The 1003889-nt window shown below is 40.3% G+C and overlaps 2 protein-coding genes and 1 long non-coding RNA gene across 18 annotated transcripts in view; all 3 read right to left on the minus strand.

Moving 5' to 3' along the window:
• USH2A (usherin) overlaps positions 1 to 63024 on the minus strand; it is a 681041-nt gene extending 618017 nt beyond the window's left edge. Inside the window, exons 1-3 of the mRNA XM_032319004.1 lie at positions 62543 to 63024; positions 58776 to 58941; positions 22600 to 22732 (exon numbers count right to left, since the gene is read on the minus strand). Coding sequence (XP_032174895.1) covers positions 22600 to 22732; positions 58776 to 58941; positions 62543 to 63024 — 781 coding nt within the window. The remainder of the gene's footprint in view (positions 1 to 22599; positions 22733 to 58775; positions 58942 to 62542) is intronic.
• Positions 63025 to 146389: 83365 nt separating this feature from the next.
• On the minus strand, positions 146390 to 770438 carry ESRRG (estrogen related receptor gamma). Of its 16 annotated transcripts, none has more exons than XM_032317731.1 (8): positions 770271 to 770438; positions 588831 to 588922; positions 333337 to 333752; positions 305600 to 305716; positions 212237 to 212347; positions 208441 to 208602; positions 162675 to 162944; positions 146390 to 150272 (listed from the first exon to the last, which is right to left on the minus strand). In XM_032317731.1, exons 3-8 carry the CDS (start codon positions 333737 to 333739, stop codon positions 150028 to 150030), a joined length of 1308 nt encoding a protein of 435 aa, XP_032173622.1. In that variant the 5' UTR covers positions 333740 to 333752; positions 588831 to 588922; positions 770271 to 770438; the 3' UTR covers positions 146390 to 150027. The 16 variants fall into 16 exon arrangements, with proteins under 16 accessions (XP_032173622.1, XP_032173625.1, XP_032173621.1 ...); XM_032317734.1 differs by lacking the exon at positions 770271 to 770438 and adding an exon at positions 725507 to 725598; XM_032317730.1 differs by lacking the exon at positions 770271 to 770438 and adding an exon at positions 724849 to 725544.
• A 3959-nt stretch (positions 770439 to 774397) lies between these two features.
• LOC116576022 lies at positions 774398 to 801928 on the minus strand. The gene is made up of 5 exons (XR_004280027.1): positions 801593 to 801928; positions 795132 to 795229; positions 777125 to 777198; positions 775516 to 775584; positions 774398 to 774834 (listed from the first exon to the last, which is right to left on the minus strand). It is a non-coding gene; the product is annotated as an uncharacterized LOC116576022 (long non-coding RNA).
• Positions 801929 to 1003889: the final 201961 nt, after the last annotated feature.

Raw genomic sequence — 1003889 nt, forward strand, 5'->3', positions numbered from 1 at the left:
TGTATAATTTAATATGTATAATTAAAAGAAATAAGAAATTGTGATAAAATATCCATTGGCGAATTGGCCATCTAGAAACCTTGATAAATTGACCTGGATCCACAATCTAAAGCTGAGCAAAGCAGGGAATGGCCTAAGGCAGGATAGGCCTTTCTTGGAGAAGGGGGGAAGATGGGAAGAACAGGTCTGAATACAGTTAAGTCATTGTGTGCTGTGCATTTTTTCTGGGGAATAGGGAGGACAAAGGAAATTACTCCAGTATGAATTTTCTTTCTGAGGTAATTTCTTTCTGCCATGTTGTCTTCCTAAATGAAGGAAGCCGGATTTACCTCTTATTTCTTTACCTTCACCTGTTAAATATTTTATCTCAAATAACCCAGAAAATACAGATAAATAAAAATAATTATTTGTAATTTTGAAAGGTCTAATACAACTGAAAGCAAAAATGATGAATGCTTTGATTTTGTCAAAGCCAGTATCATGACTAAATTTTCAAGGTGGTTATATTCTTTTATACATTAATCCATTCAACAAGTATTTATTGAGAACTTATTAAGTGCCACGCACTTTCATGGATTCCAAAGATATAGTAGTTAATGAAATAGGCACAAAACAAACAAAAAACTTCTTTTCATGGAGCTTGCATTCAAGCAGCTAGATGAACATAGTAAATGAGGAATTAATATAGTATCCTAGAACATGACAAATGCTATGAAAATTGGGAAAATTAGACCAGTTTGGAAATCATAGACTGGACTTTTAATTTGGATGTTATGTTCAAGAGAGGTTTCATTGAGTGTATTGATTCAATGTGGTATTGACAGGGGAATGGGAATAAATCATGCATATAACTAGGGGCAAAATATTCCAGACAGAAGTCAATGAGTGCACAGATCCCTAAGGCAATATGCTTGGCAAGTGAGAAGAACTGCAAGGAGCTAGCTTCCTGGAGCAGAATAATAGAGGGGAGGCTATTGGAAGATAAGGTCAGACAAGTAAATGCTGGGATAATGGGATTCCAATCATTTAAAGCCTTTCAAACATATTGTAAAGACTTTGATTTTTATTCTAAATGAAATAGGAAGTCACTCGAGGGTTTACAGTAGAGGAGTGACATGATCTCAGGTTTATTCAAAAGTGTTGAGAATAGAAGTAGTGAGAAGTAAAAGTAGTGAGACAAGTTAAGCTATTATAGTAATCCAAGTAAAAAATAATTGTACTCAGGCCAAGGTGTAGAAGTGGAGGTATACATTTCAATGTTGATAACTTAGAATTCACTTCCTATATTTTAATAATAGTTAAAGGGAAGCTCTGTTGCAGAGGAATAATGAAATATATTTTATCATCTATAAAATATAGGGACTTGTTTTATTATCTTTAAAAATCATTTTAGTTTTAAGTTTCGGAGTCTGAACATAGAACAATCACATCCTCTATTGCAGAAATTCATACTTGAAGAAATTTTCATAACAAGAAAGTTCGAAAAAGTTCTCTAAAGACCTAGCACTAATGTAAATCATCCATTCCATATAAGAGACTAATGATTTTGATTTATGGGGAATATATCATAAAATGTTTTAAGGATGCAGTCATAAAAATGGATTTTACTCATTTTTTGCTAGTTGTTAATTTGTTAACAATATACAATCATTGGAATAATTATTATATAAAAAGATTCTTCTTTGAAAAAATATTCATATGCAAAAATAGGTCTAAGTAATATAAATAAACCAAGGAAATAGATATGACTCATGCCAGAAATTTCTCATAGTTGTCTATTCAGAAAACAGATAATGACTGGAAAAAAGTCATATATCCCCATTACAACAGGTAGCACAGCAAAATTAGTTAAATGAGAAAACTGTGAGTAAATAATCTAATATATAAATCTGGGTAAACACAGGTTTTCAAAAAGCCTAAAATAAATGTCAAACAAATGGGAAAGGAAGAAATAAAACTGCCTCTATTCATGAACAACATGAGTGTCTACTTGGAGGATCCCAGTGAATCTACATAAAAGCTACAAGAAGTAATAAGAGAATTTAACAATTGTACATGACACAAGTTAAATATATGAAAATCAATTCAATTCTTATATATTAGTGATGAAACACTGAAAATACATTTTTTAAAGTACCTTTTATATTAGCCACAAAACATGAAGTTATAAATTAAAACATGGCAGTGTATACAGGAAAAAATATAAGACAATGATGAAAGAAATCACAGAATGTCATTAGGCAGAGTAAGAATAACTGACAATTCTCTCTGGCATAAAATCAATGAAAACACTACCAAAGAGTGCCAGATAAACGTCCCTGGAAATACATTAACCAAAGTTTTGGACAAAGCTGGGAGACTTTTTTTTTTTTTTTAATGTCTGATTATCACTAAGAATAACATGCTTCAGTGGCATTTTTACTTTCTCTATACCCATCCTCCTCTCTGCCATTCAGTGGTAACCTTGAAAATAAACATTCATACTAACAGTGAAAAGCAACAGCTTCACAGCTATAGGAGAAATCAGAATGAGACTAGAGTTCTTACAAAACCTCAAACTCAGGAAACTCACTAATTAATCTGTCTAGCTATATCTTAGAAAACCCCATGAGCAAGACCTGACATAATCAGAGCTTATCCAGTGGAAAGTGTTTTCTTTAGGGATGTTTGTGGAAAACAATCAGTGGCAACTGTTTAACATTGCAGTTGCCTGAGGCAGGGATAATAGATGGGGAAACAATGAACAAATCAAAAAGGTTAAATAGAAGAGCTGAAGTATGGAATGCTCATAGGGGGCTTTACAAAGCTCTTAAATATTACTGGAAATCTAGAAGCCCATGGACATACAAAGGGCTATATGCATGTCCAAGAGAGACCTGAAAAGGATCTAAACACTCACCTCTGCTTGACCTTCCAGTTCTGCACAAGCAGAGAATGTTACCTAAAGAAGACAGCTTACCCACTTATATGTTGGAGTCACACCACAACACAAATATAGAGCTTTCAGCAAAGAATGAAAAACTTACTTATTCTAGAAATTTAAGAAATTCTCTCTTCAATTACTTAGTTGAGCACTAAGTTAATTGTACAGAGATTTCAGTACCACATGTGACAACAATACAGACTTTATATAATTCACTCAGGAAAGTCACTATAATATTAGAATAATTGGATCCCAGAAGAAAAAGAAGGCGGGGGGGTGCAAAAAGCATAGTGGAGTAAATTACAGTGGAGAGCTTCCCTACTTTGGGGAAGAAAACAGGCATCAAAATCCCAAAAAGCACAGAGAACCTCCCTCAAAACCAACAAAAATAGGTCAACACTGTCATCTAATATTAAAACTTACAAGTCTCAGAGACAGAGAGAAAATCCTGAAAGCAGCTCAGGACAAGAGGTCTGTAACATATAATGGCAGAAATATTAGATTGGTAACAGACCTATCCACAGAGTCCTAACAGGCCAGAAAGGACTGGCGTGATATATTCAGAGCACTGAGCAAGAAAAAATATGCAGCCAAGAATACTATATCCATCTAGGCTATCACTGAAAATGAATGAGAAATAAAAAGTTTCAAGGACACACAAAAACTAAAAGAATTTGCAAACACCAAACCAGCATTACAGGAAATATTCAAAGGGGTACTCTAAACAAAGAAAGGGCCTAGAAGTAACAGACCAGAAAGAACAGGGACAGTCACCTCACAGGCAATTCAATGGCACTAAATTCATATCTTTTGATAATTACCCTTTCAATAGTTACCCTAAATGTAAATGGGCTAAATGCCCCAATCAAAAGACATAGGGTGCCATATTGGATTAAAAACAAACAAACAAACAGACAAACACAAAACACACAGGACTCTTTGATATGCTGTCTGCAAGAGACTCATTTTAGACCCAAAGTCACCTCCAGATTGAAAGTGAGAGTGTAGAAAACCACCTACCATGTTAATGGACATCAAAAGAAATCGGGGGTGGCAATCCTTATATCAGATAAATTATATTTTAAGTCTACGACTATAATAAGAGATGAGGAAGGACACTATATCATATTTAAAGGGTCTGTCCAACAAGAAGATCTAGCAATTTTAAATATCTATACCCCTAACATGGATGCAGCCAACTCTATAAATGAATTAATAACAAAGTCAAAGAAACACATCAATAATAATAAGATAATAGGAGGAGATTTTAACACCACCCTCACTGAAATGGACAGGTCATCTAAGCAAAAGATCAACAAGGAAATAAAGGCTTTAAATGAGACACTGGACCAGATGAACATCACAGATATATTCAAAACATTCCATCCAAAAGCAACAGAATACACATTCTTCTCTAGTGCACATGAAATAGTCTCCAGAATAGATCACATCCTGGGTCACAAATTTAGTCTCAACTGGTACCACAAGATTGGGATCATTCCCTGCATATTTTCAGACCACAATGCTCTGAAGCTAGAATTCAATTACAAGAGGAAATTTGGGAAAGAACCCAAATACAAGGAGGCTAAAGAGTACCCTACTAAAGAATAAATGGGTCAGCCAGGAAATTAAAGAAGAATTGAAAAAAATTCATGGAAACAAATGATAATGAAAACACAACTATTCAAAATCTTTGGAACACAGCAAAGATGGTCCTGAGAAAAAAGTATATAGCAAGAAACAATTGTATTCTCAAGAAACAAGAATGTCTCCAATACACAACCTGACACTATTCCAGAAGGAGCTGGAGAAAGAATAACAAAGAAAGCCTAACCCCAGCAAGAGAAGAGAAATAATCAAGATCAGAGTAGAAATCAATGAAATAGAAACCAAAAGAACAATAGAACAGATCAAGGACACTGGGAGATTGTTCTTTGAAAGAATTAATAAGATTGATAAACCTCTGGCCAGAGCTATCAAAAAGAAAAGAGGAAGGACCCAAATTAATAAAATCATGAATGAAAGAGGAGAGATCACAACCAACACCAAAGAAATACAAACAATTATAAGAACATATATTGAGCAATTATACGCCAGCAAATTAGATAATCTGGAAGAAATGGATACATTCCTGGAGACATATAAACTACCAAAATGGAACTAGGAAGAAATAGAAAACCTGAACAAATCCATAACCAGTAAGAAAATTGAAGCTGTCATCAAAATAAACAAGATCCCAGGGCCAGATGGCTTCTTAGAGGAATTCTACCAAACATTTAAAGAAGAATTAATACTTATTCCCCTGAAACTGTTCCAAAAAATAGAAAGAAAAACTTCCAAACTTATTTGATGAGGCCAGCATTACCTTGATCCCAAAACCAGACAAAGACCCCATCACAAAGGAGAATTACAGAACAATACCCCTGATGAACATAGGTACAAAAATATTCAGCAAAATACTAGCCCATAGGACTCAACAGTACATTAAAAAGATTATTCACCCCAACCAAGTGGGGTTTATTCCTGGGATTCAAGTTTGGTTCAACAACTGCAAATAAATGTGATACAATACATTGATAAAAGAAAGAATAAGAACCATAGGATACTTTCAATAGATGCAGAAAAACTAAATGACAGGGACCCCTGGGTGGCTCGGTTGGTTGGATGACTGCCTTCGGCTCAGGTCATGATCCCGGAGTCCCGGGATCGAGTCCCGCATTGGGCTCCCAGCTCCACGGGGAGTCTGCTTCTCCCTCTGACTTTCTCCTTGCTCATGTTCTCTCTCACTGTCTCTCTCTCAAATAAATAAATAAAATCTTTTAAAAAAAAAAGAAAAAGAAAAACTAAATGACAAAATACAGCATCCTTTCTTGAGCAGAACTCTTCCCAGTGTAGGGATAGAGGATACATACCTCAATACCATAAAACCCATCTATGAGAAGCTTGCAGCAAATATCATTCTGAATGGAGAAAAATTGAGAGCTTTTTTCCTCAGATCCGGAACATGGTTGGGATGTCCACTATCATCACTGATATTCAACATAGTAGGAGTCCTAGCCTCAGCAATCAGACAACAAAAAGAAATGAAAGACATCTGAATCAGCAAAGAAGAAGTCAAACTCTCACTCTTTGCAGATGATATGATACTTTATGTGGAAAACCCAAAAGACTCCACTCCAAAATTGCTAGAATTCATATAGGAATTTAGTAAAGTGTCAGGATATAAAATCAATGCATAGAAAGCAGTTGCATTTCTATACAACAACAACAAGACAGAAGAAAGAGAAATTAAGAAGTTGATCCCATTTACAAATGTACCAAAACCCATAAGATACCTAGAAATAAATCTAACCAAAGAGGCAAAGAATCTGTATTCAGGAAACTATAGAATACTCCTATTTCTTTGTGGAGTATGGAAATGGAAATGGAAAAGTGGAAAAATGGAAATGGAAAAGAGAAATGGAAAAATGTTCCATGCTCATAGATTGGAAGAACAAATATTGTGAAAGTGTCTATGCCACTTAGAACAATCTACACATTCAAAGCAATCCCCATCAAAATACCATCAACTTTTATAAAAGAAATGGAACAAATAATCCTAAAATTTATATGGAACCAGAAAAGACCCCGAATATCCAAGGAATGTTGAAAAAGAAAACCAAAGCTACAAGAGGATGACAATTCCAGACTTCAAGCTCATTACGAAGCTGTGATCATCAAGACAGTATGGTACTGGCACAATAGATGAATGGAACAGAATAGAGAGCCCAGAAATGGACCCTCAACTCTATGGTCAACTAATCTTTGACAAAGCAGGAAAGAATGTCCAGTGGAATAAAGTCAGCCTCTTCAACAAATGGTGTTGGGAAAATTGGACCGCCACATGCAGAAGAATGAAAGAATGAAACTAGACCATTTCCTTATACCACACACAAAATTAGACTCCAAATGGATGAAAGACTTCAATGTGAGACAGGAATCCTTCAAAATCCATGAGGACAACACAGATAGCAACCTCTTCGACCTCAGCTGCAGCACCTTCTTCCTGGAAACATAGCCAAAGTCAAAGTGACATTTCAACTACCATTACAATACTTACCTTAAATGTAAATGGTGTAGATATCTCCCAAAAAAGTAGATATTGGGAGAATGAGAGCAAAAAAACACAATTATGATCCAACTATGTGCTTTCTTTGAGGGATAAACTCAAAGAAACAAAAAGGTTGAAAGTTAAAAGGTAGAAGAGAGATATGCCACATAAACCATAACCAAATACATTCTCAATAACCACTGGGTCAGGAAAAGAATCACACACAAAAAAACTAGAAAATAATTTAAGACAAATGAAAATAAGCACACAACATATCATACTTCATGAGTTTCAGGTAAAGTGATGCTTAAAGAGAAATATAGCTGGAAATATCTATATTAAAGAAGAAAGAAATCAAATCAGTGACCTAATATTCTACCTTAAAAAACTGGGCGGGGACGTGGGGGGAGAGGAAACTCCACTCAAAGTAAGTAGAAAGAAGGAAATTATAAAGACTAAAGTAGACATAAATGAAATAGAAAATAGAAAAACGATAGGGAGAGCCAACAAATTAAAAGTTTATTCTATAAAATGCTTAACAAATCTGACAAACATTTAGCTAGATTGACCAAGAAAAAAAGGAGAGGAAGAGTCAAATTACTAAAATGAGAAATGAAAAAAGGAACATTACAACTGAGCTCACAGACATGAAAAGATTATAAGGTAATCCTATAAACAACTATCCTAACAATTAGATAACCTAGATAAAATGAACAAATTCCTACAAAGGTACAAACTATGGAAACTGACTCAAGAAGAAATAGCAATCTGAATAGAGTTTTAATAAGCAAAGGGAATAAATTAGTAATAAAAAAAATTACACACAAAGAAAATCCAAGATCAGATGCCTTAACTGTGAATTCTTCGAAACATTTAAAGGAGAAATAACACCTGTGGGAAGCCATGCAGAAGCTTGAGATATGAGCCAAACCAGGCCCTGACTTGTGCCTCCCTGACATTAAGGAATTAAGCAACCTCAGCAATGGAAAGGTTGAGTAGCGCTGAGAAAGGGTCTGTGCTAAGTATAATAATTACGATAGATGGCTTTAAATAGAGATATCTATCCACAGGTTAAAAGAATTAAAGATAACTACTGCATTCTTTTTTAGAAATAATATCTAGTATGATATAAAACTAAGAATCTTCATCTTTGAAAATAACAAATCTTAAAGACTGAACATTTAACAACATTATTAATAGATTTGCATATGTAAAAAACAAATTCTCAGTGTAGTAGGAAAAAAAAAGTCTGTGTCCTTTCAGCAAATGCTTAGGTAATGGCCTTTCATCATTCATATCAAGAATTCAGATAAAAAATAAAGGTATGCATGAAGGGATCAGGTTAATTATCTGATTTCTATTTACTTCAGTGTGACGCTGAGAAAAACATTATATTCAAAAACAAATTTAAAAAGAAACCATAAAAATCTAGAACTTCAAAATATGATGAATCTAGAACAGAGTATCGAAACAGCTTACTCATTTACTTTTTTTTTTTTTTTTATTTCCAGCATAACAGTATTCATTATTTTTGCACCACACCCCGTGCTCCATGCAATCCGTGCCCTCTATAATACCCACCACCTGGTACCCCAACCTCCCACCCCCCGTCCCTTCAAAACCCTCAGATTGTTTTTCAGAGTCCATAGTCTCTCATGGTTCACCTCCCCTTCCAATTTCCCCCAACTCCCTTCTCCACTCTAAGTCCCCATGTCCTCCATGCTATTTGTTATGCTCCACAAATAAGTGAAACCATATGATAATTGACTCTCTCTGCTTGACTTATTTCACTCAGCATAATCTCTTCCAGTCCCGTCCATGTTGCTACAAAAGTTGGGTATTCATCCTTTCTGATGGAGGCATAATACTCTATCCCCAGGGGTACAGGTCTGTGAATCGCCAGGTTTACACACTTCACAGCACTCACCAAAGCACATACCCTCCCCAATGTCCATAATCCCACCCCCTTCTCCCAAACCCCTTCCCCCCAGCAACCCTCAGTTTGTTTTGTGAGATTAAAAGTCACTTATGGTTTGTCTCCCTCCCAATCCCATCTTGTTTCATTTATTCTTCTCCTACCCACTTAAGCCCCCATGTTGCATCACCACTTCCTCATATCAGGGAGATCATATGATAGTTGTCTTTCTCTGCTTGACTTATTTCGCTAAGCATGATACGCTCTAGTTCCATCCATGTTGTCGCAAATGGCAAGATTTCATTTCTTTTGATGGCTGCATAGTATTCCATTGTGTATATATACCACATCTTCTTGATCCATTCATCTGTTGATGGACATCTAGGTTCTTTCCATAGTTTGGCTATTGTGGACATTGCTGCTATAAACATTTGGGTGCATGTGCCCCTTTGGATCACTACGTTTGTATCCTTAGGGTAAATACCCAATAGTGCAATTGCTGGGTCATAGGGCAGTTCTATTTTCAACATTTTGAGGAACCTCCATGCTGTTTTCCAGAGTGGCTGCACCAGCTTGCATTCCCACCAACAGTGTAGGAGTCAAGATCAAAAGCTTTTGCACAGCAAAGGAAACAGTTAACAAAATCAAAAGACAACTGACAGAATGGGAGAAGATATTTGCAAACGACATATCAGATAAAGGACTAGTGTCCAGAATCTATAAAGAACTTAGCAAACTCAACACCCAAAGAACAAATAATCCAATCAAGAAATGGGCAGAGGACATGAACAGACATTTCTGCAAAGAAGACATCCAGATGGCCAACAGACACATGAAAAAGTGCTCCATATCACTCGGCATCAGGGAAATACAAATCAAAACCACAATGAGATATCACCTCACACCAGTCAGAATGGCTAAAATCAACAAGTCAGGAAATGACAGATGCTGGCGAGGATGCGGAGAAAGGGGAACCCTCATTTACTTTTTTTATTGCTCAAAGTGGTAAGGGCTTTATGCAAAAAAACCCAAAAAACCAAAAAACAACAATAAAAAAAAAACCCTGAAATGTTGTTTTTCCAGTTTTGTTGCTACTGTTAATGTTGAGGCACCAACAGCAAAGGATAAGAATATGCACCAATAGCAAAGGATAAGAATATACTCCCATTGTTATGGAACAAATAAGGAAATACATCTCCAAATGAAACCATCACTGCAGACAATAACAAAAAACAAGCATTCAATGTACAGTCACATACAATTAATACAGGTATTATTATACAAATTCATTATACATACACTATTATAAAATTTCTTGAATTAAGAAAGTTTAATGGGGCGCCTGGGTGACTCAGTGGGTCAAAACCTCTGCCTTAGGCACAGGTCATGATCCCTGGGTCCTGGGATTGAGCCCCACATCGGGCTCTCTGCTCAGCGGGGAGCCAGCTTCCCTCACCTTTCTGCCTGCCTCTCTGCCAACTTGTCAACTCTCTCTGTCAAATAAATAAATAAAATCTTTTAAAAACAAAGAAAGTTTGAAAATTCACCTCCAGAACCATTATTTAAATCAGTAAAAAGAAAGTTGTCAGCCTGAAGAATCAACAGATGGCCATAAAATATTCAAAGGTGGTAAACAACCACCAGAAAATAGAAACTAATGTTATGCTCACTTCAATCAATTCCGTTCCTTCTCTTCAGAACCAGCTTTCTCCAATATCTATGCTCAAAACCTCCTTTTCTGTATTGTTCAGTCTCATTGTAAATGATCTACATGCCTCTTCTCTATCGCTAGACTGCAAGTACACTCTTGATGGCCACCCTAGGTGTTATTTTCAGTTTTATAACTTCTTCTTAATATTCTGCTGCTTGATATTATTGAAGAACATCTTGAAATGTTCTTCACTTGCCCTCTAATATCACAACCTTTCTAGACCACATCTGTATCTCCTCAGTTGCCTCTCCGCTTTATCACCATCCCCCGACTTTCTATCTGTAGCCCTTTTTTCTACATTTCTCTCCTTCAAGAATTCTGTCTGCTGCTAGAACTTCAAAAATAACCTCTATAAGGAATATTCTTACTTCTGTATCATTAACCCTAAATCAATCCTCAAATCCAGCCACCTGTTTCAAATGACCTTTTGTCACTTCTACTAGGATATTCCTTTTCTGTCTCAAATAATCAATGCTCATGCCCCTAAGCTTACTCACTATGCTTTCCCTTCCCTCATCTCCTCTCCTCCATTAACCCTTCCCTCTTTTTTTCTTCTCCCTTCCTCTTCCCCACCACACATGTGTACCCATGTACATACAAAACTCCAACATCCCAATTTCCTTTTAAGATACATCTTTGACTCCTTCTTCTCCTTTAATCACAGTGTCTGCTCAACTACTGCTTTGCAACATTTTATGTTCTAATGAACAAAATAAGTCCATTACATATCACTTCTGGAGCATTATCAGAGAGGTAAGGCTGACAAACTAACTTAAGCTGTACCCATAAGCTCTACCCTTTAGATCCTCCTACTCCATTTACTGAGCAAACAGCAAATATTTACTGAATGCTACCATGGGACAGGAGATCTTCCAGGCTTTCAGGATACATCAGTGAACAATATAAACAAAAAGTCCCCATCTTCACAGAATTTACATTCTAGAGGTTAAAACATGCATATACAACAAAAATGATAAGTAACTCATATAATATGTTAAAATGGTAAGTGCATGGGAGGAAAAAAAAAAGAGCATAATGAGGACCAAAAATGGTTAACTGGTATTTGCAGTTTTAAACAAGGTGGTAGGGAAGATTTCATTAAGAAAGTGATATTTGAGCAGACTCAAATAAGAGAGGGAGCCAATCCTGTGGATATCAGGAGATAAAGACTTTCAGACTAAAGGAATAGTGAATACTGCAAAGACTCTAACACAGAAGTGTGCTTCACATATTCAAGAAATAGCAACAACACCAGTTTTCATGAGACAAATTGAACACAAAATATGATAGTAATAGTAAAGCCAGAAAAGTAACTGCATTCAGATCATGTAGGTCTTATAGGCCATCTTAAAAATGTTGGCCTTCACTCTGGTGAAGTAGGAAAATTATAGAGCATTTCGAACAGAGAAGTAACGTGGTCTGACTCATGTTTAATAGAACAACCCTGGCTACTGTGTTGCGAATAAAGTGGAGGGCCAAAGTGGAGGCATTTAAAAGACTTTGCAGTAATCCAGGCAAAAGCAGCAACCATGCCCTGGACTTTGATGATTCTAGTAGAGGTGATGAGAAGGAATCAAGATCTAGATATATTTTGAAAGTAACATAAACAGGACTCTTCTGGCACATAACATATCACATGTGAGAAGAACTGAAAGGATGACTCCAATTTTTTGTTCTGAATTAGTGGAAAAATAAAATTGCCCTTACCTGAGAAAGGAGGATTATGGAAGTGTTTGGGTCAAAGTGAGAATTCTAAAAAATCAGAAGTCCAGTTTGTGAAAAAATAAGTTTGACATATAAATTAAGCATCCAAATGGACATTTGAGATGGCCTGATGCATCAGTTGGGAACTTAAGGAAGAGGCTGGGGGAAGAAGGAAGGAAGGTAGATTTTAATTTAAAACTCAAGCCATTTAGATGATATTTAAAACTGTTAATCTGGAGGTGATGTTTAAGTAAATGCATGTATATAGACTTGGGAAGAGAGCCAAGGTGTGAGGACTGGAATACCAATATTAAGAAGTTAAATGGATAAAGAGGAAGCAGGAAATCCAATTGAGAAGTAGCAAGTAGAAACTCAGAGGCAAGCCACGAGATAATGCGGTCTTAGATGCCAAGTGAAGAAAGTATACCAAGGAAGGAGTGATCTCAACTCATTAAATGATGTTGATGGGTCAAATAGGATAAAGATGTGAAATTAACTATTAGTTTATGATGTCAAGGTCAACAGAGATTTGGCAAGTATAGTTTATAGTGGTGAGCTAAAGCTTGACTGCAGACAGTAGAATTGGGAAAGAAGAATTAAAGACAGCTATCATTGACAAAACTTTGAGGGAGTTTTGCATTAAAAGAGGAGCAAAGAAACAAAACATTGTCCGGCGGAAAGTGGGAGTCAGTCAAGAAAAAAAATTGATGGAAAAATAACAACATATCCATTTTATTTGAAATGTTCCATTAATACTAGAAAAGTTCCATTAGATGTTACAATAGTGTCTGGACTTCAACTTGAGATTAAGATATAGAAATTTGTGGGATGCCTGGGTGTCTCAATCACTTAAACATCTGTCCTCTGCTCAGGTCATAATCCTAGGGTTCTGGGATAGAGCTGTGCATTAGGCTCCCCACTCAGCAGGGAGCCTGCTTCTCCCTCACCTCCCTACTCTTGCTCTCTCTCACTCCAGTCTCTCTCTCTCTCTCTCAAATAAATAAAAACTTTTTTTTTAACTTTTTATTTTTTATAAACATATATTTTTATCCCTAGGGGTACAGGTCTGTGAATCGCCAGGTTTACACACTTCACAACACTCACCAAAGCACATACCCTCCCCAATGTCCATAACCTCACTCCCCTTCTCCCAACCCCCCTCCCCCCAGCAACCCTCAGTTTGTTTTGTGAGATTAAGAGTCACTTATGGTTTGTCTCCCTCCCAATCCCATCTTGTTTCATTTATTCTTCTCCTACCCACTTAAGCCCCCATGTTGCGTCACCACTTCCTCATATCAGGGAGATCATATGATAGTTGTCTTTCTCTGCTTGACTTATTTCGCTAAGCATGATACACTCTAGTTCCATCCATGTTGTCGCAAATGGCAAGATTTCATTTCTTTTGATGGCTGCATAGTATTAGCCAAACTATGGAAAGAACCTAGATGTCCATCAACAGATGAATGGATAAATAAAAACTTTAAAAAAAAATAGAAATAAGCAACAATCAAAATATGTCACATAAGCTATACAATTATTTTTAAAAGATTTTATTTATTTATTTATTTGACAAAGAGAGCGAGAGAGCAGAGAGGGAGAGAGAGAAGCAGACTCCCAGCTGAGCAGGGAGCCCAGTGTGGGACTGGATCCCAGGACCCTGATCATGACCTGAGCCAAAGGCAGATGCTTAACCAACTGAGCCATCTGGGTGCCCCTATAAAATTATTTTTTAACCCATTAGAAAGTAAAGCACAATGTAAATGAATTAAAGTCTACAAAGTAACAAGACTTTCACAGAAGAGTTGGGACACCAGGATTGCTTGACTCCATAAGAGAAAGCAAGAGGTGGGACAGTCCACCATACTAATCTGGATAGAGAGTATAGAATTCTAAAGAGCCCAACCACACAGTGAATCTGCACCCATGCAGACTCTTATTTTCAAACATCTGAAACCAGTGGTGAATGACATAATAATGAAACTGTAATAAAGCCCACATGCAGATCAACTTCAAATCAGTTTGATGCTGTTCTTCTCCTACTCATTTCCCCCCAACATTCTCTCTCTCTCTTTCTCTCTTTAGAAGCCTGACAAAACCAGCAGTAACATTTTCTTGAGTAAATATTACCCACTGTGTTTCTAGTCCTATATACAAAATATCTAGCACAAAAGTATTTTCAGACACATGAAGAAAATGTGGCCCATTGTTAAGAGAGGAAGCCATTGATAGACAGTGATGCAGACATGGCCCAGACATTGAAATTATCAAATAAGGACTTGAACATGCCTAAGATAAAAATACCAAAAGATCTAGTGGAAGTGGAGAAAGACTAGAATGTGTGAGTAGATGGGGAAATTTGGATAGAGAGATAGAATTTACAAAAGAAGGGAACCAAATGGGAATGCTGGAAATGAAAAGTATGATATTAAAAATGAATGAATGAAAAGATGAAAAGAATTTTCTACATAGGCTTAACAGTAACCTAGATAAAAAAGAGAAAAATGATCAGTGCATTTCAGGACAGGGCAAAACAAAATATGCAAAGAGAAACACCAAGACAAGAGCAGGGAAGACAAAAACAAGTAAACAAACAAAAATGCTCTGGACCTGTGGGATGATATCCAGTGCTCTAAAATAAATTTAACTGAAGTTCAAAAGGAAAAGGAGAGAGAAAATGGAATAAAGGAAAGAAAAGTTTAAAGAGGTAATTACCAAGAACCTTCAAATCTAATGAAAACATCAGCTTACACATCTAAGACTCTGATCAGACCTCAACTAGGGTAATATAATAAAAACTACACATAGGCTCAACTTAGTCAAACTGTTAACATCAAAGAGGAAATCTTGAAAGCCTTAGCAAGAGAAAAACAACATACCACATACAAGAGAACACTGATAGGAATCATAATCAGAATAAGAACAAGAATAATCTTAATAATCATAATCAGAATCAGAAGTCAGCTGATTTCCCACCAGAAACATGAAGGCTAGAGGGCAATAAATCAAAATACCTTAAGGTGTTGAAAAAAATAACAATTATCAATTTTATACCTGGTGAAAGTATCCTTCAAAAACAGAGATAAACTAATGACATTTTCACAAAACTTGAGTTTGTTTCCCCCTGACTAAATTATAAAAAAGTGGAAAAGGAAGCTCTTCAGGTTAAAGAGAAATAACAGCAGGAGGAATATAGGGTTTGCAGGAAACAATGAAGCATATCAGAGATGTCAAATCTTTACAGAAAAAAAAAGAAATTATTTCATGGGGTTTCCTACACAAATTACTGTACTTTCAAACACCTAGCACATCATTACTCTAAATTTAATATCTTATCCCTCTGCACTCAGGAAAATTTTGACTTTGAGCCAAAAAATGAAACACTGTTAATGATCATTATTTAAAAATGCTTAAATTTCCCAAAATCAATATACTTAATATCTAAACTAACAATATTAACATTAATATTTATGACAGCAACATTTTATTAAGTACCTAACATGAACCAAGTAACTATTATTTATAAGTTTTACATGTACTTTGAAAACTATGTATACACATGACAAATTAGAAAATTTAGGAAGACAAACCAGGAAATTGGATTGAGAAGTGAAATTCCTTGCCAAAGTCACTTGGCTTTTAAGAAGCAGAGCTGGGATTCAAACCCCTATCTGTTTAATTCTAAATCTCATGCCTTGCTTCTTAGACAATAATTATTACAGCAATAATAATTTGTATGTACAATAACTTAAATGTCCAGTGTAGATTTATGTTTTGTCAACCCATGCACAATTTAGAGTATATTATATTATGTGCTTGCTTTTTCGTGTAATAACACACTATGAACCTGTAGCCATGTCTCTACAAATAGACATATTTCCTTTCTCTTAGTTGTACATACTTTTTCCACTAGGTATAATTTGAAATTTGTTCAATCAACTCCTTTTTGAATTTTTAAATTGGTTCCAGTTATTTGCTATTTTAATTCTACAATGAACACTTTTGAGTATATATATATATTTAAGACCTTCTCTACTTATATTCTTGAGATATACCCCGGAAGTAAAAATCTTGGATGAAGTAGTGTTCACATTTTTACTTTTTATAGTTTGCCAGATTATTCTAAACTTTTCCTACACTAATATCATCTCTTTTTTATTCCTTGCCAAACTAAGTACAAAATGTTGTGTTGTTTGAGTTTTAAATTCTCAGTTTGTTAGTCCGATGTTTTTAATATTTTCCTTCAGTATTTCTGGCCACAGTATCATGTTAATAAATGTCTTCAATACGCCAGGATTGTAGAAACACTTGCTCCCATTTTCCTCCACTATTTCATGATTATGTTCTTTACATTTAAATTTTAACTCATCTGCCTTTTTTTTTTAAGTATGGTTGGAAGACATGCACTTTTCTTTTTTTTAATTTTTGTAACATTGTTAGCCAATTGTCCTGATTTATTGTTAGATGTCTTCTTCTCTAGGACAATCTGAAACACCACCTCAATCTTTCATTAAACTCATCTTCAGTTATATATGCCATGTTTCTGTAGTATTCTTCTATTCCATTAGCCTGCCTTAATCAACCAATTTATATATTTTTAATTTCTTCTTTAATCTATTTCCAAAAGAATTCTCTCAGAAAAATTTTATCATAATTTGAACTGCAAGGAAAAATGCCAGATGCTTCGATATTTTCCTCTCCTGTCTTCTATACCTAGCTGAACTTACACTTGTTAACCTATGGAATGCCAGCAGAAGTTAAAAGTAGTATTTCAACTAACAAACAAAAACAAGCAGATGAATTAATACACAACACACGGCAGAAAACATGGAAGGGAAAAGAAGTTGGTGTTAGCTTTAAGATGATTATTCTTTTATTTCCTATGTGTTCACTTTCTCAGATAAACAACAAATCTTTGTTGATTCTTTAATGTCCAATTGCTTTCCTAAGAAAGTGCTTCACACCTTTAAATACAAAACATAGGGAAATTAGAACTCAGTTGATGAATGAGTTCAGAAGAAGCCCTAAAAAGGTTTGATTCATATAATTTTATATTTTTAAACCCAAAATTTGGGCAGCTGTTATAGTTTATACCACAGTGAAATTAGAGATTATAATTACATGTTTATTGCCTCTAGGATTTATGCCCAACTGGAGGCATTTAAATTAACCTGCCCTGAAAGAAAGTGCTCTAAGAAAGAACTGACACATACCAGTTGATAGAGATGGTCTAAGGTGTTTCTATTTGTATATTAAAAAATCAGCCCAACCAAATTAAACAGCATTTCTCTGGTCATTGATTAATATCCTACAGGAGGCAAAGACAGCGCCTGCAGCAAGACAAATGTGTCATTGGAAACATATTTTTTTAGAAAGTTATGATAGTTAGAGATGAGAAGCTCCCCCCAGCCCACACACACACAAAGCTCTGTAGCAAGCCAACACACATGTGAAAAGTCGTCTCTTCCTGGGTACAGAAGCAGGGAAACAACTTAAACCCAAGCGGAGAAAGGAGAGGAAAGACATCTTGATCTCGTATAGGCCTTCATTTGCTATGCCTGGGTTTGAGGCAGAGTCTATTCCGAAGCAGAGACAGCCGGCCTGGCCCTGCATGAGAGCACCCTTAATTCAGCTCGCAGTAATCTCCTGCACAATTACCTCTCCTGAATGAAACCATCTTGGATATGGACAAAAGTATGGAGGACAGTGACTTAATTTTTTGATTAAAAAAAAGGGAGCAAGCGCGAGAAAGAAAATGATTTATAATAAGTCCACGGGAACATTCTGTACCTATCTCTTTTCTGATTAGAGAGGTGGCATGGAGCCTGGCTCATTAGGCAGAAGTAATGAGCCAGTCTATATGCCATCTCTAATTAGAGAAAAGATACAGTAGGTACAACTGTACCTATAAATTGATAGAATAAAGACAAAAATTATTTTAAAATACCCTTTCCCTTGTAGCACTCTGATGCCCCAATCTTAAGGAGAAAACTGTCATAAAAACGAAGCAACATTTGAAATAAACCCTTTTCTAATGATGTGCTTTCTAGTCAGAAGTTACATTTATTTTTACACAGTTTAAAAACAAATATCATATTCAGTCCACACTGTCCTTTTGCAGCACTCATTCAACATTTAGTGTACTGAAGAAGAATAGAATCAAGTCATTTCAACCCCACAGTGCATAGCGGACTAATTTATAGCACTTTCAGATACTTTGAGCAACATTTGGTGCAATAAAACACTTTTAGATGTACTAATGGGGATTAAATATTGAAATAAGTCTCACAAGATTTAATGTTTTATTAAGAGATTCTGTATGCAGAGTACTTTATAAAATTCTCCAATACACTAATTACTCAAACCCAGTTTCTAAATATATAGTTTCCTTCAATTACTTCTTCACATAAGTTTAGTTTGATCGAAGAACATATACAAATTAAAATAGAGTTATGTCTAGGCATTTGTCTTCAGATATCTCAACAATCCTGTAGAAAGATATCATTATCCCTACTTATAAGAAGATAGGTGTTCAAAGAGGTTAATAATAGCTGCCACCCACTGAACATTTACTATAAGATAAGCAACATATTCTACCCACACATGATCTCAGATAATTCTTGCTATAGTCCTATCAACTATTTATTAAAACATCATTTTGTAGATCAGAAACCTGAGATTTACAAAGGATACATATTTTCATCAAAGGCACACAATGGGATTGGATTTAATTCTAAGTTTTTTGACACCAAAGATAGGAAATTCAACCACAGAGTTTTAGAATTTATTTTGAATATCAAAAATACACACCTTTTTTTTTTAATAAACTAGATCACAATTAGACAACTCAGGCCATAAGGGAATACAAATTGAAATTTTACATTACTTCAAAATTAATAACATCTATAAATATCCACATGATAACTCCAAAGCCATGATCATTTATGCATTTATTGAAAGTATCTGAAAAAAAATTGAATGTCTGCTATATACAACTGATAGGGCTATGTAACTATTAGAATTAAAATTTAATGAGGTCAGTATAAAAATTGATGATATTTTTATATAATAGAAAATGAAGTTCAAAAACAATACTCCATATAATTGCATGAAAAAAGAACGAACATACATAGAAGTAAGTCTTACTAATGAGTGAGAGTTCTAGCCAAAAATTAACAATGTTGGAAGAAATTAAGAAATGCATTATATTCATGGATTGGAAGATCTGATATCATATAGATGCCCATTTTCCCAAAATTGAGTTAATGATTCAAATCTCAGCAGAATTTTTGTGAAAATTGTAAAACCACTTCTAAAATTCATATAATAGCCAAGAAAATACTAAAAGGAAAAACAATTCAAAAATTAAATACTTTCATATTTTAAGACTTCTATAAAATTACAGCTATGAAAACTAACTATTTTGACTCAAGTGTGGGCAAAAAAAATCATTGGAACAAAATAGCTCAGGAACAAACCCATCTCTACATACATGGTATATGGTCTGTTGCAGTTACCATGTACTGCAGGGTAGTGAAGAAATTATCTGTTTAATGAAATGTTCTGGGTCAGTTAAAAATTCAGGTGAGAAATAATAAATTAATCTTGACCCCTACATTGTACCACACCCAAAAATAAATTCAGATAGAAAACAGACCTAAATTTGAGAGGTTAAATTATGGCATTTCTAATTAAATTGTAGAAAGAATATCTCCATGAGATCAGGGTTTGCAAAGATATCCTAAACAGGACATAAAAAATACTAAGTATAAAAGAAAAATTAGTAAATTAGGAACTTCTGTTGATCAAAGAATATCATTAAGTTTTCAGCAAACACAGTTGCCAGATTCTGGAAAATCAGTAATGCTTTTTAATGTATGTACTTAATACATAGCCTCATTTGATCCTCACAATGGAACTGTAATGTCATCATTATCATTTTAAATTTGGGGAAACTAAAAGAATACAAGAACTCCAATTCAAAGGATACATGCAAGGGATGCCTGGGTAGCTCAGTGGGTTAAAGCCTCTGCCTTCAGCTCAGGTCATGATCTCAGGGTCCTGGGATCGAGTCCCACATTGGGCTCTCTGCTGGGCAGGGAGCCTGCTTCCTCCTCCCTCTCTCTCTCTCTCTCTCTCTCTGCTTGCCTCTCTGCCTACTTGTGATCTCTCTCTGTCAAATAAATAAAATCTTTAAAAAAAAAAAAAAAGGATACAAGAACCCTATGTTTATAGCAGCATTGTTTACAAAAGCCAAGACATGGAAACAGCCAAAGTGTCCACTGATTGATGAATGGAAAAATTCAGCATGTGTGCACACACACATACACACACACCCACAGAGTGGAATACCATTCAGCCATAAAAAGAATGAAATCTTGCCATTTGCAACGACATGGATGAACTAGAGAGCATAATGCTGAGTGAAATATGTCAGCCAGAGGAAGACAAATACCAGGTGATTTCACTCATATGTGGAATTTAAGAAACACAACAAATGAGCAAATGTAAAAAAAAAAAAAAGAAAAAGAAGATAGAGAGGCAAATCAAGAAACAGACTCTTAATTACAGAAAACAAAATGATGGTTACCAGAAGGTAGGGGGTAAGGGGATGAATTACACAGATGATGGGGATCAAGGAGGGCACTTGTGGTGGTAAGCACGGGGTGATTCATGAAAATGTTAAATCACTATATTATACACCTGAAACGAACATAACAGTGTATGTTAATTAAGTAGAATTAAGATAAAAACTTAAAATACACACAAATTAAATTTGTGGCTACTACATTTTAGTTATTGAAAAGTTGTTCCAAATCATATGGCTACTGAGTAGAGAGATGGGATTTGAATTCAGGCAGACCAAAGTTTAAGGTGTTAAGGAACTGTGCAGACAATTGCTCAAATGCATAGGTAGGTATATATGTGTGTATGCATGTAGTAGACAGATATAGACACAGGGCTATAGAAACATAGACATATATAATTATTTCTGGCAAATAACTGCTAATAATATTGAAATATAAAGAATAATCTAAATGAATAGGATCTTGTTTTAAAGCTCTTATTACAGCTACAGAATTGTGCACAATGCAGCCATTTTAAACGAGGAGGCATATTAACATGGAATATTGTCCATAACATTTGGAGGGGAAGTATTTATTTTTAGAGGGCTCAGAGAAAGCATATGTATTATAATTTCATTTTTGGAAAATTATATTTATAACCATATCTCCAGAGATATGTACTAAAATTCTGGAAGGGTATAAAAAATAAACTGTATCTACAAAGGTAGAAAAATGTAAAATATTCTCTATTTCACAGAGTTCTATATTGGTTGAATTTTCTTATAATGAGTATTTATTATTTAATACCATAAAATAACAATTCCATTTTTAAAGTATAGGCAATATATAGACAATTGTGCTAATTATTTCAAGATAATTCTAAATTCAGTTTCTGTTTTTATTCAGGATGTAGTATATAATATCTTTTAAACCTATATGGTCTGCTTTTATGGTGGGAAGATATGAGCACCATAAATCCAGGTTATTATTGTTGAATATTATTTTTCAGTCTCTACTTCTCTAAATCCTACTTTAAAATTCAAACCAAAAAATTGAGAAAATATAGTTTATCATGTATTGTTCTTACTTAAAAATTGATCTTAATAGGTTACAGTTTGATTTTAAAGTTTCCCTCATATAGCGGGTTGAATAGTGACCTCCAAAATATATGTCCACCTGGAACCTGGGACTGTGACCATATTGGAAATAGGGTCTTTGCATATGTAATGAAGGATTTGGAAAGGAAAGCATATAGGATTGGGAGGGGGAGGGGGATGCTGAATTTAACCACAAGTCCTCCTGAAGAGAAGAAAAGGGAAGAGGAGAGAAGAGAACTCAGAGGAGAAGGTCAGGTGAACCTAGAGGCAAGGATCAGGTCTGTGCAGCTACAAGCCAAGGCGCACCATGAATTTCCAGAAGCCATCCAAAGGGGAGGCCCAAAAAGGGAGGTTCTGGAGGAACCTTCAGGAAAAAACAATACTGCAAACGCTTAATTTCAGATTCATAGGCTCCAGAACTGCAGGAAGAGGACAAATTTCTGCTTTAATAAGCTTCCACCCAGTTACTGCCAACTTGTGGCAGCAACCCCAGAAAACAAATAAACCTAGATATTTTAAAATATTATTTTTGACACTTTCTTTAGGAATACTGTAATTGGATAAAATAAATAATTTTCTGAAGTCAGAAACTTACCATTTGAACTCTGTCCTATTTGCGTAGTACCAGAGGCAAAATCTATAATTGAACCACTTAGAGTTCTTGCATCAAATGCTGTATTATCCTCCTCCAAACCATTGATGAAGAAACCGATCTTTGTCTGATGCACCTGTAAGAAATTATCACCATTATTATTTTTAGTGTGTAACCTTGTATTTCATAATAACTACATTTCAGCAGTCTTTCTCGAGTTAATTTCCTACTTCACTACTTTCTTCAGTTGGAAAAGAATGAAAACAAATTATTTTAATGGCTCGATGATATATCTCTGTATTTATATATCTAGATATGAACCTACATATTTTAGTTCCATGCTGTGATATCTACCAGGGAATTCACAGGTATATATAATTATTTGTCCCATATATTTAAACAGCTCTGGCTGCCATGACTTCATAAGTTTTTGAGAATATGCTGTTCCTTTAGATACTGGTTAAATTTGTTATAACCATATTTGGAAATAAACAGAAATGAATACAAAAGGCAGAAATATTCAAATCTAGATATACCAAAAATGTATAACATATGGATATAATTCAGTTTAAGTTGCTAATATAAAATGAATCTTATAAATATTTCTTCTATTAGTGTTGGTACCATAGTTGGTGATATTCATTGGTACTTCTCCAATACAGAATATAAAAATTTAACAATAATATTCTAGGCTAATTAATCAGACAACTAACAACTCCACATCAAAGATCAACAAACTTTTTCTGTAAACAGGTAGAGAATAAACATTGTTTATCTGCAAGCCAAGCGATTTTATTTTGTGGTCCAAATGGTCCAGGTCACAACTGCTCAACTCTGCTACTGTAGTAGGAAAGCAGAGAACAAGCACGGATGTGTTCCAGGGAAATTTTACTAAACCATTTGACAGGGTAGCCTGGGTGGCTCAGTCAGTTAAACACCTGCCTTTGGCTCAGGTCATGATTCTGGGGTCATGGGATGGAACCCCATAATGTGCTCCTTGCTCAGAAGGGAGCCTGCATCTCCATCTCCCTACCTGCCACCCCTCGTTCATGTTCTACTTCTCTCTCTTTCAAATAAATAAAACCTTTAAAAACATGAAAAATAAAATAATAAAACATTCAACCAACCAGATTTGTTCCATGAGTTGTGGCTAGATGACCCCTCAATTACACTCTAATTGTAAAATTATGAAGTTACAAAATTGTATTGGTGTGCAGTGACACCTGAATAGCCAGTTCAAATGGTTATGCAGACTACTTAATAGAAGATCTTCAATGATTGAATATATTTCTGAGTAAACTGATGGGCTGTTTGATACTAACTTTAATCTTGACAAAGTCCTGTTCAAGTGCTTTTAACGTGAACGTACAAGGAATTGGTGCTGTAGCAAAGAGGCTGAAATGGCAAACAAAACAGGAGGGTTGGAGTAGGGATGGGGAAAGAAGGAATTACAATGTCTTGCAATCGAAAATTTCGATGCTAACACTTTAATTAAAAACACATCAAATCATAGCATTCAAAATGCTGTTCTATTAAAACTTCCTCATGGTAATTGATGAAACTAAACCATTCTCCAACATCTTTAGATCATATGTGAGTAAGCAAATGTCTTTAGAACACTTTTCAACAGCCCTCTCTCTCCAAACCAACCAACTAACCAATCAACCAATCCTGGAAGTTAACAACATAATTACTTGGGAGTAGTAATTCTTCAAGAAGTTATTCCATATAACTTTTCTCCATAGTATCTAATCTGCTTTTATTAAAACCATGTACTTCTCTAAGTCTACTGACCCCATGTTACATTTTACTTAATTATAAAACAAAGCCTTGACATAAACACCTAAAATCACATACCAGGTCCTTGCGGGCCTGCATATATACCTCTCAGCTGGGTCGTAGGACTGCATTTTTTTTTGCATCCCATTTTTTACAGCCTGTTACTGTCATTTGGTGTTTGACTGTTATCATTATAAAAGATACAGGCTTTTCTACTTTGTTATTTGTAGCATTATCTCATGTTTTACAACATCTTTGTGCAACATGCAGGCACATGAAATATAACTAGTGAAAAGTTCTCGATGGTATTAATGCATAAAAAAGAATGTGGTTCCATCTCTACTGTCTTTACCCAGCCAAAAGCTGATGAACAGCCAATTTTCCTTTATCACATTAGCACAGCCATGAGGGAAACACATTTGTTCTAGTCAGCTACACTAAAGATACTATTACCAATCTAACATATACATGTTTTATATCAGCAGTATTCTCAGAGCATGAGAGAGCCAACAATATATTAACACTAGCATGACAGTTTATTTAAGAAAAGAAAATTGTCTCTGTAGAGGGACAGAAGTTAGAAATGTATGGCTAAAGCTCAGTGTCACTGGTCTAATAAAGGTAATAATTCTTAGGCTTTCTTTATAGCAGGTAACACTCCTGTGACAGTTCTGTCATATCATTCAAATAAAAATGTTGTCTTTTACAAGTTTAAGTGCACCTTTATTTTGAGTCAGATAGAAAGCATGTTTTTGATTTTCTATATTCACTGTATTATATCTGTAGTCAAGAGTTCAGGACCTTCCTTTTTCTTTCTTTCTTTCTTTTTTCTTTTCTTTCTTCTTTCTTTCTTTCTTTTTTTTTTTTTTTATCAACTCATCACATATTTGCTTAGTCGAAGGATTCAGTGTCACTTGCAGTGAATTCCAGAAGAATGTTTTCACTTGGTTGGTACTTACAAAATGATTAATGATGATCTCAAGCCACTCTCTTCTGCTGTCCCCTTCCCTCCCAACCACCTTTCTATAAATAAGATTAAATCTTCTTTGGTGTTCTGTACCATGTTTTATATTCCAAGATTCTCTTAACTGCTTTGCAATTCTGGCCTGGGGCCCCAGCACACTGGAACCGTGAAGACGAAGGTAGCTCTTGGCAATAGCTCATTCTGATGATCCCCTTGCCAGTTATCTAGAGGAATAGAACACATGTGGTGGAATTTCTGATCTGCTCAAGTAAACTTCATACCTATCTCATTCTCTGCCCCTGGAGGATTAGAGGAGTTTGTCCATGTTTATTGGTGGGGCTTGAAGAAATGAATTGCCAAAGCCAGTAGCAGCTGTAGAGAAGTCTTAAATCCCATCACAGGAGATTCAAAGGACACATTGGCAGAAATATAGAGGGAAGGAGGTCATTTTCGACACTCCATCCTCTTGGGGTTTTATAGTTCATTTCAATGATATTTGGGGGGGCGTCAAATTTGTGTTCCTGTTGTGGTCTGTATGCATTCCTTTGAGTCCAATAGTTTATTAGTTGTTTTTTGTTGTTATTTTAAGTAGAATCCCTGACCCTTCTCCATGCCTGATTAGATGGGGGTCTAATTCAAAATTCCAGAAAGTCGTATAATAGCTGAGAAGCTACCAAGAAAAAAAATACAATGAAGCCCACCTAGACTAGACTATCGTAACTGTCAAGCATCTGTTCCACTAAAACACCAAATCTTTGTTGCTTTTCTGCTTCTGCTGTCCACCAACCACCAAAGAAAGTGCTGACTGAAGCTAGTCACTATGCAGAATGCCTGGGCTAACTTCCTCACCAGAGAAAATCCTTTTCTTGTTGCCTATATTCGTCTAATTTCAATTTAATTCCATATAGCAGGAAGCCAGTACTTACACTGCCCCCACAAATTACAAATAAAGAAAATAGAGCCATGATCCTTTCTCCCAAGGCACTTGTAGGTATGAATAATTTTATAGACTAGTGTTTGCATCACCATAAATGATGACAGTTGTTTTTGACTTACGTACTGATTCAGTGTGCAGTTAATAAATTGCTGTCTTTTTCACAGAGTTGCTTTGAGAAGTTGTGCCTTAATCCATGCATGTATGGTATATAATATAATTTTGGACTTTTCCTGTAAGACTTGTCTTTTCAGAACCAACTTACAAGCCTCCCAGAAATACCAGTTTCATTCATTTAATGGGTCTCATTTTAAAGCAAAGCCTTTTTAAGAATTTTGAAAAATACCCTTTTTATAGATTTAATATAAAGTGATTTGGCAACATATCTTGAATTCAAATTCACTCCCAAAAGATGATGATGGATGACACAAATATAAAGACCATCATTTTGAATACTAAGAAATTAAAAAAAATAAGAAGAAATAAAACTACTGTGATACAAATCTGAAGGGAAAACTTTGTGGAGGAAACATGTCTTGGACTTTCTGAAATAGAAATCGCCCTAAAATAGAATTTCTATTTCTAGGTTAACGAAGCCTGTAGCAAAAATGCATCCATAATTATTTTTAAGCATAAGGAAGGCAATTTATTCTGAAAACTCCAAAGATTATTTTAAAATATCATATGTATGTTTTGTTCCCTTACCTGAGCACATGAGGAATGTCCCTCTTACTGCTTACTATCCTAAACCAAAGGTCTTCTGAGGTTTTTCCTTACTCATCCCATCCAATTTGATTTCTAACTAATCACCCAGAGCCAATTTCATCTAATTGGAGAAGTCTCCGCCCTGTCTGATGATCACACAGTGCTTAATTCCATCTCCATATTCTGTCCAAACTATTTCTATGGGAATAACCTTGCTACTGTCTTTTACTTTACTAAATTTTTAGTACTTTTTAAGACATATCTCAAGTCCTGCATCTTTCAATAATCCTTTCCTAGCTGCTTCAGCATTATAAAAGAGTTCACATTTATAGAAAAATCAGCATATTGGCATTAAAACTTTTATGTGTATTTACTCTTTTTATCCTTACAACAATCCAAGGAAGGTTTGTTATATCTCTATTTTAAAGGTAATGAAACAATCACAGAAAGCTGAAAACAAGAAGGTTATATTATTCAAGGTCACATGGAAAGGTTGACTGGTTCCAGAGGCTGTTCAAACCGATTTTTATTAGTCAGTTACACCCAGTTAGCATTTCGAAATAACAGCCAACTCATGTGTCAGACCCATCCGTGAGTCTCCACTAGAACTCCACACAGTGATGATTCCAACGTCACATCAAACACCTCCCACAACGAGAAGGGTAACAACCCCGATGAACTACATAATCACTTGTCATATTCCTGACACTGTGCTGAATGCTCTACTTACGTTACCTCATTGAATTTGCAGATTGTCCTTCTACAGTGCTATTACCTCCAAAATAAGGACACTGAGTTTTAAGTACTCCAGTGTCCCCCTTCTGCAGACGTGGGGAACCTTTCATCTTTGAACAGCTTTTACTATTATAAATGATTAAGCTGAAAAATATCTCCTTATAGCGCCAGTTCATAGGTCCCAGCTCTAACTACTGAAACCACACCAAACAAACCCAGTCCCTTTCCCATGTGCAAGCTCACGGATACAAAGAAAGATGTCATTTCCTCCTAAGTCTTCTTCAGGATAAATGCGCTTCTTTTCCGTGGTATTCTAAATAGAACATAGTTTGGGTCTCTCTTCTTAAAATGTGGCTCCAGAAATACTACAATCTCTACATGTGATTTGACTTGCCAAACTGAAAACAGGATTATCACCTTAATATAATCCAAAATTGCAAGCTAGATTGTTGGCGATGACATCACAGAGCTCAAACTGATAAATTAAGTTGAGCTGACTACTCACTAAAATACTGTCTTTTCTTTCTTACATCACTGCTTAAAGCACATCCGTCCCATCTTGTATCTCTGCAGTTAGTTTCATGGACCCAAGGACAGAAATTTCTATTTATCCACGTTACATTTCATCTTGTTAGATTCAGCCCAGTGCCCCAGGCTGTCAAAATCTTTTTGGACGCTATGTCTGTCATCAATGTATTTACCATCCTCCAAGATTTGTGTCATTTGCAAATTTGATGAGCGTGCCTTAAGTGCTGGGCAGGAGCTCAATAAATATTAATTGATTGATTGACTAACTGATACTCCAAAAATAAAACTACCAACACAATCTACACTGTTACAATTCTAAGCAATAAAGGCACCGTTGTCTAACAGACAAGTATGTCATGCAGGGATTCATCACCTTTGCAGAGTGACCTTGTTTACTAACATGAATTTTTATATAATTATAAATACTCTAGTCTATTAAATATTCCCTATTGAGCCACATTTATACAAACAATGTGAATAAAAGAGTTGAGGCAATTATACAGGGAAGGTTGATTTGGCAGAAATTAATCACTTGGGCTGCCCTCAAATATTTGGAATGTATATGTATTCCCATAACTAGTTTGATTCACTGAATAACTGCTTATATTTTCATTCCCTTTAACCATATGAAAGATCCTACAGGGAAATGATTTTATACACAGATAAGGTCCTCAAAGATCTTTGTTTGTTTCTACTTTTCATTTTCCACGAGCTCATACATTTTATTGTAACACTTATTCCTCTCTTCTCCTCCGATCTTCCCATTCCCTCCCATCTCATCCCTGTGCCCTACACACACACACACACACACACACACACACTCTTTGGTTTTCTTTCCTCTCTGAGTAACTCAGACAAGCTAGGCCCTTGAAGTGGTCTATGCCTCAACATATTACATTTTCACTCTAGGTATGATGCTTTGGATTTGCTAGTCTCTCCTTCGTATCTGTTAAAGCTCTCTGTTTATTACAACCTCATAAAAACATGCCTCTAACTGAATCCATCTCTAAAAATTTAACATAGGAACATAAGTGATTTTCTTCATCCTATCTTGACTAGATGGGAAACTCTCATGGCCACGGTCTCCCAAACGATTAAAGTACTCTTTCTCTCTTAAAAAAACAAACAAACAAACAAACAAAAAACCAAAACTATTAGCTTATACAGATACGTGACAGAAAATCAGCAAGTGGTTTGATTTATTGTTGATTTCCTACGGCATAGGGATAGAGCCAGCCCATTCTCTGTAGATACCGGCTAGGAACATTTCATGTACAATTCCACATTTAAGAATGCTTTTGCTTCACCGATGATCACTCTATTCTACACTCTTAATTATCCCACTATCCCATTGGTTCCCTTTTCTATTTTATCTTTAAAAAACAGACAACTTCCCCAAAGTAACTAGAATTGGTTGTAAAATACCCTAGTAACTGTTCAGTATTTTATACCCTAAAACCTAGAAATTATTTGTTATAATTTCTTCTCCTTAAAAGTAAGTCAACTCACTTTGTTTTCCATGTTTAGGTAGGAAACTCATCATCGTATCTTTCATTAAAAGCCATAGCTTTAAAAAGCAAACATAGCTTTTTTGAGAATGGTTCTACAGTTTGAATATTTAGTGAGCACATTACGATATGCTAAGTGGTATGCAACACATAAGAGGTATATGAAACACAGGTCTTTTCTATAAGGAATTTACAATCTGTAATGGAAATGGGACTGTAAAAATATTCCAATAAATAAAATAAATATGAATAAAATGTTTAGAGACAAAGATGAGGAACAGGAATAATCTTAGAATTCTGCTTCTCTATTTCTCTTGTTCCCGCAACAGTGGTACTTCCCAAATGAGTTGTCTATATGAGCTTTGCCCTGTGTCTCTTTTCTCATTCTTATTCTCTCTGTAATATGATTCAATTAGTAGGTTTTATTTTTTTGTGTTTTGTTTTGTTTTTTTACTACTTAAAAAAACTGTCTCAAAATGACAGGTAAGTTGTAAAAACAGTGTATCTTTTTCTTCTGAAACATTTGAGACTGAATTTCTGACATATCTCTTATCCCTGAATACTATAGTGTATTTGGTCTTAAAAAAGACATTCTTCTACATAACCACAATACAATCATCAAAATCAGAAAACTAAAATTGACACAGCCTTACTATCTTATCTTCAGACACCAATCAAGTTTTGCCAATTGTTCCAAAAATGTCCTTTACAGATTAAACAAAAAAATCTAGTCCAGAATCACATGTTACATATATTATCATGATTCTTAAGTCTTTGTTCTGGAACAATTCTTCTATCTTTCCTTGACTTTCATAATCTTAACACTTTTGAAGACTATAGTTATTTTGTAGATCACCTATCAATTTGGCTGTGTCTGTTTCCTCATGATTAGATACAGGAGATTCAGTGATCATTAGATTTTATCATGTATTATATAATTTCTATTTGTTCCATTAGTGATAACTTTAATCATATGAATAAACTGGTTTCTGTCAGGCTCCCGCACTGTAAAAATACACAGTTTCCCTTTGTAATTAATAAACATTTTGTGAGCAGATATTTAAAGACTGTATACATATCCTGTTTCTTTTTTTTTTTTAATTTATTTATTCGACAAACAGAGATCACAAGTAGGCAGAGAGACAGGCAGAGAGAGAGAGGAAGCAGGCTCCCCACCGAGCAGAGAGCCTGACACACAGCTCAATCCCACGACCCTGGGATCATGACCTGAGCTGAAGGGAGAGGCTTTAACCCACTAAGTCACCCAAGTGCCCCAATATCCTGTTTCTAATTAAGCTTTCATTGTTTACATTTATTTCTGTACAGACTCATGAATTTGTATGTTATTCAGTGGGATATAATACTCCTAATATGTATTTTAATGCTCAAGTTGTTCCACACTGAGGCAGTGGAAGACTCGTGACAATGGATTCTGTGTCATACTGACACATCCTCATAATTTTTTAAGCATCTTCTTGCTTTCTGACACAAAATATTCCAGGCTCACTTTTACTTCCCTGCCCTGGCATTAGCCATTTCTCCAAAAAAATTCTGGTCTCTTTTTTTTTTTTTTTTTTAAGATTTTATTTATTTATTTGAGAGAGAGAGAAAGTACAAGAGAGCATGAGCTGGGGTGGGGGAATCAGAAGAGAGAGACTCCCCGCTGAGCAGGGAGCCCAACTCAGGGCTCAATCCCAGGACCATGGGATCATGACCTGAGCCAAAGGCAGATGTTTAACTGACTGAACCACCCACCCACCCGAAAATTCTGGTTTTTTGAGTGATGAGTGACACTGAGAAACAAAGATAATTGCTAAGTATACACATACTGTTTGGTTGTTATTCTCCCAGACCCTCCCTCTCCCCAGTGGATAGAAGTAGGGAATATGAAGATGATAGATAGACGATAGATGGTAAAGATATTAGATACATATACGTCTACTATATTGTTTCTATATCTATGTATATATGCTTGCACACACACACACGGAGTGAGATTACACTAATAAATTCGATTCTAACTTAACACCCTTCATCCTATGTTTCTCTCTTTTTTATATTTATAACTCTTTCTTTGAAAGAAAGAAACCTGGGGGCGCCTGGGTGGCTCAGTGGGTTAAAGCCTCTGCCTTCGGCTCAGGTCATGATCCCAGGGTCCTGGGATCGAGCCCCGCATCGGGCTCTCTGCTCCTCAGGGATCCTGCTTCCTCACCTCTCTCTCTGCCTGCCTCTCTACCTGCTTGTGATCTCTGTCTGTCAAATAAATAAATAAAATCTTTAAATAAATAAATAAATAAAAAGAAAGAAAGAAACCTGCCTCCCCTTATCCTCAATAGGTATACTTATTTGATGAATTCTCCTGTACATCACTAATATCCATATGTCATGGCAACCCTGCCTCCAAAGATAGTTCTTTATCACACTTGGGTCCTGCCATCTGTTCCAAGTTACTCCATTAAAGCATTCCTCCAACTACTCAAGCTCTAACATTCCAATATTGTTATGCCTGCCACATTATAACAACTCCCTTATCATGGTCGCCAATGATTTCCATGAGACTAAAAGTAAATAGTAAATTCCCAGTTGTCATCTTATTTGGACCATCAGCAGCATTTGACAGAGTTCAACATTCCCTCCTTCTTGAAACACACATGTCGCATGGCTCTAAGTATATCAAACGCTCTTAATTTCCTCTTATCCCTCAGGCTGATCTTCTCAGTATCCTTTGTTAGGATCCTCTTCTTGGACCTACAAATACAGAAGTGTCCCAAGACTCATCCTTACACCTCTCCTTCCTGTATATATAAGTAGTTCTTCAACAATATCGTCTTATCTCAGTGCTTTAAGTAACCATTGGGTTGATTACTTCTAAGTGATTATCTCTTAGACTTCTAAACTAGATCATTACATGTATCTTTCTATTCAACATCTCCTCTTGGAAGCCTATTAGGCATCTCAAACAGAAACGTTTCAAAATAGAGCTCTGCTCTTATGTCCCATGCTGCTTCTTCCACAGCTCTCCTCACCTTGGACCATGTGCAACTCTTTTCTCTTCTAGTTGTTTGGCCCCCAAAACTAGAATCCTCCCGACTCCTCTCTTTCCCTCATGCCTCTCAACTATTCCTTCCAATCCAGCAAATCCAGAAGTTCTACTTCCAAAATGGATCCATAACCCACTCATGGCTCATCAGTCCTCTTGCTGCAACTCTGGCCCAAGTTGCCACCACCGTCCCTCCCCAAGATTTTTGCAGTGGCCTCCCTGATTTAGTACAGGTTACCCTTTGGTATATTCTCAAGACAGCAACCCAAGGACTCTTGCTAAAACAAAATCAGATCGTGCCACTCCTCCGCAAAAATACGTTTAATGAGTTTTACGTTGTGTAAGTTAAAGTTCTGCAAAGCCCTACCAAATCTGGCCCCTTGTTATCCCTAGCTTATTTACTTTTAGTATGTTCCTGTACTTTCTGTTGCAGCTACATTGACCTCTTCAAATACTCCAAGCACTTACTTTCCTCAGTCTTTGCATTTTCATTTCCCTCTACTTAACGTTATTCCTACAGACACATGCTGGCTTATTTGCTCATCTCTTTCAGATAGTTCCTTAAATGTTAGCAAACCTTTCCTAGCTACCCTACCTAAAACTATAGCCTAGTCCTTCCAACCCCCTTCCTATATGATTATTTTCTCTATCCACACTTAAGTTGCATTTTTTTTTAACTTTTCTTTTTAGCATTAGTCTCCTCTCTAACTTTATATCCATAAACTCCACAAGAGGAGGGGTTTTTTTTTCATTTATTTTTTGTTTTTGTTTTTTTTTCCTCTTTTATTCATTGTTGTTCCCTCATTCCCCAGAACGGTAACTAGCAACGACTCGGTACACTTTAAATTTCCATTACATGAATGAAACATCCTCTAAAGCAGCTCCTGAAGGATTAATAGGAATTAGCAAAGTACACAGTGGTAAAGAATAGGAAAGAAATAAGTTTTAGGAACTAGAAAAACACAAGAAACAAGGAAATGGAGTCTTAGAAGTTACCCCAAGCCTTTCATTTATGCTGATCAAACTCCATTCTTTACATTTTTCTTCCTTTTAATGTGTTGAATCTAAAAATCACCTATCTCACTTTTCCTCAAGTATGTTCCAGTTTTTAAAATCTCTTTAAGTTGTAATGTTAAGGTTACATACATACTAAGTCAAATTATGCCTGAAAGAGGATAATAAAAATAGTGAACATTAGATTTCTGCTTATACTTTCAGGGAATACGCCAAAGCCCTGCCGAGGGATGTGAACTCAGTCTTGACCCAACGTCAGGAGGCCCATCAATCAAACCCTCAACATGCGGACAGATATGTAGGAAATCATTTCTGTGTACAGTCCAAAATTAAACTTCATGCCAGTACTCAATTGACATCTTAAAGATCCTGAGCAGTAATTTGTAACTTGAAATGGAGTCCCACCATATGAACAAAGTAGAGGTAATAATGCCTACTTATACTACACATAAGTAATCCCTACTAAAATTTTCAATGGGGATAGAATCATCTATGAAACAATGAATGGATTTTTAATTTTACATTCTTGAAACACATGTTTTTTCATAAGTGCCACTCATCTTCTAGACTTGTGTTCTCTTATTTTGTTGTTGTTCTCTTAGTTTTTTTTTTTTAGCAGCTCCAATGATACTAAGCAAAATTTATTAAAAATCAGTCTCATAAACTAAGTGAAGATGAGCCTTTTTTGGACAAAGGAAAAATACGAATCTCTTTAACCTCCTTTAAATACTGTATCATGAAATCTGATGTGAATTGTTTTGTCTTTAAAAACATTCTAGAATTGATGCAAAAACAATGAATACTGTTATGCTGAAAATAAATTTTAAAAAAACCACTAGCAAATAGGCATTCTTTTATATCAGCCCTAAAAACAAAAATAGCTATTTATGGGTCAAATACAAAACATTCAGCAGTTTATTTTACCCACCTTGACATTAAAAAGAAAAGAGAGATGATATCCATTTCGGCAAAATAAATGTATATTTTTATTATCATCTGAAGAACCTTGTGCTACGGGATTACCAAATACAAGTAACACTCTTGAAAATAATATTCATTTTTGTCTTTTTATAATTCATATTTATTCAGTTAAATTCTTACATATTTCTTCCCAAGGCCTTTCTCCCAAAGAAAGCAGCAGCTGTCAACAAAAATCTATAAATTTGGTGGGGCTATGTATTTAGAATAGTTCATCTCTTTTTAAAAAGCCTGGATTAGCCTTCTCCAAAGACTGGCAGACCACAGAAGCATGAGGTCCAAAATAAAGATACTGCATGGGGGGAAATATTTGCACGTTGATTTTACTTGTTAAAAAGAAAAATGAGGTTATAATTGCTTTCAGTGTATCTTTTAAAAGGGTGAATCAAGAATGAAAGTGGTGAAAAAATTAAAAGGTTAGGGTGAGAATTACGAAGCTTCTAATATCTACCATAGAAAAACTCAACTGAGTATCTGATGTCTCTCACATAACACTAGTGTCCAGAATATTTCTCTGAAGTTTTGAATCTCCTAATACCTGTAACATTTGTAGATTAAGGTAACTTCCTACCCTGCTAAGTATGAATTAGGTAGTAGTTTACCTCTACTTTCTGTAAATTTGCCTTTATGTTATAATGTTCAAATACCCAAGTTAAGATGAGATTTTAGGACTCGAGACTTTTTTCTAGCACAGGTTGTAGGGATGAGGGGGTGCAGGATTAGCTGGGTCTTTATTTTCACTGAGATCTCAGTTCAAATATTGTCACCTTGGAAAGACCTTTAATGCCCAAGCCGGCCCAAATAATCACCAAATAACTTGCTATCCTGTTACTCCCTTGTCATTCTTTGGATACTACTTTTCTATTAATGCACTTCTTGTTTATTTTTTTCACCCTCACCCATCCCTCAACAAATGCCTGTGTGTGTATGCACACTCACACACACATAACAACAGCTCTGACCATTTCACTGCCCTCATCCTAGCTCGAGACCCTTTTGACTCAAAGACATTTCCTTTCATGAACGTAACTTTTCCTATCCATGATTTTCCCCCATCCATGCTCTGTTTTCATCTCGGATACTCCTGTCGGGGGAGGGGGTTATAGGATCTGTCTGTGGACATGATCCTCTTCACTCTAGACTGGATCCAGTAACTTGAAGCAAGAGAAGGTATGCTGTACAACTCCTTTTCTTGGCACAGGGACTCCCTTTCATCCTGGTGGCATCAGCCTGCCTCCTTATGGTCTACGACCCACATCCTATGCTCCAAGCTGAGGTCACATGTCTCTACTCCCTGATGCCTGATGATGGGGAAGAGTGTAGGAAGCTAACCCAAGCTGTCAGTCCGAGTGCTGTTTGCCAAGTCATGTCCCTGGCAGTCTGTCAGATGTGCTTACTTACACTACCCATGACACGGTGCTCTCCTTGGCCACACACACTTGGCCTGTGTGTATTTTGGGCTGTGCTTTCTTCTGCCAGTGTAATCTCATCTGCTCTCTATTTTCATAGATTCCTAAAACAAATTTCATAATAATCATTGTCTTTTCCATACCCACAGTAGTAACATTTTGATCAGCTGCTGTTACAGTAGAGTGAGTGAAAACTGTAAATTCACTTCTCTAGCAAACAACAACAACAACTACAAACCAGCAAGGACCTGATCAACTAACTGCAAGAAATGAATATAGGTCCTGCCTAAGTACCTTATTCATAATGCACTCGAGATCTTCTCAAAATTTCACTTCACCATTAGGCTTTCACACTACTCGGAATCAGTGTCTAAGTCATTTATACCATTAGACCAGCTAGATGACAGCAAGTTGTCAACAGATTTCTCAAGGATTTCTCTGAGGAACTAGAGACTTACAAGGGGGAGAAAGTGTCATTCCATCTGAATCCAACCATTACACCAATTGACCTGAAAGCTAGAAAGGTTCTATTTCTCTAAGGAAAATAAAACAATTGGAAAGCTTGAGTATCCAATCAAACAAATTACATTTGCCTCCCTGGAGGACTACACCACTTCTGCTCTAACCAGAATTTAGAAGGAATATATATTTTAATGGACGCGCTTAGCACAGGATATTGCAAAGGAACAGAAAACAGAATTAATAGAACATTATAGATCAATAGATAGATACAGATATAGATATATCTATACCATGAAACCATATAGACATTAAAAACTCAGTGTTATTTGAAATAACATTTTATATGAACTTAAATCCAAGCACTGTCATTTAAAAATAGATATTTATGAAATTAAGGGGGAAATTGGTAAGAATTCCAGTTTTATTTTAGATTTTCATTACTGATCTGCAAGAAGAGTTAGTCTGTTAATGAAACCCGGAGTTGGCACTAAATTGACAGGTGTCACAAAAAGTCACTGAGAAACAACACAAAAGAAAATGTAAGAGGTCAGATATTAAGCAAGATCTGAGTATGAAATTCACTCTATTTAAATGGAAGGTCATTCCGAACACACATTTTGAGTAACATCTCTTTCCAAGTAGCTGAAAATGTGTATGTGTTACTATCACTACTTTGTGTTTACTGGGAAGCAACACTGTCCCAGACACCAGGGAGAATACAGAGTCAGAATCATAAAAAAAAAAAAATCAGAGGTCAGAAATGTCAAATGGAGAAGAAAAAAAGTTCTGGGGAATGTGAGAGAAAGCAGTGTTTGCGTCGTTTTTCCTTGATATAAAAAGTTAAGAAAATGTGTTAGTTTGAAGGAAATTCCAGTTATCCTTTGTGCTTTAACAGTTAGAAAGGGCAGCATACGAACACATTAGTGGAAAGAACAGGATAGCACTGAATTCATCAAGAGATAAAATAGGACAGAAAAAAGTAAAATCACTAATTCAGTCACAGTAGTTTAACTGACGGAAGAGAGTACTAAGCCATGCAATCGTCATTGTTGGAAAACTACAAAGTGATCGCCATCATGAGAAAAAGAATCTTGTATAGGATAAAGAAAGAGGGTTATACATAAGTTACCAAAATTATAAATGTTTATTCATCATTTTTAAATTATCTTGGGCTTTTCTTTCCATGATATTTTCCTCAATGACATCAGTCTTTACCAAACTCACCTCATTTGCTTTGTTTATATATTTATTTGTAGTAAACCTCAACCATGCAATGGATATTTTGCTGTTCTTGACACATACAAATGAATAAGGTATTTGTCATTGAAGACTCAAACTCTACCTAATGCCAAACTTACCTGTAAACACCTAATAAAATCTACCTATATGAAAAATATCATACAACCAATACATTTTTTTAAAAACAATGGTATAGGGGCGCCTGGGTGGCTCAGTGGGTTAAAGCCTCTGCCTTCGGCTCAGGTCATGATCCCAGGGTCCTGGGATCGAGCCCCACATTAGGCTCTCTGCTCAGCGGGGAGCCTGCTTCCTCCTCTCTCTCTCTGCCTGTCTCTCTGCCTACTTGTGATCTCTCTCTCTGTGAAATGGGTAAAATCTTTAAAAAAAAAAAAAAAGAATGGTATAAGCACAGGAGATAGAAGAAAAGGAGACGGAGCATTTGAGTGTTTTCTTTAATTTTTTTTTTTGAATAAAGGAGGTTGGATTTGTGCTGGTCACTAAAATATGTTTACAAAAGATCTGTGGGTTAAGAGGGTGAGAAGAGGTATAAAGCAGAAGAAAGTGAGTGAAGGTAGGATGAAAAACTTGGATGAAGACCATGAAGTACATGGTATTCAGAGACTCAGAAAATAGCATGTTTAAAGCTCAAGGTACACAAAAGGACAACGAGGCTACGAGCACACAGCCTAGCCAATTCTGAAGATTCTTGAAAGCTTTGCTAAGAAAAGGACAGTTCATCCTCTGGAGTATAAGCAACAGTGAGCGCACAGTTTATTTAAACAAAGGAGGTATGTCACCACATTTGTATTTTAGAAAGAAAACAATTTTCACTCTCGAGGTTGTTTTGGAGACAGAAGTAACTGAAAATACTGGAGGTGGGGAAGTGGGAAGGGGGCAGTTATAAATGGATTAAAATATACAAAGCAGAAGTTAATGAAAGCTCTTTTCCTCCTTCTAGCTCTGACTTGCAAGCCATGTTGTAAAGAATGCGGCTCAAAACTTGACTGCTTTTTATCTTTACTGCTCTTCTAATCTCCAGTTTACCAAAGAAATCCTCTCAGTTTCCTATTAACTTTGTTTTTCCTTTCGTTTTCTCCTGCTACATATTCAACTAATTAATACCTCTCATCTGTATTATTGTCCTGTCCTGTCCACTACTGGATGATACCATTCATTTACTCACTCATTCATTCAAAAAATATTTATTGGGAATTGACCACACTCAGACATGATGCCAAGTCCTGAAGGGGAAAAAAACAGCAAATACAGTAGAGTCCTTGACCTAAAGTTCTATTGTCTAGTGGAGGACATATTACAAATACTGAGTTACTTTGTACAAAGGAGCGAACAATACACAGTTGAGAGGGTCCAGAAGCTATACAATTTTTATGTCTATCAATGTAATAGGATACAGTTCAGAAAAAACAAAAATAAAAAATATAAATATCAGAAACACTTGTAACACTAATATCAACTTGATAAAGAACTTGCTTATAAGGAAAATGGTTAAAGACTTATCATTTGTAATACCTAAAAATGTGGTTTTCCCAAGCTATAAAGTAAGAGACTAGAGTAATGACATTACCATTTTGTCAGTCAAAACAGACTTCGGAATCCATTTTTAACAATTTAGTTTCTAGTTCCCATTTCACAATTTAGTATTATAGAGCTGACCAGATGGAAAAAATCCTCAACAGAGACCAAATTTTTCCACATGGAATATTCATGCAAAGTAAACTATCCAAGGCCAAAATTGTGGGATTTAGACCATTTTCTTCAGATGTTGAACGTTTTATAATTATTAGACAGGAAGATTTGGGGTATAGAAGTTGTTTTAATATAATACATAGTCTCCAGGTGGGCCAAAATGCTTTACAAATTAATGAGGTAGATATTGGCTGTGTAGTGACTTTAGTAGGCAAACACAGAATCTATTAAGTACTCAATAATACCCTTTACAGATCCTCAAACGTTGAAATCTATTTTAAAGCAACACTTCCAAAATGTGTCACAGGGTCTTTAATGCCCTGTGCCACCAGAGACAGAAATAAAGGACCTTATTTTAACATTTAACCTGAAAGGACATTTTAACCCACCCGCCCTTTTTCTTCCCTTCCCCCATTATTATACCTTCTGAATTAGGTATGAGGCAAAATTCTGGTATGGGAATTCGACTCAAATATCTCATTGAATAGCATCAGGCTCTCTTGACCCTCTAACCTCCTCTTTTGTCTGAATCTCTTGAGAATCAAGCATGTCACACAGTAACTAGCTTCCCCTTGAATAGCATTATTGGAAAGGGGGGAAGAGCCTGGACTGGCGACATCCTGCCATGAGCCAGTTACCCAGCTATTAAAGTGTAAAACAACTAGCTTCTGTAAATTTAACTCAGTGAATTTAAGTATAACCATTACTCTCTCAGAAAACACATGTGCACGCGCACATGCACTCACATACACACACACACCCCCAAACGAAATCAAAACAAAACAAAAAACCCCTAGCTTTCATGTAAGGCAAGGATGTCCAAAAGGGGTCTCCAACTGGAGAAGTCCATGAAACAACTGCAGGGCAAGGAATGATACTTTTTCTACAAATGGGATTGTTTACATATTTTCCCTTCCTGGGAGCTCACTTTAAGGCAAACGCAAGGACCTCCTCCATAAGCATCTTATCGTTCACGGAAAACCCACTAATTTCGTGTGTTTGGCTTATGCTGCTTTTCAGTCGTTGCTGCCAGTAACCAAATAACTTTGTTTCTGTAGTTTTTCAAAAATTCATTTCCATTCTTTGTATTTTAATATTTTGACTTAAAATGGAAATTGCAAACACACAAAGGAATTAGGACTCAGAAGATGAATTTTTATTGTGAACATAGTGAACAAGAAAACATATCACTTTTAACATAAAAGCAGCTTTCTACACATGTCATGAGGTATTTGCACAGGTCCTTGTTCTCAGTCAGACCCAAATGCAAATGCCATGTTAACAGAGAGAGAAATCAAAGAATGACATTGGAGGACAAGCCAGAGCTACAATTTATCTGCATAACACGCGACAGTCCAATGGCAACTTCTAAGCTGCTGACACCACTCCTGCCAAGGAAACTCCTGCTGCTTTTTCTGTGAGGAAATTCCTGCCTTTTGTAACTTATTATGCAAGTCTTTCCCTGCCTCCCAATAGATATTCTTCAAACAATAAAAGGGATATGGAAACTACTGTATTTAAAGGCAAATCAATTTTAATTTTAGATGGCAAATTTTCACAAACCTATGCATAATTGCAGGACCAGGATAAGCATGTGAGAATTAACCACAGAAGCAGAATAAGACAATGACCAGGAGCTAAGGGCCTCTTTCTTGAGCATCTAGTGGAAGCGAAAAGAGAGGTTCTGGGATGAAACAGACCAGCTCGAAATTGAGTGCTTTCATAGAGAGTCTAGATACACCAAGTCTTCCTAGTCTACCAATGCCCGCATACATAACATTGGGACCAAATGAATAAATAAATAAAATCTTGTGAATACCCCCCAGGTGGTAAATAAATGAACATAATCCTTTACTTACCTCCTTGTGTTTTGAATCCTAGCTATTACGTACAATACAGAGGAAAGACAAATGACTTTTTAAAGGAAGTAAGCAATTAATGTGCCTATGATAAAAGTCTTGGTTCAAGTTAACCTAAGGTGCTTCTACCAACAGATCATAATTCTTCACATCCAAGTACTTACATAGCATTTCTTCAAGGAGTAAATTTATGAACCAGGATATTTCTAATTGTAATAAAACAACTTTTGATCTTGAATCTTGTATGTAAGCAGGAGTAAAATCTTAATCTGATTTTAAGTTTTTAACCTGCTTTCTCTTCTCCACTACACACTCTCCATTAGCTTCTAAAAGAGATTTACATGCTGACGAGATTTATAGCTAATGGGACACAAAGTAAATGCACACCTTAAATAATTGGCCTATTTTCTTCAATACAAATACTAGTCACACTCTAATGTGGAAAGTATGATATTTCTAGATGCACTGCGGTCTTGCCTGAAACACCATTTTATTTACCAGAGAAGAGTTTTTCTATACATCCTCCCTCCAGAACCGTTGGGAATGATTAAGTTTTTATTTTAAAATATAGCCAAGTATTTCTACTAATGCTCAGGTATTGGGTGGACAAAATAATAGTGACTTTCATTTACATCTTGCTTCTCAACTGTCAGTACACTTACTAGCTGTCAGTAACAGAGAAAAATAAAAAACTGACTGTCAGTTTTTAAAGAGAGGAAAAAGAAGAAAGTATACCAGGAAATGTGGAGGAAGTAATTTTGAAAAATATTTTACCTACTTCAGCACGAGTTTTTCTCCTGTGTGAAATGTATAACTACATAATTTGAATTGTCTGATGTGCTAAAATCGCAGATTCTAGAAAAGATGTAAATGCATGAGTGAAACATGTTTGCTTTGCAATCACTGTTCCCAAGCTAGGTTGAGGCTGATGCAAACACAGCTGCCATTCACCTCGTTAAATAAAGGGATTCCAGAGCTTTGCTGTGTTATTTGTATAGAATGGGAGACTTAGGCTCAGATTATTAGATCTATGTGGCCCTTAAATTTTCCAATCGGAATCTTAATGAATTTAGTTGAAAAGTGGAGAATGGAATAACACAATGAAGAATGAATTCACACCATAATTATAGATTTTCCCAAACAAAACCCCCCAAGTTTTAATTATTTTCCCAACATAAACATTCGTAAAAGGCAGCAAACTTCTTACTTTGTACTACATTGGATTATATGTATTTTATATTTCAGTGGAAATATTATAGATATGTTACTTAAATTATACGTGCCTTTTAAAGAGCTAAATATTCCCAACATGGACACTTCTGTACTAAGCTTTGAAGAGAACTCACAGCCCTAACTAACAGAAAAATAAAGGAATAATGATATGGCAAATTAGTGTGGAGATGTTCGAGGTATCCATAATCACACACCAAATGTCCAAGATTTGAAGTTTATTAAAGATGCTAGAATTCTCCCATCATGTGGGAATTGTCCGGCTATCGTGTGGCCATTGCTCATCAAGGAGACCCTTTGCAATTTATCATTACTCATCTGATTTAATGAAATTAAAACTGGATGCGTGTGAGTTATTTTTATTAAAATAATGAAATGGAATCATTACAGTGTTCTGTCCAAAGATAACAAGTGGACGGACAAGAACATCAGCTGTGAATATATTTAAATATAGATTTACACATGCAGTATTAGGGAAGGTAAAAACAGGATATGAAATAAACATTAGGCATCAACTCTAAGCTCACTGTCAAGAGTACGCCCAGGCTTCTAACCACAGAGTTCAGCTGAAGGTAACTATCTGTCAAATGTAATCTGTGCAAGTGAATATGCTTAAGCTGGTGCTATGAATCAACCAAAATTGCTTTGGTCTTATTGACATTCAATTGCAAGAAGTTGCAGCTCATCCAGTCCAATAGACAGTCTGACAACACCAAGAGTGCTTCCAGTGACAGAAAGCTTTAAATATAGATGCAACTATCATCAAAATACACATGGAACTAAACTTTATGATCCTTCATAGCATCTTTTGAAATTGGTCAGTCAGTCATCAACTGGTCACAGATGCCCCCAAGATCTCATCTCATTGCTCTAACAGCTGCCAGTTTGCTCAGTTAACAAACCATTATTAATCTTTAAAAAAAAATTAATGAATATAGATTTGATTGACAGGTGAAGTCCTCCTGGATTAGTATAAGAGTTTCTGTTGCATTGTGCTTAACCCCACCTCTTCACTTCGCAGATCTGCCTTTTATCTCTTCTACCATTTGAGACTTGCCCCCAATACATCTTAATAAATAATAACCAGGCATGCATGAAGAAATCCAGAGGGTCAATTTTAGACAATGCCTTGCAGATCTTTTTTGACATGTATTGAGTTTGCATAAGCACTGCATTATACCAACAAGAGAACTAAGGTGAGGGAGGTTAACTGGCTTGCGTAGAGTTGTTTCCCCCCTGGGCACCGTGACCTCTCAAGCAGATTCTGTGGTGCCCATCTGCTTTTGCTCCAGGTCTTCATCCTACACTGAACAAACTTTCTATCTTCTTTTTCTGTCTGTGCGTATTGTCAACCAAGAAAAATGTGTTGAGCTTCAAACTGCTTGTGACACTCTACTCACCTCTATTAAATATCCTCAATCATTCTGTGCCTCAGTTGCCTTATCTGTACCTTCTTCATTGAGTAGTTCATACAAAGATACATTAAAACCTTTGACTTAGCAAGAACCAATGGCCATAGATGGGTGGATTGGAACATTTCAATTTTTTAAATGTTATTTAATTACTGTTCTGTCCCTCAAAGAGCTTATAGTCTAAGAGAAAATGCACTGATAAGGACACGTCTTTGTGAGATATAAGGACAAGTGTATAACTTTCAACATTGTGTGTGTGTGTGTGTGTGTGTGTGTGTGTGTGTGTAATCTGTATAATCTATCTATCCATATAAATCTATCCAGAATGTAACAGCTTCCTGAACTCTCATGCTAGCTATTTTCTCTAGCAACCTGCTTCTTCTCTTGGGGAATCTCTACAACTTCCCTCAAGACCTGCCTTGAACTATGAAGTTACATGAAAATAAGTTGTGATACAATGTTCACTTAAAAGAAAAAAAGGAAAAAAAAGTTAGAGAAAATTAGTATTATAGCAAAATTATTGGAGGGCATTGGTTGGGTTTGTCTTTTTTCTTACTTACTTTCTAAGTATTCTAAAAATGTGAGTTGTGTAACTTTTATGATTTTTCAAATCTCATTTTATTCAAAAATGATCTTCTGAAAATGTTGACCCCACCTCACAATTTCTATTCTCCTTCTTTAGGATAGATGGCATGAAATCACTGTCTTTAGTAACATCAGGACCTCTTAAAAAGTATTGTGTACATAGTAGACATTTAGGTTCTTTTATACTCATGAAGGTAAAATGCTTTAAGCAAGAGGATTTGACTGTTTACCAGTCAGATGGCCATAGGGGTTCTTTGCAACCTATTACATACAGTAACAGAAGACATATTTGCCAATCCTGACTTCAACACATGGTCTTTCATAAAACATCCTGTGGACTTGCTCTAAGTAAGACTACTGTGTCACCAAAGAATATTGTGTCACAAAAAACTCTCCTGCATATGGTAAAAAACAAACTTCCCTGACAACCTTATTTTCATAATTAAAAAAAAAAATCTTCCAGAAAATATTTACTTGATAATCAATTTATAAAAATACTAAAATGAATATATAAAACAAAGGTAAGAATTTAATAAGAATTCAGTAAGGTTCATAAGCCAAACAACCTTCATTCTATGGGCTGACAGAACACACTAAATGGGATTTAACATCTAAAAGTTTATTTTTTTCTAGGTGTTTTAAAACACTGGTTATTTCTCACATGGCTTTTTGTTTATTTTTGGTCAAAAAACTTATCAACTTTGATGTTTTTATTTTCTTACATGGAACATGGCAGTCAGACATGTTATTCATAGATTAATGTTTATAAAACATTGAAAATTAAAAAGGCATAATGCAGGTCTTCTGGTTCTGACAAAGATGGAATAAGCCAACTTCAGTCTATCTCTTCCTGCCAATGATAGCTACAAACTCTGAATAAAATTAAAAAAAAAAAAACTACCTGAGTGTTCCGGAAAAATGAACCAAAGCAAACAGATTGTTCAAGGAAGTCAAAACCCGGATAATTAAAAACTTCTGATCTGTAAAAGATCTTGTTGAAAGAATGAGAAGACAAGCTACAGACTGGAGGAATATTTGCAAAACAAATAACTAAAAAAGGGTTTGCATGCAGAATACATAAAAGGCCACTGGAGCCAGTATTTTTAAATGGAAAGATTTGAACAAATACTTCACCATAGAGATACATGGAAGACAAATACATGCAGGAGAACTTCAGTGTTATCGATAATCAGGAAAATGCAAATCAAAGCATCAGTAAGATAACAATAAGTATCTATCAGAAAAATGGCTAAGATAAATGGATGGATAGATAAGATAAAGAAAGGAAAGAAAAAGAGAGAGAGAGAGGTCTTGCAGATCATGAATGAAAATCTGAAACAAACTGGAATTCTTACCAATTCCTTCCTTCCTTCCTTCCTCATATCAAGTAAGTGCTGGCTAGGCTGCAAAGCAACTGTAATCTTACATTTTGCTGGTGGGAAAGCAAAATGATACAAAAATTTTGGAGAAAAATTTGGCAATTTCTGATAAATCTAAACATTCACACACTACACAAGCCAGTGATTTTGCTCCTAGATCCTTACTCAGAAAACAAATCAGCGGTTGACAGTGCAGGGGAGTGGGAGAGGGTCAGTGACTGTAAAAGAATAACACAAAGGAGCATTTCAAGGTTGCAGAACTCTGTTATCCACTGACCGCATGTATCTAGTATGGAGACGCCAGGGATGCTGCTAAACATCCTACAATGCCCAGAAACCCCCTACAAGAGAGAACTGTCCAAAATGTCAGTAGTGCTGATTGAGAAATCCTTCCCCAAAGCAACTAACCTCTTCAAGAATGTGACATATAGGGGTGCCTGGTTGGCTGAGTCCGTTAAGCATCTACCTTTGGCTCAGGTCATGATCCCTGGACCGAGACCTGTGTTGGGAGGGAGGCTGCTTCTCCCTCTCCCTGCTGCTCCCCCTGCATGTGCTCTCTCTAGTAAATAAAATCTTCAGGAAAAAAAAAAAGTAACATATACTAATAAAAATATGAATACAAACAAAATCCAAACTTGGGGCAATTTCTAGGTAATTTTCACTTCTTCAGTTTTCAACCCCTTCACAGCTATATACATGTATGCTAGTGGATATTTCAGTATCAAGCGGCAGTAACTTTATTTTCACTGGCACTTGTTATACAAACACATAAGATTGAATCAGTTTAAGAAATATATCAAAAGTGTGCAATGCAAAGACATGTGATGTGACTCAGGGAAACAGAAAGCCATACAGAACTGAGAGTGCAGGCAAACGTTGAATCAAAACCTTCCTGTATAGGGACACAGTTCTGGCTTTTAGTATTGGGCTCAATAAGCAAACCTAATTCTTTTTGTTTATGCTAAATCCAAAATTCCACATGAATTTTCTACAATCCTATATGAAATAACCCCCAAAATGTGTATTTCACTGTATACATTTTCCATGGAAGCATCCACTGTACATTCATAAAATAAGTCACCTATCATTAATGCTCATTTACGCAAGTGTCAATGATTTAGGACAGTATATCTAATAGGCTGCAACAAAAATTAACAACAACTCATAATTATAGATGCTAATTTGGATAAGCTCTCACTAATTAATAGAAGAGTTTATCCTTGGTATTTATTTTAACCATGATCAAGCATTGCTTATTATTTTAATCACTACATGAACCAGTTACACATGGTACAAATGAACATCAAACTACTTATAATAACACAAGAAACTCCTGGTCATGAGATCTGCAAATAATGATAATCATTTTGCATCCTAATGACTACTTTCCCCTATTCACAAATCAAATAGACACCAAGGTGATGGCAATTATAACACAGAAAGAGAAGTCTTGAGGGCTTGTAAGCAGCTTTTCCACATCTAAAGTTGATTCAAAAAGACATACCTGGGCCAAAATTAATTGAAATAAAGTAGAAAAGAAGTACAAATTGTGTTACTTCCCCCTAGCTCCATCTCCTGTTTCCTACAAAACTTTAGCAATTTCTCGTCCCCCTGAAATATTCGGTCAGGTAAATTAGCTGAAATGTTGATGCGTTGAAGCCAAGTTAAATGTTGCCCTTGCATCACGCCTATATTTCTAATTGAGAATTAATCTTCTACTTGCCCACATGAAAGGGATGGCTCTCTGCCAGCAGCTGGAGTCACAGTAATCACAGGCAATAAAGGACACACCTTGTTGGCCTAAGTGGTTATTTTACATATATCCAGTCCGATATTTGGTTCAGAAGCAATTTCAACTCTATCTTTTAATGGCAGTTTTGACCCAAATAGTTGCCGAAAAATTTTACAAGAATCTGCGACATTCATTTACAGGTTTCTCATCAGCACTTAACAATTAGCCAGCTCATCTGAACACTGCTGCAATTTATGTCAGATTTTTGCTTGTAAACACAACCATGTCTAGCTTTGTCAGAACTGACTCGGCAATATCTGGCCAGCATATCTTCTCCCTCTTTTTCTTTCCTGTATCCAATTCATTTTACAAAAGTTTCTTCCTTATTTCTCATCATTTTAGCCGGTGTGTTTTAAATATAATGAAGTTTATAACCACAGGCTTTAAAAAATGGTGGGGAAGGTCCTACTGAAAACACTGTGACTTCTGATTCTGACAGAGATGGAGTTGCCCTATCCCACCCAGGCGCTCTCTCTATAATTAAAAAACCGTGGGCATAACACAACAAACGAGTAGAAGACAACTCTTCAAGGTGGGAAGAAGGTGGAAACACCTTAGGGACCTCAGGATTCAACAACATGACAGTAAATCCTCAAGGTTTTCTTATTACTAGCCATCTATCTTAGGCAGAACATTTGAGAAGCATCTATCCTAGAACCCTCAACAGGCACCGAAAAACCAAGTTCCAAGAAAAATCTGCTTCTCCAAGATAAAGGGCCAGGAAAACGTTGGAATGAAAAAGCGAGCCCTTTCTGGCAATATCTGCCCTACTGTAGCCAAACACCAAGGAAAAGCTTTTCCTCCTCCTCCCCTCTCTCCCTTCCCTACTCCCTCGCCCCTCCCCTTCCCTCAGGCTTCCCCCAGAGCCCCTCAGGGGGCTAACCTTTCATCCCACCCTCCCACTCAGCAGAAGTGAGCCGCTATACTCTGATTCCCCCACACAGCGGGAATCTTCCAGTCCTCCTGGCAAAATTGGGCAATCTTCCAACTCCTGGGCATGGTGGTGCTGGCAAACCAAACAAGGAGCTGATCTTTCACTCTCCACTTGGTAGAAGCAGGGACCTCTCCAGTTTAACTGTCAGGGTCATTTTAATGGAACTGAGTAAAGAGCTTGTTTCCTATCCCCTGCTCCATGGGGGGAGGTAGTATTCTGACTCTACATCCATAGTAGTATTGTCAGGGTGAGCAGAGCTGATCTGCCATTCCCATCTGGCTAAAGGAGGCTGTACCCCAACTCTTCACCGGCCCCGCAGGATGCTGATCCTCCCCCTGCACCCCCAATGTGATGGCAACAAGACAGGAGGTGGTTCAGGACAGGGCCAATCAGCACTCCACTTCCTCCCACTTTTGACAGGACTCATCAAGAGCTGGACCTTCATGCTTGCCCAGCATCAATAAGACTGAACAAGGATGTGCCTCGGGGCTGTTCAGGACTTTATTTTCCCCATTCGTTGGTGTCAGAGGCGTCTGGTTGAGAGTTGAACCTCTGACCCACTTCACAGAAAAGAGAATGAATGTGGCGTTCTGTATCAGGGCTGGTGTACACTCTGGTCCCCACCCACCTCCATCAAGGAAGCAGGAACTGGTGCGGAGCTGAGCCTCTGCCCCCACTGGTATTAGTGAGGTTGAAGTATGTGCTAGGAGGTAGGGTTATTTCACTTCCTTGTGAATTGGACCCTGTGGGAAGCTGAGCCTCCATTTACATCCACTGAACATCCACTCCTCTTCCTTCCTTGGTGTCAACAGGGACCAGCAGGAAGCTCAGCGTCCACTCCCACCCCACCCCAAAGTGGTGTGAGTCAGTGATGTGCTTCCCCCTCCCTGGGGGAAATGGGGCTCAGTGGGCATTTCAGAATACATCACCACTCAGAAGCCACAGTGTGGTCCCCATAGGAGGCTCACGTTCCCTGGGAAGGTATTTTAGGGGAAGCTAAAAATTCAACCCCACTCATCAGCAACCACCCAATGTGAGACAATGCTCCATATGTTTAGGGTGGTGATGGCAAGAACAAAGGGAAGCAAGTACATCCACATAGTTATTAGAAAGGAAGCCAACTCCTCTCTCTAAATTCCTTAGTGCCAACACCCCCAAAATGGCTACATGTGGCAGATGTGGTCCAATTAGAATAATAAAAGGGATTTGCATCCCAGAAAGCAATGGACTTAAAGTTACCTACTATGTCCAAATCTAAACTTTCTTGGTCAGGCTCTAACACAGTGAAATTGACATAGGCTCAGTTTCCTCCCCAGGCCCCTGGGCTCTCTCCCATCCCCAACCTTCCCACTGCAACACAAATGCCTTCTTTCACTTACCCTTATTTTTTTTTTTTTCATTCTTTCTGCCCTCCCCAGATTAAGAAGCATGAACACTAAGCATAAACAAAATGGATCCAACTATTTTTCTACCTCTAGAATATGCAACTCAATTTACTTAGGGGTTATTTCACATAATTTTTGGAAAGCCGAATGAGATCACTTTTTCTGATGTAAGCACTTATAATATACAACTATATAATATAATGTGGGTGATTATATAAATAATTTATAAATATCAGTATTTTTTTCACTGCTGTAGTTAATTAGAAGATTTAAAAACCTATTAAAGCCTTTCCATTCTTGGAAAAGTTCTCTTAATTTGTTTTAATTTTAACTATTCTTTTTTTGGCTTACAGATATCTAAACTGGTATCTTGAACATATGCCTTTATAATGTATCCAGAGCAATGCAGCTGCTTGGAACACTTGAATGTTATATCTGAGAGAGAAATACGAAGGGAAACAGTATGGGAAAATAAAACTATTAAAGTCCATGTTTAAATAAAGTCATATTCTCCATTCCATTACCAAGTGATACATACCATAGGCCAAATTCTGCCCTAGGTTATATGCACACTGTTCTTTCTGACTTTAGTGGTAATTGTTCATGTATAACTGAAGGCATCAGTTAGCCCTGTGGGCACAAGAATGCCTGTCCTCAAAAAAAAAAAAAAAAAGAAAAAAGAAAAAGAAAAAGCCAAATTATCCATCTTATTATATTTGGCTTTTAGATGAAAGTGATATAATATAAATGACAATTCCATTAAATAATATAGGTTTTAAAAAGCACTACCGTCAAATTTTGACTGCTGCAAATTTTACAGAATTACCATAGTGGTATTTTCAAGACTAGAGATTGTCGAATACAAATAAGTAGACACTGAAAAAGACTCTTCTTTTTATAGCACTTTTCAGTTTTAGTAACATGTGTAATAAATGTGTACTATAATATTTGTATATATTTTCCTTTTGTATTTTATAGCTATTGGCTATATATTTATGGCTGTTGATGGTACTGGCTGAGAATCAACCATTTTCAAGCAATTTTCAAGCAAGAAAAATGGGTACCTTCTTCAAATACCATTTTCTAAGTTTAAACATTTATTTCCTCATGGCTTGCTTTAGAACTTGATTGGAGGTCTTTCCATAGGAAAGGTCTTACTGAACTTAAATTTTTGCTGTGAAATATTAGATTGATAACATTCAGATTTATACAAGGTAAACATTATAATATGTTATGTGATGATTTTCTGCTTATATTAGCTAAACTTTTTGTGTATGTGTGTGTATATATATGCATTGCTTATATACTAATGGCTTATAGCCAGTATCAAATAGACTGGATTAGGAACAGGTGGGGAAAAAAATGGGTTGCTTGTCAGGAGGAAAAAAAAACCAAACTCCATATCTCTATGTAAACCTCTAAGCTATTTTTTTTTTCCAGCCTTTTGTATTTAAGACATGATGTATTTCTTTCTAAGAAACTCAGACCCCCACTCTTACTGAAACCTTTTGCTATTTTCACCTTCCAGGCCTTGTTCCCATTTTGATCTACCCAATTTTTCCTCTTCTTGCCCACCTACTTAAATCCTATCTAGCGTCAAGAATTAATTCACATCTTAACCTTCTTTTTCATATTTCCTGACATACCTGAATAGAAGATGATCCTTTCCTGTCTGGAATTCAGATTATCTTACTTTGTTACCCACGTTAACCCATAGAGGAAAGAAGAGAAGAGGTAGTGGTTGGCCTTCATGCAGACCAATCATTGATTGTAGGCATCAGAATATTTTTTCAAGTCTCCATGACATTAATGATTTCTACAGTTGAGAATTATTGCCCTGAGCCGAATTCTAGTTCATATGTGCTAAGTATCAAAAATCTGATTCTCAGGCGCCTGGGTGGCTCAGATGGTTAGGCATCATGATCTCCAGGTCCTGGATCTAGCCCCACATCAGGCTCCTAGCCAGCTCAGCGGGGAGTCTGCTTCTCCCTCTCCCTCTGACTCCCCCCAGCTTATGTGCTCTGTCAAATGAATAAATAAAATATTTTTTTAAATCTGATTCTCTTACTAGTGTTTATATTTAAGCAAATGAAACTTACCCATACACTTGTCCAAGCCAGGAACATGGGATTTATCACAACTCTCTTCCCTTAACCTCCAATTTCTTTCATTGGCAAGTCCTTTGTTTTAAATTCCCAAAGAACTCTCAAACCTGACCACTTCTCTACATATCTTCTATCATCTCTATAGCTCAAAGTATACTTGTATATATCACTGGGGAACATGAGCTCAGCCTAACAACCCTGTAATCTTGTCCTCATGCAAACCATTCTCCTTTACTGAACCAAAGGGGTTTTTATGAAAAGATCATCTGCTTAGGTCAAATATTTTTCCCTGCTTCTCCTTCTTTCCCCATTACCTGTACCCTACCTAAAACATTTCAGTAGAGTCCCACTGAAAACATTTTAACATGATCAACAATGTTCTTTAAAATATAGCCTCTTCCAACCCCTCTGGCTTATTGCACATGCTGTTCCCGTTTGCTGCCCTCTACCCACACTGGTCTTTTAATTTCTCCCATGCAACATACTCTCTTTTACAAAAGGATGTTTGTGCTACTTACTATGCATGTATAGAATGTCCTTCTCCCCTCTCTTTGCCTAGTTGAATTCTATGCATTCTACTGTACACATTTTGTTATCAACCAAATTGTGTTGCCCACAATCTTAATCCCCAGCGCTTACAAATAGGACCTCAACTGGAAATAGGGTTTTCCCAGATGCAATCAGTTAAAATGAAGTCATACTGAATTAGGGTGGGTCCTAATCCAATATAACCATGTCTTTATAGGGCGAGAAGACAGTGACACACAAGGGCAGAAGAGAGCCATGTGACAGTGGAGGCAGAGGAAACAAGGAAGGCTACTCCTCTACAGTTTTCAGAGGGAGAGAGAGCATGGTCTTGTGGACACTGTGATTTCACATTTCTAGCTTCAAGAACTGTGTAAGAATAAATTTCTGTTGTTTTAAGCTACCCAGTTGGTGACTTTTTTTTAGGGCAGGCCTGGAAAACTAATACACATGTCTAATGTAATTTCTTTAAGTAAGCCTTCCTTGACTTCAGTGATTTGATCAAATTGTCCTTCATATGATCCCACAGCACATATCACAGTTATAATTTTGCTTTCATTGGTGAGATTCTTTGTCTTTTTCTCCTAATAGACTGTAAGCTCCATCATAACAGATTATAAAGTGGTTTATCAGACATTATTGTCTTTACACATCACATTTATGGTGTAAACCAAATAGGCTGGGTTTATCTTTGTTCCATATTTGTCATTGGTATCCAACATTTCAAGGAATTACATGATTTTCCTGAAGGTTGCACAATTTAAGTAAAATGTCAAAATTTAAAGCCACACCTTCCTACCAAATATTGGAAGTCACATGCAAAAACACACAGAGAATAATTTTTACTTGGGTGGTTTTACCTCTCTCCATCATCAAGTGGGAAGAATCCTCCTCTGTTTTTACTGTATCATAACATGCCTTGGTTCTCTATGTCATGGATCCAGTGATCAGGATGGGGTAAATAGGATATTCTTTCTTTAACCCACTATAGTTGTTCCGTTCCTGACTGCCGTGAACCAGAGATATACTGAGCAGAACTTTATATAAAATTCCACACTGTTGTGCACTTAAACCATTTGTCTCAATGAGAAGATAATTGTAAAATACACTGATTTTAATTATTTGTACAAATCATGCCAATATGGGAAGCATTACAAATACATTAAAAAATTTACAAACAGAAAAATATTTACTTTATAGCTATGTCTTCAGTTCTTGTTTTTTGGGGTAAGTGGATTCAAATAACTTTATTCCTCAAATCATCATAGTGACCTAGGTCCATGGCAATTTTTATTTTTATTATTATTATTATTATTATTTGCTAAAGGTCAGAAAAACTGGAGACTATAAATCTAGGCTGTAAATCTGACCTAACCTACCTAAGGTTCATTTTCCTCATCTGTGAAATGGAGATAAGCCGATGACACAGAATTATTATAAGCATTTGAAATTTAAACATATACCATGTTTAATACAGTCTGCATAATCAGAGCTCAGTAATGGCAGCTACTATTAACAGCATTTTAAACTAATTCTGAAATATAATTTGATAAATTCTATTGTTATTAGTTTTTGATGACTAAACCTAGTCAACTAATTCAGGAGACATTCAGCAGCTGGAGACAAACAGAAGGCTTTGCACAAATAGCAATGTTTGACCCTCGCACCCACACATATCAATAGTTACAGTTTAAAGCAATGGGAATTATTAAACAATATGGATTGGGATTCTCCTGGAGTGAGGGTTGAGGTAGTGTCCCCGTGAAAATCCCAGCACACAGAGCTTTTTGGACAGAAGGAGGAAGCTTCCATCAGCTTGCATGGACATTCTATATTCCTTCAGTCAACAGAGATACGGAATACTTTTATAAAGTACGCACACGGGCACATACCCCAGAGATTAATTGAGAGCCTTGGTTTATCTATTCCAGCAAGAGTTGGCTAAATTGCATTTTCTTTTGCTCCAGAACTATCAATAGTTTCCCTTTTTCAGATTGAATACATAAATCAAAAGAACATATTTCATGAACAAACTGTGATTATAAAACCCCTATTCTTCACCTATTGATTCCTAAAACTTGATTTACCATGCATTCTCTCCTTCATTGCATTAGATTAGAACTGCTCTTTTTTTACCTCAACGTGGCTAGAACCATCTTTGGCTCTTGAACTGTCAGTGTATTCAGGAGCCTTTGAAAGATCATAGAAAATGCATGCAAGCCCACTGCTGAACCATGTCTTGCTTGCATGTTTGTTACTACTTCATCAGTTGCAAATTATAAATTGTTTTACCATACTTTAACATAATTACTACAAGGGTTACTATACTAATGATTCTTACCAGCTCTTGGTCCTATAAAATGTGTACAACTCCTTAAAGGAAGCCAGTTATTCCATAAGAAAGTCTGAACTTTGACTTGTAAATGATAGGCAGTTAAATGTGAAAAAGCTTCCTTGTCATTCTACCTCCCAACCCATTACAAACTGCTAAAGTAAAACTCTTTTATGTATTTCAAACTCTTTTTAAGAAAAAAAAAATCAAAAGAGATCTCTTAAAACAACCAAAAACCACGTGCTGATTTGATATGAAAACCAAGCTTTAAAAAATCTGCTAATGTTATCAGTGTTCCCCATTTGATAATAAAAAGTCTGAATTGATTTTTTCCAGTTTTAGTATAAAAAATATGACATAACGAATTTCAGCTTGATGTAATTTGAAATAGCCAATATATTAAACCCCAAAGTGAAATTTAAATTGGCAATAGTGTCAGATTCAAGTCCCTGAATGAATATTAATTTAAAAACTAATCATTTTCCAACAGGTTGAAGCTTCAAAATGCTAGTTCTTGAATAAAAGCTGTTAGATCCATTACTATAACATCGGGCATCTATTGTTTAAGAAACTAGACCTTCAGTGTTCCGTATGTCTGACTCTTCTTGGCATCATTTTTGCTTAGGGATTTAATTATTTGAAACTCATTTCTTTTTTTGGAATTTGGGAAATGAAAATTCTGATTTTACTGATGGAAAGCTGGTATGGAGTGAACTGTCTGAGGTAAGGGGTAAGGTCAGATCTGTTAATTAATTTTATGTTACTGGCCCTTTGTAAGTTAAATTCTGGTTTCTGAGCCAATTTTATGAGTAAAAGTGTATGTTTTATTTTTATGCATATATGCATACACACACACACATGCACACTCCATATAAATTCATTCATTTGTGGTCATATTAGAAGATGAGTAAAAATATGCATACATTTTAATTAGGCTTGCAATTTGAAATGAGACTAAACCAGATTATCAGTTATGTGTTCTATCCCATGCCCAGCATGATGGAAGTCTCTAATCCCCAAGTCAAACAAAATTTGGATGTATGATATAATAATGCAACAGTAAGTTGCCTTTAATATAAAAATATACTCTTTGCAGTTATACTGTGAAAGAATTACAAGTTGCACTTGTCCCCATCCTGGCTATGAAAATCTGCCAAAAAAATGTTTCTCTATGAACACCAGACAGCATGGGGAAGGAGGAAAATGCACAAGCCTAATGGTCAGGTCACAGAGCTGGCTCCATCACTTACATCTAGACAACCCTACAAAACTCAAGTGACTTCTAAACTTCAACTGTGCCTCCCCTCCACACTCCACTTACTTTTTTATGTGAATTCAGAAGGAATTCAAGGAGGCTTCCTTTTGTCACCTAGTCCAAACCTCTTTTTACATAAGGAAGAAAACACACAAGTCAAATGGTTTTGCTAAGACTACAGAGAAGAATTACCTGAATAAATTATCCCTACATCTGATCTCTTGTTCTCCCCACTACTTTACAGCAACCTTTAAAGAAAGAGCACATTCCTTTTAAAACATTTATAAAATGTATTATTATAAATTTCATAGTATCTTCAATGAGTTCAGACTGGTGTCCAATTTAAAGGAACCCTAGGCAGATCTCCAATCGAGAATAAATAATCACTAATTTTCCTTTGAATGAATCCAGATTCTCATAACGCTGGGCTGTCCCCAAATGCACCAAAAAATGCCAGGCGAACAAATGACGGATCTATAGGGTAGTCCTAATGTTTTAGGACTGTTCTGTCGTTTTAACTTACAATGTGGAACGGGGGGAAACTTATGTAAAAATAAATTTTAAAAAGTAGTACACAGATTGGAAAGGACAAGTTTTCTCTTGATAGTCCAACAGATATGAAATAAAGCAGCCTCATTAAATCATAAGTACTTTAACCTTTTCTTGAAAGAAGGGAAAGATTTAAAGATTTATAAAGAAATTTTTGCCTAAACTAGGAAATGACTCATATTTGACATGTATTGAAATGATAATGCTGATTTCAATAGGCACTCTAAGAGCACTTTACTCCCAGGAGAGTAATTCAGTCATGGTTACCTTTTCACATTTGGATTTTAAACTTTCTTTTGTAAAGCTTTTAATGTACTACTGCCTGCCAAAACATGGCACAGTTTCACAGATAAGGCAAAATAAAGAGAAGTAAAAAATATTTTTTATCATTGCTGATGCAAAAATATGCAACAAACATTATCTATATGATATCTTCTGCTGATTCCTTTTCCTCAACGGTTTCTATTTCCATATTTTTTAACATTATAACCTAACTGGGCCCCACTGGTCAGCGGGTGGGATCGACAATGTCAAGATACAGAACATAGGAGTCCCCTATCTCTAACTCCTGGGAAATGAGAGGTAAGCACAACCAGATGGAATCCATCGTGTGCTAAACATGGCCTTAACACCAGGCATGACTTAACCTCCTTTTGAACCTAGTGCTATGGAAATACCACTTACTGTCAATTGCATTTGATAAACTCAAATCCTAAGTAAAAGCTGAGTAGATAAGGCAAAACACACTGATCAGATATTCCTCTGTCAATACCTTCCTATAGAAATCAAGCATTGTTACCTCTCTGCATTCATATTTCAAATTTTCTCCCTAAGGCTTTAAATGTACTACTACGCCAAGATGCGGTGGAATTTCAGTTACAATCAGGCAAAACAAGGATATGTACGAAGTGTATTGAAATCCTCAAGAATGATATCTGTGCTAAAATAAACTTTAAAACCTAGATAACAATTCTCAAGGCCCTGAAGGAAGTCTACTTCTAACCTGCTTTAGGTTGCAAGAACAATGTGAGACATCAAAGATTACTGCCATAATAAGAAAGAGGGCACAACAGTCCTTTAGTATGAAGGGGGTTTGCATGAACCACTCTTCAGCCACCCCTCTGAGCCCATGGGGTGGGGACTGCTGTACACTGGACTTCTGCTGTGAAAGCCACGTGTGGGGATTTTTGTTGCATTGGGCCATTTATAGGACCCTGAAAAAAAAAAAAAAGGATAAACTCCATCTCCATTCCTAGGAACTGTAAAATACCAGATTCTCACAGTTATATTAGCCTTTAACAGCTTCTTAGGCTAAAACAAACTGTGGCTGACAACTAAAGTAATCATATAACACTTTTGAGCATCTGAAGTGTAAAGTTCATTAGTTCTAAGGTCAGCATTTTAATGCAACAGCCAAATTTTATTCACATCATCAGTCGCAATCTGCAAGAGACAGCTGTAAAAACCAGGCGGGGGCTTTAATGCTGCCATAACTAGTAAAATCAGTACCAGTCCCTGAAAGAGCCCGCCACATTTTTTAACATAATATCCTAACCAAATTAAGCAAAAATTTCCTAAGGATCTTATTATCCCCAAAGAGCATTGTCCCAAGTTCTGGTGGGAGTTTTCACAGCAACTTTGAGGGGAGAATGCCGGAATATCAAGAGCTACATCACCAGGTCATTTAAATGTTATTTTTCTTTAGTTGTCATTTACACATAAATGAAATAGGAAAGAACAGCTCCAGACCTCGTGGAAAGATGCCATTTAAAGGAAAGAAAGGAAGACAGATCCTTGTGTTTAACCAAATGTTAAATATTTTTTATTTTACTCACCTGCACACTAAGATGAATCCATTTCTTCACAAGAATTCTCCCCAGTGTCATTACTTTTATTGGAGGCTGCAAACCATTTACTGTGCGATAATAAAACGTGGTCTCTTTCTCGGATATTGTAAGTTTGAACACAATCTGCCCATCCGCTGTCTTTTCTATAACACACCTTAGGAAGCAACCAAGAGAGAGAAAAGATCAGCATCCAACCAAAAGACAGGCTAAGGCATGGTGCAGTTACAGTGGTGTGAAAATCACCCCAAACTCCCCTCAAAGGGGCACCCAGTGAATGAGTGCCTGAATGCCATTATATTCAGAGCAAGTTATACTCATTATACTCCAATTATTTTTTTTTATTTTAAAAAAATAGGAATTTTTATTTACAATATACTCACCAGAACCTCAACACCTTTTATGAGATTCATGATGAAAACGAAAGTGCTTGAATCATCAGGCAAAACCAACATTTAGCCTGTTGGCTCATTAGTCTTCTGCTATTTCCTTTACAGGAAGAGGTACAAGACATGAAGTCCTGCTTGGGGATTGAGTCATCCATGCAAAAAGAATTTTTTTTTTTAATGTAAAGAGAATTTAGTGTCCATAGAAGACTCGAAGTGCTAGCCCTGAAGTCAGAATTGCTCTATTGAATTCCCATGATGAAATGGAGAATGGACAACTGCACGCAGACTCTACTTACTTCCTCATCAACTGGCCAGAAGCCAAAGCCAGTGTCTGTAAGAGCTCTCCATGGCCACACAGCCCAAATGAGGCACTGACAGGACATTAATGATCTTGGATGAAAGGTCATACAATCTTCTAAGGACCACAGTGAAATAATATTTTGATAAAACAGAAGAACGTTCAGAAATTTTCTAGGTCTTATATCAGGCCAATTACCCAGTTATTTTTTTAAAAATCAATTTTATCCTCATCATAGTGGCACACTTTTCCCATCGCTGTAAATAGACAAATGGTGTTTTTATAAATGTTTATTTTCTACATTAATTTATGTTTCATATAAATTATCTTATGTTGAGTGTATGATTGCATGTTTCGGACCACTCTGTACTCCCTGAGCAGAAACAGCTATGAAGCGAAGCCTCATTCCTCTCTCTTACATTTCAATCTAGAGGGTCAACTTCTTAGCAGAAGAGAGAACATGATGAATGCTTGCTAGTAGCCTCCTGAGTGGATTACTCCAAAAGATCTGCTATTTAAAGACAAGTATCACTGACATTAGCTATTAACATCTCCCCAAATAACTAGCTCTTAAAGATGCCCATCAACCTGCATGTCACAGACAAGAACTCAGCAGAGGGGAGAACTTCACCAGGTCATGGAGGGGTCTGGGTCCTTTTCTTCACCAGCTGCCTGCTACTCAGCTCAGGCATATCCAGGGCCATGCCTGGTCCTGGAACCCTTTTCTCTGGTTCAGGGTAGCTTAAGCGGCCTTCGTTGGTGTTCAGTTAATGGTAATGGTACCAATCGATCTGTCTTTCCCCATTAGCTCCTGAGTTTTCTGAGCACAGCAGAACCAGATATACAGCAGACCCAAAAACTAAGGAGTCGAAGACCAAATCGAGAAGAGGAAGCATCAAAGAAACAAAGGTAAGATAGGGCCAACCAAAAACTATTGCTAAGGAGGTTTTAAAACTTTCCTTAAAGGTCACATTTTCCACAATTTATTCCTTCTCACTTGCATGTATTCTTTCCTGGAGTTGAGAGGTGAAAATAAGATTGGAGGCCACTTAATAGTTACTATTTCACTGTTTTCCTATATTTTATATATTTTTTGGTGATAAAGTCGTGAGAACAAGGATATTTTTAACACAGGCAAACAGGTTCAACTTTATAGAAATTCTACTGTGATTTCTTTTTCTTTTAACCCTCTGGTGGGTTGATCTTTCTAAATCCCTGGGATGAAACTGCTCTCTCTTGACCCCCTGCCTCCAGATGTCCGGGTCTCAAACAACCTAAGAAGAGTTTGCCTCTACTCATTTTTCTTGAGTTTTAAATCAACAAGTTAAAATTTGACCATTACTCAAGAATGTATTTGCCAAATGCAGGCTTATTTTCCCAAGCTTACTGAAAATGCATTTCTTAATATGTTATTGATTATCTTCCTTGCTATTTTGTTTGCTTGTAAACATACTAGCTTTGGTAGATAATGAATGTGAGAGGAAGGCAGGTAGCAAAATATTTAGGAACTGGATTTATTCTGCTCCTGGATAAACAATAATTGGATAATCCATGCTTTGTTTGTTTTACTTATCTAGTGCAAACACCCCGAAATTCCCCCAATTCCCATAGTTATTTTAGTTTTGAGAATGGAAACGACCTTGATGCATGGAACTCTCTAGACCGTAAACCATGTGCCACTGCCTCCATCAATACCCCTGTCTTGTTTATACAAAATGAAACCAACAGAAGAAGAATTTGGTAGAGACACATCCCATGGAAAAAAAAAAACTTGGGGAAAAATAATTTTCCCTAGCCATATTTGTCAACAGACAATTTTTAAGTCTCTTTGGACCCTTTACATAAACTGAGTGGGTTGGATTTATTGACATTTCAAACAATAAAAAAACAAAACAAATAAACAAAAAACCTAAGGTTTGCTTTTACAGGAGATACAGAAATAGAGATAATGGTTTGTGATCATTTTAACTCCAAATGAAAAAAAAAATGTCAACTTTCACTTGGCAAATTAAAACTAAACAAGAAAGACATTTAAGTCATATTTGCTTATGAGATTATAAGACTTTTCTGGTTTGTTTCACAAGTTTTTAGATATTTGGCCAACACTCTCAAACAAAGAAACTGTCAGAGGGGAAGAGCCAAAAACCCTACAGGAAGACAAAAGATAAGCAAAAAACAAACAAACAAAAAAAAAAAGTCTCAAAATTTCCTTACTTATTCAAATCTCCAGATTGGCTCTAAACAGGGAAAACACATGAGAGATCAGTTTTAGAGGCTATTACAGAATGAAACACAGGTGGTTATACAGACTAACAAAAAATAATATGAAGGAGGCCCCCAGTCCACTCACCAGAAGCATTTCTACTATGATCGATGGCATAAAAGCTTTGGGGACTCTCTTATGCATATATATATATATATATATATATATATATATATGTATATATATATCAGAAAACACCACAAGGTAAAGGGTCAAAAGCTGTTATGTTCTCAGAGTTAGAGGATTAGTCATGTATTCAACTCATATGATTGGGTTATCTTCCATGAGTCAAACAAACATCTCTTCTTGGGAAAATCAGGATGAATAAAACACAGTCCTAAGCCCTCGGAAAGCTCTCTGCCTGATGAATATTTTACAGTCTGGCAGGAGTGGGCTGCTTATAAAAACCTAGATCAGAACTTAGAAAACAGCAATCATTTGTACCACTAGCCCCTACACATTAAAACTCTCACTAAGGCTGAGCCTCTGAAGGCCAAGACCAAAGTATTGGCTCAGTGGCTGGGAGATAAATGAGACGGGGAAACAGATCTGCCTGCAATGAAACTGTCTTAACATATTCTTTTTTGAGGGCTCACTTCACCCATGAAAAAGAGGAACAGAATCTAAATTTAGGGGGGAACGTTGGGAAAGGAAACCTGAAGAGGAAGACTAGCAAAGGAGTTGACCTTCAATCGCGCGAATTCCAGGGTTAGCCTTCATGTCTAGTTTAGAATCCATGTGGCCATCACTGTCACTAGTACGGATGGTCCAGGACCCTAGGAAAACTTACACTCACTCTACTACTTACATTACACCCTCTCGCTCAGGTTTCAGCCACACGGCTAAAGTAAATGACGCCGCCAGCCTCGGAGAAGGAGGAGAAGCAAAGCAATTCTTGTGACTTCCAAAAATAAAACTTGTGGAATTGCTCTGGCAGTTGGGACACAGATCACGCTCGTCTGCTGTGATGCAGCTCCTGAGGCCTTTGGAAAAGAGGGCCGTGTAGACGGGAGTTGAAGATCTATAGGGGCAATCCTGAATGCAAAGCCGCTGGGTACAGAACCCGAGACCCGCAGCAGCAGAGCTGTGACAGAAAGTGCTTCGGTCTGGGAGTCCACACGTCGCTTGGGTTGGCACAAGTGACACGTTCTTGAAAGCTCCCACATTCTCCAGCCTTGGGAAGAGACCCCGCGAGTCAGCCAAGGAGATGGCGGTGAAATACATAAAGATCAAGGTTTTGGTGACATGGGTCAAGAAGCAGAAGCCCAGGGAAAGAGCCCAGCCATTCATGTTTACCAAAAAGCATGCTTCTCCTAGCAAAGCATTCCTAAGTAAAAAACAAGACCAATGCCACTCGCCAGCCACACTTTGAAGCAGGGTGCTCTAAGTGATGTTGAGAGACTCCATTTTCAGGAAACCGCATACACGTTTTCACACCGAGGTAACACCAGAGACGTTCTGGGCCATGGCAAAGGCATGAGTAGCAGCTGGTGTCTGGGAAGCAAAAACAAAGTGTCAAGGAAAAGCTGCTATATCGTTAAAATTTAAGTTCATCCCAGGCTCGAGGACTTTGAGCCCCCGACAGAAAACATCGTTGAAATTCTCAAAGAAAAAACACTTGCAAGTACATTGTCTAGAGGAAAAGACTCCTTCCTTTGGTAACTGTCTTCATTTGGGGGAGAAATCAGATACCGGAATAGTCCACATGACAACCAGTCTTATAAGTACAGCTATACACGGATACATATATATTTTGGTGCCTATATTTCACCAGCAGCCATTTCGGATTACCACGCTACCCCCAGGGAATTAGCGCTATCTACTTAACAAGGGAAAGAATTGCATAGATTTTCTTTCCACACACACCTTATGTTGTAGCCCACAGCTAACTTACAGCTGTCCGAAATAAAGCTGGCAAAGCACTTTGGGCCCCCTCCCCCCCCATCCCAGCATGTGCAACAACTTTAAGCTCACAGTAAAGCTGATTAGAAACCCAACACCATCTGTCTGTCCTATGCCTTAGTATTTAGCAAACGCTCGTGTTCGTGTTTCCTCATATGACTATGTATTTGTAGGTTAAATATGGACCCCTAATACTGCGTAAGTAATTGTCCTGATAAATAAGCTGAATTACCGTTTCTTTATTGCATTTCAACCAGTCCCCTCAGTGTGACAAATGACTCTTCAGAGGACCGCTGTCCCTCGTTGCCTGGCAACGCTGCGGTAACCCCTGGGTTACTCTCAGCAAATAGGCCACAGCGGCAGGAATGCAGCAAGGAAGACCTGGGTGCCCGAGGAGAGCATTCTGCACGGTAAACACTTGGTTACCTGAAACTCAGAGCCTCAGAGCGCAGTCTGCTTGGTGGCCCGCCCGGAACTGAGCTTCCCAAGCTTTCAGCAGGTGCTTCAAGCAGTGGGAGGGACCTGGATGGGGCCAGGCCTGCATAATTTTAAAGTAGCAGTACACCTGATCCTATAATCCCCTTCGTGCCCCTCCCCTTGCCTGCTTTCAGGCACCTCCATCCATTTAATCTTGGAATCAAAATGATCTGCCACTATGAGCAACACAAGGAGTCATTTCTAGGGTTCCCTCTCTTTTCTGGGGAACAAAATGGAATTCTAAACCTTAATATACTGACACACTAGAAGCTTGGTTCATGGATATAAGTTTCTCTTACAAGCTGCCTTTTTCGCCTCTGGAGACCCTGTTCTAGATACATTTCTCTACATCGTGAGGAGCATCTGATGGCATTTCTATATGTTGCATCTGGAAATGGGAGATTTTAATTCAACTACAGAAGCAATAGGACTATTGACTTTTTAGCTGCCTAACTGGATATGAATATGTATATATTTATGAGTGCATGTTTGACATCAATTCTATCTAGGATTCTCTCTTTTCTACTTTCTGGGATATCTCATCCTAGATGAGAAATATCCTGAAGCAACCGATACTTCTATTGCTCCGATCTTATAGACGGAAATTTGTCTGGGAAACAACCAGTCCTTTGTGGTTCTGTTTTCTATAAGTTATCTTATTTAGAGACATGTTTAGAAATGAGAGAAATGTTTTATGGTGTTTTTTTATTAGTAAGGCAGCCAGAGACAAGCCCCAAATGTCATCTCTTTACCTTCCTCTACTTTCTCTTCAATGAGAGATCTGGAAACCACATCCTTTTATATATAACCTGATCAGAACTAGTTGCTTCTAGAGGAACCTTTCATCTTTTGTCAAAATATCCTATTTTCTACTTGTTGATTATTACAATCTTGCAAGGGCAAATTTCATTAAAAACAAGACCAGCTAATATGCAGGGCCTTGAGAATTTGGGGGAAATTGAAAATAGATACATAGGAGGCAGTGAATTAGACAAATGCATTATTCAGACCCGTTACAAAACACTCACGTTTGTCTTTTAAAAAGGTATTCAATCAATGGCTTCCCCTTATGCCTTGTGAATCCAAGGCCTAACTTTTTAAATTTTGTAACTACAGTGTATCTTTTGGGTCACCATTCTGGGGATAAGAATTCTTCTACCACATAACTGCTGCTTTGTAGTAGGAAGTCATGACTCAAAATAGACAATCTAAGATTAGCAATTCTGCTCCACGTTCAGAAATTCTGCCTGTAACTTGCTAAGGCAGACAACAGATTGACACATCTCTCAACTTTTGCAGTTCGGTCCTATCAATCCCGAGGACACGTCAGTTAAATGAATTGGGCACCAACAGTTCCACCACCCCTAGAACTGCCTGAGAAATAAGGAGAGAAAAAGTGTACAGGAGGGAAGTTCAGCTAAACATGTAGCTATAAGCTTTTTTTCTTCTTCTTCTTCTTCTTCTTTATTTATTTATGTATTTTTTTCATCTATTTCTGTGGCTTCACTGGGTAGTTTGGTTTAGGTTGGCTGCAGTCAGATGGTCTGATCTGGCCTCACTGTTTCAACTAGCAGTTGTCTTGACCGTCTTGGGAGTCTAATCCCAGGCTCATTCTGATAGTAGCAGAAAAACTCCCAGCCATGTAAGATGGGAGGCCACCACGTGCAAGGACACTTCATGCCTCTGCTGGCATCACATTTGTTGATGTTCCACTGGCAAGAGCAAGTCACATGACCAAGCCCAGACTCAAGGTTATCAAATAGACTCCACACTTTGAAGAAGGAATGGCGAAGTCACACTGCAAAGAGACACACACACACAATGGAAAGAATTTCTGACCGTTTTGCAATCTATCACAGAACTGCTAACAATTTCTTTTTCTAATTGTAAAGACGTCATGTCACATTGAATCCTTAATTCCTTGTTCCGAATAAGTCAAGAAAATGGGGTTTTAATTAGACAATTCTAAGCAAGTTCATGCTCATTCTGGAAAAACTTACTGTAATAAGCTTAGTTTTTCAAGCACTTGAGAGTAAGTTTTAATGGGCAAAATCAAGTTGTATTTCCTATTCCTATAGGTTTTTAGCACCCAGGGAATTGTTGTTAAAATTGTTAAACTTCTAGCATAACCGATCAAGGAAAAATAACAGAGGTATTATAATAATGGGTATGTAAATACAGGTAGAAACTAGGTATAACCTGATTATAAGTATAAAAAATATTGTAGATACTTTTATGAGAATTGTACTTGAATTCTTAGGCAAATTAGACTAATTTCTAAAAACATTTCCAACCTAAGCTAATTTGAGAAGACAACTAGAAACAACCCAAATTACTTAAACTAATTCTAATTTTTATACCTTCCAAATGGAATAAAAGAAAATATTTCCCAATTTACTTTATGAGGCTAGTATAACTTTGATACACATATTAAAGAAAAAAACAGAAGAAAATAAAAAAGAAAAATTATAGGTAATTCTAAAGTAAATAAACTCAAAAAAGAATTCTGAATAAAACATAAGCAAATGGAGTCCATAAGTATATGAAAAGATTAAAAGATTAAATCTCCTGACAAAGTTGGGCTCATTCAGAATTACAAAATTTATTTGAACTTAAATGCATATTAATATAATTCACCATAAAAATATATTAAAGAAAAAAGTTCTTGTGATTTGTTTGGGACCAAAATCCTTAAGAAAAGATGATTAATTTAGAACCAAAACCTACTTATTTAGAATGAAAGCCTTCAACAAACTAAAAACATCACTTGACATAGATTTGGCACTTTTGTAAAATCAGGAGTAGAACAAGGACACAAACCATCACTGCCTCTATTCAGTATTTCACTAGCCAGAGCATTGAAATAAGGAAAATGAATATGGAGGTTAGTACTGAAGTGATTATCAAATGTGATCTCTCTATCTAGATCACACCATCTGAAGACAAGTATTTGACCTAAGTTCTGGAGAGAAGATACACGTATGACCCATGCTGTTCCTCAGTTTCTGGGGCTCTCTCTTTTTTTTTTTAGGCACATACTACTTGACCCCTTGTCAAGTTAGAGGTGGTCACGTGACATGCTTTAGCTAATGAAATATGAGCAATGACATGTGCCATTACCAGGGCGAAGCGACGAGTACCAGTGTGCAATTTACTATGTTTGCTCACTCTCTCTTTCACTCTGCCACGTCCAGATGGTGCTGCTCTGTCGGCCTCTTTCCCTGGCTGGGAAGACATAGATCAGAGTCCCCCCTGCCGACCCTGTTGGACATGTAGCATGTGTGAGAAATAAACTTTTATTGTTTAAAGGAACTTTTTTGAAATTTTGGTCTTCTTTATTACTGCAGAATAATTTAACCCAATCTGATATACAGATCGATGGGCAAAAATCAATTGCACTTCTCTATGCCAGTTAAAGAATGAACTAAGCAAACTAGAAAATGTAACTAACCAAATGATGCTGTTTATAAGGTACTTAGGAAGAAATCTAAAAAGTGCATTACTACTATTAAAAAAAAAACTAAGCTTTATTGATTAACATTTAAGAGACCCAAAACAAAGGGAGAGATAGATTATGTCCTTGGATTAAATGACTATCATAAGGATTATGTTTTTATATGGTAATCTAGTAATCCAATGCAATTCCTATAAAAATCTATTAATCCATGCAATTCCTATAAAAAAAGAATTTTCCTATAAAAATTCCTATATTTATGGAACTTGACAAACTTACTCTAGAGCATAAAAGAAGAACAAAGACCTACCAGTATCCAAGGCATTGCTAAAGTAAAACAAGGCAACAAGAATCTGTCTTTGCTAACAGATTTCAAGAGATATATTAAAGTCATATAAATTAGGAGAGTGTAACATTAAAGCAGAGACAGGGGAAAAAAAAAAACAATAGAAACATAAAGAACCACAAGAAAATATTCACATCCCTATAGAGATTTATATTTATTTCTGCATATCATTACAAAAAAGACTAAATCAATAACAGTTTCAAGGAAAATTAATTACCCTTACTAGAAAATAAAAGGAAACTGAATCCCAATCTCTCACCAAATATAAAAATTACCACATACAGGTAGATTGAAACTTAAGTGAAAGCAGCAAAACTTTAAACTCTTTTGAAATTAAAGAAGACATTTTAATGCCTTTGAGACCGGAATGTATTTCTTAAAAGAGCACAAAACATAAAAGATAAATAAATGTGACTACTTTAAAACTAAGAATTTCTGCCCAAACGTCCTCATAAAGCGATAACATAAGCCATGTAGGGGACATGTCACACATAACAGAAAGAAAGATTACTATACATAATATTTACACAGTTCCTACAAATCAAAAGATAAATACTGAATTTTTTTAAAGATGTGATAGGAACAAGCATTTCACAGAAGAATAAACACAAGGGTCCAATAAACTTATAGGAAGTGTTCAACCTTATCAGTAATCAGAGAAAAGCAAATTAAAGGCCCAATGAGATTTTATTTAGATAGTACAGATTTTAAATCAGGAAAATGCCAGTTTTAATGGACAGTAGGTAGTAACAGGAACCCTAAATATTTCTGGCGGAAGAGTAAATTGACATAAATGCTTCAAAGAGCAATTTGGTATATTTAGAAAATTTAAAGCTACATATATCCTAAGAAACACAAGTTTCCACTTACATATCTGCATTAGAAAACCAGGGGGTATAGTCCGCGTGCACACAGTTGCTGGTTTCGGTAATGCCAGGAAGTTGGAAAGCACTCGATGTCTGTGACAAATATCAATAAGCTGTTATCCTATTACAATGAATTCTGCTGCTTATCTCATTCTATACATTTTTTTCTTATTCATTCTACTTTTCTCCTGGGTTTTGTGGGTGTCTGTGATAGAAGATGGCTGTTGAAACAGTTCTCCAATCAATTAGGGCGCGTTTCTTCTGACACAGGTGAAAATGGGTAAACACAATTAAAGCACATTTAAAAAGAGGAAGAAAAACAACTTCTTCCCTCCTCCACCCCATCCATTTTCTTTTTCTTTTAAAATTACATTAGAACCATATGAGCACCGTAGAAAAGATTTTTAAAGCAATGTGGGGAGAAAAAATAAAAGACTTTGGCCACATCCCACAATCATCTACTCATTACGCCTCTGCTGTTAGAATCTTTACCTTTTTCTGCAAACACGAAGCATGAATTTTCTACACAAAACAGAGTCAACATTCTGAAAAACTTTAGGAAAATGTTTCCTATTTTTGAAATATCTCTTCCATTTCCTTTTGCAGCTTTCTGAACCAATACAACTCCTTGCAATGCTTAACATTCAGAGAGTAAATGAAATCACTTTTTTTTTTTTTTCCTGGTGAATAGCAATAATTCACCTATCACTTGGTTTCCAAACTCTTACTAAGGCTGCTAAAACAAGGTACCTGGGAATAAATCTAAGAAACAGCATATATGAGTAAAAGTGACATTATCACCCACAAGAGAAAGTTTAAAAGAAGCCAAGGCCAAGTGGCCCCCTCCCCTTATGTGCTAATTTTAATCAAGAAAGGAGCCCCCAGCATTTTGCAGGTTTCCAAATGACTACAACACCTAGAAAACCCTGATTACCTGCAATGTACAGGTAACATGACGGACATGTAACAAAAGCAAGAAATAAACCCATATGGTTTGAAGCCTTTGAGTTGTTAGGATCGTTTGTTATGAGAGTAGACACTACCTCATGTGGTACACAGGGCCTGCTGCATTTCCCAATACTCCCACACAGGTACTAGGGTAATTGCCAACACTCCTATCACATGTTCTAGAACAAGACTGGTACACTGCATGGACAGCCAATGACATAATCTGCATCCACAGCAATGCATTTTCTCCCGTCTGCTGGCAGGCCTTACCCCACAGCAGGGAAGCGTCTACTACAGTGCCTAGAAGGCAGTTATAGCATCTTTAATTTTCTAGGTAAATCTGAGAAAGCAGCAGCTAGTTGGCCCCCAGAGCCAACGAAGAACAAAACAGAAAACAAAAAGCTGACCACATTCTTCTCACGTGGGTCTTGCTTGGAAAAGGAGATCATTTATTCTGGCAAGAAAACCTCCCTTAGAGAGAAATCTCCCCAATAAGGGCCTGTGGGAAGAAGAGGATGGGCAAAGGGAGGGCTGGACCAGAGCGATGAGATGGTATGTAAGGTGGAAGCAAGTTAAGTCAGAGAAAATAACCAGAGTTGATGGGGACATAGTGTGGGGAACCGTCTCAAGACTGGTCACCCACCCCAGATGGCAGGCCAACTAGGAAGTTGCCCTTTTTTCCACATTCATTCCTGAAGTGTCAGGCAGGAGCTGCACCTTAATTCTCCAGAAAACTCCACTGTGCTATAGAAGGGAAGCCCCCTTTCTTGGAAGGGGTTAGCAACTTTCCCAGGGGCTCCCTGGAAGCTGACTTCTCCCCATTGTTTGATTCTCCAAGCCAGGTCTAGAACCTTGATAACAGAGCATTTGCCTCCTTGAAAATATCAGAAACTTCAGAATATCTCACAGCCAAAGATAAACAAGCCAAGAAAATGAAAAGCCCCAGGACAGCGTTCCCTGACAGAGCCAGAGACATGGCCACAGAGATGTGACCCTCGAAGGCTGAGTTGGCCACAATCCAATCTGAAGACAGTCACTGAAAAGACAAGCAAAGCTTCATGCCTGGCTGCATCTCCCATAAGATGTGGAGAAGCTGGTGGGGGAAGTATGCTATTTTAGGAAATTGCTCCTCCTCCCCCCACCAAAATAATTAAATGTTAGATGAATGAACCATACCCCCCCTCCCCGCCATCAGCCAGAGCATCAGGACAGGAGGTTAACACTTAGTGGTTAAAATGCAAGCTCCCCAGACAGTCTGGGTTAAAAGCCTGACTCCCCTGCCTATTGCCTATGCATTGTTGGTGGGTTACTTTCTTGCTTTGGCTTTCTCATCTACAAAATGAAAATATGACCTATCTCTTGGGGTTGTTGGGGGATTAAATGTAGAGAACAAAAGAAATGACTGGGTTTTCACAGTTAGCATTTGTTATATTTTTTTTACTATTTATACTTAATGAGATAGTTTGTATATCCAAAGTCAAAAAGAATAAATACATTTGGAGGAAGTGCCACCATAATATTTCTCTGTCATTAAAAAGTTTACCAAACACTTTCATAGATAACTTCATTTGATCTTTATGACAAGTCTACAAACTGGATAAAGACCACATCACTCCAAAAATACACATGAAGAAAATGAGAATCAGGACTTAAAAGCACCTTACTCAAAGTCACTTGACTGGTAAGTGGCAAAGCTTGGACAGAGCCCAGATTATCTGCATTGAGCCTCATGCCTGTCATTTTATACCAAATATATGCAGAGAAATACAATTCAACCCTCTAACATTGAATTTATCAGATTTCCAGATTTTTCTGAAAATGTTCAAAGTTTTCACAAGGGTATTATAAAGGTACTATAGGTATTATACTATACCTAGTTATAATAAGGCAACATTGAGAAGGGTATTATAAAGCAACTTTAAAGAGCCTCAGTTTTATATTCAATATCTAGGTCTTATCAGTTATTATTCTCTTGCCTTGACCAAAATTGTTGAACACATGTTCATATACTTCTTAAATTATGCAAACTCTCCAATGATCCAAGAATTGTATTTGTTTGAGGCATAAAAGCTTCACCTCGATATTTCAGGTTACACTGGGACAGGAGGAGAACTTGATACCGCTGATAGCATGTGGCAGGCCATCTAATTCCTGTCCATTCTTTCTTCTCAGCCTGGGTAAGGGCTCAGACTGAGCCTGGCAGGTGAATTCGAGAGTGGCTCTCTAGGTCTGTGCCTGGCAGCGACGTAACAGCTGGGAAGCAGAATGGGACAGGTAGCGGCAGGCAAGTTAATGGCTGGCGAGCAGGACAAACAGGTGGGTGTGGGTCTGAAAATGAAAATGACACGATGTGGAGAAGGACATCAGGGAAGCAGAGCACAGAACTGAGCTCAAGCCAAACAGACAATCAGCAATAATTAAGGGTCAAGTTTCTACAGAGAGCTGTGCCTCTCGGAATGACATGACACCTCTTTCAAAAGGTGGGAAAGCTCTGGATTGCCTGAAACCCATGAGTGTGTGGTTTCATAACATTTTTGAAAAAGTGCCATTATCTTGAAGGGAGAATCATGAAGACAGAGCATGACACACCACACAGGGCGCTAAACAGGGAGGGTGGTATATTTGGTCTTCGACACTCAATACGATTGAATTATACCTAAAACAAAGTAAGTGAAGGTTAAGGTATGCTATATTTAGAAGAAGTGGAGGACACAAAAGTAATGATGGGAACAAAAATTGCTTTGCTTAGGAGAAAAAAAATGTGTTTGAGAGATGTTTTTGTTTTGTTCTGTTTTGTTTTGTTTTGATTGCGGGGAAATAACATGGAATGTACTATACTAGCAAAGGCTCCTAAAGGGGTCTTTGTATCTCTCCGCTGTAACCTACTTATTTGGCTTATTCATATTATTTTTAGGTTCAGAGGACAAATGCTTCAAGAAGAGGAGAACAAGAAATAGGGAAATGATTAGGACAGTAAAATTGGAACAAAATAGATCTGCAGGACGTTTCGAAGACATACACTATCACATTTTTAGTATAAATAACATGGATAGTTTGAGAAATAAGAGGTTTTACTTAGAAATCACATGTACGAGAAGTGACAAGATGCTCAGTCCCAATGGGACTAAATACTGTTTCTATTTGAACCAACCCAGGTTTCCTGATGCCCAAGCCAACATGATTCCTACCTCACTCCATACCCACGAACATATTTGATTACTATGTAAAATCAAAATGTGCATGAATAGAGCAGTGACAGAACATAAGCTATGAGCAATTTTTTGAAATAGTAACAGTACTACTAATAATGCTGTGTGTATAGTAGGTATCAAACACCATGTGGGAAATAATAACCTCATCTAACCTCAAACAATCGTTAACACTGCCCCTATTTTAGATATCATGATGTTGAATCTTGGATATTAAATAATTTATTAAAGTCTGACAATTAATATTTAGGAGGATAAACAAGATTCAAATCAAGCTCCATTTAAATCTTCACTACAATGCCAGGTTGTTCTTAAAAATGTTAATCTCAGAGAATATTCCAGTAGTAGACATTTTTTTTCTAAATATATCCCTTAAAATAATTAAGGTGATAATAAGCATCTACAGTCTACCAGGCACTGGGCTATACTAATTGATGAATGGATACAAATCCTAAGAAAGCTCTTGAAATTGAGGATTGGCCCTTTGCTTTAAGAAAAAAAAAAATTATTTCAGGAGAGAATAGAAAGCCTCTAGTTTAATTGTGATGCCCAGAAAGCAGCCCCTTTTGGCTGTAGTGTGTTCAGATGTCTCCAGTTCTGTTGTTCTAAAATAACATTAATAGAGCAGGTTTAGAAGGATTAACAGAGAGAAAGCCATGAATATGGGAAAAAATTTGGAGTAAAACACAGTTTTGAATGAGTACTTGATAAGATTGAAGTTATTGGCAATAAGGGAATCACTTTATGTAGGGGCAAATGAATCGGCTATAATTTTAACCTAAAGTACCACTATAGGGGTTGTAAAATTCTTTCTACTTGGATAAATACTCTCTATTTCAATTGCAGTTTGCATTGAGAATGCAGTAACCTAACTTAACGAGATACTATGACCACAAAAAAAGGAACTCTTTGTTAAAGAGTTGCAACACTGACCACCAGAATTGAAATAGAATTAGAACACAGTCTTCAAATAACTCATCTAAAGCAGAGTAGAGTTCAAAAGAAATTTGTATGGGTAAGGCTCTGATGAGACATATGATAGCTGAGAAGTGGGCTACAGGAAAGAATTACTTGAAGATTGATCACGGGACATACTATATCCTCAGAACCTCTATGAGGAAGGGTCACTGGGCATGACTGTATCATATCCAGTTGAATATCAACACACATCTAGTAATTAATGATTTGTTGAATGAATGGAGGAGTGAAAAAATGATCCGAATCTAGAATCAACTCATGGTTGGAGAGCCAACCCATACGCTTGGACTGTCATGCTCTATGTTCCAGTTTTGGCTTCAGGGGGCATATAAAACCCAGAACTATAGCAAGATACACTAGTTTTGAGAGTTCCTAAAAATACCAACATAAGGTAAATAAAGATGTGGAAAACTGGCAGACAGAGGGAAAGAGAGAAACCAAAAGAATCAGAGAGTAAAAAATAAAAGAAAAAGAATTTTAGACCAAGGTGGCTGAGGGGTAGGATAACTAAATTTCTTCTGGTCCTAGGAATTCAGCTAGATAGTAATCAAACCATTCTAAACACCTACACACTCAACCAGAAGATCGAAGAGAAGAATAGCAGCAATTCTAGGAACAGAAGTGACCACTTTTTGGGAGAAAAGTGAATCTGAGGTGATATACAGGAAGATAGATTGTGAGGGGAGGGGCCAGCTCTTGGCAAGTGGTAGAGCAATGGAGCACAAAGTTGGAACTTTTAGAAGTCTGCTTCACTGTGAGATGTCACTCCAGAGGCTAATCAGGGGGTGGAGCCCTCACAGGGAGAGTGTGGTCTCAGGACCCACAGGGTCACAGAAAGACCAGAGGTGTCTGAGTGCAGCAGAGCTCCCAGGTATCAGAGCAGGGAAGCCAGCTGCAGAGATGGAGCAGAGAAGGGGGGCTCTCAGCTCGGGGTTATCTTAAACCATGATCCGAGGCATTCAGGCCACTATTCTTCAAGCAGGGACCCCACAATCGGCAGATCCAGGGAGATCCACACTTCCTACATTGGGAGGAGTGGTGCGAGACTCCAAACAGGGCCATAGCCAGAGATAGAAATGCTCAGTCACAGGCTGGGTGACCACAGAGTGCAGCTGGAGATGAGGTAGACAGGAGGGATTGACTGCTTTTCTCTGAGGGCGCATTGAGGCCCCAAGCTCTCGGCTATTCCAAGGCTGGAGATTGGGAGGCCACCAACTGCATTCTCCTCCTCCAAAGCTATATGGAAAGAGTTCAGGGAAAAAGAGCTACCAAGCAAAAATCCGGGCAGATTGTTAGCAAGGGCAGAGCAATTCCACCTCGGACAAAGACATATGAGAATCATTGCAAAAGTCTCCTCCCCCAGAAGATCAGCAAGATCATCCAACCAAGACCAAGTTTACTGATTGATGAGAACTGCAAAGCACCAGTGTTAGGGAAAAACAACACTTAGAATTCATGGCTTTTTCCCATGATTCTTTAGTCTTTCAAAGTTAAAATTTTTAATTTTCATTGTTTTTTTTCTATTTTTCTTTTTCTTTTTCTGAAATTTTCTTCTTTGCTATTTTAACCCATTTTAACTACTTTATCATATCAATACCTTTTTAAAATCTTTTTTAATTTTCATTTTTATAGTCATATTCTATCCCTTCATTATATTTAACCTTTTTTAAAAATATACATATAAGTTTTCTTTCTTTAAAATTCCGGGATAATTTTTTCTAACAGACCAAAATACACCCTAAATCTAGCATATGGCTTTGTTCTAGTCTCCAGCCTGAACACATTCTCTCCTTTTTTTTCTTTTTTTCTTTTTTCAACAACTTGTCAATTCAATTTTTTAAAATCTTTTTAAATTTTCATCTTTACAGTCATATTACATCCTTTCATCATGTTTACCATGTATGTTTTTCTTTCTTTAAAATTTTGGTAGGCAGTTTCTCCTAACTGACCAAATTACACCCAAAATCAAGTGTGAGGTTCTGTTCTATTCACCAGCCTAATTATATTTCTATTTTTCCATTCTTTTCCCCTCAGTTTCAGGTCTCTTCTTATTTGGTTAGTGTATATTTTTCTAGGGTTGTGGTCACCCTTTCAGCATTTTATTATCTCATTCTTCTATTCTTCTCTGGACAAAATGACAAGCTGGAAAAACACACCCAAAAAAAGAACAAGAGGAGGTACTAATGGCAGGGGACCTAATCAATATGGATATTAGTAAGATGTCAGAACTAGAGTTCAGAATGATAATTATAAAGATGCTAACAGGGCTTGAAAAAAGCATGGAAGATACTAGAGAACCCTCCCTGGAGATCTAACCAAGTTGAAATGAAAAACAGTTATTAATGAGGTCCAATAAAAAATGGAGGCTCTTACTGCTAGGATAAATGATGCAGAATAGAGAATTAGTGATATAGAAGACAAATGCTGGGGAATAAAGAAGCTGAGAAAAAGAGACATAAACAACTACTGGATCATGAGAGGAGAATCTGAGAGACAAGTTATACCATAAGACAAAACAATATTAGAATAATTGGGATCCAAGAAGAAGAAGAGAGAGAGAGAGGGGGGCACAAGATATATTGGAGGAAATTATAGCAGGGAGCTTCCCTAATTTGGAGAAGGAAACAGGCATCAAAACCCCAAAAGGCATAGAGAGCCCCCCTCAAAATCAATAAAAATAGGTCAACATCCTGTCATCTAATATTAAAACTTGCAAGTCTCAGAGACAAAGAAGTCGTCCTGAAAGCAGCTTAGGACAAGTCTGTAACATACAATGGTAGCAATATTAGATTGGCAGCAGACTTATCCACAGACACATGGCAGGCCAGAAAGAACTGGCATGATATATTCACAGCATTAAATGAGAAATGTATGCAGCTAAGAATACGATATCCAACTAGGCCACCATTGAAAACAAAGGAGAAATAAAAAGCTTCCAGGACAAACCAAAGCTAAAAGAATTTGCAAACACCAAACCAGCCTTACAGGAAATATTCAAAGGGGTACTCCAAGCAAAGAGAGAGCCTAAAAGTAACAGACCAGAAAGGAACAGGGACAATATACAGTAACAGTCGCCTTACACAGAATACAATGGCATTAAATTCATATCTTTCAGTAGTTACCCTGAATGTAAATGGCCTAAATGCCTCAATCAAAAGACACGGGGTATCAGAATGGATTAAAAAAAACAAGACCCATCGATATGCTCTCTCCAAGAAACTCATTTTAGACCTAAAGACACCTCCAGATTTAAAGTGAGGAGGTGGAAAATAATTTACCATGCTAATGGACATCAAAAATAAGCTAGGTTGACAATCCATATATCAGACAAATTAGATTTTATAGCCAAAGATTATAATAAGAGATGAGGAAGGACACTATATCGTACTCAAAGGGTCTGTCCAACAAGATGATCTAACAATTTTAAATATCTATGCCCCTAACATGGGAACAGCCAACTGTATAAACCAATTAATAACAAAATCAAAGAAACACATTGACAATAATACAATAATAATAGGGGACATTAACATCCCCCTCACTGAAATGAACAGATCATCTAAATAAAAGGTCAACAAGGAAATAAAGGCCTTAAATGACACACTGGACCAGATGGACATCACAGGTATATATAGAACATTCCATCCCAAAACAACAGAATATACATTCTTCTCTAGTATACATGAAACATTCTCCAGAATAGATCATATCCTGGGTCACAAATCAGGTTTCAACCAGTACCAAAAGACCGGTATATTTTCAGACCACAATGCTTTGAAACTAGAACTGAACAACAAGAGGAAAGTTGGAAAGAACTCAAATACATGGAGGCTAAAGAGCATCCTACTAAAGAATGAATGTGTCAACCAGGAAATTAAAGAAAAATTTAAAAACTTCATGGAAACAAATGATAATGAAAACACAACTGTTCAAAATTTTTGGAACACAACAAAGGTAGTCCTGAGAGGAAAGTATATAGCAATACAAGCCTTTCTCAAACAAGAAAGTTCTCCAATACACAACCTAACCCTACACTTAAAGGAGTTGGAGAAAGAACAGCAAGAAACCTTAAACCCAGCAGAAGAGAAATCATAAAGATCAGAGCAGAAATTAATGAAATAGAAACCAAAAAAAACAGTAGAACAAAACAACAAAACTAGGAGATGGTTCTTTGAAACAATTAATAAGATTGATAAACCCCTGGCCAGACCTATCAGAAAGAAAAGCGAAAGGACCCAAATAAATAAAATCATGAATAAAAGAGGAGAAATCACAACCAACAACAAAGAAATACAAACAGTTATAAGAACATATTATGAGCAACTATATGCCAGTAAATTTGACAATCTGGAAGAAATGGATGCATTCCTAGAGACATATAAACTACCACAACTGAACCAGGAAGAAATAGAATACCTGAACAGACCCATAACCAGTAGGGAGACTGAAACAATCATCAAAAACCTCCCAACAAACAAGAGCCCAGGGCCAGACGGCTTCCCAGGGCACTTCTACCAAATATTTAAAAAAGAATTAATACCAATTATCCTGAAACTGTCCCAAAAAATCAAAATGAAAGGAAAACTTCCAAACTCATTTTTTGAGGTCAGCATTACCATGATCCCAAAACAAAAGATCCCATCAAAAAGAAGAATTACAGACCAATATCCTCAATGAACATGGATGTAAAAATTCTCACCAAAATACTAGCCAATAGGATCCAGCAATACATTAAAAGGATTATTCACCACGACCAAGTGGGATTTATTCCTGGACTTCAAAGTTGGTTCAACAACTGAAAATCAATCAATGTGATACAATACATTGATAAAAGAAAGAATAAGAACCATAGGATACTCTCAATAGATGCATAAAAAGCATTTAACAAAATATAGCATCCTTTCTTGAGCAAAACTCTTCACAGTGTAGGGATAAGGGGTATATACCTCAATATCATAAAAGCCACCTATGGAAAAACCCACAGCAAATATCATTCTCAGTGGGGAAAAACTGAGAACTTTTCCACTAAGATCAGGAACACAGCAGGAATGTCCACTATCACCACTGCTATTCAACATAGTACTAGAGGTCCTAGCACCAGCAATCAGACAACAAAAAGAAATAAAAGGCATCTGAATCAGCAAAGTCTAACTCTCACTCTTTCCATACTTTATGTGGAAAACCCCAAAGACTCCACTCCAAGACTGCTAGGACTCATACAGGAATTTAGTTAAGTGTCCGGATATAAAATCAATGCACAGAAAGCAGTTGCAGGGGTGCCTGGGTGGCTCAGTGGTTTAAGCCTCTGCCTTCAGCTCAGGTCATGATCTCAGGGTCCTGGGATCGAGCCCCACATCGAGCTCTCTGCTCAGCGGGGAGCCTGCTTCCCCCTCTCTCTCTGCCTGCCTCTCTGCCTACTTGTGATCTCTCTCTATCAAATAAATAAGTAAAAATCTAAAAAAAAAAAAAAAGAAAGCAGTTGCATTTTTATACACCAACAAGACAGAAGAAGGAGAAATTAAGGAGTTGATCCCATTTACAACTACGCCCAAAACCATAAGATACCTAGGAATAAATCTAACCAAATAAGCAAAGAATCTGTACTCAGAAAACTATAAAGTACTCATGAAAGAAATTGAGGAAGACACAATGAAGCTGTAAAACATTCCATGTTCATGGATTGTAAAAAAAAAAAAAAAAAAATGTGGAACTGTCTATTCCACCTAAAGCAATTTACATATTTAATGCCATCCCTACCAAAATACCATCAACTTTTGTCAAAAAAATGGAACAAATAATTCTAAAATTTATATGGAACCAGAAAAGACCCCCAAAAGCCAGAGGAATGTTGAAAAAGAAAACCAAAGCTAGTGGCATCACAATTCCAAGCTTCAAGCTCTATTACAAAGCTGTCATCATCAAGACAATATGGTATTGGCACAAAAACAGACACATAAATCAATGGAACAGAATAAAGAGCCCAGAAATGGACCCTCAACTCTATGGTCAACTAATCTTCGACAAAGCAAGAAAGAATGTCCAGTAGAAAAAAGAAAGTCTCTTCAACAAATGGTGTTGGAAAAATGGGATAGCCACATGCAGAAGAATGAAACTAGACAGTTTCCTTACACTATACACAAAAATAGACTCAAAATGGGTGAAAGGCCTCAATGTGAGACAGGAATCCATCAAAATCCTTGAGGAGAACACAGGCAGCAACCTCTTTAACCTCAGCCACAGCACCTTCTTCCTAGAAACATCACCAAAGACAAGAAGCAAGGGCAAAAATCGACTATTGGGACTTCATCAAGATAAAAGCCTTTTGCACAGCAAAGGAAACAGTTAACAAAACCAAAAGACAACCAACAGAATGGGAGAAGATATTTGCAAATGACATATCAGATGATATCCAAAATCTCAACACTCCAAGAACAAAGAACAAAGAACAAACAGTCTAATCAAGAAATGGGCAGAAGGCATGAACAGACATTTGTGCAAAGAAGACATCAGGATGGCCAACAGACACATGAAAAATTGCTCAGCATCAGGGAAATACAAATCAAAACACAGTAGATACCTCCTCACACCAGTCAGAATGGCTAAAATTAACAAGTCAGGAAATGACAGATGTTGGCGAGGATGTGGAGAAAGGTGAACCCTCCTACACTGTTGGTGGGAATGCAAGCTGGTGAGGCCACTCTGGAAAACAGTATGGAGGTTCTTCAAAAAGTTGAAAATAGAGACCCTATGACCCAGCAATCGCACTACCGGGTATTTATCCTAAAGATATAAATGTAGTGATCCAAAGATGCACATGCACCCAATGTTTAGAGCAGCAATGTTCAGAATAGTCCAACTATGGAAAGAGCCTAGATGTCCATCAACAGATAAATGGATAAAGAAGATGTGGTGTATATATACATTGGAAAATATTATGCAGCCATCAAAAAACAAAATCTTGCATTTGAAATGACATGGATGGAACTAGCGGGTATTATACTGAGCAAAATAAGTCAATCAGAGAAAGACAATTATAATCTCATTCATATGAGGAATTTAAGTAACAAGACAGGCTTATAGGGGAAGGGAGGGTAAAATTAAACATGATGACAACAGAGATGGAGACAAACCTTAAGAGACTCTTAATCTCAAGAAACAAACTGAGGTTTGCTGGAGGGGAGGGGTTTAGAAGGATGGGGTGGTTGGACATGGGGGAGGGTGTGTGCTATGGTGGGTGCTGTGAATTGTTTAAGACTGATGAATCACAGACCTGTACCCCTGAAACAAATAATACATGTTAATTTTTTAAATATATAAATAAAGAAAGAAAAAAAACTGAAATTACAGAGTTTCTAGAACATACTTATAATGGAAATACTATGTATCTAATTCTATGATATAATAAAAGCAGTGATTTGAAGAAGAAAAAATTTTAAATAGGGTCAGAAGGTCCAAATGGACTTTTTAAAAAGTCAACATTGTGTCTCTATGAATTTGGCTATTATAATTACTTCATATAATTATCATATATGGATATGATATATGGAGTCATATAATATTTGCCCTTTTGTGTCTTATTTCACTTAGCATAATTTTTTAAAGATTTTATTTATTTGACAGAGACAGAGAGAGCAAACACAAGCAGGGGGAGCAGCAGAGGAGAGGGAGAAGCAGGCTCCCACTGAGTAGGGCGCCTGATGTGGGACTCAGTCCTAGGACCCTGGGCTCTTGACCTGAGCTGAAGGCAGATGTTTAGCCGACTGAGACACCCATGTGTCACATCACTTAGCATAATGTTATCAAGTTCCATTCATTTTGTAGCACAGGTCTGGGGCACCTGGGTGGCTCAGTGGGTTAAGTCTCTGCCTTTGGCTCAGGTCATGATCTCAGGATCCTGGGATCAAGCCCCGCATCAGGCTCTCTGCTCAGCAGGGGGCTTGCATCACCCCCCTCCCCCCACCCCCGCCTGCCTCTCTGCCTACTTGTGATCTCTGTCTCTCTCTCTCTGTCAAATAAATAAAATCATCAACAAAAAAAAAATTTTGTAGCACAGGTCAGAATTTCCTTCCTTTTTTAAGGCTGAATAATTTTCCTTTTTAAATATTTATCACATTTTCCTTATCCCTTCCTCTCTCGATGAGCACTAGAACTGCTTCCATATTTTGGCTACTGAAAATAATGATGCTACGAACAGTGATGTACAAACATCTGTTCAAGTCCCTGCTTTCAATTCTTTTGGGTATGTACCCAGAAGTAGAATTGATGGATCACATACTAATTTTATGTTTAATGTTTTAAGAATCCACCATAGTATTTTTCACAGTGGCACTACCATTTAAATTTTTACCATAAATTTGTAAATAATAGAATTTCTCCATAACCTCACCCACATTTATTACCTCCTGGTTTGGTTTTGTTTTCTTTTCATTAATAGCCATCTTATTGAGTATGAAGGAATACCTCATTGTGGTTTTGATTTGCATTTCCCAATTACTAGTGATGTTAAATATTTTTTCATGAGTTCACTGGCCCTGTATGGGCTTTGACATAAATTTAAACCTAAACATAAAAATCGCAAGTTTTTTCTTTGTGATTACCTTATTTCTTTATGACATAATTTTATACCTAAACATATAAAAATCACAAATTTTTTATTTGTGATTACCTTATTTCTTTATGCTTAAAACTGTGTAAACTTCCTGTGATCTGCAAGAAACTCATTTGTGGTATAATTTTTAATTCAAGTATTGTTTTTAAAGTTAACTATTAGCAGAGCACCATTTGTTAATGTAATCTACATTTCTAAATATAAATAAATATGACAGAGACACTTTAATCATATAAAAATTATATATAAGATTTGTTTCTGAGCTGTCTTATCTGTTATATAATTCTGTTGGATCTTTTACCTTGACTTCATGAAATATTAAAGAATCACATTATGTCTTAATAATAAGTAAAATAAGTAACCCCCATATTTCCCCATTCTTTGAAAAAGTTATTTGTGCTTCTTATAATTTTTCTTTTTTAAAAAATTTATTTATTTGGGGGAGAGAAAGAGAGATAGAGAAAGACCAGGAGGAGGGCAGGGGCAAAGGAAGAGAGGGAGAGAGAATCTCTAGGAGACTCCCCGCTGAGTGGGGAACCTGACATGGGCTTGATCTCACAACCCTGAAATCATGGCCTGATCAAAAATCAAGAGTAAGATGGTCAACCAACTGAGCCACCCAGGTGTCCTACAATTATTCTTTCAGACTCTTGAATTGTATTTCTCAAAATTGAATAAAGAAATCTTGTCAGCGTATGTGAGATGATGCCAAACATCTAAGATAATTTAAAAAGAATTAACATAGTTTGAAGTTTTATCCTTTCCTTCCAGGAATATGGTACATCTTTATATTTATTTAAGACTTCTTTTAAATTCCCAGGTAAATCTTTCTTAATTATAATTATTCATAAATTTCTCAAATATTTATTTTATTATTCTAATGTAATTTATATTTTTTCAACTTGTCCTGTATGACAAATTTATTTTTATTAAAATGTTAAAATGATCATTGTTATATATGAAAAAGGTATTTATTTTTTATACATATATGCATTGTGTTACCTTATTGAAATATATTTCAAGTTTCCAGGTAACTTGGGTCTGAATTTCAGAATAGCAATTACAGAGTTGATGATGATATTACCTACTATTTTCTTTCTTTTTTTAAAATTTTTTCAGCATAACAGTATTCATTATTTTTGTACCACCACCTACTATTTTCTTTTTTTTCTTTTTTTTTTTTTTAAGATTTTATTTATCTATTTGACAGACAGAGATCACAAGTAGGCAGAGAGGCAGAGAGAGAGAGAGGAGGAAGCAGGCTCCCTGCTGAGCAGAGAGCCCAATGCGGGACTCGATCCTGGGACCCCGAGATCACGACCAGAGCCAAAGGCAGCGGCTTAACCTACTGAGCCACCCAGGCGCCCCCACCACCTACTATTTTCTAATAGCTATTTCTTTAATTTTTATTTTATATAATATCACATTTACTGAAACATTCAGAACAAAATTTAGTAACGAGGGTAAGTAACAACAGGCACTATAAATGATTCTTACACTGTTGGAAAGCTATAAGACCAAAATTGCAAATATCACATACTCTGTTAAAAAGTCAACTGTGGGCTTTCTGGGTGACTCAGCTGGTTAAGATTCTGCTTCCAGCTCAGGTCATGATCCCAGGGTCCTGGGATTGAGACCCATATCCGGCTCCCTGCTTAGTACGGAGCCTGCTTCTCCCTCTCTCTCTGCCCCTCCACTCCTGCTCTCTCCTGCACTCATTCTCTCTCAAATAAATAAATAAAATCTTTTTTTAAAAAATGTCAACAATGTGTTTTGTATTTATAGGTGTTATTCATATTGCTTCTACAAATTTTAATTCACATTTCAAAAAAGATTTTTTTTTTCATTTTGGTATAACAATGTAACATTTTATTGATAGTTTATTATATGACAGCTACCTCTACATTTTTGGAGGCAAATACACTCAGTTGTGATGGTTTATTCTTTTGATATATAAGTGAATTAGACATTGTGGTATTTTATTTAGGAATTTACATTAATATTCATGGATTAGAGGATAATTTTTATATTTTCATATTTGGTTTTGTTACCTTACTGGAATAATCTGGCAAGTTTTTGATCATTGACTGTGTTCTGGAAAAATATTTATAAAATAGGAATTAAATGTTCTTTGGAAGTTTTGGAAGAATTCAGAAAAAAAAAAAACTGATTGACCCTGGAGCTTTTGTTTGGGAAGAAGGTATAATTATTGAATAATTTTAAAATCTCCCCTCCCCCAAAAAATCCTCAGAAGAATGAAGTCAGTAAGATGGCACAGTAAGAAATCCAGAACACTTCCAATCCCAAAAAAAGCACCAATTCAACAACAAATGATGGTCAAATTCCTTCTATGAGAAATAAAAACTAATTGAAAGGTTCCTGCACCCCAGGTGAACAAAATACCAAAATCACCAAAGCCAGAGATTCAAGACATCTTATCACCAGAAACTCTTACCTCTGGCACAACCCCATGCAAATATAAAGAGATACACCACCCCTTGGATTTCCTTAGGAGAGGGAGAGAATTCATTTAGGCACCCAGCAACTCAACTTTTCAAAGGGGAATCCCCAAATAACTAGCTTCAGTCTTGCCAGTCTTAGAGCTTTGAGGGGTTTGGAACAGTTTACTGGCATGGGAGATGATGAAGACAATGACTTAACTAGTAGATATCAAGGCTCTCCCTCCCCCATCACCTAGCTCAGCACAGAGAAAAAAAAAAAAATCCCAGCTCTCAGTTTGGCTCTGGGGTAAGAAAAGTTGATCCATGAGCCCAATGCCCCACCTCTCCAGAAATACCCAGAGAATAAGCAACTGTCTTTTCAGTCTTAGACTTTTGATGAGTCAGAAAAGGTCTAGCTATCTGGGGGCAATTAAGAACAGAGACAGAGATTCTGGCTAGAAGTTGCTGTAGTCCCATCTCCCTGTTGAGCACAGAGTGAAGCTCCCAGCTTCTCCCTGGAGAAGGAAGGAGTTTGACTCAGTCTCCAGTGATTCAACTCTTCTGGGAGTGGCCAAAGGAAGGGGAATCAGTTTCCCTTGTCCCAGTGCATTTGCAGGACACTAGATGTCTGGAGACAGCAAAAAAGAAAAAGAAACGGAAAGAGGTGAGGAGAAGAGAAGAGAAGAGAGACAGAGAAATAAAGGAAGGAAGGGAAGAAAAAAGGAAGAAAGGAAGGAAGAGTTAGACTACCAGTAAAATTTGAGAGGCCCACCAGAATCTCTGGCTGGGCTTACTGGTAGGTGTCTTCTCCTGCACAAGATGAATCTGTTAAGAATAAAGAGGTGGCCACTTTGTCTAATGTGAAAACACCAGAAGAGTGTCAAAGAAAATGAAAAATTAGGCCAAGATTTTCCAAATAAAGGAACAAGATAAATCTCTAGAAACTGAACCTAATGAAATGGAGCTATATAATTTATCTGAGATGGAATTCAAAATAATGGTTATAAAGATGCTTACTGAGTTCAGGAGAGCAATGTATCAACAAAACAAGAATTTCAGCAGTGAGAAAATATTAAAAAGAAATCACAGCACCAGAGAACATAATAATGGAACTGAAAAAAGAAAGTCAGTAGAGGGATTCAGCAGTACACTAGGTCAACCAGAAGAAAAATAATTAGTGAACTCAAGGACAGGTCAGTGAAAAAGCTCAATTAGAAGAACAAAAAAAAAAAATAAGATTGAAAAGGAATGAAGAAAGCTTAAGAGACTAATGGGACACTACAGAGCAGAGTAATAAACACATTAAGGGGGTCTCATAAGATTATCAGATTTTTCAACACAAAGCTTTTGTGTCAAAAGTGAGTAGGATGATATATTCAAAGCGCAAAATGAAAAAACAACAACAACAAACCCCCTGCCATCCAAGAATACTATACTAGGCAAAATTCTCCTTCAAAAATAAAGGAAAGATAAAGATTTTCCCAAACGAAAATTGAGGAAGTTCATCACCACTTAACCTGCCCTACAAAATGTTAAAAGCAGTTTTCTCAGTTGAAATGAAAATTTGGTTAACTAACAACACAATAGCATAAGTAAATATGAAACACCTCACACCTGTCAGAATGGCTAACATCAAAACACAAAAAACAAGTGTTGGTGAAGATGTGGATAAAAAGGAACCTTCATGCACTGTTGGTGGGGATACCAATGGTGCAGCCACTGTGGAAAATAGTATGGAGAGTCCTCAAAAAATTGAAAATAGAACTACCCTATGATCTGGTAATTACACTACTGGGTGTTCAACCCCAAAATACAAAGGTCTCATTAAAAGGGATACAAGCAACCCTATGTTTGTTGCAGAATGACTTGCAATAGCAAAACTACAGAAGAAGCCCAAGTGCCCACTGATAGATGAATGAATGAAAATGTGGGATGTATATACCATTATATACATATGTACTATTACTCATTCATAAAAAAAAGAATGAACTTCTGCCATTTGCAACAACATGGATGAAGCTAGAGAGTATAATGATAAGTGAAATATGTCAGAGAAAGACAATTATCAAATGATTTCACTCATATGTGGAACTAAAGAAACAAATGAACAAAGGACAAAAAAAAGAGACAAACCAGAAAACAGACTCAACGCTGGAAAACAAACAGATGGTTACCAGAGGGGAGGGGGTAAGAAATGAGGGAATAGGTAAAGGGGTTTAGGAATACACTTACCATGATGAGCACTGAGTAATGTATGGAATTGTTGAACCACCATACTATACACCTGAAACTAATATAACACTGTAAATTAAATATACCAGAACTTTAAAAAAGAAGCAAAAGAAAATACAAATAGAGAATTCTGTATTCCTATAACGGTGGTGAGTAAATAACTTTTAAACTTATATAAACATTAAAGGCAAAAGTATTAAAAATAACCATAACAAAGAAATGGTAAGACATACACAGTAAATATATATATATATATATATATATATATATATATATATATATATATATATATATAAATTGTGACAACTAGAACATAAAGTGCGGGAAAAGGATTTAAGTGTACAGTTTTTGTATGCAGTTGAACTAAACACATTATCAGCTCAACACAGACTGTATATTTAAATAGACTATATATAGATGAGAATTTAAAATAGTTATAATCATCAGGTATTTTATATAAGCCACAAAGACACACACACTCACAAACACACACACACACACACACACACACACACACACTAGAAGCTGCACAAAAGGGAAAGCAATCAAAGCATAACAAAACAAAATAAAACAAAAACAGAGGGAAAGGGGTGCCTGGGTGGCTCAGGTGCTTGTTAAGCGTCTGCCTTTGGCTCAGGTCTTGATCCCAGGGTCCTGGAATAAAGCCCTGCACTAGGCTCTCCGCCTGGTGGGGGTGGTAGGGGTGGGGAGCCTCCTTCTCCCTCTCCCACTCCCCCTGCTTGTAAGTGTTCCCTCCCTCTGTCTTGTGTCTCTTGTGTCTGTCAAATAAATAAATAAAATCTTAAAAAAAAAGAGGAAAAGACAGACAAAAGGAATAAAAGACTAACAGAAATTTAATGAAATGGCAGTATTAAATCTTTATCAATAACTTCAATATAAATGGATTAAATTCTCTAATCAAAAAAGAGTAATATAATGGATTAAAAAAATAAGACCCAAGGATATGCTTCAAGAGACTCACTTCAGCTTTAAAAACACACATATGCTGAAAACAAAGGGATAGATAGATATATTCCATGCAAATGGTAACCAAAAAGAGCAGAGCTGATATGCTTACATCAGACAAAATAGACTAAGGAAAAAACAGTCACAAGAGATAAGAAAGGATGTTATATAATGATAAAAGGGTCAATTCACCAGAAAGACATAAGAATCATAAATATATATGCACCCAATATCAGAGATCCAAAGTACATAAAGTAAATATTGACAGAACCAAAGGAAGAAATACACAGCAATACAGTAATAGTAGGAGACTTCAGTACAATATCCTACTTGCAATAATGTATATAACATTCAAGCAGAAGATCAATAAAGAAACACAGGACTTGACTATTACAAACCAAATGGACCTAGAATATACATACAGACATTCCACCCAACAGCATCAATGTATACAATCTTCTCATTGACCCACAAATCTTTCTCCAGAATAGATCAAAAGTTAGGTCTCAAAACAATTCTTAACACATTTAAGCAGACAGAAATCTTACCAAGTATCTTTTCTGGACAAAATAGAATAAAACTAGAAACCAATAGAAAGAAATGTAGAAATTTCACAAGTATGTTAAAATTAAACAACATACATTCAACAGCCATTGGATCAAAGAAGAAATCAAACAGGAAATTAGAAAATACTTTGAGAAAAATGAAAATTAACACAACCTATGAAAACTTATGGGATATAGCAAGAGCAGGACTAAGAAGAAAGTTTGTTGTGATATAGGCTTATGTTAAAAAAGAAGAAAGGCTGAAAATAAACAACTTAACTTTGTACCTCAGGGATCTAGAAAAGTGGAGCAAACTAAGCCCAAAGTTTGTGGGAAAAAAGGAAATACAAAACAGAAATAAACAAAATAGAGAATACAAAATCAAAAGTGTTGGGGAAACCAAGTTTTCTGAAAAGGTAAGTAGTCGACAAATGTTTAGCTAGACTAGGAAAGAGAGAGAGAAGATTTAAATAAAACAAACCATATTGACAGATGAGACATTACAACTGATGCTATAGAAAGAACAAACAAAACAAACTCTAAGACCTGATATATAAATTCAGAAAAGCAACCGGATACAAAATTAGTAATAGAAACAGTACTGATTTTTGTATGCTAACAACAAACTATCTGAAAAGGAAATTAGGAAAGAAATACCATTTACAGTAGCACCAAAAGAAGAAAATAATTAGGGATAAACTAAACTGGTAAAAACTTGTATGCCAAAAACTACAAAACATTAACAAAAAATTAATCAAGACAGAAAAAAAAAAGAAATTAAACAAGACAAATAGAATGAAAGTCATCCTGCATGCATGAATTGAAAGACTGGATATTGATAAGATGCCCAAAGTCCCCAAAACCATCTATAGATCTAATCCCATCCTTATCAAAATCCCAATGACATTTTTTGCAGAAATAGGAAAAAAAATCTTAAAATTCATATAAACCACAAAAGACTAGGAAAAACCATGTAATAAAATTTTGCTATCCATTCTTCATAGAAAAAAAAACCTCTTAGCTAGAAATAGAAGGGAATTTTCCCATCCATTAGAATACCAACCAAAGGGTGCCTGGGTGGCTCAGTGGGTTAAGACTCTGCCTTTGGCTCAGGTCATGATCTCAGGATCCTGGGATCAAGTCCTTCATGGGGCTATCCGCTCAGCGGAGAGCCTGATTCCCCCTCTCTCTCTGCCTGTCTCTCTGCCTTCTCGTCATTTCTGTGTGTGTCAAATAAATAAAGAAAATCTTAAAAAAAAAATAGAATACCAACCAAAAACTGTTGATGGGAACATAAATTAGTACAGCTACTACAGAAAAACAATATGGAGTTTCCTCAAAAAATTAAAAATAGAAATAGCATATGATCTAATAATTCCACTATTGGGTGTTTATTAAAAAAATGACAACACTAATTTAAAATGATATATGTACTCCTATGTTTATTGAAAAAATATTTACAATAGCCAAGCTATGGAAGCAACTCAAGTGTCCCTCAATGGATAAAGAGGTGATAAATATACATGCAAGGAAATAGTATACAGCCATAAAAAGGATAAGATCTTGCCGTTTATGACAACATGGATGGGCCTGGAAGGGATTATGCTAAGTGAAATAAGTCAGACTAAGACAAATACCATATGATTCACTTATATGTGGAATCTAAAAAAAAAAGGAAAGAATAAACAAAAACAGAATCAGATCTATAAATACACAGAACTTGCCAGAAGAAAGGGGGCATGGGAGAGGAGAGAGGGAAGAAAGGGAGAATGGGAAAAAAACAGGTGAATGGAATGGGAAATACAGGCTCACAGTTATGGAAGAAGAGGTATTCATAGGGAATAGAGTCAATGGTATTGTAATAGCAGATGGTAGCTACCGTTGTGGTGAGCATAGCATAACATATAGAGATGTTGGATGACTAGGTTGCACACCTAAAATTAATGCAACATTTTGCATCAACTAGACTCAAAAAAATTAAGAACACCACCACCAACAAAAAAGGACTATAGCAGATACACTTAATGGTGAATAGAGGTCCATTGTCACCATTTCTATTCATCATTAAACTCTGGGCTAATGCAATGACGTGAAATAAATGTTATAAATCGGGGAAAGAAAGAAAGCATTCACACACACAACGATAAGGAGTATGCAGAAAGTGCAAAAACACCTACACACTACTAAAATGAAGGAATAAATTTAGCAAAGGAGGAGAAGATCAAAACATAAACATCAATTGTGTTTTTAACCTAATAGCACAATTAAAAATTAAGAGTTATCATTAGAGTAGCATAATCAAAACAATAAATAAAAGACAAATGCACAAAATTTTACTTTCAGAACTCAGTCACATTGAGAGCTAGATCAAGCCCATGGCTTGAAAGACTCAATATTATAAAGATATCAATTCTCCATTACTAAGCAACAAATTCAATGTAATGTCAGTCAAAATCCTTTTTAGCTGGGTTGATTATAAGGAAACTAAATTACAAAATTTATATGAAACTAAAGACATATAGTAGTCATGACAATCATAAAGAGGAAAAACAATGTTAGAGAGATAAAAAGAAGCTGGAAAAGGACACTAGCAGACACCAAAGAGTAATAAAGGTACAATAAAACAGTGTAGTAAGGGTGAAAATAGATACCAGAGCAAAAGAACAGAGAGCCCCAAAACATATCATACCTATGTAGACACTTCACTTATGAAAACACTGCACTTCAGAGAAGTGGCTAAGGTTTGTTGTTTGGGTTTGGCTTTTTTTTTTTTCCATAATATGAAAGAAAAAACTCAAACACCTTAAAATTGGAAATTTCTGATTATATAAAACATCAGTAAAACAGTAAAAGGGCAAGTCAAAGACAGGGATAAAACGTTTGGAATATCTGATAAACAATCATTATCCAGAGTATATAAAGAGCACCCACATATAAAGAACACCTACAAGTCAATGAGAGAGAAACCATATGGAAAAGTGGGCAAAATATGTAAATAAACTTTTCACAAGAGGTCAATAAACATAAGAATACATGCCGACTTCCTCCACAATCAGAGAATTTAAAATAACAGCAATAGCTAAAATGATATTTAATCAAAATAGATAAAATTAAAAAGATAAGAGATATCATGTAGGGGCAAAGATGCAGTATAACTGGAGATCTTATACACTGCAATTCCATTCCTAAGTTTAAACTCAACCAAAGTGTGTACGTACATGTTCACTAAATGACATATATTTACATGTATTAGAATATTCATAGCAGGGGCGCCTGGGTGGCTCAGTGGGTTAAGGGGCTGCCTTTGGCTCAGATCATGATCTCGGGGTCTTGGGATCAAGCCCCACATCAGGCTCTCTGCTCTGCAGGGAGCCCGCTTCCTCCTCTTTCTCTGCCTGCCTCTCTGCCTGCTTGTGATCTCTCTCTGTCAAATAAATAAATTAAAAAAAATAAAAAGAATGTTCATAGCAGTGCTATTCATAATGGCTGAAATTCAAAATTCAAATACAAATGTCCATCAACAATGGGATGGATAAATAGTTTTTGAATATTCACACCATGAAATTCCATGCAGACTTGAAAATGAACAGCTGATAACTATATGCAATGACATGTTTGAATCTCACAAATGTAAAGTTGAGTGACAGAGTCACCCTGAAAGAATACATAACATATTGTATTTACATAAAATACAAAACAGGGAAGAATAATGACAGAAGTCAATATGGTTAATATAGTTTCCCTAAAAGAGGTAATGCCTGAATGGAAAGAGAGTTAAAGAAGTAGGTGGGGGCATGGAAGAGGCAGGGAAGAGGGAATGTTTTAGAAGATCCGGAAATGCTCCATTTCTTGATTTGGATGCTGGCTACTTGATATGTGCAACTTGTGAAAACATGTCTGATGTGTATAAAATGCACTTATAATTGGTAAACTTTGTATATATGTTAGAATTCAACAAAAACTTAGGGGAAAATGCCAATCAGTGTCTGTATTTTAATAGGTGAGCTTGGTTCATGGATTAAATGTTATTATTTCTGACATTTTAGGGCTTACTTATTTATGCTACTATTTATCCCGGTTTCTGCCTTTAAATGGGTTGAACAGTTTTCCTGATCCTTTTTATTTACTCACTGAAGAAAAAAATCACGCATTTAATTCCCTCTTAAAAAATCATAATTTGTATTCATATATGATTACCTTTCAAGTTTTCACCTCCCTATGATTTTCTTTAAAATACATAGAGTTCATCAGAATCACTCCTTTACCCAAAAGCAAGAATTTTAGCATAGTTTTACTTGTTCCCACCTTTATCATCTCCCTTCTAAAGTGCATGTCATTTTGAATGAGTTTCACATTGTATTTTAAGCTACTGGTCAACACTGACATGGACATATCCCTGATTTTACTAGAGCAACTCAATATTCCTTCTTCCATTCCATTTACCAAACCCCCCCTCCCCAACACATTTATGCTCTTGCCGAAGCAGTATTTTTTCCCCCCACAGGATGTCCACGAATGGTCAAATTTCTGAGTTCCTATATAGTTGAAAATGTCTTTAACTCATTCCCATATTTCAGTGATATTTTTATTTGGTATAGATTCTGGGTTAAAGTTTTTTGTCCCAAGATCTTCGATGTTCCATGACCTTCTGCATTCGGTTTTGCTGATAAGAACCCAAATATCCAATTGGTTATTTGTAGTTAATCAGGTTTCCCCCTCCCCCATCTTCAGAGTATTACAATTTTTTTTCTTCCTGCAGTTTCCCATTGTGGAGCCTGGAATATGGAGTCATTGTTACAATTTTTGCTGCTAGGCATAGTTAACCCTTTCAGTTTGGAGATTCTTACTGTGCTGTCATCCTGGGACATTATCATCAGCCTGTAGCTTGGATGGTTTCTCAATTCTATAATCTCTACCTTTTTCCTCTGGACATTAGTCAAATTATTAAAAATAATGTATTTATTCTACATATCTCAAACTTATTTCTCTTCATATATTTGTACTACACTTGGGATAATTCTTTGCTCATATTCTAGTTTACAAATGGCACTTTTGGCTGCATCCACTGGGCTAATCCAGCCAGCTCTTTGTTTCAATGGTAAAATTTAATTTTGCTTCCATCTTTCTTGATAGTTCAATTGTCCTGTGTTTTGCTCTGTGGATATTAATCCTTCCATGGATACTTATGGTTTTTCTAAAGTCATGTATATGGTAAAAACTCTGTTAGAAACATTCTCTATTTTGAATCTCTCCTCTCTCAAGTGGTTAGCTTTCCTCTAAGATTTGATGAGTTCTGAATGCAGGCTTTTATAGAAATTGTTAATTAGTCTGCAATTTCTTTGTGGGCAACCTGATTGAAAAGACAGGACACTGAAGGTTAGTTTGTGTTTCTGCATATCTGGAGTGAAAAAGTCAAAGAGATGTTTTAGTTACTGGTTCTGCAGGTGCCAATGTTTCACGTTCTTCCCAGTCTGACCAGACTTTAGTCTGTTTGCCTCAAACTCCCATACCTAAACCTCTGTCTCTGTCATTTTCCCCTGTCCTAAGGAAAAGGAAAGAGGATGCTGCCCGGATCAATCAGGTAGTGCAGCTAGAACTCATCAGCCCATGCATCGCCTCTGCCCCACCCTGCTCTGGGTGCTACTTCTCCCTTTGTTGGCATTAAGGTTCCATTCAGCTTTCCACTTGATTTATTCCTTCAATCTGGAACAAACCTCTTACCATCTATAATTTTCCCTCCTTGCTTTTGGCATGAAGGCTCCCCCTTTGTGTTTCAGCATGGTTATGGTGTTGATTTTTGGTCATCTTACCAACATTTTTCAAGTAAGCTCTACACCCAAAGTAGGGCTCAAACTCACAACCCTGAGATCAAGAGTCACATGCTCTATGCCCTATCCATCCAGGCACCCCCCAAATCTTTAATATTAGGGGGCACTCTGTGAGCTTAGTCACTCATTTTGAATAATGTAAGTCTTGACACATTCTTTAACATTGTTTTCTAAATTGTCTAAGTTAGGAGCAAAACTAAAGGCCTTTTGGATCCACCATCAGTAGGTGGTGAATTAATTACATCTTCTTTCATCTCTACTTTTGTCTCTTCCTGATCTTAACAAGCTACTTTTGAAAATATTTAAGACCACTGTTATTTCTGTTGTTAACATTGCAAATCTTTTTTCAGATGGGTTTTACTGTTTCATACTCAAATTTAGAACAATGTGATTTTGATCCTTATTTAGATTTCAATATACTTGTTCTGATTTTTTTAGACCACAATTTCCTTATCCTTAATTTCTTGGTGTTGCTTCTTCTCTCATATACCAGGAGTCTAGAACTGTGCCTGAAGGGTCCCCTTTTGAAAGAATATAATGAGAAACATGCCCCCATGGTTTGATACAATGCTTTAGCCCTAGCAACTATATTTTGCATAAAGAACACAGGAATACTATTTTTCACTTCTGAGATTTGTTAATGTAGAAAAGAAGTCTGCAGTCAAATATACAGTTTGGTTACATTTCGTATCATTAATTAATCTAAAATGTGTTTTGAACATTGAAAGAATTTTAACAAGTTTGATCTTAAGGACTCTAGGTTTGAATTTTAAAACCATTTATGACAATTGCATCCCATGAAGCTTTTGAACAAGGAAGAAACATCTAATTTCAAGTAAATAATGAAGTTGGTTTTTTTAAAATGGGCAATGGGCCTATCTATGAGACAAGTATCCATATAATACATGTATCCTTTCATTTTGTATTATACAATCTCTCCAAAAAGCATATTGTTGTACTATACATTCTCTCCAAAAGCATATTCACTAACCAACAGTCTGTAGAAATTTTGGATTCTATGTAGGAACTAAGCAAAATCAGCTACGCTGTAGGCTGATTCCAGCAATTTCTCTCTCATTTTCTCTTTGGAGTCCCAGCCCCTCGACTCCCAGAGCCACAATATGGTACACTGACCCACTTGGTCCAGAATTTCATCACTATCTTTCAGGACTAGCTTGGATAAGAGATTTGAGAGTATACTATTTTCAGAAAGACGGTTAATAAGTCATATATATGTATATACATATGGGGGAGCCTTCCACCATATTGATTACTTTTCCACAAAATTTACTTTCCCTTCACAGTCCCTCCTTCCCAAGTAGCCAAGCTGTTTGCTTATTGTCTTAAAGAAAGGATTAGAGAGGGCAGAAATAGAAGTAAAATAAAAAATTCACTTGGGGATAGCTTTTGTCTCTGTTTTTATAAATGAGAAAGTTGAGAATCACAGAAATAATCTGCCCAACACTTACCTGGTGGCAAAGGATAAGAGTTAGGATTCCAACCCAGATGGTTTCTCTTCAGAGGCTACAGACCTGAACTACACCCCAGAGTTTATAAAATTCATCACTCCAATCTCACAGCCCAAATCACTATGCCAGTTCAAGAAGAACCCATGCATCTGGTCTCCCTCCCTCTCTCTCTCATCCCAGTGCATCATTATTGTGCTACAATTAGCATCTCATCATCTTTACTAAACCAAGGGTATTGTGGTCACCCACACCTTCCCCACTCTGAAATCTTACACCAAGAAATCCCACTTACTGCTTACAACCTTTATTCTTCCCAACTCTTTCTCATGCCCTCACTTTCAGTAAAGCCCCAGCAAGACCTCACGAAAAACCATGAATTTTTGCAGCATCATTCTTTATTATTCTAGCTACCCACTTCACTCCACGCTCTTACCCACACCACAAAGTCATGATATGAATCCTCCTGCTCTAACAGTCTCACCACTTCTGTTCTTGCATTTCTACCCCTGCCAGTCCCAACCCAGATACAGCCTTATATTCCCCCTGTATGAACTGCCAAGTGTTGTTGGAAAGACTCACTAGGCTATCAGGTTTGCTGCCACTATAGATCAAGGACTTCATATCCTCGTGAGATCTGTGGACACCATCCAGTAGTTTTTATACTGGTCACTAGTCCATTTCCTCCAGAATTCCCTGTGCAAACAATTAGCATTCCCTCAACCCCTGCAGCATCCTCCAATCCTGTCTTTCACAGCAGACAATGGTAAATACGGTCCCACCCCTGCCAATTACTCCTTCCCTCATCCTTACCTCTGGTTATCAAGGAAAGAAGCATGTCTTTCCTCTTTATATCCAAAACTCTAAATTTCTCTTCTTACAATTGCTTCTTGAAATAGACTTTTTAAGATTTTCTTTTTAGGGGCATCTAGGTGGCTCAGTTTGTTAAGCATCTGCCTCTGTCGGAACGAAGGTCTTGGGATCCAGTTCCCAGCAGGCTCCCTTCTCAAATAAATAAATTAATTTAAAAAAAAAGATTATCTTTCCTCTGTTACCTTCTTTTCTGGCTACAAATATTCTAAATATTTTAATTCATTCATACAGAGAGAGAAAAAGAAAAGGGAAAGAGCACACTCACCTTGCTCTTACTGTAAGCTGTGTTCCAGCTCTCTCCAAATTTTGTGAAAGTAGGCTGTGCTCTTTATCTCCGCGTTCTCAAGCCTTTCTCTCATCCTTCCTCTCTTTCTTTCTTTCTTGAGAGAGAGCATGAGCAAGGGGAGGGACAACCTCCCCTGCTTAGCAGGGAGCCGGACATTGAGCTCAATCCCAGGACAGACCTGAGTCAAAGGCAGACACTAAAGCAACTTAACCACCCAGGTGCCTCCTTTCTATCCTTTCTAGCTCTATCCCACTCCATTGACGATACCCTCCCTAAATCATCACTGGTCTCCTATTGGTCAAATCCACCTGTGCATTTTCAGCTCTGGTGCTCTTCCGCCAGCGTCTCTATCGAATGTAGTAATGTTACCTATTCTTACTTAAAAAATAAACAACAACCAAACAAACAAAAAACAACCTTTGCACAGTTAAGGCCCAGATAGTGTCCAGATTTCTGATTTTTTATGAATCCTTTCTCTAGTCTTCAGATCTTCTGCCTTCTGGAGTATTCTTCTTGTCTCCTTGTACTTCCTGTCTACAGATTAGAATCACTTGAGGTTCTTTTTCAGCAAGTTGAAGCTGTGGCCCCATCCCAGACCATTTAAATCAGAATCTCTTGAAGTGGAGTCCAGGCATCAGTATTTTAGTATTTTTTAAAGTTCCCAAGATGATTCTAATCAACAGCCAAAACTGGAGGCTTATCCAGAAAAAAAATCATTCTTATACACATGAGCATCACCTAGGAAGAGTCCTTAAGATGCAACCCTTCACAGACTGTTTGCCTGGTATTTTGACTCAGTAGGATTTGAGTGGGATCTAAGATTTGCATTTTCAATAAGAGCACATCTGATTCCCATCAAGCATTGTCTGGAGGGGACCCCTTTAAGAAACATTACTCTAAGATGTTTCATCCATTCCCTTTCTTTTAGAATGCCTTCTAAACTGACTTCTAAGCTTCCTCACCTGGATGTCACAGTCTCCTTAAACTTACCATGACTGCAATCAAATGTATTTCCCTGTCCCCTGCCCTACTTCTCTAGAACCCCGTCACTTGCATTGTATTCCCACTCACTGCTAACGGCATCACTATTTACTCTGCATCAAGGAAGAAATCTCTGAGCCAACATCTTTTATTCTTTCCTAATTCTTCACATCACATTGATCGATACAACCCTTTGATTCCATTCAAGAAATGTCTCCCCAAAAACTCCTCTCCCTTCTCACTACATTGTTCAGATTTTTGTTTAAATGAATGCTACTACCTTCTGTTTTCTCTGCTTCGGTATTTGCACACTGTTGCCAGAATGAACTTTCTATTAATGAAATGTGCAGCAGATTATAAGGACTAGTGTTAAGTACCTCATAGATGCCAGACATTGTTCTAAAAATAACACCTGTTGAATTCATTTACTCCTCCGCCCCCCCACCCCCCAGCGCTTTGCCCACATTTACCTACCTAATAAGCACCCATGCCAGGGTTTGGGTCCAGGAACCTGTCTTCTTAACCACTCCATTGTACTGCTGTCTGATCACATCGTTTTCCATTTTCAGTTCTTGGTTTGCTCTGTATTGCTTACAGAATAAAACAAGACTCTTCAGCACAGCCCACAAGGCCATTCAGATGATTTCCACCTCCCACCCTCTCCAACCTTATTTCTTACCTGACCTCTTACTGGCTCTGGCCTCACTGAGATTCACACTCTCCCTCCCCACCAGGTTCTTTTACGGTTCCACAACTTTACTACGTGGGCTGTATCTCGCCTGATTCTTCCTCCCCACCTCCCACAGCTGACTGGGCCATGCCTAGCCATCGTTTTAAAAAAAAAAAAAAATGCTCAGTCATTACTAACCCTATAAAGACATTGCAGGTGCATTCAACAAACAGCAGCCTGTTTATCTTGTAACATCACTCTTCTAACCTCTTAAAGACGAGTACTACATATTCTTCATTTTAGTAGCCAGTCTCGGGGAAGAGTGTATCAGTTTCCTAGAGGGACTACACATTTAACACAAACTTGGTGGCTGAAAAAACAAAAATTTCTTTTCTTGGTTTGGAAAGCCAAAATTCTGAAATTAAGATGTCAACAGGGTCATACACGTGCTGAAGGCTCTGGGAAGACTCTTGTTTCTTCCAGTTTCTGGTAGTTCCTGATGTTTTTGGCTTCTGGCAACATAATGCCAATATCTGCCTTTGTTTTCATGTGATTGTCTTTCTGTTTCTTTCTGTGCACGTGCCTCTTTTATCAAGACACTAGTCATTGCATTTACGTCCCACCTTATACTAAAGATGATTTCCTCTTGGGATCCTTAATGAATTACATCTGCAAAGACCTTATTTCCAAAAGAATGTCACATTCTGAGGCGCAAGGGGGACAAGAATTTGGGAGGACACTATTAGACCTACTAAAGTGTCTAATAAGGTATAGTCCATAACTGCTAATAGATTAGTCGGTAGGAGGTAGGCAAATGAACCCATGACAGATAAATCAAAGGACTTATATGTAGAATCTATAAAGAATTCCTTCAATCAATAAGACAATCTGATTTTTTTAACTTTCTATTTTTCCTGTACTTTTTAAAAAACTTTATTTTTTAAGAAAAGTTTTTGGTTTACATCAACACTGGGAAGGAGGTACAGACATTTCCTCTCTGCTCTCCTTGCCCGCACGCTCCCTCATCACTGTCATTTACCTGAATGGCACCTAAGCCCACCCTGACACGTCATAATCAACCAGTGTCCATAGTTTACATAAAGTTCCCTCTTGGTACTGCACAGTCTATGGGTTTAGTCAAATACATCCCATATCTCTCATTATAATATCTTCCAGGGCCTTTTCACCACCCTGAAAATTCTCCATACTCTGCCTACTCATCTCTTCCACTCAACCCAGAGAGTATCTTTAAAGTCTTAAAATGTTCACCATGGTGGAAATTTTACCGACCACTTCCCCTAAGAATGCCCTGCTTTACACCTTCTTGCCAACCCTCCTCCTCCCCTCTATCCTTAATATTCTCACCCATGTTTTCTATCCACCAATTTGCTTATCAACAGGAATTCTAACTCTGATAAAGTAACATTTTTTCACTTCTTTACAAATGTAAGTGATTAACACCTACTTGTGAGATTGACCGGGTTCCCTCAACTCTAGCTTCATCTCATGATGATGCATTTGCTTGTTTGAGTCATGAAATAATTATCTTACTCATTTTTTATTAAAATCATTTATGCCATTATTTCAAGAAGTTTTGGGGGGGTACAATTAATTTTTCCATTTTACCACGGGAATAAGAATGAGTAATACCTGCTGCTAATTCATGAAAATAGACTAGAAAACCCCAATCTGGGGAAGGGGGGGATGCTTTGGTTACTCCCAACATTAACTGTTTTCTCGTTAGATTAAAGCCTAATATTATAGTCTGAATGGATTTCCTTAATACCAAAGAGCGGTCATTTTCCTTTGCCAGCTTTAAAACACAACCATCCTATTGAACATAAATCCCTGCTTAACTCATAATGTCAATTTTCACTGTTTTTATTCAATGATCCTAAAGTAAAATCCCTTTTTCCACAAAGATAAACAGATAATTAAATAAATCCTACCTCTTGCAGTCAATACTTGTATAACCTTAAGCAAAGTCACCAAGCCTTTGTTTGTGCGTAAATGTGGAATAATAATAGTAATAGTCATAGAAGTAGTAGTAGTGGTAGCAGTCATCATATCATTTACCTCATAGAGTTTGTTGGGATGACAAGGTGAGATAAACACATAAAAGTGTTTAGCACTGTGTATGGCACACAGTAGGTGCTTGTTAGAATTAGCTATTATTATTATTACTTAGACCAAAGTATAATAAAGTTTAAAATCAGACAGAAGAAAAGAGAAGGAGCTAAAGAAGGTGAAAAAGAAAAATAAGAGCTTCTACTCTGAGCGACACAGGTCATCGGGGGTCATCGGGGGTCTAACATAGTAGGTGCGCCTCTTGCCCTCCTCTTTCTCCATCCGCAAGAAAGCAAAACTCTTCTCAGTAACACACTAACTAACTGTTGGAAACTGATCTTCTACCAACTCTGTGACATAAACATTGCTTCCTCTGAGGCTGTTTCTTGACCTTGTAGCCATCTTGACTGGCCATCTCATCTCTTCTAGCTGAAGCCCCTGCTGTTATTCAATTAAGCCTGGATACCAGACCAGAAGCTCCTGGACAGACAGTCCCCAGCCCAGATCTCCTGTGGGGACAGCACCGCGCTCACGCAGGCAGAGCAGAGTGACTAACAGTTGGATTTAGAGCTTTCTGGTTCACCCTGCACCGCAGGCAAAAAGCAATGTTCCTTTGGGTTTGCACGGTGTCTGGGTGGAGTGAGTCATTTAATCCCATAAGGTAAATAACATCACATTTTAAATGGAACTCATTAAATACATTCATAAAAGCAATTAAGATATTTCAGTAACACTACAAAGCAGTGATGCAACTCATAAAAAATACTGCTTTCCTGATTACCAGCCTTCAAACACAGCTCTGAAATAGCACATTTATCTTTAGCCTATTGATTAAGGAAATATGACATGTTGCAGCCAAAATTGGGCTGTTTCTAAACATTTCATGAGCGTTGTCGATTATTTTTTAACATGAGATCTGCAAGCCAATATCAGGAATCAACAGTATATCTTCTAGAATCGTTAGAAGATTTAGAAAGGAAAAAAATGTTATGTATGGTGGTTGTATATCTAGAAGAAAACAACCAGGAAGGAATCGAGTAATTGTAAAAACTATTTCCTAAAAACAGACAAATTATTTAAAAGTACGAACTGGCCAATGTTTCTATAAATTTACTGCTTCTGCTCACATATACAGGTAGAAATATTTCCTCCTCGATGTTTCCATGGCATTTTGAAAATGCCTCTGAGATAGGACCTTAGAGTGACTTGGAGCACAGTTTCCCCTGTGGGTCATGTGGGACAATAAGCTTTAGAGGAGAAGGCAGTACAGCAGGTCACATGGAGGTCAGGCCAGGGGAAAGGACAGTAGGTCAGGTGGCCCAGGGGTCTACTTTTGTAAAAGAGTGTGTGCATGTGCAGTACAGCAAATATTGTGTGGAATGGAGGTGTACAAGAATGGAAGTGAATAAATAAAAATTTTTTTAAATTCTATCTGGTATAAATAAAGAATTGTGGTTACCTAATTATATCATAGTTGCCTTGTGTTGTCTCCATGGTGGACTGTGAACTCCAAACTCTTCAAGCAATATGTCTTTCTCACTATTCTATTCAATGGTTGTTAAATAAAAGTCTATTTCTTACTGTATTACTGTATTACGGATTCTTTTGCTCTTTTAAAAAAGATTTTACTTATTTAGAGAGAGTGTGTGCATGAGCAGGGGAAGGGGCAGAGGAAGAGGGAGAATCTCAGGTATACTTAGCGTTTGACACAGAGCCCAAAGCAGGACTCGATCTCAAGACCCTGAGATCATGACCTGAGCTGAAACCAAGAGTCGGCCACTCAGTGGACTGAGCCACCCAAGCACCCCACGGGTTCTTTCGCTTTGACCAGTAAGGAATCTGCTCCGTTTTTCAGAACCAGAGGGGAATAAAAAAATCTTATGAGTTCTAATTAAAAACTATGAATGTAGGTTACCTTTACATTAACGGTAATTCAGAGTTAAGTAAACCAGATGGTCTTAGGATCCCATGGGAACCCAAGCCAGGATTACAACCCCATGCCTTGGGCATCCACTGATTTTTCCTTCCATACTTCCTTCCATATCTCAATTCTGTGTTTATGAATAGGGTAATACATATTCTGATTTTCAAGATAATAGGAAAGTCAACTTGTTATCAGCTTTAGAAAGTAAATTGTGAATAAAAATAGATGGGGAACAGTTACATAGGACGAACTTGGACATTCAGTCCTCATTTCATAAACAAGCTCAGAATTCAACTAATGCTTTTAATAGACTCTACATAGCTATTATTTGTTTCAGAAAGAGATAATAAATTAATGGTGTTAGCAGCAACCAGATTTATATATACATTAATGTTCTAATTTATGAAAACCAATTTGTGTGGTAGGGAAAAAAGGGCAATGCGTTTCTCAATTTGCTCCCATGATCTCATTTACCTTATTACTATTTGTTATTATTTGTACAATTAATTGATTTCCTTTTTGCTCCACACTTTTCTCCGATTTTCTAGAAGGGGCAACAGCTGCTTTCTCAGTTCTGAAAGGCACAGGGAGCCTAGTGGTGACTGAGATGCTGACTAATGGCTTAGTGCCCGTAAATGCTGCGATTTCCCCTCAAAGCTCTGTCAAATGAACTGGAGAACGGCTAAGAAGCAGGCCCTGCTATTCTCAGCCCAGACTGACAATTTGCGTTAAATTGCATCGAATTTGGGGATCCAGGCAAATGTCCACTCGGGACTAAGCTTAACTCACCTGGTTTTTCTGAGCAACCGAGAAATCCAATAGAGGAAAACAGTTTTCAAATAAAGAAAAGGAAACTTGAGATTTTTTTAATCTCTCTGTATTTGTGTGGATGCTTCTGTAACTTCTGCTCCTCCTTCCTCTGCTTTTGGGAAAATAATCTTAATGCTCTAACCTAATTTTGTTCACGTTTTTCCAGGTTTGTACCTGATTTTAACAGAATACATATGCCAGTATTACTTCGAAAGTTATAACATGGGCCAAAGTATTCTCTTCGTATGAATAGGTAAAAAGTAAAGATAATCCTCATATCAGATACTAACGAAGCAGCTTTCTGGAAAATATCACAAAGCCCTATTATAGCTTAAATACTCATTTAGCCGACTTAAATGGCACAATCGCATTAAATCAACTACCAATAATTGAGTGTTTGGACATTAGGATAAGTGAAAATTCCAAACTGAAAAAAAAATTTACATTCAGCAACTCTAACACACGATACTCCAAGTGTTCCAAGGAACACTAAAACTAGCTCGTCCCACTTTCTGCCTGTCCTCTCTTACCACACTGTTGTTTTGTGTCTCTTGACTTTCAGTGTGATTTTTAGCTCCTTTTTGGACCTTTCTGTATCCTTAGTGATCCTTAAAATCCCACCCTCACATTTTTTGTGTTCTCAGATATCCCCTGTAGTCTAATGACTCCCTCTGCTGAACCTTTCCTTTCACAGATGTGTTTCATACCTGTGTCTCTAACAACCTCCAGGACGTCTCCATCTCCCTACCTGGGAGTCTAACAACCCATGGGACATTTTTATCCAAGCCTGAGCCACTGGTCTGTGTGAAGTGCTCAGCCAGTCACCCTGGACTCTCCACCCATGGGCCGAGGGTCAATAGTATCTACGAATTCTGCTTTATACTTAGCTCTTCCTCTCAGAATTTAAACAAAAATCTCCCTCAAATCTTTGTGGCAGTCAGGTGATCTCTCTCTGAGAGAGAGAACTGAGCCTCCCTGTTCTCCAGCCCACAAAACTTTCCATCGGATGTCAGCCTTCTGCTTAAACGTTTTCAAGGACCTCTCCCTGTCTAGAAGAGAAGACGAACGGCCTCATCCCAATATTCATTCCATCTGTCTACTCCTTCATCTCTCTAGTTGTTTACTCAGCAACTACTCATTCAACCCTTCCTAAAAACCAAGAACTGTGTGAAGTGAACATGCAACAGGGTGTAAAATACAAGACCACGCCTTCTCTGAACCCTGACCCTTAGTGCAGCGCCATCCAGCCTCATCTCCATCTGCTCTCCCTACTCAACCCTACACTCCATTCACACTAAATTTTTCAGAGTTTCCTAAATATGCTCTATACATTCTACCTCCCTGCCTTTCACACATCCTAGGCTCTCCTCTAAAATTCCCCCAACCCGGAATTGTGAATTCCTAATCATACTTATAGACTAAAGTCTAGTGTCACCTCCTCTGAGAAATATTCCCAGGCTGTCCCAGAGAGGATTGATTATTGATTGATTGACTGTTCATTTCAAGCTATCAGTAGGGTTTTATTCCTATGATAGACATCCTTCTTAAACACATCTAAAGGGTAGCCAATGGCTAAGTGCTATGTCATTGACTGTCATTTTCTATTTATTAATTCTTTTGTTTTTAATTTGCAATGCCTCAAATATACCCTTCAAACATGTGTATGGTGGCTAAAATTTTCTTTTTCTTGTTCCACTTCATTAATGTAAAAAGCAAACTAGTTTGGTAAAATGAATTGTCTAATTCTAGTGGTGGAGGAAAAACCAATGCATTTAAAATAAACCCTACTCCCAATTTCTCTGGAGGAAAGGAAAAAAAAATTGGTTTTCTGACAATTTTAACTATCGTGATTATTTTTATGACCTAGTTGGAAGGTAAATGAATGACCTAAATGAAAAAGCTGATGTAGATGACCGTATTGATGAGTTTCAGAACTTGAAGACAAGGTATTTTTCTCACACATGCAGCTTTGAGAAGTTCTAGGAAAATCGTGTGCTTGCACATCATTTACTCCCAAAAGTTAAGGATTTTGTGAGCACCTCTCTAATTACACTTTAAGATTACACTGCAAGATGACCTCCTTTGACCATATCAGCAGTAGCTGTCTTATTCCCAACCTGCCAGTTCTTGAAGGAATATTAGTTTTTACCAATGGCTAGTATTCACATAGTTTAGAATAAATGTCTTCATGGTCCCTCGGTGTCACTCAGGAAACTGACAGGGTATAGCATATTCTGCCACCCAATCTCTCCTTCACTCCCCACCTCCACCCCAAACCCTTTCCAAGGCACCAATGTAAAAACTAACTGATAACATTCTATATTCTCCGGTCTATTATGATCTAAAACTGGGCTGCTTCTTGCTGCTGGGTGGAAATCCCATGAGCACACATTGCTACCTCATTCAAAGACCAGCAGCCAGGGATTCTGAAACAGAGGAGTAGAAGAGCAGGAAGAAGCTCTCATGGGGCATTTGTTTCTTGCAGACCCATAAAGCCAAAGTCTTCCTGGCTGCTTTTCATACATGGGTTCATTCTTTGTTCAAAAGATATGGCATAAGGCTTAGCGGATATACAAGAACTCAAGCTGTTGGATTATATAGAAAGGGGGAAGGTATTTTGTCAGCTTTTGAGATTTCTTTTTAAAATGTGACCAGACATTCATAGATCCATACAGACTTCCATTTTAATCAGCAACATGCAAATTGCATATTCATCCGGCTAGACATAGGGCAGGCACTGTTCGTAGAGATAGGGCTATGCATTATAGGCACAATTCTAGTGAAAAGAAATCTTTGTTTAAAAAAAAGTACTGGAGGTAAAAAGAAACAAGTGCTATAAAAGCAAACGCAGTTTGGGACCAGGACTCCTGAGATGTGGTTCTTATTTCTGGTGGCCTAGTACAAAGCCAGTCAAATTTCCCATGATTGTTTTAAAAACATCAATACAAACTCCACCATAAGATACAACTATTTGATTCCCAAATGTTTCTGTTTGCTGCACTGGTGCAGTTTTCCTAACAAAAACCTTTTGGTTGATTATGAGTGACTCATATTTCCATGCCGGCTTATTTTTAACAACAAATTCCAATGTACTCAGGGCAATTTTTGTGGCTGAATATGCTGAATGTCATTCCAGACTTTTTTTGTCAAACTTATCATATCATGCTATATACCTAAGTTTATTGTTGAAATAAAATAATAAGTAAATTGATTTATATACATTTTATATTTATTATAGGATAAAAGAGACTATTTTCACCATATGCTTTTATTTAGTCAGTGATTATCTCTTTCGTATCCTGGAGAGCATCAAACTTATACTTAACTGTAATACTCTACAGCAACGGTGAATCTGCCTTAACATTTTCACCCCCGTACCTACTTCTGAGTCACAGGGAAGAGTCATGGAATGATTCAACTGCAGTTTGATCCCAGGTACATAAGATGACTCTCTTTTCTTCTATTTCTGTAACAGATGGAAATTTTGGAAAACTATGGCCAATCTCTGCTTCTCCCTTCACTGCACTGACCATCCTTTATTGTTAGTACCTAATAATCACCTTCCAAGAGAGGCTACAAACTACATAAAAGAGAAGGTTGTCATCTGCTTTGTTCATTGCTACATCTCCATTGTCTGGAACAAGGATTGTACAAAGAATTACATGGATACATCAATGTTTGAATGATAAGCTCAAAAGAAACAATAAGTAAATTGCCTAGATATCTATATCTTCATTTATGTACTGTTATTTGTTAAAATTTGAATAGTTAAATAAATTTTGGAATTAAACATCAAATTGATAGCAAAATAGGTGTACATATTTGAACAAAAATTGAAATAGAAGAGCAGAATACAGTCTAGAGTTCACAGAGAGACAGAGAGAGCAAGAGAGAGAGATGTAGTATACTGCAACATACAGTCAAATAATGTAAAGGAAGGACTTCTATGGGTCAGGAAATCAGAGCTGTGGCATTCCTTCTTCAACAAAGCTGTACCATACTTCCCTCACATTCATCTTTAAAAGAAAAAAGGGGAAAAATTGGAGAGAAAGTGGACAAATTATCCTCTATCTATTGCACTGACTTAGATTTGGGAAGTATAATTAAATATATGCATAAGATGACACTAACAGGATACACACCCTCTGCCTAGTCCTATACTTGGTCTACCTCAACCTTTTCCATTTGAGGAGCTCCCACTGCTAAGGAAATGTGTACACTGGGACCACTGAACAAAGCCATCATCATCTTGATTTTCACTTCAAAGTGTTTATTCAATATCTTTCCTACAAGGAAAGATATGTGAAAATGTGGAATCCTACAGAAACAATTTTGTACAGTTCCCTCCATCTCCAAGCCCCCTGTCTCACTCCAACCTGGCAAAAGAGGGAGCAGAGTTGAATAGGGCAAAAGAATGCCTCAGTTAAGTTTGATTACATAAGTGTGGGAAGGTCTTGTAGTCACTTAGGTGGAGCCCAATGAAGTAAATAAGATCCTTTGCCAGAAAGCAAAAGCAGCAGTATAAGTCAGAAGCAGTAAGTGGGGACAGGTTCAGTAGAGAAGACAGAACATAATACTCCTTTCAACCCCCCTAGATCTACCCCCATAAATCTTCAGATGCACAGAGAACAGAAGAAAAATTCCCCAAATTTCCCATGCCCCCAAAAGATTTGTGTAGGTGTTGAGATGTGCTCAATACAAGGAAAGAAGATCTTTCATTCAGGACAAAGAAGTTCCTGAGTTCCTTACTAAAGACTTGAGATGGCACGTAATGGTGGCTGTTTTAGCCAATGGCATCATGGCCAGAGACTTCTCCATGACGCCATGATGCTATGGGAGTCCCAGGAATTAAATGGTAATCGTGGGGGTAGAATAAAGAAGGGGAAAGTTTTAATTAGCTGAGTTAAAATGCCTGAAAAAACCCAGAAGTGGGTAAAACATGTTCAGCCATTGGAATGAGGATCCGAGAAAGAGACATACAGAGTGATGGACAAAGTTCCACAGTACAACTAGGAAGCATTCACATCGGTTAGCATATACTGTGACTCCATTTGGCAAACTACATGCTGAGGATGACAAGCATAAGTGTAACTAAACAATCTTTAAAGTGTCATGAATACCTGAGAAGAGATAAATACAAGTTTAATGCATTTTATCTAAATTGAAGACAGCTAAAATAAAGGAGGCGGCAAAATACACTGTAGACACAGATGTGACCAATAATTTCCTTGAAAATATAGTTTAAAATCATTATTAATATTTTATATCAAATGAAAATATTATATTACTATTTAAATTTCACTGTTCCTAACAACACTGTCACCAGGAAGGAAAATGAGATGTTGACCTACTGTATTAGGACATGTATTTTAAATTTCTGCACACTGAGTCATTCCCTTACTTTACCAGAAATATTTGCTCAGGAGCTGGGTCAATGATTAAGGAGTACAGGATGATTAGGAAAAAACTGTAACTTTCTGAACTATAAAATATATACATATACATGATTTTGACATTATTGTTATCATCATTATTTTCATTATTTTATTGTTACTCAAGAAGCAACATAGTATATGCTTATGACCATGGACTCCGGAGTCAAATTTCAGCTCATTCACTTACCAGCTCTGAAACTCTGCAGCAAGTTGCTTAGCCTCTCATTTTATCCATCTGTGAAATGGAGATATTCACCATACCCACTTCTGGGCAATGTTAAGACAACTGAAAGAGATATAACATAATAAAGCACTTGGAACAGGGTCTGACACATGGTAGATGTTACTAAAGTATTTATATTTACATATATTACTCCTTGTAGTAAGTTTGATGGCATCTAAATAATAGGGTATTTTATGATTTAAAAACTACATCTATACCCACTTATCTATTTTAGTCTTCATAAGACCTGTTGAGAAGTATGTGACATTGACCTCCACTATTAAGGAAGAGTACTGAGGTTTGGAGAGATTAACCAACATCTCTAGTGAATGAAAGAGAGTGGGATTGGCACTCCAGGCTCCTGACTTCAATTTCAGGGCTGTCGCCACAATATTTGCATTCTCAGCTACACTTGACATGAATCATTCTCCTTTTATATCTTCCTTTTATGGAAACATAGATAAAGGCAAGTAGAGCTAATACTACTTTATCCAGAGATATCCTGTATGAGACACAATGAAAGAGACCAGTCTGGAGGACTGAAATCCATCCAACCAACATAGCCATCTAAGGAAACCTCACTGTGCAGGAGGTACGTTGTATACAAAGCAACCCCACTTCTGGGGATTAAAAGGCTGAACAAAGAGATACCTTGGTAGTCTTGCCTCGGAAGATCTTCTCTTTAATCATTGTAAGTAAAGTTGGATAAAATTTATCATGACTTTATGCGTGATTATTGGGACCTCAACAGATACCTCACCAAAGACAATATATAGGTGGTAAATATAAAGTATTAGACAGCATATAGGTAGCATATAAAAAGGTGCCCCCCATCATCAGGGAAATGTACCTTACAACGACAATGAGATACCATTACACAACTATTAGAATGCCCAAAGTCCTAAACACTGACAACACCAAATGCTCACAAGGCTGTGAAACAACAGGAATTGCTGTTGAGAATACGTTGCTGGTGAGAATGCAAAATGGTTCAGCCACCTTGGAAGGTAAGTGGTTTCCAAGAAAACTAAAATGTGCTTACCATATGACTCACCAGTGTTGCTCCCAGGTATTTACCCAAATAAATTAAAAACGTATGTCCATACAAAAAACTGCACATAGTGGTAACCGCAGCTTTATTCATAGTTGCCGAACTTGGAAGCAACCAAGACGTTCTTTAGTGGGTGAATGGGTAAGTACATTGTGGTCCACCCAAACTGTGGGATATTATTCAGTACTAGAAAGGAATGAGCTACTAAGCCATGAAGAGACATGGAGGAATGTTAAGTGCATATTATGAAGTGAAAGCAGCCCATCTGAAAGGCTGCATAATGCACCATGTTTTGGAAAAGACAAAGCTATAGAGACAACAAAAAGATCAATGGTGGTCAGTGTTGGTGGGGATGAAGGAAGGAGACACGAATAAGCAGAACAGAGAGGATTTCCAGGGCAGTGAAAGTATTGCTTACTATTATAGTAAGATGCATTATATCTTACTTACTTACTTACTATATAGTAAGATGCATTGTCTACTATTATAGACAGATGCATGTCACTAAACTTTTGTCTACATCCATAGAAGGTACAACAGCAAAAGGGAACCATCATATAAACATATGAACTCTGCTTATCATATAAATATAAGATACACATATGAACTTTGTCTTCTGATGTGTCGATATTGGATTATCATTGGTAAAACAAAACGAAACAAAAGGTATCATTCTGCTAAGCGATGCAGGTAATGAGGAGGTTATGCATGTGTAGGACTAGAGAGCCTATGGGAAATCCCTGTTTTCCTCTCAATTTTGATGGAAACCCTGAAACTGCTCTTAAAAAAATCAAGTCATTTAAAAAACTATATAAGTAAGAGTAAATAACAGTGCTTTGAATCCTATCCTGACACCTGTCCAAGGTTAAAAATCTGTCAGTTCAAAGAAATATGGAGGCCAATATTTGCAAAGATTATGTTAGAAGGTAATGGAAATAACCCTTACAATTAGATAATAGACCCTTTCCCTATTAACGTAAATGGTATTTAAAAATTGAAATATTAAGCCATAGTAAGCATAAGCTCTAATATTAATGGGACACATAAACAGAAAAAATGGTTTTGAGCTATTTAATCTCAAAAATGGTTTAATGACCCTTATCTGATTATGAAAACAGCACAAGCAACTGTATTAGATAAATAGGACATTAAAAATACTGCTAACTGGTAAGCAGCTTGAAAATATCCAAATGAATGTATTTTTAAATCAAATTTAATAGTCACTGAAGGAATATTAAAGAGATGTCCCGGGTATGGCTATGACATTGGCAAACATAAACCCATATAAAGAAAGTTAAAGAAAAGCATAGAAACTAGCCAGGAAAACAAATCATAGAGTGAAAGTTAAGAATTTGGTTAATTTCGTGGAGTCTTGGTTTCTGCTGCCTCAGATACATCAATCCTCAGACCAATAAAAATATTGAAGAGTATGCTTTTAATGTGTAATTACATTCTAATACTAAAAACACGGTCAAATACTTTCCTCTGGAATTAAGTTTACTTTACCTTAAGAGTCAGCTCTTCCAGTAGACAGGAGGGAGCTTAAGGAAACGTTTATAACACACCCTCTTTTCTACCACTTCACAGTGAGTATCAAGTGAGTATCAAGATGACTATTGAATGAGCATTGTTTGTCCCGCAGTATTCCATCATCAGTGGGTGTGGTTTGGGGCAATCCTGGCTACCCTTCTGATGTGCTCATTCATCTCTTCTTCTCCCTTCTTAAGGTATTAGTATAATGGAGAAGCACTTCACCCTGGAAGCAGACGATGAGGTGTGGTGTCTTGCTAAACCTCAATGCCCTAACTTGTACACTAGACCTAATAATAATGCTTCATGGGTGGTTGCGTAAAAGAGATAATTGTGTGCCTAGTAGAACCCACCAGATCAATAAACGTTACTTGCTGTTCTACACGTCACACTAGACTTTCAGTTCTCAAACATTGCTAACGGACTCCAAACCCATGGTTCAATCTCCTACTAAAGGCCATCTGGGAATCTCCTAATATGGGCCACGGTTCTTTAAATTGCTTTCCTGGTACTATAACAGTGCATTTGAAAATGTATGTTAGATTAATTGTAGTTAAAAATACAAAAGAACTATGTCATAGCTAGTCCCAAAGAACTGAGCAATTATCCCAAACCATTTGTTTCCATCCCAAGAGCAAAATTAGATTCACCAGATAATCTCAGCACCATACCACTGATAACCTAGAACCAGAAGGGTAGTCTGACTGATGTTAGTTTGCTGGACCCTGTCCCACCTGAACTGGCCACCGCATTGTTATGTTCGTACATTTGGTTCAGCCACTCGAAAGGTGGATACCACTCGAAAATGATGACTAGGATTGGAAAGGGATCTAGAATCAGGAAGGTCAAAACTTTCTATCATTCTAGGACATGATTCTTAGCTACATCTTCCCTTTGACACTTACCTCACAAAAGCTCAACAGTCTTTTCTCTCCTTATTTATCACAGTCTCTAACCTTTCGAACTGTAATTTGGAGGAACAGACTAAAAAGAACCTCTGTTAATAAAACCTTGTTGACTTGTTTTCTTCTGTTTTCTCTGGGGAGCTGAAGGTTTTCTTACATGTTCCCAAATGAGATAGCTGTCTTTATGAATTCATTGTCCAGTTGGAAACTAGACCCGAAATCTAGAAGAACGAGAGAGGCAGTGAGATAATCTAAAATGTAATCCGGCAGCTAACAGCTAGGTTTGCCACCACTTGTCTGAGTTCTGGAAACTTCTCCAGCCTTTCCTGTAAGGACTCTGGTCCTTCTCTCAGCTGGACCCAGAAAAGCCAGCCACAGCTTATCTAATTTCTCTTCCTTTCCCTTAGGAATCCCTTAATACCTTATCATCCAATGACTGTCAGTTCCCAAATATGTTATTGAACACTAACTATCTTGCAGGTGCAGTCCTGAAACAAAGTGTATGGCTCTGAAAGAAGAATGCTGTGGGAGACCAGCTAATAAATTCTACCACCTGCGTATTTCCATAACTATCCCATGAAATTATATACAATAAACAATTTCCAACTGTGAACTCAGTGTTTATTTTTTTAATCTGTCTCTGGAACTACTTCTTAATTGGAATATATCTGTTTCTTTCATTTTTATCCAAATTCTTGTTGGAACCCAGCAGATTACAAAGAAAAAATTATTTTTCTAACCAATATTATTCCCTATTACACCCTTAGCCAAAGGAGAAAGGTATCAGATTGTTAAACAAATAATAGTAGGGCGTGACTTTCAAAAAGATAAGAATGTTATCATTTACAGACAGGGCAATGGAAGCTTTCTCTCTTAATTGACAATTACAGATACAATGCATCAAGTGGGCATGTGATAAATATCAGTGCTTGCTTGACCTACCAAATATATTTGTTTGGGAAAATATAAATGACAAATTGACCTTCAGATTAATAGCTACCATATTGGTAAAGTACAAATCACTTTTAACAGCCACATTACTTTAGTAAAGAGAAGCTTGCTAACTGTTCTTTAATTAAGTACACTAATGACCTTAAGGGGATTAGTAGTCTTGTCTGATAATCAATAAGCATGGCAAGATTGCTGCCTCATAAATTGGGTTGGGAGAACCAAATTAATGTGCAAAGATTAGTTCTCCCTACTTTCTTCCTTATAGTTTGATTCTATCCAATCCTTAGGAAATCATAATCTCAGCCAAAAAGATCATACCAATAATCCATTTGTTTTGAAGATGTATATTTATTCTAGCAAACATGGTTTAAAAATAGTGCCAAAAATCCAAGTGAAGGATAATAGGTCTTTGCCTGCAAATCGTTGCTTGAATAATGCGCCAACAAAATTCTCTATTGCCCTATTTAATGATTGACTAATGGATTATAACTAACTGCCAAAATGAAGTTTAGTTTCTTCATTTGTAAAATGAAAATGGAGGCTTTAGGGCACTTGGGTGGCTCAACTAGTTAAGCGTCAGCCTTTGGTTCAGGCCATGATCCTGGGGTCCTGGGATCCAGTCAGTCCTGCACTGGGCTCCTTGCTCAGCAGGGAACCTGTTTCCCCCTCGCCGGTGGCTCCCCCTGTTTGTGCTCTCTTCCTCCTTCTCTCTTTTTCTCTCTCAAACAAATAAATAAAATCTGTTAAAAAAAGAAGAAAAGAAGGTGGAGGCCTCTAAGGTCCTTTCCAGTTTCTACATTACATTTTGAATGGATAATAATGGATGTAGTTGTGAATTATCCATTTTTTAGTAGCCAGTCAAACTTGAGCAATCGGACTTTAAAGTTCTGGGTTCTCATCTTTTGTGCCCGCACACTCAGAAAAAGCAAGCATCATGGACAAGAAAGAATATTTACACTGCATTATCAAGGTAAAACAAAACAAACGACAATTTGTGCAGTGTTTGAGGCAATATGGCGCAGGGGAGAATGGAGGAGGTGGAATTTGGGCGTAAGAGCTGGGGGGTCACAACTCTTTAGTTCAATATTTGACTCCGCGACTTTTAAGATGCATGCCCCTAGACAAATTGTTCTTTTCTTCTCAACCTCAGTATCTGTGGATGAGAGGATTAGGGTGTAGATCATCGGAATTAGTGAGTAAATGCCCTACATACGTATTATAATATGTTCCATAACACATGCTTAGTACACGGCAGCTGCCTTTCCCATCTGGGTCACAGATAGATCTCACATGCAAGCTGACATAGCTATGTACAATTCTAGGCTGTCTATATGCAATATAAATAATGATGATATATAAATTCTACTCTTGTATCTGAATACCCATCAAACCCTTTGAAAATAGGACCACTCCTTTTTATCCATCATTTTCAGTCTCAGTGTAGCAAACACGCATGTCAATCAAACTATTAAGTACACTTTATAGTGGTTTTTTGGGAGCGTTTTATTTACTTATTTGAAACCTTTAAAGTTGTGTTGAGGCCACCAGCACAATAAGCCGGCTGGCTAAAACTAACACGTAGGATATGATTTTTCTTTAATTATGTCCGTATTACCAGGGCGCCTGGGTGGCTCAGTAAGTTAAACCCTCTGCCTTCAGCTCAGGTCATGATTCCAGGGTCCTGCTTCCCTTCCTCTCTCTCTGCCTGCCTCTCAGCCTGCCTGTGATCTCTGTCAAATAAATAAATAAAATCTTTATAAAAAAATTATGTCAGTATTACCAGTTTTATTTCCATTAGTTCACATATACAACAATTAAGCCAATATCCCAGGGATTTTGTGGAGTAGTTTTAACTATGAAATGGCAAATTTAAAGATTTTATTTATTTATCGAACAGAGATCACAAGTAGGCAGAGAGGCAGGCAGAGAGAGAGAGAGAGGGAGAGAGAGGAGGAAGCAGGCTCCCCGCCGAGCAGAGAGCCAGATGTGGGGCTCGATCCCAGGACCCTGGGGCCATGACCTGAACCGAAGGCAGAGGCCTTAACCCACTGAGCCATCCAGGTGCCCCTGAAATGGCAAATTTAAGCACAAAAACATTATATAGTTATTTAACATGTGCATTCATATTAGATTAGACTTTTTCCTAAGGTCTTTTCATAGCCACGTTTAACTCAATTATTATTGTAAATGTATGTCAGTTATTATGCAAGAAATACTAGTGACTCCGTGACCATGGCCATAAAGGTAAGGAAAAGCCAGCTTGCCAGCATGAGATAACCCCCTACTTACTAGGAACATGAAGATAATGTAACAAGAGCCACATTTGCAGGATAATTTCGGAAACTTCAAAAGCAAAACAACAGAAACATAGCACTGAACTTCTACTGATGTTCCTAATATTTCAGAAACCCTTTATTAGGAATTGGTTATTTAACTTCTTCAGTAAGACTTCTAGGAGAGGAAAACAGAAAAGGTCTTTAGAACAAAATCTCCGAGCAAGGGATAGAATCCTCCTTGTCTGGGTGTAAAAACTTAACACTGCCCATGTTCTAAGAGTGAGAAATCCATACAGTTTGTGGTAATGAAGCCCATTCTGAAATTCTTTTAGGAGACATCTGCTTTCTTCCAAACGCTATTGTCCATATTTTTAGATCCCATCACAATCCGTATTTTTTCCATTTGCGGAAAAGCGGATAGAAAGGTCAGCTGGCCTCCAGCACTGGCATAGCCTGTAAATGCTTAAATACTGTTGTATTTCTCTCCCAACAGCTTGTGTCTGAGCAAAAATTTCTGATGCCCAAAGTTTCTGAGCTTGCTCACCCTTAGGGGGGATTAGGACTCACGCCCTCTTTCCTTAAGGGCACTTGGCGGCAGTCCCTCCTCTGACCCCTGAGCAGACGCCACACTAAGTCCCCATTGTTGGGGACAAGTTGATGCTTGTCAACTGACTGGGTGTTGCTCTTGGTAATCTGACCTGCCAACTGATCTTGAAAAACTGCTGAAATATGTATGTTTCCAGGGTCACTCAAGAGGTCCAATCATCAGAACCATGAGCCACCACTATCCTTAAAGTCATCAGTTTAACCTAGAGTCTCATTATAAATTGAAAAATACTTTGTTCAACTTTCCACATGGATGTGCTAACCTCAATATCAATACACTGTACTAGGTCATGAGATTTTCTTAATCCCTCTCTTCCTGATCAGCCATCGCCATTAAAACAAACAAATGCCAACCATTCACACTCATAAATATTTCCTCAAAAGTCCCTAGCTAGCAATGAGATAAAATAATAACAATTATAAAATTATCCTAAATTCCTCTGTGACTTTCAGTGACGCTCTACAAGTCCAAGACGTCCAGGTTACGGTGTTACCACTTCTCCTACGAACAGCTAAGAAAAATAAACCTTCCTGGAATGAATACCTCATTCTTGATTTAGCCGAAACAGTACTATAAAGTGTTTCAGAACTGAAAGAGAGAATAATAGAGTATTATTATTATTATTAGGCTATTAGAATATTTATAGGCAGCAAGAAAATGAATAAGAAGGATAGAACATTCCAGAATTGGGGGTGTCTGTAAGGATCAGTCGGTTAAGCATGGGACTTTTGGTTTTGGCTTAGGCCTTGATCTCATGGATGGCAAGATCAAGCCCCGCCCCCCCAAACTCCATGCTCAGTGGGGGGTCTGCTTGAAGATTCTCTCCCTCTGCCGTCCCCACACTCTCTCTCTAAAATAAATAAATTTTAAAAAAGAATATTCCAGAATTGATTCAGTTGAGGATTGATGGATCGGCTAAGCACCCCTTCTCCATTCTCACTCTTACACATGGGTCCTTCTGAAGACTGAGAAGCCTGTGATTTTAATGGCATCTCCAGGGGCATAACTAAAACATCACAAGTGGAAGGGCCGAACGGTGAGGAAACCATGGGTGCTGCTAGCACATCTTTCACATGATCTCCATGGGACTTGGACAAAACCTTTCACTTCGCTAGGTCCCCATTCCTCTTCCATAAATATCCATCTTGCAGGACTCTTGAAGGTTCAAAGCCCATTTATATGAAGCACGTAGCATGATGCTTAGGTTCAGAACAATGGTTTTTAAGTTAGGTGTTTTATATTTCAAAAATTAAAAAGGCAAACAATTCAGTGGTGCTGATGCCTATGCATCCAGATTAATTCATTAGCAGCATGTAAGCCCAAAGAGAGCTAAATGGAGAGCAGAGAGGGTTCAGAGAATGCACCTGTCCCCTGACATGGGAGTGGGACCTTACAGAGGTCAGGGGAGAAGGAGGCTACAGAAGGGTAAGCAAAGAGGATGGTCAGAAGCAGTTTTCTGCAGCTTCAAACATAGTTTCTTTAACACTCTGCTTGGGATTAGCACTGAGTCTAGACAAGGATATTTGATCAGAGAACAGTATCATTAACGTGCATTTATAAATTTTATCCTGGAATAGTCATTTTCATTTCTGTTTCTTTCTTGCAGGAAACATTTTTCTCAACAGTCTCTCAAACTGGCACTTTTTTCCCCCTCTCAATGGTGTTGGAGGTTCCAGTGATGGCAGACTTGACCAGAGGCAGGAAGCCCATCGGGGACCCCGGGGTCTATGTTTCGGCGGGATATATTGATAAACCATTCCAGAATCAGGTGGCAGATGTCTTCTACCACAGATTATGAACTGGGGCCAGGCTTGTGAAACTCTCAGCAAAGAGCATTCTTTTTACGTTTTTATTACCTACAAAATGCCAGGAGAGTTTCCAAGTAAGAGCAATCACTGTTAAAGAAAATAGGACATAAAATAAACTGTTACTACCTACAAAACAGCTGTATTTCCTTTTCTTCCCACAGATGCACATAAACTCTCTGTATACTTTGACATGAGCAAATGTAATAGAACTTTTATTTCTGTAAACACTAGATATTTGTTCTTTGATAAGTAACATCTGAACAAAAAAGTTGTACCTAAAATTTTATCAGCTGTCCCACGATCACAAAATTAAAGAAGAGATCTCACAAATTGATCTGGTCCATTCTTGGTCGAAGAGAGGGGATTGTCAAGGTTAAGAGCAAGTTCTTTGCAGTAGGACAGACTGAGATCCAATCCTAGTTCTGCCGCTTAGGACGTATGTGACCTGAAGAAAGACAGTTCACCTCTGCAGGCTTCCGTCTCATTGTCAAGTGAGCAATAATATTAGCACCTGCCTCACAGACCTTAGATATTAAATCAAATGGAATATGTAAAGCATTAAATGTAGCATTTTGCCTCATTGGAAGCCCCAAATAAATGACAGCTATTACACCAAACTGTCCTTAATAAAGGGTTGTCTGTCATCATTTTATAATATTGAAGGCAGGACCTAATGTATACGTTAAGGAAATGAGACTATTTTAATTGCACACTTTCTTTTCCTTTTTTTTAAACCCATTGCTTTTCCCGATTGTCTTCTTCAAATGCTCTGCATGGTTTCCCAGCACCTGTCTTATAGACATATTCTTCACATACCTAGAATCATGATTTTACAGCTGGGCGAGACCTCATCTATAATTTAATGCAAGTCCCTTGTTTTCTGGATGATGGAAGTGAGCATTAAAAGATGACATGACTTGTGCAATGTTGTGGGTTTATCCATCAACAAGACCCCAGATATGCTGGGCCTCCATCAGTGTTCCTTTCAGGTAATGTGTTTGCTCGATAGCTTGCTCTCTCTTTTTTTCCGAACAGATCCTGCCTCAGGTTTATTTGCACAAACAGGCTGGGAGGACACCGGCCCCTGTGACAGAAGCCTGGAGGTCACTCCAGTCTTTCTGTCCTCACATCAGCCGACAGAGGTCTCTACATGGAAGCCTTTGTAGAAGCCTGGGCACCTTTGGGAGCTGGAGCCACAGATGCTTCCTGGGCCTTGCTTTGAGCCTTGGCCTTGGCCTTTGGCCGACACACCTGAGAGTTGTGGTGCTATCAGCAGGCATATTTCTTGAGGTTGGGGTGAGCAATGTAGGCAAGTCAGCGGAGCTTGCAATTGCTACCCTTTGGGACCTTGGGCTCGACTTCTGTGGGCTTTACCTGGGCCTTGCTAGCCTCAGCAGGTGCACTCATGGCCTTGGCATTGTTCTGCAATGTTCTTCTTCAGGTCCTTCTTACTGTGCTTTCTGGCAAAGCACATGTTCCTTGGGAATTTGGGATCATTTCACTTAAGAGAATAGTATCTTTGTTTTGGGAGCATTTTGATGCTGTTTCTGTGCCATTTTCGGACGGTGTGGTCTTGAACGTGGCCATGTCTGCACCAAAACCATGGCTCCCCAAATGTCTGGGACTGTCGGGTAAAACTCATTGGACTGGAAGCTAACTCACCCTCTCCTTGCCTTGTCTGCTGTTATGAGTTCTTCCAATTGTTCCTTTTGTTTGTTCTATCCTTTTTATGACACATAATCAGCATTTCCCAGGTTCTCTGGCGTTTTTTAGAATTTGAAGACTCCAGACTGGATGTATTCTTATCGGTGTCTAACTATAGGCACAGTTTCCTGAAGGACGGTTACCTGCTCCTTGATTTTCTGTACTGCCATGTCAGCTCAAAGGACCTTCTCTGACACCTTTCCAGAGCAGCCCTGGTACAGATACGTTCTCTTTTGACTCCTCATAGTTCCAGCATGTGGATCCGATCCTCTTTCCTGGGTTCTAAGCCCCTGGACAGAGGGATCCTAGCTTCCTGCCTCCCTCTGCAGGGGAATGCAGGAGAGAGCTGCACACTCACCCATCCCCCAACAGATCTCTGTGGAAAAGTCCCAGGACAGCCGAGCCCTGCCCAGGGCCAGATCAAGACACACCAGAGCCTGCTTCTGATTTCTGAAAAGGAAAGTAAAAGGCGGGAAAACTTAAGTTTTGGTTCTTTCTCTGATTTAACCCCTAACTGGCTCTAAATGAACATATGACACTGTCCTGTTGGTCTCCTTTTTTGTCACTGTCAGCTTTTCTCAGTAGAAGTGTCCTCACAGCTCAGGGTGCAAATATTCAGGCACATTATTTGTTTTAAAGAAGAGTCTGTCAGAACCCTAATTGAGTTTTTTTAAAGTAAATTTTAAAAAGCTTCTCCTATCTAGCAATGATAGACTCTGAAATCAAGTACCGGTTTCAAAATCAAGCAAGCACAGAACAAGGTAGTTAATTACCTGCAATTGTTGAATGAAAGCTTCGTATGAAAGAAAGAAACCATTTCCTCCTCTTCTTTCTAATTTCTGTTATTTTCATCTTGCTTTATGCATAGATTTATTTGTTCTTGGAGGCCACATGGCAGGATGGGTAAGATAGACACTTGAGAGACACACAGACCCGGATTCAAGTCTCATTCTCTCCTCCTTATTTTCTGAGTGATCTTTCTCTCTTTCTGTGTTTTCTAACCTAAAAACTGGTGATGCTAACATAGATCCCTCCTCTCCCCTCCGTGACCAGAGTCCTGGAAACATAATCTGAAATAATGACTTCCTTTTCCCCTTTAAAAAACTTTCTTTTCTGATAGGCCACAGGTCTTTCCTTGTGATTAACTTTTACCCTACTTCCTTTTGATGAAGGCCAAAGAGTATGGATTTTATGTGTGAAATTTTATACACCACTTATATCAGTTTGAAAACAAATATGTTAAAATTTGAAAGCTGCTTCCTATATAACTTTATTAAAATTGGTCTGAGGGGCACCTGGGTGGCTCAGTGGTTTAAAGGCTCTGCCTTCAGCTCAGGTCATGATCCCAGGGTCCTGAGATCAAGCCCCACATTGGGTTCTCTGCTCAGTAGGGAGCCTGCTTTCTCTTCTCTCTCTCTCTGCCTGCCTCTCTGCCTACTTGAGATCTCTGTCTATCAAATAAATAAATAAAATCTTTAAAAAAAAAAAAATTGGTCTGAGATAGTAATCGCTGCCCGGTTTCCCTGAGGGATGAAGTGGGGGTTGCAGGGTATATACAGAAAGTTAAGATGATGACAGAATTACTTTCAAGAAAGATACCTCTACTTTTAAATCTAAGCAAAATGAATAGAAACCCTAAACTGAAGGGAAGGGAGGGGCCAAAAGGATAAGAACACATTTCTCATCCATAAAAGCATCTGGCACAGGGAGGACCTGTCGAAAAGGAAAACATTATCAAATCCAGATGGTACTCAGCTCTGACACAAGCCAGGGAAGCCTCTATGGACAGAAGTACCTTATAGGGACACCTGGGTGGCTCAGTTGGCTAAGCGTCTGTCTTTGTCTCAGGTCACAATCCCGGGGTCCTGGAATTGAACCCCGTGTCAGGCTCCCTGCTCAGTGGAGCGTCTCTCTCTCTCCCTTTGCTGTTCCATCTGATTCTGCTCTCTCTCAAATAAATAAATAAAAATCTTTAAAAAATAAAATTTTAAATATTTTAAATAAAATTTTTAAATAAGGGCGCCTGGGTGGCTCAGTGGGTTAAGCCGCTGCCTTCGGCTCAGGTCATGATCTCAGGGTCCTGGGATCGAGTCCCACATCGGGCTCTCTGCTCAGCAGGGAGCCTGCTTCCCTTCCTCTCTCTCTGCCTGCCTCTCTGCCTACTTGTGATCTCTCTCTCTCTCTCTCTGTCAAATAAATAAATAAATCTTTAAAAAAAATTTTTAAATAAAAAATATTTTAAATATTTTAAAAATTTTAAAAAGGAATGCCCTATAGATTGCAGGTGAGGAAGCACAAAATACAGTCTTTAAAAATTACAAAAAGAAATGTGTGGCTGGGGAGAGAAAGAGAATTAGAATTGAGTCAATATTCTAATAATGATCGCTTTCAAAGACCTGTAACGTTCATGTATGTCCCTGCTTTCCTGTGAGATGTATTGTGAGATTCACAGCAGTTTGAAGCTGGGCAATCCTCTTGGGAGTGTGTCAGCGGTGCAGGGGGTTGAAAGAGCCAACCGGAAAGGCAAACCTCCCCAACTGGTCTGCACGCTCTGAAATGTAGTTTAAGGTACAAATGGGATGTCGACATTAGGCCCCTAATTGTTATCATTCGGCATGCATTTAGTGCCTGGCTTTGTTCGAGATCCCCTGAACCAATTTACTCCCTTCTCTTCCCCTCTGTCTCCCCAGGGGAGCCAACAGCTAGTTATTCTCAGTTCAAATATTTCTAATTCAGGGAGAGTTTCTTCAGCCCAGAGAGGCTGGATTAGGGCTCTCACTTCACAAGCCTTAGAAGCCAGTAATTCCTTTCTGTAAGGACTCACTACAGTTTCAATGATCTGTTCAAAGGCTGTCCTCTCTCTCACCCCAAACTGTGTGAATGCAGGGAAGCGGCCACTTTCGCGCATCCTTCCCAGGTGCTACAGGGCGCAGGGCTCGACGGGCTTTCGGGCTCCAGAGCGGCCTTGCTCTCTGCACCTGTCACACAGCGATGAGCAGACGGACCCCAGCCATGCTTCCCGGGGCCTCTTCAGGTCCTTCCTGTGAGGGGAGACGGGCGCTAAGCAAATAAGCAAAGCCTTCTCTCAACAAATGTTTGACAGTGATGATGGCTCCAGAGAAAATGGAAGAAGGAAAAGGGGATGATGAGGCCGGAAAGGGGTTCTGTTTTGAGGGACGAGAAAAATGTCACGGAGTCTTTGGACAATGACCTAAAGAAGGCGAGGGACCAAGGATGTCTGTCAGAATGGAGTTTATTGGTTGAATGAATTATACATGAGAGGAAGACAGACAGAACACAGTTGCTGTTCTAGGGCCTCCGTCATGGGTCCAGGTTCCAACCTACGTACCTGGGAGCGCTATGGCTGGTTGGGAGAAATGATCCACGTAAAAATCAGAGTCAGGAGTTCCTTGTTCTCCAGTTTGAGCTACTTGCCTGAAAATAGAAACTAGATCATGGGGTACAGATCCACGAGAAATCCAGGAAAGGAAGGAGGAACAGCAGCCGGGGCCACGTTCTTGGAGGAGAGCAGGGAGGGGCAGGGCACCAGCTGGAGCCAGGGCGGGAGGGGAGAACCAAAGAGGAGACCCAGGGGAGAAGTCCGTCTCTGGGACATCTGGAGATGAAGCTGGCTGGCAACGGTGGGTCGGAGAGAGAGAGGGTTTAATGCCAGAAAAAAAAGAAATTTTGTGCCTGATGTGACAGACATTTGTATTAACTAGCAGATTTTATGATGATTAATCTGAGACCCAAGATAGACGGAAAAGGAGGAGACAGGAAAAGCAAGTCAATTCGTGTAAGACAGTGACTTTTGAAGCATGGGATGATGAGGGCATGGCACCAAACAGGGAGAGAGGAAAACGCAAGGAAGTTAACTATAGGACTCTGGGCAAACCCCAAACCTTCTCAGTCCATTTTATTTTTTTGCCGGTACCATAAATGAGTTGAGTCGGATACCACGTGCAGTGAGTTCCAGCTCCAATATGCTATGACTTTGTTTATACTATAAAAGGACCATATAAAGAAAGGGAACTGTGTTTTATATTAACTGAGCTACAATAGTGCCTCTTTCTGTGGTCCTACTCTTGGCTATTGTGGGGATACCTAGACCAGTATGCTGAAATAGTCACAGGAAGCTTCACTTAGAAAGTCTCCAAGATTCTTCTGAAATTCACATTCAAATCACTTTTGAAAAATACAAAACTTCCCATGTGTGAAACAGTGAGAGTTTTCAGAAATCGTTTATTTTACTCTGTGGCCACTGTGAGAAAATATCCAAGGCAAATAAGGAAAAAAAGAGAGAGAGCTATCACTATTGAGAAATCTACAAGTCTAACACTGAACCACAGATGAAACCCCCAAATGAAGCAGATATTAACTGGAAGAACCATTGTTCATTTAAAAAATAGTAGAACATTGGCAACACCATCTCTGGGAGTCTAGAGTTCCTGTTTTCCTTTCTCTCAGGCACATTTGCTGTCGCCTAATTCATGTTTGGCAAGACTTGCGAGACTTTGGCCAGCTATCTGACCAACATATCTGTGGTGTGAGGAAATTTCAGGCCAAAGTTCTATATGGGCAAGTAAACTAAAAGTTCACTGAGATTTTAATTTGGGAGGTCTACCTTTAACTTAGTTTGACTACCTGTAGATTGTTAATTTGGATTCATATGCTAAAACTAATAATTTCATCCTATTTTGGTGTTCTCACATTGTAGGGTAAAAGAAGTCTTCCTGAGAAATTTTAAAATTGGGGCACCTGGGTGGCTCAGTGGGTTAAGCCTCTGCCTTCAGCTCAGGTCATGATCTCAGGGTCCTCGGACCGAGTCCCACGTTGGGCTGTCTGCTCAGCAGGGAGCCTGCTTCCCCTCTCCCTCTGCCTGCCTCTCTGCCCATTTGTGATCTCTCTCTCCCTGTCAAATAAATAAAGTAAACCTCTAAAAAAATAAATTTTAAAATTAAATTTGTCCAAACATATTTGTAATTAAGCCTGCTTAAGGACATCCAGTTGTCCACTGTGTACCACCATGACTCTGGTGTCCACCTGTGGGTGTATTCACAATTACTTTAGCATCAAGTTTTTGCAGAACCATGACCAAAGTACAGAGGTATATTTACTATATAATGTGGTCTGTACACCAACTGTCCTCCGAAGGTTTACACAATCTGCCTTAGAACAGAGGGTTCAGAATAGTTCCTACAGAGAAAAGTGATCATCTCAAATTTGCAAATGGGGCTGACTCTTAATTTGCAGGAACTAGGGTGATATGAAAATATACGGTCCCTGGTTCAAAACAAAGCAGAGGGAAAATGCATTTCTGTTTCCTTCATGGATTCCCTCCTGCCTCATTATGGCCATTTCATCAGCTATTTAATATCCCAGCCCCTTAAGGGCAGGGATACTCCCCAGGCTAAGGCAGATCCTCCCAGATACACATGACTTGGCTCATGGGATCCCCATCCAACCACAGCCTTCCGCATGCCTGCATTCAAAATAGCATGTAATGGCCAAATGCAATAGGACCTGGGCTTTAGTGGTTGGCAGCATGCTGAAATGGTACTAAAAATCTGGTCTGAAGCACACAGCACCATCGATCACTTAACTTATCCATTTGTTCTGTAGAATCATTTTGTTATATAATTGCATTAGAAGGGCATGTAATTTTGCATCTGTAATTATTTAAGTAACCATATTATTTAAAAAAAAATAAGTAAATCTTGGAGATCTAGGCCTTTTTCTTTTTTCTTTAAAAGCATCAGGATTATTTTCTAGCATGAACTGCTTATAACAGCCCCTCCACTCCACACTGAAGATGAGATGGATTTATGAAGTGTTACCAAAACAACCACCTGTGAGAAATGGCTGGGGAAGTATGTGGGAAGAAAACCACACCAAGAGGGTGAAAAGGAGGAAACAAAATGTAGGAGAAGGTAGAAAAGGGGGGAGGGTTTCTTTCTCCCCTGCCTACCCATTTGTCGCTGTGGAGCAGGGAAAGTGAGTGGAGCCAAAAAAGGAGGGGAAACATGTATTATGAAAAAACAAATAACACTGGTAGAACTAGGAGGAAAAACCAGACTTTAAGAATGGACCCTAGAGCTAAAGAAGGAAAGCTCATAAAGGTAAAGGTGTCATTTTCCAAAACTATATAAGAAGTTTAAATTTATATTGCCACAAAACTAAAAGGAATGGATAAATCTACAATGGGAAATAAATAAATATGCAATCATACCGGGATAGTTAAATATACCTCACTTAGGAACTGGTAGAATAAGCAGGTAAAATATCAGTAGAATTTTGGAGTATTAAAAATTGTAGATGATTTGATCAGTAAAATTTACCTAATGGAACTATATATAATGCTGGACCTAACAGTTGAAGAGCTGAAGAATTCACATTCTTTTTAGGTAAATATGAATGTTGATAAATATTGGCCATATAATAAGTTACAAAGTTAAGTCTCCACAAATTTCAAAGGACTGAATTTGTAAAGAGCATGTTGTCTGACCATAGAGCAACTAAGATAGAAACTAATAACTGAAAGAAATCTAGAAATATGCTTCTTAATAAACTACAATCAAGAAGAAATAGATTAGAATATTAGAAATCTTTTTGAACTTAAAGTTGACAGAACAGTTAATATTAAAGTTTGTAGTTGAGCAAAAACTGTTAAAGAAAAATTTCATAACATATTAGAAATGAAGGAAAGACAAAGACTAAGTTAGCAAGCATCTATTTCAAGAACTTAAAAAATATAAAGCAAATGATCTAAAGAACAAATAATGAAGGAAAGATTTGAGAATAGAAATTAACATATCGGCAATCTTCTATTAGAAGGGGAAAAAAAATCCAAGTTTGTTCTTTGGAAAAACTTTTAAAATTCATAAACTTTGGAAAGACTGATTAAAAAAATAAGAGTATACAAGTACCCAACATAAAAGGAATTTCTAGTGGAAAAGAAAATGCCACCATAGCAGGCTAAGTAATACTCCCTGAAGATAGCAGGTCTTAATCCCTGGAACTTGTAAATGTTACCTTATTTGGAAAAAGGGTTTGTACAGATGTGATTAAGTTAAGGATCTTGAGATGGGGAGATTATACTAGGTTATCCTGGTGGGTCCTAAATGCCATCAGAAATATCTTCATAAGAGAGAGGTAGAGGGAGATAACATACAAAGAGAGAAGGCCAAGTGAAGATGGAGCATGAAGAGATTTGAAGATTGGAATAATATGGCCGCCAGGCAAGGAGTGCGCGCTGCCCTCTATAATTGGAAGAGGCAAAGAGTGGGTGATCCTCTAGAGCCTCCGGAAGGAGTGAAACCTTGCTAACACCCTGAGTTTGGACCAGAGAATTATTTCATACTTCTGGCCTCAGAATACATGTCTGTTGTAAAGCCAGGAAGTTTGTAATAATTTGCTACAGTAGCCACAGGAAATTAATACAACCACTCTTCTATAGACTTCGAAGTCAATAAAAAATGAATAAGGGAAAACTGTGTCAACTTGAGGCCACTAAATTGAAAACACAGATGAAATGCACAAATTCCTATGAAAATCCAAACTGAGAAGTGAAATACAGAAGAGATTTAAAAATCTGAAATGTGCTATAATTGTTTTAAAATATAATCCTAAGTAAATAACTTTATCTGGCGAAAATATCAGGCCCTTGTGATTTCCCCAGCAAATTCTTCCAAGTATTTTCCAAGGGAATAACACAATAATTGAGACCAATTTTCATGCAAATTCTCCCATAGAAGATAAAGAAATTACCGTTTTTCCAGTCTATTTTATGATAGCCTTTTTATCATAACCTGAGAATTACATTATGAAAAAAGAAAATTACAAAATTTTCTTGCTCATAAACAGAGATGGAAGAATTCTTAAACATAATATAAGCAAACCAAATTCAGCAATATATAAACAGATTAATACACCATGATCAAGTTAAGTTTATTTTAGGAATGCAAAATTAGTTTTACAATAAAATAGCAATCAAAATATGTTGCCACATTACCAGAAAAAAGGAGAAAAATCATAGAATACCTCAGTAGATGCAAGAATAGGTATTAGATGAAATTCAAAGTCCATGTATTATAAAAATTCTTAGCAATAAATAGAAGAGAAGGAAACATCCTTAGTCTATTAACAGCTGTTTATAAGAAACTTACATCAAAATTAAGGGTGAAAGTTGAACCATTTTTCTTAGACATAGGCAGGAAGGCAAAGGTTCTTGCTCTCAGTAGTTTTATTCAACACGGAGTGAAGGGCTTTACTAGTGTAATGAGACAAAGATAAGAAGTAAAAGATATAAGGACTGAGAAGAAAGAAATAAAATGGTAATTATGTATGAAAGATATATTTGGGTATGTAAAAGCTATAAATCATTACATAACAATTTATCTAATATTTATCTAACAGATAATTATTAGAATTAATAGGTAATTTTATCCAGGTTGGCAGTTGCAAAACAAATATGCAAAATCAATTTTAATTTTATGTATTAACAAAAAACAACATGAAAATTTAAAAAGCTAATTATAGACATATATCCTTTATAAAAGTAGCAAAATATTTCATGTATTTATAATGTACATGCTACCAGAACTGCTTTAAAACTGTGTTTTTTTTGTTTTTTGGTTTTTTTTTTAATATTTTATTTATTTATTTGACAGAGAGAGAGAGATCACAAGTAGGCAGAGAGGCAGGCAGAGAGAGAGAGGGGGAAGCAGGCTCCCCGCTGAGCAGAGAGCCCAATGCGGGGCTCGATCCCAGGACCCTGGGATCACGACCTGAGCCGAAGGCAGAGACTTAACCCACTGAGCCACCCAGGTGCCCCTAAAACTGTGTTTTATTAAAAGCATAAAAAAAGACAACTTTCTGAGGGGGAGGAAGCAAGATGGTGGAGGAGTAGCAGACTGAAACAGACATCAGGTCCCAGAAGTTCAGCTAAATAGTTATCAAATCATTCCTAACACATACAAAACCAATAGGAGATAGAAGAGAAGAGCAGCAACTCTAGGACAGAAATCGACCACTTTCTGGAAGGTAGGACACGCGGAGAAGTGAATCTGAAGCAATGGAAAGATAAACCGTCGGGGGAGGGGCCAGCTCCGGGCAAGTGGCAGAGCAGCAGAACACAAAATCAGAACTTTTAGGAGTCTGCTCCATTGAGGATGTTGCTCTAGAGGCTAAGCAGGGGTGGAGCCCTCACGGGGACAGTGCGGTCTCAGGACATGTGGGGTCACTGAATGATTGGGGGTGTCTAAGTGTGGCAGAGCTCCCAGGTATTAGAGCAGGGAAGCCGGCTGTGGAGACAGAGCCGAGGAGTGAGCTCTCAGCTCAGGGTTACCTTCAATCATGATCTAAGACAGAGTCTGGCCACTACTCTTTGAGCAGGGACCCCACAAGTAGCAGATCCGGGAGACTCACCTTTCTGCTCTAGGAGGAACAGTGGGGCAGGAATCTGCTGGGTTTGGAAACTCCAAACAAGGCTATGTGCCAGAGATACACTTGATCACAGGGCAGGTGAGCACGGAGTGCGGTTGGAGACCATGAAGATGGGAGTGATGGAGCGCTTTTCTCTGAGGGCACACTGAGGAGTGGGGCTCCAAGCTCTTGGCTCTTCAGGGCCAGAGACTGGGAAGTCGCCATCTTCATTTCTGTCCTCCAACATGGTATGGAAAGTGTTCAGGAAGCAAAAGCTCCAAGAGTGAACCCAAGCAGATTACTTAGTCTGGGCCCTGGCAAGGCTGGTGTAATTCCACCTCGGGCAAAGACATTTGAGAATCACTGCAACAGGTCCCACCCCCAGAAGATCAGCAAGAACATCCGGCCAAGACCAAGTTCAATAATCAATGAGAACTGCAAACTCCAGAGACAGAGGAAAGCAATGCATAGAATTCATGGCATTTCCCCCATGATCCTTTAGTCTTGCAAATGTGAATTTTTTTTATAAAAAATTTGAATTTTTTTAAATTTTATTTTTCTCTTATTCTATTTTTTTAACTTTTCCTCTTCCCTCTTTTAATGTTTTTTTAACTATTTTATCTTAACAATATTAAAAAAAAACTTTTTAAATTGTCATTGTTATAGTCATATTTTATCCCTTCATTGTATATAACCTTATTTTTTGTATATATATAGGTTTTTCTTTACAATTTTGGGATACAATTTCTCCTAATAGATCAAAATATACCCTAAATCTAGCATATGGCTTTGTTCTAGTCTCCAGTCTGATCACATTCTTTCCTCTTTTTCTCTTCTTTTCTCAACCAATTTATCAATTCCTTTTTTAGAATTTTTTTTTTAAATTTTCATCTTTACAGTCATATTCCATCACTTCATCATGTTTACCCTTCTTTTTGTATATATATAAAAGATAAGTTTTTGTATATATATAAAAGATAAGTTTGTCTTTAAAATTTAGGATGGTAGGGGCACCTGGGTGGCTCAGTGGGTTAAAGCCTCTGCCTTTGCCTCAGATCATGACTCCAGGGTCCTGGGATGGAGCCCCGTATGGGGCTCTCTGCTCAGCAGGGAGCCTGCTTACTCCTCTCTCTCTGCCTGCCTCTCTGACTACTTGTAATCTCTATCAAATAAATAAATAAAATCTTAAAAAAAAATTCAGGATGGTAGTTTCTTCTAAGAGACCAGAATATACCTAAAATCAAATGGGGGCTCTGTATTATTCAGCAGTCTAAATATATAGATATAGATATAGATATAGATTGATATATATTTATCTATGATATTTATTATATTATACATAATAAATTATATTTATATAATTATATTATAATAATTTTATTATATTATATTTATATATTATATTATTAATATTTATATATAATATTTATATATGTAATATATAAGTATATATATTCCCCCCCTTTCTACCCCCCTGGTTTTGGGTTTGGTTTGTGTATATTTTTGGGGGGATTTGCCACCCTCTTAGTGTTTTATTTTCTCATTCATATATTCCTATCTGAATAAAATGACAAGGTAGAAAACCTCACCACAAAAACAAAGAATAAGAGGTAATAGTGATGGCTATGGACCTAATCAATATGAACATTGGAATGTGTCAGAACTAGAGTTCAGACTCATGATTATCAAAGTGCTAGCCGGGCTCAAAAAGGCATGGAAGATATTAAAGAATCCCTTTCTGGAGAAATAAAATCCCTTTCTGGAAGAAAAAAAAAATACTAAAATCTAACCAAGTTGAAATCAAAAAAGCTATTAATGAGGTGCAATAAAAAATGGAGCTCTTACTGCTAGGATAAAGGATGCAGAAAAAAGAATTAGTAATATAGAAGACCAAATGATGGAGAATAAAGAAGATGAGCAAAAGAGAGACAAACAACTACTGGACCATGAGGGGAGAATTCAGGATATAAGTGATGCCATAAGATGAAACAATATTAGAATAATTGGGATCCCAGAAGAAGAAGAAAGAGAGAGAGGGGCACAAGGTATATTGGATAAATTGTAGTAGAGAATTTCCCTAAAATGAAAAAGGGAACAAGCATTAAAATCCAGGAGGCACAGAGAACCTCCCTCAAAATCAATAAAAATAGGTCCACACCCCATCATTTAATAGTAAAACTTAGAAGTCCTAGTGACAAAAAGAAAAGCCTGAAAGCAGCTCAGGACAAGTCTGTAACATACAATGGTAAAAATATTAGATTGGCAGCAGGCTTAACCACAGACACCTGGCAAGCCAAAAAGAACTGGCATGATATATTCAGAGCACTAAATAAGAAAAATATGCAGCCAAGAATACTATATCCAGCTAGTCTGTCATTGGAAATAGAAGGAGAGATAAAAAGCTTCCAGAACAAACAAAAATTAAAAGAATTTGCAAATACCAAACCAGCTCTACAGGAAATATTGAAAGGGGTCCTCTAAGCAAAGAGAGAGGCTAAAAGTAGTAGACCAGAAAAGAAAAGAGACAATGAACAGTAACAGTCACCTTACAGGCAATACAATGACACTAAATTTATATCTTTCAATAGCTACCCTAAATGTAAATGGCTGTAATGTCCCAATCAAAAGACACAGGGTGTCAAAATGGATAAAAAAAAACAAGACCCATTGATATGCTGTCTATAAGAAACTCATTTTAGACCCAAAGACACCTCAGGATTTAAAGTGCAGGTGGAAAACCATTTACGATGCTAATGGACATCAAAAGAAAGCTGGGGTGGTAATACTTAGATGAGATAAATTCGATTTTAAGCCAAAACTATAATAAGAGATGACAAAGGACACTTTATCATACTCAAAGGGTCTGTCCAACAAGAAGATCTAACAATTTTAAATATCTGTGCCCCTAACATGGGAGCAGCCAATTATATAAACCAATTAATAACAAAATCAAAGAAACACATCAACAATAATACAATAATAGTAGGGGACTTTAACACTCCCCTCACTGAAATAGACAGATCATCCAAGCAAAAGATCAACAAGGAAATAAAGGCCTTAAATGACACACTGGACCAAATGGACATCACAGATATATTTAGAACCTTCCATCCCAGGGCAACAGAGTACACATTCTTCTTCAGTGCACATGGAACATTCTCCAGAATAAATCACATCCTGGGTCACAAACTGAGTATTAACTGGTACCAAAAGACTGCAATCATTCCCTGCATATTTTCAGACCATAATACTCTGAAGCTAGAATTCAGTCACAAGAGGAAATTGGGAAAGAACTCAAATACATGGAGGCTAAAGAGCATCCTACTTAAGAATGAATGGGTCAACCAGGAAATTAAAGAAGAATTGAAAAAATTCATGGAAACAAATGATAATGAAAACACAACACTTCAAAATCTGTGGGACACAGCAAAGGCAATCCTAAGAGGAAAATATATAGCGATACAAGACTTTCTCTAGAAATAAGAAAGGTCTCAAATACACAATCTAACCCTACGCCTAAATGATCTGGAGAAAGAATAACAAAGAAAGTCTAAACCCAGCAGGAGAAGAGAAATCATAAAGATCAGAGCAGAAATCAATGAAATAGAAACCAAAAAAACAGTAGAACAAAACAACAAAACTAGGAGATGGTTCTTTGAAACAATTAATAAGATTGATAAACCCCTGGCCAGACTTACCAAAAAGAAAAGCAAAAGGACCCAAATAAATAAAATCATGAATAAAAGAGGAGAAATCACAACCAACACCAAAGGAATACAAACAATTACAAGAACATATTATGAGCAACTATATGCCAGTAAATTTTACAATCTGGAAGAAATGGATGCATTTCTAGAGACATATAAACTACCAAAACTGAACCAGGAAGAAATAGAAAACCTGAACAGATCCATAACCAGTAAGAAGATTGAAGCAGTCTTCAAAAATCTCCCAACAAACAAAAGCCCCGGGCCACATGGCTTTCCATGGGAATTCTACCACACATTTAAAGAAGAATTAATTCCTATTCTCCTGAAACTGTTCCAAAAAATAGAAATGGAAGGAAAACTTCCAAACTCATTTTTTGAGGTCAGCATTACCTTGATTCCAAAACCAAAGATTCCATCAAAAAAGAGAATTACAGACCAATATCCTTGATGAACAGAAATGCAAAAATTCTCAGCAAAATACTAGCCAATATCATCCAACAGTACATTAAAAGGATTATTCACCATGACCAGGTGGGATTTATTCCAGGGCTGCAAGTTTGGTTCAACATTCACAAATCAATCAATGTGATATAATACACTAATAAAAGAAAGAATAAGAACCATATGATACTCTCAATAGATGCTGAAGAAGCATTTGACAAAGTACAGCATCCTTTCTTGATCAAAACTCTTCAGAATGTAGGGATAGAGGGTACATACCTCAGTATCATCAAAGCAATCTATGAAAACCCACAGTGAATATCATTCTCATTGGAGAAAAACCGAGAGCTTTTCTGCTAAGGTCAGGAACAAGGCAGGGATATCCATTATCACCCCTGCTATTCAATGCAGTACTAGAAGTCCTAGCCTCAGCAATCAGACAAGGAAAAAGAAATTAAAGGCATCCAAATCAGCAAAGAAGAAGTCAAACTATCACTCTTTGCAGATGATATGATACTTTATGTGGCAAACCTAAAAGACTCCACTCCAAATCTGCTAGAACTTGCACAGGAATTCAGTAAAGTGTCAGGATATAAAATCAATGCACAAAAATCAGTTACATTTCTACACACCAACAAGACAGAAGAGAAATTAAGGAGTCAATCCCATTTACAACTGCACCCAAAACCATAAGATACCTAGGAATAAACCTAACCAAAGAGGCAAAGAATCTATACTCAGAAAACTATAAAGTACTCATGAAAGAAACTGAGGAGGACACAAAGAAATGGAAAAATGTTCCATGCTCATAGATTGGAAGAACAAATATTGTGAAAATATCTATGCTACCTAAGGCAATCTACACGTTTAATGCAATCCCTATCAAAATCCCATCCATTTTTTTTTTCAAAGAAATGGAACAAATAATCCTAAAACTTACATGGAACAAGAAAAGACCCAAATAGCCAGAGGAATGTTGAAAAAAACAAAAACCAAAAAACAAACAAACAAACAAAAAAGAACATAGTTGGTGGCATCACAACTCCAGACTTCAAGCTCTATTACAAAGCTATCATCAACAAAACAGTATGGTACTGGCACAAAAACAGACACATAGATCAATGGAACAGAATAGAGAGCCCAGAAATAGACCTTCAACTCTATGGTCAGCAAATCTTCGACAAAGCAGGAAAGAATGTCCAATGGAATAAAGACAGTCTCTTCAACAAATGGTGTTGGGAAAATTGGACAGCCACATGCAGAAGAATGAAACTAGACCATTTCCTTATGCCACACACAAAAATAGACTCCAAATGGATGAAAGACCTCAATGTGAGACAGGAAGCCATCAAAATCCTTGAGGAGAACACAGGCAGCCATCTCTTGAACCTCAGTCACAACAGCTTCTTTCTAGAAACATCATTGAAGGCAAGAAAAGCAAGGGTAAAAATGACCTATTGGGACCTCATCAAGATCAAAAGCTTTTGGACAGCAAAGGAAACAGTCAACAAAACCAGAAGACAACTGACAGAATGGGAGAAAATATTCACAAATGACATATCAAATAAGGCTATTATCCAAAATCTATAAAAAATTTATTAAACTCAGGGCGCCTGGGTGGCTCAGTGTGTTACAGCCTCTGCCTTTGGCTCAGGTCATGATCCCAGGGTGCTAGGATCGAGCCCCACCTTGGGCTCTCTGCTTTGCTTCCCCTCTCCCCCTCTCTGCCTGCCTCTCTACCTACTTGTGATCTCTGTCTGTCAAATAAATAAACAAAATCTTAAAAAAAAAAAAAAAGAACTTATCAAACTCAACACCCAAAGAACAAATAATCCAATCAAGAAATGGGGAGAGGACATGAACAGATATTTCTCTAAAGAAGACATCCAGATGGCCAACAGACACAGGAAAAAGTGTTTTGTATCACTCGGCATCAAGGAAATACAAATCAAAACCACAATGAGATACCACCTCACACCAGTCAGAATAGCTAAAATTAACAAGTCAGGAAATAACAGATGCTGGCAAGGATGCAGAGAAAGGGGAACCCTCCTACATTGTTGGTGGGAATGCAGGCTGGTGAGGCCACTCTGGAAAACAACATGGAGTTTCCTTAAAATGTTGAAAATAGACCCAGCAATTGCACTACTGGGTATTTACCCTAAAGACAAATGTAGTTATCCGAAGGGGCACGTGCACCCGAATGTTTATAGCAGCAATGTCCACAATAGCCAAACTATGGAAAGAACCAAGATGTCTATCAACAGATGAATGTATAAAGAAGACATGGTGTGTGTGTATATATATATATATATATATATATATATATATATATATATGCAATGGAATACTATGCAGCCATCAAAAATGAAATCTTGCCATTTGCAATGACGTGGATGGAACTAGAGGGTATTAGGCTGAACGAAATAAGTCAATCAGAGAAAGACAATTATCATATGCCCTCTCTTATATGAGGAATTTTAGAGGCAGGAAGGGGGTTAGGGGGCTAGGGAAGGAAAAATGAAACAAGATGGGATTGGGAGGGAGACATACCATAAGAGACTCTTAATCTCATAAAACAAACTGAGGGTTGCTGAGGATGGTGTGTGGAGAGGGTGGTTGGGCTATGGACATTGGGGACAGTATGTGCTATGGTGAGTCCTGTGAAGTGTGTAAGCCTGATGATTCACAGACCTGTAGCCCTGGGGCAAATAATACATTATATGTTAATAAAAATAATTTTAAAAAATAAAAGCATAAAAATGTTCAAGAAAAGTATAAATGAGTGTTATACTTATGATTGAAGTCAATATAACATGGCTATAAATTTTCTAAAAATTGATCTATAGAATCAATGCCCTCTCAATGAAAATATTAACAGGTGTGTGTATGTGTAACTTAGCAAGATGATATTATATTTTATACAAAAAGGCTAAATCCAGGGTACTTAAGAAACACACAAAAGTGAAGTGGAACTGCTCTGTCAGATATCAAGCCTTATTTTAAGTATTACAAGAAGTAGTTAAGAATGTACAGGATTGACATGAAGATTGACAAATGAGTGACTAGAAGAGGGGACCCAGAAACAGACTGGCACGTATCAAAGGTGACACTGTAGAGCTGTAGACAAGGGTCAGTCTTCTTCATAAAGGGTGTTTATACAATCAAATGTTTGTATAGATAAAGAGAAAGATAGAAAACTTGACCTCCACTTTATGTCAGACACACAGATCAATTCCAGATAATTGGAAGAACTAAAAGAGAAAAGTAAAACAATACAAATTTTAAAGACAATGTTTGGAGGCATTTTCATAACCTCAATGAAGGAAACATTTTAAAAAGCAGGGCATGAAAGCATAAACTATAGAAAAATATTGAAAATTTGGATCATATTAAAACTACGAATGTCTTCATCCAAAAACATCATTCATAGGGTCAAGATGCAAGCCACAGAGTTGGGGAAGTTATTTACTATACCTATAACTCACAAATGCTTCATGAGTACAAAATATTAAAAACACATACAAATCAATAAGCATAGACCATCAGAAATGTGGATGAGGCAATTGGAACAGAAACTTCATAATAAGCTCTTCAAAGGGCTAATAAAAAGTTTTTAAAAATTGCTTGATATTATTAATCATCTGGGAAATGAAAATGAAAACCATTAGAAAATACTACTACATAGTCATGAAAATGACAAACTTTAAAAGTATGCAGTAACATTCAGACCTTTAGGATTTTCTCCCATACTGTTCATGGGAAAGTATATTAGTATAACCGTTTTAGAAAATAGTTCAGGATTAACTAGGGTTGAATGCATGCAGGCTCTATGGTACAGCAGTGCTACCCTTTGGAGCATAGTAACAAAGGCATATACATCTAAGCCAGGTGGTGTAGCAAACAAGTTTCCAGAAGCATTGTTTGTACCAGAAAAGATTACATACAACTCAAATATCCATCGTTTGGAAAAATAAACAGCAGTGTATAGCACCGAAGATACACAAACTATCGTTAATCACAACATGGGTGAGTTTCTCAAGAGTAAGGTTTATGGAAAGAAGCCAGTCACAAAATGCTATATAGTGTATAATCCGATTTAAATACATGTCAAAAGAAGACAAACTTCTACTATGTTGTTTAGAAATGTACAATTAGAAGAAAAAGTAGATCATGATCATATTTGTTTTTAAGGAAGGGGCATAGAGGTGATGTTTTTGAAATTCTCAATGTTTTAATTCTTGACTCGGTTGTTACTTTTTTTTTTTTTTTTAAAGATTTTATTTATTTATTTGACAGAGAGAAATCGCAAGTAGATGGAGAGGCAGGCAGAGAGAGAGAGAGGGAAGCAGGCTCTCTGCTGAGCAGGGAGCCCGATGTGGGACTCGATCCCAGGACTCTGAGATCATGACCTGAGCCGAAGGCAGCGGCTTAACCCACTGAGCCACCCAGGCCCCCTCGGTTGTTACTTTTATGGGAATTAACTTCATGAAGATTCTTTAAGGAATATCTATGTCTTGTGCCCTTTCTATGTTAAAAAATATTTTAATAGAAACATTATTTACTATTACAGAAAATGATTGATTAAAATGTCATGAAGATAATAAACATATATGTAATTGATGATATAGACTCGATATGTATAAAGCCTTAACTGAGAAAGATGCAAATAAATCAATTATAGCTGGTGAATTTAACACACTCCTCTAAGAAACTCTAATTTCAGGCAGACTAAAACAAACAGTGATTAAATATTAAATAACATCAATAATGTGCTAAAATGAAGATTTCACCCACCATTCAAAGTATTCACATTCTTTTTGAGCATAAGTGAACTTCCTCAAAACTGGATCCTAACTTAGCCACAGAGCAAGCTTTATTAAATTCCATGTTTCAACTTCATGCAGACTATGTTCTCTGACAGTAACAAAATATAATTAGGTATCAGTAAGAGCACATGTTTAAAACAAATATTTAAAGCCATACACCTGCAAATAGATACACATACATAGCATGCCAGGGGAAAGACTTTAATGGGAAAGAAAATCATTTTAAAAAATGTAGAATACTTAGGATTGAATGCTAGCAAAAATGCTGCATGTTAAATTTTGTGGAATACTACTAAAGAAAATCTGTAGCTTTGGATATGGCCATTAAAGAATTAAAAATTGAAAAGAAATTATCAAAGTATTTATGGTATGTTAAGTTGTGGTTTATATTTCTTTACTCCTCTGTATGTCTACACCACTTGCCATGTAAATTTGAAGTTTCTTCCACAAATTGCACAGTGTATTGCTCTGTCCTTTGACTTTGGACCTGGCTACATCATTTGCTTGGGCCAATAGGAGGGGAATAGACAAGAGAAAAGTAAGAGCTTGAAATATGCTGGTACCTTGGGGTTTGCTTTCTTGTGCCCTCTGCTGCCATCATGGTAAGAACATCTTCTGAAGTAGCTACTGGCCCTTCATCCCAGCCCCCAGAGTGGGACTGGACAGGCTGACCTGAGCCAGCCAGAACCACAGCCTGAAGTAGATCTCCTCAACCAAGCCCTATTTAGACACCCCAGCCAACTCCAAGAACTAAGTACCTATCTTATTCTACAGTGAGTTTTTGTGGTTATTACACAACAAAAACTCACTGATAGGAAACTCAGTACCTAGAAATAGAGTTGCTGCCATAATGAAAACCTAAAATATGTGGAAGTAGCTTTGGGACAAAGGCAGTGGGAAACTTCTAAAGAAAGCTGAAAGATGTTATTGAAGGCTGACCAATGGCTGTTCCTGTTATGTCCTGGCAACCCACTTATAAGAGTTTTTGCCTTCAGTAACTTGGAAGAAAGAAAGTGAGGCTAACAAGTGTATGGGTTTGGGAAAGATGGTTTATAGTCAGAACGCCAACAGCTTGAGTTGACGGCTCTGAACTGCCAGTAATAAGGCACAATGGGAAAGAGATGGATCCAGAAATAAGCCAATCAGTCTGCCTTCTAAATTCAGAGGGGCTATAGATCATTTCCGTTGAGAATTCAGGTCTGATTACAACTAATAAGGACATTCAGCAAATTCCCAAGTATAAGACCAATATGCAAAATGCAGTAGCATTCTTTTATTCAAAAACGAACAACTCACAAATATAACAGAAAATGAGTGGTATTTGGCAGTAGTTACAAATCTATAAAGTACCCAGATTTGACTTAAAAAAAAAAGCCTTAAAATATAAGCCTTTATGTAGATAATTAAAAAAAACTCTACTAAAGAAATAAAATATGAAAATGGAGAAAGATAATAGGTTCATTGAATTTGATTTATAGAAATGTTAATTATTTCCAATTTAATTTATACATTAAAAAAATCTAATAAGATATAGAGGGATCATTGTGAAAACCTGAAAAGCATTTTGAAATTTATGAGAATGAATGCAATTTTCCAAAAAACTCAGAATTTCAAAAATAAGACAGAGTATATGTGGGTGAGTGAAAGATGCATTCTCTCAGAAAGTAAGGCAAATTATAAAATTATAGTAATAAAATAATAAAATATAGTATTAAAATATACCAATAAAATATAGTAATAGTCTAATAAAATAAACCATTGTGTCAATAACATATTGTCCAAAGAGCAGAATAAAAAAGAATCAAGAAATAGACTTTTATATGGTAGTTTGGTATAATATAGATGTGACATCACACATTGCTAGGGAACAAGGAAGTTGAGAAACAAAGTTTCTTATATCATATTAAAGATATCCAAATTGGATTATAAAAGACCTACATGTGAAATTTATACTATAGAAATAATTGCAAAATAATTAGAAACACATTTTTAACTCTGAAAGCATGAGAATGAAACTGATGAATATGACTTTATCAAAATTAATAATTTCTAGTGAACAAAGGTCAAAGTTACTAGACAGATGACCAACCAGAAGATATTTGCAAAACCTGAAACTGTCAGAGGTCAATATCTAGAATATGCAAAGAACTCCCACAAATGAAAAAGAAATGATAAGAACCCGACAGAAAAAAGAGTTTGCTCTTCATAAACAAGTTATAAATAGACAGTTCAGAGAAAAGAGAGGCTGATCTGGTATAAGAATAAGATGTTCAGAGAAGTTTCAGTCAAAATAATAATATATTAATTTTAGGATAATCAAATTAGTAAAAATGTTAAGTGCAAATAGTATCATATGCTGCTGTAGGAAAATAAAACCTAAACAGACTGCTGCTGAGAGTTCAAACTGTACTAATTCTGTAGAATAATTTCTGTTGTGAAAATAAACATACAAATGGTCAATAACTCAATAACCCCCTCTAGGGCATATAACTTAGAAAAATAATTACATTGGTCCATAAGGAAAAACACCCCCAAGATGTTCATTGCATTATTGATTGTATTAAGGAATTGAAAGCAACCTTATCATTCATCACAATGGAACAGATAAGATGTGATATGTGCCTTCAGTGGTTTACTATGCAGCAAATTTTCTTCTAAAACATGGATAAGTCTTAAAAACCTGGTGCAGAGTAAAAAAAAAAAAAAATAAGAAACAGAACACAGCACAATATCTGTATATAAAAATTCTTAGGCACACAAACCAACATTATGTATTTTCCAAAGATTCACAGTGAGATTTACGGTGGGGGAAAGGAATGAATTTGTTGCCAGGGTATGAGGACCGTATTCCTTGATCAAAGCAATAGGATTAACCCAGTCTTGTGTCCCATATGTCCAAATAAGAAAAAAAAAAGATGTATTATCCACTATCCAATTTTGAGAAACAGTTAAGTACAGAGCTAATGGTTTAAGATATTAATGCCAGGAGTTAGACAAATTGGATTCCAAAATTTAGTCAGACTGTGTACTAACTAGATGGTTTTTGGACAAGCCATTTAACTTCTTGGAGCCTCCTTTTCTTCATCAGTGAGTTGGAGATGTTAGTATTACTTACCCCCATAAAGCTGCTGGGAATATTTAACTTTATAATGTGTTCAAAGAACTCGTATAGTGCCCAGCACATATGTATGTCCATGACTGCTTTCTAGACAGATCTGCAGTGTGCATAGGCACACAAGACTGACTTTGTACTAATTAAGTGCTGCCCACTCAAGAGAAGCTCCCCAAAGCAGCAAGTATGTGTCTGGATTCAAAATACCTACATTTTGTCCCTGCCCTAATGACTCTTCCGTCTCAATTAGATTATCCTGGAATCTTAGCCAGCCTCTTTCAAGGGAAGGGAAAAAAAAATCTTCAGCATAATGAATATAAGATATTTTCTTATATTACCTAGATTCTAATAATAATCCCTTGAGAGTACATCTAGTCCCCATTTACTGAAGTTGAATAAACTTTAGTAACGAGGTCCCATAGCTGTTTAGTGGCAGAGCTGGGATTTGAACCCACGTACAATGGACTCAAAGTCCACGCACAAAACTAGTAAGGCAAACTGCATCCTTTCATTGTTATCCCCAGTCTACTTCAGCACAACCAAATCTTATTAAACCAGAACAGCAAGAAGTCATGTGGTATAGAATTCTTTCCATGTAAAAACATCATCATGTCCAAACATCATTTTACATCTTTTCTAGCCTGGAAATTATTCTCACCTTTATAGTTATTTCTGTGGAGGAAGGGATTTTTGCCATGCATACCCTTAGAAATATAGTCTACATATCTGTTTGGATTTGAAAGCATGGAGTTGACACTTTAAGGCTAGTCAATTTATTTTGTTCATGAAAGGAAGAAGACCAGGGAAAACACAAGTCTAGTGGAGATTAACAAATCTCAGAAACACAAAAGGATCTGCAGGGTTTTTTTTTTTTTAAACCATGAATATTTAGTTTTTTTCATTTGCAATGATATGAAAACACATATTTAAAAGGAAAAAAACCCAACCCTTGTATTAGCTCTAGACCTTGTTTTAGAAACTGCTCTTCTGACATTAGTTTTTTGTTCTGTTACTTTTTTAACAGCGGACGGTTCCTCACTTCCCAACAAAACTGTGAAATTCGACTGAGCATGGAGGATGGCATTGGAGTGTGAATGGTGTGATTTAATGCTCCTGCTAGTCTGAAATGTTTTCCTGTTAGGTCCTTAGTTACCCCTCCCACCAGCTTGTTTGCATCTCCCAAAACCAGCTCTTCAAAGTTCAGTCCCTCATGGAACACACGGGCCTCTGTGATTTTTCATGAAGGTAACAGGCATTTTGGGTAGGGTGAGGCCCCATGCTAAGATGACTGCATGGAACTTTCATATTAACTGAGCGGCTCCGTTGCGGGATCCTTTGCCAAAGCTGCATTGGAGGGCCTTTGGCAAAAATGATCCCAGGAATTCTGTGTATTCTGGGACATTTAATTCTTTTTTAAAAATACTATTGGAAAAAGTATATATTATGCTCAAAGTGCATTTTAATTCATGCTTTGGGCTTCTGTGCTATTTTATACTATGTTGCTGTTTAAAAATGTTTTTACATACACACACACACACATTTGATTTATGAGCTTAAGTTTAAAACACTTCTTCCTTAGGGCAAAATTTCTTATAGCCTAAGTTCTGTGGCATGCTATGGCCATGCAGTACTATATTGGGACATCTTCTCTTTTTTAAGATTGTACAACTGACAGCAGAGTCCATCATTAATCTGGCTGGCATCTGTAATGAAAAAGGGAGTTTTTTGGGTTTTGTTTTGTTTGTTTGTTTTAGGATACAGACTTAGTCTGCAAATCTCTCGAGAGGCTACAACGCTAATATTCCTGCAGCCATGGTGTCAACCTATTGTAATTTTTCTGCTAATAAACAAATTTGAACTAGCCAGGAATCCTAAATTTTGAGACTAGTTGTTTATCTCAAATATACTCCAGAGAAATAGTAATGCAGTTCTGCTTTGAATTTAATTTAAACAGGAACAGGCAAAACAAATCTCTATGGAGGACATTTGACAATAATAAAATATTTCTCCCAGCGGGTGAGCTGGTAGCAATTGTATTGTTGCAATCCAAGCTCACGTTTCAGTAGGTCATTACCATCATAACAAGCCCTTGGACCAACTGGCATGGACATGCAACATTGAGCCCCTGATGGGCACATTATTTCAGACCTTTAACTTCATGGAGAACAAGACAAATACTCCTGGGAAAGGGGGATTATATTTTGAAATTCTTTTCTTTTCTGTTTTGTTTCATAATAAGATGAGGGGGGCATTCAATCTGCTGCTACTTGTTTCATTGTGGGTTTTTTTTTTTCCATCCTACCAAGGGGCCCAAGGAGCTAGACTTCCAGATTCGAAATGGCCCAAAACACTGACTGAAGCACTTTGCTATCTACAGGACGGCGGAAATAGCCACTCAGTATGTAAACCATCGCGGATGAAACAACAAATGGAAACAGATCTCTCTGCTTTTCCAGGCTAATCACAAATTAAATTTCACAACCAGCAAAGTGTACCTAAAGTTTTTGCAGAGGCCCAAGAGTGAGACATCCTATCTCCATTCTCATTTCTACCTCTTACTTATTTAAATCTGCAACTTGGAAAATGTAGGGAAGAGAGGTCATTCTGAGAAATAAATTTTGTTTGAATTTTGTTCCTGTTTTTTTGTGGGTTATTTTTGTTTGTTTGTTTTTGTGTGTGTGTGTTTTGGAACAGGTAATTGAGCCACACCTAAATTCATTTTAAAGCACATGCAAAGGTCACATTTTAAAGCACATGGAAGGTTTTTTTTTAAAGGGGATCATGAGATATTCTGCACAAGCTTTTGAGCAGGTCTCTCTCTGCTTTCAGATGGGGCATAACCAGAAGGTGTGCCTTCGGAGTCAACGAACAGAACGTGTCCCCCACTTGACTGGGGAAGGATGGGTGAGGAGAGAGGACCAGGCTTCTGGAGGTGGGGGGAGGGAGGGCGGGGCTGGGAGACGTGGTGCTCAGAACATTCCAGGTGCATTTTATTGGCCTTGTGATTCACTACAAGGCTGAATCCTTTTATCATGATGTAAAAAAAATAGTCTAAAACTCTCACAAAAATTCAGAGCCAATGTATGAAAAGTTTTTAATTTTTTAGGATACTCCTGGCCTATTTGGGTAACATATAAAAACGTAAAACATCATTTCTCACGTTGTCTTTACATTATAATCACCTGGAGAGGATACATATCTTTTAAGTAGGCTCCATGCCCAGCGGGGAGGCCAGCACAGGGCTTGAACCCACAACCCTGAGCTCAATATCTGAGCGGAGCTCAAGTCGGATGCCCAACTGACTGAGCCACGCAGGAGCCCCAGGAAATGATTTTTTGAACTGTTCAAAAGCCCAGGCCACAACTAAACCCCGATCTTCTGTGTGTGGGATACAATAGTCAGGAACCGTGAACCCTCTTCAGGTGATTCTAATCTGTGGCCTAGTTTGGGAACCACTAGCTTAAAGCAAAAAGTCCTTTATAAACATCAGGTGAAAATAAAAGCAATCCCTTGACACAAACACATAACCTATCCGTCGGGAGCTATTCCTTGTTTCTGTATCAAGAAATAAACATGTTAAAATGTCAAAATCCTGTTTTCATTTCCTTTACACCTGAGGCATCTCTAAGAAACACGTCAATACCGGCAAACTTACTGTGTCATAATTTGGAATTATAAAAACCAGCGGGAGAGATCTGGCATTTAAATTCATAAAAGCGTTTGCGTGTCACTTACGTATTTTTTTAAACGAGGACCTCACTGAAAGACGACGGACAGGCCTTCTCCTGTGAGGTCTGTCCCCTGCATGTGTCGGCTCCGCCCGAGGACTTTGAAAACAGGGAAGGTAAAGCCCCTCGGATCCTACGCTGAGCTACGGCCACTCGAAGGACATGAAGGCAGGAAAAGACGACCGTGTGATGCTGCGAGCTATAGGGCAGTTTGGTGATTTAGGCAATGTCACACCCCGAAATCGGATTGCTTTTAGTGGCCTCTGTGTCACCAGCTTGCGCTAGAGAAGCAGCCACCTCGGAGAGGTGAGAACCACGATGGGCAAACACAAGGACAGGACACTCTCAAGATTGGCCGAGAAGCCAGGAAAGCACCTATTAGCACCTCGGTGATGGTTCCAGGAGGGTCCAGTGGAAGCGCAGCTTGACCCGGAGCAACAAGGGCCATGACCTCCCCGAGCGGGCAGAGCGAGGGCAGGCCATCTGCTGTCAGCAGCGCTGCTTAACCCTCGTGGATTCGAAGACAGCTCCCCCTGCTCACGCACACGGGTCTAGGAGCGCCGCTGTTGATTTCTCATTCAGGAAATCTGGCCGGCAACTCCGCAAAGCCTGCAGCTCCCTGACGAGCTCCGTGCAAGCCCATGATTTAATTGTGGATGGAGGGAAATAATAGGTATCTCTAGCAGGTTTTAATATGATCTTAAAATAGGGGGAAAGTTTTCTGTTATGACATTGACATCGAGGCGATGATTTTGAGTAATGCAGGATGATGTGGAGATGCTTTCAGATTAAATAAGAGCTATATAAAGGCTTGTCAGAATGAATTCTAATGTGCCACGAGACACTTTGCATACTCTTAAATATGCAAAATGTCTCTTGGCACCCTAGAATTCATTCTGACAAGCCTTTATATAGCTCTTATTTAAACTCCTACTTTATTTTTAGGGAATAGGTACACTCTTTGAATGGAAGCAACAAAGGGCACTGTTTATTGATTTGGTTCTCTCGTGGGGGGAACAAAAAGAAACACGATCCGAACGCGCAATCAAAAGTGGAAGCTTGTTTAATATTGCTCTACCATCATCCTGAAAGGCATAATAATTTGAGTTACACATCTGAACTGATTGGAGTTACAGAATCATATCTCCTTTTTGCATTTAACAATATATACAATATAAAATAAATACATTTACACAAATGGACATTTGCTGGAGCACACAGTATGGTACACATCACAAAAATATACAATTGATTGCTTTACAGATGTGAAGCCCATCTACAGCTATAGACATGGTTTTATTATTATTATTATTCTTTTTACTACTGGCTATAATGCAACTCCTGGATTATGATAAGCAGTTTAAATTTTTTGTCCTTTTACGATCTTTGCACATAAGACTGCCATAAAATGTTTTCCTAGGCAGGTAAACAGAGACGCTTAAATAATTAAAATACAATCACCAACACCCATTTTCTCTTCTATAAGAAAAATAGCAGTTTTAAATATTTCATATCTTTTATGTTATCATTTAAATGCAAAATAGTGGAATAAATACAACAATCTGATCTGATTGAAACACAAGTGTAACTACAGGTAGTCACACAATCCTATTGCTTTAAATAAGAACAAATCTAAAAGAAGCAAAATAAAAATTTAAATCATATGGCAAAAACATACACTTTTATAACTTTCCAAAACTTCACATTAAGTAAATGGTCTTGCTTGAAACTTGAAAAAACTTACCTCGAGCGAGGTTTAAGATGAGCATTTTGCCCTAAAGCCCGTGCAGTTCTTTTAGATCTACGTTTTAAGTCGTGTTTCCTATGTGTGAGATTCGTGTACTCGGTAACGCCGAGAGTCACTTAAACTGAAAACTAAAATTTGTACTAGATTTTTTTCTCACATCTCCATCTCGTGTTTTCAGTTGGTTGGCTCTGAGTTCTGAAGCCCAAGTACTTTAATGTGATACAGTGAAAACAACGGATATATTGTTATATATTTTTACTTATATATAGTGTGGTTGAATAGTAGCAACTTAAACCTTGCGCAAACTTTCTGGAAAATAATCTTTTTAAATACTTACATATATAAATAATCTTATAGAATCAGCACCTTTTGTTCCCAGGAGTTGTATTTTCTGTTGTTATTTTTTTTTAAGGGATGTGCCAATTTCTGAACTCCTATCACAGCTATAAATTTCAAGTTATTGACCATCTGAATGAATTGCTAATGATGATTTATCTAGAATCACACTACAGCCACTTCTCTACTGAGAAACCACAATCTACGATATAGTCCCATATAGCTAATGATAGATACACAGTATTCCTAGCACGAGGCTGATGAAACATCAACCCAAGGTATTTTGTTTAAAGCACACAAAGTAGCAATAGTTTTGGAAACGTGTCCGCACCAAAAAGTTTTGCAACAACACAGAGCTAGTTAATAACAACATCTGAGAGATGATTGAGTGAAAGCCATATATACAGCATTTAAAAATTAGACTTATCTATATTCTTGAAATATTCAAAGTTTTATTTCTAAGCTATACATTGGTATTCTATAATAAACCATTAGAGAAATTATTCCTTGTTTTGAAAATATTATTATGATTTTGATGTGTTTCTGTTCATAATGAGTACTTGTTTGGAGTTTCAATCTCTTAATTATTATTAGGAAGAACCTTATTACTGGTAAGGAATAGAATATACTACTGTAGTCTCCTGAGGAATTGTACATCCAATATTGTCTCTAATTCTACCCTGTGTCTAAAAGCACACACCACAAGAATCCAAACACCACAAGAAGAACAAGACAACAGTCTTTGAATGCAACATAAAATTCAGAAAAGCACAGCAAACATGAAACATTGAAAAGCTGAACTACATCTCTTTTGTTTGTTAGGATTACAATTTTAATTACATCTGTGTACATAGAATAAGACTGTTCACATAGTACAGGGAGCAGCTACTAACACTGGTCCATTGGTATAGCATTTGATGGAGGTTACTGTTTATTGGTTATTCAGCGACTGTAGATTTCGGGGGCATCTAATTGATTTCTTCATTAGATTACACCTCTTAACAGTCTGGAACCTGACTGACTTTCTTGCTGTGACAATACTGGTTGAAAAAGCACACATATTGGCTTAGCTCTTGGTAAAAACTGCAGATTAATTTAAACAAACAGTCCTAAATGAATCAACTCATAAAGATTACATTTTAAAATTTGGTCAGGCGTCTGCTGTCTTTGATGGTTTTGGGTTTTGTTTTTTGTTTTTTGTTTTTTTTTCCCCCAAATTCTGGCATTTGCCTTATTGCCTCTTAAATGAATACTGGCTCACAGCTCCTTCCGAGACAAGGTCTGTAACTCTGCAAACAGGCAGTATCTCGTTCCTAACCACCACGGCAGCTAGAAATCCTATGGCAACTGGACCTCCCAGGTAGAGAGGAGCACTCCTGATCATTCTACGGATCTGTACTCCGTGTGCGGTGCTTTCTACACGTGACCACCGGAGTCACGGCAGGTGTAATCTAATCCTTTGTGTCAGTGAACATTTAAGGAAACTGGAGCTCGTGTAAGAAACTGATGCTTGGGACCAGACTGGCACACAACATAAATTGCATCCGTGATAATATGCACCTTCCCTTCAACTATTGCTTGAGTAAGTTAAATTCCCATATTAATAAATGGCTGAAAAGTGGTAAAGCTGGTACAAAAAAATCTCCATTTGTAAGAAGAAACAAAACATTTTTAAAAATCTTCCTTCAGGATTCATTTGTCCTTCATTATTGTTCATAATTGTTCAAAGCCAGCACAAAATTGCAGTATTCTTATTTCTCTTTAGTATTGCATGAATGAATAAAGCTTAAACTATTCCCTGAAAAAGTTACATAGTAGCTAAACTAACAAATACCTGGAAGACTTGAAAAAACAATTAAGGAATCAAATGGCTGTAACTGATCTAGATGGAAAAGCAATGATAAGCAGCAGCCGATGCCACGTTGCTTAAGTTGTCTAATTAGAGGCTGCTCCCGTGAAACCTAATACTGCACTCAGTCAATGTGTCTGTGTTGCACTGTACTTTTAGGTACGATGGTTCTCTCTCTTTGATTCCTTAGTCATTGGGGACGTTATGGTTCACAACAAGCTCACTGGTATCCATATTATGGATCTCCATCCTTTGGCAGGGCTGGCTTTTATCTCTCTTCAGTTAGAGACCTCTTGTAAAAGTTCAGCAGCAGAAGGAAGGGAGGGAGAGGGGGAGGAAGGGAGAAGGTCAAGTTCCTTACAACGACAGATGTTCTCAATTTAGGAGAGAAGGGCAGGACGGGGAAAAGAGAAGGAGATGACGAGGAGGAGGGGCCAAGACAGAAGGAAGGAAGGAAATGAAGGAGAAAGGGAACCGGGAATGAAGGAAGCTGAGAAAGTATGGAGACGACAAATAAGGGACATTAAAAAAAAAAAAAATTAGGAAGGAAGGAAGGGAAAAGGAAGGTGAGAAACTCATCAGGAAGATGTGGAGGAATCTGCAAGCTGCTTCATAGTCTTGCTGCTACATGATCAGTGCAGTCCGTTGATTTTGGATGTTGGTAACTAAACTCTATGTTTCTTCGACATCACTCTGGGGTTGATTTTCCCTTTTTCGGCGTGCAGGACAGGAAGGCCCAGGGAGCTTTTAGTCAGACCTTGGCCTCTAGCATTTCCAAAAAAAGTTTGTGCATGGGGACTTTGCCTTCCAGTTTGATGTTGTAGAAGTGCTGCACGGCCTTGGTGGAGGTCTGCCTCAGCAGCGGCAGCGTCATCAGCATCTTGCCCGCCCGGCGCGGGTCTTCCATGTGCTGGCCGGCCTCGTAATCCTGCAGCGCCTCGTGTAAGACGTCCTGAAGTTTCTGGACGGCCTCCCCATCTTCTATGTGCATGGAGTCTGGGCGACAAAGCAAAACACAGAATCAGGTCACTAATAACCAAAACCGATTTGGAGGAAGTTAACATACTGTACATGAATTTCCCGAGGCTCTAAGCTGTGATTTGCTCATTTCCGAAAATCTCTACTTTTATTTTTATTTTTTTCTAAATTTCCCTACAGGAGATGATTTCTAATATGGATTTAAAACACAGAAATTATTACCAAAAAATGCATTATTTTAAAGTGCAGGTTTTCTTTCCTCCTAAGATGGAGTGATCAGAGAAGAGTTGCTTTTAACAGATGGCAGTCTTGGTTACTTTATTCATTATCTCATTCATATATTTTTTCAACCATTCAACAATTATCAAAGGTCATCTATTAAAAGTATTATTATAAGTGCTATGGAGGAAAAACATTGTCTAAAATTATGATCTTTCCCTCAAAAAGCCTGTATTTCCCAAAAGGAGAAAAAAAAAAAGGAAACGACCGAGGTTTTAAGAACTCAGTATAGGGCGCCTGGGTGGCTCAGTGGGTTAAGCCGCTGCCTTTGGCTCAGGTCATGATCTCAGGGTCCTGGGATCGAGTCCTGCATCGGGCTCTTTGCTCAGCAGGGAGCCTGCTTCCCTCTCTCTCTCTCTGCCTGCCTCTCCATCTACTTGTGATTTCTCTCTGTCAAATAAATAAATAAAATCTTAAAAAAAAAAAAAGAACTCAGTATAAATACATGGAATTTAACACTACGTTCAGGTGTAGACTACAGAAATCACAACAAACTGCTTATCCTTTCAAGATTTTCAGTGTACTGGTAACAGTTCATTAAAGCATCCTTACACAGTCTGCTGCTACTGAAAAACAAATGAAGTCTTTAGATTAATGAGTTCTGAAATATCTTTCACATTTGTGAAGGTGAACTTTGCCCTTAAGTGACTCATTTAAAAATCTAATTCAATCAAGAAAGGAGAGGGTTAACAGGGTTGCCACAATTATTCTTTTGAGAAATGTGAGATGTGGGGGAAAAAGAAAAGTTACTGCTCTAGCTCTAAAACAGACACTTAATTATATACAAGTTTGAATCATTTAGCACGTTTTATTGATTCTGATGACAGTTTATCTGTTAATTACACATAATGGAGTCTTTGGGGGGATTCCTCATGTTTAATAATTCTTGTTCTCTGAGAATGCAGAGCTCTAAGATATATGTAGTTAGCCTAATGTTTCATATAATTCACATATCAGGTCACATGTACAAAAAGAGAAAGGAAATGTAATTAAAAATCAAGTGACTAAACATATGATAAAAAAAAAAATCATGGCGACGTAATAAAAAGGCTATCAGCTATAATCAGGACCATATTTAAAAACTTGTTTGCATTTTGTTGTTTTTTTTCTCTTACATTGTCATTTTGAAATCGTTTCACCACATTGTTAATAAACTGACCACTGTTTACAGGACGGGGTTAATGACACGTTTCTTGAAAAGAGAAATACAGTGGCTTGGGAGCTTTTACCACTCAAGACTCAACTCCTGCTAGCTGAACCGAGAGGAGGAGTTCTTCCAGGTTGTTAAGGTTGATAGTGTGGTTGATAAAGTCCCTGGTGTGGAACTCAGAACATTTCCCAACACACAAGCTAGCCTGTCCCTATGGATTGATCCTACCCAGGCTTCTCTCCACTCTGGCCCCATCAGCATGACAACCCCATCCACTCCCTATGTGCCTTCTCACAGCAACAAGCACGCATCATTTCCAAAGACGTCTATCTGCGGGCAATGTGAGTGAGGGAAAAACTGTCATGGAAATCACAATGTGCACTGAATTTTTTTTTTTTTTTTCTATTTTTCTTCTGAGATGCTATCTGAAGGGAAAATGGTGGGCCTGGACTCACACAAATGGTGAGTGTCCCAGGACACAAAAAACTGACTTTGCACATGAGGCTTCCCTCATAAGATAAGGTGGACTCACCCGATTTGACCTGGGACTCAAAGCACTCAAAGTGAAAATGGGAACAAATGGATGGCGAGAAGAGAATTGCATCTTTACAAACAATATTACAACAAAATAACTATCTTCCCACCAGACCCCCCCACCAAAAGCAGCAAAATAAATATAATAAATAAACCACATATTAAGTACCTGTTTGGGGTGAGGCTTCTACTTCTTTGTGATAAGCACTTTCTGAACACTGTCTCCTCTCTCTTCTCCCAGCTGCTGTAAGTCATGTGGCACCGGGAGGGTCAGAGTTGGGCCTAACTCGGGTTACTTTGTATGAAAATATGCTGCTAGAATGCGTACCACTGCATATGGCATTCCCCTTGCTTACCCCCCCCAAAAAGTTAAAATGATCTTCTGAGTCCACCTTATTCAACCTTCCATCTTCCTCAAGGATCTGCTCTACATTTCTGGGGCTTTTGGGTGGCTCAGTGGGTTACACCTCTGCCTTCATCTCAGGTCATGATCTCAGGGTCCTGGGATCGAGCCCCGCATCGGGCTCTCTGCTCAGCAGGGAGCCTGCTTCCCTCTCTCTCTCTGCCTGCCTCTCTGCCTACCTGTGATCTCTCTCTCAAATAAATACATACAAATAAAATCTTAAAAAAAAAACTTCTCTACGTTCCTAAGGAAGACATTTCCAGATGTATGTAGAACATTCTATTTCACAAAGGACAGAACTAATCCTTACAAATGTCTTCTTCAGATTTTTTCCAAATCTGTCTACAACCCCTGTCCTTTGGTCCTGGTTCTAAACACTGGAATGATACAGAATAAATGTCCCTCCTCTCTATGTGAATCTTTAAACGCTTGAAGTGAGCTGCCGAGTCACCTCAGCCCCAACTCCAAGCCTTGCCTTCCCCACTACTCTGGCCCGGCAGGAGATATATTATAGGATGTCACAGGAAATGAGGCGAGAACAAATAGCAGAGAGATACGCTCACAAACAGCAATTAAGACTTCAAACTATTCTTTAAAGGCTGTGATTTAGCTTGAGAGATTTAAAAATGATTTAATCAAATTACTATGATAATTTAACTTCCCATTTACAGAAAAGATTCTAACTCATTTTAGCTTTACCCATTCTCGGATCTGCTAATACTTTAAATGCAAACTCACTAAATCTGAACTATTTAATTAGACCATGATTCAGCTGGCAGACTGCTGAAGAAAATATTAATCTCCATTAGGGATCCTAGTTCAAGTTCTGGCTCTGTGGCTTTAATTGCTGTTTGGTCTTTGGTCTATATGTATACATTTATGCTAGGCTCACTAGAATTGGCATTAATTTATGTAATTATTTAGCTTTGGTTGTTGTAGCTGGTTTCTTTTTAACTTTGTGTTTTAAACGAAATGGTCCCAGTATTTGTGCTAATGAAAACCAGTGAAACTTAATCATGTGACTCAGGCTTATGAACTAAGGAGACACAGTAAGCCTATACATTAAAAACACTGGGTGAATGGTTAAAAACAAATATGTTTGGGCCCAAGCCCAGACCTATCAATCAGAAAATTTTAGCTAGATCCTAAACATCATCCATATTTAAAAAAAAATCTAGGTGCTTCTACAGTCAAACCAGGGTTGTGAACTAAAAACCAGACTGCTATTCTAAAAGAATTCAGATTTCAAAAGATAACCAGTGTTCACAGGAAGCATGCATTGTCACCCACATATTACATTTCCACACTTAATAAAATAGAACCCCTTCATTAAATTCCAATATTTTATTCTGTGAAGTGGGATCCTAAAGGAACATGTCTAGTTAAGATCATTTACTTTGGGAAGAGGGCTAAATATCCTCATACCTACAGTTGCAAATTTGGTGAGACTCAGAATTTTTGTAGTTTACCTGAAAAAAAAAATGCCCTTCTCCATGGTAACAATTTTTAACTATTGTGGGCATGGATGGGCACAGCTACTCCAGAACACCCAAACTGTATTTGGGAACTGTCGTTAGGACTTGCAGCTCATTCTTGGCAATACTTTATCAATGGTGCCACATCTGATTTTGAGGGTGGAACTGAATATTAAAAATAGACAAAGCATATTCAGAGTCAAGTCTAGTATATAATATAAACCAATGCTCAGAGGAACCCAAGTGTTGATTTCTTTAGTGTTTGTAAATTGCCTACATGAACAGGGATAATAAGGGGTGAGCTGATGGGACTCTCAGATCACTGAGGAAGGAAGCACAACATGATGGGAAATACAGAGAAGTGAGCAAAAGTCTATTGCCTAAAAGATAATTTGATCTCAAAATTTCTATATGCAATATATAAGAAGTCTAACCGAGCGATTCTCCTGGTTCCAATTGGCTGGGTGCTGAGGAATGTGGTTGACTGTAATGCAAACTAGCTCTTGATGGACATCAATCGCTGACCCTAAATATCAAAAAATGGTGCCAATCATAAACTTTCTTAGAAGATGGCAATGGAGGTGGCAAGATATTTTAATCTTTCCTAATCTGCACATAAAAAAACCAGAACAACTAGATGGCCAAACTAAAAACCTATAGACAACACTCACAAACAAAACTAAGTGACAAGGTATCCCCAAGACACACACAGAGAAAGAGAGAGAGAGAGAGAGAGAATCACGATTGTGGGTGTTCCTAGCTCTGTCCACTGAGAAAGCCTAGGAAGGAAGGCCAAGCTAGGAATGCAATCCTGAGCAATGAGAAACCTAGCACCAGCTTATCATTAGATTCCAGGCTTCGGCCAGGAAATATTTAAGGTAAGTATGGAACATCTTATACTACATAGAAAGGACACTATGTACAACTACTAATTAGAAAAATTCCAGAAAGATTCCAGAAGCCAAACTAAAGAGACTCCCAAAGACCCAAAATGGAACAATTCTAGCTTCCTAAAGGATTATACTGCAATTGATTGAAATCCACTGAATAGGGATGCTTGGGTGGTTCTGTTGGTTAAGCATCTGACTCTTGATTTCAGCTTAGGTCATGATATCAGGGTTGAGATCAAGACCCGTATCAGGCTCTGCGCTGGGCATGGAGCCTGCTTTAAGATTCTCTCTCTCTCTCTCCATCACCTCCTGTACCCTCCGCTTGAGCTCTTTCTCTCTAAGAAGAAAGAAAGAAAGAGAGAAAGAAAGAAAGAAACCCACCAGATATGTTTAAATACATTTGATTATAATGACATTTTTAAAAGATAGACATCAATTCTTTATTTTGAAAACTGGTGAATGAACGGAAAGAATCAAGCTCCTATATAAACTCCATCATCAGTCATCAATAAGAGATGAGAGAAAGCATCACTTTATGTAAGTATTCCAATGACTGAATGTAAAAAAGAGATGACAAAAATCACAGATCATCATTTTGCGACCCCCAGCGATGAGTGGATTTAGGTAATGAGCGTCAACAGCTGCTCACAGGACACAGAGACAACCGGACACCGTGAGCCTCCCCATGAACAGCACACCACCTACAGGTGTCACAGGCATTGAACCGGGGTCTGATGAAGTCTCTGCATCCAGCTGTCAATTCGCACGAGATGCAAAGGGCAGAGAGACGTGATGAACCGCTCCGAGCGTTCGCAGTCTGTAACGTCCAGAGTGGGGGGAACTCTGCAGGTCAAATGCCCTGGCCTCTTCAACAGTGAGATTGTAAGAAAATGAAAGTGAAAGATCAACTTTTAGATTAAAGGAGAGTTAAAAACTCCATTGATTTTTTTGGGGGGGGGATGGGCAAGACTAAACTCTCATGTCTGAGGATACGCATTGGGTGATAAAGCCGTAACAAACATAAGGAAGGGATAAAAACCACAACAGGCTAGTGGTTACTTTGGGGGGCAAAGGAGGGCGGTGAGATTGGGACAAGACACACGGAGGGGTTTCTACGATATCTCACAAATTTTTATTTCCCATCTTTGCTCATATGGCCATTGTGGCAGATGGCAAAAATGGCTCCGAATGTTACTCCTATGGCAAAGCACACTTCGCAAGTGTGAGTAAGGATCTGCTATGCGAGATTATCCTACATTATCTGGGAGGGTCTTCAATGAAGTCAGCAGTGTCTTTGAAAGAGAGGCAAAGAAGAAGGCAATCCATGGTGCTACGCTGCTGCCTCGGAAGATGGAGGACATACTACAGCTCAAGCAATGCAAGGAACGTCGCTCTAGAAGCTGGGAAAGGCAAGGACACATGTCCTCTAGAGCCTCCAGAAGGACTGCTGCCCAGTCTCTATCTTGTCTTCAGCCTTGTAAAAAATGCTTACGGACTTCTGACCTCCAGAATAAGTACGTATTGTTTCAAGTCACCAAGTTGTGGCAATTGGTAAGAGCAGCCACAGAAAACTAATACACTTATTAAGTTATACATTTGGGGGAGGTTTGTGTGGGTCTTTCTCTTAAATATATGTTTTATTTTATATTAAAATGGTGAGAGGCAGAGACAGAGAGAGGAGTAGTAAGAAACTTCCGATGGAACGGTCCCTTCTAGAAAGCACTGAGTTAGGCAGAATTCTGAGCAAGGTGGTAGAAATACTTGGCAAAGTGCCATGGAAGGTCTTCACATACCAACTAAGAGGTTAGATCAAAAGAACTTTTAGGTCTTTCCTAATGCAGAAAAGTTATACTTCTAATGTTGGAAACAGTGATAACAACTCTTATTATGTGCTTAACCACGGCGAGAACAGAATGATTTTACAGGTACCCATGAGATACACTATCTTCTTCGTTTCTAGCTCTGGCTATGAAGCCAGATCTCGAAGTTTATACCAGACCCACAAATCGTTCCCTTACTGTATTTATATTGGGTGTTGAGCCACAGATCCGTAGCCCATAGTGTCTTTCCTCCTGGGTTCCCTCTCCTAAATCCCAAGTTATTGTTACCATTATTCTTTCCCCTTGCAGAATCGGAAGTCCCTGCTAAGAGACTCTTTTTTATTTCTCTACAAGTACTCAAGGCTTCTCTCTCCCTCCAATATCTAACACTTACCCAGGAGCTTTCTAACTCCTTCTACTCGAAGTGATAAAGACAATTATACTCAATAAGTGAATGCTGGGGGGAACCGAGGTGGCTCGGTCGGTTGAGCACCCAGCTCTTGATTTTGGCTCAGGTCATGATCTCAGGGTCCTGAAATCAAGCCCCACCCCTACCCCATCAGGTTTCCTGCTCAGCAGGGAGTCTGCTTCCTCCTTCTCCTCAGTTTCTGCCCACCCCCAATTGCCGCTCATGGGTGCACACACACACACACTCTCTCTCTCTCTCAAATAAAAGAATAAATAAATCTTAAAAAAAAAAAAAGTGAATGTTGATAGCAACTTGGGTGTAAATATTTCAATCTTCCACAATATCATAAATTATCTGTACCATGCTAATGACCTTTTCATAAGGGATTAGTCATTATCTATAAATGGAAATATTGTTATATTATGTCATTCCCTAGAAGTAAACCAATTGCAGAGTATTTATGTGCTTATTACCAAGCTGAAAGCAGAGACACTTGGGGCAAATATTTCTTACACTATGTCAAGGCATAGCAATCATTGAATGTGATAAGAAACACTTGAAAACCTACCTTTACTTTTTACATAAAAATCTGAGATATCATCACATTTACAAAATTCAAGAGTTAGATTAAATAAAACCACCACCCATTTCAACTCAATTATATCATCTTAAGCGAAATTAAAATAATCCAAACACTGATGGCAGATTTGAGCAAAAACCAAAGAAAAGTAGACTAGGAGTTGGAAAAATTATAATTTTGATTTCCCAGAGAGTATTAATTATGGTTTGGTCTGGGTAAAAGTTAAATATATAAATATTTACCTGCTGCAAAAGACCTGTCCATACTTATTTCTTATTAAATCCTACCAAGGTAGTAAACATTTGGTCTCCAGATCTTTTTTTGCCACTTTTAAGAGTAGTTTTATACTACTGGAATCCAAGAAGACAGCAAGATAAAGTGAGTGCAAAATTCTAAACTAAATTAAGAGTACTAATTTTGGTTGGCAGATGTAAAATTGCCAATCTACTTATTTGTGGAACAGGAACAGCTTACTGGTAGTGAGGAAGAGAGGGTCTAACCCTCTGCCTCACAGCGGCCACACATCTTCATCAGCTTGCTTCGGCTACCTGCAAAAATGCTATTGGCCATGTCCATCTCACAGGCATGTTGTGGAAATCAAATGAGATTCCCTAGCAAAAGCTAAAAAAAAAAAAAAAGAAAAGAAAAGAAAAGAAAAGAAAAGAAACATCTACAGAAAGATTCTTAAAAAGGGATAATTGCTTGATCAGTATCTTAAACTCCGTCTAGAGTATCAAAATTAGCAAATTTAGTGAAGATTTCAATAAAATTGTGTTTGACGGCTCAAGCAATATTAAGGAACTAAAGAGGTTTTTCACTTTTATACTAATTATTCAGATCCATGAGGATGTTAATATTTCTATATTATAAATTTAGCATTAACACAAACATAACCACATACAAAATGTACAACCAAACTCACTGCCCTCACTTAAAAGTCACTGACATAAAAATTTTACGCCACGTAGTAATATGAGACATTATATAATTCACCTGCCTCGTGTTACAGACGAGAAAACAGTTATGTGATTAAAACATACATTCTCGAAGTGGAATTCGGAATTGGAAAGTAGGGGCAGATCTCTCTTTTTAGGTAAAATGTGTATCTGTACAGTACACAAACAGATTCATAACATTTTCATGATATTAAGATTTCATTAGGGGCTTATTAAGAAAAAAATATCTAAAAAGGCTACCCCAAGGGAGAGATAATGAAAAAAGGCTGAAAAACACGAGGCCAAACTTACAGGACTAAAGATGGCCCTCAGCCCAGTCTCCTACAGTAATCAGAAGCTTTCTCTCCCTTGAAATTATATCATGATTCTACACATCAAACGTTTGTTCTCAAGAATAAAATACTGTCAGGATGTGGTTCTAATTACTTACGATTTGAAACTGAGGAGCAAAATATCACTCGCAGCTTCCTACCAACAGACACTATTATTCTACAAGCATGGTGTAGAAATAAAAGAGAAAAGTCAGCTTTAAGCTGTAGTTTCTGTTTAGTCCTGAATGAGCTGGGCTCACAGGGCTCCAGGGTGGGGGCAGGGCTGGTGATACCACTTGGGAGGAGTGGCAGCTGTGAAGCTGGAGGGCCTTGTGAGCCAAAGAAAATGACCAGACTAAAAGCAATTCTCACTCTTAAACTGCTTTAGTCTTCCATATATAAAAACAAGTCTACTTCCTTGGGGCCAGAATAATAACTTCAAACAAATTCTTAAGCGTAGGAGTCAATAGAACCAAACTGAGAGAAGAGAATCCCATGAAATAATCTTACCCAAAACGCATGTAGTAATATTTCACTAAATTTTCCAATAAAGACATAAAATTAATTACAGAATCATAAAACTCCCCAAATGGGAAGAATTCTGGAGAGGAGTCTAACTTCTTGGTGTTTGATGAGATAAAGGGGCGTAACAATTACAAAGTTAACATTGTGATGTAGATTTTCCTTTTTAAATTCAGTGGCAGAGAGAGATCAGGGAGGCAACAATTGCCGAGGAGATAGTTGGTGTGCAAAATTAAGAAAGTATATAGTTTAAGTGAGCCTGTGAGTTTCTTATCTTTAAAAATAATTGGGACAAAAAAACAATGTGAATGTGAGAATAACAGTATTAGTTCAAAATATATTGGGTTTGTTGTTGTTGTTTTTCCCTATATGCTTCAAGACAGGGAAAGTATTTCCAGTGGTGTTCCTGCTGTTGTAAGTAAGTGAGTTCACATATATGTAAGTGAGTTCACATATACCACAAACAGAGGTACAAAAATATATGACAGCTATTACTGAGAAGACGATTCCTGGTTTCCTGAGCATAAGCATAATATTAATAATTATTGAATAAAGACAGATGTTTAAAACAAGCTGAAATTTAGATTAATGAGACATTGCTTCTTAACACCTACAGCCATACAGGGAATGCTAAGATATCTACAAAAATAACACTAAAATAGATTTTTTTTCCCCCCATAAATTCTGTATCTCTAAATACTGAAAGAAAAACCACGAGCTTTTTAGGGTATCTTTGAAAACATTTTTCATACTCATGTATTTTTGAGCAGTTTAAGAGTCCCTGGAACTAAGCAAAAATGAATCTACAACTTTATTGCTATCATCCAAGTAATGGTAAAAAAATGGAATAAAATAGCATCATATTGACAGCATGAGAAAAAAAAAATAAGATTTTCTGAGTGGTTTATCCCATGCTAACATGGTGGGGTTTGGGGTTGGAAGCATGAGAAAGGGTCATATTTATACAGCCACGAGAGAACTGGCACAGTGTAGACATCAATACAATCCTTAATCTTTTCTCCGTTATTATGGACTCTGATTCAGTTAAGTTTTCTTGGTTTTTGAGAAGCTAAAAAAAGTTGCAAGCACTTGCAGAGTAACTTTGTGACACGGAGAAATTTCCTGAAAGAAATTAAAGTTACTCAATACCAGTATAAGAGAAAAAAGAGAGGGTCAGTTAACTAGATCTCACTTTAAACCAGAAAAGCAAACTAACTAGTTCTTTAAAGACTTTCTAATCACCAGTCATTGCTCTAAAGTAGGTCACTTCCTCCTTCCAACAGCGGAGTCTGTGGGATTCAAATATTTACATATCAAAACACTAATGATTATACTTCTACACAACAGACAGAAATGCTGCTGCTAATTAATTCAGGTACTCTAAATTACAATAGCCATAAAGTATATATCTAATACCTAAAATGATAAGATTTTAGCAATCTCGATCAAGTTTTAGCGCTGCTCAGCACTCACAGTTAATAATTTTAAAAAGCATTATGTAATATAAAAGATAGAAAACATGCTTGCTGGGTTTTAAATATAACTGGCCAAGTACATGGTTTCAATTAGAATCACTATACAACTACCAAACAGAAATTCTTCCCCAAACCACTGCTACAGAATTTTTCATCTGATGATGAGAGATGATATAATGTGAAGTCCTGCAAACTAACAAATTCTTGGGAAATTTCTCTCCCATCTCCCACTTTGGTCTTCTGGAGAGCCAGAGAAGGGCTATGTGAGATGTCTGCATCAATAGTGGCACTTGTCATAAGGAATCCTAGATTACAGTTTCACAGGGGAGGAGGACAAGCGGGTGAACGGTGTGGTCAGCAATTAAAAGTATGCAATGCTAAACTCCATTATGAAGACAAATAGGAAAGTACAACTTCATTGTTGAAAACAATTTCCCTCCTATCAGTCCAAGGATGCATGCATCAATATTGTAGATGAACTGTTAATTACAAAATCAATTAAAAATTATTTCTAAAAACAGTCACGCGTCCCCGGCTCTCATGGGGGCAATTTGGGCAGAAGGGTCTCATCTCACTAGGACCGCGCCAAATCACAAAGTCGTCATCCACAAGTAAGCAAAAGCAATCTGGTTTTTCATTTTTCAGCGCGGCTGAGCCCAGCCTGAGATTGATCGTCACATATGGCCCCAGAAAACAAACTGTCAATACCTTGAATGCTGCAGAATTTGAACAAATAGCCGTCCGCCCATTCAAGCCACTCATTGCATCCCATTTAACAGATTTTATTGACAGTTTCCTTCTTGTAATTAAAGGGAAAACTACTGGCCAGCAACCAAGATAAAGTTCAAAGATAGGGTCAAAACAAAAGCAGATGGAGGGGCACGGTGTGACTGTCAATGGTACACAGCATCAGAGTGCGTTATTGACACGCAGGTATCTAAAGATCGGCACGTCATTAAGGAGGGATCTATCCGGAACTATATGCAAATGCCAAAAGCGACTTAAGACCACAATAAAGCGGTAGTAGAGGCACAAAGGGAAAAACAACAAAGCAGCAACGATTTTTACTTATCAGAAGTTGCTATTTTAGTACATTTCCATTCAAATGTAAAGACTGTTTATTCCCATAATTCTGCACCCTCGCTGCATAGGTGGTACCTTTCAGAGAAATATTCCAGTAGAAGTTGCCTTCTACAGAATTCCAGAATACAAGAAAACTAGACTATTCGATAACCAAAATAAAAACAACACTATGTATGTTTTTCCAATTGCAAAATGTTCATTTATGAAGGGGAAAATGCTTTCCACGTACCCACGGTGCACCCTTATTTTCACCTGTGCCTACAAGACAATGGAGGTAACGCTGTCGGGAGAGCTTCCATTTACCCTACACATTAGGCTGCCAAAAGTTTCACCGCTTTCAATAAACAAATGTAATAAAAATAATGCAAGTGGACTTTTCTTATTTCTAACTTTTCACTAGAAAGCCGTAATGACTATAATTTTGCTGTCTCATACAAAACTTAAAACCGGGTTTAGCAAATTTCTGAAGAAGTCGAGGGAGGGTAAAACTGGAATATTAAAAAATGCAACAACGACCATGTTAGCATGCCAACCTGAATTAGCAAGAGCTATGGCTTTGAGGGTGACAAATTCTTCTTTCTCCAGCTTCATGCTCTTGTATTTCTTTACCAGCTGCAGGATAGCATTATTGAGGTCAAGAAGGCCTGCTAACTTGGACTGGTCTTCATCCATTATATAATCATCTGCATAGACAAGTTCATCCTCAAATGAGAGAGATCGGTATACGACACCAAGGATCAAAATTTCCATCCAAGCACTCTGCAGAAGGCTCATCTGGTCCGCCAGGGACAGCGTGGAGAAGCCTGCATGGGAAGATGGGCAGATCAAGTTACTTTAAAGCCATAATTTCATAATGCAACATTAGTTTCATATGGTAGTCAGCTTCTGCATCGGTGCTCAAAATTATGCTGAGCTTTGATGAGATGCTCTTAAATTTTCCCCTGATCATTGTGCGAACGGCAAAGTGAAAGTCACAAACCAGTTTGACTTGCTGGTGTCTTTTTTTCACTAGGTTTTATAGGCACAGTTGAGGTAGACAGAACGGAAAAGTAGGTTTGTTTCTTTCATTTCAGAAGAAAAGAGTATGTAGTCTTTAGACATAATTGATGTCTGGCTATAGTTTTTATAAATGTCTTTCAGGAAGTCAGGTTTTCATCCATTTCATCTCTAAAAACTACTATTGATAAACAACAGGAAAATTTAAATAAAAAAAAAGAGCTCCCCAAATAACAGAAAACAAACAGTGTAGCCTTACCCTGTAGAGTGCAATTAGCAAACATTTCTCTGTAACAGTCAGACGCTCAGTGAAGGATGAGTATTCATACACCCAAAAGAGCCTTCTTAGTTGGATATTTTGTACTCACTGATATATAACATGAATTCCTCTCCAAATGGTGTTCATTGGTGTAAAAGAGAAAAGAATACTGAGTGGCCTGGCCTCTTCACCAAATCAAAAAGCCACAGTTTGTTCTTCTGATTAACATCCAGTTATTTAAAAAGAGTTAAATATGGTGGCAATGCAGTTCCGTGGGTAGGATATAGGCAGATCCAGATCCTCAGATTAAATATTGGCCCCACTGAGCTGCTGGCTCTTTCACTGGGGGAAAGACAATTTACTCGCACCTCAGTTTTTGTTTGGGGGGCACACAAAGTAACACCCAGCAAAATACCAATGCTATGCATTCAATAAACCTCACTATATTAAATATTATTTTTATCTGAAATATCCAGATGACTCCTGTAATTCTTCACTAACAATCTGGTCTGAATTCACATGTAACACATATAAAGAAATTCCTTTCCGAGAAAACATGCAAAAAAAAAAAAAAAAAAAAAGAAAAAAAAAAAAGGAAGTGCTATTCAATAGGGAAAGAGGAAGTAGTATAATCAAACCTAGTTAGGAGTAAAAATATTTATTTATACCTCAGAGGGATGAGATCTAGATTCTAAATGGAAGTCTTAGTGAAGATACCTAATGATCAGCCACATACTTTCCCCAAGAGTCCTAAAAAATGAATGTTTCTTAAATCTTCACTTTCATTTCAAAGGTAATGCCCAGGGACTCCAAGGGGTGAGCAAACAGCCCTACAGTTATTGAGGACAACAATACCATGATTTAAGATCCTGCCACCAATAATTCCATAGAAGGAGAAAATTTTAATAATGCAACGTATAAAATCTATTTTTACTCCTTCTCCAGATCCTACTACCCAAATCATAACTATCCACTGCTGCCCAGTCTTCTTGGGCTCCTGCTTATGGTCACTGCTTTTGTCTCATTTTGATTCCTATCCAATTGTTCACATCGCATCTGATATTAGAAACTACTTCACAATGAGGACAAGGAAACGATTTCCTGCCCTGTTGGTGAAAACTAGTGGTTTGCCACTTGGCACCATTAACTGAAGTGTTTAATAAAATCATCAAGAGGGATTAGTCTGGCTTTTATTAAAGGCGGGTCTTCACACACGTGTAAAAAGCATCTCTTTCATTGTTTATCAAGCCATTTACACATTACATGACAGATCTTCTTCGGAATTGGCGGTGTCAATCTTTCTTTCCTTTTTTTCCCACTCCTTTTCTCTTTCTGGTCATCCCATTGTGGGGTTACATAAGTTTCCTATTAGAATTAGAGATAAAACATGTGGTCACATTTTCAACAGAGAGTCCAAAGAGAAAAATAACGACCTGGTCTGACTGGGTTAGGCTCCATTTGCTTTCGGTCTTGAGCCTGTTACACTCCCAGCAAACAAACCAGTACTGCTCCTTTTTCTATCCTATCCCCTGGCCACCCACGCCCCACCCAATCCCGAGATAAATGATGCGACACACATCCAAATACACCTAACGCAAGCAAAGGGAAGGGTCGGGGTTTGTTTTGCAAATGAAATAGATGAAGAAATAAATGATCATCTTGGAAAGTTACGAGCCAGAAGGGAGGAGTATTTTCCCCTTTGCCTTCGTGCGCTTGTTCCTCTTCATGCTTCCGAGCAGCCGTTCTCTCTGCCGCAGCAGATGGACAGAGCGCGGAGCCCGCAGCCCCTTCCTGTGACAGCCCTATTCCCCCTCCCAGACACCGCTGTTAGTAAATAGATTTACACATTCTCCAATCTCCACACATCTTTCTGCCGAATAATTAAAAGCAGGATGATTAGTTTATTGAGTGGAAGGAGGAACTTTTTTATTGAGGTCCGTCCACGATTTTATCAGGCCCAGCACTTTTACGGTTGTCAAGAGGACGCAGGCATCCAATTTTTCTTATCTGCCTGATTAATACAAACGCTGTTTCAGGACGCATTAATTAACAGATACAAATCTACGTTCTCATGGAAGGATCAATACGGAGAAGAAAAGAGGCATCAATGTGAATTTAGTGCTGATGATGGAGAAGGCACGCTATCGACAGTTACGTGCACGGAAACTTTAAAGTTGCACAGGGGCCCTTTTGTCCCTGTGATTTACAAATTCGCAATTTTCAGCCATAACAAGGTTTCACACATTTCTTTGGGGTTTAATTAAGCAAAAACAATAAAATTTCATTTTTTTTTTTTTAGGTTGGTCCTGCAATTTGTCTGCTCTCTGCTGATGGCTGTGTGTGTGTGTGTGTGTGTGTGTGAATCCTTCCTATAAACCTAACTTTTTTTCTTTCACTTCTTAAGGAAATAAAAGGAAAAAGGTTAAAAAATAAAAAATACACTCTCTCTTTTTTTTTTTTTTTGGTCAGCGAGGATGGGGAGATGGGCACAGCACAAAAGGTTTGACAAGTTTGCTTTGCTTGATAGCTTCACATCTCTTTCAGTTGATTAAAGGAAGTGTAATTTTGCAAAATGATAGGAAAAGGGACCATCCATGCTTTCCAGAATGTAAATAAAAGTCTGGACTTTTATCTCTTCATGCTCTTGAAAAAGCTGACCTGCAACACTTTTAACCCTTTCCTACCACACCTCGGCAGTCTGCAAGCTGGCACAAAGAGAGCCTGCCCAGATGCCTGGGTGACAGGGACAGAGCCTCATGAGGAGACTGTTCTGCTCCCCTGGCGACAAAGGAGGCAGGATGCATAACAGAGCTTACACTGGAATACCACAAACTTCTTCTGCCTGCCCTTTAGGACTGTTCCCATATAGAACGACATGGAGATGATAATATTTTGATCAGGGGACCTGAGCAAAGTATAAAAACCTAAATGGCCAAGATCTAAATAAACCAAGTTTAAGGAATTCTCTAAAAATGTGATGGCTCTCTTGGTGCACACATGCTTGTATCCAAATGAGGATTACTTGTGTGCACTGTGCCCGGCACTGAATGGGGTTTTATGGCTACGGGGCTATGAACGAGAGGCCCTCATCCCCGAACCCATCTTGCTACCTTTGCAGAGAGAAACCTTTCCCCCCAGTGAAATAAAATACGCGTCGCCGCTGTGTCGTTCGAACGTCATGTTTTGTACATCCCGGGATCTTAATCTTTGGTGTTTGACAGGTTATAGTTTTAAATGTTCAGCCGTATTACAGCTTTTTTAAAATACACTGATACCACGGCCCATTTTTTTTTTTCCTTCCCCAACCATGGCCCATTCCATGCCTGTCGCTGACAACTCTGATCTCTCTCCATCTCCGTCCTGGAGTCAGCGCCAGTTACTGTATCTCGGGCGTTTTGCGAGCAGAATGACTCTCTCCCTTGACCCGCAGTTAAATAGTGTGTTTATCTGCGATCCTGTGTGCTCCAAATAAACCAGACGACAGTAGGAAATAACATCATTTGGAAGGATTGAAAAGCTTCTCAAGAGGCAGGTACCCCTGAAGTAACAGGCTTGAAGAAAGTATGCTTTGTGCCAACGCTCTTGCCTCCGTCCACTAGAAACTTTGGAGGATGACATTGGTGCCATGGGCACTTGTCAAGCACTTTTTTTTTTTTTTTTTTAGCCTGGCAAACTGATGCACTTTGCAGTCAACTTACAGAAAAGGCTAAGCATTTGAAAGTGTGAAGGGCAAAAAATATCTGACGGCTAGTCTTCAAAAATACACTTTCATTTCAGAAAGCATAAATGTTTATTTCCTGAACGGAGTGTTGACAGAAATAGGCTGCCGTGCAGGCACCGGGGTTTAACCCCTGCTAGGCATTTTCTTCCTGGCTGCTTCCTGGAAATGGAGAGCAAACATTTTGAAATCTTCAGGGTGTCTGTTAATATCGGTTAATCATGGCACTGATTGGCTCCGCTCACTGTTTTTGAACTGTAGTTTCTCTCTTCCACCAAAAATTGAAGGTTCTCAGCAAATAGCGTATCATGTTAGAACTGTAATTACGCCATAACGACTCACCGAGATGGTAAACAAAATGCACTGAGAGAAGCTGACTGAGCACTGTGGCATGAGTGAGATCCTTTCTCTGCCGTACAAATAAACCCAGTGCTTACAGGAACTAGGAGAGGAAAGAATCACAATGGCGCTAAGGTCTGGTCTTCGCTACCAACAGATACACAGATGCATAACCCTTGTTATTAATATATAGTATATTATAATGTTTATACAATATATAAAGACCTTTTCTCTATTCTGCTTTTTAGAGAGATGCCCTTTACGGACTGGCCCTTAGTAGGGGCTGGAGTTAAGTAAGTACAGACGGTCAAGTTCTAAAGTTAAAGCTGGAATCTTTACTTGGTGCCGTCAGAAGCATTTCCCTGAAAACTTTTCTTTATAGTGGATGACAAATATTACCTATTATATTAGCACATAAGCATTAGACATTATACCTCCACTATTATTTTTTTTTAAAGATTTTATTTATTTATTTGACAGACAGAGATCACAAGTAGGCAGAGAGGCAGGCAGAGAGAGAGGAGGAAGCAGGCTCCCTGCTGAGCAGAGAGCCAGATGCGGGACTCGATCCCAGGACCCCGAGATCATGACCTGAGCCGAAGGCAGCGGCTTAACCCACTGAGCCACCCAGGCGCCCACCACTATTATTTTTTGAATCTTTATTCTTCTTGTCTGACTATAAACCAGATTTCAAAAGTTCAGACTCCATTTTGCTTAGTTTGGGTCAAATATAAGAAAAATTGCAAAAATGGGATAGCTCCTCTTCTTAGAATGTGATCCTGTTTCAACATCTGTTGATTCCATGATTTCCTTACTTCCGTTCATATACTTCCAGTAGGATTCACAGAGATTTTATGAGACCATTGTTTTAGAATAGTGGTATCATAGGACAAATGTGAAAATCTGAAAGAACTCTAATTCAAAAAATTCTATCTACGTGACAAACTTGAACACCATCCATAAAACTTAGCAAATGGTCTAAGCAGTGGTGACAAACTAAAAGGGGGATAGAATAGAATCCTAAAGGCAATACCTACCAGTCCAGGATCTAAGAATTATCACTATTAACTGAGATTACAGGTGCAACTGGCCACCTATGCTGATCATGGGAACAGCCAAAGAAGTTTCAATTAGCCCACTCAGGGGCACAGAAATCGAAGACATGCCCCCGTGGCACTGGCGAAATTCTATCTTTAGTAATTGTCCCTTGTTTCCAAGGGCAGCTTGCTCGAAAAATTAAAAGTAGAATAGCAGCTAAAGAAAGGTATTCCCAGATGGCTACTCAAAGAAGCATCAAAATGATGACCAGAGGGGGGTTTTTTGGCTTGTTTCTGTGAGTGTGGGAGGGGGACAACTGCCAACCCACTTTGAAAAAAGGACCTGATCTAAGGCAGGTGAATGTAAAGTAAGAATCCAGAGAGTTCTAGATGGAGGGTATGCTTCCTCTTTGGAAATCCCACTTACCCTCCTACTGCTGAATGACTACAGAGGACCTGAAAACATTCTTTAAGCTTTCCCCAAACTCCCTGTTACTTGACCTCAACTTTATGTCTCCCAACCTCTCATCTAAGCCAAGAAGAAAGATAAATGACTGGAGGGCATGAGAAAGGTATTGGCTGAGTTGCTTTAAAGGAGGGATACGTAATGGCTTTCTTTTCCTACAATTTTTATTTTGTACTAGTTGAAAACAAGAGAGCTCTGCCTGGAAAGTGTCATTTTTGATGTGACTCAAGTTTGTTTGACCATCAAGAAAAAAGGAAGGCAGGGCCATATAATGTAGGAATCAAAAAAAAAAAAAAATTATAGAAGGGCATTTTCAGTCTCACTTTGGGATTAGATGGACACAGAGCAGGAAAAGCTCATTTTGAAGCCATATTCCTGGTTTGAAAGAAGAAGATCCTGTGCTTGAATTGGACTGGCTCTGCCCAGTCACTGCTGGGACCAGTCAGGAAATACCACAGGAAGTTACAGGGCCCTGACCGGTAGTCCAAGGAAGATGGATCCAGCCAGGGCATCAGATATGCAGGCACTGTCTTCAGGAAATTTTGAGCCCTCATTAAATTTGGTCTAATATTTGATTAAAAAAAATCAAGCCTCCAGGGATGCCTGAGTGCCTCAGTTGGTTAAGTGTCTACCTTCGGCTCAGGTCATGATCCCAGGGTCCTGGGGTTCCTTGCTCAGCAGGAAGCCGTTTCTCCTTCTGCCTGCCACTCCCTTTTGAGCCCTCATTAAATTTGGTCTAATATTTGATTTAAAAAAATCAAGCCTCCAGGGATGCCTGAGTGCCTCAGTTGGTTAAGTGTCTACCTTTGGCTCAGGTCATGATCCCAGGGTCCTGGGGTTCCTTGCTCAGCAGGAAGCCATTTCTCCTTCTGCCTGCCACTCCCCCTGCTTGTGTGCTCTCTCTGACAAATAAATAAATATACTCTTTTAAAAAATAAAATAAAAAAATAAAAATCACGCCTCTAAAATAAATGCATGCTGACTCTTTCTAAACTTTAAGGATCTGTAGCCTGACAGACATTTCCACAGACTTTTAAATAATCTATGGGAAACAACTAATGTCAGATACCCCAAAGCTAAGGAGTTCCTGCCACCTGAGTGATATGGGAGGGAAGAGGCCAGGGTGGGGAGCAGCAACGTTGAGGTCTGCAAATCTGGGTTCTAGACTGGGTTCTAACACTACAACCACTAGTGTTAACTTGACTTCTGCTATGGGTTGAATTGTGTCCTTCCGAAAGATGGTATAATCCTAACTCCCAGTACCCGTGAATGTGACTTTATTTGGAAATAGGGTCTTTACAGATGGTCAAGTTAAGATGAGGTCATTACGGTGGCTCCTAATCTGACTGTAGCTTCATTAAAAAGGGGGGATGTGTGCAGAGACAGACACAAACAGAAGGCAAATGAGGTGAAGATACACAGAAAATGCTATTGACAAGCCAGTGGATGCTCGGGGCTACCAGAAGCTGACAGAGATTCTTCCTCACAGCCCTTAGAAGTAACCAACCCTCCCAACACTTCGAGCTGAGACTTCTAGCCTTCAGAGCTGTGAGACAATACACTTCTGTTGTCAGCCGTCTAGTGTGTGGTTCTCTGTTACAGTAGCCCCAGCAAACTAATACAAACCCATGGCTGACTCCTCATTTGTCATATGTGAAATGGAGATTATCCATCTCTGAAGAAGCTTCCAGTTGCAATGCTGTGTGATTTGGAGTACCACAGTGAGCAGTACCGATAGGCAGCACAAGGCTGTGTGGCTAACGGTGAGCACCTCAGACAAAGACCACTGGACTGGGAGTTGGTAGACCTAGCACTGGGGGCCACCTCTCCCGCCAAGGACCTGTGTAACTCTGAGCAATGAGTCAACTTCTCTGGCTCCTGCTCTTTCATCTGTAAAATGAGAAAGTAGAAAACTATGTTTCCAAGGGTTTGGTTCAGCCCTACTCAGTTCCCCGTGGTTCCACTATCACAGAATTTAAATCAATTGCTATTCAGTGCATCTATGGTAAGGGAAGCACCATGCCCGGACCTACCAGGACATACAAAACGAGCGTAATATAATCCATACCCCTGCGATGTTACGGCACAGTAGGAAGAAATGAGATCACGATGAGGAAAAGAAGGTCGGTACCACTAGGAATGCTCAAAGGGTACGTATATGTGAGGGAGGAAAGATGGGTGTGTGGTTGTACACAGTCTCCCAAAGTTTCCATCACTTCTCTCCTCCGTGCCTCCCCCCAGTTTTGGTCCAGACGTCTTTCATCTCTTCCGGGATACAGGGCTATTGGTATTTCCTTCTTCCATCCTAACCATGGCTACTCAAGCATTCTTCTAAATAGGAACTCTAGGGGCGCCTGGGTGGCTCAGTGGGTTAAGCCTCTGCCTTTGGCTCAGGTCATGATCCTGGGGTCCTGGGATTGAGCCCCGCGTCCGGCTCTCTGCTCAGCAGGGACCTGCTTCCCTTCCTCTCTCTCTGCCTGCCTCTCTGCCTACTTGTGCTCTCTCTCTGTCAAATAAATAAATAAAAATCGTTATTAAATAAATAAATAAATAAATATGAACTCTACGCATGCCACCCGCTGACCAAAAGGCATTCTTGGCTTCCGTGTCTCAGAAGAACCAAACACAAACCCTCTGGCACAGGATGGCATTTCTCTCCCTATTGGGCCCGTTTCTTCCTTTCCTGCCCCATTTCCTGAAAAATCCTCTTCTGGTAACTCCTCAGCAGACGGCCTCACAGGCTGAGCCGGAAACTGCTTCCCGGATTAACGGCGTCGTCATCCACCCGCCGCCTCCCGCCCAGCTCTCGGGGATCTATCACCAAGTCTCCCTCTTCCTGTTCCCAAGTCAGGCATATACACTCCTTCCATTCCATCGCCGTCATCACTGTTCCTGTGTAACATCCACAGGCACAGCTGCAAGTTATAAAACAGGGCAAGACAGGGGCGCCTGGGTGGCTCAGTGGGTTAAGCCGCTGCCTTCGGCTCAGGTCATGATCCTGGGGTCCTGGGATCGAGTCCCGGATCGGGCTCCTTGCTCAGCGGGGAGCCTGCTTCTCTCTCTGCCTCTGCCTGCCACTCTGCCTGCTTGTGCGCGCTCTCTATCTCTGACAAATAAACAAACAAATAAATAAATAAAATAGGGAAAGACAGAAGTAAATAATGGAGTGAAGGTGACCATGTCCCACCCAGCAGACAGCTCGGTCCCCGTGCGCTGCCCTGTTCTCCGAGCTCGTATAGTGGAGGCCCCTGTTCCGCGTTCCTTGCGGTAATCCCAGCACCAGCACCAGTGCCCACCACATAGCAGGGGCTCAATAAATATGTGCCAAATCAATTAATGAATAATTCCTTAACAATTTATTGACTGGCTTTCGAAAAGAACGGGACATGGGGACTCAAGACAGCATTCTAGATATCAGTCCCCTCCCCTGGAAAGAAAAATCCGAATATGCAACAAAAAAGTTACCTCATTTATTTTTTCATAATTCAATGAGTGTTTATCAAAGCACCGATTATACGTAAAGCTCTTCGCTTATACGTACCTGTCTAGTATGTAGGATTTTCTTTGGAGCCACTTCAACTCCGGTAAAGTTCTCTCTCAACCTCAGCTGGTTCCTTTTTAATTTACAATTAAACTTGACCTTTTAATCATATGGCCTACTTTCTTGTATATTTACAAATTACCGTTCACAACAGAGTCTGTGATAATGTCACAATGACTTTTATTATTTACAAGTATCTATAATTAATTTCTCTTTTTCCTACTAGTATAACTATTTTGACAATGTGTGAACTTATCTTCTGTAGCTAGAGCTTTAAACCTCTGAAATCCGAGCCTAGCCAGGGATGAAAACAAATGCTCTTTGATTCTTTTTACTTGAAGGAATTAAAAAAAAAATCTGTATTCTACTTCTTTAACATAGAGTCTTTAGAAATTACACATCTAGTTTTTGTAAAACCCAAATAACTAGTAAAAGCACGTTCTACTTTTGGGTGGGGGGGGGGGAGCAAATTGAGAAATCTTGGGTTTCCTTTCCCTGAATCAAAAGCTGCAAGGAGAAGACAAAGCAGTAAAAATGTGTTCATAGGGCCTTTCCCTCTCACTTCATTTTAGGACAATGGATTCTCACTAAGTAAATACTCACTTGTCAGAAGTATTTGCAACACAACAGCCATTGAGTAGCACCAAGGGAGTAAGGTGACTTCCCATTTTAAAGCAGCAAATTAGACATTTACAAACAGCGGAAGATGGTACTTGTCGGTTATGACCTTTCACAGAGTCTGTGCAAGTAGGTGTTAATGTAATTTAAATGCCATTTAGACATGTTTCAGGTTTATCAACCTGGTTTGTATATCCATGCCTATGTAATAATTTTGAAGGGGAACCATTTGCACCTGCGGTAGGAACAAGCATAGCTGGAGATAGTCCTACGGAAATAGTCTGAGCCAGTAAAAGAGGATCCATTGAAGTCTGTAAGAAGTCAGGTTGGACCTTCAGGAAATCAAGCAGGGGGCCAAAAATATTTTTAGTAACACAGTTTTTGTATGCACTCCCCCCTCTATTTTTCATACATACTTAGCTGAGAGTTTGGACTTAGGGGCAAACAAGTTATCTCTGTTAGGGATGATAGTTTTTTAAATTAAAATACAGATATGGGGAGAAACAAAAGAAGATGAATTTTGCTAACATAGGTTCTAGGACCAAATATATGTTTTTGCACCATCCAACATTTTACTAAACTAGCCAATAATCATTTGTCAGACTTCAGCAAGAGATAAATGTACCTCAAATATTCTTTAGAACTGTTGCAGAAACAACCATAACTGTAACTTTTGGTTAATATTTAAATAAAACAAACAACAAATTCTTTTTACTTTCCTCCATAGATTCTAGTATTGGATTTATTTTATTTTATTTATTTATTTTTTTACTTTTTCGACCTAAAACAGATTTTAAATTAAAAATGAATTTTTGTGGTGGTGCCTGGGTGGCCCAGTGGGTTAAGCCTCTGCCTTCTGCTCAAGTCAGGATCTCAGGGTCCCGGGATCGGAGGCATCCGGCTCTCTGCTCAGCAGGGAGCCTGCTTCCCCCTCTCTCTCTGCCTGCCTCTCTGCTTACTTGTGATCTCTGTCTGTCAAATAAATCAATAAAATCTTTTAAAAAAATAAATTTTTGTATATTTTTCTTTTGCCCATGCATAAAGTTTTATAACTTTTTTTTTTTTAAGATGAACTGCTTCTCTTGGGAACACTGAACCATTAAAGGAAATCTATAAACAGCAAGTTAGCCATGGTTGTTTTGTTTCTGTTATGTGTGACCCAACATAATATTCGGATATTAGAGAATTTAAAAAGCACAGTCCACACATTGGATAAATTAGATAAATACACACACACACACACACACATATGTACACATACACACATATATATGTACATACACACATATATATAATTTTACTGAGATAGCACAAAAATTAGATATATATTTATAGATTATATAAATATTTTTTATATATTAAAAATATATACTTTTTTTTTTTTTTTTACTGAGATAGTACAAAAGATAAAATTAGAAGGAAATGAGAAATGCTTGCTCTAGTGCAGTCTGATTTTGGAGCGAATACTGCCTGCCTAGCTACAGACAGTGAGAGTTCAGAGTTTCTCTAGCACATCTGCTTGCATTAAATGAAGACAGAGTTGCAGACTTTAAAGCTCAGGTTATCTTTTCCTTTTCGTTATTTTCCCATTCGTGAAGGCCACACTCAATGCGTGGTAAGTTACAGAATGATGTTTGCATCATGGAAACCTGGGTGATTTCATGAGCTCGCCTAAAAATGTGAAAATGTCATGTCAGCCACCAATTACAAAAAAACAGATTTTGTGATCACCTTGTGTGCTTTCACTGAGATGACCAATCGCTGATTCTACATGAGAGCTCTAGGAGAAAATCACTTATAATTTCTACATTAATTTTAAATAACATGACTTCAAATCTTTTCAGATTTACCTAATTGGTCCCTTGGTATAGAAACACAAATTCTAACAAGAGCACTAATTGTTAAAGAAAGGGTATTTGTGGAGTTAATGTTAACATCTCCCCTTCCCTCACTTTATTACTAGTTATGAGCAAAGCAGAAAAAAATAATCCTTCAGGTGTGCTTTTCTTGATTTTCCCCAAATAGTAAGACACTGTAACTCAGTGTCTCCAGCATATGTCCTAGAAAGAGGAGAGGCAAGGGAAAAAAAAAAAAAATCAGGAGGTCTTCTGCATAAACACACGTTAAAGGATTTACAACACAGGCCATTAAAAACAAAGTGTCATATGTATTCATGAAAGCACGTAGGAGAAATATGTTATCCATGAGATGCATGTCACAGATATGAAATTACAGCTTGCTGACCCTGAAATTCCACATTCAAATAATATTAGAAATCCTCACACTCTATGCTTAAAGACCTGGGCATAATTTGTGCTCTGGACAGCATGGAAAAACAGCTTCTTTGAATTGCTAGCCCCGAGAGTTCGGTTTAAAGTCAGGCTCCCACACTATTTTTCTCGGTGGCTAATGAAGATCTGTTTACGAATATTTACTCCCAAGTTCACGGCTGGTGTTTGCTGGCTCAAGCAGAGCTAAGTCATTACGGCTTGGCATACTTTCCACTGGGGAGGCTACAGTTATCTTCTCATTGACAATAGAGGCAACCCCTTCGATTTCTCTCTGCCTTTCCTTCTTCCTCTCTTCCCTGCCCCCCATTTGAATAACTGGCCAAGTAACACAAAACAAAAACAAAAACATGAAACAACACAGCTCTTGGAATTCCCCAACCACATGAATGCAGAGTCGTTATCAGTAGTAAAAGGCTGCCTGTCGTATTTACCACGGATGCATAATATACAAACCAAACCCGTGCCTCTCATAATAACTCTTTCGGAGACCGTGCTCCATTCCAAAGTAGAATGGAGGAGGGACATGTAGCTGCGGTAAAAAAAACTCTGGCGCTCTAATTCCTCTCCTTCCTAAATGAGCACGGGCACTCGGAGCACTGCTCCCGAGTCTCCCTGCTTTGATCTGTTGGAAACTAAATTTATCTTTGTACCCCTCCTCTCCTCTATGCTGTGACCAGTCCCTTTCGTGTCACTGAGATCCTGCAAATAGATCCGGGAAATCCTGGAAATTCCTAGGTGAGGTTGATTCAGGGAAAGGAGCACAGGAAAAGGCAAAGATTCCTGCCCATGGCTGACATTCGTTAGGAAGTTGCACTGTTTCCTAACTCGTTCGGAGGAGCAGGAACAGTACCTCTGCAGGCAGACACTCCTGTGTCTGCAACAGTCCAAAATGAAAGGGGGGGCGGTGGAGGAGGGGGGAAAAAAAGCTGCCTGATTCTAATACACCTAATTAGCCATCGGCAGACTCTTAATTGCATACATTAGGATGATTCCATAGTGGAGATTAATTCTAAATATACCCAAGCAGCTGGTTAAGATGCCATGGATTACAGTGTGGACTGTACTTTTCCACTTAATTAGATATCAAAATTAAGCAGCAACAAGCATTTTGACATAACGGGGATCAAGCCGCTGCTTGGTATCCCAGAGCTCCACTAAAGTGACCGCTAAACAGAGCCGCACAGATGGAGAGATATTAAATGCCGCACTGGAAAGTAATTTCAAATAATAAAATATCAATATTTACATTTTAATTACCCCTACTGAGAGCCGCTCTGTCATTTTCACTATTGCCGACGCAGCAAGGGGTGGTGGAATGACATTGTGGCTCTGGCTGCAATGACTATTTTGTTTCCATTAAAGAATGACAAGTGTTTTATAAAGAGGCAGTGACACTCGGTGTGTGAACAAGAATGACAGCAGATCAGAAAATTCCTATTAAGGGACTAAATGCCTCAACAAGAGAATTTACTCTGAGCAGTAGCTCCTCCTTGAAGCAAATAATCCTTCCCAAATTTTCTGCTGAAAGTTTATTATTGGAGATGCCCAAGGGAAAGTTCTAGTCTCCCATGAAATATTTAGATCGGCAAAACGTTATATGATGATTGTCAATTGAAAAACAATAATACTTGATGTGTACAAATATCCGGGAGTTAGTTGTAAATTGCAACCATGTTTGGGGTTTCTTTTTTTTTTAATTTTCTTTCAGGTACGTCGACGGAGCCATTGATCATGGTTCCTTAAACATATCTGTTTCCTATCGGGTTCATGCATGAAAGCTGGGGGTGTGACTTAGAATCATCATCATAAGAATGCTGGGCTTGCTTTTACCATCTCATCATTAGTACTTAAGAGTACACAACCGTCTCAATCATAACTTCCCTGGCATGGAAAACAAAGTCAAGAACGGGGCATAATTTGTATGTGCAAATGCACACACACGTGTATGTCTACTGTACACTTTTCTCCAGCTTCTGTTATTATTTAAAAATAGCTCATTCCTACCAGCTCCTCTAGGCCCCCACAACATTTAATTACTCTTTATAGGGTGTGAAGATGAGATAATGGAAAAAAAAAAAAAAAGGGTATATATGAGATGCGACATGCTGGATTCACGGGATAATAAATGAAAACAGTAAAGTCTTCCTTTGGGGATGACTGTCAAACCTGTAGAGATCTTGAAAGAATTTTAACGCCTCCAGATATGAGAGCGTGCATAAGAGAAACTCCTTGGTCAGGATCCTCGAGAAGGCCGTTAAGTGACCCCCTATCTTGGAGCCCGCATTTATTTCATGTGTAGAGATGAACAACCATAAACGTGATAAATGGCTACAACGGGAGGCTGAATAGGATTTTTCAAAGAAGAGAAAAGGGAAGTTGGGTAGTTATATAGACCCTTAGCACGCTCACTCCCGTGCCTTTTAAAGCAGCAGTTTTGAAGTCGGAATCAAAACTTGCTAATAGCCGCGGTCTATTCACGCTTCTTCTCTAACTGGAAGATGTCCCTCTTCACCAGAAAAATAAATAAATAAATAAAAGTGCCCGGGAAAGTTATTTCTTCAGCATCCCTAATGCTTTTAGGACAAGACAGATCCCCATTTCTCTGCTCCTAGCACCTTTTAATTTCTGAAAGAGCCACGGTTGAAAATCTTAATTAATTGTTCCATACTGCTTCAGGATCATTATGCAATGTAATAAAGGCCGTGTAATTATGAAATTTTATAGCCATTACCAAGGCTGATGGCTCGTATTTCATCCTCAGCTGGACCCGATGGCTTTTAGGCACTCGGCTCCCCTTTGATGAACTACAGACAGATCTATCAGGCCCAAACAATATCCAGGCGAGGCAGCTATAATAGCTACCTACAGATGAAGCCATTGATAAAGATAAACTATAAATCTACACACACAAATGCGGGCACATCGCCTGGGGATGACAGAGAGAGGATGAGGCACTGGGGAGAGGCAGTTGCTCCCACGAAGGCGGCCTCCTGAGTCTCTTGCTCATTCACTCCAGAATGGGTTGGATTTCATAAAAGACAGCGAAACCCAAGTGAACGTCTCATTTCTTCTCTGTATCTCGAAATCAAATGAGAGAAGGAAGGGGTGTGAGTGTGGCCATGAGCATTGTATTTAGTGCATTATTTAAAGGGCAGAAACTACTCAGATATCCTAACATCTATTTCAGTGGTGGAAAAAAAAAAAAGGCTAGATATCTGGGATTTTTTTTTCCCCCTACACAGAACTCTAATACAGCAATTCAAAGTAAGTACTCTGAAACAAAGTAGATTATTGCTCAGGAGTATCTTTTTCATAGATACTAACATTAAAGAATATAATTTAAGAACAGAAACCCAAGCCAAAATGTAGACAGGGACAATAAAGTCCCATTCGTATAGCACGAAAACATTTGTAGCTCAAGCCAATTTTCATTTTGGAATGTAAGAATTCACATAGCCTATGAATTGGTAGAACTATTGTTTGCTTAACATGTTTCCAACAATACTATTTTTTTAAAAAATTAAGCATTGATGTAGATCCTTTTAAATACCAAGTTCAATGGAAAAGGGCCATCTAGGATGTTCATTGGACAACCATAAGTGCCACACTCCAGGGAGCATCTAGTTCAACTCTGCCTTTGGGATATCACAGCCACTTCACGGAGCTAATGCCCTCAGTCCTTATGATGGCATCAGCCTCATGCTGGCTCATTTCATGAATATGACCAGACATCCAGTCTGCAACATGGCTTCTCCAGGAGAAAAAGCCAGTCTGAGCGTCGGTCCAATTCAGACTGCAAGCTGGGACAGTGGATCATGCAGGGCAAGAAAGAAAAGTAGCAGGACCCATGGGGGCTGATTTTGAGACTGAAGACTGGCAAGGAGGGGGGTGTATGTGTGCATAACGGGGGGGGGACGCCTATAAAAAAAAGATATATTACTGGCTTAAGTGGCATTACGTCTTTGGAAAGCACAGCATGAAACACTTCACTGAGAGTACAAATTAAGAGTGAGAAAACCTGGTTTCAGTACAATGCTGGCTACTCACCTTGTGCTAGTTACGGAATTGCTCCATTTCCTTATCTACCAAACAAGGTTGCTCGACTGGACACATGAGTCCACAGCACACGCCAGACTGAACATTCTCTTATCTTTGGTGTTCTTTGTTTCGGGCAGGAGAAAGTGCGGATCTGAAACATACCTTTCCTGCACGAATGGACGGTCTCTCTGCCCGAATCCTTCTCTAGGCTCGACTGTATTTTATTCTGCCCATGTGATCTCACCTCCCATTTTTTTGAGAAATGAAGAATAATAGATATAAATGCCCTTGACCTGCTTCTCCTTTTCATCTATAACGGGACCAATTCCTAACGCCTTTCCACTTGTCTCTAAAGAAAAGGGATTGTTCTTTCTTCCCAAGGAAAGTCTTTACTATGTTCTCAATCCCATCTGTTCTGGCCACCTTGAAGATTTTTACCATTAATTTTCTGCTCAGCTGCTCTTCCTTTCTTGTGTTTACTAAGCTCTCCTTCTCCTGAGTTCCTATTCCTTCATCCTTCTATTCTCATAAAATTTCCTCTCCTCACTGGTTCCTCAATAGCTAGCTTTCTATCTGTCTGTCTGTCTGCTGGTGTCTCTCCACTTCCACCACCATCTCCCTGCTGGGGTTCACAACACAACAGTGCCCTCTCATTGCTCTGACCATTCATTTGCAGTCCACTGAGGTCTGGATCATGTCTCAGCCCCACCCCCACAACTACGGTCACCAACAATCACCTCATCACCCAACCCAATGACCTGTCCTTCAAATCCTACGGGTTCTTCTGCCTTCGCTCTTCTCTGAAACACCTGTGCCCTGCCCACTCGCTGGGATCATACCACATAGTTCTCCTGGCTTCCCTGCTTTTGTGCCAATCCTTTCCGGGCAATACCTTCAAGAATTCTGCCTTGGTTTCTTCTCTTCTTCTGCTACTGCTCTCCCCACGTCTAGGGATATAAGAATCCTGGTTACAAGTACGCACTTATTTCCAGCTTCCTGAAAGCCTCAGAGAACTTATCTCAAAATATGTAAACCTGAACTCATTCTGTAACCCCCCAAAAAACATATTCCAATGCATTCCTCAGAGCATCGTCAAATACTCAACAAGACAGAATCAGAATTTTTGTTACTTCCTTTGACTCTTCTCCAATGTCCCATTGCTTCTATGAAATATCCCTTAGTTGCACTTCATATTTCCAGTCCCACTGCCTACCTCAGCCCTCCATGATCTTCTACCTGAACCCAACTCATGGTCGTCCCGACTTGGATCGGACCCCTCCTGGATCTAGATTACAGATCACCTCTACTAGGCTCCTCTGGATTTCTCTTTGTGAGGTGTACTGAATCCTACTGAAAATGGGTCCATTTTCCTTTCTCTATTTCTTGTTCGGAATGATGGGGCTGGTAAACATTTATACAACTCGTTCAGGGCTTACACTGTGCCAGGCAGCACGCTAAGCTCTTCCACGTACCATGTATCCATCATGCACCAGGCATGAGAGATACCCACGGGACAAAGCACTGGCAGGGGGAGAAAACAAATGAATAAAAATATAAAAGTAAAATTACAGTAGTGTTGTGGAAAAAGTCTCCACAAAATAGGGCAGAAAACAGGCACCAGGAAGGTGCTGGAATTTTCAGCAGGGCCATCCAGGAAAATTGCCCTAAGGCTGGATCCTGGGACCCAGAGGTCTGAAGGAGGTGGGAGGGCGAGCCTGGCATCTCTGTGTGGAAAGGCACACAGGCAGAGGGAATGGCAAAGATCCACCTCCTGAAAGGCGCCTTCTTTTCGAGGTTCTGAGAATGGCGAAGAGGCCAGCGTGGTGGGAGGGACAGAAGGAGATGGGGCTGGCCGCATCTTGTGGCGTGGACACGGCACAGAGGTTCATGAGTTTTTGCAAACTTTTGCAGCTTTTACTCTGAGAGAGATGCAAAGCCACTGGGGGTTTGAGCAAAGAGGAAACAGAATCTGACTTGCATTTTAAAAAGATGGCCAGGTGGAAGAGAGCTTCGAGGCAGCTATAAGCATTTAATTCTCACTAAATCCTTACGTAGCATGTAGTCGTCTCTTTGCCATTTTACACAGAAGAAACTGAGGTGCAAACCCGCTCAAGGTCACATGGCTAGAAGTCCCAGCAGCATGATTTATACCCACGCCATCTGAGTCCAGAGCCTGTCATTTGACCACCGTGACACACGGTTCTCTTCCTATGTCCCAACCATGAACCATTCCTTCCCCAAACAGGCCACATGAGAGTGTACTTCTGAGCTTTTGAATTTCTTCAACTCTGCTTGGGATGCCTTTTCCCTTCCTCTCCACAGGACTAGTGAAAACTATCCGTCTATATTTGAAATATTTTTCTATAAGCATTTCTTTAATGAACCCTAGGGAGAGGGACACTCCTTCTCACCTGCTTTCTCCCCCACAACACTGCCCTATTTCCATGATGACGTTGCCTTGGCATAGCTGAAGTCACTGCCTCTTCTATGATATCAAACCACTCATGCATCTTTGCATCCCCAGTGAGAGATAAACAGCAATTTTTAGCGGAGCTATTTTGTACGTGTATGCCCCGTACGTGCAAGGTGTCAAGGACCTAACTGGTCTTAATCCATGTTTAGGAAATCTAAAAAATAAGGAAATAAATAACTGACTGGTGGGAAGGGAAAGTGCTCAGAGCTTGCAGTGAGGTTGTGGCTGCTAACCCTCCTGCCCCTCATGGGTCCCACTCTCTGCTCTAAAGGCTGGAAATCAGAACACAGGGAAGATTTCCAAATGCTGCCGCCCAGTTAGAGGTGATGCCGGCAGCTGAATAATTCCTCAAGAGGAACAGAGGATAAAGCCTGAGAAGCTGGATGAGTTTGAGAGTGAAAAAGGAGCAAATGCAGCCCCAAGTCCAAAAGGAACACACTAGAACCTTTGAAAAGGGCCCTCTCATCCTGTTGCCCAGTTTAACACCAAGCTACTGCTCCACATTCTTGGGTTTAATTCTCCAGCACGCCAGGCACCCAATTAACAGCAAAACCGTTTCAAGGTAACTTTGGAAAGCTAAATGCCATAGTGTGATCCTGTTACCAGGTGTTTAGTTAATGAGGTCCGTAAGAGCATAGGCTACAAGCCCAGGAAGCAGTTTTAAAAATTATCTTATTCGCAAGGCCCACTTAAAAGATGAGAAAGCTGACAGCCCTTAGGAAAACAAATTCCCCCATTGTGTTAGACGTTTCACATCAGTGAGCAATCACTCTAATCGATAACGGTGGGACTTAAACATTTGTTGTTACGATATATGTTCAAAGTGGATTTTGGTAAGTTTACTCACTTCCCACAATATATGTTCAACATTCCAAATATAGTATAGGAAACCATAGGATAACCATTCTAATTGCAGAAATAAAGTCTAACCTCAAATCTTTGGAGGGATTGCTCCTCAGATATAAGAAAGGATAGAGTCAGGGGAGGCTGGGTGGCTCAGTCGGTTAAGCAACCGACTCAGTTTCAGCTCAGATTGTGACCTCAGGGTCGTGAGATCAACCCCACCGTGAGCTCCAAGTTAAGCAGGTCGTCTGCCTGAGATTCTCTCCCTCTCTCTTTCTGCCCCTCCTCCTGTGCATGTACTCTCTCTCTCTCTCAAATAAATAAATAACTCTTTTTAAAAAGGTGGGGGAGGCAACTGGGTGGCTCAGTGGGGTAAGCTTCGGCCTTCAGCTCAGGTCATGATCTCAGGGTCCTGGGACTGAGCCCTGCATCGGGCTCTCTGCTCAGCAGGGAGCCTTCCCCCTCTCTCTCTGTCTGCCTCTCTGCTTACTTGTGGTCTCTCTCTCTGTCAAATAAATAAATAAAATCTTAAAAAAAAAGGGGGGGGGAGAAAAGATATAGTCAACAGGGACATTTTTGGTCATGCCATATGAGATAATGGCTAAAATATGTTTGTTGACAATTTATTGAATGAATTTGTTTCACATATTTTACGTAAGCCTTTAAAAAAGAGAGTATATCCCTAATTTCATTTGAAAGTACAAAATTCCAATATGGTTGATCATTGACAATATTAATGCATAGGTGATTAAACAAAATGATACATCTGAGGGGCACCTGGGTGGCTCAGTGAGGTAAGCATCTGATTTTGGCTCAGGTCACAATCTCAGGGTTGTGGGATGGAGCCCTAGGATGGGCTGTGCTCAGAGGGGAGTCTGCTTAAGATCCTCTCTCTCCATCTCCCCCTCACCTCCCTCCCTTAAAAAAAAAAACATAAATAAAGATACATTTGAAACTCTCGGACAGTCAGTGGCCCTCTTCTTTCCCACCCTGCCCTGTCCCCAGGGCATTCTATTCCAACCAGTTGAGCATCCTTACTATTCCTGGCATATTCAAGCACACTCTTGCCTCAGGACATTTGCACATTCAGTCTCTCCTATGCATATTTTCTGTCTCCTCTACTAGAGTTTGAACTCCACAAGGGTAGGGATTTTTTTTTGGGGGGGGTCACTTTTGATCACTGCTACATCACCAGTGTTTAGCAGAGCCTCACACAGAATATGTGTTTTATAAAATACTTGAATATATGAATTTAGGGAAGAACATCAATATGCTTAGCACAAATTCATATGGCAAATTGTACATACAGGTTTTTAATGGAACGTGTTCAAAATGCATTAGTTTCTATTCCCATTTCAGGGCAAAGGAAGACCAATTAACTCAATTTGAGATTTGAGAAATACATACCAAATTTTTATTTCCAAAATATTTCTTCAATCTGCCCTCTAAAGAGCAGTTTAAAAATGTTATTTTAAGTTTTAATTAGGTTGGAAGAATACATAAAGTAAAATTAGAAACAGGAAAAAAATACCATAATTTAATAAAGAAATTCAAAATAGAATGCATTTTCCCTTCTCTAAGCATTTCAGGATATATTATCTGGCCACACTGCATGTAGAATTGATGTACTTTCCTATTTTCACCTTATCATAGAGCTAAAAAAGAGGCAGCCTTATAAGCCTTCTCTCTTATTAACACAACCCACAGAATACTGTGGGGTGCCTGGGTGGCTCAGTGGGTTAAGCCTTTGCCTTTGACTCAGGTCATGATCTCAGGGTCCTGGAATCAAGCCCCGCATCGGGCTCTCTGCTCAGCGGGGAGCCTGCTTCCCCCTCTGTCTGCCTGCCTCTCTGCCTACTTGTGATCTCTCTCTTTGTCAAATAAATAAATAAAATCTTAAAAAAAAAAAGAATTCAGATACTCCAATTCTCATGTTCTCAAGAATCTCAGCAAAGCCAGTGGATGCAATGATTCATATCTAATGAAGTGGGGACCAACTTCCCTATTCTATGCAGAGAAAAATTTTATAGATGATATATTACACATATTTTTCCTTTATTACATATTTTTAATTAGAACAAAAAGGTGTGATATCAGACTCATAAGTGAAGCCTGCAACTGAAGCTGACACAAGGCCATAGGGAAAGGACTTTATTTCTCGAATGGTGTATTTTTTTTACCACGAAGTAGGCACTCCAATAAATATTCATTAAATGTATAAGCTCACAAGAGCACGTTGCCTATATCAGTCAATATCCTGTTTGAAATAATAGTGTGTTTTCAAACTTTCCATTTGTGAGTTCAATTTTAATAAAAATAAAACAGTCACAGGTAACTTGGCACTTACAAGTTAACAGGAAAATGCAGATCCAATGGCGCTACACGCTAACCTCAGTTTCAGTTTTCTAGGATCAAGGCCTACAAGGTGCTTGAGCAACTGAACTACAGGACAAACAATAGCTAGAAATAAAGACTAATTCAAAGCCAATTATATCTCAATATGAACCTTTCTTTTTCTGGAGCTTTGACTAAGGTATGTTCCTTAGAGTAAGGTCTGTTGTGCTTGATTAGGATTTTTTGCTACTTAAAATTCAATGGTTGAATTATTTCTTAAAAAAAGAAAGAAAGAAAGAAAGAAAGAAAAAAGCCATCAAAGAATTTGCGTTTTCATTCCTATTGAAAACCGGCAGTTTTTCGAGAGGTTCCTTTATAACCCAGGAAGATGACATTTACTAATGTGGTGAGGAGACAGGGATTCTCTTTTGAGGCAGGCAGCACTAATAAGAAAGATATGGTTCAATGTCCTAGGTATTCTTCCAAGTTTTATTAATTAGGTGGCAAGCCTACTTTCCCACTGGAATAGAGCAAGGTATTTATTAACACTTCAGCCCACAAATAGAACAAATGTACAGCAAAGGAGGTAATTATTAAATACACCGATCCCTTTATCAACTTGGCAGGGACAACCCAAAAGACGGTTTCTGATTATGATCTTTTTCATGATATTTTAATTGTGCTTCTTAACCTGCTAAATTAAAAACTACAGGGCAATCTCACTTAGATCATAGACAAAGGAGATCATATCAATTTGCAACAAAATGTAGGAATGCTCCTATCTGCTTTAATTACACCAAGAGTTTAACAGGCAAATTCAATAGGACCACAGAAGGATTGAAAGCTAAATGTTATCTCTTAGCCAACGGCATTATCATCTCCCGTATGTTGTTACACATTATGGAGTGTGAACTTCTGTTTAATAATGTTTGGGAAATAATGATATTTAAGTGAAGGAGACTTGTTGTGAGTCTGCTGGGTTATTTCTGTGATCAGCTACCTTATATTCCCTGGCCGTAAGTTTAAGTTCTGGGACTGGAAGATAAGCTCTGAGTTCTCCTGTCTCTCAAGCCAAGTCAAAATATGGATTTCAAATATGCTTTTTTAAAAATTTTACTTTATTCTATGTCCGTAATCCATTTTAGACCAAAATCCTGCCAGAATCTCTTAGCCAAACCTGTAGCTTTTCTCAAGCAGTCCATTTACCTTTACCCTAAAAACCCATCATACCAAACCTTCTCGGGATTTCTGAGCATCATTACAGACCAGGCTCCTGGGAGTGTCAACAACCAAGTTTGGGTTTTATTAATTTTATTAATTTTTTTCCTTTCCATCCATAGCTTTGGGAGCTGGATATACTCTATGTTGTATGATTTTACTATGTGTGTTTTGTTGGAGGTGGGGAGCCGGGAGTTTTCTGATTCTACTACTAATCCTGGTTGGTCGATTCCTAGTTTTTCTATGCTACTTGCAAAGGAAATCCCTTCTCATGCTCACATCCCGCTGATGTTCATTTTCCTTCCTCTTTCTGGTCCTATTTCTTATCTCCGCCCCAGAAGTGAGACTTCTTATTTAATCACCTCCGCAAGATTCAAGCTCTTTACTCAAGGAATGAAATGATGGACTTCTTTTTGATTCCTTATGAAGTAGTCCTTAGCACAAACATCTGGGATATTTCTTTGAGAACTCTACTAATCCCCAGAAGCTCTAAAAGAGTCAACAAATAACTTTCTTGAGCCTCAAGGCTGCAAAACCATCCTGGCAATCCCGGTTTATAGCACATGAGCATTCCAGCAAGCTTCTAATTTTGTTCTATTATTTCAATACTACAGTCTAATTGTAGCTTGTTGGAGACTTACTGCTAAAATTCTGGGTTGGAGATGCATGTACTTCAATATGTATTACTACCATTATATCATTTGTGTCCATTGCCTATCAAAACTATGATTACTTAGTGGCTATGATTACTGGGTGGCTCAGGTGGTTAAGCAACTGTCTTTGGCTCAGGTCATGATCCTGGAGGCCCAGGACCGAGTCTGGCATAGGGCCCCTTGCTTGGCGGGCAGTCTCCTCCAACTTACCCTCCCCTGCCTCATGCTCTCTCTCTCACTCTTTCTTTCTCAAATAAATAAATAAAATTAAAAAAAAACAAACAAACTATGATTACATTTGCAGTATTTTCTCTCAGTTCATGAACAAAAATATAGTGCTCACCGTCCGTTGAACGGTATTTTTACACCATTCCAAAATTTGTAGCATTCCATTCACACTTAACATCATAGTGACAAGTGAAGTCACTTGTGTATCTTTTTAAGAGATAGAGCCATTTAGGGGCGCCTGGGTGGCTCAGTGGGTTAAGCCTCTGCCTTCCGCTCAGGTCATGATCTCAGGGTCCTGGGATCGAGCCCTGCATCGGGCTCTCTGCTCAGCAGGGAGCCTGCTTCCTCCTCTCTCTCTGCCTGCTTCTCTGCCTACTTGTGATCCCTGTCTGTCAAATAAATAAATAAAATCTTAAAAAAAAAAAGAGAGAGAGAGAGACAGAGAGCCATTTAAATCCAACTCTTGATTTTGGTTCAAGTCATGATCTTGGGGTCCTGGGATTGAGCCCTGCATTGGGTTCTGTGCTCAGCCAGGAATCTGCTTGAGAATTCTCTCACTCTTCCTCCTTCTGCCCCCTTTCACTCTCTCTCTAAAATAAATAATTAAAAAAAAATTAGAGCACAGAAGTTGTCATTTTTGTGTTTATGTTCAGTATATGTGAAGATGAATAAAATCTTGAAAAATTGTTTCAAATTTCAAAATAACAGAAACTTGATAATTTGAATTTACATATCTTGTAAAATGTGAACAGCAATTACCCAAGCAATACCATTCAGGAGATAGATATGCATACAGGGTCAACTGTGAATTTGGAGAAAATCACTTCATCTTTGGGTCTTGGTTCCCTGATCTGAACAAAATGAGAGGGTGAGTATAACAACCTCATAGGGATGTTGTAGGTGTCAAATGCAAGTAAGGATCAAATTTATTGGGAATCCTGTTGTAACCTGAGCATCCCTAGGCAAATGACAGTCATTGTCATTATTATCATCTCATTGATAGTCATACTGATTCAGACTTGGAAAGGATGGTGGCATCTCACGTAGGCAAATTTCATTCTCTAAAACTCCAAAATATTTCTAAAGATTTCAGCTATTTTTGATGGAGTCCTTTAAAATGATTACGTATTTCTCAGTCCTCTTAAACTATGTCTATTAAATACATATTTAATTTTCCTGATGACTCAGGACTGTTGGATCATCCAAATTGCACTGAGCTGCCCTGAGAGGGGCTTGAGGAAGTGGGGCTGCCCAAACCCACATTACACAGCCTCCCATTCTAGGCTTCCAGGAACCCGACCTGCATTTCACAGTTTCGCATGCAGACTCTTACTTTCTGCCGCTGTCCTCCCTGGGAGTCCCCTGGGCATCAGTCTCTCCTCAGAGTTGTTGTGCACTAGAAGAATAAGCTAGCTGGAATGGTTCAAAGGAGTGTAAGTAGCCCTATGGCTGAGGGACTTCACAATTATGGTAAGTTTGGAGGCTACCCAGAATTATTTTTTCTGTTTTCTTTTTCACTTATGCTCTAGGGTGCTCGAAAGTTGACATATTATCCCTAAAGTGAAGAGAAACTGAGTTGAAAGATAGTGACATAAAATGTATTGATATGGAAGTTCTGTGTAAAAATCTGGTTATTATGCTTTATTGGGTTTTCCTCTTAAATGATTGGAGTTTAAGAATTAGAAAATGCCAAAAGCATTGAATTATCTAGCCTCATACAGGTTTATGCATAATTACCAAAGTATTTATGCAATGTAGCAATGTTTTTCACATACAATGACTTTATATAAACTTTATACAACTCATTGACTAACTTATGACATATCCATCGCAGCTCACCAATTCTAAGCATGTCCAGACTAATATTAACATCTTTAGAATTATTCTAACGCTATCTGTATAATCTCATATAAAAGATCTCTGTCAAAAATTCAAATGTCTTTAAATATACATAGCATCTACCTGAGTGCTTAGAACATTTATCAGTTAATGTTTATAAATTTTTATAAACATTATTTACATCCAAATAACTAAGAAAATGTTTCTGTTTGATGAATAAATACATATTTATATATCTGTTAAAATGCATATTGCTTACTCGATGTGCTACAACGGCTCCTTTCTCTCCATTATATGTGAATATGTAATTAGTCCCATAATAAATATCTCCTATGAAATTTCCAAGAAAGCTCTTAATTCAAATGTGCCACAGTCACTTTTCAGAGTTCACTAACCTTCCTTCCGTTTTATTTTTAAATACCAAAGATAAAACTTACAGCTTGGCCACAAAGTGCTGGAGCAAATGCACCTTGGCTGCCCAATAAATATTTATTGATCTGGTTGATGAAGGTGGCTCCTTGTGAAGAAGGCCTTCTCTTCAGTATTAAAGCTACCATATTTATTTATGTATGCATTTATAAGATTTGCAAAACTGAATACTAAACTCACAAACCTTACGAAGATGAGAGTTTATGACAGGTTTCTCAGCACTGCTGACATTTTAGGCTGAATAAGTCTTTGTTGGGGAGCAGGGGAGGGGGTCTTGCACTGTGAGGCACAGAATGACGGAATAATGCAGCCTCCCAGGCCTGCCAGGCCTCCACCCACCAGATGCTGCTCCTTCCCTGCTGCCTTCCTGACTACAACCACCAAAATGTCTCCAGCCATCACCAAATGTTCCCTGTGAGGCAAAATGACCCCTGGGTGAGAAACACCACTTAGGGGCAAAGAAAGACATTTTTTCTTCCTAAATGAATGACTAGTTGTTGAGAATGATGGTATCGAAAATAGCTAGTCTTGGGGCGCCTGGGTGGCTCAGTGGGTTAGGGCCTCTGCCTTCGGCTCGGGTCATGATCCCGGCATCCTGGGATGGAGCCCCGCATCGGGCTCTCTGCTCAGTGGGGAGCCTGCTTTCTCTTCTCTCTCTGCCTGCCTCTCTGCCTACTTGTGATCTCTGTCTGTCAAATGAATGAATAGAATCTTTGGAAAAAAAAAAAAGAAAGAAAGAAAATAGCTAGTCTTGGTCTCTGTAGCATCTTCCCTCACCTAATCACACACGGACTTGGAGAAACATTCCTCGATTTGTGAAACTTGTCCCCACGCAAAATTTCCATCTGTCATGGCAATACCAGGCCCACTTCTTCGGAATGTGACCCACCCAGGGAGCTAGACTTGGTTTAATACTCTGTTGTTGCCATCCTGAAATTCTTAATAATTTTTTACCAGTGGATTCTGCGTTTTCATTTTGCACTGGACCCCACCAATTATGTAGCCAGTCCTGCAACGACCACCATATCAATGTGATTGGGATACACCAATGAATTCTAAGTTCTGCCATGCCAGCAAAAGGTTTTAAGACCCCCTTGTGCTCAACAAAAAATCAAGTTGGAACTTTAAAACAAAAAGAACTAGTCCATATCAGGAATTTGTGTTAGCACTGTAAATAAAAATCAAGGTTTGGAATCCAATACATCTGAATTTAAATCTCATCTCCTCTGCTGTACTAGCTTTGGGAGCTTGGGCAAGTTGTTTGATTCCTCTGAGATCTAATTTTCTCAGTTATAAAGTGATGTCAGAGGCAACTCACAGTCGTAGGGCTGATCCGAAGAATAAATGAGATGAGGTACATAAAACAGTGAGCACTGGACTTGGCACCCAGCCAGTGCTCAACGAACACAGCTCCATAACGATGATGCAGCTGCCCAAATCCATCCTGGATTGGGATGAGAGAATCAAACTCAACCTCGAGAGCACCATCGGACAGTTTTGGAAGGAAGATTTACAGAGTTCAAAGGATTAGTCCCCTACGTTGACTCATACTTACCCAATATTTTCCAATCACCAAAAGGGATCAGCTCTAAGATCTAAAAAGATGCTCTCAGGTGCTCGAAACCTGGCCCTGAATGTACATGCCCAGGTCCGAACGTCCAGAGGAACACAGCCGAAGGGGATGGCATGGGCTCGCCCGCTGAGCTCCGCCCGAAGTCGATGGTGCAAGCGTGTGTGTTAATCCATTTCATACATTAAAGATGTAAATTTTATTCTTCGAGCTGAAAGCCAGGTGATTAATTCTCATAGCATAGTGATCAATTGGTGCAGATGCTCCACCTGTATTAATGTTTGTTTTTGTGCGCATTAGTCGCAGGAGCACACCAATAACACAGGTGTCTGACACAGAGCTGCGCGACATTCCCTCTAGCCGGCAAACATCGAGAGCCGTAGTTAGGTTGCACGTAGCACTGCCAATTTTTTCAATTAGACCCATTATTGATTTGATGAAAAAGCAAATTAAACATACCATGGTGGTATGTAAATCGGTTAGAGAGAGCAGAAGGTTCTGGTACAAAGCTTCAAAGGCGTGAGCTGTATGGCTTTCATCAGCTGCAGCTCAAAGGGGTTCCTGGCAAGTGCTGCCGTGGATGGGGTTCCTTGAGCTACACGGGCTGGCTGGCGCAACCACCACCTGGAAAGACCGGAGCCGCATTTAAAAAACCCACCGCAGCTTTACAGAAAGGAGCGGAAGGCTGGGAATCTATGAACTGTGAGAGGACAGGGTGACGGAGGTGCAGAAGCATCATAACATTGTTTTCATAAGGTGACAGTGCATTGTGCCTGCCCACGTGCCCGGCCAGCAGGCACACATGCGACGTGTTGAAGAGGCTGAGTGTGCCGATGGGAAGCTCTTCTGACCGCCACCTCAAGCGATTGGGTGTTTCCAGAGTCTAACTTTGAAGCCCCTGGCCTTTTTTTTTTTTTTACCCAAATCTAAGCCAACCCCTGTATTACAATTTCTTAAAATCTGAAAGAATGTTCTTCATTTTTCAATGAATGATGTTCCCCCGGACTGCTAACAAATGGGGCAGAGGTATTGAACACAGGGCTGTTTAACCTACACTATTGGTTTCACCAGCAGAAGGAAGCTACGGCTTAACTAAAACATCTAAACACCACTAATCTAAATCTGTCTTCCCCGGATTTCTACACAGAAGGCCTTCGAGGCTTTAGGAAACCTGTGATTCCTCAAGTTGGAGTGGAGTAACTGCTTGTTTGTTTGTTTTTATTCCCCAATAGATTGTGACTATACCTATATGGTTTACTTTAATATCCCTCCCCCTAGCAGAGTGATTAGGTTAGGGTAAAGTACCCAACACTTTTAAAACAAATAAGTAATGTTGTCAAAAATTTGACTTTAGGGCGCCTCGGTGGTTCAGCTGGTTAAGCATCCGCCTTGGGCTCAGGTCATGATCCCAGGGTCTTGGGACCCCAATGGGTCCCTGCTCAGTGGGGGGCTTGCTTCTCCCTCTGCCCTTGCTCCTTCCCTCTGCTCATGCTCTCACTTTCTCTGTCAAATAAATGAATAAAATCTTTAAAAAAAATGTAATTTTATCAATTTTAAATAATGGATTTTATTAAATAATACTCCGGAGTTTGCTTTTCTCACTGCAAATAAGAGACTCTAGCGAGCCAGAGGGTTGGCTTTGCCAAATCTTGAGCTCTAAGCTTTAACTATAAAGAGTATGATAAATCTGTCAAGACAAACTGGAATCAGTCAATGATGATGACTGCAAGTGCTACCGAAATAAAGCGGCAGGTGCACTGAGGTCATGTAAATACGTTCTTCACGTCCTACTTAGCAACTTACACTGGAGAAGGCAAGGAACCTTTGCCGAGAAGAAAGCAAAAGAACAGAAGTGATGTCAGTCACTAGGTGAGGCTAAGGTAAAAAACAAAAATCAAAGGAAGAAGTATTGCAAATTTTAAATATCAAATCAATGATTTAAAAGGGCTCTTTGTACTCGAATTCAGAAAATAAGAAACAGACAAGAGGTGTTAGAAAAGGATAGAAAAGCACGAATATTGACGGTACTGAGATAAACGGAGCCAAGAGAGGTGGGGAGGATCCTGCACGTGTGAGAAGTCAGTGCCTGTGAATGAATGAATGGGTGAGTGAATGAATGAATGAACAGGCCGTCATCACCGTTCATTGGAAGATACTGAGTTGCCAAGCGTAATTTGGGAAAAGGCATTCAGATCAGTGACTCGAGCCAAACAATTTCATTTCTCATCTTCTGAATTATAACATTTTTTTTTTTATATCTGTCAACATCGCAGCATTGTGCCAAAAATTAACACTCACTCTCTTCCCTGGCCGAATCAGGGCGCTGCGAACGTGCACAACCTCACAGAGGATGGCTTAAGCGAAAAGAATATATTGCCCAAACAGAGAAGCTCTAAAAGCATAAAACTCAAAAAAGGGAAAACTTTTTGCTCCGTTCCCACCCCGAGAGAGACTTTTCTGTCAAAATAGATGAAGATGGGATAGAGCCTTGGAAGAGTTCTTGGGTGTGTTTGTTTTCCTTTATTTTTACGTTTGTGAGTTCATTTTCTTTTCAATAGAAAATCCAGGAGATTGGAGCTGGCACTGCCAGGGGTTTCTGATGGGAGAGACATATGTCTCCTGTCCTCTTGGCATCTGACTGCAACAGCCGCGTGGAAGTCAGTTCAAGTCCTTACATCAAAGTTTGCTTGCCATTGTAGGGACGTTGTTAGAAGTTGAAAAAAAGCGATGTCCATTTGAAGCTCGTCTGTGAACTTTGCATGAACTGCTAGGAATAATGTAGTGTGATGACAAGCCAGTTATACCTTCCACTAAATTTGCTGTCTGGAATGAACTGAAATAGTGTTTGGTTTGTGTAATTACGTCCATCTATCTTTATATTCCAGCGGCATATCGCAAATTGAAAATACTAAAAATTGACTGTTGGTTCTGATATTTAATGATTGCCAAAGACAAGACGATGATTTATTGGTTACTTACCGATGTGACACATTTGCATCTTATTAGACGGAGATTACTATTCCTTAAAATGCGGACGAGGCCTGATCATGTCTGATGGATTGATTTGATTTGCAAATGTAATCAAACTAATAAGAGGGAAAAAATGAGCAATAATGCCTTGTTTTTCAACTGGCAATCACTCCCCTGCCAACAAGGCTGATATCCCTGACTAAGCAGCCTTTACACAGTCTTCCTGTCGCCTCAAATAAACAAAGGGATGCGAAGAGCTTGATAAGAGGATAACAAGCCAAGTGTGGATGCAACATGGAGCCCACACCTCCGCATCGTGCTGCCGCAGACGAGAACAAAAGCTAACGGCAGGAGATGCAACACGACCTTAATCATCCTGAGCGGAGCTCCGGCCCCAAATCAGCTCCATATTCCCAGATGATGTCAAGGGAGATGAAGAACCCTTTCTCAAAGCAAAAACATGGCCACCCTCCCTAATGCAGCAGGCAGGACTCTTTCCATAAAGACACTCCACTCCTGAGGTAGTTTGGCCATTTAAAATCTAAATGCGTTCAGAACAACGCCACCTATATAGTTGGAAAACGGTAGAAGAATCCTTTCAGGGAGCTGCTGGCCCTCAGTGTCATCCACAGGGTACCACCGATGCAGTACCCAGGGACAGAGAGCTGTGGAGGGGAAGACACTCAAATACAGGGCCAGGAGGCATGGCTGCCATCTGGCTTAGCTCATTCTCAAAACATTTCTTCAGGACTCTTGAGCATGTGTGACAGAAAAATGAAAACCATGATCCTGAATGAGTTGCAAAGCAACACTCTTGAAAGAAAAATCCAAAAGGAAAAAAAAAAATTCAAAAGAGGTTTTGATAGGAGATCAACTCTGCCTCATAGTCATACGAGAATGACAAAGACAGACTCCCAAGACTCCCAACTATGGTATCAGGCCAATCAGCTAGCAAGGAGGCCTCCAACATAGATGGTTTTGTTCAGTGCACATGTGAATAAGTATTAGTCTGTTATAAAAATATATTACACACACTATTTTTGTTGGGCAACTGAATATTACAAGGAGTTCAGGGAAAAGTTGAACTGAAATTACAGAGCTTATTACCACATTCAGATATCCCAAATATTATCAGAGTTGATATTCTGAAGATAACATATCACCCATTCTCAGCCCATATAAAATTTGTTCAACCATACATTCACATTATGGTCAGATTCAAATTAAATAATAATTCTACTCTAAATAAATCCAAGTACCTTGGAAGTTCGTGTTAAAGTTTTACGGCGATTACAGAGATGCTCAAACCTGAAACCCTCACTGAGTGTAACAGGTCAGATAACTACCCACGTCAATGAGCCCCTGTGGATTATCCACAAGTGAATTTTAACCCAACGTTATATACTGACCTGTCAAAGATGTTGTTTTCAAAGATAGCATCAGTATTTATAGAGAAGTATATTCAAAGATGCTTTATAAAGAAGGCCCACCTACGTATTCATGGTATTTTATCCTTATGCTCTTAAGATACTCCACTGAGCAACCTTGAGCCACTCTGGCCTGTGGGACATGTTTTCCCTCCTCCAGCTTCAGTTAGGGATTTTTCTCTACTGTATCCCCCTGGTGCTATAGAAGTATTACCAGCCATACCTATATATTAATAATCCTTCAGAAAGGCGTTTGCTCTGATATACTCAAGATATTACACCCAGGTTTTATCAAAGAATAACAAAAGATAGGTGTATTGCTTCTAATTTGGAGTATGCACTTTAAAAAAATATATCACAAGAACTCTTCCGTAACATTTTCACAGCTAATCTATCTTCGAGAAATGTATGTCCAAATAAATACACGTAAATGTATTACATTATGTAATATAATGTGGTATAATGTATAAGAGACATAAAGTCAAGATGATAACTGCTAATACTTAATATGCTGTATAAAGATGCATATTTTTTTCTAAAAACTGGTAGTGACAGTGACAGATATCAGTAATGCCCAACTGGGAACTAAAAGACTTGAGTTTTAGTCCCAACTCTGTCACTGACTAGCTTTGTTACTCTGGGTAACTCATTCAGTTTTCCTGGTCATAAGTGTCTTTATCCAAGAGTGAATTTGTATGTAAAGGCATTTAACACTCACTGAACACTTACAATTAAAAGCAAGGGATAGGATTAGGCACTTTACAAATATTAACCCACAGAATCGTCCTAGCAACCTATAAAGTTGGCCTTATTACTCCATCCTATGCATAAACACCCAGAGTTCATGGTATGCAGCAAAATCAGAATTTGAACCATGGTCTCCAATCCCAAAGAGGGCACACCGCCCACTACAGTCTAGTAAATGAAATGCAATTAAAATGCAAAGTTTGACCAAATGATCTCTAAGGTCCACTGTGGTACTGTCATCCCATAATTAATTTTGGGGGGAAAGAGGTCCCTCTCCAATATTATTCAGTATTCTGATTTTTTTTTTTAAAGTGTGTCACAAAGATTCCTCCTGGCATGTTCCTGAATAAACAAGCGTATTTTTAAAACCCTGGGTAAAGTCTATCATGAAACCATTTACGGCAAAAAAACAGCCACTCACAGAAATAAATCTGGAGTGTTACCAACAATTACTCTGTGTTTTTCCACAAAAGGCTAATCTGAGTAACACACGAAGGTCAAAGAACCTTCGGGAATGTACTCCTCTCTCAGGTGTGTGGATCTGTGTTGAAGATACCCTGCCACTGGGCTCTGCCGCGACAAAGAAAATCACAAGAATAAGTACAGATGGACCTTTTTTTTTTTTCTTCTTTTTTCCATAAAGTGCTGACCACATCGGGAGGAGCCAGTCTTTCCATGATCTCCCAGCTGCTCCGTCTCCGGTCTCCCTCCTCAGCCGAGGCCACCATGTGCCCGAGCACAAACGTGCTGACTGGCTGAGGGGCCCCGCACTTCAGGTAATTAATCCTTTCCTAATGTAGGTTAAGCAGGTGTGAAGCCTCCTTCACACAGAGAGGAGGGAGCCGCTCTTCGGAGACACCCCTGGAGTGATAGTATTTATTAATTGGGCTCCGATGACTCTGAAACCAGACGTGCTAGGGTGCTGACCTGGACATCCAGTCACCCTCTCGCTTCGTCTGAATCCAGCTGAAGAAACCGGTCCTTTCCCCTTCTTGAGCTAATATAAACAATTTGCAGTCAGGGCTTAATGCCCATTTCTGGCAACGGAAATATGATTTCTGTACTGGAAGCAAAATTTTGTGGTTCGTAGAGACTGGCAAAATTTGGGGATTAATTAAGTTGACTACGACTCTCAGAATTACCGATGGGTGATATTTATCCACTAGATCCTCCTCTTTAACTAAATAACATGTACTAGCACTTTTTAATTCATATACTAATACTGCCCTGCACCATAAGACATCCACATATGAAATGTAAGCTAACATTCCTTTAATGTGGACTTTGTGTATTTTGTACATCATTCCTGACTCTCGCTGGAGGGAAGAAATAACATGGCAAAAATAAATAAAAAATAAAAGTTGTGGATTGCTGCAGAGAAAAAAAAAGTAGTGTTTTTTTTCCTGGGAAAAAGAAAACTTTTCTTAAGAAAAATATCAGGGTATTTAGAAACAAATGGAGGTGGTTTCTGTTGATCATACAGCATAAACTTCTTAGCAATTTTGGTCAGTTAAAGTGATTTTGGCAGGTTAGATAGGTTCTTCTAATTGGATTCTTCTAATTATGTAAGAGTCATTTATGATGTTTGGAAGTGGGCTGAACTGGGGAGGAAGCAACTTGATTTTAGGGAAACCACATGCCTACGGTCACATCAGCGACACTGTTAAGGCATCTGATGTGTAAAATGCCACTGATATGAAGAGCTGGGGTCACTCTGGTTTTATTTAAAATAAATTAAACCTCGGGGTGCCTGGATGGCTCAGTCAGTTAAGCGTCTGACTCTTAATTTCGGTTCAGGTCATGATCTCAGTGTTCTGGGATGGGGCCCCGAACGCTGGGCGCTCTGGTCTGCGGGGAGTCTGCTGGTCTCCTTCTCTCGGCCCCCCACCCCACTTCTCCCTCTCTTTCTCAAATAAACATTTAAAAAAATAAATTGGACTTAATGAAAATGAAAGGAAAGAGAATAATAATAGAGAGCTGAAGGGAGAGCCCCTTGCCTACGCGGACCCCAACTTCAGTTAATAATAGTCCCAATGAACAGGAAAGAGGTCAGCGAGCACTGGATTCCAGCCACAGAGTTCATTCTCCCCTTCTCCTTTCTCTGCTCTGATGATCCCTCCACAGAATGGAGGCAACAGTCTATTAGATCGCCGTATCAAACAAATATTTCCTGAAATGCCTCATATCTTCCATTCCTCCCCAAGTGCTCCTGGTACGCTCAGCCCAACTTCCCTTCCTTTGCTTCAACCAGCTCTGCTTCCTTTTACCCATCAAAACCACCCTTGGTATCTTGAACCTGATGGTTCCTTACTCACTGAACCTTGGTCTGACAAGGCAGGAGGTTGGCTTAGTCACATAAAAGAACACAGCCAAAGCTGACGTTCTTGGGAAAAAGGCATACAGAAGTGCAAAGCTGCATGGCTTTTCTCTACTGAGACTGCGATCCAAAATTTTTTCAAATTCTCCTTATGGTGACGAAGTATTTCTTTTACAAAACACACACACACACACACACACACACACACACACACACACACACAAAACTACAAAGTACTAGCACTTTCGAGTTTACTATTCTATTTTGTATTGGATTATTCTTGAATATTTCTTTTCCAAGGTAATTAGGTTACCTCCCCACGTTCATAAACTAATTTTGATACAAACGATCCTGGATTACATAGCTATTTTTATCTACAAAATATAATGTCTTGTACCAGAAACTCTCGAGTTCAGCTGAGTAATACTTACACCCTCTTTCAAAAAGAAAACTCAGCAGTTAAATTTTTTGAAGACATCACTTCTCTCCGTGTTTAAAAAGTGCTTTTAAATTACTCTGCATTCTATAGAAAACTGTTTCTCTGATGCTTGAAGTCTCCAGCTGCCACACAATTTATATCTCTTTCTTCTGCTCTTTGTTTTTCAGCCATTTTCCCTGAATGTCAAAGTCAATTTAGTGCATTTCACTTTGCTGAATAAATCAGAGGCGAAATCCTTGCTAAAAGTGAAAATTTGATTTGCTAAAAGGAGCTTAGGGCAACTATTAATCAATATATCCAGAGTGTCAAAGCCAAGGCCAGGATAGACATGCATTCATTTGGAGATTGGCTGAGGCAGATAAAGGGGGACGCAGGGGAAAATGTGCAACCGGCCCCCAGAAGGCAGGCGGGGTTAGGGTTGGAGGGAGGGTCAAAAGGGGGGAAGAGAGAAACAAAACATACTGGCGTCACGTTCTGATCTTCTCCCTCAAATTCTTGTTGTAAAGGTAGAAAAAGATATTTTGATGAAGCATTTAAGCACATATGAATTATACTAATTATAGAAGCTCTCATATAACAATTTCCTCCCAATACACAAAAGTCTTTCTTAACTCATCAAGTAGCCTCGAGAAGAATCTACAAGTCAGAAGTAACAGCTCCATGATCAGAATTCCAGAACGGAAAGAGTTGGGCCAAGTCTACAGGATGTCAATATTTTCATAATCTTCAGAGAGATTACAAGTTATTTCAGGTTTCTGAAAGATCGTGACATATAGTTAACCAAATGACTGGACTCAACCTATCACCTCATCGCTCAAAAGAGTTTGACAATTACCGAGAACTTGCCTGCAAGTGGGGTCCTATTTTAGGACATAGTTCATACAGAAATCTTTAACGCTCAGAAATTTAACACTGCTGTTTTCAAAAGTACACAGAGTAATCTTTCTCTATGGAAGTTCATTCAAGGTTCTGATTTTAGTCTTTTCAAAATGCAGTTTTAATGACGTCACTGAGTTTAAAATGTTAATTGCTTCCATTGCCTTCAGTATAAAATGCTATTTCCTTTGCAAGAAACTCAAGGTTTTTCATGATGGGATCCTCGGCCACGGACCTCCTCCCATGCCGCTCTGTCCACGCTTCCATGTGACTGTGGGTGAGAGCACCATCACAGCCCCCATCATGGAGTCCGAGCTGTCCGTTCATCTCACCGAATCACCCACGACACTGGGAGGGTCGACAAAGCAGATGCTGTGCTGTATTCATACTCCTGTGAGTATCCTTTGTGCACAATGCCTGGCACAGAGCTGACTAAATGCCAGAAGGAAGGAAGGAAGGCAGGCAGGCGGGCAGGCAAGTGGGAAAGAAGGGGGGAGGGAGGGAGGAAGAAATGGATTCAAGGTCAAGTGGCAGAGCTAACACTTTGATATCTGGTGTGGTTCAAAGTCACTTGATGCACTTCTGCTCTGGTTTACCTGTAACTCTCAATCAAATTCAATGGCCAGTGATTCCAAACACAGGAAGGGACGGGGGAGCATCCGATTTTAGCAATTAATCATTTAGGGAATTTTCCCACTACTCCAGTGAGTAGTTAAAGGGTCATTGCCTTGTTTCATTAAAATTTGTAACCAGCCATATGTAGGGTACATTATCGGTCAAACACGTTGATTTTCTTGGACTAAAAAAAAAGTGTCACAAGTTTCCATTTTTATTCATCCTCCTTTCCTTGAATCTTGCGTTTTGTAAATGTATAGACAAGATTGAAAGGCCAAATATGTTCCATTCTCCTAACCTCGTGATGAGAGGTAGGTAGGTAATCTGGAACAAACGACACAGAGCATGGCGGAAGGAGAGGAGCACAGGGAAGAAAGACATAATAAAGCTACTGCCAAAGAGCCACTTAAGTTAACCATTCTGGGGGTCCGAGAAACATGAGTACTGACAAACATGAGAGTCAAACTTCCTGACTCTCCAGCTTGCTCATATATAAAGTGGGGATAATAAGAATAAAACCTGGGACGCCTGGGTGGCTCAGTGTGTTAAGCCGCTGCCTTCGGCTCAGGTCATGATCTCAGGGTCCGGGGATCGAGTCCCGCATCGGGCTCTCTGCTCAGCGGGGAGCCTGCTTCCTCCTCTCTCTCTCTGCCTGCCTCTCTGCCTACTTGTGATCTCTGTCAAATAAATTAAAAAAAAAAAAAAAAAAAGAATAAAACCTATCCAGAGAGTAGCAACACAATTGTTGTGGGCATCCAATAAATGGTTGAGAAAGTCTTTGTAAACAATAAGTAACCATAGAGATGTTAGTTCTTTTTGTATTGAAGGTTTAGTCTCATCAAAATGAGATGATCACATATATATGCACACACACATGCATATGTATTTATTTGGACAGAGATATGTCATTCAGGGTAGAGCTCATGCCATGTTTGTATCTTTCAGGGTAGAGCTCATGCCATGTTTGTATCTTTAATATTTCCCATGGCAGCAACGTAGAGTTGGGTACATGACACCTACTGGAACATGTAAACCAGATTCGATGATCACTATGAAATTATGATTCCTTTGTGATTAGAGGTATACAACAGCATGGCTCTGTATGGGGGGACATCTAGTCCTGGAGCCCAAGGCATGCCGGAATAGAGAGGATGTGAGCAGGGAATCCAGCATGGTCCCAGATCAGGCATTAGGTCACAAATCATGGAGCTCAGTGGTGACAATCAATCTCCAGAAGCATCTTTAACAAGATTGGGATTGTCTCTTGAACCAGATCTCTGTCTAGGAAAACTGGCAACGTTTTGCCAATTCATATATGGGTTTTTTGGTTTTTTTTTTTACTTCTAGCTGCAGAAAATGAAGGACCTCTGGTGAGCTTTCAGAAGGATGAACTAGCTTATTTAGGTGCTAATGATCCTGCCCACCTAAGACAAATGATGACCATATCCATACACAGATCCTTTTGACCCCCTGAGCCACCCAGGTGCCCCCATACACAGATCCTTTTGAGTAAATAAACTTCCCTTCTACCTTTGTATTATAACCAATGTTTACGGTGAATATTTTTTGAAATGGATTTTATTAGCACTGACTTTTTGGATCACTTGGTTTTAACTGCAATAAAATGACAATGTGTAGTATCTTAGGAACTAGGATGAACACTGATATTTTACATTTAGATCATACTTTATAATTTGCAAATTAATTATACATATGTGTTTAATTTGCATGTGTATTCTCTCCCTCATTTGATTTTCACAATATAACTAATGGCTAGAGCAATTAAGTAACTTAAAAAAATTATCCCACCACAGCTTAGGCTGTCTGATTTTACTTTCAGGTTCATTCCACCCTTGGAAACCACAACGATAGGTGCACAGGTCTACACCTACCAGGTACAAGAAATAGAACTTCCAAATATTTGGTAACTGAATAGAATTATAATTTAAATAGTATTATTAAGTGCCAAGGCTTTGCATCTAAAATTTATATTTTCTCCACTTAACTAAAAGACTCAACCTTTTCATAGTTCCAAAATCATTAAGTCACATACACAAAAGAAAAATTAGTCCTGATAAAAGAGGCTGTAATCACTTCAATTCATTCACGGGAAAGTAGAAATTACAACTACATGTAAATTCAGTTCTGAGGGGTGCCTGGGTGGCTCAGTTGGTTAAGCATCTGCCTTCGGCTCAGGTCATGATCTCAGGGTCCTGTCGAGTCCCGCATTGGACTCCCTGCTAAGCAGGGAACCTACTTCTCCCTCTGCCTCTGCCTGCTGCTCCCCCTGCTTGTGCTCTCTAGCTCTCTATCAAATAAACAAATAAAATCTTTAAAAAGTAAATAAAAATAAATAAATTCAGTTCTGGGACAGGATAGAGAGTGGAGCCTCAGGACCAATTAGTAGTTTGGGTTATGCATATTTTAAGTCAACTAATCAATAAAATATTTACCAAGTACCAGTGACAGAAAGCCCAAAATGAGCCTTAGGTGCTACTTATATAACTCTCCCCTAGTCAACTATGCCCTTGATCCACACATCAAACCATAATCACACACATATACACATGGAAACATACTTTTATGTTATAAATGGAAACATCTTATGGTAATTATTTCGAGCACATTTGTTTGTGTGACTTTTTGCACGTATCGTCAGCACCATTAAGTGATGGTTTAAGATAAGGAATGGGCATTTTAAAAACCTCCACAGCTTTGGTTGGGGATGATATAATCTTAAAAATTGGTCTCTATATAAAGTGCATCAGAACAAAAGAACAATCGATAAACAGCATAATTAGCAACAGATGTTCAAAATACCCTTGGGTATTCACCCACAAAATTTATATTCTAATGCAGAAAGAGTTTATATGTGTTCTTTAAAGATTTCTGTCACTTCTTGAAAAGTCCCAATACTTCTGTTGAGAAAAACTAAAAAAATCCAACTCAAAGAGCAATTTTTGATACGTTCTTCTGACTGCACGTTTTTACCAAAAAATGCTTCAGTGTAAATGAAAAATACTGGTTTCTATACTTAGATTTCTGTTTCCCACATGAATAAACTACACATAAAGACGCTTCTATCACATTATCTTTCTAGTGTGGTTTTCCTTTAGAGCTTAATTGTTCCTGCCTACACTGATAAAAATTGTAAGGTTGTGTTTGTTTCTTTTTTTTTTCTGTTTTGATATCATTCCAGAAGATGGCCATTTTATAAATGTGACTAAGGGGGCCCGAACTGACACAGAGTCCTCTGCTTTAGCAGCAAGGGTTTAATTTGTCGTGTTAAAAAGAAACAAGCCTGCCTGAAAATTGGCCATCTCTGATAAAGGAAAAAAAATTTTTCTAAAATACATTCATTCATTCATTCACTTAATTGTTCAAATACCCTTCTATTCTTTTAAAAGTAAACTGTCGGATGAGACCCATTATCTATTTAAGCCACTTATATAGGTCAGCTAATATGGGCGATGCTTTTTTAAGCACCGTCTGACTCAGCACATTTCTGCATTTTGCTAACAAAGTAACAGTACATAATAATATTTTAATCAACTCCGAAGAACAATAATAGATCTGACTGTGGGGCTGATAATCGTCTTATCACACCCCGTGAAACCTAGCTCTAATATTTGACGGAGCCTCCATTACTGGGCAGTCCATTCTGAAAAAGGCCAACAATGGGAGAGAATGAAGTGGAGTGTGCGGTAACTCCGTATCTACATAAAAGAGATTAGAGGCGACAGCGTTCCATTTTACAGCTCAATCATATTGTGTTAGCATGCGCTTATCCGAGCGCGGACGAAATTGAAAGAGAAATAAAAAAGAGTCAGGCAGATAGGAACCAGAAAAGCGAGGCATGAGCAATTTCCAAGGATATAAAAGGATGCTAATGGCGGGGCCCTGTCATTCTTAAAAAGGGCTATTAGGGCACCATCATCTGTTCTTGTGCCCTTATGCTCTGCCAACTAAAGTCAAGCATTTTCTAAAGCCCTTGTGATCTTTTTTCTTCCATAGATAAAGTATGGTCATGTTTCCTAAGAACACACTTTTCCATTTATGTGATTTATTAAAGTAAGTCAACTAATTCGATTTACTGATAAAAAAAAAAAACACGCCGTATGTATTTTCCTTCAATATTTTCTTTTGTTGAATTCTGCACTTTCTTATGTAGCAAAAGCAAGGATAGAAGAATCCATTCCTAGCAGTGCAGAGAGGCTACGGTCCTTGTCTGAGATGTTAAACTTAATTTTTGAACTGTGTGTGTGTGTGTGTCTGTGTGTGTGATGACACAAACTGAGAGCAGCATAGAGAGAGCAAAGGCTTTACATTTTAGTACTAAAGAAAGATTTCACTTTAATTTTAACAGAAGCTTTACACAAAGAGTTTTAAAGTTAAGACAAAGACGGGTGAAATTTCAGTTCTGACTTGACTTTAATTCAGGCTCTGACCCCAGTTACGAGCACTGGGTCATGTTATCAAGAACATGATTTTACTTCTATCAAGGCAGAAATGTGACCTTAATCTTTATATTCTCTTTGTCTCCGGCCCCCCCCCCCAGTCCCCCAACCTATGCTCCAAATCGCTGCTGCGTCCAACCCCCGGGAAGCCGGGGGATACCAGCACTCTTGACATCAGAGCACCCTCTTCTTCTACCTCCAAACAGGGTATGGCACGCATATTATTTAACAATTTAAAAGAATTCCAGCTAATTCTTGTTTGGCTAATCCTTTTCTGAAAAGCCAAGCCACTCCTTGTAATCATTTAAACACCCTCAGGGTATCAGGAACACCAGAGCTGTGAATCATCACTCCACAGTGACCTCCTCTGGCATCTGCTGTGGAGAAAGAATCACGTCAGTCTCCACCAATTCTAAGCCTCAGCTTAAGACTGAACACATAATAGTATAGTAATTGTTTCCACCACTGGAAATGCTGTTACTCATAGTTATTTAAAGTTACTGTCTTCACAAAAGTCACCAGAGCCCCTTTACTGTGACAGGTTCCTTTGTGAGCTGACATTTCTACTTAGACGCACAACTGGACCCACAAATTTATCACGGATGTTTCCTTACCAGAGAGCATGGTAAGCAGTTGCTGACTATCATTGGTCATTATTAGGGGATGTCTGAGCAAAATTAAAATACTGGCTTAACAGGTCTCTTAATTCAGGGAGAACTTGCGCAGAGCTCCCTAAAATAATGGGTGATTTCAAGTCCTAGCGACACAGTGTCTCATGCTGTTGTTTCAGTAACACCAACACTACCATCACTTTTACTTGAGCTTCTCTCAAATGCTCCTGATTCTACTCTAGGAAGCAGTGCGGCTTTGAAGGCATCAGACACATTGGTGAATTTGTGTAAGGGTCCGGTCTTTACCTCTTATGCCTCAAATGTCCCTGTCTTTGAATTAAAGATAATAGGACTGGATTCCCGGATTAAAACAAGAGTTCTCAGTCGGGGAAGATGGGCACAGTTCTGCCCACCAGAGGACACATGTCCATGTCTAAAGACATTTTTGTTTGTCACAACTCAAGGGTGCTGGTGATAGAAACCCAGGATGCTGCTTGCTGAACATCCTACCAGGAACAGGACAGTCCCCACAACATAGGATGAATGGACCTGGTATCAATAGTGTCAAGGCTGAGAAACCCTGAGTTAGAATAAGGATATATTTTTTTTTTTTTAAGATTTTTATTTATTTATTTGATAGACAGAAATCACAAGTAGGCAGAGAGGCAGGCAGAGAGAGAGGGGGAAGCAGGCTCCCCGCTGAGCAGAGAGCCCGATGTGGGGCTCGATCCCAGGACCCTGAGATCATGACCTGAGCCGAAGGCAGAGGCCTAAACCACTGAGCCACCCAGGCGCCCAGAATAAGGATATTTTTTGTCCTTTTCCTTTTTTTTTTAAGAAAAGGAGGGAGGGAAAGAAAGAGGAGAGCAAGAGAGAGGGGGAGAGAGAATCTTAGGAACACTCCACACCCAGCAGAGAGCCCAATGCAAGGCTCATTCTCATAACCCCGACATCATGACCTGAGCCAAAATCAGGACCTGGATGCTTAACCAACCAACTGAACCACCCAGGCACCCCAGAATAATGACATTTTAAATATGCGAGTATAGAGGTGCCTGGCTGGCTCAGTCAGCAGAGGGAACAACTCTTGATCTCAGGGTTCTTGGTTTGAGCCCCACACTAGGTGTAAATATTACCTACAAATAAAATCTTTTTTTTAAATTTTTTTTATTTATTTATTTTACAGATAGAGATCACAAGTAGGTAGAGAGGCAGGCAGAGAGAGAGAGAGAGAGAGAGAGAGAGAGGAGGAAGCAGGCTCCCTGCAGAGCAGAGAGCCCGACGTGGGGCTCGATCTCAGGACCCTGAGATCACGACCTGAGCCGAAGGTCAGAGGCTTTAACCCACTGAGCCACCCAGGCGACCCCAAATAAAATCTTTTTTAAAAATTTTTAAAAAATAAAATATGTGAGTATGTACGTGCATGTGTGTACATGTCTCTATACATAAAGTAATGAAATATATAAATACAAATGATACATATTGACTGTCTAAAGAAGTGTGGCTACTTCAACAAATACTAATTTTCTTCTGCTCTAAAACCTTCAGGCAACTCTTCATCTAGGTAAGTTTTCATACGTTATTTAAGCAAATTCGACAGTTCCCACTGCCACAATTCCCAAATGTCTTGACATCTTTTAGCATATCCTTTCTTCTTTCCTTTTTTTGAAGTCCCATAGATGTGATTACAATCGAAATGTGATATCAACCATCCACACGATCAAATTCGCATCCTTCTCGTACATGTAGTAACCCTCGTTAAGTATCTTCTAAAGAACACACTCAAGCTCACCTCTTTAACTAGTTTTGACTTAATTTGGGGTGCTTTATTAGCAAACAGTGTAAGACAAAGTAGCTGGTATAATACAGAGTGATGTTTAAATTAGTTTACAATTTGCTTGGCCTCATCTAGAACTGTGCCGAACAAAGCCATTCAGAAATGTCAGCTGTGTTCCTAACCACTGTAACAAATTGTCGCCTGAACGCGGCACACCTAATGACTTCAAATTAGCTTCACTGCGATATCGCCTGACAGTTCGTTACGACTGTTAGCAACATAGCTGGCGTATCATGACCAAGAAATTGGTTTCAGTGTGGGCTGGGAAAGGGACTTCCATCAATTTGATTAAAGAAATTACTGTAGCATTCAAAGCATAAAGACAAACTAGTTTAAGGAGACAGAGGTAAGTTAACCGTACCAGAAAAACACCGCTCATTGTTCAAAAACTTGTTTACCAACTACTTGAAGATCGAAGTTCAAACAAACACAAATAATTCAGGCAGACCGCCAAAATTCTCAACCCTTGAGACCAGGTATGTTTACTGAGGTTATTGGCCGAGAAAGGAAAGTAATAGGGTACTTTAAAATACTACGTTTAAGTTACCGTATGAGAAAGTTTATGATGTCCATTTAAGATTGATTTTTACAACCTGTGTATCAATTCATGGTAAATCTCTAACTGTGAACCAAAGCCGTGCCGGCAAATACAAGGAGCAAGTCAGTGTGAACCACCACCCTGAAAACACGTGACGGAGTCTTAAAAGGAAAAAAAAGGCATGTTAGATGTGTGCTGACAAAGACATTTTTTAAAGTGAAAAGAAAAAAGAGAAGTGTCTCCTTAGGAGAAAGCTCAGAATTTTAAGAGGGAGAAAGACACATTTTTTTTTAAAAAGTTATATTCTCTTTACCTTATGTTGGCAATAGTACCACTGCCTATGAAAAACAAAAAACAGAAAAGCAGAGTTCAAGGTGGCACAGACAGAGAAAGGCTTATGGTTCCGGAAGGTTAAGCAAAGCTCAAAATGAAGCATGATTAAAAACACATGTGAAGCTTAAAAAAAAAATACTAATGACCAATTTTTAGATTTGCTTCAATATACATATTAGGGAATTATTGCAACCTTTTCTGTTTCATTTTTATTTATTTATTTTTCTTTTCAGAAAACGTACCTGGAATGTGCTTCGCCCATCCAATGATAACCACCAACTCCCGGTCGGCCAAGTCGCACAGGGTGGTGAGAGCTTTGATGTCACTGTCAGGGACAGTAGGGTCAGGCATGGCGTAGATCTTCTCCGGTTCCGCCACCAACAAATGTGAGACAATCTTGTTATCTGCAGGATCAGACCAGAGCACTACAAGATCACTAGTAGCACTATCCCGCTTTCCCAAACCCTAAAGTCTGCTGCGTTTTGACAAATAATTCCAACTGCCTACAACAAACCCCAGATACTCTGTTTCTGGTTCAATATATGCAGAGTAAACAGTGTTCAGGCAAACTCAGAGGAAGAAAGAAGCCACCGTAGTTGTAGGAGAAGGCATTCTTTTCTTCTTCTCTGCTCTACCTGCCTTTCCTGGAATGAAGCATCTGTCCTGTAATGAAATTTTTTATAGCAAACAGAGAAGAGAAGTTAGATGCTTTCTGGGTTTGCTCTTTGATTCTTAAGTGGGATTTGGGGAAGCAGACTCAATAGTATACAACATCTTTCAACTAAAAATCCACAGTCAACCACTGAAATACAGAATATAATACGGAAGGCAAAGAACTAGCAGCGCCCAGAGTCATAATGGGCACGAAGTCATTAATTGTCTTAATTCCTTCAAAGAAGAGCAAAGGTCAGAGCCCTTCTGCCTGGGTGAATTACTGACTATATAACTCTATCTCTGTGGGATGCATTAAATAGGAATGTCTCTCCTTTCTCTCCCTCCCCTTACGCTCAGCCAATCCTTCAAATATAGCCAATATGTTTCCAGGAAAACACTCCTACCTAAATGTTACCATATTTTCTCTTTGGAGTGTCTAATTCTTTACTCCTTTATTTTCATCTGTTGTCTTTAGCTCATTCTCTGGTTCCGATTTATCTGTCTGAAATTTGTGATATATGTTTTTAAAATCCTTCATAAAATAAACGCTAGAGACAAATGGAAAGCATCACATCAAATGTGTTTTATTGCTTAGGGGCATGTGAGAGTTTATGGAAGGGTTGTAAAGCCTTGCTAACGGAATGATTTTTCTTGTTGGCCCTATTCTCAATTTCTATGTGTAGCTTTAGATTTTATACTTTCTTCTAAGTGAAGAGATAAAAATGGGTAAGGATAAACCCAAGTATTTCAACGTTCTGTGTACTATTACTCTAGCAAACCAGGGCATTAGATGGGACTTTTGTGAGCAAAGCCAGTTCTCTTTGCATTTACTAGATAATTTTCCTTTCATTCTAAGTTTTTAACTTCTTCAACCCCAAATGAAAAGACCGCACATACCCTAGAACTGAAAACATAGCATTCCTTTTAGTCTTCTTTAACAAAATGACTAGGAGATTATCCAAGCTCTAATTAGCCATTTTTCTAATATTTTAACACTTTATTACTATGGCTGCTCTCTGAATTACATTTATTGCAAATAATCAACAGATAACCATTCACTGGCTTTAATATTCAATTATCACCAAATTGAAAATGCAGATTTGGGAGGAAATACTCCCAAACATCATATTTTGTAGGGAAAAAAATAAAATTAAATACAGATTCTTTCTTTTTTTTCCTTTAATTTGTAGGATCTGTGAAGAATGGCATTTGTTTCTTATATATGCTATGGAATCAACACCCTGTATTTTTAGTTACGCTTGGAAAAGTTTCAACTTTCATTGCTCTGACAATGCAACAAAACCTGTCAGCACCCGCGAGTGTGTCAGGATTAGACGAAAATGCAGTATTTAATAAAGGGCACACAAATGTGCCCAAAGGAAATCCTGAATCTGGATCCTTTTGTCCTGGGAAGATGGTTACCTGTTTGACCCAAATCAATGGATACTTGACCGGAAGGGTTGGAGACATTTGGTGGAAGCTAAGAAATTCCCATCATTCAGAAAACAGAATAGCCGACAGGACCGTTTCTAGGTAAATCTTATTTAATGTTTCCCTAATTAGAATCAATAGAACCCAATTTCCATTCTTGGGCTTTTGTAGTACACAAGCAATCGGTCAGGGCCCAGAAATCTCCCTCAGCCACTTTCTCAGCAAAGCCTAGCAAAGTCTCTTGACACTTATCTGACAGGATCTGAAAATTAAGTTTTATAAATGTTTGTTACAAAAACACACTAATTGGATGGACTAAGGAAAATTAACACAGAGGCCTTGAGATAATGAGTAATGATTTATTAGGAGGCCTCTTTATCTCAGACAAATGGAGCTCACTGAAATTGCTATAATCTTCTGGAAGGTACTTGACGAGCCACTTCCCAATTTCTCAGGTTTACGCCGAAAACCATAGATGTCCCTCCATCAAATGGACGCGCAAACTGGGCCAGGGCTCGTTTTTCTCTCAGGAGAGGAAATTATCAATGGTTTCAGTCGATGCTCATGTAAAATGAATGAGATATGGGCAGTGTGTATGATACTGAGTCTAGGAAAACTAACCTCTAATGAAATTAAGCATTAGTGTTTATTGCGTTTTATTGTATTATCAGAAAGTTTCTTATTATAATGTGCAAAATCTGCTTAATGCAGTCCTAGATTGTATTTGCAGAATGCCAAACAGCGTATGCAGGCTGAGGAGAAGATGCCAGATTGGACAATTGAAGGTATAATCAACATAATGTTTTTTGGAAAGGCAAAAGGAAACTATGCCATATGTTCACTTAAGCTTTAATTTTATGTAAAACTGGTTGTTTTTCCTTTGACATAGCTAAAATGTCCTTTCATTTACAGTTCAGGGTCTGTTTTATTTATTTAACAGATCCCCATATGCTCACATGTATGATGCACAGCAGCGACCCCTCCTGGAGAGTCGGAATTAGAAGCGGATGCTTTCTCTTCCCTTGAAAGCAGATCCAACATTGCCCGTGTGTCTTCCACAACCACTAGAATGCACCCTCCTCTGGTAGGTGCTGGTTGTGTCTTCTGAGACAGTGGAGCTAAATGCAGGAACTGATTCCATCAAGCACTTCTCAGTGCCTCGTACAAACTCTGTGCATAAATATCCTGAAAGGCTAGTTCTGTTGCAGTAGAACTATGAACTGACTTTTCAGAAAATGCGATGCAGTTATTGCCTCAATCTACATTCCAACTCTTTCATGACAAAGAGAATAGGGCTTGAGTTTTAGCAATGTAGCCATCATCCTTTCCAACTGCAATCTGGCATTATAAAACCATGGACTTTTTAAAAACAATTCATGATGCCCATAAGGGCATCTGAGATTGAACCATCAACCTGTGCTTGTTACCAGCAGGGCCTCTTCTTGTTTTAATCTATTGCTACCTAGTGTGTTAACCTTCTTTAGCGTCAAATTAATGAGGCTCCTAATGTATTTTCTTTGGGAGGTTGAGCAGTCAAACTCATTTAGTTACTGAAAACTACAAAAATCACTTTCTTGTGAAATCTGAAACTAACAGCTCCAATGAACTAATGATTACAGTATGATCCATTTTATGTACCTCTGAAAATAAAGATAACCAGCAAATGTAAAATTCGCATTATATAAGCTGTGCCCTCATAGGCTTGTGCTTCTACAAAATGACTTGGTGGCAAAGGGTAAGGGAGAGAAACCCACAGGGGAAAAAAAAAAAAAAAGATAATTAGCCGAGTAGCTGTTGCTCCTCAAAGGCAATCCTTGGGAACACAGCCCTGGCCCCCCAACAAAGACAAGTCTCCTTGGAGTCAGTAGGGATGGGCGTGCCAAGACCGACGCACATAGAGCCAACGGAGAGGATTCTGTGTGTTGGAAAGCCAGACATGTCTGCTGTACTTACATGGCTTTTTGGCTGGCTGAACCAGCTGAGGGTTCAGGTAGGGGCTGTTCTCCGCATCTATTCTGCGCTTGTACTTCTGCCGACCTCCACGTACTCTGTCAAGACGCACCCCTGTGGGCAAAAACAGGCACTGGCTTACTGCTGAGGTAGCCATCTTTGAAACCAGTATACATACAGTATCACCCATTGGTGCTATGGAGACAGACATTAGAACACAGAATGGTCCAGAGGTATTGGAGGAATGTTTAAAAAAAAAAAAAAAAAAAAAAAAAGATGGCTAAAACAAAATGGCCAGGGGTTGGCAAGCACATCTGTAGAGCATGACAAACCTGAAACACATTTCATGCAAGGCCGTCAAAATCACATTTACACACCAAAGGAAAGGCACATTTCCATGGGACTTAACACAAAGAAATTGTTCCTTGATACTAGGCTCGTTTCTCAAATTAAAGGCAATGGCTATCCGTATCCTCTTTCCCAGTCACCCATGAAAGCTCACCGCAGACAAGTCATCCGACCCTCCCCGGTCTACCACAGGGTTCGCTATGGAACTGAATTGAACTGAAAGCACCTTCGTGCTGTGGAAAGCCGGAATTACACTCCGCAAGATGAGAGGTAAGGACTGTTCCCTAATGTCATGTCAACATGTCTCAGAGGAGGATGTTATTTACATTTTGGTGCACATGTGTATCTATTCCAAATGACAGAAAATGGGGAGTAAGTTTGGGCTGGACACCGGACAGAAAGAGGAGCTCCCTGAAAGATTCAGAAGGCTCAGCATGTCGAAGGCGGGCTGTGTCCGGGAGGCAGAGCTAAGGCTGAAGCCAGAAAAGGAGGTAGACAGGGAGTTACTAAAACTTCTTCCTAAAGAGTGATAGATTGGGTCAAGATACAGCAGGTTTTTGCTCACATGGGATTTAAAAGATTGAGGAAAGAGGCAAAACGGAAAGAAAGAAATAAAAATAAATGTTTTACGGATACTGGGGAGTGGTAAGAAGAGCTTGTTAATAACTTGGTTTCCAGTCTGTCATGGTGAAGTTCAGTCCAGGACCGTACAAACCCTCACCTAATACAGAGCTTACTTTGGGAGGAAGAGCAAGACAGACTCACTGTGGTAGTACCTTAATTGACAAAACGGTGTAACATTATCCCTTAATAAATTCAACCAAGTAGTTCATTGTACATGGCGTTTCCCAAAATGTTTAGAAAATAGATTTGGTTCCACAGCATCATTGGTATTATTATTTTCCTGAAAGGGCTCTCAGAGCCTTTATAATGCAAATGGCCTCCGAAAAACTCTCAAAAGGAGATACAGCCTATGCAGTGTTTTGCAAACCAATTTCACCAAAGATCTGGTCTCAGGAGTATTTATGACTATCATGTGGAATGCGTTAATTGTGGGTTCTCTGAGTGACGTGACACAGTTTGGGAAATGCGGACACAGTTCTACATGAACCCTGAAGTGAACACAGACACTTGCATGGTAAGGATTACTGTTCCAGCACGAGATAAAGTAAAACACAATTTTTCATATTATCTTAATAATACAGCTTTAAGAGTTGATTATCTTTTAGCGGAACACGGAAATACACACTTGGTTGTAGAGAAAGCCTGAACTGTCACACCGAAATGTCAGAGCAGTATTTAAATGAAATGAGGAGACAACTTCAAGAGCAATTAAGTAGGCTTTGACAGCAAATTTCACAAAATAAAGACATTAGTACAGTGCCTAAGTATTTACTAAAAATAGTGCATGAGAGTCACGAAGAAGCTGTATTTCCTTATTGCTGTTTTTAAACACTTTCTGCCTACAGTAGGGCTGTGTTTCCTTGTTCATCTGATTTCTAGAGTACAAAGCTGGATGGCGAACAGACGGCCTAACTGGGATATCACACTTTGTCCTATTAGGATGCCGATTTCATAGAGATGAAACAGAGAGAACAAAGACAGAAATATTTAATCAAAATGGTTAAAATACTGTAAATCAAACACCGTAACTGAAGATTCTACCTCTACTGCACTGGGCAACACATAGGTTTAAACTGCAGTTTCTCAATAGTAGGAATACGTGCAAATGATACGCTGAGTTACAAAAGAAATACCTATCGATAAAAAAATGAAGAGCGTTGAGAGGGGGAAAAAAAAAGATATTAAAAATCACTAGACAAGAATATTTTCTTGTCTTACCCTGGTGGGTAAGTCATTAAGCAACTGCCTTCGGCTCAGGTCATGATCGCAGGGTCCTGGGATGGAGCCGGACATCAGGCTCCCTGCTCAGCGGAAAGCCTGCTTCTCCCTTTCCCACTCCCCCTGTTTGTGATCCCCCTCTCGCTGTGTCTCTGTCAAATAAATAAATAAAATCTTTAAAAAAAAAGAATATTTATATTTGATTTTTAATTTAATATTTAATATTTAATTTAATATTTTTAAATTTAAATAAATTTAAATTAAATTAAATTATAATTTAAATTTTTAACTTAATATTTAATGTAATTGTTTTTAAGTGCTATTTTATAGAAAATTTCTCAAGCTATCTAGTCTAAAATCCTTTGCCTTGCATATATCAAAATACAGTATGTATCATCAATTTACATGTACCTGTCAGCTAGAACCACAGTCTGCAATAATGATGTTGTGAAAAGATTAAAGGCTCCCCTTTTAATGTTTCCAACTATAAGCATAATAATTTATTCCTAAATATTAGGTGAAGAATATGTTTAAAAAATAAAGTAGGGGCACCTGTGTGGCTCAGTGGGTTAAGTTTCTGCCTTTGGCTTAGGTCAGGATCCCAGGGTCCTGGAATCAAGCAGGGAGCCTGCCTCCCTCTCCCCGTCTGCCTGCCTCTCTGCCTACTTGTGATCTCTCTCTCTCCCTGTCAAATAAATAAATAAAATCTTAAAAAAAAAAAAAAAGATGGATATAAAGACAGTATCCTTCCTGAGGTTTTGCTGTAATGGTCCAATATTACATTTACAAAATATATTAATATGTTTGGATATTATACACATGCATTATTTAAATATTTCATAAACCTCAAAACACCAAGGAAAATAAGGAGCTGTTACTGTGTCACTGTTTTGTTGAAATATTACTGTATTACTTTATTGATACATATTTTGCATCATGATCATTTATTAAAAATCTGTCTTCATGGAGTATAACAGTCTAACCTGCCTCAGTTCTAAGGGAAACAGACCAAGGTATGATGGAGAGGTAAAAGAGAATTCAAAGGGTACAAGCGAAAAAATGATACTCATTTGACATCTAAATGATTTATAGAAGTATTTGGTATCCCATTCTATTTCCTGCTCATCCCTGTCATTAATAATGTCATTTTAGATATCATTTTGGAATAGATACAGAATCGAATCCAAATTCTACCAAAAATGAGGACACTATCACTGAGTTTAGCTGTAAGTGCACAATACAAACTGAAGCAGAGAACTGGTAATGACCTCATTCACCGAATGCATTTAAAAGTCTCCAAACAGTTTAGCAGACACAAAGAAAAAGAAGAGTATTTATGATCAGGACCTGGGAACCCAGATTCGCCCTAAAGAGACATCAATCGGGGCGCCTGGGTGGCTCAGCGGGTTAAAGCCTCTGCCTTCAGCTCAGGTCATGGTCTCAGGGTCCTGGGATCGAGGCCCGCATCGGGCTCTCTCCTCAGCAGGGAGCCCGTTTCCTCCTCTCTCTCTGACTGCCTCTCTGCCTACTTGTGATTTCTCTCTCTGTCTAATAAATAAATAAAATTAAAAAAAAAAAGAGAGACATCAATCGAATCCAGGTATTTCCACCAAAGGCGATGAAGCCTGTCTCTTCCTTTCTTCAGTCTGTTGAAAGACAAACCATTTCTGTCTCGACTTTACTCATAACCAGTTTTGAAAAAGTTGAAAAGTAAGATTTCTCCCAGGAAATAAGATACCCGCAAGGTTCCATGTGTGACAGGATTGGAAGTTAATTAAGGCAATTGGACTTTCTAGTCATGTGGAGACCCCTATTATCTTTTTTTATTTTAAATAAAAGATTTTAAGAGTTGGCATTACGGACCAAGTACAATGTTTCAGATCCCTTCTTCCTTCAAATACTGCATGTGCCTGCATTGCCACAAGGGTATTACAAATCTTCTACATTGTCAGAATTTACAAAATTGAGAAAGCAAGAGTAGGGCAAGGAGGAAAAAAATACGTTGTGAGGCAAATAAACGCCAAGAGAAGTAAAACAGTTCAGCTGCGGGTCTTCTTAGGTCAGCTCATTTTAAGTCTACGTTTTATGCCCAAATGCAAATTTTTACAATATTATATAGTCCAAAGTCAAAAGTATTTTTCACATTTTTAATAGCACAAAGTTAGAGGCATTTCGTAGGATAATAAAAGATCTCCCCTTCAGAGAATTATACAAGGGTACCCTAGCCTACTTTTCTAAATTAAAGACCAGCCTTTTACAATGTTGTTCCCAAGCAAAGTTTTGCTCAAATGATTAGTTACATAGACCCCGGAATATCGAAGGTGCAGACAGTCATGTTAAAGTGATAATATTTTTTAAGAGATAGTGACTTTTTTTGAAGATTATTTAATGAATACTAAATAGTTGTATTAAATAAATGTTACCACACGTGGCTTGTAATTGAGTTTTTGGGATGCAACTGGAGAAGCAAGGCTTCCGAAACAAGCAGGTGTAGAGGGTGCGAACCCTCCCCTCCACTATGGGCCTTCCTGATTCCGCAGTTCCCTTCGCTGCAGAAGGAAACACGCTCCTTCCCTGTGGGCAGAGAGGTACCGAGCAGCCCCTGGAATTCTCCGGAGACTCCTGCGGGGGAACCATCACCAACAGAGGACAGAGAAAATCCCTTTGAAGAGCTGCAGGAAAAGAAGCTAAGGCAGATGAGCAGTATCGGATACAGCAGAGAGTAATTTAGCGGGGGGCCCCTGACGGGGTTCTCCTTCGGGACAACCTCCGAAAAGAGCATCCCAGTATAACCGGAAGTATCGCGCGTATTTATAGGCTGCTCTTGAGGGAATGAGTGAAAATTATTTGTACACTCACACACATACCCCAGGGACAATCTAATCATATTAAGTTGTTGAGGATCATGTGAGAAAATGAAACACACCAACCCCTAGCTACCCTCAACAACCATGGCCCCTTCTCAAAATAGACAGTGACAATTGTTCACTCTGGCTTCATGGCTTAGTCCCTCGCTTCCTGATTCAGCAGTCTCTTGACTCCTCATACCTACATGTTCCTCCCAAGCCATGTCTTCATTATTAATTGAATGAATCAATCTGTGCAAGAAGTGTCTTGGAATATACAAGAATATCAGCCAGTGACTAGCAGTCATCGGCTGTCAAGAGCTTATTACAGTCTAGGCAACGGGTTAATTGTTTTTACGTATATGAACCCATTTAAGCCTTAGAGCAATCCTATGGGGTGGGTGCTATTATTATCCCGTTGCACAAAAATGAGAAAACCAGAGCTTGCAAGAGGCAGAGCCAGGGGTGGGGGCTGGAAAAATGGCTGCAGAACCCACATTCTTTTTTTTTTTTTTTTAAAGATTTTGTTTATTCATTTGACAGAGATCACAAGTAGACAGACAGAGGCAGGCGGGGTGGCGGGGTTGGGGGGAGCAGACTCCCCGCCGAGCAGGGAGCCCGATGCGGGGCTCGATCTCAGGACACTGGGATCATGACCTGAGCCGAAGGCAGAGGCTTTAACCCACTGAGCCACCCAGGCGCCCCAGAACCCACATTCTTAAGCACCATGTTTATACAGCCTTCCTGTTGTCAAATTCGATTTTTGGAAAAGAGCATTTGGTATTTACTCCAAAAGCTAGCAGTGCAGGCAGATAAAACCGGACTGTCACAGTAAAGGATACTGGGTGACCCAACAAAGGGTCCACATGGGGAGGTGGGCAGAACAAGGGGGGGGGCGTGCGGGGAGGACTGAGCACGCTTACTCAAACTCAAGGGAAGGGCTAGTGATTTTGCATCACTCCATGAAGGGGCACGTGACTTGAAAAAGTTTACAGCTACGAGAGTGTGGACAAACCAAAAATAAGAAAAAGATTTAGTTTCTCTGCGTTTCTACTGAGGCAGCGGCCCCAAGACATTCATGTCCTTTTTCCTTCGACTGCTACTGCAAATGAGACAAGCCTGTCCGGCCTGGGCCACAGATGCAGAGCAACGTTCTGGCTTCATTTTCAGCTCAGGAGGGAGGCCCAGACAACAGCGGCTTTTCAACCAGACACCCCGCGCCTGGCCGAGGCTTACGTTTACTTCCGCTGGAGTATCGTGGCCACAGTTCAGGAACTTTAGAAATGGCCTGGCTGCCAGTGGAAACGCTCTACACTGGACCGCAATAAAAGGAGAAATTCACACGAGGAGAGAAAATGCATATCCGTTAGGTGGGCTCTTTTTTTAAACTGAATCCTTAGTCACTAAAAGAGATAAAAGCCATGACTCACATTAAAGCTTCCTTGCTCTACAGATGAATTAACAATTAGCAAGGGGAAGTCTTTCGTTTGGGTCTCCCGATAGCTATCTGCACTATTAAACATGTGGGGCTTGCATAGCAAATTACAAAGGCTTCCCTCTGTTTCAGATTCAAGGTGCGTCCAAAATCCATCTGCCGATCTCTGCCCATAGGACATCCACCTAAAGACGTTCCTCCTCCTTTTTTTTTTTTCAGGGTTCACGTGATGCACAATCCTTGCCTGGTTCAGAGGCATGTGCTAAATTCATAATCTGGATTGGAGCTGAAATCAAAATGATAGAAATTGGAAATAACCATCGACAAAATATTTTGCAGGGGAAATACGCCACTGGGGGTCAAGTTGCTTCATCTGAAGCATGCAGCCCTCATCTATGACACATACAAGTACAAATTAGGTCATCTGCAACAGGTGACAAGTTTTAATTGAATGTCTTCTGTCTGCAATTCTGACAAAAGGTGAATGGAAATAAATGAGTCTGGCAAGACGGCCCTGAGCCTTACAATACCCAATATCTCATTATTTTTAAACAGCTATCTATAAACTGATGCTGACAAGCCTTGAACCTTTTATTTCTGCTCAAGATGAGGTAGCTGTGAAGGGAAAAAAAAAAAAAAAAGAGAGAGAGAGAGAGAAAGAAAAAGGCGCATCCAGAACATTACATTAAACATGCAATACCTACCATTATCACTTCTCCAATGTAATTAAAGGAAATCTCCTATTCAAAAGGCACTATTTCTTACTTTGCTTCATGTCAGAGAGAGAGAGAGGGAGAGGGAGTGATGGTGCTTGGCCTGCACTTACTAAACATAGAGACAACCTTTAAAGACAAAAAGAAAATTTTCCCTTTCTTGCTTTTTGCCTGTTAAAAATTTCATAAACTATTCAAAGAGCTATTGCTGTGACTTATGCCTATCTCAACTCTATTTTGTCTTGTTACTATTTAATACCAGTGACTCTTCCCTTTATCCTTTTCGAAATTGCCTTTTCATATTAATAAAGTTATGAGTTAGTGGGTAAAGACATGGAATGTGGCCGCACATCAACATCAGGAAAAGTGATTCTACTAATTCACAATTAAATGTGACACCGGCAGCAATAAGTTTAACACAATAATAACAGTAACAACAGTGCACAGCACCCCATGGGGATCTCTGTGTAAACAGAAGCACAAATATTATTTATGCAAAAATTCAATGCCCTGTAAAAATGAATTAAATATGAAATCAACCAAGCTGGGTTACAAGTTGCTGGGTTGAGAGCCAGAGTCACTTTGTTTCATTCAAGGGAGAGGAATACAGGAGGAGGAGTATATGACCAAAAAAGCAGATGTCGATTTCGAAGAGAATGTAGTTCTGGGGGCTGGGGCGTTGGGAAGCGAAAATAGGTAACAGGGAAAGGAGGTGGTGAGTCTGGAGGTCATTTGATTTCATTAGGTGTGACTCTAGATCAGATGGGTACCCAGCAAAGAGCTTTCGAAGCTCAAAAGACAAGCTCATGGTATTCTTCGCAGAGGAAAACTTTAAATCCTGGCCAATTTCTTAGTAACTCACCAAAGGTTTAATAAATGTACTACCAGAGTCAAGCAGAGATGCTGAGAGCCGATTATACAATACCAAAATGACATATGATGTTTAATAATATTTTTCTGGCAATGTTATTTTGGTAATAATTGAGATTCAAAATAAAGTACATTCCATACAAAGAAACATAATATACAGATATCCAGATCATGTAAAAAAAAAAAAAAAAAAAAAAGAATTCTACACCTAGCTCATGAAATATGTAGGGAAAAAAAAACCAGCTCGCGAGATTAAATGTTAATGTAATATTAATGTATACGTGCCCAAATCTCACACCAGTGAGAACTATTCTTGTGACACTGAGAACATTCATTTCTTATTTCTTGTGACACTGGGCAGCAATAAATTTAATACAATAATAATAGTAATAACAACACACAGCACTCCACAGGGGTGCTCTGTATAAACAGAAGCACAAATACTATTTATGCAGAATTCAGTACCCTGTAAAAATGAATTAAGTATGAAATTAAACAAGCTAGTTTTCGAGTGGCTGGGATGAAAGCCATGGTCACTTTCTTTCATTCGATGGGGACGAATTCAGCGGAGTCTAACAGCTCTACTCTAGGTCTTCAGTGGAGCCAACAAGTTTCATGGGCAGAATGTTTGCGCCTCACCGAAAGTCCTATGTTGAAACCTAATCCCCAGTGTGATGGCATTGGCAGGTGGAGCATTGGGGAGGTGATGATGTCACAAAAGTGCGACCCTCAGGATGCGATCTGTGCCCTTATAAAAGAGACCCCGGAGAGCTCCCTCCCGCCTTCCGCCATGTAGGGCAGAGAAGAGGGGCCGTCTATGAACCAGAAAGCCCCACCACACAGTAAATCTGCCAGTTTCTCCATCTTGGACATTTCAGTTTATAGTATTCTGTTATAGCAGCCCTTAGGGACTGAAACAAAGGAAAGAACACTAAAAGGGAGTCAGAGAGCTCATCTCCAATGGGCTGACGCAGGGTCCGACAGGGACTAAAGAGAATACGCTTGTTTCCTTCCCTTCTCAACAAACTCTATATTCTGCCACTGACTCCCTTTTACCTGACGGTTGTGCCATTAAGTATTTGTGAGGCAAGTTAATGGAAGAAAAGGAAAAACAGGAGTGAGTATGAAAGCCGGCATGAACCTCGTAGAATGCAAAAGTAGAGAACACACGCATGTAAGAATCATCAGAGAACATTCCCACTTGCCCTTGGTGCCAAGATGTTCGCAGCAGCCCATGGCCACCCTGGGCCCATTTTCAAGCTAAACTTATTCTCCCTCGAAGTTGACAAATTAGACTGTTGAGGAATTTAAGACCTCATGAGAAAAACTGGGGTAGAAGAATCATGAGTGGCAGTGATAATAAGAAAGCATCTTTATATAAATGACCCACTCACTAAAACTAAATTAAGACAAATATTAAAAGACTATCAATAGCAGGGGCACCCGGCTGGCTCAGTTGGTGGAGCGTGCAACTCTTGATCTCAGGGTTGTGGGTTCGAGCCCCACACTGAGTGTAGAGATCACATAAAAAAATCTTAAATAAAAAAAAGACTATGTTAAAGTAATGTTTCTGGTGCAATTAATTTCCATTTATCATCTTTTCATCTCTTGAATACTTTCAAAATCTCTGTCCTACATGGTTTGAGCAAGATGACTACAAACTCAGTTTGATTTCCTGCAGATAATATACATATAAAAAGGGAAAAAAACCAATTTTACATCCAGTTTTCGAGCCAAATGTTCAATGATGTATTTATTTTTTTTCCATGTGCATATAAATGAAGTTTATTCTGCTTTTAAAAATGCATAAACATGACATACACTGTAATACTCTTTTTCTGCTAAGAGTGGTCAAATTGTTAGTTTGGGGTCATATTTTTCTGTTCTCTAAGCTTATATTTACAGCTTCACAGAATCCTTAATTTTAATTTATACTTTGACTCTAGTGATAAGGTGACAGATAGACTTATGTGTTAAGAAATAGTACATGTATGTGCTTTAGCATTTATTTTGTCTATTTAACCTTAAAATTATTAGCTAGCAAAGTAATCCATATTAAAAAACAAAGAGCAACAATATTAGTAAAAACCACATACCCTTTCAATGATGTATTTCGTTTACTACTCTGAGGATCTAGGTTTTAATAAGGAATTACTCCAGGCTCAAGTTTAATTGATAAATAGTGCTGAAGACTTGGGGGAGAAGTATACATAAGGTAAACACATCAAAATGTTCTGTCAAGGAAAGTAATAAATAGGGACGTGCACACTTGGAGAGCCAATAAGAAAAGTGTAAGTTTATTTAAAAAATTTTTTTTAACATTTATTTATTTGAGAGAGAGAGAGAGCGTGAGCAGGGATAGGGAGGGGGGAGAGATTCTTGAAGCAGACACCCCACTGACTGTGGAGTCCGACGCAGGGCTCGATCCCAGGATCTTACGATCATGACCTGAGCTGAAATCAAGAGTCAGATACTCAACTAAGCCACCCAAGTGCCCCAAGAAAACTATACATTTAAAGTGTTATGGCAGGGATAGGCCCTAGCCTGTACTTTTATCTCAAATTAGCATGTGTGAAGAGTGTGGGAAGAAATAGAAAACATGAATGATATTTCCAGATGCCAAATACACTGGGTCTCAGCTGAAGATGCCTATGCCTGGGTGAAGTGGTGAATTTCCTGCCGGACTTCCTGTGTAGGGATGCTACGAGACGAGGTAGTGGGGTGTACTGCCCCATACGCACGTGGTCCACAATGTTAGGAGGGATCTTTAAATCCTAAAGTGTGCCGAGAAAAGACAAACACACTTGTCCCGGCACAAGGCAGCTCAAGACGAGATTATTATATTTTTGAAACACCGCCTGGGCTCACATCAAACTTCAAAATGTTTTATTTATTATATGTATCCAGCTTAATTCCACAACAAACTAAGGGCAGAGAGCAGGGTGAGAAATGACATTCTAAGTCCAACAGTTTCAAGTGGTCAAAAGTGTTTCTGATGTATGTTTTAACGGTATATTGGTCCTTATCATACATGAAGGATACATCACACGTTTTCCACATATTAGGCATTCCAAAGTACTGAGGAAATGAATAAGTAAATAAGTTAATAATATGCTTTATTGCTATGTAATAATTTTTTCCCCCCATCTTTTGGTTTGTTTTTAATTCCTCAAAACCTCGAATGGACCCACAGTGTGATAGGAATCTCTTGTCAATCATCTCAATAGTTCTGGTTGCTTGTGTTCTTCTCAAGGAGCTAATATAGTATAACTTTACAAAGGTAGAGAAAACTTTTAAAGACAACAAAATAGCCTGAATCCTGGAAAAAAGGAGCCACTAAAAGGTAGGATATCAGAATTTAATTTTTGTATATTCATCCCGGACAACATTTGGCTTGCTGGGAAAAACCTCAGATAGATACGAAAAGTTACTAATGAGAATTACATGTAGCTACTGAATATTGAGCAAAAAGACCATAGATCCGTACAGTTGGGAAATTTGACAAATGAAGAAAACCGTTCTCCTTCTGAGACGTTTTTATTGCCCTCCTGCCTGGAAGCAGATGAATGCGTGTGATCACGTGTGAAGCTCTCTTCCAGTTCTAAGATTCTATGAATGAAATGGTGTGTTTAAAAAGATGGACTTGACCCACAGATTCAGAGTACGACAACTGCTTGGCAGTTGGAAACATCAACATACTTCATATCTTCAATCAGGGAAGACCAGAGCCAAATGGAGAACATTAATGAGCCAGAGGAGCAGTGGGCTTTCTGGCACGGGTCTTCACATTCCCCTCACACTGACCTTGGCCAAATGCATTTCCTTTTGTTCTTGACAATAATAAAGCAAATAAAGTGCCCACGTTTGAAAAATGCTCCTAGCTTATTACTGCATTAGGAAAAGATCAATGCCTGTTGCACATCACTGTGGAGAATGAAGTATGGAAAATCATAAACAGCTTCAGATTTGTGTGTATTTTACAACAGAGAGACTACATTATGCGAAGGGGAGGAGAATACGACCTAATAATGGATATTTTGAAGCGACCAAGGAGTAGATAAGGGCTACTCTGTTATTTAACTAAATTTCATCTGGAGTTTAAGAATAAAAGCATATTTGACTAAGTATGACCAGAGTTCAGTCAACAGATCACAATGGCTAAGGTTTCACCTCTACTTCCACAGGCACCCATTTCTCAGAAATTATAGTGGATGTGTGTGTGTATGCACACGACAGACATGCACACCCATATAGGATACATCATCTAGAGAAAGAGACACACACAATGCTGAATAGATAAGCTATTATTCAGTTTCTTTATTTTCCTGATAAAGGTTTGGCTAGTCAAACGATTCTGTGAGAATTTTTAATTTGCAAAATTTTTCCATCCAAACTCCGGTTGTGTGAGTATATGGCTATGTACATCGGGAGCTGCGAATTTAAACAACTACGAAGGGTAAAAGGGTTGTGTTTTGTTTTTTTTTTTTAAATGAGGGGTGTGTACGTGGTGAACGAAGAGCATTTGGCTCATGGATATACCACTAGCCTTTACCAGTACCCACGGGACAGTGGAGGCACCATTGGACATGAATCTGCTGTTATCAGAGTTCCCATTTCCAAAAGAAGCCAGCAATCTGGTTCTTACATAAAGTCACCCAATATTTAAGTGTTCACACATTTTTTTGCTATCTGATAACCCCCCAGTCTGCTAGTTTACAGCTTGGGTCTATGTTCTTTTACACAGGGGCCAAGAGTCCCTAATTCCCCGAGAAAGGCCAACTCTGACAACTGGCCAGTTAAACTGATCCTATCACAAGCTGGTAGTTATTTAGAAATTATCCTTTTATTTTATGTAGGCCCTCATTATATGAGCATAAATTGAATTGCCTAACTCTTTAAGTTATTCCATAGGCTACACATTGAAATTCTAATTTAAAAGCACTGTTTAGCAGGGTTTCAAGGAAAACAGTAATGATGTATAAGATTTAAGGGGTTTTCATTAGAAATCATTTCAAACAAGAGTAAAAATTTAATCACCTATGTCCATGCATGGCACCTGTCATTTGGAAATACTGACATGTTTTGATTCACATAAGCCCTCTTCAAGAATCTCTTGTTACTCACAGATCTCCACGGTTATTTGTTGTAAATGGCAGCAAAGGCTTTCTTTAAATTCATCGGTTATATTTACTAAATGTTCTTTTCACTTTTGGAAGGAACATCCTTCTGCCTAGTAAAATCTGTTGGGAACTGCAAGTCAATTCTTGTAATACAATTGGTGCATTTTCCTTGTCACTAAGGTTATATCAAATGCATCGTCTTTGGGAATTAGCTGACGGAGAATCACTTTTCTGTTGGCTTCGACCCTTTCTCCCCCAACTTCTTGCATGATATGGAAGAGAAAGTCCTTGAAGTGGCAAAAGAGTAAGATGATGCTGAATGCTTTTTGGAACAGTCTTACTAGGAATTAGGTTGTAATAGTCATTTCTCCGGGTTAGTAAATCATAGAGTACAAAGGCCCGGAAGATGTTGCTAGAATGGAAAGCAGAAGGGGGTGAATATAGGTGGGAGATGGCCAAGATAGTGTGACTGTCTAGCAAAATATTGTAGAGAAAACAAAGAGAAAGACAGTTAATTTGAAAAGCCTTGAGTGTTTAAAAAAAAAAACAAAACAAAACAACAACAACAAAAAAAATCCAGAACCTTTAAGTTTGAAAGAAGATGGTAAAAAAAAAAAAATCACTTTTCTATTAACTGTTATGAAGTATAGGCAAGTATATCATGAATAATTTCCCTACACTAAATAACATATTACAAAGGATGAAAAAGTGAGTCTCTGAATGGGCCATGACCTGTGGCTGGACAACCAGTACTAGGTCTCAGACCAACATATCACGCCGCCAAGATCAGTAAAAATACAGACTCACTGGTAACCGAGGAGAGCCAGCTGTTACATCTGATGAACTACATGGTTATTCCCTTCCTCCTGTTTATACCAAGTCACCCTAGCAATACGGGCCTCTGACAGAGAGGTACCGGCTTCCTCTGATGTCATGAATTTCAGAAACTCGCTTTATCAAGCCTCTTATCTCTGCTGCCATCAAGAGACTAGATAGAAATGCCCTGGAACTCATCATCATCATCATCGCCGTGCCCTAATCAGTCAACAGCGTCGCTGCTGGGCAGCAGGAGACATCCCCTCCACCGACAGGGGCTTCCTGGTGGCCCTCCAAGCGCTCAGTCCCTGCTGGCCAAGGAAATGAAAGACCATGAAACTGGACCCGAGTCTTCACCTGGCAGGTAAGAAAGCAGAGCCCCTGGTCCGCCAAAGCAGCCTGGGAGCCGACGTCAGTGTTAAATAACGTTCCCATCCCAACGCTAAGACTGGAAAAAAGGATGATACGGAGATTCGGTAAAAAAGTTTTGGAGAGTCCTATATCTTAATTATGCATGCATTTAAGCATACCCTAAGGGAGATAGTCAACACAGCCAAGAATTTATGTGCTTTGGGGATAACAGTAAAGTCATCCTGCCTCTCGTTCTCCGTTACTTTTCCTGCCTGCGCAACCAATTTAATTTTTTATATATTCACACACATACACACATACATCTGTATAATGTATATATGTCTAGGACTGATCAGCTCTTTCTAAATTAAATTCTATATTTTTTGTAAATCTGTGTACTTGTTTTCAAAAACGTATAAGTTATAGATGGGAAAATGTAAATACATCAGTAAACCCTTGTGAATATTCCTTGCATAGCCAGTATTCAATTATTTTACAGATTTCAAATAATTTCCCAGACATCATAAAAAATCTGCATATCCTTTTAAAATCTGCACATCGCTTCTACATGTATTTATAAGGTTAAAAAAAAAATAAGATAAGCCCTGTTTCCTGGTACTAAGATGGGCAGAGTAGAACTTAGCTCTAGAATTCTCTAAGATCTCTCCATCACATGATTTACTTTTGCTGCTGAGGGTATGATTCAAGAGTAACAACGTGATAGAGTAGTTTTCGGACCAGTCGTATAGTAAGTACTGGACAGTAAAATGTTCCAGATCTCATGGCACAAAAAATATTCAGTAAAAGTTCATCATTAATAATGATGAAAATAGGGGCGCCTGGGTGGCTCAGTGGGTTAAAGCCTCTGCCTTCAGCTCAGGTCATGATCCCAGGATCCTGAGATCGAGCCCCGCATGGGGCTCTCTGCTCAGCAGGGAGCCTGCTTCCTCCTCTCTCTCTCTGCCTGCCTCTCTGCCTACTCGTGATCTCTGTCTGTTGAATGAATAAATAAAAATCTTAAAAAAAAATGATGAAAATAAAAATAAGTGGAATTATTTTAATTATTGGTTCTAATAAAATGAAAATTCAATTCATCTACCAACACACAGTCAGCCAAAAATCAGGACAAATTTAAAAAGTTAAATACAATATGGTAGAGGCCTGGGACTAAGGTGAAAAAAAAAATCAGCAAAAAATACTACTCAGTATTTTTTATGTTTCCCTAGTGCATACTATGGATTTTCTTTCTCAACACTGAGGTACAACTTAAAGAAAATGGGAAAATAAAGAATATGGCATTAGCTCTGTAAATCTACATAATCACATATATCAAACCGCTAACATGTTTTGAATTTTCATGTAAAGTCTTAAGCGTAGAATTGTACCAAGTATTCTACTATCTCTAAATTTGAGTTATATATTTCCTATTTAGGAGAATGAGGTGGACAGATCTGAATTTAGAATACATAATTTGTAAAATTTCTCTTGAAATCAAGTTAGGCACAGAAAAAGGGAATAAATAAATCCTAAAATATTCACTGAATAAATAAATGGAGGGGAAGAAACCAGATCTTTGAGGGAAAAAAAAAAACAAAACTTTTAAAACGTAGGATGTTAAGTACTTCAAATAATTAGGAAAGAGATGTTTGTGAACAGCTGTGCATAAGTAACATACTACTTTTGAAAAACTTGGTGCTATTCAATAATGCAACATAAACAGGAATAAAGGGCTGACTGTATAAATTTTCTCGATCCCAATAATTGAAGCCAATGAAAATACGTAAAAGCTTGCTCTTTAATATTTAAAAAGTTCTTTTACTTTCTAAAGAAATCCCTGTAACAATATTACACTTTTCATATAATGCAACATGAATATATACAAATGACAATTCACAACCAGAGTAACATTTCTTTACATTAAGAATTTTGACATCTTCATAGTTTTTCTTGTTTCCTGTAGGGCATAAGGTTAGTTTCTGAAGCTGCCTGGGTATAAGCTTCCTTATCACAAACCTCAGGACAGTCTTTCCAGGACTCTGCAGTAAAAATTACTTTAAAAGTATTTAAAAATAAGGACTTCCAAAGATATTTTTGCCATAGATGAAACGACATTTTGAAAAGCAACAGTTAATGTTTTCTTTATAAAGCAAATTATTGGCAAAGTTTAAAAGGTACATTAATTTTAGTCAGTAGAGGGATGTGTTAATTGTTTTTAAAATGTAATCTGTAATAATGATAAAACTATTAAGTGAAATCACAGCAACTCTCTCAACTTCAACATGCGCAAGGAAGCTGATCGCCTAAGGAACTTCTGGGTTTCCAAAATCTTCCTTTATCAGCACTTCCAAAATACTTGATTTTTTTTTTAAGATTTTACTTATTTATTCATTCATTTATTTATTTATTTAAAGAGCAGGGGGGAGGGGCGGAGGGAGTAGAAGAGAGAGATCTCAAGCAGAGTTCGCTATCAGTGTGGAGCCAGACATGACCCTGAGATCATGCCCAGAGCTGAACTCAAGAGTCAGCCGTTCAACTGACTCAGTCACCCAGGTGCCCTAATACTTGAGATATGTTTTCCTACTTATATCTCCTATGTCTGATGTCCAACTAATACCCACGTGATAACTGAAAGTTTAATAAAAACATATTATTAATACTTCCCTATGAATTGGTATTATAAATCTCACATGTGTGTATGTATATATATATATATGTATACATATAGATATGATAAACTGGCAATGGAAGTAAAATAATGGTACATTTAATGTTAAATATTTAGACATACATTCCAGAGAGTTCTCGGCAAGAAAACCATTTTTGAGGAATTGTAAGTCATTTTACAATCCCTCATTTTGTTTCAAATCAATGTTTTGGACCAAAATGAAATCGCATTCAAAATTCTAATGCATTTAGTAATAGTTAGACAATCTACACCTGAAACACAGTATGTGCCACTCCGAAATTTAAAAAGAAAGGGGTGGCAATTTTATTGTGATCTGCTAAAGAAGCATTCGGACTTTTGGGGACGGAGTTAATGAATTACAGATCTGAACCCGAGTCCCAGGGACTCACTGTGAACTTCCATTCTAGTAAAGTACATGCCTGTCAAATTGCTTATGAGGACAAATTTATGGAAAATAACCAAGTGTAAAGCTTTGTTCTTATTAAGAAACATGAATATGTATGTAATTTTAGCCAGACTAAATTAACCCAAAAATGAATAAATAAAAAAATAAGGACAATAATTGTCAGAAGAGAAGGCTTGCCTCCCTTCCCGCTCTTAGAAAAACATTTATATTTAGAGTTTCACAAAAAAATTCATATTTTTAAATAAAACTAGTTGGAAAGAAACAAAAGGAATCTGCAAAGAAGGCACCATGGAGCCAGAAACATGTATAGTTTCCCCCTCTTTAGTAATAAACCTTTTTAGAGCAGGGATTGCCTGCAGGCTTACTACGGACAGAATACACGAGCAATAGTGTTCATGCAAGCAGTGTGTTATTGCTGAGGTGTGTTCATTTCCTAAGCATGACTCTATTCAGAAAGGTTACGTTGAGCCATTAATCCTAATTTTATATTAAACATCTTTCGAAACTGCATGAGCTCCGAAGAGAGTAAAATCCCATTTTGGCAGCAACAGTATAAATGTGAAATGATTATCAAATATATCACAGATAGTTGTGTGAATTCCTCCGTGTCTTTGTGGGCATGGTACGTTAACACGGGCTCACCCTGGCTCGCGCGCTCCATCATCAATTAATTTGAACCAATATCAATAAATAAGTGCATTATATCTGTGCTTCACCTTTATTTTCAATCTAGTGATGTAATTTGATTGATGCCCGTGGATCATTAGGGATTTTAGCATATGAAATCAGTACTATTTAAGTTAAGTAAACTTGAAAATTATACAGCTGTTAACTCTCTTGTATCTCTGGGTTACTGTTTCTTGCATAATCTTGTAACATGTGAAGACCCGAGAATAAAGAACTACTACATTAAACAGCACCACAAAAATTTAAAAACAAACAAACAAATAACCAAGGCGATCCAGACCATTTCTATTAATAAAATTATTATTATGAATTAACTCTGGCACTGCCATATATAAAACGGAAACAAATAACTATAATTTCCATACCTTTCTGTTCCAGACATCTCAAGTATATAAATCACCTCTATTGAAAAAAGAATCTGGAATGTAGTAAGTAAAAAGCACCAAAGTGAATTGTTAATGTTTACAAAGCACTTGGATCTGATCATCTCATTCAGTTCTTGTAACTCAGAGCTATGGGTTTAGGATTACTATCTTAAGTTTGCAGGCTTAGAGGAGTTAAGCAACCTATGATCAAGATCTTGGGCTTGGTTTTGTAATTGTAAATGCTCTTTATACTAGTACTATAGATTTTATATATATTATACATACATATATTTTTCAAAACAATAAACAGTTTTCAAGAAGAAGAAAAAATAGAAAAAAAAAGAAATTAATGGAAAGCAGATAACTCATTCATTGATCCTCCCATCTCATCCCCCCAAACACTTTGAGCATCTCTTGGGTCCCTCTCTGAGGAGCTGCAGCCAATGGGAACAAAATGAAAAGCAGCAGCCTAGAAGACATGAAGGGTCTTACCACCGAGACTCACAAAGAAGTATGTGGCAGAAGAAAAGACAAGGTCAAAATGTAGATCCTAAGGGAAAGAAAAACAATGTTCTTGGCCAAAATGGGGGAACTGGAAGAGGGAATCAGTTTCTAAACAAACATAAAATATGACTTTATGCCCATCAAGTTTGAGATGATTTGGGGGAAATCCAAGGTATAATACACAGAATTTGAAACTGAAGTTCAAGTAAGAATAGAGGGTCAGTGGAAGAACACTGATATTTGAAAATACACATGTAGATTCGTTCTTCGGAGAGTAGAACAGAAAGGCTAAACACCAATCTTGGGAATTACTTATGAATAAACAGTAAGTGAAACCAGAAAAAGAAAGCATGGGTGATTTTAAAAGTAGGAAGGGGAGGGGCACCTGGATGGCTCAGTGGGTTAAGCCTCAGCCTTCAGCTCAGGTCAGGATCTCAGGGTCCTAGGATGGAGTCCTGCATTGGGCTCTCTGCTCAGCAGGGAGCCTGCTTCCTCCTCTCTCTCTCTGCTTGCCTGTCTACTTTGGATCTCTCTCTTTCAAATAAATAAATAAAGTCTTTAAAAAAATAAAATAAAATTGATTATTTTAAAAATAGTATGAATATATATTCTTAAATATGTTTAATCAACTTTAATGAAAACACATTCAGTATACAGACCTTTATCTAAACCAAAATCCTTCTAAGGCAATTATTAATAACATGATTAATATGTAATTATATTATAATGTATTATATCAAAAGGGAAACTATTACATCATATCATTACTATGTTTGTGTGTGTATGTGTGTGTGTGTTTAAAGGTAATCTCTAGTGTTTGTGTTGTAATGTATCCTTGTGTTTTCCTTAACACACTTAAAAAAAAAAACAGTGTATCAAAGTCAAAGGAGTAGATATCAGCACACAAAGCTTCATGATTCCAAGAGTTCCAAGGTCCATGGCATGGGAGTGGATTTTTTAATTTTAGTATTGTTATTTTTTGTTAAATTCCAGCAAGAACCAATCTCATATGAGATATCTATGTGAAGTACCCCGAAGGTTATGAACTTAAGAATGATACAGTCAACACTGGTTTATGTAAAGATGTTACCGATGTTAAGGATGGGCAGAAGAATGCGGGTATACACATAAGAAGTAGTTTGAACTGGCTTCTTTCCTTTCTGCCTAGAGTGTAGGAATTAAGAAGACTCCTAAAACCTGGAAAATTATGTTTCACTTATAAAGATCATTGATCTGTCTTCTGCATTAAAGATTCAGTTACAGATTTTTGGAGGTTATGAAAGCAGAAGACAGCAGAACTGGTTCTAATGGCGAAAAGTCAAACGATTTAATATTATTTTGTGATTTCAAGTCTTTAGATAAATACAGTATCGGCTGGCACCTTATTAGGGAGTATGTAAGAGTTAAATGAGAACTGCAAACCCAACCTCATTTCACATGAGAGTATAAGCCCCAAGACAGAGTCTCAGTCAGAATCAGATTCAGTAACTAAAGGATAAACATGTGTTCCTTCTATTGTCTCTGAAAGCTTATGCTTTATTGACAAATGACCATTACCCTGTAGCGAGAAGATGTTCCACTTATACAAACAAACAAACAAACATAACTACAGTGTCATACTTAGTCTTTGTTCCCGTTCTTGGCACAGAGTCCTAAAACTTTTGGAATTGACTGAGTAAAGATTGATAGGAGCCTCTTTGGTTCTTATAAGGAAACTCCAGGCAAGCTCCAGTTTAGCTTGAGGATTACGGTTAGTCACCAAAAAGACCAAGTCTTTACCAGAAGCGTAACACCCTCAGCTCCACCCCTCAACCTCCTGGAAGGGGCCAGCAGCTGAACATTGACTGAACTACCAACTGCCCTCAATTCAATCAATCACGCTTATTTAGTGGACACCTCCATAAAATACCCTAAATAATGAAACAGGTAAATAAATAAATAAATAAATAAATAAATAAAATAAAAATAAATTTAAAAATTTTTAAAAAATTAAAAAATTTAAAAAAAATTTTAAAAATGAAACCGGGTTTGAAGAGCTTCCAAGTTGACCGCACTGAAGTAGGAGGATGGTATACCCAGGAAGGGCATGGAAGCTTCCAGAACCTCCCCCATGCCTTGCCCAGTGCATATCTTCTGTTGGCTATTCCTCAAGTACATTCTTCATAATAATCAGTGATAATAAGTGAGTGTCTTTCTGAGATCTATGAACCGTGCTAGCAAATTACAAGACCTAAGGAAAAGGGGTGTGGGAAGATTCCATTTATAGACAGTCAAAAGTATGGGTACCTTGGGATTTGGGATTGACATATAAAGTAAAGTAGTCTTGTGGGTTTGAGACCTTAACTTGTCAGATCTGATTCTAACTGCAGATAAATGGTGTCAGAACTGAACTGAATTGTTGGACACCTGGCTGGTGTCTGGAGAATAGAAGAATTAGTTGTTGGTGTAAGACAACATCAGAGAACAACAAAAATCCAATAGCAATAGGGTCTAGATCTTGGTTTCTTAACTCCATTCTACAACACAAAGAACTAAAGCTTCTTGGAGACATGGCTGACTCTAAAGCCATGACACAGAAAGTAGAAAAAAACCTGGATTGTTCTTTGTGCTGGCAAAACAAGAAAGTGAACCAAGAGTGACAGCAATGTACCAGTAACTCACAAGAAGCCAGCTGGAAGAATGTTCCCCCAACTCCACTGGATAAGTCTGGGACAGTTTGAGCATCACATAAAAAATGATAGCAATGGAGTATAACTCACTGAATGAAATAGGAATCCATGACTCCATACTGACATAAATACATAAATAAATAATTTGCAGGTTAGATGAAGAACTGAATATTTATTTAGCATCAAATTATCACCCCACGATGTTCTTATTACTCTAAAAGGGGAAAAGAGCAACCTTATAGTGGAAGAGCCTGGTGGGTACCTCAATAAGTGGCCAAGCTGACGTCATCAATAATGAGCAAGGGGGAAATCATGGGCCACCTGATAGGATGCAATGAAATCACGGTATCACTTCTGTGATATTCCTGTCAAAGATTTATAACCTCAATCTGATTATGAGGAAACATTGTAATAACCCAAACTGAAGAAGATTTTACAAAATAAATGGCCTACAACCTTCAAAACTGTCAGTTTTGGACAACAGTCCAGGAAATAATGCAAAGTTAATTATAAACCCAAAGTTCCTATAAATGGAAGTATATTATGGAAGTATATTAGTCTTATAGTTTTCAACAATCCCTTGAGTTTAATTTTTTTTAAAACTTTTAGTTCCTTCAATATAGCTTGCTCTCTCTTCGGTCTTACCTTCTTTTTCCTCATCTCTCCTTTTCCCCAGACTCCCAAAATGTTAGTGTTACCAGGAAGCAAACTTATCCACCAGTGAATTTCCAATTTCTTTTTCTGCATCCTGAACCTGTATTTTCAATGGATTTTAATGACAGTGGAGTCGGTGTGATTTCAGGATGGTGCTACCACCTTCGTAAAATCTGTCAAAGGTCACCATTTGAAGAACATTTGTGTACTGCTTTTTGGTCGAAGCACTTCTCCTAGCTTACCTCTTCTGATTCTCATAGCCACTCTCAGAGACAGGTATTGCTGCATTTCCCATTTTACAAATGAGGAAACTGAGGCAAATTCAATCCATTACAGAGTTTGTGGATTGAAGCTAGCACTCTGGCATCAGCGTCACATGGCTGCCTTCCTTCTATCCAAGGGACTATCTGCATTTCAGCATTATAAAACAGAAGAAATCAATTAGACAAAGAATTGCCACTGAAATAAGTTGGTATTGTTTGGGTTGCTCGATGTGATTGAATAACAGTCCCTATGCCATCTCAATTAATGTATGGAAGGATGCAGCAATCTGTCTTCTTTTCCATTGTTGCTTAGCTTTGTAACTAAAATGGATAGTCCTTTTTTTGTTAATTGTGATTTTATTTAAAGAAGTGGAAGAAAAAGAAAAGAAAATGAACAAAATCAATTAAAGTCGTTGGAGAATTCCATATATCTGAGGCGGAACTTTACTGTTTTAATTAAATAGAAATATAGACTCATTGTTTTATAGACATTAAAAAGACAATTCCAACCCTGACACTGGCCCTCCTCCATACCTCAACTCTTGTCTTTTTAAACTAAAACATCTATGACAACCAGGCCAACCACTGTACAGAAGATTGGATTCTGATAATAGCCAATTATATATAACTACCTGCTTTCTAACTATTCCTTTAAAAACCCAACTAATTACAAGTCTACTTTGTATGGTTTTGTAAAGTTTGGAATAGTAATCTAGTTTAAAGTCATTTGATAGAATTCACAGATTTGAAATCAGAAGGAACTATATGTATGTTTGAATAAATTCCCAGCGAATAATTCTAGGATTTATTCCACTCACACACTGAATCTTAATAGTGGTATGAATCCTGAAACACTGGGAAACCTTTTGTAATGGGTATAAGAAAGCACTTGATAGAGCACTGTGGCTTTAAATTTGTGAGACGGGATCAAATCCCCGACTCCATCACTTCCCAGACGTGTGATTTTCCTTTCATTGGGCCTTAGCTTGCTCATTAATAAAGTGGGCATAATAACAGCATGTACCTCCCACACACATGACGACAAAGTGAGATAATGAAAAAAAAATGTTAGCTATTTCTGTATTTACATTTGCATTTTAGATACACCTTCCTACTCATTAGACTTTGCCTTCGTTTTTTGCAAATTCCTATCGTATTCAGAGACAATTATTTATACCTCTTTGACCACCATTTCAAGTCAGAATATTCTCTGGACAGCAAAATACCCATGGATATTTATTGGCTCAGGGGTTCCCTCGCCCTATTTTGTGGCCCGCTCCCCAATCTAGAAGGAAAACCTCCAGCAAACTGTCTTCTCGCTCCTACCTTTCAACCTGGGTCCTCCTTTTCCACCCAACAGCTGACTAGAGCACTGAGCACCCTGGAACCAGCTAATGAAATCTGATCCCTCAAGTCACAGTCAAGTGAAGTAGAAAAAGTGACTGGATTTGCTTGAATCAAAGCTCTACCACTTTCTCGCTGCGTGACCTTTGCACAATTCATGAACCCATCTGAAGATCATTCTCCTCGTCTGTAGAGTCAGCGTGAGGAACCAGAAAAACATTTCTAACAAGCTTCGCACAGTACCCCGCACACAACAGACACTCAATAAATATTAATTCTTTACTGGCCTTCATGTTACTCCTTTCCAGGATATGAAGGGAACAACTGCAATCCAAGGAAATTAGTCTTTCCTGGTGGAGTTTCAGGACTCAGGAGTATCTTGGTTACAAAGATATTTTGAGACCTGAGGCATTTCTAGCATCTGTCACATCATAATAGGCAACCACTTAATTCATCCTGCATTGAGTAGACTATGGCTAGAGGTGATGTTTCCATAAACTCCTCTAAGAACAATCCTGCAAGTACGAGACAGAGCGAGAGAGAGACAGAGAGAGAGATGGAAATCTATCCCCTCTCCTAAGAAAGACAAGGGACATTGTGTCCTAGGCAAATATTGAATACATATTTGAAAAGAGAAACTAACATGACTCAAACACTATATAGCACATGAAGCAATGTTTAATGATAGACAGGTGGCTCCCCTTCCCCACCCCCGTGGTTGATACTATTACCTGGGTAGGCCTCCCTGGTGTCTAAAATTCTCTTGTCCTCACGGCACTCAGCTCTCATTACTTTAAGAACTCAGGTTCACTCAAAAATGACAGGGCCATGTTCCATACAGAAACAGGAAACTCTGATTTGGAGCAACCTTTAGAGTCTAACATAATCAATCACAACCAGCCTTATTTATTTTTCCATTTGAGAAAAGATATTCTGGAGCTGCATTGAGAAGCATATACAATAAGAACTTGTTTAAATTATTTGAGAGAATTAAGTTTCAAATAGTTTAAAAAATAAACTCCTAGTGTCAAATGTCAAACGTCAAATGCATAAAATGTCAATTTCTTGGAAAGGGTGCAGCAGAGATTTCATTTCTATTATGCTTTTAGCACCTTTCCTCTATTTCTGGAGACAAATAAATTTTGAGCAAGCCTAATTAGCTGTCTATTCAAGTACAACTCAGTGAAAAAGCTAAGGGCATTCCTGCCTATTTCCCCCTCAACTTCTGATTTCTTAGAATGCTGAATTTCTGCTTATGCTGCCTCAAAGCCCTTGGGATCAAGCGATGGTTTTATTTTCTACAACACTGGATTATGAAAACACTTCTACAAAACATAACAGAATTCCTTCTCTGCATAATTTTATCAGAAAACGGTAGAACATTAAGAGTAAAAAATCGGCAACAAGTTGGGCATTTTCCTTGTGTCGGGGGAAAGACAAAGGTTACTGCCATGTTTCATATGCATTATTTTGACGGGTGCTGCCCCAAAACCAATTCAGAGAGCAATCAGGGATGACGCGTGGCTCTGTTTTCTCCGGAGAAGAACTTGCATTCTTACATCGCTTCCAACCTGTACAAGCCCCATCCCTGGGGTCAACTAGCTTACTGAGAAAGTCAGATGAGGAACAACATAAAACACGATTACTGCTCTAGTTTTCCCTAAATGCTCTAGGTAGCTGTCCCTTTACTCTGTGTACACCACATTCCATTACTGCCCAAAGTAATAAAGACTTCTGTCACTGCGAGAGCTTTTCATCTTCAGAGCTCCTTTCTCTTCTCCTGATAAGACTGCCAACTCCACTCTCAGTAAATGAGCTCATGTGAACACTTTATTTTCAGTGCGTGAAAACAAAAAGGGCCATTGCCCGGCTTCGGAGATGGAGGGGGTGGTGCTCTGTCTTCAAAGTCAGAGGAGGATGTTTGAAAGGGACTGAAACTGACCTAGGGAGCTTCCCTCGGAATAAGGAAGTTAAAGCTGAGCCGTTTCACTCTAGTAGGCTCACTTTTATTTTGCAATACCTAAAGAACTGGGAGGGAAGAGAGCAGGGCAGGGGTGGCCAGAGGGGAAGTGGGGGGATCAGAGCAGCTACCTCTAAATCAATTTCTGTTTGCGAACATCAAACATTTGCATTCACTTTGGCCAACACCACCAGCCAATATCAATGCCATAAGTATATGTGAGCTGAACGTCTCACATGTGGGGACAGATGGCTCAACCATCACAATGCACTCAATTCTGAAATAAGTGAATCGCGGCTTAGGCTTCCCCATCCAAACAGTAACTAAATTTAATTTTTTTGCAATCAGTGGCATATGTTTGCATCTGCTTACAATATGACTTGGGCCAAGTCTGATCTGGCCATGGCATCCTGAGTACTCAGGCTACACAATGCCTAGTGGTAAATGTATTGCCAACACCAGGGGGAGCTGGGGACAGGTTAACTAATAAAAGATACACATTGCATTTTTGGTCCCTTGGAGAGCTACCACGTTTGTGGTCGAGGGAAGAGTGGCCAACCACCTAGAGGATCAACTCTGTTGTTTTTCTGAAATGTTGAAACTTGCCCCATGTAATGATGATGATGATGACGATGACAGTAGTAGTAGTAAAAGATAAGCAGACCACGCATTTAATTTTCCATCACATCTAAGAGACTCGTTGCATCGGTTGGCCTCATATTCACCCAACCCAATTGATTCAAACACATATGGGGTGCTTACGTGCCAGGCACTGTGGGAAGCATGGGGCGACACCAGCGTATTCTTTCGGGTTCACAGTCTGGTGGATAGGCAGGCATATAGATAAATTAATTGCAGTGACGTAATGCTTGCTCTTTTCTTTTTTTTTTTTTTTAAGATTTTATTTATTTATTTGACACAGAAAGAGAGAGAGAAAGAGAGAGAGCACTAGCAGGCGGAGTGGCAGGCAGAGGGAGAGGGAGAAGCAGGATCGCCACAGAGCGGGGGAGCCCGATGTGGGACACGATCCCAGGACCCCAGGATCATGACCTGAGCCAAAGGCAGACACTTAACTAACTGAGCTACTCAGGTGCCCTGTAATGCTTGCTTTCTAATAAAAGCAGGAGCCAGACCCTAGATGGAGCATAAAGAAAAAACAAAACAAAACAAAACAAAAAACTTCTCAGTAAGTCAAGGAAGGTGCACCACTGAACTGAGACGTGGATGTGTACGTAGAAGAGGAAAGTGGAAGGCCAGGACACGTTCATCACACAGAAGACCTGTGCCAGAGAAGCAACTAAAAACGGGATCTGGGGCTGTCCTGCCCCACATACGGCTATTTAAATTTCAATGTAAACTAATTAAAATAAAATCTAAAATTCAGGGTGTTTTCAGTTATACTAGCTGTGTTGCAAACGCTCCATTATTGTATGTGGATAGTGGCTACCCCACTGAACAAGGCAGCTATAGAACATTCAGGTCACTACAGAAAATTCTATCGGGCAGTGCTGACGGAGGAATGCAGGCTTTTGAGGAGTGACAAGTTATGAGGTTTGAAATGCGGGAAGGGACCTAGTCTCACAGATCCTGAGAAACCACTCCAAGATATGGAGGCTTGAGCTTACGATATCTGAAAAGCCACACATGAATTTAAGTGCTGGAGTACGTAGTGTGGGTAGAGGAGAAGAGAAAACAGGTGACTTGATGAGACCTGCATTCTAGAAGGACTTTCATGGAAGTTACGGTGTAGAGGATGACACACATCCTCTCACACAGAAACACTCACTCACACAGAAACATTCCTCACACATCTATGCTTTTCTCCTCTTTTATTTTCCGTTACAACCACAATTATAATGATGATGATTAACATTTATTGAATGCTTATCACGGACCAGGCACTGCCTCAAATGTTTCACACTTATTAATGCATAAAGATCAAGAGGTAAAAGGATATCCTAGAAAAACATGTTGGCGTCTATACGCCAATATTTTTATTTAATCCTTCATTTATATTGTTTTATGGAACTAGAAATAAAAGAATTTTGGGTAGAAATAATTATAGAAAAATATACAGACAGGTTGAATCATGGTATAATTCATCTTGGCAACCAAATTTAAACCTTAAGCAGGTTATCTTGGAACTTGGAGCTGAGTCGACTGTGCTTGCTACACGCATCTGCAAACAGGTAATATGGCATTCATGGAAGTGCCAATAAAAATCTCTTGAGTTGTATTAATAGAAACTTCCCTACCTAGAGTGTTCACCTGCAAGCCCTGATGGAAACTGTTCATGTTGAAAACCCACAGCATAAAACTTTAAAGAAACAGAGGTAACAATTATAAGCGATCGGGAGTAGTGAATTCTCCAGTGACCTGCATTTCACTTAAATGGTGAATTGAGGTGGCTGGATGTCTGGCCAAATCTCAGCTTTCTTTATTTTCTTGGGTAGGGTATTTTGCTCACCATCCTAATCAGTTAAAGTCATGCTGTGCCTCACAGTAAGCTAGCGAAATATGCTTTCTTCTTTAATGGCCAAAATTTGATCCAGATTCTGAGGGAACAACAAAAAAAAAGGTCTGATATGGTCTGGAGCCTGGAGCTCCAAGTTAGCGTCTTTAGTCCCTATCACTTTCCTGTAATTTACTGAGCAGATCAGCCAAAAAAGAACTAACTGAATTCCTACTGTGTACAGAGAAAAGCTCATGGAAGGTAAAGAAACTCATAATTCTGACATTCAAAGTTTCTAAAACTAATTAAAAGAGAACATAAACATATAGAGAATATGTTATTTTCTAAAGCAATTAAAAAGCAACAAATAGTCAATATTTAAACTTGTATGTTTTAAACTGAATCCCAGAGTGCTACGAAATGTGAAAATTTAGGATACAGGATGAATATAATGACATGGGGTTCAGAAAGGAAGACTATCCGAAAGAACTGGTTGTGACAATGAGTATAAGAACCCCACTTAAAATCAACTTGGGAAGTTCGGGGCGGCGGGGGTGGGGGGGGGTGGGGGGGTGGGGGGCGTAGTTCATACACCACTACTTCCCACCATTCACAAGCTCTAACTGCAATCAGCTTGCCCTACATAACTCTAGTTGGAGGAAAAAAGATTTTCTCCTCACCCAGCAACAGCCCAGCCAATGACAAACTGCCATGCTCAGCCAATGATCATCCAGCAACAGCCCAGCCAATGACAAGCCATCGCCATCCTGAAATCTTGGTCTTCTCCAGTGGATTTGCCTTCTAAACAGCCCCTGGCAGCTTCCTCTCTTTCTCCACAAAGGAATACTCCTCTCCTTTGTTTTCTGGACTTGCCTCTGGATCACCATAATCTGCATGTAATGAATGGCAGTTCCTGTGCTCTTCCTGAATAAACTCATTTTGCTGATAAAATAACTGGCCGTTTTTATTTTTAAGGGAAAGATTACATGATGTCAGGAATGGGATCTGAAGTAAATGAACCCCTGAGGAACTAATGGCCCAAGGACTCGGGTGTGGTACCCACTTAAGCCCCTGGTGCTCTCCGTTTCCTTGAGTTATTTTTTTCATTTCCATTTGGATGATCACCTCTTGGATTTGAGCTCCCTGTCTTTGGTTGAGCTCTCCAACATTATTTGGATCTGTTTTTGTTTTTATGAAGCTTTTCAGTAAGCCACCCATCCTGTTCAACATGGGGAAAACACGTTAATCCTGGTGTTTTAGATGAGCTGTTGGAAAAGAGAGCCCCTCATATTTAAGATGTTTTAGGGAATCCAAAGCAAGTAGTTTGGCCATCTGAGCAGGTGACCTTTACTGAATCCATCTGCCAGAAGCACAGTTTGCATCCAACTATTCTTTGAAGTTTTGTACCTGAGCATGGCTAAGATTTTTTTTTTTTTTTTAACTACAACTCTAAGAACTTTGTTTTTGTCTTTATGTTTATGTATGTCTATGTATGTGTATGATATTTTTCTACCTCCAGAAGGTATTGCCAAAATTAACTTGTAAAGAGGTCTACTTAATTGGCTTAAAGAAAGAATCAGTGCTTATATAAATTAAGTAAACTAACCCAAATGTTGTTCAAGTCCATGTGATCTGGGACCATCTATGATAATTAAAAGCTAGTTTAAGTTTGTTGGTTTAATTAAGACAGACATGTCTTAGAGTTATCAACATTGAATAGACTGTAAACACGCAACTTTTATTCTAATGGATTCATTAGTCAAATACATTCATGCTATCTCCACTGTAAAATCTGTCAGTAAGAAAATTCACTTGAGATGATAACAGACTTTGTCTAACTTCTCTTAAAGTTTTTTAGAGTAATCCAAACATAATTATTGGGAACAAAATGATTTAGACAATGAAAATGGAATAGTTTTGAAATGATTTAGACAGATGAAAATGGAATAGTTTTGAAATGAATAATTCTGTTTTTTAAGAAAACAAACAAACAACAACAACAAAAAACCTTCCCCAAATCTTTTTTGGTAACTCGAAACTTTAGAGTTTTGCCCAGTTAAGCTAAATGATGGGAATTTTATTGAGTATCTCCATCATATTCTAAACAAGATAAAGTACTAAACCATTATTATTATTATTTTTTTAAGATTTTACTTATTTGAAGGAGAGACAGAGCATGAGCATGGGGAGTGGCAGGCAGAGGGAGAGGAAGAAGCAGGCTCTGCTCTGAGCAGGGAGCCAGATGCAGGGCTCGATGCCAGGACCCTGCAATCATGACCTAAGTTGAAGGTAGATACTCAACGGACTGAGTCACCCAGGCACTCCTAAACCATTAATTTATGAATGCAGGTTTATCCACTTTTGGTTTCTCATTAAGGAGAAAGTAAAGAGATCAGTGCCTATCAGTAAACATGTTTTATATCACACTGGGAAAATTTTCTATGAGAAAGAACATATTTTTAGAAATTATAAAATGTATTTATAAATTTCCCAGTTCACTATTGCCTATTTCTTAGATTTGCTGGTAATTAAGGATTCTAATGGTTGAGAATTCTAATTAATATATATAAAATAAAACTACTAAAAATAATGATCAAAAAAATCACTGTATACAGGAAGTATGAGAGGAAAATATGATATGTTCTTTTGTTTTTTTTTTAAGATTTATTTATTTCACAGACAGAGATCACAAGTAGGCAGAGAGGCAGGCAGAGAGAGAAGAAGGGAAGCAGGGTCCGTGCTGAGCAGAGAGTCCAATGTGGGGCTCAATCCCAGGACCCTGAGATCATGACCTGAGCCGAAGGCAGAGGCTTTAACCCACAGAGCCACCCAGGCACCCCAGATATGTTGTTCTGTTAAGAAATAGTATGAGAAATGGAAATGCATCATGTTGAGGGAAATGAAAGTGCTTTGTTTTTGTTTTTGTTTTGTTTTCAAAGATTTTATTTATTTATTTGACAGAGAGCTAGAGAGCACAAGTAGGCAGAGCAGCAGGCAGAGCGGGAGGCAGAGACAGGCCTCCCAACAAGCAGAGAGCCCAATGAGGGACACGATCCCAGGACGCCGGGATCTTGACATGAGCCAAAGGCAGAAACTTAACCGACTGAGCTACCCAGGCATCCAAAAATGGTAGTTTTATTTTTCATGAAATAAAATTGGTTATTTTAGAAAGAGAGAACAAGGGACAAACGAAAATGGACACAGGAAGTTGTAGGTTTGTAGGAAATTAATTTTATATGTAATCAAGTAGGATAAAACTAAGATGGTTTCATTTAAAAATAAGTTTAAGGGTCCCTGGGTGGCCTCTGAGATTCTCTCTCTCAAATAAATAAATAAATAAATAGAACATTTTAAAAATTAAAAAAAAAATACAATAAAAATAAGCTGAAGATCAAAAGTGCCCTGGCAAAAAATTAGAATTTGTTTTTTTCTTGCTGTTGAAAGGATGACATTTTCTTAAATTATTTGTCACTCTTAGCAAGAAATTATAAAAAAAGTTTCTTCACCTTTAATATAATCTGCCTAGGAAACAAGATCTGTGTTTTGTCTCTATCAGATCTTTGATTACTCTAAAGTAAAGCTGTGATAAATTTAAGATCAGAACACTGAACTGGGTAAGAATTTCTAAAACTAATGGAAAACTGATTGCTTTAATGGTCTATTTTTCCAGATTTAAAGGACCTCCTTTTGTCCTTTAAGCTCTCTGTAACTTACAGCAATTTGGTAAAGTATATCTATATAACAAAGATTGAAGCATTGATCTTTTTCTCCCTACCTGAAGCCTCCAGAATTCTGAAACTCTTATTAAATACTCCTATTTTCCATGACTATATATGTACTTGTATAAGTCCAATGAGAATATGTTCTTCTTGTAACAGGACACCCAATGCACCTAGCCCCTGCTTCCTCTGAGGCACAGCTGATAAAAGGGTATATACTTCAATTTTGCAAAAGCCTAATCAAATCCACAGAGAATAATCATACTTTGGTAGGACAATCTTCCACAGCACGCTCCTGGGAGATGAAAGCATCAGACATCATAATCTGTAGCCCAGAGATTTTGTCTATTAGAAAAGACATCTCCAGAAAGATTTTCTTCAACACTGTTGGAAAGGCGCCTATCTGGTACTGTCAGCCAACCCTTGTGTTGTCAAACTACAGGGAATGGACCCACAGATTCACGTGTCACATCTTAAAAAAAGAAAGAAAGAGAAATAAAGAAAGAAGAAAAGAAAAGGATAGGAAAGGAAAGAAAGAAAAGAAAAGAAAAGAAGAGAAAATCGCCAAACCCAGACTGGACTTACACACCAATACATGACCTAAAAGTAAAGATTTCTAGGGGCTCCTAGCTGGTTCAGTCAGTAGAGCATGTGACTCTTGAACTTGGGGTTGTGAGTTTGATGTAGAGATTACTACACTGGATGTAGAGATTACTTAAAAATAAAGTCTTAAAATAATAAAAATAAAAATATGTAAGATTAAAGATTTCTAGAAAGAGGTGAAAAGAGGTGACACTGGAGGGAGACAGATTTGCCAAGATGTTCAAGCCAGGCCCGTACACCTATTTCTTGTTGTTGCGTCTCACATTCTCTTCTCCCTCTTTCTCTTGGAAAGACTCTGATCCGCATTTCTCAATCCACTGCAAAGGGGAAAAGCTTCTGACTGTTGGATCTGTCACCAAAATCTCCGATATGTTCATGATGTAGGAGATCCCCTGGTTTCACCTATAACCTATTTCTCTTTAGTCTCAAATGCCACTAGTAATTATACCTGAACTTTACAGGTGTTACTGATCAGGTTAGGCTATTAGAGCTGGTTGTTCCCACACCTCATTTCAACAAAACAACATTTCTCCAACCATAACCACACTGGTTCAGTTGAACACCTCTACCTTTACCAATTATACAACCTTCACCTTCCCCCTACACATTCTTTTCCCACATTCTCAAAAGACATACAGGTGGGTTAAGTTCTCTTTGCAAAGCCCTTAAGAAAAGACCATTTTAGACCTCAACGTGAGGCAGGAATCTATAAAAATCCTAGAGGAGAGCATAGGCAGTAACCTCTTTGACATCGGCCACAGCAACTTCTTTCAGGATATGTCTTCAAAGGCAAAGGAAACAAAAGCAAAATGAACTTTTGGGACTTCATCAAGATCAAAAGCTTCTGCACAGCAAAGGAAACAGTCAACAAAACAAAGAGGCAACCCATGAAATGGGAGACTATATTCCCAAATGACACTACAGACAAAGGGCTGATATCCAAGATCTATAAAGAACTCCTCAAACTCAACATCCAAAAAAACAGATAATCACGTCAAAAAATGGGCAGAAGACATGAATAGATACTTCCCCAAAGAAGACATGCAAATGGCTAATAGATGAAAAAATTTTCATCCTCATTAGCCATCAGAGAAATTTAAATCAAAACCACATTGAGATACCACCTTACACCAGTTAGAATGGCCAAAATTAATAGGACAGGAAGCAACAAGTGTTGGAGAGGATGTGGACAAAGGGGAACCCTCTTACACTGTTGGTGGGAATGCAAGTTGGTGCAGCCGCTTTGGAAAACAATGTGAAGATTTCTCAAAAAATTAAAAAAATAGAGCTACCCTATGATCCTGCAATTGCACTACTGGGTATTTACCCCAAAGATACAGACGTAGTGAAAAGAAGGGCTATGTACCCCAGGGTTCATAGCAGCAATGGCCACAATTGCCAAACTGTGGAAAGAGCCAAAATACCCTTCAGCAGATGAATGGATAAAGAAGATGTGGTTCATATATACAATGAAATATTACACAGCCATCAGAAAGGATGAATCCCCAACTTTTGTATCAACATGGATGGGACTGGAAGAGATTATGCTGAGTGAAATAAGTCATACAGAGAAAGTCAATTATCATATGGTTTCATTTACTTTGGAGCATAAGGAATAACATGGAGGACATTAGGAAAAGGAAAGGAGAAGTGAATTGGGGTAAATCAGGGGGGAGAGAAAGTATGAGAGACTGTCTGTAGACTCTGAGAAATAAACTGAGGGTTTTGGAGGGAAGGGGAGTAGGGGATGGGTGTGCCTGGCGGTGGGTATTAAGGGCACATATTGCATAGAGCACTGGGTGTGGTGTATAAACAATAAATCTTGGAACACTGAAAAAATAAAATTAAATAAAAATTAAAATAAAATAAGGATACTTTTTTTTTTAAAGACCCCTTTAGGATGGAATGGACCCCTTTTCAGAATGTCAGCCCAATTCCTCTGACACCTGGCTTGAAAACATCTATTGGAAATTCCAGCTAATGGACCGATCATCAACCAGACCTTAGCTGGAGTCCTCTGTTCTCCATCTGGTTTCATTTTTGTCTGGGATAGACAGCATTCCCCATCGGCACGTGAATATTTAGACAGCCATCAAATTGGAGGTCTGTGCTTACTGGGATGTTTAACCATTCCTGTCAACATCCATAATAAATCAGAAGCCTCCCATTGGCCCATACCATTAAGCCTCCATAGTCACCTTAAACAGGAACTTATAGGAAGTGTACATGACTCTGGGTTTGCCTCCACAGGGAGACCTAGCTGATTTCCACAGCCAAAGCAGTAGCAGCCCAACAATGACCACTTGCCTCACTGGCCAAAGTAGTTTTCGTCAATTCCATAGCTCTTGATTACTGACCTGCTGAGCAAGGAGGCATTTGTGCAATAGCAAATACTATTTATTGCATATGGATAAATGTCTCTGGAGAGGTAGAAATTCAATCAGATATTATTAGGGAATGAACCCATTGGTTATGACAAATTTCAGATAGTGACTCCCAGTCATTGGCCCTGTATGCCTATTTACCTTCTTGGAATCCTGGTTCAGAACTACAATACAGACTGAATTTGTCATATTCCTTTTAATTCTACCTGCATAATTATTTTTAAGTCTTATATCTGCTGCCTGTCAGATATATGCTGTAGAAATGACATACCCAACAGGGTGATGATAACACTGTACTTCAAGATGATATACAGTGATTATAATCTTGATTAGATACAGACTTTAGATGAAAAAATGCCTGAAGATCCTCCCTCCTACCCTTCCTTCTTACTCAAATATGGCTTCAGCAGTTTCCAATCTGTGCACTTTCCCTTTGACATAGAATATGACAATCCAGAAAGATCCTTCCTGGCACTGAGGAACGAAACCACCAAATGCAGAAAATCTAACTCTTGATCAGCAATGCTGATGTAAAGGAGGAAATGTGAAACAGAAATTGCACTTAAATTGAGTCTGGAAGTCCTGAAGGAGGAACTCCCATGCACTACCGCTCACCACCTTAGGCAGGCTCCAGCAGGAGGAAATGTACCTCCTTTCCAAGGAGAAGAAACTTACCTTGACATACCCTAGCAGGAGGAAGAAAAATTCTCTCCTCACCCAGCAACAGTCCAGCCAATGACAATCTGCCACACTCAGCCAATGAGAAGCCATCACCATCCTGAACTCTCATTCTTCTCCAATGGACTTTGATTCCAAACAGCCCCTCCCAACTCCCCCTTTTTCTCTATCAAACAATGTTCTTCTTATTTGATTTCTGGACTTGCCTAGGTTCACCTTAGTCTGCATTTCTCAAATTGCCATTCCTCTATTCCCAAATAAACACAGTGTGTTGATAAAGTAAGTGATTATTTTAATTTTAAGGTTCACAACTGTGCATCAAGTCATGAAGGAAGTCCTGGAGAACTAAACATATTATAGGTCTGGATATTTATAACGGGTCCCCATGAATTCTTTGATTTATTTTATAATAAAACCACAATCAAAGTATTTAAAATTATGAGAAGAGAAATAAGAGATAAAATATGTTAAAGCTAGGACTGGTTCATAAGTCGTTTTTAATTAGAAACTACATGTATTAACATCTCTCAACAAGAAAGAGAACTTTATACATTGTACTCTCCTTATAATTTCTTAAAACTTTGCTATTTACAATTTCTAATATAATTAATGGGGTGTTTATAATGCTTAATGCTGAAAATCCTCCGATCCAACTAATTTTTAAAATGAATTATTCTACTTAGTGAGAAAAAAATCCTTTTGATTTTTACCCACATGCTACAGTTCTCCAAGTATTCCATATTTTCAGCTATTATCCCTTTCTTACAAAGAGCCCACTTAATAATGTTCACTCTAACAACCTCATTTATTTTCCAGAAAATTAACTCAGTTTCAACCCTGATTAATGATTTCATCTAAATGAATCAAATTAAAAATTGAAAATTATATTTCAAAAGCCAAAGAAAAAAAAATTGACCATTTCCAGTTAACAAATGATCCTTTCAAATATTAAAAGATGACCATGAAGAGTACGTGATAGTAATGAAATCTGGCTCGGGCCTGCTGCTTATCTGGAGTTCATGGAGGAGAATTAAAGAAAAAAAAAATGAAAAAAAGAGAAAAAGAAGGAAAGAAAGGAAAAAGGTACCCTATGCATTTTTTTAACATTAAAATCCCTTGGGAAGCCAAACTGACTTCTACTTAGGCTTTTCCTGTAATCAGTGTACCAAAATAATGTGAGCATTTCCGTTTTAATTAAACCTGGTCCTGCTGGAGATGCCCCTTAGCAGAAGAGGGATTAGGGAGTCACACACACACACATACCAATAGCCTCTGTTAACAAAACCCAACACGTGAAAAGCTGCTTCACGTTTCCATGTCTTTTCTATGAGGCAGAAGCAGTCCATAAAGAAAACAAGCCATTAATGAGGGAGAAACTTCTTTTCTGATATTTATTTTCAAAAATCTCCTTTTGGTTTAAGGGCTAGGGAGACACAGGGGGAAGGACACGGGATATTCAAGGCAGAGAAACCCATTCTGTATGATATAATAATTCTGGAAACGCGCCATTTTACATTTGTCAAGACCCACAGAAGACCTACTACGAACCTGATGTAAAGTCTGAACTTTGGGCGATAATGATGAGTCCATGTAGGAAAGACTGTAGCAAGGGGACCCCTGAGGAGGAGGGTGTGCGGGCAAGGGCAGAAGACAGTGTATGGGAACTCTGTGCTTTCCACTCAGTTTTGCTGGGCAACTAAAACTACTTTAAAAAAATAAAGTCAACTAAAAAAAAAAAAAAAAAAAAAAAAAAAAAAAAGGTAGCATCTTCCCCCACCACCATATCCATGTTTGAGGTCTACAGGATTGCTCCATTTATCCCAAGGCCTATGAAAGAAATCTGGAGTAAAGCATCATCTAGTTTTCAGCTAGAGCTCCTTAATGGCTCCATTTTTTAAAAAACTGGAGAAGGGAGTTGGGGGAAATTGGAGGGGGAGACGAACCATGAGAGACTGTGGACTCTGAGGAACTAACTGAGAGTTTTGGAGCGGAGGGCGTGGGGGGTTGGGGGAGCCTGGTGGTGGGCACCTATTGCATGGAGCACTGGGTATGGTGCATAAACAATGAATTCTGGAACACTGGAAAGAAATTAAAAAAAATAAATAAATCTTAAAAAATGTATGTACAAGAGTATCAGACATCGAATGGGAGGACTGCAGCGGGTCTCAGAGAGTGTAAGGGAGGCCCGTGCCCAGGCTACACCCTGTGTCCTCCAGAGGGTGTACCCCAAGCTTTCCTTTCTGGGCACAGACTGAAGATAAAACAGTATCTTCATATCTGCGGCGAAAAAGCGGTTTTGGCCTTTCTCCCAAATTCTTCTCTTCTTCCTGGGCTGTGGCTCTCCCGGGCCCAGGCTGCTGAGGGCCTCGCAAGGACGCCCCCACCCCCATCCTCACCCCCACCCCCCAGCCGGCAGGGGAGGCGGCCGCGCTGCAGCAGCGAGAGGGGAGGGCATTCCAGGGCTCCGCCGGCCCGCTCCAGCCCCCCACCCGCCCTGAACGGGCTGCCCCGATCCCCATGGGCGCCGGAGCCGGGCACACCCGGCAGCTGCGTGGGGGAGCCGCTGCGGTGCAGAGGACGGGCAGGCCCCTGCAGGCCGGGCACCCGGGGCCACCTCCCGGGGCTCCGCTCCGCGGGCTCCTCCCGACTGCCTCAGAGCCACCGCCAGGCGCTGTGCGCAGCGCAAGCCACCGTCCCAGGCGGAGCAGAACCGCGGAACACCTGCCACAGGGGAGGAGGGAAGCTCCCAGGAAACTAGAGACCATAAGGAACACCTCTTGTGCGTTACGGGGAAACAACTAGATATATCTAGATAGAGATCTATCTCTCTCTATATATATATATTACAACATTTACTAAACTATTAATTCTCATGAGTTGTTTGGGTCTGATAGAGAAGCGCAGCTTCAAAGTGAAGAAGCAAGGGATTCACCTTTCTTCAGGGCAAGGATGTGGTGAATTTGGGATTTTTATGTTTGGGGCAAGTTAGCATTCCTCAGTTGCTTTCTCTTTCAATGGCTTGTTTTCCACATCCCTTGTCATAACTGTTGTGGCCACACCCCGCTTGCCCACAGACTGGAAGATTACTTCATTAATCACCACAACGGGAGGCAGACATTATTCCCTACAATTTACGAGGCGAAATCAAGACACAGAAAGAGAGGACTTGCATCGAAACAAAACAAAATAAAGCAAATCAAAAAGATACCATGTTATATTGCTTCTTAACGTACTCATCTGCCAGACCTTCTATAGCACGCTTCATAAAATTCTAGAATTTTTCAGAAGTACCTTGTAGAACTTTAAAAAACTGAAGTCCATTTAAAGCCCTCACAACTGAAGTGGGTCTTTGGGAGGTTTATTAAAATGCCTCCATTTAACACATCCACATATGAGGGTTCAAAACGGTAGAATGACTCGTCTAAGGTCACGTAGCTAGTTAGTAAACATAAGAAAAAGTATATGAAAATGTCTGAATAAATCCTAGCCTTTCTCTGCTCTGCTTAAATTCCCAGTGCTTTCAAATATAGCAATTGTTTAACGCAGTTAAGGCTATTATCCACATTAGCACAGAAAGTGCTGGCCTGAATGAGCCTTTGACATCTGCAGGGATTTTGTGATGATTAGTGGGAAGAATGAGAAGGACCTGGCGCTGCTGTACATCTAATTCCTCTCCATTACATTTACCCGAGGAGGCTAAATGCCCATAGACCCTACCTTGTCACGAGCCTGACAAGACTCTGTAGACCATTCCAGGTACTATAAGCTTTTGATGTGAAATGTAAAGCAAAAAATAAAATTTTGCTTCTGAAAGCAAATATAATCTGTTTCTTTGCACTTTTCACAGAATAAAGCTCGGATGAGGAAAATCAGAATGAGGGCCCATGGTAACAGGTGCTAATAAAATTTTTCCATGAGCCATTGTGTTGCTATAATCCCTACTCTGACCTGGAACACTTTGGCCATTTTAAGGCCAGGATTCCCTGGATTATCTCTTCCAGGTTAAATGTTCCCAAGTGGATTGCTGACTCCATGTAATGGAAAGAAGGTCTGTAGGGATTATTTTAGAATGGCACAAGAATTTCTCTGACATATAATCTAGATGAACTAAGTTTTCAAAATTGTCATTCAGTGAATTAGTTAGCCAAGAAATACCTTCACAGCTTAACAGAGCAATGAAATGATTTTTCCTCATGTTCAGAGTTCTGAAAATAAATGTAAACCCACAGTCAATTAATTTAGTCTTTGAATTAATAACTGATCAATAATCAGACATTGTTTTCATTTTCATTGCCTACATTGCCTATAAGACAAAATAATTTTTCAGCTATGTCATAATTTAGTGTAAACAATATCCATGCAGCAGAAAGGAAAAATAATAGGTGGAAATACTATTTACTTTGCTGGCTCTAGATAGCAAAATCTGATAAAGATTTCAAAGCATTGTCTTTTTAGTCAAATTACTAAAGTTAGCTGCTCTCTGTATTGATCAGAATAACTACATTCATTTTCTTGCTTTTATATTTCATCTTACTTAAAATCCCATTTTAATCATTAAATGTGTCAAATGACATTTTAAAGGAAATGAATCTAAGTAGTCCTTAAATATCATTTCACTTTCATTAGTATTTCCTCTTGTTCCTTTTTAACACAAACTCTTTTGCTTACTTTAAAATGTAACTCAAAACCCACATTCTACACAAAGTTTATTTCAAAATTCATTTTCTTCCTCTTTTCTCCCAAAGACTGACACAATCCATGAATCGGACCTAATTTTCACTGAAGGAGTATGCTAGAGTATTTGCTAGAACTTTATTTACCTATCTACTTTATACGACTTGACTACTAGCTGGAGGAAGACAGATTTCTATTTAATCCTCACTGTATAAACACAGTCCTGAATGCTAAGGAGCCTGGGACCCATGCCACAGCCCTTCCCTGCAAACCAGCTGAAGTAAAAGACATACAAACAAACACACACACACACAGAGGTTCATCGGCTGCAGTCATCTTCAGATGATTCTATAAAGCTCTAACATTTCCATTCAAGAAAACAGAAAAAAGGTTTGTGCCATCACACCCTTGTCACCCATCCTCGTCCCCAGTGAGAAAGTGAGGATAAAAGAACTCATGGACCAAAAGTTATGAGACTGTGGTTCTACCTTTGTCCACATCCAGATAGGGAAATAGAAACCACCCTAGGCATTTCAACAGGGAGCATTTAATAGGAGAAACTGGTTCAGAGGGTGTCGGGGAGCGACAGAAACAAAAATGGAATCAGAAGGGTGACGACGACGACAGCGTCTATAGGTTGTAGGAACAAAAGGAAGAGTCTGGCTCGGAGACTCTGGAAGCGCAGGGAAGAGACCCTGCTGGTTCAGACTCTGACCTCTGAGGGGCAGAAGCCAGTGGCCTGTGCTGGGTTTTCCAAGGTGCACTATGGGGCTCGGTCTGGAGTGCCAGAAAGAGCTCGAAACTGTGCCAACTGCCGCTGCCAGGGCAAAGGGTCCCCGATGCGGTGGCACCGTCAGGAACAAGTCAACAGGAAGCAAACATAAAGATCAAATTTCTTCTCCCTCCTCCTGCCCTGAGTCTCAGCCCCCGGACCACGAAAAGCGTGGGTTTAGAGCTGAGAAACAATAGCTCCATAAAGGGCACGAGGCTTAGGAGGGCTTCCGGAACTGGATCATCAACCTCATCTCTAAGAAACAGTAACCTTTCTCTAAAAGTGCATCCTATGGCATTAGAGAGGGATTGGGTCACTTTCATGAGCCAATAATCTGTTGCTAATACCTCGTGTTCACCCTCCCGAGCTCCCACGTTTTACCTTCTTTTCCATGGCCTAGGTCACCTAAAATATTTCTCTGTTGCTCCTTATTCTAAAAGCCTATTCTCGACCTTTTAACCTTAAAAAGGCAAAGCACATCATCGTCTGTCGCCAAATACACAGTAGTATATTCGTGCAGGAATACATGTCTGGAATATATTGAAACCCTAGCCCTGTGGCCTTAGGGCTGCTTTGGCTTGTGACCAGGTGGACAGGTGGATGGAGGGGGAGGGGAGATGCCTGTATGTGAGGGGAGGGCGAGCGTGTGCACAAGGAGGCTGCACGTGGAAAGAGAAGCAGCCCAAAAACTAGGCCAAAAAAATGTAACCAGGAAACAGAGCTCAAACCAAAACCTGATAAAGGAGTTACGTGGCTGGTTTTTTTGCTTTGGTTTGGTTTTTTGGTTTTTTGCATTCGTGTTCTTGGTCAGTTCCTTAATGTTATATGAAAACAGAACTATGGCCTGTGACCCAATTTACTAAACAAACAGCAGCTGTAGTAAAACATCTGTTTGGGAAAGAGGAACCATAAACACATAAAATCCAATGAAGGCGATGTGATCTGTACTTTCATAAATATGCGAATGTGAGACATACGGCGTGGTTGGCGAAAGATTATCAATCATCCTATTAAACAACAAAGTGTGGAACAGGTAACGTTATGATCTTCCTACAACATCAATATCTGAATACGATCTCAGAAAGTGGTACGTGACTGTTTCTCGGGAATGAGACTAGCAATGAGCATCTTCCTGGCGAAAGAAACCTTTAAAGTAATAAAATAGGATTATATCTAAAAATAACTATGTGTGTCCCTACTGTCGCCAAATAGTAGAATGGTGGACTATAATGACAGAAGGCTAAATAAATTCATAACAACAACAGGAAAGAAAGTCTGTATATGGAACTCAGGAAAGGCATTTGCTCTATTACCCCTAGACCTGACCTATAGTTCCTTGGAGTCAAAGTGATTTGCTCTCTGAGATCAATCATGAGAGGACCTCGAAAAAAAATTTCAATGAAACTAAGAAAGAGAAAAGCAAACAAAAGACTGGGTTTCATCCTTATGCATCCAGCCTGGAAGAGAAGCAAAATCAATAAACAGAGCTTAAATTAAAAAGTACCTTCTGAAGAAGCTGTTGCTATCTTCGTAGTAACGGGAAAGCTGATTTCTTTGTTTGTTGGCAACATTTTGCTGCCCTGCTCTCCTTTCTCTTTGATTCACAGAGTTTAAGTTAAAACCAGAGGAAGACATAATACATCCAAAAACAAAATCACATCACGAGGATAAAGCAAATCTGAGTGTAATAATAAATGTCAGAGCTGTAAAAGCAAAGGCAGCAGCGAGGTTCCTTTTTTTTTTTCCCCCCTCTCCATACTTAAAAGTGAAATACCTAGCTGTTATCTTGGTGCCTGCAGAGCCTCCCCATTGTAGATTCAATAATACAAGAGGCTTCTTATCAGCAGCTGGGGTGACTGATTGGAGCTGTGATATGTTTAGACAATGCACTGTATTTAACTGAATTTACAGATGCCCCAACTCAGACGTGGTAGTAAACGCCAGAGACTAATAGGAAATTAAACATGTACAATGGACTAACTCCATTTGCTCTCACACACTGTAATGTGTTTAGTTAACTTACTCATAGTCACACTTTATCTTTTTCTCTATGGATTCCCTGGGATATGTTTCAAATTGGCCAGAGATTAAATCTTCTTTTCAATTTTTTGTTACCATTTTATTGCCGCTTTCCCTTATTATTGGCCACTCTTTCTCTTGCAGAGATAAGCTAAACAAGATGACCCAAGTACCCCACCCCCCCAACCCAATTATCAGATAGTCAGCAAGGAATGCAAGGGTACAGGATTCCATAATATTAATATTAATATAACATGAGAGGAACAAAAATCAGTCACTTATTTGAAAGCAATGGTGTATTTAACTCATTTGAAATTTAAATGTGAATTTTAATGTACCTGGTATGTAACACATACATACAGAAAGGGAGACAGTGTGGGAGCAGCGTGCATAGGTCAGTTTGAGAATTGTTTTAACTCTTCATTGTTTCATATATTTGCTCACAAAAACAGCAGCAGGAACACATGTGTCTACAGAAGGGTGCAGCACAACTGTTGAGAGGGAAAAGAAAAGATGTCACAGTGCTCTAGTACCTTCCATCTGGTTAACAGAGAAAGGTAATTTATCCTTAGATAAATCCACAGATTGATCTGTAGATCTGCTTTGAAAGAGGCTGTTTCACAGAGAACTCTCGCTTTGTAATAGCAAGAGAATCCATAATGGTTTTGTTGTCCTTAGGAAACTGAAGAATTTCTACATTCACGAGAGCCTGTTACCTAGAAAGTATAAAAGGAGTCTCTAGCCTGTTCTGGTCACATTCAGACTCCTGCGAGGGTTAAAGACAATGCCATCTGAATGTGGACCACACCCCCACACCCACACCGCCCTTTCCTTGAGAAAAGTATATGGAGTTTAGGGTGAGGAAAACCCATGACCGAGGCTGACATCAGCACAGGGTACACCATGAGGACCTCGGATTCACCTATTTGCACTTACGATGTAGACAAGCAAAAATATTTGTGCATCAGCCCAACTTCTTACATAAAAGTAAGGAATTCCAGAGCAAACACAACAGTCCAGAAGGTTGGGCAGCGTGGGCCCTGGCATGGCAATTCACATACTCAAAATCTAAAGAATGAAACTGGACCGAAAGATTTTGCAGCCTGAACCCTGTCTGTACATATCCACACCTGCTTCCAAAATTTCAGTGCCTGGATCGTACTCCACAACAGCCCAGTCTCCTATAGCAGGGAACCCAGGCCCGGGACAATGGTCTTAACGTTACCATTAACACTGAGAATAGATCCTGTCCACTCTCTATTTCCTCCATTGCTATTTTTACTGAGTACACAAATGATTTTTATCACAATTCTGTATCAATAAGACATTTGAATACTTAAGACCGAAAAGAAACATTTGACTACGTTGATCAAATGGTAAGTGCCTGAATATTATCGTCCTTTTAATCAACTTTTTAATTGGCTTTTTTTTTTTTTTTCCAAAAGGAAAGATGGCACTTCAGGAAAATGCTAAAGTGCACATAACCACATAAAACCACGAATAAACAAAATTTATATCATTAATCATCCCAAAGCACTATTCTCCTCCACCCCGGATCAAAATTCTGCTCCACGGAAAGGACAGAGTGGCACAATATCAAGGAGCACTAATGTCATTTGAAAATCAAGTTATAATCAAATAACCATTACTCAGTAAAATGGACTTCATAGTAATCATTTCTTTCTATAACTGAGCAGTCCAATAAATGTTACTTCTCTTAATCAGTTCTGATTGGTATTTGCTATATGAGACACAGACAAATCTTTGACCAATCTTTAATTAGTATCACTGATGAAATATTTATTCTTTTAATTTGAATTTAGAAACCCAATAAAGCCATGTTTGCATCTTTTATCAACTTAAATATTATCCTCCTTTATTACTTTTGTCATGACTGCAGCCTCTGAAAATGTTCTCCTGAAACAATGCGTATTTCATATATGCATAGTTGCCCTGGTCTCATTGCTTTTAGGGCAAATATTTAATATAAGCATTCGGGTTATAAATTCATTTCAGTCCTCTTTCTGAGGGGATCATGAAGTAGATTTCCTCTAAGTGTCAAGAGAAAAAAAAAAGGAAGATATTTTTAGACATCCTAAGACCTTCTTAGGGAATCACAGATTCACCAAATCATAACCTAAGCCTTCCTGGAGCTCCGGGTATCCATTCACAGAAACGATGGGGCTGGACAACTTTACTGGGCCCTTGCACATGACGTGTGGGATATTCTAGTGTCCAGACACTGAACTCAGATGCCAGTGTTCTATTTTTGGCTCTACAACTGATGAGCCACCACCTTCAGCTTAACTCAACTCCCCAACCAGAGGCACACCTGTACAGTTCCCAATGATGGTTCTTGGTGACCAGAGCTCATTTAAAATAGGCAGAAATCACCAAGCGTATTATTAAAATCTAATGAAGCAATTGGATTGCAACGTGTTACAAAAATACCTTTGCTAATCTCCTCTAGTCCACAAAACACCTCTGAAATTTGTACGATCAGAAAAATCTAGAAACAAAAGCAGGAGGGATGGTTTCTTCTGAAAGATACACAAAGTAATGACATAGAATCCTTCTGTGTTGCTCAGAAGAATCTCTGGTACGTGAACATCTTTCCTTGGTATTGGTTTTGAATTTCCTTTCACCTTCTCTTTTGCGTGGTACAATCTCTAGTGAAAGCGATCTCTTTGTAACGAATCTATCACAAATGGGTGTTTATAATATGTAGAACGTTAGATGTTCACACCAGTCATGCCTGTTAATCTATTACACATACTTCCCAGTACCACCTACCTCTGCTACCTAGCACTTTCACAGTTCCATTTACTCAGGAGATTATCACACATGACATCATCAACTCTTCTAGAACAATTCTTCTAAAACAGAATTCATCAATTCTTCTAGAACATGGATCAAATCAGCTTTTGTTTAGGAATGTATACATAACGCCTAGCACAACAGTTGGCACATAAACAGCAAATGAAGAAAACACAGACCTTTTCTCAAAGACACCAACACTTACTCTATACTTGTCTGGAGAAAGTCTTGGATGGAGTCCCATCTTCATCTACCCTGGAGAGCTCACTCCATCCTTGCCAACGGCTTCTGCAACAGAGCTGTGAACCTCTGAGCACACTCTCTGATAATCCTGCATTCCTACCTCTACCCAGAAATTTTGTTTGTTTGTTTTTGTTTTTGTTTTTTAAGAGAAAAAGTGTGGGGTTGGGCAGAGGGAGAGAGAGGGAGACAATCTCAAACAGGCTCTCCTCCCAGCAAGGAGTCCCACGCAGGGCTCAGTCTTACGGCCCTGAGATCATGACCTGAGCCAAAATCAGGAGTCATATGCTTAACTGACTGAGCTACCCAGGTGACTCTGTTTTATGAAAAAATGCAAACAAAGTAGTCCCCCTAACTATTTTAATCAGATTCAGTAAGGTAGAAAATACTCTGGGATACACTAATTAATCATAGTTAAAAAACACTTAAGAAATAACAAGCCTACTTCTTTCTTAAAATAATCTTAAAATTTATTTAAAAATACCACAAAAAAGACAACAGACATAGATAGGAAAATAGCATTATTGCTGACACACTAGGTAACACATATGTTGTGTGTGCTGGCATTTCTTGTCAAAATCTTCATTAGTTCTTAATTCTGTCCAACAAAATCTTGGCCTACAATTCCATTTGGTGGTGGCTGTCAGCTTGTATTTTGCACCTTTCAGTATTATTTAAAAGTACTTTTCCATATTTAACATACGATGGCTTACTGTACCTTTCCACTGGCATTTATCACCTCTCAAGAGTGATCAGTCTCCAAGAAAGTGAAGTTCATTGTCACAGAAGAGCCTAGCCCTCATTTATTTTCCTATACAGTATTTGGTACAGAGCAGAGTGTACAATAGCAGATGTGCCTTCGATTTAGAGGTCACACATTTAGTAATAGAAATATGTTATGAAAATAGACTTGAAATCTTTAAAAACATAAAGTGCCCTAAGAGTAAAGTCTAGATAATTGTACAAAATTCAATGTGTATATTTTCTTTGGCTCCAGGTTCCAAAATGATCCTAAAGATGCTGCCATTTCCCAAACCAGAATTCCTATTGTCGGCAGGATTTCACATTGAGTTTAGAAAAATACAGACTTTCAATATCCTCATCAGCCAACTTTATCCTTGCCTAATTTCTCCATCTCTGTAATAGGTTATGTCAACACAGCTTACAGGGCTTAGAGTCATTCAAGGAATACTTAAAAGGAATGTCTTTTTCTCATTTGACAGAGCTTTGGTGTGATCATTTAATTTAAAAAAAATAAGTTTTTTTCTTCTTTTGAATCATTTAACCAATGATTTGGACAGGCTCTGATAGTGGACTTTGGAGAGGGAGGCATACTGCACCAAATGATTCTGCAGCCTGTGATTCTCTGACCCCCTAGACCACTTTGCTGCTTCCTAGCTATGTGACTTTGGGCAGGATAGCCAAACACTCTCAAAGCCCCAACCTATTTAGCTGTAAGGATATAAGGATAGTAGTTGGTACCATAAATTATATATGTGTATAGATATTTGATATATACATTTGTTGACAATATTGAGCACTTAGTATATGCAAAGCAATGTCTGAAGAGCACTAACTTATTTATTACTTAAATAAACTCGAGGGTGGGAGGGAAGCAAAAGAAACAGAAGCACATAGTGGCTACGGAACTGCCCAAACTGATTCAACCAAAAATGGCAAGCCTGGGATCTAGCTATTTTCCTGTTTCTGAGAGGTGTAAGATAGATTATAAAAAGCATCGAAGGACAGAATTTGGCACATAGTAGGTACTCAATATACGTGGTAGTTTCTTATCTCTCTCTCTTCTCTGTGTTTCATTTTCATATACATCAATAGCCAGATTTTCTTAGAGTAGCCTAGAGGACTAGTGCAACTGGCACAACAGATCTTAGCATTGAGTCATTTGATATAAAATCTTATAAAAGAGTATGTAAAAATTAGGCCTACTAACAAATACAACACACATATAAACACACACACTCATACCTGCATGATCACATACAACATACACACTTCAAGTAAGGCTCCAAAGAATGTTCCTGGCATATTCACTGCCAATGAGTTTATCATCAATATTGATGGAACATGGCCTCGGGTCACCAACACTATGCTGGGTTTAGGGGCAGGAGGGGAGAAGGTTAGACAAGAATGAAACTTATTGTTTGCCCTCAAGGACCCAGAATCCACTGGGAGACTCTTAAATAACTCACTGTGATATGTTTTGTGCGATGCTAGAGGTATGTAAAAAAATCCTATGGGAATGTAGAGCAAAAAACAATTAATTCTGTCTGAGGATTTCAGAAGTCTTCACAAACCAGAAGTGAACTCTTCTAGACGTGTTGAACTGCTCCTGGCAAAAATGAGGGTGAGAAGGGCGTTCCAGGTGGAGAGACTGGATAAGCAGAGATATGGAGGAATGAAAACATGCTACATTCAGGCAGTCAGGAGAAGAGCAAGGTGGCTAAGATATATGGTACCTGAAGAAGGCTAGGATGATAAATCAGGTTCTACTTGTGAACAGCAGCATCTCTGAGGGCTAGGAAGTTTGGAATTCCTCTAGGCAGGGCAAAAGATGATGGGCGCAGATGGCTCTGAAGACACGGAGACTAATGGAGATTATTTCAGTCATGCAGATGATAAAGGAAAGTGACCTGTACTAAAGTAGTGGCAAAGGGGTTGGCTAGACAAAGATCAAAGGAGCCTCTGTAGGTGGAATCCACGGGGCTTAGTGACTGAAGAGATGTAGGAGGTTCGGAGAAGGATGACTCCCAGCATGTGTCTCATGACAGTACTTCTCAAGTACACTTGAGAATCTTCAGATTTACATGTACTTGAGAATCTTCAGACTTACTCTTGCTCAAAAGGAAAGAAAGAAAAGACAAAGGAAGGAAGAGGGAAGGAAGGGAGGCTGGAGACGGAAGGAAGGAAGGAGGAAGAGAAGGAAGAAGGAACGAACGAAAGAACTTGCCTTGAAGGATAGGGCAGGAAAAGAGTTGTTTTCATTCTAAGGTGTCAGACAATTGGGAAGAAACATAGGATCTTGGGATCAATGGAGGGCACCTAAAGGAGCTTACAAGGCGCCCTTCATCGCTTCCCAAATTATACACATAACACACCACACTTGACACTTCCTTTCTCCGCTCCTCATTCGTCTGCCTCTCTCCTCTCCATTCCCGTTTCCCTTCCGTCTTTGTGGTCTGTCCTAGGTCCAAACACATGAGCGGAGCTTAGCCCTACCAGGCGGCAAGAGTCTACACCATGTGCACTCCCACCCCACTCACACGGACACGCCGCCACGTCCCCTCCTCTGAAGCCCAATGCAAAAATTCAGGATTTTCCAAAACTGCTCTGTGGGATGTGTTTGACCTAAAAGCTCAGCGATGTTTACCTATGAGCCTCTAGCAGGGCAGTGGAATGACTTAATGCATGGATGTGGCAGAGAACCTTTATGTTTCCTATGCAAATACTGCTTAGAAAAGCCATTAATGGAAATTATGGAAGGTGAACGCCAACTAAATACACGGCCCAGAATAAGCAGGAGGACTCAACGGGTCTTCGGGGGCCTTCTCCTCCGCTGGCAATTTTATTAGAACTATTACCAGTGAAGAAATTTTTAGCTTTTGGAATTGAACTGTAAATTGTTTCTGCTTTCCATGGTATCCTAAAGGAATTTCAGGGGGAATTTTTCTTCGGTTTATGGGGCAATTCCCTGTGGACTGGGGGAAGTCTTTTGGAAATTTCGAGGTCACTCTTGGGGATTTTTCCTGAAATGGATTCTTCTTCAGAAATATTTTGGTTATTAAATATACATGTTGGAAATTTTTTTGTACAAAAATTTCTATCACACTCCCAAGTTTCTGTTTACAGGGCTCATAAAACAAAACAAAACAAAACAAAAAAACTATCATGCTGGTAACATCTAATAATGGTGGAAGCGTTTCTACCAATTGTTGTGAAACCCGCTACGACAGCTTTAACCTCTGCACTGAGAAGTCATGCTTGTAAAAACTACAAAACGTGGAATGTGTTCTTGACAATTCTTTCCCAATTTATTTTTGGCAGAAGTGCTATAAAGCGTCTCCTTTTTACTTATAAAAACATATTATTTGTGATTCTGAGAAAGAGACTAAGAAATGATATGGAAAGCACCTTCCAGTGTTTGTCTATGAGACCACTTACACTCTCATAGTAACTATTCTGATGTACCGTTTGTCGTGTCCAATCATCATGTCATTTATTGTATTTAGACGTGCGTGCCTCTCCACACATCCCACTTTTAACCAAACCGTCTTTTACTGTGCCCGTCCTCCTCAGAAAACTCCAGGTTCCATTAATAATGCTCGCCATTCACAGGAGATCATAGAAAAACTCTTTCTCCAACCTCCTCTGTTGTTTCTCCTGCAGCCAAAATTTGAACAGTAAGAACAACGGAATGTATTTAAGAAGAGTGGGTATGAATGGGGAACTGTTCCTCCTGTGCTGAGAACAGCATCTTATGATGCTTGTAAGGCTTTATTTCATGGTTAACCTTTTAACGCAAATAGGTCTCCTTTGCAGCTTTCCCTGCTTTGTCCTGCGTTTCTTGAGGGTCTTTTCTTGGTTTGCAACTCCTGTAAAGTAAAACACCACTTCTGGTGTCCCCACGGGGCCACATTGTCCAGGCTGGACGAAATCTGACGTCCCTTCCCCGATTCCACACCCTGCTTTACAAAAACACCCCATTTGCAGATCAAAGGGAGACGATTTATGCTTTCATCCAGCTGACGGACGATTAAATTAAAACCGATCAGCAGCGCGGTGCCTGGGCAGGTGGCTCCCACCACCACCGTCGGCCTCAGAGCGATTAAATTGTGGCGGAGATGGAAGGCCTTCCGCTCCCATTCCCGCACTTACAGATCAAACGGTGACAAATGAGATGTTACTGTTCTTGTAAAGCAAGGCTACAATCTGTCAAAATCCAACATAATTTGTGACCCTCTGTGACATCCTCTTTCTCTCTCTCTCTCTCTTTTTTTTTTTTTTTGACATTTGAATACAGTGATTGTACTAGAGTCAAGCCCATTTAAGTGAATATACTCAATTCTATCTAAAGGAATACAGCCTGTTAGGTCCAGCATCAGAGCTGAATATATATCTGGTGAGTACTCCAGCGACCCTTTGTGTTAAGTGCATACCATTAACAATGAATTCTGATTTTCTCCAAGTTATATAATTTGATATCTTGACAGCCCAGACACTTAAAGCACTACTATTTGTTTTAAATGGCTTTATTTTATTGTTTAAATGTCAGTATCAAAATAAAGTAATGCATACAGTCATGTCAGTTCCAGTGCAGGGGAAGTGTTCCTGTTGAGAAGAGTCTTGAAAGAGTTTGTTCTAAAAATGGACTCAAAAGTCAATTGCAATGTCTCTTGGCTGAATCCTTAAATGACTCATGAAACATATTTATACTGCATTTTCTGTTTAGCTGGTGCATTTAATAAGGCACCGAAGCAGAAACAGCAAAAGAAGCACAGCATCTTAACTTACTGAAGTTGACATCGTTGCTAGGTTTAAAAAAAAAAAAAAAAAAATACTGACTCTGGGAAATAATTGAGGAATGCTTGATAGAAGCCACAGCCCAGATAAATAAATAGAGCTCTCGGTGGGCTTTAATTGTATAATCTGCTGGATTATTATACGTGGCTTGGCATTAAAGGAAGAAAATAAAAAAGTCAAGAGATGGAGCATAGTTTGTAATATTTTTACCTACTAGAATGGCAGGGAGAATTGATTCTCTCCTGCCTTCACGCCATTCAGACCTGTTTGGGGTTTACGAGCCTGTCACATTTCAGAGCAGGCATTGACTTTCTACTTCAAAGTGGCTAAAGATCTTTCCCAAAAGACTTTTGTTGACCACAAACCTTTAGGCAGGGCAACGCTAACCTTCAGGGGAATTACTCTAAAATAACTGTTTACAAAGAACAAAAGTAGACCTAGACTCTTTGAGCACTTTTTTTTTTTTTTTAAGGGTTATTCTTTAAGGTTCTTGGGCATAAAATGTTTTTTCTACTGCATAGCTTATTCTGTGACCTACCTGAGTATTCTCTTCATCCTGGTTTATTTCCTTAACTCTGGGGTTGTTTGCCCACATTTTAAAATTAACTGCCCCACTGGATGTACAATCCCTGTTAATGACTTTGCTTCGGAAACCCAGCTGGCTACAAAGCAGACCTCGGTTTATGGCATTTCGGGTTAATCAGCTGGGACAGAAGAGTCACCTCCATTTGGGGTATATTGCACTGTGATACACACTAATCTGGCCTTATTATGATGGACCTTTATATTCCCTCCAAGCTTTCATGCCGGCCATCATCCTATTACAGACAGAGTTTGCTGCACACAACCCGCAGCCCTTGCCTCTTAAAGGCAGGGTCTCCACCTTAGTCTGGGCCTGTCACAGGAGTCAAGCATGTGCTTTCCAGGAAAAGGCTTCTCCTCCCCAGAAGAGGGATCCCGGTTGATGACCACAGCTCTGTTTTGTCAGAAGTTGCCAAGAACGATGCTGTTTGTAGTGGAAGATCCCAGAAGAAGATCCGCTGGGTTTTGGCTTCTCTACTGTGTGCCTAGAGATAACCTGAAATACAGCTGCCACAGAGCTACACTCGCCCGCAGGCCGCGTGGCAATGGCCTCTGCTGTCACTAAGTAAATGAAAAGTGTGTGCTCAGCTCTGAGCCAGCTGGGGAATGGGCACGCAACACAGATAAGGCAGGTTGGGTAATGCCCTCTTCACGGTAATCCCTAAGTCAGAAAGTGCCGCGTGAAAGAAGAAATGCAGAAAGGTTCATTTTCCTCTCTTCGCCTCATCTTGCTATTTTTCCACCTTGTTTGTTAAGACGACTAGGAGAGAATCCTTCGTGGGTCTGCACCTACTGGGAGGATAAACAGCAGCCGCCAGGCCCGCAGTTGTTAACAGGACACATCTACTTTGGGGGAGTCCTGGCCGGCACCTGTTTCAGTAAAGGTCTTTCCTGATTTTATAGTCTGCCACAAAACACAGGGCTAATCTCTTTGCCTCACTTTGCTCTCTCTTCCCTACCTTTCCTGCTTTTGATGTACATTCTCTATTAGACACACGGGATACAAGACAGCTTTTTACCTTTGCCTGTAAGCACAAGGAAAGGAAGGAGTAAGGGGGCAGAAATATTATTAACTTTAAAATCTTCCCTCTACCTCCAAGATGAGAATGAATGTCCCCCAAAGATTCCCCGAGATATGCACAGACAGCTTCTTCCCCCATAGGAATCTCTTGTCACCTCGGGTTTCTTCCTTCTTTTTCTTTTTTTTAATGGAGTATAAGACGCTCAGTGTATGGAGAGATCTTTTGAAATAAAACCACTGTTCTGCATCTGTCAAATGACATTTTCGTAATATAGAACTCATCCAATCTGTTCATTTTCAACATTTTCAGTGTTTGTTCTCTGATGTCAATTATCTCTTAACTTTCTTTCTTCTAACAGTTTCCCAGAGTTTCATCAGACGGGCCAGCTAAAACTCACAGACTCCCATTTAACTTTTCAAGCGACAGAACAGAAGTGCGTATGAGTGTCTGATGTCAACCAAACCAAAGGCCACTTGAGAATGCCACTGAAAGAACAGTGGCTGATGGTTATAAATAGGTGACACTATTTATAAAGCATCAACAAAATGTTTCATGATGTGTAACATAAAGCCCAGGCAGTCATATTGTTAAAAGCCTGTTCCTGTGCCTAATGTCTACATAAATAGCAGCATGAACACAGAATCATGAGATGCTTTGTTTGGCATTAAGCTAATCACAGGCAGAGGAGAGGAAACCTTTCCTCCTAATGGCTGGTCTCCTTTAAAAAAAAAAAAAAAAAAAAACAGAAAAGAAAAGTTTCAGGGGTAGGGGGCACTTAAGGTGTTAGGAAGCACAGTAACACACAGCAGAGTTCCAAAGAACCCCAATTATTTAAACATTCAGCAATGATCATAGATCATGGTCCTTATGTCCAACAATAGCATTTTGATAACAGGAATGCTAAACTCTTGGCCTTAACCTCACCCAGCACTTGTTGCTACTGAAAGATTAATGTTATCTCTCTATTTAAGTAACCCACATATATGTCCAAAATTAGACTGTAAAGCAAAAGCCTTCTTGGCTAGAATAAAACGGTTTTTAACATCAATTTATAAATACTCTGAAAATGCAAGTCACTTTCCCTGAGCTGAATGACTAATGCATTACAAGATTTTGTGATACCCAAACCATTGAATGTCAGAAAGATTTAAGTTCAAATCAACATGCATTTATTCTATGGTATAGTAATATGGAAGGCTGATGGCATGAATATTTTACAGTAATGTTTCAATATTAAAATCCCTACATTGAGATTCCAGAGTAACATACAAATTATATTTAACCATCAAAAAATTCATTGAAGTACTTATTAGAGTATCAGTAATAATAGTCATTAAAATTTTATGATCACTTAAAAGAACGCTAAATAAAGACAGTTTAGTAAATGCCCTATTTACATATTTTAACACGACTTTCATAGTAATATCAAAATCACATTGAATTTGAGAGTGAAATTAAACTTGCCCTCCAAAGAACAGATACATTATGGATCCACCCTGATAAATTTGCTTGTTTTCACAATAGTGGGGTGAGTTGCGCTGGTGCATCTGCTTTGCCTTTCTGGACCAGCTGGAGTATTGTACAAGCTATGACCAAGGGTCAGGGCTTCAATCTATGGATTAAGAACTGAATTAACTAAACAGGCTGTATAGGAACTGGGTCTGCAACCTTAGCCTTCTTTAGTACCAGGTCCTATTTTGCTCAACTAAATGCTTACAGAAAGATACCATGTAATTTTACATATTTATAAACAAGCAACGTGTATAGGACTATTTCCACCCCGCATTGTATAGGCAACGCATTTGCATGTACGTAGGTATGTGGCTTACCTTCATTCAAAATATTTTAGAATACTTAAGAAAGCTCTAGTTCTTAAGTATTTTGCTATAAAGAACATTTAATTGATTTTTCACTGCTTTCTAGAATGCCAAAGAAAATCGCTTTCCAAAATCGTGACCCTTACAATTTTCGCACAGATACAGGGTAGAACGTAAAATGGTGGGATTTGTTTTCTTTACCTTAGATGTTTAAGGTTAAGAGGGAATACTGTAAATTCAATGAACCTGAGTAAACGGTAGGCCACTAGAAATTCTCCAAGAGAGATGTATGTAGGTACTCAGGAAAGATCGGTGGCCTGGGGTCAACAACCAAGCCTTTTGAAAACAGCCATGCCATTGACAAGGGTCACTTTGGTTTCCTTGGAATGAGTGATTTACTGGCAAGCACATCCACCGGAACACTAGGGTACATCAGAATTTGAGGCTCCTGGACGGCAAACTCTTGGCAAAGCAGGCCCTGTCACAAAACCCAATGAGGAATAAAGAAGCTATTCTGTATGTGAGTCCTTAGCTCTTTTCCTTGTTGAGTGCATGTACGCACTGGGCCATTATATAAAACTATGAAATCAGAGAAGTGAAGGCTTCCTAGTATCCTCGAGTCCCGGGTGGGTATATATGTATACTCATGTTCATGTGTACGAGAGAGAGAGAACTGCAAACTCCAGAAACTCCTGCGATCAGAAATATAGAAAAAAACTAAACACAAAATGTCAAATGATGTTTTCAGAAGTGCTACCTAAATAAACAGAGAAAAGATACCATTAGGAATATCTGGGCCTTAAAAAATATATTTGGGCCTATCTTCATTCTATGGTGGGTCACAGATGCAGCAAAAGGCTCCTGATCATCATTCTTCCTGCTTTCCTTCTTCAAAAAAAGAAAAATTAAGGTCTCTCACTGCCATTGGACACCAAATAAGGAAGACGGAACAATTATTTATATGGTAGCGACAGTGAGCTTTATAGTTAGGACATTAACTTTTCCTCTGCAAAACTGCAGCTAACATTCAGCTAGAAGCTCTACTATATTCTGAAATAAATGCAATGGCAGTGGAAGACCACAAAAATCCACAAACAGTAATTGAGAATGTATTATGGGCCCTTCTTCCTGAAATATGTTTAGTTTCCTAATCGTATTTTTTGAGGTTCATCTCAACATCTGATTACATTTCTCACGATATAGAGTGGTTTGTTTGGTTGAAAAGTGAAGAGAACCCAAGAAACTGACTTGTTAGCTCAATAATCCAGACTACTCCCAGTCCATGTAACTGCCAGACAGTCTGATGGAACTAGAAGCACCTAGTCATCAAAATACTTAAAAACGCTTTTAGACTGAAATGCTCACTCAGTGTGGCTTAGAAAAGCCTGCCTCTACAACAATGACTCAAAAAGACCCAACACACATAACTTCTCCCTCACATGGCCTTCCCGTGTTTCAAAAATTAATGAATAATCCCTTCTGATAGGAAAAAGCTGTCCACACATAGAGAATTAAATTTTTATATAATTTAGGAGTCCTCCATTCTATAATAGGGGCTAGACTCATGACATTTTTAAAAGCCCAGGCTCATAAGTCAATTTCTGGGTTGGGATCTCAGCTCTGTAACTTATTGACTGTATGATTCCAAACCATTTATTTATTTATTTATTTATTTATTTATTCAATACCTTTGTTCCCTGATCTTCAAATCTGCAAAATGGATGAAAAATAGCACCTAACCCACAGTGTGGTTTTGAGGATAAATTCACACATGTAAAGCTTTCACTATAAACCATCATAATGATCTCATATATGTTAGATCAGTCCACCACAGAACCAATTTGCTAGTTTAACAGCTATGCTGTCCCCTGAGAATCCAATTTACCAATTCAGGATGTTACTCACTCATTCATTTAATGTTCATGTTCTCCAGAAGAGTTTGGGAAAGGACACACCAGTAAAGGAATGGCAAACCAATAAAAAGAATTAATAAGGCCTGATCTTGACAATAAGCATGCATTTTAGTGGGCTGGAGTAATTATCTGAATTATATAAGCCCATCTTCTCTTCACTAATTCTAATTCATTCACATTACAGCGTGAGCACAAAATGAATAAGGAGTTTAATCACTTATATGTAACCCAGGAAAATGCTTAGGACATATTTTATTGGATCTTAAGAAAAACAAACATATAAATATTTACATTCCTGTAAGCTGGTAATCCCCCTTCACCCATGGTCCTTTGATCTGTGTTGATAGTTATCATTTGGAGCATCTATCTACTTAAGTAATCTCCATTTTGAGAAAATAGTTCAAGGCAGAGCAGTACTTTGAATGACGCAGAAAAGGGGACTGAACTCGACACATGTTTGGTTCACCAGTATGAAATCTGCTGTCCCTTGAGATAATATCAATATCGACATCAAGCTTGGACACCAGACGTCAACATGCAGGGTGTTTTCCAGTGAAGACTCCTATCCCATTTTGCTTTTACATCAGCCAATGAATATGGATAAGACCCTGAAAGCAGCCCTTGATACATATCTATAGCACAAATTTAATGTAAGTGGCATATAAGTGATATTTATGTATAAAATTTTGCTTACTTATTCTAAGCTAAAGCACTCAAAGCACTAACCTTGACCTATCCTATCCAGATGGGCAAAAATCCAATTTATTATCCAATTTAAAGAATTTTCGTTTCTTTATGTTTCACTGGAAAATTATGCCTATCTCACAGTACTCCCGAAAGAAACATCCTAGTGTTCTGTGCTTAAAAGTCTTTTGACAAAAAGATATAATACTGAGGGTCACACATGGTCATTATTTCTGTCAACTCCACTCATCTGATCAAAAGATAGCCACCAATTGTTGCAGTCTTGTTGCAGATGAGGGAGAAGGAGGCGGAGAAAGTTCTTAGCCTGCATCTGCAGGGTATGTGGTGATAAAGCCACACCCCTTGGAAGAAAGGATTCTCTAACACCTGAAGTTCTCAACAGTGCTGTTCCCACATCTGTCACCGGGAAGAAGCAGAATGTCCTATAATTAAACAAGCCATCTGGGGGGCAGGTCATCAGCCACAGAAGACGAAATTCCACTCTCTCAAGTAAGTCATCTTGGGTTTGCTGTACAGAACGACAGATGGATGATACGCAGGGATTAACCTACGATAATAGACCGCTCCACTGGTTTTTCGGATGAAATGATTTTTGCTCCTTCTAATGTTCCCAAATCCAGCCAGGCACTGGGTCAGGTAATTCTGCCTTTGAAGTGTTTCCTGAGTCCATCTCTCTCTTTCTAGGCCCATGGCCACCACTCTCGTGTGGACCCTCACCGTCTGACACCTGAAATATCCACAGTGTCGTGCCTCAACAGACTCCACACCTGTCTCTTTCTCCACTCTTCCCTCATGGACACGTGTGTACCTAAGACTTCCCTTAAGGCATAAAACCTTCAGCTGTGTGTCTGCTTAATTGGAGGTTACAGGACATGGAGCACATATCTGGCCTGGAATTTAAGCGATGCCCTCCACTCATCTGGGACTTACCTACTTCTTCCTCCTTATCTCCAAATTCTGCCTGTCACAGAAACTGGCCTCAAACCAGAAGGATACTTACCATAGCCTGAAAACACCACTTAAGTTACACCTGTGGTTTAAGTTCTACCTGCCTGACTTTGCTGACCACAATTACCCCTGTGAGGAAAGTACCTCCTCTTACTTCTGCCGTTCTAAAAACTAACATTCCTTTAAGAACAGCAGAAAGCCCACTTCTAAAGGACTTCTTAAAACACTCTGGTCATCTTTAATCAGCACAGGAAGTGAACTCTGATAGCTAATGTCTGCCGTACATACATGGGACCTCTTCTGTGCTCTCGTAAATTGTTAGTTTTCTTTTAGGTGTTCTTTGATCTTTCTCAACTAGATCATCAGCCCTTGAGAAGCACAGACTCTACACTTGAAATTCCCTGTACCTATTAGAGTGACCAACACATAATGGAAAATTTGTTCACCATGATATTAAGAGTAATGTGTGTTTCTCCCTTTATTAAATAGCTCCACTGGAAAACAAAGAAGAATACATATATATTATATAGTATTATATATGTACATATAATTACATATTTTTTCCTCACAGAGTACACATAATTATTTCATTAGTAGGCCATGTTTTTTTTAAATCAGTGTTTTGCCTTTTTTTTTTTTAAGATTTTATTTATTTATTTGAGAGCAGGAGAAGCAGAGGGAGAGGAAAGAAGCAGACTCCCTGCAGAGCAGAGAGCCCGATGCAGGACTTGATCCCAGGACCCCGGGATCATGACCTGAGTCGAAGCCACACACTTTAACATCAAGCCACCCAGGCATCCTCAGTGCTGCTTCTTATGAGCCCAATTTATCAGGTCAAGATTTTCCTGAAGAACAAACTAAAATGCATACAAATCACTCTGGCTACAGGTTTCTTTTTCCAAAATACTCTATGCTGATTTGAACCTTATGAAGTTCCAAAATAAATAAATCCCTAGTGTATTTGAAAGGAATTTCCATATTTCTAGATAAGAGTGGCAATTTTTAAAGAAATGGAAATAAAGAAGGGAGGTATAATCACGTGAACTAATCTAAATGCTTCCTACAAAAGATACCATCATTTCAACACTATTCTTTTTTTTTCCCTAAGAGTTCAAAATATCTACCTTCAGGATCATAGTTCAATGCATCATATGACTAAAGTTAGCAGCAATCAAAATCGTTAAACTTCCTTTTAAGAACCGGGAACAGGAAACATCTTGTTTGCAGCATTATAGAATCATCATTACCCACACAGGTGATATCACTGTATTTGGCTAAACTCCCGCATCCTATAAATGGTACCCTGCCATGTCCAGAAAACACCGATGTAAACAGCTCCTTGCACCTGCTCTCCAGGCAAAGCAGGGAAAGTGGCGGTGACGAAGTTCTGTTTTTGAGTTGCTAAGGTAACTGAAGAGTTAGTTTACTAATTTTTGAGGGTACAGGCATCTTTAAGAAAGGCATCTTAAAACTAATCAGATGCTTACAAATACTGACAAAGATAGCCAGACTCTGCAGCAATGACCATGTCCTCATGTAGCGATAAGCTAATGACCTTTCTAGGACACACTCGCCTCCCAATGATGTTGAAGTCAATAGTCACTAAATACAAGAAATATATTGAGGATTTGCTAGTATCATATATGGGCTGGGTTGGGCCTAAATAACTTGTCTGTGCATGTGTACAGCAAAATGCACAAAAACACAAGCAAACATATAACAAGGCAGGTTTACATAGAGAGTAAATATTTACTGCTCAAGGGTGGATAACCATGTGGCTCAAATGCTACTCTTCTGGCAGGATCATCACTCACAACCCAAACTCTAGCAGTCATGTTCATACTCTCAGACCAGTATTATTTGGAAAAGATCTGACACACTCTCCACTACCCAAAACTAAACAGGTCAATAGCATTTCCACTACTAGAAAAAAGCCCAGAGAGGCACAAAAACCCCATGAACAACCACCAAGTGCTCGCCTTGCTGCCTTTTTTCCATAAATCATAGGCAGTTGGGTGTTGAATGCTAAAAATCTGAGAATAAATTCCTAGAACCATGAACAGAGACTTGCCTTTGCTCATTTCCAGCAACTATGAGTTTCTGTTACTACGTTCACTTATCACTGCAAAGATGAAAAAGCATTCAGATACTTAACAGTGTCTAATAATAGGAGACAGTTTAGAACAGAAATAATTCTAGACCTCTAAGAAACCTGTCAAAATTTCCCAGAGGTAAGAAACAATGACCTACAGTAGACTGTGGCCATGACCCTGGCGTCCATGTGTTAACTCTAAAAAAGTGCCAGGAGATATTTGATGACAGGTGATCAAGACATCATTTCTGTGCCCTATCTGGACCAGATAATATACCCTGAAATGAATATTCAGCATACGCGCCTTCAATGCCACATGGAAATCCACACAGAGGCACAAGAAAAAAAAATGAAATTCTTTTTTTCAGTTTAGGCTACTTGAATTGATACAAGACCCAATTCTCATCTCTGTGCCATTGCTCTCAAATTAATATCTCCAACCCTGAAATAATTACCCAGATTCCAGTCTCTAATTTTAATTGCTGTGAGTCACTTGGATTTAGAAACCCCAATATTGCTTGAAACCCAGCACCCCTGAACTCAATAAACTTGTGCTGAGTTCATGTTCAGTTCTTATCAGAGGGCTGGGCTCACAGGGCAGAGAGAGCACTCGACAAATACGTGTTTGGTGAATTGTTTCTTCTCAAACCAGTTTCCACTCTCACCTCCCAATTCTGTTTCTGGCCACTGATTTCCTACTTTGCTTCTTTGAAATACTGAGTCTTATTCAGTTGTTTTCTTCCCCACCCCCACCCAGGCTGAGGGTGCCTCATCCAAACACTCATCAAATCACTCCACTCTTGGGGCGCCTGCTGTTGAGCCTCTGACTTTGGCTCAGGTCATGATCTCAGGGGTCCTGGAACAGAGCCCCTTGTAGGGCTCCAGGCTCTGTGGAGTCTGCTTGTCTGTCTCTCTCTGCCCCTCCCCCTGCTTGTGTGCTTTTACACGCTCTCTCTCTCAAAAATCTTTAAAAAAAAATCTCTCAACTCTTGGCACAAACTCTGTCAGAATGACCTCTCTGAATGCTGCAAGCCTCGATCAGATCCTGACCACCTTATACTTTGGCAAATGTCACTGTCTGCCAACTCAGCACCATTACCAGCCGTCTCACTGCCCTTTCGTCTAATCGGACTACTTCTACAGGATTAGGATTCCTAAGAAGAACAGCTTCGCTCCTTTCTTCCCTTCCGAACCCACAATGGCTCCCAACTGTTTGTTCCGTTAACTCTAAAACACCAGCTGTCTTTAGAGGTCTCCCTAAGCTGAGTCAAACCCGCCTACCAATCTTAATCACAGAGCGAATGTCTTCACAGCCTCCTGGATTGTTTTTGTCCCAAAAATACACTTAGGTAAACTCTTGACTGTTGTTCCATTGGGGAAAAAAAAATAATAATCTACATTAACATTTGTTGTCTGGATGGGGTTGACCCTTCTACTGTTGTGCTTCTCATTTTTTCTCACCTGCTCTCTAGACAAAGAGTAAATCCCAGGTTGCTAGAGCTGGTAATGCAAGAGGCAACACGCACAGTGATTAAGACCCCAACTGGAGCGGACTGCTCAGGCTCCGTCCCAGCTGCGGCTCTTGAAAGTCCTGTAAACTCAGGTAAGCCTTTCACTTCTGCGTCTCAGGATTCTCATGTGTGGAATGAAAACAACAGTATCTACCTCATACGGTTGTCGTAGAATCAAATGGGCACATCTACACATATACATGGAGGGGGTAAATACACATATACAGTGCTTCGAAGAGTAGCTGGCATGGTTAGTAAGTCAGTGAATTTCAGTTGTTACTCTATTTCTTCCAGCTTCTAGTCTCCTGCATCCTCTCGCTCTCTCCCTCTCCTCTTCCACGCCCAGACTAGGGAAACACTCCTCCATGTTCCCCCAAAGGGCCACTACCTGACTTCTGCCCGCGCCGAGTTAATGAAACTGTCGTTGCCAAAGTCAGATCTGACTTATTTGTTGCCAAGCCTTTTTCTGTTCTTTTACTTGACCATTCTATGGCTTTTTTTCTTTTTTTTTAAACCACGCCCTCCTTAAAACCTCCATTTCCGGCGCTGCTGCGATACCACAGTCTCTTGGATTTTCCTCCCACCTCTGCAATCTTCTTTATCTGCTATAGGTTCCTCTTCCCCTACCTTTGATTTAGCATCAGCAAACCCAGGATTCTGCCCTGAATGCACCGTTCTTCTTACGCAGTAAACCTTAAATCCCACCTCAGATCAGCATGTCAAAAACTATAGGCATCCCTTCTCCCCTTTATAACCCCAAATCTGCTCCTCATCTTGGATTCCCTAGAACAGTGGGATGCGGCACGTGTGACCCCGTGGCCTACATCAGAGAGGACTCTGTATGCCCCTGTCCCCGATTCCGGTAACTTCTACTACCTCCTGACCGTTCAGTTCTCTCAGTCCGGAGCGGATACCGGACTTCAGTCTCTCGTTGTTTCTTCCCTGGATTCCTGTAGCAGGATCCGAACGGGCATCTCTGCCACCGCCCTTACCGGCTGCCATGTGTTTGGGTGGCATTACAGTCTAGCTCTCTAAACACGGGGATCTAAGCAGTCCCAGGTTGAACCCTTCACTGTGTCACCCATCACTACCTGGATAAAATGCAGACTCTCAAGGGATAGTTTTCGGCAGGACCCTGAAGCTCATCTTGCCAGCCTCTCATCATGCACCTTCTCAGACTCTCAACTGAACCACCTGCCATTCTGGAAAAGCGTCATTCTCCTTCGACTCTGCTTGAGATTCTCCCACATTCCTCACTCTTCTCTGCTTCTCTAAGCTCTACTTGTCCTTTAGGGTTAAATGTGGTCATCACCTCTGCAATAAGCCTTCTCTGGCTTCCCCAGATTGAAAGATCAGGCGATCTTTCTTTGTGTTTCATTTGCATCTTCTGCATACCTATAACACAGTGGTTCTGGTCATCTTATCATCCCTTTCCATCCCTGGGACTGAACTCTTTAGGGACCAGAGGCATGCCTTATTCATCTTATCCTCAGAATACAATAGAGTCACCATTACTTCGCTCATCAATATACATTGAATGAATGAATGAACCAATGAACCTTGGTGTGGTTCCCCTTGCATAATACGCAACCTCATCATAGTTTGGGTCAAAAATGTTTAAAGTCATGACCAGCTTTCTTGATAATGTAATGCCCCAGGAGAAAGATATAATATCAAGTGAATTAACCGTGCCCTTCTCCACAATAAGGAAGTCCTGTTGGTAAAAAGATTGGTGAGTATGAAAGTAAAAAAAAAAATCTTAAGAGTAAGTGACTGTATCATCTTGTAGTTTATAATTGTGAAAGAGGTCATGGCAGCAATGTGAATCCTGTGCTGACTCTAAGAGATGTATGTATAGACATGGCTGTTAAAAACAAAACAAAACAAAACAAAAACACTTCAGTGCACGCCTGGGTGGCTCAGTGGGTTAAAGCCTCTGCCTTTGGCTCAGGTCATGATCCCAGGGTTCTGGGATGGAGCCCTGCATCAGGCTGTCTGCTCAGCAGGGAGCCTGCTTCCCCCTTTCTCTCTGTCTGCCTCTCTGCCTACTTGTGATCTCTGTTTGTCAAATAAATAAATAAAATCTTTAAAAAAAAAAAAACAAAAATGCTTCAGCGATGTTTATGTTATATCAAGAACTACAGAACTGCCCACACAACTTGATCCATTTTTCCCTAATAGTTACCCTAAAGACATGATTCAAAAAACAAAAAAATGCTCAAAGATAGGTAGGTCGATCTTGTTTATATGGAAGCAAAATGATCCCCAGGAAGCAAATGGGAAAATTATGGCATTAATTTTTAATGGCAAAGCATTTAAGAAAAATAAAAAAGTATATGTAAGAAACAATGTGTACATTCTGATTGCAACTATGAAATACATCAAGGGGCCCTAGAAAAATAAAAACAAAAATTGTATTTGCTGTAAATTGCTTTCCAAGTGGAAAAATGGAAAGATCAGAAACAGTATGACTTCAAGGGAAGTCAGTTTTTAGATATCTAATTAGTTTTTTTAATCTAATTATTAACTTGCTAGCAATTTAGGGGCACCTGGGTGGCTCATTCAGTTAACTGTCCTGCTCCTGATTTCAGCTCAGGTCATAATGTCAGGGTTGTGAGTCTGATGGCCCCAGGGATCTGCGCTCAGCAGAGAATCTGCTTCTCTCCTTCTCACTCTGCCCCTTCCCCCATGTGCATGCACGCGCTCTCTCTAAAATAAATAAATAAATCTAAAAAAAAAAAAATTCTGGGGCAACTGGGTGGCTCAGTGGGTTAAGTGTCTGCCTTTGGCTCAGGTCATGATCCTCGGGTCCTGGGATCGAGCGCCACATGGGGCTCCCTGTTCACAAGGAAGCCTGCTTCTCCCTCACCCACTCCCCCTGCTTATGTTCCCTCTCTTGCTATCTCTCAGACAAATAAATGAATAAAATCTTTAAAAATAAATAAATAAGTGAAATTTTAAAAATTGCTAACAATTTCAAAGGGAAGTGAATTACAGTATCTTCAGAACCCAAAGTGACTAATCACTTATTGAACATCTATTATAGACTAGGTCCTCTGAAACATGTTCTTAGTTCATACAGTTATATTGTGAAGTAGGTACTCTTATTTCCATTTATAGATGAAGGATTTGAGTTGCAGAGAGGCTAACTGGCTTATTCAAGTATCAGAGCTATTAACAGGGACAGCCAGAAGTCAAATCCAAGTACACCTTGGTTCTGACCCCAAACCTTTCTAATACAACACCTCACTGCAGGTCATTCTTTCACAAATTTGAATTTTAACAAACAAAAGAAAATGAAAAGAAAAGAATGGAGGGGCACCTGGGTGGCTCTGCCATTTAAGCATCTGTCTTAGGCTCAGGTTAAGGTCCCAGGGTCCTGGGACTGAGCCCCCCTTAGGGCTCCCTGCTCAGTGAGGAGAGTCTGCTTCTCCTCCCTCTGCCTCCCCAAGCCTTCTGGTGCACACACGCTGAAGGGCAAGTGTTCTCTCTCACTCTCAAATAAATAAGTAAAATCTTTCTTGAAAATACAAATAAAATCTAAAAAGAAGAAAAAACAATTCAGAAGGAAGGGAAAAAATTATAAATAAGAAATACATATTCCCCAATGAGCCAAGTCTTATAAAAGATGTCAAAACACATACTTTTAGTCCATTTTAATTGTTTTGCTGTTCATTTACTTAGGAAATATGGTTATAGTACCTATGTTCTTCTTTATCAATGCGGGAACCAGCCTCCTACATTCCGGGCGTCCACTGGTGTGTGAATCCGGGGGAATAGGACGGTCCTAGCTCCCCCCAACATGACAACTAAAACTTAAGACACCTGCTAACCTGAGCCCCAGCAGCGGAGTGCGTACCTGCTCGGCAGTCAGAAAGCCCTGCCTGATCTACCAAAAGGGACTACGACTCAAAGGAGGAGACTCTAAGGACGAGCGCTGGTAAGGCACCCCTGCGCACCTTCCGGAGTGAGCTGACCACGCGAGGGTATTTTGGGGATGCTCTTGCACAGGAACTAAGCGCTGGGCTAGACTTTTAGCTTCCTGCAGTCCTGCCCATCTCCTGAGCCTGTTTCTCAGGCAGTCCCACTGAGTTACCAATTTTCCTGCCCATTTATGTTCAAGTTAACTAAAGTTGGTTTCTGTTGACTGAAACCAAGAGCCCTGGCCAGTAAAAGAGCAAAAGGAACAGTGGACCAACTGATGCTGAACTATTTTAATGCTGTTTCCCCGGGCCTTTCTGCCCCGTCCACCCATCAAATGAAAAGTTCCCATAAAAAGAGTAGAGAAGGATAGACACCATCAAATAAAATATTAAAAGAGCAGCTGCACACTTTAATAAAAGTCAAATTTCTAGGCTCAAGGATGTCACATCGAGACTCCTAGGATAACGCACCAATGAAACTAGAGATGCACTTTCTTTAATCTTGGAGAAGCCATAGGAATGGAAGAATCCCATCAATAGGTGAACATGTCTAGCCTCACCAGAAAAAGAGAAATAGAGGATTTTAAAAGCTACAGATCCTGAGGTGTATCCCCTACTGAATTTTGCAGTAAACTGGGCTCGGGGCCCTATGAGCAAGCATATGTCTGCTCAGGAACACGGTATGAACAGTAGTTGCCTTTGGTGGTCAAGTTTCCTTCTTCCCCATATTCTGTATTTTCCACATTCTTTTTCTATCATGAATAGTTTATAATTTTGAAAGGGAGGAAAACAAATTTAAAGGTGAAATCATACCATAGCATGAAAATCCTCATATCCCTTTTTGATTGGGTTATTCTCCTAGCAGATGAGTGGACTGCCGCAGACATCCGGAGAATGCTTTCAATAGGTACTTAGCAAAATCTCCATGAAAATCCCGAGGATAAGACACAAACGTGCAGACTAGATGATAGGAAATTTAGAAGAACTCCAGGATGAAGGACATTAGAGTTGGGTGAACTCACAGCTGGATTTACTGACATACTCAAATTATAGGTATTAATGAGCTGGTGTCAATTTGCAGAGAAGAAGAACTCCCAAGGTGAGTTAGGAATTCTTACGGTATGTCCTGCTCAACATTAATTACAATGACTTGAATGGGTGATGGGTATTAAAGAGGGCACTTGCTGTGTGAGCCCTGGGTGTTCCGTGTAAATGATATGTCACAAAATTCAACTTGTGAAACAAAAACAAAAAATTATGGCGACTCGAAGACAAAGACTGCACATGTATTACAATATTTACAAGTGAGCCAAAGAAGCATTTTGCTTATATAGGATAACAACGTGATTCTACAGGACCCTAAGAAGAAAAAAAAAAAACAAAAAAAACTAACTGGCTAAATGTAAAATTCAAGATCACACTGAAAAACCAGTAAGGTAAGTAAAGACTAAAGGTCTCAAAACCAGCTAATGATTCGTGAAAAAAAAAAAAAAAAGAAAGAAACCCAGAGAACTGGAGCTCCATGAGAAAGCACCAGCGGTGTAGAAAGAGCTGCTACAATATCAAAGAGCCGACAGCTCTCCTTGGTATTTAGTCATAAAACATCAGTCCTATTTTGTGCAAGTCTGAGAGTCATGTTTTCAAGAAGAACATATGAAGTTAAAAAAAATAAAATAAAATAATGAAAGTTAGACAATCCGAATGATAAGGGACCTTAAAGTAATTTTAGAGAAGAATTAGAGATACTTAGCGTGGAAAAGTGTGAAGGAGGGAAAAGTAAACAGTTTCTGACTTTTAAAAGACTTGATATGCATAGAAGTATAAACTGCTGTGTGGCTCCACAAGGCAGAAGTAGAGATAATCAGCTGATGTTCCAGAGAGGCAGTGACGAAGTTATTTCTATGGGCATAGTCAGGCATAGTCATGGGCAAAGTTATTTCCATGGGCATAGACGAATAGGTTGGAGTTTAAAGGAGCAAGGCTCTATACTAAGTTTACTTCATTGAGCCAAGATTTCTTTTGCTGTATCTTTGTGCTCCGTGGCTCTGTCAGAGCTTCAAAGACTTGAAGCATAAGAAAAACAATAGCTCTGGGGTTTGTGGCCACTAACATCTATGAAGACAAGGAAATCCTCAAGAGTAGATTTTTCTGACCCATTTTCAAGACACTGGTTTCCAGTTTTGAAATAAATATCACATATGATTATGATGTACGATTTGATAACGTCTTGTTCCTTGAATGCAAATAACAACTAAGATGTCTCTAACCCATGTAAAAGGAACTAGTTTGTGACTATGATTAAATGTCATCTGTAAATTTGGAAATCCCTTCATTCCCAGGTGCCATTCTTTCCTACTTGCAAATTTTCTGATCATTCATAATACTTCCTCTCTCACCATCTCCCTTCACTTCTAGCTTCTTAGGCATCCCACTCTTGAATTCTCCTCCTCTTTGTTTTGGTCACACTGTATCTGGTTCTTACTTTCTTAGATGCCGTCTCAGCTTGTCAACACATCCCACTCCCGCTTTGCTCTATTTCCACTCTGCTCCATCTAGTGGAATGCCTTTTTTTACAGCATGGTCCCATTAAGAAAACCTACTACTCTTTGCAGTGACGGGCTAAGAAATAAACGTAGTTAACAGCATCTATATAAAGGTATCAAAACTTCTGGTGAGATAACTTAGGGGCCATTTCCCAAACACCAGACAGAAATCTAGAATTTTGACAGCACACTTATTTGAAGAAAGTGGAAACATGTTCAGTCCAATAACAGCATAAGGTCTACAGGAAATAAAAGACAGGTAAATGATCATTTTGTCTCTTATGGAAACTCTGTTTCCATATGGTACTGTTAGATATAAATTATTTGATAATTGTGAAATATGTTTTAGAGATCATTAAGAAGTTCACACTGGGTGATAAAGTTTACAATATCAGAAAAGTGAAAATATTCCTCTGCTTTGTTTTTTATATTTATGCAGAATATAAGGTGTGCTTGGAATTGTGAAAACTAATTTCTTCACAAAGGCATAAGGATGGTTCCCTAGAAAACATTACATAATCCTCTATGAGGATGTTTTACAATGTTCATGGAAAATGAACTGTACGATTAGCCTAAAGCCTGATGGTAAATTTCCTTTAGATATACTCTGGTTAATCTGCTCGTGATAGCCCCATGATGAGAGTCATCAGTTTTTCAAGTTGGAAAGCATCTTCGAGTGTAGAGCCACAGATTCGGATTTCGTGCCCTTCCTGCATTCATAGTGAACATCCTATTTGTGAATACAAGTACCTCTGTTGAGCCTGACTGGATCAAGGCTGAAAAGACTCAAGCTAAGCCCAACCCAGTGGAGCGTCTCCTACAGTCTTACTTCTGCAGTTGAGCAACACGAATACACATGGGCCTGATTATTACCATCACAGAAATAAAAACTGTCATTTTTAAACTTGATTGGGGAGAGAAAGATCACAGAAATAAACTGGAAAGAAAATGAATAAAACTCTTTTTGAAAATGACAGCAGGGGGAGGGATACCCCACTCTCGCGCCAACACCCCTGGTTCATTCATTCCGTCATTCACTCCCTAAACCTGTGGCTAGGGTGTTCTTCTTTTTTTTTTTTTTTTTAATCTTTTTAATATTTGAGAGAGAGACAACACAAGCGGGGGAAGGAGCAGAGGGAGAGGGAGAAGCAGACTCCCCACTGAGCAGAGATTCCCAAGGTAGGGCTCCATCCCAGGACCCTGGGACCATGCCCTGAGCCCAAGGCAGACGCTTAACTAACACCCAGGCACCCCTAGGGTGTTCTTCTTAAAACATAAATCTGGTCTTATCCAAAACAAGAACAAAACCTTTAGAACTCCTCATTAATTCACTAGATGTTCATTCTTCTGGTTTCACTTCATATATCATCTTCTTCAGAAACCCATCCCTGGGAGAGAAGCCCTCCCTTGTGTGCATGGCCCCTTGCGGCCATGACCACTACCCCCCGCCCACCACCAACTGGACAGTAAACTACTCCAACTCCTATTCACTGTTCATCCTCCTCCCCAAGAATCGTGCTTAGAACAAAGGATGTAGATAACACACTTCTGTCGTGCGAGTCTGTGAAAAAAATGAAGGGATGAAACTCAGATACCAAGGGAGCACTGGCACATAAACCAAGGAGCTGACACTAGACGTTTCGGAGTTCACTGTTATTCAACATAAATACAGAAAAATATTTTTTCCCCAAACAGAACGTTTGGATGCCAAATAATTTTGCCCATTGGGTGTATATGGATATGAGACAGCACTGTGAGAAGCCAATCTAGGACACAGTTAGCGAGTTAAGTCAGAATGGAAGGAAGGAAAAATCTCCCTGTTGGACTTATTAGCTCCAATATCTAAGTCACTCCCTGGGGAGAATTTGGCTCTTATATAAGAATGCTCACTTTTTTTTTCACCAGAACGGAGTCTAATCAAGTGTGTAAATGCTGCAATACACCAAATGGTGGAGGAGAATTAATGTTCCTCTTGTGGGCTCCTCAACCGTCTCACCCCCGGGGAAGTGACTTAGGCACTGAACAGAACCGAGATCATTAGGAACAGTTATGCAAAACTTATGAAGAGAAATACCCTTGCTTTACATGAAGGTTAGAATATGATGATCTCTTCTTAGGTGCCCTTGGAGTGGCGACTTAGGTATAATACCAAGTCATACCCACGCGCATGCACGGGCTCAGAGTAAGGAGAAAAGAAAAAAGCCAGCTTATGGCTCCTATAGTTGTCTATTGTTAGCTTCGAACCTACCTAAACAATGTTATCTTATATGTTCTAGTGAGCTAATCCCTCTGTCATTAAAAAATAATAATAAAAAATTTAAAAAAATATCTATTTTTTTAGAGGCCACACATAACCCACACACACAAAAACTCTGACACCACCATCAGAAGCAGAATTCCGGTGAGGGGCAGAAGTCACCAGAAATGTGGGGGAAGTAACTGGACTTTTAAACACATACTGCTTTTCTCCAGGAAGTCAGAATTAGATGACAAACAAATAAGAGGAACGTTATGGAAAACTATTTGTTAAGCAGCAGCCACTCTGGTGAATTTTCGTGTGTACATCATCAGGTTCCTCTGTGATCAGAGAGCCCCTGACACCGTAAGTCACAATCACAGATGATCGGCTTGACGATCTCTCCCTTTCGACACAGTAAGATCACTGAATCAGAGTAAGACTTTGGAAGTCTTGTCTACCTGCACATCAAACTTCATTTTGGCGGTATTTTTTTTTTCTGTTAGTAAAACTAACACACACACACACACAATTAAATCTTATAGGAAAAGTCTTCTACCGCTGCCAAATTTCGGCTGGGAACAAATTTTTATGGCCAGCTAATAAACCTGCTGAAAATAGGGGTTTGATAATGGAAACCCTTCGGAGCCCTTAACTACAGTGTGCACGGCTATAATAAAAAGAATTAATGCAGTCAATTTGTACTACTGTTCTCGGAACAAAAAACCCTATTTCAACCACAGTCTTTTCAACAGCTGATTGGCAGCCCTGTCCATTTCCCCTCTGCAGTGTTGTCAGGAGTCTTCAACATGATAATGAGCCTGTCACCATATTCAAATAGCCCTGTGACAGCAAGTTTTGTGAGTGTGACGTCCACTGCAAAGGGTCTGTCAAAAAGCACCTTTCAGAAAATGAAAAGAGAATGCTTTCCTGATGATAAACCTAATTTCTCCATAGATAAAAGAGGGAGATTTTTCATCCGATTTTGTCAGTGTTGTGTTGCATTTATCTCTTCAAACGCTCCTGTTTTCTTTTTAAAAAATATACTTAAATTTAGATTTGTCAGTGACGGGGGGAGAAAAATGATGATGAAACACATTTTTTGTTCTAGGAAACTGAGTCCATCATGTTACTACGGAGAGGCAAGGGGAAAGGGGAGAGGGAAAACCTGATGCTTTTTCTATCACATTAAACACTGGCGACAGGAGTGGGAGACTAACTTGTTACTGGCCATCTCGTAAACCTCCAGTTCTGTACACTTCATTCTCTGGGGCCAAGTGCCTCCCCCAAATGCCCACGGGAAGTTGCTGGGTTGGAAGTGTGTCTCCACATGGGCACCTCCTCAGAGCTCCAGAGACTCCGTGACTGCTCACAGTGGAGAGAAAGCTCCTGCTTCAGGATCTGAGGGTTCAATTCCCTTGGTAAATCGTGTTGGTTGGCTGCATACTGGGAAAAGCGCGTTTTCACATCGGCCCATTAAAGCATTTTGTGTGTAACTAAGATGTTTAAAATTCCTGTTGTGAAGGGGGAAAAATTAGTTTTTCTTCAGTTATAAAGAGTTATTTTTATTGAAAACCCACATTTTCTTGAACACTGTTTAAATTTTGGCTCCTTATCAATCAATAGATAATCAATAGATAAAAGCTCAGTGTGATCAGCATAAATACAAAAACCTAATTCAGGTATTTTCTCAGAAGCAATATATGTAAATGTACATGTCTATGTATACAAAATACATACAGATGCAGTGCATACATGTTATCAACCAACATAAATGCCTGTACTATACATGAGTATTGTGTGCATAGAACACACATGCAATATTGCTATGTACATGAATACACACACACACACACACACACACACACACACACACACAGAGTGGGAAGGATGTTAGTGTTACCCTTCGGGGATGTTAGCATCTCAGATTTTAATAAAATTCACACACACACCAGACCCACAGAAAACTGGGAAGCTCCGTGGCATTGCAGTGGAGAGGGGGTAAGAGGGCTGAGATGAAGAAGCAGGGGGACAGGAAGCCAGCAGAAAACTGTCATTCCTTCATCCCTGAGCTGCCCTGAATACCACCTTCAGCAAATAAACACATGCAGGAGGTCCCAGAAGTTCCTAAGAAAGAAACCTATGTAGGAATGTAAATCCCCTGCCTACTTTAACTCAGGCTCTGTGACAATAAAAAGAACCTTGTATGTTAGAAAGCACACATAATCTGTCCAGCGTGCCACCATATGGCTTAATTTCTTACTATTCCTCTATTATACTGTATCCAAACATCTTTAAAAGGTATTAGGAAACATATAAGTAACTGTGTCTTGGTAGCCTGGTGTCGGTGAATGGCTCACGTCAAAGTCCCATTTTTAAAACAGTATTTTCTTTAACCCTCTGATTGTATGACTATTTCTGTGTCTCTATGGGGTAACAGCGTCTGAGAAGTCCTCTCACTGGTCAAAAGCAGGGGAATCTCTGCAATTCTGCTCCTACCTGCTTCAAATAAACCCGTCTCCTTCCGGGTGAGGTCTGAATATGCCAAAAGGGCCTGTCGATTAGAGAAAATGATAATTTCATGGTTTTGTAGGTACCACATGTATAAAGCTGACATGACAACAGAGTTTCCTTCGTGAAAAATTAATACACTTTGGTGTGGGGGCGGGAAACCTCAGTCTCTGCCACAGAGATGATTCTCAATACACCCAGGACGACGAAAGTTACAAACACGCGCGAGGCTTTTTGAATCAAAGTATGATTCCCCCTTACTCGTCAACAACTAGCGAGGCTGAAATTATTAAAGAGTTTCTAATCTTTTAATGCCAGAGAAAGAAAAGGAAGCAAAGGGGAAAAGCAGGGTGGGGTGCGAAGGAGAATGGGGCCTCCCCAATATGTGTCAATGCAACCCCTGAAAGAAGATAAAAGTAACTAATTAAGGATCAGCAATAAATGTGACTGATTTTGAGTTCGTCAGCTGGAGGGAACTATTATAAAGCCAATAAATAGAGCTGTAGACAGCTGGCTTTGTGCAGCACCCCGCTCCTTTGCCTAAATGTTTAAACCATTGATTTATTTGGGATTTAAAAAAATGAAATCTCGAACTAAGCCATTCCCAACATACAAAGCAAATTCCAGAATCTTGAAGACTTTCATTGTCTCTGAAAGTCATTGTCACCACCCTAATCCCCTCATTAAAGCTAAAGAAATGCTGGGATGGCATTAAAATGAATGCAAACCATTCGCAGCAATCTCCTGCTCACACCGCCTCCAAATGAAGGCAGGCACATTGCATAATCCCGGCCGCAAGAGCTCCTGACAGGTGCATGATTTATGCTCCTAGTCAGAAGAATCGGAGGGCCTGCAGAGGAGACAGCATGAGCAAGGCGGTGGCGAGACAGATGCTCTCAGTGGGCTTGCAGGGGCTGGCAGGCTCCAGCTAGTTCAGGTGAACCTGGACACTTTAAGTGCTGAACTCCTATTGCCTGGATTCCAACACTCCGACGTGCCATTCGCAAGACGGTACGCAACGTACACAGTGAATAAACCGTCAACTCCAGGCAGGCACTCCTTGTGGGGTCTGTCCAGCCCCGTCCGCCCCGGTGCTCCCCGGGGCCACGGAAGCGAAAGGAAACGCATTTTTGTCAAATGAATTGTATAATACAGATGTAAATATCGCATAGGTCGGAGATCTGCAGTCTTGACAATATGTAGTCCAGGTATGGTAAGTGGCGAGTGACAAGATCTCCGAACAACCCGATCAATATTAAAGATCGCACAGTGGGATTAGGAGAAACACACCTCAGCAGAAAACCGACATTCCTGTCAATTATATTAATTATTTTTCAGATACATGACATGCTTTCATGACATTTTATTCTGAAAAGGCATTTGAATATTTGAGAGGAAATGAGTAAGGAATGGATAAAAGCGAGCGTCCCAAAAGGGCTGAACAGCTTTGAAATCAATCTTTAAAATAGTTTTTCGGGATTTCTCTCAATAGCCCCACACAATAACAATCTGGTAAAGATTATGGTATTGGTTTAAAGGGTAGATAAACCTAATTACAGCTATTGACGACGAATTACTGCTACTCCGATCTCTAGCACAAGATATTAGCCTGCATTTGAGCGGTCAGCAGTAAACCACCAATGGACAGAGAAATTCCCTCCACGGACCCACAGAAACCTGTACAGATCACCCTGTCCCCGCTCAGCCCAGTATCTCTGAGGCACAGAGCTTTGGGCATCAGTGAAAGGGACAAGCATCCAAATGTACAAGCTTCAGGTTATCTTGGATGAATGTGACTTTACTTTCCACTCCCAGATACAGCAGGGTCAAAGGTAGAGCTGCCAATGAGAATTAAAGACACAGGCATCCCTTTAATTAGATAACAGTATTCAAAGTCGTGTAAATTCCCAAGAAGCCACTTTGCAAAGCCTGAGTTACAGTGTTGGGCGGGGGGGGGGGGGGGGGGGGGGGGGGGGGGGGGGGGGGGGGGCACGGAAGGTGGGCAGTGGGCTTTTTTTCAGCTATGCACTAGTAAAAGAGAAATTTTTTAAAGAACAAAATGGAATACATTGTAAGTAATTCAAAATGCCTCCAGACTTTACAGTTCTCCCTGGAGAAAAAACTCAAACAATTTCAAGTCTTCACAAACTGCATCCAAATCCTTTTTCTAACTTCATTAAGCTCCAGTGCTTAAAAATCGTTCATAGCAAGTACTTTAATTAGAGACGAGCCATTGCAGGGAGAGCTCGACAGGCTCTGTGTCTACCCAGCAACCAGGCTGGCCAGGGGGAGAGTCTCTTACTCCACGGGGCGATGCAATGCAAGCGCAAACTGGGGAGCTGACACATTCCCTCCGTCCCCAAAGGGAAACTGGGGGCCTGGTGGAGGGGAGCAGTGCTCTGCGGTGTTCAGCAGAGACTGAAACATCATTCTGGCCTCACCGGTACTCTGCCAGTTTACTATTATATATACAGAGAAAGAGGAGAAAATGTGTTAAAAGCAAGCCTATTTGAAGAGCAGCACGGGGAAAAGTCATCTGCCCTATGTACTCTGAATTTTCCTTGTTTGTTTCACCTGCTGTCTCTCTCCTTCCTCATTTTTCCTCTTTGCCTTCTCTGTCTCTCTGGACCAAACTTTCCAACCCCCACCCGTTGGGACTGAAGCCACCACCATGAGTCCCACAGGACAGGCACAACACCAGCAGAGGTGCATGCAGGTGCCACACGAAACTCCGAGATGCTGCATTTATTTCATGTTTGAAAGTCAATCCGGGTCTGGAAAGGGGTGTGGAGAGGAGCACCAAAGAGAACAAGTCTCATGCTGGAGTAACGTGTGCTTCCTCCTTCTCCAGCTAGAATAATGACTTGGAGGCAGAACTCGAGAAGACAAGTGAAGAATTCACAGGTTCTAAGTGGCTTGCCATTTTAAACTCAAAGTTGTTTAGAGACCTAAACACACAGGAAAAAGAAACAAAACAAAATCTAAAACAGAAGAGTTTTTGTTGAAAGTTCTAGGTGGAGATAAAAGCCCTTTCTTCACCAATGACTCATACACTCTTTATCCTGAAAAGCCAGAACTGAATGAACCCAGGAGCGTGTACAAAAGGAACCAAGAGGCCATAAATTTGACTTTGGAATAAGTTAGCAATGATCTGGATGAGAAGTGATTCCATGAATTCAAGGTCATTTGTTTCTGGTCCGTGACAGACTTTCCTGCTGTCCCCCCACAATCCACAGAGGGGTCTCTCTGATTCTGGCAGGTTCTGCTGACCCTGCCTGTCACCTTCAGATCTCCTGCACACAGGCAAGGGTCTGGGGCTGGAGTCACACAGAGCATTATTGGGGACCTCTGACCCAGGAAGTCATGAAGAGCAGCAGTGGGAAGACAACCCAGGCCTGCTGTGAACATAGCACTTGGTCATTTTGGAGGGAAAAAAATTCCAGGAAGATGACATTTGAGAACAAGCATAGCTGACCCAGTTTTGGTTTAACTAGGCATTGTCCTAAGCACTTGGACAACAAAATAATAGGGAAGATGATGCTAATAATAAGAATAAATAATCGCTAACACTCACCAAAGACTTATATTTGTCAGATCCTGTGCTAAGTATTTTAAATACATTATCTTATTTAATTCTCACAGCAAACTCTGCAGGACAGTCACCCTTAACACCACTATTTTGCAGATGGAGAAACTGAGGCCAGAGGCATTAAGAAACATGCTAGTAACTGACAACCGAACAGCCACTCCAGGTTGTCTATTAGCAAATCCCATACCTTCATAATGTGCTGTGTGGAATGAGGGACTAATAACACGATTCCGTATGTACTAGTTTCATGTTGCAGATATATTAAACCCAGGCCTTCATAACACACTCCACGACTTACCGGAATTGGGCAATGTGGGATGAAACTAACAATTCCTAATTCTTCCCTCCACCCCTCTGAGCTCTCTGCTTTTTTAAAATAGCCAGCCATGAAGAAAAATGAAAGTTAAAAAAAAAAAAAAGACTAAGATATAGGTGCCTTAGCACTTCACGTTGGGAGACTTTTTATCAATGATCTCTCTCACTCTGATGGAAAGGAGACAGTAAGAATGGCCTTGCTACTCACCCCTGCTTCCCCGGCCCATTAGCTGTTTTCCAATGTGCAAATGACTCTGGTCTCCCAGGACTGTTTAAGAGTTCAGCTGACTACAGCACCATCTCCTTCTGGGTTTCAGTTAAAATCAATGCATTAACGGAGGATGCTAGTTAGACTCTGTAACTGCAAGTTAAGAAAGGTGAGGCAGAAAAGGAATGCTAGCTTTATAAGCTAGAGGACTTTCAAAGAGGCCAGTTCCCAAGTGGCATTAAAATAGAAGTATAATTACTTGTAAAGGCTGGGGCATTTTGTTCTTTTCTACCTTTACAAAACTTCTGATAGATTTTCTTTGCTGCAGCACGTAACCAAAGAGCTAAAAATGTGTGAGATCACCAGGAGTTGCTCTAACATTTCCTAGGTGCACAACATTTGAATCGAATTTCTGTTCCTTCTCCTTTGTCACCATTAGCGAACCTTTATTTTCCCATCCGATCCTCTCCGGATCCTAATTAACGACTTCTGGGGAGACCCACAGACATATACGGAATTGTGGAGAAATACGTTTCTTCACAGACCACAAATTTGGACCTGTTGACTGCAGAGCATGAAATTTTTTGCTACAAATGGAAAATGAAATCATCAGACAATGACCTGGACTGCCTCTCGGGGACAGATGCGAAGCCCTGGCAATCTCTTCCTCTAACCAATAGCCCGCGATGGTCTACGCGGAACGGGTGCTATGCCGAAGCAGGAGTCGCTCCAGCATTATTCAAAGCATTCCTAAGAACAGGTGTAAGATTTTCTACATAGAAACTTCAAGAAATAATACCGTGCTCTGGCACAGAACAATATTTGCGGGAATCAGAAAATGTTCCCGTTATCACCCGGACCCCTTGTTTTAGAGCATCTACAATAAGGAATGATTCCAGAATTTTAGCAGCTCGAACCAAAACCATTCTCTGAGTTAAAGGTCTCCCTGTTCACAAAAGGAAGTGAGAACAGAGACACAGAGGCTTCCCTGTGAGAGAAATAATATTTCACCCCTTGACGGTGGTAAGATTAATTAAGAGGAGAACCAAAGGACTTCATTAGGAATATCAGTAGAGGCTACGGGCTTCAGAGCCTAAAAAATCCAGATTGAATCCTGGCTGTACCATGTACTACTTGTCTGATCTTATGAAAGTTATTTATACAAGTTCTTTCGAACAGGTCTTAGTTTTCTCATATATATACACCAATTTATCAAATATCTATGGGAAAGATAGAGGAAAAATGTCCGTCCTTCCTTTTTTCCTTCCTTTTCTTCTTTCTACTCATGATACACCGATTGCTACACTGTCAGGGTATGCAATACAAATCCAATACACCACGACTTCTGAAATACAATTCTGTCATTGTCATATACATATAAGAGAAAATGCAGAAGTAATTTATATATGATGATAGCCCATAAATCGATTCTAAAGGCATTATTTGTGACAAAATTGTTTCTGCGCTCAAGTTTTAATAATGTAATTGAAAGCCCAGTAAAGTAGGTTTAAAAAGAAAGAAAAAAATATGCAGTTACACTTTACTGAGCACCTACTATGTGACCATTAAATGCTAGGTGTTACGGAGGACTGAAATATAAATAATACAGCCATGTTCTCATTATTCTCTATGAGACATGCTAAGTGACTAACAGAATACTAGAAATAAACACTAACAATATTTTCTGAGTGTTTGTTGCTTGCACCATGACAAGAGTATGACATCTATTACCTGTGTAAACCTCAAAATAACCCTCTAATCCAGTTACTATTACAACCCCCATTTTACAGATAAAGTTTAAAAAGGTAACGTAACTAACTTACTTGAGATATCACTGCTAGTAAGTAGTAAAGTTTGCACTGAACCCAAATTCTATTTCTCTACACTGTCCACTATGGTCCTCACCAGCTATGTGGGGCTAGTTAATTTAAGTAAAATTTAACTAAAGTAAAAAAATTCAGTTCTTTCATTGCATTAGACCCATTTCAAGGGCTCTGTCAACACACCCACAGACTCCATCTGATCTGAGAGACCAAGCTTCCTATCTTTACATCTACATTCCTCTGTGAAAAACACGATGTTAAAAATGCTAAGTTGTATGAAATAGAATATAAATGGTGGTGAAATTCAGAAAGGAGAGAAATCTATATGACTGCACGTAATCAGGCCCGTGATGGATCACGAACCCCACGAAGGCACAAGCATGTCTGTCAAGTTTACTTTTAATCCTTAGTACTTAATAAAGGAAACTATATGGAGTCATGTCTCAAAAAGCATTTCTTGAATGGATGGGATAAAAGATGGATGAATAAACGTTTGGACATGGACTGGACAACTGTGCATCATTTGGACCCATAAATAAGTAGAAAGCAGTTTCTAGAGAAATAACCTGACCCCAGCTCTAGGTGTTAAAGAACAGGGGCCACTTCTCACCTAGCAGATGGAAATATTTACAGATTCGATCATAAAACAAGAATCCACTTTCCTTCCAAATATTTCCAAATTATGCATGAATTGGTAATGCCCTAAGACTGGCTAAGGTTAGAGTAATTGCCATTTAATTGGCTTCAAATATACTAATGATTATGATAATGTTGATACTAAAGAGATTTAATCGACCTGGAGATAAATGTCCAAGAGAGGGGAGAAGTAAATCCATGGGAGGTGGAGGTTGGGGATAATTATGGAGGTCATCAGCTTGGGAATCACCGAATAGCAACTCACTACAATTGTGAAGAAACTCTGCTTTCAGAGGAAATTTTGAAATTAAAAAAAAAAAAAAATTTAAGGGCAGGGGAGGAAGAGGAAGTTGGGAGGCCTGAAACATAACATGTTAGGGAGAAGTTTAGTTGGGGAGAATTTAAGGGACAGTCTAGAGAGAAGCAACTAAACAGTGTCTCGGGTGGTCTCAAAGGAAACACTTAAACATCTAAGAAATAAGAGGTAGACCAGCAAAATGGACTTAGCTGCCTGTGGGGGTAACATGCTGGCTGGCGCTCTAAGACAGAACCAGAAATCAGTACAGATCTAAGTCAAAATACATGCTAAGTTAAACTAAATAATGTAAATCATCTCATTTTTTAAAAATTTTATTTATTTATTTGAGAGAGACCAAGAGAGAAAGAGAGCAGGGGGAGAGGGTTAGGGAGAGGGAGACGCAAACCCCCCACTGAACAGGGAGCCTGACTTGGGGCTCGATCCCAAGATGGCGGGATCATGACCTGAGCCAAAGGCAGACACTTAACTGATGCCTGAGTCACCCAGGAGCCTCTAAATGATCTCATTTTTCATATATTCTGCTCCTTAAAGTCTCCACATCCCCAGTGTAGCTAAAAAGTCTAGGAAAATAGTCTAGGTATCTTAAAATTATGATTATGCAGGCTATGGAGCACCTGGGTGGCTCAGTTGGTTAAGCATCAGCTCTTGATTTCAGGTCAGGTCATGATCTCAGGGTGGTGAGACGGATCCCCACATCAGGCTCTGCGCTGAGCATAGGATCTGCCTGAGAATCTCTCTCACCCTCTCCCTCTCCCCACCTCCCCTCATGTGCATGCATGCGTGTGTGCTCTCTTCCTAAAAAAAGAAAAGAAAATTATGATTATACAGCTTATGTAGAAAAGATTTGATAGCTGAACATGTAAGTGTTGAGAAAAATAGGAACTGATTATGATCCCAGATACACATAATCCTGGGAAAAACAGGTTAACTGAAAGGCAACTGCTAAGACACCCTTCCTCTGGGGTTGCCCTAGGTCCCGTATTTTCACCACCGTCACCTATAAGAGGAGCAGCTGTTACAATTGGGATTTTAAAATAGTCAAAATCCCAATACTCCTGTCAAAGGTCTCCGTCGCACTTCCTCCCTCCCAAATCAGTTCCATGTTAATCTCCTTCGACGGCATGATTCCTATTCACGTCCACTTCAAAAAGCCAAAGCCAGGTAAAAATACATTTATGATGCACCTAATCAGCGGAAGCCCAACGCACCTGAGGATCAGTCATCGCGCCTGGGCCGTCCAGTCTACCTGGGTGAGGCAGAGAGCGAGCGACGGCTCCCTGATATTTGTTCTAGTAGCCATAAAGCGACACTGGCTCTCAAATAGCACAATCTGCCATTCACTCGGGTCTGGTTTGCCAGGAAACCCAAGGATGGACTCCCCACCAGTACCATCAGGCTCAGGGAATTTGGCTAGCGCTGGGCGCCTCAGACTTCTGCCAGCTAATTGGCTTTGGGGAAGCCGCTGACCTACTCTCCACTGAGTGGCTTTTGTGAACCTGGAACCCAGCCTGCCTCTCATCATTGATCAACCTTGGCCAAGCCAGCTGGCTTGTTCCTTTGCAGACAGCTTGCCTTAGGGAAGCTGGTTGGTGGCTCTACAGCCGACTAAGGGAGGGAGAGGCAAAACTACAGAACAATCTCTCAGGAAATGACCGGCACTCACTTTCATTTGAGGGAGACTTAGGAAGGAACAAAATCATGTAGGATACCCGACAGGATACAGACAGAGTTGCACTCTGCACGGCCTTAACGAGAAAGGGAGCCAAACAGTTGGCAATGGCGCCCGAATGAAATGGGCATTATTCAAACATTTGTCAGAATGCCTTCACATTAAATTCAAGCTTGATGCCGTGGACGTCCATGCCACGTTGAGAGATGTGCGCACTGGTGGAAAGAAACAGAAATCTGTTGTCTGGAGGCCGGTGGGAGGAAATGCCACATCAGAATCCTGTCTGGCAAGGGCCTCCCCTCGCGCTTCCCTCACCGCACACGGTACTGTCGCTACACTTTCCATGTGTGAGCAAATGTGGAAACAGGTTTACCCCCCCTGGGGTGAAACCCACTAGGAACTTTTTATAATCCAAAAGGAATTTTAAAAAAAAAATTGGTGGCATCTTAGATAAATGCCGGCTTCCTATTTCAAGTTCACAAATGGAAATGAAAAATGGGGACAATCAAATAAATGATTAACTTTTAATAGTATTCCAATTAAAGCAGGAGGAAGGGAGTTAAAAAGAACCTTTTCTTCCCATTTCAATCTTTCTGTCCTCTCTAACCCACATGTAGCAAGGATAGATTTACTCCGTTCAAATGATCCTTGGTGCTGCGTCCACAAGAGAGAACCTACTTCATTTCTAATGTAATTGTTATATTTCAAAAATAAATAAAAATAGTTCCTGAAAACCAGACATGCACAGGGAGTATGTGCCACCCTAAGATCTGCATAAGGTATATACAGAATCATGGATACGTCTTTAAATCTTCAGTACTCCAAATTTCCCCATGAATCAGAGATAAGATCGTAATACTCCAGTGGCCCACTATGGCCAAATCCTCTAAACAACTGAGGCAGACTGTACTCAACGTCAGTAAATCAAACTCGCTCCTTTCTACAAAAGCAAAACTTACAAGGAATTTGGTTCTGAAGTTCAAAAAATTGGAGCCAGAAAGTAAACCGATGCCAAAATGTTCCTCTATGCTCTAACTTGGATTTATGTAAGATGTCATACTCTGTTTGACAAAAACACAGACCCCTGAAATAGGGTTCCCAGGCACTGAACAGCGTGAGTGTTGCCAATGTTTATTCCTACAGTTTATAACTGGCAAGTTATTCCAAAGCTTATGTTGGATCTTAAGAATCTCAGAATGGGAAGTGACCAGAAAAGATACCCTGGCCTTAAAGCCCACGTGGAACGTGACCCTATTCTCTACATCTCTCGCAACGATGGGAAACTCACCGCCTTCAAACACAGTTCATTCTATTTCTGGACATTCAATGAAGAACTCAAATCAATGAAATGAGTCTGACTTTTGTTTTTTTTTTAATGGTTGACTTAAACATTCTTTTAAGAGCTCAGTATCTCCTGAATAGCCATAGCCCCTGAGAATCCCAAGCTAACTGTACACTTGAATATCACTATGGTTCGCAAAGACGAACTATTTTAAACAAATACAGAGCACAGGCAATAGAGCTAGAACGCCTGCCATAAAATCCAGTCTCTTATCGTGCCTTGTGAGAACTCTGGCAAGTAACATTATCACTCCAAGCTCTCATTCCTCTGTGAAATGGGGAAATACCCACCTTCAAGGGTCATTGCAAGAAAGAACAAAAAAAAAAAAAGAAAAAAAAAATCTAACGAAAGCACATAGCACATAGCTTAATGCATTTTAGGCTCCTAGGAATATATGTTATTACCCCCTTACTCGCAAAACTTTCCCTGTTCATTTTGAGACAGACGGTTCAAGTTTCCTACCAACAAAGCATGTCAAAAAAAAAAAAAAATCACAATCTGGTAATGCAGTATCTGTACATGAAATAACTTTTTATGGGACTTAACTATATTCCCAAACGGCTTCATGTCAGGACAAAGCTCAGAAAGAAGGTGCTCTTTGCTATTGCTTATATTATAACTTGGGAGTTTTGCTCAATACTCTGCATTAATGAGGGAGCTTCTTAGGATAATATTACAACAGAGAGTGCAAGAAATACCAGTGAGGTCAATGCAGTTCTATTAACTGTCATCTAACACAGAAATATTTTCCTTGAATACCATTAAAGCTTTCTCCTTTTCTTTGTTCTGCTTTTTGAAGGCAGTAGGAACCCAAATTTCCCTACCAATAATTTCTGTTTTCGACTTGGCAGCATAATGATATTAGACTTGAGGAAAAAAAAAAATCACCTTGGCAATGTCTTCTTCAGAGGGTTTTTACAAAAGATACTTTGTTAGGATAAATTGCGCCAAGCAGGTTCTTTAAGTAAGCAAAAACAAATCAGCTTGTTACCAAATGACCTGAGTAGCTTTCTATTTTTTAAAGAGAAACTACCTGGAAAATGTTATACCCTTTAAATGGTCATTTTGTTAAAATGGAAGCTATGAAACAGAAGGGTAATTAGACAAGTAAGTTGCTCTTTGCTCTCCTGCTGATAGGGTAAACCCAGAAGACTCTCAGAGCTCCCACTGCCATATATAAATCAAGACACAAGCTGTGGTTGTAGGAAAACAGTTCTGGGATAATTTTTCATTAGATCCTGGGGGCTCAAGACAACTGACTGAAGAGAAGTAATGACAGCTCAATGAATAAATGTATGATCCGTGTTCTGTCTCATACACCTGCACGGATGTGCACGCACACACGCACACGCACACACACACGGACACATACGTCTTCTCAAAGCTAAAAAGCCTGGACTGTGATGAGATCGCTCAGAAGAAATAGGGCCCTGGACAAAGAATTTTCTAAGGTGGGAGAAAAAAGGCCAGTGCCACCTTTCTACTGCTACCATTTCCTCCACCCAAAGATTTCCTAAACGTTAGGCCAGCCCTGTTAGTTCATGAGTCAGAGTAAAATATGAGGCTTTTCTGCTCGAAAGCGACTGGCAATGACTTGGCAAGCCCAGACTGAAGCAGAGCATAGATGAGGGAACCTTCTTAAGATACTGGAGATCCATCCACCCAGGAATGGAATAAAAAAGAATTCTAGGGACACCTGGGTGGCTCAGTCAGTTAAGCATCTGCCTTTGGCTCAGGTCATGATCTCAGTGTCCTGGGATCGAGTCCCATATCCAGAGCAGGGACCCTGCTTCTCCCACTGCCTGCTGCCCTCCCCTACCCCACTTCTTGTGCATTCTCTCTCTCTCTTTCTCTCTCTGGCAAATAAATAAATAAAATATATATATTTTTAAAAAGATAATTCTAGATCCTCAGACTTTTTGAGGTTAACTTCTTTCCCTGGGGACCTGTCCAGAGACCGACACTAACTCAGTCCGACAAAACAAATGGACCTAAACGTACTGTTCCACGCTGGGCCTCACACTGTGCCCTTCGGACCTCCAAAATTTCTGGCACGTAATGCCTCCTCCAGCTCACATTCGGCCCAATACTGTGGCTGCTCAGCGAATCCGTAAGCACCTTTTCCTGACCGGTCTCCCCCACTGTCTGTATCTTCGGTGGCCTCATCCGACCCCAAGTGAGAAAAGCTTGGTTTCCTGAGATCAGAATCCTACGGAAAAGGCCCTTCTTGATGAAGGTCACTTAGAACTTAGGCCCAACCCCCTTTTTAAACCCACAAGCTCTGCTGCTTCCTGCGAGCACCAGGACACTTTCCCATTTCTTCTCCCCCCACATGAATGTCTCAGGCACTATCAGCCTACGGTGCTGAGACTGGGGCCAATCCACCTGAGGCCGGCGAACGAGAAGCCCCTTGTTCGGCCACGATTGCCGCGAAGCTCGATAGAGACCCAGAGCCTGAAAGGTGACCTACCTGACTTCTAATCCCATTCCCACTCTGGCTGCAGTGGGTCACCGTGTAAGTCACTGAAACCCTCTGAGCCTTGGATTCCTCATCTGATTAACGAGACTCTCACACCCAGGGTCCCCTGCTTTTATCTACCGAGTGAGGCTTTCAAGGTGTTAATGGAACCTTAATATGCTGTGCCCTTTCCACACCGAATGGTGACTTATCCCAAATGCAGATCCCCATCCTTGGCTTTGCCTTTATCCTAAAGAGGAAGACCCACAATCCTAACTCAGCTACCCAGAATCTTCATGCTCGTTGTTTTGGGACTTTAAAAAGTAGGGGTGGGGCGCCTGGGTGGCTCAGTGGCTTAAGCCTCTGCCTTTGGCTCAGGTCATGATCTCGGAGTCCTGGGATTGAGTCCCACATCGGGCTCTCTGCTCCGCCTGCCTCTCTGCCTACTTGTGATCTCTCTCTCTCTCTCTCTCTCTGTCAAATAAATAAAATCTTAAAAAAAAAAATGTAGGGGGAAATATGAAATACCTCCCTAATAGAAACTTACTCTAAAAATGTCAAATCAAATATGAAAAGCAAACGTGCTTATCAATAAAACATACAACTATGTCACTGGTTTTGTTCATTTTAATGACTCCCTTCTCCCCCAGAGGAAATATTTAGAAGGCATCTAAATGATATAAAGTTGCTCTTCTCCTCTCCTATTTATGTCAATATTTTTATTTTAAAACTGTATCAACAAAACTTCCAATAAATCTGACCGGTAGCAATACAGCAATCCGTGGTGAGATTTCAGATGCTCACAGAGATGAAACGCTACCGACTGCACTTCAACATATTGGCAAGGGTTGGTAGGGACTGTGAGGTAATACAGAGAAAAAGTTTTTCAAACACAGGCAAAAGTGCAAGACCTCATTTCCTGAGTATTTAAATATCTATTGACCGCTCCACTGTTCCTACAACTCTCACTGCTATAAACTGTGGCAAAAATATCATATTTTCTCCTTTTCCAGAAAGACAAAAAGCAACCAAAGAATTAACCGGTTAAGACAAAATTTATAAAAGAGCACAACGTATATAGCCAAATCAAGTCTACAAATCATAGTTCCTATGGTTTGACTTGCCTCACGGACATCGTCAACAGCATCATCATAATTACAAGTATCTTCATGTCTATGCTGGTATAATGTTTCTACAGACCTTCTAACATTTTCTAAATAAAACTTCCATCAGAATAGAAGGGATGAGAAAGAACATGGTCTAAATGTTGCCCTGCCCGTGGGGAAATGAAGACAGAAATCAATGGATTTCCTCCAAATCACAACCTAGGGAACAGGAAAAGTCGAAATCAAAAGCTAGAGCATGGTATTTTGCCAGACACAGGGGAGAAGCTCAGTTAAGACGTATGGAGGGGTACTAAAACTCATGTGATACTCTAGTTTTTTCCCATGATGCTCTGCTATCAAAATGTCCTTGGTAAAATTTAATGTGCCTATGAGACTAGTCAAGTTCTTACACTTCTCCATGCGCATTTTAAAATGTGTGTAGTTTGCCTGTTTTCTCTGAATGACAAAGGAACGAGGCTTCCTTTCTACTGCTCAACCAGTAATCAAAGGCACTCCTCACCTATGCTGTTGTTGTTAAAAACTGCTGCTTGAAGTCCCCTTTTTCTTTTTTAAACTGTTGTCTTTCTTTATTTGACCTAAGGGTAGATATTAAAAACTCAGTGGGTTAGGCCTCTGACTCCTGATCTCAGCTCAGGTCTCGATCTGACGGTCATGAGTTCAAGCCCCGCATTGGGATCCATGCCAGACATGGAAACTCCTTAAAAACAAATAAACAGAACCCAAAAAACTAAATCTCCTCATGAAATTGTGGAACAAATTTTCATCTATTGATGTGTTTCTATAAAAAATTTGGAAAGGACCCCCAAGGTCCTTGATATTGCCAAAAAATAACAAAATGTATATGAATTTATATTAGAACAGCAGGTGAATATCATATACCCAGATTCTAGCTCCGAACGTCACCTGCTAACCATGTGCCAGACCCTGTGCCTCTATTACCTCTCTTGGTTTTTCAAAAACCTCACAAGGTTAAGTTCTATCTTCAGTCCTATGTTCACAAATAAACAGGCTCAAGTAAATAGGGTCTTAAAGGTTGTGGAAATTGTGCAGGTCCAGGAAGTGGGAGAGTCAGGGCTAGACTCTCGGACCCCCTGACCCCACAGCTTGACCCTTACTGTTTCTAGCAACAACAAATAATGTTCATTCAGTCCTCATTCTACACCACATGCGTGCTGGACACGCCCGGTGCAGTTTTTTACTAATCATTCACATTTCATTTGCAAATGCTACTGTTGCTACCATCACTTTACAGATGATGAAAGGGAAGATCAGAAAGGTTTAAGTAACCTTTAAAAAAAAAAAAAATAGGCATAGTGGGGCACCTGGGTGGCTCAGTCAGTTAAGCACCTGCCTTTGGCTCAGATCATGATCCCAGGATCCTGGCAGTGAGCAGCCCTGCGTCGGGCTCTAGGGTCTGCGGGGAGCCTGCTTCTCCTTCTCCCTCTGCCTGCCACTCTCCCTGCTTGTGTTCTCTCTCTCTCTCTTAAAAAGTAGGCAAAGTGAAAAGCATCTCTTTGACATGAAATAGCTGTACTGGCCCTCCATGCTGCCTTGATTCTGCTATACTTTGGCAGACAGGCTGGCCTGGCTGGGTAAGGGAACGCTGTGCATACCTGGGGGCACCTCGCTCTCGTCTACAAAAGTCAAAGAAAAATTGAGTTGCCAAGGTGAAACCCATCATACCAGTAAACAGCAAAAAGCCCTTCAATCCTTCGATCAGTGAATTCTATACCTAAATAAAATAATTATAGCTTTCATAGAATGTCTCTCTTTGCCACTGACAGAGTGTAAACCGAACCAGTATGTCCGGCAATAGCCTTTAAATAACCAAGGAGAGAGATCAAAATAAAAATAAATCTTGACCAGATTTATAGGTGCACCTTGATTAGTTCTTGTTTTTTTCCTTCAAATAAGCAATACCTGAAAAAAATGAAAAGGGAATGTTGAGACCAGATATCTTGTAATAGATGGGGTTTCGCTGACATACAGTATGGCACAATGCCGAAAATCGAATGCTTGCCCATCGTTCATGAGGCTTACCAGCAAAGTAGAGCCCAGAAAAAGAAAAGGGGATTTTTTTCAGGATGTGGCATGGTGCAGCCACTTGAATTTGAATGAACTATCATTTTTTTTTTTTAACTATGCTTCTTGAAGTTTTTGTTTGTTTGTTTTTGTTTTTAAATGTTGCAGCACTCTGTCATTTTCTCCACACAACTAATCATTCATTGCTAATGGTAACGATTTTTTGACTCAAAAATTCTAGAGACCTGGGGCGCCTGGGTGGCTCAGTGGGTTAAAGCCTCTGCCTTCGGCTCAGGTCATGATCCCAGGGTCCTGGGATGGAGCCCCGCATCGGGTTCCCTGCTCAGTGCGGAGCCTGCTTCCTCCTCTCTCTCTCTCTCTCTCTCTCTGCCTGCCTCTCTGCCTACTTGTGATCTCTCTCTGTCAAATAAACAAATAAATAAAATCTTTAAAAAAAAAAAAATCTCTCCACAAACATGTAAAAAAAAAAAAATAAATTCTAGAGACACCTGGGTGGCTCAGTCGGTTAAGCATCTGCCTTCTGCCCAGGTCATGATCCCAGGGTCCTAAGACCGAGCCCCGCATCGGGCTCCAGAAGGCTGCTTCTCCCTCTGCCTGCAGCTCTCCCTCCTTGTGCTCTTTCTCTCTGACAAATAAATAAATAAAGTCTTTTGAAAAAAACATTCTAATGTTAAAATCCGATGTAGTTCATTCAGACATAATTCCGGCACTGGCTAACGAGAAGGCATAGCCTGTAAGAATTTAACGATGCACAACGTGATGCAACCGGACTCATCTGCCCACTAAGCCATCACTTCCCTTTGGCACCCTACATCATTAGTAGAAACATCAGTCAATAAAACCAGGGATTATCGTTTTTAAAAGAGTAAAGTCTCCTTTTTCTATAAACCACCTTTTTTATGAAAACTTCTTTATTTCCCTCAGGCAGCCCTTGATCGAAGATGTATTTGGCTAGTTGAATAAAAATACCTGTTAAAGGAAAGAAGGTTCCCATCAAAGCTGTTGAAATCTGATTTCATTTCAGATTCTATAACTAATGTTGTTTTTTGTTTAAATAGATTTTGTCTGTCAATTTCCAGGCCTGCTGTGCCATCAGCCTGTAAGGACCGCTGTGGTCAACACGGGGGTTGTAGCAGCAAATTTTATTATGGACTGGTAATTGAATTGAACAGGTTTACATTTGAATAGATTTACTACATCATGATCCCTGACATACTGCACGGGACCGAAATCCCTCTCCGTCCATAAAGATACATTTAAGACAGGATCACTCTCTCCAGGCTGAGGAGGCCAGTCTTGAGCCAAGGAGATGGCCAAACATAATTGTGTATTTATATGCAGGGTGCAGTGCGATATTTCACGACATTTTTAAGTACAAAAGAAAAGGAATATTCTGTATTTACTCATAGCCATCCTTTTGCAGGGAGGGGCTTAGAGAACTGGCATTTTCCCATCAAAGTGGGCATAAGGAAGTAAAGGAAAATAAATTATTATTGGAGTATATCAGCAACAGCAGCAATTCCCTTGAAAACAGACCCTCTAAAGGCTTGATAACAGCAACTGAAGAGGTGTGAATTACAGATAAGCACCGGCCCATTTCTTTCACCAATATTGTTTAATTAAACACAGTTCACACCTCCTGGGTCACTCTACCCACCTTCCAGAGTGCTCCTGCTTAAAAACCACAATGAGGGAAATTATTTAAGGGACACTTTATTTCTGGTTTCACTTCATCCATAAACCTGGGAGTGCAAAGAGGTGAAAAAATCGTAGTAGTAAAATTAAACTAGTCAAAAAATTCTATCAACCTGTAAATGGAAACACATCTCCACGTACTTTAGTTTTTGAAAATAAAATCCACATCTAGGACACATCCATCCAAAGTGCTAATTGATCTATTACTTTTATAACACTTTAAAAAATGCTTTGTTCTTTGGACATTATTCCTCAACTCCCAACTTCTAATTAACTGTTTCTGAATGAGCTTTAAGTTCCGTGTGAGTCTCTACACCTCAACTAAGTGGCAATATAACGACCGGAAATGGACCATCAGTTACTTCTCACGTTACTGTGAAGGAGGTTTTGCTTGTTATCTACGCTAGGATTTAAGGCAATTACCAAGATAAAGTTTCAACCTCAAAAGGAATAAGCTGTCACCATCATTCTGACTCAAAGGAAAATTCCTCGTCTTGTGGGTTGGGTCATTATGGTTGGGTTTTTATACATATTTCTTCCTTTATCAAAACTCTCCCACTGGCTTTTCCATGTCAGTTTTCTCTAGCAAGAACAACCATATTTGACTTTCTCACTGCCCCACCGCTAGAGCCTAGACTCGTGCCTGGCACAAAGGAGTAACGTAATAAATATTTAGCAAGTGGATTATAAATGCAAAATATATCAACTATGAAAAATCCTAATGGTGCCAAAGGCTGTACAGAGGAAAGAGTATTGTATTCATATGCCCCCTCCTTGTTGCACTCATAGTGTCACACTGTCCCCAATCCTCGCTTACCCCACTTCCACTTCTCCACGTCCAGTCCAGCACGAAGCACACATTTCCCTCATACCATTCTTTTTCCTTTCTCTCTCTACAGATATTTTAATATGAATGATTAAAATAGACAAGGTTATACATTTTTAATACAAATACATATTCTTATATAAAAATAAACTCATATACACACTGAATCATATGACTAGTGAACTTGCACTTTATTTTTTTATTATTATTTTTTTACTTGACAATATATCTTGTGTGATGTTTTTATAAGGCTTTAATGATAAAGTCACACACTCTTTGTTTATAGCTCCCCCCACCCAACCCCACTCCAGGGGAAGAGGAGAGGCAAAGATAAGAAGAGTTTGAGAGGGTCTTCTTTGTTCTTGTCAAATGATGGGTTAGTTCTGAGCGGTCTAATAAAGGGTGGAGAAATGGGGCATGAATTCTACATCCCCCCAAAAATAAGTGATCCATTCACCTTTCTTGCATTAAGAACAAACCAGGAAAAATTATGAGATCTAGGAATGCCAATTCCTGGTTTGCTGAAGCTTTGGTTTGTTCTGAGGGAATAAACACTTGGATCTATTTGCATTTAGAAGTTAAAAAACAAGGGATCTCCAGTAAGACCAAATATATAAACTAATAGGGCCAACCCCATGATATGTCATGACTCAACAGAAGCAATACATTTAAATGTAGTTTGTAATTTGCCTAATTTTCTTTCAAACTTTTGTCACTTCATAAAATTGTCATATTTATATTAAACTCTGGCAAATTTTCTGAAGAGAAAGAGATAGTAAAATCTAAAACCGTAAAAAAAGAAACACACATCTACAAAAACAAACATATAGACAGGGATGCATTTAAAAACAAAAACAAAAAACCTACCCAGGCTTTCCAAAGAAAAGAATAACTTCTTCCTAGCTTCAAGCTAAAATGTTCGTTTCCTTGGACATGCTGACATATACAAATATTTCAGGACCTTGGATATGGGTGGAAGAATTCAGTGAATTCTAAAATCTGACCCTCTGCTAGGTTCTTGGCTCTACCACTTGTGAGCTGTGTGAGCTCAAGCCATAACTGAATCCTTGGTCACTGTTATTATTCTGTGTTTGTTGATGTTTCCCCTGAGGGAAAGCAACAATTTTAGTATCATTATTACAAGCTTTTTAGAAAAGAACCTAAGTTCAAAGGATAAGACTGGAAAAAAATAAAGAGTGTGTTAAACCTAATATTCATTTTTTTTAAAAAGTGGTGACAATAAGAAATGATGGGTCTGTTAATTAGCTCCACTGTGGCAATGATCTTACAATACATATGTATATCAAAACTTCAAGTCATACACCTTAAATATACACAATTCTTATTTGTCAATTACATCTTAGCAATGGTGGAGGAGAAAACCTCCCTGCAAACTTAGAAATGAGAAGAAACACAAAAAGACAAGGACTAGCCTCTTGGTGTCCTTCGTCCTTTGCCTTCTGCAACTCGTAAAGATGAAGAGTCAGAATTACCAAGCATACCTGGTGGGTTTAGCTGCACATCAGATGTTTTCTACCTTGTCCCTTCCTGTTGATATCATGCAGTTAGCCAGGACAGATCGGAAAACTCAGGCATAAAGATGTATTCTGCCATCGGATTCGGAGTGCTTACTGTGACCTCATCTTTTTCCGGTTTTCTCTAGTGTCTCCATCATTCCCTGCACGCACCCTTCCCCCATCCCCAACCGAATGCACAGGCCCCCGGCCACACGCCTTACCTTCCTTCAGCATGCCCACTTTCAAACACTTCATGAAGCGGCAAGCCTGGCAGGATTTACGTCTGCGCTTGGTGATTTCACATTCATTCGTGGCAGGGCAGCTGTATTCTATATTACCTAAAACACAGGGTTGGAAGAAAAGCAGTTAGATTCGTAAGATCCAGGAAACGTGAGCATCCCAAAGGCAATGCCTACTCTGCTCCATCCGCCTCCCTTCTCAAAAGGACAAGTCACATGAGACTCATTAGGATGTCACCAACGTCACGAAGCTGGACATTCTGTGGCAACCGCCTAAGACACACCGAATAGGGGCACCTGGGTGGCTCAGTCAGTGAAGGGTCTGACTCTTGACTTTGGTTCGAATCATGATCTGAGACTTGAGATCGAGCCCCATGCTTCAGACTCCCTCTCCCTTTCCCTCTGCCCCTCCCCCCGCCTCTCTCTCTCTCTCTTTCTCTCTCTCTCTCCGCCCAGGGGGGAAAAAAAAAAAAAAGCACGAATATTTAGAAGATACATGGTAAAAGATCTCAAAAGATCAAGTTTAAAGTTAGCCTTTAGGGCGCCTGGGTGGCTCAGTTGGTTAAGGGACTGCCTTCGGCCCAAGTCAGGATCCTTGAGTCCCAGGATCGAGTCCCGCATCGGGCTCCCAGCTCCATGGGGAGTCGGCTTCTCCCTCTGACCTTCTCCCCTCTCATGCTCTCTCTCACTCTCTCTCTCTCTCAAGTAAATAAAGTCTTTAAAAATAAATAAATAAATGTTTATAAAAAATAAAAAATTAAAAAAAATTTTTTAAAAAAAGCAGCTCAAACATTCAAGATAACTAATCTAATCTCTAAACTAGAGGAGGGATGTTTTTTCTTAATACTGTAATAAAAAAAGCTGCCGTCATATTTTAAATAAATAAATAAAGTTAGCCTTTAAAACATTATGCTTAGTCTACCCATGCAAAATAACAATCTTCCAGAATTTTAGAATCCCAAAGAAATTTCAAAGCAAATTATTTCCATAAAAGCATGAACATCAAAATCATACTCTTGTATCATCAGTCCTGGATTTCTATTGGTTACTAATATCCCAATGTATCAGGCTTATTGTCCTTGTGACACTAAGCAGCATAAACCCCGCTGTGAAAAATGATCAGCAGGCTAATCTGGGCCCCGACAGTAAGCTCCTAGAGGGCAGGGACGTTAATGACATGGTTCTCCTGGCCACACTTACCCAGGCCTTACAACATAGTTCTCTGCTGAGTAAACGTTTATTGAGGACCAGGAGGACAATGATGACGCTGGTCGTCATCACCATGTTTGTTACATTTGCATAAGGAATTCCAAACACCCAAGCTCCAAGGAAGTATTATAAACAAAAATAAACTGCTATGAAACGGTATTTTTAATGTCAGAGTTGACGTTACTTACGGTCCTACGTACACATCTGAAGCGATACATATGTAGCCAGAAGAAGATCCAAACTTTAACTTGAAATTCTTTCTCAATTAATGCCAATGACAGTGTGTGGGATGTGCTCTAGGGCTGCCTACAGCTTTGTAAAGAAGCTGCCTTTAAAATAAAGCCTCTCTCCCCTATCAGCTCTGTCACACAGTGCTTGAAGGTCTTTCCTTACTTCCTAACCCTTTCCCCTTGTGATTAAGTGCATTAGTATCTTAATGAAAATGCATTCTGTTTATTGCCCTCTTGGGAAGGGGGAGGTCATCACACCAAATGCATAAATTGTCATCAGAGACGGTCCGAGCATAATTGCAATTTTGCTGCTCCATGTTTGCAAGACTCAGGGTCCGTCTAAGTCCCCTGAAACATGCACAGATTCTAGTAATTAGCATAGAGTCTGCCTGGGACCACAGCATTGATGAAATATTTCAGAGTTAATCACACTTTGTAAACACTGATTTATATTGACTACCTTTCTCCAGACTGATGTCTCCTCATTAAATATCACATTAGTGGATTGCAGGATTGTACCAAGACTCAACTACTCAGCAACTGCTAATCCAACAGGAAGTAATACCTAACCACTTATAACTACTGCAAATTGGTTAAGTATGCATGACTGAAATATCTGTTTTTTAAAAAACTGTGCATTATAACTTGAGATAAGCCTATCAAAATTATTTGGCTCACTTAGCATTCTAACTCAGGGCATGTATAATAATAAAAGCAACTATTTTTTAACATAAGAGGTTAAATAATAAGATAATTATTAATTGCATCAACAGAGGCACACACCATCACCTTCTTCAGGGATGTTACTAATACCCAAAAAATTAAGGATAAGTCAAAGGGAAGCAGCCTGGCTGGGTCATGGCTGAGAATAAAAGGATTTAAAGTCTGAACTTTAGATGAACCATTTTTCACTGCTGAGTTTCTTTAACCATCACTGAAAATGTATTTCCCATCCAGGGAGTGTTGCTAGTAATTTCCTAGGGGTTAATTAGTATTCTACTACCAGAACTTTCCACTCCACTTACCTCTTCCTAGTCTTATTTAAAAAGAAACTCAGTCTTTGCTTTCTTACTAAGAGATGAACAATAACTAGTTGGGGGAAAAAATGGCTTCCAAATAGCATTTCGTGCCCCTTTTTGCCTGGAAAGTCAGTATGAAGTCCTCACTTTGCTTACTTTCCAGTACTAAAGCATGACCCACATTTTTAAGCCAACATTGGAAAATTCTACCAGGGTGACCCACTATCTCCATCCCACCCCACAAAAAAAATCAGCTTTCATTTCAGACTGGTTCCTCTTCCTCTGAAAATTCTATGCTCAGCCTCCATGAGAACACACTTCTGACAGGAACCTCGATCGGGCCTGTGTAAACTCACACCTGGACTAAACAGTTCTCTCCTAACTGGACTTTGTGCCTCCATTCCATCCCCCCTGGAATCCAGACTGCTTACCTCTTCTGAGGACAGCTTAATTTTAAAAACAAACAAACAAAAATCAAAAACAAAACAAACAAAAAAACCTTAATTAAAAAAAATCACTACTTCTATGGTCCATTGAATTAAATACAGACTATTAGATTAGCAAACAAAATCGCCACTCCAATATGACACCCATCTACTTATCTAGCAATATTACAATTATCACCTTATATGAACTTTCTGAGGCAGCCAAGTCAATTTATTCATTTTTTGCTGTGTCCTTCAGACTTCCCTCTGAGAATGATCTATCTTTACCCCTCTTTTCTTCTTAAAATTACTTCCAAGGCTCACTGTTCAACTCAAATTCCATCCAAATTTTTCATGAAAACCTCTCAGACCATCATAGCAGAAAATGAGTTCTCGGTTCCATATCTTTTTGTGTACTCTCATCACATACAGACACACTGGATCTTGTCATACCTTTTTTGCAAGCATATTACCCATTAGATGGTAAGATCCTAGAGGCAAGGACCATTTCATATACAGTAGAAAAATCTTCCTCCAAAAGGTAGTAAATAAACAAAATTGTATGCTTCAAAAAAAGTTGTATTTCCTTGATATCTCAAGGTCATTGCTATGAACACCAATTATGATGCTATAATGTAGTAATGTCCACAAGGTGAAGGAGCCAGCTGTCCCATCAGGAAGCAATATTAAGAACACTAGGAAAACAATTCCACAAATGAAAAAAAAAAAAAGTATTAGGAAGCCTAATTAAATTTTTCAAAACCTTGAAAAGTAGCTTTGACAAAAATGGAAATGCAAGGTAAAACAGAAAGAGATCATTGAAGGGAAAACAAACAAACAAAAAAATCAAAGGCTTCTGGGGAGCAAAATGTGAAAATAAAAAAAAAACGTAAGAGACTTTAAAGAAGATAAAGTGCATCTTGATATGAATAGGATACGAATAAAAGGAAAATAAAACATGAAAATGTTTTAAAACATGAAAAAACAGACAGAGGGCACTAAGAGGGTTAATTTTTATCTTGTTACAGTACTTAATGTTACTTACAAAGTAGATGTTCTCAGAACTGGAGCCACATTGGAGAAAATATTTAGGAGCGATGAAATGATAATAGCTAAATCTATGAATGACTCGTCTAAGAATGATTATATAAGGATTTTAAATTCAAAAAACAGAAGGAAAATTGTACGATTACCACATGAGAGCTTCAGATCACATACAAAGAAGTACCCTAGTTTCCTTTCTAACCATCACATTCCAGAATTCTTCAATGACAAAAGGAAACATAAAGGCAGAGAAATTTTTAATAGTGCCTCAGAATGAACTCCTGAGGGAGAGCCTTTGTCTTATTCATTCCTTGATCCTTGGTGCTGATCCAGGAGCCTGGAATTGTGGATCATGTGCTTGGGTTCAGAGAAGTCCACAGTTTTACAGAGGAGATACGACATGTAAGCAAGGAACAATACAATTTAATGTGGGGGGCAATGGTTCTGGATTCACAACTAGCACGCACATACACACATATGCATTCCCACAAATGCAGACATTATGCCCAAGAAAGTCAAGCAAGGGGTGCCTGGGTGGCTCAGATGGTTAAGCTCTGCCTTTGGTTCAGGTCATGATCTCCAGGTTCGGGGATCGAGCCCTGTGTCAGGATCGAGCCCTGTGTCGGACTCGGAGCTCAGCAGGAACCTGCTTCTCCCTCTCTCTTTGACTCTCCCCCTGCTTGTGTGCTTGCTCTCTCTCTAATGAATAAATAAAATCTTTAAAATAATAAAAAAGTAAAGTCAATGAATTTTCAACCTAGGAGTGGAATGACTGAACTATGTTGTGAAAAATGAATAAGTAACTACATTGAGGTAAGGAACCTTCCCAAAACTACAGGCAACAAAACATGTTTTGTAAAAATTTCACTGTGAATGGATGGAAATGATAGCGGCCTTGAATGTTTTCACAAATAATATATTTTCAGCTTAAGTGTATAGAAATTGTTTACGATGAATTAGGTATCCTCCAGCCAAATTTCAATAAATTAGTTTTGACATACATGAGTGATAACCTTGATTTCACTAAGTAACACTGGTTTATATCTTGAAAAACAAATCAACATTATTCTAAAGAACTTATGTGCTGGAGGAAAACCTCTATCATTTCAAAGCCCTCCCATTGAGTTACTCAGTTCATTGTTGCTGGCTATGATCGCCAACCCAACAAAGTGTTTGATCCCCGTTAGAGTCTACACAGATTCTGCCCTTGAACTACCTTCCCTGGTGCTTTTTCTATGCAACAACAACAACAACAACAACAAAATAACCATTTTATCCTAAAAATGTGCGGCCCCAAGCACCTGGATAATAATGTTACATCTGTTTTGGTACCAGCTCAAAGACATGACTCCCAGGAGACCACCTGATCTCCACGGGGTCCTTGTTTTTCTTAGATTCACGAAAAGTGGAAACTACACAACAGCCATAGCAACGGTGGGCACCTGAAATGTGAACACTGGACAGTCCATCAGGAGGATACAGAAGTTATTGTTCATAAGCCAAGGATCCTCATTTCACACACGGAGTTTTCTTGGGTCACAGCTTGCGATTTCCTGGGACACATTGGTTAGACGGCACCAGGACAGGACTGGAATCTTCCTAGTTTTGTCAAGAGCTGGGGAAGCGAGCTCTGTTGCAGAGGGAACCAGATGAACAGGAAAACTCTGCGTTTTTAAAGCAGGCTGACAAGAATGACGGAGCAATTTATAATATCTCCTGGCAGCTTTTCAGAAAGTCTTGGGCTCTGATTACTTCTTTCAGACTCTTTTGTACAATTAGTTTGTAGGCAATATAATTTTCTCACTTACCGCTTAATAGAATCTTGCAGCTAGCTGGGGAGGGAATAACAGGGTGTATGTGAAGTTCCAGCCTGCAGTGCCAGTGGATAATTTGTATATTCCTTTCAGTCACTTAATGGACTTTTACAGTTTGGCAGTAAAAGGGCTGAATGATGTAAATTAGCATGGCATCTCAAAATAAAAATATATGTCAAATCCTTACTCCCAACGCACATCACTCATACACGGGAATGATGTGTTTGGCTTTATATCGTGCCTAAGAGTCGTCCTCTTTTTCACGCATACAGACATCATAATTGTAAAACCCATTTGAAAGCATTTGTATATTTCCCCCAATTGTTTTAATTTTGTTAACAGAACCAAATGGCTTGAGATGACCCACAGGGCACTCCAAGTGGGGTTTATCCAATTGTTTTCCAACATTAAGTGATTTTAAAATAATGGCATTTGGCTCGGTACACAATTACAGAGCATTAAAAACATGCAGCCAATAACCTGTAGTATTTTTGCTTTAAATGATCAAAAATATAAGAAAAAGAAAGAAAACCCTCTACTGTTTCGTAGTAAAGGTTTTTCCATACAGCGATACAACTTCCATTTCACTCCTTTCTCTTTCTTGTTTTTTGTGTTTGTTTTTGTTTTTCTCTGTCTTGTTACTAATGCTAGTTTTTTCCTCATTACTTTCTGCCCATTCTACCTGAAATTGAAATTGTCTCTTTAACTGGGATTCTGTAATATGGAACAAAAACTGGTTATATATCTCTAGCAAAAAAGTCATAGTCCCATCAAGGGACAGACTTTTTAAGTTTTTACAAAGAATCCCAAGTTAGACTTCGAAATAAGTTACCTAAGGACACTAAAACCTGTTCCCAAGGGATTGCTCTGATACTTTTTGAAGCTCCCTCTAAAACCTGTCACTAGAGTCACTTTATAAAAGGGGGTGCAGTCCAAATACATTTCAATCATAATCCCTTAAAACATCTGACCACCTTCTTTATCACAAGACATGTGGCCAAATGAGGTCTGTCCATTATTTTTTTTTTAAAGATTTTATTTATTTATTTGACAGAGAGAGATTACAAGTAGGCAGAGAGAGAGAGGAGGAAGCAGGCTCGCTGCTGAGCAGAGAGCCCGATGCGGGACTCGATCCCAGGACCCTGAGATCATGACCTGAGCCGAAGGCAGCGGCTTAACCCACTGAGCCACCCAGGCGCCCGGTCTGTCCATTATTAAATTTCACATTTACCTTCAAATTTCAAAGATCTCCGATCACTGGTGACATTTTGAGAACCTGCCTCAAGCTCTAAAAGAGGATGCCCAAGAGTATGAGAAGGAGTGGTGGAGTCAGGCCCCCAAAGGGGAGGCAAGTCCCCTGTGACATGGAGCCTGTGGCGTCCTGAGGTAGGAGGAAAGGAGCGTCACTGCCAGTTCACGGTCACATCCAGCTCTTAGCAAAGCAATTTCACACACAGGATTATGCCAGAGTCAAATGTTCTTTGCCTTTTTGCTGTCCTTCTACCTTCTAAAAATATGAGATGGAAGATAGGGTATGGCAAGTCTTTTTGATCTTTGGTTCTTTCATGTACTATAGGATTAAATTCAGAGAATCACAGTATACAAGAGCCGTAATAGTACTGCAATACTATATAGTATTGCGATTCTATAGTATCGCAATGAGGCTCAGGCTTAGTTCCCACATGCAAAGAGATGTCGACTTGTCTTTAAGCATGAAAAGAACAGAAGGAAACCTACAAGCAGGCAGGCTCATAAAGTCTGAGCACTGTCTACTGGAGACTGTGGACTGTCTACTTGGACTGGAGACCAAGACCACATGCTCTGGTTTCATCATCCAGTGATGTGTATTGGGTGAGCCACTGAGCTTATAGTAGGTACCAACCATCTCTCTCGATGATATATCTAACCACAAAATTGTACTGACCTTTGAATTAAACTAAAAATAGATTAGCAGGGGGGGGGCATCTAGGTAGATCAGTCCATTAAGCAGCTGACTCTTCATTCCGGCTCAGGTCACGATCTCATGGTTTTGAGACTGAGCCCCACATCAGGCTCCACACTGACCATGGAACCTGCTTAAGATTCTCTCTCTCTCCCTCTTCCTCCCCCACCAAGTCATGTCCTCACTCTCTCTCTCTTTCTCTCTTAAAAAAAAAATAAAAAATAAAAAATAGACTGGCAGGAAAACAGTGTTGTAAAATGGAGGTGAAATTATTCAGCCTTTTTTTTTTTTCCAGGTTAAACAAAACATATCCTACACCTTAGTTTCCCTCAAATTTGTAAACATGGACATTCCTTTATTGCCTTAATTCCACAACTGTTGAGTCAATACTAGGCCCTATGCATATTCATCTCAAATGAAAGGTGGAAAAAAAAATTGTATGCCCATTGCATGTCCTTCCTTCACATACTACTTGCATAGGGTTTAGAAAGACACCTGGAAATGAATGAGTAAAGGCAGAGGAGGAGAGAAAGAGAAGAGAAATGGTAGGTGAAGGTCCAAGTTAGAGCTCTGCCATTCATTAGCCGTGTGAACTTGAACTAGTTGCTTTACCTTTACTACTCTAGGATTACTAAAATACAAAAAAGGAACAATTATGTGTACTTTGTACATGAATTACATGAACTATAGAAAATGAAATCACAGGGGCGCCTGGGTGGCTCAGTGGGTTAAGCCGCTGCCTTTGGCTCAGGTCATGACCTCAGGGTCCTGGGATCGAGTCCCACATCGGGCTCTCTGCTCAGCAGGGAGTCTGCTTCCTCCTCTCTCTCTCTCCCTGCCTGCTTGTGATCTCTCTGTCAAATAAATAAATAAATAAATCTTTAAAAAAAAAGAAAAAAGAAAATGAAATCACAGATCATGTTGTTCACCCTTCTGAAAACAGAACGGAGAGACATTGTAAGATGTCACCCATTACTAAATACCTTCACTCTAAGACCTAAACCTGAGTTTGGGAATATTACAAAACAACCTTCCTCGGTTTATGCAAGAGTGTGAAAATGAACGTGCCATTCACCCAGAGAAGCCGAAGGAAAATTTTGCCTTGCCAACAATTCCACTGTACATGGCTCTATTTTATAGATACTGGGAGGGAAGGAAGAAAAATAATAGCTGAAGTCATTTTTTTTTAAAGCACAAAATTGTCTAAGAAGTGAATTTCTGAGACACAAACCACAGCTCCTTGCTCGCACTTCCTGTCACTCCACCAGAGCTCCCACTATGTCTTACTGGGCGTAATCGGATTCTAATCGAGAGCAAGGATTTGCCAAGCCCTTCCAAACCCCACCTCGGCTTTATCCCTTCCCACAGTCTTAGGTCAGTTTCTACCTCTATCTCAAGTCCACTCCCTTCTCTGACACGTACCCTGAATTACTCCAAAGTCCTAGAAAGCAGCATTATCGTTCCTGCTGGTCCGCTTCATGTGCCTCCTTGGTCGGGTTTTCAATGAAACCTGCCCAGAGCCCACAAGGCCAAGTCCTCATGGGTGTAACTAATTCATCTCTCACTCATCTGCAGGTGGGTCTTTCTCTTAGAACTCAACATACTTTATTGTTTGTGTCTACTGAATAAGCCTCTTCCTGTTCCAACTATACATTCCTCGAGGATAGGAACTTAACACCCCTCAGAATTCCTCGTCTCCACAAGAAGGTGTGGTCAAGTCAATGACCCACAGGAAGCCACTCATGACCTGTCAACTTGATTTTTAGTGATCCTATTCCTCGTTCCCTCATTCTAATATTTAGCCCCAAATTATTCACCAAAAAAAGCTACGTAGAGTGAATGAGAGAGAATAAAACTGAGAGGAATCTACCGACAACATATCATTGGGTATTAAGCAATACAAACCTAAAGGATATTAGACTTTGAGAAAAACCTAATTTCCAGTTGGTTCAGCCTCCTTGTTTATAAATATCACAGACATGTAAATATGTACTGATTAACCTATGATCGCTGGAACTTCCTTACAAAGATATGGATGAGTTAATTGCAAAAAAAGGAAAAAAAAAAAGACTAAAACTCAAACATTGGGGCATCTGGGTGGCTCAGTCAGTTTAGCATCTGCCTTTGACGTGGGTTGTGATCTAGGGGTCCTGAAATAAGCCCTGCATCTGGGTTCCCTGCTCAGTGGGGGGACTGCTTCTCCCTCTTCCTCTGCCCCTCCCCCGGCTGCTCTTGCTCTCTTTCTCTCTCAGATTAAAAAAAAATAAAAAATAAAAAATCTCAAACTCAAATATCCCGACATCCAGTCCAATGGTCCCTAGATGCACCCATTAAAATTTCATATCAATGCCTCTAATTAACACTAAGTGCGAGGCACTACTTTATGTGTGTCACAGATGTGAAACCCATTTGGCAGATGAGAGAATCAAGGCACTGAGGCAAGGGTAACTTACGCAGAATCACATAGCTAACATGTGCCTGAGCCAGAATGTGAACCCAGGCACTCTGGATCCAACGTCCGTGCTCTTAACTATGATGCAATGCTGCTGGACTCCAGTCTTTCAAAAGTAATTTACTGAGTGCTGTTTGGAATAGAAATTTAAAAAATGAAATTCCTATCTTCTGAGAGGGTGCTTTGTGTAGCTGTCGTTGTTGCTATTGTTGCTGGTTGGAAAGGAAATCTTGATGCCTTGGAGCGGTCAGGTAAGCGTGGGTCTTGGCATTGTCTTTTGCTGTTGTCAGACTTCTGGTACAGGGCAGCTGTGGGACAGGATAGGGTTGCTTTTGGGGAATGGAATCTCTCAACACCTCAAAAAGAAATCCCTCAACTTGTCTCTGTACCACTATGGTTTGTGGCCAGTTTAATTCCACAGAAACCAAACAGACCATGTCACCAAAGCAACAGGTGTCAGGTTGTAAACAATGTATTTTAAAGATCCCACAATAAGGCTATTGTTCATGATAGGAGAAAAAAGGAATCCATATTCGGCAGGGTGTGGTCTGAAATGCATTAAAGAAGGGAGTAAGCGTATAATAAAAACACACTCACTGGGAAGATGATGGAGAATACAAATGTCTCTCATCCAGGGTAACGAGAAATTCAGTATTTTTTCGCTTTGATGTGATGACATCTTCTTGGAAAGGGCAACTAGGTCTTCTGCAGATCCTATGTGATATGGACAGCCAAAACATCTCTGTTTTTAAGCTCCAAGAGAGGAGGGATGGTGTCACAGGAGTATTTATAAAAAAGCTCAAAGAATACCCCTGCCACAAGGAAGATGTTCTACTTGAGCCTACGTGCTAGGCTTGGTATTCAACATCAACTTGTACATGTTCTTTCTCTACCTACATATTTGAAACAACTTTGATGAGTTTCCTTATCTGTTTAACACGTAGGACTAAGGGGCATCTGGGTGGGTCAGTGCACTGAGGCGTCTGCCTTCAGCTCAGGTCATGATCTCAGGATCCTAGGATAGAGCCCCGCGTCAGGCTCTCTGCTCAGCTGGGAGCTGCTTCCCTTCCTCTCTCTCTGCCTGCCTCTCTGCCTACTTGTGATCTCTGTCTGTCAAATAAATAAATAAAATCTTAAAAACAGAAACACATAGGACTAAAACCAAGAAAGAGAAAAGTTAACAAAGATGGAGAGGAGAAGGGAGATGAGGGAAATTGGAAGGGGAGGTGAACCATGAGAGACTATGAACTCTGAAAAACAACCTGAGGGTTTTGAAGGGGCGGGGGGTGGGAGGTTGGGGGAGCCGGGTGGTGGGTATTAAGGCACGGACTGCATGGAGCACTGGGTGTGGTGCAAAAACAATGAATACTGTTACGCTGAAAAGAAATAAAAATAAATTAATAAAATTAAAAAAAAAAAAAAGAAATGCACGTTAGACAGTGGCAGTTCTCAAATGCTACAAGCAGTCCATATGACAAGTATAAAGGCATTAGGATCATATCCTATGGGACAAAGCACCTGCCCCTTCTTTAAGTTTTTTAATTTTTTTTAAATAATCACACCCAAGGTGAGGCTCAATAAAACTCATGACCCCGAGATCAAGAGTCACTTGTTCTTCCAACTGAGCCAGCCAGATGCTCCAAAAGCACCTGACTCTTAAACACAATTATGACTTCAGAGCAATCCTGAAGTGGTCCTTGTACATTCCACAAGTGAAAGCAAGCACATCTTTTTCTAATATTGTCTTCAATGCTTCTGTTCTTGAACGCCATCGATGTGCCAAGAACTTTGTTAGAAATGAGATACCGGTATGAGAGATTTCCTTCTTTCAAGATCAAGTTGATGTATTCAACAGTATCTATCTGTGTCCTCCAACACTGGTACAGATTTGGGGAAATCGTGTGGGACACTGTGACGGCACCTGCTCTGTACTTCAACTGTAGGAAGCACTAGAACAATGATGGTAAGACAGGAGTCGAACTGGATTCAAGTGCTGGTTCAACAATTTTCTGTAGGAGTCAGAGCAAGTTTTTTGAAGTTACCTTCTTCAGGAATGACATGGTAATGGCTGCACCCATTTACCTTTATGGCATGGCTGTGAAAATCAAATGAGATTTCAAGATTTCAAGACAGATTTCAAGATGCTGAGCAGAGCGCCTGACACAGAAGAACACTGATTCCCAGCAAGAATTACAACATTACGATTACACTCAGGAAGGGGGTTCGGGAAGCAGAAGAGCTCAGGGAGTCCTGTAAGTGGAGGAGCCAGTGCTTAGGGCAGAGGGGAGGAAATGCGAGGCAGAGAATTTCTTCCCACCTGCTACAAGGAAGCCGAAAGGCATAGACTTCATGTCCACATCATAGGCACATTATAAGAACTACGTGCAAACAGATATTCAAAAGACCATAACCACTAATTACCCCAAGGGTCAGGGAGCTCAAACGGGACTGCCGACTGGGAGCGGAGGAAAACAAGGAACAACCCAGATAAGAACCACGAAAACTCCCAACAGGTAGCATTTGTGCCTAAAGGTTTTCCTCTCTGAAACAAAACCCGTGCACTTGACCGTCTGGTATGATAGGGACTGCAGGGAAGTGCCTGGCATTTCCTCAGGGAGGATGAGCATAAGGAAAAACGTAACAGGGGAGAGTGGAGGTCTCCTGTGTGCTGATGGTCCAGGAGAGGTGGGTCATGCAGCGCCTCCTCCAAGGGGATACCCGCTCAGCTCTCACTCCTTCACGGAACAGCAGAGGTGAACCAGTTTTTTCCTTAAAGGCCCACATAGGTAAATATTCCAGCTTTGAAGGTCATTCAGTCTCTACTGTGACTCCCAGCAATCCCACAGAGGTATAAAAGCAGCCATTTGACAACACAAGAAAGGGCGTGGTGATTGTGTTCCAATAGAACTTTCTTTAGCAAAATGATTCTGGCACTGGGCCTTGGTTTACAGAGCTCTGGTCTAAAAACATATGGACGAAAGGCTGCGATGATACAAAACACTTCACAGTCTTTCCCATTATTTCCTTTCTTACTTCCAATCCTGTAAAGTAGCTTCCTACAAGTTAGGTGCAGACATTACAAAAGAAATCTTAGCAAATTGGTAACATCCCAGAAGAACAAATGGAAGAAGGTGTTGGAGGGCTTTCACTTTAAATATCTGTAACATCTGAAATGGTTCTCCATATAAAACATAATCTGAAGCCTCTGGGGGACAGTGAGGGTGTTCCAGAAGCGAGGAGGTACCTTGGGAGTACTGAAGATGCTTTGGAGGCAAAAGGAAAAGAAAAGGTGCAGTCAAGGACAAAATCTCTGCTAGATTCATTCCTTTGAAGATTCTTGTACTTGCCTCTGATCTTCTTCAAATGAAAACTATGTTAATAGTTTGCACTGAAAAATGGATATCAGAATGTAGACTCGGCTCTGCTTTCCGATTCACTGTCAAGGAATGTTCACATTTCAGGCTCTAAATTCTAAATTAATCAAAAATTTCTGTGTATGAAATCCTCCTCTTTTCTTTTTGTATTATTACTCGGCGGTGCCTTTTTATTTCTTTATTATTTATGCATTTGTTTATTTATGTATTTGTTTATTGGGGGAGGGGAAAAGGGAGAGGGAGAGAATCTCCAGCAGGCTTCACACCCAGCAGGGTGCTGACATGGGGCTCGATCTCACAACCCTGAGATCACTACCTGAGCGGAAATCAAGAGTCAGATGCTTAACCAACTGAGCCACCCAGGTGCCCCTGAGCTATGCCTTTCTTAAAAAGTATATTAGAATACAGTTGTCTCATTAAGTTTGTTCAAACCAAAATAAAACAAGATTTAATCCCAAAGAATATAGTTTTTTCTTTAAAAATACAGATCTAGGGGCGCCTGGGTGGCTCAGTGGGTTAAAGCCTCTGCCTTCAGCTCAGGTCATGATCTCAGGGTCCTGGGATTGAGCCCAACATCAGGCTCAGCAGGGAGCCTGCTTCCCCCCTCTCTCTGCCTGCCTCTCTGCCTACTAGTGATCTCCGTCTATCAAATAAATAAATAAAAATCTTTAAAAAAAAATACAGATCTATTCAGATAATCCCACTCCCCTTCTTCTGACTAGTACTCATCATAAGAAAAAAAAGAGTTGCCCTCTGTTGCAGTCACAAAGTTTATACAAGAGGACAATCACCGTCACAAGAGAATAAATAAGCTTCGTTCCTTCTAAAATTAAGAATTAAAGAGTCAGGGAGGTGTTACCAGTGGTGAGTGTGGAGGTACATTTTTGGGATCAACCTAAAACTAACAACTAAAAATCCGATACAATGGTACCGAAGAGCTCTACTCTCATACTTCATCTATGGGAGGGGGGAGGGATTCTAAAAATGAATTAAAAAAAAAAAAAAAACAGTTCTTTTTAAGGCTTACTTCTGACTGTCTCCTTTTTAAAAAGCCTTTCATATTATCTAATCATAACTTTGGGAATATTCTTAATTCCCCATTTTTATTTTATTTTATCAACTTAATGGAAAATTTTGCCCATGGACTAAAATCTCTCAAAAAAAATTCAGCCTAAAATTATTCAATGCCTTAAAAGCTTAAAAAAAATATATGCAAGGCAGGGTACAGACTCTGGGTTCAGGCTGTCTGACACCCAGTTGTGTTTGGGCCATTACTTCTCGGTGCCTCAAGTTCCACGTATACAAATAGATACTGTAAGAATACTATAATAGTAGCATCGACTTCCTTGGGATAATGGAAGACTTAAATAGAACAATCAACGTAAATCACTTAGAACAATGTGAGGCACATTGCAAAAACTGACAGAGTCATTATTATTATGACAAACTAATGAATCCTTCATCTATTATTATTGGTAAAGGCCCTGCATGCAACTACAGAGGCTGAAAACAACTATTTACATTGTCCACATATGTAATTATTTACAGGCAGCCTAAGGAGGTAAAAGATTAGAACTTCACATTCAGGGAACTATCCGAAACCCCTCAAAAATGTTTAAACATTCCCTTCACATTCATCAGGATGGCCACCCTCAAAAGAAGAAAAAGGAAAACAAGGAGGAAATAACAAGTACCCAAAAGGACACAGGGAAACTGAAACCACCGTGCACCGTCACTGGGAACGTCAAATGATGCCGCCATTATGGAAAGCCAGTTGGTATGAAGCCTCCTCAAGAAATTAAAAGCAGAATCACCATATGATTCAGCAATCCCACTCCTGGGTATATATCCAAGAAGTGGAAAGCAGGATCTCAAAGAGCTGTTTCTACACCCATGTTCACAACAGCATTACTCCTAACAGCCAAGAGGCAGCAACAACCTATTGTCTTTTGATGGATGAATGGAGAACGCAAGTGTGGTAGAGACTTCGAACGAGATATGATTCAGCTTAAAGAAGAAGGAACTCCTACCACATACTACAACGTGGATAACCTGACGACATTTCGCTAACTGAATTAAGCCAATCACAGAAAGACAAATACGACATGATCCGAATATGGGAGAGAGAAGTGGTCAAACTCATGAAAAGTACAAAATGGTTCCCAGAGGCTGGAGGAGGGGGAAATGGAGAGTTACTTGGCGTCGAGTTTCAGTTTTGCAAGATAAAAAAAGTTTAACGATTTGTGGCCTAATGATGTGCATATAGTTAACACTACTATACTGTACACTTAAAAACAGTTACGATGGAAATTTTTATGCTCTGTGTTTATGTCATGTGCACGTTTTGGTATGTGTGTTTTATGTTGTGTTATTTTTACCACAATAAAAAGAAAATAAAGGGGCGCCTGGGTGGCTCAGTGGGTTAAGCCGCTGCCTTCGGCTCAGGTCATGATCTCAGGGTCCTGGGATCGAGCCCCGCATCGGGCTCTCTGCTCAGCAGGGAGCCTGCTTCCCTCTCTCTCTCTGCCTGCCTCTCCATCTACTTGTGATCTCTGTCAAATAAATACATAAAATCTTTAAAAAAAAAAAAAAAGAAAAGAAAAGAAAATAAATATTCATAAATAAATAAATAAATGTTTAAACATCCTTTCTTTACATATTTCTTTCTTTACATATTTACTTTCCGTGTCAACCACAATACTTTGCCAGCATCTTTTACCTAATTTTGCTTTTACCTGAAACTTCGCAAAATTGTCGAAGTGGGCTCCAAGCACTAGGCCTTCAAATTGTTGAATCCCACTATCGACAACTTCAAAAGAAAGTGAATTAAGGCAGTGTTGTGTCCTTTATCACATCTAAGACATTATCTAAGTTTATCAAGTAGAATATCAGATAAATGAACCACTGCCCTTTATCGGTAAAGAAAAAAAGTTCTGTCCCAGGCCCTGAGACCCCACCCTGCCACTCCTCACAACCTGCCTCACAGCCTTCAAAACTTGCTTTTTAGTAACTTACTGAGGTTTCCTCTCGTGGGGGCCCCAAAAATCATACTGAGACATAGACTCCCGCAACCAATTACCAAAGTGACACACATTCACATCCCGAGGAACCCGAAAGGAGCAGCTCCTGAATGCAGCTCCGCGGGTTAAGCATCCCACCCTTGATCTCATTTCAGGTCTTGATCTCACAGTCGTGAGTTCGAGCCCCACAGTGGGCTCCATACTGGGCATGGAGCCAACTTAAAAAAACAATGGGGGACCTGAGACAACAGAACTCTCATCACTTCTTTTGGTCTCCTTTCCTACCTGGAGGGTGAACACTGTCATTTATTCGACCTGAATTTAGCCATCATCAATTCTGAGTTTACTGGAAGAAGGGTCTTATTGTGTAATTACTTTAACACAGGTATAAAAATGTGCATTTTGGGGGGCGCCTGGGTGGCTCAGTGGGTTAAAGCCTCTGCCTTTGGCTCAGGTCATGATCCCAGGGTCCTGGGATCAAGCTCCGCTTCAGGCTCTCTGCTCAGTGGGGAGCCTGCCTCCTCCTCTTTCTCTGCCTGCCTCTCTGCCTACTTGTGATCTCTGTCTGTCAAATAAATAAATAAAATCTTTAAAAAAAAATGCATTTTGGAAACTCATAAGCACAAGGTATCATTCCTACTAAAGCTACTTGGGCTACTCTAAAGCCCAAGGTAAAGGTAATTTATCTGTTGTTTCTTTGCACAAAACAGCCTCATCTGTCAGGGCTCGGTTCTGGGTCAAAGGTGAACGAGGATGAAAGAATGAAAGCTATCAGAATGGAAAGGGAAGGACCGATACCTTTGCAGGGTCGTTTATCTAGTAACCAAAAAACAGCCTCCAGACTTTAGTCAAACAGTCAGTTAACAGGGGGGTGACAGGGTGGCAGGCCCTCAGAAGAAAACCCGCTGGTCTGCAACCCACGGGTCAGCCGCATCCCATTTGCTAAGAGTCCATCATACATGTAAAAGTCTACCTTGCTAGAAGACAGGAAAGCAAACGGCATGTTTAAAGAATTCTCTGGAAATGATCCTTAAAATCCCTCAGACGTGAGCATGTAAACCACACGAAGTCCTCAGCCATTACTTGCCAAGAAGAAGGTTGGTGCAGAGTGCTGGGAGGTGTTTCAGACTTGACAAGTGGTAGGCTGGGACAGGCCAAGAAAAGACAATGACTCACCAACAGATTCCTTGGAAGAAATGGCAGTGCACACGCTTCCTTCCCGTGAGAGGGTGACTGAGTCAGGAACAGGCTTGGGGGGCCCAGGTGGGTCACCACAGGAGATGCTGTCCCAATGGAGCCAGACAGAGACCCTGGCCTCACGCCATAGTCAATACCCTTCCTTCCATGCCGCTACTTCTACGGACATTAGCTCAGGGGAACCATGGGAAACTGACTGTATTTTCTGAGTGCAGAGGGTTTTATTCAAGAAGGGAAGTTTTACAAAAATAAATAATGGAGAGCATAGCCTCTTAAGTATGCATGTGTGTAGATAATCCAGAATTATACACTTACATTTTCTGATTCTATAATGTAGGCCATATCAGAGTAGAATCAAAGGAGAATATATTAATGCTACAGACACATGAGAACTTCAGTTAAAATATACAGATAGAGCTAAGTTTTAAAGATTACTAAAAAAAAAAAAAAAAAAAAAAAACAGGACACCTAGGTAGCTCCATTGGTTAAGCAGCTGCCTTTGGCTGGGGTCATGGCCCCAGGGTCCTGGGATCAAGTCCTGTGTCTGGCTCTTTGCTCCATCAGAAACCTGTTTCTCCCTCTGCTTGTGCTCTCTCTCTCTCTCTCTCAGTCTGACAAATAAATAAAATCCTTTTTTAAAATTGTATTTATTTATTTGAGAAAGAGAGAGAGCATGAGAGGGGAGGGTCAGAGGGAGAAGCAGACTCCCTGCTGAGCAAGGAGCCCCATGTGGGACTTGATCCCAGGTCTCTGAGATCATGACCTGAGCCAAAGGCAATTGCTTAACCAACTGAGGCACCCAGGTGCCCTAAATAAAATCTTCTAAAAAAAAAAATAATAAAGATTACTTTTATTAATTATAACTATGGTACTTTTAAAAATTAGTGATACTACTACTACAAACATCCTCTTTTAAATGAGTAAAAATAGGGGCACCTGGGTGGCTTGATTGGCTAAACGTTTGACTCTTGATTCTGTCTCAGGTCACCATCGGAGGGTTTTGAGATCAAGCCCCACAGTGGGCTGAGGTGCTGGGCATGGTGGAGTCTGCTTGAAAATAAATATAAGGTAATCTAGCAGAGGAACATAAAACACTTACTATCACCTCTTCCCAATCACTGTGAAATAACACAGTTGGTAGGAAAGAATGTCACTCATTTTGCAAATATACTGCCAGGAAAGTGAATTTTGTCTGCCTAATTTGACAATTAATAAATTTCAGTAATTTGACACAAACTATAGTCGGACATTTTGCCACAGCATAAAAAGTCCCACTGAAAATCCATATCCTCCCTGAATGCCATTGGCATATACCCTTTACACAGAACACATTCTTACCCAGTGTTGCCCAACTTCTCCTGTGAGTCAATAGTTAAAATGATATGTTGGTTTTAAATGACTTTCAAAATACAGTAACATAACAAAGTGTTTAAAAAACATGTAAATGACACCAGAGATTGTCATGTCACAAACTTGAGTTCCTAGTATCTTTTTCAGAGAAAAATATTGTGAGGGTTGTTAAGTACTCTATTCTCTTTTCTTTGATCAAAGATCAACCTTGCAATTTACTCTCTGAAAATAATCAGCCTTATTTTTTTTTTTTTAGATTTTATTTATTTATCAGAGAGAGAGGGCCAGAGAGCAAGCACAGGCAGACAGAATGGCAGGCAGAGGTAGAGGGAGAAGCAGGCTCCCTGCCGAGCAAGGAGCCCGATGCGGGACTCGATCCCAGGACGCTGGGATCATGACCTGAGCCAAAGGCAGCCGCCCAACCAACTGAGCCACCCAGGCGTCCCAATCAGCCTTATTTTATACAACCCAAGATCCAACCTTTTGCCAGCCACTCTAAATGTTACTCTATTTTTAATTTACACTGATTCTGCTTTCCAATTAGCTGGCTAATACACACGGATATGACATCGTGAAGGGTGACAAGAAACTAGACAAATCTAGTCCCCAAAAAAGTAAAAGATTGTGAAAACTGAGACAATGCATCATCATGATAAAGACCATCATGATAAAGAACTTGCTTCCAGTTTAAACAAAAGATATGTATGCAAAGTTGCTTGAAAAGGTTCTCCTGAGGAAAATCTTGGTAGTCAAGGTTGCCAACCAGGAAGATACACTGGGGTGTTTGGGTCTGGCAGTTACCTAGCAGTCAAATTGAGTCCTAGACATGTTTTTGTAAGGCCTCAAGTTCAGAGTGGTTTTCATAGTCTTAAACAGCTTAAAAAATAAAACAAAGCCAAGTAGAGTATACCACACAGAAGGCATGTGACCTCCGGATGCTAAGATATTTACTTGCTGGCTCAAAAAAGACCTGAGGAGCGGTGGTGACAATTTTGGTCCATTCCTAAGAGTCAGAACAAACCAGGGAAAGATGTCACTACTCATTTGTCCTAAGAAGTGGGTTCATTGGTCAAAACTGAGAGAGATAAATCTGTAAACTGTGCTGTTTCCTCAAACATCCGTACACATAATACATGCCCTTACCACCATAGACAGCATGCAACACTCAATTTTACTATGAAAATAAACATGGAGGTTAACTATTAAAATAGTGGGAGTATAGCAATATCTCTAATTTATAATTTGGCAACATCCATGTAGTTCTAAAAATCCAACAAAATTGCCTTCAAATACAAGAAGAAGTGAAAAAAGTGAAAAAGCAAGCTCTGAGTTAGAGCAAATGAACCATATACAATATTTCTTTTGTAAACATTAGTGTCACTAGCTAATTTAATCCTGCATCCAAACTGGTACCCTGGAGATTCTCCAAGTCAATTTTAACATATCCATAGTATTCTGAGTATCAATCTTAGAATGTATTAGAGTTTTAAAGCAGCCATTTATAAACTGTGGTCATTATTTTCTCTAAATACTATTTAAGTTAAAGAGATCATATTTGATTATTTTCTTTTGTAAGGATCAGAGGATGTTCAGACACTCGATCTGTAAGTTTCTTTTTCCTCCAGAGTTGCAAATATTCTCTTCTAAGACCAAAATAGCACATAATGGCAAAGAAAACATGACGCCCAGCAAAGATCCTCCCGGACTAGGCAGCCTGCTCCAGGAAAGAGTCAGCAGTGTGGAAAAGAAGTCAGCACATCAGATCCACAGGCCATGCCTACAGCGTTAGCAGATGGCTAGCAGGCAAATGCCTAATCTTTAATGCCCCATGTTTCAGATGATATTTAGGCTCTTATCAGTGTCACCTTTAGACTCAGACAAAAAGAGCCCCCACCCGAAAGCCCTGAACTTTAGAAGGCATTTGCCTCAGTGCAAGGACTCCTTTGACAAACTAAGGGGATAAAACCAGCTGGAGCCAACCCTCTTGTACTCCCTGATTCCCAATACCTTGGACCCTCAAATTCTGTGGCTAAATCACCATAAGTCCCATTCCAAAGCCTGCATGGGTCTCTCCCCTGGTCCATCCTCTGGAAGGTGCCCTGGACTGGACTGGACTGCTGGTGTGCACGTTATGAGGCCCAGGAACGGTCAAGGGGAAGCTGTTTGGAAAGGTCAGTGGGCCATGGACATGTGAGCAGGATGTCCACACTCTGCACAGGACACAATGGGAGGTAGAGGGGAAGAGAGACATGGGGTAGGTTGTAGACTAAGGACTGATCTTCCTTCTACTGCCTCCTGCTGACACAAAACTCCTGTGAGTCTAAGAACTCAAAATGCAGGGGTGCCTGGGTGGCTCCGTTGTTAAGCGTCTGCCTTGGGCTCAGGTCCTGATCCCAGGGTCCTGGGATCAAGCCCCACATCGGGCTCCCTGCTCTGCTGGAAACCTCCTTCTCCCTCTCCCACTCCCCCTGCTTGTGTTCCTTCTCTTGCTGTGAATCTCTCTGTTAAATAAATAAATAAAATATTTTTAAAAAAAAAGAACTCAAAATGCAGAGCTGGCCTCCCAGGTCATTATGAAGTATGTTTTTCCAATAAAAGAACAGAACATATGTTCCTCGGCACTTCGTGATCTTGATTTATAAACTTCTAAGTATTCCCCGTACATTATGTGGCTGACCATGGTCCTCTTCTTCAGGCCCCACAAATGTCCAGAGTGAACTTAGTGTTCATAACACTCACTCCTATATCCCACGCTGCAAGGGTGTCCTGCTACTTCATTCCTGAATCCCGCATGTGGGGTATCTCATGCAAGTTCCAGGATTCAGGCTCCTGTTCTGATTTACCCAGTTTCCCATGCATGGCCACAGGGAAAAGAAAAGAAAAGAAAAGAAAAAAGTGAATTGATCACCATAAAACTATGTAAAACGGAATCAAATCTTAGTTTGATTACCTAGCATTTAGCCACCTGAATACCTCCTGATATAAAAGGGTGCTATTATGAAGAATGGCTACAGGAAGAAAGGGTTAATTATCACAGCAGTGATCTGACGAAGACCACATCCTCGTTTAGCATCAGGGACTCCTCTGCGCTGGAATATCTGAACCACCCAGTGTTTGAGTATTCCGGTCATATTACCAAGAGCAACCAAAGCTAATAATTCATTGCGCTAATGATCCATCGGGCCAGGTACTCTGGTGGACATTCCCACCTGAGAAACAGAGGCACAGTGATATTAAGGTCTCTCAGCTCTAAGGGGCTCTATTTAGGTCTGGTTTTATATGAACCCAAAACCTATGCTATAATGAATACCTTAAAAAAAAAAAAAAAGCCAAACCCTATGTTTTAAATATATAATTTCCTCTTCATAAAAGTGGGGGCAATATAAAATGCCTATCTCCTGCACAGAAATGAGCAGCTGAAATGGCCATGGCAGGTACACAATAATATATGAATATTTATTTTCCATATTCTAGTGGAGAAATAGCGGGCAAGTGTTAGTATGTTAAGTACTATGTACTGACACTCTGAGGGGCCTATAAAGATATTTTCCTTTCTTCACTACAGTCTGGGCAAAACTCTTCACGAGAAGGTGCACACACACAAAATTTTCCACTCATTTATGGGTTGGGACTAACAGTGTAATTAGAAAGAAATCAGAAAAACGATATCACACACACACAGTTTAAAAAAAAAAAAAAAAAACCACCTAGAAAATGCCAATGAAGTCACTGGTGGCCTTCTAACCCTGTCCGGTGACAGGAATGCCAAATCTTCTAAAAACTTTCTGGTCAGTAGAAAACAAAACAAAACAAAAACACCCTGACTTTTCCCTAAATGCTGACCTAATTCAATCGTTTCCCAATGATGACTTGGAAACAGTCAATAAATAAAATATGCCTTTCTGGTTGGCTTTCACTGGAATTTATGATTAACTGCCTTTCATAATTGGAATACCCAATTCATCTATGAAAAGAACAATTCTCATTACTTTTTTTTTTTTTTTTTAAGAGAGAGAGACCACACAGGGCAGGGAAGGGCAGAGGGAAAAGAGGGGAGAGAGAGAGAATCTCAAGAAAACTCCCTGCTGGGCACAGAGCTCAATGCTGGGCTCGATCTCATGACCCTCAGATCGTAACCTGAGTGGAAACCAAGAGTCTGGCGCTCAACTGACTGAGCCACCCAGACGCCCCTCATTACCTTTCTTAAGATATGCTCTGGATCTATGTTTTTTTGTCTGTAAATTTAAGAAGTATTTTTCTTTTTTAATTCTTTTATAATTCTTTTATAATTGATATTCATTACATATTACATAATCAGTCTTAAAAATAAATTATTATAGGGGCGCCTGGGTGGCTCAGTGGGTGAAGCCTCTGCCTTCCGCTCAGGTCATGATCTCAGGGTTCTGGGATCGAGCCCCGCATCGGGTTCTCTGCTCGGCGGGGGGCCTGCTTCCTCCTCTCTCTCTGCCTGTTTCTCTGTCTACTTGTGATCTCTGTCAAATAAATAAAATTTATATATATATACACATACATATGTGTGTGTGTGTATATATATATATATATATATAAAATAAACAAATAAATTATTACAATAGAACGGGAATAAAAAACAGAAAAGGCAATATTCCCCATGACTACGCCTTTGGATGCACAGGTTACGCAGTCAGGTCAACCAGAGCCGTGCTGGTGAGGCAGAAGCCACAATTACATAATGTCCCGGGCCTAAGGGTTGTGAACAGGAAGAAAGACTCATTCTTAAGGGGAATTGCATAATCTCTTCTCATTCCCTGAAGCGCTGTAGGGGCGGGAAGGGAGAGACTTCTATCTGTCAAGGAGAGTTTGGCTGCACGGCTGCCTCAAGGCAAGAGAATAGATTATATGTCCCTTCAGCATCAGAGTAAGACTCTGTGATGCTACAAGAGATTCCAAGCCACTTTGAGTATCTTTGGAGTTCAACTGCTATCTCCCTTGGGCCTCAGAAAGGAGGGGCTGTTCCCATCTTCCTTACAATTCCCACCCTAATTATTACATTATACTTTCACAATTTAATCCCTTTATTTGCCTCACTGCCTTTTTGGGGCTCAGTTAGCACCACGGTGTGCTCCCTGCTGATGTAGCTAGCGGGGTAGCCTTACTCAGTGCCGCCCAGCTGCCAGCTCCAAGCCCAGCCAGGTGGGCGAGTCCAGAGTGCTAATCTGGACAGTGACATCTCTGTCTCCTGCTCAAAATCCTTGAAAGTTGCTCTCTCCAATATGGAGTAAAACTGAGCACTGTACATCAATGCCAAGAATCACCCTGTGCTTTGCTCTGTTAAGCTTCTAGTAGCATTTCAGCATCCTAAGGAAGAATCAGGCACAGAATTCCAGTGGCTCTGTTTTAGTTATTGCTCAGTAAATAACTATTGCAGAGCTATTAATATCTAAGCTATATGATTTTAAAAAAACAAAACCAAAAAACAAAAAACCCTGCCAGGAAATTGTTTCATACTTGTTCTATCTTTGGAAACATACGAAGGACAAAGGAGTTGAACCACTGCCTGCACCCCACCACCACCACCATTACTAAAAATCTGGTATTCCCTCAAGACAGGAGACGCTTGTAGAGGAATTCACCTCAATGCACAAAGGTTTGAGAACAAAATTTTAATAAAATGCTGGTAAGATGCAGCTCCAGACAGTTTACTCACGTCTGGCTCATAGTAGGTCCTCGGTAAATATTTGCTGAGCACAGGGAAGTGGTTTTTATAGTGAGAATCTCTTGCTTATATCAGCATACAGAGCACCTGTTAATTTATCCCAAAATATTAGCTTATCTTCTGGTAGTTTTAATGCTAGAGTGGTATAAATTGAATAAACAAAATTGAATTACTAACGGTTTGAATTTCAGATACTCTGTAACAAAAGTATTCTAATACCTTTGGACAATAGCCAGTAAGAACCCAAAGATTTGAAATATGTTTTCATTCTCAAGTTTTACAATGTTAGAAAGCAGGCTAAAGACATTTCTCAAATGCCCAATAGTGTGAGGAAGCTCCACAGGTCGACCACCATTGCTTTTACTCACTCTACTTAGGATTTCCCATTACATTTTATCCTTAAACATTCCCTGAAGTAGGTATTAGTGCCTTCAACTTACAGATGAGAAAAAAGAAAAGAAAGCTCTAGGGGATGAAGGATTTTTCTGAGAAAATGGTAAATAAAATATGGCAACGATAAGCCATAAAATAGGAAGAGAGAGCCATCAAAATATCTAGGGAATTCATATGTACTCCAGACTAACTTGGCTTGTGTTCTTCCGTTAAAATTCTAAAAGGCTATGAAAAAGTTAGGCTTAAATAGCCACTCAATTTTGTCAGAGTTATGATGTCTTGAAAACCTGAGTCCCTTAAGTCAACCCTTTAACTGCGCCTTCATCAGCTACAAATCAGGGCGGCAATGTCACAGACGACACAAAAGCAAATTGGCGATGGTACAACCCATTCCGCTAAGAACAGTGAGTGGGAAAAAAAAGGTGGGAGATTATGTACACATAAAGGATTTCATAATCACCTTTTGTTAAAACATTTGGAAGGATTAGAATTTAACCAAACAGTCTCATTTGCACTTTAAAAATCAGTACATAACAAAGTTATTAAACTGATTTCAGTTACATCCAAGAAGGAACCATTAGAGACAATGGCCAGTCAGTAAATCAGCAGCAACACAGCCTAGAGCCATGGTTCTCAAAGCTGGGTAAGCATCCGAATCACCTGCGGAGTACACACAGATTGCTGGGCTCACCCCACCAGAGATTCCAATTGAGGCGATCTGCAATAAATTCCCAGGTGCTACTGATATCCCCGGTTCACTGGCCCATACTTTGAGAAACACTTCACTTACAAAAAGCAGCACCAAGGAAGGCAGCGTTTTACCCTTGACTTTATCAAAGCATTAAGCAGAAGGCTTTCAAAAATCTCCCCCAACCCTTGCCCTGGCCACACCCGAAGCCAACTCATTCAGAATTGGGGGGTAGGAGCCCTGGCATCAATTTTTTTTTCAGTCTCCAGGTGATGGCAGTGAGGTGGCTGGGATGAGAACCACTGACAGGTGGAAAAACACACGTGTATCCAGAAGTGCTTGTTAAGAAGAAAACATTTTGTAAACCACTGAGAATAGAATCATTCTATTCTAGAATAGACTAGAATGTTCTATTCTATTCTATAGAATCAGAATATTCTATAGATTATATTCTCTATATAATAATATATATAGAGAATATAATCTATTCTATAGAATAGAATATAGAATGAGCTGAGGATCTCCAATAAGCAATTAATTCTTTCCTTTCCCTATATTCTCCAAAAGTGGATCACAAAGGAACCACAAAAGTGAAAATTATAATTTCCTATAAGAATACAGATCTATAGCGTTTCACATGAACGGAGGTCTCTATTTGTGGATTGCGAGCTGAAAGGAGCACACACAAATTTCGGCCACATTTTTCTACATTTATATTGCTATTTATAAAGCTAAAAATCCATACAGGTTTGGGAATATCTTATAAACATTGCAGGGATATTTTATAATTAGGAATAATTTGGAAGGCTTTTTTAAAAGCTCATTGAAAAGGTGAGGAAAGTATATCCAACCATAGGGAAAGAAGAAAGGTTTCTTCTTCCCATTCTTTAATGGGAAATTAAATTTGTTTAGAGCAGTGGTTCTTAAAGCATGGTCCCTGGGCCAGCAGTATGAGCATCACCAGGCAATTTGTTAGAAATGTAAATTCTTGGCACACCTGGGTGGCTCAGTTGTTAAGCATCAGCCTTCAGCTCAGGTCATGATCCCAGGGTTCTGGGATCGAGTCCCGAATCGGGCTCTCTGCTCAGCGGGGAGCCTGGTTCTTCCTGTCTTACTCTACCCTGCTTATATTCCCTCTCTTGCTCTCTCTCTTTGTCAGATAAATAAATTATATATATATATATATATATAAATTTATATTTTATACTTATATAAAAAATATATTCTATATACATATATTTATGCACACATATGTATAAATATAATATATATATTTATACATATATATTTATATATTATTTTATATATATACACATATATCTTTATATATAAAATACATGTATCTATTTTTACATAAAATACATATATATATATTTATATATAATAATTCTTGGGCTTCTACTCCAGATGTAATGAATCAGACTCTCTGAGGGTAGGGCCTGGTGATCTGCCTTTAGCAAGATCACAAGGTGATTTTAATGCACGCTCAAGTTTCAAAACCCTGAACCCTGCTCTAAAATATTTATTATTTCCATGCATCTGCAAGAAGAACCAAAGAGGCCAAAATACTACTGATCTAGGGTTATCTGTTTAGTTGCTATACAGACCCACATTGCTCTGATAACAGCAGCGGTTTGTTTTTTTTTTAACCCTAAGCTTCCTATCATGTCATCGTTAGAGCTTAATGGTGAAAGCAGAATTGATAGGAGGCATATCTAGGGGAGTTTAGTCTTTAATTGCTCCACAAGCTACTGTAATCTATTTCTATTTCGTACTCAAGGAAGAATTAAGACTGTACAACTTGATCAACAAGGATAAGAACTGGAAGGCTGGACGAGGGTAGGGTTGTTCCAGGTGCAACACTAACCTTGAATCGTCCTCTTGAAGAACGCCTTGCAGGCTTCGCACGATGCTACCCCATAGTGGTACCCGGACGCGATGTCGCCACACACTAAACACAGTCTCTTGGGCATCGAGTTGAGCATGTATTCACACTTGGTCTGGGGATCTTCCACAATGGTGCTGGAGCAGTCATCATACAGTTTCCTGACAGGCCCACTCCCTCCTAGGATAGGAGCAGAAGGGTAGAGAGGTGGCGAGTCAAGTCCGTTCTGATGGCCATTCATGGTTGAACTGTAGCTCCCGCTGGCGTCGGAAGAGCCACCTGGGCTGTGGTGGTTGACGCTGTCCGTCAGGGAGGCCGGGCTGGAGGGTTCCGTCTTGATGAAGGACGAACAGCTGGAGTCAATGTGTCGATCTTTGTTTGACATTCTGCAGAGAAGCCTGAGATGTAGGGAGATACAAACGGAGAGAGAAAAAAAAGAGAGTGTCAAACACGGCGACTAAAGGGGTAGAAAGAAAGAGAAGGTTAAGAAACAAACAAACAAACAAAAAACAGAGAGAGAGAGAGAAAGCCAAAGGGAAGGATGAAAGGAGGGAAAAAAAAAATAAAAGAATTCATATGTTAAAGACATTGCTCTTTGAGCAAAGTGGGTGAGAGCTGGAACTACACATCACTCATTCTCTAGTCAATATCTCTTGTTCTACAAGAAGGTAATCAGCATAAGGGCATGACAGGGTTACATCAAAGTGTCCAGACAGGCCATAAACAAAACCTCTAATGGGTCAGATTCCTTTTATTTTACCTTCCTCCTAGAGAACCACTGTCAATATCTAAATCAACACTCTAGATTCTAAATTTACCCGTGGAAGAGGAGTGATTTAAAAGTCCGTATCATTTCCAAAATTGGATTTATCCTCACGCTACTCTTGCCCGCCACGTTCCGATGCTGCAATCATGTCACTGTGAGAAGAATCCAACTTTCATTTTCAAGACTGAACAGATGACTCCTCAGCTCTGTAATTACTGTTTGTCAACATGCTTCTATAAGCATAACTGTGTCTTTTATTGATCTAAGACACATAGGGAATATATCCTCCGCCACTTTGCTGCTTTTTTTTTTTTTTTTTGAATCGCTCTATTTCATAGCTGTTTCGCAATCAAGAAAGGTGTCAGGTATAAAACTCCAGCCAATATGTAAGGGTGAGATCCTAGAGCCCACAAAACTTAGTGAAATGGTCACCAGTACTGATGAATACATATGTGCAAGTTCCTGCACGTGTGATTGGCCATTGTTTAAGAGACGAATCAGGAAAAGCCATCTGAGCCTTCAGGATACCTGTGAGTCCATAAATCTGATACTTCGTATTATATTTAGCAAACTATGAACGTATCGCATTTTGTCAAGAAAAATGGGATTTGTGATGGTCCCTTTCCCCCACTGCCTTTAGTCTTTCAACATGAGACCTCCTAAAAGGAAACATGAGGCATCTAATCTGACAAACTATCTCTCTTATCTAGAAGAAACGGACTGCCCCTCTTTCTTTGTTGGACCCGTAAGTGATTAAATTTCTGAAAAGGTAATTAGATGAAAAGATATAATTGGTCCTATTTTCTTTCCGATTAGCCATACTGCAAAACCCCTTTTAGCCAAGTCTCTAGGAATATTCTGAGAGCCTGCTATGGAAAGAAGAGGTGACAGTTGAGAAGGGGACTTGGCTAATTGCTTCCCAGTGGAAAGGTGATTTATAGGAATCCCACGGGGTAATGGTGATTCACTAGAATTTGGGGGAGTTGTCCCAATATAACCAAAGGGAAGCAATTATCTCTACCACTATAAATCTAAGCATATTTTTTCATTGCCCAAATTTCATGTTCTCCTCCAGGTTTCCCCCCCCCCATCCTGTTACTTTAAAGAGAAAAAAAAAAAAAAATCCTATTGGGGAAGTTCCCTTCACTGTTCCAAGAAAGCTGTCTCTAAAGCAAAGCATCAAGAGCGAAAATTCGCCTCTTAACCAGTACACCGCACCTTGGGAATTTTGTTCTGCTTTCTAAAGTACAACAGTATCACGATGTAAAGAAAGCAAACAGGAAGGAGAAACCCACAAAAATATCTTCTCGCTCTCGCCCACCCACTCGTGTTGTCCTTTCCTCAAGAGCTAGTGAAAGCGAAAATATCCCCCTCGCCAGCCTGAACTACGGGGTCCTCTCCCTTCTGCATCTGCTGCCTTGTACCCGTCACCGTTAATGAGCGCTGTAATTAATAGATCGCTCTCCCCGACTCCCTGCCTGCACTCTGGGCTAAGCACTTTTCCTCAAGTCAACGTTTGAAAGAAAGCGGGTCGGCACTGACTTACAGCAGCCCTGCGAATTCCTTTTAATTTAGAGCACTTACCCCACCACTTCACTTATTACCTTATAATTACTGGACTGCTCGCACATACATTATGATCTTGGACTAGAGCTAGAAGTTATTAGGGTACTAAAACATGCTTGCTCCCCTTTCCTCTCTCTGGCACTGAATTTCTCACAGCGATGACAATTAACTCTTTCGCCATCTGCTCTCAAGTCACCATTTCTTAATTTTTTCTTTTTTTTTTTTTCTTTTTCCAGAGAGTGGCTTGGTCACAGAACATACCATGTCTTCTCCAGGCCTTCCTCTCCCTCTCTCTCTTTTCTTGGATCATCTGTGCTCAACTTCATCCCAATTTTCTTCCCCTCAGTCTTTCTCTCATGGACCTTGACAGTCGGCAGAACTTTTGATGAAAACACAAGGTCAGAACTGCTTTCCTGTTTATGGAACAGTTACTTGCTAAGTCACCAAATGTTTACGTGCCAAATGCATATTGTTAAAGTCCCTGAAAAATAGGGAGTCTCCAGCCAGCTGTCTCCTCCGAAATCTCAGTCCGTAACTTTGCAATAACCTGCGTGGAAGCAAGGACATTAGGAAGCTAAGTTACTGGGGAGGGGTGTCTGAGTGGCTCAGTGGGTTAGAGCCTCTGCTTTTGGCTCAGGTCATGATCCCAGAGTCCTGGGATCGAGCCCCGCATCGGGCTCTCTGCTAGGCAGGGAGTCTGCTTCCTCCTCTTTCTCTGCCTTCCTCTCTGCCAACTTGTGATCTCTGTCTGTCAAATAAATAAATAAAATCTTAAAAAAAAAAAAAGTTACTGGGGAAGTCTCTGGAAGGTGGCAGTCTCTTCACCTGCACAAGGTCTAGCACGTGTAGCTGTAAATGAGACCGAGGAAACTGGATTTGTGCTCTAGGTTATGTGTTTCTTTTCAGACAATACGCTGCTTCCTTAGTTAATACCTTTTGCCCAGTGGAAACAGTTACAGTCAGACTTGCCGTTTATCAGATGCTCCCGATCTGGAAGGCACTGACCCAAGCCCCTCCTCATACTACTTCACTTAAGCCTCAAGACAACCCTGTGAGGGAGGAATTCTTCTTCAGGAAACAGAGCCTCAAGCGTCACCCAGTGCCCCGAAAGTCACAGAGTGAGGGCATGGGAACGCCGGAATTTGAACTCAGGTCCAATGCCAAAGTCCAGTGCAGAAATGTCCTGAAGCCAACAGAGAATTTTTTTTTTTTTAAAGCCAAGCAATTAGGGGTAGAAGTGACACCACACAGAGCGACCTAAGACCTCCCCAGCCACCCCACCGGCCGGCCTCAGCTAAGTCCTCCTCCCCAGTGCTGGGAATGATACCTAAACAGCAATCTCGGAGAGAACACAGTTGTCTCCTAATTACTACTTAGCTCGTCACATCAAACACTTCCTAGACACCATTACATTATACCCTAAAACTACAGCGGGTCTTAATTCTCTTCCTCTCTGTCTCTGAAATTCTACAGCTCTATTATTCAAGCCTGAAATATTCACAACTATCTATAAATTCAATTGTCAGCTGGTGGGTTTTATTCTAGACTTCACTTCAATCTAAAATTAGAGGCACTAAAATTCACATTAACTCTAAGAGGAATGTAGTGAATAAGACTTTATTTCAAAAGAACACCTTTTTGTCAGAAAGAGCCATTTTCGAGATGATGGCTTTATCTGTAGCCAAAGAGAATGAGCCCAATTCTACATTGTGCTGTTAATGCAGAAATTTTAGGTCACATTGAATTAATAAAAATCTAAATTTAGTTAAGAATTACGAATAGAGGGGTGCCTGGGTGGCTCAGTGGGTTAAGCCGCTGCCTTCGGCTCGGGTCATGATCTCGGGGTCCTGGGATCAAGTCCCGCATCGGGCTCTCTGCTCAGCGGGGAGCCTGCTTCCCTCTCTCTCTCTCTGCCTGCCTCTCCGACTACTTGTGATTTCTCTCTGTCAAATAAATAAATAAAATCTTTAAAAAAAAAAAAAAGAATTACTAATAGAAATAACATGTGTAAGAAAGTGTGGGAAGTATTTATTTTAAAGCCTCAGTACACTCGCTTTTATTATTTGAAGGGAAATGATGAGATGCACAGGGGGCAAGACAAGAGACTTTCCAAAAAACTTCTGAGGGAACACCCTGAGAAAAAACTGGAGGGAGAAACAGCTATGTGGAGACTCACAGTTTGCTTCTGCAGAAGACACTAAATTTGAGGGATTTAACAACTTTCCTGAGGCCAGGGTGAGTCCAGTCCTGTATAAAGAGGCATTTTTAACATGGTTTGACATACAATCTCAGGAATTCTGACGATCATGCTTCGTAGCCTGGCCCAAGAGTCAGCAAGGGTAAAATTTACCTTTGGAGTTAGATACTAACGATCAGGTAAATACAACTTCTTAGTTGCTGGACTATTTCAAAATGTAATTTTTGAAAGTTAATTAACTGTGCTAGACGCGTGCAGGTATAGAGAGAAAGAGAGAAAGAATAAGAAGCAATTAAAGTGGTTGCTGTAGGGGGAAACAAGAAGATAATCTGTAAGTTAATATTCAATTTATATTATAACGATCAGGCTTAATTGTTTTCAGAGATTCTACCTAGATACAGGTAAATGAGCGACCTTGAATGAATCGCCCCGAGTTAGAATTCCCACATGCGTGCGTCCATGTCCAACCCAGGTGGTCTGCAGTTCAAGGCAGCTTAGCAAATACTTGGTGTTAAATGCCGGCATAACAACAATGTCCCACAGTCATACATATTATATGTCCTTCATCGACAGGTAAGTTCTTTAGCAGATGTAGTTCATCATTTAAATTTTATACAAACTCAAAATTAGTTGCTACTTCATTTCTTTACTTTAAAAAATGGTGCATGAGGGCGCCTGGGTGGCTCAGTGGGTTAAGCCTCTGCCTTCAGCTCAGGTCATGATCCCAATCGAGCTCCGCATCGGGCTCTCTGCTAGGCAGGGAGCCTGCTTCCTCCTCTCTCTCTCTCTCTCTCTCTGCCTGCCTCTCTGCCTGCTTGGTCGCTCTCTGTCAAATAAATAAATAAAATCTTAAAAAAAATTTTAAAAATAATTAAAAAAATAATAATAATAATAAATGGTGCATGAAATTCTCTTAAGGAACATATTATGCACAGTTCTTTGGGTTTCCTAATTGTCATACTAAGACAAGATCTTTTGAAACTTTTATTTTATCCATACCAAGGACAGACACCTTAATAAGCTAAATAAATGCCAACTAAAGAAGTCACTATTTTATTTTCTTCCTTAAGGGCCCCAAAAGGTACCCATCTTCATCATAAACTCCAAACACTTTGCATCAGTTTTTATCCAAAAATTTGAGGTAAGCACACTGCAGCCAGCAAACCTGCAAGTTTACAAATACGAGACAGAAACAGGAAGACAAGAGTCCTTAGCTTTCTTATCGAATCACAGAATTTCAGGGTCGGAAAAGAAGGTTTTCAGGTCCTGCTAACCTAATCACTATCTACTCAAGATAGGAACGAATCTATGAGGATTGGTCAGTTTTCTACCTTCTGAAATCACCAGATTATAAATATTTAAGTATTTTTAAATAAAAAATTAAATATAAAAAAAAATTAGCCTGCCGGTTTCTTTGTTTTGTTTTAATGTGCTCAGAAGGAAACTTCCAAGATTTATGCCAAGCTCCCAGAGTCCCAGGCTTCAGAGCCCATGACCCCAGCAAGCAGCTCCCTTCACAGCCTGAGTTACAACTTCAAGCATCTACTTTACAATGAGCGTCTTTTTTTTTTTCCTGCTTCAACTAATTGCACTCTCGTAAAGTGGCAAAATGTGAATCACTTAGTAACAAAATGGGCACCAGCTGCTATTGTCAGAGAATGGTGATGCTGAAGAAAAGGGAAAGCAACCGAATGAAGTGTCATGTCAGAAATCAACGGTGCAACGTGTGATTTGAGAAAACATGACTACTTTACAGAGACAGGGTGTCATTATGGCATCACAGTAATACGATGCTTTGACAACTACTGGGTCTAACATATCATCATTGCATTAAGGTACACTGGCTTAGTTGGGGAAGGAAAAGAAAGGATTTTTTCTTTTAATAAGAAATATCTTAAGGTCTGCCTGGTTAACCTAATGAAAAGAGATCATTAATTGTAAACGAAGAACTGTAAATCCTGACCCACAATGCTCACAGAGATTAAAACACACGTGCACAGATATGCACACACACTTCTGGATAATTTCAGGCCTTCTTCAATAAACCTTGTGGCCCATCTACTGGACCAGATTTCTGCATAACAGGATCACAATCATTTACTAATGCTGCTTCTTGATTCTTCGAATAACGCGCGCACTTAGTCTGGAAGAACTTACTCCATCAAGAACGAAGAGTAAGCAAACAGTTCCCTGCAAAGCTGGTGCTTGAGATGCTGATGAGAGAGGAGGCTCGGCGGCATGGGGACAGGAAGCTAGCTCCTCAAAACATTATCAGGGCCTCTCTCGAAGCTGAAAGCTCTCCTAATTCTGTAAAAGGGTGTGTACTACACCAAAAAAGGAAATTTAGGGCAGCAACCAAGAGAATTTTAATTCATTGCTGGACACTTACTGAAAGCAAGTACCCCCTGAAAATAACTGCACAGCTAAAGACAAAACCAACATGTGGAAGGATCCTGTTGAAATCCCACCTACTTTTAGGGTTCCAGAGTTCAATGATCCTGTCTTTCGCAACTTTGATCTGACATCACACTAGGTTGGCCATCCTGGTTTAAGCACTGAAATCCCACGTCTTGGAAACTCCTTAGTGCCAGGTAAATCAGGAATGGCTGGCCACCCACTCTGACAGATAGACCCTAGAACCCCATACCTCCACTCCTATCATGACTCCAACAGAGGAAGGGAAACATAAAATATTCATTTTCAGCAATGAAGGCCCAGAAAACTGGCTGGAGAAATGCACTAATAAGAGTGTGCAGCCTAACAAGACTGAGGGTGTTGTTAAGTACGTGTGTTAGAAAATGCCTATCAATACACCAGCGTCCCCTCTCATGGTGCCATGCAAGCGAGAGGGCACTGCTGATCACCTTGTTAAGTTATCCAGACTATTTTAGATGTAGGAGATTGCAGTAGCTTCAATCTGTATTGCCAGATGATTTCTGGTGCTTCCTGGTTGATAAACTTTATTAATGGGAAAAGAAATGGTCCTGTGATATCACAATGTGTTGCACATTATGATTGTTGACAGTTTCTGTATTTAAGGATTCGATCTGATGCAGGGGCGCTTAGTAGTGTAATTTATCCTGAGCTTGTTTTCTTGGACCTATTTCAATCTAAGGGTGAACATCCCTTGTTTATAGCTCTGAATACAGTAAGTGAGCTACTGGCAAATCAATAAAACTGTTAAATGCATAATAATGCTGGGTAATTGCATACATGATGTTTTGCATAATTAACTGTCTGAGCTTTTCTTTAATATAATGGGCACTCATGTAATATAGAGTAGCTATAAGTCTATAAAATATACACAGTTTATATGAACCATGATTCTGCTTAAAACTCTGGCTAATCATCTACATCGGCTTTGAAGGGAGAGCTCTCTTCCACTGCCAAGTCCAAATCAATTCTTATGACATTACTTTATAACGAACATGATATTTAACTGATGATGGCTATTAGCTATTATACAGATTACATTCAAGAAGTGTAACAGTAGGGGGAAAATACCATTTAGTTTAAACAAACTTCTGCCATGTAATCAATATTATTGAGGCAAATTAGGTGTTTTAACAAGTGTGTATATTTGCCCTAATGCAGCTTAATTAACTATATCCTCACAAGTGCCCAATTCCATGACACCTACGGATGTTAAAAGAGAATCCCAAGAAATGCCTAGTCAGAAATTCAAATACACAACAGAAGCCCGAACAAGCACAATTCTGAGCCCTAAGAATATTTCTTACCATACACAAGCTACACTCCTGAGACCGAGAGCCCTAAGGACCAGAGGGCTTCAGAATAGTGTCTCCCCGACTGTCAACCCACATAGGTAGCAACTGCCCATGGGTAACCTGGTCACTCTTTCCAGGGTAGAGTGGAACAGCCTTGGGCAGGAGGTGGGGACTATGGCTAGAAAGGAAGGTTAGTAAGGGGGATAAAACTACACAAGATAAATCACCAAAATGAAGCTTACGATATATGCTGAAATGTAACATTTATTCGGTCTTAGAGATTTACTACACTCATGAGCAGACCTCCTCCGTAGTAAGCCTTCTAGAGAAAAGAAATAGTCTCCTACTTCTACAAATCTCTGGTCTTTCAAACAGAAATATGGATCAATAAAGTTTGCTTGTGTTCAGACAATTCCGTTTTCAAGCAGTCAAGGAGCACACTGCAGTGAAAAAGCAGACACCACAGGAGAGAACTGACAGCTAAATGAAGACCTTCTCGCAGCATCTCACTGGAGGAGAAGTAAACAGACATTCAACCCATGGAAAGTCTACGCAGTGATCTTTACAAATTACAATCGAATATAGATGCTTTACACACTCTCTCCAGTGATGGAGTTCACAAATCAAATCCAGGTCAATGAAAGCTCAGGCTGACTGAGTTTCCTTTTCCCCTTCTCTTGGCTGCACTGAAACAGGAAATGGGGATGCTATCAGAGGAGTTGATGCACGAATATTGAGATCATGGTATTGATGTCACCCTTTACTCATTAAGAAAATGTTTTGCAAAAGCAATTACGATGACCAATAAACCTACGGCCTTCATGGAGACAGGCCAGTTCACTTGGAGTGGAACTCGAAGACCAAACCTGAAACTGGGTGAATTTCAGTATTGGGAAAATTTAAACACTAAGAAGGAATCATTGTTGAAATAAAGGATGAGCACATATGGACATATCTACACTAGACAGAGATTCACCGTCCAACCAGAGATAATAAACCACATCATATCCTCTTGGACAAGTGACTAAACTATATTTATACTTTTAACTTAATAGCTTCGTCTGCACTGGGTAACGTCTGGATGCAAAGGCAGCTGGTCTGGGGTGATCTACGAGGGCACAGGTTATGCTTGTATTCAGCTGGTATCAGGTGTTGCTCCGCGGAGGCAGGAGAGCAGGGGAGGCATGCAAGAGGGGAAATCGCTCCTTATTAATCCTAAATCTTCCCCTGTCCTCCTTTTTTGAACCTCTCAGTGAGCTAGCTGCTTGGAGAAGGACCGCCATTTGCGGGTAAGGGAAAATAAAATACATACACATGTGTACCGAATTCAAGCCACAGAAACGACAAAGTTTTCGTTTTGTGGCAGAATGAGTTTTGTAGAAAGGGAGTATTCAGCAGTGAGACAGCATCCAGTGAGCTCAACGGAGGCCATCAACGGGCCTGGACTTCAGACAGGAAGGACCTGCTTGTCATGTTATTCAAAGGTCCAAAACCAAATATGCAGAGAAACATCCCTAAATCTTCTTTGCAATTCTGAAAAACTAATTTAAAAAAAAAAAAACAAAACAAAAACGTACTACAGCAGAGTTCCCACAGCTTGCTTGTCTTCTTCCTTCCCCTTTCTCAGGAAACCCTGCCTCTTAGGACACCTGATGACGTACACAAGTGGGTTTCAGGTCTGTGAAGCGGCGCTTTGGGACCTGAGACACGTCACTGAACCACTCTGACCTTCAGGATCGTCACTTGCTAAATGACAGGATTCGTCCACATGCTTTCTACAGTAACTTCCACCATTAAAAAAAAAAAAATCCCATTTTACTCAAATAAAAAACCACACCGGTCTGTAAGTCCGGTTAGACCTGAGAGGAAGGGCTACTGCACTAATGCACCCACCCACACACACTTTCTTTTCTTTGGGGGCGGCTGCTCTCGGATGCCAAGGAGGGCCATGGCCCTACGCGCGCGTGCGCATGCGCGTGCATGCTGCAGGCGCAGGAATAATTAGAGAAACAACTTGCTACAAAACCGTGAACTGCGGCATCAACTTTTAACTGAGGAATCATTCCCAGTGAGCTACAAAAGGACAAACAGAGCAGTGATGATTTGGGGGGAGCTGGGGAGCAGGGTTCTTTTTTTTTTTTTTTCCCCAGAAGTGGTTCTCTTTTTGCTCATTGCATTTTTGGTGGGAGGCGTCGGCGGAAAGGGGCAATTCCCTGCAATCAGTGTTTAAGTGAATGTTTGTCCCAGTGTGTGACACCACGCTGTCAGCGAGCAGCAGGGCGCCGCTGAGTTGTTACTACATTGATTTGACTGCCAGTAGGAAGCTTCATTTCTACCAACTGTTAGTTGCTCGCTCAGAGAATCTCCTCTTCATTTCTGGAGTGATTTTTCCCCCCTTCTCTTCTATTTCCTTTTCCTTGATATGTGTGCTAAGTCCGAGTACCACGTGGATTTGTAAGAGAAAATCTGAGTTCCTGTCTCCGGAGCTCGTCAGACCCAAGGACCTGGACATCAACGGTGCAAGCAATTTGTTCAATATTTCTAGTCTCTCATTTAGCGTCTGCATTTTAATTCTAATTTCCCAGCTCATCTCAAGGTCAAGGCAGACACAATACGGGGCTCTGGCCACGCTGTGGTCTTTTTACTTGGTGGGGTTTATTTTAGTCAATGGAGCATATATTTCCACAACCTTCATTAACAAAACAAAACAAGTGTTGTCACTCACCTTCCCCTGCAATTGGTTTGAAATAATTGCTATTTTTGATGACTGCTTCTCACACTTTTCGTAATTTTTCTGATTTGGTAACTTTACTACAGCACACGAAAGCCTCTCTCCTTAAAAAATAATGATTTGGGTAATTATGATTCTCAAATCGTGCCCCTGACAAAAACTTCTGACAATGAGAAGCATCTTTAGAAACAAAAGCATGTGCAGGAGTAAAATGGGTAGGGGAAAAAAAAAAAAGAAAGAAAGAACTAAAATCCCTCAGAGATATGATGAAAATTCAGGCTGAATGGAAAAGTAATTAACACTAAAGAGCTAAAACTGTAATTAAGAAAATTTTCATTAAGGGGAGGCAGGTGAATCTGCTTTTCTAACTACGACAAGGTGCCGTGTAAAAATAAAATAGAAGCAGGTTTCGGTGAGTGGAGCAGGAAAGCCATGTCTTTAACCAGATCAAATTCTCGAAATTGGCTGTCAAGACAGGATTGTTGTGATTTATACCCGTCTATCAAGTGCATGAACGGGACGGGCAGAGAGAACAGAGGCAAGCTGCTGTCGCTTCCATTCGCAAAGAACCTTTAATTTCCACAGCACCATCTGTTACCAAATCTAATTCACATTCCCCCTTAATCTGGTTTAGTTCCATAATACTAATTCTTCCCCAACCCCTATGAACACAAACCACAAAAAAAAAAAAAAAAAAAAAAAGGGCTTTGGTTCTTGGTGAGTGAGAAATTGAATATTATAGAGTTAAGGTGTTAAGGCTCCAGTGACTGAAGGGAAGCATGCTCCTCTCCATTAAAATGTATTCCTGGTAAAGGGATTTGTTTTCAGCCAATGCGGAGATAGGAAATTGTTCATATTTGGGATAAAAGAAAAATGCTGATATAAAAGTAGGCCGGGGACATGAAAGCAGACGTTGTCATAAAATACAATTGTTGTCAAGTTTAGTCACTTTCAGAACTGCCTATAAAATCACTTTGTCATGGTTTTCACATACAGAAAGCCTGAAATTGTATTTTTGTTAAGGAAACTCGAGAGAGTGATGTATGTATATTCAGAAAGAGTAGAGCAGGGTAGAGGAAACACCTAGGAGAAATGGAAATGGAAAAAAAAATCATATATAATTTAAAATAAAGAGCTGTGTATCAGTAAACACGCATTACCTCCCTCCATCCGAGATTCTATTAGTGCATACTTTTGATGCACCATCATTTCCACTCTCAGCCAATGTAATAACTGGCATTCACAATAATGAGGTTGTGGAGCTATAAAATTATAAAGTGCTTTCTGCATCAGAGAAAGATTAAACTATGCTCAGTAAAGATTTAGTGTTAAATGCATTTTATTGCTTTCTAAGTCTGTGAAAATTTGTTATCTCTAAAGGCAATAGTACATAAAGATCTGCAGCCAAACATTACAAAATGAGAAAAGATATTGTTTGAATATGGGGGTGAGAAGTTTTGATTACATGTTGAATCAACTGGCTCACCACCTAATTCTTCTATGAACATTAGAAGAATTATCCTCTTGTTCTCTAAGCCAGTAGGTTAGAACACAAGGTGGGTTCCGTGACACCAATCCCTCAGTTTCAGCCCATCCTTGGAGAGTCTGTTATCGCAATAATTATTTTCATGGTAGCCATGATTATCCCATCAATATATTTTTTTGTACAGAAAACTTAAATATGTAAAGTCTACCACTTAAACTGGAACTATCTGAATACCCAATTAATAAGAAAATCCTAAGTCTGTCCTTTAAAAATATGTACTTCCAGGAAAGAATCTCTCATTTTACTGGTGGAATCTTCTGATTAACCAGGTATACAGATATTTTCAACTATTAGCTATAAGAAAAGCCTGATTTTTAAGCAAATTGGGAGATTATTTAAGAAGATCAACTGTTTGCAACACTGTAATAAACAAAAAACCTTGAGACTAGAATAAATACACATATATACACATGAACATGTGTGTATATATATATATATATATATATACACACACACACACACAAGCATCAATGGGGTCATAAATATAAGTGATTTAAGATATTAAAGATGATAAAATATGAGACAACACTGTTAACATTCTCAGTATTCATTAAGGAATATGCTCATTCTAATATCCCTAAGTTTTTTATAGCAATTTGTATTGTATGATTTTAGGGTTTCCATTTACAGCTGTAAATCAAAGAGTTTTTATTTTCTTCTCACTCCTGAGAATGGCCAAAATTCCTAGGTGCTACCAAATTCATGGAAGGTTGTGGAACCACTGGAAATCACATACACTACTGGTGGGACATAAAGTGATGCAACCTTTTTGGAAAAAAGTCTAGAACTTTCTTAAAAAGTTAAATGACACTCCTAGATATTTACTAAGAATAGAAAAATATGTCCACATAAAGAACTGTACACCAATGTGAAATCACAGCCTTACTCATTATGGCACTAAGCTGAAAACAAATCAAATGTCCAACACTGATGAAGAGATAAACAAACTGTAATATGTAGAAGCGACCAATCCTAGCCAACAATAAAAGAGAAAAGAACTGTGAGAAATGCAACACAGGTAAATAGCAAACACATCCTAATGTGCAAAACCAAGACAGACACAAAAGAGTACATCCTTTCAGGTTCTGTTCATGTGACGTTCTAGAACAAGCACAGGGTTTGTCTGGAGCCAAGGGGGAAGGCCTCGAGGGGACACATGGAAACCAATGGTTGATTGCGTTTAGGGGGCTCACACTTGTCAAAACACATCTAACTGTGCATGGGAAATAGGCTTTGTTGTGTTTGTGTTTTATCTTTAAAAGCGGATCTAAAAACTTTTTTAAACAACAGGTCAAACTCCATTACTTTGTATGACCAGAAGTTTCTACGGATTCCCATGTTCTACAGCCAGTCTTAAAAGACCGCATCCAGAAAATTTTTCAACAGCCAGTTCAATTTCTCATTTATACATAAGGGTGTAGTGGATCAGGGAAGGAAGAGAGATGATGTACTGACACCTACTCAGAATTAGAATAGAACCCTGTCCAAACTCCAGGTTTCCATCTCTTAGGCTAGAGATTCCTCAAAATCAGTATTAGACCCAAAGTGAGTAATATTCTACTGATCAGAATGAGAGGCACCTTTCTATATTGTTTTTAAAACATTATAAAATATTTGGGGAGGGTGGGGGTGCCTGGCTGGCTCAGTGTGCTACTCTTCATCTTGAGGTTGTTAGTTCAAGCCCCGTACTGGGCCTAGAGCTTGGTTAAAATAATAATAAAATAATAAAATAATAATAACATAAAATTAAAAAATAAAAGCTTATAAAATATTTGTTACTGTAAACACAAATAATTCCATGCATTCATAAGGTCATATAACTGGAGCGCGTGGGTGGCTCAGTGGGTTAAAGCCTCTGCCTTTGGTTCAGGTCATGAACCCAGGGTTCTGGGATCAAGCCCCACATCGGGCTCTCTGCTCAGCAGGGAGCCTGCTTCCTCTTCTCTCTCTGCCTGCCTCTCTGCCTACCTGTGATCTCTCTCTGTCAAATAAATAAATAAAATCTTTAAAAAAAAAATAACATAAGGTCATATAACTGACTTCATTTCCCCTTGTCCTCCCCCCAAACACGGTCCATTTTAGAATTTAGAATTTAGCAAGTATAGGGTATGTGAGTGGCAATGTGGTGATACGTTTTTGTTACGTAATTCAGGATGGGCTTTATAAAAAAGTTTTTCTGGCTTGGTTTTGTGTTTGTGATAAGAAAGTAGGTATTATGGGAGACAGAATAAAGGCAAAAATGACACTTGAAGAAGTGGAAATAAAAGGAGAATCACCTGATATTTTAAAATACCATTTGGAGATAAGTAAACACAAAGTAAAAAGTGTTAGCGGAGAAGGTGCAATCTATAAAAACTGAGTTGGTAAAACTATGCATTTCAAGAGAAATGAAGAATTTCGAAGGAGCTTCCAAGAGAGAAAACTTGTAGAGTAACTTAAACAAATTAAAAAATTATTTCATCCCCAATTTACCACAAAAGTAAGACTATCTGGATGACTCTCCTTAGCAGAGAAGGAAATAAATCACAAAGCACGTTTCTTCCCTGTTTTACTTTCCTACCCACAGGTTACCGCATTTAGTATTAGCGGGGAGAAACAACGCGATTATACAGTTAATACCTATTTTCCCGAAAGGAGGATTCTACAGAATGATAAACTTGTGTGTATTCCTGAAGACAAATCCGGACAAGCTTACAATCTATTCCTTCCAATGGCTACAGGTTGGCAACCAAGCCGGTCAGCCAGGGAGTCCAGACCTCGCCTTCCCTGACCAGTCTTCCTCAGCCCCCAATCTAATCTCATCCCACCTCGACCCTCCGATAAATGCTGAGCTTAACAATATGCAATTCCCCACACCGAGCAGCTTCCCCTTCTTTCCGGAATACCTCGCCCTGGCCCCGGCCCCTTGTCCCCCTGGCTGGCTAGTACCTACTCATTAGTAAAAATTCAACTGAGTTATTAACTCTCCACAAGTCTTTCCTGACACCCCTTCCCCCTGATGTTCCCATAATACCATGAGCCTATCTCTGCAAATGCACTTCACACATTGTGTTTAATGTATGACTGACCTTGAACACCATGGATTTGAATGGAGCAGGTCCACTTACAAGCAGATTTTGAACGGTACAGTACCTTAAATCTATTCTCCCTATCTTGTGATTTTCTTAATAACATTTTCTTTTCTCTAGCTGACTTTATTGTAAGAATACAGTCCATCATACATACAACATACAAAATATGTATTCATCAACTGTTCATGTTATTAGTAAGGCTTCTGGTCAACAGTAGACTATTAGCAATTAAGTTCTGGGGGAGTCAAAAGTTATATGCAGATTTTCAATGGCACGCGGTGTTGGTGCCCCTAATTCCCATGTTGTTCAAGGCTCGAGTCTATGTTCTTATATTTCTGTCCTCCACTTGCAGAGGACTGTGCCTTAATTGTTCTCTATCTATAAAATTTCACTCTGTGCCTCGGTTGTTGAATGAATGAATAAATCATGAATTCACATACACACTAAAAGTGGTATGCTTTGAGTTTGGGAGCACAAATTTCCTAAATTAAAGTGTTGTTCTTACTGTCTCAAGAATTCGCGAGATAAAACATAGAAAAGCTATTTTGATATCTCCTTAGGTCAGAGTAAATCTGCCAAGAAATTTGATTTAACACATAACAAACAAAAAACAAAACAAAACAAAACAAAACAAAATCCCTGCAGGGCAAGGTAGTAAATGATTCTAAGATTTTTAATTAGAAGACCTGGCCTTGAGTTCACCGACACTGTCACATGGGCTCTAACATGTTACCTACAAACGTCACTTGCTGAATCAGTTAGTGGAAAGTGTATCTTGCGGGGGGAGGGGTGTCAAATGAAAATTATGTGCAAAGGCAGAACTGCATTTACAAGGACATCAGTAAGTAAAAAGAAAGAGCTCATTCTAGAACGAAGATGGATAGCCCAAAAGTGGGAGAGTGCAGGGTAGACTCAGGAGAAGGCTGTGGTTGTGAAGAATGCTATAGGGGATCTGGAATCAGCTGTGGGTACACAAAAGAGGTTGGAGCCAGACTGTGGAAGGCCCAAAACACTACACTATGCAGAGCGGATGTCATTTTGTAGGTGCTGGAAAGCGGCTTAAGAATTCTAAGGAGAGGGACGGCTGGGTGGCACAGTTGATTAAGCACAAGACCCTTGATTTCGGGCTCTACTCATGATGTCAAAGTCATGAAATCGAGCCTTGTGTTGGGCTCCACGCTCAGCTGGGAGATTGCTTGAGAGTCTCTCTCTCTCTCCCTCTCCCTCTGCTCACCCCCAATAAATAAATAAATCTTTAAAAAAAAAAAAAAGGATTCTAAGGAGCAAAGAGACCATTAAACACAGTTTTGGCTGCTGCACTACCCATGTATTCATCCATCCCTGTTACATTTTAGGCACATAACCTGATAAAACAAACAGACCAGATCTCTGAACTCACAGTGTGTAAAGCTCAATTAGGAAGCTATTCTATCCACGCAGATAAATGATGAGGAAAACCTGAGTGAAGATGGTGGCACAGAGAATGGGGTAAAAAAAAAGAAAAAGATAAATATTACAAGCATCATCAAAAGAGGTGTTCCCACCCCTAGTGATCCATAAATAATATATAAGAATCAATCAAGCTAAAATTCCTTTGATGAACTAGAATTTTTTTTAATAAAATGTAATATAAAAACAGATCAACACAACATGATGAAACACTTCTTCATCTTGACTGTGGTCATGGTCACAGGAGTAAAATGGCCTAAATCTGAATAAGGTGCATACATTGTATCAACATCAGTCTCCTGGTTGTTACACTGCACAATAATTATGCAAGATGTCACCACTGAAGGAATTTGGGTGAATGACATGGAGACTTCACTCAACTGCACATGTCTACAAAAATCTCAAAATAATTTTTTGGGGGGACACACGTGGGTGGCTCAGTCAGTTAGGCTTCTGGGTCCTGGGATCCAGCCTCTCCTTCTCCCTCTGCCCCTCCATTCATGTCCTCTCACTCTTTCTCTCTCTCAAATGAATAGAAACTCTTTAAAAATAGTATTTCTTTTAAAGTAGGCTCAACACCCAGTGTGGGGACCGTTGTGAGGCTTTAACACATGACCCTAAGATCAAGACCTGAGCTGAGATCAAGAATAGGACACATAACCAACTGAGCTACCCAGGGGCCCCTCAAAATAATGCTTGTTAAATTAACATTTGCCTTGGAGACACAGGCTACAGCAACTGCTTACATGACTTTGTGTCTTCAGCACTTTGTATTATGCCGAACTCTCATTAGCTACCTAATAAATTTGTCACTTAATAGATTTGCATTGAATGTATAAGTAAATAAACTGCAAGGTATTATGTCAATTGAAGGCATCATCATTTTTTATTAATGTTATTATAAACCTGATCACATGGGTTTCTATGTCTGGCTCATATATGTTGATGACATTACATTAAATAACAAAACTCTGACTGTAGATACTAGTTAGTCAAGGTCAAAAAGATGATGGTACAACTGGTCCTCAATTCTGCTACTTCTCGGAGAGTGTAGTGAACTCTCAAGATAATGCTAAGAAATACTGACATGATTCCTATGTCCCAAGAACATATATGTAAATAGTTTTTTTTTCCTTTTCTCTTTAATGCTGGGGGAAAAAAGTCACACAGTGGTTCTCAAGACAAACTTATGGAACAAATTTTATGTCTATTTTATTGAGGAGGAAACAGGACCGTGATAGAACCAGAACTTGAACTTGAATTCTCTATGTCTGAACTGTACTCTGAATTAGAAGATGCTGCAAAACAAAGATTTTCATAACAATACTTTATAACAGCCAACGAAATATGTCAATTGTAGTCATACCTATAATTACCAATACTTGAATCTTCCTAAGATTTCCTTTCTCTCTTAAAGATTTTATTTATGTATTTAGAGATATATATATATAGAGAGAGAGAGTGCACAAGGCAGGGGGCAGGCAGAGAGAGAGGGGCAAGCAGACTTCCTGCAGAGCAGAGAGCACCAGATCGATCTCAGGCTCCAGAGATCATGACCCAAGCCAAAAGCAGATGCTTAACCAACTGATCCACCCAGGCACCCTAAGATTCTATTTTTCAATGTTTTAACTTTCTTAAAACATCTGTATACGCAAATAAGTGCTACGATCTATCTCCGAGGACTATCTGAAGACACAATAACAAAAATGTGACCAAAATAAAACAAAGAAAAGCAGCTTAGTTCTTAAATGACCAAGAACAAAAAATAAGTGTTAAACACAGTCAAAATGACTGAGCAACTTGGGAAATACTATATTATTTATACCAGAGAAAAGAGAAAGCTAAAAATACTATGTTATTTATATCCTAGAAAGGAGGAGGCTATATGATTATTATTTAATTGCTTCAAGGATAGGATTATAGCCTTCTAATAAGGAGAAACTGACTTATTTCACGGCAGGGAAAACCACAGTTAGATATTAGGAAGAACTTCCTGGCCAATTATTTGTTGTCAATTTGTAAAATTAATATATATTAATTAGCTCACTATGCCTCAGCTGTCTCTTAATTAAAATGGGGCACTAATTAATATCTGTACTATCTACTGCACAAGGAATGTTCAGACTCAAAAGAGAAAACAGATATGAAACTCTTCAAAAAACTTTAAAGGATTATGCAAATCTAAACTGTTACATTTGTAGGACACATAGCATTTTTTAATCTTTGGAATGATTAAATCTGAAAGTAAATGAGCACCTCGTCTTGAAATATAAATCCACACTCACCTGGGGTTCTCTTAAAAGATTAGACAACTTCGAGATTTGTTGTGATTTATGTTTGTCTAAACACTCTGATAATGTATTCTGACTTTTACTGATTTTCACCAACATTAGCTCTACAATATCACACACATGATTTCCTTAACTTCTTAGTACCTGAGATTAAGAGGTTGTTTTTAGCAGAGCTTTATATCAGTTTACAATCTTTCGTGAGTGTCTACTACATGCAAAACATGGTACTGGCTGTGAAGCATGATGGGATTTTTTTCCAAAGGAAAGTGTTTCAGAGAAGGTCAAAATTTCCATGCTAAGAATTACAGTTGTGTGGACGTTATGCCAGAAACTGAGGAGGTTAGAGCCCCTCCATCAGATTCCATGTGGATAGCAATTAATTTAACACAGGTCTGGGGGGAAAAACGTAGTTAGAGACAACTTTTGTAATTACTTAACTACATTCAACCATCTCAGCCACTAACCACAAGCTGAACAAGACAAGACAGTATGAATAAACCTATTCTCACTCTGGAAGGGGCGAGGGTGACTCCGCCGGCTGGAGGCAGTCTTCACGCAAGAAGCATGGAAAACCGGAGTTACTCCAAGGCACAGTATTAGTTACAATCGTTCTCAGCCTCAGCACCTGCCGGGCCCCACTCTGAGAGCTCAGTCCCTGCCTCCTCGGCCTGCCGCCTCCACTGGCCCCCTGCGCCAGGCTCTCCCACGACAGTCAACCTGTCCATTTTCCAGAAGGCAAACAGACAGGGCAGGAACAGTTCTTGTTCTTAACCCGAAGTCCAGGAGGGAATATTGAGGGAAAATAGAAAAAGGGAAAAATTTGTGCAGTCTATCTCATGAAACACTTGACTAATGTTATATAGTAACATTAGTTAGCTACGTGAGATTTCAAGGCTCCTCCTGGAGCATAAATGTCCTCGGGTGTCCATCTGAGCCTGTTTGTTTAATGGGAAACCACGGAACTCACATTAAGTCATGGTCAGCGCGTAGACGTGAACCTTACAGAAAAGGAAACTAAGGTCCATGGTGAGAAACAAACTTGGGCAGGGGGTGAGGGAGATCAGAGACAGGACTGGGAAGTGGAGTGGAGTTTTGTTTTCATCACTGCAGAAACCTCATGTGAGAGGTGGAGGCATGCCTCAGGGCATCCCTCCCATGCCTCAGGAACCCAAGATTCTGTGGGTCAGGAAAACGGAGGCTTCCAAAATACGAATCTCTTGAGAAACGGTCACTCCTGTCCTAGCCTTCCCTCACATGCACATATTTCTTCCCACTCTCCAAAACTCAGCTGACAGACGAGCAGGCTCAGATCATAATGTTGACTGATGCTGGGAACTTGATTCATTCATCCGTCTTTCTATCCACGGAACCTCGAGAAGCTGAGGGCTTCATGCTGAGGTCACAGCCGGCCATAAATAAGGTCATCCGCTTCTTTACCTGCATTGCTGTATCAAATATGCTGTCAAGCCTAAACTAGACGATCTACTAAAATATCTGTCGCAAGAAAACAAATAATGATAGTCAGATGATGGTGTGTGATTGGTTGACTATACGGAGTACAAGGGGTTGTTACCCTCGTAGTTTTATTAAATATGAAAGCAAAAGATTTATGCTATGGGTGATAAGGGCAAGAATGCTGTAAAAGTGAGAAAATATGGCAACAGTATGCTGTACATCACCAATGGGATAATTATTTATCTAAAAAGTTGGCATTCTTAGACTTCTAACATGCAGTGTATGAAATTCATATATTCAAAGGAGACATCATAATAACCTGCCTGCTGGTGGTGATGGATATGTTTTTAATCCAAATGACCACAATCTTCAGTCTGCCTGTCATGGAGGGCCAGGAAAAAATGGAGTTTTCCTTTCATAACTCTTGGTGTTGAAAGAGGAAAAACCCGGAAGCATGATGAGTGGCTCATTCCGATGGACAAAGGGACATGGAGCTGAGAGAATGAGTGGGAATAAAAGTCATTGCTCCCTAACTAATACCACGTTCACTTGTTACACTAAAAAATAATAATAATAATAATAATAATAATAATAATAATAATAATAATGGAGCAAGGGATGATTTCTGTCTCCTTCATGTCCGGAAAGCGCAAGTTCAACTTGCAACAAAAGCTGGAAAACCTTCAACACTGAGTGAGTTCATTTACAAATTACCTCTTGCTAGAAAGAGTCGGGCCAAGGCTGGTATAATATTTGTCTATTAAGTACAACTTATTGTACAAACACAGCAAGAGGAGTTGATGCTGTGATGCTTTATTGACTAGAAAGCCTCACCTACAGATTTCCTCCTTTGAGGTTTAAAGGAATTCCTATTTCTCATTTGCAGTCTATCAGAAAAGGTATATGACCTGTATTTTTTAATTTATATAAATCCACTCAGTCAATCAGCCTGGGCTGAAATTTAATGGATGTATCAGTCATCGTTGGTCCAGAGAGAGAGAACGAGGCACCAACATCTACCACTGGTCTCCGCTTCTCCCATTATATTCCCCCTCTTGTCCTGCCTCACCAGCTCCGACGCCTCCCTCAACGGCAAGCCAGGGCTCTTTCGAGGCCGTTGTTTTTAAAGAAAAAAATCTGAGTAAAAATAAACTGAGGGAAATACAGAAGACCCTTTGGCTATTTCGGTTTTTAGAAATCTTCATTTTCCTATCTATGTTATGGCAATTTTATTACATATTCAGCAAATTTACAGTAACAAGATGTTCCCCTGATAAATTAATCACTTTCCAAGCATTTTATCATATAAATAAAATATCACCACTGGAGAGTAAAATCAGCTCAACCAGTTGATTTAACCCATCCTTCAGGAAATTCACCTGAAATAGATTGAGGACCACCGATCTCTCTCTGTCTCTCTCTCTCTCTCTCACACACACACACACTCATTCACACACCCTCTTAAAAATATGAGCTGGGCACTCATACCACTGGTAACAAGGCTTACAAGAACTTCTAACTTCAGAAGCCAGATTTTAGGGTTTACTAGATTAGTATAAAAGAGAGGAATTTCTATCTTTTTAAAGATAGAAAAGACTGGAAAGAAAAAAAAAAAGATAGGAGAAACTAAAATCAAGAGAACCTTTTCTCATCTGCTAGAATCTACATTTTCTCCTTCCTAGTTTTATCTCTACATTTCCCTAATAATAATAATAATTAAGTATTTACATTTTTATAGTCCTATTCTTACCCTAACATTCGAGGCAGGGAAGAAAATTGCAAGTGGCTACGTTTCTGTCTTTACTTTGCTTTCCCCTTTGCTAATTTCAGAAAGTGAATCCAGCAATTATAAGTAGTAGGAGACTGATAAGGAGTCACACATGCACGAGAAATAGGTTCAATTCAAGCTTCCCCGACTAATCCTTATTATGACTCATTTCAACTTCAGAATTTGTCGGTTGAGGTAAGAAGCTAATTTGGCTTTGAGAAGTGAAATCTCAGTTTTGTACTTTCCTTCTAGTGCTACTAACAACCCTATTATTAAGAGCAAAGTAGGTGGGGCATGAACTATTTATCGAGTGCCCACTCTCACCAAGCATTTCTTGCATGCTATTTTATTAGATCATTAAACTTAACATATTTTAAGTAACAGCATAAATTTCTCTGGCTCCCGAACTCATAGTTTGTACCGTAGTATCTTCCATCTCAAAATAAAGTGCATTATTTTTAAAACCTGTACCCAACATGACCCTCGAAGTATGACCCTGAGATGAATAGTTGGACATTCTGCCAGATCTTGACAGGAAATGGTAGCAGATAGTCCCTCAGAGAGATTTCTCCTACCTGCTTCCTCCCTGTGTGTGCACAGATGCTGCTCCTTCTGTTTGCACTGTCTCCTCTCTTGCCGCAGGTTCTGTCCCATCAAATACAAACCAGTTCTAATATATACATTTTAAGAAAATAAAAAAATCTGGCACCATGCCTGAGCCAATTGTGGAACCCCAAAACAAAAGATGACCAGGGCATGCTCACTATCTTTTTTTTTTTTTTTTAAGATTTTATTTATTTATTTGACAGATAGAGATCTCAAGTAGGCAGAGAGGCAGGCAGAGAAAGAGGAGGAAGCAGGCTCCCTGCTGAGCAGAAAGCCCAATGTGGGGCTCCATCCCAGGACCCTGGGATCATGACCTGAGCCGAAGCCAGAGGTTTCACCCCACTGAGCCACCTAGGTGCCCCGTATGCTCACTATCTTTAGTGCTTAAGTAAATAGCATTCTATTACCAGCCTTGCTTTGGGGAAACCCCAAATAGTCACCTTACCTCCCCACTTAGAAGTCCATAAAAATACCCATGATTTATTATTACTATCCCTCTTCTTCCCCATGAATGGGGTAATGAAGTTCTTTATGGGAGGCTATTACAGAGCAACATGGATGCTACTATTTGCTACTTACCCATATAATTAATAACACCATAACTGTTATTAGAGTGCAGTATTTAAAGCAGTTAGCCTTCCATAAATATAGCTGATTTGACTAAAGTGTCAATGGCAAATTTCAAGAAGAACTACTCAAAGGAGATTTACTTTTGAAATATATGTTATACAAAGGCTTTTATTAACAATTTATTTTATTTATTTTTTGGTTTTAAGGAAATCATTAAACTTACCAACTGACTACATAATTACAAAGTCAACACTCTTAAAAAGCAAGTAGTAACAATAATTAATGTCCTTCTGGGTATTTCCTTGACAGCTTAAGAAATTTCTCTCTTAAAATTCTTTGCAAATATTTGGGCACAAAGTGTTCTCGAAAAGCTGATATTCACTCAAATCTTTAAGTAACACCTTCATTGAAAATACTGGTCGAATAAAAGTAAAATTAACATCCATATTATGGATCGTCTGATCTTATGAGAGAGGATGAAAGAAGAAATCTGTAAAATGCTGAAAAGTGATGTTATAGCAAGTACAACATGTCAATATGGTGTTCGTGTACTAAGTTTCCACTGCCATTTGTGGAAATAATCATAGTTTAAGCTCCTCTTTCATGATGAATATACTTTTTATCATGATCACAGGGTCAAGTAAGTTTTTATGGGTTCCAGGCAAAGCTAACACAAGTACATGATCTGACAAAATTATATACATGTGAATTATTCAAAGATAATATAAAGCTAGCCTGTCCACATTAGATCGGAGAGACCTCCTAACACCCAAGTCGGGGATACAAAAAAAGATGACACAATGGTCAGGAGGACTCTTGCCTGTACATCTTAAATGAAAACAAAATTTTAAAAACGAGTAATACAGGTTGTGGTGAATAAGAGTAATAAAAGCAATACGTAAAAAGTTTGTGCTCTTTTCTTAAGATTTTATGTATTTATCTGAGAGACAGAGAGAGAGAAAGAGCACAAGCAGGGGGAAGGAGAGGAATAAGCAGACTCTCTCAAGGACCCTGAGACCATGACCTAAGCTGAAATCAAGAACTGGATACTTAACTGACTGAGCCACCCAGGCGTCCCAAAAGTTTGTGTTCTTGTTCAGATATATTTATTATTTTTCTAAAACATTTCATTACTTTGTACACCTACGGAGCTTCAGAACATCTGAAAGTGTCCCCTGAAGTTGCCAATTAAACACAGAGTCCATTCCCGACCCTGTAGTTAGCCGCTACCACTAACGCATACATGTTACTTCTAATTAATTCACCTCTCTGTCGACTTCGTCCCCTGCCTGGCCAGGGGAGGCATTCTATCAGCAGCAAACAGTATCCAAGTGACTCTAGGAGGAATGGACTGTTTTTCAGGAAAAGAAGAGTAAGTAAAGGTCCTTGTTAGTAATGATGGAAAAATAGACTCTTTTTGTGGGGGCGAGGGGGGGCAGGGGGCTAGTATTTTTATCAGGGCATGTTCTCAAAAGCTGGGGATGGGGGTCATGTGGCTCAGTGGGGGAGAGCGCAAACAGGGGGATCAAAGGAGGAAATGTCAGGCCAAAGACGAAAGAGCACAGGAGGGGATGAACTAGCTCTTGCCTAACGGTCCTGAGTTTTATCGAAGGCCCTGAAATTTTACGGAGCTACTTGGCTGAAGACAAATACCTCATCTTCTTTGGCACCAGAAAATGGTTTCAAATGCAGATAAAAAGGAGTCATCTCAAATACTTTTTGGAAAGAGACTGGTTATAAATAAATTTCCTTGAATAAAAAGTACTTTATTTGAACAAAGATGAAGTGGGTTACTGGTTCTATTTTGAATTAGCAGGATGATTCATTTTCATGCATATTTTGCTCCAGATAGATGTTGCTTATTTAAGTGCCGGCTAGAGCTTTACTGGCTCAAAAAAGCAGATCCATTAACTTTCCTGTGCAACTGAATGGAGTCAAATGGGATGGCGTGAACAAACCCCAAAGACTCTAGTCTATTCTGGGGCACAAGACGTCACATCGCGTTCTGTACATACAGAACCAGGGGAGAAAATATCCACAAAAACATTCTTTTTTTCAATCCTCTCTCAAGCCCTTTTTGGCTTGCAGTTAAAAAACTAACAGGCTATAAATAACATATAATCTTATCCATACATCTGTATTAATCTATAAAGTAAAATACGAGAACAGTGGATAAAGAATCCTAAATTAATTTAAGTGCAGCCCCCATTCCCACCCTGAATTTCTATTATCCTCTCAATGAGTCTCAGAAAAGAAAACAGGAAGGAACAGTCTGTTTCAAGTCTGGAGACCACCAGTTCCATTCATAGTTCTAAACCTTCATTTACAATTCAGAATTTTTTTTCATTTTAATTGCAGTATAATTAACATATGGTATTATATTACTTTCAGGTGTACAATACAGAGATTCCACAATTCTATACATTGCTGAGTATTCATGACAACAAGCGTGCTTTTTTATTTATTTTTTTTTTTAAGTAATCTCTATGCCCAGCTTGGGGCTCAAACTCCTGACCCTGAGACCAAGAGTAGCACGTTCTAACTGACTCAGCCAACCAGGCACTCCTACAATTTAGAATATTTTTTATACAACCTAGATCTTCCTATACTTCAGTGACAAGTTTAGCCTTATAAGCCCATCTTGTTAGATACATATGATAGTTTCCTTATTTCAATAATGTATTTCAGTATAAATGACTTACTTGACTGCAGGTTACAATTTAAGTAGTTCCTTTTGCATTAATCAGGTAATTTCCCACCATGTGGTTTATACAGACCCCAAAATACAAAGTCATACACAGGCTTCTGGGACTGAAGTCTTTCATTTTATATTTAGTATTTATTCACGTGAATGCTGAATTTGGTTAGAGTGTTTTACACACAATAGCTAACATAATTTTGACTGGACACATATACAAATAAAAATTAACAGAAATGTATCCTATTTTTTTTTCTTTCTAGCAGAAAAAAAAAGAGGACACAATATATATAAATCACAGTTCACTAAAAGTCAAACGTGTTGCCCCCCACCCCCAACACACACACACACACACACACACACACACACACACACACAAAATCATCGGTTTCAGAAAGGACACACAGTTGTTTTATTTCTGTGAAATCAATGCCTAAAAATATGACATTTCATCAGTTTCACTTATGCTGAATATCCCCAAAGGTTCCCTACCTGAAGCTGGCCATATTTTAAGTGCAAAGCAGGCTGAGCGCTATCTAAATCTAGATAAAACTCATTGGTTTGTAATCTGCACAATGATCTATACATCTAAATCTATATGCAAATCAAGTGCTTCCGTGCAGTGGAGCATTCCAAAGCACCCAGGGCTAAGGGAGCACGAGGTGCTTTCAGACCCTTCCCCTGTTACCCTTCTCCTGTCCCTCTATTTATTTATACTAGCTACCTAAATAATTCACACTGCCTGCTTTTCAGCCCGAATGTTCCTCAGAAGAGGCCTACAATGAGCTATTGCAGTCACCAGATGGACTCAGAAAAGCAGCAGGTGGGGCAGATGGCAAGGCGCCCCGTCTGATGCTGCTTGCTTCGGCATGGACTGCGTTTTCCTTCCAGGTACATTATCATCATCCTAACACTGAGCGGTGTATAGTTTGGGGGTGGGGTGGAAGTGGGGCGCTGGCAAATCCTTTCCATGCAATATTAGAGGAATCATAAATTACCAGCTGCCTCTTCCTCCCCGCCCTCCGCCCCCCTGCAACCCCCGATGTTTTATGCGGTTGCTTTGTTAGTGGGTTTTCTTTCTTTCTTTTCTTTTTTTTTTTTTTTAAGACTTTGGTGAAGATTCCGCAATGCATTTTGGCACTAAGGATAAAGAAGGATGCATCCATTGGAAAATTTCACCTCAGCTTAATAAAAAAGGAAGACAGGAGGATTAGAGGAGGTGACACTGGAAGAGTCAAGACTATTGGGGGAGGGAAGGTTGTATTTTCACAAATATTTTGCAAAAACCACAAATGAAGCGAAAACATAGGTGAGTCGATGACTCAGCCTGCGTCTACAGTGTCTCCCATAAAGGTAAGAAGCCCTTTGCATATATCTATCCAGTGGAGGAGATGAAAACCACAATCTTATAGCCTTTGGACATAAGAGAAAATACGAGCTATACCCAAATTAGGGCAACTCTTTGTCTTACATTTCTGGTGTCATTTCCGAAAGTGTGGCATTTCCCCTCCGAAGTGTGTAATTCTTTTTTTTTTTTTTTTTTTTAAAGATTTTTATTTATTTATTTAACAGACAGAGATCACAAGTAGGCAGAGAAGCAGGCAGAGAGAGAGGAGGAAGCAGGCTCCCAGCTGAGCAGAGAGCCCGATGCGGGACTCGATCCCAGGACCCTGGGATCATGACCTGAGCCGAAGGCAGAGGCTTTAACCCACTGAGCCACCCAGGCGCCCCGAAGTGTGTAATTCTATAGTACTGAAACACACACAAAAAATTGTGTTGCCTATCCCTTGGTGTTGGAAGCTTACAACATCATAACGCCAAGCCATCATGAGACTCAGTAACATGTAGTATAAATTTTAATTGAGCATAAACACTTGACAAAAATTCTCCGGAGATATTTCTGGCATATTCTGATTGGCAATGGTATCATGATACCATGATTTTAATCCTTCTATAAACTTAACTGATGCCAGTATAAATCTTATTACCTAACTTCACTAATCATCTAATTATAAACACCTAAAAATGTGAAAGACAATAATTTTCATGACCTGAAGCAAACCAATCTGTATCTTCAAAAAATAAATAAATAAAACACTTTAATAAAATTGCATTCCCACTGAGGAAATGCTGCAAAGACACAGGCAAACTGAAATCCCAGGCTTCTGGGAACTCTGTGGGGTAGTTTTGCAGGAATTCTGGACGGACAGTAGCTGTGAAATTATCTCAAGATTAAGGGCAAGGTTTTCTTACAAAAACTACCTTTCAATAGTCATTTATTTTGATTAGAATGAGTTCACGAAGTCAAACCTTTCCCTTAAAGTCCAATCACATAAACCTTCCAGAGTTCAAATAAATCCCCCTTGCTTTCCCTATGATCTATAAAGCATTTTTTACATGATCTTTTAAAGAATTTTTTCCCCTCTCATTTCCAGTCTGAAAAACAAACCATATACAAGTAATTGAGAGCATTTTAAGATGTAAAGGCAACTTTGGTGATCAAATCTTCAAAGCCTTCATGAGGAAGCAATGTCAAAATGGCTTTTTTAGCTGAGGGAACACAGGCCAGACCAGACTTGACTGCTTCAAGACCCCCAATCACACTTTGGAAATACTCAGGATCTGAATCTACAGTTCCTAATTGAGTTCATGGTGCTAACTTTGTATCAGTCCTGAAAAGCCAAAAACAGAAAATCAGGTTGGAAGCTTCAGTGTGCTTAAGTTTTAAAACTCCTGGTACCTAAAATCCTGCAATCCTGTTCTAAAGACTGACCCAAGTTTAAACAGGAGACATGGGTATAAAAAAACACATTTTTAAGTGGTTTTTATGCACCCAAGATCATTTTATAATTTTTATCATTCACTTCAGGATCTTAGTGCCCAGGACAGTGCTTGTATAGAAATATTTGTGAATGAATGATCAAGAAAATGTAGTTTAATGCACTAAATGGATTACTTTAATGATTTTAAAAATTGCAAAACAATGCATGTAATCTTTTTCAATGCAACATGAAAAGTTACTATATCCAATCAATCTGACACCAGAGAGTTGGTTATGAAAAATACACTTCCCAAATCAATGTTAAACTAATATCTTTTAAACTTGACTTCATTAACTATTATTAAACTGTTGGCCCACAACCTAATTAATGTACACCACAGAGGGTATTTAATAATACTAAACAGAAGGGGATGGACATTTCTTAGAAAAAAACTCATTATAAGGCAAATGGCCGTAAGTTAACATTTAAAGACAGTAACTGTGGAAATAAAATGTGATTTTAGATTTACATATTTCATAATGATTGGGATATTCTCAGTGTATTCAATGTGTGTTAAGCCTGCCACAATTAAACAGGCAGACAATATTCCTTCTAAAATAAAAAGCAGCAAAGTCTCACCTAAAAATACCTGCTATTTTAAAAACAAAAAACAGTTAAGGATAAGCAAAGAGTGAAGAAATGCATAGGTAATTTTAACTTAAGTCCTGGATATAAAAGATCATAAAGGTAATGTATGTTACCTGTGACTCAATGTTACTCGAAGTGAATGATAATTGTGATTTTTAACATTTCAAAATTATCCTTCAGTAAAGTGTATGTGATAGTCTCGAACAGATCCATCTTATACAAGTATGTATAGCTGAACGTATTTTTACAGTGTTAGAAATCAGAGTAATGGCATTTCATATACACACAAAAACCCCCTACATTTGTTTTACACGTGTTGAAAGAATAGTTAAGGCATGTGTCTGTATATGCGTGTGTGTGTTTATGTATCTCTATATATAATACAATTTCTCTAACTGGTTGAATTATTTCCCAATTTCAGACCCCCTCCTGGATGTGGCCAACTCCTACAGCTCCACAAGACAAGTTAGTCATTAAATATAGATATCCAAATTTAAAAATTTTTAAATTTTATCCAAATATATAGTATATGTTATAATTGGCATAATTTAAAAAGAGAAATAGATTTTTAAGTGCCACTTTCCTTTTTCCTAAACAAAATATTGATAAAGTGACTCAAATGCCATAAGTTTGATGCAATGCCCAATTTGTTAAACACATGCAGCCTTCCCAAATTAACTATGATTTTTTTTTTTGCATGTGCCGGCTGGCTTTCTTCTTCATACGTAGGCATCACTAACTGAAAAACAGAATTGGGGGAGAGAGGGTACAATCTAAAGAAATTACTTCTTTTACTTTTTTGTGGTTTACCTCCCTAGGTGAAAAAGATAAATTAAGACACATCATTAAACACACACACACACACACACACACACACACACACAAATGGTAGGATAAACCAATGGCTAAAATCTTTGAGAGGCTGGAAACAGAGCACACTGAGTAACTATCAACTTGAATTAGTAAGGAAGGATAGTACCTCTGGATACTAACTGTAATCCTCGTGCAAGATTTAACCAGATCCCCCTGGTTCTGTTTTGTGTTTCCCCTCTGAAAGTCTAAGAAGCATTTTCTACCTAAGTTTTGAGTTTACAGTTTAAAAAAGCAAGAGAGAGAGAGAGAGAGAGAACAGGATTCCTTGCAGGCCTTCTCCCCACCTAAACAGAGCCATTTGCATAGTCCATTGAACACTGTTTAGTAAACACAGAGTGTAGGGACCACAGTGGCTTCTATCTTCCTGGCCTGCCGTCCTTTTAAAAGCAAGGCGGGGATTCTGTTTTTAGTACACACTCTGGTTCAGTGTTAATCCTGTTTTATGTTGTTCACACCTGCTGCTGACTAGCAGCCTGCTGATGGGCCGGGGCTCACGCTGCTGGGAGAAATCCCACTCCCGGAGGAGCCGGAGGAGCTGGACAAAAGCTACTGTACAGAGCTGCAAACAAAGCCTGACCAGGGACCAGGAGACGGGACAAGCTGACCCCGGCAAATCTTCCCTCCCGTTTGGCAGATAAGGTTCCCATGTCCCCCAAGTTTGCCACCCAACAATAAAGGCCACCGATTGCTCTTTTCTGAAGGAAACTGAACCCCATGGCCTTAGTTCTATTCCTCAGCTGTATATGTCTTTGGGTAAAATTAATGCCCACGCAGTAAAAACGAAAATGTCCTAATCAGGGGTCCACGTGAGCCACACTTTGTGTCCTTCCTGAAAGAATCTATCGCTGAAACCAACCTAAATATGAATTTAAAATGCCCTATGGCTAACCTCTCTTATCCTCGGATTTTACATCCAAAATGAATAGAGATAGAAAAGCGTACATTCTGCCATCAGTGGCCACTGAGTGACCAGGACAGTGACGTGGATGCTAAGACGCTCGCCCCAGGCTCCCACCCTGCACTGCATGTGCCTAATAGCAAACATCAAAAGGAATGACTTCTTTTTTGATCTTAGTACCAGCGATAAATCAAATTCAGTGCCACAGACAGGGGGGAAATTCGCTACTGAGGGAAAACCCCAAGACTGACGGAGGGACCAGTTGGAGGCATTCATTCGCTCAATCACGTTTCCAGTAAACGAAGCCCACCCTCCTTTGCTCCGAAACAAGATGTGAGTTGTCGTGCGCTTACCCAGAGCAAGAAAAACTGACCCAGTCCTGATATGACCCTAAGGCAGGAGGTGCTTTGGGCTGACATTGCCAGCAACGGCCCCGGAGCCCCTCTCTCCTACCTACAGACCCTGAGCCCAGGTCCCTTCTCTCTGGAAGCCAGACTCTGCCCACAGGTGAGCACAGAAAGCTCCCTTTTGGCCAGCACAGCAGAGCTCCAGGAAGAGCTGCACGTCCGGGGAGGGGGTGTCAGATGGGAACTCGGGGATCACTTTCTTACATGTCCCGGAGCACCTTTACTACTTGCAACAGCCAAAAAAGCATCATGGGCTCCACGGCCAAGCTGGGGAGTCCTGGGTCTGCCTAACCCTCAGTGGTGCACAGATTAAATGGAGCAGAGTTTTCATACTTCTCTGGGGGGAAGCAGGCAAAGTGCTACCTCGCATCTTAAGGCTCTGTTCATGAACAAACCTGAGGACGAGATGTTCGAGGTGTCGGCGTCTTTTCCCTGGTTTGTTTCTTATCTACCCTTAGCAGTGTCCTCTTTTTTGGAGGGTCAGCACTCGAGCTACTCCCTGGTCTGTACCACGCTCTTCCTCAGCTGAGGGAAAACGCACAGGGATTCTCCGAAGCAGCTTAGCTACCACAGGTGAGAAGCCAGGTAAATGCATACTTTTTCAGCATGTATAATACTGCATACTTGCGACCACTCCCAAGTCTTAAAGAAAACAAAAACTGTTCTTAAAAATGATCCTATGATATACTTGCCTTAACTGCAGACAGAATGCATGTGTCCCCCTAACCTGACACAGCCCATCATAAAATCAAATAAAACAATAACAGTTGTCGCTTTCAATCTGCTTACGTAATATGAGAAGTATAGGAATAAATTCAATTATTATGTTGAATCACAGGAAGATGCTGAGAGAGGACCACTTCTTGACCTACAAGAATGGCAATTTCATGTGGTTTCATGAAAACATAATTAGAATCCTATTACCTCACTTTCACACAAAAAAAGGGTGAAGTTTGTCGGGGAATTTCATGATCCCGAATTTGACTTCCCTCCTGATTCTCCCTCAGAATGCCACCTCTAATTTCATCTGGTTTTGTTTCATTATTATCAAAATGGGGACAATTTACCTAAGTATATTTCAAAACTCGACCCTGGGACGATGTGGGGTACTCAGGTCCTCGCAGTCAAGATGCCACTGGAAATCAAGTTTTGCACATTCGATGGTTCACATTTCCAGTGGAGCGTTTACTACAGGACTCACTTTTCTGAGAGGCAATCCCAGATAATAGAAGAGCCCACGCTTCCTTCCAAGCGCCGAGACCACGCCACCACGGAGTGTGATGGAAAAAATCTCATCCTTGACCCTTCACTTAAGGACTGGAACCATGGATGAGTTTCTTTCCCCCGGGTGACTTCTGAGTTTGCTCAGGACAGAAAGAACCCCGTGGACGAGCAGCAGTCGCAGCTCCGAGATCAAATGATACTGAGTGTTCCGCGTGGAGCGCCGGCGACAGGAGGGAAGCCCTCGGATCAGAAGGAAAAGCAGCAGCCGCGACAGCCGCTGTACGCATGATCAAGGGGTTCAAGGGGTTCGCCGTGCAGTTGCCTTGCAGCGGGGCTCCGGAGAACGCCCACTTCTGAGCAAAGTTAAGACCACCTTATTTTGATTATAGTGCTTTCCTCGGGCAGGAATTTTTATTTCGGCCTGAATCTTAAACCATTACATTTCCAGTGATGCATTTTTATGTTTACAATTGACATCTTCATAAAAGAATGAAACCTTTGAGCAACAGCTCTAAAGCATGAAGGTTGCCTGCAGTAAGTACTTAAATTATTTTACACCTAAATGGAGCTCAGTTGTTTTTAGTTAAAATTTAATAAACCTTAAACTGATGACCTTTCTTCCACAGAAAGGCCCAGAGTTGCAAAAACGAACTTTCCAGTGAAATATATTTTAAGGAACTAGTGCTGAACAAAGGGCTATTTAAAGCTGAACGCTTTGTCAATTTATCAGCCTGTGAACATTCTGTTCCCGAATCTCCCGCTGCTGCTGAATGTATAGAACACTGGTGCCTTGCTTAATCGAATACTATTGATTCGAGTGTGTCACAGTGATCTCATTGAGAGTAATCAATAGTAATCCAAAATCAATCAATCTGCTCTTGCACTATCATTTATCAAATCTGAATACACCAAATTATTTGTAGGCGTCAAATTACAAAGAAGAGAAGATGGTTTAGCTGGGAAAGTTAATGGTTTATATTAAGAGCAAAACCAATATCTCTCTCTTTGTCAGGGGAGGTGCTTTAAAATGGGCTGTGGCTTGGACAAATACATTTATCTGCTCATTAAAGCATCCTAAATTTATAATTAATCTCATTCCATTCCGGCGGGGGGAGGGGTGCAAAAACAAGTTTTCTTATATAGGACTTTGCTGGTTCAGCACAAGTGACATCAACGTCCACATGCCCTAACTTACTGAACAACAGCACGCAAGCATTTTTACAAGTCTGATAAGCTAAGTTTCAAATGCCTGTCACCCCTCTGCTGGAAAACAAGGGGACTCGATTGACACAGGACATAACTGCATCTTCTAACATCAGAAATGATGTTTAATAGAACTGGATTGGGAAAAGGCATACTTAATTTCTCCAGAGAATGTACAGCCTAGATGCACCTGCTTATCGAAGAAGCTGCTGGTGATGCTGAAGGTTCCTTTATCAACATATTCACCTGTAATTTAGTCAAGGTAATAAATCCTGCTATTCATTATGCACACTCAAAAGCAGCCCTACTATTTAACTTGAATGAAAAAAGGCACAGAGTGTCTAAAACATTTACTTTTGCTAATGTAAAAGTGTTGGCATTTTACTTCATTCCCGATAAGCTGGTGCCAGTAGCAGAGTGATTATTCTTTTCTTATTCAAAGCCTATCAGCATTTCGAAAAGCTCTCTCAATCTTATCAGGTGTATGAACAGCACAGTTACTGAAAACAGTTTGTACTGCTCCTCTCTCTTTCTGCCAAGCTATCTGATAAACCCCCAACTAACTAACTGTATTTACACACAATCATACAGAAGTTGTATCCTCCACGCCCTGTAGCCAGACTCCAGGCTGCCACGGATTTTTGTGCTGGGACATTAACTTAACAAAAATGTCAGCAGTGAGTACCCCAAACTGACAACAATCAAGAAAACACCATAAAAGCGCTCAACTAGAATGGACAACAAACAGAAACAAAGGAAAACAAATATGAAAAGTTGAAGGCAAGCCCTTTGGAATTCAAGAGGGGGTTAGAATATACTGTGTATGCAAATACGGATGAATCTCACGTACTTACCTTTAATCAAAGTAAATGATCCCTTAGCAAAACAGATGAATAGAAACAGACATTTTCAAAGAAAGTATCGCTGCCATGGAGGGGGTTGAGGGAAGTTTCTTAGAGCAGTGCAGGGATTTTTCCCACCTCTCAGATTATCTCAGTGTGGACGAAGAGAGGTTCATTACATAAGCAAAGTAAGACAATAGACAATATCACCGAACTTACCCCATAAACTGAAGACAAGATAGAAAGCAAGGCTGTCACATATGGTGACCACATTCTCAGGACAGATTTTCCAATCATTACAACCCTCATAAATGCTCTAGACATTAAAGTTTTGTTCACTATAAGGAAATAAAAAAAAAATAAAAAAAATACAATTTGAGTGTATAACCTCTTTATATTTTTCTCATACTTCAGACTTAACCAACTGAACAGTTCCATATAAAGGTATGAGGAACGAATCATCATCACCCAGGCCAACCTGAGCAAGTGATCTGCTCTCCATTTCTATCTATTAAAAAATGCTTAGACCAGTTCATGGTTCACACGAATTGAGAGACACACCTAATCATTGATGGGAAGGTCTTTGGAGCATGAAAGACAACAATGACATTTATAGAACATAAGAGAAATCTAAAATGTACTTGAACAACTGAATCATAAATTTCTGACCCTGGGAAAGAATCTCTGCTTGGGCTCCTATGCATAAATTAGCCATTTGTTCCTCACCTCCTTGTGCTGAATGGCTAGGAGAAGACAGAAAAAGGCGGCTACATGCTCCCACCTGAGCCCAACTCCTGATTCTGTCTAGACTCCAAGACCAGAACGGGTCTCTCCTTAGATGTGTAGAGCAGTGCGAGGTATAAGCCAAGTGTGGAGTTCAGTACAATTCAGCTGATGGTTGCTTTTCCAGCTGGGACACTATGATCCCACGACTGATGAGGCAGGTCTCATGTAAGTCTACGGATAAAGGGATGCTTCTGTCATCTACTGGACCCAGCACCAACTGTATACAGTTACTTCCTCATAGAAAAAAAAGACACGAGTCTCATCAACCATATGTACCTTTCCCTTTCCTGGGTCATGAACAATGGGTTGCAAACATAATATTCCTCCTTAAAATATCTGATCTGTTTTAATAGATTAGTGATGCTGAACAAAGCATTGTCAGAGGATTCCTTCATTTATGGGAAAATGAAGCTAATTTAACGCAGCCAGCTTACATTTTTGGAGAAGTTCAAGTTCTGTGATAATTTGGAATTACGGAGGGCAAAGGGCAATTGATTAAAGAGCCTCATATCTGAATACTTTTCTCTAGACAAGTACCTTGGTCTCTATAATTTTTCATATTACTTGTTATTTTTGCTAACTATGGATATGATTTTAGACACTTTTCAAAGTAAAATAAATTCTTACAACTATAAAATGTAAATATAATAACTGCCTTGAAAAGAATACCTTTTAAAACATTTCAGTTCACATTGTAAGCATTAAAAGTGAGCATTTATTTAACGTGCCTTTTGTTTAAATTCTCAAAAGCCATTATAAATAAGCAAAATCTTCCTAGGATCGATGAAAAATTCAGTTTTTCATGTGCGAGGGAACCATCCTGACCATGGAAGGGAAAAAAAGTTACCATGCATCTGCCTATTTTCTGTGCACAAGTTCTTTTTCAAATTTCATTTTTCTTTTTGCATTTTGAATAAGCCATACGAAAAGAACGCCCAAGACTTTTATCTTCCTCAGAAAATGTATGCAAAGTGCAACAAAAAGAGATGTCCCTTGTTAAAGATGGATTGCCCATGCTCCTTCCGATTCTCCACTTCTTAAAGTCTTTATTTACTTCACACTCAGGAGCAACGGAGGTTCACCACTTCAGAGACTTTTAAAACAATAAATCCCTTTGTTACTTCCAAGAGAGTAGAAAGATTTGACCACGTTTAAGTTATCCTCCCCCACTCTTGTTTTTTTTTTTTTTTTTTTTTTTTCTGGTACAAAACTCATTATTGTCTGTGCTGTCTGTATTCCCACAGAGTTTTAAAGAGAAGTAGGCAAGCAGGCTGGTTTTCAATACACTTCTACTAGCCATCAATCTCTGATATGATAGGAGAATTTATCGGTAGCTTCCCTTTTATTTAGTACCATCTTAACCAATTGTTTGTGGAGAAGGTGTATGATGAAGCAAAGTTAAATTGACACATCTGTGATATGCCTGACAGCCTTCAGTATGCCTAGTATTAATTTGTTTTCTTTGGCTAGGTAAGTACTGCCAAGGCATATTACACATAATGTGTACTTCCAATCAAAATGATGAAAAGTATATATGCAATTCTGTGTCACTCTCAGCAGTATGAGAAAGCACAGAAGAACGTATAGGACAAAGACTGCCTTTTAAAATTAAACATAAATTTACTTTGAAGTTCATTTTTTTTTTTTTAAACAACGTAATCTAATCTTAGGTAGGCTCTCCATGAGTTTCACACTTGAAGCAGTAAAGAGATTTTAAGTGCCAAAGCTACAGCCATAGGTTGCATTTCTGACGGCCAGGGCTGGGTATTGCTTATCTCTATTCAAAGGCACACACAGGTCCATGCCAGTATACTGAAGTGCACTCCGATGGACCAGTGAGAAGTCATTTTATTTAAAACTGCACCTTTTCTTTGAATGCTTTGCCTTAGTGAGTTCTCTTCCAAATATACATTTGTTGCCATAAACTGAGATGGCATGGCACCTGAAGAAATCAAAAGCATAATCAAATCACAAAAAGCAAGTTTCCTCCAAACATTCAAAAAATTTCTTTCAATAAAAAGGGGACTGATACATGCATGGGCACACATGTGCCTACGAACACGTACACGCACGCACACCACCACTACCGCAAAATCTAAATCCTTTCAATTTTATGGTTTTGTATAACTGACTAGAAAATACATTCGGAAAATAATGAGAAAGAGTGTCCAAATCAGAGAAAAAGAAACACCTGGCACTTCTGTCAAGAAAAAAGTAGAGAGGAAAGATGTGTTTGCTAAAAAACTCTGAATGGAAATTATTTTTAGTAGCTGAGGTTTCCTAGATCTTGGAAAACAGAAGTCTGAAATGAACTTGAGACAAGAATGAGATGCCAGGTAAATCCTTCAAAAGGCAAAGGCTGTCACTTATCACCCTCAAATAATAAAGAAGCTAGCTCTGATGTGATGCACTGGCAGAAAGAAACAGTAGGATGTAAAAGAAGAGAGAAAGAAACATCAAATTTGTTTAAGTGCTATACATACAAGTAAAGATAGGAAATGAATCCAGGAATTTAAACCAGAATATAAATAAGAATAAGAAGTACAGCACAAAGAGCAGCTGGCTCAGTGTTCTTTCTCAACACTCATTCAGATTTACTAAGCAAAATCACAGATCTCTAAACTTACCCCTTCGAGTAAAATTCAAAAATTCCGAAATCTGTGATGTACTTTAGAGAAACAGAACACTTACTAGCCTTCTATATTTGCTTTCAGGGGAAAAAAGGAAAAAAAAGTGAGGAAATGACATACTTATGTAATATAGATAAATAAAATTCCTATTGATGCATTTCTCTGAGAGCTATCGTGTTTACATTCAGATATATTTGTCAGGCCCTTGAATTAAAAAAAAAAAAAGAATGTAGCCAAGAGCTGATTCAAAACTGTATCTTGGACTTGGGCCCAAACCATTAAATGATGCATTTAATATTAGTAGCTTATTTCCTATTTTACAAATCATTTATGATTACCAGCTTTTGAATTTAGGAAGGATAGCAGTTAAAAATTCATAAAATCAGAAACAAATCGAGTTCTCAGGTTACCTGTTAACCTGTCTTTCTGTATAGTTAAACCCATTCAGTTGAAAATCAGACGTGGCAAATACCTGAAACACGAATTTCAGGTTAAAATCATGCCTGGCACATTGAACTGGCAACTAATCGATCTGAAAAATACCTGAGATTCCCTTTATTATATAAACGTAATGAGCACTGTTAGCAGCCTACCTCTTCCCAGGGAGGTACATATTTCACGTGCATCTATACACGCAAACACACACGTGTGTGTATTCTACGGACTGCTCTGGATTTTAAAGTACGATGTGTGTCCTGACGTATGTGTAATAGTCCAGACCATGCATATCCATATACACATGGCGGTGAAAATCATCAACAGCAAAGCATACGAAATGCACTGAGGAGAAGAGAAGCGGCAGAGACGCCTGGTGTCCCCCCTGCACTATCAAATACACACATAAGTATGATTGGAGAAAGAGAACCTAAATATTTCACTGTCAGAGAACGTCGCAAACTGCAATTCATTTCTATCTCATGTGCTTTGGGACAATGACAATTTAATACAAGGCCCGTGGATGTAAAAGAGATAAAAACTGAACAAACTGGGCCAGTGTAATCAAAGATTTTCTCCAGAGAGCTGGCGAGGGCCAGAGCTCATATGCACTTAGAACAGATCAACGTTGTATTGTTTCTCTCTTCCATGACTTTGCTATGAAGCAAAATTCCAAGCCAAGCTTAGCTACTGCAATGACTTGAAAGTCCTATTGAAATACCTCCGATGCTCTTCTCTATTTCCAAATGCTTCAGAGGTGGCTCTAAAAAGTTTATTTGATATTAACTGGTTTCACAGAAATCATTGCCATTAATTGCCACTTGTCTGACCAAGTACCAAACATGGACACAGATCTGAATCTTTTTTATGAAATCCTAGAAGCCAAACCTTCCGTGCTGTACAGCACTTTAAAAGTAAAACAAAGAAATTTTTTTTTTTTTTTTTAGTCACTAGGCTAAAACAAATGTTGAGGAATTTTTCACAAGTGATACGGACTTGAGACCGGGCATTATGCCTACCTCCCAAAAGAAAGGTCTCTTCTTTGTCTGTAGATCTTCCTGGAGTAAGGTATTGTGAAAGTATTGTTAAATAGACTCATAGAGAAGTTACCTGCCCTCTTTGATGAATAGCACCATATATCTAAAATTAATTGCAAAAGTATGGCCCAGCTAATGAGATGGTCCTTATCTTTTCTCAGCACAGGAAGCACAAGTATTTTTCTGCTGGCTCGATATTTTATAAAAAATGCCTAAAGTGTTATTAACTAAGTAAAAATCTGATTCAAAGACCTCAAAGACCCAAATTATCATAAATTCTAAAACCTGGAAAACCTGGAGTTAAACCTGATTTCCAATATTATTTCCTTTTTAAACCTTAATTTATTTTCTTTTTGACTTTGAAAAGAAAACCAAAGGGGGGAAAAAAAATCTTTTCTCCAGCTTCTATGAGCATTTTTAAAAACAGAATTACAATACCCTTTTTAATAAGATGATCAATATATATTACAGGTCAGATTAAATCAAAGAAATATATCAAAGGCCATCAATTTAGAATTCAAAAAAAAAAAAAGGAAGAACAATGATACCTTATTGGGGGGAAAACACTGGAAAAATGATCATCCATGCAAGAGAATTAATGGATATCCACAAGGGCTTTGCTAATAACATGGGTTAATTACCGCTGCAACACACAAGGCTCAGTAAATAAAGCAGCAGTGCCATAAACACATTAAGATGAGAAACCATCACCATAAGAACCAGCCAACACCATCACCCTTGCCTCTACTCAGGAAAGGGAAAGCTGTTTTCCAGCCCTTTCTGTCAAAAGGAGGATTTCTAAACTTAACCACCAAATGTTTATAAGGTAATCCATAAATCTACTGACACAAAGGGCTGGTGAAACATGGGGTGCCCATCATTTACGCACCACTCCTATCCCACATTTATTCCATTAACTCAGGAACACTTATTTTTGCTTACTCGAAGGAGAAAATCACATGTTACGTAATACACACTGTCTGGCAATCTTGACTATCTATAGTTTGGGATATGTACAATGGCTATGAAATTTTCAGAAAAATAGAATTAATCTGTTCACTTTAGTGCAGGGATGGGCAAGGTTACAAGATTCTGCCGCTCAAGAACACTCACCCCTCAAGTGCATTAGTTGTCACTTCCAGCAATTTACAAAGAAATCATCTGAAAACCCCACCTACACCACCTACCTTTAAGGCTGCAGGTGTTTTCAACAGATTTACAGAGAAGAAACAGGAGGAAAAGTAATATGAGCTCTAAGTCTGGAGTTTAGGTGTTCTTTCTTAGAAAAATAAACTTAAAGTGTCTGTACATAGTTTTCAAATAATATCACATCTAAAGTGATTTAGGCAAGCTCCTTTTTCTAAAAAAAAAAAAAATGTATCCGCTCAGAGTTAGGCTTGCTGCTGTTGTGGTTACTGTACAAATCTCTTCTTCCTGCCTATTTTCATCTCATACATTTTGACATTACAGTATTACTTTTGGATAGTTGTGTTTCAATTTACATTTTGCTGTTAGTAAGGAGACACGAGGCCGAGGGAAAAAACAACAACAACAACAAACCGAGACACAGAAAGAGTGGACCGTACAAAATAAAACTTGCATAGCTCCAAAGAGGAATTTTAAAACACAAATCTGTTTCATTTGCAATGTTGGGATTTCAATGATCAGGCTGAATTTACTAAACTGTTCCCTCCTCGCCTTGCCTGTTTTGGAGTGTTTCAATTGCCTTTCCTTCTTCCAACAGCTGTGACAACTGTTAAAACAGTCAGTAAAATTAAGTCCGCTCTATAATCCTGTAGTCAATGTTACATTTTAATCAGAGGTTGAAAGGGATTCATGTGATGAGCACAGTCATTTAGAATGATTAGACGGACACATATGTCAAAATGAGCAGATATATTATTTTCATCTATTTATGCTATCAGTTATTACTGCTATTAAATGTGAAGCAAGCTCTCAAGTATTATGTCCTTTAATGTGCTGGCACATTTCCTAAAATAAAAAAAAACACATAGTTATAGGTTAACATTTTAGGCTCTCCTAATGGTGGTCAATAAATTGTACGCATCTTTTTAACAGCCTCCAAAACAGAAATTGGCTAATATTTTCCTCTGAAACTGCATAACTCTGGTTTCATTTCTATGTATACACACACGTGATAGGGTTTAACCCAGTACAATTACTATGAATATTAATAGCATGTATAAATTCTGTGGTTTATTAATTGAGACAGAGAGGCAGATGCGTTGCTTAGCATTAGATCTTTCTGTCTGTCCAGTGAACCACGTAACCATCAGAACTGCATCCAGACAATAAATCTGTATTTTTTTAAAGATGACTTTTAATTGAGCCAAAAAGAAAGCTAGTTTGAATCTTGCGCCAAAGCCAAAAGGACATGTGCCCTGATTTCATTTAAATGCATCTGCTTTAAGAGGCTTATCTAAACTAATTATTCAAATTAGCTATAAGAAGTTAAATTCAAGAAAACTACTTTAAAAAGAAGCCTCTGGGGGATTTTTAAAGTTTGTTTTATTTATTTACCGAAGAAAGTTCAGAATCTGGGTGAGCGTGGATAAAGCCTTCTCCCTGACAGGAAGACATTTACACCCTCCAGTTCTACGACCCCTGGTGCACTAACCTTCAAGCCCCACTTGAGTGGGCAGTCCTACCTTTGTTTATTTCTCATTTTTATTTTCACACAATTTAAGGTTGTTTCTGGCCGTGAGTCTGTCGAACCGGATGCAACCTTGCCAGCTTTCGGTCCCTTCTACGCCCATCTCTTGGAGAATAGCCCTTGCGCGAGTGTGTATGTGAGTGTGAGAGAGCGTGTGTGTGGGGGCACGTGCAAGCGTGCGGAGACAGGTCCACACACACTCGCACCCCTACACACACGAGCAGCCACTGACAGTGCGAGTCACTTTTCATCTCTTACTTAATTACAAAGCAATGCAATACGCAGTCACAAAGGACAGCTAGTGGACATCTACCTATAATGCACTGCCTCCTCGTCGAGAGTTTCAGATTTTCTTCACAATCTGTAGAGAGATGTGTGCCAAGAGCACTCTTTTCAGAATTATAACAGTTGGTATTACTGTAATGTGGAAGCAGAGCGGTATAACCGACTCAACAGAGAGATGATCCAGGGACAGGTCTCAGGGTAGACGAATATGTTATCTTAACAGTGGGCTGAAATTAAGTTTATGACTTACTCATCTACACAAGAATGCCTAATTGACTTGTCTTGCCCCATCCACTTCTTCCCCACCTTTAATGTTCCAAAGATATAGATACCAATATATACACACATACACGCACAAATCCATGTGCATAAAGATATATACACACATAGACGCACAAATCCATGTGCATAAAGATATTCATGAATCCGAATTAAACTGCACCTAAGAACAAAAGTACTTTTCCCTATTTTCTGGACGTGATCCATGACACAAATCCACAATCTCAATGTTGTCTGTTCAAGGGGAAATTTTAAAAGTCACTACTGTTTCTTCTTTAGTTTTTTTTTTTTCCTCCCCTTAAATATTTATAATGTGTGAAAATCTCATGTTACTTAATGGACTGATTTGTCAGTTAAGTGCTGACTTAACGCTAACCATGCAAATAACATTATTCTAGCCCTGAATGGCACAGGGCTAGTTTTTAAATTGTTCTCTGAAGGAGAATTAGTAAATGTGCAATTTTGCCTCTAACTCTGCGCGGTAAGAAATGACAGGGAGCTGAAAATATCTGTCAAACTGCAAATACATAAGAGGCACTCAATAGTATAAATCATTTTGAATATTGTATTTTAAAACATCTTTCCTTGGGAAAATGGGTCCTAGTAAAAGATGCATTTTAACAGTTCACTAAGCATTTGTGCCAAGTGCCTATTCTTAGCACCTGAATAAGAAGTGACTGTCACACAGCTGTTTTACTGACAGTCACTGAGCTTTGCCTCAAAGGTAACATTGTAGTCAGAGAACAATTCTCGACTTACTGAATTAGGAGATCACCCTCAACACAAAAGGCACAAGACAGACACAAACAAGCCCTCGTGCACACATCGTACCCAGGGCATTACCTGAATCCGTGTGCAAAGATACACTGTGCCCACCCCCGCACACGCACCCCCACGGCGAGTTTTAAAAAGGAAAGAAAAAGGTACCTACTCTTCCTCGTAGTGCAGGGAAAAAGATTCAGGCAGGCAAAGTTCTACCGAATCCATGTGCGACCGGCAACCATTATTCGTGCTCCCCAGCTATAAATCAAAGTTTCCTTGACAGAGCACAGTGCAATTAACACAAATGTTCTCCTAGTGACAAGCCTATAGGCACAGCCAGTTGGGACCAAAGCTCTCACACTCTCCTAATCAAGGACTTAAAGCCCCGATTGGAGCTTATTAATATGAAGTAGGGCTTTACATATGCAGTCCCACCGGCCCAGCCGCGCAGCCGATTGGGGGGCGTCTGCCCAATCAGGAGGGAGGCGACGGGAGGCTGCGGGCGGCGAGCGCGGCCGGGCAGGTAGGCAGGGCGCGGGGAGCCGCGGGGACTGGGCTCCGCCAGCGGCCGGGGACAGGGCGCGGGGACCCGCAGCGGCGATCGAGAGGCTCCCGGGAGGCACCGTGCGTTCGCTTCTCGGTCTGTCTTTCTCCCTCGTTCTGGGAAGCTACACAAGAAACCCAACTAACTTAACTCTCTAGGCACTGGAGGGATTTGTCTCGGGCGTCCAACCCGAGCCCCATTTTGCCTGGAGAAGAAGAACCCACGCACACTCTCGGTGCCTTTGGGAGAGGATTCTGCGGAAGGTAGAGAATGCATAAGTTTGTCCTGCCCGGGTCTGTGTTTCACACCCCCCGGGGGCGGCTGCTTCGGCAGTGGCCCACTTCCCTCCCCCGCGTTTATTCGTAATCGCGTCTTTTCCTGGTTCCCTGCTCCATACTGGGCATTGGAAAAAATCAAAGACCGTCTTCTAAATTGTTCGGGCGTGGGAGCCCCAGGGAGGGTCCTCCCGGAGGTGGAATGCAGTTTTGCACAACTACAGAAGAGGAAACAGTGCTTCCGTCCAAACTGAGAGGATGCCGATGCAAATTATGTGTGTAAACATTTCTTTACGTGCGGTCTCTCTCCATACAGATACACAAGGCATAGCTTTTTCAAAGCAAAGGTAAACAACTCTAGGACAAATTGGCTTCTCCAGTTACAGGGGTGGGGGTCTGAGGGCTGTAGGGGAAATAGTACATTAAATCCATCTCAGTGCATTTTGACAAAATACAGACTGCGTTTCCTCTCCACCCCCCCCCACCTCCCCTCGGCCTGGAGAGCATTACTACACCGTGCACTAAGTGTTCTTAATCACATACTTATTTCAATACAAGCTTCCAAACTGGAAGGCAAATACAAATGTATATGATTTTATCCAATACATCAGTTTCCAAATGAAATGCAGTGTACATATTTGTTTCTATACATAACACACCCTGAATGCTTTAAAAAAAAAAAAATCAACGCAGAAACATTTTGTAAATCATCACACAGTCTGGCCATTATAAGGAATAGTTTCAAAGAGATAACAATTTAGGCAAACTAAGAATTCTCAATCAAAACCAATTTTTTTTTTAAGGATGTAAGAAGAGAAGGTTATTTTCCCTTCAATAATGTAGAATGTGTTCTTAGTTTTCATATAACAAAGAGTTTTCTTAGGTCCTACTTGGAACTACAGGCTCTTTTATACTAGCAAATATATTGGAATAGATGCTAGCTATTGATGGCAAACTACTCCCTTATGGACAGTAGAAGACCCACAAATTTGATGTAATTCAGCTCTACTGGTACCAACCTTTTGCATCTAAAGTGTTCCACGATATAAATAGTATAATCTTTGAGATCAAAATAAATTAGTTCAGATATTCAGTGTGTGTTGAAGTCACTAAATCAGAACTCAACTCTCTCTCAACCCTTTCAGATTTTCTAGGTCTTTAAAAAAGCAAAAACACTAAAATAGAGCAGCCACATTAAAATTCAGAATGTAAAAATGACAGACCTGATTTGTCCCCCCATAGAAGAAAGCAATTTTCCTGCCATGTATTTGACCATATCTAAGATATGGGTCTGATTCCTTTTATTTGTGGTCTAAATTCTTGCAAGTTTTTAGATGAGAACTCACATAGCAAAAACTGTGCCTGAGAATAGTGTATAAAAGCAGGTAGTAAAAGCTTAATTACCAGTAGCATTATGCTGTCTATATTGTTAAATGTGAACTCTGCAATTAAGATGTAAATTTGGTTGTGAGCAGTGAATTAAAAGAGCTTTGAGATGTAGAAGAAAATCCAAGCATTCTACAGACACCATCTCCCAAAAAAAAGGATTGTCTATTCAACCTAAAGTGAGACATGTAATCATTTTATAATTAAAAATAATAAATAAAGAGGTATTTGGAATAGAAACATGATTTTTCCAAAATAGAATTAAAGAAATATGGAAGCTAATACAGCATCAGAATGAAAGAAAACATCTTTAGTTCAAAGATTATGATCTACATTTCTGAACACTAAAATTCCCAGGGTAATTAATAGATCCACTTGTATACATTTTTAAACAACGTCCCCAAAACAGAGTTCCTTTTTAATTTTTTTCTAAAGACACTTAAAAAAATAATAATTTTATGTACTCGACCCACCTTAAAGCACTCAATACATTCAAATTTTGCACCTGTGCAGAATCCCGCACTGTATTCAGTTTCTTTGCATTATCATGCTGTGACAGAACCTGTTTATTACTCCTTTGAAATGGCCTTTTAAAGACAAGATTTGTAGTCAATTATTTACCGATGGACCTTAAATCACCACATTTCATAGGAGTCATCGTTTACTTCCCAGAATTTTCTTACTTCCTTTTGGGTACTGATTTGCCCCATTAGGAACCACTGGATCTCATTGGTATATATTTTTGACATGTTTAGACTCTTCCGTGTGTCAGTCTCTTCTGTGTTCACAGAGACACAAGTACAAACAGACAGCGCATCGTCCCCACTGATCTCTCACTAACCATATTTCATCAGTGCAAGGTACAGTGTCCACTGAGCTAGCTGCTTTCTGAACGACCAGAAATAAACCAGTGTATATACATACACGGATCTGTATGTTCCCTTTGAGATCAGAGTGTCACCTTTGCAAGTCAAGGACCTAAGATTACACGGACTGTCTTGAATCCAGTTTAACCAATTTGAAATTTAAAATAACATCTACTGCACTAAACCTGCAAGACAGCTTCCAGAATATTTCATAAACACGCAGCTTAGTCAGCTCCAGAATCTTCCCTAGCCACAGTTTTCTCACCTTGAAGGAGGAAACAGTGGATAATCACGGGAAATACACACATCATGAGCAATACTGAGCATACATCTTTTAGAATCTCAACAACAAAGGATACTGGGGAAAAAATGAAACAAACAAATTAAACAGCCTCGACTAAACACATATTGCTAATCAGTCAATACACTTCACAATCTTACCACAAGGAGTCTACCCAAAGCAGGAAAAAAAATGGGACTAAATGAAAGAACCTCTTAGGACTATTTCACATGGAATATTAATCAATTAGTTAATATCCATCTATTATGCACCAGGCTGTGGGCCCATGCATAGTTTCAATCTCTTTTTCCTTAAACAATGCAGTCACAAATACCCACACAACTTCATCCTCAGGCCCTAACTCCTGCACAGACACCAGCAGAAAATATACTTCATTTCCATTTGAAAGAACGGAATGGCAACAAGCAAAACTCAAGTGCAAACAACACGTAGCTTCCTGTTTACTGTACTGGAAATTTTACTGTATTTTAGTCAGAATCCTTTCCTAAAACATTCGAACAGTGAATTCTTATGCTGCTAAGAGATGATGAGAAATGTTTCATCTTGCCATTATTGCATATTAACAGCTACTTTTAGTTCCCATCTTCCTTTTGTGAAAATTAACAGGACTAATCTGTCTTAAAATGCTTCTAGTTGTCACACTATTTTTGAAGCAAATTTTATTTTATATTGCACATCTGTCATTTGTTAAATATTTAAAACTCAACAAGGCATAACAAATTTAGATTTTCCGATTGCTTTCTAACCTACCTTTGTGGATCTTTCCTCAAGACCAGAAACCCTTAAAAAAGCTCTTTAACTCTTTGAACCATCTTCCCTGCTGTCTTTGATAGCTTGTGTATAGTATAATGTGCCATAATGCAAAAAGCAAGTCAAGACTATTATAAACTATTATCTTTAACTCTAAAAGAAAAGCCACAGACGAACATCCCTGCAAAAAAGAATCCTGCTGGGCAAACCGGAGGCTTAGACACCAGGATCCCTTCTGCATCCTCTGATGACCTGGGTGGCCCCGAGCAGGTCACCTCATGTACCTACCCCTCTTTTCCTCATCTGTGCATTGGGATTGCTTTTATGCTTTAAACCTGCTTAAGAACACACCTTTCCCAGTGGGAACGTGACGACTACTTTCAGACTCAGTATGACTACTTTCCTCTCTATCGCCACCAAATCTCCATCAATTCATCATACCTCATCTTCTGCTGCCTTTCATTTCTAGGGCACAGGCTTTGATATTTAAATTATTGTCTCGATTGGCAAGAAGCAATCATTTCGACTGAAAGTGATCACTTCCACAGAAGCACTAATAAAAACCTCGCCTTTTGACAAACCTCTTGTCCTATAAATCCATCCCAGTCCCAAATTACCAAGTCCATGTAAAAAGCCCATTCTCTGGGGAGCAATTACCTCACCTCTATAACACACCAAAACCTCTTTTCTCAGGGTTTGTGACAGTGGGGGTGGGGAGAGTGGGAATCAAAGGAAGACAGAGAAGGTAACAGAGACAATTCGGTTTCTGTTTAATTAATTTAGGATTATTTCACTTTCATTTCATCAAGCTAATAAGATACATGGTAAAATATCAGGCAAGATTAAGTTATAAACTATAGTAGCTCCAATGGGAAAAGCAACTTGAGTTACACTGTATTTCCAACATAGGTACCCTGGTGAATTACTAGATGCATTTTCTAGTATCCTATGAGCTTCCTATAACCTGTGTGGCATATATTTACAGAGCAATAGTTAACATTTTGAGATTATACGTTAATAAGTGAGTTGCAGTTATATTCTTTCCTGAATGTTAAGCACCATGAGCTAAATGCAGAAAACATTCAAGGTCAATGTCCCGTTTTAGACCTTTTCAGGCAGCTGTAATATTATGATAATCAAGCTTAAAATATTCCTATAGAAAGAGTAAATTAGCCTTTTCACTTGAAAGATGATTATGATAAACAATAAACCTAAGAGAGGACAAAATCCCTATTTTTAAAAGCCATAAATTGTTGACTCAATCATGTGTGTGATAGTGTTGTCCAAAATAAAGGGTAGCTTAACTCTGAGAGGAAGGGGGAGGGGTAGGGGAGAGTAGTGGAGACAGAGAGGGAGGGGGAAGTGGAACAAATATGACAGATTTTAGAATAAGCAACACTTGCTTTGATACTAGCAAAATGATCAAATTGTCCATCTTAAACACCCCATTCAACATCTATTCAAAGTTAAAAATGCATCGGGCCAAGAAACATCAAAACACACAAAGTATGTTTTTTCCTAAGTTAGAGGACTCTTGGACTCTATTTGAAAGTTCTCTTTTCCTATTGTTCCCTTTAACCCTTTCATCCAAATTTTCAAAGGACCACTGGGCAGGGTGGGGGGGGTGCTGTTAAGTGAGCCCTGCAGCATCTGGTGTCCATATAAACAGGCTTAGAGCAATTACTTTTTTTTTTTTTTAATGTTAGAACTGTCTGACACACTCTTCTAAGCTTCTTTCTTATAAATGAGCACATTTGATAAAAATCTGCTCTCCCCAAGCAAGGCAAATTAATGAGGGGTGCTTGTCTGTCATGCCTGGCCGAAGTCAGGAGATGGTGGAAGGTGTCCGTCCCTGGGAAGGTCTCACAGGCAGCTCTGCAGTCAACCTTGGGCTCCTGTTCCAATTACAAAGGATGAGGCTTTGGCCTAGGGTCACGCCACAGATCTAACTCTCAGTTTCCTTTGCTATTAAGTGGGAATAACAATAAGAACAATCTTGTAAAACTGTTACGGGGATGCACTCCATTTACAGTAATTTAGCACCGGGTCTGGTCCTAGTTGGGGGTGGTGGGGACAGACCACCTGACCCAGTGGGCCAAGACCTTCTGACTTGTGCCAGCTGTCCTAGCTTAATAATTTACAGTTTCTCTCCTTACACTCTCCAGAGTACCCCAGTTTGGATAAGAAACTTTACTGCCATTGTTCACACAGTGAGCCTCCCATAAATGTTAGCCATGCTGTTTTTAAATCTTACTAAATGAAAGAAAAAAATTTAAAGAAATGGCATTATCCGTTCATTTGGCCTTCATCTTTGGCAAGGAGTTCAAGGTGCTTCATGCAGAAAAGGAAACGAAGTGTTAAAGTATTCCCCCCCCCCGCCCCCCGTGAACACAGTGGTCCTGTTTGCCCTAAGAGGATACGGGCTGCTCGCTAGAATACTGCCACGCACATATAGGCTCAGGATAATGAGAAGGGACGAAAGATGTCCCCCATGCAGCCAACCACTGTGTTCATGCATGAGTGTGAAGAAGACAGATTTGGAAATGTTCGATGATTCCGCTGACTCTCCAGACCATTCCATTGTCCTCTGTTTACCAAAAAGAAGGGGACAGAGACATTGCTCCTGGTCCTTTTCTCTTCCTTTAAGGCTTTCTTCCACAACCCTCTTCCCCAGCAGTTCAGTGAATAATGCAGTTGATTTTATTACTATCCCGAGCACAAGCTCATTCACCCAGGAGAGACTTTGATCAGATATCTCAAGAACTCAACTTCTTCACAAGGCTTTGCTCTTGTTACACTGAACGGCCACTAATCCAGGGCAAAGTCTGGGCAACGGGGAATTATGGACAGGGAAGGGCCACGGGCATGGTGAGTCCAACCTGGCCACCTTATAGGTGAGGAAACTGAGGCCCAGAGTGGTTAAGAGTCTTAACCCAAGTTTCACACTCAGGTCGTAGAAAAGCTCATATTAGAAAAGATTACCTGTCTCCTCTCCCCAGCGCTTACTTAGTAACAAGCTACTCATGTTCATCTCCTAGTTGTTGATAATATACCAGTGCATGGTACTCCAGCAGAGACACGAGTGCTCTGGGGGCAAAGGTCCCAAGGAAGAGACAAGGGACATCAGATCCCAAGAGATAAATACCCAAGAGTATATACCAAACTGTCCGTTACTTTCTCCAAAAGCCTAGAAAGATAAAGAGTCACATATTTAAAACGAAGTAGAGATGAACTGACAGACAGGAATTCGCTCTCTCTTCTCCCCAGGGAATTAGGTGTACTCTTTTTTTTTTTCTTTTTTTAAGATTTTATTTATTTATGTGAGAGACAGAGAATGACAGAATGGCAGAGGAGACGGTCAGAGGGAGAAGCAGACTCCCTGCTGAGCAGGGAGCCGGATATGGGGCTGTGGGACTCCATTCTGGGACTCCAGGATCATGACCTGAGCTGAAGGCAGTCGCTTAACCAACGGAGCCACCCAAGCACCCGAGGTGTCCTTTCATAAACACAGTTTGACGATCATTTCATTTCGGGATCTGGGTTTTATGACGTGGCCCCTCCCTTCCCCACCTTAACCTCTCCCTCACTGTCATCTGTGAAACTGAGGGGTTCCTCAGAGCCAGCAAGGGCCCTCGGTAAGTAGTCCTGTCAATGTTACAGAAAAATACAGGAAGATGTCTTGAATGAATGAAGTGACGACATATGTTAATATTCGGTGTCTTGCTGCCATATGTAAAGATTATAATTTGGTTCAATTATTAGAGCACTATAGGGAATTTTAAGAAATACAATTTTATATAAATATATAAAATATATTTATGTGTGTGTGTATATCTATATATATTTATATCTTTCTATATATAAAAGAAGTCAGTGGAAAGGAAGGAGCTAATAGAAAAAGACAAAAAAGAAGAAAAAAATGAGAGGACAAGGTCCACCATTCTGAGCTGCTCCAGCCCTTCTAGACCAGTTAGTTTTCTGAGAGATCCCTTTCTTCCTCCTCTTCCTACTTTCGTTTTCCAAATATTCATAGTGACTAAGTGTGAGATAATGAAAAATAATACTTATTATTAAAACAATGCTGCCATGTCAGTACCTAAATCTATACCCCTCACCTGGCTAACATGAAAACGTTTTCCCATTTAACCTGACAGCTTTTGAAAATCACCATATCCCAGACATGTCCTGAAAATAAATGCTTTTCTTATAAAAGCATTCAAAGATGGCGCTTGTATACAACATAAAAATTTCTCTATTAAGGATTCGGGGTTTCCTTGCTTAAATGTTGACAAAGCTCCCATGAAGTATGGCCACAGAGTTCCATTTCTTCGTGCCATTATGGAACGGCACTGAATACTGAAACACTTTCAGAAAGGAGGTGGATTTCTCTTCTTATGGGAGAGGAAGAAGGGACTTAATTAATCAGCAGAAAAAGACAAAGGTCTTGCCTTTAGGCCACTCTCTTTCTCTCTTAATGCCTGTAATTCTTTAACCAAGTCCTGCATATTTTGTTGGTGGTTTCATTCCAAGACCGAGACACTGATGAGAACACATCACATCAGGGAGAGACCAAAAAAAAAAAAAAAAAAAAAAAAAAAAAAATATATATATATATATATATATATATATATAGCAACAAAGAATTCCTTCCTCATTTTCCTGGTAGATTAAAATAACAGGAATGGGGAAAAAAAGAAAATAAAAAATAAAGTAACAATTATGGTGATGCACTAGGGGACCTGGGGACAATAGTCACTCTGAAACCCTGGGGTCTTAGCTCACCTGTGGTTTGTCACTAAACACACAGCTATTTGTGTCAGCAGCTTTATCCAATCAAACTCTGTGTTACAGAAAAGCAAATAACATAATTAAAGATCTCACTTTTTTTTTTAATAGTTCAGTTACCACTTGAATTAGAACATTAAATAAATCAAAGCCAATTTTCATCAGTGAGAAAAGAAAAGAAACAGATTAATTCACCCTTGGATGAACTGAAACTCTACACAAAGAAGTAAAATTTAACAAAGGAAGAAGATTTTTCGAACTTTATATTTTTAAAGTATAACCAGCTAGAGAAATCAAGCTGTTTAGGAAAATTTTTAACTATAATTAATAACTAGAATATCCAGTATTTTTTTGTTATAATTTAACATTAACAATGTAGTTTCACACATGCATCTTTTGTTCCTCAAAACAACACTGTGGAGCAGTTAGAAACTACATTATTATTATCTCCATTGTACTGATGACAAAACTTAGGTCCAATAGTTTATTTGCTTGTCCAAAGACATTTCCATTGTTAGGTTGCAAAGTCAGGACCTAAATTTCTTCTTCTTATTATTTTTTTTTTAATTCCACTTGTCTTGCCCTCCTAATCTTAAGCAGTTTCCCAAAAGTCTTGTGACATCCTCTTAAAAAAGACACACAGGAATACAGAAAGCACTCACCAGTACACATTTTTGCTCCCCAAAATAGTTTTGTTTTAGGAAAGTGAAATAAAGCTGCTCTGACCAATTGTACACCATATCCCTTCCTTTCTTACTGAAAAAACACATTTTATAAGCACCATCTGTACCAGGCCCTGTGTAAATTTCCTAGGATAAACATATACCTTAGTAATGAGAATGTAAAATACAAAAAAGGGAACCTGCGGTCTCAGTGTCCCCTCTCCATCACTGATTTCCCAGAAAGGTTTGGTATATCCCTCTGTTCATTAGTTTCTCTTCCCCAAGTTTCAAAGTAATGTAACTATAGTTTAGAATATCTAAGCCAAAGAACAAAGACACCTAAGGAGGAACAAAACAGTAGCACCAGCATTTTTTAAAATTAAATTAAAATTTAAAATCAACCTATTTGTCTGGAAATTTTCCAAGATTTCATCATTAATAAAAAGGAACTATAACCACTCATATAATGTAACAGGTCTATAAACATTGATGTTCTCTTCAGGATTATTCTATTTCATCTCTCCAGTCTTTCCAGAAGTCTATAGAAGGAACATGCACGGCATACTGCCAGGTGTCTTAGTCCTGGCTCTATGACAGCTAGGAAGATCTTGAAGGAAACACGGCCACATTTTGTTTTCTCTATTAGCGAAGATGATTAAATGAGACAGTATGAGCTTTAATGGGTTCTTTCTGTGGTCAGAGTCTCCCAGTTTGGCCCCACCATTGGTTTCATTCCCACCGATTGAGCAGTTAGTCCTATTCAATTATTCAATCCCAATCAATACTTTGAGATGTACAGTATGTAAATGTAAACATTTTGTTTACTTCTACCAGACTTAATTCATGAGCTCTTACTGAGTGAGAAAGTTAACATACTTATAAATAAACCAGGTGGTATTGCAAAGAAACTATTCCCTTCTTCGTAATTTTGGCTGTCACTTAGCTACAATGCTTAGCAACACCATTTACAGAGTACACAGAACACCCTTCCGATCCTTTGAGGCCAGCGAAAATGTCTCCTCTTTCCAGGGGTCCCCAGACTGAATCAGTGGCTCCCTCCTCTGTCCCATAATGCTTTGCACTATCGACATCCTCTAACTGGCTTGTATCAAGGTATGTTGGGCTGTGCGCTCTGTGTGTATTCTCCATTTAGAAAACTTCTTGATAGTTTTTAATAATATATGCAGTACTTAGCACTGTAATCTGGACATTTTAGACTCAATAAATATTTGCCCAAGAAATGGCTGATTTTGGCCAAAATCATCACATTCACACTGCTTGGGTTTTTTGTAATTGAGTTTCCGCCAGTCAGTATTTTAATGGCTCCAATATATTTAGTCATTCAGAATCAACTACTCACTAAATGAAACTATATTTAAACTCATGAGGAAAGAAGTATTACTATTTTTTAATTCCTCTCCCTCCCTTGCCCTGTAGATAAAGAGAAAATGGTGACTGTGTTTCTTAGTATTTGCTTCACTCTTTTTTTTTTTTTTTTTAAGATTTTATTTATTTATTTACTTGAGAGGGAGAGAGAGTGTGTGAGCCGTGGAAGGACCAGCGGGAGAAGGAGAGAGAGAATTTTTTTTTTTTTTTAAGATTTTATTTGTTTATTCGACAGACAGACAGATCACAAGTAGACAGAGAGGCAGGCAGAGAGAGAGGGGGAAGCAAGCTCCCTGCTGAGTGAAGAGCCTGATGTGGGGCTCGATTCCAGCATCCCGGGATCATGATCTGAGCTGAAGGCAGAGGCTTTAACCCACTCAGCCACCCCAGCGCCCCAGGAGAGAGAATCTTAAGCAGACTCCCTGCTGAGTGTAGAGCCTGATACAGGGCTCCATCTAAGGACCCTGAGATCATGACCTGAGCAGAAATCAAGAGTTGGACGCCTAACTGACTGAGCCACCCAGGAGCCCCAGTGTTTGTTTTATCCTTAAAAAGGGGTTGCACAGTCATGACAAAACCCTGCCCTGTTCCCAACCCACCACAGAAGAGAGGCTATAGAACAAATACTTCCTAGTTTTGAATCATATTTAAAATCATATTTATAAATAAATCTACATCCTCATGTAGCCCTGCCTGGTCTCGGGTAACTGAATGATTTACTTAAGAGCTTGATTTTCTGGGTCACTATACTAATCTCTTCTTGAGAAGGAGCGTGAGAAGGAAAATTCCAAAGTGGCAGTTTCTAGCATTTAATGAGTAGCCTTTCTAGACTCTATCATTCATTGAAATCTGCTGATTCTAAAGAGTTAAACAGTAGTTTAACACAAATATTTATCCCCTCAAATTAATACGCGGCTGCTTTATAAGGTAAGAGTTTAAAAAAAAAAAAAAAAACAACTCAAGTTCCCCAATCTTGCCCAGAGAAGTAACATGTGGTGGAAAGAAGGCTTAAGAAACAATGATTCTGTGGCGCCTGGGTGGTTCAGTGGGTTAAGCCTCTGCTTTCAGCTCAGGTCATGATCTCAGGGTCCTGGGATCGAGCCCCACATCGGGCTCTCTGCTCAGCAGGGAACCTGCTTCCCCATCTCTCTCTGCCTGCCTTTCTGCCTACTTGTGATCTCTCTTGCTGTCAAATAAATAAATAAAATCTTAAAAGAAAAGAAAAGAAACAGTGATTCTTCTTAGTCATCTGTAACCTTGGCCATAACATTTCATCTCATGGTGCTTCAATGAAGAATGTGATTGGGCTAGTGTAGTAGTAGAAGTGTGGGTCCCAGACTAGCAGAATGTACATCAACTGGAAAGCTGGTTAGCATTGCAAATTCTCAGGCCCCACAGGCTGGAAGTTAGAGGTTGGAACCAGCAATCTCTTTTATTAACCCCTGGAAGAGATTCTGGTATTTGCCAAAGTGTGAGAAACACTGGGCTAGAGGATCACTAATTTTTTTTTTTTTTTTTTTTTTTTTTTTTGCCTTAAAATTCTTTAGCAGCAGTCTTAGGAACACAGAGCTTCTATTATAACAGATTGTTCAGAATTCACTTTGTTATTCACTTACTGCCGACCAGGTTTTTCAAAGTTCATGTGTCAACGCATTGAGTGTTATGAATCAATCCTACAACAACAAAAGCCAAAATAAGGAATAATAAACAAACAAACAAATAAATGACTGCCTCTGACTGCTACGGGTAATTCAAAGACAGGAATATGGTTCTTGAACATTTAGAAAATCCTAAATTCAGTGTTTTGTTTTGTTTTTTTCCTTCGTGTGTTCACTGGTTTCACTCAGCTCTTCCTGATTCAAGATCTGAAAGAAAAACCTGAAAATCCTGAGGGACAGATATGGTGACTGGACAAGCTATAGGCACTGTTTGTTCCTTGGTTCAAGTCTGGCTTCTACCAGGCTTTCCCTGGTGGGCTCCTGGGCTGGTGGGTTGACCTCCTCTTTTTATTAACATGGTGGTGATTCTCACCACAGGTTGTTAAGAGGATTAAATGAAATGGTCTACAGAGCAGTGGTTTCAACCTTTGAAAAAGTGTGATCCTCAGGCTGCACCTCAGCCAATTAATTTATAATCTCCAGCATCAGGAGTTTTTTATATCTCTCCAGGCGCATTCAATACGCTGCCGAAGTTGAGACAGGAGAACCAGCGGTAAACTGCTCAGCACAGGACCTGGCATCATTATGTCATCATGACTGAATCATATGAAGGAAGTAAAAGAAAAAGCATGAATGTGGATACTGGACCACCTAGTTGCAATCCTGGCTTTTTGGCTTGTTGGCTTAGTGATCTTGGGCAAGTACCTGAAGGTTTTGTCTCCGTGCTCCCATCCATTAAGAATAGCAACCAAACTGCTATAGCACCATAGATTAAACATACTGGAATTAGAGTTTAAAAAAAAGAATAACGATCAACAAGAAGGAAGAGAGGAGAAAAAAAATACTTGTCGCACTTCCTTCATCAGGTATTAACATAAACAAATGAGATCATGTAAACCCAAGCTCCCCGTGAATTATGCAGCTATAAGGAAAGATTACTCTTATATATAGTGTATAAAAACTATTCTAACCTGCAGAAGTATGGGTGGCCCACGTTACGCGTCCAGTCACTAAATGCAAGTGACTTCTAGACCTACTCTAGTCCTACCCATGAAGCATCAGGTTTTGGTTCCCGAGGCCATGCTAACATCGAGCCCAACAGTAATCACAGAATGAGATCATCCAGCTCCGGGCTGGAATTACAGGGAGAATTTGTGAAATGACAGAAGCCTCAGTCTCACCCAAACTCACTGGGTGGGAATCTCTGAGGGCAGTATCCCAGCCATGGTGTTTGGGGGAAAAAGTCCACTGGTGATTTCAAATTCTGCAACCCACGTTGAGAAAGAGAGGGGAAAAAAAGGTGAAGCTGAGCATTATCTCCAGGGGCTCAAGTCCACCTGAAAAGCATTCTGGGCCTCAGCTCTCATGTGACGTCATGCCGAGGAGCCAGATTTTCATGGATCCAGCGTTCTTTAAAATTTAACTAAAATTAAGTCTACGACATTCAAGCACTTCGGAGAAAAAAAGGGACCTACACAGTGTCAATCACTGAGATGTTAAGCATCATTTCAAAGTATATTCTAGGGGCACCTGGGTGGCTCAGTGGGTTAAAGCCTCTGCCTTCAGCTCAGGTCATGATCTCAGGAGCCCCGCATCAGGCTTTCTGCTCAGCAGGGAGCCTGCTTCCCCCTCTCTCTCTCTCTGCCTCTCTGCCTACTTGTGATCTCTCTCTGTCAAATAAATAAATAAAATCTTTAATAAAAAAAAAAGTATATTCTAACACTGTGCTTCAGAATAAAAACAGATGTGATATGCTTAAATGGACTATTATTATGGTATCATAAACAATGAGATTTAGTTGCTTTTCATTTTCTTCTCTATATTCTTATTCATTGTTTGCAAGGTTTTACAATGAATGGATTAGGACTCTAACAGATAATCACAAATGGAACTGAGAACTGGGGTGGGGGGCAGTGCTAAATGGGTAAAGCAGATGCCAGATCCAAGAGAGGAGGGAAATCTGCTCATTTATAAGTAAAACCTTCTAGAACTTTCAAATTGCTGGCAGACTCCTGAAGACGCGTACCTGTGTTTCACTTTTCTCTCCATTTCCCTGTTCCTTCTGCTTAGCAAAATCCTACTTACCCTTAATACTTAGTTCACCCTGGGGGGTCAGGGAGGCCTCTTGTAGGACAGAGACCCCAGCATCTTCTCTCAGCTCCACTAACCAAATGCTATTGACGTTTTCCTCCTCGTCGTCTGATTCTCCGAGGACTATAAGCTTCTTGAGAATAAAACTGTGTCCTGTTCATCTTTATAAATAATCCCAGCTCTTAGGACAAGTGCACAAAAGGTGATCTCCAAAGACTCATTAAACTGAACTAAAAAGCTGCCTGGCTGTGGGAAATAGAAAGGAATTCCTAAAGAGGCAAGAATAAGATGTCATGCAATTATAGCTTTATTTTTTTAATAACACTTAGCAAGGAAGATTCCTATACATAAACTGTCTTCCATGTTCTTACCGACCAGCTACTTGAGGTTTAGCAACAGAGCTGCCAAGGCCCCTTGCCCAGTGGATTTCCTGGTAGGTGCTTTGAAATGCTAATGTCTGATTCTCTGCGGCTGACTCGGAGAGTCTACATTGCTGCTTCTCAAAGTCAAGCATCAAGATTACCTGGAAACTGTTCATGTAAATTCTCAGGCCCCACCCGGAACCGCCCCCTCCACCCCCACCCCCCAGGGGCCCAGAGATCTGTTTCATCAAATCTTCCAGGTGATTTCAACACATGCTCAAGTTTGAGACCCACTGGTCCAAACCAAAGGATTTAGAAGAAAAACGAAAACACAGTCACCGCGTTCACCCTCTTTTCAAAGTCGATTTCCCTACGAAGGCTCTTTTATATCCATGGAAACCCCAATTCCTGAGTAAGAGTCTCAGAACAGACCAAGACACAGCTAAACCTAAAATTCCCACCTCTGGCCCCTCCAGAGAATAAGGCTGAATGCAAATGGCAAACCTGTCTCTTTTCTGTAGTCTATCCAGGCGGATGCCTGCATTCTTCACTCCTTTCCCAGCAGATTGTCTTGTAAATGTGGCCACCGCCACGTCTTCAGTCCTGAGTCTGACTCCTGACCTCGGGAATGTTCGCCCCTTCCCTGCTGAGGAACCACCCCTCGGATCACTGACTTGCTATTATTTTATGCTTAATAGGCCTGACCTGTGCAATATTTTTTATCAGGCTACAGTCCTATCTCTAAATTCTCTATTTTGAATGAATACCGATTTTGTGACATGAAGTCTGCTATATAATGAAATGCAAACAAGGAAAAGGCTAAATCAGTTTACAAAAAATCTATTTGTCAAACACTGTGGAGATGTTCCCAATTTCGTCTGGGTCGTTCATGCAGCTCTTGATAAGGGAGTTAAAATGTAGCCGCTCGCCGAATGAAAATAAAGGCATCGGCACCACAGATATATTTTCCTTTCAAAATCTTTGTTGTAACTTGTGGCTAATTAAATGCCCTTACACAGGAGACGTACACGCAAAGAAAAATCAGAGATTTTGCAAAATTCTTTACAAGGGAGCCAGGGTTAAGAGAGAAGAGCAGCCCTAGCTTCCACAGACCATTTATTATATTATATTTCATTTACATTTCTATACAGCTTCATCAGCCTGACAAAAAAATCACAAGGGGAGGCCTTTTTTTGTTCAATTTTGGATTTAGAGAGATTTCTAAGGCCTGCAAAGGAATGTACTTAACATCATAAAAAAGAAGGAGGAAAGGTAACCCTGTCTTTGATGTTGTGGAAAAAATAATGCTTCCCACACACCTTTCTCTAAAACCAACAGTCACTAAAAAATTATCAAGAACTTAAAGGGTTCCAATGTTTATTTGTAACTATCGGCCTCACCCCGAGAAATTATTTGCAGGCAAAGGTGTTCTGTATCAAACTTGACATTTATTGAAATGGCTCTGAATTTACCATTACCCATTTATCAACATGAGATTTTATATATATTGACATTCCTCAGTTTTTTCACCTTCTGAGTTAACTTTCCATTGGACAGATTTTAAAGTGTTAATTTTCAGTAGAAATTTTTTTAATCATATAAGAAACTGGTTCTCCCCCCCTCCCCCGCCCGGCAACTGGCACTGACTTATCACAGCCCCTCTCCTGTGCCTTTTCTCTTCTTTCACAATCTTGTCCCCAACAGGGGAAGACTGTCCAACGTAACAAAACCGTATTGGGGAGCAAAACAGAACGTTGTGTAAAGAGACAGCCGTTCTTAGAGAACCTGAAGTTCTCTCTGGGGTCAGCGTAATCTAAAACAACCTCTTTATACCCGTTCGCAATCCTGTGTGACCACACATGTGGATTTCCACAACCCTGTCCCAACATGCCTGTAACACACCCTCCCCCATCTCTCTGTCACCCGGAAACTCAGAAAGCTCTTCTCCCTGGAGGCACAGCTTATCCTGTCTTCCCTCTCTATTCTCATTTCTGTTTGCACCTAATTTTATTTCCCGCGTTCAACTGTAAGCTCCTTGAAGGCAGGAACCCTGTCTTGCTCATCTGTGCATGTCTGGAACACAGTTCAGGACCAGGCAGAAGATGTTCAACAGCTGTTTTCCAAATGAATGAACCCAGTACCGTTGGGCGCATGCCTACGGAGCGCTGAATTATCACTGTCGTGACGAAGAGTAGGTTTTCCAACTCTTCAGTCATCAAAAAAATACCACACTTATGCATGTAAGTGATGAGAATAAATATGTAAGTTTTTCTAAGACCTGCTGGTTTTATCGTGAAATCATCTCTATATTCTCAACATTAAATTCCAAATGGCCGAACCTCCTAATGAGTGGTTTCACTGGTCTCTCCATTTCTCTGCTTCTTTTTCAACTCCTACGCTGTTCTCAAGCACTCTGTCCCATGTTTTCTGTTGCTATGGAACAAAATCACGATTCTTGTAACCCGAAATTCAAGTCTGTTCACAATCTGACATAATCCTCTTTCCTGGCATATTTCTCATAATTCTGCATCAAAAAGCCTAGGTATACCAACCTCCATTTCCCCTGAACATACTGAAAGCACTCCTACCTCTGGGATTTTTGCTCCAGCCACTCCCAATGTCCCCGTTAACACTCTTAGTGGGACACAGTCAATTCTACCTGGGAGACAGGTAGGAAGGAGTCGGGTTTTCTGAGCTAAGCCTTGAAAGATGGTAGGAAAGATTCAGGGCAGCTGAAAGTCTTTTTTTCTTTCTTTCTTTCTTTCTTTTTTTTTTTTTTTTATTAAGATGTTATTTGTTTATTTGAGAAACAGATAGTGACAGAGATAGCAAGAGAGAGCACAAGCAGGGAGGAATCAGGCTTCCACTAAGCAGGGAGCCCTAGGTGGGCTTGACCCCAGGATCCCGGGATCAAGACCTGAGCCAAAGGCAGGTGCTTAACCGCCTGGGCCACCCAGATGCCCCAGTGGAAGTCTGTCTTTAATGACAGAAGAGAAGCCTAGAATCACCCTTTTTCAATGGACTGTAAGTTCCTTGAGGACAGGAGCTTCCTGATTCATTTTAACAGCCTCTGTCAGAATGGCTTGTATTTGCCAGTTGACTGATAAATACTTATTTAATGAGCCTTTACGCATTCCTGCACTGACCCTCTCTAAACTTTTAATATGCTATCTTGCCTATCTTGCATATAGTAGGTACTCAATAAATACCAGTTAAAGGAATGACTGAGTTCTTAATCTTTCAGTAGTTTGAAAAGGGAAAAAAATGAGAAGAATGAATAAAATTTCAGTTACTAAGAAAAAAAAACCTACAAAGAAAAATTAAGGGTTGGGAACACACAATATGCTTATTTTGTTGACATACCAAAAATAAACTTCATTTAAAAAGTAGTTAAAATGTTGTGTTCACATCGCCCTCTGGTGTTGGACTTGCCCAGACAACAAAAAAACCTCAAACTTCCAAGTTTTGGGAGATTTTTTACCTCAAGAAAAGAGAGAGTTCTGCCTTCCCTGATACATGCAAAATGTGCACTGAATGAGAAGGATAGTGTGTCTCTACTTCGCTTCAGTTATTAAAGACGGAATTCTTAACTCCCACAAGGTCTGCAGCCTCCAGTCTACCTGCTTCATGGCGCGAGTTCCTCCTCTGGTCAAAGTCACAGCCTTGCGGGAAGAGTCATTAGAAACCCAGGCACAGAGGCTGCTAGTTATACTACCGCTCACTGTAAAAGGTGTGCTTTCCAACTGCAGACACGAATTTGCCCCCGTGGCATACAGCACAAGTTTCTCTCTTTGCCAAATTTGCTAAGTATGAGAAAAGAAGTCGATCCCAGAAAAGTTAGAATATGGATGGGGCGCCTGGGTGGCTCAGTGGGTTAATAAGCCTCTGCTCAGATCATGATCTCGGGGTCCTGGGATGGAGCCCCTCATCGGGCTCTCTGCTCAGCAGGGAGCCTGCTTCCCTCTCTCTCTCTCTTCCTCTCTGCCTACTTGTAACCTCTGTCCCCCCAAAAAAAAAAAAAAAAAAAAAATCTTAAAAAAAAAAAAAGTTACAACACAGGCACAATCTAGACATTTGCTCTGAGTGGTAGGAATGTGGGCCAAGGTGGCAAAAACAATACACCATCCTCAAAGTGACCCCTGAGTATCATGGGATAAACAGCTCAGTCATAAAACCGTGTCTCTGGCTATGCCATACAATTTAGTAAATCCTGCATATTAAAAACACAAAGTTACTGGTCTTCAGGGTAATTTAATTTAGAGGGTTGGCTTAAAATTTTCCAAGAACAAAGAGGATATTTGAAGGAAGTCTTGGACCCAGAAACATAAACCAGAAGCAGATCTTGGCATGATTCCGTTCAAGAGTTTGCCCAGCAGGCTGTTCGCCACAAAGCACTCTCCCATCGCCAGCATCGCCCCCATCCTCCGTCGGGTTCATGGTCAGCGTCGCTACGGGTCACAAGCTGATCGTGTGCTAGGGCTGGGCTCAGCATTTCCTAGCCCACCTCAACTTGACGATAATCTTCATAATATTCAAGTTTTCCTAATTAGGAAACTCCTAGGACACTTGACCGAGCTCTAGCCACTCTATTTCCAGCTGCCAGGTTTCAGACCTTCCTCTACTCGCGATTGCTCTGAACTTGGTGCCACATGGAGCGTGGGTCTGTTCCTTTATTCTGGATCCCTCTTTTCAACTAAGGTGCTGATAGAGAGGTATGAAAGGGTTAAGTGCTTTAAGAGAACAAAGCTGAAGGGATCAATCCAAGAAACTATGGGAGAGTAAGAAATGCATGATCTGCTAGTGCCTCTTTAACTTTGTGTCTAAACGAATGGCAAGAAAATGAGGAATACCACCAAACTTCAAGGCATCAGATCAATTTATTTATTTATACTATGCCTGGCAAGCATTTATCACATTGTTGTTAGCACTGTACTAGGTGCTAAGCAAAATATTTACACACAAGAGAGATGTAAGCCTACATCTCTTCCTTAGAGAGTAAACATCAACTGTACAATATTCAGAGAGTAACTCATTTGATGTTTCAATCAAACCCCTTACCTCATCAGAGTCTAGCCCTGCGTGCTTGCGTCGCACACGCAGACACAGCCACGCCCCCTGAACACACTCCCGAGAGCAAAGGCTCAACACCGCTAGGAATCCACGGACCGTCGCCAAAGAGTTTCAAAATACAGGCAACAATTAAAAAGTAAGTTTGAGAAATGCACACAACATAGGACTTATAGAGGTTATTTCTGCGTCTCACCATCTTTATTCCTGGCAATGCATGCTGTGTTACCTATGAGTAGTCTCTTTTTGGCTACAAATGTGTCCCATCTTCCATCTGTTCTTCTAGCAATATTGCTGGCTTCCTGCCACTGGAGCTTCATCAGCCTTCATGATGTCATTTGACTAGATTTTCTCTAGTACCCATTTGTTTCACTCTCCAGGTGAGATCAGGCAAGTACATTTTTCTGTAGTTCCCTGAGCAGGTTTTAATTTTGGTTCCATATTAGCAAATGCCTCTGTTTCTGCTCTATTTACCAAAGTTTGCAGCCTACTTTGCTAGGGTCAAAAAGAGAGTCTTAAATTCCTCCAGAAATTGCCGGCTGGACCATGCAAGGACTCAGCACAGGACAGTCATTTCCCTTTTTATAACCAGACGTCATTTGGAGCTAGGTCTCCCAAAGATACCACTCCCTGACTTTTCTCATCTGCTCTTGAATTTGGCTTTTCCTTCTTTCATTCATTTCATAAACACTGACCCAGTACTTGCTCTGTTCCGGTCACTGTGCTAGGGAAAGGAATCTTTACCCTCTTGCGGTGAAAGGCTGCGGTGACCCCCTTTGCCCATGCTCTAGGCCCCTGCATCGAGCCATGCAAGCTGCTTGGGCTACTGGTTGGGAGGCGGCACCACCTTCCAGTCAGCGTTGCCCCTTATGAGGAATTTGTCTTTGACCGAGTTACTTAAGCTCGCTGTACTCCGCTTCCTCATCTTTGCAAGACAGACTCAACAGTGTGGCTACTATTTTTTAATCTGTTACGGTGATTTATAGTTATATGTCAGTCTTCCTTATAGGGCAGTTATTTGAGTACGAAACTCATTCTGCAAATTGTAAAGAAATATATAAGTATCAAGTGGTATTATTATTTGATAGAGGATTCAGTAAGTTTTACAGCAGAGTTTTCGTCAAAGAAAAACAGAAATCGTTTGTCAAGAGCTTCCTATGTCCCCGGCACTACGCCGTGCACTTCACATACATGATTCTGTTCCGCCTCCAAGAGGTTCGGTGAGATAAAAATAACAATAGCCTTCTCTTACTGTGTAAAAAATCTAATTTAATGTTAATCATATATATATAAATAGATAGTATCATGATTCCATTTTGGGAAGAAATGAAAAAAAGGAAATGAAACTCAGACATTAAGTGACCCAAGAAAACCCAGACACTATGTGACAGAACCAAGATGTGACCCCGGGACCCTCTGTCACTGGCAGCTGTGCTTTTTCTGCTATGACACATGCTTTGCATGGATGGGAGGAAGGTACGGTAGGCCCCAGGGAGGCTGATTAAAAGAAAAAGAAGACCGAACCGATAAAGCATGGATACTTATAGGCAAAATCAGCTCATGGGCATTTCATGCATATCATGTTCTACATTCCACTTTGGTATCCACAGAAGTGGAAGTGGAAGAGATGTCGAAGCCAACTTTTTAAAAGAATTCTTTGCTTAAAGTTCTTCATTTTCATAGCATTTTTTTCCTTATATGATAACAGAACAAGAATTGGATCAAATTGGAAAATGCAGATCAGTTTTATTAATTTTTAAAGGAATCACTTGTAAGAGTATATCATTCATTTATACTCTGTAGCTGACAATTCGTCTGTATAAATAGATGGGCCTGGGGTGAACCTCTGAAGAAAGACTAAAAGTACCCACTGGGTCTTCACCCCTTAACTTGGAGATCTTAGAGAGCCGTCACACTAAGGCAACCAGAATCCGTTCCCGAAGCCAGAAACTGCCTACTCATCAAATACACGAACCGCGTGTGCACTATGTCCCCCACACCACACACACACACACACACACACACACACCCCATTCGGCTTTGCTTTGTCATCCTTATTTGCATAAAATTCCAAACATTTCCCTTAAAACAGCTTAATTTCACTTAAAATTTTTTTTCTTCAACATATTCAAAAGGCCTGGGATTAATATCAGTAACAATCAGTAGGACTTAGCAAAGGAAACCTCATCTAAGAACCCAGGAAACTGGCCCTAATGGGATTGACACATTTTATAGGCCTACCTGTTTTATTTTGTTCATTTCTAGCACAAACATAGCGCTTTAAAGCTTCCAAAATCCTCGTACATGCATAATCTCCTTTAGCCCCTTTACCTCTTTGTGAAATAAATAGTATTAGTTTTCCGGCCCCATGGATTCTGAAACAAACACCCTGAGAGGTTATTTAAACTGCCTTGGAACAAGTCAGCTCATCAGTGGCAGAGAGAGACAACTCCAAAGTCATGGCCCCCGTTCTACCAGGCTTCCTCTTTCTCTTCCAGCAGGTTCTTCCATCCCCCAGCCCACTGGGTGGCAAGACCACAGATAAAATAAGGGGAGTGCTCGCCTACCTTTGTCCCAGTGCTGGGTCCTCACGAGATAATCTGCACAGCTCGGTCCCTTGGTAAGGCTCCTTTACATCATCAAAACACGGTGTAATGAAAGGGCTGAACCCCTGCCCCCTCCCGGCCCCTGCCCCCACCAGCAGTTTCTCTCTGATTTCTCCAGATATCCCCGATACAGGAATGTGGAAGAACTGAACGTACAGGCAACAACCACTGCATATCCTTCTAAACTAGGAATTACGCTTCTATCAAACACTTTATAGACGCTTAATACCAAAATATCTATAGGTTCTTTCTCTCCAATCTGGGCTCTCCTATGAACTTCGGACTGTCATGCAATCTCTTTAAGCCTCAGTTTACTGATTTTTACAGTGAGAGAAGCGAACCAACTTAAAGAAAGAGTATATTCAAATAGGAAAACCTGATTAATCTATGAAAATGGCGTTTTGGTATAATTCAAGGAACACCGATGTTCAGGACGCAAACAAACAAAACCCCCACAAACAAACAAAAAACCCCACATGATTCCTGAGTGCTGTCCCACCAAATTTCACCCTTATTTTGTATACAGTGTTGTTTATAATGTTGCTTATTCCATCAACTCCATTTGGCTTTGGTTTCCCGCAAATGAACTAGAAAGGAGGTTTTATAAAGATTAAATCTAGGATGTTGGTCATGTGTGCTTTGAATAATAAATACTCCTGAAATAGGGTCCTTATTCTTAAAACAAAAATCTTGGGGCACCTGGGTGGCTCACTGGGTTAAAGCCTCTGCTTTTGGCTCAGGTCATGATCTCAGGGTCCTGGGATTGACTCCTGAATCGGGCTCTCTCTGCTCAGCGGGGAGTCTGCTTCCCCCTCTCTCTCTGCCTGCCTCTGCCTACTTGTGAACTCTCTTTCTGTCAAATAAAAAAATAAAACCTTTAAAACAAAACAAAACAAAAAAACTTAAATGTGTATGTGTTCTAATAATACCATATTGGGGTATAATCATTGATTTTCAAATATAGTTTAGAAAAGAAAAGGCTTTTTGAAGCAGAGAGTAAAGCTGGAATTTATCATCAAGTGGAGACTCAATTCACCTGCAAATGTACACCTTTGATCAAGGCCTCCTCGGAACAGTTACAAGTATCACATTTTTTAATCCACATTACCCAGACAGGAAAGAAATGGACATTTTGTGATACCAAATGTCGAACTACTCTAATTTGGCGCCGACCTCATTTTTTATCCCGAATGAGCAGAATAAGGAAAACAAACAAAATAGTCAAATGTTTTCCCAACTGCAGAAGCGAACACTTCCCCCTGTAATTTCCAAGAACTTAAAAGGCAGCCTCCCTTCTCTCTCTCTCTTCTTCTACTATCAGTACCAAACCAAGAGCCTGAATATTAATAGAACTATTATGTAGGCTGTTTTCTACCTTAATGCAGGTTTTTCAAGTTTCTTCTGCAGTTTGCTCTATCTAAACACACAGGATCCTCTAAGGTTTTCCTGTGGCACTGGCTCAGGGCATGCATGGAGGTTCATGAACTTTTTGTCAATTCCCAATTTCCTCTTCCTTAGGGGGAATATAAGTCATCCCTGTGTCTAAAAAGTGATAGGATTTGGAAGGATATTGTAGTTTTAGCCACTTTTTCCCAAACTCACTCTAATCAAGTGTTGTTATGGAGAACAGCGAGCTGGAGTGTGGCCAGGAGAGCAAATCTACCACCAACCCAAGCGGACTTCACAACCTAGAAATAATCAGGAGATGTGGCACCCAGGCATGGTCCGCTGGAGTGCGGCTATGCTAGCAGACAAGGACAGTGCCCCCTCCGACCATATCTACGCTTATGCGGTGGCATTCCCCCGTTGATTATTTTCAAAATAGGAAGGCACCTGCTTCCATCAGATCTTCCGTCCATTCCTTTTAATTCTGAGCAGGTACACGCTCTTTACCCCACTGCGTTCTGTTCCTGGCACTCTACAGAGGAGGGGGAGCAGACAAGAGACCTCCAACAGCGATCTGTTTGCAGGGGATTAGCACAGCTAAGGTGTCTAAATATTTATTATTATTATTATTTTTTGCACTGTTATGCCATCACTTAAGGATCAATTAACCGGCCTCTGTGGCAAACTGCTGTTCAATGACCGGTGCAAACAGATGCCGCTGACCAACATGGCCCATTGTTTGTCGTGTCTCTCAGGTTCCCTAAAACCTCACCAACGGCACCTGTTAAAGCTGCTTGTGCTAAGCTCTTCTGCATTTGTGTGCTGGATTTGGACTTCCTGGATCCCTGACTGAATACAAAGTGATTAGAAAGCCCAGTGTTTGGCAACAAGCAGGCTGGGGAGGAACTGTGTGTGGGTTGAAAGGAGCACAATGTGTTCTGCACAGTGCCTTGCCCCGTCCCCGGGCTGTGCAGAGCAAAATGGTCTCCGTGGTCCTCAGCTGTTTAACGGCAGCTGGTTAATGTAATTCCAGATGATCTGCTTGAATGAAGTTGTCATTTTTGGAGTGATCTTCCATTTAGTAAAACACATAACGGAGCAACGTTCATTTTAATGTTATGTTAGTGTCTCGGAAAAGTTTCCACTGCCTTTTCCGCTGTGCTTTCCACGTTGACAACAGAGAAGCAGCATCTCTGAGGCACATACGTTGGGCCAAGGACAGCACGGGATCAGTGTTTTTCCGTCCAAGTTGAATGTTGATGCGTAAAAACAGGTTTGCCAAAACAAAAACCAAAAACAACCAAAAAAGAGGAATCACGATGAAGTTACCAGAACTTTCCCATTATGAACCCGGTCTTCATCATTACTAAATTTACATCACAGCTTCCCCTCTATGTGAAGAAACTCAAAGAGCTAGGCCAGGAAAAAACAACGTATTTAATACATTTCATGTTTTAAACATTCGGACCGTAGTGCTCCAATAATGCAAAGGTGACCACAGATCGATCAGTTCCTTCCTCTGTCCCTTCCTTGTTCTCTCCTTCCTGTCCCGACCGATGACCATCAATTACAGTTTGGAGAGAGGTCTGTGTACAAGACAAAATCGCCTGGTCTGTTCAGGCAGTTCTGCAGTTCTCTTGCTAACAACAGAGGGCACTGATGCTTCTAATCTGGGAGACCTATCGCCGCTGAGAGAACAAAATAGCTCCTCTACTCGGGGCTTGCCTTCCTGCGCGCCTACCTCTCAGGACCACATTCCACTTGCTGGAGACATTCTCTCTCTCCAAAGAAAGCCGCCTTTATTCGTCGTCTATTAGTCTCTATTCTACTTCTAGTTTTCAAAGCACTGCTTTAAAAAGCTGTTATTCTGTAATAGCCTGTGATCTTTTTTTAATATCTCTTGGCTTTTCTGATTATGAATAGCCGTTCTCAAAGCATTTCTTCTTACCTTATTGCTCTTCTTCCTAACCCCATTTAAATGCAATTCATTCAGAGATTATGCTACCGCTAGCACCTTGGCTTAAAAAAATGGAAACTCCATAGGCTGTGACCCCTTCCTATGTGTGCCAGCAGCCTACTGTCCAGTGAGATAGTGACAACCCAATGTCAGAAATTGACAAGCTGATAGGGGCCTGGCCACCACCTGCGGAAGAACATACTGCAGGTATAATTCTTTACTGTAGAAGCTATTTACCTTCTTTTTTTAAAGACTCAAAGCCATGACAGTTTAAACTGTTTCGACTGAAGCAAATGAGATGCACCATCCATTTCCCTGATGTGCTTTCAGTAAAGAAGCAAAGCATTCACATACCTTAAATACCTTAAGAGAGTGCTCTACGTTTAACCATTTTCTCGCCATAAACGCGAGCATTGCTTAATCAGGCAGGACTCATCATTTTGCACTGAATGGTTCATAGGAACATAAAATTCCATTTAGCGCCACTACCCGCCCTCATCACCCACCCCTGTAACATGCTTACCCATCGTTCTTGTTGCTATTCAAAGAAACAGATTTATTTCTCACCCTGGAGTTGGGAATTTTGGCATGCCAGATTGAAAATGTACCCAACACCAAGTAGAGAGGATGGGTTATTCTTAGTCTTCTTACACGCTCAAGAGAAAATGGGGCAGCGTACGCCTCTAAATCAAGCAAAGTTCTCTGGAAACTGTGACTTCAGCTATCGCCAGATCCTCAAGGCCTTTGTCATATCATAAAAAGAACTGCGGTCGCGGACGGCGGGAATTGTAGCTTCAGTGCAAGAGACGAAGGGGCAAGACCTTCGAGACAGTGAGGAAGGGTTCCAGAATTATCACCATATTCGTTGTATGTCTGATTTTTTTTTTTTTTAAAGTTTTGGTTACGGAGATCAGAGAAATTCCTCCACTATCTTTTTGATGTCTATGATTTATAGGGCAAACGGCAGCTACTGACATTTGGTAAGAGTCTTTTGCCTCATCCCAGCGGTGCAAACCCCTTTCATTGTCTGCCTGTTCCTTCCATCCACCCTTCACCCTCCCCCCATGCCCCGCCCCCAGGCCTGGGCATCGGGGCTCGGGAGACACACGGGCCATAAAGACACAAGTGCAGCTGCGACGGTCGCTGCCCCTTCCTTCAGAAAGTTAAGGGGAAAGGTCTCCCTGACTAACTTATCCCTATCTCCTTTCCTCAAGGATTATGAAATAAAAATAAGAATTTTCCCTGATAATCTTCTGCTTTAGACTGTTTATCATATTAGGTGGAAGAATATTAGGTTGATGTTCTTTTTTTTTTTTTTCCTTCCTTTTTGGAAGAAGCTGTTTCCATGCTGTGGCAGAGTTCTCCAGCAGCCAATAGCGCCTCTGATTAGAAGGCTACTTCATAAATTACAAACCACCAGAGTGAGAGTCATTATATAGAATGGGCTCTGCCATCTGGTCATCCACTCTCTACATGATAAAGGCCATCATCTTTGTTCTGTGGCTTGGTGACTTCAAGGAGCCCTCAGCCACAGCAAAAGAAAAGAGAGATATTTTCATTCCAAATTCACTTGATCTTTACCCTAAACTATCCAGGCCCTTGGAAAGGTGACTGTTCCCATTTAACAGATGAGGAGACTGAGAAACAAGAGGTCAGTGTTTTATTTACAAAGAGCTTTTAAAAACCAAGTGGAAAAAAAAAAAAAAAAGAAAGAAAGAAAGAAAAAAAGCCAGATTTGCTCTCTGTTTCAAAAGCAAGAGAGCAAAACATCTCTTTTTTTCTGCCTTCTCTCTGTATACGAAATTTCACACACACTTCATTTCCATTTCCTGAAAAGTTCTATCAAGGGAAGTTGCAGGTGCCTGTGACAGGCGGGAATAGATTTCTTATTGAACAGGTAGGCACTTTGCAACAATCCATCCCAGCTGCCTCTAGAGAAAAAAAAAAAAAATAAAAGTTTTTGTGAAGTTGATAAAATGCCAGACAGGAACTAATTCTTTACTTTTATGTGTGTTTCTTTCCTGAAGCAAACAGGAGAAACACACCTCTCTTTACCCCCGGCAAGCACTGCCAGAGGTCCTCCTGTCCTCGGAAAGAGCGGCTGAGCGGGAACACTACAAACAACCAAACCAAGGAACAGGTGAGCCCAGCACGCGTTCAGTAGGATGGGAATTCCTAACGGCCTCAGTCTCCCACACTTCTTCCTTTATAGACACCTCCCCTATATTGTAGTATTGTAGAAGAACAGCCCAGTGTTGGACAGTGTGAATTCTGGAACCCAGGTCTGGGTCCACTGAGGCCTCTTATTAGCCGTCCAGCCTGGGGCAAGTCATTTTTTTTTTAATTTCATTTATTTATTTGACAGACAGAGATCACAAATAGGCAGAGAGGCAGGCAGAGTTGGGGAAGCTGGCTCCCCGCTGAGCAGAGAGCCCGACATCGGGCTCGAACCCAGGACCCTGAGATCATGACCAGAGCCGAAGACAGAGAGGCTCAACCCACTGAGCCACCCAGGCGTCCCTGGGGCAAGTTATCTAACGCTGCTGGGCTTCCATTTCTTGCCTGATAAGCTGGGTTTTCAGCGGTGGTACTTCACTGGATAAGAGGGAGAACTAAGAATAAAATGATTACGATGCTTAAAGATTTGTTAGTTTATTTCATTAGTTTATTAGTTTATTTATTAGTTGCCACACGCTTGAGCGGGGGTGCGGGGGTGACGTGCAGTAGGGAGACACGAAGGGAGAATCCCAAGCCGACCCTGCGTCAAGCACGGAGCTCACCGGGCGGCTTTATCTCGGGACCATGAGATCATAATCTCGGCAGAAGCCAAGAGTCAGACCCGTGACAGACGGAGCCACCCGGGTGCCCCTGTTGTGCTGCTCAGAAGAAAATTGTTCAATGAGAATCCTCTGCTGTCTTCTCAATTGTAGTTTCATGAAAAGACAGAAAATTCAAGAAAGGCAAGATTGGGAACTAGAGGTAAACTTGTACCAAGACGATGTCTCACTTCTATCAGGGGACAGACTACAGCTGACGCCGCCGTCTTCATAACTTAACAGCCCTTACTGGTTGGCATGGGCAGCTGAAACCAAAGCCAAAGGATGCGTGTGCACACGTGCACGCACACACACACACGCACATACACACACACATGCACACAGGTCCTCACACATGCATGCACACACAGCGGTATCCTCAGAAGCTCCTGTGCATAAATAAACACGTTTCTTGTGTTGAGTTTAAAACCAAACACTAGTGCTTTTGGATACACTCACTCCTTTGCAAAGATATGCCAACTCAGTTGGATGCTTTCGATGACTACTCAGAGACTTTTGCTTGGTGTGTGATACTGGACTCGTCCATATTAAAGGAGGCTGGTATTTATGAGGCATGGCAGAAGAAAACCATCAAAGAATATTTTTAAAGTCCATTGTAACTACTACTACCACCCTTCTTCAAAAAAAAAAAAAAGTCTAAGAAAATATCAGTAAAGGAGTTCAATAAACTAATACTACTTCTTATGGGTCTCCTTTTATCTTGAAGTCTACGTTCCATTCAAAAAACTCAGAGAAAAAGAGAACAAAAATCTTAGAGGTACATCTGGGCTTTCTGCATATTTTCTAATAGACATGCAAATACATTATAGTGTATATACCCTTACATTCATACACTGTAGTCCTTTAACGAAGTCCATAGGTACAGTCTGAATAAACTTAAGGCATAAAGGGGACCTGCGGGGCTCAGCTGCTTAAGCTTCTGACTTGATCACAGCTCAGGTCACCATAGGGTTGTGACATCGAGTGATGTTGTCCTGGCCCTGGGCACTGAACCTGCTTAAGCTTGTCTCTCTCTCTCTCAACTACCCCTCCTCCCAACTTTCTCTCAAAAAGAAAAAAAAAATAATTACACATACATAATTTCCTAACTGAAAAACAAAGCCTATTTGGGGCTATTAAATATGTATTGTGACTTCATATCTGTATGTAAGAAAGCCCGGTTTCAAATATCCGAGGCAGGGGTGGGGGGCGGTATGAAGGAAAACCAGGTATGCATCCATTGTCGACATGTTCTGAACTGGAACAGAATCCGTCACCAGGACCATGCATGCCACACAGAGTGGGCCGTCCTGGGTGTGTGCTGCTCAGTCACAGCACCACTGGCGGCGTCAGCTCTGCTGGTGTGAGGCCATCCTACATACTCTACTTGCTCACAGGGCTGGAGTCAGAACCCCTGCTGATTTTACTGCCACCTTTTTCTTCCCAAACTCTAAGAGCTTTCTAAAGTAACTTCATGGGAAGCAGCTAGACATTTTCAAAGAGAAGGAAAAAAAAATTCCTTCCTTCCAAATATTCTGAAACACAAGACCAAGAATGTATGTGACCTAGACAAAGTCTATTCATTCCTCCAAGGGGTCCAGGCCCTAGGGAATCCCATCTTTTCCCCAGACCACATACATGCACACACACGCGCGCACACACACTCTCTCTCTCTCTCACACACACACACACACACACACACACACACACAGGCAGTCCTATGTCAGGATTCGCTTTTTCAAAAGGACAGAAATATCTCACACGTCTACTCCAGAGTCTTGTATCTGACAGTACTTCCTAGATCATTGAAATTGTGTTCTCCCTTCTCTATCCCCTTACAAAAGGGACTGCTGACTCTCTTTGGTTAACATCCTTGAGGGAGCATCTTTCCTCCTTCTCTCTTAGTTTACCAACTCCTGTAAAAAATAAAATCTTTTAAACACTAGGCAGGAAGAATGAATTTGGCCTAACCTATATCCCTGTGCTCACCCAGAGGCAGTCACTCAGCATCTAGGCTCTATCTCGGTATTTGTTTCAATCCCTAAATCAGAATCGTATCCCTTAGTATTTAAGTCAGAGCCAGAACACCGGAAAGAACTCGTATGAGGCCTTTTTTTTTTTTTTTTTTTTTTTTGGCATGTTTTCATCATGTTGGGTAAAAGATTTGGTGGGAAGCTTTGAAAGTAGTGGCTCACATGAACTTTCTCAGTGATTTGTGGATTTCACTCTCATACGCTCCTTTCCTATTTCAACTCCATTATAATGGATAATTGAGAACTGACGACACAGATGGGAAGGCATCCATCCATTCATTCAACGAATATTTCAAGACGGTGACAGGGACATCAAATATGCTAACATGTAACAAGGCCTCCTTAAAAGAGGCAGATGATGACAGAACGTGGAAGAAGGATAGTGTATCTTTTTTTGTTGATCTATTTCAGGTATTCCATGCACACATTTGCAAAGAACGATAAAGAGAAGGGGCTACACAAAAGATAGTTAATGGGTTCCGAAGCAGTCCATATCTTTAACTCTTCCACTGTTTTCTGAATGAAATAAGATATTCTTCACAACATTTGACTTTATTTTCTTGAAAGCAATAAACTGGTAAATTGTTGATGTTCTATAACTTCTTAAATCATGTTTTTATATTAAATTTTAGCCCAGTAGCTAATGACACGACGTGTCTTCAAAGCAGAAATCAGTTTGGGAATTTCAAGTCATGGTTTGTCTTTGTTTCATGCAGACGGGAAGCCTGGATCTCAGAGCCCGTGTAACTCGGCTACCGTTATGAAACGGGAGCATTTGGTTAAATAAATACTGAATGAACTGTCAAAGTAACTGTATCATTCGTGTTTTATACAGAATTTCTTATCCTGAATTATTAATTTTACATATATATATATATATTTATCATATAGAACAGCACGTTATACTGTTGTTGGGGGAAACGAAGTTCACCGTTAGCCATAGTTACTTGTATTTACCTCACAGGGTCCTCACAGAGGAGGGAAGAATGACCTTGAACTCGGGGGCTGCAGTCCACTCCCCCCACCCAGTCTCCCAGAGCAGTGGATTCTCAGGGGGCCCTATCAGAGAACACACTCATGAGATGCTTATGAAATGGAATCGTCTCTCTTTAGTGTAAGTGATCAATGGCCTGAGACACGGAGAAGCAGTATGCAATTGTATGCCAAGGATTTACTTCGCAACATATAATGTTAAAAAGTCTTTCAACTTCTTACATGCCAGCAGCTATTTGCCTCTGCCAACATCACCTTAAACGTGTATAACAAATTTCTGGTTAAACAAGGAACACTTCCCCCTGGATGACGGGCCCCTGTGAGCTGCCGTCCAGAGGCCCTGCCCGACCCTGCCCAGTCTACTGAGGGTTACAGGGAGGCTAAGGAGATGAACTTGTACCAGAAACCGGAAGTGGTTAGGATAAGGTGCATTCCCAACTCTGATACACCCAGCTAAATCTAGCTTCTTGCTGCCAGGTCTTAAGGAACCCTGTGTACTTTAATTTTCTCACCTGAAAAATGGAGATAGCATGTGCTCTAACTTACAGGCTTGGGTGGGAACAGATGCAGTAAAATGGAGATCTGTGGCAGTCAATAAAATCCATTCCCCCCACAAACCACATTGAAATCAAGCTACAAAACAAAACAAAACAAAACAAAACAAAACACCAAACCCAAACCTATATGTAAGAAGGTCTTCCCCCTTTTTCCTCTATGTTGTATAAAGGGATAGCAGAATGCACGTCGGATAGCAGAATGGGCACTATGGCAGACAGGTTCAAAGAGCCTGGGAAAGAGGCCATTGATTGGCCCTGGAATCAAAAAGAGAATGATCTAGAACAGAGGAATTGAGGAGATGATCTGACCCAGCAAAGCAGTTCCGGTCATTTCTCTGCACATTGCCACAACTTGGACACAACCGCACCTTCAACAAGAGGAATCCGGACTTATCGGAATCAAGAAAATCAGGTTCCTCCTCCCTGACAGATAGGGCTCTCAGAATTTGTCCTGATAAAGGCTCCCCCCACCCTAGGAATTAAAAGGCAGCTCCTTTTAGGGGTTTAGAAGAGGACAAGGCAAGACAAGTTTCCAAAGCTAAGGAATCTGCAAATATCTAAAACAGCCAGTATTTCTGTCAGATAATTAAAGAGAAAAGTAATGCCAACGGAAATAGCATAAAGTGAGAAAAAGGAGCCTCGTTCTACTCAATCATCACCTTAAACGTGTATAACAAATTTCTGTACCCAAAAAAATCGTGGCCAGCATTCACTGTGAAAGTATCTGCCAGGTGCACGAGGAAGGGATGTATTAAGTAGAGATTGAAAAAGGTTATCCTGAACTCATATGCGGTAACCGGTAGGTTTGTAGGGTACTACCCCCACCTCCCTGAGAGCAAAGGGAAGGAGGCAGGTATCCCAGAGCCCTCCCCCTCCTCATGAAGCCACTGTCACTGCGGCCTGAACTGCCATCTAAAGGTTGTCATTGCAACTTTGTGCAATGCTTTGCTCCAAACAATTCGCTAATTCAAACTGTAAATCTTTATTATAAAGATTTCCTTCTTCTAAGCAGTAATTCTCTCTGCTCTGGTGGGGAGAGGAATGATTTGTTTTTTCGTTGCTGGTTATTTATAAGATATCTACTCTAGATTAGTCCTGCTTGAGTGACATCCTAAATGGCTCCGTTCCCCAGCAGTACTCTACTTCTGATGGGGGACTGACAACCTCTACTTAGAATGTCTTTCATGGGACACAATGAAGTGTAAAACTGCTGGGAAAAAGCCTATGTTTCAAAACAAACCATCTCTATAATAAGCACTTAAAACACTTTTCATTAATATATTTCTCTGTGTATAAAACAAAAGCTTAATGCTGCAACATGGCCTTTGACAATTTTTTTTTTTAAATAAACACTATTTCAATTTTGAGCTGGACCAAAATAATGAAAACACAAGTGAGGCTCTTTTTTGAGATGTTCCCCACACCCGTTCTCTTAATGCTGCTGCAATTGTGTTGTTTTCCTCCCAAACAATGAACGTTGAATAAAAAAAAATCCAAAGGCGGAAGCCTGAATTCGTAAGCTCAGAATCTAACCACCTTTCTGTTGCAGGTATTAGCAAATACCTTTGGTCTAGAGAGAGAGACAGCCCTGTCTACTCCTTATCAGAATTTGCAATTAAGACTTTAGAGCTACAGATAACTGTATACAGTCTGTACACAGATCTGCTCTCTTAATTTTAAATGGCTGGACCTAAATTGAATCGGGCTTCAAATACATTGAGAAGTAAATGTCTAATGTTTAATTGAACTAATAGATATGACTCTTTTTAATACAGCTAATGCTTAGTGCCGGTTGTCAGGGGCTGTAGAGGTAGGAGAAATGAACAAATGAAGGGGGGGGAGGGAGGGGGGGGGAGAGGGAGGGAGGAAGAGGAGAAAGAAAAGAAGGGGCAAAATCCTCCTTGGAAAACTTGTCATGAAATTATGATTACCCAATTCCTGAATATAAATATAAAAGCGAGCAAAGTCACATTGATTCTTCGCCGACTTACCCCCTCCCTCAACCTAAATGTGCTCTGAATTAGATTCCCATTCACTTCCGTTAATTGTCAGCTCCCATAGACTATCCTAAGAGCCTCGAAATGAAGCACTTATGAGTTTTCCTTTTCAATCTCTTGTGGGCTTCTCTCAGTTTATCGCAAATGAACAATCATGTTGGAAGGGGCTCCGTCTGTTTAATGTCATTAGCGATTGTTTCATAAAACAAACAGCCGTTCCACCATTCGGCTGCAGTTAATCTTAAATCTAAATGTGGCGGCACTCGGGGAGCGCCTCCAACGGGGTTTGTTCTCACCAACGCGGGTCTCTTAATCTACTGCAAGTCAAGGCGCTTATCTCTCTGCTCAGTGCAGGGATTTCTTTGTCCAAATACGAGACCAAACCCAGTTAACATTGTACGTCAAGAATTTTTTTTTTTTTTTTTTTTTTTTTTACCCCCTGGGTAATTTTTTTAAAAGCAAAAGTCTACAGTATATATTTTTAAAAGCAAAGTCTACAGTATATTTATTTATTGACTGTACTATTTTACAAATATTTTCCCAATACTGACAAAGTGAAATTCTTTTTCAGGCTGGCGCCTAAGAGCCAGCCTAATCAGTGAGTTTGGGGATCCTGATAAAGGCTCAGCTGAGAACAAAAACACATTTACAGACCTGAGAATGATGGGTCCTGGGAAAGTCAAAGACCTCAAGGGGTTATATACTCCTGGAAGGGTCTGGGCTCTGCATACATTAGGCTATTATTATTATTATTTTAAATAACAATAATATTATTCAGTACGTATTTTGTCACAGGCATAGTCCTAAGAGCCACTGGATGTTAATATTTTGCATTGTCTGGGTCAATAGCCCCTAAAAAAGTATTATTATCCCCGTTTTCAGTTAAACACTGAGGCTTCCAGAGGTGAAGAAATCTGCCAAAGTTCAGACTGCTGGTACCAGGCAGACCCATAATTTAAAAGAAGGTCTGGGGTCAGGGCACCTGGGTGGCTCAGTCGGTGAAGCGTCTGCTTTTAGCTCAGGACATGATCCCAGGGTCCTGGGATGGAGCCCCACATTGGGTTCCCTGTTCCACAGAAGAGTCTGTTTCTCCCTCTGTCGCCCTTGCCCCAGCTCGTTCTCTCTCTCTCTCTCTCTCTCTCAAATAAATAAATAAAATATTTTTTAAGAAAGAGACCCTTTAGGGGAGCCTGGGTGGCTCAGTGGGTTAAAGCCTCTGCCTCTGGCTCAGGTCATGATCTCGGGGTCCTGGGATCAAGGCCTGGGTCAGGCTCTGAGCTCAGCATGGAGTTTGCTTGTCCCTCTCTCCCTGCTCCTCCCCCAAATCTCTCTCTCTCATTTTCTCTCATAAATAAATAAAATCTTTAAACAATAAAATAAAATAAAATAAAATAAAATAAAATAAAATAAAATAAAATAAAAGGCCTAACTGGCTTTAAGCATATGTTCCTAACCATAAGGTCCTATTAAACTGGTCATCACATCAATATGAAAATTCAGGTCTATAATGGTCATATACTTTGGAGTTCCTGGGAGGGTTCGTATTTACAGATTTTTGTACTTCTGCCAGAAAATGCACCCCAAAACTTGAGTGGAAAATATTAACCGTGATTCTAGGCTAGAGGTTCCAGAAGCTGAAAGCTGCCTGTTGCTTCAGCTCCAGATGGCGAAGGTCATTTCCGAGTTAAAACGAATAACGACCCAATTTCCTCACCAGAGCTTAACGGAGGGGCTCTGGCCCAGGTGATTCAGTGTCCATAGGTGGAAACCTTCAAATACCACTTACAGCTCTGTGACCCCCCCAACCCCGTATCCTCCACATACCACCTGGCCACCCACTCACCCACTCACTAGGACTTTAAACCCTGCCTACTCTTTTATTGACTTTTTGCTTGATTATAAAAATCATGTTGTTGGGTTTAAATTGTTGCCAGTTCCATAATAAAATGAAAAAAATACTGAAAGGCCGAACTCAAAGTATTAAGCTCATTTCATAGTATTGCACAGTCATTCAATCAGCCAATCAGCCAGAAAACATCTATAATATTTATTCAGTACCATTTGTCTTCCAAATACTAGGCTAGGCACCAGGTACGCTCATAGAATATTCGTTTCCCAGTACACCTAGTACACTAATATGACAGTTTTCTCTTATTCTAATAATTTGTGAAAGAGAATCTGAAGGTCGTACCTAATTCCTATCTCTCTTCTAGAGCCTTTTGGAATGACTTTTAGCTCCTCTGAAGGAAGAAACACTTTTGCCTCCGAGCATTAATACATACGGTTTCCTCACCTAATTTTATCATCCCTCTTCTCACTCAGCTAATTCCTACTCAACTTTCAGAACTTAGATCCCATTTCCCTCCTTCAGAGGTATGTCCCTACTCACTGCAGTGTTTTCACATGGCCATTGCACTGATAGTAGTACTGATACCCCGCCAGCCTGTGAACATCATGAGAGATGTGGGCTGGCTTAGCTGGTTCCGTGTTGCCTCCCCAATAGGAGAGATAATGCCTGGTACAGACATGAGACTGTGCGTGTGTTGTTTGCGTGGACGGATGAACGAAGGGATGGTTGGGAGGAAGGGCGTCTGTCTCAAGTTATTTAACAGTCAAAACAGCTCAAATCCCTTTAAAACGGAAACAGGAGAATATATATATACACACACACACACACGTGCACGCACATATATACATATATATGACATATACGTATACACATATATCCTATCAGATACATGTCATGTGAAGAACGGCAGTTTACTGATAGCCATGGTCTGGGATTTTGTTGCTTTAAAATTTGAATTAAGAATAAAGAAAGAACATTCTAGATGGAGTCTAACACTTGCCAGAGAGGGTAAGGGTAGACTTCCACAGAGGGAGAGAGAGGTCAGAAGACAGAGAATCTCTGTATTTTTCCCATTTTGCAAATGTGACCAAGGAAACTGATATTATATGAAGATGTTTCAATTCAACCTAACAAGTGGTCACCGAGCCTCAGCTGATAGGACAGGCTCACTGGTAAGCTTTACGAGGTGGCCAAGGATGGTTAAAACACTAATTCTAAGAATACACGAGCAGAGGAGCTGAGGGCTAGGCAAAGACAGTAAAGGCACTTGGATCTTCCTTTGAAGGGCTCAGTTGCTCAGTCTCCTTTGTTCACACAGACTCGTTCTAGAAGCTCCATTCCAAGTATCCCCTTCCAAGTCCACCTCACCTCCTGCTGGGAAGAGACTTTTAGGTCCAGGAGAGGGAGGGGGGAAAAAAAACACAAAAAAACCAAAAAAAAGATCTAGAAAGTGTGTTCCACCGCTGTATGCACTCTTTTCTAACAATACCCGACATTTCCTTTTGCAAACTCTAGATCTTTCAGCATCAGCTGGGAGTAAAATGATTAATTTATGCAATTAATTAAAAGAGTACACTGATCTTCAGAATCAAACAAAATTTTAAAGTGGCAAACTTCATTAATGGCAACTAGGAAAAAAATTAAAATCTTACTTGTCTTAGTTCCTGACTTAAGTAAATGTTTGTTGAGCGAATAAATGACCCATGATCTCAAATTCACCGCAAATATTTATCCCAGCAAATCTTTAAAGCAAAGGCCACAAATAACCAGATGGGCTGACTTGGATTCACAGTGTCCTCCCTGCCCCTGCTCCCTGCCTGTGCCTTCTATCAAAACCAAAACAAAACAAAACACTTAAACAAGAATAGCAGTAACAAGAAAATACTTTGAAAAGAAGCAAAATGAATTTTTACCTGTATTTTCAATTGCTTAGTGCCCTGGGACCACAATTTGCAATACCATAACATTAGTTAAGTAAATGGAAAAAAGCATAGAGCTCATTTACAAATCCTTTCTTCCTTTGATCTGGTATGCAAACTGGTTACTGCCTCCAGGTCGACAACTTGGAGCTGTCCAGTTCTTGAAGGCAATGCTTAGTTTTCAGGGCATCAGTTTTGAGGTTTACAGCCCAAGGGTAAACCAGTTGTCTGACTCTCAAGTGCTGTGATAATGGCACTTTAGCAGTGGCTGTGAACAATAACAATAATAATACTGTCACTCTGCCAAATGTTTTAGACCCAGTGTTTCATTAATTCTTATCAATAACACTCTAAGATGGATATTATGTTATTCAATGCCCGTTTTCCCTACAGATAAGGAAAATGAAGCACAGAGAACTACGTAATTGCTCAGGGCCATGAGCTAGTCAGAAGGAATACACAACAGAGACTAATCAGGCCGGGGAGCACTGTTTCTACGACAATCTTTCTACGACAATCTTCGTCCTACAAACTTGACATTAATTCTTTTTTTTTTTTTTTAATTTTTTAAAATTATTTTTAAAGATTTTTATTTATTTATTTGACAGACAGAGATCACAGGTAGGCTGAGAGGCAGACAGAGAGAGAGAGAGAGATAGGAGGAAGCAGGCTCCCTGCTGAGCAGAGAGCCCAATGCGGGGCTCGATCCCAGGACCCTGGGATCATGACCTGAGCCAAAGGCAGCGGCTTAACCCACTGAGCTACCCAGGCGCCCCTTGACATTAATTCTTGAGCTCAAGATGCTTTCCCAAAGGTAGATACTCAGTGACAATATATAGTATAGAAGTTAAACAAAGGATCCATGGACTAGCAGTTGAGTGGAATTCCTAATATTGTAAATTTTTTGAAAGCATATGCAGTAGGCATTTAACAAGTGCTTTTGGATTACACTCACAAGCTACTGTACTTAAAAGCACTAGTTCTTACAGCAATTTTTTTCCTGGTCTGTTCTCATTATTTACAGGCTAAAGAAAGCAATTAAAATTCGTTAGTAGAAAAAAATAAAATAAAATAATTAAAAAAAATTCATTAGCAGAGGCAATAAAAGTGGGGGGCAAGTATACTGGCGCCCATTTACACTGGGACACGGCATTTAGGTGACCAAATCAGCTGAGTTCATTTTTCTCACATCTTCATTTTGGTTTCCTTCCTAAATGAAATGAGCATTTTTTCATATGATAACTTCATAAAAAATTTGCCAGTATGAATATTTTCAGGCCATAACACGTTCTTTATTGGTCATGAAGTCTCTTGGAGAAATACCACAATTTTCAATAAATCACTTTTAATAAAAACCCCAGAATCTTTATTTTTTGAGAAAAATTCTCTTGCTCTCTCAGTTGCAGAGATTATGCTAATTTTGAAGACATTCTTTTTACAAATCACATTTTCGTTCACACTGTTGACCAGGAAGGCAGAGAAGAAAGTAAGGAGGAGAAAGGAAGAGTGAGGCAAGAAATAGAGGAACCGGAAGGGGCACCTCGTGGCTCCGCTGGTCAAGCATCGGACTCTTGGTTTTGGCTTAGGTCATGATCTCAGGGTTGTGAGACTGAACCCTGGGCTGAGCTCTGAGCTCAGCAGGAGTCTACTTGAGGATTCTCTCTCCCTTGTCTCTCCCACTACTTGTGCACACACTCTTTCTTGCTCTTTCTCCAATAAAGAAATAAATAAATCCTTTTTTTTTTTTTTAAGAGAGTAACATGAAAATAAATCATCAAAGAGAAAACTGGTAATAAAATTAATGTACACTTAGCATTTTTGACTAATTAACCTCAATTACTCTTTCCCCTGGTATTCTGAGGCTACTATGTTCAATTCTCATTCTCATTCTAATTATTATTATTATTACCATTATTATTGGTTTCTGGAGTTCACTGACACACAACACGCAGTGCTCATCACAAGGGTCCTCCCCAATCCCCATCACCCATCTAGAACATCCTCCACCCACCTCCCTCCATCAACCCTGTTTGTTCTCTATCATTAAAATGATTCTATTTTTTGATTTGCAATTATGCTTATATTTGTTCCAATATTAAGTTGTTACAGCTTCCATCATGCACAGGTAGTAATACATGATGAGAAGAGCAAAGGTTCTGGACCCCAGGAAATGCAGAGGCGGACTGACCTCAGACAAGGAACAGCTCTGAGTATACTATTCAAAGTGACTTTGGTTTTGCCATTTATAAAACAAGAATGATAATGTCTTTCATAGGTGGGTGATTATTAACTGCAATAAAGGTAAAAACTAACACATAGGAGGCATTCCCTGTGCTACAGTCTTGTAGAGAAGACAAATCTGGAAAAAATGAAATAAAACTCAGAACAGAGTGAAATAAATACGAGGACAGTTAAAAGCAATGTCTTACAAGCCATGGTACTTCTTAGCTTTCAGAATCCCCCTCAGGCTCTCGTTAATCATGTGAATTTCTGGGTTCCAAGTCAGACCTACAACGCAGAGTCTCCAGGGTTCAGATTCAAGAATCTGCAAATTTGCATTTTCAACAAACTCACTAATTGATTCATATGTTCACTAAAGTTTGAGAATCTTGACCAGGAAGAATGAGAAAACATATCAGTAAGAGACCCAAAGGAAACAGATGGCACACTTAGCCTGGGACGATTCTGGGAGGGTTTCCTTGGAGAGGGACTAATCGTGAGGGGACTAATTATAGTACAAAGAGGAACCACAGAAGCTAACGCAAGAACTGTTACCACCCCAAAGCCCAAAGGACGGATGCAGAATCTGGAAGCAGGGGAGTCCCGTGGAAGAGCCCTTCTTTTGAGAAGCAGTGACCTCTGGTTGAGGAATATGGCCAGGGAGTGCCTGGGTGGCTCAGTGGGTTAAAGCCTCTGGCTCAGGTCATGATCTCAGGGTCCTGGGATCGAGCCCCGCATCGGGTTCTCTGCTCAAGCGGGGAGCCTGCTTCCTGCTTCCTCCTCTTTCTCTCTGCCTGCCTCTCTGCCTACTTGTGATCTCTGTCTGTCAAATAAATAAATAAATCTTAAAAAAAAAAAAAAAAAAAAAAGGCATATGGCCAGGACAAGCCTGGAGGGGTGGGGTGGTCATTTGGAGACTAATACTCTGTTCTCACTTTTCTTCTCTCCAATCACCCACTGAGCCTCTGCCTTAGTGGATACCAACTTCGAGGCAGAGAACCTAGGTGTCCCATTGAAGTGGTTTACAGAGGTCACTTGAGTCGAAGCCTGTGGGAAAGGTAGGAGACTGACCTGGAGGGTCAGGCGGAAGAGAACTTGTCTGCAAAAGATGAAAAGGGCTGTTGGCAGGGATGAGAAGACGTCACACATGAACTAGTTCTTCAGACAGCGAATCACTAAAATGGTAACACCCAGACTAACAGTAACAGTAGCTCTATTGAGCTTTGACTTTGTGTTACTGTTCTAAAGACTTGATCGGGATGACATTGTTTCATCCTCACTCCCATTTTTAAGACGGGCCCCACAATCATCCTCACCATGGATGAGGGACCAAAGGCACAGAGAGGCTAGCCTTCCTGCCTTCCTGCCCAAGGTTATACAGCCAGTTAGCGCGAAGCCCACTGACCGCCCTCCCGCTCCGCTGTCTCAGAAGGTGCTCTCGGAGGGAAAGTGGGCTACATGCTGAGGAAAGAACAAAGGAACAGGAGAGAGGGAAATGTCCGTGTGTGAGGAAAACATGAAGAGGGTAAGGCGGCCCGACACGAAGGGATCAGGAAGGAGCAGAGAGAACCTTGAACATCACGCGCAGGAAGGAGCAGAGAGCACCTTGCATATCACACGCAGGATGGAGTTGTTTTTTTCCCGCTGGGAGTGGGGAGCTCTGCGGCTTCACAGAGCTTTTCAACATGCTGTTCCGACAACCTGGACACCGAGCTAATCCCTGGGCTTTAGCTGAACTCCACAGGCTGGGGTGGAAGCTAGCTTTCCTGCTACTCACAAATGGAGTGGTCCAGATCCCTGCTTCTTTTTCACCTTTCGTGTCCTGCTGCTGATATAAAAGCTTCTATCAGTGGTAGGAGAAACACAAACTCAAAATATCTCAAGGCAGTGGAGGTAAAAATAGGATGGAACAGTAAAGCAAAGCCATCTTCGTAGCGAATCTCATCAAGCGAACGTCGGGTTTTGCTCTCTTCATTCGGCCTACTTGTCCTCATGGTGGAGCGCTCACATGGGAAACTGTGGCAGAAGCAGCCGGTCCCCCCTACTCCGTGAGTCCTGGGTCCCTCGCTCTTCCTCTCTCTCCTTCTTTTCTCCATCAACGCTCAGCCCACCGCAAGGGTGCGGACGCCACGTCTCCCACTGGTCAGTGGCGCGGACAGCTGCTCTCGTCCAGGACGCTCGGGAGGTCCCGTTGTCCAGAGATGTACATGAGGACGGAACAACACAGGAGCTGGGCTGACGAAAACGAGACAAACCACCAGCCTGACTTTCCCTTCTGGATTCTTACTGAGGCTCGCGCTCGTCCCAAACCCTTGCATTCTCTCCTCCCCGGTTCTAACATGAGGATTACTCAGGCTGAAGAAAAAAATCAGAACCCTGCCATTTCAGGTACTGGATCTTTCCCAACACTGTATGACTTGTTTTGGGACAGGAGCACATTCCATGGGGCTCAGTGTTAAAACATCTGGTCACTTTGAAAGTCTTCGCCTGACTCAGGAAGAAAACTGGTCACTGGTAGGGTGGCCATGAGTTCTTCATTAGATGTCAAGAGGCCATTCATGATTCATGTCCGAAGTTACGCCATAGACACGGATCTACTGTCGGCATTTATTATATAAAGAGTGTGAAAGTCTCCTTGGCAGCCCCTACCTCATCCACCCCGATCTCAACAACCCTGCTCTCTCGGGTCAGACATGACTCAGACCAAAAGCCTCTGGCTGTAGATCCGGGGTTCTCCTGCCATTATTCAGTTAGTGCAAAAGCTGTGTATGTGATTGTGGTCATCACACAATCTCTTTTGTGATCTCAACCAATTTCTCTTCCCCTAAAAATAAAGCTGCATGAAGCTCATATCATCTACAATCACTAAATTTAAGAATGAGAAAAGGATCTTCACATCCTATTATCCAATTCCTTGTTCTAACAGACAACCAAAACGCAGCAGAGGGAAAGACACTTGTCCAAGGTCGTAAAAAGTAGTGAACCCGACTCAAATTGTTGTTTGAATCCTCTCATCATGCTGACTCAGCAAACCCTCTGATTTAACCCGGTTTTCCTTCCTTTCCCTGTTCCTTATATTTTTAAAGTCACATTGGCTTCTAAAAAAAGAAAAGAAAAAACACACAAAGGAATGGGTACTGGCCAAAATTTCAAAGACGCTATTTCCGAAAAATAAGGGCAAAAGGAAAGAGGAGGGAAATTTTTTTAGCCTAATGCCTAAAATGCCAGCAAGATAGGTTAGGCATAATCTAATCACCTACAGTGTTTATCATGGGTTATAGTAACAATGAGTTTAAAGCTATTTGAGTAACAAGATACTGGGTTTTTGTCAGCTATAGCTCCATGATGTCTGTAATTTTCAATATATCTCATGGTGGAAAAATAGAAGCAATCATTAAGCCTTTGATTGCTCCTCGTACAGTTTACTTAAATAGATACATAACGTATACAACACAAAGCAGATAGCTGAGTAACTCGAGGCCAGTCACATGCCCAGGCCTGGGTGAAGGTCTAAATGCACACGAGAGTCCTTTGCAGGTTTTTCTTCTTCATAGAAATTTTCTCATTATGATGGTTTATATTTATTCTGGCCTTCAAAAATTAGGGATGCACTTTGATCCTGGGACAAGAGAGGCAAGAAAGGTGTAGTCTATTTAAAAAAAAAAAACCGATTAAGATCCCAGTTGAGGGACACCTGGGTGGCTCAGTGGGTTAAGAGTCTGCCTTCGGCTCGGGCCACGATCCCAGGGTCCTGGGATCGAGTCCCACGTCAGGCTCCCTTCTCAGCGGGGAGTCTGCTTCTACCTTTCCCTCTGCCTGCTGCTTCCCCTGCTTGTTTTCTCTTGCTCTCTCTCTCTCTCTCTCTCATTTTCTGGCAAATAAATAAATAAAATCTTTGAAATAAATAAAATTTAAAAAATAAAATAAAATGCCAGTTGACTTCGTTCACAAAACAACATTTCCATGAGAGGATTGTCAACCATTAAAAAACCACACTTGACATTACTGACCATAATAAAATCTTAAAAGTCAAAGTAAAAAGCCGACAGAGCCTTTGCACCTAACAAATTGCCAGCATGCTTTATTATTGAAGGTGGCCATGATACGCCCACCACATAAGGTATATTTTCTTTCTCTCTCACAAAAACCCTGTTAGAAAGGTATTATAAGCCCCCTTTCCAGATGAGGATATTAAAGCTCAAAAGTTCAGATGCTAAGATCAGGTCAAGGCCACGCAACTAATAATTACAGAATCTAGCTCAAATTCAGGTCTGCCTTGCTCCAAAGACCAAGCTATACCCTTGAACCATGCTGCCCTGTTACAGTCTATAAAATACCAATACATCACTGAGGAAGGGTAGGTTCATTACAATCTCCCAGTAATTTCATATAATATCCTAACACTAGCTTTCTTCAAAGACTTTTGTTTACAGAAAGGAGGAACCCATCTTATTTACTGACTGCTGATAATTATCCTATGAGATAAATATTATGTAAGTAACTTCGACACACAGGGAAGCTCGGTCTTGGTAAAGCTACTATCTTGTCTAGGATCACACTGTAGAAAGCACAGAAGCCAGGATTTAAATCCCACCATGTCTGGTGTAGAGCCTCTCTCATAACTACTGTATTTTAAGCCTCAAAAGCTAGCATCAATGCAAAACCACCTAGGGGTGCCTGGCTGGCTCAGTCAGTGTTTCATGTGACTCTTGATCTAGGGATTATGAGTTCAAGCCCCACGCTGGGAATGGAGCCTACTTAAAAAAAATAATAATAATAATTAAAAAAAATAGAACCACCTTATTTTAAGCCACATTTTTATCATGAAATATGTCAACAAATGCCCAATCTGTGTTGGTGACATGAGCAGCAGGAAGTAGATGCTTTGGGAAATAAAGACTAAAGAACTGATTAGAGCATTGCCTCCTGGTCTCAGAGAGCTTGGAGTTCAGCAGGGGAACTGAAGAAAGTGGTAAAACCAGTAGGTCAGACAGTGTTTGATTAGTATCCCAAAATAGGAATGAACAGAGTACAGTTCCATTTCAGAGGAAAGACCACTTCAAACAGAGAGATCCAGGACTGTTTCCCAAGGGTGTCCTATTAAAGTGGTCCTTGAATAATGGATTTTGACAAGATACTTCAGGTAGGTTGAATGGCATAAGTCACCATGGGTAAGAGGGAAAGAGTGATTAGGCTAAGATAGCTTCAGTATGTTGTATGTGCAGGAAAATACTATGAGATGGCCCTGGAAAGATTACTTATGGTGATCAAAAGTCTCAACTTTCAGGCTAAAAATTATGGGCATCATTGCTAGATGAGGGGAGCTACTGAAGTTATTACAGTATGGGAGAGGAATGATCTCGGGTATACATAAAGCAGCCATGTGTATGTTGGCCTAGAGTGTTTAAGTATTGGTCAAAAAATCAGTAATGAGGCTATTGGAATACACAAGTATTAATGCTAATTACAGTTCTAGGTAGGTATGGGGACTAATAGCAGAGATGGAAAGAAATGACAAAATCAGGAAGTAAGGCCAAGGATAAATTGGCAGGAACTTTAAGTGACTAGCAGTGCAGGGATAGATTTAGATATGTTTAATTTGAACTGCTGAAAGGACACTCACATTTAAGTTTCTGGTAAACATTTAAAAATATGGCAATTGAGTAAAGATATGAAATGGGTTGGAAATTATGATTTTGGTTTTCTCCTGCATAGAGATGATGAGTACATAAAATCACTGAGACAGAGAACAGAGAAATAACAGAGAGAAATATAAACTAGAGATGAACCCACTTTTAGGAAGCAGGAAAAAAGAGAGCTACCACCCACGGAAGACTCAGAAGTGCATTATGATAGGGCAAAAAAAGCAAAAGGAACCCGGACAAGAAAGTGAGATTATTAGTGATCTACGTTACTGCAGACATTGAGAGAAAGAGAGAGAAGATAAGACTGGGCATGTTCAGGGTAGACGGGCATAGACTGCATGAGGAACAACAAGCGGGTAACACAAGGTCAAGGTCACCCAATGTGGCCACAGGAAACAGTAGTGAGTCTTTCCGTAGACTGGGTAGCCAGAGGTCCCAGGTGCACTTTGAAGAAATGTGGTCAGAAAGAGGAGAAAGCAGAACTGGCTCATGAACACAGTTGGGTTGAGATGGGTTTAATTTTTATTATCCACATAGGAGACCTGAGCATGTAAGAGAGAGCAATCTGAAAGTTAGTTCCATTATCCTGGATTCTTTGGCACTGGTTAGCCTTCATTCCTATTTTACTCTATCAGCATTGGCATCTTTTCACCAATACATGTTTCATGCATGTGCCAACGTCCTTTAGTATTAGAGACAGGCCAGCTATTGCTTTTTTCTCCCCACAGTCTTCTCAAATCATAGCACAAGACTAATGTTTTCCTTTCATTGAACACATTTTTGCATCTATGTATTCCTCAGGCACTTATAATTAAAAAAAAAAAAACAACGAAGGAGCAAATAACGATCATTACAATAAATAATAATAGGTAAAATGTTAAGCATTAAGTAGGCAATACTTTATAGGAGTCATCTCTTAATTTCTAAAACCCACGGTTTGAGCAATAAATAATTGTTTGATTTTAGAATTCTATTTTGTACATAATTATGGAACAATTCTCGCGCTTTCATAAAAAGCTGGTAATAGATCTGCTGTCCAGGCCCTGCTGCAAAGACCCACTCACCTACTCATCTACCCATTACTCATTTATTCCTTCCTTCTTCCCTTCATTTACCTAAGATGCCTATGCTATGCCAGGCACTGGATAAGAGAAAGCATCAGTTTTGATCTGTCATCCCACTTTGCTACAAATAATTCTAAAGATATATTTGTCAGACAAACCAAACACCATATTTCCATTAATGGCATGTTTAAAAGTCCAGATAAATAAAAGAAGAAAATAATACTTTTCTTTCCTATTAATTTTACTCGTCTAATAAAGACGCTCAATGGTTCTTTAACATAAATACACATATGCTTATAGCAGTATGAAAAAATTCAATTGGAAAATTTAAATTAGGCACATTTCTAATTTAATGCCTTATTATCTTTGCCATAGCATGTGCATACAGTTATCTAATAAGTAAAATATGTAGAACAAGGAAGAAGAGCCCTGCCCTAAGGGAATTTATAATATATTCTAATGTATTCTAATGGTGTGTGAAATATACATCTAAAGTCAGAATTTGTCAAAATTTTGTAACTGGGAGATGCTGATAACTATGTTCAAGTATGCATCTAAAATATTCCTGCCATAGGAAAAAAACATGTCTTTATTCATTGATGCTCATATACCGTATTTAAAAGCTTCCTTATGTACTGCTAGAAAAATAATTAATAGGCCTCTACCTAGAATATTTTGAGAAAATAATGTGAGGCAGCCCTGTTGAGTTTACGTACTGTATTGTGTGTGTGCGTGCGTGTGCGTGTGTGTGTGTGTGTGGGGTTTATTTTTTTTTTCCTCTTCCTGAGATATCATTAGATATGCAGGTGGTAAATTTACTTCAAGTATTTATTTTTAAAGCTATATATTTTCTTTTTGGGGGAGACTGAGATCACAAGATAAATTTAAGTTCCCTTCACCAAACTGTGTGACAAAAATGAAACTGCTCTAGCCGTCAAGGGGTCTGAGTTCTGGTCTTGTTCTACCCGAGTTTAGGTGAACACCACCTCTCTCAGCCGCTGAGATCATCCTTCATGAAAGGGAGATGATATCAGCATAAACCAATGGTGGCGTTCCATAACTCAAGTGCCTCTGGGCCCAGGCAGGTACCGGGCAGGTTTGAGCAATGGGATATGTCATAGTGGGATCTGTAGTGAACTGGAGAAAGGAGGTCCTATCTCAATGCATTCAAATTCTACTAATGCTGTTCAGACCAAGAGGTCAAGAACCAACCAAAGCATATCTTCGGCCCATGGGTAGGATGGCCAGTTAGAAAATCTGCGCAGGATGAGAGCAAAGGTAATTTCTAGTTCTAAAAAGGTAGGCCTATGATGTTGAGTTTCCCAAAGAATTCTGCCCTTTTCAAATGCTGGCTCCTTTCCCCTTGATATCCCACAGGAACTCAGTAGCTTGAGCAGAAGCTGCACATAACTAGTTCCAGAAGATTCTTCAACTCCACAGAACTCAAAAACTCCAGATTTATATAGTCCTACCTTTATCCAGTAGCTAGAACACAATGTGAGAAAAACAGTAATTGTCACACCAAGATAGGAACAGAAGTACTTAAGCTTTCCTTCTCCAACGTAATTTTTTAAATTGTCAAAACATATTCTTTGTCATTCTTCAACACTAAAAGACAAAATTTTTACCTTGAAAGGTAGGTGTTATTTGCCAATGACCTCAGAGAAAGTTAGTTTTATAAAACAGAATGACATACTGAGTTATTTTTCGCTTACCAACATCTTCTGGCTTTGGAGCTAGATTCCCAAATAGCTTAGTAGAGCTGACCCAGTGTCAGATTACCCAAAGAGAGGCTAAGAAATGTGCTTGGGCAGCAGCAAAGCTGGGACACTAATACACTTTTTTTTTTTTTTTTGAAAGAAGCTGTTATTTGATGTTTCCAAAAAAGAGAGAGAGAGAGAAAACAAAACAAAACAAAACAACAACAAATCCTGATGTACTCCTTGGTGAAAAAAATCAGAACTTCGTTGATTTCTTAATTACTTTGTAGTTTGATACTGCTTTTATTTTGAAGACTTTCAGGTAGGAGATGAGGAGGTGCGCATCTCTTCTAATGCTCAAAATGGTTTCTACAGGTCTTAACCTGGTCATGACCTGACCATTTTGATGGAGAGAGAAGTCAAACAAGCAAGCAAGGATCTAAAAACAAAACAAAACAAAACAAACAAACAAAAAAACCCATCAAGGAAAGTGGAATTCTTAAGTTAAGAAAATTTGGACTTAAATTACATATGCTTTTCTGTAACATTCATAGTAAAAGAGGGAACTTTTGTTCCCCAAGAGATAGAAATTAGAAAGTTGGATGGTTTACTACACAGATAAAAGATTCACCATGAAATTCCATGCAGATATAGCTTGTTTTGTGTTTAAAACTTGGACTAGAGGGGCACCTGGGTGGCTCAGTGGGTTAAAGCCTCTGCCTTTGGCTCAGGTCATGGTCCCAGGGTCCTGGGATGAGCCCCACATCCGGCTCTCTGCTCAGCAGGGAGCCTGCTTCCCCCTCTTTCTCTGCCAGCTTCTCTGCCTACTTGTGATCTGTCAAATAAATAAATAAAATCTTAAAGAAAAAAAAAAAACTTTGACTAGAAATACAATGACCTGATGTAAGCAAACAAATAGTTTTATTTACACCACAGACTGCCTTCATACAGATTGGGTATCTTGCTTAGGGAATTTATTTCTGGACTCTTGACCCCAACGAAGAATACCAAACCCCTTAGGGATCTCCCCGCTCTCAATAAAATTGTTAATTGTGGCCAGCTATGAAAATGCTTTTGTAAAAATGGTATTTGATGGATCTAATAATCAGAGGGAAAGAAAGAAAAAAAGAGATGATCTCAGGGCTCCAGTAAATACCCAAAGATAGAGGAACATTCATAAATTTCCATCAGGCAAGCCTCTAGTTCGTTCACAGAGAAGAAAAAGATCCATCTAAGGGAAAACAGCCAGACTTGGATCTTTTTGAGAAAGCAGCTGAAGATCAGCTAATTTTGAGGCAAAACAAAACAAAACAAGATAAAATGAACCAAGGGGTTTAAGGATGTGAATGGGCTCATGCACTTTCAGAAATGAGGCCTTCACAAACCAGGCAGTCAGACCATGAGAGGCTCCTCAGCACAGAGACCACTGCAGTCATAATATGGAAAAATACTAAAAAGATTCTACGCCTACAACTTCAGTATTAGATAATCATAATAATAAGGAAACAGTAACTAATACTGAAACATGACACGTCATGTCTATTTCGGTTAGTCTCCAGAAAGGGACACGCAGCCACAACTTAAAGATGAATGTATTCACAGCCAGAGACCCAGAGACCGTACAGCTTATCAACAGCAGAGCCAAGATTTGAACCCAACACAGACTTTCTGGCCTAAGGACCAGGACCCTTAGACCCAAGGCTTCAGCAAAGAGCGGGATCCGATTCGGCTCTCGGGGTCAGCAGACCCTCTTGTTCCTCGGCTTCCATTTCTGAGTACTTTGTTCCTTGGGTTTTTTGGGGTTTGGGTTTTCCATTTCTCAGGACCTGGGAAGCCATGTCCCGGGAAGCACGAGAGAAGATTCAGGTGCCTCTCAAGAGGACGATTTACCCCAAGTCACGAGCCTGAGGCCACAGTCTGGCCCGCTTTCGCGCAGCGCTCAGGGATCAGATGTGAGGGCACATGATGTCCCCGTCACCCGTCACCCTGCGGGCGGGGCTCAGGAGCCGCAAAGGCAGCATGAAATTCTAAACGTGTCTCCTCGTGCCCCAGCCCTGCAGTGCCATCATCATATTACCCTCGCACTTTATGAATGAAAATCGCTGTGGCTAAACCCTCCAATTCTGTCTCTCTTTTTTCCATCCACGCAAAGTAGAGGACTGGTCACTTTCCTAAAGAAACTGATGGGCTTCAAAGCCCATTCGTAAATGAAAACTGAAGAAACACAGAAAGTGTTGATCAGGGGCACCTGGGTGGCTCAGTGGGTTAAAGCCTCTGTCTTCGGCTCAGGTCATGATCCCAGGGTCCTGGGATCGAGCCCCACATCAGGCTCTCTGCTCAGTGGGGAGCCTGCTTCCTCCTCTCTCTTTCTGCCTGCCTCTCTGCCTACTTGTGATCTGTCAAATAAATAAATAAAAATCTTAAAAAAAAAGTGTTGCTCATATATTGATGAAAAGGGCCAGGATGCAGCACTAAGTCCACCTTCTGATGAGAAGTGTGTGGACACTGTCAATATGCAGGAACAGGACCTCAAGAGGAATGTGGGAACAAGGGTGGGGGATGCGGCATGATTTGGGTTTTTTGGTTTTTTGGGTTTTTTTGATTTTTTAATTGTTGTTGGAAATGGTATTTGCACTGGAGTAAAAATGTGAACGTGGAAATATTGCCCTGTCTTCAGTTTGCCTTCTGCCATCTGTTGTGCATCTATTTACTGTGTAATGAGCGTGTTTCCTCAGTTCCAAGATCAGTTGCCTCTTCGCTTCCCCTTCTCTCTGTGGGGTTCCTCCAAGGCCCTCCCTTCGATTCCTTTGTGATGCTGGGAACGGCCTCTGTCTCTAGGTCCTGAGCTCTCCAACCATGCAACTGGCGCCCCCCCCCCCCCCGACAGCACATCTCAAGGGTCCCAGAGGCACCACAACTTCCAACGCTGTCACCCCCTCCCCACATGGCTTCCTCTTCCTCAGTTCCTCATGCTGGGAAACCGCACCGCCCTCCTCCCAACTGCTCAAACCTGGCACCATGCAGGCTTTCCTACATTTAAAAAAAAAAAAAAGTCTTCTCTCTCTCTTTTTTTTTTTTTTTTTTTTAAATATCATCCATCCCTTTTCCCATTGTCCCTGTCACAACTGAGGCTGCTCTCACCAACCCCACTGCAAAAGGTCCAACCTCACCTTAACTCTCTGCAAGGAAGCCAGGGAGATCATCTTACAACGGAAGCGCCTCTTGCCACTCTTCTATGTAAACCCCTTTAACAGGTCCCTGTCACTCTCAGGATTAAGGTTAGGCTGCGTACTAGGCTCTATAAGGTCCCTTTGGACCCACCTGAGGCTTCCTTTCTCCCTCTTGTCACCTCATCTTCCTTACCAACCATAACAACCATTACTGTGTCCCCAGTCTTCCAAAGACACTTCTTCGTGCAGCATGGCAGCTCCTCCCCACTCCGCCCCTGACACAAATCTCCCCGGACTAATCCTAGTGTCAGTCCTTCAAGGGCTTTCCAGGCTTCCCAGGCTGACTTGGACACACCGCACATGATCCCAAGGACCCTGGATCTGTTCTTACACTATCACTCACCTACTCTATTATAATCACTCGCTCGCGGGTCTGCATTCCCTTACTGGACTTCAGACTCCTTGAGGGTCCAGGTTCTGTCTTGCTCATCCTTGGGCATCCCTAGCACAGGCCTTCCTAAGATTTATCAGAGCATCAATCAATGGAGAATGGCTAAAGTTGACTAAAAGTCAAGTTCTATTCAAACATGTCAGCAGAGACAATATTTATATATACTTGGTTTTAGATTAATATAGGACCCCCTTTGAATATTTTGGTAGTGAGGGATTCTACAGCATTGAGGAGGTAAAGGAAAACTTCGTGACTTCCAAAAAATATTACAAGAGAGGGGGACAAATTCTCCAAATGCTGCTGAAGTTAAAGGAGAAAGTGGTGGTGGTCATGGGCGTATAGGCACTACTGAAAGATGAGAGGCGCGACTAGCGTTGGGACCAGGTGGGCGATGAGGAACCGCCAAGTGTTCACAACAGCTGGGCCGAGCATGTTCTATAGAGACAAATGCAGAGCTAAGAGGTTACAAGATAAAAGAGGGCACTTCGAGGCATTTTTAACTGTAGGTTTCTCTCCACACCCAGGCATCTCGGAACCTCTTGAAGTACATCTATCATTGCTTTGGATTTATCCTTCTCCCTTCCCAGCCAGGTACTCCTGGAATGATCTATGGTGAGGGGCATAACTCACCCGTGTAGCCTGCCCATATAGACTGTAATCAGCAGTGACGTATTTTGTGACAGTTCTGTATAAAAGATGACGAACATAAATAAAACGCATTGTATATTATGGGGTAATAGAATATAAAGCACCATAGATATGCTCCTCTAGCAGAGAGGATCCAGGATTTAAGTCTGTGAGAGATGGCATTCTGAGGGGCAGCTAAAAGTCGGCCGGGCAGCTCATCCTACGACCCAATGGTATCCTAGTGGTCTCGCCATCAGCCAGCTCAACATGAAGGCCGTCTCAACGAGAGCTAATGAGGAGTTTAAACAAATATTTATGACCTCAAATCAAGCATCCAGTGTTATTTTAGTCTTCATTCTACTTGTTTGTCACAGAGGATTTTCTTTTTGATATGCTACAGACCACTGAAGACAACTGAAAAGAATCAACAAGATACTGTGTAACTGACAATAACGAAGTTAAATCTGAGTCTGAATTCTGACTCTGAGGCTGAATAATTATGTTACTCCTGGAAAATCATGAAGACTCAGTTCCTTCGTCTTTAAAATGGGGGTATTAGGGCACCTGGGTGGCTCCATCGCTTAAGTATCTGCCTTCAGCTCAGGTCATGATCCTGGAGTCCCAGGATCGAGCCCCGCATCAGGCTCCCTGCTCCGTGGAGAGCCTATTTCTCCTCTGCTCTCTCTCTCTTGTGCTTTCTCTCAAATAAACAAATATGTAAATCTTTTTTAAAAAACGGGCAGGTCTTGTCTTACTCATTTCTATAGTCCCAACATTGAACACAAGATAGTACTACTGCTACAAATGATTCACATTCTCTTTGTCTTTCTCTCTCTCTCTCTCTCTCTCTCTCTCACACACACACACACACACACACACACACACACTACTGGGCATCTACTACTCTGAATGCCCAGACAGGAATGTTCCCAGAGATCTCTAATTGTGGAATGATACGTGTACTCTCTATTCTATTCCCTCTCCCATGCTGACTTACGAATACAACCAGGGCTGCTTATCAACAGTCAGACCTAGAGTTCCCTGCTGCCTTAAATTTGAACAGTAGCTGTCTCTACCCTCCTGGCACCTGGCACTGAACACTAATTATCAGAAGAACACCATTCAGGGACTAATATTAATGAGTAAGTATTTAGGAGACATTTAGGAGACCTATCTGGTCTCAGATCTATGGGAATTATAAAGCTGACCAGAGAAACGTGGTGGAAGTTGTCCCAGGTTGATTCCTGGAGAAGCAGATTCTGAGCTTTGTGTGCAAGAGGTCTGGTAGGAAGGGCTCTCAAGAGCTGAGAGGTGAGAGCAGCGGAAGGGGCAGAGGGCAGGAGAGGGAGTGTGATGCGGGGGATTCCACCAGGAGCTCCGGAGCCCACACGGTCCTTCAGAGCCGCCTCTCATTGAAACAAGGGAGCCGGGCCTTAGTATGTCCGTCCAGACTAGTCACGGAGCCCTGGGAGAGGCAGCTTCCTTTGGCAGGGTCTAATTTCAAGCAAAGACTCCACTGTGAAGCATGACTGCCGGCAGATGGGAAAATGAATCTCCTGATCCTGGAAGGGAATCGGGCAGCACATCACAGCACCGCCCCAGAGCTGTGAGTCAGACCTCGGCTATCAGGTCTTATCCATCCTTGCAGCAGAACACCAGCCTCCAGTTCCTTTTCTTCACCCACACCAGAGCTCAGGGGCTGGGTCCCCAGTGACCCCGAGGCAGTCCCTGACCAGGAAGTGCTCATCAGACCCCAGGGGACAGCAGCCACACAGGACAGGCTAACCGTGGGCTGAAATGTACAGTATTGAACACTGTAATGCTATTGAAATGCTACTATTTGCATTAAAAGTAGTAAATCCTCCTCTGCTTTGAGGTACACTCAATTGGGATTTTATCTGTAAGGTAGAAAAATCTGACTTCGACGTTCTGAGAAGAGGAAAGAGCAAGAACAGAAGACCATTTCTCAAACCCGATAAACACTCTGGACTTGGGACAGCCGAAGCTCTCAAATAGGAACCTGACTGTGGCAATGCATCTTTGGAGGAGCACCGTGAAGAAGCAATGTTAGTCTGAACCATGGGCCTCCTTGTCAAGGGTCACTCCACTCAGCTGACACAACACTAGAACAGTGCCAGGACGCAAACCTGCACTGTGAAGACAATCCCTTTCTTAGTGATTACTCATAGGTTATTTGTATCTCTCTTATTATAAGGAGATTGAAACTTCTGAACTATGTATGTCTGTATATATCAACTTCCAGGGCAATAAGCTTATCCAGTCCACCTTTGAAAGGTGTTTACTATTTTTAAAAAGTGCTCTGTACGTATATATGTATGTATGTATATGTATATATGTGTGTATATGTATATACGTATGCATACGTATATACATATACACACATACATATATATCTTTTCTTTAGATTTTTAGATTTTTTTTATTTTTTAGATGGTGTGTATATGTATATATGGGTGTATATGTATACGGATACATATACACCCATATATACATATACACACATACATCTCTCTCTCTCTTTTTTTTTTTTTTTTAGATTTTATTTATTTGACAGAGAGAAAGAGATCACAAGTAGGCAGAGAGGTAGAAGCAGGCTCTCCATGGAGCAGAGACCCCAGTGCAGGGCTTGATCCTGGATCATGAGATCCAGGACACTGAGATCATGACCTAGGCAGATGGCAGAGGCTTAACCCACAGAGCCACCCAGGCCTCCCTGAATCTTACTTTTTGAACCATAATATAGTTAAAATTATTTTAACACATCTTTCTAACAGTCTAGTCACAGATGTTAATTAGAAGTAGCTTTGAGGTCACAAAAGGGCAGGTAAGATTAATCCAGGCAGAATTTGAAGAACATAATAGAAGGTTAGGGTATAGTATTTTGGAAAGAACTTAGCCAGCTGGTTTATCTCTCTGAGACTCAGTATCTTCAGCTGCACGAGGGACATAATAATGTATTGCTGGTTCATGGTGGGGATCCAATGAGATGACACCAAAGTGACGATATGCATAGAATTATGCTAGTTTCTTCTGCCACATCATCTTTGACATAAACTCATGGAGGAATTTTCTAAGAAAGAGTCTTAAAAAGGGGGGGGGCACGTAATGTTTCTATAGCTCAGATCTATAGTGGAAAAAAAAAAAAGTGCACCAAGAGGGCAAGTGCAGAGAAATTGTGACTCATATGCCACAGCCAGTGATTAAACCTTAATACAACTTGACAGTTTTAATTTTTACATAAATACCACCAGGGCCTATCATTCACATTATGGATTTCAAGCTTAACAAATGTAATTTAAAAACAACAAAGCTGCTTTTAAAGGAGTACTGTCAACGCGCTGACATTTTCAAAATTGAAAATGCTCTGTGTATAAGATTTGAAATGGAAAACCCACCAATTTTTCTCTTTACCTGACAGAAGTTATCAGGATGGACCCTGAGAATGCCTGGACATTTTTTAAGTTGAGTTATTGATAGGTTGGGACAATTTCTCATGGAATCATATATATTTAGATACAGAACAAGAGCTAGTAATTGCTGGAATTCGCTAAACACTTACTGAAACTGGAGTCCTGCATAAATTATCTCTTTAATTGACACAGAAATGCTACGGGTCTGTTACTATCATTACCTTCATTTCACCAAAGGAAGAAGAAGAACAGAGGGAAAGCTGGGTCTCTGTGCCATTGATTCCAAGTCTCCTCTAATATGTATTATCTGCGTAATATGACAGACCACATAGTAGGAGTGAGGCTTATAGAGGTCCTCAGAGATCAGAGTCCAAAGGCCCACAGCCAGTCAATGACAAGGAGAAGACCGGAACTCAGTTCCCGGACCCATGTTCTTCTTCGCACACCTCATGAAGTCCTTTCTGGACTGTGGTTCTAGCACATGACATCAGTGTGTATGCAGCGAACGAAGCCTTATACAGCTACAGAAGTACCGTGATGCTATTGCAACTCACTGATCTGTCAACAACCTGTGGGTCCCTCCCCTCTCTTTTGACTTCAGCACGAAATCCACCTAGTAAATATCAAAATAAGTAATTTTGTGATGTACCTAAAACGACTATGTGATCTTTTTAACCAAATTAAAAATAATAAACAATATCATCTTATCCAACGCAAGTAAGAAATACACCTGGTTTGTGGGTGATAGGTCTAGAGACGAGGATAGTACATTACTCCTTTCACTTCTCCACTATTTGCAAAACACACTCATTCTTTCATTCAGCAAATATTTGCTGAGTATCTACTATGTGACAGGCACCGCTCAGCCCTGGGAACGCATCCCCGAGTAGCTATAGAACAATTCTCCCCCGCTCAATCTCCACTGGAGACAAAGACCAGAGAGAAATCAAGGTGAACTTTTATTTTTGTCCTTTTTTTAAGAGCAGTGGTGAAAACAACAGAAAATACATACTATTGTTGCAAGCTTCTTGAACTAGCCTTCAAATCTTTCTTACCTCTCAGTATCTAATAATGGATTTTACTATGTGAACATATGCAGAAGATGTCCATCAACAAAGTCACCCAACATTTATTTAATATCTTCTGCTTTCCAGATGCTAGACCGAACGTACTGTCACAGTTCAAAAGAACTTATATTTCAGTGAATTAATCAAAACAAACAAAAAGTAGTCAGCCAACATACCTACCACCCCAGGTGCCCCAATGCAGGAAAGACCGCCTCTGCGCATACAAATACCCGCTCTTCACTTCTGTCTTCTTGTCTGGTTCTCTTGTAAAGCCAGGAACGTAACCAGGTTAAGAGAGAAATCACAGGACAGCAGCAAGCCTAACCCTCAATCTCATTTCCAGACAATTGCTGGGAATTGTTAATGTGCAAAGTAAGAGCCAGATCAGCCAGATTCATATTTATGTCCTGCACAGTAGTATACAGACATTCCATGTGCAAATGCTGGTGATTTCAAGGTGACAAGCCTCTGATTGAAAAGTCTAGAGGTCGGTCGATAAGTCTCCTTTGGGGTCACCTGGCCTTGCTGTCACCTCAGCTGACAAAGAGGAAATTTTTAGAAAATAAACCTTAATAAGCTTTAAACAGCGAGGCCTCTGCTTTTGAAATAATTACGAGACATCATGTCTTCAAGCTGAAAAAAAAAGAAACTGATTTCCCATTTCTTTCTGTTATTTGCAAGTCTTGTGTGAGTAAACAGGTACAAAATGACTACAAAGACCTCCGTGTTCAAGCAAAACACAAGAGCACTTAAATATAAGGCATAGATGCCTTCTAAATACATCCCCCACTTTTTCCTATTTCTTTCTTTCTTTCTTTCTTTTTTTTTTTTTTTTTTTGGTCTGAGAGACAGATTTGCACTTGTTCTAGAATGACTGAGTAAGTCACTCATAGCAATGCCACTTGTGAGTAATGGCACGATTGCTTCCTTCTTGGGGTGTTAAGTATTTTCTCTCTGTCTCTGTCTTTCCCTGTATATATTAATATCTAATTTTCATGTTGGTTATCAAAATGCAGGGAAACATTTTCTGCTATTGCACAGGAAGATAGAGGACATTTTAGAAACTCCAGAGCAGTTCAAGCCTCAATCGTGTTCTAACTTATTGATTCATGTGAATCAATATGCATTTTTGCAAACTATCTTTTAGCCTTGTCTCCCTCTCTCTCTCTTTTTTTTTAAATTAGCACTTAGCAGCAGAATTAGGTCATTTTCATTAGAAAAGAGTTCTAATTAACTAGTTTTTTATTTAAAAGAATACAAGTTCTCCTCTCAAGATTCTATAACACTTTGTCAATAGTTCAGAACAGGGCTAATAATCATCATTAATGAAAGCCCAGAGTGAGTGTGAGATCTTTATTTTACTCCTTTTATCAAAGCACGAGACCCTAGACAAATACAACTTTACAGTAATCATTTTCTACCTCACAAATAAATAAAACAAGCATGCCAGAGAAGGTGACAGAACATGTGTGGTTGAAAATAAAAAATAGCCCTCGCCAATTCTAACAGGTATTCAATCTTTTGAACCAATGAGAAATTTGGGGAGATATTTTCTCCTTCTTTGTTTCACCTCCTCCTTAAAAAAAAAAAAAAAAATTCTACTCGGATGTCCCGTGTTCATTATAAATAATCTCGTATACAGTTATCAGAAAGACAGAAAAAGAGGGAATGAAATAACTCTAATCTTGGCATTTCTCTTAAGAATAGAGGGCACATTAGAATTTCATGGGGGGTGGGGCTAGGGTTTCAGAGAGTTGGGGGAAGGTGTAGTTCGAAAATGCTTTTCAGGTGATTCTGACACATCTTTTGGTTGAGGACTTAGAATTTATTTCCTTGGTTTGCCTGATCATGTGTCTCCATTACATCAGGAATGGCTCCTGTGTCTGGTCCCCTAGAACAATGCATTTACTAGGAGAGACTCTCTGCACAGGGTCTACGTCTGAGGAATGGGGCTAATTGTTACTACTTTGTGCATGTATGTGTGTGGGGGGGATGCAGAGAGAGAGAGATGTTTGTAAAAGCTATACTATTTTATTAGCTGCACATGTACTAATGTTAATGTATTTAACAGCAGCACAATCTGCCTTACAACATTGAGCTCCTTCAGAAATTATCTTTTATAGGCCCAACAGTTTCATCATTAATCTTTAATTAAAATTTAAGATAATTTATTTTACCTACTAGGAATCCTGATCTCTCTTCAGTGTTTGTTACGCATCCATAAATGCATTTCCTTGTACCAGAAGACTGGCTGCTTACGCGCTCATAGTTTCCCAACCAAAGTGAATCTATTCCCTCTTCAAAGTGCCCTTCCCACTGGACAATACCAAGGTGACATCCAGGGTGATAAAGCTGCCTTCCACGGGACCTTCCACGGGACCTCCCACGACTGTGCTCCCATTGGACTCCTGACTGAGCTTTGCCTGGGCTCTCCCGATGTTTTCTAGTCCGGGGTCAACCCAAAACATTTTCCCCCATGGGTTTATAAAATCTCTTGTGTCTTCTCTCAAAGAATGAGAATAAAAATATATTGGTTTTTAAAACTCAGAATCACATGATAACGGATTCTTCTGGAATACTGAATATTCCTCCCCACACAACCAGGGTGCTATTTACCTTGGTTTGCACCAAGCTTTGCTTTTGTTTTTTGATCTCTTAGTTAATATGGTTCTTCCTGAGCTAATTACAATTTCGTTAGATTAAGCAAGGCCATTAAAGGCAGTACTCATCCATTTAGTAGACTACCTAAAAGTTCCTGTCTCCCCATCATACTCCTCTGAGAGTTCCTTTTTCATAATTTACACCTTATGTTTCTCTCTCCAATGTTTACTGTTTTCCTAATGATTTAATGCCTTTGCTCACTTTCCATTCCTCTTCGAACCTGCTTAAAATATCCATGATGTACAGCTCATTATAACCAAGATTTTCCTTTTTTAAATTTTTTTTATAAGATTTTATTTATTTATTTGTCAGAGAGACAGGAGAACGCACAAGCAGAGGGAGAAGCAGGCTCGCTTCTGAGCAAGGAGCCCAGCGCGGGACTCAATCCCAGGACCCTCGGATCATGACCTGAGCTGAAGGCAGGCACTTAAGTGACTGAGCCGCCCAGGCATCCCAACATGTTCCTCTTTTTTAGCTAACAATAACTTCTGCTTGAGATTAAAATAAGCTTGCAGGAGGCTTCAGTCTCTCCCACTGTGGCTCCATATCTATATGGAGATAGATACCTTAGGAATCACAATAAAAGAAACTCTTACATACTTCAGTTCTACAAACACAGGAATACACACTTACTTAGAATTTACATTTAAAAGCAACATACTGTACTAGATTCAAATTCTGAGGTTCAGTAGAGAAGAAAGTTCATAAAACATTACTGTTATTCCAGAGAATCTGTAAACAAAGATGTACTAATGAATTTCTCTGTGGTTTAATTTCCTTATATTCAATATAGTTAAGAAATTATAAAACGAAAAAAAAAAAAAGAAATTATAAAACGGATGATTGTATCAGTGCGGCACTGAGAATGCTCCCTCTCCAAAAGCTGACTACTTGGTCCTTTTCCTCCCCCCCCACCCGTCACCCCAACCTCCCAACAAAAAGCTTACCAGTTGGTTAGTCTGTGTGTTATTAGTTCATGGAAATGTTAGTATTATTTAACAATAAAAATAAAAATCGCACTCAAGCGAGCCCTGAATTATTCATGCACTCTGATTTTACATAATTTGGCCATCCCTCTTTTTATTGCTATTTCAGTTTCTATCACTAAACAATTCTCTGCTAGGTCCACCTTGGGTTCCTGTGAACAAGGAGATAACACTTGCAAAGTGTTCCCTTGGAGATGATGTTCTGAGCTGATGTCCAAACATTTGCAGCCAAAGCCCAAACTATGAAAACCAGCAAGGAATACCCAGTGCCTGGAATGAAAAGTAGAGTATTAACAATACTTTTTTCTTTTTTTTTAAAGAAATCAAATTTCTTTAGAATTTAAAAATCTGTAATGACACAAAAAGCTGGCAAAATTGAACCATCGCAGGAACAGACTTTTTAAGGCTTACATTGTCACTCTATATTTTCATTATAAGTGCACAGACCCAAGACATCATTTAAAACACAATTAAGGCACTTACAGTGGTTCTGACATTCAAAGTTCCTAATGGGTAATGTCAGTCTCTCTGTTGGGTGAGTAGCAAGAGGAAGGGGAAGGGGCACAACCTAGCAGGGGAGTGTTGAGAAGGTGAGCTGCACGTTGCACTATCAGCGAGATGTCAAGAGCTGGTGAGGGCAGCCATTACGGTGGCCCATATTCTAGACGTCACTGTTCGGGCACCGCGGTGCAGGCCTGTATTTCGTGCAGCAGGCCCTCTGAACTTTACTGGAATCTTGCTCAGAGCTGGAGGGGAAAAGCTCCTGTTGGTACCAATACCCAACCAGAGCTGAAGAAGGCAAGACAGAGCAAAGAAGGCAAAGCAGCAGAAACCAAACTACCAAGACTGGCTCTGAGAACTGCCTTCTCCAGCAAGAGGAAGGACTCCTCTTTCTAAACACTGTTGATTGTTTTGCTCATTTCCAAAATATGGTTTTAACAAGTCATTAATGTAACTGACTGGAAGTGTAAACTAAGCCTTTGTGGCGACATTCAAATGTTCGGTGTTAAGTGTGGGAAAGGAAAAAAAAAAAAAAAAACACACACACACAGATGGAAAATACTGCCATGAACTGACATGTTCTATTTAAAAACTGTTTGTCAGCCGTAGTTAAGTTGACACTGTCAGCATGGCAACACATCATAACATTTTGCATGTTTTGCTGCATGCTTGAAGCGAGGCTAGCACAGAGCGTGTCTAGATCACAGTGGTGGGAGTTGAGGAATGGGCCAGTCAGTGGAATCGGACAGAACATGTCTGATCTGCTACCCCCCAAAGGTCAGCCGCTGGGGAGGTGCTCAGTGTCTGGTGTGCTATGTCTTGGTGTCTATGAAAGAGAACCACCATTCAGAGTTTTAAAAATGGGATGTGAGTGGCCCAGGAGAACTAAGGAGATGCCCTCCCTCCTCTAGGAGCTCTGATTGTTGTAATTCACACAGAGACTCACGCGCCGCAAGCATGGCGTCCTCCACCAGACGCCGCTCCACTGTGGCTTTACCACAAGGGAGACAAAGGCAATGATAAACCACACGAACTCGAACCAGCCCTGGAGGCAGGAGATCTGTACTCCCGGTCTGTGACAGACAAGGCTGCTACTCTTCCCTGGTTCCTGGCCCCAAGGCCAGGGTGCACTTCCCAGTCTAGCAGCTGGTAGGTCACAAGACTGAGCTCTTGCCAATGAACTCTAGCAAACATGCAGCTTCTACCTCACTCCTGAGAAGATACCTGCATGCGGATTTTGCTCCATTTCCCTTTCCCTGGCTGGAACCACCAAGGTCCAGTCCAACCCTGGAGGCCAGGTGTTGGAGATGGTTGCCTGAGGCCCCTCAATCCTTCCAAGGGGCAGAACCATCTGTCAACCTAGAGCCTTCACTTAGTCTTTCACAGGAGAGAGAAATAAACATTTATATTCTCTGTTCTGCACTATTGGGGAGCATGTTTGTTACAGAGTCTATTACCCCAGACTCACTGACGTCCTGACTCTAACACTTGGTTCCACGATGCCTGAGGAAAGTCACTCAAGCTCTTCGGAGCCTGTTCTCCATCTGGAAAATGGACACAATCGTATCTGCCTTGTTTCACCTAATGGAATATGGACATAAATCATCCTGTAAAATGCTGTTAAACAAAGAGAAAATATAAACTAAGACAACGACTCAAAAGAAAGGGCGACTCCTTCCAGCTGGAGTGAAGAGACAGATTAAAGAGAATTTGAAATGAATCTCAGGAGCGTTTTGATGGGACTTTATCTTGAAAAGAGGACAGACAAGAATGGGAAAAAAGCATCGTGCAAAATTAAAAATAATGCTTCTTTGGGGGAAGAACAGAAAGCAGTTTGACTAAAACAGAGGAACCTAGCAGAAGGATAATGAAGATAAATTTGAGGGCCAGATTACTGTAGGTAAGAGAGATGAACACTGGGATAATGAATTCTGACTGATCTTCAGGTGCTCGGGATAATTTTGTCCTCTTTACCCACGGCTGGCTGAGGACAGTTATCTGCTTGAGACACTAAAGTGATGCCTTGCTCGGACCTGGGGCAGCCCTTGTGTGGTCCTAATGGAAAGGCCAAGAGAATCAGAGAGGTGCCAGATCAGAATCTCAACATTGCAGAGCAGCTGAGCGAACCTAGATGTACCTCTCTCTAAGCTTCCTGTGGTAAGGGATAATTAAATTCCCATTTTTAAACCAACACTGGTTGGCATTTGAGCCACCTGCAGCTGAAAGCATTCTTAGACAGGAAGCAGCACAAATGGTTAACTCAGTAGCACAGAGAACAGTATACTTGGCGAATAATTTGATCTCCGAAAAAGGTTATTTACAAACTATCACTTTAATTTCTCAGACCTGTGCCCTTTGTGATCAATATACTGGAGCCAGAGACCCTGAGAGAAACATTCTGAGATGTATTTACAAAAGCAATCTAGAGATTAACTTTTTATGAAGAAACTTCGTTACTGACAATTTGTCAATTTGTGCTTATTTTATAAGCAAATCATTTTTATGATACTATTGGTACATAAAAATTACCCATATTTGGGCACCTGGGTGGCTCAGTCGGTTAAGTGTCTTTCCTTCGGCTCAGGGTCACGATCTGAGGTCCTGGGACTGGGCCCCGCGTGGGGCTCCCTGCTCAGCTGGGTGTCTGCTTCTCCCTCTGCCTCTGTTCCTCTCCCTGCTTGTGCTCTCTCAAGCTCTCTCTCTTTCAAATAAACAAATAGAATTTTAAAAAAATTCCAGACATTTAAAAAATTACACATGTTCAAAAGAAAGTCAGACAAAGAAGTTTTGGATGAAACTTTAGAGCTAGAAAAACCCTGTTAAGTCAACTAGACGTTCTGCATAGCTTTACACAGGAGGAAATTCAGGCCTAGGTATTATATTACATGCCTTGCTAAAATGCATGGCCTAGAAACCAGCCCTTGCTTGCCTCCACCCTCCCTCCACACACAAAATCACAATTAGTCCCATCGCTGTCAAGTAGATTTTCTTTTTGTTCACCGTATAAGAAATGCATGAAAAATTTATTTTTAAGCTCAAAGCTCAAGTTTTCCTAGCATTACCTATAAATGGTGCATCAGACCAATAGGTATCTTTTTTTTTTTTTTAAGATTTTATTTATTTATTTGACAGAGAGAGAGAGAGAGAGAGAATGCAGAAGCAGGGGGAGAAGTAGAGGGAGAGGGAGAAGCAGGCTCCCTGCAGAGCAGGGAAAGCCCGATATGGGACTGGATCCCAGGACTCCAGGATCATGACCTGAGCCAAAGGCAGTAGCCTAACCAATTGAGCCACCCAGGCGCCCTACCAACAGGTACCTAAATATCAACTTAAAAGTGTAAAATTTTAATAAGATTTAGACCAAAAGGACCTACTTAAGCACATACACAAGGACAAGAACCATGTTGCCAGTATTATTTCTTATCTCTGTGCCATCCATGCATGATTTGCTAAATATCTCATTTTATATCATGTCCTATATCTGGCCATCTCCCTAGATCTAGTTCCAAATTAAGGAAGGATCAGAAGTGAGTTTGAACATAGTATAGTGCTAGAAAGTAATAGCAACGTAATTTCTTCTTCTCCCTCTAGCTATTACTCTCTATATATTCCTGAGGTTTTTGCCAGGTTAAAGCAGTGGAAGCCAGGGGGAGAAAAGCCACTTTAGATATTTATAGCTCTCAATCATGCCTCAAAAACAAACATACAGGAGAAATGGGAGGTAAAAATTGGACCTGCTTAGTATCTCTTACATATTTGAAGGAAAACTGGGATGTGGTAACAAGGAAAATGCGTCGAGTACTCTGATGTATTTTCTCAGATTGAGTAAATGCTGTTTAGTAGACTTCTTTATGTAAAATAATTCTGTCATTAAGAAGAGCACCAGGCAGGAGCAAATGATGCTCCAGTCCAAATCAGAAATAATTTTGTTGTTGCACTGACAAAAATTTTTCTTACATATTCTTACAACAAACAGTACATCATTTGGATAAATAGAGTGGTACACAAAGAAAAACTGCTTAGCTGTGGTTAATTTTGATTCCGCACCATAAGAGCCATAGCAGGGACTCATTCAAATACAGTCTGTCCCCTTTTAAATGCTACTCCCATTTCAATTTTCATAAAGCATCATGATTGCTTAGTGAAAGAGAATCACTCTTCATCTGCTACTGATAGAAATATGATCAGTAATCTTCAATCCCTTTCTTTGCAAAATCAGAATCATGTCTGACACTTAGAATTTAGAATTTCTACACAAAAGGTTTCCCAGACAGAACCTAGAGGTGGCTGTCCCTTTTGGGCTGGCCCATAGCTATGTTCCATGTCCACCACCCCGCCTCTACAGTTCACTGCCCTTTTCTTCCCAGGGTGTTGGTTGACATCACTAGATATTTTGATCATGCTTCTTCATTGTTAATCTTGGAAACTGAGCAGCTCAGTATACGGATGGAAGACTGGTGGCAAGCTTCTAAGATGTCCCCCAATGAGATCCGCACCCCCCCCATATTCACACCTGTCACAGGCGTCTCCCATATTGTACCAGATTGGTCCATGTGACCAACAGAATACAGCAGGAGTGCTGGTATGTCACTGCGCAGATCAGATTATCAAAAAACAGTACAGCTTCTGTTTTGTCCTTTTTTCTCCCTCTATGATCACAAACTTTGGGGGAAGCAAGCTGTCATGTGGTGCCTAGTGGCAGGGAAAGGCCCATGTGGCAGGAAAGCAAGACCCTCCAGCTGGCCACCATGTGAGTGAGCCTGGAGGCAGACCCTTGGCCCTGTCCTGCCTTCAGGACACCGCCCTCTTGGCCAACACCTTGACTGTAGCCTCCTGAGAGACTCTGAAACAGGACTAGCCAACTAAGCCGCTCCTATGATCCTGACTCTCAGAAACTCAGGGAAAGGACAGATAATTTGTCATTTTCAGCCAGTAAATGTTCAGATCATTTGTTACACAGCACACTTCCTACTAAGAGGCACTATGGAGTTTTTAGTTAGGCTTTGCTTTTCTTCTAGTCTTTAAGTGCCTTGGGAATAGGAGCCATATCTTAGTCATATTGAGGCTCAGCAGAGTGCCTAAGGACACAGCATATCCAATAAGTGTTTTCTGGGGGATGACCACCTCCTTCCTGTTTTTATCATTAAAGTAAACTCAATGACCATTACACATCTAGACTTCTGACTTAACTAAGGAATTTTTTTTTTAATAATGTGGTTTAAACCAGAGAATATAGAAGAGGAAAAAAAAATTCTAAAATGAGATCATCTTTCAGAAGCTCCAATTTTTTAATGCTCCCACCATTAAGAGTTCAATATAAATTTACAATGAGGCTCAGTGAGCAATTTAGGAAGCCTTGGCCTGCTGCCTTATAAGCATTCATGATTACAAACGAAAACTTGGCCTCCCCAGCGAAGCCATGACAGCATGATGGGAAAGACTAAAGGCTGACGTAAGTTAAAAGAAAGAAACTGCTGTAGGTCTTGGGTTTGAGGGGACAGTAGAGTTATACTCAGTATGATCTGGGGTGAACATTCTTAAAGATGAGTATCCCTTGCTGACTTGGTGGCTTAGGGAGAACGAGGACCAAACACTGTCCCCACTTCTGTAGGGGGCGATTACACTCTGCAGTAGGAGGAGTCTGTTCTTATAGATGCCTCACGGTAGATGCATCCCTCCAGGTCCACCAACCCCCATATTCTAATACATCCCTACTGGGAAAACACGGGTTACATAAGGGGTAAAAGAATCCCATCACCATGCTGAGAAATGAAGATGCCTCCGTTTGGAAATCTCTTAGGAGATGTGTTTGTCTGAGCTGACATTTACTAACAGGGAAACATACCCCTTCCACCCCGTGACTAAGCCCCTTTCCTACACAGTGATTTCCCCCAGAAGAGAGTTATTGGAGTTATGACTCCAGAGTACAATGAAAAGGATTCACTGAGTAAAAAGAAGAAAAGCAAAGATTTTGCTCAGCACACCTGAAGTTTTGTTTTGTTTTGTTTTGTTTTTCTAATTTTTTATAAATACATAATGTATTTTTATCCCCAGGGGTACAGGTCTGTGAATCGCCAGGTTTACACACTTCACAGCACTCACCAAAGCACATACCCTCCCCAATGTCGATAACCCCACCCCCTTCTCCCAAACCCCCTCCCCCCAGCAACCCTCAGTTTGTTTTGTGAGATTAAGAGCACACCTGAAGTTTTACCAAAGGAAAGTTCAAGTTGCATGACTGAAAAGGACAGCATTTCCTTGAGAAACAACTTCCCCGGATCGGATCGCATCCCCTCTACCTTCAGGAACCACAGACGTGGGTAATCTCCAGCCTTCTGCTTTCTCCAGGAAAGAAAAGACTCAGGAAAATCTGCGTTCCTTCCCTCCACCCTCAACTAGCTGATAAGGAAATACAGCTCAAGGTGCTGTGAAGGGGAGCTTTTTCTTTCTTTCTTTCTTTCTTTCTTTCTTTCTTTCTTTCTTTCTTTCTTTTTTTTAACTGCCATTAAAAAAAAAAATCACTAAAATATTAAAGGAGAAAAAAACCAAATGGGGTGGTACCAAAAAAGGGCCTCGGGTTCAGTTAACTTTCATTCCACAAAACAAGCTTTGATTCTTACATCACTTGACAAAGACTGCTTACTTCTCAAAAATGTGAGGACTGCCCCAACGGCATAAGGTAATATGCCCTAAGGACTGAACCATAAACCAACAGACTCCTTGGAAAAGCAAACTGACAGTTCTGTTCCTTAATTATATTCTGCTTTTTTCATTAAAATAAATAATCAGACTATATAATACATTAAATTTAAACCCATAGTCAAAAACTATGAACATATACATATAAATAAGAAAACAGTAGTGATTTTAAATGTGGACTTCTTTAATTTTGATTGTAAGAAAAGAAAGACTCTTCTGTTGTTTTATTAGAAATTATCATAAAACACCAAGGAGAAACAAACAGAATCTCCATCTTTTTTTCATATTCTCCTGTTTTGATGAAAATAGGAGATATATCCAACCTGAACCATGGTCCAAGAAACTGAAAGGCAGAGTGCAGATCAGTATCTCTTCAAGAGATATGCTCGAAATGAACTGTAAACACAAGCGAAGTGGGACGAGAAGATGGACTCCTCACCCCGAAAGCTCAGGGATCAAGGGCACTGGGTATCAGGCACAGGTGTTAAGGCAGGGGTAAGGCACGCAGCTAAAATCAGGGGGGGCCGGCTGAAAGTCTGTCCCCCACATCCTCTACCTATTGCCTGCAAAGCACAGCATCCACTCTTCCTCTCACTTTTGTCTTTGGAGAAACCAAGGTAGAGAAATTCTAAGGACCAGGAGCATGGGGAGTCGGAGAAGAAGATGGGCCTTTCAAACACCTTATTGAAAATGAGGGCATTACAGGAAAGACTCCACTCCCTTTCCTTCTTTTCCACTGGGCTCCCAGAATGCCCTAGGCAATTGTATATCCCCAAGGAAGGACACCAGAGGACTCTGTATATGGGAAATGGAAGGTTCTAGAGAAAAGACCTACAGACGCCATATTTTGGGATTCTCTCAAGTGAGAAAACTGGCTTACAAAATCAACATTAAGACAACCCATCCACAACCCTAGTCATGCACCTATCACCTATTTCATACCTCACCCTTAAACATGAATAGAACAAGCAGTTGAGGAATTTCTTCTTCTACGTTATGGATTAATACACATCTTTCTAAATCTTGAAAAACCCTTCCCTGGCCTCTCCTGTCTCTTCTAGCTCTAGTCCAATCCCCCATCCTTCTTTCCCTGCCTCCCTTTCTGCGGAACCCCCTCTTCCTCAGCTCCTGGCACCTCAGTGACCTTCGAAGTTTAATTTCACCACCAGCCACACCCCCACAGAGCCGTCTAATGCTCAGAGCCTGTGACTTCATGGTCGAACCCCTGCTACTTTTAATACTACTGACTTTCCCAGTCCCCGAACCCCAAAAACCTCAGCATGACTTTTTTAAAAATACACCTGTTACTTTAGAATAGTTTCAAATGTGCAGAAAAGTTGTGAAGATAGTAAGAGAGAGCCTCCATCCACACGTCTGCCACCCAGTTTTTCCTACTGGTAACATCCAGGTTAGAGAGTCCCATTTATCACCACTAATGAACCAATACAGACATGGTATGATTAACAAAACTCCATACTTTATGCCTATTTCCTTTATTTTCACCTACTCTTTTTCTGTCCCAGAACCCCAACCAGGATATCACATCACATCTCGCTGTTGGATCTTCTTGACTGTAACAGTTCCTCAGACTCTCCTGGCTCTGATGACCTTGACAGTTTTGAGGTATGCTGGCCAGGTATTTTGTAGATTGGAGATCTGTTTGCTGTTTCTCTCATGATTAGACTGGGGTTACAGGCTTGGGGACGAAAGACCTCAGAGGTAAGGTGTTGTTTTCATCCCGTCCTATCAAAGGTACATACAATAAACATGGCTTATCACGGTTGATACCCTGACCTTGATCTACCTGGCAGAGACCCACTGTGAAGTTACTCTCTTCCACCTCTCTGTCCACACTGCACTTCTGAGAAAGAAGTCACGACGCAGAGCTCACACCTCAGACGCAGGGAGCTGTGCTGTCCTCCTTCAGCATAGAGGACGCAGAGGGACGGCCTGGAATTCTCCTCGGCATCATCAATCTTGAAGCCTCCTTTGCCCTTACTCCCATTTTAGGCATTTCCACAATTAGTGAGCCGTTGAGTAAGGGTCCACGTTGGAAAGCCTAACTCCAGTCCGTCACTCTTGACTGAACCAGAATGAACCACTCCCAGCACCTTAGGGCCCTCCTCCTTTCCTTCCTACCTTCCTTCAACAAATGCTGCTTGTCAGCCAGGTGTCCCACACTGTCCAGGGGACCCTGTGTTGCCTCAGTTTGCTACCTGAGGTTTCAGTTACCACGCCACCTGCAGTCTAGAAGCAGGCGGTCCTCCCTCTGACGTGTCGTTGGAAAGCCAACAGCGGCCTAACACTGTGTCAGAACGCCTACGTCATTCACCTCACTTACCTCATCAGGTACGCACTTAATCATCTCATACCATCACAAGAAGAAGGGTGAGTACAATCAATTAGGTATTTTGAAAGACAGAGGCCATATTCATATAACCTTTATTGTAGTATATTATTATAGGTGTTCTCTTCATTATTGTTAATAATCTCTTACTCTGCCTCATTTAGAAATCACACTTTAGCACAGGTATAAGAAAAAGCAGTATATAGAGTTGGGAACTACCTGTGGTTTCAGGAACCCACTGGAGGTCTTGGAACGTACCGTATTCTCTGTGGACGTGCAGAAACTGTTGTATTGGCTTTAGGAACACAACGGTAAATCAAATCCATATAGTTCCTGAGGGCTCAAACCCTTGCAATTGTGGCTTATGGTTCAGCTAGGAGTCAGAGAAGGTTTCCCTGAGGGGGAGACTTCTGAGTTAGGATCTGAATGGTGGATAGAAAAATGCCCAGGTTCTGACATGTGAGGGAGTGTACAGAGATGCTCTAGTACCACAGGCAGGGGAGGGAGCATGAAACGTGCCTCTGGAAAGCCAGGAAGGGCTGCCTCCTGCAAATCCCACAAGCAAGGTGTGGCCACTAACCACTGGAGTTTTAAGGAAGCCCACCAAGGGCCGAACCTATCCAGGTAGTGAGAACGGATGCAGGCTGAGAGGCCCTCTCAGAAGTCCCCATAGGAGGTGATGGTAGCCTGGCCTAAGGCAGGGACAGTGGAGATGGAGAAAAACAGACACATCCTAGAGATAGATAGAGACATCAGATCTTGGGTGACTGACCTAACCTCTTTGAACCTCAGTTTTTTCATCTGTAAAAGAAAAATAAACATAACGCTACCTCACGAAGCTGTTATGAGGTAATTAATTAATAGGCACAAAGCATTTAAACAAGTGCCTGGCTCCCAGTAATTTTGCTACTAATCATATGTCTGGTATGTTCTTCTTTTTTTTAAGATTTTATTGATTCATTTGCCAAGGAGAGAGAGAGAGAGAGAGCGCACAAGCAGGGGGAGCAGCCGCCGGCAGAGTGGGAAAGAGAGAGACAGGCTCCTCGCTGAGCAGGGAGCCCAATATGGGACTCGGTCCCACGACCCTGGGATCATGACCTAAGCCGAAGGCAGCTGCTGAATCATGCGAGCGACCCAGGTGTCCCGCCTTGTATGTCCTGGAATAGGGTACCTGTATCAGCTGAGGAATCAGTCCCCTCACTGACAAAAGGAGGAGGCTTGGCTATATAATCTCCAAGACCTTCCCCAGCCCTAAGTGGTTAACATTCTTAGCCATTATTCTTTGCTAGTCTAAGAGGACTAGAAGCTTTTATGTATGCTGTTCCCCAAGAGCTCACTCAGTAAATGCTACGTATCTTATATAACCATTACCTTACCCACTGCTTTTCAAAAAACTGACAATGGGCACAAAATTGTTCTCCTGAGTGATTCTGAGAAATGTGAACCTGATTTTTCAATCCTAAACATTTTTGCATTCAGGACTCAGAGAATTCGGCCTAGCATTTCTACCCATGACACAGTGACTTTATCTTGCTGTTTCTTCCATGCTTAGAAAGTATTCCAGGAGAGAATTGACCCCAGCAAGCCTAATCCAAAGACAGGGCCAAAGCCTGCAGAACCACAGCTTACATGGCCGATGTGATTGCTCAGGATAGGAGGAGACCATTGTAATCATGGAATCAGGGAGGATTTAGAAGCTTCATATTAGGATTCATGGGCAGTGCAAAGAAGGACCCTGCCTTCCAGGAGTTCCAGTTCACACAGGGAGGCAAAGGGAACCCACACACAAGAAAACTGAAGGTAAGTCCACAGAATTATGAATGATTTCTCAGTTCAGACCATAGAAGGACAAAAAAGAATTCAGAGGAGAGGAAATGGCAATATTTAATGACAGAAAGAGCCAAGAACATTGGAATATAGTATCACACCGAGGTTTTTATACCAATAAAAGGCTGCAACATCTCAACTAAGAGGCCAAAATTGTGTTTCTACCCATCTCTGGTACAGCCAATATCTTCGGTACAAGCACAAACTGGGAAGAGCAAAACAGAAACATGCCAGAGCCTTTGAATAGACTGGGTGAATTTATCTGTAATGATAACTGCAAATATTTTGTTTTTAGTAATTCGGGATGATCACTTACGCAGTCCTAGAAAGACATATTCTTGAGGGAGGGGGACTCCCCCCAAATCCTTGTTTATTTATAGGTAAAGACAGCCTACCGTACTGAGGAGGAATCTCAGTATTTTTCAAATGAAATTACACGGAAACAAAAGAAATAAACAGAAGTTGTGAAAGGTGAAAAAAAAAAAATAGATCTCAAATTCAGTTGTAATTGAGCTAACATTGCAGGTAAATCTGAACTAATAAAACAGATGAATTTACTGAAAACTTAACACCTCTCAACACAGCTGTCTGCCCAGTCAAGAAACTATTAACATCTTGTCACCAATGCCCCAAGCCCATCAATGATATGAATTCTAAAAACAACCCAGAACAACAAAAGAAATGCACCACCAGGTAGCCAATGGCACACATGTCTTCTCAACTCCCCTCTCCCCTGTCAGGGTGCATCTCCACACACCGAAGACTTTGCAAACGCAGGAGGAAGGAAGACTGGAGAGAGAGGGAGGAAACAATGCGGACAACGTTGAGGAGCCGGCACAAATATTCCAACCAACTTGAGGCCATCTGAGAAACACCTTTTCAAAATTACAGTTAATAAATCGGCATGGGTATATATGTGCGAGGGGGTTGTTGCATGTCAGGAAAGTATCCCTTTAATAATGATAAGTCATTACGGACAGTATTCTATTTTCCTAAGAAGGAAACATCATTTCCTCACGTTGAAACACCAAAGCAGGGGTCTTTAATTACTTTTGGGCCAGAAGCTCCTTTGAGGATCTCATGAAAGCCAGAGAACTTTCTCCTCAGAAAACTGCATGTGCTCACAAAATTTAGCATTTGATTTTCACAGAATCTACTGACTCACATCTCTACCCACCATCAAACCCATCCTTCTGCAGGTCCCCCTTTGTCTTGTGGGCCCGTGTGTTAAAGCCTTCTAAACCCCGGGGCTGAAGAATCATGTGTTAAGACCTTGGAACAAGAGTTGAAGGGTCTTAATAGATTAACCAATAGAACAGGAATTATAAAAGGCATTTCATTTCACCGACTGGGTGGGAAACAGGGATAGCCACTTAATTGCCCACCAATTCTTGATGTTTAGGAACCGCTTTCTACCTCAGAGGCAATCCTGAGGTTGTTTTTCCATTTGGCCCCTACTGTAGGCATGTGAGGCATCCACTGCTCAAAAATACAAAAGGAAAGCAGAAGACAATTTTTTAAAGGTGAGATGAAAATGAGTCAGTGGTGCTCACGGACCCTCTGGGGATGGGTTTGTTCATGCACTTGTTGAGTCAACCAGGAATCCCAGCTGGGCGTCACAGTGGTGGGAAACCGCAGGTGTAAGAATGAGAACGTCTCTTCCCTCCATAGAGCGTACCGTCCAGGGCACTGACTAGAGGAGTGTTAGAACAGATGTACACCAAGATGCTGTGAGGACGTGGTGATGGCTAAGGAAGGGTTCCTTCTGTTTGAGAAGCGGAGAAATTGAGCTGTAGGGGCTCTAAATAAGGCTTATCCAGAAGGAACAGGAAGGGCACTGGAGACAGTGGAGTCCAAAGGACTAGGAAGTGTATCTTTTCAAGAGAATTGGGAGCTTGGGGCAAGGTAAGGGGAAGCGTTGCAGTGGGGCTGGAGCACATTAGGCATTAATGGGAGGGGAGGCACATGGCCCCAATCAAGTACAAAAAAAAAAAAAAAAAAACGAGAATTAAGTGAGCAGTTAGTTTGTGCCTGATAATGCCAAAAGCTAATTTAAAATATTCAATAAAGTTATAGCTGGAAAAAAAATTAAAATCGTGGGAAAAGTTCGAATAACAGTATTCAGGACCAGCGACATAGCTCCTGGGGCCCAATGCAAAAGGAAAATGGCGGGGGTGGGGGGGATGTCCCCTGGTCAAAGTGTATTAAGAATTTCCAGATGGTGACAGCAGAACGTGAAACCAAGCGCAGGGTCCTGCAGAGCCCTGGGCCCTACGTGTCCACACAGGTTACCCATCCATGATCCTGACCCTGCTTCTATTAGAAGAAAATTTCAAGTGTCTACACCTCTTCTTTAAGACTACAGACAAATAACCCTCCTTTCTCAAAGGGGCTACCAAGAGCCATTTCATGTGCACTAAGCACCAGGCTGGGAGCTTCCCTTTCCCTTAATTTTTTCAGCAACCCTGCAAAGTAGATATGACTACCTCCCACTGACAGATTACGAAACCCAAGTGAAGAGAGTAAAATGCTGAAGGGAAAGGTGGTGCTCACGGAGACATGGCTCCTTGAGCCATGCTGTATGTCAGTGAGTCCTCCACACTGACTTGTAAATAGAGGTTTGGATGTCTTTGCTAGGGGCTGGGCTTTGGCTGACCATGAGAGCCCAGAGGCTGTGACGTCACTTAGACAGTGTGTGCTCCGAGCGCGAGTGGAACATCCAAGGGGAAAGAGCCACCTTTCGTTCCCCAGGCAGTCACATCGCCCCACGGAGTCCCACAGCCCCAGCCTCTAGTAGGGATGTGAGCTGGATGGGGAGGGGGCAAAACGCCAGCCCTCTCAGAATTGTCCTTTTTCAGTACGGACACAGCCAGGAGGAGAAATTACATAATTTCCATGAGAAATTATGCATTAAAATAGCACATGCACGCTCTAAGAGCCCTGAATCTATTTTAAAAGAAGTTATTAAATCTTTAGAACCTATAGTAATTTCTGGTTTCTCCCAGCAAAACTCCCAATTAACAGTTTTTTGAGACAAAGTCTTGCCAGAGCCATCTGAGTTCCTGGGCTCTCCCCTCCCCCACTCCGTCTCCCCTTCTCTCAGGTAACCTGAACCCTCTCTTGCCAGCAGTGAACTTCAGGTTTTCCACTTTCTCAGAGGACAATAAGAACTGCCACGATCACGACACATCATTAACTCAAGAGCAAAAAACCAAGAATCTAAATATTTACTAAAATGCCTTGGATTTTTACATACTTGGTTCAGCCGGCAGGAAGAGGTCTTCCCCCTCGACTTTGGGGTATGGGGGAGAGGAGGGCCGTAGTGTCCCCAGCCTCTGTCCTCTGGTCTTACCAGCCCTCCTCACACAAGCCCTGTGGTGGGCTCAGAGCACTCTGTGATTAATCGCTCTGCCAGCCATTTCCTATTTAAAAACGAGTGCTCCTTTAGGTCTTTTTTCCACTCTGTCCCTGATTTTTCTCTGATCCTTATTTTTCTCCTCAGCAGAAATTACCTACTGTCAGAGCCTTCTCCTCACTCCAAAGCTTTGTAACTGTATTCCACAGTGTCTTGTTTTGGGAAGCTTTTGTTCAATAGATAATAGGCCCATTCCAATGAAGCCAGGAGCTGGCCAAAAGGTTCTGCACAGGGTCATAATCTGTCAGCACCAACTCCCTCTCTAGCCACCACCCCCGTCACCCTGCAACCCCCTGCAACCCACACACATTTCACATCCACAACCAGGAGGCAGGAAGTAAGAAAAAAAAAAAAAATTCAACCCACCCCATGATAGACCCCCTCACCGGGCCGGCAGCCATTCCCCCATTCTGCTTGTGCACTGGAAGTGTAAGTTGCATTTTCAAAATTATTCTGTCAGCCCCATGACAATTTAATTTATTTATTTTTTTATCCAGTTTCTCAACTCTGTTTGGGAAGCAATGTCTCGTCAATATCTCATTCAGGTGTAGCACGGAAAAGCCTAACAACCCTGGGCCGGCAGCCAAGCTTACCAGTGACTGACGCTCGCTTAACTGAGCAAAGATTTGCTCGGCACGAAGTGGGGCGCGACTACGCAAGAAACCAGTAGTGACAGCGAGGGTGCCGGCTAGAATCCTAACGAAGCTGCTTCCAACTTGTGCTCAAGCAAGTGGAACCAGCACTTAAGCTGAATGTTAAGGGGCTTCAATCTTGGTACTTTTTTTTTTTCCCCATCATTTACCTTCTGAATAAACTCTGGGATTTTACGGGGAAAACAGCACATTAGCACGCTTACATCACAAATCCTTGTACCTTTTTAAAAGGCTGTTGAAGATTTATTAACTTGTAGGGGCAATCATTTAATTGCTTGCCTCTGCTACACCACATGCTTTTTTTTTTTTTTTTTTTAAATGACCAAATTAAACCTGCCCGCACAAATTTGAGCTTTGAAGTTCCTGCAAAGGAATCATTCCTTTGAGGGCATGATAAAAAGAAGAAATGAAATGCTCTCCTTTGGTACAAATGACTGCACACCCCCACCTTCCCCACCCCAGATGCTTTCATACACAGAAGCAAATCAATCTTGCTTAAATGTTTTGAATTCATTTTCCAAGCCAGGTCCAAATTTCACTGTCCTATTTCCCTCTGTCATTTCAATGAAAGCCCATAAGCATATACGAATGGAGGAACATCACATCATCATACTTACAATTTTGGGATGTGTAATGCAGCTGTGTATCTTATGAAAACACTGTTATGTTTATATATTGCTGTCCTTCCTGTTCAAAGACCACACCTCTCTTGGTGAAGCTGAAGAAACTAGGGAGAAACCCAAAGTCCTCTCAACACCAGGAACATGTGCAAACCATTCTCTGAATCGAGCTGCGGTGGCAATTAGCAGAGTCTGTTGTTGTTTGAGACTTTGTCTCTTAGGTCAAAGGCAGCCCAAAGCCAACGAGATCACTGACCGCCTAACCACACTGAATTTGGTGATCTGCAACCGCAGAATCAAATATTGAGACCAATTCCCACTTCGCCTATGAAAACAGTACAGACATGAAGAGGTACACACAGCCGCCGATTTGCACGTTTGTCTGGGGAGCTCGCCGTGATCCGAACTTGTGTGTGGATAACTAGACAGCGTCTGAGTGACAGAGACAGGGCACCTGGTGTTTTAAGCGCTGGATGCCTTCTCCTTGGGAAGGAGCCCTGTTCCATTGCATCAGCCGTCCAGTAACGTGATCTCATCAACCTGTGGGAGCATCAGGAGTCCTCGCCGGGTCACAAGTGGAATACTCTTCCTTGCCAATTGAGACAGACATGTGTTGTTGTCATAAAGATCGCACTGTCCAATTTGGCCAAATTGGTGGTCTCGAGGATAAGCAAAGGTACAGTCTGTCAAACCGAAAGGCTTTTGCAGGGCTGAGGCGTTAGACTTGCCCCAGTGACATTTTCCCTGAATCTCTGTGGGTTAAAACACTGTTTTGTAATTGGGAAAAAAAAAAAAAGGAATTCTTTTTTTCTTTCTTTTTTTGGGGGGGGGGGGGTCCTTTTGGTATTTTGTTTTGTTGGGGCTCTATTTTGTTTCAGTCTGTTTTTTAAGGCATTTTATGCCCAGAGTGCTACAAAGAGAGGTAAGTAGGGTCTTCCCGGCAGGGACATAAAAGTCTCCGGGTTTTGAAGGAGAGAGAGGGAACTGCAAGGCTGTTCTAACTCCCTCAAACCCAAACCTGGTTAGCAGGGCAACAGTTCTTGGGAGTCGTCCTTTCTTTCCTCTGTGGGGCTTGGAACCTGGATGCTATAATTGAAAGCCAGTGTATTAAGCATAACACATCAAACTCCTGTTAACACCCAGCCTCCCGCAAGGCTGCCTCCTCTAACAGCTCTGTTTTCTGCCTCCAGTATGTGCAGGCAAGTGGAACCGTCACACGCACGGCATGCTAAAGGCCGCAGCCTTTGTCTTCTCCAAGTTCTGTCTATTTCAGAGGCTAACATGCAGCAATTAGTCTAATTAATGTGAAACAATGAGCTGTGTTACCACTTATCAAATTGATTGTTCCCCTATCAAAACAAAACAGGCTGGCTTTTTGATGTAATTTCAAGAGATGATTTGAAATGTCATGTTGCTGCAAGCCAATTACCTTATGACTAGAGTCACGGTCAACAGAATACATAATTAGCGTGAGTTTGGGAAGGCTGCTTACTGCTAGTATGTTAATTAACTGTCTTTTGTCATAAAACAAAAAGGTTGTATGGAAGGTTTTGAAATAGGTCTTTTTTATTTACATTTCTTTGTGCTTATCAACGTGAGGCATGACAATGCAAAAGAATAGAAAATTTTAATTCCAGGACTTCAAATTAATACTCAGCTGCAAGGTCAGGCATAGCGGGCAGGCTGTGGTACCGTTCACCTCGCTCAAGTCCTGCCCCGGTGTATTATATTACTCGTGGAGTTAAATTAAGGATCGGGGAAAATTCGAATGGAAGAAATACTGAGCTCCACGAAACAAATCCCCTAATAGACTTCTGTGGAGCTTCCCTGGCTTTTGTGCATCTTGTGAGGGCTGGACAGCGCTTGCCTGCCCTGGGAATTACATTCAGGTGTTGTCTTTCTATTTCAATCTTGAAATTTGGAGAGAATAAACCCATCATCAAATGATGTTATTGCCTTTACCTCACTATGGTGGAGAGAGAATGCATAATGGGCACCTGTGGGCTTGTAAAGGAATCCTATCTGTGAGTCCAGGGCTCTGTAACTCATCTGCAGCTTCCCCTCGTTTGTGATAACCTGGCAATTCCACATTCTTGATTAAGGAACCACTTCTGTATTTCTGTACTTCAGCTTGAAGGCATACTGGAGGTACCGATCATCAGTAACTGACAATTAACAATCAAGTTCATGGCAGCCCCGAGTCAGGGTTTGACATGCATGTTAGTAAACCAGCTTCTGGTTTAGAGAACAGGTTGGAAGTTCCAAAAATTCTAGTAGACTTGTTCTACCGCCTAAAGGTATTGTTTTACCTGCAAAGTACGGGAACCACTTTTGGACATCCAACAATTTACTATGAGAAATGTGTTGTTGCCCTTGTGTCCGGGTTCAGAACTCTTCAAATGTTTTTCTTGGGATATGGTTCAAGTCTTGGAGTCCTATTAGAGTGGTCCTCAGGAGTCACAGGAAAACACAATACCTTGCCATTAGAAATACTAAGTTCACTTTGCAAACTAGATTTTCCATCCTGATTTGCTTCCATGATCCAACATAGCTTTTTTTTTTTTTTTTCTCATTACAAATACTTAAAAAAAAAAATCAAAGAAATTGAAGAAGATACAAACAAATCTATCTGCGGTCATGGATTGGGAGAATTAATGTTGTTAAAACGTCCACAATACACAAAGCCATCTACAGAGTCAATGCCACCCCTATACCAACAGTACTTTTCACACAACTAAGACAATCCTAATATTTATATGGAACCCTAAAAGATCCCCAAATAGCCAAAAGCAATCTTAAGGGAAAAAAACAAGCCAGAGGCATCATGCTCCCTGATTTCAAACTATACTGCAGAGCTACGATAATTTTAAAAGTTTGGCACTGTCAATAAAACAGGCGTACAGATCACTGGAATAGAATATAGAGCCCAGAAAGATGCCCCCACACATAAGGTCAGTTAATTCACAACAAAGGAGCCAAGAATATCAATGGGGAAAAGACAGGCTCTTGGATAAATGCTGTTCAGAAAATTGGAAAGCTACATGCAGAAGAATGGAACAGGAGTGACTTCTCATACCATAAATAAAGATTAACTCAAAATGGATTAAAGACTTGAACTCAAGACCTGAAACCATAAAACTCCTCGATGAAACCATGGGTGGTAGGATGATTTTTTAGATCTGACAGCAAAAGCAAAAGTAACAAAAGCAAAAATAAACAAGTGGGCTCCAGCAACCTAAAAGCTCCTGCACAGCCAAGAAAACCATCCAGAAAATGAAAAAGAAACCTATGGAGTGGAAGAAAATCACGTAAATTATATATCTAAAAAGAAACTAACATCCAAAATATACAAAGAATATCGTATTCTCAACAGCAGGAAAGCAACCAATCCCATTTTTAAATGGACAAATGCTCTAAATAGATATATTCTTCCAAACAAAACATAAAGATCATCAGCAGGTATATACAAAGATGCTCAACACCACTAATCATGAGGGAAATGCACATCAAAATCCCAATGAGATATCACCTCATACCTGCCGGAATGGCTAGTATAAACAAGATACGAGCTGGTGAGGATGTGGAGAAAAGGGAAACATTTACACACTGTTGATGGGAATATAAATTGGTTCAGTCAATGGGAAATAGGTGGAAGTTCTTCAAAAAATTAGAAGAAATACCATATGACCCAGCAATTCCACTTCTGAGTATTTACTGATGAAAATGGACACATTTTGGGTGTCTCAGTGGATGGCTCAGTGGGTTAAGCCTCTGCCTTTGGCTTAGGACGCTCAGTTCATGATCTCAGGGTCCTGGGTTAGGGTCCACCATCAAGCTCTCTGTTCAGCAGGGAGCCTGCTTCCCCCTGTCTCTCTGCCTGCCTCTCTGCCTACTTGTGATCTCTCTCTCTCTCATCAAATAAACAATATCTTTAAAAAAAAAAAAAAAAAAAAGAAAAGAAAATGGACACACTAACTCGAGAGATATATCCATCTTCACTGCAGCATTAATCACAATAGCTAATATACAGAAACAACCCAGACATCCATCAATGGACAAGTAGTATGATATATACAGTATATACAGTAGAATTAAAAAATCCAGCCATAAATAAATGAACTCTTACCATGTACAACAACATGGATGGACCTCAAGGGCATTATGCTAAATGAAATAAATCAGGACAAATATTTCATGATCTCTCTTATATGTAGAATCTTAGATACAGAGACTAGATTGCTGGTCATAGGAGATGTGGGGAGGGGGAAGACATGAATGAACTGTTGTTTTTCAGTTTAAATAAAGTGAATGCAATTTTTTAAAAATGTACTGTGGAAAACATCCAATTGGTGGGACATGATTTTTTTTTTTTTTCCTTCTGGAACCCAGGTATCTCCTTTGGGTGATGTAGGGTGGGAAGACTGGTAGTCCAGAGAGCAGACAGGAAGGAAGGCAGAGTTCAACTGTGCTCATGGAAAAAGAGAGGGAGTCTCTGTAAAACTCTCCACCCCTCTGAATCCAAAATGTTTTCTTGAAATTTAAGAAAAATTTAAAAATCTACGAGGAATTGTTGATTATAGTTTTCAAGTGGGTGGATGGGGAAGGGAGAACCAGGATGAGAATAACTGCCCAAGAAACCTGGATCATTGAGGTAATAACACTGAACTATTGCTGAGTGCTTGTGAAGTGCCCGGGGAAGACCAACCCCAAACCATTCATGACCTTAGTATTGGAGGAGCGCGGAGAAAGAGCGAGGACACTGGACAACAAACAAGATTTACTAATGTCATAGCCCAGCAGGGGGATTCTGGGCCATGTGACACATTCCCACTTTGGGATGAAAAGGTCCCAGAACCCTAGTGTTGACTGAAGTCTTAGACTTGTACTCACCAACCTCTCTCCAATGCAGAATTCATCCTGTACTAGCCCTCGCTATTGAAATGAGACTCCGTTCAAGAACGGAGTCCCTTTGGGGTAATTCAGAGAAACATCCATATATGTCCCCAAAGCTTTTGGATCCTTGCTGACCCGATGTCTGGGGGTAACTCTTACCCAGAAGCTAAAGCATGAGCCATCGGTCACGTGAGGGGTCACAGCCTCTGGGCTTCCTTCACATACGAGGACGAGACAAAGACCAAACGTACAAAGACTTGGCTGAAACCAAGTCCCATCTGAATTAGAAACCTGGATGAGTTTTGATGAGTGATCGCCAGCGAATCGAAAATTAGCAATATGGAGACTCGGTATTGGGTTTGGTAACAATCGAGAACCGTTCACTTGTCCTATGATTAATTCCTGAGCCCAGTTCCAACCTAGCTGCACCTTTGAACATAATGTCGTTATGCTTAACATCAAGCTTCATTTCATATCTTTCTATCAAAAGGTTTTTTCCTTTTTTTTTTTTTTCCTCAAATGGGAAGGAAAGGAGGAAACGAGCTAAAAAGAGATGAAGGGAAAGCGGGACAGAGGAAAGGTGCGTGGCTGGGACAGACCAGCAGCTCGGCATTTGCAGGTCTCCCCAACCCTACGCGGTAACCTACCCGGTGCAGGGCTGAATTTCCGTCTCACCTTATTAAATCCTCATAACAGCCCCGCAAGGCGGTTCCTATCTCCTCAACTCTGTCATTCTAAATGTTAAGGATGAGTCAAGAAGGCTTTCAAAGGATAATGAATTACACCAAGGCCCTGACCTAACTCTGACTCTAAAATTCTATGCCTTCCCACTACGTGCAAGGATGTTTGCTGTTTTTTGCTTTTTACATTTTTGATGCCCTATCAGAACTGAATTAAGGTCTGATGCTCTGCTGGAATAAAAGAAAACCCATAAGGCCTCTGGTCATCACCATTAAAAAAAAAAAAAAAAAATAGAAACAGAAGAAAGTGACACGGCGACCAAACCCAGCCCAAGGATGAAGTAGTTCAATGAGTTACATTTCTAATTTTTGAGGTCTGGCAGATGAGAAATTTAAGTAGAACTGCAACCTTTTGGTGCTGAATCCAAAATGTCTTCTGGAAATTTAAGAAAAATTTAAGGCAAATCCATGTGTTCAGAAAACAGGGCATTTTTTCCCCTCCGTATAAGCTTCAATTCCTCAGAAATGTTTTCTTCAGGCTCTAAGCAAACCCGAACACCTCCTTCAGAAAACAAGCGCTAAACCACAAACCGTGTCTTTGTCAGCAGATTTAACAAGGTGTTGAGTGTCAAAGCCCGAGGGACTGTCACCCCTCTCAAGAGCTCTCCGGGAGCCAGGCCTCGGCAGAGCGAAGGGCCATGGAGTGAGCAGTCCCCCAGACACACTGTTGAAACGTCAGTCAGGCCCTCGGCTCGCCTCTACTGCGTTCCACTGAGCTAAACATCTCTTTATGTCAGGACAAATTGGGCAAGGCTCAAATCTTTTTTTCTTTTCTCCAACTTCACTCAGATGAGCACAGAGAATGAGGAAGAGAGAGATTGGGGACCACACGGGGACAGTTCGGCTCCCATGAAAGCACCATGACACAGCAACCTGCCCGAAAAGGCTTCCTGGGAACCCAGAACCCTTTATGAGAGTGGGGGCCGCGCAGAGTGACAGCGGGGTCATGTCGCCCACTGAATATCTGTTTTCGAGTGTCCGTGTTATAAAGCCATCCCGACGTGACTTTGCAGTGACATATGTGTCAGTGTGTCTGTGTATTAAGTCTCAAAGAAAATGTAGACGTCTGGAAAAATACAGATTGTATGAAGAATACAAAAGATAGCAAGACAGTGTATGAGGAAGCGGACAGGCTAGGGAGAGCCTCGAGATAGGGCTGATGAAGAGACAAGTGGCATATTGAATATGTGGGTCAGTAACAGACGGCCCAAATAATACTTGTGTAATACACACACACACACACACACACACACACACACAACACACACATTTTTGCTTACAAATTAGCCCACTTTCCAAAAAGCAATACTTGGGAGCAAATAATCCCATTTATCCCCACACAGAAACTAAACTATAATCCATCTTTACGCACAGCCCTGATCAAAACATACTAAACCCACCGGGCCCCATTTTAAGATACAAAACAAATTTCAGAAATCAAAGAGAGCAAACTATTGGACTACTGGGTTTATCAGCAGCACAGATGAAGACCTTGAACTCTACAAAGATTTCTTTTTTAACCAGGAGGCTATGGTTGCTCTTGAGAAAGTGTTTGGTATGGGAGAAGATGGAACCTATCAAATAAAATGAGATAATATAAATATTTCATTTAGTCGTTATCATCTCTCTTTATGATGATGAGAAGACATTATTATCATATTTTTTATTCTAACTCATAAAAAATGGTCAATCTTCTACATTTGTAATGGGCTACAGCACACTAATCTTAGTTTGGCATAAAGCTCATACAAACCACTCAATATTTTCAATATAAATGTAATGACTTCTGATTTTAGGGAAAAATAACAATGCTCAAAAAACATCACTGGTTAACTCTAACTTCTCCTATTGGTCATTTATGTAAGTATGTGCACTTGCAAAAAATAAAATAAACTTTCTGCATATTCATTATGAAGAGGACGGGTGATAATCAGTAGGAGAGACAGCAAATTTCTTCTTGAGGATTAGGCTCCAATTGGTTGAATTTCAACATCAACCTGGCAATTTTACTATTAAGTCAGCAGAAGTCAGTTCTTATACACTATGCCACTTACTACCGGAGAACATCAGGCAAAGGGAAAAGAACACGCTAGAATAAATTGTGCATTATTTCTGGCATTAGTTAAAGGAACAGAGCATTATAAGAAAAAAAATACAGTACCATTGATTTTTACAGGTGTTTAATACAGATAAGCTGAAAAAAGGGTTTCCATTTTAAGCCCAGTGATGGCTAAAGATGCATTCAAATATGTTCAAAAGCAATCTAAAGTCTTCTAAAATGGTGTTTAAGCTATTCAAGCAAAACGTAAATAGTTTTTGTCGTAGTACTGAGGAATGTAGAACAAAAACAGAGTCCAAGAAGCTGACTCTGGCACACTGCCGGCCACTGTAGAATCAGGGGGTCATTAAAACAGAGGTAATACTGTTTATCCATTACATGATCACAGGTTATTAGAGAAAACAGTAGCCGGCTGTCCTGAGAAAGGTAGGAGGCGTAATTACCCTGGAAGCCTCCGAGTCACATTCTCAGAGAAGATACCGAAAGAAACAATCAAGTTGAAGGCGCAAATATGTCGAAGAGAGATACTATACAAAGAAACCAAATCCATGATGTTTTCCCTTGTCTGTTTTTAATACCTTTCTTTAAAGCTCATTAGAAAGAATAGGAAACATTTTGCTTTTATCTGAAAACACCAAGAGGGTACATTTAAGTGCTTTGCAGAAACTAAATTTTATATATATATATATGGAAGAGTTCACGTTTGCGTGAGCACCCAATGGATAGTGTTTCCACTTAACTTATTTTGGGGGCGGGGGCACTGACCCTTGATATCTTCAAAGCTCTTTGTACAGCAGATTACCTGAGGAGCAAGGCAACAAAGACAGCAACCATTTTGAAGGGAGCCTGATGCGGGGCTCGATCCCACGACCCTGAGATCAGGAACTGAGCTGAAGGCAGAGGCTTAACCCACGGAGCCACCAAGGTGCCCCTACTTTTTTTTTTTTTTTTTTTTTCCCATCTACTCCTTCCTCTCCATGACCTTGGCCAGATGCCATCTCTTTCCCATCACTCTCACGGCCATATCCTAACTGACAGCAGGGCAGGTGCCCTTGTGTGTACAAGTAAGAGGGGTTGTGGTTAGCCAAAGCCCTCGGGTCCACTGTCCGGTAAGCACAAAGTCAGTGCCCATTTTCTACGCCATACAGCAACGAGGACCAAGCTGACATAAATGAGGATAAAAAGGGCTCGGTACACAAAAATATCCTTCTCATCACAAGTATTAGCATGAATACAGAACATCGTGTTAACTAGGACAAAGGAACACTGCACAGCTGAACACTTCCATGTTAAGCGTTGTGCGGTATAAGCTAGAGGAATGGCCAAGGCTGGACAGGACTGTTGTAAAGATGTCCAGCCACCGACCGATCCCATGAGCCTTGGTGGCTGACTCCTGTTCTGGAGATGGGAAAGCAGAAAAGCCCACCCTTGATGCTGCTCTGTGTACAGCACGTGACTTGATCAGCTAAGAGTCGGAGCACCGGGAGAAATAACCTTGACAAGTCTGCTTCACGGTACTCCTGCTAACCCGGCTCCGCTCTGCCATCTGTGTGTCTTAGTTTCCGTATGTAAAATGTCATGGGACTCCTTTATGTCACCAGCACTAAGGGGACATGTAAGGGCAGTCTTTGGAATGTCGGGAACTTGTAAGATTTTGGAATTTAGTCATATTTATAGTATTATGGAATTGGATTAAAATGGATGAGGAACCATAACTCAACTCCGAGGCATCAGAATGAATATTGTATGGAGTTACACTAACATATAGATTTTGACTCTAACTTGGTAGGCTGATGGGGTAAGCGAGATCCCAAGTTTTGAAGCCAGAAGATCAGGATCCAAATCTTTTTTTTGTTTTTCAATTTAAATTCAATTAATTAACATATAATGTGTTATCTTTTTCAGGGTTACAGGTCTGGGATTCATCAGTCTTATATAACACCCAGTGCTCCTTACGTCACGTGCCCTCCCCGATGTCCATCACCCAGTTACCCCATCCCCTTCCTCCCCTGTCCCCCAGCAACCCTCAGTTTGTCTCCTGAGATTGAGTCCTTGAGGTTTGTCTCCCTCTCTGGTTTTGTCTTGTTTCATGTCTCCCTCACCTCCCCTATGATCCTCTGCCTTGTTTCTCAAATTCCACGTATCAGTGAGATCGTATGATAATCATCTTTCTCTGACGGCCAAATCTTTTTCTGACCAACAATGACCACCATTTGGTACCTCATGTAACTCCTCGAGTGTCTTCTGTGTAAAATGGGGAAGTAGGAAAACCTGTCAGTCCCAGGGATGTCGTAGTGAAGCTTGTGCAAGTTGACACGTATGAAACTGTCCATCGACACTTCCACACTACACACATGTAACGGTTACGATCATTTACCGGGGTTTATACCACAAAGCCTGGCTTACGGAGGGAGAAAATCATTCAGGAAGCATGCTTACTCCCTTAGGGAAGAATTCTTCCCACTCTTGCGAATCTGAGGAATAGTATCTCCGTTGCATTAGCTGCTTTTTATTAATGCATTATGAACCTCTGCCGTGGCATCTGATTCACAAGAAAGAGATTAAGCAGACTAATTTGTCGTTTATTTTCCAGTGCCTGCTTTCCTGCCCACAGCACCACCAACATCCCAGGAGCTCCTCAACCCAATTATTTCTCATTTTGTGTTACTTGCTGAAAGTAGTGCTAATGTGCCCAAAAGGCTTTGCTCCTTGGTGATGGAAAAAAAAAACAAAAAACAAAAAAAAAAACAAAAACAAAAAACAACAACAAAAAAGCTCCTGCTTTGTCAATGGAGAGAAGAAACACCCCCACGGCTGGGCCATATACAGCCTGACTACACCGTGGACAAGAGCTGCAGACCCACACCTACTCGGACTTGTTGTGCAGGTGGATGGGAATTCGACAGTTGCCCCCGATTCGCCACAGAGAGCTGAGCTACACTACGCCTGTATACATCAACAGTTTCGTTTGCTTGTTTGGGGAACGGCGTGTCAAAATCACTCAAGTAACAGGCAAATGCAACTTTTTTCTTCTCGAAAAATTAATAACCCCGTTGTTTAGCCAACTCCAAATATTAATTTGCAAACTAATTTTGTGAATGTAGGCACAACTCATTATTAATAGAAGCAGCATAAAGATTCCTCATTGTCTATGCTTTTTAATCCAGTCCCATAAACGGTTTTCAACCCTACCATGTCATATTTCTGCTAGTTTCTTCAGTCGGTTTCACTTTGAAAATGTGCTTTTTGCTTATCCCAGGAGTTTCTGTATTGCTTAAGGCAAAAGAACTCCAGTGTGCGTTCCCAACTATGAACTGTAAACATTTCTCTACCTTATTCTGCCCAAGGCTCCGAGCCCGTTTAAACACCCGTGGATGGTTTCAGAAGCATACAAGACTCCACGGAGTTACCAAAAATAATGATTTTCTGAAACTTCCCAATTTTACTGGCAACATAAAACTTAGTATTTTAAAAATCTGATAATTTTAGCTGTGGGGAGATACTGACTGAAAACAAACTGTGTTTTGGTTTTTTTTAAATTTTAAATATGATCAGCTTCAAGGATGAGATACAATAGATTAAGTTCATCTCTATGAGTTTGTTTCTTACCATTATTTTCTTAAATCCTACCCCCCACACTCTCACCCCCCCCCCCCATGCCTTGCTTTAACCAAGAATAGGAATGTTCTGGGCTTGAGGCAGGGGAGAGGCATAGATTAGTGGTCAGCTTAATAGCATGAAAGCCAGGAAACGCGAATTCTATTCTTGGCCAGCGGCTGTAGGTGCGCTCATGATTCACAGCTTCGGTTTGTCCCTCTGTAAAAGGAAAGTGTTGCACACCCCACAGAGCAGGGCTTCACAACTGGTTGTACTGTTGAGTGCGGACTCGGCCCCAGGCACTGAGCGGAGCACTTTAAAAGGATTATTTTTATTTAATTCTTGAAAGTAGATAATATTGTTATCCTAATTTTACAAATGAGGTGCCCGAGGGCCGGAGATGCGGAGTAAGAGTCAGGGGTTGTACAGACCGGAAAGGCCAAGGCTGATTTCCAAGCGCCTGTTCTCTCCTTTGCTCCTTTCAGCGTTATTTGAAAGCACTTCCACGAATGGTGTAGACCACGTATCAATCCAGAAATTTTCCAGACTAGGGGTCCAGATCTTCTTTCTTCTCTGGGGGTCTGGGGCGATGCTCCCAAATGCTCAATGACTAGGCCACTCCCGCCACCTGCCCTGGGAACAGGCCCCCTGTGGCTCAGGCGTGGGGGGGGGCACTGCACCTGGGCGCCCCGAGGCCCCCCCCCACCCCCCCACCGCCAGCAGCAGTTACAATGCAGCAGAGCTTGATCTGCCAACTGAACCCAGGACACGGGGGTCCAGTTGGGCACAGCTGGTAGCAGGAGGCTCAGATTTCTGCGGCACTGAACACAATGGAGCAGCCCTGTCACAGGACCGTGATGAAATCACATGCAAGCCGCTGATTTTCCTAGCAGAAGTGTGTGGGCTATTTAAAACTTCCCTCCGCCCCACCCCCTCAGCTTTTAAATGCCTTCCTAGGTTCAGCTTGGGGAATATTGGCCCTATGTCATTCATTGTCATTATTTTCTGTGCAAAATGAGTAACAAGCGCATAGAAATTGGCTGGTAGAGGACAATTTCTACAATTGCTGGCAGTGTGTGTATCAAATGGCAGACTCGCAAAGTGTTAAAGAACACCGGGCCGCACCGCTCCAGCCTGAACGTAACCTACACGTTACGTTCTAAGGGAACTACGGCTAAGGGAATGTCTCTTTCGCTGCTAGAACTCATCAGAGCTCAGTCATAGCTGCGAGAACTCAGTCAGAGCTAATGGGCCAAAGCATGAGCAAAGGTTTAAAAGGTCTTACCATGGAATCTCTTTGGGGCGCCGTCTCAAACATGGTTTTATTTATTTATTTATTTATTTATAGAATGTGGCTCTGTATGAGCCACATCTTACTCTTTCCATTTTATTTTATTATTTTTTAAAGATTTTATTTATTTATTTGACAGACAGAGATCACAAATACACAGAGAGGCAGGCAGAGAGGCCGATGCGGGGCTTGGGGCTCAATCCCAGGACCCGGGGATCATGACCCAAGCCGAAGGCAGAGGCTTTAACCCACTAAGCCACCCAGGCGCCCCTAAAACATGGTTTTAAACTACATCCTCACACAGGTGAGGAGTGAGGATTCATTAGAAACAGCGGTCACTTAACACGTTCCCTAACTGTGAAATTAATAAGAGCTGTCAGTCTTCACCTTGCATGAATTGGGGTAAGCGGTGAGACAGTGAAAACTGTCTTTTGTCTATAAGCCCGAAATAAATAAGGAATACCACGTTAAAGGAAATAAAACTGTCCTGATACTTGAAAGTATCTGGAATAAGGTTGCAACCGCTGACCCTCCCTGAAATTCAAGAGTGCTTGCATGCAATTGTTAGATCAGTATCTGCCAATTAAAAGAGCTAAATTGGGTTAAGAAAAGTCCGATATCCACTGAAACCTAATTGGAAGGAAGAGAAAAAAAGAATTATACGTGTGACTTTTAAGATGTTCTGAAAAACTTCTCCCTATAAAGAGGCCTTTTAAGGAGGGCAAACACTGAAGATTTGCTAATAAAGGAAGGCTAGCTTTCCATAGAAGTCAGTAACACAATGTGGGGCACAGATCAAGGCTTAGGGAAAATATTTTTGGTTTTTTTATGTTCAGATATTCTCCTTTACAAAACACTACTTTCTTTGTTTCAAAATCAAAAATAAATGTAAACCACTTTGTAGCAAAGCATCACACAGCGCAAACGGTTTTTATTAAAGAAAAAAAAAAAATTAAAAACCCGGAAGCTTATTGTGTCAATATCATATGAGCAAACTTCCTTAAAAGAAGAAATACTTTGAGAAAACTTGCTCTGGACACACAGCAAATGACTGGAAGTTGTAACAGACCCAATGGAACAAACTCCTCTCCTTCTTAGAAATATTGAAAAAAACACCGACTCGATGCAAATGAACTGCTGAACTCAATCCTTGGTCTTTAAAATGTATTTCAATAGAACAGCCAATGTATCACCCAAGTATGAAGAAGATGTACAGTAATAGCATTCTGAAAAATGAATTAAGAACACATTGTCATCAACTCCAGCGAAAATAATAAAGGTAGAAAAGATTAAGAGGCAAGCCTATCTTTCAGAATTGTAAAATGGGTTTATAGGTCTTCTAATAACAACTTTTACTCAAACCTTACATAAATAGGCTTAGGTGATACAAATATTATGTGGGCTGTGTGGACACTCCCAGGTTCCTAATCATGTTTAGGGATTACTTGATAGAACAGAGACATTTCATTCCAATTGGGCCGGGGGATTATAGCAAAGAAACATCTAATATTCCATTTTTTAATTTCATGCATTTTTTATTTACCTTTAATGATGCTGTATATATTCATCATCCTGAAATATTAAAACAGTATGAAAAAAGTAATAAATTGGTGGAAAATTTAGGGAATAGGAATGCAACAGCACGCAAATCATACACGATCAAGTGCTTGATACACATTTAAAATTACTGCCTACTACGGCAAAGCCAAATTCCTAGCAGATTTCTGAAGCACAAAGTCACAATAAGAAGATCAGCAGAACAGACTGAAATAATAGAATATTCATCCCTCTAATCCATATGCAATTCTTTAGGGCTTTTTTTTTTTTTTTTAACAATGCATCTGAGGTCTGACTGTATTCAGGATTTAAATAAGTTGTCTCTCTCCTTCCTGTTCCTCTCTATTTTTATGTAAAAAAAAAACTGTATATACAGTTATCATTTCTGCACTGTTGCACCAACGAAGACAAGGTTAGCGCACTTCCTCACACCTCAAATGAAACAAAAGCATTTTTAAACAACAAAAGTGTTAGAAGAAAGACCGTTTACTCAGCCCACTAAAGCCTCCTGAAGCAGCTTTGTGGGGAGAAAGAAAGTTGGCGTCATCCCTGGGGGGGCATGAAGGGATTTTTTCGTCCTTTAATTACCAATTAAATGGATTGATATAATATTACATTTAAATACGGACAGGAAGTGCTAACAGCGTTTCAAGGTGGCTCATTCACCTTCCGTTGCAGAGATGAGACTGTCTACTGGGCATTAATAAATATTGTAACAAGGAACAGAAAATCACAGAGCCAGAAGCCTCTATCACCTGATTGGGTGTGAACATTTCTGGGGGAGCCCCCAGGATGTCTGAGGGAGGCCAGGACACACTGGGCACTCAACGTCCAGCCCTCAGTTCCATGGGCAGGTACCCCGCAGCCCATGTTCTAATTGCCCCATGTTCACAGACATCATCCTGCATGAGGAATGGTGTTTTTAAATGACTTTCTTTCGAATTCTTCATATATTCCAATTTATTTTTTCTTTAATGAACACTTACTACCCTACAACAAGGAGGAAAACCAAGAAAACAGCAACTACTTAAAATGCTACCTATTCCTTAAAGCCTCACACCTATCTCTTCCCTTAAGCGGCTTTCTTCCATTCACCCAAAAGAATGGTCCCCCCCCTTTCTTCCCTAAATATTTTATTTTCAAGTAATCTACATCCAATATGGGGCACCAACTCACCACCCCAAAATCAAGGGCTGTATGCTCTACTGACTGAGCCAGCCAGGCACCCCACAAAACCCCCCCACCCCCCAGGTCCCTCCTTTATGCCAGTATTGCTAGCAAATTTCTTAAGCCTAAATCATATTCTGCCTCGTGGTATGGTCCTTTGCCTTAAAAGCATGACTTTTATCAGATTAAGTCGCTTCAGAGCAAAGGTTGGGCCTTCTTTTCTATGGTTTTCTCTCTTCTAGTACGCATCATGGCTTTGCCACCTAGTGGGTACTTAATAATTCGTCATTGTTGTTGAGTTGATTAAAACTAGTTTTGTTAAGAGTTTTTATTTCTGTTATACTCACTGTTTGTCAGCTCACTACTCCAATTAGACAATTCTGCCAATTGTAGATGTGCTGATTTACCATGAATGACGTGAAATACAGAAATGCAACAGCTTCTAGAAAATCAGCTGGAGAGGGACTCGTGTGCCCTACTACCCCAAACACTGACCCGAACAGAGAAGACGGTGTGCGGCTCTGCAGAACAGTGGAAACATCTACAGGACGCGGAGCAGAGGCAAACAATAAAAGGTTAGAAATAAAAGCTCCTGGGGCGCCTGGGTGGCTCAGTGGGTTAAAGCCTCTGCCTTTGGCTCAGGTTGTGATCCCAGGGTCCTGGGATCGAGCCCCACATCGGGCTCTCTGCTCAGCGGGGAGCCTGCTTCCCCCCTCTCTCTCTCTGCCTACCTCTCTGCCTACTTGTGATCTCTGTCTGTCAAATAAATAAATAAAATCTTAAAAGAAATAAAAGCTCCCATTTTCACCAAGCAATAGCAAAACATATAGGAAATGATGGGGGTATGTGGCAGAGAGAAGAAAATAGTTCTTGGTTCCACCTAGGAAAGAGAAATAGGAGTTTCTTTTGGGGGAGCAGTGCAGCGACACCCAAATTTAATAAGTATAAAGGCACAGCCTCTTAAAACTTCAATTGAGAAGGAAAGCCTTAAGGAAATTCTCGCATTCCAGACTACAGCTCTTAAAATCCTTTGCCAGTCCCTCTTTGCCTTGGCAGGCACATGTCACCATTTCTCTCTAGCTCTCACAATGCATTCCAGAGTCGAGATGAGCTGAGAATCCATCCGATTTTAATCCAATTCCCTCCTGAAGTTTTATAGCTTATTCTTTCATTCCTCTTGAAAGACACTAAAACACCTGAGGGGCAAGATACTCAAAATACGGAGTGATGGATGCAAGAGGAAAAGAGAAGAAAGAATTTGTTAAAGTGGATGTGAACTACAGGAAACCACCAAAGTGAAGGTCTTCTTACTCACCTCTCTGTCTTAGGACAGAACAAACTGCCTTCAATTCTAATTATGACATGAAGATCCTACGTAGGACATACCATTTTTCTTTTTCTTACCTTTTTTTTTTTTTTCAGTTCAAGTTCCCATGCCAGTAAGTCTCTGGACTCTAGGCAATCATTCAAGAATTCAGGAGCGCTCTCACGTGTCTTGTGAACCAAGACGTGTCAGTCTACAGCAGGTGCTTCAACTGCTCTGAGATTCTTTGCCTAGTATATCCAGCATTTGGCTCAAGCTTCTTCTAGACAATACAAGGTTTTGTAAGTAGCCACCCAGACTTGTTAGGGTTAATAAATTACCTGATATTTATAACTGGTGACAAGAGGACAAGGTATCACGGGGTGGGGGGGCAGAGAAAGTGGTAAGATTTTGCTAACTTAAAATTCAATGCCAGGGGGCACCTGGGTGGCTCAGTGGGTTGAGGCCTCTGCCTTCGGTTCAGGTCATGGTCCCAGGGTCCTGGGATTGAGCCCCCACATTGGGCTCTCTGCTCAGCAGCGGGCCTGCTTCCTTACTCTCTGCCTGCCTCTCTGCCTGCTTGTGATCTCTGTCAAGTAAATAAATAAAATCTAAAAAAAAAAAAAAAAAATTAATGCCAAGTGCCAACTCCATTCACAAAAACTTGTCTTCCATGTTTCCCTTAGAAGGATCCCTTCCCTTGTGTGCGATCTCTCTCCTTGTGATTCCGTGAATTCTGCTTTCCCTACCCGGGAGGGTAAGCGGGATACGAGTTCGAACTCTCTGTGTCTGCAGACACACCCATCTTTGGAAACTGTGGCACAGTAAGTCTCAAGATGTCGAACCGGGATCATTTTACTCTCTATAAAGATGGAGATGTATTTTTTTAGAGTCGCTTGAGGTTGACATTATTATTTGATAGGAAATTGCAGCCGATGCCACGCTTCTAAAATGGAGTTTTCTTATGAAATAATGATACTCTCTAAAAGTCTACATAGATGACAAATTATATAGAGTAACAAACACTTGGAGGAAACCAATTTTTAACAAACCCAATTAAAATCACCTCAAATGTAAAAAAAGATAATAATAATAAGAGAAAATTTGTCACTTGAAAAAAAAGAATGGTATCAGGGTTGTAACTGTACTTCTTAGTAAAATGCTCACACATTAATCAATTTAAAGAAAGAGAGAGAGGGACACCTGGGTGGCTCAGTCAGTTAAGCCTCTGCCTTCGGCTCAGGTCATGATCCCAGGGTTCTGGGATCGAGTCCTCCATAATCAGGCTCCTTGCTCAGCAGGGAGCCTCCCTCTGACTCTACACCCCTTGCTTGTGTGCACTCTCTCTTTTCCTCTCTGACAAATAAATAAATAAAATCTTAAAAAAAAAACAAAACAAACAAAAAAACAGAAAGAGAGAGAGAGATTGTACTAAAAGTAGTAAATATTCTTTTCCCCTGCCCTTCCCTCTTCAGCCAGTCAAACCCACTGGCACACACTTGTTGTTTAACAAAGTGAATTATGCAGGTGTGTGGAAGGCTTATCTTTAAGTCATCACGGATTTAAGCTACTCCTTAGGCCGGGGCTGCTTCCGGGTATCATGGATTATCAGTGTGTTCCTTCATTTGTTTATATAAATGGGCCAATGGCTGTTGAAACACTTCAGAGCACTTAACTAAAGCAAACAAAGCTCTTGAACTTTAAATATCCAACAAGAGGAGCTATTGACAAGTAAGACTTTACTTCGCAAATCTCAGTATCATTTGGAACCTTAATACAATCTTCCAGATCTACAAAGAAGGCCCACAACCCAGACATTTATCTTAACTTGGGCTCCACGTAAAAGATACTATCCTGAATTGAGACCAACTTTAAAACATAATGCTGCCATCCAGTACTTTTGCTTGCTTTCTTTAACTGTTGCTGAAACTAAGGAGGAGTGTGTCCACAGAGAGAAGGGAAGAGGGTCTTGGCTCCTATGTTAGCCTCCTAGCTTGTCCATCCCCTGTCTCAGTCCTCAATCCTTAAACTCAAAGCTATTTCAGAGGGAAATCCTGTGATGGGAAATTTAGATTAATATCCCAGGACCTGCATTTCTGTCCCAGCGTTCCCATTATCTGAAAGACTGTGTGTGATTCACCATCCTTCCCTGAGAACCAGGTCTCTGATCCATAAAAGGTGGGAACAGGATCGAATGCAAAGCTTTCAACTCTACTAGCCAATTATTCTACTAGTTAATGTGTTTACGATGATGAAATCAATTGTTTGATTTACACTAGTAGTTAGAGAAAGAAGGCCACAGTACTGCTGCACATAAGGTTATATAAAATACTCCCAAACAGTAGCAATGGTTTCTTTGTGTTGTTTCTTTTATGTTTGTAAAGAAACTAATCGTATGTCTCTCCGGTAATTTGGGGGGATGTTAATATCACGACTGCACTGGGGATGTTGGAGAGTCATTCCTTTATTTCCCATTGGAATGCTGTATCTTACTATAGCTACTTGGATATGGCTTTGCTCTAGTGCCCACCAGAAAAAACCACAAAAGAAAACACATTCTTTTTAAGAAATCTGAATCACTTCATCTTATTTCCCTTTTCCTTTCTAGGCTGACAAATACGTTGAATTCAGCTCTTTCCCAAACTTTGAGGTTTTCTAATTCAACAGACTTGCTTATCTTCTCATCTGGAATGTCAGAGCCCACAGGTTTCTGGTGGGAATTCGAACTTTCTTTAGAGGGTTCAAGGCATTAGACTACAAGAGATTTCTCAGGAAAATGCAAAATTATTGTCTACTGGACTGTGATTGCATCAGCTTTAAAAAGCACTGAAGCTGTGGGGCACCTGGGTGGCTCAGTGGGTTAAAGCCTCTGCCTTTGACTCAGGTCATGATCCCAGGGTCCTGGGATGGAGCCCCACATCGGGTTCTCTGCTCAGTAGGGAGCCTGCTTCCTCCTCTCTCTCTCTCTGCCTGCCTCTCTGCTTACTTGTGATCTCTGTCAAATAAATAAATAAAATCTTAAAAAAAAAAAAAAGCACTGAAGTTGTGCTTGCTTCTTCTGCTAACACTGGAATGATACAGAGAACACAATTATGTGCGTGGCCCATGACGCACACTTTTGTGACGCTTTTCAGATTTTTGTCTATGGCCACACCACCCTGAACACGCAGGGTCTTGTCTGATCAGGGAAGCGAAACGGGGGCGGGGGGGAACTGCCTAGTTACACCGAGGGGCCATAGGCATTAAAGTAATATTCCCAACTTTTGCTACTTATCCACTGCCCTCCCCCACGATGACCATGTTGGTTTCGTATACTCCCTTTACAAAATGAGCCTCGCTGGGGACTTACAAGCTCCCACCTGCAAGACATTTCTCTTCTTTATCCCTTTGCTGATAGAACCACATGCACACCTCACAGTGGAGCAAAGTCCAAAGCAGCTGGGAACCGGGGTTCCTTGCCCCACATTCCTCAAAAACTGCCATTTTAGGGAGGAATGCCAAGGTCTTGTCATGTGCTTCTCTGTGTTTTAAGCTGCTGCTGCTTCTTCTTTTTTTTTTTTTTTTTTTTTTTTGGTAAAAGTGTGTATTAGAGTTTGAACAACTGAATGATGAAATGTAGTCTTAGGCACAGATGCTGCAGGGAACAGCTTTTGAAATTCTCCAACATACTAAGTTATAATTGGGTTTTAATGCATAAAATGGCTGAGTAATTTAAATGTTTAGAAAAGAAAATAGTCTTTCCTAGAGTTTATGAAGTGGGAAGCCTATTTCTTATAATGATTAACTGTGAGTCATTGTCTCAATCACAAGCATCCACTCGCATATGCTCTGGATAAGGGGTGCCGAAGGCACGCAGCGATGGACCACACTAGCGTCTCGGGATGGCGGCTGCAGCACATGCTCGTCTGTGAAACGGAGATGGGAAGTAACAAACCATGAACCATGTTGAATTTGCCATCGACCAGCCCCACCCTACTCAACGAAGACTGATGTTTTAAAAGCGTATCTTCTGTGTCTGTCTGCATAGGGTCCTGCTTGGAGACAGAGATGGTACCAGGACTGGGCGGTCCGCAGCCTGCCGGTTTTGTCACAGTGGCCGGGAGGCCTATTCCTGGTAACTTGATCCGTCTGGCTGCTTCTTACCAGAGCCTCTCTCTGCTGTCAGGTTTGGGCCCCACACCACGAAAATCGTAACAGTGACAGTGGACCCTCTTCTTCACGTCATGACCAAGTATGCAGACAATGTGTGCAAAGCTACCCCTACTGGTCAGTTCTGAGAGCTCTGAGCCAAGAGACAAGTCTCTGTTGTACATTCCTCCTGCCCTTGAAGGCGAGGTTTGGATTTAAAAAACCTTGCCCTAAGCCTCAGAAGAACAGTATGTGGGAACGAGCTTCAGCACGAAGCACTGAATGCTCCTTAGATGTTCTCCTGGTAAGATGAACACAGAAAAACATGGGTGACGATACCCACACTGACTTGTTGTAAGTGTCCAGTAGGATAATGCAGGCAAAGACATAGCGTAAGGAGCTTTGCAAATGCTGTGTGTTATCATAAGGGAAATGAGGCCTCTGAATTTGCTGGCAATGCTTCAGAGACCGAAAGAAGGAAAAGACAGCCTCAAAATCTGAAATGGTGGACTCCAAGTTATATTGAATGTGACACAAATAAGCTAATAAAGAATGAGACAAATCAGTTCAGTTCGTATTGATGCGGGAAGGATGGACAGTCGTAGAGATTAGCAGCCATGGGTTCAATCCAGTCTCTGCCCCGAAACAGCGGCATGACTGCAGTGAGGTTGCCTGTATTCCAGAAAGCTCTACAGGTAGACTGAAAGTAATACATCTCCTTGGCATCAGTATCCTAAAAAGGACCCTCTGGAAACACAGTGGTACCGTATGCTCAGGCCAGTACTGAAAGGTACACTGTCAGGCAGATGAGTCTCCCATTACCAACTGAGTCCCGGATTCTAACAGAATCCAATAGTTCTTCTGCGGCAAGTCCTTCCCAACCAACGGAGCCAACCTCTTGTCTCAGCCGAAGGGTCACTCAGTGTCAAGTCTGTAGCATAGAGCCGGGATCATAAACTCCCACTCAAGTTTCCTATAGTTCCCTTGCTAGCAAAACCGGAATGCGGCAAGAATTACCTAATTACCTTCGTGTGTTGAGATAGAAAGGGAGAGCAGATAGAGTTACTTTGAATTTAAGCTGCATTTTATTTTATTTTATTTATTTTTTTTAAAGATTTTATTTATTTATTTGGCAGAGAGAAATCACTAGTAGATGGAGAGGCAGGCAGAGAGAGAGAGAGGGAAGCAGGCTCCCTGCTGAGCAGAGAGCCCGATGCGGGGCTCGATCTCAGGACCCCGAGATCATGACCTGAGCCGAAGGCAGTGGCTTAACCCACTGAGCCACCCAGGCGCCCCTTAAGCTGCATTTTAATGATAAAGTGTTCAAGTCACCATGATCTAAGCAAATGTTGAAGGAAAAAACACACAAATGCACAGAGACACAGAGAGGGTGTGCAATCAGTAAGTCCACGCACATGGGCTAAAGCACAGTCTCCTACGACGCCTTTATCTGGATTTGTAAACAAATAACACAGGGAACCCTAGCACCAGCATCAAGTGCACCATGCCGGAAACGGCTGCCAGCCCGCCTTCCGACCTTGAGCGGGAAGTCCCAGCCCTGGGATCTGAACTTGCCGGCTACAGGGAGCGCCATTTAGCTCTTGGCTCAGCACTCGCAATAGGTGATAAGCAGAGGTTAGCGATAATACTATCACATTATTCAAATGTCAGTAGATACCATGTGCAAATTGTTTTAGAAACATCTCTCCATTTAATTTCATCCTATATCATGAAGCTTTGGGGGTGAATACTATTGATCCCATTTTACAGGCAAGGAAACTGAGTGTTTAAGGGACCTCCTGTTTCTGAATCTAAAGGTCTCATTCTTAATTTTAGGCCATGTTACATAAATTCCAATTTCAGGTTGAATCCCATAGTCTCTCTCTTTTTTAAAATTTAAAATTTTTATTTTTAAATCTTTTTTTAAAAGATTTTATTTATTTGAGAGAGAACATGAGAGAGAGAGAGAGAGAACACACACCCAAGGATGAGCAGGGGGGAAGGGCAGAGGGAGAGGGAAAAGCAGGCTCCCCGCTGAGCAGGGAAGCCAACACAGGGCCTGATCCCAGGAGATCAGGACCTGAGCTGAAGGCAGACACTCCACCGACTGAGCCAACCAGGGGCCCCCTGGATCCCAGAGTCTTCAGTAGAATGATCCTCTTATGACATCTGGTCCTTAGTTCAGAAAGGAACTTGCAATGATTTGTTTGCATTTTTACACGGTTTCATTCTAGAAGGGCTTGGAAAACTCTGCAATGATCCACTGCCCAAGTGGCCACTGGTCAGTGATCTTCAGTATCTACTCTGGGGCAGAGTTTTCGTGAGAACACTTTGTGTTCTTTCATTCCCAGCTATCAGAAGGAGAGTGACCCTCACTGACTGTCACGACTTTGACATTGAAGTATTGATTGCTTCAAAACTGCAAGAAAAATACAGCTCAGGTTTACAGGTTACAATCATAAAAAACCTTGGAAGAATTGTTTATACTAAACAATAACAGTGTGAGATTCTGCGTATAAAGGAATTATGGTGATTTTCATTTTCTTCTTTAGGTTGGTCTGTATTCTTAAAATATTTTACAGTAGATATATACTACCTTGTTACTGGAAAAGTTATGTTAAAAATAACACGGTCGTACACTGGTCTGATGATTTTATTAAAAAATGAGTCTTTAAAACGTTCTCTCTTATTGGAATAAGACACTCACTTCATTCTGTGCTGGTTTTTTAAACTTATTAAAATGTGATCTGTAGTTACATCATATTTATTTTGATTTCTATCATCTGACCCAGATGCATGACCTAGAGTAATTTAACCTCCCCATGAATAACACTACTACCTCCTTGCAGTGATGTGAAGTTTCTTAAAATTCTCTAGCCCTCCATAGTTTTTCTTCCCTCTTGTTTAATATGGAATTTATTTCATATAAGCCATTGGACAATTAGCCTCTCTTAAATTGGCTTTTCGTGTATTGCTCAGTTTCACCAACCGGTCAAATGAATAAATGAATAAAAGGTATACAGCTGTTGTCTACAGAGTCAGGTACGAATGTACAGAGAATGTGAAAAGTAAATGAGACCTGGTCACTCACAATCAAGTAGGGCCTAAAGGTTTCAAATACATAACCATGAATACAAGTTAAATGCTAAGGGAAATTGGGGAAAGGGAAGGTTAATTCCAAGTAGAACTAGAAGCCAGAAAGACTTTACATTTAAGGCGGCGCTGAAGGCGGCTCTTGAGGATGGACAGTGTTTCACAGGCTGAAAATTGTGGGCATGATCAAGAAAACACTTTTGCATTCTCTTTACATCTCAAGCTCTTAGTATCATGCTAACATAAATCATCTCCACTGTTTCCTTGCTCTTATTCTCTGCTTAAATCTTAAGTCTTGGGTGGCTGAAATTGACAACGATGGAACATCTCTCATGCCCAAGAAACAACCATTTTCTGAATTTGGGAGCTATCTCCCAGTGGGAGAAGAGTTGGGATGGAGCCCGAGATCTTTATAGCCTTCTTAGCTATGAAGGAAAGAGATTCTTTTGGTACATGACAAAGCCAAATCTTTATCTATATTCTGCAAATTTGAGGATAGAAGGCAAGTTGTGTTTTTGTTTGGTTGATTTGCACTTAAAACTCTGAAGATACCTATACATAAAAACGTTTTTACCTGTTTTCTGTTTGTTTGGTTGGGTTTTTCTGTAAAGTGCCTCCTACCCCAAAGAAAGATATGCAGCAGCAAATGGAAACCACATTACCTATGTTTTCTTTCTTTGTTTCTTTGTTTCTTTGTTTCTTTGTTTCTTTCTTTCTTTCTTTCTTTCTTTCTTTCTTTCTTTTTTAAGATTTCATTTATTTGAGAGAAGAAGAGAGAGAAAGAGAGAGAGAGTGAATGAGCAGAGGGGAGTGGCAGAGAGAGAAGCAGACTCTCCGCTGAGCAGGGAGCCAGACGTGGGGCTGGATCCCAAGACGCCGGGATCATGACTTGAGCGGAAGGCAGATGTTTAACTGACTGAGCCACCCAGTCACCCCCCGACCCTATATTTTCACATCTGCCAGGTGGGGATGCTTATAGTACCTACATCAGAGGATTACTATTCAAAGTATTTAGCTATAGTAAAAGCTTAATAAATGTATAAGACAAAGGAATGCATGTGCCCTCTCAGCAAAATCATCTAATCATTCTTGGGGGTGGGGAAGCCATGTGCACTCACACACACCAAGCTCTTCAACATCTCAGAGACTGTTTGTTGTCTCTATACCTACTGACATTTATATTCTCTACAAGTAGAAAAACTAGGCACAGTTCATCGACCCCCAAATGAAAAACTCGTCCTAAGAAAGTTAATTCACTTCTTTTTTTTTCATGTCTAATTAACGGGCGAAGCCAAAGGCTGCATTTCGGTGACCAATAACGGCATTTTCAGTGACGCTGGAATCCGTACGTAAGGAATGCCGTTCTCTCGCCAGTGGTACATCATTTACCCTTACTCTTTCCTTAACCCATAGTCCTCGTCTACATTGTTTTTATAACGGCTGATTGCAGTACACAGTTGACGTTTGTCTACTCCCTGATATCCCACGGTTAGGGATATAAACGCAGCATTAAGGATCGTCCTATTTAATATGAAATATACACACAGAAAAGGGGTTCAAGTCCTTGTTAAAGGGAGGAAAAACAATGGGAAACAGGTATATGCTGAAAGGGACACTTATGAGAAGAAAAAGCCGTCTCAGTAAACATGAATCACACGGACAGAACGAGCATGGAATTCACTGTCCAGTCATATTTGCCCGTTTGCCATGAACCTGTGAGCCATATCCTTTCTCTAACACCATAACCATCACTTGAAGAACCTCGAGCTCCTGCCACACGGGAGCATGTCAGTGACATATATCCAGATGCACGGAGAAGCCTCCAAGGACAGGAGTGACCAGGCTGGGGTTCACCATGGTCACCGTGACCGTCACCATCATAAGAGGGCCATTCACTGACCACCAACCAAACCCAGGGCTGAATTCCTTCAGAAATGTTTTCACTTAATCCCCTACAACCACGTTATTCCCATTTCAGTGATGAGGAAAACGAGGCAGAACAAGGTTGAGCGGCACGTGGAAGCTCCTGGCTAGTAAGTGAGGAAGCCACGATTTGAACACAGACCTGCCTCACTCCAAAAAGCCTTCCTGTGAACCACCCTAATTCACCGCCTTCTCACCTTCTAGAGGATTTACGGGACGGAGCAGCCGCTAAAATAGCAAGAAACTCAATAATACAAAACCGTGGTCTCACTCAAGGCCTGCAGAAAGGCCATGTTTTGAAATGAAAGCATCAATGAGCCGAGAGAAAACACACACACACACATCTCCTCGGGAATTTTATTAGCATTTTCTTCCCTGCTGAAACTTTTAATGCAGCTCTACAATGTATTCATTGCAAGGTGCCATTAGGGCTGGGCTCACTTCTAGTGTTACCAATTCATGAGCACATTAATAACATAGTTAATATGAAGTGTTTAGAGCCTCCACATCGGTGACAAATACGACTCCGCCAAATTTCCTGACCACTGAGGCCACGGAGGAACAATTTGGTAGATTTCATCAACAGTTCTAATTATGTTCCTGTCAAGTCGAGAACGAAGTAATCCATAACTGGGGGGTGCTGGAAGACAGTGGCACAGAAGAGTAATTTATGCCCCAGACACAGGGTCCTTTTTGTAGTTAGTGTGCACAACGCTTGACTAACAAGTGGGTTCAAAAAGGAATGTATTAGGGAAAACACAGCCCTCTCTGTTGGAGAGGCTTGTCAGGTGTAAGCTTAGGAGGAGTTACGAGGTAATGACTTCCAGAAGTCTTGTTTATACAAGCATCTGGAGTTCAGGGCTCTCGGCAGGGTCGGAACGACGGCTGTAAGATGTAGGATATCGGCTCCAAGCCTCTCTTGGACTTTTTTTTTTTTCCCCCCAACTGCTCCGTTTGAGCCGCGTCCCCGGAGAGGCTCTGTGGGCAGACTTTGAAGTGTGACAGGAGGGATGCTGAACGGAGTGAGCCAATGACGAGTCAACTTAGGGAATAGATTTTTTAAAAATAACAGTTCAATCCTCAGATAGCGTTATCATCAGAGATACAAAGATACTGTTAGAAGGGGGGGGGGGGAGGACCCTTTTATGAAGCTATAAATAATGTGCTAATGGAATGTGCAAAGGAATTGTTAGGAACAGTAAACTGAAATGTCACAACAGCCCTGCGCGCTGCCACCCCCACAACTGAACTATGGGACAGACAATTAGAAACGAGTAGGGCCGGAGCAGGAAGGGGGGGAGGGAAGGCACCATGCAGTTCTGAGTGATTTTCCACTGCCATCTATATTGGGATGCAGCTCCTGTTCCCTCCAACAGGGTAATTTTATCCATGGCATTCTTATTAGATATTTCAAACGGGGGAGGGGAAGGAGGAGGAAGAGTTATGTGTCTGCTGCCTTTTTTTTTTTTTTTCCTTTTTTTAAGAGTTAAGGCTTGTAATGTTAGCAGCCGCTTGGTTATTATTACTGATCAGTTGTTAATTAAAATAAAATGAAGCTTTTTAAACTTCAACACCGTATTGCAAATTATGCAAAAGACACAACTAATTGCATTATTAGCAAAAATTACATTTAAAAATAGCTCCACACAAAGAACTAAAATTATCTAATCTAAACTTGCTTTTACCAAATGAAGCCTGAGGAGACAGAGCTCTGGGGAAAACAAGGGTTTTTCTGTCTCTCATTCAACAAAGAGAGAGACGGACAGACAGAGACAAAGAGAGAATAAAGCCTTAAACTTTATAACTAAATATTAATAGAAATAAGAAATATATTTTAAATTACCAAAGACGAACTATTAGATGACAATGTTAAGGTCATTCTCACCCAACACAATAGGATATGCATTTGGACATAGTTCATTCTAAATCATCTACAAATGATTTTCCAGGCAATGGGTTGAAGGAAGCCAGACTCATTATTATTAATAGGGCCTTTCTGGGTTTTTAAATGTAAGGACTGGTCAGAGATGGGATATAAATAAGCCCCAAATGCTAAAAAAGATATTTGTCATTTGCTGGCCACTTAGGTGCCCCCCCACCCCCCAAACAAGTTCGAAGACCATCATCCACTATTCTTCTTCCCCAAGTTGCTTCTTTGACCCGGGTGGATAGCTGAGAGCTAGCTGGGAGCTGCCAGTATCTGCAAATGAATTTTCATGCCTTATTTTGCCACCCAGAGGTTTCAAGGTCCCAAAAGGTCCCTTTGGGCTCATTCACGCCCTGTAACTGGCATACACTAGTGCAAAAGAAGAGGGGGCACTCATCTCTGCACACAAGTGCTACCAAATGGCTCAGTCGACATCATTGTGCACTTAGTATTTTTTGGATTAAATATTTTTCCTATCCCCCCCGCCCCCGCCAATCCCCACATTCAAAGGCACCACCGTCTCTCAGGAGTGGCATCTGTTTAAGTGAAAGTAAAATATTCTATGGACGAAAGGACAAGTATGATGCACTTTTGGGTATTCCCAAAAATTCCTTCTTGCTCAACATGGACGGAAGCTCCCAAGCTGAACAGAAAGTTCCTTTTGACTATGAGTTTTGGCCAGTTTCCTCCTGTAGGTGGAGAATACAAGTATTATTCTCCTAAGCCACGAGAGAGAAAGAAGTTACTTACGGAAATGTCATCCCACTTCAAGATCATACACATAAGCCTTTTAATAAACAGTCGGGGACTGGGGAGAATCTTGTATCTAACAGCTCTGGGAATAAAAGCAGCGAGCTACTCTGGTAGAATGACAGTATTCACTAATGAGTGACCAGCTAATCCGACAGCAAGCCCCAACACCGGCAGTCCGGTGGAGGGCAAGGCTATTTCATTTCATTATATTCTTTTTTTTTTCTTTGTAAAGATTTCATTTGAGAGAGGGTGAGAAAGTACAAGCAGGGGGAGAGGCAGGCAAGGGAAGAAGCAGGCTCCCCTCTGAGCAAGAAGCCCGAGATGGGACTCGATCCGAGGATCCCAGGATCATAACCTGAGCTGAAGGCAGGTGCTTAACTGACTGAGCCACCCAGGCGTCCCCACTATATTTTTTTAAAAAATCTACCACCAGGGGTGCCTGGGTGGCTCAGTGGGTTAAGCCTCTGCCTCCAGCTCAAGTCATGATCTCAGGGTCCTGGGATGGAGCCCTGCATCAGGCACTCTGCTCAGCAGGGAGCCTGCTTCCCTTTCTCTCTCTGCCTGCCTCTCTGCCTACTGTGGTCTCTGCCAATCAAATAAATAAAATAAAAGTCTACCTCTAGCTTCACCTTTTTTTTTTTTTTTTTAAGATTTTATTTATTTATTTGACAGAGAGAGACCACGAGAGAGAGGGAACACAAGCAGGGGGAGCAGGAGAGGGAGAAGCAGGCTTTCTGCCGAGCAGAGAGACCAATGTGGGCCTCGATCCCAGGACCCTGAGATCATGACCTGAGCCGAAGGCAGACACTTCACGACTGAGCCACCCGGGAGCCCCAAGCTTCACTTTTTAATTTGATTTCATTTTTCTCTTGCAGGCTGTCCACCGAGATTTAAGACAATAACAGAACAACTGAACGGTGAAAGAAAATGACTGCGCTAAACTTGCATGAATGGTAAAAGCGCCCTGTGTTCACAGTTCTCCACCACTTTGCTCTGACGTGAGCTCATCAGCCGGACGCTCACTCATCTCACGGAATGCTTGCAGATAGTAAGTGCTCCGAAAAATTGCCTGTGCATTGACCTTGGCAGGGAAAACTGGGTATTTTATCAAAAGAACAAAAAAGGTTACACTTCAGATATTATGATAAAAACATGATTCCATCACACAGTGTTTTGAAATGTAAAATTTAGAGATAACACATCAGGTGAGGAAACCCATTTGGTCACACAAATCCAACAATAAGATCCAGAGCCTTTAGAATCCAGTTCCAAGTCTATGGGTATCATCACCAGCCATGGAAACAATTTCCTAGGCTGTTCCTGTTAAGAGTAATTGTAAGATATCGGTGTGTAGATCTGCAGGCTTTATGGTATGATGATACTTTACTGCTTCTAGGTAGCTTGGCTACTCTTCAAAGTCCAGACTCATCACTTCTGTGAAAATTTTGACATAAAAATTGGCCAAGTAGTACCCTCGTTGGTGTTCTTTTTTTTGCCCCTCTTTAAAGGAATAGTCAGTAGATACTGCTTAAGGCTAAATTTAGGGGAGAGAAAGATCATCTGTCTAAATCAAGGTGGTTAATCCAATTACCAATTTCTCTCAGTATAGTTGCCCTCAGGCTACTGTATATCATTGTTCATCTAAAAAGTGTTCTTCAGAGACTTTGCTGGGGAAAACCTGCCAGCACTGTGCTCCGGGTTCATAGCTCTACAGAACGAGCAGGTATCATCATAGCATGAGTAACACATATGTTGAGGCTGGCTTGGGAGAGCCCCGAAGGTCATGTTATGGCACCGTTCTCCACGCAGCAGGAAAAGTGGGGCCCTGAACGTCATGGGTCTCCAGTTTCTCATTGTAGAACGAACAAAGGGAACAGCACTGTCCTAACTAACAGCACCACAATGAGGATGGCATAAAATATGGCGCCGTTAATGGGTTTTGCAAACTTGTAAAATGAGAGCAGAAAGAATCAAGATGATGTGGGGTTTTTTTTTTCACCTGGAGGTGGGCATAAAGGGTGAGCCATTAACAAAATCGGATGGCCAGGAAGTGAAAACTTGGAAAAGAAGAAAGGAAACACTGAAAAATGGGCAGCACACCCAAGTGGCTGGGACCAGCCTTTTAAAGGGTTCCTGGTGATGAGAAGACAGCTTGAGACTGGAATGTGCCAGTGGGTGTTACACGTACAGATGTGGAACAAAGATAATGCTAGATGCCAGCGTTGGGTAGCAATGGAAACAAAATGTCATCTAAGAAATAGGGAGAAATTCAGGCCGGTACAGGATCTTATAAGCTGAGGAACAAGAAAGTGTTCAATACAAGGAAGTGCCGTTAAACACAGCAGGAACTCAAAAATACAGGAACTCAAGAAAGATCAATGGATCCCAGGGCTGGAAGGTCACTGGGGACCATAGAGGCAGGATCTGAAGGACGGTGGTGACACCCAGCATAGGATCACAAGTAGGGTGGGACAATTTGGTGGAGACCAGGTCCATGAAACATTGTTGTGAGAAAACTGACGGTGAAGGAATTGAGAAAAGCAAGGCAGCTCTTTGAGCAGCTCTCAGGGTGTGTGAAGCTTTTTGTTTGCTTGTTTGTTTTTCCTACAGCAGAAAAGGGGTCATCGGAACCAGAGGAAGTCAGCCTGTGTGAGACCAACCCATAAAGCTAAATGTCAGGGAACCTAGGGAAGACCGGGATTACCTCCGTCAAGGAGGTGTGTTTCACCAGAGGTGGGGGAGAAGAGAAGATGCCCAAATGCTATTGAACTTGACAAAGGGAAAGAGTGGCAAGACGAAGGCATGACAATGTCCAGTCCTTTAAAAGAATTACAAGGTAATCATTAACGGGAGTCATGTGAACTAGAAAAACGCAGCTCAAAAAAAAAAAAAAAAAAAGTGGCTGTAATATTTATATTACAACATTTAACAAGGGCACTTAACACAATTTTTTGATGTTTTGCAAATGCAGTAATTGCTTGATTTACTGAAGCTTCTACTTTTTAAAATCCCATTGCTCTAGAATCATGGACTAGCTCAACAGAGTCACAACTCAAACAACAGAGTTAAAAAGAAACACACACACAAACGAATGCAATATTTTGGGTACTCTGGGTCCTACTTATGCTAGTTGAGTAAAGAAGCCAATGACAATCTTTAACAAAACCCTGGAATGAAAAATAAAAGAAATTTTTATCATTAGACTGATTTTCAAACCTAATAAAAATAATCAAGGTAATCAGTAAGTTTTACAAAACACAATGCCCCACCTCAGACCTATTAATAGCAAATCATCTTATAAACCCCAAATTTTCTTGTCCTCTAGTTTCCTTTATTGAGGTTGTTCCTTTAGGCTTCACATGGCAAGAATCAGTTCTGTTAGTCTCCAATAACTCGAGGACAGAGAGAATAAAATGAAACAAGAAAATTCGGTTCCTCTCTCACCTGTGAGTTAAGACCCATCAGGAGCAAGTCATTGAATTTAAGTGCACATCTCTTATTATTTTGTCTTATTTTTTCACTGTTTTTATTTCTACAATCATAGGCCTAGTAAGACCGTAATCTCCCAGTGGGAGCCTGGCACAAGCACATGGGATGACCAGCTAGGCAGCAGAAAAACAGACGATCTCTCTCCTCTTCCCTCTCTGTTGTATAAAAGGGGCTTGACATGAATGGGTCTTACAACAGCACCAACCATCTCTTATTTTTTTCTGCGCAATCATCAACATCAGCATCAAGTGGTGTGGCGGCTCCGCGACACATTGCGGCAGCAGAGTGAGCCCAGCATGCAAACGTTTTGGCTAATTTAAAATCCTTGTGCAGCGGAATCAAACATGACAAGACGATGGCAAAAAGAGAGGCTATTATCCCAAATGAGAGCGGGTGGACGGCTGAAATTGGTTTGAGTGGCAGAGACAAAAGAGGGGGAAAGAAGAGACATAACTGAGAATGATAATCCCAGATAAAACAGGCTGCTAGATATACAGGTATACCCATGCAAAGACTCTCTCTCTCTCTCTCTTTTTCTTTCTCAGGGAAGAAAAGGCAACTGCTTCTAAGCTTTACTACCGGGCGGATCAAGCAGAAGAAGACCTTAACAGGAAGGAATAATACCAAATAAATTACCGTAGGATAAAGCATTGGTCCATTCATAGGCAAAAATATATTTAACTTTAAAAAAAAACCATAAAACTATCCATTGACAACTCCAATTTTTAGAATACTAAAACTTCCATTTTGTGTTTGAAGGAATGTGTTGCTATCTGTCATTTCTAGGAAGAGAAGTGGGGAGTCATGGATTTCGGACTGGCAAATCCTGACATAAACCAATGAGTTTGTGCCTAGAGCCTAAAGGTTTCCTCAAGTCATCAAGAAAATTTAAGGGGACTGCGACAAGATGGTGATGTAGGGACTCCCTGAATTTGCCTCTTCCCATAGACACACCAAAATCTATAGCCACATATGGAATAAGTCCCATTTAAAAAGATCTGGAAACTAGATGAACTATTTCTCCACAACAAAGATAAAAAGACCATATCTAGATAAGCAGGAAAGGCAGAGACATGGTCTTGACAAAAACCCCACACTGGGTCCAGTGACACACAAAAGAAAGGGGTCTCACCAGTCTGGGGATTCTTTCAGAGAAGTGAGGGGTTGGCGTCCTAGAAAAGGCACCCCAATCTCTGGGATCTGCATCAAAGAGGAGTCTTCCAAACATCTGGCTTAGAAAGCCAATAGGACTGCTGTCTAAGGGACTGAAAATGCTATGGGCTGGGATTCCCCTTTTAAAGGAATCATGTGCAATCTAACTTAACCTAAGAACCAGCAACACAAACAAACAAACAAACAAACAGCAGTCTGAAAAGTGCCTAGACCATATATGATGTAAATTCATTTGCCAATCTAAAAGTTCCTGCTGGAGGGCAAGGGAATGGTTGAAAGTCTCCCCAGAGATGGAGGTGCTGGTGGATGCCATTTTGCACACTCCATCTACCCAGCTAGCACAGGTGGACGAGCTCAGAGGCAGCACCCTCCTAGGGCCTCTGTAAGACAGTGGGGATGAGTAGTCATGGCACTGTCCAACTGCCTTGCAGAAGCCAGAGACTGTGGGTGGTTGCAGCACTCCCCTGATTCTTGGCTAGAGCAGGCAAGCGCCAGCAGTCATTCTCCCACTCTCTGCCTGGGGCTGGCAAATGTAAGCAGTTGTTGCCTTCTCCCACTCTCAGCCTAAAGCCAGCCCGCATGCACAGACAAGGCATTCTCCTGCTGCATTCCTGAAACCCGCAGGTGCACACAGTCAAGACATTTTCCTGCTGCCTTTCCAAAGCCAACAAGTGTGCCCCACCCCTCACCATCTCTGGCTGCCCTGCTAAAGTTCTTGGGCTCACGGCAGTCCACACAGAGGACACCCCTTGATCATCTGGGCCTGGTGGCCAAGATGGCTTGCATTCCTGCACTCCACGGGAATGTAACAATCAGAAAGACAGTTCTTGGTATGCCACCACCCCCAGGGCAGTACAGATAGCAGACTGAAACACGAACCCAGTCTTCCTGTGAAAAAGACCTCTTTACTTAGGCTGGAGCTTTGGCCTAAAGGACAGACTTTAGGTTTCCCACACATCTAGAGGCTAAGAAGACACTCCGAGCAAATGTAAGCAGGGAGACTCCATCTTTGTGCACATCCTTGACCTCACTACATCTTGACAAGAGCTTCATAAAAAAACTTATTTACTCATCAGGAACCCTAACGGTCACAAATGTGGCCAAAGGGACACCCTCAGATCAGTCAGGAGGCCAGCAGGGATTAGGATTGAAGCTCCACAGAACTATGCATATTTGCATCTTTAAAAGGCACTACCTGAAGGTCTGGCTTCCAATCAGCCTAAAACTAGGTGCTAAGTAGGACTCCTTCACTTGGAACACTGATATGTCTTAGCAAATCCTTAGCAACAAGGACATATCAAGAATATATCTGGTGGTTTAGGCAATCACAAGGGTTTGAGAGGCAGCCAAGCACTAGGACAAGGTTAAACAAGAAGCTTCATCACCTGCACAAGTCCTTTCCTTTAAGACTGAGAGAGGAAGCTGCTTCCTCTAACACATAGGAATAAATACAGAGAGTTAAGCAAAATGATGAAACAGAGAAATATGTTCCAAATGAAAGAACAAGACAAAACCTCAGGGAAACGATCTTAATGATAGAGAAAAAAGTAACCTATCTGATAAAGAATTCAAAATAATGGTCATAAAGATGCTCACTGAACTTTGGAGGAGAATGGATGAACACACTGAGTACTTCAACAAAGGGACAGAAAATATAAGAAAGTATCAAACAGAAATAGAGAGTCAAAAAAATACAGTAACTAAACTAAAAAATACACTAAAGAGGTTCGACAGCAGACTGGATGGAGTAGAAGAATGAGTTAGTGAGCTGGAAGACAAAGTAACAGAACTCACACAAAGTAGAAAAAAGAATTTTAAAAAAAGTTAAAAAATGAAGACAACCTAAGAGATCTATAGAACATCACATGGAATAACATTCACATTAGAGGGTTGCTAGAAGAAGAAAGAGAGAAAAAGGGCAGAAAACTTATTTGAAAGAATAATAGCTGAAAACCTTCCTACCCTAGGGAAAGAAACAGATTCCAGGACTTGAGGATTCCCAGAGAGTTCCAAGGAAGATGAACAAGTAAGAGTTCCACACCAAAACACATTATAATTAAAATATCAAAATTTAAAGATAGAGAATCTTAAAAGCAGCAAGAAAAAAGCAAACTGTTACATACAAGGGAAGCCCCATAAAACTACCAGCAAATTTCTCAGCAAAAACTTTGTAAGCCACTGGCATGACACTTTTCAAGGGTTGAAAGAAAAAACTTCCAATGAAGAATGGTCTACTCAAAAAGTTATCATTCAGACTCAAAGGTGAGATAAAGAGTTTTCCAGAGAAGCAAAAGCTAAAGGAGCTCAGGGGTTCCCTGTTGGCTCAGTCAGTTAAGCATCTAACTCTCAATTTCAGTTCAGTTCTTGATCTTAGGGTCATGAGTCCAAGCCCTGTGTTGGGTTTCATGCTGGATGTGGAGCCTAGTTATTAAATAAATAAATAAATAAATAAATAATAAAATTTAAAGTTAAAGGACTTCATCACTACTAAACCAGCCTTACAGGACATGGTAAAGGGACTTCTTTAAGCTAAAAAATAATGGCACTAATTAATATTAAGAACATATACAAGAGCAAAAATCTCACTGGAAAGGGCTAGTATTTGGTAAAATAGTGGATTAACCACTAATAAAGCTACTATGAAGATTTAAGGACAAAAATAATCAAATTAAAACTATAATAATCAGTAAAGGATACATAAAATTAAATTACGTAAAACGAGACAGCAAAAACATAAAACATGTTAGGGGGTAAAAATGTAGTTTTGGAATGTGTTCAAATTTAAGTTGTTGACAACTTAAAATAGTTTGTTATATATGTGAATCTCACAGTAACCACAAAGTAAAAACTTAGAGTAAATAAAAGAAAATGAGAAAGGAATCTAAATATAATAGTAAAGAAAGTCATAAAGCCACAAAGGGAGAGAGAAAAAGAATAAGAAAGGAACAGAGATGAACTACAAAAACTGCCAGAAAACAATTAACAAAATGAGAACAAGTACATAACTATGAACAATTGCTTTAAATGTAAATGGCCCAAATCCTCCAGTCAGAAGACATAGTGCCTGAATGGGTTAAAAGGCAAGCTCTATCTATATATTGCTCATAAGAGACTCACATCAGAAGTAGGAACATACACAGACTGAAAGTTAAGGAATGATATGAAAATGCAATCAGATAAAATAGACTCTAAAACAAAGACTGTAATGAAAGACAGGGAGAGTACGTAACAATAAAGGGGTCAATCAGCAAGAAAACTTAAGATTTATAAATATATATGCAACCAACATAGGAACACCAAAATATAGAAATAAAATATTATTAATATGCCTAAAGGAAGAAACTGACAATATTATTATTATAATATGGGACCTTAACATACTACTCACATGAATGGATTAATCATCAAGAAAGAAAATATGGAAACCAGACCTTAAACAATACAGTAGATCAGATGGATTTAATAAATATATACAGAACATTCTTTCTAAAAGCAGCAGAATACACATTCTTCTCAAACACACATTGAACATTCTCCAAGACAGATGACATGTTAGGCCACAGAAAACTCTCAATAAATTTAAAAAGACTGAAATCATAGCAAACATCTTTTCTGGCAATAATGGTATGAAACTAGAAATAATTACTAGAAGAAAACTGGAAACACTACAAATACATGGAGATTAAACAACATGTTTGAACAACTCCTGGGTCACAGACAAAATCAAAGGACAGATTTAAAAAATACCTTGAAAATGAAAACAAAAATATGATATAACAGTGTGCCTGGGTAGCTCAATCAGTTAAGCATCTGCCTTCAGCTCAGGTCATGATCTTGGGGTCCTGGGATTGAGCCCTGCATCAGGCTCCCTGTTCAGCTGGGAGTCTGATTCTCCCTCTCCCTCTGCCTCTCCCCACTCGTCTCCCCTATCCTTCCCATGTGCTCTCTCTCAAAAAAATCTTAAAAAAAAAAAAAAAAGATATACCAAAATCTATGGGATGCAGCAAAAGTGATTCTAAGACGGAAGTTCATTGCAATATAGGCCTATTTAAAAAACAAAACAAAAATAAAACAAACAAACAAAAAAAGAGAAGTCTCAAAGAAACAATTTAACTTTATACCTAAAAGAACTAGAAAAAAGGACAAAGGAAGCCCAAGTTAGTAGAAGAAAGGAAATAATAAAGATCAGAGTGGAAATAAATGAATTATGGACTAAAATAGAATAGAAATGATCAATGAAACTATGAGCTGGTTCTTTGAAAACATAAAAAAAAAAAACTGGACAAATTGTTAGCTAGTCTCACTAAGAAAAAATAGGGCAATCAAATAAATAAAATCATAAAATGAAAGAGGAAAATCAAAAATTTGGTATCACTTTGGTAAGTGATACCAGAGAAGTAAAAAGTATATAAGAGACTACTACAAATAGCTCTAAGCCACCAAACTGGATAACTTGGAAGACATGGTTAAATTCCTAGAAATTTACAATCTTTCAAGACTGAATCATGAAGAAATAGAAAATCTGAATAGAATGATTACTAGTAAGGAGATCAAATCAGTAATCAAAAACCTCACAGCAAACAGAAAACTAGTACTAGATAGCTTTACTAGATACCAAGAAAAGATTAAATTCCTATCCTTCTCAAATTCTTCCAAAAAATTGAAGAGGAAATAATGCTTCCAAACTCATTTTGTGAGGCCAGCATTACCTTGATATCAAAACCAGACAGAGACACCATGAAAGAACAAAACTATAAGCCAATATCCCTGACAAACAAGATGCAAGTATCCTAAACAACATATTAGCAAACCAAATTCAATGACATAGGAATAGAATCACACACCATGATCAAATGGGGTTTCTTCTAGGGATGCAAGGATGGTTCAGTATTTGCAAATTAATCAATACCACATAAAAAAATAAAATATAAAAACCATATGATCATCTCAACGGATACAGTAAAAGCATTTAACAAAGTGCAACATCCATTTATGATAAAAACTCTCAACAAGGTGGGATTAAGGGAACATACCCCAACATAATAAAGGCCATATACAGCATAACATACTCATACCCAATGGTGAAAAGCTGAAAGCTTTTCCTCTATGATCGGGAACAAGACAGGGACATCCTGTCTCCCCGCTTTTATTCAATAAAGTATTAGACATTCTAACGACAGCAATTAGGCAAGAAAATTTTTTAAAAAGGCATACAAATTGGAAAGGAAGAAGTAAAAATACCACTGTTCATAGATAACAGGATACTATACACAAAATACTTAAAGACTCTACCCAAAAAACAACCAAAAAATCCTGTTAGAATTAATAAATGAATTCAGTAACATTGCAGGATTCAGAATTAATATGCAAATTCTTGCATCTCTATAAGCTAATAACAAACTTTCAGAAAAAGAAATTAAGACAATAATCCCATTTATAATTGCATCAAAAAGAATTAAGTACCTGGAAATACATTTAACCAAGGAGGTAAAAGACCTGTACACTGAAAGCTATAGGACAGCAATGAAAGAAACTAAAGATAACAGAAATAAATGGAAAAATATTCCATGCTCACAGATTGGAAAAATTAATATTGTTAAAATGTCCATACTACCTGAGGTAATCTACAAATCCAATACCATTCTTATCAAATTACCAATGACATTTTCCCAGAACTAGAATGAATTATTATTGAATTTATATGGAACCATAAAATATCCTTAATAGGCAAAACAATTTTGAAAAAGAGAAATGTACCTAAAGGTATCACACTCCTGATCTCAAACTATATTACAAGGCTATAACCATCAAAACAGTATGGTACTGGCATTAAAAATAGATACACAGATCAGTGGGACAGAATAGAGAGCCCAGAAATAAATCCACACATATATGGTTAATTAATTTATGACAAAGGAAGCAAGAATATACAATGGGGAAAGAACCGTCTCTTCTAAAAATGGTGAAAATTGGAAAAATGGTGAAAATAATGGTGAAAATCGCCATATGCCAAAAAAAGAAAGAAATCGAACCACCATTCCACAACATATATAAAAATTAACTCAAAATGAATTAAAAATTTGAAAGTACGACTGAAACCATACAACTCCTAGAAGAAAACACAGGCAATAAACCCCTTGACCTTGGTCTTGGCAATGTTTTTCCAAAGGGCAAGGGAAACAAGCAAAAACAAGAGAGTGGGACTACATCAAACTAAAAAGCTACTGCACAGCAAAGGAAACCACCAACAAAAAGAAAAGGCGCCTACTGAATAGGAGAAAATATTTACAAACCATATATCCAATAAGGGGATAATATCCAAAATATATAAAGAATTCATACAACTCAATATATTTTTTAAAACATCTGATTAAAAAAAATGGGGAGAGGATTTGAATAAATCTTTTTCCAAAGAAGACACATAGATGGCCATTAGGCACATGATAAGATGCTCAATGTCACTAATTATAAGGGAAAGGCAAATCAAAACCATAATGAGATATTACTTTACACTTGTCAGAATGGCTATGACAAAAAAGACAAGAAATAACAAGTGTTATTAACAATTAAAGATATGAAGAAAAGGGAACCCTCATGCACTGTTGATGGAAATGTAAACTGGTGCAGCCACTCTACAAAACAGCAGGGAGGTTCCACAAAGAATTAAAACTAGAACTACCATGGGATCCAGCAATTCCACTACTGGGTATCCATCTGAAGATAATGCAAACACTAATTTGAAAAGCTATATGCACCCTTATATTCATTATAGCAGTATTTCCAACAGCCATGATACAGAAGCAACCTGTGTCCATCAGTGGATGAATGCGTAAAGACAAGTGATACATCTACACTGGAACACCACTTAGCCATAAAAAAGAATGAAATCTTCCCATCAGCAACAACATGGATGGGTCTGAAGGGCATTATGCTAAGTGAAATAAGTCAGACGGAGATAGACAAATACCACATGATTTCATTTATGCACAGAATTTAAGAAACAAAACAAACAAGCAAACAAAATAAAAGAAAATCCAGGCTCGTAAAAAGAGAGAACAGACTGGTGATTGCCAGAGAGGAGGGGGCTTGTGGAGCAAGCTAAATGGGTAAAGGACTTCAAGAGGTACAAACTTCCAGTTATAAAATAGTCAATCATGCAGCTGTAACGTACAGCATCGGGAATGTATCCAGTAATGTTGTATTAACTTTGTATGGTGACAGATGGTAATTAGACTTACTGTGCTGATCATTTCACAATGTATCCAAATAGTTGCTATGTTGTATACCTAAAACTAGGAGAACATTGCATGTCAGTTACACCCAGAGTGAGGGTGGGGAGAGAATCTGATATCGTCAGCTACAGGAGATAAAGAATGTATTCTGAAAGGCAGCAGGGAGCTCAAAAGCAGGCTGATGGGGTCCAGAGCCATGAACCTTGACCACAGCTTCTAGCACGCCAGCGTCTAGCATACGGAAAAATGACCTGTGAGATCCGTCAAGGAGCTGTCCTTTGTAAGATTAACAATTTAAAAAGTGCTGAAATTAATTCTGTCTAATAGTGATGGGTGCAGACTTCTTATAAAGTAGGTTACAAGGTCAGCTAGCTTTCAGAAGCTTTACATTGAGGGCTTTTTTTTTTTTTAAATAGAGTTAAGCATACAGCTAAAAGCCCTAGTACAAACCAGATATGGGAGATGATCATTTCTTGAGTCTATGTCCTCAAAATCATCTCTTCATTTATGTAACTGGCATAAATGAAGACCAAAGCCACCCTTGCTTCTAGCTCTTGTGTTCTATCTGTACCTACTGGATAAAATACTTTCTTCTGTGTTATATCTCCCTCCTAGCTGAGCACCTGAATCCAAGTATTGAGAAGAAAGAATGAGATCCTTTCCTGTGTACTCATGTCACAGTATCCCAGGATCATCAAGTGAATGGGTTCTGATTCTGGTAATGGACGAAAGAAGTTTGGTATGGCATCAAAAATTGGTTTAATTTCTTTTTCAATCTACAAGTGTTGTCTTTAGTGTATGGACATCATACCACTAACTGACAATTAGCATACGTACGCTTTGTCATTTTTCTCTCTGGTTTTGATAATGACTTTGAAACCTTGACACTCCCTTTTCTGATAATGCAGTGACTAGAGTCACACATTGTTAAGACATTTGATTCATTTTAGAATACTGTGACATTATTTAAAAAGAGTGAAAATTACTGACAGGGATCATATTTATGACCTTGGCCTTAATTCATTATGCTCTAACCAACTATATTAACCATAAAGGAACGGCATTGCCTTAAGGTTGAAATAATTGTTAACAGTTAACAGTTATCAGTTATCAGTTAACAGTTAACAGTTATCACCAATCAACCCAAAATTGCATGAGTAGCCTCTTCACTGAGGGGTACTGGGGATCTAAAAATTAAAAAAGGATTTGTTTTTCTAAGTTCTGGAGAGGGAGCAAGACAGGGAGAAGTAAAGAGAAGTCCAGAGACACAGATAGAAGGGGAAGAGAGAAACACTCATAAACACAGGGCAGACTCCCAGCAACAGCTTTCCAACAGCCCTCTTCCCTGCGGGGAAGTCTCAGAGCACAGGGTAAACACCATATTCTTAACTTCAGGGGCGAGCAGTCTGGTCAGCAGCTGTTTGCACACTACCCTTATCCTGGGGGATTCTAGAGGAATTCAATCAGGAAATAAACGTAGAGGTACACGAGCACTGGGCAAAACCAGCTGCCAGCTTCATTCAAGACAGAACTTTAACATGAAGGAACAGGGGCTAGGAGCAGTTTGTTGCCCGCTTTGGAAAGCAGTCAAGAAAAATGAGTCCCCAGGACAGTGGCCGGCCAGGTAAAAACCTAAAACAATAAGACAGGTAGCTGATGGCAGCTTTCCTTTATCATACCAGCACCTCTCAACCTCTCCTCTGCCTGCGGGGGCAGGTGCAGCGAGCAGACTAGAATAAAAGACAAGCCGAGCATCCGGCACTAACATAAAACCTTTCCAAAATGTACCTGCTACTTCACCCTGGCTCAGCAAATACAGCAAACACCCCTTTAATTGTGATAATTTTGAATCTCTACATTGAAAAAACAGAAAGAAGGAGAAAATATATGGGCTTCGGATGACACGGATGATTTTGCAAAAGAGACACATAATTTTCATCAGGAGGTCCAGTTTTCATATCTGGTTTGTATTTTTCAAACCCAAATTAAGTAACACTCTAATATAAAATAAGTGTTTGGCCATTAAGGTGTTGGCCAAAATCCACTGGTCCAGGAGCTCATTGCCAGATTGGACAAAGTAATGCCAGGAGATATTTTCTCCACTTTTCATATTGGCAAGAATGATTCCAATGAAATACCCAACATCCAAAGATCATTTTGGGGGCAAGACAGTGTTACTTATGAAATCTATGGTCTCGGCCTCTTCACAGTGCCTAGTTCTATGTCAAGTTCTTAATTTCCTTTTACTTTTTCAGTTTCAGAGTTAAATTTATATCCTCAACCTGTGTCTTCAGAGAATCCCAGTTCACAGTTGCGTGAGGTCACTGCTTATAAGGGAAGTCCGAGGCAGGTCTGCAGAGCATCTCAGTAACCTTCCCTAGCATGGACTTACTTACAAGGGACCCCAGTTGGAAAGAAGGGCCCAAAAGTCTGGTTACCGCCGCTGTGGTTCAGACTCTATGTGCCTGGAGGGCTTCAGGAAGCAGCACAGTACTCTGTCACAAACTCCACTTCTCTCCCCTATCTGGAGTGTCCTTAAAGCAAGGGACAGCTGCACCTTCTGCCTGAAGAAGGAGCAACAAACTGACTGTCAACCAAGATTCTGGTGAAGTGGCATGTGACGCTTATCAGGTAACACAGATGGACTGACGTGGCCATTTTACTGAGTTGTGTCTTTTGTAGGAAGACCTGCATCTTTTTTTTACCCACTGGCCAGAAAGCACCACTCCTCATCCCAGAAACAAAGATGTTATGCAACTGACAGTGAATTTATACCACAAATCTTTGAAAAGACTGCCAAGATGGCTTTATCGCTCACATGCCTCAGGAGTGGACACACACAAATGTAGAACAGTGTTCTTCTCTGAGCAGGTCAAACCTCATGAAACCCTCTAAACTGGAATCCAGAGTTTACACTTGTACGATGGGTCCCTTCAAAAAATTTGCAAGCAAACACCAGGATGAATTCATTCCTCTTCCTGCCTTGAAGAGGATAAAATTACCCCTTCTCCTTTGTCCTAAATTCATGATGACCAAGAAGTCAAACCTACGACCTAGCTGCTCCCACCCAAACACAGGAACAGGAGACAAATGACTCTTCTTCTTTTTTTTTTTAATTCCATTTCCATGCATCTTTTTCAATATTGTCCTAAAAAAGTGAGCTACAAAGAAACTGGATTTTGTTCTGTTTTGTATGAGTTTTGTGAAATTTCTTTTTGGTGTTTTTTGGTTTTGCTCTGGGTTTTTTGTTTTGTTTGGTTTGGTTTGGTGGGGGTTTTTTTTTGTTGTTGTTGTTTGTTTGTTTGTTTTGGTTTTTTGCTCAACCATAGCATGAAGTGCAGGGAATTTCAAAACTGTGATTTTATTAACAAACAGAAGACAACCTTTTTTCAACAGGGCCTTACAAAATATTCCATCTGCAGAAGAGTGAGGTAGGTCGGAGACACTAACTTTTCCAAGGTATTAAATTAAAAGATGTTGAATTAAGTTAAATGCCCCACCATTGAGTTGACATTTCCCCTTTTTTAATGCAAGCTAAGATTGATGAAAAATACCACTTATCTACATTAAGGGTCAAATCTCTAGCAAAAGGAGCTTCTGGTTCAACACGTGAGAGCAGAGTCAGTCTTCCATAATCCAGAGACCGGGACGCGGATCACATCCTGATGATCCAATTAATGGTGGGATACTTTGCAATCATCCAGCAAGCAAGGCCCCTAACAGATTGTGGGGCTGTAACATCAATTTCTTAAGTGCATTTAAAGGATTACAAATGTTAGTCCTGGCTTGAGATTGAAACACCTATGGAGGTGCTCTGATCCACATTACTGTAATTGAGTACCTGAATTAATGCCATTTCTGCTGATGGGTGAGTGGAGAACCTTGGAATTAAGAGTTCTTTTTGCTTTATTTCACTTTCCCATTCTTTCTTCCATTTTTTTGTTTGTTTGTTTCCCTGGAACACAAATCTGAATTGAAATAAGTCTTTTTTAATCCAGATAGCCTTAATTATAGCCCTCAGGAATCCTACAAGGGTTCTGACTTCACTGCACTGTTTGGATACATTCTCCTTTGGCTTCTTATCTTATATGCAACACTTCAGGGATGAAAATACAATTCTTTTCATAATGAAAATAAAGGGGGGGGGAAGGGAGAGAAAGAATCCTTTCAGCCCGATAAACCTCTTTATGAAGGCAGAGTCTGGCCTTTGAAATGCCTCCAAGGCTGGGGAACTCACACCTGGGTCCTCCCTACAATTTTCATTCTTTCTGAGGTCCGTTCCAGCAAAAGCTCTGAGGAAGGGGTAGAGAACTGAATGCCTGGGCATTGTCTGGATATTTTCAGCTCTACAGTAAGTATTTATACCTTCTTTCCTACCTTTTTCTCTAGTAAGGCCCTCAATAGAGGGGAAATCACAGGACATCACTCCCCTGCTTCAAACTGTCCGATGTTTGTTTACAACATCTAAACTTCTAAACTTCTAAACTCCACAGCTTCCTCTACGAGGCCTGTCACACTCCACACTGGCCCAGCTCTGGAAAATTCTACTGCTCTCCTGCAATATGGAACTGGACTCCTCTGCCTTCTGCCCACCGTCCAAACACACCAAGCTCCTCCTCCACGGATGCTGGGCTTGAACCCTCCATCCTGAAACCTTGCTCGAGCTCCGTTTAGGTTTCAATTCGAATACAAACTGACAGGTTGTTCACGGAATCTGCTACAAAATCACACTCCGGCAGCCCATGCTGCTCAAAACTCTCTTATTCTGATCTGTCATTCTTCATGCACTTGTGCGCATGTCCACGCAGAAATAGTAATATACACTTCACACACATACACATACCTGCTTACAAACGGGCTTTGTTTTGTTGTTCACTGTTAGAACCCAAGAGACCAAAACAGTACCTGGAACATTTACAATATGCGCTTTCGTGGAACGCAAATGAGTTTTTGCACGGCTGATGCTGCCTCATTATTCCTGTCTTAGAGCAAATGTTTTCTCCACAGAGAAACGCCTAGATGCCCCTCATATAAAGTAGCGCTTTCCCAAACCACTCCCCAAAGTCACTAATTTATTGTATCATCTTCCAACCTTCTCTTACCATCTTCCTAGCACGTATCAGTACCTGAAATAGTGACTGTATTATGTGTATGATTATTGTCTCTTTTCCCACACTGTCACTCCATTTCCATAAGGGCAGGAAAACATTTTTCTGTCCTATTTACCTTGGTGTCTTCAGTGCTAAGAACAGCCCTGGGCACAGAGGAGGAATGTTATAAATATTTGCAAAATGTGACCACATCTAATTCAACCAAAGACAGTCAAACACCTGAGAGCCTTCTTCGGAATGGGTTATAGATGACACACATTTCCTTCACCTAATTTTTCTAGTGACACAATAAAGAATCCAAATAACATGAGGATAACAGTGTAACTGATTCCACCTCCTGTAGGAAAACAAAACTGGTCATGGTAGTTATCATCTGCTTTCGTGGGGGAGCCGTAGAGAAGCTGGAGAAAGAAGTCTCACGGAGTAAAGCTGGGTGCGGACAAAGCTGGTGAGTAGGTAATACCGGTCAGAGCCACCTTTCTGCCTCTCTCTTCTCTTATGACCTCTCCCTGCTGGTGAGCTCTATTGTTCCTCTAATTCTACCCTAAGGCACCAGTGGCCCCTCCTCAGAACCTGACTCAGTTGTTCCCTCCCGACCACAACACTCCAGCTCTGGACCTTTCTGACTCATCCTTGTCCCTCTTCCAAAATTTCCAAGTTCAGACACATACACTCTCCCAAGTCTCTAGTCTTAGACTTCAGCTAATCTGATAAACTTCTGGATGTAAAAAGCAACAGCTAGAGTTAGTAGTGAACATGACCTCAGGCTCCTGGACGAGGGCTGTTCCCTCCACCCAGGGTACCTCTGCCCCACCTTCCCTCAGAGAGGAAGGGCAGGGAAAGGCTCCTCCATTGTTCAAAGGAGGAAAAAAGCCGTGGAAGGATTCCCAGTGCCACTCCTCTTTCTTTTATTTTCTTTTCACTGTAACTATGAAAACTTTCTCTTTCTTCCTGTCAATAAAGGTAATTAAAACATACACACAACAGAAAATGCAGATCATATATGTATATATAAAATTAAAACTACCCATAATCCTACTATCCCTAACCAATGGTTTTGTAGTTTGCTTCCAATTAGTCTTCTTTCTAGACATCTTTATATAGTTGTATCTTATTATATACAGAATGTTCAAACCTACTTTTCCCCCCACTTACTCTATTGTGAAAAACATTTCCATGTCTTTAAAAATTATTGATAAATATTTTGGGCAGGACAGGATATTTCTTTAGAGGGATTTATTGCCATTTAGTTAACAATGCTCTCTAATAAATTGTATTTCTCCTTCTAGAGAAGGAAACAAACCTAGGTCTTTGTCTAGAGAGGTTAGCAAACAGCAAACAGCCAATACTTTAGGTTTTTCAAGCTGTATGGCTTCTGTTTCTATTCAACTTTGCCACAAAGAGAAAGATAGTGGATAAATGGATGGTGACTTCAATAAAACTTTATTTACAAAAACAGGGATGGGACAGAGCTTGGTCCCAGGACAGCAGTTTGCCATCCTGACCCCCCAGTTTAGATCTTCAATTACTTTCCCAGGATGCCTGAAAATAGAATGAACTGAATCAAAGACTGTCAACATTTGTAACAGATCCTTTGCACACATTGGTGATCTCAAATATGGTTGTTTGCTTAATTATTCACAATCACAAAATCATTTATTGAGTAATTTAGGGAAATCCTGTCCTAATTAACATTCCCCAAAAGAGAGAGAAATCGAGGCCCAGGTAAGCGGAAGCCGGGATCTTCAGTTTCACTTGACATTGCCCTTGAGCAATTTTCTTCAAAGACTCATCTTTTTAACCAATTCAGTTGCAGAAAGGAAGTTCTGGGGTCCTGCTCCCATGCAGTCACCAAACCAAGAAAAGACACAATTGCTTGAATCCTCAGGGCTTCTATAACTCTGTATTTCTTCCAGGTAAATAATCCAATGGCCGTCAACAGCAGGGTGACCACCATTTTTTTTTTTATTTTAAAATGAACAAAAACTATGTTAATCACATATTAAGATTAATGCTGAGGCCACAAAGCTGAGTTGACAATACTGCTTACAGGACGTCAAGACTTCTATGCATAATTCCTATCCCCAGAAAACTGTAGTAATGAATTCTGAAACTGTGTGAGGGTACAGATGTCTTCTACCCCAAGTTCTCAAGTAGCGTTCAGTGTTTTCAATATAAATCTACTTTATCATGGCATTATGTTCCAATTTTAGCTTACTTAATAAACTGTATGGGGATGAAGAGCCTATTTGCTATTTATCTTTATTCTCTGCAGAGAAGGAATCACCATAAATGCCTCAAGGAGTCCATAAGACACCATGATTTAACAGAGTGGAATAGAAAGGGATCCATTTTAATTCCTAAAATGACTTCTGCAGGGGACAAGGAGCAGGTCTTTTCACCTTCTCTCATGTTTCCTTCTGCCCTGGACAAACACACGCCTTGTCCCACAACCAGTCGGGTGCCGGAATGGGTCTTGTGAGAATTCTCAGTCGAGGCTTCCGTGTCAGCATTATTCTTGGCATGGTGTCTCTCTCTGAGTTGGTTCTATGATTCTACCCACTTACGAAATGCCCCTCAGCCCTGGGGAAGCTGGCTTTCCATTCATGGCCTCTCATCAAAACATCCCAAATGGTGAGCTGCAGGGTCCACACGCAGACACTGGGGATCTAGCTGGCAAAGGACACCGTGGCAGGGGCTTCGCCCGCTGAAGCTCTACACACAACAGTGCGCTTGGGGAGTAGAAGGGTGACAACTCCCTTCTTGCCTTCTTTTGTAGCTTTTTTTTTTTTTTTTTAATATAAATAAATGCTGTTCCAAGGTTTGGCACAGGAAAGTGGTTCCCAACCTCAGCACTATCGATATCGGGGGCCAGAGAACTGGTTACTGTGGGGGCTGCCCTGAGTGTTGTAGGATGTTCGGCAGCATCCTTGGTTTCTAGTCACTAAATACCAGGAACAGTGACAACCCAGTGGTGACAACCCAAACCATCTACAGACATGGCCAGATGGCCCCTGGCGGGCAAACTGACCCCAGCTGACCACCGCTGGATTTGAGGGTCAAAGAACAGCAACCAAAAGGCAGAGAAGTGTGTGCTCTCTGCCGTCTCGTCTGCTGGCTCTGCTTCGGGGACAGGCACGGCAGTGAAGACCACAGCCGGGACAGGAGCCGCCACGAGTACTGAGCCCTACGTGGACAGGTGAGCTGCTTCTCTACCTACAGGCTGGATAGCTGGCTTGTTGGGTTCAGCAGGCATTACAAAGCCACCTATGAATTTCTAGAGATGTTTTTGCTGTTTTTTTTTTTTTTTTTTTTTTGACTCATTAGATCGCCCTGCTCAAAATGATTTACACACAGATAATTAAACTTAAGCCCTAAGGACTAGTTAACTGTTTAGCAGTGTATACATTTCATATAACCATTTCCATACATCTAGTTTTAAATTCATTAACAAAAATTAATAGCTACCCGGCGCTCTCCGTGGCGCAGCATGTAGCTATGGTATGCTTGCTAAATTACCCCTTTCTATCACTCCTCCCGCGATCTCCTAGACAGTTAAACTTTGCTGGGCTGGAAATGTTGCCCACCAATTTGCAGCAAAGCTCATATTTACTATATTTAGTGAGAATCATTGACTGAACTTCAGAAAATATTTGTCTCTGCTCGGTGTGCCTCTGGAACATTCCATCAGCTTTAGAGAACAGTACATGCACTTTTTTTTCACTCTGAGAAAAATTAGTGAGAAGCATTTAATAGGCAAGACTAGCTTTGAATATGCATTAGAAATATATTTTTTACTAATATATCCTTCACCCTAAAGTCTCCTAAATGCACCCAAGTAGCTTGCATTTTTTTTTTCCTTTTGGCATATTTTATGGGGATAAAATGCCTATGACCCAATAATTACCCCTTTAGTCCTGAATAGCAATATAAAAAGAAAAACCCGACAGTCAATCTCTTTTCTTTAAACTTACTGCCACATTTAGGTACACTTTAGGATTTGGGGTAATTTTAAAAATATGTTCTATTAAAAATAAGCTTCATACTCCGCTTCAATCATATTTCACAATATCTACAGTGTACACCTCGGCTCTGAAAGAGAGTCAGGGTGAACTAATTCATTGTTTACACTCAGAATCCTCGGTGGCCCAACGCCATAAAGGTAGTACAAAGCACTGTATCTTTCGTTCTTAGCACTTATCTTAATCTTAATAACTAGCCAGACAAGTGACTCCAAAGTCTGGAGCTTATCAACGGGAATTCGTCACAGGAACCCAACAGAAGACAAGAAATGCATTATAAAACAATGCTATATACAAATCGTTATCTTTTGATATTTAAAGGTATGCATTCAAAAGCCTATATGAGACTTTCATTTATATATTTATTTAACTTTTGCTGAATTGAAATTCCACTTGTTCTTATTAAACTGGATAGCAAATGAACAGAAATTCTCTTGTTGGGCATTATCTGCAAACAGAGTTTACTCCCAAGAGATCAGAGGGATTCTTCCCGCTTCATTTCAGCGTGGGCTATCAGGAACAATCTGCTTTAAAAACTTGCTTTGATAGTGATTATTTAGGAAACAGATTAATGAGAAAATGAAAAGGCCCATGTTCCTCAAATACTAAGAAATGTCAACTGCTTTAGTTGAACTTTCAGCGTTTTCTCTATTACAAGGCTGTCTGGATTCCTTTCATAGAGCTTACATAAACAGCAGGACTGAGCTATCCACTCCACAGTCTTCTCAGATCATGGCCTGGGGTTAAAAATAGGGCCTGACACTTAACGGGGTACACTGAGGTAGCTACTTCAGCAGGAAGAAATTTATGCTACTTCTTTCTGGGTGGATGACTTAACTATGATTATTTCTAATTATACCTTCAAATTTTCATCCTATATCAACAGAGACTCTGAGAAGTATAATGGACTCTACTTTGGTCCTTCCATAAGATAAGACTGATTTATCAGTTTTACTGAGTATTTTTATTATGTCTGTAACATGTCAAATATATTTGCTGACATTTCAAATAGAAATCAATACACTATTTAAAAATTGAGATGGCCAGGTAATCAGCATCTTCCAAATGAATTTTCTCTAAAACCATTCTTATTGAAAATTTTATTTTTTCCAAATGAAATGAATTGTAAAAATGGTTGTTAAATGGCAGCTGGGTTTTCACTCTTTGCTTATTGTTGTCCATCTAAATATACTTTCTAATAAATGGTACCTTATTACCTTTCCTCTTTTCCAGAAGAAAACACTAATTCATTAGTTCATTAGTTTAGAAATTCATAATTTTAAGAGCATACTACTTTCGGTGGAAGTGCAATTAAGTTCATTAACATTTGCATCCTTTAAAAAAAGTCGTTACTCAACCCACCAGATGTAGTTTCAAAACTAAGATCTGACCTAGAAATTGCACCATGTCTGGAAACAGGATAAAAACGAGATAGTGATCAGATGTATGTACATGTATCTTTGGTCTGATAATCATGTAATTTTCTGATTCCTATCTCCTTTATACCAATAATCAAAAGTGTTTTCCTTCCTTCCTTCCTTCCTTCCTTCCTTCCTTCCCTCCTTCTTGTAGAGAAAGAGAGACAGTAGTGGGCAGGGGAGAGGGGAGAAGGGGAGAGGGAGAGAATCTGCAGCAGGCTCCCCACCCAGCATGAAGTCTGATGTGGGGCTCGATCTCACAACTCTAGACTGCGACCTGAACAGAAATCAAGAGTTGGACAATTAACTGACCCATCCAGGCACACCAGAAAGTGTATTTCTTGATGACATTCCAGTATGTGCAAAATTCAAAGTAGCAATATTTAATATAAAAGGAGTATGTTATATATCACTTTCCCCAGGAATTAAACTCTTTCTAGAGTCTGTAATAAATAGATTGCTGTTTTCTAAAATGGGAATGGGAAACACTGAAGGAAATGGTTATAGATTTTCTGCTTCTCACTGAATCTACTGATACAGGGTTTATCAAGAAAGAAAGGGTCAAAAAGAACTATAGAAATACAACTAGAGTTAGTATCTACAGTGCTAAATATCTTAGTGTTTAAATAATAGCACTGTATTTTATCAAGTCTATAACCTGATGAATGTTTTATGCTGTCCTAAAAAAGCGGCCTTCTAGAAATTCATCTAAATATTCAAAAAGGTGTGGTAGAAGTGTCTGTGTTTAGATGTGTAGTTAACTAACACGATGTATGTAAAACTCTCCACCAACATATTTTGTTTATACTGAATGCATTTTATACTTGATCAGATATTGTGATTAAAAATATTTTTCTAAAGTCTTCTTGGAATTCCTACCAGGGCCAGTATGAAAGATTAAAGACTTATGCCTAATTAGAAGACGATTTTTCCCTTTTTTTTTTTTTTTGTAAAGAAGGAAGAAACACACTTTCATAGTGCCCACTCTTTACCAAAAACTTCTCGCTCCAACCGTAAGGGGTCACTATGACCTCTTAAGCCAATAAGATGTATTTTCTGTTCTTCTGTTTTGGTATCAAAATCAGCTTTGAAATACAGCAATTTAGCAGAGAACTACTGTTCCTTGTAAATTTGCAGAAGTATGCATCTCCCATTGGCTATAGTAAGGGCCCTTTTCTTGAGTATCTTGAGTATTTTTTTTTAAGATTTTATTTATTTATTTGACAGAGAGAGACACAGACAGAGAGAGGGAACACTAGTGGGAGAGGGAGAAGCAGGCTCCCCACCAAGCAGGGAGCCTGATGTGGGGCTCGATCCCAGGACCTTGAGATCATGACCCGAGCGGAAGGCAGAGGCTTAACCGACTGAGTCATCCAGGTGCCCCTCTTTTCTTGAGTATTCTAGAACTAAGGGAAACTGGTATTTAGGAGGGGTAGAAAATTGGGCCACTGGGTTCAACTTTACGTAATAAGTAAGTATGAAGAATCACCAAATGGGTCAGTCAAAAGGAGAGAACCTCAAACTTTGGAAAAAGGGATCTCAGAATGAACAGTAAGGAAGAGCGCAGTGATTTAGAAAGAGCTGGACAAACCTCGTGGTACTGAGAAGTTTACCGGGTAAATCAATAAGGATTCAAAGCAAAGACAAAAAGCAAGGATCTTAAGAGGATTGCTTATGCCTGGTTTACCTGAGACTAAGAAATACTCCTTTAAAATTATGTTTAAACTGAGTCATAACCCTTGAATTCAATTAGTCACCAGCTTTAACGAGTTTAGTGGTAAATGCTGGCCTCTTCGTAGATACTACCAAAGATATATTCTGGGTTCTTGACACTCTCTCTTAAAAGGATGTTAATAAAGAACCAATACTAGTTAATTAAAATAATAAGCATGACAATGGTAAGCAGGACACTGAATAGGAAATGCCTTGGAGTAGAAACCATGGTACAGATTAGCAATCAAAGACGTTAAGTAAGATCAGAGTTCTGATATAATTGTGAAAAATAGCTCATTTATCTTCTAAGCATTTTACTATTCATTAAACATATTTGGACAGTTTAACAAATCTTGTGGTTTACTTCTAGAATGCGATTGTAAACTCTTGGAAGGCAAGAAAATATTTCTTTGCTATAGTGTTTAATATCAAACAAAACTGAGTGTAGGTAAGCAGCACTGATATGTTATAGTTATGCTATATTTTAACTAAGGTTGTGCTTGTGGGACTCTTTAAAAATCACAGAATTTTTGAGAAGAAGAATTTAGTTGAGAAATCTCTCTTTCTCTCTCTTTTTTTTTAAATTAAGAAATTGAGGCCCTAAATGGCCAAGAATCTAATCCAAGTTTTGGAAGTCTGGCCTTCAAGGTAGAACTCACTCAGCTCTGTCTTCTGTCTTCCCACCATAGTTCTTTCCAGATCAAGATTTATTTGGTCTACTATCTAGAAACACAGTTAAGGCCTTCTGACCATGACTCTACTCACTTTGTTTAGGTCCCAAGAGGTGGTATGCACAAGGCAGTACCCACCCATTCCACATATTTTCTGTAAATGAGATTTTTATAGAAATGCCTTTAGCCTTCAATATCTAAAACAATTAGAATGTCAGTTCTTTGCAACAGTTTTCAAACTTCGCAGCAGTCTACATCTTATCCAGGACACACAGATCATACATTTTTGTACCCTGACAGGTACATATTATGCTAAAGAACTGAACCAAATTAAAGGTAAAAAAAAAAAACTAGTCAGGGGCTGCCTGGGTGGCTCAGTGGGTTAAGGCCTCTGCCTTCGGCTCGGGACGTGATCCCAGGGTCCTGGGATCATGCCCCACATCGGGCTCTCTGCTCAAGAGGGAGCCTGCTTCTACCCCCCTCTCTCTGCCTACTTGTGATCTCTCCCTCTGTCAGATAAATAAAATCTTAAGAAAACAACAAACAGACAAACAAAAAACTAGCGAGACTTCTGCGGAGCTTCATCTGCAGTCCACTTAGCTGTCCGGGTTCAAAGGGAAATGAGAAGGCTTCGTTTTCAGAATGGATTCCATGCCTTTCTCAACAAGCCCTTCACGTGCTGCCAGTTACAGTCTCCAAACATCCAGTTGTAGATGTTGTCACCTTCAACCTCCAAAATGTTCAACAGTACAGGTTCCTACATAATAAGTAACTCCAAATTCTTTTGTATAATATTTGTGATCTTTTCTATTTTTTCCTCAGTTCAGTGTTCTTCTATTTAGTAATCCCACTCTGTTTGCAAACACACCTCCACTTCTACTCCTCCTTTTTTCTCTTTCTCACACCTCCTGATCATTATTCGTACGATGCCAGAATCACAAATATCCCCCTCACACCCCGCGCAATCACTTATCTCCTCCTGCGTGTCCCCTCCCACCAATGTATTCAGCCATCATGGTACCTTTTTTTCTAAGTGCAGCTGGCCGGCCGATCCTTCAAAAGGCCATTCCCTATCCCCGAAGGCCCCATGAAACACGGTCCCTGTGAGCTTCCAGAGTCATTCCTTTGATGCCAATCTCTAGCTTTCATCTTTTTATTTTACCTTTCTTACTTTTCAACCACTTCGTGATAATTCCTCAATGAAATCAACTGAGAGAACTACCGACCTATCTCTTCATCAGATATATTTTTTACCATTTACATTTTTTAAAAGTCCATTTGTAACTTCTAGAACATGTGTGCCTTCTGTTAAATCAGAAACACTGTGATAATCCAGACACAGGGCCATCAATTACTTTGTGAAGAAGCTGGGGGTGAGGGTAGGGGGGATTAGGCTTTGCAGCCGCAACAAAGTCCCCCTATCTGTCTTTTTTATTAGGATGTAATCTCCTTTAAGAACAAGGAGTTGTCTTATCCACCTCTGTACATCTTTGAACATCTGTATGTACATACATACACTGTATGTACCCAAATACACAAAGTCTAAGCATGAGTGGGTACTCCATAAATTTTGTTGAAAGGCAGTTTAATCGCCTGCCCAGTGTAAGAGCACTCACCATTTCAGTTTTATGTTTCAGGGCAGGAGAAGTGGAAGGGCTTCACACTGGAGAAATGGCAATGTCTGCGTAAGGAGCCGGAGGTTGCTACTCATGGCTGACTGATAGTCTTGGCCAATGGATCTCAGAAATGCCAGGTCACATGGCTCAATGCTCCAGAAATGTCTTATCCTCTGAAAATATCTGTGAGCCAGCTAAAACCATCTTAGCTGGAGAGTCTGTCAGGTTAGCTCTCTGGGGGCAACGTCGGGCTCCATTTTGGAAGAATCTGTCCAAGGTGTATTTTCATCCTGAGGAGCATGGTAGTAACTCTTTCTAAAAAAAAATCTCCTGGGACCTACAGGCAACTGCTATAATATTTGGATTTGATATTCTGCAACAACAACAACAACAACAAAACACCCCTGTTAAAGTTGGCTGGCACAATACCAGGGCTTAGAGACAAAGCCAGGTTCCTGACAACAGCATCCAAGCAACAACAAACAGTAGCCCTGTGTTTAGCCTAAAGTTGCTGCGGCTATTATTATAGCTGACTTGAATGCTCACTGGGTGCCAGACCCCAGGGTAATTGCTTCCTGTGAATTATCTCCTTGAATTCTTAGAAACCTCTTGGTGGCTCTGGTTAGTTCCCCATCTTACACACAAGAAAAGTCAAAACTCTGAACGAGGAACACAACTTGCCAAAGGAAAAGGTAAGCGAAGCCGGGGCCGGCTGACATGGAAAACAAAACACTTCTTTCACTCACTTATGAGGATGATAAAGCCCAAGTGGCAACAAGTCTGAATCTGCGATGCGCGGAGGCCAGGATAGGTCCTGCGACACGTCTGCGCTCCACCCACCCGACCGGCTGCCCCGGGCCGCCCCCTCACCCCCGCGCCCCCTCGCCCACTCACAGCTAAGCCGCGACACCTGGGAGCCGGCAGGAGCCGCCCAGCTGCAGAGGTGCTCCTGCGCAGGGCCCCGCAGAGCATGCCTCATGGCCATTGTCAACCCGCAAATCCAGCTGAGGCCGGAAGTGCCCCCGCAGGACGGTGCAGAGCTCATGCTTTCCCGGCCCCTCTTCCCACTCTCATTTCTCCTTCTCATGTTTATGGACTTTCTCTCCATTCCCATTAAGGCCGTGGTGCTGAATAATGATGAGGGGCTTCCTTCACACTGGCACAGGCATAGCCTGATAGTTTCAGCCAGCTTGGAATTCTTCAAGGATCTTCTTTTTATTATTATCAAAAGAGGTGACCTACTACCTGGGGCACTGTGTTGACACCTATGGATACCAAAGAAAGCAAAGCATTTCGATTTTCCTCTTCCTCTTCCCCCTCCCCTGCTCCGTCTCCCCTGGGATTATACACTCAGTTGCTTTGCTTCTTATTTAAAAAAAAAAAAAAAAAAAAAAAAACTTTCTGTGAAAAAAAAAATAGAGAGTTGAGATGATACCCTGTGTGCTGAGCAAAAGGAAAAATGGATGAATAGATCTCCAACGGATATAAAGGAAATTTTCTAGGAAGCCTGCTCTTTCATTTTTCCATACAGGTATTACCAGTAACTAAATCTTTCTGTGTCTGCCTGTCTGTCTCTGTCTCTGTCTGTCTGTCTCTCTGTCTCTCACACTACCACAAGCCATTTGAAAGGGAAGAAACAGGTCTTGATCTTGACCTGTAATCGCTTTGGGGCCAAGTCCACCTCTGACATCAAAACAGCTCACATCACACAGGGTCCGCGTTCAAGCAAACCACAAAATAGCAGCTTATTTAAAAACCAAATTCCCTCCGTGTTGAAAGTGGTGATATTTGAAGCACACACAAGTAAAACTAATTTAACCTTTGGAAAGTTATCTCTGGAGAGAAGAGTCAAAATCCCTTTATAAGATTTTTAAGCACTGCAATTATTGACAAGGAGTATATTGCTTCAGTTTTCTCTGATCAGGAAGAGAAAAAAAGAGAAAAACCCACAAGAGACATCAGCAACTGTCAGGCCGTTTTCCAGCTGCAAAGAGGTAGTTTACAGTGGGCTTGTGCCAGTCTCTTAAGACCCAGTTAAGAAGCCTTTTTAAAATGCCTTAAAAAGCCAACTCATACATTAATCAACTTGAGCCCTCATCCATACTTACTGCAATACATCAATTACTATGTCTTTTTTTTTTTTTAATAAATTCTGGTTGACAGCAGACACCTTATTAAGGCCCACTAAAATGATACAATAAGTAGAAGGCTATTAATATTGCTCTTTTTTCTCCCTCCTATTGTCTTGCTGCACTGGTCTGCAAACAAATTCAGGCTGCATTACAATTAATGCCAGTGGAACTCCTTCTAACGACTTCCAGCTTGCTAATTTTTTACGCTAATAATAAAAAAAAGGCATTGCTATGCAAGAACGACCCCCTTTTATCATGCTAGCATAGCACACCAGAGAGTGTCGGCTATTGTTCACATGAAAGACAATTAAACCCTGGAACATCAAACCTAAAAATGACAATCTGCTAACCAGCACTGGGCATTGCTCAGTGCTTTCCTCTATTTTCTGAACTGATAGAAAACAATTCTCTGAAGACATTTCTTTCCTGTTCTCCCTTAACCACCCTTTGGGGAAAAAAAGTTAAAAAATACCCTTTGCTGATTTATGCGTCTCTGCTTAGAATTTATTAACTGTCTAGGGCCAATTTCACTACAGCACTCCGATTGCCTGCAGGTTTAAATTCTGGACACAGAAAAGAAACGCACCAATATCACCCACATAGTACCACATTTAAAAATAAACATTAAAGGTGTTCTTCAAAAATGCACACAATATAAAAGTCGAGAAGGAGAAAGGAAAATTTAATTCTATAACTCTGGGCATCTCATCATCTCTGGGGATCATGCCGGAGTCACATGACATTCAGGAAACTAAGTGTGGCCCAGATGCCGATTTTCAACAAAGCCAGAGCCGAGAAACTTCTCCCTTCATCCTTAGCAACGTGAGGGCTCGTTCACCCATCCGTGCCCAATTACCGGAAAAATACCCCTCATTTGGGTTTTGATGAAAACATACAGAACACGAATATACCCACTGAAAAGTTCACTAACTTTCTGAAAACATCTTTTTTCTTTTCAATTTTTGTCTGACGTTATGTCCGTGACATAAAAAGAACTGGGTGTAAGTCGGACATCCCTAACAATAACTTTGGCTCTGCCACCTGCCAACCTTGGGCCTTGACCACATCTTCTAGACCTCTCCAAGTCTCAGTTTCTCCCTTTGTGACAGGAGAAAAGACAGTTCTGTCTTTACATGTGTCTGTAAAGATGAAATAAGAAGATGGCTATGAAAACTCTGACAACGAAACCACTCTATCTGGTAATCGAAGACAAATAATTGAACAATATAGCTGTCTGTCCTTACCCGTTGCACGAAAAGCCTCATTATCCAATTAGAAGTGACTAGAGCTCAAATGCTAAGCATGACCACAGCTCATAGTCAGCCAGAAAGCAGAGAGAGCCGCCAGGCACTGTACTAGTTTCTTTATATTTGGTATTTTCTTTCATCTTCTCAAGAGCTCCATGTGGCTGGGATAAGCATTTCCCATTTAGAAATGAGGAACCGGAGACCCAGAGAGGCTTAATGATTTGCAGAAGTGGCACAGCTGAGATCTGAGTCTGGAGAACAAGCTGTAACCCAAACCTAAGGCAGCTTCTGCCGGGACCTGTTTCTGTGGAACAGCAGCTCCGTAGCCCAAGGCTAAGAGGCAAGTTCAGGAAACCTGTGCTGATGTATCGCCTCTGACATTTACTGGCTCTGGAACCTCAGGCCAGTCCCTCGTACCTCAGTCTTAACCTCTGTAAAACACAGGTAATATTCTAGATCCCAGGATTGTTCAGAGGATCAAATAAGCCAGTATAATGTTTAGAAAAACACCTGGCTGGGGCACCTGGGTGGCTCAGTGGGTTAAAGCTTCTGCCTTGGGCTCAGGTCATGATCCCAGATTCCTGGGATCGAGCCCCGCATTGGGCTCTCTGCTCAGTGGGGAGCCTGCTTCCCCATCTCTCTCTCTCTCTGTGCCTATCTCTCCACCTACTGTGATCTCTGCCTGTCAAATAAATAAATAAAATCTTAAAAGAAAGAAAGAAAGAAAAACACCTGGCTGATGGCAAGTGCTCAATACAAGTGAAGAAATGTTACTATGCTTCTCCCTGCCAGCGCTGCGTTCCAGGCTCTAATATATCAAATGAGAATAAAATAGGATGAGGAACTTGGACATTTCGCCAAGATGGCGAACCTACAGATTTACCCTACACTCAAAGGGAGCAATTTGCGAGACAGTTGAGTGAGATAAGGAGAGAGAGCGATCTCTGAAAGCTGCGGAACAAATGAGGGAAGACCTCTGATACCTCAGCTTACTGCCTGGAGAGAGGTTCTGGGCCCTGTGCAGGTGGACAGGCAGAGTCCAGCAGATTCTTCGTCTGAGGAGATCAAAGCCGCTAGGATTTTTTAGGATGGAGCACTGGAGAAGGGAGTGCTATGTGGAGAAGCTGAATACGAATCAGCACGTGCATGTAAAGAAATCGCACAGGCTGGGGAAAGAATCATTCAAGAGGACCAGAGACAGGGCGCCTGGGTGGCTCAGTCAGTGAAGCATCTGCCTTGGGCTCAAGTCCCGATCCCAGACTGCCGGGATCGAGTCCCTTCTCAAGAGGGAGTCTGCTTCTCCCTCTGCCCCCCACACCCACTTGTGTGTGCTCGCTCTCTCTCCCATACAAATCAATTTTTTAAAAACCCAAGAAAAAATTAGAGGCAACAGTGCCTGGTGCTCACACAAGGCCAGGAATGTTACCTGCTCCCACCTGCCAGATTGGGAAAACCTCAGGACTCGTGAGGCATTGGGGAGGCTGTACAGAGGGTCTTGATTCAATAGTGGAGAGCAGTTAGCTGCACACAAAGCATTGCTCTAGTCCACCTAAACTAGTTTTAAAAGTAGGATCCTAATATCAAACTGCTTCCAAGTAACTGCATCTCAGAACAAGGCTCAAGAATATTAATAGAAGTACAAAATATCCAGCACACAAACAAGGAAAAATTCCCACCATCTGGCATCTAATCAAAAGTCACCAGACATTCAGAAAAAGCAGGAACATAAAACCCAAAATGAAGAGAAAAATCAGTCAATTGAAACAGACCCCAAATTGACCCAGATGTTAGAGTTATCAGATGAGGACATTAAAACAGTCATTATAATTGTATTTTATATGTTCAAAAGTTGAGGCAAGGGAGATTTATAAGCCTACAGATCGATGAATCTTCACAAATCCCAACATAAGAAACTAAATAAAACATCATCAAAATCACTGATAAGGAGAAAATCTTAAAAGCACCCAGAAATAAAACACATATCTGGTGCTGCAAAGGGAAGTGTGACAATAGATTTCTTCTTAGAAACAATGTGAGTAAGAAGACCAAGACCAATATATTAAAAGAACTGAAATAAAAATATCTTCCAAAAACAAAGCCGGCAAAAGATTCTTTTACAGATATACAAAGGTTGAAATAATTCATCACTAGCAGACCTTAACCACAAAACTGTTAAACAAAGCAACTCAGACCAAAAGAGCCTGGTACCAGATAGAAATACGGACATATACAAAGGGGTAACGAACACTGGAAATGGGAGCTATCTGGGTAAATATATTTATATATTTTCTAATTATTTATATCTCTTTAAGAGATAACTTACTGTTCAAAAAATAACAGCAATGTAGTATAGAGCGTACAGTATTTGTGAAATATGCGACAACGGTGTCAAAAGGAGAACTGCTTCCACTTCGTAAGGCCCTATCTATAAGTGAAGGGGCGTATCACTTGAATGTAGACTGTGATAAGTAAAGATGCCTACTATAAATCTTAAAGCAACCACTGCAACAACAACAAGTTTTAGTTAATGAGCTAACATAGGTAATAAAATGAAATTATAAAAAATTATTCACCTAAGCCAAAAGAAGGCAACAAAAATACATTAGTAAGGGGAAAGGAAATAAAGAATGATGGGAAAAATAGAAAAGAGACAAAAAAGATCCTCAATTTAAAACTAGCTCTAGGGGCACCTGGGTGGCTCAGTGGGTTAAGCTGCTGCCTTCGGCTCAGGTCATGATCTCAGGGTCCTGGGATGGAGCCCCGCATCGGGCTCTCTGCTCAGCAGGAAGCCTGTTTCCCTCTCTCTCTCTGCCTGCCTCTCCGTCTACTTATGATCTCTCTCTGTCAAATAAATAAATAAAATCTTAAAAAAAAAAAAACTAGCTCTATCGATAAGCACATTTAAATGTAAGAGGTCTAAATATCCCAGTTAAAAGATGAGGTTGTCAGATTGGGTTAAAAAAGAAAGATTCAAATATATTGCCCACAAGAAAACATATATAGGAGAAAACCTATGTGACTTGGTCGAAGTGTTTCCTTTTGTATATAGAACTAAAAGTATGATCCATGAAAGATGAAACTGGAAAATTATACTTCATCAAAATAAAAAATGTATGCTCTTCAAAAGCCACCATTTAGATAGTGAAAAGACAAGCTACCCTGGGCAGAATATATTATAAATCACAAACTCTAATTAAGGGCTTTTATCTATAATATATAAAGAACTATTACAATCCAACAACAAGAAAACGAAAAGATTATACAAAAGTGGGCAGAAGAAAAAGAAGAAAAATGAGCACATAAAAAGAGGCTCTACATCACTAGTCACTAGAGAAATGCAAATTAAAACTACAATGACATACTACTCCATACCTGACAGAATGAAGACAATTAAAAAGCCTGATTATAGGCTTAAGGATTTAGAGCAAATTATACTCCATAAACTTGTTGGGAATGTAAAATGGGTTTGATTACCTTGAAAAGAGTTTGTCAGTTTCTTAAACTAAACATACACCTAACATTTGACCCAGTCCTGTTTTCACCAAGGAGAAATGAACATCCTTGTCCATACAAAGATTTTTTCACAAACTTTCATAACTGCCTCATTTATCAATAGCTCAAACTGGAAATACCACAAAAACCCATCAACAGGTCACTGAATAAACAGATTGTAGTATATCCACAAATAAAATAGTTTCCAATAATAATATCAAACCAACTACTGATACACCAGCCTGCATAAATCTTAAAATAATATACTGAAAGAAACCAGACTAAAACGAGTATATACTACAGGAGTCATTTTATGTAAAACTCTAGAAAATGCAAACTTATCTATACAGACAGAAAGCAGATAACATTTGCTTTATAGGTTACACCTTGAAATGTGGGGAGGTGGTCCGAAAGGAAACAGAGGGAGGGTCTACAAAGAGGTCTGAGACAACTTTTAAGTCAATATACCTGTTCATGACCTTGACTAGAGTGTGTGTTTCATGGGTGGTTAATTTTCTGCCTTCACTGTGCAATCTATGTCAGCCTTGTCTTAACGGAGCTGTGCGAAACAGTATTATTGTCACAAGGAATTTAACATAGGGTTATTAAAATGAAACATATATTACAAGATTAATTTAATGAGTGAGAGGATTTACAAAGTGTTTCCCACAGAAAACATGAATAGTATAGATGAGAGGTTATCAAATTCTCGTGTATATCAGAATCGTCTGGAGGGAGTGGTCATACGGATTGCTAGGTCCAATGCCCAGTTTCTTATTCAGTGGGTTTGGGGTGGGGCTTAAGAAATTGCATTTTCGGGGTGCCTGGGTGGTTCAGTGGGTTAAGCCGCTGCCTTCGGCTCAGGTCATGATCCCAGGGTCCTGGGATCGAGCCCCACATCGGGCTCTCTGCTCAGCGGGGAGCCTGCTTCCTCCCCTCTCTCTCTGCCTGCCTCTCTGTCTGCTTGTGATCTCTGTCTGTCAAATAAATAAATAAAATCTTAAAAAAAAAAAAAAAGAAATTGCATTTTCTAACTCGTTCTCAGTTAAAGCATGGTGCCAGAACCACACTTTAAGAACTCCTGAAATGCATGAGAGGCTAGGACAGTATAGAAGAATAGAGAGCAAATTTAGGGAAGAAATTACAGCATTTTGGAAAAGCTTTTATTTTCCCTTAAGTTCACAAGGAAATAAAACAAATTTATGTAAATAAAATGTTACTTCATTTTAAGATATTTTTCCCCCCTAAATATGTGCTGTGTTCATACAGAAAATTCCGGGCTTTGAGGAGTATCTCATACAAATTTCATGACCTTAGAGACAATCACAATCCTTTTAGACAGCAGTTCAATCTCAAGCCTAAGCCCGTAAGTAAATTTAGAATCAGGCAAGGGTATAGTCTAACTACTCAAAACCCTGATCCCCACTTTCTGTCTTATTTTAGTCATTCTCTTCCTATCTCCTAAGAAATAGTTACTATTACAAATTAAAATTAAATAAAAATATTTAATATCTCTTTCTCAATCATGGGCTTTGATCGTTGCTATTTCTTTTGAATGCAACACCTTTTATCTTCCCTGTTCCCTTTCATCTGGCTAATTCTAATTAAGTCTGAGCCTACAAATCAGCTCTTTGAAGAACTTTCTCTGGCACACTCCCACACCCAGTTTAGGCAACCCTCTGCTTCCTGAGTCTCTAACTCTGTGCCTTCATCTAGAGCCTCCAAAGGTCTACGCTTGAATGTTTTCTTCTAAATCACTTGACTATACTCATCCCATGCCTTTCTACTTTGTAAATAATTTATTTCTCTTTAATTCAGTGAAGGAGCATTTGGGACATTCCGGCTTCCCTGATCCTTCCTGATATACAGAGACTATTAGGGATAGTGAAGGAGAGAGGGGTAACAAAATGTATAATAGTAGAATAGGAGAGGAAGGATATGGGATGAAGTTATAAATACGCAACATACATATGTATACTTGTGCCTACAAACTATTTGGGAAGACGTTAACTTCTCTAAGGATAGTAATTTCAAGTGGCACCAACCTTTAACGCAGATTAGATCACAGGACAAATCAAGTTTCCCAATTCCTACTCATGCATTTGACGTATTTATGGTCTGTTTTTATAGCTTTTGATCACAATTTCCTAGGAGGCAGCTGGTTCCTAAATCAACAAGTCAGTAAAAAGCAACCACAGCCCAGTCCTGTTAACAGAAGTCCCCATGAGGAGGTCAGTGCTGTTTGGGAACCCATTTAAAACATTTATGAGAGCCATTTAAAAACGTCTGCCCATGAATCCGGCTTACCCTTAAGGAGCCTGATTCTACCTTCTCATGATTCCTGATTTCTGCTACAAGAGCCCAAAACAAGGCTTATGACACGATCACGTGCCTTGGTATGGCCGCAGACCCAAAATAAGGTTTAAGGAAATGAAATAATAAAAATGATCCAGGAGAGGAAAAAAAAAAAAAGTTCCCTGAAAATTTTCATTTCAGCCAGAAGGAAGGATGGGCCAAGAACACAAGCAAAGGAGAGGACACCTAGGCATTTACCTCACAGTCCACCATGCTGTTTTCGCACTTCTAGGGGGCGGTATGGAATCACTGGGCCACTTAAGCAGGAAGCCTAAGGGAGGATCTGTTCACTTCAGGAGGTGCTGCTAAGGCCCAGCAACTTGGAGGAACACCCCGGGGTCTCTGGAAGGCAAGCCAGTGTTTGGGATGCAGGGTGACGCAGCCAGCCTGGGGTATGGACTCCAGCCTTCCAGATTCTACCAACCCCGCAGGGGCCATCTGCTGGGGGCCATGCCCTCAAAAGCTTAACAGATCCCAGCCCAAAGCACAACAGGAACTAACCTGCAAAGGCCTTTATTCTTCTGACAGAAAAATCTGATTTGCAAATGAAATTAATACTTTCATCTCACGGTCTTTCTGGAGGACCCATATCTTGATGACAAAGAAGAAAAAAAAAGTTGGACTCTGACTAGAAAAGTTTCCTTTAAGAAGTTTCCAGTAGGCTTGATTTTTTTTTTTTAAGCTATGAAAAAAAAATATATGACCAAAAAGGAATAAAGGGCACTATCCAAAGAAATTTCACTCACAGATTGTGCGGCACCTCAGAACTTCCTTGGGAGGGAAGGACAAAGCAGCCGTTTGCTCAGCTTCGATCATCTTGACTGAGACTCATATGTTATTTTAAATGAACATTGCTCAGGTAGTTAAGCCTTAAAAATCAACCATCCTTGACAATTGTCCTTTTTTTTTTTTTTTTAAAGTCTTACCTTAAGGGTTTCAGAAACACATTTCCCAAGTATGCCGTAGCTGGAAGGAACCAACCTTCCTACCTGCCTTCACAACTTGTAGGGGACTGACAGCCTTTGTTCATTTTTGCCTTTGAAAACTTTATATGGTACAATTAAAAAGGCAAAGAACAATCAGAGAAAATTTTAAAAGCAAACAGGGTATGACTGCTTGAGCAGTTGGAACAACACAAAACTCCACACCTATTAGATATATAAGCCAATAGAATGGTTAATTTGAAAGATTTAGCAGCTTTTATATCTATACATAACATACTTTTTTTTTTTTTTTTTTTTTTACCTCGTAGAAGTAGTTCCAGAGTCTTAACACCCTATAGTAATGCCAACAAAAATGTTTAAGGAAAGATCATCCCAAAGAAGACATGACATTTCACAGAGCCTTCGGTTTATCTTTAGAAAGTGCATTTAGAAACCATGCTTGAATTGCGCTGCCCAGATATCTGTGTTAACACAGAAATTCTGTTTCCATTAGTTCTTGCTCAGCAAATGCAAATACTATGAACATGCTGTTTAACAGTAGCGAATGTCATCTCTACCACTTTTATGAACGGTACTATTGTCAAACATGCTCCCGAGCAATAAACACATTTACTCCGTGGGCCTCCACGCAAGCGACAGACACAGACGCGGGCACACATCATACTGGACAGACAATTAAGTGGCCACGGTTTCAGTGCTTATGTACCTTATGATATGTATGCACATTCCTTTTATATTGTGCAACTTTAATAACATAATGACACATGATATTTAAATATGTATCTTTATCAATATTGAAATGTGTATTTTTTAGGGGAAAGCAAACAAGGATGCATATTACTTTCTCCTGAAGGTCGGCTCCAAGCTTCCCTAGAACAGCCATATTGAAATCGCATAGACTCTCTCTCCAATGTAGTGTGTGTGTATGTATAACACATATATGTGAGATATAGATAAGATATATATGAGATATATTATTTATTTATATATATATATTCCATGATATATTCATCTTCTAACAGGGCTCATGGCAGTCCCTATTTATTCTCCCACATGGCTTTTCTTACAGCCTTTAAATTCTGCCATCTGTAATTAAATTCCCTTTCATTCTTGGATATGGGTTTTCAAACTTAAAAACAAAGTATAAAGTGATCTTACCTTTTTTTTTTCCTGCCTTATAGACATTTTCCAACTTTAAATAGTTTAAATTTCCCTAATTATAAGTTTCTGTCATTTTCTTCATCAGCGGTCAAACAGGGAAATGAAAAAAAATATGTATTTGGTTTTAAGAAATAAAATGATAAAATTTTGTAAATATTGATGCTCTTTCTCAAGGGCCTTCAAACCTTGTGCTTACATTTGTATGTCATATGTATGCACATAGGGTTTCAGGAAGGGCATCAGCTCCCAGAATACCTATTCTCACATTTGCATATGGGGAAACTGAGGCACAGACTATCATCACTGTCCAACAACTCATTAAGACCATATCTGCACACATAAATGATCAAGAGGGACACAGAATACTATGAGATCATTTAAAAAAAAAAACTCTCCTTTTGCTTTAGTGATATTTTTCTAACCTTTCATTTTTACACCTAGTCAAATTCTCTCCCAAAGTTGGAACATCAATTCAAATATCATTACTTTAAATTTACAATAATTTTTATGGCTTGGGCAGAATTTTGCCTTCACATATCTATGAAGAAAAATTTCTCTATGTAAATTAATAGCAAAACAAATTTGCATAGGCGATGTTTAACTGTATAAGATAAAATAGCTTTATGAGCCACTGCTAATTTAGAAGCAACCCTTTCACTACAAAAAATTGATAAGCAAATCATTTCTAAATTTATTTTTTTTAAATGGCTCTAAGTACCTCTATTAGCGTGCTTTGTGAATCCAATCTAAATTCTGTTTGAGTTAATTATATTTCTTGTCCGACTCCGTATTCTTTCCCATTTTACTGTAATTGCCATCGTGGCAGGAATTCTTTTCTTGGCAGTATAAAAGATTTTTAATTTGGGGGCACCTCGGGGGCTCAGTCAGTTGAGCACCTGACTCTTGGTTTCAGCTCAGGTCATGATCTCGGGGTCATGAGATCAAGCCCCGCCCGAGATCTCTTTCCCTCTGCTCTTCCCCCCCTGCTCTCTCACTCTCTAAAATAAATATATAAATCTTTTAAATTTTTTCTAAATTTTATCTTCTCAATTACATAATACAACAAAATCAACGTTTGTTTTGATGCACTATCCTACGAATTGTAGCACATGAATAGATTTACGTAATTATCACAAGAATCAGGATACAACACAATTCCATTAATGCCCCCAAATTCCCTCTGGAGTCTTTTCTCTCCCTTTGTAGTCAAACTGCCCCTCATGCCTGACTCCTGGCAACCACTGATCTGCCTCCAACAGTACAATTTTGCCTTTTTGTGAAGGTCACATAAACATCATAGAATACGTAACCTTTTGAGACTGGCTTCTTTCATTCAGCATGAAGATTTATCCAAATTGCTGTGTATATCAACGGTTCCTTCCTTTTAAAGCTGAGCAGTGTTCCACTGCGTGGATGTACCACAGTCTGTTAACCCAGACACCCAGGGAGGACATCTGGATTGCTTCCAGTTTGGGACAGTTATGAATAGAGCTACCAGAAGGAGTCATGTACCGGTTTCTGCGTGAACATAAGCTTGCCTTTCTCTACATTTAATACCCAGGAGTGGGACTTCCGCTTCATATGGCAGGTGTATGTTAGCTTTATAAAAAGCTGCCAGACTGTTTTCCAAAATGGCTCTACCATTTTGCATTTCTACCGATAACGTATGCACCTTCCAATGGCCCCACATACTCATAAACACTTAGTATTATCAGGCTTAAAAATTCACCATTGGAGTAAGTTGTTAGTGGAGCTTATCAAAGTTTTGAAATCTATTTCTCTAACGACTAATGATGCAGGACATCTTTTCATGTGCTTTTATGCATTCTGTACCTTCTCTTCAGTGAAATGTCTGCTTAAGTCTTTTGCCTATTTTAAAATTAGGTTGCTACCACACTTCTAAATTTCGAGAGTTCTTTATTTACTCTTGACCCAAGAGCTTTGTCAGGTTTCTGCTTTGCAAAAAAATTTTTTTCTAGTATGGAGTTTGTCTTTTCTTGTTCTTAACAGTGGGAGAGCACAAGTTATAAATTTTGATGAAGACCAATTTAACATTTTTTAACATGGACTATGTACTTCTGGGGCCATGCTTATGCCTGAGCCCTAATTGTGAAGGTTTTCTCTCATGTTCTCTTTTAAAAGTTGTATAGTTTTATATTTTGGTCAATTTTGAGGTTTGTTTGTTTGTTTGTATAGGGCACAAGGGTTAGGTCAAGGCTCATATATTTTTTTTTTTTTCATATTGATGTCCAATTGTTTTAACACCATTTGCTGAAAAGACCAAATTGCTTTTGTACCATTGTCAGAATCTGCTGGCCACATTTGCATGGGTTTATTTGTAGATTCTCTGTTGTAATTCACTGATTATTGTCTATTCCTTTGCCAATGCCAGACTGTCTTGATTAGTGGAAATATGCAGTGAGTCTTAGAATCAGGAAGTGTGAGTCCTCTAAGTTTATTCTTTTTAAAATCGTTTTGTCTATGCTAGTTGCTTTGCCTTTCTGCAAAATCTTGAAAATGTCTATATCTTTGACAAATCCTGCTGGGAATTTTACTGAAACTTCATTAAATCTATTGATCAGACTGGGGAGAATCAACATCTTTACTGTTTCTTCTCTTTCAATTCAGGAACTCGATGTATCTCTGAATTTATTTAGGTTATTGATTTCTTATATCAGTATTTGCAGTTTTCAGCATACAGAGCTTATAAAAATTTTGTTAGGTTCATATCTATGCATCCATTTTTTGGAATTTTTATTTCTTTTAATTTTTGAAGTTGAGGTTTCAATTGTACCTTGCTGATGTTTAGAAATGTAACGATTTCTGCACGTTGATCTTACACCTTGCAAACTTGTTAAATTCACTTTTATCTACAGGTAATTTCCTTGGGATATTCTATGTAGATAATAATTTTGATTTAAAGGGACAGTTTTCTTTCTTTCCAATCTATATGCCTTTTTTTTGTTGTTGTTCATTTCATGACAATGCTTCTCTGGCTAGGACTTCTACTATAATGTTGAATACGAGTTTTATAAATGGGTATCTTTGATTTGTTCTTGATTTGGGGGGAAAAGCATTTAGTCTTTCACCATTAACTGTATGAGCTGTAATTATTTTGTAGATGGCCTCTATCGGACTAAGTTTCCTCCTATTCCTACCTTGCAGGGGATTTTTATCACGAATCCATATTAAATGTTAGTAAATTTTTTTCTGTACCAATTGATGTGAATCTGTGTTTTTTTTTTCTTCTTTAGACCATTAATATGGTAGATTTAGTTGACTGATTTTCTAATATTGAACCATATTTAATAAATATAATATTTCTTGCAATTTCAGAATAAATCCTGCTTTGTAGTTGTATATTCTTTTTATATCTTAAAATAGTTTTGATATACTAATATTTAATTGAGAATTTTTGTATCTATGGTCATGAGGAATACTGACTTATCATTCTCCTTCTTCTTCTTTTTCTTCTTCCTCTTCTTCTCCTCCTCCTCTCCCTCTCCCTTTCCCTCCTCCTCCTTACTGTCTTTGGTTTGGGTATTGGTGTTATTCTTCTGACCCCAGAAAACGAGTTAGTAAGTGCTCTGTTGTCTATTTCCCCAGGAGATTTTGTAAAATTGGCATTATTTATTCTTTACTTGTCTGAGCCTAGAGGTTTCTTTTTCAGGGGGTTTTTAAGAGAAATTAGGTTTCTTTAACAGGTACTGGAGTGTTTAGGTAACCTGAATTATCTTAAGTGAGTTTTAATCATTCATGGTTTTCAAGGAATTTGTCCATTTCATCTACATTGTCAATTTCTATACATTGAATTGTTCATACTCTTCCCTAATTATCCTTTCAACGGTTGTAGGATCTATAGTGCTATTCCGTATTTCACTCCTGATATTGATAATTTGTGTGTCTGGGTTTTTTTTTCCCCCTTTGTCATTCTTGCCAGAAATGTATCCATTTTATTGATATTTCCAAAGAAGCAACTTTTATTTTTATTGATTTTTCTCCATGGTTTTTAAGTTTACTAATTACTGCTCATTTTTATTATTCTTTTCATTCTGCCTCTTTGGATTTATTTTGCTCTTCTCTTATAAGAGATTTTTTTTTCCTTATATTTTCCTTATAAGCTTATAAGGTAGAAACCTGGAGTACTGATCTTTCTTCTTTTCTAATGCAAGGATACAATGCTACACATTTCCTGCAAGCACGGCCTCAGCTGTATTACACACATTGTTAATTTGCATATTTTCATTTTTGTTGAGTTCAAAGTATTTTCTAATTTTCCTGAGACTTCCTCTTTCACCATGGATTATTTATAAATGAATTATTTAATATTCAAATTTGGGTATTTCCCATTATTCCTACTATTAATTAATACATTAGTTCTTTATATCCAGAGCACATATTTTGTACGACTTTAAATCTTTAAAAAATTTTAAGTTGATTTTATAGACCTAGAATATGGTCAATCTTGATGAGTGTTCCATGTTCCCTTGAAAAGAATAGGTATTCTACTGTTACTTGGTGGAATATTCTAAAATATGTTTATTAGATCCAGTTGGTTGATGTTACTGTTTAATTTTTCCATAATTTTGGTGATTTTCTATTATTTTTATCCATCACAAAGAGAGAAGTACTGATTTCTAACTATAATTAGATTTATCCATTTTTCCTCTCAGTTGTTAGTTTTGTTTTTTTTTCATGTATTTTGAAGATTAGTTTTTAAGGTCACACACATTTAGAACTATTACATCTTTCTGATGAATTGACCCCTTTATCATTATGTAATATACCTCTTTTATTTCTGATTCTACTCTTTTTCGTTTGTGGATTTGGGGGGTTTTTTTGGCTCCAAAGTCCATTTTACCACATTAACATAGCTGTTCCAGCTTTCTTTTGATTAGTATTTACATGAACCATATTTTTCTACCTTTTTACTTTTAATCTTCATATATCATATCAGAAGGGAGTTTCTTATAGAGAGTTAGCATTAGGTTCTCTTTTATTTCTTTCTGATTATCTCTGTTTTTATTTATTAGAATTTAGACCATTTATATCTAATATATTTATTGATACATTTAGATTTAAAGCAGCCAAATTATTTTTGTTTTCTATTAGTTCTCTATGTTATTCAGTTATCAACTTTTCCCCCCTTTTTTTAAAAGATTTTATTTTTAAGTAATCTCTACACCCAACATGGGGTTTGAACTCACAACCCCAAGAACAAGAGTCACAAGCTCCACCAAATAAGTCAGCCAGACACCCCTCAATTCTCAGTTTCTAAGGAGAAACTTGAGTTATTACTTAAACATTTTTTGGATTCTGTTTTATCAATTTTTTTAAAATTATCTCTTGTATAGTTTTGCAGTGGTTACTCTGGGGAGTAGGATATATATCCTTCACTTTTCAAAGTCAACTTAGAATCAGTCTTACCACTTCAAGTGGAATGTGGAAACCTTACTATCTTATAATTCCTTTTATGTTTCTCCTTTATGTTATAGTTACAGAACTCAAGAGAAGAATAGTCTATGATGTGTACCCAAATATTCACTGCTTCTTTTGCTCTTCTTTCATCCTTAATGTTTCAAATTTCCTTCTGGCATTATTTTCCTCCTATCTGAAGAACTTCCTTTAGAAATTATTTTAGAGCTGGCAAAAATTCTTAGTTCTTCATCTGAGAATGCCTTTATTTCACCTTCATTTCTTAGCAGCATTTTTGCTGGATATAGAATTCTCAGTTGGCAGCTCTTTTCAGTAATTTAAAATTGTTGTGTCACTTCCTTCTGCCCTCTGTGGTTTCTTATGAGAAATCCATAGTCAGTCAAATTGTTGTTTCCCTTTGGGAAATGCATACTTTATCTCTGGCCACTTTTAAGAACTTTTGTGCATTTATTTTTTTACAGCATTTTAGTATGATGTATCTGCAGATGGATTTCTTTGAGCTTATCCTGTTTTGTCTTCACTGAACTGCTTGAATCTATACCTTATTTTCTTTCTCCCCCTGAGGGAATGTCTTGGCCATTATTTATTTAAAACAAAACCAAAACCAAAAACAAAACACTACATTCTTTCTTTTCTCCCTGTAGAAGTTTAATGGCACAAATGTTAGGGGGTTTTGTTGTTGTTGTTGCTGTCTCCCCCGCCTCCCCAACAACTCATCCTCCCAGATTTTTGAAGCACTGTTTATTTTTCCTCCAGTCTTTTTTCTTCTCTATCAGATTTGATCATTTCTACTGACCTATTTTAATATTTACTGACTCCTTGTTTTTCATTTCCATTCTGCTATTGGATTGATCCAGTAAGATTTTTATTGTGGTTATTTTATTTCCATGATTCTTCCCTGTATTTCTTTTTTATTTGTTGAGACCTTTTATTTTATTTGTTTCAAGAGTGTTTGTGATTGCTTGTTGAAGTGTTTTTTAAAAGCATCTATAAGTCATTGTCAGACAATTTCAACATCTGTATCTTCTCATCATTGGCTGTTGATTGTGTTTCCAATGGAGGTTGATATTTTCCTTTTTCTTTCTTAATGCTAACTAATTTTGGTTGGTATCTTGGACATTTTTACTATTATCTTATAAGACTATGTATCTAGTTTAAACCCTATGGATGATATGATATGTTTGTTTTAGCAGGTAATCAAACTAGTGAAGTTTAGCCCATCAGCTCCAATTCATCTTCTGTGGCCTCTGGATCTAATATTAGGTCAATTTTCAAAGCTTTTGTAGTGCTATTCAGATTTTTCTTTGTGTGCCACCCAGTGGCCAGTATAGACATAGGCAGTGGTTTATCTCCTTAATTCTAAAAGTCTTGATAAAATAAATTAGGATCAGATCTGTGTATGTCAGTTCAGGGGTAAGCCCAGGAGCACAAACACCTTTGGGGGGTCATTTCCTCATGGCCTTAACCTGCTGCATTATCTCTGTGACCTTCTATTTTCTTAGGCTCCCATTTTCACCTCTCTACCCATAAACTGGGGGCTTTAATACTTTATTCAGCAGCCAACTATGGCAAGAACAGAGAAGGAGAGAGAGAGAGAAGAGGTCCACCCTGCTGGGACCACAGCTCCACTGATAGGACAAGAAGGTTCCACACTCCCAGATGTTTGACTCCTGCTGCCATCACTGTTGATGCTACTGTGAAAAATGCTTGGGGTCTCCATGCAAGAAAATAGAGAAAAGAAAGGAGAAAACAAAACAAAACAAAACAAAACCCTTTTCTCTAACTTTACCACTTCTCAAACTAAACTAGAGGATTTCTCTTGGAGCTCTCTCTGTCTGAGGTGTGGTGCCCACTTCTGGGTTTTCACTCCCTAAGATCAGACACAAGAGGGAGACACAAGAAGGGAAACAATGTAAAGGTAGGTAAAGTCCCTACCAATTTAGAAGTACTTCCAGTCCTGATCTCCTCCAACCACCTGCTATTATTTACTTGTTGGTAAACTCACACAGTGGCTCACTGAATTCTATCCAAGTTTTATAGCTGAATTCAGTGGGGGACACCAAGCCAGTTGTGCTTACTCCATTTTATCCAGAACCAAAACTCAGTTAAAATTTTTTTAAGTTGTGAAATGAATGTATGAGACACAAAAATATAAAACATATATGTAAAGTTTGAAGAATAATATAATAAATACCAGTGTACCCTACCCTACCTAAGTTAAAGCCTAAAAGCCAGTTCCTTAGTTCCTTAGAATTCCACTGTGTACCTGCCCATGCTTATCCTCCTATCCTTCTCTCCCTAAACAATCTACAGCTTAGTTTTCATTTTCCACATTTCATAAAATTTTCAATTAAAGTATAACATATATATAACAAAATACACAGATCATACACATACAACTTGATTAATTATCCCAACACAAACACACTTTTTAACTATCACCTGATCTACATATAAAGCATCACTTGCACCCCAGAAGCCCCTCATATGTTTCCAAACCATTATCTCTACCTTCGTTGCCATAGGCAACCATTATCCTGCCTTCTAATATCTTAGATTACATTTATCTGTTTTTAACTTTATATAAATAGAACCATACAAATACATGTTTTATGTCCAGCTTCTTCTCCTTGATATTGTATTTATGAGATCTAGCCATGTTGCACATGGAAAGAGTGGTATAACTTCATTGCCGTATAATATTCTTTTATATTAATACTGTATTTATTTATGCTTATTCACTCCTTCACTCTCTTAATGGACATTTGTGTACTTCTCTTGGGGTTGTGCGTGTGTGTGTGTGTTTCTTACAGATAATGTTCTGAAGACATCTGTGGATGTCTTTTAGTGCATTTTTGTATTCATTTTTGTTGGGTATTCTCCTGGAAGTGAAATTGCTTGGGTCAGAGGCTATGCATACATTCAGCATTAGCAGATATTATAGTTTTTCAGAGGAATTTTTAATAATCTACCCTCTCAATAGCAGATATGAGTACTCTATTTGAGAAGTAAGGCATTTTTTGATAGAGAAACAGCCAATTTTAGAGAGAAATACCATCATCTAGAATGGCACTAGACAAAAAATGAAAAACCAGAATCACAATGCTCCCTAGATTTCAACTTGGGTCTTCAGTATCACGATTGATAGTGTCAATGGAATATTTCTCTAAATTGATAAAACTACAAGAATAGAATTAGGGAAGCTTTAAAATATGAAAATAAAATAAAAGTATATATTCACTAAAACAGCATAACTCTGGATTATCCTACACGGAAATTAAAATATTATTTTAATAAAAATTTTTAACCCCTCTAAGGATTCCATACAGTAATTAAACAATTTGAAGAGTTCTTGATGGCTCTTAAACTATAGCTACTACTACTATTTTTGAAAAGTTTTACATAACAAAGAATCAAATATATAAAGTTCTGAGTTACCTTTCATTATGGATCCACATTCTGGAGGAAATACATGGGACTGCCTGGGGAATGTTTTGAAAATGTCAAAGGGCTCTACCTGCCAAAATAAGAATCCCCTGCATGCCTATCGTCATGTCAGAAATTTCCACTAAAATCTCCATTTCTATTAAAGATATGTTAATCAATACATATAGAAATATGTACTCTACAACACAGGAAACCTACTTTTTATTAATTTTTCTAAACCATAGTATCATCTTCCTCATTCCTTCTCTGTCACAGGGGTGAGGGATTAGGGTTGAGGCCCTTGCATACTGTATCGTATGTGTTTGGTAATGAGTCACTGGAAACTGTGGGGTGGTTGATCATGGCTAGTATTATTCAAACAGCCAAAGAACCAACTGTTAGGTTATGAAATAGCTGATCTGAAGCAGATTTAACCACCACCATGCCATAATGCTGCTCTCCACTGAGCGGCCTGCAGTGAAGTCACATGTTCAACACAAAACAATATGGACCCAGGCTAAAGACTCTACACATTTTAATAGTGTTATACTGAATAAAACCAAATCCATAGGGTCAGTGATGAAGAAAACCTTTCTTGGCCATCTGAGGGCCTCTGCATTAATCTATATAAAATGTATGACATACGAATGAGTACAAGAACAAACAAAAGTAACAATGCAAAACAGTATTTGACCTGGGGCGCTTGGGTGGCTCAGTCAGTTGAGCGTCTGCCTTCAGCTCAGGTCATTACCTCAGGGTCCTGGATCGAGCCCTGCATCAGGCTCCCTGCTCAGTGGGGAGTCTGTTTCTCCCTCTCTCTCAGCACCCCTGCCCAGCTCATGTTCTCTCTCTCTGTATATATAAATAAATAAAATCTTAAAAACAACAACAACAACAACAGTATTTGACCTAATGGAAACCTTAACCTAACAGAAAAGCAATACATGAATACACAGATCCCTGTAAGTTTATTTCCCACATTTCTTTATAATTACTATGTGCTGTCTCCACCACATTCACCAGACTGTGATGGGTCTGGAGCTGACAGGGGCTCGATCTCACAACCCTGAGATCATGACTTGAGCCGACATCAAGAGTTGGACACTTAACCAACTGAGCCACCCAGGTGCCCCATTTCATATATTTCTATCTCTCATGCCCCTCCTGCAAAACTCCAAGTATTCTCATTCATATATATTACTTTTTCTTGAAAAGTAGGCATCATTATGTTTTATGTATATGATTTTAATATATGCAGATGGTATCATGCTACATAATCTCTTCTGTTCCCTTACTTTTCCCACTCAGCACCGTTTGACAGACGTATCCACATTGCTGTGAGCAGAGCTAGACCACTGTTTCTCATGCTGTATGGCACTTCAAGGCGTAGACCCACCACATTTTACCGATCTCGTCTTCCTGAGACCGACACTCCAGCTCCCTGCCACCACAAATACTGTAATAAACACTTCTGCATACATGTCATTAGAAACAATGTGAGAAATTCTTTGAGAGGTAGCCCGGGAACAAAACTGCTACGAACAGCTTCAAAGCCTGTGGTAGGGCTATGGCACTCTCCAGTTACACCAACTATGAGAAGTCCCAAATCGCACTTCTTTTGCCAAACTTGGCATTATACAATTCCAGTTTCTAGCTTATCTAATTCACGTTGTTGGGATTTGGATTTCTCTTAATTATTTATTTTTTCAAGTAGGCTCCACACCCAGCTTGGACCTTAACATGGGGCTTGAACTCATGACCCTGAGAGGGGAGACCTGAGCTGAAATCAAGAGTTGAGCACTTAACTGAATGAGCCACCCAGGCACCCCTCTCTTCTTCTTAATACCTTTGAGTACTTCTAACTATGTTTGCTACCTCTTTGAGTTTCCTTTTCTATAAATTACCTGATCACATCCATTGACTATCTTTTCAATTTGGATTGCATATAGCAGTGGTCAGTTGGGATCAATTCGACCCCAGGTCAAATTGTTCTTGCTTCTTGCTTCTTGTTTTTTTTTTTTCTTTTTTTCTTTTTTTTTAAAGATATCTGAGAGAGAGAGAGAGAGACAAAGAGCGAGAGACAGCAGGACTGTAGAGGAGAGGGAGAAGCAGGCTCCCGCTGAGCAAAGGATCCCAGAATCCTTGGATCATGACCTGAGCCAAAGGCCACTTAACTAACTGAGCCATACAGTGCCCCTTAATATTCTTCTTAATTTGCAATTATTTTTAGAGCCTAAATATTAATCCCTCATGACAAACACCATAAATAGTTATTTTGTTCTATTAACTGAATGAAAATTTTATTTATGCTTCCTTTTTTGTGGGACATAAAGTTTTACATTTTATATAAATAAGTTCATCAATGTTTTTGTTTTAATTTATCCTTTTTCTAGGTTTCTAAACAATTTTTTATCTCTAGATCATGAAGCTATTGGCATTTTCTCCTATTATTTTTATAGTTTTACCTTCACATTTATCTCTGTCATATGTCTAGAGATTATCTTTACCTTTAGGAAGAGATTCAGCTTCATATTTCTCTCTGTAGTAAGCATGTTCAAAAAGCCACATAAAATACAACTGTCCAAGGGACGCCTGGGTGGCTCCGTCATTTAAATGTATATCTTCAGCTCAGGTCATGATCCCAGGATCCTGGGATCGAGCCCCACATCGGTCTCCCTTCTCGGTGGCATGTCTGCTTCACCCTGTCCCACTCACCCACTTGTGTTCCCTCTCTCGCTGTGTCTCCCTCTGTCAAATAAATAAATAAAATCTTAAAAAAAAATACAATCTGTCCTTTCTCCATTAATATTTTGATACCATTTTTAATAAATACTAAGTTTCCACAATTTGTTTCTCTGTGCTTTTGTCCTATACTGTGGTCTCTTACCTGTTTGAAATATTCAAAATAAGTTCTTAAATGAATAAATTTTCATTTTACAAAACTATAATTTTATAATACTATGGAAAACATCACAAAAGTATGGATTTTACAAAAGTATGGGTTATAGTATAACTTAACGAATGTATGGATATTGTAATCATAATTTTACAAAAAGTATGAATGAAGTGGTAGATTTTAACTCTTCCATGGAAAAATTTGGATTCGCTTAACCTATTTCTTCTTATATTTCCTATAATACAGCACTGGGGACACAACTGGCCACACAATACATTTTTGAATAAAGAAATTATTAAAATGTAATTGTAGAGGTGTAGAGAAAAAGTGTTAGTTGAGCATAAATGACAAAGACCAAATGTGGAATGATAGAAACTGAATTCTGACCAACACTTTTGGCTTAAGTACAAAGAGTTTAGTTCCAAAGGCAAATAGGTGAATGCAGAACCACTGGAATATAGACCGTTTATATAATTCCTTAGCAAATCTGCTTTGCCATCTGTCTTTGTCTCTAAATAACTTGAGTTCAAGAGTTTACAGGGAGTTGCACACGAGCTCAACTTCTTGGTAAACGGTTACGGAGCCCTGAGCTCACTCTCCAAAAGAACAAACACACAAACAGTGTTGACTTCCTGTCCACTGCAATTCATCTCTCTCCACAGTGACCAGGACAGTCTCTGACTACTGATATTATTATCCCCAGAAGATGGTTCATGGAAATCCTCGTTCCCTGCTAGGCTGGCCCAGTTTCATAAAGTAAAAATCTGGTTGGCTTACTCTAAAGAAAGAAAAAAAAAAAAAAAAAAAGGCCACGAGGAGAGGACAAAAAAAAAAGGGCCCTGTGTAAAAACCAGCAGCTGCTATAATGCGGCATTAATGCAGACACAGCAGAGTGAAGAGAGAATGTTCCTTTTGCTGTTTTGTTTCTCTCCTTTTTTTTTTTTTCTCTCTCCCTGCGCCTTCAGTGACAGTATCACTAGACAGTTAATGGAAGCTTCATGGAATTTTCTGAACAACAAAATGGCTACCCTAATTACCTCAATCCCAACGCACTTCTCCTTCCAAAGTAGGAGAATCTAGTAGCAAGCTTTCTCTCCTGAAACTCGTCCCCATCTCTCAGTGCCCTATCCAAAAAAGCAATACTCAACATTACATTCAAACGGGCCAAGTGTCCCAGTGGCACCGGTGAAATCAAGTAACATATCATTATTTAGGATTTTGCAAATTCTGAATTTGTGACCTATATAGATAATGATCCATCTGAAACCACTGTTAACGAAGCATTTATTTACAAATCATTGTAAATAATAGCCTACTTGGAAAAGGATAAACAATTTTCATGCACCTTAAATATTTTGGGTGTACCTATTAATATTTAGAAGGTTGATGCAGGAGTGCCAGAAGTAACCACAAAGATAATTTGATCTAACATCTATCTGACAGATGAGGAATTAAAACTCAGAAAGTAGAAGAAGCTTGACGTGATGATTAAGACAGCTACCTAAAGATTTTCACTAAACAAGTTTCCATTCATTGATTTAATACAAATGTAGTTCCAAAACTGCATTCACAATTTTCTAACACACTTATTAATGTTTTATTTGACTTTAATAATCAGGCAAATGCTTCCAACTTTACTAGTAGATCTTGAACACCGATGATCATTTGCTCTTTCTTCTTTATTTTAGGACGTATGTGACATACTGATTTAAAATCTTATGACAGTAAAAACTAAATATGGTGGGAAAGTATGTTATTAAGGAATACGAGGTAGGAATCCACAATCAAGAGAAAATTAAAATTCTCAAATACACTCTCATTTATATTAAAAGTATTCCATATAAAGACAAACTATTTTGCAAAGATTAAAAGCATTGCTGATCTGTTATTACTGAACACACACTAGGATAATTATTACCTTTTAATATGCTTTCTTTCTACCTTAAAACAATTGAACCTACAGATAAAAAAAATAAACATTAATTGAAGTTGAGGTCGTTCTGTAGCGAGCCACAGGGAAAATCCCTAAAATACAACATGAAAGAAAAGAGAAGGCATAAATTAAACTAGCAAAGTTCAAATGTTGCTGCTTTTATGTCTCATAAATGCTTCTTATGATGAGTATGAACAAATATTATCAAAGGAAATCTTGGTAAAAATTATTTGGAGTGAACCAATTCCTAAAAACCCCTAAATTTCTCAACACATTCCACAATTTTCTTACCAAAGAAGGGTATTCTCCAAATATATAAAGACTATAGAAAACAGATGTAGGTTCTCCCCAACACAATCGCAAAGCCTGGTAGCTTGTCAAATATACATTTTCATCTGAAGAAATTAACTGCAATTAATAAGTATCATTAGCACTGGAAGGTCATTTCTCAAAGATATTAACAGATGTAGGCTACCTTTCCTCGGCCCATGAATTGCCATACAACTTGTTCAGGCCCTAATATTGCACAGCAGTTAAGGGGAAGTGGGAATAGGAACTAGGCATTAGAAGGGAGAGAGAGGAACAGTAATCACATTAAAAGAGGGGTAAAAATCAAGAACCCCCCAAATTTCCTTATTTGCTAGGGTCCCCATCATTACTGTTAAGTCCTTTTGTGAGACCACCTTCCCCTCTACCAAAACCAACTACAACAAGTAGAAATTAATTTTGCCACCTAGGTCAAGTAAAGGGATACCTGGCCCTAATTATAACTCATGCTAAGAGCGCCAGATGTGTACTACACAAGCATAGGGAAGGGGGATAAAAAGTTACAGACACATTCAAACAAACGTTTCAAGGGGAATGAAGATTTATTGCAGAAATCTAATAGGAAAGATGTGTTGTGAACCATCTGGTAAGTGACTTATATAGCCCCATACATTAGCATCTGTTGTCATGTTTTCAAAGTACAGAATTCCAACACTGTCCTGATGAGTCTTCTGAATGCAATGAGCTTGCAGCACTGAATTGGGGGAGGGGGAGTTGGAATCCTAAAGAACAGGCTTGGACTTGACCTCCAAGTAATACCCTGTATGGTGTTTTAGAGGTGAACAGAGCACGTCCATACCATAGCCTCGTTCAGCCCTCAGGACCTTCTTACAGGATTGTGGGCATTATGATGGTAATGTCCATTTGCCAGAGGAGGTAACAGATTCAGAGGGTTTCAGTGACGATCCCAAGGTTACATGAGAAATGGTGGCATAGTCAGGACCTGAGACTCTCTATTTTTTTGAACTCTTCACTTCCTTAGGCTGTCTGTGGGCTGTGAATCAGAATGCACGCTTTGGTGGCGATCAGATCATCCATATCTTTTGACTTACCGGAAGGCTCCCAAACTAGGTGCAAGTTTCGAGAGGAGGGGCTAAGGGTTCTGAGAGCCAGGCGCAGTGCCTTCGCTGGCTGAAGAGTGCTGAAAGCTCGCTGAATGAATTATTCGAGAAAGGAATGCCAAGCACTTCTCAATACTGTGAATTATCTCAGTAATGTGGTAGGTGCTAGCATAAACAAAATATAGGGTTTTGTCCCAAGAAGACTAACAAGATGGAAAGAGCCAGGTACAAGCAACTAGATCTAAATGCTTTGACAGAAAGTACTAGAGTTGTCATGGGTGGCTCACAAAAGTCAGAATTTCAGTCACGCCTGGAAAAATTACCTTATTCAAGGTAGAGAAAATGCGGGCAAAGTGGGAGACGGCCTTCCAACAGACAAAGCAGAAGCAAAACAACAGCGTTTTTTAAAGTAGCAATAAAAACGATATTCATAACATTAGGAAGGAATTTGTGTTACACTTAATTTCTAAGATTACCTAATAGGGGACGTAAGCATTTTCACACTGTCAGCCGTTGAAGAGTCTCAGAGGCAAAATATGTCCTAATATTTTTACTGCTTTTTTAGAGTCACAATTTTGAAATCATTGCTTCGATACAAATAATATTATCTAAAAGCACATAAGTCTGCATCAACTGAGATCTACCTCTTTCCTCACTTCAACCTGACACAGGAAAGGGACGACGCGCCAAGGCACCTGCAAACCCACACGCAGACATGGTCTGTCGTCCGCAGCAGAGCCTGTTTCCGAGACGCAGGGCTCCCCGTGAGTGTCATGACACGCTTGCTTAAGGTTAAAAGTTCAAATATGGGGTGGGGGGGTGCACCTGGGTGGCTCAGTGGGTTAAAGCCTCTGCCTTCGGCTCAGGCCATGGTATCAGGGTCCTGGGATCGAGCCCCGCATTGGGCTCTCTGCTCGGTGGGGAGCCTGCCTCCCCTTCTCTCTCTGCCTGCCTCTCTGCCTGCTTGTAGTCTCTGTCTGTCAAATAAGTAAACAAAATCTCTAAAAAAAAAAAAGTTCAAATATGCGGGCTGCAGGAAGGAGTCAGTGGCCTTGAAGCTTGAACTTGACCCGGCAAAGTGGACGATGGGGGAAGCTGCATGGCAGTCCTATTGGGGTTCTTGTGAAAGAGGCATGCCTTTCTGCTCCAACATGAGGTCCCTGGGGTGTAAGGCTTCGTCAAAGGCAAGTAGAACAATTAGTTAGCTGCTTCTCTCTAACCAATACACCCCCGCCCCACGGTAGCACCACAAAGGTTCAGGGGCATGCCCATCAACGCAGTGGGTTCCAGGTCGTTACCGTGAAGAGTATCACTGTAAATGAAGATCAATGTCCAACACCACTTCAGAATAGTAATTTCTTAATTCTTATTCAAATCTGCCAGGCAAGATAATATACCTTGATCTGAATTGGCCATGTGATCCTGATGGCGTCTTGCTAATGGGCTGTTCGCTTAATTTATGTAATTTTAAAAAATTCAATAGTCATATTTTAAATCCCCACTGCAGTCCTTCCCGTTGAAAGTAGACGGTAAAAAGTGACAGTGTCTTTATAAATCAGCATCACAGAACTTCTTCCCTTGTTGACTGTGCTCTCCCAGAGTTTTACCTGCTCTTGGCTCCCTGTTAGCTTGTAAGGAATATTCCAGAATCCCATCAGCAAGTCACTTAGTGCTCGGCTGTGGGAAACTAGGTTCGTCAATTTGGTTTCAGCCTGGAACATCAATCTGTCGCTTTATGAATATGTAGTGAGAATCCAGCACACCGAGTGACATATATATCTGCAAAGGGGACTTACCTAGCTGGGTAAATGTCACGTTCAGAAGTCAACAAAATCAAATTTCACTCTGGGATACACAGGATTCCAGAAAAAATTACATCTTGATTCACAGAACATTTATTGAGAGCCTCCTATGTTTAAGGCATCGTGCCAGCTACGGGTAACTTTATCTTTGTTTAAAAATCAATTTATTTACCCTGCTCTGGGTATGATGGCAGCCTGAGCCTTCCTCAGCCTTCCCTTGGACTCGAGGTATTAGAAGGACCATTGCAACAAAAGGAAGCCTTCTCAGAAGCAGGCAAAGCTTCTCAGAGGCAATAAAATCTTTGCTTTGAGGGTTCTTTAATATCTGGGTCATCCTCTTGGTTTCCTCTAGCCTAGAACAGCACCTTTCTCTCTGGAATCTCTTGTCAAGGATTTGGAGAGAGAAACAGAAGGACATTATGTCTCCCTCAGAACATGTTTGAAGGCCTATTCTCTATTTCCTACATTGAACTCTGGTATCACTGTGGGGAGGTTCACAGCTGCTTTGTTCTGGTTTACAAAGAACTTCCTAACAAATTAACTAAACCGTTGGTGACAGCAAGAAGCTGGCTACATTCTACATATTCTTATACTCTGTTCATTTGGTTCTTGTTTTTGCTTTAGGGAATAGGATGACGTCAAAGGACTTCGTATTCAGCTAATCCCCCACCCCAGCTCCTGCTCGGTCCCTTAAATGAAGGGAAAAGCAATCACTACACTCAGAAGTCCAAATATTCCAAGGGGAAGGAGAAAAGTTGATTAGATGACTTGTGGTGAGAGCAGATTTCAAAAGGGTGGCAAGAGAAGTGACAGAAAGAGGAAACTCAATTCATTTAGACATAAAAATAAAGATATAATTTGAGTAGGTTCATTTAATCTATTTATTTACTCATATATATATAAAATAACCCATGTACCATCTATATACTATCTGAGTGTAGGAAGTCTAATGCACGTGAGGGATATACACTAACTATTAGGTCACATGTGAAAAGAAGCACAAGTCCGATTACTCAGCCTTGCTGGGGACAGGGCATGGGGGAGGGTGCTGGGGGGTACAGGAGATCCCAAACCACTGACCTGGGGAGGGCTGCCTTTTGTCTATTCCATGCATTAGGGCTCCAAATTAGATTTTGTTTGGAGATTAGGTTTTGTTTGGGAAAGCCTCCTACTCCCTTCTTCTTCCCAGTGTGATGTTTCACAGCTCCCCATAGGTACCAGCTGCCTTTTCTTCAGAGAAGTCGATCTTCCCGTGGCCCTCCTCTCTTCCTTCGATGAAACAAGCTATTTGTTTCTTCTTCTACCTTCCCGGCTCTGTTGCTTTCCGCCCATCAGATTACTACTTACTCTTTAAGGTCAAGCTCAGACGCCCTTCCTATCTCAATCCCTCCCTAGAAACTCTAGCCTTTAACCATGGTCATCCCTTTCCTTAACTCCTTTTCTCTTACTTGACCTTGTAATTAATGTCATCCGTTGGTGTTTCTGAAGACATTTTCCAGGTTTTCTGACTCACGTTTAGTTCTGAGTGGCCATACTAAACCTAGTATGGATAATCTCAGAGTATGACCAACTCTTACAAGTAGGGTTTTTTTCCCCTAAGCCCATTCCAGCCAACCTGAGCTTTAGCCACGCCGACTTCCATTTTCACTTGAGACAATACACGGTCCGTCCGTACCCCCAGGGTCACCTGGAGCTGAAACAGGGAACTGTCCCTCCTTCCCCCTCACTGGCTGGAGCTAAGCCAACTGCACATCTCCTGATCTGTTTGGCTAACATAAGAATACTTTTGTGGGGGGCGCCTGCGTGGTTCAGTCGGCTAGTGGCTGCCTTCAGTTCAGGTCATGATCCCGGAGTCCTAGGATGGAGCTCCGCAACAGGCTCCCTGCTCAGTGGGGAGCCTGCTTCTCCCTCTCCCTCTGCCTGTGCTCTGCCTACTTGTGCTCTCTCTCTCTCTCTGTCAAATAAATAAACAAAATCTTAAAAAAAAAAAAAAAAGAAAGAAAGAAATAAAGAAAAGAATACTTTTGTGGCCCAAGTGTGAAGACATGTATGCTGTTAACCACAATCCAATATTTTATTTTATTATTTTTTTACAGTCTAATATTTTAAATGCAGTATAAAATATATTCATAGAGGAAGCTTCTCTAATAAACAAAACACATAAGAAATAAAAGTTAGGCCATATTTGCATATGGAAAAAAATGTCATAATTTGCAATAGCAGCATAATCCATGAATGTGCTTTGAATAGGTCATTAAAACTTTCCTCAGCCTCCTAGAAGCCCGTATTCCCTCGAAAACTCATTGAATAGCTAAAAACTATTATTCAATTTAAAAAATAATGGTTTTGTTTTGTTTTTCTACTTTCTTAATTATTAAATTGCCAGGAAAGGGAGGCTTGGGTAGCTCTGTCAGTAAGGCACCTGACTTTGGGCATTCACTCACAACCATTTAAGAAGGTATCATTTCCCCCATTTTTCAGATTAGAAAACTGAGGCTCCAGCTGGCATTGTGGCTTGTCCATCATCACTGAGCTGAAAGAAAGACCTGAACTGGGTTCAGAGCCCAGGGCTCCCCATAGGGCCACTCACTGTTTTCCTACCTACAGTATTTTGGCTGTTATATCCATCAAGTAAGCTTTCCTAAAACAGTCCAATTGCCAGATATTAACATTCTTACTGTAAACAAAACCTTCTAAGTTTCAAGGAACCGATTTTAAACTTGAACTACCAGAACGATCAGAACACAATCACTTTTAATTCTGAGACTTCCTATCCTCATCCGTGTGTGACTGGGGTCAAGAAAAATGGGACGATTTACTCTTGGTCCTTAAATGAGCTGTCACGTTTATAAAAAGATGCTACTGCATGTACATCCTGGCAAGTACTCGGAATTACTTCACAAAAGTGTTAATGCTTTTTTAAAAAAAAAATTTTAAAATATATACAATGGCTCTGTTTATGGAATGCTACATGTTTATCTATTAGCATAACCAAGCTATTCATAAGTGTTTCCCAATTTTCTGTCACACGAAGGCACCACTCCCCTCCTTTGAAGGGCTAATTTTTCCTCTCTGAATTCACTACTCATCCTCATTGAATGTATTAAAAGATATACCTAAACACGTTCTTATCTCTCCATGGGCCTTTTATATGAAAATAATAGGAAACACTCCTTCAGCACTGTAAGGAGGAAAATTTTCACCTTTTAGAAACGTTAGTTTTCGGTCTCCTGCTGAAAAATGCTGCTAAATCTTAGATTCGGTGAGTTCTATTCACTCTAAGTATTCATTATTATGGAGGTTTCTCTGCCTGATTGGTTAAAGAAGACAACACAATTTGTAATTGATTTTTTTTTTTTTTTTTTACCACTGAACAACTAATTTTGTCTTCCAAAAAAAGCTCTAGGGTTTATTAACTGTGCAATCACAATTTACTGAGATCCTTTCATCAAATTAGCCCTGCAACAATGCAATTTTTCCCTTATTTTACTTCTATTTCAAGAAGGGCTTTCCACTATGGCTCTTATTAAGACAGACAGTCACTCTCCTCTAATTTAGGTGTTTTTCTCATGGCAACAATTCATTATTAACAGCTGAAGAATTTTTTTAACCCAATTCCAGCCTTCCCTTTCCTTATTTCTTATTTCCTACAACATCATAAAATGTGTTATCTCCAAATTGTAGCAACCGCTGACTCTTCAAAAAAAAAAAAAAATATATATATATATGCTCTGTTGATCTTTAGAAATAGAAATTTCAATCTAGGAATAATCCACTAAATTTCTCTGACTATTGGTCTGTTTCTTTATCTATTCATTTATTTCACACTCAGCTCTACAAAAATAAGCTCCAAAGAAATGACTACCTTATTCAAGTCTTTTTTTTTTTTTTTTTAATTCTTGTTTTCCTTCAGCATTCCCAACAAGAAATATTGAGTCTATTTACCTTTCTCCATTTTACTTGCAGGAGAATCTGACTCAGCCAGTCTCTCACCAATACCTATATAGAAACTTGTTTCTACAGAAACAAAGAAATATTCTCTACCTAGTTCCTAGCACCCAACTTAACTCTTGTCCCTCAAAGAAATGATATCCCAAACACCAAATGACTGCATGAGTGGAAATCCAGAAACAGAGCCCCCAACGATCGATGGATGTGACTGACAAAGCATGTGCCCTCTGAGGGGTAGAGCTCACTGTGTTTCTAAGTGGATCAGAGATACGATCCCCCCCGCCACTGTGAATGGAAGGGAAACTGGATGCCATCAGAGGGAGATACAAGTACTAATGCAGTGAGGTAACGTGGCAAAAAATAGAAGAGTCCAGGAATGAAACGCTGCCCTTAGGAATCTTAAAATAAACCCACACTTGCAGCCCAGTCCTCGGAAGAATGAGAAAAGGCAAAGACAGAACTGCAGAGTTTCAAACCCTGGGAACAGAGAGGGGTGAACTCGTACTTCCCGTGCTCATCAACAGAAGTTGCACCCTGAGTAGTGACAGAGTTATCTCAGCATGTTTTCCGAGGAACATAATAAGTGAAAGATTGCTGACATCTTTCTAGTCAGATGGGAGGGGGAGGGTCAAAATGCTGACTCTCCACACTGAGAGACACCCAGCAGAGGTGGCCCTGACCCACGCTCTGACTGGACTTTTTTAAGAAGATTGCTGAAGTATGAATTTCAAGCCAAAATGTCTGGGAAAGGACCAACGTAGAGGGGGTTGGCACATGCTAGGCACACTACCTCTGCCTTTATTTGTGGAGGGCAAGTCAGCAGTCTGTCAGTCAAAGGCCCCTGAGGCTGACAGATCACAGACACCCACTCTGACCTTGCTAGGCCACCAAAGCAAAGAAGAAAGCAACTGACAGCAGAAATCTACCCCCCCCCCCCAACAACCAGATAAAATAAAATGAAATGAAATTATTGCTAAAAAGAAATTTCTCCACCCTGGGCTCCCTTCAAATCTACTGTGTACCATTCTATGCCTTCACCCGAATTTCCAGAAGGTACATGGGGGCTGCCATGAGAGGGAAAGGGTATTCTTGTGGCTTTCCTTTACAAGCAAGTATTCATAGTTTTGTCTTGGGGTTTTGGTTTGTTTCCTAAGAGTATTTCTCACTGGGCAGGACGTGTCATATAGGCAATGGTTTTGCTTTCTTGGTAAATCGATTCTTGATAAATGGAGAGTCAATGCTAGGTGAATTTAGGGGAGGTCATTTAAATCTAAGAATGATTTTACTATGTATAGAAGTGGAGAAAAAAGATGGAAAAGTCTCTTTTTATTTACTTTAGGCTAGAGCTGAAAATGTGGGATGGAATCAAAACATGGAGATAACCCAGCACACAGACTGACTAAAACAAATTTTATCTTGACTAAAATAAATTTTATCTCTGCATTAAATTCTTTTTTTTTAAATTTTGTTTTTAAATCTACTTGACACAGAGAGAGAGATCACAAGTAGGCAGAGAGACAGGCAGAGAGAAAGGGAAGCAGGCTCCCTGCTGAGCAGAGAGCCCGATGTGGGACTTGATCCCAGGACCCTGGGATCATGACCGGAGCCGAAGGCTCCGGTTTAACCCACTCAGAGGTTTAAACTCAGAGGTTTAAACTCAGAGGTTTAACCCACTGAGCCACTCAGGTGCCCTCTGCATTAAATTCTTGTGATAAAGTGAGTTTACTTCCTTGAGGACCTATTGATTGGGGAAGGGGCGGGGGGGCTAAAGTCTGTATCTTTTTTTTTTTCTCCTGTGAATGAAGTTTTATAGATTAATGGTTCTATAAAAGCTTTTATCAAAATTCAATTATAAGCTATGATATGGGTACGACTATGAATATATTACAGTTCTGACTTTATTCAGGAGTTCGGGGTCTAGAGGGGAAGTCTTAACACAATTGGGACATCTAAGATGTACTGAGTTATGTGCCCTCATCACAGTTCTCGTTGGGCTGGAAATAACAAAATGGAGGCTCTGCAGGGAATACGTATTGAGCGAGTCCAAGAGTGTACTCAGCCAAATACACCCCTTCTGCCCCTCCCGGAAGTACTCGTCTTCACCCAGCTGGACACGTGCCCGCATCCACCTGAGACAGATGACCTGTGACACAGAAACTCAACCTATGTGAGTCTCGCCTTGACCAAACAAACACGAACCGAATATCTGAAAATGAATATTCACATAAGCCCACATACAGCCACGCTGTGTGGGCGGCCCTCCTACAGCAATGGTTCTCTTTCGTATCTGTGTTCTCGGTACGTGAAACACTCCATTTGCTCTCCCATCTTCCAAACCTGAGAGTAATAACTTCTAGGAAAGAAGAAATAATAAAGAATGATTGCACAATCTTATTTGGGCAAAAAGCTAACATATGGATATCAAGGCCAAAAATATGGATTTCAAGATAAAACATATGGACGCCCATATGGAAAAAAAGGCTTCCTGGCCGGAAACTCTGCTGTTGCGTTTTTTATGCCTACATGTATGGTACGGTTTTTCCCTTCTGCAGGATAATGCTGTCTGCCGACAGATCCTAACGTTATAAATTCACATACAAATTTCACAAGATGCTCTGCTGTTATCATCTTTATTAGATTTTTGTATGCTCTAATCCTTTTCATCGCTTAATAGCTCAACAAGTGATGGAGTTTTAGTAAAATGGGGAGGCTTATGACAATCAATCCTGTTGCTGAATCTCTCCTTGACACTCAACTTATGGAGCTTATTTTTCTTCAGAACCTCAATAAGAAAATTCTTTCCTCCACACACAGGTGTGCAAGAGCACGCTCACACACGTGCACGTACCCAAGTGTGCACAGGCACACACACACTTATATAATAGGCTGGGTCACTTATGATCCTGTCTCTGTCTTGAGGAGCTGCCCCAGGCTTGACAAGGGACATCTGCAGGACACCCCACGCATTTATACCCTGCAGAGTCGCCAACAATGGAGATAGCAAAACGTGGGTCAATTAGGAGATAAACTACAAAGGAAGTTTCCATCTTAGTCTCTTACATTTTACTCATAGAGACCTTTTCCCTTTACGGGAGGGTCAGGGAAGGGAATGGAAATATCAAAACTCAGCAAGAGACTTTTTGAGGAAATGTCTACTTAATGCTATGCCTACTTTTAAGTCAGTGGATTCCTGTGGACAAATATTTATAAGTGAAGTTATCACATAATTCACAGAAGAAAACATTTTTGATGAAGATCTTTAAGTACACCTCTTTGGACATTTCGATCTAGCACATAAATTTAAACCTTGCCCTTATAAGACTGAGGAGGGCAAAGATCTGATCGGGCACACCCTCCAAGGAGCCCCTCCATCTGAACTTGTGTTTATTCTGTAGCTTCAAAGGGAAAAGGGTCATGTTTTCTGATTTTTCAGCTGTTAGGGTTCTGGATTTCCAGTAGGAGCACTGCCTTCCTATCCCGAAGGTTCCCTGTGGGGTTTATGCACTATTTCCGACAGGGCAAAGACTTGCTCCTATTTAACAGAAATAATATTATGGTGAGTTTAGCTGTGGTCTTAAAAGCTATGAAGGACTCTTTCAGTTCCTTCTATCCTCTTTAAGGAAGGAAACTGTGGATACTGGGGTTTAATTCAGATTATGCAAGCTGAGTCTGTTGGATTCTCTTTGAACCGATCTGTGCCAGTGGTATAAAAGGCAAAGAAAATAAGGAGACACTAAATTCAGAGAAAGGACGAAGCGGTGGCGGGCTGATCTATGGCACCAAACACAGCACTGTCCTCACATACTTTACCAGCGTTCAGCCAGTACAGCAATTACAGCCTGCAGAACTGAATTATTAAATTGTCCTCTCTGCCACCCGCCCTGCTTGGTATCGCTAGAAACAGAATAAAAGAAAACTCTTTGTGTTCTTATTCTAGGATGGCCAAATTCCCTTGTTTTATGGTGATTTGCATTTTTTTTTAAAGCCACATTTATCAGTCATTAACCATAGTCTCTGTCTACTTACAAGAACTAAGTCCAAATTCCTCAGGGACTTAAGACTATTCACAACCTGGTCCCAAGCTACCGTTCTAAACTTATTTTCTATTCATTTTCTTGATACGTACCAAACTCTACAACCTGTTTGCTGATTCTTATAAAAGTGAATACAGCTTCCAAGCATTTATTTGGATGGTTCTTGCAGCTTAGAATGCCCCCCTCCCATTGAACAAATAACTGGCCAGGAAATATCACGGATAATGGAGATATGTTGGCAAACAAGCAACATAGTTCCTGAGTTCAGGAAGCTTCCAATCTACTCACATTCTACATCGTCTTCTGCAGTTCAGTGATAACTCAGAGATGTCTTTCTGATGCTTCTTCAGCAAGTAGTCATTACCCAAATTTTCTGTCAGGTGAGACTGAAATTCCTTGGTGCCTGAGCTGCCCAGGCCTCATCAGGCACTTGATAAGGACAAAATTCAGAGAGAATGAATGAAATGAGCTTGAAAGATAAACCATGAAGGAGGAACATTCCTACTAAGGACACACTCAGTTCCTTCAATCATTCAGCCAATGGCACCAGCACCCTGGGCACATGATCTCACAAGTAGAAAGCCAGCAGGATGTCTTTAATCATCTCTGTAAGATTGGAAGCTCTGAGAGGGGAGGAACTAAGCCCTGTTCCCATTTACAATGGGGAAGCCCAATGGTCAATTTACAATGGGAACAGGGCTTAGTTCCTCCCCTCTAGGAGCTTCCAATCTTACAGAGATGATAAGACATAAACAGCCAAGAAATATACACTAAAATGCCTACTGGAAAGCCCATGATGGCAGGAACGGTGACTTGGGCTATAAGGGAGAAAAAATGCGAAGGTTGTCTTCTACTGATCACTCCTAAAAGGTGGATTTGAAGGAAAGTTGCTTTGTGATTACTCAGGCAATACAATGCCTCAAACTGCAAAAATCAACACTAATTTGAAATTATTTTCTAAATGCAATGTAATGTTTGATTCAATTAAAAGAGACGTGATGATTTGGAATCGAGTCAAAACAACAATTATTCAATGATTCTGGAAAGGCTTTTCCAAAATGCATGTTGGCTTGAGTTTATGGAAATATTGACCTCCTGACCTGGAACAGAAGCAAGTGATTTTCATTATGTTTATACTGTGGATTTTTCCCATCCCTAATCCTGGGTTGCCAAATTGAGTATTCTGCTCTGATTATAACCTATGTTCTGCTTGACTGTGGATCATCTTGCAAAAGCTGGAACTGTGGGTCAGATCAGGAAACTATGACCTGGCAGCGGATTTCATTTCACAGACCCCGGAACTAAGAACTAAAGAGTACACTGTCTTTAAAAACACAGATGCCTTAAAGCCCGATGGTCAATTTCTCTTTTAAAGGTCTTTGGTCATAACTCCTTTAGTTGGGTAATTTGTCCTGTAAATATTCTGCAAAAGCCTGAATCAACGAGGCAAATGCAAAATGAACCACGCCAGCTAGTTCATATGGTATCCTGTGTGAACCGTCCGTGTTTACACAACCCTTCAATCAAAAGCTCGGAGAGAGTCGCTCTGTTTAGTTCTCTTGCTTGCATATAGTGTCTTTATTAAGTTTGCTGTCTTTACAGGGCATCTAGCAGGCTATAACTTAATGGCTATCCCCCTCCCCTCCGAGCTGAAAATCTTATTTTTAAGAGGAAGAAAAGACAAGGGACCTGGGGATTGGGAAAGAGGCAGTGGGGGGAGGGAGGGAGGAGAGAGCTATTACTTGCCAAACCAGCACATGTTCACCAGAGAACACGGTCAAGTGGTCAGAAGCAGTGCTGATGTTAATTAGCAATGAAATGAGGAATGAACCAGCATTAGCCCTGAGACTAATCAATGGGAAAATCACTCCAAGCAGCAGCTTAATGAAGTAGTATACAGCTGTTTATTTTTAGACCATTTTAACCTCACAAAAAGAAAAAAAAAAAAAAACTCCATTAATTAATATAAAAAAACCCCTTGCTAACGTATATTTCTTTTCAAAGCCAGGGTACTGCTCTGATTTACGTATTTATAGTCTAACGCCCTATACTTATTTCTTTCAATAAGACAAACAATAACAATTAGGTGGATATCAACACACACACCATATCAGGAATATGCTTTTTTTTTTCACCTTCACAGATGCATTCCTACTTGTTCTAACATATAAAAGAACATCACTTTTTCCTGAGATGCAAAACTGCTCTAATTTTTTTGTGAGTGGACCACAAAAAAAGATGTAATAGGCAGGAAATAAGAGCCTTCTCTCATTTCTTTCAAATGTGAGGGAAATTACGTGGAAAATATTTTTGCAAACAAAAACTGTTTCTCACTTTTAAGAACAATGACTGTCATCTATCTAAGAGCAAAGCCATAGAGTCTGTTAATTAAGACCTACTGATCTCTGGGGTTTTGTGATCGAAAGCCCATCATGACATATATGGGGATCCAAAGCCAGAGGGCCAATTAGGGAGAAAAAAAATCTTTTGTCAGTTTATCAGGATGTTGAGGAAACGGGGTAGTCAGTTTAAACAGAGTAAGTCTCTCATTGAGAATTTCTTCCTCAGCTCTAATTGGAAGATAAAATTTTCCTCTGAAGGATACAATTGTTCTTCTACCTTAGCAAGTTCCAAATAAACTAAAGGAATTTCTCAAATAAGAAAATCTTAGGCGCAAGTCTGGAAACAAGCTTAGACTCAATGTTTCCTCCTAACGATGGGAGGTTACTAAAAGCACATCTGGTAACTAGAGTCAGCCAGAACTGAGTTACAAGGTAACCGGGTGGGAGTTGGTGGAAGGAAAAGAAGGAACCCCAAGGGGCGCCTGGGTGACTCAGTGGGTTAAAGCCTCTGCCTTCGGCTCAGGTCATGATCCCAGGGTCCTGGGATTGAGCCCCACATCGGGCTCTCTGCTCAGCAGTGAGCCTGCTTTCTCCTCTCTCTCTGACTGCCTCTCTGCCTACTTGTAATCTCTGCTTGTCAAATAAATAAATAAAATCTAAAAAAAAAAAAAAAACCAGGAACCCCAAAGGGCTCCCCCTCTCATTGCCTCTTTTTTTTCTCCCTTCCCCCCGCTTTCTATTTAAAAATGCATTGAGAAACACTATCTCTTCATGATACAGAAAACTTAGTGTTTGCAAAGGATGTTCAAGTGGAAATCAGAACACAGGTAAAATAACAAAACAAACACTCCCTCCCCCACATATGGGCTTCGTCACTTTCTCTTTAGTTAGAGATGCAAAATCCTAAGTAATAGAGGAAACTTCTCCTTATACTCATTCTTCACTCCCCCCCGCCCCCGCCACTTGGCAAACGTAAGCAGCGACTTTTCTAATCCTTCATTGTCTCCAAGGGGAAAGCGTGTGCAAATCATTTCCTTTTGCACATCACACCAAGACGAACGCACACACACTCTCCCAAAGAAAGTCTACGCCAACCTTGACTCACAGCTGCAAGTGTCAAGCTAAAATTTCAACAGATCAATGGTTAGCTCTGTTGCTATTAATGCAGAAGAAAGAAGAGCACCCCGTTCTCATGCTCACTGAAGCTCGAGGTGTCTTCTGAGACTTGGCCCGGGCACTGTCTTCCAGGGCCCCTGCCATTGTTGGAGTGCACTTCCCATACAGCAGAAGCATCTTGAGAAAACAAAAACAAAAAGCAACAACAAAAAAAAACAAACCCGAGGCTAAGTGCAAACCTGGGAAACCACGGCACTCAGGTAATCCCCTTTATGGGTGGATTTGATAGCTCAAGGAAATGGAAACAAAGCAGCAAGCCCGTGCACACCAACAGCTGGCGGGGAAATTGCTGCAGATTGTTAGGGGAAGCCGCCAACGAAAGATAGGCAATGAAAAGGTTAGAAATGATAGTTTAAAAAAGACAAATTACTCCAAAGACCGTATTCTTTAAATCGCTGAAGCAAAACATGTTTATTCGATTTGTTTGTATGCCTATTACAAAAATGCTACTTTGGGATTCTAGGAACCCAGTCTGTCAATTTTTCAGTTTCTGCACTTTCATGGTTGCTTAGAGCTGTTTAATGCAAATACACTTCCAATAAGAGATTTCATGCCCCTAAATTACACCCAGTTAAAAGCGAATGAAAATGTAAGGTAAATAACTATAATCAGCCATATTATCTTTCTCTTGGCACCTCTCACTTTACAGGCATATTTAAAGACATCTCTGGGGTCCTATCCTTTTTAACAAGCAGCAGCGGATTTCCTGGAATATTACTTAAGATGCTGTGCAGTGAACATTACACAGGTTAAAATGTTACCTAGAGACCTAGAAGGAACCGCATCTGTTGCAGAACCTTTTTTTTTTTTTTTCTTTTGCTACATTTTGGAATGTCTGAGAAGATGAAAAGGCATTTGCTGTCGAGGGCATGAAAAGAGATAAGAAGAGTTTAAGTTTGTCTTTTATGTGCAAGTTCATTGATCAGTCATCGTGAAGAGCATGGAAGTTTGCAAAAGTCACTCTGGGAAGGAATGAATGGGGGCCTGAAAGGAAATGTACAAATGAGAAGAACCTGCTGGATTTGCCATACAAAGAAAGTACTTACGAGTAAACCACGAAGTTACTCCTAGGGGAGAGCAGCTAATGCCCTGACCATTTTTATCCTAGGTCACCTCTTTTTTTTTTTTTTCCCTTGAGTCAGTAAATCTCAGAAATCAGTGTGCCTAAGGATCCCCTTGTTAAGTGTCTAGGATGCAGAGCTCTGGGCCACTCTGAGAAATCTGGATTACACAGATGAACACAGGCATCTACGTTTTTAACTGGCACTGGCAGTGTGTTTGTCTTCTACTGTCGGAGAGAAAGGCTCTGTGATGTTAAGAGCACACATGTTTAAAAAATGACAAACAGAGTGTCAAAAAGACTTTCAACCCATTCACATAGGCTTTCCCTGCAAAGCACACAATTATGACTTATAATCAAGCCTCCAGGAGTACGATTAGCAAGGGAGCAAAGGGGACAGGGACTGGAAGCTGAATCAATAAATGGCTCAAATATGTGAAATTACCTTGTTCACCCAAAATATAGGATGGCTTTATTCTAACTACCATCCCGTGGTTCAATGGCCTCAGTTCAATTTTAGAAGAACTGGTGATCATTCCCTTTTGTGGGGGGCCCAATTTCTGAATAACCCAGTCTTCGACCAAGTGAGATACCTCCTCTCAAGTTGCAGAGTGTCGGGCTCACTGTCCCCATCTGGGCAGCACCGTGGAGGCGGAGACAGGTGGGTCTAAATCCGGTCCCATCCTGTCCCGTACTGGCATCGCCATCTTGGGCAGGACCTGGCTCATTTGCGGGCACACAGGAGGCATTCCTCATCTGCACAGTACATATACATTCTAGGCAAAAGCCGACATCTGCACAATGGATGTAAAATCACCTCTTTGCAAATTATAAGGGTAAAATGAGACAATAAACTTTAATGATATTTCAGAATGGTTTTTCCATAGAAACCAAGTCATACATGAGGTCTGGGTCCTAGGTGACTCCACCAAAGATAATTTGTTCTTTTTATAGAAAACACGAAGACACAACTCCTACCGCTGTCCGATACGAAGAGGAAATCTTAGCGAGGTGATGAGAAAGACAAGCCCAGCCCTAGCTTCTTCACCTCAGAACACCCCCATTAACTAAAGTGCCCCAGGAGTGGAAGACACGTGCACCTCTCTGACAGGACCTTGAGTCACAGGCAGGGTTAGAATGCACTTCTAAGGTCTCAGAGGAACTAGGTCATTCAGAATTTATTCTTGAATAAATAACCTCAGCAGTGCTAAATTTTATAGACAGTGTTCACAGACAGTATTGGTGTTCTTCAATACTGTTGAGCAGCGATTTGAAAGGAATTAGTTCACACTACTATTTCCAGTCCTTCTGCAGCGAATTCTATCCTTGCAAACCCAGCCTCGGAAGCACACTCAAAGGCAATGGGCTGTCCGCTCAGGGGCACTGAAGATAAGGGAAAGAGATGTTAGTTTCTGTTTAGAAATTGTAGGAGATCCAGGATATCAGTTTGGAATTTCCAATGGAAGAGGATGTCTTCTGACATTGCTCTCTGACTTCAACGTGTGAACCCCTTAAGGGAGTTCCCAGCCATGGTGAAAGTTTTGGTGGCTTTGCATAAAGTGTCCTTCAGCGTGCTTTGCTCCCCATCTGCATGGACCACAAGGCACCTGCAGATCTCACACAGCACGTACAGAAGCTGTCAGAGACACTCAGATGATGCAAACATTCACATGCTTATGGAGGAGCACAGGGAAGGTCTGGCTGAAGTCCAAACTAAAGGGGGTGGCGAAAGAAGCAGAAACCAATCAGCCCATCCAGAAGGTGGGTCTGGCAGGTGCTGCTAGCCTAGAAGGTAGCTGGATTTCCTGCCAAGTCCCTGACTGCAAAGCCATAACCCCCTGCTTCATCATCTGAGTTATGTCTCATACCTAAGGCTTACATCCCACAATCATTCATTCCAATACACAGATGGGAGTTTCCCCTTCATCTCTTTGCTTACGTAAACTCCACGATTTTATCGTCTTTATATGGTATCGTAAAGGTGTTTAAGAAACCCAAATTAGTTTTATTACCCTTCAGAATCAGGAACTCCTGTTGAGAAAGGTTTTAAATAAGAATGCATAGAATACCCCACAAATAAGCATTTGGTGCACTTTAATACAGACCTCAATGGCCAGCAGCAAGAGTGGAGAGTCAAAGAAGATACACTAATTTATCTCTAAAAAATGTAGCACTGCTTCCAGGCTGATAACACACAGATCTGGAATTCTTAGAGCTTTGTCAGAGTCAAACAAAAAATTCTAACTGTTCAGGTTTAATACAACATGCTTACGATGTCTCCAGAAGGGTGGGGGAATGTATGGCCCGCTCAAGTTGGTGTTCAGATTGTGGACATTGGAAAGCTCCCAGAGTACAGCAGTAATGAGAACAAGCTCCTGGAAGCAGTTAGAGAACTGAGCAAAATTATTTCTAGGGCACAGATGCATGAGGTGTGGCGTGTGTGTGTGTGTGTGTGCGCACGCACACATGTGCCTGTATGGGGGTGGTATAGTGTATGATCTGAAACAGTTCGGTCTGGTTTGAGGGGAAGGAATTTTAACCTAGTATATAAATTTTATCCTAATATATGCACCATATTATCTCAAACCTTTATATGAAGAGCTAGCCTCATGTTTTATCTCCTGGTCCCAAATCATAAGGACCTTGACACTTTAAGGAGTGGACCAAGGGTAGATTATGTAATAAAATTTTAAACCACAGCAGCTTGATCCCCTTTAGTTACACTAAGGGCTCACAGGTAATCATAATACATTTACTATATCTGTATCTTTAAATTGCAAAGTGTACACTAGAGAGAACTCCAGGACATGTAACCATATCCAGTTCTCGTGAATCTCAGATAATGACTATGAAGAGAAATAGCAGAAGTTAGAAGTGCACTGAGGGTGTCACATTGCCAGATGAAATAAGCTTCTAGAATATTCATGCAGGGAGCCCAAATTTCTCACTCACTTGCTCCTCACCGTCACGCCAGAGGAAACTAAGGCTAGACTAGGAGAAGCAATCCCAGACTCATGGCTGCCATGGCTGGCTTCTTAATCCTGTGATTATGTACCAGTGTCAGGATTTGAAAGAGGACGTGGTAGGTGGGTTGGCATGGACAAGGAGTGCAGCTACCTCGTGGGAAGGGTGAGGGAGCAGAATCCACGTCAGAAGCTAGAGGGCCCTTGGAAACGTACGGGGTGCTCCAAGCAAAGACTTGGTTCATTCATCTACGAAAAATTATCAACCCCCCCTTCTCTACTTCCTGATATGATATCTTGTTCCAGAACAGCCTTCCCAGAACATAATTCAAGTCATCCCTCCCCTTCCTAAAATCTCAGTGAGCAGCTGTATTCTCACAAAGCCATCAGGGACGAGGTGCCCACCACGAGCCCTCCCTGCACCAGAAGTCCAACAGCATGACCTCTGCTAGGCTTCTCTCCTGACTGCTACTTCTGAACTCTGGATGTCTGAGTCAGCTCTTCGTCCTCCCTATGAATCGTGGATTGCGGTTGATGGTGGTGCTGACCTTGAAGACAATGGCAATTGTTCCTGCCTCCATGAGAAAGAGGGGGACAGGCTGAGGTCCATCCTGCCCATCCTCCAGCACATGTCCCCACGCACAACTCAACGCCGGCCCCATCTCTCACACCTTTGAGAGCTCAGAGGCAAGGGACGGTTCCGTCTCTTCTGAGACCTCACCAACTCCACACCGGGAGCACCACTGCAGTGGTTTTGTGGCTCTTACTGAAAACAGTACTAAAGGCCAAGAGAGTACTCGATCCAGAGGGCATGCTACGCTACGGAACATGCTGTAAGTTACACGACTACACGTGTAAACACAGCTGCCGGACCGGTTAGCCGCGACGGTTCTCTACTGCGGACACATGTGGCCCGAGGTCTGCAGGGACCGCAGGCCAGCCGAGCTGCGTTCTGTTTTCGTGTTCCCACTTGTCCACACAGTACAAAGCTGTCATTGTTTCATCGAACGTCTATGAATCGTCTACCTGGGTAGAATGATATGTTTGCATTGCGTATGTGTAAATGCCTCTGTACTGCATGCAGGTGTGTGTGTCTCTGGGCCTCTGTGTGTGTGTGTGTGTGTCTGCATGCACACGCGTATGTGTGGCTGTGTAGGAGTGCACAAGGGGCAACTATGGAGGATAGACCAGACATAACAAGATTACAGGTCGGAAGTGCTATGTGGCAGGTCTGATCACCTCACTGGGAGGGATCGGGGGTGTGAATGTGATCCACGGAGGGCACAGTGGGCAGAAGAGCCCTGCACCGCTGGTCGCCGCTGGCCTGTATGCTCACGGGACAGACTGAGCCATGTTTGCAGAAACACCCAGACATGCAGCGGAGAAAAGCCCAGGGGGGGAGCGTCAGAAGTGCCTTGGGGAATTAAGGACGAGAACGGTGCCTCTCTTGGTGAAACGACATGCCACCAACATGCCGCCGACACGAAGCCGTCCTGGCAGCTCTGACCACACAGGACCGGGCACTGGGCACGATGTCAGTAACACAACAACAGGAAACTCCGCACAGGATCCGACCATGTCCTTGCTCAGATGCGAGCCTGTTACTTCGAGGCCGGCAGCCCGGGCCAGGAGGGAGAGGGCCCAGGACAACAACTCACTCCAGCACCCACGTGGTCTGTGGAGCCTCTTGGTGGCTCCGTGTCCTCATCTGCAAAACAAGGCTAGTATTCCTGGCAACCTTGCGGGGTCGCTTTGAGGATTAAAGACGATTGGGATAGAGCCCTCGCGCAGGGTAGGCAGGACTCGGGAAACAGCAGCTGCGAACTCGGGAGAGAGCTACAGGATAAGAGTAGTGACGGCGAATGCCACCCCCCAAGTCCTCATTAGAGGCCATTTCGGAATTCTCTAAGTAAAATAAACTGCAGAAGTTGCCCTTGCAGATGACGTACCCACAACTTAACGTTCCTAAAATAACTCAGAAGACTCCAGCTACCGATAAACGGACCCTGCCAGAGACAAGCAGTTCAATCAAACCCTCGGTTAAACTTCTCAGTTTATGGGCTATTCAGGTACATGGAGCGTGAGATTGCTAAAATTAAATAAAATCAGTTTTTAAAAAGTGGACTTAGGGACCATTATAAACAGAAACAGCTTCTTTTTTCCTAAAGATACTTGTATTTCCCCCGCCCCTCTTTCTTATCTCTTTACTCCTGGGACTGCGGAGCTCCCCAAAGTAAACTTGGCTTTACTTATCAGCGTGAGCTCGGGAAGCCCCCAGCAAGGGAGTAACCCAAATCCCAGAGAGACCAGGCTCAGCGAGGAGGCTGGTAGACAGTTTAATGCCAACCCCAGCTGCGGCTTCCTGATATTGGGTGGGCTTGTATTTAAGAAACACAAACGAGTCACCCGTGTTTTATGTGGCTGCAGACCTGGCCACCACCTGTGAGCTGATGACGAAGCAGACATTCCAAGGCTCTAGGCGGTTTCTGGGATCTTCGCATCAAGCAGAGATAGAAAGAGAATGCACATGGGACAGACAGCTCCCCTCTTCCGAGCCGCTCAAGGAGAGCGCCTCCTCCCAAATGAGATTAAGGGGCCAGCGCCGATAACCGCCTGTGACATCCACTTCAATGCCATCGGGCAGGAGATGGCATTTTACTTCATTCAAACTGGAATTATTTCAGAGTTCTTGTGCAAATCCAATAGACGCTGAAGTTTTCTTCAGACTATGCCTAAAGAAGGATTAGCCAAGCAAATTAAAGATGCAAGGGATAGTCCAGGGGGCGGACTGATGGCAACTTTGGGGTTTTCAACACACCATAGGCAAGCAGATACTAACGGCTGCCTGTCGCGTGCACCCTTCTTACCGGGGCCCTGCAGCTCAGTGTCACCAGGTCCCAGCTTCCCTGCAGCCCTCAAGTCCAGACACTCCTTCATTCACGACACTCGGATGCTGTCCGTCTGAGCTCACTCCACCTCAAGACCCTCGCGATTGCTTCTCATCCGCGAGGAACATTCCACCCTCAAATCTTTTTAGGGTTGGCTCCTCATCAGCCAGTCCCCAGCTCCAAGGTTACCCTTAAAGCTCAAGCCTTCTCCGACCATCAGGTCATTGTCCCTCACACCTCCATTAACATTCTGCCCAACGCTTATCGCCCTTCGGAAGTTTATATAACTTCATAATGGGACACCCTATTCAACTTTAAGGCCTGTCAATGCTTAGACTCTGGCTTGTCACCACTGTAGCCCCAGCATCTGGAGCTCCCAATAAATATTTATTTATTAAAGGAACACTAATTATATATTTCTTTTTTTTTTAAAGATTTTATTTATTTATTTGACAGAGACAGAGATCACAAATAGGCAGAGAGACAGACAGAGAGAGAGATGAGGAGAAGCAGGCTCCCTGCTGAGCAGAGAGCCCTATGCGGGACTCGATCCCAGGCCCCTGGGATCATGACCTGAGCCGAAGGTAGAGGCTTAACCCACTGAGCCACCCGGGCGCCCCTAATTATATATTTCTTAATGAAGATTCTGAAAGACCTCAACGTAGCTACAACTTGAGAAGCATGACATATACCAGAGAAAAATAAAACATCATACGTTCTTAAACTGTGTATTTCAGACATTTTACTAGCTTCAAGTGGCTACCTCTTCCCCACTGCTCCATTAGACATGTCCCTCTTTCCATTTTATGTCATTGAACTGAAAGAGGAAAGTTGTCAAACTCTAGATAAATATAATGAGCTAAGATAAATGGACAGCGCTACGGATAGCTTTATATGCTCAGCATCACTGTGAAGAGCAGGTTTCCCTGGGACAGGACATCTCAGTCTCCACTCCAGGTGGAGACAGAGAGCCCTCGCCCAGTCCACAGAGGGCCTCCGGCCCCATGCTCAACCCAGACCTCTACCATTGCACCAGAGGGCCAACGAGCATGGCCTCAGTTGAGCAGCAAAGCTGTCCTGCAACCCAACCCGCTCCATGGATGGGTTCTGCCTCCTTCCACCTGCAACGGTACCAACCTTCTCTGACAACATCACACATTAACATGCCCAAAACCAAAGATTCACGTTCTGGAAACATGTTGATCATAATGAAGAGATTATGTCACACATGCGTGATTAACTTCAAGATAGATAACATCCTAGGACCTTGAACCGAGCACTTACAAGAGAGAAAGTAAAAGGAAGAATCCAGAGAATGCTTACAATTTCTGTGTTAGTCCACACACTGTCAAACGACTGGTGTGGAACTTCTCTTTCCCTTTCAAAGAAGGAGCTACTTAGAGCTTTCCCTCCCCTATCCCCCTTTTATATATTTAGAGATAAGGAACACATTTCTAAAGAAAGGAATGAGATAAAGTGGGAAGCATGGATTCATTCAGAGCATCCAGAATTCATATCATTCATTCAGAGCAACCTGAATTTGTTGCATCCTTCTGGAGGCACCTGCCTGTATGTGTGTGCACGGGTGTATGTGGGGGCATGTGTGTTGGTGGATGGGAGAGGGGCAGGGGGTAGATGCGTGTACACGGGTATGCATCTAGAATGCTGAAAAAGTTGAGGTGGGACCCATCACGTCGGACAGATCTCCAAGAGCTGGAACGTTCTGAGGAAGTAATACTCCATGTTGTAAACTGCTCATGCAGCAGGACTGAGGAAAAGGCATCGCCTGGCCACCGGCTGTTACCGACTCTGGGAAAATGAAAATACAGCATCTCTGCACCTGTTCACCTGATGGTGAAGGAAGGAAAAGCCATTACCGAGTGACAGGAGACAAAAAACCAAAATCCACTTCAGCAACTCATCCCACTGCTGGTGATTAATCTCACACTCCCACAGCCTGATGCACATTAACCAGATAATTAATAATTTCTTTAGGGATTCCGGCTCGGCAACTGTTTTATCAACCTGCGCAGCATTAGCGGGGAAATGCTGCATTTGTGATCAGACGTCTGGGACCAGGAAGGGGCTGCGAAGAAACGGCAAGGGCTTTGTGGCAATTTGTGAGCCTGTTTCAGAACGAACGAGTATGGGAAGTATGGTCCAGTCTAATGTCTTTATCCCTACTGGTGGCTACCTGGAATCCCCAACCGAGAGAAGACCCCTTTGTACCGTGACATCTTGCAGACTTAAACTCATAGGCATTTCCGCTAGTTCGTATACACACTAGAACAAGGCAGACATATATAAACTTCGGAAAAGCACCTTTTTAAAAAAATACATATTTTATTTATTTATTTGACTGAGAGAGAGAGAGGTCACAAGTAGGCAGAAAGGCAGGTGGTGGACTGTGTGGGGAGGAGTAGGCTCCCTGCCGAGCAGAGAGCCCGATGCGGGACTCGATCCCAGGACCCTGAGATCATGACCTGAGCCAAAGGCAGAGGCTTAACCCACTGAGCCACCTAGGTGCCCCAGAAATGCACCTTTTGAATGAGTGTATCATCTGAGACCTCCTTAAATTAAAAGTTTTGAAGCTGTGTTTGATCGGAACCATGGGGACAAAATTTCTCATTCTTGCTGGCTCCCATTCACACCCATCGAAGGAAGGAAGGCACAAAGAATCAAAGTCCCCTTTTCCGAGTCTCCTGTGCAAATGTATCCTGCTTCTCTCATGTTAAAAACTTGTTCCACAGGGGAGAAGCCAACTCTTTTTTTTTAAACATATATTTTTATTAAGACTTTAAGACTGTGAATAAAATCCCAAGGAGAATAATAAATCATAAGGATGGTTATTAAAAAGGCTCACCATTAAAATTCCAATGTATTCATTTTCTCTCCTAATGAGAAAAACACGACATTGAAAATATTATTATACATTTTCTCTTAACTCTATCCAGAATGCGATTTGGATGGAAAACAAACAAGAATGTAATCCATCCTTGTCAGAAATCCCCGTGGACGTGGAGGCAGAAAAGCTGGGTTGAGGCCTGCCATGGCCACACTGGGTTTTAGCATTACAGCCCTCCAGCTTCTCTCTGGGATCTGTCACAGGCATCCGAACGACACGCGGGGTGAGTTTTGCCACGGGAGTGTTAATCAGGGTGGCTGGCAAACATGGAGCGTGTCCACCTTCTGGGGACCCGGAGGAGAAATTTCCCTTAGATTTCAGGGCTAGGATAACTGGGGCCCCTCCTAAGTGTGAATTATACAGACAAAGGAAAAGTTGGGAGCTCAGAGTGTCTGGGCTAGGAGGAAGCTTACAGCCAAATCCATTGTCCATTTCTAAGGAATCTGTAGGAGCATAATACTGGTGTCTGCCTGCAACACACATCCCAATTTCATCTTGCCAGAATAGCCTGGTTTTTCTTTCACCCTGATTTTCAGATGTTTTTGTGTTTTCCTGTATGTCCTTAGGAGACTCCCCTCAAATCATTTTTAGGATGAAACAGTAGATAACAAGTTAGATGGACAAAGAGAAAGAGCCAAAGAATAATGAACTGGAACACACTGGGTGGAATGTCAGCTCATTAATTCTGACCCCCCAATGGTCCACGCTGGAAGGAATTGGGACTGGCTGTATCTGGTGACCACTCCCTGGTGCGAGGCCATGTGCCGTGGGATACTTGGCCCCAGGGAGAAAATACACAGCATCCCCTGTAGACTTGTGCTTGGGGAACAATGTCTTATATTAAAATATATATTATGGGAAAAAAAATGCAAATTTCACATGCATGTTAAAGAAAAGGCAAAGACTTTAAAAAAATGTTTTGGTTACCACTGGCCATTTCAGGCCAGACCTCTATTGTTACGGACTGAATGCTTGTGTCCCCTCAAAATTCACATGTGAAAGCCTGACCCCCTATGTAATGGTATTTGGAGGTAAGGCCTTCGGAGGTGATTAGGTCATGAATGAAGCTGTCATGAATGCAATTAGTGAACTTCTAAAAGGGGCCCCAGAGAGCTCCCTCCCCTCTTTCTGCCATGGGAGGACACAGAGAGGACGGCCATCTATGATATGGGAAGTAAGCCCTCCCCAGGTACTGAATCTACCAGAGCTTTGATCTTGAACTCCCCAGTCTCCATAAATAAAGAAATGTTCGATTAATTTATTTATAGAAATAAATGTGAGACATCCATGTTTGTTGTTTAAGCTGTCCAGCTTATAGTCTTCTGTTATTGCAACCCAAACTGACACTAAAATACTCACAAATCACGTGCTCAATGTTCTCTGACCTCTGCTTTTAAAGTACATGGGTAGAAAATTTCAGAAACTTTCAACTAGATCATATGAAGAATATCACAATGTATTAAGCACTGATACTATTAAGACTCAATCAAAAAACACATGATCCAGATTTACAAAATTCCAGTGTTCGCCAATAACTGCAACTTGCCCCTGCCTCAGAAGGCCAGAGCAAAGAGTTGGCCCATGGTCTGAGTTATCAGATCATGGCTGGCATCCAGTTCCCAGAGGGCAAAGTGATACTGGAAAGACTGGACACTGTAAGTTACACTATTCACTCCTTGAGGCTAAGAGCCTTACTCGATTTGGTTTTGACTTCCTAGAACCAAGCACAAGGCCCATACTAAGCAACCAAAATATCTGATAATCAGAAAGGGTCAGCCCAACAACTCTTCATTGAAGTGAGTTACATGCCATTAACCCTAAAACCTACCACACGTTCAGTTCTACACCACTGATGATACTTGTGGGCGTGTTTCAAAAAGGAAACCAAACTCACCATCAATAAACAACAAACAAAGCAAATGAACAAAAACAAAATGTCAGTGTGGTACGGTACAAGGAACCCTGCATTTCAAGTCCCAAGACGTGGTTTAATTCCCTGATTCTTTTTTAGTCATGTACATTTAATGGGGTAATCTTAATCATATACAGCCTATTTCCTCATTAAAATAAACAGAATAATAACACTAACCTCAATGTGATGTTATAAGGAATGAGTTAATATGAATAACAAAGAATTTGTGAACTTATAAAGCACAGAAAAACATTAGTCACTACCTATTATTACACTTTTGCATGGAAATGAAAAAGCCCTTCTGAAATACACACACACACAGAGATACACACATGCACATATTATAGGTTTTTCTCTTTTTCTCAAATGGCTCGATTCCAAAGCAAACTAAACCAAGATCTTTACAAACTAGAAACAGTATTTTAAAATAACTACACACCATCTCAGCCACTAATTATTTTTAGGATTTTACTCTATGCAGCTAATTGAAAATGTTCGGTCCTTTCCATTCATTCGTTTTATTACAAGCACTCCAGTGAATTAAAGAAAAATCCATCATTACCACCTTCCTTGAAACTTTCACTGTATTGTCACAGAGGCCTTGACCTTACAAAAGCAATTCACATTAATTCAGCACAAGTAACAGGACCGGACAGAGGATGAAAATTTGGCATTTCTAATAAATAGGACAGCACTGAAGAAGTTTGACAGAACACTATTCTACTCTTGATGTCAGGAAATAGGGCAGACAAGGCTTCCCTTGTTACGGTGGGGTGCATTTGATATATACGTCAACGACCATATGGGGACTCCATCTGACCTGGACCAAAGCACAAGTGTCAAGTGGGGCATTCCTTTATAGGATCGTTACTTTACTAAAGACTCACGTTGCACACTGATAAGACCTGAGCCCCAAATACAAAGATAAATTACAAAGATATCTACTAAGAAAACTGTGACACTGCAGGCCATGTCCGCACCAAGAGGCATATACACCATCTCAGCGAACTCTATTCTTCAACATGAACGGATGCTCTGCACATCTGTTGCTTTTGCTTCTTGGTAAATGACTATTTATTGAATGTGTTTCATGTACAATGTGCTTCGTATATATTCATTCAGCATTTATTTGACTGGTATAAACCATCTTTTCTAGTAGGTCTTTTAATCCCCATTTTACAATTGAAAAGAATGGAAAAAGCATATGGGTATACATATATTCGTTTGCACGTGGCAGAAACAGGATGCAAACCTAGGTTGGCACAAGTGCAATGTTTACACTTTTTGTACTTACAAAGTAACTGGAGTGTTCACACCTCAACCTCTTTTACATCTGTATGTCCCCAAACATACCTGCAATTATATTCATACTGGTAAACTATATATATATATATATGATACAGATATAACATACTATTAAGTCAATACACACTACATGTTCAATTCTGTACTACTGCTGATACAACTATTACAAATTACAAAATTCTGACATAGTATTTCTATGTAAATGCATCTTTCATGTTTATATTTTTCTAACCCTAGCAAAGGAAAGCATAGAGAAGATTTATATTCACTATTTTGGGTTTTTGTCTTTTGTTTCTTAATGGGCCATCACTGCCCCACGTGATCAGTAGATGGTGGCTTTGGAATCACGAGACAGGCACTGACTCCATACCTTCTTCAAGCTTAAACTGTTTGGCTCTCCAAGATCCCTAAGCATGCTGAGTCTGTTAACTATTTCCAACATGGGAATAAAAATATCTGCCTTATCTTCTTCAAAGGGCAGTTATGAACATCAAATAGTAGAGTTAGGATACTGCATGCAGTATTTTACAATGTTTAAAACTCTATATGGGGGTGCCTGGGGGCCTCAGTCGGTTAAGCCTCTGACTCTTTAGCTCAGGGTCGTGAGATCGAGCCTCCCATCAGGTTCTGCACTCAGCACAGAGTCTGCTTGTCTCTCTCCCTCTGCTTTTCCCCCTGCTTACATGTGCGCGCGCGCTCTCTCTCTCTCTTTCTCTCTCTCTCTCTCTCAAATAAATAAATAAAATCTTTAAAAAACAAAAAAAAACCTCTGTATGCTGTAAGCATTGATAGTGGTGATAATTATAAGCTTTAAGGAGGATTCTAATTAAAGCAGTAGTTCATATGGTCTTGGCCCTTTTATAACTTTGAAAAGACTATAGTGGTAGCCTGAGGAATTAGGAAGAGGAAAAAGAAAAGACACAGTGCATTATATCTCAATACTACTAACAGAAAATCACAATTTTATATCTGCAAGTAGAAAATGGCAAGGAAAGCACCAAAGAGTTTACTTCAGCAGGTCTTAGTCAAGAAAAAACTATTTCAAGTTCTTAAAAATCACATCAACTCTCCCTACCATTTTTAAACTTTAAACTATCTCCCTATACTGCTATTTCCACGAGCTCTGCTCTCATCAGAGGATAAGTGAATCAGCTGGCAGGCAAAAGCTTGAGTTCTAATCTCAGCTCTGACATGGGGGATTAATAAACAAATATTTGTAATGTTTTCTGAAGGGGAAAATTCTCAGTTTTTTTTCCTTAGTATTAGCAGCACATCCATATGTGTACTTGGACCCAGCATAGCATTGCATATTTAATATTGATGATTATATGGGCTTCATTACACAAATGAAATAAAATGTTACTTATAAAAATGCTCACTCTTCCCCCACTGTAATTTAAACACACTGCTAAGAGGTCATTTTTCAAGCCATTAGTGGCCTTGCAATTTTCTGAAACTTTCTGCGTTTCTCAGAAGGAGCACTCAGGTAAAATGTCTCAGTATGAAAAAGGGCTTTGACCATGCAAACACATCTAATTCTTAGTTGAAATCATGAAAAATCTCAATTGTACAATTTCCGAAAAGGCTCACTTAGCTAGCAGCATGAATGGCTTGTTCTTGTGCACGTCAACCCTTGATGCCTCTTCTACTAACCAGCAGGGTGCCCAATGCCAGCCTTCCCTGTGATCAAGATCAGAGGCCACCTACCCCTTAGTGACCGAAGGTGGCCTCTCAGGCACTAGCCACTATAACTCTATAACTGCTGCCTGGCAGGAAGATACAAGCATTCAACAGACCCACAGGCAACGGAGAACAGACCCCTCACCTATGTCTTTGCCCCACCAGAAATCCTAGGTTCTCAGAAAATGTCCAAAGGAGAGGAGGAATTTATTTCCCAGACCTTTGTTCAATGATTCAAACTGAAGAATCAATTTGAATTCTGGACTGAAGAGTATTCATCGCTAGTACCTGAGAAATTGAAGAAATGGGAGTGAGAAGAGTACTCATTGGGAGAAGAAGTATGGATATTCACATTTCTCCCTTAACTTTCCACCAGTTTCCATGAGGGGTTACCTCAGACTCTCCTCCATTTGTGAGGTTTCTGCTAGTCTGGTTCCTCACAGAGCTTCGATGGGCATCCAGTGGTTCCTAGCTACCAGGAAGCTTCTGGTTCATCATTTGGTGGGGCTTCTTGAAGAAGAGAGGCAAGATGAAGCAGCAGCATCACCTCTACTCTGCTTCTGAAAGAAAGCCAGGCTGCTCCTCACCCCCTCATCTCTGGGTTGGCGGGAAGAGGCAACTAGATTGCCACAAGTTAGAACAGGCTGGAGAAAAAGGTCAACACACGATACATGTTCTACTCTGCTCAAGTAGGTGTAGGTGAGGTGAAGACGAGAAAGGAAGAAAGTGTTCTTTCAACATGCAGACTGCATTGGTATAAAGTAAACCCAGGTAACTGTCCAACCCCAAACAGGAAACATAGTTCAAAAAACAAAACAAAAAAAAACAAAACAAACCAAACTAAACCAAAACAAAACAAAACAACCCTGGAAATGTGTACTTTATTATTTTTTTTTAAAGATTTTATTTATTTATCAGAGAGAGAACAAGCACAGGCAGACAGAATGGCAGGCAGAGGCAGAGGGAGAAGCAGGCTCCCTGCCAAGCAAGGAGCCTGATGTGGGACTTGATCCGAGGACGCTGGGATCATGACCTGAGCTGAAGGCAGCCACTTAAGCAACTGAGCCACCCAGGCGTCCCTGTACTTTATTTTTAAAGAGAAATCCAAACTAGTCTTCTTGAACTGCCTTCAGAGGTGGCAGGGGAGTCCACTGAAGACCATCTTCTAAGGGGAGATGCCCCTTTCCACACAATTGACCACCTCGAGCTTCCAAAGGCAACAGCCAGTGATAGCAACCTCATTGGTATGCACCAAGATGGTTCAACATCCAAACTCCGGGCGATCTTGTGAACTATGTATCAGGGGAGGAAGATGGCTATTTTCCTTTATATCGTACTTTTAAGAACTTTGAGTCATTTGTGATTCTTTCTATATTGCAGCGTGTGTGTGTGTGTGCACGCGTACACGCACACACGCGCCCACCCACTTCCCTCTCTTTCATCCTCAATTCAAACCTTAACCTTTGATGTAACATTTTTGCTCCTCATCAGAATGGAAAGAATGAGCTTCACAGAAGCAACTGAGTTGGGAGAATAAAAAAGATGACATCACTTCAAACGTGGACTTGCCAGAAAACTCTCCTTTCAAGTGCTCCCCTGTGTCACCAGCCAGGGACCCTCTACTGTCCCTGACCGCTGCATGCTGCCCCCGTTTCATAGCTTTTGATCACCATTTGTTTCATGCCACCGTTCATAACATCCCCCATGTGTATATGTGTGTGTGTCGCACTTGTGTACTTTTTAAAGTTCCTATCCGCGTTCACTTTATAAACCCCCAGGTGAATGACAGGAATTCATTAGCATCCATTATTAGTTTGATAATTCTAAATAAAGTCAATACAAACATTTACATAGCATTTGCCCAGGAAGAGTATCAGGCCTGAGAATTTGAGGCCATCTGCTCCTGTTCCTTCTGACACAAGAAGCCTCAGGTACAGGCAACAAGAAAGAAGGCCATCGGGGTGGGGGGGTAGTGTGGAGGGGTCCTACTACTAGTATATGTCTCTAAGACACAGAGTTAAAAGTCTTCAAACTCTTCCCTTTTCACAATTCATTCAGGTCAGACGCACACTCTTTTAGGAGGTGTTCATGTATCATGTGCCCCACCCCTTTCCCCACTGATGCAAACACAGAGCAAACACAGTGAGAAAAAACCTGCCCTGGAGTCAGACTGACCTGGGTTCAAATCCTACTCAGCCACCACTCTGGTCTTCTTTTTGTCACCTGACTTTTCAAAACTCTGTAGCAGAAAACCACCACCATTGTATTTGCTCCTAAGTCTAAAACATGGACTCTTGTTCTGTTGATGCTACTGGTGGTCCCCGGCATGGATGCAGTCAGTTGGCTGGTTGGCTGTGTGTGTGTGTGTGTGTGTATGTGAGAGTGTGTGCTGGCTCAGCTGGGAGGTCAGCTGTCCTTTCCTCTCCCCTTCCCAGCAATCTCAGGGACTTTCCGACACCACATGTCTCTCCACATGGTCTCAGCACAGGAGCTCTCCAGCAGGTAACTAGACTTCTCTCCTGGATGACTCAGGACTCCCAAGACTATAAAAATAGAAGCTGTTAGGCCTAATGAAGGCTTAGGTCTGGAATTGAAACAGTACCTTTCTGGCCATGATCTATTGGTTCAAGTCAATCTCAAGGTCTGTGAAGATTCAAGGGGCATGAAGGACACCGCAGGTGAGAGTACAGAAGGTGGAGTCATTTGGGGCCACCAACAAAGAAGACTACCACCACCACTTAACAAATCCCTTAATCTATACATTTTGATGAAACATGGTTTTCTCCATCCATTGGAAAGGAATAATAATATCCTCATTTTTATGGAGCTCTAACAATTAAACATTATAAATGTTAAAGGCTACCACTGGCACTGATACCTAGTAAACACAGTCTCTCTTGTGGTTCCCAAAGTCCTTGGATGACCCAGAAATTTGTTAGCCCCTATCTATCATGATCTACCCTTCCCATGAGGGTGGTGTCACCATCCGGGAAGTTGTACCAGTGTCTCGTACCAATTCAGGCATTCTGGGAGCACCTGGTACTAAGTTCTTTGTACTAAGTTGATTGAGTATATGACCAATGAAATTGGTCTACACTGTCTCCAAGAACTCACTTCCAAAGCACACGAACAGATTGCGCTATTTCACAAGAATTTCACAGATGCGAATGAAAAGTTATCAAATTCAACGTCATGAGCAATCACAGCAGTATGGAGTTCATCTTCACCTCTTTTTAAATATAGTATATATAGCAAATTTCCCAAAAATATTTTGCCAGATTTCCACTGCCTCAATTTTAAAACTCAGGCACACTATAAGTAATATGTAATCCATATGTCTATGATTCATTTTTACCCAGTTCATCAAAATGCTGTTTTTGTATTAAATGTCAAAATGCCTTTTATGTCTTTATTTATGAGCCCTTTAAAGTTGTTATTTTAAAATGATGGTAGAACATGTTTTGCCAAATTCAAAATTTACAAAGGCATTTGTAATTTCATTCCAAACATCAGCTTCTGGGAGAGTTCATTTGTTTATACTTGGGAAAATTCCTATTTTTTAGATACAGACTTTAAAAGTTTTCTTTAGATACTCAAAATTCTCTTCACCTTCGTTTTAAACCTATGAATGAATATAATCAGTTATGTGTGCATGGAGAATTTAGAAAACCAATATGCGACCCACTGTCCCTCTGAAGGAAAACCTCTGTCATCTCATTCTACCTCAACTCTGTACCTTGATGAGAAAAAGAGAGAGAGAGGGAGACTGCCAGATGTTACTTATTTGTAAGGGGGAAAATAAAGTGCAGACTTCCTTCTCTCCAGTTCTAGACTGCGCACACTTCACTACATGGACACTGTAAGTTCATCTTCCTTCTGACGTCAAACTTCATCAAACCCTCTTCCCCTGTCTTTCTAATTTCTATTATTCTTTACCCTTTCCACTATGAGTTTTAAAAAATGCTAACAATCTGGGTGCCTGGGTGGCTCAGTGGGTTAAAAAATGCTAACAATCTAAGGGACCTCTTCATGACTCAAATTTCTATGATAAGCTAATTGCAATTTGAATTAAAATAGAACAAATATATACCCTAAGGCAGAGCGTTACGTTAATAATAATAATAATAATAATGGTAATCTATAAAAGTCAATGCTATAGAATTTTAAAATGCTTATGTTTCAAATAAGAAACGCTGAAAAAACAGAAGAAAGAAAATCTGAAAACCAAGTAAGGTCTATGACCTCAGACAAATCAAACTCTGAACTTTATTAATCTCTAACATGAGGGTAATGAAGCCAATACTACCCCCATCATAGACTTATTATGAACATCAAGTGAGTAATATAACATTTCATAAACTACAGGCAATACTGGTGATAATAATTAAATATCTGATAGTAGCTATTACATATTTTTATCTCAGTTTCAAATATAAACTGATGTAAATCCACTTTCTCCCCTAATTATCCATTACAGAGAAAAACTATTTACAGCTAACCACCAAAGAAACTATGGACAATTAGCTTGCCATAACTTCGAAGATCACAGATGTGAGGCCTTATAAGCTGATCTGCTCAGGTTTGAGCTCTCTCTCCCAGACCCACGGGTTTGCTAATTCCAAGTCACCTGCTGAGGAAAGGACAGTTGTCCATCCCTTTGTAAGGAAAATGCCATGGCCTACATGGCAACAATACTCCTATGTTTAATTTGTCAAAACGTAAAACACTCCATGAACCACATTTATGGGTTTGAACTGAGACACCTCCTATTGTTAGGCTCTGGTGGGGAGGGCAATCATACAGTGAGAGCCCGGAGCTCAAGTGGAAAACCACCTCTAAAATGGAAACACGAACTAGGATCAATCCAATGCGAGGGATATTTTCCAGTAAACGAAGTCTGCTTCCTTAGTAACTTATCAAAACAGAATAGACTCTTTCCATTCTTGTCTCAAAGAATGTAAGGAAAAAACAAACAGGCTACCTCCAGAGGTAGGCCGCTTCGCTGGAAATCAGACAAAAGCAAATCCTACTGCTTATCCAAATTACTCCTGCACGTAGGAGGAACATCACGTTCCCATACCACCGCAGAGCTGACCGGGTGTTAATTTGAATTTTAAGCAGAATCAAGCTTTTGCTCAGGTCCATCCCACCTGTCAGCGGATAGGAGTATAACAAGATAATTACTTCCTCTTATTTCAAAATGCCAGACACCCAAGACTTCCATGGAAAATGAACAGAGCACCTGTATTACATTTTATTCTCGTAAGTCTGGGGCTGAGGATCACGGACGTCCCCTTATGTTATTCAGGGAAATGGTGGTCGAGGACATGCAAACCCTACAGAAAGGGAGAATGGCAGTGTGTGATGACTCCTGAAATATACTCGGGGAAAACTTCCTCAAGAAGCAAGATGACATTGTAGATCATTCGTTCATGTTAGCAGCGTTTCCTTGGTAAAACAGACGAGGTTGAAATCCAAGGTTATTGAAGAGAAGGAAACTGGCCATGCTCCGCGCCTGCTACAAAACTGCTGTTTAGTCCCTCAAAATGCTACAGATTTTAGATGTACCCCCTGCTTGTGTTCCCTCTCTCGCTGTCTCGGTCAAATGAATAAATAAAATCTTAAAAAAAAAAAAAGATTTTAGATATAGTAGGATCTCCTTTAAAAGCCACACCCAGAATTTTGGCTTGACATAGCACGGGGTTCCTCGCAGAAGAGCGCGAGATGATTTAAATCTTACGAAAGATTTGATCAAGATCACAAACACATGTCAAATCTGCCCAGATCTAGACGATGGAAAAGTCTGGCTGTGGGTGAGGGTGTACGTGTGTGTACATCTGTCCCTCTGCACAGCGGGGTGCCTGGATCTGTCTGACGGGGCATGGCCTTTCACCTCAGGATCCGTCTAGAATGTTTAAAGATGCCTATTTGCTTTTCAGATTCGTCCTGAAAGAATAGACCTTAATTGATATCCAACAAGATCTGTTATCATGTAGCGGTGGTTTCTCGGATTTGGAAGAGATCTCTGAGTTACAGCAAAGGAAATCTCGGGACAGTCCCCAGTTGGCCCCTTTAGGCAACACGATGGCAATTATCGCACCACCGCCTTCCCCCGATCCTGGATTTCAATCCCTGCTCATCTGGTCATCGGACATCTACCCGAAGATCTTCCCTGGAGTATGGAAGGAGTGGGGAAAGGAAGGAGCCACATGGAAAGGTCACTATGACAGGCATGCACTCCGTGCAGGCTGGGACCACCTCGTTCCCTGTACAGGCTGAACACACCTTAGTGCACAGTGTGACAAACGTGCAGGAGAGGCAGTCCGCTGACCGAAGCAGGGCACGAGATTCAGAGTCAGGCAGCAGAACCGGATTCAAATCTCAGATCTGCCTCTCTCTGCTTATGTGACCGATAGCAGCGTGACACAGTTTACAGAGGTTACCCTATCCCAGTCTCTCAGTTGGAAAATGAGTTTATTGAGGCTCAGGTTATCCTGAGGGGTTCAGTTCCACAAGCCTTTGACTCCAGATACTTAAAAGAGATCATCAAAAAATAATATTTACAGGATCTTTCCCATTTGGTGAAGAGAAAAACATCACATAGACACGGGGCCAGTCTTGGAACAGGAGGCGGAGCACGGCAGGCCCCTGGCAGGACAGACCGCTGGCTCTCTGACCCTGAGTCATGTGGTGACCCGTCACAAGGACTCCATTGAACTTCCTCTGCACCCTGCATTCCATCAGTGAAATGGGGGAACATGACCTGCCTCTTCGGGTCTGAAAATGTCAAACACAGCAGCACACTCTTCTGCCTAAAACTCCCAGGGGCTTCCCATCTTCTTCGGGGTAAAAGGCAGAGGTCTCACAAGTGGCTGCGCATTCCTATAGAGCTGACCTCTTCTGCACACTGACCTCCCCCATCCCTCCCCTCTTTCCCTAGAACACGCCAGGCTGGCTCCTTCCTCAGGGTCTGGACATTTCCCCTCACACCCAGCCCTCAGGACCCCCCCCCCCATGACTGCCGCCGAGCCTCCATCAAGTCAAGTCTTTGCTCCAATGCCACCTGCACGACTTTTCTCCTCTCGTCATCTAGAGCTGCAGACCCCCCTACCGTAGCGTTCCCGCCACAGCAGCTATCACCTTCTAAAATGATAACTATTTTTATTTATTTATTTTTAAAAGATTTTATTTATCTATTTGACAGGCAGAGATCACAAGTAGGCAGAGAGGCAGGCAGAGAGAGAGGAGGAAGCAGGCTCCCTGCCAAGCAGAGAGCGAGATGTAGGGCTTGATCCCAGGACCCTGGGATCATGACCCGAGCCAAAGGCAGAGGATTTAACCCACTGAGCCACCCAGGTACCCTAAAATAATAACTATTTTTAAATGTATCCTATTGTCTTAACTCCCTACACCAGAGCAAAGACTTCAAGAGGGCAGGTTTTTATATCGATTTTTTCCCTACTGTATTTCTGTAGCAGAGCGGGGACTAGGGATGGCTCAGTAAATATTTACAGAATGCACAGATTTGTTGTAAGGCATCAGCACATGATCTGCAAAGCACAGTGCCTGGCACACAGTGAGAACTGAATAAATGAAAGCTATTCGTTCTAGAGGGTGGTAACCAAGGGTAAGATTATAATCTTTGTAACCTTAAAAAAAAAAAAAAAGCACATGCACGGTTTTTGACCAGTCAGTGATGCAACTAACACCTGGGTTTCCCCAGGGTACTAGAAGGCCGCTGTTGCTTTGTTGGGCCTTGCAGTGACTCATCTGCAGGCCTCAGGCACCCCAGTTTCTGCATCTGCAAACAAATACAACAACATCTACCCTCCAGGGGAGAAAGAAGCTAGGGAAAGCTCTGTTTGTCACCTGCTCTGCAATCTGGGGTGGAAAGTATCCACAGCATGATTTAAAACACTGGGTAAGATTAAAAATCAGAAAATGTAGGGATCTGAAGGGGCATATACACCCCAATGTTCATGGTAGCAATGTCCACAAAGGCAAACTGTGGAAAGAGCTGAGATGTCCATCCACAGACGCAGGGATAAAGAAGATGCAGTCCATACAGACAATGGGATATCACTCAGCCATCAGAGACGATGAGTACCTACCACTTGCAAGGTCGTGGATGGAACTGGAGGGGATTATGCTGAGTGAAATAAGTCAATCAAAGAAAGACAATTATATGGTTTCACTCCTATGTGGAATATAAGAAACAACACAGAGCATCACAGGAGAAGGGAGGGAACACTGAAAGGGAAGTCATCAGACGGGAGAGAAATCATGAGAGACTCGTAACTCTGGGAAACAAACTGAGGGTTGCTGGAGGGGAGGTGGGTGGTGAGTAGGGGTGACTGGGTGAAGGGCATTAAGGAGGGCACGTGAGGTGATGAGCACTGGGTGTTATATGCAACTGATAAATTACTGAACACTGCATCTGAAACTAAAGATGTACTTTATGTTGGCTAATTTAATTTAAATTAAAAAAATTTTAAAGGAAAAACTAAAAAAAAAAAAAAGACTATGCTGTTTCTGCCTACCAAAGGCATTTTCTGGCTGGCACTCACATACCACCTAAGAGGGTTTCAGCTGCATCCTCTTCTTTGGGTCAAGCAGCAATAAGGGAAAACACAATCAGACTTTCTGGGGGAAATCTGAGCACCACAGTTGCCCAGTGGAGTAAGTCACTCTTTCATCAGGGTAGAAAAACACAGGGAAGGATATAGTGCTAGTCTCCTGTTCACTAACTGGGTAGCATTCCTGCAGGAAAGAGGTTAATAATTACACAAGTAATTAACATGTCCTTGATTTTCATACTCTAATCCTATAGTTGGAGGATTTCAACTTTGGTCCCAGAGTCTGTGGGAAGAAGAGAGCAGAATGACAATGACTGTGATTGGTGTTTGAGAGGGGGCTGGGCAACCAGGAGATGGCCCTGGGTTTCTAACCGCTTCCTAATGAGGTCCAACAACAACAGATGAACATTATCAGAGAACACTCTAGGTTTTTTTTTTTTTTTTTTTTTTTTTTTAAACAATGGAGTGCTTTGCAGGTATTTGACCCCCCGATCTTCCCAAAACCCCCACTCCCACCTCTTCACGCCTGCACGCAGTAAATTTGGTGTCACTGTTTATTAAAGATAACTAATGCCCTAAGTCTTTATTTACTTCTGTTTATTGCTATTTTAGCAGAGTCACTGGAGAGCTGCTATGTTTCTGGTCCACTCGGGTTCCTTAATCACTGTTAGTAGGTAAAATCATCTGTGACAACTAATCCAAAAAGCAGATTATATTTATTTTGGCTACAGTGGCTTGCAATTCGTTAAAATCAACAAAGCCTTTTCATTAGCCCCCTGCTGATGTCCTAAAAACAGACATTTCAAGAGTCTCAAAGCACTGAGCTACACATATGCAGCCAAGCTAATTCTGACAGATTCTCAGTGCCATTCTTAACACAAAATCTTATTAAACTAACAAACAAGAAACAGAACCCCTCTGCTTTCAAACAAAGGCCTAATTAACATGCCTAAACTCCAAAGTCAAAATCATAGCCACAAAGCTTCCTGAATGTGGAAGCAAAACAGAGACTGTGTCATTAGTTAAGCAAGATTTACCAAAAATCGGGAACTTTTATTTTTATTTATTTATTTATTTTTTAATAATGTGGTAAAGGATTAGAAAGCAGAACCATGGTGCCTGTTTCTAGACAGTTCTGCGTGGGCATTCTGGTCTTCCAAAGCCGGGATTGTGATGAACTGGCCTATTGATGCACATTACAAATCTACTGAGCAGAGGATCAAGGTCTTATTCTGGGGTTGCCAGAGATTAGAAACTGCTGCAGCATGTTTAAGGACAACATCATTCCATCAACGTCCCCTGTGTCATCCCTTTCCTACCCTCACTCCTGAGACCACACTCCTGCCTTTCTCAGGCATGTCTCCTTTACTCGCTACCATCCAGCTGTCCATTGCCAAGAATGACCTCTTTCATACAGAATGGGATTTGAGGGCTCGATGTCAGAAATGGGGGTGTTCCAGGAAAGATGCTCACCGTGGGGACTCAGCCATCACTGTGCCACCAGGCAGCGGCCATAATTAATGAAGGTATCAAAAGGTCTACTCAAGGAGCAAAGAAGGTAGACAATGATTTATGTTTACCTGAGAGGAAGATTATTTAGGTTTGCAAGAGCTTTCAGAATGAGCAAGCCCAGAAATATTTAGATATGGTGTGGGTACCTCTCCAAGGCTGAGGAGAAATTCAAAGAATGGGCAAGCAGATCCAGAAACAAAGGTGGGGGGCAGGTTACGTGCATAGGGAGATGTGCTCTCTCCTGCTTTTCCCTCCATGGCTCTGATTGGAGAGCCGCTACGATGGCTGTATCCCTATGACTGCTACTGCAATGGAATTATTTGTTGGCAGCCCCCCAGCAGAATCCTGAACATTGTCGAGGATGATTACCAGATGGTACTTCATACAAGTCTCTGTCCTAATGCATGGTTTACCACCGGTCAATAGGGGAAGATGAATGCAGCCCTCCAGAGCCAGGGCTTGCTTGGCTCTGAAATTCATATAAGGGATGAGGGCATCGGGCTGCCCCCAAGACAAAAAGGTCCAGCTCGTCTCCACCAGGATCTCTACCCAGCAGCCCCTTCAGCCAACTACTTGAGCGTCCTCTGGTTCATTCCATGAGCAAAAGATCTGTCTGTTAGAGCAGATAATAAAATCCAGCCTAGAAGGAAAATCCACATACAAAGCTGCTCTTGAATCAGAGTTTTGTCTACAGGGAAAAGTGAGCCACATCTGATACACAAGTTATCATTTTGGCTCTCCATAATTAAAACTATTGTTGCCATGGCAATCCAAGGAGGGCGGCAAATACGGGAAAGGCTCATGTCATGGCTTTTTTGTTGTTGTTGATACAGTGTGTAGCCCCAGCCTGGGTTTATTGATGGCAGGGCAGAGATGTGATTTGGGCAAACAGCAGAGCCACATGGGTAAGGTGAGAAAATTTGAAACTCAATTATGTACCCAAGATACTGTTTTCAATTGTCCCTCGGTCCCCGGCCTGCCTTATTCAATAGATAATAAAAGTGCACTGTCTTCCTTATGTATATTTACATCTGGCAGCTCTCCCCAGCACATGTCAAAGCTTCCTGATTTTCTTCTCTATCATCAACCCCTATCTAGAGGATTATACTCGAGAAGATTTCCAGGTCATCGCAACAGGTCACTTTTCTGAGCCACCTTATCAGGGAATAGGAACCACATGCGGTTCTCATGCAGGGAAACAAAGAATCCACTTGGTTTTGTGATTTAAACAGGACAGCAAAACAGCCTTTATTATTGTTGTCATACAAAACATGTTGAGACCAGCAAGACAGCAGCCCCGAGGACTATTTCAACTTTATACCTCCTAAGGTCATTCTCAAATAAAAGAGAATACGCCCCTCAGTTTTTGTTTTGGATTTAGGGGGTTTGTTTCGTTTTGGGTTTTTTTTTTTTTTTTTTTTTTTTTTAAAGCAGGCTCCCTCTTTTCCTGGTTTGTTTAAAATGGGCCTGCTGTTCAACATTCACGATCTCCTTGGGACAAAAGATTCCAAGCCAAGCAAGAGAACAAGGCCACACAAACAACTCTACACCCTTTCAGGCAACCCTGAAATCCAGTACACCTCTATGAGCAAAACCCAGGAATGAATGCAACAATGTTTCCCAGGCTTGTCAGACCCAAAGGGCATCTCCGTCACTTGTTACAGTACAGAGTACCAGGCTCCTGCCCTGGGGACTCAGCTTCAGCAGCTCTGGGCACCTCTGCGAAACACCAAAACAAGAAGAACGACTGTAGGAAACACTGAAACAAGATGGACGCCTGCAGGAAACCCTGAAACAAGATGGACGCTTGCAGGAAAAACGAAACAAGATGGACGCCTGCAGGAAACCCTGAAACAAGATGGATGCTTGCAGGAAACACCGAAACAAGATGGACGCTTGCAGGAAACACCGAAACAAGATGGGTACCTCTGGGAAACATTGAAAAATAAGATGGACACCTCCGGGAAACACTGAAACAAGATGGAGGCCTCCAGAAAACATTGAACACCAAGGTGCTCTGAGGGACACAATGCCCCTTCATCAAGGAGTAAAGAATTAAATTTAGAGTCAAAGAACCTAAGGAACTGTTTCTGGCTTGTTCTGCTAAACAGCCAGCTTCCCACCCAGGCAAACTGAGAACACCCATGGAAAGGAGTTATTGCATGTATATTCACGAGGTTCCTGCACTCCTCAAATCCAAATACCGGGAGGTTTGGTAATGTTTATTCGCCACGGAAGGGGAGGAGAGGAAGTTCAGATGGGACTTTTATTTTTTAACTAAAAGTAATAGGAGAGAAACTAGCCATTTAAAACTCAGGTGAATGAACTGGCTCCTTTGGTGGGGGGCGGTGGTGGGAGCTGAAAGGGACACCACACTCACAGTAATAGTCTGAGATGCCAAAAAAAGAAAAAAAAAAAAGATAATGATTCACTTAATGCCCGGGACAGTAGCTCAAGATGTTGAAAGAAGCATGTAATATTTCCCCTGGGGGATCTGAAGGTAGCAAGGTAGGTGACAAAAAGGCTGGAGGACAGAGGTCGAGAAGGGAGCTTTCATCTGTTCAAATGAGTAGCCAGAGAGCAGGCAGAAGGCTGAACGCAGCCGCTGTCACCAAGCTGGCTCCCCCCAGCCAGAGAATAGCTCACCACAATTACTCTAGCTCATAGATGCTCTGCCTCGCTGGAATACAACTTGTTGGGGGATTAGTGTCTAGAGAGAAATTCTCAAGTAAGCTTTTACTAAAGGACCAGATGCCTAGCTATGGCAACTGCTTCTTTTTAATTCCAAAAGCAATCTGTGCCATAACCCAATAGTTCTGCCCTCTGATAACAGAGTAATATCTAATACTGTTCCTGAAATTTTATAGACATTCCTCTTTCTAAGGACATGAATAGTATATATACACTGTTCAAAGGCTCCATTTTTCTCTTTTGTAGCAAAATGGCAAGAACCTATGGGAGAGCAGAGCCTGGGGCAATGTTCCTTTTTGCTTTAGAAGCCACCTGCTAATCACCTGCAAATAATAACCGACTACAAGGGAGACAGCCCAGAGATGGCCCCTCACCACCGTGAAGGGCAAGGGTTAAGTAGAAACAAAGTGAGGGAGGCTTTCTTGGCCTGAGGGGGCTCTGCAGAGTGACCATGAATGCTTCCCCAAGGACGGATGCAAGGGGCCCAAGGAGCACCAGTTAAAGATCAGAGGCAACTTGAAATGGGCCAATGAGCTGGATTTTTGAAGTAGAAAGAAAAAAAAAAGGACGCCTCCAGAAAGGTAACACAATCTCAGCGCCAGCAGGCTCTTGGAAAGTGACTTGCTCTGCTCTAGGCTGCTCTAGCCCCTCTCATCAAGCTGCTTGCAGAGAAAGAATGGCGCTCTTTCTCTGGGCGGCAAGGCCAGCGTCACACTGGACAATGGCATGACGAAAATGGAGCTGCCGGATCATTAAGGAGAACACTCGCTTCAAACAGGATGCGGCAAAATCTGACTATTCTTTAAACCGGGAGAACCTAGGGCAGACAATTCAAAGGGCATTAAAGGCTTAGGAAAACTGTAACTGAGAAGTCGTTAAGGGAAAAGAGTTTAATCCAGTTCCTATCTTTAACTGAGAGAGAACTCAGGCATACAAGGGATTTTGATGGAATGAGTATGAATAATTATTTTCCAGCTGCTGAAAAGTCAAGGAGAAGAAAAGGGCCCACACTAGTCTAGCTGAAAAAAAAGAGAAAGTCTTGAACATCTTCATGTGGCGCCTCATGGTGGCTGTGGAATCTCTTCCTGTGCACTGTAATGAACTACAGAATAGATACTCGTTGATCTCATAGCACTGAGGGCTTTTCCTGCATGAAAATTGCTGAACGGCTTTGAACTGAGACTTCACTGGCTCCACAGTGCCTTATGGAGCCAAACTTCCCTTCATCTTCCATCCAGCTCTCCCCTCTTTCTCCTAGATGAGGTCTCATTTTGTTCTGCCCCTTCCCATTCATCCCGTCTGCCATTTTGATAACAAGGAAAGGGGGGAAAAAATGAGTCTTTCTCCAACTACTTCTCAAGATTTACTACCATGTGAAGTTCATGGCATGTATCTCCATTACCCTGTTCACCTTGGGGCTGCCACGGCCCAATGGAAGCATTTCTTCTCCCTCTTGTCCAGTCTCTATGTGCTTGGATGTCTTTGTTGACTTTGCCATGCACGTGGAAGATTCCTCAATCTACTCTTTCTTTGCCTTGAATCTACCAGGCTTGGTGCCACTGAGCAGCCCCAGGTACTAGAGTACATGATAGATTTTGTATCTAAGACTTAAAATAACGGTCTCCAGTAAACACAGCTCCCGTGGATATCCACTGATTAATGAATGGAAAAACAAGACATGAAATATACATACAATGGACTATGATTCAGCTTGAGAAGAGGGCAAGATTCAAATATATACTACAACAGGTTCTTTGAACGCGTTATGCTGAACGAATAAGCCAGACTCAAAAGGACAGATACTGTATGTTTCCACTTACGAGGTACCTTGAGTAATCAAATTTCACAGAGTCAGAAAGTAGCATGGAGGATGCTAGAGGCCGGAGGGGGCGGGGTGAGCAATCACTGTTTAATAGGGACAGAGTTTCTGTTTGAGATGATGAAAAAGTTCTAGACATGGGTGGTGGTAAGAATGGACTGTTGCCAAACCATGCATAGGTACTTAATGCCACTGAAATGTACATTTAGCAATGGTTAAAAGGCTGGGGGGGAAAAACAACCATCCAAATCTGTGTATGAATGCTCAAGTCACACCTAAATCAAGCCTGACTATACTTCGTTTCAGAAAAAGCATGGCAGGCTCTGTCACCAACTGAGGGTGAAACTTAAAAATTTTCCATTTCCTTCCTTCCTTCCTTCTTTCCTTGTTTCCTTCCCTCAAGAGATATTTCCCAGCAGTCACTCTGTGCCAGTATAGTAATCAAAGATGGGACCAAACAATTTCCAGGGGGTGCCTGGGTGGCTCAGTCAGCTAAGCATCCAACCCTTGGTTTGAGCTCAGGATGTGATCTCAGGATTATGAGACTCAGCGCCACCTGAGGCTCCAGGCTTAAAATTCTCTCTACCTTCCTCTTCCTCTGCCCCTCCCCTACCCTCTTTCTCTCATACAAACTCTCTCTCTCTCTCTCTTAAAAAAAAAATAAATAAATAAAAGTAAAAAATATATTAAAAAATAAAAAAAGAATTTCCAATCTAGAAAGCAACAGTCAAGAAGCAACTATAATGTCCCTATATAAGTTAAGAAACATACAAACGTTTGGAAGGCAAACCTTTCCCAGGAAGGGATGCCTTAAATAAATGGTTTTTTGAGCACAGACCGAGAATTTGAATAGGAGTTAGGAAAATAACAGACTGTATAGAAGAACATTCCAGACGGTGAACTGCAGGTATGAAGGAGAAAGAACAGCCAGGTGTGGGGGATATCCATAAAGCAGTTTGGCTTGGCTGGAGTAGAGGGAGAGCAGAGAGGCTTGTGATGAGGCCTGCTCAGAGGTGACATTAAACACTTTAGACTTTTTCCCTGAATGCCAGATGAGAATCCTGTACCAGGTCTCTTCCTGGACAACATTCAACTGCAAAGATGCTAAATGTACTCCCTTTCCAAGCACAACTGTCTTTACTGTTAGGCCACCATCCTCCTGTGTCCTCACAGAAACTGTGCCTGATTCCCCTCGCCCCAGACACCCCCCACACACCATGTCATTCTTACCCCCCCACCCCCGCCCCAGTTATTAGGCCCCTCATGGCTTCCCTGGCTCTCTCTCCTGTCTACATCCAGGACCGATGTGCCCACCACTGTCCTCACTTCACAAACACGCTGCCAAGTTGATGACGTAATCTTCCTCTCTGACTCACATTCCCTCTGAAGAACCTTTCTCTGACTCACTTCTCCCTCTTCATAAATATCCTTCTTCTTCTCCTGCCACTTTAATCTCTTCTTACTGTCTCTTTCAGATCTTCTGCGGCCTCCTCTGCATCCACATTGCTCTTTGGCCACCAAATGCCGAGGAACATGTGAGTGCGGCCCATTTCCAATTCATTCTGTCCAACTTCACCTGGGCCTGCCGCCACGAATTCGAGGTGATCCACTCATCTGTGCCCAGTGCTCTCCTGGGCTTGCTTCCTTCAGAGGTTTATTTGGAATTATGCTCTCCTCAAGCTCCTATCCCCTTATTTAGAGGAAATGGCTCTGTACGCCATTTATTTCGTGCGTTCCTCCAACCTGTACCTTCTCTTGCCTTCGCTATCCATGGGTTTCTGCAAATGGGCTTTGTCTTCCAGCCCTTTTTTTTAAGGGAGGAAGGGACTTCTCTGTATTCAAGTGCAATATGACCAAGAAGCAGAACATGGTTCTTGCCCTTATAGAAATTTCAACCTAGTCAGGAACACGGTCCCTATATACTTTGTTGTTTTAGGATGAACACATAGCTAGATCGCTATCTATGTCATTAGAACATATATCACTCTATGTCATTATACAACACACTTTCCACTTTGTTGCCTTAGGATAAGCCTGAAATGGTGCCAGGAAAAATTTCAACATCAAGGTTTCTTCTCGCTGAAGAATTCAGGGGAGGCTGCAGAAGAGAGACCGTGTGTAAGCTGGTCTTGAAGGGTATTTGGGATTCCATGAGGCCCGACAAAGATTTGTGGAGGGGTCCCAGAGAGAAGGAACCACAAGTGTGAGGCAAGTAGGGCAAACACACAAGGTCCCACAGTGGTTCTGTGTTTTCTTAGTGAAGAACAGAAGAACACGATGGTGTGTGAAAACCAGAAGCATGTGATGAGACAAGGCTGTGGAGATTTCACTGCCACGTTGGTCAGATTCATTATATATAATGGGATATTATTCTGGAGTGGACTGCAATGAGCCTTGAAAGTTGAAAGGCTGAAGGCCAAGTTCAGCGAGCAGGCACCTATCACCATCTGGCCCCAGAGTAACTGGAGGAAGGCACATGGGTATGAAGGACGATATGCACATTCCTCCCAACCCTCAAACACAGATTCCTGTCCCTCTTTGTCCCATCCCCAACCTTGTAGGTCGAGGGGTTTCCCACCCTTATTGAATTATGATTTAGCTTCTTTAATCGCACACTCAGAGGTTTCATTTTCTTCAGCTTAAAATTACCTTTCCTGTCCGTAAAGTAGTATCTACTCTTTGTGGAAATTTTGAGAAATCCAGAAAAATAGCTCTCCTCTGATACTAAAAATGGTTTCCCTTGACCCACACCATGAAAACACATGGCGCTTCTTACCCTGTCCCGTCAAACATACTGCCATCTCCAAGTGGCCAAGTCTCCTTAGCTTGCCATTTCCCTCAGCTGGAGCCCTAGCTACCACTGCTACCTCAGCTTAAAGGTTCACCTCAGATGTCAACCCATCAGGAAGCCCAGCTGCACTCCCTTCCCCCTCCACCCTACTGATCCAGGTATCTCTTTGGGATTCTCATGGCTCTGGGGGTACCTCTTAGTAAGAGTTCTTACCCAATGAAATGGAAATATCCACTCTGCAGACATCATCACAACTAGTCTATGAGCTGTGGGGATCAAGTATTAGGTGCAAAAAACATGTAGGAGGCTTATAATAAAATTACTACTGGTGTTCTTTCTTTTGAGGGAGAAGGATCAAACTAAGCAAGACAGAAAAATGTGAAGCCACAAAAAATAAAACAAAAAGTATTCAACCACTTCTCCTTGACAATAATCGAAAGCAAAATGAAAAGGTAAAAATGAGGAAAGATTTTTGTAACATTGAAAAGGGGTTAATGTTCTTAGTGTGCAAGAAGTTTCAGCAAATAAGGAAAATGATGACTATTTCAACAGGAAAAAACTGGCAAGAGAGGGACGCCTGGGTGGCTCAGTTGGTTGGACGACTGCCTTCGGCTCAGGTCATGATCCCGGAGTCCCGGGATCGAGTCCCGCATCGGGCTCCCAGCTCCACGGGGAGTCTGCTTCTCTCTCTGACCTTCTCCTCGCTCATGTTCTCTCTCACTGTCTCTCTCTCAAATAAATAAATAAAATCTTTAAAAAAAAAAAAAAACTGGCAAGAGAATAAGAAAATGCAAATTCACTAAAAAAGATACAAACAACCAATAAAAATTAAGATATTCAGCTTCATTGATAGCTTTTAAAATGCAAATTAAAATAACTATAATACACCACTTCCCAATAATAAATTGGTCAAAAATGTGAGTCTCATAGCACTCTGGCTAACTAGGAAATGGGTGTTTATAGAAGGTTGGTAGAAGTGGTATATTATATAATTTTTAAATTATCCACCAACAATTTATTGTAAAACTACTCCAGCTCAGCAATCCTACTTCTAGCTCTCTCTCCTATGTAAATAAGAACACAAGAACTAAGGACGGACATAGCATTACAGAAGTAGCACCCAAACCGAGCTAAATGTTCATCAATAAGAGAAAAAGCAAATAGAGTATGTTCATTTAAGAGGATGTTAACTATTGACTCACCTGAAAAGATGCATATTTATGTAACAAGTAAGTTGCAGGCTGATATGTGGCATGTTGCATTGCTTTAGTTGGAAACAAAACTAGTTAGATAGATATCTCTATAACCATAGGAATATGTAGAAAAAGCTATTAATACACTGTGAATACTGACGACTTCTGGGTGTGTGTAGTAAAGGAAAACTATGCTTCATCCACCAAGTTTCTCTGTTTTCCCCCCAACAAAATATATTTTTTAACTTTGCCATATGTATCTTTATCTTTAGCACTTTGCATTCCTCACCGTAGATGCTCAGCAAATGTTGGTCAAAGAGAAATAGTTTCCAGATGATCATGAATTCTTAGAAATCTATCAATTCCCATCCATTTGCAAACCTAGCATTGGCCATAGATCACCATAGACTTGTTATGTTTGTTTCCTGCCCGAATTATTAATAGTATCCCCTTCACTCCCAAAGTGATCAACTGGGATGAGAAATTACATGGTTACCATTATAAAATCTCACAGAAGCCCGTGGTGGTGTTGATTAGCAACTCCTTCCCCAAACCCTCCCCACCTTATCTTCATAACGCCCTACTCTGTGCCCGCCTTTATTTCTCTTCCCTTTCCAGTTGCTCATTGGCTCTGTCACAGATTCTTTTTCTTGGTCTTCTCCCTAACGCTTACTTTTTCCCTAAAGCTCTTCTTTCTCTGCCTAATCCACGTGATGATGAATATTTTCTCACGACCACGCACACTTGTTTTCTGTATTTCAGTCTTGGACTCCTTCTCTAAGCTGATCTGCTAAGGGAACCTCGTCCCTTAGATTCCCCACACCCCAAATTTTAATTGTCTACAACCAAAGGAGTGCCCTTCTCTCTCCTAAATGATCCTGCTTTTATTAGTTCGGTTTCTCAGAAGTGCTCCAGGGGGCGGGTCCTCGCCGGCTGTAATGTCTGCAAGGAACAGCAGCAGACCAGAGTGAGCCCCTGGGGGGAACCGCCTGAATCCTTTACTTGGCGGGAGTCCAGCACTTCTCTGGACCCAGTCTCCCCATTTAAAAATGTGGTAATAGGGAGCACCTGGGTCGTTCAGTGGGTTAAAGCCTCTGCCTTCGGCTCAGGTCATGATCCCGGGGTGCTGGGATCGAGCCCCGTGTCAGGCTCTCTGCTCAGCGGGGAGCCCGCTTCCCTCCCTCTCTCTCTCTCTGCCTACTTGTGATCTCTGTCTGTCAAATGAGTGAATAGAATCTTAAAAAAAAAAAAAAAAGTGTGATGATAGTTAGGGCACCTGGGTGGCTCAGTGGGTTAAGCCTCTGCCTTTGGCTCAGGTCATGATCTCAGGGTCCTGGGATGCAGCCCCAGATCAGGCTCCCTGCTCAGCAGAGAGCCTGCTTCTCCCTCTCCCCCTGCCTATGCTCCCTCTCTCACTCGCTCATTCTCTCTCAAATAAATAAAATCTAAAAAAATAAAAAATAAATAAAATGGGATAATAAAAACTACTTGTTGGGGCTACTTTCAGGATGAAATGATTCACCATATTTGGAGCACTTAAAAAGTGTGGGGGCACATACCAAGAATTATAGACGTGTAAGCTATTATTCTGTTTTAAAGTTTTCTATCGTGAACGTGTATTAGAATAATAATAACGTGTGTTAAAAATAGCCAGCGGCTCCCAATGATTTCTCCATCACCGAGAACCAGGTACGTAACATAATGCCCTGCTCTTCAATAACAGAGAAGCCTGGTCCTGGAGTAAGCCTGCCCTCTGGTATGTGTCCTCTCACGCCTTCCAGGTCTTAAGCCTCACTCCCGCCCCTCCTCTCCGTGTTTGTCTGGTCTGTCTTTAATAATCGGCTCTCAATGAAAAAAAGCCCCAATTCTTAGCACTTGCCAATTTCTGTGGAATAAATACTCTTACCATGGCTGAGATCAAGCAACCAGCACGACACCATGGTACACGCCCCGGGGAGGAGATGGGCAGCACAGGAGAGCCGCACCGGCACCGATTTTCCCCATCCGGATAGGACAGACACGCCTCAAGGGCGCAGGTGACTGATTGCAGTGCAGGAGGGGAAATAATCAGGAAGTGAGAAGTTTTCAGTATTCATTACTTTTGTTTTTAATAGAATAAATTTATTGTAAGTTTATGTAATTTAATATTTAATCATATGTCATAAAAGCTGGTTCCTGGAATTTCTAGAAGTATCACAACTGGCCTTTGGGGGTGTACGCAAGCTCCAGCAGGCCACTGAGCCCCTACCTCGACCCTTCTCCCTTCCACTCCAGCTTTTCCTCCCTCGTGAACGGGGTCTCCCGGCTTCCCTCCACTGACCCCTGGCCTCCGCACCTTGCAGTACAAGATTACAGCCCCCACCTGCCTTCCCTTGCCTGGTGATGTCAGCATTTTTTGAAAAAGAGGATACGTTCAGCACCTAAGTATGTATATTTCTTATCCTTTTCCCTGATTATCTGTGTATAATCCTTTCTCCCAACTCCGAATTAGAGCGTATTTGTTTCAGCCCAGCGGTTATCGCCTGAGGAAAAGGAGAGGGACTGCGCATTTGAGAATCATTTGAGAACCTGGAGGCTTCTCAAGCTTCACGTTCTCTGGCCTCACTGAGGCTGTTACTTCGTCGCCGGCGTCTGCCTCACGCAGGTTTAGGAAGTCACTATTGTGTATGTTACAAGTCTGAGCACAGTGAATGCCTAGCACATAGTAAGCACTCAGTAACTACTTGCCTAGTGAAGCAATCCGACATTTTAGAAGAAAAGTTCAAATTCTGTTAACTAACGTGCAATTACCTAAAAAGGCGGATTCCTTGTCAAGGTAGGTTTTTGGCTTCTTATGTTGAAGTCAAAGAAACAACAATATAGTCTTAAAGTATAATAGTGAGAAAACAGGTTAACAAGTTAGGGTATTCTTTTTGATAAAGGCAATGGAAGAAATGTCTGACCAGAGGCCAAATATCTGCACAAGCACATAACCACTCAGAGGACAGCCACTGATGCCATTATTAACTGAAAATGACTGTTTAGAAATTCCGGCTGTTACCTTGGACACCTTGGAGACAGGTAGATACATACACATTTAAGTATAAATACATATGGCGTGATCATATACTCACTGCGAAACATTTTTAAACTCCAAATGTGATGGGGAGAAGCTAATTTCATTAGAGATGATATTTAAGGAGCAAATTGTTTTTCTCCTGCTTACTTTGAAATAACATCATAATAGTCTCTCACAGACCTCGACAAAAAAAAAAGGGGGGGAAAGAAAGAGAAGGCTAATGGACTTTATGTTCCCATGGAAATTTTGGATGTCATTAAAACAGTCAAAGATAAGCACGTAAGCAGTAAGGCATAAAACCTATATTTCAGGACCAGAACTGCAACATCACATCCTTTCTGAAATTAGAGTAGGGATTTCAGATTATCATTTATTCAAATCATTTGCATTCCCTGGGCTCATATCCAGAGGCAGAAGTTTCCCGAGAGGCAGTTTCAAGCCTCGCTGAGGCAACCACCCTAGAGACAAGCCACACTTGCAAACTCAAGGGCTGTAGGAGTGGGTCTTCCTCTTTTAATTGGTATTTATATTTGCCCCAAGAAAGAAGACTAGTTTCCAGGCAGTCTGTTTAATGAAGAAAAAACTCCAAATTTTTGGCCTCGCTTAGCCAGCAGTAAGCTTTCTGCTAATCCTGTCATAAATAAAAACCACTGACAAAGACATTAAAGATGGAAACAATAAAATCGTCAGGAAGGGCAGGAAAAAGATTGCCATGATATTCCGTTTCAGATTGCAAAAAAAGGTATTAAAATCCCAACCATACAAAAATAGACTTGCACAATGACTTTTTTTTTTTTTTTTAAGGGAGGGGGTGGATTACTCCCGACTTCTGAAGATGAGTGTCTTAAAGGTTTCATTGATTAGTTGATAAGTTTGCTGGTGAATGATTAGTCGATTAGTCAGAAAGGTTTGAATTAGTTACTAGAGCTCTGCCTCCCATGAATAAAATGCGGGAGTGTTCCCTCTCCTACCCTCTGTGACAGATGATATCTGTTTTCTCCTGTGAGTTTGAATTTAAGAGCCACTGAAGCTCAACAACAGTATATTTTGGCTCAAATGAGCTGAAAATTGCATTCAATTTGAATTTCAAAAATGGAGGGGAGGAAGGGGTGGGGGAGACAAAAACCCTCAACACTCATCAAGTCTCCACACTTTTCAACTACTTCCTGCTGCTTAGTTGCATTCCGCCAGGCTGAGGACCTGAAACCAGGATGTGCTACGGGGAGAAAGCATCCCTGGATGTCTGCCCAGTCTGAGTTTAAAAATAAACTTTTAATAGTCAGGATCAAAGCAAACCTCACTTCTACGCACATGCTTAATGCAGAATGCGACCCACCGAAGAAATAGATTTATCTTCTCCAAACTCAAATTGGCCTGCCTTTTTTTTTTTTTTTTTTCCTTATGTACTTTGGAGGTGATCAAGGTGAAGGTGTTTTCCCTGGGAAACTCTAGAAAGGTAAATTCGTTTCTAAATTAAAATTAATTCCTATTCAGCTCACTTAAGACCCTCATTCCTTGTCACTGGGGTTTTTCTCCGTTCACCTGCCTCCCATGACAAAGCAGATGTGTTCTTGAAAAGTTGAGTGAGTGGACATTGATTTTTCAAATCAAATCATATTTTGAATGCGCGAAGAAGAGAGTTGGTTATTTAAAGAAATCTTGTGATAAATTATTTTATAAAGCCAAGGTATTTTTAGAGTGCCAATAACTGTCCCTTCATGCAAAGGCACCCTGAGCATGAATTTTGAAGCCCATTCCGCTTCCTTAAAGCAGGGCATACCCGCAGTCTACCAGAAGCAGATTTAAGTATCACCAGTAATTAAAACTAAACCGACGCCACACAAAACAACAGATGATATCTCAGAATCCTATAACTGAGTGATTTTGGGCCAGAACTCCGTTTTATGATAGTTTGAGCTGAAGGAGCAGAGAACACCGAACTCATTTCAATCCACTTCACACATGGAAACATATTCTCCCATTGCCTAAATTATTCTCAATTTGCAAATTAAGCAACTCGGGTGCCATGAAAAAGGTAATTCCACTTCTAAAGTGCCATTTTCCACATTGAAGCAAAAATCTGCCGAACGCTGTTCAGAACATCGGACTTGCTGCAGCGGGCTCAGTCCTGAGCAGGACAGAGAGGCATCGTGGGCGGGGGGCGAGGGCGCACGGATTTCCCGCATCCCTACTCCGCAGCAGCCTCTGCGGCCGGGAAGGGGGTAAAAAAATGAGTAACTGATATACCTCAGAACAGCTGACCATTTAGGGTGGGGGTCTGTCACCTTCCCCAGGCTGTGGACCCCTTTGAGAGTCAGATAGCAGCAGGGGCTGTTTCCACCTAAAGACCCCTCCACCCTAATGGGGGCTCAGAAACACAAGAGGCTGACCTGGGTCTGGTGCACCAACCGAATGACAGGAGGTGGCCCAGAACAGGAAGATGATTTTCCTTCAAAAACGATGTGAAAAAAGACTTAACGTTAACGTCTAGGAATACTTGTCAAGTACCGGGAATTTACGTGGTAACAGAGTCATACCAAGTACCTTCAGTAAGTTCACAGAAGACAGAATTAGGAAGAGAAGGCGTCTTACAGGACCCGACATAAAGACAAATACTGTATTTTGCTTTTGGTGCATCCCCAGAGACCAGAATCAAGAAATAATCTGACCCTGAGAGCCAGGCTTAAAGGTCAAAATAGTAAATCAATAAAAACAGGTTACTTCCAAAAGGAACCCCACGATCACCGTGACACACACTCAGTAAAGTCCCATTGGTCGGAATATCCCCTAAAACACTCTAAAAGCATGAAAAATGACATTTTTGCATTTTAAAAGACAGAATGAGAGAAACCTAGGAGGCTCTCCATGTGCGTGGCTGACGAGCTGCGTGCCAGGACCACCGTGAATCACAGCTATCAAGAGGGCACTTAACCCTATAATGTGTACCACCTGGCATTACATTATATCATTTTCGAAATGAACATTAATATCTCCTACTCTTGTAGGGGGACAGCTTACCTTTCAAACTGCAACAATGTTAGCGTAGGATTTTTTCCTTACATCTTCATAATTTAATATTGTTTCATTGATGAGCCAGTAAATTGTCAGCTCTATTCATTTATGTGACGTGAGCAAGGATCCAACCCAAAAAAAGGAAAAAAAAAGTGAGGTCAATTTCCTTGGCCGCCGCATTTAATAAAATCTCCCAGGCAATCGAGTTAAGCACACTTTAATAGCTATGGCTTCGCATACCCTGCCTTTAGCAAGTCTTTGATTTTCCTATATATAGACTCAGAACCGTCTTAACACTCCAACTAAGGTCCGGTCCTCATTTCTTATTTTAAGTTTTCTTCTTTCTCAGCTTCATCAGATTTATTAATCTTTAGCTCCTCTCTTATTTATAGGCTCTGGTTAGGGTTTTAATAGCAGTTTCCATGATAACTCCCATTTATAACTTTCAGAAAAAACATTCTAACACAGGGACCAACGGATTCTCTGCTTATTTCACATCAGACTCAAAATAGATGGATTTCTCCAAATATGAGGGTCCGGTCAGGTATTTCTCTTACCCTCAGAAAGATAAAAGAGAGCAGGTTGAGAAGCATGAGTGTCCTGATGGGAAAAACATGACGCTTCTGTTTTAAATAACTCCTCAGCAGGTTTTAGCCAAGCATGCCTTTCAAAATGCACTTCTGTTCAAGACAGAATGTTTATCACGAGCAACTGTTAGGTGGAGCCCTATGAAGCTATCCATGTTCTACCGATCTTGATGGACACACAAGGAACTTCCACGTGATTCAACGGAACATCTCTCCCATCTTTACCCTCCTCTAAAAGACAACTCTTCAGAGCAACCATGTGGCCCCTTTGGACATCCAGGGAAATTCGCGGTGGGCTTGCAGCCCAGGGAAGAGGGAATGAGGACAGGAAAGGATGTGAGCAATGGAGAACTGGAGGGCCTCCGACAATTTTATTCGGTAGACACTCCAGTGCAGTTTAGTAAGTGAAAGATGTAGAAACTCATTCATCAGGTGGCAGGGGGCCCTTTTCGGTCATGCCCCTTGAGGCATGAATGTGGTAGCTGTAGCCTTTGGGGAGTGAACACTTCAAAGAGATGCCTGAAGATTCTCCGAGGGGCTCTGAATCACATGCATGGAAGGCACACCTCACACTCGCAGCTTTTGCCCTTTAAAGAACGAAGTTAAAAGTAAAACGCTTGACAATTAAGCAAGTTGAGGTTTCATTTCCAACTTCACCTTAATACCTCCAGACTACAACAAAGCAACTGGAAGCCAACTCTGATCCTTTGCCTTCATGCTGAAGAGTAACAACGTGATTACTGGAAGACAAGGGATAATCTGGAAATAAATTCTTAGACACAGTGAGAGCCAAAGATCTACTAAGCCCAGAGACCAAGAAGGTTTGCAGTGGAGACTGGAAGTTGGCAGAATCTAGAATTAGGAAAGAAAGGTGCTTTTCAAATAAAAACAGGAGCACATTTCCAGGACAACCAATAAGCGAGAAACAAGGTAAGATGACTCGAATGTGGGAATTCAACCCTATTTATTTCCTGGGACTGTGAACACAGGAGACCTGTTAAAAAAGCTGTAATTTGTTTAAGTCTAAAGAACCATGAGGAGAGAACCCACCCAACAGACACCATAGGGTAAGAAGTCTGAGGGGAACTAATTTAGGTTGTTACTTTTTTTTTTTTTTTTTAAGGAAGCGTACAACTCAAGAAGTACAAGCATAACTTGGAGATACCACCCATGGGTTCCACACCACAACCATGAGCAAGAATTGCAAGGAAGCGAGTCAAAGGGATTTTTCAATTTCCCTGAGCATATAAAGGTTACATTTACACTACATGTCATCTGTTAAGACGTAGCATTATGTCTAAAAAACTATGGATATACCCTTTTATAAAAATGCCTTATTGCCAAAAAATGCTAACCATAATCTGAGTTTTTAGCAGGTCATAATTTCTTTGCGGTAGAGGGTCTCAGTGTTGATGGCTGCTGACTGGTCAGAGTGGTGGTGGCTGAAGGCTGAGGCGGCTGAGACAATGGCTTGAAATAAGCTCATGAAGTTTGCCGCATCAATTGTCTCTTCCTTTCACAAATGATCTCTCTGTGGCATGTGATGCTGTTTGATGGCGTTTTACCCGCAGTAGAACTTCTTTCAAAATCGGAGTCAATCCTCCCATACCCCTGTCTCTGCTTCATCAACTAAGCTTCTGAAACATTCTAAACCCTTTCTTGCCCTTTCAAATCTTCATAGTTTCTTCAGCACCCTCACCAGGACTAGATTCCATCTCAAGAAACCACCTTCTTTGCTCTGACACAAGAAGCAACTCGTCATCCACTCAAATTTTATCACGAGGTTACACGATTCAGTCCCATCTTCAGGCTCCACTTCTAATTCTGGTTCTCTTGCTACTTCTACCATATTTGCAGCTACTTCTTCCAGTGAAGTCTTTCAACTCTTCAAAGTCATCCATGGGAGCTGGAATCAACTTCCTCCAAACACTTGTTAATGTGATATTTTGACCTTTTCCCGTGTATTACAAATGTTCTTAATGGCATCTAGAATGGTGAATGTTCCAAATGTTTCCATTATTTTGTCAGATCAATCAGAGGAATCATTATTTATGGCAGCTGTAGCCTTATAAAAACTATTTATTTTCCTTTTTCTTTTTTCTTTTCTTTTCTTTTTTTTTTTTTTAGGAGAGAGAGTGAGCCTGAGTGCGAAGGTCATGTGTGTTGTGGAGAGGGGTACCAGTAGGGGCAGAGGGAGAGGGAGAGAGAGAATCTTAAGCAGGCCACACACTTAGTATGATATCCAACATGAGGCTCAATCTCATGACCCTGACATGACCTGAGCCAAAATCAGGAGTCAGAGGCTTAAATGACTGAGCCACCCAGACAACCCATAAAATGTATTTGTTAAATATTAAGAGTCAAAAGTCAAAATAACTCCTTGACCCATGAGCCGCAGAACAGATGTTGTGTTCACAGGCATGAAAACATTAATCTTGTCCATCTCCATCAGAGCTCCTGGGTGACCAGGTGCATAGTCAATACAGAATCATATTGTGAAGGGAATCTTTTTTTCCTGAGCAGTAGGGTCACAACAGTACTCTTAAAATATTCAGTAAACCATGTTTTAAGAAGATGTGCCATCATCCAGGCTTTACTGTTCCACTTGGAGAGCACAGGCAAGAGTAGACTAAGCATAATTCTTAAGAGGCCTAGGATTTGCAGAATGGTAAATGAGCACTGGTTTCAACTTCAAGTCACCAACTGCATGAGCCCCTAACAAGAAAGTCAGCCTGTCCTTTGAACCTATGAAGCCAAGCATTATTTTCTCCTCTCTAGCTATGAAAGTCCTCAATGGCATCTTTTTCTAAGAAAAAGCTGTTTTATCGACATTAAAAATCTGCTGTTTGGCGTAGCCACCATCGCATAGTTAGACCTCCTGGATCACCTGCTGCAGTTTCTGAACTGAAATCCAGAGTCAGCACCTGGGGCTTCACTTTGTCCTTTGATGTTATAAGGGCAGCTTCTTTGCTTAAACCTCATGAACCAACCTCTGCCAGCTTCATACTTCTCTTCTGCAGCCTCCTTACTTCTCCCAGCCTTGGTAGGATTGGAGAGTTAGAGCCTTGCTCTGGATCATGCTCTGGTTTAAGAAAGTTATGTGGCCGGTTTGCTCTTCTATTCAGACCTCTAAAACTTTCTCTGTACCAACAACAGGTGTCTCACTTTCTTATTATTGCTGTGTTCACCACAAGTAGCACTTTTAATTTCCTTCAGGAAGTTTCTCTTTGCATTAAAATTTGGTTCACTGTTTGGAGCAGGAGGCTTAGCTTCTGGCCTATCTCAGCTTTTGACAGGCTTTCCTCACTAAGCTTAATCATTTGTAGCTTTTGATGTCAAGTGAGAGACATGCGACCCTTCCTTTTACTTGAACACTCAGGGACCATTGTAGGCTTATTAATTGGTCTCATTTCAATATTGCTGTGTCTCAGGGAATGGGGAGACCAGAGGGGAGAGAGAGAAGGACAATGGCCAGTTGGTGGAGCAGTCAGAGCACACACAACATTTATCCATTAAGTTCATTGTCTTCTATGAGTGCAGTCTGTGGCCCCCCAAAATAATTACAATAGTAACATCAAAGATCACTGATCACCAATCACCAAAACAAATACAATAATAACAAAAATGTTTGAAATATTGGGAAAATTAGCTAAATGTGACATGGAGTAAATGGAGGAAAAAAATGACACAAGTAGACTTGCTTGAAGAAGGGTGGCCAGAAACGTTCAATCTGTAAAAAACACAGTATCTGAAAGTGCCATAAAGCAAAATGCAATAAAATGAGGTAGATCTTGGGGTGCCTGGGTCGCTCAGTTGTTAAGCCTCTGCTCATGATCCCAGGGTCCCGGGATCGAGCCCTGCTTTGGGCTCCCTGTTCACCGGGAAGCCTGCTTCTCCCTCTCCCACTACCCCTGCTTGTAATCCCTCTCTTGCTGTGTCTCTTTCTCTCTGTGTCAAATAAATAAACAAAGTCTTTTTTAAAAAATGAGGTATATCTTATAAAAGAAGGATTTGGAGAATCAAATTCCTTTAGGTGCTGATTTCATCAGACAAGAAGTTGCTATCTGTGTGATGTTGCCAATGGCCATGACCAACATGGCTGTGAGTTCACATTAACATTTGAAATATACAAGTTGTCAAACCCCACCGCTGAAATTAATGAAAATTAAAAATAATGTTCACATGATGACAACAGTTTTTGGAATGAGTTCTCCTTTCAATCCCACACATTGAGCTCGTGTCTCAGCAGAGGCATTCCACTCAGGATCATGTTATTTGGGAGTTCCCCTATACACGGGAGGCAGCCCACATCAGCCACCAGCCACATCCTGCTCTCAGAGTCTTGGTGAGGAAGCAGTACCACCTTAGTTACTCAACTCCCTTTCAGTCATGTGCAAGGTATTTAGGAATTGCTGCAAGGAGAGAAAGAATGGATGCATAGTGCTTCTAGAATTCCTGAAAAAATGTGTTGTCTTCTAGGACCAAAGGTACGTGAATTATTTGTCTCATGGGGCAACTGGGAGCTTGTTATTTGGGAATTCTTCAGAGGAGGGAGGAAGGTTGAATTAGAATCTAACTCTTTGAATACTTTTCCCCATCTTTACTATATATATATATCTCAGGTTCCATTTCATGTTTGTCCCATTCAAGGGTCCTGGGGAAGAGGGAAGGCGGCACTGGAAGAGAATGGGAATTTGTTCCCATTACCTCAAAGATCTCCTCTTACAACAAAATGCAACCTGCATTTCCCCCAGATTAACTCCATTTTAAATGATGACAACCCATCCAGGTGGAAGATTTCTTTATCAATATTGCAGGTGATTTACTGCAGAAAACAAAACTCTTAGAAACTTCTAGTAGTTCAGTTACAATATGAGTAAGCAAACTTCTTGTGGCTAATCTAGAAACTTACTACTACTTTTGTAACTTTTCTGTCTGGAAATATTCTGAATTACAAACAACAATTAAAATGTACACAGGACACTACTATTTTGTAAGCCAGGAACCACCTATACTCGACTAATCCTTGAGATTAGACAACTTGAACTGCCAAAAAAAAAAAAAATTCCAGGGTTAAAAACTACCAGATACATTCATATGGATTTTGCACTGCACAACTTCAGAGGGCATCCTACAAATAGATTATAGCCTGAAGAGTGCTATCCCACTATGGTTACATAGCAGGGGGTTAGGGGAGGAAGCACCTGGATTCCCTTCCCTAACCCAGAGGAACTTTATTTCTTTATTTATTGGAGAAAAAGAGAGAGAGAGAGTGAGCGCACACCCGCAAGCAGGGAGAGGGGCAGAGGGTGAGGGAGAGAGAGAAGGAGAGAAGCAGACTTCTGGCTGAGCATTCCAGAGCCCAGTGCAAGGCTCAGTCTCATGACCCATGAGATCATGACCTGAGCCAAAATCATGAGGAGGATGCCCAACTGAATGAGCCCCCTGAGCGCCACCCAGAGGACATTTTTAGAGCAAACCTAGGGTCCCATCACTCAAAGTCACCGACCCTAAGGCTACAGGACTTGTACTACCCCAACCTCACCATCTTCACCATCGATAGTCTAGATTGTTGCAGTCAGCTCCTTAGAAGACAGGGAGTTACCTTCCTACCTTCGGAGGGAGAAAGATCTGATCCTTGGGTCCCCAAATGGTGCTAAGAATGGATATTCCCATAAAAAGAGAGGCCACCTAGCACAGAATGTTCCTGAAATGTAGCAGCACTACAGTAGAACCCAACTAGTAACGGCACTGCTATCCTTAGCGAAAACCACATTTTGAATTCTGAAACCTTGGGAGTATATCTCACTGGGAGGCATCACCTGTAATCTACTTACATACAGATACAAAAGCCTGTGCATAATATAGTCTCAAAAACGAATAGATACCAGTAGGTTTTTAAAAGGGAAAACACAAATAGTCCCTTTAATCCTTCTGAATATAACTTTAGAATACAGTCAGATAGTAGAAGATACACAGAAGAAGTTCTTCAACTTTCTAGATTCCCTGCCATATGTTGTTTGTGTGGCTCTAAATAGGTTTGATTATTTGAAGATTTTTTTTTCCCCCAAGATTTCAATAGAGGCAATCAGAAAACATTCTCCTAGGCTGTCATGGGATATTCAAACAAGCTACTGGTTATTGGGAAGATTTGGGGCAAAGATGGCTTTAGCTCCCCACCCCTCACCAAGCCCGCCATAATGGAAGAAAAAAATGGAACAATGTAAGCAACATGGTATTTTGAGAGTGGACAATAATCCATCAATTTTGATACAGCTTTTTCAGTGATGGATACAAGGTAAAGCTTTCCCCAGTTCAACTGAGCTCCAACTTAGAATTCCAGACTTACATCTCCCAGGACTTGCCACTTTATAGCTAGTCTTCCCAAATTCAATCAAATTGGTTACCCTGGGATGCAATTTCTGAGGGAGGAAGCTCTTCTTTGAAGGCAGGATATTTTAAAAGTAAGAGGCTGAGATCCTTGACTCTAAGACATTGCCAATCATTTTCCTTCCACCCTGACCCTGGTAGTGTGGAAAGTCAGGAAGGGAAAGGAAAGGGGGCAAGTAGTAGACAAGAAGAAGTTAGTGACAGGCTAAAAGAAAAGAAAAAGAATGGAAAGAAAGAGGAAGAGAACTACGAACGAGCACATAGTATATTCACTCCAAGTTGGAGTGCATTAATGCTCTCAAAAGGAGAGCAACTTCCTTGCAGTTCATCCCTGTCTCTGGAGGAGGCAAGAATACCAGTGCTGGCTAGATGTTGGAGATAATCCACTCCAAAGCCTACATTTCCCCAGTGAGGAAAGGGAGGCCTTGGAAGGCAAAGTGACTCACAAAGTCATGACCCGAAGGCAGGTTCATGGTGAACCAGCCCAAAGTTCCTACCAACCACACATGCCTTTAAGCAGGGATGGTTTTTCCAAGCTGTAGACATTAGCTAATGCCTCAACAGTGAAGTAAGATGGAGGTGCCTTTCTCTCTCTGGGGGTAGGAGGGTGTGGAAACATGGGTCAGCTTACAGTATTTAAACTTGCAGAACAGCTGGAGTCGGCAAGTCCACAGCCGACCCAGCTTCCGGGGCAACCTGACCCTTGGTGACAGCATACTTTGAATTTTGACGGACAAGCTCAAAGTCTCATTTTCTAATTGTCCCAACAAACCATCTCTGGTGGTGATTATGACAACATTTCTCGTGATTAATTAAGAACTCTTCATTACAGCAATCAGCTTATAATTAACAGTTCCCCCATCTTTAATAAAATATATAGAATGATACGAAACAAATGAGGGATACCAAGTGGTAGATAAAACCTAAGTCCAAAGGATATCACCATCCTCTACCGGTCAAGAAGGAGGCAAAGCAGCAAGGTATAGAGATGAGTGAGGAGGGTTCAAGAAGGGAATGGGGAGGAGGAAGGAGGCATTTGCTCAATCAGTACCTATTTTCAGAATTTCCTTCAAGCTGGCTTGGACTGAGAGCCATCAATTATTTAAAAGATGTAACATGATGCTTCCTTTGTTGAGGCAAATCTGCAAGCCAACCCCAAGAGAAAATAAAAAATGAATTAGGCAGAAGGTATTAGTCTGCTCGAAGAAAACAAAGACTTAGCTGTTGGGACTGACTCTGTTTTTAGAAATAGTTGTTTTGTCTCTTAAAATCCACATACCTTTCCCCACCACCCTCCCTCCTTAGCTATTTATTTATTATTTTCTACAGTACCTCACACAAAAAGAGGAATGAATCATTTCCTAAACTTCTTTCTTTTCAGATTCAGCTTGATGTATTGTCTTCATTTAAATTACAAATACACTAATCTGAAACACTGTTTACCAAGTAGCATTTTAAATGAAAGATACAAGAAATTGCATCACTCACATTTTACAAATGACTTTAGACTCTGGACCTCATAAAAAACAGCCGACAGTGTTCTCTGTCTTGGCTGCTATATTTCAGTCCAGTGAATGAAATTCAATTAGTGAGCTTTGTACTTAGGACATTATGATTCTGATGGTTGGTCTGATCAAAACTGGTGCGCCAAGCCCTAGTTCTTTTTTTTTTTTTTTTTTTTGGCAGACCACAGTTCAGGAAAACAAAAAACAAAAATCAAAACAAAACAAAAAAAACAATGGGGGGGTTAGCATAAAGAAAGTTAGTTTTTGAAGCAGCTTACTTTTCACCATCATTAAAAAAATACGGGAGGAGGAGAACTATTCCCCAGAACAGCTCATTATTTACTACGTGAATGGATTAACTTTTTGAGAAACCTCAATGATTGAGTCTGTCAGTTTTAGCACTTCCCCAAAATAGCAATCACCCTCAAACAAACCAGTAATGGACTATGGCCGATGCACTGCAGATCTTGTTCATTCTTAGGTGTTGATCGGCCTCAGCTGGTATTCCAACCAGAAAGTTCACCCTGGAATCTTGCTGATGTTTTTCTAACCCTCAGAACTACACAGAGCGACGAGCACCTAAAAGGAAACCCTGAGCCTTTACAGTGCAGACAGACTCAGCCCATGCCATCAGGTCAAGAGGTGCTACATCTTGAACACTTGAAGCACGCTAACACTTGAAAACCAAACCACACGCAGCAAAAACCACAGGCTGAAGCCAAGTGCATCACACGCCTCGTCCCCCATCTGGACGACTGCACTCTGATGCAAGAGCACCACATCTCCATGGATCAAGAAGGTAAGACTGAGTCCAACTGATCATTACATGGCTTGACTCTTTGAAAAAAAGGTAGACAAGAAAGAGTGGCGATTTTAGGAGACTATACAGCCATTGGTCTGAGAAGAACAATCTTAATTATTCACCAGTTGAGATCTGAGGATCCATTTGACTTTCAGAGGTTTTGGTGTTGTTGTTGTTTAAACACACACCAGCTCATATCACTCCTCTGCTTCACTCACAGGGAATGGCACCACCATCACCTCATTGTACAGACAGAAACAAAGGAATCTTCCTTGGCATCTCTTTTCTCTCATCACCATTACCCATTCCATCTCCAAATCCTTCCCTCTTTGGGGAAAACAATTACGGGAAGAATCATATGAAAATCCAGACATAACATCTGACTTCTTAGTACACTCTTTGGAAACTTGTTCTAGAGGCTTTACATGTTGCCTGAGAGTGACCCAGGATCAGTACAGATCGGCAGATCTCCCCACTTATCTCCTATGCTGGAGAGGGAATAGAAAGCTACGTGGCAGATAAAGAATTCCATGCACCTTTAATCATTGATGAGAATGGAGTCCACGAGCTGGTGAAGAATGGTGTATGAACCAGAAACCAAGTTCACCACAGTAAGAATAGCTTTTATTTTTGATAGACCAACTGTGAACCTCAGGACCTCTCCTGCAATACTCGTGTTTGAATAGCCACAGGGTTTCACCTTGCTTGTTGAACTCTTAAAACTACTCCATACTCCCCAAGATCCAGATGACCGAGCTTCAGAAGGCATTTTTATGATTCTCAACTCATTGAAGGTCTTATTTATATTTTTTAATTGTATGATTTTTTTTTTCCAAGCCAAGGAAAACATTGGCCATCCAGGAAATTTCCTACAGCTTGGGTATAGTTAAGGTGTTCAACATCACTGTACTTAGAGCTGGAAACATTTGTTCTTGAAGTTGTACATAGTAATAATATGTCCTTGTTTGTGTGTGTCGAAAGGTTTCTATGGTACTAAAAGTTTGTTTTATTTTATCAAAAATTTAATTTTTTTAAGAAAATAATTGGATGGTAAAATAAACATTTCTTCTTGTCAAAAAAAAAAAATTACAGTGACCTTGGAGCTCTTTTTCTCTGACTCAAAATCTGTAGACTCCCATCTGTTGTTGATATGAATATATCACATTGATGTTTTTTTAAAAAATCTTTTAAAGGTTTGTCTATTTATTTATTTGGGTGGGGTGGGGAGAATCTCAAGCAGATTCCCCACTGAGCATGGAGCTGGACAAAGGGCTTGATCCCATGTCCCTGAGATCAAAACCTCAGCCCAAATCAAGAGGCTTACCCTCAACCAACTAAGCCACCCAAGCGCCCTGATGGGTTTTAATTTTTTAAATTTTGTTCAAAGTTTTTATTTTAATTCTAGTTAACAGTATTATATTAGTGCCGGGTGTACCATACAATTCCATACCTGGACATTGATGGTATTTTAAATGATAAAGAACTTATTCCAAAGTGAATCTTTCTGAGGTCAGACACAAAAAGGCAAATGCACATTCATGACCTGTTCCCAAATGGGCTGCCTCAGACATGTCTTCTCAGAATTCTTTAGTAAAATGTGGTGCTAGAGGGCTCGTTCAGCCTACTAGAACTTCCCAGGTCCATGTTGCTTGGCTTCATGTTGGTGGCCTGAAATCAGCCATCATGGGAGTATTTACACCACAGAAATCAGCAAACATTATAAATCAGGTGGGTTTTCTTTTCTTTCTTTTCTTTTTTTTTACCCTCCAGAGAGACAGATGACCACCACATCACTGAAAAAGGCTTCCATTTGTTTCCTTCTTAACAGATGAAAAATACTTTAGAGTGCCCTGCATCAGCACCTATGGTTCCCTCTTTTCCTCTTAAGGTGGAGACTAGCCATCAGTTCACCAAACTCATCTTCTCATATTCCTTGGCACAGGGCAACACCATATTTCCCAGCCACCCTTGCAGTTAGGTGTGGTCATGTGACTGAGCTCTCCTCCATGGAAACAGAGCAGAAGGGACAGAAGCTTCCCCATAGGCGGACCATAAAACACGCCCACACACGATATTCTGTAGCATTTCCCTTTCGACAGGCAACCTTCGAAGTCAGGGAACAACAGGACAGAGGGAGCTCAGCCTTCAAATCACCACTTGAAAGAGACTCACTTCAGTCAGGAATACCCACTGTGGATTAAATGGACTTATATTTAAACCATTTACTCTTTGGTGGTTTGCTGGCTACACCAGTCACTATTACCATGACTGAACACTCTTTCTCTTCTTTTCTTTCTTTCTTTTTTTTTTTTTTAAGTGTTTTTTTTAAATTTTTTTTTTATTTGACAGGGATCACAAGTAGGCAGAGAGGCAGGCAGAGAGAGAGGAGGAAGCAGGCTCCCTGTTGAGCGGAGAGCCCGATGTGGGGCTCGATCCCAGGACCCTGGGATCATGACCTGAGCCGACGGCAGAGGCTTTAACCCACTGAGCCACCCAGGCCCCTCTTTCTCTTCTTTCAACTATTGTCTTTCCTCCTTCCGGCTGATAGAATAAATCAGCTACATCTACAGAGGAGGGCTGGTCAACACTGAGAAGATAGAAAGGGAGGCCTAATATGTTATTAATTTCTCACTTAGAGCTTTTATTTCACATGAGTGTTTTTGGTTCTCTGCGTTACTCCTTTCAACAGTCATCCACTAGAAAGCTGTGTTACTTCCACATGCTTGTGGTAGAGTGTGCAGCTAATTCTTTTTCACTTCCGTAATGTCACCTAAATGAAATGTTGCAGTTTAGAATCATTTCCATGTTAGAAATATATGAAGAATCCAATCCATAGGCCCTACAACTTGTCAAGGAAATTAACTCTAAAGACAGTATCGATATTATACAATTAAAATGAGAGCTCTTAACATATTTAATTTCCCCCTGACCTGACTTTCTTCAGTCATTATGGACAAAAAGTATGAATTCATTATTTGCAAATAGCCTGGATTGCTTAATATATTCTAGAAGGAACAAAGACACTCCCCTTGCGTGCACACACACACGCATACATTCTAGCACACGTTTCTTTAGCAAGGGCAAAAATAATCATGAAGGTAAAGATAAGCAACTATCCTAAGTTGTTGATCAAGTAGACTCAGTATGGTGGAATTATAAATGTATTTTTAGTCTACATGTTTGTATCTTAAGACTTTCTCATTCCATAACACTCAACAATGAAGAAAGAAAGGGGGAGGAGTAGGGAAATCAAAAGATTATTTAATCTCTCCATATTATTTACTGTAGAAAGCATCCCGTGTTTTCCTCCCTATAAACTGGTATAAGGAGTCTATTTGGGGGTGTTTGGGATTGTTGTGTTTTTAAAAATTTAACAATCATAGCTCTGAAGCTTAATCACTTGTATGTGTTACAAGACCAGATGGTTCAAGTGGGTGTTTGTTTACAAGCTCTCTGCATAAGGTTTTTAGCTGCTTTTTAGACCAAAACTGAATATTTCAACGAATAAAGGAGGCAATGAGGAATCAATGAGAAAGCACTAGATTTCACAGGTCCCCGGGCTGCTAGCCTCCACTCTGCCATCACTCGGTGCACTTTTACAAGGCTGTATTTAGGGCCCAAGAAACAATAACATATGCTTAATGTGCTTTGAGTTCTTTATGGAACTCTGCCAGACTTGGGAGGAGAAAGGTATCTACCACGGACTCAAGGCTTTTCCGAAAGCTGTCAGTGAACCAACTAGAAAAGAACTGAGCATTCTGCCTTCCCAACACCTTCCTCACCCTGACCCTGGAGAATTTAATGCTTCCGGTTTCCTACTGGCTTCTGGAACAGTGCTGTTTTGACCAGCCACACCCACCTCCTGCTCCCTCCTGAATGTGGATGAAAAAAGAGAAAGACAAGTTTCGTGGTGACTCCCCCAGGCTTTGTTTCCTGTCCATTAACCTCAAAGTCACTATCTGCCCCCACCCAAACGATGTGGCTTTATTTACTGCAAAGTCAGTCAAATAATCCTGAAGTTTCCTTAAGGGAGAATAAAAGGTTGCCTTAAGGCACAATCTTGCACAGCTTTGAAAAGATGAGTTTTCCGGATGGGAAGGTCCCCTCTCCTAGCTTGCCATCTACTCTGGCATTTACCTTCTTTCAATGGGAAGAAGGTAGCCAATGATTGCTTAAGTTCATTTTTAATAAGATCAATAATGATGAGCATGGTTGGCATACCTGGCATTAATATCTTACATCATAAGCTGTCTGTCCTTTATGGGTTACCCAAACCAATAGCTTTCTTGTCGCCATCCAGTCTGCTCCAAGAGATAAGGTATCTGAGGTAAGAAAGGCAGTACACGAGTATCTTAGCATCTCGAAGAGCTTGCCTCTATCATATTCTATGACCAACTAGCAAGAAATTACAAGCTAACAAAAATATGCTTGATCATTACCATTCCATGCATTTAATTCACCTCTTTTATGAGTTTGGGAGTAAAAAAAAAACCAAACAAACAAAAAAAAACTTTTTCGTAATTCCTATGGATTAACTCAGCAAAATGGGCTATCATTTGACTATGTCTTTAGGATCAGGGATGTGCCCCATTTATTCATAATTCTCCAGAAGGCCACGCAGTTTCTAGCACACAGCAGGTGCTCCATGAAAGTATGGTGAATGAATGAAGAAATGAATTACTAGATAGGGCTCTTCTCTTCCAACCATAATGAACTCCAAGCTTAATTCGACATATGTCATTAGCCTTTACAAAGTAAAGTTAAAGCACCTTGATAAATTAGCATATTCATGATTTATGTGACTATTATGACTCCTGAAGGCAACTTTTAAGAAAGAGCGGTTCCATTGTTTATAGCTGTTAATAAAGGAGCGTGTATCTGGTAGGACTCAAACAGACTTGAAATAGTATCTTGATTATCAACAAAAGAAATCAAAACTTAGTACATATGCTTGTCCGTGGAACCAGTGGCCATTGTTACAATTGTTACAGACTGAATATTTGTGCCCACAAGCCCAATTCTTGTGCTGAATTATGATGCACAAGGTCACGGTGGTTTGGAGGTGGGGACTTTGCGAGGTGATTCGGTCATGGGGGTGAACCCCACTCACAGTGGGATTAGTGCTCTTAGCATATGGGCCCAAGAGAGACCCCTTGTCCCTTGTGCTATGTGAGGATACAAGGAAAAGACAGCTTTCATAGGAAGGAGACCACACCAGATATCTGTTCTCCTGGAGCCATGATCTTGGAATCCCCAGCCTCCGAAACTTTAAGAAGTCAATTTCTGTTATTTAGAAACCACCTAGTTTATGGTATTCTGTTATAGCAGCCCGAACGGACAAAGGGAGTAGTCAACCCTCCACTGAAACTTGTCCAATGAATGACTGAACCACTGTCAGCTTCGTATCAAGAAAAAGACCCCATGTCAGTATAGGTTATGCCAAACTCGACTCTTGACTTCTTAACTACCCTTCCACTCCTGTGAACCATGATTATTTATTTGTATTTATGACATAACATCAGGGGTCCTAGGAAACAAGAATGTTTAAAACCAAGACTCGATTTCCTCCAATCATCTATCTCCCTCTAGCAAACACGGGGAAAATCTAGCAAGGTCTCGGCCGCAGAGATCTCCTGATCTGCAGACGGAAGGAAAGTAGGAACACCAGCAGTAGCCATGAAATAACAGCAGTAGTCACTATTGATGTTTTATATACTGTCAGCAGCATGGTCATTTAGCATCGAACCCCATTATCAAGCACTGAGATGATGCAGCAAGTGTCAATACTGATGTTACTATTTATAGCCCAATAAACTCTACTTTGAACAGTATTAGAAATGTTAAGCTTAGGTAGCACTCCTAGTATTAATGCCTTAATACAGATATATTGCTCTAAGCATGGTTTACAGCACAGAACATAAACACAAATCTAGTGATAATAATAAATCACTTTTTTGACTGCTTAAAAACATACTGCCAAAGTGGGCTTTATGCATTACACAATGGAGCAGAAGGCAGTGATATATATTTAAATTTTCCATTTTTAAGCTGTCACTCAAAAACTTTTCATACTTTTTTTAGCTATTGATCTTACTGGCTTGTGATAAGACTTCAACTGCTTGGTTGGGCTGTTTTTAGCTTCTGCTTCTTATTAAAAGAGCTAAATCAGGAATCAAAAAAATGCTCCTAATTTAGTAGTTTTCAATAGAAATGAAAGCTAAAAACAGCACCAAAATAGTGTAACTCTCATCTTGTATTGCCCTAGAATCCCACATTTAATTACCATGTGGTGTAGCATAATAATGGGTATAATGAAGCCATGTGTCACTATATATATATATATATATATATATATATGGAAAGGAAAGCTTGTATTAAATGTGCTAAAATAATTATTATAGGTTCTTCAATGCTTTCCATTAAATAATTTTGTAGAGTAACATATAGACACTATGTATAGACACACGTGTGTTCTGCACCATATACTGGTTTTGCATGTGTGTATACGTAGAGAGAGAGGTTCCACAGTTTTCTTTTTCCTTTCCACCCTCTTCTTTCATTTACAAAGAAACATCCCTCCTTCAGGTTTTGGCTACTTCTTACCTAACAATATAAATGCTGCATCAAAAGCAATCAAAGTATTAACAGCAAAACAGCTGGGTGATTGACCAGTTAGCTCATCAAGTGACTCACGGGACCCCTCTGGATATACACAGCCTGTGCTTTGAGCGGCAAATCCCATACCACAAGCAGAAATCTTCCAAATGCTGATTTTGCACTCAGCACCTTGTTCTCTCAAACCCGTGTCTGCTCTCACATGAGACTTTGCAGGAGCTGTTCGGCAGACTGTGATTTGTTTCTCCCCTCGGTGTTTTGGCCCCAAAGTTCAAGGCTCAGTGTGGACGAGGCAGTGGCCCTCGTAGCTAATTGCCCATATTTTGCAAAGGGCCGCACAGAAAGGGGAAGCCACGGCCTTCAAGGCCAGGATTCATAATAAACACTCCCATGATGAATGGGTCGTGTAGTCACCGCCAGAGATCTCAGTGCAGTCCTGAATCTTTCTTACCCACTCCGGACAGAGCACTGGGTTTACCTTGATTCCCCACGGTGCCTTCTCCTGATGTCCTCACCAGACAGGGTGAGGGTAGCAACTATCAAACAGCCAGACGATTTATTCTCAGCAGCAACAGCCGCTGGAATTCAAGTTCACTGTCATTAAACCCACCTTCTGAGAGGAGTCCAGAGCTTGCGAAATAGCAAAATTGGTTTAAAAAGTACATAGTAATGAAGGGGAAGAGAAGACTTTTTTTTTTTCCTTTTAGTGTCTCTAGAAACCTTTCTCCTTTACAAATATTTCTCATTGGCTTGGCAACGCCTATTGCCAATCATTTGAAACTTCCTGCAGCATTTTGACCCGAGCCCTAGATCTCTCCCAGCATGGCTCTGGTGTCCGCTCCTAGCAGGTGGACGCCACTGAGAGCCATCAATCTTCTACAGAGCTCACAGTTCCATTTTTGTGCCCCTCATGCCCACTGCTTCTGTGAACACCGACTCGCCATCCCCCACACGGGGGGCCACTCTGGTTTGTCCACGGTCTGCGTATGTGTATGTGCGTGGGAGTGAACACACCCAACCAGAGGGGCACATTTCCATTTCTCCCACACACAAACAGAGTGAGGAATTGCCCGCTCCGAGCTTTTCTGACAGCCGGGCGGAATGAGGCTCCAGTGGCCGGGGATGTCCTGGTTCCTCCTTGCAGAAAGGTATTCAGCGCACGTAATAATTATCCATCCATCTCGTTCACACTAAAGGCATGGCAATGCAATTTTAGCCTTATAATCAAGACCATATGACAAAACCCAAGGCCATTAGGGACCAATTTCGAGTATTCTCTGCAAGACAATGATTTTCCAACTGCACTTACATATGCTGAATGGTTACCTCTGCACGACCGCACCTGCTCTCATTTATGTAACCCCTCTGTTTCCCAAAGCCTCTCTCAGTAACGCCAGACAGCGAAGTTTTAAAGGCTCACTGGCTTTTTTTTTTTTCTTCATTATTTTTTTTTTTTTTCATTTCCCAAAGCATAGTATGAAAATGCTGAGGGTAAAATGTCTGCTCACGCCCCTGAGCACATATTAGGATTTGCTTTGCTCCTTTCTTCTCTCCTTTCCCCTCTGCCCTGAGTCCCTCAGCCTCTCGCTCAGCCCTGCTTGCTTGCCTTTGAACGGAGCATGGTCTTCCAGGCCCATAATTACTTCACGGGTACTTGTGACCTCAGCACTTCCGGTTCAGTGACATAATAATGTTGTCTCTGAAAGGACGTGAGATCATCATAAATCAAAGAGCTGTACGAGCACAGGCTCTGGCGGAGGAATGCCAAAATTATTTTAAAATAATATCAAATGTAGTTCAACTATTCTTTCAAGTCTCATTTTTAAAATGCTTAGAGAAATGAATAACCCCAAGCCCTTTTTACAGATACAGTTGTAAATACTAAAACCGATAACACATGGGCCATTGCTAATGAGGGATCGATTTGGGGGGCAATGAAAAGAAAATCCTAAGACGAGGAGGAAGGAAAACACTGAAAAGCTTATGAAAAATGCCTCAGACACTAAATTTTACTGTTAAGACTTAGGATTCTCTGCAGACTCATGCTCAACTCTGTATTTTAATTGCTGAAGGGAAGAGAAATTATCTCTCAACATCAATTAACTGTCATCTTGGTTCTTTAGCTTATGAGTAAGGTTGCATCATAACATCTATCTCTGGACATTTTTCTAAAATTATGACATAATGGACTTGTTAATATGAGTTCCATCATTGTTTTTCTTTTTTTTTTAATTGCAAGGCTGCATGGATAAAAAAATGTCATAAGTAATAATTCAGTATAATAACTTTTTTTTAAAGACATGACCACAGCCCCTCTCCATTGAAGAAGCATCAGACATTGCAAGTGGCCATTTTCAGAAATGTTCTGTGAAGACACTCAACAAGAAATCCCTATTCCTGCCCTGAAGACATCAAAACCCAGTTCAGGTTGCTCCATTCCATTCTCTGGAAAGACCATTGTTATTCCTCTTTCTTGATGCTTAATTTAACATGATGAATCTTGGCCTGTTCTAAGAAAACAAGAGCAGAATGTACTGGGCAATTTTCAATATAATTCACTTAAAAGTTCCTAATTACTTGATCAAGGCGTATGGAAATAGGGGATTCTAAAATGAGTCCATCATCATGGCCTGAGTGTCCCACCGTTTGAACAATGCTCTGATTATCTAATCGGGCTCTGAATGTATATACAATGAATGCTTCAGAATATCAAGTATGTCATATATAAATGGATACAGCTCATGTTAATATATGTGCTGTTTCCTCAATGAAGGTGCTTGCCAGCTGACAGGCAGAGGAGAAAGTTATGACATCTCCGTAGTGATCCTGCCTCAGCATGTGTGAACTTAGCTGTTCATCTGATTGTCACCTCACTGGAATTATTTGCATTGGCAACAGCATATGGAGTTGGTTTTAACTTAAATGTGAGTCTCCTAAAATGCCTTCAAAAGGTACGGCCTGCCCTGTGGTGCTTCACTGGAAATAAAAGCATTGTGTGCGTAGAAGCCGGCCTGTCACATAATTGACAGTGTACGTACAGACCACAGAAGTGGCCATGTCTTTCCAAAGAAATCGTCAACTTCTGAAACCAAACAGAGGGTGGTGTGAACAATTCCTGTGTCATTCCTGTGTCAACCAACCAGCTGCCAAATGTTTTCTTTCAATCAAGGAATAAACAAAGCCAAATTTTAAACAAATTGGAAAAACAACAACAACAACAAATAAATAAAAACAATGAAACCCTGATATTCTGCTGTCATCTTAAAATTACACTTTTGGGGCACCGGGGTGGCTTTGTTGTTGAGCATCTGCCTTCAGTTCAGTTCATGATCCCAGGGTCCTGGGATCGAGTGCCATGTCGCCCTCCCTGCTCAGCGGGGAGCCTGCTTCTCCCTCTCCCACTCCCTCTGCTTGGGTTCCCTATCTGGCTGTGTGTGTGTCTCTCTCTCTCAAATGAATAAATAGGGTCTTTTAAAAAAATTAGACTTTTAATCCTAATGGTGGTAAAGATCTCCAGATTATAAAGATAGATTATGAAAAGCACTGTTATCACCGGGATGTCAAAGGTATCGAGCAATGGATAAAACTTGTGCCAAAGAAGCTAGAAGTGGAAAAAGTTCAACTAGATTCTTACCCTTCTTTGCTGAACTTTAGACATACCGCTTTCCTTTTGTTCTCCTCCCCAGTCTCGTCTGTTGATTATTCCTCACTGCTCCGTCCTCTAACTGTTCAGGAAACCAAGTTCATCTTCTGCACTCACCCCCTAGGGGGTCACAGCGAGCCTCCACATACATGCTGATAAATTCCCAATTTATAATCTAGCCAGGATGTCTCCCCTGAACTCCAGACTGACTTCTCCGTCTTCCAACTCAGGACACCTCATTTGGATGTGTACTCTGCATCTCAAAATTAAGATTTCCAAAATAACTCTTGATGAACTCTACCCTTCCACTAAATCTCCTACAAAATTTTCTATCTTCTGGTTGCTCAGATCAAAAACTTGAGAAACATCCTTGACTCTTTTTTTTTTTTTAAAGATTTTATTTATTTATTTGACAGACAGAGATCATAAGTAGGCAGAGAGGCAGGCAGAGAGAGGAAGGGAAGCAGGCTCCCTGCTGAGCAGAGAGCCCGATGTGGGGCTCGATCCCAGGACCCTGGGATCATGACCTGAGCTGAAGGCAGAGGCTTTAACCCACTGAGCCACCCAGGCACCCCTTGGGGTTCCTCCTTGTACTTCCACCAACTCCCACCGGGTTACCTTGTAACTCAGTTCTGCCTGTTTACTTACTTCGTGTACTGCCTTGTGGAATGTTCTGCACGAAATAGCAACCACATCTTCAGCATTCTCTATTCCCCTTACACATTTCATCTTTTTCCTAATACTTAGCATTAAGATTTGATTATTGTTAAACTTATTTCTTTAACTACTTTGCTTCTTCCATCCTTTATTCCATCCCCTCTCTCTTTCTCCCCCTCCTTCTTTCTATTGCCTACTGCTTATCTCCCTCTACGATAATATAAACTCGATGAGAACAGGAATCTTTGTTTGCCTCCGTATACCCATTCATTGCACAAACATCTTGTTTGCTACCATATCCCCAGACTCTAAAACAAATTTCTTACTCTCTAAAAGTATTGAGGAGACTTCTTGCCTAGACTGTTTGCAAACTGAAACACATGAAATTGTAGTCTTCAACTATATAGTATTTCTCTTCAAAATGTGCCAATATATCTATTTAAAAGGAAAAAAATTCCCTTGTCACTATACTTCCAAACACAAAGCTAAAATCCATGATAAGTTTCTTTTTTGTTCAGAATGAGGCTAAGTAAACACATGAACCAGACTTTTTTAGAACAAAATGAAAAAATTAAAATAATATATATCTATATGTAATATATAGAAAAAAAATATATATATATATATATATTTTTAAAGTAGGCTCCATGGCTAGCATGGAGCCCAACACCGGGCTTGAACTCATGACCCTGAGATCAATATTGGAGCTGAGATCAAGAGTCGAATGCTTAACTGACTGAGGCACCCAGGCACTCTGAAAAATCATTTATATTTATATTTATACACATACATGTACACACATATACAGAGAGTCTATTAAAGTAATAATATAATAAACTAATTTTACTGAGTGTCCAGCCATATACTAAGAACCATAATAAAGTAATAATAATAGATAAATTAATTAATTTTACTGAGTGCCTCCCATGTGCTAGAAACTACTAATCCTCACAAGAACCCCATGAGAGATCACTCCCTTTTTACAGATTAGGACATGGAGGCTGAGGGTGTTTAAGGAACTGGTTAAATTTACACAGCTAGTCAGTTCCAGGGCCAGGATTTAAACTGGATTATATTATATCAGTTTGCCTAGATAATATATATGTATGTAACTATACATATGTGTGTAACGATTTAATTTGAATTAGAAATAAACCATTAAAGAAAGAACTCTAGAATATAAAAAGAAAATTCTAGTCCCTTAGAGATTTTAAAAATTTAATATCCATATGCTTTTATAAAATTATCACAACATACATATTTTTAGTCTTTACATTTTATTTTTGTAATAGTTAATATAAAAAGAATTTATGTATCGCACATGTATATTATGAAACTTAATAATCTAATGAACTCTCACGAATCTCCCATCCTTGAGTAAAGAGCATTGCCAAGACTGTGAAAGCTATCATGGACCCCTCCTCTACCACATTCGGCTTCATTCCTCACCGGAAGAAAATGCTATCTTGAATCGTGTACATATCGTTCCTTTGTTCTTTTAGAAATCTTACTACAAGATGTATCCCTAAATAATGTGTTGCTTAGATTTATTTCTATGTGACCTTTCAAGATAGTAGCATGCTGCATGTAGTCCGTTTTTTTTTTTTTAATGTTTCATTTATTTATTTATTCTAGAGAGAGAGTGAATAAGAGAGAGCATAAGCAGGGGGAGGGGCAGAAGCAGAGGGAGAAGCAGACTCCCTGCTGATCAGGGAGCCTGACTTCAGACTCAGATTCTAGGACCCTGGGATCGTGACCTCAGTCCAAGGCAGACTTGTAATAGACGGCGCCACCCAGGCACTCCTGCCTGGTTGTTTTTTGTTTGTTTGTTTGTTTTCTCATTAAATGTTGTGCTTCTATGATGGATCTATGTTGATACCTAAGTGTGGTTCACTGATTTCACTGCTCTATCATATTCCATTTCATGAACATACCGAACTTATCGTTATCTGTCCATCCTTCTGCTGACACCTGTAGACATAAGGACATATTGTAAAATTAGTATAAGACCGTGTGATATTTATGGGGCAGCTGGGTGGTTTAGTCAGTTAAACAGCTGCCTTGGGCTCAGGTCATAATCCTGGGGTCTTGGGATCGAGCCCCATGTCTGGCTCCCTTGCTTCTCCCTCTCCCTCTGCCCTTCCCCTGACTCATGCTTGCTCAGGCATTCTCTCTCTCTCTCAAATAAATTTTAAAAATCTTAAAAAAAAACACACACAGTACGATATTTATACAAGGGGGTAGACAAATTGATCAATGGAACCAGAGAGTTTAGAAACAGGACCACGCTAGATGGTAATTTGGTATCTATCAAAAGTAAGCTGCAGATCTGTGGGGAAAGAATGGACTATTTCCGTAAATGGCACCGAGATCACGGATTCTCGCTAAAAGAAATTCTACCTTAGACTATACACAGCAGCAAATTCCAGATGGATTCTAAACTGTGAAAAGCAAACGTCTGAAGCTTTAAGACGACAACATAAGAGACTATCTTTATGACCTTCAGTTGGGAAGAAGAACATTATTTTTCACAACAAAGGGCTAATCATAAAAGAAAAGAATGGTAAATCCTATCTAACTAAATGTATGAAAATTTTTTCATCAAAGGATACCATTAAGAAAGTAAACGGACAAGCCACAATTCTTAGACAATGTTTACAACACATAAAATCTATTTCTAATTAAGGATTTCTTTTTTAAGCATGGTCCCATCTTCCCTGAAGTCGTCACTATTTGAGTACCCTACTGTTTCTTTGTCTATTTTTTCCTAGTGTTTTGAGAAACAGGTGCTCCATAAACACTGTCGATGAGTAGACTTTCATTTCAGGCTGTTTTCTGTTGCAGCTTATGCACAATTTTACCTGGTTTAAACAAAGGATACCAACTATAGGTGGCATTGTTGTAACATACATCATGTTCTCAATTACCTGTATGACAGCAAAGACTGATACTAGTAAAACTTCATTTAAGTTTTTTAATTCAATTGAACCAGAAGGTCATTGAACCTTCAGTAATTGCTATTGAAATCCATTTGGCTAAAAGAGAAACACACACACACACACACACACACACACACACACTTATACACACAAAATAAATTGTGACATAATCTTTACTACAGATTATTCATTTTAAAAGAATCACCTAGTATGGCTCTTCTTATAAGATCAGTATTGCAATTCTTTTCCCTAATTCATCTGTTAATGATTCTGAAGTAAGAGTCCAACTTGGCCTCATGTATACAATCCAAATAAAGAAAAATTGGCAGTTCTTTGTTCTCCTTAGTTCATGTTTTAAGTTTTGTTCTAGCTCTACACTATGGAATAAACCCAAAGGAATGGCTACAACTAGAGAGGGGGAAGGAAGCAGCTGAAGGATGTTGGGGAGTAGCCCTCGCGCTCCGCTTGGGGTCACCAGGCTGGTGACTGTGATGGGAGGTCCCACTGCCATCCACGTCCCACCAAATGTTGGAGACCTGCTTAGTTCAACCTGACTGGCTTCCTTCTGGGTAAGACTTCGACTTTTTCTGATTTCCTCTCTTGTTTTCATTCTAAGAAGACAGGGCTTAGCAGACCCAAGGGCTTAAAACTCCCTTGTCTGTGAATGTCTAAAAACATGCTCCCACATGAAGGCATGACAGACAGAGGGATATAAATGAACACGTCAGCCTAGATATTCAATCTGTAAAGCCCCGCCTCTGGCACCTCATACGTTAGATCTTGGGTTCCCACAAGCAGGGACCTCCTTTTTTATGCTAACTTATAAAAGTCACCGTTAGGCTAACAAATCCTGGGGTTAAACAACAAAGCCAGGGACACAGCAGAATACATGAATGTAAGTTTGCATGGAAGGAGTCCTTGACATCTAATCATTCCACAGTTTAATTTTTGTTGTTGTTGTTGTTTTTTTTAAAGACACTGTCTTTCAGGACCATGTAGTTAATATGACACATGGAAACCATATAGCTGAGAAAAGAACAGGGACAGCGAGGCAGCTGTGGAAAATGGCAACTGAGAAAATGTACATTAATATGACATGATGGTCATAAGCCAGAGAAGAACCAGGCAGACTATCACTCTTCTTGCCTACTGAGGGCGGCTCCTGATATCAGGAAAACAATTTGGGGTTGTGAAAGGCAAACACCTGGGTTCAAGACCCATCTGTCCATCTGCGTCATATCCGAGTGATTGACTCTGCGTAAGTTCTGTCATCTCTCTGGGCTGTTCTGAGGCGGGGGGAATAACACTCAGATCCTTGAGTCATTCAAAAATTCAATGAGATGACGTACTTAAAGCACTCTGTACAGTGTAAGGCACTGTATCGATGTGATTCATCTAGGTAAAGAATAATTGTCCAAACAGATTCTCCCTGAGGGAAGGACAAAGAGAACAGGCTTATTAGATTATAGCAAGAGGACTTGGTATTAGGAAGCAGGAAAAGTATCCTGACCATGGCACTGGTGGTAAGGCAGGGAGCAGAGCCGCCTTTTGAGGTAAAAAAAATCATCACCTGAAGGAATTAAAACAATCTTGCCTACAGGTAGAGGGATAGAATATGTGACACTTTCTGGTGCTACCCAGGATAAAAATTGGACTCAAAGTTAATAAAATTCCACAGCCAGATCTGTCTTTTTTTTTTTAATAGTGTCTTTTTAAAGATTTTATTTATGTGACAGAGAGAGAGAGAGAGAGAGATCACAAGCAGGCAGAGAGGCAGGCAGAGAGAGGGGGGAAGCAAGCTCCCTGCTGAGCAAAGAGCCTGATGTGGGGCTCGATTCCAGGACCCTGGGATCATGACCTGAGCTGAAGGCAGAGGCTTTAACCCACTGAGCCACCCAGATGCCCCCCCTAGTTTCATCTTCTAAAGACAGCCTTCTGTTGTATTTTCTGGGACCCTAGTAGTATCAAGCCATATAGTTCTATTTACTGGCTCTCTCTTGTGAAAGTTGAACGAACACCTGTCTAGCCCCTCCATTATTCCAAAATGAATCGTTTTTAAATGAGTCACCAACCTATAAAAAGTAATTTGATAAAGCAGTGGCAAATATTAAACATGTGGGGCAGTCTTTAGAAAAACTCCGGGAAGAGGAAAATTGCAATGCTCTCTGATTCTTCCCACAAGGGACAATATGCACCCACTTTGTACAGGGTTATAAGGAAAGTACTGGGAAGACAGAGGAAAAGCTAGAGCAGGCACAGACTTTGCCCTTGAGGAGTTTCAGACCAGTGGAAGGGCAGACATTCCTCAAAGCCACATTATTGAAAATAAGTGCTTTGAAAGTGTGCAATAAAGGGATTTGACCAGTATGATGAGACGACAGAGCCAGGTATTTGAGGAAACAGTAGGTATTAGCCAGGCAAAGACTGGAGATTTCTAAGCGAAGACGACAGCAGGTACAAAGGTCCTGTGGCAGAAGCGAGTTTGTTGAGTCCAACGATCTAAAAGAAGGCAGCCCGGACAGGTGCACGGTGTGGAGAAGAGGGGTGAGATGAGGTAAGAGAGGTGGGTAATGCCAGACCATACAGGGACTTTGAGGCCATGTGTAAGATTTTGGTCTTCCTCCTTAGAGCAATGTAAAGTCACTGGTGCAAGGTAGGTTAAGAAAAAAGAAAATCACAGGACCTAAGGATTGCTTATGGAAGAGACAGGAATGGCCTTAATGCTTTTTGATGAAATGGAAGAGGATCCAAAACCATTGGTGGCTCCTTAAGTCACAGGTGTGCCGCCAGCACCCTTATCTCCTCGCGGAGTGGACCATCCGTGTCCATTTTTGTATGCCAATGGCAACTCTGATGAGCAAGTCATTTGTCCCCCGAGAAACTGAATGCTGGGGCCACCGAGAGTTTGGGGCCTGGCAGTACATCATGAGACATAGACTTCCTAAAACAGAATGAATGAGTTGCAGAGAGGGGTGAGGGTAGGAGCTGACACTGAATGCAAACCGCCACGTGTCCGGGCACACCTGGAAGGACAACTCATCATCCACACTTACTCCTCTCCGCTCTAGATAACGCCTCTCTGCATTAAAAATGTGCCCACTATTAGTAGTTCTGTATTTATAAAAGGAGAAGAGAAGAAAAAAAAAAAAAACTCTGGCAGGGAAATAATAACAAAATGTATGATCCACAGAGGTGGTGGGAAGATATAAGGTTATTTTACATATTTGATATAGAGCCTAAATTAAGCCATAGAAAAGAGGCCATGAATCTTCAAAGCCTCATTATCAAGCCTCCCTAAACCTCAAATACAGAAAAATACATTTCATAAACAAAGACCCAATAGGATTTTAATAGTACAATAAATTTCACAGACATTTGCACTAATCACATTTCATTACATTTTTTTAAAGGAAATTCCATTTGATGGAGAGTCAGATTTTGAAAGAGGGTAGAGCATATCTTTTAGGGAGCTACCTTTAGACTAGTCGTGAACATGCAAGCCATGTTTATTATGGACACATCAAATATCATGCACCTGAGAAGTCATAGATGTCCCCCCCATACACACACACACATCTCCTCAGATTCACTGTAGCAGGAGTCAATCTCCTAACTCCCTCACAGCATACCTTTCCTCCTGAATAACAGAATAGTCAGGTCTCAGTTAGAGTTGTCAGCCCCTAGGGTGTTTGGTGATCCTGGATGCCTTTCAACAGCTCAATGTTTTTAATGTGTAGACGAATTTTCTGGGGCACGCTTCTATCTACTTGTTACCTGATTTGGTTGAAGACACTCTGGTTTGGATGCCATCACCACAATAATCCCATACCCAGAGAAAAAGGTACATTTGTCCAATGTTACCCTTAGACAAGGGCCAGACACTTGAGCAGGCCCTTCTCTGGTTGGGCCCTTTTCCATTGCACAAGAAATCTACAAGGTCATGGGGATATGCCCACCTAGAGTCTATGTCCAACCTCTAGACCCTCTAAGTCCTGGAACCCTGGAATTCTCTAGCCCTATGATCCTAAGCCTGAGGGGTTCAGGTCTGAATCCATCCTCCCAGTGGCCGACTGTCTAACCAATGGTATATTCCTAGTCTCGAAGGGAAGCCAAAGAGTAGCTCTCTCAACGGGTATGAATGCGTAGAGGGGGGTATACATTCATGTGTGCATGAGGCACTCAGAGACTGGAAAGAGCTAGGGGTGGAAAGAGAAAGAAGTCAGGATAGGAGATGGAGGTTGAGAGATAGGTCTTGTCATGTTACCATGTTCTAGGGCATCATTCCAAGAAGTCTGAGGACTGTACAGTGTTTCTCAAAGCTGGGTGTGCTAACCAAGTACGTGGAGGTCTTGTTAAAATGTAGATTGTGACTCAAGTAAATCCGAGGTAAGTCCTTAAAGTCTGTATTTCTAATGAGCTCCAAGATGATACTGGTATGGCCAGTATCACATTTTAAGTAAAAGGATCCGTGACAGTGTATCACCAAAGTACACAAGACATTTTATTTCTTTGTTAGGTTGATTTGTAGCTTTCGAACAATTGCAGTAATGTGAGGCTCCAAATGCATTCTTGCCTGTGTCCAGTAAATGTTAGGAACATCCCGGGGCACTTGGGTGGCTCAGTAGGTTAAGCGTCTGCCCTTGGCTCCCGTCATGATCCCAGGGCATCAGGCTTCCTGCTCAGCAGAAGCCTGTTTCTCCCTCTCCCACTCCCCCTGCTGGTTGTTCCCTCTCTCGCTGCCTTTCTCTCTGTGTTAAATAAATAAAATCTTTTTTAAAAATGCTAGGCACATCCCTGCATTTCTGTCATCCCTGACCTGCGCCTTTTCATAGAAATCTCATCATAAGGGATGAGCGGAGTACAAAGTCTCCCCAAAGGACTAATTGTTTCCATTAATTTTGCTTCAAACAGTGCACCAGATAGCTGCCCAGGTGTTCCTGGATGGTAATTCTGGTACTGTGAACGAAGTCAGGATTCGCCCTCCCTACCAAGTCCACTCCCTCCTCTTCACTGTTCCCAAAGCCTTGGGCACCAGCTCTACTTCATCACAGCCCTCTTGTAAATAGAAACCAGGGACACTGCATCAGAGAAGAGAAACAGGACACTCCCCCCCCCCCACCCCCTTTCCGCCACACACACACCTGGGAAGATGGATGTCTTCAGCTGGCGCAGGCTTGCCTGGGACTTAGCTACACAGTGAAGTCCCCAAGGGACTCTCCTCCCATCCCCACACCCTGCTCAACATTCTACCACTGGATTCCTCATTTAAGCATCTTCCTGGGGTCCCTGGAATGAACAAGAGATAGCTCTCCATTTACTTAGTTCTTCAATTTCTTTTTACCAGAGTCCCGTAATTTTCCTCATAGAGATCTGGTACCATTTTGTTAGATTAGCTCCTGAGTATTTCATTGTGAAATTCATTCACTACTAAATGTTCCGGTCACCCACTTGTTCTTCTGCAAGACATGTTCTCCTACTTCTACTTGTCACTCTTCTTAGGCTCACGCCTGTGGAATGTTCAGGTTTCAGATGACTTGTCAGTTTGTTGAGAAATCTCCCGTAAGTACATATTTAATCATCTACTCAATCACTCACTCATGCATTCATTTAACAAACAGATAATGGAATTTCTACTAAGTGCCAGTTGTTGCTCTAAGCTCAAGGAATAAGGCAAAGCCATGAAGTTCCCTGTCCTCATAGAACTTCTACTCTAATGGGGAAAAGGGACAATATTGAAACATGAAATCTGACAGCAGGAAAGCATTTGTGGAGGTATTCATTGAATAACAAATAAATCAATGTCGAAGTCCCTTACGGGGCCAAGAAACTTGATTTTTGGTTAGCCTTTTCTTACCCCAAATTGTAAAAAAATAATAATAATAAAAGAAAATTTGAGAATCTCTTTTATGTTTCTATTGATGGCAGCCCCTGGACTGGCTTAATGATGAGTTCACCTTCAATGCTTAAGAAATACTTAAATGACTGCCTGCCTGCTGTTTAGGGAGCGCATTTCAGGTTCTCAGCCCTCACAGAGAAATTTGCAAAGAAGAATGTTAAATCTGAGATGCAGAATGCCTTTCAAAACTGAAATAGATGAATTCCTCTGAATCTGAGGGAACGGGCACATAAAAGTAGCAACACCTTCTTTATTTCAGATTAAAATGCATCCCTTTCCCTACCCCAGATTCTAATTCAAACAGCTCCCATTCCATAACCCTTCACCAAAATCGGGTTCAATGGAGCCACTGATGGTGATTTGCTTAATTTACTCCTTCAGGTGTTGCAAGAAGCAGAAAAGTGCCAAGAACCACTTGCAGAAACGTCAGTGAAGCCACTGAAAGTTTTACTATCAACTGGAAAAATCCACAAATAAAAATGAAGAGGAGAAAATGCATCACTAAAAATCTAATGTGCAGTTGGCTAAATGATAAACCAATTTGAATTAGTGAATACTAATTGAAAAACTGCATGACAAAGTATTTTCCCATTAAAACGCGAATTTGCTAAAGGCATTTTCAATTATTTATCATGCTTCAGTAAAAAGCTTCACACATCCTAACAACACAGTGTCTTCTTCAACTTTGCCTACTGATCGAATTTTTAGCGGAACAGCACCTAGCCCAAATGACTTTAAAAATTATATGCCAATGACCTTGACAATGTTCTTTAATTTTTATGAGGCTCTTTTCTCCCTCCCTCTCTCTATATTGTCCTCATACCTAACTGAACAGATGCTTTTAACTTGATAACCTAATTATTATCTATGAGTGTTAATATTTTTAACCTTATCAGGGTTATCTGCATCCCAGAAACTCACAGTTCACTGGACTTTCCTAGACATGTAGAATATTTAGATATTTTAACCATCCAAAAGGACATTTTAGATGAAGGACTATCTCCCTTTGAAGTTCACAAATATTTGAATGTCCTTTCAATTGCTTAGATAACTTACTCTTCTCAAAATCAGGGCAGAGGTGACTGCTGGGAGCCAAAATTGTAGATTCCAAGCCTACAGGGAAGGGAATATATTTGGAACATAATACCCTGTTGGTGCTCAATAAATGTTTATTAATGAGCCCCATTTTTTGACCCAGGCATGGAGAATAAATCCAAGGAAGGAAGATTATGCAAATAGACAGAAAGGTCACCCAGCCCTACATGGGGGTGTGGCCCAGGGTGGGGGCAGGACCAAGTCATTCAGGTGACAGGACATTCTCCTGGGTGTATAGCAGTGACCCCCTCAACCCCCATTCCAATAGTTATCTATTCCACTGTAAAATAATATAGAAGGAACATTTTAGTCCGTGGCTGCAAAAACTGCTGTTTGAAGAAAAAAAAAATGTAAAAAAAAAAAAAAAATGATCTCTCCTCATAACAGCTTAAAGAGATTCTTGAGCCAAAAGATTCTTGATGGAGAATAGAGTGAAGAGAATCAAAGCGCGACCTGTAAGAACCATTAGTAATTGGGATGTCCACATCGTGTAACTGCAGGATAAGGGAGAGCTCTCCTGAAGCTGGCCTTAAAAACATCTTTTCAGTGAACAGATTTATCACGAAAGTGACATGTTTGAAAGAATTATAAGGACTGGGAATCTGCGGGATCCAAACTGATGACATCAGGCTACTCCAAAGGCAAAATTAACAAAACAATATCACCTTCTCGGGTATTAAAAAAACAAAAGCCATGAAACAGTTACCAAAATGCCTTATAAGATTGCCTTATAAGATTCATATGTCCTTTCTCTCCAATACTGCAGAGAAAAATGTCTGTGTGATTTGGCACCAGTCATTAGCTATTTAAAATTATTGTTTTTAATCTAGTAAGTAAAACCGAAATTTGCTACAGTTTATTTTAATAAAATATTTATGATACTTCAGGAAAATAGCTAAATAGCTCTGATCTGAAAGTGAACAATGAAACTGAACTAAACGGGTATTCTCCCTAGAAAGACAGACAGCTCAATAAACACAGACACACACACACACACACACGCACGCACACGACTGTCACGTCTAACATTAAACTCTATTTCATAGATGTTCTCTTCTTTTAATTGAAATCTTATCTGAGGTGGAGATTACCTCTTTTCCTTCAGCTACACTCACCTTTTCTAGCCTGCAGGCCCACAACTTGTGAATTATTAAACAATCATATTTGTAGCGGCAAATTGACTTTTGAGAGAATCCATATTGATTGAGATATTCAAGACTAATGATTTTGAGGTTAAGGTGTTTAGATATTATTACCTCTGATGAACTGAATGGGTAGGGCTTTTTCCCCCTATTTATAATATTTTCCATTAATAGACAGTCCAACTTGCTCATCAGCCCTGAATCCACTCATCAGACCAAGAAGTGTGGCCTTTTGCCTTTCTCAACTAAGAAAGCATTTGATATGCTAAAACAATGCCAGTCGTTGCCTCCACTCACATATTGATGGTAACTATGTCAGCTGGTTAGCATTCTAACTCTCAGTGGTCAAAGTCATATTTTTAATCATTGGTTAGGCCAATGGGTCTTGCTGTATTTCTACGGATAATTCAGAAAGCCTTTCTAAACCACAGATAACTGCTAGTGGTGTTTATAAGACTCTGTACATGAGAGTGCAGTGTCCCAAACTAGGTAAATCAATTGTGAGTTACCAGAAAAATAAAGAACACCAAGTTCACGGCCAGATATACTTTACCGTAAGTCAGAACCTCTGTCTTTGTAGACAAAAAGAGAATAATACATGTTCACCTACCATAAGAATTTCTAACAACAGTATTTGAGATGTTTTGCATTGACTTAGCTCCTCAAAGGACTCTTCGGGTAACTGAAATGCTGGAACCCCAGAAGCTATGGTCCCCAGCACTTAATAAGGACGATTATCTTTATGACGCCAATTCTGCCTGGAGTATGAGTTGACGTATCTGTTCTGCCGCTGACGGGCTGTATCGACTTGCCCAGAGTATTTAATATCACTGGGCATCTGTTCCTTAGTTTGAATGATGAGTTAATACCTACTGCCTAAGGTCAACAAAATAATGTAAAGAAAAGCTTTCCAATTTTTAAAGTACAGCAAAGTGCACATCTTTGTTTTTGTTGTTATCCCTGACAGGAGACCGGGCAACTCTCTCGGGTTTTCAAGGTTGCAGGATGAGAGCCTGTATGCAGTTCCAAGATTTCACTCCTCTCTTCCCCCACATCCAAACCACCAAATCGTGTGGCACCTCCTCAAAGTATATCCAGAGACCCTATCACTTCTCCCCACCTCCACGTGTACCCTGAGGGTCCAAGCGACGGCCTGTTCCCTAGATCCATGCAGGCATCCCCCGGTGGGTTTCTGTCCTTCTGCCCTGCCTCTCCCCAGTCTATACCTTACATAGCTGCTAGAATGATCCTTTACTAAGTGAAATCATGTCACTCCTCTCATCAAAATTCCCCCCACTCCCGCCAAAAAAGGCTTCATCTTACTCCGAGCTCCAGTCAGAGCCTTGTCAATGACTTCAACAACCCCAGTCACGTGGCCCTTACCCTCTTTCCTCCCTGTCATCACCCCTTACTGGTCTCTCCCTGGCATACTCTCCTCCAGCCCCAATGCTGACCTCGCTTTCCTTGCCCGTATCACGCACTTCCTTTCCTCAGGATGCTTGTCGCTGCTCTTCCCACTCCCTGGGAGCATCCCTCCCCACCAGCCACATAACTCCCCCCGCACCTTTTTCGGGTGTTTTCGCAAATGTCATCTCCGTGGAGTCCTCTCTGACCACTCTAGTGAAAAGTACGTCTCCACCCTCCTTCCCTCCGTCTGGTTTTTCCTACTGTCTGACATATTGCCTTCTTTGTTTACTCCCATCCTAGATGTAAGCTCAAAGTGGGCCGAGTTTCTGTCTCCTTTATTCACTGTTGTGTGCCCAGGAGAGTGCTGGATTCATACACGTATGTCAAAGAAGAAAGGAAATGAAGAAGGCATGAATGGAGTCCAAACCTAGCCCTGCATTCTGACAACATCCACGAACGAGTTACATCGACACCTCGTGCTTAACGGAGTACGTGGTCGGGCACTGCTCAAACCCATGTTACCGTAAGTGTCCCCACCCGGCTGGGGACAGAGCTGAACTCAGTCACAAACGCCTGTAATTCCTGTGCTTAGAGCTCAAGTGGAAAGAAACGATTATCGTAATTGCAATCGTGGTCATTAACATTTCTGTTTATTTAAAAGAAAAAAGTAGGTAATTTCCAACGATGTTCCTCTTTCCAAAAAAACTGCTAACTGCCTTGAGCCTCTGAAATGCCTGATGTGACGATAACCTGAACTTGACCCTTGCAGATAATTCATTTTCCGAAGGGGAAAAAAAGAGCACTAAAAAATCTCAACATTTCTTCAACTGAGAATCATAGTGTTTCTATTCCTAAACCACACATACATTAGTCTCCAAAGTTCTCAAGGTAAAGAATAAAAAGGCTGGTTTATAATTTTTTAAACAGAAAAATGGACAGCAGCACTTTAAAACTTCTCAGTTGGAAAGGGATATTTTTGGTCAATGATCTATTTTTATTTCTGCTCTGCTGTTTCTCGAGGAGTCCAATGACAAGGACCTGTCCTTCAAAGTTTTAGTCTGTGGGCACAGAATTAGCATTTTCAATTCCTTTCCCTGGATGAAGTATACAAGTTTCTTTCTCTTCCCACCTGCCCCCCCCCCCCCCAACTTGTTCCCTTCTTCTCTTCCCTTGGAGCACAGGGAAGACAGTTTCTGGGTTGTCCTTTCTTTCTTTCTTTTTCTTTTTCTTCTTCTTTTTTTTTCCCCCCAGAATTATCTCAGCAGGCTACAAATACAAATGCTTTCAAAAGTAATTTCTAAATGTCCCCCCCATTGGAACTGCAGATAGAATTTAAACATCATATGATGTTTGCTTAAACTGTCTAGGCTATCTGTCTTAGTTAACTGTTCGTTTTGTGTCGTTCTTAATCAGCAGATGTATATTTTTGTTACTCCTATTGATTCTGCAGCAAGGTAGTTAATGTCATTATCTTGGATAATATACTTGGAACAGCTACCTTTACAGACATTTTTAATAAAAACAAACATTAACTGGGGACTCAGAAATGAGATCAGATTGCTTTATCAACCAAGGAACGATCAGTATTCTACTTCATGTCTTCTTTCAACGTCCTATCTTTTACCACCTTTTTAATAAAACAATCTGGTCAGTTCCAGGACAGATATGGAAAGGGGGGAGAGAGAAAGAAGCAGATTCTGTTCATTTTTGATAAAGCCAGTAGCCCAAAGCAAGTAAACCAGAAAGTATAGAACATGTAATTGTCTTGTTAATTCGGTGGACGGTATTAGAGGCTCCTTCCTTTATTCCGCCTTGAGCTCTATCTAGTCAGAGAAGTGAGTAATGCCCAAACACTCCGAGATTACTCAGTGCTCATCAAAGGAGGCAGCCACTTCAGTTTTCTGGAGTTTCGGGAGTATTCACTTCAGTTCTTTCTAGTATTCTGCTGCTCTACTTTTAAGCCTTGAGGGGAGGTACTAGAGACACAGAGGTCTGAGATCCAATCTCTTCGACTGCAAAGAGCCATCCTCAGATTAAAGAAACAGACCACTGACGAAAGAACCAGAACATCTTGTACACCCATGCAAAAGAACCACAACTTGTGGAGCGCCCACTACTTGCTGAGTACTTTACATAATTCTATGTCCAAGAGCAGATACCTGGGACAGATCTCCCCAACCCCTCCTACCAAAAAGCGCAGCATCAAATTGTCTTACCTTATGACAAAGACTGCAAAAAGGGCTACTGTCCATGATAGCTGCAACCACTATCTATAAGTTCATTAGCTCTGCAATTCTCCTAGGGCATGTTTTGCAGTCTATCTAACATCAACTAATAGAAAGATCCAAATCAACTTCCTTGGAAAAGTCTATCCAACAAAATTGCCTGTGTTAACACAGAAAGTATGAAGAAATTGTTAGGCATGGAAGATGTATAAATATGCAAAATATCAATCACTTTTATAATTCTAAATTAATACTCACTTGAAGCTGTATGAGTATAATCTAGCATGTCAACGGAGAAAATGTTCTTAAAAGTGTGTGCACACACGCGTGTGTATATAACACACATAGTACCTCCTTCCCCCATCTATTCTAGCACACCCAGGTTCAACAAAAAACAATTTCAAAAGAATGAAAAGAAGACGCTCCTCCATAAGGCTCAAATGTTTAGCTATTGGGTGAATCTCTAAGCCATGTCTGTGCCACTGGCTATTGGATTCAGTTTACCTCTGGCAGGTGTAACCTTCATAACCCGGTGTCTCCATTGGTCTGACATTTACTTGGCAATATCTTTTTAAAGCAATAGCCTTCCATGTTAAACACCTCTTAATTATGGGCTCATTGAACAAAGGTAGCATTCATCTCTTCATTTCACAACGACAGGCAACAGCGGCAGTGGTAGCAATTTTTATTTGTAGGAACCTAACTGCCACTTAGACTCATTTTTATTACTCTTCAATAATGAGGATTGTGTTTTGTTTTGCGCTTAAACAGGGGTTTGTACTCAAATGAATCTGTCCTTCCTCCTTATGACTCTTAAGACTTTCATAAGGAAGGAGAGAGAAAGAGTGTGTTTAGGCATATTCCATTCTGTGTCCGGCTTTAAATCGAATGCCCTGGAGGGGAAGTAGGTGAACCCGGAGCTTCCCCACCCCTCTGTTAGTTTAATCACAGTGGACTCCAGAGTACGGAGTACCCAGAGCAAAGATAAAATTATCTTCTCCTTATACTATGCTCAGAATTGTTACATTTATATTCTTAAAAGGATTCAAGGCAGTAGAATGTCATTTCCTTTTCTCTTATGTCTGATTCTTGTATTGTTTGAAGAAATGATACCTGATCCATTACTGGCTTGAAAGAATTTTAAGCGAAATGTTCTTTGTAAACTTCTAGACTAGCACATTTCCTCTGCCTTCTCCAAAGGCATCCGACCTTATCTGCCAAGCTCTTGGCAGTCAAGTTTTAACGCAACCCAGTGATACTGGGAGGAAAACCCTTACAAATTGGAGAGTACACAAACTAATTTTCCAGTGAGGACCTGTCCTTCTGTTTTTAACCTAAGAAATGAAGGGACTGCTTTGTGAAATTTCTAATTATACTTACAGTCTTAATTGTACTTCCTGCTTGGAGAGCACTTTCTCAAACCCTTCTATGCAGAATGTTGGAGCTAAAAAGTTCCTTAAAATTGGGGAGTAAGTACGAGGCCAAGGTCCCACAGCCAACTGATGTCTGGCCCTCCAAGAGACTAAGTGTGTTGACTCTCTACCCAGCCTTCCTTCATCTGTGAGTTCTTTATGATGCCAGGCACTTGCAACCTCCTAAGTTGTTGGGTGAGAATGATTTACCAATGGGATGAATGGGGAAACGAGACACGGAGATGTCAAGCCTCTTACCTAAAACAAGGGTTAGCAAACTGTCGCCAGGCCACGTCTGACTCCCACATTCCCATCTGTTTTTTAAATAAAGTTTTATTGGGACACAGCCATACTCATTACTTTACTTACTGCCTAAAGCCTTTTTTGTATTGTAATGGCACAGCTGAAGAGAAAAAGGAACCTATTTACTGTCTGGTCTTCACATAACAAGTTTGCTGGTTCCCAGCCTAAATAGAGTCAGTGCCAAACTCTGTATTAAAATCCAGATCTCACGCTTTTTAGCCAGAGAATAAAATATCATCTATGCAAATGTGCTACACTAATCCTACCAGAGTCTAGAACAATCTCCCAGACACTGAGTCCTAACTCTGCAAAGTCACAGGCATTATCTATCTTTAATCTCTATCCACATTCTTAACCCCATGGCCAACCCTGTGTCTCTGGTTCCCAGTGCCGTGCGCCATGCTTCTGAATGCGTCTCTTCAATGACAGGGCAGGAAGAGCCGTCTCTATGCACATACCCCAATGGGCCCCCAGAACATACAGCTATGTTGTAACGAGTAAGAAATTATGTGTGTGTGTATCAAGTGAGGACATGAAAACTCTGGGCTTTTTGGCTTCTTGAAGAAGGAGCTCAAGGTCTCTTACCTTTACTGTTCTCTCCTCCCCACCCTTTCCTTCCTGAGGAACACATGCCTGGAGCTGATCTGCTGCATGCTTACAGGGGTGAACCACTCCAGGAGCTGAAGGCCACAGCAAGCAGGTGCACATGGGCTGGGTCTCTTCTCCTTTACCCATGTGATCTGACAGCCACCCTAAAGAAGTTTCTCCTATGCTTTGTCTCCCTTTCCCTTTCCCTCTGTCTTTTCTTTTCTTCTGGAAGCTAGCCAGGTAGACTTGCAGATGTAGCTTAGACCAGCCTGACTCTAAAAATTGCCCCTCTAGCATTCCCCCTATTCTCTAGCACAGGCTTCTCTGACCCCAGTTCCTGAGACCCTCATGGTGGGGACACGCCAGACAGGTCTTTCCTTGGAGACTGTTAATGTGTGACTCAGGATTGGCCTTATGGGGCATGAAGCCTCTCCTTTGAACTTACCAGGGTTCTGCTTTTGGATTTGGCATTAAACACACAGCCCCAATATGGTATCACAGAATTACTCCAACTCCTGTCCCTACTCTAACCCATTATTTGCCAGTCATAAATATCCCTTGAGCTTCTCCAAAGGCAGAAAGCTTGCTCATGGCTGGGATGCTTTAATCGTAGGTTACCTGGACTTCATACCAGAGAGACAACACAGTATAGGATAGTGGATCCAGGAGATCTGGATTCAAAATCCAGAATGGCTGACTTACTAGCCGCTTGGCAGTAAGTCACACTCTGTGCCTCTGATTCCCCCTGTATAAAAGGGGGATAATAAGAGTCCCTATCTCATCGGTATTGTGAAAACTAAGGTTAATAGACATCAAGTATTTAGAACTAGACTGGAACTAGAGTAAGTGTTTGGTCATTGGAATGAAAATTAAACTTTATTTGGGAGGAAAACTGTCACAACACCTTAGGCATACAGTCAGCTGTCCAATTTCAGAAGAGCGCTTCACAGTGATATAATACTACTGTGCACATGTCACTGAGCCCTAGGTTCCTTTTCAAGTCATTCCTAAAGTCCCATAACCTCAAAACAATCCAATATGTGAAATGGACATTCCCCCAAGGGAAGCTTCTAAAACATCACATTGCTAACCCCAAGGACTTTGCTGTACAAAACTATTGTTTCCCCCCTCTTCTTTCTACCCAATGGAAAGCCTAACTTTCTAGTCCCAAATCCCTTCCTCCATGAAGTCCTTTTAATGAACCAATCTGTGGCATATTCTATCTCTCTATTCTGTCTCTCTGATCTGTGAATTCGTGTAGTACTAATGCTTGCCTTCTGTATTACATCACCATGCAAGGAATGATCACCTTGCTCAGTAAAATTCACGAGCTGTGACCTCCAGGTCTACTGATGGCTCTTTTTCAGACATGGTCTTTTGCTTAACTTTGAGTCACGTGTATCCAACGATCTTTTAGACACCTCCAGCCAAGCCCCAAAGGCACCTCCAACCTGAAAAAGCTGACAAAATTAAACTGACAATTTTGAAGCCATGCCTGTACCATTTTTGTATTCCTCGTCCAATTAATGGCAGCATCTATCTTCAGTGCCTCCCATCTCCTCTTTCACCATCTAATAAACCATCAGCCTCGTCTTGTCTATCTATTGACCGGTTGCTTCAGTCTTTTCCACTCTGCAACTCCACAGGCACTGCACCAGTTCACACTCCCATAATCTCACTCAGGACCCCTCCGGTCTTGACCACTTCCCCAACCCCTTCCATCCATCATCCAAGGTGCTGCTTCCCTACCTCAAAGGGACTCCTCCGCCACTGTCTCACATTCCTTCAGTGGTATCCTCACTCCTTCAAATAAACCCACAACCAAATGCATGGTATGGAATGTCTATATGATAACTCTGCCCATTGGCGGAACAATCATGGCTCCCTCTCCCACCTACACTCAATCATCTTCCATCTTACACTCTAGCAACACAAAACCAATGTCGTTTCCAAAATAGTTCAAAAATACACATGTTTTTCCTCTCACCTTGTAATTCCTTTTCTTATCCTGACCACAGGAAAACTTCTATTTATCCACAAAGTCTCAGCTCAAATGTTACACATGTGAACCCTTTCCTGACTCTACTGTTTCTTGAGTAACTACTAAGGGAGCCAGATGCCATACTAGGCACTAGTCATACAGCTGTGCACATGACAGCAATCCTGGGAGACAGGGATGCCTTTTCCTCCATGCCACTTCTGGCCCTGATGCATCTTTCCATAACAGCAAGAATGGTATTAAGTTGGAGGAATGTGAATGTCTGTCTTTCCACTCCACCATCATTGACCACGATGCTCAATAAAATGCATGTTGAAAGAATGGAAAAGTATACTCTTTGTCTCTTCAACTAATTTGTCATCTGGTTTCATTGGATTTTTCAATGGACATAATCTAATACAGGGCACAGTGGTCAACAGCTCAGGCTTTAGAGTCAGATAATCTCAGTTCCAAGTTTGGTCCCACTATTCATTAGCTATGTGACCTTGGGCAGGCTACTTATCTTCTATAAAATGGAGACAAAAATGGTACCCTGTTTCATGGAGCTGCTGGAAGGAATCAATGGGGTAATAAACAGATATTACTCAAAACAACACCTGCCTCAAAGCGACTCTTCAATAAATGTCCACATTTATTATTTTATATTTAATACTGCACATCTGCATACGCAAGAGAGAACAAATTGTGGAAATAAATAAAAATTAATCTCTTGGTTCAAGCAGTCACTTCCTCAACAATTTTTACCTCCCACAGGACTTCTGACTGTGTTGAACTTAAAGAGTTAAACCCGTACACACAAGCATTTTTCCAACCAAGGCCTGTCGTCTGAGGATGAGGGTCGGGGAAGGGAGTGCTTCTGGTTATGGATGTTAAATCAACAATTTTTTCTTACAACAAACCCCTGGCACCCTGTTCTCACCATGTCATGGCCTGTGATGACTTAGTGTCTCCCAAGCATGACCAAGCGATTAGCAGGGCTGTGTCTGTGCATCTCGACAGTAATGGGAGCTCTCTTTCCATTTGCCATGTATTGAAGCCTGAGCGCTTCGCTGCCTCGTGCATTTTCAGCTTGATGAATTCATTATTCTCCATAGTTTTCTCCTCCCTCCTTCAGAAAAACCCTTCCCTAAAAATGCCAGGATTTTTTCCCCATTTAAAAATTGGGTGTTTTTTCAAACACGAAACTTTGATGTCAAGTCTACAACTGCGTAGCTGCACCCAACACCACTCTTCAGAAGAAGAAAATAATGAAATGCAAGTTCTCGGATACGAATCCCATAGTACTGCCTTCAAGAGAAAGCACACAGGTGAAGCTGAGTATTTTCTAAGGCAATTTTTTTTTTTTTTTAAGATTTGCAAAGGAACAAGGCAAGTCATGTGACCTAGACAGGCAATGACATGCTAGTCTAAACAACAAACCTGAGAGCTTCTCTCCCACTGTTTGCTTTGTTCCCCCACAAACAGAGCCCGTCACGTCTGGAGTGCATGCCTCCCCATTCCCCTGTTCAAGGAGCGTCATCCCAACACTGTTCGCATGGACAGGGATGCATCTGAAGGGTGATGAGGGCAATTTCTGAAGAGCGTATAGTTTTCTAAAGCACTTTGAGGAGAAACGGTAAGGAAAGGAAATTATCCTAATGGAATGGAAGAGGAGCTCATCAAAGTACATCTTACTTCAAACGAATCTATAGCTTCCAGACTTACTCTATTCAGTCATATGACTGGCTTCTGTAGCGAGAGAACTATGGGGGAGAACTCTCCTCTGTGACAAGCAACAGATTAAAAGTCACTTTCTCCTATTTCTGAATCAAGACCTAGAGTTTAATGGACATAAGGACTGTCCCTCTATAAAGGATGATGTCACAGGCTCTGGTCTTTTCAGCCACCTGCAGATACCCAGGTCATAATCAATTTTATCTTCGCACACACAAGATAACATGAACCGTCAGAACATTTTATTTGGGGGCAGTGAGGATAATGGCTAAAAGTTCTGGCCTGGGGTCAGCCTACCTGAGTTTGAAACCTGACTGATCAGGGACCTTGAATAGATTCTCTAGCTAAGCCTCAGCTTCTTTGTCTGTACCATGGGCGTGTTACTACAACACTGGATATGTCACCCAGTGATTAAATAAAACAACTCGTAAAATGTGCTGAGCTCATATTTAGCTACTCATAAAATTAGTATCAAATACAGTGGCATTTTTATTTTTTCTTTTTGTTAATTTCCTGATCTATCTTCATATATTTATTTTCTTTTTTCAAAAGCAGACATACATCTTTCTTCATGAAAAAACGTGTTATTAACCAGAATTATTCTTATGTTACACAAATATGAATAAAATGATGCTTCTCCTCTGGAGGCTTTATATATAAATATAAATATAAAATAAAACAAATATATGTAAATAAAATAAATTATATATATATACACATATTATATATTTTAAGAATCACCTCCAAAAACTTGGTAAGACACAAAGCAACGCTTTTTACAATGAATGCCAGATTATTACAAAAACGCTTCCTTCTACAAAATGATATTAAAGAGATCCTGCCTGCTAATTAAGTTTCTTACATACAGCAAAGCTTTATCCCCCTGAGGGTGAAACTATCCCAAATGGCTATCTCCTCCATTAGGCAAAATAAACCCATATCCTGCCACACGTACAGGCACAGCCTTGCTGTGGTCACACAGCATCTGATGATGATGCTTCAGATCTAAATATAGGGTCACGGTGCTGGTGGAGGGGGCTGAGAGTAATAAGATGGGAGAGTAAGACCCACGCGCTAAAAATAACCAAAGAGCGTGACTACATTTAGCGCTTCCCATGCGTAGGATTGAAGCAAATCTCACGCTTTGTTTCCGGAAACAAAAGAAACAAGAGCTATGTCCAGGTTTCTCTGAACCTCTGGCAGGAACATAACCTTCTTTTTATATATATGTGTGTGTGTGTGTACACACACACACACACATATATATTTTTTCTTTTGAAGAACTGAGAGCTCAAAAGAAATCCCTACGATCCCTTTAAGAGCTCCTAATTCTCCAATTGCATCCACACCACACTTAGGGAATGATCTGCTCACAGGAGCTTGTGCTAGCTTCATGCAAAACAACTCCCACAGGCAAAAGTTTTATTTGGGGGGCCCCTCAAATAACGGCTCAGTCGTTAGGCAGCTGCCTTAGGCTCAGGTCATGATCCCAGAGTCCTGGGATCAAGCCCCACATCAGGCTCCCTGCTCAGAGGGAAGCCTGCTTCTCCCTCTCCCACTCTTGTTGCTTCTGTTCCCTTTCTTGCTGTGTCTCTGTCAAATAAATAAATAAAATCTTTCAAAAAAAAAAGTTTTATTCGGCAAAGTCTTTAACAAGCAGAGTATACATAGCAGTTTCAAGTATCTGTTTCTCTCCCATTTTTCAAGATGTATGCTTTCTACAATGTTTCAGCAGAAACAAACATCTGTTTGGGGGATGACACCCGAGAACTTGAACCGTTCCTGTAATAGAAAAGTGCTGACCAGAGGAATGTTTACACAGATTCTTTGTGCAGTGAGGATGGCCCAGGTATCTTTTTCTGCTCTGCAAAAGCACAACGAACAGCCGTCGCTGAAAATCTCTGGGCTGACTCCCCTCAACATTTTTCTAGGCTATCTGCTACAGAAGAGAATCTCATACTGAACCCCCCTACAGAATTCTCTGCATAAGCCAGGACTACTCACAGATAATATTTGGTGACGAATCTGCCTTCCTGTCAAACTGAGAGAGGTCTACGTGCCAAGTGGATTTGTGGAGTCCCAAGAGAAGTTTGGGTCCATAAACCAGTGAATGAAGTCCATTAATACATATATGTAGCTTTTCCATCTGTGACATAAATGACATTTTTTACTTGCCTATTTCTGAAGATTCTTTATTAAATAATAAACTCAAGAATAATTTCATACAAATCACCAGTGTATGTAACCATTATTCCCTGTGATTCCAATGGCTTCCTCACAGGCAAGAGTGAGGCCCCAATTTCAAGATCGTGGTAGAGTCTGCCAGTGTGGGCCCTTTCATGGTGGGTCCAGATCCCAAGGCTACTTGCACAAAACCAAATCTGTCAAAGATCACGTGGAGAGAGTCTGTGAATTACTCTTAACTTCAAAATGCATTTATAAGTTTTAGAGGCTGAAGAGGAAAGGCAAGAAGTTCTTTTGAACAGCTTTCTAAACCACCTTTTGGGTTTTCCCAGCCCCACAAGAAAGGAACGTTGGTAAGAGATTCTTGAGCTAACAGAGGTGTCTCCCCCAGAGAACCACCCCACACTGGCAGAGGCTGGTCAATAAAACTCAGAATAATGTTCTGGAAACTTCATCCTCACACCCATGCTGGGGAAGGAAGAAGTGGTACAAATTTATCCGAATATTTCAAAGGCAAACTTGCTTCCCTGATAGCTAAATTCAAGTCGATGGTTTTATATCTTCCTATGATAGAAAAATCCTCCCCACCTCTATATTTTTCATGTAAATGATAGGCTGATCGTTTTCAGTTAATACGTGGCTTTTCCATAAAGCTAAATGGGTTAAAATTCACCTCTTCTATACATAGGATTCAATAGTGGTCAAGGCTTGCTTAAAAGCTCTTTGTTGGGTGTCATTCATGGTATCATCATTCATGGTATCAGTTACCATAATCTTATCACTCACTTGCAGGGTTGGGGACTGGTGGTTAGGGAACAGCCCTCAGGACAGTGATGGCAAAGCCCTAAGAGGGTAAACCCATTTAAAACCTTTCCCTTAGACTTGATCCATTAGAGTCAGGTGGTATCCAAGAGGCTGCCGCAAAGAGACAGGCAACAATTTGGGAAGCAAAGGGTCAGGCAAGATCCATAGAGATGTATACCAGTCCTTGGGAGCTAGAATACAGGTCTCCCGAACAGGATGTGGAATAAGCAAAGACCATGATAGCTTCTATAAACTGTACAGTAAGCAAAGATAGTAAAGCTAAGGGGAATCTAAGCTTTAGGTCTCTTCACTACGGAGACCCCTCCCAAGGTCCTGTGCATACACTCTTAGATATTTGGGTGACATTTCCTAAAGCAAGAAATTTCAACAACTGAGCTCCGACTTTCCCGCCATACTCTCCTTGGTTAGATGGCCTAGAGCGACTGCAGGCGTTCTTGGCACTTGACTAGGAGACAGATGAGTTGGTTGTATGTTTCACTTAATTTTAATGTGTCTAGCTATGTGGCTCACGATCATGTCCACATAGAGCTGAACTACCGTTGGTCATCCCATACAGGAGTAACGCACAAGAGGGCTCCCACCACTCTGTTAACCATTGGTACCAACATGTCTGAGAATACAGGGCCAAGGGTCATAGAGAGGGGTAAAGGAGTCCTTTGGGGTTACTGACTATATGTGGTCACGGAAGAAAAATAAGGTTTGAAATGTCTGAAACAAGCTGTAGTCGAGAAGATTTCTCTAAGTCTCATAGCTCATATATGAAAGAAGCTTGACAGAGTTTTTCCAAAACCTGACAACAATCCTAAAAATTTGCATAACATTGCCAATAATGAGTACTGTAACTGAAAGAAGTTTTCTGAAACTATCAATAACAAAAAGCAAATTTCAATCAACATGCTAGAGGAAAGACTAAATTATCTTTCTATTCTCTCTCTAGAAAATGGTATTAAAAAATCTTTGTTGTCATATGAAGAGGCAATCAAAGAGCATGAAGCCATAAAAGGTGGGAAAAACTGTTTTACAGAGGAATGTCAAAGAGCTAATTAAATTTTTGTTACTTTTCTGAATTTTTAATATTTTGATAGTCTAAGCTTTGCTAAATTTAAATTTTGTTGTGACTTCCTTTCTCATTTGGAACAAATGTTCACTTTTGTAGCTAATTTGCAATTTTTAATTTTATATGCTTTCTCTAGCATGGCTGTATTCAAGAGAGGAATCATGCAGGCATGCTTGAACCAAAAACGTAAAAAGCCAACAACTCGTAAAGAAGCAGAATGCTAGTGGTACCAGTGATTCTCCAAGGGGAGAATTATCATTGCTGTTGCCTGGTCCAGCTTCCCCTTCCTGCTTGGAAATAGGTGTCCAGTGCTAAAGATCTGGAACATTTTAGGGTGTGTGTCTTATAATAATGGATGTGATTCCATTACAATCATACTTCCTCTTCAAGGGGAAAACTGAATTTCAGGGAGAAAAGGCCTGTGAAAGGATGTTGAAGGTTTTCTCTAAGCTGTCCATCTAGATCCTATAGAAAAAGTCCAGGTTCAGAGCTTAATGAAGACACTCATTTCATGACTATCATTTTTTTTCCCCCACCATGTGGGCTTAAGACCAGGACAGTTAGCCAAAGTACTCCAGAGATAGGCCAGAGGTCTCCAGTACCTTGCTTTCATCCCTTCTCCCTTACCAACTCAGTATAGGCTACCTCAACTGCCATCATCTTTCTTTATTTTTTTCCCAGAAGGCATCCCTTGGCCACCATGATAGTCTGCTTGCTTGCTCCCTTGCTTGCGTTGTGATGTGCCAAGCAATCATCTCCCACCGAAGCCCTCACCAAGAAGTGACACAAGAGCTGGTGTGCAAATACTGTATCTTCTTCCCTTCTTGGTGGATCCCTCTAAGGCTTCCCAGAGTCCTCCAGCAAGACAGAGCTCGGGTTATAATTCCCTTGATTACAAAATCTTCTGTTGGTTGCCTTCCCTTATCTATCTTATTTCTTTACTTTTCTACTGAGATCACTTCCCAAATAAACTGCTTGCCATTGGATCTTTGTCCTGAGCTCTATTTCTGTGGGAATTTGAACGAAGGCTCTGGGGTATTTAAGCCTCAAGAGAGAAAACACATTTGGAAGAAAGTAAAGACACACCCGGAGTTGCATAATTACTATTACGTTACTAATTATAATTAAGTCCAGAAGCTGTATACAACCACCAGCATCTTTGCTTTATAGTCACCTTGACTCAGAGACTTCAGGGGGAAGACAACTTACCATCAGCATTCAGCTATAACATGAAAACTAGAGAGAGACTTTTTGGACTGTGACAGACTGTGTTATCTCGCCCTGACCTCTGCCGGGACCCTCATACTTACCCTTTACTTCTTTCACTGTCACTTTCAACACTCAGGGTGGGCTTTGCCTGTGGATACAGGGGGTGGGTAATAAGCCTACTGCCCCCCACCTCTTACCTGCCTTATGGGGCTCCTTCCTCAACTTCCTTGTTTGTCTAGCACTTGACTCCGACCTCCTTCTTAATTTCTGCCTTTTTGTTTGGGAAACCCCCTCCCAGATCCAGTGGGTTCTGATCTGATGGCTTGACTATTCAGTTCATACTTGGCTTCTCTTTGTGGATCATTCTCTGGGTTGGGTAACCTCACACGTGTATCTTCCCCTGCTCAAGATTCTGGTCTTTCCAGGTGCTGTTCTTAGTATCTCTTCCCAGGTGCCCTGTGTCTTTGGGGAGCAGAATGAGACACTTCTGGGCAGCCTTCCCCTTTATCCCTAGTAACTCACTGCATCTCAAGGAGAATGTCTAGTATGAGTTCTTATTCAGATAAAACTAAATGAGAAAATACATGTGCAGAAAGAACAAGAAAAAGCTTCATGTGTATTTTTGGAGTGCCTCTAGTTTTCGATTCCATTCAAGGGAAGGCCAAGAGTTAACTGCAGCCCCCAGCCGTAGCCCTCACCTGGAATGGCAACAATCACATCTCCGCCATGACACCCGAAAGGCAGATGTTGCGGAGGGAGGCCTGGCCTGCCCAAGTGCCTACTGTCTGTATTTCATTCCTTGTCCGAAAACTGAAGCATAGGGAATTCCTGTCAATAGATGAAACTAAGCATCACACACCAGTATCTTTTCATTCAAAAAGAGAGATTTCTAGATTTACTGAATGCATTGCCCTCTCTCCAGTTCAATTCATTAAGCAACATATGATTTTTTGAGAGACCACCCATCAGAAAGCTCAGCCCACATCTTTGATAACACGTATACTGTTATGAGTGTGTTTAAATGCAGCCCCTAATTTCCTTCCTCCCTTCTGATGTGTACACATCACTCACTTGTGCCCAGCAACTCAGGGATGTTCCACCTCTTCCTTTATACTCAGAGAAGAAGTACGTTCCTGCAGCTCGCCTGCTGCTGCCCAGCAGTGTCTTCATTCCCACGAGCTTGCTCGATGCCTCAACGGCAGATATTTAGAAGACTGGGAAGAAGGGTATTTTGTATCAGTAACTGCTGGGATGTTTGAACAGTTGCCTGACGTTTACTTTCTGGGAGCGGTGGTCTGGCTTTCAGCGAGATGACTGATGGGCGAGGAGGTGAGGTTCAGGGGGAAAGGAGATATCCTGAGCCCTTTATAATGACTCTTAGTTGAAATGTGGATGATTAACAAGCTACATAAATAACCTACAGCAACATTAAGAAAACCTCTGTCGTACCCAGCAAATTCTCTTAAAATTATCTGAATTCACAAAGGAATGTCATTATTAGGGATTTTGCCAGCAGGGGTCTACTCTTGGGTCAAGCCATCCAGATTTTGTCAGTCGTGTCAGCAAAGGATAGAACCTGAAGGATAGCTTGAAGGTCAAAGACGATGTTGCCAGAACGGTGGCTTGTAATCAATGTGCGCCCCCACTCCAGGACCTGGATGCTTTGTAACCTGAATCAATGAGTCTTATTGTTAAAGCTGAATAATACTCCTTACCCAAAAATTAAAAAAGAAAAAGTTTTTAAAGGTTAAAAGTATGCATAATTAAAAGGAACCGATGCAAATGACTTATAGCCCCTTCCATACAATTCTTACAGTGTCTGGCACATAATACTACCTTTGTAGCTTAGTGTAGAAAAAAACAGTTAATTTCATGTGTCACTATTCCGTATGGTCCTGAAAAGAGCACCAAGGGCTCTGTCATCTAAACAGATATTAGAAGCCTTGCTCTGAGTTCCCATCTTGACCGTCCTTAGCTAAACTCTCTTGAGTCCCACGGGTTTTATTGTTGGTACTTGCTGCTACTTTTGCATCTCATCGCCACACCTCATTAATTCAGCAAATATTCATTGGGAGCCCACTCTGGGCCAAGTGCTGGGCATACAAAGGTGAATAAGCAGTGTTCCTGCCCTTTCGAGGCTTACACATATAATAGGATCTACGATGAACACACAGATGCATACCTAATAGGAAACTACAGAACAGGATAGAATAGAACAGAACAGAATGTTCCTCTGAAGAACAAAAACCAGAGAAGTGAGGTAGCAGGGGAAGCCACGGCTCTGCTAACGCGAGGGTGACCCTCTCTGAGCAGGTGCCATATCCGGTCCCAGACCTAAACTAAACCCAAACAGACTTTGCGAAGAGCGAGAACAGACCCTGGAAAGCAATTTCTAGGCGTGTTTTATTTGTGCCACGTGACGCACCCCACATGCCTCTCCCGTGCAAATCGCTTTTCCCAAATTCTACTTCATTCCAGCACTGACATACACCTGAGCTGAAATTCCATCCCTAGCTCGCCCCAGACAGGTGTGAGAGGCTGCTCACAAAGGCCAAAGGATAAGAGAGGGCTGCCAAGTGAATTCTGAATTCCCATGTCATCTGGATTTTTCAGACCAAATGAGTCAGTTGGACGTGAGCGATCTCAGTTCAGACCGGAGTGGGGACTTCACTTTGGCCACATGTCCCTAAACCACAGACACAGCACTGTGGTTTCCAAGCCGTCAGTCCTGGTGACTCCCCCTTCAGCAATATTTAACTACTTGTGACATGAGACTCTGAAAGCTTTTGGAAAGTCTTATTCACTAATGGAAAAGCCTCTTACATATTTTATAAAACTAAACAAACATCAAAGTTAACGCTCAAATGCAACTTGTTTTTTCTACACTCTCCAGAGCCTTGTCAGCATATAAATCCCTCCTACAGTTTCTATTCAAACAAACAGTGCAAGACTCCTGAATTATTAAGGGAAAAAAATAAGATTATAAGCTTCCTGAGGGCAAAGTCTCAATTTTACATTTTTGTTTCCCCAGAGCGTGACACGATGTAGGTAAGCGAGACATTTTTAATTGTAAAAAAGGGAGGGGAAATGTCTCAAGATATTTAACCACACAAAACAATTAGCTTCTGTTGATTTTCCTTTGAACATGATTAACTATCCCCGAAGTTAAATTGTAACTGAAAATAAAAGATCTCTATATATACAGATATAGAATTCCAACATTAGTGCACCCTAAAACAAACAAACAAACAAACAAACAAAAACCTATATTATTTTCTAGACTCTCAAAATTTTCCAGAGGACATGCAGGCTTAATGTGCACCATTATTATCAAGGATCATGAAGACAGTAATTATAATAGGAGCGACGACTGATTAAGTGCTAACCATGTGCCCAGCACTGTGCTAGAAGCTTCCCTCTACTCTTCCCTCTTCACTTTATTCAGAAAGGCACTGAACAAGAACACCTCTGACATCCAAGAGGCTTCCCTTCTCACCACATGTAGAATAGCACAAGCACTTGGTACTTCTCACTCCTTACCCTGCTTTATCATCCACCTGCTGATATTTTAAATATTTATTTGTTCAATTGTGTATCTGATTTACTCAACCCCTAGAGCATAAGTTCTATGAGAGCAGGAACTCTGTATTTTTTACTTTTTTACCAATGAGTAAAACCTCAATGCATACTTGATGAGTGAATGAATCTAGGAATGATTTCATTCACCCTTTAAAATAAGTCTGCAAGGTGGTACATTCAGCCCCACATATTTCTCCAAGTCCCGAGTTCTTCTTGACACCCCGCACGGACAAATGTTGAATAAACAGACAAGGTGAGGGAAAGCCTTCCCTCGCTGACCCTCTCCCGCCTTCTCCTACCTTTCCTTGACAGAACCCAAGACTCCAGTTCTCTCTTCACTGGCACGTTCTCAGAGGAAGGCAATGAGCAAAGTCCACACAGATTAATGATTCCCCATGTTATTTTTACATAAGTTATTTGCAACCCAAGAAAGAAAGGTTAGATCACTTGGCGTTTGGGAGCAGAGACAGTCGAATTTATGAGCCATCTCTGAGTCACCTGAAGCATCACTGCAGTGTGGACACGGCCTGAGGCACGGACCGGAATCGGAGAAGTTGATTTCTGTGAACTCACCGGGAGCTGATGACGGCACGTCCAAGGTGAAGGTGACGGATTTTCCTGTACCGCAGTCTTGCCCATTTATATCCAAGACCCTCCACCTCTGAGGTACCCTGTTGAATGACTCACTCCTGGCTACACTTGTGCCTCAAAAAATATTGGGTAGAGATTGCGCTCACCCTGGCTCCTGTTCCACAATGATCTCACTCCGGCTCCTGGTCCATAATGATGAGGTTCTGCCTGAATTATAACCTATGGCAGATTTTCAGTTACTTCTTTCAGAAAAAAAAAATGGACTTTTATCTTCCTTATATTTTAAATTTTATCTTCAGGTAAATATCACTTTTTCTCCAATATATTTTTATTTCATGAGTATGATGGATGAAAATAGGAGCCAATGTTTTAATTGCTCTAATAAAACGAATCATCTTTCATGCGCATTTTACTCCATGCAAAGATTTTTTTTCTCTTAAATCTGTAAGTGCATTTCTGAGAGATCTTAAATGTAAGCATATCTGGGCTTGCTAACTACATTTCCCATAGTACACTATTTAAAATGTATCTTTAAAGTGGATTACGTATCTCAGGGGAATGGTAATGGGCTACAGAGTCACTCACTTTGAAGTCACCAGTGCAAATTTAGTCCAGACTTTAGGCCGTGAAAAAAAAATCATTATAACTGACTGGCTTACTTTTGTAGAAATGGGTTAGTGGCTCCTCTCCAGTGGCTCGTGTAGGTCTCCACATCACAAGCACCACCAGCATTTCAGAGACATTAAATGAGATCCTCCCAGTGATGGGGGCACTGGAAGAGATGTATTTCTAGGCATAAAAACACACACATACACACGTGTGCACACTGTAAATGGACATACATGTATGAACACATGTGTGCACACATACACATATAAACACACACACAAATAGACATCCCGGTACAGTAATTTTGACTGAACTCATCCATAAGGGACAGTAAGAAATCTCTTTGAACCATTTATTTGACAACACTCAATTCAATCTGAGCTGCTCGACAGCGTACGAGTATGTCCCTAGCCCTCGGTGGCCTTGCTGTTGCTGAACGGGATTTCTGCAAACAGATGAGAGCACCTTCAGAAGCCAGCCCTGCTGTTCACTGTGACAAGATAGAAGATGGCATTAGCCTTCAGGGATGCCCATGTGGAAGCTTTTAGGAACACTGACCTGCACTTAAAGATCAAAGATAACTGAGATGTCTCCTCCGAAATAACACCTTTCCTCAGAGCCCAAGAGACTGAATGCCATTCTTGACCGCCCTACTCTTCCTTCATCTCTTGCATCCAAGATATCAGCATGGTCTGTGCATCTATCTTTTTCATATGCTCTCAATTCCTTGTCACCTCCATGCCCACCATCACCACCTTGGCCAAGGTGACTACCATTTCTCCCCTTAATGACTGCAACCTCCTCATGGTAACCATCTGTGATTTTACTCCATCCATTCTTCACGATACTTCCAGAACATCTCTCCAACCACGACACCCCTGTTTAAAATCCTTCAGTGGCTTTCATTGCTCCAGGATGAGCTCCATACTCCTTCGCATAGCCAATAAGACCTTGATGGTTTCAACCCCATGGCCTCCTTCCCTGGGTTCACATCACAGAGACCATATGCCGCAGCCATGTTGTTCCTGTAATGCTTCCAACGGCCACATACGGATCACTGCCTTCTACCATGTTTCCTACTTACTATTAAATTATCCTTCCTGACTCAGAGTAACTGTCACTTCTCCCAAGGGTGTATCCTGATGCTTTCAAGTTCTGGGTTGGGTGCCATTCTTACACTCTTATCAGGTCTCTTCCCACACTACGACGACGACGCTTCAATATTATCTCCCTTAGGAGGAGTCTGGTCTTATTCACTGTTGAATCCTTGGTCAACTAATATGTTATTGAGAGTTTAATGAATTTTAATGAATAAATCAATGAGGTCAGACTTTTAAGAATGGCTTATAGCATTTTTTTTCTCTTTCATAGCTCTATTTTCTTTGGGTTCTACTGTAAAGCAACCTTCTATTTTGATCAAATTCTACTTTGTTTTTATTTTTGTTGTTATAAGGCCTCTCTGCATATAAAACAGAGGATGACAGAAATATAGAAGGGACCAGAGAAGGGTTATAGAAGGGTTCATCATATGACAACTGATGAACAGTTGTCATAAACAAACCCAAGCAAGGTTTTGAAATGAAGGTAAAGCATCTGGGATGATTCCTTAAAGGACTCTGTCTCTGCTTCTTTGGACATTACAGAGAAAGAAAAGAAGGAATGGGTAGATAAGGAGACAAGAGGATGTATCTTTGAAAGGACAGTGTAACACATATGTATGCAGAGGACTGGAAGTAGATCATGGGAAAAGTGGGAAGCAAGAAAAGAGTAAGGCGATGCAAGGAAGAAAGAGTAGATGACAGAGGGATAGGTGAGATCCAAAGGAAAACAAGAGTAAACATCAAAAGAGATGAACAGATAGAGAAGAAGTGACAAAGAATAGTCAAGAAGAAAGGAGAGGGAAAAATGTCATATAATTTGCACATAGTAGGGTCCTTGTTTCGACAGATGAATAAATGAACGAATGAAGAGAAGATGAGAAAAAGTCAAAGTGTTTGGACCTTGATTTTAGTCTATCATGTCATGCATTCACTCACTGTACCCCTGAAACGCTGGGCTCTCCCCTGGCCCAGAGAGCAGAGGGCAACACCTATTTTACATGAATACTGAGAGTCAAGCATGATTAAGTCTGAATGCTGACATTCATTCATTCATTCATTCACTTATTCATTTATTTAACCAACAGTTACTAAGCACTCCCAGTGACCAAACACTGTGTTAGGTGTTAAGAATTGGACTGTAACGCCAAACTGTGGAAAGAACCAAGATGCTCTTCAATGGACAAATGGATAAGAAAGATGTGGTCCATATATACTATGGAGTATGATGCCTCCATCAGAGAGGATGAATCCCCAACTTTTGTATTAACATGGATGGGACTGGAAGAGATTATGCTGAGTGAAATAAGTCAAGCAGAGAGAGTCAATTATCACATGGTTTTGCTTATTTGTGGAGCATAAGGAATAACATGGAGGAGATGGGGAGATGGAGAGGAGAAGGGAGTTGGGGGAAATTGGAGGGGGGAGATGAACCATGAGAGACTGTAGACTCTGAGGAACTCAGGGTTTTGGAAGGGAGGTGGTGGGGATTGGGTGAGCCTGGTGGTGGGTATTAAGGAGGGCACGTACTGCGTGGAGCACTGGGTGTGGTGCATAAACAATGAATGCTGGAACACTGAAAATAAAAAAAAATTTAAAAAAAAAAGAATTGAACTGTAAGACATTATCACCTATGCCCCCAAGGAGCTTGCAAAAGAGAGCATTAAATCTCCTTTTTAGATCTGAAAGAATCTTCTACTTCATATTGCACACCCTACGTAATCTGTGGGGAAAAAAAATACCCGAATCAAAAGTAATAGTATGGCTTGGCCAAGAGCCACAGGAAACGGGGGCATTTTTCTCAATAGAATTAGATGACATTATGACATGTGCCCATTTAGAATGGAACTGCAAATCATAAAAGTGCCAAAAACGTGGAGAAGAAAAACATTAAAGGAGCTAACAGTAGAATATTAAAGACAGACATAATTAAAGAGAGAAAGGCATAATAAATACAGGGTACTTTAAATTCTCTTTGTCATAGGGCTCTATTGCAGTTCGACTCCCAATCCCATTAAAGTCATTCTAAATTGATTCCCTCGGTGTAATGAGCCCCTCTTGATAACACCAAAACACTTGGCCTCTCAAGAGCTCCTTCAAGGCGGCCCTGCAGAGCCTGACACCAGCAGGACATTGGGGAGGCAGCAGCCACTTCACTTGGCAGCTCCGAGGACAGAAACACAAACCCACATTCAGCTTCTCCTCCCTGGATGTTCAGAAGAGGCGGGACCAGCTCCCCTTTTGCCCTGCAGCTGGGTACAGACCGGAGACCGAGATGCGTATTTCAGGAATACGCCTCTCCTGAATCCCCAAGCTTTGAGGTTTTCTGGCTACGGAGGTCTTACACTTGAAGAGTTGTGATGCTACAGTACAGGTTTCTCACAACAAAGACCCCTTGCTATTTCATATTTGAGCTACAAATCGCGGCTTCGCATTTACCATGAATCAAAGGGAGAATGTATACAATTTCCTCACCAGGGTCATCTTTCCTCTCTCCTCGGGTAATTCTAAATAGAAAGAAGCTTAGAATAGGAACAGAGGGATTCCCCATAGATTTTATAAGCAACATCAGCCTCCTCCACCCTACAAAACGCAAGCAAATTTGAGGGACATACGGTGTAAGGCAGCGGGACATCCAAGAAAGTGGAATTATTACATTACCATTTTCCTGGACCCCATTAACCTTGAGAGAACTGTAAAGGTCACCAGTTTACATGCCTAAATAGCTTCCAGCTAGTTCTCTAAAAATGGAGCACCAACAGCTCTTTCACCTCTGCTCGGAATTTTTTTTTTTCTTGTTTTAATCACGAAAGGTATTTGCATGAAAACAGGATCTTTGTTTCCTGAGGATTGATCCACTTGCTGCTTGCCCTGGCTGCTTCTCCACCTTTAGTGACATCATAGTTCCTGCTAAGGAGCTAATTTTAATATCACAAAGGATTGTGATTTCAAGTGGAAGCAGCTACCCTCTTATGAAACAAAGGCCCTGTTTTCAAGCAATTGTTTCTTATAATAAAATGCACGAAAAGCTTAATACCTCAAATGTAAAAGAGATGATTTAGCTGAGGAATAGATACCAACCCTGTCTATGACTCTCCTCCTTAAAGTGGCAGGAGAAAGTTAGGACAAAGAAAAAGAAAGAAAGAAACTAAAAATGAAACTTCCAAATGTTAACACGTTTTTTTCTACACCTTTGCCAGTGCCGTTGGCCTACCAACATGAGACGATTATATTCCTACTATTTTACTGTACTATCCTCATTTCGCGGGGTGAGATCAGTCTAAAAATAGGTTTTGAAAACGGCAGACTTTACCTAGACATTACTTCATTTTTGCAACTATAAAGCCACTTCTCATATTTTCTATTGTTTCATTATCCCTACATAATTATGCATTTTGCTCACATTTTATTATTTATATTCTCACTATTAAGAATCAGTTTCCAGTGATTTTTAGGCTCAGCAGTGTGCATATATGAGTATACTCTTAATCCCTCTACTTATAAGAGGTAAGGGGAAGTATTCCTTCCTACAGCATGAAGTAAACTAGCTCTCCTAAACCCCACGATACCGGATAAGTAAGAAAAACAGAAATGGATTCAGAGTGCATTTCAACACATTTAAATGATTTATGACGAAATTATAAATGACCATTAGGACAATCCGGATGATAGCCAGTCTCTGAAGCAGATTTCAGAAATGATACCCAAACACGGACACTCAACGTTTGCCTGGTTCATGCCACCCAGGAACCCCGGGCTGGAGCAAGTGTGCGATTTCCTCCTGTCCTGCGTGCTCCTCAAATAACCACGCCGGGCACGGTCTATTACCTCTGAACAGTTGTGACTCTTAGGGTGGGGTACACAATGGGTCAGAAAAGAGAAGAGTGTGGATCTCACTCTTATGTGGACTATTCCATTTACCCTCTCTCTTGACCACAGAGCCCCCATCACCCGGGATAAAAGCAAAACTGAGGGAAGATGAGAGCTGCCACTGGGTTCACACCCCATCATTATTCATCAAAACCAGGCTCAAAGGCACCAGCCATATCAACAGCACAGTTTACATGTATGTGAAGAGATTAGTCATTGTATGTATAGTTTTTAAAGATGATTAAATGAAAAGGAAAAGAGCCACTACCACACACTTAAGTGCTCGGAACTGTGTTCTATGTTTTACATACATGATCTCGTACTCAACAATAACCTTGCGAGGTAGTCTCATCTCTATTGGGAAGATGATATGCCTAAGGCCTGGAAGGGCTGACCTGTTCAAATTCACACAGCAAAGTGGGGGTACACTGGGATCCAGGCCAGTCCAGGTCCACTTTTCGTCCTATCCCAAGTAGTAACATTTTGAACTACGTCAGCTAATGAAAAATATCTCATATTTTACCTAAACTCTAAAGACTGACTTAAAACTTCTTAAGGCTCATTTAGTCCTCCAGCAAACAATGGTTGAGTAGCTACTCTGTGATGATTCAGACTTTACGAGAGGAAATTTGGTCTTAAAAACAAGAGTGGTTAGGAATCTTAGATCAAGGCTCCTTCCTAGCTCCTATGGTTCTATTGCGGCAGACTACTCACCTCTAGTCCCTTCTTCTATAACATGAAGAGAATAGACTAGATCATTTCCACATTTGGTCCCAAAGGGGTAATACCTCTTCATGCTTCTATTCTAATACCCAAATAATATCTAATGTCATTCTGTAGCAGGGATATCAAAATCAAGCTACTGTCATTCAAAAATAGCATTCCATGGAAATGCGAGTTAAATAACTACTTCATTACATGAGACTAATCTAGTCCATACATCTTGTACTCAAGTTTTTTCACATCCAAAATGTGCTAAGTTGATTGTTCTGGCGTTACCTGAGTGCTGCTGAAGGCCTGCTTTATGATATGTGAGGGAACAGTGACTGTATTAGCTCCCTAGGGCTATGGTGACAAAGTGCCATAGACAGATGGCATAAGCACAGACATGTATTGTCTCCCAGTTCTGGAGGTGAAAAGTCCAAAACCAAAATGTCACCAGCGTTGGTTCCTTCACAGGGCTGGGAGGGACAATCTGTTCCATTCTTCTCAGCTAGCTTCTGGGGGGTTCACTGGCAATCTTCCAAGTCCCCCGGCTTATAGCAATGAAAACTCGTCTCCACACACCAGGATCTTGGTGCCTCTCTTTGTGTCCAAATTTCTCTCTTTTCTAAGGATACCAGTCATATCAGCTTAAGACCTGCCCTAAAGACCTCATCTCATCGTGATCATCTACAAAGACTCTATTCCTCACCTTCTGAGGTACTGGAAGTTAGAACTTCAACATCTGGGGGGGGGGGGATATAATTCAAGCCATGACAGTTATCTCCTACAGAGTCTCAATTTCTGTAGATGTTTCATACACTGGAAAAGCTCCATTGTCTCTCGCTGTATTAATACCAAACGAAGGACCTTGTAGGGACATTTCACTGGAAACTCACAGAGAAGAAGGCAAGACACAGCTTCGGGGGTAGAGACAGCAGAAACTCAGCAAAGCCCTCGGCTCCCACGGTGAGGGTGTATGCACTCTGTTCCCACTCCATGGGGATTCATGTGGTTCCAAATACTAGCCTGGAGACTGCCCACACTATGCGCATGTCAAAGACAGATACGCCTTTTCATTCCATCAGAGACAATTTTGCCCACATGCACCAAAACCAACCATGCTGTGTCAGGTGAGATGGCAGCCTCAATGAGATATATCTTGATTTAATAGAGAAATAAAAGCAATATAAGGTCATAAGCTAAGATCATCATAAAGTACATGCAGGCACCCTATACTTTAATACTCCCCAGCTGCTTTTTAACTCCAAGCGAAACAATTTGCCTAATGTCTACAGAAATGGCTCAATTAATTTCCTCCCTTAAATAATACCAACCTGTCCCCTATAATATGCCTTAGTAGAAGTGTTTTTCATCTCTTCTGTTCTTTTTCTGTGTTGAAACTCTAAAGATATGAGGATGGAAATAGTGCTGACTTCCGAATGACAGGAAATCTCCCACAGAAATAAAGAACATTCACACTTGATCACTATGTTTAGAGACTCTTTGCAAAGACCAATCACCAGTGTCTGAAAATGAGCCAAGTGGATGATACCAAACTGCCCTGGGCAGTAAAAAGCAGCGTCAGCTCCTCCCTATGCCTTCATTTCTAATTCCTCCGAACCCATACCATGTCTCAGGTACCTTGTTCTAAGCAGAGGGCAACAATTTTAAACAGAATGGTCAATGTAGACCTCATTAGAAAGGTAACCTCTGAGAAACGCTTAAATTATGGAAGGAGTTCATCACAGGGCTATATAAAAGGGTATTTCAAGTAGAAGCAATAGCCAATGCCAAGGTCCTGTGGCAGGAGCACACCTGGTAAGTGCAAGGGATAGCTGGGAGGCCAGAGGGGCTAGAGTGGAGACATGAGGGGAAGGGATTAAGAGAGCAGGAGAAGGAGACAGGGGCCAGTGAGGGGCAGGCCTTCTTGGACATCATGAAATAATCTGAGATTCCTGAGAAAACTGGAGAACCATAAAGCATTTTGAACAGAGTGAATTAAAATCATTTGGGGTGCCCGGGTGGCTCAGTTGGTTAAGTCACTGTCTTCAGCTCAGGTCATGATCCTGGAGTCCCAGGATCGAGTCCCAGCATTGGGCTCCTGGCTCCATGGGGAATCTGCTTCTCCCTCTGACCTTCTCCCCTCTCATGCTCTCTCTCACTCTCTCTCATATAAATAAATTAAATCTTTAAAAAAATAAAAATAGTAAAATAAAATAAAATCGTTTGCCTCGGAAGAGTCACCTGCTCAAAAAGTGAATTGCTAAGCATTAACAGCTTCCCCCAGCTCAGCACATGGAAATGGACCTTTGCAAGGAACCCTACGAGAAACAAGACAAGCTCAAATCTCCAACTGTTATGAGTTGAGCACGCATGCGTGCACACGCATACACATAGAATATATATATCATATACATATAACAAATGATATGTATATAATTTGTGGGTATTTTTGTTTTTTGTTTTTTAATTTTAATTTTGGTATAGTTAGCATACAGTGTTCTATTAGCTTCAGGTGTATGATATAGTGATTCACTTTCACACATTACCCTGTGGTCATCATGACACTCCTAGATCTTCAGTAAGAGACCAAGTTTATACACATTTAACATTATTCATTTTAAGGCAGATTCTTCCCTAAAGTTATAGGAGTATGCAGAAGTCTTGGGCTCTATTTCATACTCTTTAAAATTTAGAAGTTGCTGGGGTGCCTGGGTGGCTCAGTGGGTTGGACCTCTGCCTTCGGCTCGGGTCATGATCTCAGGGTCCTGGGATCGAGCCCCGCATCTGGCTGTCTGCTTGGCGGGGAGCCTGCTTCCTCCTCTCTCTCTGCCTGCCTCTCTGCCTACTTGTGATCTCTGTCTGTCAAATAAATAAATAAATAAAATATTTTATAAATAAATAAATAAATAGATAAAATTAAGAAGTTGTTATCAATAAAACATGATTTGTAAAATTACACATACACAGTATTTGTATCTGTGAAAGCCAGCCTCCTCGATGGCCTGTGACGACCCTTGCCTCCTGACAGTCACACCTCTGTGTGAACAGTGAACACTGAACTGAGCCCAGTCAGTGGGACCACCTCAATACGGCTGAAGTGATGGAGAGTGACCTCCAAGACTAGGTTATCAAGACACAGAAGCTTCCACCTAATTCTTCCGAATCACGTGCACAAGGGGATGCCAGCCTCCATGCCCCTGGGAAAGGCCCATATGGAGAGGAAGAAACGTGACAGCTGTATGAGCGGCTACTTTGGAAGTGGATCCTCCAGTCCCAACTCAAGCCTTCCTTTGACTGTAGCTTGGCCAACATCCAACTGCAGGTAACAATCTCCTGAGTGACCCTGTGTCAGAACTTCCCAACAAAGCTGCCTCTAGATTGTCAAAACACCAGAAGCTATAAGAAAGAATAAGTCCTTATTAGTGTTTGAAACCAGTAGTAAGTGTGGGGGTTAATTCATACCTAAATAATAGGTAACTGTCATATTTTCTAACATTCAAATATTCTGGGGGTCATCAGTTAGCTACTGTTTACAACCTTTTTTTTTTTTTTTTAACCAAAAACACTTTTATTTTAGTCTTCAAAGAACAAACTGTTCTTCTTTTTCCAAAGTAATAATGATTAAGTTACAAAAATGGGCATTTACAATGCATCTTCAAAATATTTCCCTTTAATGGGAAACTTAGCTTTATAGAACCCAAACATTAAAGGGCTAAAAAAAATTTCTATCTTGTTGTCATTATAACACAAAACAGTTAAGTCAAGGAAACCCATTCAAACTTCAGGACCTTCTCCTCCAGGAACCAGCATTGTTATGTTATTTCCATTTAGCAAATTTTGATCTAATTTAGCGATCCTTCTTCCTTCTGGCGTGATTTCACTAGGGGCAGCAGCTGCGACGGGTGAGCGGTAGCATTAGCCGCCATGGCTATGCTGGAAGTGGCCTTACAACATTTTTTTTAATCAATCATGTTTTGAATTTCTAAACTAAACCCAAAATTGGCAGTAAGATCACAACTAGATAAAACTACATGGGGAAGTTACAAAAATATATACCAAAAACTTTCACTTGACTGAAACACTAGAACTAAAAAGTATTTATTTGGAGCACTGCATGTTGGAGCGTGTATGTATGGACTTTGGAATCAGAAAAAAAAAGGGAGGAATGAATAATGTTTCTGCCACTTATTAGCTTGAGCAAATTATTGAAGCTAATCAGCCCTCAGTTTCTCAATCTGCCAAACAGGCAAAATCAGGCTCAGCTTCCGTGGTTGGGAAGGTTAAGGAAGGCAATGTGTACAAATAATTTTCTTCACCAAACATCAGTTTCTCTTTTATTAAAATGAATCTGAGCTATGTTTGTTTTGAAAAGGCAAACACTATAATAATAATAAATTAATTTGTGTGCCTAAGTGTTATTTGCTTGTCTCGTGTCTCATATTAATACTAATATTAGACTTGTTTCAAGCCTAACATTAAGCCAACCAATACTCAGAGTATTTATAATCAGTCATTCACTTGGTATTGGTCACTGCAATGTCATTTAAATTTGGGGAAGGGGAAATATCCAAATAAATACTTTCCAGAATCAACAACTGTAGTTTATCAGATTTGAGATTCGTTTTTAAACTGATGCTTGCTATGATAAAAGTAACTTCAATGACTAGATGACATGATGAGTAGTTACATGGTTGGACTAAAACCAATGAAAAATTGGAAGTCATTATTAATTCCAATAATATAATTAGCTGAATTATAACCTCTGGTTTGGAAATATGGCTTAACTCACAATGAATACCCATAATTATCTTATTAATCAGAATCTCATGAATGAACAAAGTATGAGGTTTAAAAGAAAAATGAAATTAATACTAAAATCTAGACCTAATATCCATGATATTTACCAACATCCTGTGTAATTAAACATGGTCTGTGAGGGGCGCTTGGATGGCTCAGTCAGTTAAGCATCTGACTCGTGCTTTTGGCTCAGGTCATGATCTGTGGCTGCTGAGATCAAGCCCCTCACTGGCCTATGCACTGGGCATGGAGTCTGCTCAAGATTCTTTTTCTCACACTTCCCCTGCCTCCCCCCAAGAAATAAAAATTAAAATTAAAAAAAAATAATAATAATAAAAGGAGTGAAATGAGTTGAGACGAGTAGAGATTAAATACATGGACATTCCCAAAAAGAGCAATAGGGAAGATTTCATCATTTCTGATACATTTGCAGACAGTCTTCTAATGTAGTAGAATGTCCCACCATCCCAGCATGTTAAGACCTGTTGAATATTGACTTCTCAATTCCTCTGAAAATTATGGGGGCAGGGGAGTTGAAAGAGAGAAAGAGAAAGAATTGAAAGAGAAACTATTACCATATAGTTTCAATCTAAAATTCTTAAGACTTTTTTTTCACACTGCCACATAATTACTAATTCAGTAACTTTAGTTTCTCTTTCTAAAGGGAGAAGAGGGGACAGGAAAGGAACACTAAGTCAATGGCATTTTCATAGCAAACTTCCGAAGGTTGTTATTGCGCTATTGAATAATTCAAGGATATTATCCTTATCTTCAGCTCAGTGCCTGAAAATATCAGCACTTGTGAGGATTATTGTAAAAAGAAATTTGTGACTTCCTTTTAAAGGATTAAGGAGTGAAAACCTTCAGTTTTGTAAATATCTTTATCAAGGCAGTCTCCATTAAACTTTTCCCCTTCCTGTTTCATTGTGAGGTGGATTTTCTTTGATAAAACCCGAGCTTTCTAAATCTATCAAAGCGACAGACGTCTTTCTTTCCTTCCTTTCTTTTCTCCTTCTTTCTTTCCTTTCTACCTTTCTTCCTTCCCTTTTTTCCTCCCTCAGATGCTCATTCAATGCATAGGTACTGAGCCTTTACTGTGGGCCAAACCCTATCCCAGGTGCTGAGGAAGAGCCAGGGGCAATCAGGAAAAATATTCCCAGCCCAATCATGGGATCCAGGTCCAGGGGAACGAACTGTAGGAGAAGGATGGTAAGAGTTTCACAGTGTGTCCAAGACAGGAGCCATGACACAAGCAAGAAGAACCAAATACGAAGGGGAATCAGAAACCTCAGCTCCTCTGTCCTGTGCATCCAGTCCCACATTGTGCTGTGCGTCACCTTTAACCCGTGGTGCTCAAACACGTCCTAAAGGAACACGGCACTTAGACAAAACAGCTACAACACCAACACCACAAAAGCAGGGCAGAAGACATTGAAATCTTCGCCGCTACAAGCCATTCACACTCTTCTAGTCCTTTGAGCCTGACAGCTGGTATGTGATACAGGCAAGCTAAGTCTTACTATCTCCATTTTACAGATGAATACCTTGACACTCAGGAAGTTCCAAAGGGGTTGTTCCAGGTCACAAGGCTAAATAGCAAAGCTGTCTTAAATCGACTTCTGATTCCAAAGGCAGAGCTCTTGCCATACGCTGAATTATGCCTCCCCAGTCAGAATATAGCCTCAGTGTAAGGCGAGAGCAGCTGAATCCAAACTCTTCCCTCCAGTGATGCCCCAAATCTCCACACAGTGGAGTAAACGGTAGGGAAGGAAGATTTCCCTGAAGTGGCATGGGAAACACACAGAATTTCCTGAGATTATCTGTACTCTCTGGCTGGTGCGGCCAGTGGCTGTCAGAACACTTGGAAGGAGAGTAGGACAGTTGGGAAAACCAATACAGATAATCAATGAACCCCCTAAGACTACACAGGTGTCTATGACAAGCTGCAGAGTCAAATACCATCCCAACTGCCACCTCCAAAAATTGTACGAGTCTTATTTTATGAATCAGGGACAAGGAAGTCTGGCAGGTTCAGTCTGTATAGCATGCCACAGGACTCTCAATTTGGGGGGTTTTGAGTTTGAGCCCCACACTGGATGCAGAGTATCCTTTCAAATAAAATCTTAAAAAAAAAAAATGAGAGACAATGACCCTTGATTTCTACCTAAGTCCACACTTCCAAGGTTCTGCACTGTGACTGAGTTGAAACAAATCCCACTTCTTCTGAGGTCAAGAAACTTATCGAAACAGACCAGGGTCGGCCAACTAACTGCTGCATCCTGCCACCAGTCCCCAGGAATTCTATACAGGATTTAGAAACTCAAGAAAATAAATTTCTAAAATTTTGATCAAAGACTTTAGTGGCCCCGTTTCCATGTCACCATGTCACCTGATGCAAACACATTTGGGAGGATTACCTTGCAGATGTCCAAACTTCTATTTGAAAGCAGTTAAAACATCCTCATTCTTCATGGTAAGAAAAATATTTTATATCTCAGTGTGTTATGTGCATTTCCAGATCTGTAATTTCAGTTCGCTTCCGTGTCACTAAAATACTTCCTGCTCTAGTCAATCTGATATAAATTCTACATTTTTAAGACTGGACATTAACTCTTTCTACTACTCTCAGAGCACCTAGCATAATGCAGGGCTCGCAGGGGCATGCTCTGTGTTGGCTGACTTATTCCTTTAAGGTATGATCTCAAAGAGCGCTCTTTAAAATTCCTTCTGTAGGATGGCAGATAATGGACACTTTTGCTGAAACTGGCCTAGAGGAGATGCAACTCCTTTGGTGATGAAATCACTGGCTTTAAGGCTTTCAAAACTCTCAAATCCCAAACATCCAAAGCCAAGCCCCATAAGCAACTCAAGCTCATTATTTTATTTGACTTGAAAAATCAACAAATAAAAAGGGCAGGCTGTAAAGCAAATGTAAACTTCCCATTGCTTTACAATGCTCGGCGAGTACAGCGGCTCATTGTCTACTGTCGATGGTGTTTGGCATGAATGTTTGTGATCTGAAAGTTGTTTAAGGAATGCTCCGAGTAGCAGACGTCCACATCCATGTATCTCGTGAGCATATCCCATCGAGTATGGCTTTCCAATTTTAAATTGCTCTAACTTACACTCAGAGCATAAACATCAGACCAACCATGGGGATTTTTTTATTTATGGGGTACAAAATGAAGAGATCTCACTGCAGGGGGAAACACCAGCACATCAGACGAGCAGAGACGATCCCAGCCAGCCCAAAATGAGAGGGGCAGATGTAGTCATTAACACAGTTTCCGATGAATAAACATACCCTTTTGTATTATTTTGATGTTTGCCTGTTCTCGCATGCTGTGTCTCTTTGGCGAAGGAGAGCCAATATCTGTATCTGAAAATGACTGTTAATCACATTTTTGAGAAACATATTTTAGCAAAGGATGAAAACACTCACGAATGCCGCTGGAACGCAAAGAGAGAGAGAGAAAAGCAGCCACCCCTACAGCCAAAACAACTCAGTGTGGGAACGGTGTCATGTTGACGCATCTCCGAAGCCCAACTGATTTGTAAAATCATCAGAAATGAGGCGGCTGGCTCTGATTACCATTGTGATTTGGGGGTGTATTTATCCTTCGATAGAAAATCTGTTCAGATGAATTCTCCCACATACACGCCGCCCATCAGGCAACGTGCTAACGCGGATCTACATACAGAACGGACCCTTGTCAGAGGTTATCTTGTCATTCAAAGGTACAGGATGAAAGGCGGAGATATGACTTCCCACCCAATTTTGCCCTGTGAACAGCAGTCCTTGAATGACTGTCTGAAGAGGCAAAGGGAGTTTGAGGAAAATAGGCGAGGACCAGAGAAACAATGACCTTGATTGGAATATGACAGGAAATAAGTCAGGGGTGTCATAGAGTCAGGGGAGGCTGAGGCAGAAAAAGGGAAGACAAGAAAATTCGATTCTCTTCTCTATGATGTCAGCCCCTACCTCCTTACCCATCCCTTGAGACAGTTCTGAAAATGCCTTTGATCTCTGGTCGACAGGTTTCAGCACCAATAGGCTAAAATATTCATAGGCAACAGCCTGCAAATTCCAACAAGCCACATTAAATAATTAGATACACTCATGATTCCAAGGTTACCCACCAGACGCCACCAACTCCATATGATCTGCTTACTATGCAAATATCCACATACGTGCAAAGTCTTATTATTATAAATAACTCATTTCCCAGCTGCATACGTACTCTACAGAGAAAATGACACATTGCCTGACTATCACTCGAAGAAGCCAAGTGAAAGTGATGTAAAATGCTGGCCTCCAAACCTGTTTCTCCTGCTTTTAGGTTTTATTTGGAACATAAAAGGAAGTCCCAACTGAAATAAGGGTTCTCCAGTGTTCAGTAAACAGGTTTAGAGGGGCATATTACAATGCCAGGAAGACAGGCTGGCCTTCTCAGAGCCCATGTGAGTGCTGACTTAGAAAACTGTGACATGAATTGAGACTGTTCACAGGCTCTGGAAGGAACGGAGGGTGTGAGGGCAAACTCTCGTGTACCCGCACCCCCACCCCCGGCTTCCCCTCTACACTAGCTAACTGGTCGAGTGCCTACCTGCAAAGCACCTCGCAAGATAATCTCCCAAATGGGTCTAAAATATCGGGACCCCTCATTTTAGTTCATTGAGAGCTTACTTCCCCTCTCTCCTTGCTTTGGGATTGGTTTCTGTCCTGGGAAGGACATAGGAGATTTCCGGCACACACACACACACACACACACAGACACACAAGTACAGACAAAGACACACACACACACACACACACACACACACACACACACACACCACCCTCCATGCAGAAAGCCCCTCACTTGCAGGTACTTCACATTTAAATTCCCCAGGGAACACCTCCATGGTCCCTGACCACCCACCTTCAAACCATAATTGTCTTCCTCCTCTCGTCCCAATTGGAACACTGGTCCTTGAGCCTCTATTCATTTGGACTAATCATATGTTTGGTCCTGACTTTTGCATTCAGCCTCGTTCTAACTTCCCCTTTTTCTGGTTTCCTGCCCCCTTTCTCAGGTTTGGCTGATTACTAGAAGACCCACTATCACAGGAACCAAGCACACATCCAGGTTTTGAGGTTCCTGAAATATATCCATCAGAGAGGGGCTCCCTTTAATTAAAACAACACAAAAATATACTCATAAAATAACAAACAAAGCTTTGGAAGGAACCCAGGCAAGGGAAATGCTCTAGTACCTAAATTTTATCCGCTTCTCAGTAAACCTGGCCCTGACTAGAAGTCCGTAATTCTAGTAGATTACCCCGGATTTTTTTTTTTTTTGGGCGGGGGGGTGGGGCTCTTCTGAGAAGCCCACCTATTTCTATAATACTTAAGACTTTATTTTACTTTAGAACTTTAGAATTTAAGAAAATGTGCAAGTGCTTATGCCCACAAGAGGCACACAATCAATGTCTACTGATGTAAATAATAAAAGTGTTGGTAAGAGGGAACCATAGAGGTCCCAAACCACCAAAGCATAAAATTAAGCAAAAAGAGGTCCCTGGACTCAGCTTCCTATCCTGGAAACAGTTACCGATGCACACACCCAACCTGGAAAAATCTAAAGCAACTCCCCCTCCTCCGATAGACTTAGAAAAACCCTGGTTTCGAGTTTTGCATTACTGAAGTCAAGAAACTGACGCGGAGACTGGCAACGTAGAAAAGGCAAATTCAGAGGCTGAGTTTAGGCTAAAGGAACGGGAGTGTGCAGGAGCATTGCTCCCCATGCTCCTCCCACAGTTTTCTCGGCGCACCTCCCCTCCCCGGCCCCCTACATCTGCCCTCAGGAACTATGCTCTGCAGCCTCTTCCACACACTGAGCAATGAGCAAGGCCCACCGGCCTCTCATCCTTGAGTTCTCTCAACACCACCAAAATCGGACCCTTCAGACTCCCTTGCTAGGGCTGCCACAGAAACTACTACTACCCGGGCAGCTCACACCACAGAAGTCCACTGCTGCAGTGCCAGAGCAAGAATCCCGAAACCAAGGTGTCAGCAAGTTTGGTTCCTTCCCAGGGCTGTGGGGGTAGATCTGGTTCCGAATGCGCCCCTTGGCTCAAAGATGGCGGTCTCCTTAAGTCTCTTCGTGCAGCTCTGTCTCTGCCTCCGGATTTCCCCTTTTTTACAAGGACATGAGTCCAGCTGGTTTAGGACTCACCCTAGTGACCTCCTTTTTACCTGGTTACCTTTGTAAAGACCCTATTTCCAAAAAGGGTCACATTCCCAGGTGCAGGAGGGACATACCTCAACCCACAACAGGCCCACAACATGCTCTCTTTACTACACACTGAGAAAAAACACATGTGCAGCTAAGGTGACCCTATACAAGGGAGTTTTTTGAGCACATGTAACCTTAGAATGCCAAAAAAGTATTTGAAGAATGCATTTCATTAATAGCAAAGAACAGAGGCTTAGGAACTGATAGGATGTTGAATGACAATTATACCAAATTTGGCAAATAATGTAAAATTGTGTAACCCTTGCCAATTTGCTTCCATGACCACAGACATTTTAACAAGTTAACTCAGCATGTCCCAACTTTGAGAAGGATGAGGATTCTATAGTCTCTGTCAAACTATAGTTCCTGAAAAGGTCCTTCTGCTAAGAAACTTCAGACTCATGGAAGAGAGAGGCAAAGTCAATAGACTTACCCCTGAAGTATGGTATTAGGCTTTCAATGTATCTTATCTCTGGATACAAGAGGGAGGAATGCCTAGTGTTCTATTCTTGGAGCATACTACAGCAATTTAAGGACCTAAAATGGCGCGTGAGATCACGCTGATTGACAAGAGGGCCTAAGTGTTTGTTTAATGCCATCTCTGTGAAAGAATCAAAAAGCACGTTCCTCCACCCAACTGACTCTAAGCAGCCTGTCTCACCCCATGCCATCAAAATGAGGGGCTGGACCATTAGCACACCACAGCGGATGGAAAAGGTGAATATGGTGTGATCACGAAAATAAACGCCAAGCATCAAAGCAAGAGGGAAAGGATACGGAAGGATTACAGTTGGTGTTCCTCTGGGTGATCGATGCCTCGTCGGGTGACACCAGGAGAGGGCCGAGGGCTGCCTATCCTCCCTGCTTTTCCTTCTTGGACCTGCATTTGGAGAATTCCTTTGGCCCTTGTCCCTTTTTACCCCCCTTTTCTCTTCCTTCCAAAACAAAATTTACTTTGGTGACTGCTGTGGGTGTTTGGGTTCTTATTTTAATTTATTTTAAATTTTGATTTAAATTTGGAACCCGCATAAGACTTTTGACATTTATTTCTGGGGGTGTTTTCTGAAGCTCGATGAAGTGGGTGTTGATTGACAGGCACGTTGCTATGGAGAGAGCTGTCACTGCAGAGACGAAGGCTTTATTTCGTACTCTTCCTTTGTCAGGCAAAGGTTTGTGGGATATTTTAAAAATAGTGTAAGTGCCCTAGAATTAATAGGAAATCATTCGGTGACTTTTTTCTAACATACCTATCAAAACCCGCAGTTGTTTTCATTCTGTACTGTTCTGTTCTGCATATGTATTCATAACTGTTTGCTTTAAAATGAGTGCCTTCCAATATTGTTTTCTCTCATTGGTTCCTTGTTCCTCACATTTTCCCTATGGTACTGGCCCCCTATGAAATTGTACAGGTAGGGAAACAGAAGTAATAAAAGGCCCTGAAAAGTTTTCCCCAAGAAATTTCCAACTAGTATAATTACGGAGCTCCATGCCAGAGCTGTATTTACTGGGCAAGGTTTGCATCCAAGGCTTTTAAGGAAGAAATTCCAAGAGATAAGAAAATGCACATATGACATTAAAAGGCATATTGGTTCCTGGAGATTTAAAATGGGTTCAATTATCTTATTTCTATTTGTTTATTTATCCTCCACTTTTTCTAGCTTTTTGGACAGTTGGGTATATGATTATATAAAATGTAGAACTTCCACACCCAATACTAATCAGACTCGAATCTCCCATTACCCATGACCCCGACCCCCCAGACATTCATTAGAGCCCCAAATCAACTGAATTCCGAATACTTTCCAAACACCACTAAGTAAAAGAAAAAGCAGAAAATCCACAGAATAATAAGCACTGCAAAAAATGAAGAGTAACCCTGCTCTCAAGTCAGCTTCTCAGAAACCTGAATCCCATCATCTATTTTCTGTATGACAAGCACCTCTCTATAGGACTCCACAGAACAACACAGCCCAGGACCCCAAATAGGTCAGCATCTGGGTTTCTGAAAATAGTGCCGGGGCCGAGTGTTTGCCTTACTTTGTATTTTTCTGGCCGCGGCCAATTTCCACCATCTCTTCATTGGTCTTCTCTAGCTCCCTTTTATACGAATGTCAAATGTTGCATTTAAGGACCATCACCCAGCCCCCCTGCTTTGAAACCTGGCTCCAACTCACACAATTTCTTTAATCCTTCCACTGTGGGCGTTTAAAGAAGGATTTCATTTTTCTTGACACGGAGTATCTGTGTATGCCATTTTGACATATGACATGTTGCTTCATAAACTAAAACAGTATACTCTATCATACTTTTTTAACTAATTGAAAATATATATAAACCCAGGAAGATATAAGTGGGAATCTTGAATATGCATGACAGAGCATGGTTTGACATTTCAGGGACCAGAGATGGTTTTGGTGAAATCCAGAGTGAGAACAGGAGAGAAGAGCTCAGAAGGAGCCTTGGGTCGGTCTTACTTCCTCATTCCAATTCCCCATATCAGCTGAAAATGCTGACTGGGGAATGCACTGGAAGAGACACCTAGTTCCTGAATCTTAATGCAGAAATTCCAGTGAATCTAATGAAGAACAAATCTTAGATAAAGAGGGTGGCAAAATGAAAGAGGTCAGGCATTAATAATAATGAAGGAGTGAGGTCTGTATTATCATGTAGACTGAGACATCAGTAACTTCCACACCATACGACCAGCATTACGCATACATCTTATGAAATAGGTACCATTTCTTCTTTTTTCTTTCTTTTTAAGATCATGTAATGGGACAATTACTGAACTTTGAGTCAGTGAGCTGGAATTTGGTTTCTCGAGTCATTACATAAATGACCTTATGGAAGGTAACAGTTTAGTGGAGACTAAGTCTCGTGTTTAAAATGATGCCTTGAAAAAAAAAAAATAATAAAATAAAATAAAATAAAATGATGCCTTGCCTACCTTACAACTTCTGAGAGCAGGTGAAACAGTAAACTGTTCTCCAAATTCAGTTGTTACAGATATTTTCCTCCTTCTTCCCTATCTTCTTCTTTTATATATTTTTTTAAGATTTTATTTATTTATTGGAGAAAGAGAGAGAAAACGAGTGAGGGAAAGGGGCAGAGGGAGCAGCAGACTCTCTGCTGAGCAGGGAGCTCAAAACGGGGCCCGATCCCAGGACCCTGAGACCATGACCTGAGTCAAAGGAAGACGCTTAACGGACTGAGCCCCCCGGGTGCCCCTCCTTTTTCCCTATCTTCTCCTTCTTCCTCCAACTCTGACTCCCCATTATCATTCTTCTTCATTAGTTGGAGTCAATGTATAGGCTGGAAATCACATTTCAGCACCTGGTTCCTGCAGGAGGAGAACCATCACAAGAGGTTTCCCTGGGGCACCTGGGAAAGCCTCTGCCTTTGGCTCAGGTCATGATCTCAGGGTCCTGGGATCCAGCCCCACATTGGGCTCTCTGCTCAGCAGGGAGCCTGCTTCCTCCTCTCTCTCTGCCTACTTGTGATCTCTCTCTCCCTCTGTCAAATAAATAAATAAAACCTTTAAAAAAAAAAAAAAAGATGTTTCCCTTGTGTCTCTTCGCTCTGACTCTACTGATCACATCTCCACAGCTAGTGGTTAAATTCTATTCTAAGTGGATCTACTTTGGCCAATGGCATTAAGAATTTCACCATCTGAGTACAATATGGGTATTTACAGAAGCCATTCGTAAAGTACAATTACCAACTCGGCTATCCGATCTCCACATATCCAGGCATAGGTCTATGCAGTTTCTCCTCATACAATACAGGAAAAGTGAAAATCCAATAAGCGAACGCTTTTACTGAGAAACATAACCCAAAAAAAGCCTGTTGTCACTTTTTAACAGACTGCAAATCAATAAGTGAGGTAGGGTTTTACTCCTTGGTAACATTAGGATGTTGACTTCAGCAGTAAGCGCGGTATAGATCAGAAGTTGGGACAGAAGACTCTGCAATGACAAACAACTAAAAAGCTTCTTATTTTAGAACCATAGACATCGGTTATCTTATCCAATGACCAGCACGGCAGCTGTACTCTGTCGTGGAGGAGTGTGTCATCGCTGGCCACTGAACACCCGTTGCTGGCCAGGGAGGGGGAAATGCAACACATCACAGTGGAAATCACCAACACACGAATGGAGAAGAGCGGAATATAATAAAAACAACTCTTCTCAGCCTCATTCATGTTGAAGATAAATGAAAGTGTTGTTATTCATGCTGCTGTCAGACAGATCACATCTGAGTCACATCAGACACAACGGAATCTATCTTGATTTTTTACCTGTAAGATCCCTGAAGAAGTCTATAGAACTACCAAAAAAAAAAAAAAAAAAAAGTGGGGGGTGGGTGGGAACTTACTCTCCTATTTGCAGTGTTGACCCTTGGAGCATTTGTCCTGATTTTATTTAAAGTTGCCTAAGAAAAAAATCAGAGTTAATTCCTAGGTTGACCCCTTCCTAAATTTGTTATTTTTGGCAAGTCACCTCAGTTTTTTGTTTTTGTTTTTTTCATGTATTTAGATGGAGGTAATAATTATAAAATATACCCCATGAGGTTTTAGAAAAAGTCAGTTAGAAATATTAAAATGTCCTGAAAACTCTATTATACTATAGAAATGTTAGTTGAAAGTGATAGTTATTGGTGGCAGCATTAGCGGCAATGGTAATAATAACAAAAGGCTATACCATTGATCACATAACCCTTAATATTTCTGCAGCAGGAGACGGAAATAATCGCACTTAGTGGAATAAACAAAAGACCATAATTAGCCTGCTGTCCAATCAGGTCAGATTTTGCTGCCAAATAAGTTTTGTGGCCAAATTTATGAATTAAAAAAATACAAAATAAAAACCAACAACAGCATCTTTTGGATTTCAGAATTCTGAATAACAGACTCTGGATTTGAATGAATCAACTGACCTATCTGAACGAAACTTTACACGGAAATAGGATTATTAAATTTTCCCCTAGCCTTTCTGCATCTTGACACAATGGTTGAGCATTTCACGTTCCCCGCTGATCGGATCACCAGCTCTTCCATCAGACCATGGCTCTTCTCACAATTCTCTACGAGGTCTGCATGGCTGGGCCATGTGCTCCAGCACAACGGGGAGACAAATGCTCAAAAATACAAACGAAAGGAGGATCCTCTTCTGACAGGTCTTCCAGCTGCCATGCGATCCATCCTCTACCCAGGAGTGAGGGATCTTTTTGAAATGAAAATTGAGATTTGTCACCTTCCTGCTAAAATCTTTCAATGCCCTTCCATAAGACCAATCAATAAAAATCAAACTTTTTAATATGGTGCACAAAGACCTTGTGACCGGATACCCACCTCTCTTTCCAGCCTCAACTTCCTGCCCACCTGCCTTGTTCCTAGTCCACAGACCCCACAGTCCAGTCTAGCCAAACAATTCGCAATTCTCTGAAAATGATTTCTTAACCTCTGCTCTTTTGGCCACACTGTGCCTTGCACGGTGACTGTTATCTCCCTAAGTTAGGTCCTGGTAGGGGACTATTTCTATTACTTTTTGTATTCTCCCAAACAAAATTTTATCTGCGAAGTCTGCCCTGACCTCTTCACACTTCCTTGGAGTTCCCACTGCAACTTGGGCCTTTTGCTGTCATGCCCTTGCCACGTCACCACATGGGCCACATTATGGCACAAGGATATCTGCCCACCTTCCCTGATGCTTCAGGAATCCTCAGTAGAGCAACCAGCACAGACCCTCGACAGAGCACATGCTTAGTAAATATCTGCTTCATGAATAAAAGTGCTTCTTAAAACTCTTCACTGAAACTAGAGGTGCTGAATGTATCTGAAAAGCCACCAGCTACTAACACTCAAGTTGGAGAAAAGTTCAGACGTTAGTTATTCATAAGACAAATTTGGGGTTTGTTCTCTATTGGTGGTTCTCGGGAAAGAACTCTCAACAGTTTGGTACTCCGGCTGAAGGAAATTTTCTGCTTTTGACCTTGCTTCATTCGCCAAACTAGAAACACAGAGCATTTCAACAGGTATCAACAGCAGTAGACAAAGATTAGAATTTGGCCAATGAGATCTTGCTTTAAAGTTTCCAGCAGACGAAGACACGGAAGGGGGACGTCGACCCACAGAATTTTCCACAAATGCATGACCTTCTCACCACCTCCAAAAGAGATGTTTTATTTTGATAACATTTGTTTACATGTTAATGCCTGAAAAATCCTGACAGATCTCTTGCAAGCATCTCTGTGGTAAGGACAACGATGTTCCAAGCAGAACAGTGTTTAGTGTATACAAGGATACCACTGAAAGGTTAGCCTGACCAGGCCAAAACAGTCTGTCTCAGGTATTCAAATACTATAACTACTAACTAGTACATTCCAAGTGAACCTGGGACAAACCATTAAAGAAGATGCTTTATGTATTAAGAAACATGGAACCTGCCACCTTGGTCCTTCTCTTTTCTTCCACCTTATTTTTCTTTCTTTCTAGAAATGAGGTGTTTTTCTTTCACAGTAAGAGGACCTCGCAAGCACTGGTGGGAGTCCCTATGCCTTATGCATCGTCGGTGCCTGGTACAGGGGTTGTTTCACGGGAAGCTCTAATTTTGTTTATGGAACAAAACCAGAAACTTTGACTTAGAGAACATACTTAAAGGACAACTCTTTCTGCAACTTAGCTGTAATAAGTATTTTGAATTTACCTATTTCAGTGGTTGCATGGCAAAGGCCAAGGCCGTACTGTGACTTATTCATGATAAGATACCTAGATAAAATACCAGAACCCTGGCACCCCTAATACCACTCTCTCCCTGGACCTTCAGCCACAGGCTCATTCAAAGCCAGAGAAGAACTACATGGCATCTCCCTTTCCTGCTCTGCCCTAAATCTCTAAGATCCAGGTCCAGCCTCACTAATGTTTTGCTCAATTCAGCAAACAAGCATAAAAAAAAAAAAAAAAAATCACTGCGGTAAACAGCATTTAAGTGTCTCATACTGAATTTCAGGAGATCTTTTCGTCTTTATTTTGGACCTGGGTGTTAACCATTAAGGAAGACTGGTAGCATTGTGCCACATTTTAAACAGAAAAATGTGAAAATGCGGGAACATGGAACGTGTTTTCAAAATTTCGGAAAAGAAGACGTAAACTACTCACTCACACATCAAACTCAGTCTAACCATCCACCTTCCTCGGAATGTTACAGCTAAACCCTCAACATTATCTACTGTCACATTTTACGACGAGGAAACCCAGCCTCGAGCAGTAACTTCTGCGAGTTCACACATTCTAATATCCAAAGGGAAATACTGTCTTCCTCTTCTTCCCACCAGAACTTTGTCAGTGATGACACCTCTGCTTGGAATGGGAAAAGAATACTTTCCACCCTCCATGTACAATCCTTCAAAGATGGAAGCAAGAATAAACATTTTAGTGGGCCCTGGTACACTTGCTTGGGGTGGCAATGTCAGGGAGAGCAAGAAGTGAAACGGTGCAGAGGGCCTCTTGCTCTTGCTGAAGCCTTATAAGGTACTGTTGAAAAATCTACCGATAAGCATCTTAAATCATGGTAAATTACACACTGCATGCTGGTGACTCGGTCATGGAAAATTATGAAGCTACGTGATGTCTCATTTGTTGTGCTGAAAACAAATGTAAATAAATTACTGGGAGAATCTCATTTACATTTAGAAATTCATCCTGATGCATGACATGACTACTGATTTTTTTTAAAGATACTTTGAGAAGAAATGCCACTCATGAAACCCACATCATGAGGATCGGAGTATGAGTTTTATTTGGTGCAAGCTTTTCAGAGCGAGGAAAAACCACCTTTCTGTAACAGTAGGAACCCCGACACCCTCCCGAAACCCTGTACCACAGCCTGTCGCCCCCCCCCCCTCCTCCACACACACACACACACACACACACACACACAGGGGAGGACAAGCAGCATTAAGCTTATGGTCTTCCACTGCTTCTAATGCCCCATCTGCTGTCACTCAGAGAGAACACTCTTGACCCACTGTCAGTGGGACTAGTCGGCTGCCCAGGAACGGGGATGGCTTTCAGTGAGCCACTCATACTCTCTCACCCCATTCTGCCCATGACCTAAGGCAGCTGGCAGGGGTTAATCGGACAGAATGGAGTTAACTGGCTCCTGGAGGGGTCAAACCCATGACCAATCTCATTAACACTCTGCCTTGACCAACTGAGCTGCAAAGCCGTGGACTCGTTGAATAGGAACTGGTCATCAAGGGGCACAGACGCCCTGCACTAGGATGCGGCTGACCTGAAAAGGCAGGTATAAAATACAGGAGATTGATGGGATTTGAGCAAAAACCTTGAAGGGCTTCAGGTCTAGGGTGGCTGTTAGGCTTGCTGCCATTCTTAATTTATCCCATCCACCTCTCCATGACTCCATTCAAATAACCCAGGGCAAACACAAGGTCTTACGAAACAGGGACAGAGCTACAGCACATCGGATGTAACGAGAGCAAACTGGGCAAGCACTGAACAAAAAGTTTGAGAACTGTTACATACAGCCGAGAAAGCTGCAGCTCCAAAAGATGAGACTGTTGTTCCTCGTTGTTACCACACTACGCTTAGCACAGTCGGGCGCATCTGCGCCATGTTCTTCCTTCCCCATCAGACGCGGCAACACGTCCTGACGCCTTCTAAGGGAGGACCCTAAATTCCACCTGCTTCACCCTGCAGCTGCGACTGTGGACTCACTTTCCAGCCACGAAATTTCTTCCCATCGTTTTCCTCTCCCCCATTGTAAACAGATATCTCAAAAGTTGTTGAGTTTTGCTTTCCACCCCACAAGGGTGAAATACAACCATTTCCTAAATAGGGATATTATGGTGTGCTCGGCTTCGACCACAGCAGAATATTTACATAAGCCTGAAGAGGTCTGAGAGTTTATTGGTTAAGGGAAAAATAAGCAGGCCATGAAATAATTATTTTTCATTGTGCCCTGCCAAAGCCATTCAGCCAAAGGCTAAATTGAGCTGCTATTGTGATTATTTGAACTGTGGAGCCAAAAAGTCTTTGCTGCAAAGCATCCCAGCTGTCCTAAATTTTGTTCTGATGGCTAGTTTTCATTCTGGCTCAGTCCCTGCCAAAAAAAATGGTCCCCAAAATAGGCGGGTGGAAGGGTTGTTTTATCCAGACCCACATCAATTACAGATTTAGGGCCATTCAGAGAACTTGATTATTAACAAATCACTTCCTGAAACTGTTATGACAGGGTCCCCATATGCAAATGGAAGACCGCTCATATGCACACAGCAAGGCGGGGAAATTAAAACTAAGACGTCCCAAATTTACTGATGGCCATTTCTTTTAATGCTCATTGTACTTTATAGCAAATGAGTTCTTCCCAACGGTCCTCACGGCCGGGAGGCTGCAGTGACAGCATTACGGGGCCGGCTTAATGGGGGCATCGACCCCATGCTTGCCTGGCATCTTGACAGGTATGTCTAGTGACCGTAGGATTTCACAACCGAGTCAAATGGCCCTTTCAGGGCTATGGGAAGCCATGCAAGCTGTGTGCGCTCAGTGTGGCACCCCCAGCATCTGGAACAGTACTCGCCCACCGCAGGCGCTCCGCACAGAGGCGGAAGGAGAGGAGGCAGGCCGGCTGACAGCCCAGTGGGACTGAGGCATTCATCACACCTTCTCTAGAAAGATTTCTTCTGTGGGTTACGACTGACACACTTCAGAAAACCAACCCAGAGTGGAGGCGCAGAAAATCGCCAAATCGGCTATCTTTTAGCTCATGGTTACATCCTTCTACTTAGGACAAGATCCCTTCACCATGGAGAAAAAAGAAGCAAAGCAATATAGTTGGCCCTTGATCAAGGTGGGGGTCAGAGTCACCGACCTCCCTGCCCGACCCCACACAGCCAGAGATCCATGCATAACTTTTAACTCACCCAGAACTTTAGGAACAGCCTCCTGCTGCCCAGAAGCCTTACAGACAACGTGGTGGACTAATGTGTAGTTTGTGTGTTACATTATGTGCTGTGTTCTTAAAAAAGTATGCAAAAAGAAAATGTTAGTAAGAAAATGATGAGGAAGAAAGACTACATTTATAAGGACTTTACGTGTTTATTGCAAGAAATCCACATGGGAAGTGGACGGACACCGTTTGAACCCATGTTGTTTGAGGGTCAATGGTGTTTTACTCTGAGGCATTGTTCTATCAAAATGGATTCTAGGCTTGAACAAAACCCAGTGCGCCTCTAAAAGATCTCAAGTTGTCCTGCATTTTATGTCTCGGTATATGTTAAGAAATAAACTGAGCTGGATTTGTGTATCAGTTCGCCGTGGAGCAATGAAGCCGCTGTGGAAGGTATAGGAAGGAAGGTATGCGGCAGAGCTCTGGATCCCCAGGGCGTCCTAGGGGCATCCTAGGGCCTCCACTTACTCCTCCTCTGGGTACAACAAGTTCCACTGTCCTCAGCCTGGAGAAACTGAAACCATCAGTCAGAGGGAGGGTGAGTTTTTACTGTTTCTTGGAACTACTTGGAAAGCAGGCAAAATCTTTAAGAGCTAAATCTATGTAACACCAATTAAAATTTCCAAAGTCATCTTCTACCCATATTCAAATGACTCTGGAAATCCCCTTCTTGGAGACACTTTCCTGGAACCGCTACAGGATTGGGGACTTCCTTGACATGCTTCTGTTGTGATAGGATCCACTCCCCTTCCCACTCCGCGGGCCCTGGACTAAAAGCTGGGGGTGGGCAAGGGCAAGCCTCACCCCCCAGACAACTGAGAACCTGTAACTGGTAAAGACAATCTGTGCCCCATATCAGCCCTCCCGGACTGTCCATCAGGACTAACCGGAGGTTTCAGATTAGTCTGTGCAAAGTCACCACGTGGGGTGAGGGATGAGTGGACAGACCAGCTTTTAAATAAGATGACAACTAGAAGATAGAACATTGTGACATGGCAAGAAATCCAAGAGACACCATAAACCTCGAAGCTGTGTTTGGAAAACAAAATGGTTTTGCAATGAACAATGGAGACATAACAGTATATGTCTTCCAAGGCAAGTTTAGAGCTGTCTGTACTTCAGGCTAAAATAGACGGGTTGTCATTGTCATCACAGCTTTGGATGACATCACAGAGCTTAGAGCCCAGGGGGAGCACTCCCTCCACCCCCCACCCATGGCACCCACTCCAATTTCCACAACAAGGGATGAAGACACTGAGGTCTGGGTGTACGGGCAGCATTCAATTGTTCCCCATCAAACACAATATTTTTCTTGATTTTTAATCTCTATCTTTCTCTGCCCCATTTTTCCTTTTTTTCTGTTTCTATGCATCTGCTTCAATCTTTATCTTTTCACTGACTGTGCGCCTTAGGTCTTCCTTCCCAGCAGCTATAAGAATAATAACAATAACACCAAGATTTATGCAGCACTTATGAAGCTAAGAACTTTTCTGAATGTTTTATTACTCACCAGCTCATCTATCTACCACCTCCCCTAGGGGGTAGGCACTGTTACTATCCCATTTTACTGCAGAGGAGCAAGCTGAGGCAGGTCACTTGGCTCAGGACTACTCAACTCATCAGCAAGAGAACTGTTTTTTATTATTTTTTAAATATTTTATTTATTTATTTCAGTGACAGAGAGAGAGTGCGGGCAGAGGGACAGAGGAAGAGGGGGAGAGAGAGAGTCCCAAGCATACTCTGTGCTGAGCATAGAACCCCACGCAGGGCTCAACTGCATGACTCTGAGATCAAGAGCCGGACGCTTAACCAACAACGCCACCAAAGTGTCCCAGCCAGAGACCTATTATAAAGCAGGCAGGCGGTGTCCAAGCAGCTGGCTTTTGACCATTATACACAGTGCCTCAACTACTAAATGTTACTGTGCATTACCATGGACCGGCCACTGTGCTCAGTACTTTATGGACTCTCTCTCTGTTACTCCTCACAACTGCTATGGGGGTATTAAGCAACATCCTTCCCATTTTACATAGGTGGAAAGTGAGGCCCAAAGGATTTCAGCAACACACCCACCCAACGTCATACCTCTAGCAAGAATGGCACCTGGTTTTAAACTAGGTCACCTGACTGTGAACTCTGAGCTTTTAAATACCTCCCCACTTCCCTCAACACTCCGCCAAGGACCCTTAGGTTAGGAGGTCTGGGTGACCGGGATAACTGAGAAGGCAAAGAGCCCTACCTGGCTGAAGTCTACACTGAAGTCTTGAAGTCTACAGTGTCATCTGGCTCAAAAAAGTCTTTAGAAAATTAGGCAATAGGGGAAAAGCATCCACAGGCTGCTTTTGTTTTGTGGAAACAGGGCAAGAATTATTTAGCAAGTGTCTCTGTAGGGTGATTTTTGCGAATTTTGGTCATTAAAAATAAAAGCTCAATAGGGTGACATCTATATCACATCATTGTAGCCAAAAATAAATCTCTTTTTAAAAATCCTAAGTAACATCAGTCTAGGCCTTTTGGTTCTAACTTCTGGGGTAAATTAGTATGTACTGTGGAAAAAGTATATGCACAAGAAAATTAATTCACCTATTTGTGGTCAAGGACAGTGGGGAAAGACAAAAATGTCCACAGATAATTGAAAACTCCATTTTAATCATTTACAAATGTTAATGTTTCTCCACTACCAAATAAAGCTGTTGTTCATCAGTAAAAGAGTGAGATCTATAAGCCTGACCTCTTCTCCTTGCCTATGGTCTATGCATAAGGACCCGAATTGGTTCATATTTACATTACATAGAAACCAAGGATCAGGACATTTGATGGTAATAGAAAAATAGAACTGAAGTGTCCTGAAAAATATTGGATGAATGTTAATTATATAATAAATTATTTTATTATTTTTTATTTTATTATTTTTATCTTTGATTCTGGAAAACAAGGTTACGTGGCTACGACAGTCATAGTAGGTCACTTTCCCTCTGATTTTCTATTCTCCCTTTTACATATGATTCCTATCAAGAATAACATGTGGCTGAAAAAGAGAGAAGAGAGAGCCGAAAAAGCAAAATCCTTGTAAAACGATAAAAAGCTAAGCCCAAGACCCCCAGCAGAGAATAACCTTTGCCCCACTGAGGTCAGCCATGCTTGGTGACTCAACACCTTGCCTCTCGTTTCCTGACCTCTCATCTGGCCTGCTGAGCCCCACAGAACTTTGGGCAACTTGTGATTTAATTCCTACCTGAGTTGGAGGCATGAACAGCGCTCTGTCTGACCTGTGGCCTGGGAGACCACCACCACTGTACCTGCTGACCAGATCCCCTCCTGGGTCCAGCCCATCAGCCCAAGAGAGCCACACAACATCCTTCCCTTTCAGGCAAAGAAAGAAAAGAAAAGCTCTATTTCAATTAAAGGCAGCAGAAAATCAGAACCAAGTTGGTCCCACTTATTGGAAGACCCTGCAAATGGCTAGAGTTTTAAAGACATTCCTGCCTTAATTAAAGAGTTTTGCAAAGGTACACTCGCTCAAGACCATGCCCTCCTTGACGAGGAGTTATGGATTCAGAGAAGGCCAGGGCTCCAGCGAAAGGATGATTCAACAGAACCTCTACCCTGAGTTTGGCTAACTTTTGTAATGTTTTACATGGGATCACACCTGTTGCTCTCCACTTGGGGGTGCCTGACTCGGAGGGCTATTAATATGTAGCCTTTTCTAGCAAATCCGCCTCAGGGATTAGTAACCCCCCAAAAGTTCAGTTGAATATTAACCACATTAACTTTGCCTGCAAAGTACAGCTACACACAAACAGCCTAGGGTGCCTTATGGATTACTTGCTTAACCAAAAACATTCCAGGCAGAGCCCCATGGCTGGGAATTTGCATTCCATCAAAGGGGACGCCCTCCCTGCCAGCCCTGGCAGAGGCTCAGAAGAAAGGGCCCAACCTAGGGTAATCGTGGTTTCGCTCAACTGCCAGAATTTCTCTGACCCGGCTGACCCCTTTCTTTGCTAGGTATTAGCGCAGACCATCTCCCGCAAGATTGTTTGAAAAGATGTATCTCACAAGGCAAGACGTTGAAATGCTATCTGGAAATTTTAAATATATATACCTATATTTCCCACTCCAAAGGCCATGCTGTCCATCCCCTTCCCAAAATGTACTGTCCCCAGTACCAACTCTACTGATTCTGGAGAAAAAATCACAGAGAACAATCTTGTTACTGTCTCTAGCACCCAAAAAAAAGAATGAATAAAGCTTGAACGCCTATGATAAAAAGAAGAAATGGTCACCAAGCTTCTCCCCCGTTGACAGGCACCAGTGCCAAGAAGATCGGCTGAATTATACCCCTCTCTCCTGACACCCTAATTCTCTGTTTTAGGCCTTCTTCAACCCTGACGTGCCACTTTCGCAGAAGGGATTTGGTGCAATTAGAAATCAAGTTACATCTTAGGGCCTGGGACCTTTATTTTTTCATAATACTGTACACTTAATTGCCCCTGCCAGTTAGCAATGCAATTATGTTGTCTAGAAAGGGAGACACACAATAGATTTTAGTATTTAAACAGGAACTGAAACTGCAAGCAAAGAGCCACAAACCACACCATTAAACTGGAATTAAAGTAGCGTGCGAAAAGAAAAAAGATTCACTCCTGGCCCACCAGGCGAAAAACAGCTCCCCACGGATCCAAAAGGGGTCAGAACACGCGGAGGCAAATCCCGGCTCCTAATGCACGATGGGATTATGTGAAAACCCCTGCAACAAAAATAGGACAGAATAAAGCAGACGAATAACAATACAGGACGTTTAACCCTTTTAAGGGTTAAACACAAGAAAGATGCCTTCTTCGTCAGTAGGGTCATGTGCATAATTATTGCGTCAATTTAGGCTTTCTCTAATCTCCATGCCCATCAAGGCTTCCTAGACCAATGCCTTATTATGCCTTATTATTAGAATTGGGGAAAAGGAATCACAACAATCAGGGGTGCCTGGTTGGCCCTATCCGTGGAGCGTGTGATTCTGGATCTTGACGTTGTGAGTTCAAAACCCAGGATATAGAGATGATTTAAAAATAAAATAAAATCTTTAAAAAAAAATAACAACAATCAACTGATATTTCTCCCCGTTTTCTAGAAATTTTAACAAGAGTCACAAAAATCCAAAGTGATAAGCAGATTTGGTTTTGCATTTCTCTCTGAATCCCATTCCTACAATTTCAATACAACCCCCTTCACCCGTCCCCTCCATCAGGCATCTACCTTTACTTAGTATAATCTCTAAAGGGAATCAGACGTTACAGAAAAGTGTCTTATTTCAGCTTTACGGAAGGAAAAATAACCCAGTCTCTATTGCCATAACCGCTCCAGGAAAAGATCTGGAAAGACTGGAAACATCCATGAAGGAAACAACTAGAAGAGATATTGCCAAAAGACCCTTCTGCTAGGAAGCTATGCAGAAAACAGTCTAAGAGAACCCACATTGGAGACAGAAATTTTTTTTTTTTAAAGATTTTATTTATTTATCAGAGAGAGAGAGGGGGAGAGAGCGAGCACAGGCAGACAGAATGTCAGGCAGAGGCAGAGGGAGAAGCAGGCTCCCTGCCGAGCAAGAAGCCCGATGTGGGACTCGATCCCAGGAGGCGGGGATCATGACCTGAGCCAAAGGCAGCTGCTTAACCAACTGAGCCACCCAGGCGTCCCTGGAGACAGAAATTTTACTCATACTTGCAGAAAACCGTGGCTGGCAGACACAGCCCAACACTCCTTTCGAGGACAGACTTATCAAGATTTGATGTCAAGTTCAGAAGAGGCCTGCGCTCTGCCTGTTTAGCAGAATTCATAAAACTGTAGAGCCCCTCGTGAAAATAATTCCTCCCAGGAGAAGGAAGAGAGAGACTTCTGAGTTTAATTTTGTGTTGTTAGGAACTGCAAATTTAGGAATCAGCTCCCAGTATTTCCCTCCAAATACACAAGCAGTTTTTCCTGGCAATATAAAAGTAGGAAAGAATATTCTTCAATTTCTGGAAATAAGCACAAAATAGCAAAATAATAATAAAATATAAGAAAGAAACCCGTATGTAGTTACTGGGTTTTTGCACAGGTTGTATACCTAATTACATATATCTATGGGCACCAGTTCTTGAGCAGAATTTGTTGAAGACTCTAATTAGCCTCTCTTCTGCCTTCTGCTTGAATTGCAAGAGCCTCTTCAAATATTTTTTTAGGCCTTGCCTTAAAAATATATATATATATATATATGAAATATTGGCACCCTCTGCCCCCGCTTTCTGAAAGGCAAGGGCTTCACCCAAAGCCACTTTAACTGTACCTATACTACAACATTGGGACCTTCAAAAAAAGATTTGCCTTCTATTTTCCTCTTTAATTCAAAAGTAATTGCCCATCACTAGAACTCAGAGTTTAAAACGAGTTCTCTGAAAAACTAAAAAAAAAAAAAAAAAAGAAGAAGAAGAAGAAATTAATTCTAACCCTTACCTTTGGCACCTTATAAGACTTTTGGCCATGACTTACCTGTATAAATAGAAAGAACTAATTTATAACAGAAATGCCCATGGGCGACCGTGTACTAGCTAATGAAGTGTTCAGCTTTTGCATGATTAACCAGCTGGTGGGGGTAGTGTAAAAAGCAGAGAACATAAAATAATAAGAAAAATGGATTAGCAGCCCTCTTTTAAAGTAGTCCATGAAAAATTCCTTTTTTTAGCCTGGCTATGCTCAGAAACTGACTGTAAGGGATGATCAACTTGAATGAGTCACCAGGAAACTGAGCAGGTCCCATGGCAGCTGTTTGTGTCTTCAAAATTCACTGCATGGGGAGGGTCAGGGAAGAGAAGAAAAGACACCAGACTGCTTCCAAACCGACCGGCTTACACAACAGGTCCTGCCACTTGTCATTAAGTTAATTTTCTAATATATTGCGAAACACGTTACATAAAGTTGAAAACTATGACTGGGCTTTCTGTCCATTCAATTTTCTCTCTGGAGCACTCTGCTAGACCACACTTGGCTTTAACTACCGCCAGACCAATTCATTAAGAAAAAAGGGTATAGTCTTGAGCCAGAATATTTATACACTTGACTCAGAAACAATCTATTCTAAGGGACATTTCCCCAAGCTAAATGCACTACAGGGTTTTCCTATTCATAAAATTCTTTAGCTGGTCTGTAACTCCCTTAAGTGGAGAGAAAAGGAGTCGGGTCCAAAAAAGAAAAATGTACACTGACCAAAAAGAAAGAAAATGCCCGAATAAAGGCAGGGGTTTGGGCTACTTATAAAGCAACGAAACTTCTCTTCCATTTACTCTGATTACACAACCAGCTTACTCCTTCCTTTAGCACGAGGGGCAACCATTTGTCAGGCAAAGAAAAGAGAACCACCAGTACTCAGTATCCTTTCCATGACAGCAGACGCCAGCCCCCAGATCCCACACTTTTGTCTAGGAGGCTGCCTGGGTTCAAGAAGCAATCAGATGGTCCAGAGGCGGGATGCCATGAAGATACAACATACACAAGCATGCGCCCATGTATTCTTATCTTTCCTGTCTGTTCAGGAGATCAAAACACAGGTCTTCCCTTCCCTTCCTCTATGGCCATAGACACCACCCTTTTTCCCAGCCAGACCTCTCCCATGTTTGCCACAGACCATAAATGGCACCTAACACTGGTCTCTGCATAGGTAAACACATCACCGTGACCGGAATATCAACCATTTTCCTGATGACTCCCAGGCACAGGGTCATTAATGGCAACTTCAGAGAACTGAGAGACCTTACAGTGGGGGGTGGGGGTGGGGAGGCCCCTGGCAGGTCCAGAAACCTGAGTTCTGGTATCAGATCTTCGGCTAAACTAGCTGTGTGATCCTGGGCCAACTACTTAGCCTTTCTGAGCCTCGGCTCCCTCACTTACAAAATTAGTGTGAAACTAGATGATCTCTAAGCCATCTTCTGGTTCTAAGATCTTTTGTTTGTTTTGTTGTTCTTTTGTTTTCTGTCTGTGTTCATTGAAGTGGTAAAGGGCTAAAGGAGAAGGACTGCAGATTTGTCACATTATACGTTATAAAGATGCCCCAGCGTTGTGCCATCCAATATGGTGGCCACCGGCCATGTATATGCAGCCACTACAAACTCAAAATGTGGCTAGTCTGGATTTCTAGGATTTAGGATCCAAAAATGCAAACTATCTCACTAATAATTTTTGTACGAGTTACATGTGAAAAAGGTAATATTTAAGACATACTGGGTAAAATCAAATGCATTATTAAACCTCAATTTACCTTAACTCTTTATTTTTTTAATGTTTCTACTAGAAAATTTAAAATTAAAAAAAAAATCACTTGCATTATATTTCTGTTGGACAGCAATGCTCTACGGGGGAGTTTGGCTTAGAGGCCAAATCTGGCCCACAGCCTATTTTTATATACCCTGAAAGCTAAACAGAGTTTTTCATTTTCAAAGAGTTGTTTTTTAAAAAAGAGAGAGACCATGTAATAGAGACTATGTTTGGCCAGCAAAGGCTAAAATATTTACTAACTTGCCCTTTATAGAGAACGTCTGCCGACCTTGCCTCACTGCTGTTCTTGCAATACTCTGGTCTTGGATGCGGTGCCAGAAAAATTATGCTTGGACAGAATTCCCTCACCAATCTCCATATTTCCACCATGTCCTAAATGTGGTGGAGAAACCATGAGGAAAATTCTAGAAGTTGGAAAATTCTAGAACTTGTCAGTTTCCCCCTTAAGATAGCTGAGCATGAAGAAACTTAGCTTCCAAGGAAAAATGTGACAACTTTAACCTAATAATGTAGCTTTTTTTTTTTTTTTTTGGCCAAATTCGGTGTGACCAAGCACCCCGGTTTGCCCAGGACTAAGAGGTGTGCTGGAGTTCAGAGCATTCCTCCATGCTAATGTGCAAAATATCAGGACCATCCTGGGAAAACCAGGAAAAGTCAGTCACTTTAAATTTTACCAATGAAAACTATGCTATCATGTTACATTAAAAAAAAAATGCAACGTCTACCCCATGTTTTTCAAGAGACATACCTTCTTCAACAAAGCTGCACCCTGAATTTTTGTCTCTGCTACTTTCATTGTCTTTTAATTACAGAAAATTAAATTTTCAGTAAGCCCTCCATTAACCATTCAGTTCTTTCATTTTATGATCTTGAATTAAATCTCTTATCCTCACCAGACCACGTTTTCCTCTATAAAATATCTTGAGTGGATGGTGAATTTTTTTTCCCAGTGACCTCTGTTGGAGGATAAAACAGCAGACTTCGAGAACCTTGAGGGAATGAGGATTCCCAATTCAGGATTCCTGCTCAATTCAGGACCACTGCACAACCACTGTCAACAGGATGGAATTTTTTAAGTATTTCAAACTATTCAACACCATAATCACTTGAGCTGGAGATAAATTGGAACCCAACAAGGTTCGATTTCCAAAGAAAAGGGTATAGAAATGATACTTCAAACGCAGAAAAGTTCTCTTTCCCATACACATGACCACAAATGGTGATATCTTATTATTACTTATTTGACTATTTGGGGGTGATTATTTTCACAATAATGGATGAAAGGGTCGTACATATATCACTTTCACAAACAAATGAAACTTCAGAATGGAATCCCATTCCCCCCAATGGCCTGGAAAAAGGCTCTCATTGTTTAGGAGAAGACAGTGTCATTCATTGCATATTAAATATACACTCTCTCTGTTTCATTGGGGATGCTCTATTGTGCAATAATTGGTCCCCATTGTTACATGCACAATTTGGCTGCTCAGATATAAAAGTAAAACCTCTTAAATAGCTATCTTCACTGATAGCCTTAGGCACAGACTGTCCCCCGTGGCCAGGAGCCCGCAGCAACCCATGACTAAGGCTTTGGCAGGGAGGGGTGGATGAAAAGGGGGTGCCCCTGTAATCTTTGATTTATATTAGAAAAAGCACCCCCTGAAACCTCATTAGCAATACTGAGTGCTGCATCTGGTCCCCAGCGAGGACCTTCTGCCCAGAGTGCAGCCTGGTAGGGGAGGGGCCGGGAGCAGCCCACATGCCCAGGACAGGAGGGGGATGGGGCAAGAGAAGTGCTCCTGCTGGATCTTAGCCGTTCCCCCCACAGGAGCACCGGTTCTTCTCTCTGCAGCGCCTGCCCCCATGCCCCATGTGACACCCGCGCTCCATCCAGCCCCTTCCCAAACCCGCGATCCCAGGGACCGTTCCCCCACAGAGCTACGGGAGTCCTTCCGGCCCTTCTAGCCCAGACAATCTCTGAATATGGAGTTCACTCCCATTTCTCCCATATTACTGAAATCCTCCCTTTCCAACTCTGAAATCCTTTTATGTCAAAGTCCAACTTTGAATTTTTTTTTTTTTATTGTTTCCATACATATCTTTTTGAAATGTCTTTGTTCCCCTTGGTCTGTCTCAAACCGTGCCACTCCCGACTCTGAAGTCCTGATCGGCCCGAGGGGACTTTTCTCCACAATTCGGCTTAGTCCTGTGAACCACTGGGGGGCCTGGCACATGCAGGAAGCATCACGCCGGCCACAGAGCAATTAAACACATTGTCCCACCGTCCGGGTGCTGACATCTGAACCGCTGGGACAATTGCGGCTTCCCCCGAGACAAAAGCCAACTTGCTCCCACAAAACCTTCTAACGCAGGTGGACAAGGGTGGGAGACAGCCCAAGGCACAGGAGCAAGGAGTCAGCCCTTTCCTTGTCTCAGGTGGCGTTCGGGGCTCTATGCACAACAGCGGGCTCACCGCGTGCTTCCTGGGACTCAACAACAGGGGGGAGCTGTTGGCCAGCAATCCAGAATGAACAGCCCACTGTAGAGCATGAAGAACGGGGCTTCCCTGCGCTATATGGAAAAAATGGGAAATAATGTCTTCTATCGACACATTACTTTGGTTTTTTAAAAATTCTTTTATTTAAATTCAGTTTGCTAACATATACTGTATTATTAGTTTCAGGGGTAGAATTCAGTGATTCATCAGTTGCCGAGGCATGCGATGTTCATAACATCACGTGCCCTCCTTAGTGCCCATCGCCCGGTTACCCCATCCTCCACCTGCCTCCCCTCCAGCAACCCTGCTTGCTTCCTAGACTTAAGCATCTCTCACAGTTTGCCTCCCTCTCTGTTTTCATCTGAGTTTATTTTCCTTTCCCTTCTCCTGTGTTAAGTTACTTTGTTTTTTAAACACATTGAAAGTATCTGAGAAGGTTTTCTAATTCAACGCCAGAGTCTCCTTGTCAGAGGGAGGACCCTACAGAGCAGGTTAATCCTGAGTTCAAATCCCCGGGGTGCGACTTTGGCCAGCTCACTGACCGTGCCTGGGTCTCAAACTTGCCACTCTTCAAGTGAGACTAGTCGTATCTACTTCATTAGGATTGCCTGAACAATTAATGGGTGATATATAAAAAGCGTTTCATGCACCTGAAACAAAGACGAGGTTGTATGTCAATTATATCTCAGTTTTTAAAATGGTATTTAGCAAAATGCTAATGCACTTCTAAAATAACGAATGGCTACTGTCGTTACTACTGGTCTGGGCAGGTGGATAAGGGCAGCTGAGGAATGGGGCCAGGCTTACTCAGTGCCCATCCAGAAGCAGGCCTGCCAATGGTCTTCAGAGAGTTTTCTCCACAAGGCCAGACCCTTTGATGATCTCCGGTCACAGAACCGAGATATACAGAGAACACTCACTAGGGCCTGCCATATTTAACAGGATGTTCAGGTTTAACACAAAAGTTAAAAACTTGACTGAAGTTAAAACTCAGGTGACGGTGTGAAAAAAATGGAAGCTGGAGGCAGAGCTATTCCAAAGAAAGACTAAAGTACTTCTCAGAATTTAAAGGAGACCAGAAAGTCTCCCTAGAAGGCGCCGTCACACTGGAGCCTCTGCCCAAAGGGCCACACCCCATGATTAACAGTATCTGACAGGAAGTCAATCAGTCAGCATCACGGGATTTCCTCTTCCACGGCCACCCTGCTCTTTGTTAGCTCTCTACAAGGGAGAGCTAAGTTGAGCTAAGTTGAATCCTAGCTGGAAAACACAGACCACTAGAGAAGACTTCTCCTCCAAGGTCAAAGACATCACTCCCAGGCTGCCTGCCTCTGGGCCGCAGGCGCAGCATGTTGGGTAGAACCGGGCAAGGCATTGACACACACCTCCAAGCCCCTGACTCTGTCTCCCAGTGACAAAGAGTTCCCTCTCCCTTTTACATCTGGTCTCCTGAGAGTCATCGCGAACACCCAGATGGGGGAGAGATTTAACAGGCCCCCTTCACCTTTTTTAAGGGTGTTTTCAGGACTCTACACGTTTTGTTTTGTTTTGCTTCTGATTTACCTAAATCTAGTATGAGTTCTCTTTCAAAGCCTTTACACACACGAGCTTTACCCTATCGATTTCACAAACTTTTAATGTGTTCTCACTCGGCAACCTGGTACATTCCGTTCCTGCACCATGAACATAAGCTCCCACAATCCGAAGAATATCTCTTTATTTTTCTGTTTACTTTTTAGCCCTGTCTCAGTGCCTCCCAAATAGGAATATTCTCTAACCAGTGATCGACATGACTGTACCAACTCTCTCCGAATCCCTGTAGCCTGGGCTCAATGGGAACGTAAACTACAGATAAACCACACACACACACACACACACACACACACACACACAAAATACAACACTCACAGGAGAGGAGGGAAGAGAGAGAGAGAGAGAGAGGATGATAAGAGCTACTAGTTTAATTCCAATATGGAGGGACATCTCCCACAACACATATATTTGGCTTCCCATTCTTGGCCTCTATTTCACAAGAATTAAGACACTATTTTCCTTTAAAATTTCAGACTAGTGGTTTCAAAGTGAGTTATATAAGTAGCAACTGAATTGGACTGGTCATCGAAGAAGAAAGTCCCTGAACTGGGGGCTTCAAATTCTGTCTCTTCAGCAGGTTGGCTGAGAAAGTTCTGAAATCACCACCTTGTCTACGGTCTACGGTCTGATGAAGAAGAAAACCGAGAGGACACTGTGTTATCACGACACTCCCTTTTTCTTCCTTTCCACATTCACCTGCCTTCCAACTGGAATTTTCTCATTCTTTTCAAATTATTCATCTTACTACTGTGGGATTTAATAAGTGGAGCTGTTGCTTTAGTTAAACTTTTATGGCGATGAGTTAACAATCAAAAACTTATTTATTTTTTTTTTTTTTGGTCAACTGATGAAAGTCTTAGTTTTTAAATATTTCAGGATTTTTCCATCAACAATTAAGCTTTTTCCTCTCCTATGAAATATGTTCACAAGAATAGTAAACCTCTTACCTAAAAAAAAGCAAAAAACAAAACAAAACAAAAAAACAAACGTGAGATGGGAATGGGACATCTGGGTGGCTCAGTCATTGGGTGTCTGCCTGCAGCTCAGGTCATGATCCCAGGGTCCTGGGATCGAGCCCTGAATCAGGCTCTGCCTCCCCAGCTCCCTCTCTCTCACTCTCTCTATCAAATAAATAAATAAAATCTTTTTAAAAAGTCCTGAGATGGTTTATTTTGATGATGAGAAAAACTGTTAATTAGAGAGCTCAAGGTATTTCTCCAAGGGAACACACTATGAGCATGTATTTGGCTTGGGATTCAAACCAACCTAATTTGACTCTGAATCTCCTCCCTTTATCTGTGTGAGGTAAACAGTGGTGCCCAATAGATGCTGTTGCCCATACTCCACTCAACCCAAAGGGAGGCTCAAAAACTTGCTAGGCTGAAAGGAAAGACATACCAGATCAAATACTTTAATACTAAGTTCTATTTGTAGCTTCTGGCAATACATCCCACTGCCCTAGAGTATATTCAGATCCTCTGTTCTACACCGGGCATCCTCCATAGCTAGGATAATCTCCCATATTTGTTCATGCTCTCCCCCTCCATCCTGACTTTAAAAAACTCTGCAGAGAGTAGATGCTCAGTAAAAGCAGGAAAATTTTCTCATTTTTTAATAAAAAAAATGAAATCCCAAAGACCCAGGGATCTCTAGCTAAGAGGCCCCACAGTCAGAAATACTGAAACAAGATCATAGCTGACACCACAGTTGGTGAAAGTAACAGCCTACAGGCTGTGCCAACAGCCCTTTTCCCTCACTGAATCCCTCCATCATTTTTCTGATACAAGGCAGCAAATGCATTAAATCCTTTAAACATCCATTGCAAGTTTGTACATAAAGGTAGTACATTTTTAAGAATTGAAAGAATGTCTACATACGAAATCACATGCATACACACACACCCATCGATACAGAACATGGTTCATGGCTCGAAAAGGATGAGACTCGGTAGAGACTTAAAATAGGCATTTAATCTAATTGATCTCGGGTGTAATAGCAAAGAAGCTAGCTATGTCCAGATTAGATCTGAGAAGCAGATTTTTCCTTCTTCCACATCTCTGGGAAAGATCAGTCTCCAGGACAAGCCCAGCACTGAGAGCATTTGTTTATTGTTTCGACTTTGTTTCCTCCCGGGAACATGAAGTGGTCTCGAGTAGTGGAAAGTAAACAGGCATCTGACTGTCACCCCTCCCAGCTGGCGGACTCAAGTATCACAGCTCAGGCCCACACCTGCTTGGTTTCCTACAGAATCTCCACTTCAATTAGAATTAGATATTGGTCTGTGAGTCTGTGTTCTAATTTTACTTCTTATTTTAAATCTTGCTTTGGCATGCAATATCTTTTTTACATCCTTTGAAGGGAATAACTATGCTTGTCCCAAGAAATCATCAAGATTCTATTCAAAGCAATGCACCCAGTGGGTTCTCCACTGACATTTTATGATCTGGAATCAGCGAGAACAGGGCAGTGTTCTATCATTCGACTACGTGGCTGTCATCTTTTTGATGATCCCTGATAGCATCCCATTTCGGTCGGCAAGAAGCCATCACTTCACTAGGTGGGCTCATTCTAACCACAGATATGTATTTCTGCTTTGATAAAATGTAGAATTATTTATATTATGGATAGCTCTCCCTATTTGTTTTTCTTGAATCACTCAGCTATACAGTATGCTGAATGACATATAAATATAGAAATTATGGAAATAGAGAAAGCATTTTATCCAATGCAGATCCTGAGTTGCTAAAATTAGTTGCTAAAATTTCTCTCTAGGGTGTCATTTAAAATCTAACCTTGTCCCAAATAACTGACCACCAATTTCTTTGATTCCCAAGAAGGAGAGAGCCCTGCAGTACGACACAGGCCAGAGCATTTGCTGGATGGGCTGGAGGCATCCACCTGGGGGAGAAGTAAAGAAAACATTCACACACACACACACACACACACACACACACACGCGCACACACCTGATCACACACATACATGCACAAAGGCACACAGCCTACCCTGTGGCATCCAGGAGGAATAAGAGAACATACCCATGGAGGGACTGGCACCCCCTTCACCCCCATTTTCTGTGCCAGCACAGCCCATTCCAAAATAGTAAACATGAACTATTGATGCAGGTGTTTGTAAACAAGTAAGCTTGGAGAGGTTTCTAATTATAAGCTGTCACAGCTAAAATTAGAAACCTGGTCCGTTCACCAAAAACAACAACAACAACAACAACAAACAAACAAACAAAAAAACCTCTCCAAAAGGGTTTATTTAAATGACAGCAGCCAGGAAGCAGGAAGCTCTGGTTGGCAAGGACTGATGAGCTCTGGTGACACAGCCAAGTAACTGCTGTTCATCAACTCACCCCCTGGACTGTGAGGTATGCTTCCGAAGTTCCTAGCGAAGAAAGCCACAACTTCCATCCATTGTCATGGTATGCCCCCACCTTCTCTAGACTCGGTTTCCTGATCTCTCCCCCTGCATCCTCAAAAATATCATCTCATAAATTCCTATTTCTCCTTTTGCTCCCAGCTCCAGTTCAAAGGCAATGCCAAACATTAAGGATTTCTTGGCATTCACAAGCATAGAAGCATAAAAGAACGCTCCATAATAATCTATGTATGGATGCTCAAGCCCCAGCATTCATTTAGAAGACACCTCATGCATCTCCAGGGCAATCACTGCACTTTCCCCTCCTGGACACAGCAAAGTGGACACCCTCACTGGTTGCAGCTAACATGGGCCTCAAAAACACTTTCTATAAATGGAAAGAAGGAAGCTGGGTTCCATTGCAGAGAGAGGAAGGCTCTCTCTCTTCCATTTACACAAACAATATAAAATCACCTGACTCCACCTGAAAAGTCTGTGTCATTTTCAAAACCTATCCATAACAAATGAATATTACATAACTTATCTCTAGTTAACCAAAATTCTCAGCCATACTTCCTGAAGTAAAGGACATCACTGTTGACCCTTTCCAGTCTTATGAGAGCCAATAAAGAATCTCGTGACAATGGTGTTCCTCCACACTTTTATTAAAGAGCCATTATCTTAAACCAGAGTTTTAAAGTTAGCTATTTTTGTCCTTATTTTCATCACTCTCATCTCAAGCCACGTTCTCAGGATAAAAGGCAGAAAAATTAGGTTTATTTGCACCCACATCCTGGCTCTTAAAAACACATATAGATGGTAGTTTAAGTCATATTTCTAGAGACAAAGTGCTAATGTTCTTTCTATAGACTGTGCCCATATGGGAACAAGACAAAAACTAAGAACTCAACGCGGAGAGCTAGAGATCGATTGTAGAGGGTTGCAGAAAATAGGGATAATAACCTTTCCTGGATTTTCTCCACTTGCACTATCAGCACCAGCGGCAATCTCATCCCTTCACTCACACCATCACCCAGAGTTCTGAACAACCACCACCACCACGACAAAAAACAGCTGCCAGATTTAAATTTTAACTTTCTCTCTTCAATTTCTAGAAAGGATACCAGGAACATTCACACAGCCAAAGGCAAGAAAAAGGAGAAAGAAACCAACTACAGACCCTTTGACTATTACATCCTGGATAATCTTTCAGACAAGACTTAGTCAGTTCTCTGAATAAAAAAATCATCACCTCTCAGCAGAACTGGGTAGCAGACCTTGAAATGCAGACACTTGAGACATTTCCTCCCCCTCCACAGGATGACCAATAGATCCTTCTGAAATCATCCATCTGCTAACCACCTTCCCTTTGGCTGCATGGGAATCCCTACCCAGATTGGCCCCTGTGATTAGCCTCTTGAACACTAGCTCTACTGATACCTGAGGCTCTCTGGTTTACCTAAGTTTCTCAACCATGGGGCCCCTCCCACCGTCGGCTGCACCTGATTTTATTCATTAACTATAGAACTACCCTAGAAATATCTGTGAAATGACTCCGTCTCATCCCACTCCAAGCTCATTCTATACAAAATCATGTGGCCCCTTCTTTGATATCTTTAATCCACCTCTTAATTCGTTCCTAATATAATCCACACACTCACTATTCCAAACCTAACCCATACATCCCATATCCCTCATCTGACCTCTATCATGTTACAGACCAGACATAAGGTGCAAAAGAACTCCAGATCACTTATAAAGAGGCATACACTCATTGACTATAATTGACACATAAAATCCCAGGCCATTTTCATATTTTCTGACTGACACTTTAAATAAAAAAACAAAAAACAACCCCAGCTCCATGGGAAAATGGACTTCCTGCTGAAAGCCTCAGCAAAACAGCCACCAGAATAACTCACTGACACTGGGTTATTAAAATCCCTGACAGGTATTACCTAACATGTTGGAAAATTATTCAGGCACATGTGTACACATATATCTACCTTCTGTGTGTGTGTGCTCACACACACACATACACACACACACTCACACACATTTTTAGTAAGTACTCATTAAGCTATCTGAGATATTAAAACTAATCACGGCAGTTTTCCTTTAATGTTATCCTCAGCATAAAGAGAAATGAGCCCATTGTCATTTATTTCAAAATCATTCTTTATAAAAAATAGCTAATCTCCAAAAGCACACCTGGTTTATTGAAGTGAATACAAAGATGCAGCATATAGCCTTAATGTGCTCAGCTGGGAAAATATATTTTTTAAATGAGCATTTGTTAGGGCTTTATTTGCAAATGCAAAACTATCCAAGGCACTCTTTGTGCATGTAGGGATTTTTCATTTCAAAAACCACATTAATATAGGAGGATTCACATCAAACACTAACAGCAACAAAGAAAATTAACCCCTGCAGGACTGGAAGAAAAAAAAAAAAAAACCACAACCCAACAATAACATAATACCAGGTTAGAGGACATTCAAAACCCAGGAAAGTATTGACAAACCCTGAAGGGCCTCTGGTAGGCATTTTTAACATAACACTGTTCCAGCAAAACCTCCTGACTAATATATTTAGAATGCAAGTTTCTACAAAGTTGACTCAGGTCTTAAAACTGGCAGAAAAGGGAGAAGTGCTAGGTTAAATATTAGAAAGAAAAGATCACCCATTAACCACACTTGGGAACTTCCAAAGGAAAGTAATGGCAAGTCTAGAGCTTTCCCTAGTCTTCTGAGATGGCTGGTCTCCATGAGGAGGCACGAGGTTGCCCCAGTTGCCAAGGAGGGGATATTGGAAGGCTTTCACAACAAGGCCATGTGGGAAGGAGAGTATGGCTCTTGGCCATGTTAGTTGGGTGTCTCCTAGATACGATGGCAGGTGTCATTTTTTTTTTCCATTTGATCAGGGAATGTAATACATCTTCAAAACAATTTTCACCCAACTGGCCAGAGATGTTAAAACCCAATCCTGAAAGAATCCCTTTGCTACTCTCCCTCAGAGGTACACTCTCCTATCCTGCTTTGATTCTTTTGAAATATAGAATTTTCACCCAGATGTCTTGGGTCTGTCTGACTTTTCACTTTTCTGTATTTAAAAATAAAATAAAAAATACACAGTTGGTATATATTGAGATGCTTTTCCATTAGTGACCTAAAGAAAAAGAAAATAATTCTGCTGAATGGCAAGCTAAACACACAAGACTGGCATTTCCAGTGCTGGAAACAATAACATTTATGGAGCTTGTCGTGATCTGAAAGGGTTAAGGCATGTCTTCACTAGAAGGAGTTATGTCAGGAGCCACTGACATCCTGTGCTGTGTATTCCTTTTCAAATCAAATCTAAAATTAGTGCTAACTTTTTCTACTTATATCCCAAATGGATATTAGCATAATAATTGGAGGGGTTTTTTTTTTAACCTTTTAATTTTATATCCACATAGCATCCAGCACAGTAGCTAATATAAAAGGGATGATCAATACACAGGTTTTGAATCAACTGCATGAATCAACTTCCTGGCACTAGATCAAGGAAGTCATGCTAGACAAGCACACGCACAATATGTTACTAACTCCTCGGGTTAAAACCTTCAATGACTCTCCATTACCCTCCTTTAATAAAGTCCAAACATCTTCTGCTTATTTAGCTCCTACCTACATTTCTAGCCTCATCACTCAGCAACATTTTTGCAAGTGTTGGGGGAATACAGTAACAACAGAAGTAAAATAGAATTTTGTGAGTAAAATCTTAAAAGCAACACAAAATGGGATCAGAACAGAGAGATATGCAACATCATTGGAAAGAGACAAAATTAATCCCTAGTTGATAAGATTTGCTGTAAACTGACTGAATATATTAATTTATGTAAATGAAGGCTGTGTCCTTCAAAGAGAAGGTAGAGTGGTGAACCATGGGATGTGGCATGGAGAAAGAGTATTAATCAATACACTTATTCATCATCTGGTTTCATTGGTAAGCCTCTGCCTACAGTGTGATGGTTGCATCACATTATCTACCATTTGGTCAATCTAGTTATCACTCCTTTAATTTCCTACTTACCCACCAATCTTACAATTATGATGTGATTTCTTTAGAAATACTCATATTTAAGCTATACATGTATACATTCTACTGACTACTCTCTACTTGGATGTCTCACAAAAACTTTAAATGCAGCACATCCAAAAGTGGTCTAGTACCCCCAACCAATTCTTTTTCCAATGTTCTGTGTCTTAGCAAGTGGCATTGCCATCCATCCACACAAACCAGAAACCTTGAGATTCTCACATTTGATCAATTCACCTTATTCCAAGCACCAAGTACTATCAATCCTAACATCTAGATATTTTTCTAATTCATTTATTTCTCTCCATCTCTACTGTCATCACCCAAGTCCAAGTTATAAATATCTCTTAGGAGACCTTGTTCCTACTTTCACAGGGAGAATATTTTGAAAATAATAAATCCTTCGCACCTATCCACTTCCACAGATGAGCATGAGGATAACTGTTCCAGTAGGAGAAGGACTTAGACATGACCAGGTAGAAAGAGCACACCTCTTAGGTTTGAGTCTCAAAGCTTATTTATATGACCTCTGTAGAGAAAACACTCAAAAGTTAAGCCTTAAAGAGTGCAAGAAAGGGAATTCTCAATTCAAGATCTTTGGCTTGTATACTAGATTTTTGTGTTTGACTACAGGCCAAGAAAGAGAAAGTGAAGAAAAATGCAACTCGGGAGAAAAAATCTAGCTGACCTTTCCAGCCCCAAGTATTGGGGAGGAAGACCAGAGGCAGAGACAGCAGTAGCAGAGACCATGAAATATGTCTTGACTCACTTCTCTGGAGTGAAGACCTGGAGCAGGTAGGTATTTAAAGAGTTGTTCTCCACTTCCTGTTTAGGACCATCTTGCCAGGTACTCCCCAACTCCCAAACTGGAGCAACCCAGCAGAGTGTAAGTTGAGGGAAACAAGGGTAAGGGAGAGGAAGACTGAGTCTAGTGACCTAGGTCCTTCGGCTTTAGTGTAGTATTGACCAGAGGGCTGGTGAATTCTGGGGAGGGACACGGGCAATCACAGATGGTGCTGGCTAGGGAGCCTACCAGGATCCAGGGCTGGGGGTTGGTGGGTACCATACTGGAGTCTAGATGGAACACAGAGCCAGACTTCAGTCATGATGCCACAATGCCAGAGAGAGCACAGGGGCAAACGAGGCAGTGAAGAGGACCCAGGCCCTAACTGAGCTGAAATACAACAGACAGTGAGTTCAACTGGCAGGGAGTCAGTGGCGACTAGGCATACAATGAGCTACGACTCCCACAGAGGACAGCAGTTAAGAACCCAGAAAGTTACCTTGATCGAGACCCATATGCAAATGCCAGGCACTGAAGCTTTCCCATTCCACCAGGCCATCTTGGGGAAGAGACTCGGTGGATAACTCTGACTGGGTGCTTACCTGGAAAGGACCATTTTTAATGAAAGGAAATGATTTAAAACTGGAAGAGATTAGGATATGAAGTATTTCCCCTGCTATTCACTAAGAATAGAAGCTTCCAGTGTAAGTAAATTTTCTGCCTGCAATACACACTGTCCCTCCTGCTATCTGCTATCAAGTTGTAGCCAAAATGGTGTTTTGACAATGGGTATCTAATTGAGCCATGTGGATTATGAAAACCCTTCCAAGGTTTTCTTCTGCCCATTGGATAGAGATCAAAATCCTTAATATGGCCAATAAGCCCTTCCTATCAGGCCCTGCTATCAGGCTCTCCACCACCACCTCCTGCTTCATCCAGCTCCCCTCTCACTTCAGCGCACTATTCCCCAATCATAATAATGGTCTTCAGAATTTCTTGAACTTGCATACTCTCAGCCTGTATTATTACCACCAGAGTCCCTCCCCCACTCCAAATTCCACTCATCCTTTAAGTCAGAATCGATATTTTCTTCAGGCAAGCTTCCTCTGACTACAATTTTTAAAATCTAAATTACATAAAAAAAAAAAAAACTAATTTCATGACTCCAGAGCCTTTATGATCCCATTGTGAATCTCAAAGAAGCAAGAAGGAACGTGCACCATTTCCTAAACCTTTCTACCTGGAACACTTGTATCTGTCTCCGAGAATCAGTACCTTCAAGAAAGCACTAGGTAAATTCTGACTCATGAAATTCACAGAACCAAGACTCGGGTCTTTTCAAAGAACAGAGAATAACTAAAGTTGAGAAGGCTTCTTAGAAAAGAGAAGAAATGCTTTTCCCATGGTGGGAAAATTCCCATGTTGAATCTCTCTTGAGGAGGTGATAAACACGGTAACAGAGCATTGGAGGAAAAAGGAAAGAATATAACTGGTGTGCCAATGGCCCCATCAAGAAGTTCTTGAGGTGCCCAGGTAGGGCATTCACGATCTTCCCGCTGTCCACTGCCCTGTCCCCAATTCCATGGCCCCCAGCTGCAGCCTGGGCTCCGAGCACCTTCTCCTCAAGCCACAGGCTGCACTAGAGTAGGTTCCAATCCAGGGAGATCAGCCAGTGACACTCATGAGAAGTCAACAGCAGCCATTCTGACAACCAGAAGACAGAGGTCACAAAAAAAGAAAGGAAGGCAGCATGAGGCAAAAAGGGAAGTGAAAGCTGGTCTTCTCTTCTCCCACCTGTGAAGACCATATGCTCCAGGACAGAGGTGGCATCATTCTGGATAAGCAGAGTAAATAAACCTACAAATAGTAGAAATATGAGAAACTTGCTATCAGAAGATTTATGGCATTTTCCACATGGCACAAACCTCACTGTAAGTTAGATGTGCTTGAACCCCATTCAAGGGAATTTAATAACCAAGATGTCAAAGAACCTTATTAGAAGGCAATCTTACCTGTGTGATCCTCTGACCTGGACCTAAAGGATCATCTAGAGTGACATGCCAAGATATGTGAGCCAGGGTGGTGGAAAAGAACTTTTGGCAACGCAGCTTAATAAATGGAGTTTTTGGCCCAGGGAAGTTGCTGATATAGTAAAACTAAACATGGTCCAACAAAAATTAGGTTACACATGAGAATGATCTTGATAAAATATAGTCCTTCCCCAGCAGAGCTACATTATTGTCTATTAGACGGGACAGGCCAGATAACCTGTGCAACTTTATCATCTAAGGTCATAGGTCATGAAGGGACAACTCAAGTTGGAGTAACAAATGGGAGTCAGACATTCTGCATGTGAATGATTCCTCATCTGGAGGTGGCTTCCAGGAAGGCCAAGAGAGAGAATCTCCTCCTGCTTGAAATAAACTCACAGAAAAGCTGATGATTGTGGATCAGTGGAAGGAATGGCAACCTCCAAATCCCAACACTCTCAGAATAGCAGGATCATTAAGGGCAGCAGGAGAAGATCGAGGCCAAGCACCGCTCAAGCAGAGGTGTAGATCCAGTAGCCACATCTCCCCTGCTCGGTTATCATCTGTCTTTTCCTCAACATGCTTGTTTATAAATAGTCACAACAAATGGGACCCTCACAAAAGTGAATCAGTCACTAAGTGAATAATCAGGAAATCTGGGGGTAGTCATGGCCTAACTCACTATGTCACTAGGTTCTGAGGGCCTGTGTACACTATTAAAAGACCTTTCTAAGTCTCCACATGATAAAAACAGTGCCGTTTAAAATGACTACTCTGGTCAAGGAATATTGCTTTGGCCGTCAGGTGGTAAGGAGCCAGGTGTGGAGAAGAATCATGACCAGAAGAGACTCCAAGGTAGAAAGAGACATTTTTTTTTTTTTTTAAGGTGCGCATATAGGCTGACAAAGAGGAAAGAAAGTAATGATGGAAGGAAGGTTTTGTAAAAGACTTTTTTCCTCCTTATTTCACATCCAGGATCTAAGCCCCGACACACTGGCCAATGAGCTGAAGTCAGCAGTTCTAAGTCCTCAGGTGGTTCTGAGACAGGAGAGAAAGGCGTGGATAAGGGGGGGCAGGGGAGTAGGTAAGACTGGGTCATTTGATCATTCTTGGTCTGAACCAATGAGGGTTTCCCCTTCAGGTCTTATCCTGAAGAAAGCTCTAGGCAACCTCAGGCTGATTCTTTCCTTGTCACTTCTCAAAGGTGAATCAGTTCATGCTTATGATGGCTGGCTCTGTGCTACTGTTGAAGTTAACATGAACCTTCTAATTATAAAGAACAGGCTTCTTGGGCTTCTCCAGGCAAAAGTTGAGAGGAAGCCAATGTTATTTTTGCTGTTACTGCAACATCCAAATCATTTTCCATCTGCTAGAGCCTCAAATTAAAAGGGCAGTGATTAGGAGTGAGCACAAGCCCACCAGCATGGGCCATCACTTACTTAGGTTTCTGAGACAGTCACTGTGCCATTTTCAGGATTGAGGTGACAGAGAAAAGCTCAGCTACATGGGCTAGGACTGACCTAAGAGACAAGCAAGACAGCCAGGTCATGTACGGACTGTGCTTTTAAACAGCTAAATGGCGTCCTGCAAAAGCAACTTAACCCATCAGGAGTTCTGTTTCCCATCTACAAAATACTCAAAAGTATGCAAAGCATTTGGAAGAAAGTCCCCTGTTAGAATCGTTTCAATGGGCACAGGAAGGCCTGCCTCGTGGACTCCTAAGAATACATAAGAAAGTAAAATGGAAATATACTTTGGATTCTGAGATTAAATTTTAAAAACTATACAGAAAGCGTTTATGCAACATTTGAAGAAGTGTCACAGGATGCACTGGGGTGATTCAGAACAGACCAAATTTCAGATCTGGTAAGAAAGTAATCCGCACGTATCCAAAGACACTGGGGCAACCATGAAACAGACACTGGGACAAGTTTCATAGTGACTGAATGCAACAACATCAAGGGATCCTCCACCTGTAAATTATTCCAAATAAATTCCTCGCTACAAGCGGAGTACCAACCATATATCACATACATGGTACAATGTCACTGTCTCACCCCCACTTTTCTAAAACGACCTAAGAGAGATCTGCGCGTTCAGAACCAGGTTCTTAAGAACATCTCTGACAAAATATCCAAGAGTCCTTCAAACAAACCATAAGCTCGCCTTGACTTGATGGAACGTTTCCAGTAAGTCCCTAAGGGGTAACTGGCAGTGAATGACGAAATAAGGTCTTGGAGAAAAGGACAGTTGGTTATGGATGTGGGGCAAAATAAGGACCATAATCTGGTTGACCGTGAGAGTTAACTACAGCAGGACATTCCTTAAATGGTTTCTCAGAGACACTTTGGGGCAGTTGGTTCAGGAATCCCATGTCTTCCAGCCAGAATCCATGGACTAATCACCCTTAAGCACTAAGATGGCTCTTGGACATTACAGGACTTTTGATGAAAATAGACAGGCCACCTGGAGACGAACATGGAGAACAAGAGATCCTTTACTTTCATCTTCCTTCACTCATTCTTCCTCAATCAGAGCAAAATTACATGTCTAAAAGCAGTTGCCAAAAAAAAAAAAAAAAACCTTAAAATGCTGTAGAAAAGTTGTGTGTTTCTTGCTGTAGTCATTAGACCTTTACAGAATTATTCAAGAATATTAAAACGGAACTTTTATATGTGTTCCTGAGCTGATTTCTTTGGTTCCAAACGATTTGAGTGATGTGATAAAGAAAGAAAACTAAGGGTCTTGTGCCTAAAATATGGTGGTTGTTTTTGCTCTATTTTATTTTGTTTTTCACTCTGACAATATATTAGAGTCTTTTTGTGTTCTTCCTGAAGCTACCAAAGGGCTGGCTACAGTCATGGGTATTATCACCAGAGATTGGGGCAACATGGTAAGGAGGGGTTGGCACATTTTTCCAGGAGTAAGGGCATTTGGAAACTCCATGGTGGGTCCCCATGGCACAAAGGCTCTTGTGTACGGTACTGCTTTACAAGAAAGGCTCAGCCGATTCCTCAGCAGCTGTGAAGTTGTCAGCCGTGGCATTCTTTACAAAGCTGGGTGGCTGCTCACTGCTGACATGTTCAATTTTGAGCGCTGAAAAAAAAGAAAAACCCTCACTGGAATGTTGAGCTAGGCAAAGATAGCAGATGCCCAAAATGAAAAAGCCCATCATACATCAGGTGCTTAGGAACCTTCTGGAAACTATTGAAAAAACATGAGTCTTTTTCTACTAAGGTTGCACTTAGCCATTTCAGGTGCTTTTCATCCAAATCCCTCAACTTCCCCCTCCTGAACCTTGACAGCCAGACTCGAGATGATCCAATAGGCTATCGATCATATTCTCTTCTAAAGGTCACACTGGGAGAAGCATAAATGCCAGACCAACCGCATACTTCTCTAAGAAAGATGCACATTTCATTTGCTTTCCTATTTAATCTCCTATGGGCTTTCAGCAAGACACGCAAATTATCTTGGAAATGACCATGTTAGGTTCGATCCCACACTTGGGATCATTTTCTGAGGTGTTCTCAGTCTGGAGCTCAAATGAAAGGACAAAAGGCACGTGGCCACCTGCCTAGACTCCAGTCGAAGCATAGAAGACAACTCGACAGCAAGTTTTGGTATCTTCTAATGGAAGAAAAACAGTCTCCCTCAGAGAGTGTTGTAACACCGGTTCCTAGGACTAGATCTTGCCACAACAGTGTCTATTTAGGTAGTAATGACCCGAACAAAGCTAAATGTATGGCTACTGTGGTTATTATAAGGGTGCCTGGCAATAAAATACTATGCCTTAGCAAATAAAGAGACATAGGAGGTGAAAAAAGGTCAGAGAAAAAAACAGATGAGAAATCAATGTCAAAAGAGGTCACTTTATGAGCTTCAAAGGGAGCACCAGTCATTGATTATAATATCACTGAAACAATACAGGCCCTATGAGATCTGAAATTACATTTCCAGTCTGAATTTATAGAACTCACTGCAGACTCTGGTTGTGATTGTAGCCGATTAATGGAAGCCTACCAAGTGAGCATGATTTAGATGGGCACAGGCAGAGGTGAATCTGGTTTTCCTCGGTTTGTAGAACTAGTTGCATGATCAAGAAAGGTTTGGAAGAGGTTTCTTCTGTAATTTCAGAGACACTGCTGATAACAGCTGGAGGCCAGAATGATCTTTCTAGAACACACACCAGATTATGGCACTCCCCTGCTTACAAACCACAGACAGCCCTTTTCTTCATGCACGATAAGGGATAGAATCCTCAGCTAATACGCAAGCCCACTCTGATGAGACCATGGCCTCCTTTTCTGACTTCATCTGGTACGCCAACCATACCAACATTTTCTTGGTTTTCTAAAGCCAACATACGCTTCCCTATATCTAAGTCTTCAAACTATTGTTTTCTGGCTGAAATGCCCTCTCTAACCTGATAAATGATTCTGATTCTCTTTTCCCATTTCTTCACCATGGCAGATCACAGACTCACCAAACTGCATTTCCTTTCCTGTCTGGGTACATAATTATACTACCTTTTTTTATGTTCCCTTGCTCAAATAGTTTTACATGCCTGAACTCTGGCCAGTGGTACGTGGGTAGAAATGATATATGTTTGACAACAATGGTCCCTAAAATCTTCCCCTGGGGTACTCTCTGACCACTCCCTTCCAATGAGCCGGACTCTGAGGTCCTTGGGGATGGCCCTCAGTCCCTGAATATCAATGTGGGGTAGAGTACCCCACTCACCCCACCCTCCAATCCAAGTCAGGTGTAGCATAAATGAGAAATAATTTAAGACACCAAGATGTTTAGGATGTTTGTTTCATCAGATAATCTACTTTGATTCATGCGCTCTATTATTAATTATATTTTATCTCATTATTGTGGTTATTTTTATGGGTCACCATAAATATAATAGAAGTCTAGATATAAATAAAAACTCGTGTTTATTGAAGGGAAGAAAAGCTGAACTTAGACCTAAACAAAAAACAAAATATTGCAAAACATTTTTACCATTTCTGAGCTGACTAGCTAAGTTGGCTAGAACATGGTGCCTCTGAAATTGTGTTCATGGGTTACACCCTACTGGAGGTAGTCATCTTATACAGAAGAAGGCCTTTATGGAAAGCCAGGCTGTTTCTCTTTGCTGGGCTACTGCTTCTTCAACGCATGCCACTCATCAGATAGGGCACTGCTTAAAGGACCATAAAGGGAGACAATGACAGAGCACGTTGGCAGCATTGGTGGCACAGTTTTTCAGTCCTTTGAACAAGATAAAAATAGAACGACTAGACTACAAAACCCAAAACTCAGGGACAACTTTTAAAACAAAATAGGAGACAAAATTTCGTCATGAATCCGAAACCAGTTGATTGGGCAAATCACCAAGAGTCACAAATCCTACATTGAATCAGCATGGGAGGAAGTTTGAAATAATGGAGTGGCATCTCATGGACCTAAGAACAGGGGAACCTTAAAACAGCCAACAATACTCACTGGAAAGTTCAGCGGGCCCATTTGAAACAATAACTAGAACTGGGAGGGTTTTTTTCCTTTTTAACACCTTGGTACAAGGGGCCCATCCACGCTAAGTAGGACTGGAAGAAAGAGAGCAGTTTAATTGCCACAACCCTGTCAAGCCACTAGGGTTCCCTTCCAGAGTAGCTCCCACTAATGAGAAAGTGCCATCAACGTTGTGCTGTATGGAATGAAAGATCTGAAAGAAAGAGAAGATCAAAGTGGCAATGAGGAAAGCAGCCATAAAGAATCTACCATATTTTTGTATACTACATTACACACACACACACACACACACACACACACACACACACACAGGAAAAGCTCTGTTTCCTGAACCTATAACTCATTCTCAAAGGTCAGGAAAATTAATTTCACATAAAAATGAACAATGGAAAAGTATCAAGGTCAAATCTCATACAAAGCTATCATAATTACAAAAAAAGAATAGGGAACAGAAAAACATCCCTAGAGACAAAAAAAAGCATGCTGGAAAGACATTCTCATAAAACAGATCAAAACTATAACCTGTCATTTCAAAAGAAGCTTAAAGACATTAAGAAATGATATAAAATATAAAAGAACACCACAGTCAGATTAGAAGAATTTTTGAGTATGGTGACAGGACTCAGGAAAGAATTAGAAATAAAAGAAAAAAAACTAACTTTATAAATGCCAACTGAACTGGGAACAAATAAACACAACAGATAATTCCTTAACAAATATAAAAGGTAAAAAGGAGGGAAGGTAAAAAATTTTAAAAAATGAAAGAGATAAAAAGGTTTGAAAAACAAATAGTAAAGATAAGCAAAGAAATTGAGCATATGGCTTAAAAGAGATTCTGAAGAAGGAATCAAAGCGAGTGAGTATAATGAATACTAATGACTATAATTCAAGAAAATTTCCTGAAATTTTAAAAAAAGCTTGAAATGACCCTGAATAATTATACCATGTACCTGACAATACTAATCCCCCCAAAACCAATACTGACACATGTTCTAATAAAACTCTTTGAGTACATGACTTACAGTGTAAAGAAAATTAAATTATCATCAGATTCTTCTAAAGCAAAGCTTTAAAAGGAAGAAAATTAAGTTGCCTGTTTGATATCCTAGAGGAAAGAAAATAATTTTATATCCAGCAAAACTGACTTGCAAGTATAAAGGATTCAAACAAACTGTTAGGGATATAGAAGTATTGGAAGGAGTATTGTTCCCAAGAGTGTTTTCTGAAGCACATACTAGCGAATCAGCTTCAGGCAATCAAAACAATTAGAGAGACCATCAACATAAAGACTAGTGGTGAATATTAAAATATATAGTTGCCTGTGAAATTAAGATTAAAAGTATGCTAAGAGACAGAGAAGCAGAGTACCTAATGGCTGTATGTTCTGACAAGTTACATACAGCACAACTATTCACAGCTATTTTAAAATGAGGGAAGGACTGGGGTGGGACTTTATGGAAAAAAAGTTTTTAATGTTTTCAATAACTGCATTGCTACTAGTATTAGTACTGCTCTCTTGAGACAAGTATGTGGCTAACATGGTTTAAAACAAGGGGATAACTATGGGCTGTTCTAATTCCGTTATCCCCTCTATCCATGTCAATCAAGACTCTTGAAAAAGCGAAGATATATTAGTGTAATGAAGAAGAAGTTATAGGGGCGCCTGGGTGGCTCAGTGGGTTAAGCCGCTGCCTTCGGCTCAGGTCATGATCTCGGGGTCCTGGGATCGAGTCCCGCATCGGGCTCTCTGCTCAGCGGGGAGCCTGCTTCCCTCTCTCTCTCTGCCTGCCTCTCTGCCTGCTTGTGATTTCTCTCTGTCAAATAAATAAATAAAATCTTTAAAAAAAAAAAAAAAAAAGAAGAAGAAGTTATATAAAACTCTGTAATCCCAAATCTCAATTTGAATATCAATATGAATGCATAAATTCATAAAGCATTTAATAAAATATAGATATACTCATAAAATATAGGTACATATATTTAATAATAAGTAGGTAGATGGATAGGTAGATCGATCGAACAACTGATCAAACCCTAATTCTGTCCTCCACAAAGGGTTAAAAACGATGAACAACCCAGCAGCAACAAGCATCCCTAGCACCCAAACTGTAGACTTGGAAAAACATTTCTTATCTAAAGAAATAAGGGTTCTTGGGAAAATGGCCGATTCCACATCTGGGACAGGAAATGTACAAGGGGAACTTGGAACTGTATTATCAGACAGCAGGGAAGCTATCAAAGGCCTTTAAGGCAATGACCAAAAGACTTGAGATCCAACTTGAAGAGGTCCTCACTATCTAGAGCGGGACAATATGAGCTTCAGTAAGAACTACCTTGCCAGCACCACGTACAGTCTTGCCTAAGGAATCAAGCCTGAGTGTGATCCAGTCTCTGGATCCAGCTGCCTACCTGCAGAAAATGCAGGGGCAGGGAAACGGGTTAGAGCGCACTATGAGTAGGTAGTCAGGAAAACTCAGGCTCAGGGAAAGTCTATAGGCCAAATGGCCCAGGTTCCTCAATAAACTATAAAGAGATAAAAGGGCTTGAGGAGGAACTTACAAAGTGAAAGAGATTTACAAGGCATATCTTTTTTTTTTTAATGGGCAAGACTAAACTATAGCATCTGGGAGGCACACTGGGTGATGGGCATATTTCTAACAATATAATGAAATGATTATTATAATAGGATGATGATTACTTATGGGGGTACAAAAGTGTGATTGGGAGAGGCTTATGAGTGACAAAAGTCTAGTTTTTGTCCAGGTTAGCACATAATACATACAAAATTTTTCTATACATATATACATACACACACACTCACACACACACACACACGTAAGATTTTATACAATATATATGCAATACACAAATTTGTAATACTTAATCAGGACCTTCATTTGATTCATATAGTTTTTGTGTTTTATTTACAATAAAAATATTTTTTTTAAAAACTGTGTTTCTCACTGCCATCCAGTTCTCCTGCTGAGAAGGCATCACAAAACACATGGTTGAAGTAGAAAACAATGCTAGGAAATGATGACTGAGGTCACACTGTGAAGGTCAACAAAAGTCTTTGCAGAGTTATATTTCATTAGGAAGATAACGTAGATCCACTTCAAGGTTTTTATGAGTCCAGTGACTTCCCCTTTCCTATGAACTTCGTTTTTTCTTTAAGATTTTATTTATTTACTTGACAGAGAGAAATCACAAGTAGACACAGAGGCAGACAGAGAGAGAGAGGGAGAAGCAGGTTCCCCACTGAGCAGAGAGCCCGATGCAGGACTTGGATCCTGGGACAGGATCCCAGGACCCTGAGATTACAACCTGAGCCAAAGGCAGAGGCTTTAACCCACTGAGACACCCTGGAGCCCTCCTCTGAACTTCTTAATGTCTCCATCATTTACTTGATTTTCATACTTGTGTAATTAAGCTGAGGATGCTGAAGGAAAACGATGCAAGATAAACCGTGACACTAACACTGTGGTCTTCAGTGGGTGAAGGGGGATGGCCCATCGCACTGATCATGGTAGAGGTAGCCTCAGCCCATGTTACTGGGATTTAATACAGACCTGCTCATTGTGTTCCATACATTAAATTAAGTTCTCCGGAGCATTTGCTTTTCCAAGCATCTAAATTACTCTCTTTCTCAGGGACTATGCCAGGACTCATGAGAAAAGAGTCAACTTTGAGTTACAAAATCAAAACGAGATTGAACACCAGAGAGAGAGAGACAGACAGACACCAGGGAATAAATGTCTCTGAGTTCGCCTGAACAATCAAAACAGATTTACAGGTATCTTCCTGAGACTGTAAAGAAGATATCCCTTACAAATGATTCTTTTATACCCATTATTCTATTTTAAAATATACCAAACTTTCACAGAGAGGCTATCATATTTAGTACGCTAAATATTTTTAGTGACCATAAAGAATAATCATAGAGATTCTGTGGATTGGTTCTTTCTTCCCCCAAAAGGTCTCGAATTCTTTGACTCCAAATTATCCATCCAGTGGGATTTTTAGGAGGTAATAATGTGTAAAATCCTCCTCGTTCAAGACTAAGACAAAAATGAAGCTTTTAAAATCACCAGTGTCACAGTTAGGATAAAACAGCCTGCCAATCACCAGAGCAGACTTGAGCCCCATATTATAAAAGCACCACTTCTCAGTTCTTTCAGAAATAGATGAAACAATAAATCATAAATAAAGAACAAAATCTAACAACAAGAAAGGGAAAACATAAAACCAAGTAGCTAGACGCATGTAAATAAGTACCTAATTTAACAGACATGAGTAAAACCAACCTCACAACAGCCATCTTTCCCGGGACTGCTTTCCTGCTTCTAATTCAGAGGAAATAAATGGGCTCATCCCACCCTTAAATATGGAATAAAAAGACAGTTGCGCCGGACCGCAGAAGAGGCAAGCCCAAATTCACAGAGGTTTTATTAAAAACAGGAAAAGGTCAGTACTCCTTCCCCCAAAGGAATGTCCAGGGCTTGTCAGAATTATTACTCCGAGATAGTTTCTTTATTAAATTCACTGTGCAGAAATAGAAAGACAAGGCCGGGGAGAACTAGAAAGACACAGGAAGTCTTACTTTAGTCTAGCCACAAACTCAATGTAATGCAAGATACAAGGAATCAGCATCCTCTTTACCGAATCTACACGCCAGAGATATTTTTAAAGCCTAGAGCAAGTCCTTAATGAACTAAGAAATGATGTCATTAAATAATCCTTGCTCCCTCGCCAATAACTTGGAAGTGATAGGCCAGGTATAACATTTGCAACAACCTCACCGCTCACCGAAGACAGGGAACAGCCATCTCCTTTTTAACCGACCTTTGCTTCTAGTTACGATCGAGTGTTGTTAATGAATGAGTTGGAGCGAATTTATAGATCGGGGGCAGCCCAGCCCTGCCTTGTTTAGCAAACATTTTTCAACATGGGCAGTCACGGGGAAATCTCAAGTCCAAGTTAAGTGCCAACTTAAAATGGATTCCCGAGACACCCCTGGTGTGCGAATTAATTCTATTTGTATTAATATTTGGAATGTCACGCAGGATGCCGCGGCTGGTTTTGCGTGACGCTCCGGCACTCTCTCCACGGCGTTTTTATCATTAAAATGACCACGTTTTCAAAAGCTGTGGCATACTGTGTGAGAGACTTTACAAGCCTAAAAAAGATGAAGAGCTGAAAATTTCTCCCCCGGTCTCTGCCTAGGAAACATCAGCGCTTCTCCTCAGCAGGCACCGTATTCCCTTTCGGGGCAGGGAGGGGTCTGGGTCAATCCTGTCTCCCCACCTTTCATATCACACCACTTGCAGAGAAGTCAGCAAATCGACTGCTCCAAAAATCATGCCCACCACTCAGGTCCGGGAACACAAAAACACCCCTTGTGAGTCGGTTAAAAAAAAAATGAAAGCGACACCTGGCAGAGGACATCCATCCTCAAGAGCTACAGGCAAAGGGGAGCGGCAGAGATGGAAGTGCTTCTCTCCGGACACCTGCAAACCGGGGCTGCTGTTTTTGTGGTGACGGGGACAAACAGCAAAGCCAGTCTGGATCGGCAAGAACAGGGTAGAGACAAATCCCTCTTTTCGGTCTCTAGTTTCAAATGTTTGCTAACATCCAGCACTTGGATGGCTCAGAAATGAAAACATCACCTGAGCTGGGTTGTATTTCCTTCCCTCCAAGCTTCTGGGGCAGATGTCAACCAGGCTAACGTGGTTCCAGACATGAGGGACAACCGCGAGGACAAGGCTCATGTACTTCATCAAGCCTTAGCCAGTCAACAAGGAACTAGTAGGTACTGACGTGACCAGCTCTTTTCTCCCTCAGCTGAGATCCAACAGCAGGATCCGTTCTGGGAGAATCTCTGTTGGGGCTTTGGGGTTTTACATATTGTTACCCCTCCTCTCTTCCTCCTTCTTTAATGGGTTCTAGAAAAAGCACAGGAGATTGCAGTTTCAGCAGACAGGGAAAAGAGGGTTGATATGCTTTACATAGTTATTTTTATATTTAATCCAAGAGCAAGAGAGGCCTAAGCAACCCAGCTGACTCTAAAAAGCATTTTAGGAAGTTGGCAACTCAACAAGCCGCGTCCCGCTCTCTCCCACTGTGAAGTAACTGGATCCGGGGTATAGATATGCTCGTCAAAGATATCAATAGCACAGATAATTAAGTTAGTGCAGCAAACTATCCGCATGCTTTGAAGTGTGGATACAGTTGGTGCGTAACCTTTCCCTCACCTGAGAGGCTAAGCCTACAATCTCCTCACACATGTTAACAATCTCGTGACCTTTGGTCCTTCCTCATTATCACATTATTTAGGTTACCCAACCACGTGGGGCCTACCATCAAAAGGACTGCTTATGAACCGGGAGAGTGAGTTCACGGGCTCAAAGGCAGACTCCGCCAGGATGAGAAGAACCTGCAAGAAGAGAGCCTAGAATTCTCTAAAAGTAGCGTTGTTGCTGCAAGAGGGACAGAGCATCCCAGAACGGGAAAGGTCGTTGGCCAACCTGGTGCTCCTCCGATTCCGGAGTGTATGGGAGTCACATGAGGTGTTTTGAAAAATACGAGGTACTGGATCCCATTTTCTAGAGATTCTTATTCAGACCACTGGGCAGGAGGCATGGAATCTGCATTTTAATGAGTACAGGGGTGACTCTGAGTCTGTAGTCCCTGGGCTACATTCTGTACTAAGCTAAGTACAGAGTCAATTCGCCTAAGACTCCAGGAGTATATCCAGTCATATTACCCCAGAAACCAGCAAACCTTTTACCCATTCAATTTGGGGCTTTGCATATTTTACATCATTTAATCTTGTGTGTCTATATATTTAAGATTTGCTTCATTTTACAGTCATGGAAACTGAGCAATGTTAAGTAATTTGATCCAAGGTCACAATTTAATAAGTGGCAAAGCCAGGCACAGAACCCAAATCCGCAGCTACCGAATGGAACCAAATTTTAAAGGAAGAGCCTCCCATGCCTTGAGAACTCTAGGAAAGAGATTCAGAGGACAACCGACTTAGAGGGTAAGGGCAGCACGTGTGAGGGAAAGTCTCAAAGGAGCTACAACCCCTCCTCATGTGGTTGGAATTCATTTGCATTTTTCCTCCACAGAAGACAAGAGTGAGCAGGACCAGGAGCTCCATAAAGAGCTAAAGCTAACCAGTGCGAAATATCAGAAGTCCCCCAAAGCAGGAGCATTCTTTTGAAGCGTTTCCCTGGAACTTGATGAACAAAATAACCTATATGGACTGCATGTGGGAATCAGCCTTTAGACACAGAGAAGCCCGCCATGAAAAAAATGAATGAGGACTATCCTTTGAAACAGAAGGTAAAGAATATGTGAATCGGGCCTCATTCTAGAATATTCTGTACCCCATCTGTGCCAGTCTCTGTACAGACCCCCACTGCCAAACTTGAGTATATCCTTACTCTGTTTCTTTTGGGCTTTCAATGAGGAAGAGAAATAGGCAAAAAGGGGAAGATGACAAGACATGAAAGAAAAGAAGGACCCGAGTGCCATTTTTCCTCAACACCACTTCTCCTAGGCTTAGGGATCCTACAACTCCTTGACAGAAAGGCCTTTTACCGTAAGAAAAAGGCAGATGTGTTTCAATGGCTACAGGAAGATAAAAAGCCTAGGATATCCATTAGTGTCCCATAAATCCTACAGCTCAGAATGCTGATATATTTCTAGTGATTTGTGATGTTTTCCTTTCCGGGTTTTGAAGGCAACTGGGGTTTCATACAACAGACCAGTTTGGCAAAGGTAAGATGTGTCAGCTTTGACAAACTTTTAACTCTCCGGACTCAAAACACCTCAGTAGGTGTGAAAGCAGCAAACCTAGCTCACTTCCCAATTCCCACAAGAAATCCCTCTGGGAATATGACCTTCACTGTGGCATTTCCAGGGAAAATTCCATTGTTCAATGTGTTCTTGGAGAATCTCCCATGAGGCTTGCTTAGAGAGATTTTACCTATTTTTCTTTCAAACAGAGGTTTTAGGGTAAAATAAAAATTTTTTGAAGACTTATTTATTTATTTGAGAACGAGGGAGGGAGAGAGAGGGCGAGACAGCATGAGTGGGTAGGGAAGAGGGAAAAGGAATCTCAAGCCAATACCACGCTGGGTGCAGAGCCCAACATGGGACTCAATCCCAGGACCCTGAGATCATGACCTGAGACAAAATCGGGAGTCAGACACAACCAACTGTACCACCCAGGTACCCCTCGATGGTAAAATTTTAAAGGGAGAGCCTCCTATCCCTAGAAAACTCTAGGAAAGAGACTCAGAGGACAGGCAACTTAGAAAGTCAGGGCAGCAGGTGTATTTCCAAGGCTGAGTTGCACCAGATACTCACCTTTTGTCATTTACACGTCACCTGAAGACCCGTTCTGTCAAGAAGAGCTAGTACACAGGGAAACACAGACAGGCATGGGACCCGGTGCAAAACCGGCAAGCAGAGAGTTAGAAAACCCTTTTTTTTTTTTTTTTTTTCCTTTTTCATCCTCTAGAAGCAAATATAAACCTGCTTTATGATGGCAATCCTAGTTTCCAAAGAAGTACTTTTGCAATAATAGCACCGTAGAATAAAAGCTTGAGCAACCAGGGGCATTTAGAGAAGTAAAGCCTTCCTCTTTCCAGATATGTTGCTAATACTCTGTTCCTTACGCTTCCTGCCAGGAGCTCACCTTATTCCTACACACCCAAGTATTAAAGTGTCTGAGCACTGAAGGGCCCAGGCAGGGTACCTCTTCAACGGAGTTTCTTCGAAAACTGAATCACCACCTGGACAGACACTCTGGACAGCGTGGGGCACAGAGTAAGTGCTATAGGAGTGGCAGCTATTAATATTGTTGGAACTGTGATTGTTATATGTAGCACAATTGGCCACAGCACATATCTTACACTCTGAATATTTTTTTAAAGCAAATATGTGATGTGTTTGCATTTGCCACCTTGAGTCTATACCCCATGGGGAGAACTTACTTCTAAAAATTAACCATTTAAAAAATCTGAAAATAGTTAAGCTACTTCCCTCTCCTTTACCCTTTAAAATTAGAAGAATCTAGATTTTATTTATTTATTTATTTGTCAGAGAGAGAGAGAGAGAGAGAACACAAGCAGGCAGAAGTGGAGAGGGAAGCAGGCTCCCCGCCGAGCAAGGAGCCCGATGTGGGACTCGATCCCAGGACCCTGGGATCATGACCTGAGCTGAAGGCAGCAGCTTAACCAACTGAGCCACCCAGGCATCCTTGGAAGAATCTAGAACAAGGCTTCTCAACACTGCTGACTTTTGAGGTTGGACAATTCTTTGTGGTGTGGGGAGCTGCCCCATGCATGCTACGTTCAGCAGAGACCAAAGAATGGTTCTCCATGCCGTAGATGTCAGGGGCACCTCTTCTCCCAGGTGTAATAATCAAAATGTCCTCAAACATTGTCAAATGTCCCTGGGGCGGGGGGGGGGGGGCGCTGAACTGTCCTTGGCGGAGAACCACTGGCCTCTAAAATATGCCTCGAATGTACGATGGTGTGCCCCCCGCCGAGGATTTCACTTATACCACAAAGAGCATTTGACGGCCCTCGGGTGGAGGGCAACCCGAAGCCTGACAGGGACAGTGAGATGCTAAGCACTAACGAGCTATGGCGAGTAGAAGAGTCCAAACTTCTTCACATACGCAAACCCCACATTTAATTTTCTGCAAGATTACCCACAATAATTACAAAGTTTCTAAAATACAGCCTCAAAAGCTTGGAACTATGAGATCCATAAGAATTGATCTTTTATCTTTTACCTTTGCTGGGTACTGTCTCTGCGTAACATAGCAAATGAACGTGGGCGATATTTTCCTCTAATTTCTAGGAGTATTAAAGTGAAACTTTACTCAAATTAAAATGGTTATTAAATAATCCAAAGGAGAGAAATTCAGAGTAAACCTCTAGCGTACAAACAGCACTGAGGCCGACCAAGACTCATTTTGCTTTTAAGCAGGCATCTTTTAAGTGAACATATTTGTTGTCTATATGATGACTAATAGTTTGACATTCTGAAAGTAATGTTGAAATATTAGCTGGTAGCTGCTTCTGGTTAATGATGGTTTGAGGGCAAAAAGCTGACATCTCTATGACACCAGTCTGTTCACTCTGCCAGTCACACAGAGTACTTTTGAAGCATTAGCAATAGCTTGAACGGACTTCCTACCGGGAATCTATGGTCAAATGCTGACTAATGCCAGATCAACCTGAAGATTTCGGAGCCATTATCAAATACATAACTTCTCTGTCATCATCTTAGAATTAAGCCAAGCCAAGAAATTCACCTTACTATTCAGAGCTGTATTAGGATCTTATTTAACTGATGTTAATAAAATAGAGCTCATGTGAGAAAGGGCACACATCAACTTCACCTTCTAATACCCACGTGACTTACAAGGTTTCATCCCAAAGGGGAAAAAAATGACACTCATATTTTAATTAAGTATCAGACCAACATGATTTTATCCTAAGGGTGTTCATTGCTTTGAGGAGAGAATGTTGCACCATCTAACCTCATAATGATTTAGCTGTCCCTTCACTTTTGAGACGATGTTACAGACAAGAATGACTCTTCTACTACAGAGTAAAGTGGGTGTGAAGGTAAACACGAGAATAAATAAACATGGACAAGGTCGTTTCTCTCTTAATTAGTGCTGCCTCGACTCCATTCTTCTGACAGCCCCAGAGTATGTTTCCCCTCTCTTGCCTGACGTAGGAAAGAGAGGAAAGCCTGCAGACTGGGTAGAGAGAGGTATTCTGCGTCCTGTATGAGCCTCCAAAGGGTGCTTCCCCTTGCCCTCACATATCAGTGGAAGACAATATCAGAATCTTTGCACCAGCGTTAGCCATAGATACCACCCTCGACATAAAACAAGACATTCCAAGTACTTCTAACATTCTCAGGAGTTTTTGCCCTCTGTAACTTTCCTCACACTCATCTTTAGTGCTACCCTGAGCCGGCCCTCTAACAAGACTGGAATCTCTAAGAGGTAGAAATCAGTCCATATCTGGAGGTCAGAGAAGGCCCAATTTCTTGTCTCCGGCTCCCTTTCTAGCAAACTGTTACTCTGAACAAGCCACTTATTCTTGCTAAGTTAACTCAGCTGTAAAAAAAAAAAGGGGGAGGGGGATGATCATTTATAACCTCACCAACTCTCACTACACAAGTATCATGTATTATTAGAAGTACTTTAATTTAGAAAAAGAGTGGAAGGAGTCATTTTGCGCGTGATTTCAGTGAGCATGGGAAGAAAAAAGTTATTCATCCACAAGCACAATTATTCTCAGGTTTCCCTTGAAACTGGTCATATGGTTCCATGACCTTCTAAAGGCAAAGATGAAAAGCCACCACCTTCTCTCCTTTCAATCCCTCCTCTCCACTTCCATCATCCTAAAAAAGGATCACTGGGTGGGTTTGTTTGTTTTGCCCCAAGAAGGACCCTGGGGTCATCATCTCATGGCCTAACCTCAGAGATTATGCTTAAACTGATTTAAGAAGGTGGTCTAGCTTGGCATCAACCTTGGAAATTACAATGATTTCCCTCTCTCCTTTTTCATTGGACTCCATCTTATTGCTCACACACCCGTTTGGTATCTCCCCTCTTTTCCTGGTCCCCTGTACTTACCCCAACCCACATCCTCAAAAGAAACATGCAGAGTGGGAAGCTCCTCTTGGAAGGAAACTCCATCTGCTCTACAAACAGAGTGCCAGTCGGACATAATGTGGGAGCAGCAGGCTACTGTCTGGGGAAGACACTGGAGCGTCTGGTGGACCCCAGGAGGCTAAAGCACAAGAAGGCACAGGATTCTCTCCAGTGCACAGCCTGGAACTAAGGGGGCAGAAATGTTGTAAACCATAACACTTACACCATTCTTCAAAGATCAGATGATGGTATTCCAAACTGAAAAGCCATAGCAAAACCTTCACCAAAGGGTCATCCTCTGAGTCTACTTCCCAGACAGGCACTCATTATGTACACCAGTGTGACCCTCCTCTGTCATGTGTCCCCAAGTTTTCAGAAGTTGGTGATATGATAACCATACCAATTAGAAGAGATCATCACAGGAAAAAGAAAAATCTTTTCCTGGAGGCTCAAGACCAGAGAATGGCTTTCACATCTGCTAGAAGTTGCTATGATTTTATGGAGATCATTGAATTTCTGCAGAACACAATTTCTTCATCTGTAAAATTGGGAAGAAATGTGATTTATTTAACTCAAAAGATTTTCTTTTTGAAAAGCAATTCAATAACAGAAGTAAATCTACTTTTAAATAAAAACCATTAAATATCACTAAACACCTGATCTCCTGTATGTAGCTTAATCTAACTTATGCCTATAGTTGCAAAACCACAACGTGACTTTAGAAAATCTTCAGTGTTACTATCTGAAGACAAAAAAGGGGGGCTCTAACGTAATTTGTCCTTGTGTCAATGAACACATCAGTCTTTCCTTCCATGTATCTATCCATAGCTTTCTATCAACCTCTGTGTCTCCAAAGGCAGAATGATGAAGTAGAAGAGTGTACTGGGTTTAAAGGTAAAATATCGTAAGGCAAATCCCAAAACCATTATTTTCAGTTTTGTTGTCTTGGAAAAAATAATGTCTAGAATCAGGTTGATGGTCCTAGACTATCTAACTCCGGGACTGCTTGAGTGTTAAATGAAAGGCATTTAATGTATACCTCTGCCTCATTCTTTCAGTCTCTGTCTCTCTGTCTCTGTCTCTGACTCATTTTCCTCCTCCTCATTATCCATGATCCTTCCCCACCTCGGTCTCTCACCTTTTCCTGTCCATAAGATAGAATTAAGTTATATTTCTAGATTTTCTGATTATTGAGTAATGAAATTAAGTTGCTTTTTACAATGATCATCTTCTCTGTTTCTGGTCTGAATCTTTGGAATGTGCTATAGTAAACCCATTTCATCATTTCTTTTTCATTCCAGAAAATACACCTTTCCCACCACCCCTGCAAATTGTCTACAACTTAATGAGGTTGTGTGGGGAAGACATGTAGGGAAGATTACACATTTGAGGCTTGGATCTGTCACTCATAAGCTGGGTAAGTTCTATCCCCTCTTGGAGGTTCAATTTTCTCATTTGTATGATGGGGGTAACACTATCACATAAGAGTAATGGGGGAATTAGATTAATTTAGATGCCATAGAATACACATGACATAATGCCTGGGTAAGTGGTGAGTACACTACAATAAAGAGCAGCTTTTATTTTGTTAAAACTAAAAATACAGTTTTATACACTAATGACTACAAGGATAACATTAATAATGTCAATTTTCAGAGAGAATCTTAAGATAGGATACTCTCCGTGAAATAGCTTGGAGAGAGAAACCTCTAAAAATTACTAGCACTGAGCATGTACTATGTACCAGACATTTTTCCTAGTACTTTATATGTGTGAACCCATGTAATCCTCCTAACAATCCCATCAAGTGTTTACCATTATTGTTCCAATTCAAGGTGAGGGGATAGAGACTTATAAGACTGGCTCACGCATTTCCTTAGATCATCACTGCTAGTGAGTGGTTGATCCAAGATTCAAACCCATGGAGTCTAGTTCCAGAGCTGTGATGGAAACCATCTTTCAAAATTACATTCTTCCAGGAAGGATGGTATCTTCTAGATAAACTGGATATTATTACCAGGAATAAAGCACTGAAGGCTGCTGGTTATTATTATTATTTTTTTAACTGAAATGAGTGTAGTTGCACTTAAAGTGACCTGGCTCTTGCCCACCACCATTCTTATCTCTTCTCTAATGTAGGAAAGACAGCAGCACAATCCAAGCCAAAGCCTTGGGAGCTGCTCATACCCCAGGATCACCCATGGTATGTGCACCTCCCCCACCAACCTCCATCACCACCATGGTCACCACTATCAGATCATGACTAATGGATCCCTCTGGGCCAGGCATGTGGTAACACTTCACATTCGTTTCTGATATGTGTTGTAGCAGTAGAAAATCTTGAACACCACCGAGCTATACCATTCCGGATGCATCCAGAAAAGCCCATTCCCATAATTCTACCATCCATGACTCCACCACTGACCTTGGAAAGGGAAGAGGAATGTCAATAATGCTTACTGCTACCTGTCTCCTGTCAAGCATTGGACAAGCTAATATCCACATATAATCATACAGAATCCTCAATGCAACCTAAAACGCACGCGTGACAGTTATTTTAATATCAGTTTTACAATGAAAGAAACCGTAGCTCAGAATGGTTAAGTGTCTTTCCCGAAGATCACAGGGTTTCTAAATTATCACTGAAGGACTAGAACCAGACCTACAGTACTCATATGAGCCACTCCTTTAGGAGAGATTAGCCATTTCCTAATCTAGATTTTTTTTTCCACTATAATATAAGCTGTCTTTTTTGTAGTCTGTACACCAGAAGGCAAGAGCTCTCCGAAAAGCACTAGTTTGGGAATCAGAAATCCCAAGTCCTACTCCTGTTTTCACAACTCCTAGGTTGTATGACTCTGAGTAAGTTGTTTGCCCATTAAAATAACTTCTATACTCTATGATGTCCCTAGAAGTAGACAGTGGATGTCTTTTGCGACTCATATGATATCAATTCTAATCACAGGCTTTTTCTCTGCCCTTGGAAGAGAAGATTATGGAGAGGCACCCACTGCATGAGTGAGCTTGTTGACTAGACCATCAGACACGGGTGGTGAAGGAGAAGGTTGGCGGGAAGTGTGAGAAAGTCATCCACCTTGCAGCTGTCCCTGCCTGAACAGTACCGTGGGTAAACAAGAGTCCCTCTCTGGAGATCTCTGTTGGCACCTTGTCTTCATTCCTTTCAGAAAAAAAATTTCATATCCTTGTGAAGAATGTATTGCGTTCTACATGCAACTGCCAAAAACCCAACTGTAGGCAAAAATCCATCTGACAAAATCCCTTAACCGCTTTGATTCAGTTCTTAAAGGAGATTAGTTGTTGGAAGGTCACAGAGAAGCCATCCTACTGCACATGGTGGCTTGGGGTTTCAAAGCTTTCAGTACTGAGGGAATCTCCGTGCTTGATGTCCCTTCTCTCCATGCCGTTTAATCAATGAATCAACAAATAGTTACTGAGCAAGGCTTCCCTGGGGTCTGCAGGTCACCTCAGATGTGCCTCTCCAATTCAATAGCAAGAGAAAGAAAACAGATTTTTCTGACTCCTCTTAAACTTTCCATTTATAAAATCAGAGCTAGCATGAAAAGACCATGGGTCTCCTGTTCCTCTTTTTTCTCTTCCTTGAACCTTTATGGTTCACAGAGAAAAAGAAAATGCTATGTAGCGGAGATAATATATAAGAGCTAAAGGGAAGGAAGGAAGGAAGGAAGAAGGGGTAGAGAAAGAAGAAAGGGGGAAAAGACAGAAGGAGGAAAGAGAGAAGCAGGCCCTTAGGAAGGAAGGTGAAAGGTCAGTGACCATGTCTACAATCCTCCCAAGAAATGTCTCTTTAGTAGCTTATAACCTCCACGTTTACTAGCCTGTTAATTATTACTGCTCTTTAGTACATATCATTATCTACCACTACTTTTAAGCTTTTAGGATTAATTTAATTATCAGTTTCTTAAACCTTCAAGTGTCCTTCTGCTCTCAACTCTAGCAACAGGATCACAGACAAAATGTACATGTCGCCTTAATACCCAAAGCATCAGAAATCCTAAATTTAAAAAATAATAATTTTCCTAAATTATTTGGAAATAAATGAAAAAAAAATACAGTAATAAGGGGCTACTTCTGGCTTTTAGTAAGGGTTCTATGAAACACTACACTATGCTACAAACTGAATCACCATGTCCTACGTGATGACAAGTTACTGCCGCAGACAGTTGTCGAAAAAGACCAACTTAGGATCTGAATACTGTCTCTCTCTAGTTCAACACTGGTTGGCAGCAGGATACTTAACACTGGTTAAGTAGCAGGATTCTACTTAAGCACAACGTTCCTCAATTAACAAAAATAAGGAAACTGGCAAGAGTTTATTGGACACTTGCTATGTGCCAGGCATGGTATGAAATACTTTCTGTGCATTTTCTCCTTTAACCCTTTCCTTCACACACGGGTGTGCATTATTATCTTCAATCTAGAGATGAGCATGGGGCAGCTCAAAGACATGAAGAAACTTTGCCCCAAATCCTAAGCATCGTGGGGTCCAGAGCAAAGACTGCAACCCAAGTCTGACTCCAGGATTTTGCTCCTTACTACCCGGTAGCCAACACTTTATTCCTACCCTTCAACTTGGAGAATCAAGGCCAGGAAAAGTGAAAACAAAGTTTTAATTATAATTTACCTAAAACCCTACTTGGAATTTCCACGTCTGCTTTGAAATTGCTCCCTTTTCCCTCAACATGAATTACTAGAGTCTTTTCTTTCACTTATTCTTGATAAGCAAAGCTAGTATTAGAACAGTAAACCGTGAGGTCACAGCTAACCATGACCTTCTGAAGAATGTTTCAGTCCAAGCATGCAGTGCGGCACTCCAACACCTTAAAAAGCTTGGTTTTTGAAAAAAGCTTAAATATAAACACTATGTTAACACTTAGAGATTAAAAAAAAAAAACTAGTTCAATAGATAAAACTCTTTGGGGCATAAAGAGGGGCTGATGGCTCTTACATCCTACTGAGATTGTAAATTACAAGTCAATGCTTTTTCACGTGCTGATTAGGTCTGCAGAAGGCAAAGCAGTAACAGAAAAATCAACACCTGAAGCTCCATTACTCCGCATGCATCTACACATGTACAATTACACATCTATGCAGAAGCATCTGAATGTTAAAAGGAGGTAAAATATAAACACGGCATTCTCTTCTGTTCCACGATGATGCGATTATTTATACCATCTGCAGGTGGCCGGAGGTGTGGCTCAAGAGACCAGCTCAGGTCTGTGTCACCTTGAGACACAGCACACCTAGAGACAGTCCTTGACTTCAAATGCCTGTGGGTACCTGCGGGTCTCCAGCACAGAGACTGAGCCCTTTCATTCCTGTGCACCAGGCACCCACTAGGTCCACCCTCCAAATCTGGCTTCTAAGGGTCCCCTTTTTCACCCCAACTTTTATGGCTAGAGGTTTTTTCCTTTCATTTCCTTTTAAATAAGCATAGCTGGTATCGGTACACCAAACAAAGCCTGAGGTTAACACTTCACATGGGTACAAGTTGTTAACATTTCTTGGTCAGAGGCAAATTTATGAATACAACAATTTTTACATACAGAAACCATCTCTACCAGCAAAAGGCAAAGGGGACTGTAAAACTTGGTCCTTAGAGAACTCAGCCAAGGTATGCCTGGGTGAGAACCCTGACGTTAAGAGCCAGCACCTCTCCCGGTATCTGCATGTGTCATTACCATACTGCAGAAGTTGCTTCTAGAGCAAATAACAGTTTTCAGCGAGATCGAGGTTCCAAAATAATCCAGAGACGTGGGAAAGGAGAGAAAAGATAACTGTATTCCAGAAAAGCTAAGGAACAAAATGACCTATTCCTCTTCGGTCAAAGCTTGAGGACTTCTAGCCCACGTTAAGTATGACCTTCCATGAAGGAAGCCCTGAAAGATACAGATTTCCTTTTCGTTTCTAAAATAAAGGTACTTACCGGTGAAAATCCATAAGTCACCACACTGTATACAGGATGACACTGGCCGCCCTTCTCCATGGAAGCAGAGAGTAGGACCTGCCAAGTTTGGGAAGACATCTACTTGGGTTGACTGGAAAGAGGTGTGCGGGGGTGGGGGGCGGCGGGGGAAAAAAGACAGACTTTCCCTTTAAAACTGAACAGAAGCAGATACCACATCACATGACCTTTTACCGTAATTTCTATTAAAATCATTTCATGTCTGGTTGCCTCTGCTCTCCTGGCTCATTTGTATTGTTTACAACAAGTCATTGCACTGGCAGCGAGTGGTGGCTGAATCCATGGTTACCCGTTTTTACATTCACTAGTTAAATGGCACGCAGCTCTGCTGTGGGTTTCAGGGAGCAAGCTCTTAAGAAACCACAATCCAGCTATCCATCAGACTAATCTGAGAGAAATTAATCTTATAAACGTAAGTATTGGCGCATATTAAAAATTGATAGGAAGGGGGCATGGGCTTTTACTGGTTGGAGTTACGAAAGTGGACAAGCTGAGACCTGACTTCGACTCTGAGAGCATTTGGTCTGTGGTCTACATCCAACAGCCATTCGTGTGGGACATCGAAAAATCTTTCAAGGGTAATACGACCACCCTTTAAAACAAACCCAGCACCCCTCAAAATTCCATGAGACTTTATCTTCTGCGAATGTTCTCAGGATCCAGAGAGTGCCTAAACACAGATTTCACCAGACTGCAATCCCAGCAAAGTAACTTAAACACATACATACAAGACAGTAAAACACCAGACAGACAGCCCTGGGTAGGATTCAATTAAGGCAAAACCTCAGTGGAATGCTCTTTACGAGTAAATTAAAACTGCAAACTAATATGTTTTACTGAGAGCGAGAACGGTACAAATTCATTCTATTGTCTGTGAATTGATGTGGTTAATTCTTTAAAAACAGTCCCCAAAGCAAACTTGTTTCTCAAGATGGACATGACCAACAATTATAATTGCTAATAAAAATTTAGAAGTTTTATAGTTTAATGCCTGCAATAATTGTCCCACAAGTCACATCTAAATGCTAAATGAGAACAGCAAATAGTTAAAGCTAACATATTACAACCCCATCTACTGCAAAGTCACTGTATCAGAAGCTAGAATTGATTTGTTTCCTCAGAACGAATTGAAAATGAATGTAACAGAACGTCGGAAAAATCCCTCCTGCACTGCTAATCGGATATTGTATAATGGTTGATTGCAGCTTTGCCCCGTGCTATTGCTGCCTAAATCATACATACTTACACGTTCTGGGTTCTTCCAAGAGTTTGGTGCAGTTTCAAGGACAAATGTCTTAAGGAAGCCTCTCTACTGTGCGGCAGGGAGCCTAGCTCGGATCTGATGACAAGAGCACGGTGCTAAATCTGACAACAGAGAAGGAAACTTCCTGCGTGAAGAAGAGATCTTGGAAAGTCTCAGGGTTAAAAAGGCTGCTTTAACTGTGCCGGTTGATCTGCTCCCCGGTTGTGTATACACAGTAGCAGCTGATCTGTGTTTGCAGCCCTGCAGAAAGGAACCTTTACTGAAAACCAATGGCATCACATTTCAGCGGAGCTGGTGCCAAGGGCTGGAGAGCAGAGCAACCTTTGACAACTTCACACAATTCAACCCAGCCGACTTACCACAGGTCGGGGACGGCCGTGGAACGTGTCCCCCCACTGGGGTTCATCTCGGGCATGTTAGCGCAGTTCCCGGGAAACCAAACACTGTTACCAACTGGTCTCCGGCAACGGTGCAAGGTATCGTCTGCACTTATCTTAAATACGGTCTCTGGTCTCTGCTCTCCTCATCTACCACGCACTGTGTTGTCACAGAATTTTTTTTAATGCATCCCAAGTTTAAAAAAATTTTTTTTTTTCCCATCTGTGTCTTATGTAAACCTGCAAAGCCACAGTGTGTTCCTCCTCTTGAGAAGTTAACACTCTCCTGATGTTCCTTCCCAATAAACAGAGGGGGGCAAAAATAGAGGAGAGCGTGGTGTGGTAACTCACGCTGTGTCCTGCTTCCCAGCCCAGAGTCTGGAGCTTTAAAGTCACTGCTTCGTTGGAGGCCATTTTATTATTGTTCGTTACAAACCAGGCATGACGGCAAAACTTCACGTAGGAGAAGCCGCCGGTATGGAGAGGCCGTGAGGATACGGACAGGAAGCTAGCAGTGAAGAACTCGGGGTACGCCCCTCAGTCGTGGAGTCACCTTCCTCATCCCCCCCAAAGATGGAAAAGAATGGAAGTGCTAGCCTTCGCTAACTCCGAGAGGGGCAGTGAGAGAGTGTCAGAGACGGAAAGCGTGAGAACAAGAGAGTGAGAGAGGGAGACCCGTCAGTGTAACCAACTTAATCCAAGCTACTGGTGAACCACTTTGTCTGTGTTCCCCGTGGCCCTTCTTCTCCTTCTGTCCCCATGACAAGTCTAGGTTATGGGATACTAGATGCTCTTTTCTCACTGTTGTGCATTTTACTTCCAAGGGCAGAAATCAGACCTGACAGTTGAACAAAAGGCCATGTTCACGGTGTCAGACAGCACAGAGAAGTGTTCTCCTACTTATCTGAAAGCCAGTCGAGGAGCTGCCTGTGCAACGGGCACAGTATTACCCAAGGCCTTGGCTTTTTATTTTGGCCACGCTGTTGTCCAAAAATCCTAATTCCCTTACGTTGGAGAGCCCACGTGACATAATGAGAAGAATCTGGGCCCTGGTACCACGCAGATGTAGCTCCTCACCCTGACCCTGGTACTTCCTACTTACAGGAGGGTGGGAGCTGCTTGAAATCTCGGAATGTCTGTTTCCTCATCTAGGAAACAGTGACAACGGATCTACAGCACTAGATGACTGTGAAGATGGAAAAGGTAACATATGTCAAGGGCTTGCCACAGTACGTGGCATGCAAGCACACACACACATTTCCTGAGCCTCCTCTGGCAGATCGGCACAGTGCCAGACACGGCGGGCAGGGGGGTGGGGGGCACAAAGTCAACTGAGACACGGGCCCCCACGCTCGAGCGCGGTTGGCGCTCTCTTTCTGCCATCCTTCCTATAGTTTGTCTCATCTCTATCATAAAGCATAAACACACTTTCAAATACTCTTCTCGTTTGAGCCTCCTAAGAGTCTTGTGAGACAGATAAAACTGTACCCAGTTTGCAAATGGCAAAACCAAAGCTTAAAGCAGCAAGGGCTATACGCCTAGTAAATGACACACTGAACGCCAACCCAAGCTCTGACTCCGTTTTATACGTTTCACAGTGTATAGATATGAATTTGCCAAAAATAATTCATTTTTTGCATAATTCTGCATTATACTGCCATCCTTATTGTACTATTCCATGTATATATATATACTGTACTTCCCTAAAGATCGACTTAGAGTGACTGTATCTTAAAATTACTTTGTATTCTCTGACAGATCTAGCGTGATACGTGAGCATACTCTGCATTTAAATTTTTCCTATATTTAAAAGAAACTCAAGCTGAGTCCATTTTGCAATCTACTGTCAATGTCACAGAAAAATAGAACTCCCCATCAGATAAAGATTTGGAGGCAATTTGTGGCCTTCTGGTACTCATGCTATCTGTGTCTTCAATTATTTCCAAATAATTATATACCTGTCAAAGTTTTTAATGACACATGATTAAACCTCCCAAAGATTGTTTTCTTTGTTTCCTCTTCAGCATATATTCTCTACTTTGAGGGCCTAATGAACGTTGATAAGAGCGATTAAATATTTACTTTTAAATTCAAACTTGATCCTATGACATCCTGATTTCTAGGTTCCCTTCAGTTTCTAGGTTAACAGATCACAAACTGTAGAACTGCATTACCTTGTGAATCAGAGCAGAGCACCGGGCCAGGCTCAGGTACAATCTCAGCACATTTTTGGATCTGCCTTTTTTTTCTCAAATGTAGTATCTATAAAACAACCCAAATTTATTGATCTACTGCTTCATTTTGTTCTTGAAGATGTAGACCACTCCTGATGGAGGAATTGGCTCAATATTTATCACTGAATCATACATAAAAATAAAAATATTCTTCAAGATGGGATCGGGGGAAGGGGCCTGCGTGGCTCAGTGGGTTAAGCCTCTGCCTTGGGTTCAGGTCATGATCCCAGTGTCCTGGGACTGAGCTCTGTATCGGGCTCTCTGCTTGGCGGGGAGCCTGCTTCCCCCTCTCTCTCTGCCTGCCTCTCTGCCTACTTGTGATCTCTGTCTGTCAAATAAATAAATAAATCTTAAAAAAAAAAATGGGATCGGGAGGGAGACAAACCATAAGAGACTCTTAACCTCACAAAACAAACTGAGGGTTGCTGGGGGAGGGGGGAGTGTTAGTGAGAGGGTGATTGGGTTATGGACACTGGGGAAGGTATATGCTATGGTGAGTGCTATGAAGTGTGTAAACCTGGTGATTCACAGACCTGTACCCCTGGGGCTAATAATACATTATATGTTAATAAAAAATTAAAAAAAAATTCTTGAAAGATCTGTAGAGTATCTAGAGCTTGCAGTTCAACTCATGTATTACATTAATTAGTTCTGTTGCATCCTGGAAATCTTTTTTTTTTTTTTTAACTGGAATTTGTATCATTATTTTTAAGCACATACTGCCAAACAATGATTGCTTCCGCCTTAACAAAAATCCAGGAAATTTAGATTAATATCAATGTCATGGCAAAAGTACAAATCACAGGCAGTGTTTGAGACAAGCAAAACCATTTCTGAATACACTGTTTTTGGTTTCCAAAATCATTCAGTTTTTTAAAAATTTTTATCCATATTTTTAAAGTCATTCAATTTTTTTTTACACAAGCTGTGGCCATCTGCAAGGGAATGTAAACACTCTCCTTAGGTACTGACATTGTGTAAGTTAAGATTATCATGCTTGCTACAGTCAACTGTCCAATAGCATACTACTTCCTGCTTCCTCCCTAAATAAAGTAATATGGAAAATACCTACCACAGTTCTTGGACCACAGAATAAAAAATATGCCTATGAAAGACCACTTTGGAGCCAAACAAGTTGGCCTGGGACTCTGTCAAACCTGGGTTGACCCAATGACTTTTTCTCACCACATAAAACTAAATATAGTTCTCAAGGGCTTTATATCCATGAGTCTCACTCAACCCTCACAGCCAACTTGGAAGTAGATGCTCCTATTATTTACATCTTTACAGATAAGACAAATTCAGAGAATTTAATAGTGTCACAAGATCATACAGGCCATAAGTGACCCAGCAAAATGTTAAAATGGATGCCCTCACTCTGACTTGTAAGCTTTTCCACATAACACACTGTAACATACTTTCCCTTGAGGAAGGATGTGCACACCTTAGTTTCCACCTTTTTCCTTTTGATTTCTCATCCAACCATCAATTAACTGCAGACCAGGCTGTCTGAGACATACACACGCACGCACGCACGCACGCACACACGCACGCACCACCTCTCTCCTCTACCTTCACATGCCTTCCATCTTTGTGTCTCTCACGTCTGGGCCAATTACTTCAGAGAATAATTTTTCTCTCCATTTTTATTCACTCTCCTGCTTTTCAGTGCATTTGGGTGTCAAAAAACAAATCTTATCACAGGTGATAAACTTGGAAGTAGTGCTAATGTTACACTATTCCAAGGGAAAGGAAAGCCATATACTTTGCAACCAGCCTCTAAAAATCCTGAAAGTTTCTTAAAAATCCCTTTCACACACTCTACAATGGTTTCCATCTATCTTTTTAACTCCCAGTTATATGTGCATTTCTCTTAAACATCAACCCTCCAGAGTCTAGATAAGTGATAAACTATCATTCAGTTTTATTGCCTTTATGTTATGTTTATCACTTGTATCATAATAGAACTCTTTTTCATATTTTTTCATCACTGATACACAGTATTTCACTCCAATAAGTTAACATAGGCTTTTACAGTCTATTCTAGTGAAAGGAGTCAGTATTTAAGATTGTTTTATGTAGGGGAAAAAGTGTGTTTTGAATAGCTCATAATTGATCTACAAATGAAAAGTTTTTATGTAAATCTGACTGTCTAAATTTCATGAGGCTTTCATTTCAAACCACTAAACCTGAGCTCATTTCTTACTCTACCTCCTAATATTTCTGGTCATGGCCAAAGGCCAGACTTCAGTAAATAATTAGTTGATAGAATGGAAATCAACAGCAGTATAATTAATTGGTCGATTCATTACTAATCAATCATTTAATGTAGAGTCACAGAGGTGAAGTAAGTTGGTGACCATCAAGTCAAATGCCCTCATTTATAAATGAAGAAACAAAGGTTCCCTGTTCTCAGATACAGAAGACAACCCGAACATACTATAAACTATGCTTATGACCATTTCAACTCATCCTTAGCTAAAGATCGATGTTCAGCCATAGACACATTAGCCCAAAAGAGCAAATTTCTAGCTCTGAAGGTGATTGAGCCAAAGGATCATCAGGTATTATGTCCCATTTCTGCAACCTTTGGAAAATAAATGTTCCTACTAAATAGAAAATGAATTTCTAATAACTGAATTAAACTGTTCATCTAAATAGCCAACTTTGGATTTCCCTCCACACATAATAACTTGGAAAAATATATAGCCTGTGTTTACTATAGCACAATAGCCACAGTCTCTAAGAAGAGCTATAACTCGCTAACAATTTTCCTGATTTATGTTTGAAAACATACAGGGCATGAAATGACTTCTGCAACCTTACATTTTCCTCAAGAACACTGGTAGACAGAAGATATATTCCAAAAATCATGTTGGGTTGCTTGTTAAAGCTCCATTTTTAATAGAAATGTGTGATAAGTAATTACGCATGTCCCACCAAAAAAAAAAAAAAAAGTCATTAGATTTTCCCCCCAATTACGAGAAGAAAGAAAAGGAAGGGAGAGAAGGAGGAAAAGAGAAAGGGAAAGATGGAAGCGGGGAAGAAATTCTGATAAAAGAATCTATTTTCTTATAATGTTTATATATTGTAAAAACTGATTGCCTTCTTGAGTAAGAAAGTGCCATAAATATTCTTCCAAGGAGTAGCTTGTGGATAATGTATGGTTATCTACTGTAACTCGGTACACATGTTAGTTATTCTTGTTCTTATATTTAACACATATGGAAATCTGCTTCACAATCTATAATTGTGCTAATAAAAACAGGTATTTGTGAATATAAATTATATTGGTCATAAAATCAGCCTTATTAACCTAATATATCTTAGAGCAAGAATGAATTTAAATGGGCCACTCTGGTAACACAGATATCCGGAAACACTGTTTATTCTACTGTAGAAGTATCTATCAGAATAACACAAAAGTTTCGCTATGCTTCACATAACGTTAACATCTTGAATCTGAATCTTCAAAACAGTAAAAAATGAAAATGTGAGGCATGCATATTTGCGTATAAGGGAAGTAAAATAAGCACATTCATTAATTAGCACCTTTCCTAGAGTCCCATCCAGGTTATTTATTTTAGCAGGTGGGCCATCGGAAACAGCCATCAGGTCCCTAAGTCAATAAAATACCTTCCGAATCTCCAGTGTTTTGCATTTTATCACAGAGATTCCAAAGACATTCAACCTCCTTTAAGGTAACTCTGATCCTTTCCCTGTTTAATGAATAAAGTATCCATCATAAAAGAAATATAAACAAAGGCCTGATTTTAAAACTATGGATGATGCTTCTTCACAAGTACAGGTAATATATCGTGCATAATGGTATAAATGCACTATAAAATGGGGGGTACCCCTCGGTGAGTGTAAGGGAGGTGGGCTTTATAACCAATGCAAAGGAGAGGGTAGGCTAGGGAGGTGGGGGCCCTTCCGCACTAGAAATCATCAAGATTAAGGAAATGAATGGTACCTACTCTTCAAGAAAAAGAAACCTGCCCTAGCTATGGTGCTGAAGACACACAGAGACTTAGCATTATCACACTGTGTATTTCAGAAATGTATTTCAAGATGTGCAAAGATTTCTCCAGTTACTTGAATCTGAACATCCAAGACGATCAGATTATGTGTCTATGTTCTACATCAAAGGCCTGTACACATTCTGCAAACATCTCTTAAAAGAAGGCTCCACAGGCCCGGGCCACCATCAATGATTCCAACATCAGGTACTATTAGAAATGAGGCTCAAAAGAGTCAAAGGAAGATCATCCCCCGAGAAAGGTCCTTAAACTCTCCTAGAGCACCTCACCCCCACCGGCCAGCATGACGGCGTGACAAGCACATAGAACTTAACCATAATTCCCCGCGTGGGTTCTAAAGGTCCAACTTACTCTACTGGGATGGCCATGTTAACCTAAAAACCGAATTGCAAAGCTGAATTATCTCACGGTTTTAAAAGACCAAACACAAAGAGACAAGACAAAATGTCTTTGTTTGCACCAAGGCTGAGGACATGATTTTTTTTTTTTTTTTTTACTTTATAAATGATTTTGATATTTTAAAGGACTTTTTAAAAAAAAAAAAAAAACATGCTAATCTAAGACCTAGTAATTATTACTTCAAAACGACAGAAGCTATTGTTCATGGAGAAATTTTCAGTTGGTTTTCTCATACCCGTGGTTCAATTGAAAGATTTACCAACTGCTCCCTGGAGAAAACATCAGATCTGCATTTAAATGGAGATAGAGTATTTCCAAATGCACAGTACCTAGAAGGCAGATACTGTCAAGGTTTCTTAGTGAGAATAACTCAAATTGTATTAGGTACATCTCAATGCTGTAGTCATCTCCATTCTCATAGGGCTCTGTTTCCATCCCATTCTTTCTCCTCGGTGCATTCTTCATAACATTTGTCCCAAGGAGTTAAAATTAAACCTTGCTCCACTGCAAAACCCCCACACGAACAACCAGCGATTACTACTGTACATATCATTTCTGATGTGTACAGAAAAAAGACCACAGAAGATAGGTTGGCCAGAAATGTTAAATAATTGAAAAGTATAATGACTTAATAGAGTAGTAAGCTTCGTTTACAATGCAGCCAATTTAAAGCCATAAAAATAGTGTGTAAAAATTTTATCTTGTGGTTGACCATTACATATCCTATCTATTATTCAAAAGTATCTCAACACTGTTTTTCTTCATTAATGTGGCTTTTGGCATTTCCCTCAAAATCTTTTTGGTCCTGCAGTTTTCCAACAATTTTGAAACAAACACAAAATTCCTGCATAAAGTCACCTCACCAGGATCACGAGCTCTTCCATATCTAATTGAAATTAATTTTATAGGTCAATCCGTAAGGCATTCTCTAAGTTCCTTGAAGATGATTTGTTTGGCATTTAAGGCAGTCAAGCCCACAAGACATTTCAAGAAAGAAACAAGACTACAGCTACTTGTATCGACACATCTGTAAACAAAAGGAGAACCTCATAAATAACCCCTTTCCTGGGACACATAATGCAGGGTTTGTCTATATTAGACAACGTCACGGGGCATCAGGAAAGTTTTGCCTTGAGTGTTTGACTAAGGTGTGCATAGCATGTCTGTGAAGGAGAAAAAAGAGATACTTGGGATCCATTTCAAACATAAGCCCTTTGGGGCACCTGGGTGGCTCAGTGGGTTAAAGCCTCTGCCTTTGGCTCAGGTCATGATCCAGGGTCCTGGGATGGAGCCCCTCATCGGGCTCTCTGCTCAGCGGGGAACCAGCTTCCTCTTCTGTCTCTCTGCCTGCCTCTCTGCCTACTTGTGATCTCTGTCTGCCAAATAAATAAATAAAATCTTAAAAAAAAAAAAAAAAAAAAAGTAAGCCCATTAACACTGGCAGGTGCTTGCTAAAATTCTAGCTGCATCCCAAATGTCTCTAGTTGGGTTTGTCTCTAACCAAACAAGGTGACTGAGAACAGCCCCAGAAATTCTCTGCGACACTTTCCCCATCCTTCCGCGGTCTGCCTAGCTAGTCATACCTTGTCTTGCTGCCCTGCCATTCTCATGCTGATTCAAGTTCAGAACTCAAAATGAAAGATGAAATATCTTGAAGATCACTTAATATTGAAATACCGTTGCAGTAATAAGCAGTGCTCAGTTGGAGATGGGAGCATGGTACTCTCCCGGTAACCTTTTAATTTCTGGAAAAATGGTACAGAATAAATTGAGTGGCACACACATGGAAACCTAATCGATTGATCTGCTCTATTTTGTTAAAGCACCACCTATCAGAAACTGTCTTTGCTCCCTGTCGCAATCCCTGTTCAAGAAGACCAGCGGATTTAGTCACACCATGCACAAAGATTTAAATGCCATTTTGATTTACTGAAGAAAGTAAATCATCTTTCCTCCGTGTTCACCGCCTCCGTCAACGGACAGTCCTAGGTGCCGTCTGACACTGTTCTCAATACACACTCCTCTCTGTCATGGGAGTTGACAGAGTTACAAGAATTGTTTTAGTAAAAACAACAGTCATGCATAACACGCAAGTACACTGGGTCATCTGGGCCTGTGTCATGATATACTTGAACCTTTTCGTATCTGAAGGGGAAAAAAGTGCCATCAGTGTCACTTGATTTCCATCCACGTTTTCAGGCACCTCATTTCTTTCGGCTATGCCTCAGCTCAGATTTGAGAACTGTTTAAATTTCCCTCTCTTTCCCACAATGATAGGACCATCTCTTAGGTTGGCTACCTCATTCTGATAACATCAAATCCACTGGACAGGGGAAACAAAAAAACAAACAAACAAAAAAAACCCACCAACAACACAGAAAGCGTCCTGACACTCTCCCCCAATCCCACTCCCTGCCTTCTCCTTGAGGACACTTCTTCCTCCTTTCTCTTGCCTGCTGCTTCTGAATTTGGGCATTTTCCAAACACACTCCCCTATTTGGGCTTTGGGCAGCGTGAGAAACAAAGAAGAGTTTCTCTTCAAAACTAGACCAAGTCATTCAGCTGCTCTGAAACACTTCAAAACATCCGCAGTTCTCTTGATCCTGCCTTAAAGTCTTAAGCAGGAGTGTTTTGAAAGTAGTAGGAGGTCATATGTGCACCTAACAGCTTCTCTTAACTCACATGCTGGGCATTTTTCTTTTTCTTCTTCTTCTTTTTTTTTTTTTTTTTTTAAGAGAGAGAGAGAAGGAGAAGGTGCAATTTTCAACATTGCCCTCTGGTTTACGTTAGCAAAATCATTTGCTTTCCGTGTGTGTCTGTGCCCCCATCCCAGGGCCAGTGGGTCTGGTACTACAACACAAACACAGCAAACGTGCCTCCTCAGCTCCAGAAGACCCATGTGGCAATTCACAACATGACCGAAGCAAGCACAATACATAAACACATACATAATCACTGCACAGCACTGAGGCAAGAGGGGGGTTTCTCCAGGCCCTTCCGGACTCTTCCAGAATTGCTCATTAAGATTCTGAAAGGGGGAGGGGCTGCAGCTAGGAAAAGGTTGCCAGAAGGGAAGAGAAGGGGAGGAGGGGGATTTGCCCTCAGTGTCTTTCTCTCTCTGAGAATCTCCCGTCACCCAACATGGAGTGGGGGGGAGGGGGGGTTCTATCCTGCAGCCTTTTCTGACATACTTGAGGGGAAGGAGCGGGTGGGTGGTTTGAAATACTTAAATGACGGTCGGGTGACCTCCGTGCAACTTCAGAGACTCCCTCCCTCTGGAAGGTGAACGGGTTGGGGAGCCGGGAGGGAATGAGGCATAGAGGGCAGGAGGAGACACCTAGGACTACGGCAGCGGCAATCACCAGAAGGATTTCCAGCCCACGACAGCAGTCTCCAACTCCTGACACCGCCCTCTCCCCCCAACGACCCCTTCCCCAGAGCCCCTCGCCCCAGAAGACCCCGGAGGACTCACCCCGACCCCTCCCAGTCCAGTGCCCTAACTCTGCCCTCACTCTTTGCCACTTTACCAAGCCCTGAAGTCTATCCAGGGAGGGGGATGGGAGAGGTGTTTAAAGAACGAATCTCATTGCAATCAGAATTTATCCGTGTCTCCAGCACACACGCCGACAGTTTTGCAGTCATGGTAAGGCAAGTCGACAAGAGGTGGAGGGTACTTATGGTTGTGTTATTGAGGGAGGGGTTGCTTTTCTTTTTTTCTTTTTTCTTTTTTCTTTTTTTTTTCCAAGAGACTCTAAACAAGTGAAGGGGGGAAGGGGGTAGCGATAGAGATTTCAACCAGGACTGCAAATCAAGAATGCCCCAGATGCAAATGTCTGTCTCCAGATGTTGATGATAAGGATTTGGACCAGTTACCTTGGCAGGGTCAAAACTGCAGCAGGTTAATCAGGTGAGTCGTCGGGGATTTTAAAGAAGCCGAAGCCGGTTTCTTTGGCTATGAAAGTCTACAAAACCCCCATGCAGGAACATTGCACATCTTACACACGCCTCCTTTAACTGGGCTCCCGCGACCTCGGCAGGCGAGGGGGTGCTGGCCGGCCCGCCGGTGGCAAGGGCACGGCCACCGGCTCTGCCCCCGCGGGCGCGGGGCCGGCCTGGCCCCCGGGGTCCGCGTCCCGAGCGGCTGTGCACTCACCGAGCCGGGCTGCGAGGGGCAGAGGGGCGCCCGCGGCTAGCCGGAGCGCCGAGGCGCCTCCCTTTTCTCTTGGTAGCGTCGGTCCGCACTCCCTGTGACCCAGGACGTCATGATGCCTGTCTGTTTTCTCAATGATAACTTGGCAGAAGAAGAGAGAGGCTGCCAGGTTCTCCTCGGGTGGTTACGTGGTATGTGCACGTTTCTGTTTGCATGCGTTTCTCTCGCTCCCTTTTTAAAAATAAATATCTGTGTTTGGAAAAAAAAAAATCCCCGGCACTGTCAGGATTTGATTGCATTATTGCGTTTGCATAATTGACGCCTCCGGGTGTGTATCTGTGTGTGGATGTGCGTGTGGGGCTTTTTTTCCCCTTTAAATCCTGCCGCTCCCGCCGCCGCAGCAGCCGCTGCAAAGGGGAAGCAAGCATGCGTTCATCTTTTGTCTTTCATTTTACCTTCAGGGTGACATTCAGTGCCAACTGCTCCCTTTTGACCGTCGCCAATCCCCGCCTGGGCAAAATAAATTTTAAAAAACGTGGGGGGAGGGGAGGGACCGGCCCCCGCAGCCCCAGCGCCGGGTGGCGACTCCCTCCGTTAGCGGACCCCAGACCTACCCCGACCCACCTCCCGCCCCTGAAAAACCCTTTTCCCTTCTACCCACCGGGCCCAGGCAGAGAAGCGGCACCAAGACAGCGAGGAGCATCCACCCCGGGCCAGACACTCATGTTCGCGGCTCCTACTTGCTGACTTGCATCTCGGATGCCTTCTCCGTGTGTAGGCCTCTCACAACTGGAGCTATTTTTGTCTCCCAGAGATGTTCTTTAAAGCCTTTTAAAAATGGGAAGGGGGCAGGGAAGAAAACCGGAGGGGGTAGGGGAGGAGGGAGAGAAATAAAAGCCCGAGCCCCCTAGGTGAAGGGCTCTCCAGACACATCAGGAAATTTGGGGGGCTTCTGGCGTGCGACCCACCAGGGGAGTTTGCAAGGGCAGAAGGGAGAACTAGCTCTTTATCTGAATTCCTCTGCAACAGCAGGAAAACTTTTCCTTCGTACAAAGCTAGTATTGCTGGCTAGTCCCTGCATTTGTCATTTTTATAATTATGGTCTCTCGCATCCGCACGAAAGGTCTCAACCATAACTCCTCATATTTATTTTTGCAAACATGAGAATGTATTTGACACGGTGTGGCCACGTGACAGGTAAAGCAGAGATCGTGTCCCCTTTAGGACAGTTAGTTTCTGTTATTTGCACGTCGGTGTGTTTTCTGTAGTTTCTATTAATCATAACACTGTGCATATTAATCACCATATGCGCATTACTGAAAAATAAGTATCTAGTGCCAGGTCTGGCAAATATTTCGCCCTCCTTTATTGTGGATTCCCCATGTGGAGCAGAAGAATGGGCTTAGGAATTTTATTCCACATGCTTTCTTGTTGTTGTTGTTGACCTTGGTCACCATGGTGGACTGGTAAAGTCACTGTTCTCACAGATTCCAAAAAGCCCCTAAAAGATGACAGCACCAGCCAGGGTGCAAAAAATAAAGTGTGGAGGAGGGTGTCACATCAGAAAAGCAAAGCTGACCGGGAGGAAAAACTTTCTGTCTCACCCAAGATCATCCTCAGCTGCTGTAGGTTTAAGACTAGTTTACCTACTTGAGAGGTTGCCTAAATGAAATGAAAATTGCAAGTAACTTTTCACTTTAGATTCATACCCCAAGGATCACTGGCAAATTCCATAGGGAGAATATTGTAATTATGCAAAGGCCAGATGATGGGAATTGGAAGAGAACCTCAGTAAAGTAGCCCTAAGTGCGTGAGGGCCATTGACTAATAGATCCCCAAACTAGAACGGTCCTCCTCACCCTTAACAACCAGACAGCTCTCTGGCCCTGCGATCAGGCTCCTTAGAACGCCAGAAAGATGGAACTGTGCAGTCCTGTCCAGTGCTTAGAGGTCATCCGTGTCAAAGATGATTCTAAAAAAGGCCAGGAAGGGCCTATTCAGAACTCGAGTGGGTACCGTCTACTGATGCTACTGCTAACATTTTAGTGACTATCCAAGAGTCCAAGAGAGGCTTGTTAATATTCAATCTTTCAACCTGCTTCTCTAGCTTTATTACTTATTAGCCTTAGAACCGGACCTTTAAAGCGTCACTGCAAAAAGGGCGGGGGGTAAAAAGAAAGAGCCATAAAAATTTGACTCACTTCAATTCCTTGAAACCCATTTTTCTTTCCAGACAAATGCCTTCGGTGCTGTTTGCCACCAATCCACATGGCGTGGAGGCAGCCACGGGGTGAGATGTCTGAGCACTGAGCAAGGAGTACAGGCAGAGTAACTCCCCTTCTCTGGGTTTGAACAGATCCTTCCTAAACCCGGATTCTCTGAATCCACCTCTGGCTAAGAGCTGCTCTCTGTTGTTTATTCGAGTCCAAACTCCTCAGACGACATTCAAGTCTTTATTTTGTGGCTTCACCCTAAATATAATAATTAATATTGCTGTAGCTTGTTTGGTTTAACTTTCCAACCAAATCAAAGCGGCCCCCCCCCCAAAAAAAGTGCTTACTAAGATGGATGGAATGCATGGAAGGTGCTGTCTTAAAACTTGCTTGTGGGGTACCTGGGTGGCTCATCCCTTAGGCCACTGCCTTCCGCTCCGGTCATGATCCCGGGGTCCTGGGTTCGAGCCCTGCATCGCGCTCCCTGCTCAGCAGGAAGCCTGCTTCTCCCTCTCCCACTCCCCTTGCTTGTGTTCCCTCTCTCACTGTCTCTCTGTCAAACAAATAAATAAAATTTTTAAAGATAAAAATAAAATGTGCTTGTGTTTAGAACTCGTAACTCCTCCACAAGAACAGGAGAGAAGGATTATTGGTATTCCTATTCTACCCAAGGAAACTGAGGCACCAAGAAGTTAAGTCATTTGCCCAGAATTACCCAGCAGGGGTTCAAATTCAAGTGCCTTGAGCCCTCACCATCAAGTTCTCTGCTTACCTACCTACGGACTCAACTTCATGTCTGCCCCCTCACAACCTGCTGTCTGGCTGCCCACCCACTGCACAGGTCACCTTTGTTAACCCCAAGGTCACAGCCAGAGCAATCCATGCCCTCTTCTGCCTCTTTGGTATTCAAATTCTCTCTGTTGGTCAAGGCCAAGTTCAAGACCGACTTTGCCCACAAAGCCATTATTTACTATTATTGGGTGTATTGATCATTCTCTCTCTTTGTTCCACACTGTTCACTTTTACGTGTGACATCACTGTTCTGTATTTCTGAGGTTTATTTTTCATCTCTTCTTCCTCTCTCAATTCCTTTCTGACAGCGTTATGCTTTTTTTTTTTTCCCCTGCCTCTTCCGGTTTGCCTAAGTACGACCCCAGCTATCCTTAACTCGCTTCCGGTGTACTGCTGGACACAAAACTGCCCTTTGGAGAGCTAGGACGCCACTTTTCAATCTGACAGAAATTGCAAGTTTGATGTGGCAAAAGTTTTATCCTTTTAACTGAAAAAATTGCAAGCTGGCTTCTCCATATTTCAGACAGTCCATAGAAAACAACCAATTAAGATCAGAGGTGGGATTATGCAATTGGAGAAGCATATGACAATGAGGGTGAGGTCATGAATGTGGGGAGTGATGGACAAAACTCAATCACTGTGGCTTTTTAGCTGTTATGATCCTCCTTCTGCCATATTTTGAATTTTCTGAGTGTCACATTAATATTTCTCTTTAGAATTTGGAAAATAAGCGAGGACTCGTAACTGTGACCGGTGACGCCATCATGCATCTGCTACTGACCAACTCTGTGTAACCTCCAGCAAATTATTTAATAACTCTGAGCTGCAGTTTCCCTCTTGCACAAGAAGAGATTTACCTAGTCTCCAAGGTCCGTTCAACTCTAACCTTCTACAAGTCTGAAACAGGATGTGGGAGAGAAAAAAAAAAAAGAGGGCTCAGCCTAGGAAGCCTGGGGTTTTTTTTGGTGGGGGGAGGGGATACAAAAAAATAATGCTAAGGAGCTCAGATAAAGCCAACAAAGTCCTTCAGTCTAATTTCTGAGTATACTTAAGGGTAGCTCAAAACACTAAATCCATATATGAAAATATTTTCAAACTTGCATTTTCTAAGATGGTCTGATTTATATAGGATAAAATAATTAACTGAGTGTACCAACAGCCCACGGTATCAGCTACAATATTATTGGCTGTCATTCACGCTTACCTATAACTTACTTTCTTTCGAACACAAGCAGATTGTTACAGACCTCACTTGACAGGAACCAACCTTTTTTGCCTGGACTCCAATCAGCTTGAATTAAATCGTGAAGCTAATTGAAGAGCTACGGGTTTATGGTGAAGAGACTTGGGGAGCTAGAACCAGACAAGGGTCTCCTACATATTTCCTCTGTGCAACTAACTCTGAGAAAGCCTCCCTCAGTGTTCCTTTCCTTATTTATCCTTACCAGAGACTTACAACTCACTGACCTTCTCACCGGCTTTGGTTAGGATACATGAAACAGCAGAAGCAAAAGCACTCTTCCCACATAATGAAGTATTATCATGGCAAGTGGACTGCACTTTACACCAGAGTTGATATTCTAAAAAATGGTACAACATTAACAGAACATAAGGTCCCCTGGCTGAGAATCTAAGTTGATTTCTACTTGCTAGTTATAGGACCACAAAGTCCTACAGCTAGCTGAGGGCAGAATCAGGATGATTGTGCAGAAATCACTTTGTTCCAGTCCATACTCAAAACCTGGCATAAACCACAGGCAAATATTACAGCTCATCACATCAACTGGGCCCGGGGCAGTTAGAAAACCTATTTCAAACAGAATTTCAGGGGTGCCTGGCTGGTTCAGCCATTAAGCATCTGACGCTTGGTTTCGGCTCAGGTCATGATCTCAAGGTCGTGAGACAGAGCCCCACATCAGGCTCCATGCTCGTGTGGAGTCGGCTTGAAATTCTTACCCTCCCCCTGCGCATGCTCTCTTTCTCTCTCTCTCTCAAATAAAAAGAATCTAAAATAAATAAATAAATACATACATACATACATACATACATACTACAGCGGAAATTTATACCATGCCTCTGACATCGAAAAATGAAAACAATTTCATATGGGACAAAGGTCCTCAGGCCAGATTGCGTGATAGCTCTAAGGACCCACGGATAGATTAAGAGTCTGAAAGTTGTAGTCAAAATGCATGTGTGTGTGTGTGTGTGTGTGTGTGTGTGTGTGTGTGCGCGCGCACGCATGCGCGCCCACATTGTTCTCAAGAGAAGCCCTGTAATGTTCATCACATTCGCAGAAGGGTTCATGACTCCAGAAAGGCTAAGAACCACTGATGTAAGAATAGTTTATTTCAAAACTGAACTTAAAGAGAATAATACATTCCTTTAAGCCGAATGCCGTGCTGACTGCCACACGGACAGTGTGTAATAATCACCACTGTTCAGAATTATGGCCTTGAGACACAATAAAAGCTTCAGTCATCAAAGAAATTTATTGTCAAGGTATTTTACTTACCTGACACGGGACAATGTACCAGTCTTTCAGAAAGATCTGAATATTGAAATAAAATAAGAAGAGGTTTCTGGTTTTGTTGAAGCTGCCTGGACAATTCTGTGTGTGCTAAGAAAGATGAATTGCATGTAGGAAAATACTCATTGTTTCTGGGAACACAGTTAAGGTCTGCTCAGCTGTGAGGAGGCAGAGAATGAAGGCCTGGACCAGAAGCGTAGCAGTGAGATGGACAGAAGGGACTAGAGAGGGATCCGGCAGGAACCTGGGATCAACGGACCGAAGGACCTGGCTTGGACAACGAAAGTAATGATAGCATGTTAAAGACGTACAAATTAAGCCTACGCTCAGAAAACAGTGAATTCGGTTTGGGATACACCAGGTTTAAAGGCCTATCAAATAGCCAGGTTCCACTGACCTCGGGAAAGACTTAGAAGAAATACGTCACTGGAGAAATGTATTTGGGAATCATCAGCGAATTGGCAGTGGTGTCAGCGGTAATAAAGATGGGGCGAGGGAGATGATGAATGGGAGCATCTGAATTAAAAACTGCATTTATTTGAATAACGTCTAATTTGTAAAATATAAAACTACATAATACTCAAGGCAAAACAGTGTTCGTTATTTTAAATATTTAGAGACACCTGTATTTAGACCATACATGTCTTGAATAGAACTATACATCTCAGATTTTATTTTATACACAGGACTTTCTGGAGTTCTTCATTTCAAGGCACTTTTCCATTGGATATAGTGCATTCAGGGCCTGGGTTCAGAAGGGAGAAAGGCTTTTCTTTGGCAACCAAGTTCAACTGGAAAAAGTCATCAAGATGTCACCTGATGCCACATGTTACCGACGATGTTCTCAGCATGTGGCCCTGCCAGTTGCTGAACCAGCAGAGGAAACTCAGTGTCATGGAAAGAACACTGAACTCGGAGTCAGAACACTTAAGGGGGAGTCCAATTTCTCCCTCTGACTGCTTTGTGCGACCCTGGGAAAGTCACTCAACTGCGTCTACCCTACATTTCCTCTTGGACAACTGCCCGGTGCCCCGGGGGGATGATCCCTCCAGCACTGGTGTGGCGGTGATCACCACAGGGTTGGAACGAGGGAAACCAACCACGTGCTTCCAAAGTCCCCTCCTTGATGAGCTACTCCAGGGTGCCATCTCCCACTCTCCTCCCTGTGATGGCCCAGGGTGACCCACCACCTCTCCTCTGTGCCGACACCAACACATTTTTAGCAGTCACCGTATTTTATTGTAATATCGTTCATATGTCTGCCTCTGCTACTCAGTGGTAAATGCCTTCTGTGTCATAAATGTTTTAGTTATCTTTTCACTTCTAGTCCCTAGCACGCAGTAGGTGCCCGATGAATGTTAAATGAATAAACTATTATCCAGGGAGACCATTTGCCTATATCGGTTCCTACTCCATGAAAATTCTTTAGATAATCTGGGAGGTGGAAAAGCAGGGCCAGCCTTACAGATCCACAGCCATAAGCTCTCCTTTATCAGGGTTTTGCTCCCAAGGGGCCCCTCGCTGCATTACATGCACTGATTATGCTACCTTATGTATACAGTTCTTATACAAGAAGGAAGCAGGTCATTTCCTGGTCATATTTAAATGTAAAATGCAAAACTGCTCCTCCCTCCAAAAAAAAAATTATATATATATATATATATATATATATATATATATATTAGCACTGATTTTGTTTGGTCCTGATACATAAATGCTGCATACGAGGTTTTGCCAGAAAGCTAAGGAAGGGAAGATAAAGAGGGTGAGAGACAGCCCCGGGAACACGGAGGAAGGCTGAATGGCTATCACAGAGTGGTAGAAAGAACCTAGACCACAAAACCGAAGGTCCTGTGTCAAATTGCCGGAGAATGACCTTCAGCTTTATGTGATCAGATATGGCATCCTTAAAATGGAATCATAGTGTTTAAGCAGCAGAGTTACTGAGATAATGGATAAAAGAGCCAAATGCCCTGTCCAAACAGGTGCCTGATAAAAGCAAATTCTCTTCCATTTCTTCCTTCTTGCCTGTTTACCTTTCCAGAAGAAAAAGGAATCCAATTCACAGATTTACAACCATGATCAACTTGTAAGCTTTACTCCTGACTAGGCTCCTAAAAAAGAGGACCACAGAGATTAGCTGAGACCAGTGATCTCCAAACTTTGCGGCATGCTGGGATCCCTTAGAAGCTCTAAACGATCTTGATCTGCAACATGTGCCCCACAGCAATGAAATCGGAATGTCTGAGGGTTGGAGCCAGGCAACGGTATTTTATTTTGGGGGAAAGTCCAAGGGGTTTCAGGGTGACCCAGAGTTTGAGGGCCATTGGCTAAGGTAGAGAAATGGGCCTTTGGCCAGTGAATTCGTCTAATTAGAGCCCAGGAGCAGTTCTTCACTCTTTCCCAGGCCCAGAACACTTATTCCTCCCCTTCTACCTTCCTTCGGCAAGTTCTTTACAAATGACCCCTAGACAACGTAGTGCCGGTAGAGCAACTCATCCCAAGTACCAAAACAGCAAACAGAAAAACACGTCAGGCAACTGTATTTGTAGTACTTTATCATTTAAAAAGTGCCTGAACCCCTCATTGTATTTACTCCTCGCTACAACCTCGCACAGTGGATATTATTATGAGGCCCAATTTACAGAGAGTAAAATCAAACACAAGAAAAGTTCAACTCTCAAGAACCAAGTGGCAGATTGGCATCTCACGCTTGCGTCCAGGGTTCCAGAACGGATGCAGTTTTCCTGGACCGTGCGCCTTTAGAAGCCTTACTGTTCATCAGTCGGCGGGGTCACCGCCACCTGCGAAGGCTGGCCCAGAGCTATGGCTTAGCTGCTCTGCCATGTTGGAAAAGGAGCCGGAAGGGAGGGCAGGAGAGAGGGAGGGAGGAAGGAAAATATTTTAAATACATTTGGATTAAATAGGTTCCTTTCCAGTAGGCTTTCTAAATTATTTAATATGCTAACAAGCCCTGTAAATATCTAGAAATTATTATTTCCCAACTGATTGAACAGTGAAACCCTTTTTAAACTCAGCATTTCTTAGGACTAATGTCCCTTGGAATGCCATTAAATAACAGCTGCTTTCCTCACCCGCCCCCGATATTTATTTGTCACCCTTGTAGAGAGGAACCTCCACCCCCACCCCAAGCACCGTATTTAAAACAGAAGGGTCGCCTGGGTGGCTCAGTGGGTTGAGCATCACACTCTTGATTTTGGCTCAGGTCATGATCCCAGGGTCCTGGGATCAAGTCCCGTGTTGGGCTCTGTTCTCAACGAACTGTCTGCTTTTCCCTCTGCCTCTGGTCCTCCCCAGTGTGTGCTCTCTCGCTCGCTCACTCTCAAATAAATAAAATATTTAAAAATAAGTAAATAAAACAGGAACACCACTTTCTCCCCAGGCCAGTCCTCCCTACCTGCTTTCCCACTTTGTTTCTCCATAATCCTTAACACCTTCTAATATAGTACACAGTTTCCTTATTTATTTTGTCTGCGATCTGCCTCATTCTCTCTGCCTGTGTGCTCTATGAGGGTAGGGCTTTTTCTGGTGATGTTTCTCCCCATGTGATATCTCCAGCAGCCAGAAGAGTACCAAAGGGCCAAAGAGAAATGGTCCATGAAAAAATTCAAATGAAGGTAACTTCTCCAAAGTTAGGGTCCCTTTAAGGATATCTTTTCTAATTGTAGCTATCCCTAGAATACAACCTAATGAAGTGGCTGTGATCCCTACCTTATAGGAAAATAAAATTAGAATTAAAGCAATTAGACCTATAAGCAGAGCAAAAAATTGGTTAAGCAAAAAGGTTGTTAAACTGGAATTGATTCTTTTTAATTTTCTATGTAATTATTGTGAGATAAAGTAGACATGGTAGATGTTTCCAATGGTATCTGAGAAACCTAATAAACACGTGGACATCCTTGAATTCATTGCACCCAGCCCTAATGTACCAGGCCAGGAAGCTATTTTCCATCTACCCAAACTGACCAAGTGAGATATAAAAATTCAGCAAGCCTCAGATATAACAATGTTAATCATTGCCTGAATTCAGATTCTCCATAGGTCAAATCATATTCTGAGGAACCTTCTATAGAATTCTGATGGAAACCAGCCTGTAGCTCCAGTGTTAGTTGGGTCTTCCCTCACCAGTTCACAAGGGCTCCACGATATAATAACAGCACTTGGCTTCAGCATAGAGTCGTCCTCTGTAAAGGTCAAAGTGCTGTGAACAACTCAGATATAAGCAGGGATGATGACGGTCCACAGAGCTCAGAAAATGACCCAACTGACCGATTCCTCTCCAAACACCAGATTAACAATGAAGTGGGGGATACTGAGCCAATTGACCTTCCTCTACTCTATGGCCACAAAGCCAGAACCTCTAACATCCAATTACACATTCTCTCACCCAACTGTTGAGAGTTTGTTTATTTATTTATTTATTTATTTATTTATTTATTTTATTTTGCACAGTGGAACCTGTGGGCAAATGAGAAAGTCTCAAGTGAAAAAGTACGGATGGTTACATGGAAAACATCGCTATTGGACACATGCTCTTTCTCACCATGCTTTTTTTTTTTTTTTTTTTTTTTTTTTTTTGACCAACCTCATGGCTTCAGCCTTTGCTGTGGAGACAGTCCAAAAAGATTAAGGAGTGTAGGCAACAGACTCAAACTGCCTAGAGTCAAACTCTTGCCTGACCACTCATCAGGGGACAAGTTACTTATCTGCTCTGTGCCTCAGTGTTCCTCTTCTGAGGTGTAGCTAATCATAGTCTGTCCTAGGGATGCTGAGAGGATTAAGTGAGATAACACATTTTCAATATTTAGCACAGTGCTTTTAGTTTTCAAAAAATATCAACTATTATTATTTTTAGTACTTAGATGCTAATAATTTTTAAATTATAAATTCTAGATCCCATGTCCCAACCTCCCTATTTACCCTGAATATATAAATATCCACTACCATTTCAAACTTACATAAAAACTTGAATTAAATATTGGTCCAACTTTTCAAGTGTATTCCAGCTTATTTGCTCCAGTCTTGAGTCAACTTATCATTATCTGCAGACTCATAAGGTCTCCAAACCAATTTATCTCAGATCTTTGTCTCCTACCTTATTCTACCTCCCATGCCAACAAATCCACATACGTCCATGTTCACTTAAAGTCATGTTGATTTTACCTCAATAATTTTTCTTTCCACTTGTGGGTGTGTGGTTTTTTAAAGATTTTATTTACTTACTTACTTGAGAGAGAAAGAGAGAGAGAGAGAGCACACATGAAGCATGGAGAGCCGCAGAGGGAGAGGGACAAGCAGACTCCATGCTGAGCATGGAGCCCCAGGTGGGACTCGATCTCCCAACCCTGAGATCATGACCTGAACCAAAATCAGGAGTCAGTGGCTCAACTGACTGAGCCACCTAGGGATCTCATGTACATGTGTGTGTATATTTGTGCATGTGTATTTTAAGCCAGTGTTTATTTAGACATTACTACATACCAGGTCTAAACACTGTACAAACATTAAGTCATATAAGTTTTACAACAGCCTCATGAATTCAGTGCTATTATTATTCCCATTTTGAAGATGTAAAAACCAAGGCACAAAGAGGTTGGGAAACTTGCTGAGATTCAACCAGTTCTGGGAATGGGGAGTCAATCTTGGCAGCATGGTACAGAGCTGTGCTTTCTACCACTAACCAGCATTTAAAATAAAAATATGTGTTGAGTTCTCCGCACATTTAAAATAAAAACATTTAAAATAAAAAATAATATTTAAAATAAAAACATTTAAAATAAAAATGTGTTGAGTTCTCCGCACAATATACCCTCACAAAAATCTTATGCATAGATAGGATTAAAATTCCTCTTTTGTAGATGCGGAAACAGGGGCCCATAGATATGATCTGCCACTTCCCTAGCTCAGGTTTCCATTATGTGTTGCCTGGGCTAATGAAATGACCTCTTGTCTCTTCTCTGCACCAACCAGTTGAAATGGTGCTGGGAAAACTGGATATTTACATGTAAAAGAATAAAACAAGACCCCTGTCTTACATCGTGCACTGAAAGTAACCAAACTGAATTAAAGACTTAAAAGTAAGACCTGAACTATAGCAGAATAAAAACCATCTGCAAAGCAGAAGAGTCAACAAAATGAGAAGGCAACCTATGAAATGGGAAAAATATTTACAAACCACATATCTGATAAGGGGTTTATATGCAAAATATATGAGAAACTCATATATGTCGATAGGAAAAAACAAATCATCCAATTTAAAAATGGGCAAAGGATCTTGGCAGATATTTTTGCCAAGGAGATAGTCAAATGACCAACAGATACAGGAGAAGATGCTCTAAATAACTAATCATCACAAAAATGCAAACCAAACCACTGTGAGATATCACCACACACCTGCTAGAATGGCTATCATCAAAAAGACAAGAGATAGGGGCGCCTGGGTGGCCCAGTGGGTTAGCCTCTGCCTTCCGCTCAGGTCTTGATCTCAAGATCCTGGGATCGAGCCCCAAATCAGGCTATCTGCTCAGCGGGGAGCCTGCTTCCCCCTCTCTCTCTGCCTGCTTCTCTGCCTACTTGTGATCTCTCTCTCTGTCCAATAAATAAATAAAATCTTAAAAAAAAAAAAGACAAGATGGGGCGCCTGGGTGGCTCAGTGGGTTAAGCCACTGCCTTCAGCTCAGGTCATGATCCCAGGGTCCTGGGATCGAGTCCCACATCAGGCTCTCTGCTCAGCAGGGAGCCTGCTTCCTCCTCTTTCTCTCTGCCTGCCTCTCTGCCTACATGTAATCTCTCTCTGTCAAATAATAAATAAAAATCTTTAAAAAAAAAATAAGAAGTGAACACTTTAAAAAAAAAAAAAGACAAGAGATAACAAGTGCTGGCAAGGAAGCAGAGGAAAGGGAATCTTTGCACACTGTTGGTGGGAATGTCAACTGGGATAGCCAATATGGAAAACACCTTTGGGTACATATTTATATCTGGAGGAAATGAAACCACCATCTTGAAGACATCTCTGAGCCCCCATGTTCACTGTAGCTTTATTTACAATAACCAAGACATGAAAACAACCTATATGTCCATCAGTGGATGAATGAATAAAGAAAATGTGATCGATTATATATGCACACATACACACACACACACACACACACACATATATGTATATTCAGCCATAAGAAAAAGAAGGAAATCCTACCTTTTTCATCAACATGGATGAGCCCTAAAGGCATTATGGTAAGTGAAATACAGAGAAAGACAAATACTGTATGATCTCATTTATATGTGGGGAATATAAAAATATTAAACTCATGAAACAGAGACCAGAACGGCAGTTGCCAGGACTGAAGAAATGGGTGAAGATGGTCAAAGGGTACAAACTTGCTGTTGTAAGATGAATTAAGTTGCGAGAATGTAGCGTAAGGCATGGTGACTATAATTAACAATACAGTATCGTATATTTTAAAGTGACTAAGAAAGTAGACCTTAAAAGTTCTCAGCACCAAAACAAAATGGTAACTAGATGAGGTGACATATGTATTAACTAAAATTATGGTGATAACAATTCCCTAATATATACACATATCAAATCATGTTGCGTACACCTTAAACTTATACAATGCTGTATGCTAATTTTATGTCAATAAAACTGGGAAACATCAAATAAAATAGAAAAGAAGAAAGGCTTCTCTCAGCAGAGGAGAAAATCTGCTGTGAGTGGGAAATTCCAAATAATGCTGTTCAGCATGGCTCCAGCCATCCTATGTTGAAAGGGTTGAAGGACTCAATCTGGAAGGCGTGGGTTGGAGATCCGTCTCAAAGCTTGGTTTGCACAGAAGGATACAGTTTTTGTAAGTTTATTTTACACATATTAGGGCTTGCTTGGAGGAAGTGGGGAGCTGATGGAGGGTACAGAGCTACAGCACCCTCCCTCGGTCACCCTCCACCTCTAGCTTTGCTAGAACATAAAACCAAGAGGAGACAGGGAGCTCTTCAGCCAGTTCCTGGGGTCTGGATGTCATGCTATAATGGGAAGCAGCGACAGGCTTCTGAAAGGGGAATGACATGATGGTGCTGATGTCAAAGAATGGACTATGCAGGTGACTGATGCCACTCCTGGACTCACAGTCCTAAAGGGGCCTGTCCTTGTGCCCAAAGAAGGAAGTGGGGTCCCTTCAGCATTCCCGGAAGAGACACCAAGTGTCAAAGGTTTGACGTGCCTGCATATTTGCTGTGTTCAAGAAAGAGCAAACAGACCCAAGTGGCTGAAGCAGAAGCGGAGGGGAGAACAGGTCAGAGCATTGGAAAATGAGAGGGAATGTCAGCACAGAGATGGGGGGGCGGGGGCGGGGAGGACGGACTCTGGTGGGTCCCGAGCAGAGAAGCAACCCGGTCTAACTTGTTTTGCAAAAGAAATCACTAATTGCTCTGATCGTGAATGTCGTCAATGGTAACAAAACGACCACTGTTCCTGGAACAGGGTTCTGTACCCAAAACATTCTCAGACACTGCTCTGCCCTCAGTGCTCGCACCTTTTTAATAAAGCTCCACACATACCTACATCACGTGCTTTATGGCTGAGCCAAAAGGAAAACAAAGTCAAAGACAAAACTGTCTTTTTTGTCCCCTAACTACCACCACCCCCCCCCGACACACCGTGAACAGTTCTGGTGTAGGTCATCTGGAGAGCCAGGCGCTGAGGGCTGCTTACCTAGTGAGTGTCTACTCATCTGGCGAAAGCTCTGGAAGCCACTGTTTTAAGGGATGAATGAAATGGGAGGGGAGCGAAGAACAGCCATCATTTCCACCTGCCGTCAACACGGTAGGGTGGAAACAGTCACAGAGCTTGCATTCCGAAAACTGGGCTTCTAGGCTTGGGTCTACCATTTACCAGCTGACTGGCCTTGGGCAGTTGAACTAACTGAGCCTCATGACCTCATCTGCTCTGTGGAGATGACTCCTGCCTCCCCGTGTTGAGGAGGGAGAGAAACGTGAGACCTGAGGGGCAACGCCCTTTGGAAATGAGAAAATGGGCTCTGTGAGAGTGAGACATCACTATCTTATCAGCCGCCTGGTCCCCAAGCAAAGGTCTTGAAGTCAGAGAACTGGAGTGGCTTGAAGAGGAAACGGAGATGGGAGAGAGTCTGGAGCGGCGGGCCTTGGGTAGCCCTGGGCTTCAGGAGAAGGAGAAGAAAACAGAGACATCACTGTGTGACAGAAAGGAGCATTCTTCCTATTCATGATACGTTTCATATCTAATCATTTCAAATTTTGCAATAAAAAAGTTATATAAACTCCATGGTTTGAGAGTCATTATAAAACTCTTCCTCACAGATGAGACTTCTGTGGTGAGAAAGAAAATCTTGGGGGAAGTTCACATAACAGGTTTACTCTCTGGCAGAGAGTTTGCAAAGGATTATGGGTTCCGTGTGAATTCAGTTGGACAATTAAAGTAAGTGCACTCTCCCATCTAGCTCCTCATCCCTGTGACACTCTCATTCCCAAAGATACCCCATCAGACCCCCCAACAAATCAGTTCCATCCGAAGCATGATATCCACCCTGACCCCTAGTCAGAGGCAATCCAACAAGGCCAGATGTCTTGTCATAGTCATCATTCTTTTCTCCTGCTAACGGGGTAGCCTGACCCCAGGAACTGAATTCTTGGTTCCTATAATCAAAACCCCACATTGCTCTAGGCGTAACCCTAATAACCAATTTTGTACAAAAGCCATCATGTGTTGCATTCTTAGTGTAGTTCAGGCATGTGCTAAGTGCATTACTATTTTTATCATCACAATAACCCTATAAGGCAGGCACTATCTCATTTTCATTGGCTTTACAGAAAGTAAAGAGAGACTAAGTAGCTTGGTCAGGGCTGTGAGTAAGTGGTGGGGCCGGGAATTGGGTTGAGCTGTTCCCCTCCCAAGCCTAAATTAGAGCAGTCTGGGTATTCTGCCTGGGCCCCGGAGTGCTGGCCACATGCATGAGCTCTCTAAAGCCTGGAGTTGGCCTGGATCCATGCTGACCGCTCTCCCTTGAACAACTTGGCTGGCTGAACAGACACCCCCTACCACTAGCTGGACTCCCCTGATGCTGACTCCCACGGGAGCACCAGCCTGTCTCCATGGTAATGGAGCCTCCTGCTTAGACATCCTCCCAACCCACAGGTGGACTAGCAGCCCAGCACCCATCCTAGTAGCCACCCCTAGTTCCAAATCTCAATTCTTCTGGCTGGTGATTTCCAAGCATGTGAAGCTATTAGGCCATGTGAACTTGGACTCAGTCCTAAGGGGAAAGAGGAGAGGTTTTCATGAAGTAGAAACGAAGAAAAATGTTCATGTTCACCTTATTTCATTTTCTAGATAAATAAAATAAAACTTGATACCATATAATTATCACTTTAAGAACTAAATCAGTGACTGAACCAGACTGTAGTAAATTCATCTGCTGTGTAAAAACTAAACATCAATGCAACACCCCTTAATTTCCAACCACAATGGTAGACTTAATTGCTAAAGAGTTGAAAATATATATGTATGTTTTCTTTCAACAACTACAGGAAAAAAAAAAAAAAACCCGAGATTAGGTAAGTCTCAAATGCAATAGCCTGTGAGCAACAGATCTGTTTTCAAGCAAAGGACCCAACCACCGTCTCTCAAAGTGATGGTACTTGGAATCTGGATACATGAGATCAAAGAGGGGTATCTTGAGTGAACAGCAGTATGAAAATGAGACTTCATCTAGGCTGTCCCTCTCTCCTTCAGCACACACCACCCTCAACCCCAGCTAATACACACACGCACACACACACACACAAAAAACACCTGGTTTCGGTGGGTTTTTGGTCATTTTGAAGTGATTCTATGACTAGTTTCTGGAAGTGTTTAGTTAAGCATGAATTGAGAGGACAGGGTTGCCAAAGACACTGGTGTTTTTACTTTAGGCACAGGATATAACCAAAGAAGAAAACTCTCAGTTGTGTAGGATAAAGAGGCTCACTCTTCAGAAGGGGTTTTTGGAAATAATATTTCCTTCACAATCCTCCCTGGTAACATCAACTATCCTATTACAAGCTGCTTGGCCAGCCTCAGGTTTTGCTGACATGGGACAATTGGCCTTGAATTCTGCCACCTTCCCCTATGACCATGACCTACCCTCCAGCCTTCCTGCCTTAACTTTGACACTCTCCTTTGCCTGACTTTGAAGCCTGCCAAACTTCCTCCCATTACTCTGAAGGGTACTGTAAACCCCCTTCTTGGCAAACAACAGATTTTGCCCAATTTTATGCTTTTACCATGTTCTTCATGCCTATCGGGATTCAGAAAATGGTCTCCCCTCCTTGGCCCTCAGTTTACCACCTGTCTGGAACTGAGAAATTTATTAAAACTAGAACAGTTAAGACAGTCTTAAAAGGTCTAGATGTATTTATTAGACGGATCATTTTCCATATATTCATCTGTTTTGCAAACTAGGCAAAACACTGCAGCAGAACTACAATGTTGACTAATCTCAATATCGTCTGGTTGATGCTAATAGTCTGGCTTCATCTTGGAATGTGGAAGAAAAAAGCAAGAAAACCTTGCCTCTGTGTTATGTTACATCAAGAAAAATTAATGTTAAGTCAATAAAAGGATGGCAGTCTCCCGTTATCTGTGGAGGTATGTCTCAAGACCCCCAGTGGATGCCTAAAACCACAGGTAGTACCAAACTCTACATATATAATGCGTTTTTTTGTTTTTTTTTCCTATCCATACATATCTGTGATAAAGACCGATTTATAAACCAGGCACAGTAAGACATTAACAACAATAATTATAAAATAGAACAATTATCACATAATATCGTCAGAAAGGTTATGTCAATGTGGCCTAGCTCCCATTCCAGTATGGTTCTCTACTGTACTCCCCCTTCTCCTCGCAGTGATGTGAGATGATAAAATGCCCACGTGAAGAAGTGAGTGAGATGAATGACACAGGCACCGGGACACAGTGCCAGGTTACTACTGACTTTCTAATGATTCCTCAGAAAAAAAAAGACCATCTGCTTCCACATCGCAGTCGACCACAGGTAACTGAAACCACGGAAAGTGAATCCCACAGACAAGGGGCCACTATTGTACTTCAAGTCTTGTCTTCCTAAGAACCCTTGGCAAGGTAACCCTCGCTAATGTTCACCAGGTTCTGCGTGACTCCAACTCTTCTGCCTTGGATTAACTTAGGTCACACTAATTTTTATTAGTGATGGCATTACCCAGTGTTCAAAGCACAACCATAACTTTTGCACGACAGGATCAAATACCAATGCTTCCTTAACAGAGTGTCCTGCATGACTTCTAGTCCTCTCCTTTAACCCGGAAGCTGAAAGTCATACATAGATATTATGTTTTTTTTTCCCTTTGGGCTTAGTTTGGAAAGTTCATTTTATTTGTCAATAGACACAGGAAAACATTCAAGTTCTTCTTAACAGTTGCATTTAAATGCATATACGAACATTTCATTGTAAGTAGTAGGGCTGGAAGTTCACAGAGAAGTTACCTGTTAGATATACGGTCTGTTTCTAGGCCCAAATGTAATACTGCAATGTATTTTAAAAACTCCCCTAAAATTCAGTGTGAGCTACTTATGCACAAGGGCCATGGGATTGGCTTCCATACAATTATTTAAGATGTTATAAAGACTGTTTTCCATCTTTCTTGTGCTTGGAAATAGTTATATTTTATGACTGCTGAGTCAGAGCCAAAAAATATAATTTTACGCCATAAAATACAGCCTTTTCCTTTGGCTGTGGAAATTTATATGTACATATTTATGTGCTTATATAGATAAAAATCTTCATAAACAGAGTGGCCCATTTCAGATGAACTCTACTTAAAGCATGTCGTTCCCGACTCTGATAATATTAGAGCTACGCTTTAAAAAAATTCAGTACCTCCTCATAACTTACCAAATTAAAAACAAATGCCCAAACTGACATTCAAATCTCTCCACAATTTTAATCTTTCCTGGCTTTTCTCCTAATACCTTACCACACAGACTCTTAACCCATTCAAACAATACCAGACAGAATGGCCACCATGTCCATATCTTTCATTCTCTTTCAAACCCCACCAACATTTCTCTTTGTCAAAATCCCACTCATCCTTAAAAATCCCTTCCTAAATACCACCTCCTTGTGTCATTCCCCATCTCCTCCTACAAAGAGATTGTCTACCACATAGACTTCCGTAGTTCGTTATAGCTCTATGATGGTATTTGCCAAACTCTGTTTAATCAAATCAAATGGGTCTTTTTTCAAAAAATCTTTACAATAATTTATTTAGAACAGATTGCATGGACATAGGATATCTTTTAACCTATACCCCAAAATGCAATGTGGTAGTCTAAAAGACAAGGACTTTATCCAGCAGATAGATTTGGGATAAGAGTAAATACACAAGAGCCTAGCTTCAGCTTGATTTGCCCACCCTGGTGTTCAAGAATGAATGTGTATAAACTAGTGAAGAAAATACTCCAAGAGAACTTCATGGCATGGAGTGGGAATTTCCTTTCATTTGGATGCGATGCAAGGCTATTTTAAATGGCTACTGAGCAAAAACACAAAGAAAATAGGCTACAAACTCACCCTCTGTTCCATATACTCCTTTTCAACACCTACAGGTCCATAGCCAGAGACCACCGTAAGGCATGAAGTACAAGCCCAAGGTCCTTTTTCTTTTCCTCAGGGTCAAATACATTCAGATAGGTTTGCCTGCTTATGTTCCAGACTGAACTAGCTGAAAAAACCTAGTAGTTCCAGATATATCATCAAAGAAGCCTGGGAATAGCAAACATCCTCAATTTTTAACAGTGGTGGAAGGGGATAGTTTCACCAGGTGCCATATCAAAACCTGTTGGATGTAGTTTCTGAAACTATGCATTTCCCCATATCACCAGACACAGCCCTGCCCTGCGGGTTGTTACAGGAGGTCACTTTCATCCACCTGCCCTCATAACAGAGGGAACCAAGTCCTGTAAATGAAGAAGTCCCAAATCATCCAATGATCAAGGAAAAAATGGGGATAGAGACAGGTGAGGTTAGCAAAGTTAAAAACATCAGTGGAAGAAAAGGCCAAAAAATTCCCAAAGGCCAGTGGTTAAATGGCCACAGTTCACGAATAGCTCCGGCGTTAGTAAACTCTGAGATGTTCTCATTTCTGGCTTCCAGAGCTCATTATAAAGGGTCTTTAAGTTGAGATACTTGAACCGTGACCTTGTCAAGAGGTAAATCATTCCTGTTCGGTTAGTTTCTAATTCCAAGCCACTTCACCTAGCCTACTTTGTTGCTCACTAGAGAGCTTTCCAAGATCGCATTCTGAAGCTCACATGCCAGCCTCCTCTTCACGGCCACAGACTAGACAACCACACGGCACGTAGGCTGCTGACACCACCTGGCCTCAGCACCATGGCAGACATTGGTCTTCAATCCTGGCACCCTTTCCTGAACATACCAAACATGGCCCGTCTTGTTCTCAACATAGCACTCTGAAAAGCAACTATCAGTTGATCGGAGTGAGCTGAAACCACTACACCACACATGTGGCAAGGAAATCCCTTCAAATCACCTACACTTGTCCATTTGGCCTTCCAAAATGTGATCGCTTTTCACCACGTTGTCCTCCTGACTCAGAACTTCCACTTGCTCCAACCATAACAAACACCTGCCTGCTTGCCTCTTTCTTCACCTCATCCTCCAAACCTAGCTTACTGCTGACCACAGGGAATCACAGACTTTGATTTTTGCTGTGATTCCTCACCAAGCAGCTGCTTGAGGCTGAGCTTGAATTTTGCCACGTGACTCCGGCTTCCACTTCACCCCTGTTAGAGTTCACCCTGCTTCCACTTAAGTCTTTTCTTTAATGTCACTCGGGGTTAGAGGTCAAATGTCCACCCTGCTTCCGAAGAGTTCTGAATTCTCTTTATTGCTTGCTCCAAGTGTGCAGCCATACCCAAAAAAAAAAAAAAAGATTCGAGGGCTGGGTCCTCTTTTAAGAAGTAGAATAGAACTCAATCACTGGGGTCCAGGAGCCCAAGAGGGCACAACGTCTGGCAAAGACAAGGGTTTACTGAAAGTGCCCTGTGCTGCCCACTTCCATCCCCTCCAACATGGACCTTGAGAGTCATTAAGCCTCCAGGCTCCTGGGAGCTTGGGAGCCTGCCACACCCCCTCACACTTGGGATATAACCACAGTGTTTCACCACTCCAGACTCCTTAGCACCCAGCTCTCCAAAACAAAAGGTCAAGACTTTGATACTCTACTGTTAAAAGGTCACTGAATCCTGGTGAAGACTATAAAATAGGAGGCACCGTCCAGTTGAAGCAAACAAATGGACCATTCTGACAGGATTCACACAACTTCAACATTTATGTGCAGATGAGTCCATGGCACCCGAAATACGGGAAGTATGAATAAGCCACAGGAGAAAGACCGCATCTCGTCAAGGTTTGCAAGATTTCATAAACGTACTTTTTCAGGACAAAAAGCTTCTAACAAGAAGACTTCTTTGGATTGGGATTCTTTATCCATTTCTCCTAGATCACAGATTCCCCTGAACCAGCTCCCAGATTTTCAGATACTGGCTCTCAGAAAGCACGCAAGTCACCAATATCTCCCCAAAAATGGACCCTGAGAATCAATGTGGGAAATTAAAGAGCACCACAAATAATTTGTTCTTTCTCTCACTGAAAGGATAATAATTCCACCCATTGAACTTGAGCTGTTAGAATTTACCCAAAATGACACTCGGAGACTTCCAAAGCTGAGTCCCAAGAAACGTTGCAGCCACTCTCTGGATCCCGTGGAACATCCTCTCTCAAGACATTCCCTCTTAGACACAAGACACTATGCAGTGAGAAGCCATGACATAAGGGGGAGCCATACATGGAGGCTCAGGTTGGCAGCCCCACCTAACTCCCAGATAACAGCCAACATCAACTGTCAGCCTTGTGAGTGACCCACCTGGAGGTCAGCTATGTCAGGTAACCATAGCCCTGACTGACACCTGACTGCAACTCTGGAAGAGACCCCAAGCACCAACTACCCAGCCAAGCTCCTTCCAAATTCCACATCAACAAAATACGAGCAAAATAAAGTGATGGTTTTAAGCCACTCAGTTCTGGGGTGAGTTTTCCCATATATACACACACAGACATATATATATATATATGTGTGTGTGTGTGTGTGTGTGTGTGTGTGTGTGTGTGTGTGTGTGTGTATATATATATATATATATATCCATATGTAACTGAAGTAAAATTTGTTTTCAGAAGAGGGATTCTATCTAAAAACCAGTCATTAGGGCCTCAAGGAGATGGATAGTGAGAGCTAAAAGGACCTCATGGAGATGGGAACTAGGACAAAGGGGAATGTGTGGGAGGCTGCAGAAAAGGGCACCTGAATTAAATATGGGCGGGACAGTTATCAAAGTCTTATTTGTAATTATGTGGAAAACAGGGGAAAAAAAAAAAAGAACAGTACCCAACGATCTTGAGGATATGACTAAGATTTCTGGGCAGATTGTTGAAAGCGCTAGCTGCCTTCTTCTAGCCACCTTAAATAAAATTCAAGAAGACAAAAATGGATTAAAGACAATACTGTTCAATTTTTTTTTAGTGGAATTTAGATTCAGGATTTGCTGGGTTTCAAAAGAAATGATTTCTCATTTGTAGCCTCTCTCAAAAAAGGATCTTCCAAGCAAGAAATGTTTAATTGTGTCAAGATAAGGATCAAACCTAGAGTCTGTGTTAAGACCTCAGAATGATGTGAGCTGGAGTCCCACAGAAATGTTCAGCTCTAGAAAGGGCTTTTTAAGGTTCTAAAAGCAAGTTTTATAAACCTCCTCCAGTAAGTAACAGAACTTCTACGCATCTTGGGTGTTATTCTTTACTAGCCTCACACATGACTTAAGACCAGGAGGCATGTGCCTTGGAGAGAAATGTAGGGGAGAATTTTGACTAAAGGAGTAAGTGTCCATAAGTCACGGGAAACCCATGTGTTTTTAAGAGAATTGTATCAGTTGAAGGGCTAAGATAGCCAATACAAAATGAAAAGCAGTCTTTTCATGAAAAGAGGGACTCCCAACCCTCTACCAGCAGGAAAGAGGCTGACAAAGCTATACAGTTGCAAACATGGGCATTATCTTTCTCTTTTCCATGAAGGCTGATTCAAATGTAGAACCAAGATATCAAAGGGTAGAGACCAGAACCTCAAAGAATCATTCCCGGGCAGCAGGCCGGGAATGTAATTAAGGAACTGGCAGCATGTGACCTGCCCAATTTCAGAATTGCTATGAATCCGTAACTACCACGGGCATCCTAGTCCTCCTCCGCCATTTTGAACACTAGTGTGTACCACAGTTATCTTATCTGCACACACTAGTATCTACTGAATGGGGAATGTGGGTGGGTCAGTAACTTTATCTCTTTAGTTCATAGGCCTTCCGATGAAGAGAAACCATTTTCAAGGAACTGCCCTCTGGGGAGCCCCATCCATGTGCGAATCTGATTTCCATGACAAAATTCTGACCTTGACACCGATGCTACAATGGGAAAAGTCTTTGGGGGCCTTGGGAGGGAATGGAAATGTTTTTCATTTGGGAAGAATATAATTAGTTTGTCACTAGAGGGCAAACCATGGTTGATTAAAGATGTCCAAAATTCCTTTGTTACTCCTCCCTTTAAGAATTTGGATGAAGACAGTGCACCTTTAACAGTATTTAAAGGTAAGTCTCACCACAGAGATCAGAGAACTTGCTTTACCCGGTACCACAAAAAGACAAAATTGTTAAAATTTGAAGCTTCTTACCAGTTTGATGTATGATACTGTACAGAAGTGCTAGGTAGAAGAAAACAAGCAGGAATAACCAAGAAAGAAAGAATCAATATGCCCCTGACCCGGATGCAAAAGGCAGCACTAGCCTGTCAGCCAGAAAGATCTCATACTCTTGCTACATGGCAATTTGGGCAAGGCTGAAAGCAATTAGTCCTCCCAGACCAAGGTGTCTAATTACAGCTATCTCTTACTTAGCAGAGTGAGAAAGTTTAGCCTTACTGAAACAATGTGAGGTGATTTTTCATTTCGCAAGATGATAAGTCATGGATTTATTGGCATTACTGATGACTTGGAATTCACCCTGAATATAGCTCACCTGGACTTGATTTCAATTTATCTACAACTTCTCAAGAACATTCAAGAATCTTTTCACGGCAATGGGATACACTGTCCCTCGTGCATGGCAATCAAAAATGTCAGAGAGCTAACTGCATCTTCTCTTCCACGGAGAGATGTGCTGCAGGTAGGGAAGTGAGGCAATGGGCAGCCACTCCATGCTGCTGAGAGACAGTGGTCTTGTGATCTACCATGAGCCTTCCCTCAGTTTCTAGGAAAAATATGGCTGGGCCAAACCTACGCAAAACTCTCGCTTAACAGAAGGAAGTCGAGAGTGCACCACCTTCAAATGTTTTTAACCTTTCTATCTTCTCTACCAGACTGAATAATTTGAGGGAAGTATATTTATCATTCTTCTTTGGGCCTCCAGAGTATAGCACGGTGCATGCTATGTGGCTGGTATTCAGTCAAGGTCAGTTGACGTGAAAAGAACCTCATTCACACGTGTTCCAAAACAGTGCCTATCTGCCCACACTCAACCTGCTTTTGGCATGATTTGGAGTCAAATTCTACAAACTCTGACCCATAGGGCCCCCAGAACCTGCAAACCCTACCCCCCCCATATCCTCTCCGATGCATCTCTTGTTCCCTGTGTTCCAGTGTCATTGTTCTCCCTGTTCAAACCTGCCAGGCCTGCCCCTACCACAGTACCTCTGTAGTTGCTGTTCCCTCTCCCTGAAATGCTCTTCCCCCAGATGTCTGTGAGGCTGGTTCCCTCATTTCCTTCATGTCTGCACTCAAACCTCACTTTCTCACTTTCTGCACTCTAAACTTCACCCTCCCAAATATTTCCTCTCTCCTTCTCTTCCTTTTTCTTCTTAGCGCTTACAATGATCTTATATCCTACATATTTACCTACTTGTATTGTTTACCAACTATCTCTATACTAGAATATAAGCTCCATGAACTTTTGCAAACTTTTGTCCTTTTCATTCACTCCCCAGCACCTGGAATGGTATCTAGTATTTGATAGCTATTTGATATAAATTTAATGAAAAAGTGAATGAATTAATGAATTTATAGCAGGATAATTTCCAATCCATGTGCTATTTCTCAATGGTACTTTTTGGTACAAGTGGATACAGAGAGGGAGAAAGACTGAACAAAAGATTTATTAAGATGTGGTGTTTTCCCATAATCCTGATCCCACACTCAGCCTGTTAAAATGTCTGCATTCTTGGGCCACCTGGATGCCTCAGTCGGGTGAGCATCCAACTCTTGACTTTGGCTCAGATCATGATCTCAGGGTCCTAAGATCGAGCCTGTCCACTGAGTGTGGACCCTGCTTAAGATTCTCTCTCTCTCCCTATGCACCCCACTGATCATGCACACACACTCTCTTATCTCTCAAAAAAGTCTGCATTCTATGTAGGTATTACAGATAAAATACGTTAAGATAGGCACATTTCCATTTCTGGATACAAATATCTTAATTCTCTTGAGAGGAATGTACATATAAAGCCATCACCACAGATAACAGTGATCACCAGCAGGTCCTAACTCTGGTTGTCATTTCATTGGCAAGTCCCCAATTAGAGTATAATGATATGCCGCTAATTCAAACCAGACTAAAAACAACCCATGATTTGCTTGTTGTGTTTAAAGAACTGAGCTGGCTCATGCATTATCTATTGAACTTACTGACAGAATTTATCAAAAAGCTGAATATTGGGGCACCTGGGTGGCTCAATGGGTTCAAAAATCTGCCTTTGGCTCAGGTCATGATCCCTAGATCGTGGGATCAAGCCTTGTATTGGGCTCCTGCTCAGGGGAGAGCCTGTTTTTCCTTCTCCCTCTGCTGTTTCCCCTACTTAGGCACTCTCTTTCTATTTAACAAATAAATAGAATCCTAAAAAAAAAAAAAAAAAAAAAAAAAAAAAGGCTAAATGTTCTGATCCTAATGATACTTACTCAAATGAAATATGGCATGCTATTACATAGGATGATTATCATGTTTTACAACCTCATGGGGAAATCAGTTCTTTACAACCCCTTAGAATTTTAACACCCACATGTGTACTCAGAATATTTTTACCAAAGTCTAAACTTAAATATTTTCTGTTATGATTTTGACATCACTAATGAAAAACAGAAAATAAAAGGAGTCTATCATCATGTCATGGAGAATGTGAAAACCAAGTTACATACTTTCTACCTTGCAGAGACAAGGCAGGAGAGTCACGGTGACTCTGTGTCTCTCTCGGTGTCCTTGCCGCTTGCCCTCCTCCTTGAATCACTTTTCCACTGGTGTTTCTGCCGAGTCTCTTTTTCCCTACATCAGCCCCTGGGTCGGTGGCAAATATGGAATTGGCAAGCATGTCTAGTGCTATAGATGGTTGTGGATAAATCAGAAAATTTGGAGGCTTCCAAATGGGGTATGCGGTAACCGAATCATCCTGGCGAAGTCGATCAACTCCATTAAGCCTCCATTTTCCTATTTGTAAAACTAGGACTTAAAGAATGCTTAACACATAGAGCTTCTAGCTTTTTTTCTTTTTTTCTTTTTTAAGAGAGGGATTGAAGGGAGAGGTGGAGGAGAAAGAATCCCAATTAGGCTCCATGCCTGATGCGGGACCTGACACAGAGCCTGACGTGGGGCTTCATCTCACAACCCTAAGATCAAGACTGAGCTGAAAGCAAGAGTCAGTTGCTTAACCAACTGAGTCACCCAGGCTCTCCACTCATAGGGATTTTAAAGTGCTTTAAGTGACATACTGATTGACGATCCCTACTAATATATACAACAGCATAGAGAGAGAAAGAAATCATAGTAGTTAAAAATACTGGCTTTGCAGTTTATCATAACTCAGTTGAAATCCAGATTCTGGTTTGAATAGCTTTGGAACTTTAGAAAGCTACATTACCTCTCTGGGCCTCAATTTAGCTATATATAAAATGGAGATAACACTTCGCAAAATTTTGTGAGAATTAAATGAAGTTGACTAGTTTTTAAAATTAAACAAAGTTAAGGGTGCCTGGATGGCTCCATCAGCTAAGCATCTGGCATCAGCTAGGGTCATGATCTCAGAGTCCTGGAATCAAGTCCCGAGGTGGGCTCCCTGCTCAGCAGGGAGTCTGCTTCTCTCCCTCTCCCCTCCCTAACTCATGCTCTGTCTCTCTCTTAAATAAATAAATAAAATCTTTTTTTTTTAAGTTAAGCAAAATTAAAGAATTAAGTCAAATTAAAGTTTTTGTGGTATAGCAGACACTCAATAAATGGTTGACATCACTATAATTGTTAATAAACCCATTTCCAATTGCACCCAGGTAAACTTCCTTTGGCTTTCTCTTCACCAAACTAAATTGCCCTGAGGTCCTTACCCTTCACTAAATGACACCTATATCTTCAATTTCTCCGGGATATTTTTTGATACTTGCAATACTTTCAGAAAGCATTTATAGAAAGCAGTCTCTAAAATAATTCCGTTTCCAAGGTCAAGTAGAGGATGTATATAGCTAATTCTTCACCAAAAAGCTCAAAATTCTTTACATTTCACCAAGCAAACATGGACCTTGCTTTCACAAATCTTTGTCTCTACAAAGCCCACATCTTAAGCATCTTGTTAATATAATAACAGCAGCTAGAAATTACTTAGTACTTAACACGTGCCAGACCCTGTTCAAAGCACATTACTGATATTAATGCCTTTAATTCTTCCAATAGCCCTGTGCAGTAACCATATTACTAACCTCATCTTCATGTGGGAAAACCAAGAAGCAGAGAGTTACATACAGCTGGAGGACCAAGGTTATACCACTAGGGCTTAGCTAAGCGAAGATTGAATCCAGGAAGTCTGATTCTGGATTCTGGGCTCTTCACCACTCTACCGAACTTAACATGAACGCCAACAGTTCTAAGACCTTATTCAGCTTGGCCAACTTTGTGGCCTGAAATTACTGGAGAGCTTGCCAGATCCTCCCCTTTCCACTTTCCTCTGGTCTGTAGCTATATTTAGTCATGCTTGCCACAGCCAGTCATTAAAATCGATAGGATTGAGTCATTGGTCACATGATACTCTATTCTGATTCTCATCATTGACATGTACAGGAAGAAACTCTGGAATCATTCAAGCCAACCACTATCCCCTTTGCTCACATTAGATAAAGCTTATATAGTCTTATAAAGAAAGAAAATGAGTCATACAAAAATGCATAGAAAGGGGAAAAATACACACTTTAATTTCAGTTATTCGCCTATTTCACGTTGGGGTAAGACAGGTATAGAGCCTTAAGAAATACAAAAGACCCTTGAACAACATGGGGGTTAGGGGTGCCAACCCCTCCAATGTAAGAAATCCACATGTAACTTTTTTTTTTAAAGACTTTTATGTATTTATTTGACAGAGACAGATCACAAGTAGGCAGAGCAGCAGGCAGAGAGAGAGGGGGAAGCAGGCTCCCTGCCGAGTGGAGAGCCCAATGCGAGGCTCGATCCCAGGACCCTGAGATCATGACCTGAGCCAAAGGCAGAGGCTCAACCCACTGAGCCACCCGGGTGCCCCTCCACATGTAACTTTTGACTCCCCATAAACTTAACTACTCATCAGCTACTACTGACCAGAAGGCTTACTGATAACACGTCAGTTAACACCTAGGTCTGCAATATGTATTCCCTACTGTGTGCCTACAATACAGGAAGCTAGAGAAAAGAAAACATTATTGAGAAAATCATAAGAGAAAACACAATGACAGTACTGCATCAGATTTACTTTTAAAAAATGGACCTACACAGTTCAAACCTATTTTGTTCAAAGGTCAGCTGTATAGATTCCTAATAAAACGATAAGGGATGATTTATCCCATTTCGGGATTAGAGTACAGAAAATTCTCATTCTAGCCTCGGTTAATGAAACCGAAACCACACCACCGTGCACAGACAGTCCAAACAAGGCCTCACACAGGCCAGTTTTAGGGGCCCCCACCCCAAACACGATAAAGGGCATTTATATACACTTAGCTTGGTTTCACTCTACATAGAGGCTGTTTGTATGACTGCTACGAAATTCGACAGATTCAAAATACAGTGTTATCGCTCTGACTCCAAGAAACGGTGCTATCCCTTCCTCGTGAATCCCCTCAGATCCCTGCTGTGAAAATAACCCAGCAACGGACCATGTAAACGTCTGAGTCCCTCTCCAGATCGGCCTTAATGACTGAATGCCAACCTCCAACATAAAATGAAGAAGAAAAAGCGTGAAAAAACACATAGGCCTGGTTCCGTTTCCTTTGTATCTGCCAACCCTCTTCCAGTAGATTCCTTTTAATGTTGTTTAGTCCTGCAACATAAAGGCATAGTTCATTTTCCAAGTTAGGATCTCTGTGCTTTTCTTGTAGCTTGACTGGCTTTGATTTACTTAGGAGAGAATGTCCCTTGAGTAAACATTATATGGTTTTAAAAATAACAGAAGCATTACTCGAAACAAAGGTTGAATTGGAGAGTAAATGTAAACTTAAGGTTTAATTACATGTTGTGTCATAATGTAACTTCTTAGCCAGGGATTGAAAATACTCTATAATTGAGTGCCAGCTTGCCTTTCCAGTGTTTTCTTGCCCTTATTAGTGAATGGGGAGAAACTGTGTGGGCTTTGGGGGTCAGCTGAGAGCATTTATTCACCAACATTTACTGAGAAAGTATTATGTATAAATTATAGTAATAGGTACTGGAGACCCAAAACTGAGTATTATTAATAGTAATGTAAATGCCGCTCCATTCCTTTGAAAGTTCGGTTTGATAAGAAGAAACACACACAGAAGTAATTATAATACAGTATATATGAAGCACCGGAAATACACCTAAAATACAGTGAAATGACTCCTCCCGGATATCCCCAAGGCACCTCACGTTCAAACGCTGTCCAAACCAGTCTTCTTCTAGTGTTCCTAATCTCCATGACTGGCTTTGTCATCCATCTGGAACACAGGGACCAGCCTTCATACCACTTTTCCCTCATCGACCACACCTCATCCTAAATATGAATTATTTCATCTCCATTATCATAACCCTAACTCAATATACCTGTGTCTCTTACTTGAACTAACAAGTCTAGCATTCTCTACTCAGCTCACTCTCAAACTCATTCTTCACACAGTAGCCAGGACGAATTCTTTAAACAAACATCAGCCGTGATCATGACCTTCTCTATCTCATTTTAATGGCTCTCCATTCCTCTTAGAATAAAGAGAATCCTCTTTAACATGGCTTATGGGGTTCTTTAGTGTCTAGCCCCCCCCCTAGTTATTTTGGTCTCATCCTACACCTCATACCCCGACCCATGTCCCCACTGAACCTGGTGCTTATTCATATATTCTAATGGGATTCAGGACACGTTACACCAAAAATGGTATCTTGACATACTGAATATTTTAAGTGGAAGGAGTCTGAGCAAACAGTAGAAGCAAGAAGGTCTGATTTTCCCTCATGCTTCTCCCCTGAATCCGATGATAAGGCCCTCATGTGAGATGTACCCTCTCTGTATCCATGAAAAAGGAACATTCTTGTCTCCGAGATGGACAGACAGAAGGAAGAATCCAAATGAATGGGCCTTGTTTTCTTTTCCCCCCACTTACTACCCTTAGGTCATATTGTATCTTTCACAGCCTTATCATATTTTTCCATTGTTTTCCACTCGAACTTAGCACAAAAACATTCAGGTTTAACCACTTCTTTGGGTCTTCAGTTCCTCATGAAGGTTCCCTCATTCCCATATTTGCATCAAATAAATGTGTGCAATTTCCTCCTGTTCATCTGGCTTTGTCAGTTTAATTTTCAGGCTCATTCAGGAACCCTGACAGTATCCAAGGAAACTTTTCCCTCTCCTAGAATCCCAATTCCCTCCTAACATAAAGGTTTTGTACACACTTACCTCTAGCTACAAGTCATTTCTCTCATCTGGTGAATTCATTATTCCATTTCCACTTAAGCACACTTCCTTGGCGAAAGTCTCCCCTGTACTCCCTTACCAAGTCAAGTTCTCCTCCTATGGGCCAAGCCTTGTGCCCTTTTTTTGTTTTTCACAGTTATTTATCACAGTTGTAATTTTATGTTTGTTTGTAGGAATATCTGACCAACGTCCAACTCTACCATTAGACTATAAACCCCTCAAGGGCAGGGACAATCTCTCTTTCTCCCCATCTCAGCCAATGCACAGCACGATGCCTAAAAGGGACAGATAGTCAATAAAATCCATGGAATACATGAAACAACAAAGAAACAGTGCTGAACTCTGCCTAGAGAAAGTTGGGACACGCCACAGATGAGGTGTCAGCCGTGGCGGGGGTTAGAATGTATATAATGATTCATTAGGCAGACGGAACACATGAGCAGAGACAAAAAGAAATGAAACAGCCTGACATAGTTCAGTACAACCGAAGCTGTGGGTGTGATCTGTTTGGAGGAGGGAGCAGTAAAGTGTCAGAAATGAGGCTGCAGAGACTCGGGGACTAAACCACAGAGGGCCTTTTGTGCTCTGCAAAGCAATTTGGACTTTTGCCATGGGAAATCACTGAAGGGTTGTAAAAAGGGAGTAAAATGATCATCAGATTTGCATTTTAGAAAAATCACTCTCATGGTAGTGTGAAGGATGTCCTTGATAGGTTGATATTGGAGACGGGGTGACCAGTTAGGAGGCCATCCTACAAGTCTACATGAGGGACGAGAAAGCCACAGACCCAGACAGTACTAGGGGATTAAGCGGAGCAGGCAGCTTCGAAAGATACAGAGGAGATGAAGATGACTGATGAAGGGGAATAAGGTAAAAGAAAAAGTCAAAGTCCACCACCACCATGGTCTCTGGGCCTCCGGGAGGGTGGGGTGGCCATGAACCAAGTTGGGGAATACAAGATGAGAACTCAATTTGGGTAGACAGGGGAGCATGTTTCTGAACCCACTGAGGCTTAATATCTGAGGCCTTCATGCCAGAATGATGGTTCCTCCAACATGCTTCTCCTCTTTTATCTAATGCTGTTTCAGCCAGCACAGAACCACCGACTAGTGACCACACTGTTTAGCCTCCCCATGCCCACGTGACGAAAACTTTTGAAAGAGAATACGAGCCAAAGTATGCAACCTCTGTGTCTTTTGCTTAAAAGGAAATTGCTTATCCTGGATTTCTTCTCGGGTAACCAGGAGTTGGGTTAGCAGGAAAGCACTATGGAAAGAACCAATGGGTCAACAAAGCAGACAGGTCAGACCAAGCATTCCATTAAAAGCATTCATTCTGGGGTGCCTGGGTGGCTCAGTGGGTTAAACCTCTGCCTTCGTCTCAGGTCATGATCCCAGCGTCCTGGGATCAAGCCCCACATCGGGCTCTCTGCTCAGCGGGAGCCTGCTTTCCCCCAAGCCCTCCCCACCACTGACCCCTGCCCCGCCACCTACCTGTGATCTCTGTCAAATAAATAAATAAAATAAAATCTTTAAAATTAAAAAAAAACACTTATTCTGGGGGGATTATTCTTTTTTACTTATTTAATCCATTCTAGATTAGAGTCTAATTCATTTTTAAAGATTTATTTATTTTGCAAGAGGGAGAGCACGTGCACACACACACACAAGGGGGGGGGGAGCGCAGAGGGAGAAACAGTCTCCCCACTGACAGGGGACCCTGATGGGATGAGGGGTTCAATCCTAGGACCCCAGGAACATGATGTAAGCCGAAGGCAGACACTTAACCAACTGAAGCACCCAGGCACTGTGGAATCTAATTGAAAATAATTTATTTTATGCCCTAAATAATACACACTTTCAAGTAGAGAAATCTAGAAGGCAACTGCTATACCAGTCTGGACCCCCAAAAAAGAAGTCTGGACCAGCAGTGGAGAACCAATACCTACTAGCATACAGACACTAGTTAAAACTGTGGGAATACCGTAAAGAGAGAAGCACTCTGAAGAGAGCTGGACGTGTATCCCGGCCTCACTTCTTACTATGTATGTGATTTTGAGTAAGTTACATCTATGAGCCTATATTACATGCACTTGTAATAATACCTATATTAATCAAGGTAACTAGCTACTGTAAAGTTAAATCTACACATCTCAGTAATTTAACACCAAGAACTTTCTCATTTACGTGAAGTCCAATTACATACTGACCCAGGCACCTCCATCCAGTAACTCCGTCTCCCCTAAGATCTTGAAATCCTTTGTTTATAGGCTTTTCCCTTCAACAGTCCATGGTAGAAAGGGCACACATGCTTCTAAACCATGTTAGCCTGAAAGTTACGTACTTTACTGTGGATTGTTTTCAACAGTGACATCATAAGGCCCCAACCAGATGCAAAGGGACCTGGGAAACATACCCCGCAGAAACCTAACTACTTTCTGGCAGAAACCTGAACAATGGAAATATTATGCAAATTTTGATGAACAAAGGCCTCTAAAGTAACCTTCCCTGCTGTCTTAAAGATCAAAAGCAAAAATGAATGGATAACACAGCCAATGATGTATCCTATCCAGGAGCCCCTCAGTCACGTTCGATCCGACCTTCTTCACCGCTACCTCCCCCGCTCTCCATCCGCAACACACCTCTGCGTCTCAAACGGGCCTTGTATTTTCCCATGTTCATGCCCTCCTTCACATTCTTGTCTTTATAAACAAAACCCTCAGCATATTTTTTTCCTCTTTTCTGCTACAATTTCACTTCTGCCCATTTTTAAAAACTAATCTCAAAGCAAGCTCTGGGAGGCTCCTTTTGTAATTCTTCGTGGCCGTTAACGTCCTTCGAACCGCACTTACGAACCTGTCCTTTAGCACTGACCGGGTATCTGTCTGGTATTATCACAATATAGGTACTTACCCTCCTGACTACCTCCACGCCTAGGACGCGGGCGCCCTGCAGACAACAACTGCCTTTAACTCCTCTTGTTCACAGCGATCGAAAAAGGAAACTGAACCTAGACTTTGACTTTAAGAAACCAACACTTAAAGATCTGCGGTCTCCTCAAAGAATGGAAAGCTGAACACTTAACTCGGGCCACTCTGGAAAGGGGGAAAACCCCACTTTGTTTCCACTATCTACACACTCGGGCGATGACTGTATGAATTCCCGGGATACTGCTGTGTTTCTTTACTTTACTTTGTATATCCGCCGGGAAGCCTGTGTGGTAAAACCTGTTCATGAACAGAGCACATACTTCACGAACAATAAAGCAACATGTCTTTCAATATTATCATAACGAAGAAAAACAAACAAAGCTGAAGAGGCCTCTTTAAGAGCTCTCCAGGTGCATGAGTCAGGGTGCTGACGTGGCGGCAAGGACCCGACTAGGGAAAGCCATCCATCGGGAGAGCACACCTTTCCTAGTTACCCGAGCGGCTGCCAAGTCACTTGGTCCTGTTTAGACAGAGCTGCTGCCTCAGAAAAAGAAGAAGAAAAAAGGAAAAAACGGGAACACTGGACAGTAGGCGGTCCACTGAAAATGCCTGGGTTCTCCTTCTCCCGACAACTATCCTGGTAAAAGCAGACAATGCACTGGCAGGCAGGAGGTCTTTCTCAGCAAAAAATCTGATCCTATGCACCTAACCAAAGGCTGGGTGTTCCTCAAACAGCACGCAGTTTTCCAAGTGGGGGGACTGGCATGTGAACCCCATAAACACTACTTTTCCCACACCAGATGCTCCCAGATGGCCTTGGAATCCCTGAAGGAACCAGAAACAAACCTTCTGACTTTACTCGCCAGCTGGAGAGAACAGAGACGTACCCAGGGATCCACTCCATGTTCAAATTCATTACCCAGTCCAACTCCAAAGATGGCCTAAAGCTCATGAAATTCTTGGACACTAGTTCTTTGACTAAAGTCTGCCCATCGCCATCGGTTACCCCAGTGCTCATTAGGATATTAGAACAAAAGTACCCCAGGGGGAGGGGGGCATGGCGGTGAAGGTGCAGTGAGATTCCACTGTTAAGATACACTCCAAATCTACTCCAGTGCCACAGATTTGGGCTTTTTGGTGGGGAAGGTTGGGAGGGACAGGATCTTACCGAAATGTGTAAGCAAATGAGATCCAAAAGGGATTCTGTAGAACATGAGACCAGGAGCTGTTCTGTATGTGAAGGATGCTATGATAAGTCTGGAAAATATCACAAACAACAGTCCTCTCTCAGATACCCACATCACATATTAGTACACTGAAGGCTCTGACATGTCCTGCTGTGAAGAAACCTATAGAACCCAAATTTTTTGGTCTCCCTGAAAGCTTCTGGAGCAAAACAGTTACTTATTTTTTTTCTTTTAAGATTTTATTTGTTTGTTTATCTGGGAGAGATAAAGAGAGGAATTAACAGCAGAGGGAGGGGCAGAAGCAGGCTTCCCCACTGAGCAGGAAACCCACCATCCCAGGACCATGAGGGATCATGATCTAAGCTCAAGGCAGAGGCTCAACCAACTGAGCCACCCAGGGGCCCTGGGGCAAAACACTTCCTAACATCTATCCTCAACAGACTACGGGTCCCAGGACACCAGAATCCACGCTGCTTTCTTCGACTGCCGTTCCTCAACTGTTTAACACAGTTCTGGATGCTTAAATAAGTGTTTGATGAATTAATGAATATCCTAGGGCAGTAGGGTCCCACAGAACATGGTTTATAAGACTATTTCCATCTCTGTGGAATAGTCTAAATAAAGACAACCTCCCCAAAGAAGAAGATCACTTTGAAGATCACATTCAACTCCCAGTTTGTGAGGTTACTGTTCAGAGTCCACGAGCATTTACCATTTGTGGTCAGAAAATTTCTCCTTTGTTCTCAAACTATCTTCTGTTAGCATCAAATTAACCTGACCAGATATACCAAAATTATTAGTATCTAGACCAGCGATGCTTAAAACTTATTGTGTACAAAAAAATCTACTGAGGGGCGCCTGGGGTGGCTCAGCCAGTTAAATGGCTGCTTTCAGCTCAGGTCATGATCCCTGGGTCCTGGGATCAAGTTCTATGCTCAGGGGTGCACCTGCTTCTCATTCCGCCTGCTGCTCCCCTTGCTTGTGGTCCCTCTCTCTGGCAAATAAATATATAAAATCTTTTTTAAAAAATCTACTGAGGGGACTGTTAAAAATACAACATCCTGGGGATCCAGCATTTTCAGAGTACTTCTAGAGAGAGCCCAGGTCTCGACATTTTCCACAAATATCCGAGGTCATCCTGACAGAGGTGTTCAGGTAGAATCCACTCTCAGAAATGCTGAACAAGAGCCCCCGTGGAAGAGGGGTCCCTAATTTGGTATCAGAAGCCTGGTTTGAGGCCCCGTTCGGCATCCCCACCACTCATGGGGCCATGGCAGTGACCTCCCAGCTTTACTTCCTCTTTGCAGGACTCATGATCCATTTCTTAACCTAGATACCAAGCCGCCGCGCACCCACCTCACAGCACTGGAGAAGGGGAGAGCTTTTATGAAACTCTGCCCTGAAACCTAGCAGGTACTCACACACACTGTTTAACAAATCAATAAGTTCACAGTTATTTTAACGTTCTATGGTATTAAACAAGCTCTATCACAGCAAGCGTTCAACACAGAAAGATTTTCTGCTGATTCTTTGAAGACAGACAACACAGAGCTAGACCAACGGCGCATGCAGCCATGCCAGTCCACTCGGCAAACTGTCCCTCAGAACACTTGACTCATGTCTATGGACGTGGACACAGTAATTAGCCAAAGCATGGTGAGAGCCAAACTATGAGACACTGGCCACAGCATACAGAATGCTAAACTATTTCCTCTGGCTGGCACCAGGCCTTCAAAAAGTGGACTCTCCATTCTTAAGTGGCCTATGAATTTACACAGGTGGCTCATGCTTATCAAGTACTTTCATTAATAATAATTAATCATTGTTCAAAAAGTAGAACGCAGTGGAATACGTTAACGATAACACAGTACTCAGCATATTTAATTCTCTCTCCATTCTGAAGACTCTTCTGGAGCCTGTCACACTCAGGGTAATTGCTGTGAAAACCGCTCAATCATCCTACAAGAACCCTTTGAAAACACTATAGACGCTGTCGATTGTCTCCCAACTTTTTGTGGTATACTCTGAAGTCTGCCTTCTGGCGTGGGTCCAATATTGCTTATTTACGTTTTCTTTATAAGAAAACAAACTCTACAACTGAAAAAAATCTCTCCCTAAAAGACAAATTATTAAAATTTTCCAACTAGTGAAAGTATTACTGTACTTCCTATATATTGTCATCTTTTGGTGTTGGCTTTTCTTGCCCATCTGATTTTAAACTTTTAAATTTTAAGTGTTTATCCCACCATGCAAGGCATTCAGTGGATACCCAACAAATTTCATTGGCTCATTGACCTGTGGTGAATGACAGCAGCAAGAGAACTTGGAAAACCGAATTCATGCCATGATGTTTATCACTGCCTTTGTGCTTAATGTTCTGGTTGTGATCTACTTTCCTTGCCTGTGCCCCATGTTAGCAAGTAACAAATGTGATTGATTATAGGACTCATGAAGGTAAACAAGTAAATGAATCAAGCCACATTTGGTGATCCCATGAGAAGACAGCAGTGACAGCTGGATTCCAGCTAACAATCGCCATGAAGAGAACACAAAAATACAGCCCCAGCATTGCTAGATCTTCCAATGTTTCCAGAGATGTTGGACACATAACAGGTACCCAGTAAATATTTACTGTATCAATTAACTCAAAGACTCAAATCTCCATCAGATACATCTAGATTTTAGATGTAAGCAGCATAAAGTCATAGTAAGAACACAGATTCTCAAGCCAGACTGCCTAGGTTCAAAATTTAACTCTGGCACTTCTCAGCGACATGACCTTGAGAAAGTTATATTAAAAAACTCTGCCCTTAGTGTTCTCATCTGTGAAAAGGGGAGAAAAGAATGGTATCGACCTCACAGGGTTGAGAACTTAATTTTTCAGTACTTATTAAATCTCAGGATAATACCTGGTACATTGCAACTACCATGTAAGTAGGGAGGCTCACACTTAAACTCCAAAACGCCTTATAATTTTCACATGTATAAAATTATATCTTTTTCACCACCATAACTGGTGGGTGAACGTCTTGCTCTGTCGACAAGGAAATGGAGTTCCCCTCACGATCCTTCAGGGCCATTCAAGGCAACAGCTATGCATATGACTCATGCAGGAACTCTGGGCTGCACACTTAGAAAGCATCTAGTGAATTACCAGATAGCGTATTCCATAAAATAACAGATGCAGAAATCGGGTCCAAGATTTCTAGTGGACAGAATCAGAGATATCTCCATTCGCGTTCACCATAATCCTTCTTACTCAATAACAAAATTATGAAATAAAATGAAGATCTGATTCAAACCACGGTCTGGTTATTTATTATTATTTTTTTTAAGATTTTCTTTATTTGAGAGAGAGGAAGAGAGAGAGCACGAGAGGGGAGAAGGTCAGAGGGAGAAACAGACTCCCCATGGATCAGCCCAATGTGGGACTTGATCCCCCAGACTCCAGGATCATGACCTGAGCTGAAGGCAGTCGCTTAACCAACTGAGCCACCCAGGTGCCCTGTCTGGTTATTTTTAACTCATACTTTAGTTACTCAAAAGCACCCAATTTGAGAGAATATGCAAATCCTTTACATTCAGTAACATCTGTCTATATTCCTCCCTTTTATTAATTTTTGCTTTCACATTGCACTGCAATACTTTAGTTTCTCTTTTCTCTGACTCCAAGATCTTTCTGCTGGGACTTTACAAACACATCACCTGACTACACGCCTGTGTGTGGCTGTGCATTGAAACTGCTAAGTTAGGAACACCCTGTCAATCTTTTCTTTGATTTTCCTGGTTGGTGTTAGTTTAAGGCAGATCCTTAATGTCATTTAAACAGAAGAGACTATTTAAAATTTCTTGGTAGATGAATTTGATAATGATAATTTTTTAAAAACAACAACTGTCTTCTTGGGATAAAAGATCTCATTCAGCAGGGTAGACACCTTATCTGAATAACTCAGAACTTCTTCGAACAAAAAGGTCAATGTAGCCATAGCTGTTTCCTTGTCTTAAACAACAGCAGTAACTTTATTTAGTGCTTGATAACCCGCATTACACGAAGTCACTGTCTGGGTATGATAGAAGAGCCTTCTCTTTTTTAGGGTTTAGAGTTTTAAATATTTGTTTTGTGTTGTTTTTAAATCTGAGTCTTCTCATGTATAAGAAAAGCACTTACTGTTAAAAAATAATTATATTAAATTGGACTTTATACAAATTTAAAAATTATGAATTGTGGGGCATTCACAAGAAAGCGAAAAACCTGGGCACACCTGGGTGGTTCAGTGTGTTACATGTCTGGTTTTGGTTTCTGGTTTTTGCTCAGATCCTTATTTCAAGGCTCCAGAGATGAAGCCCCACGTCCGGCTCCCTGCGGAGAGGGAATCTGCTTGAACATTTTTTTCCCCTCTCCCCCTCCCCTTCTCGTGCTCACTCTCTCCCTAAAATAAACAAATAAATCTTTTTAGAAAAAGTGAAAAGTCAAGAGAATGGTTAAAAATATAAATACTTGCAAGTTATATACCTGCTAAGTATCCAATACTCAGAATAGATAAAGAACTCTTACAATTCAACAGCAAAAAGACAAGCAACCCAATTAAAAAATAAGGAAAGATCATGAGTAGACATTTCTCCAAAAATGATATTCAAATGGCTAAATAAGGACATGAAAAGATGCTCGCATCCTTAGTCATTATGAATACTCAAATTAAAACCACAGTGAGATACCACTTACATCCACTAGTATGATTTTTTTTTTAAATAAAAATGAAATAAATGTTGGGGAAAACGTAGAGAAACTAGAACTCTCCATTGTTTTTGGCAGGACCGTACAATTTTGTAGCCACTGTGGAAAGCAGTATGGGGATTCCTCAAAAAGTTCAACAAGGAATTAAGTTAGGACTCGGGAATTCGACTACACCCAAAGGATCTGAAAACATACATTCAAGCAAAACCTTGCAAATGGATGTTCATTTCAGGATTATTCACAATAAACAAAAAGTGCAACAACACAATGTCCATCAACTATATATAGACAAAATGTGGTCTATCCACAAAATCCAGTATTATTCAGCCATAAAGAGAAATGAAGCACTGACACGAGCTACACCACTGATGAACCCTGAAGCATGACTCTAAGTGAAAGAAGTGGGGACCCATCAGGCCCCGTGTTAAGTGGTCTCAATTCTAGAATGTCCAGAAGAGGCAAATTCATAGAAACAGAATGTGGATGAGTGGTTGACAGGGATTGAGGAGAGAGGAACAGGGGATTGCTTCCTGGGTACAGGGGTTTAAGATGGACTTAAACAGTGGTGTCAGCTGCACATCATTGTGAATCCAGTAAAATACAGTTACATTATATGCCTTAAAATGGCTTAAAGGTTTAAATCTATGATATATGAACTCTTACCTCATTAAAAAAAAAAAAAACCTCAGTTTTTCACAACTTGAGAGAATAAACAAATCCTTTATATTTAATAACGTCTGTCTGTATTTCTCCCTTTTACTAATTTTTGCTTTAAAACTGCACTGCACTATTTTGGTTTCTCTTTTCTCTGACTCCAAGATCCTTCTGCTGGGACTTTACAAATACTTCACCTGACTACAGGCCTGAGTGTGGCTGTGTGGAGTGCATCACCCAAATGATCCTGATGAGTGAAATGCTGAATTTCAGATCAGTGGCTGACAAGTTGTCCTATTCCCTTTATTTCCCTGGGCCATTTATCATTAGCCTTTTGCTCTTGAATGGCATTTCTGGTTTGTCAGTTTGCCCACAGAAATTTCTTTTCTGATGTTACATCTCCATATCCAAAACTTTCTCATCAATAGTTTAGCCAATTTGACCATCACAGATTAATGAATAGATGTGGGAACCTTCTCTCTTTTAAGTTATATTACAATGTTTAATTTGAAATAACAGAATATTGATGAGTCTGGCAAGGGGAGGGATATGATTTATCATAAGTCAGTAATTTGTATCTATCATTAATTTACAAGAGACTAATGAATAAGAAACATTAATATGTCTAATAGAAAACACAAAGAACATTAAGAAAAAACTAAGTATCCAGTAAGTCGCCCCCCAAAAGAAGAATACATTTTTTTCCCAAAAAGAAATGTCTTTTTTTACTATTAAATGTTAACAATAAAATAGAGATTATATAAATGGGTCAGAAAGATAAACTATGTGCCCCGAACTTGATTCTTCTGTCCTGCAAATTTTCCTGTCAACTAGGTTATACAATGGAAAATGCTGGAAAAAACTTTAAGCTGGGAAAAAAAAATCTCATTTGAATATATACTTGTAAAGCAGTTGAAAGGAGATTCAGTTAGATCAGAGGATATAACTAAAGAATCATGACAAAGTTATATAGAAAGTTCTGAAAAGCAATGTAGTTGTCAATGAATTTCAAAGATACAATTTCCTGAAATTATGTTAGATAATTTTTATTTAAATTATTTTTTTAAATCTCAAAGAAAATTTCTATATCAAAAAGTCATGTTTTACCTTTTATGACAGAACTATTTAAATGTTAATATGGCCAGGTTTTTTCCAAATAGGCAGAAGGGGAAAACAGAGCAAGCAGTTGAATAATTCAAGTTAAAACAAAGAAAATCACTTCCATCTCAAGTAGGTGTCTCACTGAGGTGAAAAGCAAAGGCAGTTTTAACCAGAACTACCTAGAGAATTGTGGTGAGAATAATCCTGTCTCACAGAAGCTGAACAAATCTGGTTCATGTAATGTTATTGCAAGGAAATTTGAGAAACATAGAAACTAAAACCAACCTGTTGAAGGTGAACAAGAACGCGATGAAAAAAAAATGCTTATATTTTAGGTCAAAATTACGTGAGACAGAAGAGTGCACAGAAGACTTTGCAGGTGGCATTAGGGACTCAGTGATCAAATTTTAAAAACACTCAGCCACAGCATACATCTGAACATTTAGCCAAAAGTCACCTAAGCTAAGAATTCTATTTCCTCACATAAGGGGGAGGAATGAAGCTAAACAGGTGAGACAGAAAAGGAAAGCGCTGAGTTAATGGAAATTCCTTGTCAGAAGAGTCGCTCAGGTCTTCTTTCTGCTCTCCAGAATTCCCCTTCTCCATTTTTCTCTCAGGCCTTGGACCTTTCCCCAGATTTGTGTAAATTTAATAATCAAACGGAATCCTGAAGGAGACAGTACTCGGCTCCTCTAAACTCTCACTTTTTAGGAAAAGAAGTCTCTCTATAAGGGAGAACAGATAGGCCAGGAATTACCCCCATAGCTGGAGTCCCCAGGGCCTCGGACTCAAGAAAGATTGTTCAGGATGACAGGGAAAGGGGTTGCTCCAGCTTTTAGGAAAAGAGGCCACTGCCTTCATCCAAGCACATACACCTAGCACAGTAAATTTTGTTTCGAGTCAAAGCTCTGGCTAGGGAAAGGGAGAGGGACAACTACAGCACTGGAGTCCCCAGATGACCCAGCTTCACTGTAGAGAGACCGGGATGGTAGCCAAGGGATTAAGGGTGAGGCTGAAGGAGACAGGGATTGGCACAAGAGCAGCTCAAAGTTTCAGGGCTCAGAACACTCTCTGGGTCTGAGAGGGGTTCGGGTTGATCTTCTCACCCTTGGGACAGAGCCACTCATGGCACTAGGAACACATCATTTAGGGACTGTAGGCTGGGGGGTGGGGCAGAGGTGGTCACCTCTGCCAAACCCTAGTGTATTGTTTCCTTCTTATGGCCTTTTCTCAAGGCTTACAGGTCATAGACCCAAAGAATTTAAAGAGGTCAGTTCCTCATTCTGCCACTTTCCAGAGTTCCTTGAAAAGTAAGCTATTTGGGAGGAATGGGATTTCTTCACTAGTACCTTTGGAAACAGGCATGCCTCCTCCTGCTCAGCCTTCAACTCCTTCCATACACAGTTTACTCTCTACTTTTGTGCAGATGGTGGACTGTCCTCTTTACTCACACTCTGGTAGAGGATTTGGGGTCCTTCTTATCCAGGGTCCCAGCCAGGGGGAAAAGGCCCAGGGGGCTTGGAGGCCACAGAGGCAAAGCACAGAAGAGCTGGGCCAGAAAAGAACCAGAAGCCAGGAGAGAACTAAGATCCTGCCGCACAGCAGCGGGAGGAAAGAGCTAACCCAGAGCTTGGGGCAAGTTTATTTGACTTCCCTAACCCAGGAAGCTGCCAAGTTCTAAGATCCCATCAGACCCCCAAAAGCCCTCCGGGGTCTCACAATTCCTAACAGCAAAATGCTCTAGGCCAGCGCTCTTCTCACTGCGCAGTCCTGGAGCCTGGCACGCCGGGTCCACCTTCAGGCCCCTGATTCTTTTTTTCTTTTTTTTTTTTTTAAAGATTTTTTATTTATTCATTTGACACAGAGAGATCACAAGTAGGCAGAGAGGCAGGCAGAGAGGCAGGCAGAGAGGCAGGCAGAGAGAGAGAGAGAGGAGGAAGCAGGCTCCCCGCGGAGCAGAGAACCCGATGCGGGACTCGATCCCAGGACCCTGAGATCATGACCTGAGCTGAAGGCAGCGGCTTAACCCACTGAGCCACCCAGGCGCCCCCCAGGCCCCTGATTCTATGGCCAGGGTGGGACAGAGCAATCTTGGCCTTTTCCATCTTGACTCAGCTTCTGAGGCGCGTCCTAGAACACTGGGGACAGGGGCTCAGAATGTGTCTGAGGACCAAGCGCTGGGGAGGCTGAGAAGCTCAAGTCAGTCACGGAGAGACCAGAGGTTACTGCCAGAGACCCTGGGCTGGGGGCTTACTGTCTTGGGCTAACGCCAGCGCTGTAGAAACACCCCCTTCTTTTCAAAGGAGACAAGGGGAAAAAACAGCTAGTTGCAGTCACTCTTGTTGGCATACCTTTCCCTTTAGCGCATCTGCTCCTAACTTCCACCTTTCTTTTATGTCTTCCTCTTAGGACATAGGCAAGAAAGTAGAGGCCCAGACAAATGCGGGATAGGAGAGCTGAGTGGCATTTACAGTCTGGGAATGGGGGAAGTGGGGCGGGGGGGGGGGCATACTCTAACACGTCACACCTCCCCCAATCCAGGACCCTGTTACTAGTTTCTGCGACAAAGTTGCACCGAGTTTGGTATCTACCCATACCCCTGAATGCGGCCCAGGGACCGTAGCAGAAAGCTGCTTCGGCTTCTGACTTGGCCCTTAGGCTTCTGCAAGCTGTTTTGGGCGGGCCCGGGGGTGGGAATCTCGGCAGCTCCGAGCCAGCTACGGGCGGTCCCCGTCCTGTCTGAACCAGACTGTCCCAGCAGTGTCAGCGCGGCAGGAAGGCAGGGACGCGCCGGCTGGGAGGAGACCCTTCCTCCGTGTCTGTGACGGGGAGCTCATGGTGCGCACGCACCGGACAGTGAGGTCCCCCTCTCCAGGGCACTGCCACAGCCCTGTCCTGGCTCTTCGGTTCCCACCAGTCTATCCACACGGCAGACCGGGCGCTTTGGAGATGTGGCCATAGGGGGATTCCAAGTGTGACATACACTGTGGGAGCAGAAATTGGAGGCGGGTAAGAAGTTAAGGCGGCGAGGGCACAGGGCCCTGCGCGCGGGCGCAAGAGAGGCGAGGCCTCAGTTCTCCCCTCGCAGGTTTCCAACTCCTCCCCACCCCCGTTCTGGGGCTCTGTCCTTGGGCCAAGCGGATCCGAGTCCCGGGTTATTTTCAGTCACAACCTCCTCCATCCCCGCCCCCCCCCCCAATGTCGTGTCTCGGTTCCAAGGGGGAAGGGCAGTCGGACCTGCGGTGCGCGAGTCTCACGCCTGCCGCCCCGCGCCTGCGAGGAAGCCGGCCTGGCCGCTGCTCTGTGCGCACAGCCCTTCCCCGCGCCATAAACGCGCGCCGAGCGCTCCTCCCGCCCGGGACTCGTGGAACGCTCCCGCCGGTCCCGCTCCCCGCCCTCTTGACGTCTCAGCTTTAAAACACCGGAGCATCGTCCGAGGCTCCAGCATTAATAAAAAGAGGACAAGGGAAAGGCCCACAGACCGTCGTGATCTCCTTGCGCCTTTGCTATCTGCGCAAGCGAGTCCAGTCCGCAGCCGCTGGGGGAAAAAAGGCATCGCGGCGCCCAGTGCCGCCTGGAATTTAGGGAATGGACTCTGACCCTATTTCCCGGCTAGGCTCATCCTGTACCCACGTCGTTCCCTCCTTTTTACCGGGGCGATTCCGAGATTTTAATTAAGACATCTGTCCCTGCATTGCGGAGGAAGGGTCCCAAATGGCGAGGCTGCCAGAGCACTTGGTTCCCATCCCGCGATCGGTGCCACAGCGGAAGGAAAGGTCGCGATCCAAACGCTCTTAGTCCCCTCCCCCAGCGCGCGGGCCCTACTCGAGGCCCGCTCCATCGCGCCCCTCCCCCACCCTCAGCTCCACACAATTTCCTTCTTTCTGAAACACACACGCCCAGCCCACCCCGCCTCCCACGTAAAGGCCAGCCCTGTCTCTTTTTGTACCCACATCCAAACTCAGCTGGAAGTTGAGAGCAGGGCAAAGTCAGAGATGCGGGGAAAGAGAGAATAAGAAGGGAGAAATCCAAGGGGGAGAGGGCGCACAGAGGAGCTGGAGGTCGCAGGGTCAGGGACAGACGTGGAGGACAGCCCCAGGGGCGCGGGCGCCGCGGCAGAACCGCAGCGCCTCCCCCGCGTCTGCCACCCGCGCGCCCAGCGGGGTCAAGCGTGGACTCACATGGTCGGACTGCAGAGCCGCTCTCAACTACTGCGAGTGGGTGGTTTCTGGGCTCCCCGAGATCTTCTCCCCGGCTGCCTGCGGTTTGAGGGCAGAAACAAAAACAAAACAAATCACGGGACACAATCGGGACGGGCCGTTCGGCGCCGCGGGGACCTCTCGCACTTAGCGCAGGAAAGTGGGCGCAGGGATCGCGGCGGCCGCGTGTAGCCTATAAATAGAGAACTTTTAGACCGAATCTACTAACAAATGAGAGTAGCGGGCGTAAATTTGCGCACGACCCCCCTTTCCGGGGACGACCCGATCACCCCTCCCGCCACTCTCTAGGCAGGATTTGGGAGGGGACAGATTCGGAAAGGAGGTGGAATTTAATTTTATGAAAATTTGCGGTAGTTTTGATATTTTTGCAGAGGGGGCACTCCGCCTCTTTGAACCTCCCTTTCCGCCCACCTTTGCAGCTTCGTCCCCTCCCTACCCCTCCGCACCCCCCTACCCCCGGCTGGGCACTGAAGGTCCCTGCTAGGAAGCGCAAAGGCCCAGGCAAGCGGGGCTGCTAGGGGTTGGCTGTAGAAGCGGGCAGGGGGAGGGGAACACGGAGCCGGGGTTCCCCGGGGATTACTGCAGCAACAGAGGGAAAGCAGAAAACTGCCAGCATTTGGGGGTTTCCTCTGACGCCGCGACGGGAATTTAGGTTATCCCGAGTTTGGGAGGGGAGTGCGAAAGGGTGAGTCCAGAAGGCACAAAGGAGTTCCTAGAGTGCAGATTTCCTTTCCCAGGGTAACAATAAACCTCCAGTGCTAGCAAACCCCCTCTCAGCAACTTTACTTGAACCCTCGGCCCTGACGGGGCCGGGAGAGCGAAGGCGCACGCCGGAGTTAAGTCCCTGCTTGCCTTGGGGGCCGCAAGCTCTCGGAGAAGCGTGTCCTGCCGGCTGGTGCCCCAGGGTCTGGCTCGCTAGCTCCCCGGGGCCGGACGCCTTTTCGCCGAGCCCGCTCACACCTGCCGACCGGAAGAGATCTATTTCACCCGGAGTCTTGAGCACCACGAGCCGTCCGCCCGCCCCCTTTCCTTGCGCCAAGGCCGGATTGCCAATGGTGATTGGGTTAGTTCGATTTTCATTTTCTTTCAGGTGCTTCTTCGAAAACAAAACCCCGAGGACGGCAGACACTGGCTCTCCACTCCAAACTCTCTAGTTCGGGAGGTTGCTCACTAAAATTTTCCTGGATGTTTCACACGAACCACAGTCAGTAGGGTATCCATTGGGGCGGGAATGTGGGTTGGAGAAATTGAGGGCGCTGCAGGTGAGGCCCCGCAGGTGAAAGGAGGTTGCACTGATCCCCTTCGGAGGCTCGGTTCACGCAAGGCCTGTGGAGCGGGGGCCAAGCCCGCGTAATGGGCCTAAAAGCGGCCTCCAGCTGGGAGGAGGGAGCCGGCGAACGGTGCTGCTTTTTCTTTACATTGCCTACCCCAGTCCCACACCACCATCCCGCCCCCTGCTAACGGAAATGTCAAATGCCTAACCTCTACCCCTCACTCCTAGGAGAAAATCAGAGAAGGTTTCCGAGGCAGTTGGTGTGGGGGCGTTGCTGCCCCATACGCGCTTCTTCCAACACCACTTCCCACCAATTACCGCCCCATAAACGGAAAAGTTATTTTGTTTTTCCCGGAAACCAGCCCGGTTTGGAAGGAGAGGGGAAAAGCAGAGGCGCTAAGGGGTTGCACCAGCCACTCACCCGGCGGGGTGTGCTCACCGCCCCCGAGTCCACGCGAGCGGGCCCGCCAGACAGTGCCAGCCCCGCCCCGCCCCCACCGCCTCCAAGCCCGCGCGGCGGGCGCTCGGGCAGAAGGCGCGCTTCCCCCAGGACCCGGCCTGAAGCGCACTTGAAGGTGCTCCCAGACGGAGCTGGATGGAGGCCGGGTGTCCCGAGGCACTCCAGCCTGGCTTGCGCTCCCCTTGCTACGTACCTGTCCCAACCTCCCCGCTCCAGTTGCTGCCCGGGCTGGGGAGCCCGGCCTGGAGCCCCTGCCTCTAGCGGAGCCCGCCCCCGCTCCATCCGCGCGCGCTCGCCCTCCGGGACGCTGGGCCAGATATGGGGAGATCGCGGGCCATTGGCTTGGGCCAGTGTTTCGAACTGGCCTCGAGTATATGCCCAGATTTCGCGGCACCTTTGTGGGCTGGGAAGACAGAGTCCAGGCCAGCGCCTTACCTCTTACCCCACCCGGACCTCCCCTAACCCTTCGGGTTAACTCCGCAAGGAAACTTCCTTGCGGGCCGAGTGTGGAGGTCAATGAGTGCTTGCGGCTTTTCTCGAAGGTTCTGGGGGTTCGTACTAGAGGAACAGGCCCTATGGAGACAGAAAAGATAGACGCACAAGCTGCAGTCCCGTGGCTGTGTTCAGCGCGAAGTTCACGTCTATTGTTTTCTGCCTCGGGGAAAGCTGCCCAGTGTGATAGATCTTTTTAGAGCCCATCACTGGAAGAAAAATCCTGGTGATAACGATTATCTCCCGCTCGCGCTATCTTGCCATCGCCCCAATTCATCTCCCTCCCGCCCCAGCCCCTCGGGGAGAGGAGGAGAGGAAGGGGCTGGCGGGAGGACGGGCCAAGCCGCTGCCCTCGGATGGAGCGGAGAGGCACGAGGCCACTTCATCCGTCCCATTCCGCTCCGGGCTGGGGAGAGAGGACACCGCGGCTTTCTTTCCCTGCCAAGCCTCACGCTTCTTTCAAATGATTTTAGTCTGGTGCTCCGGTCTATCCATATACATTTCCAATCTCATGGCTCATAAACTATTAGCAAAATGGTTTCATTATTCACCTTCTGTATCCTACAAAAGGGAGAAAAGAAGGGAGCGGCAGGAAGGCAGAGTGGGGGTGGGGGGCAGTCGTTGGACACTAGTTAACAATGATCCTGCCCGTGTTTAAATCATGGTTCAGACTGCCTTCTTCAAGCTGACATTCAACAAATCTGATCCATTTCCAAGGATCTGTAGCCGACCCCTTCTCTCCCCCTCTACCCTCCCCTCTTTTGCTCTCTCTTTCTCTCCATCCATCACTATCCATCGCCCCCTAACACCCAGGTTTCTAGAGGGACCAGATGAATAGCTAAGATACTGCAAATCCATTATTTGCTTCATTAGGTGTCATCAATAAGGCACGCCCTTCTGATACGACACATATGATTATTTGGTTAGAATGGCTACCCCGCTACCCTTAAGGGGGGTGTTGGTGATGGAATCACATACCATCCCTGAAACCAAGCCGTCCTAAGTGACAAGGCTAAAATGATAACCAAGAAGTTGGCCGAAGGCTTGGTGTGGCGCCCCTGTGCGCAACTGGGCACCAAGTCCTCTTCTGGCTTCCGCAAGACCGGGGACGCGAGGAAGTTGCAAAGTGGTGTGTATGTGTGTGTGTATGCCTGCGTGTGCGCGCGCGCGCAAGCGCGTGCCCGTGTGAATGTGTGTGGAGAGAATGGGGGGGGGGGGTAACCGATCGGGGTCTTTGTTTGCCTCTGAGAGGTGGCAAAAGAAATTTTTAAATTTTGCCTGAGAAAGCTGGAATTAAAAGACAAATAGAAACTCGTGGAGGCCCGAGAACTCTGTGCATGGGCTAAACAAGGTAGAAAACTGCGGGCAGGCGTGAACTGGCAGAAGCGGCCTTGGGCGACGGGAATCCGACCGGCTTCTCCGCTGGGGGCGATGATGATATTGTCTCCACCGATACTTTTAACTTTTCATAAATTCTATCTAGAATGACTCTATCACAACACACACGCGCGCGCGCACGCACACACACATACACACACGCTCCTCCCTGCACTTTTTGAAAATATTAAGGACGCCAGGCAAGTGAGATTGCGGTAATTATCCCTGGATGTAGAAACCAATCTGGCTGCGGGAGGCCCCTCTGCAGTCGCCCGCGGCAGCGGCGGCGGCTGCGCGCGGACCCGCGCAGAGGCCGGGGACTCCGGGCGCCTGCTAGGTCACCGCGCCGCGCGGCCGCCGCTCGCCGGCTGTTTAATATACATGGGGTGGGAACGGAGGGAAACGATCTCGGGCCTGCACGTCCTGCAGGAAAAAAAAAAAAGGAAAGAAAGAAAAAAAGAAATCAATTTGCTATTTATTTTTGAAAAATACAGATTTAGGGAATTTTTTTTCCAGCCCGACCCCCTCCAAGAACGGCGGCCCACATTTAATTACGTCTTTTAATGACTTTTCCCTTATTTGCCATTGCTATTTCACGTTAAAGGCGGGGGCGGGGTGGGGTTTCTTTGGGGGGTTTTCAATTCTGGTATCTTCAAAAAGATTTGCCTTATGTGTTAATTGCATGCTGTTAAGCACATCTGGGACTGCGTGCTGACCAACTCGGACCAACTTTTAATTAACACATTGACCCGGCGAAGAAGCAGCCGCCCAGCCTCCCCCTCGAAATATGTATATTAGCCGCGCGGAAGCCGCTCGGCCCGCGCCGCCAGGTGCGTGCGAGGAATTGCCTGCATCGAGGGGCGGGAGGGGGTGCAAATTGCAAGCGCTCGCTCTCTTCCAGCTACCATTTTCTCGCCTTCCCTCTAGGAAAACAAAGAAAAGGGAGTGAGTGACCGGCTCCAGAAGCAGGCATCTTATATCCTTTAATGTGACTTGACCCTGGGCGGGGAACTTAGGAGGATGGAAGGGAAGACTCCGGAATCATTTCTAATCAGCCTAACCGGGGCTTATTGGGTCTGAGCTGAGATGGAGCCTGAGCTCTTTAAATGGTCCAAGTTCTCTGTGAATGAAGAGAAGCGGTGGCCAAGAAGCCTGGTGGCAGGAGAGACCCGGCCAACGGCTGCCTTTTGTGGTTCTGGCCTTCCTGCTTCCAACCTCCTGCCCTGCGCCACGCGCTCCCGGAAGCAAAACCGCAAACTCTCGCAGGCCCTGGGTCTGGGGGCCGGGAATAGGGGTCCCCCCTGCCTGGAGCGCACTGCAGGCAGGAAGCAGAAGGGAATCTATGGCTAGTGTTGGGCTCTAGGCCCAGTGGCCGAGTCTAGAGTGTTTCGGGGTGATCTTCTAGCCAGGCCAGTCACATCCCGGCTGGAGGGAGGAGGAAACCCGGAACGCTCCCCGGCGATGCCACCTGCAGAAACATGCAGTTTCACCCTGAGTAATTTCATTCGGAATGGATGGCGTCTCACTGGAGTGGTGCCTTCAAAGTGAGCGCCTCGCCGGCTTCCCCGTAGAGCACAAATGCGGGTTAATCCCCAGATACGTACTCATTTTCTTTTTCCGCATCTAATCTCCACGGACTCGCTCTTCCAAGTGCTTAGCTGCAGCATACATCCCTATAAAAAAAAATGTCAAAGCGGTATTCCTTCTCCCAGCCATAAAAAAGTTGGAGCGAATCGCTCCCAAGTTACCGTTTAACGTCCCCTCCAGGTAACAGTTGAAGTTTCTTGTTTGACATTTTTCATTCCCCAATACAGAACTTTTCAATAAATATGTAGTACCAGCGCAAGCAGAAGTATATGTCGCAATAAATTCATGGCTGTATGCTCTAAGTCGATGCTTTGCAAAATTTAATGTGATGAGATTGCTCCCCAAATTCCTTCCACTTCTTCCTCCCCCCATTCTTATTCTCCTTTTTGTGTCCTTCCCTGGAATCTACTTTGCCCATCAATTTATCAGGGAATCTGCAAAAACTTAAAACTGACAAAATAGAGAAGATAAAGACAGAACAAAGTTCTGTTACTCAGTAATTCCTGAGTTCCTCCAGATCTCTTTATATTCAGATAAAGAGTAAAGGTATAATCAGAGCACATCTTCAGTCAGGAGGGAAAAAAAAAAAAAAAATATATATATATATATATATATATATATATATATATATATAAAATCAGTTGGTAATTTACAACTGGTAAATTACAACGTCTCTTTGCAGAGAAAAGGCCTCTGAAAAGTTAGCACAAGCATTACCCAAATGGCTTTATTTTTGAGTTTTAGTGGACCACAGCTACTTATTTCAGCTCACAAATTGGTCTGCAAAATTGCAGCACACACCTGACATCCAGGGAAAAAACCAGAGTTGGTTACCCCAGCTGGTTCTTTTGATTTACTCTGCCTGGTAAGATGTACGCTGGTGTGTTTTGATAAGAGGGAAAAAAAGGGAGTCAGCAGTTTGATTTGGAAACTCTTTTACTGCTGAATATGGTTGCAGGTTTAAACTAAAGAATGTGTTTCTGCTGGGGACATTTGCATGACACATCCATATGCATTAGCAGCTGCACGGTGTTATATCATCAGATCCTGGGAGCATTTATCTTTTTTTCCCCTTCTGTCTTTCTCAGAGGAAGCTGGTAAGTGGCTTATAGGAGAACCATATAGACTTTAAAGATATATGAGTCTTCCTGAGTCCTTCGGGCCCTCAGCACGTAATTGGCCTACAGCAACTTGTTTTTTTGAGGACTTTGGAGTATCTGAAGTATCTTGCTCCCTGGTTACATTTTTTAACCTATAAGATGGATCAACTGGGAATAAAATATAATAAAAATTATCCAAAGAAAGGGGCCTTGGCTATTCAACTCTGTATTTATGAAAACTGTGTTGTAATCAACATTCCTCTGCTAATTTGCTTTGTGACTTAACAGAGAAACTTTTTATCAGGTACATTTGCCATAAATGCATTAGTTTTCATGTCTTGATACTTGATAGAGTTAATATTTTTGAATATCAGGATAGCTAAGACCTCTCCACACTACTGTGTACTAATGGCGTCAGAGACCACAAGAGCAGATCTAAAAAAAATGTGTGCTCCTTCAGACACTGTATGAGCTGTACAAAGGCCACTGTATGATATCTGCAGCAACGGTTGGCATCTAATCCTACCTGAACTTTGTTTCATATGTCTGATTCTCTCTGAATTCCAGTGATCTGTAAACAACAGGAACCACCATGTCAAACTGAAATCAGAAGGAAACTGAATTTGTATTTGGTCTGCTTCCGTTCAGTAGCACAGCCGACTTATTAAAAAAAGAAAACTGTACCTTTAAATTGTAGTTATTGAGTCAGGGTGACTAGGAAGCATATAGACCCAAACCAAGATACTAACTGAAGCACATTTTTAAAAATCACTTCCTATCAGCTCACACTCAGTGTTTTGTGGAATTGTTTGAGACTAGCCATGCTCAAATTTTTAAAGTATTAGTGTATTACAGGTATATTACAAAGTGAACAAAAAATCTTACACACACACACACAAAGTAAAAAAGATAATAATCCTTAGGAATTCGTACGGCCAATAAAGATATCCTACTGGAGGTATTGTGGTTTTTTTCTCCCTTTGTTGTAGCTTTTTTGGTCATCAGAGAAAATATTTAGAGGAAAAAGGAAATGACAAAAATTAATAAAATGATGTCACTTTTTTTTTTCTAAAATACTTGGAACTAATATGCACTACTGTACGAGTGGGTATGCACAATGACACATAAATATGCATAAGCCTAAATAATAATCTATTTTTATGTCTTGTTTCCAGATGTTTGCAAATAACACTAGTGCATTGGCTTGACCTAACCAAAAGGTAGCTAAGATCTCTGCCATTCAATTGAATACTAGATAAGTATCACAGAACAAACTTCTTCTGCCTTCCATTGCACAAAAGTTGTTGGGCTTTTTTTTTTTTTTTAAACTATTCAACTTTAAAACAGTAATTTACTATCATGTGGATGAAAGTAAAAACAGTTACTTGGTATTATATAATGGAAAATTAACTAGCTGCATTATTTTGTTCAATTAATTATTTTAGTGATAACTAGAACAACCAATTATTAGAACTGGTAAGTTTAGTTGTTTAGAACATGGGCCGGAATTAATTCTGTGGCTAACTATGATCAGGGGTTGTGTGTTACACTCCCAACTCTAAACAGCCCTGGACAGTTATGTCCCAGAGGTGACAAAAGGAACAAAAAAGAATGCAGATAAATTTGCCTGAACCAGCAAAAAGTATTTATTTATTTATTTTCTTTTTCTTTTTTTTTTTTTTTTTTTTAGGATTTTATTTATTTGACAAGAGAGATCACAGTAGGCAGAGAGGCAGGCAGAGAGAGGAGAAAGCAAGCTCCCCGCTGAGCAGAGAGCCCGATGATGCTCAATGCAGGGCTGGATCCCAGGACTCTGGGATCCTGACCTGAGCTGAAGGCAGAGGCTTTAACCCACTGAGCCACCCAGGAGCCCCCCAAATACTTATTTTTTAAAGTATACATCTTCTTTACAGCATTAAGTACGGAATCTATGGGACATGTGTCTACAATCCGATGAAATGTCTCTGGCAAGATTTATTAGAGAACAGGAACAGGGAGCAAAAAGACCTGGCAAAGGCTACAAGGAGAGCTTTGCTAGGATGAAGAACACTACCTCTCTGGTATTGGTGCGTCATTTAAAACTCTTAGAGAGCAGATGCTACCGCTTCAGTGTATATTCGTTTTAAGATGAAGAAAGAATTTGTTTGCTTTCAGATTGTATTTTGACATTAAACATTTCTGGATGTATTAATAGTGTCAATAGACTTTGGGATACGGGGGATCTGGAAGAATTACTTATTTGTCTATCCATTCAGCTCTTGGTTATGTTTTCAAAATCATTCTATTTCTTTCTCTAAGCCTTTCCTTGTCACAGGACACACTATCATAGGCTCTTTGAAACACGATGGCTAAGATAAATGGGAGGCCATGACAACAGATCACCTTGATTCAGCAGATCTAAATCAAAAAGCAGAGATAAGTTTTGTTAAGTCAGTATTTAATTCTACAGCCATTTATTCATACTCATTTCCAAGAAGTATGAACTAGGTAATATGGATATTCGAAAGCCAATGATTGTAGTCTGGCATGTAAGGAGCTCAGATGTTGCCACTCTAACAAGTGAAAAACTGAACAATCTTCTTACATCCACCAGAGAAGTGAGGTCACAGGGCAAAATTTCTACCCCCAAATTGGAAACACAGACAGATGAAAACAAACCATCACAACCTATGGCAACAAAATCCCAAGTGTGAAAACCTCCTTGGGAACCAGTCCTGGGGTAGGAAAACAGCAACTGCAACTGAGAAATTGCCAGAGGCTCAGTGTGGACAGATGTGAGAGCTCAGAACTCCGACAGGAGCTCATTACAGATGGGACCCCATCCTTCTGTGACTTTTATTTCGAGGAACTATACACCTCACTGTGAATATCAGGTAAAACTCCTCAGACTTCTGGCAGGAGGAGGGGAAAATAAACTACTTTTCTATGTCTTTCGGGAGCACCTGGGTGACTCAATGAGTTAAAGCCTCTGCCTTCAGCTCAGGTCATGATCCCAGAGTCCTGGGATGGAGCATAACACATTGGGCTCTCTGCTTAGCAGGGAGCCTGCTTCCTCCTCTCTCTGCCTGCCTCTGCCTACTTGTGATCTCTCTCTGTCAAATAAATAAATAAAATCTTAAAAAATAAAAAAAAAACTTTATGTCTTTTGTTTTTGTGTGTGTGTGTATTTTTTTTGTGTGGTTTGTTTTTTCACAAAGCCTGATCTCAGGAGAAACTATTTTGCCAAAGCCTAACCTACTTGGGCTTAACAGAGCCTAACCTACCTGAGGAAAGGGAAATACCAAATTCAGCTCCCTCTAGCCATTAAGTCCCACCTAAGGGGATGACACTGAGATGCACTGGTGAAATGCACATATTAAAACACTGTGATCTAATCATAACACTATAGAACGTGTCCAGCATCCAGACACCTTACCATCACATTACTAAATTACTAAATTACATTACTAAAGACCTATTGACTACAGTTTCCTTTGCCCAGTATATCGTGTCCATCTTCCAACAAAAATTATAAGGCATACTGAAAAGCAGTAAATACAGTTTAAAGAGACTAAACAAGCATTAGAACCAGTGAGATATGGCAGGAATTTTGGAATAAAAAATACATATGATTAATAAGATAAGGGCTTTAATGGTAAAAGTAGATAGTATGCAAGAGCAAAGGGATAATGTAAACAGAGATATAGAAGTTATAAGAAAGAATCAAAAAGAAATACTAGAAAAAGACTAAGAGAAATGAAAAATGCCTTTGATGGTCTCACTAGGAAACTGGACACAGCTGAAGAAAGAATCTCTGAGTTGAGAATGTGACAATAAAAACTTTGAAAACTGAGAGCATGAGAAAAAAAGAAAAAAAAAGAATAAAACATCCAGGAACTGTGGGACAACTACAAGTTGTAATACTTACAACCGGAATACCGTAAGAGGAAAGAATGAAAGAACAGAAGCAATATTTGAAACAGTAATGACTGAGAATTTCTCACAATTGATGTCAGACATCAAACCACAGATCTAGAAAGCTCAAGGAACACCATGTAGGATAAACGTCAAAAAGACACTACACTAGATAGATCATATTCAAACTTTAGAAAATCAAAGATAACGAAAAAATCTTGAAAGAAGCCAGAACAAAATCTTACATATAGGGGAATAAACAAAAATTACATATGATGTCTCCTCAGAAACCATGCAAACAAAAAAAGAGTGGAGTGAAATATTTAATGCATTGAGAAAAAAACTACCAACCTAGAATTCTGTACCCTTTGAAATTATTCTTCTAAAATGAGGGTGTAATAAAGACTTTCTTAGACAAACAAAATTGAAGGAATTTGTTGCCAGTACACTTGCAAGAAATGTTAAGTTCTTTAGAGAAAAGAAAAATGATGTAAGTCAGGAACTTGGATCTACATAAAGAAAGGAAGAGCTTTAGAGGAGGAATAGTGAGTATAAAATAAAAACATTTATTTTTATTGTTCCTAATTGATCTAAGCGATATCAACTTATTCAAGATAATAAAAGCAGTAATACATTTGATGATTATAGTTTATATATAAATGAAAATGAATGAAAAAATGATCTAAAGAACAGGAGGGAGGAAATGGAATTATTTTGTAATTGTAATGTACTTGCACTAACCATGCTATAGTGTTATTTGAAAATGGACTTGGATTAGTTGAAAATATATATTCAATATATATTTATAAAACAGTAAAACAATATGCATAATTGATGTACTATGAAATGAGAGGAAATGGAATAACATAAAATGCTCAATTAAAATAACAAAAACAAAAAATTATAGAAGACAAAAATAGGGACAAAGAATAAGAACAATAGAAAACAGTAACATATATAGTAGATAGTAATTTAACTATATCAATAATCACTTTAAACACCCATGCTTTAAATATACCAAATAAAAGACAAAGGTTGTCAGAGTAGATCAAAAATCAAGGTTTAACTATGTTATCTACACGTAACCCACTTTAAATATTAAGTCACACATTAATTGAAAGTAAAGGGATGGAGGAAAATATACTATGCTAACACTAATTAAAAGAAAATGGGAGTGGCCATACTAATTTCAGATAAAGCAGAACAAGGAAACTTGTCAGGGATAAAGAACAACATTATGTAATGATAAAGAGCATAATTTACTTTTTTTAAAAGATTTATTTATTTAAAAGAGAGATTAACTTCTTAAATTCATATGGAACATTCACCAAGATAGGCCCCATTCTGCATCATAAAACACAACAAATTTAAAAGAAAAGAAATTATGTATGTCTATTCAGATCACAATAGGATTAAACAAGAAATCAATAACAAAAATATAGCTGGGAAATTCCAAAATACTTGGAGATTAAAAACACTCTTCTCAATAACTCATAAATCAAAGAAGAAAGCTCAAGACAAATTAAAAGAGATTTTGAACTAAATAAAAATGAAAGTACATGGGACGACTGACTTCGGCTCAGGTCAGGATCCCGGAGTCCCGGCATCGAGTCCCGCATCGGGCTCCCAGCTCCACGGGGAGTCTGCTTCTCTCTCTGACCTTCTCCTCGCTCATGTTCTCTCTCACTGTCTCTCTCTCAAATAAATAAATAAAATATTTTAAAAAAAATGAAAGTACAGTTCATCAAAATTTGTGAGATTTGGCAAGAGCATCACTTAGAGTGAAATTTATAGCATTGAATGAATGTAATAGAAAAGAAGAAAGATCTAAAATTAATCAAGCTTCCACCTTAGGAAGCTAGGGAAACTAGGGAAAAAAAGAACAAAATAAATCTAAAATAAACAGAGGAAAAGAAATAATAGAAATTAGAGCAGAAGTAAATGAAATTGAAAACAGGAGATCAATGGAGAAAAATCGACAAAATTGAAAGCTGTTTCTCTGAGAAGACCAATAAAATGAGAAGCCTTTAGCCAAGCTAATGGGAAAAAGAAAGAGAGGAGAAATTATTGATATTATAAATCAAAGAGAGAACATAACTACATATCTCATGAATACCAAAATAATAATAAAGGAATATTATGAACAACTCTATGGCCACAAAGTTGACAATTAGATGAAAGGGATTTTGATATTAGGGTGATGCTGACCTCAGAGAACGAGTTAGGAAATAATTCTTTTGCTTCTATTTTTGGAAGAGATTATAGATAATTGGTAAAATTTCTCTCTGAAACAATTGATGGAATTTACCAGGGAATTCATCTGGGCCTGTTTCTTTCTGCTTTGGAAGTTTACTAATTAGTGATTCAATTTGGTTAGTAACTATAAGCTAATTCAAGTTATTTCTTCTTGTGTGAGTTTTGACAGATTATATCTTTAAAAACATTTTCCATTTCATTTCTCCATTTCATCTAATCCAACAAAGTATAAAAAGATTTATATACCACAATCAAAGAAGATTTATTCCAGATATACAAGGCTGGCTGAACATTTGAAAAAACAGTTAATGTAATGTATCACATCAACAGGCTAAAGAAGAAAGTCTCATGATATACCACTTGATGCAGAAAAAAATATTTAACAAAATCTAACACCAGTTTATGATAAAAATTCTCAGCATACTAGGAATAGAAGAGAACTTCTCCAACCTAATAAAGAATATCTACCAAAAAAAAAAAACCCATAAGTAATATGCTTAGTGGTGAGAAACTAAAGACTTTCCTGATAAGATCAAGAACAAGGCAAGAATGTCCCTTCTCACTGCTGCTTTTCAACATCGTACTAGAAGTCCTAGCTAATACAATAAGAGAATAAAAGGTCATGAAAGTCATCTGCTTGGGAAGAAGAAATAAAACTGTCTGTTCATAGATGACATGATTGTTTATATGCAGAAAATCTGGAAGAAAATCAACAACAAAAACCCTCCTAGAACTAATAAGCAATTGTAGCCAAATTGCAGTATACAAAGTTAATATGTAAAAGTCAACTGCTTTCCTATATACCAGCAATAAACAAAAGGAATTTTGAATTAAAAATACACTACCACCTACATTAGTGCCAAAAAAAGAGAAATACTTAAGTTAAAATCTAACAAAACATGTGCAACATCAATGTGAAGAAAACTACAAAACTCTGGGAAAAAAGAAATCAAAGACTAAATAAATGGAGAGATATTCCATGTTCATGGATAGAAAGACTCAACATTGTGAGGATGTAGTCCTTCCCAACTGGATGTATAGATTCAAGGCAATTCCAATCAAAAGCTGAGTAAGTTATTTTGAGGTTATCAACAAACTGATTCTAAAGTTTATAGGAAAGTGGCCAAGACTCAAAATAGCCAGTGCAATACTGAAGGAGAACAATGCTGGAACATTGACACTACTTGATTTCAAGACCTACTTTAAAGTTACAGTATTCAAGACACTGTGGTATTGATGAAAAAATGGACAACAAGATCAATAGAACAGATTAGAGACCCCAGAAATAGACACATATAAGTATAGTTAACTGATCTTTCACAAAAGAATAAAAGCAATATAATGGAGAAGATAGTCTTTCCAACCAATGGTGCTAAAACAACTAGACATCCATATGCAAAAATGAATCTAAACATAAACTTTACACTGTTAACAAAAATTAACTCAAATTGTATCAAAGACCTAAATACAGAACACAAAACTAAAAATTCCCATTAGCTAATATAGGAAGAAACCTAAATGATCTTGGGTATGGTGCTGACTTTTTACATACAACACCAGAGGCAGTATCTATGAAAGAAGCAACTGATAAGTTCAGACCTCATTAAAATTTTAAAACATCTACTCTGTGAAAGACAGTCTCAAGAGAATGAGAAGACAAACCACAAATTTTACAAAGGACTGTTACTAAAATATACAAAGAACACTTGAAACACAGTAATAGTAAGAGTAACAACCCAATTAAAAAATGGATAAAAGATGTGAACAGACAATTCACAAAGGAGAAATACAGATGGCAAGCAAACTCATGAAAAGATGTTTAATATCGTATCTCATCAAAGAATGGCAAATTAGAACTATAATGAAATAACACTACACAATTACTAGAATGACCAAAATCCAAACACTGACAACAACAAATATTGGTGAGAACGTAGAACAAAAAAAAAAAAAACAAAACAAAAAAACATTCAATGCTGGTAGAAATGCAAAATGGTACAGCCACTTTGGAAGACAATCTGACAATTTCTTACAAAACTAAACATATTTTTACCTTACAATCAGCAGTTGCATTCTTTGGTATTTGTGAATGGAAAACTATGTCCACAGTAATACCTTGCACTTAGATGTTTATAACAGCTTTATTCTTAATTTCTAAAATTTGGAATCAACCAATAGGTCATTCAGTAAGGTAATGGAGAAATAAACTGAGGTACATTCAGACAATGGAATATTATTCAAGGTTAAAAAGAAATGATCAAGTTATGAAAAGGCATGGATGAAATGTAAATGCATATTACTAGGTAAAAGAAGCCATTTTGAAAAGGCTATGTATTGCATAATTCCAACTATGTGACATTCTGGAAAAGGCAAAACCATGGGGGCACTAAAAAGGTCAGTGGTTGCCAAAGATTAGGGGAGAGGGAGGGATGAATAGGCGGAGAGCAGAGTATTTTTAGCACAGGGAAAGTATTCTGGATGATACTACAATCAAGGATATATGTCATTATCCATTTGTCAAAATTATACAACGTTCAACACCAAGATGAACCCTAATGTAAACTATAGGCTTTGGGCGATAACAATGTGTCATTGGTATCAAAAGCACCACTCTGGGGCACAATCTGATAGTGGGGAAGGCTGCACGTGTACGAGGGCAGGGGGACTTTCTGCTCAATGTTGCTGTGAAGCTAAAAATGCTCTATAAAATAAAAGTAATTAATAATAGAAAATCAATTGTTATGATTTTAATAAGTTGTTACTAGCATACCTTCACTCTTAGACTCTCGGTCTTGCTGTTTTGCAAAATCTTTCTAAAAATATTTTTGTTTCTATCCATTAATAAGGAGGGACTTGCCTTGAGAACAGCCTGAATTAGTACAAGAAATCACCTGCAGGAAATGTTTCCAAGACAGACAACGAACAACAAACATATATCGGAGTACCTTTAGCGTTATATTAAGTGGAACACAATGTGCTATACAACTGGGAAACACGAATTATCTTAGTTGGGAGAAAGGATAACATTAATTTTTCTCCATCATCGCAGTCCCTACCGCAGCCACCTGCTCCATCATTTACTGGGTGCTCGCTCTGTCAGACACTGGGCTAGCGCTTTGTATGTACTTTCCCAGTTAATTCTCACCCAACTCTACGAGGTAGGCTCCATTACCCCTGGTTTACTGATGAGATACTGAGAGGAGCTCTACTCTTGGACACCTGCCAGTCTTGCATTAGGAATTATTGGGTTCAATTAAGTTTCATTTTTAAACAGATTCTTATGTATGCCTGTGCACAGGAGAATAGTATCTATTGCTTTCTAAAAATGTATCTGAAACACACTAGGTAAGGGAAAGCCTTTATATAAGGCAGCCATCTGAGCTGTTTATCTGGTCTGTCCACTCTATTTATGATAAATGTAAGTTTTACTGCCAGGGGGACCATCTAGCCCAGACACCTGCTAGATATGCAAGCATATCTAGCAAGAATGTTTAGCTAGACAGTGGGCAAGGACAGCTTGAAGGTGGGAGTGAAATTCTCCCAAACAATTTAGAAGTAAAGCATATAAGGTTAGTGACTGACAGAATGATATTAACAACGTGATCCAGCCCTGGGAGACCTATCAAGGACTTGCCTATAAATATGCCAAGTTAAAAAAAAATAATAATAAACAAATAAGCCAAGTTAGGGAGCACCCAAGACTCCAAATGAGATGGCACAAATATATCCTCAAAGACAAAAATGGAATGTGATTTTTAATTTTAGTATGAACAAGCCTGACTTTTTTTTTTTTTTTGGCTTATTTTCTGAAGATACACTTTCTGAACAAAATGGGGAAATCAGGTATGAGAGGACGAATGTCCAGAAATTGGACAGCTATGACCAAGACTTGGATCCCAGAACACTTGTATCATTATCCACCATAAATTCACATTTCTATACCCACCATTTATTAAGTGCTTATTATATGTCAGGCAATTATACATACATTTCCCAAATCTTTTTTTAAGAAGTCTTTAAAGCAAGTTATTATTTCCACTTTGCTGGGGGCAGAGGGGACTTGTGGAGGTCAGACAGTATACGGCAGAGCCAGGATTCAAACACTAGTGTGTTTCATTCTAAACACATACTTCAAAGCACCGTCTTGTTGTATACGTCAGTCATTCATTAGTTATAATGATGTGAGTCTAACCCTTGGAAGTGGACAGTCTTGACACAGCATCAAAATCGAGTTTCTGAATCTAAGAAACATATTCTGGACCCCGTGAGTTCTCTATGAGCTACAATGACTAGCTCAAGAGATCTCTTGGCCGGCCACTGGTTGACCTTTTCTAGGGATGCCTTTATCTTCCTGTGTGCCATCATTCAAACTGAAGCAGGAACATTGTAAAGGTCATAAAAGAATGATTTGAGAATGCTTGAATTTACATTCAAGTGGATGGGGAGTGAATTAGTATCAGCAAAAAGATACTGTAAGCAATTACAAATGGCATAAAGTGAGGATGTTAACTTCTATGTTTGTTTTCCAATTATTAAACAGACTCTGAAACTCTTATCCAGGGTTGTTTTTAGGAAGTGCCTTTATATTCTTCCTCCTTTGTCCTTTTTTTTTCTTGTGGGTGCAGCTGTCATGGATTGCAATAATTTCCTTGCACTAGGGCCTTTAGGAATAATTGCAAAGAACGCCCAGGCTCTCAAATTTTAGTGTGAGTTCTCCGAAGTTCACACTTCAAGGAAGGCCTTTATCACTTGTGCTACTCAACTATGCTGCTTTCCAGGATCTGTTCAAAATCAGCATTTAAGAGGATGGCTTTCCTTCTGTGGCCCTGCAAAGTGACTGCCACCAGCATTAATACCGGCAAGTGACTTTGGTCTGTGAAGTATTGTAATTCTGCCAACTGTCTCTCCTACCTATGTTCTGCTGAGTGGGTACAGGGGCTGGATATTGGGAAGGCAGAGTTTATAATCTCCTGGGAAAATGGTCTCCAGATTGGGATTAAAAAAAAAAAAAAAAAAGACCTCGCCTCTCACCTTTCATCTCGAGGAAACATAGATTTTTCCTTCTATCTAATATAAACAGTAATCATCCTGTTAGGCTACAAGCATCAGGAAGCTGAACTATTTCAGATTTACTGGAATATAAATTACACACATGTGTGTCTCTCTATATTTGTAAGAGCGTAATTGTATTCTCTCTAAGACTTTAGTTGTCTGGGCAGCTCAGCGGGTTAATTCGGCCCAAGAAGCAGTTGTGGGGCTGGTATGATCAGTCCTTCTCATTGGGTTCCTTCGTCACAGAAGGTGTCCTATGCTTTGTTTCAGTTTCTGAAACAAAGTTTGGAGATTCAGATAAAACCCATTGAGGACCGCCCCCCCCCCCCCCCACCACCGAGCCAGGTTTTTTTTTTTTTCCTGTAACACCAGTGCGTATTGTGAGGTCACATCCAGGGTGGGGGGACCGTAAACGTTTCTTCAGTGAATTCAAGTTATATGAGTAAATGCAGATATAAGAAATCACGGGTCTCACCGCTGGACTTAAAAAAAAAAAAAAGAAGAAGAAGAGAAAAGGATGTGTTGTGACTTTTAAACAGACTATTGACTTTTGCGGGGGTGCACGGCTCACACAGTGATTAGGAGTCTGAACCATAATTGTTCTTGTCATCCACACACGGGGCTATAGTCGATATCTTTTTATCATATACATTTTTAATCATGTATTAATAAACAAGAAGTTTGTATCTTATCGATGATTGGATTATATTATTGACTAACTCCACCATTCTACACATGGCTTCTGAAAACAACAAGGTCAAAACGTAAAGATCAGGTAAACTGCTTCAAAGACATAAAAATTAGACTTTTCTCTAACTCTTTGGGTGACGCTCGTGTGGAAGGATTCTAAGGAGAGTGGAGGAGTTTTGAAATTACTTCCTAATTGAACAAATGATTCAGTCCAGACTAAAGAGAATAATATAAATAAAAGGGAAACTGAAATCGTATTTCATCTGAGAATACTGAAAGGGTTTTTGCTTTTCAAACATTCTGGGTGAGATGGATTTGCCGCAGCAGAATTTGATCTGGGCTGCTTTAAGAATTCTCACTGAAGTTATAAGGAAGTAAGGCCTCTGGCAAGCAGAAAATGTTTACTTCACCACTTGCCAAAAGGATTAGGAACGTCTCCTTCCAAGGCTGAGCTCTTCATATGATGATTCTCCCTCTCCCCACACATCTTGTGGCTCTGTAATACCATCCTTCCCATCTACGAAGTTCACTCCCGGGGCAGGTTGCACAGACACTGGGAGCCTCAGACAAACTACGGGTAGAAAATCTCAACATGATTCAGTTCAGTTTGAACTGAAATCTCATATACAGCATATATATTATCCATTCTTCTCTATTCTTCACTTTTCATTAAAACTTCAAGGGTGGGGGTGCCTGGGTGGCTCAGTGGCTTAAAGTCTCTGCCTTTGGCTCAGGTCATGATCCCAGAGTCCTGGGATCGAGCCCCACATTGGGCTCTTGGCTCACCGAGGAGCCTGCTTCGCACTCCCTTTTTCTGCTTCCCTTTTTGCCTACCTGTGATCACTGTTTGTCAAATAAATAAATAAAATCTTAAACCAAAACAAAACCTTGAAGGCGCACTTCACAATGGTTCTTCTATGATCTTAAACCACTGAGAAACTAAAGGAGACACATTGCCCGGGCCCCTCCTCAAATACCCCGACCCACCTACCCTGGACACATGTGGCCTGTGAACTTTGTCTTCTCTCTTCTAATCACATCCCCACTCCTTCCACTTGATCTTTCTTTTTCTAAAAATTCTCTTTAATTCCCCGCCACCCCTGAAACTTGTATCTTCGGCTTTCCTTTTGAAGTCTGGTTGATTGTGCCCATGGCTCTTTCTTGGTTCCCATAATGTGCTCAGGTAATATAAGATGTTTACATCGGTTGGAAGCGAAGTGATTGGTATGTGGGACCTCTCTGTGCTGCTTTGCAACTTCTTTTGAGCCTGTAATTATTTCTCCCATCCAAGTACTAACCAGGCCCGACCCCGCTTAGCTTCCGAGATCAGATGAGCTCGGGCATGTTCAGGGTAGTATGGCTGTAGATGAGCCTGTAATTATTTCTAAATAAAAAAGATTTAAAAAAATAAATCAGACCTCCATGTGGAAAAAGCCAATCTTACCTACAGCTCATATTTGCATGTGAATACAAATATTTCTGTAGTCTCTGGGCATAATCCTATAACACATAATTATATTTTTGATGGGGAGGGGTTTCAGGCAGAGAGATTGTCTTTTTTTATTATAGGTGTTATCTCCTATTTTGCAGTTTTAACTACTTTCGGAGAGGAGATTTGGGGGCACGATGGTAGAGTATGAGGGACAGGAGGACAAACAGACGTTAAGCAAAAGAATCAGAAAATTATTACCTTTGGGCTAGACTGGAAGGGCATAATCGAAAGCACAAATACCTTGAATGTTCACATAAAGTCAAGTCCTGTCTTTTCACAGTGAAATGTATTCAAATAGAATTAATACTCCTTTGGAGCTCTTCATTTGCATCCATTAAATATGATAATAATACCTTATGTATATAGTGATTTATACTTCTCAAAATTCACATTTTTATCTCTTTGGTCTTCATAAAAAATTCTGTGACACAGGCAAAGAGTAACTCTTATTCCCATTTAAATATGACTGCAGATGAGAGACCATCAGCATACTTTCTTAGGAGAAGCTGATACTCGAACCTGTATTTTCCATTTCCTAGTCAGATGCTCTTCCTACTTTGCTATATATTATATACTTCCTACTTCACTATATATATATATATATATACACACACACACACACACACACACACACACACACACACACACATACACTTCACTATGTATTAGAATAACCAGGCTGGACTTTCCATTTTAATCTACTTATAGAGCAAGAACCACAGAGGTTGTTTATTTCCCTTGGGAAAAAATAATTACTTTACATAGTAACAATATCCTGAAAAAAAACACATGCTGTGAATGTTACATAATGAACATTTTTCCTTTATCTGTCCCTTCCTGACTTTCTAAGTAAGAAACTCTCTGGAGTCTTCCTCTAAGCTTCCTCTTTTCTGGTAACACTTTTTTTGGACTCTCTTCTCCGCTGGTAGTCTCCTTTACCTTGGTTTAATGTATAGGTAAGATTTTTTTTTTTTTAACTCATTTTAGAGAGAACGAGCATGGCGGCGAGGAGTGGAGGCGCGGAGGAAGAGGGAGAAGCAGACTTCCTGCCAAGTTCCAATGTGGGCTTGATCCCAGGACCCCAAGATCATGATCTGAGCTGAGGGCAGATGTTTAACCAACTGGGCCCCCCAGATGCCCCTACCTTGGTTTAATGTAGGAATCAACTCTATCCTCAAGTCTGTAGCTTGTCTTTAAATTCTCTTAATAGTGTCTTTAGCAGAACAAGTTGATAAAACTCAATTTATCAATTTCTGTGTGTGCTTTTGGTGTCATGAACAAGAACTTTTGCCCAACCACAGGGCACCAAGATTTTGTCCTAGAAGTTTCATAATTTTGTAGTTAGATCTGTAGTGTGTTTTGAATTTGTTTCTGTACAAACTACGGAGTTTCAGTTGTGGCTCATTGGTTTGTCAATGCATGTCCTGTTGTTGAAAGGAGTATGCCATGTGTTGAAAGGAGTATGTTTTCTCCACTGCACTGCTTTTGCATCTTCGTCCAAATCAACGGGCCCTATTTGTGTGGGTCTGTGTCTGGGTTCCTGATCTTTTCCATTAATCTCTATCACTCTGTCAATACCCCAGTTGGCTTGACTTCTGTAGCTGTATTGTAATTCTAATCATCAGGAGGTATGATTCTTCCAACTTTATTCTTATTTTTCAGAATTCCTTTTGCTAGTTTTCATTCTTATAATTCTTTCTTTCCATATAATTTTGAAAGTAAGTTGTCCCTATGTAGAAAGAATCCTACTGGTATTTTGGTAAGAATGACATTAAACCCACAGATCAATTTGGGGAGAATTAATTTTTTTCCTATGTTGAGTCTTCAAACCCATGAACATGAGATGTCTTTTCCTTTATTTAGCTTTTTTTTTTATTATTTCTATTACCAGCTTCTTGTGCTTTTTATTTTAGCAACCCCTTCTACGTTTTTAGGTTTATACCTGAGTATTTCTTTTTTTTTTAAAGCTATTTTGAATGGTATCATTTTCAGTTTTAACATCCAATTATTCATTGTTTGTACACAGAAATATGACTGATTTTGCACACTAACTTTGTAACCTGCAACTTTATTGGTCTCAGTTATTGGTTCTAGGTTTATTTAATAGATTATTTGGCCTTTTTTTTTTTTTTGCATAGACAATCATATTGTCTGCAAATAGTTATATTTCTTCCTTTGCAATTTGTGCATCTTTTTTTTTTTTTTTTTGCTTTATTCCACAAGGACAGAGAACCCAATCAATTTTGAATGTTCATTTTTTTTTTTTGTCCAATATAACATATACTTCCTGATCTCACAGGCCTTGAAGTTGTTTCTTACAGATTGCATCATATGAGATTTTTCTTTTTCTCCTTCAATAATAGTTTTCTTTTCCTTTCTTTCTTTCTTTTTTTCTTTTTCAACCAGTGAGTCACCAGAGGAAACTAGTTAAAATTCCAAAATTCTTTATTAACTTTGGAAAATTCAAATGCCCCTACTTCCCATAAGTATTGAAGCCATGCTAAAATCCTTTCCAAAAAACACATACAATCCTGACAAGTCAAAAAAGTTCTAAAATTCCTATTTTTTGAGCAGTTTTCTAACAAAGAGTTTATCCTCTAGGAAGACTGAGATATTATAGATTTCTTATTTCAATTTCATTATAGATGAGACAGCTGCTAGGTCACAGAATACAGCGAGATAGGTTAAATTAATTGAGTCACCTTGCAAAGGAAGCAGAGTATGGGGAGACTACCATCAGGAGATGACTGACATCCTAGGTGGTTGATGTTAGGGAGTACAGAAAAAGCTGATGAGCCAGTCCCATAGTTAGGCAACTAGGATGGACTTAGATGCTAACCTCCAAACTATCAAAAAGCCAAAAGCACTCATTCTGTGTGATTGAAGTCAAGGTGGTTTACTGAGACAGAAAATGGGTTAGAGCAGTATATAAGCAGGAATATAATCAGTCTTCAGAACTCCAATGAACTGAGTAACTCCAGTGACAATACTGGATTCCAAGGTGTTGGGCAAAGCTCTTGCTTCCAAGTCAAAATGGATCCTCAAATAGTGAAGTAGGACTTAGTGGAGAGTTGGGGGACCAGCCTTTTTCGTGGAAAGAGGCGGCACAAATAGGCTATGAGTCTCACAAATTGTGACACCACAAACCACGAATGAAAAGTTTCAGTCATCTTCGCTTTTTCCTCAGATTGGGCAGAGAAGTCATTTTCTTCCTATTTCAAAATCAATTTTTAAATTGGTAGTGTTTAGGAGCACCTGGGTGACTCAGTCTGTTTGGTGTCTGCCTTCAGCTCAGGTCATGATCTCGGGGTCCTGGGATCGAGCCCTGAATCAGGCTCTCCACTCAGTGGGGAGTCTGCCTCTCTCTCTCACTCTCCCTCTGTGGGTGCACGCTCTCTGTCTCTCTTTCTCAAATAAATAAATAAATAAAAATCTTTCATATAAATAAATAAATAGGATGACTTTATATTTGAAGTAAGTTTTATTAGTTTCAAACACACAGACTTATATAACTAGCTCTCATCAAATGGACCAAAAATTTTAGGATTAAGTAGCTTCTGCATCATAGTTTCCAGACAAGGGGTTTCTTCCATTATTAGCATTTCTACAAATACCTTCTTTCTTGAGAAAGAAAATTTAATTTATCACCCAGTAGGTTTATTTAATTTAATTTAATCACCCAGTAGGTATTTTGGAAACACACAGAGTGCTAATCTGTGGTAAAAGATCTGGTATTTCATCTACCTGATTCCATTATTAGCTGCAGCCAAAGCATCATTTTGTACAGATTCTTGGACAGAAGAACTTTCAGATCATGAAAAAAAAATTCATTTCCTTTTTCTATCACATCATATTGGGTCATGATGCAGTCATAATTGTGTTCTCATTTTACACAGAGGTGTAGACCTGCCAGGATATACAGGGATGCAATAACAGAGGCTGAACAGAGAACCCAATCTAGTGCTTCCATAATTCTGCTCAGGTCTCCTTGTGCCATGGATCACTCATCTAGTGGTAGGGCATTAAAATACCTGATCACTAGCCACAGATTAGTTCTCTGTATCTTTTTCCAAAATACCTACTGGGTGATTAAACATTTTCCTTCCTCAAGAAAATAGTATTAATAGAAAAGCCAAAAATATATCAAAATCCCTTTCTGAATTCCAGTCACCCACATCACTGGTTTGGCTCTTACAGCCTCCTAAAGGTCACCTGTGTGGTTATTTGCATTCATTGTGCCATCAACAAATATAAATTAAGCCACCTGCAAGAAAAAGGAACTTTAAATTTAGGCAATGGGCATAGACTGGGCCCCAAGGATCCATTTCCACTAAATGAGACTATAAAAACTAAACATGACCTAAGCATTCTTCTGCCCTCCAAAATAAGGCTCAAGATGACAGTAAAGCCAAGAAAATGTACTACTTAGAAGAAAGCAAAGGACGGGACAAATACCTACTCATCCCATCATTTCTTGGTACCACAAAGCACCGATAAAATACGGGTTTGGAAAAAACCACTGGTGGGATGCCTTCACTCTTCTACCATTCCTCAAATGGCATCGCTCTCAGAGATGCACATACACGCGCGTGCACACACATTTTCACAGGAAAATATCATCTCTAAGATGTACTGGCAGTAAGCACAGCCCAAAAGACACAAAATAAGAGTGTCCAAAGGGTCATTACTTAGATATACTACAGCATGCATGGCCCTTCCGCGGAGGTTCTCGGTGTGTAAATGTATACGGTGGAGACTCTTCACTGCTTCACTCTAGTAAATTCTTATGAAATAGTCTGTGGTGATCCCACTGGGTCAGCGGGGGCTGCACAGGGTTTGAATTAGCTGAAAACCCAGCTTGAGCGCAGTGGGGAGAAATAAAGCAGCCTCCAGAGCTGCTACCGTGTCATTTACTGCCTTTATTCTTTTGAGGAATCGGATGGGCTCTTCGTCATAATTGCTTTCTCTTAGAATTTTTGAACAGCTCTGTGGCTTCCATTATATTAATTAACCACAAAAAGGAAAATCCCCTGGATATTTTTCTATCATGGAACACTTAGATCAACTTGCTTAGTTCAAGACCAAACTAAAATTCTGTAAACCAACACTTCCTAAAGGAAGGTTGAGGGGAAACGATTGTAATACTTACCTGTGTTGAGAAAATACTGTTTTAAACAAAGTTCAAGAGGTTGCTTTACTTGGAGGCTATGCAGTGCCGGTAACAGGCTAAGGTGCTTTAAGAATGTCCTAGAAGGAGACAAGGAGTCAGTATTTCCCGAAGTGGCTTGACCATACAATCTTTCTCTGTGGAGCAACTCGCTTGACAAGTATTTCCCAGAGCACAAGCGAATAAAACGTTGTTTCGAATGGTTGCAACAGAAACATCCTTAAAGCAGGGAGACCTTGTTGTTCCTTCTTGGAGCTGGCCCCAGGCAATTGGTGGCGGGAGGCACTGAATGTGACTTTGTTCCTTTTGTTTTCCACACAGTGAAAAGAGCTTGTATATCTGCTGCTCTGTTTGGCTTGCTGTTTCGGAGCATAGTAAATCACCCTGACCCAACCCACACACCCATCAGGGTACACAGTTCTGGGGATACAAAAGACCAGCTAGTCCTTGGTTGATTGCAAAAAAGAAGCTGCAATGGGAATAGGTCCTAATATAAAGTTTTGCTGTAAGTAAGTCCTGAAAATGTGTACTATACTATTTTTGTTGTTGTTTTGGGGTTTTTTTGCTTATTGTGAGTGGGTTCATGTAAGAGACTTTACTCTATATGTATATATCGGTGTGAGTAAACTCTTGGTAATAATTTTATCTGAGATACACTTATTATATTCTATACTGAAGAAATTCTTTTATTTCACAAGACCAATATAAAAATCTCACATGTATGGAATGAATGTGAATTGTGAATATCTATATTTATTCATGTGGAAATAAATACACATATATACTTATACATTGCAAATATTCTGAGATTAAAAATAATTCTTCACAGATCTATACCCCTGGGGCTAATAATAGAGTATATGTTAATAAAAAAATAAAAAAACAAAACAAAACAAAAAACCCCATAATTCTTTCTCTACTTCCTCCCCACAGTTAAAACAGTTAAAATGGTCATTTTGTATCAGTAATTCAACTAAGCCTGCAAATTCAAAACATGACTTGTTTCGGGTTTGTTTGTTTTTTGTTTTTGTTTTTTTAAGTAAATTCAGTTGCTTGGCATTTTGTAGGTAATTTTAGAGATCTAAAATTTTACTTTTCAGGGTGCCTGGGTGGCAGCCTGAACATTCGAGCTACCTCTCCCATCATCTACCAAATGAGATACAAACAGTGCTCACAAGCTTTAAACATCTGCCTTTGGCTCAGGTCACAATCCCAGAGTCCTGGGATCAAGTCCCACGTTGGCCTCCTTGCTTTGTGGGGAGCCTGCTTCTCCCTCTCCTGCCTGCTGCTGCTTCTGCTTATGCTCTTGCTTGCTCTCTCTTTCTCTTTCCCTCTCTTTCTCTGTCAAGTAAATAAAAATCTAAATAAAATAAAATTTTACTTTTCAACCCATTAGTGTTTTTTTTTTTTTTAAGTTTTTTTAGAAAGAGAGAGAGCGAGTGTGTGGGCAGGGGGAGCGGAGAGAGACTCTGCACCGAGCATGAAGCCCAATGCAGGGCTTGATCTCATGACCCTGAGATCATGACCTGAGCTGAAATCAAGATTCAGATGCTTAACCAACTGAGCCACCCAGGTGCCCATCTACCAGTGAGTCTTCTCTGACATAGACACAGCCTGTGTCAACATTCTTCGTGCGTACCTCATGAATACATATGGTAGCGACTCTCTGTGTTGTAGGCAGATCCAAAGGAAATGGTGTAAGAGGTCATTCTGTCAGCAGCTGGTACAGTTAAGTAAAAGGTTTGACTAGCTTCGTTCCTACTCAATTAATGAGTTGTTTTGTGTCTTCTAGCTTTAGCCTTAGTCTCTGTGCTTTGAGAAAGTACAAATGAATGTTTTAAGAACACCCCATAAGGACAAATCCGACTAATGCAAATTAACAGTGCTCACAAGATGCTGAATTGGAGGAGACATTTCCGGGGGAAGGAGGCCACCACCTCCCTATTTACCTCCCTTCCATTTCCTTCCTCTCACAAAAAGTACCTTTTAATTAGACTTTAGGGAAAAAATTGAGGACAGGACTTAATGGGAAGACGGAAGGAGGCACGTTTCAGTCATTCACAAAGGGACAAAGCCTACCAAATGGAAAACAAATGAATGCAAATAACAAACCAGAAGTTGGGCTCGAGTAAATCCCCAAAAATGACGATAGTTGGGTAATTCAAAGATGAGAAGCCTTCAAATATGGATTGACACTTTTGTATCTCATTTGGTAGATGATGGGAGACGTAACTTGAAGTTTCAGGATATAAGTACATACTCTATAGCTGTATTTATCTATAGGTAGATATACGCGTTATAGCTGGATATATTAAGCTATACAGCATCCATGTATTTGTGCAGGTGACGAGGGTAAATGAGGTCATAAGGGTGGGTCCTAATTCTGTAGGATTAGTGTCCTTACAAAAAGAGGAAGAGACATCAGATCTGTCTCTCTCTCTCTCTCTCTGTGTCTGTCTGTCTCTATCTCCATGTGCACAGAGCGAGGAGGCCATGTAAAGACACAGTGGTGAGAAGGTAGCCATCTACATGCCAGGAAGCAAGCTCTCACCAGACACTAACACTGGAAATACCCTCATCTTGAACTTCTGGCCTACAGAACTGTAGGAAAAACACACTTCTGTGAAGCGACCCAGTTTGTGGTATTCCCCAGTGGCAGCCTGAACAGACTAATATGACAACCATGACTATTTTATCCTTTTCCCTCCCTTTCTAGATCACTCCCTATTGGATCTGCCCCCTCTCAGATAACCCCTGTGAGTTTTTAATACAGGAGGCAGAAAGATTAGTAACTGAAGTCTCCACTAAGAGCAGCAGAGCTTCCTTAATGTTTTCCACTGAAGAGACTGCCCGTGGGCATTAGCGATGCTATCGTAAGAGCCAAGCGGCCATCTGAGCAATGGGGACATTTAGCATCCTCAGGGGTCAAGGAGAACATATCTTTTTGGAGCTCCTGTAACAGTACTTTTGCTACAGAAAGTACTTAAACATGAGCACTCAGCTAAAGGACATTACAAGCTGGATGGAACTTTTCTTAGGGTGTGTACATAAACTATACTATGGCCTTTTCTCCAGGTAAGTTTCTTTGAGGGAAATACAACACATTTGGGGTAAATCTATGGACAACCTCGATATATAATTGCTTCTAAAATGCAAGGTGGAAGCAAAAACCAACTGACCTGTTCCAATCCATGACTAACACTATTCCTTATCTCCCGGGACAAAGACTTGGCTGGCTAATGACGACAGGGCAGCCTCTGGTCACATGTCACTCATGAGCCTATCCTGTGAAGTGAAGCTACTTGGGCCCCACATTATTGAATGTAATCTGCCCTCTCTTGGCATTGACTATTTTTGTCCCAACCTTTAATAGTCTCACTAGTATGTCGTGAAGGACATCTGGGGCACAGAATCAACTTTAGCACCCTATTGGTGGAATGGACATATCACAAAACTGAATGCCTTTAAATTTATTGAGCAGAGTTTCAGAATATAGGTAAGGATGTGGGGGGGCTGGAATCAGCTACAAGACACTAGCAGCTATAAACACTATAAATACTGCATATAAACCATGGGACAGACAAAAGTTAATACCCTTGGAAAGTCCAACAAAACTTGACCTTATAGTAAAGGCAACCTTCCTTTAAAGAAAAAAAAAAAAAAGATCCCAGATATCTTTATGTCAGTATTTGCAAAAAGCAAATGCTTGATTTTATTTGAGGCTGGTCTCCTATAAAGGTAGCTTCTAATATCACTGGTTCCCCAATTACTGTCTCATCACTGCACACATGCCTGCGAACACAAACCCACATCCAGCCTCCTCCAGAGTTTGCTTCTCAACGTCCGGATATTTAAACAGCATCCTCATCTTGAGACCTTCATAGCAAACACGTGCAAATTTTCACAACTATAACCCATATGCAAATACCCTTTTGACTCAGAGGAAATCAAAATTCAGTAAAGTCAAAATTCAGCAAAGCAACATAAGACATCAAGTGGGCCCCATCCCCGGAACCAGAGGAAACAGGAAACAGAGGATCGTGTAGACTTTTGTTAAAATGCAGATTCCAAGTTCCATGAACCCACATTTAGCAAGCTCTCCAGTTGAATATTATGCACATCGAAGCTCAAAAGCACTATTTAAAATGTGAACAGACATTCCCTCCGCCACACCAGGAAACAGGGAAGTGGCTTAATGCTTAGTGAACTACATTCGGTAAATGCTCACTGAACTGAATTCCTGACCTCTCGGGTCCCTTTGTGTCTATCTCTGAAAGTGATCATCTTTGAGAATCAGTCAACTTTTTCTCTCCACTCTGACACCCTCACGCCAGAACACAACTTCCAGCTTCTCAGAACAGGCTGGTCAGCACACCTGTTATAACTCCATTACCGTAGGAATCACGAGTCTGAAAAACGTAAAGAAAATGCTGCTTTCTTAGCCCCTTTCCTTATCCTCCTGCATTATTTTTCCCAGTTCTAACCAGCACCAGAACAGTCATACTATCTTTCTTCTGTCTCCTAACCAGAGCCACACAGAGAGAAGGAACGGTCCTAATAGTGTCCTGTTATTCAGCTATCCAGTGTTTTCCCCTTGGATGTTTACCCTTTGGCCATATCTTTCTGACAAGGAAAGTGCAGCCCACAAAGTCAAAGCCTGGCTCCACCTGGCCTGGTCCCACCTGAGTTTACCCGCAGGTGCGAGACCCGGCGTGCAGCTGTTTCCTCACCTGACCTGCATCTCTCTCCTCTGCTCAAGGCTTGCTCTAGCCCCCTGCAGCTTGCCACCCCCAGGGGCAACTCTAAGCCAATGAGGGAGGGGAGTCCACGGGCACACACCCCAACCGCTCCCCTCTCCTGCTTGCTCACGTGAGACCTCGAGGCTTCTCAGTGGGTCCCACTGAGTCTGAACATCAGTTGTCCACGGAGGCAACTTGCCGTTTAATTGACCCTCTCTTGACATGTCTGCCTTCTCTCACTCACACGTGTTTCCCGGGATCACCTTCCAAATAAATCGCCTTTGCCCTTGACCTCATCTCGGGGTCTGCCTGGGGTGCCCTGAACTAAGACAAGTACCGTGCAAATCAGTCAGATAACATCCCTGCTTATCAAAGGGGCCATCAGCTGGTTCCTAAGGGAATTTTGCTTTGTGTAATATTTTTAACAAAATTTACCTGATTTTGTAAATCCTACTACATAAATCTAGATTTCTGGCTTTGTTTAAGACATTGCTGTATTTATTCCCGTGGGACATCCTCCAGACCTACAAAAACAACAAGTCTAGTTTTCTCTGGTTTAGGATCTCTTCTTATTTCTCCTTGTTATCAGAGAAGGCATTTAGAGGAGCATTGAGAAGAAGCCACGAAAATCAGGCTGAATCTTAGAATGAGCCACATTGACAAGCTTTGACAATAAGTTTGTGGGTAGGGAGCAGGGAACTCAGTTAACCTCTCTGTTCTCTGGTACTTTAATTTGGCCAAAAGTGATAATCATCATATTTAGTGACCTCGCAGGTACCCTGAGCGTTAATGAGACAATGTGAGAAAATTATCAAATAAAAGCTATGGTAACGCTAGTCCTAGTTCTACTTATTTTGGGCTTCTCATTTATCTTCAAGGAAAGATTTGTTAAATGGAAAGACCTAGTACTACAGAGGATGGAGGAAATAAAAAACAAAAACAAACAATTATCAAAAACAACTTTAGCAAAGGAAATAGCAGTTTCACACAGTTACAGAGGGGACCCTGCTATACCCACTTCGGAATACCATCTCTTGATCATTTCCATCATGCTGTTTTGGGAACATGAATATAGCTTAATTTTGGAAATGTATATCCATTCCAATTTCCCCTTTCCTCAATGATTATGGTTAATGAAATAGATCCAAAATATCCTTAGCTATTTACGTATAGGAGGTGTTAAAAAGTATGCTAGAAGGAAGGAAGGAAAGAATTTTCGCTTGTTTTACTTTTATAATATTAAAGCAGGGGTAAAGAGGTCAGGAACAATGGGAAAGAATTAGGAACGTGCCCTGAACTACAATGACGCTCAAAATTATTTCTCTCCACTCATCAGCCAAGTGGTATATTAACTTCACTGTGCCCAACACAGGGAAAGTCGGAGACATATAAAATATGACACCTTCCTTGAAACAGTTTAAAATCTAGTTGGAGAATCACAGCAAACAAATATACATACAGAAACATGAAATCATTACAAATGTTGAGCTACCAACTATCCATTATGGCTGTACACACAACGACATTCAGAGAAGGGAGAGGTCACTAGGGAATGATACAGTTAGAGAAGCCTCCTAAGAGCCATGGTCCCGGAATTAGGCTTTCTGGTGAACTGGCTTATCCCCATCCAGTCCTCACATTAACCCTGTGAGGTTAATCTCTTTTCGTAGATGAGGACACACTCGGGCAGATTAAGTCACTTACCAAGATCACACAGCCGAGGTCTATGTAACTGCAGAGGTCTCTCCTCCACGCGGCACTAACTCCTCTGTAATGCCTGCGTTGTTGGAGGAACCGGATAGAAGCCAAAGCCGGCCTCTTCCGGTCTAGCCCCTGCTCGGGGTGAGTCTCCTTTTCCGGTCTAGCCCCTGCACCGGGTGACTGAGTATCCTTTTCCGGTCTAGCCCCGGCCCGGGTGACTGAGTCTCCTCTTCCGGGCTAGCCCCGGCCCCGGGTGACTGAGTCTCCTCTTCCGGGCTAGCCCCTGCTGCAGGTGTGTCTCCTCCTCCATCATCCCCTCACATGCTTCTGCTTCAGCTGCACCTTGTGGTTTAAGCAGGATTCCAGCAGGAAACACATGGTGCAGTTAAGAGAATGGACCTCAAAGTATCTTAATGAGGAATTATTTTCAGAAAAGCGGGCAATGAGGGGAACTCATGAAGCCAGGGAGTCACCCAGAAAATGGCAAGAACCGGACGCCATTACTATAGCCTGACTGAAGAGGCAAGAGGAAGAGAGGAGATAGGAAAGCCTGGAGAATGCCAGAACTAGGAAGGGGGTCAGGTATTTGGAGCAGTAGCTCTCTACAGACAGTACTGAATCGACATGGGGTTAATGACGTTAATGCCCTAACCTCCCTCCCTGCCTGCCCTGGAATCTCCTTCTAGTGTCTTCCATTAGTGAAACTAGCAGAAGACAGAGAGCAAGGGAGTCCAAGTGATACAGTCTGTAGACATCAACCTCCCAGACACAGAGAAGGGAGGACAGAGAATGGAACTTAGGGTCAAGAAGAGATACAAAATCTTCTCGCCTTTGTGAACACTGCTGCTGCCCACAACACCATCCATTGATGGGCTAACTCCTCCTCATCCTCTAAGACTTAGTTCAAGGATCACAGGTCCTGGGAAGCAATGTATTACCCACCACCGGATTTGGGAGCCTCTCCTCTGCACTTTCAGCCTCTGTGCATACCTTTATGATTGCCCCTTTATGATGTTGAATGGACTCCAAGCGACAGAGAGGCATTAGGAGCTAAGGAAAATTGCTACCTTAATGCAACTAAATGTGCCCAAGGGAGCTGATAAAAGTGAGCACCGAGTGACAAGCACATATTTCCCAAATTGTAAATTGTGATTTAATTTTCAGCTTACAGAAAAGTTGCCCGAATAATAAAAAGAACTTCCATGTTCCCTTTGGCCCAGATTCACCCATTACCCTTTTGCCCCATTTACATTATCCTTCTCTCTCTCTCTCTATGCATACACACGCACACACGCACAGGTAATTTTTCCTTTTATTATTTGAATTTTGGAATGATTGCCTTCTTTTGCCCATAAATACTTTAGAGTATATTTCCTAAAAACAGGAACATTCTCTTATATACTTAAAATACAAAAATCAGACTCGGGAAATTTAACATTGATATAATGCTATTATCTAGTCCATAGTCCATGCTCAAATTTTATCAGTTGGGTCAATAATGTTGTAAACAGCTATGCTTTCTCCCTTTCCCTGGTCCAGAATCCCATGGAGGATCATGCATCGCAATTAGTTGTTATATATCTATAGTCTAATCTGAACTTTTGCCTTTCTGTGTCTTGACCTTGACATTTTTGGAAAGTATGGAACACTAATTTCATAGAATGTCCTGCAATATGGCTCTAGCTGATGTTTCCATATGATTAGCTTTAGCTTCGTCATTTTTGGCAGGGACACTCACAGAAGTGATGTTGTGTCCTTCTCAATGCCTCATTGAGTGATGTCAGGCTGTCCTAATATTGGCGATGTTAACTCTTATGATTGACTCAGGTATGTCTGCCAGTTGTTTCTATTAAAAGATAGTGTTTTAGGTTTATAAATAATTTGGGAAGATTCCTTGGGACCATGTAAATAACTTGTTCCTTGTCAGATTACAACCTTTTTTTTTTTTTTAAGGAAAAGGGGACAATTCACTGAGTATAATGGACAAAAAGGAAGTGATACTGACCTTCAGTCACTCCCGATGTCCTGCCCCTGGTGCCAAGGCAAGTCATTCCCACTGTCTGGGGTTTTCCCTTTTGAATCCCAGCTTGTCTCTGCTGGACCCCTGCTAAGGCTTCTATTAAGAGAAAACCAAAGGGGTTGATCTGAGTCTCAAGAAAAAGAACAAGCCAACCCCAGCAGAAGCTCCATGGAATCAGGACTCAGTCCTTTTATCTTTCTTGTATCTCCTCCTATCATCAGAAGCAGGGATCCCTTCCTGCCTAAAACAACTTAACTAAGTGTACATCAAAACTGGGCAGGCTTTCCGCGGGCTTATTTACTTCTAAGGTCTGAGCGGTAGAAGCACAGCCTAATTATTATTGACCCAAGTCATTTTTCTTGCTTAGGAAATGATTTAATAGTATTAGGAGCTGAAGTCTGGTAAAATTGGAAACCAAAATAATCTTGTCCTTAGACCTTGAAGACTAATACAAGGTTAATGTCTCCGCCTTTAAAAAAAAAAAGTAACTATTTTTTTTTTTTAGGGTACTTGCTTTCCTCTCCCTATCTACCACAATAAGATAATCACAATGAGCACTTTAAATCCCCTGTAAAATATTGCATTGTACCTCTGAGTTGAGTTGCTTGTCCCACACTGGAATGGGATCTCCTTGAGGTCAGGACTGGGCACCATTTATTGATGTGTTCTTCTCCCTCTGTCTAGTTTATCATCCAGCACGTCATGGGTCCTCAGGTTTAACTGAATAACTGCATGAATTAAATAGGTTTCCAGTATTATAAGTTATTCTCCAATGCAGTCTGTTTCTTTCATCAAAATATTGTTGTCCAGGGGCACCTGAGTGGCTCAGTAGGTTAAAAGACTTGTTGTCAGTTCAGGTCATGATCCTGGGGTCCTGGGATCAAGCCCCGCATATGACTTCCTCTTTAGTGGGGAGTCTGCTTCTCCCTCTGCCTCTCTACTGCTCATGCTCTCTCCCTTTCTCAAAATAAATAAAAAATCTTTTAAAAAGTAAAATGAAATATTTCTCTCCAGGAGCAAAAGGAATTTAGTTAGAATCTATTCCTTTTGGGAGGGGCCATATGAAATCATCAAATTTTTTTGAAAAACATTTCAGTAAATCTAAATAAATGTACAAATATCACTTTTACAGAAAAGAGTCTCTTTATACTGTTTCATGCTCTTAATTTGGAAGAGTTTCAGACTCATAGCAAGCTACCAAAATGGAACATGGAGTTCCTATGTGCCCTTCACCCCACTGATAACATCTCATATAAGAGGGTGCATTTGTTGAAAATTGGAAATTGACTTTGCTATAATACTAATAATACTATAATGACACAGTAATGACACATACTCTTTTTTGGGACTCACCAGTTTTTACAAGCACTTGTTTGCTTGTTTGTCAATAGTTCTAAGAAAGGTTATCTCATGTAGAATTCTGTGCGGTCATCATTGCAATCAGAACACAGAAATGTTCCATCACCACAAAGAAACTTCCTCCTGCTATAACTTTATAGTCATGTCTCAGCGCCCCCATCCCATCCCCCACCACCCCACAACAAAACTAACTTTTGGCAACTTTTGATCTGTTCTCTATAATTTTGTCACTTGGAGAGCAGAACATAAATGGGATTATGCAGTATGTTATGTTTCATGATTGGCCTTTTTCCCTACACATGCAATAATAATGCCCTTAAGATGCATCCAGGGTTCTGCCCTGAGTCTCCTTCCCATTTTAACCTTCATAGCTTCTCTGGGTGATTTCATCCAGTCTCAAGGCTTTAAATACTAACTTTATAGTGAGGATTTCCAAATCTACATTTACAAGTCCTCAGAAATCCAGTCTTAGCTATTCAGATATCTGCTGTATGATTTCACGGATGGTTAATACATTTTCAAAACTAATCTGTTTAAAACAATTCCCTCCAAGCCTCAGAGGATTTGAGAAGCCTCAAACTTTTTCATATTGACACCCACTATTTGCCAAATTGCTCAAGACAAATAAATATTGAGGAGCTCTCTGATTTCTCTGTTTCACTTACTTTTCTCATTAAATGTGTCTGTAATTTTGTTGATTTCACCTACAGCCATATCCTGAGTTTGAATGCATCTTCGTTCTCTGAGAGAGAGTGTGGAACAAAGATTAGGAGTTTGTAGTCTGGGTCCAAACCCTGCATCTGCTACTTGCTGGGTATGAGAACTTAGTTTAGTGCTTAGGGGTTTCTATAACCCCCATTCTGTCATCTGTAACATAGGGACAAAACGGCACATAACTCTTGGAGTTGTTGTGAGGTTAATCAAGTTAAAGTATGAGCACTTTTTAAAAAGTTTGTTGGTTGGCTGGTTGGTAGGTTGAAGTAATCTCCATACCGGACATGGGGCTTGCACTCATGTCCCTGAGATCAAGAGTCACGTGTTCTCCTGACTGGGCCAGCAGGTGGCCCAAAGTATGCACACATTTAACAATCCTGGAAGTCAGTGAACACTTAGAAACTACTAGCGACTGTCAGTCATGTGTTCACAAGTGCTACAGAATGGCTGTTATGTGATGGGCACTCTTGCAGTTTCTGGGCTATAACGGTGAACAGAGCAGAGCAGAGATCCTGGCTTTAGGGAACCGACATTCTCATGGGGTCTGGGAAGTGGTAATAGAAATGAGCAAATATACACAGTAGTTGTGGTTACTACAGAAGGTAGTCACTGCCCTTCCTTTAAGAGAACGTGTTATGAGCAGCAGAGGTGGCTGGTGGCCTCTACTTGTCATTCCTTTGGACGACCTGCTGTGTTCTGCCAAGACCTCCCCTCGCACCCCAGCCTGATCCTGAACATTGACTGGGCAGAGGTCCCAGAACCAGGATTCTGCTCAACGCGGGACTCAATTCACAGGCCATCTTTACCTGAGGGCTCCCCATCAGGCTGCCAAGACTTTCTCAAGGCTGCATTGCAGTCTGAGGCCCTCCCTCCCTGCTCTTCCTAACCAAGTCCTCCCCCTTTCCTCTCTCCTTTCGTGGTGTCACACCCACACTGCAATCTACAGGCCCTGCCTGTCTGTATAGCCCACATCCCTCTCACTTTCTCTTTCTAAAGATTTCCCCTTTCCCCTGTTGTACCTCTAAATCCATGTTGGCATCTGCTTCTTAGAGGCTGCAAACTGACTCAGTGGGAAAAAGAAAAGCGAAACAGGGTCAGAGAGAGAGAAAGTGACTCAAATACATCCAGTCATCGTAGAACACATAGAATTATTGAAAGTTTTTTAATCAGGTAGGTAGAATTTGTTAACTCATGAGTAAACAAGGTGTGCAAATATCTGGAGAGAATGTGTTCCAGGGAGAGGCGAGAGCAAGTGTAAAGATCCTGAGATGAGAGCATGCTTGGGGGTTTAAGGACCAGCAAGGAACTGAAACCTCGGGAATGACTTGAGCAGGGTTGTGGGGTGGGGCAGTGAGGGGAGAGAAAGTCAGAGAAGCAGTGGAGAACCAGTCCATGTAGGGCCTTGCAGACCCAGAGGAAGATTGATCCTTCAGCAGAAGACTGACATCATTTGACATTTTTATTTTTTTTCAAAGCAGGATTTTTCTATGGGGTACTTGGGGACCAGAGTTAAAGTTGATGTGGAAGACAACATTCTAGATGGGCCCCGAGAACCCTGCCCACTTTGGTACATATGCTGTATAATTCTCACTTGTTGAGTGTGGGTGGAAACTGTGACTGTGATGGGGTATCCCTCCTGGGATTTTGCTACTGATCAGTTGCCTCTGAGCTGATCACAAGGGAAATAATACTGCTCAGGCGTGAGCGAATCGGGTAGATCCTTAAAAAGAAAAGAAGCAGTACCAGGTAAAGCCTGCTGGCATAGAAGAAAATGAAGAGTCGTGTTGTGAAGGGTCTAGAAGGGCTCCATGGTGAGGAGGGAGAGCAGCACCCAGGAGCTGCACGTGATCCTGGGCCAACAGTGAACAGGAAGCAAGGGCCTCAGTGATGCAGCCACATGGAATGAAATTCTGCCAATGAGCTGTGAGCCAGAAGGACTGTTGGCACCCTGATTTCAGCCTGATAAAACCCTGAGCAGGAGACCCTGTGCCTAGACTCTTGACCCACAGACCAGGAGAAAATAATTTGTTGTTTTCATAATAAGTAATAGACAGATATCATAAATAATAAATTGGTATTGTTTTCAGCTAGTCCCTGGGTAGTAATTTGTTCTGCAGGAATAGAGAAGGAATCCAGCCAGCAATGAGGGAAGAGAGCAGAGAGACACGGTAGGACAAAGCAGCCATGATCCTCATGGGAGAGGACGATGGCTTGGGTCAACACATATATTAGGTCGATGTACCAGATGCGGAATGGAAGAGAAAGGTATTGAGGATAACTCTGAGGTGTTTCCCCTGAGCAACTAGAAGTCTAGGCCAGTCAATTATTGAGACTAAGAAGGCTATGGGTGGGGCAGGTTTGACATCTTTTTGGCAGGTGGAATCTGTGGAATCATGGATTCTGTTCAACTGGAGTGCCAAGTGGACATCAGAACGTAGGTATCCAGAAGGCCCGCTTGAACATACGAGTCAAGAATCATGGATGAGGGTCACATATACATTCAGAGTCATCAGCAAATAAGTGACCTAGAATCATAAAACCAGACGAGATCACAGCAATTGTTATCGCCAGTATTTTCAGACTTGCCACGCCCCCTTCATTTCTCACTTGGACTTTGTGAGCTTTCTAACTGCTCTCCCTGTGCCCACCCTCTACACTGCTGCTGCAGTGACTTTAAAAAACAAAAAACAAAAAACAAAACATGCAAATCAGATCAGGTAACTTTGTTTGATATCCTCCAGAGAACTCCTATCACACTGAATTAGTTAGCTTTCGTTGTATCTCAAACCACCCCAAAATTTAGTGCTTTAAAGCAGCACAAACTTACTTTTATTCTTGCTTCTGTGGTTTGGCCAATGGTTATTCTAGTCTAAAGAGCTCAGGTGGGGCTGAATGGTTGAGGGAGAGGTCTTACTCATGGGTGTTGTGGTTGCCTGGTTGGTCAAGGAGTAGAGGATTTAGCTGGGATGGCTCCTGTCTTCTCAAATGTGGTCTCTCCTACTCTAGCGGGCTAGACTAGACTTCTTCCCATGGGGACTCAAAGTTCTAAAGAGCAGCAGGAGGGAGCAAACCACAGTGTACTGGCAATTTTCTAGCCTGTGTTCATGTCATGTTTCTTAATGTCCCATTGGTGAAGGCAAGCCATGATTCTAGACACAGAGAAACAGCCTCCACCTCTTTACAAGACCACTGAAATGGTGCACTGCAAAGAGGGACAAGCAACAAAGAAGATGGGAAGAATTATCATAACACACAGATGACAAATAAATTTCTGTTAAGTACCAAGTCTATGGTATTTGTTATAGCAGCCCAAGCTAACTAAGACATCTCCTTTCTGTTTTTTATCCATTTCTTTCTCGCCATTGAGTCCACCTTTTCTGGATCAACTGGTTTTAGTGACTCTGCTCTCTGAGGGACATTTGCAGTGATTCATCCGTATATTAGATTCATTTGTTTGCTCCTGTGCCATTCACTTTTCTTAAATTAAACATATCTTGACTCCTCTGTTCCACACCAGCATTCATCAACATCCTTTCATATACCCCAGGGAAAATCCATTCTCTTGGCAGTAGGCAGAGAACATCCCAGGTACTGCTCTAGAAATGTTAAATGTGGTCCCCAAAAGTTAGTGTGCTGATAGAGATGAGTATGGATCATACGGGCTGGGGGTAAAGGGGCAGAAGAATAATATCACTGGGATTCTAGAGTACTGAAGTTGGCCGTTGAACAGGGTCACTGCATTAGAGACAGGCAATATGTTTACTTGTTATTTTTGTTTTTCTTTTGGGTACAGGAAGACTTCATTTCCCAGATTCCTTTGCACCTCAGTGGGCCAGAGGTCCATATGGCTAGCTCTGTTCAAGGATATATTTGTGGAAGTAAGCCATAGCACTTTCAGGCCTGGAGCCAGGCAGAGAGGGATTAGATGCTGGAGGGTGAGGAGAAGCTGGACACAGAGTCCTCTGAGAACTAGCTATCATGAGGAAAGCCATGGAAATAGGCCTATGGCTGAAGAACAAAGAAGCAGACTTTCCTTTGCCTGGGATAAGAGTAGAACCTCAGAAACATTCATATTTCTCAGTATCTCCTGGATACACACAGGTGTTCCTTTGGGATTCATAGCACACAGAGTAGGATCCTTATTAAAAACTAGAGGACTAGATATTTTGTTTTTGTTGTTGAGTTTCATAAGTTCTTTATAGATTTTGGATACCAGCCCTTTATCTGGTAAGACATTTGCAAATATCTCCTCCCATTCTGTATGCTGCCTTTCAGTTTTGTTGACTATTTCCTTTGCTGAGCAAACTTTTCATCTTGATTAAAGTCCTAGAAGTTCATTTTTACTTTTGTTTCTCTTGCCTTTGGAGATATGTCTAGCAAGAAGTTGCTATGGCCTCGGTCAAAGAGGTTACTGCCTGTGTTCTCCTCTAGGATGTTGACGTATTCCATTGTTGGTGGGAATGCAAACCAGTGCAGCCACTCTGGAAAACACTATGGGGGGGTTCCTCAAAAAATTAAAAACAGAGCTACCCTATGATCCAGCAATTGTACTACTAGGTATTTATTCAAAGAACACAAACATAGTGATTCAAAGGAGCACAGGCAACACATAATTAAATTGAATTTAAGTTAAAAATTTTAAAAATGCGACAAAAAAGGAAAAAATATACAGTGGAAATAAAGACAGTCTCTTCAATAAATGGTGCTGGGAAAACTGGGCAGCTATATGTAGAAGAATGAAACTCGACCATTCTCTTAAACCATACACAAAGATAAACTCAAAATGGATAAAAGACAATGTGAGACAGGAATCCATCAGAATCCTAGAGGAGAACATAGACAGTAATCTCTTTGATATCAGCCACAGCAACTTCTTTCAATATATGTCTCCAAAGGCAAAGGAAACAAAAGCCAAAATGAACTTTGGGGACTTCATCAAAATCAAAAGCTTCTGCACAGCAAAGGAAACAGTCAAGAAAACAAAGAGGAAACCCACAGAATGGGAGAAGATATTTGCAAATGACAGTACAGACAAAAGGTTGATATCCAGGATCTATAAAAAACTCCTCAAACTCAACATACACAAAACAGACAATCATATCAAAAAATGGGCAGAAGATAGGAACAGACACTTCTCCAATGAAGACATACAAATGGCTATCAGACACATGAAAAAATGTTCATCATCACTAGCCCTCAGGGATATTCAAATTAAAACCACATTGAAATATCACCTTACACCAGTTAGAATGGCCAAAATAAGCAAGACAGGAAACAACATGTGTTGGAGGGGATGTGGAGAAAGGGGAACCCTCTTACACTGTTGGTGGGAATGCAAGTTGGTGCAGCTTCTTTGGAGAACAGTGTAGAGATTCCTCAAGAAATTAAAAATAGAACTTCCCTATGACCCTGCCATTGCGCTACTGGGTATTTACCCCAAAGATACAGATGTTGTGAAAAGAAGGGCCATCTGTACTTCAATGTTTATAGCAGCAATGGCCACGGTCGCCAAACTGTGGAAAGAACCAAGATGCCCTTCAACGGACGAATGGATAAGGAAGATGTGGTCCATATACACTATGGAGTATTATGCCTCCATCAGAAAGGACGAATACCCAACTTTTGTAGCAACATGGACGGGACTGGAAGAGATTATGCTGAGTGAAATAAGTCAAGCAGAGAGAGTCAATTATCATATGGTTTCACTTATTTGTGGAGCATAGCAAATAGCATGGAGGACATGGGGAATTAGAGAGGAGAAGGGAGTTGGGGGAAATTGGAAGAGGAGGTGAACCATGAGAGACTATGGACTCTGAAAAACAATCTGAGGGTTTTGAAGGGGTGGGGAGTGGGAGGTCGGGGTACCAGGTGGTGGGTATTATAGAGGGCACAGATTGCATGGAGCACTGGGTGTGGTGCAAAAATAATGAATACTGTTATGCTGAAAATAAATAAAAAAATTAAAAATTAAAAAAAATATTCAGGAAAAAAAAATTTTAAATAGGCAACAAAATTAGAGGACCATGTGCTAGGCTGCCCTGCCTATGCTTGGGGCAGCTGGTGGTGACAGGAGGGGACCCTGTGTTGGAAAAACTATAAACCAAGACTTAAGATTAACATTTTTTGAGATTGTTTTGATTTAAAATTTTAATTTATTAGACCTATCCATTATTCTTTCCATGTTTAATTTTGATATATTTGGCTTGTATTTTACCCAACCAACTTCATCATTAACAGTTGTTAGTTTACATTGATAAATAAAAAAAGCAAACAAACAAAACTAGCAGAAGCACAGAAACAAAATAAAGAAAGAGGGGAAGAAGTAGAGACAAAGACTACAGCTACTCAGAAAAATGGGGTGGGGGGAGCAAATATAGAAAAGGAGATAGAAGCCATAACCAGGGCTTGGGAGCAATTATGGCCATTGGCGGTTGTTTTTAGTGTTGGCCCACATGGGCATCCCTAGGAAACAGCCTCTGTTTTGTGGTGGTGGGGTGGAGGAGCTGCTTGGTCACTGGGACTGGGGAAGGCATACAGGGTTAAGCAGACCTTATGTAGACATTCAAGTAATTCTTCTGTTGTCAACCCCATCTTGCACCCCAGGCTTCATGGGTCATTGGAGTTTGTGATGAGAGCCAGCTTCATTCTTGTGGGTGTTTTTCCTGCAGGCCATGAGAGTCCAGATTCCTGTTTGTTCTCTGCTTTTAGCAACGTTTTGGGGGTTACTGTGGGCCACAAACCCTCCATCCAGATGATTTCAGGGCAACACTGGACAGTCCTGTGCACATGGTCTGTGTCCCATATGAAGCATGGACTCAGCCTTTCTGGACTCCACTGCCCAGGGGGCTGTCTGAACCCCTTGTCTGGAAGCAAACCAGAAATGGTATCATTTTCACAGTCTTGGAGGCAGCCCTTCATGGTTGGGGAGAGAGTCATGAATAAATGCTCTCACTGCTCTGATCCCATTCTGCATTGTTCCCCAACAAGCTCTCAAAAGACCTGATACCCCAGTTATGCACATAGTAACTAGCTCAAGAACCCCCTTCCCGGCCTCACATTCCCCACCTCATCATTTCTGCTGTTTCAGTTCACTTCTCATAGAAGGTCTTTCTTATCCTCTGTTTTCAGGGGAACCCAAAGTCAGACTAGACTTTCCAACTTCTAATATCTTGTAAATATGGCTGCTGTGGTTTCTTCTGCCATTCTTTTCGTCCTTATGGTTTATGGTTTCAAATTTCTTAGAGTCATTTCTGTGGAGTTAGGAGGGAAGTAGAGATAATAGGAGTTTTCGAAGTGCTCTTCCTCCCTTTGCTGACTCCTACTCAAAGCTCAGCTTCAATGTCCCTTCCTCAGAGAAGCCCTCCTGGATCTCCCCATCAAAATGAGATCCCTCATTTTGTTTTCTCATGATATCCTACATTTGTCTTCATAGCACTTAACACAATTTGCAATATGCCTTTATTTGTTGGTTTACCACTCTCCCCGTACAATTTAAGCTCCATGAGTCAGCCTGCATTTCTTTTGTAGACATCTACGTGTTTGTGTTCAGTGAACAAAGGATTTCCCCCTGCCCAACATGTTCGAAACAAATACAGCCTCCCTATCCTTCTGGATAGTGGTTAGGTAATCACTCAGGTCACCCAGCTAGAGATCCCTTTTTGCACCTCTTCTTGGAAAGGCTCAGCTTTGTACACACTCAGAATTATGTCATCAAGAACTAGTTGTCAACTAGCAAAGCCTCTGAGCACAAACATGAGTGGATGACTGATTTAGGGGATGGAGACAAAAAAAGAGAGAGAGAGAGAGGTATAGCATAACAGAGCTAGATTTTATTTGCTACCCCCCAACCTTCTCTGGTTAACTCACTACCTGACTCCCAGAGTTTTATGATTGGAATTGCTCTTTAATGCAGAATTGTACCCTCTGCCCCCATGTTCCTCTTCCTGGGATCCTGATTCTGCCTTTTCCCTTGCCCTTAAAGAGGGATTCTCATCTCTTGCTAAGGTGCCCTATACCTGCCCAGTCATAGGCTTCAGATACCATCTCCGAAGACACAGCCCAGAGGCTCTGAGAACAACCTTCATAAGACCTTTGACAACACAGTGAAAGAAAATGTGAGTCTTATGTAATTGATGTTTCTTGTTTGAGGGTCAAAAATAAATGACTCCTTCAAATAAAAATATCCGGGATCATTTACAGAGATAGACTAAAGATTATTTGGTTTAAAGAACTACTAAGACACAATGAAGGGATTGAGAAGGGAGCCCTCCCACCAACCTTCCCTGAAAGTCCTTCATGTGACATCCATCTTCACACTGCACCTGATTTTAAAACTAGCACATGTATGACATATAATACAACATTTATAAATTAAGGAAGCCCACCTCTTTTAAGTAATATTCTTTAAATCTCTCTTTCTGACAGTTCTGACTATTTGCACAGTAACTGTGATAGGCGCGTTTTTTGGAAAATAGTGAATAAAAACTGACAAGCTATCTGGGGAATCTGAATGTATAATTGATGGGGGCATAAATTAATATGATTAGGCCTTTATTGGGTGCAGTGGCTGCCAAACCTACAAAAGGGGCCTGGAATGAAACACGGCTGTGGTCTCGGCGCTGATAGACATCAATATGTAATGTGGATTATCTCAAGCCTTCTCATGTGGTCTGCTTATGACAGCACTGAGCCTAATTGAAATTTTTATCTTTTTGTTGCATACAGACAGTTTTGGCTGGTCACTTCCTTTGGAAAGAGGAACAAACCAGGTGATAAAAAAAAAAAAAGAAATCAAGGTTTTCAGTGAAGGTCTTAATAAAATCATTTGATAAAAGCTTTAGAAATTAGTCCTTTGTAAAACCACTTCGTAGAACCTGACTTCCGGAAATTCCTTTGCACTATGGTTTTTTGAATATTAAGCAAGCATATCCAAACCAAAGTGACAAAGACACGGAAGGTTCGGTCACTTCTGTGGAAATGGATGGGTTCCTCACCACATCATGGTTAATGGTTTGGCCTTTGACACTGTATAAAAACCATCTCTTGATAGCCATGCTAAAATGCATCTTTGCAGAATAACATCTGTCTTTCCATAAGTAAAGAGTGAATAAAATAACAAAATTAAACTGATTTCCATTCTAAACAACAAGTTCACATGCTTCAGTTATACAGTTATCATCCCTATTTCTCAATATTTTTGTTTATTTATGGTTTTCCACTGTATGTTTTGGGTTGTAATTCTATAATCAGAAATATGAGATCAGAGTCGGGGTATTTACAGAATAACATGTTAAGCTTCATAGATCGAATCACATACACCTGTAATTTTCCAGAACTTCATCATTTTATAGCATGTAAAATATTAGCCACGTTTTCCATCTGCCCTTGGCAGTAATAAGTTTAAGATGTGGAAGAGGCTCCATATGATTTTGGGGAACATTTGTGTACTGCAGCCAGAAAGGTCATATGTTTTATGTACTTTGTGATAAAAGTGAGTGTTGATATCTGGGGACTGGACAATGAAAACTAATGGGGCATTGGAACTTTCTTGGTGACCTCATGAAGCAATTTACGATCCTTTTATCACCCCTAATATGATGTTGTCATAAAAATGATCTTTTAATTAAATGTAACAGGAAAACTCTGCACCCTTATTGAGGTGTTTCTAGTCCTGGTAGAGTTAACATTTTTAATGGCGTATCTTAAGCAGTCGGCAAGGTTAGATTTATAAAATACCATTCCTCTCGAGTACTTCCAGAGCTCTGATCTTTGTAGCTGTATCTACCCAAAAGACGGAGGAATAAAAAGAAAATTGGGAGAATTTCTCCAAGAGAAAGACAGTTGAGTATCATGGAAACCCAACTGGACCAAGAAGAGAAGTGGACTATCCTTTACAAGATGCCTACTATGTGCTAGGCATTCTGCCAAGAACTTTACCATAACTTGTGTTTCATTTACTATACCTTTTGTTCTCTGGAGAACTGGGTTCTGTTTCTGACTCTGCCACTGTTTGGTTGTATGATCTTGGCCATGTAACTCTGATCATAGTTTTCCTTTCTGTAAATAGGATGGGACAGAAGAGAATAGGACTAAATGTTCTCTAATTGCAGCTTTAATTTCTACAGAAGAAATAAAACAATGAGTATAGAAGAGGGAAGGAGAATCAGAACAAGGGGCGTTATTAAAGGTGACCTTGAACCACCCATTGTCTTGGGTTTTGGAGACGCAGATGGTCAAGATACAGTCATGCTATTCAAGAACTTGTAGATTTGTGGGAGAATGACATGTTAGTATAGAAAGAAGTTCACTGGTAATGACAGAGCACAGAGGGCTATGAAAACAGGGGTGGAGTCTCAATTCAAATGAAATGTTTAGGGAAGGATTTCAGGGGGAAATGATGACTAGTGAATCCTTAAGCAATTAAGAATGTGACCTGGAGTGGGGAGTGCCTGGGTGGCTCAGCAGGTTAAAGCCTCTGCCTTAGGCTCAGGTCATGATCCCAGGGTCCTGGGATTGAGCCCCACATCGGGCTCTCTGCTCAGCAGGGAGCCTGTTTCCTCCTCTCTCTCTGCCTGCCTCTCTGCCTAATTGTGATCTCTGTCAAATAAATAAATAAAATCTTTAAAAATAAAGAATGTGACCTGGGTAAAGACAGTTGGGAAGGATGTCCCATGCCGAGGAGAGTCTTAGAGTCTCAGAAATAGCTTGGCATATGCAGGAACTGTAAGCGGTTTGCTCTTACTGGGGCATGAAATGCAAGGTAGGTAGTAGGAGAAGTAAAAATCAAAGACAGAAGAAGAGCCTGTTTCTGAAAATTCTTGCAAGCTGAACTAAGAAACATGGACTTTATCCCAAAGGAAATGGGGAGCCACAGACAGGTCGAATTGAAGTATAGAAAAATGATCCCAGCTGCCATTAGGGGAGACCTCTAAACAGGGCAAACCTGGAGGCAGGGAGGTCAATGAAGAAGCTACTGCACCATTTGTTAAAAGAGCCTATGTCTTCTAAACCGAGGAACTGACGTAGGGGTTAGAAAGAGAGGGCAGTTACCAGGAATGTTTGGAAGGTAAGATCAGCAGGGGACATGGGCTTAACTGAATGGGGGGCCACTCTAAGAAAAGAAGACAGTCTGGACCAGTGTGCTGGCTGACTCCATCAACTCTGTGAAACTCAAAGCCTGTTAATTTAGTGGAAACATTCAATTACACACTTTCTTTGTGACTCTGGTCTCAAAAAAAACCAAAAAAACATTTCATTACTAAAATCTTCGCTCTTCACTGAGTGGTTGGCATGGGCCTCCCTCTCACTTGTCTTCTCATTTCTGCATCCGCTTGGCGACTGGAGACAGAGAAGCCCTGGGATATGGGGTGATATGCCACCATGATGGTGGGTACAGAAGAGGAAGCCTGTACGCTGGCTCCTGGTCCTACACCATCCTTCCTTGCATGACTTGTTTCCTCTGTGACAGGGAGACTTAAAGCAAATCTTTTCAATTAGTATTCAGAATTTTAAAAATATGTAAATTAGGGGTGCCTGGGTGGCTCAGTGGGTTAAGCTGCTGCCTCCGGCTCAGGTCATGATCTCAGGTCCTGGGATCAAGCCCCATGTCAGGCTCTCTCAGCAGGGAGCCTGCTTCCCTTCCTCTCTCTCTGCCTGCCTTTCTGCCTACTTGTGATCTCTGTCTGTCAAATAAATAAATAAATAAATCTAAAAATATATATATAAACTATTTTCTCTGATACCATAAAGACTTAGAACTGATCGTTTTCCTTAGGGAAGAGAATCATCCTTATATTTAAATTTGTTTAAGTGCTTACATATTTGCCTGAATAGTGACAAGTAGTAGCAATGATACTATTTAAAAATGGACACTTTTAAAGTATCAACACCCTTCAACATGAAAACGGAGCCCCAAATAATCCACAGCACTCGTTTACATGAGATGTGTTCCACCCACAGGAGTGTTCTTGACAGTGCGACTGGCTCTTGATTTTCCATAGTGATTGGATAATTGGAAAAAATAAATAATTCCAAGTCTCACTCTAACTAATATCGTCAGTCTTTTCGTGTACAAACCATTTCACCACGCTGCAATCAAGTAGCAAAATTAGCCTGCTCGAGTTTTATCTTTTTCCCACTTCAAGACCTGTTGAGGATTCTACCCTGGACCACTGGGAAATATGAAACACAAAGATATTGCATATTAACAAACAAGATACTCTTTAGCGATGACCATATGCTGCATTTAGTAAGTCACTGACAAATTCGTTAACTCTGCGCTATATCTTTCAATCTTCTGAGCTATGAAATCCTAACAAACCAAATCAGCATTATCTCAGCGCTATGTTAATGAAAGAGTTGCTCAGGGACCCAAGTCAACAGCCCAAGAATTAAAATCAGGTAGGAAAGAGTAACATATGTCTACAGCCACAGTGTTGGCATGTGAATGTTAATAAAACAGTACATTTGGTGCTTGACATGTGAGTTCTCTTTAGCACGATTCGAGCCCTTTTATCTCAGAAGGTTGGCAACAAATGAATTTGAGAGGTCACATGGTTCTCACACTGACCCTCTCTCTCCACTGTCACTGGTTCAGGCCACTTTTAGGTCTTGAATGGATGCCTTCAACATCTTCCTAACTCTACTTCAGATTACCTCTGACATACCTCGCCCTCCATGTAAGAATTGTGATCCTGACTTGTCCTCACATTTTGGTATCTTTCTATAGTGTATAAGTAATGCAAATTTCTTTGTTGGTATAGAATCCATTTATGGTTCCTCCGATGGCTATATGTCTAGCCTCATGTTGTGACACTTTCCTTCATGATCCCTGAGTTCCAGCCAAGTTAAAACCACCTGTCAGTCTTCAAAAATACTACCTTTTTTCATGCCTACCCCAACTGCATAGTGTGAACCTGATCCATCAAAAATAAGCTAAAGCTTTACCTGATAAGGCCAGTGATGTTATGTGGCTCCTAAAAAAAGTAAGGACATGGGAGCTAGAAGGATTTGGGCTGGAATCCAGATTCCACTGGATTGGCAGCATGAGCATGAAGGAATTACTTAAATCTTAACTATCAGAATCCTTACTGGAAAAACAGGATAACCATGATATCTACATCACAAGGATGTTGAAAAAACTAAAGAGTAAATGTATATAAAACTTCTACATAGGATCTACAAAGCTTCTACCAGTTGTTGGCAGTGGTAAGAGCTCAAAGTATTAGGTGTTAAAATATTATTAGCAGTAATTTTCAATCACCTTTCCCTGCCTCCTTCAAGTCCAAATGAGTACTCAGCCATATTCCTAGACATTTGCTTGCTGTAATTGTTTGAATGTCTGTCTCTTCTAACAGGGTCTGTAGGAACTGTGTGTCTCACAAGGAAGGTTCAAGATCAGCCTTTAAATGATTTAATGAAGAAAAGAAACCTTCATTCTACTGCTCCTGGAAATGTAGAATGGGGTACATTCTTTTTTCCACACCTGTTTCAACTCAGGAAGGATTCTATATGAAAGTTTGTAGCACATTATTAATCTCATTTTTATTTGAAAATGGGCTTTAATTTTTTTCAAAAATATGTGAAGGACATGCTTCACTGATTTGAATCACATACACTGCACTCTGTAAAATAATTAATTTTATGGCACATTTTAGCAAATTACCTGGCATGTTGGTAGTGCAAGTGATGGTGTTACTGTTTTGGCTAGTCGTCTTCTCAAATCTTCCTTCCTGTTACTTAAAACTACATTCTTCTTAAAACCCCTGTTTGCTTTAGCTTTTCTTGCCTCTCTCTTATGTTTTAGTCAAGTGCGATGAGGTCTTTAGAAGAAGACACAAGTGACCCCGAGAAGGCATAGACAGAGCCACTCTTTGGAAGTGTCTAGTCCACCACCCTGAGACAAAAGTCGACATTTGCTTTTCACTTCATTTCAGTTCCTTGGTATGTAATTTTACAGGTAATAAAAAATAAATTTTCATTGTATAAAAGTGACCACACAGAGACTGAATCTCCCCTGGCCTCCCACCTCCTTTTCTGGGCTGAATTAGAGCATTTATGTATTTTTAACAATATTTTTCTACTGAATTCATAGTTCTTTTTATGAGCATTAGGTTTTTAATCCTTAACCATGTCCATTGGAGAGCTTTCCATGTCAGTGTATAGATGTCTTATAATTTTATAATGTGTATAATGTTTATAATTTTGCACAGTATTCTGTTATAGAGCTATACTGTGATTTTTTAAACCAATCCATAGGCTACATACTTAGGTGACTTCCACCATTGCCATGGTGCTGTACTAACACCTGTATATATCGCTCCTTGTATACATGGATTTATATTTCTCCGGGAGTAGATACAGAGAAGTGGATTCGCTGTGTCATACATAGTGCTTGGACTTGGAAAAAATGTAATTTTATTGAATTGTTTTTTCAATAAGAATACAATCTTACTGTATAAAATTCAGAAGTTGTATATGGCTATTTACCTTCCTAAACCTCTCCTCTGGTTACATAGTCCCCTCCCGGGAAGTGTTTTTTTCGTATGCCCTTCAAAAGATACTTTTTCCCATATTCAAGTAAATAAATAAATAAATGTGTGTTTATACTTATGTGTATATTACATAAGTAAAAGGGTGTGTAGCTGTGTTGGCAGGTCTACAATTCCTTATCTGCCCCTCTGAAAGATCTCTATTTACAGTCATATGCTATCTGACTTGACATGAATTTTCAAATATTTTACCACCAATATAACAATATATTTGATTAAGGGGTGCTGCTTCAGGCTGTACAAGGGGTATAAGCTCAATAATGTATTTTTTCAATCAAAAATATTCTGAATTCTAAAACCACCTGGCCTCAAGGATTGCAGATAAGACATTACAGACCTGGATCTATTCTTTTTAATTCTTTGACCCCTTTGTTCCAGAAATCTTAATAAATTTAACAATATGCTCTCTGTTGTTTATCACTATATTTAGAAATATTTTCATATTTCACAAAATAATATGCATATTTTACATGGAATTTATCTTAGGAATATTTTCATATACCATTGTAAAACATTCTCAGGTTTTTTTTTTTTTTTAAGATTTTATTTATTTGTTATTTCACAGAGAGCAAGAGAGCACAAGCAGGGGGAGTAGTAGAAGCAGAGGGAGAAGCAGACTTCCCACTGAGCAGGGAGACTGACACAGGACTTGATCCCAGAACTCTGGGGTCATGATCTGAGCTGAGGCCAGACGCTTAACCATCTAAGCCACCCAGGTGCCCCATCTCAGTGTTTTTAACAGATATATGTTACTTCATTGTATGCATATACCGTAATTTGTTTAATGAGCCCCGTATTTGATGGTTATTTAGCTGACAAAAAAATACTACAATGAATAAAGTGCTGAGACAAAGTACATATGCATCTATATTCTTATAGATACTACCAAACTGTCTTCCATACAATTATGGTGGGTTAGAGATGGCTGCAAAGTCTCTGTCAATTCCACATCAAGAGGTTGAGTTGGTACTCCCTGCCTTGGAGTTTGGGCTGGCCCTAGTGAATACTTTTTGATGACTACAGTGCCTTGGAAGCAATACTGTGTACTTTCTGAGACAGACCTTAAGAGATCTGCAGCTTTTGCTTTTTCAAGCTTGAAATGCTCACTCGTGTGAAACCTTGGCAATAAGGAGTGCAGGCCATATGGAGGAGAACCAAAGTACTCTGGTCAAGAGCCCCAGAAGATCTAACCTGCAGCCAGAACCAGCCAAGTCAATCAGCCTTCTTGGATGTTTCCAGCCTAGTCAACCCTCCAGATAAACCACCCTACCAAGCCTAGTCAACCCAGAGTATCACAAGAGGTAATAAATGGCAGTAATTTTAAGCCATTGAGTTTGAGAGTGATTTTTTAATGCAATAATTAATACATTAAAATATTATCTCAGCATAATTTCCACTCTCATTTTTATGATGAATAGAGTTGGGCATATTTTCATATTTTAGTTATTTTGAATGACCTTATAGCAAAAATTTGAGCTACTAACTGGTCTGATGGCTACAGATATCTCCCTTTCCCCCTCTGGATCAAGTATACCTCAGTGATTCCTGGGAGTCCCCTGAAGAGGGCTCCCATACAAGCCTGTGAACTCCCAGAGAGTCTCACTGTTACTACCACAGTGACTTTCCATCCCACACAAACCCAGACCTTCTTTAGCCAGTTACAAATTAAGGTCTCCATGCTTATCTAGCTGATAACACAAACAGCACTGGAAAGTCTTGGCGGAGAGTGGTTTGTACCAACAGCTTCAGGGCTCCAATTCTTCCAGTCATGAAGTCTCTGCAGCATTTAGAGTTCACCGTGGATTAGTTCAATGTTCTCACTTTAGATATGAGAAAACTTCTAGAAAGTCTGGGATATTGATTCAGGGTTATAACATAAGTCCATGGTAATTTTAGACTTAGGGTGAAGGTCTTGACTGTAATTCAATACTCAATATATCAACTGCCTATATTTTTGAATAAATTTTTCTACATTTTAATCTTTGTTCTGTCATACAATTTCTGCTGTATTCTATGTTTTGTAACAGTTGGCACTCTTTTGGTTGCATGTGACAGAAACTCAACTCTGACTAGCTTAAGCACAACAGACATTTATTGGCTCTAGTACCTGAAAAGTCCGTGCATGGCGGGACTCAAATGCCCAAAATGTATTGTCAGGGCTCTGTTTGTTTTCATCTCTCGGTTTTGCAATTAGCTTTTGGCTGCATTCCCAGGAAGGCTCTTTCTATGAAGTACAAAGAAAGCTACTAAGAGCTTTAGTTTTGCATGGTCTTTTTACTTTATGATCCAGAGGAATGTATCTCTTGATGTCCTGTTTGGGTCATGTAACCTTCCATGAATCAAATACTGTAGCTAGGGGGATGAAATCCTCTTCCTGGATCTGTATTATGAGCCTAGCCTTGGGACCTGGGGTAGGAGAGAGGCAATATCAACCTCATATAATTTATTTTGAGTCCACTAGATAATTATGGCATGGAGCAGGCATAGTGTCCAAATAATAGGGTGTTAAGTAGACAAACACGATGTGCCCACTACCTGTGTTAGTATTTATTTAGTCCTTATTCTACTAAATATAGCAAAGCCTTGTACTTAGTTGAGCATTCTTATACTTCTTTGGGTAAGATTTCCAAACTAAAGGTATAGAAGGCAATTTAATTACCAGTTCACATACAGGATAGTCTCTGCCCTTGTTTTTATCTATTTGAGAATTTTCTAGAAGTGAAAAAAATATGATCTTTTAGAGTGGCTTTTTTCTCAGTATACTTTTGAGAGTCAAACCTATTGTTGCTTGTATGTATAGCTTATTCCTTGTATGTGTAGTCTGTTGTATGGGCAACTGAATAGTATTGCACTGTATGGAAACACCACAATTTGTTTATGTATTCACCAGCTGAGAACAATTTGGATCATTTTCAACCTTTGGATATTATGAAGAAAGTGCTACAATTTTTTGAATAGGACGTATTTTCATTCCTCTCAGGTGAGTATTTAGAAATGGAATTGTTGAACAGTAAGTTAAATATAGATTTAATTTTATGAGACAATGCCAAACTTTTTTGTAAAGTGGCTGTACCATGTTGCATTCCCACTACTAATATATGAGGGTTCCACTTGCTCTATATCTTTGTCAACACTTTGTACTATCAGACTTTTTAATTTTAGCCACTCTAGTGGGTATGTACGGATATTGCATTATTTTAATTTTTCATTGCCTTAGTTAGTTAGTCCTAAAGAAATTATTTCTCTTGTCTAATGGTATGAGCATATTTTAGTGGCTTATTAACTATATATCTCCTTTGATGAAGTGTCTGTTCAAATCTTCTGTTTCTTTTTAAATGAGGTTGTTTGCCTTCCTATTATTAAATTGAGAGAGTTCTTTATGTATTCCCGCATCATTCTTTCAATTCATGGAGGAGTGGCATATTGAAGCCATTTAGGTTCAAGATAAAGTAACAGAAAGTGATGGATTATACATATCCTTGTTCTCTGTTGAGGGAAATCTTATTTTCCTCTTCCTTCATAATACCATATAGAGGCAGCTCCCTTTGAATTACCTCTCTGCCTCTTGCCCTACACCTGCATGGTGGCGGTGGGGTGCAGATCAGGAGGGGTAAAATGAGAGAGCTATTTGGTTGGTGAGTTTGAAAGAAGTTCTGAGCACACTCAGTTAAGTCCCTTGATGTTATGGGACCTGTTGTGTCCAGAGAACGTGTCTTTTGTGCTCTTCCCCACTGTAATAGTGTCATAGTCTATGGTTTTCTTTTCTAGCCATTGTCTGTGCCTAAGAAGTTTCATTCAATTCAGAAGGTTCTAACAAGTCTATTTGGTCCTCATACTAAGTTTTATTTTTTTTTTAAATCACCTTTTTCAGTAAGATAAGCATGACTTCGACTATCCCATTATCTTTGTCATATAACATTACCCAATCAAGGGAGGGACTATCCTATCATATTCACAGGTCCCAGCGACACTCAGGGAAGGAGTTTACCTAGGTCAGGTAGACCAGGGAAAGGGCCATCTTAGAATTTTGCCTATCTCAGTACCTTATACCATGAGAGTATGAAACTGTATGTACCCAGGACAGGGAGGCACATGGAAAGGATCTGTTCTTAGTGGATTTTCCGTGCTTCAGATGGTGAATTCTTTTAAGGACCCCAAGGTAAATCAGACCCCACTTCAGCTACTGATTTTGGAAATCATCAAAAACTTACGTATCAAAACAGTAACAGAAGACTTCTTTTAGGACTTTATCTCCAATATAATCAACACATCATTTACTTATGACACATGTAAATTACATTACACATATGCACTACATATACACATATAGCCATCAATGACCTCTAATAATGTTTGCTTCCTTTCCCAATATTTTTAAAAAGATTTTATTTATTTATTTGAGAGAGAGCAAGAGTGAGAGAGATCACAGAGGGAGAAAAAGAGGGAAAAGCAGACTTACCACTGAGCAGAGAACTTGATGCTTGGCTCGATCTCAGGACCCTGAGATCATGACCAGAGTCGATGCTTAACCGTTGGAGCCACCCAGGTACCATCCTTTCCCAATATTTTTGATGTCCCTGCCCTAACATTTCTGTTTTATGTCTTCTATTCTCCATTTATGTCTCATAGGAATCTTGTAGTATTTCCCCTGGTACTTCTAGAATCTATTTTTATACCAAATCACCCAAGATGAATAATTCCTGAGAGTCCATGTGTTCAAACCAGAACTTGGCAGATATTTAGGAAACAGATCACAAAACACTACTGAAGTCTAAACTGAAAATCAAATTTCTTCCAGAATGATTACTCACCATCTGGCTAAATGTGGGCACCTGCCGACCAGAGGTTCTTAAGTGAAGGTTCCCATGCAGTCTCCCTGTAGGTTTCTGTCAGTTTTGTGAAAATGAGCTCCAATCACTTCCTTGGGAGTGACCATACAACCCAATGTTATCAAAAGAGTCTCAGTTTACACCTGTTCTCCTGCAAGAATCATTCATCTTGCACTCTCTATTCTCAGAAGTGTTTCTGTTTGGACAATGAATGATGTGATCACTCTATGGTGTATTGCAGAAGACTTTCCAAATTAAAACAGAACTTACACACACACATACTCAAAAATAAATGTTTTGGGTATTTATTAGTAAATTCAAACCCAGTCTGTGTTGCAGAAATTCCCATTAATTAAAACTTATTAGGGCGCCTGGGTGGCTCAGTGGGTTAAAGCCTCTGCCTTCGGCTCAGGTCATGATCCCAGGGTCCTGGGATCAAGGCCCGCATCGGGCTCTCTGCTCAGCTGGGAGCCTGCTTCCTCCTCTCTCTCTGCCTGCTTCTCTGCCTACTTGTGATCTCTGTCTGTTAAATAAATAAATAAAAAAAAAAAAAAAAAAAAAAAAAAAAAAACTTATTAAATAATCATTCCATACTTGCTGTCTTCTGTACTCTGTGGACTTTATGTATTCTGTGGGTTTTATTTTCATAGTTAACACTAAAATTTTTTTAGTTGGAAAAATCAAAAGCCTACCAATAAGTATTTCTGTATATCCAAATTAAGATAATCAAGTAATATTTTCTGAAACCAATGAATGTATCTATCTATATTTTTTATGTATATGTTGCTAAAGACTCACTCTCCAATTCTATTACATTGTGCAAGACAGGAAATGCTACCCCATAACCTGGGATTCTAAAGATAATTAGGGATCAAAATAAAATTCAGAGAAAGATAAAGAGATGGGGGATTGTGGAGAGAATGCACTGAGAAAGTAAGTCTATGTGCCTAGCAGGCCAAAGGACATGTGCATATCTAGGTCAAAGAAAACTGTGAGTCCAGGGCTGATGCAAAGATGAATAAGATACTTTTAAAACTGTCTATGTGGAGAGGTCCCTCAAGTACCTGAAGTAAAAAAATAAGGTAAAGAACCAATGGCCAAGAATCTGGAAATATCATGGATAATAAAGGAAATCAAGTAAATCTAATAGCTAAAGCATGCTTTTGACCAAATTCAACTATTATTTCCCTCCCATTCTGGTAGAAGACAATTCCTGATTGGGATAGGACTAACTACCTGCTAGAAATGCTAAGTGAAGTTAGATGACATAGTTTGAGATGTTGGATCTGGAGCTAGACACCGTTTTTACCAGACACAGTGTCTGGGAATTATTTCATTTGTTGAGTATTCTTTCCACAGATATTTGAGTACCTGTTATGTTTCAAGCATTGTGTTAAGTGTTGGATAGTGTTGGATGCAAAATGGGGAGGAACAGAAAAAAAAAAAAAAAAAAGATAGTGACAACAAAAGGGAAGATGGCTGCCCTTAAGGAACTGATTCCTGTCCTTTAATTTCCGGTTTCATTCTGGTGCTATATCCACTTCAAATGTTACTGTGTTAATTGAGTAGACACGATACCCTTTTTATCATTTACATGTCCAGTTAAGTATTTAGCAATAAATTTTGTGCAGCCGATATAGTTTGGCTACTCTCTTTAGTGCTGGGGCCCATGCTTATGTGTAATTACTATAAGCTAAAGCTCTGAAATATTCTTTCAAGCAGATTCTAAATATAAGCATAATTCTATGTTATTTGGTGAAAATGTCCATTTTCTCGAGCTTTTTTTTTTTTTTTCAAAAAGCTCCAGACAATTACACATTCATTACTCTTCTTAAATGCTATCAGTTACATAGCCTCCACATAGTATTTCAACATGAGGTTAATTGCAGCTAAAGAAAAGTTTATGATTAGTCAAGACAGGTATTTTTCTTCATTGTCTAATACCATAAATCCATTAAATTCCTATCCATCTTGTCATCCTCTCCTTGAAGACTTGGTTATATGACCTGCAATACTAGTTCAGTTTCGTGATTATAATTGTGATTGGCAGAGAGCTTTCAGAGTTGCAATAAATTTTGCCACAGGCAGAGAGGGATTTTGTACCAACCCAATTCCATTGCAAAATCTGAATTTTTAACTATCTTATTACTGGTGAACAGGATAATTGGGAAGAAACAATGAGAGCAGTCTTTTGGCGTATGGTAATTGCAGTAATTTGCTTTGGAGGATGAAGTTTGAAGTAGCTTACAGAAATATGGCTTTTCTTTTTATTATTTGTGACTAAAGCATACCACAGTACCTTTAACCCCATTTTCTGGAATTACCCTGCATCCTTAATTTTTGTTTTGTGGTTTTCGTAGCCTGCAAATAATCCTGGGATATGGGAGACATGGCAGAGCTGTTGTCATTGGAAGTGGACAACACATTTTCCTCTGCAATTTTTTTCTCTCTGGGAAAAAAGGGCAAATTTCAGGGACTCTCCAGTGTATGTGTATATGTGTATGCGCACGCGTGTGTGTATAAACAAGTAGCCCATATGCCCATGATACATGTATTCCTCCTTGAAATTTCAGTTGTTGACATGCTGGAAAAATTGGGTACGTAAATTATTTCTGCCCCCAGGCACTTTAACTTGAACGGGCAGCACTTACTCAGCTGACCATCATAGGTCTCCCTGTCCTTGGCAGCATTACAGGGGTAATATTTTTTAACATGGTTGAACAGCTCTTGAAAATTTCTCCAATGTATTAAGCATGAACAAGCCTTTCTTCAACATCAGGCTTGCATGTCTTTCCTCCACATTTATTTCTCTACAACAAACATATTTATTGGGGTCATTATGAGAAAAATCTCCTTCTCCATAAATGTTTGTCTTCCCCTTTGTCCCTTTTATAGGATCATGAAGAAATGATGGAGAGTCTTGTTGGGTTGGTTTGTGTGTGTGCCTGTGTGCGTGTGCACGCGTGCGTGCTTCTGAAGAGGAGCTCCCTTTCACTGAATTATCTCCATGAAGTCTTCTTTAAAAAGCCAGACACTAGGTTTGAGTAGTTTTCTTTGGGATGAGAAATGGGTTAAGTAACAAACTAGGTTTAAATAGAAAACAGATATTCTCTGTACCAGCATTTTCCAAATGATTTCTTGTTCTAATGTGTTAACTGATCACCCTCTGGTTATATAGCCATATAAAATCAGTTTAAATTGTGGAGTTTAGGTAAACAACTGCTCAGCTCTTAGTTAATTTTCAGAATCTCTATGATTAGAGACACAATTGAGAGAAAAGTAATGAAATTGTCTTATAAGCATCGAGAGCAGCGGTCTCTTGTCCCGGACAATATTGCCAAGATGGCTTGATATGTCTGTTGTCACAACTTCTTGGCTCATAATTAAAATAAAATTCAGGGTACATCTGAATCCTATTTGTACAAATAGCTATCATTTAAGATTCTGTGGAATTTAGGTTGAGAGCTGGATAACATAAGCATGTATTTTCTCTGATGCCTTAGAGTGAGAATGAAGAAAGCTATAGCTTAAAATCATCCCAACCAACCCCTGTTCCCCACTTTGGCCAGCCTGGACTCCATTCCTCTTCTAAAGTACTTGTTTACTACTTGCTGTTAGCCAGGGAGTAAGGCATGGGATAGACTTTTCTATATTAAGTTCTATATCAAGATTTCATGCAATTCCTAATTAGTCTGTTTGGGAGCTAGGCCAGTTGGGTCAGAGAACAAAAGTACATTGTTATGGTTATGATTTTCCAGGTGAATTTGGGCACACTTCTTCCTCAAATATCCATGTTTACAATCACATTCCATTAGATTCAGTTAGGGAGCAGACAATTTGAGTGCGTTTCTTGGGGGACATTTCTCAGAAAGCCAGTGACCTGACTAACCCTCGAATTGGCAGACTCTGTGAAAGCCATGGAGACCAAATGACCCACTTCTGTCTTCAAAGCAAGGCTGAGGGAAGATGGGAACAGAGATCAATCCTGGGCTCTAGCTGCCGCTGCTGTTCTTGTTGCTGCTGCCTCATGGGCAGGTCTATTTCTAGGGAAATTTAGAAGGTTCTATTTTTAATCCTTTCACCTATAATGTATAACTACACCATTGCATTTGAAGACATGAGATCAGATTCTGAGTTCTAAAGAGAGCCTTTCTATTAAAAATATATTTTAAAACACGTTGAACGTGGGCACATATCCTTTTCTGTTTTCTAAGACCAACAGCCACCACAAGAGATTTTAGGGTGGGAAATTTGTTTATGAATGTATTTTATACCATCTTTTAAAACTTTACCTTTTTAAAAAGTGAGGGAAAATTTTTACATGTGAAGTGCATAGATCTTAAGTGTGCAGTTCAATGACATGACAAATATTTGCACTCTCATAACCAATAGCCAACTCAATATAGAAAACATTTCCTTTAACCCAGAAAACTCCCTTGTGCTCCCTTCCAATCTTTCCCCACCATCAGCAATCACTTCTTTACTTTCTGTCACTATGGATTACTTTTTCCATTTTCTTGAACTTCACATAAATGTAATCATGTAGTCTATACCCTTGTGTCTGACTTGTTTTGCTCAACAGAGAGTTCTAGAGATTTATTTATGTTGTTGACTATGTCAGCAGTTCATACTCTTTTAAGATTAAGTAGTATTGCATTACATAAATATAATACAATTTGGTTTATTCCCTCTCCTATTGATGGACCTTTGATTTCTGTACAATGTTTATATATTATTTAAAAAGCTACTAAATATATTCTTGTAAAAGTCTTTTTCTGAACATGTGTCTTCATTTATCTTTAGTACATATCTAGGAATGAATATTCTAGGCAATCGAGGATAGGAAAACCATTAAGTTCTTAAGAAGCTCTTGGACAGTTTTCTGAATTGGTTGTACCAGCTGCTCCGCCTGTTCCATGACCTTTACTATATTTGGCATTCTTACCCTTTTTGTTTCTAGCTATTAGTCTCAATGTGAAGTGATGAGCTATTATGATTTTATTTTGAAGTTCTCTAATGATTTCTCTTCATGATTTGATGTTGGTCAAACTTCCATATGCTTCTTTGACATTCATAGAGGATTTTTTGGTAGAGGGTTCAAGATTTTTCATATATTTTCATCAAGTACTTGTCCATTTATAATGGATTTGTAGAATTCCTATCTTCTAGAGAAGTCTTTTGTGGCATATGTATAAGGTAAATAGTTTCTTCCACTCTGTAACTTGCTTTCTTATTTTCTCAATATGCTCTTTGAAAACAGAAGTTTTATTTTTTTTTATTTTTTAAAGATTTTATTTATTTATTTGGCAAACAGAGATCACAAGTAGGCAGAAAGATAGGCAGAGAGAGAAGGAGAAGCAGGTTCCTCGCTAAGCAGAGAGCCCAATGCAGGGCCCGATCCCAGGACTCATGACCTGAGCTGAAGGCAGAGGCTTTAACCCACTGAGCCACCCAGGTGCCCCAGAAGTTTTCATTTTGATGAAGAAGATTATGACTCTTTTTTTGTAGTTAGTACCTTTTGTGTTCTAAGTAACATTTGCCTATTTCAAGGTTAAAATTGTGTTCTGTTTTTCTCTAGAAACTTATAACTGTAGCTTTTAATTTTAGGTGTTCACTTACCTCACACTAATTTCTGTGTATACCGTGAAATGGGTTTAGGTTCCTTTGTTTCTTCATATTGTTTCCAATTGTTTCAGTGCCATGTGTTCATAAAATTGTCTTTTCCATGTTGAATAGCCTTAACACATTTATCAAAAATCAGTTGAAAATTTATGTGAAGATACATTTTTGGACTTTATTATGTTCCAATGATTTGTCTTCCTTTTACTAATACCATACTATCTTTTTTTTTTTTTAAAGATTTTATTTATTTATTTGACAGAGAGAAATCACAAGTAGTCGGAGAGGCAGGCAGAGAGAGAGAGAGGGAAGCAGGCTCCCTGCTGAGCAGAGAGCCCGATGCGGGACTCGATCCCAGGACGCTGAGATCATGACCTGAGCCGAAGGCAGCGGCTTAACCCACTGAGCCACCCAGGCGCCCAATACCATACTATCTTGATTACTATTGCTTTATAGTAAGTATTGAAATCAAATAGAATAAACCTTCCAAATTTGTTCTTTCTTTTTTAGAAGAGATTTATTGAACATTTACTGTTTGCCAGACCTAGTTGTTCTAAGTCCTTCATAGGTATTATCCATTTTTGTCTTTATACCCTAATGCATAAAACCCTCACTTGGCAAATGAAGAACATGAGACACACAGTTTGAACACAGTTTACAAAGCCTGTGATTGAGGATTTGAATCCCAGCAGTTTCTTCTTCTCTTTTTAAATTTTGTGTTTAATTTATTTAGACTAAAAAACAAAAAACACAGAGTTCATCCATTTTACACACCCTTCACCACCCATGGCTCCCAAACATGGGTCTGTTCTCTGTATCAGTGAGCTTTTTTTGTTTGTTTGTTTGTTTGTTTTTTCTTTTAGAGAAGGAGAGAGAGAGAGAGAGAGACTCTCAAGCAGGCTCCACACGGGAATTGACCCCATGCCCCTGAGATCATGACCTGAGCAGAAATCACGAGTTGGTCGCTCACCTGAGTGAACCACCCAAGCACCCCTATTAGTTTTTACATTTGTCTTTTTGTTGACTTACTTCATTTAGCATCATGCCCTTGAGGTTCATTTTTATTGTGGCAAATGACAAGAGTTCATTTTTTTCTGTAGCTAAATAATATTCTGTCATACACACACACACACACACACACACACACACACACACATATAATTTCTTTATCCATTCATCCATCAATGGACAGTTAGGTTGTTTCCATAACTTGGCTATTGCAAAAAATGATGCAATGGATGTGGGGGTGCAGATATCTCTTCGACTTAGTGTTTTCATTTTCTTTGGATAAATATCCAGAAGTGGAATTGATGGCTTATATGATAATTCTATTTTTAATTTTTTGAGGAACTGTTTTCCATAGTGGTTTGCACTAATTTCCATTCCCATCGACAGCATACAAGGCTCACTTTTCTCCATGTGCTCACCAACACTTGTTATTTTTTGTCTTTTTTATAATAGCAATTCTAACAGGTGCAAGTTGATATTTCACTGTGGTTTTGATATTCAGTCCTTGATCATTAATGATGTTGACCTTTCTTAATGATATCAGTCACCTTTATGCCTCTGTTGTCCATCCAAATGTTTTGTTTGGAAAACTGTTTGTTTAGGTCCTTTCTTTTTTTTTTTATTTATTTTTTATTTTTTTATTTTATTTTATTTTTTATTTATTTTTTTAAAAGATTTTTATTTATTTATTTGACAGAGAGAGAGAGATCACAAATAGGCAGAGAGGCAGGCAGAGAGAGAGAGGGGAAAGCAGGCTCCCCGCTGAGCAGAGAGCCCGATGCGGGACTCGATCCCAGGACCCTGAGATCATGACCTGAGCCGAAGGCAGAGGCTTAACCCACTGAGCCACCCAGGCGCCCCTGTTTAGGTCCTTTCTTAATAATGATAACAAAAGGATTTAATAGATATTTTGTTTAAAGATAACTCAAACTTGATTTAATATTAATGTGGAACTATTGAAAATTGGTTATATAAAATCTGGTGTATCAATACAATGGAATATTCTGCATCCATCAACAGTAAAATATGCCTGTATACCTGAGAAATATTCATGATATAGTAGATGAAAAAAATTGAAGTAAGTTTTATTAAAAAAATTATTAATATACTTTTATTTGAATCTTGTGTTTAAAATAAGGTCCTATTTCTTTTAATAGTTAAAGATAAATTAAAGAGTTAAATCGGTGCGATACTGAGAGAGAGAAAGAAGAGAGAAAAAGAAGGAGGTTGGAAGGGAAGGGCATGAAATATCCTTTTAGGATATTGGAAATGTTTTATATCTTGATTTGAAAGGTGATTACATAGTTTATACTTAACTAAAATTCAGTAAATTGTACATTTAAGATTAGTGTACCTTACCCACTTTACTGTATTTAAACTTTACCAATAAAATGTTTAAAAATTGATATGCCTTTAATGACCATCTTGTCACCAAAGAGTCTCCTATTCTTCTTGGTCACTCAGGTTTGGATTACACCATCCTGCAGAGTATTTATATAATTCAGTCCCAACAGTTGACCTTTGGAGTGAGAATTCAATATCCACCTTGAGCTTGGAGAAAAGCCATCCCATCATCAGAAGCTGGTTGCTTCACAGTGGGTTATTAAATTACAGTAATAGACTGAATGCCTACGAAAGAGGAATCCAGAGATATTTGCTGGTCACCACTATTCTTGCTAAAATCCCTTCTAAAAATGTTTATCACCATGCATAGAAGAAAATCCAACCCAATATCATGACTACCAAACCATATAAGACCTGACCTTTCCCTTCCTCCCCAACTTCTCATCCCAATGCCTGCCACCATTCCTCTTGTTCAACCTGCTCCAGCCACATGGCCCTCATTTCTGTATTTGAACTTTTAGTTCTGGTCCAGTCTCAGGAACATTGCAGGAAATTGATCTCCTGCTTAGAACATTTCCCCACTCCCCCAAGTCCCATCATGGCTGTCGTCTTCTTCTTCTTCTTCTTTTAAAGATTTTATTTATTTATTTGACAGAGAGAGAGAGAGATCACAAGTAGGCAGAGAGGCAGGCAGAGAGAGAGGAGGAAGCAGGCTTCCCACTGAGCAGAAAGCCCAATGCGGGGCTTGATCCCAGGACCCTGGGATCATGACCTGAGCCGAAGGCAGAGGCTTAACCTACTGAGCCACCCAGGCGCCCTGGCTGTCTTCTTTTCAATGTTATCCAACTCAGGTACTAACTCTTACTTTCTCAAAGAAGACTATCCTGACAGATGTAGCTAAAGCAACCTCCTCCACTCCCACTTAAATCTCTTCATATTACCCTATTTGATCTTTAAAGTGCAGACAAACACATAAGACTATTTTTATACTTACTTATATGTATTATTGGGGAGAGAATATCTCTCCCCTAAAATCTCTCTGCTTCTTAAGGGAAAAAGCTCTGTCTTATTCAATGCCATATCCCAGTTACTAGTGTTTAGAACCTAGCAGTTTTCGGTAAATATTTTGACTGATTTTGTGATTAATTTGTTGTGAGTAATCATCACCACTCAGTGTATTATAACTAAATCTTTACAAAAAAGCCAATCCTCATTTAAGCAAATAGGAAGTTGGAGGGAAGAATTGAAGAATCTGCAGTTACTGCCACATAGTATGGATATTAAAAACAGATTCTCACTGTCATAGGTCATCCCTATCCACTGTTATTATAATATTTTTACTGTCTAGCACTAATATTTTAGTGTGTTTATGTGTTTGTAGTAAGGAGAAAGTAATAGTGGCAAGTCAAGTCATGCCTTTGAATGTTATCTTTAGCTATGATTACCATTACCCACCTGTGTACCAGAGTTCCCAATGTTGCTTATATTCATAACTTTTATTTATTTTATTTTTTGAAAGTAGGCTTCCTGCCCAGCATGGAGCCCAATGCAGGGTTTGAACTCACAACCTTGAGATCAAGACCTGAAATGAGATGAAGAGTCAGACACAACCAACAGAGCCACCCAGGTGCCCCATAGCTTTTAATTCAAAAGCATACTCATGGTGCTTGATCTGGTGGATTAAAAAATTTTACTAGCCATAGTGATGTACTATGCCCAGAAATTACCCTTCCCCAAAACAACTTAGGTCTTGAAATGAAACCATTTTTTTTCCCCCTTTGCTAGCTATTTTGGTTCTCTTTTCTGCCCAGTAAGTCTCACTCAAAAGGGACTATATTGGTGATCCAGTCTAGTGGTTTTTTTTTTTTTTTAAATACACAGAAAAGAAATTCTCTCTTTATATAAGGATGTGTCATCATTGCAGAAAGATACCACTGTGTAAGTTTTAATAAATTTCCTTGACAAGGGATAAGGTAGAAAACAAAGATTTGGGGGACTGAGGAGGTAGGAAAAGTTTTGGATTGCTGTATTTTAGTCAACCATAATAAAAAAATGTTCCCTTGTTCTTGCAATACGAGGACAAAAGTTCAAATTAATGAAGCCTTGAATAAAATGACAGCATTTTCAGATATGCCTTCACATTCCACTAGCGAAGTGAAGAAATCCTGAAGTGAATCTTGTTGCTCTGTATAGTGGAGCTGATATTCTTCAATGTTAAAAAAAAAAAAAAAAAAGAAAAGAAAAGAAAAAGCCCTGTTGAGGTATGCCAGCCAGGATGAATTGGTGACTTACTTGGAACACTAAGTGAATTATTTGGAATGCCACCATTTCTATGGCTTTCCTTTCCACTTCCATTCATTATAGTACATTTTTGTGGCTCAATTACCAGACCAATTATAATTTTCTCTTTATTTGTTTTTCTTTATTGCCATTGGGACAGAAAAAAGAGAACATTGCTGACAGTCATCTCATTTATGAAAGGCTTTCAACATTCCTGAGTAGAATGCTCTTCAGCAAGTTGACTTGCCAGTGACATACCATAAAATCAGTAGAATCTTCACAGCAATGGAGACATTCTCACTAATGGAAATATACCAATGCAAGCTGACTCTCTGAGTAAAGGACATGAGGTCTCCTTCCGGTGGAAGTCTTAGACCCAGTGTGTTCTTTTTAAGATTTTCATCATTGACTTGGAGAATGGAGCATGCTCCTGGATGTTATGGGAATTCAAAATTCAAAAATTCAAAATTCAAAATCACCTATGTTTTTAGCACATAGTTAAAAATAATAGCTCAAACATCAGGTTTTTAGTACTGTTTGAATGTCTGAATTAGATAGTAGTATGGTTAATCATATTGAATTTGTCCTAAAAGAGACCTGAAATGTTCACATATGTATAGTCAATTCAGTGATCACAGGTAAGTGCAGTGTGAATAAGGTGAGAGTTCAGAATCATAAAATTGAGATCAAGTGCAACAGTGGTACAGAAAAGAAGCTATCCACACAGGGCTGGAAAGGGAGGGATCACAGTCATTACCAAGCAAATATTGAGATTATAACTTTTAATGATGTGACAAAAACAGAGTACATTCATGTTTGGAAGTCTGTTGAAAATGTTGTATTTTCATTGTCATAGTTGCTGCCTGCTATCTGAAAAGCTGTGTCTAGTCATTGCCAGGATATTTACATCCTTTTCCCAAAGCATGGACTGCTTGATTCCTTCACCTGTAAGTTTTGTTTTGACCCAGGTTTTTTAGGACAATCCTCATGTCTCATTAGGAGACATATTACCTAATATCCCATCCCTAAAAGTGAGAAAAGTCAGATAGGGTTCTAGATCTTGGGCTGGAGCCAAGGGTTAGCTTGAGATGGGCTGGTCAGGGCAAGAATATCCAAGATGGAAAAGTACTAAGGAGAGCCAGTGGAAGAGTCCTAGCCTTGAATAGAGAATTGAAATGCAGAGAGAGCAGCAAGATCATAAATGAGGTGTAGATACAAGAGATGGGCACTGGTGGGCTTGAATGACAAAAAGAGTCAAGGAGGTCTTTGACTACTGTCTCATCACTTTCATGAGTACATGGTGGAGAGGTATATTTTGCCTTCTTAAAAGCCAAGAAAGACCATGTGTGAAATTCACCATCGTCAGTCTTTCTGTCAAGCCTGGCTCTCACCTGTGATTCTCCTAATTAGGTAACTGAGCATCTCGTTCTTCCTGACTTCAGTCCCACTCTTAATTTCAGGTTGGTATTTGGGAACTTGCTAGCAGATTCTTCCCCATCTACCTTCCTTAGTTCTGCCTGGTCTCTCCATTGTTATCTGTCATCTCTTTGACCTTCCTTGGTTAGAAGTTTTTCTCATCCAGGGCTTATCATCTGTATCTGCCCCTTCAGACATTATGGCCTTCCTGCTGAAGGAGACACTTTAAAATGCTTTCTCAGAAGCATACATTTAAGGCAAAGTAGATGTTCGCCCTCTGATATAGAAAGTGCCAGAGCCTTCTTGAAATATTTCTTACCAAATTGGCAAACAATGCCTAGAAATGTGGGGTGGGGGGGCAGACATATTTGAATGTATCCATTCAAATATAATTCCCATGACTGCATTAATTATTATCGGGTCTTCGTACTTTGTACTTTGGTGGGCTTGGGGGATCCAGGAGAGAAATTTTCATGGAGGAGAGATGGAAAGGGAAAAAGCAATCCTGGTTACCTAATGTCAATATTACAGAGAAAATTTAAAAACAAAACAAAATGAAACAAACAACCCCAAAAACCCAGAAGATGATTTTACTGTTTTGCTTAAGACTGGTTCTGAATGTTTTAGTTGATTTGACTGGAGCAGCTGACCACAGAAAACCATGAAACCAGGCAAAGAGATCGAGTCCTATATTCTGCATTGATAGTCTCATGCAATGCTCTAGACAATAAAACACATCCCTTATTCTCTACCAGTTGTTCTAAAATCATTATTAAAATATTTCCAAGTCCACTATCCACCAGTGTTATTTCTTTACCTCAACCCCTTCTTACCCCCCAGCACCACTGCTTTTTCTTGTTGCACACTTATCAGGACTTTCAGCTAATGTTATGTTGCATCAGACCAAGCTATGGCACAGTATTTCATTATGAATTTTTGTTTTTTGCTTTCCTTACAGCCCTTGAAGAGCTAGATGGCAGAAAGACTCAGAAGGACAGATTTTAAGATGGTGGGCTGAAACATCAAGACCAATTAAAATAGGGGAGGTCACAGAGTTTAGGTAAATTTGCCAGATAAGTATTTTGAGCAGTCTTACAAGGAGATTAGAGGTAAATTTTGTGGATACTGGGGATTTGAAACTGATTTGAGAGTCTACTTCTAGGTTTTACAGAGCTACCTATTTTGAATAATTATACTCCAATAAGAATAAGATACTTTTGGTACTCAAAACACATAATATTCTCTCTCATCTCTTCTTTTATGTGTATTTTTTTTCTGTAGCTCCCTTTCCCCTAACATTTTAGTCTCTTTCTACTTATTCTACTTCACCCAGCAATTGACTTAGTACTTAATGTCAATGTGTAGTTGTGATTTCCAATTAGGGAGTCATTCTTGAACTCCCAACACTGGGTTGGGAATCCTTCATATGACCCATAACACCCTATTCTTGCTCCTAAGATGGCATGTACACATTGTAATGTAAAGTTTTTACACAGGTAAAAACTATTTTTTTACCTGCCCAGCTCTCCAGTGAAACCAAAACCATTTTTTTGGAGGAGGGGGGTCTGTTTCTGTGTCTTGTTTATCATAAGACTCCTTTGCTGAGTACCATGCTTACAACATAGGAGAGGCTCAGAAATATTTGAACCATCTCTACTATGTCCAAGATCTATAACCAAGTGTCTTCCTTACCTTTCTTTTCTGTGCCAATCTTAGAAGTCAGGGAGCAGTATTTATAAAAATGTGTGTTAATTTCAGTAGAAATGCTTATTGTAACATTCATGGTCTTATTTTCAAAGATGTCCAAGAACTTAAAGCCAGTGAACAGAGAGAGTAAATTCTTATGAGAATAGTGAACTTGGGGCTGGTTTGAGGAAGTAGCTAGCACTATTGCTGTCACCTCCAAAAGAGTAGAGTAAATGCAGTTCTATCCAAAAAGTCCAACCTGGAGGAAGGGTTAGCATATAGCTCTATCACCATGGTTCTAGGAAGTTTTATTAGATTGGAATAAACTTCAAAGAAGTAATAAGGTCTATTTTTTGAGAGAGAAGAATGAAGCAGGAACTGGGCAGGGGACCAGGTCTCCAGACAAATGTGTCAAGGAGTATTAAGAAATTGGAACACAGCCCAAAAACCCATATAGAAATTCTATTAAGTGGCTTAGGCCCACAGTGTGAGATGGAGATGGAAGCTGGAAGTTTGTTAGCATGTGGACACCCAGAGACTTACACTGGGCACATTAGGCACCATTCAAAAGGCAGTAGTCAAATGCTAGTCTTTCTAGTACACCCAGGAAAGGACCAACAGGTGCTAATTCTGCAAAAACTATTATAACAGGGCCTTTGGCAAGAACCTCTTTCTCATAAGCTCAAAGATTGTACCAAAATGAAATTCAAATTCAAATTGTTTCCAGCAAGTGACTCTGTTACCAGCACACATACCAAAGAAGTTTGAGGATAGTTTCTGAACATCCCAGTATACTGAGGTGAAGTGAAGTCACTTTTTTGGCTATTTAAAAATCAAACCAGTTTGAAAGTGTCAACTCTTGGATCATCCATAATCCAACATGCTCCACAGATACAAAATTACACACCAAAATGGCCATAAAAACCTTGAGCCAAAAGGAGTAGGCCAAATTCATAAAATTGTTGAGCTTGTTTTTTTTACAGACGATATTTTAAAAAATCACGATTGAGAAGAGGGAAATATTTTCTGCACTGAACCACAACAGAAGTCTCAGTGCAATATGGGTTATTGAAGCACGACTTTGCCTTTGCACCTTTGTATTGTTTTATATTTTTGTCTCTATCTCCCTAATCGATTATGATTTCCTGTGGGAACGAATTTTGTATTTTTGGTTCATGGTGGCCCATATTCACTCGGTGTGATACAGACCAAGAGCTGACCCCAAGACTGGTTTTCCTTTCTTTGGCCACATACCAAGATTTCAGCTATCTGTAATTTATCAGTACTCTTTTTTTTTTTTTTAATTTTAGTTTCAGCAAACATAACATACAGTGTTGTATTAGTTTCAGGTGTACAATATAGTGATTCGACAGGTCTATACATTACTCCGTGCTCATCGTAAGTGTACTCTTAATTCCCTTTACCTATTTCACCCATCCCCCCTCCATTTCACCTCCCTTCTGGTGACCACCAGTTTGTTCTCTATAGTTAATGGCCTGTTTTTTAGTTTGTCCCTTTTTCTTTATTCATTTGTTTTATTTCTTAAATTCCACATCTGAGTGAAATCATATGGTATTTGTCTTTCTCTGACTAGCTTATTTCACTTAGCAGTAGACTCTCTAGATCAATCCATGTTGTTGCAAATGGCAAGATTTCATTCTTTTTTATGGTTGAATAATAGTTGTGTGTGTGTGTGTGTGTGTGTGTGAGAGAGAGAGAGAGAGAGAGAGAGACATCTTTATTCATTCATCTATCAATGGACGCTTGGGCTGCTTCCAAAGTTTGGTTATTGTAAATAATGCTGCTATAAACATAGGGTTGTATATATCCCTTTGAATTAGTATTTCATACTCTTTGGGTAAATACCCAGTAGTGTGATTATGGGATCATATGGTAGTTCTATTTTTAATTTTTTGAGGAGGCTTCATACTGTCTTCCACAGTGGCTGCACCAGTTTGCATTCCCACCATCAGTACATGAGGATTGCCACATCCTTGCCACACCTGTTGTTTCTAGAGTTTTTTATATTAGCCATTCTGGCGGGTGTGAGGTGATAGCTCATTGTGGTGTTGATTTCCATTTCCCTGGTGATGAATGATATTGAGCATCTTTTCATGTGACTGACTGTTGGCCATCTGTTTGCCTTCTTTGGGAGAAACGTCTGTTCATGTTTTCTGCCCATTTTTAATTAGATTACTTGGTAAAAAACCAGAAAGGGTGTTGAGTTGTATTAAGTTTTTATATATTTTGGATACTAACCCTTCATCAGATATGCCATTTGCAAATACCCTCTTCCATTTAGTGGGTTGTCCTTCAGTTTTGTTGGTTGTCTCCTTTGCTGTGCTGAAGCTTTTTATTTTGATGTAGTCCCAATAGTTTGTTTTTGCTTTTACTTCCCTGGCCTCAGGAGACATATCTAGAAAGATGTTGCTATGGCCATGTCAAATAAATTACTGTGTGTGCTCTCTTCTATGATTTTTATGGTTTCAGGTCTCACATTTAGGTCTTCAATTCGTTTTGAATTTATTTTTATGTATGGTGTGAGAAAGTGTCCCAGTTTCATTCTTTTACATGTGGCTGTCCAGTTTCCCCAACACCATTTGTTGAAGAGACTATCTCTTTCCTACTGCATATTCTTGCCTCTTTTGTTGAAGATTAATTGACCATATAATCATGGGTTTATTTCTGGGCTCTCTATTCTGTTCCATTGATCTATGTGTCTATTTTTGTGTATTTGGCAGTACCCTTAAGTCACACATAAATATGCCTTAACTTAGTGCTTTGGTCTCAAGACAGGAAAACCAAGCTTCATCCATTGTATTATACACAAATGACATAGACAAAACCTGGCAAATTCTCAGGGACTTGGATTGATATGGTGTCACCACTATAAACCCAAGCCAGTCACAATCACAAAAGAATACATTCAGACTATTTTTCTAGCAGCTTACATGAAAATGTTTTAGAATTTATTTTCTTAGTAGGAAATGATATTTTTAGAAGGGTTATGATGTACAGTATGGAGATTCTAATAATGGAGTCATATGAGTAAAAATGTGTTTTCTCTTAGGAAAGACTATACAGTAGGGTACTACTGTACCCTACCTCCAGGCAAGCATATTTTCCAGTCTTTTCTCACTCTTCTGCTTCTGCCTCTGTTTCTTTATACACATTATTTCTCCTTCCAAAAATACATCCTAGCTCATATTCTTTATCTTAAAAATTCTACTCAACATTTATTTTGGGGTAGTAAGAATGTTCTAGTCTAGGAAGTGCATATTTATTAGCATAAATCACATTTGATATTTCCATTTGTTGAGACTCTTCTAGACCTTGGATATATATAAAGGTCCTTGTGGTGAGATCACTTTGTTTAGAAATTATACAAATAATTTGAAAACCAGCAGCAAACTTTCCAAGTACCAGAAAATATCTGATTCAGCGATTGAAATAAATGATGGCATTAATGTAAAAGTCTATTTTTCTTCAGTCCAAACAATTAACTTAATTAACAAACACTTATTGAGTTGACATAGTAAGTTCAAAAATAATGACAATAATAAAAAAGCTTTTATTTAGTTTCAAATCAATGATATTAATTTAATTGGTTTTAAACCCATTATTTCTGAATTCAATACTTAAAAATTAACTTCATAATTTTTAAGTCATAAATAAATCTTCTGTGTTTTTAAGCAATAAATAAAGCTTCTGTACTTTCATAGGTCATGTCTCTTAATTTGCAAATGAGCCATTTTCTGCCTTTTGATTATTGCTTATACCCAGGTTAAATTACATTGCAACAAATCGCATTGCAAAGAAATCTCCCTTTAGAACCAGAGAATTTTAACTCTTGTTTTCCCCTATTCCAAATAATAATTGTTGCAACAAAATTTGAATACAAGGAAAGTTTGACTGATACCTTGAGATTTTTGAAAAAGTTGTTTACCTGCACTTCTTTATAGCTTTTCTGAAAGCTATTATAAGAAAAATTCTTGTGCTGAAGGCATAGCACATATATATGTGGAGAGGAGTGAATTCAAGCCAGTTCTCTAGAAAGTATAAAATGATTAGGTTTGTGATTTATTTAAATTAAATATAGATAAAACTTCAAACACACATTTATTCTTCTCTTTTTTATTTGGCTCTCTCTGCTTGACTTATTTCACTCTTTGGATTTTGTTTAGTGAGAAAATAGGCATGACACAAATATTGTAGATGGAATGCTGTTTGTGAGATGTGTAATTGTCTTGAACTACCAACCAGTGCTTCTAGGATCCCAACCCTATGGAAAGTCTCTTATTATTGGTGAGAAGAGTATTGAATGATTGAAATCTCCATGCATCTTCCGTTCTAGCAGACACTATCTTGGCACTTTGGAATCACCCAAGTCTTTCTACAGTGGATCACATGATCAGACATCCATGCGTGCTGTCTATGGAAAATAACAATGATTAAACACAGCCTGTTGGCTATTACAAGATGACTTAAGAAGATTAATTATTAACAATAATATTAACAACAATTATTATTAACAATAACAACAATAATAATTATAAACAATAATTAACAATAACAATTAACAAAAATTATTACAATTTTCAGTAGATCTAATTATATTACCTGTGTTTATTTTAAGCATGGAGTTAAAGTATTGGTGTTGGTCAATAATCAAATTGATAAAAATACTGGCATTGAGCACAGTGACTTTTTCTCATAAGTATGTGATGAATTCACCATTTCTTGTATAGATGTAAAACCACTAGCACATCATGGTGAGGGAGGCTGGATGGGTACATGCACCATATTTCCATTTTGTCCAAGGAAGTGTATGGCAGGGTGTCAGCCTGATGTATGTTAGAAAGCTCAAGGAGACAGAGATTTGGGGAGTAATCTCTAATCAAAATAAGAGAAGAACTGCCCAAGTGCAAGAGAAAAGTTTGCTATGTTTTGAGCCCACCTAATATTGAAAAACCATAAATTTAGATGCAATACTGAAATTCTATAAATTTTTAAACATCTGTTATATGCTTGGTTGTTCTAGGCTATGGTGACTCAGTCAGGCTCTCCTAGAGTTTGCCTTCCAGATGGATGATGGTTATGTGATTTTCTGTGGGATGAGAATGAGGAAGGCTGGTTGCTTAATTGCTTCAGACTGGGGAATCTGAGGGGAAAGTATGGAAGAGGGGTAGGGAGTTAGTTTATTTCGTTGCAGGAAACATTTATGGAGCACCTTTAATATCCTGGCTACTCTAGCACGTGCTAGAGAGTCAAGAATCAAAAAGTAAAGTCTCTCTTCCAGAAGAGCTTCTAAGTTTACTGGGAAAGATAGATATGTGAGCAGATCTTGTCACTAGCATGTGGTCAGTACTGTGATGGGCAGGAGAGCAGTGTGTGAAGGGTAGAAGGCCCTTAGCTCAGCAGGGAAAAGGCCTGAGAAAAGTGTCAGAGATGAATTTGAAGTTAGAGGGTGTGTGAGCCAAACGGTCAGACTGTCTGGCAAGACCCTAACGCATAAGCAGCCTTGTGTGATGTTTTCAGGGATTTGTAAGGGAGTTGATAATCCTCCGGTAGAGAGGATGAGTTAGGCAGTGCCTGGTGGGGAGGCTGGAGGTGGAACCTAGGGACCGCAGAGCGCGATGGAGGTAGAAAACACACCAGCTGTTCAATTACAGGGTCCAAACTGCGCAACACCCTTCTGAAGCCCGGAGGGTTCTAAAAGATTGTAAAATAATGAAGGCAAAAGAAAAGGAGAAGCAAAAGAGCTGCAAAGAGAGTATATAATAATCTGAATGAGGTGTATGAGTTTACCAAGTCTGACATGGAGTTGCTCTACATGAAGAGAAGGTCCAGAATATGACCTTGACTCTAAGGATCTCTAAGGGACTGGAAACCCAGAAAGTCCAAGAAATCTCTCGCTGGCTGTTTCATTAGTGTGCACATTATAATGCCTACGAATGATGTCAGGAGGTGGGGGTAAAGAGGAAAGATGAGGTAATAATTGGGAGATCCATGCATTAGTTCTAGGAGGGAGGAGGCTTGGCTTACTGCCACTGACCTTAAAAGCAGACAATCATGTGTGAGAGATTTTTGCAGATCCCATAAGACCCTAAGACATCCAAGGCCCTTGGAAGGCAGCTGGGTAACATTCTAGTCACCAAAAAGAGACATGCTCCTGAAGCTCTAATAGATTCCTAAGTTAAGGACTTTATAGTTCTTAGTCGTATCTGGATGTTTGCCTTGTCCACACAGACACTACAAGTGTAAATGAATTCTATAAGTTTGCACAAGAAACCAATGCTTGATCCAGGACCACAGTGAAAAGACTTTGCCTGTATAGTTTTAACACAAGACTTCACTGTGTTTTTCGAAAATTAGATTTCTTGTTTAGACAATGTTTTTTCAATAACAAATTATTCCTTTTAATACAAAAGTACTGGTGAAAGTTATTTTCTTGGAATTACAATTATGCAACCTAATGAAGCCTTGCTGGTAAATGGGAGAACTCTGTGGGCCCGTGCATTTTCCCTGGGCTGCTCACACTAATGTCACGTGCTGGGAGAGTTCCGAGCCCCCAGCATTCATGCTCCTCTAGCCAGTTCATCCAAAATTCTGTTTTTGGATGCAGCCTGATTTCTTTCCCCCTTAAATTTGATAAAGGTTATTTTACTCATTGGTTTGTTTGTTTGTTTTTGATAAAGCTTATTTTAATACCTTTATCCCCTGGAACTTTTGCTCAGTGTGGAACCAACCTCCACATCTGGAACAAATGCTTCAGTGCCAAACATCTGGCTCAAAAGCAGCCAACACATTCCATCGGCTGCAAAGTTTCTAAATATCGACAGCTCATCTTTGTATGGGTAATGGTTGATTTCCATTTTAATTCGAATACTTTGATGTCCTATAATTCCCTATTTTCTTTTCTCAGTCCTTCCAAATGGAGCTGATTCCCACTGTCCAGAAAGTTTTCGGAAATGCTCTTGACTTGGGTCTGTTGGGTATAGACTGTTCTTCCCAGAACTCCTGCCTGCAAGTGCATGTGAAAGGGACTCAGTTACCTCCTGATGGGCTTTCCCTAGTCCACTGTTGTCTTTCTGGAAGGCACTGACTGGTGTTCACATGCACCTGACAGTGTTTGTCGATCGTGCCTCTATCAGCCTGTGGAGGTTGTCCAGACAGTGTGGCTGTGCCTCGTGTGATTTCCGTGTGACGCTGGCCTCACTCCTGCTGGCAAATGTTGTGGTTCTACGTGCTTGTGTTTTTGCACAATGTGATTGCCCTTGTTATCCTATTTCATCCTCAAAACATCCATCTGAGGCAGAAGAGCACTTCTCTCCCAGTTTTACCGATGCGGAGACGGTTATGCACAGAGATGAAATAATTTTCTCAGGCTTCCAGACCACTTGGGCAGAGCTGAGACTAATGGTCTTGGAGGAATTGAATGGGCAACGTACCTCCTCTCCTATTTAATACAACAAAGGTAAAAATCCAGTTCACATAATCATCTAATACATATCTGGTTGGTTTTATAACAGATTTGGGTCCATTATCTTGTTGAGTCTTTCAGGACTGATAAAATACTGAAATGTTGGTGTTTGTCCAAAGCTCTTTACCTTTGATCTCGAATCTGGCAAAGAAGACATATCTTTCTAAGCTTGTCTTTATGTTTCATAAAATGAAGCATGTTTCATTTTATTTCTGAAAGGGAATAGAGGCAATAAAAGAAGATTTTAGAGCCTCTATGGATCAGGGTGTGGTGACTTTTTTTCGATAATCAACACTTGTCAAAGGGTCATGAAAATTCAGCGACCCTCACGTTCATGTTTTAGATTCTGCTTCAAGATACATAAAATACTCATACTTATACTCTTTTTTTTTTCTTTTTCTGTAAACTGGCACCTCCCTCTTTCAGAGATACCTGAGATGATATTCAGAGAGAAATATACGACCACAAACAAATTGAACACCCACGCTCTTTTCTTCATGACCTACTTCAGACTCTCTCCCAACAGGTTATGCAACAGAGTTACCACATAGATAGTGAAGTTAACAAAGTTAAAGAAGAACTGATCTTTTTAAAAAAATTCTCTCTCTCTAACCCTAGCCATAGACAAACTTCACTTTCTACTTCCCTTATTTTTTCATTTATTTTTCAGACTTTCCTCTAAATTGTCATTTATTGCTAGCTGTGGCAAATTTGTTATTCCTTGTTAAGAATCAACTTTATCGAACTGGAAATCTCATCCTCTTACTATTTATTAATATAGTTTTAGAGGAATCCTCCCATTTTGGTTGGTGGCTGCTCTGTTGGGTTTAAATGTGATGTACTTGTTGACTGTTTAGTCCCATGAGGACGGTGCTGAGACAGACTTACCCAGGCATCCTTTGAACACAGAAATGAAAATCAATAAACAATTTGAACTTCTTCGAGGAGAATTTTTCTTCTCTAATGAATATACAAGCTTGGTTACAGCTTAATTCAAAGATTGAATTTAGTGAGTGTTTTTGAATGCACCATAAGCATGACAAGCACAGGCTGCAAACGACATGCCCCACGGGGAGACTTAATGTTGAAAAAAAGTCATCATACTCTCCCATACTAAACCCACATAAAAATGAGACAACTCAACTGTAATAATATTTACTTGAACCAGTCTTGAGAAATGGTCCAGTGAGTGCCCAGTGATAAAATTTGTGCTGTCTATACACAAAGAACCTTGAAAACAAACACATATACAAAGAAAAAAAGAGCCAAATTAAATCAAACAAGTACATATTTTATCAGTTAGGATTGTTTTATACATCAAATGACAGAAAACTCAACTCTGGTTTTGACTGAAAACCCAACTCTGGTTTTGACTGAGTGTTGATGCAGGGATTCATGTGGTGTTACTAAGACTCTGTCCTTTGCTTCCCAGTGTTCTCCCTCCTGTGGTGTCCCTCATCCTTATTCTCCACTTTGAAGCAAGGCACGCCCACATGACAGCAAAATGGCTTCCAAGGAAGGCTTTTTTCACACAAGAGTTGAAATGAAGCCCAGGTCCTCTCTCTGGCTGGCTTGATGAGAGTCATATGTTCGTTCCCATCTCTGCATCCAGAGGGATGGGATATCCTCCTGGACATATGGCCATCAGAGTTCATCTTTTGACATTGAGAGTAGTATCAACGGCAGACAAGTCTTGAAGCATTTGTTAGCGGTGATTTCTCAGAAGAAGTTTGAGTTATTATTTTATCGGAAGTGTGGTCGGAGACTGCTATATGACCAAAACCACAGATACAGGCAAGTAAAACAGATTGGAGGAAAGGTTGGATAAATTACTTAGTTAATGGTGCTATTAGAACCCATCCTTAAAAGTGTGGTAGTAAGTTGAGCTGTACCCATGATTTATCACCAGCAGCTTGTAATATTAAACATACATGTTAATGGACAGTGACGTTTTAAAAATATGTAAGGATAAAGGTACATCTCTACAAACACCAAGCCAATGTCATAAATGGAACTAACTGCTTTAACAGCAAAGCATTACAAAATAAGATTTTGTACTTCTTATTTTTTTTCTTTTTTTTTTTTAATTTTTTTTTTTATAAACATATATTTTTATCCCCAGGGGTACAGGTCTGTGAATCACCAGGTTTACACACTTCACAGCACTCACCAAAGCACATACCCTCCCCAATGTCCATAATCCCACCCCCTTCTCCCAAACCCCCTCCCCGCAGCAACCCTCAGTTTGTTTTGTGAGATTAAGAGTCACTTACGGCACCCGAATGTTTATAACAGCAATGTCCACAATAGCCAAACTATGGAAAGAACCTAGATGTACTTCTTATTGAAGTGACCCCAGAGACTGACTTTCTCTTGATGGTTTGTTATCATTAAGCTTCTGAGTTTTCTACATGGTGTAACAGTATACACGGTGGGGCCTTCAAAGAGAAAAAAAAAAAGTTACATTGTATATTCTCCACCCCCTGTAATTTTCTCTGATAAAAGAGAAAGGGCGGGCAGAGAGAGGAAACTGTAGGACTGACCTCTCTTTTATCTTGTGTAAATCAAGAAAGCAATCCTTCTGCTGGTTTATGATAAGACCTGCTAAAAAATCCACAAGTGAGAGAATTCAGTTATTTATTTTTTTTTTTTTTCTATTTAGTGGGCTAGTTATTTAATGATGGCTGATCCTTTTTGGGTTTACGGGTAGACACAAACCACATGTCTTCCTGAGCCTTGTCAGAAGAACACGGATTTTTCTATTCTATGCCGTATTCTCTCTTGGGCTCACATGTACTGTTGGTATCAACAGTGGTTTTACCATATGCCCACTAATTCTTCACTGCTCCCCCCATCTAAATGTTGGAGTCTAATCGCCATCCCCTTGCATACGGTCGGCCTTATTGACTCACTTCGAATGAATAACATGTGACAAAAGGGATGGCATCTCTGTCTTAGGTTATTAAAGGAATTATAGCTTTTTCCTTCATCTCACTTTCTCCTTTGGACCACTCGAGGTGCGGGCAGCCAGTGGCCCTATGGTGAGGATACTTCAATAGCCCGGTAAGAACCCTTGTGTCAAGGAATAAGACCCCCTGCCTAACATCAGCAAGAAACCGAGACTTTCAGGGGCACCTGGGTGGCTCAGTCTGTAAGGCATCTGACTCTTAATTTTGGCTCAGGTCATCATTCAGGGTTGTGAGATTGAGCCCTGCGACTCACTCTGTGCTCAGTGGGAGTCTGCTGGAGATTCTTTCTGTCTCTCTCCCTTTGCCTCTGCCTCTCCCCCCATTCTTTCTTCTTCTCTTTCTCTCTCTCTCTCAAATAAATAAATCTTAAAAAAAAAAAAAAAAAAGGATACTGAGGCCTCTAGCTCACAGCGCTGTGAGTGAGCCATATTGGAAGTGGGCATTCTAGCCTCAGCCAAATTTCTTTTTTCTTTTTTAAAATTTATTTATTTATCTTGGGGCACCTGGGTGACTCAGTCAGTTAAGCATCTGCCTTCTGCTCAGGTCATGATCCTGGGACCCTGGGATTGAACCCCACTTCAGGCTCCCTGCCTGGCAGGGAGTCTGCTTCTCCCTCTCCCTCTGCCTACTGCTCCCCCTTCTTGTGCACGTGTTCTCTCTCTATCAAATAGATAAATAAAATCTTTTAAAAATTTATTCATTTATCTTAGAGAAAGAGAGAGCACAGATGGGAGGGACAGAGGAAGAGGAACAGAGGATCTTAAGTAGACCCCAGACTCAGCACGGAGCCCAACCCAGGGTTCAATCTCACAACCCTGAGATCACAACCTGATCTGAAACCAAGTCAGACACGTAACTGACTAGGCCAGTCAGTCACCCCCAAGCTTTCTTTTTACTGTAACTTCAGCCTTTACCTTGAGTTCAGCTGCATGAAAGACCCTGAACCAGAACCATTTGGCTAAGCTCTTCTCATATTCATACAGAAAATGTGTGAGATGATTAGCATTTGCTGTTTAAGCCTTTAAATTTGGAGGTAATTGGTGAAGCAGCCGTAGATACGTAATTCAGTGCCCAATCTTACTTCCCATTGCTCGTCAAGATGCGAACTCTCCTGACATGTATCAGCCAATAAATTACCCAGTAAAGCAGTCAGCCAACTGAGTATGTATTCACTATTCACTCCTTCCCTGCCCAGCATAATCTCATATTTAACCTCAGTATCTTCCGTCTCATCTTGCTTTCTTTACATATCTGGTGATGTTTTTTAGTCAGAGGCACACAGTTGAGCACATAAAATCATTTTAATTGATTTATATATGTTATATTTGGCCAACTTCCCAAAAGGCAGAGGTCTTCATATTTTAAAATATTTCTGAATGCCTTTCTGGACTCAAAAAATCTTAATTAATTAAAGTAGCAAATTAGTTTCTTCAAACTTCTTGATCCCCAGGAAAATTAAAGAAATGTCTCTGTTTGTTTGGGGACAAGTGGTGTAATTTTAGGCAGAGAACAGTCTGTTTTGCCTGTATGTGCCACTTCCCACCTTATTCTTGTCTAGACTAGGGGTCAGCAAATTGTTTCTGTAAAGGACCAAAGAGTAAATATTTTTGGTTTTGCAGGCCAGATGCAACCACCTAACTTTGCTATTACACAGGGAAAGCAGTGATAGACAATAAGTAAATGAGTGTTTATGACTGTGTTCCAATAAAACTTTATTTACAAAAACAGGTGACAGGAGAGTTTGGACTTATGGGTTGTAGACCCAAAATAGGACCCAAGCCCCAAGGTATTTGCCACCATTACCACATCATTGCAAGAATCACCTGGAAAGCCTGTTTTAAAATAAATACATGTGCCTGCAAATGTGTTTTAAATAAACACCTCTGTTTGTTCGATGTAATCTGACAAATTTGGAAAATCTGAAGAAAAGAATCAAACTTCCTGATTCCTTCCTACCAGGGGATACTTTCCTCTGTGAGATGTGTGAGAGACCGTGAGGCTGAAATAAAAAATCGCGCTTCTTGATGACTAGGATTGCTTTGATTTTGTAAGGCCACATACCTCATCTAAGGATTGAATTTAGAGACATAACATGAAATTAGGTGTAGGGCAGGAGCAATGAAATCTGACCTAAGTTCAGCCAGACAGGTGGCTCATACCTGCAGTGCTGTGCTGGGATTTCAAATGTGTGACTTATCTGTTAAAAATAAAATTTTAATTGTGGTTTTGGAATGGGTTTCCTACGTACATTCTGGGTTCCTGTCCTGGTCTGTATCGATTAGTTATATGTATCTTACAGCTGTCTTTCCATTCCTTTCTGAATGAGAATTTTATGTCATATTTCCAATAAATATGGTCAAAGAGAAAAACTAACCCTATTAATTGCCCCTAATTTTCCACATAAATATTCAGATATAACATACCATAAATTGAGGAGAGCATGGTTTTGTTCAACCTTGACGCTACTAACATTTTAGAACACGTTCATTGTGGGGGGCTGTCCTGTGCATGTCGTAGGCTGGTGATCATCATTCATTGCTTCTATCTGTTAGATTCCGAAAGCACTCTCAAGTTATGAGAATCAAAAGTGTCTCCAGACATTGTCCAATGTCCTCTGGATTGGGGAGCAAAATTGCACCTGGTTGAGGAGTTTTGACAGGAAGAGCCCCAAGCCAAGTGGAGAATATAGATAGTTTTTCAATCTCATATTAAGTCTCTGCCCTCAAATTTTCCTGAAATAGGTAGATAAGGAAAAGAAGGGTTCATTCAGGCTATAATTATTCATGTAATTGACACAGTTCTCCTCTTTGTTTTCCATATATGAACACAAACAGTGATACTTAGCTCTCCTGGGAACTGTGTAGGGAATCAATTCTATAGGAACACCTGGGGACCATCATTTGTGGGATCCCTCAGTAATGATTTTCTAACACCCAGATGTTAGGAAAACCTTTTCAGCACACTGACCCAGACTCACTGCATTTTAACAAATCTATACCCAGAGAATGCCAGGGTGTATGAGCAAGAACCAGGCAGCATACACCATCTGGTGTTTTAAAAAATGTATACCACAAGCACAATGAAGAATTTATTTTTAGGGTATTTATGAATGGGCTTATTTTGAATGAAACAGTAGAAGCCCAAGCCCCAAAAAAATGAACTAGCTTAAAATTTTCTCTTAAATTGAATTTACTGACATTATTTCATAATGAGATTTTAGAATACAGTGTAAGGTATTGTTTTGGTTGAGTTATTTCTACCTATCCCCTGCCAAATTCATATGTGGAAGCTCTAGCCCCCAAATTTTAAAATGCAATCATGTTTGGAGATCAGATCTTTAAAGAGATAATTAATAAGGCCATTAGGGTGGGCCCCAATTTATATGACTCATGTCCTTAGAAGAGGAGATCTGGACACAGACATGTGCACACGTGGGACAAACCACGTGAAGATAGAGTGAGAAGGTAGTCACCTACAAACCAGGGAGAGAGGTACCATGAAACTTGGTACCATCTTGGTCTTAGACTTCTAGCCTCCAGAAATGTGATAAAATAAATATCTGCTGTGTAAGCCACTCAGCCCATGGTATGTTGTGATGGTGGCTCTAGCAAAGTAATATGGGTCATTGTATCTGTTCCCTCATGCCACATATGACAAATATGAATGGGATCATTATGATAGGAAAATGACCAAGTCCCTAAAATTATCCCTCCTAACTCTCCACTCAAGTCAAGACCATAAATCACCAGCATATCACATTTCTGAAGCAATGGCAGAGTTTAGTAATATCACTAAAAAACAGAAGGATATAAGCATGGTGATTCTCATCTATCCATTGAACTTACCTGTTTGGCCTCAACAAAACCCAATAGATTTTGGCAGATGGTAGTGAACGTCTGCAAACTTTACTAGTTTTTAGACTCAGTTGTACACAGCCTTTTGTACTTGCTTTGCAGGGATTGATTTGACAAATTCTTTCCTCTTAAAATTGTAACAGGGAAGATCAAAAGCACTTTCCCTTTACATGGCAGGGACAGGACCGTACCTATATTATCTTGTCCATGCGTTTGGTTAACGTTCCTACCTCTTGACATAATGTAATCCATGAGGCCTCAATCATCTTTATATTGCATAAAATTTCACACCAGTCTACTCTATTGATGATAACATGTTAACTGGCCTTGAAGAACAAGAAATGTCAGGTACACTATAGTCTTGGCAAGACCTCTGAACGCCACAGAGAAAACCATAAAGATTCATGGACCAACCATGCTGCTGAAGATTTTAGGAGTTTAGTGGCCTTGTGTATGCTGGGATATCCTGTCTGAGATAAAGAGCAAGTTGTTGTACCTTGTCCTACCCACCATTGGGAAAGAAACTCAGTATCTGTTGGATCCCTCTGAATTCTGCAAGAAATGTTGTGCTGCATTTGGGAATACTACGAACCATTTGTGACATTTCCCGGTCATGAATGAAGCTCAGAGCAAGAGGGAGGTCTGCACAGTCCAGGTCTGTCCAGGACAAAGCTTCTCCGATGCTTTGGCTGTAGCAGCAAATCCTATGGGGCTATAACTTTCTGTGATGGATACTATGGCTTGTGTCGCATTCCTGGCAAACCCCTACAGAAGAGCCAGAGTTCAGAACCTTAGGGAACTAGGATAAGATGATGGTGTATGGGGCAGAGTTCTAGTCTATGTTTGCAAACAGCTCCTGATTTACTGCATAGCCATGGCAGACACTGAGCATCTCATCACAAACCCACACACTCTTTCACCTGAGGTACCCACCACAAACTCCACATTACTAGACTCACGTATATGTTTGAGTGGACAGGGCAACTAGTCATTAGGAAATGGGAGAGATGCATGCCAGGAGCAGCTCAAACAGGTGCAGGAAACACAAATAAATTACCTGGATAGATGCACCAGATGTCCTTATCACCCAACTGTGCTGTTTTACACAACACTTCTTTCAATCCATACCATGGCCTCACTGGAGGTGAGTACATGTGTGTTGGGGGTGGGGGATGGTTTTCCTGTGATCAACCAACAGAAGAGAAAAGGACATAGATCTAGTTTATAGAAGGATTGGTGCAGTGTTGGCTTTAATTGGAGATGGACCCCAGCAGCATTGCAGTTCCACCTGAGAGTGCCCTGGAGGACAGCAGTGAAGGGAAATCCAGAAGGTGGAGCTTTGAGATGTACATTTAGTTGTGCATCTTGTATAAAAGGGGGTGATCTGAAGTCCAAAACACAGATATGTACTGATTCCTAGACGCAAGCAAATGGTTTAGGGATCACTGGTCAGGGCCCAAAAAGAATAATACTGGAAGATCGGGAACAGAGAAGCCTAGGGAAACGCTATGAGATTGGACATACAGGAGTGGACACCAAACATCTTTGTGAAGATCTTTGTGTCTTAGTTTGGTGGCCCACCAAAGAACATCTCTACTGCAGTAGATTCTCATCATCCTGCCAGGTAGACAGAATAATCTTTCCCAGAGTTATCAGCCAGGAGTTCTTAGTAATCACTTCAGTGCAATGGGCCCATGAACATAGTGGCCACGGTGGCAAGGATGCAGGTTATTCTGGGCTCAGTCTGGGTTCCCATTCAGGATTTCTCTCACTGCTGACACTACTGAGCACCCACCTTGCTGGCAACAGACAACGATGCTGAGTCCCCTGGTATTGCCCAGTGACAAACCAGTCAACTGGGAGTAGGTCAAAGGTAGCTCTGCCCTTCTGCCTTGAAAAGGCAGACATTTATTGTTCCTCAAACTGATACATAATCTGAATCTGGGTTTTCTTTCTTTGTCCTCAGTACATCTGCCATTAAAACACACATGGAGGGGCACCTGGATGGCTCAGTGGGTTAAAGCCTCTGCCTTCGGCTCAGGTCATGGTCTCAGGGTCCTGGGATCGACCCCTGCATCGGGCTCTCTGCTCAGCAGGGAGCCTGCTTCCTCCTCTCTCTGCCTGCCTCTCTGCCTACTTGTGATCTCTGTCTGTCAAATAAATAAATAAAATATTAAAAAAAAAAACACTCATGGAATCTGAGGGCTTCCAGAATGACAGCCATCAATATGATAGCCCATACATTAAGCCTCAGACTAAAGGACCACTTTTGTTACAAAGTTGTGATAATGGGCTCATGATCACGGGATTCACTGGTTTTACCATGTACCCCATTATCCAAAAGCAGTCAGCTGTTGAAGGCTTAGCTAAGGTGCAGCTAGGAAATATCTTATGGGTATGGAGTGCCATCTTCTAGTATGAAGCACTTTCACTGAACTGAAAGGCGGTATATGGATTGTCTCCAATAACTCAAACACAGAAATTTGGGAACCAAACAATGGATGTTGAAATGGAGCCTCCCAACTGTCACACTCAGGGACCCCCTTGTGGGATGTATTGTCTCATAGGCCTACAGCCTCAGGCACTACCAGAGTAGATATCTCATTGTCAGGGATGAAACACTTCCTGCAGAGGGACCAGGAAGGATTCCTTTGCACTGGAAGCTCTCACTAGCACTTGGCTACTTTGGCCTTCTCAGGCCAGCACAACAGCAGAGTTGCTAGAATAATTGTAGCTGATTATCATGAAGAGCAATTGACCCTGATTACCATGAGAAGTTTGGCTTGCTACGACACAACATCATTAGACAGGGAGGATTGGTATGTCTGGATCCCAGAAGAATCATTTTTTTTTTTTTTTAATTTCCAGACCCATTTTTTAATGGACAATTATAGCAATTGCCTCCCGATAATGAAGAGCAAGTAATGTCTTAGACTCCTAGGGGATATCCTAGAATATCCCCTAGGATAAAGGTCTAGGTCATTGCATCAGGCCTTTGGTCTTTCGTGACTTTGAGTGGGTTATCATATTTTTTTTCTTTCTTTTCTTTTTTTTTTTCCTTAAAGATTTCATTTATTTATTTGACAGCCAGAGATCACAAGTAGGCAGAGAGGCAGGCAGAGAGAGAGGAGGGAGAAGGCTCCCCACTGAGCAAAGAGCCTGATGTGGGGCTGGATCCCAGGATGCTGGGATCATGACCTGAGCCGAAGGCAGAGGTTTTAACCCACTGAGCCACCCAGGTACCCTTCGGTTATCATCTCGAAGGGGGCTAAGAAACTGGGCTTGTGAATCTCCTCTCAGAAAGAAATAAGGGGGGGGGGTGCCTGGGTAACTCAGTGGGTTAAGCCTCTGCCTTCAGCTCAGGTCATGATCCCAGGGTCCTGGGATCAAGCCCCGCATCGGGATCTCTGCTCAGCGGGGAGCCTGCTTCCCCCTCTCTCTCTCTGCCTGCCTCTCTGCCTACTTGTGATCTCTCTCTGTCAAATAAATAAAATCAAAAAAAAAAAAAAAAAAGAAAGAAAGAAAGAAAGAAGGGCATCTTGTTCACACACACACAGAGACACAGATGCAAACACACTCACACATGCATGTACGTGTGCACACATACTGGATGTTCCATATTGTAGTATGGGAATTCGGTATGAACTGAGAGGGTATTAGTGTGTCTGAATGGCACAAAACTTAACTGTATTAAGTATCTCTTATCTGCTTCCTCAGATCTCTCAGCCTTACCTGCTTCGGAGAACATCAGCGACTTGTTCTGCCTGAGCCATCACTTTGGCCTAAATCTGTGGTTCAGCCACCTGAGCCCTATCAACTGCACTCTCAGAGTTTCTGACTTCTTTGACTTCCAAACTGGATAAAATACCACATCAGAGAGTGAGGAATCTGGATTCCCAAGAGGTTGCCAAAGGGCCTCATACCATGCCCAGAAGTGGAAAGAAGTTACCTCCCTATGAGGTGAAATTTAACTGATGCCAGGAGATGAGAAGAAACCAACTAGATCAATTCCTTTTCTCTCAAAGGGATTTATTGTAAGCGTGGTTTCTGGTTAGTTAGCTTGTGGAAATAGGTCTTATTCTGCTTTGTCAGTGATACAATGGCTCTTGCTCCCACCATTTTGTGAGAGCGATTTGTATGCCTCTCATTCCAACAATGCATTCAGTGATGTCATACTGGTAGCTAAAATCAGTTAAAGCAGGAGTATTTATGCCACAGAAATTAGACAACCCTAGAAATCAGGGCTTTTCCACCACCGAGAGCTGGTTGTTAAATATTTACTCCACCCACCACCGAGTCTAATGGGCATACCTGCTGAATGACTTGGGGGGTCTCTGGCGGCTCGTCATGAAGCCAGGAGCATAACTGTGACGTGTCACCTCGCATTGTTGCCCACTTTTTCCATGCTTAGTTTTCCTCCAACTTTACTCTCAGTACCATCATGCATCGCTTCCCAGATAAATCATTGGCATTTAATCTGTTTAGGCTCTATTTACTGGGAAACACTGAGACAGGAATCAGGTGGAGTCAAATGAAAAGATTTCAGATCTTGTTAACACAGGCTGTTGTGGAACCCGTGTACACACTGTGGAAACTTTCTTTAGCAGCTATGTGCCAGCCTGGGAGTCTGAGTGAAGAAGGTTGGCAGGACTGACTCAGGTCTGGATAACTGAGAGATGGTCCCAGATGAAAGAGAGTCTGCGCTGTCCAGTTGGGGTGGATGGTCTGGATTTTCCACCCTGCATACAGGGTGAGATATGGGAGAAGGCAAAGAACTGGAGGCTAAGAACCAAAACTCACCAGAGGTATTGAGGAGAGCAAAAATCTCATTTAATAGACAGTGAAGGAATCAGAAACTTCTTGGAAAATAAAGTTTGCTGAGTATTTCTCCAAAACATATCAAAACACATGTATAGGTAAGTCTATTTATATTAGTCTACCATTTTCTTTTATACTTTCTTTTTATACTTTTTATTCTTTTTATACTTTTTTTCTTTTATACTTTCTTTTATACAAGAAGTCCTTTTATACGAGGACTTCTTGCTGTTCCTTAGATAAGCCAATCTCATTCTACCTCATGTGCCTGGTAGATTCTATGCCCAGACATTTATATGGCTTTTCATCTCAATTATATCAAGTTGCAGCTCAAATATCATCTCCTTGGAAAGGTTGTCTGAAATTACTCTACCTGGAATATCCCAATTCTCTCCATTCACTTACCCAGCTTTATTCCTCCCTATGACCCTTACCACAGTTCAGCATTATTTTATTTAGCTGTTTTGCTATTTGTTTATTGCCTGTCTTCCTGATTAGAACATGTACCCTATGAAGGCAGAAATGGTCTTAGCTTTTAATCTCCAGACTTTTAATAGTGCCAAGTACATGGTAGATCCTCTGTGAATATTTGCAGAGTAAATGAATAATTGAGTATTAATAACTGTTAATTAAATTACATGTAATTAAATAATCTTTTTTTTTTTTAAAGTAGGCTCCATGCCCAGCATGGAGCCCGATGTAGGATTTGAATTCACTTCCCCGAGATCAAGACCTGAGCTGACATCAAAAGTCAGATGCTTAACCAGCTGTGCCACTCAGGTGCCCCCAAATAATCAAATTTTTAAAAATTAGAAATGATTAATTCATCGAAGGCCCTGTGTGTGCCTAATTCTCTGCTAGGTAGGGAGACTGTGGTGTTTAAGAATTAATTCCAACTTTTGAGCAGCTTGCAGTTTCTTTGAGGTGAGAAGGCATGGGCACACACAACACCTGAGCACTGAGGTTTAGTACATGGTACTTGTCAACCTGATGATCAGTATTTTTTTTTTAAGCTTTTATTTACTTGACAGACAGAGATCACAAGTAGGCAGAGAGAGAGGGTGAAGCAGGCTCTCTGCTGAGCAGAGAGCCTGACATGGGGCTCAATCCCAGGACCCTGAGATCATGACCTGAGCTGAAGGCAGAGGCTTTAACCCACTGAACCACCCAGGCACCCCTGATGATGGGTCTTATATTTGACAAGTGTGGTAAGAGTTCAGAGGAGAGAGAACTCAGTGCACTGGAGCAGCTAGAGAGTTTTGGAAGAGGTAGGGTTTAATCACGACCATTAGCATTGGTTTGATATTGGGGGTAAAGGATAGAAACACCATTGTTTTGGTTCCCCTCTCATGACCTTACAGTGCTGAACGCACCATACTGGTATTCAAGCAAGCAACCCATTAAAAACCCCAAATAGTCATCTGTCCAATTACTGTGCCTACACAACACATGCACATAGAAAAAAAGTCATCTAAGAGATAAGATACATATATAAGTTAAATACTTAAACAGCTCTCCGTTAAATTTTTAACTCTGTTGCATTGAGATGAATAAGTATTGATTGGTTAAAGTGAAATAAGGAACACTCGATTCAAGCGCTGAGCTGTATCTCTGGACCACTTGAGGAAGGAAAAAACAAGATGGATTCCATTTGTCAGGGCCTGACGGATGTCCAGTCCAATGTCCTCAGTTGGTGTCAGCCTCTGATAAAAATGAAGCCAGTTGATTTATTCGAGTGTTTTTTCACTGTGACTATTTGACAAAAACCCATTTAAATTGCCCTCATCAATTGTACTTTTTATCCTGGTTTCAGCTCTTACTTGTGCTGTGTTATCTTCTCAACCCTGGCATTCATTTTCCTTGCTTTAACTTTAAATTTTTAAATCCAAAAAAATTTCATGCACTCTAAGATTATTCATTTATCCTGGTTTTGAAAACTAATAATTCAGAAAAATAAATCTAGCCCTCCTACACCAAACATTAGCTACCAGCTCCTAAGGGTTTAAGCAGTTATAGATGGAAGTTTGCAGATGGCATTCCGCACATAATCCTTTTCTCCCCTTGAGCTGATTCACTGATGTGTTAAGACCAGGAGCTTTCTCCTCCTTGCAGAATCAGTCCTCATCAGAAGCTCCCAAAGGAACATTGTTGTTCTTAGTGACATTAGAATGGGAGCTAGAAAGGTCCTTTCTTTACTTTTCTTTTTTAAGATTTTATTTATTTATTTGACAGAGAGAGATCACAAGTAGGCAGAGAGGCAGGCGGAGAGAAAGGAGGAAGCAGGCTCCTTGTTGAGCAGAGAGCCTGATGCGGGGCTCTATCCCAGGACCCTGGGATCACGACCCGAGTCGAAGGCAGAGGCTTTTACCTACCGAGCCACCCAAGCGCCCAGGTCCTTTATTTCTAAAACTTTTTTCTTCTTATCCCATAAACATCTGACATATTAGTAACTCTGCACAGGACAGTAGTGTAACATCAAGTTAGACATTGAAGGGTCTGTGTTTTCTTCTCCCATAGAAAAGGAAGGGGAGTTCAGCTCCTACTAATATTCAGCAAGGCCATCATGGAAATTATTCGGAGGTGAGACATTCTGAAAGGAAAATGCAGTTTTCTCTTTTTGGTTTAGGAAAATGTCATGAAGGTATTCAATAGTGTTTTCCAGAAATAAGATGATGTGAAGATTTGTTCCAAGAGCAACAAAGAGCCAAGTAAGACTAGGGAAGGCAAATTGTGGTAAACTGAAGTTACTAATGAAAGAGAAGCCAATCAAGACATTACTATTAAGCATTTCGAGAAACTTGAACTTAGGACTAAAGGAAGAAAAACAGAAGAATAGATGGGTGCTGAGTGCTTATTTAAAAGGATATCAGAGGGAAGGAAGGAAGAAAGTAAGGAAGGGAGGGATCAGCAAACCTTGGAAAAATTTTCACTCATTGCTTAAAGTATAAAAATTGGTGAAAACCCAGATTTACCGCACCACGGTGTATGAATCTATGTCTCTGAATGATGTAATCCCATTGCTATACTCACTGAAAAAGTATTCCTACTTGAGGCCATCAGGATTAATGTTGCTCTCTTGGTAATACACCAAGAAACAGTTCAATGTCTTTTAAGACAAAGCAATATAACACTCTAAATGTACAAGCAACATTGCTCCAGGAAACACATTTGTCTGCCAGAGCCAAATAGTAATCCTAATTTAATGAACATCCCCAGTTCGCTGAGCCCATCGGGGAATGAAAGAGTCTTTTGGGAGAGCCTGAAAATGAACTGCGCCAATTGATTAGGCAGCTTTTTATTTAGGGGCAAGTTTAAGAGCCTGGAATACTTGACTGAAAGACTGGAGAGTTGTCTCAAAATGGGGGCTATTACGCAAGCTTATCCCTACACTGGAGAAGGAAGGGAATAGTCATCTTTATTTTAGGTAGTTGTCCTGCTTCCAGACAAGTTCCTCATATCTTAAGATCACCACAAGATATACTAGCCACAAGGAACAAACTCCTGTGCACAATCAAAAAAGGAACGTTGTGAGGTCCATTAGTTCATTCATTCATTTATTCATACCTAAGGTGTAGGAAATTCTTTTTTTTTTTTAATTTTTAAAATTTATTTGTTTGACAGAGATCACAAGTAGGCAGAGAAGCAGGCAGAGAGAGGGAGAAGCTTGCTCCTTGCTGAGCAGAAAGCCAGATGTGAGGCTTGATCCCAGGACCCTGGGATCATGACCTGAGCCGAAGGTAGAGGCTTAACCCTCTGAGCCACCCAGATGATCCATGGAAATTCTTGACAGATAGTCTTTTCAAAGGGCCCTTTTATGGAGAATTGCATGCCACAAGGCAGGACCAAGAAAATTTAAAACAACTGATATTTTCTGGAATGTCTTGATTTTCGTGGTAATGGCAGCTGGGGGGCTCACTGAGCAGGCTTTAGTCAGGAGTTATGTCAAAGTGTCTGTCATTACTCACCACCTCTCAGACCCTAGCCTCCCTCTTCTTCTGAAGCCCATTCTCTGGCAGTGGCTTCTAGTTTTAACAAGGGAGACCACGTTCTCTTTCAGAACTGTTAAGCGGTACCGGCCCGGTCTAAGGAGGCAGGTTTTGCAGTCGGACTGCTCAGGACTATTCTGCACTCTGTTCTCCTTGGATAAAACATTTACTGTTCTTTAAGATTTGGTATCTCCTTTTCTACAGGACTCTCTGGGGGTGGCCAACATTTCCTTTCAGCTTAGAATTTTTGCAATAGAAGTGGTGCCCTTTCTTTTCCCCTTCTGGGGCATATATGATTTCCCTGTTTGTATATTTGTGTCGTCTGTCAATGAGGCCGGACACTGGGGAGGACACATACGTATCGCGTGCCAGGATGTTGAGAGTGCCCAGATCTATCTGGCAACTTTTCCAGTGTTTAGGAGCTGGTACCTTCTTCACATGATGCCAAATGTTCCTGAACAACAGCTAAAAATGAGATCTCAATTCATAACCTTCTCTAAATTGGAAGCTAAGATCACAATTGTATGTTTATTTCTTCCAAGTCTCCTAAGAAATCATTTGTAGCGTGATATGGAATGTGCATTGTTACAGTAATTGGGGGTGGGGTGAGTTGTTCATATAACATGAACAGAGGCAGAAACCATATAAATCGTTACGAAAATTTCTTCCTGGAAACTAGACTTGTGATATTTTATTGCCTGCTCCCAAGATACCTGCAAGCATCATGAGATCAATAAAATTCCCGAAGAATCAATGACCCAAACTGGTCTCTGTCCTCACTACATTACCCTGGTTCCCAGGGAGGCTATGGTGCTGAGTGGGGGGTCCCGGTAAGTCTAACTGCCATTTACTTATAATTACATGTCATCTGTGAACATCCTGATGCAGATGGAAGAAGGGGACAACACAAGGAATGCATAGAATTTACTTCTTTAATACCCAGTGTATGACACTTCTCTGGCTGCTGTAACAAATGACCATAAACTTGAGGAATGAAAGCAACAGGAATATATTCTCTCATGGATCTGGAATCCAGAAGTCCAAAATCAAGATGCTAGCAGGGCCCCCCTCCTTCTGGGGGATCTAGGAGAGAACTTCTTCCAGCTTCTGGCACTTGTTGACATTGTGCGTGGAGACACCACTCCAGCCTCTGCCTCCGTGGTCTCCTGCTTCCTCCTCTGCTACCCCTGTCATCTCTGCTTCTGTCTCTTGTAATCATACTTGTCATTGGGTTTAGGGCCACCCCCAAGGAGTCTGGGATGATCTCATCTCAAGACTCTAAATTTAATTACGTCTGCAAAGACCCTTTGTCCAAATGGTAACATGTCCATGTTTTTTTGAGAATATGGACATGGACCTATCTTTTGGGGTCACCATTAAGCTCACTATGAATCCCAGGTATCAGGTTCTCTTCTGAGTACTTAATGTATATTATATTTGAATTTCAGAAATTTAACTCTATGATAACTGTTAGCAGCTGGCCACGTTACTGTAGACAGGTCATTAACCTGTTTGGGTGGTAACTTCCTCATTTGTAAAATGAGGAAGGTGGATTAGATACTTTCTGTTGTTTCTTCCAGGCTTTACTTTAATGATTCCAGAGAGAGGGTAGACCCCTTCTAGAAGGGGGGCACCAGGGGAGGCTTTATTCAATAGCCCACAATGTGAAAGGTGTCTCCTGGAGAGGTGTGATGTGCTTCCCACCTTGGGGGTCAATGTTAGCAAGAAACCCTTTTAGCTACTCTTCTTCCCATGTCCCATGTGTATACATAAGACTTCAAACATCTCCCTCACCACCTAAATACTACCTGAACCCACTTCAGACATGCCCCCATGACTTTAATATGACCTGGCCACTTGCACTTTGTTTTAACGCTCTTTATTCTCTTATGTTTCTGGCAACATAGCTCAGAGAAAACTACCCATCTTCAATTGTATTTATATATTTTATTCTATATTGTATTTCTATAGCAACAAAACTACATCTATAAAACTTTCTGTAATGACCAACACAACATCGGAGAAAATGATATCATCATAATAATAATTGGTATCTAATGTCCCGTTAAAGGAATCGAAATAATACAGTAAGTTTATACAGAGCCTTGATTTGGGAAGACTTAAAATAATTTTGTTCAGTTCTGCCTAGGTCCCGATCACCCATAATCTTCCAGGCGTTGTACTAGGACTGTAGATGGATATAAGACCCTGTCCTTCCTCTTACACACTCTTCTTCTAAAGGAGACAAAAAGATAAAACTTGTGTCCAAGCACTGGCACTCAAGTATGTGAAGCTGAAGAAAGTTCTCATGAAAAAAAATAATAATAACAAATTGAATCAAGGCTAAGACTGGGGAGAAGGAGCAAAAGTCAGAGCCAAAGCTTGTTGGCTTCATTGCTAAATCATGAGAAAGTGAATGCCAATTGCCCTGACACTTAAGCCCCAGAGGATACAGCGACTCGTGACCATCAGGGGATTAATGGTGCATTTAAATTGTTCTCTCCAGAGGTTATATACGCACTGAGGCACGGTGGAGGTCAGAGCCGCGTGGCCCCTAATGGCAAACCTCAAAATGCCCCTGCATTTTTCTGAAAGGAGGACAGATAACATCCAAAGATGTTGTGGCAAATATTCAAATGAGGCATCCCAACTTCAAGAAGGTCTTAGGTTCCATGAGACCCACCAGTGGCTTCTAGAAATGTGTCCAGGGGAAATCTGTCACCTGGTCAGATGGAGGTTCGGTGAACATGTGCTTTGGTTCACTGAACTCTCTCCTGCAAGGAAGGAATGAGTTGCCATCCCAACAACAACGGGGGAGCTGGGATACTGTGCAAAGTGTGCTGAATGTCTCCACCAAACATCAGGGTGAGCTGTGAACTTGGCAAACACCTATTCATTCCCACTCAGCAAGTCTCTCCAATTCCCCAGCAGTCAGTGTGGCCTGGTTGGCAGCTGGCTCATAAGAGACAGAAATACATAATCGGTTGAGATAAGCAACTGATTTTCTAAGTCTTAGAAAAGAGATTTGCAATAGACACAATGCTGCCCAGGTTCAGCCTTAAGGAGACTGACAACAACTTCCCTTCTGGAAATGGAAGGAACCCCTGGAAGCAGCTCCTGTGGAGGAAAGCCAGTAAGGCCCAAGTGCATTTGCAATATCCACAATTTATCTAGTCATCATGAGAAACAGGCTGTTTAAGGGAAAGTTCGACATGAGAGAACTGCTCACAGCAGCCCAGGAACATGGCAAATCAAGGAGCCACAGGTGCATAATAAAAGAAATCTATAGTCATGCTGGCTGCCAACCTCAAAAAGTGTCACAAAATGTCAATGCACTGCAAAGTCTAAATATTTGGAATAACTTTCAGGTGGCACACGGAGATGTTTAGGGTCTGGGACCAGCTCAAAATTTGTAGTTCCTTGCTCCTAATGACATTTTTTTTTCCCCTCCAATAACTGTTAGTGACTGGGAAATAGAAATAGTAATAGCGGTAGTAATAATATTAGTTTTAGTCAACTCGGGCTTCTATAACAAAAGACCATAGACTGAATGGCTTAAACAACAGATATTTATTTCTTACAGTTCCGGAGGCTGAGAAGTCCAAAATTAAGATATAGGTAGATGTAATCCTTAATGAGGGCTCTTTTCCCAACTTGGCAGTTGGCTGCCGTCTTGCATCTCCACATGGCAGAGAGAGAGAGATAGATCCGGTCTCTTCCTCTTCCTATAAGGCCACTAATCCCATCTTGGAGTCTTCCCCCTCAAGACCTCATCTAAATCTAATCACGTCCCAAAGAAACAATCTCCAAATACTATCACACTGGGGATTAGGGCTTTGACATACAAAATTGGGGGGATACAAGCATTCAGTCAATAATAATTAATAATAAACAGATGCTATTCCTGCTCTAGTGAAGCTGACAGTCTAGAGTTATAGATATTGATCAAATTGTCATTCACAAATATGTGAAATTGCAGTTGTGCTAAGTTTTAAAAAGAACAAGGGCATGAGGCCATAAGGCCACATAATGGGGGGATTTGCCCAATGTGAAGCCGAAGATACTCCTGTCAGAAGGTGACAACAGAGCTGGAGTTGAAGGACAATGAGGTGCTTACTAGTGGTGTCAAACATAGAATACACATAGCTGCCAAGAGAAGGAGAGATAGACAGTATCCAAGGGACCTGTGCGGTCCAGGAAGAGAGTGTGTGTGTGTGTGTGTGTGTGTGTGTGTGTGTGTGTGTGTTATTTTAAGGAAGGGACTTGAATGAATAGAAGTATCAAGCTGGGCTTCACACAGCCAAGTGATGAGCATAACTCCCACGGGCTTTCTAATTCTTCACATTAAAGTTGAAAAGATTCTTCCTCAGTGTTGAGGAAATTATGGAAATATTCTTTCTCTATTTTATTGAGGCCGGTCCTATCTGTTTTCATGTAATGTCCACATCCACTCCTCTCTACCTCATCACCTTTCCCAAGCTCCTCTCCCACCCGCTTTCTACAGTGCTTGGTGCATTGATCCCTAAAAACGGAATTCCCATTCTGTGGTGGAGTCTGTGATTGTGTCTCCACTTCTGGTCCTTATTTTCTGAATTATAGATATTTTAGGATTTTTCTATTAAAAATTAGCTGTAATAATCACAGAAGTATTAGCATAAATTGGACAAATGTTCTATTAGAAGACAAACTGTGTCCTTGGAAAAGAATTTCTTTGTAAATAACATTAACATGTTGACTATTTTTTGTATTTTACCTTTTGAGAACAATTCAGAAAGGGTCATAGCTTAATATTCCTGTGACCAAATTAAGCAATGAGTTCTACGAAACGTACATACTTAAGACTATGAACTCCAAAAAACAATCTGAGGGGTTTGAAGTGGTGGGGGGGTGGGAGGTTGGGGTACCAGGTGGTGGGTATTATGGAGGGCATGGATTGCATGGAGCACTGGGTGTGGTGAAAAAATAATGAATACTGTTTTTCTGAAAATAAATTAATTAATTCATAAAAAAAATAAATAAAAGAATGCTGAAATTAAAAAAAAAAAAAGAAGTCTTCTTAACTTGAAGACAAGGAGTCTTACCAATTGGACTTCTAAAAAAAATTCCATTAGATCATTTGTCACATATACTCAACCTTCTAAAGGATTTTCTGAATGGACCATCAGTATGCCAGGCACTGAGTGAGATAAAGAAGATCAAAAGAAGCATAGGACAGAACCTGAGAGCATGTAGTCTAGGCAGAGAAGAAAAATCAAGACTTATTTATTGATAAATATTTTTAAACACCTATTAAGTGTCATTGATGAACTAGGAATAAATCCTCCCTGCATTTGCAGAGATTAGAGTCCAGCCAAAGCAACATACTCAGAAAAAGAGAAAGACAAAAGCTTCTAAACATGACTCCTAGCCAACTTCAACATTTTATGCTAACACAAACATAGGGACAGAAAGAATAGTATGATGACTTTGTCATCCTATAGACAAACTTATTATACAGACTTAATTTATTTAAAACTAAATTCCTCACAAGGTACTACTGAAGTCAAACATTTATAGAGAGATGTAGAACCAGAATATGATTGTCTGAACATCCAACATAAATGACTCAGTAAGTACATAACAGTATTTAGGAAATTCATGTGGTCTATTACTGGGAATCTCCCCATCAACTAAGAAGTCTCTTCCTTACAATAATTACATATAAAGAGGTTGATTGATGAATGAGATAAATTATTAAAGACTGGACTGTGTCCTTCCAAAACTCATACATTGAAGTTCTTACACTCAATGTGACTATATTTGGAGACATGACTTTTACCAAGGAAATTCAGGTTGAGCAGGACTATAAGGGAGAGGCCCTAATCCAAAAAGACTGGGGGTCTTATGGGAAGAAGAGATGCCAGTGCTCTGTGTATGCATCGAGCAAAGGCCATATGAAGACACAGTGAGAAGGTGGCCATCTGTAAGCCAGGAAGAAAGCTCTCACGAGGAACTGTATTGGCTGACATCTTGATCTCAGATTTTTTGTCCTCAGAACTGTGAGAAATACATTGCTAATGTTTAAGCCACTGAGCCTGTTGTAGTCTGTGATGGCAGACTCATAGAAAAATAAACTAATAATCATTGAGTTCCTGTTATGTACCAAAATTTGTGCAATTTAATAATCAGTATTTATAGAATACTTACAAATAAAAATATTCTTAGGGCATTACCTTCTTTTGCATAGTTCAAGATGGCTTGCGACCATGTCCACATCGCAAGTACAAGATGAGAAGAGGAAAGGGAACAACCCTTCTCTTGAAGTCTCCACCAGGAAAGTATACATTATATTTACTTGCATCCTGTGAGGGGAACATAATCACATAGCTACCCTCAAGTATAAAGGAAGTTGATAAATGCAGTCTTTATTTTCTTTCCAAATCAGTTCTATTACTATGAAAGAAGGAAAGAATGCATATTGAGTGACACCAATCATTCTTTCCTATACCCACACCGTCACATGGACTTAGACATTCCTGAGGAAAATATTTAATGTTTACAACCCTGCTGCTAGGCTTCACCTTAGAGCCTCTGATTAAGCCATTGGATAATGTTACCACTTAGTTGGGGCTCATATTTTCTATATGTCTTAGTTACAGACTCTTACTGCAATGAAGCCAGAACATCCTTTTGTTGATTAACCCCAGTTGTTTATTGTCCTTATAATGGAAGAAACACAAATTTTCCTCATAGCCATAAAAGCAAAGTGATTTGCTTAAGGCTTCACATAGGTAGTAAATAGAATAACTGGGATATGAATCAAGATTTTGGCATTCCAAGTGCAGTTTTGTTCCCACTTAACTACCAGATGATTTAGAAGTGCCTCCTAAAACATTCTAAGATTTACAAACGAACTAGTCTCTACATAATAGAAGATTATCAGGTAGACAAGTTGGATGGGGAAGACCAACCTGAACGAATAGGAAGAAATTTTTGTGTTTCATTATTTCTTTTTTCTTAAATAATTTGGTTTTCTATCACTAATATTCCACGATGTGAATGTATCGTGTCTTAGTAAATCTCCTGTTACTGTCCATTTAGATTGTTTTCATTCTTTCTCACTACTGTTATAAACCACACTGCATTAAACCTAACGGTGTATAAATATTTATATAGGGTGGAGAGTTCAAAAGTTTTTCAACACATTTTTAAAGTGTATTGACTGTCTTTAGCAATATTGCCAAGCTTCTGTCCAAAAAGACTTACTGATATTTACTTCCATCAACAATACATGGCAGTAAGGATTGAGGTCTTAGACTGGGTTCTCCAGAAGCAAACCTGATAGGAAGATCCTGATGTAAGTGATTGATTTAGCAAGTGCTTCCAGGGGAGGTCAGTCAGAAAGTGATCAACAGGACAGGGAAAGGAAGGAAGCCAGGCAGGGGTGTGCGGTCAGGCAAAGTGCTACAGAGCTTAGGCTTCAACATGATCCCTTGGGAGAATTCTCAAGAATAAAGTAAGCCTCAGGATTGTCCCAAATGGAGGCAAGGAAGCTGGACTTTCACATTCCAATGTCTGTTAGTCATTTGTCAAAGGCCAGTTTGGGGGAGACCCAAGTGCCACGCATATATGTTTCACAGTAAAGCAGTTCCAGTAACCTGAGGGCAGTCTTCCAAAAAAGAGCTTCAAGTTCCAGATATTAAAAGCACACAGAAGTCTGGGCTCCTGGGTGGCCCAGTTAGTTAAGCATCTGCCTTCCACTCAGGTCATGATCCCAGGGTCCTGTGATGGAACCTTGCATTGGGCTCCCTGCTCAGTAGGGAATCTGCTTTTCTCTCTCCTTCTGCAACTCCCTTTGCTCAAGTTCTCGCTTGCTCTCTTCTTAAATAAACAAACTCTCAAAAAAAAAAATCAAGCACACAGAAGTCATTGGTAGAAGCACTGTTGGTTATATACAAAAAGTATCATAAGAAACATGAAAGAATCTGGGCAAAGCATTAATGTCTTCTGTTACAGTCTACCCCTTGCCCTGCTCAACCTTCTCACATTTCCTATTCATTCCATTCTAGTAAAAATTCTTGAAGATGACAGTGACTCAAAATTTCTGAGGAAAGATTGTAAGTTTGAGAGTTAGTTGAACAAGCTACAGTCTCTAGGGTTGCAGTTATTCCCAAAGTGATGGCATCTTATTATCTCCCTCTTCTACCACCTATTCTAGATTTTTCTCATCCACTACTGAAATTAACCATAAGGCGAAGCACTACTGTCCAGCACATTCTTCATTGCCTTAGTGAAGGAACTTCCCTCTAGGCCTTATGCAGAATGGTCATGCTATACCTCTAAATCTTTTGATCCTTTTCTCAATACTCTGCCAGGTCATTATTTGTTCCAAGCTTCTAGGAGCTATTCCAGTGGCATATTGGGACCAGCTCCAGGTGTTCTTGCCAGAGTGTTAAATACTGAGTCACAGGAGAGAGTCCCTGTAATAATAAACTCTCCCTTATCCACCATCTTGGTCTGGGCTCTTCAATATCTACTTCAAGGCATCCTTCTCCTAGAAACCTGAGAATACACATTACCCATGTCCTACAGATCTTTTAGCAAATAAGTTCTTCTTCCATTAATAAAATCCAAATTTCCTCAGTTAAGTCATGTTGAGGCTAGTTATTTATCTACTGGTAGGAAGAAAGTTCAGGAAGAAAGGTAAGGGGAGATCACAGGGTAGCAGATATTATTTTTCAATGCATCTGCCTTGTTCAAGCCTTTGAATAATCTCCAAGCATGAAGGGGAAGATTATCCTCTAGAAAACAAGAGCTGGCAATATTGCAGGTCCAAAGGATTCAGTAGACTCTAGAGCATATCCACTCAGATGTACCTATCTTGAATTTCATTGTTCCTCTCCTTCCTTATTAGGACTCTGATTTCAGTGTAGGGTATTTGCTAGGGTCCTTAAATTCAGTCTTTTCTTAAAATTTATTACTCCTTTAATAGAGCCCAATGCCTGGTCTTCAGCATACTCTTTATTCTGCCTGAAAGATGTGAAGGCCTCTTTAAGCACTCTTAAAGGGCACCTGGGTGACTCAGTGGGTTAAGTGTCTGCCTTCGGCTCAGGTCATAATCCTAGGGTCCTGGAATAGGGTCCCATGTTGGGATCCCTGCTTAGCAGGGAGTCCGATAATCTGCCCCTTCTCTGGCTCATGCATTCTCTCTCTCAAATAAATGAAAATTTTTTTTTTTAAAAAATAGACTCTTAAAGTTCTGCTGGCTTTCCTACTTAAGTTGGTAAATAACTGCCCTCATCCTATATTTGTCTCTCTTTGATGCATTAACGGCATTCAACAAACCATCAACCACTTTCACAGTTCTCATAATCACAATTTTTCTCATATCTTTTAAATGAAAGTGATGCTGTATGAGTCAGAGCCTCCTTGCCCTCTGTATGCCAGTCTAAACTAAAACAAAATAAAATTTTATTATTATTTTATTAATTATAATAATAATTATTATTATTATTTTATTAATAAAATAAATTTTTATTATTCACTTAAATTTTATTTAAGTGAAAATCTTAGTAACTGCATGCTAATGCCAAGAAGATACTATTCCACATAGCACCAATAAAAGGGCCTTTGTTTTCAAGTGACCATTGATTAGCTAATTCCAGAGTCTGGTCCTCAGAGTCTGCTATATTGGACCACTGTTGGTACCAGTCATCTTAGGGGAATTCTGCAGAAGCAGTCCCTGAGATGAGGGTTTGTATGCAAACAATTTCAAAAAATGCTCCCAGGAAGACTAGTAAAAAAGCAGGGAAGGCAGGACAAGAAAAGGAGGAAAAAATATAACTATTTGAATTTTACCATTGCTTGATGTAAGGAGACAGTAAATACTGCCTAAAGATATAAGATTTATTGTATTTTATACATTTTAGCTGTAAATTATATCACTAGAAGATTGAAAATAGAATACAGACACGCAGTGGGAAATGTATTAAAAAAGAGCATAGAAAACATAGAAACACAATGAAAGATTTGAAAAGGGTTAAAAATAACAGAAATGTAACATAAAACTGAAAAGGATATTTCATATCAATAAATATAAATGGTATATGATTTCCTATTAAAATATAAAGGCTCTCTAGGGCATCTGGGTGGCTCAGTGTGTTAAAGCCTCTGCCTTCAGCTCAGGTCATGATCCCAGGGTCGTGGGATAGAGCCCCGAATCAAGCGCTCTGCTCAGCGGGGAGCCTGCATCCTCCTCTCTGCCTGCCTTTCAGCCTACTTGTGATCTCTGTCTGTCAAATAAATAAATAAAATCTTTAAAAAAAAAAGATAAAGGCTCTCAAATTGTACTCACTGTAAAATCCAATCATATAACGTATAAACACACACTTAAAACAGATTGACCAAAAAAAAACCATCGAAAATGAAAGAATTTAAGTACACGTGGGTGGCTCAATTGGTTAAGTGACCCTTGATTTCTGCTCGGATCATGATCTCAGTGTCTTAAAATCAAGCTCTGCGTTGGGATCCACACTCAGTGGGGATTCTGCTGGAGGATTCGCTCTCTTCCTCTGCCCCTTCTCCTACTCTCCTATGCTCTCTCTGTCTGTCTGTCTCTCTTTTTAAAATAAATAAATGAATATTTTAAAAGAAAAAGAAAATTTAAAAATTTACAAAGGTTTACCATACAAATAAAAAGTGCCCTGGGTAGGACATAAATTAGTTTTCAATCACATGAAAAGATCCCATGCTCATAATAAGAACAATTCAAAATAAAACAACTCTAGAAGGGGCTGTTCACCTATCAAATTAGTAGAAATCAAAAGTCAGATAGCACACTGGTTGTTGGAGATGAGAGCAAACAGTCACTCCCATACATGGCTGGTATGACTGTAAATTAACCCAGCATTTATGGAGTTGTAAATTAATAGTACCTATTGAAATTACAAATATATTCGTTCAGTGATATAGCAATATCAGTTTGACAAATTAATCCTCACACATATGTATAAGGATATTCAATGCAGTACTGTCTATAAGAGAAAATATTTGAAAGTAATCCAATATGTCCATTAACCAAATCTATGAAGTCATTACAAATAAAAATGTAGCTTTCTCTGTATGTGTATGTAATGAGTTCCAAGAGTAAGAGGAGAGGAGAGTGTCCCTCTCAAGGGTCTATGATAGCCTACATGTTGCCATTGTGCAAATTAGAAAAAGATGCCACCTTCTTCTGCATGGCCACAGTCTTTGTATAGCCCATGGTCTGCCAGTGGAGCAGAAGAGAATTTTAGCCATACTTGTACCTCAACCACATACCCTTATGAAGGCCAGAGTCATATGTGGCCATCCTGGCTCCAAAGCAAAAACTTACATTCCTGGGGCACATGGGTGGCTCAATCGATTAGGCTTCTGCCTTTGGCTCAGGTCATGATCTTGGGGTCCTGGGATCGAGGCCAATGTTGGGCTCCAGCCCTGTGTTGGGCTCCCTTCTCAGCAGGGAGCCTGCTTCCCCCCATTCTCTGCCTGCCTCTCTGCCTACTTGTGATCTCTCTCTCTATCTCTCTCTGTCAAATAAATAAATAAATAACTCTTAAAAAAGAAACAACAACTGCATTATTTTTTAATATGGCATTTAAGAAAAAGGAACATCACACCTTCATTCCTATTCTTTTAGTACACAGACATACTATCAAAAATTACCTGAGAAGGAATAATGGCTTGAAGGTATCTTAATGTAATCCACAAGGAAAATAATAACTGCAGGATCATTAAGGTTTAATCATCTAGTGGAAGGAGTAGCATTTTATATACCAGATGATCTTAATTTGTTTTCTGAATTGAATTAATCAATTAGTTAATTTAGTGCTTAACACCACTTGTTACCTTTGAACAGCAACACTAAAACTTTAAATGACTAAAGTTTGTAAACAATGAATTTGAAGATGGACCATGAGGACACAGGTTTACTTTCAAATGAATGTTATGACATAAATTTCTATCATCCTAATAGAGTCATATATGTAAAACATTAAAAAATTCAAGTCAATAATCTACAACTTTGATCCCTATCATGCTCAGATATGGCTTGTATTAAAGCTCTTAAAACAAATACCAAAATTTCAGTAACATAACATAATATCTCAATGCAGTTGTTCCTGGTTGGCTGGTAGTTTTCCCCTTGAGACATCTAGAGGCACAGATTCTTTTCATCTTGTGCACATAGTGACCTTGAGCCTTGGAATCCTCTACATGTACCTGATAGAAAAGGAAAGAAAGAATAGAGTCTTGCCTCTTAAAAGCCTCAGACGGGAAGTGACCAATATCACTTCCCTCTTATTACATTGGTGAGATCTAGTCTTATGGCCACACCAAAATACAAAGGCCTCTAGAAATGTCTGTGGCCCCACAGCGGTAAATCAGAAAAAAGCCTACACCAGGAAAGAGGGAGCATGAATTTTTGAACAGCTAACTATCTCTGCCACAGAGTTGGACCTTGTAGGGCAGTTTCTAACTGAATTATCCTGAATTTGAGCACTTGCCGTTATAGGAACCCAAGAGTGGCCTATACATGGAATGAAAGATCTGAACTGAATAAAATACCTGATGATTCTTCAAAAAAAAAAAAACCTGCCTCCATGTGTAGTCTACTTCTCATTGATTTTTTCAACCCACTTCTACCTGACATTTATTCTCAAAATTTCACCCAACAGTATTGGTCAAAAAAATATTGAGCACTTTCACAAACTCAACCGGCATTTTTCAATCTTTATGTTGGTGGACCTTCACTTAGTGACACGGATGACTGCTTCCTCTTTCACAGTATTCTCGCCTTTGTTTGTACTTGCCTCTTCTTCTCCTACTTCTTCTAGACATTTCACCTTAGACCACAACCTGGCTTTACTTTTTCTGATGTTCCTTAACTGTTCGTGTTCCAAAAAGATTAATCCTGACTCAACACTTTCTTTCCCAAACCTTCCTTAAATGATCTTATCCTCCTGTGATTAGAACCACCACCTGAATGCAGTTAGGGCTCACACTTGTATCTCTAGACATTATCTGTAACCTGAGCTTCAGACTGACCTTCCACACTGAACATTTTTCTGGACATAATGCAAAGGCATTTACTCCATTAGTCCAAGTATACCTTTTTCTAAATTTCCTTTTCCCCCATTATTTCTGTCTCAAAAATGAAACACTATCCACCCAGTTATATAAACTAATAACCTAAAATTCATGCTTGACCATATTTTATTTCAACCCTACTTAATATCATACTTAATTGTGATATTATTAATCATAATTAATATGTTTAAATTAATCATGGTTAATATGATTAATTAATCATAAGAATGGCTGGCTTATTTTACCTCCTACATGTATTTCAAATCTATTCCTTCCTATTCATTTCCTATTATTATTGTCTTAAATTGGAAACTTCAAAATTTCTCCTCCGAATTACTGAAATCTCCTCATTTTGGGTCCTCTGCTATAGCGCCCCTCTGTTTAGATTTTACACCTTGGTTAATAATGATTCCATCCCAAACCTAGTGGCTCAAAACACTGGGTCATGATGCCTAATTTAAGATTGTAGAGAAGACCCTAATTAATTTTATTACCAGCCAATTTTGAAAATTATTGTCCTAGAATAAGTTCTACAGACAAGCCCCACGTATCAGGTTATACAGCAACCTTTGTATATTTTCAGGTCTTTATATATTGTCAGTGAGTTTTCAAAGCCCTGAAAATAACAAATGAGTGACATTGAGGCTCTGACATGATAAGTCTAGTTACTTCAACAGCTTCAAGTTCAATTCAATTATCATCACTACAGAGTGACTGTGAATTGGAGAAACCCTTGGGTCACATTGTGCAGTTTACATACCCCTGTGTGCAGAGTATTAGGTCACAGACATTTTTTGTCAGGTCACGTCAGGCAAATGTTAGGAGATTAATCAATGTATTGGCTAACTAACAAGTTTAACAAGTATAACCTCAGTTGCTGGGCTATGAATGCCATCACTTAATAGAGAGCGGAATGGGACATAAATAAGTGTGTATCAGGGTTTCTTGGATTCTTAGACTGGCTGCCTTACGATAAAGTGCATTTGTTGGAAGGATATTGAAGAACTCATTAAATGTGTTGGAGGTAGGAAAAAAAGCTGGTCAATGAGCAGAAACCAGGGAAGCTCAGAGGTTAGAAAGCATGAAACTGAGTGATCATCTCATTAGCAGGAACAGGCTGGTCAGGACACTTGCCACCACCACTGCTCAAGGAAAGACCTCCAGGAGCTCATTTTGGCCTGATCTACCCTGCTTAACATTCAAAGATCTCAGACAGAGTATCTAACGGTCAGACTTAGGTCACTGCCAGCCTCCTTGATGATGCCAGTGCTAGGGAGAGGGTGGATACAGGTCCCCAGATTAGGACTGATCACAATAAAGAAGAGCTCACGTTCCACAAAGATCTCAGGGTGCTATGAAGGAGAGAGATTAAATGCTAACTAATAGCCCTTGCCAGGCACATAAGGAGAAATGAAGGCGAGAAAGAAAAAGGACGAGGAAACAAAAGATTGAGGAAGGGAGCAAAATAGTAGGTCCCAGCTCACACAAACAGCCAAGTTGAAATTTTATTTTGCTTTGCTTTGTTTTTACTACTTTTTAAATTAATCGAAAGAAAATCTCTTAAGGACCTGGTAACAATACATCTGGTCCTAATAATTCTAGAAATCTCTATTTATAGACATTGAATGTGTTGTTGAAATTAAACATAATGCATGAACCAAAATTTCAAGATAGGTTTAGAGTTTGCTTTTTCAATAAAGTATACCACAAAGGGAATAAAGAAATTCTTTCCTCAAATTAATGGTGAATTCTTTTGTCATGAGAATAGGAGTTTATATTCATTTCGGTGAAAGCACATAAATTGTTCTCGACAAGAAAAACAAAACTAGCCCAAGGCAGTATTTTCATTATAGAAAAAGGCACATGTCCATGAATACCTAGTTTAATATTAACAAAAGTCATTCAATTAGCTATGCATGTGCCATTGTTATGAATATTTATTCATGTCTCAGCTAAGTAACACTGATATCTTTTATTCACTGGTTCAGAGATTCAGATGTTATAAACATTACCCTTCTTGCCCTGGTGTGACATACAGGGATTTGAATCCAAAAAAAGACCTGACATTTCCCAGCACTGGAAATGCAAATTTCTTTGGAACTTTCAACTTTATGTTAAGAAAATTGCCTTTGTTGTGTGCTGATTTTATTTCTTCTCTAAAATCATTAAAAGGGGAGAAAGTACTGATACACGAATATTTCTTCTGTAATAATAATTTTTTAAGAAATAAAAAATGGTTTTCTTTTCCTGGTCTTCTGCCTTTGCTCTAGGTGGCCAAAGGGGAATGTGAGCAGGGATATTTTAGAGCAGGGAGGAATAGAAAGCCATGATATACAAACTACCCCACCACCACTCCCTAGTCTGTGATAGATTTGCTAATCAATTAGGATGCTCTTTCCTGCTGAACCCAGATACAGTGGTATCTATATCCTAAACTCAACTCTTAAGCATGTGTTTTTGATCCAACAGGACTTGTCTTGTAAAATGAAACATACTTGCCATTCATAATTTAGGTCAATTCAATTTATCGAGGGAAAAAAACAAACAAGTCTTTGTGTGTAGCCCTATTCAGGAGATGTACAGTAGCACCAATGACTTGACGGTCTCAGGTTCCACCACTTGGAAAGTTTCATGCTGTCCAACCATTAGTGATTTTGAATTTCATATTTTTCTTTCTCCCTTCAACCTTGACTTTTTTGCCTACCACCATGGAGAACACATTATCTCAACTCCTGCATCCTTTCCATTCTGGGTTTTTATTCTCCCTCCTGATAGCCAGTCATTTCTTACTTTAGCAGCTTCTATACTAGAAGTGGGACACACACACACACAAGTTATTTACATGTGTTCCAGAAAATTCTGGATCAGAAAAGAAAATAAAATGTTTTCTAAAATAAATATATGTATTATCTGTAGATTTCAATGGTCTAAGATTGATCTATTCTCTACCCCTTAAATAAATTCTATTCTTTACCTATCATTAAATTGTTAAGTCTAATAAATTACAGTTTTGTTTCATATACACACTAGAAATAATCTAGCAAAGATATTTTTATGTTCCAGCACATGTACCATCCTCCTTGATTTGCCAATAAGAAAAGCTACTGGCGTTCCTGGGGGGCTCAGCTGTTTAAACATCTGCCTTCGGCTCAGGTCATGATCCCAGGGTCCTGGGATGGACCCCCCTGTCTGGCTCCCTGCTCAGTGGGTAGCCTGCTTCTTCCCTCTGCCTGCCTCTCTACATACTTGTTCTCTCTCTCTGTCAAATAAATAAATAAAAGCTTACATATATAAAAAAGAAATACTATCAAATAAAAGAAGTCTTCAAGGTGGCTCAAATCTACTCTAGTTAGGGCCAAACACTGCCCCTTCTTTACCTCATCAATTCCTATCTGTCTATATTTGTATTTCAGATATCATTCAAGGGTCACTTCCTCAAGGAGGCTTTCTTTCTTTGACCTAGTTTAACATCTTTTTGTTATTAGTGACTAGTGACTAGTGCATAAACTAACATTCTTTTATTCACCTCAGTTTATGTGCATGTATTTATTGTTGCCATATTTTTCTGTTAATATCCATTTCTACTATGAGACTGTAAATTCCATGAGATTAGGAGCTGTACCTTCATTTGCTTCACGTTATTTTCCCAGGGTCTGGCACAGGGTGTGACCTATACCAGTGGCTCAATAACTAATGGTTGAATAAATTAAGTATTCAACTTTCAAGCCATGGATGATTAATGATAGTTTGATACGGCATATGTACTAAGTGAATTTGCACACTGCAGGAGAAAATAGCTTAACCCAAAGGAATCTCCAATGGAAAATTTCCACCATCTGTGACAGAACAGGGAGAACACTTCTCCTGAGTAGGAGGCGAAGTTCCTTCCAATCAGCCTTCAGTGGATACACGTAAGGGGCTCCTTAGCTCTCTCAACAGATTATCTAGGATGGCTGCTTGCTTTCCCAGAGTGCTTCTAATTCCAGCTCCGTTTCTGTGAATGTGGATGTTCATCTTCCTCTGAGTGTCCCCTCGAGAGCCTCAGCAGGTTGGTGGGTTTATAGCAAGCCACTGGGTTTGGGTTAGGATCTCACAGAAGCTATGGTAGAGTAATGTTCTCCTGGCCTAGGTCTCCAAGTGACCTGGGGAGCATAGGAGTCTTAGGAATGTCAGGCTCCCTCACAACCTACCTTTCTTTCTTTATTTATTACTTTTTTCTTTTTTTCTTCCTTCCTTCCTTCCTTTCTTTCTTTCTTTCTCTCCTTCTGTCTCTCTCTCTCTCTCTTTCTTTCTTCCTTTCTTTAAAATTTGGGTCAACGTGATAAAGGTGACTGAAATTGCTGTCCTCAGTTGGTATGGAATTAAGGAGAGGCTTTGGTCCTTATAACCACTGAAGTCTTAATTAAGTCAAAAGTGGGAACTCATGACCTTCCGTGTAGCTTGAGATCTAACATTGGAATTACATCATTGTGGTGGGCCTGGTCCTGAAGTCTCCACTTCTCACCACAAGACACTTGATCCTCTAGAGAGGTCAGTAGACAGCCCTGTCTCTTCACAAAGGCAGAGGCCAAAACCTCCCTGGATATGCCTTCCCTTCTGATCGTCAGATTGGACAGGAGGGATACAATTTTTGAACTTTGGGAAAATGTTAAAATATCTTAAATATCTCAAAAACATTGTATCTTAAATATTTTAATAATCTTAAAAATCTGTAACTTAAAATATCTCAACACATTGTGAAGGGCAAGTTATCAACTCCTTGAAAAATGGATGGTCTTACCTATTTCTTATGACCTGATCTCAGTGCCAGAAGATATTGGTACTAAGTAAAAATTGTTCTCGGTTCACTGATTGTTTTGTAGATGAATTGAATTGACATCATTAGTCAGGGGGTAAATAGCACTTGAGATTAGTATTTCCTTGAGATGCTGGTCAGAGGACTCTATCAGAATCACCAAGTGTTCAACAAGAGCAGATCACCAAGCTGCACCACCCAAACGTGAGGGCTCAGTGTGTTTGGGGCAGGGCTCTGAAAGGAGTAATTTACAAAGTTTTTCTGTGTGAGTCACCACATTTCATCAGATCTAAAAATACCTCAATTATGGTGGGAGCATTATTTTGCCTATCTCTGAGAAAGAAAAAAAATATCAGTTAAACTGTGCCCTGTGACTTATGATGTCGTTGATCATCAATGATCAATGATCAAGCTACATCCCAGCTTCTGAGCTGTGACCATGTACAAGTGTGACAACATGGTCTTAGAGCATTTGGAGTGACCCTGAGGCAAAAGTGATGTTGGGGTTAATCAGGAAGGAACAACACGGAGGCCAGAGGAGGAGAAGGCTAGCAAATAGGTAAGTGCATACTATTAATCTGAGAAAAACTTGCAGATGGTGCCTATCTATCAATAAATAAGGCTGCAGATTGCTCATGTGAATCTACTTTTTTTTTTTTCAAAACTCTGAACACCAAATCAAACAAGCTTTTGGTTTGATTTAGAAATTTATTTTGTTACAAGCATAATGAAAGTAAAATAGCTAACCATATGTTGTTACTCATTTAGATGTCTTTTTTTGTACCCAAAAAAATGTACAAAAATGTGACAGTCTTATAGCCTATATAAACAGGAAGTGATACTGATAGAAATGGGTAAGTGGCTCTAGTGACGTGGTTCTGACAACCCACGCAGACTTGGGTAGTCACTCCTTTATCTGCTCTGTCCAGTAGAAATATAATGTGAGCCATAAGGGAGACCTTAAATTTTCTAGCAGCCCTATTTAAAGACATTAAAGAAAACAGATGAAATTGATTTCAATAACATATTTTATTTAATTCAACATGTCCAAAATATTGTCATTTCAACATCTAGTCGATATAATAATAATGAATGCAATGTTTCACGTTTTTTATAGTGTCTTCAAACATGGGTGTGCATTTTACACGAATCATGTATCAATTTTGACTAGCCACATTTCCAGTGCTCCATGTGGCCATCACATTGGACAGTGTAACTTTACATTCTCTCTGGCAGTTTACGTATCTCTAGGTGAGAAGGATATATCCATCCCTTCATAATTACTTCATGGCAGTGCGGTGGGGAATGTTGTTGGCACAGATATTGAATTCCCTTAGAGGAAAGACTTCTGTACCATTTCCTACTATTATAGTATAAACATAGATACAAAATAAATGTGCTAATGTGCTAATGAAAATGGAGCTTGTGTATATACCTTTAATTCAAAAACAATTGATTTTACTTTAACACAGCTTTATGTATTCATATACATATTTACTTATAGGAACAAAAGACAGATTGGTGTATGTATGTTAGTCTCAAATTCAGATTCAAATTTTTTTTAGAGAGGGAAGGAAGAGAGGAGGGGCATGGGGAGAGGGAGAGAGAGAACCCCAAGCAGGATCCATGCCCAGCACGGAGCCCAACCCAGTGCTTGATCTCCCAACCCTGAGATCATGACCTGAGCCCAAATCAAGAGTTGGATGGTTAACTGACTTAGCCACCCCGGTGCCCCCAGGTTCAGCTTTTGCTCATAGAAGACTGAATTGGTAGCTGAAATTTAAAGGGATACAAAGAACTGTAAGACACAGTCCCCACTCTCCAGGAATTTACACTAAGGGAGAAATTTATGAGGCCCAATCAACTTTTGCATGCTGAAATTCCATGATGTTAAAATATAACATGAGAGGGGTGCCTGGGTGACTCAGTAGGTTAAGTCTCTGCCTTCGGCTTAGGTCATGATCTCAGGGTCCTGGGATCGAGCCCCGAATCAAGTTTTCTGCTCAGTGGGGAGCTTGTTTCTCCCTCTCTCTCTGCTTGCCTCTCTATCTACTTGTGATCTCTCTGTCAAATATATAAAAAAATCTTAAAAAAAAAAAAAAACACCCATGAGAACAGCAGGATATTAACTGGGTTTTATATATCCTTTTGGCCGGGAGGAATTTTCATTGCAATAAGTTCATGTAAGGGGATACCCTGAATCTTATTATCAATTCTGATGCCATAGAATTTTGATTCCTCAGAGGATTTCAAAGCACCTCATGGCACCATTAAAACATTTCTTGCTGGTTATCATACAAGTTTTTATATTGATTCTTCTTTAAAAATTAAAAAAATTAATTCCACTATGATTAACATAAACTGTTTTATTAGTTTCTGATGTACAATATAGTGATTCAACAATTTTATACATTGCTCAGGGTTCATCATAAGTGTACTCTTTTTTTCTTTTAAGAGGTGGGGAAGGTGGTGCACCTGGATGGTGTTAAGTGGGTTAAGTCTCTGCCTTTGGCTCAGGTCATGATCCCAGGGTCCTGGGATGGAGCCCTGCATCGGGCTCTCTGCTCAGCAGGAAGCCTGCTTCCCCCACTCTCTCTGCCTGCCTCTCTGCCTACTTGTGATCTCGGTCTGTCAAATAAATAAATAAAATATTTCTAAAAAGAAAAGAGGTGGGGGAGGGCAGAGAGAGAAGGAGAGAGAGAATCTTAAGCAAGCTGCTCTGCCCAGCATGGGGCCTGATGCGGGGCTCAATCTCACAATCCTGAACCCTGAGATCATGACCAGGGCTGATGCCTAAGTGACTGAGCCACCCAGGCTGAGCCAGCCAGCCATTTATGCTCTCATAAATACATTCTTAATCCCCTCCACCTGTTTCACCCATCTCCCCCGCCCACCTCCCCTCTATTAACCAGCAGAGTCCATTTTTTGCTTGTCTTTTTTCCCTATTCCTTTGCATTCCTTCTTAAATTTCACATATTAGGGAAATTGTATATCTTTCTCTGACTTATTTTACTTAATATTATATGCTCTACATACATCCATGCTATTGTAAATGGTTAGATTTCATTCTTTTTATGGCTCAGTAATATTCCACGGTGTGTGTGTGTGTGTGTGTGTGTGTGTGTGTGTGTGCACGTGTGTGTTTATCACATCTTCTTTATCCATCCGTTTACCCATGGATACTTGGGCTGCTTCCATAATTTGGCTATTGTGAATAATGCCGTAATAAACATAGGGGTGCACATATCTTTTTGAATTAGTATTTTCATATTCTTTGGGTAAATACCCAGGAGTGAGATTATTGGATCACATGGTAATTCTATGTTTATTTTTTTGAGGAACCTCCATGCTGTTTTCAGCAGTAGCGACGCCATCTTGATTCTTAAAACATGTATGTTTGCCCTCAGCATGACACACTGCCAAAATATGGACTGATGGGTTGTCAAAGAAAAACACAATCAAATTTACTACTATGAACCACAAAAACCACTATAGTCAAGCTGGAGTCTACATAAACATGTCTTAAATTGAATTTTTCCTTCAGAAGGATTTCCTAGACAAAGGAGCAGGCGGCAGTCCCCAGGAAACCATGTTCTCAGACCCTGCCAGTGGGCTGCCCCCGGGCTGTTGTTCAGTGTCTTCTTTCCTTTGACCACCCCGCTAGGTTACTGTGAGATTTGTAGGTTCACAGTCTTTAGCGGGTTCTGCAAAATGCCCTGAATAGGAAAAGGAGAAGAAAATCCTGTTTATCTACTTGTTTCGATTTAATACCAGGTTAAGAAATCCCGCTTGAGAGCGAAACTCTGTTTTCTGAGCTGATCAGTCAAACAAATGGGAGTATGAGAAACCAAACAGAGAAATGCCATGACAAAATATCAAAGATTAAAAGCCCATTTTATTTTAGTTCTTTTGAATCCACTTGCGCTCATTAGTCTTTGATTTTATATCCTTCTCCAAAATTGCCTCATGTCTGATGGTTCTGAGGAGAAAACAGAAAAGGTTCTTGGCATCTTATCAGAAGCCAGATTATTGGGGAGATTTACACCCTACCATAATGTTGGCTTAGAGATATGTATGTCTCCCATCCAGCTCATATAACCTTCCCTCTGACTTAAACTACAGGTAATCAATTCCATGGCAATAGAAAGAGACTTACCTATTTCGGGGGAAGGAATAGAACAAACAAATGTTTGGACAACTGCCGCTGTATGAATATACATGAGAAAGCAACAGCTAGTGTTATTCTACAGAAATGAATGAATGAATAAATAAATAGACTCTAAGCACTTTATTCTTCTCACATAATTTCTTCTCAGTGACATTATTGAACAGGCTGTTGAAAACAAACATCGTTAAATGAGAAAAGAGGAGCAGCCGCCTTTCGTATTCCCAGCTGCAACGTTTTCCAATGACGAATGCTCCCTAAATGGGATTGAGCTTTTTGAAAAGAAGTCAGAGAGAAATTTGCTGTGGCCCCTTGACCCCTGGTAAGCACATGTATCTTCACCTGTCACACAACACACTGGCACTTGCTTACTTTTCAGCAAAGACTATTGATTTTGCTTATTGGCTCCAGGCGAGTCCATAAAGAACAAATTACAAAGTCAGAGGTCCACAGTTAGCAATTGCTTGCATGATAACAGGGGCTTCACTCCATTCCCACCGTTCGCCATTAACATCCTCACAACCCCGGCCAGAGGAGAGAGCTGGATGAGAAGCCCCGGATGTGTTTTCAACTGCCCGTCAAGTACGTGATGAATACGAGGGTTTCTGTAAGGTAGGAAATTACAGGAAGCGGGCACCAACTGTAGAGGGTTGGTGAAGGTAGGTGTGTCCACACATGCACGCTGGAGCACACGTGCACACACGCACGTACACACACACACACACACACACACACACACACACACACTCTTTGGGCTGAGTGTGAAGCAAAAGCCTTAAAGGGGAGAAGAGAAGATCCCTTCTGGATCTAGAAAAGGGGCCATAGACGAGGCATTGGGCGCTGCTGTGACATTGTCCTTTCTCCAGGCTTAAAATACAAACATGTAGGTTGATACAGGTATGTTTTGGCTTGAAGGCAATTTCTCAAGATAACTGCCAGAAGTTAGAATTTTTCTTATAGACATTTAAGAATGGCAGAACATTTTCCCCCACAAATTGAGCAAAGCCTGTGGGTTGAACCTTTAAATAAATAAACGAAAATAAGATGGGAAGCAATGAGATTCAAATCAGCTTGAACCCGTAACGTGGCTGTTCTACCATCAATGCATTTCTAGCAATCACCAGCTGGATCGAGCTGGTTGGGAGCTGAAATTATTGTGTGAACTTCTCAAAACTGTTTTCTCATGTGACAGTCTTCATTAGGCTTATGGTCCAAGATTTGATGGTCAAATAACACCCCCCAAATTGGGGGAAATTGGTGAATGCTACTTATAAGAAGTAGAGAATCTTACGTTTTTTGGCCTGAAAATTATAGTCTAATTCTAAAGCCTAAGCACCAAGACACTAACAATGAAAATAAGGAAACATAGGATTAAAAAAAATACATGTCGTAAAATTCATGCATCAGTCCCATAAATGAATCTCCCGGCATTTCTATTTCTCCAGAGGGGAGATGCTAGAGAGACAAACCATGTACTAGAGGTCCAAAATTATGCATGGGTGTGGAGATGGAGAGTGACCTCGCTTAGTGCTTTCATGGAGCTTGATCAGGAAAATAAATATTTGAGAAATATATCTGAAAGTTATCACTAGGTCCTGTTGACCACACAGATAACCAAGAATAAGAACTCTCGCAGAGCCCCGGGGTTGAGCTGTGAACTTTATTTCCACTTTGTTGCATAAAAATGAAGATTCCGTTTGACTCCGCCTCATATTTGCTGACAGTCATCTTCTATATTGGAGGGGATGCCATGCTAAGGAGACTGATCCGCGCACCTTAAATAGCTACACGGAAAGGAAAACTTCTAAATATGCCCTCCCACAAGGCAGGGGCTCTCACGAATATGATTGTGCATTAACATCACTTTGACGGAACTGCTGAGCTAGATCTCCGTTTAAAATGAAAACTAAAATCCTGGTCACTTTATTTCTGATGACACCGTTGAGATTCCCAGGTACACTCACCCCAGAGACAGTTTGCAAGAAATGTTTGGCTATGCAAATTACCTGCTAAAGCAGATCTGGATGCAAAAGATTGCGGGAAGATTATGTGAGTTTGGAATGAAAATGACAAGTCCAGCTTGGGACTCAAGGTAGGAAGCATGGCAGAGGGTTATTGGCTGCCCTCTTAGGTACTATAAAACCCATAGAATGTTGAGCAAGGAAAAGTCTCAAACTTCAACGCCAGACTTCTTACCCTCCCAGGATGCTCCCTTTAACCTCCCTCCTATCCCCTGGGAACCCCGCAGCCCTCAAGCACATGGCCTTTCTGCACTGTCAGGTGGATGGAATAAGTTTGTCATCATCTTAAAAGCTAGGAGTAGCTGTGAACCGGTTTGGGGATTGAGAGAGGAGTTGGGACATTTATGATCTTCCACAGTGATCGCTGTTGCTAATTCTGCTGTGAAATATGTAGAGCATCTGGAGAGGGAATTCAATAAAGTGTGGCCAAAATAGCACTCACTTTATGCCCTCGCTTCTGGCACCGTTTAAGACAGCACTGAGACAGATCATATGACCCTAGCCCTTGCAAGACCTCATCACTTTTCATGGGAGAACTGAAAAGTGCTGATCCTGGAGTGTTTATGCTGATGGAACACAGATAAAAATCTGCAGGTGTAACTTTTTAAAAATTTAGTACATGAAGCATAAAAAATATATCAGTGCCGCTATACATCATCCAGACTCAACTTCAACACCATGTTGTAGACATAAAAACACTCATCAGGCTCTTTCAGTGCGCAAGAATTCCTGTAACAAATAAAAGGTTAAGGAGGATCCTCTTGTCATTTTTAAGGGATATTGAGTGTGGAATTTGCTCAGGATAACCTGAGGAGAACACGTCTTTTCAATGTGAAGATATCAAACATTATTGACATGTATTGTCATCATCTAACTTTTCACTGGGTGAGAACTTGTTATCTAGGATGCCTAAAAGAAGTATTGAGGGAAGGAAAAAGGATAGATAATTCAAATAAAAGATAGATAATTCAGTAAGAACTAGAGATGAAAAATAGCTAAGCCATAGGTAAGAGGAAAATATGAATTCCTAACTAAAGGATGCCCTCCGGGGGCAGGTGAGGTGGAGCACTGAGGTTCCTCACCTATAAAGTGAGTTAACTGAGACCTTGAAGTCAATTCAAAACTCCTCCCTAAGAACTCAATCAAGGGAATGAAGGCTGGTCATACAAAGATCATGTTTATGCTTGAAAAGTACACAAATCCATTTTTTCCTAACTTAGAATGGCTTACAGTGAATCACAGATCTAGAATGAAATCGTATTGGACATATTTACCTGATTCCTGTGTCCCGAACAAATTCAAACACTTTAAGAAACGTGTGCCATTCTATCCTGGTTGACAAGATGACAGTGATGTCTCCTCTAGAAACAGTCTTGAATCAGAGTGGACTGGCATTACCTGCTATCAAGTTTGGATTCTCAAATGGAAATGGTCAGCTCCTTCCACCTCCTCAAACTTAAAATTTCCCAAATTCATACTGTCTTCAACCCCACTCTGCAGAGCCAACATCATTGTCTGCCCTCAGGTCCACTGCTCCATGAATGGGACAGCCTCTATTTGAGAAAGAAACATAGAAGTAAGTCCATGAACCTCCTGTTTCTTCTTTACCCTACATCTTCCATCAAGGGGCCTCAGAAAATTTATACCTAAATAATCTGTCTTGAAATTTTCCTCTCTGCTCCCATTGTCTTAATATAAGCCCTCTTTGTGCCTCTCTGGATTACTGCCCCTCCTAACTTCCCAGCACCGTAACTCAAAACCCACCTCTCAATAAATTATCCTTACCCCTGCCAGAGAAATCTTGCTAAAAGAAAACAGCTATGTTACTCAGCATTAAGGTTTTCAATGGATCTCTATTTTCCTTTGGAATCAAGTCAAAATTCCTTAGGATGTCATGAAGGACACTTTATCATCAGACTTCTGCCTCCCTACTTAGCCTCATCTTCTTCTAAAGCCCTACATCCGCCCATATTCCAGTCCACTGCTTTGAGCTAAAGGAAATCCGAGGACTCCTCTGCCTTGTTCCACCTGCTTCCCTCAGCCCATTCCCTGAACTTCAACAATGAGCACAGAAAGAACATTGAACTAAGAGACCAAAGAGTCTTAGCCTCAGTTTTAAAATAACACCCAGGCAGACCAAGTTTTTAGATTCCCTTAAAATGTGTCTTTCTCATAAACGTGACTCTTACAAACCAAATGTCCTTTGAGTTTTCAGATCATTATCTCTGGTATGGGCTCTGAAAATCTCAATCTGAAGTTCAGAGCTCAGTTTCCTTGAGAAAGGCTGACCCTGTCTTTTGTTTGAAGCCATGAATTTTATTAATTCAGTAAAGGGAAAGTTGTGTGTAGGTCAATGAAGAAACTCTAGGACCTACTAGAAATTAAAAAGATATCAGGTGGTATTTTAGGATTAGGTTTTCTACTATAAAATCTTACCAGGAATAGAGTAGGCTCTGGTCTAGGGTATCTGACTCCCTAGGAAACCACTGGACCATTTCAAAACAATGAAAAACTATTCCTAAAATTCTCAGTGATTTCATGTCTGTGAAGGAACTCCTCTAGTAAACCCCACCTTATCCTCCTCAAAGATATAACATTTATGGTAGACTTAGAATTTTATGAAAGAGAAGGTCCAGCCTAACACACACTTAATAGCATACATCCATTTGTTTGTTGACACTTAAAGGATTAAAAAAGTGTATTTCTCCGAGTGGCACTGGGTAGAGACTGATTTTGTGGTCCTTGAAGGGAAACACTGTTGAGTACACAGAGGAGAGAATTTTGTTTCTCTCCTCAAGAGCAGTGTTGAGAATATCTTTGCTTCTGTGACTCCCAGAGAAGCTTTATCATGTCCAGAAGAGCCAGAAAAGGAGAAGCAGGGTGATGGAATTGAAGCAGTCAGAAACAAATAAGACAAAGTAATGAAATGTTTGTGGGGTGCCTTTACTAATCTCTTGTATAATGAGTGCCCCATTCAATCCTGAAGAAAAGTGAGAAAGACAGAATTTTACAAGTAACAAAATTAGCACCTGAGGAAATCATGCAATTTGTGTGTGTGTGTGTGTGTGTGTATAAAGTCACTTCAAGAAAGAACTTTCTTATCTTTATATTCAGTTTCAGTTGATTCAAATTCAGTTATTTCTTCACTCATTACCATCCATGTAGACTCAACTGAAATTTTATTCATGCTTTTCTGCTATTTGATCCCTGATTCAAACTGTGAATAATAGTTTTATCTCTATTATTACCAAATGACGTGAAATTCCTAAAGTGATTGTTTAAGAAGCAAATATCCTATAAACATTTTTTTCCAACTCTCAAGACAGATATAAAACAACTTTTTTTTATTCTGTAGCTCGAAAAATTTCCCAATGCATTATTAGTTTTACAGGAATTTTCAGAAGCAAATCCTCTGTGGTAAATTAACAGTTCAGAAAGTGTATGTAAGAGAAAAAATCCTTACATTATATGGCTCTCTGCCAGATCAGTGACGTTTTAACATGAAGGGATATCCCATTTCCTTACTTGGTTGTTTCCTTGGTTTAATCACAGAAGCAAGCAAAGGATGGCCCCTTCTTGAGGTAATTCCTTGGTTACAGTTCAGCGCATCCCTGGGTCCTAAACTTAAGAAGTCCACTTAGAAAGCCTGCTCCTTCCTGCACTATAATTCATATCCTGCATCTTAAGGAATTTCTGCATGTAATTTATTGCTCCCACAGTTCTGAGTATCATAATCTGCCCCTACTCCACTGCTTTCTAATCTGTGATTTCTCAAAACAGAACTGTAGGAACTTGTAATCATTAAAAACAGTCTTAATTCTAGAGAATACAAAGAATCTTCTTGAGAGACATCATTGCTTTGTATCCTTAGTTTAATATCTATCAAAGGAAAAAAAAAAAACCCAAAACCTACTGTAGTTGAATGCTTACAAATATCTTAGACTCCTAGATAGGAGATCTAGGAGACCTCTAGATATCCCCTAAATGTGAGATCTAGGGGATCTTTGATTTATAAAAGTTTCCAAGTACTCCTCCCATAGTATATTATCATTACTACTAACAATAGCTTACACTGAGTGAGTACTTATTATGTGCAGAGCTGTATCTTGTTTAATCCTCATAGCAATTTTATAAAGTTGATACACTTACTGTCCCTTATTTTTACAAATAAGAGTAGGTTTTCAGAGTGCTGCTAGTACATTATTACCAAGACTGTAAGTACCCATTAGCAAGGCACCATGTGCCAGTGCTGACACTGAAGGAGGTCCTTCTACCACCCACACAGTGTTTCGATAGTACTGCATCTCCCCCTCACAGTTCCCAATCCCATGCAGATTGAACATTTCAGAAAATGTGATCCCTCTTAAAGACAGTGCCCACCAAGTAGATATCAATGTTCACAGTCTCTGTGGAGTAAGTACTTGACCTTAAAGAATAGTCTCTGTCTTTGGTTAACATACCAGTCATAACATATGTTCAAATATGGAACATATGCCTACAAATAATGATGATTATTGTTGATTATAATGATAAAGGAGTAGACCCTATGATCAATAATAGTCTTAACTTTTAGCACTTCATGTCATTTATATTAAGCTTTTGTGATAAATATCAGTTAGCCATCATTATAGATAACTTCAGTTTGTCTAGAGAGGAACTTGACTTCCTTTTCTTCCTTGAAGATTTATTTATTTGACACAGAGAGAGAAAGCAAGCATGGGGAGGGGGGCAGAGGGAGAGAGTCCCAAGCAGACTCCCCATCTTGGGGCTTGATCTTACGATCCATGAGATCATGACCTGAGCCAAAACCATGAATAGGGCACCCAACTGACTAAGTCACTCAGAAGCCCCACATGTCTTCCTTTTCAGCATGCTCATAAGAGTCTCCGTATTGACAAGGATTCACAATCAGTTATGGAACAATTTCTCTTTAACCACTCATTGATACCCTTGCTGTATGCCCCATCTGTTTGCCCAACCGATTAAGACTTCTGACCACAGAAATCTCTCATCCAATAGGCTTGTTTCACAAACTGGCTATTAACCGGCTTATATTGGTATTTAATGGAGTAGCCAGGGACCCAACACTTCCTTGAGCTGGTCTTACCTCTCCTGAACGTTTGAATCATAAGATCATAGGCAAGTTGGAGCTGGAAGGAAACTTTGGGATGATTTCCAGTTCCCACATTTTATAGAGAAATGGAACTCCAGACAGATCAAATGACCCATTCATAGACATACATGATTAGTAGTTCTAACCCATAGTTCATATACCATGCCATTTTTTTTCATACCATTTCATGATGGGTATTCTTAAAAAGAGAAATAAAATGTTTGTGGAATTGAGTAAATACAATGCATGGAGAGAGGCATCCTGCTTATGTATCTGTGAAAGGCAGGGTAATAAGACACCTGTGGAAAAGTGCCTCCCACTTATTCACAGACTCCACGGATATTGTACAAGGCATCCCACATCTGTTTTCTCTTTCAAAACACACAATCCCTCTGCAAAGTTTCACATAGAAGGATACAGAAGCTGCTAACTTGGCTGATGTCAGAAGTAGTAAAAAGCCTACCTGGATTTTGAACTCAAATTTTCCTGACTCCAAGCTGGGTCCTTTTCAGTATATATAGCACATTGTTGGGCTTTTGAGGCTAAGGAAGTAATTTATTGTTTTAAATTAGGGTGATGTGTTGAAAAACTGTATTAGAAACTGAAAACTCAGTGCTCCTTTCCATTCCTAAAAGAGACTGCAAAATGGAGTGTACACTGGATGAAGACTGTTTGTTCCCTCATGGTGTGAGGGTTCTGTGCCTTTTATTGTAGCTCTTTGGTATTTTAGGCCTATTGATCAGGTGATTTTTCTGACGAGGTACTTTATTTTATGCATTGTTTCAGTGTCCGGCGGTAACTCATTTCAGCAAAATGACATGCCTCTTCCCTGCCAAAGAGCACGTAATGTAACATGACTCATCAGAAAAGTAACATGACACATCAAAAATAAATGCTCATGCCTAGAGATTTAGGTAGCTAATAAAGGCAAGAACACTGTATTATTCATGCCTAGATAATATTCACGGATAATTCAGTATGCCCAAACCCCTAAGGATGAGACTTCGAAGGCAAATACACTTTTTCTGTGCACTTTGCTAAATCAAACCAGATGTGCTGCAAGATACATTTTTATCAAAAGCTTTACTTTATAAATAGGCTCCCCAGCCAGACTCATTTTCATCCTGTACACTGTCTTGGGTATTATAAGAAACGATCTATTTCAGAGGACTGAAGTTTCCCATCAGATTCCTCACTCTGAACCAGCCAGTTTTTGAAGGTCTCCCCCTCACTGCTTTCCTCAAAGCAAGGGTGGGAAGACATTGCTAAAGAGAAGCAGGAATCACTGGTCCAACTCTTGCTTCATTGGGCTGGGGAATAAAGTGTATTTCAGTATAATAACAAATCGATTCCCACAAAGATGCACATTCATGGAGGCCCCTGACTTGTATGTCCTTTAACAGTTCTCTACAATTTCAATAGCTTCTAAAGTCCTGAATTACGCACAAAACCTGTGTACTTCCTTCCTTTTATTTGGACTTTTCCACTCCTTCCTTAGGAAGGCAGAAAAGCTGATAGAAACGTCTATGCAAAATAGAAGGCCATCAATCTAGAGGTTAAGAGAAGGGTTTGGGACTAAGGTTGACCATGGTTCAAATACTTGCTTTGCCATTAACTGGTTGTGAAATCCTGGACAAGTTGCTCAACCTCTTCAAGCCTTGGGCACCTCATCTGGGAAATTCTGCTATTTGTAGAATTTGGGGGTAGCTATGAGGCCTAAATAACATAAGACCTACATAGAGGCTTTTACATAGTCATTGATCAGTAAAGATAAGCTCTTTGTGGTAATAGAAAGCCCAAGATCTCATATACAAGAGCATAAATAAGGTATTTATCCATTTTCAACCATTTTAGGTATCCTCGGGGAACACAAAACTAAAGTGGAACAATCTTCCCATTGAGAAGATTCCATGATACATGAGAATTCACAAAATTCACAACAATTACTTTCTCCTGACTGGTTTTTTGATTTGTCATTTTTTATGATTTTTTAAAATTATGTATTTTTTTAAAAAATTCCAGTATGATTAACATACAGTGTTATATTAGTTTCAGGTATATAATATAGTGACTCATCAATTCTATACCTTACTCAGTGCTTGTCACGATAAATGTACTATTAACTCCCTTTATCTGTTTCACCCAGTCCCCCACCCTCTTGCCCATCTGGCAACTACCATTATTTTTTATTATTTTTAAGGCAAAATATACAATAATATCAAATTTACACTGCCACTAGTAGCCATATTTAGAGCACCAATTATGTAAAACTGTTTTTTTGAATTTAGATGTCTGTCTTTCCAAACAGACTGTTAGCCCCCAAGGCAAGAAACCCAATTTTACTTTCTATTTGCAGCACTTTCCATTCAATCTGGCACATAGTAAGTACCATGTAAGTGCTGAGAAAAAAATGAATGGAGATATTATTTCCCCCTTTTCTAGGAAAGAGTTAAAAAGTGATAGTACTTGCTACATGATGAGTCATATAGTTTGTGCTTACCAGATAATTGTACTGTGTTTGAACACAGGCATTTGTGAAAGCTTATGTGGTATTTAGAGTCATAAAGTGCCTTTTTATTTTAAAAATATCTTTTTTTTAGAGTGGGGTGGAACAGAGTGGGAGGGAGAGGTAGAATCTTAAGCAGACTCCATACCCACCGTGGAGCCCTACATGGGGCCAGATCTCACCACCCTGAGATCATGACCTGAGCCAAAACCAAGAGCAGGATGCTTAACTAACTGAGCCACCCAAGTACCCCATAAAGGGCCTTATTAAAAGGCCCTTTGTATTGTATTAATATTTCTTTGTTTCTTCTCTAAATTATAATTTATTTTCTTTTTTTTTTTTAAGATTTTATTTATTTATTTGACAGAGAGAGATCACAAGTAGGCAGAGAGGCAGGCAGAGAGAGGAGGAAACAGGCTCCCTGCTGGGCAGAGAGCCCGATGCGGGACTCGATCCCAGGACCCTGAGATCATGACCTGAGCCGAAGGCAGCGGCTTAAGCCACTGAGCCACCCAGGTGCCCTATAATTTATTTTCTTCATAGTTATTCTGTAATGTGTGTATACATGCACACACGTGTAACCAAAAGCAGGAGGATCTGAATTTGCCACCCGCCTGGTTTCTTATGTTCATTGTCCAGCGGCATTAGACAGGGTCTTTCACTGAGACCTGAAGGTGAATATGCACTTCTGGCTGGACTTCCACATAGCTCTACGTCAGAGAATACAAACCTGATGGGAAATGAAGCCCAGTCTGAGAAATCTGTATTCTAAATCATGGTACTTTCTGTTTGGAATTTAAGAAGTACAGATTTCGAAAATTTTTGGTGTTTAAACTTTCAATCCCCGAATGGTTGATCCACAATGTTCCTTGTCATCTGCTATCTGCCCAGTACATAATTAGAAATTCTTCAGACAATCAGCGAATGTGACAAGTAGCTGTAGTTTGCATGTTGCAGAAAAACGAAAAGCCCCAAGTAGATAAAAATATTTTTCTGATGCTAACAAATCAAACTGATTTGAAAGTAACTATTTACTTGATTGACACAAAGGAGAAGGTGCATTTGTTTCTGGCCCAGCATGGTGTATGGCACAGAGGAAGCCTTCAATAAATGTTCGTTGAACTGAATTTTTGAGCTGAGTAGACATGGCTATGGTGCATGAGGTTTAGCATTGGCAATATGAAGTCTACGTAGTCCTGTGACCATGCAAGATAGGGCCAAGTGTACAGTAATCTCGCTCAGAACTTGGTTTTTAAAAATCGACTAGTTGAATCAATATCTTGATTCAATATTCAATATTCAATATCTTGAATCAATATTAGAGTCCAATTATGATAACTAACCAACCAAAGGAACTTTTTATCTTTTTTTGCTACACTCGACAGAAACACTGCAGTGTGTTCAAGCAATCCACAGAAAGAAGTGGAGAACAAAAAAAGCTGAAGGTGATATTAATTTGGGTGTGGAAATAGAGTCACAGTATCGATGTGAGGAGCATCAACACTGGCATTCAGAATAAATTCACAATTTTGAGCCAGGTGAAAAAATATTTCTGTTCTTGCCAAGTAGTTCTTTGTTGCCATGAAATGGGACAAACTATCCTGAACAGGGAACTAAATGTTCCTGTGGTCTGATTATGTATAGATCTTTTCCTACATTCATTACTATAAAATCTAATTTTTTTGCTCTGCTCTTCTCTAAACCCTGTCTTCAGAGAAAAATAAATTCTGCAAACTATCTCAAATTATGATAACAAAAATGATAAATGCAGCCTCTCTCTAAACATTCTCTCTGGCAGTCACTAGAGCTAGAAATGCAACAAGAAGGGCCCTTGCTGCAGAGTGAATTTGGAAGACAAACTTAAAATCTGTCCTGGAGCCATATAATGCATCAAATATGACACACTAAAGCAACAATGTGGATAATGTGGGAGAAATACATAGAAGATGAGCCAAATTAAGAAGTATGTGTTTACTATCCTGCACAAAGTGTCAACTATGGGAATTGGGCTCTGCTGATGTTGCAAAACTGTAGCACATTTCTTATATAGCACATTCCTTCAAGGATTTTACAAATGGCCGTTTGGTTTCCATTGTCATAAGAGAAAGACAACAAACAAAACTAAACAAAAAGAAAGGCGACGAGACTGCTACTGATGAAAAAAAAAATAGTATTCTTGCCCCATGCATTCTGAGCCAGTTGAGGAAAAAGACAAGAGTCAGCAAAGAAAAGCAAAATGTCATTTTCATTAGTGATAAGGGATAAGACGGGCAACACAGCATATGCAGTATTTTGACCCAAATGGACCTCCTAACTAAACAAGGGAATCAGGCAGACTAACCTGTCCCATCTCAGCGGGGGGCTGGGTGACGGCAGCCCCATGCCCTCCCCACCTGCCCTCCCTGATGAGAAAACCCCCCAGCCCTGCTGGAACTGAGGAGAATGTTGGCCTCTGTGAGCCTCTTGCTCCCAAGATGGAGGAGGACAGAGTTAGGTTGGGTATCCCCAGTTTATTCTTTCCAATTATACCAGTAGTTACTCTACCAACCTAACATGAGCAAGGTTATAGAGAAGCCAGCCGGTACACTGGGGTATGTCATGGAGTGGGAAGAAGCGTGCCCTTCTCAACAGTGTCAACTGGCGTGAAATTTTTATGTTTCTCCCTGCCTACCTAGGGTACAAAACTACTTCGAGGGACATGACAAAAAGATTTTGTGACAAGGATTTCTGAGTAACTCTTGCAAAATAACAGTTTTGCTACATTAATTTATGAGAAAAGGGAAACCTATGTAATGATTTTTAAGTTCATCTGGAAGAATATATTTTTTCAAATGATAAGAAGGAAGAAATCTAAGGGTAGAAAAAATGCATTGCTGTGCTAATTAACATAGAGATGCAACTTGTGTAAAGACAAACAGAAATGACACAGAAGACAAAGTCCAGAGATGTTCTCAAATATTGGTAATTTTCATTTCAATGGGGAGAATACCTAGATTATTCTTTGAAAGGTTCTGGGACAATTGATTAATTACTTGACCCCCCCCACCGCCCTGCACTAAAAAAAGAGAGAGGAGAAAGAGTATTTTTACCTCATATTACAAAGCAAAATAAAATAAATATAGATTGAATAATTAAATATAAAAAATGAAATAATCTGCTTTAAAGGGCATTTCTTTTTTTATTTTTTAAAGATTTTATTTTTATTTACTTATTTGATAGAGAGAGATCACAACTAGGCACAGAAGCAGGCAGAGAGAGAGGAGGAAGCAGGCTCCCTGCTGAGCAGAGAGCCCGATGTGGGGCTCCATCCCAGGACCCTGAGATCATGACCTGAGCGGAAAGCAGAGGCTTAACCCACTGAGCCACCCAGGCTCCCCTAGAGGGCATTTCTAACACAAAAATAAAAGAAGAAACAATAAGGAAAAAACTGATAAGTTACACTATGCTAAAATTTGAAACATATTAAAGGATCCATGAAAGTTAGGGGAAACATAACATATACAACAAAATTTATTTTTTTAATACAAAATTTATTTTTAAAAGTAATTTAGAAAAGGATAAATATGAAAAATTTACAAAAAGAGAAAGGACCCTATAAATGGTCACTAAACATAAAATGTCAACCTAGTTTCAATGAAATTAAGGAAATACCATTTTTCTCATATGAAATTGACAAGTGTATAGAGACCTTTCTAAATTTAAAGATAGGACACATGGTTTGTGAGGACTTGGACTGGGAGTTGGGATGGAGAAGTCGCATTCTCAAAAGAACAGTTGGAGTTTAAACTGATGTAATCTTTCTAGAATGTAATTTTGAAATATGAATGAAGAGCCTTAAAAAAAGATTTCATTTCCTCTAAGCCAGCAATTATGTATCCAGGGATTTTTCCCAAGGAAACATTTAAGGATGTCTAAAATTATTTCAATACAAAGATGTTTATCTCAGAGTTATAACAGCAAACATTAGAAACAACCTAATAAATATTTAACAGTAAGAGACTGGCTAAATAAGTCATGGTGAATCTTACAAAAGAATTCTAGATAGCGAACAAAAAATGGTGTTTGAAAAAAACAGCACAAAATGATTATAATATACTCCTATTCTTGACTTTAAAAGTACATTTAAAATGTGATCTTCAGGATGGTCCTAATTTTATTTAAAAAAAAAAAAAAAACTTGATCTGGAATCATTTTAAATCAGGAGTTGGGAAACTTTTTCTGTACAAGACCTGATAGAAAATATTTTAAGCTTTGCAATGACAGGTATGATTTCTGTTGCATGATCTTTGTTTACTAACAACCCTTTGAAAATGTAAAGATCATTCTTATGTGTAGGGTCATACAAAAACAGACCACTGGTAGTAATTTGCCAAATCCTGATCTTAGATAAATGGATGTAGTAGCCAAAAATTAATAGTGATTAGTTGTGAGTAATAGAATTTGGAATAATTTTCATTTTTTATGCCTTTCCACATTCTAAATTGAATAATAAATCATAGATCATTTTAAACTCAAAGTTACATGCAAAAAATTTTGAAGGTCCTATAAAAAATCTAAAAAGTTAAACCTAGATATTTTCATTTCTACAGATTACCTTTGAGATTGGATGGTGAGAATTAGGCTGACTGTGTTATTGTCGACCTCTTCCCTAGCTACTTCTTTTTGTTGAGTTACAGTCGGCATATGAAATAATAAAATGATTGTAGTAGGCTAGTCATTATGTTGAAGAAGAGCACCATTGAGGGTAAAAAAAAAGTACAATTATATTAAAGAGTAAAGTGCTGCTAAAGAGAATCACACAGTCTTAAATCATCCAGTTAGCTGGGTGTAGAAATACCTGGGATCCAGTTTTCCCTTCTCTCCTAAGAGTAAGCATCCCTTTTCTTTCTGTGGAATGATACATCATGGTCTTATATCATAATTCTGTGGAGACAGTTGATAAGCTACTTTTTCAAGAACCTTCTATTCCCAGCAGGACTGGCTCCTCACATTCCACACCCATGACCTCATGCCTCCACTCATGTTGTATCTTCCTGCCTAAAATGTTCTTCCCTCCAAAAGAAACATTGCCTTTGTCATCAGTCATTCATTCCAAAATCTGGTTTTACCACTGTGACATTGTGATTTGTGAGAACTATCTCTTTGGTCGGTTAGATGACCAAAATCTAGGTCTCGGGTATATTTGGTCTTTTTCCACAGTTCCTGGCTCACAGCTCCCCAAACCTTTGGACCTACTTAAGTGTTGAGAGCAATAAAGATGTCTTATGTTTTATTAATAAGGGTGACTTTCGGACCCCACCTAAGGGTGGGGGGCTTGTTGCCAGGAGGACCAACCATGGGATTAGAGAAGTGGACGTTTCAGTCCCTCATCCCCACCTCCCTTCTGGAGAAAGGAGAGGGGCTGGAGGTTGAATCAACCAATGGTCAATGACTTAGTCAATCATTTCTGTGTAATGAAACCTCCATAAAATCCCAAGAGGACTGGATTCAAAGATCATCTGGGCTAGTGAACACATAGAGATTGGGGAGAGTGGCATGCCTGGAGAGAGCATGGACGGTGCACATCCTTTCCTCGTGCCTCATCCTATTATTTCCTCATACCCTTTCATAAACTGGTAAACATAAGTAAGCATTTTTCTGGTTTCTGTGAGCTGCCCTGGCAAATTACAGAAATCTAAGGAGAAGGTTGTTGGAAAGTGCATTCTGTAGCCCATAGGCTGACGCACAGGTAACAGCTTGGGGCTTGCGACTGGTGTCTGAAGTGGGGGATGGAGATACGGTCTTGCAGGACTAAGCTCTTAACCTGTGGAATCTGACGCAATCTTAGGTAGATAGTGTCCGAATTGGGTTGAATTCTGGAACACATTACTGGTGTCTGAGAATTGCCTGATGTTGGGTATATGGGAACCCCCACTGGAATTCAATCCAGGAACCCAAGGAGGACCACTTTCAAATTGTGTGACCTTGAATTTGTCCATTAACTCCTCTGAGCCCTAATCTCTTCCTTTGTAAACTGTGGCTAATAGTTCCTCTTTTCCATTTACTACTATCATTTAAATAAGGAGATATATGCTGCAGTATCTAAATTGTCCATAATGTATTTAGCACAGAGCGGAAGCACAGAGATACATATTGGACAAAATTCCCTTCCTCTACCTTTCCAAATCGTCCCCAATATGCAATGTCCAGCTCAAATCTCAGGATCTATGATTACTCTCCTCACAAATTGAGAACATGTTAATCTCACCTTTCTCTATTTCTATAGTGTTTGCTTTCTGCTCATTAGTGATGACACCTAATGATATAAAATTTGTTTTGTTATACAATTTGCTTTACCTGGATGCATATTTACATACATTATCTCTGTACTGACAACCTAAGTACATCTTCAGCTCCTAGAGGGCAAGGGTGTCTTTTATCTCTCTTTTGCTTTCTCTTATTTAAATGCATTTATTTAGATTAAAAAAGAAAAGACAAGCTGGTTTTAAAGGAACTATTAGCAACAAAGCCATTAGATTTAAAAAAAAAAAAAAAAAAAAAGCCAAACCTAGAGAACTACGCAATACTTGTAAGTACAGCTATTATGCGGTAAGGCAAACACTGGTGTTACCAATGAGGTATTAGAATTTGGGGAAAGTGACTCATTCATGCTGCCCCCTTCCTGTCGAACTCCCCACTGCAGCATTTGGTAAGTTGATTCACCTCTCTCCTTTCCTCTGCCCTTTCCCACCCTTTCTCCCTGTTTCCTTCCTAACAGCTTGCTTAAGGGGCAATTTACATACTGTGAAATTCACCCCTTGTGAGTGAACCATGCAACAGTTTTGGGTAAATCAGCAAAGTTTCTTACATCTGTTTTGGCTCCCCTCTAGTTGCAGACACAATGCTGGGCATTTCTAGGCTGCCAAATAAACCCTTAGAAAGAACGAATAAATTAATCCTAGCTTTTTACTAGCCTTATCCCTGTGGTTGATCTGCTTGACCTATTATTCAAAAATCACATGCATTATGGCATGAGACTCTTCCTGGTGGCCTGAACATTAGTGTGGACTGTATGGGGTCCTACCGGTAGGTGGAGTGTACAGCTATGTTTGCATAGAGAATTTGGAGACTGCATATTCATTCTGTAAAGGGCTGGAGAGTTGGAAGGTTGACCCCAGACAAGCTAAATTCTGTTCTTGAATAACCAGATGCTCTTAATTTCTCAGGAAGAAACTAAATTTGTTTAATAAAACAACTCACTCATGTGACCATACCTGGGCTGATACCTGGGCTGATGACACATTCTTTAATAATGCACGCTAAAATCCTTTACAAATTCCAAAGCAGTATACAAATGGGAGGAATGGAACACTGCGATTTATACTCACTTATTTTCTCCAGGCAGGTGTGTTTAGTTAGTTACTAAGAGGACAATGATCATTCTGTGGCATTAACAACAAGAGACAATATTTGAATATATTTTCCTGGATGATGTGTTATTACAAACGAGAATTTCCTGTGAAAAAGTGAATTTGTTTGTTTGTTTGTTTTTTAAAATGCTGCCAACAAATGGCATCCATATGAGGGAGTTTTGGAATATAGGGGAAGTTTGGTGGGGTAGGGCCCAGAGTTGAAGACCAAGAAAGAATTCTTGAGAGGTCTCTGGTGCAAAAGGGTGGTTTTATTAGAGTACTGGGACAGGACCCATGGGCAGAAAACTCGTGGGCAGAAAAACCTGCCCTCCAGGGATGTGAGGGGTGGCTGATTATTTAATTGGGAATTGGGGGAGGTAGGGAAAAGGGAGGTTTCAAAAGGACTTTTGTATGTTAAGACACACAGGATACCGGAAGCCTTACCATTTCAAGTTAAGGCTGTCTTTCCTTCTAGTAAGGCATTAACAGTAAGATAGTTGGGAGCTTCCTGGAGAACATTACACTGCCTACTTCAAGTATCAGTCAATGGGCTACAGATTATAAGGACATTTAATTGTATCTATATTCCCTTCCAGAAGCTAGGGCATTGATAGAAATGCTTTGTTCTAATAAATTGCTTAGACTTTTTTTTTTTAATTAACATATAGTGTATTATTTGTTTCAGGGGTACAAGTCTGTGATTCATCAGTTTTACACAATTCACAGCACTCAGACTGACTTTTGTAAACTGAGAGAGACTCTAGTCTGGCAAGATTGTAATCTCTATAAATTAACTATTTGTTTTTCCTTTAGGGCAGCCAGAAGTGCCTAAGGAATGTCACATATATCCCATGGGGGAGAGGGGGTAGGTGTCAGCTGCTGTCTGTCCTCAGCTAGGCTTCTGCTTTCACATCACATTAACATTAGTGATTTTAATTAAACATTTTATGCTCACTATGCTATCTGTTTAACATCTGAATAATTTTATCTGAAATTCAGTAGAAAATCAAAGAATTGGATATAAGGATAATTTCACTGTTTATGAGTATTGTACCCCATTTTATTCATATTTAATATGAATGTTTAAGAGCATGTTTAAGAATATATAATTCTTAAGAATATGTTTAAGAGCATGCTTAAGAATATATAATTTTTCCCATGTGGCTACAATGTCTTTTATTATGCTTTAAGTAGGACCTAATATTGCCCTAATTTGATGTGTGAGAATACAATAAGCTCCCTTTTTGTTATTGGACTACAATTTTGCTAGTGTGAATAAAGATGTTTTTACCTTTTAGGGTTACTTCCTTTGTGGTTGTTTCAGGAATGAGATTAATGAGTTAAATATGACAATATTTCCCTCCACCACCATTACTGTACACACACACTCACACACCTTAAATATTTTCAATAAATTCTCACTGGTCCTTAGCACGATGTACAAGACTTTCACATCTCACCTTGTCTACCTCTAGGGATAATCCTCTGGTCACCAAACTCACTTTATGTCCCAGTAGTATCAAATAATTCTTATCCAGGGCCATCCCTGTTACCCCTGTCTCCTGCTTTTGAGCATTGAATTCCCTTTCCCAGCCTTGCTGCTTCTTCCCTCTCTCCACCTCCCCAGACTGCCAGTCTGGAAAACTTCCCATTCATCCTTTAAACTCTGTTCAGAAGCCTCCTCTGGGAAGTTTGCTCTGCTTTGCATACAAGAGGATTCAACACATTCCTTTTCTGTTGCTGATGTTTTGTTTTGTTTGGGTTTTGGTACTATTTCCGAACCAAGAGCCCAGTTCTACTATTTACATGTCCTTCTGTGTCATAATTATTTACATACAGGTCTGGTTCCCCTGTGAAACTTGGGCTCCTTGATGCCAGGAACTATTCCTTTATTAGCCTCTGTCTACCCTCTGTCAGGCACCCAGTGTGGCCCATGCTTAGTAAGTGTTTGTAAATCCCTTACATTTGGAAGGCATGAATAATCAATTTTATATTAAAAAACATACCCTGAAATCACTTTATAAATGATTTGTATTCATTCTTATTGCCACCAGAACATGAGTGGAAGAGCTTCCCTATTGCCAGTGTTGGGCAATGACTTCTTGTGACTGTGTGACTGTTACATGGGACCATCAATGATGGAAAAATATAACCTATATTAGAAACGTAAAAATCACAGCCTTATATTTCTCAGGTAGTAAGCTGGGGACAGAGAGTTGGGGTTACTTAGTGAATATGGCACATTGAGTGGCTCTCGTTAGGCATCTTGACAAACACGAAGACCCATGTCCTAAAATGTTCATCCCCAGACACATGTGCGAGGTGAAACGTCAGCTGTGTTCATGCTTGTTTTGGGGTCAAGTGAGAGTTTTTTCCTCCTTCATTATTCACAGCTGATTACATGACTGTGGATTTCAAAAATCGACACTTCCTTTTTCCCATTCACACATATAAATGGAAGTCAATATTATGTTTAAGTTCATTTCTTGTTTGGAAACAAGGCACACAGGATAAGGGTACTGTGTGACATTGCTATGCTCAGCCTTTTGGAAAGCTAAATAATTGTCTTTCTTCTCCAGAGCATATCTATTTTCGAAAGATATTCCCTGCTTCACCAATAGGAATAATCACAGGGGACTTTTCCCCCCTAAGGTGTTATTTTGATTTCAGGAATTAAGCTCTAATTGAGCAGCTGAAAGAGATTCTGCTATAAATGTTAACGATAGAGCAGCTTTTATAATGAATGCCCGCTGATGAGGGGCAGGAAGAAGGAAAAGGGAAAGCAAGCAGTGTTAGGGGATGGGCTGTGTCATGGCATGAATAGTGGCCCCTCAAATTCATGCCCACCTGGAACTTCAGAATAGGACATTAGTTGGAAATAGGGTCTTTTTAGATGTAGTTAATTAACGATACAGGGTTGCATGTAGACCTTTCATCCAATAACTGATGCCTTCTAAAAAGGGGAGACCAGGGACACCTGGCTGGCTCAGTCGGTTAGGCAGCTGCCTTCGGCTCAAGTCATGATCCCAGGGTTCTGGGATCGAGCCCCACATCAGGCTCCTTGCTCAGTGGGGAGTCTGCTTCTCCCTCTCTCTCTGCCTGCCTGCAACTCTCTTGCTTGTGCTCTCACTATTTCTCTCTGTCTCTTTGTGTCAAATAAATAAATAAAATCTTTAAAAAAGAGAGAGAGAGAGAAGACATCAAGAATACAGCCACATGACAGCAGAGGACAGAGATTGGAATTAAGCAGCCACAAGCCAAGGAAGGCCCGGAGTCTCCAGAACATGGGAGAGGCAAGGAAGTGCTGTTTCCTGGAGCTATCATATGGAATCTGTTCCTGCTGCCACTTACATTTCAGAGTTCAGGCTCCAGAACTATGAGACAATAAATGCCTATTATTGTAAGCCACCAAGTTTGTGGTGATTTATTATGGCACCCACAAGAAACTAATACAGATTAAATATTTGTATGTTCAACAATTGTTTACTGCATACCTATTTTTTGCCAATCACTGTGCTAAGCGTGGGGTACACCGTGGTGAGTGAGAGAGGCAATAAATAGGTGTTGTATTATACTACTGTGAAAGCATAAAACACGAGGTGTAGTTTGAGAGTTTGGGGAGACTTTTGCCCCAAATAAGACAAACGATGGGTAGGATTGCTTAGGTAAACAGGGAAGATGATGGAGACCATTACACTAGAGGAAAGCTAAAAACTATAAGGAAAGTGCCAACACCCTGAGATAATGCAGGAACTTGGCAGGAAAGTGTGTCTGGATCATAATGACAGGGAGATCAGTAGCACAAGGTGATGCAGGAAATACAGCCAGGGATGACATTATCAGGTCCTTTAGGTTATGGTAAATGTTAGAGACATTCTAAGAATGATCACAAGTCTTCTGAAGAAATTTTGGAAGAGTGTCATGTAATTAGTTATTTTTAAGAGGTCATCTGCCTGGGTGGATCAGTGGGTTAAATCCTCTGTCTTCAGATCAGGTCATGATCCCAGGCTCCTGGGATCGAGCCCCACATCCGGCTCTCTGCTCGGTGGGGAGCCTGCTTCCTCCTCTTTCTCTCTCTGCCTGCCCCTCTGCCTACTTGTGATCTCTGTCTGTCAAATAAATAAATAAATAAAAGAGGTCATCCTGGTTTCTTTGTAGAGAAGGAATTGGTGAAAGACAAGAATGGATGATGGCCTCCAGGTAGGAGGCCACTGCAGTGGTCCAGGAAGGAATCGATGATGGCCTAGACCCAAGTCATGGTAGTGGAGATTAAGAGAAGTGGGCAGATTTAAGATATATTTGGGGGAAAATGTCAAAGGACTTGATGTATGGAAGAAGGAATGAAATGGACAGATGTCAAAAATATATTATGTGCTAGGTGGTGCCTATAAACATCAGGAATGAGGAATGCCAGCCGAGTAGATCATATCAAGTCAGGAGGCTACACTCCTTCTCACTCTGATGTCTTGATGTTTCAAAGGGTTCCTGAAGCATTCCCAAATTGTCTGAGATTGGGTCTCCATGTCCTAGAGGAATGGAAACTTGAATGGAGATGAAGATTCACTTGTAAAAAAAAAAAAAAAAAAAAAAAAGGTGCCTGTCTTCACAATGTCTGGGCTCTGAGATTCATCTTGCTATGATAAAATTACAAACTTTGTCGCAGTATTGCGGATGTCTGCTCTCTTACGAATACTTGAATATGTATTTTCAATTTACTTGAGGTAGCTGACAGTGCAGGGAATAAGCAGGAAGGGGTTTCTCTCAAACAGTTGTGGTATTTAAGGTGATACATTCCTGATGGAATCTCTCATTTTTTTACAGGTATGCTTAAATGCATCGTTTGCAAGTATTCGCCAAAATCACTCTAACAAAATTCTTTTTAAAGACCTTTCTCATTACACAACATTATGTGTTAAAGGAATAGAGTTGTGGATTTGTTTTCTGTTATTTATTGGTAGTAGTTAGGGGTACCCTACTCTCCCTAAGCCTCACGTTTCCAAGCGGAGGGACGTTAATACCGTGGGAAATCCATGTGATTCCCTCTGGCGTCTCCCTAGCACCTCACTCACACCTCCGAGGTATCAGATGGGTGAGTTTGCTCCATAGCCCAACTCATTCTACTACCCATTTTCTTTCATCTCTGCTCCTCACGCCGCTGTTTCTACCTCAGGAGGCTCTGTCCCCAGGAAGCAGACCTGCAGTCCTTTGCTGTCCCAAGAGCTGGCTGAGGAAGCCAGGAAGCCCACTGTGACTGCACCATGGAACCCCACTCTCCAGAGCTTCTGGCCCACTCTGTGTCTCCCTCTCCACTGACCTTGAATCCACTGGCAGTGAGGGGAACTATCAGGGATCCTCTAAATTTCCAACAAACATGTCCTCACTATTTGATGTTTCTGGGCAGAAGCAACACACAAAATAGTTTCTGATCATTCCCTTCACTATCCTGGATCTGTATAGACAAATCAACAAATAAGAAGGTGGGCTCTTTATATATTTTGTTTATATAAGTTTATGTATTTTGCTAGTTTATATATTTTGACAGTTTTGTGGTCACGTAATCAAATGTTAGTACCTCATGAAATGGAACAGATATAGGTGCATTATGTTTTGATCAAGTGCAGACAAGCCTTGGGATGTATTATGTAATTTAATGTACAGTAAGCAAGCAGTTTTAGGCACCTAGTTGCCTGACTCTATAAAATGCATGTGTTAGTAATTAAATTATGTCATGGACATAAGAGCATTTTACATATTTCAAAATATTATGCACATATAAATGGTAAGCTATTATTTTGGTTATAATTATTTCGAACTTAACACCCTTTCTCTATTCCCTCCTGAGCATTTAATACATCAGGCACAGGCTGGTTATATAGGATATGAGAACAGCCACCTCTTTTTCTAATTCTAGAATAATTATTATCAAGTAAATTTTGTCAAGTAGAAGTTAACATATTATTCTTGCATTCCAACTAGCAGTCTTTAACCGACAGGAAAATCAATGCCATTTCCTCAACAGCAAATTATATTCCACTTCTGTACATAATAGCACTTTTCTTGGAGTTGATAAATAAGGGAAAAATACTGATGGTCATTTAACTTAGTAGGATTTACTTAAATGAACTGCCAGAAAGAACTTAACTCTTAAAATAATTGATTTTTCTCTACATCAGATGAAAAATGTACAATAGAGTAAATGAAAGTCTTTTAAATAAAAGTAATTTTCTGTTCATTAAAGGAAACATAAAATACACTGTGAGATTGAATTATCCAAATCTTTGAAAAAAAAATTACTCGCAGGTTATTAACCTATTTTTAAAGGATGACGCTTTAAAGAGCATTCAGAGAATTTCCCAACCCGGTCTGGCCTGGGATGGAGGAATTTTAAAACAAGTCATTATTATTACGCCGGTGTTTTTGCCACCCATGGACGGTGTGAAAAAGCTGAAGGTGCGTAAGTGATTTGAAAATGACAACTCTCATCACAGGCAATGGCATCAGGGAGACCTGGGGAAAAAAATCCATACTGACCTCACTACTGTTTAACTCCTATCGACAGTTGTCACTCAAATGGCGATATCACATAAAAGCTTTCCGATCTGTGGCTTACGTTTCCATAGTAGGGTAAAATCCTATTACCTTCTGACCCACCTCTCAGACACCCATTCTCTGCTCTTCATGTTTGCAAACCACTGACAGTTTCTCCGGCAAAATGTTTTCTGCTCAGGTTGGTTCTGTTATCATTCCATCCTCAAACCTTCTTCTGAGACATAATCAATTGTATAGAATGATATGCGGGTTGATTATGTTTCTCCTGAAGTGAAATTATGCCGCACCCAGCTATGTTTTGTTGTTATCCCCTACCTTCACTGGTTTAACGAAATTTTTCCGTAGCTGAAGCTTTACTGGTATTCCAAGTGTGGGGTTTTGAACTGAATTTTAATATATTTTGAATATTTTTCTTGTTTGAATATTCTTAAAATCTAGGAATAGAAGAGATTAGTTGTGGATTCCACAAACATGGCTTACTGTTTAGAAAATGTGTGGAATTTATAGGCGGGGGTCTACAGTTCTCTATTCTGAGGAAATTGGTTAAAAAGTTAAAAAAGAAAAAAAAAATCCTCAGCGTAATTTCACTCATTTATATGATGGGAGGGGATTTGTGTTTCCTTTATATTGCACCAAACTTTAGGTTAGGGTTAGGGTTAGGGTTAGGATGGGAGAAATAGCAATAGTGTCTTCTAAGAGCTCATCTGAGGTCAGTCCAGGGAGAGAGAGGCAGAGAGAGTGATACTTATAGGTTTTTTTTTTTTTTAATTTTTTATTTTTTATAAACATATGTTTTTATCCCCAGGGGTACAGGTCTGTGAATCGCCAGGTTTACACACTTCACAGATTATAGGTGTTTTATAACAGAGGGCATTACTAAGGTCATAGTTTCGTCATTGTGTAATCTGCCAAAGGTTCCTCCCCGGTTTGGTCACATGATTTGGCCCACGGAGAAAGGGCTGGAATGACATTTTCAAGGGATATGATTCTCCAAAATTATTAATTCATTCAAAACTACTTATTTAAAATCTATTAGGTGCTTGAATCATTCCTTTTACCTAGTTGTCCTTTTCTGTTCCTTTTAGCAACTTTACTGCTATTCCTCCTTTCATCTTGAGGGCAGGTTTTAGTGCCCCCACCCTTCTTTTACCCTGTTTTCCTGGTGGAAGGAGTCCTATTATCCCAGAATTTCTTCTTTTAAATAACATTTTTATTGAGATAGGATCCATGCATCACATAGTTCATTCTTTTAAAGAGTACAATTCGATAGCATTTCAGAAATTCACCGGGTCATACATACATTGATCCCCACTTCTAATTCCCTGGGATTTTTATCATCCCAAAACAAACCCCATACCATTATCACTCACTTCTCACTCGCTCCTCCCCCCAGCTCTTGGCAACCACAAATTTCCTTTCTGTCTCTGCTGATTGGCCTATACCTTACATTTCACATAATAGAGTCTCAATAAGTGGTCGTTTGTGTCTGACTTCTTTCCACTTAACATAATATTTTTAAGAGACACCCATGTTACACCAGGGTATTACTTTTTATTGCCAAATAACATTCCATTGTATGGGTATACAATATTTTGTTTATTTATTCATTGGTCCATGGTAATTCGGTATCTTTCCCACTTTTTGGCTACTATGAATAATGCTGCTAACACTTAAGTACCAGTTTTGTGGGGACATCTGTTTCTATTTCTCTTGGGTAGACACCTAGGAGTGGAGTTGCTGGGTCATATGGTAACTTTACATTTAACATTTCAAGGAACTGACAACCTATTGTCCAAACTAGCTGCTCCACTTTATGATCCCGCCAGTGACACCTGAATCTCTCCACATCTTTGGCAACACTTATTATTGCTTGTCTTTTCACTATAGTCATCCTGATGGGTATAAAGAGCTACCTCAGTGTGGTTTTGGTTTGATTGCACTGACTAGTCAATGTTCTTCTGCATGGCTAGTGCTATTGAGCAGTTTTTTACCTATATGGGGAGAGTCTTAAGCATGGGACCCAAATATGATTTATTTTACTGTTGAGTACCAAACAGTAATGATGAACTGGCCCATCAGAAGAACAAAATAATGTTTACAAAATAATGTTTACCAAATACACAATTAACTTTTAACAATACTGTGCTTTGAATTACTCATAAGATCCTAAGTACATAATGTCTATTGTAAATATTCTCATTGATGTCATTGATATCATTCTATCACAAATACATTGATATCATTCTACCAATCGATCGATAGATACAGATAAAAATACACACGCATACACACTCACAAATATGGATTCTTCAAACCCATTTTTAAAAAGCAGTTTAAAATATGTATTTTTAAAATGATGGCTTCCTTATATTTTTCTTCTAGAAATCACTTTTAGACAAGCAGTAGGTCAGGGCTCTTCACGGGAACAAAGTTTAACTAAGGTTGGATTGTAGCTATGTTCCGGCCAAGTTGATTACAGGGCCAGAAAATCAAGGCTTGGTGTTTGTGGAAGGCAGAGAGAGATACGGATCTTGCATGAGAGCCTGTCCCCTGAAATTAGAGATGGAAGCAAGATATGGATTTATTTTTCAGGATGTGTTCCTTCCTGGATGTCAGATGCCATTTGTCACACCACAGATTTTGCTGTCTATCAGGATCTAGGCAGAAAGGTATTTCAGAGCATAAGGAGTTTCTCTCCATATGGCGCTTTATCTAAAGGAGCAGTCTCAGTTCCTCTGAGAAGCTGAGAAAGTTTGAGAAAAGCCATACTGTGGCTACCCCACGGCATTTACATGGTCAGTTCTGTATCTCAGCTATTGCCTAATGTAAGAATTTACACTGACTTAACTATTTTTCAGAATGCTTTCAATAAATCCTGTGTCCTTTATTTAAACCTGATCCCCATAGCCATAATTTTTTTTTTTCAAAGATGGCAAATCCACTACCAGTGAGTAACTGAAAAGCTGGGAGAATGCATTCATTAAGAGTTGGCCATGAGAATAGAGTTTGAAAGAATGTTTCAAGAAAGTAAAAAAAAAAAAAAAATGGGCATACCTAGTGACACAGAAAGCTCATTTTTAGGTTTGTAACTTTAGGAAGTAATTAGACAATTGCACAATGATTTATGAACATAGATGTTCATGATAGCTTTGTTTAAGATAGAGAAAAACCTAAAAACAATAATCTAACAATAGGGGGTTAACTTACTAAATTACAGTGCATACACATACCTATCTTGTAGAAGACTGTTTAATGATGTAGAAATTTTCAAGATATATGAAGCTAAAAAAAGATTATAAAACACATGCATGTTGCAATCAATTCTTTTTAAAAATATATGTGTATATGTATGTGTATAGATAATTACAAAAAGGAAAATACTGAACTGTGAGAGGTGACATAAAAGCAGTTTATATATTCTTATTTGTGCTTTTTATGGTCCATGTTTTATAATTAAGAATTTATTATTAGGGGCACCCTGGTGGCTCAATTGGTTGAGCGCCTATCTCTGGCTCAGACCATGATTCCAGGGTCCTGGAATCGAGCCCTACATCAGGGTCCCTGCTCGGTGGGGAGCCTGCTTCTCCCTTTTCCACTCCCTCTGCTTGTGCACACTGTCTCTCTCTCTGTGCCAAATAAATAAGTTAAAAAATCTTAAAAAAAAATTATTAAATGGCATATTACTTAAAAATAAAACAAACAAACAAGAAGTAGAATTCCTGGTGAGATACTTTATATATAAGATGCCCAGATCTTAGGAGACAATATTTTACTTATTTTACTTTATTTTTTTTTAAAAAGATTTTATTTATTTATTTGACAGACAGAGATCACAAGTAGGCAGAGAGGCAGGCAGAGGGTGGGGGAAGCAAGCTCCCCACTGAGCAGAGATCCCGAGGTGGGGCTCGATCCCAGGACTCTGAGATCATGACCTGAGCCGAAGGCAGAGGCTTAACCCCCTGAGCCAGGTGCCCCTTTATCTTATTTTTAAGTTTAATTTAATTTTTTCAGTCTTCCAAGATTCATTGTTTAGGCACCACACCCAGTGCTCCATGCAATATGTGCCCTCCCTAATACCCACCACCAGGCTCACCCACCCCCTTCACCTTCCAAAACCCTCAGTTTTTTCTCAGAATCCACAGAGTTTAAATAGGACTGATTTCAAGGAAGTCATGCATGATATGAGAGATGTACAAATACACACACACATGCATACATGCAAACAAAAATATACAGTAAATTACTTTTTGAGAACACTTTCAACTTTGGTTTTCAGTCTTGATTATTAAATTGAAGAGGTGAATAAGGAATTTGAAGGGCATTTCTCTTCCACAGTCTTGTATTTCCCTGACTTTCTCAGACTCTGACCTCGCTCTTGCTCCTAAGTGGATGACCTACTTCACCATAAGGCTAGCTCTGTCCCTCTGAACTTCTCTCTCTCTTTGTAAAGAGCCCTGTCCTCAGGACTCATTCTCAGCCCTTCATTTTGGTGATGTCCCTGGGGCAGTTTCTTAGAAGCCTATGTCTCTCCAGCTGTGTCTGTGTAGACAAGATGTTCCGAAAACCATACAGTATTCCCAAGCCAGAATTATATTCATATCCTCAAATCCAGCTTCATTCAGTATTAAATATGATTTTTAAAATATATCTATGTACACAAGTAATTGTTTTCTTATATGTTGCCAATAAACACCTTGAATTTGAAATAAACATCTTTTGCATTAGTACCAAAAACAAGAAAGAAATACTTAGGTATAAATCTAATAAAATGTGTATAAAATCTGTATGAAGAAAAATGAAATTCAGATCGAAAGAAGTCAAAGGAGATCTAAATAAAGGTAGAGATATTCCATGTATGTGGATAAGAAGACTTGACATTGTTAAGATGTCAGTTCTCCCCAACTTGATCTATAGATTCACTGCAATCCCAATCAAAATCGGAGCAAGTTATTTTGTGGATATTGATAAACTGATTTTGAAGTTTATATGGAAAGGCAAAGGACCCAGAATAGCCAATGCAGTATTGAAGGAGAAGAACAAAGTCAGAGAGCTGACAGTACCTGACTTCAAGACTTACTATAAAGCTACAGTAATCAAGACAATGTGGTATTGGAGAAAGAACAGACAAATAGATCAATGGAATGGAATAGAGAGCCCAGAAATAGACTACATAAATATAGTCAACTGATCTTTGACAAAAGCGATACAATGGAACAATGATAGTCTTTCAACAAATGGTGCCTGGAACAAGTGGATATTCACCTCCAAAATGAATTGAGATCCAGACCTTACATCTTTGACAAACATTAACTCAAAATAGATTAAATGTAAAATGCAAAAATATAAAGCTCCTAGAAGGTAGCACAGGAGAAAATCGAGATGACCTTGGTCTTGGCAATGACATTTTATATACAACATCAAACGTATGGTTCATGGAAGATAAAAGAGATAAATTGGACCTTATTAAAATTAGAAACTTGTACTCTGCAAAAGACATTGTGAAGAAAATCAGAAGATAAACCACAGACTGGGAGAAAAGATTCATAAAATGCATATATGATAAATGACTAGTATACACAATCACAGAGCACACTTAAAACTCAACACTAAAAAACAAAGAATCCAATGAAAATCTATTTATCTGTCTCCTGTCTCCATATGACAATTGGTTATTAACTTGGAAAAGTAAAAGTCGTATGTTGTTTATAATAGTTACCCTACAAACAAAGAACCTTGATGGAATAATTTGATGAAGATGTTTGAAGAAATTAGAGTGCTCAATTCATGAGCAACCTTTGGTGAGCTGAACCTACCTGAGATGTTTACTGGGGAGAGATGGGACAGATTGGCAGGAGTATAGTAATTTGTTCCTGTGGAGTACACTGAAGAAGTAGAGAGAGAATCTCAAGTGAGAAATAAAACAAAAGGATCTGATGTGAATTTGGGGGGTTAAAGAAGGAGACAAGACAGGCCAAAGTTTACAAACTCAAGCTCAAGAGGCAATGTGCCCTTTGTGAATCCTGGCTCTGTCCCTTGTAAGTGTATGCCCATGGATAAGTCATTCAGCCTCCAGAGGCTTCAATTTCTTAATCCATATAATAGGAATGATAATATTGGTAATCCCTTAATAAACACTAGTTGTTAAGACAAAGGTAATATCTAAGAAAGTAGATTGTTCTCTTACGCTTTTTAGCGTATTGTTCAAACTCCAGACTAGATTTCTCTGGGTAATTTCTGAGATTTGGGCCATTTATCCTAAATGTTCAAAAGAAGGCAAAAATGCAACATCCAGTTCATCCAGATCAAAGCCAAATACTAAGTAAATAAAAAGAAAGACATTCTGAAACACAGGTGGAATATTTGGAGGTGAAACGTTCTTTCCGTATAGGATCATCTGCAGACACATAAGATGTTTCTAGAAAAAGAGTAATAATGACAGCCTATAAAGAGAAGCAAACACCTACCTTGGACTACCAGGGACACTGATCTTTTATTAAATTTACCAAACTTTACATGTACTTTCCCCAAGGGGGGAGAGATTGCTGTAACACTGTGACATCACGTGGCTTCATGTAGACCTCAGGGATGTGACCAGGATGAACTTTCCCATCCATCAGAAATGACTGGAAGATGCCCCACTGGAAGTTACTGGAACATAGTTGTAGCTCAATGAATACAATTGTCATTTTTGTATCACACTGATTAATATTTCTGAAGAGTTTCAATGTTTATTCTCTAGGTCACACAGTAAGGAAAAGATGAAGTCATTATTGGAATGAGGTCTGCCTGATGAAACCTGGATGCTTTGAACTGGGTAAACTATAGAGCAAATTCAAGTTCATATTTCTTATTGTAGGGCTGGAGCCAAAAACACTAGTTAGGTGAATGACTAATCTGAAATATAGGACTCAACCCTGGAAAATATTTTTAAAAAAATAAACCAGTCATGTGTCTTCGAGGTTCCTGTTACTCCAAGTAAGCCAACCAAGCATTTCCAAGTTGAGATCTGCAGACTGTAATTTTGAATAGATGAGAATCATTTTAATTAGCACACTGACAGTTGCTTTGTAGAGGGGTCCTTGGAAAATATTTAAAAAAAAAGCATTTGTTCCCATTGGTAAGTAAATCAATTCCATGAAGTTGAGTTCATAATGCTTGCTTGCTGAACAAACTTTGCTTATAAGACAGTGCAAAGTTAAATGTCTGGCCTTTCTAAGTTTTTTATTTAATTAAACTCTATATTTTAAGGCACTTCAAAAAAAACATAAATACAAGACATGAGTTGAATAATTCCAAAAGTTCCTGTGAAAAACTTCTGATCCCTGGTGGATAAAATATAAATAACCTCATTGTCTCCTGCCCACTCCTTCTGCCCAAGCATTGGAACTTCAACTGGGTACAGAATCCTTTAATTTGGAGATGAAGAAGGTTTTGTTTTTTTTTTTCCCCTAAGTAGAAAGAGCACCATTGAGAATATGAATCACTAAGGGTGACATTAAATCTTGCAAAGAGATAATATATGTCTCTGTGGGTGGCTCAAGAGACTAACAATAAATGTTAAATATTAATAAGATTGTGGAAATCCTCATGGATACAGTGATAAAGTGGCACCAGGAAAGGGGAAAAGACAGAGGAAAAATAGGCAGGGATCTATGTCATGGTCTTTACTGCAGTGCAGCATGTTTTGTATTTAGGGAAAAAGTAAATAAAGAGAAATAAATTTTTTTTCCACTGGGAAAAGACAGGTTTGGAATTGTATAAAATTAGAAAATAGGTAATATTCTTCAGGGACAAATAGGCAGCCGACCTTTCTCTTGTACTCTGAGACATAGAGGAAAATTAGCAATATTTTGGGGAGGAATCCACTTACAGAACCTTGAGAGTGAATCTATTTGCTTTTGAGTTCATGGTTTTCTTAGCTTTTGCACTTGCTTTGGTCTCTAGAGATGACAGAAACAATAATGCTGACAGAAGACAGTAGTGTCAACCCATCACTCAGAGAGCAAGGGCTGGCTAGGCCAGGCAGAGCTTTACCTCATGGCTCTTCTTCAAAGCCTGAGGCCTTCCAAGTCTCTGAGTATATCTGCAGACCAATTATGAAGGAGAGACTTTCTGTCGATAACACTGGCTCACCCTGCACTTAATTCTGAAATGAGCCCTACTTTTAGACTCTCTTTCTTCTATCCTTACTACACAGAGCCTGATGGATGGGACCACTTGGACCAGTGGTCTCTGATGGAGGAACAAATGCATTTTCTCACACACAAGAAGGAGATGGAGAGCAATAAAATACAAACAAGATAAGGCAGGAAATCTCTAGTCTTAAAATTTTGGAGAACTCAGCCCCATGTCCAGGTTGAACTGCTATGTTATAATAATAATAGTAATAGTAATAGTAATAATAATAATAATAATAATATCTGGCTATCTTGGAAGTGGTGAGCAGAACAGCAAAGGAAAACATCGAAGGGAAAGAGCCAAACTTAGATGGAGCCTAAGATGGAGTGTGTGGCAGCCCGTAGGGAATATTCCATCCTGATGGAGAGGGAGTGGGGGAATGCCCAGGAACACAGAAGTGCGTCTGTGTGCCCTGAACTTACAATGTTACCTGGGACTAACTCTGAAAGATGAAAATAGAAAGATTCTAATGCAGTGCTCATTTGGACTTGTTCCATCATGGACAAGGAAGAAAGAGAGACAAATTAGTAATTATTTGCAACCTATGGAATATTATTTTGAAAATAAGTAATATCCTGGGGTTTTTTTCTCTTTTTTTCCCCCTTACATATTTAATTGAAGATAGGAGGCTCAATTAAGGCAAAGGAAGACATACTTGACACAGGCTTGATCAAATTCTGCCAGAGATCACTGTGTCATCTGTCTCCTCAAGGAATTTTTTTTAAAGGTAGTCTGATTTTCATTTTGATTTATTTCATACCAGAGATTGAACCAAATGACTCCCAAGACTGTTCCAAAATCCAAATTTTAGAATTTTAAGAAAGAAGATGTCCTTTAAATAGAATTCCAGGTATTCAAAAAGAGGTTTTTTGTGGCACAAGTGTGGCTCAATCAGTGAAACTCTGCCTTTGGCTCAGGTCAAGATCTCAGGGTCCTGGGATTGAGCCCCACATCAGGCTCCCTGCTCAGTGGCGACTCTACTTCTCCCTCTCCCTCTGTGACCTCTCTGGCTCTCACTCTCTCTCAAATTAGAAAAAAAAAAAAGAAGAAGAAGAAGTTTTCTTTTCTTGTTTGAAGGCCCAGCCCTCAGTGGGTTCTTCTGCAAGTTCAGGAGCATAGTACAGACTGATGAAGGAAAAGCAGCAAGCAGCGGACCCAGAGAGCTCCACACTCAGATGTCTCCGAATGTCATCTAAGTTCTTCCTCCTCCAAAAACTTGAATGTACATGGTTGCATGTTTTATCTGGGATTAAGGAGCGAAGGCAATTATAATGGGAACATAAATGCAAGGTGAGCCCTTTTGTTTTGCAGAAAGAGAACCTGACCTTTCTATACACACACAATTTCTTTATGAAGTCAGATCTGGAGACAAAAGGACAAGATCTTCACCTCCTCGTTGTCTGTAAGGTGTAGTATTTTCATAACAAGTAATTCCCCTTCATCTTGGAAGTCAGCAAGGATCATATTTGATCACAGCTCAAGGAAGCTGGAAGAGTAATCTCAGGGTTGGAATACAACTCAGTATGTGAAAATGTGCTTGGCTGCAAGTAACAAAGCCCTGAAGCCTGAGCTGATGGTGGCATATTTCTCTGATAAAAAGTAAGTGAGAAGGCACCTGGGTGGCTCAGTTGGTTAAACATCCAACTCTTGATTTCAGCTCAGGTCATGATCTCAGAGTCGTGAGATCAAGCCCTACATTGGGCTTAGCTCTCAGGCTGGAACCTGCTTGAAATTCTCAATCCCTCTCCCTCTGTCCCTTCCCCCAACCATGCACTCATGCTCTCGCTCTCTCTCTCTCTCTCTCTCTCAAATAAATAAATGCATATCACTAACTAATATGTGGAATCTGAAAAAAGATGAACTTGTAAAAACAGAGAGCAGAATAGTGGTTGCCAGGGACCGGGAGGTTGGTAAAGGAATTGTTGTTTAAGAGCACTAACTTGAGCTAATAGTCTTGGAGATCTAGTGCACAGCACCGTTCCTACAGACAAGGATACTGTCTCATAAACTTCAAAGATGGTGTGAGATAAGATCCTAATTCTTCCTACTATGAAAAAAAAAAGACAATCATATGAGGTGTTAGAGGTGTTAGTTATAGTGGTAATTATTTTGCATAATATAAATGTATCGAGTCAAGTTGTACATCTTAAACTTACACAATGTTACACGCCAATTATATCTCAATAAAAATAAATTAAAAAAAAAAAGTCAAGAAGTAAGTAGTTTCTGGTCTTGGTTTAGCAGCTCAAAACTCTCTTAGAAATCTTTCCCAGTGGACTTCTGGCTGTATCACATGATAACCACTAGCAAGGGAGACTGAGAAATCCAGGATTTTTTTTTTGGCTTGTGTTCCTTCTGAATTCCTGCAAGGTTGGCCCTATAGGAGACATTTATATGTCTGCTGTCATTAAAGTAAGACAATTTTAGTGAGTTTTTTTCTCCTTGCTCTTCCAAAAACACAAAGAGGACCATGCAACTCCTTTGCTTAGAGACTTTTCAGTGGCAACTCTTTGTCAAATCTCTTTCCAGCTCATGCAAGTGTCTCCATGCTATACTACCCAGCCACACCTGCTTCATCTGCAACTCCTGTGTTGTGTTTTCTGATCCTGTGGTTCCCAAACTTAGTTATTCCAGAACCACTCAGAAAGCTTGGAAGAACTCAGCTTTCTGGGCCCTGCAAATAGAGTTCCTGATTCAGTAGGTGAGTCCCAAGAATGTGCACTTCTAACTGACCCATTCAAATTGGCTGCCTTTTATTTTTCTTAAGAAATCATGACTTTAAAACTAATCTGTAATTCCTACTTTTCACTAATACAGAATTCCCCCCCCCCCCAAAATTGGCCATGAGTTGCTTGAAGTCTAGAACCTTGCAGATTCATCTTTGTCCCCATAGGGCCTGGTCCATTGTCCAGGACATAGTTTCTTAATAATGTCTGATGTTTGCATGAAATTCAAATGATGGAGGCTTGGCGGCTTGTAACATCTTTGTATATGTTCTGTCCATCTACAAGCCAACAGTACTGACTGAATGATTGGCAACAACTTTGCTCAGTTGTGGTGGAAAGCTGCTCAAGTCTGATTCTTGAGGCTTCCTCTGGGACCCACACATTCATTGATAAAATTGTTTAAGTTAAACATGCTCAGTAGAGGCCCAAACTGGAGTTTTGTTTTCGTTTTGTCTCTGAAAGGTGGTACACCAGTATGGGGATAGATCTACAGCCTTGGTCCATGGACATGTGAGATGTCAGTGTAACACCCTGTTGTTCTCTTCTAGAAGTTCTTTTCCTAAGCATGCATGGAATGCCCACCAATTTCATTTTAGATATAATGAACAAAATTTTTCTCTCATTTTGGCTAACTGGTACAAAAGGAACAGTAATCAGACAACTAAGACCAGAATAGTCTTAGAGAATGTCCCTGCTAAGGAGATGTGCACATCACAGCCTGGCCTGAGAGCCTACGTAAGCATCGAAGCATATTGGAATCTCTGCTCGAGGTGCGATCTCAGGCTCTGATCACTCTTTCATCATACTGAGCCCACTGTTTTATGCATTTTTTTTCTCAGATAATGAAGATTTCTGATTGACTTTAAGTGAATGCTAACATATCTGAAGGCCCTTGACTAACTTGAGTGGAGCAGAAAGTACTTGCATAATGTCCAGTGCAATTCTTGGCTCAGGATAAAGATCACTCAGTAAACAACAACTACTTTTATCGTTACCATCATTACTGTGATGATGATGATGATGATGAAGTGTGATTGTCATGACTCAGACATCTTTGGACCTAAGAGAAAGGGTCAAACAGGATTTGTTTCTAGCACCTTCCTCCCCGGCATCACTCCTTTCTCCTCCTGTCCAGGTGGGGCTGTCCCTCTTTTATTCCTTTGCTTCCATCATGCTTGTGCTGGTGCCTGCGTGTGGTCGCAGTACTACTCTTTACCATCTCCTGCTGATACTGTCCTGGTTCCCGAAAGGATACTGAAACTCCCCTTGTGGATGTCTTATCCCTGTAGCTTTGTTGCCTATATTCCAAGCTGTTCCATGCTCGTGGGCCACTGCTGGTGGGCCAATGCTAGGCTGCTATACTCTGTACATATCCATACCTAGGCCTCATGATAGTTATATCAGGACCATCACTGATTTCACCGAAATGAAATTTTTGCCTTCATTTCTAACTGACGCCAGTGTTTGAGTCAAAATAAAGTCCAAAAATAAATAAATAAATAAATAAAGTCCAACAAAGAACTCAATCATATACTAACTTCTGAAAACAACAACAGAAAGTTAGTGAGTTCACTCCCCACATACACAGCAGACGTGTTAAAAATACATTGTAGGAACACCCCTCACCATTTGTCCAACTTTGCAAAGAAGTCCGATCTACCCTCGTTGCTAACCCGACAGCCTTCACCCAGGATGCCCCGAGATTCAGAAACCCTGAGATCAGAGGAAGTGAGTGGAAAACTGTGAAAAGAGAGTTTCTTAAGATACTGTAAACAGCTGAGATGAGAGGCTGACATATTTTTGAGACTGGGGGTGGGGGTGAGAAGCCAGCCCCCCAGGAGGACAACGGCCCAGTACAGCTTATGATTTCAACTTAGATATGCAACTTAGTTGCCAAGATAACTGTGTCTGAGATATCTTGGAAAGAAACGACATCCTGGCTTGTTGGCTAGATCTGGGGGAGTTTGTGGATTTAAAAGCAGTCCATCCAGCCTGTCTGCCCCAGATCTCAGTTAAAGTCTGTCTTGAACTGTGCCACTCAGACGGGAGTTAAGAAGAGGCCCACACTAGAGCACAAGAGTTCCAATTTGGAAGCTAGAAGCTGCCCGAGTTCTTACTCAGCACTTCTGCCCCTTGCCCACACCTCACTTTGCACCCAGTTTTGATTTCTTTGTATACCTTTTGTTATTCGTAAATTGCTTGGATGACAAAATCAGGACTCCCATATTATTAAATCTCTCACTGTGGCTTGCACAGGGCTTGGAACTAAGCATTGTTTCCACTCGATGTTCCTCCAATGGGTCAGTAAAATCACTAATGCTGAGGGTTTTAAGAAACAGGAACTCATGACCTGGGGAATGATGGAACTATTGCCATCTCATATATATAGAAACCATACAGGTGGTGGACAAGGACATGACCTTTGAGTCAGGCTGACATGGGATTGAGTCCTGGACCAAGCATGTGACCTCGTTGGGCTGGTATTGCCCCTTATGTTCATCTCTGGGCTCATCTCTGTTCCACTTGTCTCCAAGCTTCGGTTTCCTCGTCTCTAAAATGGGGGCTATAAAATCTACTTCACGGACTAGTGGTACCTACTTCAAAGAATGTACCTTAAGGCTAAGTCCTTTCTAGTCCTGAGGATTAAATGGGTATCCTCGTTCTATAGCTCTTAGCACGGATTTGGGCATATGTTAGGTGCTCATTCAATGAGTACTCTTCATAATAGTATCGATAACATTGTCATTTTCAATTTCCCCTTCCACTTGGGATTTATTCTGAGTAATAATTTTCACTGCTGTATTGAAAAAAAAAATGACAACAACAAAAATAAATATTCCAGAGCATTCCTTGAATGCTGGGGTCGCTGTTCCTGCCCCATGAAGGTGAAATTGTGTTCTGATCATTTCATTAATTTTTTATTAAAATATTAAGATAATCCATTTTGTGTATGTAAAAAAGATCTCTGATTATACGAAGTATTCGTTACAGAATTTCTGGTAAAATTATAGTAACAACAACAACAATAACAGCTCAGTTTCTCATCAGCCTTGCCCAGGACTGGGCACTCTTCATTCATTATCTCACCTAATCCTCAAAACAGAATGGGCAGAGATTTTAGCTCCATTTTACCGATAAAGGAACTGAAACTCAAAGGTAAGCAACTTGCTCTGGTCACATAGGCAGAAAGGAGCGGGAGCATGATGTTAAGTGTGGGCTCCAACTGTGTCCTCGCCAGGACTCCTGACGTCTAGAATACATGCAGCCGGCATCTGGACCAGGTGACTTAGCCAGAGATTTCGTGGTGGTTATGCACTCACCAACATCATTTTAGTGATTCTTCAGCCTGTTTCCCAGAATTCTACTGCCATGTTTTAACTCCGTGGCCACAGTCCCCTGCAAATTATTCATCTTGAGAGTTGGATAATGCTCTCAATGTGTCCAACAGCCACAGCAAAGAGCAACAACATTTGGAGAGTAGGTGCTCCGTGCGTCATTTATCTCAATCCTCCTCTGCGCATACATCACCTTGTCCTGTTGGCCCTGTTGCGTTTTGTCCCTTTGCCCATTGCACACACGTGGTGCGTGGCCAAGGTCTGATGGGACAAGGGCTTTTGCAAACATTCCCCTTGATTATAATTATTCTTAACTCTTGTCTGGTGTCTGCTGGGCTTGGAAGACCAGCATGGGAAAACACTGTGCCCTTGGCACGTGTCTGGGGGAACGCGGACAGTGGACATTCACAGTTGCCCTCCATTCTTCTCCAGTCACACTGTGGAGCTCCTGTTAGGTGTGAGCACCGTGCTGGGCTGAAGGGGAGACAGAGGAATATGAGGTCTTTCCTCAGGGAACTTGCAATTTCCTGGGGAGACCGGCAGGCAGAAGAATCTTATTCTAGTGTGGAAAGTGCTGTAAGAGAAACAAGTGCATTGGGTGACCTTGAAGAAAGGTCCTATGAAAGCGGGGGAGGCGTGAAGGCAAAGCAAGTCCCAAATGTTATTTTGGTTAAATGTATGATGTCTCAGCTAAGTGCAAGAAGTTTAGTGTTAATAGACCAGTGGATCTCCAACTGTGGTCCCTGGAAGGAGGGCTTGACACCTACCATGTACCAGGAGCTATCTGAGCCCTGGGGATACAGAGTGAACAAAATAGAATTGGAATGAGGGACCTCCCAGAAGCATGCTCCTCGGCTGCCTATATGTTATGTAACCTGAGGTAACCAACACCCTCTTAGGCTCAAAGTAAAACCAAGTCATCTATAAAAGAGGAAAGTTAAAAAAGATATTCACTGAAGTTCTTTGGTCTGCCTCAACCCCTTGAGATTCCTTATAATAAGGATTTCTGAAAGGTTTGATATTTTTCACCAAATATTATCCTGGTGATGACAACCATGAGCTGGATACCTTCCTCGGTTCTGAAGTTCAAGGACAAAATACGCATGATTCACGCACCTGTGCAATCCGCCAGCTACGTGGGAGACAACTGTAAACAAGTAAAATGCATAACTACCTATTGCCAATGATAGGTGTTCTGAAGAAAAATTTTTGGACAAATATTTCTGTGGCTCTGTTGATCATTACTGTATGGGGTTAACAAAATTGCATCTCTTCCATCGAGAAGACAACTTACCGATAAGGAAGGAGCAGCAAAGAAAAATAAAGCACCCATCCCCAGTAAGTTACTGGAGACAAACAAGAAGTGTGGCTCTATGGCGGTGTCAGATCTGATTTGGACCATGACCCCAAGAAATAACTGAACCACCAGTGTTTGCTGCTCGGGCTGCAAGCAGACCGCGGTGGGGAGACTCCTCGGAGCGGCAGACAGCCATCCCCAGAGTACTCCATCCTGGCCAGTGGGCTTTGGCAAGAAATGGCTCACCAGGGACAGATGGGTTTCACTGCGAACAATTGTTTAAATTCAGGCTTAAAGAAGCTAAGTGCTCCGTCTTCAGTCCTGTGACACTTTGATGGGCCTGCCACGGTGTGAAAGAGAAGGGGGGCGATGATTTCAGCTCCCCTATCTTTGAGGTTGGAAATTCCCAAAGTTGTAGGTTACTCATGGGGATCGGAAAGGAGATTAGTGACAGCCAGACTTTAAAGTGTCAATTTTCCTCAAATGTTCTCTAGAAATATTGTCGCATTTTTCTCGTCATGATCCTAAAAATATCCACATGGGTTATCTGTTTTTGTTTTTGTTTTAAACACCCTTAAAAGACAGAACCTGCTAAGGTGACCCATTCAAGGTCACCTAGCAAGTGGGTAATCAGGCCAGGAACAGAACTGAGAGTCTCCTCTTTACTCTTTGTTATGAACCCTGCTATTTCGTAGTTGATTTTTGCATTCTCAGGAACGACAAATTAGCCTACAGGAAACTTCTATCTTGGGGAAAAATATAATTGGTCAACTCATAAACTGGAGAACTCACAGCAGAAAAATAAAGTTCCCATGAAAAGGTGGAAGGAAAGCTCCTGACTTGAATCCCCAGGGCACATTCCCGGCTTCAGCGAGCGTTTGCCCTTGCATGCCTGGCTTGGGGCCAAGCATCACAAGTACTAGATCTCTGGCTGGGTTGTCTTCGGGACAAAGAACTTGGAAATGAGACAGGGTGAGGGTGTCTTGTGCTTGGAGTCAGGGGAGAGTCCAGGCAAGATGATGCATGGCAGGTAGCTGAGACCCCCCCCAAATCCTTCCAAACCTGGCTTAGCCACACTTTTCTGGAAGTTATTAATGTAAGAGTTCTGTGGCCAAAGACCTCTGACACACAGTTCTACTGGGCAGTGAGAGTGACATCAAGTGGATGTAGGAGTGAACGAAACAGTGAGGGAAATCAGTACCCTGCTGGAGGATTTTTCTTCTGTGAAGCCCACCTTGGGTGTGGAGTCATCAGAGCTCAGGGGCTCCGATGTGAGCCACCCACTCTCTCTTACCTGCATAATTCCCCCTTCCATAGGAATTAGCGTTCCCCCGATGTGTCATCCTCTATGTTTGGTCATTCTGACGCCTGCAGGGGTGTGGGGAACGGGGCACATTAAAGGGCTTCATATAATGTGAAGCTGGGGGAACCTGGGAGGCTCAGCTGGTTACGTGCTGACTGTTGATTTCGGCTCAGGTCACGATCTCGGTCATGAGATCAAGCCCCATGTCCAGCTCTGTGATGAGTGTGGAGCCTGCCTAAGATTCTCTCTTTCCCTTTTCCTCTGTCCCTCCCCACGCCCCTGCTCCTGTGCAGGTTCTTGAAACAAATAAATAAACAATATTATGTGAAGCTGAGTTTCACAGATACCATGGAGCACCTACTATGTGCCGCATAAGTTAGCCCCACAAAGCACTAGGAGGTGATGGTGTGGGTAATGGCCTGAGCAAAGTGCGGAGAGGGACAAAAGCATCACAGGTGCAGACGCAGAGTTCAAGGCTATGGGACAGTGTGCCAAGATTTAGTTGAGAGCTATGGGACAGTGGACCCAGATCTAGATGGGTGGTACATGGGTCCCAGATTCCTCCTCTGCAAGATGAGAGGGCAGACGTCACACGTTGCTTTCTCTGAGCACGTTTACTGTGAAGAGGATGAATTTGAGGAGTCATTTACTGGAGAGGTTTATCCAGATCTCATCCCTCCAATGCCATTTGTTTGTTTTAAAGAGTGATATCATCATTTACATTAAAGAGGCCAACATTGAAATATACTAGAAATTTAAATTTTTGAAACTATCCAAATTTATGATGAAAGCTTTTTTAAAATTGTGGTAAAATATACCTAACAAAATGTATATCTTAAAATTTTTTAATTGTTAAAAAATTAGTGCCATTAAGTAAATTCACATCGCTGGGGTGCCTGGGTGGATCAGTCGTTAAGCGTCTGCCTTCGGCTCAGGTCATGATCCCAGGGTCCTGAGATCAAGCCCAGTATCAGGCTCCCTGCTCAGCAGGAAGCCTGCTTCTCCCTCTCCCACTCCCCCTGCTTGTGTTTCCGCTCTTGCTCTGTCTCTCTCTGTCAAATAATAAATAAAATCTTTTTAAAAATTCACATTGCTGGGGTGCCTGGGTGGCTCAGTGGGTTAGGGCCTCTGCCTTCGGCTTGGGTCGTGGTCCCGGGGTCCTGGGATCAAGCCCCGCATCGGGCTCTCTGCTCAGCAGGGAGCCTGCTTCCCTTCCTTTCTCTCTGCCTGCCTCTCTGCCTACTTGTGATCTCTCTCTGTCAAATAAATAAATAGAATCTTTAAAAAAATAAAAATAAAAAAAATAAACTACTTAAAAAAATTCACATTGCTGTGTATCCATCACTTCTATCCACCTCCAGAAGCTTTCAGCACCCCACACTGAATCTCTGAACCTGTAAAACCCAGGAAATGAAAGAATTCTCCTATCCCCTGGTAGCTGCCCCTTTTTCTTGTTTCTTTTTTTTCCTTTTCTTTGCTTTTTTCCTTTTCTTTGCTTTTTTTCCTTTCCTTTTCTTTTTTCTTTTTTTTTTCTTCTTTCTTTCTTTCTTTCTCTAGAGAGCTAGCTACAGAGCATGCACACACATGCTAGTGTGGGGAGGGGAGGGAAGAAGTGGAGGGGGAGGGGAAATCTTAAGCAGCCTCCACACCCCTGGTGGAAGCAGGACTGACCTCAGGATTCTGAGATCGTGACCTAAGCAGAAATCAAGAATGTGATGCTTAACCTACTGAGCCACCCAGGCTCCCCCGCCCTTTGGTTTTAATCACTGAACTGTTTTGCTTTTCGTGTAAGAAGTTCCAGGCTGCTTTGCCACAGCCCGCAATGATCAAACTATCCAAGAGACTAGACAGCTCCTGATGGAAGGGCTTCTGACAGAGGGACAGCCGTCGGCTTCTCGGTTCTTGCCTCAAGGCTCATTAACTGTGCTTTTTTTTTTTTTTTTTTTAAGATTTTTATTTATTTATTTGGCAGACGGAGATCACAAGTAGGCAGAGAAGCAGGCAGAGAGGAAGGAGGAAACAGGCTTCCCGCTGAGCGGAGAGCCCGATGCGGGTCTCAATCCCAGGACCCTGGGATCATGACCTGAGCTGAAGGCAGAGGCTCAACCCACTGAGCCACCCAGGCGCCCCTAACTGAGCATTTTGAAGCAGGACAGTTTCGTCTCCCAGCCTGCAGCACAAAGCCCACCACGGAAGCTTGGGCTCCCCCTAGAGTTTTATGTCTCTGTTGCAGCAAGCTGGGCAAAACTGCCACGCAAAAAGTTTGACCTGCAGGCGGATGTGGGAAGGAAGGGGGCAACGAGATTTGAGAGCCACTAAGGAGTTTCTAAGTCGTACCTGTCAGTGCTTCTGAAATACCACCTGCTCCCTTCCTCTCTCCTACTCACACACTGGACTATGTTTCATAATCCTGCCAACACTTAAATCCCTTCTGCTTCCTCGACTATCCTGAGTAATTTATAATGCTGATGCTTCCCTGAGCAACGCTGTTCTTCAAGTCAGGTGGAAAGGAGAGTTTCAGCAAGGGGCCACTGTGCTCCCGGGGGTGGCAGAAATCAAGTGTTCTGTTAACATAAAACACAGGCCCTGACCGCCGCTGGTCCCCACAGCTGGCTTGGACCTTCTCACAGGATGGAAGCTGTCCTATTTCTGCATGAATCCCTGTTTGCTGGCCAGGTTCCAACTCAGCTAATTACAGGCTCCCATACCCAAATCCCTGCTGGCAGATTTAGTCTTTTCTCGTGTCTTCTTGCAATTTTTAGGTTTTGTGGTGTTTTGCTCTTGACACAGCATTTTTTTCTGAAGAGATTTTTGCCTTTCAGTGAGAGGGCAGAGATGGATGGGCCCGTTGGCAGCGTGTATTATCTACAGAAAATGGTAGGATGAAGTAAGAGTGTAGCAACACTGACCAGAGCAGAATCCTAGAGAATCCGAGAATTCAGGAGATCCCCTTCCCTCAGGAAGGCGCATAATTAAACTTCTAATGTCATTTACTGACTTTCTGATGTAAAGTCCCCATAACCTTCTAGAGTTTGGGGGCCAGTTTTAGCACTGTCTCAGTGTATGATTCTAACTTCTCCTCAGACTGAACCCCGATGGCTTGGGTATTATTAATCTACCCTCTGTTTTTCAGGTTTGGAAAATGGTTTATCATTCTGTTCCCCAGGGTTAGGATCTATATTTTACTCTGGGATCAAGGGGTTGTAGACATTTTTGGTTATTTGAACTCAGAAAACACGGAACTGCCAGCCATTTCTCAATGATTTTATTTTGAATATCAACTGGCCCTCAAGATGTAATCAATCATGTGACACACTCTAAATTTATTAGATTAATGAAATTAATTAATTAATTATTATTGATATTTTATTGTATTAAATACTTGTGCCATCTCCCACCTATGCGACCTTGAGGAAGTTAGCTCACAACTTCATGCTTCGTTTTTTTTCATTTGTAAACTGAGGAGGTTAAGAATAACTACTTCATAAGACTGTTGTGATGATTAAATAAAAGCACACGGGAGGGCACCTGGGTGGCTCAGCCAGTTAAGTGTCTGCCTTTGGCTCAGGTCATGACCTCAGGATCCTATCCAGCTCCTCATTCAGTAGGGAGTCTGTTTGCCCTCCTGCTTTGCCCCCTGCAAGTGTTATCTTTCCCTCTCAAATAAATAAATAAGGTCTTAAAAAAAATTTTTTTAAATCAAGAGTACATGGGAAGCCATCACCATCATCATTACCATTTTTATCACCATCATCATCATCACTATCATTATTATTAACGGAGAAAATTATTGTGGAGTTAATCTAGAAGATAATGGAACACTCAAAAAAAAATCTTTGAAATAGGCTAAGGGAACCAAGATGACTACGCAGTGGTTCCTGTCCTCGATATGCTTATGGTCCAGTGAAGGAGTCATATATCCTCTTTCACTGATATGATTCTAATACCTAGATCCATCTGTACAGGGCTTGGCATTTTGAATGCTGTACCAGATTTGCCTTTATTCAGTAGGGCATGGGATCCATTAAAGGTTTTGGATCAGGGAGCTCTTCAAATGGAAGATAATTCTGGGTGGGGGATGGATAAAGGACAGAGTGAAAAAATACTGAGAGAAAAAACCCCAGAAGTTGGTAATTTGTGTTGTGTGGATGGCAGACAATGAGAGACGACTGAAGTAGGTGGAGGGAATATGAAGAAAGGTGATGAATTTGATAATGGACTCATAATCTTCAGTAGGATGTCAGTGGACTGGGTAGAAAAAAGCAAGGCGAGGGTCCATATTACCACGAACTCACTGTTTCACTTTAGACCGTAGACTTACCCTGCCTGTGCCTGTTTCTTTATCTACAAAATGACAGACCTGCACTATTCTTTTAGTCCCATTAATTTTTTTGTATTTTAAAATTCCCTAATCTTACCCAAATCCTCACTTCTACCCCTTGTATGCCTGAATATGTTGTGGCATTTCATCTTCTTGCTTTGGACTCTCTGGCTCCTTACAAAAATTTCTGGTTAACATTTCATTAACGCATAGAAATCGTTAGGGTATAGGGTAGAAGATTCTTCCCTACTGCATCAGAGAAGTATTCTACTGATAATTTCCTCCCTCTGTATGGCTCTAATTCACTTGGACTTCTATGGAGACTCAAGACAGACCTCTTTTTCTTATACAGAAGAATTGTGCCTTACTTCCTTTTGTCAGCCCAAACCTGGAGCATAATAATTGCTGAAAAGTAGGAAGAATGAGTGAGTTGAATAAACAAATGAGTAGATGAGGTGATGATGGGAAGACATCCCTTGGATTACGTCTCACTGGCCCCTGGGAAGTTATAGTCAGAGGCATTGTAACAGGGGACTGGCAATATCAACTTTGGCTTTTCCACAAGAACCCTTAAGAATCTAAATGACTTTCTGAGCCTCTGTTCTCCAGCTCTTGCTGTTACTTGCTGCTTAGCCTTTCTCATCCACAAGGGGTTACCTGCCTGAGCTCATCTGAAGGCTGGGGCATCAACGGTGCCATCCTTCTCTCTTAGGACTAGAATGCCAACAGTTAGGTGAGCAGAAATTCCATCAGTGGTATCCACCCAGATTTTCCAGGATGGAGACCGAGAATGAGTTAACAAACACCAACACATTCGCTAAGCTTAAAAGAATACTCTATTATTGTGTGGCAATTGGTAAAGAACTTATTAATTAAGGATATAAGATAGAGAGAAATCTCCCAGGAGGCAAAAAGCCATTACAAAGACATTGTGGAACCAATCTAGCAGTTAATGGAATACTCAGAGGTTCTTAAAAAAAAAAAAAAAAAAAAAAGAGGGGGTCACTTTTCAAAAGAATAGGTGTTACCAAATTAGTGATATTGCAGAATAGGGGCCGGAGCAGGGGGAAGGGGAGGGCAGCAAGGGGAGTAAAATCTAAAAACAAAACCAAACCTCATAAACATTTGTTTGAATACAATCCAGTCTTTCCATCATAACGTCCCTAGATCCTAAACACATATGCACACCACCACCACAAAGCCTAAAAGTAAATTGAGATGAAAATCGAAATCAAACTAGTGTTGCAAATGGAAATTAATAGTACATTTGCTTTTGTTCAGAGACAGGGGCATCAGAGGCAAAATAAATAACTCATTTCAAATGCCTGTGAGTTGTTTGTTTAAGAATAACTATCAAATTAACAAGAAATGCCAGGCTCTTCTTTATTTCCCCTCTTAATTTGTAAGTTTTCCCCCTACGGATGATCTCGCCGCGTGAGAACAGTGCTGATTTAGAGAAGGATTTGGTGAGATGAGCCAAACACTAAGGATTAGCCAGGAGTCGGCTCCTCTGGAGTGATAACAGGAATCTTACATACCTGTTATATTAAGATGTTTGTCTCCGGAAGGTCCTGATAGCCCAACCCTGTGAGCATGGAACTCACGAGGACTGGCTGAAGCTAACCTCCCAACCGCACAGCATCACAAAGCCCACGGTCTCGGGACCCTAAAAGCTCAGTGTGTTGGACCCGCTGAAGCTTTCATCTTTGAAGCAAAACCAGAGAAATCTCTTCTTCAGAGGAACAGTATATGTTAAAAGCATGAGAAGGAGAAAAATCAGAGAAAGTAGTCTGGTTCTATTGAAATTGTAATGTAGGCAAATCCTCCATATATAAATGGATATTCATAAGTTAAGCTTGTGACTGATTTATTCCACATTTTGAGGAAGGATGAAGGAGACACACGTAACGAACATAGATGTTTAAGTAGAGGGGCACCTGGGTAGCTCAGTCGGTTAAGCATCTGCCTTCAGCGCAGGTCACCATCACAGACTCCCGGAATCCAGCCCTACCTCGGGCTCCCTGTTCAGCAGAGAGCCTGCCTCTTCCTCTACCTCGCACCTCACTTGTGCTCTCTCTTGCTCTCTCTCTTTCTCAAATAAATACATTAAATCTGTGAAGAAAAAGATGTTTAAGTGTAGAGAACATGGGATATAGAATGCAAAGATTTGATTTTGAGTATATACCAGCAACTTCCCTGCTCTGTTATCATGACATATGCTCACATTTTCCGAGTCTCCTCTGTCTTATCTGTAAAAGGGGGTAAGATCAGATTTGCCTTGCCAGCCTGCCCGAGAAGATATGAAAATCATATAAGATAAAGTGTGCCAGAGCGCTATGCTATCTACAAAGGTGTTGTTGAAGATGATGATGATGAGAATGATGATGAAGAATTTATTAGCTCAAGGCAATTACTTTAGTCGGTCGTGCAAGAAAATGATGAAGCTTTGTGACGAATCATGATAGAAATTAAAAGACAGTTTTCTGAGAAAGAAATTCCATGAGAATGTAAATATTTCTCCTAATAGCTATGATTCCATAGGGCCATTGAATACTCTGCTGAACGGAATGTATTTAATTGCCTTTGATTTTTGGGCAAAACCTAAATCAGAATGATACAAGCTGGGGCACCTGGGTGGCTCAGTTGGTTAAGTGACCGACTCGATTTCAGTTCAGGTCATGATCTCAGGGTCCTGAGGTTGAGCCCAGAGCCTGACTCAGTGCTGAGTCGGGATCTGGCTTTTGTCTCTCCTTCTGCCCAGCCACCCCCCACCTTGCTTGTGCACATACTCCCTCTTTCTCACTCAAATAAACAAGTATATCTTTAAAAAAAAAATGATACAAGCTTATGACACAAACTAGGTTATAATACCAACGAGTGGCTGTCCTCTTCCATGTCAGACTTTCCCACTATTAAGTGCACATCCCAACACCCCAACTTACTCTTTTTTTAATGCCTGCTTCATCTGCACCATTATCTCTACCACTGGGGCCTATCCTGGAGTTCTTTTCCACATTTTTGTTCTTCCTGTTTAATTTATGAGTATCATTTTACTTGATAAAAAAGAGAAGATGCCAAGTGGGAGTTGAATAACCTGGCTTTCTTTTCATAACCTACCTGCTAAATATTACACCGAACATTCCAAAACATGTGTCTCTTACGTCTTCACCCTCTTGTCTTCAAATATAGTTAGATTTTTCTTTATTTTTTTTTTTCAGTGTCATGAGCTTTGCCTACTGCTGGCCTTGGTCTTCCCAAGGCTGTCTTTATGCAGTTTATATGTGTGCTCTTCAGGGAGTTCTTCAGCCGGTCACAGTCATCTCCACAGACTTCTCTCATGTGTGCAATTGCCATTGTTTAAGATGAAGGTAGAATTTAAATCCTTAGCATCTTGCAACTGCCCATCTTTTAGAATTTTTTGTAGTCTTTGTTCATGGGGCCACTTGGCACCTTTGAGGTTGGATTCTGGAGAATCCCAGTCTCTGTTTTTGGCATTGTGAAATTCACAGTAGTGCCTTGCACCCCATTCCCACTCCCATAATTCCCTATTTTCATTATCAGTTTATGCCTTTAAGACTTTTGCACTTTCTCTTCCCTCTGCCTGGAATATTCTTTCATATCTGTCCTTTATATGTCAGGCTCCTTCTCATTTTTAAGTCTTAGTTGAAGTGTCATCTCCTCAGAGAGGACCTCCATGATTATAATAATTAAAGCAGTCTTGATATACATCACCCACACACGCTTACTTTATCTCATCACCCAACTGATCGTTCTTTTGATGTTAAACATGATTGGTTACTATTATGTTGACTATATGCTTCATTGTGTGTTGTCTCTCCCTCATCCCTACCCTAACCATCAAAAAGGACTTGGATCTTGTCCATCTTGTTCATTGTTGTTTCCCAATTCCTGACATAAGGACTATCACCCAATAAATAGGTGTTCAAGGAATGAATAGTCTAGTTCTACATTATACTGTAAGCCCTCAGCAGTCTAAATGCATTAACTGCGCGAATGCATTAACTGAGTGAAAATTCATTAAAGGTAAAATCAATTTTTAGAGTGCAAATAGAATTAAGAGATTACCTATTCCATAATTCCCATTTTATAGGTAAGTGTTTAAGGAAGTGAACTAATTTGTACAAGATTTTATGTTTTCATGAGCGGTAAAGCCAGGAGTAGACTGTATGTCTTCTGACTTCCAGAGAAGTAAGTATGAATCGAAGTTCCTCTTCCTACTCACACTTATCAATTTGGTTATCAAATTTCCCCATAACTGCTCAACATGAACTCTCTATTCTAGCCAGCCAAACCAACAACACATAGCTTGTTAACAAAAGCAATAGCAAATGCTAGCAGTTTCTACTGTACTAAGCAGAGTGTCTCCAGTCCACCCCCACTCACAGGAATTCTGCTCAAAAGATCTTTGATCATCTTATCAGGTGCTCTGTAAATTGTGTAATTCTTTATACCTCTGCTTATCCGCCTAGATAGTAGATCTGGGACTTCTATTTTATTTACATTTCTTCACGGTAGTAGATTCTAAAAATATACCCACAATATTTTGCAGCTCCTCCCATAAAGACATGGAGTCTCTTTTTCTACCAGATTCTATTTTTTGAATCTAGGCTTACCCATGTGACCTCCTTTGGCCAATGGAACATTAACAAATATGTTGCAAACAGAGGTTCAAAAAATGCTTGTAAGTTGTGAAATCTATTATCATTTAAATAATTTTCATGTCTCTTTTATAATAAACTAATAGTATCCAAACAAACAAACAAAAATGCTTGTAATATTAGGGGTTTGCTTTCTCTTGCTACAATTGGAATCCTGAATCCATCATATGAAAAAGCATGAGCTAGCTTTCTGGAGAGGTCACAGAAAGGAAAACTTAGCTGTCTTTGCTCTCTGCCTGCCTACTGCTAGCCATGTGAGTGGGGCCAACCTAGACCACCCAGTCCTTGGTCTATCTGACAGCTGACTGCAGACATACTAGTGAGAACATCAAAAGAATTGCCCATTATAACTCAGCCCAAACTGTCTATCCATGGAACTGTGAGCTAACAATGATTGTTCCTTTAAGTCACTAAGTTATGGAATAGTTTGTTACACAGCAAAAGCTAACCAGTACACATACTATACTTCCTACATTGTTTTCTAGTCATCTTTATTTGCTACTCAGAGGTACCTCACTAGTAAGTGATCCATTTATCCCCATTTCACAGAGAGGAAAAATCAATGTCAAGAGGCTTTGCTAGTATTGATGCCCTGAGACGTGCTTAATTCTTTAGATCCCATATATTAGAGATTAATCCTCCTCAGAGACTTGTTAAGGGAGCAGCCACTGGAAATGTTTGGAAAGAAATTAGGTAATTGAGGACATGCAGACATTTCCTGAAAGCCAGACTCCAAAACCATAAGCATGAGCTTAAGTCAGGTTTATAAAATTAATAAAGCCAGAATCTAATTTTGTCTGTTTATCTCTTAGTGTCTAACTAGCAGATGTCAAGAGTACAAAACATCCAGGCTGTTCCAAGGTTGTAATCACTAGAACCACATGATAATAGTCATAATAATTATCAATAATATTAATTGATCACCTACTAATTGTTATGTACTTTCCACATTCATTATCTCTAGTAGCAAGCCACAATAATCCTATTAATTAACAGGTATAAGTTGCCTTTTACAGAAGAGGAATTTAAAGGCTGGAGAAGTTAAGAAGCTAGTCCCAAACCACAGAACTGGTAAGGCAGAGAACTGAGGTTCAAACCAGTGTTAGTCTACACATTTCTCATCTATTGCTTTTCTCCTTTGGGTTGACTGCAATACAATTCCTGTTTCTTTTCACATATTTTGGATGCAGGTCATGAGCCCCACATCCAAGGGATACCTGCAGGGACCAGTCCTCGGCAAGAAAGCAGAGTTTCTGTCATGTATCAAAATGTAAGTGATTTCCCTTTCAAACAGCTTAAGTCTGTTATCCTTGGTATACTCCTAGAAAAGCCTCCTATTTGTCTACAGCTTTTACTTTTCAACCCGAGTTTTGAGGAGGCAAAGGGAATACTTTAGTTTAAGTCATGAACTAGATACATTTCTTCCTACCTTAGAGCCAAACAGAAAGACTGCTCCATGCTAGGCTGTGAAAATGGACACTGGGCTTTTACTTTAACTTGACAGTTCATCTCTTACCCTCTGGTTACATTTTAGTATCTCCCTTTCCCCTCAGTTACACATTCAAAAAACTCATTTTATTTGTGGCATCTAATAGGAGTGTGTTTGTTGTTGGTTCCACACCCCGGTGACCTTATCATTTTGTGACTTCAGAGTCTCACTTTCCAGATGCCCCCCTTTCAAGTCTTCATGATCATACTTAGGTTTAGAGAGGTCTGTGTCCCCTCTTTCACAGGTGGCCCCCAACCTTAGTCCTCCTTGTATCCCAAACCTTCGGACAGCTCCTGACACATATCAGAGCTCACTAAGTGTCCGACACCTCCTGACACATATCAGAGCTCACTAAGTGTCCGACACATTGAGTTAGACCTTTTTGCATCCCTACTTTGCACCTAGAAGCAATTCTCTAAATGTTCATGAATTTCTCAGTTAAGAAGGAATGATAGCAATGATCAAACGCAGTGAGGTTAATCATGATCGTAGGCAGATCTGAGGGGCGGGACATCGTGATAATTTCCTCTGTTTTCACTTATCCTAGAAGGAGAGGGCTCCTTTCCTTCCTCGGTTCTTTTCTCCGCACTTGAAACTAGATATCTAACCCTTTTTAAATGAGCCAGTCTCTTTCGTGCAAGGCCAATTTCATAAATACAGTTCCATTAACATACATCAGTTACATGAAGAATCACAGCAACCCATCTCCAGCTTGGAGAGAATTAAGTGGCCAGCGTCACTGAAAATGCACAGCCTAGCAAGGAGCATTCTTTCTGTTCCCCTAAAAACAGCAGCGTTCTAAAGAAGCCAAATTGCCGAACTCAGCTCAGGAAGGAAATTACCACAAACACAAGGAAATAGCAGCAGGAATCCTCCCTTGGCTGGTTGTATCTACCAAGCTAAGAACGCATGCATCTGGAAAAGAACAGAGCTTTTTTTTTTTTTTTTTTTTTTTTTAATGCCGATCTCCCTCTGATTCGGTATCTCTTGCCTCCGTTTTGACCAAACTCTTGTCAAAATGAAGTTATCGAAATGTCCGTGCCGGGTGAGCAGGCAGCACCGGGCCAGCACAAAAGAGATGAGAAAAGAGCAAGAGAAAGGGAATATGTCACATCCTGACTACAGGGAAACAGCGCAAAACATCTAATCACAGCTGTGCCAGGGAACTTGAACCTGTCCAAAAGGATCCCCAGCTCTCCGCGTTTAATTGCCGTTGATGGCTGCTGGCCAGTCATGCATGGCAATGCGAGCACGTCTCCCTGCTCCCTGCCTGTGCTCATTCCTGTCAGCTTTCACTCCAGGTGATGAACACGGTCCGGGACCCTGCGACAGGGGCCAGAGCCAGACATGGGGGTGGGGCGGGCTGCAGAAGCCTCTCCCCAATGCAAAGGGGTTTGTGCTCCAGTAATGCCCAGCCGGGCAGAGTTCTTTGCAACAGAAGCATTCAGATTGGCTTCTATCCCTCCCTTCCTTTCCCCAAGTATGCAACATGTTTGTTTTCCTTGGGAGGAAAACAAAACTAGGACACACCAGGCAGACGGGTAGGACGTCTGTGACCCGAGGTATGTCAATGGGCAGCAAGCAAGTCTCCCTGTTTGGTGAATTATATTTGAGCACACACTGGAGGCTGGATAGGGAAATAGGAATTACACTTGAATAGCGACGAACATTGTGTTTTTGTGGTGACTCGTACTCCTAAACCTCTTCTTTCTGTCTGCACAAGAGGCAGAAGTCATGTTTTCTATCGATTCCAATGGCAAGAAAAACTCCTTGGAGCTCTTGTGGGGAAACCATGGTTTATTAAGCCTGGCGTGCCGTTGATCATCTGGAAGGAATTCATCAGTCCCCCTGCAGCTTAATTGCTCATTTTTAGGGTGGGAACTGGTCTAGAACATCTCTAGAGTTTCAGGTCCAAGGTGGGCTGCTTCGAGGCACAGATCAGGGCAAAACTTCAAAGCTCAAAAGCTCCAGACAGCACAAAATCATGCCACGAAGTTTGGGAACCACACTTTGCAGAAGGCCTGCCACCTGTCTACACTCCATGAAGTGTTGAGAAGAGCTTAACTTCTCTCTGAGCTTTAATTGCCTTATCTCTAAAAATAGGCATTTCTACCTCATGGCGATGCGATGAGGATTAAATAGGCTGATGTCTGCTTAGGAGCTTCCTCTGCAGATAAATAAAGACGCTACAGGCACGTCAGGACAAGGCTGTGTGGTCTGTTTGTTTTTGTAAACTTAGTGATAGAGCATAGTGGCAAGCGGCATGAGCTCTGGAATTCACCAGGACTAGATCCGAACTCTGACTCTGTTACTAACCAGCTGTTTAGTCGTGTTAATGTTCTCATTTTAAAAATAGAGAGAGATACTCTTACCTGAGAAATGACTGACCTGATGTACCTACCAGCTCCGACGTACAGAAAAATGTCCGATAGATGGTAAGCAGCTCCTAGCCCATAGAGGCAGAACAAAAATCCAGAAGTCAGTTTATGCTTTTGAAAATTAAATCATCCATGATGGGAACACAGTTCTTGCTGATTAGCAGTTTGAGATAAACAGAATTGGTATCTTGCTGCTTTCTCAGCAAGAGCCAAAAAGAAAAAATGGGGGCAATGAATTTCATTTAATTATTATACCAACCTTTTCCTCCACAATAAAACTAGTTTACCTTTTTTCTGATTGTATAAACGACCTCTGCTTATTGTGAAATTTGAAAGAAAAAGCCAATCAGTCAATAAAGGTAAAGAGAAGAAAGTAAAAATCGGTGAAAGTTCGAGGTTTTGTGATACGCGTCATCAACATTTAGTAATGCGCAGGATAGAGTAAGCAGGAAGGCCCAGGAGAACGCTCCTTGATCACATCCCTCCCTCAAAATCATCATTTGACATCCATCCATGGACAAAAGTGCCTCCTTGGGAACTGTGAGATCCAGGATCATACCCAAGAACTCGGAGGAGTCTCAGCAGCCTTCATGTTGGGTCATCGGCATACAGACATCACTTCCTCCTGAAGTGAACTCTGAACCAGCCCCACTCCCTACCAGCTGTGGTCCAGCCCAGTGGTCAATTGGGAAGTCCCAGGAGAACAGTCGTAGGCAATCGCCTATGACGAGAAAGCCTTTGGAAAAGTCCAGATTTCCAGAAAAGAAGATCTAGTGCACCATTAGAGAAAAAAAAAAATCAGTTTGGGTACTTTAGAAAGGATAACAGGAGCAATTTGACTTTACCTCTTACCTCCTCCAAGGCAGCACAGCTCAGTTGCAACAGGGACCTTCCTGGTCTGCAATTTCTCCTGCAGGGTCAAGTGAGAGCACCTGGCTTCCTCCAGCCCCGCAGGATGCTGCTACCAGAGAGGTCCATCTCTCTCTCAGCCCATCCAGAATACTGAGTCTTGAGCTGCAGTACTAGGGGGCAGGAAGCTACTGGAAGAATGACAGCTGGGACTCTTGGAGGGCATTAAAGGCACACGAACCCTACTAATTAGGTTGTGGGCTCCAACGAGAAGCCGCTGGGGATGCCTCACCCATGGATTCCTCCAATGGGTCCACGAGCACTCCAATGTCCCACATGCCACACAAACACACACACACACACACACACACACACACACACACACACTATGCTGTGGTCATCTTTGTGTGTGCTCCCAATGGTAATAAGGGTATTCTTTGGCAGATGGCTACTGAGCACTTGCAGAAAGCTGGTCCAAATCTGTGGGCTAGGGAGATACCAGAAACTTAAGCATTAGCAATACCTTTGGGAAAGCAAAGGAGACCCTGCCAGCACCAGAACTAATGCGTTGCAAGGTCAAGAGAGAGCATACAAACTTAAGAGTTCTGCCGCAGAGGGAGAAAAAAGTGTGGAGCAGTTGTATCCGTAGATCCAAGAAAGCCTAAGAAGCTCAGCAGAGCTGACAGAAGGCATTTCTCTTCTGAAGTCAGTCAATAAAAACTACAGGAGATTCGTTTTTCCACATATGAAGACAACAACATGAAACTTTAAGAACAGGAAACATCAAGAAAAACATTACACCACCAAAGGCTGACAATAATTTCCAGTAACCAATCCTGAAGATAAGGGGATCTGTAATTTACCAGGTAAGGAATTCAAAATAGCTGTTGTAAGGAAGCTCAGCAAGTTACAAGAAAACACAGAGAGACAATTCAGTGAAATCAAAGCAATACACAGACAAAATGAGAAGTTTAAAAAGGAGAAATTACAAAAAGAACAAAACAAATTCTGGAGCTGAAAATTACAATGAGTGAAATGGGAAAAAAACGAAAGCAAGATAGAACATCAACAGGAGACTAGCAGAATGAAACAATTACAGTAAAGAATACGTGAATTAGAAAACAGGACCCTTGAAATTATCTAGTCAGAGGAAAACAAAGAAGGAACAAAAAGGAAAGCCTACCTGATCTATGAGATGCCATCACAAGAAACAATCTGCAAATTATTGGAATCCCAGAAAGAGAAAAGAGGGAAAAGGGAACAGAAAATGTATTTAAAGAAATAATAGGTAAGAATTTGTACACTGTAAACTTATACAATATTACATGTCAGTTATATCTCAAGAAAGCTGGAAAATATGATAAATTTCAAAAATTGTTGCTAAATTAAAAATATTTAGTAATTATCCTCTTATGTATACAATTCTGTGTGTGTGTGTGTGTGTGTGTGTGTGCGCACGCACGCACATGTTTTACTTTACAAACAACATGGTGTTCTCTCTTAGAAAAATATAGTCCATTCATCTTTAGTGTCAAAAACTATCTTTGGTACTGTTAATTTATTCTTTTTGACATTTATTTACTTCCTTTTCTTATTTTCTTTATCTTTCTTTTTTTCTAGTTTGATCAAATTGCTATTCATTACTCTTTCCACCATTTTTAATTTAGAAGTTCTCCCATTTTCATTTTTTTTAAAATTCCACTGGTGGGTACCTTTCCATCCTTTACAGTCATAATGAAACATGTATTTCTGAACTCCTTTATGGAAATAAGATGGCTATAATTATAACATCTGTTTTTTCTTCCACTGCTCCTGACCATCCCAATGAGATGAAACTTTCAGATGTTCTTTCTCTTACATGGTCCACAGCACACATACACTTATACAGCACCCCCCATAAATACAACATTTGAGATGCTATTATTCCCCACTCCTATACCCACAGTTCCCATTTTGCTTCAATACTTTAAATTTTTTTTTGTTTGTCTTAGATAATTCTTGGATTTTCCTTTATAGAATGTCACTTTTATTTTAAAAATCATTATTTATTATTTATATCACACTTTGCTAGTTTATCATTAATCATTTAGATAGAACTGTAAGGACTGCAGTGTTAGCTGCTCATCACCTGCTTTTTCTTTTATCTTCTACCTTAAAAATCTCTATTCTTATTCATTTGCTATTTGACTAAAGCCTTTCCTGAGTACTCTCCAAAATGAAGGTATGGAAGAAAAATTCTCAGAGCTCTTGCATTTCTACAAATTTCTTTTTTTCATGCTGATAGGTAAATAGTATCTCAAGTGGGAGTAATTTTACTAGGTCACAGTCTTTACATTCAGTGGTCCAGAGCTGTAATTCTGAAAATCTTCTAGCTTCCAATGCTGCAGCTGAGAAGTCTTTTGCTTGTCTGAACCTTCCTCTTCTCATTCTCTTCCTTTTCTTCCTACTTCTTCATAAGTAACTCATTTTATTCACTCTATTAGTTTCTCTTGGAGTTTCAGGAATTTTACTATATCCTAAATAGGTGCATTTTCATCAAGCTTGCCTAGAATTTCATGAACAATTTTGAAATGCAGACTGAAGTTTTTCTTTCCTTCTACATTGTGCTTAATTTTTGCCTCTTGTCCGTCTATTCCTTGTTTCCTCTCCTGGAACTCTTCTTACTTGTATCTTAGGGTTCCTGAACTATCAAATTTTAAAAATTTGATAACTATTTTTTCTAGAAAGCATTTTATGCTATAATTACATCTTTTATGTGATTGTATACATATACATACATACATGTGTATGTATGTATGTATGTATGTGTATTTATATATTTATATATTTATTTATTTTGTGGCTATTCAAGGTGTTGCCTGTCTTCCCCCAAAATTCCAATTTATATTCTGAGTATTCTGCTTATTTTTCCTCTCTCTGCTTATCAGACTCCATAAATGAGTTATATTTCTCTTAGCCTGGTCATAGATGAATTTATCCTTGAGGCTCAGCTCTTGCTGCTAGGGTAGCTTAAGCATTAACAATTCCATATAGGTTGAAGAAACAGCAGCCCCTGCCCTTTGAGTCAATGATATACCAGCTGGCAAATGGCCAACTCCATATTGAGAAATGGTTTCCTATTCTTCCAACTACAAAAGCTTGTGCTCTCCTCTCTTTTACAGGACTCAGGCAACTTTTTCAGAAATACCTCCATGTCTCTTGCAAGAACACAAATACAGCCCTGCATTTCCTTTTTCTCTCATCCATCGATGTCTTCATGCCATGTGTTACCTGGGAAGAAAAGTCTTGCACCAGCTTCCAGCGCCCTCCAGGCTCTGCCCATCTATGAGCACCAGGAGTACTAGGTCAGAAGTGATATTTGATTGAAGAGGGTTGGGGAGGGTGGACATATTCTCTACTTGCAGAATTAACCACATAAAATCATTCTTACATCAAATGAGATGCTCCTGTTATTGTCCATCCTGTAGCCATTGATAATAAAAATTGCTATAAGTAATGCTTTATACAGTGTTTTAAAAGTTAAAAGCCGGGTGCCTGGGTGGCTCAGTGGGTTAAGCCGCTGCCTTCGGCTCAGGTCATGATCTCAGGGTCCTGGGATCGAGTCCCGCATCAGGCTCTCTGCTCAGCGGGGAGCCTGCTTCCCTCTATCTCTCTGCCTGCCTCTCTGTCTACTTGTGATCTCTCTCTGTCAAATAAATAAATAAAATCTTTAAAAAAAAATAAAAAATAAATAAAATAAAATAAAAGTTAAAAGCCTTGGGACTGCCTGGGTGGCTCAGTCAGTCAAAGTGTCCCACTCTTGGTTTCAGCTCAGGTCATGATCTCCGGGTCATAGGATTAAGCCCCAGGCTCTAAGCTCAGCCAGGAGGCTTCCTGAGTATTCTTTCTCTCCCACTTTCTCTGTCCCTCCCCCTGCTCATGATCTCTATCTCTGTCTGAAATAAATAAGTAAAATCTTTTTAAAAAAATGTTGGAAGACTCGATCTGAACCCATGTCTACTTGGGAACTCATTTTCCTCTCCATTTTTACCACTTACTTTTGTGTATCTTTTATTATCTACAATTTTCAACTCCTATTTTCTTATTTTGAGTATATGTTAACTTTATAAATTATTGAATTTATTTAATATTTCAATTTTTCTTATTTCTTCTTTCAGAGGGTTGATCTCTATAAGTCTTTGAGGATATTTCTTTAGACTCTATCCTAATCTAACCTTTTTTGTTCATTGTAAAAATACAGATTTAGATGATTGTTTGTCATTTGTTAAGGCATCAAACATTTACATGATTGGACCTCAAGCTGCCTTTTACCATCTCCATTAGCCATTCTAGAGAATAATTATATTTTAAAATGTGACAACATCTTTGTTAAGAGTCTGGTGAACCATGCATGAAGAGTTACCCTCCTTGGGCTTATGCTGATACAGATCCACTTACTTGAACTATTTTTGAGAGTTGATTTAAAGCACTGCCCTCCAGTCTGGAGAGAGGAAAATCAGTTTGTGTGCTCATTTGGTTTGGGGACAAAAATCTGACAGCTCTGTCAAAGGTGTGAATATTTTGCAAGCAAGTAACAAATCCTGACAAGTTGGACTTCATCATCCTCTGCAGCCCTGGGTGAGAGTGAAGCCTGTGGTGAGAATGGAGATGAGTCAGAATTAGACATGGAACTTTCTGGAAGACAGGGGAGTCTGGGAATAACTACAGCATTTATATAAATACACACACACACACACACACACACACACAGCTCTCTGAGGGTATGTATCATTCAGAAGGCTGGATTTTTGGTGCTTTTCATGTACAAATTATCAAAGAAATTCCAATGTCAGAAGCTTTTTCAACATAACCAGACTGATGCACTTAATCTTATATGAAATCAACAAGCATGCATTTTCTGAGGAAATATGCTGTTTGGAATCCAGGTCAAAACATTGGAAAATACCAAGAAATGTAATACGTCCTGTGTTTAGAAGCTGATACTGTTGGGCAACATTTCAAGAGAAGAACTGGTTAAGCCACACACAGTAGGAATAGAATATAAATAGTACAGGGATCCAGAACCTGGAAAGATTAGCAAATTGTGGAATTGACACAGAGACTCCATGATGAAGGTGTAGCTTTGAATTGAATCTTAATAACCGATGGGATTTGGATTTGAGGAAAGAAGAAAGAACAGTTACGAAAGCACAGATGCAGAAATAAACATGGTGGGTGTAGTGGATGGCAAGAAATCTTCCCCATTCTGAGTTGACAGAAAAAGTACCTTCAAGAGTTGTGATTTCTTCTAGCTAGAATCAAATAATCCTGAGGTTAGAATGTAGAAGCCCTATCTGGGCATTTTTTGGAGAGAACAGATACTGGGAATCCTGGTGATTCCAATGAGTGGGCAAATGGAGACACTAAAGCTAGCGGTTGGCTTAGAGAAGATGCATGGGGGCAGGGTGGGGTGCGGATGAGGAATGCTGAGGTCTGAGGTACAGGGATGTGACAGACATTTGTGTTTTACTTTGATCTTGAAAACCACTTTCAGGGCACCTGGGTGGCTCAGTCAGTTAAACATCTGCCTTTGGCTCAGATCATGATCCCAGGGTCCTGACATGGAGCCCTGTGTTGGGCTCCCTGCTCAGCACAGAATCTGTGTCTCCCTCTCTATCTAGCTACCTCTCCCCCTGCTTGTGGATTCTCTCTCCCTCCCTCTCTCTCTGTGTCAAATAAATGAAAAAAATCTTAATTAAAAAAAAAGAAAGAAAAGCCATTTTTATGTTAGATGTTACAATTTATATTATGTCTTAGCTAATTTTGACATTCTGTGACATTGGATATGAGTTGAAACTTTCTGTTGCGCCAGCGTGGAGGAAAAGGGAAGCACATACTACAGAGAAGGAGTGCATGTTTGGTTGTGAAAAAGCATGGGTTTAGAGATGAGTGCTAAGAAACCAGATTCCAGCCACTGTCCCTGCTACCTGCTCCCTGAAGGGTACTTGCATCCATTCATTCAGTACTTAGCAGGTATTTGACCACTTGCAAGGTCCCAAATTCTGGGGGGGAAATACAACCAGACACTGCTCCTGCCATCATAGAGCACAGGTCCTAACAGTGCCTGGTGGCCTCTGGAGCCACTGAACACAAGCTACTCTTAAAGGGTACATCTTCTTAATATTTACCCACTGCTTAGACATTTCTAATAATGAGGGGCTTACTTCCTCTGCCTGCTGAGGGCTGACTGACATCAATTTCTGCTTCAGAATAGTAGAAATTGTTAGAGAATTAGTTCTTATGTGAAGATGAAATTTGCCACCTTAGAGCTGTTCCCAAACCAAGGTGAACACCATTCCCCATAAAACATTTCAAAACCACCAATTATAAGTCCCACCTAAGAGCCACAGAATCAGAATCAATAGGAACAAGGCTCAGAAATCTTGATCATAAAAACTCTACAGATGAGGGTCACCTGGGTGGCTCAGTCAATTAAGCCTGAGGTCTTCAGGCTTCAGGTCAGGTCATGATCTCAGGGTCCTGGGATGGAGACCGGAGTTCAGCTCCCTACTCAGTGGGGAGTCTGCTTCTCTCTCTGCCCCTCCCCCTGCCCTCTCTCTTTCTCTCTCAAATACATAAATAAAATCTTGGGAAAAAAAAAAAAAGAACTCTACAGATGATTCTGAGGGTCAGCCAGGGAAGGGTTGCTGTCACGTATCTCCTTAGTATTGTTTCTTGTTCCATTCCCTGCAATTCCATTAAACCATGAACCAGAGGCTAAGCCATCCTTTACTCCTAGTCCTTCAAATACTTGAAGACAAATGTCTTCTCTAACCTCCTCAAACCCTGCTGCTTCTGTTGTTACCTTGTCCACAGGTTGAAGACATCCACTTGCTTCATCTGTTTTTATTTAATGTGATCATCCACATTCTTCACTACCACCATTATCTTTCATTGAATGGATTCTCTTTTGTCAATATTTGTGGTACTGATCTGCATCTAAAAATCCAGATTTGTCTAGCCAAATGACCATTTAGTCCCATTGGTCCAGACACAGTGCTTCCATTAATGAAGCTTGTTTCTTGGAGGCACCTAGTTGCTTCCCAATGCCATTAACCCATTCAGAGCTTGGGCCAATGAATCTGCCCCACCAAATATTTTTTGAGTAAGCAGTTATCAAGCCAAGACCGATCCATTGCTGCATTTATACCCTTGATCTTTGAATCTCAATATAAGACTTTATTTACCTTTATACCTACACATTTTATTTTCAGTTAGGATTACTAACTTTCATCTGTCACCAACATATTTGCTTCACATCAATGTTTGGGTCAAATATGAAAAAAGTCCAGAAGTAAACTAGAATTATGGATAATTTGTCAGTTTCTCTTTCTTGAGCTCCCTTCTTAGCAATAAAGCCTAGACTCACTTAAACAGCAAAATAGAAAAACGAAGGTCCAGATTAGAATGCTAAATTGATCAGTTCTTTATTACTAATGCTGGTTTACAAACTGTGAAGGTATGCATTACGGAGATGTGGTATATATTCTGAAGGGTGAATTGTGGTGATTAAACACTATGAACCATGCAACGTGGTTCACATCTCACAGAAAAATTGGTTGCTTCAGGTTAATCAATAAATCCTTTCCACTTAGAAACAAGTGTTATAAATACATAAATTTTAGATAATAAAACAGTGTTCTTTGAAAAATGAATGAATGAAAGAACAAATATAGATGAGCTTAATATCCCTAATACAGAGAGAGAGAGGAAGAAGAGAGGAAGCCAAAGTAATGAAGCAGAGCTGGCCCTTGAACATTTTAAGAGGCAAGGAACTTTCCACCTGCAAGCCTTACATGATACAAGTGAACGCCAAATCTCCATTTCTCATCAGGCTGTTCACACGTATGCACTCGAATGTAGAAGATGTAAGAGAGCAAATCTAATGAGAGTTTCATGGGCAGGCAGTTACATGAATGATAAAAAACTTCTCAAAGTATCTCGACCCAAATTAGAGTGGTGCACACTTTATAATAAGGGCAATGATAATCAGGATGATTTAGAGCCACTTTAATCAAAGGCTATATTAGAACGTGGATCCCAGAGGTGAGAAGGCAGTGATTAGTTCACTGAACTACCCCCATCCCTAGGCATTCATAGCTCAACTAACACTGAAGGGTTTTAGTGTCTTTGTAAAAAGAAAATCCACTTCTGGAATTATTTGGCTTGTGAAGAGTAGGGATGGTCTAGTAAAAATAAGGGAAGATCAGGAAAAGAATTTGACGTTTAAATGGAAAAAATGGGTGGGAAGTTGAATGGGAAATAAATATACTTACTTCATAGTTGTGATGGGACAAGGATAATCTAGGTGCCTGCAAATGATTCATAATGTTTTTGGTCACTTTAGGTTTGATTAAAGCCCCTAGAAATATACATTAGCAAAATAGTCAAGCAGCAAATATGTTTTTAAAAATATGATTTAGGAGGCTTTATAAAACATTCAAAAATCATTTATTTGTATGCTGATGAATTCCAGATTTATATCTTCACGCTTGACTTCTTTCATGAGCTCCAGACTTGATTATTAAGCTCTCCACTTGGATGTCTAAAAGGAAAATCAGACTTACTAGGTCTTAAACACAATTTTTGATTCCTGTTCTCCTCCACAATCATCCTACTCTCCACTGTTCTCTTTTTAAGCCTCTGGAAATATTCGTATTTCATTTTTCTGGCAAAACCCCAGTTCATCCTTGACTGCCTCATTTCCCTCTTACCCACCCGCCCCTGCCAGTTCAGTCCATCAACAAGTCCTGTATTTCTTCTCCTTTCTCCACTGTTGTTCCATAGCCGGAGTCAACAGCCTCTTTCTCAAGGATGACAACATACCCCTCCCAGCTAGTCCCCATCTTCTAAACTTGCTCCTTCTAGTTCATTTTCCACATAGAGCCGAGAGCCATCCTTTCTAAAATATAAACAAGATCACGCCACTGTCCTGCTCAACTAACTCCAAGTGCTTTTCTGCACACTGGGCAGTGGAACCCAGGCTCCTCACCGTGGTTTGTAAGGCGTCATGCTATCTGGTACCTGGCCACCTCTTCAACCTCGCCCACTATCCGTCTCTGCTTCACTCAACTGCACTCGTCTCCCAACCTTCTTGCTGTTCTTCACAGTAAGCTTGCATCATCTCCTATCAGGACCTTTGTCTTTGCTGTGGTGCTTTCTGCCCGAGCACCATCCCAGGTACCAGCATGGCCCGCTTCCTCATTTCAGTCAAGGCTCTGCCCAAGTACCTTCTCAGAAGTGACACTCTCTTCAAATAACACCCTCTCTCTCTAGCAACCCCTATTCTTGCTCTTATCTTTAGTTTTCTTCATAGCATAATCATTGTCTGATACTATGTCATGAGGGGAAGAATGGGGGGGGTGGGCATCAGGATTCCTGAAAGCTCCCCAGATGACTGCGGTGTGCAGCCACGGTGGAGAGTCTCAGAACTGGAAGGCAAGAGCTAAATACATGGGACATCCAGCCACTAGAATGAAGTTGAAATGTTTACTACAGACCAGTTTGGTTTGGTGACACTGAAGGAATATCTCAGAACTCCCTTTATCTCCATTGTAGTTTGGATAAATGTTCAAAAACAAAGAAGACTAAGCTCATGTATTGTTTTCTCTTTCGGGAAGTCTCTTTCCTACAGGAGAAGAGCATGGCTGTTAGAGCAGGACCTCTGGAGTCAACCTAGCTTTGTGTCCTGGCCCCACCGCCTGGGGAAGTGACTTTTCTCTGTGGCTCAGTTTTCTCATATGTAAAATCAGAATAACAGCATGATTTCACTAATGGAGTTGCTGAGGGAGTAAATGAATTCTGTATAAAGGCTACAGCAGTACCTAACACAGAGTAAGGGCTCTGAAAGTATTTCTGTTATCTCTGAGGGAATGGCTCTCAAGCAGAAAATGTACGTGGAAAATTCCTATGGCCAATGATTTTGAAAGTAGCTAGAGGGATGGAGACAGACCATTTTCTTCCACACTCAAGAACAGAGTTGGTTAATGATTAGACCCTATAAAATTTTCCATGTCATGTGCTTTTCCCCACCAGGCAATAGAAAGTAATTAAGAATTATGGGAAGCGGATTCAGTGAGAGGGAAGGCATGCCTTTCTAGGGACAAGCTCCAAACCCTAACGAGGTTATTGGCACAGGTGTCTCTTGCAAATAAATTAATGGGGAGGCAGATCCAATCATTAATCTGTCATCCAAACTTGGTGTTTAGAGTCATTTGGGGAGATGGGGTTTCCTTTGCCCAACCTTGGTGGTGTCTGGAGCAAAGATTAGGAAGCGGAGTGATTTCATTAGGATAACAAGGCTGTTAAAGAACAATCTGGCTCTTTAGATGGTATTTATAAAGCATTTCAAAGAAACTGTATTCTGACAGCTGCTGTCAGTCTCTCACATTGGAACTGTGGTGATTTATTGATACAGCAGGGGAGCTGTTATTATCCTTATTTGTAAAAGTTTTACACATACTAAGAATCCATCTTGACTAGTTGCAAACTTCCCAAAGACAAATACACTTAATCGAATGTGTGAGGACTTGAGTGAATAGAATATAATGAATTCTCAATTACATGGTGTCATGTGTAGTTTTGTAAACTGTTTCAAGTCTTTTTTGATAAAAGAGAGTAGATAAAATTACGTTCTCAATTATCTATATGTGGGTTGCCTGCCATTTCTTGGCTAGTTTCCTCCAGCTTGAGTTCTTTTCTAGATGCAATGTGAATCATTGGACTATAAAAATGGGCAATTTTTTCAAAAGACGAATGTATAATTATGCAGAAATCAGTGCTCCACAAAATGGACAGTAATTCCCAAGCTAAATATGAGTGATTTTTAATTAATGGTGATCTGTATTTATACAAGGCATTTTACCCCCCACTGTAACTAATTGAGATTTGACTATATGTACATCAACTCATGGAGTTCTTTCCTTTCACTCTTGAGTAGTGTAAGATTTTAGAACCTTTAGGACAGCAGTGACTAGACAGGTGGGCTGTCAACAGCAGAGGGCAGGTGGAACCGTGGCATCATTATTAGGAATAGGCTTATCTATTCACTCCACACAGGAGTGAATAGATAAGCCATCAGCTCTGATGCTGGAGTCCCAGGATCATAGATTTTTCCTGGGCTGGAAGGGATCTTAGAAACCATCCAGCCCAGGCTCATTCATTTTACCACTGAGTTAACTGAAACCCCAGCGAGATGAAATGTCATCACATAGTTACTGTTGAGCCAAGACAAGAAAATTACTAAGTGTTAAGTCTTAAATGTTTGTACTCAATTGGTTATGCTGTTACCACTAGTTTCTGTAGTCAGGTAGGTAGGTAGTCAGGGCATTGTCAAAAAACATCTGGTCAAGTCAGGAAAGAAAATTGATGAAGAAGACAAGCAGGACTGATGTGGTGTGAGGTCATTAAAACAAACAAACAAACAAACAAACAAAAATACCTCTTTTTCCCTTTGGAATGGGAATGCCAGGATCACTAGGAAGAGGTTGAATATCAGGCGGGGGTAGAGCTACTACATGACTTTTTCCTCAATAATTAACTAGAATGAGCTAAATTTTATTCATCTCAGCTTAGAACACTGGGTAGCTCAAAAAAGAAGCTTTTGAAACTTGACAGAGATAAATTTTGGACAACTACAGCAAGTGCTAATTTATATAGTGAGTAATAAATTTTCCTTATACCAAGGGATAGTTTGAAGATGGAGTAGGTTCAAAACCTAGCTACAATAAATTAACATATATACAGGCCATATAGGTTAGTACTGAAAGCTAAGATGTTTCGGGATAGACTTTTCAGGTTTTCATCAGGGAAATGATCCCTGTCTTAAGCAAACATCTCTTGCCACGGTCAAAGTCTATTGGGTCATAAATCTGGCCATACATTGCCGTTATTCTGTGCAAAACTTTGTCTCCACAATTTCTAGTATAAAAGGTATTAAATATGGAGAGCTTGCATTCTACTTTTGGTAGAATGTACCAGGACCCAGGAAATAATACCCACATTGTCTTTGTATCTTCTTCTAATTGCCAGCTTTTTGACTACTTCATCAGACATTATTTTTTATGCACCTCTAAAAATTAATAATAGCTCAGTTTCTGAGGTAGACGTACGTTGTTGTCACCAACAATATATCCTCAATATATCAATATATCTCTCTCAAATTAATAGAACCTTTATTTTCAGTCACACATATTGTCACCTTCACTTAAAACTACATTTCCAGCTTCTCGTGGGGTTAATGCTGGTCACCTTGGGTTAAGGAGCAGGGCCATGTGAGACTTCTGAGAAGTCTCTTTAAAATGGAGATAAAGTTCTATTCTTCCTGTCTTCCATCCTGCTGCCTGATTTGTGTCTGTGATGACTGTTGCCCATAGCCATCTCTGACAGGAGCACAATGGCCACACCCCAGGGATACTGCAATACTGCTTCTAAAAGAAGGCCCGTCCTGACGACTGGAGCTGCCATGTCAGTCCTGGACTGGCCATCTCCAGATTGAATATGACAGAAAAATTCACTATTTCACTCACAGTTTTGGGAGTGTCCTCTACCATAGATGAACTTAATCCTAATTAACATAATATTTAATTTTGCTTCTTCTTAGTAGAACTCAGAAAAAATTTTAATTGATTTTTTTTTTTAGGAAAAATTTGATACTAGTTAAAATTAAAAACTTAGAATTCATTTCAGGCCTCAGTTATGTGCACAATTCCTATTATTATCTCAGTTAGTTAAGAGTTGACTCTCTTTTCTTTTTCCTAACCATAACTGGTTTCAATCCTAAAGAACACCTCATCCTTGAATGCTAATCTTGTGGTTCTAATGGCAGGCAATTTGGGTAATGAAATTGGCAGAGTATTTGAAATTTAAAATAGAAGTTCCTATTGCTCTCCTGAAAAACAATAGGCCCTTGAAAGTACTTTCTTGGAATATGAATGAAGAATTAATGTCATCAGAAACATATTAATACTATGTAATTAATAGCAAACTTTTAAAGAAATGTGGCCACACTTTCTATCCATGTTTGACATAGAATGGAAGGAGCTTTTTATTTGGAATCAAAAGTTATAAGTTTTAATCTTGGCTCTGTGAATTACTATCTACATAACCTTGGGAAAATCATTTAATCTTCTTAAGCTTATCCCCCAAATTTAAAAAATGATAATGATAATACTCATTCATATGGTTGATATGAGTATTAAATAATAGAGATGAGAATATTTAGCCCAATGCTTTTCACATGGTAGTTGTTTTATAAATGTCAGTTAATATAACTAATATTAAAAGTTAGTAACTAATATAAATGTCAGTTAATATAATTTAATTAGTGTTGTATTCATGCTTTGAAGAAGATATGTGCTCATGTCTTTGAAGAAGACATGAATTAGCACTCAAGTTCCATTTAAAAATGCACAAGGTGTCTTTTGTCCATAACGTTGTGGGAGCAATGAGGATGATCACCCTTGCTCTTGAAAATTCAGCTTAAGAAAAAAAAAATCAATGATCATAAGTTGTCCAAGGATACATTGCAGCTAATCTCTTGACCCTTTGGGGTGTAAAACCATCTAATACCAACGACATTCTCATTTTTAGATAAGCTGCAGAACAAAATACATTTTACCAAAAGTTTGGTTGAGATCTTTCTGTAACAGAGTATCTTCAAGAAATGTTTGTGCATTTGTCTTACAAAAAGCAACTCCAAAGAGGAAACATAAATTGTGCTCTGTATCAATTCACTTCCACACCTTTTGGTATTTTGTGAGTCTGGCCTTTCAAGTGATTTATGACATTGGGGCTAGCAAAATTGCATGACAAAGAACAGAATTTTATGGGTTCAATAAGGATCAGAAGAATTGAATTCAGGATAAGAGTAGTCTGGGGCAGATATGGGAAAAATATGGAGTAGGTTAGGACGTGTGTTTCTGTCTTAACTGCAGTCATATTCAATACATGGTATTCAATATAGAAATACACATGAGAGAGAGGGAGACAAAATCAAAACTAAAATTAAGATTAAAAAAATTAAGATTGATTTTCTATCCAAAGCACTTCTCTCCCCAATAGGCACCACCATTTTTGCATGACCCATGACCCACCAACATTTTGCATGATCTGAGTAGTCTGCAGCTCTCGCCTGTCCTGGCATGAGAGCATGTGTCTCTTACTATGAGTTCAGGCTTTGGTTAAAGAACTTTAAAGTTCTCACCAATAAGAAATATACTATAGGGCACCTGGATGGCTCAGTCAGTTAAGTGTCTGTCTTTGGTTCAGGTCATGATCTCAGGGTTCTGGGATTGAGCCCCATGTTGGGCTCCTTGCTCAGTGGGAAGTCTAGGTCTCCCTCTTCTTCTACCCCTCCCCCTGCTCATGTTCTCTCTCTCTCTCTCAAGTAAATAAATAAAATCTTTTTTAAAATGAATGTAACATATTTAAATATTTGGTCATAAACATAAGCAAGCTACCTAAGCGATTTTGGGGGCTCAAGAAAATCTCCCTTGCTTAAGGAAAATACTCGTGTTTCTGTCTGCTGAATTTCCACAATTGGGTGGGGTATGAGGAGAAAGGACACTAATTAATATTATATACACACACACACACACACACACACACACATATATATATGTATGTAGATATATATAGTCTAAGTTAGGAATCTTTACACATATCTTTTTTGATCCTAAAAGAGTTCTATGAAATAAGTCATTTTATTTCAGTTTGACAAAAAAAGAAAATAAAAGGAAGATCAGAAATATTAAGGATCATGAATAAAATCACAAAGCTTATTGGCAATAAGGCCAGTAGTTGAACAAAGCCAGTTATGTCAGACCCTAAAGGTTTTTTAAAAACAAAACAAAGCAGGACAAAACCAACTTTGATGCTTTGCTCCTGGGAGGAAACCTCAATGTGTTTAACAGCCTGAATGTGGTTATTTTACCTCTCCCTGAGACAGTAGTGGCCGCCTGAGGGTAAATAATGTACGTAATCTGGAGAGGCAGGTCAATGTAGTGATTAAAGTATGGAAAACAGCAGAATGATCTGATTCAAATCTCTGCTCTAAAATGTTAACTTTGTAAATCTTTGCCTTGTCCCTGAAATACAGAAGGAATATGACACCTACTTTATCCATTTACCCTAGCGTAGTAGGCACCACCGTTCAAGATGGCCCTGAATGACCTTTACTTCCTGGTATTCAACTTTTGTATAATCCTCTCTCCTTGAATGTGAGCTGGACTTAGTGATTCACTTTTAGCAAAAGTTGTGGGATCTGCTTCTGAGACTAAGTTACAAAGACTGGGACATCCATCTCAGGCTCTGACTCATCCTTCTGCTAGCTCACTTATTCTCAGGGAAGCCAAGAGTCATATTGTGAGCTGCCCTATGGAGAGGCCCATGTGGGGAAGAACTGAGGTCTCTACCAACAGCCAGTAAGGATCTGAGGTCTGCCAACAGCCATGTGAGTGAGCTTGGAAGAAGAGCTCGCCCCACCATTGTCACCTTGAACACAGACATGTGAGAGGCCCTCTGCCAACATCTTGATTACAAAATTCTAAGAAATCCTGAGCAAAGATACCCAGTAAACTTCATCAGGATTACTGACCACAGAAACTGGTTAATAACATGTTTGTTTAAATCTGATAAATTGGACATAATTTGTTACATAGCAATAGAGAATGATTTTTTTTAATCTAACAGCAAAAACAGAGGTAACAAAAACAAAAATAAACAAGTGGGACTACATGAAACTAAAAACCTCTGCACAGGAAAGAACATCATAAAAAAAATATATATATGTGTGTATATATATATATATATATATATATATATATATATATATATAAAATTAAAAAGAAAAAAGATAAAAAGAAAAGAAAATCATCAATAAAATGAAAAGGCAACCTATCAAATAGGAAAAGTGTGAATCATATATCTGATAAGGGGCTCATACCCAAAGTATAGAAGAATTCACAAAACTAGATAGCAAAAAAGCCAAACAATCTAATTTAAAAATGGGCAGAGGATCTGAATAAACATTTTTTTAAAGAAGACATAAAGATGGACAATAGGTACATTAAAAATGCTCATCACCACTAATGATCAAGGAAATGCAAGTCAAAACCCCAATGAGATATTACTTCATACCCAGAATGCCTATTACCAAAGACAAGAGATAGTAAGTGTTGACGAGGATGTGGAGGAAAGGGAACCCTTGTGCATTGTTGGTGCAAATGTAAGTTGGTGCAGCCACTGTGGAAAACAATATAAAGCTTCCTCCTAAAGTTAAAAATAAAACTACTGTATGATCTAGCAATTCCATGTCTGAGAATTTACCCAAAGAAAACAAAAGCACAAATTTGAAAAAATATATTCAACCCCATGTTCTTTGCCCCAGTATTTACAGTAACCTAGACATGGAAACAACCAAGGTGTCCACTGATGAATAAATGGCAAAGAAAATCTCTCTCTCTCTCTCTCTCTCTCTCTCTCTCTTTCACACACACACACACACACACACACATGCACGCACACACAGAGGAATGTTACTCAGCCATGAAAAAGAATGAAATCTTGCCATTTGCAGCAACATAGATGAAACTGTGAGATGTTATGCTAAGTGAAATGTCAGACAGAAAAATATAAGAGATACTCTATTTGCTCACCTACATGTGGAATTAGAATATTTTAAAAAGGGGCACCTGGGTGACTCAGTTATTTAAATATCCATCTCTTGATTTCAGCTCAGGTCATGATCTTAGGGTTGTGAGATTGAGCCCCATGCCAGGCTCTATGCTGGGTCTGGAGCCTACTTAAGATTCTCTGTCTCTCCTTCTGCCCCCCAACCTCCTTATGTGTGCCTTCTCTCTAAAAACAAACAAACAAAACCAACAAAACAATAACCCCCGCCAACATTTCTTTAAGTCTCCCCCACAAAAAACCCTGAGCTCATAGAGTTGGAGAACAGTTGAGTGGTTGCCAAAGGCAGAGAGTGGGGGTTGGCAAATGGGTCAAGGGAGATATAAGGTACAAATTTCTAGTTATACAATGAGTAAGTCCTGAGGATGTAATGAAGAGCATGGTGACTATAGTTAATATTATATTGCATATTTGAAAGTGGCTAAGAGAGTGGATCTTGAAGTTTCTCACTAAAAAAAAAAAAAAATGTATAACGATGTGCAGTGATGGATGTTAACTAGACTAGTTTGATGATGATTTTGCAATACATACAAATATTGAATCATTATGTTGTATTCCTGAAACTAATATAATACTATATGTCTATTATACCCCAATTAAAAATAGGAAATGAATACAGTTGAGAATAAAAACAAATGATATAACGCATCTGGTATAACGTGACTCCCTTAAAGAAAAAAAAAAATCATAGTTTTAATCACTTAAAAAGTCATTTATGGAGGAAAGAGTGGAGGAAGAAGCAGATTCGGTGCTGAAAGACAACCTTTTTCTACATCAAAGTATTTCCTATAGCTTGCTATGACATTAGGAAACCATATCTTTACTTTTGACAGCTCACTACCCGACGCCCCCATAATTGGGAAAGGAAAATTGACTCAACAATAATTATAATAATAAATGGCAAAATTCACTTGAGCTTTTGCCTATCAGTCATATGTCACATTTGTCACTGGGCTTCTAGACAGTGATGTGACCAGTGTCTTAGATCAATGGACAGATGACGAGAATATGAATGATCATAACCACAAATGTCAACTTTATCCCTTTAAATGCACTCAGTGTCCTGTAGATAACCTAAAGGTCACATCGATAGTCGCCACCTGCTATGTCTCTCGTTCCAAACACTATCAGACGACATGGCGTTTCTGGAGCAGGGAGAGTAGTTGAACGCAACAGCAGCCTGACATTTGATAATGGATCAGGGCACATCATTGTCCTGTTAAGCAATGGCATTTCTTCTCTGTCTTGGAAAGACAGACGAGGGCAGTCTTCTGGCTTCTCTCCCTCAGAGGGGCAGTGGTGCTCCTGCAGTCAGGTGAGTCTTTCTGTTATAGATAGGAGCTGACCAAGTACATCTTCCCCTGAAGCCAAAGAGCTTGTGATATTTTGTGTTAGAGGTTCTGAGCAATGCAATTCCCCCCCCAGCTACCAAAGGCAAAAACCAAACCTCATTATTTCCCACTATGGAATGGGGAAAAGTCTGAATTAGTGAAAAGCCTACATTTATAGCGCGCTTTAAAAGAAATTCAGTTTAGTGCTTTTTAATACACATAGTAACTTCAACTAATTGCCAAAATAAAGTTTGCTCCCTCTGGCTTTAATGAACAGATTAACAGGACTAGCATTAGCAACACCATTTGCATAAAATTAATTTGCTAAAGCCCTTAAAAATAGTGTTCAAAGTGGCTTAAACATGCTCACTGACTATTTACACTATTAATTTGCTAAGCAAACCCTTCTTTTTAAGTAGGACAAAAGTGAATCATCAGTCCAGCTAAAGTTGAATTACCATGAAATCCTAAAGCAAGTGAAGTCTAGATTAAGACATTTTCCCATACAAGGGTGGTAAAAAAGCATGTTTATGAGGTTAACATCCAGTAAAGTGATACAGCAAATATTTTGTTAGCCACTGGAACAACAAGAGAAAGTAGATAGTTTTGAAGCTGATTTGGCCCTTCCTTAGCTATAAATGCCTATTTTCCTAGACTGATTTCTAATTGAAAATGAAGTTTTTTAGGGCACCTGGGTGCCTCAGTGGGTTAAAGCCTCTGCCTTTGGCTCTGGTCATGGTCTTAGGGTCCTGGAATTGGGCTCTCTGTTCAGCAGGGGGTCTGCTTCCCCCTCTCTCTGCCTGCCTCTCTACCTGCTTGTGATCTCTGTCTGTCAAATAAATAAGTAAAATCTTTTAAAAATATTAAAAGAAAATGAAGTTTCCTTATGATTGAATTCTACTCAGTGAATATTATGGGTTAAAACTGTAGAACTAAGTCGAAAAGTTTATTGAAAGACGGCGAATGGAAGAATGCAAGTATAAACCTAATTATACATTTTCTTTAACTAGGATGGAAGTTCTTCACCTGTATTCTTAAAAATTATGATTACATGGGGGACGCCTGGGTGGCTCAGTTGGTTAAGCGACTGCCTTCGGCTCAGGTCATGATCCCAGCCTTCTGGGATCGAGTCCCACATCGGGCTCCTTGCTCAGCAGGGAGCCTGCTTCTCCCTCTGCCTCTGCCTGCCATTCTGTCTGCCTGTGCTCACTCTCTCCCTCTCTCTCTCTGACAAATAAATAAAATCTTTTAAAAAAAAAGTACTCTCCAAATTACTCCTTAAATTCAAGGAATCCCAATTAATATATCAAGAAAGTTTGTAAAATATTTGATAAGTTAACTTAGAGCCCATTTGAAGAAATGAAAACGCAAAAGGAAAACATATAATTTTTTTTTAAGCAAAATACTTCAGAAGTAAGGGCAACAACTTCTCCTACCAGATCTCAGAAAATATTTTAAAAACTTAGTAATAAAAACACCATGGTATTGGTAGAGTAAAAAATAGATCAAACACCAGGGCAAACTTAGAAACAGAGTCATATGTGCATGGGAATGTCTTACATGATTATGGTGCAATTTAAGGTCAATGTTGAAAGAGTGTCTCAATGAAGATTGATTGCCTATTTAAAAAATAAAAAGATCACTATCTCACAGGATTCACAAAAACAAATTACAAATGGATTAAAGAGTTAAGGTTAAAAACACAATTTAGAAGTAAGAGGTAACTATAGGAGGGGAATCTACAGAAGACATTCTTCAACAAAACAAAATATAAGAGCAGTAAAGGTGGGAAAAAATGAATAAACTTGACTAAATCAAAATTTAAAACTCTTGTGTCACAAAAAATCTAAAGCCAGGCAAACATACTTATAATGTATTAGAATAAAGAGTAATAATATCCAAAATATATAAAGAATTTATATGAAGCATTATCAAAAAACAAATAACTCAATATAATTGAGTCTAACCCTAAACTTAACAGATAACATACAGAGAAAGAAATTACAAATAACACAAACACAAGAACATATATGCTCAACCTCACCAGGGGGCAGGGAGATTAAAATGAAAATAATCATTAAATACCATTTTTTTCCACTCATTAAATTGTTTAAAAAAATTACACAATGGTAAATGTAGGGGTAGATTTGTTCATTTTCAGTTGGTGCAAGAAATAGAGCTTTTTTGGAGGATAAACTGAAAGTATATTTTAAAATTAAATTTCAGTAAACCTTCAACAGTACCAACTCTTTTTTTTTCTAGAGCAATACTCATACATTTATACTAGGAACTATGTGGAAAGATGCCTTCGGAGCACTTAAATAATAATAAGATATTAGGATTTACTAAATGTCAGTAAAAGAATGGATGCATAAATTGTGGCTCCTCTAGGAATTTTTATCATATATGCAATATTGTAATTTCAATATTGTAATATTGTAATCCATTGAAATGTTACTTGTTATAGAAGACCAGAAACACCATATATGTGCATTCATTGGGAGAACATAGGATAAATTTTTACATCTGTATGAAAATATCATGCAACTGTGTAAAAGAATGAGATGGACCCCTGTGTGCTAAAACTGAGTTACAGATACATTGTTAATGAAAGAAGCAAAATTCAGAGGGTGTAGTGCTTACTTCCAGTTTTCAAAAATATTATATATAATTTTTAAATAATAACCTATATTGTATGTTATATATAATATACCTACATACTATACACCCATATACACATATATTTAACACAAAAGGAAGTATACCACAAATATAAAGCTATATAAAAACACATCATGTCCATTTTTGTGTATATATGAACTTATATGCATTTAAATATATTGTTTTACTATATATTCATAGAATGCCTTTGAAAGTCTACACACAGAACTGATAGGAACCACCATAAAGCAATCAGGAGTTTGCAGTGGAGGAAGACTTAATTTCTATCAAATACTTTAGTACTATCTGAATTTTCTAACATATTCATATACTAGTTTTTCAAATAAAACTAGTCACAAATAAAAACTGTAATACTTTCTACACTATAATAAACTATACACAGATAAAAAGAATGAGAGAAATCTGTGTAGTGACAGAAATATGTACACAATACATTGTTAACAGTAAAAGCATGCTGAGTAACAATGCACCAGTTCAATACTATTGATGTTAAAAGAAATAAACAGGCTTATGTGTGTGTTTGTACAAATGTATATATTTCTGTAAAAAGAAGGTTTTCTTTAAAATTTTTAAGGATTTTACTTATTTATTCTAGGGAAAGTGAGAGTGCATGATGTGGGGAGCAGACAGGGAGGGACAAGCAGACTCTACACTGAGTGTGGAGCCCCAGGTGGGGCTCCATCTCATAACCCTGAGACCATGACTTGAGCCTAAACCAAGAGTTGGAGCTTAAAAAGAAAGTGTCCACGTGTCCCTTAAAAAGAAGTTTCAAAGTGAATGTATATTAAATAAAAATGTGCACATACAAACATTTGGAATTGCATTGGATGATCTAGAATAACTCAGTCGCCTAGTAATGGTGGTAGTGTAAGGGCTTATTTAGCCAGAGCAGCTCCATCCTGACCCTTCCCTCCCACCCCCCTTCAGGGAACTTACTTAAAAACAAGTCCAGGGGGGCTCCTGGGTGGCTCAGTGGGTTAAGCCTCTGCCTTCGGCCCAAGTCATGATCTAAGGGTCCTGGGATTGAGCCCCGCATCTGGGTCTCTGCTCAGCAGGGAGCCTGCTTCCCCCTCTCTCTCTGCCTGCCTCTCTGCCTACTTGTGGTCTCTCTCTCTAAATAAATAAAATATTTAAAAAAAAAAAAAAAAACAAGTGCCGGAAACCAGTCCCAGGTAACAAAGCCCAAATACAAGGGTGGGTCAGGCCAGGTGGAGGTATCCAATTGGTGGGGGCGCATACTGTCTCCCTACCTACCAAGGAGGAGTATGGGCCCTGACCTTTGGGTGCCCTTTGGGCGCCCTTTGGGTGCCAATTCTGACCAAGGTGATAGGCTAGTTCAAATATCTACTATAGGGTAAACTGTGATTCAATTGGTCACTTATGGTGACCTAGCAGGACTGTGCAACTTTCTCCGTGTTACAATCTCATTGGTCACCTGTGCGTGGCCAGGCCCAACCACATGGCCTTTGCCCTTAAAAACTAGTCTGTAAAGAAGAGAGGGGTCGCCTCTTTGCAAGAGACGGCCCTGGCTGGTCAGTGTGATTCTCGATGCTTGGCGCAAAATAAAGCTTTGCTTGACCGTCGCTTTGTATCAGTCTCGCTCCTTTGTCCATGGATCCAACAGTAGCCTCTGCAAATGGGTGTGACTGGGGTGAAGGCAAAGAGATGAACTCTGTATCATGGATTATTATTATTATTTTTTTTTTACAATGAGAATATGTTCAGGATTACTCTGGTAATTACGTTTTAAAATTAAAAAACGGTTAAAATACGGTATTAATTATTTGTCTAATTTTTATACTTGTCTAATTTAATACTTGTCTAAGTATTAAGATGTATACCTAAAGCTCCCTTGGGAAAAACTAAATTTATTAATAACCATGGAGTTTTAAACCAGCCTATTAACAACTCTGTAACTTGCTGCCTTTATGTAGTAAGCATTTAACTGACTTAAAAACAGTAATTTAACTGATTTAAATGCCCAACTTTGCAAAGAGCCCAGAAATTCTAAACCTTCTAAACCATCTGAGTTATTCACTGTCTCAAAAGCTAGACTTATTAATTTCTTCCTTAAGGAAGAGACTAATCCTATATCATATGTAGTTTCCTAGATGAAATGTAACAGCCTCCCAGGGTATAAAACTCGAATGCTTTCCATGTTGCCTTATTTGGCTCATTTAGGATTCATTGAAAGGAAAGTAGAATCTACTCTTAAGTATCATTTTGCTGGTAGATGAACCTGAGCTGAAAACTTGATGTAATTAATGAGAGAGCAGTTCAGATGCCCAGCTCTCTCTCCCTTTTCCTCTCCCTCTCCCTGTGCCATATCCCACTGAAGCCATAGGAACTCAGATTTCTCTTAGAATCCACTTCTTGCAGAAGCCACATAAACCAACTCTTATTGTATGTTGCTCTGAGTCTGAGCTCCTTTCCTTAGCATGATTCACCTGAAATTCTTGTAGAGCAATTTCTCCTTTTTATAACAGAGTAGTATTCTATTGTATGGATATACCGCAGCTTATTTATCCACCTACTAGATGATGAGCAATTGTGTTGATTTTTCGCTGCTGTGAATGGAGCCACTATGAACATTCAAATGCATGTTTTCATGTAGACTTCTGTCTCCATTTCTTTTGGTAAAATACATAGGAGGGGACTTGTTGAGTCAAAAAGGTACCATATGTTTAATTTTGTATTAAACTGTCAAATTACTTTCCAATGCAGCTGTCCATTTGCATCCCACCAGCAATGGATGAGAACTCCAGTAGTGATACTGGATCACCAGCACTTGGTATTGCCCAGTCTTCTAAAAATTATAATCATCTTAATAGTTGGTTAGTGATATTTTACTGGGTTTTAATCTCCATTTTCCCTAGTGACTAATGACATTAAGCATCGCTTCATGTGTTTTCAATTTTATTCTTGAATTTAAAATATTCTCAGAGGAGCCTCAAGTATATGTTTCTCAACTATGGGAGTGAACTGAGGGGCTTTGTGTGGTCTCAGATGTCAACCCATGATGCTAATTAACCAGTGTGTAAGTCTCATGCATCTTTATACCCCTAGCATTTAACACTGGGGCCAACCATTCAATTAGCCCATTGCTTCAGTGACCAGATTAATTTGTGTTCCCTATACTTCCCCATAAATATGCTGATTGTTGTCTACTGCACATGATCATCTTGAAGGTGTGGGCTACTCTCTGATATGGCTGAATATCTGTAACCCTCCACCTGAGTAGAATGTTTATAGAGAGTCAATCCTGTCTGTTTCCAAAGCTGTATTACACAAGTTGTACTTGATATTGTAAACATCAATTAGCTAAATATTATGAAAGCTGATTAAATATTAGTGAGAAAAAGAGTTCTTCCTAAGAAAATGAATTCACTCTTTGGAAAACATAATAAAGGCAAATCACTAAAAAATATAGTAGAATAAAAAGGAGGAAAGATAACGCTGAGTTTCTACACTCGGATGGCATCACAAGTGTCTAAGTTTTTGTAGGAATTTTAATGGAAGCTAAGTCTTGAGGAGTGCATTATGGGTATGATTTATGCTGGAAAGACAATGCTGAACAGTGAACTGATACCCAAAAAAAGGTTTAAAATGATAATATAAAGTTAACTTATTAGTATCCAATTACAAATGTTAAACATGTTTGCAATAGATATTTGAAAAAAAAAAGTAATAAGAATGAATGTACATCAATAGCCTTATCATCCAAACAGTAAACATTATCATCCAAACATTATCCAAACATTAAACCTCAGTTAGCATTTTGAAGCATTTGTTATTACAGTTATAAATACTAACATATAAAATAATATGTACATATGATATAAATCATATGTACATATTATGCTGTAGTTGTTTACTTAACATTAATATATGTTTTTCATATTGTTAAAAGTTCACAAAATTATAATTTTAATGCTTTCCTAATATTTTATGATGTAACTCTATTGTCATTTCCTTAACCTAGTGTCAGACAGGAAATTTCCATTTTTTGACATTAGTAATCCCTGTAAATTATGATTTTTTGAAATATTTTGGAGTATATCTTTAAGACAGATTCTCTGAAGTGGAATTAGGAGATTATTGGCAAAGAACTTAACTAAGATAAGAGTTATTTCTGATTATAAAAATAATGCAGATCTTTACAGAAAACTTGGAAAAGCATAGAAAAATATGAAGAAAGACAACACAGTGATAATATTATAATTGATATATTTTCTAATACTTTTTCATCATTTTAAAATAAAATTAAGATTATACTTTGTATATAAATGTAGTTTTGTACACTGTTTTAATCCAGCTTCAAATTGTAAGCAGTTTTTCATATTATTAAATTTACTTGGTAGTAACTTTTAACTATATGCATTTTAATATTTTTATGAATGTATCATTGTTCATTTAAGCACTCTCTTATGGATGGACATTTAAGAGGGTATTTCTATTTTTAAAATTCTAGATAACAACCAAAAGAACATCTTAATCAGTATCACATGATTTTTTAGGTTACCTTCCTTGAAGTAAAATAACCAGGGAAAGGCTCTTAGTATTTTTCCATATGTTGCCACATTATATTGCAGAAAGAAAGAATTAATATACTCTCACCAACAGCCAGCATATGACTGAACATCTGTAAAATGCAAATGGTAACCAGACTAATATAGAAAACTAGTCACACCTGAAACTACTTATGCAAATGACCTAATTCCTTGGTGATGCCCCCTAGGTGTATGGATTTACAACAGGAGCCTCTTAGGAAACTGTTCTTTAGTATTTAAAAAGTCAGTTTATGTCGCCATTGTGTCCAGGATGCTTTGGAAAACAATGCAAACAGCACAGGGTTCCTCCACAGAGGTATTTATCATTTCATTCCATCTATCATTACAGACTCTTGGTAAACCTTCTGGCTGAGGTTTGAAGGCCCCGGTAGGTCATTGTCATACACCTGTAGGATTCTCTGACCGCTTCAATATTGATTTATCCATTTTGGAATTCCTTGCCATTGATTTATTATTATAGATGTGGCCTATACATCTTCTTGGTTTCCAGCTTCTGTCTATAAAAGGTGGCTGGAAGGCCTATTTCACTATCATGTGTTTTATAGCTCACTGACATTCATTTACTGACTCTTATTTATCCAATGTTAGTATTAATGCTAATGAGTGCTGTAAGACTGGCCTTGGTCTTGGTACATTTTTGGCTCTGCTAAGTACAATATATAAATGATAATAAAATATAATTATCAAACTTGCACAGAAGTGAGAACATTGTAAGCAATATGGGTTCTGTGTCACTTAAAAATAAAGGAAGAACAGGAATAGAAATTGATGCATATGAGAGAAAAATGGAATACATTTCTCAAAACCACTTGCCATGAAAAACATTACAAATTTTCTTTGCTAAGATAATGGGAAATGTGGTGTAAGGAATGGGGGCCAGAGGAGGAATTATGACAGAGGGTCCACAGATTGTAACTCGTTTATATTGCATCCAGCTAAAGACTTGGTGCTATCACACATTGTACCAGGCATGAAGGAGCAGTACCACTCTCAGATTTAGTTAACAGGTTCTTGTTCTGTCCACACCCCATGCTGGGTGAGGAGTCTGTAGGACCACTGTGAGTTCATGCTCTTCCCCCTAGACCATGCTCCAAGTACCGAGGACCCTAGAAATTTATGCCCAAATGGTCTCTAGTCAAATTTCAGGACCTGCACAGGCTTTCTTCTCAGGTCAAACCTCCTGAGTGTAAACTGCACTACTGATGTCCTCACCCCTGCTCCCAAGAGATGGTGTTTGTAGAGGAGTCGTGCATAGAGCTTGGGTGTGGGGTTGTGCTTGCATGTGCTCCTGAAGTCATTCACGGTGAAAATCTGAGCGGTAATTGGAAAGAAGGGGGAGAGACCACAGGCTAGGGTCAGGGCCTAGGGCCAGCTTTTTCTATATTTCCAAGATCTGTCTGGAATTTTAAAAAGCCTGAGAATGCTACATGTTGAAATTTTCTTTCCACGTTGTTATAAGAGATATTTGTGAAAAAGAATAGAATATATTATTTTAAATAATCTTGGGCTGATTCATAACCCTTTTATTAATTGATTTTTAAATTTTTAGACATGCTATATGAGCTTCCATTTGTATTCTTGCTTCTGGCCCAACGGATGTTAAGAGAGGGTTACTGCAAATCACGCAATGAGTCAGAGCAGTGGTTCTCAGACTTCACTGTGCTTTAAGGTCACCGGGGATACCTGTTAAAAATATAATTCCAGACCCCAAATCTCCAGACATTCAGGTTCAACTGGCCTGAGTTGAGGCTTAGGAAAGTGCATTTTTACTAATTTCCCAAATGGTTTTAGTATAGATGGTCCAATGACCACTCTCAGAGAGTCAGAGCTCCTTGGTGGAGTTAATAATTTCATTGACAAAACACACCCAAAAGAAATTGCCGAAGAGAAATTTTGAAGCATTATCTGAGAAAAGTAAAAAATCAACTTTTATACAAAACCAGAATTAAAAAATCTAAAGTAATGTTGTCCCCTACAAAGTAGTTCCCTTGGAGGTTAGACACTTATCCTAAGCAGACAGCTATTGCTCAAAACATTTTGACACTGATTTTTTTAAATTGCCTTTGGAGGTGGATTATGAGCCACATCAGAAAGCCAATCTCATTATTTCACATCACAGTTTGCATTTGACAAAAAACAGCATTACCCAGAAGGATGATGCATATTACTTAGCAGATTTAGTTCCTGTGTTTTCCAAGTCAAATATGTAATAAAAGAAGATCTATTATATAAGCACACCTGTTTATTTCAGTCTCTTTCTAAAACTATACTAAAGTGACAATGAAAAAAGAAAAAGGGCATAAATCTCTAACGACAAAGAAAGTGAGAGAGAAGTTTCAGGAGGAAACAGAAATGAATGCTTTGGAAACTGGAAAATGGTTGGAGACGCGGCCATTGACTTAGCAGACCCCAGCAAGCTGAAACTTGAACCCATCACTATAATAGCTAAGAGACAGGCTGATTTTACCTGAGAATCTTGTCTCATGAATTAGAGGCAAAAAGTACCTCACAGTCAGAAGTGTCAAGTGGGGTAACAAAAAGATTTGTTGAAAATTTCCTTAAGGTATAATTAGATCCCTTTCCCTAGAAAGCGATCCCTAGATCCCTTTCCCTATCCAGGCAGCAACACTTCCTCAAGTCCAGAAAAAGACATGAGGGCCATTCTCTGGAATGTCTACCCAAGAGACTGTATTCTGGAACACTAGTCTGCAAGGCAAGGATGAGAGTCCTTACTAAAATTAGGCTCCCATCTTGATAACCAAAATGCAGACTTAGACCCATCAGGTAGGAGATTGAGGAATATGAACAATCCAAGAGAAAAGGGAAAAATAAAAGAAAAAAAGATTCTGTAATTGAGGAGCCCCCAGTGAAATGGCCTAGTCTACTAGATTCCAAGTCACCCAATAGGGCTTGCAGTGAGCTTCCTGGTGATTTATTCTGAAATATAAACAGTTAAGTGATCACTGGGCATGTGAGGAAAGTCTTTACCAGGAAAGGCAGAGGCTAATAACAAGGAAAGTGGAGAGAAAAGAGGAAATGCAGGGAACTAATAAAAACTGTAAAACAGGGGGTGCCTGGGTGGTTCAGTTGTTAAGCGTTTGCCTTCAGCTCAGGTCATGATCCCAGAGTCCTGGGACTGAGTCCCACATCAGGCTCCTTCCTCAGTGGGAAGCCTGTTTCTCCTTCTCCCTCTGTCCTCCAGCTCCTCCCTTGTGTGTGCACCCTCTCTCTCTCTCAAATAAGTAAATAAAATATTTTTAAATCCTATAAAACAGATGAAAAAAACTTTTTAAATCCTGTAGTTAATATCCTCAGAAAGAGAATATTATTGAAACCACATACACACACACACACACACACACACACACACACACACACACACAATTAGGATGCTATCAAAAGAAGAACAACTCCTGTAAATATGAGAGAAGTTTAAAAAGCAGACCTTCCAGGTAGCTTACTTAGGTGGTATGTCCCAAGACAGGAGTATACTTGTTGTTTAAAGTCTCTCTGAGCCAAGCAAGTGGAGATGTTGTTCAATGTGTTGATCTGAAGTTTATAGGTGGCATACAAAGGTAGGTGGCTTGTCAATAATCACCAAGGGAGTTAGTGAAGATAGAAAAGAAGGCTAAGGACTGAGTTCTGGGATATACCAATTTAAAAGGGCTGGGAAATGGAGAACTAGTAAATGAGTTTGCAAAGAAGTGAGAAGTTTGCAAAGAGAGGACAGCAGAAGAAAAAATATCCTGGAAGTCAGGTAAAGAAAGAATAGTGACCAACTCTGTCAAATGCAGCTGATTTTCCAGTGAGATGGGTTTAAGATTGAGCATTGGAATTTAACAATTTGAGCTCTGACGTTCCTGCTGATTCAAAGCACAGTGAATTTCTTAAATGATCCATACCAAGGCATGGAACCATATACTGCAGTACTCTTGGGTGAAGAGATCTTAAAACCTTCCAGAAAGACAAATAAACAAGCTAAAACAAAATATAGGTGAAGTACAGAGGATTGGGAGTTAGGATGTCATAAGTCTTCTCAATAGTAACACTGGAAACTAGAAAACAGATGGGGAATGTCTTCAAAATTCTACAAGGCAGTGATTTCCAGACTGGAATTTTATTCCTAGCTAAACTATCAATCAAGTGTAAGAGTAAATAAGCATATATTAGACATGCAGGTTCTGAAAAAATTTTTACCTCCCATGAACCATTTTCTCAGGAAACTATTAAAATATGTGGTATATAAAAACTAAACCAAGAAAAAAGAAGGCATGGAATCTAGAAGGCAATAGATTGGACAAGAGGGATTTCTAGGATGACAGTAAAGAACTACCAGCAGTACCAACTGAGAAGTAGCCTGGAGAGCTAATAGCACAGACTACTGTGGGAAAAAAATGAAATACAACATAGACCCAAAAGTGTAATTGTTATAAAACGCCTTAGCCAAAAATAATAGTTTAACTATTTTGGAAAGATACAAGGAGAGCGGGTATGTTGATAAGTTGGGTTAGTGGAGAAGTAGAGTTAAGGGGCATATGGGGTATCGGAGAAGTCAGTGTATTCATTCCCATAGCAGGTGATAAGTACCTAAAATTGAAAAACTAAGAAAACCATATCATTTAGAAATATGAAAAGTGTATAGTAGGGGGGAGAAGAAACATTTAGGAAGATTGAAAGTGGTTGCCTCAAAGAGGCAGGCATTGAGAGTGGAGATAAATGTGATCTCAAATATTTATTAAATGTTTTCTGTCTTCCAGATGCTATTATAATACTTAGCCTTCAAGAAGAAGATAGACATAACTCCTGCCCCTCTCGGGTTACTGTCTAATTTATGTTGCATTGCTTACTGATCTACTTCATACATATATATTAAGGAATATTGGATATGAGTAGGTCACACAGAGATGGTGGGATTTGGTAGGAGACAATCTTGGAGGCAGTTATGGATGGATTTCTTGATTGGTTGATCAGCTGGTTGGTTAATTGAGGAATACTTTTGCATGGGCTTAAGAGAAAAAAGGAAGTGTAGGAGTCAAAGAAGTTATAAGCAAAATAAGTTGAGAGTAAATAATACAGATATAAATAATAAGGACATGTAGGGAAATGTTGAAGGGTCAAGTGGCAGATAGAATAAGAAAGAGGACTTGGGATGTAGGTGATGAGCTGCTCGGATTTAGAAAGAGAGGTGCTTCAGCAGGAAAATCTCCAAACTGAGGCCATATTTGAGGCTACTAAATCTAGAAGCTGAAGATGTTTAAAGTGGGTGTGGAGAGTGGACAGTTCTATTAGGCAGAAAGACCAAAAAGGTTGTCGACTCCACAGCAAAGACACACAGTGGCAGGGATCTGGATTAAAGCTGTGTTGGGTAAATTGAGGGAAAGATAAAATTTATGGTTAATGGACATTAGTAGGTTTTTGGCTTTTGAGCAATCATCCTTTATGTTCACTCCTTATTATGAGTATTTTGATCTCTCTTTTGAGGGAACCTCCTATTGTATATGGTTTTGATTGGTGAATGTCCGTCACTCTCTCTCCTGCTATGGGCTCTAAAGAGGCCAGGTTCTCCCTCTGGATCCCACTGGATAGTAGGAATGGGAGGAGAGGATGGGGCATGGGACTTCAGTCTGACAAATGGGACGTTGAACCCTGAATAGGTAGCAAAAGAACGTAGAGTGAATTGAAGGTGAATTACTGCAGTGGCAGTGGAGTGAAGGGGAACAGACATAACTGTTCCTCTGCTTAGGTCCCAGCCCCCTTGCCTCTTGCTTGCTCTTGTAAGTCATCCATCACTTCTTGGGCCCTCTATACCCTTCCTTCCCTCCTTCCTTCCTTCCTTCATTCCTTCCATTCTTCCCTTCTTTCTTTCTTTCTTTCTTTTACAGAGAGAGATCACAAGTAGGCAAAGAGGCAGACAGAGAGAGAGGAAGGAGGCTCCCTGCCGAGCAGAGAGCCTGATGAGGGCCTCTAACCCAGGACCCTGGGATCATGACCTGAGCCGAAGGCAGAGGCTTAAACCACTGAGCTACCCAGGCACCCCCTCTTTACCCTTTCAATTGATTCCTATTTTGAACAATATTCCCAGATTCCTTTTCTGGTGACTGATGTATCAGGAGAGAGCATAGATTGGTCAGAGCAGCTAACTGGATGGGAGAGAGTAAGGACAACTTGGGGAAATGTGAAATGGACGAGTATTACCCTAAACAAAGATGGAAAAAATAGAGGCAAATTTATTTGGAGAAAGATAATACTTTGGTATCTTTCAGGCCTGAATTCAATACCCTTTGAGCAGCTGGGGAAGGAGGACTTGCAGCAGCAAGATTATTAGATGAAGAGGTACATTTGGAAGCAATCTCATGTGTGACAACATTCAAGAACCGATGTGATCATGTGGAAGAGATTACAGAGGAGGAAAGGTAGAGTCCTATGATACAAGCCTTTCCAGTGAGATTCAACACATAGAAGGATAGATTTATATTAGGAAGGAAGAAGTAAGGAATCAAAGAGAATTGATGCTTATCTAATTTTAATACTCTGTTTTTATAAATGTTGAACTTCTTGTGAGGGCTCGGTGTCCTAGATAATACCATTTATCTTGATGCAAGGAAAGATGACTTCAGATGGTTCTAATTAGCTTAAACAATAAAGGACTTATTACCTTAGGGCAAGAAAACCATAGTTAAGGCAATATCCATGAGGGGTATGTCAGGGCTTCAGCTCTGCTTGTCTGGGATGCCACTGGGTCTGTCCTCCTCTATGTGTTGGATCAGACCTCCAGCTGACTCGCTTCAGAGTGGCAAGAAGGTCACACCAGTTCTAGATGTGACAAGGAGCAGCAAAGGGCCATTCTTCATCCTGGCCACTAACAGTAAGGAAGAATTCCCCAGAAGGAAGCACTCCCTACTCTACTTTCCTTCATGTCACATTGGCCAGAACTGAGTCACATTCTCATGCCTTCACCACAATTGACTTGGACCATTCAAAAGGGCCCCTATGGGGCTGGGGCCAGCCTGCCTACCCCACACGGCTAGGCAAAGGAATCATAGTGTAGATCCCTGAACAAAAAAAATTGTGGACACAATGAGGCTAATAGGACAAGAGCTGCTATCAGAAGGCAGTGGTGAAGAATGAAGTCATTGAATCAACATTGCCTGCTCCGGGGTGTTAGGCTAATGTTGTACCTGAAAATCCAATAATTAATTTAGCTTAGTGTTTCATTCCAAGCAATTTTTAGGATATATTGTGCATTTTCGTGAAATTTAAAAAGATTCATCATTACACACTTCCTACCGGAACAATTCCTAAAACGTTGCTTTCAGCCACTGCTCATTTCTAAGTTTCTTTTTCTTCTGTCTCTCTCCTTGCCTACTAAAGCTTTTCAAAATTCACGTGTAGTGCAGAAGCTAAACCCTGCTGAGCTCCTATTTTGTCCACCACCATTCCACCAAAGCCAGTGATTTGTAGGCAGAGGGTTGGACTTGACAATGGCTGCGGGGTCAGGAGTAATTAAAAAATGTCAATGGTCAAGGAGGTGGAATTCAGTTCATGCCCAACTGAAGCATTTAGCTATTTTACTGCTGCATCCTTTTAGGCCTTTTCGGCTTATAAATATTAATTTAAAGACTACCAACAAGGACAGTAAACGGATTTAGGCATAAAACTTCCTGTCAGGGGTGATTTATATCCAATAAAAGGAGAGCAGGATAGAGAAAGCTTGCTTCGCTAAGTTTATGATAGACAGTGAAATAGTACCATCAAAATAAAAAGGCTTTCGTCTGTCGCTGGCTGTGTGGGTGTCTCCCTTCTTAATAAGCAGCATGCTAGAATTGTATTGTTTGCTTTTATCAGTGCCTTGCACTGTTGAGGAAAAGTTCTACCGCATTGCTAATTGAACTTGTACAGATTTATAGGCTCAAGGCCTGTGCACAAGAGAGATTATTAGGACTTAAAAGATAATAACGCCAGCAAGAAAATTAAAACTGCTTTCACCACTTATATTTCAATAGTGCATAACTTCTACCCTTTAGACATCCGGCGATGGACTGAGAATTTGTTTGAAAGGAGATCTGTCTTAGAGCCCATGCGGGAGTGATTCAGGACAGAGAACTCTGTCGCCATCTTACCTCTCAGGCAGCCCAGGGCATGATGTTTCAGTAAAACTGCTTTCTGGGTAAAAGGTCAACAACTTAAGACTTCCGGGTGATCGCCCTGAGAAGCCATTTCCCCATGACTCTTTTGTATGTCTGTCCATCTGCAAGCAGACGGATGCTCTGCCTTTGCTACTGGCTGCCTTTTCCTGGTGTCTGCACAGCAAACAGCCTTGGAATAAAGTAATAGGGTCTCCATCAGGAGCAAAGCTCAGGTTTGAAGCTCAGATTTCTTTTTCCCCTAACATAACCTACCATGAGCACAGGTGCTGCTTATCCTTCTTCATACCGCCTTGTAGAAACTGGGATTTGGGAAAGGGTGCACATGCCAATAATCTGGTCACAGCTTTTGTCATAAGTAATACATCCCTTATCTTTGACCCACGTGTCTTCTGTCTTCTGCCAGTAGATAGAAGCAGTCTAGCTTCTTAGTTTACAGATAGGGAAAATCTCGCACCCTTCACAATCTGTAAAAGGCAACAGTAATGTGGACTTAGAAAAGTAATTTGTCTAATTTTTTGAAGAAAGAGGAACCCAACACCTACCTTAAACCATAAAGTCATTATTTCCCCAAATTCCCTCATGTAAGAGTGTGCTATTTTCCATTGTCCACAAGCAATGTGAAGCTAAGATAATGATGTTGTTGGAGAGTGTTATTGGGGAACTCTTCTTGAATCCCTGGGAGAAAATTCTCAGTCTTCTGACAAAAGACAATATTAATTAAAAGATCAGGTGACTAATTAATGTCCCTTCCAGCTCTTAAATTCACAAGTTTATGCAAATACTAAGAAATATTTATGATAAATAGAAATGCCAACAGACTACTGTATATAAAAATATAGAAAGATGTGCTTACGTAGAAATGTATACCTGGAGAGTACTTTTCACACAATTTCCTGAAATGTATGGACTTTCTAGCTAGTTAGACCTAAGGTCTTCAGCAATGACTTCTTCCTCTCTATTTTATTTCTTTGCTTACTGTTACAAAGCACTGCTAAAATGTTAGTAGATGGAAGAGCAACAAGAAATAAAATAATCCATATTCTCAATCTAGCTGACTATCTAGGAAAAAGAAAGATGTACACACATGGGCTAAATGAGTGAAGGAGAAAGACAAAGGTAGAAGGTAGAAGTGCCACATAAGGGCTCCATATGGGCATGGCTGGCCTCAGGATTTTAAATGGGGAGATCCATATTTCAAATAATGGGACATATTACCCGAAAATTCTACTCTGGTGTCTAGTCGGTGTGGTGGAATGAGTTCCAATATCAATGAAGTTCTCTCTTTGCGTCAAGACAATTAGAAAAAATAGATTTGTAGATGGCTAATTTTTTGCCTATTAGAAGTCATCAAATACTATTAGTTTAACTCTTACAATTTTCAACATCAATACACTTTACATTTTTAAAAACTATTGCTGACTTGGTTTGTCATAAAAATACAACTTTAGTCTTGTTTCTCACAGTCTTGCAATCTAACTTTGGCTTTGTCCTGAAATCCAGTGGGGTTATTAGGATTTAAGATATTCAGCCCATCAAGAACTTTTTATTGTTTAATGGCTAATTACCTGGCCCCATTAAAAAAGCTGGAGATCTCACTAAGGAATGTATGAACCTTCCTGCCCATTCTCCATTTGTCCCCAGGTAAATACAGTGACATTTTCCCCCTTTCGTTTACTGCCCTCACCCCCAGATTGTGCTGCTGAAGGCAGGATAATGCCTTTGGCCAAGTTTTCTCCCATTCCCATCTTCAGAGATCAGCAGATTGTTCCTTTCAGATCATTAAGGGAAGAAATAAGCTGAACATTGTCTTTTTTAAATGGACAAGGATGGGATTTACATCAGAAGTGGGAGACTGAGAAAGCCCATGATAAAAAATGTTGAGTTTGCCTGCAGTTCCACACGGAGATCACTCCAAGATTTAAAAATAATGGGGATAGATGTGTGCAAGCAAATCCTGAATGAAGATATACATTTTCTAAAGAGAACAGTATGGTTGAACAAAGCTTTGATGATGGAATTAACATGAAACAAAGGCCCTCTGAGGAAGATCAGTCTGAAAAGAAATGAAGAATACATAAAACTTTGTTTAATTTATGGAATTTATATGCTGCTGACCAGTAAGTATCAAGTTCCATTCCCTTGGTCCTCACTATCACTCATGTATTACTTGTCAGTAAATGTGACGCACTCAGAACATAACAGCTACGGTAATATTTCTGTTCCCACCGCAGCTTTACTACACCCATGAAACTCTGTAATCTTTAAATTCCCTCACTGTTAACATCTGCTGAAACATTATTGGTCCCAGCATAGCCAAGCTGCTCTGAAATTACATTTAGCAGAGTAGTTAATGCTAACAGTATAATTCTCGACGCAACCGTGTTTGAAAAGAGCTTTATAACCGGTGCGATGATCGTGCCTCCTTTAGCTTTTATTTCTTTCATATCTGTTTTGTATCCCAATCGCATAGGCTTGGAGTGTGTCATTTGAAGAGGATATTTCATGTGCAGTGTTCAGTATACACCATACTGCATTCTTATTTTTAAAATTCCACAGTCAAAATTCACTGTTAACAAAATGAAATTCCATTGCAAGATATGATTAGAAGCAGTTAGCGGTTTCAGATAGGAAATTTATCAAGTTTCTGTAAAACAAAGATTCCTATCCCCTGTTAGGGTGCTTTGCATGCTTAAAATCCAAACGGTCCTATACACAGATGAAATAAACAGCTTGCTTACGGCTCTTGTTAATGAAGATACCTTCATTCTATAATCATAAAGAAGTTACCATGGTTTTCAAAAAAAAACTTTTGCCCTGAAGGAGTCTTTGTTAAAAACCCAATAATCAACGTTTCACAGACATTACTTTAAAATTAATATTAAAATTTAAAGTAATACTTAATATTACTTTAACATTAATAAATAATAGTACCAATATATTTCATATCAACATACTTTATTAACATAATTATTTATATTTAGTATTATAGAATGTGATGTTTAAACTTTCTTAAATGTGGGCATTTATCTGATCTAGCAAATGCTATGCTAAATATTACAGATTATAATACATAAAACAGGCATGGTAAATATTACAGATTTCTCTTTGTCAGAAAATTCTCTTCCCCAAGATTAGGATATTAAATTTTCATTGAATTTCACCATTGTAAAAATATGTATTACTAATTTGATATTAAGCAAAGTCAGATCAGATTTGTTAAGTTCTAATCTTTTTGAGGGCTGAAAATACATATTACTAACGAAGTGTAGAGAGCAGTATTTTTAACCAGTTAGTTAAACATTGAACATAAAAAAGAAGAAAGCCTGTGCTCTAGATTGTTCACCCCGTTAACTTTAATAAGGCTTTATAGTACTTTTCTCAAATGAACAAGATATTTGTCAGGTCAATGCTATAAATATATTACAGCCTAAGATTATAATTACATAAAATGTATTCCTAATGTATGTTGCTTCTTGAATATGTCTATATTTGTGTCATATGTAACACTCTGTTGCGATCAGAGGGCAGATTATGTTCTTAGCTATCTCTGCAAGACCTACACCAGGATACTAGCGGGATTAAGTCTTTCCTAATAAAAACGTGTTGGATTTATCTCTCCCTCTGTCTCCCACCCCCAGGAATCCTCATCCTCTCGGGATTTCTTTATTCCCCATGCCAAGAGCAGTTACAGCCATTATTCAGAAACCCTCTGGCCAGAAAAGCTTTGCTTTGCACTAGTGCCCTCTACTTGCTGGCCAGACTCTTTGCTTGGGTCCTCTAATCCCTCTTCATTCAGTCTCTGTTTGGCCAGTTTTCTGGGTGTCTGCTGCTATAAGTGCCTATAGTCTAGACTGATGGCTTGTGTGTGATCCGAGAAGGTATTCCGTCTTCAAGCAGCAAATGCTTGCCAATTTCTGCTTGCCAAGTACTGACCTTTAGAATTGCTACTTGCCCAACTGTGCTCTATGTCCAGATTCTAGATCCAGATTCTGATTTTGCTCTGATCGTTGGCTTTCCACTCCGAGCCTAAAATGCTTTCATGACAGTTTTTATTTTGCTGTTCCATTTCTTATTTTTAGCTTTCCAGATTCAAACCTCTTTCCTTGCATCAACTTTCCATGAGATCAAAATATTATTTCTTTTATGGTATTTGGTTGCCTTACAATGGTATACACAAAAATCTATAATAAAAGCTCTATCCAGAGAGAAGCAAAACAAAAAGAAAATTCTTAAGTTTTAAAACATTCGCCAAGTAATTTACCAGACAATGCAAAGCATTCTATCATCATTGAATGTTTACCTTTATTATACTCATCTCCTAACCTTGTACGAGAATATGCATGTAGGAAATCTTATATTTGAGATCTAAGCGGTACCTGATTAATGAACAGCAGTAAATTATAACTTGCCAGCTGGTTTTCCAACATTCAACTGTAATAATAATTTGACTTCATATCTCCTTTTTCTCCTTCCCTTTTCTCATCATTACCATAAAACTAGAAGCATATGGAATGATATTTATTAAGGCAAGGTGAAATCTGTGGGAAATAGTTAGAAAAAGGAGACAGAAGGTTATTTAAAACCATTATCTTGGGGTACATGTATGTGCCTGTGTGCTTGAAGGCCGGGGGGAGAAATTTCTCCCTGTTTCTTTTTCATCTTCTTCAAGGCTTGTCATCCACAGTGCATGAAGAAGGGGCTCTATCAAGGGACATAAAGAGACACAGTAGAAAAATTATCACTGCCCTCAGCTGCTGGTTTCTTCTTTAAAATTCTTTCCCAGCCTCTCGACCCCGTGGGTGGGCTTAGGAAGCCCTGTTTGTGTGTCCCCTGGTTTCTGCTGATTGGACTGGAGGCATATATGTGAACCCGAGGGGAACGAATAGCTTCACTGAGCACAAACCAATAGGATTTTGCTGTTTGTTTATTTTTCACCCCCTTCCCGTTCCCTTTCTCCAATTAAGATACACAGAAGCTGAAAGTAAAATGTCATTGAGGGTCCACCTAGAACAAACCAGAACACGGTAGGTTAAATAAGCAGAAACCAGAGCCCTGCAGAAGAAATTAGTCAGTAGAGAAAATAGTGACACAGAAAAACAGAAAGAAGCAGAGATAATAGACCACAGAACTCTAGAGAAAAAGATGGATGTAGTAGCTCTGGAGCAATTTTCCAGTTCCTCGAAGTGTAGCTATGTCCCCTCCACAGTAACATGGGCTTCCATGGTTTTCTCCCCCATCTCTAAAATTACCTTCTCCATGCTTTGTCCTTGAGCTTCTGTAGGTGAATTTCTGTTTCTTACAGCCAAATGAGCATTGAAAAAGATGATGGACGGTTACATTCTTTCTTGAAGGAGCACACACTCCAAGACAGATATCCATGAGCTGAAGGGGCATATCCTCAGTATCGGTTCTAAACAAACACCGACGAACAGTGATGCTGTGAATCATAGGCTTTTTATTTTACCATCGGCGCTGTACGCCTCTGAGTGTTTATTAAACTTTTTTGTAACTTCTTTTTTTTTTAAGATTTTATTTATTTATTTGACACTGAGGAAGAGAGATCACAAGTGGGCAGAGAGGCAGGCAGAGAGAGAAGGGGAAGCAGGCTCCCTTCTGAGCAGAGAGCCTAATGCAAGCCTCGATCCCAGGACCCTGAGATCCTGACCCGAGCTGAAGGCAGAGGCTTAATCCACTGAGCCACCCAGGTGCCCCACTTTTTTGTAATTTCTTTAGAGTTACAAAAAAAAAAAATCCATCTGAAAAAGGTATCAGTTTCCTATATACAAATAGTAGACAGAACAATAAATTATTAATATTTAATACTTCATACACATTACTGTTCATAATGTTACACTAAATGAGGTTAAAATCAATGGTCAACATCAAATGTCGACATGGAGTAAACAGTATGACCTGTAGAAAGATACGTAATCCCAAGCAACAAAATTAAACCTGAAATTTCATTTTGCATGGTCTTGAAGGCGATTCTCTCATTATAATCAGCAGACTTCAGAGAGAAGACTTGATTATTTTCGAGAGCACTGTTTTCTGATAAATCATATTTTAATATTATTTGTATGTGTATTTTTCACATGTTTCCCTCCATATTTACTTGGGGAAGAAGTGCTTAGCTAGTCCCCTGGGACACCTAACTGAAGTTTTAATTTACATGCTTGAAAAAAATAACATGAAATTATTAGGTAACATAAAACGTTTTAGTGATACTAATATAACACAATACATAAATTTGAAACACTGAGAAATCAGTATTGAACTAGGAATCACGAGGCCTTGGTTTTAGTCCCAATTCTATCTACTTCATTACTTATGTTGTCCTGGGCATATTTCTATCTTTCTGAGCTTTTTTCCTCAGCCATGTTAAGGCACCAGAACACCTACTCTAAGGGCATCTTATCAAAATCAGACATTTGAATGCTAAAGAGCTTTATAAATCACATGTCTTGGATTATTATAATGTTAGCAGTGACAACAAATAGATGTATATTGTATCTTTTGGCCAGATTTGAAGTTTCCTTCATGTTAAATGTTTTGCCCTGGAGGAGGTAATTTTAAAGATGGAGCCATTTTGCTCAATGATTAGTCAAAGCATCTGTTGAACAGAAGAGAGTATTTAGAAGTCGGGGTGGTGAGAAAAGGCTACATTCTTGATATAAAAGAGAGTTAAAAAGATTTATGAAAGAACAAATATGGGATATGAAAAAAAGGAACCCAGACTTCTCAAAAATAGTTGGCAGTCACTCCTTCAATGACCATTTCAACTCAACCTCTAATAAATAAAATTCTGCCACAAATCCTATTTGCTAATTTAACAAATATTTACAGAATACCAACTTTGTATTCAGTACTTTGCTAACCCTTGAGTTTAAATCAGAAAATAAACCAAGGGTCCCAGCAGTTGAGAATGTAAATCTCACTGGATGAGACAAACAGTCTAGTACAGTACAGTGAAAGATAACTGTATTTTTTTTAAGGATTTATTTATTTATTTTAGAGAGAGACGGAGGGATGGAGGGGAGCAGAGGGAGAGGGAGAGAGAGTCTCAAGCAGACTCCATGCTGAGTGTGGAGTTGGATGCAGGATGATCCCACAACCCTGAGACAACTACCCCAGCCAAAACCAAGTCAGAAGCTCCACTGACTACACACACACACACACACACACACACCGGCACACCAAGATAACCACAAGATAATGCACACAAGAGAGGCACCACAGCACAACTGTTTCCCACAGGAAAGTAACAGCAAAAGGAGAAAGGTGTGGTAGCCAGAGGTGACACGGGAGAGCATTCCGTGGGAAGGAATCATGTGTATTCCCTTAAGATATGCCGTTTGTTCTGCTTTTTAATGAAATTTATATGCAGTATGTGGAAAACAATATAAGCAGCTTAAATGTAGTATGCTCTTGACCTTCTCTTGAGGTGTTTAAGGAATTCTGAAATAGAGATTATTGTGGGGTTCCTGATAAAGTCTTCAGACATTAGTGTTGAAAGATGAGCAGGAATTGAGTTGGTGGAGAGGAAGGAAAAAGGGGCAGGCATATTGCTCCATAATCTTTCCCCAGTAGGCTCTGTACATATATACACATATGTATATAAGTATATATGTACATATATACATTCTTTTCACTTCTCAAGTATATTGTAAGATTTTTGTAAGCAAAAGTCATATGCTTTTCTTTTACATCCTTCATCATTTCTAAGGCTTTGCTATTCACTGAATATTAAAATTTTTTTCTCAGCGTTTGATTTTTTTGTGCATTTTAAGTCTGAGAGTTAGGAATTAGAAATTCTTGGCTTTGTTTTTTTATACAGCAAAAGTCCAAAAATTTAGAAAATTCTGAAGGTACATCATCTGAGGCTTACTCACTGGCCCCCAAAGCAAGTAGCTATGATAACTTTGAGTAGTTATCTTGGTAGAGTAATGATATTTGAACATTTTTACTTATTCACTAGATAAATTGATAAATTTTTTGGATGTATGTCCTTATCAAACCTTATGAGTGAGTCTACCTCTTCATGATGCAGTTAGGAAATAAAATATTGAATTGTAATGTGACTGTCTCAAAGTATTATTTTACTTGTAACCCATTCATGGTTTATTATGGCTTAAAGCAATAGTAAGGATGGAATTAGTGACCGAAGTGTCACTATATAAATATATATAATATCACTATATATAATATCACTAAATAAAGTATGTGATCTTGATAATAATCAAAAGTTAGAACAAATAGAACAATTTAAATAAGGCAAAAAAGAAATGAATTTGATATAGGATTATCATTATATACATGAATATTTGAATATACTGTTAATATGTTTTATTGATAACTTTCAGACTAAGCCACAAACACAATAGGAGTTTTATTCATTTGTTTTTATCAATACAATACCATAACTTAGAATTTGCTTAACAAAATGTCTACAAAGGATTTCTTCAATTATAAATTAATATGAACACGAAGGTAGCATATTATAAAATCTTAAACTAATACCTATATTTTATCAATAGTTGCTGGTTTATAAACACACTATACTGAATTCAGCATAGTAGTGGTAGTGAATATTCTTTGAATACACATGCTTCTTAAATTGAAAGCAGGATATATAATATATTATACACTATCTCAAGTGATTTTGTAGTTCAAAATCTAAACCGTTTTTCATTCAACCATTTTAATACATTAAAGGTACTGGAAGACATTAGAATTTAAAGTCTGAGCTTTATTTTGTCATCTATAAAATAAGAACAGTAACCGTACATTGTAAATCCGTGATTAGGATTAAATAAAATAATTTATACAAGATGCCGTGATTAAGATTAAATAATTTATATAAAATGCCTGTTTCCTATGAGAGTGCAGTAATGACCTGTTAATATTTTTAATAAAAGCTAATATATTGGCAAAACTGTGGGAACAGTGACTAGATCAGTGGGTACCAGGGTTTGGGACAAAGGGAGGGATGAACAGGTGGGGAAGAGGAGATGTGTAGGGCAGGGAAAGTATTCCTGTATGATACTATTGTGGGGGATACACGTCACTATACATCTGTCAAAACGCATAGAACGCACAGCACTAAGAGTGAGCCCTGACGTGGGTTATGGGCTTTGGTTGATAATGATGTATGTTGATGTTTGTCCATCCATTGTCTAGATGTGACACCCTGAGATGTACGGGATGTCCATGGTAGGAAAGACCTGGGGCTAGGGATGTATGTGGGAACTCTCCACTCAGTTGTGCTGTGAACTCAGCCTGCTCTGAAAAAATAAAGTCCATTTTTTAGAAAAGATCGTCCCCCCTTCCGCAAAAACGAAGGCGAACAGAACATTTACTACATTAAAGAGTATATTCTAAGTGCTTTATAGATATGATTTAATCCTCAGGTCAACCTTATGAGGAAGCTAAAGCCCGGAGTAGATGCGTAACCTCGCACAGCTAATAAGTGGTAAATAATGGAGCCTGGATTCAAACCACTAAACTCTACTGCTTATGAATTGAAACCAGTTTCAGAGAATAAGGCATAAGAACATTAAATCACAAAAGCAATGGTGATATTAAGAATAACTGACTTAGATCCATAGAATAATATCCGAAGTTCCTCACATTTGATAATTCTCCATAGTCCAGTCTAATTAAAAATCAGTTATTGGAATTATTATGAATAATGTACCCAAGATGGATGGATTCAGATAGGAAGGGCTGTCCAGCCTTCCGTTTGGGGGATCACTGTGAAAAGTACAAGGAAATTTGAAAACCTCTTCTCGAAACAGTATTTTTGTCAGGATTGTTCTTGCCATTTTACCAATGAGGAAATTGAGGCTATTGCAGATTCAGTAACTCACGTTGGCTAGAATCTTCTATGGATCAAGACAGAGTATAAATAAAATAGCTAAGTAATTCCTGGAAGGTTACCCAGATAGCAACTGCAGGCGCTGTGTTTCAGACCCAGAGTTCTCCTGCGAAGTTCTCTTGGTTAGACTGATCACCATGGGCTCTGAAGTTTTGCAGACAGAACTGTTGTACGTGGACTGTCCCTCTTCCAGCTGTCATTACCTCCAATATGAAATTAAAAGACTGAAAGAAATCATTCTCAGTCCAACAGAGTAGTCACATGAGGCATTCGTGCACATACCGAACTTTACAAAAGTTTGAAGATATGGGGGATTTCTGTTCCAACAAAGCAAACCCATAGAACTTGGCCATTACAAATCCTTCCTACTGACAGCCCTCATTTTGCCTGCTTCGTTGGCTTGCATCTATCTTCTCACTCTCTCCGTCCCTTCTCAGACTCTTCTGCTATTTTTTTTTACTCACTGTATTTGCCCTTTTAATGCAAAGTGATTTAGCTCTTCTTAGCCTCCGCCCAGTTCTACTCAGGGTCTCATAGACAAAGCCTTGGCCAACGCTTTGAAATGTGTATATAAGGCATCTCTTCTAACTCAGGTCTAAGCCAAAGTTTCCTCCGGTTTCTAGCCAGTGGTGATGGCTATTTCTCCAGTTACATATTCATCGAGATGTTTTCCAAACAATGGAGAAAAGCAGTCTAGTAAGTTCATTCTAATTGTCTTTTATACTCCAGTTGTGAATGTTTTAAAGAGTGTGTTTTAGGCTGAGAAAAGCACTTTCTAGAGAATATTCGGGGGGAAAAACAATTAAAATTAAGTGGAAAGTTAAAGAACCGTTCTCTGTGTGTACTAAAACATGTCACTCTGGGGCACATTTTAGGGACCCATTAATACATGCCGCAGGTGGTTGGATGCATCGAGTTTTAATTCCAAGGCAAATGCTAATGGAACACCAAAATATGCCCTGTTGGCTCCTAATGCTGAATTTCGGTGTGATGATATCTGCAATGACACCTAAATTAAATGAGAAGCTGAAGCTTACAAAGCACTGCAATTTGTTGATTACATATGTTGAATTTCATGGTCAAAATCTATTGTTTCACGTGGAGTAATAAAAATGGGCTCAGATTAAAATAATCTAACGACACACATCATATCCTGCCTCCCTACTAAATAATACCTAACAAAATTGAACAGGAAGACTATGAAGGGATAGTCCCTTTCTCAACTTTGAGGAAAATCTTTTAAAATATCTGACTCTCTCTTACCTAAGTGAGCAAAACATATACAATTCAGCAAGTAACCACATTAAGCCAACCACGAAAAGAAATCATTTTAAAAGATGATATCTGATTAGTTTTATTAAAAATCAACATACTAACTTTTAGAAATGGATTCTTATCCCAATTAAAAGGTAATCTTTGCTTTAGTCATAAACAAAACTAAAATGTGAATGTAAACCATAAATATAAAAGAAGAAAATATCTAAGACCTATTTTTTTCACTTGAAGTGGCATCCATAAGATGGTAACAGTAAATAGAAGGCACTCAAATATTTATTAAATGAAAAAATGATCAGTTAAAAAATATTGAGATTAAATGTTTTATTAAGGATGAGTATGTACAGAATCATTTTTTCTTATCAATAGACATTTATTTTGTATTCCCTATTTATAAGCACTCTGTCAAGTTGAAAACAGAATTATGGGACCTGGTTTCTCTCCTCAAGGAACTTAGAATCTTATTTGTAAGAAAAATGCAGAGACCTAGCATCTTTAGAATTTCTTTGACTACAGCAGGTAATTTGCAGAAAATGCTGCCCAAAAAAGCATGAATACTGACTGCCCTCTGGATGTGTTCATTTCTGTCCATCTGGAAAAATAATGAGCATACACATCTGGCTTTCTACCAACAGTAAGTTCCACATATGTGTCTATGGCAGGTGAATTTTGTGCTGTGGAAAGACACAGTTACAACAATGAAAACCACACTGCTCCTGGTCTGCTCAAACCTCCAATGGTAACCTCTTCAAGGCCCATTTTGGAGATCTTCTCTCCTCTTTCTGAGAAAACTTCACTCCCATGTCTCCCAACAGCCAGCACCTACTGGCTGAGGATTCCTAGATTTTCATTTTCATTTTCATTTTCATTTTTAAAACAGACTTCTCCCCAAACTCCAGATCTAAACAATCTGCTTCCTCTTCCCTATTCTACTCTGATCTTTCCCTTAGAGAAGAAACTGTATCATGGTGGGGAAGAACAAGCAGATGAGAAGGTTTTCCCAGCCTAATTATATTGGTGGTGTACGGAAAAGCATTTCTTTTCTTTCTTTCTTTTAAATTATTTTATTTATTTTGGGGAGAGTACAGGAGGGGGGACAAGTGGACTCCATCCTGAGCACGAGTCTGACACAGGACTTGATCTCAGCACCTTGAGATCATGATCTGATCCAAAACCAAGAGTCAGAAGCTTAACTGACTGAGCCACCCAGGTGCCCTGAAAGGCAGTTATTTTAAATGGACAGTAATTTGGGTGTCACTTGTGGATTTGGGTTATTCATGTTATCTCTAAGTATAAATTATTTTTATTTGATGTTTACTACACTTTTTATGTCTTAATTTGACTTAAAGTCAGTCATTTAGTGAAGTTGCCTTGGAACAAAATACAGAACCTAAACATAATAATCAAATACAAATAGAGTTAAGACAAAAAGAGCATAGAGATAAAATACTGCGTTTAACAGTGAGTTCTGTCAGTGAAGATGATTTTTAATAAAGAGAGAGAGTTCATGATATTCAGGGTCTAATGAGAGGGGTCAGAAGTCAGTAGAGCTTCTGTGGGCACCATACAATCCCATCCAACAGGCACGTGATGTGAGCTGCTCAGTGTATTTTTCAAATCAGGATTTTGAATAGGATGAACAAGAGCATTTCCATTTTAAGGTTGTTGATTTTTTCCTAATTCACTGATTAAATAAAGGTTCTTCAGGAGAAGAAAAGTTGTCAATTATCACTCTCACTTCTATTTCATTTTTCCATTACTATGTCATTCCCATTATTGACAGAATCCTCAATTGTAGATTCATTCATTCAAAAGATATTTATTTTGAGTAAACTCTCAGAAAGGAAGGAAGGAAGGAGGCAGGCAGACATGGAAAGCCAAACAGAAAATTTTCCCTACATTTAAGAATCCCAATCAAGTTGGTAAATGATCTCTGTTCTTCCTTCAGTGGTTAAGATCTGCTTGACCCTTGTCCCTGTATTGTTATAACCTTCAGAGCTAGGAAAAATAACTGCTCTTTTTGAGAATTTTGGAATAGCTCTGCCTTTAGTCAGAGAAGATTTAAAAAGACCTATTTGTTGTTCAAGGGAAGCATATGCAGTTGGGATGGCTGCTGGTTTTGCTCAGACTTCATACCTCGTTGGACCCGAGAATGGAGTTTTTGTCTTATTTCTCATCCAGTGACTTTTGCTTTATGTTCAGTAATTCTCACTTTGCCCAGAGTTGTGGTTCTGACTGCTCTGTAATCCATCCCAGTGTTGGAGCACTGCCCAGCCCCAAACTTGACTGCAGATCACCAGCTCCCATTGCCCGACCTTCTACTGGCTCTCTGTCTGTTGATTGCTCATCTCCCTGGTCTTGACCTCAGCAAAGCCCATCCACTTTCCTAACAAACCTTTTTTGCCCTAGTTGCCTGTCCCTGGAACTTACCAGAGTGACACCCTCTCCCGGGTCTCTCTACTCTGAGGGTATGTCAAGCCCGGCCTTCCTTTAGTTGGGGGGAAGGCAAATAGTCCTCCAAACCACTTAAGGGAAACATCAGATCAGACCGGTTGCTGGAGCTGTGCACATCTCGTGTTGTAGAGAGATGACTGGTTCCCTGCAAGAGGAGACATTTGAAATTCCCAATTTAGTTCTTCATTTTCCAGAGCTCTCTGCCTGCCTTGAATTCCCAAAGTTCTGGTCCTGGTATCTTGCGGCCACCGTAAGTGTGTGGAAAGGGGTGATTGAGAGAAAAATGGGTGACAACCTGAAAGAAACCATCTGACAAAGCTGAAGACCACTGGCTCCTCCAAAACAGCTTGAATCTCCCTGCCTGGGCTGCCAAGGGAGGGGTGTGATTAATGGAGAGATGTCACAGAGATGATTCTTCTAGCTGGAAAGAGTGGGCAATGATTTTTTTTTTTTTTAAGAATTATTAGACATTGAGTGGAAGGAAAGCAAGAAAAAGGAGCTTGTCTTCGTTGTAAAGGTGCCAGGAAGAAATAGTTGAGCCACCAGCAGCCCAAGCAGCAACCCCACCCCACCTGCCTCGCTCCTCACCTACCCCTTGCGGCTCCTCTGGTGTGGCTGCGAGCTACCTCCCGTTATAAATAGCAGCACAGATGTTGACAGAAAAATGCTCCCTTAATTACCATACAAACTGCTTTACTTGAGTGAACCGTTTAAAGCAGCCTCCAAAGGAAGTTCACTCAAGCAATTCCGTAGATTACAGCTAATGAACAATATTTCCTCGCACCTATTTAGTGCTCATTAAAATGTAAAAGCCTTTCATTTTAAACAGACGCACAATAAATAATTCCCCTCTCCCTCCCGGTCTCTGAGCGGTTGGGATCAAAGCAGGGAGGAGAGGGAGCTGAAGCGGCAGGGCTGGCCTGAGGGCGGGGGCAGGAAGCGAGGCCGCGGGCAGGGGAGGCGGGGGAGGGGCCGGGAAAGGGGAGCTCTCGTGGAGAGCTGGGGCTCATTAGTATCCCGGGAAGCCACAGCTTGTCGGGTCGGAGGGATGTTTGTGTTTGGAGTTCAACAGACAGATCCCGGGACCCACTCATCCAGCACAGGCAGCCAGCCATGAACCAGAACAGCAGACAAAAGCTACCACAGGCAACACGGGGAGGCTGAGAGGGGCCAACTCAGGATAGAGCTGGGGGTGGGGAGAGCCCTTCCAAAGTGATAAATTAGAAGTGCCATGTTTCTTTGGACCGTCCAGTGTTGATTTTTTTTTTTTTTAAAGCCTTATTTATTTTAAGGCCAGAGGTGAAGAGATGAATCTCAGATAAACCATGGGAGGCTACTTGTTGCCAGCGGGAACAGAGAAACTGCAAAATGTTTGCTTGGTCCTTCAGGGTCGCAGACCACCACCTCTCCTACTTTGATCGCATCAGGCATAGGGCGCAAAAGATGGAGGCCTTCTTTGTGTGTGTGAGTCCATTGGAAGTGGGGATGGTGGCGAATAAGGTAGATTTCTGGAGGACTGTATCTGTTCCTTTTGAGATAAACAGCAACGGAAAAGTGGACCAGGGACTTGGGGAGATAGATGCCTTGAGTGGATTTAAGAAACCTCTGCTTTATTCGAAAAAAATCTTTTCCCCTTTAACAGAGTCCCAGAGACTGTGGGACCAGAGTAATGGAAATGTTAGTGGTGATGAGGCAGGGAGAGCCCAAGAGGATCCTCTGTCCCCAAATCAGCTGACACAAATGAAAGTGACAAAACCAGCATGTCTCAGTCTTCCAGGATCCGTTGTATAACGTTAAGTTGGCTTAATGGTCAGGCTGACCAAGAGATTTCTTCTTTTTTAAAAAAATCTATTTATTTTTCTCTTCTTTAAAACAAGCAAACAAACAACAGTGAACAGGGGATCTTGATTCTATTAAGGACCATTGTCTTTCTAGCCAAAATCAACAACACACCTTTTGACTTTATTGAGTGGGTATGAAAATGCAGAGAGATTGGCATTTCAAGTAGAAAAGATAAGTGAAAACCACCATCTTTTGTTCTAGACAGCACGCATTCATTACCCAAGTGCGGAGTGCCAGATTATGCCACGTGCGGAGGATACAGAAATGAATAAAAGATGTTTCTGGAAGGAGCCCACAGACATGTATAAAAAGTCATTCCTGGTATTACAGGAAGATGGACAGAGTGCTGTGGGGGCTGCAACACGCCGGGGCGGGGAGAGGGTCTCGATTATTACATGAAAACTGGAGGTTTTATTACGTAACCGTACTCTTATCCCAGAGCTCCGCAGATACTTGTTGATTCTTGGTCCGGTCTGGAGGCAGTTATAGGGAGACCCGTGTAGAGAGACGGGGATGAAAGTGTACATTTGACCCAGTTTCTGGGAACATGAAGAAGAGAGGAGGAAAGAAAAATGAAGTCTGTACTTGGCTTTTCACGACGGTCCTTTGAAAATGGTCTTCAACACCCACCTCATTTGCTTTTTTATGCCAGCCAATTTAGTGTTGTATTCAAAGTGATTAATTAGTTTGTAGTGAAGGTTTATTAGGTAATCTTTCTGTCAATCAAAAATCTCTGGAGTCTCAGGACAGAATAAAGAGCACCCAGAAATCGTGTAAGGAGAGGGAACACATCATTATAGTGTTAAAAAATAGGCACAATTCTAAAACTTGAAAATATATAGAGGGGTTAATGTGGGTATTATTAAAGTCGACATGAGTTATTTGGCCCTCTTGAATATTTATGGTTTATTTTCTATTAGGAAAAATTCATTTCCAAAGTAGGAATCAATCCTTCATATTTTTTCTGCACTACTGATTTAAACAGAGCGTATTTTCACTTTTCTTCTCATTCAGACCCATAAAAATGCGGGAAACATATTGTAACAGAGTAAAATACTTGCTTAAAGCTATATTATACTTTAAACCAAGGTAAATCGAGGGAATAATAATATATCTAGGAATAGAAGATATTTCCCCAGTTAAGAGTACATTCACATTTTGCTATGCTAGAAACAGTAGTTGCATTTCCTAAATAATAGACCATTCTTCGATACATATTTTTCCTTGCATATATATATAATTAATTTTAGTTTATTACCTTTAAATAAAAGTTTACCACAGTAATTTGCTTCCTTTGCAACTCTTGAAAGTTCATGTCCTTTAAAAATTTTTAGGAAAAATCAGTAGTAAATATCACTCCTGAGTTTGTGTTTATATGGGAATAATTATGTAGCTGTAATAGGGCACTGGAAGTAGTGAACAAAAGAAGAAAACTATTCTTTGGGGATTTTTCATTTGCACCGTTAGCTGTTTTCCTTAACTCCTCCGCCAATTAAAATATTAATAGAAACTTTTCTCCTAACAAATATTAACACAGCAAAGGAAAATTCTAAGAGGGAGAATTCAATAAATAGTACATATTGTCTTAACTATTTCTTACTGAAAAAAATGTCTTTCACCTGAAAGAATTTTTAAAATTAAATTGCAAATGGCTGTGGTGTATTGTTGAGAACCATAGGGATATGAACTTCTTTCACGCTAAAATGTTAATACGGCATTTTGGCATCATTTGTGCCTTTCACTTAATATGTTGCGTTGCTTCTTTGAGTTAGTGCATATTTCTGGGTGTTACAGTTCAGATTATCTGAAATATTGCACAAAATACTTCCTCAGAAAAAAAGCTCTTAGGCTGACCATGGGAACTGAAAAAAAAAAAAACCTGATAAATTTTATATATACACACACACACATACACACACACACACACATGCATATACACACATTGTTTAACTGATACAAATCAATAACCCATAGCCAGAATTTTGTTTTTTTTTTTTTAATTTTCCAGGTAAGGACCAACAAACGGTAAATGACATCATATCAGAAACTCTAGGATATAGCTTCAATCACTTTTAAATTCCCCCAAATGCCTACATTAAAAAAAAAGAAAATGTATTTCATTGATTTACAAAGGCCCATATAAATATAGATATGGTTTGGCCAGGGAATTGTAAATTTAGTCTCAGGTGGGCCTCACATTCAGCCTGAAATGAATCTGCAGAGAGAGTGAGAGTCTGAGTGTTACGAATTCAGTGGCTCTAGGGGAAATTTGTTAGAGATCATTCTGAAAGTCAGCCCTGCCTGGAAAATAAAAGACCCAAAGAGAGGGGAAAAAAAAGAAAAAGAAAACACAAAAACAAAACAGAAGAACTCATCCCCACACCGTGTTATCCTGTTCAAATCATTTCCTCCCCCCCTCAAACAGCACCACTTGAATTTAATATTTCTTATATTTCCCCTTCCTTCTGCTCTGTGGATTTTCAGAAAAGCAGTGCAGAGCCATTTAGAATTATGATTTTATGTATGCGACACGAAGTGGCAATCCAGGCTGTCTTGGTGTGTGGAACGAAGAGCGAGAAACAAAAATTGAGCAGGCTATCTTACTTGTCTCATTTGCCAGGCCCCATCATAAAAAAGCAAATGAGTTGTTTAGTTGAGATCCTTCAGAAAGAGGTAATAACAGCGCTCGGTCCATCGGCGCGCACGCGGGGGAGAGGCTACCCCGCACAGCCCGCGCGAGATGGATGAGCCTGATGGCCAAACACACACATCCTGCCTGGATATGAACAACAGATTTGTCAGTGTGTGACAGGCTGACAGCCCAGCTCCCAGCTGCTTGTCCACTGTTGTTATATCAGTACCTTGTCTAAGCGCTCAGCAAAGAGGCAATCTGCTTCCTCCGTCCGTGGGAGGCAGGTTGCCAGTTAAGAAACAAGTCTTGGCTTCAGGCTGCCGTGCCAGAACGCATTGAAAAGAGGCGATTTCAACCCTTGTGGGCTCCTCCGGCAACATATCACAGGCCTGGAAGTTCAGTCCTCCAGATTAGATTTGTAAAACAAAGACGGTAACTCAAAATGAGATCTGTGCTGGCAAAACATGGTGATTTGGCCTCCCTAAGTATCTCAGCGGAACTTGCTTAGGAGAGAAATGCGGGCTTGACTCAAGCACTCGGTGGGGCCCAAGCGGGAGTTTGCTTGGCGGTTTGGCCCATGCAGTGCTATTTGGGGTGTCTTGGAGAATGTGTCAGTGACGATTTACCCAGCTCATAAAGCCTCCAGAATGGACGATGAGGATGAAAAGTTTTGATTCTTGCTGGTTGGGCTATGTTGATAGAGTTGACAATCCATAATGAAATATTTAACAAGGTAAAAAATGTAGGCATACATATATTTGGACTTCATTCTGGTCATTGTAAAGACTATGTATTAAGTATCTGAACCTTTTCACTCTCGTTCTAAAATCTATAGAAACAGATTACAAAAACTAGAGATGAAGTTCCTAAGGAAATGCACACACTGTTTTTAAGTGTCTAAGAGAATGAATTAAATGCATTAGGTTAAACAGAGGAAAGTGGAAGAAGTGATGAATTTCAGGGGAAATCACCAATTTGTTCTGGATACTATGGACAGACGGTTCGGAAGTTAGAGCATCACTTGCTATCCTGAGCAGCCTGATTCAGTGCATGTGGGCTGTCTCCCACAGGTTGGGTCTAAGAAATAAGAACTCAAAAGGATTTACACCATGGTCTTTAATGGCTCCTTCAGAGCTGTTAGGCCTGTCAAGCCATTAATAAGCAGTATTTAAGAGTCCCTAAGTATACATTTGCACAACAGTCCCCAAGGACTTGGGAAAGCTATTATAGTTTGTTGGATCAATAATTATCATCATTTCATTCAAGTCCACTGCAAAATGAAGAACTAGATATGGGGCCTCCTGGCATCTTTGCCCCAGGTCACAATGTGGTGGTGTAGGTCTTGGTGAAGTTCCAGTGACTTTGCCCTCTGGAATCCCCAGAGACCAAGCCACACATACCATCTGTATCCATTTGTTTTGCTTTGTTGTAGAACTCAGGAGTTGCCAACATCCTGTTAAGTTCGAGACACCCGTACCAAATACAATCTTAAATCCACTACAAAAATTTATGTTTACCTTAAAAAAAATGAAAAAGAATCACAAAACTGTGTTAAAAAGCATTAATGAAAATTTAGGTTGAAGGGCTATGCCTATCTCACTTCTGCTAAAGCATAACAGCTCAAATATCTCGTGATTGAAAACTAGTTGAATAAGTTATTATACATCGACTTGAAAGGATGCTCTGTGGCCAGTAAGAAGAGTATTGTAGGAGACACAAGAAAATGTTCCTGATATTCTCAAGTGAAATAAAAAAGCATCTTATGGAACTATATGTGAATTTTTTTAAAATGATGTACAACAAATTAGATGATACGTGGATGACTGGACGGATTCCTAAAAGGATATATTCTACACTGTCAAAAAAATGGATGTAGAGAATAGAATGCAGGACATTTCTGTGTTCTTTGTGCCTTTCTGTATTTCTGAGATTTTTCTCCATGATGGTGTGGTGGCTTTCCTATTAGAGGAACATGCTATAAAAATTAAAAACTGTTAACAGTAAAGTTGCATATTTAAATGATGAAGTTTTCCCACTTCATTAATTGCTAGCTACTCTTTTAAAATTTTTTGTTAGGTATTTGTGCTAGGCATACTATAAACAATATGATAGGAAACATCACAAGTTGAAAGCCTCAGATTGCCTTTTACTTTTGTTTTTTTTACTGTATAATACGCAAGTGTTTTCACGAGAACCCCAGATAGATACATACTAAAGCACATTTTTCCTAATTATGTTAGGGCAGGTTCTTACATCCCATTTCAGTCCTCTGAGTTTTTTTCCTGGAGCCATCAAATGAATTGTTATTTAAAAACTGTGATAGGTGGTCTCATTTCTTTTTTTTAAAATGTATTTTAGGATACAAACGTTAGTAAGTCATTTATGAAAAAGACAAGTCAATAGTGTCTCATCCTCCTTCTAGTCGGACCCACCCGAGATAATGGGGGAATCAGCCTCCTTTCTTTTTTTTTTTTTTTTTAAGATTTTATTTATTTATTCGACAGAGAGAGATCACAAGTAGGCATAGAGGCAGGCAGAGAGAGAGAGAGGAGGAAGCAGGCTCCCTGCTGAGCAGAGAGCCTGATGCGGGACTCGATCCCAGGACCCTGAAATCATGACCTGAGCCGAAGGCAGCGGCTTAACCCACTGAGCCACCCAGGTGCCCAGCCTCCTTTCATATTTCCCCCTATTCATTCAAATATAGATATACAAAGTCTTTCTTCATAAAACCGGAACAAGCTTATAATAGAAATGGTATTCTGCTTAAGTGCTTTGTTCACTCAATATATCATGTAGGTCTCTCGAAACCCAAACATACACACATCCTTATGTTACATTCAAGATACACTTAGTGTTAAGTGTCATATCTGAATGATAATTTATTCAATTGAAGGATATTCAAGTTGAAACCAGTTTATGCTTTTACAAACAATTTTGCAATACATCTTTGTATTTATATTAATAGGTACCACTGCTTTTGTATCCTAGATGTGAAATTTGCCCATTTTGAATTTTAGAAGATATTGCTATATTGCCTTCCAAAATGGAATGGTGAATGGCTATAGCATAGCCATTCACCTACAGTGTAGGAGAAAGCCTGTTTCCCCTGATATTTGCCAGCTCTGGGCATTACTAGTTCTCCATTTATCTGATGGGTAAATAATGGCAACTCTTTGTTTTGATTTGCATTTCCACAACTACCAGGAAGGCTATCTTGAACTTAGGACTCTGTTTAACTTAAGACGCTCTTATCTTCTACACGTTTAGGATGCAGGGGCTTAATCTTGAGCTGGAAGCCAGGGGCCAGGTCTGTGCTGCTCGGCACTGGGTCTCTGGTGCCTGGACCTGTTCTTAACCTTAATAAACACTTAATAAGCATATGTTTAGTATTGTAACTCATGCATTATAATTTTAGAACTCCTTATATTGGCAAGAGGGGGTATAAAATAGTGTGAAAACATTTTTAATTATTTATTCAAAAATATTTGAAAAGGCCTCCCGTTCCAATTGGACGTTGCAAAGGTACCTACATTTCAACATGTCTGAAATTCTGTTTTCCCAAATGGACCTTGCATTGCTACCCAGCCAGAGCTCAATTTAGAAAACTCAGATTATTCTTGTATTTCCAACTCTCTGTCTTTGCTTACTTTTCATATGTCACCAATGCCTGTCCACTTATGGTCCTAAATACTTCCTGATTTGGTTCCCTATTCTTGGTCTAACATTATCTCTAACTGAATTTAGACATTTCCCATTTGTAGACTAAGGATGTTATTTAGTCTACTGTTGTTATCTCCAGCATTTAAGTTAGAGACCCACTGACTGTAGGTACTTTATGTATTTATTGAATACATGTGCAGTCTCTTAAATGTGCTCATTCTCTTTTGCATTCAATCTATCCTCCAGAGTACTGCCAGGTTTGTTTTAAAAACAGGAGTGTGATGATGCATTATGGTCTAGTGGTGAAGAGTGTGTGCACTTGTCTGTTGGGTTTTAATCGTAGCTCTATAATGTATAGTGATCTTTGGAGTTTATTTCAATTTTCCATGCCTCAGTTTTTCCTATCTGTAAAATAGAAATACTGCAGCACTAAGCATAGAACATTTTTGGGAAGTTATCATAGTGATGAATCATATTATAATGCATGGAGTGTAGAGCATAATGCCTTGAATAGAGTATGTGTTTTCTAAGTGTTAGTCATTCCCATAGTCATCGTGATTAGCCTTTACCCTCTGCTTGAGAAGTTTTGTTGACGCTCACTCCCCAGTATCTACAGAGTGGAGGAGGAAATCTAGTCTTTTTAGAATGGAATACATAATTTTTCTCTGTCTGGTCTCACTTGACCTCCATCGTCATCTTGCGCCATTTCTCCCCAAATCCCTCCATTCCGCTCTTATCAGACAATTTATCCTTCCTTAAAAAAGACCATGCTCTGACAACTCTCTGCTATTGAGATAGGGAAACGAAGGACTCCATAAAAATCTGCTTTTTACTCTCTTTCCTGCTTCTATTCTTACTAGGACCTGCACCCTCTACCCCTCTTCCCACTTTACATGTGCCTCATAATGCAAATTGTGTCTGTCCTCCTTGTAAAGGACAAGGAGTTAATAATTTCTTTAGAAGAGATAACAACCAAGGAAGGATCAACTGGAGGAAGCCATTATATGCATATTCCAGACCGCCAGGACTGCCCCAAGTACTGAATATTCTGTCCCCTAGTTAACAACTGTCAATAAAAGAAACCAACCCCCAAGGTATGCAGCCAACCCTCAAGGTCTCTCTCTCTCTCTCTCTTGCCTGCTGTCATCTCTTGAGAGTGTATCTTTTACTTTAACACACTTTGCTGTTTCTGTTACTTATCTGTTGTGCTGCATGTCTATCCTTGAATTCTTTCTCTTGACAAGACCAAGAACCTTTGGCAACTCCTTCAGGTCTGGCTGGGTCAAGGCCCCAGGGCAAGGGGTCTCCCCAGTTCACCCAGCAACAATGTCAGCATCAAATCAAATAGTAGATACTATCACAAAGGTGACAAAAAGAAGGATGAACATAATATTTTGAGCTGTTTGCCGGCCATGGTAATGTCTCTTCTAAAGACAAAATAAAATAATTTTTTGTTTAAACTGCATTTTCTCTTGAGATGTCATTTTAAATTTAGGATTATCCTATTTACTATAGCCTCAATGTCACGAAGCTCCAGCCAACTGTTAGGAATTAACTCTACAATATACACATTAAAAATACAGTTGGAGCTGTCACATAGTATTTCCAACGTAAGCACTTCCGTTTGGATGAAGGCTTAAAGAACTTAAAAGTTCATTGTATTTTTTTTTTTAAGAAATATTTATTCATTTATTTTAGAGAGCTGGGCAGCGACGCAGAGGGAGAGGGAGTCTTAAACAGACTCTCTGCTGGGCACAAAGCCGACAAAGAGCTTCATCTTATGACCTTGAGATCATGACCTGAGCCTTGCCAAGTCAGACACTCAAGGACTGCACCACCCAGGCACACTGAAAGTTCGTTTTAAAAGAGCATCTTCATACTTTCCTGCTTTTATTTTCATGATTCAATTGTCAAGAAGAAATAAATATTCTCTAGAATTAAGAACAGTGGATAAATTACAAAGCTCTCTATAAATATAAAAATAATCTGAAAAGGAAGAGAAATATTTTATTTATATGGTATTAACTAGGGTTTTAGGGAATGATAGCATGTATTGTACTTCGAGGCTACCTTGATACAGGTGTGCATCTTCTACTTAACCAAGAAAATGGAGCATTCGAAACCTGACTGTTTTTTAACATCTTAGATTTTAGGACGATGTTCTGCAGGCAGATATGAAGCCTATTGAAGTATATTTAAGATCTCTCATTTAGAGTTAAGTGGAAGAAGAAAAGGCAAAATTTTCTTTGCAGATGTTGAGAAGGAATTCATTGCAGGCAATCATCATTTAATATCCAGTGCTGACTTTTTGAACAAGTGCTTTCTCTAAATGATAAATCAAATGAGTTGGCACTAACAATAATCTTAGAATATGAATGAGAAAAGCAAGAATATTAAAACAATAGAAACATTAACATAAAAAATCAGCCATTATAGCAAAGAACAGCAAAGGAAATTGGGAGACTATTTTTGAATTTTTTATGGTGGCTGTTAACAGTTCTACTATGAGCAGCATTGTGGAAAAAAAGCTAAAACACAGATTGAGCTGTAAATATTTACCCATTTAGATGTGACATGTGCTATATGAGTAGTTACTATCACTGTAACTAACATTTGAAATGAAAGGATGGGAAATTTTGCCATTTAAAATACAGACATCAAAAACAACAATTATCTTAATACTATCTGTCCCATGCTCTCCATGAAAAAGACGACCTTCTAAATTTTAATAAACCACCTATACATTTTCCCACCTCCATTTACACTCTGTTCCCTCCACCTACAATGTTTACCGCTACCTCTGCAAATGCAAGGCTTAATTTTCTTCAAAGTTCAGTGGAAGAACTAATCTTGAATCACCTCTACCAGCAGGTATCTTTAATTTCTGAATATCTATAGCTTTATATAAAGTTTTTGGACACTGGTCATAAATTCTTGCGTACAGGTACATAACATTTCAATTTCCAAAGTGCTTTTACAGGATGCTATTTAATTTGATTTTTGTTATGACCATTTTAGGAACTGCAGGGCAACCCCGTAGAGTGGAGGTCTATGGCTCAGGAGTGGAAAGAATTGCCCCGAGGCAGAACAAAGGAGACAGAAGTTTGGGGACTACAACTCAAGGGCACCCCAGGCAGGACAGCAAAGGAGAGACTGACTGACGGAGGCAGAGGTAGAGGGCTGTAGTTAAGTGGGGGGGGGGAGATGAAGGGGTTTGTGAACATATGTAATTGTCCCTTTCTGGTGCCTGTGCCTGGGGGTAAGTAGCCCATTGGTCAGTTAGGGCTTATGGATATTTTGAAGTGGGTCCCCCAGTAGCCATGTCTGCATTCATCCGGTGGCCCCTGTGGGCCTCTCCACCTTACTCAGGTTTCATGGCTCCAGTTGGTTACCTAAAAGCAGCCTCTACGGAAAGCAAGAGGAAAAAGGAGCAAAGATTCCCGCCACCGAGGGCAACACAGTGCGCTGAGGCCAGGACACTGACCACGCACTGACGCTTCTTCTAGAATACCATGTTGCATCTCAAAATCCTACCCTCGTCTTTCCTGATTGGGTTGAACATCCTGTGAGGGCAAAAGGACACAAAGTTAGCTGACTTGTCTCAAAGTTTCCAAATATGGGCCGGTTTTACACAAATCGATTGCTCTAAATGTTGTCCACACAGTTTTAAAAATATAATAAATTTCACCAATCATTGTTTTTATCTCATGTGTATTCAGATCTTGTTGTGGGTAATCAGTGCTCCATGAAAGTGGCTCTAGCCTCACCAAATAGACAGATTGCTGAATTATAAGGGGCTTAGGAAAGAGTTAATAGCAGAGCATTGTCATTAACAAAATCCAGTGAAGACTCAGCTGCCAGACGGGGTCAGCACAGGGGTGCCTACATAGAAGAGGGGGTTTCCATCATCATTTTTGTTATATAGTGATTCCTCCACTGAGGCAGGAAATGGAAATAACCCTAAAGCTATCCTGGCAGAGTATGTTAACATAGGGATTTAAAAAAATACATGATCTGGGAAGTGTCAGAATGGTTTCTGATTTTGAAGTTTCTTTCTCTTCTGTGGCGAGGATGCATGTTATAGAAGTGGCTTTGATCCCTTTCTTCACGTTAATTCTTTTTTCCTTCCAGATATAAGCCTTTGTGCGCCCAGCTTCGGCTTTGTTTTTATTCCTATTATTGAAGTGGTCTTCTGGCTACCAGCTGCTTCTTTTCAGCATTTATGAGGATTTGGCTGTTATTTATTTATTTTTATATCAGTGGTGGGGAGGCCAAAGTTCAGCTATAGCAAGGGGTCCATCAGACTATATTTTGTGGGTTGATTATGCATGAGGCAGACCCACACCTTGGCTCTGATTTTGGCTTTATGGGCCTCCTCTTGTCTCAGAGGCTGTGGAAGTTGCATTCCCAGTACCTCCCAGAGTGGGTGTATACAGCGGGAGAGACTAAGGCTTTAGGCGAAATTGCCAAATCCTATATTTGTACACCAGCAGGCAATAAGTGAAGAAGCTTAAGCATTTCATTCCTACTGTCTGAAGCCTGCAGACCCTGCAATCAAACACGGAGACCATATTCCAAAACAATTGTATCCGATGACAGCTTATTACGGAAAGAGTCAGTTTCACTAAGGATGCTTGCCAATAAAACAAAGTGAAAAACAGGATCTCTTCATAATTTCTACTTGATGAGCCACAATTTTGGAGATGATAGCTGAGCTCTTATTCAGATTTCAAAAACCACTTTGTGGACTTACGGACCATTCATTCGCACGGGGCCCGAGCTGGGGGCACCCTCGGCAGGCAGTTCGCAGCATCGAGCAGAGAATGAGTGCAGCCCTGGGTGTGCTAAGCCCATCCTGGAGCCTGCCCGGTGACTTCTGCCCTGGCCACAGTGACAGCCTGAAGATTTTAGTTAAGCACGAGGTACAAAACAGCAGCCCGAGCGAATGGGTGACCTCTTATTTTGGTGTTAAAGTTGGGATTTATCATCCTGCAGAATGATTTTATAGACACCTCTGAGTCAATCCTTTATTTCTAAATCAGAACAACACCGTTACCAGCGGGTCTGACACCAGGGAAACTTGGGTAAAATGCCATCTAGCCTCACTAAGAAATTACACTCACTGGAGGGAACGGGAGGGAATGTCTTCTTGTCACCTCCGGCGGACGTTGTGTTTACAGATTTCTGTGAACTTTTCCTCTTTGTTAAAAGAGTCAGCCGGAGGCAGCACTGTGCGAAATATTTACGTTCTTTCCTACCACATTTGCTTGCAGAGGCATTTTACCTTAAATAAAATTGTGCAAACATCCATTCTGTTTTGGGCATTCTCAAAAATTTGAGGTGATTTTAAATCTCCCAAATTTTTGCATATAGCTTTTGGACCTATAGAATTTTGCTTTTCATTCATTCATTTATTTGGTCAGTTAAATTTCAATTATGGGCCACTTATCATTATGTACAGTGCCGTTAACAGTGAATATATACTCTCTGGGCTAAGGAGCTTTAAAATAAAAATAAGGTTAGAAGATAGATACAAAGTGAATGATGAGAGAGCTATTAAAAAATAACCCTAATCCTTGCCCCAAAGAAAGTAAAAATATTATTTTAGCTCTGCTGGTCAGCACTTTGGAAAGGTGTATGAAAATTATTAGGGTAAGATTGGTAGCAAGAGATGAGGTTTAACCTGATTCTAAATGTACAGATATACCTGGGAAATCTTTTTAGCCAGACAAGAGGAAGGGCATAGAAAAGGAAAGGGGATGGGAAAAGCCAATATCTGTACATTTTTAAGAAGGGAGATTCATTTGATGAAGGGTAAACAAGGAGTTCCCAAAGAGTATCAAGAAAGTATCATTAAAGGTTTGAATGGTTAGGTCTTGGCATTATCCCCCTTCTGTGATCAATGCTTATGGCATCTATAAGGGATGGGGAATGGATTTTGTCACATGAGTTAACTGTGATTGCCTTTGACTGGCAAGAACTGTACCTGGTTTCATCATGGAGGAGCCCAATATTGATCAATATTGTCCACCATGGATGGGGAAGGGCAGCACACACAGCATTGATGTTCCATCACGTATATCGGCATAGGACTATATTCAATGTTTCATTTTAGGTATAGTTTTTTTCCTCCAACTTAAAAAATCATCAGATGTAAGTTGGGCGGGGATTCACCAACACACACTGTTATCAATTACTTATCGCTGGTATCTGTTCAGATAAGATGGGTAGCCACTCTCACTGGCCAGCACCTGTGCCAGTCTCATTACAAAATATTTAAATATCAATCCTGAATATATATATATTGGATGTCTCTACAAAGATTCTAAGTCTCTTGTGGGCAGTGAATACACAATGAAACTCTTACGACTCCTCACAGTGACCAGTTCAGTGATAAGCATATGGTAGATGCTCCATAAATACTTCACAAGTGTCATTTATTTAGATGGTAGGAAGTAGGCACGGTCTGCATTGGCAGAATATGACTATCATTGGTATCATTTCACTCTGTAATGAGCAGTTTACCTAGCCTAATGACCTGTGCCGTACTTTGGTTATTTTCATAGCTGCAAAAGTCAGAGTAACGAAGAGACCCAGAAAAGGTCCCAGCAAAACCGTATGCTACTCATGAGCAAAAGAATGGACAGAATGCCTGTGCCCAGTGAGAAGATGCACCCAAAACCTTTCCTGGCTTAGCAACCCAACTGCCAAGGTGGTTTGGTTGTGGAGTCAGGAGATGCGATTCTCAGGTATGTTAGAGCTGGGCTGGAATCGTTGCCTTCAATGGATTCACAATGGGCTTCAATTTAATTCAGAATGAGATTTCCTAAGAGTTTTTCCCTTGAGCACTTTAATGTCAAAACAGACACGTTTCTGTTTCCTTTTACTCAAACATCATTTAAAAAACTATTTAAACCAACCAATCTATACTTTTCTCATTCTAGAATGAAAGGGTAATTCCTGAAATAATTCTACTCCTTCTGGATATTTGTGTCTTTAAAATATTCTTGGGATTATTAAACCTTCTGTGGGGTCATTATTTAGCAAACTCTACATTATTCATTGCCTATATTTTTCTTAAAGTCAGTCCCCTTAGTCTTTAGTCATTTGTCTTGAGTTTTTCTAAACCTGTTCCAATGCTTCAAACTCTATATGGAGTTAAGGTCATTACCCTGGACCCTACTTCTGTAACTGGAAAAAACAAACAAACAAACCCACAAAACCATCACTTTCTTCTTCTTGGGCTCTTGACCAAGGTCATATTGTCCTTGGTTATCCTATATGATCAGAAATCTGACACATCACGAACTATGTATCAAATGATATTATCAAATCTCAGTTATATGGGCCCCACAGATTTTGAATTTGTGGTCATTGAGACTTGACCTGGGCTAGTGTATGCCTGTTCACCATAATGATAGTTTTATCTAGTCAATTAACATCCATACCAAAGGGGAATAAAATACTGAGGGAAAATAAAATTTTCAGAACTCTTGCTACCATACAGATGCTATTTGCCGAGAAACACTGATTTGAATATTACTTGTTTAAGTAAAATTTATTCAATGCTAGTTTGAGTTATTAGTGATTTACCTGTAAACAGTAACATTGTGTGTCCTTAAATATGAAGTATTTGGACTTTCTGCTAGTTTAGGAACACATATTTTCCTCCAGTTCGTCTGTATTGTCGAAGTTAAGTGTTGTCTAATCTTTATAATTGAGAAGGACCAATGAGAGGCAACTGTACATATCTGCGAAAGTTCACAGGGACATTACATATGAAATTCCCAGCATGTTGTAGGGCCCTCAGAAATACCAATTCCATTTCCTATCCAACCTCCTCATTTTGATAAATTTGGATACAGAACCAGCAAAATGCATTTAATTGTAATCAGGTTCGCCATCTCCTGGTTCAGCATGCCTTCTGCTGTGGTATTGCCCCGGGTTCCAGATATAAAGGGAAAACAAACCATGGGAGCTGGAGGATTGCGCACTGTTTTCTGCCCACCTTTCTTGCTGGCTTGCTTGCTTCCTTTCCATAGACGGGCTCCTAGAACTCCAGTCTGAAAAGCTGGAGGCAGGTGACGAGCTGGATGGGAAATTGGGCAGCTGCCGATTATCAAGGGAAGCCATCTTAGCAGCGGCCGCCATTTTCCCTCACCAACCAGCTGAACTCCGAAGCCCGGGCGTGTGACTACCAGCTACCTGTAAGGGGGCATGGAAAGGCTGCAGGAAGTGGCTTCTAATCATATTTTACAGATTTGCCATGCTCTCCTTACTCTGTGACACAGAAGAATTGGAAAACGGCTCAGAGAAAAATGTTCTAGGCTATATATCCATTAACATATTTAAAAAGTAAAGTAACTAATATTCAGAATTCTTCTTCAGGCTTCTGAGAGTCCTTTGCGGTAACAGGCCTCTTCCACAGACGGGAACCACCGGCTTAGAATTTGATAGAGTCGGGCTCAGTTGAGAAAAGAAAAGGCAAACGAGGCCAAGTCATTTAAAATACTTCACTGCTACAAGGTGGAATTTTATTAAAGCATTATAAGGTGTAATAGCTCCTTTAAAAACTATAAATTCCTCGATGATTGCACAATCAGAAAAAATTCAGTTGGTCAAGTTATGGTAGTACTTTTTGGTGTTTTATAATACATTTATATATTAGCTAACATCCAGCAGAAAATGAGTACTATACGGAAATAACGGAAAGCTTAACTTCTACCAAAAAAAGGACATCTATTATAAGATAAAGGGGTGTCTTATGGGACTGAGGATAAGCCCTCAGAAAAGAATTACAACCACGGTAGAGTGCTCAGGAGTCCTGTATTAACCTGGACAGGCTGTTATTTTAGCTTCCTATCTGCTAACATAAAAACCTAAAAACTGGACAATTAACTGTCATTATGATTTTAGATTTGCTTTATCTGAATCTATGAGGGATATTTAATAAATACTGGCTCAAGCACTTCAGCTTTTACTTCTTCCCTCTGTTAAGTATTTAATGATCTGTAAATAAGCACTTGAGAAAATGCTACCAAAAGGGACCCTGTGCTCTTTTACAACATGAAAAATCTTTGTGTAATGCGAACGATTCACCCTCTGATGCATCTGTTTGCTAATAAGATGTTTGGGCCCATGTGGTGAGTATTCTGCCCAATAATGCAAAAGGCCAGTCCTGTGAAAAGAGAGGTTATATTCTCTTACAGAAAAATGTTCAGTCCACCTTCCCTGTCATGGTCTTCTGGTCTTTTTTGAAGAGGACATCTAGCAACTTTATACCAGGCTCTGGGGCTGTGGGACAGACAGTGTGTTTGTTCTCATCTTCATTTTCTGTTCCTTTGCGCCCTGCTTTAACTCATGAACATCCTGCCTTTCTCTGCTTCCCTGTTCTTTGCTTCTCCCATTAAGGGACCATTCACACCAAGGGCAGAATAGAATCTCCTCTAATTTTCAATTCCTGGGAATTGTCTCTGGGAAAGGGTGGGAGGGTGGTGTTGAGGACAGTTCCCAGAAAGGGAGAGCTGGGGTAGATGACCCAGGAGGGCCCATCATAGAAGCCTGGGCTTCGATGTAGCACAGGTTGGAGGATGACCCGATCTGGTGCTTCCAGGACAGTCTTTCTCAACTGCATACCTATGTTCAGATGTCTTATTGAGAGTGCCACTGGAAAACCTCGATCTTTTAAGTGCTCCCTGGTCATTCTTATATACTTTAGAGTTTGGTAAGCCCTGTTCTAGAATGTATTCTCAAAGAGATCCTGTGAAAAGACAGAATTTCAACTAAGCATCTTAAGCAAGCAACCTAACTGAGGAACTTAAAGCATTAGCTCTTCTTAGGGTCCTGGGCATGAGAGACTCTCAGTGAGTTTTGTGCCTCCCAGTTCCATAAGATGAGTAGCATCAATGAGAGCCGTGGTAGGTTCCAAAGGCCTTGGTAAGCATGGTCAGTAGTTTCTGAATGATTTTCAGTCAGCTAATAAGAAATTATTGAGTGCAGGTGCTTGAATTCTGTATATTTATCATTTATAGGTTTTAGTTGAATGGATTTTAATTAATTTATTTTTTTGAGCAAGAGAGATGGGGAGAGAGTAGCAGGGGTGGGGTGGGGTGGAGAGAGAGAGAGAGAGAGAGAATCTCAAGCAGACTCTACACCCCACATGGAGATCATGACCTGAGCCGAAATGAAGAGTCTGCCATTTAATTGACTGAGACTCCCTGAATGATTTCTTAAAACCTAATACTTGGAGTCACAGCTTAAGTTTATTATTAAGGGTATGTCATCCATGGCTACGAAATTAGGAGGACTGTTGAGTATTGCTCTCTTTCTTAGGAACTGCTAGCAAAGTCAAAATGTCTTTGTACTTCTCTCCAACCTTTTCTTCCCAACTGGAAGAGTAAATCAAAAAAACCAATTTATCACTTAATCTGAAGCAGAAAAGTGTAGCAAATTGAAGGCACCTTCTATGTGCCAGACACTGTACTAAGGTATTTTACATGCATTATTACATTTAACCCTCATCACTAAATGAGGTTGCTGCAATTATTTCCAACTTTAGCAAAGAAGCCCAAAGCTCATGCATTTGCTTCCAGTCACACAGAAGGCGGTAGGGCCGGGCCTGGCACCCCGCTTGGAATCACGCCCACGCCTGTGTTGTTTGTATCATACACAGCAGGAGCTAAGAGACGAGCCTTCCTTGTTTCTAGTTAAACCCTAGCTTTCTTCAGGGAGCCCATCTAATCCCACCTATCCATGTGGCCTTCCCTGACATTCTTCAGCGCTGTTTCTCCGCACCATTTACTTGATATGAACGTGTTTTGTCATGTTTTCACAGTTTAGTATTTCTGAGGTTGGGATGGATCTTGCCATGGGTGGTGGTTTGTTGTTGGTCAGCGTTTTGTTTTCTCCCTTAACGGTACATAAAATTAAGGTACCTCTTCCAAACGATGGCATCTAACATTCAATAAAATATGG

The sequence above is a fragment of the Mustela erminea genome, chromosome 17 (assembly GCF_009829155.1).
Source record: "Mustela erminea isolate mMusErm1 chromosome 17, mMusErm1.Pri, whole genome shotgun sequence".
Taxonomy (NCBI): Eukaryota; Metazoa; Chordata; class Mammalia; order Carnivora; family Mustelidae; genus Mustela; species Mustela erminea.

What these genes read in the sequence shown, in the direction of transcription:
- ESRRG (XM_032317727.1), bottom strand. Translation starts at nt 377,766, where the DNA reads ATGGATTCGGTAGAACTTTGCCTGCCTGAATCTTTTTCCCTGCACTAC. An exon ending in AGTGGGCATGCTGAAGGAAG is followed by an intron (nt 212,348 to 305,599) that starts GTAAGGCGTGTG and finishes TTTTGCCCACAG; the next exon opens with GGGTGCGTCTTGACAGAGTA. An exon ending in CATAGCTCTTGCTAATTCAG is followed by an intron (nt 150,273 to 162,674) that starts GTTGGCATGCTA and finishes TTTGTCGCCCAG; the next exon opens with ACTCCATGCACATAGAAGAT.